The 1,109,035-nt window shown below is 40.2% G+C and overlaps 24 protein-coding genes and 3 long non-coding RNA genes across 42 annotated transcripts; 17 read left to right on the forward strand and 10 right to left on the reverse strand.

The window, feature by feature from the left end:
- The first annotated feature begins 22,553 nt into the window (after window positions 1–22,553).
- naaladl2 (N-acetylated alpha-linked acidic dipeptidase like 2) lies at window positions 22,554–562,264 on the forward strand. The gene is made up of 17 exons (XM_079350063.1): window positions 22,554–24,904; window positions 69,233–69,267; window positions 217,066–217,242; window positions 219,839–220,016; window positions 220,850–221,011; window positions 287,507–287,774; window positions 307,175–307,294; window positions 321,710–321,842; window positions 372,221–372,364; window positions 390,539–390,631; window positions 398,641–398,828; window positions 399,541–399,669; window positions 417,965–418,111; window positions 484,317–484,406; window positions 527,374–527,467; window positions 550,322–550,520; window positions 561,320–562,264. Exons 1-17 carry the CDS (start codon window positions 24,759–24,761, stop codon window positions 561,564–561,566), a joined length of 2,550 nt encoding a protein of 849 aa, XP_079206189.1. The 5' UTR covers window positions 22,554–24,758; the 3' UTR covers window positions 561,567–562,264.
- On the forward strand, window positions 135,378–138,171 carry LOC306828529 (trypsin-4-like; the record flags this gene model as incomplete). Its single annotated transcript, XM_079351046.1, has 6 exons — window positions 135,378–135,417; window positions 136,520–136,706; window positions 136,834–137,031; window positions 137,148–137,203; window positions 137,497–137,660; window positions 137,787–138,171. The coding sequence occupies 6 exons, from the start codon at window positions 135,378–135,380 to the stop codon at window positions 137,961–137,963; spliced, it is 822 nt and encodes a 273-aa protein (XP_079207172.1). The 3' UTR covers window positions 137,964–138,171.
- Window positions 456,482–459,832, reverse strand: LOC306828530 (trypsin-4-like; the record flags this gene model as incomplete). The annotated part of the gene is made up of 6 exons (XM_079351047.1): window positions 456,482–456,865; window positions 456,992–457,149; window positions 457,484–457,539; window positions 457,654–457,845; window positions 457,971–458,145; window positions 459,793–459,832. 6 exons carry the CDS (start codon window positions 459,830–459,832, stop codon window positions 456,689–456,691), a joined length of 798 nt encoding a protein of 265 aa, XP_079207173.1. The 3' UTR covers window positions 456,482–456,688.
- A 6,831-nt stretch (window positions 562,265–569,095) lies between the features above and the next one.
- Window positions 569,096–638,613, forward strand: LOC306827927 (uncharacterized protein). Its single transcript, XM_079350050.1, has 18 exons — window positions 569,096–569,323; window positions 573,269–573,310; window positions 575,429–575,502; window positions 576,702–576,770; window positions 577,495–577,594; window positions 587,150–587,288; window positions 595,894–595,959; window positions 601,946–602,069; window positions 611,195–611,294; window positions 611,858–611,916; window positions 613,580–613,644; window positions 623,380–623,529; window positions 631,535–631,577; window positions 633,325–633,439; window positions 635,067–635,169; window positions 636,069–636,138; window positions 636,252–636,355; window positions 637,694–638,613. The coding sequence occupies exons 1-18, from the start codon at window positions 569,179–569,181 to the stop codon at window positions 637,899–637,901; spliced, it is 1,776 nt and encodes a 591-aa protein (XP_079206176.1). The 5' UTR covers window positions 569,096–569,178; the 3' UTR covers window positions 637,902–638,613.
- On the forward strand, window positions 580,769–582,772 carry LOC306827931 (tripartite motif-containing protein 16-like). The gene has a single exon (XM_079350057.1). The coding sequence runs from the start codon at window positions 580,775–580,777 to the stop codon at window positions 582,443–582,445; it is 1,671 nt and encodes a 556-aa protein (XP_079206183.1). The 5' UTR covers window positions 580,769–580,774; the 3' UTR covers window positions 582,446–582,772.
- LOC306827935 lies at window positions 623,538–626,469 on the forward strand. The gene is made up of 2 exons (XR_013779688.1): window positions 623,538–624,485; window positions 625,335–626,469. It is a non-coding gene; the product is annotated as an uncharacterized lncRNA (long non-coding RNA).
- LOC306827932 (uncharacterized protein) lies at window positions 629,153–630,268 on the forward strand. Its single transcript, XM_079350058.1, has 2 exons — window positions 629,153–629,889; window positions 629,973–630,268. The coding sequence occupies exons 1-2, from the start codon at window positions 629,259–629,261 to the stop codon at window positions 630,215–630,217; spliced, it is 876 nt and encodes a 291-aa protein (XP_079206184.1). The 5' UTR covers window positions 629,153–629,258; the 3' UTR covers window positions 630,218–630,268.
- Window positions 638,614–638,642: 29 nt separating the features above from the next.
- Window positions 638,643–642,192, forward strand: LOC306827936. The gene is made up of 2 exons (XR_013779689.1): window positions 638,643–639,438; window positions 639,545–642,192. It is a non-coding gene; the product is annotated as an uncharacterized lncRNA (long non-coding RNA).
- On the reverse strand, window positions 640,480–674,707 carry tbl1xr1a (TBL1X/Y related 1a). The gene is made up of 16 exons (XM_079350051.1): window positions 674,358–674,707; window positions 659,441–659,506; window positions 648,624–648,725; window positions 647,804–647,949; window positions 647,496–647,721; window positions 647,236–647,368; window positions 646,818–646,959; window positions 646,186–646,249; window positions 645,690–645,787; window positions 645,526–645,586; window positions 645,283–645,404; window positions 644,490–644,564; window positions 643,960–644,087; window positions 643,508–643,673; window positions 643,043–643,144; window positions 640,480–642,940 (listed from the first exon to the last, which is right to left on the reverse strand). The coding sequence occupies exons 3-16, from the start codon at window positions 648,679–648,681 to the stop codon at window positions 642,914–642,916; spliced, it is 1,548 nt and encodes a 515-aa protein (XP_079206177.1). The 5' UTR covers window positions 648,682–648,725; window positions 659,441–659,506; window positions 674,358–674,707; the 3' UTR covers window positions 640,480–642,913.
- A 65,066-nt stretch (window positions 674,708–739,773) lies between these two features.
- s100p (S100 calcium binding protein P) lies at window positions 739,774–757,495 on the forward strand. Of its 4 annotated transcripts, none has more exons than XM_079350062.1 (5): window positions 739,774–739,841; window positions 753,599–753,704; window positions 754,912–755,082; window positions 755,964–756,159; window positions 756,625–757,495. In XM_079350062.1, exons 2-5 carry the CDS (start codon window positions 753,655–753,657, stop codon window positions 756,907–756,909), a joined length of 702 nt encoding a protein of 233 aa, XP_079206188.1. In that variant the 5' UTR covers window positions 739,774–739,841; window positions 753,599–753,654; the 3' UTR covers window positions 756,910–757,495. The 4 variants fall into 4 exon arrangements, with proteins under 4 accessions (XP_079206188.1, XP_079206185.1, XP_079206187.1 ...); XM_079350059.1 differs by lacking the exon at window positions 739,774–739,841 and adding an exon at window positions 747,327–747,428; XM_079350061.1 differs by lacking the exon at window positions 739,774–739,841 and adding an exon at window positions 747,335–747,364.
- A 2,276-nt stretch (window positions 757,496–759,771) lies between these two features.
- Window positions 759,772–770,698, forward strand: mep1ba (meprin A subunit beta a). 2 transcript variants are annotated; one of them, XM_079350049.1, is made up of 15 exons: window positions 759,772–759,885; window positions 760,010–760,037; window positions 760,198–760,248; window positions 760,346–760,389; window positions 761,182–761,260; window positions 761,359–761,461; window positions 762,915–763,093; window positions 763,219–763,437; window positions 764,606–764,755; window positions 766,576–766,791; window positions 767,430–767,686; window positions 769,228–769,438; window positions 769,836–770,012; window positions 770,096–770,352; window positions 770,553–770,698. In XM_079350049.1, the coding sequence occupies exons 1-15, from the start codon at window positions 759,844–759,846 to the stop codon at window positions 770,592–770,594; spliced, it is 2,055 nt and encodes a 684-aa protein (XP_079206175.1). In that variant the 5' UTR covers window positions 759,772–759,843; the 3' UTR covers window positions 770,595–770,698. The 2 variants fall into 2 exon arrangements, with proteins under 2 accessions (XP_079206175.1, XP_079206174.1); XM_079350048.1 differs by having other exon boundaries at window positions 759,774–759,885; window positions 761,359–761,476.
- A 7,521-nt stretch (window positions 770,699–778,219) lies between these two features.
- On the reverse strand, window positions 778,220–784,672 carry uhmk1 (U2AF homology motif (UHM) kinase 1). 4 transcript variants are annotated; one of them, XM_079350055.1, is made up of 10 exons: window positions 784,534–784,672; window positions 783,909–784,304; window positions 782,905–783,034; window positions 781,992–782,178; window positions 781,709–781,906; window positions 781,096–781,190; window positions 780,923–780,999; window positions 780,719–780,817; window positions 780,535–780,623; window positions 778,220–779,983 (listed from the first exon to the last, which is right to left on the reverse strand). In XM_079350055.1, the coding sequence occupies exons 2-10, from the start codon at window positions 784,192–784,194 to the stop codon at window positions 779,837–779,839; spliced, it is 1,308 nt and encodes a 435-aa protein (XP_079206181.1). In that variant the 5' UTR covers window positions 784,195–784,304; window positions 784,534–784,672; the 3' UTR covers window positions 778,220–779,836. The 4 variants fall into 4 exon arrangements, with proteins under 4 accessions (XP_079206181.1, XP_079206179.1, XP_079206180.1 ...); XM_079350053.1 differs by having other exon boundaries at window positions 783,909–784,328; XM_079350054.1 differs by having other exon boundaries at window positions 784,494–784,672.
- A 1,231-nt stretch (window positions 784,673–785,903) lies between these two features.
- On the forward strand, window positions 785,904–793,840 carry akr1a1b (aldo-keto reductase family 1, member A1b (aldehyde reductase)). Of its 3 annotated transcripts, none has more exons than XM_079350997.1 (9): window positions 785,904–786,066; window positions 788,753–788,848; window positions 789,314–789,433; window positions 790,230–790,381; window positions 790,520–790,715; window positions 790,820–791,019; window positions 792,659–792,731; window positions 792,921–793,007; window positions 793,562–793,840. In XM_079350997.1, exons 2-9 carry the CDS (start codon window positions 788,768–788,770, stop codon window positions 793,625–793,627), a joined length of 975 nt encoding a protein of 324 aa, XP_079207123.1. In that variant the 5' UTR covers window positions 785,904–786,066; window positions 788,753–788,767; the 3' UTR covers window positions 793,628–793,840. The 3 variants fall into 3 exon arrangements, with proteins under 3 accessions (XP_079207123.1, XP_079207122.1, XP_079207124.1); XM_079350996.1 differs by lacking the exon at window positions 785,904–786,066 and adding an exon at window positions 786,080–786,197; XM_079350998.1 differs by lacking the exon at window positions 785,904–786,066 and adding an exon at window positions 788,429–788,533.
- Window positions 793,841–795,436: 1,596 nt separating this feature from the next.
- Window positions 795,437–801,821, reverse strand: cUnh19orf44 (chromosome Un C19orf44 homolog). Of its 2 annotated transcripts, XM_079350244.1 has the most exons (11): window positions 801,424–801,821; window positions 801,141–801,302; window positions 800,928–801,050; window positions 800,726–800,817; window positions 800,090–800,591; window positions 799,302–799,632; window positions 798,784–798,863; window positions 797,441–797,858; window positions 796,924–797,013; window positions 795,828–795,994; window positions 795,437–795,720 (listed from the first exon to the last, which is right to left on the reverse strand). In XM_079350244.1, the coding sequence occupies exons 2-11, from the start codon at window positions 801,255–801,257 to the stop codon at window positions 795,619–795,621; spliced, it is 2,022 nt and encodes a 673-aa protein (XP_079206370.1). In that variant the 5' UTR covers window positions 801,258–801,302; window positions 801,424–801,821; the 3' UTR covers window positions 795,437–795,618. The 2 variants fall into 2 exon arrangements, with proteins under 2 accessions (XP_079206370.1, XP_079206369.1); XM_079350243.1 differs by having other exon boundaries at window positions 801,141–801,821.
- A 13,385-nt stretch (window positions 801,822–815,206) lies between these two features.
- On the reverse strand, window positions 815,207–829,808 carry LOC306828208 (protein shisa-like-2A). The gene is made up of 3 exons (XM_079350511.1): window positions 829,489–829,808; window positions 821,209–821,345; window positions 815,207–815,768 (listed from the first exon to the last, which is right to left on the reverse strand). Exons 1-3 carry the CDS (start codon window positions 829,668–829,670, stop codon window positions 815,581–815,583), a joined length of 507 nt encoding a protein of 168 aa, XP_079206637.1. The 5' UTR covers window positions 829,671–829,808; the 3' UTR covers window positions 815,207–815,580.
- A 31,416-nt stretch (window positions 829,809–861,224) lies between these two features.
- Window positions 861,225–905,111, forward strand: slc1a7b (solute carrier family 1 member 7b). The gene is made up of 11 exons (XM_079350990.1): window positions 861,225–861,515; window positions 882,446–882,525; window positions 887,882–888,097; window positions 893,806–893,848; window positions 893,954–894,185; window positions 894,303–894,402; window positions 895,375–895,608; window positions 896,429–896,623; window positions 903,008–903,142; window positions 903,225–903,324; window positions 903,754–905,111. The coding sequence occupies exons 1-11, from the start codon at window positions 861,375–861,377 to the stop codon at window positions 904,012–904,014; spliced, it is 1,737 nt and encodes a 578-aa protein (XP_079207116.1). The 5' UTR covers window positions 861,225–861,374; the 3' UTR covers window positions 904,015–905,111.
- A 28-nt stretch (window positions 905,112–905,139) lies between these two features.
- podn (podocan) lies at window positions 905,140–924,858 on the reverse strand. Its single transcript, XM_079350989.1, has 11 exons — window positions 924,285–924,858; window positions 919,018–919,296; window positions 918,792–918,885; window positions 916,600–916,664; window positions 914,587–914,696; window positions 914,344–914,500; window positions 914,131–914,246; window positions 913,691–913,904; window positions 913,099–913,542; window positions 910,323–910,471; window positions 905,140–908,124 (listed from the first exon to the last, which is right to left on the reverse strand). Exons 2-11 carry the CDS (start codon window positions 919,276–919,278, stop codon window positions 907,971–907,973), a joined length of 1,764 nt encoding a protein of 587 aa, XP_079207115.1. The 5' UTR covers window positions 919,279–919,296; window positions 924,285–924,858; the 3' UTR covers window positions 905,140–907,970.
- A 6,154-nt stretch (window positions 924,859–931,012) lies between these two features.
- Window positions 931,013–936,622, reverse strand: scp2b (sterol carrier protein 2b). Of its 3 annotated transcripts, none has more exons than XR_013779670.1 (6): window positions 936,451–936,622; window positions 935,692–935,782; window positions 934,515–934,644; window positions 934,187–934,266; window positions 931,521–931,678; window positions 931,013–931,171 (listed from the first exon to the last, which is right to left on the reverse strand). XR_013779670.1 is itself a non-coding variant. In XM_079349845.1 (5 exons), exons 1-5 carry the CDS (start codon window positions 936,471–936,473, stop codon window positions 931,583–931,585), a joined length of 420 nt encoding a protein of 139 aa, XP_079205971.1. In that variant the 5' UTR covers window positions 936,474–936,621; the 3' UTR covers window positions 931,013–931,582. The 3 variants fall into 3 exon arrangements, 1 of the variants encoding a protein (XP_079205971.1); XR_013779671.1 differs by having other exon boundaries at window positions 931,510–931,678; XM_079349845.1 differs by having other exon boundaries at window positions 931,013–931,678; window positions 936,451–936,621.
- A 5,836-nt stretch (window positions 936,623–942,458) lies between these two features.
- cpt2 (carnitine palmitoyltransferase 2) lies at window positions 942,459–947,638 on the forward strand. Its single transcript, XM_079350021.1, has 6 exons — window positions 942,459–942,665; window positions 942,774–943,028; window positions 943,676–943,756; window positions 943,871–943,977; window positions 944,344–945,648; window positions 946,417–947,638. Exons 2-6 carry the CDS (start codon window positions 942,856–942,858, stop codon window positions 946,743–946,745), a joined length of 1,995 nt encoding a protein of 664 aa, XP_079206147.1. The 5' UTR covers window positions 942,459–942,665; window positions 942,774–942,855; the 3' UTR covers window positions 946,746–947,638.
- A 91-nt stretch (window positions 947,639–947,729) lies between these two features.
- Window positions 947,730–950,380, reverse strand: magoh (mago homolog, exon junction complex subunit). Its single transcript, XM_079350022.1, has 5 exons — window positions 950,155–950,380; window positions 949,753–949,811; window positions 949,029–949,139; window positions 948,042–948,124; window positions 947,730–947,957 (listed from the first exon to the last, which is right to left on the reverse strand). The coding sequence occupies exons 1-5, from the start codon at window positions 950,243–950,245 to the stop codon at window positions 947,858–947,860; spliced, it is 444 nt and encodes a 147-aa protein (XP_079206148.1). The 5' UTR covers window positions 950,246–950,380; the 3' UTR covers window positions 947,730–947,857.
- A 1,125-nt stretch (window positions 950,381–951,505) lies between these two features.
- On the forward strand, window positions 951,506–953,887 carry aatf (apoptosis antagonizing transcription factor). The gene has a single exon (XM_079350702.1). The coding sequence runs from the start codon at window positions 951,593–951,595 to the stop codon at window positions 953,204–953,206; it is 1,614 nt and encodes a 537-aa protein (XP_079206828.1). The 5' UTR covers window positions 951,506–951,592; the 3' UTR covers window positions 953,207–953,887.
- A 1,026-nt stretch (window positions 953,888–954,913) lies between these two features.
- LOC306828421 lies at window positions 954,914–956,075 on the forward strand. Its single transcript, XR_013779741.1, has 2 exons — window positions 954,914–955,948; window positions 955,995–956,075. It is a non-coding gene; the product is annotated as an uncharacterized lncRNA (long non-coding RNA).
- On the reverse strand, window positions 956,000–961,259 carry uck2a (uridine-cytidine kinase 2a). Its single transcript, XM_079350894.1, has 7 exons — window positions 961,095–961,259; window positions 959,016–959,175; window positions 958,752–958,848; window positions 958,314–958,456; window positions 957,538–957,635; window positions 957,391–957,439; window positions 956,000–956,421 (listed from the first exon to the last, which is right to left on the reverse strand). Exons 1-7 carry the CDS (start codon window positions 961,197–961,199, stop codon window positions 956,285–956,287), a joined length of 789 nt encoding a protein of 262 aa, XP_079207020.1. The 5' UTR covers window positions 961,200–961,259; the 3' UTR covers window positions 956,000–956,284.
- Window positions 961,260–962,200: 941 nt separating this feature from the next.
- On the forward strand, window positions 962,201–965,795 carry tmco1 (transmembrane and coiled-coil domains 1). The gene is made up of 7 exons (XM_079350517.1): window positions 962,201–962,433; window positions 963,217–963,294; window positions 963,379–963,438; window positions 963,534–963,580; window positions 964,029–964,096; window positions 964,326–964,470; window positions 965,320–965,795. Exons 1-7 carry the CDS (start codon window positions 962,364–962,366, stop codon window positions 965,416–965,418), a joined length of 567 nt encoding a protein of 188 aa, XP_079206643.1. The 5' UTR covers window positions 962,201–962,363; the 3' UTR covers window positions 965,419–965,795.
- A 2,123-nt stretch (window positions 965,796–967,918) lies between these two features.
- On the forward strand, window positions 967,919–973,057 carry aldh9a1a.1 (aldehyde dehydrogenase 9 family, member A1a, tandem duplicate 1). Its single transcript, XM_079350364.1, has 12 exons — window positions 967,919–968,013; window positions 968,232–968,392; window positions 969,153–969,298; window positions 969,625–969,754; window positions 969,863–969,997; window positions 970,284–970,480; window positions 970,896–971,036; window positions 971,150–971,338; window positions 971,479–971,566; window positions 971,951–972,092; window positions 972,303–972,415; window positions 972,586–973,057. Exons 2-12 carry the CDS (start codon window positions 968,251–968,253, stop codon window positions 972,678–972,680), a joined length of 1,518 nt encoding a protein of 505 aa, XP_079206490.1. The 5' UTR covers window positions 967,919–968,013; window positions 968,232–968,250; the 3' UTR covers window positions 972,681–973,057.
- A 1,636-nt stretch (window positions 973,058–974,693) lies between these two features.
- On the forward strand, window positions 974,694–978,632 carry med8 (mediator complex subunit 8). 2 transcript variants are annotated; one of them, XM_079349862.1, is made up of 7 exons: window positions 974,694–974,803; window positions 975,066–975,187; window positions 976,173–976,317; window positions 976,407–976,547; window positions 976,689–976,776; window positions 976,858–977,118; window positions 978,194–978,632. In XM_079349862.1, the coding sequence occupies exons 1-7, from the start codon at window positions 974,798–974,800 to the stop codon at window positions 978,262–978,264; spliced, it is 834 nt and encodes a 277-aa protein (XP_079205988.1). In that variant the 5' UTR covers window positions 974,694–974,797; the 3' UTR covers window positions 978,265–978,632. The 2 variants fall into 2 exon arrangements, with proteins under 2 accessions (XP_079205988.1, XP_079205989.1); XM_079349863.1 differs by having other exon boundaries at window positions 976,858–977,097.
- A 9,360-nt stretch (window positions 978,633–987,992) lies between these two features.
- Window positions 987,993–1,044,212, reverse strand: LOC306827801 (pre-B-cell leukemia transcription factor 1-like). 3 transcript variants are annotated; one of them, XM_079349860.1, is made up of 9 exons: window positions 1,043,505–1,044,212; window positions 1,042,516–1,042,589; window positions 1,000,508–1,000,752; window positions 998,174–998,364; window positions 995,681–995,816; window positions 994,211–994,259; window positions 992,560–992,672; window positions 991,554–991,643; window positions 987,993–989,256 (listed from the first exon to the last, which is right to left on the reverse strand). In XM_079349860.1, the coding sequence occupies exons 1-9, from the start codon at window positions 1,043,690–1,043,692 to the stop codon at window positions 989,164–989,166; spliced, it is 1,179 nt and encodes a 392-aa protein (XP_079205986.1). In that variant the 5' UTR covers window positions 1,043,693–1,044,212; the 3' UTR covers window positions 987,993–989,163. The 3 variants fall into 3 exon arrangements, with proteins under 3 accessions (XP_079205986.1, XP_079205985.1, XP_079205987.1); XM_079349859.1 differs by having other exon boundaries at window positions 994,100–994,259; XM_079349861.1 differs by lacking the exon at window positions 992,560–992,672 and having other exon boundaries at window positions 994,100–994,259.
- Window positions 1,044,213–1,109,035: the final 64,823 nt, after the last annotated feature.

Here is a 1,109,035-nt window from a genome sequence, read left to right on the forward strand (position 1 = left end):
GTTTGATTTTCATAAACACAGGGCATTTTGTTTAAATGTGTGAAAGCATGCTGAAGGAGAAACAAGAGCTGGATTACTGACATGTTTTAAGGTAAGTCAACTTCTCATCACACTGTTGAGTTTGTCCAGGCGCAACATCTTTAATGGTTGTGTCACTCTCTCTCAAATTGCATCACATCTTAACTGCTTTTGACCCAAAACAAAGATCAATAGTTCACAGGGACATTTGGTGTTTCCCTGTGGATTTTCCCCTGTGTTGAGAGTGTGATTAACAAAATCAATATTTCTTTATGAGAGGTTCAAATGAAAACATTAATCCTGGGGAGGAAACCCTTATAATAAACTGTACACGGTGGTGCAGTGAAACACTTGATCAGAGAGGGTGCACTGCAGAGCGTCTGAACAATCAGCACGTCTCTCTGAAGACAGGGTAGATTCATTCACTTTACTTCACCTTTAACACCACTTCTTTATAAATATTTAGAGGGAGAATCCAAATCTATGAAAACCACTTGGATAAAGCATGGAGCAGACCATAAAAACCTTGTGAAATAACTTTTGTCTTATTAACTGGTGACAAAACAAACAGGAATTAGTATTGATGCCTCTTTATGAGTGTAGCAGGGTGATGTTCTCCCCCCTCCCCCTGCCCAGTAGATCATTTGTGGCTGTTGGCAATGATTCAAATGCCTCTTGATTGCGGGGCGGTGCTGCACGGCACTATATCTGGGTGGATGTGCCACCTCATGGCATGTGACTCTAAGCACTTCCTGGAGGCTGATTTCCACACCCTCAGCATGGTTTGGCGCAATCAGGCATTCTAATGAACAGCGTGGTTGTTGTCTGAGCTGTATCTGGCATTCTTTGTAACTCAGGTAAGTGTTCTGATGGGTTTTGTGCCGCATGGTTTCTGTGCGTATTTGTGGTTTAATCAGCCTTCACTTTCCTGCTCTGCAGCTAATGCCTGGCTGTCCGGCTTGAGATGCTGGGACTGTTTAACGTCATTTCGGGAGTTTGAAGTTGGCCTTAAAACATTATTTGTGATTTTGGTCTCTGATTGTTGCCAGTTATAAAGCTGTTGTATTGGGTGGCTCATCCTCTCCCATGACTGGGTCAGCTCAATTTTAAAACAACTTGTCATTTTGAAACCAATGTTGTTAAATAAAATGTTTGTACATGTTCAAACCACGTCTCTGTTCAAGTGATTTTGTTCTGGTTAAACGAGTTTGTTTTTGTTTTGTTTTTCTTTGTCCTTTTGTTAATTTCCTGGAGGTGAAATTCCTTCGGATGGCGTTGTTGGACCTAACCTAAATTGTTGCTCGTTACTGCCACATGAGCAATGTTGACTTGTCCTTGTTGATGCTGAAGATTCAGTACCTCCCAGAAAGTCATGCATTAAAGATGAAATACTAAGAGTTAACTTTAAATCTTCAAGAGAAATTCTCCTAGGGGTATTTTTCACCTTGTCCTTTTGTTTTGTCCAATGTTTGTATTGTGCTTTTGGTGAAAGGCAAATTCTCCTTGGGGCAATAGAGGTTTTATACAATCCTATTTTCTACCTTCTGAGGTTCAAAGTGCAAAATTATGCATCAAATATATCTGATAAGGGGGTGCCAGAAGCTTAATGTTTAGTGTGCATTCTCCAGCCGGAGTTTAAATCCGACCTGTGGCTTCGGTCCCTCGTTATTCCTCACTGTCACTCCCCAATCTCTGACATGATGCAATGTATCTCTATCTCTATATATAGGCATAAAAGCCCATTAATAAACTGAAAAATACACTTTTTTAAATGTTTTATTTGAGTGGTAGTTTCTAATTGTCAAGTTGGTGGTGGGTTTTGTGGATAGACCAGGTGGGAACCACTGCTTTAAACACAACATTAAAACAACAAAAGATGTTGAGGCTGGCAGGGAATCACGAGAGTGATGCTCTCTGCTAATTCACATATTTGAATGTAAACGTCATAAAATTCTACATATTATATATTTCAGTCATAAAACGTGTATGTACACTTTTCAATCTTACTAGGGGCCGAGCAACAAAGCTGTAGGACCCTGGTGTTCTTGCCAGTATTATTATTGTTGAGAAGAAATCCATGTTGCCATACACGAAAATTTGCCAAACTTTGCACTTAAGTCCAAACTTATGCTAGACTGCATCAATCTGCTTTGTATGCTAATAGTCCTGATGATGGTGCTTCAGGAACAATTTAAAATTCTAATTTTAAAAATTTCATGAATCAACCATACATGCAGTTTACATCAAACTGTAGCCCTAATAGAGCAGAAACTTTTCGATGCTCTGATTTGGCAGCAACTTTGAAGTCCTTAACTCTATTTTTTTTCCAAAACTGTTTACAGTCTTGCATTCTGTCCTGCCATTGTGTTTCTCTCCAGTGTGATTGCCCTCATTGTCTTCGCCTGTGTTATTAGTCTCACCTTTGTTTGAGTCTTTAGCCTTGTCTATTCAGTCTCAGTGTTCCTTCCCTCTTGTTGTCAGCTCATTGTTGTTAGAAGTTGTTACCTGTATCTCCTTGTGTTTAATTAAGTTTGGGTATTGGGGGATGAGCGAATTAAGAACGGAATCCGCCTTCCACCTATCCGAGCATACATGGATGACATGACCACTCTGACCACTACTGCAGCATGCACCAGGTGGCTACTTGGAAAACTGCAGGACAGCATCAAATGAGATATGTCTGAACTGTTTAGTGGGCTTTTCCAAGCCAGCAGTATAAGCCCCAAATAACAAATAAGTAACACGTCACCGAGTATCCACGAAAAGTCGCTGAAAGAGGGTGCCCACCTCTCATGCTCACTTCCTGGATCATGGATACTATCACTTAGATCCTGGATACTCTTCCTCCCCTCACCCAATTCCCAACCCTACAGGAGGAGGGTGAACAAGGTATGCGGTCAGCTCTAAGCTTGACACAGGGGAGAGGGCGTCCCTTGCTTTGCATAGTCCCATGAGCTGTACCAGTTAAACAACTGGGCAATTCTCATGATTGGGCATGGGCAAAAAAAAGCTTAGGTTTGATCACCCTAGTTGGCCACCTTTGATGAGGGTGTCTAGTATTAAAAGGCCGAAACACCCTGTGACTCAAAGGTACACTGCTGATGATGTGTCCTGTGGTTCTTGATTCTTCGGAGTCCCTGACCCTTTTCTATGGGTCCCTGACCCGTTCCTTATGAGTCTCTAATTCTTTCTTACTTTCCTTATGAGTCCCTGTCTCTTTCTTATTGGTCCAAGTACGTAACCTGCTCTATGTATAAGAATAGTTGTTTCTTATCCCTTTTAATGATTTGTATTTATTGGAATGATTGTTTCATATCCTTTTGATAATTTGAGTCCCTGACTATTTATAGTCCAGGTAAGTGGTTTGTGTGCATGTAAAGCACATTGGTCAGCTGAAGCTGTTGTAAATGTGCTATAAACTTGACTTGACTTGACTTTTGCTTGGATTCCTAATATTTACATCCGTCCCACTTCTGAGATACAGCTCTCACACCACTCTCAACATCAAGGCAAACCTCATGTGTATTACCACCAATTGGCACAATGGACAGTTTTCCATCATGTTTAGTGTTTCTTGATTCTGATTCTGGACTTTTTTTTTATATTAAGCCGTTTTTAGCCTTTTGCATTTTTGTTTTAAAATATATCGTCTATTTTGGCATCTGCACTTTGGTCCAGTCTCCCTGTTTCATGACAAAAGGAAGGTGGCCGGTGATTAAGAAGAGATCTAGCCTTTAGCAACAGTCAAATGAGAACGTGATATCAAAAGACAGCAACAGTTGGCTTATATCTTATTGAAAGAAGTTTAAGTGTGTGTGTGTGTGTGTGTGTGTGTGTGTGTGTGTGTGTGTGTGTGTGTGTGTGTGTGTGTGTGTGTGTGTGTGTGTGTGTGTGTGTGTGTGTGTGTGTGTGTGTGTGTGTGTGTGTGTGTGTGTGTGTGTGCGCTAAAGACATCATACTGTCTTCTTAGGACAGGACAGCTTCCTTACCTCCCCGGGTGTTGGATATCCTCACTCTACCATCCGTCAACCCGGGTCAACATCACGCAACAATTCTCCCACAGGACCCAATGGGACAGGTACAGAATATCTCTGTCAGCCCTGACACACGAGTCACCCAGGGGGGAAAGGCAGAGAAGACGAAGGGAGAAGATGGTAACAAAGGATAGGATGCAAACAGACAAGAGATGGGGGGGGAAATTCCCCAAGGAGGAAGGCTAAGAAAGTATGAGCGGTGTGCGAGGAGGTATGATAAGAGAAGCGAGAAGACGGGAGATCAGGAGAGTGGCAGAGAGAGAAGTATGATGTTGTCGAGTCTTAGGAGACAAGTATCATCACTTTGGCACTGAGGCTGAAATATGGGGGCAATTGCTGCGTTTTATTCCTTTAAAAAATAAATCTATAAGCTCAACTGCTGCAATTGAGTTGCAGTTTTACAGTTTTTGCATGTAGGGTGCAATTACTGTGCTTATCTATGGGCCAATATGTTGAAAATAAACAAACCTCTTTGACATTTTAACCACATTGTTCAGCTATTTTCATGATAAATTTTCGTTTAATTATAATGTCAGTTCAGTTTAAGAGTGTAAGACAGTTCAGAAAAGATGTTTGCGGAATAATACAAAAAAAGAAAAGAACGGAACGATTCAAGCTCAAGTCCATTTACCAACTTGTAACTGGAAGTCAACTCTGGTTTACTCGCAGTGAAGATCATTCCAAGCTCTGACACCCGACCTCATCAGACGAATTATGTGACTTAGCTCAGCAGCAGATGTATCCTTGCATAGATCAGAAGACAGAGTCACAGGAGACTAGTTTTTTATTTATTTATAAAAGTCAGTGAACTTCTCAAGGAAGTATTTTCACCATCACTTTATCAATCTGACCCCCAGTGACTATGAGCCATATTCTGACATTTGGTCTGTAAAGTAAAATGAGGACCATAGTCTCTCAAAACAAAGTTGTGCTCAGGTATAGAATTTGACAGGGTGTAAGTAGCCGAATACCACTGTAAGAATAGTGTGCACCCCATGGAGGCTGTGGTCCTTTAGGCAGGCGACCCAGGTTCTGGTTGTGTCTCTATTGTGATTTGTGACTCTATCCACAGTCCTACCTCTAAATAAAGGCATTAAAAACTGAAAAATAAAACGTGAACAAATTTATATTCATAAACCATCACAAACAGTACAAATAATGTGATCTAATAACAGGACAGGAGATTATCATTTTTTGACACAATTTAATTCAAAATAGAGAACAATGTTTGCGAGTTTTGTAAGGGTTATCAGAAAAAAACAGCCATACTTTCCACATCTCTAGCTGACAGATCAATACGCATTGACATAAACCTACTTTGCTGCTTCGTCATAAAGAACCTTAAAAAGATCATTTTTACTTACCAATAAAAACACATAACTTTGAAATATAAGATAAAGATTAGATTGGAAGGATCATCTACAAATCTGTCAATTATACCTTTAAGCTGTTCTTATCTTTATTTTTATCAGTATTTACTTTAGAAAGAGTCAAGCCTTAGAGGCCACTCCAAACATCCAGTGTTTCTGTAAAATGTGCACATCTGCTACTTCCAGTGCACAACTGTCTGAAGACGGCAGGCCACAAGATGTGATGGCTTCTGAAAAGTTGGAGCTGTCAGTCAGTGGTGGGGCTTCAGCAGTGTGTCTGATGCCTTTGCAGCAAACCTGAAGGAGCCTGTAGAAAAAAGAGAAAACAGACACATATATTTATTTTCTCATCTCGGTTTTTATTGCATACACCTTTCATTTTCCAAGGGCTAGGGGATAGAGAAGGTCCCCGGGGAGGTAAAGGAGAAGCATACATGTGTGCTAGAAAGACAAAGGGCATCAAATAGAAAAGGAGAGGAAACGGAGAAAGAGAGCGAACATGACAGAGGAGTCATGTGGATGTGTCTCAGAGCTGTCAATCTAATGCGAGCTTCTGAGTGATAAATGGAATCATAATAGGGATTGATTGTTTCCTGCGGGCAAACAAATGCCCGCTAAATCTTAAAACAAAGTTACAGGATTTAAACAGATTTGTGACAGATGGGAGGTTGGTGCCGGTCAGATATAACACAGGTAAATATGAGAATAATGTTCGCAGGGAGACAGAGAGAGGAGACACAAAGACAGTTCATCATGTGACACAATTAACAACATTTTGTAAATGAACTGATCATTTTTCATGCTGGGTAGCAAAGCCAGTAATTAGCTTCTGATTATAAAATCATAAGAAGGAGGGTGTTGTCCAGAGTCAGCAAAAGAAGTGGGGACCAACGAAGTGCTTAAAGTGTGTCTGAATATTTGGATATTAGGTTAATATTATGGCTAGGAGTTTGACTTGATTAAAAAAAACAAAAAACAAATTAACTCAGGTCTTTCTAATTAATTAAACAAAATTAATCGCATCCCTTTATCTAGTGAATTTGTGAGTTGGTAGAGTCATTTGGTCAGGTTTGGGCTGCAAACACCTCTTGTTTGTACTAGTAGCTGGTATGCTAGCTAGCTGCTAGCGCTAGCAGTGACTACCGTCAGGTCGTTTCTTGAAATAAAAAATGTCTTTGCATTGGATCTAACAGCATACTTTCAAGTGTGTATTGTGGTAGCCTTTAGCCAAACTCTGACGTCATGTGTGCATCAGTGTAATCGGCGTACCGGAAAAAATATGCAATTAATGTGCAAAAGTTCCGCACTGTTTAAGAAGCATACTGTGAAATGCATAAAAAACACATTAAAGTCCCATCACTAATTTATAGCAATTATTTAGGTCATAAAGGACCAATATGTAATATCTACTGATGAAGATGATGAAATTATCTTTCTATCTGATGAGACAAAAAGGAAGCGTGTTATGTTGAAGTGCTGGCTTCTCTAGGTAGGTAGGTAGGTAGGTAGGTAGGTAGGCTTTATTGTCAAATATGCTCCATGTTAAACATACAGCACAGATGAAATTGCAATCCCCTCAACCCGCTGTGCAAACATGCAATGTATTTAAAAAAGCACTAAAGAATAACAATAAACATGACAATAAAATAAAAAAAATAGCAATACTATAAAAAAACAAAAACAAATTCTGAGCAGCAAAACTTAGCTGAAGACATTTGAGACAAACAGAATAACAGACAATCAACAGACAAGGGCACTTGTGATTATTGCACCAGGGAAGCTGTATGTAGATAAATTAAAGATGAACAGTATCAAGAGAATACAGATTACGTTAAAGTGAGGTAGTGCATTGTAGCGCAAATAAGCAGAGACCGGCTGTGCAGTATCAGAGTTTTTTAGAGTGCGTGAATTAGTGGAGCACGCGGGGGGTGGGGGTGATGTCAGATGCTGTGGAGGCAGAGGGGGGAAGGAGGGCCGTGGGGGGGAGAGCAGGGAGGGAGTTGAGTCTCCTGACTGCCTGGTGGAAAAAACTATTCTTGAGCCTGCTGGTTCGAGCACGGAGACTCTGCAGTCTCCTCCCGGATGGCAGCAGGCTGAAGAGGCTGTGAGACAGGTGGGTGGGGTCACCTGCAATCCTGGTGGCTTTGCAGGTAAGACATGAGTTGTAAATGTCCAGAAGGGGGAGAAGAGAGACACCAATGATCTTCTCAGCTGCTCTCACGATGCGCTGCAGAGTCTTACGGCAGGACAACGGTGCAGGCGCAGTACCACACGGTGATGCAGCTGGACAGGATGCTCTCAATGGTGCCTCTGTAGAATGAGTGCATGATGGAGGGCGGGGCTCTTGCTCTCCTCAGTTTGTGGAGGAAGTAAAGGCGCTGATGAGCTTCTTTGGCCAGTGATGCAGAGTTGTGGCTCCAGGACAGGTCTTCAGAGATGTGCACGGCCAGGAACTTGGTGCTGCTCACCCTCTCCACTGCAGCACCGTCGATGGTCAGCGGAGCATGCTGGGTGTGCGTTCTCCTGAAGTCCACAACTATCTCTTTTGTCTCCTCCACATTCAGATGGAGATTATTGTCTTTGCACCACAAGGCCAGCCTGCTCACCTCACTGCTGTAGATTGTCTCGTCGTTGTTGTTGATGAGACGCACCACAGTCGTGTCGTCCGCAAACTTAATGAAGAAGTTGGAGCTGGAAGATGGGGTGGGTCAGCAGAGTGAAGAGGAGGGGGCTCAGCACACATCCTTGGGGGGCCCCCGTGTTCATCATGATGGTGCTGGAGGTGTTGCTGCCGAGCCAAACGGCCTGTGATCTCCATGTCAGAAAGTCCAGCAGCCAGTTGCACAGGGAGGTGTTTAGGCCCAGGTTGTAACTCTAACAACTCTAACTCTGTTCTCTAACAACAATGCAGCAGACAGTATGTCCTTTTAACTTTAGATTCTGGTTTGAAGCCACCCCAACACGACCATTTTGGATGCCCCTCGGTTTGCGGGGCAAACAGCAAACCAAAAGGTAATCAGCTCTCGCCAAGGTTTGATTTTGGACTGCAGTACCTGTTTTAAACTCAACATGTCATAGTTATTTTTACCTCAGTTGGGTATAAAACTTTATATTTACTTTTTGGACATGGATTTTCTCACAAGCTTATTTTTGTCTTTTGTGTTGTTGCATCCCCTCAGGTGATCAATAAAGGATTATCTTATCTTACTTGTTGTCCTTCCCAAATCCCCCTGATAGCCTAACTATTATATAAATAACATTCTGCCAAGACGATGGGATGATGTGGCCTCATCATTTAAATGTCTTCTAGTAACTGTGTTTCTTTGCAAACTGGAGAACATGCAGACCCCAATGCCAAAATATCTTTATACAATCACAAAATAATTCTCTTGTTTTTTGTTTGCAATCCTGACACCAAGTTATGTATCTTGAATGAATCATCTGCATATTCATGCTTTAAACTCTCATTAGATGCACAGCAGCAATCCATTGCCACAATGTTCCTAAATGACAACTTTTAAAGCAGCCATCACACCGCTGTGAGAACGTGTTCGGCCTTCTGAAGCCCGAATCATTAGATAAGCAAACAGCCGAAAGGAGAAGCTTAATGTCTTGTGTATTCTATGTCCGATAAGCCGATAATTACTGCCCACTGTTCACTTTGTCTTATTGATAAATCACAATTCCCAATTAATAGGATAAAGGTCAGAAATGTAACAACTGCCATTTATTTTCTTTTTACCCTAATGGACATCAATACGACTGTGTACTGTTTTAAATGGCACAACAGTTTAATGATCTGCAGTAAAAAAAAATAATGATCATAACTGAGGGAGAATCCACCTTAATGAGGGCAGACAGTGGAACTGTGTTATTGTGTTTCTATTAGAAGGGCACTGCGCAGTTATGCATCACTCTACAAAACATGGCGTTTTAATCAGTGCCAGAGTTCCCCACTAGGTGGCCCTTTGGCAAAACTTAAACGCAGAGCCCTTTTCCCCCATCCCTCCCATCTCTACCACTGTCCCTGCAGTGTCTGTCTGACTGCAGAGCATTGAAGTATACTGGATATAAGAAACTTTCATTGGACTTCTCCTTTAACCTCAGACATCCAACAAATACCCCTGCTCTGCAAGATATTCCAGCTTCACTGAATCACAGTGAGACTGCAGAGATTTGGTATGAACATGAACATATCCAGTGTAAGATGGACTGTAGTCATACTGTAAGTGATGGTGTTCCTGAAATATTGCCAAAGGTGTTCAGGTGTAAACATACATGGCCACACTTTTCACCCTGAATTTACGTGAACAGGTTCTTGGCAGCCAAAAAAATAAAAAATCCTGGGTGAAAGTGGGGCAAGCCTGTGAATGCAGCATGCAGTACTGACCGTGAGTGAGTGGGAAGTGGGTAATGATGTTTACGTCATTGAAGCGGTGTACTACTGGTGCAAACTTGGTGCATGTAATAAGGCTGATTCTAACTCTACATGCTTGGCAGTAAAGTCATATCTACTTTTCCGTATTTAATACTGTAAATACATGCAATTAAACAAAGCATTGATATGGGGCATTAAATACCTAACAGTTACAGTGTGCTCCATGTACACAGGCAATAGTCCTCATTGCATGCAACTGTCGGTTGAGATTCAAACTCAGCCCTTTGCTGCATGTTTTGTAAGGGTTAAAGTTATAGTATTAATGTGAAGATAAAATACTTTAATTGTAGCGTTGGACCATGGTTGACTATGTTGCGTCATGTCATGCCTCCTTGAGACCCCCCCCCCTCCTCCAGTCCAACAAAGGAATGTCACACTGTGAAGGACATGGGTTAATTTGGATTCCATGGCAGACTGTCCTGAATGTTTGAAACACTCAATGTGTGAAAATAGCAAAAGTTACATTTTTCAAAGAGGTTTCTCGACCACATAGAGCTTTTCCTCATTAAGGCCGTTGTTAACTCAGTGTTGATTAAGCTTTGATGGTGCACACACAGGCCTGATTGCATTTTTACTGTATGCCCAGATTGTGGATATTATGGTACATTTTCTATGACCAACCATTTTAATTGCAATTCTTTAAGTCCTACTTTCATGATACAAACCCATTACTTCTTCTTTAAAAGTCTCTCTGTAGTTCACAGCAAACTGTCATTTCTGTCGACTCTTTCTTAGTCCACCGACACAATCTGAACACCAACTGACAGTCGCTGCAGTCGTGCTCCAGAAGGGAACCCCTGAGGGCAGGGTGAAACTGAACACAGTGCATATATGGACTATGAAGACACATATGGAAAGAAGGCACTATTTAGCTTACAAGTTGATGATAACACTTTTCTGACCTTTTGCTAAACCTTTTCTCAGGTTTAGCAAATAGCTCACATGCTGAGACCCAGCAAAGAAAAGAGCTGAAGACTCAGGGTTATAAGAAGGGGAATAAAGAACATCCTAAAGTTGTAAAATAACACCCAGGTGCAGAGGTAAAGCCCTGGAGGACACTCGGTCTCTGGCTTTAAGTAAACACATTTATTGGGAGAGACTTACCTCGGAAAAGCATAGGTACAATTCGAGATCAGATTTGGGAGACATTTAAATGCAGATGACATCAGCTTTTAAGTAAAAAAGTCAAACTATTGAGTCGAGGTAATGGACCTTAAATCATTAGAAGAGCAGAGGCACAAGGAGGGTCATTTACCTTCAACAGCAAGGAAAGTCTTTTTTGAAAATAGAGATTGATTGGAGTTGTCTTTGAGAAAAAAAAAAGATCTTAAGTTGTTCTTTGGAGTTGAATTCAATGTGTAGGTGTCGTCTGTCTACTTTCCTGCTGTGGTCGTCATAGCAACGATACTGCACCCAACTTTCAGATTCAGATTAAATCACACGAGTGGATTGTTTAAAGGTAAAGTACACTCTATGTAAGACCTTGTCCTAACCTTAACCTCCAATCCCCACATACACGTGCAGGCTCAGGTTGCTCATCTGGACAGCGTACGCCCTGCCCAACTGGTTTTGTTTCTTCTCTTTGTTTTCAGAGAATCCAGCACTTCAACATAGCTTTTTTCCTAAATATGTGATGTTATAGTATGGTCACGTCATGATTTTATGCAGTAGCGATCTGACTGATTGCTCCTCGTAGGATGTAACAATTGCTGGAAAGGGTATAGAAGTTAAAATGTTTTATTTTTGAACAATGTCTGGTATCCTTCACTTTTACCTGCCTCCAGTAAGTAAACACTTTTTTTTTTTTCTGGGGCAAACTCAGAGGACGAGTGCTCAAGAGCAACTTTGTGACTTTCACAAAATCTCTGACAAAAGTGTGAAATTCCGATGTGTTTTAGGGTGTACCGTAACATTTGGGACAAAAGAGATTCTTGGCCATGAAATATTTGCGACACAATTTTCCATTTAGTACTGCCAGGCCTTTTCGAATAAATTTGGTGTCTGTGTCGAGACATTCACCGCCAACAGGAAGCTTGAAACACACACACACAAGGTTAACCCACAACAAGTAAGGTGTGTTAAAAAGGATTTAATGGAGCGCTTTATGACAGCTGGCAGACCTAAAAAGAGAAAGGTAACATGAAATTGAGCTACAGAAATCAATCTCTCTCGGGAGAAAACAACAGAGGACTTGTTTTTAAATCCAGTCTGCCCAGAATAAATTCAGAGCATCGCTGCTTGTCTCCAGAAATGTACTGTCCCACTTCTGCACTCTCCTGCTGAGATTTTAAAAGTCTTGCTTGCCCATTTTATTTCAACAAAATCTGAACAGTCTATCCCAAGAGAGAGGAAGACCGAGATCTTTACACATCAGGAAAATTGTGTCCTTACAGATTCAGCCTGTAGCAGTTTGAAGTTGAATTGCAAAAAAATATTTTCGCCTAATTTGACAGCTTGTTAAACCTCATACTTTCTTTATGTAGCTTGCAATTAGGGCTGGAAAATCAATCAAATTTCAGTCATTATTTTGGCTTCCCACATTCATGAAAGCATGCAAATTGGTATTTAACAATTACTGTGGCACATGATTGCATGGCATGCCTTGTTGGTTGTTATCGTAGACTGTAAGTAAAAAGGATCAAGCCTGAGTCTGTTCCTGCAGGGAGCTGCGGAGGCTCATTGATGGAAACGTGCAAACGTGCAAACTTTCGCAGTGAACATGCAATTTAGTACTCTTTAGTTGAGATTGTAGTAAGTCAGGCCCTTTGCCTGCCTGTTGATGACAATAACTTATCAGACCTATTTTGTTTTTCTTCTACCTGGCTGTAAACGTATTTATTTCTGCTGTAAAAACAAATTTTTTGCATGTGGTGTGTGTGAATTCCGGGGTTCCTGGAGCCAGCCTCTAGTGGACACTCGAGGAACAGCAGGACTTTTGCACATTTGCATTAGCATATTTTTTTTAAGACCGGGGGTTACTGCTTGGTTGTTATATTTTGGCCACAAGAGTACATCCCAGGGGTCAAAAAGATCCCGGCCCCAAGAGGTAAAACATGCTCTTTTTTTCAGGAACAGAAAAGTAATAATGGGCTGAACTTGCCTGAGGAGGCCAGTAAGAGCCAGGATTTTGTCAGTTGGAGAGACCCTCATCCAAAGAGACAAGGAGATGATTCAAACCCTCTGCTTCATTTAATGCAGGGGTGACCACCGACATGCTCCCTTAGTTTGACCCTGGTCTTTCTGTCTTCCAATAGGAGCAAGTCACTGTCACTAACATCCCCCATCTCCTGCAGTAAATTAAACTAATGTGAAAGCCCATTACTGATACACTGATTTTGCACTTTTAATTAAATCTCTGTTTCCTTATTGGCGGCAGTTTTGCATGCCAATATTCTGTTAACGCGGGCAAATCTAAAAGGCTCTTTGCACATGAACAATGCAGCATTATTGACAAAATGAGTGACCAAATTGACACTGACAGGGGAATTAGAAAATTAATGTTTCACCCAAGATTTCTAATCCAAGCTCTCCATGAGCCATTAGTCTAAAGGGCTTTCCATTGACATGTAGATTGACATTGACTCGAGGAAGTGCTCCTTCAGCGGCGGCAGCAATGAATGTGGGCTCACTGAGGCACAATGTTATTCGGCTCCAGTGCTCGGTTGTTTTATAAAAGGCATCTGTTTTTATTTATGCTCAGACATTATAGAGATTTAAAACCAGATGAAGTGGGTGCTTAAAAACCTAAACCGTCATCTCCATAATCTCCAGCTGAGTAGGCTCTGCTGGAGTGAGAGAATGAAAATTACAGCCTGTCAGGCATCAATGACATAGAGAAATGAGAAAACGGTGGACTTTTAACAGCCTTTCCTTTCAGATACCAAGCACCAAAAAAAGAAAAAAGTCTTGCTGGTCCATTTAACACCATGTCAGGCAAGGTCACTCCCCCTTAGTTTAGTATCCAGGGAAGTTGAACCTGCAGTTTCAGATGAAACAATGCATTTGGTGAGGTGAAAGCTTAATAAGGCTGAGATTCCATAATTTGAACATTGTACTGACAGGTCTGATTCAAACCACTTGAGGAGGTGGTTTCAAATCTGATTCCTACCGATCTGACTCAATCAGAACGTCTCGGTTAATTCAATGTGTCTTCTGTGTCACTCTCAACGCAACACTATCGACCATAAAAACAATGACGTAGATCCGGAATGGCCGGAAGTCAACTTTGGTCAGTGAATGAAAACAGCAAGAATCAAAACAAATGTAGTAAAACAAGCCCATGGACAGACTGCTCCGTAAAATTGTTTGCATCAGGAATGACTTCTCTGTCATCCATTTTGCTGTTGTTTTTGATGGGCACAACCTGTTTCCATAGAAATGAATGTGGATCAGACCACATCAATATGGACAGGCAGATCAGATCTGAAAAAAATCAGATTTGGGCGGCGTCTGAAAAAGGCCTACGTCACTGCATGCATGGAGCACCCGTAGTGTGAAGATCATCGATTTGCCTCATATTACTTTAGAAAAAAAAGCAGGCAGTAGCTGCCTCCCATTGGTCACTTAAAAGAGCTCTTCTTTTTACGAGTTCTTTGAACTGGCCCGTTAGCGACTGACATATCAGACTACTTGTTGTTTAACCCTTCTGTAATGTTCATATTGTTGTTACTCAGCCAGTGTTTGTGGGTCTGATGGACCCGTTGCATTTTGTGGCTTTTAATGCGAGGTAAAAAAATTGTCGCATGTCATGTTGTGTCCACTGAGTCCCTGAGACATGTCGAGGACAACTCTCATTCCTTGGTTTTTCTCGGGGGCTCCTCCATCAGGTTTCCCTGTGTAAACTTGTAAGTTCCAAGCATATGAGGACGTGGCATCACAGGCAGCCCAGATCTTTATACCACACTTTGTAGTTTTGCAGGTCTGCTTCTTTTGTGTTTCTGCACAGGCGGTTCCCACAAAAGATTGCAACATTGTTTCTCGCACATTTGACCCTCTGATGTTCTGTGTACCTACACTCTGTCCTCTTCTATTAGCCCTTTGGTCCAGTGGACCCGGACATCTTATATGTAATAGAAATGTGTAGGGCGGGGGGGTTAATAAATATGTATTCTGATATATGTTCTTCACAGAAAATGAGCCAAAGTCAGTGAGTCTCAGTTTGAAAAATTAATTAATTGTATCATTTTTCTTTTAATAAAAAATGAAAACGGGTCCCACAGACCCGAACACCACACAAGGGTGAATTGTCTGTTACAGCCTCCTTGCCCAGAACAGTTATATCAAGCCTAAAAAAACATTGGAGACCAGAACATATAGGACACCACACTGAGATATAAGGTCTTAACCCCGAGCTTGCCTGTAAATACCCCCACCCGAAAAAATCAAGACAAGACAGTAAAGAGCTCCTCACCTTACTGCCCGGAGAATGTGGGTGTGTTTGTGACAGAGTAGAGAAGTATCATTTCGGTTCCCGTATGTTGACTCAGAAATGAAAGCATGACATTCTGCATCTGAATTTGGTCAATCAAATTTGAACAAGTTGATACTGCATGAGCTTTTATACGTCGTATTTTGGCATCATATAAAGCATATCATATCCAACAAGTTATTCACACAGCAGTTTTTTTTATTCTGAATTTTATTCATTTTATTTTATTTATGAACACTGAAAACTAAAGGTGAAAATGAGATTTCAAAATTTGAAGAGCCAAAAAATGAGGATGCAGAATGTCAATGCACAATTACTCAGTGCCAGAAATTCAGTGGCTTTTAAGTATTAAAAATCAGATGACAGGTAAATTTCCATAACGCCGTCTCTTTCACCTGGCTCCTCTAAAACCTCCTGCTCCTATCTCAGCACAGATTAAGCTCACAGGTGTGCAGCACACAGAGGGAGGAGGATAGAGGAGCAGAGAGGGAGAGAAACAAGGAACAAACTTAATTGTTATTTCTTTCCTACAGTCTGAGCGTGCAGAGTCTACAGCTCTCATTACATCCTGCACAGCCCCCGATACAGCCATGGAATTACTTTACAAGGAAAGTATTATAATTAAGGGCTTTGACTTTATTCCCCCTCACTGAGGTTTACATCACAGCAGGAACAAAAAAAAGTAAAATATAAGAAAGACATCAATGTCTGGACGCCTGTTCACTAAATGCACAACTAAAAATAAAAGAAATTTAAAAAAGCACCATGAAGTTGTTTCAGTCACAAAGAAGCCAATAAAAATGTAAGGGCTCAAGGTTGGGCATTTCAAGTTGTTTTGCTGCAGTGCTACTCAGTGTTTGTTATTTCATTGTTTAATATTAACACAGCCTAAAGAAGTTAAACAACTATATCAGAATAGAATATATAATTATATATAATAGTTACTGAGGTTCATCTTTACCTGAACAAACGACCCACTGCTGTATGTGAACATTTGTTGTAATGTTCTGCTGAATATACAAATGCTGCCGTTATAGTGTATCGTACAATTTTTACAATTTATAAAAAAGTGAATAAGAGATGTTGTTGTTTTCGTACATTACATTATCTCAAATATTTCCAACAGTTATCAAAGTCGGATAAATTTGTAAGTGTACGTCGTCTTTTTGTATTTACTGTAAGTAATTCAGTCTCTTTTTGTTCATCCTCTCAGCGTTGAGGTCACTCGATAACCTCTCGCCAATTGCAGGGTCAAGTTGGGACAGGGACTTGTTTGGTTGATTTATGAAAGAAGTCCTTGAGAAATGAAGGGTCAGTGTATCTAAAGTGCAGGTCCTACGTAATGGCCACCATGACATCTCTAATAAAGCTGTCCCCACTTGTAGCCACAGATTTTAAAACTCGAGAGGTCCGATCAGAGATGCATAGGTGAAGCTTCAGTGTTGATAAGGTTGCTACCATTTTTAGTGATTTAGCTGAATCTGGATAACCTCCTCTGCTACTTTCACTTCATCATCAGACAATGTAACAATGTCTTAGATATTTTTCTTCAGCGTCTTGTCTTTCAGTGAAGAGAAAGTAGCTGCCAACTGCTCAAGAAAACACTACAACAAAAGTTGAGTCTGGTTTGCTGGGCTTGAAAAAGGAGACTTTTTTTTTTTTTTAACATGTATTTGTTTATTTTCACAGGGACAGTGTAGAGCCAAGAAGCTGTGCCAGAGTTAGCAAAAAGCTAATTTACATCTGTACTCTGAGACAATGCGTCAGCTAAGAAAAAAACATACACTAAAAAAACATCTACACAACAGTACACACCCACTGAACAATGACGTCAAATGTAAACACTGGGTTAAAACAGATTGGAGGAAATGCAAGTTTCATTCCTTTACTACTGTTTGAGAGAAATGTATTTCTACTTTAAAAAAACACTTTGTATACTCAAGCATCAGGAAAACCTACATCATTTTCAAAGGTTATACATTGTTGTGCATTGTTGCTAACGTGTTGGCTTTCTGTCCACTGCCTCGAGTTCTTTCTTGCACAGTGTTTGGAGAGGGGCGAGTGTTGCTGCTTGTGACCAGATTATGACAGACAGACAGACAGGCAGACAGTTTATTGAGGGTTGCTACTAATTAGCATGCTAATAAGCAACGAAGTAAAACAATCAGAATCCAAATCAGAAATGCTTTATTAATCCCAGGATGAAATTCAGTTGTTGCTGTTGCTGGTCTTTACGTGGCCGGGATGATCACATAAAGTGTTACCTAAATTATTTTCACAAGTAAGCAGAACTTTTGTGTGATTTTGGCTTGAACAAATAAAGGCAATTAAAGGGATAATTATCCATGAAAGTTAGCCGGACATCTTTCATTTTTAGATATATTTTGAAAATGAAGAAGAACTATCACAGATTTTAAAGTCAAAGTATATCTTTGCAGAAATTATTCAAAACAAACTAAACTATGTTGTTGAGAAAGTTACTTCATGTTTTTTTTTCTAGAAATGTACACTTTATAATCACACTTCTCTGATTGCTCGTACATGTGTTAAGTTGTAGTTAATTGGTGAAAAGTGCTGCTTCAGCTTGAGCAGTCAAAGGGCTGCTTTACGCTGAATTAACATGAAGTTGATTTGAAAAGTGTTTGTCTTTGCTAAATGATGAAGTCTTGTTGTAGCGATGTTGAATTTCAGTCGGACAATGAGCAGCCAAACACCAACAAGCAGCCAAACAACAGTTTGATCTAATCATATGTCAAATGAAGTAAGTCTATTGTATATTGTAAACTAGTTATAGGCACGGTACAATATCTAATAACCAAATGTGATTAGCCACCAATCTATCTCGCTTTATAATCTCATGAACATTCAGTGTTGTTTAACAGCTTTGAAGGAAAGATATGTGACTTTTTGATCCAGTAGATGTAGCCCTTGAGCACCAGCATGAAACACACAATAAATGTTATTTGGCTGCACTTCCGCCAAACTGAAGCCTCTCCGCTCTCCTGACATACACACCTCCAACTCCTCTTCCCTTACGTTTGCAGAGCAGAAAAAATGAATTCAACATAATAAAGCACAATTAAAGAGGAATGTGTGACTTTTTGATCCAATAGATGTCGCCCTTGAATAGCATTAAACCCCCCATACTGAAGCATCTCCGATCTCTGGGAGCAACACACCTCCAACCCCCCTCACCTCCCATTCGCACAAAGCAGTTTAGTGCAGGTGGCAGATGAAATCGTCCTCAGCTCAAGCTGCAACTGCCAGTCTGCTACATTGTTGTGTTAGCAGGCTAATATTAGCACTCTTTCGTTAGCTCGTAGCGCAACATTGCATGTAAATTCACACACAATGACCGTGATCTGAAAACGCTTCCGTAACATTTAAATAAGCTGTGAGTATGTTCACACAAGGGGAGGAGTCGGCCATCCCATTGATGTAAACCTATTGTAAACATGACTCCAACAACACAGCCGTCAGACTTGAAGTTCTCACTCATTTCAGACATTCATGCTTTTTGCTATATTTCTGTGTAAAATGCTGCACATTCCCCCTTCCTCAACAACAGCTTTGTTATTGTTATTATACCGGAATAAATCAAGGTAAAAACACCCAGATGAGTCAAACAATTAAGTTTGACGTTTAATAATTAATTCTAGATTCAATAATGCTGAGGTTGCAAATATGTATTGACAGTGTAAGAGAGGGACACTGTATGCATGTCCTCTGATTCCTCCTCTAACTTAAACTGTCAAAGCATTAAATTGAAAGTCCCAATGTCAAAAGACTCATAAACATAGCCCCCTTTGCATCACCCGCTGTGGGTCACTTAATGCATGGTTTACAGTCCTTTTCAAGACTATTTGTATTCAGTAGCTAAGGCTGACAGATCTGTGAGTGTCACATTTAAGCCCTACCGTTGCCGAGTTTTTTTTAAAGTATATCAACTGATGTTGACATAGGTGTAATTTGGGTGTCAGATAATATGTTAATGTCACAATTGGCATGTTGCCTGGAGGTGCTCAGAACCTGATGGACAGCCACTTAACAGAGGTGTAATGTACATTTTACAGTCATCTAGTGATTCTGACACTTTTACCATCCACACACCGAGGCCTGCTGTTCTAGTTACCTTAGAGGGGACTGAATAATTTATGCCTCTGAGTTGAGGAGTTCATATATCATCCCATTTACAACAAGTTATGAGTAGGACATATTGGAAGATTTATTGTTCCTACATGACACTGAGTGAAAGTTAATGTCAACTTTTAGATGAGTGAATGCTATGTTATTATCTGTTCTTTTTTAATTGGTGACTTTTATAGCTTTTCTAATATTGATTTTGTAATTACCTTCAGTCTGAACATAAGACGAGACCATTTTAAAGACTATAGTGAGGACAAACATCTGGAAACACACCTTAAACCTACTGTACATCTCATAATCAGGCTATGTTCACAAGCTGATGGACAAATTTCTTCATCAGCAGTTTTACTTTAGTAAAATACATCACTCATGATAATTATCCATACTCTGTGAGCATGCTTCTCTGGTATGTGAAGTGATAAGACATAACCAACACTTAAAGATTTCCTATTTAAAGACATTGTAAGTTGGATTGGGACATTTCTGACATTGTTAGGTCCAGTGGTAGCATCTTTAAAAGTAAGTGCTGCAGACAAAAGCTAATGCCACTAAGGATTTATGGGCTGAAAGTGCCTCATTACCTGCCCTAAATCCGACGGAGACTGTCTCATCTTTTTTTTTTTTTTTAACAAACAAAATTGTATGCCATAAGAATTAGGCGCGCTATTGGAAAAAATAAGGGACTTCTATTGAATTATGTTTGATAAAATCCCTAATTTCCTTTATTTACACAGATATTTACGCAGATATTTACATACAGGTGTTTTCAGCAATTCTTGGTTATTAACACTCCAGCACTGGTTGCAATTATGCAGAACAGTAAGGGGAATTATGCTGCAGAAGGTTTCTAAACTAAATGTACTAATGAAAAAAAACTAATGGAAAATGTCTCCATTGTCAGGTAAAACAGCAGATGTCTTATAACCCATGTTTTACGAGACATCCCTGAGGAGGTCTATTCAAGCAACAAGTGAAAACACCTGTTGGACCTACACTACAAAATCAAAGTTATAGTAGCAAACATGTAAGCATTACTACTCACAACAGCCAACGACAAACTCAAAGGATAAACTCCATCATCTATGAAGCGCTTTGCGTGTGGGCTCGTGCTTGCAGGGGCAAATAAGGGGCTGGGAAAAGTAGGAGAGATGATGACTTTTTAAAAAATTGGTTAACAAATTAAACATAGCCAGTAATCATTTTTTTGTAAATACCTACAGTTGAGAAATGTCATTGGAACATACTTAAATCAAATATTATGCATCCCTAAAATGTCTTCCATAGAAAAAATAATGAACATGAATTGTTTAGGGAGGGGTTTAATATCCAAAATTAATGAGGCCTAGTTGACGGAAGTACAGAAATGTCTGCAGGACGGCTGGAGGCATGGAGAGAGGACCTACAGGAGGTAATCCCAATAGAAAAGTGGGAGGAGGCATCCTCTAAATTGAGAACTACTAATACTTGCCTGAAATTACTACAATAGAACTGGTTGATGCAAATGTATATTGGAATCAGTTTTCATTGCCAAGTACATTTATATATACAAGGAACTTGTCTTAGTGTATTGGTGCAAAAAACAGTTAACATGGGAAATAAGGCTAAAATAACAAGTACTTTAAAATAATAATAAGAAGCAAATGTCTAATATGAAGAATAATAAAAAACACAAAATGTACAAAGGGTGCATGAAAGAGAATACATTTAAAGTCCAGTAACCGTTAAGGTCACGCATAAATAAACAGTTTCAGCACATAAAGGTTATGCGTTTAAGTAACGCATAAAGAAACAGCTTCAGCCTTCTCATACTGTGATGTGATCACTTCAGTAAAACTCAAAAGATAAAACGGTGCTACTGATGTTAAACTACTACTATTACATGTAAATTAAAGGGAAAAGGCAGTTTTTTTCAATTGTATTTGGCAATGTACAGAAATACAAAAGTTCTGGCAAGAAATTAAACAATGTTTTCAAATTGTTTTATTGTATCAAATTGTTTTCAAATTGCCCCACAGTTGTTTGTATTGGGTCTGTATCCAGATAATTTAAAGATAAAGAAACATCAACAAATTTGTAGTTAGTGTATTAGTGGCAAATAGAGTAGTAGCCCTCTCATGGAAAAAACACCAGAAGTCTAAGTCTAAGCAGGGGGTTGTCAGAGTCTAGAATAAAAACACTTAAACAATAAAACAGCATCAACATAATGTTCACCAGATCTGGGACCCCTTTACCTGCTATGTATTGAGGATACATTTGTCACATGTAATGGACGAACCTGGGGACATGTAAACAGTGACTTTCTGCACTATTAACGTTGCAGAAACATTTGTTTTACTTTTTTTTCCTCCACATAATGAACCACAATTCACTGACCTGATACCCAACCAAGATTTGGAATCACTTGAGAGGGTGGAGAGGGGGGTTGACATGTTTGTTTAATACATGTATTTATTGGTGTTCCTCTGGTATGTTGTGGAAACAATAAAAAGATTAAAATATATATAAAAAAGTGTATCTGGAGGAAATTAGCAACCTTGCTTTTAAGTTTCCAAAAACTAGATACTGTCTAGCTAGTGTATATGCTAACAGTTTGTTATTGGTGTATTGTTCAGGTATTTCATCAAAAACTCTTTTTTTTTTAAATTGCTGAAACCAGGAAAGTTCTGCGTCGAAGAATGTTCTCTGATTTAAAGTCAAACCAACAAAGTAAGTAACATGTAAAATGGCTCATTTGGTATGTGACATCAAAAACACTGAGGAGGTCTAATAGAGCAACGAGCGAAAACACCTGAACTTACACTATGTACACTTTAGGCTACACTTTGTCAAACACGTTGTGACAAATATGTTAGCTAACAGTTGTCCACTTACATGGTACATTTGGCACAAATTTTTAGGCAGAGTGCAGGAGTTTAACTTAACTGCCAAAGAATTAATACTTTGTTGATTTTGATATGAAAACAAAAAGTTATTGCACATTTTATGGAGATTAGTTGATATTACTATATGAGAACTAGAGCCATGCTTCACTGTTAAATTTTTGTGTACCATTGCATTCAATACAAAGAAGAAATTAATACATTTTCTGAATTTGAAGCATTACCTCAAAAAACATGAAGTGGAATAAACGGTTTATGTAAATTAGGTATTTGCTTTTTAATACAGAGTTAGATAGTTGATGATTCATTTAGATACAGCAGTAGAATTATGAAGCATAAGTTTAATCAGAAGGAACAATAGGTTGTAACTAAAACCCAATTACATCTATCCATTTAAGTGTTTAAATATGGGCCAGAATCTCTCGATGTAGCCGAATGAAATGACACCCTGTACTTCTTGGCTTCAGCTGAACACCTTTACCTACATTGTTATGATGAGCGGTGGCATAGTTCTCAGGACAGCTTAATATAGCTCAAGGCTGCAAGGATGGATTGAAGGCGACGTGATAAGAGGAAGGGAAATTACTTGAGCTTAATGAAGTACATTACTCATTGCTCATATACTGCCTACTATATAGCACACTCTCAATCTGCGAGGACAGTTTAGAGGGCACTACACACACTGGTGGTGGTGGAGAGAGAGCGAGGGGGTAATAGTTCATTTTTCGAGCATGCTCCTCTACTGAGACCTCTTTCCAGCTTGACCCAGTTTATGGGGTAAAATGATGACTCGATCATGACTTTAAATGGTTGTTCGATCATTTCAAATGATAATAGGTTTTGTATTTGGGGTAGGTCAGATGTTAAGGAGTACCTGGCAGGGCTAATGATGTGACTTCTGGTAGTAAAAACATTCATGTATGAGGTGTTAAACACGTTAGATGACTCCATGTACAGTATTATATGGCATTCACAAGTGGAGGAAGAATGACCCCAGTCTAAATCCCTGCATTTACTGTAAATGAACTCCTTGAAATTCAGCAGGACTCTACCCCCAAATGTTTTAGCATAAAATGATACAGATACATTAAACACTGCATGCCTGAACAGTGTTTGTTAATGATAGATAGAATCATACATACATTATTAATCCTGAGGGAAATTCAGGATATTTTTTTTAAATCAGTGTTAAATTTGTACTTTTGATCATATCGAGGGAGCTGCATTATCATGTCTGAATGTCATCATGGAAACAATCTGTGGGCACTCAGTTTAGTCTAATTGCCTTCAAAGTAAAATAGCGAGATGAAAATGTTTGAAGTGCCCAATGATCTTTCTTGATCCATGACGTGGATCTGCTCCATTAGTCCGATGTCTGATCGTATCCATACTCCCTTCTGTCACTTATTTATGATTGAACATGTTTTCCTTTATTTTTGGGCCAGTAGATTATCATATTGACATGTGATTGCATTATGAGATTCTTAATGCATTGGCATGTACAGTAAGCAACATTGTGCCATTCAATCTGGAGGTGGAGCTAATGTTAATCACCATTGCTCCACTTTTCACTTTAGCGTCAATGTAATATTAAAATAATGTATTCATTTATCAACATGCTTTTCGTTTTGGAGAGGGGGAGAGGGGGAATCAAGCATCTAAATGTCACACAGTAACTTAAATTACAGCTATGTAAGACGTTGAAAGGGACAACATCTTTAGAACTTCAAACAACTTCTGAAGGTTTTGAATCATGACAGGAAGGAAGAAGTTGCCAGCTGAAACAAATGTCAGGAGTTTAATGTCAACAACACATTTTACTTTGGCATATTTTTTAAAATAAAGTTTAGTAGCCTTAGAATAAAAAAGTACATTTCACTCTTCAAATGTAATCCATTAGAAAGCACACAGTAGCATAAAACCAAACTGCTCAAGCAAAGTTAAAGTACCTCAAAATTGTACTTGAGCATGCACTTATGGTTATGTCAATGGTTACATTCAATCACTGCAATTCCGCTTTACAGCTGCAGGCAATGCTCCAGTTCCTATTTTAGGGAAGGTATTGTGAGTCGTTTCCCAACCTTTCCAAGGATCCAAATACTCCCAAATCCTTCTGACAAAGGCATCAAAGGTACCTCAGACAAAATAAATCCAAAAAGAATGTTTTATCAGAGCACCAAAAAGGGTTAGTGTAGGTTTTTTTTGTTTTTTTTTTTCAATGGGTTAACGGTTTCCAAATGGTTGGGGTAGTAGATTGGAAGTGAAGGGCGTGCTCCTGGGCGAGAGAGGAGAGAGTGGATGAGAGAGCGGCCCTAATGCGGCATCTCATTACAACCTCTGTCAGGATCCCTCTATTCTACCATCAGCTCCCCTTAACTTGGTAAGAGCCCAACTGTCGTTTCGAGTGAGTGTGCCGCCAAGGAGGCATTTACAAATAAATGAAAAATGTCACATTTGATTTCACTCCTCTCGGAATGCGGCGCCTCAGCTTTGTCACAAACTGTCTTTGTTGTTCTGGTCTCTCGCAGGTCCCGCTCCCGGTCGCCGTGGATAGGTTCTGGCAGGTTCAGGCCCTCTGCGTCTCTCCCAGGGTAAGCCCGCAGACAATGACCTTAATGTATTTGAAACACTGATTCCTCGATTTTTTTCCCCTCCCCTGTTCTTCTTCTCTCATCCTTGTCCTTGAATGGCATGCGAGTGAGCAGGAAGTTGGAGCTGGTTTGCGATGAGTGGGAAATAAAGAGCTGTTAAAATGGCGTGGCGTGTCGTTCAGGGAGAGTCAGCTTGGTATCGTCTTTAACCCTTGGCTTTGTGGTTTGCCTGGGATGCCCCCGCCACTGCTGCCGCCACAAAGGCACGGAATTAAAGACACACTGCACCTTTTTGATCTCGTTTCTTTGCCGACATTATTCTATTCTGTGTTATTTGAAGGAATGTTGTTGCGCTTTTTAGTGTTTCGGGATGAATTCTTCGGATATGTTTACGTTTTTTTCGCGGTGCTGATTAATGGCTTTTTTAATATTTTTCGTAATTTCTTAACTACACAGGATCATAATTTTATAATGTCGGTTCTTATATGGCAAAAAATGTTGTACAATGTCGCAATCTATAACAGCACGGATGAAATCTACGTTTTAAGGCTTTATTTTGATTCATAATATGCGAAGCTGCTTCGCTAAATACTACGAAAAAAGGCAGAATTGTCCATTAAAGACACACCGTTCTCTTTTTAACCGATATATTTGTCGCACAAATGTTATAAGGTTCTGCATAATGCTCATTGTTAACAATCTATAGTCATTTTAAAGGCAGTAAAAATATGTACGTTCCGTTAATTAAGGTATTCATGATGATGTGCGATTCACTACAAATAATTTTGAAGCCATTTTAGATAAGAGTCTCAGTATTTTTCCGCTTAATTGTTTCATACCTACCAAACTGTTTTTTGTTTGTTTGTTTGTTTATTTTTATTTATTTTTTTTTTGGGGGGGGGGGGGGGGGTTCGGTTTAAAGCACCTTTAATCTCACAACTGAGGATTTCACTTCAGTACCATGACAGCAAAGCAATAGCATTAAAGAAACATACCACAGAGGTATGTGTGCTCAACTACACAGCCATATGTACCCTATAATACCTAATGCAGCTATCAGTCTTTACCACAACACATCCTGAGCTGCTGGTAAATACCCCATGCAGCATCCAATCCGCAGAGTCACAACTCTTTAAAGCCTTATTGTTGGACGTATAGCAGTCTGTATGATAGTATGTGAGGTGTGAATGAAGCGTCACAATGACGTATTAGCGTACAGTGTATCATCCATGCTGTAGCAGTTAAAGCCTTGTTTCGCTATTTAAAACTCACCACCAGAAACATCCTTTTTTCCCCATTAAGGATTACCATACATCAGCCTGCTATTGCAGTCACTTCAAAGAATGAACCTGCACACTCCAACCACATCAGATTCAAATCCTTATACCGTGTCTAAAAACTTCAAAGTGTATAAATGTGTATGCTTTCATAAGCTGAGACAAGCCCTGGTGCTTTTACCCACTTCGAACATTCTTCCACCGCTGTGAACAATTACTGGAAAACAAGTATGTTGAACAGGAAACGGTTTACTCACCTGCTGCTGCCTTCTACCATCTCAGCCCATCAACTGGTGTATTCTCCATAAGGGCACTCAGTGAGAAACCATTTGTAGCTTGTTGCTTTTTTTATAGACTACAAATGCCCCGTGCAGGCTTTTTGGAATGGGCTGTTAAGCCTCTTTAGTAACACTTTAAAGAGTGTGTGTAGTGGGTGGGACGTTGTAAAGGAGGGGAGAAGGACGGCCTGTTATGAGATCCTGGAGGCAGGACACCTCAGCAGTTTAAAAGGTGTTAATGATGCATGTCGCTCACAGAGGAATCAGTGGACCACAGCCAACAGGTTTCTTTGCCTAAGCATGTCTATAAGTGTGTGACTGAGTGGGACACCTGTTGTGACTCTGTAGCCAAACTCCCATTAAGCACTGAGGATAAATAACAAGAGCCAAAAGCCTTGTGTTGAATAGAAGTAGCACCGTTTGCTGACGCTTGAAAGAGAAAAGCTGACGGGTTGCTGATGAGAAAGAAAGAGAAAGGTCATTCAGACTTCTAAGTGATCTTAAGGAGGTTATCAACTCGCAGCAGCTGTGTGGAAGCTTTTGAGTTGATTTGATTTGCAATTCCTTACTTTGAATTCTTGTTTCATTTAAAATGGCAGTAAGACGTGCAAATGTGCTCAAAAACAGACTTCATTAGTGTATTTTTAGACGCACTGTATAGAAATGGTTCCCCAACTCATATATCCAGTCTGTTGCTGGCACTTGTTTGAATGGCTCTATCAGAGCGGTTACAGGGTCAGATAAGGGCATTAGATGAGGTCAGGGTCAAGTGGGTTTATGGTCTTTTTCAGGTTAAGGTGGCCTTGAAAATCTGCAGAGAGGAGACAACAAGATGTTACTGCAATCACAAATATTGCAAAAAATGTCTTTGTTTTCTTTTGTAGAAGAAATATTTTAAAACAGAAATGTGTTTTCCTAGCTATTGAAACAATATAATTTTTTTGTTTTCATTGTGACACTTTTTTAGAAGCCACATCATGGCTGAATCTTCTCAAAATGAGACTTGAAAAATGACATACCGTTCCTCCAACAACTAAGTTGAATGCTGAATTTAAAGCACAAAAAGAACCAGCTTCTTCAATGAAAGGTACAGTATGTAAAGTCCACCTCTAGCTCAAAACAATAGCGAAAGATGACTTTGAGGCTTGCAGGGACTCATGGGGTTTATCCACACTACCTGCCCCCATCCCGAAAAAAACAGAGTTGGCCATAGTTAAGGTGAATGGATAAAACCGACCACAAGAAGAGAATGTTTACCGACGATGTATCCAACTATAAGTAATAGTAGTTGAGAGAGAGATTGAAAGATCTGAAATTATGGATTTGGTGTCGATAGGGAGAACCTCGATGTTCGGCACAACTTCATCAAAAACCAAGTTGCACGAAGAGCGTGAGGCAAGAAGAGATCAAAAAGCTCTGGCAACTCTTGTAGTATGAGGATTGGCTTCCTGAAATTACGCGTTCATCAGAAGGCCATGAGCCAAAAAACGCTTTTTGGCTCGTGGCCTTCTGATGAACACTGACGAAGGCCACATGCCGAAATGTGTCCATATTATTTGGACATTGCAAAAGAACCCTGCATGATTTCCTGTAGACAAGCAGACAGGTGAGATTGCCCACAAGAGGTTTCAATGGCTTATGTGGCACCTTGAAGCAGTCTTGTAAATCTCTTGGTTTCTTATGGGGGAACAATCAAGTGATTTGCAGAACAAGCTGTTCAGCACCCTTTGCTGACTTTTACTAGGATTACTTCAAGATACGCTTACCTCATCTGAAACTTTGCCCCACATTGAGAATGGGCATTCAGCATTGTAGCACTATAGTGAGTTTGACATCATAGGTCTAGTTTAAGCTTAAACTAAATCATTCCTGAGTCTTAGAAAGGATGGGTGTAAGTATTTTTGTTTAAGGACACAAAAAACCCTTGATATATGTTTGCAGTATCTTTATTCATCTTTAGCTTTCTGTGTCAGGGTTCAAGTTGTTTGTTGTTTTTTTTGTATTTAACACATCTAACACGAGGGAAAATCCTTTCTCCTGTCAGAACATACTGCAAATGTGATTATCTCTAACAACAACCAGTTACACGACACTGAAACGGCAGTGCATGGATGTGGTCGAGGTACACCATACATCATTGTCAGTAGCTCCATCTTCAGCGATGATGGAGGCGGATTTGGTAAAAGACATGGCTGATGAATATCACAGTACAACATGCTCGATGTCCTTAATGTTGACAAAGACCTTGGTCAGTTGTTGGGACGCTGTGTGAGTGTGTGTGCCACATGAATGATGAGTTCAATTCACTCAAGGTGACTTTTGAGAAGTCATCCATTTCTCAAGTCATTGTCTCCCATTACTTGCTCCAGTGCACCACTTACGCTCCTCACACAAGCCATGATGGCCTCTTATCCCACTTTCAAGTATTCTCTCTATATATCGAGCTATATAAACAAGTAAAATGTAAGCTGTTTGGACTGAAAATAATTTCTGAATGCGTCTAAGAACTTTGCAATATCTCTTAGGAACTCATCTCTGACAGTGTTCTGGCAACTACAGATGAGCCATGAAAGTCAAATATCCACTTTTATCAGCATCTGGATTGATCTAATTATAGGCTTGTTTTACAAAGTGCTACATGATCTCCCAGAGTGGGTGTTACGTCTGACCTTACCCTGCACCCTGCTCTACTTTATGCTTCACATCACTTCTGCTGCCAGTTCGATTGCTGATGTGCTTCAAAGACATTCACTGTGTCTACATAACTGATTCCTTGTCAGACTGAGGGCGGTCTGTGCTAAAGAGTCAGGATTAAATACTTTTCTCTGTGATATCTGCTATGATATTAGCTTGTTTTATACTCTGAAGTGGCTCACAGCAGCTTGTTAAAGTATGGGTTCAGCACACCAGTTGTTAACTCTGTGAACAAAGTTAAAGTCCCAGTTGGAGCACCACAGATGGCGAATAAGCCCATGTGTGAGTGGTATAGGTGTAGCTGAAGTGAATATATGGGCTGGATGAATAGTTATTGTCAGAAAGTCAGGTAGGGTCGATTTAGATTGGACTCGTGTTACAGTGAACGGATAGGTTGAACCAGTTGGATAAGTGTAAAGAGTAGGGGTTAAGAATGCTGTGTCAACTCAGTGACTAGGGTCCCAGTCTCAGTGAGAGGACCTCGTCAGATGAATGAGGTTGCTCAGTGAACAAGAAAATGAAAAATGAGCCTACAGCCTTTACTGTCGGACTCCAAGAGTATATGTTGGTTCACAGGGAATGAATAGCAGTTGGTTCAAAAGGGATGGCTGGATTCTTCTCACATTGGTACAAATGCTTTTCAGTGATACGTCAAGCAGGTGCAAGTCATTAAAACCATTTCAAACCTAATGTCAACCATTAACAACCAATGCATTAACACAATGTATTCACTGCTAAAAGCAGGCACAAAAGGGGAAAGCACTAAAACGCTATTTTAGCTTCAGGAGCTGTGAGCTGACAATGACTATAATAAACCCTCAAATTAACCAAAAAGGATACTCAAAACGACTGAAAACAGGAGTGACTGTTTGCAATAACGTTATTCTAAATGTCACACAGTTCCATACCCTTTCAACCTGTTACAGAAACTGTAATTACTCAATGTGTGTACCTCCCAATTTAAGCCTAAGCGACTTTCTACGATCATCAAACTGCTTCATCAACAAAGTTGCTGAATGATATAACCCCCAAAATGTAGACAAGTAAAAAGCCTGGTTTTAGAAGCCGGAAGAGATACAATAAAATGTCTGTAGGGCTGGAAGTGAAGGACGTATAAACAAAATGATCTGAGAAAATAGAAGTCTTGGTAAAATTGGATGTTGGATGCAATATGCTATGACTGTTACCCTCTCCTCTAAAGCTATTCACACCTGAATTTCTGACACTAACGGCATTGATGCAGAGACAGACGCGACAGACTGGGATTGACTTAGTGGGAACTTTTAGAGGTGGATGAAATTTCTTAAACCATTCAAGAAAAACTGTTTTAGCTGTTTGTTTTGTTGATGTTGTCCAAATGTGTACTTGATGTGGACCTGCTGTGCTGCTTTCTTGGCCAGGACCCTCTTGCAAAAGACATTCTGAATCTCAATGGGATTACTCCTGGTTAAATAAAGGTTAATAGAAAATAAATGTAAAAAAAAAGTTTTTTTCCTTTTCAAAAAAGAGATACTTTGAATTCGGCAGCTTTAATTTCCTCTGTCAAATAAAAACCTGATTTCATAAACAATAGGGGTTTACTGCTCAATCGTGTGTGACGAGAAGTCTGGTTGCTTTTGTTGTGCTAAATGAATACTCATTATGTTCTAGAGAATGTGTTAAAAGGCATCTTATTATCTGATATTATACGTACAGGACCTTTAACACATTATGGATGCAGCCAAGCAAAAATGCCATCACTTGTCAGACTTAACACTCTAAAACCCCAAACAATGATTAATGGACCTGAAGGACCTCAGAGTCCAGCACAGAGAGAGATTTACCACAACTCCTGATAGTGTTTATTGAACCGGAATGTGAGATGATATTTTCTTGGCTTGAGGCAACAGTTTCAGTGTGTTGCAACACTACTATGACACAATGGGGAATATGGAACATTTCTTGTGTCACCATCCATTCAACATTTTGCAGACTAAAAAGAAAATCAGTCACCACAATGTTGTCTGTAACAACAGCTAAAACTTACCACACACTAGATCATAGAACTTAACCAATTAAAAAAATACAGAAGATGAAATTCATGAGGACAGTTTCAGCCTATCTTGGATACTCATTAGATGACGCAGCCAGAGAGACCACACACCAGCAGTTTGTAATACGTCTTCACAGACACATGATCTCACCGAAAGAGATCACGTTCTCAAACGTGATATTCGAAGAAAAAACAAATACAGTGGACACTTGAATATCTCAGCCAGCTTTCCTGCTGTATGTTTTGCTTTGCATGAAAAACTGAAAATGAGAATAACAATACAGATGAAATGCTATCTGAGACTCGATGGCTCGGAGCGCACAAAAAAAAAAGGCAGATGGTAGCTGCACCTTTTCTCCAGGTGGCTGTCCGTTGCTGCGAATTTTCTCTCCTCATTCAAAAAAAAAAAAAAAAAAAAAACAATTTAGAAAAAGACTATGGCCCTCAGAAAACAACACTTTGCAGACTTGCAACCGAGGATAGTATGCTTCCTGAACCCAACTCTCAATGGGTGCTGTGGGTTTTCTGTCGGAGGCAATCCGACTTGAAATCTTAATATCAAACATGTTTGATATTTATGATTTCCAGGTAGAGGAGGTTTCCACTCGATCAGGAGCTTTAAATTAATTGGCAAAAAATCGGATAGACAAGCCGCGAATCAGTCCATGCCCCAACACCCCCCAAACATTGGGGGCTAAACAGAGGTTGATTTGGTTTTATGTTGATGCTCAAGGGCGAAGAATCTCACATTCTTCCTTTTAATATACCAAGTGGATAGCATCAAAACTTATTACAGTATTTAAAGCTGCTGGTGATGTTGATCGTGTTTTATTTTTAACGAAGAATTGTATCTGTTTGCATTGAGTCAAAACATGGTGAAGGTTTGGTGCAGGTCAATATGTAGAAGTCATAAAATGAAGTCACCACAGTTTCTCCTCTTTGCTCTCTGTCCCCCTATCTTTTTCTATCAAATCCTCCCTCTACTACCCTGTCCCTCGTCGACCTTATCGCATCCTACAATGACACATAACTCAGCAGCACACCTGCGACCCGTGACAGCTGAGCCCCTGGCCTGGTGCAGTGCTGTCACTCAGCTAGCTAACGGCCATTAAACAGCATGACCCTGCCGCCCCATTAGGCTCGAGTCAGATGGGAGTGTCAAACCATTCGGTGCTGCTGTACAGTTGTATTCCTGATGGAAGCAAACCAACAGGTCCAAAAGGCTGTTAATTTTTCCTACAATATTGGTGAGGTTGAGAGACAGTCCAAACCAGCAGATGTAGCGATCAATTCCTAAATTGTCTCAGGTGGTTGAATATAAAAATTAACACATGATAAAATGTGTTGTTTTCATTTCAAGCAAAGTTTCGACTTCAGTTTGGAACATTCAATAAATAACCTCAACATAGTTCCTCAGATATGCACTCTTGCATTACCAAAAATATCCCAGCTTTAATAGTTGAGTATATTCGAAACCTTGTCAGTGAACTACCAAATAATTGTTCATTAATCATAATGGAGGTAAAGTGTTTAATTAATTGTGATGTTGATTAGAGGTCATATCACCCGGCCCTAATGCTCTGTGGTAAATTAAATTGAGCTTGTATAGCTTGTTCTTTTCTAGTCTTAGGCCCCGTTTACACGGAGACACTGTGACAGTAAGACGAAACAGTTGAGTATCGGATTGGCCTTTCGTTCACACAGCGTCGGTGTTTCACGGGGGTGAAAACGCAAGCTTTTGAATTTGACCTCCAGGGTGTAGTGAAACTGATACAGGGGGCGTATCGCAGCCATGTGAACAAAACGGAGCGAACTCTCTGGCTGCGATGACCTCACCACACCTCCCCCCACACATTTGGACATGCGCAGTAGTCCAGAAAAAACATAAACAACAATGGCGGCGGATTCGCTTGTGCTATGTGCTTCAGCAGCTATTCGCGTTGTATAAACAGAACCTTGATATGATACATTGTGTATGTCGCCGCCTAAAGAGCATCGAACACTTGCGGCAAATTGTTCAACCTTTACCCAAGCGCAGGGCGACCATACGCAGCATTTGGGTAAGACTTGGGAGAACTAGCCGCAAAAGAGGATGTTGTGGAGGAAGTGGTTGTACTGGTGAGTGTCGCATGCGTCACGTTGTAAAGTTCCACTGCCCACTACTGGCCGGGCATGAGAACTACATTGTTTTCACTCAGGCAAGACCTGCCGTGTAGACGGTCTGTACTTTGAATCCGGAGTGGGGTCGTTTCCGTGTAAACGGGCCTTAGGGCGGAAGCTCTTTCACAGCAGAGGTCACACCTACACATTCACACCATAATGGCAGAGGCTGCTATGTATGCATCTTAAACGCTATGTAACGTGACCATCGATGACCAGTGTCCCCTATAAATACATCAGTCTTCTTCCATTTGCCAGTAAAGACCAAATGAAAATGTTGTTTTTTTCTGCTCAGATTAACTCAAATGAGGCGATGCCTGGGAGCTAGTGCAGGCAGTCCACTCAAGCTGCACTGATTTCACACTTCAGATGTGTCATTATCAGCAATTACCTAACAGCACCCCCTTACTATTAGCGGTCATTTTAAGCCGCAAGATTTCTGCTCTCTGCCTCTGCTCTATCATTGTCAGCTCTGACCTGCACCCGTGCTGCACTCCCAATCAGCCCCACCACCACACCAGCATCCACCTGTAGACTCCAACTCAGGGTGTAAAATATCCTCCCATTACTCCTTAAATTTCTGCATGTAAAATAAAACTGCAACTGTAACCTCAACATCTGCTATAATATGACTGTCCTCAACACTTCCAATGAAACCTTGTTTAATCCTCTGATAATTCATGTCAGCTCATCAGCTCACCTTAGTTCATTCTTATTTGTTCACAGCTGTGTTTATGTAGCTTAGCATTTATTACAAATATGTAAATTAGCCTCTCCACATTCATTTCCACCAATTAGCTTCTTATTGGGTGGTAATTATTATTGATGATGAGCTATGAGCCTTAGCAGTCACCTTCTGCTTCCAGAGACAGAAAATTGAACAAGGTTGATGGAATTAGTTGAGGCAAGCTATGAGGCAAGATTGCCAAGTCAGTATACGTGCAATCTGCATTAGAACACGTTTTAGAATATAAGGAACCTTAAACATATGGTAGTTTTCCAAAGAGAAGTTTACCAAGTGCTTTACAGGGTAAAAAAAGACTCCTCAAAGTGCATCTTACGGGAGCACTGACTAATATTAAGTTTCACCTCCTCCTTCTCTCTGAACCACCACAATTTGCCGGATCATTGACTTTGTGAGGTGTCAGAAGTATTCCACACAGTAACTGGCCAACAGGTCAGATACTCCAAACAGTTGTCACATTGTTTGGCAGCAGAGGATCTCATCTCCCCCCCCCCCCCCCCCCCCCCCCCCCCCCAAAAAAAAAAACCTTTTTCCAATGTATTTCAAAAATTCTCTCTTGGACTGAGATTCGGATTCAGTGAGCCGTGATCACCTAATGTTTGCAGGACTTATCCCGGATTAACTCATCCTAACAATGTAAGCAGGAATGTGTTGGGGGGGGGGACATGGTGAATTGCTTTTAAAAATCACATTCATCAGAACTACCAACCACCGAAAAAATAAATAAAAATGAAAGAGTAAGTTTTTCCTCCCCCTACATGAAGTCTACACTCAAATGCAGAGTTTTACTCATTTGTAGGCCATATATGACCAATATGAGCATCAAGTGTACCCCCTGTACATCCCAACCTGTACTTGACTACATGAGAATCATCACATCTAAATAGTCCAACTTTTGGCCAGGTTTAAGTTAAATACAACTATTTATCACTAATTCTCGACTCTCTCTCTTTCTCTGTATAAAAAATAAGCTTAAAATATTCATGCAATATTGCTATATAACTACAATTACACATTTTCTTACAGAGTTAAGGCTGTTTACTGTCTGTATAGTTTACCTCACATCGCATCTGATTTTCCGCTCCACCTCTTTCTCTCCTCTCTACTTTTCATCTTCAGCATTTACGTCTGATGAGATCTCATAAAATAATGCTGTGAGATGATGACTCATTGATGAAACACTAGGACTTACAATAATGATCAAAAATCAAAGGATAAGGAGCTCATGAAAGCTGCTGCTGGATCATGGTGTCCTAGGAAACCCCTTGTATCACTTGTGCCTTGAGGCCCCTTTGCTGTAAGAGGCTCAACATAATGGCATCCCTTTAAAAACTTAGTATCCTCATGCCATGAAGCAATTAAGGGTTCATCTGTAGTTATAAAAATCCATGACTCCAACTAAAAAAAATCTTACATCACTGATAATTGTCGGATAATTTCTCCTGTCTTTATGTCTTACACTCGACTTGTGTTACAGTGTATGCACATACAACTGACTTATACATTATACATATTTGTTAATGTCTGAGTAAACAACTACCTGGAATAAAACTCTGGGAATAAATTCCTTACACTTGTGTAATGTGAACACATTTGTGAAGAAATCTATGGGTAAGGAATTTTTTCCCAGAATTGCCAAATATCTGATCAAATTCTCTCACATGAAATCAGTCTGTATTAAGCATTAAACAGACTTTGAGTCATTTCATGTTCCCATTTGATTTAAGGGCAGTCTTAAGTGATCATGGCCACTTGTGCTTGAGATTTCCTGAATTTACCTCACTTTGCATGACTAAATGTATTCCCTTTTAATATCTCTACTTTAAAGCCTTCTACCAAAGATGTTAGCATCTTGCAACTGCTTGCACTCGTATGCTTCATGCTCCCTGAGGGACAGAGGGAGAGTTCATATTCGGAAGGAGAGAAATAGGAGTAATTAGTGAGAGGATGTTGAGAAAAGAGAAGAGAGTGATGGGAGGGCAGACAGAACTGTGAAGGGAGAAAGGTGCACGATGAAGAGGATAGGTGAGAAATAGCATTAATCAGGTCTCTTGCTTAAGTAGCCTCGAAATGAGTGTGCTTTACCTTTTTCGGGGAAATCTGCAGGAAAGAGGCTTCACATTTACACCACAGGTCTCCTAGCAACCATAGCTTGGACCATCATGGAGTTGGACCCAAATGGCTCAGTTAATGGATTATTACTTAAATAGCATATATATATATACCAAAAATTGTGAAATCTGAGACATTTGGTGACTTTAGAAACATGTTGAAAAAAAACTGAATAGTGGCCTTAATACCCTATGATGTCATGGACAAACTAAAGGAAGAATGTGCAACGTTTTGATCCAGTAGATATAGCCCTTGTGCAACTTCATGAAACCAAAACAAACGTTTGCAGTCACCTCTACTGTTCTGAAGCCTCCGCTCTCCTCCAGGGACACACCTCCAACCCCTCGTTCACACGGAGGGGTAATCAACAAGAGCACACCATAATTAAACACCATTAATCTCAAGTGGCTGACAAAATTGCACTTTGCTTGGTTTGCAACTGCATATGTCTGCATTGTTTTGTTAGCAGCCCAATGCTAGCTCCTGGGTTAACTCATTCCTGTCCATGTAAACATGATGTAAACACAGCTCTCACAACGACACAGCAAACAGGACTCGAGCTTCTCACTCATTGGAGACAGTCATGACTCCGAGAGTCATTTACAGAGGATAGACTTGATTTTCTGAATTTATGTGTAATAAGTAGACACACTCTGCCTTTAATATATAACTAGCCTGTAACCTTTAACTAACCTGTTCACAACGTCCACCGCTTTATCATTTTTTTCCAAAAGAAACACAGGAATCTCTGTCTCTGAGTACAACACACCCAAGAGTCTCAACATCCAAAGCTAATGAAAAGTTCACTAAGGATGTAAATAGTCTTTGCAGAACTTCCTCATTGGAAGGTAAGTTCTGCTTATAAACTGCACTTATACCTTGCATTAGTATGCAACTTTCACTGTAGCTGCAATACTTAATCAAACACCAAATGCTACTTTTACCCAGTAAGACCCTTTGCGCCAAGTGGTATGCCTACCCCCGAACTATTAAATAAATGACCATGTGCAGTGTTTCCGATATACTCATGAACCCCAGGGGTTGAATCCAGAAGGTTTTTGTTGACTTCTTCATTTGACCGTCACCTTGATGTAGACATTTTGTTCTGTATGTCTTCAGAGCTGGTGGTTCATTGTTTTTTTGCGGGGCTAAGGCTACTTCAAGTCCTCAGTAAAGGGTGGACGTAGTCATTCTGTGATTGCCTTTTGTGAAGAGCAGTAAACGTTCTCCCTTTTTTTTCTCCAGTGATCAAAGAGACCCTATGAAACAAAAAAAAGTACATCCCATGGATTGAAAAGGGCCATATCTCTTCCAGGAGTGTGTCTGTGGTAATGATGCAAACTGTGGATACCTTTGTGGAATAAAGAAGATTATTAGGCACTAAGCGGATTGGCTGTTGAGAGGTATAATGTGGGACAAGCTTTTCTCTCCCACAGGACCATATAGCACACAGGGTGATGATCAATTCGAGAGGTAGAGATAAGAGTGTTGTTTAGAGTGAGATTAAAACAGATTAACACCAGTTTGGCATTTCCAAACCCCGAGCGCTTCTTCAATATCTCTCGGTTCAGCGAAGGGTTTTGTTTAAGACATGAGCTCCCAATTCTCTTAAGGCTTTCCAACCCTCTTTTTGTTTTTTTTTTCTCTCAGTCTAAAAATGTTCACCTGAGGCAGCTGTTCAGCTTTTTAGTTACCTGACCCTCTTTAAGCCCACATTTAGCCAAGCTTACCTTCCTCAGAGGAGCAACAAATCCTGTGGAGCATGCCTAAAGTGAGAGTGGGTGGTGGTAGGAGAGGGGTGGGGGCGACAAGATGGTACAAACACTGTCTAAAAATATGGTTTTCTGGATGGGACATCCCAATTATCACTTTTAAAAAGTCCTCCAGAGAAAATAGAAGTGGGAAGGGAGTGGCTATCGCCCCACAAAATGTTTGCAGTTATCAGTCGGGCTTTCTTTGATAGAAAAAAGGAGCGTGGATTATTATTGTAGAAGCATCAGGGCTGTTTTGTCCCTGTCTGAGCCGAGCGATAGCCATCAGATACCCTCACTAGCCTGTCAATGCTGTTACCTTGCCTTTGGCGTGCTATCAGATAGACACAGTCACACAAGCTAGAGTATACACACACACACACACACACACACACACACACGCAAGCTGAAGGCTGCGAAGACAAATAATGGTGTGATTGCGGACATACTAAACATTTAAGATTAATCCAAGACAGTTCTTTTGATGATGTGCTCGACACAGTAAAGGTAACATGCCTCACACAGTGTCATGTTTTACACAGTCTCTATTTCCTTTTCTGAGCTCAGGTATAATTATTTATCTATTCAATACCTGCTCCCTACACACTTGTCCCTTGTTTCTCATAAATCTTTTGAGAATATTTGAACGCCACTTTCTTGATTTTTTTTTTTTTTCCTCTGCCATTGTTGTCCTGTGAGGCCTGTTGTGCTTGTTCCCTCTCCGAGGCTGTGTCCCCGTTCTTGTTCAAGAACCTGCCGTCTGATCCCTAGACTGGCATACCAAAAAAATATAACCAACTAGAATCAAAGCCTGACATCTTAAATCAATACTGCAAAGCTTTTCTGGAATATTTTGACCATAGACTTGTGTAGACACAAAACCAGTTGTTGAACTGGGTTTCTCTGTGTGGTTTTGTCCTCCAATGGAGACATTTGTTGCTATTTTGCATCCTCCCAATGATTACATTTCAACGGGTAAGTTCAACTTGCTCTCGGCTGGTTTTAAAGATTGAACATTTCTCTGTGATGTAATGTCGTTACAAATATAGTCATTGTGCCTCTACTGAAGCAATGATATGTTGGATATGGACTGGTGCTCTCTGGTGCCCACCCAAGGTCACAGAGTGCAACAGCACTGTTGAGAGATACACACGCACTTTTACGCCTACCCCTCTTAGACAACGTGCATTTATTTGAAAGCCAACGGTGCAACCATGCTAAACACTCTTGTCGACTGACAAGGCTCAGTAAAACTACCAGATTTTGTGCAAATGACTCTGCTAGTGTCTTCAGCCTGGCAAACTGTTGCATGATTGGTTTGTGTATTCAGCTTTTGTCATGATGTCAATAGGCAGTAGTTTAAAGGCCATATTGGTAGAATAATTTATTATGCTAGTTGAGACAGGTTTGTAAGATTCCAAAAGCATAAAGCTAACTTGAAGATCAACTAGGAAAGAGACGAATTTTTGGCACAAGATGGATTTATGTATGTATTTGTATGCAAACCTGATACATAACTTGGGTTAGGGGACACTCTTCACATGGTTCACTCTTCACTCTTCACTTTGTTAACGTTCAAGCCAAACATTACATCACAATGTGTTCTGAATACAATCAGCAGGGATGTACACTTTGCTTCTTGCTCGGTCACTTTTCGGTCGCCTTCCTCTTCCTCTTAGTTTGTGTCAAACAGCACCGATACTTACTCAAGGCCGGTGTATGAACTACTGCTTTAAAACTGTACGCACTGCTGGATTTTGAAATATTAATTATTTTTTGCCCTGAGCTCTTACTATGAGGACTTAGAAATTACATACACGTTTTTTGTCTTGACTCTTTTATTTGTCAAATTTAATATTTACCTCTGGTATTTAAAGGAGCAATATTTAACTCTGACAACTAGCATTAAAATGATAGATAGATAGATAGATAGATAGATAGATAGATAGATAGATAGATAGATAGATAGATAGATAGATAGATAGATAGATAGATAGATAGATAGATAGATAGATAGATAGATAGATAGATAGATAGATAGATAGATACTTTATTGATCCCGAGGGAAATTCAAATGGGTACTGCTATCTAAATTGAAAACAGTGGAGAGAGCATTTCCAGACACTGAAGCTTCTTTCCTTTTTGCAAACATTTCTGGTCGGGGAGCCGACTTCAGGTCAGGTAGAATCAGTTACTGTATATCTGAACCATTTTGCTGGCCCTCATCCATCACTGCCACACCGGTTGGTTTTTAATTTGCGGTCCAAACTGAGGGGTGTCCAAAACAGCCGTGTGGGGGTGCATTAAATACTCCTACCTCCTCTGGTCCAAACAAATCCAGACCACACAGGACCAGAATCTAAAGTTAGAAGGAGAACATGCTGACTGCTGCATTGTTGAGAAGCCAGCACTTCGTCACAAGATGTTTCCTTGATGTCTGGTCATTATATTATTATTTCATTCAGTCGATATCTTACAGATTGGTTCTTTTATTGTGTAATGACAAAAATTGATGGGTTGATCTTTCCTTTTTTCTTTTTTTTTTTTACTGATTTTTACTCTTTTGTTTTGGTCTTGAGTTTGTGAAAGGGAAACATTGTGATTAGATTTTTTAGGTTCCACCTTAACAATGTTTTTATGTCACTAATGATATAGCAAGATAATACACTATATGCTGTCTGGAGAACTTTTTACCTTGCTTGAGATTTGTATGCAGAGGATTATATTAGTAATAGAAAACATTTTATGCCTGTACTTGCAAAGTTGAGATATTTTAATCGATTGATGCACGGTGTTATAACGATCATATGTATGTTCAGACCAAGACAGATTAGCCCACTTTGTAGCAGAACTATAAACCTACATGATGCAACATCATGCATTGCAGATGTAGCAGACTAATGAGGTATTAATCGTTGAATGTCAACAATTGATCACTCAAAAAGGAGATTGGGTACATGCACTGTCTCGACTGCAAACAATCTTGATCAAGACATCTTTCTTTACAGGAGATGAGATCAAATAATTCAGTTTTAGGGGACAGCACTTCAAAAGCCATTACCGAGGACTGGTTGTATTTATCCTGCTGGGAAATAGCAGCTACTCTATCAACTCGTACATTTTTACGACAAGTCTCCCTTTCATAATCTCAGCTCAGCTCTAATGTGTTGCCCTAATCAGCCTTAAATTGTCATCTCAGTTTGATTTAACTCGGCCATGATGAGAAATCTGCTTTTAGAATGACAGTAGCCATCCATTTATCCTTTTCACGTCTCTTTACACGGCTTCTTACTACCTCCCCGACACTGTCCAAATTGAAGTTGGAGGAGACAGCAGGGCTGGATTGTGTGATGACAAAATATATCTGTATTTTTTTTCTGGACAGAATATTGGGTTTTTCATCATTCATTTTGTTCGCTTATGCAGGAATGGGGGATTATTGGAAAAGTTTATTTCAATGGGTTCTTTCAGATAGATCACTGATGGGATTCAGAGAAATACAATGATGAGTTTTGTGAATGTGTTGACTTGATGGAAGCACAGAAGAAAGGGTAAAATCTTAATGGATCATTTGCACAAGGAAAGGGTTCACCAAGCATCACTCGAGCTTTCAAAAAAAAAAAAAAAAGTCTAAAATGAAAGTAGCCCTGTTTCCATTAAGGCTCAGTTTGCGTGGTCTTTGTTGTGTTTTAACAGATAAGAAAGCACAGAGCCTTGGCTTTAAATTACTCCTCTGATCTCTGTTGCTTCTCTTGTGTCTGTTTGCATTACTTTAACTTTACCTTTTCTGCATTTGGAGCACTTGTTTTGGCCAACTAAAGTGTCAGTAAGGGGATAGTGAAGTGATTCTTACTTACTGCTCTGCTGTTGGGTATGCATTTTGTTTTTCAGGGGCTCGATTTGTTTACAGAGTGTTTCACATCATTCCTTTCTTTATGTTTGCATGTTCAGACACGCCTGTGGCTCAGTTGAAGTCAACCAAGAGGGTCCAGGGTTCGATCCCCAGCTCCTGCAGCCACTTCTCCAGTATGTCCTTGAGCAAGACACTTTAACACAAGTAGCTCCCGCTGCTTAACCGGCGATTAAATGGATTAGTTTCTTCTCTACTTTCCAAAAGCTCAGCTTTACCTTTGCAACGTTTGGCACACAGGACCTCAAGCTTCTACTGAGAACCAAACTTTACCTGTTTACAAGTAGGAATTCATTTCACTTTTGTCTCTGTCTGTTTTTTATTCAATTAGTCAGTCTTGGTTTCCCCCAAAAGTATCTGTTTGCTCAGTACAAAAAGTGAATGTGTTTATATTTCTCACTCATCTTTTAAAATCTTTTAGAGTCAGCCCCTAATACAATACATGCAATGACCCTTTATTACATTTTTTTTTTTATTTTTTACAAATGTATTTATTGGGTAGCTGTGGCTCGGTCCTAACTGGAAGGTTGAGGGTTTCAGTCCCCTGCTCCTGCAGCCACATGTCCAATGTGTCCTTGGGCAAGACACTTAACCCCAAGTTTCTCCCGCTGCTTCGTCAGTATATGGTATATGAATGTGATTAGTTACTTCTGATGGACACTTTACATAGCGGCTTCTGCATTCAGTGTGAGTGTGTAGGTGTGACCTGCGGTGTGAAAGTGCTCAGAGCCAAACAAATGCAAAACAAAGGGAGACAAAATACTCTTAACTGAACCAACCAATTAAATTGATTAACAGCAATTTGGGATCAAGCCTTTGTGCTATGATTAAGCAATTATTATAGTCCATGTCTCGGAAGCACTGGGGTAACCTTAATGAAGAGATAGCCATTAATTGCAGGTTGTTAAAAGGACTAAAACTCTGGTTCCTTGCATTTAAAAAAAAAACATGCTCTGCCCACACCCTACCCATTGGCACAGCAGCTCTTACATTGAACCTAAATAGCTGTAAAATTGCCAGGTACAGCTTAATTCCTATACCTATAAGTCAGGTTTGATAGAAGCGATGGACTAGTGCTTTTGAATGCAGAATGTTCCTATGATGGATCACCTGCTTTAACACAAACACATGCATTGTACAGAGGGATTCACTGGTGCACAAACAGTGAATGCTGCTGATTTACCTTTGTATGCTGCAGCTGATAAATAATTGTTCTGTGCAAATCCTATATTGACACAGGTGTGAAATTATGCTTATGCACCCTGCAGCCATATTATATTGTGTGTATGGTAGATATCTGGCACGTGTGTTTGTGTGTAGGCAAGCAGGATTATTAAATTGTATTATATCTGTATAAGGGTGGGAATTACTCCAATATGTGGAAACCAATGAGCCTCCATGGTTAAAAGGTAGGGTAGGCAATTTTCTCCAGATTCACTTTTTAAATTTTTGGTTGAAATTGTCTTGAGCTCCTGACAATAATTAATAATTCATGAATGCTCTCTTCGTGCTCTGAAAAAGAAACGAAAAAAAAATCTGTAGCAGTTTTAAACGCGTAAAAACTTGAACTGAAATCTGCTTCTGGACCAATGGCATTAGTGCATGTAAATGATGGGCGGGACTTTTGGAGGAGCACAGAGGGGAGGGGTTGGATGAATACGTAGAATGGAGAGGATGCTACTTTAAAAATCATGCTAGTTTTCAAAAATTACCAACCCTGCGAACCTGTGGCTTCCCTCAGCATTAGGCCTGAACTTTAAACCTATCTGTAAACCTTTAACACAAAGTGCCCATCAGTTGTTCTATTAAAAGCCTCACTGTGTCTAATTCTATTTGATAGTCATATGTCTTGCCGGGCTTAATTTTCCCCAGCTGCTCCTCCTGCTGTCCAGAGAACTAGAATTGGTTTGGAAGTCACTTGCAAGCTAACATAGGGGAATATACTACAAATCGATGTGTTGTTTTGAAGGCATGATTACCAGGAGAGTTCATGCTCATCAACTAGTCTCTCATCCATGTTCCATTGAAGCAATTTAAGCAGCACAACCTCTGATTGATGCACTCTTCACCATCTCACAGAGTTGACACTCTGATTGATAATGTGCGTTTTCTTGATGCTTCTCACAGAAGTGGTGAGGGTACTTCAGTGATTCAGTGATAAGGTGCTGCGGGACGCTCGGATCTGACAGCTGTGCCTGCCGTGTCAGAGAGGGAAGATTAGCTTTAGGAAAATCCATGGGAGTTTTGCAGTTTTTTGGCACTTAGGCTGGCTCCCACTCTTGGACTGCACTTTTAATGATGATTGAAGTCAGGTTATGTCTTGAATTTTGATTCTAATATTGGATTTGCATATTCCTTGGTCATTCATCGACCTTCTAAAACAATATTTTACTGGATAACTACGGATACAATTCTTGTTCTTTGGAAGATGACCCTCCTTAAGAGAATGTTTAAACACCTCAGTGAGGTTGATGATCTGGGGATCTCAGTGAAAACAGACACCCTGAGTGGCCGTGAAATAAAACCTTCTGACTTTGATGATCTCCTTACGTTTCTTGGCTCTATCAGATGGAGGACAATTTTTGAGTTTGGAAAGAAATATCTCAGCCACTTCAACATTTAATTAAATTAACACACAATCTTGTTGAACTGCCATTGTAAGAGCTACATGTCTGCTTCTACATTAACCTGTTTTTTTTTTTAATTGAACAGCTATACAGGGAAACAAATACTTAGATAAAGGTCACTCACAACTCACATGGATATTAAGCCTTTATTCTTATTTCATATCTTGCTTTGAGGATTCAGATCTGATCTGTTACATTTGAAGGATGTGAAACAATGGAGGTGCCATGCAGTTTGTCCTTGTGCCACTTTTATTCTCCGTGGCTGTTATCTTTGTAGTCGTCTCTCTTGCTCTTTGTCTACTGCAGAACTTCATTTGCCTTCCTTTGAACTGAGGTAGCATAAACGGAGCTGTAACACAAAGCTGTTCCACTCACTCCCTTCATACAGGCAGCTGTGTCTCCATATGCTCACAGCCATTGCTTTGATGCCTTATTCCTGATTATTCTCCTTCTCCCTAAACACATTTTCCCTTTAATGCATTTTTCCTTACCTTAATACATTTATTTTCCCTCGGCAGGCTGAGGCATGGGCTGTTTGAGCTCCACGTATTGATTGTTGTGGGGAATTTGAAGCCTCGAGACTTGCTGTTCTCCTCTCTGCTTCTCTCCTCTCCTCCACCCCAGGGGAGTTTTAAATGGAAACACATTACTATGAATCACACAGCAGGGAGCTCCGTGATTGATAGCATTGCTTACCATTTACTAGTCACTGTCTGGAGATAAGCCCTGAATTTATGGAGTATTGGAAATCCTTGCCGCTGCTACATGCGGATTAGAGTGAGGAACGGCTCACCCCGTGATGCCACGGGAGTCACACGGTTAACAGCCTAAGTGGAAAGAAAGAAGCTTTTTTTTAAGTGTTTATTAAAATAATATTGAGTCTTTCTTTTCTTTTTTTTCTGTAGTGTTACTCTATAAGGAAAGGGGAAATGCCTGCAGGATTGTGTGTGCGTTAAAGAGTGTTTATGGTGTATGGTCATTTGCTTTTACTTCTCCCTCCAACTCATGTTTAGTGCATCTCAGTAAAGCATTCACTGACAAGCCACTGTGACTCCACTCACCTTAAAAAAATTGCTGTTGCAAATCAGTAAAGGCAAATGGACTGAGGCCACACAGTGATACTCTATGTGTGTGTGTGTGTGTGTGTGTGTGTGTGTGTGTGTGTGTGTGGGGGGGTTGAAAACATAGCTACATCATCAAAGAATGTGGAGAGTTGTCACATCTCAAAAGCTAAACGGAGACCTCAGGGAAACTTCAAAAATAAATATCTGACTTCCAGGTCCAGTTCATGGAGTTATGTATTGTAACTCACAGCTGCTCACACTAAAAGTTACTTTTATGATTATATGTTTTGGGCTCAGAACTAAATTTGTCTTTTTCCTTTCTCTTTTTCCAACAGCAGAGATTTGTCAAATCACATAATCATGAATGTAGAAAACGATTGTACTGGCCTATAAAGGTTGCTGAAATGATAGTGAACTACTATCAGCACAGAGTCTTCATTAGGCAATTTTCACACAGTCTGAGTGCTGTGTTCCGTCCTCGCCGCAGTGCTCTGTCCGACAACGGCGTCCTGTTCGTCCCGGGTCCATTACAGGAAAGTGAGCGCAGCCGTGAGCAGCTGTACGCACAGGATCACAAGATCACAGATCACATGGGAATAAAGAGAAAAGCGTGCGGACAACATGTTGCTTTGTCTTTCTGAGGATGATGCGTTCCTTCTGTTGTGGTTTTATGTAACGTTGACAAAGTGATGGAACGTACCATCGGGAGTCTGTATCTTTCGTATTTTATTTTGAAGTTGACCCGGTGCTCTGTATGTCTCCTTGCATGCCTTCTTGTGTAGGCTGATCTATTCTGTATAGCTTGATGTTTGCTTTGTGACGGGCTCTGGGAAAAAATGTAAAATGAACAGAAAACACTGATGAGATAAAGAAGAGTCTCTCAAATTCATTCACTCAGCATGGACCAACAGTAACATCCTCATAGCATCAGACAAGAATCACTTACATTCATTGAACAAATAACAGACACTTATTGGCCATCAGATTAAATGTGTGATTCCTTTGTGTAGTTTCTTCCCAACATTTCAACAAAATGCTCATCGAAAACAGAAAGCAGTGAACATGTTTTTTCTTCTTCTCACGGTCATCCTGGACACCTCAGTTTAGGGTGGGACTGATGACGAAGATGCAATATTAAGGATGGTTCTCAAGAGCAACTGTCAATGTGTTTGTCGACGATGACCTTTACTTGCTTTTTAAACTATGCACTTCCTGTCAGGACCTGTGTGTGCAATCGGACTTCAAGTTGTTTGTTTGTCACTTCCTGATGTTGTTTCCTCCTTTCTCGGCCCTTGCTTGTGTTGTTCATACTCTCGGATGTTTATCACTATAGTCTCAGCTTAATGCATTGTGGTTATTTTAACATCAGAAATGGCTCCCAGTCTTCAGTCTTTCACAGAGCAGGACTCACTGTGCCTCAGATTTGGTAAATATCTGGCAGATCAGTGCATCATTCTGGAGAGAGTCCTAACTCATTGCATATTACAGAACCATGTCTTACCAAGCGTGGTTCAATTATCTCCACTATAATTTATGTGGTAGCGTTTTCTTCTTCTTCATGACAGTCATGTTGGGCAGGTAGCCAGGAGTTTAAATGATCAAAGTCTGCAGCGGCCGTGAGCCATCAGCGCAGCTTCATCATATTAATGACGCCCTGCACTGTGACCGAACACTTGATTTTTACACGCTGATATTCAACAAGTCATTTTACATCTACATCGTGCTGGCGCATCACACGCACACACGGGCTATTTCTGTGGCACACACCCTATTATGTTACATGACTTAATTCTCCCTGACACAAAGCCAATTCAGGGAGTGATTGTTTCACAGGTTCATCCTCTCTTCGTACGCTGCACGAAGGCGACAGGCTGGCGAGGCGTTGGTGGTGGTGGTGGTGGAGGAGGAGAGGGGTGTTAGGAGTTGAAAGACCAGGGCTAATGGGGAAATAGCTGTCAGCCTGTGTGGAGGGAGGCAGACGACATGGTATAGCCCATCATTTTTGCTCCCTGAGAGACTTATTACAGAGGCAGGCCGGGACCACCGCTGGTCATTAATTTGGAAGGAGCTGATATTGGTTTTGATGCACCAGAGACTGACAACACTGTCTGGTGTATGTGCCTGTAGCATAAACTCCATGTGCGTGCTTGCACATAATGACACAAAACAGTTAAAGGGGAAGAGCAAGATGAGGAAGATGAACAGAGGATATGGAGGAAGAGAAGTGGCATGGGGGGCTTAGCATTAGCGTTAGAAGCTAAACCCCCTTTTTCTTAAAGAAATAAACAAAAAAACACGGTAATGAATATTCATGCTTGTTTACTTGTCATGCACATCTCTGCTGGTTTGCAACTTATAAACTGTAATACCTTACAGAGAAACCACTTGTCATATACAGTCAGTGTGCTGAACAATGGACCCTGGTGTTGTCCAAATCAGAGCTGGTTTGAAACAATCACCAGCTAATTACAAGCATTAGATCTTGTGTTCACCAACAATGCATAATGTTTTTTTTAATTTGCTATTCTAAAGATTATCTTGCCAGATTTTCCTGTAGTATGAACTCTGTAAATACTGCAGTAGGCCGGTCCCCGACTAAAGATTTACATAGTTCAACATTTTGTTGTGGTGATGTTTGCACTCATAGTTCCACACTCTCATTTGAGTTTCACTGCATCATCAACGTTTTTGTCTCCTCATCATGTCCTATCATTGTTTCTCTCATTAATTAAATGTTACACATGCTCAAAACACACTGACGCCTGTGTGTATGTTTGGGCCAAACCAGTGACAAACACACAACATCTTTTAACTTACTATTTGAAAATGTCCTGAACTTTCCTGATCGTAACTATATAGGTAGATAGGTAGGTAGGTAGGTAGGTTAACTTTATTTACCCCAAACTGGGACATTTTGGAAAACAGCCAATGAGAGATTTTCTTGAAAGGTGATGTGTCCCCCTATTCTGACATCTAACTGCAGGTGACTGTGCCGATGATGACTGACATGTCTTTTTATCAATACTTCAGGGTGATTATATCAACACATCGTCGAGTACTTGACTTTATAGGGTCACCCATGAATAATGATCTGATCTGAATGTTAAATTCCAATCGTGTTTAATCCTTACAATTTGTTTTCCTGGGACAGCAGGGCACGCCCTCTTTTGAATGTCACAGTAAAGAGATGATAACCGGAGTAGTTTGCACAAAAACTACATCAAATTAATCACTATTCATCCCCAACTCATGTTACATGGACTGCACATGTTCATGTTGACACAATGTTGTAATCCGTAGTTTCCATTTATGTTATTTTCTTGAATTTCAAATATTCCAATTATCACACATTTTCTCTAGAAACAATTTTGCAGATTTTGGTTGAAATTGTCTTTAGGTCCTGACAGTAATAAATGATTTATGTGCTCTGAAAAAGAAATGAGAAAAAAAAAATCTGTTTTCTGTAGCAGTTGTAAACACTTAAAAACTTCAATCAATGTCGGCACTCAGTTCACGTTATATAAACCAATCAAGCCTCTCTACTCCATGCATGGACGTGACCACACTCAAAGCATGAAGTGAAATCCGCTTCAGGACCAATGGCGCTTTAACCCTTTTATAGGGCACTCATTAAAATACTTTGCACTTCAAAAATTCAACCTCAGAGTGTTATTGGGGGACATAACAGAACTTTATTTCTGTTAAAAAAAAAATTCAAAAAAATTGTAATTTCACGTAGAAGAATAAACATTGACAAAGTTACCAAAAATGTGTTCAAATGCCACAATAGCAGGATCAGTGACGTAGGGTGATCTCTTCTGATTGGCTGAGTGAGGATCGCATGCTTCTTGACCTTACTGAGGTGCAGAAGGGTGACCATATGTAATGTGTAGGGAAATTACCAAAAATAGTCACTTGCCCGATAAAAGATTAATTGCTAATTCATTTATATTTGAATGTTTGACCGTTTACACAAATCTGTGTACAATTATATGAGTAATTGTGCCTTTCAACATATAACTTAGAGACACTAAAAAATCCAGCAAGAAGATTTGAAGATTTGTATGTTGCCAAATTGTTTTGCTGACGTATCATTAATGGGGATAGAAAGAATAAATAAATTCAATTAATTTGTGTGTTTGTGTCCATGAACATCAGGACACCCCTGCATATGTCAGTGCCCCAGGTGGGCCACCCCAGTTAAGAAAGCCTAGACACGGCCCTGACTGACAGGGTACTTTGATTCTCTTTAAAACATTTCTGCAACTGTTTCATAATTAAATCTTGGTGGCATAAGTCTGTCCACTGAAAACGTTTTCTGTTTAATTGAAGCATATTTAAGCAGTGTGTTGTTGTTCAGTAGTGTGATGGAGTCTTATTAAAATCTATATCTTGATTTTAAAATGAGGCTGAGTACTTATATGACCAGGTGTACTTATCAATCAAGACAGAGTTATAATGATGGCTTACTTTTATTACAAACCTTTTTCCATTTAAGACCGCTCACTTTGTGCAGTTGAGATAAATGAAGGACCTGGTTTCTATTTGAGGGAAAATGTGTCCTCATCCTTCATATGGCTCTCTTCTCTTCCTCTCTCATGCGCATCATCCCTGCAGCCAACGTCCACCCTCTCATCCTCCTACATTTTCACAAGTAAATGACATTCAAGCTTGTTCTTAAAAAAAAACAACAAAAAAAACATGACACTCTTCTGTGCGTGTCACATTTTTAATGTCACTGGATGGAAACCGGCTCATTCATTCAGAAAGCTCCTGGACTGCATCATAGTCACACAATCACAGTGCTGAGCAATCAAAGCGATTTAAGGGGGCACCGATTGTGTGCTCTTACTCGTGCAAACCCTCTTGTTAGGTCATGAATGGGGACTAATTCCAGACTACTTTGTGAAGGCTGAAGATGAATGAGAAAACATATTAAAAATGACAAGATGACAAATGGTTTTACAATATTAGCTGCTGTTTCTTATCGTTAGTTGTCTCAGCAGAGCTTTAATGATTTTCTGATTATGCTTGATCTTTTTTTGCAGTTTCGTTAACAGCATGGCCAAAGCTCATGATGATATCTCTGGATTGAAATCTCCACGTACCATATTTGCTATGAAGAGTTCAGATGAAACAAAGGATTTCAGTATTAGTTGCATTATTGGCCTGATAATCCTACGAATTAAAATGCCCGGGTCTCATCCATCTTCTGTCATTCCAAAATCATGCACTATTACAATACTATTTTGTAAGCAGCTCGCAAGAAGTAAAACTACCGATTTCTTAATTTAAAGTTTTCACATTAAACTTCAAAATATCCACAGTAACCAGTTAACTTGACACCAGTCTAGCCAGTGTCTAATGTCTACCAGGATCAATAAGAGTCTCAGCTCTGCCAACCAAAGGAGTAATGGTACCCGCCAAGTGATGCTTAAAGAACAGTACTAAACCAATACTGTTTTATTCAATGGTGATTTTATAATCATATTCAACACTGAGTCACTGTTTACTTTAATGTCTTTAATTTGCATGAACTTAATGGGATTATAACAATTCACTTTCCTATGCTTTCATTTTATATTATTGGAATTAATTTAACATGTAGCATTCATGTATCATGTATCATCCATTATCTATCCCACTTTTTCCATTTGGAGGGATGGAGCCGATCCCAGCTGTGATAGGGCGAGAGGAAAGGGTACACCCTGGACTGTTAACCAGTCGATCACAGAGCTGACACACAGTCACAGTTAACCTAACGAGCATGTCTTTGGACTGTGGGAGGAAGCTGGAGAGCCCAGAAAGAACCCACACATACACAGGGAGAACATGAAATGAATGGTCCTGTCCAGTGGGATATTCAAACCATTAACCTTCTAGGCAACAGCACTAACCACTGCACCAAATCATGTTACCTACATCAATATGGAGACGGATGTGCAGTCTCGTTGGTGTGAGATGGTCTGAACACAGATTCAAAGGCCATTTCACCAAAAGGTTTTTTTAAGTATTTGGTCCAATATGTGATAAATTCAGGATAGATCTCTCATGTTTTAATATTGAACAGTCAGGGTTGTCTTTTTAAGAAGGGGCTTATCCACTGAAGTTATCTTCAGTTTCCTGTCATTATTGTATTATTACAAGTCATTTCCATAGGATTTCAGCTTTGTTATTATTGTTTACAGGCAAGATGGGCCCTGGGGGAAACTCATGTACAGTTGAATTTGAGAGGTATAGGCATTACTTCAGAGTCATGTGAGAAAAGAAACAAATTCACCTTTGATTACTTCTGGCTTATCAAAATTTGTAGAATTAGTCTCTCTAAAATTCTTCTCGAGTGCATAGTCACCTTGCTTTTTCGAACTTTCGTTTTCCGATCCACCAAGACACAAAGTGACTCAGTGTGAATGGGTTCATTAATTCAACATGTGAATAGAGCCGATGCATGTACTCTAAAGGAACTGCAACTGAGGCACTGTCACGCAATGTAGCCGCATGTGGTGAATGTCTGGGGTAACAGAAAGGGCACAGCACACAGAATACTAAAGATACATGAGAATATCCCATGCACTTCTAGTGTCATCACCTCCATACACCTGAAAGACATGTGCAAAATTCTGTTTATTTGATGGATAGCCCCTTGAGATGATCCATCTCAATTCAAGGGGGTCCTGTACAAAAAAAAACAACAGTACAATACATACACAGTTACATACATATCTCACAGTAACATTTTATATCAACACAAAGAAGCTAAAATTGTTTACCTTGATGGGACGTCCTTGTATATAAAGCAGTTTTAGTAAAGAGACTAGAGAAAAGAAGAGTGACATATTCTGCTTATTTGGATGTCAGATAAGTTTCTTAAGATCACGTTCATTCAATCAATTTATGTGCAATATGAAGCTACAAGTTTACTAAAGTGTGCTAACATTAGCCTGCTAACACAACAATGTAGGACAGAGGCAATTGCAGCTCGTGCAAAGGACAATTTTGTCTGTTGCTTGGGCTTAATTGTGCTGAATCAACTGGCACAGGAATGAGCATTTAGCGCCATAGGGTTCTAAACTCTAAAAGTCAATGGGGATTTTGAATGGGTTTGTGGTTAGACACCTGAAATAAGGTCTGTGGTGAACACAAGCTTAAGAGATGTTAAGATAGATAAACTATGTTAGATAAGACCCCCACTTAAACGTTTTTACATGAACTTAACAGCAGTTGCTAACAAGTAGCTAACTGAGACTACAGTGGTTGTCGGGGACATTAAACGTCATCACGCCGGGAAGTCTGTCCTCCTTACTGCCTGTAGTCAGTGCTCTTGTAAATATTAGGTTAATAAACAACTTATTAAGCTACGGTTTCTCTATCTTGTCAAAACCACTGATCGATGAAGCATAACAGTCGTGACGTCAAAATAAACCGACCACGGTGTTGGTCGCTTGTAGCATAACGTTAGCTTTTTACTTCTCTTGGCTGCATTAACTCTTCAAACTTCATAAAGTGGTGTAAAGATTATCCAGCTGAACAAAACATCCATGCATCAGAAACTTATTTGACACAGAACTTATTTTCTGCAATGATCCAAAATTCAATTCAAAATCCCCATAGGCAAATTCTCACAGGAAACATGGGCGTAGTTACTTCTGGGTTGGCCTACAAAAATATGTCATCACTATTCCAGTCTATTATGGTGCGTTCTAACTGATAACTTCTATGTGCAAATGTGGATGGTCTATAACACAATAAAATGACCGTAATAATCTATAATTTAAGGGTCATTCATTCATACATCCTTTGATTCTCTCATTGCCTGTCAGGGTGACACAGGTCTAAAGTAGTGTCCCAGAATGCATTTGGAAAGAAGGCTTGCAGACACCTGAAACAGGTCAGCTACTCATCACTGCAGTCACCTCTGTTGCCTTCTATCTTTTAGTTGGCCTGATTTCAGGAAATTTGACGTGGAAAGTTCCAAGGAGACATTTCCCCAAACTGTACTCCCCACAATTTAAATTTGGTCTCCAAACTCCTCTTTATCTCTGTGTCATTCTCACACCATCTCATTCTCTTCTTTTATAAACTGCGCATCTGAGACAGGGCCCGTGGTGGCAGTGAAACTAGGTCCTCGGCTTCAAATAGCAGCCCATTGTATCCCAGGGGCCCGGAGCCGAGGAAAGGCCAGGAGAAACAGACGTGCACAGACTGGGAGAGAGTGAGCAATAGAGGGCGAACTGTGTGATGAAAATTAATATTTGTCATTTTGTCTGGCAGACAATACCCCTGTGGACACATACAGTACAACGGGCATTGTTTGAATCCATTTTCTTTTGAAAATATCACAGCGTACCTGTGTTTCCAGCGTAGTCTGAAGAATTCGGGCACTGAGGGATGTGTGTGCGGCACAGTACATTTTCTTTGATGTGCTCTGGGACTGCTGGCTATTTCCCTTTGTTTCAATCCTTCAACATGACTTTATTGTTCATTGTACAATGTCATGTGTCGTATAGGTTTTGTGGGTGTGCGAGTTATTCAATGACCTTCACCAATCAAAAAAAGGATGAGGACGCCATTGCCCCTCTCCCTGTCTCATTCTGTCACAAAAAAAAAAAAAAATACTTGAGTGTCTCTCTGACAGTAGTTTCCCAGACAACTTGAATGTATAGAGGGCAACCAGAATTAAACAAAGTAACATTGCCTTTTAAACATTTTCTCAAGATACAAAAATCTCAGGATGTGTGATACCTTGTTGAGAAGAACTAGGGCCAATCACGGCCCAATCAGCTGCGACCTTCCAGTCATTTCAATTCCTGGCGTGTTTGAAAATTTTGGTCGGTTGGCTGCACACGCCCTCATGAGTGATTGAGAGCCAAAAGTTGAACCCAAACTTGAGGGCTTTTTCCATCAACTGGAGTGTGCAAAATGACAAGCAGCATTTTGGGAGCGCCATGGCAACAGCACGCATCCCTCTTTAATCACAGCATCTTAATTTCCTCCTCAGATTAATACAGTTTTTTTTATTCACTTTTTTGTCCCTCTCTTATTCAAATACAAAACAAGTTTGTCAGTGGATCGCTGTTGACCTCCAGCTTCAAGAAAATAGTCTGTTGGGGTCTGGCTTGCTCGCTTGTATTTCTTGGTGATGCTAAAGAGTGAGGGTGTTTTTGAAGGTGTTGGCTTTTGAGCCGTACTTAAGCAGTATAAGACAACTGAAATACACCAACTGTAATTATGGCCTCAGCTTTCATCTATGGGACTTTTCAAAGAAAACTTTATTGAAAATTGTCAGTGCTCTGTCGCTACATGTACAGTGGGAGCTCGGACCTAGCTTGACAATGGGACTGAACGTCAGCACATATATTGTTGGCTTTAGTTTTTTTATCCTCTCAATTTCTTAGTGTTGACAGCACAATTTCCTAATTGCTTGTTTTTCTAAGCGATGATACGTCTGCTTTAACAACTTCACAGAATGACTCTATTGTTAAATGTAGTACAAACAAGTGTGAGCATTGATTTGTATTTGTGTGTTTCTGCAGGACCAAATACCACTAATGGCATTAGGTATCCATGAACAACAGAGAATTAAACAACATTGCCAGTATTTGTTCAACAGAAAAAAGAGACAGAGTAATGCAAAATCTGTGCACACTGTCTGGTGTAAAAGTTCTGGATGAACTTCTTCCCAAGTTGTGATTGATGTAGGGAATGTAAATGTACATGCTGGGAGCATTACTGGAATTGATCAGATGTAGCTTTGCTAAAACTCTGCATCCCATAATGCCAGGCTTCCTCAGCGCCTCCTTGGGGTACCTAGCAGCCATGAAACGGGTTACCGTGGAGACCACATTGGTGCCATAGGCAGCACTATTCCCTCGTTCCAGCTGACATACAGACAAGCCCCTTCTAGCACGAACACACACACATATATACACACACAGAACTCAGTGTGAGTACACAACACTGTTGCTCTACATGTTATAAATACACACTCTCTTGAATAAACACAGCCAGAAACACATGCACATTCAGCCAGATCAATGACTGTCTGTCCAGCCCTTACATTATTAAAGACGAGGCTGTAGCTTTCGAACACGGCACGCTCGCAGGAGGCGGACGTTGGTGCCAAACAGACAAATAACATCATTTTCATGCATTTTTCTCAGTTAGAGTACCAGATTCTACACAACAGAAATCTCAATTCCAGAGCAATATTCTTTGTGTCACATGTCATCTTGTTGTCACTTCGATGTACAATCCTTTTTGGCATTTAGAGAGACAAGTGTGGGCTGCTGTGTGAAGGAGGAAACGTGTGATAGCACTGTCAACAGCACCCTTCTGTCGACATATATCCAATTTGATGCAAATTAATTTTACATGGTGCTTGATGTCATTTTTAATGTGGCTTATTGTTGGTCGAGAAATTAGAACATGATACAATAATGATCTCTGCTGCAGCACTGAGGAAAAAAAAACAACAACAACAGCAGGCTTCACAAAAAGCCATGAATTGAAAAATGGAGAAGGAAAATAAGAAAAACAGATAAGCATTAGCTATGAGATGAAACCATGGGAAATCAAGGCAATAGTACTCTATCCTTCATTGACAAGATGATACAGCACCCGGGCAGTTATTACCCATCAAAGAATCATTGCATTTGTCCAGATTGTGCACCAAATATTCATTATTCTTTTCAATCCTATCTAAGCTTTAAAGCTTGAGGACAAGAACCAAACTGAAGTCTACCTTAATAGTTGAAAGAGGCCATTTAATCAAGTGTTTGGTCATAAATGATGAAACAAAATTTCAATTATTTTCATTTATTATTTAAGTGAATGGAAACATAATGGATTTGAGCTTTTCCAGTATTGTGACTACCCAAAATGCTTGTACACCACGTTACACAACACATTTACACAGATGGCAGAAATTGCTGTGTAAAATTACCATCAGAAGTAAATTATCCCATTCATACTGACGAAGCAGCGCGAGCAATTCGGGGTCAAGAGATGCTTCACTTGTTGAAACATGACTCTGTATTGACATTGGGTCATATATGTTATAGAAATGTGATATCATTTTTTAAGTTGCCTTCTTGATTGAGAAAAGGCAGAACGTGTCTTTTTTAGCTCCAATGGATGAAAAAAAAAAAAAACAATAATAATAATGCACAATGCTGAAGGCCGCACCTGCTGAAGTATAGGATTATATGGTTTATTTACGTGGTGTCTTGACGTCTTGCACTTCAAATATGACTTGTAACTGTAAATTTGGTGACTTGTAAGATTTCACTGATCTTCTTAGCATCTACTTTTTTGTGCTGTTATAACAACACTGAAGTTGGAAGAACGACTTCCGAATGCAGCATTATTTACAGACATTTACTACAACACATAAGGCCATTTCATCCACTGATTCCGACATTTCTTCCAGAAGTAATTGGCATTTTAGGAAATTCCTGGTAGAAAATGGACTCTATGTCTGTGTCCACAGGTAAACAGTGAGAGCGACTACACCACCAGTCTGACCCAGCTCAAGTCGGCCGGGCTCCTTGTTAACACAGCTGCTAATCTGCCTGTTGCCAGCAGCCAGCTATCCACTGTATTGCGGCTTGTGGAGCCACAAACATCCGATTCGAGCACAAGACCTTCAAAATCCCCTTCATTCTGGGAGTGAGGTCCCGAACACTGATCAGTAAAATAGGTCTGTCGCTTTAGTGGTTGAAAATATGAGGAACTAACAATGTAGTTTCACCCCTGCAAACCAAAACAGGTGATGCAAAATGATGATTAGCGCCATCGGAAGCTCCTTTTGAGAAAAGAAATATGGAGCTTTCCCATCTCTGGGGAAAATTAGTGTCTTGCGAGGACACATTGGACATGTTGCTGCAGCAGCTGGGGATAAAACCTGCCAGTTGAGAGACAACTGACAATACCAACTGAGCCACAGCCGCCCTTAATGGTGTCTTAGTGAGCAGTGACTAAGACCTCTGGTTTAAGAGGAAAGAAAGAGCTATGACACAATGACAAAACACATCTCTATCATATAGTCCAGCTCAGCAATATGGATACTTTTTTGATATATTGTCTTGTCCAGGACACTCTTGAAAAATAGATTTTTAATCTCAATGAGTTGTCTTTCCTGGTTAATTAAAGAAAAAAAAAATAACAATAACTATTTCCGTTCTGTTGAGGTTTCAATTCCAGGGAATATATGGACAACATGCAGTCTGGACGGTTGTGGACAGAGTCTATAGAATTGAGGTTATGGACACTTTAAAGGAGATTGTACTTTTTTTTAATCAAGGTTATCAGAGAATGCCTGAGGTTTAGACTAATACCTAAAAAAAGTAATTCCCATCCTTTGAGATTCTGTTATAATGGAAATGTTGTCCAATCAATGGTTTTGTAAAAAAGGAACAGATGTTAACCACCACTTTGCAATGGGAGAGGAACTGCACCAAAACTAACAATATGTTGGTCAATAAATATACCTTTGATAATAGCCAAAACATGAGTGCGATAACTGGCCGTTGCATGATAACAAATGATCGGTTATGTTAACTGTTGGCTGCAATCATGACTTGAGAGTTGACAAGGGAATGGAATGTAAAGCCTATTTCACACGGCAGGATAATTACGCCGATTTTGGCCCCGATTCTCCCCTTCCGATAATCTCAAGGATGCCCGGATCACCATAAAATAATCTTATAAAATCATCCTGTTGACTGTGACGCGTAGCCAATCAGAAAGCGAGGTGACGTAGTGGCGAAGAAACACCGGTAGCAAAACAACAACTACTCACCTCCATATCATCATGTAGCAAGTACAGCTCATGCTCCCGTAGTCCCCACTCCTTTGACCGACGCCTCTTTTTAAAACAAGTTTTTTCAGATAAAAACAGCACAAACGATCCCTATTACATCCTCTTCGTCCATTTGTTGACTCTGGAATCACATTTGATTTTGAGAGGTTTTGCAAGATTTCCCGTCTGATCGGGGAATTTTCGCGAGTGAAATCGGTTTGTGTGTGGTGTGTTGATGTTGCCGTGTGGCCACACACCACACACTGTACGACCAAAACTGTAAAACCTCCGATTATGTATCGCCATGTGTGTGGTCTCTAAAGTTTGGGAAATCGGCCATCAATTTTAAAATCCTGCCGCGTGAACCAGCCTTAAGAAGATCCAATGTTTGGCTGCATTCCTGTTGTTATGGTTACTCGTACCTTCAGTGGAAGCTTCTTTGTAGTGAGGGAATCAATTAGAAGCACTGATAGGATAATTATTTCAACAGCACCATCAGTTGTCCAGTGCTTAGGAATTCATTGAAAATCTTCAGCCATTTATAGTAAGTAAGTAAGTAAGTAAATGTTATTTATATAGCACTTTTCGCAGGCAGGGGCCACAAAGTGCTTCACAAACAGGGTTAAAACATCACAAGTAATATACAGACAGCACAAAGATCATAGCAGCCCTAAAAGCCTGGACAAATATATATATATATATATATATATATATATATATATATACACACACACACACACACACACACACCTGACTAAATGACTAAAAATGCACATTTGATCAATTAAAATAGGATGGAATTCACAACAAGATTTAGAAAATGGAAGTATGTGTGAAGTATACATCAAATCCATCTCACAATGGATAATTTAATGTTGAATACCAAGAAGGAGCTGGTATTTGTAACAAATACCAAACCACAGGCAGTTGGATTCACAAGCACGACTCCAAACACAGTCTTTGATGCAAACACAGGAAGTCTTTACTTTCCAGAGCAGAATATCCAAAACACAGAAACAAAAGGCTTGTACGCTTCACACGAGGGTAAAAGACGAACTGGCACTGAGGGAAGAAAAGCAACAGACTAAACACTCAGGTGAGGGGAAGACAAATGAGACGCAGCTGGGAACAATCAGGGCGGGGCAGACAATCAGACAAGCAGCAGACACATGAGGACAGGAAGTGAAGGATCTGAAATGAGAGGTTTAGTGACACAAAACAGGAAGTAACAAATGTGGAAAATAAAATATAAACTAGGGCACAGAGCTTGACATGACAGTATTGCTCAGTGCTGATGAAAGAATTTCCTTTCAGCTTGTTTGTCTAAGCAATGATACATTTGCTCGAACAACTTTGCTGACTGGAGCCATTGATAAATGTAGTTCAAACAAGGGAGAGAATTGATTTTTATTCATTTGTTACTGCAGGACCAAATACCACTAATAAGCCAATAGGTTTCCAAAAACTACATGACAGAGAACAAAACAACAAGGCAGTTGAAATAAACAACTCAACGAAAATAAAAGACATAGTGTTTTGCAATTCATTTAGCAGATGCTTTTATCCGAGGTAACGTAAGAGAGTTAGTACATCACCTTAGGTGAAAATCGACAGCTGTTCTTGACAATTATTATGTGAGCATATCAGCATCAAAATCATGTTCATCACCATCAAACAAGATCATAGTCATCATTACTATCCACATCTTTAATATCATTCAGTGCATACAGGTGTTCATGAAATAATTAAATTAAACGTGCTCGTGACAGTGTGTTTAAGATAAAGGTAGATTCTGGAAAGTATTTTGTAATAAGGTTTTTATAAATAACAGAGAGAGAGCCTTGATTGAATTCAGCTGCTGTATCCATAGTAAATACGTCTGAAATTGTTCGTAAAGGGATTTGGTGATTAAGTCGCTCACCAGTGCTATGATGAGATCGCAGGGCTGAGGAAAGTGAATGTGTTCATCAGCATGTGAGACAACTTGCTGTGTTTCCCCTGTTAGTTTTTAATTTTTTTAGACCCTGTCAGCCATGTGAAATCATTGTGTTAATTGGAAATGCAACAGCTCAGTAATATCCAGGCAGAGTGCTGAGAGGCTGCACACAGTGCCATGTTTCATAGCGCTGAGATCACCATGACAAGCCACTGACGCCTCCGACCAAGACCTGTCTGACAGCCAATGCAAATTACCATCATCATGATGCGCTGATTGTTAAGTGATTCCATGCATATTTGTGGGCATGTGTTTGTGTAACAGCATGATTAATGGAGCTGGGTGGGTGGCGAGGGACGCTGACAGGGTTCATCACTGTCAGTCAAGGCCGTGATTTGATGAAGGGAAGAGGTAATAAAAGTTGAAACAGGTGACTGACGAGGAAATGTTTGGCCTTGTTCACATTGCACCTCCAAATTAGCACATCTAGATTTTATGTAGTTTTTTTTTTTTTTTACCAGTCTGGACAAAAAAAAAGCCACATGAAATCTAGTTTGTCTAAATCTGATTCAAATCTGATTTGAACCATTTTTTGCTCTTATGGTTTGTGTGTGTCAGTGCAGCATGCCACAGATCTTACTGAGAGCGCAAACATTTAACAGAACGGAACCTGAACATGCATGTAATGACACTGACAAAACAAGCAGTTTGTGTGTGTGTGTGTGTGTGTGTGTGTGTGTGAGACACTTATCTAAAAGAACTGTAACCATGGTCACCTGTTCCACCTCTGCTCAGATAAACACAAATGTCTGTCTATCTTACTTACTTACGTACTCTGTGCAATCTGAGGGCTGGAAGTATGTCAGCATAGTGGTTATTGAGCAATTGGCCAAAGGGATACATTTTGAATGGATAACAACTTGAAATCTTTCTTATTGATGTTTTTTTTCGAGAACAAGTCAAACGAAAAACATCACGTTATATGAAAGTGGTCAATTACAGGGAAAATCATCACTCACAAGACCCTCGGATAAATCCAAGTACCCCGTTAAGATACAGAATGGGAGACAGTCGAAGTGGGAGGACATGGTGTCACCTACCATTTCAACATTTTAACCCCTAGAAGACATTTCAAAGCTCAGACATGAACCCACAGAGATGAATGGGTTGTCAGTTGTTGAGATGCACGTACAAATAACAGAGAGGAGAGGATACGTATCAGAGCTTCTGCATCTGATCACTGTCTTTGAAGAAACCCTTTTTTATCATGTGTATACATCAGTGTTGGTGAAATAATTCAGTCAGCACTATGTTGTACCTTTCATAAACTGAAGATGACAAAGACACTGCAGAGAGATTGATGAGCCCGTTTTTAATCATAACTACCAACGTTTCAGCATGGAGTCAGTGTGAGTCATTTAAGTACACACTGTAAAAACTGAGATTGGGGTTAATTAATATTTACCAGATAAATTCAAGTAAAATATACATAATAAAAAAATACTATGGACTGTTTTGACAAAATAGTTTGTTAAATTAAACAAATATCAAGACATTCTCAGTAAAATTTTACAGCGACTGAGTGTGTGTAAAAACAACTTTGAAAATGTATGTAAAATGTAGTTATTTTTGGATCGGAACATAACAAATGCAAAAAATTGATTAATTTTAATTAAGGTGAGGTGTTTGATTTTAGTCTCAATAGACTTCCGCCCACACATTTTCTCTTCATGGAGCAACGTTCATCATCAGCTGCCACACTTTGAGGACTCGACTTTTTCCAAAGGTAAGACCTGCTTTACTGATGTTAGTCAACCATTTGGTACCAAGTGCTTGTAGAAGTTGAACATTTTTAAATAGTAGCCTACAACTTTTAATTACCTGTTTAGTCACAATAAGACTATTTTTCTGAATTAGAGCGTGAGCAGCTCAACTTTCGGGAGCTATGGAGCTAGCAAACTAGCATCGTCTCTGCATATGTCTCCATAGGTTCATGCACTCCTACACAATAAAGACTGTGACAGTTATTTATTTAGAATTTAGTTAACATTAAAATGCGCACATATTACCATAGTCCTGAAAGGCTATTTTTAACTCTTTTTACAATACGTACTTTTTCCCTCCCCCCACCGTGCGTGTGCACACACACTCACACTTACCTGACAGACAAACCAGGGAACATGTTTTAAACCGCCTTCTTCAAAGCTCATAGCTGAAAAAGGACAGCAGTCTGTGGTGAGTTAGATACATTAAGCCAACGTTATGTTGTCTCAACTGACATTAAGGACATAAATAATTGTATATGTTTACACGCATTTAGTTTCATACTTTTCATACATTGAAGGCTTTATCTGGCCACAATGATAACATGAGCTGAGCTGTCTGTATCCTGGGAAAAAGTTAACTACTCATTGCTGGAGCTTGTACAAAGACAAAAAGGCTGATAATGCTTACCCACAGACTGTCTCCTGCCACTAAAACTGATGACAATTAATCTTCGAATACTGTTAATGACAAAGGGTAACAATATTTGATTTGACAAAACTTTAAATTCAAAGATTATAATTTGAAAAAACAAATTTGACTATAATTTGATATCAGTTATGAAAGTGTCTTGTCTTGTTATCCAGCTGAGTATGTGTCTGGTCTAAGTTGATGTTCTCCTTTTATCTTACAGAGACATATCTCCTTGATGAGGAACTCTGTCTATTAACAGGTATGTTTGGCAACAGATTATACAGTATTTTATGACACCAAATGTCACTTAGAGTATGTAATTCAGACCTATACAATATAAAAAAATATAGTAATTTTGGTCAACTGTGTGCAGTTTATCAGAGCAAAAAAGCTCTGTTGGAGCTTTATTTTAGTTACTACTACAAATACTTTTTTATGGTAACAGCAAAATAACCTCTTTACTGAAGGTTAACTATCAATTTAATATGTATATTCATATTTTATCTCCTCCGTCTGTGATGCGGTTGAACTTGTCTTTTCACATTCTTGTGAGGAACACAGATGGTGGCCAAACTCTGAATATTGATTGATGACCAAATTGAGAAGGTGATTCTTCGGCATCCCATCCACAGTGGAGGAGCTGCAAACTGTCGTGAAGGAGACTTTAAGTATATTTGACGAGTTCAGTCTTCAATATCTTGTCTCAGAATTCAAAGATTTCTTTACTCTCAAGAAACAGACCAAATCAAACACAATGACTCAATAAGGGGTTTAACCTTAATCCAGAGTTTATTAATTTATCTACCAGTTGTTTCATTAAAAAAAAAAATTGAGATGTGTCGTATAAAGACCTGCATTTCTGTCTCTACTTTTCTTCTTAACGCCTATGCATGTAGCCTGTAAAAAACATATATGATCTAATGTTGTCTCAAACAGGCTGTAGTCTAAAATTAAGATTGTCCAGTGAACATTAAAGGTGTGGATGTTACCAGAAGCAAATTCCAGCCTGACAAACAAAAAAATGTATTCCCAATTGTTCTGTAGAATTTGAACGAGGTTCGTCTCTCCTGTGCAAAGTCTACATTCTTGTGAAGCAGAAAAAAATGGTCTATCTAAATATTACGAGGTATTACGAGGTGGGCTGGCAGCTTTCAAACCCACATCTCTTTTGGTAATGCAAGGGACAAGTTTGTCAGTCAATGGAAAAAGCAACAGGTCAACAGGCTTCTTGGAGAGCTTGATATGACATAGCCATATGCATGGTTTTTATTTGTACGTCATCTCCAAAAAGCCACAACAACATGATCATGATGTTCCGTTATGTTTTATAGCTGAGGTGAAAGCAAAGAGATATTTAGCAGAATGAGTGATCATAATGTAACACTGTAAGCCTTATCATCATTTCAATATGTGCATGTACACACCACCAGTACAGTTGTCATGACTACAGAAAGAAAGCTAAGACAGAAATGTGGATTGTTCCCGATACCTTCAATGAGAATACTGTAGGACGGTAGTGGCTCAGTCGTAACTTGGGTTGTGAACCAAAGGATTGCAGCTTAGAGTCCTGGTGTGGACCAGGTCTGGAAATTGTTCTGGTAGCTGGAGAGGTGCCAGTTCACTTTCTGAGCACAGGTTATCCAAGTAATGCTTACTGTATGTTACTGTATTAAGGAAAATGAGATGTATTAGATGTAAACAACTTTGAGAATCTGTGGAAAAAGAAAAACCACTCAGTCTCTGTATTTATGCAGGTTTTACGTGCTGCAGGCTGTTGTATCTATATCCCATGTTAAATCAATTGCTAAAATGTTGTGTAATCTTATACATGCATTTTCTGTTTCATATTCCGGCAAGTCCATGTGCAATGAGGGGCAATGACTTGTGTGCTGCATTGAGAAAGATTGCCCACGTTAGAGAGAGCTGCTTGTAATATTTTGTCATTACAGATTAAATGCAGTGCGAGGGGATCATGGTGGCTGTCAGATCAAATTAATGGCAGGCAGCTCAAAGAGCAATGTGATCCGTCCACATCATACATATCATTTTTCCTGCTCAAATTAAACACAATAGCTGCTGTTATTCCAGGACAGCTTTTCTGCACGTTAAATATCAAAGCACAGCCGTCTCCCACTGAGGCTGAGCAGCTAGAATTACATCAACGCTGTTTTAGCGTTCCTCTCTGTGCTCTGATAACGCGATCATTAGTGACCGATCAAGCACTGTTCCATTTGAATACTCAGCTCCATTGTAACATCGTAAGATCTTTTGTCACCAAGGTGAACGTTGACATCGATGGATACATGAAAGGTAGAAAGAGATAGAGTGAGAGAGGAGGTACACAGAAAAGGAAGAGCGGGAAAAAATAACTTATGAGTGTTGAATACCTACCATCATCATCAAAAATAATCAACCGATAACTTGACGTACTGAGACATCGGAGGAGTGTTTCAGGGACCATCCTGGTGGAAACCAGCATATCCCACCAGCCCGGTCAGGTTTAGGTTTTGTGTAAATTGGGAAAGAGTTGACTTTCGTCAGTCGTGGCTCAAAACCTGCATGGCATCTACTTTGGTAATGCTGCTGGAGAATATGTTGAACTGTTTCTTATAAAATAGCATGCTAGGCTACACACCGTATGATATTACGGCGGTAATTAGCTGTCTTTAAATGATGCTGAATGTTTGTATTGTTTTCTGAGTGTTTCGTCACCAGTAGACAAGCAGACGAGTCTGAGTTTGAGGTTCAGAATGGAAAGAAAATGAGGTTGCTTGAAACATCACTTTGTGTAGAGAATAGAGATAGAGATTTCTTATATAACAAATTCTTTGGCCTTGTGCAAGATGTAATCAAATACGCACAACAGAAGATTGTGAGAGGAAAATTAGGCTGGCACAATTGTTTGCATGCACCAAAAAAAGGTTTTATTGATCACAATGTTTTGACCCCAATCGTCTTCAGGTGGACCGCCTGTCTGCTGATATAGTATTGCCCTGCACATGTGTGATATTCATGTGAGTAGCCCTTTTTCAAAGAGGATCGTTCCCATCTGTTACCACATTCAAGCTGTCGTTTTGTGCCCATGTTTTCTGTTCTGTTTACATCATAGACAAATGTACTGACCTTTAGGCTTTTTCATGTAAAAAAACAAACAAACGTGTTTTCATGCTCTCGTCTTATTGAGTGATGTTTGCTACTTTTTTTTACAAGGTAAAGTAAATCCAAACCAAGCTCCACTGTCAGACATGTCTCTGACTGCAGAAACTGCTTTATTCCAATAAGGAAAAGAAAATTAGACATGGAACATTCAAATCCCAGCTCAACAAAGACAGAGTAATGTGATTAATTGCCAGGAGGAGCTTAGTGCTAAACAACCCATTTGTATGGAGAGAGAGCTGCTTCTGCTGTGTAAATTAATTTGTCTTAATATATAATTATATTGATTTTGACCTTTGTGCAAGTTTAATTTATACGACAGCAGAATCACTTGCCTTTCTCTGAAAAAGGAGATGCACTTTCTGTTCAAATAAGTACGATTTAAATAGAGCCAGGTTCAAAGGAGCACTTGCCAGCATCCATTTTCAATAGTTTTCAAGAAGTAGAAAGCATTTGCAGCAGCATGCGGCTGCCTAACGGTCCGTTACAGCACCCTCGTCTGTCAACAGCCACAAGCCGCAATCTCAGCGGAGCATGCCGAGCTGGACAGCTGGAGTGCCAAGACAAAGGAATTTCCTCTGTAACTTTAGATTTACTTGTTATACAAGTTAACACCAACTTCACATTAATATGAAAAACAGCTAGTCCTCACCTTCCTTGCCATGAAAAGATAAGGACGATGTAGAAGACCCTTACTGTTCCCTAACACTTATGACAGCACGAGATAATATGATGTATGTGGCATAAAACTGAATAGAAACCTTGTAAACAGATGTGGGTAACACCTTTATTCTGAACCTTTAAAACTGAGTGTTTTATTCTGAAAATACACCAGATGTTTTAAGGTTGTTTTGGTGTCTGATTTCCTGTCCAGCTTAATATTTTCTGTGGTAAATTGATGTGTTATGCTCCAGCTCAAATAGAAGCCTTGCGTATTTGTCGCATATTTGTTTGGGCTGAGTCGCAACGCAGCGCAGTGAAGCAAAGCCAGTGGAAGCACACGCATTAACCCTTTGATGCACAAAATGGGTCAAAAATGACCCGGCTGTCTACTCCTTTTTTATCTCTGTCTTTACCAAACCATACATTTCATTATTCAGTATTCCAGATATTCCTAAATTAACTTTTTTTGATCACCACAAATTTTTATTTTTATTTTTCCAATCTTACTTTTTGAATAAAACATTTTGTATCACTACCCCTCTAATGGACAACATGGGACACATTCATTTCCTATGTAGTTTCATGTATCGCTGCATTTTTTGTCTTTGCTATACTTTTCATGAATGTATTTGATCATTTAATATATCAGTTAATCATTAAATATTTTGTTTTTTGATTAACAAAAAAGACTTTTTTTTACCTTTGTTTTCTTACTTCATGTAGAAATATAGGTTTTGTATTAAAACATTCAGTTTACATACATGGGTAAAAAAATTAACTATCCATTTCCTGTTATATCTTCGCTATTACTTGATCCTTTAATGTACTACATATTCTTTTAATATCTTGTATTTGATTATACCAAATCATTATTTTTACATTTACTATGAACACAAAAAGGTTTTGTATTATATCATTCAGCTTATATGCATGGGTAAAAAATTAGCCATGTAGGCAGATATGATTGAAAGAAATATTATATTAATAATATAATTACTAGATTTCTTAACCAACATGGCAAAACCTACAACGACTATTTGAAATTCGACCCAAACCAGAACACTTTCCAATGGAAGGACTTGAAGAAGTTCTTGAATGTGTCGGTAACACGTCAAAGGTCACATTTTCTACAAAATACACTTGACCATGTTTTTCTACCACTAATGTGTCCCTAGTCCATCGTCGCCCTCTTTTGTCGGCTCCACTTTTCAGAAAAGGTGTGATCAAACAGGTCGTTTGGAGAGTTTCCCTTCATGACATTACAAAAGAGTCTGCCTTCTCATCATGAGTAATAGGACATGGAGCGAAAAAGCCCGAGCCACCCAACCGCTTCCACAGAGGGGCGTGGTCAGACACAGCTCATTTACATTTAAAGCTACAGACAGAGAAACAGCCGGTTCTGAGCAGGGCTGAAATAGAGGGGCTTATTGACATGATCAAATACAGGATCAGAGTGATTATAGAACAAGACCTTTCACAGACATGTTTTTAGGAGCTCAGAGACTTATTAAGTTTTTGAAAAGGAGAGTAATATGTGACCTTCCCGCATGTGTTCCCCACCCCTCTCCCTGATTTCTGCTCCTGTCCACTGTCTTTCCTCTCTAATAAAGACAAAAAAGGCCAAAAATAAATATTAAAAAAAAAATGTAAAAGAACATTCACCAATAACTTGTGGCTTATTAGCATGCTAAAAGTAGCACACTATAGCGAATAGGTCATTAACAGTTTGTCCTCAATACCCTCCACTTTTACCTTCTGAGGTGGTTTGGTTTTGTTTATGTTGTATTTCAGTGTTTTGAGTTCTGTTTTTGTAATTCTCTTGTGTTGTCTCTTGTGCGTTACTTAGTTTAGTCTTTAGTGTTTTGTGTGTTTAAGTCTTAGTTCTGGTCTTCAGTGTTGTCTGGTTTCCTGCCTCATGTGCTTCCCTCCTGTCTTGATGACCCTGATTGTCCTCACCTGTCTGATTCGTTTCACCTGTGTCTGATTACCCCATGTCTTTTTAGTCTCAGTTTTCCTTCCCTCCTGTTGTCAGTTCATTGTTTGTAGTTGGTCGGTTTAGTATGTTGTTTGTAGTTTGTTGAGTGCCATGTGTAGTCAGTCTGTAGCTCGTTGTTTGTTTCCTCTGCTCCCTGGATTTGCTTTGGGGTTTTTTCTCCTTGTGGATTTTGGATATTTTGGATTATTGTTTGAGTGAGTTTGTTTTTAGCTTTTGTTTAAATAAATCAGCTCCTTTGTTTTACCTGCAATTGGGTCCTCCCTCCCTGTTTTTTTGCCCGTAACCCGTGGCAACACTAAGCAAAGCCAATAAAGATCATAATTTGTGTTCAACAACTTCCTCACCTAATCTCAATGAACCTTTATTAGGAGGACTCACTCATAGTTAATGACCTATTAGATATAGATGATGGTAATGTTGAATCAGGTCCTAATAAGGACTAAACAGCTGCGGGTGTTACTGTTTGGTCAAAAGACCCTATCAGAAAAAAATAGGTAGGTGTAGGTGACAGTAAAACAAAGTTAATGATGTCAGGAAAACAAAACTGGGTTAATGCAGTCCCTTTATTGCCTTTAAATAGTCACATACTCTGTCTATTCAATGTGTAGTTCTTGGTACAAGGATCAGTGGGACAACTAGACACCTTATTTTGGTGTTGTCTTTTCTTGCAGGAGGAGAATATTTGTCACCAGAAGCTCAACAGAAAGTAAGTCACTCTTTCATTTATTGCATCTTGCATGAAAGAAGAGGTTGATGTCACAGAAACCTCTTTTCTGTCTGCTGCTGTACGCTCGACTCTTTTCTGCCGTCCAACCCCGGAACAGATGCCCTTTTGTAACTTTCTCTCATTGTTGGCCTCTCTGGCCTTTTTCTTCTCCTGTCTTTTCTACCCTCCTTCTCCTTCTCCTCATCCTGCCTTCTCCACTTCTCTCTTGTAAGCCTTTAATGGTGATTAGCTGCAGTGCTGAATGTGTCCCTGTGTCCTCTCCCTGCTCTCCCCGGGAGTACAAGTGCTGTCACTGAACTCAGTCCTGCACTGTTAACTGTGCTATTGATTCACCTCAGATGAACGGTTGGGGTACATTATGGGAATGTGGTTCATGGATACAAGGTAGCTCTGTGCGTGTGTGTATGTGTGTGTAGAGATGCCTGAGTGGACTCCTGTTACCAGTGACAGAGCTGTATGTGACAGCACTCTGGCTTCAACACACTGGTTGTTTCTTAAGGCCAAGATGCACTTAATAATGCAGACATATACATGCACACTCGACATGAACACACACTCAAAGACCCACTGAACTCATCCTCTTAGATCCCCATCAAAGAGCCAGAACAAAGGTTTCCAGTACAATAGAGGCTGGAGCTGCTTTAGCCCGCTTTAAGACTCGGAAGCCCTGCTTCAGCACTCTCACTTCACTGTGTTGTCATGAGCAGCCGACCTATGAACACCTGTTTTTCGTATTTGACTCCTGGCTGTATTTTTCAGTCATTTTACAATGTTCAAAATGGTATAAAAATTGAATAGCTCAATTTAAAAAAAAAAAAAGAAAAAGAAATGCTCGTGGAGAGGACTGCTAATAACGTCCACCGCTTGGTGTTAAATTATTTCAAATGACGGTCAAATATTATTTCTACCTGTAAGACCTCACGGAAACAGAGGCTCGCACACTCATTTGATTACTTGTCCTCTGGATGGACGAGACAGAAAAGACGGCCTTGTCCACAATTGGCCCATTATGTAGTATTTTAATAGAAAATGATCATCTTCATGCCTGACGGCGTGTAAGGACAGACAGGCCTCCTCCACCGTTGGCGATCTGTGACTGACTTGGCAGCATGTCTGAAACTCATCCTCACTCCCTTTAGGCTTTGCTTTTCAGAGACTTTTTTTTTTCTTAATTTATGAGGATTTTTTTTATCACAGTACATTGACTTTTCATTTCATATGCTGATATTTTGAGACACTGATGGTTGAAGTTTAATTCAAAGTGTGGTGAGTATATCCCTGTGCTTCGTGCCTAGCGGTGTATGAGAAACCAGACTCCTCCAGTGTTGGCAGTCCACGGCCATCTTGGCAGCCTGACCGTCTCACATCATGCCTCCCTCAGCCTCTGCTCGGCACCCCTTCTCCAAGTTATGTCCTCCCTTTTTTAAGGTTTTTTACATCAGTGTCTATTCCTTACCCTGAGGGCTCCTTATTTCGTATGAGCTTCTTTTTCGTTCTGAAATCTTTAAATGTCGGCAATGTGTGTGTGAGCTTTATTAATTAATCTGTCGATTATGCAAGGAGGTGATGATCTCCATAGTTTCACCCTCTGGCTCATGTGTGTGCTCCTACTTTACATTCCAGACAGCAGGAAATTGCACTTTACCCATCAGCACCTTTTGCTTCTTAGGGCCAAAGACTTTGCAAGGTGAGTTATTTAAAAAATGCAGCCAGAGCACTGGTTCAAAAGATACACCGATATTCACACTTTTACGACATCTGTGATTCTCCATCGAAGGGAAAATGATTTCTGGCTTATGACAGTACAAAAAGTGTTAAATGGCATGTTTGCTCTTTGTCTTACAAGCTTTAAGCGCACATCAGCCAAAATGGAAAAAAAAAAAAAAAACTTTTGGGAAGTTTTTAAAATGGCGTCAAGGAAAAAAAAAAAAAAAAAAAAAAAGTATTTCGCAGAGGAAAATGACTTGCCAGAATTGAAAATGTCAACGCACACGCCATAATAACCAAGCTGGTGGATGACGGAAAAAAAAAACTTGAATTCAATCATGGTAGTCTGTCATAAAAGCTTCCACTCAGACTCTCATCTCTTTCCTTCAGCGGCTACTGCTGCACTTAAACTCCACACCAAGCTGAAGAGTATGCGACGTAACGTCCCTCTTCAACAAGATATCTCATTAATTTAGTTATCCAGCTACTTTGTTCTTGTCATCCAATTTGCTACATGTTTTGAATGCTTAACCATCAACTCTGCGACTCCTGAAACTTTTTTTTTTTTTTTTTTTTTGCCAAAACATTGTGGGAGTCGGGCATTGAGTGGCTGTCCTTTGCTGGGAGGTTATTGATGACTTGCTAATGAAAGGCCTATTAAAGGCGAGCATATTGATCCACTGAGAGCCTGATGACAGTATCATTGCAACAGGGACACAATTGAAAAAGACGTGCACTGCCAAGAGGCTGAAGGCGAGGCTGGAATAATCATCTTCCACTCAGCTCCTTTGGTCTCACTGTTTATTTTTGAAGTTCCTATCTGTGTAACATTTCTCTACGCTGCTCTAATTTAATCCCTAAAGTCTTTCACAGCAAGGATTAAGACAGAGTCATAATCCAACTGTAATATACTTTTCAAGTTTATGCTAACTTGATTCCTGTTGGTTCCTTGAAATGTCACTCACAGCCTTCAGCATTCAGCATCCTGTGATGGTCCTGCTGCCTCCAAATTGCACGCAGCAATTCCAATACGTAACTTTTTTTGAATGCAACAACGGAGTAGCAATGATAGACGTTTACATGGGAAGAAGTACAATGAGGAATCCAAACGTGAACATATCTGTTGTGTCTCAGAATAAGTTGAACCAAATGCACGAAACAGAGACAGAATGGAAAACAAAATAACAATTTATTTGAACGAGTGACAAAAACAGCAATGAAGAACTAGACTTTTCTCCTCTGTCACCCCCTGGTTGTGAAATGAACTGTTTGTACTCCGTTAGATCTGCAGGTTGTACCTTTTAAGAAAAAGCTAAAGACCCAGCTCTGTTATGAACACCTATACAGATAATGATATAATTTAGGTTTATAGTTTCTATGAAGAACAGATGTCGATGTTGTGCTCTGCCTCTGGTCACTTCCCGTCAGCACCTGTGTGCTCAATAAGACTTTGTGTTTGCACTTCCAGATGTTGTTTCCTCTCCTCTAAAACCTTGTTTGTGTTCTTCTTACTCTCTGATGTGCGTCTCTTTGGATAAAAGCATCTATTTTTGAATGGAGGAATTGTATGTGAATCAAAGCGTGGAGGTATTGTCTTAGATTTGGAATCAGTAAGCACTCTCTCAAATAGTCCAAACGTGCCATGTGATAGTTTCTCATATTGTGTAATATCCTATTCCTTTTCTTGCCACGACTTAGTTACAGGTAGAGTTAGTTCTGGGCTGGCTGCCACAAGAAGTGCACGCCAACTACAGGACTTTGCATTCATTCCCTGCTTGTGCCTACTCTGCAAGCCACCTGAGAATATAACATTTATTGTCAAGGAAAAGCAGATAGCTTAGCATAGGGTGACCAAACGTCCTCTTTTGCCCGGACATGTCCACTTTTTACGTCTTGTCCGGGGGGGGTTTATAAAATCATGAAAATGTCCGGGGTTCACCGTCTTTCATGGAACCATCAAGTTTGTACTTAAATTGACCGGCGCAAAATACTACGGTAATTACTTTGTTGCGTGACGTAATTCTCGAGATACTGCTTTGTGGGCGGCTCTGCGACGTGCACAGGGAACAGCAGACAGCGGCAACAGAGCTGACAGCGGAGCAGCATTGATCGCATACAAAATGCCGAAGCGTAAGTGCAGCTTCACAGATGAACTACAAAAACACTGTAAAACACTACAGCAGCTACACAGCATTTGTTGAGCAACTGGAAACTGCTGGGAAAGACCAGTTCTGCAGAAAATATGGATGGGCAGACAAGGAGGATGAAGAAGAAAAGCAGGATGAATAAGACAAAAAAAAAAGATTAAAAGTAGATCATTTTTGTTTAAGTTAGTATTTTTGTGAGCATTTTTTCTAATGTATTATTTATCTTGTTAACTTGAAAAGGGATATATTAAAAGCTGGATTTTCTAACACAAAGAGTTCATATTTTCACATTATTTATTTGAAAAGAGAACTATTTTGTTACAGGTAGTTACATATTTCATTTGATTTCATTACAGAAGTTACATTTGCACCATTGAGGCATAATAAATCATGATCATAGACCTCTGAGAAGCCTGTCTGAATTTGTGTCTCATGGCCGTCCCGAGTGTCCTCTTTTTTGGAAATCAAAATATGGTCACCCTAGCTTAGCAAGCTAGAACAAGCTAAGCGCATCGGTTTGGCAACGGCATGTTCAACAGAAAGCAGGCCAACTCCATGCCCACAGCTTAAAGCCCACTCAAGGTTCACCATCATTTGGCAACTAGCTTTATCTGCATGATTGAAAACATAGCATTATGCTAAGCTTCAACCTGTTTCATTTGGCCCTTTCTCATATCGGATGTCCAAACCCAAAGGAGAAGCTGTGAGGTTACTGTGTGACTCACTCTTCACGCCTCCACAAGGAATGCTATTTCAGAGCCAGATTGCTATAATGTTGCTATGTAGTCATCGCTGAGTCAAGTCTGATCATTTCCAAGTTGAAATGATGTGAGGCCATTTCGAGAGACGCATCTTCACGAGAAATGTAAAGAAGACAGTTCAAGCTCCAAATCGCTGACAAATATAAGAACCTACTTCCTAACCAACTTTCAACAGCCTAGAAAGAAATAATACACATGGTATTGCTAAAATTAGTATTGCTAATATTGTATTTATGACAGCATGCAGACCTTTTCAACCTTTTCAGAGTGACTGAAGGAGACTGGGTGAAACACTGAATGAGGTCACACTTAAATAAAACATACTGCATTCTTTATGTGCAGGAGTGAAGTCAGGACAGAGGCTGACAGATGAATACTCGATGTTCCAACTGTCCTCAGAGTTCAACCCAAGCCAAGGAGGAAGAAATCTCGGTGTTCTTTTATTTCAGATCTTAATTTGAAGCTCCATGTCCGCTCCATCACAAAAACAACATTTTTTATCCTTTTTAAAGAACATTTATAAAGTGAGGTTGTGTCTCTCTCTAAGCAGCAAGAAAGACTAAGGCTAGGCTTTTATGGTCGACTAAAGAATACAGTGAATCAGCTGCAATTAATTCAAAACGCTGCAGCAGGAGGCCAACAAAGACCAGAAGGAGAGCTCACAATACACTGATTTTATAATCTTTACCTGCCTGTTAGTTTTCATGTTGATTTTATATATGTATAAAAATGTTTGTAATGAACAGCAGTAACTTTATATATATATATATATATATATATATATATATATATAAAATTGAACAACAGTATATATATATATATATATATATATATATATATACTGTATATATATATATATATTGCCATTTATGAATCACTTCATGGCACCCATGGCTCTGTTCGTAGAGTCGATCGTCTCTCAACTGGAAGGCTGTAGGTTGGATCTCCATTTGCTGCAGCAACATGTCCAATGTGTCCTTTGGAAAGACAATTTACCCTTCGTCTGAAACATATGACTCGGTATGAATGGGATTAGTAATGACCGATTTCGAGTATGACAACATAAAGTAAACTAAGATCACAGTGGCATTTTATTTTTAGTCCACAGTGAATAAAAACATGTGCTGACAATACGACTGCAACCCACATTCTGTGTTTGCTATGTTTGTGAGGTTACAGCAAAACAAAAAAATCATTGTCAATTACAGCAAAGAAAAAAAGCACCGCCGATCGCACACTCACTCTCACACAGACACACACACACACACACACACCCACACCCAGGTAGCACAATGCCAAACAGGTCAGATGAGTGCAGGTAAGAGAGGAGGAAGGGCTATGCTAATGTCAGTACACACAGAACAGCAAGCCTTCATGCACTCGGTGAACTTAAACACAACAGGTTAGTCAAGCAGGTGGAAACGTGAGTGTGCAGGGCAGGGACTGTAGACCGGTAAACAGCCATATAGGTGCAGACAGACAGTTACATAAGTAACCAAGCAGTGTGTTTTGTAGGCAAGCAGGCTGAGTGTCAGGTAAATAAGCCGGCCACCTCTTCCTGTCTGCTCCTGTGCTGGAGAAACACGGCAGCTGCAGCAAATAAGAGAAGCGGATAGAGCGGCCTTTATCCTCTGCTGCAGCCTCTTCGAGACACACACACACACACACACTCACACACGCAGACTGAGGAAACAACGGGGGGCCGTTCAACCAGCTTCACAAGGTAAATGTAGATCTAATTTGTTCACAGCTAAAGTGCTTATTAAACTGGATGCATGAATGTGGATACATGATCTCCGTTCTCCCAAATGGAGATAATGAGTTGCTTTCTTTCTTCCATCCATCAGTGGCTGTGTTTTCTATGCAGCTGGCCATTCGCTCATGGCTAAAGAGTCACTCAGGTTAATCCCTCGACGTGCACCCTGGCTGCTTTAAGATTGAGTCCAACATACTATTTAGCAATAACGTTCCTTCGTCCTTCGTTTGTAATAAACAGCAGTAGTTTAATATAAATACACAGGAGGGAAATGAAGTGACGCATGCTGTCATGTTCAACTTTGAAACCTACCCATCATGCAGTGCAAGACTGATGATGGAAAGCAAAAGTGTTGGTTTTCTGTTCGTGTCTTCAGAGTGGTAGAGGACTGTTGTTCAATTTGATTTTCTTTCAGTATTCAAGAGATGTTAGCTGATAATGAATGTGTAGGTGTCTCCGTTACCATGTGACTGATTATACCGTCACTGCATTTTGTGTGTATTTGTCCACCGTCCTCTGGAGGAGCCTCCTCAGTAACATTCATTAACAAAGGGGCCAGAAGGGGAGTAAAAGGAGCTGCTGTACAACGTTGCCTACTTACAGTGGTTTTGTCTTACCTTGTTTTGTATGTGACAGGGGGTAGTATAAACACACACACACACACACACACACACACACACACACACACACACACACACACACACACACACACACACACACACACACACACACACACACACATACACACATATGGGCTTGGTATTTAACAGGCGTTGTGGCTTCAGGCATCTGATTGAACTATATGATAGATAGAAATAGTAAGAAGGGGCAGGGATTACTAATTCATATCAAGGAAATGTTGCAGATTTACAAGTCAATGAAAAAGCACAAATGGTTGATTACAATGCAAGGTGTGATTGAAGAACAAAACTTGGGTCAAGATCTAAGGAGTTTGTATTTCTAGACTCCATAAATACCCAGTCTCTTCGGAAAAAATGTTGAACTTCAAAGCACATCATTTCAGCTTTTCTCATCGCAGAAATGGGTAAGCAAGACGAAGATGATACTCCCTCAGACCCTCCACTCATGAGCAATACTTTGTTTTGAATCCAAACAAATTCAGCTTCTTTTACACTCTATATTCTGCCTTCATTTCTTTTCCAGCTTCGCTTTCTCAGTTTATTGTCTTGAGACTTTCTGAAAACGCGATCTGTTCCATTTCTCTGACTTGATCAAACTCCTCTCGATCCCTCAAAGACATACTGTAATTAAACGGGGAAACTAACTCCATGAATGGAAAACATAACTTTTTGTTTCAACATGAGTGAATATTCATCTTTGCGTTTCAGTTAAACAGCACTATTTGTACATGATGTTGTTTAACACCGTTTGGAAATCTATTTGTGGCTGATCTCTCTTTGCACAGAAACACTATGAATTATGTTGGGTCAAATATGTTTGACTCACCAGTTATACGATCACTGCGACCATGTGATATCATGAGCTCTCCCTCCTACAGTAGGTGTTTCAATCTCCAGCTTCTGCAGGCCACATTACCAGGTTGTTAATGTGCAGTATATGAAGAACGCTTGACATAGCATCCTCTAGTAGAGTACAAAGTGCTTTCAATGGTCTGAAGACTAGAACAGTCCATTGACCATTACTCTAACAAGTATGATGAATATGTGCAGGAAGAACTATGCTGCACAATAAAATCCCTTTAGTGTGGTGTCCTCAATCGAAATAGCTAAATGATGCATTGTGTTTTATGACATGTGACTTTAATTTCAACGCCATTCCAACTCTAGCATCGGGACTCTATGGCAAAGACAGAGGGATGAGTTTTTCAAGTGAAGTGGTCTCCAGTAGATGGATTGCTAAGAAACTGGATGCAACACTCCCTTGCGGTTTGCTGAGTGTGTTGATCCAAGACACCCGGAGAAACGCCAGTGCTGTCAGATGATGCTTACATATTGCCCGTTGAAGGCGGGATGTCAGGGCTGGCTCCCTGGCCAAAGTGGGGCCCTCAGCAGGCTTGTGTGGTCCTCCATGGTGAAGTAGAAGATGGGTCAATGATGGGAGATGGTGGCAAAGTCTGAGCTGGCAGGGCTGAGCAGTGCTGCATGTGTGTGGATGTGAAGTTCCTGCTGTGTGTTACTGTGCCTCTCCTGCTTCACTAACAGAGTTTTGCAACCCTCTCCTGTACTGTAGCCATCAATATTTGGTTGCTGTAGATACAGGACAAAGCAGCACCCTTTGATGTTCAAAAATCAAGCCAATGCAGAACTGAAAAATTCTGCAGTTTATCGAGTGTTTGCTTGAAGCTGTCGCCAAGAAGTCATAAACACACCACAGCCAAAATAACATAAATAAATGTCTTTACAGCCTGATAGAAAAGACTAAATAGGTCTGATTAGTTATTGTTGTCATGCACACACTGTACAGTGGGTGATTTTATTAATTAATTTATTTTTTTATAACAATGCATCCATTTTGATTTCATGAATGATACGTGTTATCCATTAGTAAGGCGCGCAGTGAGCTTGTTTGACATGTGTGATGTTTTTCAGGAGGCCTAGAAATCACTTAGCATGGCGGCTGCTGCCGATGAGCCTCCGGCGCCCCCTGCAGGACCAGATGGCTGATGTCACTCAGGCTTCGTCCGTTATTATTTTCAGTCTATGGAAAACACAAAGGCGTAATAAGGGAGCTTCCACTTGTCCTTGCTACAGAAACACAAAAAGGACAAAATACTTAATGTCATGGCTATTGACAGAAGTCTGTGCATACGAGTGAAATAATGTTTGCTAATCATTAGCAAATGTGCATGTCACTGTTAGAGTTTCAGCAATGCAATCTCCACCAGCAACTTTTTCTTTTTTTAAAATATTATCCCTTTTTAGGCTACAAAAAAACAACAACTTCTAAACTATTTTGTCCCATCCTACACATAGAGTTGTTGTGTGAAACAAGATGTTGAAGGATTTGCAGGTTTGCGCGAGGCTGAATTGAAAAAAAAAAATATATGTATTTATTTTATTTTTTTTTCCAAGTATGTGTTTGGCATCATGCAATATGTATTTAAATGAGTTTCTGTTTAGAGGTGAAATATGTGGGAGGGGGGAATGCAAACGGAAAGAGGCCACAGCTCAGCTTCTGATTTGTTTTGAGCAGCTGCACTCATTTACATCATTTACCCATTTGTGCCGCCACGAGGGTCAGCCAGGGTCCATGTGACGTAAATTTCACCATTTGCTCGTGTCCGCCAGGGTCCGCATGAATGTCTGGCGCCCAGAATTTAAGAGCCAGCTGCACATTTGTAGATCATGTTCACAGATGCTTTCCCAGTATAAACCAACACTACACTCACCCTGCGCAACTACAAAAATGCATCCACATGATTTGTCTGAGGTCAGAGCTATGTATGAGTCAGCAATGCCAGAGGAAGTCATATCACCGGGACACCTGCATAAAGTGACGACACACAATTTAAAAAGTAACTTCACTTTTTTATATTATTATTTTACTAATCTCTCAAATAACCACAGTGAAACATGAAAAACTTTTTTTTTATTGAGATTTCCAAAACTAAACGCATAGTTCCCCTACGGAACTGTGGTAATTGTGTGTGTGTGAGTGGGTTTATGTGTGTGTGTGTGTGTGTGTGTGTGTATATTTGTGGTAAGTGCTTGTTTGTGTGTGTGTGTGCTTGTGTGTGTATTTTTGTGGCTGTGTTTGTGTGTAGGTTATTGACAGTTTTAACTGAAGCCAAAAATCACCAGTCAATAAGGTTGCGTTCAGATCAATCCACCGATTTGAACATAAATGAAGATGTACGCATGCAATGATGCGTGCTATGGTTATTGATGGCCATTCAAAGAGTGCTTCTCCCTATAGAAAGTGCTAAGTACACCTAACCAGTGCATGGTGTCTCCTTGTGGTGTTAAGCAGAATTAACTTGCAGTCTCTTACAGCTTGTATGTATTTGAGGTGGTGTGTGTGTGTGTGTGTGTGTGTGTGTGTGTGTGTGTACTTGTGGCTGTGTGTGCACAGATGAGTGAGTGCATGGATAACATTTATTTTAAAGCTTGACCTTGCCGATCCCTTCTTCCATGATCTTGCGGTCATCTCTCTGAAGTATATTTTTCTTCGAGTCGCACATACTGCCAAGTTTGTAGTTTAGGATTAGAGCCTTAGTTTGTGGTGCAGATTTTGACAATTGTGCATCAATGGAGTGACAGAACATAATTGATAACTGTATACTGATGTTGCTTTTGGATTTGGATTATTCTAAAGCCACAGCTTTAAAATAAAGACCTTTATATTGAGATTGATTTGTAAAGCACTTTGTCATTAATACAATAAAAAAAGGTTCATATTAAAAATAGGAAAACGTTGCATTAATATAGAAAATTTAAGGATGCGACCCATCACGATCATAAACACAAGATTTCAACTTTTACAGACTTGATTGACTTCCATGATTTAAAGCTAATGTGTTAATGTTTAGTCAGGCTTCCTCTCAGCATTTCTTCATATACTTACAGAGGCTTCAGCAGAGCAGCTTTAAGTGGCGACATCTCAAACTGCTTTCACTTTGAAAGGAGAGAATCTCCTGGAACTTACGTCCTGATCATTTAAACTATTGGTTCAACTTCATGACTTGTTTAGTCCTTTTTGCCTTTATTGGGTAGGACAGCTGAAGAGAGAGACAGGAAATGTTGGGAGGAGAGAGAGCGTGGGATGGTGTGCAGCAAAGGGCTGAGGTCGGATTTGAACCCACGGTCGCTGGGACAAAGACAGGCTGTCAGGATCATTATCAAACTGCGTCCCCCTCCTCGGTCACACTAATCAGTGCCAGTGTGCTGCACTTTAGACACAAGTTGAATGACTGTGGTGCTAACTGTTTGCTGCCGTCTAATTTCTTGTCTTTAGTTTATTTCTACTTTATGTGATCTTCTATTTTTATTGTATTTGTTTTTTTTTACTTTGAGAACAGATTTTAATCCCCTGGTAGATTTTTAGGTATATTTATGTGTCTGTATGTTAAATGTGTTCCTTTCTGTCACACCGTCTAGGGGCTGGCAGAACAGCATATTTTCTTTTTTATAGATACAGATACGTGAGAAAAATGACTAATAAATGGAATCTTGAAGGACTTGAGCCTCGATACATGTGGTGCGCAACATAGCCGCTCGGCCCAACCTCACCAACAAGTCCTGGGTAGTTCAGCAACAGACTTGTACTCATGTTTAATTAGCTGTAGCTGCACCCAGTATACTATTTCATTTTCATCATTCACTGTTTGAATCTTTTTTCTACTTCAATGGACGAGTGTTGCAAGTTAGAATCTAGCTGCTTTCAATGGATGGCTGTTCAGAGTCTGTCTCTCTCTCTCTCTCTCTCTCTCTCTCTCTCTCTCTCTCTCTCTCTCTCTATATATATATATATATATATATATATATATATATATATATATATATATATATATATCCACAGCCCTAACATTCATCTTATATCATCAATATATCAGTGTTCTCAAACACTAAACATTTAAATTACTCATCCAAACATAATTACAGGATATCATGGTTTGTCTGTGTTCAAATCTTTTAAAATAATAACTTCTTCTTTAATATTTAATAGTTTTTTTTTACTTTTTGTAAAGCCCTTCGTTCAGGCTCATTCATCCTATCACTGCTTTATGAATATTCGCAGCTTCCAGATTTGCTATGCACCTGCTGCTCTTTGATTTTTCTTCCCCCCACAGCCCTCTTTTCTCTCTCTGCTTTTTCTCCTCTTAATACCGTCTGACATTCCTTCCGTGCTAGCAGACGCGGTATCACCTGTCTTCTATTCACTTTTTTCGTCTGCAACACGATCTGATGTGTCTCTCAAACAACAAAAGGGAAGAGAAGACGGGGAGGAAAAGCAAAGGGCAGCGGGGATGAATGAGGGAGGGGGGGAGGATGGAAAAGATGGGAGTCTAGTCTGCGCTGCGGTATCTCACACAGTCCAGCACTTTCTTTGTTATCGTCTTTCCATGTGGGAGAAAGGCATCCCGCCTTCTTTATTATCATCAGGCCATGATAAGGACAGCCTTGACTACTCATCTCTGCACAAAGGCAAGCTGATACCTCAAGGCTGTGTGTTCTGTGTGTATGTGTGTGTGCGCTGCACATGTCTGAGACCATGTCTAAAGGCCCAAATCACCAGGGTCTATCTTTCCCTTTATTCTCTGAGGAGTGTAAAGTGTTGGTGTGATTCCATTGTGGTTTGGAGACATGGGCTCAAGTTTGAATCAATACAATGGAGCTCATTGGCATTTGCATAGAGATAGATACTGTAGACAGACAGACAGACAGACAGACAGACAGACAGACAGACAGACAGACAGACAGACAGACAGACAGATACTTTATTGATCCCGAGGGAAATTCAAGTTGCAGATTTTAATGCAAAAAAACCCCAAAAAAATAACTGGCTAAATTCAACAGTTCAGAAACTGCTCTTTACACAGTTGCATGTATTTTCCAGGTTAAAGCAGATGCACTGTGTCGATCAGTTTCATTGTCCTGCGTGAGGAGAGCAATGAAGGAAAGAGAAGAGAAACAGTTTGCTTCGGCTAATTACTGCAATTTAGCTACACAGTCGCTCAACATATCATTTCTCTGGCTGATAGAAAGAGGTATAAGTAAGCTTTAATAATACAGTATATATGCAAAGAAAAACGACTATCATTCAGTTTAGTTTATTGTGATCAGCCTGAATTAAGGTTATATTTATGCTATTACAATTGTTGCTCATCTATGTTTGATTACATACTGAAGTTGTGCACTACATGTACATACCCTGTTTGTGATTAGTAAGTTCTATGTTCCACATTTTGATTTTAGTCTGCTCTTCTGGATGCAATTAAACTGCTCTCTCTCTCTCTCTCTCTCTCTCACACACACACACACACACACACACACACACACACACACATAAAACACCCACCCTGCACCTCTGTTCTTTGCTGCTTGCCTCGCCTCGCCTCTCTTTCTATTGTTCCTGCCTTCTCCATCACTGTCTGAGACCACACCTCTCACCTGAGGGAATAAGACTTTCTGTGTGGTAGCTCCTCCTGGTAAATATAAGGACTCTGACAATTTGATTGGAAAGATGACTCATGTTGTAATGGTAGATTTATGAACAAACACACATGCAAGGGGTCGACAAAGCTAAGACAAAGTAGGACTTAGGGGAGGATCCTTAGTTCATTCAGTTAAATGATGACAGCTGTGTGAATTTTAGACGAGGTTCATGAAGTCATGATGAATAATGTGGTGTTGCATGTTCTGAGTTGCAAAATTCATAAAACACACAAAAAGTATCTTTGTTAAATACATTCAAATTCCTAAGGACTTCCCAACACATATAATCAACAAACTTTTTGCCATAAAATAAAAGTGAAGGGACTGGAGGGACACATGAAAAGACCAGGTGAACCTGTTAACTTTTAATGTCAATCAATTAAAACCTGAAGAAAACCGGACAAAATCTTCCATGTGTCCGTGTATTTTAACCTCGGTTGCCAATAAGACACCTTGCACACAGAGCGGAATACTGAGATACAGTTCTCAAATGATAGCATGCTGAGTGTGTGCTCGCGCATGTGTTTCTCTTTGTAACTGCAGACAGGCTCAAGAGGGGAGAAGGGGGGCACGCTGTCTTGTTAAAAGAATAAAGTAGCATGAGTGTGTTTATGCCCGATACAGTGACTCTCTGGAGCGTCTGTAACTCAGCATGTTGGCATTTAGTTTAGTTTGTGTTGTTCAGATAGCTACTCTGCACAGTTCAGCACTAAAGACGGTTCAAAGTAAACAGGACATGACAACAGATGACATAACACTGATGTGATTACTCATACTGACTTCATTAAAAATCAACACTATTACATAACACATGGTTAGGGGCTGATGAATGAAGCCTTACACCATCAGCAGTGTAACATGAAAGCCTATCTTCACGAGCGGCACTGAACTAGTAAAGACGACATGTCAAAATCACGTTCCAAAAAACAAATACAAACAGCACCAGAGGTGATCTGACCCTCTCAGCACGACAGGCTTCAGGGCCTACTCACACTGGGCACAATTTCACTGTGTCGAAGTGAAGTACTATTGCCTCCCTTCCCCCATCCCTCCCCATTCCCCCGCTGGCCTGCCCTCACACTGCTCCAGGACTAACCGGGCCTGATCGTGGTTACCTAATGTTCATAATGTCACAGCACATGCTCCTGTATGTGATCGTGAAGTCTGCGCACGCATGCACATGTCGGAAAAACACAGAGAACATTCGAGCTACTTTCTGTCATTTTCGTCAGATACAGCCATAACACTCAAGGATTTCTTATTGATGGGAGGTGGGGAACGTTTATTATTCTTGTCCATGTTGTGTACCTGGGCTTGTGCTCAAGGCCAAAATGTATCGTTCATAAGCACACGTCTTCTAAACCTTTCATTTGAGTAAATTAATCACATAAAACATAATGTTGGAGCAAAACTGATAAGAAGCTTTGTAAACTTGAAAATGTCCTGAGCTCGGGGTGCTTAATGGTAATCTTGCACACCCACTGTACGGAAGCTATAGTCCTCGTTACAGTGACCATGGGTTTGACTGACCTGTCCAATAAAGGAAGACAAGCCCAAAAATATGAAAACAAATGAAATATCCATGTCCTTGGGGAGACAAGGGAGGAAATAATACAACTTTATAAATAATGAGATCTTATTATTTTGTATAAGCATTTGCATCAGAAGACCTTTATTACAATTCATGTTTTAATCATGTATAAATTGTATCTACATTTAGCTGTTGGTGTTTATAAGAATGCATGTCTGTGCGTTGTAAGACGTGTGAACATATTTAAAATAAAACATAATATAACATTAGACAGAAAGAAAACACACCTGACCTGACAAATTAACAATGTTTTTTTTTTTTTACAAACAAAGTTGCAGAAACTTTTATGAACGATTCATTTGTCATTCCAATAATAGTGTTTGAGATCAGTTGGGAGGTTTAATTCTCTAAGCGGTGTCAGTGGAGGACAGCTGATCCTTTGTTGTGCCCATCAAAGCTCCATAAAGCTCCATGTAAAGCTGCAGATTTAGAAAAAAAGATGAGAAAAAACACATCCAAGGCTTGAATCCACAGTGAGTAAATACATATTTTTATGTTTTGTACTATAATATTTGATGTGTTCAAACTGCTACATAGAACTACTGTGAGGATGATGAGGATGAGGATCGTGAGGATGATGGTTATGGTGAGGATAGGGATGATGATGGTGAGGATGATGATGATGGTGAGGATGATGATGATGGTGAGGATGATGATGATGGTGAGTATGATGAGGAGGATGGTGATGAAGGTGATGATGATGGTGAGGAGGATAAGGAGGATGGTGATGAAGGTGATGATGATGGTGCGGAGGATGAGGAGGATGGTGATGAAGGTGATGATGATGGTGCGGAGGATGACGAGGATGGTGATGATGATGGTGAGGAGGATGATGAGGATGGTGATGATGGTGATGATGAGGATAGTGACGATGGTGAGGATGATGATGATGATGATGATGATGGTTAGGCTGATGGTGATGATGGTGAGGGTGATGAGGATGATGTTTATTGTGAGGATGAAGATGGTATGTATGATGAGGAGGATGGTGATGATGAGGAGGATGGTGATAAAGGTGAGGATGATGATGGTGAGTATGATGAGGAGGATGGTGATAAAGGTGAGGATGATGATGGTGAGTATGAAGAGGAGGATAGTGATGAAGGTGAGGATGGTGATGCTCATGTTGAGGACGAGCAGATACAACTGCTGCACGTGATTCGTCCCATGTCTAAAGAATCGCTCTTTTATTATTTGTGTGGAGAAATAAAAGTGACCAATGACTGGCCTGGAGTCTGGGAACGATGCACACCGTTACAGGAAGCAGAGGACGTTCACACCGGACTTGTGAATGTATGATGAAATAAAGACTTTGAACTCATCTTCAACTTAGACTCTGTTGAGTTGCTGCAAATTAAAGCTGTGTATCTGCTGCTTTGACGGACTTTGGTATAGAGAAGTATTACAGAGGTCCATTTGGACTCTGACGTACCGGACCTTAGATTGAGATATACAGAATGTGGATTATGAAGGCAGTGTTGCTCAATTCATTTTCTTAGCTTAAATAAAATGACCATCTCTCAACATAAGACTTCCTGTTTGCCGGTGAAAAATAACGCTGCATGTGATAAGAAATAAGAACAACCTTCTGAGTGTCTTACCTTATTTCAACGCAGAGTCACTCAATGATAAATCCAGTTCTTTGCTCTTCCAGAGCTTCTTATGAAATTGCCTTGAGGGTCAGATGGAGACAGAAACTTATATCTTTCATTCCGGTTTTTCTCTGGCTGCTGTAAATTGCTGCATTCAACACTGTGAGCAGGGAAGAAGTGAAGGGGAGCAAATGAGCTCTGAAATACCGACTCCTCAGTAAAACACACTCGCCTTGACCTTTAGTTAACGGACAAATTGAGCTGCGGCCAGAGCACATTTCCTGTTGAGCGCTGTGTGTGTGTGTGTGTGTGTGTGTGTGTGTGTGTGTGTGTGTGTGTGTGTGTGTGTGTGTGTGTGTGTGTGTGTGTGTGTGTGTGTGTGTGTGTGTGTGTGTGTGTGTGTGTGTGTGTGTGTGTGTGTGTGTGTGTGTGTGTGTGTGTGTGTGTGTGTGTGTGTGTGTGTGTGTGTGTGTTGTTGATTTTGATTGATTTAATTTGATTTTTGATTTGTGATCATGAAAGGGTCTTATACATTTTTTTTTGAACCAACAGGAAAACAGATTAGAGTATTTTTTTTCTTTCATTATGATGAACGCTTTTGTCATGTTTGCAGTCAGTGACCTTTACTTGTGATTCACAATGTGTGTGTGTGTGTGTAAGTAGAGAGAGGTGGATAGAGAGAGATTACAAGATGAGCTCCCTCCCTACGTCGCGCTACGACTCTTGTGTGATCTCCACAGTTTTCATATTTTTCCCTTCATGACTGATAACAGATGAACTATTCCTGCAGATTAGTATGGTGACCATGAGTGTTGCACACTCAGTGATCAGACCAGCATCAGCAAATAGTAACTGTTGCAGTTATTGAGAAAATGTCGACTTCAGGATGCAATGATTCCTATAACAAGCATATAAACACAGTCGTTTCATTCGTAAAAAAAAAAAATCCCCTCACCATCCCTGGGATCTCCACCCCTTGATTCCACATCCAGCCTACAGCAAAACTTATGCGCAGGTCTTCCCATTTTTATTCCCGCTCGTGAAGGATTGATGTCTACTGACATAGGAGACACACACACCAAAACGGAGTATTCTGAGAGAGCTGGTTTCTACAGGGTCACAAACCTCCTCTGGTGCTTAAGCCATGTTATATTTGCAGCTAAGCCCAGCACAGTTAAAATACTGCGTTGAGACTGTTTGAAAAGGTGGAAAAGGGAGTTTAATATTTCTGTTCATACCTTTTTATTGATCTCTTTTTCAATTGTTTTCAGCTATGGTACCTGGTGGAAAAAAAGGGACAATATGTCCTCTTAAACCTAATTAGTCAGGACACTGTGTTGTTAAAAAAGCTTAAAACTCACACAAATGATCGACAGATCGATAAACAAACTTGTTTTATTCTCACGTTTACTGTATCCATGGTAATCAAAAAGTTCATGGTTCCCTGAACAACACATCTAAAACCTCAACTGAACCCTAACATTGTGTATGCAGCCACGGTGTTGCAGATAGTACAAACTGATGTCATCTTCAAAATCTAACAGGGAATAAAGAAGCTCATCCCTGTTTTAGAGCTTCTGCGAGGACTTCATGTGCTGACCAACATTAAGATTGATCTGATTTTATGACCTACAAAGATCATCATTAACAAGAATATTTTTCATATTTAGGCCTAACTACCGATTTCCACATAGTCCGTGTTGTGTCAATCTGCCTAAATTAATTGCCTTTTCCACCGGCTCCACGCCCTGTGACGAGTCCCTCTCTGGCCAATGCGCTCTATAAATTGACGCCACCCTGTTAAGAAAAGCAGTGACGAAAAAACAAGATGGCAGATGCCACAAATCCCATAAGCCGATATTCAGGACCGCGGCTGCCCCAGCCATTTCAAAAGTCGATGGTGATTAGTTCCCCGGAGCTTGTGTGTTGTCTTCCCTGTCGTGTGGTGCGCTTCCTTTCTCGCCTGACCTCGAGAGTGTAAAAACATAGGAACCGGGGAATCATGTATTTACAGTAGGCAACTGCGAGCAGTCAGAACATTTCCTTGTTGTTGTCTGTGGCCGTCGAGCCGAAGACTGACTGTTGCAAGGGAGGAGAATAAAAGCTCACTTGGGTTAATTTTGTGTTAACTGAGTAGTCAAAGGGTGACACCCTGACAAGAGGGCCCCCGAACTCAACTGAACCCGATGTGAAATTGATTTAGAGGGAATTTTTTTGTTACAACAATCGTTTGAACTGTGAAGAGACACTGGTTTTGTTCTGCTGGAAACAGACACCTTTTATTGCTTGATGTTGTGATATTGTTTTTCATACATTTTCCTTTATTTTGAACTGCCTTGCTTTGTGTTGAATTCTTTGTGTTTTGTGTTATGCTGATTTTTCCATTTATTGAGTTGCCTCGAGTTTAAAGAACTAGATGGTATCGTTGTTTTTGGTTTGAAAATACATAGAACAAACTTTTAAATAAGTTGTCGGTGGAGATACCGGCTGGCACCCCTAACACTCCTTTAAACCTCGACAGTAAGCACTGCGGTCCGTTTGCCACTCGAGTCTGGAGCATTGCCCTCACGCTCCCAAAACAGACCCATTGCGCTGTCGGACAAAGCAGAACTGGGGCACTGACAGAAGACAGCAAGCACAGTGCAGGTAGTACTGCTCCCTGTGAGTAGGTGTCAAATCAATAAATTGACCAAAGCTTTGTTTTTTCACTGGACTATGATACATTTAATGTGTAAAGAAAAGACAAGACATTATGTTAAAAACAGTATTTATGGGGTGCCGGTGGCCTAGTGGTTTGGCTGCCCATCTACAGTACAAAAGCTATAGTCCTTGACGCGGGTGGCCCGGGTTCAAATCCACCCATTGGCTTTTCCCTACTCTCTCTCTCTCTCTCTCTCTCTGATTTCCGCCTCTATCCACTGTCCTACACTATCTCTCCAATGAAGGCATAACAAGCCCAAAAATAAACCAGTATACACATAGATGAGAAAAATATATTAATTAATAAATAACGTTGTACTGTGTTGTCCTCAGGGGGTCCCAAAATTGACAAAAAGAAAAGGTTCCTCACAGTAGCATACATCTTAACCAATGTGTTTCGTTTCATATGAAAGAATGTTTTTTTCTAGTATAAAATTGTACCTTTTGCCATCAAGCTTTGTCGATGGCAGCATGTGTACATGGAAAAAAAAGAGAGCAGCACTTCAGACCAAAATAGGAATGAACCCTCCGCACATCAAACCATTTAAAAGAGGGCCTGTAACATTTTAAAATGTAGGCCTCATACAGAAATCAACAAACCTGAGTCGAGGGTTCAAGCAGGAAGCCAGATCTGTCACAACAGGTCTTTGAGCTGAGCTGACAGCGCTGTCAGGAATGTGTCATAAGGGGAAGGAGACGACAATAAAAGAAACATCATGCCTTTAAAAATTCATTTTGGTGTTCAGAAGAGCAGAAGGTCAGCCTTTTCATAGCTGCAGCAAAAATTAAGAGACTGTCATGCTTTCATTGTTGTCTCCTTTAAACTGGAGATGTCCTCGTATAAACCGTACCCACCGTGGAGCGAGGTGTAAAGGAGACCTGAAATTCATCATTGTTTCAGGCTACTCTTGGAAGGTTGTGTTTTAACATGACATCATAACATGATTCTGCTGGTGCCGGTGGTTGGTTGTTCACGCTACCCGCACTATGGCACCATTCACTTCCACTCTAGTTAGTGTCTAGTTGTTGCCATCTGTCTCCAGAGCAGGCCAATAGCGACCCTCCACTCTGCTCCATTTTAAATACACACAGAGTGTATGAACAGGAAGTCAGGAAACACAAAGAACATCTGGTCGATTTCAAGATGAAACTCAACATACACACTCTTGATTGTATGTTGTAGTTTTTTTTTTTTTTTTAAGATTTATTTTTGGCATTTTATCTTTATTGTAGAAGGAGGAAAGTGGAGAGAAGGAAAAATCAGGGAGACAGTGAGAGTGGGGAGAGACATGTGGGAAGGGAGCCACGGTCCGGACGTGAGCCTGGGCCACCCACGTGAGGACTATAGCCTCGATGCATGGGGACGCACACTGCCACTGTGCCACCAGCGCCCCTCTTGATTGTATGTCCTATCCATGTATCATTATTGCATTAAAACAGCCGCAGAATGAACAACAAAGCATCCTCTGCAAGACAAAGAAACATGGAGTTAATTCAGGCTAGAATGATATCATCAAGTAATTCTCAACAGAAATGCCTTTCAGGGGGAAATGTCACTCTAATGTGAGAGTACATTTGAACCTAGTAAGCAGCAGTTTGCACATGATGCTGGATGTTAGTTACTTAAAAGGAATTATAACTGAGCTCATAATACGGCAGCGGACACTGTCATGTGTCACCACATGTTGTGACACGAAGCAGGCTGTTAGGAATCATAAAGCAGAACGTAATTATTTTCATTCGAACATCAGGATTTACAGTAGGTACCACTAAGGAATATACTGAGTACCAGGTGAGAAATTGCGCCTGTTTTGGTTGTGCAGAAAACGTTGCACATGATGCCGGCTGTCAGCTAAAGACAGTAAATGGCTTAGCAGGCATGACATGAAGACTGAGCAAAATATACCAGTGTGTCAAGCACATACAGACGCACATTACACACACGTACTCTCACACTGATCAAAGAACACTTTTGGTCCTTTTCCCTCCCTCCCAGCAGCTCCTCTCCTCCAAAGTCAATTTGACAAATCCATTAGGGATCCATTAGAGACGTTATGAGAAACAGCGACATTATATTTTTCTCCCAGCTCTGAAAGGAGCATTATAAATAAACCCAGAGATGGTAACAGAGATAGTCCTGAAGGGGATTTAAGCAGTACTGTGTGTGTGTGTGTGTGTGTGTGTGTGTGTGTGTGTGTGTGTGTGTGTGTGTGTGTGTGTGTGTGTGTGTGTGTGTGTGTGTGTGTGTGTGTGTGTGTGTGTGTGTGTGTGTGTGTGTGTGTGTGTGTGTGTGTGTGTGTGTGTGTGTGTGTGTGTGTGTGTGTGTGTGTGTGTGTGTGTGTGTGTGTGTGTGTGTGTGTGTGTGTGTGTGTGTGTGTGTGTGTGTGTGTGTGTGTGTGTCATCACACTCGTGCCTGCATGTGTCCCATGTGTCTCTGTATGGACAGGTTGTGAGATTGTTATCTGGCACATTTGCATGTGCATATCAAAAGTTATTATGTAGTCAACATCTCCTTTCTGCAGAAAACAAGCGTGGAACCTGCTTCACGTGTGCCTTACATTGTCGTGCATCATTTCCTTCGATGTGTTTCTCGTTCGCCTCTGAATTGAAATTCTCTCTTCCGGCATTGTTCTGTATCTATGAGGTGATAGTCGTCTCAACAGGGCTTGTGTTGCTGTCAGATGGCATTAAAACTCTCAACAAACAAACCAAAGAGAAACTTTGGGCATCACATTGATCTGATCTTCCCCGTCTCCTGCTCTGCTTGTCATTACTGGGGTGGTGACCTTGGCCAACACAATGCTGGACTGGATTATATACTGTGCACCCACAGCAAATAACCTCTCTCTTCACTTCGGTTGGACACTAAAAGTTGACGTTTGTTCATCTCTTTTAGCCTCACTAAAAGCAATGTTCACAGAAGAGTGGGCGTGTGTAGTATCAGGTGAAGGTCCACATGTACGAGTGAATTACTTTGTGAAATATCATTATTGCTCCAATGATTTTGCTAAAAACAACAAGAAAAGCTCCCCTTGATCACCCTTGTCAGTGAGAATTTTAATACACGTTCATCAGCAATATTAATATCACATGGCATGTTTACAGCCTGGTTCATACATCAAAATACGTCTGATTAGCTCAGAGGTTCCCAAAGTGGACTGGGGGGCGCAAAAAGTTTTTTCGGCAAAAATCCAAACAGTGCACTCCTTGTGTATGTTGTATACCTGTGTAAAGCCCCGAGTCCACATGACATTTTCTTTCTGGGCAAAAAAATAGCCGTCTGCTACTTTAGAATTGGCTTGATATTTTTGTTTAAATGTAATCTTTACACATTGATGCCGCCATTATTTTTCTGTTTTAGCAAATTTCAGAAATATTTCAAAAATACAGATATTTGACTGTAAAAGGATGTTTTTGAGTATTTTTTATATACCTACATATACACACAAAATGTATTTGGTAATGTATGCCATTTTTAAGCTCAAGGGGAGCCTGGCAAAAAAAAGTTTGGGAACCACTGGATTATCTGATGCCTTGATAGGAACTCGCTGTAGAAAATAGGATTTCTTTTCACAACTCATCTGTTTTGCTTTGCTGCAGGATAAGAGTTATTCACAATAAGGCATGTAACTGAAATGATTGATGGGCCACCTCAGCTCTTGAGCTGTGGTTAGGTTGACTGAGTGTTAGGATGAGACAGCCAATTCAGCAAAGCGATCGATAAGCCCCCCACTTGTAAGCCCCCTACACGTGGGTGACACCACTCAGGCTTCGTCCATTCATTCACTCATTTTTTTACGCATGCAAACTGCATTTTAGGTCACTGAAAATGCTCCTTCATTCAAAACTCCTTCCAGGGTTTAGATTTTCAGGTGTTTATGAGCAGACAGGGTAAAAAAAAAAAAGACTTTGAAGCTTGTCATGTCAGACTGTGTGCCGGTTTCTCCTCCTTTTTTGTCCACAGTAGATCAGTGCGCTGGCAGGCGCAACCGAACTAGCTGCAGTGTTAACGTCGCAAACTCGACTTCTGACATGCTTACATGTACACACTTACTCTCCCACTATGTTGAAGGGCAGAGGCGCCTGAATGAACCACTTTGAAAATGAAGTGGTCATTGCAGAGGGATGGTGAGAAAGACATTTGAACATCTCAAGGACATCGTTCTTCCCTTGGCGTGCTCATGACAGCTGTGATAGTTTGTTTTTGCGTTTTCATGTGGACAGATGTGTTTTTGAGAACTGAGGGTGCGTGAAAGGGAATGATTTGTTTAACAGAGGAGGATTGCTTCTGTTGGAAAAAAAAGATACCCGCCTACATGTGGACGAGGCCTTAGTCATTAGTTGGGTTTCACACTTATTGATGTGTCACCAGGTCTCGTGCATGAGCAGTGAATGAGGTCATGAATGAAAACAGAACAGAATGTGCCCTGAAGAAGATTGAGAAAATGTGGCCGAAATAATCTATACAATAGATTAGTTATTAGAATACTGTCATTACGAGTGTGTAAAGTTACTGAAAAGCACGTTTGAAAGCGAGAGAAATCTAATTATCTTCATGAATATGTTTTTGTTTTTTCAATACAGCCAGACCTTTGCTGAGTGGCTCCACCATCACTCCTGTTCAGTGTTGTGTGAACTCATGCAGTTCATATCTCCATTCAGCATGATCGCTGGCAACGTGACAGGAAATCCTGTGACAAACTGGGAATTGACTCTCGTGGTTCACGCAGGGACTTGTCTCAATGATAGACTCTACACACACAAAAACACACAGATGGCTCCCGTCGGGCTCGGTGATGGGATAAAGAAACAAACAGGATCCTTGATGATAAGTGGCACTCTGCAGGATACTAGGACTGCACTTCCAAGTCAGCTGTCTCTGTCTAAACACAGACGTGAAAAAACCTCACAGTAGATACTGTAGACCCACATATGAACACTAAATACTTCTGCTTAAGAAAATAGGGATTGGGGGGAAATAAAGATTTTCTCTAAAACTGAGATAAAGCAGACAATCTCAAATTGCTGAATGGGAGGTGAGAATTTGGTAAGCTGACAAGCTGTCACCAAACTCAGGCCAGCTGCACTTAATGTACAGACAAAAAGCCTAGAGGTGCATCTTCTTCCTGCATTACTTAAAGATAACATAAAGGTTTTTTTTTTCTTTTTTTTTATCTTTCTGACTGAGGCTTCACACATCACAGTCAATCTGCCCAAGAAGGCCGGATGTTTTATCTTTTTTTTTTCTCTCCTGCCTGTCTTGCCCCTCAGCTCCTTCAAAGTCCCTGCCTCTGCTAATGTGCCACATACTATTACAGTTTCTCCCAAATAATGTCAAATGTACATCTCCCTGGGGACTGTGTTGCTGCTTTCACGCAACTTGACAAATAGCTTGAGTCAGATGTTGTGCTACAGTGGGTTTGCCTTGATAGAGTACCAATCAACTGTGTGCAAAGTTGAGGAGTAGAAAACTTAACTTCCATGCATAGTGCATAGATCTGTTCATACAGACCCAATTTGGGGTTGAACCTGAAATGTTTACTGTATATATATTGATTAAACAAATATAAATGTACATTCAAATGTATTAAACACTGACTACTGTGGGCCAAAACAAGAACCTTGCAGAGTCTCTGTCTGTCAGCCATTGTGGAGAAGTATCACTCCAGCCTCTTTTCTCCTCAGTCCATAAATAATGCACACCAGAAAGACTCAATCTGGTCTGTAATTAATGTTTACTTGCAGCACATTAGGAAAAGTGTGACATGATCGAAAAACAAATAATTTCGGCATCGAGCTGAATGTGTTTTGGATGTCTGGGGTAGAGTTTTGTGAAGTCAAAGGGGGCTCTGATTTAAGGTTAGGAACCATCATGTATATTCTTATAGGTTTGACTGTAATGACAAAGAAAGAAAAATGGGATGAAGCCAAATGTTTGATCTTGCAAATGTAAAATTGTACAGTATATATTGTATATAAGTCATTTAAAGAAGTGGGGGGAAAACATCAACTGGTAGTTTTCTTTTCTGGAATCTATAGTTTGCCTCAAGTCTGTTTAACATTTTAACCTCCTTCAACTTCTTTTCTTGATTTTACTCTCACTTTATTCAGAGCGCACAGTGGATCGAGTCCTTAAATGAGGAAGGGGAGTGGGGGATGACTTGCTGGAACTGTCAACATGAGGGAGGACACACTGGGATTAAACACACAGATAATCAGGAGATAATGAGACACAGGTGAGGGTAATCAGGGCAGCGCAAGATCTGAAAAGACAAGGACGAGTCAATACTACAAAATAAAACAGGAAATAATGAAATGCACACAAATTTCAGAAGAAGACCTATTTGACAGAGCGTCCACTCAGACATCAGCGCCCTGTCATGTACAATTTTAAGACAGTGGTTTACGGTGATTTTTGAATAGTTTATACCATCTCAATGAAGTATAGGAAAAAGCAATACAAATGTACATTAAGCCTTTTCATCAATTACAGAAATATCAGGAGGTGAGGGCCTTGACATTAACTCAGAGTCTAGTTCAGAAAGGAAGCAAGGATGGAATTTAACAGTCCAACCTTGAGAAAATGTTAGAGAAGAATGGCATTCAGTGTTTTTCGTAAAAAAGTGAAAAATAAAGTCACCTCAGTGACTCTCTGCAGAGAAGCTTCCGTGATTTTAATCTCATCATCACCATCCAAACATATGTGAAATATTCATTTGTTTATTTTTATTTCACCACACAGTGACAGGCCATTAGCATTTGGATTCAGTCTTTATCTTCGCAGATTATACTGCTAGTTTGCAGAGTGTCTCTCTTGATGCTACCAAACATTGCTGCTGAAGTGAACTGATTCATTCAAGTCATTAATGGCAGTCGGCGTATTGGAAATGCTGTCTCAAACTAACTTTGGATCAACTTAGCAAAATGCAAAGAGGTGGACTTGAGGCAGGTCTTGAACTGCTGTTAACAATTACAAAACACCCCATCTGTCAGTCAGATTAGCCACGCCCCTTTCTTATGAATAACTTTTATCCTTCATTAGATAAAAGAAAAGAAAACACATTTTTCACACCTGTTCACTGTGCGTCAATATATAAATGAGCCACTCTGACTAAATGTCTTCTTTGAACCAGGCTGAATATTTCTGCAGTGAAAACGGGCTTTTTAGAAAGAGTGTTTACTGTATGTGACTTCTGAGGCTTCTGCAGACAGCCTCAAGTGGACATTTAGGGAACTGCAGCAGGTCGTTGCAGCTCTGCATTGACTTAATCTTTTAACACCAGATGTTGTGGATTAATGCTACCACAAAAGGTCAACAAAGTAAAAAACAAAAAACAAAAAAAAACAGTAACAGGTAGTAAACATTGTTTCAGCTAATTTCGACTGTTTGGTAAAGAAATACACACTGAAGTTGGTAAGTATGTAATGCTAGATTATTTCCATTCACTACCATTTCTCTAGCATTATCAAGCAATGGGAAATCTTTGTTTTTTACAGTCCAGTGATCACAAACTGCAAAAAAAAGAGAGAGACTTGAAATGAAGTACCATGTTGCTAATTATACAGTTGTGTTCAACTTCCTGATCTTCGCTGTTTATCCCATCTTGCTGATTACGATGATTACCATACAATTACAACATTTGTGTGTAGCAGTCATGAGCACCACTTAAACTATATTGTAATGTGATTAGGGTTACATGCATTTGTGCTGTGTCATTATGATGCCTAGTTTAGAAAAGACAAGTCAAGAGTCAGTCTGTCTGCGAATTACAAAGAATGAATTTGCATGCTTAATGAGACATAAAACCAACATTATATCATAGTCAAAACATGCAGAATAGGAACATATATATGATGTTTTTTTATGCTTACAGGGTTCTCCTCGCCAAGGGCTTTAACAACTCCTGCTTGGTATTCTGCTTCCCTCTCTTTGTCCTGCTGCCAAGTTCAGGACCTCTGACATCAGATTTATTGGACTGTCAGTGGACTCAGCAGTACCTGCTTTGATACCTGCAGTGCGTGTGTGTGTGTGTGTGCGTGTGCGTGTGTGTGTGTGTGTGTGTGTGTGTGTGTGTGTGTGTGTGTGTGTGTGTGTGTGCGTGTGTGTGTCTCTGTGTTACAGTAACAGTATAATTGCATGTGTACTCCCATTGCTGGCCACATAGTGTGTAATCATCACCTATACCTCAGCGTGGAAGTCACAGGTCAGGAAAAGAAGCTTTAAGCTGCTCTGCACTTTCTCCAACACTACAAACACAACTGACACAACCGGTGGATTAAGCTGTAGGTCTCCCATTAAGACAAACTTACTTCTAAAATACATCACACTCCTCTTTCCTAATCAGTGCATCTGGGTACATTTGAGTTTTAGGGCAGCAATCATTGGAGGTTGAATTCGTTCAACCCTGAGAAATGTCACAGATGTGAAAAGAGTTCAAGTGCGAGACGATACAAAACATAATGTAAGAGGAAAGCAAAAAACTACTAAGACATCAACTAATACAGATTTGACAGGGAAAGACCTTAGTACACAAAAAAGGGGAAAAAGACAGAAACAGAGAGAACATGAGTTTTTTTGTGAGATGGGCATGAGAGGGAGAAGAGTTTGTGTGTTGAGGGGCTGCAGCACAGGTTTGGCGTCAAAGGTCTGTACTCCATACTGTACCGTGGCTATTTGGAAAGGTGCAAGTGGTCCTTTCTGAATAGCCACAATTCAGTTTCAGTTTCTGAATTAACTGAATGCTTGTGGTCATTCAGTGGCCTTTTTTGGGTCCACGACAGTAAACTGAACATTTCAGTATGACTGCTAACTTCCGGGTTTTGTGTAGTATGGATCGGAAGCATCCTTTCAGGAAATAAATTGTATTTTAACACCCACTGTGCTGCGAAAAATTTAACATAAACATGTCACTTCACCTGCACCTCCAAATCAAAACAAACAAGCATGGATTAGTTTAATCCATTTTTGATCGACAATTAAATCCCTATTAAAATCTCTCATTTTAATTATCAACAAAATGTAACAAAGGTCTGCATTATTATGATTAAAACCCATTTAAATATATTGATTTATTGGTTAATTTGACTTTGAATTAATATACTGTTTATAACTGTCCTTAATTTTTACATTCCTGTATATTATTTTGTTATTCACTAATTTTTAACTTTATTCAAATTATATTGTTTTTGTTTACTGAACTGTATATGTGTATTACCCTTCTAGAATAAAGCAAAAATATGGCCGGTTCTGGTAATGCAAAAGACGCTACTCTCATACTGAATACATCTGATCAAGTACGAACATATGTCAGCCTATATTGTGTGCACCAACTGCACAGTACACACTAACAGTATACAGCAGACACAGTAGGGACTGTCTACTTCCTTCTGACTACTGACAGTTTAAGTAGGCACTTTGCAATTCGGATGCACCCTGTCTTCCTTATCCAGATACATCTCAGGGGAAGGGCCCAAAGATCGAAAGCTCCACCTTGTATATCACTCTGGGATCACAAGCAAGCCTGTATTCTGATCACATTGAGCTCAAAACAGCAACAAATACAGTGGGTACGGAAAGTATTCAGACCCATTTAACATGTTCATTTTTGCTTCATTGCAGCCATTTGCTAAAATCAAAAAAGTTCATTTATTTTCTCATTAATGTACACTCAGCACCCCATTTGAAAGAAAAAAACAAATGCAGACATTTTTGCAAATTTATTAAAAAAGAAAAACTGAAATACCACATGTTCATACGTATTCAGACCCTTTGCTCAGTATTGACTAGAAGCACTGTTTTGAGCTAGTACAGCCATGAGTCTTCTTGGGAATGATGCAACAAGTTGTTCACACCTGGATTTGGGGATCCTCTGCCATTCTTCCTTGCAGGTCCTCTCCAGTTCTGTCAGGTTGGATGGTGAACGTTGGCGGACAGCCATTTTCAGGTCTCTAGATGCTCAATTGGGTTTAGGTCAGGGCTCTGGCTGGGCCATTCAAGAATGGTCACTGAGCTGTTCCTAAGCCACTCCTTTGTTATTTTAGCTGTGTTCTGAGGGTCCTGAGGTCCTGAGCACTCTGGAAGAGGTTTTCTTCCAGGATATCTCTGTGCTTGGCTGCATTCATCTTTCCTTCAATTGCAACCATGTCATTCTGTCCCTGCAGCTGAAAAAGACCCTCATAGCATTTCATTTATGTATTTGCACCAGGAAAAGACAATTACACAAAACAACATTAAACCAGAATAGTACATGTGGAAGAGGTTACAAAACCCTGGATGGGCTTAAAAAAGGACCTCCCTGAGAAATATGGAAAGTTTCAGAAAATAAATCAACAACAACCATAAGAGAAAGCAAACACAAAACAAAATAGAAAGCAACACAAGTGCCATTTTAATAGCAGACACTTAAGTCAGAAATAAAAACATGGGTGTGTAAAATAATTGTTTAAGTGAATGAGTGTATGACCATAAAAGGAGAGAATGATCCAAGGACAAATATACTGGAAAGAAACTATTAGGAGTCTTGATTTAGCAGGTAAGCTTTTAGTCTTAATTTAAAAGTATTGAGGAATGGCGATAACTTTACTACGTGAAGATGAGAATTCCAAAGTAATGAACCTTTGTAAACAAAAGAAAACTGAGTCTGTATAGTGCAGCAAAAAGGAGGGTGAAGTTTATCAGTGTGTCTTGTATTATGAGAATGGACCTGTAAAGAATCCATGAAAAGATTAAGGCAGCAAGTGAGAAAGATGAGTATTTTTATATATAAATATGCATGACTGAAATATATTAATATCACAGACTGACAGTATATGAAGATGCTTAAACAGAGGGGTGGATGAAGACAAATAGAGAAAGTGGCTAATCTTGCAAATTTGTTTTTGCAGATTTCTTTTGCGCGATTAATAATTTCTGTAAATTAGAAGGATAAGTGCTGGCCCAAACAATATTGCCATAACTCAGATGCGGATAAATTAAACTATAATAGTGTTTTTAAAGCTTTCTGATAAATGAAATCAAGACGTTTTCTGATGGATTTCATATTCTGAATATGAAACAAAGAGGAAAACATTTAAAGGGGTCTCAATACTTTCTGTACCCACTGTATGTGGACTTTCCACTGCTGGCTTTGGAAAAAGTGGGATATTGATATGAACAACTAACCAGACATATTCTAAAATGGTCCAATAAAATGTACTGTTAAATTTCATTAAGTCTGTCTTTGTGCATGAACCAAACATACTGATGCGCCTTAATGTGTGTATATACTGCATGCACTGTCTCTAATAACCATGTACTCCATCAACAACAGTGTCTGCTGTTTTGTTTTGTTTTTTTCCTGGCAACTTGCAGCATTTATACAGTTTATGCTGACAGCAGGCATAAATAAGTGATCAGAGAGGCCAGATGTGTCTTCTTTAACCATGCAGAATGTGCAGCCTTGCTTGTTTTTGAATGAGAACCCACTTAGAGTACTAGTACTGTTCAGCTGCCTTCCTAGCCTGCTACTCCCACTGGGGGTTAAACTCAACCAATCAGATTACTTTGGCGAGGAAAAAAAGAGCACTACCTCTGAAAGTGTTCACAGAAGTACAACTCAAAAGAATCTGCTGGTTCACAGCCTTTTGCCTTACATGCCTCCCCTGGAGCATTTAACAAATATCAAAAGGAAAGTAGATAATACAGCTCAAGCCATTGCTTTTACCCCTGTTGAGATTTCAGCTTAAAATGTGTTTGTTCAGCTCTTTTTTCTCTTACTATTTCAACAAGTTAATTCAGTTTGAGAGCTCTTACCTGAAGTGTCAAAAACCCTTTTCAGTTCTCCAGAGCCACAGCTGCTGGACAAACTATGCAGGGTAGAAGCACTGACTACAGCGGTGTAAGAGTGTTTGATTTTTTTTTTTTTTCCCGCATGCCAACTTTTATTGTGGACTGGCCCTCATTATCCAAAGAATATCTCAAGAAAACTTGCACTAAATGACATGAATAGTGAAGCTGCATATCCTTGAGTATCTCACCTGGTTCTAAGAGCCGATTGGCATTCACGGTTCTGCAAACAAATGTCAAGACGGCCATTTGCACCCTGACCTTACTTGTTCAGACATTGGTGACCATTCAGCATCACTTGATTCTTTCCCTCAATCACTCCTTGATGCTTTCTCTCACTGGCCTTTGACAGGTTCCTGAGATGTGGGTGCTTGATTGAAAAACAAGTAAGAAAAGAAAAAGATCTGCACTCTTTGGTGTGGGCTTTAAAAGTGACTTGTCAAGCCGTCATGAACCGCCTTCAGACTTTGTTCTTAGTATCCTAATTCAGAGGAAGTCACTTGTTAATAATTCCTTTAAACAGAGCTCCTTGGTGTTCAGATATTTATGAAAATAGAGATCGTTTCTTTCAGGTTGATGATAGCCATGTTATAAATCGAAAGACATTAGCTTTTCAGGGTAAAGAATAGTTAAACCTGACACAATGGATCAAGGGGTGAAAAAATGTAAATAGCCTGTGTGCAAAAACAGTGACAGCTGATGTTTCAGTTTATCCAAGCCTGCCAATGTACATATGTTCTTTGTTCCCAGATGAAGAATTTGAATATTAATGATCCCCTTATCTCTGTTTACAGAATCTGTATGTATACACACTCTTTAGGCAAGTGACTTAACTTGGGTGTTGGAAGTGTACTGGTGTCTATCAGAGTTTAATGTCCTCAGGTGTTTGAGCTGGCATTCAGTGAATGAGGGGGGACAATGCCCTTCCTGTAACGAATGGTCCAATGAGCTAACATCCAATTATTATAAAGGGATGATGACTCTCTATAAACTGACATCTGTGTGCCAGTGCAGCTAACAATCTACTGTTGCTTCTGAAGTTACTGGTTGGACTGTCATCCGCAGCAATTCATTGAAAATATATATATATTTTTTTGGTCAGAAATATTTGACAGTACCTCCAACAGTTGGTTACACCAGAGGCAGGTTAGGAGTTAAAGTTAGGCTACTTTTTGTGACACATTAGTCAATGGGTTCTAGATTGGTGATCTAGTTTTATGGCCTGCAAGATTTTAGAAAAAGTCAGAGACAGAGAAGGGACATGAAAACAACTGAAACTGTACAATACTGTACCATATATACTGTAGTTGTTAGCGTATTTACCGCTTTTCCTACTACTTCAATCGAGATGTTAAAAACCAGTCAGGTTCTGCAGACAGACCGAGCAAAGCATGGAGCAAAACAGAAAAGGCGGAGATCAACAGTTACAAAATACAATGGATAAAAAGTGAATGAATGAAGGTCGAGCAAAGTAATGAGTTTTCAACAGACAGATCAACTGACTACAACTAGCAATGACGATACGAAATATATAATAAAAAGGCTACAAGAAGTGAAAGGAGCGATAGAGTGAGAAGGGGAGAGAGAGATGGTACTTTATAAGGTGGGCTTGAGAGGGAGAAGGGGAGATTGATCAGTGTGTTATGTGCTGAATGTGTTGAAGTATGTATTCCAGTTGTGGTGTGAGAGTTTTTGTAGTAATTATTTTGTAGGGTTTATTGTCTGCAGCTGGGGGTTTGGGGCGCTTGAGACCACGGTTTGTTGTTATGAAGGTATAATGAAGGGAGAGGGAGAGGCTATTCACCAAGCCTCGGGAAGGGAGCCGAGGTGGGGGATCTTAAAGAGACAGCAGCTGAAATTAGGGATTTTAATGACACAGTAAAACAAATGAGTAAAGGGGGTTCTAGAGCTACACATCTCAAAACTCAATAGGTGTCCAACACTATCATTATTAATGGTGAAAATGATTATGATGAAGATAATAGATCTGGTGTGTTGACAGAAAGCGGGATGAGATTTTATGTTGAAAATACAAGTGTTTACAGTCGGCTCCAAAACTGACCAACTGAAAGTTCCTCACGGGATCTTCAATGGATCCCAATTCCTCTGGGGACCCCTCCCCCACATTCTCAAGAATAATAGGACTGTTGATTGCATTTCGAGTGGAGTATATTGAAGCGTTAATGTCTACCGTTTTGTAGGGACTTTTCAGGTCCTGAAAGAATGAAGAGCTCAAGATTTTGTAAGCAGCAGATGTGACCTCTTTCAACTACACAACCCAGCCCGCTCTCAGGGAATTAGCAAGGTGCTCTGCTGTCCATCATATCATTTCTAGCATCACTCCTGTTTCAACAACACATGTCCCCCCCTGTTTGATGCTGGCACTGTTGTCTTTTACTCTTCAGTCTCCCTGGTGAAAGATTGATTAATTTAAAATTAGCTCAAGTGTTGAAAGTCCTTCGTCATCCATCCACCTCTCCTCGTAGTAAGCAACATCTGTTTGACACACACACACACACACACACACACACACACACACACACACACACACACACACACACACACACACACACACACACACACACATCCTTATTACATAAACACACACTGCACACATATTCCCACAATCAAATCAAGGCTTAAAAGACGTGCACACACATAAACAGACCCTTTGTTAGCGGGTGAGACATCTGCTGTTTGTTGTTCACAAATTATTGATAGCAGTGAACAGAAAGTTGAGGGGAAAACAGGCATTTCTCATGCTGATGAAATTTTCACGACCTGTCAACCCATTCAAACCATCGCTTTGTTACTGAGCGGGACGGTACGACAACCAGAGACTCATCTCCAGCACTCATTTCCCACAGTGCAGAGAGACGCACAGAAAGGAGGGGAGTGACAGAGAGAGAGCAAATTTAAAGCGGAGTGGGGGAGACCAAGGACAGACGCTATGATGTCTTTTCTGTTATTTTCTTTTTCTTTGTCGCCGAAAAAAATCACCTTCACCCGTCGTGAAGCCTTTATGCTCAATATACAGAAAATGTGATTCATTGAAATGTGTATAAATAATGTACAAACATATTCATATAATGCTGATCACTGGCTGGTGAATCGTTCTGTTTGATGTTTTAACATAGGACATATAAAAACATGTCTGTAATTAAGTGTTCACTAGTACATTCATTGTGTCATGCTAAAATCATGATTTGATTTGATAGAGCACTTTCTAGGTCAGGCAGATCCAGAGGGGTGGCCAGGAGTGGCAAAGAGGCTGTAGTGCTTCAAGCTGGCGTCCTGGGTACAATCCGACATGTAACTTCTACACCACATCTCCTTCATCAATCTCTCTCTCTCCTCGATATGTGACAACGTAAGAGAATCCTCTGTCGTATGTTCAGAGGAAAGGCACACAAAATCTGGATTAAAAAACTAATCGTTTGACTGTCCTAGTAAATACCAATTATGGCCTTTAAACTTTGGGGGAAAAAAAGGTTTCTAATTGGTGCCAATTACAATGTAAAGCTTTTCAAAGCTGTATCTTATATAGTACTTATTAAGAATGTGAAATAACTGTTGGTAAATAGGGACAGCTCAGGAGGTTAAACACAACATGCAATCACAACGACAGTCTGCATCGTCAACCACACTGCCAAAGGGAAAGACACGAGTAATGCGCTGCAGGTTTGAGTGCTGTTTATTATGGTAATAAGCAGAAAACATTTCCCATCCATCATTAAAGCATGCTTGACATGTTGTGCTTAATCTAATTAAATGGATGGTTTAAGGATGTAAATGACAGTTTTCTCTGCATGTCTCTAAACCAGCTGTGTCCCTCACACTCCTCAACACGTGGCCAATCATGTAGCCAGATTTATGAACATGTAACTATGAAGCATCAGCTGAGGAGTCTGGGAATTGATTTGATTATTTGTATGATTCTGCAGCTCATGATTGATGTCCAACAACTACATTCATTCATATTTACACCACAGAGAGTAGTGTAAGAGGGATGGTAAGGGTGTGAAGGCTGGGTGATATATACAGTATAAGGCTTTGTGATTTAATGATCCAGACATACATTTGTAGCTAATCAGATCCTTAGAAATATATACAGTGTATAGACAGTATTTCTACCTTTAATCACAACTTTAAAATCATAGACTAGCAGTGCTGAACTGGTCTCTATAGGTTGTGGTTCAAAGCCTGATTCACCTCTGAAAACACAATGATGTTACAGCAGCAGGCCAAACCAAAAGCTGAACAGGAATAAACCATTATTAACAGTCAATCTACCAGTAGTTGTCATGGACGGGTAAAGTATTGTAGATTTAAATACTGAATAATATTATTTAAAACCTTGTTATTGTAGCTTATCTTACCTCATTTAGAAATTTGCTTGACTGCATGCATTTTCCGCAACAGCACAGTTTAATCGAAGTAAGTTACGAAAAAGTAAAGTGGGATTCCACGATGGCTCAATGCTCACCCCCAATAAAGCGAGTTAAAGTCGAGGTATAATAAAGTACAGAATTTCTGCCTGTGATTGAAAACGTACGTCTGATTCAGATTTCGATTATGAAAGTGGACCTGTAGAAGAAGACGCTACACTCACCACACTCACCCTCTCTGACAACAAACAGACTCCTGACTAACTGAAGACACACAACTGACCTATCTTATCTTCTTTTTCTACAGACATAGGTGTAGTTGGACGTTGTTAGACAGTCTTATGCCATCGCTGCTGCTCAGGGAAACTTGTTTTGCATTCATGACAAGGTCAATGTGTTTGCAGGACTTTGCTATTTTTTTTAATTTTTTTAATATTATTTGAAATACTATAAATTAGATTATTGGAAATGCTTAATCTTATTGTAACAGTGCAAGATTAAAAATGTTCTGGTTTGAAGTATTTAAAGATTAGCAATCAGGCATTGATATGCAAAAACTTTGAAAGCATCCAGATGAAACTTGTTGAGGAAATTTGCAAGACTTGACTTCACACAAGGATTCAGGAGAGTCAGATGACTTCAGTCGATGAAATCTATCAAAACACTGATGAGGAGAAAATACTTTCTGCCAGACGCTCTCGAAGATGAACCCTGACATGATTAGTGCCAGCGTCATATTGACCCACCTAAATTACGATGCTATGTCTTAAGGTAATTTGGAAGAGACACCATGAAGGACACTAAGCTGCTCTTGCTTTTTTAGTCACAGCTCTGACTGACATCAGTGAATAAACAAAATAATGTCCATGTATTTAAATCTAGAATAGGTTCAGAAATGACACAACAAGTGTCATAAAGACAAGTTCTAGTTAAAGCACACATACTAAATTAAATAAGTCTGACCATATCAATGGACTCCTGAAAGGCTCTGTGACCTTGTCACTGGAACTTTGGGCATTACAGGTCATGTATTCTCCTCCTTTTCAACCAGTTTAAATAAGTCTCAGAGCTCCACAAAATATGTGTGAAGTGTCTTGTTCTAAATCCACTCTGATCCTGTATTTGATCATGTCTATAAACCCCCTTTATTTCAGCCCTGCTCAGAACAGGCTGTTCCTGTGTCTGTAGCTTTAAATGTAAATGAGCTGTGTCTGATCACGCCCCCTCTCTGGAAGGTCTTGGGTTGCTCTGGCTTTCTCGCTCCATTTCCTTTTGTTTAAAGTGAGTAGGCAGACTTACAGGGCAGAATAAACACCTAGCTGTGGGAGTGTCACATACACAGTGTCCTTCAAAGTTTGTATTATCTGAGTGGCAGCAGCATGACGATCCATAACTGACACATTTTAGCACAGATCCTACAAAGCAACTCATTTTTGTATGGTAAAATTTCCTGTATCTTAGGGTCAATTCCACTCACTGTCTGCCACACTAATGAAGGCTTTGCGCTGAAACGTGAACGTTGTTGCTCCTCTAACCAGAGAATACAGTACAAACTTTACGGGACATCAAGCATGCAGATTTCTGTTTTCTTCAAGCTTTCTCAAAAAACATCTGGAGGTGGTGAGTCTAGCTAAGGTTATATAGTTGTATCTGTAAAGTATCAAGATTCTTTGTAAGGAATAATATATACAATTGGAAAAACAAGGGGAAAACAGATAAAGGTCACAAATGAAAGACGTTCTGTATCCAAAGGTGACTCTCAATCTGTGAAAAATAAAAGTCGGTCTCTTCTCTGCTTTCTCTTCATGTTTGCTTACCTCTCTCAGTGATATCCTCCTGCTATTCCAAGTCTCTTTATTGAGTCCTGCAGCTGCCTTTGTTATCTCCCCACTGTGCTGTCTGGAGAAGTGGCCACCTTAAGTGTTCTTTAGTGCCTCTAATGTTGTTGAGTGTATTTCTGTAGCAACATAGGATAGGCAGGCTCTTAATGGCACGAGGAGATACAGCAAGGAGCGCTTTACACAATAAATCATTTAGGTGCATGTGTGTGTTTTTGTCTTTGTTTACAACAAAACAAAAGCAGTCCATTTAAAACTTCAGGAACTGAAGGAGACGATTCTTTCCGGCTGACGGCTCATGTAACTTTTATTGCACCAATTGTTGCACATTTTAAACAGTATTTAAATAGAGAGAGAAAGGAATCATCCTTCTTTATTGTTATATCATTATTAATATCCATTATGGACAATTTGTTTATTTATGTAATTCAATTGTATTTTTCCTTTATTTAATTTATGGAAACATGCGTGAAGCAGTTTTTGCTTTTGAAGCTGTTTATATTCCTGTTTGTGAGCTGTTGTAACGACTAAATTTCCCCCATTGTGGATCAATAAAATGTATCTTTAATTTCCAAGAGGCACAGCCTCATCCTCTGATTGACTCTAAAGGAGGGGATTAAAGTAAACATGATGGCTGCCACATGACCCTCCTCAGGTGGTTTGTACTTATACCTTAACACAACCTGGTGTCCAGTATGCACACGATCAGTAGGGGCAGTGTAGAGGCAGAGAGGATGTGACAAAGTCAGCACAGCAGCAGGGGTAACAATGGCAGATAGTATTAAAGACATCTGTACCATGTGTTATTGTAACATCACAGCCACAAACATGCCCGTTAAAAGAGCAAAGACAGACATGGTCCTTTTAAGAAATTGGAGTCTGATCTCAGAATTCACACATTAGTAACCTGTTTGAGTGTCACCATGTCTGGTTTCCATGACTCACATTAGGTAGGCCCAGTTCTATTTGGCCTGCGCTCCCTGGTTTGACCTCCAGAGATCTACTCCAGTGACACACAGCGCATGGTCCAGTATATATAGAATAACATTCATGACACAGGTACAGCATGAAGATCTCCACTCTAAGACTTATGTGTGTTGAATCTAAATGGATTGTATCATATTGTTACTTCGCTGGATTTGACACATTTCCTCCAAAGGCGCTGACTCTTTCTTGTTTTTAGTAATTGTGGAATAATAATCATTGTCTGCAAAGTGACAAGAAGCAAATAGCAAACCAGGGTTAAAACCAGGGATACCAGTTGCCCATCGCTTTAGCCTTTTTTTCCTGTCTCTTGCAAACATCCTGCGGTTTTTAAATGCCTTTCAAGTTGGCAATACGGTATCTGACTTTGACTTGCTAATGCTAGCAGCTACTGCAGCTTTGTATCACTTTGAAACGTCTTTGTTGAGAAGACAACTCTTCAGGTGACTTTTAAGAATCAGCGTGTTAAAACCGTCCCCTCTAAATTCTTGAAGCACAAGTTTTGCTAATTGCAAGCGTGTCATTCTGCTTTGACACAGTGCCAAACATCCACACTGCTACGCACTCCTTGTCCTCATTTAGTTGATTATTAATCCTAAATTATGAATAAATATGCATTAAACCCAGTAGATGGAAATAAATTGTGAGTGGATCGTTTGAAATAAAAGAGCAAATAACTTTAAAATCTAAGAAAGAGTTAATTTGTTTTCCTCTGGGAAACATAAAGAGGACAATGGAGGATAAGCTCATGAGTTGCTTCACCTTTAAGGAGAACGAGGTCAGAGGGGTGCTCTTATGTGGTCAGCCCTTGGAGAACAGAATCCGCTTATCCTTATTGGCTGATGATTTATAGAATATATGCAAATTTCATAAAGCAGCTCTGCTGAACTGGAGGTCAAGCCTATAGAAGCCATATGAAGCTCCACAAATTACACAGAACAAAGGCTGTAATAATAGCCAATACAGTTTATAACTCAACCTGAATGACGAACACATGGTGAGCATTACAGCAGACAGAAAGGACTTGGCTGTAAATCCTTCCTTCACAAAGTGGATTAGCGTTATATTAGACACAAAACAAGATGGAATAAATTAACATTCATCCGTAGTACTTTGTTCAATAGGTTTATTTCAGCCTTTTATGATACTGCTGAATAGTTTGAAGGGATTTCACGTGGGCATTATCTCATGGCAACTTAGTGACTTTATAGAGACCTTGACACATTGAAGTTTAGAGTATTTGAAACTCTCGTTCTTTTGAGGAGGCGCAATGTCTTTTTTTTATTAGTATAGTATCTTATCTTGTATTTTGGGAGGTCTAATGTGTTGGGGTTTTTTTGCGACAGTATACCTCACAATATGTCTGTCTGTCTGTCTGTCTGTCTGTCTGTCTGTCTGTCTGATCTTTGCAGCACTGCACTCTCTGACAGCTGGTTTAGCAGAAGCAGGTTGTTGTTTAGCTAGCTGCTTCATGAGATAATAATTCTGCACATAGATAGATAGATAGATAGATAGATAGATAGATAGATAGATAGATAGATACTTTATTGATCCCGAGGGAAATTCAAAAATACAACTCACCGCTATTATAATAGCTTTGTCTTTTAACTCAAGCAGAGGAAAATAATGTCTGGATATCCAAGACAGAAAGCTCATGTTTAAATGATCAGTCTGTTTTCACTGCGTGTGACACGCACACTCTCCCAGGATGCAACTGTGTGTAAGGTGTGTGACTGTGCTGAAGTTAGCATGTTAGCTTAAATTGATTTTAATACAACGTAATATTGTGTTTCTGTCTGCTTTTTCACGCAAAGTAAAGCGCAATGAATGCTTTGCGTCGGTAATTGTAATGGCGATATTAAATCTGAGGAGTAACTCGATACAATACTGTGAATAATCGTTGTGCTTATTTTTCACTAACACAATAGTTCCAACACTGCTGACAAGAGAAGCCTTCTTTTGTTTTTATGTCATTTGACATTTAGACACGAGGACTTTCTCAGTTCTGCAGTTGCTGGTTGGACTCTGTGTAAGCGTGCTGAAATAGAATCTGGAGAAAAGAGCCACACATTCACACAGCCAACAGAATCTGATCCCTTTTTTACTCCTTTAACCTCCATTTCCTCAACTTCTCCTCTCCATCTCATCCTCTCTCCCGTGGACCCAGGGATTCTTACGCATGTGTGTTGTTAATAATTCACCCTGGAGGATGGATTTTGGTCTTCATTTGCAGCAGGAAAATGCTTTGCTTCACTGAACAATGCTCTCACGCCCCGGTCCCTGACGTGTCTTTGGAGGCAGAAATAGGAAATGCCTCCACCCCCCCCCCCCCCCCCCCCCCCCCCCCCACCCCCCACTCAGATGGCTGCCTTAAAATGCAGCTGAAAGAAAATGGACATGAAAAAGACAGAAGCAGTGATTTCATTTTTCTGTTCTTTTTCTTTCACTTAAAAAAAAAACAAAAAACTACTCCTCACAGTAAAGGATGTTTTATACTGCACAGGTACAAGGCAACAGAAGAACATGAGCATTTTTAGAAACGTCCCTTCTCTCTTACTCTAAAGCCTCTCTGATAGATTGGCGAGTCATTTTTGCTCCATTTCCTTCGTCCCCACTTTTCATATTTTCCGTTTTCTTCTTATTTCATGACACGTTTTCATGTGGTGACACATTAATATCCATCAGTTTTGAAGGGCAGGGCGATCAGGGAGGCCTGTCGACGGCTCGGTGTCATACATTATGGCACAGAACTCATTTCCTGCCTGAGTTTAACAATGTCTGTGTCCTCTGAGAGGTGAGACTATATGAGGGACACATCAGGAGGTTCTACGTGTCTTAGATATGGTGTGTGCACGTGTGAACGCTGAGGGGGAACCAAGACGGCCAGGAGCAGACAGAGACAGGGGCGAGAAACGTGACATTCAATGTCACTCTAAAATCACAGTGTTGTTCCAAGAACATTTGTAGAGCTGAAATTCTTGAGCTTGACTTTGATTATCAACAGCAGTGTGTTATGTGCTGAATGTGTTAAAGTGTGTATTCTCTTTGTGATGTGAGAGTTTCTGTAATAATTATATTATAGGGTTTGTTGTCTGCAGCTGGGGATTTGGGGTGCTTAGGTAGGCCCAGTTCTATTTGGCCTGCGCTCCCTGGTTTGACCTCCAGAGATCTACTCCAGTGACACACAGCACATGGTCCAGTATATATAGAATAACATTAATGACACAGATACAGCATGAAGATCTCCACTCTAAGAGTTTTGCGTGTTGAATCTAAGTGGATTGTATCATATTGTTACTTCACCTGTGACCTGTTTGTTGATTTGAGGGTATGATGGAGGGAAAGGGCGAGACTACTCTCTTTCTTTGGCTGGGTCCTGCAGCAGAAGTCCCCAGACCCTTGGGAGGGGGGTTTGTCACTTGCAGGACCCGGCCTGTTCAAGGAGTGCACATGTGAGAGGGGGGGGCCACCAGGGATAGTAATGCTTAAGCAGGGTACTGATCAACTTGGCCTTGTGTGAGTGCGCCCTCAGAGTGCCTGAGGGACTACACCTATGAGGACTCTTCTCATAATCAGGGAGCTTGTATAGAGAGACAGAAAACTATGGTTAAGGGACGCACAAGGGTCTGCACAATAGCTGACATTTAATCAATTTATCAACCTTATTTTTCCATTGACCTCCTATTGTTAAAGGATACATTTCAAGCACAGTTGCAATCCTTTAAAATGTGGAAACACTTTTTTGACTTGGGTGGTGAGAGACCAGTGGGGCCTTGCTTTTGCCTCGCTGGTTCCGATTATTCACTGTATCCGAGATAAAATATTTATTCTGTCATAAGCAGGATAAACAAGTGCAACATTTCCAGGCCGTTTGCCCCCTTTGGCTATTACAGACATCCTCGAACAAAGAGCAGATCCCTTTCATCAGATGAATCAACTCATCAAATATGAATGAGGTTCATTGTTGCATATTAGGATGCTTTGAGATTCATTCATACGATTCCTGAACAGCGAGTGATGCAACCCCCCCCCCCCCCCCCCCCCCCCCCCCCACACACACACACACACACACACACCCACCCACCCTCTCGGGAAGATGACAGTGATTTGTGAATATCAAATCTACATATTCACAGAATGATGACACAGTTTCATCAATAAACAGTCTTGTAGTAGTCCTGTTTACAGTACAATTGTGTTCTCGCCTCAGAGAGAGAAACAATGTTTTTTTTTTATTTTACAGTTTCCCTCCTATGTTAATAAAATGTTTACATTTGTTGTATTTCTACTTGTTTACACAGTATATTTAGAGGCGATGTATATAACTTTCAAAAATACAGCGTTCGTAGCGATACCGCATGTCATGCTCGTCCTACGTACTCGTACAGCATCAACATCAGCCCTGAAACTTTGGACCGGCATAATGTTTCCAGAGGAGGTAAGTGGTCATACACATATGAGAGTCTGTGAAGGAGTCTGTGTGTCTCAATCTCCATCCTACAGACAGTCTCGGCAGGAACTGCCTGAGAGCAGGAGTGTGTGATGAGTTTGTCCGCCTGTGAGAGCTCCAAGGACGGATAGAAGTGTGTGGAAGGCAGCCTCTGGATGGGCAGGTTAAGACCAGGAGTGTGTGACGAGTTTGTAGTTTGTACTGTTGATTTCTGTAAGCTGAGCAGGCTGAGGGCGAAGTTGAGAACGCACATAAATGACACAGGCTGAAACTTTAGCCGGAAAATCGGTCCTGGTTTATTTTTTATACAGACAACACAGATAGTGACCTCTACTTTTTCACATCACTTAAACATTTGCTTATTCGTGGGCGACAAAAAAAAAAAAAACTTTTATGTAAAACGTTACATTTTAACTTGGAGCTATCTATCAATCATTTGGCCGTTAGACTGTCTGATGGCCATTGTGGTATCACTATAAATGCAGTATTTTTGAAAGTTACTTAAAGCGCCTTTAAGCAACAATAAGTTTGGTCAGATAGTCAGCAATCAGAGAAAAAGAGAGGAATGACATGTTGCGAAGGAGCTATAGGTCGGATTCGAACCGGGACGGCAGGCTTAGATGACCACAGCTTCCACACATGGGACGTGCACACAAACCGCTACACTACCAGCACCCCAAGACTGTTTGTTCTCTCTTTTAAAAATAAAGCAAAACTAATTATTTCATGGCTATCATTTATTCTGGAGGTAATGTAATGTGTCCCAGGACCTGTCATAAGTGAGTAACTATAAAAAAAGATAAGTGCCTGACTCTTTAAGAAAGCGTTTTAAATGCCACTTTTAGAACATGTAAGACCGTCGGTATCCTTCTCTATTTTTGACTTATTAATTCTACCTCAAGCCTCTCAGTCTCTTTGTGTCATGTCCTCCGCTCTGAGATGACAAGCCCTCCCCTTCCTCCATCAGTCTCCTCTCAGACCAGCAGCCGTGTCTATATACGAGACTGAGGATGACTGACAGGCCAGCAACTGGAAATACCCATCACCTTTTCTTTCCCTCGCGGCTGAAGCCCTTTTAAAGTGTCAGAATGGGGGGTGTTGGGAGGCAGATGGGGGTCTTATCTCCCCCAAACACCTGTACATGCTCCAGTGTGCCATTTAAGGCTCCATCACTGCATAAATAGGCGACAATGCTGATGTTTTTTTTGGGTGTCCCTTTAAAAGATGCTGCAGGCTTACTGATTGGAGGACCCTGGGGAACGTGGACACCCTTTCTCTCCAGCCACATCTTTATTCCAGAGTCCGAGACACCTTTAGAAAAAATCTTGCCCCTCCTATGTCACCAAATCTTAATCTGCTGCTTATTAGCATGCTAATTAGTAGCACATTTGCTGCTTATGAGCCATGATTAAGAGCTCATTAGTAGCTTATTCTACAGGAACATAGCCTATAGCTAATAGATCATTCACTAAGGGTTTGCTCTTAGTAACCTTCTCATTACTGTTTATTGATAGTAAGTTAGGAAGTTGTTGCACATGAATTATGACATGTTATACATGTTTTTTGCTCACGCCTTATGGTGTGGCTGTGGCTCAGATGGTAGAGTCGTTTGTCTCTTAGAGGTTCAGAGGATTGACTTCCCGATCCTGCAGCAACATGTTTGATGTGTCCTTAGGCCAGACGGCCGCTTGGTCTGCCGTGTATGAATGTGTGTCAATGGGATTAGTTACCTTTGATGGTCACTTTGTATACCATCAGTGTCTGAATGTGTCGGTGTGACCTGCAGTGTAAAAGTGCTTTGAGAGGGCAGGACAAGAAAAGAACGATACAAGCTAGTCCATTCACAATTTACTTTATAAGGGCAAAACTAGTAGCTCTTACTGTATACAAAAAGCTTCCCAGAATACAATGGACTTTTGTTATTCACATCATTGATACATTTCCTGAGGAATTTGTTTTTAATATCTTACAGTTGAACAACTTTTTGTTATTTCCACTAGAATGTAATTTCTCTGCAGTAATATTAACAAACACTAGTGAGTGTAAGATAGGTTAAAACTTACACGGTGCAGACATGTCTAATGCTGTCAGACATCCCTTTATTTCTATGATATCAAATCTGTGAGATCCACTGAATGTAACATGAGGATTACCTTCAGCTTTAAAGTAGTTCTCTGTTGCAGCTTGACTGGGCAGACTCAAGCTGGGACACCCAGGGAGCCTGTTATATCTGCAACACTTAATTAATAGTTTGATTTTAATTAGTTGTCACTGGGCTGAGATGAAGGCAGTGGTAATAGGGGCTTGTTTGGCAATTAAGATACAGGCCTGGTAACTATTAACAACACTCTCAATTTCTTAAAGTTGGTGTCGCAATGTTTTTTTTTGTTTGTTTGTTTGTTTTTTTAACAGGGATCACGGAGGGCAGACTTCATTGAAAAAGAAACATATACACAACTATGAAGCGGAAAAAAGATATTGTGAGGTTGTGATGAAACTTCTGAAGCTTCATATTATTTTACCATGGAATAACAGATGTAAACACTCATGGATTGCTTCATCTTGTGTTTATTGAGCAGTGAAGCAGCAGTTAGGGCTGTTGCCTTACAGCCTGAATGTTTCTGGTTCAAATCCCCGTTCCGAGAGGATCTTTCTGTGTGGAGTTTGCACGTTCCTTTTTTTCTCCCACACTGAAAATACACGCTTGCTGGGTAACTTGGTGACTCTGTATTGCCAGTAGGTGGGTGTGTGTGTTTGTGACTGGCTGGCTGTCGGTCTTTGTACGTCTCTTTATGTCAACCCTGTGATTGGCTGGCAACCGGTCCAGGGTGTACCCTACCTCCGTTGCCCAATGACAGCTGGGATAGCCCCCCACGACCCCAATGGATGAGAAAAGCCATGTAAACAATGGATGGATGAATGAATAAATGTCCTCGTCACATGTAAGCAGCGTAATAGTAGAACCCTTGAGGATTTTACAGATTTTATTTGGCACAAGTATTAAGGATGAACTAATTTGGATTTGGTAATCAGATGGAAGTCTACAAAGGCCCTGATCTCCCACAAAGTTTTTTTCTTGTGTGCACAACATCAAAACTTGTTGTCACAGGATTCTAACATGGTACGATGGTTTAATAAATAAATAGAGTTTGAAAAGACCCCAGTACCCAGTAGTAATATTTATGTCCTACATCCTTGGAGCTTGAAACATCCAGTAAAACAGTCACTTACAGCCTAGTGTTGTTTTTGTTATTCTGTCATTTATTTGAAGTCAAATTAATGACATGCATCCATAAAGCGAGGAACCAAAAACAAAATAAAACTAGAAAGAGGTAATTTTCTCTCATATGCACCGGCCCTTCCAGACAGCGCTGATAACTTCTTTTAAAACAGCTGTCAAAGTCAGACACAAGCGAAGAGAATCTGATCAATTATTTACTTCCTCTTCAAAGTCAGGGAGGTGTAAGTTCCTTCTCAGAACACAATAATTTTATATTGGAAAGAGATGCCCGTGGAATCATTGAAGAGGGCTGAAATCTGTCTTTTAAAGTGACATATGTAAATGCCCATCACTACTTCTTCAGCGCTATTATTTCATTGAAGATTAAAGTGAAAGTGTAACTGCTTGGTCGCCTGCTTGGAGGGAGCTGATTTAGTGGACGGCACGGATGAGAGGCTCTTCATGGAGAGCTGTGCTTTCTGCTTTGTTAGATCCAGTTAGGTGCTGCAGACTGCTGAGTGACTGCTAATGTATGACCAGACAGGTCAGGCACACACACACACACACACACACACGGACACGGGTGCATGTCATCTGGAGTATTTGTTTGTCTGATTCTGTCGCCCCCGTGACTGTATATGAAGTTAACTGGGCCTAAACAAAGGTTAACCTACTGAATGAGACATGCTGCAAAGTGGTCTGAAACAAATACTGAACAACAAGCTAGGACACACAAATAAAGTATGCAGATACGCAGACATTCAATATTGTAGGCCCAATGAAAACAATTCTTTTAAAGTTGTCTTTTAAACTGTCTTCAGATTTAGACTTTGGATTGCAAGGCAACTAAGAACGATTGCCACACAATGAAAATGAAACTAAATCAAGAACTGTTCAGTCTCATTGGTTTCACCTCACTTCAGATTTCTACAGAATGTTAGTGAAGTCCACAATCCGACCAACACTGTGGTCAAAGTCAAACTCTGTAAAGTCTGCATGCAGCTCACAATCTGAAGTGTTAGTGTTTCAGTCTCATTGAACTTTACTCAAAACAAACATGTACGGAAGACACTTTTTAACAATCCAACTTGTAACATTTTCAATTGCCTATCATGTCCACCTGTTGTTTATTCCATTTGCACAACAGCATGTGAAATTCATTGTCAATCAGTGTTGCTTCCTAAGTGGACATTTTGATTTCACAGAAGTGTGATTGACTTGGAATTACATTGTGTTGTTTTAGTGTGCCCTTTATTTTTTTTGAGCATAATGTATAATCGCCTCATCCTCACTGCAGGTGGACAGATTAGATGGTATGTCTCCATGAAATGGACAGTTGCAGCAAGCATGGCCTCGTGCTGAGTCAGATGATTCAGTTTTGTTTTTTTTAGCTTTACTATTCAGATCTTTAAAAAAGTGACCATCTGTCAAGTCTTCAACATCAATTGCAGTAATGTAGCCCAAACTCACAAATCATTTATTTGCTTAAAAGGTTTTTTCACAAACATTGCAACACACACACACATAGGGTATCTGGGGTAAGTTAGGTCAGTTTGTGATCTCTTCAGTCATTCCTCCCTGCAGTTGTGACAGATGAGGAAACGGCAACATGGACATTTCTAGTTAGTGCTACGATCCTGAGGCAAGATTCACAAAAACTTCCTTAAGAATAAAAGCCTTATCAAGGCCCCGTGTCCACCTAGCATTTTTTTTAATTTTTTTTTTTACTGAGAGCCAGCATCTTTTTTTCAGTTGTTTTCAGTGAGGAGAGAGATTTCGCAGCAGCCTGGAGCAGTGTCCAGTGTCTTTCAGCTTTTCAGAAAGATGCTGACACAGGCACTGTTGTCCAAATGTATGATATTCCCAGGAGTTTTTTCCTCCTACGGATCGTGTCCTGACCCGTGTCCTCTTCGCTCCGTGTGTGATTAGGAAATAAATGATCTGGAGACAGCAAGGTCATGGACACAGGGTCTAAGAGCTGCTTTCTTTTTAACTTCAGTCTCAAAATGACAGTTAAGACGATTTGATATGAATGAATATTAATGACCTTAACTTTGTTCTTATCTTTGTTCCTCATATAAAAACACGTATAAACCAGATTCTTAAAAGGAAAGGTCTTAAAACAGTTTTTCACAATCTACAGAAATCTACAGAAAAAGAAAAAAAAAGGAAAGCAGAAGTTAAATGGAACGGTGATACTCGTCTGATCGCGGCTCGATTATAGTTGTCTTTGCAACTTGAAGATAACACTGCACATGTCCTGAAATTGTGAGAGACAAGGGAAGACTCTAAATACATTGAAGACAACCCGTTTGGGTTGCTAAATTTGAGCTTACCACGATTGCCCTATAGCATCTTAGAATTTCTAAGAAAGACAATAAAAAAGTTTGTAAGAAATAAGACCGATCTCAGGAAAACAACAGGTGGAGTCAACCTAACGTCACGTCAAGCTCATTTTGTAAAGTCTTAGTTTTCTGTTTATACAGAGGTTTAAACATATCATGGCAGTTTACTTTCCTTTCTGTGCTTCTCCGTTCTGATTTGAAGGATGTTATGACTCAACCAAGACTCAATCTGAGGCACAACATCACCACAACGCGAACAATCATCCCCTTCTGCTCTGTCTGTCGCACACTTCACATCATCAATTATAAAGCCCTTCCCTTGTGCGAATCAAGAGGAATTAAATCAGGTTTATCCTGCAATTTCCTGCTCCGTGCTCTTTCTTGATTCATCCTGCCTTCTCTCTCTCTCTCCCTCTCTCTCTCTCTGTGTGATGTGAGAGTGTTGGGCCCTTTGCCAACAGTGAGATCTCAGTGGAGCCCATCCATATGGCCAACATGTTCAGCAGTCATTACAGGGCCGTTTAACACGTCTAATTGTTCAACATTTGACACCTTGTCAAGACAATTAGTTGAGATTACTCCTGCGATGTGATGTTGATCATGTCACAAACTACTGTACACTTTCTTGTTGTCTATATTGGAGGCGCATCCCAGCAGACTGTGTCACCGAGCTGTTTATTTTATTTTTATTTCTTTAGAAGCTGTAAATCATAATGTTGGCATTTAAAGTTCATCTCTTACTCTACCTTTGAAGATAACAAACATACTGTACTTTTTTTATTTGAAGTTTTAAACTTGTTATTTTATTAGACATTATGATGGAGGCCTTGCTTTTTGACAGACCAGGTCTAAAGAGAGTGATGTCATCCTAAATCTCTGCATACTGTCACCACGATATGTCCGCGCCTCGGTTAAGTTGTTTTTGTTCTACTTACTTGAAAACTTCAATTTCACCACAATTAAAATGACCTTCTGTTGGAATCTCCGTAGTCTTCTCGATTAGCATCGTCAGCTAGCTTTGACAACTTAACTGTTGTAAACATCTTTCTTTTCCCATCTCAACCGTCCACATGGTCACTTTTGTCTCCCAAGAAAAAAACCCAAGATGGTTATGGCCATTATTATGAACTCGGGTCTTAAAAAGCCAATGAGTGACAAGAGCTCAGCCGTTGATTCATGCAGTTTAATTGGAAGGACATGGCAGGAGCAGCAATCGAATCAGGCCTAACTTTTACAAGCCTGACAGGGGGCGCTAGGTGTTCAGTTTACCGTGTTCATAGGATCGACAGTTCACACTTGTAAACCTGCTCGGGTGCTTTTTTACATTTTACATTTTAAATGAAACAGAAAAAAACATAATACTAAATAAAAAACATAGTATTAAATAAAATAATCAATATAGCCTATACAAACAACTATTTCTTGAAAATTGCAGAGACAAACACTGACACCTTTTGGTTTGTTCAGCCAACACTTGAATGCCCTTTGAGAACATAATGAACCTAAAAAAATCAATTTCACTGCAGAACTATTCATATTTCCCTCTGTCAATAGAGGAACTTGTAAAAACAATGACACTTCAGCATGTTATCTGCACCATTAGTTGCCAGCGTCTTTTTGTCCATTCTTGTGTTTACCTGGGAAACCAAATTGTTCCCACACAGGAGACCTCAACTCTGGCGGAGGAAATTCCTGCTCATTTGTTTTGGCTGCCATGATGCTGTACTGAAACGGCCCGAGTGCTTGCATCTCCACACCCCTACAAGCCTGACAGTCTGGTTTAGGGAAAGATTTCTGTGTGTAAAGTTAAAACAGCACACCTATTTTTAAGGGATAATGCCAAACGAGTTTGGAATTAATGAGCGCTCTGCCTCTGCAAAGTCCTTTAATTCCTGATAATGGAAATGTCACTCCTTATTGGACAGGCTGCTGCATGGGTCGGCTCCTTCTGTCTCTCCTCACTGCCTGGCGTTGCTGCAGCGCCTCATGCTCCTGTGCACGTCGTGATGCCTCTGCCCCGTGTTCTGGCTCATATAAACCAAGCCAATAGTTCTCTCAATGTCTGACTCCAACATTACAGTATTACAAATACAGACACATAAACACAGCTTTCTACTTGTGTTCCCACCTGCTGATTCAGGACATAGGGTATTGATTCTGGCATCGCCTCTCTCTACAGGTGAATCTCTGTGGGCTAAACACGTGAGAACATATTGCAGTGCAAAGGTATCTGAAAACTCGGCCTTGTAGAGTTTTGCTGCTATGAGCAGCCAGCTCACCCTGTACTTAACACTGAGAGGAGTCTAACAGTGTGAATTGAAAATCTATATTATAATTATATGCAGCTTAAAACTGTCATTTTCCTTCAACACGATCAAATAATGTGTCAGCCATGTTTGATGTTTCTGTTTATGAGACTCAGGGAAAGCACAGAGAAACATGACATGATGTGTGAGGAAGGGGAGGTTATCATTGACCTCCCTCTTTTTATGTCATCATCTCTGCTCTAATCTCTTCCCATTCCTGCTTATCCCTTTGTCACCATCAGTGTTTTTTTTTTTTTTTTCTTTATTATTCTACTTGCTCGTTCACCTACATCATTCATATTCCTTCTGTATCCTTCTCCCCCTCTCTCTCTCTCTGTCCTCCGCACCGCCCTCCCCTCCTGCAGCTACAATCTGTTTCCATGTCATTGGGAGTTAACAGGTCAAGCGTAAAAGGCTCATCTAAATTTCATTCACTCTGTCATCAGGGAGTTTACTATAAAGAGGGGAGGGAGGGCTTGCCTCGTTTCTTCCACAGTCTATTCTTGGTCTTCTTAGTCTATTTTATTTCACCCTTTCTCTCTGTTCAAGCTCTTGCTCCGTGCGTATGACGTTGCGGTTCTGGAGGACAGAGTAACAAAGGAAAGGTCAGCAGGCTGACTCTTGCTTTGGCTTTGTTCCTGTCGGGGACACGACTTTGCCCCATGAATGTGAAGAGGTGGCTGTTTTTTTTAAAAACTAGTGAGGTAATGAAAATCTCCTTCTAAATGGAAAAAAGGAAATGCCTAGTACTTTGTAATCAAGTGAGAATATTAAAGGCACTGTAATCTGATGTGGGGATACTGAATTCCCTGTCCAGAGCCTCACAATTACTGAAGCCTTCTTAAGCACCTGAGCAGGGAGCATTGTGTGGACACTGTTCAACTTTATATTTTATAATGTAAGTTCAAGCACTCAAGTAAAAAAAAAAAAAAAAGAGGTGCAGGTAGCCTCGTGGTTCGTGTTTGTGCCCGGGAGCTGAAGTCCTCGACTGTATGCGGCCCGGTTTTTCAAATCTGTCCTGTGGCTTGTTTGCGTGGCGCGTGTTGTTCCCCACTCTCTCTCTTTCTCCCCCGGTTTCTGACTCTATCCACTGTCCTATATTAAAAATAAAAAAAGCTTAAAAAGTCCCAAAATGCATCTGAAAAAATGTGAAAATAAAACAAGCAATGATTCAAAACACAATGACAAACTTTGCATTGACTTCCTTTAATAAGATAATTGGATGGAGTGTGATTATGTCTCCCTGAACGATACCAGATTATTCTTCTTATATTACAGTAAATATACTGTATGTGGCAGGGCTCATGATTTCATAAACAAGAACACAACAAATATAATTGACAATTGAGTGTGCGATATCTGTGACTCTGCTTTAACTTTCTTTGCAGTGTGTGTGTGTGTGTGTGTGTGTGTGTGTGTGTGTGTGTGTGTGTGTGTGTGTGTGTGTGTGTGTGTGTGTGTGTGTGTGTGTGTGTGTGTGTGTGTGTGTGTGTGTGTGTGTGTGTGTGTGTGTGTGTGTGTGTGTGTGTGTGTGTGTGTGTGTGTGTGTGTGTGTGTGTGTGTGTGTGTGTGTGTGTGTGTGTGTGTGTGTGTGTGTTTGAAGGCAGAATGTGTGAGAGCAGCTACTGACTCAAAGATGGGATGGAAGAAGATGGAGAGGCATGACAGGGGAAGGATAATGAAAAGGAAGTGAAGGGAACTCGGAGCTTCCTGTGAAGTCATTTGATGTGATGTGAGCTTGTTATCTAAAAATATATCTGATATCATCCTGCTGCACTGCCAATACCCCCCCCCCCCCCCCCCCCAAAAATAAAAAATAAAATAAAATAAAAATAAGAAGAAAATAACAAAATTTAAAAAATAATCAAAGTTGTATAACTGAGCCACAGCATTATGACATGCACTCTAAACACCTTTAATCAGCAGCCTTTGGAGTTAAAGCTCCCATGAGGAACTTTTGGGTCACACTGATTCTGGCGCCCCCCAGTGGACAGAAGTATTATATCTTTGCTGATTTAGCCTTTTGCATGTTTGAGAGGTGGAGGGTCCGACATATTAAGTCCATATTAAGTTTGTGGAATCAGTCAGAGATAGAGTCCGCTGTAACACTAAATGTACGGCCCTTTCTGCACGTGTCAGTGGACGGGATCAGACACCCAGATAAAGTTTCAAAAGTCCTCCAGTAAGAACACTGAATTGTACTGGGCTATTCTTTGCTTTTGATTTTCAGTTTGTTGAAGGCAGACTTGGTTTCTACAGATCATCTTATGTTTCTGGTTAAAATTGTCTTCAGGTCCTGACAGAAGTAAATAAAGTGTGTTTGTAAAAACAACGAACGATTATGTTTCAGACAGCTGAAACGTGTAACTCGCCTTGGGTGAGTCTCCCTCTGTGCGTGCACATACTGTATGTGTGTCTGCTTGTTTCGTGTTGCCTGTTGGTTTTGATTCCATCATTGTGCCACAGCAAAGCTATTTAAAAAATGTCTCAACAATATCGGTTTAAACTTACCATTCTGCTCTGCACTTCCTTGGGTCCGCAGCAATACACCCGCCAAGTCTGGTGGCCAGCGGAGTATTGAAACTTGACCAACAATCACACACACACACACACACACACACACAGATTCCTGGGTTTATAAATATGTGGTTTGGAACTCTTCAAAGTAGTTTGAATTAAGAGTTTTAATTCAGCACACACAACATGTCCTTATGTAGTACACTGGCTGTATCGACTCCATTAGCTTCCTCCCCTAGTCCCTGACCTGTGTGACCTTCTCAGTGATTATATGTCATGATGGATGTGGCCAGGTACCTCTATTTAATCATACTGATAGTCATGATGGAGAATTTACTACCGAGATCTGGTGGCATGACATTGACATATGTTCTCACACACACACACACACACAACCACACACATACACTCTGCCAATACACAAACCCCCGTGGAAACATGGCCAGCAGTGCGACAGAAAGCTAGCCCTGTCTGGCAGAGCAATGTGGTGTGGGGTCGGAACAAGTGTGCACTGAATTCACAGTCTTTACTTCCTGTTTGAATGAGGTGACTGTAGGAGGCCTGTGAGTTTTCAAGGTTCTTGACTGTCATCAAAGTTCTGTACAGGGACGTATGCACCTATAAACATCACTGGTTTTAAATGTAATAAAAGTTAAAACAGTATTTCAGCCCTCCATAGAGCAGAGAGTATGCAGAGAATGAACATGTGACCCACGACTTTTTATAGAACAGACACCCAGATTTACATCTCTGAAAGATTTATTATTATTCATTTAACCCACAGTATGTAAAGTCTGCTGTTAGGGGGGCTTTCAATCAAGACAATAACAGAAGCTGATGTGGAGGCTCGTGGAGAATTATGGGGGTGATTCTTTCTGCTACTCTTGTTTATGGATCGAGGTGCCGCAGTCGTTGTGCAAAAGTCAGTGAGGACAGTTGTGGAGTACAGGCTCGTCCGATTCTGCCCAGTTTGTTGTCGCGCCCCAGAGACGGAGCACTGTGCTTGCTGTGGAAACAGGAGCAATGAGTGGAGGCAAATGGCGCCGTAGTGCTGACAGACCACAGACTACTGATTATTCTTGAACTTGATAATTAAATATCAAACTTACTCATCTAGTATTGCAATGCAATACTTTAAGACCTCAGTGGATCAGTCATCCATGGGTTAAAAGTTAGGCAGGACCTACCGAACCAATACACACCTGCTGTATAGTATATAACTTAAAACCAGGTAGGGAAAATCAGTTTTTCTGATTCAGAAGTGAAGAATCAATCACCACTCACTTCAATGATCCAGGTATCAGTTCAGAAGAGAACAACAAGGGGTTAACCCTCAATAAGATAAATGAGCTTCAGGAACTAATTCATCCCAATCCAAGGCATGCATTTTTTTTATCATGGACTCATCAGCTCAGCCTCCTGTGGTAATGCATGATTGTGATGGTTGGCCAACCACAGTCTCCTGTGAGGTCATGTCGAAAATATTGTAGGAATGGCAAGATTTACTGAGCACAACAACAATCCCGTGAGCTAACTCATCAATGGTGGCTTGGTTAAAAGGTTGGTTGTGTGAGATCTCACATCTGTTACAGTTATCTTCAATAATAGAATTTGGCTTAATGTGAGGCATCCACGTTGTTTTTGGTTTGAAGGGGCAGGAAAGACTTCAAGTCAGGGACATGAGAGCTCTATGGGAACTTAAGAGTTATGGATAGGACTTTGATGTTGATTTTAAATTCTTTACTAGATACAGTGCTTCAGTGCTATGGATAACTCAGACATAATGTAGATACAGAATCAATGGTTGACACATTTGCTGTTTGTGGGAAAGAAACAGACAATTACTCCAACCATCCCTGTTTCAAGAACATTTTAGTAAAAGCAAATGATGGAAGTAGAACTCGAACGGGATGGGAGATTGAGGAAAGCAATGACGGCGAAGCTTAATTTAAAGGTGAAAAAATAAGAAAAAGGTAAGCAAGAAAAATTGTGTCGTGAGTAAAGCAGCACCCAGCAAATGGAAAGTTCAAAACATGTAGCTTTTGTTGAAATGTCACAACTGTAAAAAAAAAAAAAAAGACGTTGTATAAGGCATCAATCACTGTGGAGCTGCACCTCCAGGAATAGTCACGGGGCTTCGGAAATGAAACCTTTACATTGACCTGCTGAGGCAATCCATGCTGCGTGACTCAGGTCAACGCACCGCTCACAGTGCAGAGGAAATGGAGGGAAGTGGACCTGAGAGTGAAATGAGAGGGGAAGAGAATGAGAGTGAACAGATTAAGGTGAGAGAGATTCACGGGGACTTTCATGGCAGCTGGTAGCCCTTATTACATTCTGATATTTTTCAATCTGACTTCTACTCTAAAGGCTCACGATACGACTTGCGGAGCAGATTTTTCAGATCAAAACAAATGCTCTCTTTTGAGCTCCTTGTTTGATGAAGGGCGAGAGACCCAAATGTCATGGTGATAATTCCCATTATGTGTTAATTGGCGCAGCTTCTGGTCTGCAGACATTGTCTTCCCCTCCTGTCCCCTCCTGTCCTCACACTTCCCCCGTCCTGTTTCACTATTAAGGACAAAGCAGCAAGTACTGATAAACATCTGATAACAAAGGTTTAGAAAAGTCTGTTTTTTCTACTTCATTTGCAAAGTCACTCTGACACAGGGGATTTTAGACAGTGTTGGACATTTTATATGACATACCAAGTGCTTGAGGTCCCCAGGTGTTCACTGAAAACATATTTCAGTCTTACATTGGACAAGTGTGAGAAGCCAGTTATTTCATTGGAAATGAATATGTACATAACACATCACGTGTGTGTTGTCAGCTCAATTATAAAACATAGATGTAGTGCTAGTGAAAGATACCCAAGAGTGAATTATGTTGTGTATGTCAGGCAAACAGTTAGGGTTGCAGATTTGAACATTCTCTTGCAGAAGCGGCAATGATGATTTTCCAAATCCAAATCCAGAACCACTGACAAACGTTTCAAATTGGGCGATGTCTTCTTTAAGAGGAGGATTAGGGGTTTAAAGTTTGTTTAAAAAAAACCCCAATTCAAAATGAATTCCCTCCCTACAGATGGGTAGTTATGGGACTTGGAAACTCAACTCATCTGCAGTTAAAGAGAATTGGAGAATGTGGAATGAACTGACTTGACTGTACATTTCAGAACTCAACTGTGGATTCATTTTATCCTTTTTTTCTTTTCTTTTTTTTGTGTCTGTAATGGAGTTTTTGGTAACTAGACAAAGCAGTGAATTGTCTTTGTATTCAATATTTCATCCAGACTTCTCGTTTTCAAAGCACACGAGCTAGAATATTAAATTCACTCAGTGACAGGAGTTCTTATAGAGTCTGTCTGCAAGAGACAATATCTAATCTAAGTCATTAACTCATTGATTAAGTCATTGTCTCATTGACAGTATTGTTCAGATAGTCCACAGAAATAACCCTGAAGCGGGGGACGATGTTTAAAAACATCAGACATATTTTATAGTATCTCTGTGTCCGGGGTTAGGTGGTTAAGTCACTCTTTCATTTTCCGTGACATTTATTTAATGTTCTGACATTTCGGGTATATTATTTGATAAAGGTGACAGAATTTCTTCAGAGCAATACATATTCTTATCCAATGGTGCTGTGGCATTTTTAAATTAATCATAGTTACTCATGGACTGTATTTCTGGACTCGTGCCTCATTTTCATTTTTCAACATTAGGTCTTTTAACTCACTGTTGACATGTTCTGGACCCTCAAATAATACACTTTAGAAATTATTTAGGTCTTGATGTTGATGTTAATAATATCAATAATAATACTTTACATTTATATAGTGCTTTTAGAAGCTCTTAGCTTTTAGCTGAACAGAGAAACTAAAAGTAAGATGAAAACAAAATAATGATAATGTTAGGCGTGTACGTTCTTGCTTACCTTACTGAAAAGTAGTAATAGTTACAGTAATAGGTACTACTATCATAACGTCTCTGAGTTACTGCATTAAAAAAAAGTAAATAGTTACTTGGGAAAGCAAGTTGGGCTTCGTTTTTTTGCGTCAGTCCTCGTGAAAGTATTCATTATTTAGTGTTGCTGCAGCAGAATTGTGCTGTGGGTACTTTAACGATTAGATCTCTAAAGGCAATAAATATAACAGTTTATCTAAAGCTTGTCACTGGCAACATACCTGTTCATCAGTCTATAGGCTGGCTTACACATCGTGAAGCAGACTGTGTTTTAAATCAAGTCGACTGCTTGTAGTCAGTGTTTCCCCCCTTGGTCTGCTGAGCTAACATGAGAAGGACCTTGGTTAGGTCTTCAGCACCGGCCTCGCTGACAGCTAGTTTAGTACAAACTATTTCAGACCTCAGTTGTCTTATTCCTTAAGTGAACAAGTATACAGCTTTTGTCTGACTGAACATATAAAATCTAAAGAACAACATATGTAGATCATAGTCTGTTGTGAACAAGCTATAAATAAGATTACCACCTACCTTCTGGCTGGACCACTGGGGTGGCCAGTGTTGTTTTAGGGGGTCTTAATGGCGTCATTGACTCCAAAATAAAAGGATGAATGGATCCCCCTTGAAGCTTGTCTGAATAAGTCGTAAATACAATCTTTGTTCAAATATTAAAGAAAATTAATAATATCTAAGAGTACACACTTGACAATGATTAAAAAAAATCAAAAGGTGCATCTCACTTCCCTTATTTGCATCAAGTGTCCTCTAAGTTGTCTCCTCCACTTGAATCTTAGTCCTCAACAGAGTCACATGACACGACATCAGCTGATCACGTTTAGCTGTCAGTCAACTTTAACAGCTGTTTATATCCACACAAATACAAAACTGTATTATTTCTTATCAAACACAACACACTGTATTATTTCTAATCAAACACACACACACACACTGTTACAGTGTTTAGTATCTTGACCTGATAACAAACACCTGAAGAACAACCTGCTGTCTGCTTCAAACCAACATTGTTCTAATTCATTTTAAATTGATTTTATATTGAATTGTCTGTTTATTATTATTATTATTGTCATTATACAGATTTGACTTAGCCTAGCCTTTATTTAAGCAAAGAACTCTGTATTTTATAAACACAGATATTTATATCTGAGGATTACCGGTACTGAAAAGGATTGATTAGGATCTAAATGATGAAACTTTATGAAGATAAATAAATGTACATGTAAGATGTGTTTGTGACTGACAAACTCCCTCTTCATCAAACTGTCATCCTCATCATCATCAGACATTCAAACTGTCTGAGGGATCATGAACAGAAAATGACAGAAGGCCTTCACTGTATGTATTGATTTTATACAAGTTATAGAGCTTCATATTTGGTTGTTAATCTTCATGTCAGACACTTTTTAATCATCACAGACCGACTCTTTACAAACTCACTGATGTTCACAATCTGTTTAAATGTCTGACGCTCCGTTTAGCATATTTTTAATGTCCGTCTTTTCTCCGGTATTAAACTCCGCTCATGTTGAGAAGTTTCACTGAAGTCTGATCTGCTGCAGGGTCCAATCAATGAGTTAGAAGATATACGAGAAGGGGGCGTGTCTGTTGGTAAAAAGACTCCCGTGAAGTCAGCTCTCGTGTCTCCTCTCTCCTCCTTTCAGTATAAGAGCTTTGGGATGATCCTTCACGTGGCGGGTCTGGAACTACTTCCGGTTTGACAGAAGAGATTAAAAATAAGGGAAGTGAGACGTAGCTAAAGACTCAACTATTAGTCGAGGCCAATCCTGGGGCAAACAGGAGAGTGGTATCTATTAAAGATCGCTCTGTTTAAAGAGATCACAAGAAAAAGTTTTTATACTACTGATATATTTTTCACTGGCATATGTGGCTTGAACTGAAGTCTCTTACTGTCTCTTACTAGTGACTATAAAAGCGTATGCCATGCTGTATAAAATGTTTAATAATATCTCACAATGCTTTTCAGTGGTCTAAAATATTTACAACTTTGGCTGACTTGTTTTGGGGTTTTTTGGTTTCCTGTCATTTCTGTCAGTCATAAGTCTTCATTATATGCAGCATCTAATCATAAAGAGGAACATAAAACCACGTTTCCACCTTTTAAAACAGTCCCCTGTCGTTTAAATGAAACATCTGTTCTTTGCTTTAGTCCAAATGTAACACGATTCAAGCACCCTGCAGAAACCAGCCCTCTTAGAATGCTCTGTTTTTTGTCTCTTTAAATGCATTGAGCCCCTCCCCTGAGTTTTACCAGTGGACATCACTCCTCTGTAGCTAGGATAAAAATGGCAGACCTGTACAAACGCTTTGCTTCAGGTTGGAGGTGGAGTCCTTGGGTGACGAAAACAGAGGAAGGGAAGCGGATACTTTTTTTCATGGCAATCCAACTTGTGATTTCACAAGTTGAGAAAATTTGAAAAAGAGCAATTTTCTTTGTGTTGTAAGACTAATTCAGACTACAAACAAAGGACTGGATGGGTTTATTTAACTTTTCAACTTTTGTGAGTCAATAAACACTCAGGTAATAAATGTTCAAAAAAACCCTGTAAAACTGTGTTTTCATAATGTCTCGTTTAATATTATTGTTCCGAAGTAGCACTGACTTAAAGATTTTGAAAGAATAACCTTGTTGTTTTGAAGCAGCAACTGACTGTACCTGAAGAAATCTCCTATCTGACACTGCTTCACTTCCTCAGTTAATAGTTACTAAATGGAGCTGGCCAGAGTCAACAGATGAAGGTCACATGGACTGCAGTGTAAATAAGACAAGTTTTGTGGCATAGCAGTGTGACATTTCAGACATGGGAATAGTACAAAACACATTTCTTTGTTGAGTTAAGGAGTCCATGTCAGAACCGAAAGGTGTGTCTGAACTCATTTTTTAAAGAGCCCAATTATACCACCTAAAGTCTCCTAAAAAAGCAACGTGAGAATAGAAGTCACTGGAGTTGTTATTGTACAAACACTAAACTGAGTTTCTCCCACTTAATTCTATACAATCAATGAATCTTGTACTTTTTTGAAGGGCCGATCATTATTTCTGAGCCTGGTTGTCATGGTGATGTTTGACAACAGGTTCCAGCTTTTTGGGAAGTCTCTTTGGGTCGTATTCATAATAGCTTGGTTCCGCTGGTTTTATCCAGTTTTACCCAGTTTTTCTAGCCAAGTCACTCTTGTTCAACACTTCATTCTACTCCTTCATATACCTTAACTTCCCTGAGCTTTCTTTGCAGTGCCTGGAAGTTATCTGCATGTTCTCTTTATAGAATATCTTTAAGCCCAATGGAGGGTTTCAAGCACACCAGAGTACATTGCTCAAACACAGAATGTAGAAGTACACCATTCAACCTGTTTATTGCTGAAACACAGTCTATATGATGAATACTATTGTTTCCACACACGGGGCATTTCGTCCATTAAAAAAACAAAAAACAAAAAAACAGTACAGTATATAGTCTGCGTCCGACACCTATTGAGTAATGTTGTGAGGTGTGTAGTTCAGAAACCTCTTTATTTATCCAATACTTGCATCAGGAAAATCCCTTATTTCAGCCTCTACTTTAAACAGTTGTATCTTCAAGGCTCTCCTCATGTCCACTTTACTCTGAGCTCTGTTTGTAGCCACAGGTTTATTTGCCAGGTTTTGCCCAAGTGTTGCAGAGTTCTTGTTACATATTGTTCAGAACAGCAGGGAAACACTTCTGGAGATTACGCCAACAACTGTGTGTCTTGAACATCATGACAATATACTATTTGTTTGTACTTAAACATGGATGAGCTTTAGATAAAGACATACTTTAACTATCCCCCACAATGCAACAGTGAGACTCAGTAGAGCACTGTGAGCAGCAAGCATGAACTGTAGACAGTAAAATAAGCCAAGTCAAGCACAGTACAGGTTGCAGCAGAAGGGACTGATTTCAGCAAGAAGTGTATCAGATCATAAACAGCTCTGACAAGCCGGGGGGAGAATAAGTGTCAGCTTGTCAAAGTACGCTACACTCTGTCACAGACCTCGAGTATTTAAGGCTGTAATGAATCCATCTTGATCTCTGGAAGTTTGCTTGCAAACACAGATAAGGCAAGTGGGTGTGAAAGGATGTCTGCGGGTGCAAGGCTGTACGTCTTGGCAGCAGTTTATGTACCCATTTGTCACAACTTCCTCCCACTTATGTGATGCCAAAATATCTGGGATATGGGAGCTAAGAAATCTTGCTATGTGATACTTTTTTTGCAGCAGAGTCTGAGAAGTGGACTAAATTGAAAATAGCTGTATTATTGACAATTTCACGAAAATCCAGCATACATTCATAAAATGTGTGACGAAATCTGTTTTTTTTTTCTTTTTTAATAGAAGAGGAAAACCAGAATCATAATCCTTGCCTTTTACCAAAAACTCTAAAACAGGGGTGCCCGAAACGCCGATCGCAAGCGTGTGGGCAGATCGCACAGCATTATTAAACATAGACGTCAGCCTATCGTCCGTCCTCACTATAAAAAAGAAAAAAAAAACCTGCTGGGCGCTCCATGCTTCAGCATTTTTCCCATAAGTTTCATTTCATGAAAACCAAAAGTAAACGCAGTCGCAATGTCTATGTCGCAGGTCTATTTTTAGAATGGCAATTAAATGAATCGGAGCAAAGATGCAACGTAGTATTAAGAGGCTGCATCAACCCACGTTATCATTTGTTGCAGCAAGAAATTCAGAAGATGATTAGGCAAACAGGAGGAAAGGTAAAATTTGTAATAAGCTGAGAGAATGAGAAAAATAGTGAACGAGCCTACAGATGAAACAGATTGACAATAGATATGTCAATGTAGCCTTGGCTGAAAATTGAAAGGACATGCAATCAATCAGAATATTTCAAGGCCATGTTCATTCACAGTATGAATTATCCATCAATAATATTATTTGGATTGATAAGTAATAATGTGACTAAACGTGGCCTTAATTATTAGGTCAAATTATAGTAATCATGACCCAGAAGTATGCTGAGACTTTTAAACATTCAACAGAGGATGAGAGCCTATTATCAGCCCAGGACTCAGCTACATACAAAGACCAGAGTCTCTCTCTCTCTCTCTCGCTCTCTTTCACTCACCATAGCCTATACCAAACACTTAATATACAGTGACATAGCTAAAATGTAAATAAATATATATTTTGCATGTTTATGTTAGGTAGATCATTTCGACTTGGTCTTTTCATAAGTAGTATCATGCTGAAAAGGTGTGAGCACCCCTGCTCTAAGATATGGATTGAAGCAGTTTGGCCATCATGGGATGAACAGATAATACCAAATAAATGTCATGACAGGCCAAGACTCTCTAATAGGGATATGCTCATCTGTATTTATAGAACATATAATTGAATTGACATTATTCATTCTTTTCTAAAGCACTACTGGATGCGAGAAGAGGGCCCAGTTTGAATGTTGCTGCGAGAGTTACGCGTTTGGACTCAAACTAAACCTTCTCTTTTTAGTTTGATATTAAATGATGAAACTTTTTCGTCCTAAATGTTGACTGCCTTTTTTTTTCTTTTCACTAATATTACCTGAAAAGCATAGCTTATATTGTTTCTTTAACCTTATTGAGTGGTCTTGATTTTTTTTTTCAATGTGTTTTTCTATTTCATCAAAAAAAACCTGTCTGATCAGCCCACTCAGAGTCACGTGTTAATCACACATACAGACATACCGTAGTTCTCTGCCGAGGCTGTGATTAACTGCAGAGCCAAATATCAATTACAAACCTTTAGCATGCTGTCAGGCGCATTAAATGGTGAACAGTGGCAGCTTTGGAATAGGCAGACATTCAAGAGCTTAAAAGTAAAAAAAAAAAAAAAAGAATAGTTGAAGCCTGACGCTACAGGAATAGAAAAAAAAGCAAGAAAAGACAGGCAATAAAAATGAAAGAGCCAAAGGTGAGGCCAGGCTGGAGACCATTTCATTTGGTCCATTGTCTCATCTTCAACTTAAAAGCATGCCTCATCTGTTCTTTTTTTAATCTCCTCCCACTCTACCCACTTCTTTTTCATTCATGAACAAACCTTCATGATTAAATACAGTTAAGGTTGTTGCTTCAATTTACAAATGGCCTGCAGGTATACATGTATACACTGTATGCATATAGCTTGATCCTTGGTGGAAAAAGCCTGCTTTTGTTTTATTTTGTTTGATATTTATATAATAAATGTTGTTTCTAAGAAATTTCTATTTATATTCTCCTCATGTGCAAAGCAACTTCTAACTAAAGTTGTCACATCATTAATTTTTCCTTCTAAGTGTAAAGGAGTGGATTTTTAAAGTAACATCAAGCAGGAACTCAAACGTTTATTAAAGCATTGTACTTGAATGAACTTTCAGTTATGTAAAACTGTAACACGTGTATGTGGTTATATTGAGTAGAATATTCTACAGATACGAAGAGAGGATATACACTGTCTGTTACTCAGCGATAATAAACAAAAAGAACCCTGTGTATAATCACACTGACAGAGTGAGAGTTCAAACACTCATTTGGATACACTGAATGTTGAGACAAGGACAGCCATAGAGTGCTTCAGTTTGATGTATGAATAACTACTATCACTCCTATAGCATTTATCATCCAAAATGTAAATTCAACTGTAAGTCCAACTGGTAGAGGGCATGTTTGACTAAGTCAACAACAGAAACTTAAACCCTTGAGAGGAAAGTTGTCAGTGAAAACACTTTGCAGAAGAGAAAGATGACAGTCAGCGAATTCAAACAGATATTTCACTGACACTAAAATGAACATACAACTATGTTAATGAGCTATATTAATGTCATATCATCTTTGACGTCATCATTTCATTGTATGGGCATGTTTGACTATGTCAAACAGAGACATTTCACTGACACTAAAATAAACATAATATGAAATGATGTCAATTATGATATGACATTAATATACAATAATAAAATGTTTTCTAAGATTATAATTTTGAGTTAAAGTTAACCTTGTTTTTAACATTTTTATGATCCAACAATTGCGGTCATTTATTAAAGATCCATTTCATGTACACATGACCACCTCATTTTTGTAAATGTTCCAAAAAATAACCTGGTTAAATTGTGTTTTCTACCTAAATTAATGAATCAATAATCCTTTGGACCATCCTCCCCACAGACACCAGCAATGCCCACTCTTTGGACTTCTCTCACTCTGTCTCTCCATCGGTCTCTCATCCTTTGCTGCCTGTCTTTTGTTTGTGTGACAAGTTCTCTTTATTGTCTTTTTCAACACACACAAAGTAGACGCAAAGTAGACAATGTAACATAAGTCTTCGAGGACTAAGATGCTACTGAAGACGTTTCATTATAAAGAATTAAGAAATTGGAATCAATACAGAAACAACAATTTAAAGTGACAAGAACAGGTGAAGTGGAGAAACAGATAAAGTGCTGAAGTTTTCAGGGAGTGGTTGAATATGAATGAAAGTTTCTCACGTCGTTGGCCAAAGAGAGCACAAAACCCATATTTGTTTTAAACCTGCAATGATAATAAAGTAAGGCGAGATGATACATTGAGTTTTTAAGATGTATATGTATATGTCATAAAACCACTTAAGGAATAACTTAACACACAGTGGTGTTATATTTTTTTTTGATACACACGTATACGCAACTATCAGCATATAACTTAACCATATTGACATGTGAGTTTTGGTCCATATTTCCTCACCCTATTCTAAAGTATCTCACAAAAAACAATCATTACAAATACAAAATGAAATGCAATGATCAAAGAGTTCTCATATGACCTAGCGCTGGAGAAACAAATTGCATAGTATCACATAATATCTATTCATGGCTGGCAAGTTTCAATATTCGTATGATATTAAAAGCAAATATACTTTTTTTTAAATAGTTTTATCGCTGAAGGGTTTGCACAATTCATTTTGAATGAGTTGGATTGTTAAAAAGTGACGAACATGTTTGACTTGAGTTAAGTTTGATGAGACTGAAACAGGAACAGTTCAGATTGTGAGCTGCATGCAGACTTTACAGGGTTTGACTTTGATCACAGTGTTGCTCAGTCTGAGGACTGAAGTGAGATGAATAGACTGAGAATGTTTTCTTATTTGGTTTAATTTTGTTGACATCTCATGTACAGATCAAAAAGTTAAACAACATAATATATTACATCACATTCTCAGCAAATCTTAATAATATCATATCCTGACTAAAGTATCATGATATTGTTGCATCGTGTGGCCCCTGGTGATTCCCACCCCTAATTTAAGGCTCAGCAAACTTTGTGGAGCTCCATTTAAAGAGCCTTCATCGTAAGAAGTGTCAACATGTTTTTTTTAATCACAACACCTTTTATGATGAGCTCACTTTTCAACATGAATAGATTTATTTATGAGACTTTGGTGAGTTAAATACAAATATTTAGATAACAAAACTTAAAGCTTATACATCGGCTGTCATTATGTGTTCCTTCTTTAAAGGCCACAATACTGATTATGTTGCTCAGCGGTTACAAGTTATTTGGACTTAAAGTTTGAGAGATGTTGAATTTCAATCCAAAAGTCTCCAACAGCATGAACATTTTAACCTTTTTTGGCGACATGGCCCGACACACAGAACATGTAAAATGTTTCTGTTTATCAGATCGGTAAAGGGCAGGAAGAAGGGAGGAAGGCTTGAGGATCTGCACAGGTGCAGAGCTTCTAGCCAATGGGCTTGTTCTGATAAACCATTGAGGTGTTGATTGGTGGATAGAGGTCCAACAGGACAGTGTGAAAACATTTAAAATGCACCACTGTTGCACCAGGAGGGCATCACGCAGAGATGGGTGCTATGAAGTGTCTCCTCCTTTTGCTGTGCGCAGGTGAGTACTCAATTCTATCTTTACATGTCTGCTGCTTACTTTTAACTTTCATCCTTTGAGGTAGAATTTACTGAATCCTACAGAAACCCAGGAGGAGCACATTTAGAGGTAGCATGTTGTTAGATTAGATTTTTTATCAAAGGACAAAAAACTCAAACAAATCTATTCTTTAACATTGACATCATATTTGTGTGACCTTGTAGACTTTCCTGTTCTGTTCAACTTGCAGTAAAAACTTTAGTCTGTCGTCTCTCGTTTCATTTAGTTTAGCTCTGTAGCGCGTCCTTTTTCTGAAGTTAGGTTAACGCCATAAACTACAGGATGTTCCATATGTCATTTCATAATAAAAGCAGGTCTGTACAAAAACAGGAAGTAAAGTACCCTCGGCTTCAATTATAAAGTTTCAAAATAAAAGCCTGTTGTATACTGAATAATGACATTTTGCACATGCCTTAAAACATGTGTTTAAGTGATTAACTATTGAAATTCATTAATCAATGTAAAGTATACAATATGTATATATGTCAATATATGGCCCTATTATAAACCATTAATGTACATACAAGTGACCCCACAACCGGGGCAGCTAATTTGAACATATCATTAGACCAGGGGAACTACATGAGCAGAGATGGCTGCTGGGTAACTGAGTGAGAGAGAGCGAATAGGTTTAAAGGGTTAAATAAAAGATTCAGAGAAGGTTTTAGATATTACTGTGAATTATCTGTCAAACTAGAACGATCATAAAGCAGAAATAGCAGCTAGACTCATAAGACATTATTGATATTGGTGGACAGATCCATCCATCAGATATGACTTGTTAATGCTTGATGTCAGGAAATATCTGCAGGAGAGTTTGTAAGACGCAATGTTGAGAACCTGTGGTCAAATGTAGGACACAGAGATGATTAGCACTGTTGTATTTCAACACCTGTAGATCCTCTGTAGTTATTTACTCATGAAAAAGGTTGCATGTCACTGAAATAACAAAATAAATAAGCTGTCACTCCCGACTTTCACTGTGACAAATGTGAAAAATGTGTTCTGTCCAACAACTGTTGTTCACACTCCCAGTCACCTGGTGGAGGACTTTCTCTTTCAGGTGTCACAGTGAGCTCGTCTGTGGATCTGCACAAGAGAATTATAAATGGTAAACCATGTGACAAAGGAGAGCGTGGGTACCACGTCAAGTTAAAAGCAAAAAATCCAACCCATGAATCCTTGTGTGGGGGCTCTCTGATCAGCGACAGCTACATTCTGACTGCAGCTCACTGCTGGAAGGATGGGCGGTAAGAAAGTGATGGTTTGGTTTTAAAGTTTGCATACATTTGTCACAAAAACAAATTGAGCTGAAAGAACTCTGATATTACAATATAGCTACAGTAATACAGTCATGTTCCTTTAATCTGTTTATAGGGAGATGACTGCATATGTTGGAGTCCATCCAGGTCCAGCAGATCCACCAGAAGGAGTGAAAATACCAGAATCAAATCACCACATCTTCAAGGACAGTAATGGAGACCATGACCTCATGCTGCTGAAGTTACCAACCCCCACTAAGATTAAACCAATAGATCTTCCTACCGAAGAGGAATGTAAAAATCGTCAAAGTTTGTGAGTTGTGATCTTTCCTCTTCAGTTTAAATCTGGAGAAACTTGAAGCAACAATAACAAATCAAAACAATGTGAAATAAACTGTTTCTTGAAATTCTCTCTTTATTATGTTTCAGAACCGTTCAGGTTGCCGGTTATGCAGCCACAACTGTGTTACTCAATGGGAAACATGGTTAAAATGAATCTTTTTTTTAAATTTGATCAATTATTTATTCATTAATGACTGCACTGTTCATTTTAAAGACATCTGAATGTTGCCTCTCTTTGTAAAGCTAATTCATGCTCAGGTCAGTTTGGGATCATTTTTAGTAAAGAATAAAAAAACAAAGTCAAGTTCACAGAAAGTTTAATGATAAATGGAAATTAGACTGATGTTTGGGTTAATCACACGAGGGATGTAAAGGTTTAAAACAAGTTTGATGTGTTTGTCTCTGTAGTAAATACTTTCTTCCCATCCTCATCTAGGAAATGATAGACCAGCAGAACTCCAATGTGTTGAAATGAAAGTCATCAAGTGTCCAGACTTTGCAAACTGTCATAGTGTGAAGACGAGCACTGACCCCTTCATTCGGCAAATGGTCCATGAACACTATCTCTGTGAAAAAACTGATAAAGTGGATACTGCTCCAGTGAGTCTGAATGGTTTCTTATCACACACATTTCCAACAGTAAAAACAGGATTTACCAGTTAAATATGTTTGAGGTTTTTTAATATAAGATGTTAAATTGAGTTACTTCTTAAATGTGTTTCACAGGGTGACTCTGGTGGAGGAGTCGTGTACAACAACAAGATTTACGGGGTCCATAAAGCCGGTGGTGAATTTGCCTGCAAAGAATCAGCTATATTCATGGACATCTGTGACCCTCTGTACAAGACATGGTTCCTGCATATGAATTCACTGAAAGTACCAAAACAAAACAATTTTGGGTAAAAGTGAAATGCTGTTTTCTTTAACAGGGCATTCACATTTATTTCATAAAGTAGTGAGTCACTTCAAAAGTTTTTTATTTGTCAGTTTATGTGGAGAAACTGCAAACACATGTAACACACGATACATGATTAATGATGATGATGCATTAAGATAAAATAAGATTACTTAGACTTGTGAAAATAAACGTAAAAATATGACTCACAGTCACGATGTGTTTGTATTTTTTCTTTGGAGACTAAGATGCAGTTTAAACTTCAATATATCTGCTTTGTTATGATTACATCCAGCAGAAAAAAAGCAACACATTCCTTCATTTGTGTTTCTGACCACTGAAAATGATAAGAAGTCAAGTCTTCTCTTTCTACTAGCTCAGCCATCCTTTATTTTTTCCTCTTGTCCTTTCAAAATAAGAAATCCTGAATTTTATCTGAATCCTGCTAAAATGATGCAAGTCACATTTTCTGACTCCTCACAACCTCTCTGCAAAAGCCTGCTTGCCTTAATCCTCATTTAATTAGACTCTCTCCCTCTTCATCAACGTTAGAATACTGTAGTTTCTTAAGTGAATTGTTTTTATTTGATTTTTTTATTTTTTTTAAATAGCAGACAAAGGTTATCATATAATTTTAAACATATTGATATGGCATCATTTGTACCATGACAACACAAACGATCACACAGTAAAACAAAACAAAATAGAAAAAAGGAATGTGTTCACTGTTCTTTTAAAAAAGAAGTAGATACAATATAAAATATATGAGACGAGAAGGTTATGGCGTCTTACTAGGAGCTCAGGAGAAATAGCCTCCAGGGGAAATTCCAAAAGTACCAGTTAATGGGTCTGATGTAACATCGGTTCCACACGTGTAAAAATGTTCTGAAAATAGACGTCCAAAATGGCCTTAGTGCTGGACATGACATATTGGGTTGACCTCTGACCTCTGGACTTAGCAAGCCTACTTCTAAAATATTTTAGATTGAATGAGACCACAACGGATACCAAAAAAAGGGTGAATGTATTGATGCAATCGCAGAGCACCAAAAACCCTCAATCAAATGATTAAGTGAAGTCTTTCCTGTATCTTATATCATGTAGTATAGTCAAGAAAATGGGAAGGGTTAAGATGATTTCAAAGCATTTAAAATGTGGGAAGACCTGTTGAAATATTGAAAAGTACACCAGATGCTTTAACCTCACTGCATGTTGGACTCAGAAAAGCTACTCTAATCCCAATCCTGGACTTTGAAAGCCCACAATCCATTGTAATTACCTCTTCTCTCTGGGACAGGAATGTTCGCTCTTTACAAAGGTGTTTACCTTAGACCTTACCGTGAGCTTCAGGGAAATTCTCTTCCTTATTGAACACATCATCACACACATTCATCAATGGACCTCTTACTTTAACTTACAATAACCAAAGTCAAAGGACAAAGTCTGAAGTGCAATGAACAAATACATGAACATATTCCTGTACCGAGCAGGATATGCGTACATATTCCACTGTGTTTATAGCATTTCAGTACTTTGTGTTGTCAGGGGTCTTTAGTCATTGACTGTTGTGGAGTGGAGTCTTAAATTCTGTCTTGTGTTAGTGTCAGGTTGGACTCCAGATGGAAACTAGCTAATCACTAAATCTGGTGCATCCATATTTTCCTTTTTCTTTGTATAAATGATCAATCTCATTGCACACTGACCCCTGTTATGGCTTTGGTTTTATTTAGTTTTGTATTTCAGAGTTTAGGTTTCCATGTTATAATTTCTACCCTTTTTTCCCCTTCTGTCCTAGTGTTCATTGTTTACTTGTTTAGTCTTTTGTGTGTCCAGTTTTATTTTGAAATTTCTTCTCCTTGTGTCTCTGTGTTTTGTTACATTCTTAAGTTCTCTCTGTGTTTCTGGTCTTGTGTTCATTCCTGCCTCTCTGGGCCTTTTTCAAACCAACCCCTTCACCCTCCCCCTCCATATGAGTGCACTCCGTTGGAAGTCACACTCGCAGCTACCCTACACCCCTTCATTCGGGTGTAGGGTAGAAATACAATGGTAGGCTTTGGGAAAAACCTCACTCTCAGGCGGAAACAGGAACTGTGTTACCATGGTGTATATATATATATATATATATATATATATATATATATATATATATATATATATATATATAAACTTTTATTTTTTTAATAATGCAATGTTCAGTTAATTTATTGTCAGCCTTTATCTGATCCTCAATACAATATACAGTTGTACAAGCACTTGCATGGAAATTACATTTATATAGGTTGCTTCTTCCGTAACGACCGGACGCAATATAGGCGTTACGTGTGATCCAAAAGTCGGCATCGGTTCAGACTCGCTGGTGGAGGGTTTTTATAACCCACTACCACTCCATGCTAATTGGTTTGGGATGGACTTAATATGTCGGACCCTCCACCTCTCAAACATGCAAAAGGCTAAATCAGCAAAGATATAATACTTCTGTCCACTGGGGGGCGCCAGAATCAGTGTGACCCAAAAGTTCCTCATGGGAGCTTTAACTCCAAAGGCTGCTGATTAAAGGTGTTTAGAGTGCATGTCATAATGCTGTGGCTCAGTTATACAACTTTGATTATTTTTTAAATTTTGTTATTTTCTTCTTATTTTTATTTTATTTATTTTTTTTTTTTGGGGGGGGGGGGGTATTGGCAGTGCAGCAGGATGATATCAGATATATTTTTAGATAACAAGCTCACATCACATCAAATGACTTCACAGGAAGCTCCGAGTTCCCTTCACTTCCTTTTCATTATCCTTCCCCTGTCATGCCTCTCCATCTTCTTCCATCCCATCTTTGAGTCAGTAGCTGCTCTCACACATTCTGCCTTCAAACACACACACACACACACACACACACACTGGCAGAAAAGCACATCTACCCACTTTGTCCATCTGAAGGATGTTGAGGATTCTCTAGCACACTCTCAGCCTTTATCTGTGCTATTTCTAGAGGAAGAGCAGTAAGTGAAGTATTGTAAAAGATGATACAAAAGCTTCCTTCTCAAGGGATGAGAGGCAGAGTGAAGCTGAGGAGAGACTTTGTAAAATATGCCGCTGACTTTTCATCTCCCCCTCTTTCCAGCACTCTTCTCTCACTCTCACACTCCATCCAGGCTCCTTGAGATGTAGCTTCATGATGTTCTTGGACAAAAATAATTGTTACTGTATTTAATAATGCAGGTACTCTCCACCAATTCATCCATTCCTCTTGTCTTTATTTTTTTTTCAGGCCGTTTGAAACGCCAGATCCGCTCCAGCACATTAGCCGTGAGTAAACACCTGAAACATCATCATGAATGGATTTGTGTTTAGAACCTACTTTTCAAGTCTAAAATAACTCTGTAGTGATGCACAATGACGCACTCTGCTACTGTTTTTGTGTGCATTTCCGGCGCTTTTCATTTGACATGTCTCTGCAAGGAAAATGTTTGTGTGCACAAAAAGCGATGCAGTAGTACCAAGTGCAAGAACTGTGTAGAAAAAGACAAAAGAGGCTTATTTCCATGGAAGTGAGATCTACAGAGTCGAGATGAGCCTGAATCTGAATTTCGAAAGTCACTTCTTTTGAGATTGATAGGCTACATATAATTTTCATATCCCATAACTTATCCTTCACTGATACTGTGACTTCTTTTCAGTCACAACCTGATCAACATAAATAAAATTAAAGCTATAAGAACTGTAGTTTTAGCATGATGCGTTAATATCATCCATTTAAAAAGCCCCATTATTTCATTTAGTCCACATTTAGCAGAAGTTTTTTGAAAGCTCTTCTCTAACTTGCTCCAGTGTCTCTGAGGTTAATGCTGTTTGATACAACATAGAATTGTCGTCTCTACAATATCAGCTCTAATAAGTTAGGCTGGTAGCATAGTGTTATGTTGCACACCCCATATTTGTTGGTGTGCGGCTGTGGCTCAGTTGGTAGAGTCGCCTCTTAACTGGAAGGTTGAGGGTTCGATCCCTTCCCTTGGGCAAGACACTTAACCCTGAATTGCTCCCCTGCTGTGTCAGATGTGCATGAATGGGAATGGTTAATTCTGATGGTCAATATACAGCTATCAGTATGTCAATGTGTTACATGCGGAGTAAAAGATATTTGAGTAGTCAGAAGACTAGAGAAGCGTCATATGAGCTCAAGTCCTTTTACCATTTACTATATCTTGAGGCTAAACTCTTTATCGCAGCTTGGCATGTCAACCCCCATTTCTCCTCTAAACATGTCCTGTCTCTCTTCAGCTGTCCTTTCCAGTAAAGGCAAACGTGGCTAAAAAATAACAAAAATGCACACTCAAAAAATTACTTAGAGCTTAGTTTTCTTGCAATGTAAGATCTGTGTGTTTCTGCGACTTCCAAGGATTTTCCTTTTCCACAAAAAAAAGTCTTTAGCTCATCAGAGACTGTCCAGCTCCAACCCCCCCCCCCCCAAAAAAAAGCTCTTCCTTGATGATAAATGCAGAAATTGTAGTGAACTAGTGTTATTTCCATTAGCTTCCTCAGCTGAAGCATATGCTGTAACCTTGTTTTGGTCTGTCGACCAATCAGTGGCTGGATCTGCGATCAGCTGACATGTTAATGCCATTGAGAAACCAGGTCAGCCTGAGACAGACCTCACAGCCTGCTCTGAGCGTAGAAATACGAAAGATAGAACAGTTTGGAATGGATTCATCCCTTTCCGTTTATTCTGGTCTCAGTAGATCTCAGCCCTAGATAATGTGTAGCTTGTCCTTTGAATTGACAACATACTTTTACAAACTCCCCGACCTTCCCCAGGGACATATCCCTCTCTCTGGATGATAAGGGAAAAGAAATAATAGATGTTATTCTGTGACTATGACTGGTGCAATGGTTTTGTTTAATAAAAGGGACATTAGATTTATATGACTTATCTCATACTCTGTTTCAATGTCCAATCATTGTTTGAGACATGGTATAGTTTCCAGTTTAGAAGGTATTACAATGTTGTACTTTGTTTTGTATTGTAAACTTGAAATCATGATATTATCGTATTGTGAGATTTTAATATAGTTACATCCTTAATGGTTTATATGTTAGGTTGAGTAGCCTATTGGTACCATGAATCATGCTCGGATTTGCCAACCCACATCTTACATCGATGAAGGGAAAAAATAAACAGTTTTTAGAATTTTGCCCAGAGGAAAATGTGTCAGATACTACCAGGAAATACACACTGTCATTCTGAAGGGGAAAAAAATATAAAAACTCATAGCATAATGCTAGTTAAATATACCCTCCCTTTCCATTTATTGGCTGCTTTTCCTTTCAATGGGAATATCAGCCTTGAGGAAAATTGCTCTACTGCATATTAGTTGAAGTAATCTGGAGCACCAACTGTTCAACAACCTGCCCATGGGAAATGTAAGATAAATGTTAGTTGATGGCCATGTACAGACAATCCGAAAATATAGGGATGCTTCTGGTTCATAATCACTTTTTTTTTTTTTTTTATTAATCTGCTGTGTGCTGGTATCTAAACCAAAATGCTTTTTTTTGGCTATGTCTGTGTGGGAAGATATGAAGGTCAAAAAGTTTATAGACCCATTTAGGCCAAATGTCATAATCAGTACAGTATTAGCTGGATGCAAAACAAAGCTTAACTATACTATCTGCTGCCAGAATAAAAATAGTAATAACAGTTATCTCCTACAATATACAAGATGGATGGATGAATAGATACTTTATTGAGCCCAAGGAAAATTCAAGGCATTCAGTAGCAGTATACAAAACATACAGGCTGCAAGACATTAGTTACAATACACAGTAAACAATGAACACACTGCCCCCCCCCTCCCTTCCATATATAGTAACGCAAAACAAGATTTAGATGGCCCCCTACATGATATGAATATATATCATATTATATAAGAATAAACAAATTACAAATGAAACCTGTGCACTCAAAAATAGACTCATACTTATATATAGAAATGTACATGACCTGTGCAGGGAAGAAATATATACAGTACATGTGATTTTAAAAAAGAGAACTCTAAACAACTAAGGAACCTCAGATTAGTTGTGATCAATCCTGTGCATAACAATTGAAGAGTGCTGACCTCCTGAAAGTATGTTGTTTATGCACGCACAGTATTGTTTGAGGTGGGGGTTGTGAAAAAGAGGTGAAAATAAATGTGATGTTAACATCATAACATAGCTAACAATAAGTGTGGCTCGTTATTTAAGTTTACAAATGTCTTTCTGCTTCATTACATGTAAACCATCCCATTTACTGATGGAAATTAGCCAATAATGGCGTCCAGTTGTTTTTCTGAACTGATTGCACCCTGGTATTGTGTAACTGTGGAGGCAGATATACTGTATGTGTGGATCACTGGAACTCAAGACCAGTGAAACCCCAAAAGTGTCTCATGTTGTGTCGTATCATGTGCAACAGTTGCAGTGAGAACTACTACGGTTTTCTATTAGCCTTGACGTCAACATATTGTATCTTTAAAAAAAACGTGTAGCTCTGTTGGTAAGTCTGGGAAAAAAACAGCATGGATTCTGTTGCCAAGATTTTTGGTAAAGTTTCAAAACAGCTAGTCCAAAATGTTCAACAGAAAAGAAAAGATATTGTGGTCATTTCTGTTTTATACCATTTCGGTGTCCTTTGGACTGATATGGCCTTTTAACAGCGACATCTCTATAAACACAGTAATAGTAGATGATGATACAGCTGATTTCCAGATCTTTCTTCGCCCCCACATTGACAGTCAACAATTTGGGAGTCTGAAATGTCAACACTGTTGTTTCCCAGTAGTGCCATTGACAGCTGTGTCTGTGACTGTGTATGTGTGTCAGTATGTGTGCACATATGATGGCTGACCACAGTGAATCTGCTTGACTGCTCCATTTGATTGCGCACTCCAGTAGCAATCTGGGAAATGTTAATGGAGGGCAGTTAACGTCAGAAACATTCAACCACCATCTGCACTCGACCTATCATCACTCTGATGGAGAGGCTGACAAAAAAAATGGAGAGGTTTATCAAATAAGGTCACAGGAAGTCAGGAAGAGGGAAAAAAACACTGACTTCTATATGGACTTGGTCAATGTAATTGCATTTTTCTGTGCTTAAACTTATTTGTGTGTGCGTGTGCGCACAAACCTCCTGTCTTTGTGACTGAAGTGTCCACTGATGTGTAAAGCGTTTACGTCTCTGTACAAGGAGGGTGTGAAGCAGACAGACAGTCAGGTACATCTTGTCGAATGGCCCATCTAGCACTTTGGCTACCGTTGTTCTGTCACGGTTACGGTTATCTCCCGGGCTCTCTCTCTCTCACACACACACACACACACAAACGCACACACCAACACTATCCGCTCTGTCGCCTCCCTGACCAGAGATTGCTGTATGCTGCTGCGCACATCCAGTAAAGCACTGGGCCGTATACAAACACACACACAAACACCCCCCACACACACAGTGATTTATGGCCTCCAATACAGTCAATAAGAGCCATGGCCAAGATGAAGGACTTTCTAGCAGGACACACACACGCACACACACACGCGCGCGCACACACACACACACACACACTGCTGTCCATTAGTTAAGTATATCTGGAGTGAGCTACTTGGCTCTCTTTATTACTTTCCTGTTTGAAGCTACTGCTGCTTCATGTTTAAAATCAAAGGCGTATACTGCCTGTAATGAGTTCAGGGTTCAGGAGACCACATGTGGATGGGTTTGTGATTGCCAAGAACCCCCCAGTTTGACCACCAGTACCATTAAAGTGATGTATTCCAATGCATCAAAGTGCTTACACTATACTGTATATTGCGGCAGAAAATGTCATGCAAAGTATGCTCAAATTTCATGTGACTATGCATAGTCTCTACCCATTGCATGAGCTGTGCCTGTAGGTGCCCATCTATAAAGCTATAGTCTACTTTCAAATGTGGTTTCAAAAAGTAAGCATCCAGCCCCATTTTCTTTTTTTACCAATGCAACATCATTTATGTAAGAAATGAGAAGCATGAGATTAATCTTTGGCTTCAGTTTGTGTAAACTGCCCGTCAATAACTGAGTGTTACAGGAACCATAGTGCAAGTCAAAGTAATGAAACATATCTTTATTATTTTGTAAGCGCGAGATAATCGTTTGTCGAAAGACCTTAAACCCGCCTCAGCTCCAGCTCTCAGCCTGTCGTGAGGTCGACTGAAAGTTAGGTTGAGACAGCACTTCCGACATGGCAGCTGCTGACGACGAGCCAAACAAATGCAAACACCCGCAATGACCTCCCCTTTTTCAACGTGTACATAACTTCATAACTTTACCGGCGTCTTCTTCTTCTTCCCTCTTTGTTGATCTTTCTTATTCACGCATTCCTTCTTCTTTATCTGCATTTCTCCTCTCCCCTCCCTTCACTGACTTCTGTTTGCCTAATAAACACAGCAGTATCTCTTTGCTCGGAAATAAAATAGTCCCTATTTTAGAGCAACACAAGCTGTGCTTTCACATAAAACAACGGTCAATTAGAGTTAAGATGCTGAGCGTCGTCCTGGGCCATAAAACAGAGATAACAATGAGAAGACCGAAGAAAAGAAGAAGCCAAAGCACTTAAAGTCATCATCTGCCAACAGCAGTGCGGGAGATTATGGTTTTGTATCTCACTGTTAAGTTAAATGGAAGCAGGAAGGAGTTTTAGGTTAGCCTGTGAACCTGGATAGCTCTGGCTTCACCCACCTATCGTCTTTCCTTTTAACTTGATTTCCCTTTTGCTGTTGTTGTTGTTGCTTTGAAACACTTGAGGCCTGAACACATCCTCATCAGACAGAGAGAGGAGTGAATATAGCTTATATATATATATACATATATATGTATATATATATACACAGAGAGAGAGAGAGCGCATATAGTATAACTGCTTTCAGCACACAGGCATTAACTTTACACTAAGACTTACGTTGAAATATGAAGTGTCAGGGCTCATTGCATTTGATGCAAAAACCAAGTTGGCAGTGGATATTCTTTTCCAATAGATTCTTTTCCAATCGAAGTATTGATTGAGAGCCCCCTGGTGGCGGTGTCTACGTATTGTATCTTTAACCTTGTTGAGATAAGATGGATCTGGAATTTGCAAATGTTTTTCCTTGACTCGATTCGAGTTTGAAGGAGAACAAATGCTGAAACCAAAAGAAACCAAGACCCTAAAGTCGGGCTCAGTTGGTAGAGTCGTCGCCCCTCAATCGGAAGGTTGAGGGTTCGATCCCCAGCTCCTGCGAACAACATGTCCGATGTGTCCTTGGGCAAGACACTTAACCCCAAATTGCTCCCCCTGCTGCGTCTGGGGCGTATGAATGTGGCGTGAATGTATAGATACTGGATGGGCCACATATCCAGCCCATCAGTGTGAATGGGTGTGAATGGGTAGGTGTGATGGGTAGGTGTAAAAGCGCTTTGAGTAGTCGGAAGACTAGAAAAGCGCTATACAAGCTCAAGTCCATTTACCATTTACCATTTAAAGTCCTAAAGCTGAGTACAATAAGACGTTTCAGATCATAATGAACTGTATCAGCTGTAAGAACAATAACAGTCTTGTCTTGAAAATAAATAGTAGTGCAGATATCAGGACTTGTACTTGGAGTATGATTCAGCTTCACTTGTGACTGCTCTCCACTTCAGGTAACATTGTTAGTGTTGTATTGTAATTGGACTCGTGTTTGATTCTCATATGACACAGTCAGGGACACTTGGCAGAGACCTACTTGCCCTGGTGTGTGTGTGTGTGTGTGTGTGTGTGTTGGTTGAGGGTGCACAAGTGAATCTAAAGAGGGCTTTGTCGGAGTGTACTGCAGAGTGGATCGAGTACTTTTTCTCTTAAGTCGGATGATTATGAATTGTCCTGAGGAGTCTGACCTGCGGCTTATCCCCCTCATCAGCCTGGCCAGAGAGGATAACTGGAAAGAATGAAGCCTGCTAGTCGCTGGGGTAACAGAAGCAGACTCACAAATCAGCCTTCAGCAAGTCCACAGCTTCTCATTCTGCAGGTCAGCTCCGCCTATGGCTGCTTCTTTCACTCAACTCCACTTGTGACTGCATGTGTTAGTTATTTAGTTGCATCAGTCTGATGTCAGTTCTACGACACTGCTTGGGCACAGCGACAACTTTAATGAGGAGATGGAGGATTTAATGGCTCCAAGTGAAATGATTTAGATTAGTTGGGTTTTTTTTGGGGGGGGCAGTATTGCACCACAAGGAGCACACTCAAACATTCAAGAACATGTTTCATTCAATTCACCAGATTCAATAATGCTGTGACAATTACTGATATTCAAAAGCAGTTGTTACGTTATGTGAAACAGTCGACAACACACTTCTACTGAACTAGCTGTCAGACCTAAACAACAATGGTACAAATACTTGTATATAAAACTATGTAGCTGGTCTGTGCAAACCATGGAAATAAACAAAGAGTGCAGGGCAATGTTCGATTTGCTATAGGCAACAGGACAGTCTCAGGAAAAGGGAAAATATTTAACTCTGACACCTTGGAAGAGCGCTGTCTCCTGACGCCTCCTCTTACCTGGAGTCAGTCACACAGGTAGCCGTGCGGACATGGAAGTCTTCATCAGTTTCAATAAACAATCTAAAAAATTATATTTTGGTTAGATATGTTTCTCTAGTTGAGTTGTTATCACTGACCGAGGAATCTCCAGCAATACTTCACAAACTTGGCTTGATGTGGATTAAAGAGTTTAAGACAAGTGAATATGTATATTATTTGAAAATGTGGGGTTTAATGTATGGTGGCCCACTATATGGCACATTTCTCCATGGTGCGTTTAAGGAGAGCATAAACTGATCTGATGTGGATAATATAAAAATCATGCACCATGACCAAACCCAAATCATCTGTTGGAGGTGAAAACTGTGCACTAAAGTAGACCACCAAATTATTCTATTGTTTAAGAGAGAGGGACAGGGCGAGAGAGAGAGAGAGAGAGAGAGAGAGAGAAAAAGAGAGAGATAGAGAGAGACTGATTTGGTGCATCTCAGAAAGTGTCTGCAGCTGACTGTGCCTTTTCCCATTGCTGGGTTATCTGTGCGGGGTAATGAACGGAGTTAAGTTGAGATGAATGGATGTTCTGGATTCAGCACACAAGCCTTATCATCAGTACGAAGGCAGCTATTAAACAATGGCCACCACATACAGTGAACAGTGATGTACTTTTGGTGATTAAACTTTAAGATGTTCTGTCTTAAAGACAAGTTCACCAAAACCAATGTGTTTTCTGTTGTAGAACTCAACTAAGCATGCTGCCACAAAACAGTGGCTCAAACATGTTTCCTATACATGTTTTCATGTGAACCCAGTCTCTCCAAATGTATGAGGAGAAGAAGAGAAAGCCCCCCCCCCATCCACTCTAAGAAACAGTTTGTAGGGGCTTAATGGCTGATAATTCAGTTTCAGTCCGGGTTTAGGACTAAGCACAGCCCCCTTTCTCCCACTTCTGTCATAATAAATAATATTATCACATCGCTTGATAATGAAGAAAAAAATCACTGTGCAGCACATTTTATTGATGGGGTGGGGGGGGGGGGGGGGGGGGGGGGTGCAGTTTGTGAGAGATGCTTCTCTACTTGCAGATTCCTGCCGTTTCCAGCTGATGCAACAGGTGTGTTTTTGCATAAAAAAAATTTGCAGTATCTTGAACATCTTTTCAAAAAGGCCAGTCTTACATCAGATAAGAGCCACAGTGAGAGGCATCAATTAGCCGTCTGAAACAATCAGCCAAGTGTTCTCACAGCACACTGCTGGAACAGTAGTCTTTTATAATTGGTAAACTGTCCTCCCACTAATAGGATGAATAACCGCAGCGTTTCTGAAAAAAACCCAAAAAAACACAAGTAATATTTGCATAAAGTGGGCACCACTGGAAATGAAAGTACGCCTTTATGAGACCCAGAGAGTGAGAGAGAAGGATGAAGGGGAGATAGTGAGATATAGTGAGGGAGGGAGGATGTTCAGTGAGGGGCTCATTAACTCGGCAGATGTAATCAGTGGGAGGGAGTGAGACATTTTGCCATCGATTAATGACTCGGATAGTGTGGTAGAGAAGCCATACTGTACGTGAGCTGATTGAACTCTGCTGTCAGCTGTTATGCTCTGATGTAACAATCAATTATTGATTATGAATATATCTGTGGATATTTATGTCCAGGGAGTAAAATAAAAAAAGTGAGGTGGGAGTGCTTATGTTAAAAAGTAACATGCTTCTTTCATGGGTTACATTCATAGTGGTTTTATTGATCCCAATCTATGTGATGGAGGATTCTGTGTCCTGACACTATAACGCATAACCATCTGCATTTGTTGCAGGACCTGACTTGAACTCTAGATTTCAGTGCGTAGGATAAGAGTCAAGCACACTAAGCAGCATTGTTGATCTTACTGATGAGTGCACTGAGGCAGTTTGTCAGATGGGCCGTAAAAGTTGGCTTCAGAAACAAATGGGTGTTATCACTGACACTACATCCATGTTTTATATAGTCCATGGCCTACAGACAGAAAAATGATTAAGGACACAGCTATTACTGTGTATTTACTGTTGATAAATGCTTCCTCTTGATCAAACATATTCAGTTTTGTAAGTCAACTTTAATACCCAAACTTGAGCAAAGAGCTGTAAGCATTGAAGTATTTATGTTGTTGAATAGTATGACTTAGGCTTCCATCTCATTGGTGTAATATATAACAGGAGGCCATTGTTACCAACTGAGAATTTCCATGTTCGCTTGTAACAAATACAGTACATGTTTTTTTTTGTTTTTTGAATTGTCATTTATCGACTTGACACTGTAGAGCATGAGTAAGTGGAATCAGTTAAACATGAAACTGTCTGAAAGAAAAGCTTCATATAAACATTGAAGTGGAATAAAAACTGCAGCGTATCTCGAGTGTTATAGCATCCCAGCAGCAGCCAGAGAAAATGCTGTGAACTGAATTATACAATATTTACAGAATACATAAATAGAAGCATATGCAGCGTATAGATAATAAAAAAGTAAAGCTTGCAGTACATTTGTGTTAAGTACAACCCGCATCCCCATCACAAAGCAGCCATATGGGACACATTATGGGCCCACCATGTGGTGTCGTCAAACTGACAGGACACAGTGATTTAGCCCTGCTGGAAGTGGATGGATCCATGCTTACCTTCAAAGTCATCCGTCTCCTGGCACTGTGAGAGTCTAAAAGCCCCCGGGGACACGGTACAGCATGTTGGCCATTCAAGTACCTCTCAATTACTGCTTTTAATTTCCCTTCCTCTGCTGGTCCATCTCCATTAGCCCTGACATTTCTCTCAGATGTGAACTATTCAACAGCTTTTCTAGTCATTGCCACAGTCTTCTTCTGCTGCAGAGGTTTTGGTGAAACTGTGTATTTATGTATTGTAGTGGGGTAACACTGTCTCCTAGAAATACACGACTCACAATAAGTTAGGGACAGCGTTATTTACATGAGTGCTTTTTATTTTGGTCTTAATGTAATAGCTCCCTTTGATATTACTATTAATGAATGAGAAACAGCACCATTTTCATTTGTGCAACATTGATTACCCCAACAATTTAGACAATAACAAAGATAGCCCCAAATAACCAAAATTGACAAAGTCAGAAGCAGGTGTTTCCACCATTTGCCGCAATGACAGCTTGACAGCAACGTCACATGCTCCTAGCTAGCCTCATGATGTTTTTTTTCTGAGGCAATGCGTTCCACTCCCCCACAAGTGCCACACTCAGTTCTGCCAGGTCACGTGGGGGTGGGGTACGAGCATCCTGTCGCTGCTTCAACTGATGTCAGACGTGCTCTATGGGGTTCAAGTCAGGGGACATTGCTGGCCATACCATATGCGGCACTCCAACTTCCTGAAGTCAAGCTGTGACAAATCTGGCACAATGTGGTGGAGCATTATCATCCATGAACAGAAAGTTGGGGGTGTGATGGCAGAATTGGGGGATGATGCCGGTTGCTTTGATGTCTCTGAGGTAGGAACATGCAGTGACTGAGACTTCTACGATCAACAAATCTGTTGTGTGCTAACTGGTGATGCCTGCCCAGACTGTTGTACCTCCTCTACCAAAGCGAACCCTGGGGACCATGTTGACCTCGGCGTATCGATCGCCTTGCCTTCTCCAGCAATGCTGACGACCATCATTTCTATGCATTTCTGACACTCATCAGTGAACAGGATGGTAGATCCCTACTACATTGTCCGGTCACATAGTCTTGTGCCCACTGCAAACGGTCACAGCGGTGTCCTGGTGTCAGTGGAGTCACCTGCAATGGTCGTCTGGCATTCAAGCCAAAGTGGTGAAGTCGGTTGTGAATGGTTTGTCTGGAAACACTAGTACCCATCACTTCTCGTAAACAGGCCGCAAACAGGCTGCAGCTGTGTGGCAGTAGCATAACGGTGTCTTAATGGTGCATAGGTCCTGAGGTACTGATCATCATTGTGGTCCATCACTGGTCGGGCTCCTCTCCTGGGTCAGTCACGAACACTGCCAGTAGTTCTGTGTCTTGCTGCAAGTCTGCTAATGACACTTTGGCTTTGTTCAGACTGCCACCCAAATCTGATCCCCCCCCCCCCCCCCAGATCTGATCAGAATCTGATCAAAGACCTTGTTCACATTGCACCTCCAAATCTAATTTTAAGCTCATCCAGATTGTATGTGGGGTTTTTTTGCCAGTCTGAACACATTTTCTCAACCAGATTTGGAAAAAAGAAAAAAAGCCTTGTCTGAAAAAAGCTTAAGAGACACACCAAGTTCACAAGCAACTTCTACTACATCTGTACTTAATTTTTGCTGTAATTATGTGTCAAAAGTGTCATATTCTTCTTTTAATGCTTTGAAATCCTTGCAACAGTTTTTTTTGTTTTTTTGTGGGTTTTGAGTTGTTCCAGTCCTTTGGGAGCTTTGTTTAACTTCTAACAATGTATTCTCCCCATTATCTGCAATGACATTAAAAAATGTTTTTTTTCTCCTCAAACACACAACTCAGCAAAATATAAGACACAATAAAGTCAAAATGCAATGGAATTCTACCAGCCAGGTGGCATAGAGTTCGACTGATAAATCAGCCAGCCAATGATATCGGCCAATATAAGCATTTCCAGTGACTATCAGTATCAGCTCGATTTATTGCAGATATGCACCGATGTTACTTTCCAGTTGAGTGACCATCTTGTCTTACTGATATATCTTTTCCACAAGTGTTTGATCTGCATCTGAGGGATTAACACAATAAATGTGTATATCTTAATCTACCTGAACAGATCAGAAACAGGTCTGAGAAAGATGTTGGCCAATCTCTCTAATATTAATATTGGTATCCGACCCAAAAATTCAACAACTGTCAGGCTCCAGTATATAGAGAATTGAATTGATCTTTTATTGTTATCATTTATTAAGCATAATAACACCATAAGTTGCAATCAAATCATACAATTTATGAAATCAATTAAATCAAGAAAAATTAGAGAGTTACATTGTTTTACACACAAACACACACACACACAAACACACACACACACACACACACACACACACACACACACACATAGTGTATTAAACACTTTGAAATGTCTAAGCACATGCTTTTATACACACAAAACAATTATGAGAGGTTTAATGAGTTGAGTTAAAGCTGTGTGATGTTTTTGCTTCTCCTCGTTAGGGAGCATGCATTTTAAAAAAGGCCTGTTTCTCCCTCAGCTCCTGTTCACTCCGTCCTCATGATATGCCCTCAGGCTGATTTGGAAGCAAAGTGACCAAATCCGTTCTATTAGGAGTGATCCATAGCATGTTTGGCCCTCTTCTGACGATGCAATTTTCCACACAAACAGGGTAGCAGACGAATACAGGGAAGGATTAAGGTTGAAGCACACTTTCTTGGCCTGTCAACATGGAGTAGGCCTTATGCATATATTTGTGTGTACGTGTGTTAGTCTCTGAGTGCTTTGCTGCGTTGGTGGTTTGGTGGCAGTGGGCCACTCATTTTTAATCTCTGTCAGTTTTGCTCCGCAGGCACTGTGGTCATGCAAAATCTCTTCAGTTCTGCGCCATGTCACGCACATGTACGTAAATGCTCACACAAACCCACACACACACACACGCACCATATCTCTTCCTCTTAGCGACATGCCTTTTGGTGAGTGGTCACAGAGTGTAGATACAGAAGGAAGCCAACCGTGTCCCTCGTGTTTGGGTGTCACAGTTGCTGAGGTTTTGTAAAACTCCTGCTTACAAACTGCTGATAGGCACGAACACGACCCACAGGTGGTGGCACATGTACATGCAGCTGTCACCGTGCAGTGAAAAATTAAGTGAAAATCAATCACTGAAATAATAGCTGGAAGATTGTTTTTTCTTCCTTTGCATCATTTGGTATGAAAATAATCCACAATAACCTTTTGGCACTCTGTGGTTCAAGTGGTCTAGAAAAAAATATATATGACTATGAACCATGTATCATCACTGATGTCATACTAATAGAAACATACTTGACTGTGCAAGAGAATAACTGGCTATGCTAATGTGCATCAACATGCAACTCCAAGAATTAGAAACAACTGCCTGCACTGTAATGTAGGTTAGCTGCTCACATAATAAAAAAAGAAGTATGAGAAAGTGGGTAAGGACATGCTGACAAACCTAGATAATGGTGTTTTGTCTTTGCATTGTTTATAAGGGAGTTACATTGTTGGATTGGAAAGCTGAAGAGAGACAGGAATTGTTGGAAGGAAAAAGGGGGTGGGCAACATGCAGGGGTCGGATTCAAACCGACAGGCACTGCAGTGAGGACTACAGCCTCTTTACATATAGCCGGTGACATAACTTGGCTATCTGTCGCCTGAGGGAGCTACTTTGTTGACCTTTGCTTGATAATTACGATCCATATGCAAACAGGACCCGATGGAACTGTACTGATGGAGAGATGTCAGGGTGATGGCCCACTGCGAGTGCTGCTGAGCTGATGGGGGTGGGGTGGAGGGGGACACCTCAGAAAGTGCTCAGAAAGTGAAACGGCAGCTTGAGAACAATTTCCAGATTTGGTCCACACCAGGACATGAACCTTCAACACTACAGTTCCTACAGACTGAGATACTGCTGCAAGTGAATATTACAATTAATATTGACCCATAATAGTCTCTGTTGAGGATATTTCAGGTGGACATATGAAAAACAAACATCTGCATGGTCACATACAACAAAGGACTAAGCAGGGGAATATGCTGTATTTATTATTTGAACAGAGTGACCCTGATTGGACACTCCTCTCAATTGTGTCTCTTCATTGGAAATGTCCAGGAAGCATAACATTTTCTGTTTTGGGCGATCCAGCTACATTGTCTTGTTATGGGGCAGCTGTGGCTTAGTGGTAGGGAACATGAAAGTCGTGGGTTTGATCCCCAGGTCCTACAGCCACATGCCTGGTGTGTCTTTGGGCAAGACACTTAACCCCAAGGTGCTACCGCTGCTTTGACGGAGGTGTTTGAATGTGAATGTGAATATTTTGATGATTACTTCACACAGAGAGCGAATTGATTATTCAGAAGTCTGAAAAAAGTTTGTTATTCAGTGTTTTGATATTATGTTAATTTGTAGTAGTTATTGAATGAGTCCCGATACTATGAATAACCAAAGGACATTATTGAAAATAGATAAATATATAGCTGATTAAATAACAATCTGATATCTAATTCATTCCAATAAATGAAATGGCATACAGCCTATAGTGTGTGCACCTCCTCGATTTCAGGTGATTCTTCATTAATGATGTAATACCATGTAGATGGTGAAAAGATAAGCCGACACACCAATTTGCTCTTAATCGTTTGTGTTAAATGCTCTAAGGCTGCCAATTACAATGCAAACAATCCTAAGAAACGCAGGCCAAATGAAAAACTATTTGTTTGTATTTTCACCTTTAAAATGCTGATAATGACTCTGAAATGATTAATGCTTGCAATTTAGCTGTTGTGCCGATCGCTGCTCTACAGAGAACGAGAACCGAGGGAATGAAAAAAGAAAAAAAAATCACATAAAATCAAATAGTGCTATATTAGAAAGCTCCAGTAAGAGGGCAGAGTGAAAGCTTGGAGCAATTAATGAAATCAGAGGGATAGTCTCTGTGGCTTCTTGAACTCTGATTAAATGTTCTGATTGGAAAGCAAAGCAAGTCCCTTCGAGGGATCGTTAGCTGTCGGTTCTGTAAAGTGGCCTGTTTATAACTCCTTTAAACTCGGTGACAGATGCACGTTTTTTTTTTGTATTTTTTGTATGAATGTTCTTGAAGACACTTTTAAAGATCAAAGAGTCGAGTTTCAAAGAGCATTTCAGTAAAATCTATGTATCATGTGTTTCTCAGTGGATCCATGGCTGCTCCATGCTGATGGGTTCTTGGCTTTTCTTTTCTTTTTAGTTTGCCAGCAGTGATGCTGAAGTTACACATCCAGTCATGTATACATCAATCTGTTCAATTGTTTGTCCATCTGTGTTTCAAGCTTTTCCCACTTGCAGTAGCCGACATTCCCATGGGCCTTCAATCTGAGTGCATCCTTGAGCTAACAATGGATTCAGGCTGATGAAATTTTCATGGCCCAGCAAATGTGGAAAATGGACAATGCTTTGGTTTGAGTGACCAGGGATAGACCAGATAGAGGATGGGATAGGGGAAAATATAACAAGGAATACTTAAAGAAGACCAACAGCACAAAAGTCCAATTAGATTTTTTTTTTCCTTTTCTCTAAAAAGGAAAAACTGTCTGTAAAATCCCAATTGGTTTCACTGCATCAATCGTCTGCTTTAAAGTCTGGCATACCCAGCACAGGATGATGACGCAATGCTTGCTTTCATATCACTTGAAATTGAGGGAGCAACACAGGAAAGGCCCCCACCATACTTAAACCCACATCACGGATGGCCAGATATAGTAGGACATGTGTCATTTAAATTTAGGTGTACTGCGTTTCAAGAACTGGTCACTGTTAACTCAACTTCTCTCTCTAATTAATGTATTAATGGACCTACTGGATTTTAATACTTTTATAGTATCTGCATGTTGTTTAATTTAGAAATCATGCTATATTGTACTATGTGCTGTAGATCGTTCAAATGATTTATAAAGTTTGTGACTTTTGTAGTCAGAGTTCAATCTCCTTTTCTAATCTGTTTCCAAAAATACGTTTCATTTCATATCTAGCCAAACGAGAGTACAAAAAACCATGTTACCATAACATAGGAGGGGATGACTTTGCCCAAGACTACATACTTTGTTTGCGGAATCCAGAAAAAAAATTAAAAACTGCAATCATTTTAATAGAGTGACTTTACAACAGCGGTTTACTTCCGACGAACTTTGCATTTCCCTGTCAGAACTTGTAATTGAATGTGGTCACATCAGTAGGGAAATGCACATTTTTTCACAGTGAGACTTTTTTGCATTCGAGGGCATGAACCACTCGGACAACATACACCATTCCGACATGCCTTGGCTTTTTAATTCTTTCAGAGCCCATTTGAAAGCCTCTTGTGACATTTTTCCTGAATCCTGGAAACATCTTTGCAAGATGCACATTTTTATGGTTGTTCGCAAAACCCAGAAAATCCAATATTAAGGATTTACGTAAAATTCAGGCTTAAATCTTACTTCAGATACAGTAAATGCCAAGTTCAGACTTTCGAGGTGATGGCCCAAACTCACAGAGACGGTCCTCCCTTCTCAAAAGATGTAAGGCAAGAGGCAGAACAATATTTTTATCCTTTCTGGGTGATCAGTCCCCTTCCTGAGATTCCTCTTCTGACACCAAATTGTGCTGGAAATTATCACTGCAAAAGAAAGCATCTGGAGTCAATCAATGTCTTTGTTTGGTTTCATTCTTTCTTGCAAGTAGAAGAAACAAAGCTTTAGAGTGTCAAGACAGTCTGAAGTGAAACTCAATAATACTGTAATTACAGAATATGCTCAGGTTTTTATACGCATGCTTCACATAAAATCATTCTTGCCTAATAAGAAGTTAACCTGTGTGATAAAATGTCATAAATATCAATATCTATATCTATATCATAAGACATTTTCTCCTACATTTCAACACGTTGCACAATAGCAACAAACTTCAAGTCAGGGTATCTTTGATATTTTGCAATTTGTGGGAAACGTGATTAAGAAGAGTATTATTTGATAAGTTATTTTTGCATTTCCCTCACAAACTATGAGAAACGCGTATCCTCGATAGTGAGCTGATTTTTTCCATCACAGCTTCCCAAAGACAACAGAGGGGAAAAAAAGTCTTCTTGTGGATTGTGTTGCCTCCAGGGTGAACGCACTGCAAGTTGAGTGGCATTTCCATTCCAACTCCGGAAAGAAAAGGCCATGGCTTCTCCTTTGAGCCACTATGTGACCACCTTTGTTCATATATATGATTTTGAAAGCTATTATCACTCTAATAATTCAACTTTAACTCCGCACAGATATGAAATAAACATTCACCTCAGTACCAGCGAAAAAGGTCTTCCCTTCCCTTCCTCTCTCAAACAGTGACATTTCCATCTGGTTGGCCGTAAGGACTGGAAGGTGACCTTTTCGACAGACTACCACCGCTGATGAAATGGCTTGGCTGTCATGGCTCCCATTAACCTGTGGCTCCTGGCTTCACAGGGCCATGGCTGTGTTATGTCAAGATAGAGTTAAAGATCATTCGAAGCCTTGCACAGGCCCTGCTATACCTTTTAATCAAACAAGCATGCCTAGTTCAGACAAAGAGCGCTGACATGCATGCCACGGTTAGAGGTGAGAGAAATAAGAATGACGGTATAGTGCACAGAAAAGCATGAATGAAGGCAGGTGAGGGGACGACTGAAAGCGCTTCAGCCCCTATGTTAATTTGCTTGGCGGAGCATTCATGAAAGCAAGAAATGGAGCTCCAAGTCAGTGACATTTTCATTAATTTGTTGTCAGGTAGATCCTCTCCCCACCGCTGAACTTGACATATAAGGCTGCTTCTCTCACATTTCAGATGGATGGCTCGACATGCATGGAACAGCAGGGCTTGTCTGAATGAAGAAATAGGGTCGGTATAAGCACAGACCTGGCATGAAATAGATCTGGATTACTTGTAACACCTTACATGAGCATGTAATCTCATTATTGGAAAGAGATTGGTAAGACTGCTCACTTTGAGTGTCATTTTTATGCCAGCTAAAAAAAAAAGCATGGTCCGTGCCAAAAAATTGGAGTTAATACGATATTGAAAGCTACGCTGTGTTTTAATGTAATTCCCCCTCCATCTATTTCACATTGATTGACTTTGTAAGTGGCCTTGGATAAGTCGGCAAGGTATATCATGAGACATGATTATGAACTTTGAGGTAAATGTCAATGATTTTTGATGGGTTTTTTTGGGTTTTTTTCAAAACGCCGCGCTCATGCTGTCTTTTGTCCTCTGACTTTTGAGTGCATTAATAGTACTGAACACCTTTGGATCTCATAAGATTGTGTCTTTACATGCAGTGGTTTTGTTTTTAATTTCCAGTTTCATGGATTCATTTTGATGCATAAAGATGAAGATAAGACTTCATGCAAACGTGGTGAAAAGCTATAAAAAATATAGTAACAGAGGTCCTGGTGGAGCAGTGGCTAGTAAACACAGTCCATGAATGGAGGCAACCTCCAAGTGTGCGGCCCAAGTTTATATCTGACTATATATATATATATATATATTATATAGTCAGTTATAATGTAGTGTATTTTTTGATGTTTTAACTCAACAGCCTGACAAATACAGTGTTAAGTCTAGCTCCTAAATTAATGCATGTACACTTGTTGCCTGGGTAACATCTTCACACCCAGGCAATTTGGCAGAATCCTGAGGGTCTGTGGCCTGGTGGTGTCTTTGGCTCAATAGAGGAAGTGTCTTTAGTCACTATCCTGGAGTAGCTGTGGGCGAAAATGTAAAGCAAAGGAAACTAGATGGTGGAAGCACAGGTCGGAGAGCTGGCCATCAATGCTACCTATTCCTTTAAACCTGAGCTGCACACACATAGAAGTGACAGCTAGGGCAAAGTGAGGAGGCGTTCTATAAAGATGATGAGAGGTTTATACCATCAGAATTGCACATCCCACCTTTAATTTCACTAATCAACATTGTGTGTATGTTAATTTCAAAGGTTTTCTAACATAAATTAAAATCCTTTATGTCCCCTTTCTAACTCACCTCATCATTTCTACTTCAGCTACTAACATGCACGTGTCTGAAAGGTGGAATATTTTGGTGTATAGTGTAATCCCTTGATTGTTATTGGCCATTACAAAGTTTTACCACATACATATCTCCTGCTGTCACAAGTGGATCTGTAAAATTACTGCAGGAATTCCGTTGTTTCCACACTCCAGCAGGCTGTTCTCTCCGAGCTGCAGACTAAGAATGCAGCCGGTTGATGTTGAAGGGTGAGGGTGCACAGAGCTGTAACAGACCAGAGCAGTCACGCAATTCACACAAAATCTCTTTGGCCACCGGTAACTGGGAACGTAGGTAAGGTACATAGGTACCTTCTCGGCTCATCCTGATTGGTCAGCTATCAGAAAGGCGCTTGATATCCCACATCGATTTTCTGAAATGTTAAAACAATTCAACTCAAAAAGGCGTCTGCTTTTTAAAAAGACATTTGATTTTTCCTTTTTCCATAGGGTTCTATGTAAAAAACCATGAACAGTCAAGGAAAGTGTTCCAATCGTCTAATTACTGATTTGACAAACGATAAAAAAAAAAAAAAAAAAAAAAAAAATGATTTGTTCTCATCTAACTTCTATCTTGTTACACACATTTTGGCTGATTATTATTTTTTTAAGGCTTTTAAAAAAGCTTTCACATTTCTCCTCCTTACTCCTCTTCATTGTGAGTCCATCACTCTTTTATTGCTGCATTTCTTTCCACAACCACCCCGCACTCCCCATCCCCTGCACATCCACACACAACCATTAATCTTCATCATCATTCCCTAATTCATGCCTCTCTCAGTCCCCCGTCTCTGTCACTGCCATCTTTGCACCATTCTGTCTTCACCTCCAACATCTCATCCTGATTGAGGATGTACAGGAGGCAGTTTTCATATCGTCATATTCTCACCAAATGAACACTGAAGACACCTTTTAGAGTGTATCTTATCTCATCGTACTTCTCTTATAGTGTAAAAGCCACACCGCGCTGATGGTGCAAGAACCTTTTTCTTCAGGAGTCGATTGTCTTTCAACTGGAAGGTTGGTGGTTTGATCCCCAGCTTCTACACACATCCAATGTGTACTGGGCAAGACACCTAACCCCAAGCTACTTCCACTGCTTCGTTGGCTGTGTACGAATGAGGTTAGTTAAGTATAGATGGTCACTTTAAATTGCAACCACTACCTTCAATGTGTGAATGTGTAGGTGTGACCTGCAGTATAAAAGTGCTTTCAATAGTCATGACACTAGGAAGGCACTATCTTGCCCAAGGACACATCAGACATGTAGCAGCCAGAGCTGGGGATTGAACCCCCTACCTTCCGGTTGACACAAAATCATCTCTACCAACGGAATTACAGCCACCCAAGCTATAAAAAAACACATGTTTCTTTTCTTGATATCAAATAGGCTCAACCCATTTAAAGGACCATATTAAAAAACAGAGCAACCATGCAATGCATCCGGAATCTGGCTCAGTAGTTAAAAGGACGTGTGTGACCTTTTTCAATTAAAAACGTATCCTTTTCAGTTCTACATTTCATTTTATAATTTCCCTGGGGTTAAATCCCCCCCTGTCGAAAGCTTTGATCCGTTCAATACTGCCACATTAAGTAAGAGAGAAACTAAAGATAATGATATCAAAGTGAGCATATGGTTCCCTAACAGCTGTTCAGCGCTGAATTCTAAACATGTCTTTACAAAATGAAAACAGCTGTGGACCACGTACTTGAAACACCTCATTGGGTTTGTTTTTAACTAAGGACTTTTAACGACCAACAACAAACCACTTGTTTTCATGATCTCACAGCATTGTGTGTAGCTGTTGTTCTTTTCTTGCACCATCAACCGGACACAATGGAAGACATTTTGTTCTTCATTTTTGGGTCAATATCCATGAAAAAAGTCAGTCCAACAAAATACATAAGGCTTTGTTAACCTGACGTGATGGAGGTGTGCTTGGTAACATGAGCCAGTTGACCACAGCTCTGAACCCGACCAGAATATTCCCCCTCTCACATACAGTATAGGAATTCCTTCATCCACACATTTGTCTGATATCTATCATATTTTACTATCTCCCTCCCTCGGCATCCTTTCTGTCATCATTTCCCTGTCCCCCCTGTACATGTCATCCCTCTCCTGTCTTTCTCCATGTTGAATCTCTCCGATCTTCCTCTGTCAGCACAATGAAATCCCCCCCTTCCACTTCCTATCATGTTCTTCCTTCAGGTTTCCCTCCGATTCCCCCAGCCCCTCTTCCCATTTGTTCCCTGCGGGGGAGAGTAGCGATGTCCTGTGACAGAGAGGATGATTCATGATTGACTGGCAAGGGAGAAGGAGACATATTAATCAAGGGACAGCAGTAGAGCTCTGCCATAATGCAAATGGAGTGTTAATTGAGTGCTGGATGGCTTTGAATAATGGCTCTGACTTTTCACTTCAATCAATGCACGTCACAACAATGGGCTGACAGGGCGCTTTCACAAATGTAGAATGCGTCCCATCATGCATTCCCCTCCACTTCTTTGTTTTTCAATAACAGGGAAGGGGAGCTGTTTATGCTCGAGTATTATAGAGTAGCTGTTAATTGAGCGAAATCCCAGGTTATTGAATATATTTGTGGGTATTCACTGCATCCGTTTGAAAATGCATGTGTGAGATGAGATTCCAAGATGTAGGCAGTGAAATGAAATGGAAGGATGATATCATGTTTATTCAACACTGGGCTAAATCAAGAGAAATGAGCTGCCATGAGTTTGGCATTCCTTTGCAGAGAAAATACTGCCAGACTTCTGGATTTCATTGTTTTCTGTTCATCATGAAAGGGAGAATATTTATGTTGCAATGCCAATTGAAAGTACCTTTCATTATTTCTCAGAAGACGGAAGCTCAAGTGACAATGTGAAGCGTAACATTTGTCACTCGCAATGTTTAAATAAGCTACACGGCGGTGCAGTGATCTGTCACCTCACAGGAAGAAGATTCCTGGTTCAAATTCCTGGTTGGACGTAAGTGTCTCTGTATGGAGTTTGCATGTCCTCCCTGTGCATGTGTTGGTTCTCTCCGGGTACTCTAGTTTCCTCCCACAGTCCAACAACATTTCATTGGTCACAAAATATAAAAAGTTAATGACAAAATGTTTGATTGTGTTTCAATTTGAATCCAAATATTGTTTGTTTCTATACATTGACATTGGTATTGTTGCTTCCTCAGACTAACCAAAGCAATAAATTGATGAAAATAGAGTGTTTCACATTAGGCACAATTGTTTCCGATTGCTCCCCTCCTTTCCTTTCCTCCACTGGTCTGTGTTCGCATTAGTAACATCGTTCTGTGCCGAGTACACTTGTTTATGCGCAAAGTCCAATATAGGAGTTGGCAGTATGCATATACAGTTGGTTGACAAATCCGCCAAAAAGTAAGACAAGAAAACGCTACTTCCACATCTGCCAAGCAGCTCAGCAGAGGAAATAAGTCCGTGCTGCATGGATCTAACAGTTATTGAAGCGACAACCGTTTAGAATTATGTCATAGTGCACTCCACTTCCTTGTTGGAGCACAGCTGCATTCACATCTCCTGAGGAGTGTGCATGAGTACACATGAAACGTGGCCGAGTCTCAGGTCCGGTACTTGTTTTTATTTGTGTTCACACTGATCACATTAATTGGACTTTGGGGTCAGGTGTACTTGGATCAAGGTCCAGGTTCAGATTTTTCCCTTGATGTTGGCGAATCATATGGCCCATGTGAAAACCTCGTAGGCTTTGTCTCATTTTCCCTCACTGCCGCTGGAGAGCCATAGAGCGACCATAACATGGGGAATAAGCTGCAGGCTTTAAGTGTGACATTGTCTGCATATGCATCCGAACAGTCATACCAAGCCAACCCCCATCAACACTCACACCAGTATATGGATTCATACAAATACCCACTTCACTGCATGTCAACAAACATCTGGTGCATCCCTATCCCCCCACCCTGTCCCTCACAGGAGACTAATAGAGTCATTAGCAGTCTCTTCAATGGAAAACAGAATGCAGGAACTAACTGGGCTCTGGTAATGCTATCCAGCGCTACTCTTAATTACAAAGCACCAGGCTGGTAAATGAGCTCTGCTGAGGGACCCTGTGGGGAAAACAGATCGAAAAAAACACAGGACCTCACCAACAGTAGAGAGGTGATTTGTCACCATAACAAAAGAATCCGCAGGGTGAGGACAAGTTTGCTGGTGAGAAGACAGCGAGGATGTAAAAGATATGTAAACAACCTTTGGCAAAAAAAGAATAAAAAATAGTGTGGGAAAAGAAAGCCTGTGGCAGTGCTTACCACTAAGAGTGATTTCATAAACAATTCTATGTGTAGCAAAATCAACTGTATTAATTGTCTTTGTTAAACACCTTGGTGCGGTTGTTTTGATGGAAATTATTGAACCACAAACTCTGCTCCGTCCTCTCACATCTGTCAACACCCGCAGGCTTGCTTCTCAGTGGAGCTCGAAGCAGCATCACCTGACAGCTGGAGGCCCAAGTTCCCACATTAATTACAGATTCATGCACAACAGTGCAAGATAATATGATGTATGTGGTATAAAAAGTCAACACATCAACAAACAGACACAAGATGATTTTTGTAAGGTCAGTGTTTTATTTTGATAATAAATGGGATGTTTTAATGTTGTCGAAATCTGACTTCCTGTCCCTCTAAATCTCCTCTGTGAATTGATGTGTGTGGGTTGATGTGCTCCGGCATCCTGCAAAATAGAAGCCCTGCGTATCTGCTGAGCCAGTGAAAGCCCATACATTCAATGAAGTAAGCTGAATGGACCAAACAGGCATCATTAGACATTTCAGGTCAGCTATATAGGGTCAGTACACCACTCATGGTTCAGTACCATACCACAACAACTATACTCCAGTTTTAGTAATGCACTCTCTTTGATGAAGTTGTGTTTGTAAACACAAAACACAGTAAGACCCTGTTGCCTACAGCGGAAGAGGTCCTTTGCTCTGGCTACAATCACCTGTGTCCGGCATTGTTGTGTTAGCAAGCTAATGTTAGCACACTTTAGTTAGCTCGTAGCTTCATATTGACATCTGAGCTTCAATGCAGCAAAAGAGAAATGCAGTTCTACAAACTACTCTAATAGCATTGAATCCGCTTTTAAGAATTGTCCCCTTTAATTGCTTTTTCCCATGGCATGAAAACAACCTGTTCCAGGTGAACCTTTATAGTGCTTATGATAACCAAGCTTGGATGCTGTTATCTATGAGTTTTCATCGGCAACCTCACTGTTAGATCACATTCAATCCTACGCAATACTTAAAAAAACATACTGCTTAACAGGCTATCAGCAGTTTGACTGGAGTTTTTGTGCTTTCCTTTACTACTATTTGAATTAATGACATTTTAAATCTTTTTTCTTAGGACAAAGACGCTCAGGTCTATTTGCATGTGGAGAGACAGTGGATTGTCTCCCAGTAGAGACTGAAACAGGTGTCAAGCACACAGCAGTTGACACGTCTGACTGTATCATAATTAGTTTATTATCGAGCTATCTGTTCCAGAGACACGTCCTCAGATCCACTGATTGAAACACTGCTGAGCTGCCACTGCATTTTCCACTTCACTACCCCAATCTGCCTTGCCTCTCTCTCTCTCTCTCTCTCTCTCTCTCTCTCTCCTCTCTCTCTCTCTCCTCTCTCGCTGTCTTTGTCTGGCTTACTCTGAAACCCTTTAAATACAAAAGGCTGTATAATTGACAGGATTAAATTAGCACATTAATAAGCTGATGTTCCTCAAACCCTAATTCCATTAATTAACCCTAAATGAGATGTTTAATTTCCTTGTGCTTTAACAATCATAACACCTTATGCTGATGAGGAGAAGAGTGAGGTTGGAGGTTAGAGATGAACCAGCAGAGCAGAATATCCACTTTAATTAAGACAATGTCCCTTTTATACAAGAGGCTTGTTAAAGAAGTGACAATGCTTTGACAATTTGCTAGATTTTGAATTGAGTTTATATTTTCAGGTAATATTTCATGACCTTGATTGTCTTCTGTAAAGAGTAACTTTGAAAAACACTCACCTCGAGTGGTTCTACTTTAACCTGGCTGCATTAAAGTACATGAACTGTAGGACCCTGAGATATCACTGCAGCCAGAGATTACAGGTTCAACAGAGCTCACTCCTATAACCAAACCCAAACTACTTAACCAGAGAGGGCGCAAGAGAGAGGGTTTTGCATGGTGTCACGCTGACCCCCAATTTTCACATACTCTAGGTGTGCCGCAATCTGTCAGTGCCACCCACGACGCCGTACTTCCCTGCCACTCCAGTCAATCATTGTGTTTCCACAGCAAGCGCTGCAGTCCGTCTCCTGGGCACCAATAGACACTGCATGTCTATTTTCGAGTACTCTGCAGGCTTGCATCAAGCTGAAAGGAAGTCAGAAAAGGAAAGCGTCCGGTCAATTTGAAAATAAAGACGATATACCTACTTGTTGTTGTCACCTTCTCAACATAACAGCAAAACAGACACCAAAAGAACAAAACCTGTACGTCTCCTGTGATGTGTGTACAGCTGCTCATGGCTGCACTCATGTTCCTGAAACAGATCCAGTGGGGCAGGAAGAGCGCCATCAAACAGATGGTGATCCTTGTTCCCAACTGAAGGAGTTAAAGATGAATGGACCTGCCTGGATTGGTGTCTTTTTTTATTTAGATTTTTGTTCTTCTACCCTTAGTAAGAAAGTATAATGTTTTGCGATGCAGTACAATCTTCTGAAAATTAACCAGATTCAATGTTGTTTCAGTTTGTGACTTTCTGTCCGCTCACTCTGCTCTGAGGTAATTGATACCCATAGAGCCCATCCTCATTCATATGTTTAAAGATAATTGACATGTATCCTGACTCTCAGCTATAACGTGACGTTGAAGAACTCTGGCTGAGGCTGAGGTTCACAGCGACGATCACACTTACAATCAAACAAGACCAGGTTTTATTAGCAACAGCTTGGTGTTAATAATGACCCATATGTTGTGTGTGATCGTTGCCAAATTTTGTCTGTAGCCTGATGTTACCTGATTTAAAGATACAAGCGCATGTGTTCAGTTTGACTATATGTATGGGCTTTACACTCGAAAAGTTCAAAACAAAACAGAAGTCGAAATGTTTCCCCAAAGCATCAGTGACTTCATCTGCTGTTTGGTGATTTCCTCCTGATGTTAATAATGTAGGAAAACATTAACAGTAATTACACTGCCGCTCGGTAGCCAGAAAAAACAAACACAATATTAAAGCAAGGTTAGGTTTTTTTATCACAATCTTGAAACATTGAAACAACATATACAATAGTTATGGTTGTAATGGTAATGGTTTTCATTATAACAACTCCTATTGTGTTAAAAAAAAATAAGAAACACATTTAAAGAAATCAATCAAAACATCGATAAAAGGGGTATTTTTACATTTTATCTACATACCCACCCACACACAGAGGCATTGGTTGTCACCTTGGTGGCAATGTGTCACATCATCGCAGTGTATGTGCTTGTGGGTCCATGCGTCTGTGTGCCATGTCGAACTGAAGGTAAGGAGAATTGATTTCTGAGATGAGCCATAATTACATTCCTGGAGAACAAATGGATTTGAGGAAGGACAGGCATGGAGCGGTCAGTCAGACTGTGTAGAAAGTAACTGCAAACTCTTTTTAACAGCTGTGACTATCAGGGTCACATGTTCAGCAGCGTGAAACCAAGCAAAGGAGTAATCAAGATCCAGCCAGGGTTAAGATTTGCAACATTATTGCAGGAACATGGGAGGTTATTAAATAATTCCTTATCTAACCTCTATAGGGGACAGATGCATGATGGGACCTGAGCTCTCCAGGGTTCCAAGGGTTAGTCAACAACTTAAAGCAGTCATGAACTACATTTGTACAAGGGCGAGCTTTTTTTCTAGACAAACACTGTGGGGGCCGACTTTAAAATAGATTTGCACATAAGCCTGACAGCTGCCAAGCCTGATGGGAAGAAATCTGTTTCAGATTGGAAATGCAATTTCTCCCATGCAAGTATTTTAGCCTCAGGATTTATTTGTATGTTTATTGTATGGTTTAATCACCCAAGATGATGTATATTGTGGGGGCCGAATGGTAAGCTTGGGGCTGGCCTGCAGGCCAGTTGATGATCACTGATAAATAGTATCCCAAAGGACAACAATAGCTGTGCTGCAAATAAAGGAGCTCCAGGTTTGAACACATTCAGAAAACAAATGTCAGTACAGACTGTTGCTTTGCCTGAAAACAGATGAAGCAGAGAAAATCTTTCCCATGAGTCCCTTCGAGCCTTGACGTCATCTTATGTCGTTGTTTTTTGGATTGAGAACCCCCTAGCGGTGGATTTTACATACTGTGCATTTAACTTGCCAAACAGCTAGTATCTTCACGGAAACATTTTATTTCCATTACTGCTCATGCTTACCCACAGTCAGGCATATGTTAGAAGAAATGGAAGAACAAATAAAACATATTGAAATGGTGTGTTAGACAAAGTCAAAAAGACCAAAAAAAGCACTTAATTTTAAACTGATCTGTCAAGCTTCGAGATCTGTCTTTAATTCAATCAAATTTGTTTGAGGAGTAATGATTATCATTTTGGTTAATTAACTGACGAAATAATGTTTATCTATTGACTGTATAAACATGGAGCTGATGTCTTTCACTTTGAATAAAAGCATCTGCGAAGTGAAATTATAGAAAATATGACAATCAGCTTTGAGTTTCTGAAAATATGTTATGAGGACAAAGAATGGCATATTGGCTATGCTCAGTCAAGCAGCAGAAGTGGAGTGAAGATAGGACTGCTCCAAGTCCTGTCTCACTGGCATCAGTATAAACAATGAATGGAAGGCTGAGGTTTGGATGACCTAAAATGGGAGGAACAATCAGACGGGCTTTTAACTGTTCAAAAGCAGTTTGACACTCTTGATTCCAGTGGAATTTTGTTCCTTTCTTTTTGAGAGAATTTATTGGCTCGGCTATTTTGGAGAAGTCTGGTACAAATCTGTGATACCATCCGGTGAGCTCAAGAAATCACTGTACCTCCTTTAGATTTTTAGGTACTGGATAGGTCTGGACAGCTTTGATTTTGTCTGGGTCAGCAGAAATCCCTTGACCACTGACAATATGACCCAGGAATTTCAGTTCCTGTAAGCAGAATCTTGATTTCTTTAGGTTGATTGTCAGTCCAGCATCGTTAAGTTTCTCCAACACCTTCTGAAGATCATTCAAATGCTGAGACAAAGAAGAAGAATAGATAATGTCGTCTAAGTAGACCAGACAAATCATTCCTCTCAAATCTCCCAAGACGGTTTCCATCAACCTCTGAAAGGTAGCGGGTGCATTTTTGAGACCGAAAGGCATTACATTGAAGTGGTACTACCCAAAGTGGGTGATGAAAGCAGTTGTATTCTTGCTACCTGGATCCATAGGTACCTGCCAGTAACCACTATTCAGGTCTATTGTAGAAAAGATTGCAGCACCAGACAGTGATTCCAAGATTTCATTAATGTTTGGAAGAGGGTAAGCGTCAGTTTCTGTGACAGCATTGACTTTTCTAAAGTCAACACAAAATCTGTGTCCACCATCTTTCTTTGGTGGCAGAACAACTGGAGAAGCCCATCCTGAATGACAAGGCTTCTCCACTGCCAACATCTCTTGCAATTGTTCTTTTACAATTGCTTGTTTGACTGGAGACATACGGTAAGGCTTTTGCTTGACAGGTAGTTTACTGGTAGTATATATCTTGTGTTGCAGAACCTCCGTTCTTCCTGGTTGATGTGTACAAACTTCATGATTTGACTCCAGTAATTCTAGCAGTTGTTGTTTGTCAGGGTCTGTTATGTGGGCACTGGTTACAACAAGTTGGATATAATCTGCAACCTCCAGACGCACAGGTTCCCGATAGAGTTGTGGAAGAGGGACCGAGCTGATCACAAGTGACACTTTTCAAATTTGTCTTACTCCTCCCCTTTCTTTCTTGATTTTGTTTCTGTTTGATATGGATCATTTCTGGTAAGCGGACACCGCCAGGCTGAAAAGGGTAGACGACAAACCATATCGATGACATTTATTTGCATTCCTCTAAGAAATAAATAATCCAGTCCAAGAACAACACCATAAGCAAGGGCTTTAGGGGCCAGCACTGCAGCTGGTAAGGTGACCATTTTCCCATGAATATCAGTTACTACTTCATTCCATCCAAGTGGGGTTGCTTCCTCACCATTAGCTAAGTACAGGAGACCTAATAACCAGGGCTGAAGGTCACTCCTAGCTCCTCCAAGCTCCATCCAAAAGTATTCATGGATAAGAGTATAGCTCGCTCCTGTATCCACCATGTTCCTATTGTAAGGGGTACCACAAGTTGTTCAGGTTTAACAAAATGTCCCAGGGGATGGTTGTGGTTGTTAGGTTCAAGACCCTTGTTTTCTTGTTTGGGTTGTTTGGGTTCTCCAGATGTTACAGCTGACATAGAAATATTGCGAGAAAATCCAGGGTTAGGAGATGGTCGAGAGGCATGTTTGTTTTGGGCACCATTTGATACATTTTTGGAGGGGATAGGCATAGTTAATTTATTTATTTGGACATTGAACAGGTGGGTGTTGACCATTGCATCTCCAGCATAGCACTGGATTTTCGACTGGTTTATTGTAGACAGGTTTCAGATTTTTGTGAGACACACCTAGACTTTTGATGTGTGCTTTTTGATTGTATTCTTGTTGCTGTTCAAAGTCTTTTTCAAGTTGATGACCAAGCCGCACAAGACTGTCAACATCGTTTACTCTACCTCTGAGTTGGCTCTCAAGGTAGGGTCTGATACTTTTCAAAATCATCTTAACTATGGAAGACTCAGGGAGAGAGGAATTCCACCTTTTACACAGTGCTCTGTAAGAAAAAGCAAAGTCTCTTATGCTTTCTTCTTCTCCTTGTTTTCTATTTCTTACTCGTTCCGCCAACTCATTCTCATAATACTCAGCAAGAAAGGCCGACTGAAAAGCTGTTTCAAACTCCTCCCATGTGTTTACTCTGCACTTAGCTATTTCCCACCAGTCTCGGGCTGTACCATGAAGAACAGTTCTGAAAGTTGCTAAAAGATCGGCATCAGATAATGGTTGCAGAGCAAGAAAATCACGACATTTAGACAAATAATTTAAAGGATCTGGGTCATCATGAGGTTTCCCATAGGTTGGAAACTTTAATTTGATATGATCCCCTTTTATGATGGTGGAAGATCTTGATGTTGTTTTATCTAAGTGGGATTCATTTTTGGTTGAATCAATACTTACAGGGTACAGACAAAGTTCAGAATCAAGTTTTTGTTCAAGATCGGTCAATGTTTTTCTATATTCCCATTTCTGTTCCTTTAAACTGGTTTCCAACTGTTCCACCTTTGTGGAAAGCCTGTTTATCTGTGTTACACAGTAGTCGATCCCTTTATTTAAGTCACCATTATTGTCTTGCACATTTTTATGTAGTGTGCGCACATCTTGTTGCATTTCCACTTGAAGTTGTTCCATCATGAACCGGATCTCTGACAAAAGAGAGCTTTCAGAATTGTTCACTTCCTCCGTGATCACAGTTTTAAAACCGTTTATCATCTGATCCATTTGAGTTTCAATTCTTTCAGTGGTGGTGGTTATAGTGGAGTTAAGATGCGAGGAGTGATATTTGTTTTGGTCCACAAAGGTTTGGACTTGATCCTTAGTTTGAGTTTGGTGTTCATCAACACACTTTATCAATTCTTTCATCTCCTTGTCTTGGTCCTCCATTTTTTTCATAATTTTTTTCCAGGTATCCTGAGTTTTTGCAGCCATTTGATTTCATCCTTTTGCAGGTATTTCGAGCTCCCCAGGTAAGCCACAATGAGACATGGAACCAGAAGATGAAGATAGGAGGGTCTCTTTTCTACCCTCTGGTGGAGGTGGAGCAGTCCAGTATTGTGGATTTTGAGGAATCACTGTTTCATGCTTCCAAACCAAGGATTGAACTGAAGTATTGAGTTGCTCTGGTGGCGGAAAAGGAGAAAACTGTACCTTTGGTAATGCTTTGGGCATGAAAACTTGGGCAGGAGTTTGGAAATATGTTTGATTTGGTGCTTGTATGTTTAAGGGAGTGTGAATATTAGGTGCTTCAGGTGTCTCTATATCAAAAGAAACCGTACCATGAAGAAGTGCAGACTGATTAAGCTCAGCCATTATTTACCCCATAAAGCAGTACAGTACCTCAATGCATATCCCTGGAAAACACACCTTTCAAAGCTTGATTAAATTCCCCAAACCCCACATTATATGCAAAACCAGCAGTTAATCAGAGACATCATCATGATTGTATTTCAAAAGGGAAAGATGAACCAGGTCACACATACAAAAGGAAAAAATCATTCATCATCATTAATAGCAGTCGAGCCCCACATTGGGCGCCATTTCTGTAGCGTAACTTATGGGTATATTACATTGAGTGGGTGTGTGTGGGTGAGTGTGTGTATCTTATGTTGGGGAAAAAGGAAGGGGAGCCTGGTTTGGGAAAACAGGGGAAGTCTGGAGGTGAGGTAGGAGAGAGAGAGGGGGGGATATCACCTGTCCAGGGTTTTTTTTGGAGTAGAGAGGTTGGGTTGACAGGGTCGTCTTCTCCCAGTCATCCAAACATGAACTGATCCATGCAGACTGGATCATGCAGATCCCTGCCACCAACAATTCCAGTAGAACCCACAGTGGTTGAAAGATCCAGAGAACCAAGGCAAACAAACTCCAAAAGTTCAGCACCTCCACAACAACATTAAAGGGGGCTTTTCCTCCTTTCCACCTTTCTCCTCTCTTCTCCACTGTCTGTTTCTTTTTTTTCCTCTTTTCACTCTCACACCACCAGGTGCAATCACTCCTAATTTTCTTCCCTCCAAGACACACCCCTTTTTTTCTCTGCTGTGCAGCAGGTTGCCTCTGCACCCTGACTGCTACAGGCCTTAAGTCTTATTGAAAACAGCCACAACATGTCCATCAGTTAACTCAACCACACCCCCAACCATGCAAATGTAACGTGTAACACCTAAACTGTTTGGTTCGGTTTAAATAACTCCAGTTTAAATGCCAAGTAAGTGTGGTTTGTTTGAAACCTGGTGAGACCAAAACCATACCAAGAACACTTGAAAAGGTGGGTCTCAGTCCACTATTTTCAGACTGGAGTGCAATATGTTTGATGTAATCTGACTTCACTGAAAAAAACGTCAACCGAGCCCTGTCTTCAACATTTCTGAAGATGTGTTACAGACCACCAAAATGACCTGACAGATCTTCAGATACAATTTTGGTGGATGAGTAGGTCCTGGTTCAGGAGGATCAACATGTGCCTTCTCCTAAGCTGACTTCAGTGACTCCAGAACATCAACAGCTATTTTCAAGCAAAATGTGCACCTCATTCACATCAACTTGGTTTAAACATTACCAGTATGTCATCTCACAAAAATATATTGAGATGACTTATACATGACTTTCAACAGACTGGTTGGGGTAAAATAAAGTTCCTTACAAATTTAAAATCCACCGACATGTACAAAATATCAGGCTGAATGGATTTAGTAAATGTTCGTCTTATGTATATGTGATAGAGATGTACTCTCACCATAGAACCTCTTCATTGTGGAATACTAGCTTTTTTTTTTAACAAGTTATAGCCTCAAGGACTCAAACCCACTTAAAAAGAATGTGGAAGAAATATAGCAAGACATCCTTCAACCAAACTTCCCCATATCTAACTCTGGTGCTATTTCAATGTCAAACTGCTGCCTGTTGCTAGGCATGTCTCCTTGACATAATCCTTTCATGGTGGGAAATTGCAATTTCTCACTATTTGTGCATGAAGCACATATTAGAATTTTTAGAAACCATGCTCATGTCCTGAAATTTTGAGAGATCAGACTTGACAGAAAATAATCTAAGCCTGTTAAGTCCAAAGAGAGAGTAGCTTCAATCTTTTTTTTAAGGGGTTCTGCATCCCCAGACAGCCCCCTGCAGCTTTCCTGTGCCCATGGTAACCACAGTGAACCATTCGGGGGGCCTGTGGGTTGAATTAAATGGAAGGCGGAGGTGCTTGATGTTCTCAAGTTAGCTGGGGAGGGCAAATAGTGCAGGAAGGGGTAATTGAAGGCAGTTCATTAGATTTTGATCCAGAGCCCCCGAGGGCCAGGGAAAGGCTGAAGGGAATAGACTTCATGCTGGGCAGAGAATTAGATGGAGGATTTGCTGCCGGCTTTGGCTCCTCTGAATGAGCCCTTCCTCCTTATACACTTGAGACCAGCAGACTTACTTGCTAACACCACTGTAATACTCACATTATTAGTTTAGCAATAGTTCTGGGCTGGTGAACTTGAACTATATCTTGGTAAGCATTCTTTTTTCTTTGTTCAGACATATGATGTAAAAGCAGAAGTCACTCAGTTTCGGCGATGTCTCTCACAGATCTTGACAGCCGGGCAGTGTTGTGGCGGTCGGGTCTATTGGGCTCGCCATGACACTGCTGTTTTGGTGTGGGCGTGGTTGGACCGGTGGATCTGACAGCTGTGCTGGGCATGCTGCAAGGTGCCTGCTGTCAAGATCTACCGACTGACACATCACCCACTGTCAGTGAGACGCTTTTGAAGAAGGCGAGAGACTTCGCCGAAACTGTCAAGGTAAAAATCAACATGTACTCTTACATCACATGTCTGAACAAAGAACCAAAAAAATGCCTATTGTAGTTTTTAGCTATATCTTGGTAAAAAAAGAAGAAAAATTTCGAAATCTTTGTGATTATTAACCAAAAACAGCTACAGCTGAAAGGCTTTTAGTATGAATCTGTCCTTATTGTTGTATATTGAGGTTCTTATGAACAATCCCGAATTTTAGCAAAGCAAAGAAAGGTCGTTAAGCAGTCCTCTGGTGTCTGGTGAAATGTTGAGCGTGTCGAACACGATAGATCCCAAAGAGTGCTAAAGGTTACCTTAAATGTTTCCACTGATCCCTTGGGATACAAGTCTCTTGTATTGATATTCTATAGGACTTCTTTTATTCTTCAGTCTGTACAGGGGGAGAGGTGTGCTTCTATTTCAGTAATGTCAGTCAATTCAGACATAAATTCTCATCATATGCTTGACTTTTATACCCAATTTGTGTACCACAATAAAGAGAAGTGGAGAACTCTGAGATTAGATTAAAATGAGGGTTGGCAGGGATCATTTTGCACCAATTTGAAGAATCTTGGCCATTGGTTGGCCAGATTGGTATTATTTGTCAATTCTTTGCAAACTATGTATTCCATGGGCACATATTAAATAGCACTGAACCAGGTGTAGAATCTGGTTCAACTTTCCGTGCAACATTTCTTCTTCAAGATCTTGTTCTTTTTAAATCTTCCTCCCTATTTTGCATTTGTAAAAAGCAGGGGCGTGTCCAGAGGGGTGGCCAATTAGGGCATGGGAAATCTTATTGTTCACCCCTGGTGCTAACTAAAAATTGTTACCTATGAATGGCTATTTATTTTGCCAGAGGTGGAACTTAGGTTTTAGTTAACATGTTTTAACTTCGTTCTTTTTTCGTTTTGACTCCTTGAAGAATGAAGTTTAGAGGATTATGTTCCCATTATCTTGTGTTACTTAAAAATCTGATGCCATTTGTGCAGACTTAAGGGGTTGATAAATGCTTTTCATTTAGTTGGGTTCACACAAACTTCTTGCTTGCCTGCACCAGTGAGTGCCTCAAGTGGCCCATCCCTGTCCCAAAAGTCTGGACATGCCTCTGCCTATAAGTCCATCTACCACTGTAAAATGTTGAGGCTGGCAATATTGACTTATGGTTAGGTCATTACAACTCATCAGGGTCACAGTCTATGCTAAAAAAAATCCTAAATGTTCATCTGATGGATTGCTTGATGGTCGGTGAGGAAAAAAACAAATGACAATGTGTCTATTCAATTTATGTTGGGTTCTATTTACTTAGTCATGTGATACACTTCAATCTGCACCAAACGCCTATACAATGGAAGTAAGTATGAAAGTAAAATAAGATTTTTTTTTTTTTATAATCCAAACCCTATTATTTGTAAACATGTAGTGCACATAGAAAGCAAAAGCCCACCTATTCTTCCCATTTACAAAGAAGGTATAAAACATTATAATTATCACGAGAACACAATAGCAATAAAATATAAAGCTTAAGTTCTTGTACAAATGCAAAGTCATTTGTATCAGAAGTTCCTTGTAATAATGCTGACAAGCAGTCCCTTTCATTCCCTGAAGATGCAATGCATGGTAATGTTTCACTGCAATTCTGCATCAATTTCATCATATCAAGAAATACCATTGTATTTTTGACACGCCATCGGTATTTGAAATGATGGTAGATTCATGCTCTTTCTGTGAAGGGTCAGGCATCTTCGTAGGGTTAGAACAGGCTTAGATTTTTCTGTAATGGTGGTATCAATGAGCATAAAGCACTTGTTGTGATAAACAAACAGAAAATCAATGTGGTTAATTTATTGTTTTCCAGCCACATGTGCCTTTATTGGATTTTACCAGCTGCTGAGAAACTGCACTGATTTAAATAAAATAAAATAAAACTGAGAGGAATAATTTAAAGTTGTTTTGCTGTATACAGGGGCGATGTTGCCAAGACCTTCTATTTTCTGGAAATACAATGACTGATTTTGAGTCATTTGTTTTTAGGTTAACTTCATCTGTTGTTGTTCTAATCTTCTGATTTTAGATGGGTTTCAGTCTATCCTAATCTACAATTAGCTTGTTCTACAAACAACAAACAGAACCAAATCTGTCTCAGGCCACATTATTGTGCAACAATGTTTTCATAAAGCCTTTAAGTGGTTTAAGTGGAGCTGTGTTTTGCTTGTTGAAAGAAATAAATGCACCTGTTTGCTCATGCACCAAGCCAACTTCCATGTTCTTGTATCACCATGGAAACAGCCAATAGCAGGAAAGTTTAGGTGATGGTGAGTGTTCCTATCAAGTAATTGAGTTATAAGAGCAGACTGCTTCACCATCTGCAGCACCCACACATTATATAATCTTTACCACACCCACCAAACTGACTAAGCGTTGTTATCCAACCTGCCTGCGTAAGTAAACCAACAAACTCCTTCTAAGTATAGTGAAAGCCTATTTGTACTGACCACCTGTTGGTTAGTTTTAGTCTTAGATGGTTATGTGAAGTCATTGGATTCAATCAAAAAGATAGCTAGCTTCATGAAAGGAATGAAATTCTCTAATTTAGAACTGTACTTCGGGTTGTCAAAGTTGCCTTTTTAGTGTAGCACTTGGTAACTTTACAAAAGTGCTGCTATGCCGTCAATATAACCACATCATCTGTTGGTTCTGGCTAAATTGTATGACTAAATTACTAAATGTCAGACCATTTGATATATCATTTCCAAATACCCACAAAGCCTTCAACAGATTCATCTGATCTCATGTGACTCTAAAAGCTAAGACCCTTTCCAGTGTTTCACCCAAGCTTTCTTTTAAAATCAAAAAGCCTCTTCTGTTTTGCTTGGTACTTGCTTCTCGAACAATTTGTGACATAACATAAGATTTGCTTCAAAATAACTTTTTTTTTAAAAGTGAAACTATATAAAGTAAACGAATAATTTCGCACTGCAATTTGCTCACTCTTGTATTTTGGGTTGTGTTTAAATTAACTTATCATTTAATGATAATTTCTTCCAACAAATATCCCTCCATCCATTTTCTTTACCACTTAATTCCGTTGGGGAGTTGGAGCCAATCCCAGCTATCATTTGGCAAGTTTACCAGTTAATCACAAGGCTGACATACAGAGACGAACCCAGTCACACCCACATCAACCCCTACCTCATTTAGGCCCCGTTTACACGGAGACGCTGTGACAGTAAAACGAAACAGTTGAATATCGGATTGGCCTTTTGTTCATAAGGCGTCGGTGTTTCACGGGGGTGAAAACGCAATCTTTTGAATTCGACCTCCAGGGTGGAGCGAAACTGATACAGGGGGCGTATCGCAGCCATGTGAACGAAACGGAGCGAACTCTCTGGCTGCGAGAACTAGCCGCTAAAGAGGAAGTTTTGTAGGAAGTGGTTGTCCTGGTGAGTGTCGCGCGTGTCACGTTGTAAAGTTCCACTGCCCACTGCTGGCTGGGCGTGAGAACTACATCATTTTCACTCAGGCAAGACCTGCCGTGTAGACGGTCTGTACTTCGAATCGAGAGTGGAGTCGTTTCGATGCGTTTCTGTCACAGCGTCTCCGTGTAAACGGGGCCTTAGAGTGACCCATTACCAAAAAAGCATTTCTTTCTCGCTGTGAGGGGACAGCGCTAACCACTACAACATAGTCAAGCAATATATATTAAATGTGGCCCTCCTCAGTTTGACCCAATGCCTGTCCACCTGTGTGTAAACTTAAAGTAAAAATGTCAAATTCAGTTGATTGCTATCCTTCCAAATGCAATTCTAATGATATGTGGGCTTAATCCTTTAGTCCATGAAGGTGCAAAGATCTAACCTATCTTTATATTTTACCCTCAATACAACCAAAATCTTCTCCTATGCTGTAGAAGTTAGTACTGTATAGGGTTATAACAGAGATTAAAGATAAAAACACCTAGTTTTTCTAGATACATATCAATGTATCGAAGAAGTGATATTAATTACTCTGTCTGATTGGACCGCCCCTCGGAACTTTGTGTGTTCAAAATATGCTTGATTGATTAGTTGCACGACACTTCACTAAATACTTCACTTTCCTTATTTACAAGGGCTGGTCACCACAAGGAATGTCCAGCACAACTCTGTGTATTGGTTTGATCTATGTTTATGTTCATTTCCCTTCTTTTTGTTGCGAAAAACTTCAAAACTACGCCATAAACTTTATGCAAGAGAAGGGCCAGACAGAAAGAATTGACTTGCCATCAATGAGATGACATTAACAAGATATTTCTATACAACATACCTCATTCCTCATTGAAAGAAATAATTGTGACACATACTGGCCACAATTATTTGTCCCCCCCAGGGACAAATAACGTTTTTTGAATTGAATTAAAAGCCAGCATCACTTAGGAGAAAGCCAGGGTTCCTGGCTCCATATTCTGCAACAATCAATGCCTCTTATTTGTGTGGGAGATGTGACATTGTCAGCTTGAGGCGCTGAAACGCATGCCTGCGTCTGCTCTCCTGCAATGCTTCATGGTCTCATGCTGCGCTTTCTTCTCAGCGGGGCTTTTCACCATCAAAATCCCATCATTTCTACCCGTAATCCTCATTCAGTCAGAAACTGCAACGTCACAGCTGAAGCCATCTCTCCTTATGGCCTGGAACCACCCCCCTGTTGATTATGAATCTATTACAAAGAGTTCTACACTGAATGTATGTATGAGTCGAACTGAATTCAGTGTTTAAAATGCCAATGATTAATTCAAAATGATCCATATACATTAAAAAACATGAATGAAGGGCAATCTAATCAGAGCAAAATCTCTAAAAAGGCATACAAATGTAGCTTAAAAAGCATCCCTCCATTGTTTTTCTCTTCCTGGTTTTTAAAAAGAGTATTTCTCTATGCAGTTGAGTAACAGCAGCTGCAAGCATACAGGCGTGAAAACTCCACTTGCAAGCTATTTTTATCACACTTATCGCACCAGCTCTGATCAGAATCACTCTCTCGAATTTAGCATGCTTTTATGGTCCTGTTAGGCTTTATCCTCCCCTGTCCCTGACTCTGATCTTCTTTTTCTTTCATCTCCCCCCACTCCCCTCCTCGCCTTTCTTTCCTTTATTATAGCCTCTCCTCTACAGTTTTTCTCCTCTTCTCTCTCCTTTTTATTTTTCTCCCATCTTCTCTGCTTTCAACAGCCCTCTAAATCTCTCTCTCGCTCCATGTATGTGAAAAGGTATGCTCTCTATGACCTGGTTGAAACAAGGCAGAGTACACAGCCTAGCCTTAGCAAAGCAATTTATTTATCTCTCTGCCTTGTTTGACCCCTCTTTGAGGAAAGCAGATTGCCTCTAAAAGTGTATTTACAGGGCAAATCATAAGCCTTGTTTCTTTTGCAGGAAGATACGCCATTTCCTCCCCATCAGTACCATGTCAAGGTGTAAGGTTGAGAACCCCCACTGTTTTGCTTTTTGCTTTTTTTTTCGAGCAAATACAGAGGGCTTTGAGAAATATGTTTTGGCTGTGGGCTTAGTGCTAACAAGAATAGCAGCCAGTGTGTGATCCATATTGAACCCGTGCAAATCCAAAATGGGTGTTTTCTTTTCCTTGTGCAACCACAGGATTAGAAAATATCAAGTTTGAGTTGGTGATTCCCCCCAAATTCCTTTGAACAGAGCTACCAATTTAATACTTTTATTTAATATTTTGGGTTATGTTCTACTTACTTTAACTTTTATTTGTAAAGGAACCATGTACAATATTTAATATTAATGTTGCCATTTGATGTATTGCACCACAGTTAGCTTAGAGCTAGTTTACATCTGCAGTCCCTCAGTCACAATTAAAACATCACATAGTAATAAAAAAAATAAAGAATGTCTGTAACAAACATAGCAGATTATCTAAACACACATACGTACACACACTTAAATGTATGAATCAAGATCAGTGGTTACAGAATAGATCAGTGATTTCAGAATAGTAAACACTGATCTACAATTTATCATTTATTTCCATACATGGCAAAACCATTGACTGTATATGACATGGATATAGTCTTAGTGGCATCACCCACTGGTTTCCTCAATGGCAATACAAAGCCCAAAGACCGCATTAGCCATACTGGTAAAGTTATCTCCCCCACGTCTTTGATGGAGCTGGAAAAGCTCAGCATTAAGCCTGCTGAGGAAGAGCCACAACACATTGATGCATTACTCCTGAACTGCACAGTAAATAATGAGATAAGACTGAAACCGTTTTTTGACCAAGGCTGGAAACACATTATAGCACTGGAAGTTTTTCACAACAGACCCAATAGGAAATGTTTTGGCTTTTGCAGCCCGCCTCGAGTGGACTCTCAAAAGTGTTTTTGTTAAATTCTCATTGGCTTCATTTTTCACATTGCCAGTTGCCACTTGAGCACAATGAGTGTTTGTTTGGATTGCATGATGTGTATTCTAACTTATTTAATGAATTTGTTGTCATGGGCTCCAAGTAAGATATTATGTACAGTGCAGTCCCATTTTAACAATTTCTGTAATTATGCTTCAAAAAGTCAGATAAAGGTTTTTCCAACTGAAAATATCATATATTTGGAGGGCATATATATATATCTATATATGTATATGTATAGATATATATATGTGTGTATATATATATATATACATACATACACTCCCTTAAGGGTGGGAGTGAGTAACTGCCTCAAGCAAAGACCTCTTGTATCTTGGGGTCCGCTTCTCTAACCTCGCTTCGTATGAGGTTAGAATAAATCATCATCGATATTGACAGATGGATATGTGTGGGTTCAACACTAACGCAGGCATTGTAGCAAACCATTGGGAAACAGAAAAAGGATGGTGAGTTGGCAAAGCTCTCGATTTACAAATAAGTGAACAATTCAAACATTTTGCTTGGATCTGATTTCACTTTTGGGCTGTCTCATTTGCTCTTTGCATCAGACTCCTTGTGGGAGTCCACATACAAAAGCGGTTTGAATGTAATTTGAAAAGATCAATTAACTCTATTAATAAATATAATTTCTTATATAATTTTACATAAATTACAATGTTTTTATTATATCCTTTGAATTATAAGTCAAAAAATGACCTTGCTGTATGATCAGAAATTAAGGAATGATGAACTATGTTGAAGTGCTGGCTTCTCTGACAAGAATGGAGCAGCCAGTATGTCCTCCTTCTAACTTTAGATTCTGGTCCTGAATGGTCTGGATTTGTTTGGACCAGAGAAGGTCGGAAGTTTCAAGGTACATCCATATGGCGGTTTTGGACTCTCCTCAGTTTCCCAGGCAAACTACAAGCCAACAAGTGTTTCAGTGATGGAAGCGGGCAAGTGAACAGGTTTAGATAGAAGTGAAGTGAGTCTAATAAGCTCCACGTGGATCAATACTGGAGATGCTTTTGAAAAATGAATAGAGGTTAAAACGCCAATGCAGAGCTGGTTAAACACTGAAGCTTCAGTGATTGTGACACGGCAACCTGCATAAGTATCGATTTTAGGGAGGAGGGAGCGGGGTTGCGGTAAATGGGGGGTGGGAAGCTCTCTCTGATTTAAATGCTTTGAATTTGGAGAGCAGTACCCTCTTTGAATGCTAAGTGTCAGAGTTACATAAGCTTTTAAATTTTGTTTAAAAGCTGTTTGTTTTGAATGTTTTATACTGAACAGAGTTTTACCAAGCATCTTACTTGGGCCCACTTTAGTTTAAATCATTCTCCTGGTCGTTTGAAAACAACTACAAATTTGAATGTGAACGTGCCAATTCTTGCGAACAAGGCATTGTATAAACATACCCTTAAACGCAGTCTCGCGGTGGTGTTTCGCACCTCACTCAATTATTTAAAATGCTGGAATTAGATGAAAATGTGTCGAACAAGTTTCTTCATTCATCTTGTTTGCAGAATAAACAGTAGACAGTATAGTTCACATACCTTCACCATCTGATGGGAGCTGACAGTGAATTCTCCACCTGTGTTTTCTGTTCAGTATCTAGTACGGGACACCAGATGGCAAACCTGAAGGTTGTAGCCCTTCTGTTGTACCTGCATGCATTATTCAAAGCCCATTTATCACATGCAAAGTCCCAGTGTAGCCACATTAAACATCCGCTGGCTCGTTCGTTTATGCCTTATTTATGCCTTCAAAATACGGAGCGAGGTTCGATACTTGTACAATTAGTGACCTTTATTTAACCCTGTATGAATCTTCCTGCATTATTTAACAACCTTCATTTTATTATGTCACTTTATTATGCTATACTGTCTAAAAGGGGAAAACATGTATAAAAGCCTGCCATCAACATGTGCATAGTGTACACTGTGACGCACCGCACTTCTTGTTGCAGAGTTCTAATTTTGCAGGTAAAAATACACAGTTGACGGCTTTAAGATAAAACTGCAGTTGCATCGGGATTCCAAACGAACAAGGAGGATATCTTTAAAGGCCGACGAGCAGATGTAATTACTTTTGCATCATGTGGACTTTTTTCTCTCTTTTGTCAATCTCCCTGCTCTCTGCCCCACAATCTGTTTGGGCAATGTATCGTGGTTAAGCAAGGTCAAGACCTGCTTTGATTTGCTTACATACACACACACACCTACACACACACAGCTGCTTGAAGGCCTTTAGTGGTGAAGTCAGAGCCATGATCCGTGTGATCGATAGCTCAATAGCCAGCAGAATCTCTGGAGAGTCCAGATTTCACAACAGCTGAAAAGAAACAATAATGTAGTTGAAGAAGGTTTCAAACCTGCATCACAACGAGCTACTCCTGTCTTTTGTTAACGGTGACACTGAGAAGACAGTCTTCATGAAAGCATGGTCGCGTCTAGCTGTGTATCTTGTTTAACACAGTCGTAAGAGAATGTTGCACGAATCTGAGAAGAAATTATTGACCAAGAAATGTATTCACAAATGCTTTCATAAATTAAAGTGCCTTCTAACACATATCAAAAGATCCAACTCCTGTAGGAAAAACCTGCGAGAGCTGCTCAAATACGTGGTTCCTGGAACCTTATTGGTAAATAAAATTGAAAATATTGGAAGCTTGTGAGGGGTTTGACTAGGAGTTCTTAAGGATTTCAAATCCATTGCAAAAAATTGCTTGGCAAAAAATTCACTCCTTGTTGGGAAAACAGCCATAGCCACTTTTAAATATATATTTAAAAGTAGTTATTTTCAATTCAATTGCTCAAATCCTACTGTAGTTACCAGTGTTTCTCCTGCTATTAATTTAAAGTCGGAGTGAGCTGATGTGAGAATGCAGCAGGATATAGATAGACAAATTCACCCCGTACGAGTGTGAGTGCGGTGACCTTTATTCCCTGGAATCGTTGCACAACCATAAACTGAGAGCATGCAACATGATCTCTGTGTAAAGTAATTAAACAGCTACTTCATGTTTTCTGTTCACCAGTGTGTTCTTCTTTGCCCTTTTCCTGATATTGGTGTTCTGTCAACTGCACATCGATGTGATGGCAATAATTCTCATTATAGTTTGGCATAGCAGACTATGTTGCTACTGCAGCCAATTTCACATCATTTTGTTGACGTCTTGCCTGAGGAGACCCCTTCCCCATACTCCAGTCCGACAGAGATACTCTCCCACTGTTGGTGCATGCTAGAGCAACTTATCAAGATACAGGTGTTGGTTTTCCTGCTGGGCGTTGCTGCCTGACGCACCTCCTCCAGTGCCTTTTGAACAGGTGTGCCGTGACACCTCAATGAACAACTCTGTGGGCCTAAACGGGTCATCAGCTGGGGACCACCACTCATCAACGTTTCGCTCCTTTAACCCCAGTACGTCTCGTGGTGGCAGGGATCTCTCCCTGCCACCATGAGACACTGATGATGACCCCCTGCTGATGCCCTAGGTGTTTGCCCCCCAACCCTTCTGCTTCCTCCTTAGCCACAGCCAACAGCTGCCTTTCTCCGCCTCCTCTGCCAGCTCTTTCATGGCTTTCCGATGCCTCGCTCCTTTGCATCCCATGTCGCGGAGTAGGCAAGCAGTTGAGGAACCTACGAAGCCCCTACACCCCACAGGGCAGATAAAAGCTTTCCAGCCCGCCTCCCTGCACTCTGCCTCCAGATCAGAGTACTTGGCTCGATACTTGGCTAGATCAGGAGGACTCATGGGCAGGCTTGAAATGTAGAAATGTTAAGGAGTGCATGTGAATACGGCTGACAATACAACATATATTCCAAATCACAATTGTTTATTCCTTGAACAGCTGCTGCAGGGCGTGTTTGATGAAGTGAGTCACAGACCGCTGCTGAAACAGCCATGTTTTCTTGGAAAAGATTCACAGTGAATGAAGGTTTTGCTGTTAAAAGAAAACAGGATGAGATTTTTGCGAGCACATGATGTGAACGCTCCTCACTGGAACTTTAAAAGTGTTGTTTCTACCTGTCTAGTAATGTTGGAGAGCATTATCAGAGCATTTTGTCTTTTAGATTTGAAATCATGTCCACTTACAGTCAGTGGGTTGTATCACGCATCTGTGGATAGAATCACATTTCCATATATATCGTTATACATTTGCATACAGTATCAGTCCTGTACTTTAAAATGGCCTAGTCTGCATAGTAAAGACTAAACAGTGTTGTTGTATTAATACTGGATCAAAGGACAAAGCTTTGGCTTGTAGTGTCAAACTCACAGAGAACCATCACCTAACTCTGCAATGCTGCTCATCTCCGTGACACATCTGAGCATCTTTGATCTCATTGTGTTTACAGACCAGCTGTGCTTTGATTTTAGCCCCATTGTTCTAATCAACCTCATTTTCAGTCACAACGAGCAGTGATTAGAAAGCAGAGAAAAAAGTGACAAACTGACAAAGTGGTTGAGCACCAATCAGCAGGCAGACTTACAGGAGTGAGAGTCTATGAGCACAATGGAACATCTGTAGCAGCTAAAGAGGTCAATGAATGACTTTTGATGAAGTGGAGACAATTTGTTTGTTACTTTCCTGCGTAGGAAGGTTAGAAACACAAATATAAAGGTCACACAATTTGATCAATCAACATAACCATCTTGTTCGAGTAATCTGTCTACCTTTCTGCCTACTAACCCCCCAATTACGACTCCCCGTCTTTCGCCTCTTTTTGTGTTTTTTCACTTGTCAGAAAATTTGTTCTAAATTAGATTGTTTCCCTTTCCATGACATCACAAAGGGCAGTAGCCCCTCCCCCAGGTGGGTGACACTCCCACAGCAAGTTTGTTCTGCCCTCTAAGTCTGCCTTCTCATTGTAAAGTTACTCTTTGTGCACTTAATTTAAAATTAATTAATTAATCTATGGATGTAAATCCTTAATTTAGAATTGTTCTTCATGAATTCAATTCATTTGTCTTTTTTGGCAGTATCTTTATTTTTTTTTTTTTTAAAGCATGCTCTTTTTTCAGAGGCTGCTTTACAGGGAGTTGTATTTCACAAGGCCTGGAACATGTTTCCCCAGTAGACAGTATCAACGTGCTTTTTTCACAGATTAATTGTATGAATCATACCGTAACTCTGTGGTGTTCTGGAGAGAGAAACATTGCTCTGCCAACTATCAGGCCTCACTGGCTTCAAACCATGTTTGTTCCAATTACCACCAAGATGAAATGTGGACTATGCAATCAATGGCTCTCAGAGGACTTCTGCTGCTATGTTAAAAAGGCAGACATTATGAGCTCAAGGTATTTCTTGGACGCATCCGTCATACAGAAAAACCTGTGGGATGATGGGAGATGAGTAAACAGGAAGTGATATTTGTGTCACAGTGGTCTTAATTATTCCACAAAGGGAAGATTAAGGGCTGCATGGAGAATCAAAGATGGAACGATCTGACTTTCTGAATTGATCATTTGGCAAACACACGTGTCTTCGTGGACATCAACGGAACATTAGCACAAGATGATATCCGCATTATCACCATGTGTAAAATGGATGATACTGATTATTACTGACATGTGTGTGCTTTCATTAATCGGAGTGGCATTTCTTTTGACCGGATTTTAAATAGCCCGTTAATTGAATATAAGGATAATGTTCAAGGATTACTGTTGATCATTTCCAAGTTAATTACAGTGGAACAGCTAATTAACTAAACAACCGTGTTGCTACATGAAGCAAAGTACCAACACCCACTTCCCTCTAACAATTATTAATTTGTTCATCAATTTAAATGGATTTTCCATGTGGCATCATTTTTTGCTTCCTTGTTAGGGTTTAATGGTTTATTATGGCCGACCAATAAAGCATGGAGGAGAGGAAGTGAACTTCTCTGCACTATAATTTAATTTACTGTATTTGGTTTTCTAAGGCCGGTGATTAATCACAAGAGTCCTGGGCAAATTTATCATACTCCAAATGAGTTTGATTATTTCATTATGAAATTTCCTAATGAAAGTCCTTGGTCACATAGATGCATGCTATGTTGCTTACAAATGACACCCCCCCCCCCCACACACACACACACACACATACCTAACTGATACTGCACCCCTGACATGTTTCTGTCGCCTTTAATTACTTCTCTCCACAATCACTCTACTCACCCTGCACCCCCAGGATACAGCTCTACTGTATGTACATTACAGTTTTGTTACAGTAAATTAAAGCCATGGACAATTAATGACACAAATCTTCCATGAGAGATCTATTTTTCTTTTTTTATGATGGTTTTATTCTTGGCCTTTTCTATCCCAGCGCAAACCCCTATGTTGTTAAAAGAAACAGTTGTGGTCACAGAATTTAGAACCACGGTCCAATATGTTATATCTAGATTTTCATCATAAAATGATTACCGTACTATGTAATTAGACATCAAGGAAACATGTTTAAATGCACACCTACATGGCTGTATTGGATGCCCCTTAACGTAGTAAAAACTGGGATTATATTGGAGAAGCTTTTTAAAATTGAGAGAGGTTAGGACGCAGAGTTAGCGAAACACTGAAGCTATAATGTCCTTGATGTGGCAACCTGTGGGCACATTGCCTCTAAAGAGAAAGGAGGATGGGAATGGGAGGCATCTCTCTCAAATGTTTTGAATCTGGACTCCAGTTTTAAACACACGGTGTCAAAGTTCCATATTGCTCGTTTGAGAACCTAAGACACAAACGAAAAAACAAGAATACGATTTCCAAGTAGAGACATGCCTTGACAAAAAGCCAAACATACATAACTACAATGTACGCAGCTTACACAGAGACTTATTCATGACCAGTTCTAATGCCCGGTCCTCCAACTGAGAAGTACTGTTGCATAAATTTACCCTCAAAGTAGATTCATTAGTCGTCATCATAGCAGAATGTTTTTTTCTAAGACAAATCATAAACTTGACATGTTTATGATGAAAACCAAATGGTCTGATATTTTACCATGCTCATTTAACATGCTGCTCTCTGCTGTAGAAATAATTATTTCCTGTCATTTGCAAGTGCTTTATGTCTTTGTCGAAACGACCAAATCATAAAATGGTGATAACAACATGTTACCCTGTTTAAAATTTTTGCAGCTCAGTGCCATTTGTATTTTTTCCACGCTTTTGATTGCAGAAAAAATCAGCCATTATTATGACTGCTCTCGGCTCTCATCCTGACTGAGTTCACCAGCAGACAGATGATGAGCTGAGTAGAGAGGGGGCATCTTTTTTCTCTTTCATTTTATTCGGAACTCCAGACTCAACAGATGTGATGCCGTCTGTAATGCAGCGTCGTCCCCGGAGCAAGTCAGCAAGCGAAGCTCATCGTCCTAAATTTTGCATAAGGGCCCTGCACAACCAGAACAAATGCGCTTATTTATTCCAGGGTGGTGCTTTTGATAGCCCTAAACTGATCTAATCATATAATGATAATATTAAATGAAATCTCAATGGGATTGTTTCAGTATTGTTGAAGCAGACTTTTATAAGGTTCTTGTCCATATTAGCCACAGGTGAGCTCTGCCCCTTTAGGGAGACACTGGCTGGAGTACCGACACCAGTTCTATTTTGTTTAAGACAGGCACTGGACCCACTACTTCATCAGCAGCATGTGAATGTTTATGATTGCAAGTTAATGCTGATGGTTACTTCACATCGCAACCTCTGTCATCAGTGTGTGAATGTGTAGATGTGACCTGCAGCTTCACTCAGAAGATCAGACAAGCACGATACAAGTTCAAGTCCATTTCCTATTTAAAAGGGGCCAAGCTGATCTCAGCATCTCATGTGGCCAACATAGTGGTTTACTGACAAAAACCTCTTAAAACCCCACCTGTCCTTTTCAGAGTGGGTTAACAGACAAATACATTTTTTGGCTATACTCTGTTTTTCACACCCCTTTATGAATACTGCACTGCAAAATCCTATCAGCCGTGGTGTTTGATATGGGATATACTTTGAAATTATGCTCATTTGCATAGGAAGGAGCTCATTTGAGCCTAATGAATGCTTTCATCTGATTTCCAAATACCTATACCAATATCAACTTGGTGCTTCGGTTAGATATGCATTACATCGCTTTGTAGGTCTCTGTGGAGAAATTAGGCAGTCTCTTTTTGTCTCGCTTGTGAGGGTTTGGCAGCCACAGAAGCACGACAATTGTTGTTTTGTGAAGTCATTTCTACGTATGAGTAATTTGATATTCTAGTCTAACAGACATATAACCTCTGATTGATGGGGAGGTGGGGAAGCGACTGAGTGTTTCATGCGGCTATTGCCACGTTTAGCCGTACGTCAAATTTTTGCACAAAGATGTGCCTGAACATGCACAAGACACCTGGAAAACATACTGAAGAGCATATAAAACCAGAAAAAGCAGAATATCGGACCTTTGAATTCAGTCAGAATCCAAGTCAGTCAGTCGGAGAGATCTATGGTTAGTCAGACGGATGCACACAAAGTCAGTCAATGGGTCAAGTCAGAGAGACAGATGGAGATGAAGAGATCAAAGTGGGAGAACTAGATGTAGCAGCAGTCCAGATGGTGGTGGAGACACATCGGTGCCCAAGTTAACAGTGGCCCAGCCAACACATTATCAGACAGAGCCATCTCACCAGCAGCCAACTGCCCCGGAGCTCAGCAGGCGAGCTGTGGGTGCCAGCTCTCTTCAGTCTGGGAAATGGGTCAGAACAACACAATCATGGTCATGAGTTTGATGCTGTTTGGTTCCCACGTACATTTTGTTTCTTTGTGGTAGGCTGATGAGTTATAACTGAAGACGTGTGTGTGATATGGTTAGTAAGGCTGTCAATGACTAGTTATATGTGATTAATTCAGGTCTGAAATGAATACATTCATTTTATTTAATCATGATTAATGGCATGCTATTTTGTCCCTTTAGGGGCACCATATATAAGCCTCTGCAATGTATCCCATGAGTCCCAGTGACATAAAGAACAAGGCTGCTTCTTAATCTGTAACCAGTTCCTTTGTTCTGTGGATAAATTTAAGTCCTATCCTTCGATTATCCTTACAGTATTTCAAAATAAAAGCAGGATTCTAAATGGGTTTTTTTGTTGTTGTTTTTTTTTTTTTTTTTACTTTTTATGCCTTTACTTTAGAGATAGTACAGTGGATAGAGTCAGAAATCGGGGGGCGGGAGAGAGTGGGGAATAACAAGTGAGAAAGAATCCTCGGGTCGGACCCAAATCCAGACCACCAGCCTGGAGTCCTTTGGTTCCAGCATGGAGTGTTCACTCTTAGAACCAGGCTACCAGCACCAGAAATAAAAGCTAGGCATATGCTAAATAGTGGAATAATAAACATGGAAACCAAAATGTGAATTTTAACATTTAATTACAATTTTATAATGTCCAATCGTTTGAAGGTAATTATGCATCGTGTTTTGGTGTCTTGTTGAAGGTTCACATATTATTTATGGATGTTATGCAGGTATACAGCCTCAGGCAGCACTGCTTCGAGTATTATCATCATCTTTAAAGGTGTAAACAGAAAGCTTTAAGTGTTGATGAAATGTATGATCCCTCACATATTTACTAAACATTTCAAGAAGTCTGTGAAGCCTTGAACAAAAAAGGCTATGTGCCCCACAAAGACTGATTACTCAAATAAACAACATGTTTAATCAGTTTCTTTTGAGGAAGACAACTGTTGCACTTAGTGCTTAGCCTTTACTTTATTCTACACAATGAACACAAGAAGCTATTACATAAAAATTCTCAAGGTTATTTTCATAATGTAGCAGTTTAAGTCATTTCGACTTCGACTCAACACAAAACGCTTCTATTGAGCTCAAAAGTGCGACCACCTTATTTGACATGCCAGTTTTGTTGTTGTTGTTGTTTTTTATTTTATATTATTTTTTAACTTGAGATAGCTGCTGTAAGGTTATCAGCATTACCAAGTACAGTCTGTTCTTTAATACTTTTTTTTTTCTCATAGATAAACTTTAAAAGCAGATCAGAACTTTCCGGCACAACTTCACCAACTACCAAGGTGCATGCAAGTGAAAAGCTTGAAAAAGTCAAGAAGCTGCATCAACACTTTAAGTATGAATATCAACTTTATGAACAAACTAGAACATACGTTTCAGCGTGTTGACTTCATCAGGGTCATGATGATACACATCGCCACAAGTCTATAAATAGACTGCAAGTGGTGCTGCAACTTCTTGTCCTCTGCAGACATATCCAGTCCTTATCTTGATGTACAGCTGACAGCTTCTCTCTTAGCTGTGTCCAGATTCAAGCATCCTTCAAAGGACCAAAATCTATGCAAATTACGACGGTCTTCATAGACTGCGTAGACTGCTCAGACCAAACTGAAATGGGACTGTCTAATCCAAGGTTTCCTGTTTGCAGGAACCTGCATTAATCCTTTTATTATGCACACTGTGTGTAGTGATATGAGTAATTACTGTTAAGCCACTAGGTGGTGTCAGGATTATGTTTAGACCTGTGAGCAACGTGTGTAGAAGAAGATTACGGTGATGGCTGTACGCGTTGTCTACCTGTTTCACAGAAACATTAAAAGTTGGTGTTCAACATACCCAAGTATATTTTTTATATTTTAAACAAAACATAACACTGTGCATTGCAAGGTATTTTGCCAAGCAACTTTGAAAAGACAAAGGACTTAAAATAACTATCAAGAAGACATTTAAATTTAAAGGCCCTGTTCTTTTAACATTACTAACATTTAAAGCCACGCCCCCCACTTACATGCACTAGCGCCATTGGTCCAGAAGCGGATTTCAGTTCATGTTTCGAGTGTGGCCTCATGCATGCATGGGGTAGAGAGACTTGATTTTTTTATAAAATGTGGTTGAGTGTAAAAAATCTCTCCATTATCTATACCGCTTATTCTTTTTTTCCCCACATATTTTTATTGTTGTAAATTTGTGTCACACAGATAACAATGTCTTACAATGCTTACATTTCATAATAAACAAGATGTGCATACTGTACATGAAATTAGGATAGTTAGTTTCTATGGTGATGTAAGTAGTTGTGTTCTACATTTCTGCTTTCCTTATTACTGCGGGGGGAGAATCGCAAGTCTGTCAAAATAAGCCAACAGAGGTCCCCAAACTTTATAAAAATGTTTAGTTGTTCCTTTTAGAAAGTATTTAATTATTAGAACTTGAAAAAACGTCATCATATCACCAAGCCAAACTGATTCCCTTGGTGCTATTACAGATTTCCACTCCATAAGTAATCTCTTTGGGCTATCAAGGATGCAAAAGCAATTATGTTTTGCTTGTTGCTGGGTATCTTAATGCCGCTATGACATGATACTCGGATGCAGCCACTCGGTTGTCAAAGAACACCTAGAGCATCTTCAGGCGAGTGGAAGACAATTGTCCCGTTATCAAACTGGACCCGGAGACGTGCAGGAGGTTGAATCTGATCTTCTTCTCATGGAGAAGTTGCTTGATATTTATGCTGCACGTTTCTTGGCCAGTCCCACTGACATGTCCGGGTAGATCCTCAGTTTAGAACACTCAACCCTTGTGTGTCCGGGCCCACCGCAGTGCCTTCTCCTTCTCCTTGAAGCGATTAAAAACACAGCACAAAGGGATGTGGCGGCTGCCCTGCTCGAGAAGTGAAGTCCTGTTGTGCTCTTCCAGGTGTTTAATTTTCCTCTCAGCCATGTTTAGCGCGCTGAAGTTATCTGCAGCCAAAATTTCAGTTGCACTTAGCCGCGCTTGAAAGCTAGTAACAGTTCCCGTCAAAATATCCCCAGAGGACTGGAGCGAGGCGGTCGACTCCTTAATTAGAGCAGAAATGTCATCTTTAAGCAAAGCCCGTTGTTTAGTCAGCTCAGACGCAAGTTGGCTCATAGAGACCCCGCCGTCAGCGCTTGAAGTCGTTCCAAGTCGTTCCATCATTTTTAGCCGCGTCAGCCATGTTAGCAACCTTGCTAGCCAAAGTAGCTCGGGCAGATTCTGGTTTGTTCTTGCTCATTTTATAGATCAAACTTCTCTGCGTATTCCTTGTATATCCTTCTTCTAATTTTTCTGTTCAGTTTGTCTGCATTCCGGACAAGATAATCCTTTCTACTTGAACACTACTGAAAAGGTCGCCGTAAAGCTTTATTTTTTGAACCGTTTTGTTTAGAAAAGCACAAAAAACTTCGACCATGTCCTTATTTTCAAAGTTAAGAGCCCTAATCTGCGTTGTCAAAGGTTAGAACTGATAAGTCAAGCCAGGAGCACTGCTTTTATGTCTCCTACCCTCGCATGGCCAAACCGGAAGTGGGAAGGATTTCACTCTCTCCTGGAGAACTGATGTCTCTCAAACAATCTTCAGTGAGCAGCACTACTGTCATACGCTGTAAATGTAGATTTATTGAATTTCATTTGTACTGGGTTCAGTGGACAGTTTAGAGTTATGTGGTACAGATATAGTCTAAGGGAATTACATTAGTATCGGTTTCAGTGGAGAGTTTTGTCTGCCATGTTCTCAAATGCAGCTTCAGAAATCGCTCCATCCGGCCAGAAAACAAATCTGGAAGAAATGCTGATCCAAAGTTTGCATTCAAAGACAGGTTATGAAAGTATTCATGAGTTTGGCCGTTTAGAAACTGAAACGACTGACTGTGGCTGCAAAGCCCTTGATCCTCAAAACATCGTAAGCATCCTAGCATCCCAAATCTGTCAAAACCTTTGCGCTGGAATCCTTCTGTCTCTCACTACTCTTCAACTTGCAGTGCTCACCTAAACCATGGCACACACACTTATCTTTGAAAAAAGATCACTTTATCAGTGGAAACGAAACAACTTTTATGAAACATGAATGAAAGAGGACAGTATGTCATCCAATGTATGGAATTGTAGGTTACCACTTCTCAAACATTGTGACCAAACAAGGATTGTAGGCATATGGGAACAAAGTGCATCATTGCACTATTTACAATGGCTGGTGCAGACTACAAAAATAATGACATCATTTTGCAAATGTGTGCAAAGTTTGAAAGCTGACTTGAAAAAATCCTGTCACAACTAGTATGTATAATTATGGTTCACCATGTTTTACCTCATGGCTGTTGTGGCCTGATAAACGACCCCCTCATTAACTGGTAGCATCTTGCCTTTAATGCCTGACATTATCCCGTTAATGCCTGAGTACTCATCTGCTTTTAAATTAATGCAAATCTAAACACTTATTTTATATTAAACAAATCAACATACCCTTGATTCAGATGCAGTCAAATTATTATTTAAAGGGGAAATTCTGCAAACCAAAGGTATATAGGTTAGTGTAGACTAGATCAAAACATCTTTGGGGAACTTCATTGTCTACCTGGTTCATTCACAATTCATACACAAAATTTTTTTAACTTTAATCAATTTGATTATTAACTTGATGACATTTGCGTGATCCCGCGACAACAATGTTTTTTTTTGCATTTGGTGTGTACACAGCTTAAATCTGAGTTTGAGGCATCACTAGTTGCTCACTAAAGAGGCTCCTGAGTCCAATAAAAACATTGAGCAAAGGATTGTTCGTTTATTCCCTGAAAACAATGAGAGCTGATAGGGTTAGCTGTGATTAATCCTATCAAGGACCCTTTGCCTCCCCTCATATCTGCAGTTTGGTAGACTTTGTGTCTACATTCAAGTTGTAGGTACAGTCGGTAGGGTAACATGCCCCTGACTTTAGCATCAGCTTTAGGATAAATATGAAGCCTATGGGATGGTCTCTGTGCTGTTAATACTTTTTTTCCAACTGTATTCATCCCCATGGGGCAAATTTTTAATGTGACAGGCAACTTTTCTTTTCAGCCCTACTTCAAGTTTTTATAGTCATATATGATCAAACTTGAGCTCCTGTTTATTTTACTGTTATTTATAAATCACAAAGTTAAAGTGAGACTCCAGGCTGTGACCGACTGTTTTCTGTGATTTAACGTCCTTAAGCTATGAGCATCATGGCTCTGGTCATATCAACATCTCTCCCTTTCTTTCTGTAACTCTTTTTGAGACATACTCACATAAACTTTTATAAATAAATACACACGTGAACACTTGATTGTTGTACAGTCCTTGTGTGTCCTACTGAAAGGTGTTTATGTATTACAGTATATTATAAACACACACACCTTCCTTCACTGCCACTCTCTTTCACATATGCAAACTTTCATATTGTCATGTTGCTGGCTCTGATGTTATGGATAACAAATAAGAATGTATGTTCAAATGAACAATCATACTTGTTTCTTCAGTAAAATAAATTCAAATTAATTCATTTATACATTTATCAAAAAGAAAAAGCCATAGCCTACCATATGTCTTTGTTAGAGCAGAATACAAAGTCTTCTGGCATGAAAACACATATTTTTTAATGTGTCACGCGTCCTGTATCATAACTACATTTCCGTTGTTTGTAACAAACCAAACCGTGTGAAAATCCGTTAGAAATTTGGGGAGTTATGATGATTATTGTAATTGAGGATAGACCTTTGTCAATAGAAATGAATGCAGAGCGGGCAGACCAGAGACCCATCCAAGATGGCGGCCGCGCTGCACGTCAGCTCCAATAGACAGCGTCAGTCAATGAGTCATCTACATTTATGTCTATGGTTATAAACATACCCAGTGGTGGATAAAAGTTGGCTATTTAATCCTTTTCCTAAATGTTGTAAATATAAATTTGACTCCTTTAAATAATTACCTTGAATCTCTCTGCACATTCTTTTGATGGGATGAGAGGAATGACTGGAGACGTATCTTTCAGGTTAACAGAGTTTATTAACCCGATGAATCAAGAATACAAGTTACAGAGTCTCTGGGTTCAACACTACGTGTCCCTGACGACAGACAGATGCTGGATCAGTTCGTGAAGTCTGAGCCCCGACTATCTTTCCCTGAACCCTTTTATTTACTAGACAGAGAATATCTAACCAAATAATGCATTCAAGAATGTGCGGTTTCCTTCCTCCAATTGGGGCAGCTATACGTTTCCTGATGTTTGGTTCCGCTTCTCTCCTCGATGCATCAGACTCCCGAATCCGTTCTCCAATCTGTAGGGGAAGACACTTCCTACCTGTTTCTTATCATAACCTGACATCTCGTTTCGTAACTAATTCCTTTTAAGCAGAAAACCATTTAAGTGACTAACTATCAAGGCTCATTGAACCTATAAAAGTAGGTGAGTGATTAACTGTTCAGGGCTTTAAACTAAACAGGCAGTGAAGGGCCACATCAAACACATGTTGGAATGTGCACTCCCTTCTGCATGCCCTCTTCTCACAAACACCTTTATATACTGAAAAGTCAGACAATTAGATTAAAACACACAAACCTGGAATAAAACATGATAAAATAACTGGTATGATAATAACGTAAGCAAAAATCATTCATACTGTGGATATAAAACCTTTCCTTTGGACCGGGTGATGAAACCTTATCTGCTTTATTCAACAACACTTTATTGCAGTAAACACATTGAGTATAAGCAGAAAGAGGCCTAATATTCTATCACCAGATATCCAGGGCCTGGTTCTTCAAAAGTAATCCAACAGGATTGGAGATGTAGGATAGGATTCAATCTTTAAATCAAGTAGTTCAAAAGAAAAAAAAAACATACAATGTCATTGGATAGCATCAGGTAATTAGATCCTAGTTTAGTTCAGTTTGTGTTCAACACTTTTGAATAGGACTAGGATTATTTTGATCCAAAAGATCAGGATCATCCTGATCCCAGCAGAGAGCTGGATTCATGCTGGATTACAAGGAAATAAATCAAGAAAAATAAGAAACTGCTAAGACAAAACAACATTTTTTAATAGAGAGTTTACATGTTTAGACATCTTTCTGGAGGGACATGGGTTGGGAACTGGATGTTTGCTGGTTCAAGTTTGTAAAGGAAAATTGATCTGGTAGGTAGAGAGGTGTCAGTTGCTAGAGCCCACTATTCTTTTGGATTTACATTTTAATGGGTGATCAATTGAAGTCTCTGTTTAATATCTATCCACGTCTGTGTGCAAAGTTTCAAGTCTCTCCACCTCTTTGTGTAATGGTACATTCACTTATTTTCTTAGTTTACATAATAGAATTTTGTAAAAAAAAAAAAAAATGATAAGGGTTTCTTTACTGTGTAAAGGCAGCACTGCATTAGAGGCACAATTTACATTTTATTTTATGTCCTTTTTCCTGTCATTACATTTCCCTGGAACCGGGAATACAGATAACACAGATTACAACATGCACTATCAGAATGCTAGCATGCAGATGTGTAGCAGGTATGGTTTAACCATGACCCTGCATAAAAAATGGCATATGTTCTTGGTGACATCAGCTGTCGGAGACATAAAGAAGTCTAACAATGGCAGTCCCAATACTGGAAATGTTGTCTCTGCCTAACTTTCAATTTGATACATCCCAATAGGTGGAGCTAAGATGGCCTTACGCCTCCTGGAACACAACTACAAATTACCAACATGTTCGTCAACTCAGCTGCACCCTAATTATGTGAACACATGAAAAACGTGTGAAAAAACTACCCCAGAAATCCAAGATTGCAGACCAGCAATGTAGTCCACCACATTCTAACATCCTAACCCCACCCACAGGGCTGCAGCAAGTTTTCCATAATTTTAGATGGTTTTGGGAAGAACTTTGGCCATTCAGGTTTGGACATGCAGCCTCAAATGTTTTGGAGTTGTTTGTCTATTGTTATGAAAATACCTGTAGAATAGTATTATGTCATAAGATGATAACCTCTTGGTTCTGACATTGATAACTTTATATCTTAGAATTTCCTTTGGAGTCATGCTGTCGGATCAGTGGATCAATGTATTGTGTTTTTTCTCCCTGAAGGTCTGTTTTTGTCATCTTCCAAAGAGAGCTGAGGGACATACTTTTAGCTACTTAATGGTCCACTAGGTTCATCGTCTTAGAGGCCATCAGCTTAAGCGTAATACCAACATTTAAAGGCACATTGGTAAAAAGAAAAATCCAAGCCTGATCTGCTGCTGCTTTAGCGTGATCCCGCTTAAAGCTTTCAAAGCCTTCACCAGAACTTTGATCTCCTTCATCTAAAACATCACCGGCTTTGGTTCTTAGAGTTCAGTGTTTGATTGAACATGCACTAGACACAGTGCTGGCAATAGTTACTGTTTATTCAGTGACGACAATTAGTATATCTTACATTTGTATTCAATTCCATTTAGTTAAATGTACATTTTTCATACAAATGTAAATTCAATGTGCTTTACTGAAGACAAAGATAAACAAACACAATATAACTCGTTTAAAATAATAAACCAAACATAACAACAAAATAATAAAGTGCTCACTTTGAACCAAATCATCTTTGTTAAAGGGAGCATGCACTATCCCATTGCAAACACTGGGTTAACACTTAGGGATAATCCTAACACTCCACACACACACACACACACCTACACACACACAAACACACACAAACACACACACACACACACACACACACACACACACACACACACAGATAAACTACTAGCCAAAGGCACGACAGAAAAGCAATGTTTTAAGACCGCTTTTAAATAAACGTGAAGTTTCGAGAGACCTCAGATCAGCTGGTAGTTTATTCTTGAAAAACTGCACCATGGTGAGTAAATGCACCTTCACCAGATTTTGTTTTGACTGAGGGTAAATTCAGCAGTCAAAAGATGACGATATGGGCTTTTTCTTTGTCTTTTGGGGAAAGTGAAACATAAAGTTGTATGTCATCGGAATAGGAGTCACAGAAGATATTTTGTTTCTGTGTGATGTAAGCAAAATGGAGCATGTAAAGACTAATTGTTATGTCTGTATTTAGGCGACAACAGATATCCTCACTTTGACTCACTAAACGCTAATTTACCATTTGTTTTTGTCATTAAGCATTATTGTAGCCTCTTCATTTAGTCATTGGCCATGACCACTCGGCTCTGGGCGGATAATAGGCCCTGCAGGAAGGGCACTCTGCCTTCTGTGTGCTAGGCCTCAATTTGCTCTGAATCCTTGAGGGGAAGTGTTCATATTTAAATGACTAGTTGCCTCAGGGTTTGACTGAGGTTTTGATGTTCAGTAATCTCTCTTTTTCCATATCTATGTCTTCAAATACCTTATTTCGCTTCCTTCCATCAGTCCTTTCTTTTGTTCCCCTGAGCCCAGAGCAAAGTTTCCCACCTAGCTGTCAAGAAAAATCAGCAAAAATGTTTCACTTGTCACTAACATCTCCATTTCTAATGACTGGGCTCAAAAAAGCTCTAACCCTAACCCTAAAAAAAGAAAAAAAGGGTCTACCAATAATAATTCTTTAATACTTGGTGGAACTATATTTGTATACTCAATAATCTTTTTTTTTTTTTAAATGACTACTTTTTTTATTTATTTATTTTATTTTACTGGACCTTGGTCACTTTACACACCGACACCTTTACCTTTGAATAATTCTCTTTTATTTTTACATGAAATTCTATTTTACTGTATATATGTTTATTACTAAATTGAGTGTTTATTATTCCATCTATTATAATTATATTAATATGTATATATATATATATTAATATTATGCATGGCCTTGCAGAACATTCTTTACATTTCACCGCATCAAGGAAGTTAAATTTCCTTGAAATCCATTAAAATCCTTCTTTTCCTTCATATTTCATAAGGAGAGAGAGTAAAAAAAGACCCAGGCGATTATGACGTCCAACCAGTCAAGCTGAACATACCGCACCAAATCTGCCGATTGAATAATTTCTATGAGCTTAAAGGTGTTGCATTCTTTCGGAAATGTTCTTGTCTTGAGGTTATTTCCCATTTTCCTTCTGCTTGTCTGAATTATTTCATCAGATACTTGGATTGAGGCTCGACTTTCAGACTCGCTGTCGCTCGCTCTTTGTGTCGCTCTCCCAGTGGCAGTGATACTTTGTAACTCTGCCCTCACAAAGGCATAATCAATTTAGGAGTTTGTCTTGGGTCATTATTACCTGCTGGAGGACCATCTGTTCACCGTGGCTGGCCGAGTACTCTGCCAGGTTGACACACACATAAACACACACACACACACACACATTCGCCTGAAGGGTTGCCAGGTAGATTTGGACGGCAGTAAGATGTGAGATGTCGAATAATTATAGCTCAGGAAGAGCTGAAGTTAAAAAAAAAAGTTGGCTGCGTGAGTGTGCATTCACATCTGTTAATCTGTGTGTATGCATATACTTAGGGTTATTAGGATACATATTAATTTATGTAAGGTTTTCCGAATGCGACAAGTGTGGAACAGTTTGATAATGTGGCTATGTGAGCATCTTTGTATGTGTCTGTGTGTGTGTGTGTGTGTGTAGGTGTGTGTGTGTGTGTTTGTGTGTGTGTAGGTGTGTGTGTGTGTCTATCAGATACCGATGGTGAAGGCCATCAGGCAGGGTGGTTACCTTACTGGTTAAGAGGAGCATGGCTGACTGTCTATACACAACCTTAACATCAGTCTGACTGTCTCCCTGCTGTGCTGCTGTAAAGTTAAACAAGCACCGGCATGAGCCGACCATGTAAAGGTAACAAATGCTAGACAACATATAAGAGAGCAATAGTCAGAAATGACATCATTTATTGTGTTCACATAAAACATTTACAAGTTAGTGATGTGCATGTTTAGATGTAGGATTAAATACTCCTCTGAGAACATTATGCACGAGACAAGATCAACAAAGAGGTTTTTTTTTAAAAAGCCCTTTGTCCAGAGGCGTTGTTTGAATGGACACAAATGGAAGTTTTTTGTGATAGCTTTCAGTTGTCCATAAAAGAGTATTTTTGACTGGTTTACTTTATTTGATTGTGCTTTTGTTGCAGCTGTTGATCTGGAAAACCTGTCTGAATATGGTCAAAGAAAAAGAGAAAAAATGTTGGTCATATGTCTGTAAGCTTACAGACAGAAAGACACACTCTCACACACACACACACACACACACACACACACACACATACACACACACACACACACACACACACACACACACTTCAGAGAAACACTCACAAGGCTGTCTGGCTCTGTCTCCTAACAAAAAAAAAAAAGTTTACCTTATTTTTACACGTGTCTAATGGTTACCATTGCTCGCTCCATACAAAGATTTTCAAGTCCTTGTGTACTGTGGGTTCAAATCCGACCTCGGCCCTTTGCTAATTGTCGTCCTCCTCTTTCTTTCTACTCCCAACATTTCCTCTCTCTTTAGCTCTCCTGTCCAAAAAATATAAAATGACCCACAAATAACTTTAAAACAAAAAAACAGCTCCCTACGCCAGTCTAGATGAGTTTGATCTTGCATTTATGCTCCACTACATCCAAATAATTAAAATCAGAAAACATCATCAGCAATGTAACTCTCAAAAGAAATCCCTTTATATGTGGCTCCTTTGTGGATGTCCCATTTCTGCAGACAGATAGCCTTTATTGGGCAGCCTGGAACAAGCAATCATTCACTTGCAGAGAAGAATGACAGTTACACAAGTGTACATCCCTAATTTGGGAAAATCAGTTTTTGTTCCTCAGAAGTCTGTATGCCAAGGAGGTGGATTTTTTTACACGATCACAGTTAAACTATGTTGCTCCGCTTGCTAATGGTTCAACATCCTGCTTAGTCCCCCTCAATACTCCTTGTCCGCCTTCCTCCATTCGTTGCCCCTCTAATCAATCATTGTGTTTCCATAGCGACCGCCGCAGTCCATCTCAGGACGCCAGCGCCACAACGCTATGCGTATAACAAATAAGTTGCAAGTCTATTTACAACCCTGTATTTTTGCAAACTGGACAGAATATAACAACATGCGCAGGAAGTCATACAAGGAAACGCACAGAGCGCCTGGTCAGTTTCAAAATAAAACACAATATACAAACTCAAGATCATATTTTCAATCACTTTATCAGCATTACGTCAAAACAGACCTAAGATGAACAACAAATCATTCTCGGAAGAAAAAAAAAATAGTATGTTTTCATGTTTTTCTCTTTATTACCTCGTGATGTTGTAGTTCTCCAGTGACCCACAGCTGCTCATGGCTTTTCACTGCACTCAGTCAAGAAAAAGGACCAGTGGGTCAGAGCAGAATCATGTGGGGACTGGGGGTTGGCCATGCTGTGGCAAATATCAGACACGGGTTTGACTTAACATCACAGGGCCAAATAAATATAACAATATATAATAATATTTGTGCTTCATTTAATAAATTGTGTCCACAGGGTGAGCATTATGATCTTTGTATGACACATAAACCTGTTAGCAACATATCAGACAGTCATCTTATCTAATTCCATGAACATGTTCTAACATCTGTTCTCAGTTTGGTATTTCTTTATGACTTCACTGTGTATACCGACACACCCTTGTCAACCAATTAGCTGTGCCAATGTTATTTATCAGAGAGGGAAGGTGACACTTTATGTGTGTGGGTGTGTGAGTGTACGTGAGCTCTATGTGATGGCTTAGCTGCAGGCGATAATGAGTGATGTGCATTAGTCATTCATCAGCATGAAATGGGCTATGTTTAGAGCCAATTGTGTTTTAGTGTACAAAGAACATACAGGTGTGACTTTCAACAAGATGGAAGTTCACCATATGTGAGTCACAGGGTGAGAGAGAGACAAATAATCTCTTCTGTGGCTTTTAGTTCCTCATCACACTTTTTTTTTTTTAAAGATAAAGGTGTAAATTATGTTTAAACTAACATGGGGGAGTGATCTGATAAATACATACATGCAGACAAAGAAAAACCCACGCAGAAGTAACAGCCTAATTATCATAGCAGGTCCACTTTACAATGCAATAATGAAAATATTTGACGATCGATATTGATGCTACAATGTAGCATTACCGACCGTAAGTTACGTTAACAACAGGGATTTTTGTGCAGCTGTGAGGCACTGGTCATGTTGCCAAAAGAGGTCAGGAGGCAGAAATTGAGCAAAAAAAAGAAAGTTAATTTATTTAACAAAAATATAACCAAAACAGCAAAAAAAAAAAAAAAGGTAACTAAATACTAAATAAACTGAAAGAAAAACAGCCTTTCTTCCAGCTGTTGCTCACTACCGTCTTTGTTTTCTCTACACTGGTCTTCACTCCCCCTTTGTACCCAGGCCCCACTCCCCAATCAAGCCCAGGTGGACTCACTCAGCCTAATTAGTCCACAGGCTGCAGCATTTTAGGGAAGGTGGGGGCAGGTGAAAAGGCATGGGAGAGCCTTTTCACAGCTACCTTTAGTTTGGCGGAATCACAGCATCAACAAAGGTGCGACGAAAAAACATACTGGAGAACAGATTCATTACATGCACGGAGAACATTGCAGCCGTGGGCAGACACTCCATGCACTGTGCAGCTGTCACAGTATCGAAGGGTCACTCCCCCCTCCTGTTGGCTTAGGAGGATTTTCCCTGATAATATTCTGGAAAAAATACAAGGGGTCTGGCAGGAGAAAACTCTGGGTAAAGTCTGAGTGAAAAAATGTGGCTCTTTGCGTTTACACAGCTCCTTTTGGAAGTGTGAAAGCTCTAATAATGTATCTTTACATGTGACTTAAGAACAATTGTCCCCTGTTTTTAACTTGTACAGCTGGCTTCACATATTCAACTTCCCATTATTTAAAGCATGAATGTTTTTTTTCACAGCCAAATGCCTCTCACAACTCTGCCTCTTTATGTAAATTGTCATTGGGTCCCTTGAAAGGTCCCTATATTAGTGTATTCTGTTATTATAATAATTATAATGGCTATGGACTTTTTACTCATGACTTTAAACTGACACTTGTGATCGAACAGTGTTGCCCATCACTTACAGTTGTCAAGTACTAAGTGACACTATTAGGCTGATGATAACAGTCTCCTTATCCAGCTCCCCTTGCAGAGTTTTTAGTAACAGAATGGGAAAGTGTTGCAGGTCATCATTTGATTACTTATTCTTTGTAATACCACAAGCTACCTCTCTTGCGTTCAAGTTTTGGCTCCCACAGCTACATGTCCTGCCAGCCAACGAGTCAAAACGCTGCCAGCAAGTCAATATGTCAGCCTGCGAGTCCTGCAAGTAGGCTTTTTTTTGCCCCGAAGAGACCTGTATTACTTCCTGTAAGACTGTATGTCCTTTGCTTAACATTCCTGTAATAAAATCAACATAGAGTAACAAGTGTATGAACATCTCTCGTTGTTAGTGTTTTGGCTTTAAAGAAGGAAAACGCTTTTGGCATTCCCTGAAATCTCTTGTGAAACTACCTTTAAAATGCAACCCCAAGTTGATAATATATAATACATATACTGAAGTGTGAACAACAGAGTCAATAATGTGTTTGACATTTTGGAAATTTATCTATCTATATATATATATATACTTAATTTCAGTTACTCACGTTCTCTCTTTTCCTGCTTCCTATATTTTAATTTGAAGCCGTTTTTGATGTGATGTTGATATTGTGATGGAAAATATGACCATATTGTGTTTTACTTTGAAATAGACTGGACGCTCTGTGCGTTTTATTGTCTGACATTTGTCTGACTAACAATTCTGTCCAACTTGTTGTGGAAAGTGCCAGACATCAGTGTATGTTGAGGAAATGGGAATACTGAGTGGTAGCGAGCTCAGGTTGTTTATTATATAACACCAGTGTTGTTTTCTTTACTTATATCTTCTTCCAGCTGGAAACAGATGCACGGTCAGTATCCTTACAAATATAACAGGTTGATCTTCTTACCTGTAGAGGCCAAGAGTTGGTTTTAAAATGGCTCTTACTTAGCCTCATAATTGACTCCTTTACAGCTCTTTGTCACATTTAAGTCTTATTAAATTGTGATGCCCATCATTTTTAGTGAATTAAACTTTGGAGAATGGAAGGAAGAAAGGAGTTTCAGCCCACTTCTCATTGATAACAGTTATTCTCTCCAGATTGCTCCCACATTAGAAAATATGCTGAGAAACAGCATTTTTCCAGCACTCCTGCTGATAAAAGCCTGGCTTCCTTTCTTCCCTGCCCACTGAAGTCCAGAGTGTATGGGAACCCTGAGCCCCAGCTAACTGATGGGCTTGATGTGTAATTAATGGTCTGACATGGGCTAATGAAGCTAATCACGCTAACTGCACTAGCATATGGGCGCCCCATGGGGATCCACACTCTGCACTCTAATTTAGATAAATGACGCCCCAGGTTATGCCGAGCTATTTGCATTTCATTTTGTGGAGGCCAGGGGAGAAGAAGGGATTAAACAGAGGGATGGATGGGAGAGATCAAACGGAGGAGGTGTTTGGGGTTGGAGGGATTGGGAGATTGAGGTGTTTACTCCTTTGGATGTGTATGCGTGTGTGCGTGTGGGGGTGTAGATCTCCCTTTGGCCATGCATGATGCTATTGTCAGATAAAAGGATTGGTAGCAGAGGGGGCTGATGGCAGCTGTCAGGAAAAATGACAGGACTTGTGTGTGTGTGTGTGTGTGTGGGTGTGTGTGTGTGTGCGTGCATTTTCTGAAATCACACAGGTTTGTAATTACTGTATATTGGCCCCTGGGAGACATGTCATTGTCAACTAAAATCTCAAGGGGAAGCAGAATAGCAGTGCCATTTGAGTTGCATCATCGTAATACATAAGAGGCTCTACCTGTCGAAACAGCCAGCAATGAATGTGTTGTAACCCATAAAATATTTAAAGTAACCCTACACAGAGTCAGAGATGGAGAAATCTTTAGAGAATATATTGTAAATAGTTCATCATCCTTTTCAGGAGTCTTATTCGTCAACTCTCTTGCTGTCTCCGATCAAGATAGAACTCATACTAAGGGTTCATTCACAATAAAGCCATTTTGGTTCGTTTGAAACCAACTCTGGTGTGCTTTGTCGGATAGTGCTTTTGGTTAGGGGGTGGAGCTCAAACCCACTCTGGTGTGGAGCGCGGTCGAGTCCGCACATCGGAGAACAACACGTAGATAGCTACTTTGTGCTACCTATTTTGAGTCATGTCAGTCAGCCATCAAACTCTGGATTTCTTCATAATACAGGCTGTCAGCGTTGTGTACCCGCGTGCTTGTGCTCGTACATGAAGTGTACCATGTCCAAGCAAACAGCTCCAAAGTGTGCCAAAGCCAAGGAGCGAGCCTGAGCACGGAATGGAGCGGTCACATTGGCCAAGCAAACTGGACTTGAGGGGTGAAGCGTGCTTGGGCATGGCACGGATGGCCAGTGTGACTGCACTCTTAGTTTAATTAACTTTTGTTAAGAGGACATAACATTGACACAAAAGAGTGGTGTGGGAGTAGAAGAAGCCAGAGCGTTTGAAACCAATGACTGTCATTGTAACACTGCTTTGCATGTGAGTAATGAAACCTATGTGGTGGCTGACATTGAACAAACAGGGTAAATATCCTTAAGTATCCATAGTCAGTTCGGGTAAATGCTCTTTTTTTACCTGACATAATATTTATACAACCGCTTGTTCCAATCAAGGCTGTATGCAAAGTAGCTCAACTGCAACGACATGTAGACATGCAGACTGTAGGAAATGTGAAGACAAATGTGTCTGTTGCTTGGCAACGAGCACTTCCAGTAAAGTAGCTGAACTGCTTGTGTTGGTAAAGCAAAAAGAGTCTTAATTCAAACAATAATGCTGTTGCTGTTAGGTGGTTTGACTACTCAGCAACTTTGTTCACACTCAGTATAACTTATATATTTCTATTATTAAACATTTACACCTGGCCAATAAAACTAGGTTGAGATATACAAACTGAAACCAACACTGGGCAAATGTATATAATTTGGTTCTTTTACTCACTCAAATAAAACAACATCCTGACTGTTCGTGCTTCAAAAACAGAGTTGTAAAGGATGTTGTTTGGATTGTGAACCTAAAATGAGTGTTGATGCTTCCTGAAGTACAACTTCTCCATTATGCTCCCCACATCTGCCTTCTCCACTTTCCAAGATCCACCCACCTTAGATCTAGAAAAACCTGACCTTTAGCTGTAATGGACTATCTAACCTGTTGACTTGTGGGTAATGCAGTTTTTAATGGACTTGCCTCGAACTTTCAGAGCCGGGGAAGAAAGCGCGGACGACAGCAAGGGCAGGCGACGCTGTAGAAAACAAGAAAGAAAATCAGGATTTGAGAGGGAGAAATACAAACAAACAGCGAGATAAGAATGTTTGGCTGTTATTGTTTTCCGTGTCTAACATCCTGAGACATGGCCTGTGGTATTCAGGAGATTTAATGTGGAGCAAGGAGAGAGATCCATAAAGCGTCTACTCTCCTTCAACAACCCCAGGGAAAGCCATCTTTAATTCATAAACACTATAAAAATAAAGGTTTTTCTCTAATGGCCCTGCAGCCTAAAACAAACTCTGAAGCTCCATGGCACTGGACAGATGTTGATTCGTCAGTTATGGATGGATATTGGCTTACCAGACCAAGCTTATATATTATACGGAAATGAAGAGAGTCTACCTTTGGCTGTGCTATTAAGTGGATTCCAATAAAAGCTGTGTTGATTCTGTCTCCCTGCAGACACCAGACGGACACATGACAGCCTGGTTTTTAAATGAACAGAGTGCCAGCTCGATACCACAGCTGAATGAACAAAGAGCAGGGCATTAATGCACTCTGTTTGACCTCCTGCAGAAGAGGAGCATGTCTGGTTACGTGCAATGTTGGCTTTATTTAGACAGATTGGAGTCTCAACCTGGTGTCCCATCCGCAACAATCTGCCCTCTCCTCTTTTAAAAGCGGGCAATTTCGAAAGCAAACACAATCACTTTTTTTCTGATTCTGGATGAACTGTGTCAAGATGATGTCATTACTGTTGAAAAGAATGTCTGCACTTTGTTTTCAATGCACTTTGCATTTTTACAAATAGTGAGAGATATTTACTGAAGTCCAGGTATCGTATGTTTTTCATCAAATAAAAACATTCAGCAAATATTCATACTTACTATATCTGAAAAAACATTTATTTATACATAGATATATATTTAGATACAGTCAGTATAAAGTGGCCTTGAACAGTGGTTAGCGCTGTTGCCTCACAGCGAGGAGGTTCCTGGTTCCAATCCCTGTGGGACAGGAGCCTCTGTGTTTGTGCATGTTTTCCCCGTGTATGTGTGGGTTCTCTCCCTCTTCCTCCAACAGTCCAAAGACATGCTCCTTAGATTCACTGGTGACTGTACATTGCCCGTAGGGTTTGAATGTGGGTGTGGCTGGTTGTCTGTCTCTGTATGTCAGCTCTGTGATTGACAAGGGAACAGTCCAGGGTGTAGCTCCACCTCTCGCCCAATGACAGCTGGGATCGACTCCAGCCCCAAGCAACCCTGAAAAGCAGGATGTATAGATAATGGAAAGATGGATGTATATCATGTATCTGTGTGTATGTCTGTACAAATGTATTTTGTTCTTTCATAATATTTTATTTACATCGTGCTTTTTAAAAAACACTTAACGAAACACCATACAGAGTTACACTTACACACAACTAGTTTAAGGAAACACCTCAAAAAATTTTTACAATATGCAAAAAAAAAAGTATTTGAAAGCAGGTCTAAAGAGGAAGGTTTAGATCAGAGATATGCATCGTGGCAGGTCAGTATGGATGTATTCAGGAGAGGGAGGGGGCAGCTATGGCAAAAGCTCTTCTCTCTTGTTTTCTCTCTTGCTTGCTCTGTGCTTTTCAACTATATGTTCCCAGTAAGCATCGTAGATATAGTTACATTATTATGTATATTGTTCTATTTCCACATAATGAAAAACCCAAAAAATAAGCAATTGGACAAACATTACAAATAAAGCCGTCTTCCTGATGTTTTCCCCTCCAACGCCTGGCTCTTATTTAAGGATGGGCACTTTTGATTTAATATGTGGAAAGGAAGTCAGTCGGACAAATTAAAAACTGAAATACACATGGTACATGTATTCCATATTTTTCAACACTTGCCTTGCCTTAAAGTACAAATATATTTATTATAATGGAGCGTTGATGTTGCACACACAGGAACTATTTTTCAATTTGCAGATTTTGCACTTTCATACTCCCACACATGGAAACAAGCTATAATTTCACCTGACTGACCACCATAATGCTAGGTCCCCATGGTAACTGGTTTTTACCATTTTCCTCCCCATTATCGTAGAATACCACCAGGGGAGCCTGTTGGGTTGTTGGGTCATTGCATAATATACATATTTTATTCATGGCTCTGAAAATGTACAATGAATGAAAACTTTGAAGTTACGATAATGTATAATTTATGTCCCATAATAAATTATTTCTGGTCTTTGCAAGTGTTTCCCTTCACCCTCTTGATACGCTCTGCGTCACAGAGAGAGGAAAGAAAAGCCATGATTGACAGCTCGCTTCATGATGTGTAACTACGGAAACTGACAAGGTCATGTCAGATGAAATGTTTGGCGATGTGGAGTGTTTGGGGAAATTTTCTCCCTTTCTCACTCTTTGTCTCTCTGCCCTGATCACACTAAATGTGTTCGACAGCCTCACCAGCACACCGGTGTTGCGGTAATTTATGAATGAAAGGTGAATCTACGGTATATAGTAGTGGAAGCTAGCAGATACAAAAAAAAAGCCTGTCAATCCTTTTGAGGCTGAAAAATACAAGATGAAAGACAACTTTGTTCCTCAGGCTGGCTTGTCTCGTTCTAGAGGTAGTGGGCTTACGAACGTGTGTGTGTGTGTGTGTGTGTGTGTGTGTGTGTGTGTGTGTGTGTGTGTGTGTGTGTGTGTGTGTGTGTGTGTGTGTGTGTGTGTGTGTGTGTGTGTGTGTGTGTGTGTGTGTGTGTGTGTGTGTGTGTGTGTGTGTGTGTGTGTGTGTGTGTGTGTGTGTGTGTGTGTGTGTGTGTGTTCATGCATGAGTTTAAGATATCAGAGAAATGATTTGAAGGGCGACTTAGTCCTGGCATACCAATGCTGTTGTTCCTCACCTGTTCAAAGCCTTGGAGCTGTTTATGATTATGGAGAGCTGTGAAGGTCAAACAGAGCAGCTGTTGCATCACACTTTGTATTTGTTATGCTGAATTTGTTCTCAGACATGGCTCTGTCAACCCATCGCTGTGAAAAAAAGACTTCTTTGATGTGCAATGGGATCTAATGGAGGCAGTTATTACTCATTGAATGAACTACATAATTAATAAGTGGCAGCATGTGAGCTCTCTCTTTATTATTACACAGCTTTGGTACTCGATTCGGCTTGGCCAATCACGCATCACAGTGTCTGCTATATGTTCATGGACCACAGTTATAAAGAAGGACAAACTGTTCAGACGGTTTTCAGGAATGTGGCTCTATTCACGGCTTCTGGAGGACAAACTGTAATCACATCAGTCTCTTTGTCTGATTTGACGTCCGTTTCCTGTAGAACAAGTAAAGATAACGGGGGTGTTAAGAGGACAAAAGATGTTCAAAGTGGACACTATTTAAGACAAGCCGTACATGCATAATTAACTAAATTGAACTATTTAAGCCATGTAAGAGTCGCCGAAGCCTTGCTGCTTTACTCCGACCCTGAGAGATCATTGGTCGGTCTTTGTAGTAAAAATCAAAAAGGAAAGGGGGAAGACAGCACGACATTAGCCAAGCCAAATGTTCAAATCTCCAAAAGCAACATTTTTGTTTTCATCCAGAAACCATCCAGCCGAGATGACAAGCACAAGTCGCCCCCACTCCACATGATTTATTAAAAAATAGCTTTAAGTATGGTGATGCCCCGGTCACAGGCATCAACCATCAACAGCCTTCTAACGAGAAATGACAGGAAGGCAGTGGAGCAGCAGTTAGAATAGGACTAATACATTCCTTGGTTCAGAGCTAGCCCAGGGACTCAAAGTCTGGTGGTATTTGTGATGTTCCAGTTTTGGATTGCTGCATTGATGTAAGAGTGTGGTTTGAACAGCTACTTCTAATTGTGACCCTGTACACTTGGCTGGCTTCTTAGCTAATCAGAACAGAAATACTGCCCGAAAAAAATGTATGTACAATTCCAATTTTTATATTTACATGTACTACAAATTATTTCAACAACCTTTGATTTTGACTCTAACAACATTGATTGATAACAACTGATTTTTCTCCAGATTGGTGTACACAAGCTCAAGTCCCTCCTCCATTTATCATACATAACTCTGTGAAAAATTGTTTGCTAATGATTCAGTGTAAACAATCTATACTTTATGCAAATATGGTGATATCAACTTGATTGATTAGCAGCTTTTAAAAATTCAGTCAGTAATCTTTTGATTTGTGACTGCACATTATTTTTTTTTTCCCTGACACTTGTTGCATTATATCAAAAGCAAGATAATAAGGGGGAAGTAAAAGGCTGTAGACTGTGAGTATAGTATGTTTCTAGTAGTGTTGGCGGGCCCGACATCCGTCTTGGTCTCAAGACAGCGGCTTTCATCGAAATATGTGTTAAGTCTATTTTCTTCTTTTTCCTAAGGTTTCTTTTGTAGGCTGTTTATGCTTTTGTTTTCGAGATTGGACAGTGGATAAGTTGGAAATCAGGAAGAGAGATTGGGAAATCACATGCGGGAAAGCAGCCACAAGTTGGATTCAAACCCGGGCCTCTGTACAAAGGGCACATACACTAAACACTAGGATACCAGCGGTTATTTATATATGCAGATTGAACACAACACATTGTCGCCTTAAAGATTAGTTGCTAAATGAAAAAAAAGTGTCCCATACCACCTTCCAGTTCACAAGGATTTTCAGTCACCTGTGACCACTTTAACCAATTGATGAATTACCCTACTTAATAAAGTGTAAAGTAATGGAAGGCAGCTCAATATTCTGCATTTTCTTCCACAAATGCTTGTGTAACCAAAGGGCTGTGGGCAGCTGTGGTTCAGTGGTAGAGTCAGTCTTCTCACCTGGAAGGTCGGGGTTGGATCACTAGCTCCTGCAGCAACATGTCCAATGTGTCCTTTACCCCAAGTAGCTCCCGCTGTCTTGTCTGCAAGGTGTAAAATGTGTACGAACGGTATTAGTTAGTTATGATGGTCACTTGACACAGCAGCCTCTACCACCAGTGTGTGAATGTGTAGGAGTAACATGCAGTGGTTAAAGCGTGTAGGAAGACAAAAAAAAGCTCAATCCATTTAGCATTCTGGGGACGATGCAAAAGTAAGTAAACTCACAGTATAAACTCTGTAATCAGTTACGCACTTTGAGTGTGGGCTAGTGCATGCATGTGTTCGAGAACAAACAGAGAGGCCTGATTGGTTCATCAGATTAGTACCTAATGGCAGACATTAGTCAAAGTTTTTACAGGTTTACAACTGCAGATGATGGATATTCTTTGATCCTTTTTTTAGAGCACATGAGTTTTTAATATCCGTCATGACCTAAATACAATTTCAACCAAAATCTTCATGAACACGTTTGTCTGGAGAAAATGGGTTGGGATCTGGGTTGCGAACCGGAGGGTCGCCAGTCCAATGGAGACCAAAATATGAAAGTTGGTCTGGTGGTCGGTCTCCTCCTGCAGGCACCAAACCCCCACCAGCTCAGGGGGTGCTTCCAGTGGTGGCTGCTGCCGCACTCTAACATTTCTCCATTAATGCATGTCCTCAGGTCCTGTTTGTGCAAGTGTGTGATTCAGGCATGAGGTGTGAGAAGCACGTCTCTAAAATAACAGAGTGTGACAATCACAATTTCCCCCTTGGGGATTAATAAAGTATTTGAAATTAGAACAAAAAAACATTTAAGTATGAAATGAATATCTTTCATTGAACTGCATGTTGTCCTTTCAAAATGAAGAATGTGTACGTATTGCAATAAAACAGGAAAGAAACCTTATCTAGTTTCAAGCCTTTCACGCTTCAGCAGTGATCGGCATCCAGTGAAAGGCCCACTGCAGAGAGTGCAGCTCTAACAGCAGGTCAGCAGTTAAATGAACTTTTGTTCTCGGGTGCTGAGAAGATCCTTCATCTGCATTGAGCTAGAAATAATGAAAGTGTGTTGGAGCATTGAAGATTGATGCCACAGAACTCTCAGACCTCTTCCCTCGTCTCTTCACCCTCTCCCCTTCAACTATAAACACTCTGCCTCTACTCTCCTGCCTTCCTCTTTTTAGCAGTTATGCTTTGTGTTTCTCCCTCTGACTGTGTCTCCCCCCCACACTGTGTCTGTGTTCCCTCCTTTTTAGAAGTCTTCCTGTAATTGTCCTGAATTGTGTTTCTCGGTTTCCACCCTTCTTGATTCGGCTTTTAAAAACAAAACAAAAAAAGAGCAGCAACTCCTTGTAAACAGACATTTCAGCTTGGCTGCACCTTCTCACCCCCGTATTATTCTTGGATTTAAAAAAAAACAATCTTCAGTATCTTAAGTAATGGTTGTTTTATTGTGTGTTTTTCGAGCTGTCGATTCATTTGGGTTAGTTGCAATCATAATTTTAAAGATTTTGTTTAATTTATTAAAAAAAAATCAACACTGTTTGGGTCAACTTAGAGCATCCTCAGTGGAGTTACAGACCAATTTTGCAACAGAAATAATCACACTTCTCTGTAATCCATTTTGCTGTTTTATTTTCTGGGCGTTACCTGTTACCATAGAAACCAATGTGGATCAGACCACGTCAAGATGGACAGGCAGATCAGATCTAGTCACTTGCAATTTCTAATGTGGACACTTAGTCAGTTAGATCGGATTCTGATCAGATTTGGGGGAAAAATCTGATTTGGGCAGCAGTCTGAACAAAGCCTTCAGTGTTTCATGAATTACTTTGTAGTTGTCCTCAGTGTTTCTGGTCTTGTGTTCATTCCTGCCTCTCTGTGTTTCTCTCAGTCCTCCAGTCACCTGTGTCTGATTACCCCGTGTCTATTTAGTCTCTGTGTTTCTTCCCCTGTGTGTCAGCTTATGGTCGTTGTTAGCATAGACATAGTATACCTAGACGCTTCATGACGTGCTGGAACGCATGAAACATAGCTGCCATATTAGATGGGTCTCCTCACTCTACGCTAGCACCAGAGTCAATAGGAATCAATGAAGAGCAAGTCACTATGCTAGTATTTTTTGCAGTTTACAATTTCAATAACCAGAGCAGTATTGATAACAGATTGTATGGGATTACGTTTCACGTAGAACATTTATTTTGGTTATTTTACCAATTATAATATTATGTCATAGCTAAATTTCTGCCATTTGTAACAAGCCAAACCGTGTGAAAATCTGTTTGAAATTCGGGGAGTAATGATGATTACTGTAAATGGTGATAGACCTTCCTCAATAGAAATGAATGCAGAGCGGGCGGAGATCCATCCAACATGGCGGCCGCGCTGATACGTCAGCTCCAATAGTCTATGAGGCGTCTAGGTATATTATGTCTATGGTTGTTCGTATGTTGGGGTTGTTTGTTCGTGGCTATGCCTTGTGGCTCGCTGTTTTTTTACCCTTGGTGGATTTTTGCAGTTGAACATTTTTGGATATCATTTTAGTGAGTTTTATTTTGCCTTTTTGTTTAAATCAATCCTTAGTTAGTTATCCTTTAGTTTGTTCTGTACTTGGGAGTAATTAAGTCAATTACAAAAAAGTAAAAAAAAAAACCCAATGTTAAAAGATTTAAAATAGATGCATACCTTTTGTTTATGTATTACATAACTGTATTTGACATGTGAATGATGATAATCATATCATTAAAGGTGCACTTTGTAGATTTGATAGTCACATTCTATGTTTGTGTTTCTAGCTCTATATGTTGCAGTAAACAACTAAATCAAACTCTGAAAACAATCTTGAACTTTACCCCCTTTTTTTCATATATCTAGAATTACTTTGGTAGGAAATGAACGGTGTCATTTTCTGCACAGGCTTTCTTTGGCTTACTCTTGTTGTTCCAGCTGTTCAAACCCTTAAAAAATGAATTAATCATCTAGTACCTTTACAATTTGACTCCATAATGGTCCTAAAGTTCTACTGTTGTCTCTAGGCATTTCTTTAACGGTGTTTTTCTTCTTTTTATTTTTACTTCAAGGGCTTATTGATTGGGCGGTTCATTTGCCCATTCATCCAGGATTTTGATGATGGAGCGTGTAAAAGGGACAGTTAAACTTGATGACATACCAAGATATGAGCTGGGAGGTTTTATATAGCTGATCTTGAGTCAGATGTCTCTTCCCCAGTCATACACACACACACGCGTACACACACACACACACACACACACACAGACGCACACACACACACGGTCTGCATGCATGTTATTCCAGCCCTGGCAAGGTTTAATGATGCTGTATAAGGGCTGTATTGATTCCAGAGCTGGTTTAACAGGCCAAAATACTATACCCCCCCCCCCCCCCCCCCTACACACACACACATACACACACACACATACAAACACACAATTTCTGTTAAGCACATGCACACGACACCCTCCGTGCCAACACTTTACTCCTTACTGTCTTGGCCTAACTAACTTGCACTCTCTTCGTCACATTACCGTGCATTAATGCATTGCTGCACCCTGTGGTGCTTTTAGCCCTCAAAACTGTGTGCTGAGAGGCTCCGGTCAGTCCCATAGCCTGAGTAGCTTTTAACCACATCCAACACATTTTCTTTTATATCTAGCACTAATGTACCATCCATTACCTTGAGTAAGATAAGCAGTGTTAATTTGACCCATGTGGCTTACTGCTGGCATTCTACACACATTGCCTGGGTTAGCTACAGGGAGCTCTATGCATAGATTGGAAATGCCAACATGCATTATTCTTATTAAATTAGTCACTTAGAAGTGTATGAGAATGGATGTCCAAGTAGGATCAGTTTCATTTGAATACACTATGCACACAATACCTTTTAAAGAGTTTACTGTTGGACCATTATTTTTATCGTCCTCATCCTCAAAACTTACAAACCCAAAGTCATTACCGACATGTTCAATATCAGGATATCTGGCTAATTTTTAGTAAGGGCCCATGTACACATATTGAGGGGTTGACATAGAATTGGGAATTTACTGCTAATTGCTTTTCCTTGTTTTATGTTTACAGAGTTGTAAACATCTTTCTCATAGAGTCATAAGCCTCTCTACAGGGTTATAATGTCAAGTTTCAAACTTATGGATATAATACTAAGTGGAATTCCTGTTTTCCATGTCAGCGTCTTACTGATACCAGATAGATCATTTTATTTTAAGTCGTTTTTAAAAACATAGATCTCTGATTGTTTGGTTTTCAGCTATCGACTGTATAGATATTGGATGTGTTCTTTGGTTCCAGAAGAGGTCTTTTGAAGGTGGTTGCCGTGTTGAAAATGCTGTCTTAACCTTATTTTCGGTCAAACTAGAAGCATGCAAAGCGGTGGCCTTAAGTTTGATCTTATAATTGCTGACAAACAGCTGCAACAAACGTGCTTGACATGACATCTAACATGTTACTTTAAACCTTCAAGAAATCAAAACTAATACGTTATAGAGCCCCTCCCAGAGTGTGTGCTGTAAAAGTCATGAACATTTTGAACCAAACCTTTTTTTTTTTTCTGTTCAAGGTTGTAATCATGTTTATTTCTGATCTCTGGGAGATCTTTCAGCCAGCCTAAGGTGGACAATCAATGTTTTTATACCAACTAGACATTGCTGCTTGGGTTTAGCTGAAAAGGGTTTATAGCTAATCAAAGAAATGTGAAAAGTGGAATAAATTAATGCATTTATCCTGTTTTAAAATCCAGGTAACGACATGGCATATAGAAAGGTGTGTGACGCTCAAGGTGGCCCGTTGGTTGGTGAAGTCCTGCACTGCTCTGGAGCTCTCGATCTTGACTGGGACCTGGACAAGGAGGAGCTACAAGAACCAGGACCCAGCATGGAACGCATGCAGATGCAACATGTCGACTGCCAGAGATCAGGTAGGGTTCACTCAAATTACTAATGCCCCTCAATATACAGTACTTCATACATTTCTGCGAAACTTGGAAGAATGGAAATTCCCAAGCAACATAGTAGCCAGACACAGTCAATATATGAGTGATTTCAAAAATTGTCAGCAAAAAAAATCTGAATCTTTGTGATTTGTAAATTAATAGGAATTTGAATAACAGTTGGGTTTGTTGTCCAGAAGGATTGCAGTTGAAGGAATGTAATGAATTAAGATAAAATAAATGAAAATCAGATGATGACAAAATGAATTCACTCAGATTGATTCCACAATGAGTTTGTGAATTATTTATTGAAGAAAATCTCAGATTAATGAAATCCCATAGCTCATAACCCTCAAAAAATACAGTTTTGGGAATGAAAATATTCCTCAAATTATCTAATTAACAGTGTTGAATCTCAATAATATTGTGTACTTCCCCATTATGACATTTCCTGTGGTAATGTACTCTCATGATACATGTTCGATCCTTTGCAATCATTGCTTACACGGTAATAAACACAGCTCTCTGTAATAGATCTCGGAGTTGGAAGGTTTTTTACAGCATGCCCAAAACAAGTTTCTATCTCGTGCTTTTGATTATCTTGAAATGTGTTTTGGACAGCAAATGTTCACAAACTCTTTCACATAATTTGAAACCTGTCGCTGTGAAAATAGGGGGAAAAAATGAATTATGTGAGAAGTTTGCCATTGCCAGCCGCTGAAAAATAAAGAGAAACTTCATAAGTACCCCTGAAGCTAGATTTGAGTTCTTTGGCTTTGAAGGACTGTGTTTTGAAACATGCTGTGAGTTCTGCTACGGTGGCAGCTTTCTATCCTCGCAACAAGCCTGCTCCAGCATATCGGATGCACTTTTGAAAACTCAAAACGAAGCATGACATTTTGATTCTGTTTCTCTGCACAGATTGTGTTTACCATCACAGATGGAGGCTACTGTTATGTTTCAGCCAGCTTCAATTACCAAACTGTTAAAACTAAATTAAGGCTAAATGTTTGTTTGTTTTTCTGTCACATATGATGACTATAATATAGATATTTTGTTTGTCTTTGTAACATTTATAAATGTCATAATTGTTTTAACATAACCATCAAGTTGGATTATAAAGAGTGTGGGCTTTTCCAGCTAAGGGTTTGGTGGCTAAATGAGCACTAAAACAAATTGGTGTATTTAACTTCATGTTTACCAACACGTTCTCTTTGACAGTACAAATTAAGCCTTTCCCCGACTCAGTGGAACCTGATTCGTCAGATTTATTCTATAGTCGATTTATTTCGGCGAAATTTGTCTTGTTGCTTTTTTGCACTCATTGATCCTCATTGTCTTTTAAGTTGTTTTTTTATTTGTCTCCTAATCATGGAAGAACAAATGATTCTATGACAGAACATTGTTTTTCTAACTGATTAAGTCTGCATTAAAGTGACCACATAACGATGTTACATATGTCCATTAAAGCAGGCACACACTGACAGCCCAGTGTGTGCGGCTCAGACCATCGGCAAACAAGCAGCATCTACTCATTTACCATTTTTTGAGTGATTGAACTCTCCTCATAATAATAATAATCCACCAAAAATGAGTCCAACATTTATTTCCAGGAAAAGATGTGATCAAAACAGATTACATTCATTACAATCCAAGGAAATGTTAAAAAAAACCCTCACCTTATCTGCTGACCTTTTTCACACTTTGTTTAAAGCGGGTGCCTCCCCGTTTAATGGCGACTGACTTCAATTGACTGTGCAGACTGACATACCTTGTAGCCAATTAAATGCTCTAAACATGAATGTGCTGCTTCTATTAACACTTCAGGGGAATGCCTTCCTGCACACCCTAAAGAGAGTGATTTAAAGTACAAGTGGTTTTCAAGAATTATAATAATACATTATAGGCGCCTTACAGAAGAATACAAACAACACAGTAAAACAAGACCACATTCAACTACATAAAAACAAAGCAACAACAGTAAGGAACGTGGGGTCATACAGAATAGGTTCATCTAAAAAGGTGTGTTTTGAGCTGAGATTTTATGGTGGGGACAGAGTTGATGTCACAGATGGATTGTGGGAGAGAGTTCCAGAATTGGGGGGCTGTATGGCTGAATACGACTGTATTAAAAGTCTTACTAAAGGGAAATTTGTTCCAACATAGGCTATATGAGCCATGAAAACAGACATCTACAGTATGTCAAATAAGACATTAAACACCCCCAAATGACTTGGAATGGAATAATCCTCGACTACGATAGTTGGGCTGACATTTGATTTGTCTGGTATTTGACTATATGGTGTCACCCCTAATATGATTTTATTTTTATTTTTTGTAAGTTTTTACCATGTCCAACATCAAGACAATTTCATGTTACTACAAACGATGGTGTCATGAACTACGGTTTTTAAACCTTATTCAAGGTACTTCCAACCAACAGCTTTTGAGACATTTAAATCTCTTTGAGTGTACCTCTGCATGCATCACATCTTTAAACAGTGCAGTCAAATATGGCCCATAACATCATTAATATAATATAATGGTGTAAGGAGTTTAATTTTCTTATTATTGTCAATTCCAGGCTGTTCAGACCCCGGCCCTGATCCAGACCCAGAACTGATGGACTCCATGCAGCAATCTGTGTCTGTTTCACCCCATGGACGATTTGAACGCCTCCAGGAAGATCCCAACTACATCTCCCACTTCACCAGGGCCTCAGGGCATAAGGGACAACGCAGACTCCATTGCTTCCTGCTCAGGTAATCCAAGACCTGTTGAGTAGCTGGCTGTAACAAGCTTTCAACAAGCAGTTGAGGTCATATTTACACCACTATAGAAAATGAATGTTCATGATACACTGATACACACAAAGTCCCCCAAATAATCTTCAAAATAACAGTAAATTGTGAAAGTTTAATATGAATTGGTGTTGAATCAATTTATCTGCCTCCCCACTGCTGCAACCACACATCATCTTCCATAACATGTCTTAAGTGTACCTGACCTTATTTCATCTAGCCAGTATATTATCCTTCTCATTGCCATTAAAAGGACTCAATCATACTAGTTAACATTGACGCCAGAGTACCTGAGTTAACGTTCCCAGACACTCATTCCAATTGACACAGCACCTGTCATGGCGTAAAAGGTTACATGTTATGTAGATAAGCACCACTGCAAGGTGCTTGAAGTCAAGGACTGAACGGTGGCCCTTACGCATTGAGCCACAAGCACGATTATTGACTCTGCTGCCATTTAATGGTAATAGTAGCTTATCAAAAGGTCTAACTGTAAATCACGTACCATTGAGGTGTTGGAGGTCTCTGAAGGACTCTCCTTCCCGGTGTTTCTCCATTTCAACAACTATTTAAAAGCTATCATATACATGGAGGCAGTTTTATTCTTGTCCTTGGTATCAGTTGTTTGATTAAAAGAGAATATTGATAGTTTTTAGGTCCAATTTCAGGCATTTCATAAAGATAGATAGTGAAAATCAGGATTCTGATAAAATATAACTAAAAGTTTAACTATAAGCTAATTGGCACAGCCTTATTTCCTGATTTATTTCTGACCCATAGTTCTTCATTCATAGGTATTTCCTGGCAGGGGTGGGCCTTTTTGTCCTTGGACTCCTAATTGGCTGGTTTGCTCACACACCTACTGTTAAACCACCTGTCCCCCAATCAGACAGCACAGACCTGCTCGAGGACTTGTTGAAAGGAATCACTGCGGACAAGATAAATGCTCTCCAGAGGTAAGTTCCCAATTGCTCTCCTAAAACAATATCACATCTGAAGCAAGAATACCACTTTTGTTGTGGCCAAAACAAATAGAAACAAAGGCGGTAATTGCTGACATTGTGCAGATGCTTTCACTCACTCACTCAACAGCCCTTTCAAACTCACGCTGGCTGAGAGAGAGGGGCTGAGTGGTTTCAAAATAATGTGGAAAAGTGTACACGACTACAAAAGTAGGTGTAAATGTTTAGATTATAATGACTGTATCAACTTGGATGGATTTTGCAGAGCAATTCATCTGTTCATTGTATTGTTCCTGAGTCAGTATTTCTGGTGGGAGAGAGCAATGAACATCCAGGCAGCCCACTGTTAGGCACACAAAGGCATATATTAGCTATGAATGACAACACCAGATCACATTTAATGATTGTTTTTTCTTGGCTGTAGTGGTTGCTTTGCTTTGCAGTGCTTTTTTTTCTTTTTGTAATTCAAAGATATTTTTGTGAATTTATTCCACTCGATCTATAATTGGTGTTCAGTAGATACCTTGCTTGACTGAAGAGGGTACTTCCAGGGAGTAACTTAAAAACCTGGAAGTACCCTTGTGTGTTGGTAGGTTAAATACAGAGCAGCCATGCTATGGGTGGGCCTGATGAGTCTTGGCCACTTGTGCAACTGACCCTCCGTATATGACTGGGAGACAAAAGACTTTCCTTTGATATACTTGAACTTGTTCATATGTGACCTGCTCCATCATTTTGAGTCCCATTGACCCCAAAACACATTTTGAGTTTTCATCATGGCTGTAAAGAGGAAAGTCTCAGCTTTACGACGATACCAAAATTATTTGTGTACTCCAAATATTGTATGAGACACGCTCTTCCAAAGATCGGCTGTCACCAAACCTTGTTTTTGAGAAAAAGGGCTCTAAAGATAGAATCAACATTCCACCACATTCCAAATGAATTAAAAACATTTATAAACAAGTCAAGTCAGTTCAAAGTGCTTTACATGAAACATTACAAGTATTATCACAAAGTGCACAGAAATACATTGTAAAAGGACTTAAATACAATAAAAATAAAAATAAATCATAAGGGCCCAGATGATAAACTGTTAAAAAGCTGAAATAGAACAGGACAGGTAATAACAGTTACAGTGCAAGAAAACAATAAATCATTTGATAACTCATCCAATAGTTAAAATCAATTATGTAAAATATAATATAATCTTGTGTTATTTACTGTAATACAAGGTTCCCACGGGTCCTTGAAATCCTTAATCTGAAGGCCTGGAAAGTTTTTGAAAATAGACATGGGTCAGTGAAAGTGCTTGAATTTGTATAGTTTGTGCAATAATAGAAATTGAAGTTCTTTTGATAATTTTTGTTCCTTAAAGTTAGTTAATTGACCACATATCCATCGTCATAACACAGCTAAAAGAGATAAAAAGAGAGTGTTCACACGTTCACACTCTCTTTTTGATAGTTGTCTGTGAGCTTCAGTAAAGCCTGTTAGTTGTCACTTTAAACATTCTCAGTGTTGTATCAGTAATTAACCTTGATCTGTGCCTCAAACTATACTGTGTTGGGTCCTTGCATTAGAGGGAACTGGGCCTGGAAAGTCCTTGAAAGGGCTATTTAGTAGAAAGTGTATTTAATATGACTATTTTAAAAACTAATATACAATGTAATCAATCTAGTGTTCTTTAATTAATTATAAGATTATTTAATGACATAACAATTACGTACAATATAATGTAATTTAGTGTTAGATGTAATAGTAGCGTGCATATTTACGGACGAGCCACAGCTGGTTTTGGACAAACCAGATCTTTTGTGTCCTCAGTGCAGAAGTCCCTAAAGGTGATGTATAGATACCCCTGACGCGTAGCACTAAGGCCAGGTAAATCACCTGTGCAGTGGGCAAGGCTTCAGGATCAAGAATCCCTTCATGGTGAAGAAGCGAAAAACACTCTTCCTCACTGTTGGTGGACTCCTTGGCAAAGACCACTCCTGGGGCTGTACTGGTGAAGCTGAGAGTGGTGGTACTTCTTTACCTGGCAGAAGCTTCAAGGGGGTCATATGGGTGCTTATCTTTCCCAGGAGAACCAGATTTTTTTCATCGACAAAAGACATAGCATTAGGATATGCCCCACGTTCAGAACATAACATTTACCATGTGATTTTAGATACTTTTACAACCCATACTTTTATTATAGCCTATTTGTTGCTATAATTATTAATTAATATTATTTCCTCACATTTTCGTCTGTCACATACACTGCACATACACATGGGACGTTTGCTGGCCTACACACACTTACTCACTCACTTACTTACAAGACAGACTCACACAGACACTCGCTTTCACACACAACCACACAGACAACGATACACAAACACACACAAAGACTCACTCACACAGACATAGACTTACTCACGCACAAACACACTCACTCACTAGACGAACAGACAGACAACCACACAGACAACGATACACAAACACACAAATAGACACACAACCTCACACAGACTCACTCAAACACACACTGACCCCACACAGACCCATAACAAACACACACACAAACTAGGCTATACTACTAGGCTACACACCCATAGCAAGTTATTTTCTTATGAGGTCTCCTCGCCTTTACAAACGGAAAACAAGCATCATGTAGCCAAGAAAGCTGCGTCCTTACCATTGGTCCTTTCTCTCATTTGAGTCGAGCAATGTCATCGTTGCGAAAATTCATGTCGTCTGAGCTGTCAATATGTTTCCGTGTCCGTGTATGTAAACAGATGACGCGACAAGCTAGCCGGTGTTGTGAAATCTGACACCGTTTTGTTTCATTAAGATCAGCGATATTTAGCCTTTGTATTTTACTTTAATTTGACATTGTATTAAAGCTGAGACTTTATTTAATTAGAAATGTGTAAAAACTGAAAATATCCCAAAATTGTATTTTCTTCTAAAAACATGTTTCTACACAAATGGGCCGTTGTGACATCCGACTCATTTTGATGGAACGCTTCACATATGTGCTATTTGAATGCATCTTTATCTTAAAATACTGTTTCCCTGCTTAAAAATGTGAATTCACTATAATTATGCTGTCATCCCGAGAGGACCTGACCAGACAAATTAGGCCTTTTAAGCAACCCGGGGTTGGCAACAGGAGGGCAACAAGTGAAGAACAGGGACTCAACTTTCATCTCGGTAAAACTCAGTCAATCTCTTAAGAATGTTTGAGCACCTTCCCTTATCAAACTACTCATCAGTGACTGCCTTGTTTCATAGCTGAAAATAAATACTTCAAAACTATGTATGAACGATGGGGGAGTGCTGAATTTTCCTGTCTGGTTTGACCTTGAGACAGGCACTGGAACAACTTCAGTTTTGGTTTAGGTTTTATCCCTTTTTTGACGATCTTGATGGCTTATCTTTGACTCCCTAATACTGATAGAAGAACGTGTAATGTCTCGATAGATGGTTGGGCATACAAAGGTGAGAAACCCTCCATGACACCTTGAAATTGATGTTGCATTCTCTGTCGAACCAATCGTCCTCCTTGAAGGCAATGACAAACAATGCAATTTGAGGTTTAAGTATTGTTTTGTGACTTTGTTGATACAGTTAGAGGAAGGTGAGCAAGTGAATCTCAGGGGGTAAGAGATCTAACAGAGGGACAACATGTGAAACAAAAGAGGATGTTGGGAAGGGGTTGCTGGAAAAGCATATGAATGCTGCTCAGCTTGCACATAGTTGTCTGCTTCCATTGGATCTGCTGCACTTCATCTCAGCTCCGGTAGTCCGGGGCCCTCCGGAGCAGATATGCAAGACTTTTTGCATCTATTTTCAGAATAAAACACTCCATTATGACGGATCAGAACAATAACCGTATGGCTGTTTGTGCATGTATTAATAAGAATTACATATATAGTTTATATAGTTTTAATATATTATTATATTTATATAGGTTTAATTACCTCAGGAATTCCTTTGTCTCTGCACTTCAGCTGACTGGCTGTGCTCTCCAAAACTGACAAGCAATGCACACGGATGTGGTGGAACTGAGGGGTAAGACCACCATAAAACACAGACTGACTTGTTACCTTCTATCCAGGCCCTGATCTGTTTAATCCAAAGAGAAAAGGAAGTAAAAAAAAGTCTAGACAAAGTAAAAATTAGCGTTATTTTCCCTGTCAAGTGATCATATATTTTTTGTTTATCTGTCAACCTGAACACTACCTCCTCCAAGCCAAAGGATCATGGGATTGCCGGGGTGTTTGTGTCTCTCTGAGATAACTGGCTTCGCCGCTGAACTGAGACAATCATGTCACCATGGTTTGCCTCTTATAGTTTTCCAATATTTTCATGATTATTTCTTAGATTTATATTGCAGGGTGTCAAAAACACTCCTACCTATTCATGAACTCTGGCGACCCATATGACACATTATGCGTCTTAATTGCTTATAATTCATAGCAGTACTTAGCGTAGGTTGTTGTGGTTTGTTTTGAGTTTTATGTCATTTAAAAGTCACATATCATGCCATATACACTATATTTTTTTCTCACACTAATGTAAGTTATGTCCCAACAAAACTCCCAATTATAAGAAAAGTCCATCTGCTCCACTTTCTGAACGCTTCTCAGAAAATGTGTGCTCGAACAGGCAACTTAGGGATTTTCCCTTCATGACACCTTATACGTTTGAATTGTTTAATCTGGTATGTGACGACCCTGCTGCTGGTAGTTTGGCTGTGTATGCTTTTATGTTGCAGCGATTGAGAACACCTGGGCCCGGTGTTCTCAATCTATTTAAGATGGCCTCACGTCCTCGTTCTGATTTTGTTGTTGCTGGTTTAATAAACTGGGGATTTGTACACAGTTAACTCTGTCTCCTCCAGTACTTTGTTGTGGCTCTGAGCTGGCCGTGACAGGTGTTAAAAATTTACTATACAACTCCTGTGTGGCTTCAATAAGGTTGTGGATTTTTCTGTTAGCTGAATGAAGATCTCAAGTCAAAGTCTTTTTTCTTTGGGTATTTCATTGAATAAAATAAAAGTCCTTTTTGCAATAAGGGGCAACCAGCTACAGAAGTGACGCCAGTCACAAACACATCAAAGACTCCCGGGGCAGTCCCGGTTGCAGAGCATATCTATACTTTCACAGGGTGTAGGTATATTACATAATACATGAGTAACACTTTGTCATTAGTTTCGGCTCGCCCTTGTGGCTATGCCTTCTGCATAGATGAATCTCTTTTGGGGCATAACAGACAACAGTAGGCAATCTGCAATAGTATCAGTTTGTTAAACTGGAAAAGTGGAATAACAGTGACTCTTCTACTCTTCTATGATCAGATGACAAGAAAGAGCCGGATTTTCTGAGATCCCAATTAAAGAGTAGCCTACTAAATTGCATGTGCACTTCAAAAGATTGCCCGTTTGGCTGGTGGGTGTTTTCCAGGTGATCTACCAAGAACATTTGCATGAATGATGATGAGCTGTGTCCTCTGTGGCACGGACGCTTGGGCACACACTCGGGCCAGGGCTGCGTGAGACCGAACACGTAAGCATTTGAAAGAGGTATCGAATAAGGTGTCACAAGCAGTGGTGAGGTCCCCCAAAACCCCAAGGAGGAGACGAGTGCAAATAGGGAGAGAAGCGCAAAAAATGTAATGTTGGTGAGAAGAGGGAAATAGGAAGACATAGCAGGCAATGTTAAAATGATTTAGAATGCAGAGGCTGTGAATGTTCAGTAATATTAGTTTATTCATGGTGTTTTTTCTTAGTTCACTATTATTGGAATAGAAATAAAAAAAATAAATGCATTTATGTCTCCTCCTCCTAACTGCAGCCTGTTGTGTGTAACACTGGGGCTCCTGGATTAGCATGTTCCTTTCAAATGTGTTAAATTCAGACATCGTCACAATTACCACCGTTTTTGTCTGTCTTTTCTCCACCCAGTATTTTCCACGCAGGGGCAGAAATGCCCAATATTACATCTTGATTAAGGCAAACTAAATGGACAATACATTTAGTTTTTCTCATATGAAAGACAAAAATCCTCACTGCACGATGTTAGTAGATCAGATAGCACACATAAGACACGCACACCTTTAATAAATCAGGAAAAAATGGAAATTACATTTCATTTTAGTAGTTTTGTTGTCGCTTTGAATGAAAAGGACATTTTGTTTTGAATATTATAGTATTATTGCATGTGGCCTGACCGACCTCAATAAATGGCCCTTTGAGTCATCAAAAAAAAATCTTTGTAGCCCTTTAAGATTTGTATTTGAGGACCCCTGATGTAGGCGATACAAGCACGGCTATACAGAAGAACTGATGCCAAATGACGCACAAACGTCTGAGTTGTCTAAGTTCAAATAAGAATAATACAATAGTATTTTTCCACCACATTCCTCCATATTTTTTTGGGGATCCTACTTTTGTAGGTGTCTGAAGCGTGTTGTTTTAAATGTAACTATTACCAAAATAGTAAAGCACTTATTACTTGAAGTACTGTAAGTCAGTTTTCAATGGGTGAGAGGTGGGGTGCACCCTGGACTGTTTGCCAGTCAATCACAGGGCTGAGAAAAAGAGAAAGACAACCAGCCACTCTTCACATTAACCCGATGGACAATTTCAAGTCACCAAATAATCCAACAAGCATATCTAACTGTCCCTAACACTGACTCTATAAAACAGACTGGATGATAGAAGACGGCATAACCCATTAGGGATCTGACATACACACTGAGACTTAATGCAGGTCATAAGACAGACAAGTTTACTGATCTCTGTGCATCCGTTAAATACCGTTCACAGCATTTCTTCAAATATGGTCATAGCTACTCAGAATAGATTGTAGTCTGCTGACATCAAGATCACTTCTTCAGAGTGTACCCATACTGAACGAATACAGGAAGATTCGTACTATCAGGGAGGAATAGAGAGAGTGTGGGACAGAACCCATGCATGCAAACTCCTCATAAAGAGGCTCCTGTCCCACAGGGATTCGAACCAGGAACCCTCTTGCTGTCAGGCAACTGCGCTGACCAATGAAGCTTTTAGAAGAAAGCTTTTGATTTTAATGGATTCCCTAAGTTGGAGGTATCAATTATACATTTCATGATGTTTTTTTAGTCACTAGTAAATATAATGTCCATTCATAAGATAGAATGTTTTCTTATATCGCAAGACTTCTGCCATATCTCCAGGGTTTAGTGTGGACACATTCTGCCAGAAACTCGTTATGCTGGTTTGGCTCCTTCTCTCAGCCCCCCATAAAACATACTCCTCTGGATTAAAAGCTGTAAGTTTTCCTTTGGTTGGTAGTCCTTTATCTGTAAAGAAAACTGAAAAGTAAAGCTGCCTGAGTTCCTTTGTACTGAGTGTGAGAGAAGAGAAGGACGACAGACAGTGGCAGACGAATTGAAAGAGACACATTAAAAAAACTAAGAAGACAGCAGAAAAGAAAAAGCTCAGAAACACAAAGAGATAGATGCAGAAAGGGAAGGAATTGGGAACATATTTCAACAGCTTAGAATGACTATTTGAGGGAAGATCTAGAGTGAATACATTTTATGATTCTGACTTATTAAAGGATTATTCTCTGCCCTTGGAGCTTCACACTTAAGGGAAAACAATCATCAAGTGAAGTGTTTTGAAATGAGCACAGAGAGAGGACTTTTACTTGGCTTCATTGTTACCTCTCGTCCTTATGTTCCAGCCAAAGTGTCACCAATGTTTGTCTTCAACTAAAAAGGGGTGTCATGGCAAAACGCCGCAGACTTGTACCAGCGTGTCACCGTAGAAACGTTATTCTTTCAATTTACACTTCAAAGAGGTGTGAAAGCACTCAGAGCTCCTGAGAGAAACTCGATTAAAGTTCAAATCCCTAAAAGATTGTTTCCTACTATAAGGCTCTTGGCCTATTCAAAACTTATCTCTCCAGCTAATTATCCAACTGTGATACATTAACTCTTTGAGTACAGTGGTTTGCATTAAGCCTGAACATGTCTTCAATGCACACAAATGCATTCATTTTGTCAGTGATTTGTTGGTGGGAATTCTTGTCTTATTAACTCAATGTTTGATTGAGAAATGTTTAACTGGCATGTGTGGCTTTTTTTCTGGACAGTGTACACATTATCTTGGTGTATTGGAAAAGGAACATCATGTTGATGATATGTTTGGGTAACATTTCTGTGCATTCTTGGTTGTTCCTTAGTTTTCTATTTTGAGTTAATAAAGAAGCACAACATGGACCTTAACCAATGAAATATGTAACATCTTCAGAAAACATAAACATATAAACATTTGTTGGAGTTAGGTCCAGTAGTATCATATTTTGTGTTTGGTTTAGAGTGAGGTTTGTTCCCCTTAGTATGACATTTAAGTTTATTCGGGGACTAGCTGACATGATTGACAGGCGTGTGCGATGTAGCCATTTGTCTAGAGTCTTCAAACCCGCCTGAGCTCCAGCTCTCAGCCTGTCGTTTGACTGAATGTTAAACTGAGACAGGATTTCCAGCACAGAGGGCTGACATCACTCAGGGTTCCTCCACGAATTTCAGATCAAGCTTTGGGGATGGTGGAACTCATTTCTTTTTTTCTTCTTTTGTTTAGATTTTTCTTTTTGGCCTTTTTATGCCTTTATTATAGATAGGAAAGTGGATAGAGGCGGAAATCAGGGAGAGAGAGTGGGGAGAGACATGCGGGAAATGAGCCACAGGCTGGACGCGAACCCGGGCCACCCGCGCGGGGACTGAGCCTCAATACATGGGCAGTGCGCACTGCCGCTGTGCCACCAGCGCGCCCCGTGGAACTCATTTCTTGAGCTATCGTATATGATATCAGTATATAGGGTGAGAGAATATGTTTGAAATAATGATTCATTAGTAGACTTATTAAACAAATGATAGTTTTTAAATAATATTATAATTTGATAAAAATCCTGTCAGATTTTAAAATATCTGAGGGGCTCCATCCCGCCATTTTGAATGTTCATGATGCTTCTGTCCAGAACAAATGAAACTTCAACTACACTGTCCCACATAGTGCCCCTACAGGCCTGGAGTATGTACTCCTTTTGAAAGGGCTGAAAACATTTGTTTTTTTGTTTTTTAAGGTTACATTTTTGGGCGTTTTATGCCTTTATAAGAAAGATAAGAAAGTGGAAAGAGGCAGAAATTGGGGTGAGAGATAATGACATGCAGGAAAAGAGACAGAGGTTGAATTTGAACCCTGGTTGCCACTGGTTGGCACTGATGACTATTGGCCTACGTACATGAGGTGCATGTACAAATCACCAAGCATTGGTACCCCCGTTTTGTTTTTGTTTTTGTTTGGGGTTTTTTTTGTTTGTTTTTCTCACTGAAATCATAAGCAATAATGTGTTGGCTTCAACTTGACACACTAACACATTGATATGAAAATGTCTCTGAATATAGCACTTTGTCTGAGGAGCTCTCAGGGGATTTGAAGAGTAAAACAAGACCAGAGAATATAGGGGGAAAAAAACACGAAACAAAAACTGATAACAGCCCAGCCAGGGGCCGAAAAGTGGAAAACGGTTTATTCCACTTCACACCTGTCCTCTCCAGCTGATTACACCTCCGATTGACTTTGTTCATTGTGTAAAACTGTCATTCACTGACATTTCAAAGACTTTCAGATGAGCTAAACTTTTTTACAGAGCTCATTCAAAAGGAACAACTTCAGGAGCTACAGTGAAACAGAAATACCTGAAAAACACAGTGTGGAGAGCAATCAAGTGAGAAAATGAGTTGACTGTAATGTTCTTCACGAGAGTCAAGTCATCGGAAGGTTTTATGGAGCTTGAGCTGCAGCAGTGACTAATCGCTGAGGTGGAGCTGTATGGATAATTCTCCACTCTCCTTATGACCTCATTTCTCACATAGATGCTTCAAAAGTAAGTTTCTTCAGAGGGTTGAGTATTACTTCTGAGGATACCGTCAAAAATGACCTTGAAGGAATTCCATTTGGTATTTAAAAGAAGGTCATAGTGACCCCCTATAGGAGGTTAGGGCTTAGACAATTTATGTCCGTTTTGTGACCACAATCCACAAATGTGTGAGTGTATCTGAAAGATGTCAGAAAAGGCGGCTGTGGCTCAGTTGCTACTGGCAGTCACGTTACTCAGTCGGGACATCAGGAGTTCAATCCCCAGCTCCTGCAGCCACATTTCTGATGTGTCCTTGGGCAAGTAACATAACCCCAAGTTGCTCCGATTACTTTGTCGGCGGCATATCAATGTGCATGAATGTATTAGCTACTTCTGATGGTCACTCTTCATCGCCGTCTCTACCATCAGTGTGTGAATGTGTAGGTGTGACCTGAGGTGTGTAAGAGCTTTGAGTAGTCATAAGACTAGAAGTCCATTTACCCAAATTATATGTGATGACTTAACAAAAAAGAAACCACACTTGGATTGCAACCAGACTGAAGAGTTTCACAAATCCAGATGGTGTGTGTTGTAAGAGTGAGAGAAAACCTTGTGAACAGCAAAGTGATTGCAGTTATGCGTCCAAATGTTTTGGGTTGAACCTGTATGCATCCGTCGTGGCTTTGCTGAATGTTTGAATTAGGAGTTGGTCAGAAGAGTTTAATAAAATCTTTTGAGTGTGACATTATTAGGAGGAGCAATTGAAATAAACCAACTACGCAGTTTTTTGTAATTGTACTGTACCCCGAACTGTTTCCTTAAATATGGCTTTAGCTAAAACAAAATATAATTATTCATTAAAAAGATAATTTATTCAATAGTAATAATCTAATTGTATTCTTGGGGGGTTAATAGAGTGGTTCTGCAGATTTAATTATGCTGGCCGGCGGTCATCCAGCCTGTAATTATAGAAAATAAATGACGGAAGACGTTGCTTAGTGTGGGTTCAAAAGGTTTCCGTTTTTGCCTCTTTTGCCTTTTTTTTTTTTTTTTTTTTTACAAAAAATAAAGACTATTACTGTCAGACAATTATTGGTTGATGTCTGTACCTGAAGCCCAACATAAACCTCCACCATAGATATTTAGATAGATAGATAGATAGATAGATAGATAGATAGATAGATAGATAGATAGATAGATAGATAGATAGATAGATAGATAGATAGATAGATAGATAGATAGATAGATAGATAGATAGATAGATAGATAGATAGATAGATAGATAGAATTACACATACACTCAATGTTAGTAACAAAACATAATCTAGAATACAAATTGGAAAAGCACAAAAAATGGACACAATATCAAAACACAATGGGCTTGAGGGAGAGGACACTTACAAAAAGAGAAAACATCACATTCAATAAAAGTCGTCGTCATAGAGGACAATTCTTGAGTAACATCACCTCCTGTGGATGTTTGTGTTTCTCCTTCAGAGCTGCCTCTGACACTGTCCTAATATGACCCTCCAGTCGACAAGTTTTTATTTATCTCCACATCACTGCTCCTCATTTCACTGATTGCTTCCTCTTCTTATTAAAGAAGTGTTAATCAGAGGCTTTAAAGTCACTGATTGGAATGACTCTCTGGCCATGATGACACGTACTTTTCCAAATCAGCAGTTTGGTGGAGGAATAAACATAAGCACCTTGTTTTGTAAGACCTTTATTTTTTACCCACTCTTTGCTGTTTATGTCTGTGTGTGCACTGAAAGCTGTATGAAGTCATATATATTTTGGACCTCTAATACATGTAGGCTGGCTTATATGTATAGGTGTATCTGTGTGGCTGTTGTTGGTATAGATGTGGTATGAGGCCCAAATCCCAATAATAATAAGCCGGATAGCAGCAACAAACTTGAGACATTATACAATTTGCAATAGTGATAGTAGAATTACTGTAATGCTCTGTGTTCCATTGTGTGGTGTTGAAATACAAAGGAGGATTATTTTATACTTAAGAAGATCATTTTTTGCTGATTCAAAGCGACCAGGGGAGAGCAAAAAGGAGTCAGATACACAGAGATGGGAATTAGAGAAACAAATGAAGATAGAATGGATGTGTCAGGGAGTGAATACAAATATATATAGAGAGAGAGAGCATTTCAGGCCAGGATTCACAAGCGCTGTGTTGATGCAGTGTACACTGGCAATGTTTGCTGCAAGTTGGAGAGGAGCTGGTGAAGAACATTTAAAATGATGTGGTGGCTAAAAACCTTTCACTAAAAACCTACCAAAGGTTAAATAAAAGTAACCTTTTTACTTTACTTTACTTCTATTTATAGTTTTTCAGATGGCTTGTTCAATGTATGGACTGGAATTTGAAAACCAGTTTCAAACAGGCTTGTACAAAAAATGTATACATGATACCAAGGTAGATGAAATGGATATACTGTATGTATCCTCGGAACCAAAATCCAAAAGCAAGACAACTAGCGGAAAGGAGAGATGTTTCATGGCGTGTTTGTATAAATCCAAAAGGATACTCTTTGTAGGAGCTATTTTAATCTGTCTCCACCTCCAAGGTTTAAGGCTTTGTGTGACATCAAGCATACATTGTGATATATCTGCCCAGGAAGCTATCGAGCTAGTCAGCTTAATTTCTGTTCCCCTCTTCCTCTGGACTGAAGTATCCGTTCTTGCTAATGAAGCAAAGATTGGTGAAACATGCTCACTGATCTGAAAATCAAGCAAGCTGATTTGTTCATCAAACTGAGAATATGAAAAAGCCAGGTTAGAAACGGAGCAAGCATGTAACAACACCCTATGTACATTTCACAGTCTACTTTTTTGACACATAACTTTGACAACGAATACCAGCTACAACTGGATTTCATCCAAGTTAGAGACACTAAAGTTAGAAATCTAAATGGAGGCATGGTGAAGCAGGTCATGAGTTAAATGACTTTTCTGTTAAACAATGTCTACTATTCATGATCTCTACATACTGCAGGGCTATGCCATTAGAAAAACCCAATGAAACTCTGTGTAGTTGGAGTCAAAAAAAATCCTGTTCTATTTCAGAGAAATGCATATGAACTGGAGTGGACTATGAGGAATAAATCATCTGAGCGCAACACGTCTTGGTCAAAATTCACGGAAGTCCTGGCCATCTGCATAGTGTGAAATATTGCTTGTGTGTCTCAGCATGAAAAGAGAAGAAAGAGCAAGCAACAGCAGGAATAAATAAGTGACTCAGGGGGATGTTGATGTGGTTTCTGCTGAGCGTGCATGTCATGGCTGAGTATTCACACTCTTACAGCACTGTAGCTACAAGTCATATGCTCTGTAGGAATGTGGATGGTTGTTTCTTAGCTCTATGGATTTGGTCATGTCCTGTGTCCTTGTTTTTAATTCCCTTTTTCTTTGCCTCCTGCTTACAGAATGTCCACATCTGACTATTAAAAGTTCCCACCAGGGGAATTGGGGTAGAGGCCAAATTAGCTTTTATCCAGATTCTTCAATATATATTCATCAAATACAATATCAAAGTTGCTCTGGACAGATGAAAAACCTCTGACCTATAGATCCCCTTGGTATGAAAGTCATTTCAAAAGTGTTGCTTTACACAGCATGCATGTTAATGGCAATGTGAGAGAAGCATCGTCATCTCGGTCAGACACCTCATTGGTATGCTTTCAAACATCATTGCCAGTAATGGAAACTTCCTGCTGCAAGTTGTCATCACTGCTTACTCCTGAAAATATAATTATAGCTCACTCCTTGAGCTGATCGTCGTTGAAAATGTAGTCAGTGAGGCAGCTTTTCATATGCTTGCAATTCCTAATGATGTGTTCTTTCCCCCTTACTGAATCGACTTGAAGCTTTTTTTTTTTTTTTTTTTAAGCCTGTAACTCAGAGAGAAGAAATCCTTTTCTCAAGACATACATATTTGTTCACATGTTTTTTATGATTTCAAAACAGGAAGGAGGTAGGTGTTGTGGCACCTATTGCTGAAACAAGTTGGTCATTCAAAAAAATCTGGATTATTTGTGAATTGATTCCATTATCTGTTCAATCCATAGACTTTAAAAAATTAATAGAAGAAGCCTGAGTGACATCACCCATCTGTTACAGCAGGGGGCTTTAGAGTCCCATTGATGGCCGTTCACCATCAATGGAAGTCTTGTCCCACTCTAATTTTCAGTCAACCTAAGGACAGAGTGCGCTAGGACAATATTTAGGGCCCGAAGCACTGACCAGTGCGAAGGGCCCTATTGTATCCTTATGATTATTTTTTATAATTGCACAATTTGTTTTATGCACATTAAGCATGTCAGGACCTACATAAAATCCTCTTACACCATATTCAAAACCAAACAGGAAGACTGCCATATTTTTCTTGAATGGCTCAGATTCGCGTTTCACAGGTTAGCTATTTGAACGAACTCCGACCAAAGCGTTTATCCGACTGACACAAAGTCAGTGTCTGTGTGCTCTTGACATGGTGAACATCTCCCGTTGTGCTACATAAAAGGGCGTGGCCACGGCATAACATCGAACTTTGACTTTTACAGAAATAAAAATGTAAGGCCTGCTGCTTGGCCATGTGTCGCGGTTGCACTCCTGAGGTCGCACTCTCGCGGTTATGCACGAGAGGACTGAAGCACGGGGTGCTTCAGGCCCTTAATCACCGCTTGCGATTTTAATTTAGGGTTGTGTTTTTTTGGCAACAAATCTCCTCAATAAAATTGAATTAGACATGCTTAAAAAAAAACCAAACAAAAAAAAAAAACACTTGCCTCATTTTTCTAAGTATCAGTTTTATACTGTAATCCTCATTGTATATTTTCTTATTATTTTTTCTTGAAGTGGTCTTATTTTTTTCGTTAATATTATGTTTTATCCTTCCTTTGGCTCTAAATGTATTGTGATTAGATTGTTAAGTGGCGAAGAGATGTGACATGTGAGCAGGCCAGACACACACTGTCATTCCCACTTCAAGACACGGACTCTTCTCACATTTCTTCCAATTAGTCTATCCTGAATGAACATCACATCACAGCATGTGTTAATTAATGACATAACTTCCCCTCATTAGTGCCCAAAGCTAGAATGATCACCTTATACAAGTAGAATGATCATTATCATCATCATCATCATCACCATCGTCATCATCATCATCACTATCACTCATTAGGAAATGTCATATCCACAGGCAGTGCAGCCCAATGACATGAGACCAGAGTAGGTGGAGGTGTCATTAGTGTGAGAATTGAAGGGATTTTGGCAGGTAAACATTAGGTTTCAGTATCACATGACACTGCAAACACACTTCTGGTCGAAAGAGAAAGAGAGAGTGGAAAACATCATTATCAGGAGTTAGAAGATCCTCACATGCATCACTGTGCTAGAGCGCCTTCACAAACTTGGATGAAGAGTAATCAATCAAGGGGAATGAAAACTTTACTGGCACATCTTTAAACAAGTTATAAAGCGCATGGCAAAGTAGAATAAATAATGCTTAAGAACAAAAGTCATGAAAGATTGGTAAAGAAGTAAACCCTTCAAAACACCATAAACCTGTTAAAGTGAGATGAAACCGCATGTTGAAATGGATCCAACACCAGAGGATTCTGCAGACAGAAGATTTTATGCTGGTGCTTGTGCAACATCAGATCAGGACCACTGACGGCTGAGCTTCAGCATTGCAAATAAAGCAGTCTGAAACGGGCAAAATTGATTTTAGATCATAGTATCATGACTACATAAACATTTTTGTTACACCCTTAACAACTCACTGCATTGTAGAATAAACAAAAAACAATGATTGATGATTGATATTTATATTTTTGGCTTTGAATCATTTTCAGCTAGTCTTAAAGATTTTTTTTGAGTAGGTTGATGTAGGGTTGAACATGTTTATTTCCCTGAAAAGAGAGAACTCCAAACAAACATATTAACAATATGTCATGCTCAATACAAGCCCCTTCCCCCATTGGGGACCTGGGTAGTTACAGCCATGGGTTGAGACCATTCAGCCTCATATTGATAAGGATCATTATCTCTAAAAGGTACTTTTCACTTCCTAGTCGTGTTATTTATCCTGAAACTCTGCTAGACACATTTGTTTTAACTCTCCAGTATGAAAGGGTAAATTTTTTACTTTCATTTTGCAATCATTTTGACTGTTTGTGCCGAACGGTATGATTGTGTGTAGACATTCTTTTTCTTGATACATTTTTTAATCCCAATTTAGGTTTTTCTCATCGATCTATAATACACTGTGTAACACCCTCTTGAGCCACTCATGGACATTAATGTCCAATTCCCAGACTTGCAAATGTTATTTTCCACTTAACCAGGGACTTTCCAGCAACTGTTTATGTTACAGCTTACTGTAATAGACCCATGTTGTTCTTCTTCTGTTATTCCTTTGTTAACCCAGCTCAAGTCATGCTTTCAACATGTTCATCCCCATGCTGGCATACCAATAGTCTTTGTTTAGCAGCTCTACACAATCACATTAAAGAATGCCTCAGAGCTCATGGACATTATTGCATTCAATCCCAAGGGGGAAAAGAATAACTGTATTGTATCCTTTAATTGTCAAGATATTCCATCCAGACTGCAGCGGACATCCCCAGAGCCAGGCTGAAAAAGATCATTAAAAGAATATCACTTTTGCTGCTTCTGTATTAGCCTCATTTTTGATCAACAATGGCAGTCAACCATAACCTCCATCACAAATATAATCAATTCCCTGTTTCCAGATTGACTTTGTGGTTTGACTTTGACTTTTATTACTTGCTGTGGCATTGCACACAGTTTTTTTTCTTTTCTTTTTTTTAATGAGGAATAAACAGGGATGTTCATCAGTGCATCAGTGTACATGTCAGAAAGGTACAACAGAGTATGAGGGCCAGGAATAAATAAATAATGTCTAGATTAAAGAATAAATGTCTGTGTGAAAATGATGAACAGGGAACTATCAGCCACAAAAGAAACAATTTACCCCAAGTCAGGATGATTCTTTTTTTTTTTGTTTTGATAAGCTCCAGTTTCTTTGAGTGTCTTTTCAGGATCCTGAATGTCATGCTGTCGTTTCATATATGCACATATCACGTTCAATCACAACTAATATGATATTTATAGCCCTTAAAGCAAAGAGTTCATACTCAGTCTGTGTTACTGAATACACACGAGGAAAAATGTCCTTATTTATTTCATCTTATTGTATGACTGCTGCTGCTCATCTTATTGTATGACTATGACTTTATTCTCATACATTTCTGAGTTAATTCTTGTAAATGTACCGTATGTCTTTAAATAACCACATTTCTAATTTTGTCTCATTAATCTACATTTACCTATTCCCTTTGTAGAGAAGAGCTAAAGGCAAGTAAAGCTTATTTATTATTGAGAGTTCATGCAGCAAAAGACATTTGTAGATGTAAATGTGTCTTTTGATACTGTGTATAAGAAACAGAAACATATTTACTGGGACAATGTTTTCTCTGTATTTGTCTTCACACTCCTATGTGTGTTTTGGTATTTCTTTGTGTGCTCACTTACACAGTAGACTTGAGTTCGGCTGGGGAGAAAGGCTGCTCTCGATGCAGGTGGCAAGCCAAATCCTATTTTGAAGAATGCAGGAGTCAGAATATAACATCAAGTCTCCTGGTGCTTCAAACAAAACTGTGAATAATAGGGGAATAAGATAGGAGGAACAAAAGACCTCTAAAAATGTCGTGAAATGCATATTGTAATTGAGTTCTGCAATGTAGACTCCCCGTGTGCGTTTACATTGTGTCGATGTCTTTGGAGGTATACGGAATGACTTGTGGAGGGATGACGCACGCAGTGGGGAAGTACAGAGCTCATGCACACATCCTCAAAGATAGCTTCTCTGCATTCAGGCCTTGACGAGCATGTGGTGCTGAAAACAGTCATATAATTATAATTTTTGGAGCCTGAGAAAGGCAGGAAACAGCCGCTGGCTCCGAGAAGAGGGATCAGGAATGTCATTTTAATGTGACATTACAAGGTTAGTATAAAATTAGAAACACATTTATTCAAAGATGTCTTCAATTTGCTTTTCTCCGACAAACCTGTCTCCAAGCACCTTTCTTTTACATTCTGTGTTTTCAGACCCTGTGTCGCACCAATGTACACTTGCTCTACGCGAGCCGCAGTCGTGAAGACGAACGGGTAAAACCGACCTTAGGAAGAGAATCTTTTTGCCGACGAGCTAATGTATCCGAGTATAATTCACAGGACGCTGTTTTCACAGCAGCACATACAGCAACAGTATGGCAGCTTTCAGGAGCAGCTCACGCTTCCACATGTCGGTGTATTTGACGTAACATTTGTTGTTTCCATGGTAACGATAAGCATGACGTTTCCTGTTCCAACTACAAAATGATAGACTCCTCTGACTTTAAAAACTGGTGGAAATATTTAAGGTAGCATCCAACAAAACATATATGCCATATAAATTGTAACTACGGTTTAGTCCATTTTTAATTGTTTTTTGGATATTTAAGTGTAAAGTTTGACATACTACAACTCTACTGATCCAATGGCGTTTTGTGAGGGGTCACTGTATGTCAAGTGTCATCCCTATATTTCTACAATGAACAGAATCAAACAGACCCTCTAAATCTGTCCCTGCTCTTAATCCAACACTTTCCACCTGCACTCTGATTTGATGAATAGCTGAAAGACTCTTTGACAGTCAGGATTTACTTCCTGCTCTCATTTGCTACTTTCCTTTTCACTGTCATTAGTTCACAAACTGAGACACACATAAACATGAACAGACAAAGCACATACTCTGCTTGTTGAGGTTTAATTGCTTTTTTGAAAAGCAGCACCTGGAGATTCACACTCCACCAGGTCGGAGTGTAGTTAATTGTGATTCTTTGTCTCTGAATGTGTTTACATTAGTTTGTGTGTGTGTCTGTGTGTGTGTGTGTGTGTGTGTTTGTGAGAGTGGCGGATAAAGACAGAGCTTTAACGTTCCCTTGTGAGAGTAAGATACCTACCTTATTTACATGACTCCGTCTTTGCTCGAATTCTCACCTTGTGTGTTAATTAGAAGAAGGGAGGAGAGAGCAGCCAACAGCCAGCTTGTAGCTCTGCTCTGGAGATATCCTCACTAACATTTGACTCTTTAAGTAGGTGCAACTTCACTTCAACATAGTTGTGACTTGTTGAAGAAAAAGCATTTGCCAAACAAACGAAAACCAATAAGTCCATGCAAACTCACAGTTTCAAATCTGCATTTAAGATACCCCAACATGAGTTTATACTGTTTTATTGATTATGATTGAGAAACCTTTGCTCCATTCTATGTTAATATTTCTACATCTGAAAGATACTTATTTGCATGTTACAGTACAGCCAGTGTGGAAGGAAAAGGAAGGATGCGAAAAAGGTTTTTGATTTTTAAAGTATATCATTAAAAGACACTAAACTCAAATATTTAAATGCCGCATGATTGAACATAACATAACATGTTACACTATAGTCTGAAAATATGTTTTGAAGGAGAGACCTTCACCTTTTATAATGTAACTCTCTGTACCCCATAGATTGGCTTTGCATGATTTGTGACTCCTTTATCTTAAACTGGCGTTGGTGAAAACCCTTTATTGTGGCAGCTTGAGAGTGTTAAATGCCGCAGAGGTTAAGTAAATTGGTATCCGTGACTTGTTCCTATAGCAATTCCAAAAGTCCAGATTGTATATTGTTCGTAGATTTATTTTTCAAAAAAAGGTCAAAAAAGGTATTCCTCAATAAAAGGATGACGATGAAAACGTTCAACAGAAAATATTTCCAAAACACACTCACCCTCTTTGTCTCGCCTCCCGCTACCCCAAATGCACAGGTAAAAATAAAGTAAACAACGCCTCTGCTAATTACCAGAAACAATATCAATCCCATATAAGAAGCAACAAATAACAACAAAAGTAAAAACACACATTATGGTGCACCCTTATTTCAGCGCTACTCTGAAATTATTCACTACAGCAGTTGTCTTAAATGGCTACTTTCTTCTGATTAGCCAGTTTTCTCGAAGCCTTCTGGGTCGAATCTGTGTCCTTGAACATTTCCAGGGTCAGGGCTGTTCACCTGCACTGGACGTGGAGTAACTAGTGTCAGGTGAAGGCAGAGCCTGATGGGAGGTTCTGACCAGTATAGATTGACTCTCTGGAAAATGTTTTAGTTTAGACTTCAGATGGTTCGACACATGACAAAAAAATTAAGTGGACCAAATTGAACAGGTTTAAAAAGTGCTTTAAAGGCTTTTTGACTGTTTCTAATTTTACAGGCACAGGTACAGGTTCTGCAACCCGCTTTTGGGTCCTGACCGACTAGTTTAGAATCAGCATAGACTACTATCTGTGCATTCATTGATATAAAATAATTAGTATCCCCAGAAGGTTGTAAAGTATATCTTGGCCAGCAGAACATTTACAGCTCTGTATTAAGAGGAGAAGAAAATTATGTTAAAAGTGAACACACATAAAGGTACACACACACACACACACACACACACACCTCCGCTCCACACATAAGTGGCTGATTAGCCTGTATGACCTCCTAATTAGAGCTGGGTCAGTACTGATTGTCAAGCCTCGGTCCTTGTTGTTATTACTGTAATGTTTTTTTTTTATTGTCATACTATATTAACGTGATGGTGGTGCACTGGGCTTCATAGATGATTCAGGTTGTTTGGGGACCATCCAGAGCTCTGATGGCTTTGATAAGTTATTGAAACTCTTTTTCTCTCTTTGTTCCCTTCAGATGATGTAAAGAAGGAGCTACCGTTTCAGCCTTTGCAAGAACAAAGAAAGTGACAAAGACGAGTTCAGACTTGGTATGTCTCTATGAAGAGACTTTGACGACATGTTCAAAAATACATACTCAAACATTCCCCAATACCTCTGGTGACATCTAGCCCTGCACAGAGATTAAGTTTGATCTCTGAGCTTTGAAATATTTCTCAGAAATATATGCCTCCAGCTGAATACAAAGAATATAGATGAACTTGGATTCATGCTGTTTTGCATTGAATCCAAGCATTGAAAATATGATGTAGAGATTTCCAATACTCACTCTCTTGATACGTGATTGATAAAGAGGACACCATATAGACAGAGTCAAAAGTCAAAAGGGAGAACTCAAAAATATGAAGCTGTCTCCAAGAGATGTTTTTTCTTCTATGTTCTGATGACAGTTTAAGAGGAAGAGGATGAATGATGGGTTTTTTAAACAAGGTGCAGTAATACACATGGTTGCACCCAGTGTGTCGTTAGGTTCAGGCATTAACAGCTCGTTTGTTGAACGTATTAAGAATTCAAAAGCAGATTTTTTTCTGCTCATGTGTCTTTGGCACTTATCATCCCATCAAAGCCAAAGGGTGGATACTATCAGAAAATATTGCCTTTTAAAGGTACAACAGCTTTTTTCTGGTTCATTTTCTGTATTTTCTTTGTTGCGTCCTGGGATATAAAAATATCCTGATTTCACCTGTGAAAAGTGTAAACTAACTTACATGTTATATTATTGTTTTTGATTGGTAAATACTTGTAAGTAACACCATGTGAAGGAAAGCAAGAAATTAATAACATAATAAAAAATATATATAATAATTTAGACTTGACAGTTGAATTGTTGTAAAGAGCCCACATTTTTAACCATTTTCAAGATTCAAGATTCAAGATTACTTTATTTAGTCCCGAAGGAAATTTGCCTTGGATGTATAGGCTGCTGCATAACACATAGCACATTTTGTTCGTTACACTTTTTTGCAGATATTAGGTTGAAAAAGGATTGTCATTGTATACAACAATATCAAACGAGGGGATGATTGGATTCATAAATAGCCTAATCCATCAGAAGGGGACGTAGCTCAGGGATGGTGTTGGTTGTCTTTCAACCATAAGGTCGGGAATTAAATCCCCAGCTCCTGCACCCACACACGTCCTTGTGTCCTTAGGGAAGGCACTGAAGCCAAAATACTTCTGCCTCACCTGCTGCCTCATCAGAAGAGTACAAATGGATTAGTTAATACTGATGGACACTTCATGTTGCAGCTGCTACCATCAATGTGTGAACATGATGTGACCTGCGGTGTGAAAGTGCTTTTTGGGTATAGTCAAAAGACGAGAAAAGAACGAAAAAAGCTTGCACCATCTGTTACTTTCCCTCTTGGTCAGGAGAGTGAACCTTCATATAAGCCTCCAGAAATGTGTGGTAATTGTTGCTTAACCAACTCACTTAAACCTACTCAATCAAAACAATAACAAAAGATGAAATTAAGTCTGGAGGGAATCATGGGAGTTCTCTCCACAACTTCATCCCTGATGAAAAGTGTTTCCACCGCAACAATGACCATGATGTGTTTGTCATGGTGGCTCTGTCATGGCAGCCTTAATGACATCCTGTAATCAATATAAAATTATGGATTCCTACAAGTTGTATGTTTAAGGTAAAAGAAATACACGAAGATAAGAAAATTGGACACTGAAAATCAAAATACCATTTTCATATATATTGTATTTTAATTGTGTTTTTTCCAACCATAATATTTAGCTGCAATACAATTCTAAGATGACTTGAGTTGGGGTTAAAGATATCCAAAAGGTTTAAAGGTTTAAAGTTGAATAATAAGCACAGTGTTACCACGTCCTGAAACCAGAAGTCAGTTTCTCCCATTAGTCTCAGTGTCACAGCTCAATAGATGCCACACTAGCATTAACTGGAACATGTCTGTCACATTTCTCAAAGCTCTGAAGGATCTGCACCCAGCCAAGACCATGGCCCAGAAAAAGCTGTTTAATGTATGTTTTCATGTCCTTGACTTTGACATCTTCTTTCCACATGATGTAAGGAAGTGCTCATCATATTACAGCGGGTATCTCATACATCGCTCATGGGACATATTTGTCACTCGCCAACATGGTCTGCTTTTACACAGGGTTTACTTTTATGTAACATACATCTTTGCACATACATACATACTTCTAATAGTGACTGAAAGTACAGTCTGCTTTGCATGTCAAGCTCCTGTGGTAGAAAGTAATGCATTGCCTGCAAACTGTGCAGTCTGGTAATCATCTTGAGTCATGCAAATGTCGGCACTGCCAAATACTTTCTACTCTCATTCCACCTACGCCAAAACACTTCAATGAGCGGAGCTTTGCAGTTTTTAAGTTTTCACAATTGTAGCAGCAGCAGGACACTTATGTTTTGACAGATCCCATTGATTCCCATATGAAATCAGCTGTCATAATCATTGCCCTCTAATGAGCTCCGAGTGCAGGGCCGGCTAACGTAATATAAATACAAGCTTGACAAGTAGTTACTTGCAGCCAAGCTGTTTCCAAGGTTATGTAGTGCAAGAAGAAAAATCACAGGAGGAATATTGTGAAGAGTGTGGTTTTATTTACATCATTAGCAGATTACTGGCATTGTTAGCACAGTATTTGACCTGATTAATGTTGTCGAAAAGAAAGACTATGCCTAAGTGAGCAGCTGGGATTTCAGGGTAAAAGTGTTTTTAACTTGACGAAATTCTAACAAGGTCACAACAGGCCCAAACCTTGTTTCTTAGCAACAGAAGACAGGAGATGTGCTGACAAGGAAAACATCACACAGACATGAGCAATCATATACTCAACAAAAATATAAACGCAACACTTTTGTTTTTGCTCCCATTTGTCATGAGATGGACTCAAAGATCTAAAATTCATTCCAGATACACAATATTACCATTTCTCTCAAACATTGTTCATAAATCTGTCTAAATGTGTGATAGTGAGCACTTTTGCTTTGCTGAGACAATCCATCCCACCTCACAGGTGTGCCACATCAAGATGCTCATCAGACACCATGATTAGTGCACAGGTGTACCTTATACTGCCCACAATAAAAGGCCACTCTGAAATGTGCAGTTTTGTCTCACAGCAAAATGCCACAGATGGCGCAAGCATTGAGGGAGCGTGCAATTGGCATGCTGACAGCAGGAATGTCAACCAGATCTGTTGCTCGGGCATTGAATGTTCATTTCTCCACCATAAGCCGTCTCCAAAGGCGTTTCAGAGAATATGGCAGTACATCCAACCGGCCTCACAACCGCAGACCACGTGTAACCACACCAGCCCAGGACCTCCACATCCAGCAGGTTCACCTCCAAGATCGTCTGAGACCAGCTACTCAGACAGCTGCTGAAACAATTGGTTTGCATAACCAAAGAATTTCTGCACAAACTGTCAGAAACCGTCTCAGGGAAGCTCAACTGCATGCTCGTCGTCCTCATCGGGGTCTTAACCTGACTCCAGATCGTCGCCGTAACAGACTTGAGTGGGCAAATGCTCACATTCGATGGCGTCTGGCACGTTGGAGAGGTGTTCTCTTCACGGATGAATCTCGGTTTACATTGTTCAGGGCAGATGGCAGACAGCGTGTGTGGCGTCGTGTGGGTGAGCGCTTTGCTGATGTCAATGTTGTGGATCGAGTGGCCCATGGTGGTGGTGGGGTTATGGTATGGGCAGGCATCTGTTATGGACGAAGAACACAGGTGCATTTTATTGATGGCATTTTGAATGCACAGAGATACCGTGATGAGATCCTGAGGCCCATTGTTGTGCCATACATCCATGAACATCACCTCATGTTTCAGCAAGATAATGCACGGCCCCATGTTGCAAGGATCTGTACACAATTCTTGGAAGCTGAAAATGTCCCAGTTCTTGCATGGCCAGCATACTCACCGGACATGTCACCCATTGAGCATGTTTGGGATGTGCTTGACCGGCGTATACGACAGCGCGTACCAGTTCCCACTAATATCTAGCAACTTCGCACAGCCATTGAAGAGGAGTGGACCAACATTCCACAGGCCACAATTGACAATCTGATAAACTCTATGCGAAGAAGATGTGTTGCACTGCATGAGGCAAATGGTGGTCACACCAGATACTGACTGGTTCTGAGTCCCCAGACCCTCAATAAAGCAAAAACTGCACATTTCAGGGTGGCCTTTTATTGTGGACAGTCTAAGGTACACCTATGCACTAATCATGGTGTCTGATGAGCATCTTGATGTGGCACACCTGTGAGGTGGGATGGATTGTCTCAGCAAAGCAAAAGTGCTCACTATCACACATTTAGACAGATTTATGAACAATGTTTGAGAGAAATGGTAATATTGTGTATCTGGAATGAATTTTAGATCTTTGAGTCCATCTCATGACAAATGGGAGCAAAAACAAAAGTGTTGCGTTTATATTTTTGTTGAGTGTATGAAAGCAGTCAAAAGTAAATTGATCTTGCAATCAATATGTCTTCAAGTGAAGTTAAGATTTTCCCGATGACGATTTTGCTCTTGATAAGTGGATGCTGACCTTGGAGTGTTACAAAATGAACTGATAATCTGTCTTCTTGGCTAAAAGGGGTCTTTAGCGCTTGTAAAGTGGTCCTACTTTGCTATTTTCTGGTTGTGTGTGGAGCTCAAATTACTTATTTTACTCTGGTCTCTTTACACATACACCAATATCTATCCAAACGTTTTTATTTTACATACGTTACTTATCCCTGAGTTAAATTCTGGTTTTAGTCTCTGTTATTGAGAGACATGCTTCTGACACACGCAGGACTGAAATACACACAAGTCGAGGATAAAAACATGGCAACTAAATGTTTGTTTGCAAGTTCGACAATGTGCAGGAGTTTACGTCGTAGCTATAGAATCCAGCCTTGTATGGTCTAAATATATGACATAAAAAGATGTACATAACTTCCTTCATTCTTTTAAATCTATTTTTTAAAATTTATTATGCAATATTTGAATATACAATACTGTTAGTCTTCTACTACTATAGTCGTTTTTTGTTTCTTTGTTCAGACATATGATGTAAGAGTACATGTTGCTCTTTACCTTGAAAGTTTCGGCGAACTCTCTCGCATTCTACAAAGGCGTCTCACTGACAGCGAGAGACGAGTCAGCCCACAGATCTTGACAGCCGGCACCTACAGCACGTGGTTGGACCGGTGGATCTCACAACTCTGCTGGGCGTGCTGCAGGTGCCGACTGTCAAGATCTGCTGTCTTTGCTCCTTTGGTTTGTTGATGCGTGTTTTTCGGTATCATGATGAAATGCCACTGCCGCTGTAAACAAAGGACTTTAGGGCTCTAGCTGCAAATCTATGGATTTGGTCCCGGGCCGTGAAGGATACTCTTCAAATCCATGTTTTTGATTGTAAGTTCAAAGCACCTTTTTTTCAAAGGACATTTAAAAGCTTGTTGTTGTACAAGGTTTTCATGTCTTAAGGTTTTACAATGGCCATGGATATGTAGATGAAATTATATCACATCCCGATGAATGGCCACCTTCAAAAGACATTGAAAAATAATTTTGCATGTTAAAATGAGTTGATACCATGCCAATTTTGTAAGACACCGTCAGCCGACTGCACACATATATATGTGAGTTTGTGTGTGTGTGTGTGTGTGTGTGTGTGTGTGTGTGTGTGTGTGTGTGTGTGTGTGTGTGTGTGTGTGTGTGTGTGTGTGTGTGTGTGTGTGTGTGTGTGTGTGTGTGTGTGTGTGTGTGTGTGTGTGTGTGTGATTGACCGACAGAGAAGGGTTTTGTTTAAGGTCAAATGTAGCGGCTCATCCGAGCTGTCTGCAGCAGGGCTGTGGTACATCTGTGACATATGTCGCATCCTATTTATTGTCATAATGTCAGGTTCAAGGAGCATCACTCCTGTCAAACAGGTCAAAGGTTCAGAATACATTTTCAATTTAAAGTGACGATTGGCAACTCTCTGTAAAGAAAAACAAGCTGACCTGATCAGAGAAAGAGCAAACATCTGCACCTGTCCCTTGTGCATTACATCAAACCTCCGCCATTACAGCAGATATGTAATGTCATGTAGTTATAATAATGTCTGTTTTTGCAATCTGGCCAAGAAGAGGGGGAGTTCCTGTCAAAGCTGCTTAACTGACATTGCTCTTCAACTAAATCTATGAATCTCTACATACAGAAAAGGTAATCTAAAGTGATTTAAAAGACTGTAAAGTATATGGATTGCTCTTAAATTATGTGAGGGGAAACAAGTTATGGATATTTGAGAAACCAGCTCAAATAACTGTATTTAAAATCCAGGATTAAACCAAATGGCAACCTCCAGTTTTGAACTATTTAGCCAAACATATTGGCTTCACGGTTTCAAGGCTTCAAAAACTTCACTTGCTCCTTTTAAGGCCAGCTAAGAGCCCCAGAAGTCTCATTAACACTCACATTATAATGGGGTTTTTAAAAAAAAAACATGGTCCAAAAACAAATTATCAATGCCCTGATGTTTATTGGTTAAAACTGTACAGAAGATAAGATATCCGTTCTGCACACAATTGCATAAATCTGTATGCAACCAAATGAATGACAAAATTGTTGAAGCTTTGGGCCATGTCCACATGTATAGGGATATTTCTAAAAGCCCATTTTTTACCCCCTCCGTTTGCAAAAAAATCCTGTGCACGCCGACTGTTTTTAAAAAATCTCTCAGTCCAAATCGCAACGCATAAACAAGGGAAAACACTTACATAAGCATCCCATAAGCATGCCAGGCCAGTTGGTGGCGATGATAGCTGTGTCTCATTCACATCAAACATTGTAAAAGCGAGCATGTGCATTAAGCGCCCAAGTGAATGGGGCCTTGGCCCAATGGTGTATCCAGTCCTGGTTCCCAGGGTGGCCCCCTTAAAATATAACTTTTGACATGATTTTCCTTTTTGAGTACCACCAGAATGAAAAAAAAAAAAAAAAAAAAAAAGAGCTACACTTTTTAAAGAGAGGTAATTAAACATGTTCTTTGCAATCTGGTACAAACACTGTAAAATGTGGAGAATTCCAGGGATGTAAATATTTAAGACAGGGACAAGGTTAACATAACATTCTTAACAGGAAAAACATGTCACAGTGTTCAAAATATGTTGTTCAGTTTAGGAATACAAAGTTAGGGAAAGTATTTGTGGTAAAAAAGATAAGGCTGGCAATAATACATATTGGCAAGACAATGAAACAGAGAGACAGCAAAATAAAGATTCATTCCAAATAAATGTTGCTTATGGATTCAAAGCTTGATTCAATATTTTTTTCAGTGTTAAAAAAACAACTTATAGACACATTGGGACACAATTGTATTGGATGACATGTTCTTTCTTGTACACAAACTCTGTTTTGATTCAGTCCGACTGCTGACAAAAAGGCTAAATAGTAAATGGACTTGAGCTCTTCTAGTCTTCTGACTATTTAATGAGCTTTTACACCACAGGTCACACCTATACACCCACACACTGATTGTAGAGGCTGCTATGTAGAAGTAACTAATCCCATTCATACACACCCAGCCGACCAAGCACCTGGAGCAATTCAGGTTAAGTGTTGTGCCCAAGCACTCATGGGACATGTTGGGATCAAACCCAATCTTCCAGCTGAGAGACAACGATTCTACTAACTGAGCCAGAGCCCCCCAAGACTGCATGAATCCAATTAAAATAGTCCCGAACAAATATTCTATGTCCTCATGTTTAAGTCACTTTTTCTTTTAAAGATGGTGTCTGGCTGTTGCAAAAAAAAATCGCAGATCCGGTAGAAGGCTTTTTTTTTTTTTTTATAAGTCTTTTGTAAGGTTTATGTCCTCACAATGAATTCATAGGCCTGAGGCTGTCAGCCACAACAGTGTGCTGTATTTCTACATCTGCTGCCTCCCAGACATTTCCTATGCTAAGTAAAACATTTATGAAATAAGAATGTATCAGGCATGCCCTGTTGGAGGAAAATGGAAAAAGTCCTGAAAAGGATTTGAATTCCATTTTGACAGAGTTCTGTGAACAAGTGTCAGTCAGATATTGTGTGTGCTTTCAGAGTTTATAATTAAATCAACTTTTAATTATTAATAAGATGCATTTGAATGATAATAACATACAAGCTATGGTACTCTGGTCTGTCCCTGTGAACAATGTAATTTTGAAAAAAGCGCCTCATGGCTATTTTAAAAAATTTAAATGAAGACATGGACAGGTTTCTGTGGCTTTAAGTAGATTAAGTAATTTAAACACAATTTAAGCAGAAAACAGTATTTAAAAAGAAAATACAAACCTCAAGAAAACAGTCTAATTCAGAGAAAAATGTACATTCATTCCTGAATGGCAATCCAGTTAAAGGAGCAATTATGTAACTTTGACACTAGTGTTTAAAATGGGTACTGCAGTCGAAATCCAAAACATTGGAGAGAGCTGTCTCCCCCTGCCCCCTCCTCCCAAAAGTCAATGTGTGCATGGTTTTCTATCTCATGGACACTGAAGCTTCAGTGTTTAGCCAGCTCTGCATCCTGTCTGTAAACCTTTCTGCGTTTTAACCTCTCTCCATTTTCTAAAAGCATCTCCAATATTGATCCTGGTTTTGAGCACGTTTCTGCTCGTGGAGCTTGTTAGAAACATGCAGAGGCTTTTTAGGTCGAGTAGATTTACTTGTATCTTCACTCTCGCTGCAACACCTGTTAGTTTGCAGTTTGCCTGGTAAAAGAGGGGCGACCAAAACAGCCGTGCCTTAAAACTGCCTACCTTCTCTGGTCTGAACAATTCGAGACCATTTAGGAGCAGAATCCAAAGTTAGAAGGAGGACATAAGGGCTGCTGCATTGTTGTCAGAGAAGCCAGCACTTCCTTAATGTGTAATCATATAGTAACTCTTTTTGTGTTTTCATTCAGTAGATATCTTACAGATTGCTCCTTTAATTTGACACTATAGCTTCACCATAGTAATCCATTGTGTGTTTGAAAGAGGAAGAAAATAAAATTTTTTTGACAGAAAACCGTTGCATTGTTACGTTCAATAGTTTATGTTGATGATAAAGCTGTTGCTCTAACAATGCGCTGACATGCACTGAATATCCTCCATAGTCTCTGACATGCTTTGTGTGTGCATCAGAGGATATGAGGAGTTTGGAGAGAGCGTCTGGTCTGTGTTCCACTCTATTCCCCCTTCCCTGAATGTGAAAAGTTTCATTTTACGAGTGTCAAAAGTCTCTCTCTTTCTTTCGATTCTCACCGCTTTACTCACAATATCCCAGCCCACTTTTCCACTTATGTAACGCCGAACATCCATCATTTCTTAAGCTGCTGCGCTAAGACACGACAAGACAGACAAATGTCAATGTTGTGAGAGTTGATGGGAGGGGGTTGTGTTTGTAGCTGCGATGTGACAAGACAGTCAGACATCAACTAAAAGGTTACATGGCCAATCAGCCCCCGAACATGGCTGAGAGCTGCCATGACAACAAATCAGCTGTGTTGATGAGGGCTGGTGCTTGGGGCTCTCAATGCAGTGTGTGTGTGTGTGTGTGTGTGTGTGTGTCATTTGCACTCCGAACACATGCCTCTGCTGCCTGTCATTTTGATGTAGACCTACATCAAACAGTTTTCCTTGATGGCTGGTGACGATAGTTTTGACACGTTCTGACTAAATGTTTCGCTGTTGGTGGGCCGACACACGCTCTGCTGCCTCCTGCGGCTGTGAGCCTGTTTTTTTTTTCTTCTTCTTCTCAAAAAAGAAAGTAGGTTCCAAAGTTTCACAGTCATTAGTCTTCCCCCCCCCCCCCTTTTAGAAAGCATTTGTAATTTCCCTGGCGTAATTTCTGCCCTCACACGCGCAGAGAGCATAAATAAACAAAAAGTCGGTACAGTCGTTTTGCACAGCTCAGTGCAAATTACAGTGGAAAGTCATTTATCTCGAGCCAGTGGGAATAGAGGCTGTTAGGATGGCTGAGACTCATTCACTCGTTCGAACGCTCACACATGAGGCTCGAGAAGATTGTACACAAATTGGTGAACACTTGTGTTTCCACGGTTCCGAGCATTCAAATCAGCCTATAAGTGTATGACCTTATTACCTTCATGTTATCTTATTGTATTTTATTTCCATTTGATATAATACACAGCTGATGATTCTTGAACAATGTAATTTACATCTCCCAAAGGCATTGTGCTTTACATACATGATGTGTAAGATGTTTGCATCTATCCATAAATGTCATGTTTACATTAAGTCATTGGAGCATATTTGCATAACACAATGTTTGTTTTTTAATAGGTTGGCCTCGTGACATTTAGATAAATGAGTTTTCGCTGTTTCTCCTTATTCATTATTAGGATTATACCTATAAGGCATTAATCTTGGATTCCCTTAGCCAGTATACATTCACTTACAGCTCCATGCTTTTGTTCCCCCCTGTGAGTTCCTCATGTCCTCAGACTCCCCAGCTGGATAATTACCAGAGCTTGTAATAAGCTGGGGACTGAGACGTTAATGTAGTTCTCTATGCCAGCACGTGCAGAGGTGAGGCCAGCTACGTTCATTTACAATCACACGCACGCTTCTTCTGATAGGCTTTACAGTCCATGCAGCCGCATACGCATAAACGTATTACTTTGGAGTGTGAGGCCTGCTGGTAATTACTTTTCCTTGGTGATGTCTCTCACAGCAGTGTCCCTCTGATCAATACCAGAGTTGGCAGCCCACTTCAGCAGCCCTTTGCAGAGGAGCTAACTTTCCCAAGGGATTGGTTTTAAGCTATAGATCAGGCTTTTCAGGTTTACAGAACTGAGTTCGTTGTTACACAATATTCTTAATCTTAATCTGTTATTGACTTGTCTTTTTTCGGAGGAGGACAGATCATTTTGAAATAAAGGGCGCACTCACACTAGGCCATCTGTGGCGTGCCTAAGCACACCTCACCCTCAAAGTTCAGTTTTTTTGACTCTTGGAAGAAGTGTGCTTCAGCTCGGTACAGTTCATGCACAAACACAAGCACAGGTACACGGTGTCCTCATTGAAACTTTGATTGTATGTTATATTTTCCCGCATGGAGTCTGTATTTATGGTCAGAGACTATAGTGTAAGGCATGTAATCTGTTATAGTTTTAGCTGTCGAACAAGATGGCAAACTAATAAAACTCTGCAAATAGGCCATGTGGCAGCTGATTGTTGAAATACAAACCTAACTTCCATGTAATCCTTTCAATTCTGAGGAGGCACACTGAGAGACAGCAGGTCATCATTATCTCTTACACCAACCTTCTTTCAAATGAAAGGCTCTAAAATGTGCTTTAAAGGGTTTATGAAGCTCTTCGCTCTTTACTGGCTAACATTTCACAATGGTGAGTTGTAAATGGTACTAACCCTGATGACCTCAGCCAAGTTCTTTTGGACTGCAGCCCTGATCTGGACTTTTGGCTGAAACAAGTACACTAAAGAGGGGTGGTGTGACTTTAAAAACTTGATGCACTGTGTGGTGATTGTTTGATTTAAATAGAATAGAATGCCTTTATTGTCATTATACAAATTGTACAATGAGATTACTTGGCTTCACCTTAAAGTGCACACAGCAAAAAAAACAAAAAAAACAACAAACAACAAGAAGAGTATGGGTCAAAAAAAGAAAAAAGAGTGACCCTAGTTAAGGTGGGATATGTGTGGTCGGACTCATTTACAGTTTGCAGCATACTGAAATTAAATGGATAAACAGACATCAGATTTCTTATTGCACAGTACGAGATAGCAGGTCTATAGCAGGATGCAAAATATAAATAGTGCATTGTATGAGACGTGAACCATAGCAGGGTATAAACAAAAATATAATTATTTTCATGTAATGTAAATCTAGCAGTTTATAAAATATAGAAATATAAATATCACAGTGTGAAATGTCATTTTGCAGTATATAAAATATAGAACTATAAATGTTGACACAGTATAAAATGTAATTTAGCAGTATATAGAATATAAAAATAAACGTTTACACAGTATGAAAGTGATTTAAGCAGGATATAAAATATAAAAAATATAGATATTGCACAGTATGAATGTGATTTTAGCAGTATATGAGATATAAAAATTAATAAATATTGCACTGTATGGAATGGAATTTTAGCAGGATATAAAAAAATATTTTCACAGTATGAAAAATGTAGAACTATAACAGGATATATGATATAAATGTAAATATTGCACCGAAAGTCCTTCACGGACATAGAGGCCTTTTTTAAATGTTTTGCTAATGTTCATTTGTTCAAGCCGGTTTGGTTGGGTTACACTTTAAACAATGTGGCATTAATAAAGAGTGCGAGCTAGTAAGGGAACCAACTGAAAAAGTCTGTACCTCAAAAGACTTTGTTTCAACATTAAACAACCTATGTGATATGAATACAACATATGATGTTATTTCAGAAAAGAGACAGACAGATGATCTCTGGAGATAACGATGACAAGGTGTGTGGGATATTTGAGCCTTTTCAGGAACTCTAAAGCACAGAGGGAGGTCTGGGTGTGGAGGGAGACAAACAGCAGAGCAGGATCTGACTCTTTCTCTCTCTTGCCGTCTGTTCTTAAAACTTAAAAGTGCGGCGAAAAAAAAGGAAGAAGAGAGCAAAACTCTGTGGGATGAATAAGCAAGAAAAAAATAAGTGTCAGAGTGGAGAGGGAGGGAGGAGAGGCAGACTTTAAGCAGGAGAGACACAGACATGAATGGGCCTCAGGAGGGGCTCTGAGAGTGACAGGCTGCTGCCACAACCGTACTGCGCTGTGGGTAGACTGTCAAAACATCGACTGGTCCACCTGGCAGCCCTCCCCTTCCGCTTATTCTTTTCCAACTTCAAGTCTTGCTCGTTCACTCCCAGAAATAAGAAACTTACTGGCTGCCAGACAGAGACAAAGAATTTAAAAAAAAGCAGGAGTAAAAACTGAGTTTTATTTCTTCATGTATAACAGTTAAATGACATCTTCCTATGTGTTATGTGCAGATTGAAGTTACTTTATTTGTACGTGTAGGTAAGTCTGGTTGCAGGAAGTGTAACATAAACTCAAAAGATAAGTACATAAATAAAGCTTTAGTCAAGGATTAAAAAAAAGAAGAACATATGCTACCGACTGCTTATCTAAATGTCACGTAAGCGTTTTTAGATCACGGTCAGTCGATGTCAATTTACATGCAATGTGAAGCGAAGAGCTAGCTAAAGTGTGCTAATATTAGCCTGCTAACACAACAATGCAGGCCACAGGTGATTGCAGCTCAAGCAAGGAAAATATTGTCCGCCGCTTGCACTTATTGGTGCTTCATTATGGAGCATTCTCCTATGTGCAAATGTGAGTGGAGAGGGGTTGGAGATGTGTCGCCAGAGGAGAGCGGCGGTTTCAGGATAACGGAGATGTCACCAAACAGTAGTTTGTTTTGGTTTCATGCTGGTGCTCAAGGGCGACATCTACTGGATTAGAAAGTTGCACATTCTTTTCATAAAACACAAACAATACGTAAAACATACAGAAGTGCATGCCTTGAATTGTCCCACGGGGACAAAATAATGTTTTTGAATTGAATTGAATGCGCATGCATGGCACATGGGTTGTGTTCTGCCTGTTGTTGCTTCACTACAGAGTGACACCTGTCATGTTTGGTGAATCAATCAACACACTACACAGATGCCATGTTGACAAGTTTGGAAAAAAAAACAACAACAACAACAACAACAGACTGACTAAAATTTGTTTAGGGCACACACCAGGAAGAAAGCTTCATTGCCCTCCGAACAGTCAGGTGTTCTTATACTGTATGTCACGTGCTTACCTGGCTTTGTTTGTGTACAGGTGAATAATGAGAAATATCTGTCTAAGTGTGACTTTCTGCTTATTCGCAGGGTGTGTACGTGTGTGGGTGTGTATATGTTGTGGGTTTGTAAGTTTGCGTGTCATACTGACTGATAGCCATGCCCCTCCAGCCCAGTGTGTGATGCCTTAGGAGACCCAGCAATAAACACACAGTCATCTTCCTGCAATGAATCTCTGCCAGCCAGCTCATCTGCAGCTCTGCACCCACAACGGCACAAACTGTGAGGACACTCTGCAGTTGCTAAAAGCAGCCTGGTAGTATAAAGCAACAATATTTATGAATTTTGTTTGGTGAGCTTTGGTGCCTATGGAACGTTTCCAAGTGCAACTGCACTGTCATGAAAACACATCGCTGTTTCTCCTTCCATTTACTGACAATGTCCGATTGTGGACAAAATGAGAATGTGAAGATTGTGTGAGAGGGGGCATTGGGTCAGTGGTCCTCAGTCGTCTCTCATTTAGAATATTGTGCGATTACAGTTGTGTGTGTCCTTGGGCAAGACATTGAACACTGAGTTGCTCCTGCTACACCAGCAGCATGTGAATGTGAATGTTTGGAGTCAGTTAAAACTCGTAAAAAAATGCGGTGTGTGGAATGACCTTCCTGTAAAAAGCTATTTGAGTAGTCAGAAGACTATAAAGGGGCTTTACAGGCTCAAGCCAAAGTTCATTTTTATGTTCCTGAAACGAACAGCCAAGACTGCTTCATGTTTGAGTGTAAAGTAGTCAAAGAAATGACATGTTTCTCCTGCTACATCTTGTTTGCATGTTTTTGGCAGTTTGTCATTTACCTTTAGGAAGACTTTTTTTTTCAATTGGGATTTCTATGTGCGCACAGCACCAGCCTACAGAAGCTTGTTGAGCCATACAGCCATGGTAACTGTAACTGGTTACAGCACTGTGGTCAACAACACAGATACTTATATTCCATTTCCAAACTTCCAGCCCTCAGTCTTGTGATATTTAGCAGGTTAATAGAAGCTTATAGGAGGGATTAAGAGCTGGTGTTTGTGCACTAAGCTATAAAGAAACAGCACAACATCTTGGGTTTTAAAATTTAAAGAGCTCTCAGTCTCTCTCTCTCTCTCTCCCTCTCTCTGCAGTGCCCTGAGCGACAATGACTTCAAAAGCATTTGCATATTATGCATGCATGCACGTGTGTGCAGGTTTTTATCAGAACACCTAATGTTTTTGTGACCCTAAGGGTGATGCTTTGACTTCAAACAGATCCAGGTAAGAAGTGACTTCATTACATCAGTGGGAGTCACAAGTGAGGGGTTAAGTACTACATTGGATGTGAGTGCATGCGCTGCAGCAAAAAACACATGCTCCTCTGGGCTAAAATCATTCAGCACATCCATATCATACAAACAACATCCTGCCCACACACACTGACTCACAGCAACTTTTTAAATGAAGCACTTTCTATTTCATCATGTGTGTCTGTCAGCTTCGCCTGCCTGTCAGAGTCAATGAATCTGTTAATGAACAGGTTTAGAGAGACGAGAGCACTCGACAGGCTGGAGAGTGATTTTATCAAAGTGGAAGTAAAAATGCAGGTTTTTTCCCCCCATATTCGTTTAGATGGAGTCAGGAAATTGCATGAGTGATAGGCTCTCTGAGGATTATTTTTGTTCACAGGAGCTGCCCATCAACTTGTGAGATAGGGTTCATAAAGAATCTGGTTGGAAGTCATCTGTGGGTGAGAATTGCGTTATTGAAAGGATAAGGGGTACATTTTATGGTAGGGTAGCTCTGCAAGATCGACTTTAAATATCAGCACTGTTTGTATTAAACCAGCATCATTTCTCGTCTAACTTCACAAACCTTGAAAATGGTTTAAAAAAATGACAACTCATTTATATATACCAAATATCATTTTTTTGTCATTGCACCACCTGGGAGTTTGCCCAACCAGTCCACATGTGCTTTGTGGACCTGGAGAAGGCATTCGACCGTGTCCCTTGCGGCGCCCTGTGGGGGGTGCTCCGGGAGTATGGGGTTCGGGGCCCTTTGCTAAGGGCGGTCCGGTCCTTGTACGACCGGAGCAGGAGTATGGTTCGCATTGCCGGCAGTAAGTCGGACCTGTTCCCGGTGCGCGTTGGCCTCCGGCAGGGCTGCCCTTTGTCACCGGTTCTGTTCATTATTTTTATGGACAGAATTTCTAGGCGCAGCCAGGGGCCGGAGGGGGTCCGGTTCGGGGACCACAGGATGTTGTCTCTGCTTTTTGCAGATGATGTGGTCTTGTTGGCTCCATCGAACCCGGACCTCCAGCGCGCACTGGGGCGGTTCGCTACCGAGTGTGAGGCAGCTGGGATGAGGATCAGCACCTCTAAATCTGAGGCCATGGTTCTCGACCGGAAAAAGGTGGTTTGCCCTCTTCAGGTCGGTGGGGAGTCCTTGCCCCAGGTGGAGGAGTTTAAGTATCTCGGGGTCTTGTTCACGAGTGGGGGGAAGATGGAGCGTGAGATCGACAGACTGATCGGTGCGGCGTCTGCAGTCATGCGGTCGCTGTATCGGTCCGTCGTGGTGAAGAAGGAGCTAAGCCGAAAGGCGAAGCTCTCGATTTACCGGTCGATCTTCGTTCCTACCCTCACCTATGGTCATGAGCTCTGGATCATGACCGAAAGAACGAGATCTCGGATACAAGCGGCCGAAATGGGCTTCCTCCGTAGGGTGGCTGGGCGCACCCTTAGGGATAGGGTGAGGAGCTCGGTCACCAGGGAGGAGCTCGGAGTAGAGCCGTTACTCCTTCACATCGAGAGGAGTCAGTTGAGGTGGTTCGGGCATCTGGTCTGGATGCCCCCTGGACGCCTCCCTAGGGAGGTGTTCCGGGCATGTCCCTCCGGGAGGAGGCCTCGGGTTAGACCCAGGACACGCTGGAGAGACTATGTCTCTCGGCTGGCTTGGGAACGCTTCGGGGTCCCACCGGAAGAGCTGGAGGAGGTGTCTGGGGTGAGGGAAGTCTGGGTGTCTCTGCTTAGACTGCTGCCCCCGCGACCCGGCCCCGGATAAGCGGCAGAAAATGGATGGATGGATGGATGGATGGATGCACCACCTGCTGGCAGAAAGCAGTAAGCCTTGTGTAAAATGCACCGTTGATTAACGTCAATCACAGTGTGTTGTCTACACTTGGTGTTTTCATTTTTGTTATTCTTATTATTATTATTATTGTTATCCAAAAGAATTTCAGGAGCTTGAGTTGCTCAACAAGTTATTAAACTTCATGGACACATTTGAACTGGTGAAACTTGGAGGTTTTAGGTTCGTAGACCTGGGCATGGAAAAGTGACCCGGTAACACCCTTGAATTACAACTCAAATGCGGGGATAGATATGTTGTTGGAAAGTTGAGTTGAGTGTTCACTTTGCACCCTAACTTATGACAGGACTTACACAAAGTGGTATGAGAGGATGCGTGTGATGGCCCTGTGACCTGTCAGGTTGAACCTTCTCTTCTCTTATGTTGCAGTCACATGTAATAGACTAGCACAGTAATGCGTCCTAAAACCCGGAAGTGAGTTAGCATTTTAGCGTCATGGGTTCCTAACTCTAAAAGTCAATGGGGATTTTGAATGGCTTTGTGGTTAGACACCTGAAATAATGTCTGTGGTAACACAAGCTTAAGAAATGTTGACGTTTTGTTGAATTAGATAAATTATGTTAGCTAAGACAACCACTTGTGAATTTTAAAGTTTTTAAGCGTACTAAAAACAACGGTTGCTAACAAGAAGCTAACTGAGACTACAGTGGTTGTTGGAGACATTAAACGTCATCATGCCAGGAACTCTCTCACTAATCCTCTTTTGAGCCTCTTGTCATTTTTTACAGTTCTCTTTTAAATTATAGGTTAATAAACAACTTATTAAGCTACGGTTTCTCTAGCTTATCAAAACTGCTGATTAAATCGATGAAACATAACGGTCGTGACGTCAAAATAAACCGACTGCGGTGTAGTTCACGATAGAATAACATTAGCTTTTTACTTTTCTCGGCTGCATTAATGCATCATATAAATGGTGTTCATCTGTAAAGGTTATCCACCTAAACAAAAAGTCTAAGCATCAGAAACGTGCCACAGAGTTTATTTTCTGCAATGATCCAAAATCCAATGCAAAAATCCCATAGGCGAATTCTCGGAGGAACCACCGGCGCAGTTTTTTCGGCGGGCCTACAAAAATTCATCATTACTATTCCAGTCTATAAGTAGGCGTGGCTGTTGAATCCGCTTGAGTGACAGCACCTGTGCCTACTGCTTATAGTCACTATAAAAGCTGCCACCTTAGTCTGCTCAGAGCAACTTGGTGCATGCGCCCCGTTTGGTTACTATATCTTACTTTTCCATTCAGCACATGCACAATACGCATCACACATCCACTCACATACATTACTTTCTGTTGTCAATAAATCAGAATAATTATTTAATTAGTATTTCAGTGTATCTCCTTTTATTTGCTACTACCCTTGAGTGGGTCAAAATCTTTTTTTTCTCGAGTACTCATCTCTGTGAGATAAGAAACAAGTGTCTTTAGGTAAAAGAGTAAAGGCTGTATTACTTTATGATAGAGAGATCTTAATAAACGTTTGATGAGGATCCGTGCTGGTGCAGAGAGAGGATTACAATTTTCATGAAGCTATTTAAGCCTTTGATACTGAGCCATGGTGGCTAACCAGAAGATGGGGAGCTATGACGATGGAGAGAGTGCGAGACGGGGATAAGGCGCCTGAAGGATTAAGACAGAATGGCATACACTGAGGTGGAAGTCTTTTCTGCTTATTAGAGGCTAACACCCTTTTTGTCCAGGGTATGTTCGCAGTCAAGAAAGAGGTTTGTCACACAGTGAAATGAACAAGCATTAAAGGACCAATCTGTAAGATACACTGTATACTGAATTAAATCATAAAATCAACTCACTATATCATTACTGGTCCTGCTGCAGCGGAGTCATTGACAGGTATACTACTGTCAAACAGTCAATTATCCTCCATTGCTAGTACCAGACCAGCAACAAACAAGCAATGTCTTTGAACTTGCCAATGGAAAATTTATTGAACTCTCCAGATTTTCATGACCATGGCCCAAAGAAAAAAAACAAAAAACAAAGCCCTTTACTCTTCCACTGACCTTTTGTAGTCGCCTCTTAACAGCCTAAAACAGCCAATGAGAGCCTTTGCTGAAATGTGGGACCTCTCCCTGTTCTGACAGCCAACTGTGCGTGAATGTGCTAATGACTGTGTTTCTTGTAGCCACTAAATTTTCAAAACATGGATTTGCTGCTTCTATCAATACTTCATGGGGATTTCTTTATGGACACACTAAGGACACATATAGGACTGGATTTAGAGTATTGATAAGGTATTGATAAGCTAGGGATGTAATGATTCATTCAACTCATGATACGAAACGATTCACTATATTGGGTTCATAATACAATTCTTACACAGTGTATTTTACAAAATTAGACTGAAGATAAATTATATGAGGATGAAAAAATTTAATTTAAAGGGATACTTCACCCATTTGCATGATGCTTTGTATCATTAGAAACATGGTAGTAGTGTTGAATTCTAATGATACACGGCTTCATGTAAATGGGTGAAGTATCCCTTTAAGGAAATGACTGAATGGACAGAGCTATCATGTCATGTGTTTGGGGTATGGGCTGTTTCCCTGCCTGCAAGTATTTTCAGACACTCACCCCTTTATCTTTGAAGACTCAAACACATGTTGGTTTAGCTGCAATTGTAGATCATTTTTAGACAAGGTGGGATCAGTTGAAATGTCACTGGTCTTCACAACAGCTTCCTGTGACCTGCAGTTGCATGTCGGTTGAATGGCATTGTGTCAACTTTTTTTTTTTCATTGAGGACCGTTGACCGGCAAATGTAGTAAAAATCTGTGATATTGGCTTTTTGAAAGTAAAACTTTGTTTTGGTGATTTTTTTTTGTTCCACATATTTGAATTAAACAGGTTTGCGTTTAGAGCAAACTTCACATGACTTGACTTATATGCTAATGTTCCCTGGACAGAGGGTTGCGCTCAATAGGCAAGCTACCGAAGTCCAAGTTGTGGCTTAAATTAATGCTTGATTTAACTGAAGCCTCCTCACAGAAAACAACAAAGGAGTGAAAAAGAAAATACTGGCAACAGACAAGATTAGAAAGCTGCTTCAATATGTGCACAAATATCTCACTGGTCCCTCATTAGCAGTACACCATAGCTAGCTAGTCGTTCATTGGTCGGTCACTGCTTGTTCACTTACACAGACATTTTACATTCAGGAAAAGACTGGGTTAAGGCTGGCGGCTTGTTTACATGTACATATGTAGCTCACCCCCCAAAAAAGGTGCAAGAAGTGTGCAAACACCTGTCATAATGAGGGTTTAATTTACATTATATACATTTTAATTTGTAATATAATAAGAAAAGGTGGAATATTAATTCACTATTGAAAATTCTAAAACATGAAAGCACAGACGTATCTTCCATTTACTGACACTCTAAATGTGAATGAAAGCACCTGATTTAGTGAGGTAACAGGTAATTATGTGTTCAGCTCAGATGAGGAAGCTCATAAAAGACATCAAATGTTCCTCGATGTGCTATCAGAAATACTAATTAATGTATTAAAAAAAAAAAACATCCTGGAATCTTTGCACAACCATTTAACTCCTCAGTGTTATTGGTTGAGTAATGATGACATGTCTGCATCAATAAACCATGAGATGATAATGGCAGCTTTAGTTTGTTAAATGAATGTAGTAAAAGGTAGTAATCATATTTCTAATGTGAGGATGTCTTACAGAAACTTGAGCAAATATTTGACGTAAATTATTAAACATGCACAAAAAAAGAGATAAATCACAGCTGTTGAAGTGAGAACTTCGTGAGACGGAGGTGAATGTACTCAGGTCTGCATGGACTACTAAAGCAATTTTACATTAATTATATCAACAAAAACTACCATCGTAGTTTTTAACAGCACACCATTAAGCTCCTGTTCAGTTTTACGAGTGATGACCTTATTCTTTGATACTCTTTGTTATGTGTGATTTTACATTATTCATTGACTTAATAAACCCAACAGTTTAAGGAAAAAACACAAATTACAAATCCACATATAAGCCAATAAAACACAACCCTTTGCATCGCTGAGTAGAATGTAGCCACTTGGTAATTGGTAAATATTTAATCACACAAAAAAGGACACAACAATATGTGTGTGTATATATATACACACACTGTATGTATGTGTGTGTAAAAGGAAGTCAGAAATATAATGGACAAACAAAGTTGTCTTTTTTGTGTCCTACATTTTAGAGAGATAGCAGTTGAGGGTTTTACTCTCTTTGTTTTCCTGAGGTTATTCGCTGATCTGATAGGACACAAGTAACTAATCACAGTCAGATATCAGTCTTCTTTTTGATCCAAACTTGAAACAACGCTTGGACCCAACCATGTCATTAACACACACCAAAATAAAAATAAAGCTCATCAGTGTTTTTTAGATTGTAAGAAAAGCTTATTTTCCCTGCAGTCTGCACTTCGGCTCTTGCATAGGTTAATTAAGAGTGGCATGGGGGTAAAATCTGCTTTAATTAAAAACACACATTTGAATAACAGATGTGCTGTCCTCCACACAGAACCTGGAGGTAAAACTAGACTGCAACATGGGCCAAAGACCCTCTTCAACCTTCTGTATATATAAGTAGATTTAGTGAAAACTGCATAAATAAATAGCCCCTGGTGTGACTCTGGAGATGCAGAGGTCAGATGTCTGATGTTGGCTGATGAACTGGTTCTCGTTATATATTTTTTATTTATTTTTTTATTTTTTTACTTCAGAGAGGGCTTACAGCAGAGCCTGGACTTCCTCCACAAGTTCAGTCAATTATTGACATGAGCTGTAATTATGGAGAAGACCTCAACATTGATCTTTGAAAGAGCATGCACATTTCTTTGAATGCAGTGTATTCACATTTAACAAGTACAGAAATAACAGAAATCAGCTTTGCACAACGGTGGCTGCAACTCAGTTGGTGGTCATCTCTAACCTGGCAGGTTGTTTGATCTTCAGCTCCTGTAGCCACGTGTCTCTTGTCTCCGTAGGCAAGACATTTAACCCCAAATTGCCTCTGTGCCAGTTGGACTGAAGCCCCGCCCACAAACAGCAAGAAGTCAGGACACACATCCAACAATCTGACCATCCAAGTCCTCTGCAAAAAGAAAAAAGAAAGAGACAAGTTAATTGAATATTGAAATAAACAAAACATCAAAGGGGCGCCAGATAGCCTCGTGATTATGTTGCCCTCACAGCAGCCGTTCTTTTTTTTGGTGTTGGAAAAGAGACTTTGCAATAGCATGCTAATTAGTAGCATACTGGCACCAGCATGAAACCGAACCAAACTGCTCCTTGGCGTCGCTCTCCTCTAGCCACACATCTCCAACCCCTCTCTATTCCCTTTCACAAGACAGAGCTAACAATTAGAATACACCATAACAGCACAAGCTGAAGCTGCAGATATAATTGTCCTTCACTTGAGCTGCAATTGCCTGTGGCCTTCATTTTTTTGTTAGCCCACTTTGGCTAAGTCATAAAGACAGTTACTTGGCATACAATTTAGCATTAACCATTTACAGTAAACAACCTGACAAATATACAGCTGGCGGGACTCTTCATTCATTGCTAAGTATGGCCCATATCAGGACATCTTGTGCATATCTTATAGACTCTACAGACGACTGGTCAATTACGATGTTCCTTCCATGTCATTGGCATGAAGACGCTGATCTGTCATGCCAATAAAGCATGTTTCAATTTGAAAACGCAGGCTTGAAGGAAAATGTGTATAGAAAAAATAAAATGAGCCAAACTAAAGGAAAAGGATGAGTAATGATGCAAGCAGGAAGACGATGAGATGGGATCAGTGAAGGAGAAGCACATGAGCGATCTGCACATGGTAGAGTGAGCAAGTTATTAGAGGTGTGATCGTATTCAACATTCAAAGCCATGCCGCTGGGATTTTGTGAAGGGTTAATAACCAATGGCAACACATCAGGCTGGGCCAATTAACACACAGCTAGAGATCCACCATGACCTGCTAAATGGAGCGAGAGAGGGGGCGAGATTGATTTTGTTTATGCCGAACTGACTGCAACACTACCTGACTGAAGTGGAAGAGGCCTATTTTGAATTGCTGATGTGAGTCTTAAATAGTCTTCTTTAAATTGGCCAATCAGACGATGCAGGTAGAGGGAATAAGTGCGTCATTTAAAGGAGGGATTTCAGCCATTACAGAGACTCTGTGACCTTTCTCTGCTTCACAGCTGAATGAAGTACAGATGTGTCTGTACTCCCTTTTAAGTTACAGAAGGAGGAGCACTCAGGAGGTATTATATAGAGATTACCACACTAATTAAAGGACAAAGTACACTATTTCTTGCAATTTTTAAGCGTTAACTACATTAAATGCAGTTGTCTGTCTCTACATGTCAGCCCTGTGATTGACTGATGAACAGTCCAGGATGTGCCCCAGTTCTAATAATAGGTAAATATATTTTGTTTCAACAGCAACAAATGCTGTTCACAGATACCAAATTAGTCATTCAAACTTATAAAAAATAAATAAATAATAATAATAATAATAATAATAATGATGGATTTAATGTCTAAAATCCCCGTCCCTTATGAACACAGAACAACAAACCCAGAAGAAGTCTGACTTCACACTTTCTTTAGAGAGGCATTACTAACAGCTGGACTAAGTACATTTTTAATATCTGCTATAATAACATTTAATATGTTGCATATTATCCCTTCAATGCTGGGAAAACACTTTCCCGTTGAGCTGCTTAGAGAAGACAAAGATAATTAGGGATCAAGACTGTGTCAAGATCAAGACTGAGGCATGGGGAGACAAAGACTTATTGTGTTTAGCAGACATGTTACTGACTTCGATCGTAACGATGTGAAGGTTGCAGCTGTAACCGGGGATAAAAATTAAATTATGAATGAATCAAAGTTATTCATTCTTTTAGGCAGGGGCATCTTCCTTCCAATCATTGTGTTGACATTGAAAAGTAGCCTGTAGTGACTGATGGGAGTTCGTTTGTGAAGCAGAAATTATACATTAGAGTCTCAAGTCTGATGAGGCCCGAGGCAGAAATCCTTTGTGGGGCCCTCCAACCAGCATTCATCGCCAGTGTTCCAACACTTGCTCGTCTTCCCTTTTTTATTTTTATTTTATCTCGTATAGACATAAAAATCCCCTTCATCTTTCTTTGTTGACTTTTATTGACAAACTTTGGTTTTCACTATGACTTTCAATGAGTGCGACGCTAAGCATGGCAACAAGAGTGAGTGCTGTCAGATGGGGCCCCTTAGGGAGGTTTCCTACTGTCCTTGCAAAATTTGTAGTTTTTAGGCCACAGCTGTGGTTTAAGTTTGTCAACCCTCAGAGGCCCCTTGCTGGTCTGGGGCTCCAATGTGTCATACCTGTTAATAAGCAGTGCCTCTCACTGCTGGGTCTCAAGGCAACTCAAACCAAAAGTACATATTGAAATAATTATAAATGCACTTTCATAACTTTCCTTTTAACAGCCTTATGATAATCTTTTTATTTTAAGACTTTAAGTCTTCCTTTCAGCACATTTAACTTCCTCACCCTCTTTTTCTAAAGCACAGACACTGCTGCACAAATTACATACCCAACACATGTTTTGATGTCAAAATATCACACAGGTGTAACCCAGAATTACAACCTTTTCTTTTCCCTCAGTTATCTCTTCCTTCAGATGTTGTTGTGTGTGCGTGCATCAAAGAGACTAGAAATCTGCAAATGTCACTTGTCGGCATTTCGCTGCACGATCTGTTAAGTGTCACTCATTATTAGAAAATCCGAGGCTTAAAGGATCTCAAGTCAAACAACAAACACAATCTCAGAATATCTTCAGTGACTCTTTAACTTTTTATTTTTGGCTGTAAATATTCTCTGTATAAAAAAAGCAGCGATTGCTCTGACAACAGTGGTTTCCTTTTTTTTCTTAAAAAATATCCCACAAAAAAAGAGCAGAGCCACGTTTATACAATACATCATTTATATGCTTTATGCTTTTCAAAACCAAAGAGAAGCAGTGGAAATCTCCAAAAGCTATATCAAATCAACACTTGCTTTAATTTAAACAGGACTTCTTTTTTTTGCATGGGCCATGTTTTCTGAGATACATATATGTGTTGATAATAATAATAATAATAATAATAATAATAATAATAATAATAATGATAATACCTGTAAGATCAAACTTTACTTAATTCAATTTCTAAAATTGTGACAATGTGCCCTGTCCACTTTGTTTGCTGTTTGGACAGTCACAAGAAATAGGATAGGATAGGATAGCATAGGATATAACTTTATTGATCCCCAATGGGGAAATTCGGGCGTTACAGCAGCAGCAGCAGTGCAGAATCAAAAACAAAAAGTCAAAAAATCGAATAAAATAATAACATAAACATAAATACAATCCAGGTAGTAAGGGGGGATATATACAGAGGACTATAGTGTATAGACTCAGCAGGACAATGAAAAGATAGTAATAATACTGTGCAGTAAATGGCATGTTAAAGTGACCAGTGAAGAATGTAAAGTGACATTTGTAATCAGAAGGTTATGTAAACAGTATTGACAGTTATAAGTAATAAGTTATCAGTATAAGTATAATAAATACAGTGCAGTTTTGACTAGAGTATAGATATATAGTTATAAGAATATAAGAGTATCATGTAATAATGTAATATATAATATAGATAGTATAGATATAATATAATAAAGGTAACATAATAACATTGTAATAATATTGTATACTATATATAAAGAGAATATATATATAAATACAGACTAGCTCCTGCTGTTGTACAGCCTGATGACTGTGGGGACAAATGAGCGTCTGAAGCGTTCTGTTTTGCTCCTGGGGGGGGGGAGGCGTTGGCTGAAGGAGCTGCTCATCTGCCACAGCTTGTCGTGAAGAGGGTGAGAGGAGTTATCCAGGATGGATATGATTTTGTCCTTCATATCCTCCTCTCAGCCACTGTCTCCAGAGTCTCCAGTTCAAGGCCAACAACAGAGCGGGCATTCTTAACCAGTTTGTTGATCCTGTTTCCCTCACCAGTCTTAATGCCACCCCACCAGCACCCCACAGCCAAGAAGAGTGTGCTGGCCACCACAGACTGGTAGAAGGTCTTGAGGAGTCTGTTGCAGACACTGAAAGATCGGAGTCTCCTCAGGAAGAACAGCCTGCGCTGTCCTTTCCTGAAGATGGCGTCAGTGTTATGGGACCAGTCTAGCTTATTGTTAATGTGAACCCCAAGGTACTTGTAGGAGTCCACCCTCTCCACTTCCTCCCCCTGAATGATGACTGGGACAGGGGGGCACCTCTTCCTCCTGAAGTCCATGTGAGATAATTTAAAGATAATCAACTGTTGCAAAAACAATACAGACAAAGACACTCCGACTTTTAGCAACCGAGTGGATAGTGACAATATATATATATATATATATATATATATATATATATATATAGCGTCAATTCATAACAGGCGTTATCTCAAGACACTTTACAAAAGCAGGTAAAGGACCTTACTGTTTGTCTGTTAACATTAACAAAAGAGCAGGTAACAAGACCATGCTCATTGTTACAAAAAGCAGGTAAAGGACCTTACTTATGGCTATATTACAAGAGCCCAGCTTAATCCGTCATAGCGTGGCAAGAAAAAACTTCCTTTTAACAGGCAGAAATCTGGGCTTGAAAATGGGATGGGGGAGATGGGACAAGATGCAGAAAGAAGAATAGGATAGGATAGCGGGGGGAGGGGGGGGGGGTCTGGGCAGGCCATCCTCGTACATAAATACAGGCCATCCTCACCAACAGTCCCAAGGAACCTAAGAGAGCTCAGGAGCTCCCAGAAAAAGGAGAGGTTAGAATATAAAGATGACAAGCAGTAATAAGATATGAAAGCTGGGAGAGAGAGAGGGAGAGAGAGACAAGAGATCCTGGTGCCAGTTCCCCCGGAAGTCTAGGCCTATAGCAGCATAACTATGAGCTGGTCCTAAGCCAGCCCTAACTATAAGATTTATCAAAAAGAAAAGTTTTAAGTCTATTCTTAAAAGTACCTAGTGTGTCTGCCTCCCGGACCCTGACTGGTAGACGATTCCAAAGGAGCGGTGCTTGGAGACTATAGGCACCACAAGCAGGCCTGCATTCTGGGAACGTAATGTTCTTGTCGGATAGTACGGTACAATTAACTCTTTAAGATAGGATGGTGCCTGTCCGTTTAGAGCTTTGTCGGTGAGCAGAAGGATTTTAAATTCTATTCTATATTTTATAGGGAGCCAATGGAGAGAAGCCAATACAGGAGTGATGTGGTCCCTTTTCCTAGTTCTAGTCAGAACACGAGCTGCAGCGTTTTGGACGAGTTGGAGGGTCTTTAGAGATATACCATAGCACCCTGCTAAAATAGAATTACAGTAATCCAACCTGGAGGTATAAAATGCATGAACTAATTTTTCAGCATCATTTTGTGACAGGATCTGTCTGATCTTAGAGATATTACGAAGGTGAAAATAAGCTGTCCTTGAAATTTGTTTAATGTGGGAATCAAAAGACATATCCTGATTAAACAGAACTCCTAGGTTCCTAACAGTTGTACTAGAGGCTACGCTAATACTACTAAGGGCCGTCATATCGGCAGAGAAAGTCTCTCTAAGGTTCTTAGGTCCAATCACTATAACTTCAGTGTTGTCTGAGTTGAGCAGTAAGAAGTTTCTGGTCATCCAGGTCCTGATGTCCTTGAGGCAGGCTTCTAGTTTACGAAGCTGGTTGGTGTCTTCTGGCTTCATTGCTATGTAGAGCTGAGTATCGTCTGCATAGCAATGACAGTTCATGGAGTGTTTTCTCATAATACTACCTAGAGCAGTGGTCACCAAACTACGGCCCGCGGGCCGGATACGGCCCGTCAGCACATTTGGCCCGGCCCTCTGAACAATACCAGAGACGCTATCGGATTTTTTTCCTATTTGGCCTCCAGAAAAAAAATCCTAGGCCCGGCCCTGTCAAAGAGAGAACGGAATAATGGCGAAAAGGTTAGGTAAGAGAAAAATTGATTCAGAATGAAAATTGGAACAAGTGAAAAAGCGCAACTTCGTCCATCTTCCTGCTACCCAAAACCTGTCGACAGAGAACCCAGCGGTTCCGTTCCCAGCTGAAAAGTGCGTGGAAGCACTGGAAATGCTGAAGGCGGAGTTCGGTGTGCGATTCAGTGAACTACATGTTCATGCAAAAGAAATCCGTCTTTTTCAGAACCCCTTTGTTGCCGACATTGATGAAGCCCAGCCTTCATATCAGTTTGAGTTGGCTGAGTTACAGAACTGTGATGTTCTGAAAGACGCATTCAAGCCCAACAGTCTCATTGACTTCTATGCCGCCCTCCCAAACGACACATATCCAAACATCAAAAAACACGCAATGAAAATGTCCACAGTTTTTGGCAGCACGTATATCTGCGAGAAAACCTTTTCTCGCATGAAACTGCTGAAAACTCCGATGAGATCAAGATTGACAGATGAACATTTGCATCAGTGCTTGAGACTGGCTGTAACTAGAATGGAACCTGATATTCAACTTCTCACCAGCCAGATGCAGGCCCACAGTTCACACTGATGAACATACATAGGTAAGCTCACTTTTCTGACTTGAATGAGTCATTCTGAGCATAAACAAATATAATCATAATAAAATCTACTGGGATAAAATCCATCTTTACAACCATACTGGTAGTGAAATGTATTGTGCTGTGTAGGTGCTGTATCACTTAGTTCAGTTTCTCAACCTGCTTCCTTTGTGGTTTTCACAGGGAAGTTGATGAGAGAGAGCTGCAAACAGCGGTGTCTACAAGCCTACTGGAACCTACAAAAGGATTATAACGAAGGAACACAAGAACTTTAAGAGACTGCTATTAACTGTTATTATTTATTTCATAAATAGTGTTATTTATTTCCTGTTTTTTCTGTGAAGAACTCAGAGAGGGTTATTTAGTTATTATTTATTTCATTAGTAGTGTTATTATTTGTTTCCTGACTTTTTTTCTGTAAAGAACCTGGAAAGGGTTATTTGGTTATGTGTGGCTTTCTGGAAAACAATAAATTTGTTAAGCTCCCCTACGATCGTCACACTTTTTCTGTTACAAACTGACACCGGCCCCCCATCAGAGAAGGGAAAAGTTATGTAGCCCTCACAGGAAAAAGTTTGGGGACCCCTGACCTAGAGGAAGCATATATAATGTAAATAGAATCGGCCCAAGCACTGATCCTTGAGGCACTCCATGGCTAACTTTGGTGTACATAGAGGACTCATCATGAACATGCACAAACTGAGATCTGTCTGATAAATAGGATCTAAACCAACTTAAAGCAGTCCCTGTAACTCCAAGCAATTGCTCTAGTCTCTGTAACAGAATCGGATGGTCAATTGTGTCAAAAGCAGCACTAAGATCTAACAGGACAAGCACAGATAGAAGTCCCCTGTCTGAGGCTAACAGAAGATCATTTGTTACTCTAACAAGTGCAGTCTCAGTGCTATGGTAAGCTCTAAATATATATATATATATATATATATATAAAGAATAAATGTAAAAGTTGCACTGCTGAGTTGTTAACTGTATTAAACATGTTCAATGCAAAAAGCTGTAAACCGGTGAGTCCTCAGTCTGGATTTAAGAGAACTGAGAGTTTCAGCAGCTTTACAGTCTAACTGTTTTTGGCTGACCCCCAGACCTGAGGGTTCTGGGGGGTCACTACCAAATGGAATGATTTTTTTTTTTTTTTCTGCAATATTTCTAAGTCATTTTTAAATAACATTTTGGACAAAGCATGTATCATATCAACATATTATTCAACTACATTGTGTAATGAGGGTTGTTTTTCCTCTGGGTTGTAACTTTTATAGTTATATACCATATGAGTGCCTCACAGTGATGTTCTCCCAACCACTGATACAGTATATTCTGTATATTCCAAATTATATGATGGTCCTCTTCAAATTTGACTTTCAGTCCACACAAAGTTATACTTTATAACAACAAACAGATGCTTGATCCAAAATAATTACTAAATAAATAATACTCTACTCTTCAAATCTGAGGACTCTTTGAGTCAGTCCAGCATCAGAAGTTTACATTTTTTTTTTAAATCATTGAAGTCAGAGAAAAAGCTGAACAGGAAATGTGCTGAAAGTATTTCAAACACCCATTCTACATATTTTCATGTCCCAGTTATTTGAATCCTCATTTCCTACCATCACTGAAAAGCGTTAAGGCTTTTTCAACTGTAGATGCTTTTCTTTCTTTAAGCCAGCCAATAATACCTGAAGGAATAACTTTATTCAAATCATGCCAAGCTCTGAAAAATCCTTTGAATACTCTTTTTTGTAATTTTTAATTTACAGCTTTAGTAAGAATCACGTCTCTTATTCTAAATCACATTGTGCCACCGGACTGCACAGTGGTGAGTTGGTTTGATGAGGCCAGAGGGAGATGAATGCTTTTGGCCTTGTGAAAATACAATGCATTTAAAAAAAACCTTTATCTCTGAGACTCCTGATATATCCACCTACATTCCCTTCACAGTAGTTTGTGTAATACAGACATGGTACAGAGACTCTCCATTCTTGTGGCGATGTACAGAATGTTTTCTCCAGACAACAGGGATGAGTCAGTCGAGGACTTTTTGTATAATCCATCTCAGCAGTAACACAGTCTGTAGGGCCTTGAGTTGGGAACTGGAGGGTTGCATGTAGCACTCGGTCTCTAGCCCCCCTCCTTGAAAATGTGTGGTGTGACATCTCAAACCCATGATTTCACTGATCCAAGCCCATTGGCTCGTTGTAGCAAGCTTCAGTTCCCCTCAGACTGACTATTGCATTCCCTATAGGTTAAAAGGGGCTGGACATATCCGAGTACAAAACAAAATGACTGACAAGTTACGAGAGAACAGATCGGCCGACTAATCAGATCGGACTTGACACACGTGGGGACCCCTTTTTTTTTTGTTTTCTTTGTGGTGGATTCTGAGCCAAACACAGGCAAATGAGAGAGGCTGCATAGAGTGGCAGTACATGAAAACAGACTTACTTAAATTTGCAATTGTGAACATACTTTAATAGACACATAAAATAATGAAATAATATGGGACCTTTAAGTATTTTCATTGATTCTTATTTTCAAGTTGTCCCTCAACTGTACTCCTGTGATGCCACTGTGATTGCCAACAGGGTTCCTGAGTTTCAGCAGCTATGGGGCTCATGTAAAAAAAACAAAAAAAAACAAACATTTTTGAGCCTCTGAGTGACACATAAACAAGCCAAAGGAAACACTGTCAGTTCCTCTCAGTGTGAACAAGGAGACAAACCCAGAGGGAGTTTGTCTTAGAATGTCATTACTCAAATATATATCTATATCAGGATGTTGTCTGTTTTTTTTTTCTTTCAGTTTTAAATAATTTTACAAAATTATAAAATGTGGCACATTTTAAACCTTTTCTGGCTTTTGATCAAAATACTTGCTTTTTCCCCATGACAGGAACTGCCCTCTTGCATTTTTTTTTACCAAAATTTAAGATCCGCTTATCACAGATTTTGACACAGCTTTAGCTCCTTCTCTTCAATTAAACTGGGCCTTCTCAGTTGTCATAGGGATGAGTCTGTTTATGTGATGCCATCCAAAACATACGGTTTAATGAGCCATAAATGACAAAGGGAAGAAAGAATAACGGTTTTCTTGGGTGTAGATCTCCATGAAATAAGCACATAGGAACCCTCAGTAGGCCTTCAAAGACAGTCAGGATTTTATTTGGTTTGGTTGTCAGGCCATTATTTGATTCCCTCTAAGAGCTTTCTGCAGAACATGATCACTAGTTTTCTCTCTGCATGATTACAGTTAGTCTGGATGTACCTAAAATCTACATCCTTAAGTCTGTCTTTCACTTCTCACCTCTTAAAGAACCGCATGTACAGTGTGTCAACTTATTACTTGCTACTGCAAATTGACTACAATGTGGTTTTCTGTGTGGGAGTGTTATTATTTTTTTATTGCAAACAATCATACATCCCCCTCATTTTCTATTCTACTTGTGGACCTGCTTGTGACCTTATTTTCCTCGTATAAGTTGCAATGATTTGATTTGTGATTCCAATGTGTAAGCCAAATTCAGACCTCCAAGCAGTTATCAAGCCTGATGAACAGTATTTAACTTAATGAATATGAGGAGTGTGCAAGGGTGACAGATTCTTTGTGCAAGTAGTGTTGTACTTGGTCGTACCCTGAATGTGTTCACACAAAGATGCTTCAACTGAATAATGCAGTCATGAACCAATGTTCAGGTATGCGTCTTAGTATTCTGCTGACACATAACATACTGCTCTTTATTCCGTACACTTTGAGTTACATTAGCCTAATGAAAGAGAGATACATTAACCTGACATCCATATGATCCATATGTTCATTGCCAGTGGCGATTCTCTGTTTGAACCCAATAGGCAAAAATTCATCTGGGGCTCTTCTATTATCATAATATAATGCCTGCCAGTTTACCAACTCTTACTTGTCTTCCTCTTTCTCTCTTTTATTTTTCACTTACAGACGGATAATTCCTCTACATTTTCCTTTAGTGACTTTCATTGACAAGTGTTAGTTTAATAATAAAACTAAAAAAAACAATCATTGCCACATTTAGCAGGGCAAGGAGAGGGAGTGCTGTCAGATGGGGCCTCCTTAGGGAGGTATCCTACTGCCATTACATAATTTGTAAATGTTGAACCACTGCTGTGTTTTACAGTTCGTCAGCCCTTGAGGGGCCCCTACTGGCCTGAGGCCCCAAGCAGTTGCCTTTTAACAATACACGTATGTCTATGGTGCACTAATGATTTGTCACTTTTCATCTTAATCAGACACACATGCTCTTTTTGAATCAGTTATTTTGTTGTTCTTCTGTTCAATGCCTTTCTTACATAAATACTTTCATACATGGTAGTTAGTTTGTATTACTCACACAATGTACTTGGCACGGTTATGCTAGGAGATCATTGTTCGTGCTGGACCATGATCGTATATTGATATTTGGTTAGACACAGGACACATATTCAGGTCTCCTGTGTAAAGCAATTCGACTGTAAATATTAATGGACAAATCCTGAGTGAATCTGTTATGGCAGGGGGCTCCGGAAGATCCTGTCTCAGCCTTACCTTTAGTTAACTGAAGGACAGGCTGAGAGCTGGAGTTTATATATATATATATTCTAAGTTCAATATAAAGAAAGAACAGAGTAGAAAGTTGGTATGGAGACGTCTAAAAGTCTAAAAGTTCTGTTTTCACCGGTCACTATTGTTGCCGTCAACATGTTCATTCATCATGTGACTACACTATACAAAGATCAATGTATTTGAATACATATATCAGTACAAGCCAAGTTAAATATAATGTGTACCAAAACTTTTTTTATTATTTTAATATCAACATACTTTTTTAACATATTTTGTCTGAGCTTTGATGCAGCCATTGTTCTCTGAAGTTGCAACGAGAACGTAAACAGCTCTTGTCATGTGAAAATTCACACTAAATATGTTACACTGCTCATATGTCATTAAAAGGTTTGGTGTTTTTTTAGACCAGAGGTTGCTGCTTGGAGATTTTACATTTCTCCTCTGACACCAACCTCTTCACATCAGACTTGACAGCTTCTATGTGCGTATTTTAAAATCCGGCACCCACCGTGTCTGTCAAGAAAAATGTTGTCTCTTGTACAAATGTAGTTGATGATGAATGGTCACAACGAGTAAACATAAAAAAATAAAGCAAAGTTTGACTCAAAAAGGACTTTTACAGGTTCTTTTTCGACAACCTTTAAAAAAGCCCTAAAAGTCCTGTCCCTAGAAAGGCTTTTTTATTAAAAGATCATATTACATACATAGCCATGAAAAAACAAACAGTTTGAGTCAAGAAGTATCGATTGAGACTGTATCTCACTGCTGAAAGTAAAGTTTAGTTTGTGCACTTTGTCTTGTTCACAGAAATCCATATCCTAAATGTTATCATCAATATCTTCCTAATAGAGAAGCTGAGGTAATTTGTAAATGCTGAAATGTCAAACTGTCACTGTCAAACTGTCACTGGAGAACAAAGCACTCTGATTAAGTCCTAAGGTCAAATGGAAGTTGTCAGAGCAGCTTCGGAATATAGAACAGCTCGCTGTATCAACACCACAGTCAGAGAGGGTCTTTTCACTGTCTAATAACAAATCAACTCTTTATGTTTTCACATTAGATCATCTCACTTGTGAGCGGACTAATATGCCAAGTCCCTTCCCTTATCAGCGATGTCAAATAAACAAAGACATTTTGTATTTGATCTTCTTTCGAGATGCATTCTTGCTCGACAGAGATATTAGTTTTATTGTTATCAGGTAATTGTTTGCTCTTATCCTTTAATCAGATCATGATTCCACTAGATACACAGCACCTCACCTTAAAGGGACAGGCCCTTCATTTCAGTTTAATATGTAATTGTAGATTTTCTTTTAATACACTTTTTTGGTCTGTGCCTGCGTCCACGAATCTGACATTCAATTTATTTTATGGGCTTTTTGTGCCTTTATTGGAGAGATAGAAGAGCAGCTAGAGGTGGAAATCAAGGAGAGAGAGAAAGTTAGGAATAACTTAAGGGCAGGAAGCTACAGATTGGATTGCCCATGTTGAGGACTATTAGCCTACCTATATGGGACTCAAGCCCTAACCACTGTGCCACCAGCACCCCTGACTGCTATACACAGTGCTATCAAATATCTGTATACTTCAACTCTCAAAGACTCATCCACTGATCCACAGCAGCTCCAATACTTTGAGCTGTCCTTGTTTTAATTATCTTAGACTGTGTGAATTAATCAATAATAAAAAAATAATACAAAATAAAATAAAATCAATAGAAGTCTTACTCAATTGCTTTAAGTGCACAACATAGATTGCGAGCATTGATCAGAATGGGTAGGTTTTTTTTTCTTTTTTTTTGGTTCTGGTTTGTAAACCAAAACCAATTCTGAAAATGGAAAGGTGAACCGTTTGCATTGCAGGTAAGATAATGAGACCAATGTATTGGGGATATCACTAATCTCTATAGCTGGCCACACACTAAACTAGACAACTTCCTTAACAGATGTTATAAATGTTGGAGATCACAGATCAGGGTGCCAAATGTGGGGGGTCTGGGACCCTCTGGTTGACACCTGAGCCCCTCTGAAAACCTCAGAAGCAACATGCTGGGGGTCTCATGGAAAATAAATCACCTGCAATTGACTTTAAACTCTGCAGTGGACCAGAGAGAGAGAAAGAAAAAGACAGCGTTTGATCTTTGAATACAAAGCACACAACTACAAACAATGTATTTTACTGTTTTGTGCAGCTGTTTGCTGTATCGTGATAAGAATCGTGATAAGAAATCTCCCCACACGCAATCAGAACATTTTAAAACAGGAGTTCTGAACATGTTCACATGAACATGTACGCATGTTCAGTGCGGTCGTCCAAACCATTGACAATTAATTCCTTACAGCATTTAAGTGCGAGTGTGAAATGATCCTGACCCGAACATTACAGCTCTCCAGTCCACATGATTAGTTAGTGAATAGGAAGTATTCAAATGAATGCATTGTTGAACAAACACTTGGAACATTAATAAAAGGTTGGATCATAATTTTTTTTTTTGAAATTTTAGTGAATGCCACCGGGTATTTTGCACCCTGTCACAGATGTAAAATTCAGTCTTAATCGGGAGCAGTAAAATAATCGTCATGACGCCACACATTTCAAGATTCAAATCGGATATGAGAACCCTTGTAATTGTAATGGGCCACGCCCCCTCAGTCTATGTGAAGCATATGGCCAGCTCTAATATTGTATGGCTCGATGTAGACTGCCACTGAGTAGGTTAACATTGGGAAAAAAACGAGTCAGTGATTTAGCTTTAATGTATGCTTATGTATTCCTCTCATGTCTCTCAATTCCAGTCTTTTCATGTCTTTTTGCTAGATGGACTGTGATAAATTTGCATGGGGAAAAAAAAGTGTTGTCCAGATCGCACAGCAACAAGTGACACTCTGAAAGGTCTGCCATCACTCCCAGAGGCTGTTTTGTTGTCAGACAAGAGGCAATGGGTTCCACGGTTGTGGGTTTGCAAACCTTTTCTTTGTTTCAATATAAACAGAGACTAATTAGAGGCTGAGGTACAACTGACGAGGCAGGCAGACGCTCAGAGGGCTAATTAGGGAATGAGCAACAGGTGTGCAGAGCTGCAGACTGTAACGAGGAAGAAGCAGGAGAATCTACAGGTGAGGATCGCAACACTGATGAATGCAAACACGACAATATTCCAGGGGTTTCTTCGTGCAGGGACTGAAACGTTGTAGCCATACGTTTTTGATACTTCAGTCCTCCAAGCGTTCTCCTTCAAGTACTTCTTCAAACCTTGGACAAAATGAAGCTATCAATGTCTGATAGTTTAAACTGAACGGATGTAGCTCATAATCCTCAACCTTTGATCCATTGTGTGATGGTGAGATTTCAGTGCTCTCCACTTAGTCTCTTCAGCGAAGAAACTTCAGCTTGCTCTTATCTTTTTTTTAATCTCTGTTATTGGCATACCTGTGTGACAAATTTGTTTGACTGGTAATGGTTTAGTTTTCATTGATTTCAGTGTATAGATAACTACCTCACAGTTTGAATAACAAGCTCAGTAAGATTTATTCTCTCATCCCAAACTCCATCCCTGTGTCTCCAGCTTTTGGAAAGGGAAGACGTTCTTAGCCTGAATATCCCTTAAATGTCTTCCAAATTGCCACGTGCTTCACTGGATGTCCTGGAAAGCTGTTTCCCCAAGAGGCTTAATTATTTTCAGACAAAAACCAATTGGGCTCTTTTTGAAGACAAAAAGAAGTAATAAAGTTGTTCTAAACCCAGATTTACTGTATGTTGACAAATCACCTTTTATGGGCTTTGGTTGTATCCAGTAAAACAACCATGTGTGGTTCACGAGCCATGATGTCATCCCTACAATTATCTATAAATGAGAGGTCATGGGTCATGTATGTACCTTTGGCAATACCAAATAATAAAGGCCTTGGGTGTTGTATCACTCCACTTTGTTGGAAATGTTTAAGCTGTTAATGAAGACTAAATCAGTAAGTATGTTGTTCTCTGTAGTGCCTGCTGCGCCACAAGGATTCATTCTATGAGTTTTAAAGTTTAGTTTTGACAAGTCCTATGAAACGAACGAAACGAAAAAAGAATGCTTAATCCTGATCAATCACTAAATTCCAAAAGTTAATTGAAATTCCATTATTTCGCATTTATAAATGAACATGTTTTGAACCATATTACGATAAGGGGGATTTACTTGATGTTTGAATTCAAACCTGCTTTTATTATGGAATAAAATAAGGACCTTCTGATCGATCAAATGTTAAGACATTCATTTTACCACAGAAAAAGGAACGGTTACGAAATGAAAACCCGCTGAAAAATAAAACAGCTCAAAGGAACGGTAACAATCATTTGTCTCATTTGTCACATTTATAGACATATATTATTAAATTAGTAATGTTAGCAGTGATTTGGACCATAAAATAACACATATATTATGTAAAATGTGTTTATTTGTCACTTTGTCACTCATAACATAAACCCGCCCTCATGTGTGATGTGGATACATCACACATGTATCCTGTGGATACGTTCAGTTGTTTTAGCCCACACCTTCCCATTGCCCTCTGGAATATGCTTTTAGAGATGATGTCTGCCCTCCATGGGTCTCTTAATATTTTCATGACAAGCTTTGCCCAGCCCCTTTATGAATAGCAAATAGCAAATAAACACACAGGAAATGAATGTGGGTCATTTTTGACCCATGCTGTGTATTGTAGCCCAGGCTGCAAACACTTGTCACCTTTCGTGAACAGTTAAAGAAACATTAATATTAAACCACAACCCAGCAATGGCCATCAGACTAGAATTACTGCATTTATTTATGAAAGAATGGCAATGATGGGGGTGCTTGTGGCCTTGCTGTTAGGTTGCGCCCCATAGAGGCCTGTAAGGGAGCAGCCTGGGTTCAAATCCAACCTGTGGCTACTTTCCCTCATGTCATCCCCCTCTCTCTCTTAACTATCTACCTTTTGACAAACTGGTTAGGGGTTATGGGGTTACAGGCGTTAAAAATAACCACGCAGAAATAATCAATCTCAACAATGGTCTTGTTTGCTTTTTTAGCTCATCATGACACCTAAGTCTGTTTGGTTAGCACCTAAAACTCCTCAAATGAGCCTTAGAAATACCCTTCTAAATAAAGAAATGTAAAATATGAATGTTTCAAAACTGAAATGATGTTCTCAGAAGTGCACACTCCATGACAGTATTTGTTTAGAATACGACACCTGAAATTGCAATCCACAGACTAAAAATCACTCCACAGAATCTAGCTTTTATGATAAGCAAAAAGCGTTTCCCATATACAGTACATGTTTTTCTTTCCTTTTTTAGTGTGGAAGTTTTGTATTCATCTCAGGGACTAGTGCATCAATCGATTACAATTGTGAAATCAGCCATTGGACTTCTGGATGATGTTCCTTCTTGAATTAATCCTCTCTGAATAACACTACACTGCACTGCACAGAAAAACCATTGACGTGCAGGAGCTTCTTTATTGGCAGCCTTCATCATCACTTAGATTCCAACCTCACACCAGCTCTGGCACCTGAATAAAGATTTCCTATCATTGAAGCTCGAACACTAGCCGCCATGCTCTTAAAATGTGACAAATGCAAATGGGATGAGAGAAATCAAATGTGACTAACGTGAATGGAAACAGAGAAAATCAATTGTCTCCTGAACAAATGGATGAGCTATTAAAATGATTGTGTGCTACAGGAATATATTATCCTCCGCAGCTGCCAGCAGAGGCAACAGCAGCGTATATTCCAAGTCTGCTTGGCCCGAGAAAGCACAGAGAGCTCCCACTAAGGCAATTATACCCACACTCTGCATGAGCAGAACATGTGATTTATCTGCCTACTCTGATACTAATAGCGCTTTCACATTATCATTGTAACAAGCATAAAGCACTGGTTTATACAAAAAAGAGACAAAAGTATTTTCTTTTAAGTGGATTTGTAGACCATAAATGCACACTTTGCCAGAGTTTATTTGTTTGTTTGTCATTCAAAGTCGATGTTGCCAACGTCTAGCTTTGAAGCAGCAATCTTTCTTTCTTTTTTTTTTTTTTCAACAAAACAAAAACATTTGACTTTTGTGGAAATGTAAGCTTTGGAAGTAATGCGCCAAACTTTGAAATGCTGTTTCAACTATGGATGTTATCAGCTGCTTGTTTGTGATATTGAGAGTAAAGAATCAATTAAAGCTGAGATGCTAAAGAGGCAAGATTTGAAACATTTACACAAATCTTTCATGATGAAATTGCAGCTGCGGCTGAAGTGTGGATAAACAGTTCTTCATCCTTCTCTGTGGGGTATAGAGACTTCTGAGTAGAGGATTCAATCGATTCGTCAGATAAAAAAAGACAGTCGCAGGACATCAAAGGCTAACACGCTAACACTTCAAAACAATCGCAGCATATGTGCAGGCATCAGAAAGGGTGCACAGCATGAGGAAACTACGACTTTACCTCTTTTTGTTTCTCTACCTGCCACCAAAAACGATGACGATTTTCATGTTAAATCATATTAGCAAGAAGGAAATGTCACAGGAGAGATCCATGCCCTCATGATATTGATGGGCCCGTAACCTTCTGAAATGACAGCTTTAGTGGAGTCTAAAACATGGATCCATTAAAGTTTTAACAAACCGCATCACAAAATGCCACTGTGTCGCTGTGACCAGTGACCAGTGTCCTTCAGAAGATTTGAGACATTAAACATTCTCCCTATTTGCCCTGTTTATTTCAGGTCACGTTTTCAGCACCGGACAATTAGTCACCCACTCCTTGTTGTTTGGGATTTAACACATTGTTGTCATGAACTAAAAATTGATATAAAACATAATGTTGCAATAATTACAATCTCGACACACTGATTTGGGAACAGTCAATCATGTCTAATTTTGGTTTAGCAACACTAACTAGACACATCAGGTCTTGAGTTCATACTGTAGAGACAGACAGACAGTGTATATTTCTGTATTATTCTCCAATTTGACAAACAGCAGCAGTTACTCTCCAATGGAAGAAAAACTCCTCTCTTTTTAAGTGTTCTTTATGGGTCTGTTTGCCTAAATTAGCATCAAAACATGGTGTTCCAATATGCCAATACTGCTTGTGGAGATTTATACAGATGGTGATTAAGGCTCAAGACGGACCCTTAAATGTATTATCCTATTTAAAGCAAACACATTGAATTACAAGCTTTTTGTAGTCAAGCACATCCTTCTGTTGTTTAAAAAAGTGAAGCCAAACAATTCCTGAGACAAGTGCAGACATAAGCACTGGTAATGCCATTTGCAAACAAGACATGCAAAAGGAGCTAGCTAATGGAGGCAGCACACATTTAACCTAGCGATAAGACATCAAAGATCCCTCAGGTCGTTAGAGGTCCACAGGGGTACGGATATTTGTTTCAGTTTGGAGCAGACAGTTTTTTAATTCAAATGTTTTCATTTCATATACTTTATTAACCCCTGATGGGAATTCTGCTCAACACTTTGTTAATGATGGACGTGCTTCTCACACACACAGGCCAGAATCACACATGTCCTGTACCCTCACCATCTACCAGACCAACTTCAATATTGTGGTCCGTGCTGGGTCTTGTCTTCTCTGCAGCTGCATTTTTATTTTTCATCGGAGCTGTCGATCTTGAGATTACATCTAATTTTATTTATTAAGTAGAATCAGAAATTTACAAAGAAAAAATGGGCATAATTATTTCTATGAGACAGAATCTATGTTTGTATGGTCTGCACTGAACCCTATCATTTTTTATCATTTTCTTTTTAAATCTAAAAAGCGCTACAGAGGCAGTCATCTGCAGGGAAGAGTTATAAAGTGTTCCCATAGTCTACAATTGCATGGCATAACAGTAACATTGAAACTTAAATAGAGGCACAATGACATGCACATGCTGTACTGTAAACACACAGCTGTGAAGATTGACACTCTGAAAAGTCACTTAAGACAAGAAGAGTACCCAGCATGTTGCATATCTCCCAAACCACAGGAAGTCCGAGATGAAGGTTTCTCTGAACAAACACATTATGCAAAAGCTCACATTCTAAGAGCATAGGAACACTAAAGCACGCACAGACAAGCAGGGACACACACACACACAGCCTCCTGCTGCTGCCCCTGGCGGGCCATGAGACTTGGCCTTCTGACAGGAGAATTGCAGAATTGTGTGTTTGGGCCATCTGCTGCAGAGACTGAGACTGATATAGATATCATACACACACAAACACACAAAAAAATTCAAGAAGCCTAAAAATAAATATTTTGCCAACATAATTGAAAAAAAAACAAAAAAACAGATGTTTGTAAAGATGGAGGTAATAATAACCAAGGTGTGCCTTATTTTTAGGCCTTTGTTAATGTTAAAACTGAAAAGGTATCATTGTGGGGTTTTTTTGGTTAACATGCACCATGCCCACTTGCTTTTTTGTTTTTAAGTGGGTGCGGATAAACTCGCAAACCAGCAAGAGGTAGACTTAGCATTGCTCTGCTGACTCTGCTGTGTGGGGTTCCTCAGGGTTCGATCTTCGGGCCAATCCTGTTCTGTATATACAGGCTTCCTTTGCGTAATTTGTTTATTCATTTTCATGATCCATCATATTACTGTACTACTAAAATGCTATTAACCTGAACCACTGCCCCCAACGCCTGATTGCTTAGCACCCAAGACTGGATCTATCTCAATTTGTCTGAATCTAGACAAAACTGTGTTATTTTAATTTGACAAGATAATTTCACTATAACAGTCTATCATTTTCTTCCATTTCAAGACAATCTCAAATCTAATCCTTAATCATGGTATGTTTATAGACCAGTATAACTTTGGAGGATCATGTCACACAAGTTGTCCATTCATGTTTGCCTTGGCTAAGAATTACTACATTCACTTTATTGCACCCATCTTTGTTTTTAATTAAAACTTTGGTTCTTGCTTTCCAAACAGCAATTAAAAATGGCTGCTCTTTATCTACACTCCCTCCAGTCCACAAAACTCTTCTGATGTAGACATCTGATCCAACCTTCACAAAAGGGCCCAAGTCTCTGACGGGACTCTACTCCTTTGTCATCTGCCAGTGGTGGAACTTGGTCCCTTTGCACCCTTTGAAAAAAGCTAAAGACTCAGCTCTCTCGTGGACACCCACAAACTGATATTGATGATGACTATATTTAGAAGTTGGTTTTTTTGTTTGTTTTTTTAACATTTTGATAAACTCTCAAGACCAGCTGGCAAGGTTGTTTTTGCTGATGTTTCATTAACTTAAACTTTTTTTGGAAGATCCTTGCTTTTGTTCCACTTACTGTCTAATGTCCGTCACTTTAGATAAAAGAATGTGCGCAATATATCTTCAAATTTATTACATTCGTAGCATTGCATGTCTTCTTCTCCAGGCACATTTTTGATCTCCATGAAACATATTCACTAAGTGTGTTTTTTTCAATGTTGTTATTAATTACATTTATTTTGAAATATCTACATGTTTTTATCCATTTGTTTGTGATGCACTTGCAACCAAGTACATCAGATGGCTATAAGGCACATTTGGCACAAATGTATCAGAATGTCTTTATCAATCTGTTCTTTAAAAGGTGTTGCCAAAAAGTATTCTCGACAAAGTGAAGGCAAAATTATTGCGTGACTCTCTCCATCATTTTTGTGGAGAACAACTCATATCTATGAAGTTAAAAAAACTGTGTCTGCTGTTTGCTGCTTTTTGTCGTTAATAATGACATTTTGAAAGTGGATTTATGATTTTATTTTATTTTCACAAAGAAAACGACTTCATTCATTGTGGACTTCATAGTTGAGAGCATATCTTTTATTGAGCTGTCTTATCTTCCCAGGACCAGATATTATTCAGTGCTGGATGGTGTATTTGTTCTTTAACAAAAAGCTCAAAAATCAGCCAGTTCATCCTGGAAACGTCTATAAGGCTGAAGGTTTAAACTCAGACTGGTCAGAGTCGGAACAATAAAAAGAGTAAACACCAGGAACCAAACAAACCAACAGAGGAGACTCAAATAAGGCCTGGATCACATTTTATTGACATGTATTTCATGCAATTATGGCCAGGAGGATGATGGAGAGTGACAGCTCCTGTGGGGACTGTTTTAGCCAGAGGTTTGTGTTTATGAACCTCCAGATGTAACGGGGGAGAAAAGACATGGAGAAGATGGAAGACCAATTAGCGAGACATGACTGTAATCACTGTGAATTGTTTAAATTGCCAAATGGATTTCTCCGTATTCATTCATTCAAGCAATGTTTTATTAACAGTTTCCATTTTAATGACTTTAATTTTTCTGGAAGGTCATGATGTTGTTGTTAATTAAAAGCCTTGTGATGTGAATTAATGTGACATGATTGTCATGATAGAATAGTATAAGGGCGTACTCACATTAGACAATCTGTACCATGCCAAAGCCCCTACAGTCCAGTTTGTTTGACTAGTGTGAGTGATCCGATTTGTGCTCAAGCACAGTACACTGTCCGTGGCCCTGGCAGGCTTGGAAGAGGCGTCATCCGATATGGTTACAGTTCATGCATAAGCACAAGCACGGGAACACAACGTACAGTCTAGTAGCTGTCATGCCCTCTGTGTTCTCTGAAGGACACAGACTCTTGTTTCGAGTCTGTCTGTTCTGTAAACTTGATGTGCTTCATTATTACTTCAATCCACTCGTGTTGTATTACAATATTATTTACAAGAGGTACCTCAGAGGTAAGCTCTGAGCTTTTCTGTTTAATCTAAAGTTTAAACTTGTATTTTGTGTATTTTTTCCATTGTCTCTTTTCTCTCGCTCAGCAAACAGTGAGGTTCAAATTTAAAGCAACTTTGTACCCAATCATATCACGCCTTCTAATTTCACTTTGAGAAATATGATTTTCATAAAGCATCAGTGTAAAAAGTGTTCGATATTTTTATGAGACCACAGATATTTGAATGATGACATAATGTTTGGTTGTCTTGATTCAATAGGTGAAAGTATTTTGTTATTTTTTAGATGTACTTATTTTTCCACACGATGTCATGGCTTGGTTCTGTGTTTCGTCTTGTTTTAGTTTTCATTCTTTCCTTAGCGTTCTGTGTTCATGTTTCCTAGTGTTGATTGTTTCCCTTGTTTTTCTTAATGTTTCTTAATCTTGTGTTTACTTTAGTCTTCAATGTGTTTCCCTGTGTCCTCCTATATTGCCTGTCCTGTGTTGTGTTTTAAGGTTCCTAGTTTAGTGTTTTAAGTTTAGTCTTTAGTGTTTCACGTTTTATTTTGAAATATCTTGTTTAGGTTGTGTTTTCAGTGTCTGGTTTCACTTTGTACTTGTCCTCAGTGTTATGGTATTGTGTTTCCCGCCTTGTTGATTACACTGATTAGTCTCACCTGTGTCATTAGTCTCAGCTGTGTCTGATTACCCCATGTCTATTTAGTTGCTGTCTTTGTTACCCTCTATGTCAGTTCATTGTTTGTTGCTTGTAGTCAGCCTGTGAGTTCCTTTTCTAGTTTGAGCCTGTCGTTTGCTTCCCTTTGATCCCTGGATTTACTTTGTTTTTCTCCTCATGGTTTTTGGACATTCTGGATTATTATTTGAGTGAGTTTGTTTTTGCCTTTTGTGTTAATAAATCAGCTCCTTTTGTTTTTACCTGCAATTGGGTCCTCCCTCCCCTGTTTTTCCACCCAAGTCTTGACACATGAGGCCTGCAGCTGAGCTGTCAGCAACCACCAGAGTTGCAATTGGGTTTATATTGAGCAACTGAATAACCTCCCATTTGTTAAAAGCCAGTTTGCCCCAAAAACCGCAACGCTGCTACTTAGTAATTTGAACAAGGGGATGATTACAATAAAGGGACCTAACCAGACATCTGCACCTCAACAACATTATTCACCATGCAGTAAATAGGAACACTTAAAGGCTTGTCAATAAATTTCCTTGCCCTGCTTGACTTTTGATTGGATTTGTTGATGTTGGATTTTTGTGGATTTGCCATTGTTGGATTTTTCTGCCCTCGCTGACTGCCTCTTGTGCATGACCTACGAACATTTAAGTCACAAACTTATAACCTGCTTTTTGTGTCCTGGTCTGTCCTCTGCAATTGAGTCTGGTTTGGAAGTGTTACACTCAAGTGTTGTTGACACAAGTCAAAGCTGATCATTTTAATCACAGATGTGCTTATTATATATCTCCGCCTTGCACCACGATGCATCGCTCGCTGGCAGTTAGAACTCTCCAACAGGACCTCGCTGTTAGGCCAGGCTGTAAGAATATGTGCAAAGAAAACGAGAGTAATGCTGATTGTGTTACATCAATTTTAATGTTATTTCAAGGGACATAAAAGGAGCACAATGATAAAAATGGTGGAATGCTATTTTTGCTGTTGCTCTGACATCTTTAGAAGGCTTTCAATTGCCTCCGTTTTGTTCCATCAGTCGTTGGTCGGCTGTACAAAGTGACATAGCTAGAGTCTTCATGTGACAATGTCTTCAAGTGATCTATTATGAGACCAAATTTGATTTTTTTTTTTTCCTTTGTTTCTTGTTACAGGTCTTTCTCCAGCCAATCAGATGACAGTGAGGAAGCCAGAGCTAGGTACCTTTACAGGCAGTGGGTGGGACTTGGTTTGACTGATGTCCATCTAACCAATCACACAGTGCTGCTCAGTCTGCCTGGCTCCACACCCAACACCATCACTGACAGGTCCAGTCACCAGTGTTTCCTGCCAAACGGCATCCCATGTGACCAGCGTGGACCCAATGACCTGCCCAAGCAGCAGTTCTCCTACGCCGCCTACTCTGCTGTGGGGAGTGTGCAGGTACTCTACTGTCACACTGTTTTGACATTGCTTCAACCAAAGGTCGCTTCATCCTCCTGGCCTTTGCACCTTTCCAACCATCACATGTACTCTCAGATTTTCCAGGTCCCCAGTCACAACAGGGTCATCAGTAAAGGTCAGAGCCAGAGGTTGTGGCTTTCAATGTTCTTGGCCAACTGCAGTTCAAGGTCCAAAAATGTTGTGGTGCCGCTATTTTTAGCAAGGGTAAAGTTGATTTAGATAAATGAAGAGAAACACAGATGGGGCGTTGTTGTGATCACATATAGGAGCTCTTTGGATTTACAAGGTTAACCTGCCACCCCTTTGTCATAGAGGGAGGTGTGTAACACAACAGATATTTGTGATGCAATGGAATAATGCAATGCAATTTTTTTTTTTTTTAGCCCTTGACTGAAACAGCTCTGTACTCAAGTACATCAATGTAAACATGGCTCAGACAACAACACAGCCAAGCGTCTCACTCATGGTAGACAGTCATGACTACATGTGATGCAATATGACACTTTTTGCATCACATGAAGAAAACTTTCAAGCAAAGAAAAACATATTTTTCTTGTCTCAGGGCAACATGAGGGCTGGACTCACAACCATTCAACACTGCTACCATGTTTCTAATGATACACAGTTTCATGTAAATGGGTGAAGTATCCCTTTAAATCAAAAACAAATGTTAATTTCTTTCATACTTTTACAGATCTGCAGAAATTGAATCAGCTTCAAACAATGTACTCCTGTGTTTACAACTCATGGTTGTTAAAATCATTAAATTTGCATAAAGGATAGCAAGCTTTTAAAATCGGTAATATTAGCTAAATAGTAATATCAGCTAAGTTGTAGGCTTAATGTTAAATAGATGTGAGCTTATATGCTGTAGCGCTTCTTTAGTCTTCTGACTACTCAAAGCCCTTTTACACCGCAGGTCACACCTACACAGTCACACTGATGGTAGACGCTGCTGTGTAGTGAGTCCATCAGAAGTAACGTATTCCATTCATACACATTCATACGCCGCTGATGAAGCAGCAGGAGCAATTTGTGTCTTGCCCAAGGACACATCGAACATGTGGCTGCAGGAGCTAGAGATTGAACCCCCAACCTTCCACTTATCCACAGCCGCCCCTACTTATATTACTAAACTTAATTCTAAAACAAGCTTTCTGACTTAGCCACGTTAAGTGTGGACTTTAAATTGTTGATTGTTGAACTCCAAAGATAAAATAATCCATCAACGCACAAAACATAAACCATGTACCATGGAAACGCTTAGGTTTGTGGGAATAGAAATCCATTATTAACAGTTTGCCTGATAAATTTCGGCTTAATATTGCATAGAAACAACAAATAATTGGGGGTTAGATTAATCATAACGAGCATGTTGTCAACGTCCAGTTAGCTTGGACTCTGCTTTGATGACAATGAAGGATACCTTAATGTGTTCCCTTTTAAAAGATGAAAATAAAAAAAATCTTTGTCTACTTTTCTCCCGTATTCAGTTGCAAAAAAATTCAAAATGCTTGAGGGAAAATTAGACTGCATTGGTTCCCAAAGATTGGCTGAAGGCCTGAGGACTAGAAATGCACCCATCCAATTGGTTTCAGTTCCGATCCAACCAACATTTTTCTATCATAACTAGTAGTGTTACAGTTGTTGCTGACACCAAACTGTAGTAAACCCAGCTCTGCATTGTACTGGCTTCACATATAAACAGGAAGCAGCAACAGCTGTCAGGTTTCTCAAATTAAATCTTTTCAACTGAAGTGTAAGAATTGTATTTTTAACATATAAAAGAAGCTGTTCCATCTCATCTGAACGTTGTCATATAGACAATTTGTGGGCAGTTCTTACAGGTCAGTCTGATTGTGTTGTGTGTCGTGTGGCTGGCGTATTGAGAATATTAAAATATCAGTGATGTGGATTGGTGCCACCAGTCCAATACATAATCGAATACATATCCAATACATATCCAATCCAATACATAAATAAATCACTTTAAATATCAGATACCAAATTAAGATCAGCTCTGTCCCATCTCTGCTGAGGACCTCTTTCTTTGGACACTTACTTAGAATAGTTTTCTCAACCTCTAGAAAAAAAGGCCTTTTGAAAGTGACGGCAAGAGGCTTGTTGATAAAGACAAACCCTTTTCTAATACAGAGTAAAAACATAAAAGATTGATTTATTGAACTATTTTTCTGTCCTTATCTGAAATAAAGATTTCCCTGATGACATAAAGGAGTCACCAAACGTGTTCACCAAACTTTTGTTTCCAGGGAGGCAAAGAGGAGGCTTTGCATCATGCATTTCTCTGAAAGAACACAGTGGATAGCTGTCTCTAGGTGGGGAGTGAGTCTTTCCCTCAAATGATGGCGTTACTCTCGGGCTCTTGTTCAGCAGTGAGGCTAAGATGGATCTGTGAGATTGACAGTTGGATTGGCTCAGCGTCTGCAGTAATGTAGGCATTGTACTAAACTGTTGTGGTTAAGAGGGAGCTGAGCCTGAAGGCAAAGCTCTCGATTTACCATCTGTGCTCCAACCCTCACCTATGGTCATGAGCTATGGGTAGCGAGTGAAAGAATAAAAGCCGATATGAGTTTGCTGGAGGGTGTTTGCCTTTGAGATAGGATGAGGAGCTCAAACATTCTGGAGGAGCTGGAAGGGAGTCATTACAAGAGGTTCTGGCGTGTGATTAGGATGGATCCCGATTGCTTCCATTTGGAGGGCTTCTGGTCATACCTATTGGGAGAGGACCCCAGGGAAGACCAGAATTCACTGGATGGACTATATATCTGGCCTGGGAACGCCTCAAAATCCCCCAGGAGGAGCTGAAAAATGTTGATGGAGGTTGGGAAATATTATTTGACTTACTGTGCCTTCTACCACCTGACCTCAGATAAGCAGAAGAAAATGGATGGATGGAGTAAAGGCCAACGAGTAGCATTGTCATCTTGCCACAGTGTCGGGATCTTTTAATTTGATAAGAGAAGCTGACGGATGGATTGATCAACTAGATTATTGAACATTGTATTGTAAAATACTGGTCTTGGATTTTCTTTTAGTCAGGAAACTTAAACAGCTCAGCAGTGTTTATCAGGCGGTAATGCTTGGAGAAAAAAGTCACAGCACAAAAAACAGCAAAAAGAGACGTAATGTCTGTCCACCCTGTGACGTTCTATTGTGAGTGTGTTTTTGTGTCTTTCCAAAAGTTGGATCACCATTTACTTAATGTATTTTTAAACTGAGAAAAAGAAGTTCCATTTAAGTAACCCTCTCTAACCCACTGTTGTAACTTAAAGGCCTTTTTTAACTTTAGGTATGTTTTTATTCTCAGGGGAAACGGCCTGCATGACAAGTCATCAAGTTGTGGCAAAAAGGTGATATTTGTTGTTATGGATTGTTTATATGAATTTATTGAACATCCAGGTGATTGCAATATCTCAGGAAGGACTACATTAAATCTTTAAATATACACATGGTCCGCTGTGGCTTAGTGATTGAGGTAGGGGGTTCCGATCCCAGTTCCCTCGGCCACGTCTTGTGTCTTCTTTGGCAAGACACTTAACCTCAAGTTGCTCCCACTGCTTCGTCTGTGCAGCTGAACGTGTTTGAATGGGATTTGTTACTTCTGTTGCATTTTGGGCCAAAAGCTACTACGCTTTGGGCTCAGTATTTTGTTACATTATCTTACAACCATCAGAGTGTGAATGTGTAGCTGTGACCTGCACTGTAAAAGGGCTTTGAGTAGTCGGATACTAAAAAAGCGTTATACAAGCTTAAGTCTTGTTCCCATTTATACAAAGATGGACTTGGATTTGGGAATTAATTGTTTTTTGGGTTTTTTTGCTCAAAGGTCAGAATAAACGTATGCTTTTTAGTCATCGGAAGGTTTATTCATATATCATTAATGCCTCTTAAGGAATACAATGCCTCTCTTGAAAGATTGTCTCTTGCGATGTTTTTTTTTTAAACAAGAGGTAGTTCACACAGAAAAGAAACTTAAGATTAGAGTCTTCTCAGCCTCGAAAGAAACACGATGAGAAAACCGTACTGTAAAAATATTCAACATAGTATTTTTGTCATGCTTCATGCACTGTAAATCTTTGTCTGCCATCCTCAGTAGTTTGAAGGTTAATGTAAGTCATTATGCATGAAGTCTGCTCATGCTAGCCAACACACACACACACACACACACACACACACACACACACACACACACACACACACACACACACAAACACACAAAGAAATACACTATTTTGAGAAGGTTTTACTTCTCTGTATCCCGGGAACAAAAAAAGGGGGGGTTGAAGGAGACGCTTGTTATTCCCTTGAGCCCCTGCTGGCCTGAGGGCAGATGAAAAGTTGGAGTGATTCTCTGAATACCAAGTTTTCTCTCCCATTTTCTCTCCCGCCCTCTCTCCTTGCTCTGCTTTCTCTGCTCTGCTCGATCTATCCAGCTGTCCGCTAGTCGGGCTCTACCCAAAGGAGGGTCACAGTCATCCATCACCAGATTATTTCCTTGCTCGGTTCCTGCACGCTGCCTTGAATTAAGCGGCAGTTTGCCGAATCTAAACATGGCATTCAGACAATTAAATATGGCGTTTGTGATGGATGGATTACAACCCAGAGCAAGTTTACTGGACTAATAAGTCCTGCTTTTAGAGTCGCTAGTTGTTTCCGGTCCTGTGGGTACTTTGTTGACACAGACATAGAAATGACCATGGAAAATGAGATTAAGAAGAAGTGAAAAGTAGGGTGTCAAATAATTACAATTTTTCATCCCTATTAATCACCAAATTTTATTGTTAATCCTGATTTATTGCATGTTTGAAATTGCATTATTTGGCATTTTAAAAATACAAACTGTTACCCCCAATTTCCACATACTCCGTGTACACTGTTGTCCATCAGTTTCACTTGTTGTTCATCAACATTACGTCAAAACAGGTACTAAATGAACAACACACTTTATTCTTGTGATCTTGTAGTTCTCCTGTGACGTGTGGACAGCTGCTTATGGCTGCGCTCACGTTCTAGAAACGGACCCGGTGTGGCAGGGTTTGAGACGTCTGGCGAAGCCAAACCATGGCGCTGACGGATCGCAGAATGCAAGGAGTATGTGGATATGTAAAATCTGTCCTAATTTGTCCTCATGTGTGGGCTCACTCACTCTTCAAAATCGTGAAAGATTAAACTTTCAGTGAGTGCCAGGCTTAAGTAGCTCATGCTTATTCTGCTACAGCACACTGTAATGTAGTGGCTTTCAAACTTTCATTTTTCATTCAATTCCAGTGGGAAAGGCTTGAAATTAGGCCCTTAATCTTTTTTAGTTTGCTCTAATTTTCAGTCTTCCTTTTCGTCTTAATTTTGTCACTCAGGATACACAGAAAACATGATGTGAGCCATGCTTAATAGTTCATTTGATGATGCAAGAGGAGAAATAAGCTGAAATGAAGAACAGGGACAGATGTTTTATTGTTGATTTGTTTTATTAGGATCCCCATTACTGCCCATTTCATGGCAACTAGTCTTCCTGGGGTCCACTTTAAAATATTTACAACATAAAATTACACAATGAAATAACAACACAAATAACAATCAAGACAATTCAAACATTACAATTACATTCAAAATATTGCAAAGTGAAAGAACATGACAATTTTCAGCTTTCACAAGGTCATTTGCAGCAGCTCTTGGGTTACTGTCCTCTTAAATTTGTATTTGTTCTGAACTTTACATAATGAGACAGAGAGTCGATTCCAGGTAGATATTGCTCTGCAAAGTGTTGTGCGTTTCAGAGAATTTGTGGGAATGGACACAACAAATAGACACAGCAGTCGCTAGAGATCTAGGTCTCATAAAGAAATTGAGAAAATATACAGGCAACAGAGGAATAAGCATCCATGAAGTTAACAACATCCTCCTGGAAACACGTGCATTAACCAAGCACTGTTATCCATCAAGTGAAGAGAGGGACCAACGTCCCTTTAGATCTCAAAGAATGTGCTTCCAGTAATTGTAAAAGTGATTGTAATAGTTTGTAAATTAAATGATTCAGTCCATTTGTATGTCAGTTCTCCTTAAAGTTCTGTTTCAATATTCTTAAAAAAACAACTGATGTGTAGGAACTGAGTTTGGTGTGGTTTGGCACCCACCGTTGGTCGCTAAGTGCAACTGCACTGTCGTGAAACAGTACAGAGGATGCAACGTCAACAAAGACGTGAGAAGCAAAAGAACCAAATCAACAGACAAGGTTCAGTAATATGGCTGTGTTCCACACGGATATGACTACTAGTACCTTCAGCCAGTTCTTTGGCTATAACTGTTTGCATGTGGAAACATTATTGCTGTATAGCCCCTTCAGATGAACAATTTTGTTTTCAAGGGGGTCAGGGGGTCCATTCTCTGTTAAAAGTTATTGTTCCTGTAAGGTCCACTTTGAGACTTGTTTTTTTTTTTTCAATGGTAGAAAAGTGACATTCAAAGCGTTCAAAGTTACCTTAGTTCATAAGATCGTAAGGTTAACGCATCACAAAGGCTCATAATGATGTAAATCAATAGTAAGTAAAAGCAGCCAATTTTGACTATCCTCAGACAGGAAACTGGCTGAACACGCTTACAAACTGTTGTTGGGTTCATTTCAGTTCAAAACACGCTTTATGCAGCTTATTATTTTCATCAGAGCTCGGCTTGTGGTCCCCCTTAAATGTTAATAATGAGATGTAAATGTGCATCACTGATCTGACAATATACTGCGCTCAGGCACAAATGAGGGCACTTCTAAAAGCCTTTAATTCACTAAACACTTTAGTGGTGATTCAGTGTGTCTGTTAACTTAGAAAAATATATGTATATACAGTATTTGGGCCATTTGTCCCTTTCTTGAACTGGACAGCTCAGGAGAGACATGTTGGGAGGAGAGAGCAGGGGATGACAGGATGTCCAACATAACCACGAGACTACCGGCCTTTTAAAACCAGATAGTAGAGTAAAGAAATGTTGCATTGACCAACCCTATTGAAATGCATTTTTGCAACATGAATCTCTCTAATACGTTGAATATTTCCTTACTGTTTTTTTTTCTGGTATATCTCTATAGGAATATCTCCAGCCAAAAGTTCTGGTACTGTTGTGTTCTTAGTCACGTACAAGATAAATATGATGAATCATTCCAAGAGAATAAAAATGTAAACTACGAGTATATCCAGGCAGTTCTTCTGTAGAAACACAAATAACCTTTCTGGTTACATTAATACAGATGTATAAACGTGTTTTTGTTCTTCCTTTAACGACCAATATGAAAACCTTTGCTTTCAGGTATCTTGCATTCATTCTCTGCAGAGTAAAACTTCTGCTGGAGCTACGCGTCATACTGATGTAGATTCATAACGGCCGAACACACTGATCTCATGTGCCCTGTTTTACTTTAAATAAAGATATGGTGATACATAGAGAGACAAGGTTTATCCTTCTGCATTAGTTGTATTATCATTACTAAATAATATTATTAGCTCTTGATAACCTTTATAACAAGCCTCCACATTTTTCTGTGTAGGATTGCACTTCTATTTTTTAGAAACTCACTAATGACTCCATCATTATAAATCGTCAAATAACGGACTCCGTTCTGGATTTGTTTATACCACCACCACAAAAAAGAGAAGATGTTAAACACTCTTATGAATGTGAATTTTTTTTTCTTGTGCAATTTTTTTTTTTACATCAATGATTTTTGGTTGTTCTATGAGTCAAAGCTGTTCATCCTGAGGCTGTAAATAATTCCTGCAAATAGCTTTTTTTTTTAAACATGAAAAAAAATCACTTTAAATCCAGCTGGAGGAAATAAAAAAGGCAAGGGTTAAGGCACAGCTAGGATCGTAATGTGACTAAACATCCCTGTGCAAAAAAAACTCAACTCACTAATACTTCATAAATGCTCACTTTAAAGCCTTCCAAGTCTGGGCTGAGTGGAAAATCCTCTGACTAAAGCAAGCAAGCTCTATAGAAAAGTACTGTCCTCATCTTTTGTTCACCTTTCATCACTCCACTTTTCCCGTCTATCTGGAATACCATCTTTGTCGTGTTCGCTACAAGGCTGTTTTAAAGATTTAGCTTTTACCTGTGATGAAGTGAATTTTCTTTAAATAGATGTGACCCTAGTATGCTTTGGAACAGGTTAACCTGCGGTTCTCCATCAGATAAGAACACACTCTGGCAAAATGAGTACACATTATTTCTGAAGAGGTGAGGCAAGCCACAAAGCTGTTTTGTGGGCCATTCACATATATAGTATAGCCATATTAGCAACTTGACTTCCTCCATAAAAGTGGCTGTTAGAGGCAACATAAACCCCCAGTATGGTTGCCAATATCCCAACGTGGTCTCATTTACAGTGAAATACAGATTGTCGTTCTTCTTGGCGGTAAAGGGTACATTTTGACATATATTTGACACATCCCAGTGAGACAGCAATGTCCAGTGAATATTAATTACTTAATATAATAATTACTTTATATTTTTAGCCGATTGCTATTTAATGTTTACATTGTACAGAGAGTTAAAGTTAAATTCCTTGTTAAACATACCTGGCCAATAAAGCAGTTGCCTGCCTCACCTGTTGACAAGCAGCGCCACTGACTGAGCAGAGACAGTATATATAATGGATATGGTCTCAGTGACGTCTCCCATCAATTACTGAGGGGCACTTCTGAACCCTAATGCTTGAGGAACTTTATAGTACATCGTGTGTTTCAACCTCTGTTTATTAAATAAAGCCAAAGTGCTCAAATTTGCTGCCAGCCTCAAGTGTCCATTTGAGGCCACTGAATCAGTATTCACATCCATTATAAAAAAATATTTCTACGTTTTACAGGCTAGTTCAAACAACAAATTTGGGCTGAATACCTCATGTGTCAAACGGGCCAAATTATACAGGTGTATTTTTTTTGTCATCAAGAGGCAGGTGGCTGACCTGACTGCTAAGTAGAACCAGTCAGTAGGCTTCAGACCTGCCTCAGCTTCAGACATTTGCCTTGTAATTGGTTGACTGAAAGTTAGTTTGAGAGTTCCCATATGGTGACCTCCATTGACAGGTTTCAAAACCCCCCTTCATGAACAAACAAACTTGCATTAGAATAACTAGCATGAACTGAGGAGTGCTCCACCTCTCCAAAAAGACATTGAAACCCCTAATCAAAGAAGGAATTGAGTAAAGAAGACATTCTGACATTTGATTTCACTTCTTCCTATTTACCTGACCACAGGTAGAAGAATGATAGACCTGACCCCAGGTGAGGAGCCGCCGGCATGAGCTGACATCTTCCACTGAGACAGTCTAAGATTTAGAATGTATTTAGAGGTTAGAAACTTCACTGTTTGAGGGAAGACGTTATGTATCAAGTGCTGCCCTTTATCAGAAGCTCTTTTTGGCCTTTTGCTGTCAGAGGCAAGGGAAGAAATGGGGTCGCCCACTCTGCTTCTTCCAGACTCACGAGGAATGACAGGGAATGGGGAGGACCTGGAATGTGCATCTGTTTCTTGATTTTAAACGAAGGTTGTTTGTGACCTCAAGTAGGCACCTCGTTTTCTGGATTGATCATGGGATTGTAATAATTGACAGTTATGAATTAAGCACAAATGTTCAGAATTAGAATCTTTTTTTTTTGCCAAGTACATTGCATAATGATGAATTTGTCTTAGTGTATTGGTGTGAAAGGAAAAAAAAACAAGGCTAAAATAAGTAGCATGTACTTCAATAAAATAAAATGTGAGAAGCAATACTGAAATGTCAAATTTAGAGAATTAAAAAAAAAAAAAAAAAATATGTACAAAGGGTGCCTGAAAGAAAATACATTTAATGTCCAGTGAGCCTTAATGTAACGCATAAAGAAACAGTTTCAGCATCCATCCTCTGCTGTCCTTTCCTGATGAGGGAGGGGATGTTCAGCTCCCACTTGAAGTCATGGGCAATGGCGGTCCCCAGGTTGTGAAAAGACCCCACAGTCAACACTGTGGCGTCACCGATGTTGATGGGGCTGGGAAGGCTGCGTTTTTTCCTGAAGTCCACAACCATCTCCACTGTCTTTAGAGCTTTTAGCTCCTGGTTGTTTTCACTGCACCAGGTCACCAGATGGTCAGCCTCCCACCTGTAGGCAAACTCATCCCCACCAGAGGTGAGTCCAATGAGGGTGGTGTCGCCTGTAAACATGAGGAGCTTGACAGACTGGTGACTAGAGCTACAGCTGTTAGTGTAAAGGGAGAAAGAACACAGCCTTGAGGACTTTGTGTATCTTGATAAAAACTACACAGCGTGGTGCCATCTCGGTAGATTTTCTCGTTAATCTTCCAAAAATCTTGCAAATTATCACTCACTCGTTGTAAAAGAGCAACATCTGGTAAATGAAGCCAATGTGGAAGTGCAGAATAAATTGATCTTGGTCTTTTGGGTTCGGTTAGTGATTAAACTACGTTTCGTTGACTCTGATCACATCAAAAACGCTTCACCATGTGGATTCAATTATGTCTTATTTTCTTTCACATTGGACACAAACCTAGGCTTTCTGATTGAGCATCCTTTTTGTTCATCTTTTTATCACCCCTACCATTCACCCTAAGCTGTCTGTCTTACCATACACGTCTACAAAGAGCCTCTGCTCTCTGATAGTGATGCACAAAGTTTTGAATTTGCTCACTTTCTGCATGGGTTATAGGCTATTATAGTGTTTTTTGATGCATAGGTATGAATAGTTAAAAAGACCAGCTAGCTTCATAGTTTTATATGGCACATATCAAATGCATTCTCATATGTATACGAGAAACCTATCAGATCTGATCCCCTCCCTTAGTGGCTACACATTTGCCCCCTCCATATACATCAAGCCATACCTCCTTAATTACCCATACCTGCACTTCCCGCATTTTCCTCATATACCACCCACCTACATTATGCATTAAAAAACATTGCATTCAACCTCTAATGCACAAACAGCCCACATCACCAATTATAAATAAGCCATGGCGTGTTCATGTATTTCTGTAGTTCAACTGTACATGCACTCTTTACTCCAGAAAGCTGACTTAATAAATTGCCCAAACGTACAATATGTGTGCAAGTGTCTGAAAGCAAAGAGAGGCATTTATATGCATAATGTATTCTTGTGCATCTGTATTATCAGACTAAACATTTGCAGAATGTTTTCTCCTCTGTGTAAACTACAACTGGCTTGTTGGAACAGTCAGCACTCAAAAAATGACATGTTGATGACTAGCTAACAATATCCCTGCAAACTAAATAATCTCAAAGCCCGAATATGCTGTTGAGGCGTTTTCTCATTTAAGATCTTTTAATATTATACAATGAAATGTAAACATAAACCTCAGTAAATGATTTGGGATCGACGTTGGAGCTCATTCACAGATATCTTCAGAATTTTCATAAAATTTTTCTCAAGTTGTTCAGAAGATTTCTAAGAAGACCCTGTTCAATTCACAAACATGTTCTCAAATGCCTAAATGACAGAAGAAACGTGATCCGTTGTAAAGAGGTACTGCTGCAGCAGCAAACTTTTTTCTTAAGCAGTGTGAGTAATGGTTACACAGAAACATAAAAAAACACCGAGCTGTGGAAGTGTCGCCCACTTAGGGGAGGGGTTTCTGCCCTTTGTGATGTCATGTAGGGAAAATCTCAGCCTATTTGAGCAATTTACTGCAACTTGGAGCAGGCAGAAAACAGACAGGATGGACTTTTCTCATGAAGTCTGTAGACCGACCAGAGACACATTAAGTTAGAAAAACATGGTAAAGCAATTTTGCATAATATGTGACCTTTAAAAACACACTGATTTGTATGAACATAGACCTTTTTAGAAAGAATGTATTTAAGAAACTACCAAATGTAATGTAAATCCATGTAACATTTTCCACAAGCCAGTCAACACTTAAATGTGCGTAAAAGTACTCTTGAGTGTTCGTAAATTCTTCTCTTACCTAAAAACAAATCCTGCTGAAGAAAACATTGGTGAATCTCCTTGAAAACACATTTCTTTTAATGAACGGTTGGTTAATGAGTCCCATCTGGTAGAGCCACTGTAAATATATTTAATTAAAACACAGAGTTGTAGTCATACGGACAGATTTATGTGATGTTTCTACAGCCTCAGTGGAGATCCTATTGCATTTACTTATTACTTAAGTGTGTATGATGCCAATATTAACAGATAAATTTAAATTAACAAGACACATAAACTGCCTAATCCCTCATCAACCACAATCATTTATTATAACAAGCTATACTAATAAGATATGCAATTAAGGTAATTGGTGTTATTTAGAAGCCAGCACTATGTCACCACACTTATCTTTACATAAATCATAGCTGCTGTTAATACGAACCCTTCCTCTCAGAGGATAATGGTGTTCTCTGGAGTTTCAAGAAAAATTGTTTTGCCTCATTAATATGCAAATGTGAGCACATGTGCTGGAGAATCTAATGAAATCATCTCCTCGTATACAGCCAGCCAGCCTGCACACTGATTATGAATATTCTGCAGTTAACTGCTCACACAAAAATGAATTCACAGGATTGTGGCTTCACTGTGTAAAAGCAGATATGATTTTTTTTTAAGTTATTTATTTTCTTTACAGACTGTCTTTCTTTACTTTTTTCTTCCAAGTATCGTGATGAGTGTGAGGTTCGCTATTACTGCCCATGTACGGTACACATATGCCAGTATTTCACTATTTTCCATGGCAAGCACTGGGATAGTTATTTAATAAACACCTACCAAAAATCCGTCCTCAATGGAATATGATAATTGTGGCATCTTGGTGAAAATGTCTGGATTATTATGTTTTTTTGTTAACTAGTTTTGATTTGAAGTTTTCAAAATTCATCATTATACATGGAATTTCTCTTCCTTTAACAATGGCGTAAGGTACATGTCTACAGCATATACATGTTTTGTTTCAGTTTCAACATACAATACAATCTTCACAGTGAGTGCAGCCAAGCCCAAATGAATCCACTAAGCAACAATAACCAGTTTCCTTGCAACAAATTTTGAAATGATTCTTTGATGTGTTTAAGGAGCAATATGTATATACATATATGTATGGTACATATTGGAAACATGCAGAAGCTTTTAAGGTTTTTCTTTTAATGAGTCATACCTGAAAGGGTCTGCTCGTCTTCTTCTGTTGCTGCGACACCAACTTGTTTGACATTTGCCTGGCAAACTGAGGGTGTCCAAAACAGCTGTTTGTGGGCACTTTAAAACCACCTACATTCTCTGGTCCAAACAAATCCAGACCCTTTAAGACCAGACTCTAAACTTAGAAGGAGGACATACTGGCTGCTGTATTGTTGTCAGAGAAGCCAGCACTTCCTCTTTGAAACCCTACTGTTATTGTAAGTCTGAGTTGCTGCAAAATATGTTTTAAAGTCTGTCAGTTCTCGGTTGGGCCCTCTACTAGTAGTTGAAGTCCTTGTAGTCATGGTCCTTGCATTTGTAGTTTTAGTGGTTGTAGTTGTGGCAGTCCTAGTCCTTGTAGTAGTTGTTCTAGTAATAGTTATAGTAGTTGTAGTCCTTCTAGTCGTAGTAGTAATAGCAGGGTTTCTTTAAGCCAAGACCAGCAGCTGACTCTGTGTCAGTCGGGAAGATAAGACTCTTCTTGATTGTTCATGGTTTAAGATGTGTGTGTGTAGGTGTGCGGGGCTTCCTGGTTTGGGACAGTAGGTGGAGTCAGGAAGGCCATTAACACTACTCGGTACACCTGAGTCTATCAGGCCTTTGCGACTATTTAAGTGGCTTCCACTCTAACTTGTGTCTTACCTCTCTTCCTCCCAGGTCTCCATCAGCTGTTTTGCTTTATTTTGTGCATTACAACACTACACTCGTCCACACACTGCATTCATGACTGATTTACATGACTATGATTGTTTATACCTTAGTTTAACAATAAATAATTTGCCTTTAAACCTTGTTTTACGTGTGATACCCTTCTTTGGTTACCCACTTTCAGCCAGTTTGTGACAAAAACCTTGTTGAAATGTGTTGCATAAATATACTTGACTTCTGTCTCAACATGAGGCAGTGGCTCTCACTGGACATGGTGGGCATCTAATGCTGTAATTCTCATATTCTGGTTAATTTTTGTTCACACCAAATTGTTTATTTATACACTGCTCAAAAAAATAAAGGGAACAGTTAAACAACACAATGTCATTCCAAGTCAATCAGACTTGTGAAATCAAACTGTCCACTTAAGAAACAACACTGATTGACAATGAATTTCACATGCTGTTGTGCAAATGGAATAGACGATAGGTGGAAATTATAGGCAATTAGCAAGACACCCCCCAATAAAGTAGTGGTTCTGCAGGTGGTGACCCCAGACCACTTCTCAGTTCTGATGCTTTCTGGCTGATGTTTTGGTCACTTTTGAATGCTAGCGGTGCTTTCACTCTCGTGGTGGCATGAGACGGAGTTTACAACCCACACAAGTGGGTCAGGAAGTGCAGCTCATCCAGGATGGCACATCAATGCGAGCTGTGGCAGGAAGGTTTGCTGTGTCTGTCAGCATTGTGTCCAGACCATGGAGGCATCAGGAGACAGGCCAGTACATCAGGAGACGTGGAAGAGGCCGTAGGAGGGCAACAACCCAGCAGCAGGACCGCTACCGCCGCCTTTGTGCAAGGAGGGACAGGAGCACTGCCAGAGCCCTGCAAAATGATTACACAATTTACATATTAAGCAATACTACAGTTCTGTTGGGCAATGGGCCCATCAGAGAATAAACCTTCATAGAGGGAAATAAGGTGGACTCAATGAGGGTGGTATGAAGGCCCGACATCCACAGGTGGGGGTTGTGCCCAACACCGTGTGTTCCAGCCAATGTAAGCCTTTATAGTTTGTTTTGATATTAAGAGAGATGTTTGTTTGTTTGGTGAGTTATGTTGATTGTTTATTGAGTTTGTTATTATTATTACTTGGTGTATTGATGACATTTATAGGGCTAATTATTATTGTTTTATTTTATGTGCTATAATGACGTGGGGTATGACATAAACAGGGCGGCATATACCGACGTACCGACTTTTTGGTTTGGGGGATGGCCGGTGTGGGGTGGTGTATGGTTGTCACATTGTTTTTTGACCAGACGGTTTGAACCCTGAACTTTTTCATTCAGAGAAAATACAAGGATTATTCTAAAACCACTTTCTGCAACATTCTTTCAAATAAAACTGCAGATTTAAAAGGACTCAAAACTGTGGTGCGTCAACTTCTTCCATACTCCCATTGCGCTGGGCCTCCAAAGAACAAAATGGTCGTGACACCGTGCAAGACGTTTGGCATTTGCCAGAGAACACCAAGATTGGCAAATTCGCCACTGGCGTCCTGTGCTCTTCACAGATGAAAGCAGGTTCACACTGAGCACATGTGACAGATGTGACAGTCTGGCGACGCCATGGAGAAGGTTCTGCTGCCTGCAACATCCTCCAGAATGACCGGTTTGGCGGTGGGTCAGTAATGGTGTGGGGTGGCATTTCTTTGAGGGGCTGCACAGTCCTCCATGTGCAGGTAGCCTGACTGCCATTAGATACTGAGATTAGATTGTTAGACCCCCTGTGAGACCATATGCTGGTACGGTTGGCCTTGGGTTCCTCCTAATGCAAGACAATGCTGTGGCTGGAGTGTGTCAGCAGTCCCCCCCCCCCCCCCCCCTCCCCCCAGCCCTATCTCTATCAAAAAGGCATAATTTATGATTCAGATGGACGACCAATATGACAGACATATATTATCACACATATATCATCATCTTTGAAAAAACACATCTTAAATCTTTGGTGTAAGCCTGTCTTTGTAAAGAGCCACAATTCATTGTCTCAACAGGAGAGTGATGCTCAGAGCGTCAAGCAGTCAGAGGCCACTTTGTCGTTAATTTCATTACCTTGCTGGAAGAAATGGGAAAAAAAGTGAAAGAGGATAGAGAGAGAGGTGGATGTAGTTCAAGCATCTGAGTGCGCACAGAGATTCTTCTGTATTTCAATTTACTGCGTCTTGTACTGTTCCATGGTCTGCAGTTTAAATGGAGGGCTTTTATGATGCAAATGCAGGCAGGAGTGATAAATCTCTCTCCCTCTCTTATGCCTCTCCTGGGCACCCCTGATGCAAAAAGATGCTCTCTCTCTCTCTCTGTCTCTCTCTATCGCTCGCTTGCTTTGCTCTGCTCTCACTCGCACTCGCTTGAACTCTTCCTCACTTTCTCTCCGCTGCAGCATCGTGTTACACTCGCCCCCAGGCCAAATGAAAAATGAATCAGGCCCAGGTGATGCAGTTGAGTAGTGTATGGGAGGGGCAGATGGAGTGAGAGAGAGTTTTAGGGAGAGAGAGGGAACATGCAGAGCAAGAGACCCCAAAAAAGCAATGCTTTGACTTTCCTCAACTACTTCTGGGTCACCTTAATTTGGTAGAGGATCACACTCAGTCACTGACACGTGCATGTGTATTTACAAAAACTCTCACATACAGCCCGAAACAGAGAGACACACACAGGCAAATAGGAAAGCAAACACACACACACACACTCACGTACAATAACACACACATACAGGACACACCCACACACAAAGGAAAACAAACACATTAAAACAGCTTAAGTAGTTAAGATTTTTTGTAGTGTGATTATATTGATAATCCATCCATCCATTTTCTGCCGCTTATCCGGGGCCGGGTCGCGGGGGCAGCAGTCTAAGCAGAGACACCCAGACTTCCCTCACCCCAGACACCTCCTCCAGCTCTTCCGGTGGGACCCCGAGGCGTTCCCAAGCCAGACGAGAGACATAGTCTCTCCAGCGTGTCCCGGGTCTACCCCGAGGCCTCCTCCCGGAGGGACATGCCCGGAACACCTCCCTAGGGAGGCGTCCAGGGGGCATCCAGACCAGATGCCCGAACCACCTCAACTGACTCCTCTCGATGTGAAGGAGTAACGGCTCTACTCCGAGCTCCTCCCTGGTGACCGAGCTCCTCACCCTATCTCTAAGGGTGCGCCCAGCCACCCTACGGAGGAAGCCCATTTCGGCCGCTTGTATCCGAGATCCCGTTCTTTCAGTCATGACCCAAAGCTCATGACCATAGGTGAGGGTAGGAACGAAGATCGACCGGTAAATCGAGAGCTTCGCCTTTCGGCTTAGCTCCTTCTTCACCACGACGGCCAGTCCAGAGGCACTGTCCCCGACCTCCACGTGATGTTACAGAGACGTGTCAACCATGACAGCCCCTGCACATCCAGAGACTTAAGATACTCAGGGCGAATCTCATCCACCCCTGGAGCCTTGCCACCAAGGAGCTTGCCATCTACCTCGGTGACTTCGGCTTGGGTGATGGACGAGTCTACCTCTGAGAACTCAGCCTCTGCTTCCTCGGCGTGACGGTGGGATTGAGGAGATCCTCGAAGTATTCCTTCTACCGTCCGACTACATCCCCAGTTGAGGTCAGCAGCTCCCCACCTCCACTGTAAACAGTGTTGGTGAAGCACTGCTTCCCCCTCCTGAGGCGACGGACGGTTTGCCAGAATTTCCTTGAGGTCGACCGAAAGTCCTCCTCCATGGCCTCCCCGAACTCCTCCCAGGCCAGAGTTTTTGCCTCCACGACTGCCCGGGCTGCGGAACGCCTGGCCTGCCGGTACCCGTCAGCTGCCTCAGGAGTCCTATGCGCTAGCAACGCCCGATAGGACTCCTTCTTCAGCTTGACGGCCTCCCTTACCGGGTTCGGGGATTGCCACCACGACGTCAGAGCAGCGGCTTTGACAATGGAGGTGGAGAACATGGTCCACTCGGACTCAATGTCCCCAGCCTCCCCCGGGATCTGTGAAAAGCTCGTCCGGAGGTGGGAGTTGAAGACCTCGCTAACAGAGGGTTCAGCCAGATGTTCCCAGCAGACCCTCACTACACATTTGGGCCTGCCGAGTCTGACCGGCTTCCTCCCCTGCCAGCGCATCCAACTCACTACCAGGTGGTGATCAGTTGACAGCTCAGCCCCTCTCTTCACCCGAGTGTCCGAGACACACGGCCGAAGGTCAGATGACACGACCACAAAGTCTATCATCGACCTCCGGCCTATGGAGTCCTGGTGCCACGTGCACTTATGGACATCCCTGTGGTCGAACATGGTGTTTATTATGGACAAACTGTGACTAGCACAGAAGTCCAATAACAGAACACCACTCTGGTTCAGATCAGGGAGGCCGTTCATCCCAATCACCCCACTCCAGATCTCACTGTCGTTGCCCACGTGAGCATTGAAGTCCCCCAGTAGAACAATGGAGTCCCCAGTCGGAGCACTGTCCAGCACCCCTCCCAGGGACTCCAAGAATGCCGGGTACTCCACACTGCCGTTCGGGCCGTAGGCTGAGACGACAGTGAGAGACCTGTCCCCTACCCGAAGGCGCAGGAACACCTGGCGGCTGAGCTGTGGGGCGATGAGCAAGCCCACACCAGCCCGCCGCCTCTCACCGCGGGCAACTCCAGAGAAGTAGAGAGTCCAGCCCCTCTCGAGGAGCTGGGTTCCAGAGCCCAAGCAGTGCGTGGAGGTGAGCCCGACTATATCTAGCCAGTACCTCTCAACCTCCTGCACAAGCTCAGGCTCCTTCTCCTCCAGTGAGGTGACGTTCCACGTCCCAAACGCCAGAAGCTGCGTCCGGGGATCGGGTCGCCGAGGCCCCCGCCATATATTGATAATAATAATTGTAAATTTCCAGGTGTGATCAGGGTCTGTTTTAAAATCTGTCTATTCTCTGGAAATAAAATATTGTGATTTGAAGTTTGATCAGCTGTGGTGTCTAATCAGAGTGTTATCAATAATGGAACGTGTCTGTCAACAAACAGGCTTGCACTCATGTGTATCCTCTCGCATCAATTTCCCCGTTAAAATTTCCTTATACTATACTATAGATATACTAATAAAAAAGGTGCATTACATCTTTTCGTATAAAAAGGCAAAAAGTGCCACGAAGCCCCCCCGCCTCTATCCAGCAAACGATCCACAGTTCAGACCCTACCTTCCTTTAAAAAACATCAGTCACTGAAATTATCATATTTAAATTTGTTTATGTACAGGTTTGATCTCACGGTGAGAGGGGAGAAATAGAAATTAAAGTATCGATAAAAAGAGATCAAGAGACAAAACATTTAGCTAAATCCAAATACAATAATCATGCTTTACATATACATACACATAAACACACAATTTTGCACATTTATTATGTTATTAAATGTATTTTTTGTATTACTTGCATATTACTGGAGACAACTTGGATATTTAAAACGTGATATTTAACAGTGCTTCAATGAAAATCTGCTGACCCCCTCTGCTGTTTCTCCTCAGGGGGAGGTGGTGGATGTCCAATATGGGAGTGTGGATGACCTGCGGAGAGCCAAAGACAGCCTGAACCTCACCAACCAGATCGCTGCAGTCAAGCTTGGCCAAGCACCTCTGCTGTACAAGGTAAAATCAAATCAGCGCTGCCCTGCTCTCTGCCCTGCACTCACAGGACTCACACCTGGGATTGAATGTTGAACTTGTGATCCACAAGGACTAAAACCAGGAGTATAATTCTGCAACAGGAAGATAATTCACCCTGGAAGGAGATGTTTCTCATCCGAATGTGTGAAAGGCTTTTTCATGACAGGCTAACTGAGATTCAAAAATGTTGTCAGGTTTCTGTCTAAAAAAACCAAAAACAAATATTGGATAAAGACAGGTGCAGAATACTTTTTACTTGAGTTGATGTGTGCGCTTATGCAGGCTCCGTTGTGCTGCATCTGTAGTTTGGTAGCTAAAGAGGTGCCAGTCTGCTTCCTGAGCACTGCTGAGGTGCCCTTCAGCAAGGCACCAAACCCCAAAACTACTCAGGCGCACTTGCTGTGGGCAGTTCCCTCACTCTGAGCCCTCTCCATTATTGCATGTCCACAGGTCCTGTTCTTGTGTGAGAAGCATATCTCTCAATAACAGAGTGTGAACTGAATTTCCCCAGATGCCTCTAGAACAGGACTACAAGTCACCGAAACAAGATCGAAACGTTCAGTTTATTTTCAGAATCAAACATTCCGTTTTGACAGTTTAGAACAATGATGTTCTTTGTGTTTGTTGTTGTGTTTATAAGGTTTTTATACGGTCTAACACCACAAACATCCTATTAGCTGTACAGAGTGTAATCTATAATTACTACAGGAACTCCTTTGTCTCGACACTCCAGCTGTCCGGCTGTGCTGCTCTGGTCTGCACACTGACAACCGAGCCTGTTGGTGTTGATGGACGAGGGAGCACGGGGATATGCAATGCACACACATCTGGTGGAAGTACATTTATTTTAGCTGGCCTCCCTGGGTGCAGTGAGAGAAATGTACACGAGGGCCAACATTGCAAAAAAAGGAACAATTCCAAGTACAATATTTGCAACACAAAGTAAGCACTCCACATGGACAAAAAAACTAGAGCATTTAAAAATGAACCTGCAGCTGTTAACTTCTCTGTAACCAAAACTAAGATCTTTGTCTTTTCTGACAGCCGAGACACACTATATGGATTGCAGCCACCCACCAGTGTGAAGATAATAAACAATTATCAGGCCTACAGTATACCCTGGGATAAAGACCTGTGATTTTAAGGAAGCATATCACTGCCTTGGTTCTCTCTTTTGTAAATCGTCAATTTGTGATATTTTTCTGAGAGAGAAGGTATTAGCACCAAGTTTTTTTTGTCCACTAAATAACTCCCTCCTCAGAACCAGACAACCCTTCAAGTAACATGTTTTAAATCAGAAGCCCCCCCAAGGGGTGTTATATATTACATTTTTAACAAAAACAAAGGATTTGAGCCCTTTAAGCTCATATGTTTTAACAACAATTAACAATTAAGATCAACAATTTCAATATTTTAATGAACATGTTATTGAACAACCCAGCAATGTTTTTGTGAAAATATTGTGAAAACAAACATTCATCAAGCTATTCAAATCATATGACCCTGACTGAGGGCCAGAATCACCTCTTTACTACACCTCTGTTTGGCACCTTTGACTATGAAACATAAGTTAAGGAGGACAATGTCATGAATTACTGAGAGATTAAAAAACACTGGCAGAGAGGGACAAGTTATACGTATGTGTCGGTATCTTTGTCAGCATGTGTGTTGGTGTGTGCGCTGCTTGCTCCGTCACTGGTTTATCTTCATAAACTTGCATTTATATACACTGTATAGCTTACGGCCCTTTAAAGAAACCAAAATACATTGTGGAGGGATTTTTCAACTGAATAAATAAATATTGTATAAGGTCGCTTATGCATTACACCTTCTTTATATTAGTTCTCATTTGCATAATTGTGTAATAGTTGTCTCTTAAGTTCCACTTCTTCACTGAAAGCATTGTCAGCATTAAAAAAATAAAAAGAATTAACAATTTGATTATGCATAATCAGCATTTAGGAAACAAGTTGGAAATAAAGATACATTCTGCAAAGTCAGAAGACACAACCACACCCCAAGAAAACAGAAAGAAATGGAGAAATACATGTTTAACTCACATGACACAAAGCATACAGAAAGATAAGAAAACAAAACAGTGGAAACTTGTCCAGATGACTCTATAGAATATGCCATATTACAATGTTGGTAGTGGGAAAATGTCAACACATCCAAAAACAGACTCCAAGCCTATCACCCCCCAAAAACATATTCCCCCTTAAAGAAAATAAAACTGGTGCTGGACTGGGTATATTTTTAAACTGAATGACACCTTATATTACAAGGTCACTCATGCGTTGAACCGACAACCTCTGGTTCCCAACCTAAGTCCCTTCAGACCGAGGTGCTGCTGCCAAGCACATGAAAACAACACATTGGAAATGCAGACAGTTTCTACAAATTCAGAAAACACAACCAAACCCCCAGCAAACAAAGGCGACGGGAAGAAAAAAAATGGAGAAACACACTTCCAATTCAGATGACACAAAAAAATAAATACAGAATGATAAGCAGATTCAGCAGCAGAAAACCTCACAGTGGAGGAGTATTCAGACCATGCTGGGATTGAATTACTCATGCACACGTTATAATCCACTCAGCAGTGGTAAATGTAAAGACAACCAAACAGTTAAAAAAAATGTACCGTACTTAAAACCTCTTGTCCTAAAAAATAAAATTTAGTGCACCTCCATTCAGGAAAAAAAAATATCAATGATTAGTTTGATATTAACCTATTACCATTAAATTTAGGTGAAGGAGTCATGAAATGCTTCATTGTTATCAGGCCCTGTGTAGAATAAGAAATGTATGATTACAGAGTTTACAAACAAAGAGTGAGTTTGAAATATTTCACAGAAATGATGTTGCTGCTGACAGTTCAGAACAGTTCATGGACAGAGCCCAGCAGTGTCTGAACTAGCAATGCACTGAGATTGTTTTCTCTGTGCAGCAATGCTTTTTTTCCCCCCCATTCATTTATTTTTTAGACAATTAGGCTTTGGTAGTGATCAAAGCAACCCATACTCAACATCCACCTGGCGGCTTTCTCAGGATTGTCTTACACAACCTCCATCTGCATGTGTTTTGCTCTTTAAAGTTGAAAGCTCTGGTAAGAGCTGCTAAAATGACCCTTCCCTTGATTGTGATTCAACAGAAGTTCAACATTTCCGTGTTTCAAAAAATCATTGCTGTGAATGAAGAACGCAAATTACATAACTGGATTATTCTGCTGTTTCCTTTGCCTTCTACTTTGAACATTGCTCTACCTCTGAATGCCAGCTTAGTGAGAAACGACAGGCTAACGAGGTTGCCCAAAAAAATGAGATGGGATGTTAAAAGAGGGGTCAACATACTGCATATTGATGCAGTTAGACTTTTTAAAATCCATTAAATCACGCTGCACCTCCTGCCACATGGGACCCTTCCAGCAACAGTCTGCTGACCCATTTTTCCTCCTCGCCCACAGTTTGTGACAAATTTGATCAGGTGTGCTTCATAATGTCTCTGTGTGTCAGCAGCTGAAAGAAATGGTCGTCCTTTACAGAGAAATGGGAAAGAATGATTGATGAGCCTTGTACTCGCACTAATGAGTGTGTGACGGTGACTGCAGGCCCAATGTTACACATACAGCTGGATTGAAGTACACACAAGGAGCACATGTTTGGAGCATATTAGTGTAATTCGATTGGTTATAGTGCTGCAGTCTTCCATCTTCCAGTGACCACAAGGTCACGATTGCATTTGTTAGCGTAAGACAACTTTTTAAAGTTCTCAGTCTCGTTTTGGAATTGGAAGCATTTTTATTTTGCCTTGTCTCAGTCTGAGAATGGGCGGACTCAAAACCAGGCTATTTTTCCACATTTATTAAGGGGATTAGAAGTATAATGCCAATTTATAAAACAAAACATAACTTGAATATATTAATAATTTTACGCCCCAACTGTCCCGGTAATACGGTCTAATGAAGTGACATGCCTGCTGCACACAAGATGAGGATTTCTTTGTGATATTTATGGTCTTGTTTTCAATGTTGCCCTGCCTTGGTTACGGTCTTGATCTTGACTCAGTCTCGACCCCTAAATGTCTTGGCCTTGCCTTGGACTCGGAGCACTCTGGTCTTAGTCTGGGTTAGCTTGGACTTGACTAAAACACTATAAAGTGGGTTCAGTACTTCAGTCATTTGTATGACCATGTAACGTTCTGGATGACTGTATTATGCCGAGGTTAGGCATGTTTTGACATGTTTTAAGCAGGATTTTATCCAGGTTCAGCAAAGGGAAAGATTTGAAAACAGGAACTTTCGCACTCTCTGAGGCCACACCGTGCAGCCCCCTCTAGCTTCTTTTACACTTTTACAACAACTTCATTAGAAGCAGCATGGTCAAATTATAGCCTGATAAATGTGATCATTAACGAGTACATAAAAATGCTTTTTTTTCACCATATTTCCCAGGCATTCCCCAAAATAAGACCATATGTATACAAGAGGGGAGGTTCATGAAAATAGAAACACCCAACTGCCCTCTTGGGAAAAAAAAAATCTGATGAAAGTGTAACCCACATGAATATGGAGTTACTAAATGGACATATCTCAGATAGAGGTGTAATCTCACACCAGAACAGTGGGTGGCGCAACCACTCTCTAACTCTCTGTTAGCGCGCACTCTCAAGGTCTCTTCCTTTTTGGCTGAGACGTCGTCCTGAAAGGTCGTTCCGAACAAGGTTAAGACTTCCCGGACGTGATTTGTGTGTGTGAGAGAGTGAAGCTGAGGAGCCGCATCTTTCTTGTTGGTCCCCTCGTGAGCTCCGATTGGTTTTTTATTTGATCATAGATCTGGACTGGATCGTTCAGAATCTGAACCTTTGTGGGTTCAGTGGCGAGCTAACCCAAGAGACATCGACTGTGGACGGACCAGAACCCCGGTGTGGCCAGCCGTGGGTCCGCCCTCAGAGGACATCAGGACCATCCATTCATTTCATTCATTCAGGAACCAGATAAGAACTAACACATTCAAACTACCCGGGTAGTGTTAGGGACATTTACATAGTGTGCACACAACAAGTCGAGGAAAATCTCCTTTCTCTTAAAGGAGAACTGCAGCAAAAGGAAACCAAACTTGGACCGTCTGTTTTTCTTTGTTTTATTTATTTTAGTGAAGATTCTTTTGATACTTTGGAAGAGTGTATTTTGTATGGTGATATCTTTTGTTCATCCACTTGCATTGCCATATGTTTGTTGCTGAGGCAATAAAGGTGGTCACTGTTCACTTCCACGTTTACTCTCTCCTAGTGAGTCAATTAAGTAATTCCAGGTATCTTTTCCCGAACCTAGATGAATGTTAGCGCTCTTAAGTTTAGTTATCAGTGTGGTAAGGCTAGAGGGCGCTACATAAAACTTGGCGAGCCAGCCAGGAGAAGTCTAAATCCTTGGTAGCGTGAAGGTTGAACAGTCTGACATTTTTATTGCACTCCATCTGTGAACACTGGTATCATCCAAATATGGATACAGTTACATCTGAAAATGTTAAGGTGCCAAATTCTCTTCTAGTAAGTGGCATGGGTAATAGTAAAGCAGATGCTGAAGTTCTTGAGCATTTGGGACAGTATGGTAAAATTGGAAGAGTAATTGAGATTACTAGCACTGAAGCTAAGTTCGAAGATGCAGCCATAGTGGAATATGAATCCGGTGGAGCTGTTGAGTTTATTCAGGATAGCTTACCTTGCGACAGACCTACCAGCATTCCAAATGTTATCCACCACATTCAGCTTCTGTCTGAACTATACACTGCTGACAGAGGTTCTACCTTAACTCAGACTTACTTAAATGAACTGAAGGATGTTGCTAAATTAAGTGGGGCAGATTTCGAGAAAGTTTTGATAGACGAGTTAGCTAGAATTCAAGCGTCTACCCAACCTAAGACGACTGAACCAGACACATCAAAGAATCCGGTATCTCAGCATACCAGTTCCCCACCCGCAACTGATCCAGCAGTTAATGGAAGTCCCCTGAGGATAGCTACAGACTTGATCCACTCCCATGAACGTGACTCACTTCTACTCGATGCAGGTGCAGAGGCATCATCCCTTCAAAGGAAACAGCCCCTGTACTTACCTTCTGAGCACCTAACCACTCCAGAGGTGCAAAAAGTAGTAGTCGAGCATGTGATTAAGAATAGTGACTTGCCTTCTCATTTTCATGGCAATACCAGACTCAGACCCTTCTCAGGGAAAATCCCCTGTCCACCTTCAGAGTCTGATTATGACACATGGCGCAGCAATGTTGAGTTCTACCTCGCAGACCCTGCCATGTCTGACAAACATACAACCAGGAAAATGGTTGATGGCCTTCTTCCACCTGCTGCCACTATAGTCAAGCATCTTGGGCCCAACTCTTCTCCTCATGAATATCTTGTTCTTCTTGACTCTGCTTATGGTATTATTGAAGATGGAGATGAACTTTTTGCAAAGTTTCTAAACATGAACCAAGACTCTGGTGAAAAGCCCTCTGGATATCTGCAACGCTTGCAGACGATCCTGAGTAAAGTCGTCAAACGAGGCGGCCTGGCTGCTCATGATTCAGATCGCCAACTGCTTAAGCAATTCTGCAGAGGCTGCTGGAACAATGGTTTAATTACCAGTCTCCAGCTTGAGCAAAAGAAAAACGATCCATCCTCCTTTGCTGAATTACTGCTCTCGATACGTTCTGAAGAGGACAGGCAAGCTGCTAAGTCCAGTCGAATGAAACAGCACTTTGGGATTACCAAAACAAAAGCCCAGTCAAATTCCCTCTCAGTGGAAGAATGTGTCCCCAAAATTGATGCAGCAACGCCTGCTTCCCATAACACACAAAAACTAGAAAAGCAAATGGCTCAATTACAAGCCCAAATAGCTTCTCTTAAGGCCTCCTTAAGTTCAAGCCAGGTGTCTGCTAAACCAAGTAAGAAAGCAAAGGCTAAACTCAAAACTCCTCCTGTAGAAGAAACGTTGTCCCCTACAGAGCTGAAACTCACAAAGAAACCCCGCCCATGGTATTGTTTCAAGTGTGGAGAGGATGGCCACATTGTGCCTTCCTGCAGCAATGAGGCAAACCCTGAGCTAGTTGAAAGGAAGCGCAAAGAGTTTAAACAAAGACAAGCAACATGGGAGGAAAGTTTAAACTGAATGCAGTTCCTGACGAGGGACTACCAGGAACTGGAACTGAAACTAAATGTCCCAAATCAAAAACTAAGACAAAAGTAAAGGCAAATCCTAAGACTAGAGCATTAATTCAATCCAACAATGTAGAACACCAAATTCAACTACCTAAAAAACTTGTAGGACAGAAATGTACAGCTAATGTTGGTGTGTCAGGAGTCAACACAGCATGTCTCCTTGACTCTGGGTCCCAAGTGACCACAGTAACTCACTCTTTCTATAACAGCCATCTGTCAGAGCACCCCATACAACCGCTTGATACCCTCGAGGTTGAAGGTGCTAATGGGCAGAATGTCCCATATTTAGGCTATGTCCCCATCAATCTCAAGTTTCCAAAAGAATTTGTCAAGACTGAGCCCGAAGTTTCTGCTTTAGCCTTAGTAGTCCCAGACCGGCGCAGTACCTGTAACTTACCTGTACTAATTGGGACAAACGCACTCGATCTCTTGTATGAAGAGTACTGTAGTGACAAAAACCCAAACGAGCTGTCCTCTGCTTATGGCTACAGGCAGATCATCCGTGTACTCAAGCTCAGGAACACATTGAATTCTATAGGAAAAGTAGGTTTAGCAACTCTCAAAGGCAAAGTGCAGCAAGTAATACCTGCGCAAGAGAGAGTCTGCCTTGAAAGCTACGTCAGAGCTGACACCACCAGCGAGTGTGCAATCGTTGAACAGCCTGAATCCTCTACCTTGCCTGGTGGAGTGTTTGTGGAGTGCTGCCTCGTCACCTTGCCCAAGCAGCGGCCTCACAAATTATCTGTGTGGGTGAGAAATGAAAATGACCATGATGTTACACTTCCGTCAAACTGTGTCATTGCTGAGCTCCATACTCCTGACGAGATCTATGACCACTCACCAGATCCAAACAAAAACACTGACACAGTGAAGTGTTGTTCTGCCACTCCTCAACCAGTCAATGAACCTGCCACGTCCAATCTCAAATTTGACTTTAGCGATTCCCCCCTCTCTAACGAGTGGAAGGACAGAATAACACAAAGTCTAACTGAGTATGGCGACGTGTTCGCACAAAGTGACTTAGATTTTGGACATGCAACTAAAGTAAAGCATCACATCAAGCTAAAAGACGAAACACCATTCAAGCAAAGGTCCCGACCGATCCACCCAAACGACTATGAAGCAGTGAGAAAACACCTACAAACGCTCCTTGATGCAGGAGTGATTCGGGAATCAGAATCCCCTTACGCTTCACCAATTGTAGTGGTTCGCAAAAAGAATGGAGAAGTCCGTCTTTGCATTGATTATCGCAAATTGAACGCACTAACAATCCGTTGACGTACATCCTGAAGTCAGCAAAACTCGACGCCGCCAGTTATCGGTGGCTGGCTGCTCTCTCCACCTTTGACTTTCACATCAAGTATCGTGCTGGAAAGAGCAACCAAGATGCAGATGGTCTCTCCCGACGGCCTCAAGATACTCTGGCCGACAACCAAGCTTCTCTCGAGGAAAGGGAGCGAATTAAACAATTCACCTCGCACCATCTCTCTTCCTTCCCTGACCAGCAGGACCTACCAGCTGACACAATTACTGCCTTGTGTCAACGCCATCTCTTAGGTAAGGGTGACAACCACATACCTTCCATCACCATTGTGGAATCACTTGCTATTCACTCTGATGCAGTGCCAGACACCTATGTAGATGAGGGAGTCCTAGGTTTTTCCACCATACCAACCTGCAGCCCAGCAGAACTCCAACAACATCAAAGGTCTGACCCCGTCATTGGACAGGTTCTCAAGGTCTTGGAAGCTGGAGGTGAAGTCAAACCCAACCTCACGTCTGACTCCGATGAGCTCAAGCTGATGTTCAAAGAGTGGAAAAAGTTGGAGGTGAAGGATGGCCTCCTGTACAGAACTCGTTGGTCAGGAGAGGATGTGACGTACCAGTTTGTTGCCCCCAAGTCCCTTAGACCCACCATTCTCACGTGCCTGCATGAAGATATGGGGCATATGGGTTTGGAAAGAACCCTGGACTTGGTGAGAGCAAGGTTTTACTGGCCAAAAATGGCTGGAGACGTGGAGAAAAAGATCAAGTCATGCGGACGTTGTGTTAGGAGAAAAACGCAGCCGGAGAAATCAGCACCCCTTGTGAACATCCAGACAACTCGACCCATGGAACTGGTTTGCATAGACTACTTATCCCTAGAGCCTGACAGTCACAACACCAAAGACATCTTGGTAATAACCGATCATTTTACCAAGTACGCTGTTGCCATACCAACAAAAGATCAGAAAGCCACAACAGTTGCAAAGACTCTGTGGGAACAGTTCTTAGTGCACTACGGGTTTCCAGAACGGTTGCTAAGTGATCAGGGCAGGGATTTTGAATCTCAACTCATCAAAGAACTCTGCGCCCTTGCAGGTATCACTAAGGTGCGCACAAGTCCCTATCACCCAAGAGGAAACCCTGTAGAGCGGTTTAACCGCACACTTTTAGGCATGTTGGGAACCTTAAAAGACAAAGAGAAAGGCCACTGGCGAGACTATGTAAAACCTCTAACCCATGCCTATAATTGCACCAAGAACGACGTCACTGGGTTTAGCCCATACGAATTGATGTTTGGTCGCCAACCTAGGTTGCCAGTGGACATCGCGTTCCGTCTACCTGTAAAAGATGGCTCTCCTAAATCTCACTCCCAGTACGTCAAAAATCTGAAAGCACGCCTCGAGGAGAGTTATCAGATTGCCACCGGAAATTCACAAAAGGTTGCTGATCGGAACAAACGCCGTTTTGACAAAAAAGTGAGAGAGTCAACACTAGAACCAGGTGATCAAGTTCTAGTGCGGAACCTGCGGCTGCGGAGCAAACACAAGCTTGCGGATAAGTGGGAGTCAACTGTGTACAAAGTTCTGGAAAGGATGGGAGACCTACCTGTGTATAAAGTACAGCCTACCAACGGAGATGGACCCATCCGAACTCTACATAGGGATCTCCTACTCCCTTGCGGTGACCTGTCAGAAGTGGAGGAAACTGAACCAGCCAGACCCAAGGTCCGCAGGCCGAGAACCAGACAGAGTCACCCTCAACTCTTAGAGGAACACTCAGAGTCTGAGGACGATTCACCTTTCTATCCCTCTGTTATTCCTGAGGAAAGGTTCATCCAAGTTTGTGAAATTCCAAGGAGACACCGAACAACTGTAACTCGAGCAGTAGAGGATAGACACTTACCATCCATACCAGCAAACCCTGCTGTATCCCATCCCCAGGATGAGCCCAATGACAGCAGCCTTCCTGCTGAACCTGTTGGAACACTTCCTGAGGTGGTTGAAAGTGAGGAGCTGGGGGTCATGGGTGAGCAAACCCCTACTGGAAAAGACATCACGCAACCGGATATGACAAATGAGAATGAAATTGAGACAAATGAGAATGAAATGGATAAGTCAGATGAAAACCAACCGGACATGACAAATGAAACTCCAGCTCTTGCTGATGAAGGAAAGGATGAGTCTTCTGGTGATATGGAGGATCCTGCAGATGGAGAAACAAATGACTCCACGCGGAGGTCAGAAAGATCACGACAACCCCCTGACCGCTTTCACTACGTTCAGTTGGGAAAACCCTTAATCTCTTTTGCACAGAGTCTCTTACAAAGCTTTAACCAAGCTCTTGACACAATAGGTAGCTATGATAGTTCACCTATGAACCACATAACAGCATGAAGAGACTCATGCACATTCAGGAGGGGAGGGTGTAACCCACATGAATATGGAGTTACTAAATGGACATATCTCAGATAGAGGTGTAATCTCACACCAGAACAGTGGGTGGCGCAACCACTCTCTAACTCTCTGTTAGCGCGCACTCTCAAGGTCTCTTCCTTTTTGGCTGAGACGTCGTCCTGAAAGGTCGTTCCGAACAAGGTTAAGACTTCCCGGACGTGATTTGTGTGTGTGAGAGAGTGAAGCTGAGGAGCCGCATCTTTCTTGTTGGTCCCCTCGTGAGCTCCGATTGGTTTTTTATTTGATCATAGATCTGGACTGGATCGTTCAGAATCTGAACCTTTGTGGGTTCAGTGGCGAGCTAACCCAAGAGACATCGACTGTGGACGGACCAGAACCCCGGTGTGGCCAGCCGTGGGTCCGCCCTCAGAGGACATCAGGACCATCCATTCATTTCATTCATTCAGGAACCAGATAAGAACTAACACATTCAAACTACCCGGGTAGTGTTAGGGACATTTACATAGTGTGCACACAACAAGTCGAGGAAAATCTCCTTTCTCTTAAAGGAGAACTGCAGCAAAAGGAAACCAAACTTGGACCGTCTGTTTTTCTTTGTTTTATTTATTTTAGTGAAGATTCTTTTGATACTTTGGAAGAGTGTATTTTGTATGGTGATATCTTTTGTTCATCCACTTGCATTGCCATATGTTTGTTGCTGAGGCAATAAAGGTGGTCACTGTTCACTTCCACGTTTACTCTCTCCTAGTGAGTCAATTAAGTAATTCCAGGTATCTTTTCCCGAACCTAGATGAATGTTAGCGCTCTTAAGTTTAGTTATCAGTGTGGTAAGGCTAGAGGGCGCTACAAAAGGTCTTCTTATACTTCAAGAAATGGAGTCAGACATGTTTTATCCTTGCCATATGAATGTAAGCCATGTTTGTTTGTATGCAATCCTTTTTTTTTTTTAAGTTAAACTATATGCTGATGTATTCCATACTTTAGTTTGTGTAGACTACTCTGCACACTTTACATTACAGTGTGTTGTATGCGTGCATGCAAGTGTTGCATAGAAACCTTTGCATCAAGGTGTTTCTTTAATGTGTGGTGGTTGGGATTTTGTGTGCTTTTGGTTTGCCTTCATAAGGAAGTACTTGAGTGTGGTTCTGTGTATGCTTGCGAGCACTGTCCCTGTTTTTCCAGTGAAGGACAGAGTTGTGATGAGAAGAGAATGACCGTGGCTCGTGTCACATATTCAATAAAATAGTCATCTACACTCATAAAAGACAAGGACGCTACATCTCCCATGGACAACAATGAAATACCGCACTGCACAATGCAGCTGCAGCAGCAGCACAATTCCCCCTAGCCAGCAACTGATTGTGATTATACCAGTGATGCTGAATACATGCAGTAACACAGAGTTTGTATTTGTATATCCAGTCACATGGAGAACTATGTCAGAAAGATAATACAAAAGACGTCATGTTCAGAAAAAAAAAATTAAAGCTGAAAAAAATTCATAGCACATCTTTTGGTCATCACAGTTCTTAATGATGTCTTGTGCTATGTCCAAGACATGCACTCACATCAAGCAGTATATAACACTTCAAAGTTTCTCCAAAGCCGAGCCTCGACTATACATTTGTTGATATGTTGTCTGTCTTTTACGTTAGCTTACACTCTACCCACTGAATGATCAACCAACCAAAGCGGTTTTGGACAGAGGTTGAAGCCAGATCTGTTTGGTTTAGTTGTTTCACATGTGCGGCTCAAATACAAAAGGAGCTAACTTAATCATAACAAATACTCCCTGGCAACCTTTCCTGCAAACATTTCATCTCTTTGGTGAGGTGGGGGAAGACCTGTTAGAGACCTGTTGGCTTGCTTGATGGTACCACGGTCCTTTCAGACGCAAACAGTTTGTGCAGAGGCTACCATAAGAAAAGCCCTGAAGTTAGGTCATCAGCTTGTAGCGATGCTCTCAATCTTATATGCAGCCATACAACCAGCGTTTTAAACATGCCAGAAATTAATCCGACCAGTCTGATGCAGCTCATTGGGCCTTTATTGGCCATTTTGTACATCGCACGACAAACGGGTTGATATTAGGCTAAAATTTGGCCCATCTTCAGAATCAGTCATGTGACTAAAAAAAAAAGAAAGATTTTTTTTAATCACTCATCCATTTTAATTTGATTTGATGGCGTGTAGCTGACCTATGCAGGTGGGTGTAATGTAACGGTTTGTCAAGAGGCTTAAAACCCGCCTCAACTCCAGCTCTCAGCCTGTCGTTAGGTTAAAGTTACAGTGAGGCAGCATTTGAAGCATTGATGGGACTCCAAAACCTCCTACAGGAACAGATGAGTGACGTCACTAAGCTTCATCCATTAATATTTACAGTCAATGAAACTAACACAATACTGCTGCTCCCTTACCAGAATATTTCTTGCGATGGACAATGTTTTTTGATAACACCCTCATACTGTCAAAGTGTTTTCCTATTTAGTCATGTTTATCTGTAGTGATTTAAAATGTTTGTACCAAAAACCATAACAAAATCAATGAACATTATCAAATGTATACCAACTAAATTACAGTGACATCCAATAGCAGCACAATTAATTCCTGCTTTGTTTAGTTAAAAACTGTTGGTATAACTTTTGGACCCAGCTGCATGAAACTTCCTTTGGCTTAATTTATGCACCAAATCCCCTCATTTAAAACAAAACAAATTCCAGTTCATATTTGACCACATTTCTCAAAGCTTTAATACTTTTTTTTTTTTTTTTTAACTAAACGTATTTATTTATTTCATTTTATATGTATTTTTTATTTTTCTTGGGGGGAAGGGGTTAATTCTTCTTGCAGCTGCACTCGTCCTTTTAGTTTGATGTTTATTTCATGCCTAATGTGAACAGGCCCAGTATTCTTCTGCCTTGTTGTTTTCATTAACTTTATTTTCCTGCAGCTAAAGGGATCTGCTCAAATGACTCCTATCAGCAACAAAGGAGAAACAAATTTAGTATAGAGTGAAAAGTCTATCCGGAGACAGATATTTCCCCTCAGGATTTGTTGCAGCTATTGGCCTTTTTGTTTTTCCATCAAGAATTATTTCTAAGACGCCTTAACAACGTTATTTGTGGTCATCAGCCAGTGTTGTTCCCTCTTGTTCCAAAACAACCAACATGTCTCTTTTTGAAAATGTGTTTCCATTACTGTGATGTGTCTGTGGAGGTGTGAAGTAAACAGAACAAACATAACGATGAGCATGGTCCTGTTACCTGCTCTTTTGTTAATGTTAACAGACAAACAGTAAGGTCCTTTACCTGCTTTTTGTAAAGTGTCTCGAGATAACATACGTTATGAATTGACACTATACAAATAAAGATTGATTGATTGATTGATTGAGGTGTGAGTGGTTGTCCCAACTCACATTAAAGCAGTGTGTTAGTCAGTACAGATGTGCCTCTTGCCTATCTGTCTGTCTTGTATCTGGCTCTCACTGTGTCTTTGTGTGTGTCCAGCTCTCACTGTTGTCTCAGCTGGGGTTTGGAGGTGTTCTGCTGTATATTGATCCATGTGATGCTCCCCCCGGACGCCACACCTGGCACCAAGCCTTCAGAGTCACTCTCAACTCCGGAGGGAACCCGACCATTGGTGAGTGTACACAGCTTAATGAGCAGATTGCACTTTTACTGTATTTCGATCTCGAAAAATCAGGAATCACAAAGTGGTGATGATTGTATTTAATAGTTTTTATCTTTTATCCACGAATTTTAAAGATCATATTCCCAAACTTGGCATGGCAGTATATATTATTAGCCTCTTGCTCTGACCCCATGCATGCAAAATTCTCATACTGACATTGTGACCGTAACGTATGCACTGACAGGATATAAACGTCACCACCCTCGCCCATGGGTTTGAAGATAATTCTCCTGATTTGTTCTCACATTAGCTCACTCGGACTTGCTGTGGAAAAAAAAAAAAAATTCTGGCTGGCACGGGAATGAAAGATATATGGCAGTCTACGTTCACATATAAAGCTCCTCCTGGAAAGATCAAACGTTTTTTCCAGGAGTTTTCTGCATGTGTGGAAGCACTAATAATGAATTGATCTGGACCACATGATCTATAGTAGCCCTCAATAGGGAAACTGTTGAAGGAAATGTTTTTACAATATTGAAAGAAACACAAGAGGATAGATGATCCGGAAAAAACCTCCCAAAAAAACGTGATGACCCTGCTAGTATCTGTTAATACATCTTCAAAATGTTTATACGGTAAATCTCGGTTGTTGTTTTCATTAAAACTGGGTTTGATACTATTGCACATCTAACAGCATCAAACTGTTGAAAACTGTCTACTGCACAGGAAATAATGGACAATTATGAAGAGCACTTTGTATTTGCAGTTCATCTATGAAACATTGCCTCTAGTCTCTGCACACTGAGCCCTGACTTTTCTTGAACAAAGAAAAAGGATGTGTACTCAGTTGTAAAACAGTGTTTTCCACGACAATGGAATAATAACAGATACAGAAAAAGGAAATGAAGAGTACAACTTCATTAACACTTGAACCACCAGGGTTCACTGTATACCTAAATTAACCAATGGTTAACTAAGGTAAGTTGAGTTGAGAATGAATGAGGGACTTGGCAAAGGTTTGGAGGTTGTTAGAGCTGACACTGACAATGTTGTTTACATGCGGCTAATTTACACATGTGGCAGTCTGTGGTAGTAATGTGGACACACTCACAAATTTGGCTGTCATTAAATGAATTTGTCTTTATCATCATATTAAGAAGACAAAGGAAATGTGGCATTCTTACAGAGGAACAAATAAGAACTAATCAGGAATTATGGTTAACTCACCATTGGTTTACCATCAGTTTAACTTGTGGTGAACTAGAAATAAGTTCCTCATTTGTTTCACAATTGGTCCTGAATAACGCTATCTCTAGTTTACCACTGGTCTCCATATTAAAGGTTTGTCTATGGCTTACGATGAGGCAGAGCAGTGGTGAATAGAAGGTTTTGCTGTAGCAACAAATTATGTACTTATGGAGCAGGAAATAGTAGTAGGAATAGTAGGAAGGATAGTACTTTTGACGTCTTTGGTGGTTTTGAATGGCCCATTTGAAAATGTGACTGTATATGAACACTTTAAAATCAGGTGTTTCATAACAAACTTTAAGGAAAGACAAAAACTGTCACACTAACACCTAATACTGGTATACTTTAGAATTTAAGTTAAACAAAGTCATACAGTTGAAACGCACAATTTGCCTACTGGCAGTTCAAGTGTTAAAGCTCAAATAGTATTCACCTTTTTGTACAATTTATATCCCAATCATGATTAAATGTGATTTTCACTTATTTTTATTCATTAATCATCATTCTTAGATCAGTTATGTTCTTATTTAATCTGGTTTCTGCCTGAAACATGATCACAGTCCTGAACTTGGCCTCATACAGAGGACGTTATCTCTCTGTATCTCTGTGACTCTTTCCTACTGTATTTAAATCACTCTCCCAAGATGAATGACCTCTCTGACACGCAGTCTTGTCCCCACTTCCTGTTTTTCTGCCCGGGCTGGCCAATAGGGACGTGTCATTACCGCTGAAGTATCTTTAGTCCTTGTAAGAGTCCCCTGCACCAAAGTGGCAAGACCCAGCAGAGCCCCACCAGATGTCTGGACTCCTGCAAGAGCATGTGTTAGAGCATGTGTGTGAATGTTGAGCTTGAAGGTGTATTTAAGTGGAGAGAGCGAGGGAGAGAGAGAGAGAGAGAGAGAGAGAGACAGACATAGAGAGAGAGAGAGAGAGAGAGAGAGAGAGAGAGACAGATGTTGGCTGTCTAGTCTCTTGCCATTTGCGATGCATTCAGGTCCCTGGTGCTAATTCAGCTCACAAGAACAGAATATGTGAAAGGACAGCTCATTACTCATATCAACCATCCTTAATTTATCTACCAGAGACGGCCTTAGTTAAATCTCTATATTTGTAATGCTTAAAATATTATCTGAAATGACTGCTTAGAGGTGATGTCCTACCAGCTTCTTTTCTACTAATAATCCTTTAAACACGTGTCAATCTGCAATTTCCTTGAAGTTGTAATTAACAATTAAAGTGTCATATTGGAACCTCACATTTTTTTAATCAAATGCTTCCCATTAAGTCTTTACGTTGTAATCTTTTTTTATCATCTGAACACCTAAGAATATCTCTAATAAGACAATTCCTTATGATCCCTTTAGGGGAATTAACACGCTACATCTGCAGAAGATGCAAAAGAACTGCATGCCATGAAATGTCATGAATATTACTTACATTAAATAAATTAGATAATATGATTATTTCGGTCAGGAGAGACTAAACTGTTAATGTGAAAAATATTTAATTTACAAGTTGATGAAAGACAGAAATCTGCAGTAAAAAAGATGAAAACAGATTTTTAAAAATGACAGCCACAGGCTGATAGAGGTAGTGAGCAGGACAAATGAGGGAGAGTGTCATGGATGAATGATGACTGAATGAATGTATGAAAGAGTATGAAGCCGTCTTGCGGTTTAAACTTTTGAATTTCATTTATTTGAAATCAATCCCAAATTTTCAGATTTCTGGATAAGATTTCATCCATTTCCGGTTCATATGCAGTTGAAAAAAGCCTCACAGCTCCCCAAAACGTGTGTGAGCAGTACGGTAAATGTCTTGTTGTAAATCCACTGTGACCATGTCTATAAACCCCTGCTCAGAACAGGCCGTTTCTGTGTCTGTAGCTTTAAATGTAAATGAGCTGTGTCTGACCACGCCCCTCTCTGGAAGGGCTTTGGGGGTTTTAGCTTTCTCGCTTCATGCACCATTGTTTACGGTGAGAAGGCAGACTCAAAAGGCAGAACAAACACTTAGCTGTGGGAGTTTCACCCACCGAGGGGAGGTGTTACTGCCCTTTGTGATGTCAAGAAGGGAAAATCTCTAAACGGCCTATTTAAGTTGATTATTTTCAGAGAGAACTTTTCTTATCATTGGGTTTTTTAGAACAGAATAGGGACACGTTAGTGTTAGAGAAATATATATGTAGATCAAACCATATCTACTGCCATCAGCTTTTTGCTGCAAGCTTCAACATAACAGATGGTATGTTGAATGTTAAATCTACAGTGTGCTGTCACATGGTATCACTGCTTTATATTTGTGTCAAAATGCAGTTTTTAAATCTGTTGCCATCATAGCAAATTATGTTATCCAGCACTTCAGACATATGCTTTAATATGGAGCCATTAAAATGAGTTTTTTCATTCAAGATCATTCATTTTAATTCTCATCACTCATTCAACTGACAAAAAGCCTATTTCGTCTGGATATCTACGTGATCACACATTTCTCTGCTCAAGAGAAATATCAAACACGCATGTTGCATTTATCTTGTGAACGCTCCAACTTCATTTGGCATAAAAATGCTGAAAACTTCTGTATCTTTGAGTCATCATGTACTTGTCCAAAGAAAAACACAACACAATATGATAGTTGTGGTTGATGTAAGAAACTTATCAATCCAAAAATTAATGCTCTAAGACACAATTTAATTCCAACTAAAATAGCTTTATTATAGATTTGCACTTTTATAACAATTTGGTTTGTGTTGCTTTCACACAGATACACAATTAAGCGATATATTGAACAACAATGCGTTAGATTGCAACAAAATGGACTTGTCTTGTCATGTATGTCTAGCTTAATGTTATGATTATTTAGGGATAAAGTTACAGCTTCTTTCCTTTTAACGTTACCTGCTGCTCGGCTGTTGAAGCACAGAATAAACTGCTGCGTTGCTGCAGGAAAGGGCAGGGGGCCACCTGTGGGCTGGTGGCTGTTTGTTAACCCAAAAGAGTCTAATGTAGGGAGCTTTGCTACCCTCCCCTTCTGTTCTCTTCTCTCCCATTGTTATTATTGACTTCCACTTCTATGTTTAAAAGGCATTTTGAATTGCTCGCTCGGCTGGAAAAGTGCACTGTGCTCGCCTCGGATTTTGGCCTAAACCCGTTACATCAGGGGTGGGCAATTATTTTTTACAAGTCGCCACATGAGAAACCTACATTTTGTCAGAGGGCCGCAACAACGATAACCTGAACTCTGCTAAATGTTTTCTCACTGTGAAAATATAAAATCATATATTTTGAATAGCTGGTACTGGCAATCGGAAGAAGAAAAATAGTCTGTGAATATTTGTAGAAATAGGCTTTGTTAAATTGGGGTGTACAGGTCAAATAAGAAAATACTACTATAGATGTAATAAACAAAAAGAGTGCAATTTATTTTGATTTAACTTTTTTTTATCTTTACAAGCAAAGAAAAACCATATAACAAGTCCAAACAGTAACTTTGAATGTTTTTCATCTCATTCATTCACTTCAGTGAGAATAATCCAGTGTATGTCTATCTTCATCCAGTCTCCTATCTTTAGTCTTGTCCATATTAGTCTTTAATTACCTGTTTATATTTTTAGCTAATTGTAGCTTGTACACATGAGCACAGTCTACCAAAAATAAATTCCCTTTTTGTTAAACATACCTGGCCAATAAAACTGATTCTGATTCTATCTTCCGGGCATTAACAGGAGCATTTACATGTAAATCTGGCTGAATGTCTAAGGTGGCTGTGAATGACAGCTGAGAGGTGCTCATCACTGATAGAGGATCTGTTTGGATTTGTTTAAGTTCGTCACTGAGAATGTCTATTCACATATGTAATTAGATCCAAAGAAGACAAGAATCATCGAAAAATGATCATAGTTATAGTCGGTCGCTGTGTCCTTCAGCTGAAGCTCCAATTTGTCCTCAGGAGAGTGGCACGTTGTCAAGTGCTCCTCTTCAGTGCAACAGGGTGCAATAAGTGGCAGAGCAGGCATCACCAGGCTACAGTCCTCATGCGTGCGGCCTGGGTTTCATTCCAGCCCATGGCCTCTTTCTCGCATGTCATCCCCTCTCTCTCTCCTCAATTACGACCCTATCCACTTTCTCTCCAATAAAGGCAAAAGCCCAAAAATAAATCTTAAAGAAAAGAAAATAGTGACTGACTGCAATACAGACATAAGAAAACCATGATAGAGATGAGTGTGGCTCTACAAGGCAATATATAACCGAAGGCACAAAGCTGTAGTTTTTTTCTGGAAACAAATGTCACTTTGAAAAATAATTACTTTGATATTCACATCAGAGAGTGAAATAATCATATACAATTATGACATATGTATTATTTCAAATGAAGTAAATTATTCTGATCTCTTTTTGTTCAAAAGAATGAGTACCATTACAGCACTCAATATCGTGGGAGGTCTAAAGTCTTCATAACATGCTGGCTGATTTGCCCTTACAGGGAGCTCTGTGAAGTGGACTCTTCTTTTCGGCACGGCAGACATTTGATCCATTAGTGTAAGAAAGTAACCAGCACCATGATGCTATTATAAATGGGTCGATTTCAGAAGTTTTCTTTTTGAAGTGTTTTATAAGAAATTATTAAAAGTTTTTTCAGTGTGCCTGAGCTGCTGTTATTTGAAGCTTTCAGAGATGAACGTCCTTCTATAGGCCAAACTCAACTTAAGTACATCACATGGTGAAAGAACAGGGAAGCTGTAATATGAGATGAGAGAGAAATTCACCATAGGACTGCTGTGTTGCTAAACCTGCAACATTTAGCAACAAGGAAATGTGTTTTTAGCGCTATTAATGCTTTATGAATATGCCCCTGAGTTAATTCACATAAACCCTGTGCACAAAATCTGATTTAAAAGGGCGCTTGCAATTTAGTGAAATGTAGGCCACTTTGCCACACTGAGTGTGAGCGTGCGCTTCGAGAAATGAAGCATTTCATTTCTGCTCTGTTTGACTATTGAAAAGCTTGCTGAGTTGCACCTGTTTTGCTTAAGTCAAAATGCTTCTGCATACTGTGTCTGGGTCTCTGTGTTTTACAAGTATTAAAACACATTGTGTTCTGAGCGGTGTCAAAAGCAGCCTCCTTTTTAAATGGGAAAAAATAAGACACAAGAAGCTGTCAGGAGTTCTCCCTGGTGGAAATGCTGCCAGTGGAAGAGCTGTTTGGAGAAAATGTAATTCCACTGTTTGCTAGAGCTCTGTATATTATGTTCCCTAGACTTTTCCCCACCTCTTGGTTTATTGTTTGGACTTTGTTGTCTTCCTCTCTCCACCCTCTCCTCCTCCTTCCTCGGCTTGTTAATTTGACTGTTCCGTTGTTTCACCGCTGTGCTGTCATACACTGCCTGCTGAGACAGCCACAGCAAATCAAAGCCTCTGCTATCTCATGCATACATCCTTCCCTTTATCTGTTATGTAGTATGTTATGCATGTGCGTATACGTCAGTGTGAAGGTGTGGGTTGTCTGTGTGTAGGCGCTCAATAGGAACCGAATTTGTTTAGCATGCATTAAAAAAACAGAAGCTATAGGTTGTGCGTGTTTGAAGGCCTGCAGGCTTTCTCTGAATGCGTATATGTAAATATACATGTATATAAGCATGTGTTTTTACATGCTTGTCAATGTCGCATGCATGAATGAAAGGAGGAAAAAACATGAAGTTGTCTTCAGAATCCTGCAGAGCCCACAGTGTTCGGTAAGATATCATCGGCAGGTGTTCGCTGTCAGGTTTACTCTGTGTTGCTGCAGAACTCATCTAGTTTGATATGCACCATGCTGCTGCAACATTTATTTCTGCTTGGAAGAGATGCCACATCTCCGATATTTTCCAACCTGCCGTCTAACTCTCTGAACACTTAGTAATGGCTGAAAGAGTGCAAACAAAAAATCTCTTAGAAATGACTGAAAACACTTCTGAATATTTTCACCTCCGTAGATAAAACCTGAGATGAAAACATGACGTCAAAGTCTGCAGTAATTTTAAGCATCAACAGAAATCCAAATCCAGCCTATTTTGCTGTCTTCATTACTTCTGAACACCGTAGAGACATGATTGATCGTTTTTTATTGACATGTGCTCGGCTCGTCTGCCAGACACAGAATAATCAGGAAAAAATGACCGAATAAACATCAGGGCATCAGTTCTACTTGTACTGGATCTCACTCCAAAGACAACATTTTGTTCAGACAGGTTCCCGATATAGTAAAACCAGAGATTGTCACGTTGCTGCCATGCACTGTCCACTATGTAGACATGTTAACACAGTGGAGCAGAGATCATCTTTCACTCGTATTAGCAGGAAGCAACTGCTTCTTCCTCTGATATTTGCAGCAGATTAAACCAGTAGAACAATTCTGGATATACTTGTTTGCATCACACTTTAAGATCACTTTAAATGAGCTATACGTAATCTGACACCTAACAATTCAAACAGGTACTGCCTCAAACTTCAAAACATTGGAGAGAGGTCGGGAAGAACCGGCTGCCACATTATCTTCAGAGAAACCAGCACTTCAGCATAGTGTGGTAGACTGCAAACATGCAGCCCTTGAAAGCAGCCGCTCACCTGTCCCCTCCCCCCCTGCTCACTTCTTCTTCTTCTTAACTATTCTTCTTCGTTTTTTTGAGTGTTTTTTTTATGGCGGTTGGCGACCAGACATTAGCGCATTACCGCCACCTTCTGTTCCATAGGATGGGTCAGTAGGCTCACACTCTATAGTTAGAAGGGGAAGGAAAACTGGTCAAACTACCGAACCCAAATACTAATAAAAGGGGATTAAAAATACATGTCCATTTTTAATACAGAATCTAAAATGGTCTAAAAAGATAAAAATGTAGAGTTGAGACTTTAAAATACTAGCCAAACCAAAACTGAGCTTTAACCACTTTGTGAAGAGCAAACCAAAACGTTCGTACCATCTCTTACTGACCCAGTACTCTAAACTCGCATGCAAAGTGGAGGGACCTCACACTGGGCACCTGGCCTCTAAATGTAGTGGCTGAAAGAAAAAGCACAACTAATTAAAACAAAGTTATCACAGGCCAATTCCAGTTGGTGGCAACAACTAAGCGAATATACAAAGCTAACCAAGGCTATAAAAGAAACCAGTACAAAGTAGAGCAAAACAACTATGGCAAAACAATAGCAGTTAAAGCCACCAAAAATGGAAACAAGCCATTCATAAAAAAACAATGTTTCAACCTACAAGGTACGACTGAGCCACCCTAATCACCACGACAAGGAATTAGTAGGAAGATCTGGGGAACAGGGAACCATCAGCCAACTACTGCCCACTGTAGCACAAATAATAATAATTTATTGATTCTTAAAACAAGCAGGGTCAACCTCAGATGAAAGCTGTACTCACCAGGAACCACACCAAACAAATGCCAGAGCCATGTGTCAGGCACCCAGGTGCTTTAAATAAGCTGGTCTGACAAGGGGTAAGAGGAGTCATTTATCTTATTATAAATATTTTATTTTAAATATATTTTTTAATTATTTTTTTTTCTTTCCCTTTCCCAAATTCAGTTAATCTTACTTTAGTTCATCAAATGTTTTTATAAAAAGTCTCTGCCTCTTGAGTTTTCGAACCTATTTCTTTTTAAAAAAATAGGTTGTGTATTTCCTGGGTTGCCCACCCCCAGGTTGTTGTTGTTAAACATGGTTAGTTTTCCACCGAAACTTCAATCTCCTCTCCCGCTTTTCCACAATAGCATGTTTCCGTATGTGCTATGCATCAAATGGTTAGATTTAAATTGCACACAGTCCCTTACATATAAAGTTGAAATTCACCATTTTTTAATAGTAAAGTCACTTTATTATTTAATTCAGAAGATATCTTACAGATTGATCCTTTATTAATGTCTGTGTTATCAGGGAAGTTGGCTGTCCGAGGTGTTAGTCATAATAAGTTGTGCAGATCCTTTTGGACATGTTTCTGTCCATTACAACAATGTAGAAAGATGTGTGATTACCCAGACTCGGGACAGAGCGAGTGGAGTGGAAGAGGCAAACAAACACTGTGTGGAAAGTGAAGAAAAAAATAATTGTTTCTGGCACGATTTTCTCATCCAACACCTTTTTTTCTGCCAATTCGTTACCCCTGGTAGTGCGGCAATTTCCTCTACTCTTTGAATGCTGCTGTCATGTGGTGGCTTATTTTTTTCACTGATTTCTTTCCTCATCCCCTCGCTGTTTAACAAATGAGAACTGCCGGTCATGGCCTTGTGATTGCTCTCTGTATTTGATGTCTTTGATTACATTCACAACTGGTTGTGTGTATCACTGCGATCATTTTTAACCTTTAACATGAAGCCTTTGTTTTCCTATCTGTGCTGCTTTGACGTAGCCAAACAGATATTGTTGATCCAGCTCCCTGCAATGTTCATTTTCTGAACTGTTTGGCAGGTGGATATATTCTCCAGGTCCCCCTGGGTTATTGAGAAACCTCTGCTGGATTCAAATGAAGCCGCTTAATGGAACATGTAGTCATTAGCATATTGATTTAAACACAAGACCAACCAAAACACAACATCTTATTTTCCCTTTTATACAGACAATCATTTCCTTGGTAATTTAAATAGAGGCATGGAGCTACGGTTGGTCCTGTGTCTGATATCAGAATGTTTTTTTGCTATTTGTTTCTGATGAAGAAAGAACAACATTGGCTTTGCTTTAAAAACCTTGTCTACTTGATATGCCTAAAGTATTTGGGTTCTGTAGTTTAACCAGTGTTCCTTTCCCACATTCAGTTCATCTTACTTTAGTTCATCAAATATTTTTATAGAACGTCTCTGCCTCTTCAGTTTTCGAACCTATTTCTTTTTTTAGAATAATAGGTTGTGTATTTCCTGGGGTGCAAAGGCCGACAGGTGGCCTTGCCTGTCGCAGTTAAACATTGTTCAATTTCATAAATCTTTACCTTAAAATGCACTCTATCTATCCATCCATCCATCCATCCATCCATCCTAAAGATTTTTGTTTGTAAAGTATTAGTATCGTGTAGAGTTTTTTCCCAGGCATTGCATTTTAGGCATAGACTGTTAGTTTGTGCTCATTGTTGAGCATCTCGGTCAACGACTTTGTTGTCTCCACCACTCCTGTAGCATCACTTTCAGCCCCGGCAGACAGCTTTTGTCTGTGGAAAAACTCTAAAAAAAAAAAAAAGTAAGATTCTCTGAAACTAATAGTACAGTTGCAGTAGCCAGTGAATCGGAAGAAAAATAGTGAAACAAAAGTTAAACGGAACTTCTTCAAGATTTTTTTTTGATTTGACTGATGACGATGATTGACCTTGAAGGATGGAAATGCATTAGAAGCTGTTTGAAACAAAACCTCTCCACATGAGTCTAAAAGGCAATGTCAGGGTCTGATTTTTATGCAGAGATTCCCAAGACACGAGGTCACAGGTTTCCTTGCTTATCAGGTGCTATCGACTGCATGTGATGTTTTCCCTCAGCTGATGACAATCAGCTGGGCTGTGTGGCTTTAAAGGAACAGGTTTTCCTCTCTGACATGTGGACTTCAATTTATGTTCATCTGTCACCTCAATAAAATCAATGGGTGGTTTTGGAGGACTGTGCTCTTCTGTCTTTTTATGATATATAAAATAAGCGTCTATAAGATATTAGGTACAGCTAAACGCAATATGTGCCATTGCTTGTTGCTCTTGTGCAACCCCTTTCTCCTCCGCTTCCTACTTCGCAGCAAGTGCAGAGCCTTACCATGTCCTATCTGAAAGGCCCTTAACAAGACAAGTATGATAATAATGCATTGAGAACTCATTTATGGTGAAAATGCTTTAGTACGGGGTGCGTGAAAAAAGACATTTCTTAATATATATTTTTAGCATTGTGGTAATACTTTTACTGAACCATTTGATGGGGGTGCAGTGAGCATCACATTACTTGAAACAGTTTCACCATGCAGACACCTTCATCAGGATGTATCTTATAGAGTCCAACCTCACAGTCCTCTGCTTGCTGAGAACTCAATCTATTCAGTATAAAGTGAAACTATCGCACTGCGCCTGACCTTTCATCTTGTTGTAAGGTGGGAAGAAAAAAAAAACTTTCAGAGAGTTCTCATCAGGACTTAACTGGCAGAGTTTTCAGGAGAAAAGTACTTTCTCTGTTCCATCTGCTATATATGGACTTTGTTGGATTCATTAGAGTTAATTGGCTGTTTAGTGGGACGCTACAGAAAAGTTGAGTGTGGGAGCTGCAGCTGTAGCATTAGCATCAGCACAGGCTGAATTATGCATGGGGGTTAAAGCCTCTAAAAGCTTCTCCGTGTGATTTATTAATGTCTGCTCGCAGATAGGAATGGATTAGGTCTGCGGCAACGATACCAAACGATGACACTCTCACAATGGTCACCGCAGAGTTATGTTACAAAACCGGACGCAAATCAAATCCGAAATGATGATATTATTCCATCGACATCCAACATTTGTGAAACAGAGTGTGCTCACTGAATTTACAGTTTCATACATTTTTCATGAGGAAAACTCCCAATATTTTGGGAAGAAAAATGTCTGGCAGCGAAAAGCTCTGTTGAGCCCAGAAGAATGCTCCGGCTTTACTGTCGTCATAGCTTGATCTACAGCTTCATGGATTGGCTCTTCAGAAGAGATGCACTGCTTATGTGCAGGATTAAAGTTTGTGAATGAATGGCTTAATAGGATTTCTTTTTTATATTGACGTATATTTTTGTTATTATTAAATCTTTACACTCACAGTGCTGTCCCCAATCAAAACATACTGAGTTGACTGAAGTCAAGAAAAAAATGCAAAACAGAGATTCACACACACACACACACACACACACACACACACACACAGATAATCTATTAATCTATTTACCGACGATGTACCTGAGTATTATTTTCTTTATTTATATTACAGCGGCACAAATATGGCATCTTTCAGAAACAGCTCCCGCTTCCTTATGCAGCGGTCTGTGAGGTCACATCCATTGTTTCCATGGCAACGATAAACGTTTCGTGTTCTTCATTGTGGCTATGTCAAAGAGTTAAAATATTATCTAGTTTATTGTATTGTGCATTCTGGTTGTGAAGCATTATGATAGTGAAAGCAAGTGCTGTTTTTTTAGTCTCAAAATATTTATCATGGGCCTTTGTTTAATCCAGCTGGTTGAACAGGTGTCGGAGACGTGAGTCCCCCACTCTCTCTCCCAACATTTCCTGTCTCTCTATATCTCTCCTAATGATTCTCTTATTTCTCATTTTATAAGATTTTCTGTTTTTGTTTATTTCATAGCACCAAACAGATGTTTTCTTTTTACATTCACTAAGGGGCTTCAAGATCTCCTCTGAATCCAGACAGGATCCATATTTTCTTTCGGATAAAATGCTAACGCACAGACTTTAAAGGTATGAACGGTAGCCTAATGGAAAAGCAGAATGTGTGTTTTCTGATCCATGCTGCTGTGTGACAGTTCATCCTCAGATCACACCTGGGGGGTATTCCATCAACGTAGCTAAAAAAGCCAGGCTCACCTGTGAAAAAGTAAGACTGAAAGAAACACCAACTTCTAATTGAAGCCTCAAGTCGTTTCATGAACTCAATCCAAAAATAACCAAAATAATCACATATGACGGAGGATTAGGGCCAGTTTAAAGAAAACAACATTTAAAAATCTGTATGACTGACTGACTCTCTCACTTACTCACTCTCTCACTTACTTAATTCATCTGAAAGGGGAATTGAGGCATCCAGTAGCAGCTTTTAAGACGTAACACCTGCTGCCCCCACCCCGTCCTGTATGTTTAGAGCCCATTTACCTGCAGAAAAATGAAAAAGAAAACCCTACAGAGATGAAAATCTAAGTATTTCCTGCAATAAAAAACAGACGTGCACCATTGAAAAGCAAATGAAAGGTGGTGCACATTTACATTAAATCTGTGCTTACTTTAATGTATAAGTGTGGTAATATATATTATTCAACAAGAAGTGCCCAACAAGAGGCTGTCTTTTTTTCAAACTGACAAGTTGAAAGACTGTAGATCCCTCCGCTCACTCTGCAGAGTGCTGTGTGACTGTATGATGTGTCTATAATGCTAGAAGTATGTTTAAAATGGTGTTGCAGGCCAACAGGAAACTGACAACAAATGAAAAATTATTTAAGTTGTGAAGAAGCTCAACTAGTGTTTTTTTTTTTCTTTTTTGTGAAATTAAATGTTAAACTCCATAGTGGTCAGTAACTACGATGAAATGTCAATTTTGCTGTCATAATATTTCTCAGAACACATAAAAGGAGAGAAATAGTTTTCTTTCTTTCAATTTAATTATCTTATTTAATTTCCATTTCAGTAGGCTTCTGAAGGCCTATGTCATATTTTATTGGAATCTCTCTCTCTCTCTCTCTCTCTCTCTCTCTCTCTCTCTCTCTCTCTCTCTCTCTCTCTCTCTCTCTCTCACTGTCTCTCTCTCTCTCTCTCTCTCTCTCTCTCTCTCTCTCTCTCTCTCTCTCTCTCTCTCTCTCTCTCTCTCTCTCTCTCTCTCTCTCTCTCTCTCTCTCTCTCTCTCTCTCTCTCTCTCTCTCTCTCTCTCTGTTGGTCTGTCTACCTGTCTCTCTTGTTTTACCAACTAATCAGAGACAGAGAAAGGCGGGTCCTTGTGGCAGTTGTTTTACCTTGACATGAGACTTTGACACACAACTAAACTGAGTTCGACAGTCAGCCTCGTCCGAGCGGACTTGTTCACCAGCATAAGTTACCATGGTAACTCAACGAGGACTCACGTTGATGGAATACAACTCCCACTTAAATGAGCCAGACTTATTGAAAAAAGCGAGGATTCAGCTTAATCCTGTTTCATAGAAGGCCCCCCTGGAACTTTAGTAGAGTTGTTGTTGTTTTTCTTTTTTGTCCATCTGATCTTTGAGGGGTTTTGCCTCCAGAGTTTTTTTCTGGATAGAAAATAACCCCAATGACACCATCTTAAGGTGTTGGCAAATTAAAAAAAGTTTGAACTTCATTAACTAAAGTTGTAAAAACTGTGCAAATATAGCCAGCAAAGTAAGATAGGTGTTTTTAAGGTAGTTGTGTTGCTTGTTTTTTTTTTGTTTTTTTTTTAATAAGGCTCCTGAGCTATAAATGAACTCTTTAATCTGTGTTTTTAATCACACGGCAAGTACACATCATGTTCAAACCCTCAGCTCACTGAGCCACCAAGATCCCGCTCACATCCTCCGACTTTGTGGCGTAATCCCCCCTCGTACTGTCAGAACAGCTAAACCTGCCACCTGTGTCATACAGGATCCTATTATCTTCTTTTTACAATCTAAACACCACTGAAGCTGCCTGACATCATGTTCGGGAGATAGACAGGTACATCCTGTTTGAAATTCCTGTCACACTGACTTTTCTCAACTCTGCCTTCCAGCCTATTTCACGGCCTATCCATCATGCATGTCAAGTGTGTCTGTTTAACCCACTAAAGGACGTAGTTGGCCTCCATTATGCCACTTCCTGCCTCCCAAAATGCATTGCTCTGTTCTGCGCCAGCTGGTGTGTTTGGGTGTATGTGTGTAGGTGTGGTTGGTCGGGGGGTCTGGGATGTTGGATGTGCAGCCGAGCTTCAAATTGGCTCTCCTTGCCTCGTGTCAAGAGTTACGGTTTTTCTGAGGTAATAGACATGCAAATAACATGCGAGTGTGTGCGCCGTATTTCCAGACGGAGTGGCGGCTCAGCACTCGGTCAACAACATTATGGAAATGTGCTGCTGATTCTTTGGGTCTCACTGTTTGAGTTGGATAACAAGGCAGTCCAAGGAGCCTGTTAGCAGGCGACAATGACAGAATGAGGTGTTTGTATTGTCACACACTGTATCACAGTGTACTGCAGGAGGGAGAGGACGACGTGCACTAAAGACAGGGAGAGAAAGAGAAAGCCCAAGTGATCAAAGTGCTACTCTCTTTTCCCTTGTTTACTCCATTTACCAAAGGAAACGTGTGCCAACACATTTTCCTTTTCATTTGCTGTCCTCACTGCTTTTGTTCTGTTAGCTGTCAAAGTTTCATTTGTCGAGTTTAATTGCTCATCAAAGCCAACATCACACTGCTCTGTAAAGACACGGTGCGCTCGCATTATTGAGTTCTCTAAACAACAGTTTGCCTCTCGCTCAGACATGTGTTCTTACTTCCATGCAGAAGCGCCGCCTCACTTAAAGACAGCGTGTGTATGGTATTCAAGTGGAGTCCAGCCTTGGTCCTGTTGGTTCTTTTTATGATTTTTTTTTTTTTTTTTTTACAGCCTGACAAATTGAGATGTGGCTCATGTGGAGCGTGTTTGCTTAATTGTGCTGGCATAATTATTGCCATTCTCAAGACAATTTCTTCCCCAGAAGGTTTCTGTGTGCCATTTCGATGTGCATGTGTGAAAGAATAGAGTCCAGAGGGAAATTTGAACATCTGTGTCTCACTGCCTCACTAAGCCCAGGAGAGAGATGAAAATAGATAGTTTGCCTACAAGAAAATCTGCTTCATCTGAGAAAATATCAAAAGGGAGAAATTAGTCTTTTATGTTCTTATAATATGGTTAACCTGGCAATAACTTATTCTTATGTATGATGAAGCCTGTGCTCTTTGCATTAAAATAAAACTATTCTTCTAAATCATCTATATCCTTCATTGGTTTAAAAAAAAGGAAAAACTAAGAAAAAGCTTTTTGGACGTTGTTGGCTGCTTTCAGATCAAACCCAACCAGCTGCAGTTTGTTGATGTCTTTTCAGTAACTTTTTTGAGCTGTATTCCCAAAAGGACATGTAGAGCTCGAGCACGAAGTTTGAGGATTAATGCAGGCTGTTGCAAAATAAAAATAAAAGTTATGTCTCTGTGGTTTTAAAAAGCAAAAGTGTCATCCAATGAAAACGATCAGAGTGTCTTAAAAAGAAAGATTAAATGCCTCTCGAGACTAAGGACCACATAAATAGAAAACAGATCATTCACAACACTGTCACTGCTTAGTTATTTATGTGATAAACACCAAAAGACCAAAGAGCGTTTTGGCATTTTTGTTAACTTTTAAAGACAAAAGATGTATTTATGACATTTGTGTCTGTAAATTCTGCAAAAGGCCACAGCACGGCCATGTTTTTGATTATCTTGCTCAGAGATTTCTAACTTCAACGTTCAAACTTATTTTCAAACTCAGCCAACTTGCTGTGAACTTATTCTCAACTAGTAAGAATTAATGAGCCATAAAATGCATGTCATTTTCTTACTTTAAGTTTTATTGAACCCATCAAAAAAGCACAGTACTTACTGGGAACATTAATTCCTTAAAAGTTTAAACTACATACTAAACGTATAAACGTAATGTAAATGTAGGACTGTCCCCACGCATTGTACTTTAAAAAGGGAACACCACAGTAATTTGTCCTAGAAATCTACTGCAACTTTATTTTTGTCATCAAAAGTGTCAAGGCTCTCGATCATACATGCGTATGATCGAGAGTGTATAACACTCTGTGTTGACAAAAAAAAAAACTTTTTTTCTGTGTTGTTGAATATACATATCTACATACATATTCATTTTTTTATTTCTATTTTAGATTAGAGAAAAATGTGTAGGTTTACGTGTATGTGTATAGATATATGTATGTGTGTATGAGTATGTGGATATGTACATACTAAAATAATAATAAGGTTTTAAAGGTAAGAAAATAAATAGCAAAATTAGAACATGAAAACAGACTCAAATAGATCTAAAATGGCTCACATGAAAAATGCCACACGACTGGAAACCATGTATGATTTTGTCCACCTGTGGATATCCAAAAGAGGGTGGTTGTTGTGGGGTGGGGGTGTCACCATCAGCTGGGGTTTAATTAATTTTATTTATTTACTTACATTTATTATATATCTATTTTTTTTCCTTGTATGTAAAGTAGAAAATAAATAATTGATCACCAAAAAACAAAAAAACAATGTCAATCGGGCGCTTCTGATGTTTCTAGACTCACAAGACTGACCGAATGAAACTCAACTAAAGTCAACATGAAGTTCTGTATAAAAGGGAAATAAAACCACTTGAGCCTCTTCAAACTACGCTGAATCGTTCTGCTTTGAAGGCAAATAAACAACACCTTCAGAGGTGAGTTGTATGGTATAAATATGTTAGAGCTAGTAGTTTCTATCGAGAAAGATGATCATATCTATGTGATCAGGGCTGAGTCGTGTGCTCAGGCTATTCTATTAAATCCAGCAGCAGAAAACACTCTCTCCGCTGACATGTTTTAGGGAGCTCAGAGACTTGTTTAAACTGGTTGAAAAGGAGGAGAATGTGACCTGTACTCTAACAGCCAAGGTCACATCCATACTCGTATGATAAAAAACCTATCTTCGATTTAAGTGTTTGGTTGGTAGACTGAGTTGACATTGATCAATCACATCTGAGAAAAAGGTTCCTGTGTCCCATCAGTGAATAGAGAATGGGACAGAACAAGGCAAGCTGGAGATGGCATGAATACATGTACGATGGATGGGATTTTGTACTTGACATTCTCTGGATTTTCCTTCCCGGCCATTGTTCAGCCTTTTTTTTTCTGTTCAGCAGCCTATAACCAGTCTGTTTTTCCTTCATGGGGTTTAGTCTGCTCTCCCTACAAAGTAAGCTAGACTGAATGGCAATAAGCATTGAGGCAGAATTAGTAACAAAACCCTCTATCTTCGCTGCGGTTGCCTCTTCTGGCCAATTAAGCCGTTCCCATTCTGGCTTCTCACTCTGCCTCGATCCTCTCTGAACCCTATGCTCCCTGCAGCTCATTTGGGATGACATAGACACTTAAGTCTGGCCAAATGCAAAAGTGGTTACCCAACGAAGATTTGTTGTGACCATGACCGTGCTGCCTTGCACCCCAACAAACAAATTAGCTCTTATTTGAATGTGCAATAGAGGAAGGGAAAGGATTACAAACAGAGGTGTCAGAGGGACGTTATTTTCTCCTCTCTTCTCCTCCCATGTGTTCATGTTGGTCATTTTCCAGTGAGGTCATTATGAATCCTGGCTCCAAATCCTCTGGCCTGACTTGGACTGTAGTACAACCCCATGTAACATCTGAGGGTAGACTATGTTAGGAAAAACAGAGGAGAAAAATCTAAACTCTACTGTGACTTGAAATTTTAAAATGGTAGTTTCCACTTCTGTCAGTTTGCAAGCTTGTCACTGACCTAAACAGAAAATAGGTTCACATTCAATTCCATAACAAAAAACAGAGCTTGACCCTTGCACAAGCTCCTTTTGTGCACTACTTTGTGTGCACATGGCAAATAGCATGAAAGGAACGACAGGGCAGGTCACGGCAATTTAATCATTTCAGAAAAAGACTTTTGTTTTCATGGTGTTGACTTGTCTGGTGTTACAATATCAAGGGTTTTTCATGGTGAGAAACATCTCTGAGTAAGGTACAGCATGACGTAATCACACCAAGAATGAAAAGTCAATTCCCCAAACAGTGGACTCACCCCTTTTAAGGAGATCATTCTTGAGGATTTGTAGCACTGTTGTATGCCGTACCCTGCATTAGCTTACCGAGCAGTAACTCATGAACTGGTAAATAAGTATACAAAAGACAAAAAATGTGTTTATGCAAGCTCACTTTTTACTGCATGTCATTTGAGGTCGCTTTTGAACCCAGCAGACACGGAGCAAAGACGATCTGGGTACAAGATACGATCTGAAGAAAGATATAAGACACAGAGAATATCAGACATTTTGAAAAGAGCACCCGTGAAGTCAACAAGCCTTTTGCTTCGGTAGATGTGGAACAAGGGAGAGGGTCATTGTTGGTGTCTGAGAAATGAAAGAGTAAGCAGGATGGAATCATCTGTGAGTGAGTGTTTCTTCTTCTTGCTGTTTTTTGGTGAATTTGCAAACCAACTATGTGCACACTGCCCCCTGCTGTATCAGACTGTGTAAATATGCATGTGGACCCATGTAGGGAAGGATGTTACTAATGTGAACGCAGATCACCATTGGAGGGAGAAATCATGTTCAGTCATGATTCACTAATGTGAAAATGCCCTAAATCTAAATGCTAGTGTTCTGCGAGTGTAGCATGCTTTTTCGCCAATAGTATTTCTTTCTTTATTTTGGCTCTAGTAAAGCTCCAGTGGAAGATTTTCATGAATATCACTTAATTAAAAAAAAAAATGACATTGAAAGAAGAAAAGTGTATGATTGACTCTCCATAATTAAATTGGTCTTAAATGGTAGCTGTAGACCAGGAAACGTATGCCTGCACACAATGAAAAACACAGATTCAGCCCACAGATGTAACCCAGAGATATGCAGCCAACACTCTACTCTGAACCCAATCCTTTTTGTTTACACTTTATTCATGTTCATTTACATTTATTACCAAGATTACATTTTAAACGGCTCCCTATAAAAACAAGTGAAAAGGGTTACAAATCACCCCACTTTGTTCGTGTTCTTCTTCTCCTTTCTTAAATAGAAGTGTACAGGCGTGTACCTTTTTAAACAGAGGGATCATCCCATTAAGTCGCTGGTGATGTGCTTCAGGGTTTACAATACTGTTGATAATGATAACTCAGCCTGGCGTTAACCTAACGCCAGGCTGTAATATTATTCCACAAACCAAGTTTTCTCTTTATTTATCGTTGACAACATTGGACTCTTCAATAAATCAGTCTCCTAATTATTAGACGTGTGTATTAGCTGACTGCTCCTGCTGCGTGTGCATTTAGCATACACTATATCTGCATTGTTTATTGCAGCGCTGTTTCATCACTGTTAGCTCCAGACAAGGTGAGAGTGAATGGAGAAATGTCAAACCGGCCGTTGGACAGGATCACCTGCTTCTGCCTCGGTCGGTACGGATCACGGAGCAACTGTGTGCTGATGGACTGAAAGTTGAAAGGGGCGCTCCAGTACGTGTGTGTGTGTGTGTGTGTGCGCCAATGTGTTTGCTTGGACATGTATGTTGGTGTCTCAGCATGCTCTGTGATGAGCCATGACAGCGAAGAGAGGAGCAGAAAAAGGGGATGCGGGCAGCGACATGAAACGCACTGAATAATAATAACATAGTTTTGATGACTTATTGGTAAAACATTTACCCACCTTGTGGTGGATAGCCCTCTGAAATGTACTCGCCAAATTGGAAAATCTACCCGCACTTGGCACTTGGCTGGCGTTAATTTCGGACCCTGCTCCGAAATAACCAACCTGTCAATCGTGTTAGCTACAAGTCTATGGACAAACTATGAACATGTATCATTTTAAAAATCAAAACAGATCCATTTTAAATAAAAAAAATCACCCCCGTACAGGGTGTTCTAGTGAAGACAATAACTAATCAGATTTATTTGTTTTGTTGTACCTACTGTAAAAATGGCTTTTTTGCCAGTCAAGTGTAAGTGACTTCCAGTGCACTGCAGGATTTTGCACTTTCGCATTGGCTTCATTTTTTAAGACCAAAGTTCTTGCCGCTTGGTGATGTTGGGGTTTACAGGAGCGAATACCTGATCAACAATTAGGTTGGGTTTTATAAAGTAAAATTTGGTTATCGAATTAATATTAATAATTAACTTTATTTAATTATTAATATAAATCAATAACTTGTTATTAAACTGAGTTTAATAAACCTTGGGCACCACTCTGATATCAGAGAACAACCAAATATTACAAATTCAGAAAATCAGATCACCCAGCTTATGTCACAATGTAAATACACAGTATTTGCAGCGTCTGAACGACTACAGATCTTTGTGTGTGCGTCTGCCAGAAGGTGTGTGTGCATGAGCGCATAAAGGGAGAGAAAGAAAAGAAACAGCACGTCTAAAAGGCTGGATCAAAGTCTGAAACTCGCACACAACTCGAGCATAGTTTGTTTCACTATACCAGAAGTCAGTGGCCGAACTTATGTTAGACAGTGTTTACTCTGGTCTTTCTGATCACAAGTTCTATTACTCAGTTATGACGCTAGAGTTCACAGAGAAACACACACGGGACACAGCGGCCCAAATAAAAAAAACAAGAGGTTTACCTCTCCTGAAAACCAAGACACAGTGGTCAAATACCAAGCAAATATGATCACAGTTTCACAATAATAACTCAGTTATTAAACATACTCTCTAAAGCTAACTGCCCAGACCTTTTAACTCAGCTGCACTTGTAACCGTTTGTTTGTGGTTGATAAGAGGAAGAAGGTCTTCAGCCGTCTCCGTGCAGTTGAATAGTGATGGTGGCGGGTCTCAGAAGGCGACACAAGGTTCTTTGTCGAGAGAGGCGTCCTGTCTTTGCAGGACGGAACAATATATAATCTTTACAGTCTCTAAATACCGTTTTAATTTGGCAAATGAATAAGACGCTCGTCGGGGAGATGCGTTTAAGTGGATAATCTGAGCTCAGAATTCAGAACGCTGGTCTGTTGCGCGCCCTACGGTTATCTGTGCGCCAAAACTTTTAAACATAGGACTGGCTGTGAAGCAGGACGCAGAGGAGTATCTCCTGACGCCTGAGGTCGACGTGTGGAAAGAGAGAGAACGATGGGGGACAACTGCTTTTATTCACCCCAAACTTCACCCACCCATGTGTTAGATGTGGCAAAGTATTCTTGGAGTACCTGCAAGCTGCATGCTGGGATTCAGAGTCCTTTGTTATGGTTCTCCAAAGGGATACAGTCTGAACTTTGTCTGGCGTTCTGGCTGGACCTCAACAGTGACCACACAGAACATTAAAGATCCCATATTATGCCCTTTTTGGGGGTTCATTTGTCGAATTTGTGTCTCCTAAAGTATGCTCACAATTGCATGTTTAAAAAAAGTGTCTGTTTTTATTGCCGCTCCATGCAGGCTCTCTCGTCTGAAAACTAAGAAATAAAAAATAAACGAGCAGGGTCCCCATGTGGGCCAAGTCTGATCTCATTGGTCATCTGATCTGCTCTCTCGTAATTGGTCAGTTGTTCGGTTTGTTCTTCGATATGTCCCACCCCTTTTATTGGGAAAGCTCCAGTCGGTCTGAGTGGAGCTTGTGCTTGCTGCGACGAGCCAATGGGCTTGAATCAGTGGCATCTTTGTCTTGTGATGTCACATCACACATTTTCAACAAGGGGGGGGGGGCTAGGGAGAGTGTTTCATGCAGCTATTGTTACTGCTAACAGGAAGTGGTAGGAGAAGGTGTGTTTCTGCAAACCTTGATTTTTTGCACATAGATGTGCCTAAACATGCACAACTGGAAAACACACTAAAGAGCATATATAAAACCAGAAAAGGATGAATATGGGACCGATGGGAGTTGTTCATTTAAGCAGCATAAGTGCTGACTTGCTATTTGAGGCTTCAACAAAGCAATCCCACTCGCTTTCAGAGGTCTTACTCCCAATTTGCACATACTCCGTGCACACTGTGGTCTGTCAGCACCACGGTATTGCTCAGCCAGACTTTCCACACCGTTCCCCACTGGTCGTTTCTGCAGTGTGAATGCAGCGGAGCACAGCCATGAGCAGTTTTGACCTCCTGAGGTTGATGGCTTATTCATTCGGGGCCTGTTGTGACCTTATGTTTACAAAAAAAATATGATCATGAGTCTATATATTGTTTTATTTTTAAGTTTATCGATTGTTTTGTGCATATCCTTTTTTGACTTCCATGTCATTCTATTTTGTTTAGTTTGACGCAAGCTCTGTCGAAAAAAACACTCGATTGGTATTTGAAACGGAGCAAAGCGTAGTGGCGCTGGTGGGACGCTCTTAAGACGGAATGAGGCGTATCAGTCTGTAGGAAGCAGTTTTTGAGACTAATGGTACCACACAGAAATCAAACCCTGATGATCTGACTGAAAGACCAATATTTTATTGTCCCAGTCAGTGACCGAGAGAATCATCCAAAGTGACTTCCAAACTTGCTTCTAGAAATGAGGCTAAAAAGGCAATGGACCTTTTATTAAGCTGTCAAATTTGATTTGATTTGAGATCAAGAATGACCATCAGAATTTTTTTTTTATTGGCAAAGGAACTGATGTTATGCATCCACAGTTACTCCTTATTTAATCTTTTTTACCTCAGGTTCTAACTCGCTGATAAAACGCTTGTCCCCTGGGGTAAGAGCTACATTTAACAAGATGCATTTTCCTGAAGCATCGTTTAAGAGGTGAAGGGAAGGACTCCTCAAATCTCATATTAGTGCAGCTTTTCATAGCCCTTTAAAAAAGGAATTCAAAGAGATAAACAAGTGACTCCTACATGTGCCCTAGTGGTCATTGGGCAGGAGAACCTCTACAGGGTGGCAGCTTTGCTCCGTACTTAAGCTAAGCTGGTTAAATGTGGTCTCAAAGGGCACAGGTTGGATCTTTTGCAGCCTACTTACACAAACAGACACATACTGAAGTATCCTTGGACAGGGCACTTGACCTCACACCTCAACCCCAAGAGGGAAAAGCCTTTCCCTCTTGGGGTTCATCAAAGTCTATCAAATCAAACAGTGCTTATCCCTCTTTGACTCTTTCCCCATCTTTCCGTATCATTATCGCTCTCTCTCTCTCTCTCTCTCTCTCTCTCTCTCTCTCTCTCTCTCTCTCTCTCTCTCTCTCTCTCTCTCTCTCTCCCCACCTATAAGCAGCTTTAGAAGCACCACTCTGAGTTGAAGCCACTAACCGAGCATGTCTTCCCTCTGGCTTACACACCAACTGCAGAGGGTCATGCTCTGTCACTGGGAGCCTGTCTGTACGGAGAGGTGGTCCATACAGAAGCCACTTGTCTTTACTGCAGGGAGTAAAGCTCCACTCCATGAAGGTGAAGCAGCAGTGGTGCCCTCTTGTGAAACAGTATTATTCAGGTGCTTGTTTTGATTGAACACAGTGTCGTAGACATCTATTATTCAATGGAACAACATACACAAGAATTTTCTGCTGCATTGGTTACATGTTGTTTTATTTGGATGAGACATTGCTTTTTAAAATGTAGTATTTATGATTTTCAGGTTTGTATTTTAGAAGTTCTACTGGTTGCAGACTAAACTCGATAGTCACATCTTTTACTGTTGTTTTGTCTGTTTGTTTTTAAACATGTTAATGTTTTGCAGCACACACAAAGGATAATGCACTTTAAAGAAAAAATTAGTTACTTTTTGATCCAGTAGATGACGCCCTTGACCTTCAGCGTAAAAGAAAAAAATAAAACAACTATCTGAAAAGCCTCAGCTCTCCCATCGCAAGCTGCAGACAAAATGGTCCTTGTCTTAAGCTTCATTGTTGTCTGACCTCAACACCTCAAAACTGACCTCAAGCTAATATCGCGAGATGTCTAAAGCGTTAAGTGTTTAGAGAATTTGACACTGGCTTTTAAGTTGCTGTAATATTTATTATAGTTTGCTCAGAGCTTCACATTACATGTAAATTAATACACAATGACCATGATTTAAAGACACGTTCATGATGTTCGAAGAAGCAGTCAGTATTTTATTCTTTGTTTCTCTAGTTTTTTACTTAAACATCTTTTAAAGACAAGGGGAGGAGCCGGCCCACCCATCAATGTACCGGGGGTTCTCAAACTTTTTTAAAGGACCCCCTCATTATTGTATCGTTGATAAGCATGTATTAATACAATGTATTCATGCACAATGGAATACTTTGCCACGATAGAATTAGGCTACATGTATACTATAAATAATTTATTTTATTAACTTTGAGGAAAATATGGCCTCCGAGGGATTTTTTATTTTGACTTTCTTTCTTTCTTTTTTTTTTTTAATCATTGTGACATGTTGAGATCATATCAGGGTTGATATTTTGGCACAAAACTATAGTGGGTGGGAGTATTGGACAAAATAGCTGATTTATTGGTTTGTGTTTCCGGTCACAATTTTTTGTAAATTATTCCACGGACCCCCAAGCTACGGTCACGGACTCCTGCGGGTCCTTGGACCCCACTTTGAGAACAACTGGATTAGACAACTTAACAGACAGCGCTACTCACTCATTGTGGACAGACTCACAGAGATACAACATTTACAGAGGATATACTGGATTTCTGCTATATTTATGTGTAAAATGTTATTTAAGTCACTCACAAATCAGCAACGCCCTAACAATGCAATGGATACTCTTATCTTTATTAGAATAAAAGCAGACAGAAGTTCTTCAGAAACAAATAGTGAATTTGAGTTTTGATCCTTGACACCTTCGATCTCTGCCCGTCATGCTGTTTCTGGAATATTTTAAATGAGTATATACATCATTTTTCACAAAGTGCCCAATATCATTTCATTAATCCGTGGGAGCAGGAAGGAATGGAATAAGATGAATGCTGTCTTGTTTAGGAACTGTCGAACATGTTCATAATGTATGGCGCTCTAACAGATGCTTTTACACTCTGCTGGATATTACATTTGAGCAGAGGCAACACAGACGCACTGCACAAACAGGTCATACATACATGTACGTTTACTGAGGAAAGTGTTCCACATCACAAAAAATCTAAGTCAACAGATGCAGCACATATAACACTTCTTATCTAAATCACATTCATATTGCAAGGGCAAGGTTCTTTTTGGCATTTTTAATGAATACTCCCTTATGTTCCTCCATATTAGCATGAAAATTGTGTCAGGCTAATTCTGCTTTAACCTGGCTTGTCTCTCGAGGTTGCACACTGTACAGCACGCTGCCAAGGCTTGCCGTCTTCACACACTGTCAAGTGGAAGTAATTACGAGTGGCACGACCTGTGTATTCCCATGTATGCGGATACACACTGTGTGCCTATCTGTCAGCTGTGCGTAACTGTGTTGTGTTAGCGCTTTCTCTTCATTTCCTGTTGAGAGGAAGTAATTCTGGGCCATAACCTCTTTATTACCATCTCTGTAGTCTGAATAATGCACACGGTTGGCATCTGATGACTTCTGACTGACTTCATATCTCGTTATCTTCCTCATGGAAATGGAGGGAGACCCCTGACACGTTGCTTTTATTTCACTTTCTGCAAATATGTGCATGCAGAGATGTTCTCGTATAGCGGAGCCACATTGTGTGTTTGCTCACTACCTTATTTGCCTCTATGAAGGTTTATTCTCTGATGGGCCCTTTGCCCAACATGGATTGCTTAATATGTAAATTATGTAATCTGAAACTAACACACAAACTATTTGAAAATGGGTTTTTTTGACACTCGATTGGCCAGTTCGGAATTAATCTTTCCAAGTGCACAATGACTTTTTTTTTTTTTTTTTTTTTTTTAATTTCTAAGGCCTAGTCCACTGGAATGGGACCTTTGGGAGGAGCTCTTCTCCTCCTCTTCCTCCTCCTCCTCCTTTTAACAAAATAATCAGGTCCACACACTTATTTCGCTAAAGCAGCTTTATTCAAATGAATTCATTCACAGAAACGCACTGTTACATCTGTCATAAGCATGCCAATCAATGACGATGTCTTTGACTTGCAAATCTTTTCTCACTAGGGATAATAACACTTCATCAGTGTAAATTGGCTGTTAAGAATTTGCTTGAGTTACACGACTTGACTTGATTTACTGATTTGAAAGATCAAGCCTGTGTCTCCTTTTATCAGTGCTGTGGTGTATTTACAAAGTATGTTGCAACGATGATGGACCCTTGACACAAACATCCGACTTTTTTATCAAATGCACAAAGACTGGATGCAAAATCTGAGCCGGTTGAGTTGGGCGAAGCAATAGCTGGCCTTCCTTAACCCACAGGCGAGCGGTGCTGGGCACGACAGCGATGCACAGTTACTCGCACCAGGAGCTGCAGCCCTGTATCAGCCCTCGGCAATGGTTTTTCTTATGTAGGGGGCATATTCCGACAGTTCCTGCCACTGCAGCATGGATACGGAGATTCTTAAAGGTCCCATATTCTCCTTTTGGTTTTATATGCTCTTTAGTGTGTATTCTGGGTGTCTTGTGCATGTTTAGGCACCTCTATGTGCAAAAATTCAAAGTCCTCGAAAACGTGGCTTCTCCTATGTCCTCCTATTAGTAGTAGCAATACCCGCATAAAACGCTCGGTCCTTAGCCCCTGTTAGAATAATAGGCCTTTTTTTTTTTTTTACTTATATACTCAAGTGTTGTTGGATAAATCAGATAAGGTTTGATCAACCAGTAAAAAAGGGATGGTTTGAATGATTTTTGCTTACGTTAAAATATCAGTTTTTTTTTTTTATTAGTGTTTTAATCTAATCAGCTGACCTATCAGTATACAAAGATCTTTGTCTGAAGAGGGCTTGCAGAAGTGATTCCACATTCCAACATGTTTGATGTGGCCCTTCACAGTTAATCACTCACCAATTCTAACATAGGTTTAGTGTGGAGCCTTGACAGTTAATCATCTAAATGGTCTTCTCCCAAGGAATTGGTTACTAGTCTAGATTTCAGTTACTCAAATAAGAAACAGGCCAGGTAGAAAGTGTCTTCCCCTACAGATTGGAGAAAGGATGCGGGAGTATGATGCACCAATGAGAGAAGGGGAACCACACATCAGGAGACTCATAATTTGGAAAGCTGTGCCAATCGGAGGAAACCACACATCCTCAAATACATTATTTGGTTAGATATTCTCTGTATAAGAGTATAAAACGGTTCAGGGGAAAATAGCTGGGGTTCAGATTTCGTGAACTGACCCAGTATCTGTCTGTCATCAGGGACATGTAGTGTTGAACCCAGAGACTCTGTAACTTGTATTCTTGATTCATCGGGTTAATAAACTCTTTTAACCTGAAAGAGACGCCTCCAGTCATTCCTCTCATCCCATCAAAAGAATGTGCGGAGATATCCCAGGTAATTATTAAAAGGAGTCAGATTTCTATTCACATAAAATAGAGAGTTTGATCTAACACCCCCCTCATTTAAAATGGGTTTGTGACATCATAAACCCCTGATGTCACTGATCCAAGCCCATTGTTAGTCAACACATAAATTAGAGATATGAACCCCAAAAGGGCATCATATGGGACCTTTAACTTTTAGCGTGACATTCCCCCACCTTTGGATACCTGAAAAAAGACAGCTATAATTATAACGTGCATAGCAGAGATTATTTTTTAGCGTGTGCACTATTCAATTAACATTATTTAATGGGCCTTAATAACATTAAAAATGTAGAGTGCAATGTTTCATATGCACGTCTGTCAGAAAATATGTTGCTGAGCAAATAAAGCATTGATTGAGGAAGAAAAAAGGAGCATTTGGTATGTTCATTTTGTCCTCTATTTTCTAACACTTATTAAATCTGTCTTACATGGGTAATTTAAGGGATTTAGTTGGAAGATATAGCAAAATACTATGCATCAAAAAGAATCACCCATCAGTTAAATATTGGTTGAAAACATAACAGATTAATGCAGTAAAAGCAATGATTGAACATATGAAATCTATTAAACACTATAAATAAAGCAGACAGGGATTTCTTGCACATGAAAAGGAAGCTGCAGGGCAGTTTTTGGAGCGTAAAGGAACTTTATAACACACTCTAAACAGGAAGGTTTAAAACTTTTGCACAGGGCTCAGGGGAGTCTTTCCCTCAGCTGTAAACAAACCACCTAAAAATTTATTCAAGAGAAGCTAGATATGAGTGGGAATTATGTTTGCACCAATCCCTTAAATTGAGTTCATCTCTGGTGAACTTCACAACATGGATTTGTGCTGCTGACTAATAACAAAACGTATTGAGATAGCTAACCTGCTCTCAGCCTTATCTGCTTTCTTTAAGACAAATATGACTTAATTTGGATAAACCTTTATCCCGAAAGGTTGGCCACTTATCCTGACTGGCAGAGAAGGGTAAAATGTGTGCAGCGTGTTTTAATGAATGTATCTTCCAGACATACAGTAAGGTAAATCCTGCATTATGTGACCAAATGCTGGAGTTTGTTGACACACAGAGAACTTTGTTGGCTATTTGTACAGAAATAAGGTGGAGGTGGAAAAACAGCTCTGATTCCGTTGGAAAAAAGTTTATGCATTTTAGGTTTTTCATAAAAATATTACATACACCAACAATTCTACAGTATGTTGGGGCCTATAGGCAAAAAACTAATTGGGTTAGGGTTTGGTCCTCCAACCAGAGTTCATCGCCATTAAGTCTGCCAGCTAGCCAATGCTTACTCCTCTTCCTCCTGTCACTTTTTTCTCTCCTCAAGACAGATAACTCTTTTTCATTTTTTTTGTTGACTTTCATTGACAAACTTTGGCTTTTACAGCAGAAATGCAAGCAACACTTAGCAGGGCAAGTAGAGTGAGTGCCGTCAGATGGGTCCTGCCATATGGAAGTTTTCTTTTATTTCATTACTAAATTAGCATATTTCTGTCCACTGCTTTTGTTGAGGTCTGTCAACCCTACTAATCTGGGGCCTCAAGCAGTTGCCAGCTTTGTCTGTTGATAGTGCCTCTGCACACCAAGGAAAGAAGTAGGTAATGGATCATTGGTACATTGGTTATAGTCGTGTTCCTCCTTAAGCTGCAACCATTATGTGGAAATTGTGTATTTTACTTTTTGTTTCCGTTATGGTGGTGCTGTTGTTGTTCTAACCTTGACTGATTATGACGGTATGTAAAATGTTTTCGATAAAAGATATACCAATGAATGTATTCCTCTGCTTTATCATCTTCCTTACTTCTGTTTGTCCAAAGCCAATCAGTAGTGCCTTCATAGTAGGTTTAAAGTTTTATCTAGACAGGAAACGAAGACCTATAGTTCCACATGCTTCAGTTCTTATTTCCATTAGCAATAAATGCATATTAAATCATTAAACCATTTCTAGTGTCCTTGAAATTGTTGAGTTTTAAAAAAAAACATATTAAAAAAAAACATGTTTTTGTTCTTGTAAATTTAATACAAACATAATTTCAAATTTGGCAGTTGAGCAGTTTTACTTTGTACATATTGATTGATGTCAATTATGTCATGATTGGTAAAGCTCCAATTTATGAAATAGACTACAACTACAAAAGAGCAGATGGGATAATATGCCAACAAGATTTCACTGTTATATTCCTTGAGTTCCCGTTGTCCACACTTCCTTGCCCCTGAGGTTGAGGTCTGAGCAGTCATGCTCAGACCTCAGAGCAGTGCATGAATGAGGAAGGCGGTTATTGTGGTGATGACTCAGTCAGATGGTGGAGTCTGGACGTAGGTGAAAGTTGAGGGATGATGCAGTCAGATAACGGTGGCTGAGTATGAGGGACGTCGGGAGGTGGTAGTGCCAAATCTGGGATACCCGTTCCATGTCCTATGCATTCGAATTAACTCAAACTTGAACCCAAACACCGATTCCTCTCCTCTTCTTTCTCTCATTTTCTTTCTGGGTTTTTTTTTGGCAGATTCTGGCTTTTATGTACACCAGGGTTTTAAGAGTGTCATTAAGCTTTCATTAAAACGTCATCATCATTAGAGAAGGATTAGTAATTCCCTGGATTCACCACTTCAGTGGCTCAAGGAATATCAAAACACTATCAAAGTCTATTAAAACAATGATGTCGCCAGCACGCTGAGATGGCTTTGACCAACTGCTGTTTTTTGTTTCATTTTTTCTGGAGTAAAAGTAAGTTTATTGTGGTGTTATTATATATCTATGGTTAGGGTTGGAGTAACATTGGGGTTGTTGACTATTTGACATTCAAGAGATGTTTTGACGCCATCAATGGTGGTTGCTTATTTGAAATTCTATCTGAACCTTTCTTCTCATCACCTTATCGCAACTGGCAAAAGCGTGTATTTCTATTTTTTTTGTTTCACCCTTAGTAAACCAGACAGGTTATAAAGAACAAATTAATACTTAAAAAGATGGTCTGCAGCTGGGGTGGGTCTTATTCCGCTTGGCAAAAAGCTTCAATACACCCACCTGTCAGTCAATTCAGCCCACCTATATCTTTTTGCAAATTGACTCACCTGTTGGCTAAATCCTAATTTAAACAGACTGGTCATAAAATTATCACCTCTCATACCATTTTACTTTCAAAGAAATGATATTTCCAGACTAAAATCATTGTTTGCAGTTCATGTGTTTATTTCTGCTGTGAAAGTAGCATTGTTTTCTAATTAAAAGATTTTTTTTTATTTTTTTATTTTTTATTAACAAAAAACTTACTCCAGCTCCTCGATGGGACCCCGAGGCATTCCCAGGACAGCCTAGAGACATAGGGTATGTTCCAGTTCTCTTATTTGCAATCTCCTTGGTCCTCAGCCGAACTGGAAGTAATTCCAGAGCCGTGGATCATTCCAAAGCTCTTATAGCGAACGGAGGAGAGAGGATCGAGGAGAGAGGAGGCAGATCCGAGGAGCAATGACCGAGGAGACACAAGAGCTGACTTCATGGAAGTCTTTCACTGACAGACACGCCCCCTTCTCATATATCTTGTAACTCATTGATTGGACACTGCAGCAGATCAGACTTCAGTGAAACTTCTCAACATGAGCAGAGTTTAATACCGGAGACAAGACAGACACTAAAAAGACGCTAAACAGAGCGTCAGACATTTAAACAGATGATGAACATCAGTGAGTTTGTAAAGAGTCGGTCTGTGATGAGCTAAAAAGTGTCGGCCATGAAGATTAACAACCAAATATGAAGCTCTATAACTTCTATAAAATCAATACATCCTTGATGTTCTGTTCATCATCCCTCAGACAGTTTGAATGTCTGATGATGACAGTTTGATGAAGAGGGAGTCCATTTTACATTCACACTTAATTACTGTATCTTCAGAAGGTTTCATCATTTAGATTTTAATCAATCATTTTCAGTATTCCTGACAAAATGATTTTTTTTGTCAGTAGAAATTGTCCTTGTGGTTTGAAGCAGACAACAGGTTGTTCTTCAGGTGTTTGTCAGGTAAAGAGACTAAACATTGTAACTGTGTGTATTTGATTAGAAATAATACAGTGTGTTTTTGTGTGAACATAAGCTGTTCGGCGGATTGACAACTGAACGTGATCAGCTGATGTTGCCACATGTGATGCTGTCAAGGAAAGGACATTTCATGTCTCTTAAAACTGATTTCCTTGGTCCTCTCTCCTCGGCTTGGTTTCCTCCGTGCATGGGTGGGACTAAGACGCAAGTGGAGGAGACAACTTGGAGGACACTCGATGCAAATAATAATAATATGCCCGGAACGCTTCCCTAGGGAGATGTCCAGGGCGCATCCGGAACAGATTCCTGAGCCACCACAGCAGACTCCTCTCGATGTGGAGGATTAGTGGCTCTACTCCGAGCGCCTCCCTGGTGGCCGAGCTCCTCACCCTACCTCCTAAGGTTGCGCCCGGCCACCCTATGGAGGAAGCCGCTGAAATCCGGGATCACGTTCTTTAGGTCATGACCTAAAGCTCATTGATCATAGGTGAGGGACGGCACGAACATCGACCGGTAAATCAAGAGCTTCGCCTTTTGGCTGAGCACCTTCTTCTCCACGACGGATGACTGCGGATGCTGCACCGATCCATCTGTTGATCTCAAGCTCCATCCTCCACCCACTCGTGAACAAGACCTTGAGATACTTAAACTCCTCCACATGGGGCAAGGACTCCCCACTGACCCAGAGAGGGCAAGCCACCTTTTTCCAGTCGAGGACCATGGCCTCAGATTTAGAGGTGCTGATTCTCATCCCAGCTTCCTCACACTCTACAGCGAACAAACCCAGTGCGTGTTGGAGGTCCAGGTTCGATGGAGCCAACAGGACCACATCATCCACAAAAAGCAGAGACGAGATCCTGTGGTCCCCGAACCGGACACCCTCTAACCCCTGGCTGCACCTAGAAATTCAGTCCATAAAAGTTATGAAGAGAACCAGTGACAAAATTCAGCCCTGCCGGAATCCAATGCGCACCGGGAACAGTCCCGACTTACTGCCGGCAATGCGAACCAGGCTCCTGCTCCGGAGCGTTTAACATGAGACCTACGGGAAGTTCTTGGTTTTTGGGGCCAGGCTTAAGTAGATGCTCGAGGAACTGCAGGTTTTTGCACATGTTTTTTTACACCAGTGGTTGCTGCTTTGATCAAACACAGATTGAGAACAAAGGTTGGTGACAAAACTATAGGTAATTGTCAATATGTGATTCTGACCACCAGTTCATATTTAATTACTTGCTTTGCCAAAATCAATCTTATTGCAATTTCAAATTAGATTATTATTAGTATTTTCTTAATCATGGCACAGTCCAACCTGCAGACTCAGCTTCCTTCTTTTCCATGTGGTTCATTCGCATTCCTCTGGTGGATGAGATAGTCGTATTGTTGAAAATTAAGATATAGAGGTGTTTAAAGTTGTGTAGGAGATGAAACTTCATTTTGAACACGAGAGTTTGGAAATTGATTTGCTGAATGAATGATTTCAAATATTAAATTTGCAAGACTCAGTCAGACGTAGAATGTCTTGAAATCAGATAGTTTGTATTGAGTTTAACTTTCAACTAAAATTCAGTTTTCTTATCCCTGCCTGTCCAGATGTATACCTGTATATCTGCTGCAGCCAACCTTAGCATTTTTCCCAACCTATCAATGACAATATCGTTGATGGACTTTTTCACTTTCACCTCATGTTTGCTTGTGGACTATTGATCTCAATAATTAACACTGCCCCACACATGCAGAAGATGCAAACACTCTTGGTGCCACTGTGTAAACACCAAACCGCACTACTACCTTGACTTGGAACTTACGACCAAAGACCTGAGACTTACTTACTTAGTTACTAACTCTGTCCTGCCTCTGCATATTACACAAAGAAAGCAGAAAGGTGGCATTTGTACGACCCAGAGTACCAAAGTGAATGTTTGTTTTGAAGATATTCTGTCTGTTTGCTTTTCACAATAGAAATTTCCTTTTAGGAATTCATCTGACAGTGGAACAACAGGTCAGAAACAATAGCATCTAGATTCCCCTTTAAGCCAGCACTGACATAATAAAGAACCTGCCGTGTATGACAGGATTAAGAAAAAAATACCTTCAACAGCATTTTACATTTACAAGTCAGAGCTGCCAACGGCAAAGCAGAAAAGCAATAAATTACTACAGACGAGTAGGAACAAAAAATATGAATAATTCTGTCCGAATCATTTAATTCTGGGATTGTGTTATAGAGAAAAGGAATTACTTCCTCTCTCTCCTCTTAAGTCTCCATCCCTCTCTCCTTCTTCTTCTTCATCCCTGTCTGTTGGTGTTAGCTTAGCAAAATGTATAATAGTAAGTGTCATATTCACAGGGATAAGAAGGAAGGACCCTCCTGTAGTGATTATTAGCTGAAATGCATTCCTCTCCCTCTGCTTTGATCACGGTGGGAGACCATGTAAAGCTTCCTGCCATCTCATTTGTTTCATGTCTTCCATTTTCTATCATCTGCCTTCGTATTGATTATCTCTCATTCATCCCAGAAATTAAGCAGAAGCACAATTATACTGACACATGACTGGCCTGAATGAGCCAAGTCTTGGGGCTACATGTTGTGTACTGTGACAGTCTGACACGGGAAAATGTGTTTTGTTACGCTTTTATTTTGTATAGAGTTTCGGTCTACAGGCTTGTTTTTTTACGAGTGGCATGGCTGTAGTGCAGGTACTGTGGGTGGATGGCCTGTTTGTCTGCCAGTTAGTTTGGTGCTGGAGTGTGAAATTACAGTGAGTTATATTTGACTGTGTTCTTTACACACTAAGAGAAATTTGCACATTAAATATGTAGTCTTTTTGAGACTTAGAGAGAGCAGGTTAACAGCTCTGTGAGAGAAAGTCTAAAAGAACATGTTAGATTGAGGTACATGTGGAATTACATTGTCATCTCAGGGGACCTGTGCTGTCTCATGGTGCAGAAACCTCTGGAGGAAACCTCTTTGTCCCAGTCGTTTATCTCTTAAAACAGATACATTAAATGTGGCACAGCACTCTCTGACTCACTGAGATCTTATAACTCTGTGTCATGGTTTAACTTGGAGGATTTTTTTAAATAGATTATTCTCCTAAACAATGACTTCAAATTCAAAATAAAACTCCTCCTGACAGGACTGACACAAAGATCAGCACGCAATCCTTGCACATTAAATGACCTAAATTTGCGTCTTAAATAAATGTACAGCTGCACATTGAAAACTCTGATCGCTGTTTTGCACATTTACACCCTGCCCCAGTGAAGTGTTTACATTTGTTTACATTCCGTTATACACTCATAATTATGTTATATATACACAATTACATGTTTTCTTTATTTGAGACCTAGACTTAATATTTATCTAAATTCTGGAAGTATATTTCTTTCAGATTTTTTTTTTTGTGCTATTTTAGAGCCTTTTTTTCAATTTATATATTCCTCTGTTTTATTTGCTTTAACAACCTGCTGCTGAAAACTATTTTTCTAGTTTGAGATCAATAAAGTACATATATCTATCTGTCAAAAATGTATAGATGTGTAAGGTATGTTATTATGTTATTATGTTATGCGAGTTACCTGGTTAAACAGTGTATAGCCTGTAGCGGCAGCTTTTATTTTGAAGAGGTTCAAGGAAGGGAAGTGTGTGGTTAAGCGTGTGTGCTGTGTGTTCGGCTGTGTGCAGCAGTAAAGGAGGAGACGTGTGTTCACTTCATGCCCGATTCCGTATTTCTTTATTTTATAGTTTAATAAGTATAGGCGTCATAAAAACCGCTCGGTTACATTGGTGGCAGCGGTGAAATCATGTGGAAGTGCGACGAGGACCCACTGAGCTACAGGATGCACCGCGGTGAAAAATCTTCTGGCAGCAGCATCAGAATTGAACTCCCGTCGCCATTCGCTGGAGATGAAAAGCAAAGTTTCCCGTGCTGGGCCCGACAGTACGAAGTGGCAGTGAGAGCACTAGTAGGAGGTAATGGAGCTGACTATGATTACGAGCTGATCAGGATTTTACCAACACGACTCTCCAAGGCTGCGTTCCTCCTGTGGGATAGCCTCCCAGCAGCTGTTCAGGCCGATTATTCTGTAGTGAAGGAGAAGTTACAGGAAGCTTTTGGACAAAGGCAGTTTATGGACCGTTTCAGAGCAAACCTTGCTGCCCGACTCCGTGCTCCAGGTGAGAGTTTGGAAGTGTACGCAGCAGAAATAAGCAAGCTAGTTCAGGAAGCCTTCCCAAACTACGGTGACATAGCTCAGAAAGAGGAGAAGTTTCGCAGATTTTTGGCTGGACTTGACCCGGCTCTGAGAGCTAAATGTCACGAGCAAGGCGCGACGGATTTGGAAGAGGCTCTGATTATTGCTGGTCGTTGTGAGATGGCCAGAGAGACTCTAAGAATTGACTATGTAAGCCCCCATGTACGCCAGCCTCCTACTGCAGCAGCCATATCTGATGGAGGTGAGTTGTACAGGGCTATGGACAGAATTACAGAGGACATGAGAGAAATGAGGATGGAAATGAGACGAATGGCAGAGGAAAATAATCGACTGAAGTCCAGTAGCTGGAGAGAAGAACGGAGAACACCTCCCCGTGGAGGTCAGTGTACATGGGGGGAACAAGGCAGCCGTGCACGCCGACCAAGTGGTGAGCAGAGAGGGCGTTCCCCTGACCGTGGCTGGCGTGACCGCAGAGCAGAGGTAGGACCCGGGGAAAGACAGGATTACTGGGTACCTGAGTATGGCCGTAATGGGTCTCCAAATTGGCGGAGCCCCAGACCTGCCAGGGAGTCCTTTAATGACGAAACCCCAAGGCGTCGAGGAGTGCGGTTTCTCTCCCCCAGGAGGGAGGACCTAGCCAGCCAGTCGGGAAAAGAGATGTAGCTGATGTTAAGGCCCAAACACCAGCTACAGACCCCATGGGCCCATTGGGGGGAGTAATCCTTACTCCCTCTACAAGTAACGCATTGATACCAGACAGGGCTGAGCAGCAGCAAACCTCATATGTGAGGGGAAGCATCGAAGGAACAGAAATCAACATACTGGTGGATTCAGGATCAACAGAGTCCTTCATCAGTGCTGAGTTTCGCATGGCTGTTCCAGCACTGCGCAAGCGACCCCTAAATGCTGACATCATTGCTGCCCGAACTGTGAATGGCCAGATGCTCGATACATTGGGCTCTATAACAGCAACTCTCCATCTGGGTAAGGAGACCTGGCAGCATGTGTTCTATGTACTTCGAGGCTCTACACAAGCAGCACTGCTGGGCTTGGACTTTCTTGTTGCTAACCATGCCCTCCTGGATTACGTCTGTGGCCGACTGCAGTTATGGGACACCGTTATTCCCCTTTTGAGTGGCAAGGATTTGATACCTGAGTGCTGTAATGTTTCGATCGCAACTCCGGTGACACTGCCCCCCCTCAGCGAGAGGCTGGTGCCTGTAAAGGTGTCCCCGGCCAGACTCGTTGACCAGCTCCCCGAGTTTGTGGGCTACTTGGCACCTAACCTCCAGGGTAAAAGTGAGTGTGTAGTAGCTCACACAGTGACATTAGTGAAAAATGGGGTTACAACAGCCCGTGTTTTGAACCCGACAGAGCAAGACATTGTGCTAAGAGAGGGCATTCACTTGGGGGAGTTTTTCTCTGTGGATGAGTCTGAGCTTGTGCCCCTCCCACAGTTCCCTGTTGAGACTGTGTCTGCCATATCGGCCACTGATGTGCCTGTTGTATCGCTGGAGGAGTCCTCGGCTAATCGGCAGCAGAAAGCACAGTTAGCTGCATTACTAGCTGAACACAGGGAGATATTCAGCACATCGAAAAGGGTGACTGGCAAATGCACACTCATCAAACATCACATCAAAACTGCTGGTCACCCCCCCCTACGACAGCGTGCCTACAGAACCTCACCAGAAAAGAGAGAGGAAATAGACAAGCAAGTGGCGGCCCTGTTAGCTGATGGGGTCATTGAGGAGAGCTGCAGCCCATGGGCGTCACCTGTCGTCCTGGTCAAGAAGAAGAATGGTGAGTGGAGGTTCTGTATTGACTATCGTCGCTTAAACAGTGTAACTGTGAAAGACTGTCATCCCCTTCCCAGGGTGGATGATACTTTGGATGCCTTAGCAGGGTCCCGGTGGTTTAGCACGTTGGATTTCTCTAACGGCTACTGGCAGGTTGAGGTCGCGGAGGAAGACCGAGAGAAAACGGCCTTCACAACAGGCAGGGGCCTGTACCAGTGGCGGTCAATGCCCATGGGACTCACCAACTCACCTGCTACATTTCAGCGCATGATGGAACTCGTACTTAGAGGGCTTCCGTGGCAGGTGTGTATGGTGTACCTGGATGATATACTGATATACAGTCCCACCTTTGAGGATCATCTCGTCAGTCTGCAGGAGGTCTTCACCAGGATTCAGGCCGCAGGCCTAAGACTGAACCCTACAAAGTGCCATCTGGCCCGGGGTCATGTGGTGTTCCTGGGGCATGTAGTTTCACGCCACGGCCTACAGCCTGACCCTCGGAACACGGACAAGGTCAAGAACTGGCCCACACCACAGAACCCAACCGAAGTGAGAGCTTTTGTGGGCCTTTGCTCTTATTATAGACGTTTTGTTAGGGACTTTGCCCAGCGTGCAGCTCCTCTGCACCGCCTAACATGTAAAGACACAGCTTTCCTCTGGACAACTGAATGTGATGCAGCCTTTGAGTACCTTAAAGGGGTGCTTTCCTCTGCCCCGGTTGTCACATTGCCCAACTTCAGTTCCCCCTTTAAAGTGTACACGGATGCCTCCATGGAAGCTGTGGGGGCTGTGTTGGCTCAGGACAAGGATGGACTAGAGAGAGTAGTAGTGTATGCCAGTCAAGCGCTCACTCCCACAGAGAGGCGCTGGTCCACGTTTGATCGGGAACTGTGGGCTGTGGTGTGGGCTGTGCGTCAATTCAGACACTACATTGGATCAGCTGCATTCACCGTAATAACGGATCATAAGCCGTTGTTAGGCCTCCGCAGCATGTCTGTTGACAAGGATCCAACAGGCAAAAGAGCTAGATGGATTTTGGAACTGGACCCTTTCAACTGGGTCATGCAGCACAAGGATGGACGGAAGCATACTAATGCTGATGCTCTCTCACGGAGACCTCCGGAATCAGAGTCTGCTATAGTGAATCCCGCCTCAGAGGAAGCAGTCATCCAGGTGAATGCTATAGGGGAGGACGGGAAATCAAGTGTTCCCCAATCTGGCACTTCGTTGACTCAGCAACCTGCTGTGAACAATCAGGCTACAGAGCAGCAAATGGTCATGGACAGTGAACTGACTGACTTGTTTGATTTGCTGACTGCACTTTCACATGAGGGGGCTGGAGTTACGGAACTGCAACAGTCGGACCCGGATATTGCTAAAGTGTTGGAATGGATTGAAAGTAACGGGTCCCGACCTCCTCGGAAGCAGATGCAAGGTAGCTCTCGGAGGCTTAGGAAATTATGGACGGAGTATTCTCGCCTCTCTGTTGTGAATGGGCTACTCTGTCGGTCAGTGAAGTCCTCCCTCACAGGGGATGCCCACTGTCAAGTGGTTGTGCCCTCCTCACTTGTCCCTGATGTGCTGCAGCAACTTCATGGAGGGCCCGCGTCAGCTCATTTCTCAGCAGAACGGGTGTTTGAACGGGCACGACAAACATGTTACTGGCCCTCTATGTTCAAGGACATTCAGCGATGGTGTGAGCAGTGTGTGCCCTGTCAAACTCGCCGAGCTCCTGTACCTAAACGTCGAGCACCGATGGGTGGGTCCCAAGCGACTCGTCCCTTTCAGAGAGTGGCTACTGACATTCTTGAACTTCCAATGACTTCAAAGGGTAACAGATATGTGTTAGTTGTGGAAGACTATTTTACTAAGTTTGTGAATCTGTATGCTCTTCCTAACCAAACAGCCCAATCGGTAGCACGGTGTCTGTTTGAGGATTATGTCCTGGTTCATGGCGTTCCAGAAAGGGTTCATAGTGATCAGGGCCGGCAGTTTGAGGCTGAAATTGTTCAGAGATTGTGTCAGCTTTTGGGTATCAAGAAAACACGCACCACGCCATACAATCCCAAGTCAGATGGGATGGTTGAACGCTTTAATCGGACTCTCATCGACCAGCTGGCCAAATCGTTGTTGGACTGTGGGGGTGAATGGGACGATTATCTGAAACATGTGGCGTTTGCATATAACACGTCTGTGCACTCCTCCACCAACTACACGCCTTACCTTTTGTGCCATGGACGAGAGGCGCGTGTTCCGGTAGATGTTTTGGTGCCATCTCAAATGGTGCACCGGGACATGCCTTTTTCTCATGCCGACTTTGTATCTTCTCTGGCTGACAGGCTGGAGACGGCTTTCAGTAATGCCAGGCAACATGGTGCCACTGCGCATGAGGACCAAAAACTGTACTATGATGGAGCAGTCCGTCACCGGCCGTTTTCTGTAGGTGATCGGGTGTGGCTGCATAATCCTACTGAGGACCGAATGAAGCTGGCCCCTCACTGGAGAGGGCCCTTCAGGGTCCTGGCTGTGTTGGACTCGCAGGGGGAACCTGGACTTACGTATCGCATTGACAATCCTTTGAACTCTGACGGATTGGGGCAGGTTGTCCATTATGACAGACTGAGACCCTACACGCTGCCATTGCCTGCTGTTTCTCCGGATAGCGTCTCGGCTTCTCCCATTCATGCTCCCTCACTGCTGGAGGAGGGGTCGACACATGGGGACTGGGGGGCTGAGGAGCAAATGGCTGATGGTGGCCCTGGGGCTGCACTGGATACGGCCGCCAGCAGGCCGAAACTGACTGTGTCTCGTTTTGGCAGGACTGTGAATCAGCCAGTTCGTTTCAGTGACTTTGTCAGTTATAAGTGATTTGCTTGGTTCATGCTGTGTGAAAAAAAAAAAAAAAAAAAAAGGGTGAAGGGATCTGAGTGTTCATGTTCATGTGTCTTCCTGTTATGGCAGGCTGTCAATGCTAATGGTATGTTCGAACACGATTCTCTGTGTATCAGTTGTGTCTGGTGTACGTTTGAGATTGTGGGGGGTATATGGTGTTGAGGCTGTGAAGTGGGTGATGCAATTATTTGCTCTGACAATTGTGTTCTGGTGGCAGGTTCCTGTTTTTGTACATTTCTTGCATTTATGCTTGTTAATTTTGTGAAACGAGGACGTTTCTTTTCGGAGGAGGGGAGGTATGTAAGGTATGTTATTATGTTATTATGTTATGCGAGTTACCTGGTTAAACAGTGTATAGCCTGTAGCGGCAGCTTTTATTTTGAAGAGGTTCAAGGAAGGGAAGTGTGTGGTTAAGCGTGTGTGCTGTGTGTTCGGCTGTGTGCAGCAGTAAAGGAGGAGACGTGTGTTCACTTCATGCCCGATTCCGTATTTCTTTATTTTATAGTTTAATAAGTATAGGAGTCATAAAAACCGCTCGGTTACAGATGTATAGAATATATAGACTATCTCTCCACCCTGTTACATTCTATGTACGGGATATGAACCCTTTGCTCGTCAGAGTCTGTGGATATTAATTTAAGACACAGCGGCCTATCGGGCACGCCCGACAGCTCATCTTTAGAGCACCTGTGCAATCATTGATGGTTTGATCGTAACGTGTCTCCAAGCGGCCGAGAGGCTGGAGAGATAGTCTCTTCACTCAGAGAACCAAGGTTACAAAGCAACCCTACGTTCTCTTTGGTCTCGACTATTGATTCTCCCCGTTACATTCTATGTACGGGGTAGCTCTTTAAGACACCCCGAGACAGCAACCCAATCCCATACGTGTGCAACAAATTAACGTAACGGGGTGGAGAGATAGTCTTGAAACGAAAGAGAACTGTCTTTATCGAGACCAATATTTCTGCTCCTACGAGATGCCATCAACCCTCTGTGATGGCTTACATCTGGGTAGTTAAGCATTAAGTCAGAATGGTAATCACCATTTACCCAAATTAGGGCCCAACTAGTGGTGGACAGCTGTGTTACAGCTTACACACAACAATTGACCTGAAATGCTGGAAATGATTAGTTTAATAGACAGGATAACTAAGTTTAGTTTAGTTGACTTATCTCATGAAATACATCTCAAGTTTAACTAACACAAATTTAACTAACCCTATCCCAATAAGAGCTGTTGTGAGTGGGCTGACCTGAATCATCCACCATGAATGAGAAATGTTAAAGTTTCCTCAGCAAAAGGCATTGGAAACCCCAATTAACATTTCACTACCACATATCTAACTTTTACAGAACATGTAAACTTTCAATTTACCTTTAATTCTAAACCATTTCAATCAAGGACATCAACATAGTACAGCAAAGCTAATTAGCAGTGAAGACGGTTTAAAATGCAAATATTTTTCTGATCATTTTTGGTAGCCACTTGCAATTTGAGCATGTTTTTTCCTTATATTTTTTGTCAGACTTTAAAAAAACGTCCATAATGTCAGCCTGACATCTTAGGGAAATATATTGCAGAAACTGTCCTCCGTCTTTATGATTTTTCTTTTTCTAAAAACACAAATGATACAGCTTTGTTATACCTTCAAGGCCAGAATCACAGATTACCCTTAAAAAAATGGATAGAAACTGAAGTTACAACAAAACATGTTGAGATTATTTTTACACTTTGTCTTTATTAGACAGACGAAGCGTAATTACAAAGGACATGAAGGTTGAAACGTACTTCTCCATTTTTGACACAAATGATCAGACATTGCTGAGGAAACCAATAAGTATTTTGTCGGTATCTCAATTTTATTTGTGTCAGTTTTCATCGCTCACCTTCTTCCCTCAATATCATGAAGTGAGCAGCTGGTCTTTTACTTTTTATTGAATATGTCAAAATGTCAGAGGCCTTGGTGGGTTGACACACAAACCACACAAAAGGAAACCCTAAGCTGCACATATCCAGTGTGTCAGTCCAGACATCAGTTAATATCAGTGTCCAGTTCTGGATAGGCTTTAAAGATGAAGTTCAATACTTCTGAGATTTCAACAAAACAGCCTTCAAAGGTGTTTCATTGGATTGTTCGGTATTATGAATATTATGAACCGTGGAGTTATGTTGGAGTTGGAGTTGAAACATTTACTCATAAAAACCTTCTCTTTTTAAAACCTAAAACAATGAAATTCTTTAGCTGAAAAATAATTTGTTGTATTCACAAATGTGTTTTATATGAAATGATGTTAACTTCGTCTTTGATCTGATGTACTTTATGGACAAATGACAATGCTTCTACAATGCCTTCACATATACGACAATGTGGCACCGTTCCTTTAACTGTACAGGACTGAACAGTTTCTTATGACTTTAAGATTCCTCGGCTACTAAAAAAAAAGTGTGGATCACAATGTTGTTTCTTCTTGCAACAAAAGATTTGTATGGATGTAAAAGGTTCTTTCTTCGATACAAACCTATCAATGAAAACAATAACAAAAGATGACATTGAGGCTAGCGGGGAATCATGGGAGTTCTCTCTGTTTTTGCAAATTCCCCAACTAACCAAACTGTAATAATAAAGATAGAAAACCAGGAAGAGTTCATGTTGTCCTCAGATTTGACCATTTTCCATTTTCTATTGTTCTGGAAGTCCCATACTTAGTCTAAAAAATTAACACTAACAATTAAATCAACATTTTCTCACCTATTTGGAAATAAAAACACAAATATAAGAGTGAAGGCTAACCGTTAAGAAACTGGCCTTCAACAGGGAGCTGTTAAACAGTTAAAGGTTTTGATTCAGGTTCATGTACTATGCTGTTTTTTGGAGGTGACCTTGTGAACAACATGCTCCCCTTATTAAAGTGACATCAAACAATTTTAGTGTGGCATGTCCCTTTGTATAACTATCAAGGGCCTTAAGCCTGGTTCACACGGCAGGATAATTACGCCGATTTTGGCCCCGATTCTCCCCTTCCGATAATCTTAAGGACGCCCCGATCATCATAAGATAATCTTATAAGATCATCCTGCCGTGTGTGGTGTGTTCAGACCGTTCTCGTCTGGTCGGAAGAATGTCGGGACCGCTCCGATCTCAAATCGGGGATATTCAACAAGTTGGATTGTTTTGGCCCGATCTCTCATCATGTGTGGTGTCCCCCGAGGAGAAAACGAGCACGAGCCTGTTGCATGTGACGCATAGCCAATCAGAAAGCGAGGTGACGTAGTAGAACAGCTCATGCTCCCGTTGTCTCCGCTCCTTTGACCGACGGCTCTTTTTAAAACGTATTTTTCAGATAAAAACAGCACAAACGATCCCTATTACGTCCTCTTCGTCCGTTTGTTGACTCTGGAATCACGTTTGATCTCGAGAGGTTTTGCTAGATTTCCTGTCTGATCGGGGGACATTCGCGAGTCAAATCAGTTCGTGTGTGGTGTGTTGATGTTGCCGTGTGTTACCTCAGATTATATATCTCCATGTGTGTGGTCTCTAAAGTTTTGGAAATCGGCCGACAATTTTAAAATCCTGCCGTGTGAACCAGCCTTTAGGGTTTAGGCAGGTGACAGGTGAACATGTTGTAGACCTACAGACCTTGAACTCTTTGCCAGAAAACTTAAGGCCTGCCTCATCTCCACCTCTTTACCTGTTTTCTTTTTCTTTTTTAATTGATCAAAAGTAATTTTGAGACATCCAATCTGCCAACTGCAATCATTAGGCCTCAAACACTCCCCTTCAGAAACATATTGGTAAACTCTGCAGCAGAAAATCCACCATTCAAGATGAAGTAATAGTACTGCTATTAGGAAGTGTTTACCAATAAATATAGCTCAGTTTCCTGACACCACTTTAAATAATCACTTCAAGCTGTAATTAAATGTAAGATGCCTGTCAAGACAGGATTGTGGAGTGGGAGAAGATGAGGGTGAAAAACAAAAGTCTGACACCAAAGAAGATGGTTCTCAAGCATCTTTTAATGAAGGGTTTGGAAAAAAGTCTTGAGTGTGTGGTAATAAAGGACTCTGCATCTCAATGTTGAGTGATACCATGATCAAAAAACGTTTTATTTCTATTCCCACAAGGCTGTGTAAAATGATGAGTTCTTATGAGCCAGACCAAACCCCCATGTATTTTGAAACAAAACAGTTCTTATCTTATCATCACTTTGAAACATGAGTCAGTCAGTTTGTCATTAACTGAACGGTGCCACATGTTTGAGACTGAGCTGGCCTTGATTTGTCTTTTATCACATAGTGTGTGTTTTAAGTTCACATGGCCAAGTGAAATTGGTCTTGAGACCACTTTTAGATGGTCTCGCAATTGAGAGCATGCCTTTGTCTTGTCTCAGTCACAGACAGGGTCTCTGGATTTTAAACCTAGACTTGTTAAGACCACCACTGAGAGGTAAATTCAACATGCTCATTTCTAAAATAACGATTAACTTCAGTTAAATTATAATTTTATTATAATCCTCCGTTTACGGATCACCTCTGCTCCGCCTTGACAACTCAGCTGATAGTTTTTTTGTTTTCTTTTAGGGGTGGAAGTTGAGCGTTAAACTGTCAACACACTCTTACTTCTGGACTTGCAAGCGTTTACGTCCTTGCAGATCTGCTGTGTCAAATTAATGTTGTTGGTTCCACGAAAAACATAGGTATTCACAATCAGGGCTTTAAATTAACACTTGCCAACCCACCAAATGCAGGTTGAAATCTAATTTGGCCGGTAACATTGGAGAGCTACTACACATTTTGGCTAGCGTTGAATGAAATTAACAAGTATAAATCCCATTTTGTTTCACAGACACAGTTCTGGGCATGTCATTCAGCATACTGCCACACAGATGCGTATCCCCTTCCCACAGTTTGTTAGATCATTTCAAACTGATAGGACTTGAGAAACAGGTATTTGTTAATACCTGTTTGACAACACAACAAACTCTTTGAACAAGAGACGTTACCATCAGAGAGTCAGACAGACTCTCCAACCTGAGCTCACCTGTTGTGATAACTGAAACAAGAATTCAACTAGGCCGAGGCAACATTATGAGACAGAGGGAGGCGAAGAGATCCTCGAGGTTCAGACCGCAACTTTTTATATATATATATATTTATTTTTTTTCACAGACAGCAGCCTACGTTAATTTATTTCTCTCAGCTACATTGCTTTCTTTGCAAGCCACTAGAGGTGTTTTCAGTCAGCTGCTCTCCTCTCGTTCAGTGTGCAGCAGGCAGGTGTGAGTCAGCAACCATGGTGACTGTGTCTGTCAATCAACAATGTCCCGCCCCTCTATGCATAAGACTATTTCAGTAAAACTTGCTTTGACCATGTGTCTGTGACATAATCACAGTCATTCTGGGTTGATTATATAAAACAACTCAAGAACAGAAGTCTACATGTTTTCAATTGAATGCATCACTTTATAAAAATGTACATGATGAACACTAAATTAGATGTGGATTTTAAAGGCAAAAAGTGTGTGTGTGTGTGTGTGTGTGGGTGGGGGGGGGGGGGGGGTCACTTAAAATTGTCCATGAATTAATCAGAATGTAGAAAAGACATTTCTGGTTTTAAAAATGTTCTGGAAGGAGACCTCCAGAGATGAAAGAGATGGGGGGAAAGAAAATGACTGACTTTTGATTCTATATAGCTGTGAGTGGCTCGTATTCGACAAAGAAACAAATACCTTGTTCTGTAAGGATTGCCAGGTCGACACAATAGACAATTTTAAAACAAACTTTTGGCTGGTGGAGAATTTGGTTGGCTGATAACTTGTAAAATCTACTAGTCATGTTGGCTGATCATTTCAAAAAAAAAAAAAAAAAAAAAAAAAAAGTTAATTTAAAGCCCTGTTCACAATAGTTGAAGCCAAGAGAGGCGTGGAAGCAATTGGCAAAATGTCATGCAAGGCTAAGAGAAATTGATTTTACTGCAAGGTTTACCCATGTTATATTCTGCTGGAGCTGAGCATTTATGGATTCTCTGGGTTGTCATGACGGCACTATTTTCAGACTGTTAGAATCACTTACTTTAGTAAATTTTAAATAGCCTTAAGCTTGTGAAGATCATTTCTCATCTAGCAAGAACTCTAAGCACTTTACACAACACTTCACACCTACACATTCACACACTAATGGCAGAGTATGCTATTTTAGGTGACCATTAAATTCACTATTTGCATTCACACATATTTACACACCGCCAATGAAGTAGCAGGAGCAACTTGGTGTTTAGTGTCATCATGTGGCATCAGAAAAGCGTCTCTTCCAACTGAACCACAACTGACCAACTTTCTAAGTTGGTTGAATAATTTCTTGTAGGACTGAATACAAAGCAAGTCCTTTTCCAGTAGTCGCAGGTAAAGAAGAATCGTATTAACCAATACAAATGATGAACGCCTCACTTTCTCTTGTCCCCTTGTTAACCTTTTTCTTGCCCTAGCCTTGCATCTTTCCTCCTCTCATACCTTTTCATGGATTGTCAGTTCTTCGTGTTCTCTCAACCTATTCCTCGCTTGTCACTTCATTTGCCCTTCACTTCTCCACTCATTCCCTCTCCTTTAAGTTTTCACGTTTTTTCTTTGAATCTGTCCTGCAGTCTCTTAATTTGCATTTCCCTATTTATCTTTTCCCTTATTTATTTACAAATTATATCAGCCCCCGTCTCCCTAACCCCCCAGCTCTCCGTCCTGTCTCCTGTGTTGTTCATGGATTATTAATCATTTGGTGGAGCTGGAATGCCTCCATGACACTCTCTAGACCCAAAAGAGAAACCTATTGACTACACGTTCGGTAAGCACAAGGGATTTTTTTCAAGGGTTGCTGAGCTTGTCCTTACAGCTAAGTCTAGAATAACGATTATTCAGAGTTGAAAAAAGTGTGGTTCAACTGCAAGAAAAGTAGAGAAGTAACAATATGCTTGAGTTAATGAGGTATACAAGATGCAAATGGAAAAGATGTTACAGGCAAAGCATGCATACCTCTGTAAAGAGTCGTAACTTTGTTGGTTAAGATAAATAGAATGTAGCTAGGTGTTGAATCAAATAATAAAATACCCTCCACACTTATTAAACCATGTTTGCCCCTTGCATTCAGTACCTCTCCAACCTCCTCCTCCTCCCACACACAACGTACAAAAACCTCCAGTCCTTTGACACTTGCCTGCTGTCCATACCACACATTAGACTCGGCACCTATGGAGACAGGGCCTTTAGTGTCACAGTGCCCACCCTTTGGAACACATTCCCCTTTCCAAATCTGCAATGCCCCATCTTTGTACTCATTCCAAAAACTTCCCTTGCATACAACCTCTCTGAACTCTGCCTCTCCACCTCCCTCCCATCGTTTTGCTACCTGTCCCACCCATTTTCTTTTTCTTTGTCTGGTCCCTCCACCATGTCAAGCACCCTTGGGTGCTATATGTTAATTATAATCATTTATTTCTTAGTTAAAGTGATTGATTTTCTTTTCTTTTTTAAGATTTCCTGAGGCATATAAAATATTGGAATGAAGTAGTCTTGTGAAGTCGGACACTATGTTGTTATGGGCCAAGGCAGCTTTCTCCACCCACTTAAATCATGCACAGACACAACTATCAGCTTCTAAAAACAATTTAACTGAAGTTTACCCCTTTTGAGTTATTGGATATGATGTAGTATAGCAAATGTGTGTGATAGCATTGAGACACATCCACTAACATTTCTTCCTGTAAGGGGTCTTCAGCTGTAGTTTATGATCAGTAAAGGTCTTTTCCACTGTCCAGATGCCTGGAGGTTATCAGAGTGACACTGCTTGATCCTGCTTTATGAGCCTCCATGTGTCTTTTTGTTTCTTTGTGTGCTGAGCCAGCGGAGACCAAAAGCATCTAATTCCCAAGTCAGTCTGAAAACCTGAACGTAATCTCTCATTATTCTCACATTGATGTTATGAGTTAACAGGGGAAACAGCTAATGAGGCTTTAAATCACCCATCGGTTCCATTTACAGACAAAGCCAAAAACCTGTGAACCGTTTTCAGGTTTAGTTTTCCTCCTCTCTACCTTTGCTTTGCTCTCAGCTCCATGTGAAATGTTTTCTGTTGTTCCGGCTCTTGAGGCCTGATACAAAAAGTACAGTTTAACTAAAGTCTAATAACAAGTACCAGAAATAAAATTCATTTTCAAACAGGGTTAGGTGTGTTTGTTCGTTAATCAGTGTGTCGCCTGTTGTGTGAGTGTGCATTGGGTGGTATAATGGTCCCTAGTTTCCTTCATCTCCAGTGTTCTGACTTTACTGCCACCACAAAGGTTGTTGAGATCTTCTTGTTGAAGATTTTTTTTTTTTTAACAGCACTTTTAGTAATGAATAACATATACTTTTAGTTTCAGCAAACCTGAAGTTTGTCAGGTTTAATTTAAAAAGTCAGCATGAAATATAATCCCTGCCTCTCACCATGTCCTGACAGCATGCCAGTGTTAGATCGTTGCATCACACAATCTCATGCTCTCTGTCCTCACTGCATGCGATCAATACATCATTCTTTGCTCTGTGAATTTTATTTTGCAAACAGTTTGACATCTGGTGCTTTTTTTATTGAAGGTGGAAAATGGATCTGTGGTGCTTTTTATTGACAAGCTGTTGACTCAAATCGCACCACTCAAAGGCTTGTCAATAAAACCCAAGACACAAGTCAAAGCTCAACATTTCAATCACAGATAAGGAAATTATTAATGCTCCATTATCTTCACTTTGTAAAACAAACTTAGAGCATTGTTGAATGAGATAAAAAAAAATTGTTTGTGGACTTGTGTTTGAGTTAAAAAAAACAAAAAACAAACAAAAAAACAGGTGGCACCTCGTGGGCAGTCAGGACACTTGCATTAGGAAACAATATGTTGCTTTACATGCAGTGGAACAGCACATGTTTTTTTTTTTTAAACAGATCACATCAACTCCAGTCTTTCATCATGTTTACAGTGAGGTTATTGGAGTAAAATCAGTAATATTGGAGAAGTCTGCTAAGGATTTGAAAGAATACATCTGCTCTTATTTTTGAATAGCTTTCCAACAAGTCATTTTAAGTTTTCAAGCCGTTTTCAAAGACGGACAAAATGTTACCTCAAGGGCACATACACCTGTGTTAACAATTGTGCAACGTTCCATTCACAGGAGAGAGCAAGAATGACCCAAAACACCCTAAGGGAAATCCTTCTTATCAGCCATGGCATCAGAACAGTTTCAGAAACACTTTCTGCATCACAGATTTTTCTTCTCTGAGGCTTCTTGTTTCAATATGATTTCCACTGATTCATTTTCTAATCTGCATTTCTTCCCAGCTGACGTGTCAAGAGAGGCTGGAGGAAGATTAACTTCTCTTTTGGTTCAGCCCATCTCTGCCTTTCTCGCAAAGACGTTACTGTCGTCTCCCTCAACAGGACAGGGGGATTCCTGTGTTCCTCTGGCCATGCCTCCCAACACAGGTAAATTCAAATCATAATATACACAACAGTTGTTTTCTCTCCTGTCCATGACTATGTAGAAGCATAAGACTGACGTGAAGGAATAATGCCAAAAAGAAAAAAAGAGGGGCTTAAGGCAATGCTCTTGACTTGCAGTAATTTTAAGGGTGCAGTTTCTTCGCTTGCTACATACATTATCACCATAGACTATGTGTTGTATTCAAAAACCATGCTCTGGTACTTTTTCCTCCAAGTCAGGAAATACAATATTTGCAGTTTGCATAATCGGATTGACGTTTATGTACACTTTTTTTAAGGCTTCAATATCCGATTATCACTAACATGTAATGCAAGAGACATGCAGAGTGTAAAAATCGTCAGTAATCATTTTGATTTTTACTGTAACGTGGTTTGATTAACCTGACAGAAAGGACTCTACCCTAAACATTGCACAGCACACAGTCGAGCCACACTTTCTCATTTTTAACAATGGACAGCACATCTGTAACTCTCCTGACTTTGTGGCTTATTTTGAGTCGCTTCAGTCAGATGGGGCACGCTAACAATCCTGGATTTCTTGATTATACAACCGTTCCATGAGTACACCATGAAGTGTACCGGGCTTGAGGGGAATGACAACCAACTCTTCCAACTGAACCACAGCTGCACACATCAGGGTCACTTAAGTAGAGCTCGGCACATGAGAAAACAATGGGGTAGTTGCTTTAAAAACACTCAAACACAAAATTTCTGAAAATGTCCTGATTTTTTCTGGTTGTGCTGTTTCTCATCTTTTTCACCTTTTACATAGACTTTCCCCCTCCCTTAAGTCTTGTGTTGTTGTGAGGGACAATTGTTAACAAGCATCTCAGGAAAACGTTGGAGTGTGTGTGTAAAAACGGATTGTGTCTAGCTTTGTCTGCTGTCACCAAAGTCTTAGTAGAAGTTTGTAAAAAGGTTGTTTGTTTCAGGATGTTGAGTTCATTCTGAGGGGAAAAAACAAATTCTATTAAACAAGCGTTTGGAGAGATAAGAGTCGAGATTATACTATCATCTGTCCTACAGATGTCCTGCTGCATCTAATTACAAGCTTTGCAGGGAACCCTCACAATCAGATGGAGTTCAGTGTCGGGGCGGGTTGCTGTTATGTATATTAAAATGCCTCCCTTGTCTTTAACTAGGATAACAAGTAAAGTGATAAGACATTTAAAGAATTTTCAGAAAAATGTAAGCAAGAAAAATAACCTTTTTTAGAATCAAACAGTAATTTTTCACGTACAAATACCGGCCATTCTCTTGAATTGTATTCTATGTGAATATTTGCTGCTTTTTCCGTGCTTTTTCAGCCTTTTCTTGTGAATTGTTAAACAAAGAAATCATGCAATCATTAGACAGAGTCATCAATAATGAAATTAGACCTTAAAGAAGACATATTATGGAAAAATCCACTTCTACAAGGTGTTGTGAACATTTATTTGGGTAACCTGAATGTGTTCTGACCAACACAATTTGAAATAAATCCATCCAGTCCTTTGTTTGTGGTCTGCATAAGTCTTACCACACAGAGAAAAATGCTCCATTTCAAATTGTCTCTTGACATCACAAGTTGGATTCTGTTAAAAAAAATGTCCCCGTCCTCCCCTTTTTTCTCAACCCATGGACTCCACCTTTAGCCTAGAGCTAAACTTTTCTACAGGGTTACAAACCTTGTGCTTCATGTTGTATTTTATGTAGTTACCACTTTGACATACATCACGGTAGGCTGCTACGTGTTGTGTTGTTGGACTACACCGGGGTGCATAATCATGTGAAATTCATTCACTGCTCTCAGCACTTCAAGATCAAATCATCACAGTTGTCATTCAAGAGAGTGTAATAACAAATGGTCCGTAATCAATTTGACATTTATGGTGGCATGAGTCATCGTGGGGTCACGAGCCACAAAGGTTGGGAACCACTGATCTAGCAAGAGAGTTGTTGTCAAGGTTTAGTCAAATGACTTTCATTAGCAGAGCGTAGTAAAGTAGTAGACCTTATCAGTGGAACAACTTGGAATGTAACTAATATAGTAACTATGTAATTAGATGATGACTTTAATTGATCCATTCATTGATATGCTTCTTAAAGCATTGTACATTGTTTAAGATATGTTTCCATTAAAGAAATGGATATAGAGATGAGAGCCTGGGACCCCAGTCACCCCCTAAACCCATACTTCGTCCATCTGGCCACCGGTACAGGTCCCTGACCTGGAAGAGGGTCAAGTTCAATAGGAGCTTCGTCCCCTCTGCCATAACAGAACTGAATAGACTGCGTCGTTACATGTGTGTTTCTGTTTTCTGTCTTAAATGTGTATGGTGGAGGATGTACTGTATGTCTTTATGTATCTTGAGGTATGTGTCTCTCGTACGAGGATGAAAGCAAATTTCCTACAAAGGACAAAATAAATCTGAATCTGAATCTGAGCCCTGGAGACTCAGGAAGTCCAACGGCTGACAAAACACTCAAAGTTGTACTGCAAAGAAAGTTTGAAGTGTGGGTTTCTGGGGTTTCTGGTTTCACTGCATCTGTGCTGTTCTTGTTCAACTCGGCTCCATCTGAAAGCATCACCCTCACCACCGCCTACCTCTGCGAGTGTATCAGTCCCACTCTGTGATGACTAATTCAGTTCACAACCCGAAGTCTCCAGAAAATATGTCTTGGTTGAGTCACAGATGTGACCTGACCACCTCAACTCCACTGTGGTTCCAGTATCAACAGAAATGTTTCACAAACTGCATGTTTTCTTGAAACTTAACTTTATACTTCTTTTTTTGGTTTTCACAACTCTTTAACTGACTTTTCATCCAGAAATGTCTTCTGATGTGAAATCATTACTTTGGTAGTTTTGCAGTTTCCAGTCAATTTGTTTGCACCAGAGAAGGTAGGCGGTTTTAAGACACCCCTACGCTGTAGTTTTCACCTGTCTCCATAGGTGCTGAGTCAAATGTGTGGACGCCTCTCAGCTTTCCAGGGAAACATCTACCAACTGGTGTTGCAGTGATGGAAGCAGACAAGAAAACTGGTTCAGATAGAAATGATTGTACCTTACCTAAAAAGCTTCTGTGTTCTAATAAGCAGAAACGTGCTCAAACTAATATCAATATTGGGAGATGCTTTTGAAAAATTGAGAGAACGGTTAGAACACAGAAAGGTTTACAGACAGATGCAGAGCTGGCTAAACACTGAAGCTTCAGAGCCCACCACATGGCAACCTGCGTGAACATGGGCCTTAGAGCGGCGGGGGGAGGGGAGACAGCGTTCTCGATTGTTTTGAATTTGGACTACAGTATCCATTTTAAACACTAGGTGTTAGAGTTATATATTGAAAAAAAGAAAAAACAGGCTTTCTTGAAAACATCTGTAATGTAAGTGAGCGCATAACAGAAAAAAAGATTTACATGACTGAAACATTTAAGGTGTTACTTAGATAACTACAGTAGATCAGGGTTTCTGCAATAGAGTCTGCTGAAGAGTTGAAAACTACAATATCTGGTGATATACTGTAAATGGCTTTTAGACATTTGTTTGTAGATTTCTGTCGGTCCTTAAGCTCTTATGGTATTTGGTACCTTATCATGAGTGGCATACCTGGGGGTATCGTATCATATCATGACAAATCGCATCGTAACGTTAGATTTCGCTCTCAGTTAAATGCAAGCAGTGTTTGGGGAGATGGCATCTTAAATAACGCATTGTCCTCACTGAAGCCCTGCACAACTGGGGTCCCACAAGGATCAATCCTGGGACCCTTGTTGTTCAGCATTTACATCAACGATCTTCCGGCTGTGTGCAAAGACATAGACATCATTATGTATGCAGATGATGCTGTCATCTTTGTACATGGGAAGGACATGGAGCAAGTAGCCACTAAATTGTCCTCAGCCATGGACAAAATAAGTAACTGGCTTAAATCTTCTTGCTTGACCTTAAATATTAAAAAAACAGTTGGAATGTATTTCACTAAGTCCAATAAAGCCAAAGATATGCCTAACATCTATATTAATGGACAAAAAATTAACATTGTGACAGAGATAAAATATCTAGGTGTCCATTTGGACCAAACTCTGAGCTTTAAAAAACACATTAAAAGAATGTGCAACTCCATTAAATATAATATCTCCACCTTTAGACACATTAGGAATAGCTTGACTACTGAAGCATCTTTCATGTATCTCAATGCCATGATCTCTTCACACATCACCTACTGTTTGTCCTGTTGGTCTCAGGCCAATGAGACCACAATCAAACAACTCAGATCTGTCTACAATCAGGCATTAAAGGTGCTTGATAGAAAAGCCCTTCGCCATCATCACTGCAATATTCTCAATAAATATAACGTATTAAGTTTTGACAATGTAATTCAATATACAAATCTAAGAACCGTTTTCAAAATTGTTAACAATACTGCTCCACCCTCAATGAAAGAATTCATAAAACTTTATTCTGAACAAACGACCCGAACATCCCGCTCCACCACTCGCAGAAACTGTGCCGTCCCAAAGAGGTCCTCTGTATTTGCACAGACAGCCTTTTCATTTAAATCTATTCAACAATGGAATCAACTTCCTGATAGTCTGAAGCTGTCTGTGGATCTTAATAACTTCTCTAGAAATCTAAAGAAACACCTTCTCAATAATCAGCTGTGTCAGCATCAGCGCACTTAAATTTTACGCATGTAATTTTGTTGCTAAAGTTTTTTACTGTGATAATATTAATTAACATAGTAAAAAACGTAAAACTTAAAATATTAATTAATTAACAGTTTTTAGGCTGTGATGGTTTTCTGGAAAAGAAACCATCTGATTAGTTTTAAATGACTACTGCTTTTAAATGACTACTGCATGTATTTGTTTTGTGCTACTGACAGTTATTTGTAATGTCATGTTTTAATCCTGTGTGCACCTGCCCGGGGACAGCAGATGGAAACTAGCATTCGCTAAATCTGGTACAAAGCATATTTTCGAAAGATTAATGTATTTTGTACATTGTCCCTGACAAATAAACTAATAAACTAAACTAAACTAATACATCAGAATTACTTTATTAATGCCCTGGGGGAAATTAAATTTTAGACGTTTCTCGTGTTGAATATGACTTTGATTTGAATATAATGAACATGACTTCATGTTTATATTTTTGTTTCCTTACAGCTCTACTTGTTTTTTCATTTTTTTAAATCTTTTTTTTTACGTGTTTACTTGTAATTTTTCTGTTACATTTAGCTTTCACGTTAAGACCACTTTTTTGTCGTTATTTCAATCCATTATTCTTTTATCTGCATCAGGGTGATGTATCTTTACTGAAGCAATTTGTGACACCTTGTGGAGACAGTTTTCACTGTAGATGTGTGGTAAGTGTTGCGTGGTAAAGACAATGGCAGTGTTTTTGAAATCGTTTGCTACATAGTGCTTACGTTCTCCTATGTTCTATGACCTGACACTTTGCATTGTGGGAAACAGTAGGTGAGGGAGACTGGTCTGATACATACTGATCATTCCTGAATCAGTACGACATCCAGGTTATTTGACATACTGCAGATCTCACAGGAGACTCTGAGGCAAAGCTTATAGATGGGTTAGTTTTTTTTGTTAAAAAAAAAAAAAAAAGGCAGCCACAACCTACTACATGCAATCCCATTTCCCTTTATCCGGAAGTCATGATGGCATTTTTAGACATTCAATAAAGAAAAAAATCCCAAACCTTTTGCGCAGGAGAAAAACTAACGAAACATAAAGCTGCACAACAAAGCACTGTTTGGGTTCCTGACACAAATAAAGTATGTCCAACATACTATAAAACATTACAATGAATAAAACCACAGCTCAGCCAGAATGGGATTTAGCCATATTGAAGTGCTCATCATTGCAACCTATTTGTGATAGGGGTCACTTGTTCCCTTAAAGAGAGAGAGAGAGAGGGGGAAAGGTAAACACTACTGATTGACTGTTGACTTTAATGTGATACCTTTTTAGGCCTTTATGAAATCTTTGTGTCGACCTCTAGGCAGGCCAACTCTGACTTCTGTGTGACGAGGCCAGACTTAAGCACAGCAGGCTTAAGCTTTAACGCCAGTTACTTGAGGCCCCCCTATGGCTTCAATATTCAAGGTTTACAGTTCCCTCTGCTTCGTTCTCACTGAAAGGCTTTTACCTCATTTGGTGGCTTTGTGGTTGTACTGCATGCTCTTTAATTTGCACAGCCAGACTATTTATATGGCAGTGGGAAAGATTTTTGAGACATAGACAATATAATGTTTGAGTATAATCACCTATTGTTTGCTGAATTTACAATCATAAATCAATACATGTAACTATTGCAGGGTTTAGTAGAGAGCATGCAAACTATGGTTACAGCCTTTTCAGAAAATGTCCCAATATAATCATGTTTAAGATGAGTGAACAAACCCTCACTCAGTTCCCATGGGAGCAAAGATGGACTAAAGGCCATTGTGTTAGAAGCCTTTGTGTTCTATGCTGCTTGCAAGGCTTTTCCCCATTGCCAGAGAAAATCCCTCAGCAACTTCAATCCAATGTGTTTTGGAATTAAGTGTCAAAAGCCCATGTTGAGGCCATATCTCTTGAGCCTAAGTGCTAATGGCAAAGAAAACGAGGTATAAAGCTGAAGAGGCATGCAGAGATAACATTTGGTCACAGTTTTATGGGCACTTGTACCTACAGGCTGGTCAGTGACTCATATAGACTCACGCCATTATTTCAAGGATCTCACAGTACAATTTGGTTACACGCTTTAACACATCAGAAACAAGGCCAGGCCTTGATTGTTTTGCCCTTAACAGTTTCCTCTGCTTATCTCTCACTGATTTTGGGGTATGTTGCAGACTCTTTCATTTGCCCTGCGTGACTTTTTATGTCGGTAGCTGGCGAGCTTCTTTCATGGGTGATATCGACTGCTAGTGAAGGGTGGATAAAGCCTCATACGATTCAGTGAGGCCTGAAAAAGATCCAAACTTTGAATCTTCAAACACAGCAAACACAATGACAGGTTGTGAAATTATAACTTATAACAGCTCCCTTATGGTGGTCTGAGGCCCCATGACACTGCTGTCATGTCTCATATGTAATAAATAAATAAAAGTGCAAGGCTGGCTTCCTCGTTTACAATCTATTAGGTGCCACACACAAAACAAATGTATGAATGTGGCTTTGACCAAAATCTATTACTTTCTCTGCTTTCTTACCAAGAACCCTCTGACATGGTGCGAGAAAGCACGAGCCACCCAAACCCTTCCAGACAGGGGCGTAGTCAGACACAGCTCATTTACATTTAAAGGTAGACAGAAACGGCCTGTTCTGAGCATGGTTGAAATAGAGATGTTTATAGGCATGATCACATACAGGATGACTTCAGAGACTAGTTTTGGGGACCTCTGGGACTCATTGAATCTTGATGAAAAGAATTACAATATGTGACCTCAGAATGGTTTTTAAGGTTGAGAAAATGAAGGTTGTTTTGACTGTCTGAACACCTGTTTTAATTTGAAAGACTTCTCTGTTTTTCCCCCCAGAAATAAGTATTATTAAATCTAACTTCTTTTTTAAAATCTCTGTGTTTCTATATGCTATTTGAAATGATTTTCCACGTCCTCACTAAGATACAGCAACTTCCATTAAATGTGTTTGGCGCTCCGCTTCAAGAGTCCATATCGGGGACCATATCTTTTGACCCTATGTGCACATAACGCAAAAAAAACCAAAAAAAAACAGAGGCAGCTAAAGAGGTATGCAGAGATAACATTCAGTCTTTGCATTATGGATAGTTGTCCCTGTCGCCCTGCAGGCTGGTCAGTGACTCATGCAGAATATTGCTCTCACTCCATCACTCCTGGATCTCTTTGCACAAAATATTGTGAAAAAATCTCCCCCCCCCACCCAAAAAAAAAAAAAAAAAAAAAAAAAAAGAATTTATAGGAGTTTATATATATATAGACTTGCTCTCCCACCCTTGTTTTATTACATTCCCCTTTTTTTTAATGTGGATGCATGTCATCCCTGCTCTTGTTATTCTGTGCTGTTTAATTACCGAAACTATTTTTATTGCTGTACAATTTTGATTGCCTTGTAATTTGACTTGCTGCTCGCCTGTGCCTTGTGGTCAGGTCATCATAAATGAGATGCATTTGTTAATTAACCTGCAGTGAATGAGGTTAGAGGAGAGATGCTCTAACTGTATGAGATGTTCCTTCACATAAAAGAAGAAGGAACACAAAGATGGAGGGATTGGGTTTTCAACAATCCTCCTTGAAGGAAAAGAAGGACACTAGACTTGTTGAATTGGAGCAGGACATTAAGGACCCTAAGAGCAAAAATAACAATTGTGAAAAAAATAACACTTTGTAAAAACACAGCGACAAAAGAGGACGAGAATAATTACTTATAGCAAAGTCATTTCACTTATAGTGAAGGGAAAGCATAGCAGTTTGAGCAATCAAAAGAACATTCAAAAAATATATACGTTCAATTCCCTTTAAAGTTCCTCAACCATACATAATCAGTTGTATTGTCCAGGTATGTTTAATGCACAAGGAATTTAACTTTGATGGACTGTGCTCTCAAATGTAGACATTAAATATTAACAATTAGCTAAAACAAGTAATTAAAGACTAATATGTACAAGAATAAGACAATTGTGGTGAGCAGTGCAAAAGGATGATGAAGGAAACAAAGTAGTTATATTTTACAGGATTACGTCATAGTGTGCTTACAAGATCATTTGAATTAAATAGTATATGTAGATTCACAGTGACAGTTTAGTTCCAGGGTTAGTTCACAGCAGCAGGTCTCACACTCTTTGACTGTTTAGCGTTCATCAGATTGACAGCCCGGGGAAAGAAACTGTTCTTATGATGGGTTGTTTTGGCGTACAGTGATCTGTAATGCCTGCTGTAGGGGAGTTGTTTGAACAGTTTGTGTCTGGGGTGTGAGGGGTCTGCAGTGATGCTACCTGCCTGTTTCCTGACCCTGGACCAGTACAAGTCCTGGATGGGAGGAAGGTCAACACCGATGATCTTTTCTGCAGTTCTGATTGTCCGTTGATTGTCTGTGTCAGGCCAGTTTGGTTGCCGATCTAAACCAGACAGTGATAGAGGTGCACAGAACAGACTGAATGATAGAGGTGTAAACCATGATCAGCAGATCCTGGGGCCGGTGGAACTTCCTGAGCTTGCGCAGGAAGTACATCCTCTGCTATGCCTTCTTTCTGATTGTGTCTATGTGGGAGGTCCACTTCAGGTTCTGTGAGATTGTGGATCCCAGGAACTTGATTGAGTCCACAGTCGACACTGTGCTGTTCAGAATGGTGAGAAGGGGCTTTTCCTGAAGTCCACTGTCATCTCCACAGTCTTGAGTGGGTTCAGCTCCAGATGCACCAGAGAGCCAGCTGTTCCACCTCCCGTCTGTAGGCAGACTCGTCACCATCCTGGATAAGACCAATGATGGTGATTTCATCTGTGAACTTCAAGAGTTTCACAGAAGGGTCCCCTGAGGTGCAGTCATTCGTGTAGAGGGAGAAGAGCAGTCAGGAGAGAACACACCCCTGGGGGGCGGCAATGTTGATTGTTTAGTGAATAACGTTGAGTATCCCTTTACAATGGCACCTGACGGTGTTCAGGCAGCAAGTGAACATTTTATCTTTGGGATTAACATGTTGGATGCAGGAAAATGTGAGTATGTTAGTGACTCTGACAAAGGTTCACTTGCTCAATAAACCATCTGTTGGCAGTAAAGAGAAAGGACTTTCTTTAAAGTACAAAAAGTGGTTCTCAACTGGTGGGTTGGGAGCAAAAAGTGGGTCAGAGAGCTTCAGTGGGTTGTGAAAGTTTGTGTGGAAAATCATAGTATGGGTAAAAATGTTCTAGAAGTAATTTGTGTTTTGTTCCGTATCTTTGTCCTATCACATGTAGTACCATGAGGTCCAAAATTGAGAGAAAAAAATCAAATATGTGTGTCTTATTTGTCTTCAAGGGGTTGGTTTTGGGACCTGAGACTAGACCAGTTCAAAACCACTGTTACAAAGTATCACAGTACTTCCACTTTGAAACCGAGAGACAACTACAATAACTGTACATACATAAAAAGGCTGCTTGCCATAAACTTAAATGACATTGTTACGACCAGCCATAGCACAAAAGTGACCCTCTTCTTCCTCACTCCAAAAGATTAACCACAAAAACAACACATTTGCAGTCCACAATGCAATTCATTTTACAATAAACGGAAAACTAAACTTCAGGGAGAGAGCTGGCAAAATAACAAACCATATAACATACCTTATTTGGACCCAAACTACCTTCCATCTAATAAAGAAAATACAGGCATCTTGCCTAACTACCTTCAGGAGAAAATGTTAATCAAAGCAAAAGGGCTGACTCTTCCTTACAGAATTTGGACTGTACAACATAAACAATAATCCCCATTTGCAAACAATCAAGCTCTCTATTTCACAAAACGTCCCTAGTTGGAGGTGAGAAAAAAGCAGGAGATCTTTTTTTTTTAAAATCAGGCCTCCTCAGGTGTCCTCCAATCAGGACCAGCTTCCTTCCCCTCACAAGCCGGCGTGAACCATCTGCATTTCTCCAAAACACAACACCAAGACAGAAGCACAAACGAAACAAAGAACACAAGGTATACACAAAAAAAATACCTGAATGACTCCCAGTCATAACAAATTGTCTGTTTAGTATGTAAAACCAATCATTTTACTGGGGATGGGCTTCCAATCTCTATTGTTGCCATCATGTCATAGCTTTGATGACGTCATAAGTTTTGGTCTTCTTCCACAAAGAGGTGTTTGATCAGAAGTAACGGGGAGAGCAGTCTTGTCATATTGAGGTGTGAGGTGTAAAACTGTGTGTATAAGGGTGTTCTTATAGACATGCATAGTTAGCACATGTGAGTAAGAGAGAGATGAGATTAATATAATATTACAGGGTAATTCCTGCTTTCCAGAGCCCGATTCTCATATCTTAGCATCATCACTGCCATCATCTGATCCATCATTTTCTCATCTTATATTTAATTCACTCAAAGCTTCCTCTTACTCACCCCCTTCCCTTCTTCCTATCTCAGCAGTTTTTTGTTTTGTTTTTGAGAGGGGGCATGCAAGGTAGTCATCATTTCTTGCCAGCATGTTTCCTCATTGTGCATGTGTACGCTCTGTCCATTTCCATTTATCCGCCAATAAATCCAAGCAGCTGCTGGTTACTGACTGGAACACTGGTTTCTGCCGTTTCCCATGTTGCACAGATAACAGTCACACACACACACCTACACACACACACACACACACACACACACACATGCCCGTCACTGTCATGCACTCATGCTTCCTGTGTCAGTCACACTGGCAATCAATTTTGCACCTCAAAAAAGCAGTGGCCGAAGACACAAGTACAATTGATCCTTAAGTGCAGGGGGGCAAGACTGTGCCGGTGTGTTCATTGCTTGCCCTATTGTTTATAACTGCGGGTTTTAAGTACCTGGCTTCTCAGTTGTAGTTGAGAAGATTTCACTCGTTTTTGACTTTAAGGTTTTTCTTAGCCATTTGTGATGCTTTTTGCGACTTTGATGTGTGTACGATCACTTGAAAGCGGTCTCTGTTTGTCAGTAGATACCTTTCATCTGTCACAGGATCTGGATTGTCAGACAGAAGTCATTCCAGCTTTGGCAGATGTACTGTTTGCTTTTGATCTACACATTTTGAGTGTGCGTGTGCCCAGTCGTGTTCATCCCCATTCTCTGAAGACAGGCATCTGTGTAGAGCCAGCTTAATGTACACCACAAGGCTCTGCAAGGGAGGCCCCTTTTTGAAGTGTTTCAATTACATCAAATGTGCTCAAAAGAGGTAGAGAATGGGCTCGAGAAAGGGAGAGAGACTAAAGGGAAGTTAAAGAGGGAGCGAGCGAGAGAGTTGTAATCTGTCTCCAATCGATTGGCTGCCCCTCTGACCACTCTTGGGATCCTGCTATCATTTGTTTCCATCTGTCTGCCCCCTTTCATTTCGTTTCTCTCTTTGTAATACCTTCTCTCCTTATTTTTTCCCCTTTAATCCACATTCAATTAAGTCTGGCTGTATTGGCTGGCCATTGGTTAATTGCTTAGGGGCCCTCCATGGAAATCTTCAGACCTAAACGATCCTGCAAAATACCGTCTACCAACTGAGCCACAGCCGCCCGTGCCACACCGTATCCATATCCGCAGCAGGTCTCCGAGGTGAACAGTCTCAGCCATGTTAGATCAAGGGGGAAGGGACTCTACGCTGAGGAGCGGCAAAGGTTGAAACCTCACCAGCCCTTCTGTCTTTCCGTCTCTCTCTGACTCCTGTCACTCTCTTGCACAAACCAACACACAAATCCATTTTATAACAATCATTTTATAATCACTCTACTGTGAGAATATGATAGTCAACTGTGCCTAAATTCCTTCTTTGTCTTTTTTCTCATTTCGTTTTTCCAACACTTGCAATTCTGTCTCTCTCAGTCCCCCACTCAAAAGTGTACCATATTTCCCTAGCAATTACATTGCAAGGCCACAGAGGCGAGTGAAGCAGAACACTTTGAAATGGCTTTATAGAAAGGACTCCTAGGCATTTAATCACACTCCTATTGATCATTCACTTACTGCCTTTTCTTCTCAATTCTGCATTTAATTCCCTGCAGACGACGGGGCACAAAAGCTTCAGAATATGGACACAAGGTTATATATATATTATAGTTATGCTCTTTTCATTATGTGCCACTTATGGTTTCAATGTGCGGGGCCTGGGTGATTCATTTGGCTTGCTTTATTGCATGATGTGATTTAATTATGTGTGACTACATGTGGTGTTTCAAATTGACTGACACCCTCATCACTGACGTATGAGCCATACTCAGTAGATTGTAACGCTTTAAATGTAGAAATATTTAATAAGTCCACTATATCACAAGTTCACAACAATGCATGAAAGCAAAATACAATGTTCTCATCGTTGGATCTTTTTGAAGGGCCCTTGGGAATTGTATCATTTCGAACCTGAAATAAATACTCATCTCTGAGATGATGGCAAATTATGTTGTGCTGTTTCTACTATGTCATAATTACTTAATGATCATGCTACTGTTATATGACACCGACTGTATGTACACATCCTTATTCTCTGTATCTTTCTGCATTCAAGTTTCTTAACCAACAGGAGATTGTGGCTGGCTTCCAAAGAAACTCTACATGTGAAGTAAACTACAAGTTTCAGGGTTATGTGTTTCAGTGCTTGGGGTTAACAGCCTGATATTCTACAACAGGTTCTTCAATGGAGCACCATTAGCCTAATGGTTAGTGCAAGGCTCCCATGTAAAGAGACTTAAAGCTATACTTCACCCATTGAAATATGAATATGTAGTGAAATTGGGTCATATATGTTGTAGAAATGTGAAATATATATATACAGTATATATATTTTATTTGGTGCCTTCTTGACGGACAAAAAGCAGAAAATCTATTTTAAACTGATTTGAATAAAATACTGCAACGCCCAGAATGCACAGCGCCGCAGGCCACTCTCAGTGATCCCACTGAACACCAGAGCAAGCCTTCAGGCTACAAGCTATAAGCTAACTTGTTTACAGATCCAGTAAGATTTCTGAACGTACTTTGTTTATTTTTCTTTCGAAATGGTGAATTATTATTTTGTACCAGGTTGTTTAATCCGAACAAGAAAATTCTTTATGTGACACAATATGACGATTTTTGCATTGTATAAAGAAAACCTTCAGGCAAAGAAAAACATATTTTTCTTGTCTCAGGGCAAAATGAGGGCTGGATTCATTCAACACTACTACCATGTTTCAAATGATACAAAGCTTCATGCAAATGGTTGAAGTATCCCTTTAAGTCTTGGACGGCCCAGGTTTGAATTCCACCCTCTCTCTCTCTCTCTCTCTCTCTCTCTCTCTCTCTCTCTCTCTCTCTCTCTCCCTCTCTCCCTCTCTCCCTCTCTCTCTCTCTTTCTAAAAAAAACCAGAAAGGTTTCAACACTGATACAGAGCTGGCTAAACACTGAAGCTTCAGTCTCCAGGACGTGGCAACCTTTGCAAGCATCAACTCAAGGGAGAAGGACAGCTCTCTCCAGTGTTTTGAATTTTGCTGACACTACCCAATTCAAACACAACAAGTCAGAGTTGCATATCGCTCCTTTATTTATCTTTGTTGTCTTTGCAGACACAGATTGGCTCTTAAAGGAGAGGACATGTTTCTGAAAAGATTATGTCTAACCAGCATGCTGCTTCCAGAAAAAAAGGTCTCTTCTAAGGGAAATTGCTTAAACTCATGTGAGGATAAAGGCATAATGGTTACATGACAATTCCTTATAATCATGTGTTGAAGCTGCTTTGTAGCATTTCAATTCACTGCCTCACTTTTCTGATCTGAAGAGCATGAGGTAGAAAACTGTGATCACTTGGGAAATACTTTTTATGGTAAAATTGAAATATCTGCTTTCACATTTCATTTACAGGGTGAAAATCGGACACATGCTATAGCCCCTTTGAATATTTTCATAAGCTATACAAACGTAACGCAGTCACCTCTTACCTGTAGCAGCAGCCCTATCTATAAAACCCATTCATCATGATGGAGAATTACTCTGTGACAAATCTCTTGCTGCCCTCCGTGCGTGCGTCTGCAGATTGAATACACAAACGGGGCCACATGTTCCATCCCTGCTCTTTAGCCAAAGTCATTTGTGCCAGTGTCAAAAGTGATAAATGGGTTATGTGGCGCCTGTGAGAGAAAGCAGTGAATTTTTATAATGTATTAAAAAGGTGGCGAGGGGGCGAGAAGACAGGCGGGGAGGGAGGACAGGAGCGAGGCTGGAAAAGTGGGCTGTCATGCTGTAGTGCTGTGCTGTAGGCAGGGGACCTCTGTCACACACAGTTTGAGCTTGCTGCTTCACATCTTTACTGGCAACTCGGCTGCATTTCCCTCAGATATCCAGCCATCGTCCTCCCCAGAGCTCAAAGCCGTCCAGCAAGGCAGCAGAGCAGGCAGAAGCAATATCAAGTGACTGCTCTGTCAAGTACATATGGCAATGTACTGTGTGTTTGTGTGTGTGTCTGTGTGTGTGTCTGTGTGTCGGGTCTTGTTTCGCCATCATAGGGCTTCATTCACCAACTGTTCTTCAGACGAAATGTACACATTTGAGTGCCAATATGTCAGCTAAAAATATGTAACTGTACTTTTGTATTATTGTATTAATACAACCTAAATATGGTGAACCCTTATTTTAATGTTCGATCTTAGCAAACTTATTCACAACAATATAGTTTTGTATTTTTATTTTATTTTTCAGGGTCAATGCATATTGTAAAACATTTATGTAAATATGCCAGAGTTAGCCAAAAGGCAAATTTTCATCTGCTGTCCCTGGCCAGATCTTACAAAGGGCTCCCTGTCCTGCCTGCCCCGGCCATCTTGAGTGCGATCCTACCTTAACACAGATATTTACCTTAAAAATCTGTCACGTGTTCCATCATTGACAGCATCAGCTTTCAGGACAAATGTAAGTTTCCATCAAATAACATTAATTTAAGTGAGGAGGTTCCTGGTTCAAATCCCTGATGGACAGGAGCCTTTTTATGTGGAGTGTGCATGTTCTTGCATTGCATTGTGGGTTTTCTTCCTGCCAGAGACATGCTCTTTAGGTTAACTGACTCTGAAATTGTAGATGTGAATTCTGAGTGTGTCTGGTTGTCTGTCTCTTCATGTCAGCTCTGGGATTGACAGCCAAACGGTCCAAGGTGTACCCCCACCTCTTGCCCACTGACAGCTGGGATCTGTTCCAGTCCCCCTCCTGCAACCCCCATTAGGAAAAGCAGTATAGATAATGGAAGGATGGATATGGCCAGATAACAACTCCCAGAATGCACAGCACCACAGGCCACTCCCACTGAAGTAAAGTATTTAATGGTGCATTCACGTGGTGTCGGACACATCGGGAAAAAAAGAGTTTCGAAGTTGTAAAATGAACCACCTGCTCAAGTTGGCTGTTATTGTTAACACTCATCCATGTATTGCACATTAACTTTTTACTCACGTAACTTTTGTCAATTTGACAAAAAAATGTTGCTTACTTGGACCACCCAAGCAGCACATTGGGTGCAGACATTTTTTTACAACACATACGGACGTTTCCTCAATTTATACCGAGATTTCTTCTAGAAGGAACTGGCATCTTGGAAATTCCTGGCAGAAAATGGACTCTGTCTGTGTCCATAGGCAAACTGATTCGAGCAGGCCTTCAAAATCCTCTTCATCTATACCAGTTTGAAGATGAAAAGTATAAGTTTCGCCTTCCTCAGTTCTTATCAGCTAAGTTTTGATTCTGGCAGTGAGGTCCCGCCCACTGATCTGTAATAGGGCTGTAGCTTCAGTTGTCAAAATATGAGGAAACAGCAATGTAGTTTTACCCCTGCATACCTAAAGGATAGCCTTTTAATGATCCTTATCAGAAAACTAATAAAGACTTTTTCTCATGATTTGGTCTGTTTTAGTTTAGTATTTCAATTTTGATTTCTTATCTTATTTTATGAGACAAGAAATCATGACCATTCAAAAATATTACCAGGTTTTTAATGATACAAAACATACTGAAAATAGTTAAGTATCCCTTTAAGAACACATCATGAATCCCACATGTCTTTTTGGGAACTTGTCTTGAGAAGATGTGTGAATAAGGCCTATTGTTAGTGCCACATTGTACATTTAGTTTTAGTTTCACACTAAGTAATTTTATTAAACTTGTGGCATTATCTTTCAATTAAAAGGCTCCTGTATGAAAGTTAAAGGCAGGATTGGTAATTTTCGAAAACTAGCATGATTTTGAAAGTAGCATCCTCACCGTTCTCTGTATTCACCCGTCCCTTCCCCTCTGTGCGCTATCAAAAGCCGCGCCCCTCACTTACATGCACTAGCTCCATTGGTCCAGAAGCAGATTTCAGCTCTTGCTTTGAGTACGGGCTCATGCATGCATGGGGTAGAGTGGCTTGATTGGTTTATAACATGTGTACCGAGTTCCAACATTGGTCATAGTTTTTCAAAGTTTACATCTGTAGATAACAGATTTTTTTTGTTTCTTCTTCAGAGCACCTGAGTTACCATTTACTGTCAGGACCTAATGACAATTCAACCAAAATCATAGAAAGTCTATCTGGAGAAAATTATCTACCCTGCATTTAACGAGTGACCAGTGGAGTCGTGCAACGTTGGCACAGCTTGGGCTGTTGCAATGCCTTTCCCCGCAGGATGAGAGCTCAACTAGCGTGTTGTGGCTAGTGGGAGTGCAAACTCCACAAAGAGAAAACAGATGGTTCTAAACGTGCGACACAGTTGTACAGAAACTGCACATTGTAGACATGAACACAGGAAAAAAAAAAAAAAAAAATCACAAAGACAGACAACTGTTTTGTTTTGGGGGTTTTTTGGGGAAACCTTTCCAAAATAGACGTCTTTTATACTGGTGCAACTAACAGTATATTCAATATTTTACTGCTATCAACACTTGAGTCCTTTTATTTTTTCAGGCTAGTGAAAGAAGCAGGGCCTTAAATTGTGATGGGGTTTTACTTAAAATTTGCAGTATTTAAATATTTAGAGGATACCATGATAATGTTTTAAGTAGATAATCATACAAAATGTTTTGTTCTTCTTTTATCCCGATGATTTCAGGTTTTCTGTGTCTCTTGTCTTTAAAGGAAACTCAGACTCAGACTCAGAGTCAGACCATCAATCAGTCAGGGAACACGATAATTTAGATCTGTAACAGCCGACTGGCCACAAACATTTTGAATACCTTCTAAATGAGCATGCATAATCACCTGCTTAATCTAACGCATTTATCTTCTTTTTTTCCAAATTTATCTTCATTATTGTTTTAGGTTAAGGAGTTTGTAAACTGTTCTGAAGTTTGGCTTTAACATATAAGATGTTGCACATTTGACAAGAGACTGTGAGCCCTGCTGTTTCGCCTCTCGCTCTGGGCTCTCACTAACAAAACAAGAATTCAATCTTCGATCTTCCAACATAATGAGGAGGAACTTTGGCAAGAAATTTCCAAAATGTTCTTTGACTGCCCTTGACCTTAAACTGTATTTTCTCTTCTCCCCAGAACGAAAGAAGATTACCCTGACTGTCGGAAACCAGTTGTCCTACAAGAAAATCTACAATGTTGTGGGATACCTGAAAGGAAAGAAGAACCCAGGTTTGTAAACTGTTCTGAAGTTTGGATTCAAAGCAACATCGCATGTCACACCATCCAGAAGCTAATAATGGCTGACAGACATACACAGATCTTATAGGTTTAAAGACCAGTGCAGAGCTGGCTAAACACTGAAGCTTCATTACTTGTCAACCTGCGTGAGCATTGACTCGAGAGGAGGTTGCGGGGTAGACAGCTCTCTACAATGTTTTTAATGTAGACTGCAATACCCATTTTAAACACAAGGTGTCAGAGTTACATATTGCCCCTTTAATGTAAGAGTAGCTACAAGGGCTGGTGAAACTTATGTACTAAAGGGTTTCATTTAAAGTGTCATTCTGTAGATGATGCATTGAAATGATTCAGGTTTTCTTGGGATTTTTTCTCTTATCATTACCTTATATTTAGTCCTTTTCATTTTTTTGCATTGTTATCAATGACATGAAGAACATAGGTTGAAGTTAGTTAACACCTCAAAATGTGACACTGTTGGGGCGTCAGTATCCTAGTGGTTTGGTTCTCTGTTGGTGGCCAGGGTTTGAATCCGACCGGTGTCACCTCTCTACTCCCCCCACTCTCTCTCTCTCCCCGATTCAGTCAAAGGCACGTGCCAAAGGAATTGTTCTCAACCTGAAATTTCTTGCTCAAATTATTGCCTTCTGAATAGTATACAGATCATCATGGCAAACACCCTCTGTCTCAGCTGCCAGGTTGGATCAGTTTGTAGTGAATCATGTTGCTTGCCCACATCTTTGTCATTCACATGCAATTATTTTTCAAGGCTATTTGCCTTTGCCATTTAGTCTTCATTTGCACCGAATGGTGAAAGAAAAAGAGGCAGTATGGTAGACAGTGGGGGATTGTGTAAGGGCAGAGGCCTGAGTGGTCTAAACTGGCATACAGGCAGCAATCATGTAAATTTGTACACAACAATTTCTCCAGAAAAAAACAAACAAACTGAAACTTGATGAATATATCTCTCATAGACTCATCTTGTATTTAAATCTGATATTTTTCTGTATTCCATGGCACAGACATCTTTTACACTATGGCCCACATGTCTCACCCTCACTGGTTGCTCAGAATCAGCTCCATTACTCATTTTGTCCACAGCTTAGTCCAGTGTTTTTCAACCAGTGTGCCGCGCCACACTGACATTGTCAGGTGTGCCGTGGGAAATGGTCAAATTTCACCTAATTGGTCTAAAAAAGAAGTCGAGTGTCTGTGCTGTCAAGTGCCTGGCAGTTATCATGTAATACTCTTCCATATCAGTAGGTGGCAGCAGGTAGATAATTGCATTGTACTCCGAGACAAGAGAATTAGTGACGCATTGACGCGACAGGTGGCGGTGACGGTGACGTTATGGCTAGCGAGAATATACGGTAACAGTGATGGAGAAGTTTTTGGAAAAGAAAAAAGCTCACTCCGAACTGGACCCTGGACAAAATTCGGACCCAGATGAAGGCCCTAGTATAAGTGGAGGTCAAAAGAAAGCAAAGTCTGTGAGCTCGAGCAAAGTTTGGAGGCAATACAGCGAAAGCTATCTTTCATTTGGATTTACTTACACCGGGGATGCAACGGCACAAACTCTGCTGTGCTTGGTGTGTGGTGAAAAGCTATCCAACAGTGCTATGGTCCCAAGTAAGCTTAAACGCCATCTCCAAACGAAACACCCTTCACTTCAAAACAAGAATGTGGACTATTTTGTTCGCCTGCGTGAACACACGGAGAAACAGGCAACTTTCATGAGAAAAACCACAAAGGTAAATGAGAGAGCCCTTAAAGCGAGCTACCACGTTGCAGAACTTGTAGCTAAATCAAAAAAGTCCCACACTGTGGCAGAGACATTAATACTTCCAGCCTGCAAAGCCATTGTAAATGAGATGCTCGGACCTGAAAAGAAATAGCCAAAGTTCCTCTCTCAGATAACACAATATCCAGACGTATTGATGACATGTCTGCAGACATCGAAAGTGTGGTTTTGGAAAAGATCCGTATCAGTAAGAAATTTGCTTTGCAACTTGATGAGTCTACTGATATTAGTGGACATGCTCAACTCTTGGCCAATGTGCGTTTTGTGGATGGAGACGCAATCAGAGAAAACTTCTTCTTTTGCAAGGCATTGCCAGAAAGAACAACAGGAGAGGAACATTTTCGGGTCACATCAGAATATCTTGAAAAAGGAGGACTTAAGTGGGAAAACTGCACGAGTGTCTGCACTGATGGAGCGGCAGCTATGGTTGGGCGCACCAAGATGTTAACACTGCTGCATTGTGTGAGATAATAGTTAAACATTTGAAAACTTTTGAGGGGAAGATGTCATTTTATTTCTCTTCAGCCTTCACTGAATGCCTTGACTGGGTTAGGGACCCTTATAGCTCAGCATCAGTTGTTGGAAAGGACATGACTTTACAGGAGCAGGAGGACCTAAGTGAACTGAGACAAAATCGTGGTTTAAAGCTAAGCTTTGCAGATCTACCTTTGGACAGTTTTTGGTTGGCTACTGCCAAGGAGTTCCCTATTCTGGCAAACAACAAAAACTAAAAGCAGAGAGAGACTGAGAGCTGTTGAGGAAGAGCTTCGTGTGTGTCTTTCTTCAATTCCTGCCAGGATATCAACTTTGTGTTCATCCAAACAAGCCCAGGTTTCACACTGAGTGAGTAGAAATATTTTTATTTGTGTTTATTTGATACCAAATATACACAAGAATTACTTTATATTGTTAAAATGGGCTACATAGTTTCATTTTTTAAAAATTATCGACTGGTGGTGTGCCGCGAGATTTTTTCAATGAAAAAAGTGTTCCGTGGCTCAGAAAAGGTTGAAAAACACTGGCTTAGTCGGACAAGTAGATAGATGAGTGGCTAGCAAAACGAATATTAACAGCTCTACTGCTGTAGATACCTGTCATCATCAAGCTGATTCAAAGGTCTGAGTGAATTTTTTTAAAAAAAGCACCACTGATTACAATACATTTGCTTGTATTTGCTGTATATTGTGTGGACAAAAAAAAAAAGACTGAAGGCAAAACCTTTAATGACAAGAGATTTCGGGGGGTTTGACTCAGACCTTTAAACCCTTTTCTAGCCAATCCCCTCTTCCCATTTCCTCCTGTTTGAGAAAAAGGACAAAAAATGTTTTTGTTTGATGCATATAGTGAAGAAAATATCAAAAATGTTTCGCAATGCAAACAACTGGACAACAACTTCAACAACAATCTGTTGTTGCTACTTGTTCTACTGAATCCAACAACTTGTGACTTTTTTCGTGGGCCATTTAGTTAGTGTACAGCAGATTTATCTGAACATGTTTTTTATCCCCTCTATTGTTCAAACAAAGTCGCAAAACTGATAGAATGGATCCTTTTGTGAGTGGAATATACAGTAAGAGGCTGCCTAACGATTACAGTATGTTGCATGACACATTTACAGAAGCTTCACTCCTCATCAGAGCTGATGTGGGTTTATCTCCCACCTGAGAGAACTATTTAAGTCAGGTAACCTCAGATAAATTACACTTACCACACATTTTGGATGGTCTTTTATCATAGTTGGGGGGGGTTGCAGACAGAAATGTTAATGTTAGAAAAATATATGACCTTTAATACATTAAAATATATTGTTATATATCTTTATTGTAGCTTTCATATTTTTGTGCAGTGCACTCTTCTGTCGGGGGTTCTTTGTGTTTTGCTTTGTTTATTTTAAAGCAGAGCTTCTTTCATATTTCCTTTTCAGGACATGTATAAGGTGACAAGTCTCTGCAACATGAAGAGATTTTAATTATCAGTCAAAATGTAAACGATTTGGACAGTGATTTGCTGGTTCATATTTTAAACAGCACTTCTTTTTCTCTCGGCCTTCCCTGGTGTCCTCTGCAGTCCTAGTCATGTGTCAGCTCAGGTCATTTCCAAACACATTATGTCCCTTTAAAGTTTAAATAGCAACCCAGCCCCTTCTGCTGGGTTGTTTTTGCCCTTATCTCATTTTTTAATTGTTATTCAGCAGAGAGGAAAGCCTTTATCTTGTCCTTGGCTCACCTCCACATTTGTCCTCCTGCTCCAGCCTCCTCTCTCACCCTCTCCTCTACTCGTAGCAGTACATTGGTACTGTACCTGTCCTGCCCAGTCACTGGTGGAAAATTACCTCTCTGATTTACAATGTGATATTAGGCAGCCATAATGGGTCACTAAAGCGAATAATGTGGGCCACAAATCTTCAAAAGCAGTGACACTTTAACTGGTTGTTGGCGTTTGATCATATGTCTGTTCCGTGCTCATCCCTATACCTCAAGAGGATTCATACTCATGAACACTGTGGTGGTTTTAACTCTTACATGCCTCAAGAATCATCAGGATCATTGTCTGAAAATAATTAATTTACTGTATACATTTGAATATCAACATAATTAAACTTGGGACATTGTACGTTTTCATCATGTCATGATCTGTAAGTTTCACTTTAAGTAGCTTTCCTTACTTTTTTATAGATATTTTATATTTATTATGTTTGTGTTCCATTAAAGGGATCTTTCACCCGTTGAAACATGACTCTGTATTAATATTGGGTCTTATATATGTAATAGAAATGAAAAATAAGTTTTGGAAGTTGGTGTCTTCTTGAACGAGAAAAGGCAGAAAGTGTTGTTTTTTGTTGCTCATGTGGATGAAAGACGACAACTCCCAGAATTCACAGCAAGTATATATTATATTAAAATAAGTATTTATGGTGCATTTAGGTTGGATTTGAAAATTCACATGAAACACTTAATCAAGTCAAAACAACAACTCGAAAGAAAAAAATAATAAAAGAACTACTGTAGGTGCCCTTCTAAGGCCCCGTGTCCACCTGGCATTTTTTTCCTGGGCAGAAAAGCGCTGGCAGTGTGCTCGGGAGCGCTCGCATGAGCATGTGTGCAGAGAGAAAAGGCGCTAAACGTCAGCCCCGTCTCCATGACAACAGTTTGTTGACAACGGCCGCTGTATGAACGACACAGCACTCTTACTTTTTACTGCATGTTTTATTATATTTGAGATTGTTTTTTTCCCCTTTACTCTGAGCATTAATAAGAATATTCTTGCACTCTTACTTTGTCTGGATGAGAGGCTTCATAATGATGGCCCCGCTATCACAGCTCCGATCAGACACGGGGCGAGGAGGATGTGGGTATAATAAAACTGAAGTTGGAAGAACGACTTCCCAACTGGGAAACTTTGCACCTGAATGCCGCATTAATTACAGACATTTACTACAACACATACGGACGTTTCATCAACTGATTAAGAGATTTCTTCCAGAAGAAATTGGCATTTTGGGAAATTCCTGGCAGAAAAAAGGACTCTATATGTCTCTGTCTGTAGGTAAACAGTGAGAATACCGACGACACAAGTCAGCCCCAGCTTCTTCTTCGAGTCTTCGCCTGTCGGCAGAAGCCAGCTCGCCACTGTATTGCGGCTCGTAGAAATAGCCACAAACATCCAATTGGAGCACAAGACCTTTAAAATCCTCTTCATCCATTTCAGTTTGAATTGGAAAAATACTTTTTTTCACCATTCTCTGTCATGTTTGTGGTTTTGTTTCTGTATTTCATCTTGTTTTAGTTTTCATTCTTTCCTTAGTGTTTCTCTGTATGAATGATTCCTAATGTGGCTTACTTTATTCTTTAGTGTGTTTCCATGTATCCTCCTATGTTGCCTGTAAGTTTATGTTTATGTGTTACTTGTGTTTTAGGGTCCTAGTTTCGTGTTTCCTGTTTTATTTTGTAATATCTTGTTTAGGTTGTGTTTTACTTTGTAGTTGTCCTCAGTTTTCTGGTCTTGTGTTCTTTGCTCTCTGTGGTTCCCTTCTGTCTTGATGACCCTGATTGTCCTCACCTGTCTGATTCGTCTCACCTGTGTCTGATCACCCCATGTCTATTTAGTCTCTGTGTTCCTTCCCTCCTGTTGTCAGTTCATTTTTTGTTGTTTGTTGAGTGCCATGTGTAGTCAGTCTGTAGCCCATCGTTTGTTTCCTCTGCTTCCTGGATTTACTTTGGTTTTTTTCTCCGTGTGGATTTTGGATTATTGTTTGAGTGAGTTTGTTTTAAGCTTCTGTTTAAATAAATCAGCTCCTTTGTTTTACCTGAAATTGGGTCCTCCCCCCTGTTTTCTGCCCGTAACCCGTGGCATTCTCAGTTCTTATCAGCTTTCTCCACAGTCTGTTGGCATATCATCCAAGCAATATGGTGGATGTTAAGTTTCGATTCTGGAAGTGATCTTCCGCCTACTGATCTGTGATAGGTCTGTAGCTTTAATGGTTGTAAATAACGTTTCCCTCTAAGTTTGTGGATTTAGGCAGAAAATAAAACCATCATATCATAAAGCAGTCATTGAAACTGTAATTTTCAAACTGAGTTACAATATTTCAAACAAAAACCAACAATCTGTAAACCCAGTGACCAAAACTTACTACATTAAAAAAAACACAATTTAAAAAAGAACTTCTCCATCACTTATTGCACTGAACCTTTGTTGGACCGTTCATGATTTTGTCAGAGCTGAAGGGCAGCAATAACACCAGTAGCCTACATGTATATGTTTCTTATGAACTCTTCATTTAACTAAGTGTGTTAATCCCTTCTGAGTAGTAAAAAATACCCACCAACTGCGAACACAATTCTTTGTGAAGAAACAGCAAGTCTCACGTGACTGATTTCAAGCGCTTTACAGTAATAACAGCATATTATTGTACTGAGAGCAGCTCCTGGGCTAACTCGAACCCTGGAAGCCGCTCTCAGTGCAATAACACATTGTCAGATTCTTGGGCTAAGCTAGCAGGCTTCTCTAAGCACCTCTTTCCTCAAACAAAGTCATCAGCGCTCTGTGTTGGAGTGATGAGCTTTCCTCTGTTCTCCCCTTCGCCTGCAGGAAGCTGCTTTGTGCATCTGTACTTAACACTCTGTCTTTGTAGCAAATGTAAGGCGTACAAAGAAGCCTTGAGCAGCCTTGTGTGTGTGTGTGTGTGCGCTTTGTTGGAAATCCACACTTGAGTTTAATGTGTCAGTCCCACTGGGTTATTGCATCATGTACTTTCATTTAATAAATCTGTATTCAGTAATTTCTTTTGTAAATGAGTATTTGCAATTCATGGATGACCTGATTTAGTAAACATTTGACCTGCTTTTTAGTGTCTAGAGAAAAATATATAATTCCAACCATTTAACACTGAAGGAAAATAACGTGTAATTATAATTAGAAATACTTACACCTATAGAACTGGATAATTGTAGCCCTTGTGGATAGATTTGAGGTAATCAGGTCTGGGTTCAACATTGTCATTTTAGATATATTGTAAGTTCATTGTGTACTATAGCAGTATCATGATGTATCACATCCATCAATACAGTAGATGGAATTAATAGCATGAATTTAAGTTGTTTTCCTTGAAAAAACACAGCAAATGAATCAAATTATTCCACCGCAGTAGAAGAAACGATCCTTCAATTCTGCTTTAGTGATCTAGTCGCACGCACGCACACACGCACTACCCTAATCCTAGGCACCAAAATTTAAATTAGTATCTGTTGAGACTCTAGACAGCTTTATTGTATTTATTGTAAGGGAAGAAGACTTGGCCTGAAAGAAGAATATTAATATTACAATGAGGCCTACAGAGAAATGTTGCTCATCAAAAATGATGTTTTTCCCACCTTTTCACAAAACTAACGGTTATTTTAGGTTGGTGCAGTTTAAAGTTTTTGTCTTGTGATTGCTTTGTTGCTTTATTGTTATTAATATGTACAATTCCACTTGTTTAACATCTGGTCTGATGTTTTCAAGTGTCTCACAATATCAAATACCTTTAACTGCTTTAACAACAATGACAAACAACCTTCTGTCATGTTGGGCTGACCAGGACAACACATTTTGTTTTGTTGGTATCACTTCATTAAAGAAATGTTCGAAGTGTTTCGAACTAAAACATAGTTGCCATATTCCCCAGCATCAGAACTCATATATGTTCATTCATTTTCAGATCGCTATGTGCTGGTTGGCAGTCGTCATGACAGCGACCAGGGAGGTGGGCCTTCTGCTATCATGAATCAACTCATTGCTGCGCTGACAGATCAGACCAAACGAGGCTGGGTGCCAGACCGGACAACCGTGTTCTGCTCTTGGGGAGGCTCCGCCCTGGGGAACATCGGGTCCTTTGAGTGGGGAAAGGTCAGTAAGCACAAGAGCATCAGCTTTATCAAATGTCAGCTAAGGATGAAAAAGGTTGTGGATACTTGACCGATTCAACTAAGGCAAAACACATTTCTATAAAACCATAATTCAGTGCTGGCTATCATACAGGTAAAACACTTGTTTTTCTCTCTTCAGAAAATGTTCCCTCTTTCTGTAACATGTCACATGCCACTTCAAAAGCATGTTAGCATTTTGTCTGCTAAATGTCAAAAGATAAACGAGACTGACAGCCAGCATTTCTACAACACCTTGATTTAAAACATGGTGCACAAGGATGAAAAATATATCAAATAAATATTTACATCTTTTCAGAAAAAGAAAACGTAAACATTCTCATTTCACTTCTTACACCAGCTTAAACCCATTACAGTAAACTTGCCTGGACCCGAGTTTAAAGAAATCTGTAGTTCGTCTATATTTTTGTAAAAGGCAAGTGTCCATGAGTAAGTATTAATGAAAGAAAGAAGCCATCCATTGAAATCATCTGGTGTTCACTCTGTATTCTCCAAAGATAGGCCAATTCAGATGAGCAACCTGCCATAGCTTTGTTTTGGTTGAAAGGTCTCTTGGATCAAACATTTGTCTAGGGACTTGGGAGATTGATAATAGATATGGGAAGAGTTTGACAACAAAGATATGAATTGTTGTCAACAGAGTAATAAATGAGTAACAAGTCATTTCATTTCAGGATAACAGCGTTGTCCTGCAAAGCAGTGCTGTGGCCTACATCAGTCTGAATTCTCCTGTTAGAGGAACTGAAACTCTCAGAGCGACAGCTTCACCAACACTGCTGCAGCTCACTTCAGATATACAGAGGGTAAGTACCGCTGCGGCTACAAGCACTCCGATGTCAACATGCATTATGGCACAGGTTCAGAGGCAAGAATGCAACAGTATTTAGAGCAACCCACATGTAGAACAGATATCAAATGTTTGAGGAGTAAATACCTTGGATTAGTTGTAATTGGTTATTACATAAGAATACATGTTGACATGGTTACAAATGGGAATGTAGGGTGTTCAGAGCAGATTTTTAGATCATAACAATGCTCTGGCCAGACACCCATCCACTATCCCTCACCCAACCCCCAACTCTCCGCCTCCCCTCCTGTTCCACCAGCAGAGATCTGTAAGGCAGAGACAGCAAACAAACAAAACTCTGTTATGACATGCATGTCAGAGTTAAGTGATTTTGTAGTGAATAAATGAACGAGTGAATCTTATTTCGTGTCAGGTCATTTACATGAACCCTTCAAAATGGAACTGAAAATCAATCAAATGTTTCGAGATGTAATTTAGCCAACATTAGAACAGCAGCAATACCATAAAACAACTACAAATAACAACACTCCAAGAGGTTAGATTCAACCATTACCAACTCAAGGGACGACACACCAATACAAACAAAACAAAAAAAATCGACTTCATTTTAGTTCCCTGCTTTCAAACAGTTTACATAAGATCCAGTTCAAAACCAATACATCCCATCATGGAGTCTGAGATATTTCTCTGTTGATTCTTCTCGCCTCTGCTTTGAAGAAATATTTCATCCGGCATCTTTGCTGCCATGCAACACTGATGTGTTTTTGTTGCCTTGTACTCTTCGACTACGGAAGTTACAGGTCGCTGCAGCTTGCTGCCTGAACTGTACAGGTCAATAGAGAAGAAGCTTCTGAGGAGGCCTCGTCACCTCCTCAGGTCGGTGTTCACCTGCTTCTCCAGCCCCACAGCAAATGAGGATTGTACTTGTAGTCGCCAGAGCAATCTGGGAAGCACCCCATTGTTGTTATCCTCAGGCTTTATACTTGCCGGATAGCCCACTCTTCTTCAGAGATATCATCACTGTCTCAGCTTGAATGAGCATCTATTTCCCCACTCTGCTCACCGTTAAAGGTTCACCCTATTCCACTTGCCAAAGCTCACTGGCTGTCAGAATGATGTCCCCTCCGATCTGCAACGCATTTATTCTCAAACATCTTGTTATTCATTGGACTCGAAAACTTAATGTTTACTGAATTGTTGACATCAATCAAATCATGTCACCAGATAAAGTGAATCCCTCCCAAAGATAACGTATGTATGTATGTATGACTCCTTATTGGAACATGTTGTGCACCACCTTTTCACCAGGTTTTTTTTTTTTTTTTTTTTACAGCTATGGGGAATCAATCCTTTGACTTCTTCACCCTCTCCATGTTTCTAGTTTTGCTTCGCGTTCATGTTCTACTTCAGCTCCATGTTCTGTTCAGGCTCTTTACTTAGTTTCATTTATTTTTCTTCTCACTAGGATAGAGAGACATGATGGTTAATTTGATAACAAGAGAAACACGATCACAGAAGAAGAGGGGAGATACTGACTATTATGTAAGAGTGTCACCTAGTCTCTGAGAGGGGGAGGATAACTTTCTCTGTTTTCTAAAATATAACTTACTTCACTTTCACCCCAGCCCACTCTTCATATTCACACACAATCCTCATTGGCCATTTTACTGATTAACTAAAGCAGCTCTATGATTCAGTTCACAGACTCTCTTTATTCCAACCTGGGGGTGTTTTGCAGACATGTTCAACCCTCGCAGACATCTTCCTCCTGACTCCCACCATCTTTTGAAACTTTGAAAACTTCTGCCTTTAAAAAAAACACACCTCGTCGTCACTTTCTGTGATTTCCTTCCTCCACCTCCTCCTCCAACTCCTATTTTGTTCTTCCCCTTCTCCCTTAAGCACTACATCCTTCTCTCTCTCTCTCTCTCTCTGTCTCTCGCTATCTCCCCGCCTCTCACTATCACTTCTTAATCTCCTCTTTCATCAGCAACAAGCGCCGCGTCTCCCCACCCGCTCATTTTCCTCATTAAAATCTCCCTCTCACTCCTGCCTTCTCTATCTCCTCGGGGTATGTTACATAGCTTCTTTTTTTATTTTATTTGTGTCTTTAGGTTAGTCATCCATCCTGAGGGAAGATTCATGTTCCTGCCACTCATCCAGGCAGGTACAAGAGGTCATGAGCAGACAGAAAGTACAGTCCAGTGTCCCCTTATTCCCCCTGCTCTGTCATAAACTAATTAGCAGGAATGGTCCAGAATACCTGTGACATTCAACTGTAATGAATCTACAGACAGCCTCTGCCGAAGCCGCGTTAAAGAAGGAAGAAAAATGAGACAGAGCGAAGGTAACTTTTGAAGTTCTTTAATAAAATATCTTTCTCCGAAAAAAGGAAGACTCAGACAATGTGAGCTCATATCCGATCCTCTGCATCTGCTGCTTCTTTTTCCAGCTCCTCCATTCATTCTGTCAGCCTTCATGTTCGGCTTTTCTTGCCTGTGGCAGCAGCTCAAATCCTGTCTCCTTGAAGGAATATGGTTTACATAAACCTTCTGCTCAGACGTCATTCTTCTGGTCATGAATACCCAGGAGACACCAGCGCTGCTGTAAATAATGCTGTAGGAAAAGAGGACGTTAAGAGGAGCCTGTGTTCACAGTGCTCCCGTCTGATTGGCTTTCTCTTCGTTATAGGAGGACAGTTTCTCACTCCGCTTGACACTTTTTCAATTCAAATCTTGCTACCTAGAGCCTAATTGCCTATATATTACTTCATGTGCCAACTTCAATTGATGGTGCATGAATCCTGCCTGTAAATTTGAGTCTTCCGTTTAAATGCTGGTTCTTCCTCTGTGAAAGCAGATGCAGCAATTTGGTCCAAAGAAGATTGCTTTATTATCAAGTCCACATTGGCTTTGTTTAGGTTAAACAAGTCAAGTTATGCGATAGCAGAATGGAGTTATTGATGCAGTACAGCACTGATTATATTCTGCCTACGCCATCCATGTTTAACTCCAGCAAGACCTCCAGAAGCACAAATTGTCAGGACAGACAATGACCAGCCGATGTCCAAAGAGTCTCTGAATCTGTGCAGAGATGTACAGTGATATTCTGTAAAGATGTTTGATTTGGGGTTTGTCATAGTTGATAAATGTTTTGTTTTTGCTGTCAGAATTTACAAACCATTCACTTGCCTTAACTTGCAGAATGTGGGAGAATGTGGGCGGCAGAAGCTCAGTCTGTGAGAACTTCGGTTGGGAAACTGAGGGTTGCTCAGTTTCAAGTCGAGATGCGGACCATAATATGGAAGTTGGTCTGGTAGCTGGAGAGAAGCCTGAAACTCTAACTGCAAGAGGAAAATGTCAACCAATGAGCAGATCTGTAAAACTTTTCACAGAATAAATGATGGCCTATGGAATTGATTCTTTCAATTTGAAGTACAAATTGCTCAGAAAAACACACATGATATGTTTAAATAACTTCATACACAAAAAAATATCTAATTTCAATGGCTAGTTTAAACAGGTTAATTGCCTGCCATGGCTCAGTTTTTCTCCACCCCCACACACATAACACCATAGTAACTCCATCCATTTGTCTACATTATTTAACTTTCATTTATTTGTTATTGTAATTATTTACATTTTAGGATCATGTAGCCTATTAATCATTTTGGAATCACACAAAACATAGAACAATAGTTGCCAAATCTTCAGTTATGTACACATTCCCACTGATGTATTTTTAAACCTTGTCAAATCAACCACTTCTTGTACTCAGTAAACAGTTGATTATGAACATATTCATCAACTTGATCATGTAGTCAGATGTTTTTTGTACTAAAAGGAAACATTCGTATTCTTGTCTTGCATAATCTCCAAGTTTGACACTAACATTTCTTCTTTTAGTTCTGTGGCACTTTCTCTAAGGAGACTCACGCTGAAATGTATTCAAGTAGCTATCCTATGGTCCCTGGACTGTTGTCATACACTCACACACAAAAAGGACCAAATGCATCACTTTAACTTTGCAATTATACTGTATGAACCAAAGAATATTCCAGCCCCCTTTTTTTTTTTTTACTCCTGTTCTGGTTTATATCTAATTGTCCATTCTGTGGCAGCTGTATCTCTGAGACACTATATCGCCCTATTTATCATCTTAAAAGTCTCCGAGCTGCCCCAGGTATGCTCCCAACCTCCCAATATTTAGAAAGAGTTCTAAGCATATCGTTAATCATGTTTGCGCATCGGCCATTATACTTCCTACTTATCTTGCTTTGTTGGGACCTGTCTTCAAAATCGTGACGCTGCTGCACTGATAGTTTTGGAATGGGTGCTTGGGAACCAATTATACCACGACTAGATGTCTCTTTTGTACGGGATTTACTCAGTAAGAGGAGACAACAGGGGGGTAGGTAGGCAAAAAAAATAGGAAGGCAAGTAGATGAGAAACGAGGGCGGAAAGCAAGAGGCAAGGGAAGCTTAGTTGGCCAAAAGATCACAAAACAAATGGAGAGGAGCCTGTGCCTTAATTGGGTATTGTTCCAGAGATGTACGTGTGTCTGGTCCCCAGTCTGAGCGTGGGTGTTTTGCAGCAGGTACCTCCATTCGACAACAAATGGTCATCAGTGGACAGTGCATTGTTAGACTGAAAAAAGATCAGAGTGGCAAATTCGTCATCCGCCCTCTCCTCCAAGAAATTGTCATTGACCTGCGCAGCTGTGTCGACAAGCATACATAGACTTAATGTAATGGTGTTCTTAAAGTTTTGCCCGTTGCTGAGGAGGGATTTAATCCCCATGAGCTCTGTGTGGGGACTTTAGTTGTTTATAGTACATGCTACCATGTGTCCTGCGCTCCTCATTAGGCCTTAAATCATAGTGACGTGTTCCATACTGCCTCCATATGTTGTTGACATCATGCTCCAAGGATTAATTGTAACACTATTTCTCCAGTTATTTTCTCATTTGTGGAGATATAAGGATTAAACGGCACATAACTTGCTCACTGTTTGGTTATTTAACTCGTATAACCTTCAGAACAAGCACTGGTTTTCCACCTTGCATCTTTTTTTCAAATATAATATCTAGAGAATGCTGCAAAGACTGTATGGACTAGAAATGTGGGTGTTTAAAGTCTTTAATATTCAAAAGTCAGATATGGTCGTCAGCGTTTATCATTTATCAAGACAAACAGTACATATTGTTGACATGTGGGCTGTATGGTTTTGACAATTAGGAGTGCATGTCCATTAGAGAATGGTCTTGACAGTTACTGACTCGCGTACTATGAACGAGTGCTAGATACTGTTTTTTTTTTTTTTTGCAAAAAATAAACGTCAGACATGGACCTCTCAGCTGTCAGCTTGTCATCTGCTTTCATCACACTGCACGGCTGTAGGACAGCGGTCTTAAAGTCCCAGTTCTGCATAAAATGACAAGGGATGGTAAACAGGACTCCGTGGAGAGAGCATGTCAATGAGTCAGTAGTAAGAGCCACTTTGCCGTTTGTCACTATTTTGCTGGACTTTCCTCACACAACTTTTTTCTCTCCTTGTATGTGTTGTTCTGTGGGATGGTGGCTCGTATTTCGGCTCAACAAAAAATCCATCAGCTCGCAGAAGCCTTCTCCTTCCAGTAAAACATGACTTGAGCAAATCTCCAGTCACCATTTTTCTCATTTCCTCATTAATTCATCCGAACATGAGGCTAATCTGTTGGGGTGTTTATCTTTTGATATGTTACGCTTAGATTCTTTGGTAGCGTTTTCATTTTAAATAACTTTTCGGTTCACACTGGTCCTCGATTGCAGATCCATTTGTTACAAAGGTCCTTATTTCAGGATTCCCTTCAGTCAGCTGTGCACTTTATTATTTGAAAATGTCAAATTAGTTAACATTAAAAGGTTAACCAACATGTCTATAATGCAGCTTTGAAATGTTTTTATCAGCTGATTGCAAGAATTTAAATGCAAAGTGATCCTGAAACAATGATACCATTCATTTATGTTTCACCTGCTAAATGCAACAAAATGGATAGAGCTTTCTTTCTTAAGCCAGCTAATCATTGTAAACTTGCCAGTGAAAAAAATGATAAAATTATGAATATAATTTGCCTTTGACAGCGCTGGTCGGAAAGTATGTCTTTTGAAATGCACAAGATGATTGTTTTTATTGCCTGCTCAGGTTTGGTTGGCATTGATCTATAAAGTGAGGCCGTGTCAGTCAGTCAGCAGTGGTTGGCTGTTCCATTTATTTCAACTCCAAGTGGTGGCAAATGATATAAGCACAGAGTAATTCCTGACATACTTCACTTACATTTTTGCAAGAATAAAAATATTGAATACATCCACAGTGTACTGCTCCACAGAGAGTACAGGCAGAATGTTAGTGTGTCTGACACGGCCAAACATTACTGACGATAAGAGCTGGCTAATACTCGTTCACCAACTCAGCCCTCGCTTGACAAACCCCCTACTGCTGCAGTGTAACCAGGAAGGTGGAGAGGAGACCAGTGGTGGGTTTGCTGTGCTCAAACTGGCTGTGCTTTCATTGGATGTTTTAAACTGATTCCAAACCTTTTAAATTGATCACTGTGATTCGTATATGAATCGATTTTGCTTCCTACACCTCTAATGATCTCCCTCACTCTAGAATCACCACAGCAATGTGTGCCAACAAGGCCAGCGAGTGATGTTAAGTTAGGCTGTCTGCTATTTGTCTCTGCAGCTTTGTCCCTGTGCGTTCATAAAGCTCATGTGGTTAAACATAGAAAGCAGTATTTCTATAATATGAAAATAACAACACATATCCTGCACTGCACATTACTGTTGTCTTGTTGTGTTTCTGTAATGTGCTTGTACCATTTGGAGTAATGTGTCCCTTCAGAGTTTCCTTCGCTGCTGTAAAGCAGTAGTAGTTGCTGTAATCAGGTTTGCTGTGCATGTGTGTCTAAAGCTAAAGCAGTAGGTTTCACTCTGATACATAAGACTAACAAAGTTGAAATTTAGCCGAGTGTTTTTGTCATGCACCCCGTGTACAGAGAGTATGTCTTTGTTGTTGTGGGTTTGAATCCGACATTGACCCTTTACTGCATGTCACGCCCCATTCTCTCCCCCCAACGCTTCCTGTCTTTCTCGTAACATCTGCTGGATCAAAAAGTTGGACATTCTTCACTTTAATGTATATGAGGTTCATTATAAAGAAACAATATTTTCTTTTTTCTTTCACAAACTCTCTATCGTCTGCTTCATTGTTTTCATGAAAAGAAAATTCATTACAGCATACTGTAAAGGTTGAAGCCATCACACAGAGGAAGAGGCCTTTTTTTAATGTTTGGTCAAGCTGGTCTTAGTTATTCGTTGATTTGATGAGTCATGCCAACGAACCAGATGTCACTGACAGTCTTCCAGTATATTTTTGTCCCTGCTGCTGTTTTCTCACACGGTTCATTAGGTCAGTATAAATGCAGTTGTTAAAACCCTCTCCCTGTATACCAAGCTCATCAGTCAAGATGATTGATTTGATGAGAGATTTTCCAGCAGCCAGTCGAAAAACAAACACTAGTGATGGAATAAATATTGGTTTGACTCATTCCCACTGGCCATACTGGTATCCTAATTACTTCAGCATGATTCAGAAGATGAATTTGTTGCCCATTAAACACAAGTGTCTCACAATCAGATACACCACAGTGGACAAATTGAGCCCACTGCTATAGGAACATCTTCAACTTCATATTATTTTCAGAAACAAAAAGACTGATCCTTTGTTTTTTGTCTTGTCTCTCTCTCTCTCTCTCTCTCTCTCTCTCTCTCTCTCTCTCTCTCTCTCTCTCTCTCCCTCCCTCTCTCTCTCCCTCTCCCTCTCTTTCACACCCTGTTATTTCTACGTTAATGAACCTTATACACCTGAATAATTTAGTAATGTGATATGGACATGAATGAAGTCTGACAGGCTGATAGTATTTTGATTAAATCCTTTCAGGAATAAAGAGGCAAATGTTTTATTCTTTCAAATGAGTCATGGCTGATTAGAGTCGGAGTATATGTTTTGTTTGCCAATGCCTGCATCTGACTGAAACCTCCCTTGGCAACTTTAGAGAAACTCTGAGTATAGTTCTTTGAGAAGTGTAATAACACTTTTTGCTGAATTAAAAAACGGTAACTCTAAATAGTCACGCGCACAAACACCTGGAGTACGCCTGTGTTTTGAAAAGTTCCACACGATATTCCATTGTTTGTCAGAGTTCAGCATCAGTAGCAAGCAGCATTAGATTACACGGTTAAAACAAAGACGTGAAGAGCTTTAGCTTCGATAGAGTCAAGGCACCTCAATCGGTAAATTTAGATGAGAGATGTATGGATAGTGAACTTCTCTCTCTCTCTCTCTCTCTCTCCGCTGATGTGATTCTGAGCTCTTGGTTTTGTTGTTTCTCATCTCTACAGGACACAGGTGGCCAGCATTGTTCCAGTTTTTGCTGCACTCACTGTGACAAACCTTCCTCCCGCCACATGCTCTCAGACTATGCACTGAATGGACAAAATTACGGCTCGTACTTTAATTGAATTATCACACCATGACAGGTCTTCAAACATGAAGAAGGGATGACAATGAGCCGGCTCCAGAATCCCACTGTTAAATGGTAAATATGAACATCATCCACATTAGGGAAGAGGCGAGGAAGTTTAATTTATGTGTCTAATTTATATGTTTTCCCACATAAAAAACCAGTAGGGAAAGAAGCTCACAATAAATCAGCACAATGAGTCCTTGACTTTATGGCTGTGCAGCAATCTGAGCTGGTTTCAACAGCACACTTGGCATAATGTTTGAAATACTATGCCGCCTGCAATATGTTTGAATTACCACAGTTCTTGTGTTGTCTGAGAATGCATTGTGTGACTGCGGCGGGCGCCATTGAATATGCATCATCACGACGCGGAGCTGCTCGGCCTCAGAAGGTATTTATGTGACTGTCAACGCGGCTCCTCTATCACAGTTTCATATCACAGCGACAGAACATAAGTAGAGGAACGCATATGAAAATGTGTGTTATGTGAAGAATGAGCAGTGCCATTACTTGCGGCGTTGGCATTCATCAGGTGCGCTGGTGTGATGCATTTATCCAACAGCAGTGTGGAGCTCGCCTGGTCTGCAGAGGCCTTGTAAAGACTTGCTGTTTGCAGATGTAGTCATGTAGCCAGAGCTTTCATGAGATTTATTGCTCACTAATAGATGGCCCCTAAATGGATTAAAGACAGATTACTGTCTAATTTGTATATAACCTATGGAACCTGGTATATACTTAATTGCTTGGATTAATCAATGCCTATTCCCTAAATGCACTGTCTTTCTCTCCGTGGGCAATCTTCTGCAAGGTTGACTTTTAACTCACTCAGCAATCATTTGATCAATTGCTAGAAAGAAAAGTTCAGCTGGTTTCTTTACTGTGAGTGGAAACAGACTTGCGACATTAGCGTACAAGTTTAGTGTATAGCTTTTGATACTGGGGCTGGTCATCTTTGGGTGTCTCACGATTTGAATCAATTTCAATTCTTGGATATATTTTCTGGATGATTTAAATTCTATTTTTTAATTAGTCCCTACTTAAGGATCTACTCCAGTCCTCTGTGAGACTGACTTGATTTCTTGCAGCTCCATTCGGCATTCTACTGATTTAAAGAGCTAGCTTTAGCACTAAGCAGGGAGTGAATGACCAGCCGCCCCCAAAAAATGTATTTTTGAAAGTTGTAAATCTATTCAAAATCTCGATTGAAGTGTGTCTTGAACCCGAACAAAGCAACTCAGAGAAGCTAGACTCTTCGCATATTCGCTTACTGAAAGGCATACTTTATGTTTCCAAAATGTATTGTGGAATTTGGAAAAGAGGGTTTCAGGTTCAGTGCTCCTGCTGATTTAAATCTTCTGCAGGAGGATATGAGTCAGAAAGCCCTGATCTCCTTAAATCCTTTGAAACGTAGATGGAAGGCCTTTGAGAAAAGATGCATGATTTTGAAAAGGTTGCTTTGACCAATGACTTTCTGCCAAGTGAACCTATATTTGTAAATGTTATGCAGGCCCTTATAAATATACAGACACAGGGGCTCCAGCATCTGCCCTGTAGCCATTAACAGATAAAGTGAATGAATTGCCCCCCGGAGACAAATAAAGACAAATAAAGTTGTTTGAGTTGAATTGAAGAGCCCGCTGCTGCGTGCAAAGTCATGCACACTTACACACATGCATAGGCACTGTGTTAGTGCTACAGCAGGAACATGATGATGTGGGAGGGTTCATGTCCACGCAGAAAAAAACAACAACTCAGTTTCCTCAGATTTTCCCAAATCATGACAAACTTAAACCCAGAAGTAACTTCTTCACAACCCTTCTCTTTGTAGTCAGTGAGATAAAAGATCAGATCAATAAACTACATGATGAAGACACCGTGACCGATGAGAAGAGGTCAACACTTCACAACTACATCGCATGAGCTGTCACTTAAGGTTGTCAGGAATTACAAATTCAAACAAATAATGATGAATAATACATAAAGTTCATTTGCGGTACATATTTGAATTAATTATTATTTTAATTGTAAAAAGAAAATGTGTCCAGAGTGCATAAAACATCATCAAAATAGAGCGTGATAGTAGACATTCAGGGCATTAATTCATTTAAAAAGTTGTTTTGCAAATCGAAGCCACTGCCCCTCGTAACTCCTCTGCGTGTCCCTGTTGTTATGTTTTAATCTGAATAAGACTTTTTAATTAATTTTTAAAGATAATGAGAAAATCTCACACACACTGTCTCACTTTATCCCAATATATTTATTGACTCACTCAATGTTTCGGTCTAACCAGCCTTCATTTAGGGATGATGTGAATGACTTTTTCAATAATAAATCAAAGTTGCATCATGTCATTAATAAGAGATATAGCTTTTATACTGTTGCATGTTTAGGTTGGATACATGATTTAAAAATTATTTACCCGTATTTATTGCCAGAAACAAGTTTTATTGCCAAGTACACTTACACATACAAGGAATTTGTCTCGGTGTATTGGTGCTAAACAATTACCAAAGGAAAATAAGGGCTGTCTGTTGTGTATTTGTATTATCTGCTGAATACTTACACCGGTGTGAAGGTTGGGTGTTGCAGTCAGTTTTTCAGAGAGCAGATGGATTGTTGAATGTCTCCATTCGCATCATCTCTTATATTTATTTATTTTTTTACAAACATGTATTTGTCTCAATTTGATAATGAATTCCTTCACTTTTAAGTCGATCTTTAGAAAGATACAGCGACACAACACGATGCGGACAGGGGGATCATAATCAGTGATTACATTAGATTGATTTCTAAAGCACCTTCTGAATAAAAATGTTCACCTTTTAAAGAAGACTGAGGATGCATCGTGATATCGAATGAAATTGAATCGCTGACAGGATTACCATACTGTAAGTCAGGGGTGTCCAAAGTGCGGCCCGGGGGCCATTTGTGGCCCTTGAGTGGATTTTTTGTGGCCCTTGACTTCAAATCGAAGAATCAGAAGATTTTGGCCTCAGGCCTCATCAGATGGCATATTTCATTCTTTTTTTCTTTTTCATGTTAGCGAGGGAGACCTATAAAAGCCTGACTATTCTTTCCAAAAAATGAGAACACAACAGTTTCCCACTGCAATTAGTTATTGTGTATTTACATTATTTTTTGAAGAGGTCAAAATACAAAAAGTTCCTTCCAATATTTAAAAAACAAAAACAAAAAAACCCTGTGGCCCGTGAGCGATTCTAACGCGACAATTTTGGCCCGCAAGAAAAAAAGTTTGGACACCACTGCTGTAAGTGAACCAAAAGATACAGAGGAACATTTGTCAAGATTGCATGGCTCTCTTCTGGCGAGAGGACAGTGGATAGAAATCAAGGAGAGAGTGAGGGATGACATGAGGTTGTATTTAAATCCGGTCGACTAGCCCACCGGCGCCCCGCCTTTGATTTTCTTTTTAACATCTGCATTTGCTTAGTTGGTACATGAAAGAATGACTAATGCATGATGAATTAGTTCACCTGTCTTTTTATTTTGCCCACCTAGATTTCATTTTTTTACCCATGTTTGGCACTTTATTTAAAAACTGTTTGATCTCACTCGACTCAGATCAAGAAAAAGGGGACTGGAGAAGTTAAAGGCCCAAAACAATATTTATGTTTTACTCTTTATGTGTCTGCCTCTGTGCCATCCTCCCATGCTCGTTTCCTCCGTGCCTTTCTAGTTTCCTCCCTACCTTTGTCTTTTTGTCTATTTAATATCCCAGTCATTCGTTTCTGGATGACTAGGAAATGCTTTTCAATTCAACAGCTGCAAATGGCTTTTTCAAAGACCACAGTGTGGAACGGAATTATTATTATCATCACACACATAATGCAAAGTTGTTTGTGTCGTTCTCCATTTTATTGTTGCTGTGAGTTGCATTTTGATGATGCTTCACAGCCACTCTCTGCATCCCTGCTCTTATTTGACGTGTCATAATGCTGAGGTATACACAAAGAATCCAACATATTAGAGCCTTGTATTTCAGTTGGAAATGAGAGAAATGTTGTTTTTTTCTCCCCCACATTAGTTGTAAAAAGAAGGAGGATGTGCACAACGGTGAGCAAAGATTGTTTAATGACCTTGTTGATCTGTGTGCTGCTGTCTTGGCCTTAGGTGGTATCTGACTGTTTTTCTATATTGTTGTTTTCATAGACGAAAAACAAAGGGTTACCTAGGCCTGGGCGATATGACTAGGGGCAATTTCCCAGTGTTTGAATGGTGTAATTACAGGTTTAATTTATCAAACTTTCATTGAACATTTGTCTTTTTTATATTTAGTCAAAATATATATGTATTTACGTTATCATTCTATCGTCTATGCATTGGCTTACCATAACTGCTGGATTTCTATTTACAAGTAAGAGTAGACTCGATATACTGATTTAGAAGGATTACCAAAGGTAAAGCGATTATGCAAGTTTAAATCCACTGAGCTATTCTGTGTATCAGACATGATATTCAAGACTTAGTGATATTGAGTGGTAAGCTGAGACTTCAAAATGATTCCACTCTTTTCTTATCATAGCAGACAAAGAAATTAAATATTGATTCCTAGTGTGGCACTACAGGCTGAAATTACCCATTCTCTCTGCTCTCTCCTTCACTCCTTCTTTCTCGACTCACTTGTTTATTCTCTGTGTCCTCCCACTGCATCCCTTTTTCTTTTTTACACCTCTCTCTTTTTTTTATTATTACTGCTCTAAATGACTCTACTTTCATTCTGTCTCTATCCTTTCTCTTTTCCCCTTACACTCTCCTTAATGCACTGTGTCTGTTTGTAAGAGGAGGGAGAGGCACATAGTCTGACTTTAAATCTTCTCTCTAGCAGATGGAATGACAGTCTCTCGCTATATATAATCCTGCTTTGTGACCTCAGTTAAGATATTTCTCTTTTCCCCCATTTTCTCTGTTGCTGGATTTCAGAGACTGCACGGGCCTTTAAAGAGCTGAGTGAACGCCATAACCTCAGGTCACTGAAACTCTTTCAAAACCAGCTGTATATATTTTTTAAAGCTTAGCACAATAAAAACAAAGGTGGAGGTTAAGATAGATATTTATCCAACATGGCAATCCTGAATAGTTCCTCCTCTGGCAGAGAGAATTTAAGATAGCTGTTAATGAGTGAAGAAATCTTTTATATTGGTTGGATCCTTTTAGGATGGGTTTAACCCTTTAATGGTTTATGTATCTGTGAGATACATAAACGTGACAGGCTGTGGGCTGGATGGGAAAAATTGGGTGCACTTCATTTCATGAGAAGGGCACGAGGGATGTTTTGGTCAAGTACTCAGGTCATGTGACTTCATGCCACATGACCTGAGATTGGGGGTGTTTTGGAACATTTTTCAAGTTCAAGTGATGAATTGGATTTAACAATCTTAAAAATATGCTGTTGAATGTTTGTATCCTGGAGGATACATAGGCCAGAACAGGGTATAAAACAGGCGCAGTCACTAACATATATAGATTTGTTGTTTTTAATTGGCAAAGAGGATATAAGATACTAGCCAAGGTGAAAAGAAACCTTTGTATTGGTTGAATCCCTTTAAGATGGGTTTACAATCATACCCTACATGACCATGTAGACTATCTTCAATGTTATTCATTGACTGACTTTAGATATAAATACATAGATCTCTTTTTTTCTCTATCTGAATCTGAGTTGCATTTGGTTGCAGACATTTAACATACCTTTGAAGGTTGATGAATATGACAGGGGTTCAGGAAACATTCACACAAAATTGTATGACAACAACATATCAAAAATGTTTATTTTAATCTGAACATTTCCTACCAGTCTCAAAAGTCTACCCACCAAATGCCATTTTATGACATTTGTTGGCTTAAGTAGCTAAGCACACGTATGTCCAGGTAGAAATGGCAGGCAGCAGCAATAACACGGATGTTCTGTACAACCCTTGCTGTGTGGGAAAGGAACGTGTATGTCATGCTCATTCAATCTGGTGGGACTGGTTATTGAAAATAGGCAGGTTAGTTTTAGCCAGACAATTATGATAAAATCGAATTAAATCATGATTTAAAATGTTGTTTACCAGAGAAGTAACCCGTCACAACTGTTTTGTCCCTCAGTTTGCCTGGCAAACGACAAACCAACAGGTGATTAAAGCGAGTCAGGGTCAGAAAGAAGAGATTGTACCTGACCAAAAAAGCCTCTGCACGTTTCTGATAAAGTCCATGAGCATAAACGTGTTCAAACTAGGATCAATATTGGAGATGCTTTTGAAAAATGGAGAGAGGTTTGAATAAAGAAAGGTTTACAGACCAATGCGGAGCTGGCTAAACACTGAAGCTTCAGTGTCAGCAACATGGCAACCTGCGTGCACATTGACTCTACGAAGGAGGGGGCGGGGGAGACGGCTCTCTTTAAAGCATTGACTTTTGACCGCAGTACACATTTTAAACCCTAGGTGTCAGAGTTACATGTTGCTCCTTTGAGGAAAATGTCCCGTTGTGCAAAATTGCTCATCAGAAAAATAATGTTCTTTATTAAGTTGGCTTTAAAACAATTGGTACATAATATAGTTGGCTAGTATAGTCAGAGCTAGCTTAATTTATTATAAACAGCTGGATAGCAGATAGCACTACATAGACAAACATAAACAAACTTTTGAGATGCATAGAGTTCGTGGACCAAATAAAACTCCATAAGTTCACCACGCTGGAAGTTGTTTATTATTTATGTATGTTATTTATCTCCTGGAAAAGCATTTTATCTTAATTGAACACTCAGAAAAACCCAATGTGAAATGCAATGTGGTTGCCATAACCCAGGTTTTCTACATAATCCACATTTATGCTGCGATCTATAAAGCGACTGTTCTTTATATTGATTCTAGTCAGGTCTTTGGAAGTTATTTTCTATAGTGACTTGCACCATTGTGTATGTCCTAGGCACTGACCCTTACAGATAGAGCTGTAAATTGTTTTAACTTGTTCACTCATGGGTACAAGGTGGTAGACAGTCTGAGCTCGTTCAATGGCTTATTTGCTCACAATTGCATTGCTCAGTAGGGGTAGAGCCTTTTCTAATCACCAGCATTCATGCAAATGAAGTTCAAATGAAGTTCATCCAATATCGTGGTTGAGCAGCATCGTTCCAGTAGAGTGCACAGCCGGTGAGTACAGAGGTGAGGACATGCAGTTGTAGCCTGTTGTCGGGCGGATGACAGAGAGTGACTGAGCTGGTACAAAGGGAGGCCACTGGATATAACAAAAGCTGCCTCTGGACACTGCAATACAATGTATTTACAGCTAGTGAAAACTCCAAAGCACGACAAAGGTGTAATATGAACCGCTCAGTGTTGAGTTAAAGCCCTTTTCATAAATCTCATGTTAGCGTTGTACATTGGATGTTTCAATAATGGTATTTTCTGCAAAACAAATGAGCTGCATGACATCAAGCTGCATGGTTTTTGATGCTGAGTAGCACAAGTGTGAACAAGATTCGTTCTGACTCAAACTTGAGTTTGTTTTGACTATCTGGTGACTTGTTTCATAGGGTTAGGATTTGTTATTTATACATTGCATGACACCCTTAAAAAGCACTTGGGAGTATGAGTGAAAATTAGAGAAGAGGTTGATTTGAAAATGTTAGATTTCATGTTTTATTGCTCATTTTAGTCTGCATGGTTTCACCCCTTCAGTCAAAGTGTGCTGAGCTATAATGATAATGGTGTTTTTCTCAGTATGCTGGTATAGTTTAGAGTCATTTAGAGGAAATCGTCCCACAGCAGATTGAGTCCTGGCTGCAGGAAATGGAGCTCACTCACCCAGACTCTTGAGTTTTAACATCTGTGCAGTCACAGGTGTTTGCTGTGGGAAATAGGAAGCCAGGAGTGATACCATTCTAAATAAAGTGAGGGGAACATATCGCCAGATCTCTACCTGAATCAGATTAAGTTGTAGTCAGTCGTACTTGTCAAGATGGTAAATGTTTAGATCAGTGTTTTACAAAGTCGTGGTCCTGACTCCATGTAGGGTCCCCAGGGGTTTTCTGGGGTCCACAGAAACATCCAAAATCAACATATACTTAAATTAGAGTTTTAACATGTTGGTAATTTTCTACAACATTCTTCAGATACTATAAATTATCAGACAACCAAGCAGAGACAACTGACATGATAGTATTTACATTGTCTTTTGTTGATTATATCAATATGCATTTTTTCAATTTTGTATAATGTATGTATGTTTCCCAGCTGAACATATACTACATATACATTTACTGTATATGTACACACAGATTTTGGGAGTTGAAGGATAAAAGTTGCTATTTAATCCTTTTCCTAAATGTTAGTAGAAATCTGACCCCTTTAAATAATTACCTCAAATCTCTGCGTATTATTTTGATGGGATGAGAGGAATGACTGAAGACGTCTCTTTCAGGTTAACAAAGTTTATTAACCCGATGAATCAAGAATACAAGTTTCAGAGTCTCTGGGTTCAACACTACGTGTCCCTGACAACAGACAGATACCTGGTCAGTTTGCGAAGTCTGAGCCCCGACTATCTTTCCCTGAACCCTTTTATACATTAGACAGAGATTATCTAACCAAATAATGCATTCGAGAATGGCGGTTTCCTTCCTCCAATTGGGACATCTTTCCAAATGCGTCTCTTGATGTTTGGTTCCGCTTCTCTCATTAGTGCATCATACTCCCGAATCCTTTGTCCAATCTGTAGGGGAAGACACTTCCTACCTGGCCTGTTTCTTATCACAACCTGACATCTTGTCTAGTGACTAATTATTTTTAAGGAGAAGACAATTTAGGTGATTAAGAATCAAGGCTCACTAAACCTTTATAAAAGTGGGTGAGTAATTAACTGTTCAGGGCTTTAAACTAAACCTATGTTTGAGTTGGTGAGTGATTCACTTTGAAAGGCCACACTAAACACATGTTGGAATGTGCACTCACTCTTGCAAGCCCTCTTCACACAAAACACCTTTATATGCTGAAAAGTCAGACAATTGTATTAACACTCACAAACCTGGAATAAAACATGATAAAATAACTGGTATGATATAAACGTAAGCAAAATCATTCATACTGTAAATATCAAACCTTTCCTTTGGACTGGGTGATGAAACCTTATCAGATTTATTCAATTGCAGTGAACACATTGAATACAAGCAGAAAGAGGCCTAATATTCTATCAGAGTTTTTCCCTTGAAAAGTTGGACTGCAGAAGCTACAAGCTATAAGTTAATATCTGATTTGAAAAAAGAAAAAAAAAAACTACACATTTTTTTCTCTTAGGCACCTGACCAATCAGTGTCCAGTGTAGCTTCACATACAGTACATGCTGGCCCCCTTGGTAGTACAACCTCAAAGAAATGGAGGAAATTGGAAGATATCTTAGATAAAGTTCTTCTCTGACACCCATCAGTGGGCAAGTTTAATTATTATCCAGCTCTAAGTTCAATTACTATCAAATTTGGGTTTCATTGATAAACGAGTTACATACAGTATATCTCAGACACCTAAAATGGGTATTGTGGTCCAAATTCAAAGCATTGGAGATATTAGAGTGGGCTGTCTCCTCCAGCCTCCTCCTCACTATAGTCGTTGCTTACGCAGGTTGCCATGTCGCAGACACTGAAGCTTCAATGTTTAGCCAGCACTGCAACTTTATTTTTTTTTACTCATGTATTACACTGTCTTGCTTTTCTTCTGTCTTTCAGAGACAGTTGCTGAGTTGCATTCGTGGTGGAAACTGCCCTGGACCCAATGTAAGCTCGCTGCAGTTGCCTGGAGATGTGAACTTCTTTGCCAACCAACTCGCTGTGCCCACGATGGAGTTCGCCTTCGAGCAGACTAAAGCAGACGAGGTACAGCCAAGCAGAAAACACCACATAATCAAATTCATCTACTGCAATTTCTCTTTAAAAACACTATCCGTTTCCAAACCACTGTCTCATTAACTTGTTTGATTGAGCTGTATTTTAAGCAGTAACATATCTGTGCAGCAGCTGAGCTTCACATTTTGACTTTCTTGTTTCTGACCGCAATGTGATCAGATTCAAATGGATACGGCTGAATCTGCCAATGGTCAACACGTGTTTCTCCTCCTCTGTAGATTACAAAAGCGCTTTCTGTTAAGATACACACTCACCTGTCAGTAGTCTTTAGTCATATCATACTTTGAACTTCATCTTTGGGAACTGGGATTTGATTTAAACCATTGTGAGCCAAAAACTTTAAAGATTGAATAAGATGTAACTCCTTACAAACTAATCTTAACACACTGAATTGAATATGTCTCTTTGAATGCAACAAACACACATCAATGAGCTCCCAAATTATGCATACCCCCATTTAAAAGTGCAGTATTGACATTTGTTGTACTGCCTTGGGTTGAAAACCCAGAGATTTGGCCCCAGCAACGTCAGCCCATTCAAATTTGGAAGTTCTGACTAGGATGGAAACTTTTAGCTTAATTAGTGCTTCATAATGTTTATGTGTCCTCCAGGCATCTTCTCAAACTGAAAATAATAGTTAGTGGAGGACAAAATCCACACATGTGGCTGAAGGAGGAGAACTAAAGCCCAACATGATTTGCAGACAGCCTGATATAGCACACGTGCTTGACTCTGCAAGGTTAAAACCATTCTCTGTATTGGTTAAATCCTTAAATGAGACAATGCTGAGGTTGGACATAAATTCAGGATATCTGAAAAAGTTGTTTGGGATGTAACAAATGCAATGAAGACTGATATAGTGTGAACAAAGTTGTTGATTGCAAACATTTCCATCGTTGACATGATGCTGTTAAGCCCTTGTTTCAGGGTTCTTCTTATTCCACTCCAATTGTGCCAAAAATTACATTATTTAAAAACCTCAGTGCCTGAGATAGCAACCATTTTATTAGTATAGCTCCAGGCCTAAATATAGGAACAAACATCACTCTGAGAGTTTCTAGCCAGTCTGGACTGATTTTCTTCCCCCGAAGATGCTTGTTGAATCCAGGCCTGGGTAGTTAAATATCAGATGATGGACTCAGCCGTGAGGAGAAAGGTCAAACATCCTGTTGGCAAAGCAGTCATGAAGAGCAGAAGTAATATGTTGGATCTGTGAACTGCATGCATTATAACATTAAGAGAACTTCTGCTCCCAACCGAGTCCTCTCCTTTTAGCTACAGGCACCTCTTGTTGACATGAAGTTCATGAAAAAATATCAGTATTGCAGCACTGTGATATTTAACTTGCATTATAGGGGATTTTTTTTTATTGCCACAAAGGTTGCGAGTTTATAGCAAATAGTCTCCCAACACTTATTATTCTGACAAATCAAGTTTAACCCCTGATCCAATAGGTACAGTTTGGTTAAAACTACTTTAAGTTTTTTTTTTTTTTTTTATTCTGTTTGCTAAAATGAAAACAGCTGGAGCTAAAAATGCTAAAATCACTGTTGGTTAATAAAATATTTTATTATTTTTCTAAACATTTTTTTCAACACAAAGACATGCTGTAGTATTGTTTTTTGTCTTTCCACAATGCCACACTACCTGTGTTGTCATGATGAATATACCTCTACAAGGAAGTACTGGAGTTCTTGTGCGGCTTGTGCTGATATTTAGAGCGCACAACAATTGAATTGTTGGAAAGTGACAAACTGTTCGATTTTATCTGGTCCAATCACAATGTCACTCAATGTCCAAAATCAGTTTTGTGCCTCTTTCTGAAACACTGACAAAAATTTAAGTTTTGCTTCTGGTTGCCACACAATTTTGACCAACTTGTGTACTTATGCAGAGAAAATTGTGCAAAGCACAAGCACTTGCAGACATTTAGGGCGTTTTTTCTCAGATGTCTCTTGTTTGGGGGGATAAATTGCACATTTTTATTGTTTCCTGTCCACGTTGGATTCTCTTTGTGAAAGAACTCCTTTGTTATCATCACCAACATGGGAACTTATATAAGTGGTATTATTTTTTTTATTACAACAAGCATTGATTGAAAAGCTGATTTTTATGTCAAACACTATCCTTGATGAAACTGGTACATCTCCCAGCTTGGCTGGACCCTTCCTCCTCGACTTTGCCTGTTATTTTCTGCCCTGTATGGTTTATGTAGTTTCCCTCCACAGTCCATAGACATGCCTCTGAGGTTATTTGGTGACCTTGAATAGCCCTTGTCTGACCATTATTGACTGCTCTCCTGTTCTGGGTGTACCTCACATCTTGTGTAGTGTAAACTGAGATTGGCTCCAGCCCCTCTTATCTGTGTGAGGATAAGTTCACAAGTATGACTCAGTGTTAGAGATAACAAATCAGTTAATCTGAACCAGTTTTGCTTCCATGACTCCAACACCTGTTTGCCACGGAGTGTCCAACATGGCCCTGTGGGGGTGCCTTACTGAGAAGGAGGACATACTGACTGATGCATTGTTGTCACTGAAGCCAGCACATCAACATAGCATATGTCCTTAATGTATGTTATATTAAAGTTTTTTTTTAAATTTCTTTCAGTAGATATCTTAAAAAATTGCTCCTTTAGCTCTTCAGATGGTTTCATTAATTCGCTGATCTGTTGAGCAGGCCAAAAGGTAGAAAATGAAAAAATATTTGGAGAAAATGGAAATTTTGCTGTCCATGCTCTCCATAGGGAATCCATAGCAGACAATTTCTACCAGAAAGATTTTAACCTTTGATGCTTGTAAAATACAGTGGTCTCTTTTTGGTTTATCAAAACAGAGATAGGTAGAGACGCCAGAAGACACAGGAGAGTCTTTGGAACTCTTTAAGGTAATTTATCGCAGCAGATACATATGGCCTCAGCCACCGCAAGCACCTTTTTGAGCAACTTCTGCCTCTGTGATCCAGCCTTGTTCAGCTGTTGTTCCGAACCACTTTGTGTGTGATTTTATTCATTCACCCTCATATGCCCAATAAACACAGTTGTGTTGTTGGTAAAGCACCAGATGTTGTGTAGCGGTGCTGTAGTGTTCATGACAGGAGTGTGGTTCGTCGAACATTTGTTTCCTCATTTAGCATCTGTTTTTCTTTCACTCCATGAAAGTTGTCTCCGCTTTAGAGTTACTCTCTCCCACACCATCCTGTGATTATCAACTCCCTGCAATCATTTGACAAAGTTTGTTGTAGAAAGTTTTTACAGTTCTTTAAAGATCAAGATGATGATTTGTACCGAGAATGGAGAACAGTGTGCTTGTGAGAAAAAGTGCTAAATTGAACCTGTTGTGTGCACAAATAATGACATTATCTATCATTTTTTAGCATGTGAGCAATCTAACAGTTATATTATTAGAATTTTCTGTGATGTATCACGATAATATCCAAGACAACTGCTTCAGTGAAACTTTCTTTACCACTGTGCGAAGAATCTGGAAGAGAAACTTTTCCAGGTTGGTTCCTTGCGTGGGAGTTGTCTCTGACATGTGTCATCAAGCAGTTGCATTGGCTTTGGGGACATGGGAAAGAAAAAAAACCAAAAAAAAAACAGACGGGTCGGTGAGGTGTGAGAAGAATATTTGACATTCCATCATCTTTGCTGCTCCGTGGTTCAGGGCTACATTTAGGTTCAGGCGAGAAAAGCCAAAGATTAATAGACCAAGAGGGATCTTCATCTTGACTTGTACTCTTTGGACTGTAAGCCATTACTGCTGCTCCCTCCAGACAATTATAGTCTTCCAAAAATGTCCAGGGCTGTGATACCTTCTGCCCTCGAGCCTTGTGTCACATCCTAAGACTTCTCTGTGACAGCATTACTGTCTGAAACACAAATTGATATAAGAGGCTGGTTGGAAAATGACTGTATTTCTATCCAACCAAACAACAACAGAGATTCTTTTCCCTCGACATCAGCAGCAGCCACCAATGTGTTTATAGAGATTTTAACCCATGTGATATATCATTTGACTGTCTTGATATAAGCTCTGTTGCATTCAGACAGAAAGAAAACATGAAGCTCAAAAGGATTGCCTGAGTCATTTGACTTACCTCATAATGACTCCTGAAATGTATTTTCAGCAGTGTGTGTGGGTTTTTTAACTGCAGGGAAGCAAGGTTAGAGAATTAACGTTTCTTTGTGAGCAAAATCCTGCAGTTTGTGGAGAGAGCCCTTGATGCTGGCTCACTGAAGTCACATACACACCACACCCAAAAAAAGCCTGTATGTACAGAAATGGACATATTCACAGCCTGGTTCAAAAAACCAAGTTGGTCTGATTAGCCCATGTCTCCACCAGTACACATTGTACAGGTGGTAGATTTTTCTTCTCGAGTCTTTCACAATGAGGTGCGTTGCTGATCTGATTGACAGGTTGGCGAGATGTAGCAGTTTTTCAAGAGGCTTAAAAGCCGCCTCAGCTCCAGCTCTCAGCCTGTCATTAGATTTGCTGAAAGTTACAGAGATAGCATTTCCAGCATGCCGAGCATGATTGATGGAACACAGAGGCAAGGGGTTATGTAACTCAAGCTTTGTCCAATAATTTTTACATTCTATGTGTAAATATTGTCACCTTTAGACTCAAATGTTCAGCCATCCTCACAAGCTACTGCCTGACAGAATGACCTATCTGTAGGCTGACATTTTAAACTTTCTCAAAAACGTTATTCTTCAATCAGTATGTGTTTGTGCGCCAGCGGTTTTCCGTTTTGGAACTCGATCCTAGCTATAAGAGGGTTTGATCCCAAACTATCTGTGGTGGAAAGAAAAAGAAAAGGCAAAGCACAAGGCACACATCAGAAAACACAACAGCAAATGAGGAAACACAAGAAATAATTGGTTTGTCTTTGTGCGTTGCACTTCAGGACTGTAACTATCCCAACATGCATTGTTTTAAAATGCAAACAAAGAACAGTGTTAACCGACAGTCACTTCACGTGTCCCACAGTTATTCCATGTTGAGCACTGAATTCAGAGAGCTTTCGAGCCGACTGTGTGACCAAGCACTTGTCAGCTGATTGAGTGGCAGTGGAGTGGAAGTATGATGCATCACATATACAGTTGTAAACATGTCATTTAACTCAAAATTGACAAGCTGCTTTGAATTTGGCAGCAATTCCATCACGCCAGTTTTCCAGGAGTACATCACGTCTTTATATATTATTGCCTCTTCCGGTGGAAATACTAGTTTATGACACCAATTTACAGTGTCGTTTATTCATTTCAAATGTTGTTCCTCAGCCTCCATGTTGAGTAAATCAGAGTCCTTGGTAAGTGGCAGTAGATACCTGATGTAACTGTTTCGGAATTCTGATGAGAATCGATATTACTTCTGCATCCAGCTCTCCCCAACACAGCTGTCAGGCCAAACCCCCCAGTGCTTCAAATGATCACACAGGCTAGGGTACACACTCTCACTAGCCACATATGCATATCTCCATCTGACACATCTTACTTCAGGGAAATTCCAACTCCAACTTTGAAGATGGGGATAAGTGAGGTTGAGGGGGCATGAGAATGAAGTCTGGAGGAAGGAAGAGGAAACGGGGCGAGAGAGTGGAGAAGGGAGAAGGTGATGAAGTGAAAGTAAGATGATAGCTCCTTAACATCAATAAATGATTACCATATTAAATTTGAGACATTAGCCTAATGAGGACTCAAGAGACATCCCGGTCTCTGGAGTCCTCTTCTCTTTCCTTTTAGTGCGGTTTACATGTAAATGAGCGAGGTGATTGTAAAGTTTCATAAAGAAGAGCTCTACCTATGATCTTGGGGGTTCTTTCAGACTTGTCGTAAGGTCTTAAAGTGCCACAGAAAAATACTATAGGCGTCACTGTGTGAATGTAACAATACAATATACAGATGTAAAGTTCTGTGCATGTTGAAGGACTACTTAACATGCAGAAAATCCCAACTCCAAAAACAGGAGCATGGTCCTCAGAGACTCTCCTCTCCAGCGAGGTTTATGGTTATTCACTTTCTGCTCTCCCTCACTCTCTCTCTTAAAAAAACTCTTCCACTAAGGCAGTCCTTCAGAGCTTAGAGCACTTCCACTGAAGACTGGATTTGAAGCATTTTGTTTTTGCAGTTGACTCGTTTGGATGGTATGTATGGTGGTGTTTATGTATTCACAGTGCTGTTGATGCAGGCTTGGAGCACTTTTGGTTTTCTTTTAATAGAGTCACATGAGACAGTCATTTCAGACATATCAGACATAATATTGCAGACACACACTTTCAGATGTTCATTATGAGGGGGAGTTAAGGAAGTCCAGCTGAAGATCTCAAAGGCCTGCATTTGTTACATGGTTGAATAACACCCAATACTGTCATCATGTCACTTTACAGTCCTTATATATTCAGATACATAGAAGGCTTCTATGGTAGGACTGACCACTCGTCACTGGATTTGCATTAAATGGTAAATGGACTCAAGCTTGTCTCGTCTTCTGACTACTCAACACACTTTTACATTGCATGTCACACCTACACACTCACACAATGATGGTAGAGACTGATGTTTGAAGTGACCACTAATGTGATGCTGCTGCAGGAGCCAGGGATTGAACCCTCAACCTTTTGCATGGCCAACTACCAACTAAGCCACAGCCGCCTCATAAAGAGCGGCTGTACTCCCATAACCAAATGGTGAAACCGGGTTGAATGTCACCTGGAGATATGCAAGTCCCTATAGGAGGCCTTCTTAATGTTTATAATAGAGTGACTCTGTTTCCTTGTGGGTCGGTCTATGGAGAAAAAACAGCAGAGGTCAGTGTGCAAAGTATGAAAGCTAACTGACATTATATGACTAGAAGAAAGGACGGTAGCAGACAGTCAGCACTCAACAGATATAGACGTATATATAGATGTTGTCTGGTGCTGCTGCAATACTTACAGTTTTATCCCTCCTGTGTAAACATAGAATCAGAAGCTTTTACTCCTAAATCCAAGTAAGGTTTTCTATCTTTTTATGGATGTTGCTTCTTTTGCAACTTCAGTCAATGTCAGCGTTATTTTTTTGAAGTTGTCCAGATTAAAAGAAATCAAATAATATTCAAATAATTCACGTTATGCATTACAAGCATCACATGAATTTTGCTTTCAATTTAATCTTTTACAGACGCTGAAACAGCAAACTTCTCTTTTCATCCATCAATTCCATATATACAGTAAATATAACCTAATTACTATTGTGCAAATACTGCAAACATTGGCCGGTGTCTCTTCATCTTGAGTCCAACCACGTTAGTGAAGGGGAGTAAAGGGTCCCTTCTTTGTTTTGTTTCTATCAAGCTCCAAACATCGATTAAGATTGTACAAATGAGGCTGCCTATGTGTCAAAAGGCTTCGGAATACTGCAAGTCATCAATCCTGAAAGTAATCAACCAAAACTGATGTACTCTTAAAGAGAGACACGTTTTTGTTAAAACATGTTAAAGCCTCGTCTATGCATTAAAAAAATAAATGAATAAAAAAAGTTACAAAATCCCTCGTCCCTGGGGGAAGTCCCTGCTGTGGAATCTCAGCTATAGCTTTGACTGGATGAATTGCTTGACTTGTCTTTTTTTTTTTTTTTCTCTAACATTTATTGTGGGGCTTTTTGCCTTTATTTGATAGGACAGTGGTTGGAGTAGGAAACAGGGGATAATAGGGCATGACCTAACCGCCTGTTCTCCAACATTATCTTTGTTTTGGAGTAAAGGAAGAACATCTAAACACAATATTTTTGTTATAGCTCTGCAGTGGTGTTGACCATCTGAGTGACTTCACCCACTATAACATGATGACTGGACATACTCCCACAGGAATATTTATGTTTTAAGTATCTTTTTAATCCTCCTATCAGTTTATTGGGCGGTCAACTTATTTCCATGTAAACAGATGATAAAGCACAGTGTTGAAGTAGCTGACTCGGCAGAAGTGATTTTTTTTGTTGGACGGGCTGTTTGGTCCATTAGTTGAGGAAAGTTTATCAGCACTTTTGCGTGCCCTGCATGCATTTAGCTCTTCATACAGTGAAATTATTGTCCAGAAATCTGCTGCCATATTTTCACAACACAGCAAATCATTTCTTTGAAATATTATTCATGGTCATGTCCCTTAAATGGCCTTTGAGTGACTGTTTATACCGGAGATTAGAGAACGAAATGCATTTTTTGTTGTTGCTGTTCTTTGAGTCAGCCAGGGGTTATTTAAAGTTGAAGAGATGACTGAAGCTTCACAAAGCATGACATTTTGATCAACGATTTATTTTGTCAGCATGCATTTTTAGCCTTTGATATAAAAGGTAAGGATAAAAAAAGCTGTTCTCCTATGATACCATTTGCCTCACGTCGACACCTCGTCCTGAATTTTACTGCAAATGTAAAAACCTGTCTTAAATGAAAATCTCTTGTCTGAAGTCTTAACTGATTTATATCAGTTCATGTCATGTTACATTGAATGTCCTTGCCACAGCAAAATTTTAATGAACTAACCCGTTTTCATTTAAAGTGCAAAACCACCACAGCAATTGTCTTGAGAAACTTTTCAAGTACAGAGAATAGATAGGACAAACAAAGCAAGTACAAGCATGTAGGTAAAAGCAAATAAAAGAAAATGGATTGCACTCATATCACCCTTTTTAGAGTCCTTAATCCCTTTAAAACATGTTCGTTTTATACACTGTTCACAAGGGCTGCAATTAAGAAAACAAAACAAGGTGCACATTAGGATCCAACTTGTCTGTCACACATGCACAAACTGATGGCTTCGCCTTTGTAATTTTGGACTTCAGTGCCTTGCACAGGGTCGCAACATCTGCTGGATATGAGAGAGAGAGAGAGAGAGAGAGGGAGAGAGGGAGAGAGGCCACCATTCTTCACATATGTAAGGGGCTGAATAGAAAAAAAAAAAAAGAAGATAATTCAATCTGTTAACACACTTGTGTTAACAGCATAACAATGACAAAGTTAAGAAGTGATATAATGCACAATGGATTGTGGAATAGGTACTTCCTTGACCCTACACAAAAAGTATGTTCACACTCTTGAACCTTTGCCTTTTTTCCATTTTTCAATGCTGTTTTGGAGGCAAATTTAATGTACTACAGTCACACGTATTGGGGTAGCTGTTTGTCTTGCTTACAGGCGCCAAAGATTTTTTGATAAATCAAAGGAGGACTTTTTGTCTGTATACTCTTTATTGAAAATTTCAATATAACACCCAATACCCCAAACCCCATCAATGGATGATATGAAATGGGAAATGTACTCCCAGAACCAAAACCATCAAAAAATTGGCTTCAATTGGCTTTATTTTCAACACTAGAGGAGGCTTTTTGTTAGCGTCATTATCTTGGCCCAAGAAAATGCAAGAGAAAAAAGGAAAAACTGCAGCCAATAACATTGGCATGGTAAGATCCCCATTGTATGTTTGAGTTGAAACTCCTGGCTGCACATTCGTAGCATGACAATAAGTGTTGCACTGTATTCTGTTATTAGAAAAGTACGGCAGCACCCAGCTGTTCAACAGCATCTTTTAATAATACAGATTATTTATGGATGACATCGTTTGAATCAGAGCTCTGTGCCTCCACATGTGACAGCGAGGTAGTGTGTGTCTTTGTGCGCAGGTTTAAGTGCTCGGCTCTGACTCCCTGCACTCCTGGCATGAGTGCAGTTTTGAGGCATTGTGAGCGTGCTAAATATTTGATTTCTTTTATTCTGAGAAGCAGAATGAAAGCTATGGCTGCTAACATTTCAGATTGTTGCATTATTTTGCTTGCAGCGCTGACAGACATGGTAACCCCACGGACATCGCAAAGCCCATGTGTAAACAATGTTTTAAACTGACACAGACCAGGGGAGCCAACAAGACCAATTTAGTAAAGTTCGCAGACATGACGAATACCTTGTTTAAAGTATTCTAAAAGTAACAAGTCCATTAGGAAAGGTGATAACTATTAAATATAAGTCCATACAGAGTGCTGTTGATTGTTAATAAGGAGTTGTTTTTAGTGGTCTACAGACTACTTTAGTGCACTGCTGTTGTGTACAGACTAAAAAGTCTGGGTTTGAGTTTTTATAATCACAAATTCACAGACTTAAATTTACTGTGTTCTGTTTGAATAAATTATCAGACTAAAATATTAAACAATTTAAACTAACAATAGCATGATTGATAACTTTTCAACCCACTAGGCACTCGAACAGATGCCAGCAAAATCTGCAGCCACCCGGTTGAGGCAGCCTTCCCTACCAGCTAATCCTGACAGAGACTCAAAGGATGCAAACAGAGCAGTACAAGTTCAGTTAAGAGTAAACTTTGCCTTAAATTAAGACTGAACTTTGGTTCAGAACCTGGACGAGCCCCCATTTCATTACAACCCGGCTCAGAGTCGATTCTTAGCAAAGACGATGAATAATTCATGTAATAAAAAAAAAATGCTAACCAAAGTTTGGAGTGTGGGGGTGTGAAAGCATTATTTGGTGGGAGATGTTGAAGTGTACTAACAAAAAGAACTAAATAATCACGAGCAAGCATTGGTCCAGCTGAGAGATCAGAGAGAGTCTGAATGAGGGCAGTCGTAGCTCTTTAGGCCTGAGTGCACCAGACCCAGGTGCCTCTGATCCTGCTGATGAGCACAGCCAGGACACACCTCCTGAAACAAACGCTGTGGAAACTCAATAACTAGATTTGCAGCGACCTACGGCGTTGTGTGAAGAATATGGTGCACACAGAGTATAAGGATATTAGGCGTTAGCGATGTCTGTTGCTTATGGTTTGTATCATTAATGAACAACACATTTCCTGTTGCATATTTTCCTAAAAATAGAACAAACACTGCATCATAAAATGCAATAAATATTCGACTTAAACTCATAGCACTGATAACTACACACCAACCCTCTTTAAACCTCTATGACTGTTGGTGTGAGGTGGGGTGACTTGTTTGAAGGTTTGACATTCATCGCACACTTCAAATTATTCCTCCCTGGAACATCTCTGTTGGAGACGTAGCAATCACTTCTCCCTCCTGCCAGCCTGACACATGTCAAAGCTTTGCTGAAGAAAGTTTTACCCTGAATCAATCTCATCTGTGAGCGTGTGTGACTGACTGGTTTTGAAAGGAAAAAAAAAAAAAAAACGTTGCCAGATGTTTCATCATTTCTACTTTACTCTGTTTTAGGCTTAAACTCAGATTGTACAGTTACATATCAGCTCAGCTGACCGCTGGATTTACCTGATCTGAGATCAAATAAAGCTTCGATTCACAAAATGCTCATTTTAAAATGTGATCAGTTGTAAGCACTGAAAGGTTGAGGACAAGGAAAGTCTTCTCTCCCCCTTAATTTTCTCTGACTACCAACAATACAGTTCATGGAAGGATCTTCATTATCATTTCCTTCGATGAGCTTAGCTTATGAAAAGATGGATCTTATTGTTATACCTGCACCAACTGATGGTTTAAACAAAGTTCTATACACCAATTTTATTGTTGGAATCTGAGAAGATGACAGCATCACCACAAACGTTCTTTGAATAATTTCACAGTTTACATCAATGGAGAAATGTGCAACATCTTACACATGAATATAGCAGAAATGAGTGAGAAGTGTGATTCCAGTGAGCTGTGTTGTAAGAGATGCATGCTGACGGGACGGCTGGCTCCTCGCCTTTTGTGTAAAAGCAGTTTGAGTCAAGGACTAAAGAAAAGACAAATAACATACTGACTTCTTATATTGATGTAACGTAAGTGTCTTTACATCACAGCCATTCTGTGTCAATTTGTGTGCAATGTGAAGCTACTAGCTAACTAATTTCTGCTAACATTAGCTTGCTAACACAACAATTTAGGATACAGGAAACTAGATAGATAGATAGATAGATAGATAGATAGATACTTTATTGATCCCGAGGGAAATTCAAGAAGACCTACAGCTTGAGCAAAGGATTGCAAACATATTTGTCCGCTGATTGTGCTTAATGTTGTGTAATAATGGTGTGTTCCTCAAAACTACTTCTTATGTACACCAGGGTAGAGGGGTTGGAGATGTGTCACTGAGGAGAGCAGACCTTGAGTCTATAAACGATTGGTTTGGTGATTGAAAGATACACTGCCAGTTCCTGTTGCATTAACACATTAACTCTACCAATAAGGCGTCCATTGATAAATCTTGTTTTAAACTAGTGGCCACAGAACTCTGAGAGTTTTCAGTGACCACCAGATGAAGGTAAACTGCCTGCCCGGCAGTGATTACAACCCAGTACTGATACACTTTTAGCATTCAATACTCAAATATCTTCTTTTAGTTGGCAATATCTTGCCTTTTTAATTTGGTCTTCATTTTAAGTCCTCTGGCATCTAGTCTTCCTCAGTGTCCTTTTCTTTCTCCTCATCTCTCTTCATAAGCACAATTTATTATTTTTCCACCCAAGACTAACCATGTTGGTATTTTTTGATCTTAAGCTGACAGAGCCACACTTTTAAACAAAAGTCTAGTAGATTTTCTAAAGTGCCATCCATTTATTATCCCCCCTTAAAATATGATGTCATCTTATAATGTGCAATGCTACGGTATATCCTACAAATTTGATATAATAGAGATTAATGTTGGCCCAGTAAGGCAAGTAAATCCTATTCAGCAAATAAAAAAGTAGGTAAACTGATTTAGAGGTTTACCCTCCACTGGATCCCTTAGTTATAAATCTTCATCACTCCTGTCTTCCTCTCATGTCCTTATCTGTATCTTCCCCTCTTTGTGCCTTATCCACACCAATCTAATAGTGAATATATGCTTCTCTACATATCTCCCTCACTACTTCTGCGTGAGAAGTACCAACTTGTCTCACATGTTCTCATTCACACACACCCTCAGCAGATGTTCAGTCCAATCAACTGGATTAGGGGGTTTAGGATGGGTATCAATTACCTCCTTAGGAACAGACGGTGCCAAAATCCTTCCCCAACCAAACTTCCAGACCCTCTGGAGTCTGTCGAAGAGAGGGAGGGAACTAAAGAGGGCAATTTTTAGGTCCTCTTAAGGGGCATGTTTCATGTTGTTGAAAAACAATTTCTATGCAGGAAAAATGCAGATTGTTTTCACACTCAAATCCATGGATCCTGAATATGTTTGCACTGTACTTGTCTTCTCTCAGATAGAACCATGATCCGTAAAATCCGACCAATTATTCAGCCAGCCAATAATAATGGCTGATATTATCATATCGAGTGATCTGCTATTTTGATCCCAGATGCTATATGAATTACAACAAGCATTATCATTCTCCAGTGTCAAGTGATGACGCACGTAAATGAGCAGTTACTTTCCAGTTCAGTGACCGTATTGTCTTTACATATCTCACAGTAGGTATCACAGTAGGTAGTGTTTAATAGCTGCACTTAAGGGTTTAGTACAAAAACTGTCTATATGTATGTCTCAGACTCAAACACGCAGTAGATCAAAGCAAGAGATTGACCGACTTCTCTGTATCAGATTTTTTTCTCTTACTATTGTCAATATTGGTATCGGCCCCAAAAATCACATATCAGTCGAGCTCGACTGTTTTTGCAGAACCTGCCATAGCTTATAGACATGTGTTGCATCCTCTATGTTGATGAACTACAGAATTCAGAATCACTTTTTAAAAAGAAACAAATCTGTGATTTAGGTTTGGTATTCATATTCTTAGTTTGCTTGTCAGGGTGAAAAATCCTCTGCATAAATGTTTAGACGCTCTGATATCCATTTCACCTAACTTTGTAACTCCCCTCCGAAATAAGCCGAATGGAAATCTTTTCACTGGTTGACAGTTTGTTTAATCGAGATGCGAGGAAAACTCTGAGATACATGAGGCCATTAAATGAAGAATCGAATTAACAGTTAAATGAATAAATATGCATGGACATAACATTTTATTACAGGATTTTAATTATGTTTTTATGTAGCTGTGGTCAGAGATATAGCTGTGGGTAGAAGGTAAACTCCGTCTTGTTTAGGGTGTGCTCAGCCTGTTAAGTTGAAGTACATGCTTTACAAAAAAGCCCCTCAAAATCAGCCCTTCTGCAAAAAAAAAATCACAAACTGTCTCTTTTCTCCGAGTCAGCTCCTTAGATGTAGCTCTATTTACCACTTGTGTTTATTTTCTCGTATTCTGTTTGAAATTATGTAACCATATTCCCACGTCAAATGTCTGCAAATGGGAGAGACGGAGGGTGTGAGGCCGTTTAAAGTTCAAACTCATGACTCTGTGGCTAATTTATGACTTAGAGGCAGGCTGGTAGATCCTTGTCCCTGTGCAGCCTCTCGCTCATGGGTCAGCTGGCTTTATATATCTGATGTGTGTGCTTGTTCATCTCCAGATATAGCCTCATGCATGTCTTGATATACATATTTTATGGGTCAGCAATATATGTGTGTCTTCTGTGTTAAATCCAAAGCTGTCTTTCGCATATGTTTGCATTCTTGATTTGCTTTGTTTACTTGCTCGACATCTGTGTGTCCATGTGTGCTTCTTAATTCCCTTCAGGTACAGGACGCAGGAACATGTTTTACTGTGTCCTTCAACCTGCTGTGTTCCCCTATCATAGCTGACACAGTGAGTTTAATAAGATCATACGTGACTGAGTGCATGCAAAAATGTATTACCACTGTCTGTGTGCTGTCTCGTCACGCTGCCTCAATGTAGACTGACAGGCAAACATGCATCTAATTTGGTGTGCTGCAGGATGCTGTCATTTAATGCGCACAGACACATGTACACTCACTCTGCCAGTCATACAAATCCAGTACAGATGCAGTTCTAGGAAATCAGTGTAGGAAACAGATATGAGAAAACATACGCTCAACCCACACAATCACTATTGCAGTATAAAGATCATAGCTAAAGCCCTTTAAGGTTGACTAATTTTACACTTAATACGTATCTATAGTATGTGTATTCAACATTATCATAATCATTTCAAAAATATTACTGTAGATGGAAATAAGCAAACTGCTCTAATCTGGTACAAAGTGTCTTTTCTCATGGAGATGGATGTTATTTTTTTACACGGTCCCTGACAACTAAATTAATAAACTAAACTAAAACAACAGAAATGAAATATATCCTGTGTAAATGTCTCTCTGAGTCATGACTTGTCTACAGCGAGTGAGAAGTTGTGTTAGCTGTGTTGTTGTCAGAACCACGTAACTTGCATCATGTTTACATGGACAGGTTATCTTGCGTGTAAAGCTGTTTTAGTCAAGGACCAGAGAAGAAAAATAACATACCGGTAGTTTACTCACTGCTAACTTGGATGTCAAGTGTGTTTAGATCACGGTCATTCCGTGTCAATTTGTGCAATTTCAAGCCATGGGTTCTGCTAACACAGTGCTCAAGGGCGACATCTACACATGGGCAATCAGTTTACCCTGAAATGAGGTCACTCAAAAACGAAAAAGGGGTAAGGCCCCGTGTCCACCTAGCGTTTTTTCTGAGCAGAAAAGTGCTGGCTGTGTGTCAGGAGTTTGTGCATGACGCATTTGTGTGCTGAGAAGAAAAGCGCTACACGTCCGCCCTGTCACCATGACAACAGTTTGTTGACAGCCGCTGTATGAACGACACGGCTCTGTTACTTTATGCTGCATGTTTAATTTGAAAATGTTTTTTGAGCATCAATCAGAATATTCTCGACCTCCTACTTTGTCTGGATGATGAGCTTCATCGTGACGGCTCTGAACAGACACAGAGTGGGTACAACACAATCCGCAGAAGACAAAAATACGGGGAATATCACAGCCTTATCCAGGAGCCTGGTTCCAGTCATATTTCAGGATTACTAAAATTGAATAAATGTAAAACTGAAACGGCCAAAACCAACTTCTCCTCCATTGTTTTTTGGTTGGCAAGGTGACGAGTACCGGCTTTTCAACCTCATGATTAATTTGTTGAAAAAAACTGCTGGTGACGTCTGCAGCGCCTTTTTGAAAAGTTGACATATTTTTAACTTGAGCGGCCGCACAAAAGCGACAGAGCACTTGTTGAAAAGAAGCTGGGCGCTGCACTTTTCAACCAGGTGGCCACTTTCTGTTGAAAATGCTCTCTCCCCATTAAAAACAACTGGAAAAAGACGCAGGTGCTGAGGAAAAACGCTAGGTGGACACAAGGGTCTTACAAAGTCCTGTTCCAGAGGGAGAGGTTACTTTAGAGAACCTAACCTAGTTGCGAACAGGTTTTGTATGCTTAATTTGCGCATGCACAATTTTTCATAATGCTTTTCCTTAGCAAACAAAATAGGCAATTTTTGAACATTTAAATAACTTCCTGATTGCTGTGCTGCTTATCCTGAGACATCTGAAGAACCATTCAAGTTATTTTAGAGGAAAATGAATACACGTGAGACAAGTGAGTGGCTTTCTTCGTTCATTTATCTTGTACAATATTTCAGTGCTATAAACGGTGACTCTACATGTATTGTTCATGTCTTGTCTGTACTTAACTTTTTACTTTCACTCTGCTCTTGCCTTTCTTCATTCCCTGTTGCTATCTGACTATGTTTTCCTCCTTTATTTGGGCCTTTGTTCTTTGAGCATGAGTGAAACAAGAATCCCTTCTATTGCCATTACCTTTTTGTCTGCCAACCACCTATGGAGCAAAAAATAATGAAAACCTTCTTAGTGACATTTTGTTGTTGTTGCAGGTCCTAGGGGTTTGTGACTCTACAGCAGATAACGTTACAATTCTCAATCAGGGGCAGAAGCTGGATGTTCTCTCTGTCAAGAAGATGAAACAACATACAGTATATACACATATAGCTGTGTAAACTGAGTGACAAATTGTTACTCAGTTTAGACAGCTGAAGACAGTATTAATGGCTGACCAGCAGTTTGCATTGTTTTATCTGACAGAATCGTACCAGTAGGCTAACAGTGCATAAAGGCTGCATGTTCTCGGATGTGTAAACTCATATCAGATAACATGTCCATAACTAATGGTTTAACAGTTGAAGCAACTAAAACATTGTTTCACAGTTAAACAGTTGGTGTTCTTTGTCATTCAGGCTCCTTATTTTCTTCTGTCTTTTTTCAGAAGTCTCTGAAATTATTAACAGTCTTACAAAACTAAACTTTTAATAAACCATGTTATTCAGGTATACATTGAAGAAATCAGTTTTGCTCAACAATGGGCCTTAGGAAAAATGGGCAACATTTCACAGCCTGCATTTACCAATTTAATATTCTAGGATAAAACACCACCCATAGATGCCTTGGAAATCAATTGTTGTTGTTTTTTTTATTTTATTTTTTTAATGAAATGTAGACTTTTGACTAGTGTAGTTGTTATATATCTGTAGCCTAATTACTGCAGTTAATGAATAAATTAAGGGAGTCAAACAGAAAGATTTTGCATTCCTGAAGGACAAAGATACAACACTATAGTCCATCCTGGGTCCCTCTCAATCTAGTTCCACTGAATGTAACAATCTGACAAAATTTGTACCATGTGTACCAATTGTTAATGTGTAATATAACAGCACCAAGGACATAATGCACATGTTCTTGTTATCAATTGGCTCTTTTCCATTGGCTTTAATCCGCTCTGATGGCACATCAGCCTCTGAGTTTAATGACAATTTGGTTTGGCATCATGTAGCACTAATAAAGCCTGTTAACACAGGTTTTGATTGGCAGTCTGCAACACCAACATGTCCTTTCATTTGTCAGACACAAATCCATCCATCCTATTAAACAAGACATATTTACACAACACTTTACAGTTTCAGTCTTCCATTGCTTGTTGGCGCTTAATATACTTTTGCATGTTCCTGAATTAAATGTTTATTTTAATACCCAAGTGGTGATGATGTTTTGTTGGTTTGGATGCTGTAGACACTATTTTATGACAATCCTGATGTTCAAGTGTTCTGCAACACCTCAGCCTTCTATGAATCATCCTCTGCAATAAATTCAACATTTTCAGGCGTTCGAGATGGCAAGCACTATATCTCCTGAAAAGTAATTGAAAGAAAGTGTTTACGGTCAGACACACTTTTTTTTTTTTTTATCAGTGGCCAGCCTACATGGAATTTGTCTGAGACTTTTATTGAATTGGGAAGGCTTTTTATGAGTTTGTGTAGTCTGATGTTTCTTAGCCAGGGACCTTTGTTGAACTTCTGTAACCCTTAAAAGCTGCTTTCTGGTGATTGTGTATCACCAGAGAACTTTCATTTCAACTTCAAGTGATGTATTTCATAGTTTTGGACCTTGATCCCACTGGTCTGCTAGTGAAGGTTTGCCTTTGCAGAGCATTTCATCTCTAAAGACACGTGCCAGTTAAATAACAGTGAAAAAAGTCATCTTCTTTTCACATCTTGGTACTTCCCACAGACAACACTAGACAGAGAAAGATGTTTAAGGTTTAACCAATGCTATATGCTGTGGATAATGTTTACATTAAAATATACACTCATCAGCCACGTTATTACGTACACATTGCTAGTACGGGGTCAGGGGTCAGACCCACAACATTTCAGACAAGATTTCAGAGCTGCCCTTAACACAAATTAACTAAAATTCACCGCAAGGGGGCTCTCAGTCAAAACAATAAGATGACATAAATGCTAGCAGGGAAATATTGGAGTTCTCTCCACTACTGTCTCCCTCCACCTTGGTGAAAATGTTCTACGTGTGGAACAAAGTCGATACTAAATCAGCAAAACCGACCTGAGAAAAAGAATGTTTACTGACTGTGTCTCTGAGTATAATTTGCACACGTTTTTATCACAGCAGCACATGTAGCTTTCAGTAGCTCCCGCTTTCTTATGCAGCGGTCTTTGAGGTAACATCCGGTGTTTCCCTGGCCACGATTAATATTGCGTGTCTGTCATGGCAGCTGCCACCAAGACACAGACCATTAGAACTTTAAAGTTACTTTCCTCTGGCTTTAATAACTGCTGGAAACATTTGAAAAAATGCAAGAACTCAATATGTATCATTTAGTAAATGTTGAATTAATCTAAATGTTTTAACGTAAACATTAACAACCACATTCTGCATACTACATCTTTAATTTTTAGTGGCACAAGGTGCTTGAAATATTTCTTTTGAGATGTCGGTCCCTACATTAACATTGTATCACATGGTTGCTGCAGATTTGTCGGTTGAACATCCATTAGACTAATCATCATAAAGGTGCACTGTAGATTTGTGATCTGGTGACTGTGGAGGCCATTTGAGTACAGTAAACTCAGTTCAAGAAACCAGTTTGAGATGATCTGAGCTTTGTGACATGGCATGTTATCCTGCTGGAAGTCGCCATCAGAAGATGGGTAGACTGTGATCGTAGGGATGGATATGGTCAGTTACAATATTCAGGTGTGCTGTGGTGTTTAAATGATTATTAGCACACGGGGACCTCAGTTGTAATGCGGGGTTATTTGAGTTACTGTTGCCTTTTTATCAGCTTGAACCAGTCTGACCATTATCCTCTGACCTCCGACCTCTGCGTCGCTCACTGGATATTTTTTCTTTTCCGAAACCATCTGTCAACTCTCGTTCCTAGTAGGTTAGCAGTTGCTGAAATATTTTATATTTGATATGTATATGATATTTGCATTAACGAGCATTAAAGTGTTTATTTTTGTGTGTTTATATACCACCTGAAATTCTTTATAAGTTCTTTCAAAGATTGCATTGATTGTTTAATATGGCTTTAGTTGTTTTTTTCCAGATACCTAGACAAAGAGTGTTTTGAACTTTCTTTGAACCATTAGTTCTAGCTTTTTATATTTTCAAGTGTATGATCTGCAGAAAAGAGTCCAATGTAAGCTTGGCTTCACTGAGCTAAATAAAATCTGAGTTTAAAATTGGTCATTTGATAATTGTAATTCTGGGATGAGAGAGACACACTTTTTCAAACTCCTTTCCAATTAATTGGCCGCTGTCCTGAGTGAACCACTTTTAAGAGGGCGAAGCAGAGAGAGAGAGAGACAGATTTGGATTTTTATGAATTAATTTATCCAGATAACATTATTTACATTAACAAATAGGAATGCTAATGCAATATTATGTCACATAGAAAATACATTTATTTTAAATAATTTGCAAATGTGATTGACGAAAAAAGTATGCCATCAAAACCATCCAACTCTTCCATTTTATAATAATAATTTGAGAGAGAGAAAGAGAGATCCAAGAGAATCTTTACACACAGTGTTCTGCAGATTTTACACAAACACAGAAACACACCAGAAAATACATGCAGAGCAGAATTAGGCAGATACCCACTAATTCACAAGAGAACACTCAACTTTTATAACCACCCGACATCCAGCCCCACAGAAACCCTCCAATCCAAAGCCTTCAAGACTCAAAGAGCTGAGCCCAGAAACGAGTCTCCTAAGTCCCTATATCTTGAATGTTAGAACGAAGAAAACTAAAAGCTGATTACAAAAAAGTAGATTACAATCTGGCCCTAAAAAGAAATTAATTAACAGAATATTTCTCTGCTGTCAGAGATAAGAAGCAGAGAAAGAGCCCTGACTGGACCTAGAGATTCTGTCCATAAAAGTAATAAACAGGAGCTGTAGCAGGAGCAGGAACTGTTTCCCCCTCCTGAGGCGATGGATGGTTTGCCAGAATTTCCTCAAGGCTGTCCGAAAGTCCTCCTCCATGGCCTCCCTGATCTCCTCCCAGGTCAGAGTTTTTGCCTCCACAACAACACAGGTACAAAGACCTGCTGAGGCACATTTGCATTTTTATTGAATATCTAACTACCTTATTAACTAAATCTACCTTCCTGCTGTTTCAAAGGCAAAATAGAGGTGATGAGGAGTTCAAAAATGATGTGGCTTGTATCATTTAAGCAGGATTAAAATAAGATTCATTGGTAAGATTAATTGATAGAATTCAGGATATTTTCATTTTATTTTGAAAGGACAGGAGGAAGAGGGAAAGGATGGCTGAGCTGAGAAAGTGAAGACTTGACTTCTTATGATTTTCAGGGGCCACAAACACAAGTAAAAGATAATGTTGCTCTTTTCTGCTGGATGTAATCATAACAAAGCAGATATATTGAAGTTTAAACTGCACCTTAGTCTCCAAAGAAAAAAGACAAACGCGGCATGATTGTGAGTCATATTTGTATTTGTTTATTTTCACAAGTCTGAGTAGTCTTATTTTATCGTAATGCATCATCATCATTAATCATGTATCCTGTGTGACATGAGTTTGTAGTTTCTCCACATAAACTGACAATTAAAGACAAAATATTTATTCCAAATTAATTATATATTAATTTTATAATTAATTTGAAATGTACAATTTTAGGTGGTTTTATTTTTTAAAAAACATTACAACATGACAATACCTCGAGGTGTCTAAGGTAAGAAGTATCAGTTTTTTTCAAATGGGCCCTAAAAATAAATAAATCATAGATGTACATTTAACTTTTGAACATTTTAAGTGACTCACTACTTTTTAAAATGATTGTGAATACCTTTTCAAGAAAATGACATGTCACTTTTAACCAGAAATGTTTTTTTTTTGTTTTTTTTTTCAAAAACCAATACCCGCAATCTGTTTGATCAATTTTTTGTATTCACAGACATCCATGAATACAAGTGGTGCAGTGCAGGGACTTGGATTACCGTTAGAAATGACCCCGTAAATCTTGTTATTGTACACAGCTCCTCCACCAGAGTCACCCTGTGAAACACATTTAAGTAGTTACTGGATTTAACATCTCATATTGAAAAACCTCATTTTTACTTAAATAGTAAATCCTGTTTTAACTGTTGGAAATGTGTGTGATAAGAAGCCATTCAGACTCACATGAGCAGCATCCTCTTTATTAGTTTGTCCACAGAGCAAGTGAGAATAGATCATGGCCCGGATGAAGGTTTCAGTGCTCGTCTGCAGACAGTTTTTATTCAACTTACAGTCAATGACTTTCATCTCACCACAGTGGAGTTTTGATGGTTTGTCATTTCCTAGATGAGGAAGGGAAGAAAGTATTTTTAAAAAATCCGTAAAAGGTCCTATATATATATATATATATATATATATATATGCATGGAACGGCCGTACATGAAAACAGACACATTTTTCGAACATTAGCGATTGTGAATGTACTTTAGTAGACACATAAAATAGATATATGAACCCCAAAAAGGGCATAATATGGGACTTTCAATGTTTACATTGTTAAGAAAATGAAACGTCACACCACCACATCAAATTTCTTTTGAACCTCTAAATCCCTCGTGTGACATCAGTCTAATTTCTATTTATTTCAGACTTTCTCTTAACTTGACTTTGTTTTTTTCTTCTTTACTAAAAATGATCCCAAACTGACCTGAGCATGAATTATCTTTACAAAGAGAGGCAACATTTAGTTTCACATAGTGATATCATCTTCTTTATGTTAAAATACAATATTCAGATGTCTTTAAAGTAGTGGTGTGACTTTAATGCATTAATTACGATAAATTAATTACAAGAAAATAACACATTTAATCACAGTTTGCTTAATAAAGCGCACAGAACTGTTTGTTATTTCACATATTTTCCGGTACACCAATTACACTGATGCACACGTGACGTCAAAGTTTGACCACAAATTCAATTGCTAAATGGATGTAATTAATTTTGTTTAATTTATTAGAAAGCCTTAAGTTAAATAGATAAATGTAATCAGGTCCCACCTTTACTTTAAATAAAATAGTGCAGCCATTAATGAATACATTATTTATTGTAAGATTTAATAAAGATTTACTTTAACCTTTTGTCCCCCCAGGTAGCACAGTTGTGGCTCCATAACCAGCAACCTGAACGGTTCTGAAACATAATGAAAGGGAAAAATTAGAGACAGTTTATTTTACATTTGTTATTGATGCTTCAAGTTTCTCCAGATTTAAACTGAAGAGGAAAGATCACAACTCACAAACTTTTACGATTTTTACATTCCTCTTCAGTAGGAAGATCTGCATGTTTAATCTTAGTGGGGGTTGGTAACTTCAGCAGCATGAGGTCATGGTCTCCATTACTGTCCTTGAAGATGTGGTGATTTGATTCTGGTATTTTCACTCCTTCTGGCGGATCTGCTGGACCTGGATGGACTCCAACATATGCAGTCATCTCCCTAAAAACAGATTAAAGGAACATGACTGTATTACTGTAGCTATATTGTAACAGAGTTCTTTCAGCTCAACTTGTTTTTGTGACAAATGTATGCAAACTTTAAAACCAAACCATCACTTTCTTACCACCCATCCTTCCAGCAGTGAGCTGCAGTCAGAATGTAGCTGTCGCTGATCAGAGAGCCCCCACACAAGGAGTCATGAGTTTCATTTTCTGCTATTAACTTGACATGGTACCCGCACTCTCCATTTCCACAAGGTTTACCATGAATAATTCTCTTGTGCAGATCCAAAGACGAGCTCACTGTGACACCTGAAAGAGAAAGTCCTCCTGTGTGAGTGTCAACAACTGTTGTTGGACAGAACACATTTTTCACAATATCTAAAATCTCTTTTTTAATTTTATTTTTACTTAACCCTTTGAACATCTTCTCTCTCTGTCTCTCTACCCCCCTCTCACTCAGTTACCCAACAGTCATCTCTGCTCATCTAGTTAAAGTAGAAGCCCCTGTTGTGGGGTCATTTTTATGGACATTATTGTGTATATACACTCCTGGTCAAGAGTTTTGAAACACCTGATTAAAATAGTATTTTCTTAAAGACATTTATATTTGATATAAATATTATTTATGTGTTTCTTTGATGAATATAAATAGTGAAGTTGATGTAGTGTTTTATTTTTATAGTTTAAATACTTACTCTTATTTTAAAATGTGGAAAACAGTTAAAACAAAGAAAACCCCTTATATTAGTCGGTGTGCCCTATAGAGCAAACAGTTTCTATGTTCAATAGCTAATGGCATTTAAACACGTTTTTTAAGGCATGTGCGAAATGCCATTATTCAGTATACAAAACACTTTTTGATAGGCTTATATTTGAAAGTGTATAATTTCTTAAGCTGAGGCTACTTTACTTCCTGTTTGTTTATAAAAGTGTTCTTATATTGAAATTACATAAGCATCCTCCTGTAGATAATGACATTAACTGAACTTCAGAAAAAAAGAACTCGTTATGGATCTAAACTGAATAAAAAAGAGGGGACAGTCACAAAGTCAAATGTTTGAAGTTATAACGTTATTACTTTGGACTCGTCAGCTGAGCCGTCTGCATGTGATCAATATTATAATCAACACATAATGCATTCCTGTCAGACCTTATTTGATGGTGATTAACGTGTGAATGCTGATTTGTTTAAGTACCATCATCTAACTATATTTGACTAACAACATGCTACCTTTCTGTAGGATTCAGTAAATTCTACCTCAAAGGATGAAAGTTAAAAGTAAGCAGCAGACATGTAAAGATAGAATTGAGTACTCACCTGCGCACAGCAAAAGGAGGAGACACTTCATAGCACCCATCTCTGCGTGATGCCCTCCTGGTGCAACAGTGGTGCATTTTAAATGTTTTCACACTGTCCTGTTGGACCTCTATCCACCAATCAACACCTCAATGGTTTATCAGAACAAGCCCATTGGCTAGAAGCTCTGTACCTGTGCAGATCCTCAAGCCTTCCTCCCTTCTTCCTGCCCTTTACCGATCTGATAAACAGAAACATTTTACATGTTCTGTGTGTCGGGCCATGTCACCAAAAAAGGTAAAAATGTTCATGCTGTTGGAGACTTTTGGATTGAAAGTCAACATCTCCAATACTTTACGTCAAAATCTTTTTAATAACTGAAGAACATCCTCAGTAGTGTGGCCTTTAAGAGAGGAATACATATTCTTTATCCACTGCAAACGTATAAGCGTTAAGTTTACGGATCCAAATCGTTGTATTAAACTACTAAAAGTCTCATGAATAAATGTATTCATATCACAAAGTGATCACATTATGGAGGCGTTGTGATTAGAAAACATATTGAAACTATGTTTTCACTTCTCATGATGAAGGTTCTTCAAATGAAACTTCACAAAGTTTGCTGAGTCTTAAATTAGGGTGGGAATCAACAGGGGCCACACGATGCAACAATATCACGGTGCTTCAGTCAGGTTATGATTTTCTGGAAATTGCAAAGTAATTTATTATGAAATATATTGTGATGTAACTTTTTGATCTGCACATTATGTCCACAAAAGTAAACTAAAGGAAAAACTATTTTGCCAAATAAGAAAATAATCCCAGTCTATTCATCTCACTTCAGTCCACAGACTGACCAACACTGTGATCAAAGTCAAACCCTGTAAAGTCTGCATGCAGCTCACAATCTGAACTGTTCCTGTTTCAGTCTCATCAAACTTTATTCAAGTCAAACATGTCCGGACGACTGAACAGCAGCAGACACTTTTTAACAATCCAACTCATTCAAAATGAATTATGCAAACCCTTTGGCAATTAAACATTAAAAACAATTACATTTGCTTTTAACATCATACAAATATTGATACTTGGCAGCCATGAATCGATATATCGCCACACAAAATAATGCAATACTATCTTCTCCAGCTTTACTTCATATCATAACTCTTTGTTACATTTCATTTTGTATTTGTAATGATTTAAGATGGAAGATATTTTAATATAGGATAGGATATCATAGGACTAGGAAATATAGACCAAAACTCAGTATGGTTTAGTTAAATGTTGATACACAATGTATTTATCTATATGTCTTTTATTAACAGTCAGTTGTAAAAGGTCAACATGAATTCCTTTTCTGTGTAACTAAATAAACACTGCTGTGTGTTTTGTTATTCCATCAGTGTTTTGAGTTTGGCTCAGAGAGGGAGAGAGAAGGTGCATGGTGAAGAGTGACTCACCCTGAGATGGGAAAAAAGTGAACTGCTGCAGAAGACACATTTAGCATTATTTTACTATCTATATATTTGAATATAGATGATAACAATAATCTCTTTGCCTATTTTTTGTTTGGAAGTATACAGTTATATATCTTAGACTTAATGTATCACCCTGCACTACTTTATTATCATTGCAGGTTAATGATAAATATGTGTTTGGTGGCCAATGATGCAAAAGACTGAGAAAACATGAAGTAAACAGTTAATTAAAAAAAAAAAAGCATGTTACTGCATTAATCATACTACTAATAATATATTGAATTCATAAAGCACCTTACAACACCTTACACGAACGCTTTACATAGTAGAGTGAAAAAGTGTAAAAAAGGTAATGAAGCATCTGCACCCTCACTACCAGTCTGTGTAACAGCTTCTTCCCCCAAGTCATCAAACTCCTCAACACACAGTGACGGACTGAACTGAGACCTCCACTCTCTCCCTCTCTTTCAACACTCACAACACACCTCTCAAACGCTCATCCATTCAGTATCAAACTCCCCAATAACTTGCATATGTTCTACAAAGCCCTTCACACACACTCTCTTTTTAACCCTTACCCTATCTCTTACACACACACACACACACACACACACACACACACACACACACACACACACACACACCCTCTCAAACGCTCACACATTCAGTATCAAACACTCACCAGCAACTTGAATTTTGCATACAACTTCACACACTCTCTCTGTATACACTTCTGTATACATTGGATACAATATATCTATTTTTGCACTTTTTACAATAAACGTTTACTGTGTATGCTAGCTGAACTTCATAAGTACATGTAGATCAGTCGATGCTGGTCAGTGTTTAAGAACTTCCACTCTAAGGGTGTATTCACACTTACCTTGAAACTAACTAAAACCCTGATGCAGACCTTTTGGGCAGATGGGAATAAAAAACCATGGAACTCGGGTACGCACCAAACGGCTGAACCAAGACCCAGCCGAAGAGGTTGTATCGGTTAGCGTTCGTTTGAGATGGAAAAATGACAAGATCCCAGTCTGACCCAGTTCTAAAAATCATTCGCCTTTTTGCACATAACAGTCTCACGTTACCATGTGCATTAAGGGAAATCATCATTTGGTTTGCAGCACAGTGTTGTTGTTTGCTTCAATCGCCTGCTTCTGTGATAGTAACCAAAAATCACAGATTGCCCATTTAAATCTCTTGTAATCCTTGGCTATATTCTCAAAGTTATTTATGCCACAACACGGTGCACATAACAAATTATTGGTCACCAATGTATCCCTTTAATTTACCCCTTTATCAATTTAAAATAAACTAAAAGTCCCAAAGAAACACAATAGGCAATAATATGATCTAACGAAAGTTTAGTTTAAATTATCTTTTTTGAAAAAGAAAAAGAAGGAAGCCATTGATCACTGCTATACCAGAATAAAAAAATGAGTGTTCAGACCAGGATAGTAGGATGAATTAGTTGGACCGTTTTTGGCTCAGCCCTGAAATGTGTCTCAGTCCTGGGTGAGTAGACGTAAAGGGAGTCTTCGGTCTATCGTTCATATACTTTCACAGGCGTTTCAGCGCTCTTTTCTTTTATTATCAAAACTTTTAAACCGAACAGACTGAACGCAACAGCAGCGGTCTCGTTATTTTCCCCCGCGGTTCTCTGATTCTCCACATGCTGCATTCATAGCCTCGGCCATATTATGACACCGGTTGATTGGCCACACATAGGCCTACATTTTCTACACAACAGAATATTTTGAAACCTATACTAAACGGATGTCATTGTTTCAATAACAATAGACCAACTTTTATCCTTTAACATTCCAGACATTATTAATCATTTTTACAGCCAGTCAAACATTATGTGGCACTGTCACAGTATCAAACGCTCTTGCTGCTCAAAATGTTTTAGACCAGAACGAGTGCAGCACGCACGATCTCTATGATTGTTTACATTCATTTTGTGATTACCGCTTTCCCCGCTCCAGACCTTTTTGTCCAATGATTGAACGATCTTTGCACATGTGGTTTTGTTGATAAAATTCTGGTTCTCTAATGAAAAGCACAATGTGAAAACAAATTGCACCAAACCAGAAAAGAAGCATTGTATTGAATACACCCTAAAGTTTACTATAAAGGTGGACTACATAGTTTTGGTAGAGAAATTTGAAATTTGAATTTGAATTACGAGAATGAGGTGATGTGTACATGAAATGAACCTTTAATAAATGACAGCAAGTCTTTAGAGAATAAATGTTAAACACACATTTTAATTGAACTGAAAAGTACAATACTGGAAACAATTTTATTATATGAAGGTAATATCAACGTTAACGTCATCATTTCATATTTTGTTTATTTTAGTGTCAGTGAAATGTCTCTGTTTGAATTCACTAGCTGTCATCTCTTTTCTTTCTCTTCTTCAAAGTGTTTTTACTGAAAACTTTCCCCTGAAGGTGAAACTCAAGAGTTTGAGTTTCTGTTGTTGACTTAGTCAAACATGCCATGACAGTTGGACTTACAGTTGAATTTACATTTGGATGATAAAAGCTTGGTGTTATAGTACATCACATGTTCCTACATCAAACTGAAGCACACTATGGCTGTCCTTGTCTCAGCATCCAGTGTATCCAAATGAGTGTTTGAGTTCTTACTCTGTCAGTGTGATTATACACAGGGTTCTTTTTGTTCACTGACCTTTTATTATCGCTAAAAGAAACGTGATTATCGTAAAGAAAAGTGTATGTCCTCTCTATGCATCTGTAGAATATTCTACTCACTAATATAACCAAATACACATGTTGTTACAAATTTGCACAACTTTAAATTTATGTGAGTTGACTCTCTGAAGAAGTGTAAGGCTTTGTCTTGGAGACGCCACGTCCAGTAGAATTCCATGTGTTCATCCCCCACAAGCTTAAAAAAAGTATTATAACACAAAATCAAAGTTTGCATTTTATTCAGGATATATTTAATGATTTTCTAGTCTTAAAAATGGCAAATGTTTATTTGATGATGGTGTTTTTAAGGGACTTGAAAAATCCTTATCATTTCATAAACATCAGATTAAAGTTCATAAAAAAAATGTCACCAAAAATATTGGACATTTTTTTTCATGTTTATTCATTCTTTCTAATGAGTGACATGTAACCATGGTTACGTTAAGTTTTTGCTTCAGCGTCAAAACTTCTTGCTGCTGTATTTGTAACCTCCACCTTTAGAAAGGAGAGGCTGTGTTAGTGTGTGGAGAAAACCAGTTCCCTACATCTCCTGTGGATTCATCGTTGATATTAAAGACGTCCTTCGACATTGCGTCCTCAGACTGATTTTGGGGTCAGAGCAGGAGGAATGAGGGGAATGGAAATCAGGCAGCAAAGACAATATGGAAGTCCTTTGTTCCATATATCAAGTGTTGGTGCTCTTTTTGAGTGTTAATTCCACATAGTAGTGGTGGTGTTATCCTTGTTCTAGAGACTGACTGATTTATTGGCCAGTCGATAATATTTGCCGATATTACAGCATCGTCTAACTTTATCTCAGATATAGCAGCGATCATTTGATTGCATTTAGTTTGAGTTTCATTTTGATATACTAGCTGTTCTCTTTCACCAGCAGAGGGCGCTATATGTATTACAACAAGCATAATCACTCTCCAGAGTGTCAAGTGATGATGCACATACCGGAGCAGTCACTTTCCAGTTGAGCGGCCATCTTGTCTTTGTTATCTTTTCCACTAGTGTTTGATAACTGATGGATCAACACAATGCATGTATAAGTACATGTATTTATTTTCTGTGGTTTTCTTTTGTGTCTTGATTGAATACTTGTTCAAATCGTTGCTATAGCTGCCAGGACTTAATCAAAATCAATTTTCAGGAAAAGTTACCCATCACAGACAACTTTTAACACACTCATATGCCTGACTATACTTCGCGAGACAATTAGGCTCCTTATAGGTTGGTTTTGGTCTCAGCAGGTGGAGGAGACGGTGCAGGAAGAGAACGCAGTAGCTAGGATGCTGATCAGGCCTCGTGGTGAAACAAAGGAAACAATTAAAAAGAATTATACAGGGAAGTAAGTTTGTTTGAACTGGACAATAAAACAAGTGTTTCAGATCAGTATGAAAAAAACATAATTTTACCATAAAAAAATTATGACATTTTTTCCATATCCACCACCACTAGAGTGAAGATGTTTGTTTTTTAGAACACAGTGGCACTTTTCCTTTTAATAAGAAATCCAGCCATATTCCTGTTCTTTTAAATGCTGAACTTAATTTTGTTTTCTATTAAGAACCTCACAGCACTCCTGCCTACGTCGTGGCTCTCTTGTACCATCAGCAGTGCAGCGCTTGCGTTCACGGTTGAAACGCCAAAGTCGTTCAGTTCATTAACGAGTGTCATACAGTTTTTTTGTTTTGTTTTTTTTACTTCTGTAAGGGGTTATCTCTGCGTAGCTCAAACCTTTAACACATTCACCCTCCTTCTCCACGACACAAAATATAAAATAAATTAAGTAAGTAAAATAATAAGACACTTTAGCATAGTCGCTGTTACGACAAGAAATCCATCATTCACGCAGATTATTAAGATTTGTATTGGTTTTAATGGTAAATTACACACTGACATTATTTTAAATACTGGCCTCACAAAATGAAAATGCAAATATGATTACAACTAATAATATTTATTATGATTGAATTTGATAATATTTCTATATTTAAATATTGTATATGCTTATTTTTACATGGTGTACTTTGGTTTTATATTTCTACACCGCTGTTTACTGCTACAACACATTAAAATTCTAAATCGTGGGGATTATATTATTTTGTCTAATTTTTTTATGACTGTTCAACAAAAGATGGCAAAGTTTTACCGCCATAGAAATAGCTGTATACTTTAAGTAGTAACATAGATTGATAGGCAATAAACCTGATCCAACATATGACCACCAACTGGTCAATTAACAACTCCTTTTTTCAACAGAGCCGAATATATGCAGTCAACAAGACATTTAATAAATGATCATCAGGACCGCTTGAAAATTTAATCTCCAGTCCACATCTAAACACAATTATCATCTCTTCTTTCTCATGATTAGCACTAACACACATGCTAGCAGCTGGGGTCTACTGGCTTTATGCCACAGAGTTTTTTCTTTTTTTTTTCAACAACATACTCACCTTCAAGTGAAGCACGAGCCTCTTCTTGTTTGGACTTTTTCTTTCTTTTGCTAGGTCCCGAATCGTATTGACGTTTGGAAGCCATCTCTCTCTCTACTCTCTACTTGCAAGCAACTGCCTGCCGGTGCATCTGACCGCTGATTGGTCAGATGCTGATGCTTCGTGCTCTCAATCATTGCGTCTCTTTTTTTTTTCTCTCCTGCCTCGGGCTGACTTGGTGGCAGTGCTCTACGCGTGCCTCTCGGCACAATGCACGCACATCCTTTGCGCATTTGCAGAGAATGATGATGCTTTCTGATCCCGAGGGAAATTCAATTCACTTTCACAAAATGGGGACCCCCATGGATCGCGGGGCCCTACGCACAGCGCGTGTTCTGCGTGTAGGGAGGGCCGGGCCTGTGTATTGGTTTCAGTTTGAATGTGAAGTTGAATTAGAAATTTTGTACTGACATTCAGAAACTTTTTTTTGTTTTGCCTTTTGAAAATTGTTTTCAAAAGAGAAAAAGAAGCCTAGAACCAAATACAACATCACAGGGATCAAATCAGGTGATTAAAACAGTCTTTTTGGCTGTCATACACTTTTATTGCATTACACAAACATTCACACCACACTTCATTCATTTTTGGAACGTTTGCATCTGCAGGAACATCCACCACAAAGATTCTTTGGATATTCTGTCAGCCTTAAATAATGTTTACTGCATACTATGACGAGTGTGCATATCAGAAAATATAGAAAAGTGCTATTTTATCATAAACATGGCAAATAGTCTGCAAAACTAAATTGAAAAACATAATCAAGGCGCTCTTCCTGCTTTTGTTTTTTGTAACATGTACTGTATATGTTCTTAAATAAATATTACTTACAACAGTTTAAAAAGTCTACTCAAAGATATACTGATAAAAAAGCTAAACTTTCAAACACATTGGATGGCAATTGCCCATCATATAAGAAAAGTACATCCTGCTAATGATGTGATTCCTTCAGCTGTGCAAAAGGACTATGTAGATCAAATGGAGTATGCTAAATTAATCCACCACCGGGGCCGACAGAAAAGAAGAGTCTGGTTAGAGACTTACGATCCTGTTGTGAAGGTTGTTTCAGACGCCTTTCATTTGTAGAGCATAGTGGATGGGAGGGAGTGTAAATGGTAAATAGACTTCAGCTTATACATCACTTTTCTAGTCTTCTGAGTACTCAAAGTATATTTTACACCTCAGGTCACACTTAAGCAGTGGGAGCAATTCAGGGTTCAGTGTCTTGCCCATGGACACATCGGACATGTTTAGTGTAGACCAGAGTTTTGGTGTAAGAGAAGTATATGTTGCTGTTTTCAAAGCAATCAGGAGAGTTTAAAATTTGATCGAAGCAGGAAATGAAGCATGCTAAGTGACGTGCTGTTTTGGGGAGGTTGAAGACCAGACGTGTGTTGCTGACTTTGTAGTGGTTTGATATGCGCATTTAGGAAGACCTGTAACGGGGGAGTTGACATAGCCAATGGATGATATCACAAGAGCGTGTGCCAGGAGCTATGACAAGTGAGGTCAGATCTTCCTGATGTTGTACAGGGCAAATCGACATGACAGGGCAATCGAGGCCACTTGAACCTCAAATGTTAGCTGGTCATCAACAATGTCACCCAGGTTCTTGGCAGCCTTTGTGTGTATTTGGTTGTACCAAGCTGGATATTGATCTGTTGTTGCGGAGAAAGAATGGGTGGGAAGACAAGATGCTCAGTTTTTAAAAGCTTGAGTTGAAGGAGGCGTTTATTCATCTATTTAGAGATATCAGCAAAGGCATGACTAAATTCTTGTTGAGACTGTAACTGGCAGGAATGACAGGAAGGGCTGCGCATCGTCACCAAGTTCAGAGATCATGGATAGAAGGATTTTATGGTTAACTGTGTCAAAGTCAGCAGTTTGTTCTAGCAGCAATAAAACTGAGCACTGATCCGCAGCTTGAGTTAAACACATGGATTCTGTTACTGACCGTAGTGAAGTCTCAGAAGAGTGGTCCCGCTTAAAGCCTGATTTGGATAATACAGATCATTTCTGTTTGTCCTCCATCTTTCATCTTGTGCATGTCTGCCTCTCCTGAGAAACACACACACACACACACACACACACACACACACACACACACACACACACACTAAGGACACACACACACACACACACACACACACACACACACACTAAGGACACACACACACACACACACACACACACACACACACACACAAACGTGTACAAGGGCCTTCTGAGGTCCAATCAAACTTTGATTAATCAATTGATGTGCGATCTTTTGCATTTCATATAAATCTATCTTCATGCTGTTTCAAAAGCTTGTAAAATGTTCCGTTGTCCGTCAAACCCATTTTCTTTTTTGATCTTTTAGTTAAATCATGAACTAGAAGCTTCTTGTTGCTTCTTGTGCTGTGAAAACGATAAGAAAATAGAAACAAACAAGTGAAAGAGAATGCAATCATAACAAAGCCGATATATTGAAGTTTAAACTGCATCTTAGTCTCCAAAGAAAAAACACAAACTCATCGTGACTGTGAGTCATATTTTGTTTATTTTCACGTCTTTTATCTTAATGCATCATCATCATGAATCGTCTATCATGTTTTACATGAGTTTGTAGAGTTTCTCCAAATAAAAAAGCAAATATCAATGTTATTATTCATTTTGAAATGTACAATTTTAGACATGTTTTAATTTCTTCTGACAATAATACAACAAGACTTCAACTCAAGACCTCTGAATTAATGCTTTATTATTATTAGTAATGTTTTCACATGGGCTCTACATGAATCAAACCAGGATCAAAAATGAAAAAAACTCTCGTCTTTTGAACATTTGAAGTGACTCATTACTTTATGAAATGATTGAGACTGCCTTTTCAAGAAAAGGACATTTCACTTTTAACTGACACCAGAACGATTCTGAGGTTTTTCTATATTAATCATGGATTCAAAAACGTTTCGATCCATGTCTTGTACAGAGGGTCACAGACGTCCATGAACACAGCTGGTACTTTGCAGGCAAATTTACCACTCTTTAAAATGACCCCGTAAATCATCTTATTGTACACGACTCCTCCACCAGAGTCACCCTGTGAAACAGATATAAGTAGTTACTGAATTGAAAAACCTCAACCATATTTAAATAGTAAATCCTGTTTTGACTGTTGGAAGATGTGTGTGACAAGACACTATTCAGACTCACTGGAGCAGTATCCACTTTATCAGTTTGTCCACAGAGATAGTGTTCATAGACCATTCTCCGAATGGAGGGGTCAGTGCTCGTCTTCACACTATCACAGTTTGCAAAGTCTGGACACTTGATGACTTTCATCTCACCACAGTGGAGTTTTGATGGTTTGTCATTTCCTAGATGAGGATAGGAAGAAAGTATTTACTACAGAGACAAAAAAAATCCATTAATGTTTAAATTGTTGAGAAAATGAATCGTCACACAAACACATCAAACTTGTTTTGAGCCTTTACATCCCTCGTGTGATCAACTCAAACATCAGTCTAATTCCTATGTATCGTCAAACTTTCTCTTAACGTGAGTTAGTTTTTTTTTCTTTACTAAAAATGATCCCAAACTGACCTGAGCATGAATTCGCTTTACAAAGAGAGGCAACATTTAGTTTCAAATAGTGATATCATCTTCTTCATGTTAAAATACAACATTCAGATGTCTTTAAACTAAACAGTGCAGTCATTAATGAATAAATAATTCATAAAATTTAAACAAGATTTATTTTATGTGTCCCATTGGTTAATGCAGTTGTGGCTCCATAACCGGCAACCTGAACGGTTCTGAAACATAATAAAGAGAGAATTTCAAGAGACAGTTTATTTCACATTGTTTTGATTTGTTATTGTTGCTTCAAGTTTCTCCAGATTTAAACTGAAGAGGAAAGATCACAACTTACAAACTTTTACCATTTTTACATTCCTCTTCGGTAGGAAGATCTATTGGTTTAATCTTAGTGGGGGTTGGTAACTTCAGCAGCATGAGGTCATGGTCTCCATTACTGTCCTTGAAGATGTGGTGATTTGATTCTGGTATTTTCACTCCTTCTGGCGGATCTGCTGGACCTGGATGGACTCCAACATATGCAGTCATCTCCCTATAAACAGATTAAAGGAACATGACTGTATTACTGTAGCTATATTGTAATATCAGAGTTCTTTCAGCTCAACTTGTTTTTGTGACAAATGTATGCAAACTTTAAAACCAAACCATCACTTTCTTACCACCCATCCTTCCAGCAGTGAGCTGCAGTCAGAATGTAGCTGTCACTGATCAGAGAGCCCCCACACAAGGATTCATGAGTTTCATTTTCTGCTATTAACTTGACATGGTACCCGCACTCTCCATTTCCACATGGTTTACCATGAATAATTCTCTTGTGCAGATCCAAAGACAAGCTCACTGTGACACCTGAAAGAGAAAGTCCTCCACCAGGTGACTGGGAGTGTGAACAAAAGTTGTTGGACAGAACACATTTTTCACATTTGTCACAGTGAAAGTCCAGAGTGACAGCTTATTTATTTTTTTATTTTGTTATTTCAGTGACATGCAACCTTTTTCATGAGTAAATAACTACACAGGAGCTACAGGTGTTGAAATACAACAGTGCTAATCATCTCTGTGTCCTACATTTGACCACAGGTTCTCAACATTACGTCTTACTTTAGGTCCTGCTTTACATCTGGAAATTGGAAACAATTATATTTGCTTTTAACATCACACACATATTGATACTTGGCAGCCATGAATCGATATATCGCCACACAAAATAATGCAATACTATTTAATTTTCTTCTCCAGCTTTACTTCATATCACAACTCTTTGTTACATTTCATTTTGTATTTGTAATGATTGTGTTTTTTAAGATGTAAGATATTTTAATATAGGATAGGATATCATAGGACTAGGAAATATAGACCAAAAGTCAATATGGTTTAGTTAAATGTTGATACACAATATATTTATCTATATGTCTTTTATTAACAGTCAGTTGTAAAAGGTCAACATGAATTCCTTTTCTGTGTAACTAAATAAACACTGCTGTGTGTTTTGTTATTCCATCAGTGTTTTGAGTTTGGCTCAGAGAGGGAGAGAGAAGGTGCATGGTGAAGAGTGACTCACCCTGAGATGGGAAAAAAGTGAACTGGTGCAGAAGACACATTTAGCATTATTTTAATATCTATATATTTGAATATAGATGATAACAATAATCTCTTTGCCTATTTTTTGTTTGGAAGTATACAGTTATATATCTTAGACTTAATGTATCACCCTGCACTACTTTATTATCATTGCAGGTTAATGATGAATATGTGTTTGGTGGCCAATGATGCAAAAGACTGAGAAAACATGAAGTAAACAGTTAATTTTAAAACTGCATTAATCATACTAATAATAATATATTGAATTCATAAAGCACCTTGCAACACCTTACACGAACGCTTTACATAGTAGAGTGAAAAAGTGTAAAAAAGGTAACGAAGCATCTGCACCCTCACTACCAGTCTGTGTAACAGCTTCTTCCCCCAAGTCATCAAACTCCTCAACACACAGTGACGGACTGAACTGAGACCTCCACTCTCTCCCTCTCTTTCAACACTCACTCTATCTCTTACAAACACACACACTCCTCTCAAACGCTCATCCATTCAGTATCAAACTCCCCAATAACTTGCATATGTTCTACAAAGCCCTTCACACACACTCTCTTTTTAACCCTTACCCTATCTCTTACACACACACACACACACACACACACACACACACACACACACACACACACACACACACACACACACACACACACACACACACACACACACACACACACACACACACACACACAAACGTGTACAAGGACCTGCTGAGGTCCTGTCTAAGTCTGATTAATCAATTGATGTGCAATCTTTTGTATTTAATATAAATCTATTTTCATGCTGTTTCAAAAGCTTGTAAAATGTTCCGTTGTCCGTCAAACCCATTTTCTTTTTTGATCTTTTAGTTAAATCATGAATTAGAAGCTTCTTGCTGCAGCTGCTGTGCTGTGAAAACAGATTAAAAAAAATGTTAACGAACAAAACCTTGATAAACAGAGAGAATGCGAGTGTAACTAAAAGATGGTCAAGACAAGCAGTCTTTTGCAGAGAGGTTATCAGGACTCTGAAAATGAAGTGACTTGCTTCATTTTAGCAGGATTCAGATAAAATTCATGATATTTTTATTTTATTTTGAAAGGACAGGAGAAAGAGGGAAAGGATGGCTGAGCTGACAGAAAGTAAAGACTTGACTTCTTGTCATTTTCAGTTGTCAGATATACAAGTAAAGGATAATGTTGCTCTTTTCTGTTGGAGTTAATCATAACAAAGCAGATATATTGAAGTTTGAACTGCACCTTAGTCTCCAAAGAAAAAACACAAACACATCGTGACTGTGAGTGATATTTCTGTTTATTTTCACAAGTCTGAGTAGTGTTATTTTATCTTAATGCATCATCATCATTAGTCATGTATCATCTTTTACATGCGTTTGTAGAGTTTCTCCAAATAAAAAAGCAAATATCAATGTTGTGGTTAATTTTTAAAGGTACAATTTTAAACCATGTTTTAATTTCTTCTGACAACAATACAACAAGACTTTAATTCAAGACCTCTGAAGTAATGCTTTATTATTATTAGTAATGTTTTCACATGGGCTCTACATGAATCAAACCAGGATCAATCATAAACAAAACAGTCGTCTTTTGAACATTTGAAGTGACTCACTACTTTATGAAATTATTGAGACTGCCTTTTCAAGGAAAGGACATTTCACTTTTATCTGAAACCAGAACGATTCTAAAGTTTTTCTATAACCATGACTTCAAAATCCCTTCAATCCATTTCTTGTACAGGCAAGTTTATGGACTCCGTAATTCTTGTTATTGGACACCACTCCTCCACCAGAGTCATTCAAAATTCTGGATATTTTCATTTTATTTTGAAAGGACAGGAGGAAAAAGGAAAGGACGGCTGAGCTGGTAGAAAGTGAAGACTTGACTTCTTATCATTTTCAGTAGCCAGAAACACAAATGAAGGATAATGTTGCTCTGTTCTGCTGGATGCAATCGTAACAAAGCAGATATATTGAAGTTTAAACTGCATCTTAGTCTCCAAAGAAAAAACACAAACACATCGTGACTGTGAGTCATATTTTTACATTTATTTTCACAAGTCTAAGTAATCTTATTTTATCTTAATGCATCATCATCATTAATCATGTATCGTGTGTTACATGTGTTTGCAGTTTCTCCACATAAACTGACAAATAAAAAACTTTTGAAGTGACTCACTACTTTATGAAATAAATGTGAATGCCCTGTTAAAGAAAACAGCATTTCACTTTTACCCAAAATTGTTTTGTTTTAATACTTCCTCTAAATCCATCTTCAGGATCCATGTCTTGTACAGAGGGTCACAGATGTCCATGAATATAGCTGGTCCTTTGCAGGCAAATTCACCACCGGCTTTATGGACCCCGTAAATCTTGTTATTGTACACGACTCCTCCACCAGAGTCACCCTGTGAAACACATTTAAGAAGTAACTCAATTTAACATCTTATATTAAAAAACCTCAAACATATTTAACTGGTAAATCCTGTTTTAACTGTTGGAAATGTGTGTGATAAGAAACCATTCAGACTCACTGGAGCAGTATCCACTTTATCAGTTTTTTCACAGAGATAGTGTTCATGGACCATTTGCCGAATGAAGGGGTCCTTGTTCTTCTGCAGACATGTTTTATCAAATGTACAGGCGAAGACTTTCATTTCAACACATTGGAGTTCTGCTGGTCTATCATTTCCTAGATGAGGATGGGAAGAAAGTATTTACTACAGAGACAAACACATCAAACTTGTTTTAAACCTTTACATCCCTCGTGTGATTAACCCAAACATCAGTCTAATTTCCATTTATCATTAAACTTTCTGTTAACTTGAGTTTGTTTTTTCTTCTTTACTAAAAATGATCCCAAACTGACCTGAGCATGAATTAGCTTTACAAAGAGAGGCAACATTTAGTTTCAAATAGTGATATCATCTTCTTTATGTTAAAATACAACATTCAGATGTCTTTAAAATGAACAGTGCAGTCATTGAATAAATAATTGATAAGATTTAAACAAGATTCATTTTAACCATGTTTCCCATTGCGTAACACAGTTGTGGCTGCATAACCGGCAACCTGAACGGTTCTGAAACATAATAGAGAGAATTTCAAGAGACAGTTTATTTCACATTGTTTTGATTTGTTATTGTTGCTTCAAGTTTCTCCAGATTTAAACTGAAGAAGAAAGATCACAACTTACAAACTTTTACGATTTTTACATTCCTCTTTGGTAGGAAGATCTATTGGTTTAATCTTAGTGGGGGTTGGTAACTTCAGCAGCATGAGGTCATGGTCTCCATTAGTGTCCTTGAAGATGTGGTGATTTGATTCTGGTATTTCCACTGGTGGATCTGCTGTGCCTGAATGCACTCCTACTAATGCAATCATCCCCCTAAAAAGACAAAAGGAACATGACTGTATTACTGTTGATATATTGTAATAACTGAGGTCGTTCAGCTCATTTTGTTTTTATGTCAAATGTATGCAAACTTTAAAACCAAACCATCACTTTCTTACTTTTCCCAGCAGTGAGCTGCAGTCAGAATGTAGCTGTTGCTGATCAGAGAGCCACCACAGATGAGTTCCCTTTTTGAGTTGATTAACTTGACGTGGTACCCGCGCTCTCCTTGGTCACATTGTGTACCATTTATAATTCTCTTGTGCAGATCCACAGACGAGCTCACTGTGACACCTGAAAGAGAAAGTCCTCCACCAGTTGACTGGGAGTGTGAACAACAGTTGTTGGACAGAACACATTTTTCACATTTGTCACAGTGAAAGTCCAGAGTGACAGCTTATTTATTTATTTATTAGGGTGGTTGCATCGAAACGTGCACCTATTTGTGCTGTCGCTCACAGTCCAAACGGATTGGTGATACCATGTTTAGTTTTTAAGATATTTGAGGTTTTGCGAGCAGTGGTAAACCCATTCAAATACATTGATGGAATGTTCTAGCAGGTCAAAGCTGAACGTCAACCAGTCAGTGAGCAGCAGGTGTTCAGAGTTAAGAGTGATGACATCATTGTTTCAGTGTGACAAAGTTCTGTCTTAGCTGTTAGATGGCACCATTCTTACTGCTGTCCCACACATGCACGCACACACAGACACTCACACACACACGGCAACCACCCTCACAATTTCTGCAGGAATTGTCCAGTTTATTTTGTTATTTCAGTGACATGCAACCTTTTTCATGAGTAAATAACTACAGAGGAGCTACAGGTGTTGAAATACAACAGTGCTAATCATCTCTGTGTCCTACATTTGACCACAGGTTCTCAACATTACGTCTTACTTTAGGTCCTCCATCTGGAAATAAATGTTGGACATGTTAAACTCTCCTGCAGATATTTCCTGACATCAAGCATTAACAGGTCATATCTGATGGATGGATCTGTCCACCAATATCAATAATGTCTTATGAGTCTAGCTGCTATTTCTGCTTTATGATCGTTCTAGTTTAACAGATAATTCACAGTAATATCTAAAACCTTCTCTGAATCTTTGATTTAACCCTTTAAACCTCTTCTCTCTCTCTCACCCAGTTACCCATCAGCCATCTCTGCTCATCTAGTTCCCCTGGTCTAATGATATGTTCAAATGTGCAGCCCCTGTGGTGCTTTTACTATTATGGATATTAATGGTTCATTATAGGGCTGTAAAATGATTCATATATATTTTTTTCATTATTTTGCAAATATGAAAACATTTTTGTTAGGTTTTCCTTTTGAATGGTTGCATGTCTTAAATGAAGGGTACTTTATTTCCTGTTTGTATACAAACATGCTCTTATTTAGAAATAAAATAAGAAACAATAACTTAACTTCAGAAAAAGGAACTCATTACAGATCTAAACTAAATGAAAAGAGCTGAAGGGACGGTAAGAGAGTCAAATGTTTGAAGTTATAACGTTGGTATTACTTTGGACTCGTCAGCTGAGCCGTCTGTATGTGATCAATATTATAATCAACACATAATGCATTCCTGTCAGACCTTATTTGATGGTGACTAACGTGTGAATGTTGACAGCTCTCGTTGATAATGAAAAGATTCTCTATGCATACATCATGAAGCTGAACCTGTTTCTACCATGACAGTCTAAAGTTTTTGCGGCAAGTTGAACAAAACAGGAAAGTCTACAAGGTCACACAAATATGATGTCAATGTTAAAGAATAGATTTGTTTGAGTTTTTTGTCTTTGATAAAAACCCTAATCTAACAACATGCTACCTCTAAATGTGCTCCTCCTGGGTTTCTGTAGGATTCAGTAAATTCTACCTCAAAGGATGAAAGTTAAAAGTAAGCAGCAGACATGTAAAGATAGAATTGAGTACTCACCTGCGCACAGCAAAAGGAGGAGACACTTCATAGCACCCATCTCTGCGTGATGCCCTCCTGGTGCAACAGTGGTGCATTTTAAATGTTTTCACACTGTCCTGTTGGACCTCTATCCACCAATCAACACCTCAATGGTTTATCAGAACAAGCCCATTGGCTAGAAGCTCTGTACCTGTGCAGATCCTCAAGCCTTCCTCTTGTTATCTTACCTTTTACCAATCTGATAAACAGAAACATGAACATGTACTGTTGTCGTGTGTGTTTCAGAAGGGCCATAACACCATACAAGGTCCAAATGTTCATGCTGTTGAAGACTTTTGGATTTAAAGTCAACATCTCTAATCTTTATCAAGTCAATATATACTGTACATATTATTATGACAAAAGGGTTACTGTCTTCCATCTCCATTTCTTTCTTTGCTTTGTTGCTTAGTGTTTTCACTGTCAATGGTCTTAAATGTGGTTTACTATTGGCTTATGGCTGTCTTGATGCAACATACAGCGACAGACCACAAGAAGCCTGAAGATGTGTGCCATTGATAAATATAATGAATATCAGCAGGGTTATCCTCTCATTGACCTACTGTGGAGCAGATTATCGTGCGATGTGAAGTGCAAATATAATATACACTTTGTACTATGTACTGCACTTTTCAGCATTCGTTTTGAGTTGTAGAAACACAAACTAAACTGTGAAGATCTTTGGTTACGTCTTTAATTTGCGGAGAAAGCACAATTCTATAAATGATTGAAGCATTTACAAAACAATGTGACAATTGGTGAATGAAATATACCTTCAACAGTGAGGTGTTGGAGTTTATTGCAACAATGAGCAGTATTAATAGAGCATGATAAATGTCTTATACTTAAAAATGATCATTGACATCCTGATTTGACATGTTTGTCTCAGTAAAATGTTACTGTTTGAAATTAAAGATTGTTGTGTGTGTATATATATATATATATATATATATATATATATATGTGTGTGTGTATGATTAGAAATAGTTTGCTTGCTGCCACCTTGTCTCTTCTTTTCTTAAATTCTCACTGCAGTTTCTGGTGTTCATCTAGTCAAATATGCCTTCTAACAGTTGGACTTATCAAGACAGATAAGCTCGGGTGATGCCGTTACGTTTGTAGATTCACACAGCCTGAGCTTTTATTAGTCCGTCATATATATATTTACATAAAACTCTCCACTTTTCTTCTCTCTGTTTTCAATGTGTCCAAATTAGTCCACACACTGATCTTTTTGTTCGCTGACCTTATATGATAGGTAAGTCACGGAATTAATCAACTCAACCTCATTAGATGTATTTTCTTACATATTTGGATAACTTAGTTTATTCAGGTACAATGCTTAAACACAAATGTAACATAATAACAGTGACGGCTCTTTTAAGATGCCAGTTGTTTCCATGTTTTCAAACCAAATGACACCTTTGGGTGGACAATCAAGACTTTGTAGTCCAGTTTATTCCTGCATTAATCATGCATTAGTGGAGATCTCTCCACTAATGCATGTCCACTCTTCTCTGAAGAGTAACAAATGGAGCCAGGGCTGTTGGGGAATTAGTGCCTTGATCAGGAGTAGCCCAGCAGTAGTCAAGAAGGGACCTGGCACTTCTCCAGCCACCAGATCAACCTTACACATCTGGTATTGAACTGGCGACCAACCGTTTGCTTTCCTAACACAAGGGCCCTTTCCAAAAAGCAGTTCAGTACGGGGTTTCAGTAGACTGAACCCTTGTGGTCAGTCAGAGGGCATTTTGTGGGTCCACCTCCGAAGACTGAAAGTTTCAGCATGGATGCATTGCTAACTTCTGGGTTTTGTGCAGTATGGTTTGGATACATGCTGTTAGTAAACAATGAGCTATAACTGTAAAATGTTCCTTTACATGCAACTCCAAATCAAAACAAACAAAGATGGACAAAAAACATTTAAAAAAAAAAACAAGGATGCATGCGGCGGGTTTGGTTAATGCACCTTTCACATGTTAACTTGTTTATATTCAATGTAAAGTTTGTAATATTTACTGAGCCATCGTGCATATCACACAAGTCTGTAACCATGTTTTGGAAAATAGTGATGTCCAGACCTCAGTGTCCTCATAGCTGGTTATGGCTATGACATCACATCTGAGTTGGTGTGTCAGTAACATGAGGAGGGCTAATAATGTCACTCCCACACTAAATGAATCAGACTATGTAGGAACTAATATCAGCCTACTGTGCGTTCCTACTGAACAGTAGGTCCAAAATGTATGCGGTACAAATAGAAGGGAGAGTCGACTAAGTATTTTAAAGGCACTTTGCAATTCAGAAGCACCCAAGCCCCTACAGACTGAGCTACTGCCGACATCATACTTAAAATTAGATTTTTGTTTCCTGGTTCTCCATTTCTGTGGCATGGTCCCTCAAACAGGCATTTATTTTGAAATCGATCAAAGGTTACAATGTAAATTTAAATTCAGAATAAGTAACTCATTACGGATCAGGAACTAAAGTCATGTTTGACTTTGGCACAAAGTAACTGTAGTGAAAGAAGACTTTGAAAGTTGCAGCAGTGTTGTTCTTTTCCATCACTATGACTCGGGGGAGACGAGACATATCCACAGTTCACCTCAAGGGACTATAAGCATGTGATAGCAAAAAATAAATAAAAAAGCATCATTTCAGAACTTTTTTTTTTTGCGATAAACTACTTATTGCTGACAGCCCGAGTATAGAAATAAGTCCTATGTGTGTCATTATGATAGACATGGAAAGTCTCACAAAAAAAAGCTGACCCCCTCCACAGGACTCGCATGCAAACAAGGTGATTACTATCTGTTAAAAATTACCATATACTTTTATCATTTTCATAAGAACTGGAACTTGTCAGGCCTGGACAGAAATGAGGACTCAGATGCAGAGAAGATTTTGCAAAACAAAAGTCTTTATTTTTCTGGCTCACCAAAAGACCGAGTGATAAAAATAATAGGCTACAAAAACCTGAATCCGAAGCTAAACAAAATCACTGCAAAAGGCAGGAGACTATGAGGGAAACAAAATTTTAACTCTATCACTATATACAATACAAAAAGAAAATCACTGCATACGGCAGGAAACTAAGTCTGTGCAAAAGTTAACTTTATCTATAAACAAACAAAAATCACTGCATATGGCAGGAGACAAAGGCTATGAAACATTAACAAAATTTACAACCAAAAATCAAATAAATAATCACTCTCCTTGAGAGGTCAAAAAGCAAAAACTAGAAAGAAAAAAAACAAAGACTGGACGTGACGAGGACTGTGACAAGAAACGCTGACTGTACATGAACAAACAAGACACTGGCAGGGAACAAAGGGAGACGCCGACTATAAGAAACATGAGGGTAACGAGCAACAGGTGGAAATAATCAGGGATCAGGAGATACATCAGACCAGTGACACAAGAGGAAGGGCAAGTGACCTGAAACGAGAGGAGTATTACTTTTCAAAATAAAACATGAAATTCACAAGCCAGACAAAACATGACAAGACACCCCTCACCGCTGTGTGACAAAATTACACGTTTGGTTGACTATGAGGCAGATATTGTGGAGTGAGAATTTTTTTTTTTTAACAGCCTTCCCTAATACTACTTTTTATGTTGGGCTCTGCAGATGATACAGCAGAGTTTTGGACCAGGTGAAGTCTGTGAAGGGACTTGAGAGAAAAACCAAAGAGGATTAAGATGCAGTAGTCAATGGAAGATGTAACTGGGGTGTGAACAAGAGCAGCAGCACTGTTGGGTGTGACGGATGAATGGTGGTGATTAAAGTTACATAGATGGAAATAAGCAGACCAGGTGACATTATTGGAGAGAGCTTGGAATGATAGTGTGCTGTCGAGGGAGAAGCAGAGAAGTGATCAACAGTGACAGAAAAACTGTCCAGTTGTAAGTTTGTGGATTTGGTACTGTTTTAGGAGCACCTTAGTTTTGTCACTGTTAAATTTGTGCTGGAAAGCTGCAGGAAAACCAGGAGTGGATTTCTTGTAGAGCTCAGACAGGGAAGTAGGCAGAGGGGAGAAGGTGGGTCTGGATGAAAGGTAGAGGTGGATGTCGTGCGCGTAGCAATAGCTCTGGATGTTAAACATAAGGAAGATATGGCCAAGAGTTAGGACGTAGATGATGAACAGAAGGGGGCAGAACCCTGAGAAACACCAGTAGTGACCAGAAAAGGCTGGGAATTGAAGGTTTTGAGCCCATAAGAGGCCTGGGTGTAAAAAAGTCATCCGACTTAGATATTAACGACTTCATGATTTCAATTTACACAGAGGGCATCAAGTCTAACTTGAGAATGGTCGGAGCCGCTTCCATGCTGTCTAAAATCTCCTGTCCAACAGCCGTCATTGGACATCTCTGCTGTCTGCTTATGTGTTTTAAGGTGGATGAGGTTCTAGGAGACTGTGTATAGCTAAAGAAACGTTTCTCATGACCTTACATGGTTTTGTCAGATGAACGTAACATGTCTGTTCTGCTCAGCTGCCTTGGATTTCAGAGGATTTTCAATCACACAGTCTTCACCTGAAACATTTTTTTTTTAGTTCTTACAGGATGGCCTGTCTTCTTACTTAAGATCTTTAGTCACCATGTTAATGCCAAAAAACCCTTTGGCAAAGTGTAACTAAACGCTGAACCCCAAGTTGCTCCATCTTCTTTGGTGGGGGTGTAAGATTGCATAAGAATGGTATTAGCTTATACAGATTACATTACATTACATGCAATCATACAATACAACGAGCCAATTTCATCAGTCTGCGAATGGCTAGTGACTAGAAAAGTTCAATTCCATTTACCATGTAGCCTACGTGTGTGCATGTCTGTAATCTGCCATCTGAATCTCAAGACCTGAAATAAAACTGTTCTTTAGCGTATTACTGCTAAAGTGTCTGAATAACAATAATAATAAAACTGCCCTTCAACAAAACACACAAACCTCCAATCAACTCGCCATGCCATTGAGGACTATTTGTTAAGGACAATCACTTGTAAAAAGAACCAAAAAAAGTGTATTGTGTAGTTCTACATGTTGAAAAATAAAGCAGGGTTTAAGGTTTTTTACGGGTCTTTTGTGATGATTGTTTACAAACAGGCTGAAATGTTGCTTCTTCTTCATACGTTTCCAGCAGATATGTAAGGTGGGACATTAAAATGTGTCCAGATCTTGCTGCGTTTCCTCTTGTCACTCATTTTGTCAACTTTTTTGTATCCCTTTTCCAGTCCGTTTGCATTGAGGTGTGTGTGTTTATAGGTGTGTGTGTGTAGGTGTGTGTGTGTGTGTGACTCCTGTCCGTCCCCCCTCTGCTCAGCGCAGACACAGACAACCCTGCCACACATTGACCAATCAAGAGACAGAGGTTGCAACCTCTGACGTGTGTCTCTCTCTCTCCTGTTCGTTTGCTGTGTATACATCCCCTCCCCTCCACCTGCTCAGTGTGGACACAGATGCCAATGATTAACCAATGATATTCGGCTTTAACAGAAAAAAGGACGAGAAAATAACTTATTGGCTCTCATTTGGCTCCCAACGAGGGAACCGGTTCCTGTAGTTCACTTCAAAGAGCCGACTCTTAGAGCTGATTCATTTGCGACCGACACATCACTACTAAAGAAGCGCTTAATGCCACAATAGTGAAACCCATTCATTGTTTATAGGAGCAATATGTAACTCTGAGACCTAGAGTTTAAAATTGGCACTGCAGACTACTTTTAAAACATTGAAAGGGAATCTCCTTGGAACAATTCCTCTCTATTTTTTCAAAAGCATCACCAATATTGATCCTAGTTTGACCTGCTCGTAGTGCTGATTAGAAACATGCTGATACTTGTTGGGTTGGGTACAATCTTTTTTTTTTCTTTTCTTTTTTTTTTACTAGCCTGCTTGCCTGCTTCCATTGCTGCAACAATTGTTCTCTTGCTGTGATAACTTGTCTCAAGTCTCTTAACTCTAAGCTTAAACTGTTCAGGTTTTAAACCTTCAAAAGAACAACAACATTTTTCCTTCTCGTCCATTAAGGTAGCCTACTTTAAATATTGAAACATTTTAAGGAGAACTGAAGCCAAGGAGAGTTTGTGTGAGGCGATGAAGGTTGTGGTAGTAGAATGTTAAACTACTTTCACCCGGCTTAAAAGCGCCTATCTTCTCTGGCTCAAATAAAACCAGACCATTCAGGACCAGAATCTGAAGTTAGAAGGAGGACATGCACATTGGTTGCTACATTGTTGTCAGAGAAGCTAGCACGTCAACATAGCATGTTTCCTTAATGTCTGATCATAGGTACCACAGTACTGTAGAAGCAATGGTACAGCATGTACTGCAATGCTTTTCTCCTGAATTAAAGCAGCATGGTTTTGCAATATGATATATTGCATCGTTAAATTCTACAAGAACCTGCATTGTTATCTCTGATGGGGTCAAGTTGTTTCCCACCCACTCAACAACTTGAACCCAATTAATGCAGATTGAACCAAACACTGGCCTCCTATGATTGGCCTTCATTAATTACTGTCTTAAGTCAAAAAAAAAAGAATGGCCATAGCTTTCCTGTGCTACTCGTTGGGCATTCAGGACACTCTTGATAATAGAACCAGGTTGGAGTGGCCTCTTTTGTCGTCTCAGTGACACCTAGGGGTGAACTATCAGGACAGGCAGGGGACATCATGGGAGAGTATAACAAGTGGATATATAAAGAGAAAGATAGAGAGACAGGAGACAAACAGACAGTATATGGTTTCTTTAGGAACCCCAGCAGAGTCTAAATGAATATCTCAACACACTATTGATCCACTCTCTCTTTTACCGCCAGCTCCCAGTCTCTCCATCTTTTGCTCACTTGCTGTCCAAAGTCAAATTCATCAGGTGTTTTTTTCTCTCCTATTCCCCCCCCCCCCCCCCCCCCCCCCCTCTCTCTTTATGTGTTTCACATAATCTATCTCACTACTATGGGGCCCTCAGGTATAATCACATAAATGCCACAGCGATGGAGTGTATCAGGAACTGGCATTTAGTTCAGTGCATGTGGGCATGCTCTTTTAAATAATGTCCTCACAAAACAGAAAGACTTGAGCTTGTATAGCACTTTTAGTTGCAGTGTAAAGTGACCATCAGAAGAAACTAATCACATCCATACGCTGCCGCTGAAGCAGCAGGATGCTGGAGGTCCACAACATTTCTCTGATAGATAGATAGATAGATAGATAGATAGATAGATAGATAGATAGATAGATAGATAGTTGAAGTAATCCTGTTTGCAGCATATAAAAAAACATGCCTATAAAATATAGAATATGTTTCCATACACCAGCACACATTCACAAACACAAGCCAAGCATATCTCACCCATACACAACAGTTATTTGACAGAATCCATTTGATTGCAGAGAGTCTTGGGGTGAGAGTTCTATCTGTCTTTGTGTGTTTGTAGCACGTCCTTTGCTCTGGTGTTCTGAAGCCTGGGGGTTACCGGGGTGTGAGGGCTCCTGCAGGATGTTTGTGGCCTGTGTGAGGAGACAGCTTGAGTGGATGTCGTTCAGGTTTGGGAGAGGGGAGCCGACATTTCTCTCAGCCGTCTTGACAACCTGCTGCAGATCTTTTTTGTCAGCAGCAGTGCAGCTTGAGTACCACACAGTACAGCCATAAGTCAAAATACTCTCAGTGCATTGGTAGAGAGTCACCGTGAATAGGGAAGCCTGCTGCATCTCACACCCAGATGTGACTCATCTCCTGATTGCCTGCTCAGAAAAGAAACAGAAAGAATGCACCAATAATCAATCACTGCAGAGGGGCCATCGCATCATTCATGCTGGTGATGGTTGAGGTTTTGGGTACAGGGATTATGGTGGCGGTTTTCAGACAGATGGGGACAGTTGCGTGTTGTAGTGACAGGTTGAAGATGTGTGTGAATACTGTTATGAGCCGGTCTGCACACGCCTTCAGCGCTCATCCTAAAACGCCATCAGGCCCAGTTGAATCATTGCAGTTGATGTAGTGCTCTCTCTACCTGGTATGTTTGGAGAACAAGTGGCTGGTCGCTCTCAGGAAAGCTGGTTTCAGCGTCTGGATCTGGTCCTCTGCTGGAGCTGTTCTCGAAGCGAGCAAAGAACATCTCTGCCCTCCTTAGTTCGGATCTGCACTGTGCGGTTTTGTTCTGGTGATGAGTGGATCGCAGGCTGGGTCAGGAACAGGGGCAGATTGTCCGACTGTCCAAGGTGAGGTGAGGTGATGCGTGGGTTTTATAAGCTCTGGAAACATTTGACTTGTCCTTGTATTATGGTGCACATTCTTGTAAAATTTGAGCAAAACTGTCTTTAGGTTGGAGTGAATGAAATCTTCTGCCACACAAAAAACTCTCTGTGTGTTTGTTTTGTTGCTTGCATATAGCATGATGTAGTTTCCCCATAGCTAGCTTAGCATTGGCTTGGGGATGGACATTAATCGCAGTGATAAAAAACAGTTTGTGAGTGAATTTTCTGGGCAGTCAATAACAGTGTCCGTGCGCTAATTATTGGGAATGTAAAACAAAAGCAAAAGCAGGTAGACCCCTGGGTCGCTGCATCTGTGCACGCCACCATTTTGTGATTACTGTCACTAAGCTTAGACCTTTTCTCCCGCTACAGTATATACGGTATATCTCTTGGGATAGAAGGGGGAAGACACATTAAACAGACGTGTGCTGTTGCCATAGACGTTTAAGATGCAGTGTGATCGTTTGTGCAGCTGCAATTATGAAAAATAAGCCCTGAAGCTGAGAAATCAGTTGTTTGCCCAGCTTTCATCATGTGAGAGTGTGCAGATGGCTGACAATAATTTCAAACTTGGAAGTGATTTCAATCCAAATAAATCCACCTCATAGACTGAATCCAATCAATTTAGCGTGGTTGACAACCACGCTAAATCAACTACAGTGCAATAGATTGGGTTGAATTTCTACATTTAATTCAAAACACTCAAATACATAGCAATAGAATCAGGCTGATTTTGAAGCTGACGCACGCTTGTGTTGCGCTTTAGGACAGGCTGTCAGAGGTAAAAATATATACGTTCTCCTAAGATCACCGCCAAAAGAAAATCACATTTTATTGGATGGATGAAGATGAAGTTTTCACCTACCCACTTCATCGGAAGATTAAAACATTTCCAGCTTTCCACTTTTGCTCTGTGATTGCATAACCCCCACTGCAGTCGCCTACTCTTTCTATACACTCATCCATAAATCTTCATCTAGTGTTTGGCAATCTTCCCCGGCAATCTGCCCTTCTCTTTTGTTCATCCCATTGAGCGGGAGTCCTTGAATACTGATGACAGAATTTGATGAAATCTACCAGTTGTTTTTGTTGTACTTTGCCTAAGGGCACATGTCTAATTAATCACTAGCACCTAGGGTTACTCTGCTGAATATGAAGTCTTTTTTTCGCTTCACACACTGGTGGAGAGTATTCTGTTAGAGGGTACCTTTACATTTTGAATGTCAAGCCTGTTTGTTTGCCAAGGGATTTTCTTCTAATTCCATCTTCTTGTTAAGATACCATGATAAAAAAAAATGGGAAGTGGGCTTGAACTCTAGCTGATCATAAAATGTGTTGTTTATAATGCACATTGAAAGCAACATAATCTAACAGCTGAAGGATCAGTACTCCGGGTTATATCGCTCCCTCTGTGCCAAAGGTTTGTTTTCAAGGGGCAAACTTATTTTCATCCAAATCCAAATACTAAGACTCTTTTAGCTTCTTTTGTGCCGTTGTTCAATTTGTAACACAACTGTCTGTAAACTGTCCGGCTTGAATCATTGTCATAGGCAATATGCAATAGGCCGTTGTCCGATTTAAACACTGCATCAGGGTGGCGATCGGGTAAAACAGCACACTGAAATAGTCTGCATCTAACAGGTGAACGGGGTTGAGCATTTCCCAAGCAGAGTCAGATTTCCTCCTCTCCCAGAATAAAAGCTGTGAGTGAACTGTACTGATTAACTAATAGCTGATACATGGCATACAGTACACTGCACAGCAGACAAAGGAATACTTAAAAGCTTCAGTTTTCATAATGTATGGCCAAAATGAGGGGCAGGGAAAGAAAACTATGCAAAATATTCACATTAAAGGCGCACTATGTAGTTTTGGTCAAGAAATGTGAAAGTTATATGTTCATAACTCTATATTCAAACTGTCCTCAGAGGAAAATGTGGTCTCTGTAACACTGTCTGAAGATAAAATGGTACGGGTGAAGTTATGGTGGGGGCCGCAACAGAGAAACCGTTACTCTCCTGATAGCTTTTTAGCTCCAGGCGGTGTTCAGAGATCATACAGTATGTGTTATTTAGTTCATAAAATATAGAGTAGAATTGTTTCACTTCTCCAACTTGTAACTTGCAAATGTCACTACCAAATCTCCATAGTGCACCTTTAAATGATAAAGATCTTTTTCTTTACTTTGCAGCAGTACAAGTAACTGTCGTACACATCGGTCAGGCTCTCAAAGTATTGGCATACAGAATGCTGTATGTTGTTTACATGGCTATATATTAGAAGGTCATTCAAAGTCACACAGAAAAAAAAACCAATCCAAAATACCTCAAGCAGACACAAAAGAGCCGAACCTCTGAAACATTTGTGAGGATAGAATCTCTCCTTTATTTTAAACTTTTGAAGGGGCAGGCGGTCTACTCCTGTCTTGTTTTTTGAGGTGAAAGCTCCTGTGACAAACTGCTTTGTGTCAATGTTAGCACCCCTTGTGGATAAAGTTGTTTATTGCTGATCTCGGAAGCTAAGCAGGGTCTGGCATGGTTAGAACTTGGATGGGAGACCACCTGGGAATACCAGGTGCTATAAGCTTTGATCAATAGCCACTGTAAAAATTTCAATGTATCTAAGAGCCATTTGTTTTTGCAGTGTTAAACTCACAGTCTGTGGTTAACAAATCCTTTATTCTTAATGATCTGATTACTACTTACAACCTTCATTTCCTTTTCTTAACTTGACCTGGCTTACACTAGGGGTGTGCTGCCCTCTGGTGGAACTCTGCCCATCTGGCTTCACTTATCTTAATGAGCCGAGGTCCACTTGCCGTGGTGGTGGTGGCGGCGGCGGCGGCATTGCAGCTGTTTGTTTTTTTTTTGTTTTTTTTTTAATAGTTCTCGGATGATGTTATCTAACTCACTTTTTTTTTTTCTTTTTTTTTTTGCAGCTGTTTTTGAGGATAGCTTCTCCTGTGCTCCGCTCAGTTTGGCTCCTTTAAGAGTTTTGAATTACTCCTGTTTAAAATTGTGTGTGACAACCCCATTTGCTCTGCAATTCTTTATCGACTTCCCAATGCAAATATGGGCTTTATCAGTGAATTCTCAGAGCTTATGACGTCTATTGTGCTCAAATTTGACAGAGCTATTATCGATGGAGATTTTAACATTTATATTGACAACCCCTCCAACTCATTTGCTTCAAAATTCTTACATATTTCAAACTCCTTCAATCTTGTACAGCATTTATCTGGTCCAACACACAATCGTGGACTCTTGACCGTGTTTTTACTCTTGGTGTGACCCTCAACTCGTTGAACAAGTTTGATTTTTGATCATAAGGGCATTATCTTTGATGTTTCTTCATTCATTACTACAAAAACCCAGAAATGTATATTTACTTTTTTCTTTTTCTTTTCTCATCAATTTGTCCAAACTCTCTACCTATTTCTCCAGTATGACCATTAAAACTCCTGTCTTCCAAAATATTGATGACCAAATTAAGTGGTTTAACAATTTGTGTGCATCTTTCCTTGATCACTCAGCTCTGTTAACTTCAAGAATTTTCTTACCTGTAAACACTACTGCATGGTTGAATGAGAGTATCAGAAAACACAGAAGGAAACTTAGAATGGCTGAATGCTATACCATCTAAACTCAAAGTACACCACCTCCACATGAAACAGTTATTACTAAATCAAAACAAAATGATAAAAGCAAGAGCTGCCTACATATCTGGGTTGATCAGTAGCAATAAACACAATCCTAGGTTCCTTTTTAAAACTATAAACCAGCGGACAAATCCCAGTTCTGTTACTGTCTGAGATTTACCCCGACCGTCTTTCCCTCTACCCCATTTTGCTCCTCTGCTCAACTGTCTGAATTTGACCCAATATCTCCAGCACCGTAGCACATATGCGCCCGTCCTCCAGTCTTTGTGACGGAATCACTTCAAAATTCCTAAAATCTGTCCTTCCTGTGGTAGGCCCCACTCTGTTATCCATCATAAATCACTTACTTATATCTGGCTCTCTACCTGACTACTTTAAAATAGCTTGCATTCACCCACTTCTAAAAGGAACCTTCTCTCGACCCTGCACTTGCTGAAAACTACAGACCAAACTAGTCTCTGTCCAACTTCTAAATCACGTTGAAGCCCATTGCATCTCGGACAAATTCCAATCCAGTTTTCGAAATACACACAGCAATGAGTCAGCATTACTAAAGGTCACCAATGGCCCCCTTATGCATGCAGTCACAAGTGAACACTCCTGGTCCTTCTAGATCTAACCGCAGCTTTTTATTTTATTTATCTATTATGCCGTCCTACTTCACAGACTGCATAAGTGGGTTGGCTTTTCTGTCCAAAACTGATTTCGATCATATTTGAGCAACAGGTCCTTTACAGTGTGCATTAATAACAATAACAAGGTGTCCTCCTCAGCTCTGTGAGAAATTACATAGACTTCCTGGAGCCACTAAATCGTCTGAAAGCACAGAAGGTGCCAACGAGCCACAGGAGGGCATCCTCCTTCTCAGACAGTACCATACAAATGTAAATACAGATGTCATTTCAGTATCATCACAGAGTCACTGTCTCCAGACGGACAGGATACAGTAAACTTCAAACAACCATTGTAATGTAAAGAACACCATTTGTTAACTGTAAGGTAACCTCCCCTCTGGCTTGCATAAAAGGATTTGTAATGTGAAGGTTCGGGAGAGAATGCTCTGCCTCCTCTCCGTGTTGCACGTTTATTAAAGAGATCTGATTCAAGCGTCGAAGTGAAGTTCTTCTGAGAATTAGCAACTCTCCACCTCGCAAAGGAGAATTTCCACGACAGCTCCTCTGCTTGGCGGAGTCCCCCCAGGGGTCAGTCCTTGTGCCAATCCTTTTCCCTTTATATACTGTATGCCACCCTGGGAAATATTTTCAACTACCCTGATGTATCCTATAATTGCTATGCTGATAACACACAGATTTACTTTTCTGCCAAACCTAATAACAACTATTAACCAACCTAGTAACCAACTATTTCCTCTTCAAAACTGTTTAATTGCCATCGATGAATGGAATTTTGTCAGTGGGAGTGGCTCTTAATATTTAAGAGGCTTTGTGAATACAGCTCCAGGAGCTTTAAGGCACTACTTGTTGAACACAGTGTTGTATCACTTTCCGTTTCAACTGCTCATCCAGCATTTCAAAATTAGTTTGAATTATTACCAAAATGAGGAAAATGTTTAGGAAAATAAATAAACAATGGCTACTATTATGTTTCACAGTAGCAACATCCAAATCCAGAGGGGAAAAAAAGAAAGCCATCTCCTGTGGACTGAAGTTGATCAGTGCAATCACCTAAACCATGCAACCATGAATATGTAATCCTTATCTCATCTCTTCTACCAGCTAGACATAGTTAGTGATAGCTGCTTGAAAAAGTCTTCACTGACAGGTTAAGTGGACTTTTCAACTGTGTTTCTCATTTTGTTTTACAAGCATGACTAGCTGTCAAACCTCACACTACAGCCCTCTCCCTTTTAAACTCAAGTTTTACAGCGAGGGAATCCAATTACATCGAGCACCTGGAAAGACAGGGAGGAAGAGAAAAAGATAGGCGGAGGGCAGAAAAAAAAATCAATGACAATCCAACTGAGGTGGAACTAAGCTTGACAGTGCAGCTCCTTTCTCTGCTTCACACTCGTTTTGTTCTTTCCTGCAGCGATTAAAGTGTTTGACTGTCTGGGTGTTTATTTCACATGAAGTCACTTAACCACAAACTCCGTCAAGGATTTTAACTTTCCTAATTCATTCTCTTTGTTTTATTCGTTGTTTTTCTCGGTCCTCTGTCCTTTGCACTGTTTTTTTTCTTAATTCATTCGTCTCTCGCAGCTCTTTCATCTCTGTCATGTGATTGAGTTGGTGGCTGGCTCCCTGAACAGCATGTGTCTGTGATATCTAACACTAATACAACAAATGTGATTTACATATGGGCATCAAGTTCAAGTTTATTATTAGCCATTTTAGCAATTCAGTTGTTGTGCTGACATATACATATATAAATATACCACACAAGGACATCAATGCACAAACATAGACAACACACAATGCACAGTAAATAAAGATGTGTGTAAACAGGTTGTACAATCAGACATGAAGTGCTTGGTGCAGGAGGAGAAAGTCCATCATATCCCTGTAGAATGTTTTGTCCTTGTTACTTCCCTTTCTCATACTTGTCTTACAAAAGTTGTTGTTATATGTTTTGCATATAAAGAATAAACTTAAATTGCACCAAGTTTTAAACCACATATCAGAGATAAAATTAGCCTATACTGATATGCTAATATCGTCCAGCATTATCGAGTGGCCAATCAATCGCGCTCTAGTAATATGAAGATATCGATGTGTAAGACGATAACTTTCTTTGATCTACAATCTTTATGGATGGCTAGATAAAGGAACTCCGACATATGTATTGTGTTGATCCTTCAAGTGTTGTTGTTAGACAGCATTTGAGACTTGAAGATTTATAATGAAGACAATACTTTTTTTACAGTCGACAAAAGCCTTTTTCCTGTTTCTCTTCGGCTGTACTGAGCAGTAAAGTAAAAATCAATCAATCAATCAATCTTTATTTATATAGCGTCAATTCATAACAGGCGTTATCTCAAGACACTTTAGTCTGTTAACATTAACAAAAGGGCAGGTAACAAGACCATGCTCATTGTTATGTTTACAAAAAGCAGGTAAAGGACCTTACTTATGGCTATGTTACAAGAGCCCAGCTTAATCCGTCATGGCGTGGCAAGAAAAAACTTCCTTTTAACAGGCAGAAATCTTCAGCAGACCCGGGCCCATGACGGAACAGCCATCTGCTAAACTGTGCTGGGCTTGAAAATGGGATGGGGGAGATGGGACAAGATGCAGAAAGAAGAATAGGATGGGATAGGTTGGGGGGGGGGGGGGGGGGGGGGTCTGGGCAGGCCATCCTCGGGGGGGGGGGGGGGGGGTTGTTTGGGCAGGCCATCCTCACCAACAGTCCCAAGGAACCTAAGAGAGCTCAAGGAACCTAAGAGAGCTCAAAAGGAGAGGTTAGAATACAAAGATAGTGACAAGCTACTGCTTGTCACTATAGACATATCTTATTACTATAAGGTGAGAAAGCTGGGAGAGAAAGAGGGAGAGAGAGATAAGAGATCCTGGTGCCAGTTCCCCCGGTAGTCTAAGCCTATAGCAGCATAACTATGAGCTGGTCCTAAGCCAGCCCTAACTATAAGATTTATCAAAAAGAAAAGTTTTAAAGAGCATATTGCAGGTTAAAGACAAAACTTAACTAATCATAGGAAAATACGTTAACAATACTGTTTTTAAAGAAATTCTGAAATTAATAACCCACAGGGTCTCCTAGAGACGTTTTAGTACGTTTTCGCACGTCTTTGCTCTTTACTTCCGTATTCGGCTGTGACGTAACATAAGGGAGTCCCGCTGAATCCCCGTCTGTTTAACATAGAAAAGCATTGATCCGAGTGTCACTCCCGTCAATAAAGAGGAAGAAAATATGTATTCCTTTACATATAATGGTCCACTGGCTTATTATTCTGAACCTATTAGATGTGATAGAGAGCAGAAACAGGCAGGATTAGAGGAATAACGGCCTCAGGAGAGAAGTGAAGTTGTGGTGTGAGTAGAGACCCTGAGCAGGCGTCCTGCTGAGTGACAGGTGTCAGCTCGCCATATATGGGCTCGTGCAGTGTTCACATCAGCATATGTAAAGTTTGTAATCACATTCAATCCATTAAAAAACAATTTGTAGAAGGTGCAAGTGCCGATCATTCACCTTTACATTGTATGGGAGTTGCTCGTAAAAACGGCAAATCTGTACAACGTATTACGGTGCCGCGCGCGAGAGAGAGAGAGACAGACAGACAGACATAGAACCCGATTTCACGGCCTGTGCTAATGCAGCACTTTGTCTTTATTGTTTATTCCTCATGCAGCCCAGTGCTCACGTTGTTATAGAAAATACAGTGTATGGTGTATGACGTGAGTTCACAGCGCACGTAATCCACACAAACATGCACAACAGCGCACACACTCCACAGTTTAATGCGTGCACATATATTAGGCTACTACAAAAAGTTTAAAGTTTTAATGGGATAGAGGACCGACAGAGCTTGTGTTTCTGTTTGTTTCCAAACCGCGCGTTCCGTCTTTCCCCACTGCGCGCACACACGCTCTGTTGCAACAGAGTTGGATTTATAATAAATCGTATGACTACATATATTAATACAGACTGTCCGGTGTCTATTACGCGCAAACTAGAGAATATAACAGAGGATTCCAGCAGATCAAATCATTAAACGCTTGTCTGCGTATATAATATTTTATGTTAAACAGCCAGAGATTTAAATCATTAATAAGGAAACGCTTTTGTGTCTGATGCTGAAATATTCAACGTGTCTGTTCGATCGTTTTCTGAGGTTGTGGGAATAATTCACCAAAACACACTATGAATAATCAAGCCACTTACACTATGCACCCGAATGTGCGCCGCGCAAATTACAAACTATTGCAGGGAGGCATCCTGTCTGTTCTCACTCACTACCACGTATCATTACACCTCTTTAATCATGTTTTAGCCTGTTTTTTGTGCTTTAATTCTTTTGTGCTGCCTTCTAAATGTTTGTTTGTAAAGTGTTTCATGCTCTCAGTATAAGACAAGTTCCCCCAGGGGCAATAAAGGCTTCATTCATTCATTCATACACGCATGAATAAAGCCGATCAAAGCAGAGTGACAGACGCGTTGTTGGAAAAAAAAGCGAGTTCTAAACAGCTACACTAAAAACAGCCACTTTCTCCTTTAAATTAGAGCACTTATGTTTTGAAGAGCATACAGAAAATTGATGTACTTATTCTCCAGCCCTTATCTGACAACATGAAGTGTTAATCTCAACTTTTTTTTAACCTGCAATATGCTCTTTAAGTCTATTCTTAAAAGTACCTAGTGTGTCTGCCTCCCGGACCCCGACTGGTAGACGATTCCAAAGGAGCGGTGCCTGATAACTAAAGGCTCTACCTCCCATAGTACTTTTAGAGACTATAGGCACCACGAGCAGGCCTGCATTCTGGGAACGTAATGTTCTTGATGGATAGTACGGTACAATTAACTCTTTAAGATACGATGGTGCCTGACCGTTTAGAGCTTTGTAGGTGAGCAGAAGGATTTTAAATTCTATTCTAAATTTTATAGGGAGCCAATGGAGAGAAGCCAATACAGGAGTAATGTGGTCCCTTTTCCTCGTTCTAGTAAGAACACGAGCTGCAGCGTTTTGGACGAGTTGGAGGGTCTTTAGAGATTTACCATAGCACCCTGCTAAAATAGAATTACAGTAATCCAACCTGGAGGTAACAAATGCATGAACTAATTTTTCAGCATCATTTTGTGACAGGATCTGTCTGATCTTAGAGATATTACGAAGGTGAAAATAAGCTGTCCTTGAAATTTGTTTAATGTAGGAATCAAAGGACATATCCTGATCAAACAGAACTCCTAGGTTCCTAACAGTGGTACTAGAGGCTACACTAATACTACTAAGGGCCGTCATATCGGCAGAGAAAGTCTCTCTAAGGTTCTTAGGACCAATCACTATAACTTCAGTCTTGTCTGAGTTGAGCAGTAAGAAGTTTCTGGTCATCCAGGTCCTGATGTCCTTGACGCAGGCTTCTAGTTTACGAAGCTGGTTGGCGTCTTCTGGCTTCATTGCTATGTAGAGCTGAGTATCGTCTGCATAGCAATGAAAGTTCATGGAGTGTTTTCTCATAATACTACCTAGAGGAAGCATATATAATGTAAATAAAATCGGACCAAGCACTGATCCTTGAGGCACTCCATGGCTAACTTTGGTGTACAAAGAGGACTCATCATGAACATGCACAAACTGAGATCTATCTGACAAATAGGATCTAAACCAACTTAGAGCAGTCCCTGTAACTCCAAGCAATTGTTCTAGTCTCTGTAACAGAATCTGATGGTCAATTGTATCAAAAGCAGCACTAAGATCTAACAGGACAAGCACAGATAGAAGTCCCCTGTCTGAGGCTAACAGAAGATCATTTGTTACTCTAACAAGTGCAGTCTCAGTGCTATGGTAAGCTCTAAATCCCGACTGGAACTCCTCAAACAAGCTGTTGTTGTGGAGAAAATCACACAACTGATTAGCTACCACTTTCTCTAAGATGTATGAAAAATGTTTCATAAAGACAGTGAAAATACACACTTAACACTATAAAGTGTGTTCTTTGTAGCACAAGTCTTTTTTTATTGTTACTGTCTGTACTGTGAACAAATTAGCTGTGGATGTGTTTCACGCTGAGTTCTCTGTGTCTTCACCTCCCTGTTCTCTCAGCTTTACTTTCATCTGTTGTCAGGAGGGCTCTTGAGAGGTTCAAAACAATTCCATACAAATCCATTTCCAGTCTTTTAGGTTATAGTTAATGATGTAATTTACTGAGTGGGTAAATTAAACACACCTTTGAAGGTGTACTCACTACACTTAAAGAATAAGGTCTGGGTTATAGATCATCATATGATGAAAAACAAGATTTTTATTCTGTATAAATTAGCATCAGTGTTTCAACTGATGTTTCACAGTATCAGTCAAAGTATCATACCCAGCACTTGTAGTAATTTGTCTTTTCCAAAGGTTTCAATTCAATTTAAATTTATTTGTAGGGACCACGCAATTAAAACGTCAATGTAACAATTTGAATTAAAATGCACATCATAGTCCCTGCATGAACAATAACGTGTGTTGTCTTAATCTTCTCCAATATTAAAAAAAAAATCCTGAACAAAAATCACTGAACATTCTGAAGTCAAATGTTTCTGCTGGAGCACTGATTGCCTCGCGGTTAAGATGCACTATAGAAACTAGACAAGAGGCTGAGGATGTTTTCATGTACAGGGAGGCTGAGGTGCAAGGAGGCAGGACACGTAGTTGATATTTACATCAGATTATAAATATCAGAGAAGCTTATTGTGGATTTGGGTTCCCAGAGAATTTAAAATTTACAGTATTCAACCTTTAGCATTGTATCCACAAATCTCAAACATAAATGCTAATTTAGCTGTGGTCTGAAGGTAGTTTATGGGTTATTAAATACGTTTTTAAGTCAAAACATAATCCTATGTTTCCCCAGATTAACCATTGTCTGTGTTGTTCCTGGCAAATGGGAAGCTTTGAAATGCAAATACAATATTTGCATTTCAAAGCTTTGTTTTTTTTTGTTTGTTTTTTTAAACTCTAGGGTTATGGCAATCACATCATACTATTGAATAGTCACCAACAGAGCAAATTATATAGATATATAGAGCAGATTTATGTTCTGATTATGTGTTGATAGATAGACTAATGAGTATGACTAAATTAGAGTATGTGGATATGTGTAGTGATATCGTGTTAAAAACACTTGCTGAAACCTTGGCTATTGGACCAGTCTAAGAACAAGACCAGCGTTAATAGTATCCATTCTTGGTTAAACTTAAAGCTATTCCAGTCAAGAACTTGGTAAGACCCTATATATGTCTTTAACTTAAAGAATAGTGTGCAAAGAAGCAGCGTTCAAAGTAAAGTGGCATCAAGCAGGGAGGTAACGCTGCCTGATGATTTCCACTAACCACCTTCCAAGCAGGTAATAAAAGCACTTACTGTCCTCTGAAGTCCACTTTTGTTCAATAGAAGCAGAAAAATACTTTAGATCAATCGATCTATTAAGTCTAGTGGTTAGGAAAATAGACAGTTTGCTATGTTTATAAGGACTTAAAGCAATCTTTCATATTTGTAGCCAATATTTTCATTTTCAATTGACACATTTCATTACACAATCGATGACTTTGTAATGTGTAATGTGTAATGACTTTCCAAACGACGTTGCCTGCTCATTTGGTGGCACACACATTTTATTTCCTGTATGTCAGGCTTAAATATTAGTAGTATGGAACTATAACTCAAGGAAGAATAATATCTTCCTAACGGTATGATGTACTGTCAAATGAATCTTACAGTACTCTTTTAAATAAATCAATACAGCTGAATGGTTAGTTTGACCAAAGGGTTCATGGTCATGTAGTGATACTGTAAGGTTGCAAGGTTAGAATCAAACATGGTAAGGGCTTGCATTTCTTTGAATCTCTTTATGCCCATAGCCCCTCAAGATACAAAGTGCTCTATGTGAAAGAAAATATTCCTTAACAAATAGATCTCCATGTTATTATTTTTCAAGGGCATCACATTCCTTTGAGATGACTAAAGTACCAAAGCTGTCCTTCATGCTCAGGAGGTTAGAAAGGTTCTTGCAGCATTTGTTGTGCCATCTTTTGTTAGCTGATTAGTTGGTGTTTAAAATGTTTTTTTTTTACCTCAAACTAAATCAGCATGTTAAAACCTTTGCACTATAAAGTAAATGTTTAAAATAAATCTGTAAGTGTTTTTAACTGAATGAACTGGGTGGCCTGAGAGATACAAAGAAAACCAGTCCAGGGGTGTACATGATAAGCCGATGGATGCTAGTCTATGGAGGAGGATGGAATGGGAGATGGTGTCAAAAGCTGTACTCAGGTCAGATGACAGTAAGAACACATGACTGAAAAAGAAGCCATGCCAGTACAGGAGGAACATGCATACATGTTGTTTTCTTGCACGCAACTTTATACCTTTAACCACTGAGCCACTTATTGTGCAAATTATGATCATATTATCCCATAAACATTATTCTACTGGTTTGATCTGATGAAAATTCAGATATCATTCTTCTTAAACACTCAATATGTTTAGTGGAGCAGTCCTCAGACTTTAACAGGTGCAGCATCCTTACTAATTAAATTTGTTTTTGTCATTTGGTTATACTATTAGTGCAAAAGCCTTGAAGCTATTACAGCTAGTGGTTAATATGTTTTATTGTATGTTTCAGAGTTTTTAAAAATGTAAATGTACATCAATTCAGTGTTTCAATTAAAAAAAAAAAACTATTGCAGTGTTTTTGGAACCAAAGATAAAACAAAATACCCAACAAGAGCACAGAGCGAAAAGATGAAGGTGCAGACAGCTTCAGTACAGTAAAAGACTAAATGAGGGGTAGATAAGCACTACAAAGGCTCCTAAATATAAAAGTGAATGGACGTCTGTAATCTTTGATCTGGACTATCTGTGTCTTTGTTTCAAAGCTTTAGCTCTCCAACACCTTTCATCCTACTCCTGTGAAGTCTACTGCTTGGCACCAAATATCTACGGCAAAAAGAGCTGTCCTGTTCTGATGAAGCACAATGAGCAAATCCATGTAACAGAGTGAGCCACGTGTATCGGCATGTATCAGTATTCTTGTCACTAGCTTTATTTAAGTCCTTTGACAGCCAGATAATAATTAATACAAAATACTTCAAGAAGAGATAATGTGACAAGATGCCTCTTGACAGGGCTTCCAAATGGAAAAACATGATAACAAACCAGAGCAGAGAGGGAACCCCCTCCACTGCCAAGGGGTTTTCAACATAGGCAACCAGCACCGGTGCAGCACCAGTACTGTGGCCTGTTTGCAAGGTCATTGATTCCACTCTTAAGCACCCCCTTTGCTGGGCCTTTGCTGCTATCTGGAGTTTTAAAAACCTGTCTTTATTTATTGTTCCCTCCCTGTTTTTCATAACATTAAAAGTGTAACAAACACATTTTTATAGAAGTCCATATGAGAGCATTTTTCAAATGAAATGAAATGCCACCCACACCCTTGCTTCTATTAGAAACAAAATGTGATGAAGGCACCTTTAATGTGCCATAGATAGAAAATGTGCATAGGGTCCATACTGTAAAGTATCCCAACCCATTTTTATTTCTCTTTTATTTTTGTGCACGTCAGAAAGCCTTTGAAAATGTATCCAGAAATCATTTAAATCCGAAACAGCTGATTTTTATTGACTACTTTTGGCCAACTCAAACAAGCTGTAAACATATATTATCTGTTCAACATTAGTGTTTTCATAAATCCAGCAGCAATAAAAACATCATAATCACTCTGGAGTCATGTTAATTTCAATCCCATGAATGCAAATCCAATATTCACTTTCTTAACCATTTTACAATCTCCCCAAATATCTGATTTAAAGCCAGTCAAAATCAATTGTTAAAGTTAGTACACCTTCTTGGCTGTTTACTGTTCTTTCAGTGCTTTTAAGTGTCCCGAAATCAGTACCATATTGAGAAGTGCCTATTGAGTTTTGATGGTTAGAAAGAAGCAAAACATCCTCTTGATATGTTGACAATCAGTGAAAAATAATCCTTTCACTGACACTTTCTACATTCTGCTCATAGCCAGAATACTCAGTCATGACATATCTGCTCCTACTCTGTGAAACATGCTCCTGTAGGTTTCACTTCACTTGTTGACGTTCAGATAAGTCAAGTTTCACTGGAACTTTTTAAAGTTATTATAACATGGTAAATGTCATACTTTTCAAAAGGCTGATTGGACATTAACGTCCTTCATAATAATTGTTCGATGTGAAAAGAATAATCTTTTTTTAAGAGCAGAGTAACTCTCCAATCAGCAAGTCATCACAGCGCTGATTTCACAAATCACTGCAAGTAATTGCAGAAAGAAAGCTTGAACGCAGAGATTGATTGGCGATATCTCCAGAGTTCTGATAGCTCTTGGCTTTTTAACAGAGCACCACAGATGTAACCGTTATTTGATTTGGTCTCTCTTGAATGTAATCAGTGAGGCTTCCTTTTTGGAGCTGCTGAAGATACTCCGCTTGACATCGAAAACATAGAGCATATTTTGGAGCAGATGTCGTGCTCAATAATTCACACGTTTATTCACAGGCAGCACTCAAAAAGACTCCATGAAACTTTCTGCTTGTTCATTCTTGGAATGCGTAAATATGCAAATTATTAAGTAAAAACCTTGATTCCCCATGTGGGCTCACAATGAGTTTGCCATGTTGACACGTTGAGATTGTTGTTCGGGGGAGTTTATTTTTTTCCTTTCAATATGATAAACCTTTGTGCCTTAGTCAAACCTATTTGGGCACCACCGTCTGTGGCAAGACATCTTGAATTGCCAACAGTGTGTTGACAAAGGCCAATGTATGCCCTACAATGCTCGGCAGTCACTTTTTACTGCATGTACAATAGTGAGTACAAGAAACGATAAGAGGCTAAAATACAAAAAAAACCTTGTTTTTTTAAAAGAGCGGTGGTGACATCAACATCGCCTGGCAGAGCGCTTGTTGAAAAGACACTGGGCTTTTCATTCAGACCGCCACTTTCTGCTGCAAACGCTCTTTACCCATTTAAAAAAAACAACTGAATAAAGATACTGACGTTAAGATACTACGTTACTATAAGTCACCATCATCTAAAAGTCTTGTGGTCTTTGACCTGACTGATTTCTTCTTATTTTCCATTGTTTAAGGCAACTTGCAATGAATTTGCATTCTCTTGTAATATTGATATTAAAGATAAAAATTAATCTCATAAAGATGCAGCTTTGTCAGAAGCTGTTTTACTCTAGCTGCTCATCAAAGTTCGTAAAATGTAATATATGATGAGCAATTTATCAGTGGAAACCTAAGTTAACCTGTAAGTGTGTGCTGCTTGACTATTGCAAGAAATCAACACAGCACTTAAGCACAAAAAAATCAACAAATTCATCGAAACGACACAGAATGTTGAAACGAGTGTGTCTGACACTTACGGGGCAAACAGGAGTTGTCATATATTTCTAGATTTGCAGAGTACACTGGCTTGAAATTGAAAGTTTAAACCTTTGATATTTCTTTTTGTCTGCTTTTTAAATTGACTTAAAGCAACAACAAAACAAATCCTCTACAAAGGAAGCAACTGAACTTTGAAGTCAAAAATGTTCCATGTTTTGGGACATTACAAAGACAGCTAAGGTGACAATGAGTCAGTATCTGAGTGTGTTGACAGCATAACAAAATGTCCTGGTAGTTAGCTAGCATTGACATCATTTTTCTTTCTTCCTGTCTGACACTAAAAATGTAATTCCCCTTTTTTCCACATTAAGAATAGAATAAACTGAAATAGAAATAATGTTCAAAATGCGGACAAAAAAGTGCTTTTGTTCAATGTTGTCCTGAAACACTGAAAGCTGTCCGAATTAGATCACAAGCAGAGCTGACAAGAAAGGATGCAGAGATTTGTACTGTGATACAACTTACTGACTTATTTTTCTCCTTTCCACCTCAGGCCACCAGTATCCTGTCAGAAGCCCAGTTTTCTGCTGAGTCACCAGAGACTCTGGACCCACTTTTCAAGTTCCATGAGACCATAGCCAAGGTAGGGCCGTCCTCATTATCTCAATGCTGCACAGATAAAATCACTTCTTCGCTGTGGCTGTCAGTTCTCCAGGTTAGATAACACTGTGACAATATTAACAATCTCATGCAGGGAAAAAAAGGGATTCAATTGTTTTTTTCTCTGTATTGAGCATAAAGCAAGAAAAGAAGTAAAGGAAGCAAAGGAGGCCAAATGTGTCTTTGAACAAAATATTCATTCAGTGGTTCTTCAGCCACTTTTCTCCATCTTGTAGTTAGAAGTCTGTAAGTCCACATTCTCCATGTGCACAGCAGTCGGTCAGCACCGTGCTCTCCACCGCTGTTCGCTGCTACTTTAGTCAATGATAGTGTGTCTACAGCGAGCGCCGTGGTCTATCTCCAGAGAATGGTGGCGGCGCCACTACGCTCATATACACTGAGAGTCTATTTTCAATGAAGGACGTTGCAGGGACTCGTCAAGCTGGACAGAATAGAACGACCCGGACAGGAAGTCAAACAAGGAAAAGCACAGAGTGTCCTGTTATTTTCAAATTACATCACACTATACGGATTCACGGTTATATTTTCTCTCACTTTATCAACATGACGTCAAAATCAGGAACCAAATGAACAACAAAGCTTCACAAGCCACATGATGTTTGCACATGTTCCTCTTTGTTCCTGCGTGATCTTGTAGTTCTCCTGTGATGTGTGGACACGCTCCACAGTGCTCACAGTCCAGAGGGGCAGGTCGCCCTTTCAGAAAGACCGTAACCACACAAAGTTTGTGGAAATGAGGTGTACGAAGTAAGAAGGTGAAAAACTCAAGATGAGTGAACTGTTTTTGTCTCAAGATAATCTCTTTTTCGTCACAAACAGCGATCCTAAGTAGAGTAACTGCTCTTGGTCTTTATAAATTTACACCTTGTTTCAGTTGATTAGGAGGTCATATAGCAGACAAAAGAAATATTTAAACCCCCTTCAGCCTGGCTCACACGATGAGAGTTAAAAATCCTACCCAATTTTCAATCAGGGTATCGTCACACACAAAAGAAGAATCTGAACAGATATTTTTCTCTGTTAGTGCAACATGTAGCCTACACAGTACAAGACACGAAAATCATGGCACATCACAAACTGCAAGATTTTACTGAGTATCATGCCCGACGGAGAAACTAGTATTTTCTTAGAGTAAAATAACATAAAAATGTGTTCAACTGAGTGACTGTTTGTGGAGGTGTATGGATTGTTGCTGAGTGAATATGTCACTTATTGGTGTGTTGATATTGGACTGTAAATTGTCTTTGATTTGAGGACCTTTGTATGGCCCTACTGGCTCCCTGGCAGTCAAACTGTTACATAGTTACAACAGTGAAGTCCCTGGAAGCTGTCTTCATTGCATTGTCCGCTGGAGGATCCACCTGGAGATGTAATGTGTAGCTTTTCTTTTTTTTTTTTAAATGATGAACAGGCAACAAAACTGGTTGAATCCTTTTGCTGATGGTAGCAAACAGCAACTTACTTATACAACTTATACAACTTACTGAGTTGCTGTAGAAATTTAAAAATGTCAGGGTCATTAGCTAAGTAAAGCAGAAAAATATGATTATCCATTGTAGCTTTGCCAGTCGAAGCCTCAAAGTATTTGATAACACTTACCGGAGATCAAGAAGGCTGTGCAGGAACAATCACTGCTGTCTTCCAACTCTGGCAGATCTACAAAATAAAAGGCACGAGTCGAGAAAAAGCCTCAGAGACGTTGAGCTATTTGTCAGCTTTACACATTCAGGGCAACTCCAAAAAAAAAAAAAAAAAAGTTGCACTTTGGAAAAATGAAAGAGGTCAAAATCAGCAACAAAAAAACCCACACCCACTTCTAAATCTTGTTATCAAAGTCTCTCAATGACTGTCTGTTGAAGTCAGATTAAACACACAATGTTTACACAAGCCGGTGCCGAATTGAATTGCTCTCAGATAACCTCTCAGGTAATGTCACTGTCGAGTTTAACTTAAGACACAGTGGACACCTTCATACGTATTCTGGCAGACGTGAGGCTCTCAATAAATAGTCTTTGTTCTTGTATATCCTTACGGCTGCTCATGCTATGCAGTATGTGAGAAATTACACTTCCTTTTCAAGTATCAGCCTGCCAGTAGAAGTGCACTGCTCACACTGCCGCTGTGTATTTTCCTCTCCTCTGCGCCCTCTGCAAACATAAGAAACTTTGTTCCAAGCTGTAGAGAGTGGAGGAGAAGGAAGCACGAGTTTAATTTGGGGGAGCAGGATGTATGGGAGAGAAGACAACATGTTTGTACATAACAAGCTTTTTCTTCCAATGAACAGGGAACCATCTGGGCCTTTATATTCCTGTAGCATGCTGTCTTTGGTGTATGCCTGTTTGATGTATGCACGATCCACCGTGTGACTTAAAATGGATATAAGTGTATTCCATTGGGGTTGTGAAAGTAGTGAAGCACCTGTTTTGTCTTGGTGTAAGCTGGAGCTGCGTTTTCAGTGCAAAGCTGAGCTGTTTAAACATCTTTGGAGTAACTTATTATCCTGCGCCTTAGCTTTTGATCGAGTCTCAGGAGAGTTCTTCAAAATGTAATTAATCTGTAAAATATCCAAAATATTTAACCATGTGTTTAATTGCAGAATCATTAATAAATGGCACAAAGTGTGTCATTGAAAGACATCAAGGATAATTATTTAAAGGGATTTTGCCATGGTTATGGCGTCAATAAGTTGACACATTATTCTCATTACTCACCACCCAACCCACAAGAGGAAACAAGAAACAAACGTGTTGTAATTCAAAGGAATATTAGTTTTTTGGGGGTTTTTTTTAAATATTTAATAGTTGCAATAAATGCCCTGGCCTCTGATCGCTGCTCATGCTGATATTTTGACTCCATAAAACGTTTAAAAAATGTCTAATTTTATTTTGTTCCTATCAAATCCTATCATATCAATAGACTCCTAAAAGGCTTTTTGACCTTGTCATTGGAATTTTGGGCCTTAAAGGTCATATTCTCCTCCTTTACAAACAGTTCAAATAAGTTTCAGAGCTCCTTAAAACATGTCTGTTAAGTGTCTTATTCTAAATTCACTCTGATCCTGTTTTTGATCCAGTCTCAAACCCCTCTATTTCAGCCCTGCACAGAACAGGCTGTTTCTGTAACTAGGGACCATGTAATAAAACCATGGTGAAGTGTACCTGGGAGGGGTGAAAGGATCCTGGATTTAAGTGGGGAGAGGGGTAATAACATCATCAGGGTTATCAGGTGGGCTCCCTCCTTCACCGGTGTTTTATTGATAGGCCCACTACACCTCCAGAGGGCTCAACAGCAACACCTGGTGTCCCAGGTGAGCCCCCTTTTGCTTTTACCCCCCTTTACTTTTCTTTGTATCCCAGTTGGTGTCCTGTTCTTTTTATCCAAATCCATCCACTTATTCATTCTGCTGACTCTCACAATAATCTGATGGATTTCCCGAGGGCCTGTCCCCAAACTCCCATCCCCTTCAGGAGCTTGGTTGGGGATGTGGCCACAAATCCTTTACACTAAACCTCTACCAGGAGCACCTATGTATGCCAATCTTGTTGTTGTGCCTTAAAAGCTAAATTAGTGTGCTCTTTTTGTTCATACGCTTCACTCACTGCAGCCTCCCACGGTACAGTTAGCTTTACGATGAACAGGGATTCCTGTGAGATCGACAACAAAATAAGATCTGAAATCATATGAGCCTTTTTTCTGTTTGTTACTGGCGTAAGTGAGTGGGCCCAGAGGGAGCTTATGTTCGCCTGGAGGCTAACAATAAAACTAATGATCAAATGTGCATACCTCATGAATCAAACCTGGGAGGAGCCATGTAGGCCTTTTCGGGGCCCAGCCAGATCTGTGGCGGGCCTGTCAGTCTTTGCTGTTTTAAGGGGAGGTAAACAAAAATAAAACGTTCAAATAGACAGCGTGAAGCTTGTCTAAACTAAAAACTATCCATAGTAACCTAGTAATTGTGTCAATAACTTACGTGTTTCTTTTGTCAATATCTCCTTTACCAAGCATCGTCAAAAACACACTTCTGTTTCTGTTCCTACTAACACAGACATCTGTACGGACCCCAATGATGAAATGCCAAGACATATCTTTTGACAAATGTTTCTGTCAGTACCCGTAGAAGGTGCTGTTTTAGAAATGAGTCCCATCGATCAGCTCAAGGAGCCGTGGAATAAAATGGATAGAAAGTATAAAAAGGTCTATTTTACATCTCCTTCGTGCTTGTTTGCCCTTCTCAAACGGGAGCTATAAAGACATGGGTCATATCTGCTGCATGTTCAGAGTTGATTTCTTTGATGATGCAAACGTTTTACGTGGTGGAAGATTAATGTTGACACAAGCCTGTATCAGTATAGCTCGTTGTGAGTAGGCCAGAACAGATTGGCTTTAGTTTTGATTTGTTTTATTTTACATTTATTTATCCTAAAGATCGTTCATGGTAAGCCCACATTTACAATGATGTCAATAGTACAATTTAAACAGATATATGACAAAAAAACACAATTCATAGAATATAGGACCAGAGGAAAAAGCCAACAGAGCAGGCAACTACAATTAGAAACATTTCAGCTCATGAGTGATTTGTAGTAAGCTTTTTAAATTGACTCATGGTAACCATTGCATTGAGTTCTGATGTGTTTTGTAGTGTGTTTCAGGTTTGTGCAGTACAAAAAGTAAAGAATGTTTTTCCAACATTTTCACCTGTCACTTGTTCCGGTCTGATACAAAGCATAAGCCCAGATTGATAGAGAATAGTGGCTTACAGGAACACACACACAATTGGCATTGTTTCTGATAAATTCAAAGTACATGCCATGCATACAGGTTTGTAGCCGTGGCTTATTTAAAACCGCTTTTCCCTGGCTGGGCCTTCATGATGTTATATCGTCATGATCTGAAAAAATGTCATTTTTGTTTTAAGTTTACAACGTTTCATTCCATATCCCCCCCCCTAAAAAAATGTCATATTAAGATGTCAATTGAGTTTTGTTTTTCCTTTTGTTACAGACTTTCTACTTCCCCAAATAAATCTTAGATTTAGTTATTTTCGGGTTTTTTTTTGTTTTTTTACGTAACCTTTATTTATCCAAATTAGCTGTATAGTGTGATTTTTTTCCCCACATTTGTTTATTAAGTTCCCTGTACCACCAGAGCACATCTCTACAAAGATACAACAGCTGTTGTTTTTCCAAAAACAAGCACCATGATTAGTTAAAAGCTCTGAAGATCTACAGGATTATTCTGCTGCAGTTTGAGACTCTGTCTTTGCATATGCAAACTAACTATGAAACTACAGTTTGTTACAAACAGGTAAATAGCACATCAACATGTTTGTGTAGAGGTCAGTAGGGGGAGAAGATGAACTTTATGGTGGGAATGCTTATGAGGATTGTTTTAATTGAGCTGTGGGAGAGTTTCAGGCCCTGGCAGTTTGTGTGCAGTGCTTCCTGGTACATTTTTTGGCTGACTGCATGGCTTTGCAGGATAATTAAGCTTTCTCTTACTCTTTGCATGAGGAATTGAATGCAAAATTGACTGCATTTACCATCAACATTGATTAAACATTTAAAAAAAATAATAATATAATAACTAAACTTCTAATATTCCTTTCAATTGCAACAAGATAAAGCAGAATACATTTTTGTTGCCATTAATGGAGAGTGACTGTGAGCTTTCATTGCCGTTTAGTACCAGTGCTGGCCTCATACTATGATGCAGCAACCTCTGATGTTGGAAAATGATGTCTTTGTGGAAGTGTAAAATCTTGCAGTTCATCGACTGTCCACTTGAGGCTGGGTGAAAAAGCACCAGAAGTCACATACACACCCTATTCAACTAACATGTTAAGAGCAGGTTCGAAAATAAAAAGATACGTGTTTGATATGATTGACAGGTTGTAGTGGATGTAATGGTTTGTCAAGATTCATAAAACCCGCCTCAGCTCCAGCTTTCAGCCATCGTTAGTTTGACTGATAGTTAGGTTGAGACAGCAGCATTTGCAGCATGGCAACCATAGCAATCATTGATGGGACTCCAGAGCCCCCTGCAATAACAGATGGGTGAAGTCACTCAGGCTTTGTCCATGAATTCCTTGACGCCTATTGTCGCGAATTTGCATCAAACCACTAATGCTCCAAATGGGCCCAAAATAGCGTCCGTAATCCTCCACTGCCGGTTGATGCACTTTAAATACATACCTCGGAAACTTTTGCAAGCATTAGATTGTCATAGGACCAGTCGGAGACAGAACAACATCCGTTTGATGTGCTTTGTATGTGCTAATTTTTATGTAATATCTATTTATGTGCTATATTCAAATAAACGTTCCCAACTTAATTTAGCATCTACTTGAAAGCAGAAACACATGTAAAAAAAAATTGTTTTTAATACTTGGAAAGTAATTCAGGTTTCAAGGGGTTAATATTTACAGTCTATTACACCAGGATCAAGCAAGGTTTGATTGTGGTGTTATTTCTCTCTTAATGTGGATTGATACATCCCAACTTCTATGCTGCCACTTTGTGACGAGATTGGTGTTTGTTGCCCTTTGGTTTGCCAACATTTATTTCTCAACTTTTTCAGCACCGTGGACAGCAGCATTGACTTTCTGTCAGTGTACTCGGTCAAAAGACTCTGCACAGGTGTTTGTGTTGTTCTGATTGATCAGATCTCGACTCAGGCTGAAATTGGGTGGAGCTATGCTGAGAACGACATTAGGTTAACAAGCATAGTATGGTCGTGAGCATGAAAAACAAGTAGGATGTCAGTAGTCATCTCAGCAGACAAAAGGGGGCTGAAGGGGGGGAAACTAGTCAGGCCAAGTAAGTGAGAGACACTTAAAGATTTAGTGACTTTGTGTTGAGGGCTGCATGGTGGTCCAGTGGTTAGGAGGGCCCCTGGTTCTGTGTGGAGTTTGTATGTTCTCCCCTTAAATGTGTGGGTTCTCTCCGGGTACTCCAGTTTCCTCCCACAGTCCAAAGACATGCTTGTTAGGTTAAAATGGGTGTGTGTGTGTGTGTGTGTGTGTGTGTGTGTGTGTGTGTGTGTGTGTGTGTGTGTGTGTGTGTGTGTGTGTGTGTGTGTGTGTGTGTGTGTGTGTGTGTGTGTGTGTGTGTGTGTGTGTGTGTGTGTGTGTGTGTGTGTGTGTGTGTGTGTGTGTGTGTGTGTGTGTGTGTGTGTGTGTGTGTGTGTGTGTGTGTGTTTTCGTTCCAAAACCACTCCTTTGTTATTTTAGCTGTAACAACAAGAAGTTCAATGTTGGTCTCATCAGACCAGAGAATCTTCTTTGTTAGTCTGGGAGTCCTTCATGTGTTTTTTTTGGCAAATTCTGTGCAGTCTTTTGTATGTCTTGCACTGTGGAGAGGCTTCCGTCGGGCCACTCTGCCATAAAGCCCCGACTGGTGGAGGCCTGCAGCGATAGTTGACTTTGTGGAACTTTCTCACATCTCTGGAGCTCAGCCACAGTGACCTTTGGGTTCTTCTTCACCTCTCTCACCAAGGCTCTTCTCCCACGATGGCTCAGTTTGGCTGGACGGCCAGGTCTAGGAAGAGTTCTGGTCGTCCCACACTTCTTCCATTTATGGATTATGGAGGCCAGTGTGCTCTTAGAAACATTGAATGCTGCAGAAATTTTTTTGTAACCTTGGCCAGATCTGTGCCTTGCCACAATTCTGTCTCTGAGCTCCTTGGGCAGTTCCTTCGACCTGATTCTCATTTGCTCTGACATGCACTGTGAGCTGTAAAGTCTTATATAGACAGGTGTGTACCTTTCCTAATCAAGTCCAATCAGTTTAATTAAACACAGCTGGACTCCAATGAAGGAGCACAACCATCTCAAGGAGGATCAGAAGAAATGGACAGCATGTGAGTTAAATATGAGCGTAACAGCAAAGGGTCTGAATACTTATGAACATGTGATATTTCAGTTTTTCTTTTTCAATAAATTTGCAAAAAATTTACTTTTTTGATTTTTGCAAATGGCTGCAATGAAGCAAAGAGTGAAAAATGTAAAGGGGTCTGAATACTTTCCGTACACTGTATTTATTGTGAATCGTTTCCTTATCTTAGATTTTCTTTTTCTACCTGCTGTTAAGTTCAGCCTTTGCCAATTTTTTCAAGTATTGTCCCACTGTGCATATCTCTCTCGCTCTCTCTCTCTCTCTCTCTCTCACACACACACACACACATACACACACACACACACACACACACACACACACACACACCCTTGCTCCTCATGGAATAGTGTATGTGTATTGTTAGGGTTGTAGCTCAGGGACTTTGCCTATGCTCTGGATCCCTGTACTCATTTGTCAAGTGTGGTTTTGGACGCAGCTTGGTTGGGAGAGTTCAGTGTGGCAGGTGGAAACAGCAGGCATCTCTCTTCCGCTTTTTCTCGCTCTCCTCTTGTCTCCCCAGCTCCCTTGGCCTCTCTAACTGACTCTCAGTGGGCAGTGTTCCCTGTGTAACTAATTTTTTATGCATGACGTGTGAGAGTTGGCTTCCCGGACTTGGCAAAGCGAGGCTGGCATCGATCAAGCCAATGAACGACTGATAGCGCTGGCTTTCTACTTTACGGTTCCCCGCTGCACACTGCTGGGCATACACAATAGACTAAAGGGAGGGAGTGTATTCAAGTGGAGAACATAGGGATTATATGTGGGAGTTAAATTCCTCACAAGGTAACAAAGACTTTGCAGGAGTATCGAATATCGAATCTAAATTAACCACATATATTATCATTACTGCATTAATGAATTGTTTACTTTCTGTTCCCATGAAATCATCGGCAGAGTGCCATTTAAATCTGTATTCATATATCCTTTAAAAAACAAAGCTAGGAATGGACCTTTTATGGATAAAGAATAATGTTTACAGCCTTTTTTTTACTCAGAAGCAAACATCTGACTTTCAGTTTGAAATTTTTAGATACAGAAGGGAGTACACTTTAAAGAGGTCGCAGTATAACCCTTTTCCACCTTTTCAGACAGTCAGTGGTTTAAAATTTGGATTTTGGACCAACCATAACATGAACCCAGCACCAGAGGAGGTTTGTGACCCGGTAGAAACCAGCTCTCTCAGAACACTGTTTTGGTGTGTGTGTCTCTTTAAATGCAATGAGCCCCCCCAAATGTTTTGCTCGAGGCTGGGGATGGAGTACATGTCTGGAGATACCAGGGCAGGGGAGGCCTTTTTTTTGCCACAATCCCACAGTGACATCACAAGGAGAGCACATTTGAAATAAAACATTTTTCTCTGTATTGTAAGACTTCTGCAGACCACAAACAAAGGACTGGATGGGTTTATTTCACATTGTTTGGGTCTGTAAACACTTTGTTACCAAATATATGTTCAGAAACACTGTTTAAGTAGATTTTTCACAATATGTCCACTTAAAACCATTTTTAATGAATCCAGTGTTTGTCCCAGTTATCAAATAAACTTAAACTGTTTTATTGTCTTTGTTTGCTTTTAGGCAGGCAATAAATTGACAGAATAACTTTGTATTATTAGTTTCAGACATTGTTATGTTGTTGTTTCTCGAATGGAGTGCATTAGCCCAAATGTGGTCGTTCATGGACAAAACCTTGCAAGGTGCAGACATATAGCAGAGGGGGTACTTTCAGGTGTCCTCAAACTGCCAAGATCATATCCTTGCTTCAGGGGCACAAACTTTTGTTAAAAAAAAAAGAAAAAAAGAAAAAACAGCCCAGAGTGTCCTCGAAAAGACGAAAGTGTTCCAAATAGCCAAACAGCCTGATGTTATTGAGAGGCCAGAATAATTGTATGTTATTTCAGACAGGCTTCCTCAGAGTCTTTTAGGATGTTGCTTAATGGAAATAATCAGAAAATAAAATAGTTTTGTCAAGAATGGGAAAAAAAGCTGGAAAGGGACATACTGTTTTTCCATTTTGGAGAATTACAAAATTATTCAGCCCTGATATGAGAAGAGAGGCTCATAGCTCATTTAGGAAGAGCCAAGAAACCATTTCATCAGAAGAAAACGTATACCTGCATCTTTTTCCAATTTAGACATGCACTGCTTTATGTGCACCATGGTCATTTAAACTGTCTAATCTAAAGTTTTTTTTTGGGGGGGGGGTTTCAATCCACCCGAGCACTCCATCAATGCTGAAGAAAACCTGAGGACAAAATACTTGAAGATAAAGGACTAATCCTGCCTCAGCATATTCATTTTCACAAGCTTCTTTTGAAGAAGTTCAGATATTTACAATCAGTATAGACGCCATTGATTTGCACAAAGTGTCCTTGTCTTTGAGGTAAACACAAAGGGCATCTCTAGAGGGATACAGATGTGAAGAAAGAAGAGAGAGAAAGTAGACAGGGATAAAGGACAGATACGTGGAAACAGAGTAAACAGACTCAGAAACGGACAGTGCGACAGGAGGAGAATAACAATGTAGCTTATACGTCTCCAAATATAGTTGAAGGTGATGGCGATGAAGTCTAAACAACCGAGATCCCAACCAGAGAGAAAGTGATTTCTGTAAACAGGAGAGATTTAGAGGAGCGAAAACGAGGGAAGGAGAATCTCACTGAATTAGAGAGACTAGCCGGCCCTGGTTCTGAACTGCTTTGAATGGGAGTGGGGGCATAAATAAATGCCCCACTTCCAGACTTCAAGACTCACACTGGGGTAATCTCTGGAACTGTGGCTCAACTGCGAGGACAGGCCATCTTTCAATTGGAAATTCACAGGTTTGATCCCCATCTCCTGCAGCTACATGGCTGATGTGTCCTTGGGCAAGACACTGAATCCCAAGTTGTTCCCCTGCTTCATTGGAAGCCTATCGAAATTAATGTGTGGATGTGCTACTTCTGATGACCACTTTACATAACAACCTTGACCATCAGTGTGTGAATGTGTTGGGCCCGGAAACAAGGAAAGGTGGGAGAAGGAATAAGAAGTAAAGGATGGACAGATAAAAAAGGAAAGAGAATGAAATGACAGAAAAAAGTGAGGTGGAAGAACGAACAGAGAAAAGATGAATGAAAAATGAAAATAAGTACCTTCATTTGTTTTTTATGATTCCTTTAATTAGCCTTAATGTCTTCTCACTCAAACAGATGAATAGGAGTGATAGGTAAAGGCAGTGTGGAGCAACATCCTCAATACTGTGCAGTAATTTAAGGTTGTTGCTTTTAATTCATCCTAAAAATCATGAGATGAAGTTAAGACCTAAATCTGCCGATTGGATTCTGACATTTCTTGATGGATTTATGTGCCATCTTTCCAGTTTCATCCTATGTTGTTTTAGCAGATTGTAAAAATTCCCAGTGCCTTTAAGAGCAGCTTGTTCAGATTGAAGCACTTTGTGTATGATCTCTTAAAAGATGCGAAAAATGCCAACAAATAAAAAATGTCAATGTGACAGTCAGACAGACAAAAAAAAACCCAGATTACAAACAGCAGCATACTGAAAAACATGTTTAATTAAGTTAGACCCAGCTCAGTAGATCAGGCTGGACAGGGTCAACATTATAATGAGACAAGTCAAGTCAGATACGATATCATTGTGTTTCTACTGATCTTGCTCTGTGTTTCAGTGTGTCGAATGCAGATTAGAGCTGACTCGTTATCAGCTGCTTGTTCATCAGTACTGCATCACACTGCTGCCAGATTTGGGTTTCTCTCTGGCCTTTTGAGTAAGGGTCTTATTATCCCTGTGTTCATTCAAATCAGGAATTAATGGCCTGGGAACTTCTGCTTGTTTTGATTATTACGTAATGTTAAGGTTATCTATAGATGGGATGAATTTCATATCTATACTACCAAAACTTTATTAAACATAAAAAATGCTGTATTTTTGTGAAGAACTCCAATTAAAATAATAAAAGACCTCAAATACCCCTGCACAAAGACCATTTTTTAAATGCACAGTATTTACATTCCGCCACTAGGGGGCTCTCAATCACAACAATCAAAAAAGAAGGAAGTGTGGGCTGGCAGAGAATCATGGGAGTGATTTTCTCACAGCAGTCCGAGTTGAGTCAAGACGAACGGCCGAAACCGACCTGAAGAAGTGAATCTGTTTACACGACGAGCTAATTTATCTGAGTATAATTATAATACATGACACAGCAGCACATACAGCAACAGCACAGCAGCTTTCGTAGCAGTTTTCTTTGTGTAACAATCTGTGACGTAACAGCACCACGACAACAGTGAAATGTTATCTGTCATGGCAGCTGCCATCTATAAAATGATGTATTTCTCTGGCTTTGATCACTAAATATATCGGTAAATATAATTTTTGAGAACATTTAAGTACTAAACAAATGTAACAGGTTTAGTTTATTTCTCATTCGTTTAGATATTTTAGAGTAAACAGTCACATTAGCACATTTTCTCTGATATGATGACTCTTGTCCCCAAAGAAACGTGTATTTTGTATTTGTTATGATGACTTGTAATTGGCCTATTACTTCTCCTCCTTGCTAAAGAAGAGGTCATGATTAAAGCTGCCATAAAGTAGAGCTTACAGGAGAGCAAGAAGGAGGAGGGAACACAGAGGCTTTTCCATCCACTAAGATCAAAGCCTTGGCTTGTGTTTGATAGATTGGGCTTATCTTTGTGCTGGTGCTTGTAAAGCCTAAGGCGCTTTTTGGAGATAAGACCTGCCCTTCTTAGACACTGTGCCCCCTCACTCCCGTCCCAGGGGTTAGCTGAGAACAAACAATTTAGAGTGTCAACATCTCAAAATGGGTTTCAAGCAGAAAAGCTTGGGCTACACTCTACACAGGCTTCATGATTCAAAGTTCATTCTCTGTTTACCATTTGACCATCTTTTACCATGATTTTAAATGACTGTCCAGTATCAAGGGGATGTAAAGTTAAAGGTAACAAAAAGTCAAACAAATTTCATTCGCAGCACTTTTCTTCCGAAGATGCATCACAAAGTGCTTCAGAGCCAAGACTAAAAACAGAACAGATACAAATGGAGGCAAAACTATGTAATTTTCCACATTAATTCAGAGTGCCTTGATCTTTCCAAGGGAAAGCTGTCAACTGTGATCAACCCTGTTATCAATACGTTCACTCAGATGGGTTTTAATATGCTGTCTAGAGAACAAAACACTCAGGGCCTGATTCACTAAGAATGGATTGAGGCCGCTAATAGCTCCCTAAATGGCACATTATTTGCTCTTCCTATCTGCTCCATCTGAAGGTCTAACCATAGACTGTAAATATTAATGGGTGAAGCCTGAGTGAGGTCACCCATCTGTTACGGCAGGGGGCTTCGGAGGCTCATCAGCAGTGGCTAGTACGTTGAAAATCCTATCTCACCCAAATCTCGAGTCAACCAAAGAGAGCTGGAGCTGAGGTGGGTTTTAAGCCTTTCGATGAACTGTTACATTGTTCCCACCTGTCAAACGTGTCGTTTCAAATTCAAAACCGAGCTATTGAAAAAACATATCCCCCCCAAATGACTGCATAATGACAGCACAGGCCTACAGACACTGTTCGCTCTGCAGCGCAGTGAAGGGTGTGTTAAAGCCATGATGTGTGATATGTGAAATAGGCAGAGTCTCTTTACTCACTTGCATTTTTGTGATCCTGTACCCCGTTATATATATTTTTTAACTTCATTTTGGGCTGCTTATGCGTCCTTTTAGAGACAGAATAGTGGACAGAGGAAGAAAATAAGAAGAGAGAGCACGGGGAGCAACATGCGGGAAATTAGCCACAGGTTGGTTCCTGCCCAACCTGGAGGACGACAGCCTCCGCACGAGGTCTGCACATCAACCACCAGGCCACATGCGCATCCCTGCCTTTTACACTTTTAGAATGCAATTCATTCAAGAGCCAACAACTTTATTGACAGTGAGATTGAGATTGACAGTGAGAAACTTTGTAAACTAACATCCTTCTGTCTTTAAAAAGTCAAATCTATGACTCATCATGAATCATAGACCTGAACATTGTAAACAAAAGCTGTTTTGTGATTCGACAATAAATCATCTCATCTGACACTGACCAATCAGGTTCATTACACCAAGGCTTTCTCTGAGTAAGCTGGCTGGACAAAGCTTAAATCTCCCTAGAACTCCCATGATTCCCACCATCCTTGACAACATCTTTTGTTATTGGAGTGTTGATTGAGAGCCCCCTGGTGGCGGAATACTCAGGCTTTCTGCTCCAAGCTGTGAGCGCACTCACTTTAAAGGGGGCTTTTCATCATTGTCGTTTATTTATTTAAATCCTTGAAAAACACATACAGGGAGAACCCTCATGTGCAAGTGTGCCGAGGAAAAAAAAAGAGAACAGCAAGAAATAAAAAAAACTGGGAAGTGTAGCCAGTTAAAAAAGGAAAGAAAATGCAATAACATAATTTACTAATTAACTATTTTGAATGTTAAAAGCAAAAACAGCTAAAATTCATTAAATCAAAAATAAAAATTTGGACTTGTCCCAGTGATATTAATGTCTCTGACCTTCAGCAGACGGTCCTAACTCAGAGTGGATTCTGTGAACCTGCAGGGTGAGTAAGCACAGTTGAAAGATTTGCAGGAAGCTTATTTAAAAGAGCGTTATAAGTAAATAAATACATGTGCTGGTCTCTTCTTACTTCAGGTGCAGGCAGGCCAGGTTTTTCATATAAAAAACAATGTGTCTCTTATCTTTCGCCATAAACGAATCTGAGTGCAGAGTGATACACTGCTTACAGTGGTGCTGGCTGTGCGACCATAAATAACATCACCATAATCAAGAACAGAAAATAAAAACTGCCTCAATAATTATTTTATTTTTAAATGAAGGGAAGCTAGATCAAATATCTAGAGCTAGATATTTGTAAAAACAAAGCACAGTTTCTGTCTTAGTTTAGGTGAAATATTTTCAATGTGCATTTTTTAGCACATCATTTGTCGCTTCTTCTTCTTCAGACTAAGATAACGAGAAGTGATAATAAATGCACGACATCAATTCCAGAAAACACAATACATATCTGTGGATATTTATGCACAATGTGAAATACTGCTGCGTCTCCATTATTATGCACTCTGTCAGATATACTCTATTAAACTTAGCACACATGCATTTGTAAACATGCATATTTATGCAGTAGATTACACAACCGGAAGAAAATATTCTTCCAGATTCATGCTCACACACACCGCGCGCACTTGCAAATGTGAGCACTAATTACAGTCATACTGTGGGACTTCCACTTCAATCTCAAAGTACTTGAACTAAAAGTGTGGAGAATGAGAAAGTACAAGGCATGTAATTAAACTTGCCCTCTCCACTGAGGCAAGTTATTGTGTGGCCTGGTTTGTGAATGGTTTGGTTAAGATGTTCTCAAAAAATGCACGGCTTCAGAATCATTTATGTTCATTTTCCATTTCTACCTTGAAATCCAAAGAAATGTTTCCTTGTTATTCTTTGCTGTAACACTCAGACACACACATGATCTTGTGGGACATTGCTTATATAGCTTTGTGAACGTGATGGGATCGAGTTAGAATATAGATTTAATGATACTGCTTTTTTTTATGTACACCCCTTGAAAAATGAGTACAGTGGCAAGACGGACTGGTGAAAAAAAGATAACATCTCTGACAGTCAGTCAGCCAATCAGCCAGTGAGACAGCTGGTGAAGAAGTGCCTGAGTCAGTCAGTCAGTCAACCAACAAGCCACACGTTGAGTCTTAACGGCCCAGTTAACAACAGGCCACTATAAAACATGAGCGGCTGACAGCTGCAGTCACTTCTATCTGTGCAGTTGCTATGGCGTTACTACATCAGAGGTCTGCATCGCCGAATGACAAGCTCCTTTATCACCTGTTAACAGGAAGTTGACTTTCTGTGGGAGCAGGGGCGCACACTTGCAAGAACGTTGTGAAGCAAGTAGAAGCTGGATGTACACATTGGTTACAACGAGTGTGAGTGAGGTTGTGTCTACTGCAGGTGAGTGTGTGTATTTGGGACTGTGTGCAACAGAGACCAGTCTTGAGTGTGTATGGGAGCTGACAGAAGCGTCCAGGTTGACAGCCTTTGTAATGGAGGAGAAGGTAATTTGTTAGACGGATCCTCCTCAGCGGCTGCCTGCATGTCTCCGTCTGTTCATCCTTTTTTTTTTTTCCATTGCTCTCCCACCATCGCTTCTCCTGTAAATCTCTCTCAACCACTCTTTCTTTCCCACTTACCCTCCGTCTCTCAACATCCTTCTTGTCTAACGCGCAACCCTCCATCCCTCTCTCTCGCTTCCTCCTCCCCTGCCCTGCTTGGGCCCTCATCCATCAGGGCTAATGATTAAGCTGTTGCCCTGCTCATCGGAGGCTTCATATTTCCCGCAGCTGAAAACTGGCTTTTGTGGAGTAGACTTCAGCAGCTCCAGAAACAAAGCAATAACCCTCGTATAAGGATAAAAGAACAATGATCTAAATTAACCTAAATATTTCTAAAAATATATATTTATTATAAATAAATAAAAATCACTGAATTGATTGTTTATTTTAACCTACAGAACTTCATCATCAGATACAAGGTCAATACAGAAGTGTTGCTCAAGGAGAGGCTGCAACAGTTCGCCTTCTGCATGCTCTCTCTTTTGACTGTCAGTTTGTAGTTCTGAAGTTGTAGTACTCGGTCTTGGTCTCAAGTTTGCTCTCGAGAACGCTTTTTGAAGGTCTTGGTCTCGTCTCAGGCTGGATGGACTCAGGATTTGAAATCAAGACTGGTCAATAGAAATGATTGTTTAACTAATTGCCACCAATTCATCTGAGGACAGTGAATAGCTAGCTTAAGCTTCATCTGACCATCAAAATGATGTGAAAGCACGGCCAACAAACCCAGAGCTCCAGCCAAGATTTCGAGAAAACAGAAGACTCAGCAGATTAAGTCCTTTTAAAGTATGTACTGTATTCTCTTGGTAGAGCAGGTGCTGTGTACAGAATGTAGAAACACGTCTATGCATGCAAGGTGAGAAAGCAGGGCTTGTTTAACAAGAAAAAAAGTATCTGTATAAATTCAAGCTTTTGTGATGTGGTTATTGGGAATACTATTTCTATACTATATTGTTTTTTGTTGTTTTTTATTTGCAGAGCTCCACACAAAATGTAATTTTTTTCATCTCAATATTCACATCAATTACCAATCCAGACCAAAAAATGATGAACGACAAAAAGCAAACATGACAGGTTTGTGAATCTGTATATGTATTGGTTTTACTAGACCTTAGCAACCACGTATAGAAACAGAAAATGTGTCCAGGCTAAAATTACTAGCCTCAGTGGCATGGTGTCCTAGTGGTTGGTTTCGCTTGTCCCATGTACGGCTGTTTGGCCGTTGGGGACCGACCTTTGGCACTCGTCCCACAGCTTGTTCCCCACTCTCTCTCTCTCTCCCCAATTTCTGACTCTGTTCGCCACCCAACTCTACAGTGGGTACATAGTTGTGCCAGTGGAGGAGTTCAGAAAGGTAGGGGGAAGCCAGTGATGGAATACTTTGTAAGTGAGCATGAGCAGTTTGAAGTGGATAAGCTGGGGGATGAAGAGCCAGTGAAGGTTGTGAAGGGGCGGGGCTGATGTGGTCACTGGTGCAGGAGCGTGTAAGGAGATAGGCAGCAGAGTTTTTTGGCCTTTATAAATATGTAATCACACTTTAAGGAACGTTAAAAGGGACTCTTTTAGTTCCAAGTTGACAAAAATTTTTTGGAAAAGTTAGTAATGGAGTGTCCGACCTGTCCAAAATGCAGTGCAGTTTTCACCCCAATGCCCCGTTGGTATTTGTGTACACTGTCGCTCACCTATGCAGACATACCAAGACTGCACGGCTCTGCCACTCGATTTTCCATCTACAGGGCTTGTTAGCTTGTTTTTCAAAGTGGAGATAGTGGTGCATTAATATTATCCACATTTATGATTGAAACTTGAGTCAACACCAGAGAAAAGTTTGTTCAGTTGATTGCAAGCCGTCAACAGCTCTTCCGTACAAAGTACCACTCCTCTGTTTGTCCACCTTCAGTACAAGAAGCACTACATGTCAAAGTGTTTGCAAGTGGAAACTAAAATCCACAGAGCAAATAATTAAACATTTAATGGATGTAGTGTGGAGCAAGTGTGTGATGCTAAGCAGATTTTTTTCTTTTTGAAATGTAGAAACCTTCATGGAAGCACTTATCAATGCTTTGGGGACAGCCATTGTTTCCAACATATCAGGGAAGAAGCACCACGCTGGTCTCCCTCCATTTATGAGGAACTTGTTCTTCTCAGTCCATAAACAAAGTTGTTGAGTAAAAAGTGTGTTTTGTGTTCTAAAGTTTGGAGAAGGAAATAGTGTAGTTCTTATTTTTTTCACGTCTACTGAAGCACTGAAGGTTTTTCAGCAAACACGTTCAAGTCAAGTTGACACAAATGAATCTGTCCTTGAACACAATCAACCTTTCAATCAAGGTTTTAGAATGAACTGCTGTCAGTTTGTTTTTCTCTCTCATTACTTTTGTAGCCTGCAGTGAAAAAAAGTAGGAAGTGTAGTGAAGTGTCATGTAAGTATTCAAACCAAGTGAACTGTCAAATCAAGTAAAAGTGCCGAGGTGTTGGCCGATGGTTTTGCGGTTATGTCGTGCGCCATGTACAGAGGCTGTAGTCCTTGTCGCAGCAGCTGTGGGTTCGAAGCCAACCTCGGCTCTTTACTGCACGTCATCCCTCTCTTTCCCCTCCAAACATTTCCTGTCTCTCATCAGCTGTGCCGTCAATTAAAGACAAAATGGCCCCAAAATAACATGACAAGAAAGCCATTAAGCAATTGCCTTCTGACTTGGTTATCCATGCCTCAAATTCTTTGAGTCAGTCACCCATAAGCCGGCGTAAACTATACCAATCTAGAAAAGTTGTGGTGGGTCAGTGTAAGACTGAATCATTTACAACACACGACAACAGCTAACGATTTATGTGTGAGCTCACACAGGAGTTTTAACTGGATGTAAGTTTACAACAGAGAAAATTTACAGACGGATGTTGATTTAAATTGTCTCCTAAACGCTTCAACTGGATAAGCAAAAACATGCTCTCTCTCTCTTTCTCTCTCTCTTTCCCTCAAACACACATACAATAATAACTTTATTTAGAAAGCATTTTCAAACCAAGTGCTGTACAGTTAGTAAAATCAGCTAAAAAATTAACACCATAAAAAAATAAATCAGGACATATAACAGAGTGTAAACAAGTGGGTCTTGAGCTTGGCTTTAAAAACATCCGTAGAGCATGCCTGCCTTATGTCCATAGGTAGACTGTTCACGAGTGCTGATGCATGAAAGGAGAAGGCTCGCTCACCAACAGTCTTTTTCCTGACTTTTGGTCAGCAGGCCAGATCCTTGAGAGCGAAGAGCCCGAGAAGGTTCATACAGTTCAATAAGATCTGTTAAGTAGGAAGGTGCTGCTCTGTTTAAAATTGTATAGGCCAATAGAAGCACCTTAAAATCGGCACAGATCTGACATGGAAGCCAGTGAAGAGAGGCCAACAGCGGGGTCATATGTTCACATTTGTTTATTATTTAATATGTTCAACTCCACATTGAATGTGATTGCACACACAATGCATCACCAACAAACACAATCCAACGAGCAGCTAAATCATATATTCCTTTTCAACTAGAGGTCTGCAGATATTCCTGCCATAGTTTATTTTTGCATGGTGGGACGAGACAGATGCAAAGACCTTGCCTGTTGTTGCCACTCTGATTTCAGGTTTTGTGCAGGTAAAATAAAAGGGGGAAAGTCCTGGAGTCTGGGAATCACAATCTCTTCGATTGTGTGCAGTCATACAACTTATACTGTATATATATTTGTCATACAACCTGTATGACTGAAGTCAGGTGATCGGGCTGAAATTCAGCACAACTTCAAAAATGGGTTTCTCACTCACCCTGAAATCGTACGTCAGTAGTTCTTAGAATTTGTTAGGGTAAGGATAAAAGGTGTACTTCTCAAATAGTGCCTACCAGATATATCTCTTTTTTTTTCTTTAACGTGTTATCTAAAGACTCCAAATCCAAACACCTTCACAACACCCAAGGCTGTGAAAAACTGACATTCATTCTAACTGTCTTTTTTTTTTTAATCTAAAGCAGCTGTATCCCACCTCTGCAAAGCTTCTACTTCAGACACTTCAGTATGCTACTTTGCATGAGCCTTACAGTGCAAGGTGGCTCAAACATTTATTTCATTAAAAAACAACAAGAAAGCTGTTTGACATCATATATAAAGCTATAAAGCCTTGTTCAATATTTTCAGTGAAATAAGAAATACACACTTAACACAGAAGTATGACTTTAGCTTGTAGCCATGACACATAATATTTACCATGCATAGTGTGTATGTAGGTGGAAGAGGCCATGGTGGTAAAAGTGGATATTGGTTTCCTGACTACAGTATGGTAAACAAAGATCTAGTGCTGCAGGGATGGCTATTAAATGATATATTACAGTATTGACAAAACAATTCCTATCTATCTATATGAAAAATAAAGCTGTGTTTTACCGCTCAAATACACATTTTCAAGTATTGCAAGGTGTTGATAAATAGTTTCTTATCCATGGTTAAGGCATATTTTTTGTAAAAAAAAACCGATTAATATCATTCAAAATTAAATATTCTGCTGAATAAAATTACTCACAGACTTTAGAAGCTGACAGCTGTTGCCAAAGAAGCAATGCCACAAAGTTTTTTTTTTTTTTTTTGATGAGATAATGATTTTCCATGAATTCTGACAGCGTTCATGTTGGACTTGTAGCGCTGTCACTTTTCATTTACACCATCCACATTATGGTTGCATGCTCAAAAGCTTGCACTTGTATTTTTAGAAGAGACAATGGCTCTACTAACAGCCTTACCGCTTCACATGCAGACAGTTGTACTGATGCTCATCACTAATTAATGTGACAATTTTACCTTTTCTATGAAACCAACACGAGCCGTCACTCAGACAGGCTCTGCTCGAGGACATCAAACCTATGAGTCCCTCTGAAACTTGGTGTGATCTATAGTTAGAACAGAAATGTCTCAACATTGTCATCCATTGGTTTCTACAGAGGTGTCACAAAGACCCAAAATGGTAGTCACCTTTTTAAAAATGCTGTCTCATCCCTATATTTTGCCAACATAGAAACGAGCAGACAGAGTGGACATGAGTCAAGACTGTCCTGACAAACAGCTACAAGGTGTCCACCTGTCAGTCTACTCAGTCATACCACTAATTATAAAAGTGTGTGAGTTAAAATAATGACAATGATAATGGATGATGTACAAATTGGCATCTTGAGATTGGAACTAATGGGGATTTCTTTATTTCTGTATGAAGCCTCAAGTGGACAATTAAGGAACTGTAGTTTTTACCCTTGCTACATTATACACTAGCTACATTTTGCTAGCCATGCAGCGCAAAATCTTAGGAGTGCTGCTCATTGAGGTTGAATGTAGTTGCTTGATTATACAAGTGTTTCAAGTGTCAGCTCTTATTCCCTGAAGGGCGAGGTGCTCATGTAGGCAGGTGTGTTTGTACTCACCAGCAGAGTTTAGTCTTTAGTCTTAAATAGACAAAACTCATTTCACTCTTTCTATCTTCCCCTGAGCACACCAAACAGGACACTGTATGAAATATGTTAATAGTTCAGTGAAGTTATATTTCACTGAATTATTCCCACAAGACACGTTCAAACAGAAGCTGGGATCAGTTCCTCATAACAATGTGTAATGTTGTGTGTGCTTCAGATAAAGGTCGACTGATAACATTTGTGTACCTACCTGTCGCTGCATGAATCCATGGCTGTACTCTCGAATGTGTCTTGAATGGACACCGAAGAATCTATATCATTATCTGTGGTCGATGTTGTCTGTGTCCCCTCTATAAATCTATGTTTAAGAATTATTATAAATTCACCTTTGATTCATGACAGCGTGCGTGTGTTTATGTATGTGTTTCTGTGAGACAGAACGGGCATTTGACAGAACATGTGTGCGTGGAAACTAAAAGAAACAAAGAAAATATTTGTCTCTCAGCCCTCATCCCACTAGAAACTCAATCTAAATATATCATAAAGGAGTTGTTGTGCATCCTGTGAGTGTGGATTAAGCTCTGAGCAGAAATGTGTTGTGAATTTACCGTTGTCTGCCCATGCACTAACTAATGCACCCACTAAATAGCAGGCATCCAGTGTGCCATGTATACCTTAAATTGATACCAGGTTTTAGGTGTTCTAAGGTGCAGTCATTTTCTGCATGCAATAAAGGAATGCACCAGCATTGCGCCTGACCACGCCAAGTTTTTAAACAAACACAACCCTTGGCGCAAAAATGTTAACTGTGTCAAGGGGAAAACAGGAACGTCACCCTGCTCTGGGGGACACAATATGCTGCTTTATGCTTTTCATTATTGCTGCCCGTGTTGGTGCAGTGATTACAGTACTGTTATTAACAGAGCCTTGTGGTTTGTTTTTGCATATTAAAAACAAAAAAAATTCAAACCACATACTGGTTGCTGAACAAAAAACATCCAAAGGAATAGAACAAATAGTCTGCACACCAGCTGCTGCAATTAAATTGCATTTCATGGGAATATTACCACATATAACGTTTCGGGCCTCTACCCTTCATCGCACATGAACAGTTTATTAATTTGAGCAGCTTCTGGTGTTTGGACTATTTTTTTCTATACCTTTGTTTGGGTTTTTTTTTTCAATCGAGTGTATTTGTATATATTCATTGATAAATCTGTCATTGCTGAAAAACGGTTTAAACTGGTGATGGGTCTTTTGATGGGGTTTGCAAAATAAAAAACGTAGTAGTATAGTACATTGTGAGGAATTTCATATCACAGACTATGGTTAGAGCATAGAGCAGACTGCAGGAGAGCACAGTGATAGTCTTATTGTAGCCTTTAGGATTTACTGCTGATCCAATCTACAGACTGTGCCTTTCTGCACTGCTGCACTTTGTTGCATTTTAAGCTCTAGAAACTCTCGTACCTAACCTGACCCCCCCCCCCCCCCCCCCCCCCCCCCCACACACACACACACACACACACACACACACATACACTCGTCTGCAGTTCCCTTGGATTCTTTTCACAGCTCCAAAGATCCACTCAGTCTTCTCTCCATTTTGCTCCTGTTAATTATTTTACGGAGTGAAGAGCCGAGCTGCTTTGATGCCAGAAGATGCCTTTCTTTCGCTCCCTTTGCATGAATGCTCAAGTGAGCCCCTTCTCCTCGCACTCCCACTCCGTCTCTCTATTAGTCACTCTCTCCATCTGCCCTGCAGTTGTGTTATAAGTCCCACTAAAGCCAATTAAAGGCACCACAAACAAATTCATAATTTGGCAAAATGGCACTTAAATTGAAATTGTTAAAAGATGTATGCGGATCTTAAAACCCCACTGATGAGTTCATGCTCTCTTCCCTTCGTCCTCAGGGAGATGGGAACGCGCCCACTCACACCAGAATGGATGCACACTCATAACGAAAATGAACGAAAAACCTTGATGAACTTCGGCTGCATTAAAAAAAAGAAACAAATCAAAGAGTTAACATACTTAGTAAGACAGTGGTACATGATAGATGTGTGCCTGTGTGCACCACACACCAACACACATACAATCACGTGCTGTAGGCTGAGCTGGCAGATAATACAGGGCTCGAACTTAACCCCCCCTTCCCTCGTCTGATGAATTATTAAAGCAAAACATAATGCAGCTCTACCCCAATGATGTAGAGAGAACACTAAGGATGAACACACAGCACAATAGCCCACAGCGTCTTTGCTGCCATAACACAAGTGTGAAACTTCTCTCTCTCTCTCTCTCTCTCTCTCTCTCTGTTGTTTTTACCTTCTCGGTTTCTTTGTTTCTTGATGTTTTATTTCTTCTTCTTCTTCTTCTTTCAGAGCCTACTGTACCCCTGTCTTCTCTCAAACACACTTTCACAACAGTGCTGAAGATGCAGAGGATGAAAAATTGATTGGCATTATGATTTAATCAATAGACGGACATGAAAATGTGATGCAGCTGCTCCCGCGGTGCTGTTGATGGAAGCAGTTACATGTTTCAGCAAGAAGGGAAAACGCCTCCAAGACCCAAAGATATGAGAAAACACACACACACTCACAGAGGCCCTATTATAAGCTGTATAGGTAGAGTGAGTGTGTGGGCTGACTTTTAAAATAAAGGGAATCTACTGGGAGTCAAAAAGAAGAGTTATCAGACCACTGTGATTGACAGGCAAGGGAGAGGTGAGGTTTTTATTGTGTTTGCTTTGGATTAAAGATGAATGCGGGAGAGACTTTCCTCCCCAAAGACCAGATCCATGTGCATGGATTATGTGGGTGTGTTTATGTGTGTGCGTGGGTGGGTGGATGAAGGTGTCTGTCCTCTTTCTTCCTATATTGCTGTCACATTTGATCACAGCCCATCACACCTTCTCAAAGCTGAGCTGACAGAACTGTTTAATAGACACAAACATACCCAACACACACACAAACACACACACACACACACACACACACACACGTGAAAACTTTAATAGACAAATAAGAACCCCCTTCACCGTCACACATTTCCATCAGTCTGCCTTATTCAATGCTGATCATTGGAGACACCTTCTATCAGCCCTGAGAGGGTAAGGTGGAGTGATCGATGACAAGATGCCTTGAAAGACTTACAACCTTTAAGGATTACTTTCCATTTTTGGATATTTTTTGTACCATTTGCCCCCTTTTCAGGAGCTAAGATACAAACTGACTGAAGTCAGGCACACAGAAGCTGGTAATTGTTCCTTTTTTAAGCGTTATTGTTTTAAGCTTTTTGGAGCCTTGATTAAAGAAGAAGAACAGTCGATAGAGTTAGAAATTAGGCACGGAGAGAATGAGGAATGACATGCGGGAAAGCAGCCACAGGTAGGACTTAAACCCAGGTGAACTCTGATTTTTTCTCTTTAGGATACAGTACTTTCTTCACTTAAACTGAAGTAAAAATCAAACAGCCATGTCATGGGCATGAATCATTCACACATTCGCCCACACTTGTACTCATTTATTCTCCACTCAGTTTCCTCCAAAGTTTTACTGAGAGTGCTGCCCTTGGTGAGTACTGATAGTTTTTTGTTGAGACACATTATATTTTAGTAGTGCATAAGTTGCTAGTTTGTCACAACTTACGGTACAATAGGTTGGTGGCACAAGCAGTTAGTACATGTGTTAGCATTGACAAGTGTTAATGCCAAACATTATGTAGAGCAAATGATCCACCAGGGACATCGGGATGATTGTGTTGTCTGTGTTCTCATCACTGCAAATCTGGGACAATCTCCCAAAACCTGCTGTATTCTCCACTTCTTTTTCTGCCATGCAAACTTCAATCGACTCCACAGCGCTCTTTGAGTTAGTAGGAGCACCATATGTTTCCTGGGAGCACAAAGAATATTTGATTCTTTTTACTGGCACTCTCCTCTCCTTCCACTCTCTGATGGTTATCCCTCCTTTGTCACTTCTTCTCTTTCCAACTTTTCTACTGCCTCCTTTTTTTTATGACCTAACACTTCTCCTATACCCTAGCTCATTTCATTTTCTTATTTTCCACTATTTCTTCCTTTACGTTTCCCCTTCATGCGCTCTCCTGTTATTCATACAACTTGTTCTCTTCTTTCAGATCTTCTTGTGTCTCCTCTTTACCTTTCTCTCAGACATTTCCCATGCCTTTTCCTACTGCCGTCCCCCTACTTACCATCATTACCACCGTCATGTTCCTGGGAGAGTCACCAGCCAAATGTGATTCTCTCGAACAATGAGAAGACCTTCTTATTTATACAGTATTGGTCAACAACATCAAGACATTTACGACTTCATTTAAGCTTTGATCATTCAGGCTCCTACAGTCCTGCACCCCCTGTGGTTCCTCAGGACATATGGCTTCAAAGGTTACCATAGGTCACCATAAGGTGACTTCTTATCTCCCCCAATGTAGCCTAAATGTCTGTTCTCACTTCAATACTAAATTGTTTATCTTTCTCAGTCTTAAGAAATACCCTCATAAATAAACCCCTACATTGTCTTTGATGTTAACCCAACCTCTAACTTTAAGAACACCATTTGTCCCACAAAAGGCTCACATGTTCCAGCAGCACATTAACACTTCAAATACTTATTTATATTACATTGTCGCATGTAAAATACACTTCATGAGTTCTGCCATCTGTGTATTACACACATGTCCAGTCCCATACTTTAGGACTTTAACATGTATTGTGTCTCACAGGTAGTCAGGCCACAGGTAGTTTAAGGCCATTGACCTAGCTGCTGTATCTAATGAGTGGGATTGAATGTGTAGACAATACTTTTTACTTTGTCCACTTTACTGTGTATCTGTCAATTTTTCTGTACCAGGCGTATTTATTCTCGGGCTGTGTTTAATTTAAATTACCTGCTTTTGTTTTTGCTGTCACACGTCCAATGCCAGCGAGTCAAGTTGTAAGAAAATCATGTCGATATGCAACCAATCGACCTGGAAGGGGTGTAGTGAGAATCAAGGTTGACTGGCTCACTGAAGGGCACAGCAGCAATCCAACACCTGTTGGAAAACTTTGAACGTCCAGTTTCCACAAATGGAGAAACACAACACACGGGAGAAATGTTATCTTCTCAAATGTCCACCTGTGTGTGTACCGATGTCTTTTCTTGACACTTTAAGGTTAATAAAAGGTCGAATTTTAAGTTTTACAAGGGGAACATCCAAACTAAATCCCCATCAATAAATGTTTTCATTGTTGAAATTCAGTTACACAGAGCATAAAAAAGATGGACAATGAGTGGGGAACGAGGGAATAAAAGTGTTGGAATAATTGCCATGAATCTCTGTCAAACTTTTCTTTTATTCCGATGATTAAAAAAAATGCAAGTGCAAAAGTAACAACTTGACCTCTTTTTCTGCATAACCTTTGTACAACTGGCTGCACTGCCTGTGTCATCAGTTGGGCTTGAAATTGACTTCTTGTAGTCGAATCAGAATCCCTCTACCACTAAAAGCAATTTTCTTAAAATTACTGATGAGATAATTTATTCCATCTATTTCTGCCCATGTAATAATAGTGCAAGATTGTATGGCAAGTCATTTTATGCCATGTATGTTTCTTGGCTATAACCACACCTTTAACTGACTAATGTGGTTTGGACATAAGATAATGGAAATTCTACAAACTACAATCAAAAAACACATGAACTATTTTTTGTTTTGTTTTGCATACAACTCAACATTTCAGAAAATGTGTGCTCAAACAGACCGTTTTGAAATGTTCCCTTCGTGGCATCACAAAGGGCAGTAGCCCCTCCCTAGTGAGGGACACTCCCAGAACTAGTATTTGAAACTGTTGAAAAGGAATGTCTCACCTTTAAGTAACCTAAAAGCTTAAGTCAATTGTATTTTAGGTACAACCTGCCTTTATAACTATGGAGACAATAGTCAATTTACCAATCATCATTCAAATGACATGACAAGAGACGCTGTCTCAACCTGTTGACTCAACTTGTTGACAAATATGTTGGGTTCCTTTACAAACCATGTATTTTTTTAAGGATAACTTAAAAAAGCAGTTTTGTGTATGGTCTTGTTAAGCATTATAAAAACTCCTCTTTCAATTCCTTATTGTGAGTTCTTTATTACTATATTCATTCATCATCTGCAAACTAATTCAGATCTCACATCTATTCTGCAGCATCCTCTCTCTCTCTCTCTCTCCTCTTCCACTGCCGTTAGAGGAAGTCAGGGGTTCATTGGGTAGTTTGTCTTCTTTATCAACCTTTCTGTTTTTAATGCACTTTTCTGTTTGGCTCTTTCTGCTCAGACAAAGAAAGAACTTCAGAAGCAATGCTGACCCTGTAAAGAGCTCCAGGCTGTGTTGAATTTGGTGAAATAAGCCCCTCAACAACATGTCTCGTCAGCTTCTGTTTTTTTTATTGCAGACAGTCTGTAAATGCGTGCAAACCAAAGTGCTTTTTACTGCAGACATGAAGGGTGTGCTTTAGATGAGTACCTTCTCTGTTTTAGTATAAATAGGTCCTCTTAGCATGTTCCTTTTATCTGTGATCTTACAGGCTATACTTTCATTGTTTGTCTGTATTTCTATCTTTGTATATTTTGGTTTTTGATCCCTACATGCTGAAACAAACACACACACACACACACACACACACACACACACACACCTGCAGCCATCTGCTTCAGTAACGAGCATGGCTGAACGCGACCGTTTGTCGTATCAATCTTCCAGGCTACATGTGCCATCAGCGCCATGCAAGGAAGAGGAGGGGGCAGGGGGCGTCTTTATGGTCTCCAAAGTGTGAATTAATTAGCACCATGTCTGAGGGTTCTCGTTCACTTCTCCCCAATATGTCACACTCTATGAGCTAACAAGGCCTCGGGCAGATAAAATGCACTAGCTGAAGCAAAGTCATTCTCCGGCACATCCTTTACTTGTCCTCCAGCACATGAGCTGAGTCTGAACGGGAGGAAATGAGTTTCTTCACTGGGAGGTTTTGATATATTTTTTTTTTTTGTCTCCCGGGACTTTATTCAATGACAAAAAGATAAAAGCAAAGCGTAGATACTGTCCTCAATATTTTGTAATTTCGGGCACTAATTATGATTATCTAAAGTTGATTACGCTCACACAAACAAACGGCTGTTTGGAAGGTGAAATGTTTTCAGATCTATCAGAATTACTCCTTCACTGTTGTCAGACTCAGTGGTGGGCAATGGACGTCTGACTCTGTGTTTATCCAATTAAAGCGTTACCTATTATGTATGTTCATAGTTGCTTGTCTCCAGGAGATTTTTCATTGATTTTCTCCCCATGTCAGTAAAATCAGGAAACACACACATTTGCGTTTCGGAGAGGAGAGCTGCCGATGGGACCATCTGTTATTTAAGCAGAGGCCCGTTGAAGCAGGGAAAGGATCTCATCCAGAAACCAGCTCCGTGCATGGCTTTTGTCTGTAAATATTAGTTCTGGCTGCGGCCATGCGGGCTGGCCTTGCATGAGTTCTTGCATGAATATAAGAGAGTGTGCGGTTGTGTTTTTTAATGAGTATTGAGGCTTTTTTCGGTTGTGTCAGAAATCCGCTTAATCACAGCGAATGTACCCTGGAACATCATGAATTACAAAACTCATTAGCTTGTAAACTACTAACATCATTAAGGCTCTCAATGGAAGTTTCACTAAAGTGGTCTTATTTAAATAGAAATCCATTTCCACAAGGTAAGTGAACAAGTTAGAGAAACTGAAGGGTTGTCTTTTGGTTGCGGTTTGTATGATTTAAACTGTTCATTGATGTCTAATGCATGAAGAGGACTGCTTCAGTTAAGTGGAACAAAAGGGTTATTGGAGCTCTTAAAGGAGCAATAACTTAATAAAAAAACCTCAGAAACCTAGTATTTAAAATGGGTCTTGCTGTCCAAGTTCAAAACATAAAATGCTGTCTCCCCCACACCCTCTTCTCCCTAGTCCAGGCGCAAGCAGGTCGCCATGTCACTGAAGCTTCAGTGTTTAGACAGTTCTGGTCTGCATCAGCTTCTGTGTTCTAACCTCTCCATTTTTTAAAAGTGTCTCCAATATTGATCCTAGTTTGAGCACGTTTCAGCTCATGAAGCTCATCAGAAACATGAAAAGGCAGGTTTTTGTCCTGAAAATGTGTAAGTAGTGTTTTCTGACAACAAAAGTCTCATGTCCTCCTTGTAATTGTCAAACTTCAGATCATCGTGTCAGAGCTCGTTTTGTCTGACAAAGACATGCATCGGCAGTGTCAGACAACGTTATAGCTGGAAAGAAATATTTAACCATACTCCTGATGGTTTAGTTTGACTTTGGTACTTTTAAAAAGGCAGCAGTATTACTCTGTTCTTGAACTAAATTTAAGTATAAACTGAAGCAACATACAAGTGTCTTAACATAAAAGATTTTATGCCAACTAAACATCTGAATGAAGTTGATGAGGGTTAACTCATTTAATCCCCAGGTTACAAAGGAAACTCATGACAACTTTACACATACACAGCTGTAGCAACCAGTCTTTTTTTTTTTTTGTATAGCGCCACTACAAAAGGGGTGTTGGTGCCCTGCTCAGGGGCACCTCAGCAGCGCTCAGGAAGTGACCTGACATCTCAACTTCCTGCTTTGTTCCGTACTGGAACTGGCTCCCAACCCAAATCCCTTTTTGAGCTACAGCCACCCTAAACAAAGATCTTCCACTGCTGATTACAGGTGTAAGGAAAAAGTTCCTTTATGAGGCAGAAGTTTTTGGCAAAACCAGAGTCATGATGAACAGCCATTGGGAAAGAGGGAGATGCAGGAGAATAAGAGGGAAAGCCGGGAGCTAGTAGTTTATGAGTATGGTGGTCTTCATCTGAAGAGAAGAGTTTCTATCTTGACTTGAAATCTTAAGGAAAACTTTATTATCACCAATACAAAAGGGGATAACTTAAAAGATACCTTCACCTTGAGCGTTAACTGGTCATGAAGGAGAAGTTTCAGCAGTGAGGTCAGGCACAGGTCAGAAATCTTCTTCTCAGACAGGACAGTTCCTGTCTGGCTCTTGGTGGCTCTCTTACTCTCTCTCCTTCTCTCTCCTGTCCCTCAGATGACATGAGGATGTTCCTGAACACACCCGGTGTGCATGAGTTTCAGTAGCAGCATTGTCCAGAGATCACTGAAGTTCTTACTGTTGTCATATCAGAATGCAGGCATGAGAGCCCTCAGGCTGCGGCCCGGTTGAAAAAGATCCTTTGTGCCAACTTTGTTGTGTCAGCACACAAGTTGGAGGAGGTTTCTCTGAGAAACTTCTTCTTCAGTCTGAAGTCACCTGGATGTCACCTTTAGAGGTATGTTACTTTTTGCATACAGCTGAGTTCACTGCAGCAGAATGACTGCTTCACACCACACATGCAAATGCTGTCCCACAATTTTCTCTTCTGCCTTTTCTAATATGAGTGTTCTAATGTTGTTGTTGTTGTTATTGTGTGTGTGTGTGTGTCTGTGTGTGTGTGTGTGTGTGTGTGTGTGTGTGTGTATATATATATATATATATATATATAGAAGTGTGTCACCTTATGCATTTTTAGATCAAGGTCATTCCATGTATATTTTAATGCAATGTGGAGCTAAGAGCAAAAAAAGGAGCGCTACTATTCGCCTGCTAACACAACAATGCACAAGGATAATTTAGTCTGCAACTTGCACTTTAATGGTGTTTTATTATGATGAGTTCTAATTGATAACTCCTTAGTGAAGACGCGAGGGGAAGAGGGGTTGGAGAAGAGCGGAGGCTTCTGTGTGACGGAGGTGTCGCCAAACAGCAGTTTGTTTTGGTTTCATGCAGGTCTCAAGGGCGACATCTACTGGACCGGAAAGTTGCACATTCTTCCTATTTCTCTACTTAATCCCAGAGTCCATTCTTTTTTTCTTTTTTTTTGTACAAAGTAAAACACCCTCCGAGACTTCCCTTTAAAGAGGACATCTTTCTTAGCAACGATTTATCTGTTCCCTGCTCGAATTTTTAAAATCCCCTTATCAGTCCCTTATCGCACAACAAGGAGCTGTGAAGAAATATTCAAAGTGGCTTTTATTCATATATCGTTGTTGAAAGGGTGCACTTATTGAATCTCCTACAGAATCAAAACTACAACAATAAAGTGCTTGATCTTCTTCAAATTGAATTTTAATGTTTTAAAATGTAACTCAGTTCAAAGCAAAGACTAACGCTAGAATGTTTTCCTCCTCATCTTTACCTTCCTTTAGATTCCAGATCCATTTTAAAAAAGAGAGAGTGACTCTGTGCCCTGTTTACTTTAAATCTGGTCAATCAAATCGTCCATGAGGCTGTTGTGGTACAAACAGCTTGAACCTTGAACTGTGCGTGTGGAGGAAAGCTCTCCCTGGAACAGGAGTGTGGTTTGTTCTTCGTCTTAATGCAGAACTGTTCATTGTCACAGCAACAGCAGCATCCAGCTGAACCCCGGTTCAACTCCATCCAGCAGCTTTTATTTATTCCCTCTGTGCCGAGGCCCTGAGCTGACTTCATCCCTGCTGCGATCACTATCACCCAATCATGTTTTTGAGAGGGAGAGAAGCAGAGATGTCTCTGTCCCCTCTGCTGTGGATCCAAACAGAGGACTGAGGGTCTCTGTGACCAAAGCATTATAGAATCAGACGCTGTAAATAGAGAATCACTTAAGTCCAATGGCTGCTTTGGCCTGTCAGTCTGATGTATTTGATCTACTGACTTAACACGTCAGTTCACTTTAATGCTGACTAAGGACACTTCAGAGGTTCTTAACATGAGCTCAACTGTTTGGATAAACAATCAGCAAATTAAACTGATATTTTTAACCAGTCCTACTGGACATTTTTGTTACTTTAGGGCCAACTAGTTCTTATCTTTAACAATAAAAAAGTTGTGGACTACAACCTAAAGAAGGCGCAAGCAGGATATGCCTTGGTGAATGCGAAAAATTTTCCGATAGTAAAAATGAAAGGCAAACAGCATTGTGGTCATAACGGATACCGAGACATGCTAGAGACCAGAGTGCACCGATTATGAGAAAAGGCCATAAATATTTTAGAAAAACCATCTTCTTGCATGGGGGCGTGTCACTCACTGAGACGGTAAGACCAGGAAGGTTGCGGCCATAATCAGGAGATAAAAAACAAAATGAATTGAAGTTATTTCTTCTTTTTGAAAGGGCCGTTTGCCTTATAATCACAGTACTGACATGGAAAAATAGCCAATAAGTGGTGCTCCTGACCGGTCTGCACAGTCCGAGATTGAGACAAGACCGAGTATAAATGCTCCAATTCCAAGACGAAACTAAGGAGACCAGTCCTGCAATCCTACTTTTCACACCATGCTGAAGGCCTGGACCTGGAACATGTATGCCCACGTGTTTTGTTTCTTTTTTCTAATTACCACCACTAATTTAAACAAAATCAGGCATTTTCCTTTTACTTGTCTAGTTTGTATCTGTGTTTATCCGTCTGACAAAAACTTCCAACAGGTCAAGACAGCTGCTCCCATTATTGGCTATGCAAACCTCAGAACAGCAACCGATAGGCTCCTTGAAACAACATACTGGACGTATCACATTATAATTATTATCATTAACTATTAAAAACTTTAGCCTCCCCACATAGGGTGCCCAACCTAAACGCAAGGCCTTGACCCCCCTTTACACCCATAATAGGTCAAATGAGGTTCCAAATTATGCCCTTTTTGGGATTCATATATCTAATATATGTCTAATAATGTGCGTTCAGAGGTTCCCATTTAGCTTTAACATACTGTACACAGTAGAGTGGTTTTTGGACAATTGTAGACATAAGTATGTTCTTGATAGCTTTACGCTTTCTTTTTGGAGACAAACCCTTCCAGCTGCTTTCAAATTCTGAAGCAGACTGTTCCAGCGGCTCGGGTCATAAAAGCTTAAGCTGCCTTAAAGAAGATTTTCTTCATGTGTGCCTGAGGACCAGAGGAGCTGTACTGGTTTATACACTATAAGCTCCCTGGTGATGAAGTCCACTTTGAAAGGTTCATCAATGTTTTCTTTGTCGGAAACAAAAAGGCATAAGCACAGGGAGAAAAAGTGTTCTTTCAGTTGTCCATCTGAGGATATGTGTAGATGTACTATTGCAGACACATATCCATATAATCTGTCTGATGAAAATCCATTTTTTACACAAAGAGTGTAACTAGGTAAAGATTGGATAATTCCAAGAACTTTTCATCAATGCAATCAGCAGGTTCAAGCAATGATTATTTTTTTTAGGGCTACCTGAAATAACTGTCTGAACTTAATGTTTCTGTTTTTCTAATCTTTTATCGTGAAGCACTTAGTGATGTCTGCTCTTTATATGAGTGCAATAAATAAAACTGCCTTACTAACTTAGCACTTATCTGCATGGTGCTACCTTGAGGCGTTTTTCTAAAGAGCAGGTAAAAGAGCTTTCTCATTTGTTGAGAAAAATGGTATGGGGCAGATGGGATCAGATGCAGGACAGATGTATCCTCTGTTTTCCTTGCATTTCTTTTGTCCACACTTCTTAGCCGCTGAGCTGGAGGTCTGACTTTCAATCAATGTTTAGAACAACTCTCGGTGTGTGGTCATTTTAGTGTCTGGCTTAGAGTTGAACATTCACTAGCCCATTTTCAGACTGCTGTTTTTTTGCAAAAGTGCAGTAACGAAACTCAGCCATAATCACAACTTTGTATTCATATTCACAGCAGCGTAATGTTGCGTCATTAGTTGGCATTGCAGAAGCATGGCACAGCAGGAGCTCCACGTACACACACAGCACTGCGTTCCTACACTGACACAATCTCGCCTCATTAACAGCTTTGTTACTACCTCTGAAGAAGGCATAGAGGTGGGTTGACTTTGTCCCCCGATCACACTTTGACTACATTCAGATTGTAGACGTAAAAATCACAGGGGGGTCTGAATAGAACAACTGATGCAATGGTTTAATTTAAAATTGACAATAATTCTTCTGTGGTAGTTGCAAAATGCACCCCAACTTTACTGACCCACTGTTTCAAACACATTTGCATCACTTGTACCTATGCCATAGAAGAAAAAAAAAAGAAAACTATGTAGTAATAAATGTGGAGGGTCACTTTATTGCTATGCATCTGTACTGCAATGTGTCTTTGTGCTCTCAAGCTAAACTTAAAAAGACAAACTGAACGCCACCCGTCCTGCTCATACTGTACTTTAGCATGCTGCATCTATTCATGTGCTGTTGTTACATAACTTAACTACACAGCCTATGGTTTATTCATGAGGCCTATTTTGGCCCAGAGAACTGGGCGTCCTGAATCAGAGGAGAATCTCTCCACGGGCCTCGAGGGGAAAACAGGCAGGCGGGCGAATGCGATCGCAGACTCGGACAGAATTACCACTTCACTGAGAGCGAAGGAGCAAATGATCTCCTTCACCTGCTCTGCCTCCACCCTTCTGACCATCATCGTTTCATTTTCCTTGTCTGCTTCATCGGTGTATGCGCCTTCAGGGGTTGCAAGGTGATGTCTGTGTTTCGAGTGGCGCACTGCTCCGAATGCATGGCTGCCACTCAAGATGTATACATGCTTTTAGTTATGTAGGTGTTGCAAATGATGCTCCATATCTGAATAGGGTAGGAGTAAGCTGAGAGGCTGTCAGTTGTACATCAGAGAAAATACTCTGTAGCTTCAATGTGTGAATGAGGGAGAGAGAGGAAAGCTTGGGTAGATATGTCACAGGAGAGCCCTCTGCTGGTTGACGGAGCCAGCACTCTGCATTTCCAGAGTGCTTCTAAGCATTACAGTAGCTCTGTCAGGCAGTCAATACTCCAGCCATTGTAGACAACAGAAAGGATTCATTGTTTTATTACTCCTATTATGTGTATTAGTGGTCATTTTTATCCATCTTTTTTTCAGCCATTAAAACCTTATCCCCTTCCAGATGCACTGGTTCCCCTTGTCTTGTCAGTTGTTAAAAATAGAATATTACTGGCTGCAAATCTTTCTGACTGACGAAGAAATGTAATGTGTGTGAACAGAAAGCCCATTCTACCACTGCGGGAACCTTCAGGTAAATGTGAATCTTCCCTGTGTGCCTGGTGTAATTCAGTCTGCTTTACAACCTTAATTCAGAATTACATTTTTGTAGAAGAAACACTACAAATATGACTAACTACTTAGGGGCATGTCCAGGGTGGTTGCAATTAATCCATAAACCAATGCAGTACAAACAAGATTTGATAAATGTTATGCTTTAACTAGCAGCCTTATATGGTAAAAAAGTACAAAAACGGACTTCTAAAACTGCATCCGTAAAGGAGAATGGTTTCAGCATAGATGCATTGTTTAAAGCATGGCATGTATGTTTGGGTGCAGATGAATTTGCAGCGGCACCACAAGAGGTGCACAAACATCATTTGGACAAAGGTCAGGAGAGTGGGACATTTTTTTTTAAATGTCAACATATTAAAAATGTATGCACCAACATGTTCTTGTCCAACAACTGTTGATGTGACATTTCGAATGTACAGATATTTCCTGTGGATATATCTGAGGGTATTTTACAGTTTTGTAATGAGCCTTTGGTCTTCAGTGGATTTGTGTTTTTGTGTTTAATGAAAAGTGTTGTAGAGTTTGAATGAATAGTTACTTTTCATTGTTGGAAAGATTGTGCTATCATGAAAGGAACACAAAATAAAAGTAGTAAATGTTTTGATAGGTGGTGGGAGGTTTGTGATTGAACCCAACAGGCAAAGATATTAGCCTGTTCTTATTAGCCTGCCCAAAGAAGTTACAATTAACAAGCAAATCAACTTTTATGAAAACAAGAGATTACCTAGCTCTAACTCAGCAGAGAGAGGGAATTGACCAACAACGTCAGATATGTGACAGTTCCCCAGTGACTTAAAAAGGCTGTTAATGTTGTGCTGCGTTATGCAATGTCACTGATGCTGACATGGACACAAGTGTTGATTGGAGGAAGTTTACTCGAAAGAATACCATACTTCCGTCGTTCTTTCTTTTGTGATCTTGACAAGAGGACGGGGCTTGGAGTGATGAAACTGACAGGCTACATTAGTACTATCACTGTGTTGTTTTTTTTACATCAGTTGAAAGATTGCTAAAGACAGTGACTTTTGTGCCTTCATTGTGGAGACAGGACAGTCTATAGGGTCGGAGATCAGAGAGAGAGAGAGAAAGACAGTGGGAGATTTCATGTAGTCATGTAATTTCATGTAATCACAGGTGGGATTTGAACCTGAGCCGTCCACTTTACCCTATACATGGAATCCTGGAAGACTGCTACTTTTGACTCTTGATCATGTGGTCTGGCTTTCATGTTTCAAGGAGAGACAAACAATGCAGCCATATGAAGCTTCCCTTTGGAGGAGAAAGCAGCTCCTGGTGGAGGTTGTGTAAACAAGTCCATAATTAGAATTAAAGGAAGATTGACTGATCAGTGTCTATTACAGGTACATTACTCAGTGAATCTATGACATCACTGATTTCATCTGCTCTGACATGCTTGCAAAAAACAAACCCCTAGTAGCATGTGTAGCTGCTAAAAGAAAATGGTCCATGTATGTGGCCACAACTTTATCCCTCAATCCCCATATACCATGCATACCAGGGTCCGTCAGCCCTGCCCCACTGAACCTGTTTCTGGAACATTAACGCAATGGAGCGCAGCAATCGCCTGTCTGACTTCCTGTCTGGGTTGTTATATACTGTTTCCAGCTTGACGCATGCCTACGGCGTACTCCGTTGAAAAAAGACTTGCAGCATATGTGAAACAAAGCAGATTGTAGTGACGCTGGTTGATCGCTCTGGACATGGGCTACATTGCTCACTGTGGAAAAAAAAAAACATTGACTAGAGTGGTAGCAAACTACAACGTAGTGCATGGCACTGACGGACTGTGGCGTGCACGCAATATGTTAAAATTGGGGGGTTAATGAACAAGCTAATGGCACTGATAGCGGAATATATGAACAATTCTGCCCAATGGACTGTGCAGGCACAAGGGTCAGGTCTTTGACCACTGAAGTTGATTTCAGAGAGACTTTTCTCTTAAGTTGTGAGTCCTGGTAAACGAGAAAACTTTTGTCTGCTTTAAACAATAGAATAGTTGTAGCATGGTGTGCGTCGGGTCACATCATTGGCTTTGCACGTAAAGTACTATGATATGACTATGCTTGAGTACATCCCATTTGTGACTTTAAACTGATAAATCCTTCAGCCCTAGGTTTTGTCACGACGTGACATTTAAAACCCTGATGGAGGTATGATGTGTCATTGTTTTCTTTAGTCATTTCTTAAGGCTAGAGCTTCACGTTAACTTTTTGTTGCTCATAGCGCTGGTGAACTCATCAAAATCTGTTACTTTCCACCTCTGCTGGTTAGTGACAGATTTGACTGTCAGTCTGAAAGTGTTTGTTTTTCATTTCACCATTGCGTTTGTCGTAAAAGCTGGTGAAATTTCCCTGACCTAAAAGAAAGAGGGGTGGTCCTGATTTAATTACAATCAAAAATGTCAGGTGAAAAGCGGGCAGTGAGAGGAGGAGAGGTCATGACAGGAAAAGAGAAGACGAAAAGAGGAGTCATGAGAACAGCTGCCCCTGAAGGTTTGTTTTACCTTCCACTCCATTCCAACCGTCATATTTCCTTAGTTCGGATTATCTTTTTCTTTCTGTGATGTCACGGCCTCTTTTCCACCCGTCTTCCTCCATCATTATCTCTCGCCCTCCCTCTCCTCCCTCTCTCTCTCCTCTGCCTTGGAAAGAGACTATCCAGAAATAAGGCCATAAATAAGAAATCATCAGCCTTTTCTGTCCCACCACATTACAGGCTTTTGATGTATGCTTTCTGCAGAAGTATTACTCACCAGCCCCAAATCAATGCTCTAATCTTTCCTCCTGCCAGATTGATTCCAGCGGCAGTGACAACAGCGCAGAGAGGCGCTGAACACATCTCTTCACTGTAGGCCTCTTCACACATAGTGGCAAAGTCGTGTTATATAGGGACAGCTGCTTAGGGAGATTCAGTGTGATGTCATGTATTACACAGAGACAATGGTGTGAACGCAAAGTAAAGCTTATTTCCTTATTTGGTGCTTCATTAAAGCTCTCAAATCGCACTGCAAAGAAATTAAAAACATCTAAATTCACAGAACTGTAGCTTCTTAAAAATCCCAAACATTGCATTTTGTTCATTCACGTTAATGACAACAAGTGAATGAACAAAAGACTTTGTTTCGAACCAAAAGTGTAAATAAGACAATAAAAAACAAATACAACAAAAGTAACAGTGTGCAGAAAGGAGTAGAAAGACGTAAAACGTATATCCCCACCCCTTACTCACTTTTCTTTTGTTAGTCTATATCTATTATCTGATCCCAGCTGTCACCCTGGATTTTTCACCAGTCAATCACAGGGCTGACATAAAGAGACAGACAACCACATTCACACCTACGACAATGTAGTGTCAACCTCAGGAGCATGTCTTTGGATGCGCGGGGAGAACATGCAAACTCCACACAGTGCACCACCGAGCAGCCCTATTGGTTTATATGTTGCTCACCATTATTATTAGTTTGTTTGCTGCCTAAAGTGAATAAATAACAATTCCAGTGTTTTTACAATCCTGATATCCATCCTGTGTAACATTCATAGGACTGCTTCTAAAGTGGCTTAAACTCTTCCATATAGCTCCCTGACATCCACGGATAGACTTTATTTCTCTCCACGTTGTAATCTACTCTTCTCGGGCTTCATTTATTTAAATTCATTACATTCATTCTGCAGGCTGCAAACAATACAAAGACAAATGAAATTGTTAAAGTGTTTACAAACTTAAGTTTTCACAGGTTCAATATCATGTTTTGTTTCTGTCTTTACCTTTTCACCTCTGCTTTTTGTGTTCGTACAAGCAGGCTATTTTCAATATTTAGGAAATACCAGTGCAGATTTCAACTTTGGAATAAATCTGTCAAATCATCTGACTCTAAAGGCCCTGGGATAGTATCATGTTAGTGTCAGGGTTTAGCAGCTTTTATGAGATCTAGCTACACATAGTCCCTGCTGGGTTCTGATAAAGAACCAACATTAAATAAATAGTTTCCAATTCAGTGACTTAACTATCCACTTCACGTTGTTTTGATCTCTTCAGCCTGACTTTTACTTTCAGGTTAACTATGTTTACGCTTGTTCAGCCACTGCAAGAGCTGGACGAGGAAATGTTCTTACAATATTTTCAAATACAGCCAGTCTGCAGGAAACACAAAGCCAATCACTGGGCTTGCACACTGTTTCATTACCTAGTAACATTTTTGAGAAGGTGCCCATCAGGCTAAGTGCGTATGCTTCTTGTTAGGTACAAGGCAACGAGAATATGGCTGATATGCTGCAGATTCAATGCAGTAATTAGGCTTTCAACAGCCCATCAGGAGAAAGCGAAAAGTTTCCGCTTCATACTTTGTTCCTTGTTTGTGGTTTTGGGGACACATACTTCTGTAGCTTTTTACTGTGAAAAGGAATAAAGATGACATTTGTTTTCCACAGGAGAGTTAAAGTTGCATTTGTCATGAGGAATCTCGAGCAGTTAAAAAACCTCGTCCAAAATCAAATTTTTTCTGTGAGGGAAAACAAATGAATCTTAACTAAATCACATAATAACTAATGAGGTGTGCTGCATTCAGGTAGAGGTATGCCATCTCAGCCATGGCTTCAATTTCTCACAGTAATTAAAAAGATTGAACTACAAATTCATGAGAAGAGAATTTATTGATGTTTACGAGCTCCATGTATCGTCAGTGAGTGAGAGAGAGAGAGAGAGAGAGAGAGGTTCGAGTGAGAGCTGTTTCCTCACCTGACCCTGTACTCCTGTTTCTGGCACTCTGCCTGGTACTCCGTTTCCAATCCTGGCCGGGCCGAACTCCAACATATATAACGCTTGGAGTGTGTGTGTGCGTGTGTGTGTGTGTGTGTGTGTGTGTGTGTGTGTGTGTGTCACTGAGTGGATGAACTGGGTATTAAAGTTATCAAATGAGGGTCTGTTTGATTGGATGCAGACTTGAGGCTCACTGGCCAACGATGAAGAAGGTCAGCTCAAACACCAGCACGCACACACACCTACACACACGCACACACACACACACACACATTGCATGTGCACTTTGCTTTTTCCAACAATTTCATGGTCCTGTTCCAGCATACATAAACCCTATCTAAAGTAGCTAACATGAGAACTACTTCTGACCAAAAGGAACATGTTTGTCCGGCATTGCAGGAGTGGCTCTAGATATTTTTTTAAAGTTGTGATTGAAGCAATAGACCCAACACACAGCAAGAATTCTTCCAAAATGTTCAGTGGTATATTATGTCAAAAATGTTACTTGGACAAAACGCCACGTTTGGGTCCCTGTATTTGAAAACTAGCCAACTGCCCAGAGAGTTACTTCATGTTAGAAAGAAGAAGCCTCACAGGGGCCGTAGTCATCACTATAGCTCATAAAGAAAGCTTTTAGAAAACATCTTTGTCAAAAAAACAATCTGTGGTCACAGAGCAGAATGTCATTATTAAAATCAACTCCAACCTGAAACGTCATCCTCTCACACCTTCAATCTACCTTAAAATCATTTAAAGACAATAGCTTCCTAAGACACAAATTGTCCTGCTGCAAATGCCAAAAGCAACATATCAAACAGGTACTGTGCTCAGACACAGTGTGAAAAAAATCAAGCCTTTATGCGATAACGCCCATAGTTATAAATGTCATGTCCTTGATGAAGGTGATTCCAATTATCGGGAAGTGAATGGCAAATAGGATTTTCTTGGTCTGTATTTCCTTTGAGAATGATAGACTCTGGTTGTGGAAGAAGAGGATCGATACGTCAATGATCCCAGCTGTGATTTCATACCGAGTATCTGCTCCAAACATTGAGCTGCAGTGAAGTTACACTCCTATAAAAATCCAAGTTGAAGCCTCGCCAAATGCTTCACCTGCTGAGAGTGGCCGAATCTGTGACACTGTTTGCAATAAGATGACAGACACTTCACTGTGAGAGCAGAGCCAGACACACACTCTGGGATTTGGACAATGCTGCTCAGTATGTGGTGCCAACAAGCAGGGCTCTCCATAAATGTTTGCTCTCACTGCAGCCAAAGGTGTTTGAGTTTTTTTTCCCCCTCCCATCTCTCATTACAGCTGTTGTCTAATCAGCATGTAAAGCACAATGTCCCACGGAGTCTTAGATTTTCAATTTACAAACTGGAACCAAAGATGTGCGCTGCATAATCAGATCCGAGGGCCTGCATCGGGGTGAGGGAAGAATACACAGCATGGATTTGAGTGTTTGAAATGCAGCGTCTTCCTAAGTACCAATCAAACTCCAGAGGAACATAAATGAAAGATGCTCCAAACAAGCTCGAGCATATAGGTGTTGTATATTTTGTTATTGTTACTCCCGTACACATGTTCACATTTGTTTTGATAAATTGCTGTCGTTTGCATTATACGGGACACGTCCTTGAAGGAGAAACCGCGACTGAAGAGGGATAAAGAACTGAGTCACATTACAGTTGTTTCTGAACGCACATCTTTAGATCCACTCAACACAATGCACCAGATCCAAGACACTTGAAGTACTTAATGTGTTGACAAAAATAGTACCGGTAAATAGAATTATATACAATATTTTTAAAAAAACACTGTTTTTTTTCTCCAAAATGACAAGAAGATTTAAAAAGTGAGGAGACGTTTGGAAGAGTCAAAGTTGGACAGAAAATAATGGTTGAATGATTTATGCAAAAATCTATACATTCAAGACTTTCAAAATAAAAGCGCAGTCCAGCAGCATTAACAACAATAATCCAAAGACACATAAAAACAGATAAATCTGCATATAATTATTATCCATCTGTTTTCTTTTGTTTGTGTGTGTGTGTGTGAGATGGTGTTTGGGCTATTGTGTGGTGTTCTAATGCCAGTGTTTGGAGACGCCCAATAATGCGCTTGGCTGTCCGCAATGACAAATGTTTGAACTAGTTCCAGGGTCAATGGGGGTCCCCAGTCTCTAACACCTAGGGGTCACAGGCTGAAAAGTTTGGGAAACCCTGACCTAAGTGTCTTCAGATCAAGTTCATTCGTTGTCAACTGTGAAGCTGTGAGTTCAACAAAGTAACTAGCTTCAGATCTAAGTTTAACATTCGAAGGAATAATTCTCTGAAACTTCTGAAGGACTGAACACTGTAACTGTTTCATTCACTTTATCACAAACAGTGAGATTGTTGGTCTGTGCTTACATCTGCATGATCTGGTTCATCACTGCAGTAGAATATATCTAACTTGTTTTTTTTGTATGTTTGTCGTGTCTTTGCAGATGACCGCAGAAGCCATTCTCCGTCTGGTTGGTGATCCTGTGCTGCCGTTCTACCCTCTGGACATTGCCCTGGATGTTCAAAACAAACTCAAAGGTAATTATCATATCTTATAATTAGGCTGTCTCATTGTTTTCAGGATCCTTAATTCAAGAGACCAATTACAACAACCACTATTTGTAAGGTTCTAGTAGTCATTGGGCCTTATTCCTTATCGTTTATTTATCTGTTTGTAAATCCTACTTACGATTTTTTAAAGAAGATTCTGGAATTCACTGATGTTTTTTTTTTTTGTTGTTCGGTAAGAATTTAAAACACGCTGACCGCCTCAGGCCGGTCATTGCATTTAATTAAAATCTGCAGTTGTGTAATATTTTAAGAATTTACATCACAGTATTTTGTTTCATAATCAATAAAATATTAAGTACATTTTTAATAAGAAAACAAATCAGAATGGTCTGTTAAAAGAAAGAAAACATGACTCTTCAGTTCACACAGTGCATCCCATGCGTGTTTTTGTGTGTTCCTTGTGTATCCACTCACATTGCTTAAGGAACAGCTTGTTTGCTGCTGACCTGCTGCAGGAGTACCTTCACTAAACCCCTTCTAATGTTTCTTCTCTGTGAGGAGTCCTGTGCTCCACCGGCGCCATTACTTTATTTCTAGCTTTTTATACAATACACACACACACACACACACACACACCTACACACACAAACACACACACACACACACACACACACACACACACACACACACACACACACACACAGGATAGACAAGCTCACCAAGCAGTAATACACTAGTTGTAGCACCCAACTAGATGTCCAAAGCTGCCAGTAGCCAGCAAAGAGAATGTTAAAGAAGAATAGTCCTGGGTAGAAAACAAACAACAAAACAAAAAACACATATATGGGTGGGAGTCCATCAAAACAAAATATAAACATAACATAGCAGAACATACCATCAATGCATACAGTTAACTCTTATCTTGCATAGTCAGTAAAGGTTTCCACAACTTAATGATAACCATGAGAGTTCTTTTTGCTAAAACAAATCTGCTCCACCTGAGCAACGAGAAGCATTTCATGAAGCCATCTTTTGAAACATGAAGGGGGTTGTAGACAGTTAAGCAATACCAATTTCTTAGCTGCTCTTAATGCATGCCTGCATTAAGAGCCTGCTGTTGATGGGAGGGAAAGGTCCTCGTCAAGTTGGAGTTGCCAAATATTGCTGATGTTGAAGTCTGGCTGGTTTGTTTGGAAAACCAATTAAATATGTCACTCCAAAAATGTAAGACGTTATGTTTAAGATATTGGTGAATGACACCCAAATAATATTAGTCATGAACTGCAGCAGATAAAAAAAATAAGATTTCAAATTGCAAAGTGAAATGTCCATCACTGTTTAGTTGATCTGATTGATCGTAGTATCCTAAGTCATTTTGGTCTGCACCAATTGATAAAGAAATTATATAATGGAAATAAAACTGAAAAGTTCACTCCAGAGTTCCAGGATAATTTTATTTACGAATGTGCCTCGACATGCTAGGATAGATCAAATTGGCTTAACACTGCAAATATGTGTCTGTACTAGCTTTGTGTTTAGCTGCTGAGCCCCCCAAACCCACATATTGCAAGGACAAAGACTGATTTCAAACACATTTAAATCTGAAAGAATACATTTGAAAATAAAGTAAATATGTATTTTAATTAAGAGATTTGAACAATTCCCTGCAGGATTATTCAGGTTTTTGACATTTGGGATATTACATTCAACAAGTTTCAAACTCATGGTTTCTGGATGGAGCAATCCAATGTGCCTTTATAGCTTGTGTGTGTGTGTGTGTGTGTGTGTGTGTGTGTGTGTGTGTGTGTGTGTGTGTGTGTGTGTGTGTGTGTGTGTGTGTGTGTGTGTGTGTGTGTGTGTGTGTGTGTGTGTGTGTGTGTGTGTGTGTGTGTGTGTGTGTGTGTGTGTGTGTGTGTGTGTGTGTGTGTGTGTGTGTGGTCTGTGGCGGCTATTTTGGACATTTATGGAGAGGCATAACTCATCTGTGCCATCTAGCCAATCACCTTGAGCATAAATACCTAATGCACACAAATTGAAATGACATGCTGTGCACACATTCACAGGTATTCACACACACACACACACATGCAGAGTTTGCACTTAGCCCTTCAGCATACAAAAACACTTATGCAGGATTTTTCTTGACATGTTCACATACAAACCACATACATGATTAAACTGTAAGAGCGCTATAGTGTTGGTCCATGTGTTACACTGAACATATTAATCTTCCTCATAAATTTAGCACACAGTCACCCTGAGTCCTATGTTCAACGGCATCCCTTTATCTTACATAACCTCCACTGTCACTGCTTCGAGACTTTCTTCTTCTTTTTCTTCTTTCCTTTTAAACCTTTTTTCTTTTCATGTTTGTCCTGGGGTCTCGCTCAGAACTGTTGTCTGGTCTGTTTAAGAACTAATTTTATAGAAGTTAAAATTCATTACATTAGGTAGCCGGCCTTTTTTTATGTTGCTGACTCATGTTTAAAAACACCTACAGGCTATTTAGCATCACGAGTCAGCTCGCCCCACACAACAGATAGGGAGCCAACACACAAACATGAGAACTCAGCACCGGTGTGTAGAGGCTGCTGACCGCTGCTGGTTAAAGTACAACACAGAATGAACTTTTTATTTTCAGTTCTATCTGAAAAAAAAAAGAGAAAAAAAAGTATCAACCTCTAAACCACTGAGGTTGAGTCCATCCCAAACATTTGGAAACAGCATTACATCTGAACACGTCATCGTCTTTATAATGTTTGAGTTTGTCAGGCAGCATTCGTTTATTTAGTGCAAAGCTCTTATTTGCAGAGAAACTTCTTCGTCCTCCCCAAGCCAGCATTTCTTTCAAACAGAAAAAAAAACATATCAGAAACATTTTAAGGGTAATCAATTATTCACATGCGGTTCTGTGAACTACGCTTATATTTCGGGTTCTGTAAAAAAGGAACATTTGGTGTGCTTTCTGTTTGTATGGTCAGAACCTCGACTAGGGAAAGCTGGTTGTGATCCACTGTAGGTTTGCGGATCGAGATATCAAATAACTCTCAGGCTAAATGTGTTAGGTTTTGTTTTTAGGCGGACCCCAAAATGCAGAGACAGAGACGAACACAAGTGGTTTAACCAAAAGATATTTAATGTTCCAAACAAAAGAGCAGGCAGTGAAGGCCGGAGGCTGGCTGGCTCAACGATCCAGGAGGCACACCAAAAACTAGAAAAAAGGAAAAACATACGATCAGTCCAACTGTTCCAAAAAACGAGAGCACAAAAACCACAAGAGGTTATCAAACAATATGCTGGAAGGCAATACGTGACCACTACCGAGTAATACGGAATTATCTGGCACAGGAGTAGGGTGACAGCCAGGTTTATATGGAGGGGTTGATTAGATGGGAGACAGGTGTGCCTCGTCTGCTGCCTGGAGGAGCCAGCCACACCCCCTGCCACTCACATACCTGCAGAGGGAAAAAAGGACCAGAGAAGGGAGGGGGAGAAAAGACAACTCACACAGAACAAACAAAACAGAACTGAAACCTCACAGTACCCCCCCCTCAAGGGACGCCACCTGGCGGCCTACCAGGCTTGTCTGGAAACCGGCTGTAAAAATCAGTAATCAAAGACTGGTCCAATATCAGGGCGCGAGAAATCCATGAGCGCTCCTCTGGCCCATAACCCTCCCAGTCAACTAAAAACTGGAAGCCTCGGCCTCGCCTACGCACATCCAACAGTTGCCGGACTGAAAAAGCCGGGTGATCGTCAATAATCCGGGGGGGAGGAGGGGGTTCGGCCGGAGGACAGAGAGTGCTGGAGTTGACAGGCTTCAGGAGTGACACGTGAAATGAAGGATGAACCTTCAACGAGGGGGGAAGTCTTAAACGAACCACACAGGGATTAAGAACCCGCTCGATCTCATAAGGGCCAATGTATCTGGGTGCCAATTTCCGGGACTCCACCTGGAGTGGAAGGTCCCGAGCGGATAGCCATACCTTTTGGCCGGGTTGGTAATCCGGGGCCGGAGTGCGGTGACGATCCGCAAACCTCTGGTTCTGCAACGCAGTCCGGGTGAGTGCAGCTCTGGCTGCGCGCCAGATCCGTCGTGCCCGTTGTAGATGCCCCTGAACCGACGGAACAGCTACTTCTGCCTCCTGTGCTGGAAAGAGGGGAGGCTGAAATCCATTAGCTGCCATGAAGGGGGACATACCTGTGGCAGATGACACCAGGGAGTTGTGGGCGTATTCGATCCAGGAGAGATGGGTGGACCAGGAAGCAGGAAACTGGCCAGTGACGCAACGAAGTGCCGATTCCAAGTCCTGGTTAGTCCGCTCCGTCTGGCCGTTGGTCTGAGGGTGGTACCCGGAGGACAGGCTGACCGACGCCCCCAACGCCTGGCAAAAAGCCTTCCACACCTGCGCGGAGAACTGTGGACCCCTGTCCGAAACAATGTCCTGCGGTATGCCATGAAGTCTAAAAACATGCAGGGTGAGCAGAGAGGCTGTCTCCAGGGCAGAAGGCAGCTTGGTCAGAGGAACAAAATGCGACATCTTCGAGAATCTATCAACAATTGTCAGAATGGTTGTGTTACCTTCCGACGGAGGCAGACCTGTGACAAAGTCCAAGGCAATGTGGGACCATGGCCTGTGAGGTGTAGGGAGAGGACGAAGCAGGCCAGCTGGAGCACGGTGTGACGCCTTACTGCGGGCGCAAACTGAACAGGCTGACACGTACTCCTTAGTGTCTGCTGACATGGACGGCCACCAGAAGCGTTGTCGTAGGAGGCTCAGGGTCCGATGAAAACCTGGATGGCAGGCGATCTTCGATGCATGTCCCCACTGAAGAACCTCTGACCTAGCAGCCGGAGGTACGAACAGCTGACCAGGCGGACAATCCACAGGGGGCTGGTGATGTTCTTGGGCCTCCTGGACCAACCTCTCAACGTCCCAACGGGCAGCCCCAACCACACAAGAGGACTGCAGGATGGTTTCCTCCGCGACCTCCTCAACCGGTGGTGAAAACTGCCGAGACAGTGCGTCAGGCTTCACGTTCCTAGAACCTGGGCGGTAGGTGAGTGTGAAGTTGAAGCGTCCCAGGAACAGAGCCCAGCGGGCCTGGCGTGAATTAAGCCTGCGGGCAGAACGAAGGTAAGACAGGTTCTTGTGGTCTGTCCATACCACAAAGGGATGATTTGAACCCTCCAGCCAGTGCCGCCACTCCTGCAGAGCCAACACGACTGCCAGGAGCTCCCGGTTCCCCACATCGTAATTCTTCTCAGCTGGGGTGAGACGTCGGGAGAAGAATGCGCAGGGATGCAACTTCTGATCCGCGGCAGAGCGTTGGGAGAGAACAGCCCCCACTCCAGAGTCCGAGGCATCAACCTCCACAACAAACTGACCAGAGGGGTCAGGGTGAGATAAAACGGGGGCTGACGAAAACAAACTCTTTAACTTAACAAAAGCCCCTTCTGCTGCAGAAGACCAAACGAAAGGAACCTTCACCGAGGTTAGTTTGGTCAGTGGTGTAGCAACTCTACTATAATCGCGGATAAACCTACGATAGAAATTGGCAAACCCTAGGAATCTTTGAAGTTGCTTTCTTGTTGTAGGAGTGGGCCATTCGGCCACTGCCTGGACCTTGGCAGGGTCGGTCTTGATTTGCCCCTTCTCCACAATAAAACCAAGAAAACTAACTGAGGACACATGAAACTCACACTTCTCAGCCTTTACATAGAGTCTGTTCTCTAATAGTCTCTGCAGCACAAGATTTACATGCTGGACATGCTCCTGAAGCGACTGGGAAAAAATCAAAATGTCATCCAGGTAAACGAACACAAATCTGTTGAGCATGTCGCGGAGAACGTCATTAATGAGTGCCTGGAAGACGGCAGGGGCATTAGTTAACCCAAAAGGCATCACAAGATACTCAAAATGCCCCAGTGGTGTATTAAAAGCAGTCTTCCACTCATCGCCCTCCTTGATTCTCACCAAGTGGTAGGCGTTTCGGAGGTCCAACTTAGAGAACACGGTGGCCTGGTGGAGGGGGCCGAAAGCAGAGTCCATGAGGGGAAGAGGGTACTTATTCTTAACGGTGACGTCGTTAAGTCCCCTATAGTCTATACAGGGCCGCAAAGTCTTGTCCTTCTTTTCAACAAAGAAAAATCCTGCCCCTACAGGAGAGGATGAAGGGCGGATTAGTCCGGTCGCTAACGAGTCTGTAATATACCTCTCCATGGCCTCCCTCTCAGGTCTGGAGAGGTTGTACAGCCTGCTGGATGGTAGAGGCGCGCCGGGTAGAAGGTCAATACAACAGTCATAAGGTCTGTGTGGCGGCAGTGATAATGCGCGATCCTTACTGAAAACCTCCTGGAGGTTGTGATATTCAGAGGGAATGGACGAGAGATCAACTGGTTTAGGAGGACTAGGTGTGGTAGTGGTTGTGGTAGGTATCGCAGAGTGTAGGCAATGAGAATGGCAGAAAAGGCTCCAATTAGTGATAGTAAGTGTAGCCCAGTCTATGTGTGGGCAGTGGAGCTGCAGCCAAGGGAGACCTAACACAAGTGGTGAAGTGGGTGATGAAATAATATACAAAGAAATGGTCTCATGATGATTACCAGACGTAACCAAGGTAATCGGACCCGTGTGGTGAGTAATGCGAGCGAGGAGTCTACCGTCGAGAGCGAACACGTTCTTAGGTCTGGGAAGGGGCTCAGAAGGTAAGCGGTGCTGGGAAATAAAACGAGAGTCAATAAAATTGTCATCTGCTCCAGAATCCACCAGAATCTTGAGAGAAACTGAGGTCTGACCCCAGGAGACAGTACCTCTGAGCTGCAGTCGTTTTGAGGGGGACGAAAAGTCTGCCGTGTGGCTCACCAGCGCCCCCTCTGAGACTGATGAGCCTGCTCTTTTGGCACCGCTGGACAGAGGCGTACCTGGTGGCCATGTTGACCGCAGTAGATGCACAGACCCTGTTGAAGGCGACGTTGTCTCTCAACACGGGAGAGTCTCATCCTCCCCAGCTGCATGGGTTCTTCAGAGCTGAGAAGAGTCGAGTCTGCAGGCGGAGAGGTCTCGGAGGATGACGGCTCCGATGAGAAGGAGTGATGTGAAGGTCTCCATTGTCGATCAGAAGGCGGGGTTCTTGAGAAGGGTGAGGAGACTCTACGCCTAGCCTCTCTCTCCCTACGTCTCTCACTGAGGCGATTATCTAAACGAATAGCTAGCGAAATTAAATCTTCTAATGAAGTGGTTTCGTCACGGGCTGCCAACTCATCTTTAAGAACTTCATTTAAACCCCTAAAGAAAACGCCTTGTAAGGCTTTCTCGTTCCAGCCGCTCTCTGCTGCGAGAATGCGGAAATCAATGGAGTACGAAGACACCGTCCCTGAACCCTGACGTAGGGCAAGAAGTCGATTACTGACCTCTTTCCCCTGTAGTGGATGGTCGAACACCTTACGCATCTCCGCGGAAAATAACTGAAAAGACAAACAGACCGGTGACTTACTGTTGTCTAGTGCTACCGCCCAGGCGGAAGCCTTCTCAGACAACAAACTCATCACAAAAGCTACTTTAGCTCTATCAGAGGAGTAAGTCAGTGGCTGCTGATCAAACACAAGCGAGCACTGGTGGAGAAACTGACCACATGACCCTAACACTCCTGAATACCTGACTGGCGTTGGAATGAAAGGTTCACGGGGGTATCCGGATTGGATACTAGGAGACGCTGACGCAGGTGCTGGAGGTGGTGTAGGAGCAGGAGTTGATGCAGGTGCTGGGTGCGTGGCAAGGTGAGTAGAAACCTGGTCAAGATGGCTGCCGAGCTGTGCCACATTTGTGGAAAGGGTTTGGAGTGTAGCCATAATCTCTCCCAGAGCAGTCTCATGCCGCCCCACTAAAACTCCTTGGGAGGATAAAGCCTGCTTAAGTCCTTCAGTCTCTGCGGGGTCCATTTTGGCCAGATAATTCTGTTAGGTTTTGTTTTTAGGCGGACCCCAAAATGCAGAGACAGAGACGAACACAAGTGGTTTAACCAAAAGATATTTAATGTTCCAAACAAAAGAGCAGGCAGTGAAGGCCGGAGGCTGGCTGGCTCAACGATCCAGGAGGCACACCAAAAACTAGAAAAAAGGAAAAACATACGATCAGTCCAACTGTTCCAAAAAACGAGAGCACAAAAACCACAAGAGGTTATCAAACAATATGCTGGAAGGCAATACGTGACCACTACCGAGTAATACGGAATTATCTGGCACAGGAGTAGGGTGACAGCCAGGTTTATATGGAGGGGTTGATTAGATGGGAGACAGGTGTGCCTCGTCTGCTGCCTGGAGGAGCCAGCCACACCCCCTGCCACTCACATACCTGCAGAGGGAAAAAAGGACCAGAGAAGGGAGGGGGAGAAAAGACAACTCACACAGAACAAACAAAACAGAACTGAAACCTCACAAAATGGACGTTGTCGATACAAGAACATGTTAAAATTTAGGGACGTAGCCCGGGTAACAAAAAGTGATTTACATTTTTATCGCCCCAAAGTGTTCATCTTGCATCGTTAATAAAGAGCGCATCACTTTAGTCAAGGTCTGAATTGAACTCTGTATAAATTTACATCACCAAATATTTTGCGTTTTAGCATTCTGCACCACCTCTTGGGCCTTGTGGACCAAAATAAGCTTATTCAGTCACAGTCTCAGAGCGTGCTAAGGCTCCTGTCCTTGAATATTAAGATGACCTTTGAAAGAGGATGCACAACAGAGGCTTTGACACATTTAGCTTGCATGGGGGGTTTTTGTTTTCAAAAACTTACTTTGGTTTTGCATCCACCAAGGACAGGAGTCTCTTTAGAAAGTGTGGTTTATGAAAAGAGTCAAAGGAAACACGAATTTTGCTGAAGTTTAGGATTTTTAACAAAGAAATCCCGAGTGTACAAAATTGAATTTTCAAGCTTGAGCTCAAAATAAATCTATTTACCATGTTCTATCACCCTTCACACACTAAGTTCTCAGAGTGAAAAAGATTAAACCAGAGAGACACTCTCCATCACATGTGTTCACGATCACCTACAACGCCAACTTAAAGTCTCATTCATTGCACCACTAAGGCAATAACTCAGTGGCTCTGGGTTCACTGGCTCTTTCTAAGCATGTACGCACTGTCCCATTATGGTTTAGATTGAGTGGTTATGCTTCCCTGTCTGAGACTAATGGATAGATTATGACCTGAGAAGGAGAGCTGACTGATTATTATACCTGCCTGTAGCCTCTATCTGTTTCTTCATCACCGTGTCCCTCATTGTACCCCTATGTCTTCCCCCCACTCTCTCCCCTCTATCAATTCAATTCAAAGACACTTTATTGGCATGAAAGATGCACCTACTTAGCAACTTTGCACATCAGTGATGAGATGACGAAAGGCGCTGCATGTGAGGTTCATTACATCAGAGCTAAAAAATCCTCCTAATCCAGCCAAAACACAAATGGAAAAGTAGAATTACCTTTTTAATTGGTAATAATGATTTACTAGTCTTAAGATATAGAACATTAAATACTGTTGGACATTGCTTCACATCAATTCCTTACCCTAATAGTTTTTTTGAATTCCTACAAAATGAATTGGAAACTTTTGGTAAAGGAGATGGCAAATTCTTGAAGCACAGGTATCCTAGAAGTTTTGCCATATCAAAATGAGGAAAACATCATATAAGAGACACTTCTAATAAAAAGTGTTCATCCAAAAAGTAGGCGACCAGACAACCTGAATTTGTAATAAATGGTTGATAATGTAACAATACTAAACCCAAAACATAACAAGCAGTTACATTTTGGGCAAAAAGTTACTACGTTTTGGGTTCAGTATTTTGTTACATCATCGACCAGTTATTACATTTTGGGTTTTGTTACTTTTTTTTTTTTATTATATTTCGCTAATTGTTACATTTCAGACTTTTACAAGGCTATATCCAATTTACTGTAGGTGATAACAGTATATGATGCAGGGACATGCACCATGTATCTAACTTTGTCATTTTGTATTTTAACTTTGCACTAACATCTTGACACTTTATTCTTTTGTTGTTTATTCTTTGATGACACTTTAACTTTTAGAATAGCTGCACTGCCGTTCAGTGGCTATAGTCCTTTAAACCTACTCAACTGCCGTGCCAGTAGCACGAAGGATGACGAACTAGACATGGAAAAGGTGGATGCTGCCAAAAAGAGCTCCATGTCTAAACACAAACTGCGTTTTGTGCTATTTGCTGAACACAATTGAATTCATCATGTTGGAAAACAGTTGAATCATTTTATTCTACTTTAATTTAGCATCATAATCTCCGATTTCTCTCTTTGGCTTCAGGTTATGGCAATATATCACAATAAATCACAATTGTTTTAATAACAGCTGCTTTATAATAAAGGATTGGACATCATCTTCCTACAACTCATCTCCAAGTGTCCTTTCCTTCTGCTTTAGTGTTAATACTCCCATGAGCTGTGTGTCATCAGAAAAAGGCTGCTTGTGACATATTTTGGGGTTCTTTATTGTAGTTATTAAATATGTATTAAATTTAATTCCAGGTGGCATTATAAACGTCTTGAAGTTATAAATCTGACTTAGTGAAACGTGAAGACACTCCTCAATGCTTTGTTTGGAGCGGCTCCTGTGCGGCCAGAAAACAGGTGGGGGAGAGCTTTTATCTCTGCTGGTTAAAAATACAGAGAGGCGGCAGATGGAGGGAAAGAAGAGGAGGAGGAATAGAACAGTGAAATAAATAGTTTTTGAAGTGTGTATGTGTGTGATAGTGAGACATGATAAATAATTCTTGGTGTGTGTTAGGATTGTGGGTGGGTTAATGGCAGTGGTTGCAGGCGCAAGGCTGGCATGTACACAATAAAATATGAACACCTTACAATTTTAAACAAGACAAAGGACAAAAGAGTTTGAGAAAAAGTAAGGTGACAAACTCATCTTGTATTTTTCAGCACTTGAGGCTATCATTCACAAGCACAATCCTTACAAAACTGAAACACAATAGTATAGGATGGATAATCTTAATATCACGGGGTGATGTCAATTTAACCTAACTTCTAATCTTGGTCTTGGAGGTCGTCGAGGGTCCAGGAACACCAGAAGTCACGTTTACAGCCTGGTACAAAAAAACAAAACAGATCTGATTAGTCATTGTCTTCACTGGCACACCGTGTATGTTGGATTTTCATTTCATTTCATTTTCTCTGTTTTGATTTTGAAAAAAATACCTAATATGGGTAGTCTGGCGTGTAGCTGACATGATTGACAGTTGGGTTTGGTGTAGCGTTTCAGGCTTGAAACCTGCTTTAGCATGTTAGATTGACTGAAAGTTAGGATGAGACAGGATTTCCAGCATGGCGGCTGCTGCCGATGAGCCTCCAAAGGAGTAATGTTTACCGTCTATGGTAAATGGACTAAAAGCTAAATGGACTTGAGAATTTATAGCACCTTTTCTCGTCTTACACTTCTTTCACAACGTGTGTCACACCTACACATTCACACACAGGTGACAGAGGCTGCAATGTATGGAGAACATCAGAAGTAACTCCGACTGCGGTTGTTTTGTCATCACGCCTCAAATTTCTGCATTGAAAACAAATCTAACCAACTAAGTTATCTGACTGTAATATTTTAACCATGGTATAAAAACAAGCTATGTACATTTGACACAAGATAAGCATTTATCCGAGAAGACTGAGAATCCACCAACAATGTCTGAATGCCTGTTTAAACAACCCCGAAATTACATTAAGGAAGAAAGGCAGAGCTAGTCGGACTTTGACCCCTGACCAGGTGTGTTCCAACAAAATTCATCTTGTGTTTCATTAGTCAGTGTTTAACAAGTCAGAGGCTCCCATTTCAGAGCTTTCATGAAGAACTTAATTTCCTTAAAATGTTGCTTTCTCTCTCACATATTTGTGAAGTGTTTGAGTGGGCAGATTTTTTGTGGATGTGATCATGCCTGAAAGTACAAGTGTAGACAAGGGCACAGGATGTGTGTGTGCGTCTGTGGTTGTATGTTGTATGCTTGTGTATGTATCCTCACGAGTAGTCCACACATACAGTAAGTGGGTGGTGATGGAAGTGTTTTTCGGGGATCTATTTAAGGACGAGCATGTATTTTTTGGGATGTGAAAAAGCCGTGTGTGGGTGTATGAGTAGAAATGCTTGTAATAGTGTGTGTGGGATGTGTGTGAGTGGGAATGTGTGTGAGTGTTATAGTCTCTGGGTGTTTTAGCAGCCCCCTGCGGCAGAGGACCAGTGATATTTAATGGATTCTCCACAGCCGGTGTGGAGCTCTGCTCTATTCATGACTGGCAGTCTTGGAGGGGACTCAGATCAAACAAGCAGAGCCAATTGAAACCCCCCCCCCAAAAAACCTTTTGTTCAACTTTTTTAATCACTGTTCTCCTTTCTTTTCTGTTTTTCATATAAAACTGCCTTTGGTCTAGTCTGATCTGACATAAATCTCCATTCATTTACCGCACTCGTAGTGCTCAGCAGCCAGCCTAACTGGATCCGCCTCTGCTGCACCAAAGAAAGGGAGAGCTGTCTGTTGTCAATGGTGGGTATTACTTTAAAAGGAAATGTGTGTGAATAAATGGATAATTATTTTCTACATTTGTGTGTCCCTAATTGGATGTGGATTTTGAGTTTTAATTGGGTATATCTCGCTAGCAAGTCATAAGAATTCCAGTTTTTTCTTCAATTAGAAGTCCAGAGTGAAGGTGTCCACTTTTATGAACCCTGCACTGTGACTTCAAAATGTGAGAACTACAGAGAGCGACACATGAAAAGAGGATAAAAGTGTCTTCGCGAGTTGGTGGACCACCAAGAATAGTCACTACAGCTTAAAGATGTCTTGAAATCAATCAGGGTTTCTGAACGCTGCTATAGGAATGACAATCTTTCTTCCAAAATATCCTCCCTCAAACTGCAGTTCCCTGGTTGTCCACTTGAGGTTTGCTGCAAAAGCCAAGGGATGGCCATTAGGTCCAATTAAAAAAAAATATTGGCATGTATTGTTTATTAGCACACACATAATGGAGGAGGATTTTTTTCATAACTCATCCTTCAGAAGCAGTCAGGGACGTGGTTGATTTGTCATTTGACAGGTGAACGCATTATACAGTAGGTGTTTATCAAGATGCTTCAGCCTTGCCTCTGTTCAGCCCCTTTGCCTGTTTCTAGATTGAGTGTAGGTTAAAGTTAGTATTTTCAATATACTGTAGTACCGTCACAATTGGGCTTCAAAATGCTTCTTCAGAAACAAATAGTTGATGTAAATGAGACTTAAGGTCCATGTTCTATATACAGTCTTTGGTAAGTCACATCAGAGATAATGATGAAACTCATTTCTGCATCATGGTTATTTTGGATATTGAGGGCTTTTAACACTATTGGCGGAGCTAGCTGGCAAGCTTAACTGCTGAAACACCAGCAGGCCTGAAATATGCCCATCACATTTGGGTCTATGCTTTTCAAAATGCCAGCTGCTTTCCAAGAAAGAATAAGTACTCAACATTTACTTATTAACCAACTATTTATTTTTAGCATTTATTTTTTACTATATGCGTCTCAGTGACCCATGTTCCTGGCTACTTTGAGCTACAAGAGATAATAACTGCTTTAGTTTGAATTTATGTTTCTGCTCCATACACCAGTTTGAGGTCATGCCAGTGAAGACAAACACATGTTTGTAATTTACCCAGTTTAAAGGCACTGATACACCAAGGAGATTGTCGGCCGTCGGTCCTCATTGGACCGTTAGTAAGTGATCTTTGCCATATAGTTTTTGTAGTGTGTAGAGCTCCGTTGCTTACAATCCACCAAGATACTTCGCTTGAATCCTGAAACCCCTCCAGTGAGCTATGTCGGCAATTTAGAAATCCGCCTAGCATGCAAAAAGGACTGTACATGTTTTCCTTCCTCAACAGTGTACTGCACACAATGCTTCATGACAGGAGTTGGAATAGTAACTGTGTTTTTAATGTACCAACATGTGTTTGCATAATTCAAAGTAAGGCTTAAAGCAAAAGCTGCCCCAAATAATTTTGTTAAATTTCAACCTAGTTGACCTTTATTTAAAAGCTGGGAGCTATAAGACATGCGTTAACATGGTTGCTTTGATAAGGAGGCATGTAGAACATGCATTGATGCACATAGCATGTACAGTGTATGCATTATGCATATTATTTGCATTTCATAATGCATTGACTTCGTTAAATTTAGAACGAGTACGTATGACCCCAATGCATGTGGAAGAGGATAAGTTAGGAAGTTGTTCCTTGTTTGTGCACAGTAGGGTGTTTTGTTTACATGAATATGGTCTATAAGTTATTAATATGATTACATGTGTAGAACATTTGAGGATGATAAGTGGATAAGTATGTTTTAATGCACTGCAACAGAATGAATACGAGACATTGACTTCTTTTCTTGACGTTTATGAAAACATAAAGGAGCGAGAGTTGTAGCGTTGACACTTTTCTGACGCATCTAAGTTCTTACATGATTTAATTTGTTCTTCTTTCTGTATGCTTTGGCCTCAGCCATTGATCCTTACTTAGGTTTATTTCTGCCTCCAGAGATGTCTGTCTCTTAATGGGATGTTTGTTATGGTTAAAATTTGCATTTGTATGTGCATGCGCAGACGGTTTGTTGTTCCATGACACAGTTTCGTGCTTTCCTACCATTTGTCATGACCGACTCAAAGGTATTGGTAAAAACTGGAGAGACACCAAAATAACACGGAATCATGCTCATTTATTGAAAAATGTTTCATTCAATTGCAAAAGGGATAATGTTTGGATGTCAGTATTGTAAATGAGTGGTTGTGTGGCGAGTGCATTGTGGACGTGTTGAATGGAAAAGAAATCAACCAAACAAGGCGCACGCAAAGAAATACTCTGAGAAGACAACAGACGTTTTCACAGCACGATTGCTCCCCCCTCCCCCACTGGTCTGTGTCCACATTAGTAACATCGTTTTGTTTACGTACACATTCCGATACAACAGGTGGAAGTATAGACATGTCTGGTTATTATATTCGCCAAACAACAGAAAGGAGAGTAAGCAACCATGGAAACCATTAACAGACTGTATGCATCGTGCTCACTGGTGATGTTTTTTGTTATTTTTGGGACGCCATTAACGATGGTCTTCCTACTGCCACACTTACAGTACCATGCAGCTCAGTGGACATAATTGGCCTGTGCTGCGCGGCGGTTTTTAAAGTGACAGGAGTGGATCAGAATGATGTCATACAGTGGTCAACTTCCTTACTTGAGCACCGTTGAATTTACATCTTCTGGAAACCGGACTCAAGTACACATGAATCGTGGCCAAGACGACCTCTTCAAGCGGACTTGGGCACGGGACACAAGTACGCTACGGTTTTACTATGTTTGTGTTCACACTGATCAAATGAACTAAACTTTGAAATCAAGCATACTCGGATCCGGCCCTGGTCCCTAATTTGGTAGCGTTTACAGTGACTGTGAGCTTTGGGCAAAGATGCTCTCAGTAATACTGATTAGACAGTCACACCTACTAATTACATGTTCCTGCAACACGAGCGAAGAGAAGGCACAACTTTACATGCCAGAGGGCCGTCACACAGTTCTCAGTGACACATCTGCCTGGCATCCACACATACCTCATAAGCTTCTCCTGTTCACTCACTCTTTACTAGATTGTTCTTTTTTCATTCCTCACAAGACTTTCCAGCACTCTATTTGCCAGATTTCACTTTGTGTGGTAATCTCAGAGTTTCTGTCCTTGACCATAGGTTCTAACTCTTAGAGTGCGGTCACATCGGCAATCTGTACCGTGCCGAACTCAAACACGATTAGCCCTCCACTGCGCCATTCTTGGCTGGCCTAACCGTGCCTGAGCGTTATAACCTCTTGTACATAATGTTGTAATACAGCACATGCATGCTTTATGTGATAATGAAGCGTGGTCCATTTACAAAATGGTAGACTGAAGGAAGAAAAACAAAAGGGACGTACAGTTGAGTCCATGGCTGCACATCGGAGAACTACCCGGAGAACATGAAAGCTACTTTACTGACTTTGTTACTTACTTTGAGTCACTTTAATCAGATACAGCCTTAAATTAGGTTTTTTTTTGGGTTTTTTTTCTTTCAAAAGAGAGAAGCGCAATCAAGTGCGCGTCCTTACATCCGAGAACAACACAGAGAACATGACAGCTGTTTTGTGACTTATTTTGAGTCATTTTAGTCAGGTACAGCCATAAAACGCCATATGGCTTTCTCCATAACGAAGGCTGTCAGCGTTGTGTACCCGCGTGCTTGCGCTCGTGCATGAAGTGTGCCGTGCCCAAGCCCACCTCTCCAAAGTGTTCTAAAGCCATGTGTACCGTACCTGAGCACAGTACGAAGCAGTGACACTGGCCAAACAAACTGGACCTTAGGGTTGAAGTGTGTTTGGGCATGGTAAAGATGGCCAATGTGACCGCGCCCTTAGTCCTTGGTTTCTGCCTCACCCCTTGACTGCTTGGGGTTTTCTTTAAGACAGTGTTACAGAGAGGATTTGAAACTTACCTGCTGGATCCCTGACCCTTCCCCTGGTCCTGTCTTGCTTTCTGCCTTCCCCTCTTGAACCCTGTTTGCTCAGGACCCACCTGCTCACTGGACCACATTGCCTTCTTGTCCCATGACAGAAGTGTTTCAAGAGACGATCAGGGTTTAAAGCTCAAACACTGGAAAACATTTATGGGCTGTTCTGGCTGAAGCTAAGATTTAAAGTTATTTATGTGCTGCACTTGTTTCTATAAATTTGCTGTCACATTATATAATTTTGGTAGAAGAGGCATCTTTCATGTGTAAAAAAAACAACTGGTCCAACCTTGCAGTTCTTTTGAACACACACTGTTCAGTATTTGAAAATAAACAAAACAAGCCTTTCCTTGTGCAATCAGGAAAGGCGTGTTTGATATAAAGAGTTTTATTTGTCCAATAATTGATAATCAAGGACAAAGAAGCTTTTTCTATAAGCAAAAGCAGAAGTATTAACCTTTGTCTTTTATGAAAAGAGTTTTTTAAAAGCTTTAAATGTTGTGACTACTCTGTGTGCTGTAATGTTCATAACAGCTGAAAAGCTACAAAGCGTGATAAAGGCAAGCGTCCACTCGGGCCTCATGGAGTAAGTGTCTTGAGAAGGAGATTCTCTGACCTGGTTCCTCATGTGTCACTTGATAAAGTTCCTATTTTCTTACATTCTCCCTCACCTCCAACCTCAAACAAGCATACAAATAGATATGTTGACTGGTTATTTTCGGAAAACTGTTAAACGGTTAAAATAAGGTGTCAATAGTTGTACTACTTCTGACAAGTTCCTAATTTTAGAGTCGAGCCTTTGCCGACATCGAAGCTTGGACAAGGAGCAGTTATGTCGAAATAGCGAGTAATGCAGGTTGGAACTAGCTTACGTTTGCACCCTGTAACACATTATCATAAAATAAGGGTAACATTCAGTTTGTCAATCATCTCCCACGTGATAATAAAAAGGGAATGCACAAAAATAAGCCACTTGGAGAAAAAAATATATATATATATGATGAGATCCAGAACAGTTTGAACAGAAACCACATGTATACTTTAATTGAGTACAAATGCAAACGAATGGAAGAACATGCAGTTCCATCACACATCATTCAGAACAGGCAAACAATGATTTCCTACAGCTTCAGAGTAAGTGTTGTTATTGCTATTGGAATTGTGAGGTGGGACGAGTTAAGTTTGTGGTTTATTCTTTTAAGGCTGTTAGTCAATTGAACTTTGGATAAAAGCCTAATGTATGAATATAGTTCTTTATTCAGCCTTGTACATTTTCTCTTTTCACCTATTCTCTTTGTACATGTGATCATCATGAGATTACCAATCTTACAAAACCACCCTCGTATTAATGAGTTATTTATTCCACACTTTCTAAAAGTAGCACAAACACCATTGGTCAAAAAGCGAACCTCAGCTCATCGCTTGCATTGTGTCACACGTTTCATTCAGCTGTGAGTTTGGGCTCATGCATGCATGGGGTAGAGATCAAGCAGGAAGAGAAGAAGGCCTGATTGGTTGATTCAATTGATACTTCGTCGGTCGAAGAATTTAAGACAGATTTTCTTTGTTCCTTTTTAGAGCACATAAACAATGCATTTCTCTCAGCACTTAAAGACAATTTCAACCAAAATCTTAAAAAAAGTGTAACTGAGGAAAACTACCAACCCTGCCTTTACATGGAAGAATGTGCTGCACTTTACACCTAAACACACCAGAAATTGAGTAGCTCCAGTGTTTCAAAGGGAATTCCTACAGATTGACACATAAAGACATGATTTCAAAACTGAGTACAGACAAATAAAAATGTAATTTCCATTTGTTTGCTTTCTATGTCAAAGATTCACATAATTCTAACTCATTTAGGACTGCAGTCTAAGCCTACAGAAGTTAGTTTGCATCATGTTATTTTACTTCAAAAGTTTTTGACGTACTAGTACTATGGAGTGTAAATATAACAGAATGCAAATAAATTCTATGACCCCAAGCACAAACATTCATAAACTTGTAACCTGAAAAGTAAAAATATAAAGCATCACCCTGAAGCTCTTTTGTTACTCCTTCTCGGCTCTCCGCCACTTTTATCACCGGAGGCCAACTCCCCACTGTATACCCAAATACAAATACACTCACACGAATCCCAGTGTGTCAAAAGATGTGATGGATTACAACAGTCAAACAATATTTCATGAGTCCCAGCTGGCTGCGAGGAGCCACAGCCATTTAAATTTGTAGGAGAGAACAGTTCTCTTTGCTATTTTTGTCCCCACTGTCACCCCCTTGCTCTGCTGTGAGTCACGCTCCGTTCCAGACCCAAAGTTACACTCGAAGCAGAGTCTGGCCTGTTGATAAAGAGTCGTAAATTATATGCTATAAGGTTATTAACTCTTTTTTAATGGAATTTAAACCTTGCTGTATCTTTGATTCTGCACTTTTGAATGTGCAAACATATTTCAGATTCAAATCCAAATTTGAATCAATTTTTTTTCAGCACTAATGCCTTCGGCATCACGTCTTTCTTGTCGCTGTGCTCCCAGCGCTCTCAGTTGAAAATACTTCAACCTTTGGAACAGTGCTGTGCTTGTCAAGTTCTCTATCAACGATCAACCAAAATCTCGACATGGCGGGACCTACCGTACACCATCAGGTTTAGTCAACAACAGTCTGACGCTGACTCGTCTTTTCAAGTCAGCACAACAATCATCCTTTTAAGAATGATAGACAATATGTTGTAAATCTCGGCATTTGTGGCAAACACAGAATGGCGTCCTTTAAAGTTACTGCATAATTTATATCATGTTATACTTAGCATACATATTATGAAGTTGCGCCGTTTCCAACGTAGCCCACATTTCATCACTTTAGCTTCAAACTTGTCTGATTCAGGCTTTTTGAAGCCTGAATGCATATTTCAGGCTAAAAGAAGCATATTTCCTCTCATTTCAGTGTTATAATGAATTGATAATGATATTCTATCTATATTCTAAATATGTAACGCTGACACCTAGTGTTTAAAATTCGTACTGTGTCATTGTGTTAAAAAAACAAAAAAAAAACGGTGTGTATACTTTCTTGTGTTGTACAACTGAAATATCCTGTTATTTGCACATCAATACAAACACATTAAACAGAAAAGGGTTTATTTGTCAAATGGACAGTTGCTTCAAGGTTAGAAGAGAAAATGATTTTCTTATTTTGTGTGTTTATGTTACATGCATACGTTACATCAAATGGGATGTCCTTCATGTGTTCCTCTGAGATGTAGGTTGAGAATGGAGGAAGGCCAGCAACTTCCCATTAAAATAAAATAAGTAATAAAATTACAATCCTATTTATAGCAACAGAGCAATACATACACACAATCAGTGTTTTATAGACCAACAGCTGGTAACATGATGCTCGTGTGTGTTTGGGATCTGGAGACTGGAGCATGTTGAGGCTGGTTAAAAATATATGGCACAATAGTAGATTCAAAGATGTCATGAGGAATTTCATGATACTTCCCATTTCCATTGCATGTTCATAATCCATGCCAGCTTTTTTTCCAGCATAGTTGCCGTGAGATTTTATATTTTGTAAAGAAGGATCATACCATAAACAGGGCAGTCAATCAAAGAGCTACACTATCTTCCATGTGTTCATCTATTCCCATTCACAATATAACAGCTAACAGCAGTAGGATACTTTCAGGTGATTCTGCTTTTGTTCAACTTTACATGTTAAAAAAAAAAACATGGGTGGCGCCGAAAGCGCAGCGGCAGCGCGCGCACCATGTTGCGAGGCTTTGCTCCTCGCGCGGGCGGCCCGGGTTCGCATCCGGCCTGTGGCCTCTTTCCCCCATGTCTCTCCCCACTCTCTCCCTGTTTCCGACTCTATCCACTGTCCTATCAATAAAGGCAAAAAGGCCAAAAATAAAACTTTAAAAAAAAAAAAACATGGTTTGGTTTGGCTAGTCCTGACGCATATTTCACAGTGATTCCGCTGAATATGATGTCTGTACATTTGTCATTTTCCTGGCCGAGAATAAGCTTCTTTGCGGTGCTGATGGGTTAGATCATACCTCATGTGTGGAAGCTATAATCTTCCAAGTCGACGGCCAGCTTTCAGGTCCGACCTGCAGGTCATTTCCCGCATGTCATTCCCCTCTCGCTCTCTCTTCTGGTATCGTACTTCTCTGTTTAAAATAAAAGCAAAAGCCCCAAAATAATTTGAATCATCTTTGACTCGCATGAAGAGGTGTAATAAAGTGACCTTTCACTTTTGGAAAGGCTGCTGACTGTGTTTCTGTGTATAGAGATGGGAACAGAAACTAAATTATGATGCAGTAACCCACACTGCCTTGTTGATTTATTTTTGTCTCAGAAAACAAAAAGAACAGCATTGACTCGCAGCAGTTCTTAAACATGAATAAAGTACCACAGGGACCACAGACCTTTTTGTGTGTGCTAGATGTTGTTGTGCTCTTAAATACTGGATCTTTTTAATGCTGACGCTGGCTGCAAGAGGAAGGAAGGATATTATTCAAAGATGTTGGGTTACTGATCTACAAGGATTGAGCTGTTTCAAGTGTGATAGCTTTAACGCTTTTTCATTGTTTATTTGTCCCTCCATACACATACACCTGACTGGTCATGATATGCTTTCTATTCATGCAAGCTCCTCTCAGTAGGAATATTTGTTTTTGTTTCAAAGTGCAGTTTTTAAATGAAAAGGAGTAGGGTGAATGTGTCCAATGGCCCTGTATCCACCTAGTAGTTTTGTCTGAGTGCCATTGTCTTTTTCAATTGTTTTCAATAAGTAGAGAGCAATCGCAGCTGAAAGTGGTCACCCAGAGAATAAGAGCAGTGCCCAGCATCTTTTTTTTCCCAAACACTCCACCTTTTTATGCAGCTGCTCAGGTGCTTCAGTTGAAAATCGTTCCACTTTTCAGAAATGCGCTGTGGAAATCACCGGCGCTCTTTTTTTTGGTATGATATTCCCCGCAGTTTTGCAGCCTACAGATCATGTCTTTAACAAAGAAACTACCTTAAATATAAAAGATGCAGTTAAAGCAACAGAGCAGCGTCTGTCATACCGTGTCTGTTGTTAACAGACTGTTGTCATAGAGACAGGATGGACGTGTGCACAAACACTTCATGTTAGTGCTATATCGAGCGCGCAGCCAATGCGTTTCTGCCTGGAAAAAACACTGGGTGGACATGAGGCCTATGGGTAACTTTGCTCCTGGTTTCAGAAATGAAATGATGTAGCTCTTTGTTTGTTAGCTCGTGAGCTTAAACCGAGTGAGCCCTGTTTGTTTATGTTGTGTTTTGTTTTGTTAGTCCTAATTAATTTTGTTTAGGTTATTAGATGGTGTGCATTTATATTTTATCTTGCTTCAATAATAGTTGAAAAGAAACACGATGATTAAACTAATAGTACTGAACACTCACAGCCTCTGTATTCTAAAGAATTTCAACATTGACACGTCTTGTGTCTTCCTATTTCCCTCTTCTCGCCAACAATACATTTTAAATAGGGCATTTCCTTTTTTTCGGGTTTTCTCCGGTGCGCTTTTCCCGAGTGCGCTCTTCTCTTCACTCTACAGCCCTCTCCCCTGCTGCTGCACTGTGGGGGACGCTTGGATTGGGGTACCTCACTACTGCTTGTACCCCCAACTTCAATACCTGTTGCCATGGCATTTATGTCCGATCAGACACAGCTCTGGCCAGCTTCTGGTGCGCAACGATGGCACGAGTGGCACACACACTGAGCACCAGTGCCACAGAGAACTCGCACCTCCTGCACAATGTATTGCAATTCATTCAAAAGAGGGAGGGAAGAAAAGAGAGGCCCTGTATAACACCGAGGTTTTTGTTTTATAAGCCACGTTTTTCTTTTGTTGTATTCAGATTTATCTGCTATTACTTGAAAATACTGGACGTTCATTTGCCTCTCACTAATACCTATTTTGCGCTTGCAGTCGACCTGCTTTCCGTTCAACTCTCCGTCCAAACTATCTGTGATCTTAACCAGTAGAACACACAAAAGCCTGAATAAAACACCACCGCCTCCAAAAGGTTTGCACCTGATATTCTTAGTGAATCACCAGCAAAGCGCCCGCAAACCAAACGTGGTGCCCCGCCTCTTGCGTCTTTCTTAAAGTTTTAAGAAAGTGCTTTCTTTTCTTTACATTGTTCTTTAACTTAAATGTCCATATATTTACATACCTTTATGGTTAGATCTATTTTTGTTTCTATGTGATGTTCCTTACATTCCTTGTCTTCTCCTTTTGTATGTGTCTAGACAAGAGCGTGGTATCTCAGCCTCTGCTGTCATCCGCCTCCTCCCTGAGAGACCACGCCGCTTTCTTTCAGTCTGAAACTATGCGACCTGCAAACGACCCCAAAGAACGCGACCCCTCCCACGTGCGGATGCTGAATGATGTTCTCCGTGACCTGGAGAAGAGCTTCATCATCCCACAGACGCCGCCTGGAGTATACAGGTAGGAGACAAGTTCCTGGCTCAGAGATGCAACAGCGATGTTGTTCTTTAAATGTGTAAATATGTTTCGTAAAGTCAAGACCTTAAACATTTTCTGTAGAGTTTGAATCAGTGCTCGGCATCAAAAAACCTCCTCCGGCTATGTGTTTGTGTCATCTGTGTTTTGTTAGGTCAGCAGTTCTTTTTCCGTTTACTTTCTAGTTATAAAAAAAATGGTACAACTTTGCATGAAGATCTTTGCAAAAGGGCTTTAGTCTGATCCTACTGTACAGGCAGTCGAAAAAAGTATTCACCTACCAAATACCTTTAGAGCACTTATAATTTGGGATCCCCTCTTCAATGTTCGCTCAATATTTCCTCCAAACCTTCTGATAACTCACATCTATTATTTGTTGGCAGACAAATTCCAGCATTTAAGGAGGTTTAGAAGGAGGGGGGGATCGGATCACAACAAACATTGCTTGCTGTTTGTCTGCTTGTGGCGAAGGGAATACTTCTCAAATGTTTGCAATAAATTGCTTAAAGTGCTGCCATTACCAAGAGTATCTATAGGATCTGTCCTGCCACTCCCCGCACTTTATGTAGTTCATGAACAAAAAAAAAACATGTTATATTCAATGCTATAACATTATACAAAACATTGTATAATCTTTTGTTTGTACAAAGTCACCCAGGACGGCAAAAATGAGCACCTTGAAGATTAATGTATATTTATGCTTTTTTTTTTTTTTTTATGTTTTTATTCATTTATTTATTTATGTATTTTAGGGGGGATGCTCAGAGAATAGTGTATTTCTTCTACATTGTATTTTAAGTTCAGCAGAAGCACACCAAGTATTGTCAGCTGATTAATAACATAGCTTAACTTGCCTGCAATTGTTGTGTTTCTGCTTTTAAGTAGATGCTAAATTAAGTTGAGAACGTTTATTTGACCAGAGCACATAAAATAGATATCACATAAAAATGCCACATAAATAGCACATAAAACAGATGTTGTTCTGTCTCTGACTGGTCCTATGAGAGACTATTGCTTGCAAAAGGTTCCTAGGTATGTAATGAAAGTGCATCGACCAACAGTGGAGGAATACGAACGCTATTTTGGTTGCATTTGAAGCGGAAGCGGTTTGATGCAAATTCGCAACAATGGGCGTCAAGGGGTTAAAAAAATTTTTTTTTTGTATATTCTCATTCTTTTAAATGTTTGTACTTGGACAAAATACATGGGAAATACAGGTACTACCTGCTCTTTCCAATATTGTGAATTTGGATTGCAGTACCCATTATATACACTCGGTGTCAGAGTTACATATTGCTCCCTTAATGTTAAGAATTGCCAATTTGTGGACTCATGGTTGTTTTGACTCTCTTATTTGTCAGTCATTGAATGTTTTTCGATAAGACATCAAAGAACTCCTTACAGATTAATTTATTAAATGTTGCTGAGGTTGCACAAAACCTCTTTTTTTTTTAGATGTAAAATAGGCAACATTTAATGCAGCTCTAGTTGTGACTCAAGGCTGCTGCTAAAGGATGTAAGTTGAGGACTGGCTGGTTACACCTGTTTGAACACAATAGAAATATGTGGTCTGCTTCATAAGAACAACAAGGACCGGTTCTGTCAGTTGCTCTGGAGACCCAGACCTCCCACCCTGCTCAGCTCAGACCAAATCAAGCTGATCAACAAGGATCTGAAGAAGTACTCAAAGATCTTTGAGCAGAAGGATCGTCTAAGCTGGTCCAAGGATTCCAAGGAGCTGGTGGATAAGTGCAGATCCATGATGGAAGACCAGAATATTTCATTTATTGCATGATAGTAAAAGACAAAACAACACCCTGACTCTTTATCACAACAGATTCAACGCACAGTATTTTAAGAGAGTTTGAGGTAGATATACTGTAGAAGTTTTTTTTAAATAAAACAGTTAAGTTTGCTGTGAGCAGACAAAATAACTCGCCAGCCTCAACGCCATCTTCTGTGGTTGTTTTGATTGAGAGCCCCCTGGCAGCTGATTTTACATTCTCTGTTTAACTTGAATTTAATATAAATGCACTATTTATAGACGTCACTTAAGAGTGGAAAGGCCTTCACTGCCCAAGTTCCTACTGTCTGACTTGGGAAGAAGAGGGAAGACAAAAAACAACAGTTGTGATGTTATGACAATGATAATCTCTCAGATGATAGACACCTTTTGTCATCGAAAAAGAAATACTGTTCCCCCATCCCAACCCCTCTCCATGCCCTTATGCATTGCAGTAATTCTCCTACAGTCCCTAAATCACATAAAGTCCTATATTGTGCCAGCCATGATTTAAACCCAGTAAGGCTTCCATCTTGCATGGATGCTTCCAGTATTTCATCTAATACTATGTAGGGAGCAGAACAGCCATAATGTAACATAAAACTTAGAGCTTCACAGTGAACACATATTTATTCACGGACAAAAAGAGAGAGAGATGAGGGGAATAATTTACACACAACAGTGTTTGATATTTTCTGGGCAGCAGCTTTTCAGGGCAGAGCCGCAGTAATTCATTGGCTCTGCACAGTGCATGTACAAGAAAGTGAGAGCCACACATTAGCCGGGGAAGTTATTTTAGTGAAAGAGTCCAGCTACAGAATAAACACAATAAATCACTTGAAATCACATTTAGTTGGAGAACAGCTGACCTTGAGTGATAGCGGAGATGTTTCTTCTTCTCATGGACTTTATATCTTTTCCATAATAACCCGTCCGTTGGGTTCAGTGTCTGCCTCCTCCTCCTACAGTGTCTGCTATACATCCTATATTTCCCAGCAGCCCTTTAGCTGTCTACTCTTCAACTCCATTCTCACAGGATAAATGGCCTCAGCGTTATTCACAGTTTATGGCAGTTATAGACATGTTAATTGTCCTAGACTGCCATTAGCATCCAAGCTAAAATTAGCTGCTCCATCATGCTTGGAAAGCATTAGGACTTAATAGCAGCAATTTATAAAGGAAGTTAGCATTCCCTCACAAGACTAAGACAATTAGAGGGAGAGCACTGAAGAGGCTTTTAAATGTTTACCTTGATGGTTTTTTAGGCTAAGAAAAAAAGACTGAGAGCATTTGTGAGCGTGAAACACAATGCAATTATATTTATAACGATGCCTTATAATGATTTGTAGTTTTCTAATCTTGTCTACTTTTCTAATGACACTTACATTCTGACGTTACCTCTCACTAAATTGCAGACAAACCACTTTCTAAATGATCCCTAACATTGCAAACATCACTCCTGTAACATATTACGTGTTCAGTTTATTGGTCAGTCTGTTTTTGTTCTAGCTGTTAATATTTCAATCCAGTGATGCCGTTGCTGCTGCCACTGAAATGAGATTTGTGATAATAAGTAGATCTGGTCACAAACATGGTCAGTTGATGGTCCTGCTGTGTCTCAAAGGATTTGAACCGTGCTTCAGTTTTAACTGCCACGGTTATAAAGCTGAACTACAGCTCCCTTGCAATCAATATTCTGTGCACAGTACTACAGCCTGCATTGCACTCTTTATTATTTGATCAATGGTTTATTCTACTGGTGAGATAATTCAGAGGATGTATTACAATTTAAACAGGTCATTTTATCACTGTAAGACAATAGTTAAAATTTAGTATCCTATACTTAACAATCTCTTCCTGTGTTGAATAAGGACACGTGGAGCTGAGCCATAAGCACACACACAGTGCTGTACAGTGTATTGCACGTGTGGTTCGAATGAGAGAGACAGACAGAGTTTAAAACAGAGTTTTTTAAAAATTCATTTATTTAGATAAAATGTATTTACTGTGGTCACGAAAATGGAGCAGGTCCACCAGAACCATGAACACTGGCTGAATAACTAAGATATGAACACCACACAAGGGTTAATATTTCTAGAAATGGGTTAAAATTCTCTCTGAATCACCGTATAGGGAGATACAACCTTTGGCAATATTAAAACATAATGTCCTAAGTTGTATTGCACTTTTTGTCAAGAATATGCTGGAAGTGATATGTCCAAAAATGGACAAAACTACTGAACTCCAGTTTTGACGTGAACTAGGCCTATGATCAAGTTTGGTAAGCTAATTGTTCATGCCAAAATTACACCAATTTTACTAAGTCCTCCACAGACAACACACATGTCATCACTTTGCACTACTGGTCAACAATACAATGTGTAAGTTTCATCAACTTACCATGGTTAGTTTTTTTTGTTTTGTACTGAAATGTACGGTGAGCCAAGCCTCAGTTTCGTTTTTCGGACTTCAGAGAAAACAGAAAGTTTGATTCACGCCAGGTCTCTGCTGATTGGTCAAATGCGACATTAGCTGGAACTGTGACATAGGGTGATCTTTTCTGATTGCCTGAGTTAGAATGCTTCTTTACCTCACCGAGGTACAGCAGGGTGGCCATATATAATTTGTGCGGAAATTAGCAAACACAGTCACTTGGCCGATAAAGGGTGAAACACAATATAACAAAGAAACAGGCAGATTAGATCTAAGTAGGCAAAAGTGTCCAGTGAAGCCCTGTACACATTTTCTAAAATGATCCTCTGCGCAGGTTCAACCAAGAAGGTGTCTGTGAGAAAAATGGAGTTCACCCAAGCTGACACAGCAACAAGGGTCACTGACCCTGACCTTGATACAGTGTTTTCTCACATTGTTAAGCAGTGGGCCTCTGTGATGCCCTGAAGACTGCTGTCTGGAAATCCATACAGAAGCCTTCAGTAATACTGATTCCCACCTATATCTGTTTCACCAGGGGCCTGGCGTTAGTAACTTACTCCTCCTGACGAAACTCAGTCAACACTCACACTGTCATCTGGTAATCAATCACCTCACGTTGGTTCACTTGGCTCAGGCTGACATTTTCTATTTCAATTAACAAGAGGAGCCTCCCTCATTTCCTTGTGTACATGACTGTATGATTTACTAGCTGAACTTGAACCGACTGATAATTGCTTTTACATTTATTTTAAGTTAATAAAACAACAGGATGTGATTATATGAATCATTTAATTCTCAAATGTTGTTCTACTCTTTTCCTTGAAATAGTAGATCAGCCTTTAAAACCTATGCCATGGATGTTTTTTTTTTTTTTTTTTATGGGGCCAAGATGGCTGCCACCACTCATTACAGTGGATTTTACGATCAGACAGTTCTAGTTCAAAGAGCAGACAAATGTCTTCACCTCAAGTTGCTGAATTTTTAAGCAGCCTATAAAGGCTTCCTTCTTAATTCATAGGAATGTTTTCCATTATTCATCACTTAGGGAAGAAGCTGGCATGGTAGTATTTGGATGCAGCGGACGGCTGTATGCTCTGTCTGGCAGTAATTTTCCTGTATTCTGATCAGATTTAAATGCACCAATGTGTGCCGTTTCAGAAAAACAATTATGATTATAATTATGATGAATTATTAAAATGATTTTTATAAACGTTTCAAGTGTTCATCAGACACATCTTCACACAAGAATGCATTTATTTAAATATTCTAATCATGTGGACTGGAGAGTTGTATTGTTTCGGGTCAGGATCAAATTACAAACACAACCACACTTCCCTGCGCGTGCAATGAGCGCTGATACAGTACGCTGCGTGGAAATAATTGCTAACAGTTGCTTCGTGAATGCAAGACAACAGAACTCTCCTTTTAAAAACATTTCCGATCCCGGACCCGCGTGTAGGGAGATTTGTTAGCCGCGGATGCTGCAGCTGGGGGGATCCACGAGAAGGGCTCAGCGTGTGTCCAGAGTCGCTGCCACACCCACCATAGAAGCAGAAAACCCAAGTGAGCGCTAAAATCACATCTGCAACAAGTAGCTGCACAAAACGGGAAAATGTTTGTAGTTGATAATAATAGTAATGCATTTTACTTGAATAGCACTTTATGTTCAGAAACCTCAAAGTGCTTACAGGGTCCAAAACAACAAAGGAATTGTTTAGTTCTTCGCTTTGTATTCAAAGACCAGCAGTCATCTCTCTCGCTCTTCTTTTTGCAAAAACCGTCTTCGAGCAGAACTGTTATCAAAGATGTAAGGACATTCAGAAATACATTCTTTGTTTGTTTTAGTTTTTTGAAGATAAAATGATTGTAGCCTTTCCGTATCTTTCTTTACAGTTTGTTGTCTCTCCACTTAGCCTCTTTGTTCTTTACATTTTGGGGCAGCCAAGGATTGTTTCTTATCTGTAAGCTGTGTTGAGAGAACACTATCAAATAAAGTTCTGAGTTTAGATGGCACAATTAATTATTTTAATTCATTTATACATAGACATACATACATACATTACCTATACAGCTTTTCCTGTTTGGAGTCGCAGAGGGCTGTAGGCGATCCCAGCTGTCTTTGGGTGAAAGGCGGGGTACTATAGGCATAGATTTGCGTATGGACATGTCCATACCAATCTCTCACTAACCACTGAAAGGTATCCCATTCCATAATAAACACATTCTATGTCCGGCAAGGTCTTTACAGTAAAAGTTCCAGGTTTAAATGTCGATGACAGACTTTTATTGTGAAACAGTGACATCAGGAAATGGAGTCTTTTCAACGCTAGTTAGAAGCTAAAACGTCCTGAGAAGTGAACCCAGTGACTAAACGACTTTCTTTCCAGTAGAAACCTATATGATTGTGAGAACTCTAAATTAAAATAAGTAAACCTTTTTTTGTTTACAAGTGCGATGAAGAGACTGCCAATTTTTTCTTTAATAGTTTAAGGAAATTCCCAGTACAAAATAATACATTATTTAAATACTTCAAATACTGTAAGCCTTCATTGTGTCTGCACGACATGTCTCCACCAAAGTCAAATTCCAACCTCCACCCTGGACTGGGTGACATACAGGCAACCAGCCACACTCACATTCACACCAACAGGCAATTTGAGAGTCCCCAATAAAGTCAACGAGCATGTCTTTGGACTCTGAGAAGAAGCCACGCATGCACAGGGAGAACATACAAAGAGGCTCCTGTTCAATGGGTATTCGAACCTGGAACCTCCTTGTTTTGACAAAATTGCACTAACCACTGCACCGCCAGGCAACCATTGACTCTTTTCAATAAACGGATTCTGATTCTTATCTTGAAAGGGGCTACAGTAGCTAATTCTGAAGGGACTTCAGTTGGGAACAGGAGGGTAAACGGTTCAAGTCCTTGAGTCAAACTCTGTACATTTTTCTGGTAGCTGGACAGGTGCCAGTTCATATCCTATGTTCTGCCAATGTGCCCTAAAGCTTGACCGAATCCCTCCCCCAACAGCTCAGGAGGGTCGCTCTTCATCACTCTGATGTCTCTCCATTAGTTCAACAGGATTCTATTTATGTATTTCAGCTTATGTGTGTGTTTAACAACAAACAACAGAGTGTCAAATTGTATGTCGATTAATAAAGTATATCTTGTTCATCTTACAGCTCTCACTTTAAAGGAATGCACAAGCCCCAGTGTTGCCTCTTCGAAACTCAACCCTCGCTTTTCTCCGACAGGCAGCCAAACACACAAACACAGCATGCAGCTGTCAGTGTTGAATAAATGCTGCTGCCTCTGTGTGAATAACACCTGGGACCAACACACACAGTTTAAACCCAATTTGTTGTGTTGCAGAGCAGGAGACGGCCTCCATTAAGAGTGGATGTCAGGCTTCCCATGGGCCACACCAATCGATAGCAGATGTCTTTATTAACACAGAGGTGCTTCAAAAAGACCTCTTTCATAACTGGATTTTCACAGCCAGATGGTGGATGAAAGCCTGTTGGTTATGGAACATGAACAGACACGACAACATTGGTGCTGAAACAAATTTTTCCTCATCACACTGCTCCCTGTTTTTCTTTACTTTTTTGAATCACACTGAATGCCATTGCAAATATTTTTTACAAAGTTAGTTTTAGTTTGTTATGAAATTAAAATTAAAGACATGAATGATTTTGCACATAAACCACCATCAAGTCCATATCCAGCTGTTCATGGCTTAAGCCTCCTCCAGTACACCCATGGAGCAACCTGCTTTAAGGATATTATCCAATTCTTGCAAAAACTATTTACCAGCAAGTTTCAGGAAATAATAAAGATCAAACAAACCAACACAACGTTTAATGCTGAAGAAGCCTTTCGGAGGAGGAGAAGTAAAAGCAGAAGGGAAATGTTTTTAAGATCTTTAACCAGTCCAGTTGGTTTTAGATCAAAGTTCAAAGCTTGGAACTAAACTCTCAAACAAACGTGAACAAATGGAACGCTAAATAGACTTTCTAGTCTTCTGGCTACTCAAAAACGCTTTTACACCACAGGTCACATCTTCCCATTCAGGAAGTGATGGCAGAGGTTGCTATGTAAAGTCGGTTACCTGTAACATCTCCACAACTCTTTATCATGCCGATTTAGCTTCATTGTTTAACATTGCTAAGTTTAAGATCATTTTGTTCCCCCCTCTTCTCAAATGTTCTTCTCACTAAAACTAGTTCAACAAAACGCAAATATAGGACTTGATAAGATAAGAAATCTTCTATTTTACATCATAAATACTATTAACAAATACAATATCTTTAACACCCTCTCAAAGACTTACGGCAGAGTCGACTCTTCACAGTACTCTGACCTTGAGTCTATTGTATGCTCAAGGTCAGTGTTCTTTTACACCCTACAGCGGCCGAACCTGTGTCTGAGCAGATGAAGAATCACTCCATTTACTCTCTAAGACTGTCTGTTCAGCCACTTTGAGAAAAATCAATGTCCTCCAGCCCAGAGGAGAGCCGCACTCCGAAGTTGCTGCTATTCTGATCTACAAATGACCACTATACCGCTATACCCCCAAAGGCTTCTCTGTGTTTTGAAATGTGATTTTCTTTAATGTGTGCCTGTATGTGTGACAGGAAGACAAAGAGACATAGATCCAGGGGACTTTACAGGACAGTAATTCATAGTATACAGCTTGTGTGTGACATGTCTGTGATAGGAAAATAACTGGAAGGTGTTCTTGTGTCCCTGTTTGGGTTTTGGATCTTCGTCTGTGAAGTCTATAATTGAAAATGAAATGTAACTGCTAAGAGTTAGTTGGGTTCCAGATCATCCGTCAAAAAAACGTAAATGTTTGTGATTAAGATCTAAAAGCCCGAAACACAGTCTTGATTAGTGATCAAACCTTTATTTATTCTCAAAAGAACATTGAGGTCTCACTCAATTCCAATGCTCTCAAAATTACGAGAATTGCAAGCGTTTAAACAATACAACAAATATAATCATTTAAGACAACCACAGAAACCAATTTAAACACGAGAGAGGTGTGAAGAACATGATGTCCATTGTTGTGTGGGTCATTCCAGATGTGTTTGTTCAACACCTTATTTGCTTCTATGAAGGTTTCTTCTCTGATGGGCCCACTGCCCAACAGAACTGTAGTATTGCTTAATATGTAAATTATGTAATCTGAAACTTGTTTCATGGACATTAAGTGGATAGAATTGAAAACCCTAAAATCTGCAATAACTTCAACTGTAGATTTACTTACTCACTGGTGTTATCGAGGCTCTGTTATCTCAAATCAGTGCCTGATTACAGAATTATTAGTTGATTCGGAATTTTCACCCTAACTAGCATTGTTTCCTCCTCTCGAGATGCTTGTTTGTGTTATTTTACTCTCAGATGAATGAAGCTTTGGACAAAAGCGTCTGCCAAATGAATAAAAGAACTGATACATTTCAGAATATGTTATGAATAGTAGCGATAAACAGGATATAGGCTTAGACAGTCTAAGAGATCACCCTTTGTTTGTGTTTTCTACAATCAAACCAGCTGGTAGCAACCTGGTTGGGACCTGGCGGCTTGAAATAATCTCTTAGGGGAAAAGCCAACAACTATTCTGATCCCTTTGCACTGGCAGATGTCTAAATAATGTTATTAAAGTCACTGGTCAAGCTTACAAAAAGGTGAAAAAACACATATCAAGCAATACGACTAGAATTTTATTCACAGAAATTAATTGTTCCTCAACAGTACAGCTGAGCTGTTAAGTTCTGAGACGTAACAGGCTGAGTGGTTGTCTCAGCATCCACGTTACTAAAGAAGAACAGGCCCTCAAATAGACCTGATGCTTAATATGATTGAAATGGCAAGTTATCTAAAATGTACCCTCTGTACAGTTATTATGTAAAGAGAATTGAGCAATAGTTTAAATTGCATGTTTGAAACCAATATTTTGCATCTAAAAATAAGAATAGTTTTATTTTGAATTATATTACAGCCATAAGCTGAAAGTATACTTGCTGAACCGGGCTGGATCGAAGGTTACAACATCAATTTAACCACAGAAAAAGAACTGGTTACAGATCAAAAACGATATAAACAGCTCAAAGGAATGAAAACAAAGGTAAACGTCTTGAGTCTTGAGCTGAATGTTACTTTGGACTCTTCAACTGAGCCGTCTGAGAGTTTTGTTAAAAGTGAAACGAGACGTTCAAAGATGCAGCAGTGTCCTTTTTTTGCATCACTGTTACTTCAAGGAGACACTGAGGAGAACTATCTACGGTACACCTAAAGGGACAAAACAGCATGTGATTAATCATGGTGAAAAGAAATAAAAGGGTTGATGTGTCTGTTGTTTGTTAAAACTCAAACTGTCCCTTAAATGCATTTGATTTACACAAACGAGATTTGGCAGGAACATTTGTATTCTGCAGATATAACACAGCTGTGTTGTATGTATGAACATTAAACGAGAGACTACTGTCACTATATTCTTTAGCTCATATTCTGCATGTATTCAGTTATACATTGACACTCTCCTCTTATTGTCTTTCTCCACAGGAACCTCTTATACAGCCTACCAGGGAAGTCTCCTCAGTTTTCCATCCTTAGGTTCACACAGGAAGCCGTCCTGCATTGCAATGTCAGCAGCAAAGCAGCCAAACACAACTCTGCAGACAAGGAAGTCTTCTGCCACAGCACCATGAACCAGTCTCTGTCTCTCATTCTGAGGGCCATCCGTTCAGCTGAGAGGCTGGTGAGCTTTGGCTTGGACTTGTTTGAAAATTACCCAAGTGATGCAAAATGATCCTGACTGACAGAGGTGAGCTCGGATGCATTCGAGGGCATAAAATAAAAATTTGCCTGCTAATTAAACTCCAAAATCTCAATTTACCCTTAGTTCTGAGAATCAGTCCAGAATAAAAAGACACATTTTAAACATTTTATTTAAATTGTCTTCACATGAATCGTGGGGGAATTTTTTATTTTTTTTGTAATTGATGAATGTATTGAAACAAACTTGTTGCACAAAAGCCTTAAAATATGCAAACAATGTGAAACAATGAGGCAAATCTAATCATGCTAAACGTCCTTTCTGTTAAAGAAGACATGCTGATCTTTTACTATCTCTTTTATTTGATAAGCTGATTGCTCTGATTTATCTTTTATTCCTTTGGAAAAATGGCACAGGTGTTTTTTTTTTTTTAAAAAGAACACTAAAGCACCTTTTCAAAAATGAGAGTAAAGAAAATGGACAAATATTTGCACTCTGCATCTCAAAAAGTGTAATAGCCTTTAAACTCAATTTTTTATACATGTTCACACTTAAGTTGCATGATATTGGGGTTAAGAAGAAAAAGTGAACCTGGATCATGTTCAAGCCTGAGTGTCTGCTTTTCAAAGGCTCGATTCATCAATTCATAACCCAGGTCTTCGTCTTCTAAACATTGGTTGTGCTAAATTTACACCAAAAACATTGAAGAGAGTAGGAACTTGTACAAGTAGCATAAGCTAGCTCCACCCAGACCCCTACCAGTTTCTGACCCTTGATAGACTTTTTTCGGTCCGAGGCAGATTCAGTAAAGTAAATAATTATAAACGGTTTTCTGCCGAGATGAAGGTGTGATTGTTCTAGTGGGAAACCATCTGAAGGTTGTCTATTAACAAAGTATAGAAACTTTTTGTTTTTTTCTTATAACCTACTTTACCCCCAGGATGCTTTGAGTTCACTACACTGCATGAAGAAAAATCACATCATTTACATCTATTTTTTGTTTTTAATTATCCAAATGGATAAGTGAAAGAATTGTTTGTAGAATTTAATTTAAGGAACAAGCCATGCATTGCCATGGTAACAGTATTACTGCAGCTAAAGGGTGTATCTGAATAGTAAGAGAATGGCTTAATACATGAATAACTGGTATAAGAATGTGATGTAATTGTTACAGTCCTCAAGTGAAACAAACTCATGCAAAAGGGATTCAGAACATATTTACTATGCTTCTACCTTTCCTAATTTTAGCCATTTGGATGCAAACTTTTCAATCTCAACAGTTAAGGAGACAACAGAGACAATTCGAGTGGACCGAGGCAAGATTAATTTGTGGCCCCTAAAGCCACCTTTATGTTGTCCTCTGTCCCATCGCTTGTCCTCATCCTTTTATGACTCTTTTCCTTCAGTGACTTTTATTGACCAACTTTCGAATAATGTATATGTTGCTAAGCGAGGCAATGACAGTGAATGCTGTCAGATGGGGCCCCATTAGGGAGGTTTCCTACTGTCATTGCAAAATTTGCACATTTTGAGCTACTGCTGCTTTTTTTAAATTTTCAGCTCAAAGCAGCTCCTATTGGCCTGGGGGCCCATGCATTTGCATGTCTTGCTTGTTGACAAGCATCGTCTCTGGGAAACAATGTCAACAGGGTGCAAATGTCTCCACAAGATATAGATAGTTTAAAAAACAGTTCTCTCTGAGTCACGTTGATTTGCTTTTGTAGCTTTCTGCAGAGGAATCTACTTCCAGAATGAGCTATGCAGGTTAGCTTTTTTTTGTTGTTAGCCAGCTAGCCCTTAGCTCGGCTGGGTGTGGAAAGTAGTATGAACATCGTCTTTCCCTAATCTCTTTAAGGTCAAGGTGTCTCCTTGTGTTTTGTTGTAAGACATATTGTAGGTAGTGGATCTGCAAAGGATGTTGCAAAAAAAAAAAAAGATATCCACATCTACATAAACAAGAGCTAATGCCAGAGAATTGTAATGTATTGACACAAGGGCGTTGTACCCATCTGTAATATCAGCAGAACTTGACAAACAAACTTTTTAAATCAGAATCAACCATTGCATGGAAACAGCCAATTGCTACTTGGAAATCCAGTTGTGTTTGGCATTCATAACAATGTCACGTAATAGATAAGATAATACATTTTTCAAAATGCTTTAGCACAAGCAAGTGAAATTAAACTGCAGATTGGCATCACAACACAGTCATTCCAGAGGGATACATTTAAAACCATTATTCAGTGTTTGACAATTGGACCTAATCTCCACTCACCGCACTCCTCTGTTTTCTAAATGACTCTGCAGACACTCTGCAAATTCTTAATATTTTAAGTGGTAACAGTCAGTGTCATCTCTTAGCCTCCTCTTTCTTCTTTGTATTCTCCTCACATTCTCTCCCTTATGAATGCCACCATGCAGTGATCTCTCTCATTGTGCAGCCAATCAGGACAAGACACTATGGAGTCCATGGCTGACTCTCTGGCTCTAAAAGCTTGCACAAGCCTGCAGAGAGAAATTAGCAATAAGTATCTGTCCCTTTACTGTTTAAAAAACTAATTAACAATATAAAATGGTATTGAAATAACATGGTTAATGTGAGAAAAATTAAAGGAAGAATGTGCAACATTTGACACATAAAGCAGAAATTAAGTGTATTCTCTGTAAATGTCTCCCTGAGTCATGACTCAGCCCGAATCCCACTGGCTGTGTTGTTGTCGGAGCCGTGTTTATGGCTGGGTTCTTATTTTGTGTATATAAGCTGTTTTAGTCAAAGACTAGAGAAAAAAAGAATAACATACACACTGCTTATTTCAATTCCAAGTAAGCATATCCCTGCTTTATGTGTACATTTAAATGAAATTGGAAGCTACAAGCTAACCGCATTAGCCTGCTAGCACAACAACACAGGCCACAGTTGACGCAGATCGAGCCAAGTACAATTTTGTCTGCCACTTGCGCTAAACTCAATCGTGCAAAGTCGAGTGGGGGGTTTTGTTTGTTTTGGTTTTATGCTGAGCGAACTCTACTGCATCAGAAAATTGCACATTCTTCCTCTAAGTTAAAACCAAATTGTTCAATACAACCAAGCAAGGCGGCGAACCACAAGCAGCTTGAATTATCCTTTCAAAGGAAGTCATGTAATTCAACATTTATGTAAACGGCTGGTGAGTGGAGCTTCAGGGTGTTTTTTTGTAGCTAGGCATGATGTGTCATAGAATAGGGTTTGTGTGGAATAAAGTAGTGCTGTGTTTTTTATACTACAAAGAGAATTGTTTCATACCTTAAATTATTTGTAAAACTTTGAATGTGATTTTTTAAGCATGAAGGAAAGGTGAGATTTCACAGCTTTTTGAATATCTTAATGGGTTTGACTTTTGTACAGTTAATTTAAAATGTTCTTTGAAATGAATCACAATCTGAAAAGAAACCAACAGCAGTCTGCACCTTAACCTGCCCAGTTAACCAGTTTATTCTCCTGTTCTGTCACAATGATGCATTCAAATCAGCCTAAAATGATAGTTTTTTTAAACTACATTTAAATTCACAGCAAAGATTTGATAAACAATATTTTATAAAGTAAAATTGTTGATGTGTTTAATTGTCCAGTTTGCGATACCAAATTATTATTATTTTTTTTAAAACAAACTTGTCAGGGATGAAAATGATAAATGTCCGTGCTTGATATCATGTGCCTTCGTGAGAATGAAATGCTTTAAACTAAAGACAAATTGTAAAGCAAACAACGATTAAGCTCCAAATGTTTGCATTTATTACAGGAAATCACCAATTTACCCATCACCCTTTCCTAAACTAATCCACGTGTTTGTTTGCGTAACACTACTTGATGCAGGCATTTATGTGTGTTTACACTGCACATAACGGCAGTGACGAGTGCATATTACTGCTATAAATTAATTTGAATTTTTTTCTGATGGCTAACGGTTTGCATTTAACAGCTTGTAGTTATTCAGGGCACAAAAATGAACCTCAAACGTCAACATTTACATTAATAAACTAAAATTAGCCTAATGTCAATTGGGAATGTACCTCCACTAAAGCTTATGTAAACAGGAACAAGCAATATTCTTCCTAGTTCGCTGTTTCAAATTGATTAAAGAAATGTGAGTTAGTGGAGCAATGGTAGTCCAGTGGTTAGTTTTACACGCCTGGGTTCGAGTCTGAACCGCTGCTCCTGTCCTGCATGTCATTCCCCTTCTCTCTTTCTCTCTCTGATACCTGACTCTGTCTATTTACACCATCTAAAATGCAAAAAAAGCCCCCAGATATACTTTTGAAAATAAAAAGAAACAGGTGTTTTAAAATGTTGTGAATATTTTGAAAAAATGGCTGAAGTACAAAGCAAGCAGCGGACAATAGATTCAATAAGCCATGCAGCATAATAAGCTAGTATGATGCCTGATCGCCACCTTTAATGGAAAATCTGCATTTGACTAAAAAACATCAGTCGTTATTCAACAATCTGAGAATTAACTGCACACTAATACAGATAGAAAACAATTGCATTACAACCATCACAACATGTAGAATATAAAGTCAGTCTAACAGCATGTATCGTTTGCATCTGTTCAGCTGTTTGCATGATACTACATCTGCGCAGAAATACTGTGCTATCACTTCATGTTCGTATGCAATAATAATGTCCATAAAGGTGTTACAGTAAGTGGTTCCCAGCAGGTTTTTATGTTTATTTTTTTCTCTAAATTCACTAATTTAATGTTAGTTAAACATTGCATTACATAAATGTGATTTGCAGTAAAAAAAAAAAAAAAAAAAATGCATTCTTGCACAAGTAGGGCCTAACCCCTACCTCTGAAGAGCTCACATGTTGAAAACTACCAGAAGTGGTTGAACCGTGTGCTGTTTACTGTGTACAGTATTTATTTGATTATTTGGAAAGATTAGTTGGATTGGAAGTTGTCCATTGTTCTCACAGACCCCTTTTTCTAAGACCCTAAACTTTTGTTACATTTACAAGTCTGTTAAATTGCCCATTACCTTAAAGTTCTTTAAAATATTTATGTGAATCAGTGGTAGAGGTGGTCATCTCTCAACCAGAAGATTAAGGGTTCGATCCCCAGCTCCTGCAACCTGATGTCTGATGTGTTCCCAGGCAAGACACTTGACCCCAAGTTGCTCCCACAGCTTCATTGGCGTTGGTTGAATGTGTGTTAATGTGATTAGTAACTTCTGATTGCCACTTTACATGCACCTCTGTCCTCGGTGTGTGAATGTGTTGGTGCGACCTGCAGGGTAAAAAGCGCTTTGAGTGGTCATAAGACTAGAAAAGCTCTATACAAGCTCAAGTCCATTTACCATTGGACCAGTGCTTTTGAAAGGGGAGGAAGCCCCTGCTGATTCAGCACCATGGACAGCGTCAGCAGTCACTGAATAACATGGTGAGTCTGTTTTCACAGCTTCACTTTATTTAGTTTTAGACAGTTGGGGTTCCTGGATCAGGGGCTGTCAGAGGAATATGCCTTTTCACCAATTGGGGAATAGTAGGTCTAATGGGATCTTGAAATAATGGCCTTTCAGAACAATGGCTTGGCACAGTTAGGTTGACCTAATATGCAATGCTCGATCTTTCTTTTGTTCTGTTTTTAATGCTGAAAACACTGATGTTTTGTGAAACTTGCACAAATTTTGTGAAATTGTGAATGTTGTGTATTTTGTTATTCTGTCCTAGTTGCACATAAACAAATCAGAAATTGCAAGGTTTTAATTTTGAAAGAAACTGACTCTTCCTCTCACTTTAATAATGTTATTGTAACTTGATCTTATGTTCCTTATGGCCTGGTTTCTATATGCATGACCCTTTCAACTTATGTAGCTCTTACCAGACTTTGTTGGCATGTTTTTATTCTCTGAGCTGTTCAAGTCTTGTTGACTTTTTTTTTTTAAAACAATAAAGAACATTTTAAGCCTCTGTCCTTGTTTTATGGTAACTTTTATTGTTTTATGGTTAACTGGTAACACCCAGGAAATACAACTGCAAAATGGATGGCAGAGAAGTGAGTCTATTTCTCATGCAAATAATCTTGTGGAGCAGTCCGCAAGTGCAAGTAAATAAAGAATAATTAAGAACAAGGAAAGAAGGGAACATAGGGAACCTGAAAGAAATTGTCTTTTCAGGACTAGATGCTAACATGTAAAAACACATATTGAGAAGGTACTTAAAAGAGTCAACAGAAGATACAGACTTGATAGCAGGAGGGAGGCTGTTCCACAGTTTAGAGGTTTTAACTGAAAAAAGCAAAATCCCCTTTGAGCTTTAGCTGTGAATGAGGGACAGCCAGGTGGCCCAAGTCTGATGATCTAAGGGGCCTATATAAGGTGTATGGCCCGAGGTCGGCAATATGGGGGGGGGGGGGGGGGGGGGGGGTCTATAGACATTGAATAATAATGGAGGAAACCTGAGTGATGTCACCCATCTGTTACTGCAGGGGGCTTTGGAGTCTCATCCATGGCGGTCCCACCCTGACCCTTACAGCAGACTGACAGCTGGAGCTGAGGCGGGATTAAGCCTCTTGATAAAACAGTTACATCACGCCTGCTTGTCAGTCAGGTCAGCTACACCCCTATTGTGAATAACGCTTATTCTTCATGAAATCAACACACCCTCGTACGTGGTGTGCTGATCGATGGTGTGCTTTTTTTAAAAATACGTGTCACTTAAAAAACTTCAGGATTTAACCCTTCCGCATGGGCTTCATTTTTCAATAATGGGCTGACAGTGTGAACACAGCCTGAGTCTGTGGTGCTAAATGGTTGTGTTCTAAACAGAGAGTTGGATAATAAGAAGAGGGGCACTAATGATATTTACTGATAGGGAAGACACATGGTTTTACAATTAATCGTCATGCATCCTAAATGTCAATCCATATCCTATTTCATTCTTCATTTATACTGGATATTGCACAAATCACTATGCTCTATTTTAATCACTTTATGATCTATAGCCTTGAATATAACTGAGTTTAGGACAGTTTCGTCTTATATTCACTATAATAAACCATACTTTAGTTTATTTGTTGACTGGTCTGTTATTTTTTTTCCAATTAACTGTTAAATAAATGTTACATTTATTGAATAAATGCATTAGTAGCCTGTTAAGTTACTTAAAGTATAAACATGTATGACATATAGAGACGCATAAATGTAAAATATAGTTTTTGTCAAAAAATAAATTTGACTTACTTTGTCATCCATGACCTGTGGTTAATCTTTTTTAAAGAGTATTGTGGAGCACACTAATGTCCTTTAAACATTTTACACATAAACGTATATAAAGACTGAATTTGTGCCCTGGTTTTTGAAGCTTTATGTTAACTTCTGGTGTAGTGACTCTAAGCTTATGTAGATTTAACTTAAAAATAGTTAGCTGTGGAGTAGCTGGGTCTTGTATGAGATCCAGGAAGCTACCTTCTGTTAATTTGATTTTCCCATGAGCTATTTTGAGCTACTTTTCATTAATCAAGCTGAAGCCGAAGCCCGTCATCATCCATGCACAGAAAATCATCGGGCGCGTGCAGCATCCGGAGGACCGTGCGCGTTCCCGCGTCGCCAGAAAGAGGGGCGGGCATGAGATGGAAGCTGTGAAGGAGAATATAGGGTAGTGAAAATGATGGCGACCGATGCAGAGGAGATCAGAAACCAAACAAGCCCCTGTCCCATCCCCGACAACAGTCTCAGCACTCTGTCTATCAAAATTACGCGGAAAAACCAGGACAGACACTGGAAGTTGCGGTTTATATACCTGCAGTGCTGTGAGTACCGACACACAACGCAACGTTTACAGTCAAACACCGGTACAGGCCACACAGACCCGCTCAGGATGTATTTATGAATGTGACAGAAATGTTTTCCGCACACGATAGCAGGCTATAAGAAGCGGAGCTCATATTCAAAGTGTTATTGAGGGATGGGACTGCTGGCAGATGACGTTTTAACGCTCGCGAGGGTTAACACGAATAAACCTAATGTACATTAATAAATAAATCCTGCTTAAACACTAAAATTACCATACTTAGCAAATTGTGCGCTTCGTTGAATAAAGAGGATCAACAGTGTAGTTGGTCTTGCATTTAGCTCGCCATTTCCAAGTGGACTTAGGCTACTTTCTTTACATGTAACTTTTTTTTCTTGCCTGGCTGCCATGACAACAAAATGTATCACAGGAACAATTTAATAAAATTTAATCTAATCCTGCCGATTAAATTCTGTTTTGGGAACAATAGGCATATTTGCTGTTTGCCGAAAGTTCTAAAACCCTACTTTATGAAAGCCAACCCCTCACTTTGATTACTGTAATACAATTAGCGGATTTACCCAGCCATGAATGTAACCTACCTATCTCAAATGAAAACAAGTTTATGTCACATACATGTTTTGTTTACCAACATAATCTTCTGAAATGAACACAGCTATCATAATATTTGAACACAAAAAACTAATATATGTAGCTACTTTATTGTTTTTAAAGCAGCTGAATGCTCGGCAGCACTTCAAGTGAAGTCAAAGACAATTTCCCAGGGGACAATAAAGTGTATCATATCGTAAATTAGGCTATTAAGGATCTAAATGACGGCTGACCGAGTTCAACGTCACCACCACTGTGTTTACATATAGATGAATGTCCACATTTGGCGTTTAATGACGTTTAATGTTACAGACAAACTATTTAGTCCCAGTTAGCTTGTTAGCAACTGGGACAAAACATGCTTAATCAGTTACTTTGATGATAAGAACCCTTGTCACTCAACACTTTTGGACATGAATGTAGGGATTTGTAAAGCCTTTTCACACTCAACTTTTTTCTTGTTAGCTACTACCTCTTTCACATTGATATTTCAGCTTAAGGACAAAATGTCTGAGCCACCAAAATCAAAAGCCATTAATGTTTATTGGCGTCATTTCGTGTAACGTTCCAGTCGGAGTCCTCTCCGTCTGAAACACAACATATTGAGTCATTAAAATATGTGACTGTGCAGCTATAAGAACATGGACAGTATTAAAAAAGATAATGATGACGTGTCTAATGTGAGACATGGTGGAAGAGCCCAAAGCAAATAGAGGATTGATAAGAGAAACCTGAAATATGACCTGGCTGATTTAAAACGGCAGCTTATTTCTAGTGATGATTGGAGGTCTGTGGAGTGCAAGTGATGGATTTGAATGCGACAGAAAAGTGACCGGCGTCGTCAACCATCGATATGGTGACAGAGAGGCTGCTTGATGGTGTTTATAGTCATTCCATTGAATGGTTTTACAGCTGCCTCACTGACTGTATAAATGGACTTTCTGGAAATATGAGGTGTAAACAACAGAGCTTTTGGATCAAAGTGAAACTTGATGTTATTTTCTTTAAAGGATCTAATATAAATCATTTATGGTATAAAGTATTTTAAAGTTTCTTGTAGTTAAAGCAAGAACACTTGACACGCAAATACAGCAGAAATCAAGTCTATCCTGTGAAAGTGTCTCTTCGAGTCCTGACTGTCATCAGTGAGAAGCTCGAGTCCCGCTGGCTGTGTTGTTATTGGGCCGTGTTTGCATCACGTTTACATAGACGGGACGGCCTACTCCTTCTTGTTCATAAAAGCTGTTTTAGTCAAGGACTAGAGATAATATAAGTCCTAACTAAAGAGCGCTAACATTAGCCTGCTCACACAACAATGCAGGCCATAGGCAATTCTCTCAAGCTGCTATTATGTGCAGCTGCAGCCTTGTTAATAACACCTGTGCAGTGATTTGTAAAGCAGACCCGATGAAGCCACGGGCGAAACCCGAGTTTGTTTGAAAATGAAAACTAAATAAACAGAAGAAGCAATTCAGCCTTCTTGTGTGCAGTGAATCCACTTATTTGCTGCTAAGCTATTCTCTGAATCCTCCAATAATACCAGGGTCTTATTTGCTAACCTGCAGAAAGTACCTTTATATGAAAGAGGCATTTGATAAGAGGCAGACGTTTACATCAAATGGTCTCTCTTTAAAAAGTTTCATTGCGCATACAAAGTGAGTATTTTGGACTTTTCTGTCTGTCTGTCTGTCTGTCTGTCTGTCTGTCTGTCTGTCTGTCTGTCTGTCTGTCTGTCTGTCTGTCTGTCTGTCTGTCTGTCTGTCTAGACGTGAGACTGTAGGAAAGGAAGGTTGAGTGGTTGGAGTCTTTTGCCTTTGCGCCTCAGAGTGATAAGAGTGAGGTTGGACAGGTTGCAGTGAAAGCTCAACAGAGATATCACGGCTGGTGTGAAAGTTAAGCTTGTGCTGCCTGTTGGGAACTTGGGCTCTCTTCTTAATGTTTTCTCGTAAATTGAAATTGCCAACCAGTCCTTTTTGGAGTCTCGTCACTTTGTGGCTTAAAAATTACTAGAGCATTGACTCGACACCTCTTTGACGTCATCTCAACAAAAAAGTGAGTTTTACACGGTTGTATGTGACGGTTGACTCCATATTATATTGACTGGAGATGCACCCATCCACTTATTTCAGTTCAGTTCAGTTTATTGCCATTTGTAGTATAAAACCACATTGGAAAGCATGTACAAGAGTTACAACAGTCCAACTACACAATGACACAGGACAGAAAGTTTAAAAAACAGAGAATAAAAATAAGGAAAAGTACGGAGACAGTAGAGCCACATGAAAAACATACCCGTAGTTTGCTTCGGCTGCGTACAGCGCATGGAAAAAAAAACTATTTGCATGACAGGATTAATTGATTCAGGTATTGATTCCTATATATTTCAACAACAGTTAATAATGTTTTTGTTGGTTTGATGTGTGAGGGTACACAAAGCTGTAGTAAATATTTCTTGTTCAAAGAGCAACAACCTAAATACAAAGTTCAACTATTGCAAAGAAATGTATTTGAATTTGTTTATGCTTGCTTCATATACAAACAGGAAGCAGCAACAACCATGATGTTTTCAGATTAACTCTTTTAAACTGAAGTACTTTTGATCGTCTCGAAGGAGCTGTTCGAACTCCTCTGATTGTTGTCATGGAGACGGTTTGGGGGCATGTCCTCCAGTTCAGTCTGAACGTCAAGACTGTACGAGCTTTGCCCAATCAGCTTTCTTAATTGGTGATGTGATTTGTCATTGTGAGTCCAATACAGTATCTCATCCATATATTATGTGAATATTGGACATGATACCATTACTAGATCAGATCTGTTCCATCTCCAATATTGACCAGAAGAAAAAACAATGTACTACAAAAAACATAATGTCCTACTGATACAAAAATATATGGAAAAACAAACTTGATTACCAGTTACTAAAATAGACAGTTGAAGAATTAGGCCATGGATATTTACTAAGAGTTTAATACCCGTTTTATTTAAATGATGTACTCGGTATTGAAGCATAATGGTTGGAGTCAAACCAGAGGACAATTTTGAGATTTGGCCTAAAACTGTAAAAAATGTAAAAACACAGGAGCTTTAATGACAGCAGTTTTTTGTAAAACAAGGTCATGTTTAACCATTTAATGCATTTTAAATTATAGAAACACTTATTTTCGATTCCCAAATATATAGGAAGAAAAGCTCGATAAGATGAAGCTTTGGACACTGACATTGTTCACTTTGAAAAACCGTACTCAGACTTGAGTAGAAACATCAGATAGATTTTCTCTTTTACGGTTTGTTCACGTCAGTTTGTTCTAAATACTTCCATTGATCTGACAGAGCTCTGTGTTTTCTCCTCTAGATTTCTTGACCATCGCAACAATACTTGGAACTGGAATCCTGGGTGAGTAATTCTGTTATTACATGAGACTAAGTAGATTCCTTTGCTCACCTCCACTGGTCACTTGTTGTCTTAAATCAAGGACAAGGCCTCTTCTCAATCAGACCATCACCCCTCAAGGTTTATTTATTTCATAGTGCATCAGTGTTTTCTTGAAATGCAGGAGTATGACGTCATGAGGAAGAACAGCTGCCTGGTTTGCGTCACTATGTACCTCAGCACCTGGGCGCTTGAAAGACACAATGAATGGGAGAAGCGTTTTTCAAATGATGTTGGCATTAGACTCAACGACTACCAACACTTTTCAAGTGATTCCAAAGTCACAGACAAATTTCTAAAGTCGTAATAAAACATCAGAGTTCTTCGTGAGTTAGGTCTCTGAAATTTTAATTATAACTCAAGGTTGGCCTCGTCATTATACTACCATCCCCATATATACGTAAGTAGACTAGATATATTTCTGCTCAAAAGGTGTTGTTTCTTCTGAGCACATGATGGCAAATCTCAAAATAAATCTCATCGTAGTCTTGCAGTTCGTGACCCTGTAAGATTTCCAGTCTTTGTCAAATCTGAGAGAGTAAAAACTCTGAGTTGATGACACTTTGTCTTTAGATGTGAGAGGGTGTCTTATGTTAGTCTTTTTGTGTAAAGTAGGCAGGAGGTGATGGTGGCTGCTGAACCTTTGGTCATGATGCTGCATGTCTCAGCATTTGATACTGAAATACAGGACGCAGCCCACTTGTTTAAATACTCTTCTTCTACACTGTTTAACAGTTAGCATAATATCAGCAAAATCCCCACATTGACTCTATTTATCATGTGCTTAACAATTACAAACTCAGTCCTGGAATAAAACATGTTACTGTCAGGCTCATGTTTTATAAAGAACATGAGACGTACATTATAAAACAGTTAACAATAGAGAGTAGGTAAAGATATACATCTGATGTAAGTTGTTTGGAATCAAAGTGGCTGCTAAATGAATTGTAGTATGGAACAAAATCAATGAAATATTGACTTAGAATAAATGTACAATATGAATAGTGTTCATGTACAGTAAGAGGCAGGTGTGTAACCATAGAGATGTATAAAAGTGAATGTACTAAAAATTGTAAAATTCTTTAGGATTGGGCGGCAGGAGCTCAGTCTATAGGGACTTGGGTAAGGAACAGGAGGGTTGCAAGTTCAAGTCCTTGTGCGGACCAAAGTATGGAAGGTAGTTAGGTTGCAGGAGAGGTGCCAGGTCCCTTCTGGGTTATTGCCCAGTTGCCCTTGAGCAAGGCATCAAACCTCCAAAAAGCCCTGGCATGTTCCCTGTGTAGCAGTGTTGAGCAGCCCCACTCTGACATCTAATGCATGCCCACAGGTCGTGTTTGTGCGTGTGTATAATACGGTCTCTCAATAACAGAGTGAATCCAGAACTTTCCACAGGGACTAATAATGTATGTACACAAAGTTATGCAGTTGCCTATAGTCTGTATTAAACCTGTGCACCCTCCAACATCCTGACAAATGATTGGTTCCCATCTTTTTTTACACTGTCTCTTCAGTGTGTCACTATTATGTTTTGAAACCTGATTGTACTGACTTTAGCTTCTCTGGGTGTGAATGGACATTTTTCTCTGACCTGATATAAGGTACCTAAAAGTTTGCTGAGCTATATTTCTATCTCTTGTGGACTTCCTTTTATTAGATCAGTTAGTATTGGAACATAATCAAGCCGCTGTCCATCTTTTGGCTTTCATTGGCAGAGCAAATTTCCCTGTGGTTTATGAAGTGTAGTTAACACAAGAGAGATTTTTGTAGAGGTGGAAATTACATGGGACATTACATTTAAGTGCTTTGTTTTCAGCAGGGTCTTCATGTAGTTCCATAAAGGTGGAGCCCTTCCAAGTTAAGACTTGTTCAATCATTTAAATCTCATATTGAAATCAGCACCATCCATTAAGTTTTATGGTGAGTTGAGGCCCGAAGAGGAAAGGAGTGTCTGAGAGAGAATTACAGGCTGAGACAGTGATAGACAGGAGGGGCATATGTGCATATGAAATGTAAGACATTGTCTCGTACACGTCTTTGTTGGAAATCAAAGTCTAAAAGCCATTCTGTCATTTCCATCTGTAGGTCTTCCAGTGACGATAGCCCATGCTGGACTGGTGCCTTTTCTTGTCTCCTTTCTTGTTGGCTTCTTTGTGCAGGTAGGTAACATGTGACCTCAGTCCACTCATATTATCAGTGAACCTGAGGATGGTTGGCTGAAATTCAAGATTTTGTCAAGAAATTGGAACCTAATGTAAAGTAGTCTGACGAAAGTGTCAAGGAAGGTTATGGGAGGTCAAACCCAACAGACGAGGTGAGCATTTATTTATAGTGATAATTTCCACAACACATGTTAACCTAATAAAACAACAAAAGTTCAAAGACAAATAAGATAAATGAACACATACCTAAATCATATTAAGTACTGTGTTCATAGCAGCACGTCCTCACCCCTTTGCGGCAGGTTTTCTCCAAAATGCTCAACGTGTGGTTTTTAAAAAGCTACAGTCAAAAACTACAGTGCAATCTCAAAACAGTATTTCAAACACCAGGGCCAAAGAGAAGGTCTTCAAATTCAATTAATCTTTATATGTATCAGGCTTATTCAGAGCAAATTCTGTCAAGACACTTTACAAAGAGCAGGTCAAAGACCTTACTTTTGGTTTTATTATAAGACCCGACATTCATCCATCATGAGCACAAAGCAACATTTAGCAAAATTAAAATAGAAAAATAGTCTTTTAAGAGTCAGAAAAATGTCAGTAATGTCAGAGCAAACCGTTCATAAATCTTTGCATAAAAAAGTCATCTCAAGATCTACTATGGCCTCATTTTCAAGCACCATCTGCTTTATGTTTATAAAAGTATCATGAGCTGCATGATACTTTTGTTGGTATTATCATTTTGTTTCTGAAAACGAAACAACTTCTCCAAGACACACTTCAATTTTAGTATAAATACTTTCTATGATGGGAGCAGGTGCGGTCAGGAAATGTCAACATTCTTGTGTAATGTCAGAGTGATAAAGAACCAGAACACACTCTCAAACGGCATATCTGAACATTCAAAATCTTGATTAAACTAAAACATGGAAGCCTTTTGCTGCTCATCAGAGTTGAGTATATTTACATCCAGTTTGTTCCCTGTAGTAGAAAAACACACAGCAGATATGGTCACTTCTAAAATATGAAGTTTCTTAAAGTTACGTCTGCAGTTTATCTTGAATAAGCTTAAATCTGATGTTTTTTCCAGACTTCAAGCTGGGCTACATTAATGATTCTGCTCATATCTAAAAGACTCAGACTAAACTGAGCACTCCCATTTTATATATTGTGTTTTTCCATCCTCTTTTTTGCAGGCCTTACTCATCTACCTGTTTGTGGAACTTCTTCAGAAATGCCAGGTGGTACAGATAGAATCTTTGAAGGTATGCAGCCACTCACAAACCCTTTTTTTTTTTTTTTTTTTTTTGAAATTTTACTTTGTAGACTTCACTGGTTACTTTGAGAAAAGCTTTAACACAACTCCACTGGCAAAAATAGAAACTATTAGAATGCAATACAGAGAAAAATCAATGAAGGACACAGCTGGCGCTCAAGCTCATGAATGGAAGGTGAATGCATATTTGGGAAGTGACACAGAGAACTGAGACTGGACAATAAAATACCACTCCTTGGTTTGTCAGTCGAGTTTCTTTAGATGGAACCAAATGGCAGCCTGTAAAGGACAAAAAGTGTGCTACACTATGGTGTTTTGAGTAGGGATGTGCATTTTTAGTAGAGCAAAGGATACCTAATTAAAAGGTTAAAGGTTGTGTTAATGTTATCCTGCGAGGGCAACCAAAGGCTGGAGGTGCTAGCTCTTGTAACTTTAGCTACAATAAGCAAGCTAGTTTAGCGTTGTTTACCTACAGACGCTGTGATATATAATAACTGTACAGGATATTTATCCCTTTAGTATTTTTCCTGCAAAATGTGTGCCATAAAAAGAGCCTTTTCAGTAACTTATTATTTACCATAAATTTCACTTCTAGTTGACTCTGTGAATCTGTTTTATTCAGGGTATCATTGTTTCTTCTTACTGTGAAATTCATGGAAGTCAGCCACTCCCTTTTGATTTCAACCTGAACTGTCTGTTGATGTTGATTTCAGACAGGTGTGGCGGAGTGTATTGTGATGGATCAGGTGGGTGTGGAGGATCCAACCCATACAGAGGAAGAGGACGATGATGAGAGTGAAAGTGCTGAAGCTGGTAAGGAGCCTTTATGCTCAGCATTTTGTGACAACTTTATTTGTACATAACGCAGATAACTCGGTCAGTAAAGTGGTCTAATATAAGAAGACGAGTGTGAACAAGATATGTTCGTCTTTCTTCTGCCTTCATGATTGTTACAATGGGACTGAATCGACTTGCTGTTGCCTCACAGCTAGAGGATTCCTGGTTGGAGGGAGCCTCTCTGTGTGGTGTTCGCCTGTTCTCCCAAGGCATGCATGGGTTCTCGCCGTCTAGGGTGTACCTCGCCTGTCGCCCGATGACAGCTGGGATTGAATAGACAAAACTTCACAGTCCAACTTGTCTATAAAAGCTTTAAGCTGTGCCAGCTGTGGAAAGTCACACACCTACACTCAAAAGGAAAATACATGAATTTGCAAACATTATATGCCCTTATTATGTTTTTTTTATTAATATGAGAACATCTGCTGAATGGAAATTACCACTTATGTTGATATTCAATTGTCAGGGTTGAATCTCCCTGCACACTGTCTTTTTTCTTCATTTCCAATACCCACTTCATGTGGCCAAATGACTATTCATCACATGTATTTTCACTGGGACCCTCAGGGATATCAGTCATTATGTAGAAACCCCTCAGCCGTGATTTTTGCTGGATTAGTGATGAGGCGAATTGAGGGCTTATCCTGGTATTTCTTAATAAAGTGTCAAGTTCTCTCATTACATTTTCGGACGCCTGCATACCTGCCTTTTCTTTTCTTTTTTTGCTTCTGCCAAGGTTCAAATGTTGAAAGAAACTCACATTGCACATCCTGACTGCCAGAGACATTCATATAGCGTCACCTCAGTTATTAAAAGAAGAATGTTTGACTTCTTCATCTTCAGGAGATGTCGACCTTGAGCTCCAGCATGAAACCAAAACAAACTACTGTCAGTGCCTCTGCTAATTCTGAAACCTCTGTGCTCCTCCAGTGACACACCTCCAACCCCTCTCCACTTACATTTTCATTTCATTTAGAATGTAAGATAATTAAGCACAAACGGCGGACAAAATTGTCCTTTGCTCGAGCTGCCGCCCATGTCCTGCATTGTTGTTTTAGACGGGCTCTACATGACAACGATCTGAACACAAACGGCAAAAGTGGCGTTGCTTGCCCACTTTTTATTCCGCGTTTAGACAAGCGTCTTGGGGTGGAAATCTGTGCAACCGGTGACATTTACACAGGATATACTTGATTTCCACTGTACAAATGTGTCACACATTCTCCCCTTTAAGGGAGGCTCTCAGTTTAACGCAAACCTCTTCTATATGTCATGTAATAAAAGGACTTTAGATATGTTCACCAAGATCAATGGCAATCACATAATAATGCAGAAGTCCAATAAATATGATTGATGGTTAATATTACTAGTTTGTTTTTATGGAACCGGGAAAAGGAAAGGCAAATGCACGATAGAAGCCTGCACAAACACTCATTCAGGATGTCATAGTTATCTACTGCACCTTTTATAGCAGATTATGTCATTAACGTGAAAAAAGTGGACTTTCACACACATTCCCCGAACACAACTTACGTCATTAGGGTAAATTTAGGGAAAAGCTGCTTTTCTAACTCTTCTTTGATCTTTTTCAGACAGGATAAGTGGTGAGTGCTTGACATATTTAAAAAAAAAATTCTTGTCCAGTCTTCAAGGAACTGAAGCACTTTATGCTTCAAGCTTTACGAAAGACTTTACCATGATTTTACCACTGAAATATGATTATGTACTCATTATGATGGTTGAGTAATCTTGTACTCTGCTACATTTCATTTCAAAGAAAAGAGAGTGGCTGATTCTTGTCATTGTGCTGAGTTCCGTAGAAAGATTCTTAGTTAACATGAAGTTCAACTTTTAAAGGTTTGTGATTTTCTTTTGTTTTGTTTGTCGGTCATTAACCTACAAAAGGTACCTTTTCAGTGAACTTTGAGCTTCTGTTGCAGCGACTCTCACTGGTGTCAGGGAACAGTGAGGTTCTGTTCTCCTTCTTTGTCCTAAGCTTTCTGTTTTTTCAAATTACTGTGGTCTGGTTTTCATGGGGATAAAAGAGAATAGGTTTGAGCTGTGTTTATACTGGGTTGTCTTAAATGCACCATTCCTGAGGCGCGCAGAGAGTGGTGCTGTTTTGCCATAAAAGACACAATGAGATTCAAGTGAAGGGGCATCTAATGTAATCAAACTACAACTAACAAACCTGAACTCATCGTGACTTATCACGAAACCGTCGGGTGCGATCAAACCGCCAGTGGCCCGATAGACCAGCGTGGAGGTGAGCTGACCGACTTTAATGTTGTCCATGTCGTGAAAAAACATCTTTTCTGTCCCTGTCATCTCTTAACACTTTGTCACACTTTAGACTAGAGCTAGCTTTTTGTTGCATTCATAGCCTGTGATCTGGTAACACGAGTTACAGATTAAAAATTTAGCTGAACCTTCAGCATCAACAATCTTCTCAACAAATATTTTCATGGCTTGATGAAAATATCGAGTAATTATTTTGATTTTTTTGATCACCTGCGTGAAAAATCTTAAAAGCAAAAATATAATTAAATGCAGTATTTTCTTTTTAGACTTTACTTTAACTTTATTCAGTCAACTGTTTTAAAGTATTAAAATAAATTTGATCCAAATGCTGCCTTTAATAAAGTTGCTCATTAGAAGCTGAATAGTGTGCAGATCTCTCTCTTTTTTTTTTCTTTTTTTTTCTGCTGTTCATAAATGTTTTCATCCTGCACCTGTACAAATTTTGCTTGGATGTGTACACACTACTTTTTTTTTCTTTTTTTCTATGAAGTCATCACCAACTGACCTGAAGAGTCACAAAGTATTGAACGTTTTAAAGCTTCAAATCTTTTCGATGCGGAGCAGGATTTAACCGAGGCTTCATTGGAATGAGGAAACAAAGTTAAACATGTACAGAGCTGCTCCTCTTCCTGGAATAAACCACAGCTTGACCCCTCCCTCTCCTGCTCTTAAACGCAGCCAGCTCCACTCTGACTATTTCCTGGCTCCCTCCCCTTCAGATGTACAGTTTGCAGATGGGTGTAACCAGTACAAGCTGACATTCACAGCACAGACACATGATTTGTACATCAGAGGTGAATGTAGTTCAGTTCTCAGGAAGTGAAACTCCAACAGTTGTTGTCACTTAGAGGAGAGATGGCGCAGAAAGGAGTTCAGCTGGACCGGGAAACCTTCTCTTGTTCGATTTGTCTGGATCTACTGAAGGATCCTGTGACTGTTCCCTGTGGACACAGCTACTGCATGAACTGTATTAAAAGCCAATGGGATAAAGAGGAGGAGAAGAAAACCTACAGCTGCCCTCAGTGCAGGCAGACCTTCCCAGCGAGGCCTGGCCTTATGAAAAGCACCATGTTAGCAGTTTTAGTGGAGGAGCTGAAGAAGACGGCACTCAAAGCTGCGCCTGGCAATCACTGCTGTGCTGGACCTGAAGATGTGGCCTGTGATTTCTGCACCGAGAGAAAACTGAAAGCGCAAAAGTCTTGTCTACAATGTCTGGCTTCTTACTGTGAGAAACACCTGCAGCCGCATTTTGAAGTGGCTTCATGGAAGAAACACAAGCTGGTGGAGCCCTCCAAGAAGCTCCAGGAGAACGTCTGTTCTCGCCATGATGAGGTGATGAAGATGTTCTGTCGTACTGATCAACAGTCTATCTGTTACCTCTGCTCAGTGGATGAACATAAAGGCCACGACACAGTCTCAACTGCGGCAGAGAGGACCGAGAAGCAAAGAGAGCTGGAGGTGAGTCGACAAAACATCCAGCAAAGGATCCAGGACATGGAGAAAGACGTGAAGCTGCTTCAACAAGAGGTAGCAGCTATTAATGTCTCCGCTGATAAAGCAGTGGCGGGCAGTGAGAAGATCTTCACTGAGATGATCCGTATCATGGGGAAAAGACGCTCTGATGTGAAGCAGCAGGTCAGATCCCAGCAGCAAACTGAAGTAAGTCGAGTCAAAGAGCTTCAGGAGAAGCTGGAGCAGGAGATCTCTGAGCTGAAGAGGAAAGACGCTGAACTGGAGGAGCTCTCACACACACAGGACCTCAACCAGTTTCTACACGGCTACAACTCACTGTCACCACTCTGTGAATCGACTCACTCACCCAGCATCAACATCCGTCCTCTGAGGTACTTTGAGGATGTGACAGCAGCTGTGTCAGAAGTCAGAGATAATCTAGAGGACGACCTGACAAAGAACTGGACAAACATCTCACAGAGAGTGACTGAAGTGGATGTTTTACTGTCACAACCAGAGCCCAAGACCAGAGCGGACTTCTTACAATATTCATGTGACATCACACTGGATCCAAACACAGCTAACACATGGCTGTTATTATCTGATGGGAACAGAAAAGTAACACGCACGGGTCAACAACAGTCTTATTCTAGTCACCCGGACAGATTCACTGATCAGTGTCAGGTCCTGAGTCCAGAGAGTCTGACTGGCTGTTGTTACTGGGAGGTGGAGTGGGGAGGAAGAGGAGTTTATATAGCAGTCGCATACAAGAGTATCAGCAGAACAGGAAGCGGGATTGAAAGTGTGTTTGGGCGTAATGATAAATCATGGACGTTAGATTGTTACAACAACAGTTATGACTTTTGGTACAATGGTGTTGACACCCGTGTCTCAGGTCCTCAGTCCTCAAGAGTAGGAGTGTACCTGGATCATAGAGCAGGTATTCTGACCTTCTACAGCATCTCTGAAACCATGACTATCCTCCACAGAGTCCAGACCACATTCACTCAGCCTCTACATGCTGGACTTTGTATTTATCCTGGATCTAGTGCTGAGTTGTGTAAACTGAAATAGAGAGAAGTCATTTAAAGAAACAGCGGGTTAAACTTTAATTTTTCAACTTGATCATTGCTCACGTTTGTCGCTGAGGGCTGAGGTGTGGTTACATTGTTCACCTGTCAATCAAACTTTATGGGCGGTACTTTGAAATCTTCTCACTTGTTCTGTAAATGTTTGTCTCTTTAAATAACTCTCCTGTTTAGTCCCAGAGGCTTTACTGCTCATAAAGGTTCTTGTTCAGTTGGACTGACGTTTTCTCTGCATGAACATTTCAACTTTTCTTCACTTTGAGTGTGTTCACAATGAGTACTGATTTGTTTTTGTTCTAATTAAAGGGTATTAAAAGAACGCAACAGGCCCTTTTCATGTAGATATTGTTATCGACACAGATTTCTTTTGTGTTCATTACCTGGATTCAACAAAAACAGTGTTTAACTGTAGGGCCACCTGACCTGTGTCAATGAGGGGGTTCATTTAAAAATAGGTGAAATCCAGTATGTGTTCATACTTATCTGTGTGTGCTCTCATAGTAAATTATTAAAAGTTGAAAAAGAGGAAAAACACACAAACTAAAGGATGATACAAAGTTCTGTTCAACTTTATTTTCACCCTGCTGAGCTCCCGACATCATAAAGGATGTGTCACATCCTGGACACTCTGTTCACCACCCTCTCATCAGGCTCTGGACTTTAGAAAAAAGAGAGTAAAGGGTTGTATTGAATTTACCAAAATGACACATTGCCTGTTTGCATACTCCACAGAAAGAACATCCCTCTTGGGTAAGAATCATATAAGCACCAAATCCTACCACTTCCTGTCTCCACTTCTTTTTCAAGCCAGCTGTCACCCTACAGATGCTTGAGTTACTCCTCTGCTTTAAAAAGGAAATGCATTTTATTAGCTTATATATTAGCTTTATCTATTATCATTTATGTTATTATAGCATCATCTAGTTTATTGAACTTCAAACATCAGTAGGTGAGGCTTTAAATCAAAAAGGATGATTAAATCTCAAGGAATGACAGTCTTATCCGCACATTAGGGATTAACATGGAAATAATGAGCTCCCCTAACTTTAATGAACTCCCATAGTTTCATTTAAAGATCCAAAGGTGCAACAGAAAGAGATGGAGGGTGTATTGACACTTACCTTGTTCAGTTCTCTTTAAACAAACTAAAACCCTGGTGTGGACCAAACAGCCGAATCGAGACCTAGCCAAAGAAGTGGTCTCAGTTCGCTTCTATGCAAACCCTGGTACAGTTCATTAGAGTGTGAAAGCGGCCTCAGTCAGACCCAGTTCTAAAAATTTGCCTTTTTGGACATAACAGTCTCCTGTTGCCTCGCGCATTAAGGGAAATAATTGATTGATTAGCAGCACAGTTCATGTTTTCTTCTATCGCCAACTTCTTTGATATAAGACGCAGAGGTAATCTTTGGCCTATCTGTCAGACACTTTCACTGGTGTTTCATCGCTCTGTTCTTTTATTATCCAACTGTCCAATTATCCAACGATTAAATGACAGAATACAAACATAACAGCAGCAGCATATTCCCTGCGCTTCACTTCTTATTCTTCCCCCTGCACCACACACTGCATTCATAACCTTGCCCATATTTATCATAACACCGGTTGATAGAAAACAAAGAGACACTGTATTTGGTCCGGACCAAAGAAGGCAAGCTAAAGGACTTTACTTTGAGTGTGCTGTTTGTTTGATTTACTTTTCTTACTGTTCAAATTACTTTAACTCTCTTTTGATTTTAAATGTGCTTTATAAGTAGGATTATTATTATGATGATTATTGGCATCTAGGTAAAAAAATCAAGCAAAACAATGGCAATGACTAACAATGAATAATAAACACAAATATATTGTAGGTAGACACACATGCATTATACTTTTTACATACTTACGTCTTACAAGTCAATTTTCAAATGGTAGATGAAGTTCAGGTTAAACCAGACTCAATCAGTTTGATAAAGCCCATAATACACAGTATGCTCACAGGAGTGAAGTTCATCCTCCATGAAAACATACGCAGCTAACTCTAGCTCTCATTTGCTGAAATAGTTTTCTAAACCCTAAATACGTTGTGCATGTCACATTTGTTTGATAGAAGTCTAAAGTTATTAAAACTATTAAGAGGTGACCAAACGTAAGTTGTGGTGTATACAGACTATTAACGCTGTTTTGGATGATAAATAGTCACCTCTCATTATCTCCCAGCGTAACTGCTAAAAAACAAACTACGTCACAACTGGTCCTGACGCGAGATAGTACTCTCTCCAGTGGCTCCAGTAGGTTTGTTGACGTAGGCATGTTCTGCCGTTAAAACCTGTCATCTGGGAGAGGGCAGTCACGAGGCACATTTATAACACAATATTTCGAATTTGAAATGTGGAGATTTGGACCTGAATTGATCAACAGCACTACCTAATACTCAAAGGTTTATAGCTGAAAAAAGTGGTTTTGGGTTTCGTTCCCCTTTAAACTCTGGCACAGATGGTGACTGTGGCGTGTTTGTGAATGCTCTCGTTTTATATGACAGACTTCTGCATCGCCATTAATTTCACATGCTTGTTGGCCATTAATTTAATATGCCTGTTTTGTCTATGATATTTAATAATGTACTCTCTGCCAGGACCACTTACATCAAAGTTATCACAGCATAAACATGCAGAACAATTAGGATTGGCTGAGTGCTTCTGCCCTGAAGCTTCCCACCTGTCAGTGCAGCATGCATGGCAGCTCAAACCAAGAAGAGCGTAAACAGACCTGGGGTAACTTGAAGAAAAAAACCTGCTGCATAAGGTTAATTAGGCTATTGTTCAGAAAAGTCAGCAGTTTCAAGAATATTAAAGAGGACTTAATATGCTCATTTTAGGCTCAATGTTTTTGCATTGGGTTTAGCTAGTGTGGTCTTTATGTTTCAGCTGGAGTGGAGCAGAGCAGAGTTCATCAAAAAATGCAAATACGGCATCAGCCTGGAGGGAGAATGGAAACATTTTTTTTAAAATTGTCAATGTTGCCAAAATTGTCGTCTTTACAATATCAACTCTAAAAAAAGAAGTACGACGTAGGGACTTACAATCCACTGGCTCTGTGAGATGCTGTTTCTTTAACATCCAGGGGCTTTTCTGTCTCGAACCCTTTTCACTCATACAGAAATTCTCCTGAAAAACTGCAGAGATTATTTGGAGAAGCGGTATTGCTGCGTTTAAGTTTAACTGGGAAGTGGGAAATTCCGAGTTCCCAGTTGGAAGTGTCAACTGGAACTGCATCAATCAATCTATCTATCCATCCATCCATCCATCCATCCATCATCATCATCAATCTATCATCTATCTATCATCTATCTAGCTATCATGTTTATTAGCCGCTTGCTCCTCTTTTTGTGTAATAACATCAATCACTCTGATAGTATTGTGACAGTTCTCTCTGTGAACATGTTGTCATGTTATTATTGTGCACAAACTATCACAGAGTGTGTATCGTCTGGCATTAGCTAACAAAACAAAGGTACTCCTTGAGGTGTTGATGTTGCATTTCCGACATGCAACTGGAACACACTCAACCCGGGTGCGATGTCATTCCCAGCCCCGAGTTCCCAGTTCTGAAGTCAATGGAATGCAGCATATACATGTATGTAAACACAACAGCCACATTTTTCACTCTGATTTTACCCAGTTTCTCCTGCCAGAGCCCGAGTATTTTTCCCAGCAGGAAGTCTGGAAGGGCTGATGTGAGAATGCAGCAGCAGTATGTTCCCCTAAATAACCCTGAATGATAGATTGTCCATTGAAATGAATTAATACTTTCATACACTTCCTGGCCTTCCAGTTTACTTGTTTAGTTTACAAGGCCCAGCTGGTACATTGTTTTGTTTTATGAACTTTTAGGTCATTTCACCATTACCCTATTTCACTCTAATCATTGTTAGATAAATGGCTTTTTTTTCTCCAAATCTTCAATTTTCTTTTTCATTTTATATCCCAATGAATATTGTACCTTGGACTTGTTGTCGTGATATTATTGTATTGTGAGGTTTTGGTTTTGTTATGTCCGTAGAGAAAACTGTTTTGTCCTTTTGTGGCCCTTCTTGTCACCCCTTCAGTCTCAGCCTTTGCTGAAACAATCTGTTTGAGTTGTTGCTTTAACCTGACCTCCTCCTTTAAGGACCACTTTGACCAGCTTTTCCTCATCCTGCCAATGGCGAACAATCGCTGTACCATCCAATTGCCACTAGCCTGAACATCACTTACAACTTGAGATGTAAAGAGTAGACCTCAGCACAGAGTTTGAAAACTTTGAAAACCCAGAATATAGAGCAGTCTAAATTCTGAGCTTTTGAAGGCTGTGGGATTACTTTGACCTGTCTTTACCTTCGTAATTTAAACTTAAGACACATTTTTTTTTGCATCAAGTCATATATGTATGAGTTTAAAATATTTAGTAGCATCACAGCTATTTGTAACTCCTCTTTAAAAGAAGAGGGAGTAAAGAAATGAAGAGTTGGTTCTCGTTAACCTTACGAGCTGAGGTTGGCTCCGTGGACCATTTCAACAGACCTTAAGTTATTCTTAAAAAGTTGGGATCACAACATGTCAACATTGTTGTGTATATATACAGTCTTTTTCTTCATATGTTGCTGTAGTTTGCAGTGTCTTGGTTTCAGGGATACAACAGCCTTGTTCCTCTGCATGTCTGTGTCTTTCAGATACAGGTTTACTACATCCAGATACCGTATCCTTGCACAACCAAGAAGAAAGCCTGCAGCCCAACCTTCATCTGCTGGGTCACCTCTTCCTCTCCCGGCCCATGAGCCACGCCTTCAACTGCATCCTTCTCTTCCAGTTGTAAGTAACCATGGTGACGAGCACATTGTCTGTAGGATCTTTAGAAAATGTACCAAACGTACACTACACAACACCAGACGTCTCTGGATGGAAGTGTTTTTCTCATCACTTGAGCCCAATTGTGCTGCATGCTCAGTTCAATCTGTCATTATACTATTTTCTCTCAAAAACAAACTAGAGTTATTCCAGTAATATGGCTGAACATCTTCACACATCGTTATTAGCTGTTTTTTTTCTACCTTCTTTTCAACTTTTTGAAAAGATGACCCGACCCCTTTTTCAGTTGAATTCTTTACATTTTTCAGAAAAGCGCTGTGTGACCTAAAGAGCCTTTTTGGCAGCTGCCGAATCAGGATGAGTCGAGTAGGTGTGTGTGTACCTTCCCTAGTAACCTACGTCACAAATTACTGGTGGCCGAAAAGATGTGTGAAATGCGTGTCTGCTCCAGTCCGTTACGGCTCCGTGCACCCTCTCTGAGTCTGCAGCCCAGAGAGAGCAGCTGGTCAGCTGAAGTGTGGAGACAGGAATTCCTGTGGTAATTTTACAGATTCACTCAAGACAGTGGGAGATAATACGATGTACGTGATATAAAACTCTTTATCAACACATAAACAAACATGGACTGTTGTTTTTTCTGAACTGTCAAGTTCAGAACCCCCCCTCCAAATAATACAAATAATAATAATAATAAAGTTGAACCCAAAAGTTTTAATGTCAGTGTCTGACTTCCTGTCCCGCTTGTTCTTTTCTGTGCTAAATTGCTCCGGCCATGCGCTCCGGCACGGTGGCGCCGAAGGTTGATCCCGTTCACCACTTTAATAAGACAAGTTGGCGCTTGACCCCAAAGTCCAGTTCTTTCTCGAATACCGTGCCCGAAACTGCTTGTTCTTGGTGGTCTCAGACACGATTCATGTGAACTGGAGTAAGGTGTGAAAGCAACTTGAGTACTATCCACACAGCACGGGCCCGTTTCATCCTCTCAGCTGCACGGTAGGTGTTGAAGTAGGAAGAGGGTCGTTGTTCGTCTCTCAGAAATAACAAAGACGTCAACACATTTAGCAGTAGGGTGGACTCAGTGCAGGAATGGTTGCCATGGTTGCTTCTTCTTTCTGCTTTTTGGCCAAATTGCAAACCAACTATATGCATACTGCCCCCTGCTGGATCAGACTATGTACATGCATAAGTGTACTTAGGTACAGTCAAATGCGTTCTATCACTACCATGTCATTTGTTTAATGTTTTTTTTCTTTTTTCTTACAGAAACATTTGTTTGGTATCAGTAAGTCACTGTTGCATAAAAGGACAACATGGTTAGTTAAAAGCCAAAAGACCACTGATTACAGTCTCTTTTATGTTATAATAATCCAAACCAAATGTCCTCTTTTTTAAGATGGCACAGTGCTCTGAGATGTTTACATTTTGATCTACTCATGATGTGAAGGAAATTGAGTGTGACGTCAAACTTGTTTCGAGGTGAGGTAATGAGGATCCACTGTGTACTGCCTCCCTAAAATCAAAAAGGAACAGACAGACAGTAATGGACTAGCTAGTGAATTGCAGCATTTAGCAGCTGAAGGGCCAGATATTTCCCTGGGGAGTTGAAGGACTGGCCATAAAGATTGTGAGCATCGGACGTAAACGCATGGAGTGCAATGGGATAAATGTTAAGCGTTGCTTCGTGTCTGCTCAATGTAAAAACAAACAACTGTCCCTTTTCTACATTTGCAGCTTTATAGATAATAAAGTTGTTACATTTACAGCTTCCTGTGCTGCTCCCAAGTGGCAATGAAATCAATGAATGCAGCTTCTCTTTTTTTAATATTACATGTGGTTGTTTGATGAACTTAATTATCCCCGAGGGAAATTGGTTTGCAGTGTGAGCATAACATTTACTCCCACAGTGAAAAGTACATCCTTACTAAGCTTATAAAGTTTTCCATTTAATGTAAATAAACTCCTACAGTCATGAACACACCTGGCCTTTTGCCTGCTTTAAAAGAACTCTCCTTAAATTTAAAGTTATGTTAAGACGTAATTTAAAATACAACTATGTAGAAGATTATTTATCTTTTAAAAGGCTCGACTGATATGGGATGCTTTGGGTCCAGTGTCGAAATTTTCATGGTTTAGTTTTGTATTTTGGAGTTTAGATTTCTGATATTGTTTTCGTTCTCTTCTTCACTAGTGTTGCTTGTTTCCCTGTGTGTTAATGTTTCTAACTTCAGTTCTTCGTGTTTTACTCTGGGATTACTCTGATTGTCTGCACCTGTGTAACTAGTCTCACCTGTGTTTGATTACCTCTGTGACTATAGTGGGTGTGTTTGGATTGTCCCTCCTATCTACTCTCACTATTCACTTTACCTTTACACCATGGAAGACATCATGGGTTCAAGGAAAGGCATTCGAAGAATCCACAAAGGACTCAGGATTTAGCGTTGCTTTGACAACCGACTGCATTTCCACTAGGTGGTGTAATAATAAAAAAAAATGACGGTGAAATAATCCTAATAAACATGAGGTGTGAATGAAAATATAATGTAGGCTATATGAGATAGCAGGATCCTTCACTTTGGTCGTTTTACAACAGCCTCAAGTGTATAGTTCACCTCTAGGTTTGTTTTTTAAGGTTAATCATTGCAGCGCTAACTTCCATGGTCTGCGTCCCTTTTCTTTTTTCTTTTTTTATAAACACAGTTTTATATACCTATTACAATTTCTCATACTAAATCAACATCAAAAAACAGCAAATAATCTCTCTAAACATGATATAAGAATGTAGGACAAGCAATGTTCAGCGTCTTCACACACTAAATCAAAATTTTAAAAAACAAATACAAAGACAGACAATTATAAGTCAAATCAGTATAGAAAGTAAATGCAGATTGTCTCCACATTTCTCCTCCAACAGATTGTTAGTTTTTGTGAACGCTCGGATGCGCTAGTTGCTTTAAAAGTTACGCCACAATGAATTGTGGGGCGACGCTTTCCCATCTCCTTTGGAAAGGGATGGCCCAGTGTTTCCTGAAATGCTTCCAGGGTTAAGGAAAACAGGAAAGTGAAAGGAGATAGGAGGGATAATCCGAGCACACCCTCAGTCTCTGTTTCTTCCCCTCTGTGTCACTTCATTGTCTTGTGTTGAATGTCAATTCATGTTTTCTGTTTGCTCGTGGCTCCCAGGTCTTCCTTATGGACTTTGTTTTTGGTAGTCAGTTTGTTTTGCCTTCAGTTTAAATAAATCCTTTTTTTTAGATATCTGAACTTGGGTCCAGTTATCGACTCTTTTTCAATTCCTGACAGATATTAGGGAGAGAACGAATCCAATATATTGGCCAATTTCCTCTTTCAATCAGTAGAGATAAACATTGATATAAATATCTACAGACAGGATGTATTTTATTAATCCATCACATACAGTTATCAAAGATGTAATAAAGAACAGATGGTCACCCAAGTGCAATAAACTACTCAACTCTCTGGAGAGTGATGGTGCTTAAGATCCATGTAGAGCGACTCAAATGAAATGGTGAATAAATCCAGAAATATTGGTTCATATCTGTGATTAAACAGATTGTCAGTGGATATGCTGATATCAGCCGATATTATCCGCTGGCTGATTAATCAGTCGAGCTCTAATCTAAAGCATCTTACCTATTATTCAACACAAACTTTGTTTTGTGTGGTTGTAAAAACACAACAGGTACCACATTCTTTTTCTAAGATGAATTCAGGCAGATTGCCTCCCTAAGCTATCTTGAAGCATCATGAAGAAGATATCTCCTATCCTTCTGGCTTTCCTGTGTGGTCCTTGTTAAGGGAATACACTGCCATATCCTAGCATCTTTAATAAAACAATGTGGAGAGAAAACCTGTCAAGTCATATCAGTTACATCACTTTGCACCAGCACAGCTATTCTCCACCGAGCCAAGGCATCAGACTGGTGTTAAAGCTGTCCTTGAGGTTCAGACTTTATATCACTGCCGCTGCTACAAAGTCTGGAGATGTAAAGAGTTTCCTGGCAGAGCAGAATCCTCATCGCATCTGAGCACTGAAGCAGGATCTGGAGCTAAGGGACTTTTTTAGGGGTGACCACCATGTTTTCTATCAAGTTAACAGTTTGAAAACTGAAACTATTTATTTACTTACTTAATACTTAATATTAAAAATGATATTTAAAACACAAAACACATTATGTCTGTCATAAGGATGACATGCAGAAAGGTTCTCTCTATTCCTAGTTGTTCATGGGTGTCAAAATATCTGAATACAATGTGCAATGTCCTGTCAACGTAGTGGGAGAGTAAGTGTGTGTGTGTGTGTGTGTGTGTGTGTGTGTGTGTGTGTGTGTGTGTGTGTGTGTGTGTGTGTGTGTGTGTGTGTGTGTGTGTGTGAGCATGTAAAGAAATCCAGTTAGCAACATGAACACCAGGTGCCTGGACTACGAAGTGAGCTTTCAACATATCCAGGGTCTCTTTGGGTGATTTGGCTTCACTAACCCTGACATAAGAGATGGTGCTTAATAGTCCTACAAAGCTGATTACCAACCTGATAGGTCAACCCAGGGTTGCCAAGAGCACGTTCACATCCAAGGGCGGAGTTCGGTTCATTTTACCTATCACAGTCATCACTGTGTCTTCTGTCAGCAGATCGTCATATCTACAAACTCTATATTCACAAAAACTACAAACTATATTAACAATATATATATATACTTTTAGGACAAACAGGCTCCCAAAGACTAAAGTTACACAGCTGCAGCAACAAATGCAGGAAATAAAAAAGGAAATTAAGCGAGTTATTATATTTGTTCCATCGTTCGTTCACCTTCGAACTGACTCCTGTTTCTTCGCTGAACTGAATGTGTTGCTCTGACTCTTTAAAGTGGCGAGTAGGCCTATAACACTCTTAAAGGTTTTATTTCAGTGGAACGGCATGGAGACATTAAACATTCATATGAAAATACAATTCAAAGCCCAAAGTAGATATTGTACATCTTCAACTAAAATGCTCCGGTGCTTTTTTCAGTCTCTGTTGAAGGATATCAGTGAAAAATAATCATTTAGTTAACAGACTATAGTCTAATGTAAAATCATGAGGGACACATGTAGTGTCCTCACCCTCTAGATCAGCTCTGGGAGCTCCACGATCAAAGGATTTGATTGGTCAGTGGGCGGAGATTTTCACAGTTTGATGTCTTATCTCTAACATAACCTGCTCCGGAACATGTTAGGTGCAGCATAAGTTACCGTGGTGATATACCCAGGTAAAAAGTAATCGACCCTCGTAGGACTGAAAACCTGACCTGGCTAACCTCAAATCCTGCTTCGTCGTACAGGCCCCAGCAGTAGTTTGGTTACATCTGCCATCGCACTGATCACATGAAACAATAGTGACAACGTCGCACCAAACAGAGGAGAAACCTGAACACACTGTTAAAAGGTGCGTTTCAGGTTTGTATGAAAGGTTAAAACACACAGAAACACCTGTCTTCAAAAATACCTGCCTATGTGTGGACTAGGCCGAAGAAGACGTAACAAAATCCCATTTTCACATGTGCTCTCCTTGATGCTGCAGGACCCGGCCAAAGAAAAAGATTGGCCTCGCCCTCTCCCTCCATACAACGAATATCCTCAAGAAAAAAAAAAAAAAAGGATCCCAAGTGCCACAAATTCCCGCAGACAAACCGTGTAACATAATCCATACACAAACTCTCACAACACAGTTGGAATACACACCCCAACACGTTCAACACACACTGACTACTCTCCCATTCTCCCTCTCAATGACACCTCATAAAACACCCTCTATCCCTCCCCTTCTCTTTCTCTCTAGCCCTATCGCTCTTTTGACTTGTTTTTCTTATTTTATCTCTTTTTTTTCTTTTTTCTTTTAAGTTATTATTATATCTCGTGTAGTTCGTACTATCTGTGCTAGTTGTTGTCAGCCGATGTGTGTCGATTGAAATCTTAATATTTTGCATTACCTCATTTACTTATTTTCTATTGTATCTTATAACTGTTGTCCTATGTCTCTTCTGTTTTGTATTTTTTAAATCCCCTCTCCTTGTTTTTGTACTTTATTTGTCATGTCTCACCAGTTTGTCACCTTATTGCACCAATAAAAAATAATAGTAATAAAAAAACATTACATTATTAAGGACAGACATGTCCTGCAGAGATTATTCATGTTGCTCCTCCTTGATTTCCCTGAGCTCAAGGACGAGCAACATGCACACCTGTGCTGACTGCAGCAATCAGTCACAGGTGAATCCACTCACCCTAATTTAACCTCTCATAAAGAGGATGCGAGCCCATTGTTCAGTTTGCTCCTCTACTGACGAGACCGGTGTCTACCTTTCTTTAAATGCACCCTGAAGAAAGTTTTCAGTTAATGAGTTTCGTGTTCAATCTGTGATGTTAATACTTTATTTGGCGTTTAATGACTCCATTGTCCTTTGTTTAAAGATAACTGTGTGCTTGTTATAAATAGTTGCAATGAAAATCTAAAAAGACGCGCACATCCCTAAGGAGGCTCTGAATATACAAACAAATCATTACAGAAACACCTCGACAATGTTAAAGCTGTCATAAAAGTGCTTCATGTCAACTTTTGGTATTAGTATAGTATCAGTGAGATCAAGCCCTCATCACTTGGGTTACACCTAAAGTATTTCAATTTTACGAAAGGTTTGTTTTTTTAGAATATTCTAGCTCATGGTCTGGTTTTGCCACTCTGTAAACCTGATGGTGTGGATAGTTGTTTTTTTAGGTCAGTTATTTATGTTGGCATAGGAGGAACACAGAAATGTCCCCTTCAAACATTATGTCTAAGATAAAAATTGGTGGCTGAGAAATCTGTGGGAGTAATTAACTTGTCCACTAAATGACATGCACCAGAGTCAGTTGTTTTTTATACATGTAACGTTTCCATGTTCAGCTCGCCCCATGGAAGCAAACTGTGGTTGTTGATGTGTGTCCTCGTAGGCACAGAGGAGAGGGACGTGCCTTTCCCATCGCCGGTGGAAGGTCTTGTTATCAGTGTGCGAGCAGCTCTGTAACACCTGGCCAATCGATACTTCCCTCATTGTGTTCAAGGAGGCTTAGTGGTCGATCAATGCCGAGGCTAAACCGCACACACTGAAATACTACACAGAACCTGACCTGCATCTTTTACCCTTGGCAACCCTTGGTCTTTATGTACTGCCCTACAAGGTGGAGCAGTTGTACAACACACATAATGACACACTAATACCGTATGCAGCACGCATAGAAGTGCAACATACTGAGTAGGTAGGTTAGAAAAAAACAAATAGATGCCGTTTGCTGATAAGAAGAATCAGTTATTGGACACAAATTACTAAAGCCTGTCACAGCTCCACTGATGGGTAATGTCAGGGAGAATGGCTTTTTTTGGCTGTGGTGTTTATTTGACCTCTGGGGCTTCTTGAGCCAGCATCAAGCGGACACTGAACAAATGCAGTTTTTTTTACACTTTGGCATTGGCTTCATTTTTAAATAACCGAGGTAGCCGTTTGGTCTGCACATGCTTTAAACTCGCCCTCTGCCCGTGATTCCGTAGAGATCTGTATGGGAACGGTTATACACCATTTACTGAACTGAAATGTCACACAGCTGTTGTTCTTCCAATTATTTTACAGTTACTTATCCTCTTTAGTGTATCCAAAAGATTAAAAGCATACCTGTTTTAAAAAAAGGTGTTTTAAACCTTTGGGTCAAAGTTTAAATTGTCCCATTTTTATCAAACACTCCAAGCAGATGAGGAAAGAGCAAGTTATGTAACTTTTTCTTAACTAAAGGTCTTCTAAAATGTAACTTTAAAAGTATAAAGGTCTGAGAGGTTATGGGTCAATTAAGATAACCATCCTTTATCTTTTTCCACATCAGGTGCTGTCTGTTCTTTGCAGCTTTTCAAGGAGTCCTAGAACATGCGTTTGACTGATGGAGATGAGTCCTTCAAAGTTTTCTGTATTTGCTTTTAAGATCTAAAAGAGAGGAATTCAGAGAGTCGGTTCAGAACAACACTTAGCTGTCCGGAAGGGGAAAAAAATAGCTGTTAATGGATTTGCACTCAACAATCAGCAGTGGAGAGATTACGGAGGCTTAAAGTTAGAAGGAACAGAAAAGACTTTGAGCAACAAAAAGCTGTCATTCACTTTGGATCGAAGCCTACAGTTAGGGGGGGAAAAAAACAACTCATTTCTAATGTTCAAAGACATCGCACTCCTTTTGTGAAGGTACAAAATTTTGGAAAACGGATTTCTGGCCCGAGTTAGTCAGACAGAAAAAGGCTCAGAGTAGGTTTGAAAAACAAAGGCAAAACATTTGCTTTAAGTATCCCCCAAAGGCAACTTTTGTTATGAGCACATGTAAAATAGAGAAGTTGTGAAGGATCAAGGCACTGTGCTTTAAACAAGACAGGATTTTAAATTTTAATCTCTGAGCTGCTCATATCCTCCGGCACGATGACGAGGCAACGTCCTAATGTTTAACGCGGTGAGGGAGTGCTAATCGTGATAGTGGATGATGGCCAATCATGACCTAACAGATTTCTCGTTTTTCTCTTTCTCCTCCTCTTTCTTTCCTCTAGTATTACTATTGGGATAAGTTACGTGTTAGCAGGCAGTGAGGCGTATGCTGCTCTTCTTAACATCAGGTAAGTCTTTCAAGCACACACCTGGAACTTCTTCTCACTCTCAGTGAACGAACGAATGAATGAATGAAACCTCTATAGTCTCGAGGGGAATTTACTCTGTACCGAGAGCATAAAAACATCATATAGGTGATAAAAGACAAAGAAACCAAACTCAGTACAGCACATCAAAACCATACAACAACAAATTAAAATGCACCATTCAAGCATAACATGATTACATAAGGGATTTGAATTAGGGCCCAACCGATGCAGGATTTTAGGGAGCGATTCGGATATCGATAATAGAGAGAGAGAGAGAGAGAGAGAAAAATCCAATACATATGAGTCAAGTCAAGTTAAACTGTATTTGTTTAGCATATTTAAAAATAGCTTCAGCTGACCAAAGTGCTTTACAAGCAGTGCGTAAAAACAGAATCAAAGAATAAAAATATCAGGCGATATATTTCTTAAATTTATGAAATCTCTAGAACTACACAGATATAATATCAATATAGTAATGTACACCTATTACGTTGAACTCTAAAATTCAGTTATCAAACATTTTTGTATAGGATATATAATGAAGATAAGATTGTCACTCAACAGGAAAGTAACTGCTCATGTACGTGCATCACTGCTTGACACTCTGGAGGGTGATGGTGCTTGTTAATCCATATAGCGCCCTCAGCTGGTAAAGGAGAACTGCAAGTGAAATACAATGGAACTCAAATGAAATTGCATTTGACTGGTAAATAAATCTGGTGAGATCGATGCATTTATCTGTGATAAATTAGCTGATACCTATACTAACTTCATACATTAATATCGGCCGATTAATTGTTCTTGTCATGGTTTGGTTCTGTGTTTCATCTTGTTTTAGTTTCCATTCTTTCCTTTGTGTTCTGTTTGTTTCCTAGAGTTGATTGTTGACAGGTCTGGCTTTAATTTAAGTGGCACATTTAACAAAGTGAAAAGTGACGAGTCTGATTTGTAACAGAGAAAAAGATATGCATGTTCAGGTGGAAGTGTGCAAGTTGTACAGGTACACAGAAAAAGGAACAAATATCTTATACATATTGCACAGTGGGGAATGATATTGCACTATTGATTATTGCTCAAGGACATGAGGGGAGGGTCAGTGGTATTCATTGTGGTTATGGCTTCAGGGAGGAAACTGTCCTTTAGTGTGTTTGTCCGTGTTCTGATGGAAGCAAACGGGTTGAACAGATGAAAGCCAGGTGTGAGCTGTCCTTCACAAAGTTTAAAGTCAATGAGTTATCACTAACAATAGAACAAATAGGAAGCTGCAGCACTGAGACGCAGCCAAGGTGCATGGAAGGTAAATTACAGCAATATGGCAGACAAGTTTATTTATATAGCACATTTCAACAACGAGGCAATTCAAAGGCTTTACACAGGGCATCAGAAGCATCATCACAGAGGAGAGAAGAGAAACATTAAAATTAAAAAAAATAAAATCATTGAAATGATCAAAACATGTTCAAACAAAATTAATTTAAGGAAAAATTTAAAAAGATTTAAGTTAGTTATGGTGCTGAGTGAAAGATTAACCTCTTTATTAAAATAGGTTAACGGCAGCTATAAACAAGTGTTTTTAAATTGGATTTAAAAGAGCTGAGAGTTTCAGCGGACATTTAGTTTTCTGGGAGACTAGTCTGGGAGTTTGTTCCAGATATCCTGAGCATAGAAACTGAATGCTGCCTCACCATGTTTGGTTCTGACTCTGGGGACAGACAGCAGATCTGTACCAGACGATCAGGAGGTCACACATGTATTTTGGCCCTAAACCGTTAATTGCTTCATGAACCGGCAGCAAGATTTTAAATTCTATTAATAATATAATATCTATTCTCTGAGAGACTGACAGACAGTGTAAAGACCTCAGAACTGGACTGATGTGATCCATTTTCTTGGTTTTGGTGAGGACTCTAGCAGCAGTGTTCTGGATCAGCTGCAGTTGTCTGACTGATGTTTCAGGCAGACCTGTAAAGACACTGTTACAGTAATCAAGAAGACTGAAGATAAAAGCATGGACAAGTTTTCCCAGGCCAGGTGCTGGGACATAAGTCCTCTAATTCTTGATATGTTCTTCAGGTGATAGTAGGCTGATTTTGTAATTTTCTTGATGTGGCTTTTAAAATGAGAATAAAATACAAAAGATTCTGTGGTTTTGAGTTTTACTGATTCAAGCTGCGTGCTGACTTAGTCGCTCCTCCTTTGGCTCCAAAAACAACATCAGTTTGGTCTTTGTTCAGCAGTCATTGCTGCACAAACAAAAAGAAACACATGTTTTAAGGTGTTTTCACTTTTTGTTAGTCAAACACTTGAATGTGAATTGTTTGTGTTGTGGCCTACATGAACTCACTATCAAGTAGTTTTTTTTTTTTGTTGTTGTTGTTGTTGTTGTATAAAGTTATACAATCTTCAGAGATGATAGCTGTCCACTTCTCTGTGAGGCTCTCAAAGAACTACGTGAACTTGCTGCAATTCTTTTTAAGTGAAACAGTCATGACCACACACAGCAGAGATATTTCCTCAGGTACATATATTCACTTAATATGTTGAGGCCTTATTTTATCATTTTTGTTTTCTGTCTTATAATAAAGTGTTGTATGGTATGGTTTGACTATGCTAATGAATACTAAATCAATAATTAGCTTCTCATCAGTCTCTTACATTGTGGTTGCTACCCTCTAAATGGTAAACTGGCCTAATTGGCTGAAACGAGTTAGTGTTTAAATGCATTATCAAATGTTTGGTTTTTGGTTAAGCCTCAGCTGTTTTGTCCTCGTGACTTTCAGGGAACAACAAAGCTTTAAAGCTGCTAATTTGAATTTCTGACAAAAAATACTCATAATGAACTTCATCACAATGTTGTCCATTAAAAGCCGTTTAAGCTTTCAGCCGTCTCATAAGACTTCTTTGTAAAATGAACTTGACAACTTATGCTCATTTTTTTGTGTAGTTATAAGGGAACAAACAAACTTTTCGTGAACATTAGTATATGAATAACCCTTTGACTGTTAATCATTAACTAATCACTATTAAGCATTCCAATGCAGTCACCCACCACTGACGAAGCAGTGGGAGCCACTCAGAGTTAAATGTCTGACATAAGGACACATTGATGTGTACATGCAGTGACCATGGTTACCATGGAAATGTTTCCTGCCTCCAGCCCCCTATGTGCAAGTATAGTTTGCTAGCAAGCTAGCCAGATAACTAGTTAGCTAACAAGAATGGTTATCATCTTCATCTCTGATGCCTGCTGTAAATGTTATTAAAATATTCACACAACACGAACTACAATATGTGACGAGAAGAACACAAGATATGTAAAAATTCAGGTTAATCCGATTTTACGCTGTGAGGGGCGTGGCCTTTGGAAAAATTAAGTATATTTTCCTTGATTATAGCGCTACCATCTGGTCAATTGTATTCATAAATTATTTATAATCGCATAGCAGCATTAGCGGGAAGCTACTGCACATTATATATTCAAAGGAATTTCTGCAGGACTTTACCCCAAATTAAGGGAAGATACAATCAATGACATAATTTCAACATCAATGGAAATATTATTCAGTAAGGAATACAATCCACAGCTCACAAATATCCAAGATCCTTCATTTTCACTTAAAGAACTTTGTTGTCCTGCCTGTTTTTAGCAGCTTGCTCCCACAGTTCTTGCTGAGCCAACAGGAGCTGCTGATACTTCTCTGCACCCTCCTAAGTCTGACTCTTGTTCATTCACCTATTTCTGGGTATGTTGTTTACATGATGTTTCCATCGCATGTCTGAGAAGCCTTTGTGATCTCGGTCGAGCCTTCTCACCATGCTGTGCTGTTGGGTCAGTGTTTGGCTGTTACATCTTTTCTGTTCCCGTCATCCACTCTGAGACCCAGGGTGCTATGATCGGCTGGAATCAGCCTGTTAACAGCGCTCATCTAGTCGGTGCAAGTCTCGTTGAGCCGAGCTTGTGAAACTTATTCGAAAGAGCTGTTGTCATTGCTGCCAGCCCCTTTCAACATTCATTTTAATGTCTGCAGTAATAAAGGTGTAGTCACTGTGAAGTGCTCCCTGCTGGGTCTGGAAATACTGCACTGTTCGACCTGCAGCTGCTATCAAAATAGACACTTTGACATTCTGGCTTTAGGAGTAATACTTGACATCTGACTTTAATCTACCCAAGTTTGAAAACCATACATGATCCAAGTTAGACATCCACTCATCTAGCATGCTGCACAATGGGGGAATATGCAAGTCCAAGGTTGTCTTATTCACACCCTCACTGTCTTGTTAATATTAGCCTTCTGACAGCCTGGATTTTGTTTGCTTCACTGAACTCAAGTGGAAGTCATCAAAGCCCTTGTGACAAACTAAAGGAATGGAGACCGGAAAGTATTCCCACCTCTTGGCACTCTTCTTTTATCTGCAAATGATTAATATTAGTGCGTTAGAATTATTGTGTGGCACACAGTAGCCATTATCATTAAACTTGCAGGCGAGATTGTCTGCTAATAAAACAATTACATGGTACACATCTTCCAATGCCACGAATTATGCATGATCAGATTTTTCTATGACAAGACACTTGCCTTTGTGATGGGCTTTTATGAGTCATCTTCTCCAGACGTGCTTTTATCCTGAAGATGATCCCCTTGTAGGACATTTTATTTAGCTTATACCGTATGTCTATGGGACAGTGCGGGTGTGTCTGAGCCACACAATATTGAAACTGGAATTTGCAGTATTAGCATGCTGCTCCTGCAGCACTCTGAAGTAACTGAAGCAAGAATCGATGCAACCCTGTTAGTCTTCTCTTCTTGTTTTCTCCCCCCACCCCCATCACAGACCTCCTTTTCACTCCCCCAAGCCCATAATTACCTTTATCAGTTTAGGGGCCTAATTTATTTTGTCATGCCTCAGTAAATACTTAACCCAAATTATATAATTCAAACTCTGCAGGTTTGTTGAACCGCTTCATTGGCACGCCTGGGTGCTTCATTATCGGCCTTTTCAGGGCCAGGGGAGATGCTACGATGCCCTTTGGGAGTTGGAAGACAGGGTTACTGGAGTGAAAAAAAACCTTGGTCAGCCTCCTTTGGATAACCTCCTCTGGGGAGGTAATCGATAGGTTACTGCAGGTCTCTGCACAAAAACTCTGCTCTCAGTCCGGATGCTGTCAAATAGTGTGTGTAGGTAAGACCCCCCCACAAAGCTCCTCCAGATTAGAGGTATTAAAAACACAATTCTGTCACAATGACCAGATTATTGACAATTAATAATCATTCTCTTCGCGTTTGACAGTCTTTGCTGTCTGTCTGTCCGTCCTCTGTGTTTCATGTGTTTTCAAGCCTCTGAGCACCAGATGTTGCTTAAGTAAGTGAAAGCACTATACAGGCGTTTTGTTTGGGGGGGCTGTGGCTCAGTTGGAAGAGTCACTCGACTCTCAACGGGAACGTCAACGTTTGATCCCCAGACCCTGCAGTAACATGTCCGATGTTCTTGGGCAAGACGCTCAGCATGAATTGCTCCTTCCTGTGAACCGCAGAGTAAAAGTGTTTTGAGTAATCAGAAGACTAGAAGAGCAATATTCAGGCTCAAGTCCATTTTTGTTTGGAGATGGTATTCCGAATCAAATTGAAAAGTGTGCAAGTCTTTAGTTTTTCTTACATTTTGGATATGAAGGCTTACTGCTTGTTTATTTTCACATACTGAAGAATTGTTTGTAGTGTGTATCAGCTGTGCCCTGCACACAATTCAGTATAGTGTATACAAATTAATATAAAGAGAGAGAAATAAAAGAAACATCAACAGCTGATAATTCTAACATACAGGAATACCATCAATACACTCAATTCATTCCTGTGATCGATATTTCTCAGAAATTATACATTTTACATTTTGTCACTCACTTGTGTGGTAATTATCTGCTTAAACTATGCCTTCTAACTGTGGGACTAATGGTGTGCTTTCTCCACAGCCACATCTATGTGATCCCAGTCTTCACCTGGATTCTCACCCTTGCCATATTACTAGCTCACACAATCATCCAGCCAATCACGTCAGTGCTTACCCTGCTGAAAGGAATCCTGCTCATTGTCACAGTAAGCATTTTTCAATTTCCCTCCTTGTTTTTAATAATTAATGATAACAAGATTATAGAGCTTGTCAGCTTGGTGTGATGAGGACTCGAGTACAAAACAGATTTCAAAACTTGTTTGATGAATAATTCCTATATATATAGGCCTGGCCGATATAACTAAAAATGCTATTACCATATTTTCCGCACTATAGGGCGCACTGGATTATAAGGCGCACTGTAAATGGTCTATTTTCTAACTTTTTTCATATATAAATCACACCAGACTATAAGGCGCATTAAGCAAAACAAAACAGCCAGATAAATCAGTCAGTCAAACTTTATTAAACGCATTCACAATAAACAGTGTTCAAATGTTAATGAGCGTACCGCATTCACATTAACTCCCAGTCTTGTTCTATTGTAACACGTAAAAAACAGTCTGATGTCGTGACTGATAGCTTTGAGTTTGAAGTCCGCGTCGTAAGCGTGTCTCTTGAAAGGTGCCATTGTAGGGTCTTTATCCACACAAACTGTAACGTTATGGGGAAGCACGCGTGTATTACTCCGCGACGTAGCCATAACAACCAGAATTACCGTCATCCATATAAAAGGCGCTCCGGATTATAAGGCGCACTGTTGTTTTTTGAGAAAATTAAAGGCTTTTAAGTGCGCCCTATAGTGCTGAAAATACGGTACGATTCAAAATGTTTATCAATAATTATCAAGATAATTGTCAAATCATTATTTCTTTTAAATGTCAGTTTAAGAAACCAGATGGTTTATTTTGGTTTAATTGTTCATTATTATAAGAATATGGCAAACTATAATTGAACAGGAGCACGTCACCATAAGCTCAGTGCGCGCTGCTGGAAAGCCTGATATGACAAATCTAAACTTTTCATGCCTTGGATCCTGGTTATTTTAGTTCTTCATGTTAAGAACTATTATTATAATTATTTAGTTCAATAACCACTTATCAACCATCATAAAAAATTTGAAAATTGAGCTGTCTGTCGGCAAACTGTCAGTGCTACTTGTTCTTAAGGTGAGACACTTAGCTTAGTTTCTCTAGCTGGTTCCTTAGTTACTGATGGACACTTAACACAGCAGCCTCTACTGTCAGTGTTTGAATGGTGTCAAAGCGCTTCGAGTGTGACTCAAGTTCAAGTTCATTAACTTTATAATGGGCTGTAATTGCTGTGCTTCAGAAGTGGATCAGTTTGTATGAATACTGACAAAGCTTTTCCACTTCAATATATCTTAATCTTAAATGTAAAAAAACACTTTCTAAAATGTAATCATACAGAAAAAAGAGGAGTTTTTTCTTTATAGGGACTTGTTTCACTCAGTCTCATACAATAATATATTTACAGAGTCTTCTCTCACCTTCACGCTTCACACTGTAAACTTTCAGCTTTGTCTTCATTCACTCCTGAAAACTGTATGTCCTTTGGCCATTTTTGATGGATGTCATGTCGCCTTAACCGCTGTGTTTGCATGAGAAGTCATGCTGGCAAAATGGATGGAAGTGGGGTCGTACTTTGGTCACCTCTTGCAGAAGCTGTAGTACTTATGGAGCTCCCACTGTGTGCATGGCGGTTTTGGGCTTTTCCATGTCAGTGCTTGCCAACATCAGGGAGTGTCGGCCGCTCAGCAGGAGCGCTGAAAGGGAGTCTTTAAGTTTGGGCCAGAATACATTTAACACCATCTCTTCTTACAAGGTGACACAGCCTTTAAGGAGAGAACAGCTAGCTACAGCATTTGCTTTTTAGAGGTTGGCCAAAACTCTGTTACAGAGACTCCCTACAATACATCACTGCACAATGAAATGATTAACTGATGCGCGTTACTACATTTAATTTTCAATTAATTCAGACTAGGGTTGGGTATTGTTTTTTTTTTCCAATACCAGTGCTTAATTGATTCTATTAAAACAAACTAACAGAAACTAAACTAAAAGGAACCTAAATGTGTCAGGTCCCCTATGCCATTGTTATGCCATTCCACCTTTCAGAAGGGATGTCGCAGTAACTCGAGTAAATGCTAACACAGATCTCCACACTTATTACTATTCCCCTCTCTTTCGCTCTGCCACTGTTTGTTGCTGAACATGTCTTCATTACAATGACCCAAGGACAGAGGTTAAATATTTCTTCTAAGTCCTTTAACAATTTTCCTTCACACTCAATGTACACTTATTCAGTAATGTAGAAGTTGATGAGCTGATGTTTTATTTATATAACAAGAGACTGTAATCCTTGTTAATTATAGTCTCATGCTACTGAAAGAAAGGTTATACATTTGAACAGTACTTAGTCAGAAACCATCAAACGATTTATAACCGTTCTGTTGGAAACCCTGTGGTGAACATTGGGCATTGATTGTATAGAATTTAAAAAATTTACAATTTATCAGTTCTGTTTAGCCCTCTTATCTGAATATGGTCATTTTTTGCTCTAAATAACCAACATGGTGACTTTAAAAATGCAACACAACGGGTACTGCAATCCAAATTTCAAAACACTGAAGAGGGCTCTCTTGCCCCCTCGAGCTGACGTGCACGCAGGTTGGGATGTTGGGATGGGCATGGGGTTTTCTCAATAACTGAAGGCTGTAAACGAATACTTTTGCATGAGAAATGTACCATGTTGACGCACTCCTCTTCCAACGGTGCCAGGGCCAAGGAAGTGTCAGGTCATGTTTACCTACCAGAGTTAACAGGAATTTTTGTAGTGGTTGCTCCTTGTATTTTTTCTCTTACCTTTGGATTTATTCAGTTGAAACTTATTTTGGACTGTTCATTGTTGAGGATGTTCAAAGGCATAAACTTCAGTTTCTGACTTTTTTTTTTTTGTTTTTTTTTGTTTTAATAAATAAATCACTTAGACTATTTGTGCCTGCTACCTTTTTTTTTTTTTTTTTCTTTCTTTCTTTTGCGACTGTGACAGAGTGCCTGCCTGTTCGGCTGTCCCGAGGAGGGTCTGATGGTAATCACGCTTTAGAGAAGAGTGGAACAACCTCCCTCACAGAAAAAAAACAAAAAAAAAGAGTTGGCTTATTATCAAAATGAAACCTCCCTCCCCAAAGCCACGGTTTGGTTGAGGCTGTACAAAAAATGCTGTCGATACACCAACATCAGATCAGTGACTTTGTCACTCCAGCTCAGCAGGCAGCCAGTAGACCATGCATGACTCATTGGAGGATCTTCTGTCCTTGAAAAACAAGAGAGCAAGGAAGGATTGATATTCAGTTGATTGAACAAAAAACACTACAATAGTCTCATGAACAAACACAAGCACACACTCCATAACCACACAATGGTGTTGGTTGAATTTTGGAGTTTAGAGATATAATGTTATCTTCAAATAGAACCTTTGAATCTGTTTTTTTTATGTTGGGACATTGTTTCATCTCTGCCCTATAGGTGGAGACATTAACACAGAAACTCACTCACAGATATCCACCTGAACACACGATATGAAAGAAATGTGTCCTCAAGCTAAGACCCAAAGGCGTTAAGATTTAGAGGTTCACTTGTGGAGCAGGGCTCTGAGAGCCATTCCCTGTACTCTGCATCAATAAGAGAGAGAGAGTGGGGCGGGCAAGGCTGACTGCACCAGAATAAAACACTATCGTCGAGCTACAGCCATTTATGGCCCAGCAAATGTGATTTTTCTCTTTATGGCTGAAATATTAATGTTTCTATTTTGGTATACTTAGAAAGAAAACAGCAATTTCTAGGTTCTGAGCTGCCAAGATAGAAGGGGCGAAGAGAGAGAAAGAGACCAGGGGATTTAATAAGTGATGTCATGGCAAATAAAAGGGGGAGAAGTATGACCTTCTCTCTGTGACTGCTCCCAAGTATCAAAGCCAATGTCGCTGACAAAAATTTCTGATGGATTTTCCCCCTCATCTTTTAATATACAACTCTTACTGAGAAGGCATCCCTTGATGTATTTGATAATACAGTCTTACATCATTCTTTAAGAGGTATCAAACAGTCCAGGGTGTATCCCGCCTCTTGCCCAATGACAGCTGGGAGTGGCTCCAGCCCGATGGATATCATGTATGGCCAAACTGGAAGCCTTTCAGTATTATCCTTTGCACCCGACCAGGGATTGGATGAAGTAAAAAGTTGACCCTAAAAAACTTTTTCTTTTTTTTTTTTTTACATTAAAATGTGAAAATGGCTTTTAAGGTGTTAACTAGCATTTCCGAACATTCACCAAACAAAATCAATGCTGGCGTCTCTTTGATTGCCTTCACTTCACAGGAGTATAATCCTAAATAAAGCAGTCAATGATTTATTCCAAACTGCAAAACACTGGCCTCAGGGAGATGTTTCTCCTCTGCAGAAAAAAAAGAAAACACACTTTAAGAAAGCCAAAGTTGGATTGGTACACGCAGCTCCTTTTTAAGTCAACTTTATGAAAAGTAAATGAGAAACCTTGGCAGTAAACAACTTATGAAGTTGACTGATGTTTTGAGTAGGATTTAAATCAGAGTTTGTCGGAGGCAGGGTGTAGGACGCGTAAGCAGCCCCCAGGGCAGCTTTGTTGATTGGGATTGATTCTAGTGAGACGAAGGCCAATGTAAGCAGCGTGATGGGTTTCAGACTGGCACATCAGCAGCTTGTTGTTTTTTGGACCTTAATAATAGAACTCCTTCACGTCACTGCATCCTTTACATATTCGATACGGTGTTAGTATCATGGAAACTTCTGCACAGTCTGGGTCCATCAGCAAATATTTAATGATCAGACGAGGTGTGTGGTTTAAACAGCACCTGTCACACTTCCTGTTAGTGAGTGTGCAGTGTCTGTTGGACCCATTAGTTCTTCATGACAATATTGTTAATACTGTTGTAACTTGTTTAATGTAAGTGATGAACAAATCTTGGGAGCGCCGATAGCCTAGCGGTTAGGTCGTGTGCCCCATATACAGAGGCTGTCGTCCTTGTTGCAGTAGCTGTGGGTTCGAATCTAACCTAGGCCCTTTGCTTCCTGTCGTGCCCCAATCTCCCCTTCCAACATTTCCTGTCTCTCATCATGGCTGAAAAATAAACCCCCTGGAAACTTTAGAGCGTGCATGAGTTTTTCTTTTTTTTTTTTTTTTTTTTTTTAATAATAATAAACTTTATTTTCCAACAAGTCCTCCAACCTATACGACCGTAGAGGTCGTCTGTCACGTAATACGACCCATAGGTGCGTTTCCTAAATTAGCGCACCTCCCGGTGAACGGAGAAATGCCAGTAAATCGTCACCCTGCACCGTCACACTGCTTGATGCGCTTACCAAGGTAAGTGGTAATTAAGTAGTCTTTTGGGAAAATAGTTAGCGAGCTGTGTTAGGGTTAGGGGTCAAACGTCATTCGATGACGAACACACATTCACCAGATCAAAGATCATTTATACGTCCGCTCGAGGTTGCTTGACTCTAAAACGTAAATATGAGTCGTTTGTTGGTGGAGCACACACTGTTATTTTCATAGAATAGGGCAGGAATTAGACCACTCAGGTGTCAGACACTTTGGCCTTATACGGCACGTTTTATGAAAGCTTAACTTGCCTTGATAAATACATAGCTTGTTAAGAGGACACAAAGCTCCACATATCTGACATCTCCGCCCTGCTACTGGAAACTGCAACAACTACATTCTTATAAAGAAAGTATCACCTGCATTCACCCTCCACCTCTTGAAATAAGTGTTCTTTTCTTCTTTTGTCCCTTTTTCTCTTTTTCATTTTATCCAATCAATGCGCTTCTCCACAGATTCTTTTCACCTGACATCTGAGCTGAATAAAATAATAGCAGAGCCTATAATGAAGTTGAAACACCTTGATAAGAGCCCTATTCAACTATCATGAAATAGTGAAGCTTTTGCATCAACCACACAGCGATGTGGATGAACACACCCGCATACACCCACTTTTAAATGAATCTCAAGCACTGAGCTGTGGAATTGTGTTTGAAGGTAGATTATTCACGGAGAATCGACTACAATTTCACGGCTTTCTGGAAATAATTAGCGTGACATTTATTCAGGCTTTATAATTGGTTAAGACTCCAGACCCTCACCTCTAATAAAGTTGTCATTGAACCTTTAATGCCGCTGGCTCCCGTGACAGCAGGGGGTTTATTGCAGGTTGCTACTCAAATCATTTGGAAGGGGATAATGCAGTTAGGGCGATGGTGTGTGCGTGTGTGGCGAGTAGGTAAGTAAAACGTTGTCAGGTTGCGCTGGCTCAAGACCTAATGAAACCGCCTGAAAGCGAATTGGCCAATTAATCAGTGATTTCTAAAAAGCCCCCCCTGATAAAGTCCATCTTAAAAGCATTTGCAAGAAAATGGGTCTCTTACTTAAGTCATTAGAGCCAATCATCTTGTCCTCCTCATCAAGACATATTTCTTTTTTTAATTTTTTTTAATTTTGACCAATTATGTCTTATGGGGGGGGGGGGGGATTTTATTCAGCCGATGCCAGACAAAAGAAGACCAATGGCTGACAAACTTATTGTTAACAGTCACGTTTATATTCTAAGAGCAGATTCAGCCTACAGTTTGTACTTGTTAAGGTTCGTCACAGATAAAACCTGCTCCCATGTTGTCACAGTGTCTCTGATGCAAACTGTTCTCTTTGGGTATTTTAGTGACGATCAAATGTTTCCAAATCAACAGACGTGAACTGTTTTCCTTCAGCATTGTTCACTGTGGTCTGATCAGCTCTGATCTGATATGATCATGGAGAGATGTCAGAGTGCGGTGGCTGCCACTGGCAGCGCCCCCTGAGCTAGTGGGGGGCTTGCTCAAGGGCACCTCAGCAGTGCTCGAGAAGTAGTCTAGCACCTCTCCAGCTATCAGATCAACTTCCATATGTGTGGTCCGCATCAGGACTTTAACCGGCGACCCTTTGGTTTCCAACCCAAGTGATCTACTGCCAAACATTGAAGTTAAGACGGGAGAAACGAGTAACAAGTGTGCAGCGATGTGCTTGTGTTTAAGTTGGGAACTTGTGAACAATCAAAAGTAAAGAAATATCGCTCATTCAATCTCTCTCTAAAACCGGCATTGTTTCTCAGGTTACAGATGTTTAGCCTGTTTCCTGATGCAGAGTAATGCCGGAGCAGCCCGGCCATAGTCTTTTTTGGTGTTTATATTACCCTTTACTTTTGGTCATTCTTCAAAGATTTTAACACAATTAAGGTAAAAATACGTATTACAAATATTTAAATTATGAACAATTTCAAGATATTTCTTCCTAAAACATCTTGAGTGCTGCATGTTTGACAGTCCTGGTTTATACCCAAATGAATGAAAGTAATTGTTTCAAAAAAAAAAGTGAGAAAGTTGTAACATTTTAATAAAATGTCAAGAAGTTGTTTAATAGGTAATAAGAAAATTAGGGATCACATTTAAGAGGGAATAAATTGGAGGTTTTGAGAATTAAGTTGTGTGATGTCATTTTAATCTGTAGTAGCATCAGAAGAGCAGCAGCTGCTTGTCTGAAAAAGAGAAGCGTGGCTCATCTCATGAGGTTATACTTTCGAAAAGGTTTCACAAATAAGGAAATACTTCCTCGTGTGTATTTAGTAACACATGACTGAGAATGAACTTTCTGATTTAAGGGCTCTAAATATCACATTGTGTGTTGGGACAGATATGAAACTACAAATTCTTTTAGCACAACAATGTCTCATTGTCATAAAATATCAGGAGCCTGAAAAGATGCTGAGGCTTTTCTGGAGAAAGATGCCCACTGACTTGGAGGAAATTGTCTTTTTGAGGGTTCCCCTTCATCAGTTTTATGCTGGCAGATCACTGCTCGTATGATACTACCTTTCAGAATAATAATTTTAACCAAAGCCTCATTTAACTTGAATTACAAATTTAATATTGTAATTTCACAACTTCATTCTCATAAACCTGCAACTTAAATTTGGAAAATTTACAATTTAATCTTGAAAGGTTTTTTTATGTGGCCTTAATACTATGTTGTAAAAGAGATACTTGCTACAGAAAAAGTTAGTATGAAATATCTATCTGGGTTTAAATGTTTCAGTCAGTCCTTTACTTTGTGTCCAGCTTTGGACGAGCAGCTGAGGACTCGGTTATTGACTGAGGTCGTCATTCTTCAGCCAGTACATCATGACTATTCAAGCATACGTGCCAAAGTAAAGAACAATGAATACATGTATTGATTAAATACTTTCAGTCCATTTGCTGTATGTGAGAAGGAACAACATGTGATCAATGTGAATACTTTGAAAGATTATTGAACCATCTTTTCCATCTTTGTCCTTGAGTGTCCTATAATTTATTATTTAGTATGGAGCCACTATTCCTCTGGCTGGTTTGTGCATTTAAAGGAAGAATATTTGAACATAAACACAACAGAAATCCAGTATATCATCTGTAAATGTCTCTCTGAGTCCTGGCGGTCTACAAAGAGTAAGACGCTCAAGTTCCACTGGCTGTGTTGTTGTCCGAGCTGTGTTTAAAAGATGTTTACATGGAAAGGACGGCCTTGAACATAAAGCTGTTCTAGTCAAGGACTAGAGAAAAGAAGTGTCTTTAGATCCCGGCCATTCTGTGTCACTTTATGTGCAATATGAAGCTACGAGTTAACCAAAGTGTGCTAACATTAGCCTGCTAACGAATTAATGCAGGACACAGGCAGCATGAGCAAAAGACAGTTTTGTCCGCTGCTTGAGCTTAATTCTGCTGTGTTCTACTTGAGAACTCATTTGTGCAAGCTCGAGTGGAGAGGGGTTGGAGGCGTGCCGCTGGAGGACAGCAGACGCTTCAGAATAGAGGTGTCGACAATCAGCAGTTTGTTGTGGTTTAATGCTGGAGCTCAAGGGCGCCACCTACTGGATCAAAGTGTTGCACATTCTTCCTAACTTTTTTTTTTTATTCTTCCTGACACCTTTATGCTGAAATGTTAGTGTTAATAAGATCCAAAGATTCAGTCCCCATGTTTAACAACGCTGACATTCATTTGTTTTTGTATTACTGCCACTGTTTTGTTTGTTCTGTTGAAGAGGGATTTATTTAGCCGTCTGCTTGAGGAACACTTTGAGTTTCATCTCCTGCCATCCTGTTGATACAGAACACTTGTGTGTTTGTGTGTGTGTGTGTGTGTGTCCCAGGTGGCTGTGACATTTGCAGTGGGGTCAGAAGTTGGCCTTCAGAGCAGCAGTGACTTCAGTCAGATGGGGAAACCTTTCCTAATGGGCACGGTGGCTCTGGGTGAGTATCGGCTTTGTACTGTCTTTCTTTGTGTCTTCATCTTTTACCCTTTATCCCCACTCGATTCTTTTTTTCAATATAAGCTCCCTCTTTTTCCTTTTTTCCCCATCAAAAAATACTGAAAGTGATATAAGAGTTACTCCCTGCCAACATTTGGAAAACTCACCATAACATTTGATGTAGAAAGGCTGCTATCACACCAGGCGTTAGACTCCTGCAGCCGAACGATTGAGGGGGTTTCTAAATCTTTCAATTTGTCTTCTTTTCTTGTCATGATACAGGGGATCTTTTACCATGAAGGTTTGCTGAGAGGTTTTGCTAGTTAGCCATCTGGTCCACATGTCAGCTATATGTTGAAGATGAATAATACCACTTCAAAAACATTCTCTTACCGTTTTCCAGATAAAATCTAAATGTTTTTCTTGTGTCAGTTCTCTCTGATATGAGAGTCTGGGTTGAGCATTAGTTAGTTGAAACTGTTGAGTAATTTAAGGATCCATTAAAGAGGAATCGAATGGCAGACTTCTCCCAGTATGTGTCACTGACCTTCTTTGTATCAACAGGAGGGATTATCAATGTGATGCCTCTACTCTTCTCGCAGATCTCACACAACAAAACCCAGGTAAATATTGCTCTTATCTTTATTTGGCATTTTCTGAGGATTTGTAGAGCTTGCAGATAAATTCAGAGACGAGTGAAGATGCACTGTGTCGAGCAGTGAAATGCTGAGATGCTGCGGTGACCTCATGGCCGACCGTGTCTCACTGCGAGCGAATGACTGGCTGCACTGAGCTAATAAAGAACGACCCTGCCTGCTGTCTGGGTCGTTCTTTATTGGACAATTCAGGTTACTTTGAGCCAACAGCTCCTTCCTGGTGTTATTTTTTAAATGGGCTGCATCTTAAAATGTAACCGAACAAGTCAGGTACATCAAAATACTAGAAGGAGCTGGGTGTTACCAGTTAAAAAGGTGCTAATAGACGAGAGCATAACTAAAAAAATCAATCAAACGTCAGTGATGAAAGTCCTTGAGGTAATAATGACATATGTACGTTTTATCATGTAGTCATTTCACAAAAGGTCACAGGCTCCTTGTCCGATGACTTGTTCACATAAACCTGACGTGCTGGTCTGTTTAATGAGGCTTCTCCAGTAACATTTAACTCTTGCACGTCATATTTTCACTTTCCTTGCGCTGTTTTCTGGAGCTCGACCGATTTAATCGATCAGCTGATATTATCTCATCTTGTGACTATTGGTGTCTGTTAAGTTTAATGCAGGTATGCACCAATATTACTTGATTCATCCACCTGTCAAATGGCATTTAATGAGACTTTAATTACACGAGCAGTTCACGCAGGAATTCATGTACATAAGCAGATACTTTCCAGTTGAGTGGCCGTCGGGTCTTCATGATAAATCTTTTCCACAAGTGTTTGATAACTGTCACTGTGACTGTTATCCTTTTGCACTACTCACCACTGCACTATTATCTTATTTAGTCTTATACTCATTAGTCTTTAATTGTTTATGTTTAGCTAATTGTTAATATTTCATGTTTACGTTGCACAGAGGGTTAAAGTTAAAATTCCTTTTGTGTAAAACATACCTGGCCGATGAAGCTGATTCTGATAACTGCATCTAAGGGATCAGTACAGTAAATGTGGACATTTATATCTATCTCTACAGACTTCATAGATCTCAGAAAGATATCGACTAATATACTGGCAGCAGATTTTTTTTTCCTATTATCGTTATCAGACCCAAAAGTCTCATAACAATAATTTTTAGTTGAAATCACTTTGACAGTAATGAAACTTTTCTGCCTGTGCCAAGCTCATTTTACCATTTTTAAATACCTAATATTCAAACAGTTAAAATGTGCACGAAAGCATGAAGATTAAAATGCTATACTTAGTAAACCAGTACAGTATAGATCCTCAGATCACTGACTGCAAACCAGCCACTCTGCTGCTCCAGTTTCACAAGTTGTTTGTCAGAAGAACCACCTCTGCAACATCTACATTACTACCCCCATGTGCCTCCGCTACAACACAACAAAATGTTTTATTACCCCTGACATGAGTAGTGTCTTTGGAGATGGATTGGTACAAATATTTAGAATAAATAAATCAAGTTTCTCATCTCTCAACAAGCATTGGTTCGGTGCTTCCATGACCACATGTAGCGTGATGACACATACTGTGTAATGTTTTCATGAAAGTCAGCTTTAACTCTGCCACAGTAGGACGTTGATCACCTTGTTGTGTTTTCTTTTTGTCCAGATTCTGTGGTTCAGAAGAGCAGTGCTGGCAGGTCTGACAACCTGCACGGTGCTCAACATCCTCTGGTAAGAACTTTACCCTCTTCATATTCTGCTCTTCACCTCCTTTATTTGTCAGACAAATTATTCATAGAGCCCGACATCGTGTATCACACGTGTTTCTAAATGGGATCCACATAATGTACAAACACTGGCCTGCCACGAACATGTGCCTAGCGTTAATATCAAGAGTCGGGGCAAACATAATGAAAGTCACACAGTAAGTCCGACTGCAATCATAAGAAGTCTGGGTGTAGAGCAATGACAAGTTACCAAAGCCATCATTGACATAACGAAAGCTAAAAACTCAGGATGCTTTGAACATGCAGAGGAGCTTAGATCAGTCCAGAAAATAAGAAGTCGTCAGTTGTATCCATCTTTTCAGGATGAACTGATTTAATATTGTGGTTAGCTTCAACATTAAATCCTCATATCCTGATTTCTGTCTCTTGCAAGTCAGATATTTTCATCCTTACATTACAATAAAGTCACTTTTCTAGAAGTGTCTTGCATCTCATTGTCGTAAACTAGATATCTCTTTAATACCTGTCAGGAGTATTTTTAAATTGAACACAAATGTCTCCTCAGGCTGCATGGTGGTGCTCTGGTTAGTTTCCTGGTTTGAATCACCGTTGGTCATGGCTAATTAATTGTGCTCGTGTTTGATTGTGTTATTTTTGAGTCCTCTGTTAGGTGACCTCGAGTGTCATGAAAGGCGTCCTTGAAATAAAATGTCATATTATTATGTCCTTTCTGTGTGGAGTTGTTCTCTCCCTGCATGCGTTGTTTTTTTTGGCTCCCTCCGGGTCTAAAGACATGTTTCATTTCAAAATGTGGATGGATGGATGCACAGATGTCTTGCCTGGAATCCAGAGTGAACTTATCGTTTTCCAGAGGTTAGGGTCACTGTAAAGTCGTGTGTTTCAGTCCTGTGAACATCAATAATCAGCCCTTTGGGGGGAAATCTCTTCTATTCATTTTTACTACATCTTATCCCATTTTGTTGATGCTGTCCGTGGTCATGAGAGGACTCTTTCTACTCGCTCTTCCCTTGGCATCAGTGTGTCTTCTGCTGAAAGGTCCACTGATGACCACTGTCTCTGTTTATCCATCACCATGTCCTCAGTCACTAACAGAGCTTCATTGTCACCCTGTCGGAAGCACACGTGGATGTTAAGCACAACTTGACCATTTTTGATTTTTGATGGTAGTAGTTTTGAAAAGGCCAATATCACTGTGGGCTCGATTTATTTATTTATATTTGGGGGGGGGGGGGAATCATGTTATAGAATATCTAAGCAAAGAAAACAAAATACACTTTGGCAGTTTGTCTAAATCTGCAATGGCAGTGTTTGTCCCGCAGGAGTGCATCTGATGCATCGCCTCCCAGGGGAGTGAACACAGGACACTGGGTTATTTTTGTGAACACATTTCACAACCTCTCCACAGGCAGAGGATGGAGCCTCGAGACAGGACATTTAAGGACGGTCGGCTTTGTTTCAGGCACAGTTATCATTCTGTTTACGATACTGTGGTGTTGAGGCCACAATAAGCAGGTCTGGATTGATCAATATTTATAATCCTACCATTAAATAGTTTCACTTTACATCTTTGTGGTTGTTTATGGAATTGTTTGCATCTTTCTGAGTCTTTAGTGCTTTTATTTGCATCATGGGTTTAGTGTTAATCTATAGAACATGTTCTTTAGAAATTTGATTCACAACTTTTGAATCAAGGTTTGGACATTCAGTTAATGAAGCTCCTATAAATCGATAGTTTACAGACCAGCAATGTAGTTGGACGATAACATTAGTAAGTAACGTTTATTTATCGAGCACCTTTCACAGACAAAGATCACAAAGTTTACTTTACAACAATAAAAGGTGAGTAACAGTTAAGTACAGAAACAGCATAAACAAACATACAATCAGTAAAATAGATAAAAAGTAGAATGAAACAGCTACTGGTCAACCAAAAGCCTGTATGAATTAAAGTGTTTTTAACTGCCTCATAAACATTTCACAGGAGTCAACCGATCTAAAATTTAGAGGAAACACATTCCACAGCTTCGGTGTGAGAACTTGAAAAGCGTGGTCACCACGGGTTTTGTAGTTTGACTGTGATTCGGCAAGGAGTTGAATTCGGCCGGACCTAAGAGCTCTACTGGGGGCATACGGGTGGATAAGATCGGCAATGTACCCAGGAGTTTGACCACACAAAGCTTTAAAAGTGAGCACCAGTATTTTAAAATGAATCCGATAAGAGATAGGGAGCCAGTGAAGGGAGGGTAGGACAGGGGTGATGTGGGATCTACGGTTTGTTCCTGTTATAAGGCAAGCAGCTGCATTTTGAATATTCTGAAGGCGGTTTAAAGAAGACTGACTAAGACATTAAAAAGACTGTTACAATAATCTAAATGAGATGAGATAAAAGCATGTATCTAGTCATATCTAGTTCCACCTTTGATACCATACATTTAAGTTTAGCATGAGACCGCCCTGCTGGACAGTCTGGGAGCAGGTCACCACTTAGCGCAGAAGCAGGACCCTCTGAGAGCTTCTGCAGATGTTTGAGGGGAGTGGACACTTACAGCAGCAGCAGCCACTGCTGTAAAGGAAATCTGTTCCAGACAGAAAGGAAGCCGTCTGGCATGAAAGCCGATGACAGAGGAGGCTCGATGCGCCAGAGAGCATGGAGCATCCACAAGCTCTCAAAACTTATTCAGCAGCTGAAAAGCTTGTAGAAAGTTGCACATTTGAACCAACCTCAACATAAAAACAAGCCTGAGTGCACTGCAGACGGTCATCAGACTGCACAGCAGTCCTTTAAGCTCATCCTCTTCAGTAAGATATCACTTCTTCAATGTTGATTGATTCAATCATGTAGATATCTACGCGTGCACATATGGACTGAAGGATATGGGCAAAACTGGCATTGTGATATTGTCCGTCTGCGATATGTTGCAGAATGAAAAACTGTGCGATAATATTCAATCCTGTCAACTGATATGAAGTGCGATAAAGAAGCTAGAATTGAAGACAAAGTATCAACATTTATTTTGAGCTATTTGCAAAAGGTTTCTCCATCAAATCCAAATTTAAAGATGACTTAAACAACAATAACCAATCTGAGCGTAGCTGACAGTCTGTGCTGACTGTATTAGAGCATGGCTGTAATGAACAGGCGTCCGTTCAGCAGGGGAAGTGTTAACACGTCGTGCGCAGACAGCACGTGTGATGTATTGGGATGAATTCAAACATTTGCGATGTGTTTTGCAAATACTCATGTTGCGACCAAATTGTCATATTGTGCAGCCGTGTTTGCGCCTTTAAAAGCCTTTTAGTGACAAATAGCTTTGTTCTCTTAAGTTATCCTTGGCAAATGAATGGTCCTCATCGTGGTTGGTGGTATATTTTCTACATCACTAAATCTTGAAATTGGTGGTTTCCCGAGCACTGCTGAGGTTAGCCCAAGGCTGCAATCTCAGTTCAGATGCCACAGCCCATTTAAATTCCTGCTGTGCAACTTATTTCGATCGTATTGTTAAAACAAAAGGAGACTTTTGGACGTTGCTGGAGTGTTAAAATAATAAACGAAATGGCAGGCACATTTTGAACCACAGTCTGCTGCAGTGCAACATGAGATAAGTCTTTGCACACCCGTGACAAATTTCACTGAGCTATACCCAACAATTGGCTTTCTCTGACCTTTGGTGTACTTTACTGATCAGCTTCTGGCAAAACAACTTACAGCGGCTCCACACAATAAGTCTCCCTCCTCTGGGATACTTCTCTGAGATTTATGAGCTTCAGGCTGCATTTTTTTTCCTTTTGTGTCCAACCTACACACCGCATTGTGAGAGCAGCGCTCCGTGGAAAAGCAATGCTCTATTATGGCTGGGGTTTTTTTTCACAGGGGAGCTGCATTTATCGATTCATGATAACATTTCAGAACGATTTCAATTCTTCGTAAACAGGCTTCACTTTCTCTTGGCCCTTTGGCCAAAACATGCACTGCAAAAAAAAAAAACCCTTTCCCTTTTAGTTCAGTCAATACAGCGCTAGATAAGCCTACAACGAAGTGTTCTGCTCCCCTTGAATTCACCCTCTGACTGCTTTTTGGATACAAACACACCGTAGATGGACGATGGTGTACTTTAACTACTGCATCCACTTTTATTTAGTCACTCTAAAGAGACTCTTTTCAATGCAAGAGGAACTATCAATGCTATTTAAGTTCCCAACAGCAGAGGATCTGATTTTTATTCACAGCTGAGCTGCATCATGGCCCGGCCCTTTTTCATTTAACGAGAGCGATGATCGGCCCCAAAAAACCAGCCCAAACCCCCCCCTCCTCCTCCTCCCCCTCCTCCTCCTCGGCCCGTCTCATCTACTGTATTTATGGACCGGAGCCCAGTAAAACCTGACTTTTGTTTTAATAGTTTACATGTGTTAATGAAGTGATGAGATTTTAAAGAGCTCAACACAGAAGCATGTATTGTGTGAACTGCATAATTATTAGGATTAAAACACTTGTCACAGCGTCGGCTCATCTCCTGGGTGGTTTGTTGTTTCCAAGCGGTGATCAGTGGGTGAGAGTGCTCCCTAAACTTCGGATCTCTGTGGTTCTGTCTTTGTCGGGTCGATCGTGTCTGCCCAACATCTCGCTGTCAGACCTTCTGCCTGGTTCCATCCTTTCAGATACTCTGCTAATACTTCCCTGTTTCCAAACCTGCTGCTTCATGGACCACGTTACCTGCTACACTTTCACAGTTTAGTTTATTTTCTTTTTTTCCCATATCTTTTTATGAGATCTCTTTTTAAGAAGATTTTCTTCTTCGTTTTCAAGTTTCGTCAGTCTTAAGATCCCCAGGATTATTTTGCTCCTGGCTTGTCTGAGCGTCCTGATACTTCAGTTATTATCACTGGCACTTCATTTAAAGATTCGTACATGGGTTTGGAAGTGTATATTAAATACTGTATGTTTTTCTCAGCCTTCCTTCCTCCCAGTTTGGACTTTATTCTCTTTTCTTTCACATTTAAAAAGTAAGTTATTTAACATTTTCTTTTCTGTTACAGAAGTCTAGTGTAAGCAGGTGGTGATTACATATTAAAAAAAAAACAGTGTACTTTATACAACGTGGGGACATAAAATAAAATTTCATAAAATTCATTTCACATCAATTTCTTCTCATCTGCCTTCTGTCGTTTTAGATATTTTTTATTGTACAATTGCAAAAAACAGTACCGATTTTTGACGATACAAATGGAACAATAAAAACAAAACATGAAGTAGATGGACAGCATAGACTTGAAACTCTTTAAAAAAAAAAAATACAGATGTCAACGGACAGACGTCAAGCAGCGAAGACACTACAAAAGCGGGGAGGTGGACTGAAGAGGGAGGAGACAGTAAGACTTCATTTATAAAACACAGAAACAAAGCGCTTCACAGTTTAACAAAAAAACAAGTGTGTATTCATGTTGTGGTGTAAAATGTCAGAATGTGAGTAGTGTATATGTTGAGGCCTAATGGACAGTAGCTGGGGTTGGTCAAAGAGCCACTGCTGTTGATGAGGATAGGATGGTGTGATAGTGTAACGAGCTCTGAGCGTTGACCTTCACATTACACCGTCTCTGGACTCTTAGAGACAGATGACAGAAGAATGTAAGGACACAAACTAAGTATGCTCTTCAAGGAGGCTTTTTAAAATATCATTCCACTGTAGACTTCACGGAGATGTGAGTCATTTCAACAAACTTTACATGGTATTCTTTATGTTTAAACACAGAGACTTTCAGTGGTATATATGGAAAGTCTCACGGCTGTTTTTTCTCCTCCATCCGTCTCCTCGGAACATTTCACGTTGCCTAACCGTTAAAAACTAAACTTTCATAACAACTGAAAAGTTGATGTGATGCATTTAAATTGGCATTATTTGTTCTTCAGAAGGCTTAAAGTCTGGCACAGTTTGTCTCTGTAAGTTGGCTGAAATCATCACAGCATACACCGCACAGATGCAAATCCTCCCTCCACGCCTTGCTTGCCCTCCGTACACGCTCTCTCTCTTATCACACTTTTTCTTTTCGTCCTGTTCCTTCTTGACGCCCTGGTAAGCAATTTCCTCTGCCTCAAATTTTTCAACCATAATTTTGATTGATAATTATCGTCAGGGACATAATTCTGTTGAGCCACACAGCAGAGTGAAAGACTAGTAGAATAAAATAGAAATGGTGTGTTGTTGGGTGCATCCGAGCGTAGCCACAACAAATGAATGGATAAATCTCTCTGAGCTGCACTCTGCACTGCCCATTCAGGGAGCAGTGCCGCAGAGAGAGGAGAAAACCTGCTTCCCTCTCCCTGCAGTCTAACTTCATGGCCTTTGGTTTCAAACACAGAACTTATGATTCATCCTCCGATGCCTCGTCTCCTGCTTCTTCTTTTTTTTTTTTTTTTTTTTTTCCCCAAAAAGGCTTCAAAGACTGGCTGTTCCCTGAAGGATTATCAGGCCAACTTCTCCAGATTTCAACATAATCCAAGGGGAAATCCCTGCTGGAGGCCTGGCTGGCACTGCTGGTCAAGCACGATAGTCTCCCCTGATAAACATATCTGAGTTGTTAACAATTCTCCTTTTCACATAGCTATGATGTCGCGGCGTGCGAAACTCCATCCTTTGAGAAATCAAATGTGAACCTCTTGGAACGAGATAAAAAGAACAAGTGAAATATATCTCTGAAGCCATTACAATCAAACATACTTCTGCTTCAGAACAGCAGCTCAACATTTTTTGTTTAAATTGAACTTCCTGTTAGTGTCCAATCTGCCCATAAGCAAGAAAAAAAAAATTGAGATCAACGGTACTTTGACGTCCACATCTGTGATTGAATGAATGTTAAGTATTGACTTGACTTAAAACTGGAGAAAAACAATGAAAAATTCATTTTAGGCTACGAAATAATATTTTTTTTACCCACAAATTATTTTGTGGCCACAAATGATAACACTTTCACTAATGTCCCCAGAGGGGCTCCGTAGTTTATCAAGCCTCTGCGTGTTGTGATTTTAATCAACAGCTCGTCTATACATAGCGCCACACTTTAGTTTTCTACCTTCAATGCAAAAACACGAGATGTCAAACTGATTGGAAGAGGAAACTGAAAGTCAGAGCAAACACTGACGTTTTTAACGGATGCAGTGTGGACAGTGTGCGTGTAATCGTGTAACACACACGTGATGGTTTCCTTCCATATGCAGGACAGACTTCAGAACCTTTGACTGAAACAGAATGGATGCAAAGCTTCAGTAGAAATGTCTTCTTGTAGAGAACAACTGTTTCATGAGGGCTTGAGCTGCTAGATCTATTCTTCTTGCTTACAAGAATCTATATGTACATTTTACTGGTTCCTGATTGGTCTTTTGGATCGCTCACCTGCTCTTAAGAATTTTCAATTTTTCATCACAGTCGACGATCATTTACGAGGTTTTTTTTGCACATTTGGCACAATTTGAAATTTACTGCCTCCAATCTGAAAAAAAGTACCTTTGTCAACCTCAGTCTAATCTGTGCACTTTTTCTTGCTCACCATTCGAGAGATCCAAACTAACTCACACATGCACACACACACAAACAAACAAACAAACTTGGCTACTGTCTCTTCTCTATCTCCGTTAAGAATTAAAAGCAGTTGTAGATGGAAAGTGAAGTCTGAGTCATAAGCAGGACTGGCGTGAACTGTGGAAAATGTTGAAGACTCCGTCAGCAAACGCACTTAAAATCAAATGTCATATTTCTCATCACAGTTCCATTTGGAATTCAAAGCCATATATCGTCCAAACTCGCTCAAATGCCAAAAAGTTTCATTTCATCACAACTTTTTGACTAGAGGTCGTCTCCAGGGGATTTTTTTTTTTCTTATTATTTTGATTATCACCTTAAGAAGACCTCTGGTCAAAACACTGTGCTGAAATAAAAAATGTTGTGGCATTCGAGCAGGCCGCTCTTCTTCCTCTGGCTGCTGATTTTGCACTGCCCTGCACCGCGTGTGCGTACAGCTACCTCCTTGCTCTTGGGTTGAATATGCAACACACTACAAACGGGTGCAAACAGCATGTTGCTTAAAATATCTCCAACATGATGTGATAGGTTGTCAGATTCTGGGCTTCATTCAGTCGAAGCATGGCTCATGAAAGTGTTGATAATTGATGACGGCGTTCACATGGGACATGTAAAGCTGTAAGTCTCTTTTTCCTTGTCAGGCTGGGGGGCACTGTCATTCTCAAAGGGGAAACAAGTGAAACCTGACTTGGTATAAGACTTAGTTTCATGCCTCCAACATTGTGTATTATCTTGTAGTCTCAGAATTATTCAAAACACTCTGCGTGGTGAGACAGAAATTGCCGTAGGATGTCCTGCTTTCAAGCAGAGAAAACCCCCTTCCCCCAGTTTTCCCCTCGATTGGAAAATTCCACCTGGCACACCTCCTGAGTGTGATAATTTGGTTTGAACATGTGGTTGCTCATATGAAGCACAAAAGGGAAAAATTCACCTTAATAACCCTCGACCAGTGTAAGATTAGAACATTTTTAATGCCACAAGAACCTTTTCTTACAACTAGCGTCTCCAAACTGTCTTATTCTATGTACTGGCTTTATGTTGAAGCTGCTTTTTCATGTGGCTAATCTGCTTTCCCTACCTTGGGGTCGCAGCCCAAATTGGGGTTAGATGGGATTTAAATAAGTCACTATAGCCTATGCCTAAACTAGAAAGTTACATCGTCTGTCTTTGTCATCCATTGTGCAAAAATGTCATCCCAGCCTTACTTCCTCTGAACACATGTGGTCGAAAATGAATATGTACACAGTAGTAAAATTATCACATGATTGAAAGCAGATTTAGTAAAAAAGCTGTTTGTGTTTTGGATGACTCGGGTCGCCAGAGCCAAAAAAGATCAGAAACCACTGGACTAACATAACATCCACAAACACAGAGCAGCTTCTCCTCTCGTTTGTTTGGAGGCCTTTTTCTGGCCAACTCGTGAAAACAAGTCTAAATTTTATCTTATATTTCTCTCCTTTTTGTTGTCGTTTCCTCTCCTCAAATCTCTGAATGAACTGTCTTAGTCTTCAGCTGCTCCAGCTGGTTGTGAACTGTCTGTCTGCACATAGTGGATCTAGTGAAGCTTTGACCTGGAGGATTACAAGGTTTAGACGGGATAGACTTTCAGAGTTGTCCACCATAAAACCAAAAACACTGAGCTGAAAAAGTTCTTTAACGCTCAGAAGAGCAGCTCTGGGTCGTCTCTGCAGGTGAACCTCTCTACATTACATTGGTGTTTCTTTTACAGGTCAACTTCCTAATGAGAGAAAGTAAACCTTTTCTTATAACAGCTCATCTCAAAACGTACCTCTTTTTTACCTGTGGTTTGAAATGTTATGCAACTGTGTTGCTCTTTTAAGCCGACTTATGAGAATCCACATTTAAATAGAAGAAAAGTGGGTCATATTTGTAGGTAAACAGAAACATTTCCAAGATAATACAAAAGTCGATAATCCTGGGAGTGTGAGAGGTGGTAAAAAGCTTTTCTCCACTTGTGTCTTACTTGAGTAAATGGTGCTCTTCTGAATGTGAGAAGAGTGGAGCAACCATCCTCAAAGTGACTTCTTCTAAAAAAATATGAAAAGGAGATATGTTTGCTCCTAGTTTGTTTCTTTATGATAGTATTCACATGTGCCTTCAGTAACTTGTTGGGTTATGTGTTTCAGGTGCTGGGCAGTGCTGGAAATCGTCCCCCAGACATCGTTACCCGAGAGGCAGATCGCGACTGAGACGACCACGCGGCCTGCCTCCAGCGGCCTCCCCGCTTCTCAGTCCTCCGTCTCCCCTCTGATCTACTCCAACATCTCTCTAGAAGAGTGAGTCTCCACCTGCATGTCTTCTCATATTTCTGCATTAACATGTCATATTGTTGTTTCCGTTGACGAGGCTTTGTCTGCATATGTTGGTTACGTTGCCATGGTGATAAGTTCAGACTGAAGCTATAAACTATGTTGGAGGTGTGAGTAAGGGAAAACAATTCTAGTTGGTTGATTTTTAGCTAAGAATTGTTGACCGGTGTTAGATCTTTACTTTAACACAGGCAAGGATTGAAAAATCAAATGAACAAATCCCAATAGGAAATAATAGACGTTAAATAATGACCCTAAGTGAAATGAGGTAAATAAGCTTATATTCATCTCCTAGTGATCATAATAGATTGGTGGGTCCCTGCTCTCAGTTTGAATGAAATAATGACTTACTTTAAAATGTTGTTTGAAAGCCAAGGTCACATCATGAGTGTCTCTTTGGAGTTTAGTGCAGATGAGAGGATGGCACTGTTTTTAGGGACATGAATATAAAAAATAGTAAACAGGAGCAGATCAGAGTGCGAATGATGAAAACAATAGAGCAGTTTGAAATGCACACACAGAAAGAAAAGTCTTAAATCATTCATCTATCAGCTTTGGTGTCTGTTTGCTGGTTAAACCTGCATGACGTACGTCTTGATCTATGTCACATGGTCAGCCATCGCATAAATCAATCAACGGATTCAGAGAAAGCCGGAGAATTATTGATTGTCTTTTGTATTTCTACGTTGTGTTTTTGTGCCGTTCAGTGAAGGCATTGTTGGATTAAGGCAGTACGTCCTTGTAGCACGTTGCTGCAGAGTGTTCATAGGGAAGTGATAAAACAGAAACTCAGTGGGAGCAGGACGGGACGCAGTCACCTGGATTAGTATGGGATTATTTTTGTGTGAGGGGAGTAAAAAACATCGTCTACTGCAGCTGTTTGAAAAGCATTTTCTCTAACGTGATCAAATGGAATAAATACCGTAAATTCTGTACTATTGAGCGCACCTGGATATAAGCCGCACCGGCTAAAAATAAGTAAATAAATGTATTTGTACATATATAAGCCGCACTTGATTATAAACCGCAGGTGTCCACGCTATAACAAGAGCTATTTACACAGACGTAGGCTACCGGTAACATCCGCAAATACTGTAGCGTCCGTACGGACGTTAAAGGACGACGAGAGCGTTCAAATAATAACTTAATAACCCGATCACTGTCGGCCGTGACCACGCCGTTTACAGCAGAGAGCAACACATAACTTGCCGTAACAATCCAACTCTCTCCCCCAGCGTTCTCTCATACAGCCACTCAACACGTTCTCGCTGGTGCATTCACTGACTCTCCACATAATCGGAATTATGAACACATTTTCAACTACTGACTTTACAACATGAACCGTTACAATACGAAGCCTAGCCGACGGTGTCTGTAACACGGCTGATGAAAAAGATGACCGTAATATATTTCACAAGAAAAAGTCCATCCATTCACTGCCTCAGAATGACTTCATTACTCACTTCCTCAGTCTCTGTTGTCGCTGTCAGTGTCATCTTAACGTGCAGCAGCTCTGTTAGCTTCTTTAACAGCCAGGTCGATCGCCTTTAACTTGAAAGCTACATCATATGCATTTCTCCGTGTGTTTTCCATGATGAGGGTGCGTGCATGAAGCGCAAAATGACTGATATTAAGATCCGACGTGACGAAGTCAAATGTTTTTGCGGCAGAAGCTCATTATCCCCCATAAAAAATCCATGCATTAGCCGCAAGCTGCAGTGCTCGAAGTGTGAGAAAAAAGTAGCGGCTTATAGTCCGGAATTTACGGTAAGTTGTTTCTCCAAAGGTTACTCTCTACCCATATGATCATATGAGGACATGGCCAAACCATTGTTACCGAGTTGTTGCAGAAGACAGCTGTTAAAGACCATTTTTGTTTCGAGAAATCTAAATTAAAAAGAAGTATAAGAACTTTATTCATCGTCTTTCATCATTAGCATTTTCTGTCTCACATGAGTGGGCTGAAGTACACAAAAACCAACCTCATCTCAAATCTATGAAAGTACTCGTTATGAATCGCAGTTGAAAGTTTGTTTTTGACCTTGTAAAAGCCGTTTGAACCGCCTCCTCCTGCCCCCTGAGGTTCTCGTTGGTAGATGTAGTTTGCACAGCTGTCATAGATCATAAACATTTCCTAAACCTTCTGGTCTAAAATGCTTAACAGCTCAATCTTGACCTCGTAAACCACAGTCCACAAGCTGTCAACTACCCACTCACTTGTTGAGTTTCAGACTGTTGTAAAGGATCAGGAGGATGACTCAGTCGGTATACTCCTCAAGGTAGACGGACAAAAGACCTAAAACCACCCAACGAAGCATCTAATCTAAACCATTATCTTAAAGAGAATGACATTTTATCAAATAACAGCCTTTTATATCAGGTCTGGGTCCTTTTTTCTGCCATTACTGTGTCCATTTATATTCTGAGACTGTAAAACAGCCCTGGGTTCTCACTCCTGCCATCAATCTATTTTTTTTTTTTTTTTTTTTTTGTCATATGCTATTTCATTGATGCCCAAAAAGGTGACTTTGATGATACATCAGCAGAGAAGAGTGTGGATGTGCACAATTGAACGCTCTTGTACTGAATCTGTAATTATTTCATCGCATCTTCGAATCTAATGGCTCCCTGGCTCCGGCCTTCCCTTTCCATTAAATTCTCCTTCATTTCGCTGATTTGCAGAACAACCATTTCTCATTTTGATTGCTTGGCATGAATTTTTATTTCTGTGTTATTCCCTCTCCCCTACCGATCACTGCTCATTGTTCCCCTCTTTAAAAAAAAAAAAAAAGAAAAAAGCACAGCTCCTGTGACCCACATGGCTCAGACAAACTTCGAGACAGGTACTCCCCGCTCTGTGTGCAGATCTCATAGACCAACAGTGCCCCCTTGTGGAGTTTTGAAAAATAGTTACAAAAAATCCCCACAAAAAAACCCGTTTGTTTGAGTACATTGTTTTTTCACCACTCCAAATCCCAGTGCTCTGACCTTGTTCTCTTCATCTGTTCAGTCTTTTAGAGCAGCTGTCCTGTGTGTGCAGTTAAAGTCATGGCAGCATGAAGAGGGTAATCATAGTTAAAGTGCCCATGTGTTCTGACACCGGTCAGAAACAAGGGTTTGCTTTTAGACACTTTGCACTTTTCCATCCACTTGGGATTTCTGTTGAGTGTTACTCCTCAGATACAGTAAAAGTGTTAGGGGAGTATTCTTACACACTCAGAGCAGCCGGATCAAAAAATACATGGAGGATTTTGTCCACACGTTACTGAATCTTGGCATGTGTGCAGTTTTATTGGGTTGTTTGGGTAGAAACTGTCCATATCACCCAAGAAAGATGGTAAGGATTTATGTATGCACCTTCATGTGACGGCCACTGATTGTACATCAAGATGAAAGAAACACCCCAGCTTCTCCAAATGTCTAAAAAGAGAATCCAAAATGTTCCTGCCGCAGCTTGCACTGGTGATGTCATATAAAAGCCTTTTTAATGGCATCTCATCATCTTCCGCTACCCAGTACACTCAGCCAGCAGAGATCCGACAAGTCGACTCTGCCTTCAGTAACACAGCAGATTGTGTCAGTTTCAACTCACATTCACAGTTATGAATGTTTAAATGCCTGTCCTGTTAGTGTTTCCTCCTCTCTTCTCCTACACCCACTCTTCATAGCATCTATTTAGTAATTAGAAAAAAAATCTTTAATAATAATATTTGGATTTAATCAGCATAAATACGTCGCAAAGGTTGAGCACTTTGGGAGAATAAACACCATATGTCCAAAGGCCGCAGACCTCAGTGCACTGATCATTTTAATTACTGGTCGCAGGCTTTTATAGTGCATGTCCTACTTTTCTCTCTCCTCATGTTTCTCGTCAACTTTCACTCGTGAAGAAAAGCAAAAATAGCCCTAAAAAAGCAAGTAATGCTAACCACCTGTGTTTTGGTTTTACAGTTGGCACATGTCCCATCTGTCAACATAGAGCAGGCTTTATGAACTATCTTTCAGTCATCACCAGGGGCGACAGAGGCATTCTGGATTAATATAAGCGGGGGGGATGAAATGCATTAGTCGCGTGGAATCTGATCTTTTTCAAACCAGGTTATAGTCATTTCAACTCTGGTGCTAGAAAACAAAGCTGAGGTGGAAGAGCAAAATCACACAAAAAAAAACAAAACAAAAAAAAAACTGTTTTTACAGAAGACATTAGCATATACAGTCTGGTTAAAAAAATAAAAAAGCTTGTAGTTAAGTTGACTGGGGTGAGGCAATATCTCCATCATTGTTCCTGATGGGACTCCAAAGCCCCTGCAGTATTTATAGTCTGTGGTGGATTCTTACAGACTTACAGACTCCTGCATGTCATTCTCCACTTTCTTGCCCAGTTTCAACTCTGTCCACTTTTCTGTCTTTGCAATAAAGGTTCAAAAAGCCCTCAAACAAATCATAGCAATTAAACATCCAAACCCAAAGAATCCATTCCGGACATTAAGAATGAATACGACTGCACCATCACCAGTCTGCATCAGTGGGACTGAGGCGGCATCGTCAAAGTCCTACAAATACCTGAGTGTAAAACTTGATGACAGACGAAAACAGCCTCAGGCGTTGCGTCTTGAGGAAGCTCAATCTGTTTCATCTACTTGTAATTAGAGATATCAACCACAGTCTGATAGAGAGGGCTGAGTGTGTTGAAGGTCCGCAGCTCGTCAGCCTGAAAGAGGTCGAGGACAGAATCCTGTCTAAACTGTTGACAGTAATGGACACCTTCTCCCACCCTCTCCACAACGTGCTCGACAAACTGAGAAGCAACTCCAGCAAAAGACTGATCCATCCCAGCTGCTCCAAAGAACGTTACAAGAAGTCTTTCTTACCAACCTATCCGTCTGTATGATGTGTCCATCTATGTCAAACCCACAGACACTAAACAATTTTTGTTCCAACAGCTCAATATCTTGGACATGAATGGCTCTTCACTTTCCACATGAATGTAGACTGTTTTTGAGAGCGCAGTACTTCAGTCTGTGGGATCTCGGGTTAGCTCAGCGGTTCAAGTCCTGGTGTGGACAAAAACATAGAAGTTTGGCTGGTTGCTCAAGAGGTCTATCTATTTCTCAAATACTGCCTAGGAACTCTCGAGCAAGGTAAAAACACGCTGCTGCGTATTTGAACATGTGTATGTCAGACTCGTGCGTGAGAAGCATGTCTCTTAATAACGGTGTAAAAACAGAATCTTCCTCAGGGATTAATAAAGTAAAATACTGAGGGAAAAAACAGCAGTTGTCCAGAAAATGCTGGTTTAAAACCTGACTGTTGCCAAGCAACCCAAACATTCTTCTCATAGTCACTGATTGGCTAGTTTGATGCAAGCTCACCCTGATTGGTTGTTTGATTTAAGCCTGAGAAGCTTAAAAAAAATACATAGATACTGTTTTAAACAGATCTGACAAATCTTTTTTAGGATCAATTCAATTTCTTATATGTAATAAAATAAAATGTACTGTTCAGAATTTAATTGTACATCAAAATGTAATAACAAAAAAGTCTACTTAAAATTCCTTTGAAGTGTATACACGCTGCATTTCTATTTGAAATTCTGTGTTGCCATAGTGATCATTCTGTGCATTTCTCATTTACTCACACTTTACCAAGAATCTTCACATCAGACGCACAAATCTGAAACACAAAGGTAAGGACACATGACTTCCCAACCGCTGACTCAGCTCCACACCGAAATGGAGAAAGTTAGAAATCTCTGGAAACTGAACGCAGATGAGAGAAGAAAAGAGCTCCAGAAAGAGACGCTTAAAGAGCTGAGAGAGATGGAAAAAAAGCGTCAGGCAAGAGTTGATGAGGAAGCACTGGAGAAGAGAAGGAGGGAACAAGAAGAAAGGGACAAAGCAGCTGAAAGATTACAAAGAGCGAAAGAGAGACTTCAGGAGGAGTGGAGGATGCAGGAGGCCGAACGGAGAGAGGAGGAGGAGAAGGCCTTACAGAAACGGAGAACGCACCAACTGGAGCAGGAGAGGTGCCATTGGCTGACAGTGGTGACAGAGGAGGAGAAGCCAATCAGCGGGTCCAGATTCCTGGAGCGTGACCTGAAACTGGAGCAGCAGAGCGGGGACAGGGAGGCTGAGCTTTGCCACCTGAGAGAAGAGGAGGACAGAGCCAGGTCTAAGTGCCTGCTGAAGGCTCAGCAGAGAAGATGTGTCCTGTTAAACAACTGGGCTGGAAAGCAGAGAGAAGACGGTGAGCCTGATGTAACAGACCTCCACCCAAGCGGCCGCACAAACACCCCACCATCAGAGAAAGTCAGCCTCGAGTGTGAAAGTATGCGTCTTATTTTTTGTTCTAAATATCACATTGCTTTTATTTCAATAACTCATCGTGTTGCTCATCTTTTGAAACATCAGAAACACAGAGAAGCTTGGAGTCCCCGCTGTTGCAGAAGGTGAAATTTGGACTGAGACCCTTGTTGGAGAAGTACAGAGATCAACTGGAGAAGAAGCGGGAGGCTCGCAGGCTTAAAGCCGAGGAGCATTACTCGAAGTGGACCGCCTCAAAAGACTCTCAGCACTTCCTGTCCGAGCAGATTGACTCCTACACTGAAGGCCTCAACATGTCCAGAAACAGCATCCTGAAGAGAGCCTTCCGCTAAACCGACACTTTGTTTCTCAGTTTTATTAGAATAAAAGTTGAAAAACATTGACACCAAAGTTCAGCTTGACTTGATTTGACTCCAAATAAAGGCATGTTGTGGAGTTTTCCTCTCCTGTATCTGGCCTGCAAAGGAAAGCAGCAACAAACACAGTAAGGGAGCCTAGAGCACTTTGTAACAGCAGCGAACAAATGACCAAAATTAGAGTTTAAAATGGAAACACTGATTCATAGGTATTAGCCCTGACCTGGCATATGTTTTACTAGCGTTTGTGGCTCATTTAATATTTTAGACAATATTTCCTCTGCTGTAGTGTTCTTGTATCTCCCCAGGAGATCCTGAGCAGGCGGGGAGCCGGCCAGCTAGCAGAGAGAGAGAGCCATGCTTTATTATTTCAGAGGCGCTTAATGAAGATTAATTCCTATAGACTGCAACCTTTTTCACAAATTATTGATATTTATGATTTTTACAGCATGTTATCAAAGGCAGTCAATGTTTTATAGTTTGAAGACCTCACAGCAGACGGGAAGACTTGACTGTGTTGTGAGGCTGGTGCAGCTGAGGGATATTACAGCTGTTCAACATAAGGTTGATGTATTTTAAACGATGTGAAAATATACGTTGATAAAAGTTTCATTTCAAATGCATCTGTTTCAGTCACAACTCATGTTTGTAATGGTTAAAAACGATTTAGTTGTAGCAGCAGAACATTTGTTTTTCATCACTCATCAGTTTTATCGAACAAATCTGAGGAGTGATGGAATGATATCTTAAAGCCTCCCGGTCAGAGCCTGCAGGTGGATGCTTTAGTGGTTAAAGCTGAAAGAGGCAGCTAATTGGAAGGTGTGGTCGTCATCAGGAGATTATGTATAATGAAGTTGAATGTTCTGTGTGAAATCAGAGCAGCTCAAGTTGATTGCATGAACTAGCTCACAGGTGTCTCTTTATATGAAGTGAAATGAAAGTAATCAATGTGTAAAAACACATTTAGATGAACTCATCTGGGTCTGTCCTGTTATACCTCACTCAGTGCTGAAGTCCATATACGGGAATGACTTGTCTGCTTCTTGCCTTTCTTACAACAGATGAGCTCATACATACAATCAGTGTTTTTTAGGCTGTTGTATTTGTTTGTTCTGTTGTGTTGACTGTTTGGACAGGTATATTAGTACATGTGTGCGCCTAACACCTAAACCACCTCCAGCGACCGTGGTGGTCCCCAGTCTCTGAGGTGGCAAACTGAAAAGTTAGGGAACCCTTGATCTTACTTTAGACGTGATCCAAACAACCTTTCTTTTGTGTTTCTTTTCTGTGCAGGTCTGAGAAAGCAGGAGAGATTGCTACCATCCCCCTGACCAGGGTAAGACCCCACTCTCCTCTGTGTCTTAATTTAAAACAAGTGGACATGGTTTTCCTACCAGTAAGCATTTAAAGCATTCATGTGTGATGTACAGGACATTGACCTGAGCTGCTTGAATGAATAGAAAAACAAAACAAAAGCTTTGACATTGATAAATAGGCCTGAAATTTAAACGCGTTTCATATCACAGTGTCCCCAAAAATGTCAGCAAGGAGCGTCATACGCTTCACAACTACGTCAATATTTTGACTTACATTTTATTTCACACACATCTGGCCCTCTTTCACAACAGGACATAAATGAACTAAGCACATTAAAATATCTGCCGGAATTCCTCAGTAACAATTCAAGATGCACATCTCATAAAAGATCAAATAAGTTGTACTTGTTTCATCAAAACACAAAAAATGTATTTAACACAATATTGCCTCAACATACTTTTCACGCTTTAATATTTGTTTTAAATATCATGTTTGATTTAGATTCTTTGGTTTCTCTGTCGAGGTCTTTCCTTTCAACTGTTTCCTGATGAAAGCCACGAGCCGAAACTCATTGGCTTAAATAAAGTTGATAAAGTTGATCTTTATACTACAGGTGGTGTGAGAGCACAAAATTATAACACTTAAAGACACTTAAAAAAGAGCAGGTAAAGTCCTCCCTCATTGCTGTCTGGGACCATCGAGAGCTGTTGAGTTGGTTTGGATAATATTTGAGTCCATCCTCTGTTGTCTCAGTGTTCCGTGTGTCACTGCTCAGTTTAGTCACCTGCTGTGACAAATAATCGTTTGTGCTTAAAGTCAGTAAAGCTTCTACTCAGCTTCTAACTTTTGGGTTGCCAAAAGAAATTTACAACAGGCTGCCTGAGCTCATGAGTCAGAGATTTCAGCATTTTTCTGCTTGTTTTATTGTTTATCAGGAACATATTTTGGGATGGCGAATCTGGACGATGGAGCTTTTTTAAACTTGTGCTGTAGTAACTTTCTCTGGAGCTTCTGTGATACAGTTGGAGAGGGAAGTTTAATGTGTTGATAATGTTCAACTAAAGCAGTGATCTCACTGATGAGCGAAACCTCAAAGAAAGAAGGAATCAGCCAAACAAACGCACGGCCACAGTCTCTCAGTCTGTAGGGAGGAGTGTTGGGAACAGCAAGGTCGCCAGTTCAAGTCCTAATACAGATCAAAGTCTTGTATCTAAACAGAGCCAGCTCACTTTCTGGGTACTGCCAAGCTGCCGTTGAGCAAGGCACATAAGCTCCAGCCACTCTGGTGGTCTCTGTGTAGCAGCCCCTCTCTGACACTGATGCATGTCTACAGGTCGTGTTTGAGTGTGTGTGTGTGTGTGTGTGTGTGTGTGTGTGTGTGTGTGTGTGTGTGTGTGTGTGTGTGTGTGTGTGTGTGTGTGTGTGTGTGTGTGTGTGTGTGTGTGTCATGTCCCTCAATAACAGTGTAAAACCAGAACTTCCCCTTCAGATGAAGGGAGTAGATCAGAGAGTGACAAAAGCAGCTCTCCCTGATATGACTTCTATAGTTATTTTGGCACATCTGTATTTTAAAAGCATTTTATGACCTGGTTCATTACAATCACAGAAACACAATCTATGCAGTACTCAATGTTAAAAGAGACGTCCGCTCTGAAACGACCGATGAAGATGTTTAAAAGCAGAATATTGTGCCTCCCTTTCACCCTGTGCTGTCCTCATTTTCAACATCCACCGACATCCATCGTCCTCCCCACCAACCCATGTAGATTATTAATGAACGTTACAGGGCGTACTCCTGGGTGGCCGAGCTGATCCAGGTGTTTATAGCCATCAGCGTCACTGTGTCCTTCCTGGTGATGGGATCTGCCATGAAACACACGGGTGAGTGTACTCCTGCTTCAGTGTCATTCTCTTCGTCTTGTATTATTAGGTACAGTCTGAATGAGGAGATAGTGTTATAATGTTGCTTCTATAAAACACATTGAGTGGTATAAAGCAGCAGTACAAACATTCACGTACTGAAATGGAATACAAAAAGGAAAGATTTAAAATATAAATCTACTTACTAAAAACCGTTGTTTTAGAGAAATGTTTAAGAATAGATCGCTCCTCAATCCTCAATCCTGAGTTTTACTGCGAGTGTGAAAACGGTGTTACGTAGCATAACAATTGTTAGCAGAGGGAACTGGCTAGCTCTTCTATTTCAAATGCTAGCCACCTTGACTTCCTAGAGTTTTCTTTGCGTGTCTGGCAAATCAAAGCCTTTTTCCCCATCCGACCTCGAACATTTCCGGAAAAGGCGAAAATGGCTCGGAAATCCTCCTGGGTTAATTAACGTTCACACAGGGAAACGTTCCAGCTAAGAGCAATGCACCAAGTCTGATGCTATGATGAACATTGTTGTCCAGTGCTGCTTCTTAACACGTTACCAGAATAAACAATAGGGCAGAGAAGAGCATACTGGAACAAACACTCTCCCGGTCCTGGAATTATTCATCAGCAGTCTGGCAGGAAAAATAACGGGTAAAGGAGGGATGAAAAATGTGTCCATGGAGTTTTTTGTAAGTGTGAAAGCAAAACTTCAGCTCGTAACTGTGTCCCAAACTAAACACACCCATTCCTTTCCCCCCTACTCACTATAAAGGTAGTCTAGATAATTATGATTATTTTAGCATAACCAAAACCTTTTGTACACTACTTGACTCACTACCCACCTGTAGACAGTGACGTCATGACTTATAAACGTGTCGCTTAACGCCAGCCGAGGATCAATAATAACTGTAAATAACGCCATCAGTTTTAGTGATAACTTTTGTTATGCTGGTGACAGTAAACAAAATGTTCTCACCCACACTCGTTTCTATTGATTTTGTGCTCACAGCCTCCGGTCTTGTGCTTGTGATCATCATTCAGACAAAGATCATTGATTACAATAAAAGTGCTCCAAATATGAACTTTAGTGTTCACAGTCACTTCTCGTCATCTTGTCTTTCTCTTTCTGCTCGCTAAAATCTTTGAACCACAATGCATGATGGTATATTTTGCTTGGATAGTGACCATCTACTGTAGACTACTTTTCACAATGTATTTTGGGATAAGATGAGTGGACTATGTCGTGTAGGTTATTGTCACTCAAAATCTGGACACCTCTACAGGACGACATATTCTCTATGTAGTGAATCGTGAGCGATTTGGACACAGCCCAAGACAGGCCTCAAGTTTTCTGTTAAAACACATTTTTATCTGACGTGACCATGACCAGGAAATGGCTAACTGTGGACCCCTGTCTCTGGTCTCTCTTTCAAAGACGAGTGTCTGAGTTAAACAATCTATGCAACACTGAGAGAGACAGGGAAGAAGCAAAAGACTGCACGCTTGTAAACCTGTTGATAATACAGGATTTATAATGAGAGTTAGACTTGTTAGAGTGGAATTAATCTTTGAACATATAACATCAGTAATTCTTGTGTGAGTTTGGTGTTGACTTGAGGTGTTGTGTGTCTTTCAGTTGATGGTCTGGTTAGCTCGATGTGGAGCAGCAGACTGGAGTGGCTGTCTAAAGCCTGGGAACGAAACCTGCCCAACAAACATCACGTGTGCTCAGCCAGAAGGTGAGAGCTCAGAGCGTAGAAGAGGCTCCACACTCGTCCAAGTCCAACATGTGGCTTCTTTCCTGCCTGTCATTACACCCCCCACCCCCTCTCTCTCTCCCTTAAAATTCTTAAAAATGCAGATATCTGATATTTGACAAGAGCAAATGCAGCCTTTGTCTTTCTGGGATAAATGCTTAATTAATGATTAATGATTGATTAATGATTAAATCTGCAACCATCTGCTACTGGAGACAAATCTGTATACTTCACTTACAATGTGATAAAACTGTAAAATAATCAAAAACCAGTGATCCTGCTATTTTCCCAAGTTAAAAACCTTGAATTGAGGTTAAATTTGAAAAAGTGCTCCACCAACACCTGCAAAGCCACTTTGGAAACTTCCAAACATTGTTAAACAAACTGTAAAATTGCTGCAGCCTCATGACCTTTTTTAAAAAACATCAACTTTAAAGCTTTTCTAAAAACTGTCTTAAAGCTGGTGCTAATGGCTCTTAAAGGGGCAGTACACCTCAATGTTGTCCTTCTTCCAAGCTGCGATATTTTACACCCCTGTGCTGTTTGGCCTTCAGTCTGAATGATGCAGAGATGTAATGAGTGATAAGAAGTGAAAAGTCAAATATAGTCAGCTGTTAGACTGAGCCGGTCAGTCGATTTCAAAGTTTCACTTTTCTGATATTTAAAAAAAAAAAAAAAAAAAAGAAAGTGGCTGAATGAACCGATCAGTGTGTGCTGTTCAGTCCTTTAGTTTTTCTCTGCTTTCAACAGGTCTTCTGGTGTTCTCGGTTTCTTTCTGCACTTGCAAATTATTTTCGTGCTCCGTGTTGTCTAGATTCACTTTTTATATTTTTTAGGCGTATTGGGTTGTTTCTAATGCTTTTTATTTCTGTCTTTGGCAGCATGGCTAAAGGATTGGTGTCACTGCTCGTGTTTATGATCATTTTCATCGTGTCAGTGTGCGACCCCAGGGTAAATACACACTCACACTCACTCGTCACTCGCACACAGTAACATAAAGGACTCCGAAAAAGGATTCATGATGATAAATACCTCTACTTCTGTTTCCTCTCTTTCTTCTTCAGGGTTTTGTTGTCATGTTGGACAAAGTTGTGTCATTCTCCCTCAACACTGAAGTTGGACTGTTTGTCTTCATCATGTTGAGAGAATCCAGAGAAGACAGATTCCAGTGAGTACCTCTGTTTTAAAAACAGCTGAAGAGTCCAAAGTAATGTCCACCTCAAGCTGTTTGACGATGTTTTTGATCCATAACGAGTTCCTTTTTCGGTGGGGAAGTTTATGTCCTGATCTTGGATCTTTTATAAGGTTCTTACTTTTTTTTCAAAATAAAAGCATGGTTAAATTCATAAGGTAAGTAAATTGCTCTCAGTTTTAGACGGTACAAATACTCCTAAAGCCTGAGCATTTTTATTCTACAAATTTGAAATTTCAAACATGAGATTATAAGTGAGACTTTGAATTGTTCGACAGCCCTGCTTTTTATTTTTCCAAAAGGTAACCTAAATTTTAGACGTATCAGATTATTTTTATTTTTCCATGCCGCATAGGTTAACACGCGCAGCAGTTTTTGATTCTAGGTGCCCATGATTTGTGGGTGTGGTATTCCTAACAGAAGGCTGCTCAGTCCATCCTCAGATTTTGTTGAAGGTCCCATATTCTGCTTTTCTGGTTTTAGATGCTCTGTAGTGTGTTTTCCAGGTTTCTTGTGCATGTTTTTTTCTTTCTATTATTTAAAGTTCTCGGAAACGTGGCTTCTCCTACCTCCTCCTGTTAGCAGAAGCAATAGCCGTACGAAACACTCGGTCCCTGGCCCCCCTCATAGAAAACATGTTGTGACATCACAAACGCATGATGTCACTGATCCAAGCTCATTGGCTCGTTGTAGTAAGCACAAGCTCCCCTCGGACTGACTGTAGCATTGTTCCTAATATGGTAAAGGGGAGGGACATATCCGAGAACACAGCCAAACGAATAACCAATTACGAGAGAGAAGATCGACCGACCAATAAGATCAGACTTGGCACACGTGGGAACCCTGCTCATTTGTGTTATTTTTCCCTCTTCGTTGGGGATTCTGAGCGTTAGAAAAACAAGCAGATGAGAGAGCCTGCATGGAGCAACAGTACATGAAAGCAGACACTTTTTCCAAACATTAGAGATTTTGAACGTACTTTCGTCGGCACATAGAATAGAAATATGATAAGAAAAGGGCAGAATATGAGACCTTTAAAAACAACATTCAAATTTGAAAACTTAAACAACCCTGAAAATGTACACCAGTCCAGTCCCCACACTGTTTGTATCAAGATACTGATCTCCTTCCTACATTTGGTGCACAGAGGGTGGTTTGCTCTCAGAGTCGTACTGTTCCTAAGTTGAGGTGATATCTGAAGGCGATGTCGCAGCCTGACATTTGCTCAGTTTGATGTTACAGTAAAGATTTGTAGAGTTTAGTGAGGAGCTCGATCACACACTGATGTACGATCATCATCTCTTGTTCTTTCAGGCACATTGCCGTCCCCCTGCCTGTGGGCGACTGCATCTTCAGTCTCAGTTGGCTGCTCCCCACCTACTTCCTCTTTGCGGTCACCTACGACGTGCTGCAGACTCTGGCCGAGGTGGCTCATTACCTGCACTTCAGCCACAGTCAGGAAGCACACTACCACAATCTGACGGAGAGTTTCACGGCAGCCAACGTCTCCGTCCTGCTCTGATTCACTCGCAGGAAGATAAGACATACCATGAGGAATTCAATTTGCCAATAATCTGAAAGTTTGAAAGTGCTTTTATATTACTCACATTTATCCAGCTCTTGGTACAACATGAACATTTTAAAGATGTTTTTTTTTTTTTTTCATTGAGTCTATCTTTGATGGATATTTTAGTTGTTTCTGCTCTCCGCTTAACCTTTAATAGGCTTTTATGATGCTCTATTTAACAACAGTGGCCTGCCTGCTCATGCAAACTCCACTGACATTTTGTTTTGGGCTTTTGTTCAGTTGAAATGGAACTGTCAACATTCATGAGAGAGAGAGGATGTTAAACCATGCAAAGCAAACGCACAAAGGCTAACCATGGTTTTCCAGAATAATCCATTTTAACTGAAGTTAGAGATTAAAAATAAGGTTGGCCTCAAGGTGTATCAAACATTTAGGTCATTTTAAGGTCATAAAAGATCCTGGAACACACAAAGGAGATAATGTCTTGCTCTCATGAGAAGCAGGTCACAGGCGTCGTTGAGGTTGTGTTTCTGTCTGTTCTTGTATTGACTGATCCAGACGGCTAGTTTGAGAAGAGAACTAGTATTCCCATACGCAGCCCATAGTGGATTCAGTTCTTATTTCTTTTTAGTATTTTTTAACCAGGAGTCTTATCGTTGGAGAGTCTGTCAGTGCTCTTTAACGTACTGCGCCATTACTCCCTCTTGATCAGCTTCACTTCATGGGCGGAGTCTCTTCCTCCCATGGGGGCAGGACTAACGGGTGAACAGGGAGGGCTCCATGTGAGTGAAAACATGTTTGAGCCTCTGAGCAGATCCTAAACAAGAGTTGTCCAATTCTGTATGAACACTGAGCAGAAGTGACCAAACCCAGAGGGAGTTAGACTTCACTCTTCTTTTAGAAAGGCATTACTCAGCGATGTCTAGTTAGGTAGAATATATTTAATATATAATGTTTGAAAAGTCTCTTACCTCGGAATGAAATACTACGAAACAGACTGTATGCTGGTTTACTTGAAATGCCCTATGTAGAGCATAAACTTTGTTTAAATGAAAACGCTTATTAGTGGGTTCACTTAAGCTCCCACCCTGCTGCCAATGCTGCCAGTGTGGGGGGGGGGGGGGGTGCATGTTCAGAGAAAGGCATTTATAGAAATATAGAGAATATGTATTAATAGTTATTTGTTGCTTATTCATGTATTTAACCTGAGCCTGTTGCCAAATGTTCAGTGGACTAGACCACACACAAGTTAGACATCGATTCTCTTTTGAGTGACCTGCAGTCACCACTAGAGGCTGCTGTGGTGCTTCTTTTGAAGGAAGGCCAAGTGGCTGCAACTCCCCAGAAGGGGCAAAGTCGAGTACCAGAACGACGCTCTCCTTCCACTTACTCAAAGCATGCCTCTTTAGTTTCATTGCACCTGCTGTGAATAATCGAAAGCACAAACACGAGCCCACAAAGCAAAGACTGGGGTTCACATTATTTCCAGCTGGATTTCTGATTGTCTACAGATGAACTGTTACTCCACAGTGTAAGCTACAAACACACATTCACACAAATAAAAACTCCAAACTCTTATCAAAATAGATTTTATTCTGGACTTTTTGTTTCACTGATCGGACTTTCAATGTTAACAGATTGATGTGATGCGAGTTGCAGAGATTAAACCAAAAAGACCTTGAGACCCAGTGGGAGAGAAGCTGCAGGGCTGACGTGATCTAAGTCCAGCTGCACAGTCGATGTGGCACACATGGCATGGATTTATCAGTTTGACTGATGGCTCCATGAATCAGTGAACAAACATGTGACCACTTTAAATCCAGAAGCGGGAATGCCTCTGTACTTACAGGGGAGATGGAGTTAAACCAACAGTGCTCGCTAGCAGAAGGGCTCTGCAGGCCGATGGGATGTTTTTGGTTTCATTTCATCTTTGAAGAAAATCCAATTTAAAAAAAAAAAAGACGCTCGTAACTTTGGCTAATACAATGCAAACCTTTTTCACTCCTTTTTTTTAATTTGGTATTTTAACCTTATCTGAGCAGAAAAAGATCGTCCCTCAAGCCTCTGACTGTGATTTCACCCAAATATGTAATGTTATCTATACTGTGGGTTCATAGCATGGAGGTTTGAGCAAAGAGGAGGACACACTGTAAAGACACTTTCTAGCTTCCTGAGTCCTCCTGATTGGATTGTAAACCCAACAGAAGGCCGGGTGCATCATTAAACCCGGTGAATAGACTGTGGAGGTTGAACCCTCGTACGCGGGTTGAACAAGCTTGTGGCGATGCAGTGAGCAGATGTGCGAGTCAAAGAGCAAGAAATCAGAGAGAGGACAAAGGAAAGGAAGCTGCAAAGAGCTGACCACTGGGAATATCAGGCCTGCAGAGCTCCTGCACAATGCAACAGAAAGACTCCCAATCGAGGCAAAGACAAAAAGGGGAAGTAGAAAAATGGCCTCCAGTCGTGGCTTGTTTGAAAAAAGACATTTTTTAATTCACTTTAAAGACTTTCTGAATTGTCTTTTCAAGGGGAAACCAATTCTCTGGGACAAAACTTCCCGAAAGAGGAAAGAAAAAGTCAAACATTTCTTTATTGAAACAAACAGTGGTGATTTAATCCTGGAGGGGGGAGAGGGGGGCCGTTCCCAGCCAAGGTGCCTTCAGAATGACAGCTCAGCGAGCCGGAACATTCCAGGCTCAACCTTGAACTGTTTTCATCACAGTAACAAAAAAAAGAAACTCCTTGAAAATATATCCAACATGTCAATTAACACTGCTGATAAATCACCAGTTCACATTTGTTTTTTGTTTTTTTCAAATCTACAAAGAAATTACAAAAATGTAACTTTAAATGTCTTGAAAAGAGTATAAAATGTCTCATCATAGAGGGACCTCAGAGTCGAATGTGAGCTTCAGTGACGGAGGGCGGATGGATTGATGAACACTGTGTGGGGTCTTTCTGTTTGACTGGTTGCATTCTCAGGACTTTGACGTTGTGTGTGAAACACTCGACCTGAGGAGACTCTGGGTGTTTGGGTCCGCTCTCCTGGGTTACTTTGGATCAGCCAGTAGGATTCACCTTTTAGTCAAATATTTTACATGAGCAGCTGCAGGTAAGAACACGAGACCGTCGTTTGTGAGGCAATCTCTCGTTCTCGCTGTGCGTGCGATCCAACACAATCCCTCCTCTCAGTGCTGGAGAAATGTTGGTATCATGAAACAATTAAACTTGTATCAGCTGGTTAAAATGTCACTAAAACATTCCCATCGTAGAAACAAATCAGTGTAACAACAGAAATATTTCCCCTCTTCATTCACCACAAACTGCAATTTTGAAGTCAGAGGTAAAGCCAGCACGTTCACAATGACAACTAAAGAGACTGGATGACCTTTGACTTATCGAGTAGTTCTTTGTTTTAAGAGCCACCTGTCTTCATCCCTCAATAAGCACACATAAGTCTACCAGGGCAGGAACAGGAAGAGCCCTCGACTTTAACTGGACCCACAGGTGGTTCAGACTTACAGGGCGCCCAAACACTGTGGGCTCCTCTCTGCTAACAAACACACTCACAGGCACGTGTAGTTCAGATTTGACACAGGTCATCAACATCCAAAGACCTGATAGTGATTCTTTTTCAGATGAGGGAGAGTTTCACTGAACTGAAGTGTGTCACACTAACATAGTTATCTCACTCACAGCTTCAACTCTGACTGAAAACATGTCGTCGACCTGGAAGAAGAATCAAGTCACCATCAAAACCATTCGGTTCAGTTCAGAACGGTTTACAACAGGAACTTCAAAGTGGTGTTTTGAGTTAATTACTAGTGAAACCAAAATGTCCTGGATACACAATAAGAAAGTGGATATAGCCAACTGCTTTAACACTGACTGTGCATCGTCTGTCTTTAGTCTGCAGAGCGTCCAACAAGAGGATCATTTGAAATAGAGGGATTTGCTTACTTGAGGCCTGAGCCCTGTGATGGTGAGTCTGTTAGAGAGGAGGAGGAAACTCTTTAAAGCAGCGATGTGAAGGAGGAGTTTTTGTGTTGTGTTGAACCCTACTGGCTGAGAACAGTTTGTAATCAGACATCTGAGACCTGAATTACTGATTTACTTCAAACAAGAACTTCACAGTTCTGACAAAGTGAAGTCGTCTTTCTGTCAAGTAGCCGGTTTCACTTCCGACTGGTAACTGCATGTCCACTGAACTGTGGATTAAAGCATCTAGATCTGTTTCATGGGGCCCAAAAATACATCCAGAATTCCCCAGAGCAAAAAAAAATAATGAATTACTGCATTCTGAAGTCAGCTTCTAGCTACTGCAATACCACGAGACGATGAACCTTCAGGAAGCCACGCTGGTTTGAAATCATGAAGAGGACACGGCTTGGGTTGCATGTCTGAGCGTGTTTCTTTGTATTTTCTTCTCCAATGGATGAAACTCTGACCTGGCCAGCCCCCGCCCCTCCCCCAAAGATAAAAAATATAAAAACATTGAAACCAGAGATCTGAAATTTAAAAAAACTAAGTGCCATCCTATATTATGGTGGAGAAGTTGATATGTCTGCACAATGAGATCCGACTAGTAACAAAGATCAACACGTTTTTCATTTCGATGAAGATGAGCATTGTTTAAAGATCAAAAAAGAAAATTAGCTTCCAAATTTTGGTACATATACGGATCTGTAACTTTTTTTTTTTTTTTAATCTGAGTTTTTTTTTTGTCTTTTTTTGCGTCCCTTCTGCTTCTCTGTAAGAGTCTGCACAGATCGAGAGGGGCGCCTCCATCCGCCCGTTTATCAGTCCGTCTGTCCGTCCTTCTGTTCCTCCCTGTGTCTGGACCTGCTGTGTCGGGTGCTTGCTTCCTGTTCCTGTTTCCTGCTTCCTGTCTGTCGGTGGGCGGGGCCATAGTCGTAAGCGTGAGCAGTACGCAGGGCAGGCAGGGACAGTCATTTGGCTATGTACACATTCATGGTCGGTCCATGGCTTCCAAACAAACAGCAGCACTATTTCCGAAGGTCTAGCACACACACCTGGGACAGAGAGAGAGAGAGAGAGAGAGAGAGAGATCAACCTGCAGCATTGACACGGATTGATCAACAGAAACGCATCCAATCAGAGTGGAGTAGACTTACAGATCCGTCCGATGCGCTGGCTCCCACTTTGTCCCCCGCTGCATTCCAGCAAACCTCAAAGATTCCCCCCGTCCCTCTGTAACTGTGGACTAAAGCGCCCGTCTGCAGCACAGGAGACAGAAGAAGAGAGTGAGAGGGGGAGATAAATAATAATAATAAATAAAAACACTAAACTGCAGTTTAATTGTTTGGCCACTTGAGGGCAGCAGTCGAGCATGTTCACCTCCACTAAGATTGGTTTAATTTATCACAGTAGAATAAACACCTTTAAGGTGTATCATGACTTGCAGGTGTACGTTTGTGTCTGTGACGATTGCCTCAAGTAGAGTTACATTAAAAAGTTTTATAAGACAGTCGAAGCTTCACAAACGTTCACGTACAGATCAAAGGCGTTGACATGCAGTTTAATCCACACTCGTCCCTTCCCGTCAAAGAAACCCGAGGTATTGCAGACCCCCATCCTACCTGTGTGTTCCAGATGTGCACACATTTGTCAAAGGAGCCACTGGCCAGATGGCGACCATCGGGGCTGAACGCCACGCTGTAGACCGGCTCCTGGTGTTTAGTCAACGTGTGGATACAGATGCCTCGCTCCACGTCCCAAAGACGCACGGTGGAGTCGAACGATGCACTGTGGGAGGCAGAGCGATTAAAAGATGTGGAGGGCTTCAACCCTTTTGCTTGTTTCAAAGGTTAAAGGTAGATGGCGTCAGTTTGTATGTATGAAAGGAGGCCAGCTCAATGAGAACTAGGGTATGATAACAGGTTAAGTATGGATGATTAAGATGTATATGTTAAGTGATTGATTTTGGAGGTGTTAAGTGTTTTTCTCTACACGTGTAGGTGTGTAGTGCTATCTTAGATGTCACTTATTCCTTTGGACACCTAGCTAGTGCTGCTAACACAGAGCCACTCACCTAGCTAACATGAGATTAGCGCTGGGATTGTTGGTTCCAGGGCCGGTTGGACTCCATTTAATGGTGTAGATTTCTTTACTGTGGGCTTGAAGGTCGTGGACACACGAATCCTGTTTCATACTCCAAATCTGAAAAGAAGACGAGCCAAAGTCAACAACTTTGACTGAGGACTGGTGGAAGTTAGAGCAGCTCTATCTTCATGTGATCACTTTGTCACTTATTTCCTACTCGTGTGAAGTTTTTGAACAGCAGAAGATCGAGGACTGATATTTTATTAAAGCAAAGAAGAAATAAGGTGGGTGGAGATGAAGTCAGCCTTCCAGCTCATCGAGGCATAATGAACTTCCTGTTTGAAATCTCACAACGTCATCAAAGAAAAACCAGATATCAAAAGTTTCGAGGCCAGTGAGAAGGACTTTCAGTCTCCATTCCTGAACACAGCCGTACGTGGCTGTAGACTGGGCACGTCTCAGTCACAGGTATCAGTGACAGTGGTGTTGATGACACAGCATGTCTCGCTCACTGCTCACCTTCAGCGTCATGTCGTCAGAGCAGGAGGCGAGGAGGTTCCCTGTGGGATCCCACTTGATTGCATTTACTTCATTCTGCAGAGAGAGAGAGAGACAGACGAGATGAAGAGAGTAGGTGACCTTCTAAAGAACGCGTGTACACTTTGTTTACACATTGTTCATCTCCTTTTGGGTTTATTGGCGCTTTGGAAGATATGCTAATTTAATTTTACACTCACTATGTCTGCAGGTTATGTGGAACAAACAGACATTGGGACTCCTTGTTTTCTGATATATTCTATTATAGTTAAATCTCCGATGTTTGAAGGGCTGAACAAAAAGATATCAGACTCTTCTTTTAAAATAATCAAGATCAATTTTTTGACGTCCAACCCAATATCAAACCAACAACAAAGCAGAGCGGCTTTATTTCTGAATGACAGGAGAGATTAAAGGTGTAATATTTCATGATTACACAAAAATATGGGACTGAGTACACGATGCAAATATTTCCTACAATTAGATTAGCAAGAGAAATCCTTAGGATGTCTTTAATGGGGGCCACCATGACAGTTTATTGTTACATAAGGTAGAGAGCTGCTGTGATAAAAACGTCAATCATACTCGTATGCATCGTCTCTAACATATACTCTTCCTCGTTTGCCTTGACTAAGGTCAACGCAGAGTTTTTCATCTGGGGTTGGAGTAGAAGAGAGAGAATCACTTCCATGATTCCCCTTAAAGCCTCTACTTTAGAGCCCCCTGGTGGTGGAGTGTAAACACAGCACTCACACTCAGTTCAAACGTCACTTACTGTGTGTCCCTGGAATGTTTTAATGGGTCTGTCCTGTCCCAGTTTACAGACGTGGATGCACATGTCCGTACTACAGGAGGCAAATGTGTTGTTGCTCTGCCAATCGACGTCTAGTGCTGGAGCTGTTGGAGACAGACGGACGGACATTAGATGGATCCAAAATAATCAAGACAGGCATTATATCAAGGTTAGAAGTCGTTAAAAAAGTGAGGATGTTAGTCATAAGAAGAGATGCTATTGTACCTGAATGGAAGGGAAACTGTTGTTTGGCTTCTCCTGTATGGGCATCCCAAATGATTGTAGTCTGGCAGGGAACATATTCATGCACAGTTAGAGCTAACACAATCTACACAGTACATTCATTGGCTTGTTCAATCTATTCAGCAGAACAAAGATCTCCTGTTTACCTTGTCTACTCCTGCACTGAGGATAAAATTGCCTTTTTTATTCCACTTAAGGGCAAAGATGGGACCTTTGTGTTGGCCCAGTGTACTGGCCAGGTTTCCTGTGAAGCAAAACAAACAAATGGAACATGTGGTTTAGTATCCAATCTGGAACAACAACAACAACACCACCACCGAGCCTTTAGGGTTCTAATTAAGAAAGCACCGAAAAAAAATACAAGCATGGCAAAGTGACTTGACTGCAGTATGCACATGTGCCTCTAGGTGGCAGTGTTGTTCCAGCATATACTTAATGCCATGTGGCATTTAATCTGTAGTACTGATGATGCACCAACATAACATGAGAAATAAACAAACCAGAGGAAGAATTTTCAAAGAGAAAAAAACCCTTTGGTTATCAAGAACTCCAAATTGGAGTTGTATCGCCTCGATCTTGAATTTAGCTTCCTACAGGGTAAATAATACAACGCTTATGTTTAATAAATCAAAGCCATCTCACCATCCTTCGTCCATATTCTGGCAAAGCCGTCATAGGAGCCTGTTGCTAACAGCGTGCCCTCGCTCTGTCAAAGGAGAAGCACAGAACAGTGTGAGGGGGTTTGATTGGATTCATTTCTTGCAGTTGCAGTATTTGCATTTCACAGTCGCGGCTCACTGAGCATTAGCTGTGATTCAGCTGCTATCATGAGAGCCGTTCTGTGTTTTCCATCAGCGTGGATTCTTTCCAGGAAATGTTGGCCTCTGCCCCTGGCTCAGGTTTACAATCCACTGGTTTGACTGCAGGAAAATTCCCCTCTCAGACCCACTTCTAACCACAGAACTGTGCAGAGCGCTCGTGTTGACTGAAAGGAGCCTTTCTGTGGCGTACAGGAGCTGTGTGGTTTGTTATTAAGGTTGTGTGTGCACGTCCGTTCAGTGCTCACTGCAATGATAAGCACAACAATCCTAAATGTGTTGTGACGCATTGTTATAAAACAGCACTTTGAAGAGAACCGCCACAGCTCTGACCTAGTTCTATATTTTCATATAAAGCACCCATGGAGGGTGACTCACATGTTACATCGCGTGTGTGTGTGCGTGTGTGTGTGTGTGTGTGTGTGTGTGAGCGTGTGTGTGTGTGAGCGCTCTTACATTCCAGTCTAGCGAGGTGACGTCTTTGTTGCTGGGGACATCCTGTCCTCCCTCTCGTATGCAGTGTCTCAGCACCAACTGTGTGGAGCTGCTTGTGCTGTTCTCACTCAGGTTCCAGATACGAGCTGTCGAATCCCCAGACCTGAGAGACACACACACACACATTTGTTTTAATGGTCGTACGAAGCCTTCTGTATGATTGATTGATCTCTAATGTGAGCGATGATCGTCAGGCTGCAGTTAGGACTCAGGGGCATCCCCGTGGCTGGGGGATTAAGACGCCCACTTTAGAAGGCTTGTTTAGAGTCCAGCTTTGGATCATCTCTGTCTACCTTGTGAGCTCCGGTCTCTCCAGTGATGCTGCCTTGTGTGCAGAACGTGCAACGTGAGTACTGTGTGTTTGTTTAGAGGGACTCACCCCGATGCCAGCAGATCACTGACAGGGTTCCAGGCACAGATGAAGACTTCTGATTCGTGGCCCCTTAGCACCATGGCTTTGTTCTGAGGGATCTCCACGTCTCCATCCACCTCCATCAGGTCTGCATGGTTGTCTGAGCAAAGAGTGGAATGGGGATTCAAGTTAACGAAGATCTACGAATGACCTTCAGATGTTGTCATGACCTCGGTCTTTGCCGGAAGCTAAGATGCTTCACGCTTTTCTTTACACGTATAACTCACTAGCTAAGGTATGGGCTCCGTTCTCCTCCCCGTTGGCAGTGTTCTCTCCGTTCTTGGTGTTGCCAGCTATGCTGCCTCCGGTGGCCGATGCCGGTGCTGATGCTGCGGCCTGCTGCTGGGCCATTTTGTCCCGGTACGCCTGCTGCCTGGTCTGAACGACGTCAGGCATCACAGCGTCGATCAGGGACAGAGACTCGATGGGCCGCCCGTCAAATAACGTGCCGTCCTGAGGATGAAAGGACCACGAGGTCAGAACGGAGGAGAGGAGCATGGGGGAGATTCTTTTAAATGTTTGATTGGCATCGTACCTCATTGATGCTGACTTCGGCCTCGACGTACTGCAGGCCCTTCTGGATGATGCTGATGAGGGCGGCAGGGGGAACCAGAGCACCATTGATGTTTGACTGGCTTATGTGACTTTCTATACCGAACGTAAACGCTGAGTGGGAGAACCCTGAGAGGAGGGAGAACAAAATTAGCCTCCAATAATTTCATCAAACACTTACTGACAGGCTCGAGGGATTTCCCTATAATACCTATTATTCATGAAGTCTTTATGATGTGACCACGAAAATGTCCTTCAACAAATGGACGTTAATAATGAGTTCCATTTACAACAGTTTGTTTTCCACTATGTTGTCCAACCTTCAATGAGCGAGTGGACAAAGATAGTTACGAAGATGACTGGTGTTAATATCAGATATGACAACAAGACATTATCTCCCTACTCAATGTGCCAAGGAGCAAAATACTGTCTGCATGTTTTCTCTCCTGTCATGGATGAGCTTTGATTTAATGCCAACATCTACTGTGGATTTAAACACCGACTAGTATTAAGATGTTTGTTGAAAAGAAACATAGGTAAGATATACACGCAACACGAACAAAATCAGCAGCCTGAGGAACACTAACTCTAATCAAAACGTAGTGATCAATTCTACTTTGTGCAGGCGGTGGACCCATCTTCTTCATAGGTACAAAATGTAAAAACTGACTTTTACCGGTTCATCAGCTTTACTGCAGTAGATTCAGATTTAAAACATAAAAAATATTTCAGAAAGCAAAACCATAAAAACAAGATATCACTCAAACATGAAGCAAGTAGAAGTTAGTGGTTGACAGACTGACCTGACTCCTGTAGGTATCTGTAGACCAGGAAGTTGACCTCATCACTGCTAATGCTCATCTTTACTCCAGTTACACCATGAGGTCAGCACGCACACAGCTAGCCTGGAACAGACAGAGCGAGAGATTCATCAGACAAGTCAACACACACACACACAGAGATACACACACAGAGACACACACACACACACACACACACACACACACACACACACACACACAGATAAAGAGAAGGCGAAGTATGTGAAGAGGTCTAGACCTCCTTTTTGTAAAGGATCCCCAGATAATATTTGTTATGAAGTGTCTGTACACACACAGTTTGTTTTGTTGCAGTTTGATGAAGACTGGTCAAATATTGCTCTGAAAGTTTTCTTCATGTGATGCAATATGACGCTTTTTGCATCACATGAAGAAAACCTTCAGGCAAAGAAAAACATATTTTTCTCGTCTCAGGGCAAAATGAGGGTTGGATTCACGACCATTCAACACTACTACCATGTTTCTAATGATACACAGCTTCATGTAAATGGCTGAAGTATCCCTTTAATCATGTCTTTGTTTAAAAGGGACTTTAGCCTCTTTCAGTTTAAGGTTTCGTTCACAGGAGGATTTCCTACAAAAAAGTGGCTGTGTGTCTAATGAGAGCCCATTGTCTTACACCTGGTGCTCTTTGTTTCTGTGACATAACCATTCATTATGATGAGGAACCTAAGAGACGACCGACACACCCAATCGTGACCTGATTCTGATATTTCTTGCTCCTTCGTGCCTCTGATCTCTAAATGCAATCTCATGAAAACATCTATCCGACTGTAAACTGCTCAAACAAGAAGTACGGGGTGAGAACGAGCCATCAGGACCAATCCCCTCCAGCAGTATGACTCCTTCTGTTGTGTGTCCAAGCACATTTCAGGGGAATGATGATTGTAAAATAGCTTGTGTCTGTGGTTTCATGAACTAAAAATAGTTGGGAATCTACAACTGTAGAATCTCACACAGTGAGAGAGAGAGCTCATTCCAAATAAGGACCAAAGGCTCACAGCTCTTCTCCCCTGAGAATAATCAGCCGTGTAAATGCCTGGAGCTGGGGTTTTTCTGCAGCCCCCTCTCCGAGGAAGAAGCAGGCTTTCTGTGCATTTAATGGCATTGAGGGGATGAAACGGTCTCCTGGGTACTGTGGCCACTGGCTCGCATTTCATTTCCCAGAATGTAAAGATGTGTGTCGTCCGGAAAGAGCAAAAACATTTAGCACGACCTGTGACCTTACCGCTGCAGAGAGACCAACCCAGCGGAGGAAATGTCAAACGTGTTCCACAGTGATGCTGCGTTTGTGTTTGTGAAGTCGATGAAGCTCATAAACTAGATGAGACAGAGACTGTCCCTGCAGCAGGATACGGTGACACAATCCAAAGGGCTTGTGTGAAGTAAAAAGAGCCAAGGTGCGTCTACCCACTTTCACTTTTTCACTGATCTTGCCGTGCAGTCAGTGCAACAATAACATGAAACATCACCTGCACGTGAGATAAGGCAGAGCTGTTTATGGAACGTGACCATGCCCGAAAGGCAGGAGTCAAACTTGTGCCAAAACAGAAGAAGAGGAGGTGATGGCATTGGCTGCGACGTTGCCTTGGCGACAGTTACCTGTTCAGTGTCTCTAATGAGACAGGAAGTAGTTTTCCCACGGACTGAGCGTCAGCAGGGAGCGAACAAAATCTAACACACAACCTCAGATGAAGACTGGAGGGGGGGACTTCATGACGTCTAAAAGAGTAACACGCTGACATGTGGTTTGTGACCGTTGACCTGTGGTTACCTCAGGAACAGCTGGAGGGAAACGTTCACTTCCAGTTTCGCAGACTGCAAACAGGTCAGCATCTCCTAGCTTCCTAGCGTGCCACGCCCTGAACGCTGTGGCAAATATGAGCTTGACCAGCGGCCGCTGTTTATCTAAAGTCATGGTCGACATGATGATCCTTAAGATGCAGAAGTCTTTTAGAGACTGGTCATTGTTCCTAGCTCTGTTCATTTTCAAGGCCGTGGTTTGTGATCCTAGCGAATCGGCGTCGGTCTATGCCGTCGGTGGGAGGAACCACTCTGATTGGCTGTTAGGAGGTTTCAGTTCTTGACAAGGGTTCGGGAAACTTTTTCTCGGACGTTATTCTCGATTAGTACCTGTATGAGGAGTGGTGCGTGACTGTGGTCTTCTCGTATCAGAGCAGCGGACTACCTCCGCCTGCTGCCATGGAGAGTGATTTCCTCTCTGCAGTCTTTGTGGTGTGTTCAAGTGCAACTTTTTTGGCCAAAGCATCATGAGGCGTCTGTCTGGTGTGTCAGGGTCTTTATAGCCATGAGTTTGTCATTGTTCTTCACACATGTCACATCACATGTGCAGACTGACCCATAATGAAATTGAAGTCATTTAACCAGATAAAATGTTTGGATGTACAACATTTAGAACTCTGTTCTTGCTGGGAAGAAGAGTTTATTTCTTCCTTTGCTGCAGTAATGTAAGAGTACATATAAGCATGAACGCTATAGCTGAGTTATAATGAATCCAGCACACAAAAGCAGCTGATATGATCAGCAGTCTAGATAAAAAAAAGGAGGTGGAGTAAAAATAAAAGGACCTGCTGTTGTGTTGGGTTGAAATAAAAAACCTGCAGACTGTTGAGTCAAAAATCAGCCGACCCCTCAGCTCAAATCCCACCTGACAGCTGCAGCGCCAGGGGACAGGACAGCCTGGGTTTGTAAACACCAAGCTGCAGTTCCCCTCCACCACCATCCCACTGCAGTGGCGCTGTTGAGCCACCATCTGCAGGCAGGATCCTCTGTGGTGACAGTGTGGGAGAAAAAAAAGGGGGGGGGGGGGCGCAGAGAAGGGAATCTCTGTCTCTGCATTTCTTCCCCTCCCCCCCACATTGTGACTGCTGCCAGTCGCAAACTGGCCTTTACAGTAACTCTTACCTCAGGTCCCAGCACAATGAGAGAGAGAGAGAGAGAGAGAGAGAGAGAGAGAGAGAGAGAGAGAGAGAGAGAGAGAGAGAGAGAGAGAGAGAGAGACATTCAATCAACAGCAAAAAAAAAATCAGGACATGGCAATTGAATCCACACAGATAACCTGTTTGCTAACCATGACATGAATTTGTATTGATGAGAGCGAGGAAGGTTCTGTCCGTCACAATATCAAATCAATACGGCTAAGTAAATCATATTTGCCCCGGGTTAGCGGCCGCCATACATGATTTATGAAGTCAAACACGGGCTAATGAAACAGCAATCAAAGGCTTGAGCTCACTCAAAGAAGTGTGATAAAAATAACCTGCACCTGTTCAATATGCTGCAACGTTCCACTTCCTGTCACAACACGTTGTACTGCACATCAGTCAAGCCTTCTCTCCGCTGCTCTGATGACACATTAGTTTGTGTTTCAAGGCGATGATGAGTCTGTTTGCACCGGCTGACCATGCACTGACTTGTAGTGAAACGAAAAGCAACACAGAGCTGTCACTCACGGATCCATGTGATCCGTGTGATCCTCGTGCCCTCGGCTCAAACTGATTCATGAAGCGTTTTCACCTCAGTTTATAGGGCCGTCCCGAACCCATATCAGCCAGAAAAAAATATAGACTGCATCTAAAATCTCTGATATAAGCGCTCCGATAAGGAGAGACCATTTAACAGACTAGTATCATTTGTTTTTATTGGATTTATTTAGGTTATTTAGGTTATCCAGGGTCTTTTAATTTATTGTTTATATTTATTCAATTGTAGAATACTGTGGATAGAAGGTTAAAATGTATGTGACCAAAAGGGTCACTTTTTCCTCATACTGCTGTTGCTGCTCTCTGTTTGAGTAACATCACTTGATCAGCCTTTTCTAACACTCCACACTACAAAGTGTGGAGTGTGGTCCCCCGCGAGTGGGATGAGCGTGGTGAAGCTAGAGTCCAGTGCGTTCTTTGTGCATGTATTGAAACCTCTTCATAATGTGTTGATGCTCAAATACGTACAACTACACACGCACTGACATAAAGGAAGAATCAGTCATCAAAGCACAGGATTCCATCTTGGCGAGCCCTTTGTATTCGATGGCTGGCCTCCTGATCCTGTGGGAGACGTGAGTGAACAAGTTACTCCTGAAAATGTCAGGGTCAGGCTGTCGGACGTGTTCTAGAAAGATCTCTTACTGCATGTCCGTGCAAAGTGAATTCTGCAAAGCATTCTCTGCAGTGTCACTGTAACACACACTCTTCTAATTAATCTAAATAAACATGGACGACAGTCTGGGATTGACGGAAGCAGAGTCGGGGGGGGGGGGCTTCAAACCCCCGCTCGTGCAGCCACATGAGCATGTGTCCTTGGGAAAGACTGTGAACCCTGAGCTGCTCCCACTGCTGCATCAGCGGTGTGTGAATGTGTATGAATGGAGTAGTTCAAACTGAAGGGCGCTTTACATAGCAGCCTGTGCTATTTGTGTATGAATGATTTAGTGTGACCTGTGGTAGAAGAAGTGATGTGAGTTGTCAGAAGGCTACACAAACACAGCAATACACCCGGGGCTAGGGGGCGCTACAGCCCCATCACAAATGTGTATGGCCCCCTCACGTATTGTAGTCTGCTTTTATTTTGAAAAATAAAAGTAACTATGAATTCATGAAAATCGACTATTTCCCCCAATATATTAGTCAAGATCCTCCAGGAGAAAAACAACCTGAGCGCTGTCCCCGGATAAACAAGCATGAGTCTATTTAGCACTCCATCCATGAATCCATCACGGACCCTTAGTGAGCGACGGCTTCGTAACTTGACGTTACTCCAGGCCGCCACGGACTGATGAGTGACTCCTCTTGTGTTTCATGTATGGGACAAAGAGTCACTCAGAAGAGAACGTGTTTGTGTGTTTCTTTCAAAGAGGAGAATCATCAGTGCTGATCTGATGATTGATTTTATTACTAATTCAACACACAACCCAGAAAAGCTCTGGCAGGGGCGGGACTATACTGACATATCATGTTAGGAACATTATGGACTGACAGGTTCAGCATGACTGCTGTCCTACATTTACACTCAAAACATAACGACAGCGACGCTGACTTCTTCAGCCTCGTGTAAACACTGATAAAAACAGTCCTGAAGCCGTCGTCATACATCAGCCGAGATACGAACCTGACCCTATGCCTCTAAGAGCGTTTCCAACAGGGTCACTTCAATCTTCAGTCTTAGTTTTGTTCATATCCACAGTGAATTATTTCTGTATTTGTGGCTTTTAGGTGAACGAGGTAAGCTGTTATCTTCTCTGTATCAGTCTGAACACATCATGTTGGTGGCACAGGCTGCATGTGTGGAAAGTCTTTTCTTTTTTTTTCCATGGCAGGTGCATCCCCTGAAACTAAAGCAGGAGGAAACCGACAAACTGTCACACCACACCGATGTGTGCTGTGTTTTCTTTAGTCCCTTCCCTGTCTGAGACAATAACGCACCGCGTGTCTGTTTCATGTTCTGTGAAGACGTTTTCAGCGTCAGTGAACTAAAGCAGACCCGAGCTGTGATGGCTGCAGTCGACTCTGCAGGTGGAGAGGGGGCTTCGTTCCTATTTAAAGGCTCCGTCACTGAGAGCTGACAGTTTGGCTCTATTCTCAGAGAGCAGCAGCTGTATATATTCAGTCAGAGGACAGAGCTCATGGTTTTTACAGTCTCTCACCCCAAAATGCATGAAGTCGTTGTGTGCCCAGTCAGAGTCACATATGAGAATCAGATTCTTTCTTAGTCTTCAGCCACCACCCGGCACAGTTTACTGTACGCCATCTTCAAACCAAGCTTCAGCTTTAGTCTACCAGAGCAAACCCGCTCAGAATGTGCTTGCTGTGTTATGTGTTTGGTCTGAACGTGGCTGGTCAAGCAGAGCTAGGTGCAATGTGTAGTGTTGTGCTCAGCAAAACAACTTCCCATGCGATACAGCGCATCTTCAGGCATTGGAAAATACACCTGCCTTGACGTAGGCACCTGTTCTATCAACACTAGAGGCTATGTGTCATGACAGCAGAGATGATCACGGTTGCTCAGATTTAGCTGCAGTGATTGAACATCAGTCATGGACTGCATTCCAGATCAGAGCGTATGGACGGGCATCTTGTTGATTAACATTTAAGGTCACTGCGTACGGCCATTGACACGCTGCAGGCTTTCATAAGGCTTCACCTTATTGGTCAAATGTTTGCGTGCTGAGTGTAAAGACACATGTTCAGTGGGAGTTGGCCTTTTTGTGTTTGTGTTCTGTTTTTATCAAATGTTGATATCCCCTGATAATGAGCGGAGCCACCTTGTATTGACTTATTCTAGAGTCAACCTGGGAAACTCACAGACACTAGAATTAACAGCTACTTAAAAACAACGGCCTGCTTCATTGACTAATTGGAATTGAAAGACCCTGAAAAAAAACCACTGTGTGTGTATGTTTAAATCCTCAATCTAAACTGACAGATAGAGGGATATGATATATCATAGACTATAAGAGCTAAGCTTTAGCATTAGATAACTGTAGCATAAACTAAAGTTCATGTTTTGATTTTCCCCTCAGTGCAGTTGTGAAGGTGCACAGACTTAAGAAATGCTTGACGCTCTCCTTTCTCCCTCTCCCGAGTTCCTGGGCTCTCAAAGTGACAGATTGCATCGGCAAGCCTGGCTCTGCCTCAAATGGCCTATGTGAGGTCAGGAAGGCTAGCTGTCTGTCGCTGACAGATGGTAGCACGTGGGCCTTGCCAGCTAGCCTCGCTTGACGGGCGGTTAAACCTGCTCTGGGCAGCTCGCGTCCGTCTGAATGCAGCAGGTCAGTGAGGTCCACTGAATCAGAGGTGGTTATCTCACTGAGAGCTGGGATTAGAAGAACACGCCAAAGTCACGAGTCCAATGACTTCAAGAAATCTCTTTAGAAGGTCCAGTGTCTTTGCATCAGGAATCAGTCGTAGTACGCCTTGTTTTCCAGTTCTTGTAATGGGACCTGATGTTACATTGACAACGTGTACTACAAAGATAAAATGTGGTAAATCTGCAGAGCAGTCAGGGTGCGGAGTATCAGTGGAGATGATGTAACGTCTTCTTGACGTTGTAAGGCCTTGTTGTTGTCATTTAGCTGTTTTCACGCTTAGAATAAAAAAAACAGAAACATATATTTGAATTTGTTGTCACGTTTTACATTTTTGCCTCATAAAGCTTGTGTTGAATAAAGAGAGATGCACAGATGTGAAAATCACAGCTAATACTGACACCAACATAGTTTTTTTTCCAATAACTTCTTATTTCTTCATGTCTGTTTTAAGATATGCTCCAGTAGTTTGGTGTATATAAATTCACTTCTTAAATTGTCCCTGGAACATGTTTCCCACAGACAGAGGTAACAGACCCATTACACACGGGTTAAAGGTATAGTGAGTGACTTTCAGAGTGCATGTTGAACTTTAGCAGCAGCAGCCTCTCAAACCAAAAACAAAGCTGTTCCTTCAGCGCGCTGTCTAAGTCTTTATCATCTTATATCTTCACTGTTTTTATTCTTTCACATCCTGCTGCAGTCGATAGACGAGTTTCTACTCGGCTGACATTTTGAAAAGGAGACTTAAAGCCCTTCTACCAGCAGTTGTTTGGTGGGGTTTTATCGTAGTGAGCTGTTAATCCACAGACTCTGACATAACAAGCAGGCTTGCATGTATTTCCAGGAACACACTGAGGTTTGGTGGTTTTGCCACAGACGAACAGTGTGAGCCAGTTTATCGACAGCTCGGGGTATTGGCCCACTGTGGGTGGGAGCGAGGTGTGGAGTTCAGTTTGGTGTTACAATAAAAATGGGATGAAGTCTGTTACCTGTGGAAGCCCCCTGAGACCTGGCAGCACCACACTTTATTTACAAAGAAGAAAACAAATGCAGGTTAATTGAAGCGCCTTCATAAGGTTACCCTCTGTGCAGCTCCTGTATGAGTCATCAGCAAGCTCTGTAAACCGGGTAGTTGGTTGTAATTCTTTGAGGTGGCTGTAAGTAATTCAATGTGTGTGCAGAGGTTGAAGTACAGAGGTTGGGCAGGAGGTTTGCACAAATAGAGAAATGTAGACTTCATTACATTTCCTTCACTCTGTCATTATTACGAGGTCAATGCAAAGCTAATAAAAGACAGTTACACAAAAGCTTTACATTTTGTAAAATGATCTATATTTTAATATTGTTGTCTTCGACAGCATTGAATCGTCCAGCTGTCTTAAATAAAAACAGATCTCTGTAACAACATGTCGATGCAGAACCAAACTCACATAAATGTCTAGTGTGTGTCTAGCCCAACTATGGCACTGACTTGTGCAGGGGTGGCTCTAAGTTTGTGTGCTCACAGCTACATGAAGAGCATTTAATTTCCTCTTCCGTCTGCACGAACACGTCGACTTGTAGTTATCATAAACATCTTCATTCTTTAAGGACTTACAACAATAAGTCTAAAGTCACAATTTAACGTAAACAAACTATGAGCTGCCTGTCACAACACTTCTTGAATGGTGGATTTTAACCAAAGTGCCACCTCTGGCAAGGCTAATAGCCAATAATAGTTCTAGATTTTGTGGTGGCCAATAAGATTTCAGGAGGGGCCCCTGGTCTCCCCTCTGGACACGGCCCTGTCCTGTATTTCATAAAGAGCAACAACACAAACGTCTTTGTTCGATGTGTTCCCACACTGACATGATATTCGGCGGTGCTTGGGGGGGTGGGGGGGGGCTGCAGGGATGGTTGGTAAGCTTCTGTGGCTAGTGAGATAATACCTTTGAGTATGCCTTCAATACTGTGTGTAAACCACGCTTCTTTGTGGAGTGATTCTGCTCACACAATGCAAAAGCTTCCTCTTTATAGACTCTTCGGCTCTCCTTTCCCAGAGAGGTCAACGCTGTCGAGTTTGTCCGCTTCAGGCAACAACGCAAAACGGCAACAACAAAGTTGTAACTTAAAGCAAGATGTTTGCACAAAAGAACTCAATCCCCATGAGGCAATTTACTGCAAACAATCCATTTAAATAAATCCCTATTTTCCCACAAAGTGTCACAGGTTACTGACTTTGCACACAAGTAACTCAAAATGGAAGCACAATGCCAAAGACATAGTGTGGTGTAGTTAGAAACAAATCAAATATTTCAAATTCAACTTAACTTCCTGTTCAAAAAGTCAAATTCACCGGACCATCAGTGTCGGTTATTTCTCATTAACAAAGACACCAGGTGGGAGACTTGTGCCTGTCAGCCCGCGCTGTAGACAAATGAAAACAGGTCAGTAGCAGGCCTAATCTCACGCTTCATCAGCCATGCTGCATCTCTATTTACATCTCACTTGTCTGCCTCTACATACTTCTATGATCCTCTCCTTGCCTCACACTAAAAAGGTTTTTTGAGCATCAAGTTGAACCAAGGACAAGCCCTCAGCAAGAGGTGTGGAATTTCTGGCTCGGAGTAAGGAGCCACTAGGGGAGAAGTGTCTCACATATTTGTGGTGTATTTTGAGAACGGGGGCATAGAATGGAGGCCACATAGCATACAAGCTAACAGCTAGGCGAACTGCTGGGATGAATCAATACTGTGGGCTGATTCGGTTGAAACAAAGACTTCTTTCTTCTCTTGCTGTCGTATTGTGTTGTGAGAGCAACCCGGAATCCCACCCAACTGCACCAATAACCAGAAAACCTTCAATCTGAGGCCATGTTGCAGAAAAATGTCGGGTAACTCCGGAGAGATTTGGCGACACTCCAAAATCTCCACCGTGTTCGTGAATTGTAGCCATTTTTGACTTAGTCCTGGGGTTATGAAAGACGTTTTACATTGTGGAAACGACACAAAGAGGCTGTGTGAAATTAAACACCGAGTTAGGGCTGAAATGTCTCTGCAGGGAACAAACAAATTGGGCGTCTTGTTTGTCTGAAGAGCGCCGACTCAAAGTCAGCAAACTCTCCGTGCAGAGCAACTCCAGAACTCGGAGCTGCATGCCGTCCTCCGCACGACGACACAGAGAGCAATCTGTTTCTGTGACATTAGTGTTCTTTTCCCCATCCATAAAGTTTACCCATCTGTTACACATTAAAATGGCAATAGAATATTGTTTCCAGGAATCCCTGCACAATGACTTGATGTTTGGTTTCTGCCTGGTTTGAGAATGAGGAACATGTAGGAGTGTTTGAAGCCTACTCACACTATTAACACAATGGATGACATAACAGTCATAGTATTGAGTGATGGCGTAAAGAGTGAAATAAACGACGAACACAAAGCGCCCCCCCAATAAAACAGGACGAGGCTGTCAGCACAGAAGCTTGGTTGGACAGAACAACATGAACGCTATGTCGAACAGAAGGAAAGTCCCAGGGCATCCGAGCGTAACAAACACCGCCGTCACCACTGGAGACGGAGGGCGTGTCAGGCTCCAGTCTTGAACCGTGCACTGCTGGTTAGAGTTCACAGGAAATGTTCTGGACCGTAGAAAAGTTCAAAACAGGAAGAGTGTACAGTTTCTTCTGGAACTGTGTGTGGTTCAGAGCTAAAGCCTCCTCCTTCAGTAAAATAAGACAGGAGGGAGGGGAAGGGATACAGGAAGCAATACGGTTGGTGGGGAATGTGGGGAAGCAGCAACAACGACGATCAAGTGAGGGAGTTGTGATAGATATCACTGCCTCGGTGTAACCTTTGAAAGGTTTGCACACACTGACTTTTTCATGACTTGACTCCTGAAACATTTTGCATGAGTCCTATTGTTGACAGTGGAGGAGAAACATTTTAACGGTCATATCCGGCTGGAGGTTGACACTTACCACAGCAGTATGTCTGTATGCACCACCACAATGTTCAGTCAGGGCCTTGTACCATCAGCTCAGAAGCTGCAACAAAGAAGAGGAAGGAAACTCAGTCAGAGGTTTTAGAAATAGATCAATGGAAAGACGACTAAAGTATTTGTGTGAGCGCTCTCTGACAGCACAGTCTGCTGGAGGCAATATTATCAACATTATCAGCAGATGTTCCCAGGCGACTTATTTCACAGAACAAAACTGTAAAGTCAGACTGACGGGTCTAAACCTTTTGAAAACATGAAATAAAATGTATTTTTATTGTCTTTGTTTTGCTGAGTGTGACGTGAACATTGCCTTCAGTCCTTCCTGCAGATTTAACGTCCGAATGCCAGCGAGAGCGCCAATATTTTTTTCGGTTACAGCCCCGACTAGTGGTGGGAGGCTGGGTTGCAATTTGAGTAAAACATTTGATGGCAGGTAGATGAAAAGTATTTGTTTAAACTGAAGAGTCATTCTGAAGCCGACTAGTAAGGCTTGATGTGTTTCACCATTTATTGGACTAAATGAGCACATACCTATGAGCAATAGTAACCAACCCTTGATAAATATCACATTTGTGTTGTCTCCCAGGGCTTCACAGCCGACAAGATGGAGGTCAGAATGTCTCATATTGTAAATAGAGCCAGCTGATAATATCACTCACTCACACACACACACACACACACACACACACACACACTAACCCGAGCTAATCTAATCAATGTTCAGATCTAGTCCAGTGTGTGTACAGACTCTGCTGTGCACATTTCTAGCAGATGTTAAATACACTTCTCATGGCAGGAAGCACCAACACGCTGCTTTCTGTACCTATACAGATAAAACCATCAAAGTCTAAAGCTGACTAATGATGTGAACTCTGTGTTGTTTTGACGATGCATTCCTGAGTTAGTATGAAGACAAGTTTCCCATCACAGCCCTACTGAAGCTAAAACAAAGCAGTGTGAGAAACGCTGCAATCAGCACTGCCTTCATGAAGCCACAAAGTTCAGCTTAACTGCAGCTCAGTGCTGTGGTAATTATTGAGACTGCAGATTGAGGTTGCGTCAGAGTGTTGCCAGATTGCATAATACTGTGGAGTGGCCTTGAAATCACTGAACATTAAGATTCTTTTGCCAGACTCCATCTACCCGCTCACTGCTTCCCTCCCTATTTTCTCTGACCTTGATTTTTTTTTTTTTCCTTTTAGTCGTTCTTTTCCTTGGTTCCTCTGTTTCCCTTCCTCCCTGGCTCTGCTGTCTCTCCCTCCACAGAGGCTACAGAGGGAGCGATGTTACCACAAAGAAAGCAGGAGTTGTTGGGTGTGGCCAGAAAAAAAACACTAAAGTGTTGAAGGTTGCAGAGCTGGAGAACACAGCTCTGCTGTGGTAGAAGCAGCACAAGATTTATGTCTTTGAAGAAAATTGAAATATGAACAGCTCTCCTTTAATCAGTTACCATGCCAACAGGCAAAGATGTACACAAACACCAGGGTGTATGAAGCACAAAGGGAAACCGGGATGCTCTGCAGTTTAAGAATGGACCAGGTAGATTAAAAGGGAAAACTGTAGAAAGGTAAAAGGCTCATTTAGAAAATAACTTTAAAATATTCAGACGAAACAAGCGGAACATCTGCCATCTGCATTTATTCAGAGGTAATGGGAGAGCTTTATGTTTAGTAAGAATCCGTTTTGACATAGTTCATCATCAGGATTGAATTCTTTAGACACCCAGAAGAACGCAGAAGTTTTCTGGAGCTCTACTACCTGGATGTAAAGCAGCAGTAGACCCATAGCATCTGGTAGTGTGGAGGATTTGAAAGGAGAAAAAAGTTGTATGCATGCTGTGTCATGTTAAACTGCCACATAAGTATCTCATAAGATTATAAGATCATATCATAAGAGAAGTTTATAGGAAGATTCTCAGGCTCACGACTCGATTCACAATCTATTTTCACTTCAAAACGATTCAAAGTCTGTTGTTGAGTGATTACATTACATCGACGGGAGCAAAGCATGCTCAGTACATGTGGACGTTCACCTGGAGGAAGGCTGGCGATGCTAGCAAGCGTTAGCCACGCTCAGCAACTCGTTTGACATTGTTTACAAACCCGATGCTGGTTCAGCCTGCTTCTAATTCCGTTTGCTCAATTTTTCAAGTTTCCCCTACTTTAGGGTAGATAAGTAGTTTAATCAAGAGTCAAATAAGTTGCTATCAACCTCAAAACTATATATATATTTGTTTTGATAATCCCTGATACTGGCCCTTTATACACAACACACTATCTTTATGCTGCAACACTTTTAAAGCTTTAAATGTGTATTGATTTTTAACTGTGTCACGCTGTATGAAACACCTCCTCGCCTCTTTCTATGGTTGGGTAATGCCAACTAAATTCTTCTAACAATGTCCAGAGTGAATGAAAAGGCACACATACAAACATGACAAACAGAGTCGCTTTGTGTTGATGCTGTCTTTGGATTGCCCTACACTCACATGATGTGCGTGTAAGCGTCCTCCTTCACATCAAGGTTGACCAAGTCGTGGGCTGTTGTGCAAGGTAAACATCACGACCGCGTCTCAAAGCCAATAGCAGTGGTGAGAGAAAAAAAAAGAGGGTGACAGAAAAGGGAGGTGAGACAGTGCTGTTGAAAGCTGATGGTATGGTAGGAGAGGCTTTCTCACAGTCCCGTCTACGGAAAAGGATTTGGTCAAACCTTGATATTATTGCTCTATCTCATTTTAAAAATGCACACCATGTCGTCTTAGGCCGAACATAATAAAGGTGCATACTCCTTTAGGGCCAGAAATATTGAGTATTTACTCAAAAAGATTTAGCCAGCCAGCTTTACTCTGTGACATTGATTTCATCACATGATGTGAAAATCCATCTTTGACAAAATCATCTTTTTTTTAATAGAGAATCACACATTAAACATCCCATCTTCTAAAGTATGAAAACGCTTGTAGTAGTCGTGGTTCATATCACTATGGTAACGCCCCCCTATGACAACAGCCTGCCTTTCATACTGACTCTTACAAAGCCATAACACACGAGCTAAAGCCAATCCAATATGTTCCATAATCACCTCATTTTCTGAGCAGCACTGAGCCTCAGCTCTAACTGATAATAACACAATCAATAGACCAGAGCTCTGCTAACAGCACTCAGCAGTAAGCAGCCGGGCTTTTTTCCTCTCTCGTATAGAACACAAAAGCAGAGTGAAGGAGAGCTGGTTTGGGGTCAGCGTCTGGCAAGTACCAAATGATAGACGCTGCTTTGCAGTGCTCTGCATAATGTGAAGTCAATGCAACGTGCTTTAAGTGTGTTATAACATGTGGTTTCACTACACCAGATGTTACACTTCAATATAAACAATTAAAAATATCAATACCTGGGCAACTAAACTCACTCGCCATGAGGACTTGAATGGATTTCTGGATTTTAATTACCAACCTGCTTACAATTCTGGTGCTGCAGAAGTCACCACACCAAGTCGCTGTAAATACTGTAAACAGTAACACATGTAGTAATACACTCATGATCCATTTCAATAACATTTGTCGATGTTTGAATATTGTTGCTGTGTGCGGGACACTTCTGAGCGTCAGTCACTGTGCAGTACTGTAGAGCTCCCGTCCCACAGGTACCAAATGAAAACATAGTGATGGGGTGACATCGCTGCCTCCCTCCTGTGTCAGTCTGCAGCAGACACCATACCTCGTGCATACTAATAAGACGCCCGGAGGAGTAAGTAGATGGCGATCGATGAATTGTGACGGTTAGTGTGTCGCGGTTGAAGGTCTGAGAGAGACACGGGAGCGGTCAGCCAGCGTTAATCAAAAGCCTCCTTCTCTGAGTGGAGCTGTGGGCGCATTTACAATATGATGTCTTCTTCTACGCTTACACCTGTAGGCCCCCGGGCCACCAGCTCCCACTCAGCTTTAGTGTCGAGGAGGTCACTGTGACCAAAGGAATCTTAAATCATTGGTACGTCAAATGTAGTTCTTTCTGCTACACAAGGACTACAAAACATGACACAGACCAAATCATAAACTTTTGTGTGGTTTGCTTTTCCACAACTAAAAACACATGAGCAAAAAAACCAAAGTCTACACTGTGTGCTTCTCGGATGTAGGCGGCAACAGTGAGAATTCAAATCTAATGAGCAACAGTGACAGTTGGCTCGACTTTTGCTCATCCTCACATTCTGACTGGCTGCCAGTGGCACATTGTTTTCAAAGCTTTGAGCACAGGACTAGTTTTGCAAATCCCCTCGCCCCCTCTCCACTCTGACAGGCAGGATATGGGTCTGAATAAACCAGCAAACCCATCTCGCTGTGGACTGGCCCACGCTCTGCTCTGACCAGCAGGACAGAGATCCCTGGCTGTGTCGAACAATCCCCGCTGAGAACTTGGTCTCAGTGTAGCGCTTGTTTTACAACCACACTGAAGATTACAATCTGACTGTGCACAGTTGACTTTGTGGCCTCTGAAGGACGACCTGGACTCACTGCACGCTAGAGACGCCATTAACCAAGTGTGTAAATGTGGCCGAACCTATCAACTTGACCAAAACGTTCTCGACAGCCATCCAACTACCAGTTAACCTTTGCCACCCTCCGATAGGAAGACACTCATTAAAGCAGAAAAGCAGCAGATAAGGAAGAGGAAACACATCACACAGGAACAGAGGAGTGGGCGTGCAAAGATTCCGGCAGGTCAGCTGACAGATCTTCAGCTATCAGTGAGCACAGACAGGATCATTACCATGAACACAGGATCCCGTTCAGAGGCACAGACCACCCGAAGCAACACCTTGACCTCGTGCCGGCCGACATATAATGAAGTTTGATTCGATCAATGTTTAATTAATGCTTGATATGGAAGGGGAAAATCGATTTTTCTCTTCTAAGGCGGCTTCAGCAGACGGCGGCTGTGAGACAGTGAAACCCAAGCCGACTCGCCGGTGCCGTCTCCGTAGAGAAAGCTGATAAGAAACGAGAATGTTTCAACTTCTAACTGATATGACTGAAGGGGATTTTGAAGGTCTTGTGTTTGAATCAGATGTTTGTAGCTCCTTTGTACAAGCCGCAGTATAGCGGTGAGCTGGCTGCTAGCACCAGCTAGCTGGCTTGGTCCGTGGCTGTGAGAAGGAAGATGAAGCCGGGGTAGACTGTTTGTCTATGGACACAGACGTAGAGTCTGTTCTCTGCCAGGAATTTCCAACACGCCAATTCCTTCTGAGAGAAATCTCAGAATCAGTTGACCAAACGACCGTATGTTGTTGTAAATAATGCTGCATTCAAGTGCTGCTCGGGTGGTCCAAGTTTCTGGAGAAACTTCCCAACTTGGAGAAATTCTTGTCAAAATAATATTTGAGTAAAAGTTGATGTGCAATACGTGTGGATAAAAAGTATGTTAACATGAACAAAGCCGACTTGAGCAGCTGTTTCATGTGCAGTTTACAACACGGAAACTCCTTTTTCCAATACGACTTGAATGCACCAAAACTCCTCTCCTTGTTAAGTGTTATGTGACGCTGTGCATTCTGGGAGTTGTTGTCTTACATCCACATAAGACAAAAATAAGATTTCTGGCTTTTCTCTATCAAGAAAGTACCAACTTCAAAAAGTATGTCACATTTCTACAACACATGACCCAATGTCAATACAAAGTCATCGAATGTCAAAATCATGACATCAAATTTAGGCCATATCATCGCCCAGCACTACCTTGGACCAACTAGTGCCTCTGACATCAGCCTGTCTGACATACAAGTTCCACTGGTCCATGTCAGACCACTCACCATGAACACGACTCTGCACAGGCTGAAATCTGCTTCACAACATGTCCGCTGTCTGCAACTAAAGAAACAGTCATCATTTTACCAAGCACATGTCCAATATTATCTGAGAACAGTCGATCGTCTCTGCACTGTGCATCATCAAAGAACAGCCTCCTTCTCACATTTCCATCCACAACTAATTCTTCATGGTGGCAAAACCAAACATGTTTGATGAAAACAATCCCGCACGGGGCCACACCGCCAGGTCAGCTGTTCACACAACACAATCCTCTCCACGGGTCCGTGGAGCTCATGGCGTTCGTGTGTTGGCAGGTCATCAGGCAGAACGCCCACTGTACCGCGGAGGTTTCTTTGAAGCAACAGAGGGACAGACACCAGCATGACTCGGGAGTTTCCATTGGATGGAAAGCAAAAGTAACCTTCCCTTTTCCCTTTCCTGACAGACTTTTGATCTGTGATTTAATCAGAGACACCAGCAAGCATTTGTAGAAAATGATTTCACGTAGATGTTTTCAGAAAAGGCGAATACTGGTTGAATGAAGGCATCTCAAAAAAAGAGCTAAGAAGAAACAGTGAGACGTCTCAGGTTCTAAAAGTAAGAAATGTGTATTTGTGATAATGCTGATAATCTAACGTGCTCAGAAGATTTAGATAACGATGATGTGATGTGTATCAAGGTGAGAGCAGCCAGAGGTGTGACAGGTCGTCATGGTGAGGATGTGACGATGTGACTGGTCGTCATGGTATGGATGTGACTGGTCGTCATGGTGTGGATGTGACTGGTCGTCATGGTTTTGTGACTGGTCGTCATGGTGTGGATGTGACTGATCGTCATGGTGAGGATGTGACTGGTCGTCATGGTGAGGATGTGACTGGTCGTCATGGTGTGGATGTGACTGGTCTTCATGGTGTGGATGTGACTGATCGTCATGGTGTGGATGTGACTGGTCGTCATGGTGTGGATGTGACTGATCGTCATGGTGTGGATGTGACTGGTCTTCATGGTGTGGATGTGACTGATCGTCATGGTGTGGATGTGACTGGTCGTCATGGTGTGGATGTGACTGATCGTCATGGTGTGGATGTAACTGGTCGTCATGGTGAGGATGTGACTGGTCGTCATGGTGAGGATGTGACTGGCTTATGGCAGGAGTCAGGTTCATCTTTATGAGAACCAATGAGGACACACTGTGTTACTTTAAACCATCACTAATTGATGGTTATGTTGGTAACCATTTGATGACTTCTGGGCCACGCAACAAAAATGAAAGCAACTCAATGAAACTTGAAGGGACCCCGACGTCCGGCCTGCATTCACCTATTCACACTCACTAAACTGTGTCATGCTTCCAAAATCTTAAAGACAGACTCAAACACTGGATTGATGTTTGTGTCAACTGCATTGACAAGAACAACTCTCTTTACTGGACTGTCCTGATCTCGAACCGTGGCTGTGCGGACGTGGTCCAGTGGCTCAGTGGTGAACACTGCAGAATGTGCGTTGCAGGTTTCACTCGTAAACATTCACGCATACATGCGTCATGGAGCCAATTCAATCCAAATGTAGTAAATGTTGGCTGTGAAGCTGCTGGTGAGCCGACTTGGCTCCAGCTGAGGATAACGTCTCTACGCTGAGGGGGGGGGCAATGCCATATAATCTAAACAAGACTCCTGCAGTCGAACGGTTTCCACTTTATTTTGAAACGACAGCGGAGACTTCCCAACTGTGGAGTGTTAAAGTCAGCCCTTCAATAAACAGAGACATGAATTAGTTACCGAGCGAGCACAAAGCAACACCAGCACGTATCAAACCTTGATGTTGACAGGAAGGAGAACAAATCTGCCTGGGCATCGCAGAGACGAAAGAAGAAGAGCACGAGGTCATGGAGTCCTCTGTCTCTCTCTCTAGCGTGAAGACTGGAACACACTCGACCTCACTAAGCTTCAAACTCAGAAACTCTCATGGCTCAAAGGTCCAAGGAGTTCATCCCCTCTCCCCAATAAAAAAAAAAGAAGCTACGCAGTCATCTGGAAGTGGTGCAGTGGTCAACCACACTGAGTGAAGCCACACTGAGCTTTATCTCAAGTGTGCTGTAAATAAAAGAGAAAAACACAGCTGCTGAAACATCATCTCAATCAGAGGTCTGAAGTCGAGCACCGAGTCGGACAAGGGAGCGCTGCTGTGAGGCCACCACAAGATGAAAAGAAGCATCAACATTAAATCATTAGACGAAGATCATCTGAAGTGATCCTCTCGTACCTTCTTGTTATTTTAAGGATCCACTGAGGAACTCATGAACTGCCAAAACTGCACAAATACCTTGCTTAGAAATTTGTACAGTTTCGACACTGCTCTTCAACTCGTGGCAGATTATGGAGAGAAAAGTTCAACATATTCTTGTTGAAGTTTAGACAGTGAACAATAGTTTCCCCAGAAACAGGAAACTACTCAATATTTGGCCCCAGGGATTGTAGAGGCTCATTCTTGGAAAACAATATTTGATTTTTTTGTATTGTACGAATGTTATTGTGAAAGAAAGAAAAACTCATAAAGAAGAAAAATGAGAAAATATCGGAGCTGTTGCATCTTTAGAATAAAGATGTGCCTCTCATTTATTCGCTTATGTGCTAAAACGCCGGCCAACAGGAGCTGCAGGACTTAGATAATAACCCTCAGTCTCTGAGAAGGAGAGCGGCTGCAGGCCCGTAAACTACAAAGCCTTGTGGGTAAAGAGGGGGAGGGGCCACCCGGCACAGACACATTCTTCACAATGTTGAACTTGACCCCTGAGGTTACCACACACACACACACCATGTGACTGCTGTCAAGTCGTGTGTGTGTGTGTGTGTGTGTGTGTGTGTGTGTGTGTGTTGAAAGATGAGCCACCCATCTGCCTGACACGGCACCGTTTAGCGTTTAGATTCCACCTGACAAAGATCGGCGTTATTCCATTCACAAATCGGCCTCAGGATGTTGGTATCCTGACTGATTAAAGTCCCGTTATTTCTGAATCTCTGAGCCAGCGTGAAGCGGTTCGGTTCGGTACATTTAGTGGCGTTTCCACTGTCAGGAGTTGGGAATGGTACCAAAATAACTGATCTGTATCATCTAACTTTTTTGGCACCCTTCTGCTGGGGAAAGCGTACCGATCCGACCCTCAAGGTTGGACACGCGGCAGTCTGTTGATTGGTCGAAAGAATCTTCACTAACCATGTGACAGTGATAATAAAGGACAAAAAAAACACAAAACGCATAATGTTCAAATATCCTGTGGCTTTTTAAAGAGTAATTTCAAGGCTGTTTTTGTTTTTTGCAACTGTTGTCAGCGTGTAGCTCCGCCCCATGGACGACCTCGGATAGACAGATGTTCCTAGGATCCTTTGTTTCTTCTTTTGTGTTGAACTTATTGGCTGCAGTGTGAACCTAGAAATGTATTTAAAATGTGAAAGTGGTTTTCATCACAACTTTACATCTGCTCCCAGCGTCATTAGTGGTCTATCACACCATGATGGACCATTAACGCCTCTGGGCTCTCAGAGATTCACAGCAACCAATAAGCTTTCAGATAAAAGGAGTTTTAACACATTTCCACCGAATCTTCTTGCAGAACAAAGCAGCTTGTTGAAAAGCGACAACAGAAATGCAGAAATAGTCTCGAAATAACCTCGTGCTTTATAGTTTACAAATCAGGAAAACACTTGTTTGTATTGGTAGGACCAGGGTCACAAAAGTATACGAAATATCAAGCTCATAAATCAGTCTTCTTGTTATTATTGAACACTGGGGAAGGATCGACAGACATCAGTGCATCTGTAAATATTGTTGCATGTTTTTTTGGTAGTACCAAATCTATTTCATGCTGACGTCCAGTACTCCTAACCACTGATTCAGAGGAGGTTTGATTTTGTTGAGATGAAGTCACCTGTTGAACAAACTCTATTTTCATTGTCAAACATGAGAGAAGATGCCGGCATGGTGGGAATCTGACACCAAACAAACAATCATCGGTATCAACCCTGATTTGACCAATGTGTGCAGCGCTATGACACTCGTCCAATGTTCAATAAAGGTTAAGCTAACAAATCTAACAAATTCAAAGCTATGTAGTTAGCCTATCGTCACACTTCTCCCCGTACAGCATCATCACTCTGTATTTTTTTTTTTTTTTTTTTTATATACTTTATTAATCCCGCGAGGGGAAATTCGGTTTTCACTCTGCATTAATGGAGAGGTCTCAGAGTGAGGGGGCTGCCCACGGAGGGCGCCCCAGAGCAGTTGTTGGGGTTCGGTGCCTTGCTCAGGGGCACCTCGGCAGTGCTCAGGAAGTGGACTGGCACCTCTCCAGCTACCAGACCAATTTCCGGACTTGGTCCGTGCCGGGACTTGAACCGGCGACCCTCCGGTTCCCAACCCAAGTCCCTACAGACTGAGCTACTGCCGACTGAGCTACTGCCGTATGTTCAGTTCTGTGCTTCAAGTGTACATCTGGACACGCAGGGCTCTGCCTGGCTTGTTTACTGTGTCGTGTTTTTCTTTCTTGTTGAATTTATTAGCGTTGTCGGCTACACTGTGTCGCCCTGTTCTTACGTCACGCTATTACGTAGCTAACGCGGCTATCGGCATCCGGCTTAGACGCCGCCGACTACCACATAAAGCACGGTTGGCTGTGGAAATGCAAACAGGATTCGTCTTTACTGAACCAAACCGTACTGATCCACACCAGACCGCTGTTTGGAACGGGGCTTTAGAGACTGAAATCTTTAGCATTACTGGTATTTTAAACCATTTCTTTTCCTCCACGATGAAATGTCCAACCAAGTGTTACGTAACCTCCCTTACACAAAGACAAAAGAACAGGCCAGGTTTGAACCATTCTGTCTGACTCTTAAGTTTTTGTCGGCCATCCAAGAGTTGTCCGTCTGCTTCCCTAAACTGATGTGATATCAGTCTTTATTCCAGATGCCTTGTCATTGTTGGTCATCTGCCTTCCTGTAAAGCCTTTGCTCCGCTCCTCCTCCTCTCTGCTGGCGGAGCTTTGAGGAGCAGACATTCTTTTTTTCGCCAGCGTATCTGTACATCCATTTGTGTAGGGCGAGTGATGTTATGTCTATAGGCTTGTATTAGGGTACCAAATGAGGTTATTCGGTTTGGTGAGTAAATGTGACAGGCCTGTCTGCAGCATCACAGCTGAATGTTTGTACCAGTCATTTAAAAGCTGTGCAGAGTTTTGACTGTAGAGTAGCTGCAGCTTTTCTCTCCTGCCTCTGTGCTGTGCCCATGTCGGAGCGACGCGGGGACAGGTTAAAACACAGACACTGATACACACATACACACACACACACACACACACACACACACACCCTGCTGCAGCTGGCCCGCTGCCTGCTAGCGTTACTGGTTACCTAAATAGCTAGTGTGTGGCAGTATAAGTGTCAGCCAACAATCCAAACTGAAATACACCGCCACCGAAAAAAAGGAGAACCAACCAGCAGGAGGACAAGGCAAACAGAAAGGTTTGTGAGAAATGGCGGTCAAAAAAACCTTCAAATTTGATCTGAAGGTACATTCAACAGTCACTTTTTGGAAATCAAGACTTTAAAATCTAATGTAGTGCACTGAAATGATTGTTAACATTTTGAAAGGTGAAAAAAACCCATGTTTGGCCCGTGGTTTGTTTTTGTCAACCTTGACCATCGAGACAAAAGTTTAATTTGGACCGTGCTGTTGCAACAGCAACCAGTGACGAGTAACGAGTCGTGACCTCTTTCCAGCAGACGATTTTGTTCAAAAACGAAATGTCGGTTCTCAAAGCGACATTTAAGTCCTGTTTAAACCGGCTGCCTCGAACCACTTGACGTCTGCATGGTGTAAAAATGGTTTTAAAAGCAGACGCTTGACTCTGATCTGTTGTATAACCCATCAGGAAGCCGTCACACCATCAGCTCACTGACTGATCTGTATCCACACTGTTTGTGTGACTTTCACTCCACATGTTGTACTTTGTTTATGTTCTGCATTGGATTCCACCATTTCTGGTTTCGTTTATAGTATTTCTGCCACCCTGCAAAAAAAAACCCACCCAGTGATGTATTTCATCTCCCAGTCTGTTTAATTCACTCGAGCATTCAAACCACTGCTCCATATTTGTGCGTCTCTCGTCAGGCCATTACCTAACTGAGGAAGACATTTTCACTCACTGCTCTTCTTTGTCCATTTTGTCTTTTCCCTTTTCGATTCACAACACTGACGAGCACCGCTTACATAACTGTACTACTCCAGCACTCTTCCTCTGTGATTTAATAAGGCCAACTAATCAATGTGTCCTGTGTACGTAACATGACTCAGCTGCCTGCTCTGAAAATAACCAGATTTTTTTGTGTCCTGTTCTCTCAGCAATGGCTCTGTGAAAGCAAGGACTAATACACTAATTCAGTGTGTATTGTGAGCCTTCGCATTGTATTTCAAGGTCTCAGCCTAGTTATGCTACATGTAAGTGCTTTCTTTTCATTCGACATTACTGAGTAAACTCAAACTCAGCAAAAGAAGTCTTTATATAGTAGCAGGGAGGTACTTTCACTCCACACAGAGAAAATGGGTCAACGTAAATATGGTCAACAAGCTTGTTCGCTGACAAAGAGCTGCTAATACCAATCAAGCTTATCAGCTACGGAGGTTGTAAAATGTACACGAAGTTAATTACAGCCATTCAGAGCTTATCTTGAAGGGACTGAAGAGCACAGCTCAAAAACATCAACCCGACCTGAGCTCAAACTCGAGACTTGACTGATGCTACGAAGCTCTCTCTACACCCCACAGTGCCTTTCTTTCATTCACTTCTTGCAGTAACTTATCACTACACAGTGGTATTATGGAAGGAAGAGAAAAAAAAAAATTAAAAAACCATAGACGCAGTGTTGTCCGCATAAATCTTCTGCTTTTTCTCAGTCTTTCCCCCCTGTTACCACTAGAGCAAACCAATATCCAACGTTGGGATGATCCTAGTCTGTGAAAACACACTTTTACATTCACACCCACAGACTAGTCCAAAGATCAGAAAACACTATATCTTGTATCTTTATTTTAACTTGTCTGCAGTTTAACAATGTTATTTAATTTGTCCAGTGTGGCTAACGCCAGCAGTGATGGGGGCCCTGGTGATACATCGCTCCGCTTGATACGCCAGTTTAACCTGACACAACAAGTTTTTGTTTTTTTTCTCTATGGTTTAGCATCTACTATGAGCATAACCATTGAAAAATGGAGAAAATGTTTGGAACATGTTTTAGAATACGAAAGTCAAGTGAAGATTTGTAATTTTCGTCAAACACTCCAAACAAAACAGAAAAACAAAAAGGCTTCACAAAATGCAGGAATTTATCCAAGATGGGGAAAGGAAACCGGGCCAGGCCAGAAGTTGGTGGTGTGAGTTTCTAATGAAAGAACAGCTGCACGCACACATCCCCGTTTTTCAACAATACATAAACGTTTGTGTGGATGGAGGACGAGGTGGGGAGATTACTCTAAGTGACGATACTTAAAGAAAATATCTACAGGAGGTCTGCCAGTCGCAAATATTCACATAGAGAACTCAGAACTCCACCATTGTTATTGTAGTCCACCTACAAGCATGGCTATTGATTAGAACCTTACTGCACATGTGCCAAGAGCCAACATGTGAATGGCCCAACATGTGCACATGCATGAGGGCTTCGTTTTCAGTAAGAACATTGTTATACCCGTTTACATACTTATGGGACCGGTTTTTTATGAGCTTCTGTTTTCAGGCATCCAAATGATGACCAAATCATCACAAAGACAAACAGCCAAAATGCTAAAGTGGCATTTTTTGGAGGAAACTGCTGCCAATGCACAATCAAAAACAAAGAGCATTGTATAGGTTGTAAAAACATGTACAGCTGACCAATATATTATATAATGGATCCAGCACATCCACCTCACTTAGACACCTTCTGATACATTATTATAAACATAACCTACTTTCAACATGAGTGCTAATATATCAACAACAACAGGTGGGCAGCTGTGTGGGTAAAGACTGGTAGAAGATTGTGAGTGTGATTTAAAAATAATAATAATAATCTTAATCAGACATAATAATACTGTAACCTAATTTGCCGGTGAACCCTGATTTTGGCCAACCAGATTCAGAGTATTTCCCTTATCTGGGACTGGTACATTGTGTCATTGAGCTGAGCGCCACAAGGTTGGCAAGTGGCCCTCTCGGGTGTGTGTGTGTGTGTGTGTGCCCCCCCCCCCCACACACACACACACATGGCCTATGGCTTTAGAGTAACCAGCTGCAGAGCACTCTAGTAAGCTTTGAATAAGATTGACACAGAGGTATTACAATATTATATAATATTGGACTATACACTTGGGAATAAAAAAAAGAATCTGCTCTTTACACAAACACCAGCTGTGAGAATATAACTTTGTGCCATTAAGACACATGAACTCAACCAGGTTCATAAAGTATGTAAGTGCTTTAATTGTCCCAAAAAAATGTTTTTTTTGTTTGTTAGGGTTTTTTTTGCTGGGGTTTCTTTTTCAGCAAAACTATATCATTCTAACTGTTATGTATCAAACTGTTTGAAAGTCTACCAAAGCGAGAAATAAGTAAGATGTGAAAGATTTATCCTAATATTTAAATTAAAAAGAAGCTTGTAGAACAACTTAAATAAAGTAAAAGTAAGGTAAAGTTAAATAAAACCAATGTATTGTTCAGTCTACACAGGAAAAACCTGAAATAAATGTAATGTATGATTGTTGCACGGTTCAGATTTAAAACTACAAAAGTGTTGTAATTCAAAAGCTAGCAGGAAGGAAGGGCGCGCGCGCTCACAAACACAAACCAACCACGAGAGCTGCCCTACCGACACACGCACGGTGTGCGCGCGCCTACTCACGCGCTGACGCTGCCCATCCCCCACACAAGACAGAAAATACACAAATAAACGGACATAACAGCGTAATAACCCCTCCAGACCAAGTACACACCAGCACGTGTGGTCACTCTACCCGCGGGAATAATCTATAACGGCGATAATGGCGTAAAAAGAGGAAAAACACTCACCGAAAGCTCCAAATCACACAAGGGGGGTGCCTTCTCCTCTGTGCTCCTAATATGGAATCTCCTCCTCCTCCACCACCGTTGTTTTCTATCTCTAATTAAACCTCGAAAAAAGCGTTATAACGGCCCTCAGACCCGGCCATCCGGTGCTTGGGATCCCCAATGACGATGTGTTGTGGATACACGGGCACATATGATGATAAATCCCCTTTAAAAATGAGCTGGATGGACAGTTGGGTCTAGGATTGTAGGCTTGCTCGCTAGTAGAGAAAAGAGCCAAACGGTTCAGTAGCAGCCAGCGGCTTCAGACTGAAACACAGAGCAGCTGACCCGCCAGGCGAAAATGAGGTAGGCCTGAGCTGCTCGCTGCAGGAAGCACACTCCAGTCACATAAACATCAAAATCGGTGTCGCAGTGTAGAAAAGGATGTTGTTGTCGGGCTGGGGTTATTGTACACATATCAAGTTAAAGAAATTGTGTACTTTTTTATGTATATATTAAAGCATTATTTATTTGTACCGTGGGTGTTGTCATGCTAATTTTTTTTAATTTGAAAGGAGAGTGAGTATTTGTCTTTTTTGTTATATATTTTATTTTCAATGTTACTAACAAAATCATGCAATGTTGTTTATTTTTTGTGTTTTTGACCTATTATTTTTTTTGTACATTAAAATGGCTAGTAGGCGACTGAACAATAACAATGAAATGCTTCACCCCTCCCCCACCAAAATCTGGAAATGTTTCACAGCCATTTTACAGAAGTGAAACTGCTTATTAGGCGAAATCCAGTAAGAATTGAAGCAATGTTGCCTCTACCCAGGCGGTAATGCCTATGCTTGATTATTAGGTTTTTGTATTTATCACATTTCATCTTCCTAGTACGTTAAAATGACTTTGCCAAACATTTTTCTTAGACAATAAGTGAGGAAGATTTATATTTTTTCACATTACTGTGTTACATTTTAAAAAGAAAAAATACACAAAAATAACATGTTTTCAGATCAGTTACTAATCAATAAATAATGAGGATCAGAATCTGATTTGTGGATCTTAAAATAAAATAAAATGTATGTATTCATGCGTGTGCACAATTTACACTGCCCCCCTCCCCCCACAATATGTGTGGCTCTGCCACCGCCCTGGGCTACACTGTAGTTGCCTATTGTACCGCTCAGAAATGTTTTTTATGAGGAAACTTGCTACAAAAGACATCAAGCTAGATTACAATCAGTTTTATAATAGCGTCTTTCAGATTGAGTTTCAGCAGCAGCACCACTCAGCTGTCTTTATATCTCTGTACATTGAAATCGATTCCACAACGTTTTATTAGTGTCAGACAGTACAGTGGGACAATCACTTTGTCTCCCATTATGCCTCATATTCATATTGAAGGCAAGACTTCACATCACAGCTTGAAACAGCAATCTGAAAAGGATTCATAAGTAGGCTTGGATTGTTGATCTGTTCTCTATTCCACTCAGATAGAGATGGTTCACCGTGAAGTTATTTTTAAAGGCTTGATTGTCTTTATTTTCTCGATTTACAAAAAGGAAACTGTAGCAAAGCAAGTTTGACTTTCTTCCTCTGAACCTCAATGAACTAAACATGATGTATCAATAAAGCAAATGCACACAGTCTCATGCACAACACTGTAACAAAGACATTCCCACTGTTGCTCAGAGAATAATTTTCTCAACAGATTAAAGCATACACATTCATACACTGATGGCAGAGATGTATAAAATATCCATCAGTAAAAACTATTCCATTCATACACCTCCAATATGGGGTAAAGCGTCTTGCACAAGGACATTGGACATTTGGCTGCAGGAGCTAGGGATCGAACCCCCAACCCTCCTGTTGAGAAACGATCGAGCCACAGACGTCCATGTGTAGGTTTGATTGCCTCCCAATTGGGACAAAAAGCTTCTCACATCAATACAAGCTGCCAACAACCACTGTCCTCCACCCAGCCAGATGAAAAGTGCACCAATCAGGCAGAACATTGAACAGTTTTCAGCAGAATACCATTGTTGTTCAGTTCATTCAATCCAGTGCAGTTACATTGCAATTGCAGTGCAATATTTGACCTTTTTAACTATGTTTTTTTAAAGTGACATTTTCAAACTATACTTATCAAAGTATTGCATGGAAAGCCGTACGCTTGATGGGGATGCCTTTCATTGCATTAAAAGATGTGTACAGGAAGCATTACTAGTGCGAATCAACCAAATGCATGTTTATTGTGCAGACATAAACAATGAAAAATAAATGAGTACCCTATTCATGCAGGTTGGCAGAAACTGCAAGCTGCACTCATCACACACACAACAAAGATGGGCTCCAGCAGAGACCTGCAGAAACACGTGGACAGAGAGCCTTGGGGTAGAGTTTAGAGCTTTAGCGTGGCTGTAATAGGAGAGTGGAGGATGGGTAATGACTTTTATACAGGGGCAGTCTGTGCATTTCCTCCGCCTGTATTTTCACATGCCTGGGGAGGTTTGTGGTGCATGAGGGTTCCCTCTGTTTTGAGTGTGGCAATCGTTTAACTTAGTGTTTTGTTTTGTTTTGTTTTTATTGAAACGTCTTTCGGACTGCTTTCGTCTTGTTTTGTTTAGGGAGGGTATGCTGCTATCCAAGCAGTGGTAAGTGACTGTGATGTGTTTGTGAATAAGTGAAAAGAGAAGAGAGTGATGTAGACTCAATTCCAGTGAGGCAAATTGTCAAGTGAACCACCTCAGGGGGAAGCAAGACCACTGTCGGGGAAATCTCAATGCAGCGTTCGAATTTTTTTTTCTCTGCTCACTCTAAAAATCAATCAAAAAAACCTCTGCACCACTAATCCATAGTTTACTTTTTGTAAAGCATATAAGTAAGGGTTTTAATTAATACAATGTATCCCATGATAAAAAAAGTCTAATTCCATGATTTATTGCTTCTTAAAGATTTCTGACAACAGGGGGTCATCCCTGTGTCCCTCCCCCCATCAGAATTAGGCCCTAACTTCCCTCAGGCCTACATTCCCCCTACACGCATCAGGGCTGGCTGTTCTGTAATCCACATAACATGTTGTTACTTAGGGGACATAGACACACTCTTGACAACAGCGTCAGACATTAGTTACAGGAAGTTTTTTTCTTTTTTTTTTTCAAAAATGTGTTTTAAGATTGTACAACTCTTGTCAATGTCAATGCAGGTGTCTGTTTACTCTTCTATAACCTGTTCTTTTCCTGTTTCCTCTTAACTCGTCGTGTATGGATGGCAATGAGCGTGAAGCTTTTGGTATAGTGGGTTTGTTGTACACACATTGTGCAGGGTGTGAGAGCAGTTTATAAGAAATGTGTGGAAAAAGAAGCATGGTTGATGAGGAGTTTGAATGGTGTGGTTACAGCGACACTAATCCTAATCATTTTGCCTCTAAAGCTTAGTCAATGGTAAGTAATGGTCCATTAAACCATTTACATTCACCACATAGGAAAGTTTCAGTTACAGAATATATTATGGTCACATATTATTCTCCTTTTCAACCAGTTTAAATAAGTGTCTCATTCTATATCCACATTGATCCTGTATTTGATCATGCCTATAAACCACTCTATTCCAGCCCTGCTCAGAACAGGCTGTTTCTGTGTCTGTAGCTTTAAATGTAAATAAGCTGTGTCTGACCACGCCCCTCTCTGGAAGGGCTTGGGTGGCACAAGCTTTCTAGCTCTATGCTCTGTTCCTAACGATGGAAGGCAGAACAAACACCTAGCTGTGGTAGTGCCACCCAGCTGGGGGAGTGTCACTGCCCTTTGTGATGTCATGTAGGGAACATTTCCAAACGGCCTGTTTGAGCACACATTTTCTGAAAAGTGGATAGGACAAAGAAACAGAGAGGATGGACTTTTCTCTTAATTGGAGGGTTTTCCGACTAGAAATATTAGTGTCAGAAAAACATGGTGTATTTTGCATAATATAACTTTTAGGTTAAAGATAATACAGAGGCCTTGAATACACTTATACCTCTAATGATCCGTACCGTTTACCTCATTATGAAGATATGTAGCACCACTTGTACTGACGGTTTTTTGATCTAAAATGATAGTAAAGCCTTTGAAAAAAAAACCATACATTTTTTAAAAACATCATGGATGAAACTTTGTAAAACTTGATTATATGAAATAACAAGAGATAAAACCACAAACCATACCAGCGTCAAGGTAAATGTATTCATTTTGTACTGCTCTCAGCTTTTCTGTTTTGTTTGCACATTGATGCATCTGCGTCTGGAAGTGATGAGTGAAAGATATACAGCACAACCATTTACAAAGGCATGCCACTGTGGCCTTTAATCTTTAAGTCGTTCGTTCCAAAGAACACGCAACACAGGACTTGTGACATCTGATTTAGCCAGGAGGTATTAAGATGACAGCTACAGTAAGTGAAGACATGCAGCAGTAAGACAGTCTGTTCCTTTCACACGTTTACCTGGAGTGGAACAGGAGGGGTCTGAAGATTTTCTTTTTTGCTGTGTAAATCTGTATCATTTTTGCGTTTACATGACGAAGAGAAGTAAAATGGCTCGAAGAAAAAAAGGACAGTACTCTTTACATTATAGTCTAGATAGATAGATAGATAGATAGATACTTTATTGATCCCGAGGGAAATTCAAGTACTCTTTACATTATAGTCTACTGCCTTTGTATACAACAGGAGAGAATATTTTTTTATATTGATGAAAAGTGTTATTATATTATATATATATTATATTCAGATAGTAAAGCCTTCATCCAAAAACTGAGAATTACTCAAATGCATTTATGTAATTGTTCATATAACAGACATGAAAAATCTTCTGATATAATATTTTCTTTTTTTGTGAATAATTAAACATTAATAACATATGTAGACTCATTGTATTACAGGATTTACCTAATAAGATAAACTGACAATATGACATGTGTGAGGCCTTCTAAAAAAGAGCAGAAGATTGTGTGTCTGCAGCTCGCCTCAGGTTAGAGGTCAAATGTTACAAAATACACTATACCATGTTTCTCAAATATTCATAAGTGTTCCTAGTCTGTCTGCAAACCCTCCAATGAGGAGAAAATCCATCCTCTCTGTCTTTAGCCTGCTCCACTTTTCAGAAAATGTTTGCTCAATGAGACCGTTTGGAGATTTTACCTTTATGACATCACAAAGCGAAGTAAACCCTCCCCCAGGTATGTGCCACTCCCACAGCTAGGTGTTTGTTCTGCCTTCTCACTGTAAACCATAGGACATGGAGCTAGAAGAACAATGCCACCCAAGCCCTTCCAGAGAGGGGCGTCGACAGACACAGCTCATTAACATTTAAAGCTACAGACACAGAAACAGCCTGTTCTGAGCAGGGCTGAAATAGAGGGGTTTACAGGCAGAATTGAATACAGCATCAGAATTTAGAAAAAGACACTTTACAGACATGTTTAGGGGAGCTCTGAGAAAGAAGTTTAATATGTTACCTTTAACAAATTGTCATGATGATTTTCAACTGCCAGGCCTACAACTTTTTCGCTTGGACCGTACCCAGACTTTTTCCTTCTTGCCCCCCAGTTTAATTTCTGCATGAAGTCAGGGTGAGCCAATGTGTGAATGCAACAGGTTAAAATGTGGGTGATAACATTTGTATCAAAGAGCTGGTGAGCGGGGCGCTGGTGGCAGCGCGCGCGTCCCATGTCGCGAGGAAGTGGTCCTCGCGCTGGCGGCCTGGGTTCGCGTCCGACCTGTGGCTCCCCTCCCACATGTCTCTCCCTGCTCCCTCCCTGATTTCCACCTCTATCCACCTTCCTATCTCTATAATAAAGGCCAAAAGGCCAAAAGTAAAATCTTTAAAAAAAATTAAAAAAGAGCTGGTGAGCAAAGGGTGCAATTATCATGCATGCAATGTCGCTGCTATGTAGCCTGAGCATGTTTCTTACCACTCTGTTGCTGATACCATGAATGCTGTATGCAAGCAACTGGTGAAAATCTCTAAGTTTTGCATCAGTAATGAAACTGCTTCATGTTCTTTGGTTCTTCTCAGCTCATTTGTTGATACTGTGAAAGTGTCAAACAACAGCAATAGCATTTATACAAAGGCAAACCTTCTCTTTGCACATTCGTAGAGCGGAGTCTGTTGCTTTGTTTGCCACTTCTGATTTGTTCTTAATGAGTCACATCTTTCCTCCAGAGACTTCCTCGTGTTAGGACAACCAACTCAGAAAGACCTGATGTTTGCATGAAATTGTAAGGAGTGCATATGTGAAAACGGCTTATGAGAGATTCAGTGTAATTTGCTCCTGTTGGAAAGAAAACACAGATTAGTGTATTTGTAAGCTTAGGTGATACACTTTCACATTTGCATAGCTGCTAGAGTTGACATTTTTCCATGTCATACAAGGGTTTGTGCAGATGTTTGCCTGTAACCCACTCTTTGGATACAACGGCTCGTGAAGAAGGCAAATCTGCAGTCCATTTCTTCCTATGAACCCCTACACTACATACACACCCGAACACACGCACACGTTTTCTCTGCCACTTTTCTCAGTCATTGCACATCTAACAATAATAGCCTCGACCTAAATCCAAGCCAGTGTTGTACTATATCAACTTCAAAGGGCGTGTAATCCTTCACTTCACCTCTGGCATATTTAGTGCTCTGACAATGACAAGGTCTCAACAAAGCACGACTCTATAATATGTCTTCATAAGACCTTACAGGAAGGCTGTTCTCTACCAACAGAGCTATAATTTTCTTTCTATGGTGGAGACTGAAGCCTGGATGTTTCTTTTAGGAGATTAAATTATTTAGCAAGGTGGAGTAGAAAAAGAGTAAAAAATATTGTTTGTGTGTATGTGGAAGAAGCAAGGAAGAGAAAAAGCTCTGAAAGAAATTACATTTGTCTTGTGTGTGTATGTCTGTGGGGGTGTGTGAGCATAGGAAGTGTCATGGCGTGCTTAGCCTCATCAGACTGATAAGACAAAGAGAAGCTAGTCGGTTTAATATCCTTATCGATCTCTGCTCACCTTGGTACACATTAACATTTACAACTTGGAAATCCATCGCAGACTGTTAAGGACTCTCCTGAGTGAAATGGAGATGAAGAGACGGAGGAGTGAGCTAAGAGGGAGGAAGAGGTAAACACCAATAACAATCCCAGAGCAAATCCCACAGCGGGCAAACAAAACCTAGTTATAAAACCAACTCAGTGTCAGGTCTGCTGATTTAGCTGCGAGAAATGAGAAGTTGTTTTTTACTGCAACTCAAACATCAATAACTCCACATAGTTGGGATGGAGGTAGTGAAAGCCTGGAGATGTGTTGAAAATAGTTGTGAATGAATGTATAAACCAATGTTCTGTGATAATTGGTAAGTTATGCTAACACAAACGCTAAGGGATGCTAGTGTACATCTGTTTGTCCACAGCTCAAGATGTAGAGTTCATGTTGTGATAGCTTTATTTAAGGCTCCCCATAAGCTTCAACATAGCGAAAAGCTCTTCCTCCTATAGGGTCCGCATTTTACAATGTGGCAATACAATTTAAACATTCACGTTTTAATCACAACACTAAGACTACATGACATTGCAAATATACAATAAAACAAACTATTTTTAAAAAAAAACTTTGGTTTCCACCAGAAGCAAAACCAACACAATTCGATACATTCATCACTTTTGAGACCACTAAACAGCATTTTTGTCTCAGCTGTTCTATGTTAGTGCTGATGAGTGAGTTTATCATGCTAACTGGCTAAATTGAGATGCTTCACCCAGTCATTTTAAGTTCGTACAAACCTAAACACCTCCTTGTTAAGTTTATTTTTGTTTGCATTCGGGATGTTTGTGGCAACTTATTTACCTTTCCATTAAATGGAAACTTAATTTCAGACATGTCAATAGGCTAAAGATAAAAAAAAAAACCTGTCTAAATTGGGCAGACTTTATTAAACATGGGTTACCATTCTCTTAAAACATATTGCATGTCTATTTCATAGCTTTTTGTAAACAGTTAATGAAGTTATTCAGTAAAAAAAACTGAGCCTGCTGAAATCATTGGCACTGCACAATGTTTATTACTTTCCAGGTAAACAATGATAGATTGGTTTGCAGAGTGTGGCTAATGTTAGCAGCACCTAGCTCCACCTGACTCTGGCTATCTTTGCAGGTGATTGTCCACACGCCTGTACTGAGTGTGATTATGAAATAGTGCTTGTGTTGAGAGGTCATATGCGAGTTTATCAGCCCTGCTCCTTGTAAACGTGATGTGACATCAGAGTTTTTGAACCAATCAAAAATGACACAGAATGCAAAGGCTGCAAATTTAAAATGTATTATATGCCATATCAATACAAACTTGATTTTTTTGTTTTACAAATCTATAAAATATATATAGTCATTTTGAGCATAAAACAAAGCTTACACTACGTCTTATTCCTGAGTAAATAATGTAGACAGGTTTTTAATTCAGGCAGCATACAGTGCAAAAAAACTGAATCAATATGGCAGGAACAATAACCCACATATGTCACCTAAAGGGCAACACTCTGGGCTGAAAAATGACGACAACTCTCTGCTACTTGTCATTATCTTTTTATGGCATGATATCAGCGGAATTAAACAACATCTCTCCATCATCTGGACTGTACAATTAGACTTTTTGGGAGGTTTAACAATCATTAGCTTTTTCTTTTGGATTCCTTGTGTGGTGTCAGGAATTTTTCACAGACTCATATTTGTTTCTATTTTGGAAACAGGATCATGACGATGGCGACAGCCTGCTGTAAAGCCTCAGGCTGAGTAAGAAAGGTCAGTTTCTCTGGGACTCAGAGTTCAGTGTATTTTAACTCTTTCTCACAAAATCTTGCACAGACTGCGATGAAAATCATTCCTGTTAAAAAACAAACAACCATCTCTCCAAACACTCTATGAACAGTGTGTTGTTAAATAGGCACAGAAAAGAGAGCCTGACCCGACCCACATTCTTCACTCTGAGTTTCAGCTTTTGACCTCTGGGAGAAGATTCACTCCAGGCTGCACCTCGATTCATTTGTTGATGATGTAAAAATTCATAGTAAGAGGTGATGAACTCCTATGTTTTGATTTGATAAAGTTTAAGCATTAGCCTGTTCATTTAAAAAGGGCGCGCCTGATCTGACTGACGGGTGGGCATGTTGTAGCTGTTTGTCAGGAGGCTCAAGGCCCTCCTCAGCTCAAACTCTTTGCCTCTTGTTACGCTAACCAAAAGTTCAGTTAAGATAACCTTTCCAATATCGCGACATGCCATTTAGGATTCAAAAGCCTCTGTCAGTACCTTGTTGACATCACTGAGTCTACATCCATGTTTTATTAAATCTATAAATAACAGGATGACTGGTTCTTTCGGTAATTAAGAATTAAATGTACACAAGAGCTTTTGTATTACTGAGAGAAAGTCTGGAAAAGAATACAAAAGGGTCTTTTGAGTCGGAGAGTGTTGTAAAAACACCACACAAACGGACTGATCATTTGTGACTGTTTAGAATCTCTTGGCCAATTTCACCTCCCAGAGACTCATCTTTCTTTGGAGAAAATGTTTTCAATATGCAGTCTTTTATTGATTCCAGACTATGTAGAAATCTGCACTCTATAAAATGATTCATGCTTTCACATCACAAGGGCAGTGTTTGTCCAGGGATGACGTAAACTACACAGAGCTGAAGGTGCTCTTTGTAATGCCTCAGCTTAAACTCATAATAAGTGAAATGCGAGCACAGAAAGTTTGTGGAGGCAGTAAAGACGACCAAAGAACCTCAGGGTGAATATCAAATAGTGTGTGGGAGCAGTTCAGATGTGTGAATCTCACTCTCTCAAAGAAAACAATGCTGATGGCTTTATCTGCCTGCAGAGGAAATTGCTTCTGGGGTCTCATTACGCACATTTTTGATGCTCAAACTTTCTGTTATGTATCTCAGAACGAAACAAGTATACATGTGTGTTTTAATAAAGCTCTCGTAAGACAGGCTTTTAAAGGAGATATATTAAACTCACTTTCCCCATAAATGACGTCAGTCTGGGACACATTGAGTAGCGTTAGGAGATGGGTAGTTGAAAAGCCTCCTATTTATCTGTAACTGGCGCCGGTAAAATCACTCATTTCAGTCTCTGCCTGAAACGGATCATTTCAGCTGCTGTCTCTTTAAGGCCCACCTCCTACATGCCCACTTTACTCTGATTGGCCAGCTTTGTTGCAGTGGAGGGAAATTTCATATGGATATGTCCAGTTACATAGCATTAATATAAAGACACTAAATGTCATCATGGCACCAGGCGTTGGCTTTTGCTGGACAGCTTTTTTTGTCAGAAAGGCAGCAATGTGCCAATGTTGTTTGGTCCATTGACCAACATGTAGCTCTGTACCTAAGCAGCGTTGATACAAGATTAAAATATGAGCTATCTGTCACTTTTCGAGCACATTATAGTTTGTAAAAAGCCCAAGCATAATAAATGCTTTGTTGTATTAAAACTAGTAGAGATTAAAAAAAAAATAGGTCCCTGAGAATATTTAACAAATGTAAAGTAGTTTCTCTTATATGGGCATGGTTGGTTTGTACAGAAGGCACATGCCTCCTTTATTATTGTCATGCCCTCTGTTTTTCTCCTCTTGTCTTATTGCCCATTATGTTCGTCTCTCTGCCTCACTACTCAGATGGAATCATCCATCTCTACACAAGAGGGGAGAGAGAGACAGAAAGAAAAGAAGAGAGGGAGAAAGATGTGGGGGAGGGGAAGAGAGAGAGAGAGAGAGAGAGAGAGAGAGAGAGAGAGCTTATTGTAAACTGTAAGAGGTGTGCAGCAACTGGGACAGATTATGTCTGCGGAAACGAGGACTGCAGGATCCCACCCTTCCCCCACACCACACACATACACATACACTTACACATACACAACAGAGCTCATTTGCGCCTGGCTGGTCACCTCGCTGCAATAGATAGATTCCACCCCACCCCCTATCCTCTGCTCAGTCATTCAGACTTGGGAGAGTCAATAACAAGCTGACATCATCATTGGTTTTGTAGGATACAGTGCTGCCTTTATTCTAGCAGCCATATGAGAGAGAGAGAGAGAGAGAGAGAGAGAGAGAGAGAGAGAGAGAGCTGCGTCTTCTGGGAGGGGGCAGAGTGACCGAAAGGAGGTCAAAGGGCAGAGGTAGTGATACAAAGACAAAAGCATAAAGAGAGAGATGGCGGGATGGGGGAGGGGAAGAGGAAGAGCAGTGTGGCGGGCCTTTCCAGTCTGGCTGTATCAGTGACACTGACCAAGATGTATATCATGCACTCATACATATACAGAGGGAGATCCTGGTTTACATAATCACATTTACAATATGCCACTAGCATACAATGGTTGCTGTTACAACTGTTATCATATACCCTATAAAGCAAATCCAAAGCAGACAAATATACACAGTATATATTACCAATATTTTAAGGAAAAGCATAGTTGCTAAGATGAGAAGGTTTTGCCAATCTACAGTAATCCTTAGTGCTGGAATCAGGACATGACTGATTTATGCTGTTCGACTTTCTGGTTGAACACTGCAGTGAATTATGCCCACAAAATCTCGGCCAGTTTGGGGCTGGATGAAGGGACTTTAAGTTTTCCGTTTTCGCCAGTATGTTGTCAACAATAGTAAAGTGATTTAGTAAAAACGTTTAAACTAGCAGATCAGTACTTAATTTTTCCATGATGCACAGATATGAGAACAAGCATAGGTAAACAAGAATGTAAAAACATATGTGAGTTAAAGTGTTGTAAACTGAGAAAAGCGTTTAGGGGCGCTTCATTTGTGTCTAATACCACTGCTCTGCTCTGATTGGCTCGTACTCTACAGGGCCTTTGTACTGTTCCCAGGCAACTAATATCGTAGTTGATTTAAACAGAAATATACAGCCTAACCAACTCAGAAAACAATCAAGACTGAATGTAGGTAAACAACAAATGCTAACGGTGATAGCACCGCCGTCTCAGGTCTTCTGCGCATGTTTACACCCACATCTTAAATGTGGTTCAAACTGCTCCGTTCATTGTGTAACTTGAAAGTGACGTAGCCTGAATACATCTTTATCTAAATGTACTATTTTAAAATACTGCCAAATGCGTTGCTTCCCAGAGATGCTTTCCTTTCATTGTGCTTGTTTACATCTAAGTAGGAGAGCGAGGATTGCAGGCCCATTAACCGGAGCACTGGGTGCAAATGAAGAAGGAAATGCATGTACCGGTAGTATGTTTTTGAACTGCCTTCAGAGCACTAGTTAACTATTTCCTCTTGCTTCCTGTATTTATACTTAACTACCCTAACCACATCCCCCCCCCCCGTGCAGACTTGATATTAATAAGTGTTCTTATCACACTCGTAAAAGAAGCAAATAAACCTGCTTCCCAATGTGCTACACTATTTATTACTTTAAAGTCAGACTTACAGATGCCTGCACACCAGCACTGTCTGAGCTATTATAACTCCTTCGCCCTTCCCCCGTTACACAAGATGTAGGCTACACACACAAACACACACCCACACTCACACACACACACACGAACACATTCCAATCAATTCTCCACACTTGGGTTCAGCATTCCAGCCTGGTGTTGCTTTCTTTGGTATGTGTGTGTGTGTGTGTGTGTGTGTGTGTGTGTGTGTGTGTGTGTGTGTGTGTGTGTGTGTGTGTGTGTGTGTGTGTGTGTGTGTGTGTGTGTGTGTGTGTGTGTGTGTGTGTGTGTGTGTGTGTGTGTGTGTGTGTGTGTAAGAAGCTTTCAATGTTACTATAGCAGGAGGCCCTGCTGAGAGGCTTTCTCTGTCAGATCAGCTGCCCTGAGTTTATAGCTGCTAATCCTTGACTGAAACACTTTCCTCTACCTTCACAAACTGCACTCTTAAGTCTGTATGTTAAAATATGACCAACAGGGGGCAGTAGCCATTACGCTTTAGCAGGCTGTCACAAAAAGGGAACGTATTAACTTTCTGATGTACGCCACTTTGGATACAAGTGTTTTGCTAAGTGAATTGTAGAACGGTATGAAGTATGAATAAAAGGAGTTAAAAAATGGGTCAAGGATTTGAATTTTTAGTCTATAAAGAAAAGTTGTTTTCACACATGCACTTGGCCAGAAGCATCACACCCGTAGGTGTTGCAACACATATTTTCACTGAAGCGTGAATTCATGCTCCACACTTTTTACTTAGGGAGTCAGTGATGACAACGTATTGGAAATGCATTGCAATGCATGTCTTCTTAATGGATAACAAAACTATTTTACCAGAGGTGGCCAGCATCATAAGTAGTTGATTTAGGCCAAAAAAAACAACTCAAAAAATGACATAGGCAATTATTTTAACAAGGTGACGATATCATAGATTGACAATGAAAGCTATGGGTTAGATGTGAATAATATAAAAACTCACCCTTCGTCTTTGTATCGGAAGAAAAGGAACAAAAACAGTACATACACGACAAAACGAGCTGCAGGTTGACTTTGGCCATTGCAGTTACTGACTGACTAGTTGAGGAAAAATGCTGTAAATGTAAAATAAAATGACATGAGGGGATTACAAGAACTAACAAACCCCCTCCTTTGCACAATTCTCTTAGCTTGACACACACATACCACTATGATATGAAAAGACTAAAAAGCAACAGAATCCGTTTCGCGACTTCTCAGACACAGAATCACACTTTAATGGAAACAACAAAAATGTGCATCTGGTGTGTTTGCTCAGCCATATTAGAGTGTTTATACGAACCGTCGCTGCATGAAGGAAGAAATTACGGTAATTTCACGGCCTAGTGAGGCTCACTTGTAGCTTTTGCAGTATGGCAGGTGAAATATAAGTCAGAAAAGAAGCATACAACATGAGGACTAGACAGTGGCAGATACAGCTTCTGTATCTTTCAGTTTTTGAAGACTGTTTTATATTATTTCCAAACTTGGGTACTTTCACATCATTCAGCTTCGAAGTGAATAAAAGGATTTAAGTATTCATTGTCACTGGTTCCTGTCAAACATATTAAATCCATTATTGTAATTAGTGACATTACTACAACGAACGGTAATGGAAACTTTCATATAATTAGATTTGAAAACACTTGATTTATTTACAGAAAGCCCTTTTTTTAACCGTGACATGTGGAGCTGATCTGTTATGCAATACAATAATGACCAATGCAATCAAAGCAATTGCACAATATCCTTTCTTCAAAGGAGGAGTGGACAGAGGGGACTTAATCTTCGAAAGGAGACCTCTATCAGTCTCTGTAATCAGTCTGACACTGACTGTTGACTGCAGTGATATTCCCCTCTTCTTTAACCTGTGAGCTGTCATGTTTTGCACAAGACGTTATCCGTCTTTGTTGTTATGTCACTGGCTTAAATAACAAGATCTTCAGGGGCCACAGTATTACAAAACATAATATCAAATGGGCTCTTCTTATGTCACCTTTTATCAACGCTCAAAAACACTAGAGATTGTACACTGTATTGTTCACGTCTTTAATGTTGTGCGTTTAAAGCATTGTGCTGAAAAGCGAAGTGTGTGCGAGAGTGCAAAAAGGTGCAGTTACTCGAAGCGTGGAAGGCCAGCTGCAAAAACCAAGGAATCACCATAGAAGACTCATTGACCACAATAAAAACTACAAAGTGCTCTGTGGATGGAAAATGTAGCAGCAACTTGAGTTACGAGAACATCAAATTGACCGAAGAGGCAGCACACGAGTCTTTAGATCTACCATTTACTGTTTTGTTAAAATTCATCAGTTTTAAAATATCAAGTCTAAGCATGGTTCATAAATTTGCATCATTAGGGGCTTGGTTGAGTAGATTGCCAGTTGGAAATAATTGTAGCTGTTTGCCATAAGGTCCATGAGCTCTACCTTGTTACCTGAGTCTAGGTTGATTTAAATTTACGGCAAGACCCCACAGCTTCCATCTGTGCCGCGTTTCGTCTACGCAGTGGTTTCCCTCCACTCAACAACTCGCACCGTACCCTGCTGCAAAGATTTCTGATGTTCAGTACAGCCAAGAGCAGCTGGATAGACATGTTTGCAAGATCACAGAATAACGACAAGATCATAATGAATAGACAACCACTGATTTGCTGTTTATTCATCTCTTCCTTTTTTATGTATTGTAGTGATCGTGGATGCAGTATGAGGTTCTTCTCCAAGATTCTGTCCAAGGTGTTCATCTGAAAGTTACACTATGCTCTATTCTGTTTAGTGTCTGACTTACTGTCCTGTTCACACCCGTAGAGCTAAACTTATCCGTCAAAAATAGACTGTCTGTCTTTAAAGCAGAGCACCATGTTGCTTCTGGGATGCGCCTGAGAGGATTTTCATGGAACCTGTGGAAACAAAAGGATCGACGAGAGGGGCCACAATCCCGCAAAATACAATGCAGCAAACACGGTCGTTTTGCTGTCTCAGCCTTAGGATTAGAACGCTTGACATCTTTTTTGGGTTTCAGCCTTTGAATCTTTCACACCAACACAATTATGTTAACAGATTAAAGGAAAAAGAAGGTTAAAAGGGCTGATATGGAGGAAACAAGTCGAGTCAAAAAGTACGAACACATACCCAGATTATAAAACAATACGCTGGCCTTGTTATAGCCAAGACTGCCTGTTTAAAGCAGTGACCTACATAGACCCAGATACCAGCTGGAAGAACTGAGCTGCACACCGTTTGTGTGAGAGAGTGAGCTCATTTCTCCTGGAGGACAAGGGAAAGGGTAAAATGACACATTTATGAGTTAATTCAAACTGAGATTTTCCAGAGTACTTTATTTTCCTCGGTCAGGTTTTGTTTCATTTAGCCATTAAGCATAAATTCACAAGTTACAGTCGTAAGGGTTATACAGTACATGACAAACTTCAACACATCACTGTCTACACTGAGTGCTTACTGAAGAAAGAAGAATTTATTGTTTTAAATTTGAGTCATGATAGTGAATTAGTGTGTTGCTGTGTGACAGTCAAATATCAACCCTCATCCCTTGTGATCTAGCTCCCCTTGGCTTGACAAACTCCACTTCGGCAATCACTGTCTACCCTTTAGCTTCTAGGTTATGTGATCAGCCCCTCTCTATAAAAACCTACCTTCAGGTCTCTACTCCACGATGGGCTGGTTATCTACCCATTTCATTTTCACACTAAGTCATTCCTGTGATAGCATCTGACTCCAGTACACGTACTCAGTATTGTCATCGCTCAAACATGATAGGGAGAAGCATGCATCTGAATTTAAAGGACTAGTTGTTAACCTTCTTTACATTATCAGAAGTACTACAGGACTCAGCGTCTTTCCAGTGAACAAAAGTTGTTTTAGCTAGAAACATATTCTTCTCACAAGTTCTACATAGTCATCTGAACCTGTTTTTAATTTCCACCTCTTTAACTGTGTTCTAGTGAAGTCATTGTGTATCTGCTTCAGAGATGTACGGGAAAAATATGTAGAATAAATGACTCATTGGATTAACAAAAAACACCCTGTGCTGCAACTGGTTTAACTTTGTGATTGTGGAAAAAAAACAACTATGACTCATGTCACTTAATCGATGCACAAAACTCAGTTTCAGAATACAATGGAATATGCAATAGAATGGAGCATTTAAAAAGGCAATGGTTTGACGCACACTCTGACAAAATGATTACAGTGGGCTTTTCCTTACTTATCTTCAAGTGTTTTCGATCATACACGATTCTCCTCGAAATGTCCCGTTGTTATCAGGGTGAGCTGTGAATACATGCTGACATTTTTCACCCTAATTTTGTCTGGAAATAATTCCTGCCAACCTCCTCCTATTATTTCTGTGTAAAGTAAGCCTGGGCTAATGTGATAGCACAGCCGTGAATAGGTTCCATGCAATCTTTGGGGACAGTGGAGCATGTGCTGAATACTTTCGCCAGTTTAGACCAGGTGAATACATGCAAGGGTCAATCGACCCCGACTGCATTATCTTGGTGTAGTAGTCCGACTCTGAGAAATGTAACTTTATATAAATTTTATCAGACTGCAATGTAATTTTTAGGGCCCAGATCTAGTCATACTAACACATTCAGTCAACTTTTTTTAACATCCTTTAGAAGTTCTGAATGACGTAGCAGATCCCCTTAAAAATGAACTGTTACTGTCTGTGTCGTCTGGCTAAATTAGCTGGTTTATCCAAATGAAACACATTGTCCACCTTACACACTCACAGTTTCACAGGCTATCGTGACTTTTCCTGTGGCACGTAGAAGCTATATTTCATTTTCCATGGAGCTCCAGTAATGTTTGGCCTCCTGTGGGTTTAGATTTAATTAAGGAGGAAAGGGAGGGCGTGATGGGTATGTCCTACCTTTGATTTGATTTACTAGTTTGTTATATAATATGTGTCAGAAAGATATTGGAGGTATTCAAAAATTCTTGTGATGCAAAAAGCCAAAACCAGTTGGAAACATGTAGAGACAGATGTGTCGTTAAATGTACACAGGCCAGGAAAATGCTTTTGCTGGAAATCATGCAGGCAGGAATGTCTGGCAGAACATGAGCCGCCATAAAACCCTTTCAAGGAAATAGGAAAAAACTCCCCCTGTTATCCAAGCCTCACATTCTTTTGACACAGATGGTTTTGCTTAGTGAGCACCTCGTACTGAATCAGGATTGGATGGAATTTCAAGAGAGCCCACACTCAGAAAAGAAGTGGCTCATTTGGGGGAAACAAACGTCAGCTGCTTCTTTTCAGGCATTATGATTTGTGGTTTCTGTGGGCCGCTGCTCATGGAAATATTTCTTTTCAACTTGCCTGCCTACTTCCAGACAACGTGAGTGCTGTTCTTATTGGTTTTGAAGAGGTAGAGAGTAGTGGCTGATTTCTACAGTACACAGAGTGGCTCTTTCAAAATCATAGCCGCCATCAGACCTCAACAAGTCCACGTCCCAGTTCTTGCAAACACGGACAAAATGAAAGTACAACAAGCCGAGCACACTGTTTGTTTTCTTTGCTCAGGTGGAAAATTTGAATTAAATCTGCTCGCCTTAGAGTTTCCAATAAACCAAACTCCTGTGTGCTGAGAAATTTCAGACTCCAAGAAATGGGCTCTTACTTGAGAGAGCTTTGTAATACTGCAAGGACGTTTATGTCCAAATATATTGGACTCTATATATTCTGACTTGTATTACAGTTCTGCCTGCAGTCTTTCTCTGACCCCACCCCCTCCCCTGTATACTTAAAGTGTAAAGTGATATCAAGAAAATACAGATAACTATTATCTCTCCAGAATGTTGTCTGCCCTTACTTCACAAACTCCTGACTACCACTGGTCAACAAATATCTCCTTTTACTCCTAATCCTATGTATGTTTGTTCTGCTCATACTGCCCTTAAATTTTCAGAAAACCAAAGTGCTGTTTTCTGGGACGGGAACAGGCACAATCGAGCTCAGTGTTACAGTTCTGGAAACCACCCAGGTTCAACTGGCATTGTTCCTGCTTGGCCAAGCAAACAAAACTTATGAAACACAGTCAGCAGAGGTCGAATAATCTGCTCGAACATGCTTTATGTGGACACACCCTCAGTCCTGGAGAAGAATGTGAGATTCAGAGAGACTCCAGTCCAGTCTCCATGAGTCTCTTTTTGTTTCCTCATGTAGGTTGTCTGACTGAATATAGTTGTGAATAACGCAGAGCTCCTCCCTATGAAAGCCTGTTTTTCTGCATTGCTCACTCTACAACTGATCATGTGAGTCACTATAGATCAAGGTTAGAGTTCTATCCAAACATTTACTTTGCTCAAACTTTTGCTGTCTTATCTCTATTAACCTAGATTCATAGAACTCTGAGTACTTACCGTTTCAATTCCTAGCACTTAAAATCCCCTGAAACATTATGTCACTTGGTGTTGGCCTTCTTTCCACTGGTGAGTTATGTGTTTGCACATGAAGTTTGGAACCATTCCCACCAACAAAAGGCATTTGAGGTGGCAGTATCTCAGTCTTTATGGACCTGGATTGGGAATGGGAGATAGCCAGATCAAGTTCTGGAGTGGACCCAAGTATGGAAGTTGTTCTACAGAGGTCCCCTTCTGTTGTACTGCAGAGGTACCCTTTAGTTAGACATCGCAACCCTAAATGTGCATGCATGCTCCCCGTGTAGCAGCCCCACTCTTACATCTCTCAATCAGGGGTCGGTACATTTCAAAAACTAGCATGATTTTGAAAGTATCTTTCTCTCTGTGCGCCGTCTGCATCCACCCACTCCCCTCTGTGCTCCCTAAAAAGCCCAGCTCCTCACTTGCATGCACAAGCGCCATTGGTCCAGAAGCGGATTTCCGCTAATGTTTTGAGTGTGCATTGGGCTTGTGCATGCATGGGGTAGAGAACGAGGAGGGAGACATGGGGTACACCCACCACTACACCACAAGCGCCCCCCTCTTGTGCCTGAATTTAGTGGGTGCTAAAGCCCTCAGCAAAAATGTCAAACTTACCACTCCTCTTCGAACACTGCTGCTTAAGTGTGAGCCAAAAAACCTCTTTCTTATCCAGCGTTTCTACATTCCAGAAGTGAAAAGCTAGTGTCAGATAACTGATAGTGGAAATCCAGGCTTAGACCCCCCCCCCCCCCCCCCCCCCCCCCATCTTTGTAGAGTAAAGATTGAAGTTGAGTGACGATGTACATAATGAGATTTTGTTTTGTGTATAAAGCTTTTTATAGAGATGACATAAGCATCTTCCAGTAATGGCTGATGAGTTTGGAAATGTATTTTTTCCCCAGGGAAATCCATGTCTTTACCTCTCTGCATGGACATTTGTTCTGTATACAGCACAAGCCCATTCATGTCTTTGTTAAATAATACTTCAACTTCCGAAGGAAAATTATTCCTTTAACCAAAATCTTCTCCCATAACTGCAGACGTCTGCATTTTCAGTCTATATAGATTGGGTTCACCCTGATCACCTGCAGCCTCCCGAGAGATCAAGCTGACCTCATTTGGAAATGATGCTCTTAAGTTACCTGCCATATACTTCATTTTCTCTCTTCTATTTTTACCATCAGGCTGTTGTAATAAATGTCACAAATTATTGGCAGTACACCCTGAAATCTTATCTCAGCCATCCTCCTCTCTTTGTACTGTATCTCTATTGCACCGCCCGATTCTCTCTCTCTCTCTCTCTCTCTCTCTCTGGCAGCTCTAAAAGAGGCCTGCCATGACAGGCTGCTTGTTCTCTGAAGTCTGGCAGAGAAGAGCTTAACTCTAGGGAGCTGTGGAGATCAAAGTATTTACACACACACACACACACACACACACACACACACACACACACGCACACATTTTTGCACTCAGTTGCCACAAATAAATCCAAACACATTCTCACATACACACAGATGGAGGGATGTGAAGTATCAGCATCAAACTGAAGGCGAAAAGGTCTTTTCTATGACACTTTGTACTCCCATTTCATGGACACAAACGCACACACACACACACATACACACACACACACACACACACACACACACACACACACACACACACACACACACACACACACACACACACACACACACACACACACACACACATTAACACATACAAACACACACAGAACATTGGAAATCTGTAAGGGCAGATTACAAGAGCCCTCTATGGATGTTTTTACAACTCCTTCTCTTTGACATCTGACTGAGTAGAATTGACAGCTTTGTAATACTGTGTGTGTGTGTGTGTGGGGGGGTACAATTGCACGCATGCTTAACATAGGTGTGCCTAAAAGATGCCCCATATTGGTTTGAGCTTGTTTTTTTTTTCTTTATTCCCCCCCTTATATCTCATTAATATAACCCCCCCACCCCCATATCCCTGAAACTATATTGCTACATCCTAACATTTATATTATAGTGCAAGACTGTCCCCTAAACAACAGGATCCCTGGAGAACTACAGATTATGTTATGTAACAGCTAATCATTAACCAAAGCTCAGGGGGGATCAGGATGTAATTTGAGATCTGTCTCTGACGGGGAAAAATAAAGAGAGCCTGGGGTTTTCATTTGGCACTTTAATAGGATCGTCTGGGAGGCTTCAACCAAAGGACAGGCCAGTGAAGGAGTTCCTCTTGATGCGATGTCCCTTTTTCTCCTTAATCATCACAGACAGACAGATGGACCACAGCACAGTGTTCTTGGATGTAATGGCTTTGCATTTAATGATGTCTCCTGTTATAACCAATTAAACGTAGGACTGCAAAAAACACAAGGTCTACATCTCCCAACTGAATTAAAAAAATATATTAAAGGTTTGTTTGTATCCAGACTGTGTTATTATTTCAAACTAAAGCCGCTTTTGCCAATAAGACAATCAAACCCATTTATTATCAGTGGATCTGACAGAGCGTGGAGGCTGACATTGGACTTTAACTCTTCTGTCTTTTCTCGACACCTGCTCCACATGTTCCCACCATCGTTATGGAATCAATGGTCATCTCCAATTTACCATCCCCCACTGTTTGAAACTCAGAAGATATCTGTAGCACCACATCTTTTAGCAACAAACATTTCCATCAATGATCATATTTGCTTGGTGGGAATAAATCATGTCAGAAAAATCCACTTGCAGCCACACTTGAAAGACAATGCAGACCAACCTAAACAATACAATAAGTATTTTTGTTTAACGTGTATATTTCATGACCTTACTATATGATCAGACATTAAGGAAACATTTTATGTTGAAGTGCTGGCTTCTCTGAAAACAATGCAGCAGCCAGTATGTCCTCCTCCTAACTTTAGATCCTGGTCCTAAATGGTCTGGTTTGGTTTTGACCAGAGAAGGTAGACGGTTTAAAGGCACCCCACATGGCTGTTTTGTCACTCACCCCTCAGTTTGGCAGGCAAACAGCAGACCAACAGGTGTCGCAGCGATTGAAGCGAGCAAGAGAACTGGTTCAGATAGAAATGATTGTAACCAACCTAAAAATCCTTTGCATGTTTCTAATGAGCTCCACGAGCAGAAACATGCTCAATCTAGGATTAGTATTGGAGATGCTTTTGAGAAATGAATAGAGGTTAGAATGTAGAAAGATTTACAGACCGATGCAGAGCTGGCTAAACACTGAAGCTTCAGTGTCCAGGACATGGCAACCTGCGTGACTGTAGGGGGCGGAGAGAGACAACTCTCTCCAACAGGCTCACTTAAAATGAGATGATCTCTTTCGTGCCTTTCACAGTACAACGAAAAGAAAGTTTAGTTGTCTAAGTCATTTCTTTACTCTTTCAGCGCTTAATAATAAAAATGCACCAATGTTGTGGGAAGAAATAAGTTGAACATAGTCTCAATGCAATTTTCAAAGCTTTCCGATATGCTCTCAGGGGCCTTGTATACATTCATCTCTAGAGACTTGCAGTGACCTGATTGAATTGTGGATTCGGTTCCTCAATAAACAATACCGGTAATTAGAAATTCAAGAATTCATGACGCAAACTCATCAGATGGTTTTTCAACAAGTAGTTGTGACTGATGATGGTTAAAAGAAATGTGTGCCCTGTGAGAGAAAACACTTCAGATAATTACATTCATTAGCCATAATAGATTCAGGTGGGCCACTTAGCAGCAGAATACACTTGTTCTTTTTTAATGAATTAGTCTGTATGGTATATTCATGCACAAGTCCAACTAGTGCATGGTCAAATAATACTACAGTTATTATAAAGACTGACGTACTCTGAGAAAAGGAAGCAACAATCAAAAGGGTAATCATCGTTTAAAAATGTTGTGTTTTCCATTAGAGACACAAAATGGAGGGTAGAAAAGAAGCAGGCGGCCTGAGGACATGAAGAAATGTCTTTCATCTCTGTTTGTTTGGCCTTTGCTCCAGACGGAAAGACAAATATCACATCATCCCTCCGAGGATCGCGAGGAGATTCTTTTTAATATTCCACCTCTGCCTTTCCTCTAAAAGTAAAAGCAGACTCTCTTTTTAAAGTGTTCTGCTTTTGTCCGACTACTGTTCTGAGTCATAGGCTAGTTCATGTTTTCATCCAAAGCAGCAAAAAGGTAAAAAACAAACAAGCACAGAAACAATACCACAGGATCCTCAAGGGATACAAAACGCAGTCCCTTGGGCTAAAATAACAAAATGCAGATTTAATGAGCTCACTTTTGGATTTATTAATGGGCACATTGGAAATTAATATTCACAGTTTTGTCTCGTAAGCCACTTTGGCAACAAGACTTTGGGGACTGCTCAGTCTGACCATTTATTCCCCATCCAGGAGTGATTACTTTTAGCTCAGCAGTGACATTCTTCATAATAATCTTGAAAAACACAAATATGACTTTTTAGTATATGTGTGTGTCCTGGAACAGGTCCACAGTCAAATGAAACCTGCTAATGAATTCAACCTTTGATTTATGTATCCATCCAGCAGGATCCTCCCTGCTCCATATCTATTCTTCTTTAGAGTTGGCAGCAGTAGAATACCAGAATCCACAACCAGCACAAAGTTCAACCAACTGGGCATCTTGACAAACACTCTTCATGCAGTGCAAAATCCAGTTGTGTTCTAAATATTTGGTATGGACAACACTACCCTTCCAATCCTTTGGGGCAGCCGTGGCTCAGTGGTAGAAGTGCATTGGAAGGTTGGGGGTTCGATCCCCGGCTCCTTCAGCCACATGTCAGATGTGTCCTTTGGCAAGACACTTAACCCCAAGATGCTCCTGCTGCTTCGTTAGTGGCGTATGAATGTGCATGAATGGATTAGACAATACTAATGGTCATTTTAAACAGCAGACGAGAAAAGAAGATGGTCACGGTCAATTTGATTTTGAAAAAATAAATTGAATGTATTGGACAAAAGAACTACTCATCAAATGCATTATGTTAAAACCAGGCCATATTTAATAATGGAGCAACACAGTGTGTGCCTTAAATCGAACTTTAATGGTCGTGATGTGATACGATAAATTATGAAACACACTGTGGTATTGATGATTAAAAACATGATTGTACAAACCTATTATCCATCAATAATGAAAAAAGTCATTAAATGTATTGAAATAGTTTACGAACCAACAGTGTCTTCATAATGTTAATAAACAGACTTGACTGTGGTGGTCATGATACATCTGGGACAGGTCAGGACAGGCCAGGTTAGATTCATAAGGCTTTCACGAAGGGATAATATGGAAGAATAAAAAAGAAGAATCGGTCAAATATTTCTTTTTTTAATGTATTACACATTAAATTTCATTTTACTCAATTTTTTGTGTCTTTTCCTGCTCTTAGCTTTTTATCCTGCCTTGAGTCGGAATCTCTGTAACCCTCTACTGACATGATCCCAACATCATGGTAAACAAAATGAAGGGAATCATCGGTTCAACAGAATTGTCAAATGAGTCACATGTCGAAGATCTGTCGACTAAAGTGTGAAGATATTGACTAATTTCCATTTTGTTTTTGTGCATTATAACACATGTCTCACTTTGATAAATGCTTATTACATTTGGTTATATTCCTGCTGTAAATCACTGCTTTTGCTCTGCTCCTGAATATTGCTTTGGTTTCAGTATTGCTTTGGTTTCATATGCAGTGAAAAGAAACAGGAACAACTAGCTGTGTTCATAGTTGCTTCTTCTTGTGTCTAAACTGTGTAGAATGTGTGATACCACCAGAACAAATTGAGTTGACCTATGAATTAAGTCGATTTGCAACACCCCCAGAGCATATGCACAGTGTTTGTGAAAGAGAGAGGGAGAAAGCATTATTATGTTTCTCTTTGTGTGTGTGTCTGCTGTAATATAGGCTGCCTGGATACAGCTGAGCCAATAACAGACATATCACGAGTTTCCTTGGCAACACTACAGCAACCTTTGCTGTGAATGGGGATGCTATTTCAGAAGAATGCAAAAACATGAACTGCAAGTACATTTCAGGTTGTATTTGTTTTTACCAGATGTGCCTCAGCAGAGTTGTTTTTAAAGTAGTTTCAAGAGCAGCACAGACACATCCATCCAGTTTGATATAAAAGCCTTTTAACTCAGTTCTTTTTAAAAAATGAAATAAGTTGTTGGGCGTTTTTGCAAGTATTGATAGGACAGCTGAAGACAGAGAACATGAGACTCGGGAGGGGGAAAACATTCAGCAAAAAGTCACAGACCTGGAATCCAACCTGCCACCAGTGCATCGAGGGCTGCGTGCTCTGTATTTGATCATAATCAGAGACTGTTGAATATAGAATCATTACATCCTGCTATAATGACCAGGTATTGACATTAATGTTTTCAGCTTAGACAAAATGAAAAACGGAATTCTGAAAGTATTGATGGTGAATTCATTGAATTGATTGAAATAGCTTCTGATCTGGAAATGTTCCACTTTTTGAATATCTCAATCTGGCCAGAATATATAATAAAGAACATATATCAGAGGTATAAAGGTATATATACGCTTTTAGTGTGTATCAAAGCCTTCCATTGTGTTGTTGTTGGTCTTAAGTGTTGTGTCTTTTTGCTTTTCATGATGAAGCAGGAAGGAAACTGTGGCTCAGTGAGTCATCGCCTCACAAACTGGAAGGTCGAGGGTTCGATCTCCAGCTCCTGCGAGCAACATGTCGATGTAACCCCGAATTGCTCCCTCTGCTCCGTCAGGGTGTATGGGATTTGCTGCTCCTGTCGTCAACCGCTTGGTGCACTAATTGCCCCACGGGGATTAAGGAAGCACAGTGCAACTGTTTAGCAATGAAAGGCTTATAAGAGCACTCCATATGTGTTGAGTCATATATTTTGGTAAAAGTGCAATAACATTGACAAAGTCAAGAGCTTGGGATTTAGCAGCAAAGTAGTTGTTAAGTTTGCTCCGAACATTTAGTTGCAATTTAAATTCAAATTTCAAAGTTTTGTAGCACTTGAGTCAAGTGTTCAGACTCGAGTGCTTATTGAACCCTGATGTTTTAAGACGTGTGTCTCGACTTAGGCTTGTTCTCGATCACTGACTGCACTCCATTTAATGATAAAGACTATTTATTGTATATGGCCTCATTATCATTTATTCTGTCCAGATTAATTAACCCATCACTGTAAAATCTCCCAACGTCTAGAAAAATATCTTACTCTGTTTGATGTATTAACACCAAATATAAAAAAGTTCAGTGGACATATTGGCTTTCAAAGCTAATCAGAGCACAGAAGTACTATTCAATTAAAACATTGGACACATTAAATCTGTTATTAATTAAAAAAAGGCATGCAGCACTTTGCTTTAGCTAACTGACATAGATACAATGGACTAAAATGGAAATAAAGCCAGATAATACTACTTGAAGCTGGTTGCAAAATATCAGTAGCTCATGAGTTTTATTCAAACACACTAAAGATTTTTTTATTTTACATGCTGTGCTGTAAAGAAGAATTCATGGGGACAATAAAGTCTAAAGTCATCTGTTTTGAAAGTATCAAGCTTAGGAGTAGTTTATCAATTAGCAGTTTTAGGGGCTGACTAATTTTCCTGACAGGTGGGTGCCTAGAATGTTTTCCATGAGGCTAAAGGCCCGCCTTCGTTTAACCTCTTCGTCTGTTACTAGCAGGATCAAAAGTTATAAATCAGCGTTGCAATATGGCGACCGCGGATGTTTCACTTCAAAACTGATCCAATCAGTGATGCCATACTAAGACTGCATTCATATGTTGATACACACACACACACACACTTTGATACAGTATGAAACAAATACATTAAATCAAAATGTTAAGGTTTATGTTTTGTCTTTTAAAGCCTTTAATTAGAGACAGAACAGTGGGTAGAGTCAGATATCAGGAAGAGAGAGAGTGGGCAATGATATGGGGGAAAGAAGTCAGAGGTCAGATTCGAACTTGGACATTGCTTGGAGGACTAAAGCCTTATCAGTCATCTGTTCAAACATTACCTACAGTCAGACATCGACCTTACCTCAAGGTATTACAAGACTTCCTTTTAACGGAAGTTGGATGAGTAATAATAAATTGTAGTTTCCCTTTGCTTCCTCAATAAACCAATCGAATGAATTAAGATTTGCATTTGAATAGAGGATACTTAAAATGTCCGACACCTTGGCGAGCATAGTGGTTTGTATTCTTGATTATAAAACCCAAACAATACCAGCACTGTTCATGGTTCACAACACTGGGGATGATATCCACTTTCAAATATAATGACCCAGTGTTTCAGCACTTCTTCATCAAGGCCCCTGGGGGGAAAAGCAGTTGAAGTGAGGTTTTGGCTTGATTTGTTGAATCTGATCTGAAGCCAACCTGCTGCAGGCTTCACCAGCAATAAATACACTGATCACTGTCTGTTACTGATGCACTCTGTTGCTTTACTTTACCTTTCAGCTATATTTAAGACATTGGCTTTACCAAGTTAATGATTATATTTTTGACTTCAGCTATTCCTGCTACTGCAGTGGTAGTATTGCTGTTAAAGCTACAACTAAAATGGATTTGCATGAAGGATTGAGCCTTGTACGGTAACGTGATCTTTCCATTTATAGACTTTGATTTCTGCAGTGTGCTCTCATTAGTTCATTGATAAGACGCCAATTTGCATCCCAACGTGGAAGGCTTGAGAGTAAATCAGGGTGATAATAGATATGAGCTGGGAGCAGTCACAATCTGTTTTAAGTTGCTGAGAGGAAGCTTTAGCAGGATAAAATAATTGTGTGTGTGTGTGTGTGTGTCTGTGAAAGACTAAGAGAGAAACAGAGACTGAGGGAGGAGGAGAAATATGAAAAAATGGCCAAATGGTTTGTTAGCCTTGTAAATATAAATTATGTGTCATTATTGAAAGGCTTGGAACTCTTGAACAAGCCCATCAGGCTTCATTCCCTCCATGCACCATTTTTTGTAATGTGTGCTCAATAAGTCAGCTAAACTAAACTATCTCCAATGTTCCCCAATGAAGGCAGGTAAAACTCAGATCCACTGCTAGAAGACAGAAGGAGGGGAAAGACAAGATGTAGGAAAACATTGCTCCATCCTACTAGGATATGTGCAGCAGCTGGATGGAAGGAAAACACAGAATGGCGGTGGTCGATGGTTTGGTATGTTATGTAATAGGTCAACAGGAAGGAGGTCTTATAGTTACTAGCTGAGAGGCAGCATATCGCCACCTACTGTAGACGAGTCGACATACTTGGGTTAATAAATCGATTCCCCACCAGTGCTTGTCTGTTCCTGGAACAAGGACAGTCTACCAATTGAATGGCCTCCCTCAAGCTATAGCCCTCTCTCAACTAAACTGTGCATGTAAACATATAGAATGATGTTAAAAATTGGATACAAAACAAATTTGCCAGAGGATGAAGCATAACTGTTTTGAGCCATTATGTCTTTCCTTAAAAAGCTTTGTCAAATAAAAATGTTCTTTTATCATCAAAGTCAATAAGAGGGGAAACTGCACTTCATTCATGATCTATTCCACTTTTCCCATTCAGGGTCAGGGGGGCGAGCAGGGTACACCCTGGGAACAATCAATCACAGTGCTGACGTATAGAGGCAGACAACCAGCCACACTCACATCCACACTTGCAGGCAATTTAAGGGTCACCAATTGACCCAAACGGCATGTCTTTTGACTGACCTTTAGACGATGAGTGGAAGCTGGAGGAAACCCATACATGCATGGGGAGAACATCCAAACTCCACACACAAAGTCCTTGTCCTGCGGGAGTCAAACCAGGAACCTTCTAGCTGTGAGGCAACAGCGCTAACGACTGCTCCACCATGCAGCAAGTGCCTGATACAGTTACACTTAGGTTACAGAAAACACATTTTTCTTTGCAGAATAAAGCTAAATTCACTTCACTTCATGTTATGTTTGATTTTTTTCTTTCCCTTAGGTTGTCTTTGTCGTTTTCTGCTGCTTGGTTGCTAAATTATTTCAAGTTTTATCTCTTTTTTTTAAAAAATTGACTGAAATGGATTGATGTTGGTTTTGTGGCAAAAATAAGGTTTTAGCCTATGTGTATGAGCCAGCACTATAGAGTTGTACATAGCTACAGCACTACATCCAATTTAATGTTTGTGTGTGTGCTCCAAACATCAAGAGGCACACTTGTAATCTTCACAGGCTTGTGTAGTCTCTGATCTACACAACACCACACCACAGAAAAAGTCTCTCTGTGGTTCAAATTACACGCTGACTTTCATCATTCCAACCAAAAAAAAGAAGAGCACAAAGACACTGCACAGAATCCAATTAGCAAAACCAAAAGGCACTGCAGTGAAACCATCATATCTTTGCAAGATGTCACATGCATGTCCAAGGACATGTTTCTTTTATTATTAAATAAGGCTTATTTTGATTTTATTCTGATTTTTCGATCTTAAAATGGATATGGCTGCAGGGTTTTAGAAGTTCACAAAGTCTTACATGCACAATGCCAATTCACTGACACAATAACTGAGTGCAAGTTTGTAACGCACTCAAAAACTATTTATAAGCGCTGTCAAGTGCGAAGGATCCCATTGTACCCATGAAGATTGTATCCCTTAGGAGTGTTTTTTTTGTTCAGCCACTTTGCAGGCATTTTTGAGGGCCTGAATATGAAAGGAAATTCAACACAATGTTCAAGGTCATTGGGTCTGAGGAAAAATGTGTTATTTTCGTATTTAAAAAAACAAAACAAAAAAAGTTCGCAAAATGGCTCATGAGCGACCCCTTTTGACTGCACGCAATTGTTTTTTTTCTTTACTTGTTACTTTAATCATGCCAATCATTCAGTGAGCACTTGGCTGGAATGTCAACAGGAAGTCTACTGTGATTTTTCTTTTTAAATAATTTTAAAAAAACCTCAATTTTTGACCGTTTACAGCAGTGTTTCCCAAACTTTTTTTCAGGGGACCCAATTTTTTAAAATGACCAACCAATTCACAATAGGTGGATGATTTATCTCGAATAGATTAACCAGTCATTTTGTTTCATTGATGTTGTTGAAAACATATACACATATTACATATGTTATAAATAACAGTAAATAAAAGCTTTTAGGCAGAGTTACCAGGCTATGTCATTGTTTTTGTTTTCTCACATCAGTAAAACATAGCCTACATTTCAATTACTATCAGGCAAAATAAACATGCATTTTAGGAAGTTAACAGAAGTTTTCCTCATCAGCAAAAACAAACAGTTTTCAGAACAATATGAACACTTAGCCATACTGTCAAAAACACATTTCAGTAAAGTTTTTTTAAATGCTCATGCCTGTTATCAGAACAAACAGGCTTGTGTTTAAGTGCAGCTGTTATCAAACAATCAATTGAACAGTCAAAACCCCAAATGTGTTAATCACACCAGATATATTCCATGTCAGATCTCCTGAGGAACATTGCCATTTACTTATCATGAATTATTTGTGTGTGGATAGTTGTTTTACTTAGACCTTGCTCTAATGATACATGAGCTTGCTTGTTACACCCAATGTCAAAACATGAGAGAAAGTCTGCCATATTTTTTTTCACAGGTTACCGTGTGAAATGCACACAGTAACATTTCACACCTTGTACCGTGGTGTGTTCTTAAACTTTGATGTCTCAATGCACCACTTTTAACCTTTTCAAAAGGGCTGCCCCGTAGAGATTTTATAACCATGTCAGGACCTATGTAAAATCCTCTTACACCCATCGTCAATTTGACAAACTCAAAACATCTGTGAAAAAAAAGTCCTAATTTTTAAGTTAAATTTGTTAATTTAAAGGTCACATATTATCTTCCTTTTCAACAAGTTGAAATCCAGTCTGATCCTGTATTTGATCATGACTATGAACCTTTCTATTTCAGCCCTGCTTAGAACAGGCTGTTTCTGTGTCTGTAGCTTTAAATGTAAATGACCTGTGTCTGACCACACCCCTCTCTGGAAGGGCTTGGGTGGCTTGGGTTTGCTTGCACACCTTGCTGTGGGAGTGTCACCCACTTGGGGGAGGGGTTACTGGCCTTTGTGATGTCATAAAAGGAAAACTTAAAAAAGACCTGTTTAAGCACACATCTTAAAAGTGGAGCAAAAAACAAAAAAGGACAGATTTTTCTCATATTTGGGGGTTTGCAGACATAGGGATACATATTATTGTATTGCAAAAAATGTGTGTAACAACTGCATTTGCATAATAACTCACAGTAAAACGTAGTTGTGAAAAGTGTTAAATTGAGGAAAATTGTAATCTTCATTCAATGTGCGGTAAGAGTTTGGTTATTACTAAGCCTTACATGCATTTTAACAGATTTCTTAATGCATATTTACAAAGGGAAGCCTCATCCTCCGAAGCTTATTGATTTTATGACACCAAACAGACCTGAGTCATTAGCTGCTTGACCAATCTCGTTAGCTCCATTGTTTATTGTATGTACACTATAGATGACTTGGTTTAGATATTAAGGCTTCTTACCATATTTTTACCACTTTAATTGGTTTAAATGTTTTTTTTTACAATGATTCAATTTTAGATTTCAGTGTTCCCTTGAAGTCATTTCTGGTATAGATCACATTTCTGTGTTCGTAGAGAGTGCCTCAGTTATGTTTTAAACTGATGTTGAGTCAGTAAAAACATTTTGCTTATGCAACATCCAATTTACCTCTTCATTTTCTCTGTCTCTACTTTTCTTTCTTGCTTTCTTTGGCTCTTCATGTAACTGTTCTTGATGGAGTTAGAGCTGAAGTAGAGGTGGGAAGACCGTAGTGAAGGAGTGAATGTTAATGTAGACAGATGGTAAATACTTCCCTCCTGTAGGGATCCATGTCAGACTGCAGAGCACTGCTGCACCCTGCATGACAAGAACAGGCAGGCAGACTCTCTCCCTCTCTCTGTGTGTGTGTGTGTGTGTGTGTGTGTGTAACTAGGCAGGCAGGCAGGCAGACTCTGTGAATGTAGGTGAAAGGGCTTTGCTGTCAGAGCGAGGCATTGCAGAGTGAGCAGAGTAGGGATAAGCTATAATCTACACTCCCCCGCCATCTTTCCCGAGGGGGAGGGGTGAAGAGGTGGATCGATGTAAGAGGAGGAGGGGGAGGCAGTAAGAGAGGAAGATACTGAAGTTATTTGATTAACTTTTGGAGTAAAGACAAACAGTCCCTGCTCTTCTCTTAGCCAGTGATTTTTCCAGAACTGATCAGTAGTCTTGAGTTTGCTCAGAAGGACAGCCGCAGCTGCACAAAACCTGGATTCAAATACTTATAAATATATTATTGTGCTCATATGTAAACCCATGCCTTTACTATGAACTATGGAAGTTGTGTATTTAGCCAATTTTTGTTGCTATAATTATCACTACATTTACTGTGCATGTGCTCATCCTGTTCCAATCATACCATGTCAGGTTAAAAACACAAAAATAATCATGTTGTTGAAACATATCACCATTCTGTGAACCCAACTCCTTCATGTTCGTTGTGTGTTTTAATAATAATCAGAACGGTCTAAATGAATTAGCTCCTTGCAAGTAATCGGGAAAGAAAGAAAAATAGAAGTGTTTGCAATAGCTTCTTAACAATTTTTTCTTCAGTTCTTCGTAAGAAGATTAATTAACGTGTTCAAGAATGACTGAGTTGTTGGCATGCTGTGTTCTTATCTCCTTGTGTTCGTACACAACATTGAAAGCGTGTGCATGTTGTTCCCAATTAGCATAGGTATCCGCCCACTCATGCCCATGAAAGGGCATCTGTGCAGGGCCCTGTAGAACAAAAAACACATGTTGGAAGTAAAAAATAAAGTGGTGGAGATGCCTATCAAGTGCTGAAGAAAGAAGAAACTTTACCAGTTGTGAAGTGGCGATACTACTGCAGTCAGTAGTGCCTTCAGTTCGTAAGGTCGGTGAATAAAACAAGCCATCTCGTTTAGACTGTATTTGATTATATCTAATTATGCAGGATATACTCAGTCACATGCCGTTATCTAACTTAAACATAAACTGGACGTTTACACTGTGTGTAAGCACGTTATTACAGTCGACAAGTTTAATTTCTCAAACACAGATAATGTGCCGATGACTCAAAGTGGCCTAAAGGTGTTCTGAACATGCTCCACAGTTCCCCAGCCCAAGTCTTTACAAACATCTTAACAACAGACACATGCTTTCTGGGTTTGGTTTGCTGCTATTGGTGGTATCAAAGAAAAGAAAGTGGAGATCTTGAAGCTTTTAACTGTAAAACCACAGGTGAATTTTTTTGTCTTTCTGTTCTCACTGGTTCAAAGTTTTGAGTGTAACCTGACTTTTGGCCTGACGTGGTGAGAACTGCGCCTGTAAGCACAGAATAACCTCAGCCCTTGGACACATCTACACATCACTACAGCAAGGAGGGATGTTGGACCAGTGGATGGCAACAACAAAAAAAACATGTTCCATTCTGGATTTACATGTTTTACAAGTGTTTACAACCAGTCTGCGTGATGTGATAGAAAGAGACACTGTTCAGTATGCGTGCACTTGTTTTTTTAGAAACACCAGAGAAAAAAAGATTATTTAAGTACCCACATTGCGTGTGCTGCCTCGTCTCGTTTCACTTGATGTTGGGTTTTTACACATGCAGGACTTTGGACTTACTCCGCTGCTGCAGATAAGAATTCACATCTTACTTCTGGTGCTTTTGATGATGTGAACAGAAAGCGTCAGACCCAAACCACAGCTTCCTCTTAGTGGTTTCATAACTGACCTGCTGAGAAATGTAGAGCTAAGAAAACACGACATTAACATTCATATATCCAATCTCTGGAGAATGCTCAATAAGACAAGTTGGAATGAACTGTTGGTACTTCAGTGGCATACTTTAAGTTGGTCGTTATATAATACGGAACAGTTTTTGGCTGCAGGAGATGCTTACTGTTCTTTGGGGAGGAATCCGCTTCCACTGCCTAACAAGACAGAGCTATAAAAAGATAAAGATTTAGTGTGTCTGTGTGTGCGAGTATGTGTGTGTGAACGCCTACGTGAGCTCCCTGCAGGCATAAACTGGAAAGGACAATCAACAATTACAGGCGGGCGGGTGGGCAGGCAGGCGTGGGTATAAAGAAGGTGTTGGGGGAGGTTCTGCACAGAGAGGAGAGAGAGACAGAATGTGAAAAATGAATCAGGGTTTGTGTGCTTGGTTAGGTCAGATAATGAATTGCTGACTAAAGAGAGAGAGAGAGAGGCGGAGGTAGGAGAAGGAAGGCGGAGGTCACTTTAGGCCAGCTTGTCTCACAGGAATAGGCAGAAGAACACATATTTGTTTTCGGTTTTTTTTCTTGTTTTTTTTTTTTACAAGCAGCTGCACTCCAGTTTTTAAGAGCGGGCCCCTGTTTGTTGTAACATCTATGACCAATGTTGATGCAGCTGACTCATATATTAGCATTCTCAGTCAATCGTATTGGACAATCAGTAATAACATATTGAGCTTAAAGAATCTTTGTTCATGTTTCAAACCCTTAAAGCTGAGGAATGACATCACATGCATTGTAGTCATCATAATCTGTCATACAAATATTCAGGTCAAAAACAAAAATGTGTTATACCCACATTAATTTTTTAGCAACACTTTAAATTTAGGTCACACTATTAACCATTAAGTCATTGTGTATTAGAATTAACATTAGCTAATAAGTGTACTGGCTGCTTATTACTAATAATTAAGTGCTAATCCTTGTAATAAAACACATGCACGCTTATGTAAATATGGAGCATGCTCAGTTTACAAACAGGCAGACAGAGAACAGAGAGACTCTGCTCTTCAGAGAGCATCAGGGAGAACATGACAGCTACTTTGTGGCTTATTTTGACTCATGTTAGTCAGGTACTGCCATAAAACTCTGAATTTCTCCATTATGAAGGCTGTCAGCGTTGTGTACCCACGTGCTTGTGCCTGTGCATGAAGCGTACGGTGACCCAGCACACCTCTACAAAGTGTGCCAAAGCCAAGAAAGTGTACCTGAGTATGGTACTGAGCGGTCACACTGGCTAAAGGAATTGAACTTTTGGGTTGAAGTGTTCTTGGGAACGGTAGGATTACCAGTGTAACCTCACTCATAAAGCTTTTGTGGCTGCATTCGGCCAGAATTTAATACACACCAATTGTTGTTTTATTCCTAAATTCTTTATCTTCTAATTAAGTTTTGTTTTCTCAATGCAGAACAAGATCACTAAAGTGTTCTATGGCATTTAGTCTATCTATTTAATTTCATACCACATAGAATATAATAATATAGAAGTGATTATATTCAGATAATCAGAATAGAACAGTAGTGAAAGAAACGTTTTATTTTTAAATTGCACAACAAATGTCAGATTTGCCGTTTCCAGTTTGCGAACCTTTATCAGGGATAAAATAAAGCATTTAAGTTATTTCTACACCAGGGGCGAGAAGATTGGGCAGACTGAAATATGCATGTAAAAAATATTGAAGCTTCAATTTAGACTGCAGGAAGTTGATAAAAAGTCCGCACCTAACCCTGTCGCCTGCTGCTGGACCTCAGCTAAGAATTACTCATAATCTGTGATGAGGTGAGCCCTATTCAACATAAATGTCAGTCAATTTACACTCATCCAGTTAACATTTCACAGGCTTCAATCCCATAAAATTCTAAAGTATCTGTCGTAATTTAGGATATTTGTCCCAAGCTCACAGCTGTGCCTCATTCCGAACCGTTTTCAATTAATTTTTTTAAGCCTGGCTGCCACCTTTAAATCTTCCTAAGCACTCAGTGTTACACCTACAGGTAATAAGCTATAAAAATGACATCGCTGCACATAACACTTAATGTAATTTTATAATGTTTAACCTGTAACTGCAATGTTTCATCAGTCTAATTACAGACTGCTCAGCTGCCAGTTCTTTGAAGCTTCATTATAAACAGTAAATGACTGTTCCATTCATTCACATCCACGTGCACATGGCTTGGTGAAAGGTGCACTGCAAACTGCGAGTACATTGACCATATCACAAACTCATGTCTTCATTGTCAGCTGTCCTTTCGGGCTTCTCTTTTTTGTGTGTCAAATTTTTATTTTTATGTCTTCCATGTAATCAAATCATGTAAAATAAAAATCAGTGCAATTATCTGTTCAATAACCATGTTTTTTTTTTTTTTTTTATCACTAATGTGTCCGTAGAGTCTGTCTACAAACCCCCCAATGATGAGAAAAGTCCATCCACTCTTTCTTTTGCCTGCTCCACTTTTCAGAAAATGTGTGCTCAAACAGCCCCTTTGGAGAATTTCCCTTCATGACGTCACAAAGAGCAACTGTGTTTGGTTTATTTTTTGTTGCTTTTGGCACCAGTCTCAAGTGGAACTAATTTTTGCACATCCACATTGGCTTAATACTATTTTAACGTCCCAAAATGACTACTTGATTTGTACAATACAGAAAAAAATGGCAAAAAGTGCAAAAATAAGGGGGTTGTCGTAACATGAAAATAAATGAAAACATTGAAGATGATTACAAACATGCTTGTAGATATTACGATCTGCTCTGCCAATAGATCCCCTTGGTATCCTCAATGGTTGGTCAAGCATTTGTACGTGTGTGTTGGTGGTGTTCAAGGAGTTTAGAGGACGATACAAATGGTTTGAAAAAGTGATTTCTTAAGTGCATGTCCCTGTGAAAGAGGTGTGTGTGTGTGTGTGTGTGTGTGTGTGTGTGTGTGTGTGTGTGTGTGTGTGTGTGTGTGTGTGTGTGTGTGTGTGTGTGTGTGTGTGTGTGTGAGAGAGAGAGAGAGAGGAGAGAGAGAGAGAGAGAGTGTGTGTGTGTGTGTGTGTGTAAGAGGGAGGGAGCAAGTACAGGATAAATACAGAAGGAGAAGTGTAGCAGTTGGATGGGGAGGGGAAGGAGAAAAACAAGTTTGATCGAAGGAAGAGGGGGATGGATGGAGATGAGAGAAAAGGGGTGAAAGACAGCAGCATAAGGGGAGGGGTCACATTGAATGCAGTAAGCACAGAGAGAGATGGATTGGATGAATATTTCATGATTCTTTTTTGGAGAGCTGGATGATGCAGAAACAAGAATGAGAGAGAAAAAATACAAGTACAAACACATAAGGATCATAGGAACATGTAATGCAACTGATATAAACATGCAGAAACACTATTACAATGCTGCTCATAAATAAATCACATTAAATGTCATTTTTCCGAACAGAATGAACAAGTCAGATATGTAAACATTACCAGTATATAGATCAGTGTAAGAAAACAAGAAAAGGGAATAACAATGATTGCTATGATACATGGCTGTTTGGAGAAAAGTAGAGAAAGACGTCAGATTACAGGAAACAAACCGGTTTGTAGGATTAGATTTTCTAACAGGGTCAAAACGGTCTCCACACGTGTGGTGGTGACTGTCTGAGACTCTGTCCTCTGCCTGCATTTTCAGGTTTTGGTTGACACGTTTCTGGTCAAGCTGATGTGATGTGTTGTTGTGCTGGTGAGTTTAGGAGTCGATGCAAGTCAGCGATTGGGCACAATCGAAATGGGCAAAAATTGTGTCAAGGAATTATTTCTCCCATCTCCCTAACCAGCAGTTTGTACATGGGAGAAGGTGAGAGAACATGTCAACCCAGGAATCCTAGAACAAGCTATTGCTGTTTCCTAGAAGCAATAGACCTGTGCAAGCCTGGTACATATGGAACACGATAAAAGCATCCCTAAAGATTTGTTGTTGTGTTTTTTTTTTCTTCTTCTTTTTTTTTTTTTTTTTTTTACCCGTGGCACTAATGGATGTATGGGGGGGAGTAGACTGCCAGACAGTGAGCACTAGGACAGGGTTAATGGATGACATCCCCATGGACCACAGACTACTTCCATCTAGACATTACTGGTATCAGTCTGGAGGGCTCTTATCATTCAGCACGTGAGCTCAATAATGCAACATACAGAAGGCAAGGTAGGGAACACAAGTGACTGTGATTAAGATTATTTTACAGCCAAAGAAAACTAGACTCTAATTTTACAAGCAAAACAGTTAAAAGAAACAAATCAATATTTATGGAGTGGTTGACAATAAATGAAACGCCACTGTGCTTCAGAGGTTGTGTCAGTCTCTCAACTGGATGATCAGACGCTCGATCCCCAGCTTCTGCAGCCACATGCCTGATGTGTCCTTGGGCAACAAGACACCATATCTCAAGTTGTTCCTGCTGCTTTGTCTGCAGTGTACAATGTGTATGAATAGATTTGGCGATACTGATGGACTCTACATAGCAGCCTCTACCATCATTGTGTAAATGGGTGTGAGTGCTATATATCAATATATTTACTTTTTATATATTTAAATGTTATATTTAAGTGTTATGGTCAATGTTGGAAAGCTCCAGCAGGTAATGGACTGCAGCTGTAATTTAGTGTTTTAGTGGTTGAGGTCAATTGACAAACAGGTTTGTTTTAGGTGTGACCTCTATACAAGCTAAAGGTCTTTTATCACAGAAAGCTGACATGTTTTACATGAACAAAAGCAGATTGATTATAACGCTTCTTTCCGGCTGTCGGGAGCAGTAGGAAAGCTGTAAAAACAGGAAGAAATGTTTCAAAGCCAAAGGCATCCTCCTGCACGAAAACGCTGCACTGGAGAACTTTTAAATGTCATGACTGAAGGACAAGTGCTTTACAAAAGAACCGCAAACCTATTACACCCATTCAGTGCAGAATCCATTATGAAGCAGAAAGGAAGTTATTCTAGCACTCGAGGACAAGATGTCAAATGATCTACATGTTTAGTCCAACTTCTCGTATGAAACGGAAATATTTCTTTAAGTTGTTGAATTTACATCCCACTATTATGTGCAGAAGATTTTAAAGACATTAATCAAACCCTTCATTTTCAACAGTGAGGTTGACATCAAAGGAAGACAAAATACTTTTTATTTTTTTAACCTGGTTTAAGTCATCATGGCTAAAAGTCAAGGGTGGAATACTTTTTACAACGCTGACCCGCAGATTCCTCAGCAAACACTGTGCGCGGCGTCCTGTCTTCACTGTGGTTTTGATTCGTCCAACAGTACTGCCCTGAGCCCACAGGTTCATTCATATAATATTTCATTTAATAATGATATAATGTAATAATAATTTCTGTAAAACTGAGTTAGATTTGCACGCAAGAGAACAGATATATTAGCGAGTGACAGTCACAGTCAAATGTATGCTCCTTGTCATTTTGTTGCCTTAAGAAAGTCTATAAATACATGATGTACACAAGTAGACTATTCCAGTGAACTAATATCCCAATTAAGACACAGCACTAGTCTTGTTTCCCAGGGGTTACATGAAACATGAATTTGTCCAGTAGATCTACAAATAGCCAACATTTTTCGACTTGTATTTATTTTGTTAATAGGCTAATCAAACTCAAACAAAAACTAACATGCATTGCAATTATTTTTTGAGTTGGCTTAAACCAAAACAATAATCTATTTGTTTTGTGTTTTGAGTAAAACAAACCACTTTAAACATTACTATTTCTATATTTTTTTTAAATTTTTTTTGTATTGCTTATTTAACCCTAAAAGCCCAGTCAGGGACAGGGGTTGAAAATTAGCCACGGCTAGAAATGTGTACATGTTCACTGCATGTGTCCCTGTTAAATAAAAGAATCATAAAAAACAAAAGAAACAGGGCATTTCGTCTCATCAAGTGAAATCGAAATTTGAAATAGTGTTTCCCCCTTTGAATCTGCAACTGCAGCATAGTCACATTATCTGTCATTAAAACAGTCATTACTCTCCTCCTCCTCCTCTCTCCATCCGTCCATCTCTGTGAGGGAGGATGAAAGAAGAGACTGGCTGGGTTAATGAGGAAGAGAGAGGAACATGAGGAAGGGTACAGGACGAATCAAATGATTGAAGGAGGTAGATAAGAAGTATCACACGAAAGCAAGTGTCTGCTTGTGTGTGTGTGTGTGTGTGTGTGTGTGTGTGTGTGTGTGTGTGTGTGTGTGTGTGTGTGTGTGTGCGTGTGTTTGAACAGAACCTTGTGTGTGTGTGTGCGTGCTAAGGGGCTAAGAGAGAATAATTAGAGAGTACGAGAGAATGAGGGGAGGCATAACGAGGGAAAAGAGATAAAATGAAAGAGGGAGGAGGGGTGAGGAGGCAGAGAAATGAGAGAACCAGAAAGAATAGGGAGGAAATGTGAGTGTGTGTGTGTGTGTGTGCGTGCATGTGTGCGTGCGTGCGTGCGTGAGTTCAAGCTGCAGAGAACAGGCAGGGTGATGGCAGGCTGTGCTGCATGATCAGCACTGCTATTTATAGATCTGTGGAAACAGGCAAATGAAGACAGGACCAGCAGCACTGCAGACCTGTGCTATTACCAGCCTTAATATAGTCTCTTGTTACACCCAGACATATAAAGAGGAGGTGTCTTGTGATTGTGTCTTTATGAGAACCAAACATAAACTCAAAGATTTGATATGAGGATTAGTCAAGTCTGTTCTCCTGTTTAAGAGTTGCCTATAGACTGCAAGCTAGTTCCTTTATCTATCTGTACTGTCACCTGCATTTAAAGAATAAAACTAAAGGCCTGAAACACAAGGACCGTGGATTATGTTTCCAACACTATTTAAATTGCAGTTCTGAAACTGCATCACATGAAAGCTCTGTCATCATGTCTTTGTGCATTGATAATGATTCTGTGTCCTGGTCTGTGAGTTCACGTCAGGTTACAGAGATGGGGAGGCACGATGTGTAGTGAAACAGCGGGGGTTCCACACACACTGCACTGTTCTTCAATGCTGCCTCCGCAGATCCCGTCTCACCCCTGTAATGCCCCTGTTACTAGAGGTGGGATCGTTTAAGGCCCCGTTTACACATAGACGCTGTGACAGTAAGACGAAACAGTTGAGTATCGGATTGGTCTTTCGTTCACACGGCGTCAGTGTTTCACGGGGGTGAAAACGCAAGCTTTTGAATTCGACCTCCAGGGTGTAGCGAAACTGATACGGGGTAGTATCGCAGCCATGTGAACGAAACAGAGCGGACTCTCTGGCTGCGATGACCTCACCACACCTCCCCCCACACATTTGGACATGCACAGTAGTCGAGAACAAACATGAACAACAATGGCGGCGTATTCGCTTGTGCTATGTGCTTCAGCAGCTATTCGCGTTGTATAAACAGAACCTTGATATGATACATTGTGTATGTCGCCGCCGAAAGAGCATCGAACACTTGCGGCAAATTGTTCAACCTTTACCCAAGCGCAGGGCGACCATACGCAGCATTTGGGTAAGACTTGGGAGAACTAGCCGCTAAAGAGGATGTTGTGGAGGAAGTGGTTGTACTGGTGAGTGTCGAGCGTGTCGCGTTGTAAAGTTCCACTGCCCACTACTGGCCGGGCGTGAGAACTACATCGTTTTCACTCAGGCAAGACCTGCCGTGTAGACGGTCTGTACTTCGAATCCGGAGTGGGGTCGTTTCGATGCGTTTCTGACATAGCGTCTCCGTGTAAACGGGGCCTCAGACATTTGCAGACTACTCCTCCACAACAGCACTGTAACAAAGTTCTATCAATTCAGATACACACTCACACATAAACACAGCACTGTTCCCCCCTTATGCCTCTGTCAATATACAATGGTGGATCAAGGCTAGAATGACTTTGACTCCCTATAACAGGGACAAGTAATAACAAATATTGTGCCTTGAAACGTCAGTGTGTAAGCGCTGTTAGTCCCCAGTTACACCTCCTTGACATTTTAATGAAGTCGAGATGTGTAAATATCGTGCATAATTGGAGAGTATTAATAGAGCTCATGTTTCAAATGCTTTTCAAATAAAGAGAAAAAAAATTAAATAATCTAATCTAAAAATGGAGGCACTATTTTTGAACCGGTTCAAGGTGCTTCATTTATTTGAACAGAATTCAGTGCAGATCAAAGTTGCAGTGACTCGTTTTAAAACTGCAAAACAAAATACTCAAATCTGGTTTCTCTAAACAAACCTAATCATTTCCTTTCCTTTCTTCTATCTTACAGTTCTTCCTCTACATTAGTGCAGTAAAAAAACATTAAGTTTGATGTCATGGGTAGGCGTTTACACATGTACTCTGATCCCAGTTTCCATAATGTGGTTGCTGGCAAGAAGGCCGGTTGCCAAATATATCATGCTGTAAGGCTGGGCCGCCCACTGAGGTATAAGTAGTGGTTAGAGCTTGAAGAGAACGAGTACAAGGCAACATACCAAAAAAAAACAACTTTCACACAAAAAAGGGACAAACTATTTAAAGGTTTAAATCATGCCCCTTGTGGTGTAATCAGGATTGAAAAACCAGAGCCGCTTCCAAAACTGAGTCATTTTTCAAATTCTACAATTTATTTAGCAGACACTTTTGTCTAAAGCAAAGTACATTTGAGAATAAGTATGACACAAGCAAGGATCTAGGAAAGGACGAAACCGGCAGCGCACAGAGGCAATTCACAGTGTGTAAAATATACACCGTCTTATTATGCTGTATAAATCATCATCACCATCAACTAGTGTTTCTCATAAATAGTCTCCAGTAATCAACATCAACACTATCCTCAATGCCGTCATCATCAGTAGTATTAAGTTTGTCTGTTTTTGAAACCGTTGGGTCTTTAGCTTTTTCTTAAAGGTGCAAAAGGACTCTAAAGATCGAAGGCTGTTTGTTAATCATTCCACCATCGGGGACTTCAGAGGACAACGGTATAGCTTGAGGGGCGGTGATGTTGAAAGTGAAACCAAGTGGCAAGCGGAGCCGATGCAGAAGTACAAAACCTACACTTCCTTGAGTGTCGACTTGCTGGCTGTTGACAGGCGGCTTAAGGTATACCTCAGCTCCCCCTCTGTTGCCTGTTTCTAGGTTGACCTAAATTAGTCTGAGAAAGCCTTTACAATATGACATCATCATGTAATTTAAAAGTCCTCTTCAGATATAATAGTAGAGTTTAAGGGAGGCCAATTTGTTTTGAATTTGTTGCGTTTCGGGTCATCAGCAGAGGTTTGATGTAGGGTGCTGAATTAATAAAAAAAAACAAACACTGACATTTTTCAATTATTTAATATGCATAACACATGCATGACAATGTCATGTCATGGATAAATCCAAAAGGTTCCCCATTTTCTGGTTAAAAAATATATTGCATGTTTGAATTCAGTGTTGCAGTCGTTCAGTCAAACAAGAGAGTTGAATATGATGGTACACAGATGTTTATGGTCAGTGTTTTTACCCCTTATTGAGATGAGTAGAGATCGCACTCTGTATCAAATGTTTGATTCTGAAGAATACTAGGCTTGGGCAGTAGATGTAATAGATGTACAATGCATCAAAGTTGTGAAATATTCACATTTGTTTTACCTACTAATCCAGTCTACCTCAACCAGACAGAGATGAACGCTAGATGGGTATATTAAGAGAGAGACTTTGGAAATCTCTCTTCTTGCACTTACTGCAAATAAAAACCATCTCATGGACACTTAAGTCTCTCACTTCCCTCTCAGCAGATCCTCAAGGGAAAAGCAGCAGGAAGGAATTGAAGGAAATTGAAAAGAACATATCTGCTTTTAGAGTGAATAGTGAGGAGATTTCTCTCGTACTTTGACTTTATTATTCTGTTTGTTATTTTGGCACAGAGAAGTGTCTCAGCCCTTCTTTTAACTTTGATGCAGTAGCTCCTATCTGTCCTTCATGCCCTCTAACATTTCTGTTAATCTCTTTGTGTGTCATACTTTGTTTTACTTTTTATTCTTCGTAATAACTACCCTATACGGACAACATCTGCTGTCCAGTGTCCCACATTTGTACTGAGAACATTACTGAAAATGCAGACGAAGCTTAAACCATGCAGACTTTTCTGTCGACCAACCAATGTGGGTCGGAGAAGCAGATTTTGTTCAGATCTATAAATAGCAGCATTTAATCCTTTAAAACATTCTTAAAGCAGTCCTCATTTAAACACTGTTGTGATCGTATAATTGTTGCTTATGCATTTTGAAATGTTCAAAATGTAGTCTGCATTTGTAGTCTATTGTCTTTTTAAATACAATTGTCTTTTTCATAGATTGTCTTGAAACACGTGTAGTTGTTGTATGGTTTAGTGATTGGTTGGTTATGTCACATACACTCAAAAAACAAAGAGCGAGACCCACGTGCAGAAACCAAAAGAAATGATTTACACTTCAACAAAAGGCAAAAAAAAACCATACTTAATAAAGTTTCCTAAAAGTCGAACAAAATCCAAAAGGTGGAAACTAAGGAGCAACAAGGCTTGGTGATGCATCGTGGTTATTAGTTGGTTGGTCAGTCGGTTGGTTGGTTATTTGGCTAGTTAGGTAGTTATTTTGTTGTTTGGCTAGTTTGGACAGTTACTTTGTTTGTTATTTAATATATTGATTATTTGGTGCTCGGTTGCACTTCATTTGATCCCAAACTGGAACATAGTTGTTCAAATTATCCAACCGAAATTTATAGCAATAGAAAATACTTGGTTAACATATTATGACAAAAGATTATAGAAACAGTTACAACAAAGGCAAAAACAATATCCTTATGTATCAAATATATCAGTGCAAATCTTAAAGGGATACTTCACCCATTTACATGAAGCTGTATATCATTAGAAACATGGTAGCAGTGTTGAATGGTCGTGAATCCAGCCCTCATTTTGCCCTGAGACGAGAAAAATGTTTTTCTTTGCTTGAAAGTTTTCTTCATGTGATGCAAAAAGCGTCATATTGCATCACATGAAGAAAACTTCCAGGCAAAGCAAAACATATTCAACACTACTACCATGTTTCTAAATATACAGAGCTTCATGCAAATGGGTATCCCTTTAAGGCACCCAGCGGATGGTTCTCAATTGAACCAGCTTTGATCCTATGTTCGGACAGAAAGTGATCCAACCCTTCCCTCCTCCGTTCATCCTTCTGTTAATTCTCTTGTCCTTGTGTCCGAGCTGATCCTCAGTGCCAGGGTCATCTCAACAGTGTGAAAACAGAGTCTCATGTTACATTTTCACCTCACATCCCATCTCAACAACTCACACTCCAACACTAAAGAATACTTCAGGGCTTAAAGCTGGGTGCTTATTCGTTTGTTGACCCTGATTATTCTTTGCAAGGAAATGTACAGATACAGCTCAGCTTACCGAACCTTAAACACAGATCATCTTCACAAAGAAATTCATTAAGTGACATCGTTCAAGGGCTGTTTCTTACAAAACAGTTCCTTAGATCTGTAAACAGAAAAAGCTATTAACCTAACTGAACCCATGGTTGAGTTGTGAAAAGAGTGCAACTGCAAATTTTGTTTTGCACCTTTGTCTCATAAGAAGACTATGTGCAGATAACAAATAAAATAAAGCAAAAAATGTTAATATTTTGTTTAAATTCCTCCGCCAAGGGGCTCTTCATCGAAACAATATCAAAAGATGATGTTCAGGCTGGTCGGGAATCATGGGAGTGATTGTCTCTGCTCAACCCCAACCCTGATGAAAACAAACTCTCAGTTGCTCAAAAGGAAATGTGTTACACATGAGCTCATGCAAGTATAATGTAAGTGATGTTTCTATCAGTACAGCCCACATAGCAACAGTACGGTAACTTTCAGTAGCTGCTCCTGTTTCCTAACGCAGCAGTCCTTGATGTAGCGTCCAGTGTTTGCACGGCAACGATAAACATGTTTTGTCTGTCAAGGCAGCTCTGTCATGCAGCGGCCATGATAAAACATGTCCCCCTAAAACTGTAAAATTACTGAATCAATTGATTCTGAACCAAAAATAAGATTTGTGTATTGTGTAGAATGCATAATAACCCATCCCTTCTGGGTTATGCTTGTTGTATTGTACGGTGGAAATATGAGGTAATGAGGCTTTAAAACAGTGGCGATGTCACTGGTTAACCCCCATCTCAGCTAATCAGTTAACACTGAGGTGTGACGAGCATGTGTACAAACGGTTTGGATACGTATTAATTCTTCTTTTATGTAATTTTGAAAATTGAGATGATAATATTATAACTGAATATACTCACCTTCATTTGGTAAAGGTGACAAAAGAACCACCAATGTGTTCGTCAATGAGGAATTTAATATCATAATAAAACAGGACAATGTACACTTAGAATATACATCTACAGAATATACATCAAAGCATCTCTTTAAAATATAACACATACAATATATATATATATATATTACACACACGCACACACACACACACACACACACATATATATATATATACACACATGTATACACATACTGTATATACATGCATACTTTTCCTGTGATACCATTTTAGAACAACATGAAAAACCATCAGAGAAACTGATTGGTGCAGAAAGAGTAATATTCAAACATCTTTACCCCTATATCTCATAAGAGTTCTGGGCATCTGTTTTTATGGAGGGACTCTTTCATCCAGAAGGCAATAAAGCAGAGAGAAGCTCTTCAATCTCAAAGTGGAGATGAGCCAGTGGGTGGTGGGAGAGGTGGGGACAGTGAGGCCACGTGAGGAAGAGGAGGAACATTAGGAAATTGGATGAATTAATGATGAATCTTCAGGAAGGCAGCCAAGTGCGAAGAGGGAGTGTGTACTCTCTCACACAGGCTCACACACACACACACACACACACACACACACACACACACACACACACACAGCGATAAGCACAGTGGAAGAGGGGGAGAAGCATAGAGAATGAGAGAACCCGAAATAGCTGGTGTGAAGTGGCGTGTACATGTGAAAGAGGTTGAGATGGGCTCAGTGCCAGCAGCCTCAGAGCAGCAGAGGAAAGTCTGCATCAAAACCAGGATGGGTTGGATGACAGAGACTAGAAGGCTTGATAGATATTCATCACAGTAAAATCATTTTTCTATGGGGCTGAATATATCGCAACACAAAAGCATGCTACCAAATTTCATATTTAGAACATGTGCTCTGGCAGTATCCTTGTATTACATCGGGGAATCCAAAAACGCCCAAGGCTTTTCAGGCTGTGGATTTTGGTTAACCACAGTGCCACTTATAGTTTAGGACTAGAGCTCCTTTTTTTTGTTCCCCTTAGATATTTTGTGTATGCATAATCTGCCACTGAGAGAGGAAGCAGAGGGAAATGAAAAGAGAAGTGCTGGTGCAGCAGTTTGGATGTTTTTCAGCTTGGATGAATGCAGAAACCCATCTGATTTTGACTAAGTCGTGTTTGGCTTTGTGTGGGAAACCTTTAGCAAATGATGCTCTCGCTCTACTCATCAGTTTCCTCATTATGCAAAATGATACGGAGCTACAGTCAAACAAATTCAGAAAGCACAACTTGACAAAAGCCAGATTTATCCTTTTGCACTGAAGCCGTGCAGTGACTAAGCTGTAGCCTTCACAGCCCACGCCATCGTGAGACTCTGTGTTCAATATACCCAAAACATTAAGGCAGACTGCTCTCTGTGCCACTTTACTCACCTTCTTCTGACAGATCATGGTGGCATGAGTGCTAAGTACATGCTGAACAGTACATTTTACTTAAAGCACTGCTATTTACAAAAAAATAGTACATATTTTTATTTTACCTTTATTTGAGCAAGAAAGAAAATAAATCAATTCTAAATCTCTTTTTCAAAAGCGTCCCAGCAGCACACATACAAATACAAAAAACAGAACATTATTAGACAATAAAAGACACAGGCTAAGCTCAGCCGACCACACTTCACTTGACATTTATTGATCCTTTGGAGGATGTGAAGCTTATGAGAAACTTTTGCCCTGTGTCAAAGGGGTACCGTTCATCTCCTTGTTGAGCCCCACCGGGAAGAATGTTTTTTTTAATGGAAATTGTCATCGTGCTTCCTTTTGATTGTCAAACATGTCACTCACCATGAACTTTTGTTATACTCTAAAAACAACATGACTGTTTTGTCTGACACCTGAGCAGAGTTTAAAGACATAGATAGAAATAAAGAAATGATCTATCATGTTGTGCTTCTGTGGCTCATAAAGAGGCTTCAGTCTTTTTATAACTTGATTAAAAACTCCTCACAGGAGCGTTGACGACTTACAATAATATTTTATTATATTTCACAATTCACCTGGCAGACGCTTTTTTCCAAAGCGGTGAACTGTAGTGAGTAAGTACAACACAAGCAAGGATCTAGAGAGGAAGAAACAACGTCAGTAAGTGTAAACAAACAGCTTGATGTTCAAATGAACACAGATGCTGACAGGAAGCAGCACACTTGTTATTTTAAGTAATGAATATGACAAATCATGCCAATAGGGGGGATACACCAATATGAGGGGTTTAATTACAGACTTCAAATGGCATCACGTCGCGTTGAACTTGTCCTGGATGAAGATATTAATAATTAAAAGCAAAACCAACAGTCTGTGCCATGTAAGATGAAGGACTTATTTCCAGCATGCTTTTGATTTGGTTGATATTCAAGGCAGGGCTGGTCATTTTCAAAAATGTTTTTGAAATTAGCCTTCACTCAGTGCTCCCTCTAAAACCACACTTCTCACTTAATGTACACGCACGAGCGTTGCCCCAGAAGTGGACCTCAGCTCATCGCTTGCATTGTGTTGTCTCATGTCTCATACAGCGGAACTTCCTCATAAAAATCCCACCAATCTCATGTGATTGGTTCATCCGATTGGTACCTTGTGGCAGACAGAACCTAGAGACAATTTCAACCGAAATCTTAAAAAAGTGAATCTGGAGAAAATGACCAATCCTGCCTTGAAAACTTTTATAGGAAGAAGAAAGATGAATTCAAAATGCATTATTCTGTTTTGTCCCTATATGCCAAGAGATAACTTGACTCTTAGATTAAGAGTCTTTGAAATTGACTTTATTTACTTTGGTCTTAAACAGACATGTTTGTAGTACTGATCTTTGCTGACTCTTCTAAATTACACTAATGAGCATTATATGCCTCACATGTTTAACGTTCCCTTTTCTTGACAAATGAATTGATGGTTTGTTTAGAGTCTGAATGAAGCATTTTCTAATGTGCCCTAAATCCTCATCCATTTAGTTTTCTGTACTCGTCAGCTAAAGCTTGAAAGCGCAGAGCCTGCCAGGTGGCTTTTCTCCTCCAACTCTGTCTAAGTGACTACAGAGTAAAGAGGCTTTTTATGTAAGTGTTCAAGAACTTGAAAGTTGCGCCCAAGCCAGCACAGATTTCCGGCCTTGCCAGAGAAAAGTGTGTGCTTGGAAAGTGAATGAGCAACCCTCTCTCTCTCCAATAGTACTGTCAAGGTGCCTTTAAAGATGCTGCAGCACAGAAATAGATGAAGGAGGGGATGTAGTAAAATCAGCAGGATAGTTAAGGTCAGTGTGAGGTTGACAAAGATCGCAGTCCATCTGTAGATAAGAAGTTTATGAAAATGCAAAAAAATGACTTGAATCTCGTTCCTATTTATACCTTACTATATCATAAGCTGTAAAATCAATGTACATTTTGCAGATTCTTGTGCATGACTCACATTTGCTTTCATACAAACCTTATACAGAAACATGTGATATGTTTGGATTGTGTGTGGGTGTAGAAGCTGACATGATGCTGTGAGACAGATCGAGGCCACTGTGAAGCAATCATGAAATAGTGGCTATTATTGATCCTGGGATTAACGTTAGAGCTGCACAGATAGCACAATCACAAGAGCACAGCAGTGTGTGTACATGCACTCACACTGAAAACTAAACAACAGACACACATGCACACTCTCCTACGTTCACACGTCCATTTGTATGATACGCTTCGACCACACTTTTCTTTTCTCTGGGATGTCTTTTAAATGGGAAGGTGTACCTGTTAAGGTTGTGCTGCTGCAGTCTCTTTTCCAACAAACTGTGCTGCAGTCTGCACACTGAGCGCGTGCAGAGTTACACAAGGCACAGAAACAACCTCAGGCAAGATCACTGCACTATTGATGTCCTAAGAGAGGTGAAAGACTTCATTCAGCACCTCCAACCTGCTCAGTGTGCCAAACACAAGGAGACACAGGCAGCCCAAAATGAACTTGATATAAGGTTTAACATTTCATATATACAGTAAGCACAGGATAAATTACAGGACCGCATGTAAATTTTTTTTTACGAGATTTAAATCATAAAATGACCTTACTTCTGTATCTCACTAGACATTAAGGAAACATACATACAGCTGTCAACTATGCAACATCCAGCATGTCCTCTAAGTTTGGATTAAATTCATAGGTAAGCTGTTTGAAGGCACAAGATTCCTGGAAACCTTCTCTCTCATCACAGTACGGCACTTTCTTGCCACGACTTGTCAGAATTATACAAACATTTCAAGCCATGCAGTTCCCAATATGAGTCATGGACGCATCACGAGATCACTCTCGCAAGCATCTGTCCTAGTAGCAGCTTACAAAAACAGCAAAGGTCAACATGGATAAATATTAAGGAGCCTTTTAGAAATTAAGAAAGGTGAGAAAAGTTTTCAGACCGATGAAGCTTCAGTGCTGGCTAAACACTGGAGCTTCAATGTCTGCGACATGTCAACCTGCATGCACATTGACTCTGAGGAGGGGGCGGGGGAAGACGGCTCTCTTTTGTATTTGGACTAGAGTACCTATTTTTAAAGCTACGTGTCAGAGTTGCATATTGCTCCTTTAATATTTACACTGTATGGTTGTTGTTAAGCTCTGGCCGCCATGTGGTGGGCGTAAAAGTGTTTAACATGATCTCATTTATTTGGCTAAGTGAAGCTACTGTAACCAAAAGATATAACCTGGAATGCTGAACTCCCCTCAAAGTACAGGCCTCTGGTGTGTTAACATTACATGCACAAACACAACTCAATTGTTATAACTCCTAAATTGGATCAAACTTAGGTTGTTTAGAAAAATAAATCTTGTGTTATTTACAACTACAAAGCTCTAGTCTGTGTTTAATGTCACTATTTAAAGAGTTATACAAGAGATAGATGGGCATTATCCTTTATTTTTTTATCACTTTTATCACATGCAAAAATGACACTAGACCCCTCCTCCGACCACTGTTGTACAGGTGGAATAGTTGACAAACCAGGTATGAGAACATTTGAAGCACCAAATATTTGCTGTTTTCATTTTCCTTTTAAAAAATATTTGCTGAAATTAAACTCAGGATTAAATCATGATGGATTTAATCCTTCCAAGATGGCAGCTGACAACAATTTGTTTTCTTTGCATCTCTCTCACTATCTCTCTCTGTCTTTCTCTCTCTCTTTAACAGTCTGACGTGCTTCTGTGTCCTTATGCAACTCTGCCAATGTCAGTTATAAATAGGAGTGTAGCCCAGAGTGGTCACAGCTCACACCATGAGCAACACCCTCATAAACACACACACACACACACACACACACATGCACACACACACATGCACACAAAAGAAATCACTGCTTGCGAATGCTTTTTGCATCATGTCAGGGTCTTCATGTTCAGCTTTAATGGTTGTTGACTGAAGAATTCTAAGTATTTAATACATTTAAAACAGGATATAAATAATAAAAAGCTAGCTTAGCTAATGTATGAAGACAAAATACAGATCAATATGGAATGAGAAGCTGTAATATGTCGCAGTCTGAAATAGAAATAGAGGGACATGTCAGTTTACTGAGCAGCACTGAACTTTGTTTGGTCATTTTAACTTAGCATGAACTTTATTGTAGCCCGGCTCCTCTTTTAATCATCTCTTGTTTTTTTTTTCTTTTTCTGTTGCAGCCTCGCAATCTTGTCTTCTCTGCCCGCCTTCATCTCTGCCGGCTTGCAATCCTCTATGTGTCTGACTGTCTCTTCAACTTGTGTCTCTGTTGGATACTGAGCACTTCTGAAGACTCTTATAACCTCTCCCTTGAGGGAGGGAGTAACAGAGTGAAACTAAGGGCTCGGAGGAGGGAGGGGAGCTGAGACGAGGAAAGAAAGAATCTTACAGATACTGTAAGGAGTTAAAATGAAGGGTTCAGGGTTTTACTGATTCATTATTATTTGAGGGGAATTTGAACCTCTCCTTGCTGCCTCAGAGTGTGTATTTACAAAGCAGGCTCCTTTGCTACAAAGCAGGCTCCTTTGCCTGTTCTAATGGGAGGCAAAGAAGATGACTTTTAAAAATACATCTTTAACAGTGTGACTACTTGCAAAGAAAAAGAGTGTCAAGACATTGGTGTTTTCTGGACATTTCCAGTTGCCGTAGTAGCTGCCTCCAAGCCTTCTCATTGACAAAGACATGGACTCAGCTGTGTTAAAACTGCTTGCCTTTGGGTGAAACGACTTATTAAAACAACTTCCTATCCATGGACCTTCCTGTTCATAATCCAAATGTAATCCATCTAACTGGTTGGGTTGAGAACAGACTCACATTGCTGCAGGTCTCTGTATTGTAAATGATCTTGTGGTGAATCTTTATCATCTTAAAGGCAAATTCCTTAAAACTTTTTTTATAAATAACTATTTCTGTTCTTTTTGATATTTTCTGTAATGCTGATTCATATCTAAGTATTCACTTTCTCCAAAAGTGTAGTTCTTGGTTTTTTTTTAAGCAATCAAAAGGGGTATGAGGCCATAATTCACAGTTCTGTTGACAGTGTGTGTGTCCACTGGATTACCAGAGTGGAGGAGGAACAGAGAAATTGTAAACAACACTACATCATATGCAAACATCTTCATTTTCCCTACTATGCCGATGACATTGAGATCTATCTCGTGTAGCTCTCATGTCTCATAGGTCTCTTGGGATTATCAGTGGGGATGGCCTGCTGCTATAGACCCCCCTCCCATCCTTCTTCATGCATCTCCCTCTATCTAATTTTCTGACGGCTGCAAGTGGCCGTTCATCAGGAGTCGATAGTTTTGCCTATAGATCTATAGTCTATAGATGTCTACCTCTGTTCTTGTCACTGTAACATTAATAATGTGGTTTGTGCTCATGATGGAATAATGTTGGGTCTTGGTAATTTAGCAATTTCACCTGCTTTTTGTAAAGGTTCTCGAAATGAAATTTGTTATGAGTCAGCGCTATACAAAAAAAAGATGGATTAATTGATCTCCACCAACTCCATCACCATAGCAACCTGCTCCAGACTGTCTCATAAATGCAAGCCGACTTCCTCTAACTCTACTGTGAAAAATTCAGATGTGGTAATCATTGTTCGCAAATCCTTCATCAAAACACCCTCAAACTTTGTCCCACCATCGATACCTCCACCCTGTTTTTGTCACCACCTTGGAGTCATTTTCAAAAGCAACCTTTCATTCAAACATGTCAATAATAGTTCTAGAATTCTTCTATCTCAAACACTTCGCCAGTCTCTGCCTATTGTTTTCCTTCTCTGCTGCTGATCAATACATTAATCTCATCCAGAATTCATACTGCATTAGCATTCTATATGGTTCTTGTGATTTTTAACAAGTACATCCAATACTCTACTGCTCGTTTGCTCACACTCTCCCGCTCCCTTCACCACATCAACCCTGTCCTCTAAAACCTCCACTGGCTCCCAGTTCCCCAATGAATCCAGTTCAAAGTTCTTCTCTTTACCTTCAAAGCCCTCAACAACCAGGCCGCCTCCTGCCTCACTGATGTGCTCCACCCCCACAAAACCTTCCCACTGTCTGCTCTCCTCTGAAGCCAACCTCTCTCCATCACTAAGGACCAAGCACTAAATATGGGGAGACAGAGCGGTTTCTATTTCTACCCCTCCTTCTGGAAATCAAACACATCAGAGACTGTTCCTACCTGTCAGATTATGAATCACTGATCAATACCAATCTATTCAGAACTGATTTAAATGTCCATTTCTTTTTACCGTTGGCATTTCATTGTAAATGTGTGATAGCAGAAGAGGCGGGATGTCAATATGGGTGTACTGTATATGCGACTACCAGTCAGCCTCAAGTGGACCCATGACAAACTGCAGGATTTAGTCATTTAACTTCTGCTTAATTTTTAAGGCTATACTTAACCTACTTTCCTCTTCTGTGGTTGTGTTCATGTGAAAAGTGATGGAAGCCGCAGTCTTGGCCCACAGTGTGTCTTGAAACAAGGAGGAGGAGTTTCAGGTATATGCTGCTCCAAGCGGTCTGAAATCTCCTGCTGCGTCTGGGGGAGCTGGTCTCGTGAAATATGTGAAAATGAAATGAAAGATGTGTCAGGTTGTAGATGCTTTGAATAATTACTTTTCTGCTCTGTGACCCAAGATTGATTGATCTGTCTGTAATTTCTCTGCTTCATTTCAGTGAGATTTACTGGTTCAAAACATTTTTAAAAACTATGCAAAATTGACATTAAAGGTGCCATATGATGCCCTTTTTGGGGTTCATATTTATATTTTATGTATACAAAACAACAGAAAAACCCCATGTGTGCCAAGTCGGATCTGATTGGTTGGCTGATCTGCTCTCTCGTAATTGGTCAGTCGTTCGACTTTGTTCTCAGATATGTCCCGCCCCTTTTACCATATTGAGAATGCTACAGTCCGAGGGCAACTTGGGTTTGGATCAGTGGGCTTGGATCAGTGACATCATGGTTTTGTGATGTCACAAACCCATTTTCAATGAGGAAGGCTAGGGGCCGAGCGTTTCATGCAGCTATTGCTACTGCTAACAGGAGAAGGTAGGAGAAGCCGTGTTTCCGCAGACTTTGAATCTTTGCAAATACAGTAGATGTACCTAAACATGCAGAAGATACCTGGAAAACACACTAAAGAGCATCTAAAACCAGAAAAAAGCTGAAAAGGGGACCTTTAAATGAAATTAATCAATCTATATGGGGATTTGATGTCAGCCCTGCTGATCTGAATATGCGTGTGATTTATCAAGTTGGACGGATTCTTTCCTTTAGCAGAGGTTCAGAGTCTTTCAACTTTCGTTATGATCTTTCTTATTATCATAGTGCTCTGCATTTTCACCCAATTACGAAATCCCATGCTCAGTGATTCCAGTCATTTATCCATGTGTTTTATAATGGCCTGTTGGAGAGGCTTTATTACAAACACAAAAAGTAGCGCAGCTTCACAAAGAGCCCCGGGAGCGTGAGCAGTGAATTGATGTCCTTGTTCTATTTAAAGCTGGTGCTGCAGTGAGAGACTGATAACTTCCCTCATTAGTGATCACCTGAAATATTCAACAGGAGGCGGGCACAGAGCCAGAAGGAGGCTGATGGAGAGTGAAGAGGTGCTGAGAGCTAGAAAGCTTTCCTGAAACATCTCTGGTTAAACTGTTACAGCATCATTAGCTGTTTCCATCCAGATGTCATGTCCTGTTGTAAAGCCCCCAATCACCGCTACAGTCCCACAGGGTCAAGTGATGTCTGAAAGACTTTAAGTAATTTACGACCCTAATCGACCTCTAGCGGTAGGAGAGGTAGCCCAGTGAGAGTTTATCTCCTCACACACAGATCTGAAGTGATTAGAGCCTCCCTGCTGTCACCCAGTTATATCAAGGTAACCTTGAACTGTTTCATTCATAAATATGCAGCTCTTTAGATAAGAGCCTGTCTGTGGAGCTCAATGAACTGAGATGACCAATTAAGACATTAGAGCTTGTTAATTACTGCAGTATGTAAGGGACAATTTTATATACTTTGGTGTATTTTATTAAGAAACTTTATTAAGCCCTGATGGGAAATTCTGGTATTACACTCTGTTATTGAGAGGCATGATTCTCATTCACATAGGCCCTGAAATGCACTCATGCCCAAACAGGGCCTGCACACATGCACTAGTGGAGAGATGCTGCTACACACTGCTATGCAGGGAGTGTTTGAGGTTGGTGCTTTGCTCAAAGGCTTCCTCAACAGTTCTCGGGAAGTGCTCTGGCACCTCTCCAGCAACCAGAACAAACTCCACCCAGTTCCCAACCTAAGTCCGAACAGACTGAGCGCTAATGTAAAGTAAGTGAGATGCTACAGCTGAATTGAATCCTTACACGCTAAGCAGGACCCGATTCGGAGATCGCTTTTAATTATACTGCTCATTACACAGCTAGCTTTGAAATGCCTGAGTTTTCACGGTCATTTTATTTCGCTTATGATCTGTTAGATTCTACAATTATATCTACATCATTGGTTGACTTTGTATCATTCTTAGAATGTGTCCTGGACACCGCTTCTGGAGGTCGTCCGATTCAGAAAGTGCCTTCAGCCACAAAAAGGTTGTTGTTCCCTCCTAAGCTTAAAGAAGACGCCCAGCAGCCCGTCAAAGCAGATGGTTGGATTCTGTTCTGAGAGGAAACTAAAAAAGGAAGATTTAATTTTGATTCACAAAATGTCATCAGAAATATGAATATATAAAATGTGCGTTGTGAAAAATGAAGTTAAAAATAATAAGTTAAAAATAGGGTTATATAATCTCAATTTTTGTTTCAGTACTGGTATTGGTATCAGAATACATTTTGGTTTTCTCTGTGAGAAATGTCATTGAAAGTTGTTCCTGAGTGAGTGAAAAACGTTTTTGTGCAAAGATTTGAAAGTCAGCCATACAAAAGTAAACATCATCGTCTGTCCTTGAGCAGACAAAGAAACACATCCATCACTCTGCGTCTCTATCTCATCACAGACCCTCTGGAATTGATGGATCAAGCCTAACCAGGGCCCTTCCTTTCTTGTCCTCTTTTCCTGTCTGTGCAGAGAAAATACTCAGGGGAGCAGAATGACCTCTTTCTTTTGTAAAGAGAGCGCTGCACACCAAAATGTGTCTTGTTATATGACTTCATGCCATAGAGGGGCTTTTGAAGGCCACTACCAATTCTGTTTCCATGTTACAGCTCACAATGGAGTCACATTAAAGATGAAGTCTTTTTTGTTTTGTATGGATATCTGAGATAACAATCCATTATCAAAGATTATTTAGGTTCAAGGAACTCAAACACATTTTACAAGGATAATTGTTTGTCATGCTTGAACTGGAGTAAATAAAATAAAATACCTAAGAGGAAAACCACTTCTCTTATTAACCTTATAAAACGAAAAGAGCTTGAACCTCATACACAAAACACTGAGCTTGTTTGTATATTTAATTCATACTCAGATGCACTCTGAGTATACATAGAAGGCTCAAAGCAACAATTTGTAGGATTTGGTTTGGTGAGCTTTGGCGCCCAACAAAGGTTTCTGTATGCAACTGTTAATTCAACATAATAAAATTATCTGAACAAATGAATGTAGTGAGGCTAAATTGCTAGAGACTCATTTAATGCCAATTAATGCCTGCTGTGTTCATGGCCTTTACGAGAGGTTGCAGTGTGTGCTGGGCTTTCCATGGGGTCGGGCGCAGAGCAAGGGGGGAGCGCACAAATCCGCTAAACATCGGCTTGCTAAGTTGCTAGGTGAAACAATGGTGTTACAGAGCTCAGGAAAGTGGGACAACGTTTGTGTTCTAATATTCCCTCCTATTGGATGTGCCGAGGTGTCGTCATGGAGCACTGAACCCAAGTTGAGAATGTTTTTAACTTCATAGCTGCACACAAGCAGGAAGTATGACCTTGCACTCAGCAGGAAGTGGCACAGAGATGCTCTGCTCCGCACAACACATAGACAATGAATGGGTTTGAGAGCGGCGTTCAGTGTCCTATCTGCAAGGCTCTCTAAGCAGTGTCAGTGACAATGGAAGCACTGGGTTGTATTTCATGTCTTGATTAAATAAAATTATTTCAGGTTTTTAAACAAGAGATATATAGTATGTCTCTATATCCTTCTGTTGTCTTCACTTTGTTTCTTTCTCAAGCCTTTTGGTTGGTATGCGTATACTGCTGATCTCTTCAGATAAACACCAAACCTCCTTCAGCAGCAGTCGGTACTGTAAAAACTCTTTGTGATGACTCTTCCCTGCATTGCAGTGCTGTCGTGTTCTCAGGTGATGTCCTTGGTGAATTAAAAGGAGGGTATTTGCATCTCCAGATGGCACACAATCAATAATTCATCATGTTTGGAATACTTTCTCTTGCTCTTCATGCTTTGCACTGAAACATCGAAATGAGAAACTTCACAAACAATGCTCCTTCATGATATTTCATTACCCCGTTCTTTGAAACACAAAGTTGCTTTGACATTGTATTTTCAAACTTGTTTGTCCTTTGAATGAATTCATACATGTTTGTGTAATGTTACTGTGAATAAATGAATTACTGTGGTTTGTCCATGAAGACTGATTGGACCAAGCTCGACCTGGTTTGTTGTGGGGGTCTGCCTCAGTTAGTTTTGATGGTATGAGGATGATCTCATAAAGTGTGTCATGTTATGTTGTTGTACGTCTTTGACAAAAAACTACTTCTGTTAATTCTCATTGGAAGTATCCTGATATCCACTTTTCCTTCAACAGATTTTTGTTTTTTTCTTTTTCTTCATCATCATTGAAAATAATGACAAGAAAAAGAAAACTAGACAGGAGCACACACACAGACAGAAGACAGTAACACACAGACACACATGCACACACAGGTTCATACATATTAGTGGAGGGATGTCAGGCTGAGCGGATTGCACACAAAAGAGCACCCGGGCCCTGTTCCTTGATCAAGGGCACCTCTGCAATATTGGTAGGTGAACTGGCAGCACTCCAGCAACCAGTCCCAATTTGCATACTGCCAGAACTGAGATCTGTCTTGTATACAGAAAAAGTACGATACGATGTGATAGTGCTGGTCAATTACTCATATTTAAATTTCCATTGTAAATGTGGCTTCTAATGATCATGTACTGTATAAAAGATAACCAGTAATCAAGATTAAACTATGGCTGTGCCACATGTCATAATGTTTGAGTTCTGCAAATGCATCTAATCCAGTTGTTGTCGAATGAATTAGTGACGTGTTTAATAATCGGGATCTCAACATCATTCCAAATATTTATTATTATTTTTGCCGTAATCAAGCAGTCCTATATGATATACGCAATGTGAATAAATGACATCTTAGTTACCTCATCTGCTCCAAAATAAAATAATTCTCTGGACCTGCAGAATCTCAAAGCCTCTTTTAGTGAAAGGCTGGATTTTTAATTTTTAATTTAAACTTAATGCTATTGAGTAAATTGCACATTTATAGCAATATTTTGGTGATTCAGATTGACTTGTTCTCCTTATATCTATATTTTAATTCCCTTTAAAGCCTGGCTGTGACTACATGATGTCGGAGGCATTTTTTGACTCACGGCAGCTCAGAACCGATTATCTGCCCAGATTATTTTGTAGCGTGAGAAGTATGAAGATCCAATCTAAACCTCCTCGATCAGCTCACAGCGCATCGAAAGAGATTCATATCAAACATGTTTGATATGATTACATTTTAAAAAGGGTCTGATGGAAGTAGTGCGTGACTACAACAACCGCAAGCGACAAGGAGCGAGAGAAGTACAATCTGTGGCAAGACAACCCTTACAAAAAGACAGATGAAATTAATCTGGTTAAAATCTTACCTACAGCTCTCACTGAAGAACTCTTTTCTTAACCTTATACATGAGGTCTTCCTTTTTCTGGCGTAACAATCCTAATAAAATCCTATCATATTTAATCCTGTAATTTATTTAGTGCAAATTTAGGATTATCGAAGAGAGTATCTGTTAAGATTCTCCTGATGCGCAGATTTTATGTAGGATTTTATAACTCCTGTAGTGTGAGCCGTGATTAAGAAAAATCAATAAAAAAGGACTGCTTAAAGGGATTCTGACAGATTGTTCAATAAAACAGAAATGTAAAAAAGCTGCAATATGTTATTTAAACAGACCACACTTGTGATTACATCCAATTTTCAGATCAATGTCGCCCCCATTCACCAGGACAGTCACAAATGTGTGTAAACCTGCTGTATGTGTTTCATCTTTCGTACCAGCAGAGCAGAAACAAGTCTCCATTTCAACTAGAGCACACAGCCTCTGGTCTCCTAGGCAACAAGCCAGGTTTCCCGCGGTAACAAATCGCTAAAGCCCATTGGTGGGAGGATGAGGAGCTCCCTGCAGCATTCCCATGGCAACCAGCTCTGTGGTTTCTGAGAGATGATGGCAGGTCTATTATTTTTTTTAACACTGTAACACCAGTCTCACCCACACACTGACTCACACACACATTTTTTTGTCACATGAACACATAACCAGCTCAGCTCTCCCACTGACAATGAATCAAACATACACTGACTTTCAATGATGAATTCATGCCAAATGATTAACCGAGGAACACATTCTTTATCAAAGACAGGTGCTCTTTGGATACAAATAATCCTTAATGTGGAGTCAATATGTTTCTTTTTTTCCCTCTCCATCTCAAAACATGTTTGCAATAGCTAATGAAAGTGACAAGACTGTGAAGCTTCTTCACCAACAGGATGTTCTTTTACAGCTATCAAACATGGCAGTGACCATGAATGCCTTCTCCTGCCAGGATTTCACGCTTATTCTTTTTGTAGCATTTTGCTTTTTACTGAAACTGGAATACATGCTAGACAGCTCATGAAGTCGATTGTCCTACATATTTGTCTTTTCTTCTGAAGTCACGTATTATCACTTGAGTTCTCGTGAGATCTGTTGAGTCTCTATGATGAACTTGGATTATGGCAGGTGTGTGATGGTCTCGTGGTCTGACCGAGTCCTCGACTGTGTGTGTTCTAAAGATAATAATGTTAAAATCTGTTGAAACTATCCTCATGTCTGTGGTCTCCCATATTTTTTAAATCAAATGAGATCTGAATAGCGTCCGGTGTATAGATGAGAAAGCCGCAACAGAATGTTTTGAGAAAAAATGATAGAGAGAGAGAGAGAGAGAGAGAGAGAGAGAGAGAGAGAGAGAGAGAGGGAGAGAAAGAGAGAAAGAGATGGACAGAGACAATTTTACAGATGAATAGCTCCAAAGGCAATAAAGGTAAAATGTAATGTGAGCAAAAAGAAATAGTAACTTATAAACAGATTCACTTGACTGGTGAATGATGAACATAAACCATTTTTTAAAAATAAAAGATAATATTAGGAATATTGTCAAATCAGACAATCAGGCAAGTCCATGGCAGCAGGCCATCCTCAGCAACAAACCACCTTAAGATACAGGAGCTCAGAAACTCCTTGGAAGATATCTTACAGTGAGTATAAATCTTAGCTGGGAATGAGCTCAATTCACAGTGGCAGTGTTTATACGATGCTGTGAATTCCTTGATAAAACTACGATTCTCATAAAATATAATACAAACATACAAAGGGATGGAGACAAGCTAAATATGTCACACAAATCATCTACAAAATGTGTCAGTAATAGCAAAAACATTTTCAAAAGTGTGCCACAAAAGTTATTTTAAACCTGAATGAGGTTCTGTAAGTCCACATGTAGAGGGGTTTTTGTGTTGGTAAACATGTCTGCCATTTTTTTTTTTTCACATAAATGATTTATATATGAGTTGTTGAGTGTTGGATTAGCAAATTAGCACAGGAAGCATGGGTTTGTTTGTTATGTAGGCTATGTTTGTAAGTGTATATTGACAAGCTACCACCTTCAAGTTACATCTTAGGCTGCAGTGGGTTTCATCTTGGCACAAGAATGCTACCATATGTTGTTCCCCACCCACCTGAAAGGCGGCACATAAATATTACGTGCAGAATGTAAATGCATGATCTTGTACACAAGCTGAAGATACACTGTTCTTTGCATCCCAACAGCAACACAAGAAGTTGAAGGACACTAATATTAGCAGAGTGTGTGGGAGTCTTTTTCATACTTAAAACTAAAACTAAAACTCTGTACATCAGAAAATATTGTATAAGATAGAATGTAGTTCATATTATTACATTCAAGGGATTGTCATGTTTTAATTTCTGCAATGGCGGACTTTGATCACATCTTTGGCTTTGGCTGTTTAAAGAAGTTATCTTCACTCGCTGATTGCTCTTGGAGAAATCTTTGTCACATCTAAGTGGGAACGTCCTGTGTTAAAGCCCAAATACCTGCAGTTCCTCAAGTGTTAGCTGCAGAAACCACCTGAATACACACCCACTCAGAAGTGCCAGTGTTTGTGAGGAGGCCTAAAACCCGCCTCAGAGCCAACTCTGTGCCTGGTGTTAGGTTGACTGAAGGTTAGGTTGAGTCCTTGCTAGAAATGACATCACACAGACTTGGTGGTCTCCGGTCAGGATCCAACCCAGTCTTTAGTATAACAGAACCATACTGTACAGTATAGCTCCTAATCAGTAAACACTTAGTTTTATTTGATTTCTGAATCCTTTAAGCAGACCTGCATTTTTTGTCCCCTTGTTGTGAAAATCATAATTAAGTTTAGTTTTTCTGTCTTACAAGCAAAATCACATTTTGAGTGCAGCATTCATACCAAAGTAAACATGTTCTTTCGAAATAATGCTCTGAGGTATTCAAAATATGAACACATTAAATGCACAGTATGTAAATTCAGCTGGCTACGAAGGTCACGTGGAGGCTGGTGGGGAATCATGGGAGTGATTATATAACCACTGCTCTGTCCAGCCGATGAGGTTATTTTCTATATCACTGAGCATATTCTCAACAAAGTTTCATAGGAAGTTTTAATGTTGAAAAGAACATAACTGTATGTTTCTATTGACACAAGGTTGTACATTAAAGCTTTATGCTCACAGGATACACCGAAGTACTCGCAGTGCCCTTTTTTCTGTCTGTGCAGATAGTATACATGGGTGTAGAATATATACTATACAATTATATACTTTCTACAATGTGTTGATACTCACTCACACACTCATTCACTCACACAAACACACACACACACACACACACACACACACACACACAAACACACACACACATACACACACACAGTGAGTGATTGTCACCCTCTTTGATCATCCTGGTTTGACTTGGTGGTTGCTATGACAACAGAGAAGAAACAGGTTTTGAGCTGCAGTAGCCTACTATAGGTTTCATCACTGATGCAACATTTATATCCCTACCATACTCACCTATTTACACATCCACACCAAGCAGCAACCTACGGTGTTAAAAAAACAAAAACAAAAAAAAGCCAAAGTGGATGCGCAAAGTCTTTGCAGAGTGTCGCCTTGTCTGCAGAAGTGCCAGAAGTGACTCAAACACTCATTAAAAAAGCCTGTTTTTACAGCAGAAATGAACACGTTAACGCCTGGTTCAAAAACGAAAGACATTCTCTTAAGATTATGGCTCGATCTGCACACTATAGGGGAAGTAAATGTTTGGATAATTTATCCGTTTTGATTTGATGAAGCGTAGTTAACTGAATTGCCAGACAGATGCGATGTAGCTCATAGCCTGTCATTAGTTGACTAAAAGTTAACTGGTATTTCCAGCATGGCGACCACCAACAATGGGACGCCAAAACCTCCCGCATGAAAAGGTGGTGGTGTCACTCAGGCTTTGTCCATATTTACAGACTATAATCCCCACCCACTCGGTGCAGTTTTTTTTCTTTTCCTCCAATACTTTGGCAGCCTTAGTATTTAGGTCACCTCTTTGTGGAAAGAGAGAGAGAGAGGAGGGAAGGAGCATCCTGATCTGATGGTGGATTTTTATTGGTCAGATCACTTACACACACACACACACACACACACACACACACACACACACACACACACACACACACACGAGCACTTGTAATCGATTCAGTGTTGATCTGCGTACTCCATCCTTTTATCTCTGCTGTTCATTCGCCACATGAGGGATTTTTGGAGGCAGTGTCTTGTCCTGTTCAGTTTTCCTCCTCCATCTTGTCTCCCTCTATCTGTATTCTTCTTCTTCCTCCCTCCTCGCTGTCATGACCTACATTTCCTTCCCAGGCCTCAGCCCTTTGATTTCTCCCTGTCTTTTTTTCGGTCCCACCTCTGAACACATTAAAAGAAACACTCAAATAAACAAACACACGCAAGCAGTCCTGCAGCAGGATGGGGGGCGGGGTGGATTTGCTAAGTCCATTTAGAGCTGTTAAGGGTGGAGTTCTAAAATAGTGCGCCAAGATAAGCCCTGAGTGAACCCAGCTTCAAAACACTGCTGGTGTGAGAGCGTGTTTGAGTTTGTTTGAATGTGTTTCTCTGTGTGTAAGTGAGTGCAAAAAAAGAGAGAGAGAGAGAAATCCAGGGAACGTTAAGGTTGGAGTGCCTCCTCTGGACATTCAGCATTCCCTCTGTGTGTGTACATGTTTAACTCCACACTGCCATCTGATGATTTTTTTGGAGAATACAACCCCCTTTCATTGTGTACGCCACAATCACATTCATTCTCTGCCTCCACCTAGTGCTGCATCCTTTGAACTGCAATCCTAATAGATCCTTATTTTTAATGGTGACACTGTTGATTAAATTCAATTGAAATTAAACCATTTTTACTGTAAAGATTCTGCACTAAGAAAAGCAGTTCCTAACTGCTTCGAAATAGTGACATTATAATTTTTAAATGTAACATATAACTAATCCACTTTGTGTGCTATAAGCCCTATTGATACATAGCAACACATTCCTGTAAATCAGGCTGTCATTTTCAAAAACTTTCTGACTTTCTTTGAATACAATTATACAATCATGGTTTGCGTTGTTCGTTTGTCTTCTCACCATACGAGCAGAAACACGCCCTCGAGGTTTTAACACTTTTAAATTTGGCTTTTTGTCATAATCAGGTCCAAAATTACCCAAGAAAGAAATTTAAAGGAGCAATATTTAAGAAATCTAGTGAGTGAAATGATAAAGTGAGTTTCCTCCAAGTTTCAAATTACATCATTTACGTATTAAACAATACTACAGGTGTGTCGGCCAGTGGGCCCATCAGAGAATCAACCTTCATAGAGGCAAACACAGAACATTTAGGAAATTTAGAGCACAAAAATAAACATGACATTTATATTATAATATTTTTAAAACAGAGTGGGGAAAAAAAGAACATTCAAGAAGCAATATGTAACTCTGGCACTTTAGTGTTTAAAATGGGTACTGCAAATCAAATTCAACACATTGAAGAAAGCTGTCTCCCTCCGCCTCTTCCTGTCTAGAGTAGATGCTCAGATAAGTTTTCATCCTGTGGACACTGAAGCTTCAGTGTTTAGTTGTCTAACCTCTCTCCATTTTTCAAAAGCATCCCCAGCGTTTATTCTAGTTTGAGGACATTTCTGCTTGTGGTTCTTATTAGAAAAATGTGGAGGCTCTTTAGTTCGGGTAGAGGGTCCCAGTAGAGAGTTACCCTTTTTTATCTTCAAATTTTTTTGGCATCTCTGAACGTAATGTCCCACAGAACAAAAAGAAAATGATTTAGAAAAAACACCTTCACTGTGTGGAATTTGTATTTTGCTGGTTGGAAAGTCCTCTCAGCCTCTCCCACCATCAAGGGAGTATGCCGTCCCTGCACTTCCTCCAATTCTCTCAATGTTTGCTTTTTGAACTTTATGCCTTGCTCCTTTTGTGTGTGCGTACTTTGTGTTCGGTTTGAGTGTGTGTGTGTGTGTGTGTGTGTGTGTGTGTGTGTGTTTCTGTTCAATCCCCCCTTCAGTTTCATACAAATAGTTCGACACTGAAACATCAACGGCATGCTTCAGCAGAGGAGGTTCAAGAAGGCCAGCACTCACTGCACTCAGGGGTGAGCTCATTGATCTTTTTTTTTGTCTTCCTTTAGTCAAATCAACACTAAAACCTGCGTTACTGTGTCTTTCATGTATTTGTCTATTACAAATAGTGGCTTGTATAAATGACACAGTTATCACCTGGTCTCTGTCATGACATTTAGGAGCTCTCAGAGACAGAGATCTCTTCAATGACTAGATGTCTTTACTTGAAAGACAGGACAGTGGATGGAGTCAGAGATTGGGGGGAGGAGTTGATATGACATTCTGGAATATATCCATTGATCAAAATAAACCTGGGCTACCACCTTTGAGGACTACAGCCTTTGTACATGTGGTGCGCAATGCCTCTCTCTAGATGTCTTTTGTCTGAAATAGATGGCGTTGCTTGTAATTTTTCTTTTTTGATAATTTAATCCAAAACAACGTACTCAGGTCGAAGACCAGTGTTTCCTCAGCTCTGCATTTCTCTTCTATTGGGGCCAGCTGGGGGCCACTAGAGGTCTCTGTGTCCAAAGACTTCTTTCTCATATCCTAAAAAGGGAAGTGATATGTAAACAATAAATGTGCTTCAAATCAATAAAATCAACGGCACTCTCAAATGTCATTCAAAAAGCACATTTTGTAATGACACTTTTAGAATGTGTCTGATACCTGTGTCCCTGTTCTCTCTCTCTCTCTCTCTCTCTCTCTCTCTCTCTCTCTCTCTCTCTCTCTCCTCTCTCTCAGTTATTCTCCCTCCTCCTTCACCTGTTGCACACCTGGCCAGGCAGGAGAGACTGGGACACACTCCCAGTTTTAGGTTTCCATTTGTCCCCACCCTCTCTAAGATTGCTGGGTTTTTTTTCTAGTTTGGTTGGAGATAACTTGTAGTCCTATTTTCAGTCTTTTGGTTTCTTCGGGTTTATCTTTTCTTCTTAGGTAGTTTTTGGGGGAGGTGCTGAGAGCAACAGTCCATTATGTGGTTGGGCTTAGCACCTTCACATCTTTTGTTCTTTTTGCCCGGTCTCTGGCATCTTTGTGTTTCTTGTTGATCCAAACATAATACAGGTGCTTTACCACAGTGTATTCATAGTTAATGGTACTTCCATAGAACACTGGCAAAACCTGTAGTAGACAATAATTTCAATTTCTTCATAACCAAAACTACCATCCAGGTAATATTGTGGTGATAACAGATCACTGTTTTTCTTTGTTTTTTTTTTACATTTGACAGTCATGACCACACTAACCGAGACCAAAACATTCGCAACACCAGAGTGCTCCAAGACTGAGACAAGATCGAGACATTTAGGGATCAAGACAGAGTCAAGACCAAGGCCAAGGCAGGACGAGAGGACGAGACTGAGACAAGACGAAGACCATAAATATCGCTGAAAAACCTTCACCTTGACTGCATTAGGCACGTCACTCACTTACACCGTAACATCGAGACGATTGCAGCAGTGACACAGGGGAACCAGAATGTATTTGTTCTTTTCGAAACATGCATTTTCCTTTTAATAGTAACAGCGTGGACCGGTCTTGATTTGAAATCTGGAGTCCGCCCAGTGTGAGACCGAGACAAGACTGAGTGAAAGTGCTTTTGATTCAGAGACGAGTTTCCAGCAACAGGCAGTAAATGTAAGACTTGATACAAGGTTTGTGGCTGTGGCTCAGTTGATAGAAGTGTTGTCTCTCAACTGGAAGGTTGAGGGTTTAATCCCCAGGAAGACACTTAACCCCTGCACTGCTCTATGAATGGATTAGTTAATTTTGATGGTAAGGGTCTTACTACAGAGTAACCACTGCCATCTGTGTTTTAAGGGTATGAATGTGTAGGTGTGACATTCAATGTAGAAGCGCTTTAAGTCATCAGAAGGCGTATTAATGGTTAGCCCTTCGAACACCAGTCACACCAGAATAAATAATTGGTTGTCTTATGAAGACAAGGTGTGGATTTTAACACTGACGAGGTTCACCATCCAATTTTATTAGAAAAGTAGTCTATACAAATCTTTAATAGTCTATACAAATGGCTCTTTTCCTTCCTCAGTCCCTCATTTACGCCGCTCCCCCCACCCTCCCCAAACCCTGTCTCTGCCCCAAATCACACAGACTTTAATCATCATCACAGACTGTTTATTAGTGTGAGCAGTTAGGGGCATTGTGGTTATTATGGTTGTTCCTCAGTGTTTACAGAATGGGAGGAGTGATGAGGGTTAGTCCGTCCCCAGAAAACACATGTTGGTTAAGCCGAGAGGACACTTTTTTACATGCCATGGAATTACAATACAGAATGGCAGCCTGCAAGGTTTTTTGGACTCCAGCAACCTTTGAAGGTGAGTGTATTAGAGCAGAGTCCTTGAGTGGCGTTGTGGTGGTGAGAGGGTTTGATTAATTGCATAACTTTAGGTCTTGTAAATAAAACAGAGCTGTAACCTTGGTATGATCATAGATCCAACATGTGAATGCTTTATGCTTTTTTCTGTATGTGTCACTTTCGCATTTATGGAAATGCAGTTTAAATCACACAGGAAGCATGGGTTTGTTTGTTATGTATCAGATTACATAATTTACATATTAAGTTCTCAAGTTCTGTTGGGCAGTGGGCCCATCAGAGAATAAACCTTCATAGAGGCAAATAAGGTGGAGAACACATATGTTGGAATTTTTGCACATTTGTCGTCCATTGAGTGGTGTTCATGGTGTTTATTTCGTGTTGTTCAAACCTAACTCTCACTTCTCTGGAGGATTTCTGATGTTTGAGTGATTTATAGAGGCCAAATTAAAACATTTTCACTAGACCATGGCTAAACAATGAGTTATAATAATAATAACGTATTAATCAGTGTGACTAACATGCAGACCAATCTTTGGGTTAGGATGATAGCTGGCTCTACCTGTCCACCAAATCCACCTCTTCCATCCCACCTACTTCTCTGACTGATGGCCTACAAGAAATAAAATCCCGGTTCTCCTGCAACTTCCTCAAATTAAACAGTGACAAAACCGAGCATCTCCTCATCGGCACCAAGTCCACAATTGCAATTACAATGACAGCTTTTCACTTACCATTGAGCAATCCAGAGTCTCTCCCTCCCCTAAGGTTAAGAGTCTGGGTGTCATCCTTGACAACACACTATCATTCCAAGCTCACATCAATAATGTCCCCCGGTCTTCATACTCTTCAACTCCCTTCTCTTTGGTCTCCCTCTCAAGTCCATCCATGAACTTCAGCTGGTCCAGAACTCTGCAGCTCGCATCATCCCCAGAACCCCCTCTGTTAATCACATCACTCCTGTCCTTCAGCCGCTTCATTGACTCCTGGATAAATTTCGCATCAACTATACAAAATTATGCTCCTCACCTGTAAAGCCATCTATTACCGCGCCCCGCTGTACCTCTCTGAACTCCTGCACATCAACACACCCACCTGCACTCTCAGGTCTTCTTCTTCCCTGCAATTCCCTGTACCACCATCACGCATGTCCACCAAGGGGCCCAGAGCTTTTAGTCAATCTGTCCCCCATTTCTGGAACTCCCTCCCACCACACATGCCCAGACCCTGACAACTCATCAGAGTTCAGACCAGGAGGCAGAGCTCCAGTCTTACACACTTCTCTGCTCTTCCTTTAGATCTGTTTACCTGCCACTTGCTGTTCTTATAACTGTAAATCTAACTGTAACTCTACTTATAACTGTAACTCTGTTCAGATTGAATTACAGATATCTGTAATTCAATCTGAATAGAAGTCAATAGCACAATCCTTTAATTATTAAAAATAAAAAATATTTAATTAAGGGTCAGGTACTGTATCTACAATGAACATTTCCACTGTAATGAAGCACTTATTTTAGATATCTTTATTAGAATTGTTAACAGTGAAAAATATGTTGTGGATATATCAGTTTGTAATTCAACATGCCAAAAAGCAATTATTTGTATCGACAGTTGCTATTCCCGCTTATACTTTCAAAAAGGCTTGCCACACACGGTACTGGACCAATTTAAATGTTAGGCGGAACATTAAATCAGGCCCATCCGGTTAGTTTTACTCCATGTCTATCCCCATTTTGAGTTTGCAGAAATTTACTGCAGTATTAAATTGCAAGCTTGACTGGAACTCTTTGATTCTAAACAAGGCTGAACAGCTGTGTCAGACTCTCTCTGCTGCTCTGTCGACAGTCAGGTGGCAAAAGACAACTGCTGACAACACAGTGCAACACATGCCATCCAAATAACCTTTCAGAAACTGCACCATGACATCATAGCCCAGATACACTGTGTGTGTGTGTGTGTGTGTGTGTGTGTGTGTGTGTGTGTGTGTGTGTGTGTGTGTGTGTGTGTGTGTGTGTGTGTGTGTGTGTGTGTGTGTGTGTGTGTGTGTGTGTGTGTGTGTGTGTGTGTGTGTGTGTGTGTGTGTGTGTGGCAGGCATGCCTGTGCGTCTATGAGCTACAGAGAGTGGCTGCACCTGTGCCGTCACCATGCCTGACCGCCCCACCTTCCAAGAAAGCTGTTAGATTTATGTTTTCAAAGGGAGACAAGTGGATTAGCCCATGAACTGCTTAAAATGAATCCTGCAAGTGTGTGTGTATTTGGAAAGTTGGTATGTGGCTATTGATATCTAAAGATGCATTATGGGACAGGAAGGGGAATAGGATGTCGACCACAACAGAGAACATTCCTTCTGTGGTTTTTAAGAACATAAAACATGCCGCCCATGACCTTTATGACATTATTTAAAAAGGTGAATAAATAGCTTTTTAATAGAGCTCACAGTACATAACAAGACAAGTATAACGCTAAGTGCCCTTGCCACCTAATGAAACATGCATGGACTTTAATATAGGGATGTACCATTACATTGTTTGAATATTGGTATGGACCATAATACCTTACAGCTTATTCAAATACTTTTTTTTTACTTAAGAAGTTCCCTGTTGTTCAAACTCTGACTGATTTTGGTTGATTTGGGTTTCATCCCCAACTACTGCGGCCACATATTGATGTAACCTTTGGCAAGACACTTCAGGCACAGACAGGCAGACAAAAAAAATAAAATGGGAGAACACATAGACACAAGACTGCAACTTTTTCTGATTTTGTTGCTTATTTTGAATCATTGAAGGTAGTTACATACAGCCATAACAAGCTAGGATTTCTTAATGATGGAGACTGGCCATGTTTCGTGCCCGTGCTCTACCTCTTCCAACTGTGCCAGGGCCAAGGAGGTGTACCTTGCTTGAGCACGGTCGAGACACTCACACAAGTCAAATGAACTGGGCACGGTATGGATTGCCTCGTGTGCGTGCATCCTTAACCCCCGCTCTATCGCTCCTTTCTCTTCGGTGTGTCGGTGTGTATTAATAAATTAGTAACTACAGATGGACAGTTCACTTTGCATCTCAGTACGTGTGTTATTGGGTAAATGTGAGTTATGGTCAGAAAATTAGAAAAGCGCTGTACAAGCTCTCGCCAATTTACCTGTTCGACTGACAATTCAAGAGGAGGGACTGCTAGCATTACGTTAAATATGTACAATCTTGTAGTTCATTTTAAAAAGAGATGCAATATACAAAGATACAAAGAAGTGAAAAAGCACCTTTGGTCTCAATTTGCCCTATTTTTTTTACAATCGATGTTTCTCTACTTATTATACATAAAACTACAGATAGCTCTCCTCAAGTTCAAGTTACAGCTAAAGTTCATACTTCTCTACACCATAAACCCACTCGCACCACACTATTTATTTCCCCTCCTATTTATATCCATTTATATCTTAAATCAAACATTGTGCTTGTATCATTTCGTGACCTAACCATTGGTAAATATATAGTGAAAACATCAGACTCACATACACACACGTAGCTGAAGCTTTACTTTCAGTTCTCTGTCATCCTTTTAAAGGTCAAAGGCAATGTGTCTCTGACTGCTGCGACCACTAGAGTGTGGTGCCAGACATTAGATAACTGCTGGCAATGCACACGGGATTCTGGCACACCCATTTAAAAAAAAGGTAGACTGTGACGGTATTCCCAGTAACTCCTCTTCTCCTGGTCCAGCTTATGCACATGAAATACAAGTCTGTCTGTCTGTCTGTCTGTCTGTCTGTCTGTCTGTCTGTCTGTCTGTCTGTCTGTCTGTCTGTCTGTCTGTCTGTCTGTCTGTCTGTCTGTCTGTCTGTCTGTCTGTCTGTCTGTCTGTCTGTCTGTCTGTCTGTCTGTCTGTCTGTCTATCTATCTATCTATCTATCTATCTATCTATCTATCTATCTATCTATCTATCTATCTATCTATCTATCTATCTATCTATCTATCTATCTATCTATCTATCTATCTATCTATCTATCTTCTTAAATCTTTGAAAGGATAGCAACATTTCACAATAACTATTCATTGTTAGCTTGATTTTCATCAAAACATGACATTGTAGAGGTTTTTTTTTTTTCAATTAAAGGTCACATGTTATTCTCAGAGCAAGTCTCAGAGCTCCCAAAATCATGTTTGTGAAATGTCTTGTTCTAAATCCACTCTGATCCTGTATTTGATCATGCCTATAAACCCCTCTATTTCAGCCCTGCTCGGAACAGGCTGTTGTCTGACCACACCTATCTGGTTCATTCATGTGGTGTCGGACACATTGGAATTTCAGTTTCCGAGTTGTAAAATGCACAGGAACCCCCGCTCAAGTCAAAACAGAAACTCAGAATCTCAGAAAAGAAATAGGTGCCCAACTTCCCGACTTGATGTTAGAATCTCTAACGTCAAGTCAGGTTTTTAGAATGAGAAAAATATTTTTTGTTGATTTTAAAGTACTTTTTATTAATTCATGTTTTTGCTCAAACAAAACTTTTAATATTTCACTGATCTTCCTTGTACCATCAGTGTTTTTTTGTGCTGTTGTAACAACATTAAGACTTTCTGAACTGATATTACGTGAACGCACTGTGAACGATTTCTCAACTGGTAAACTTGGACCACCCAAACAGCACATGAATGCAGCATTGCTCTGGTTTTCTCGCACCATACCCTATTGTTTACCTGTTGAAGGCAGACTCAGAGGGCAGAACCCCACCCCAGGTACGTGACACTTCCACTTTGGGTGGGGTCACTGCCCTTTGTGATGTCATAAGAGGAACATTTCCAAACGGCCTGTTTTAACACATTTTGTGTGTTATGTAATGTTTCTTTCTTGTTTAGTTGTATTTTAAAGATTACATTTCTTTATATTGTTTTAGTTCTCATTTTAGCTGCTTGTTTTACTTATGTGTTAATGTTTCCTAGTTTGGTGTTCAGTGTAACTTGTATTATTTGGTTATTTCTGATCATTGTGTTTCCCTTGTGTGTTTCTTAGTTCAGTCTTTATGTTTGAGTTCTGCGTCCTCAGTGTTTCTGGTCTCGTGTTCATTGTTTCCTCTGTCTGTTTCTTTCCTATCTGATTGCCGTGATTGCCTGCACCTGTGTATGATTACCCCTGTGTCCATTTAATCTCTGTGTTTCTTCCCCTCTGTGTCAGTTTATTGTCGTGTTGGATGTGGTGTTCATCAGTCTCCTAGTGTCAGTTGTCGTCGTGATTCCTCGTGCTTCCTGTTTTTCTTTATGGACATTGGATTATTATTGAGTAAGATTGTTTTCTGTCTTTGCCTCTTTGTTTTAAAATGAATAGTTTTTTTATGTTCTGCAATTGGGTCCAGTTCCTTGTTTTTCCACCTGTAATACTAAAAAGACGAGCGTGTAAGGTTCAACAACAATCCATCATTTGTTGGACGATCAAGCTTTGGAAAACCAGAAACTGACTACATTAGACGGAGAGAATGGACCTCTCATTATTGGGAGAGTTTGTAGACAGACAGGGAAACATATTAGTGACCTCAGTGCTTACGTCCTTCTCCTCCCTCTTAACTTCAACCCACATCCACAGAGCCCAGCCTCCTCCCACATCCACTCAAACAGACGCTGACCTAAGTTACACTTCTGTTACAGAGACCCGACACCTCAGAAAGGATAGCAGTGAAACACAAAGCTACAGAGCTTCAGTCACCTGTGTAGCCTGAAAGAACTTCTCCAGACAATGGACAATTATTAGCTTTTTCTGTATTTCTGTATTTCTCTCTCTCTGTATTTTTCAAGTACATAGACTCTCCTGGTAATGTTGGCTGTTGGCTAGAGGTACATAGCCTGAGAGTTTTTTTTTTTTTTTAAGTCAACAGGTTTCCTTTTTTAAGTTTATGTTGTGTTTTATATGTTTCTCAAGTAATGTAATGGAAGAAAAACAACTTTGGAAATTAGTTTAGTTTGGCAGTTTAAAGTGCAAAGTTATCAGCTCTTAGGTAGCCGTAAGAACTATTTTGTGCTTGAAGACAAAGGAATAGTTTGGACAGAGCCAAACATGGATTTATGGGTGGTGGTGAGGAAAGTGTAAGGGGTCATGTTTGGAGAAAACTGTTCTTACAGTCTGAGCACTGACTCAACACCATCATCGGAAATTAGGTGAGTTCCATTTCATCATAGGAATTATAAAATAACATAAAGTATGTTTATTTGGTACTTTTGAACAATAGCTTTGGTTTTGTATCATTTGTACTCATCTTTTCATAGGGATGAGCCAAGCTGGATGAATGTACTTGCTCTCTTTCTTTACTGCATAAATTCTGCATTATTTTATAATCTTCCTTAAAATTGACCCGCTCTAAATAACATGGATGCATGTTTGTTACTGTTCAATATGATCTGTATCATTACTCATTAGTCAAGATAGCTATGGATGGCTGGATATATGGATGTATAATAACTAAAATTACAATAAGCGCTCCACAGACGGACAAGAAGATCTGGTTTCCCATTGTAAACAACAGGTGTGAACAGGATGTGAACTTGCCCATATAAATGCACAAGAGTTTCTTTTGTGGCTATGATTATAATACTTTAGGTTTCTCATTTTACAAACTGTCTTTAAAAGCATTGAATAGGAGCCTTGATATCGTCTTGATAAACAGTCCCCTGTTCTCTAAATGAAATAATTGTGCTGTACTTTGGTCAAAATATAACATGAATCAAGCACCAGAGGAGGTTTGTGACCCTGTAGAAACCAGCAATCTCAGAACGCTCTGTTTTGGTGTGTGTCTATTTAAATATAATGAGCCCTTCCTGAGTTTTCCCTGTCGACGTCACTCCTTTGCTATAGGGAGAATGAAAATGGCGGTCCAGTGCAAAAGTTTTGCTCTCGGCTGTGGGTGGAGATACCATGGGAAGGGAGGGGATTTTGTTTTACCACAATCCAACTTGTGATGTCACAAGTGTAGAAAATTTGAAACTGAGCATGTTCTCTGTGTAAGACTTATGCAGACTACAAACAAAGGACTGGATGGATTTCTTTCAAACTTTGTGGGTTGAGTTACCCAGATAAGTATTCAAAAACACTGTAAAAGAAGATTTTTCATAATGTGTCCCCTTTAAAGTTCTTTTTGTCATATTAATAGGAAAAATAAATAAACGTTAAAAATGATCAAATAAATAACATACACATTTTCCCAGAACTTGACCAATTAACTTTAAAGGTTACATATTTTCCACAACCTTAAATAAGTCTCAACTTTCACAGATACTTCCTTTAAGTTTAAACCTTAAAATAGTTCAAAGTTGGTCTCATGCTCAATAACTTTCAACATCGAGAATGCATGCACCGCTGACTGCACGTTTACTTCTTTTTTTCTGCTTGTTTAATCTCTTGTGCGGTTACTGCAATGGACAACACATTTGCATTTGAGACTTTTGAAAAACTGAATGTCAACCGTAATTTATCATTTTACCTTTGTATACCTTTGTCTTCTTTTGACTCAGAAGTTTCTTATGTTACCATGGCCTATTAGCCTACCAACCACATGTTAGAAAAGAAGGTCAAGTTTTAGCAACCATGTACTGTGCCCATTACTCAATCCTTTGTAAAAATTCGCAGTTTTTTTATTTTAATTTTTTTGTTCATAATTTAGCCGGAATTCATCTTTGGGCCCCTGAACCGTAGGTGTGTAATAACTGGTCTTTAAATTTGATCCATCATTCATTGTGTTGACATTTCGCACCACTAACCGTCTTATCACCAGCGTGACGTTCAGTGCAGTTGAGCTGCGACTAAAGTGCAGCTAAGAAGTGCTCAGTACTTAAAGGCTCAAAGTGAGAAACTGTGCTCACAATAGCCATCACACAGCTTACATCAGCTCATACAGGAAAAGTCAATATTGACTTTGGCATGGGTCAGGTGCTCCATCAATCATGGCTCCTTTACTTATACAAACCAAGCATGGCTAGGTGTGTAGTGAAGCATACTTTTGTCAATATTTAGTCCTGTCATGTTGACGTCTCCTTCTTCAGTCACCTGGTGTTACTGGAACACCTTGCTGTTTTGGTCTTCAGTTCATGTTTTACTCAGTTATTTTAACTTCTTTACTCAACATAAGTTGAGATAAGTTCAAGATAAAACATCTGATTATAGATGTGTGTCATCTAATTATAGATCTGATCATGAGATCCACTGTGTCAGTGGACCTCAAGGCTCTATAGCTTTTCAGAGGAGAAATAAACAAGCATGTGAAGGTTTAATTGTGGCCTTTTTAGGGATTAAAAGAAGGATCTAAAGAAGGCATGCATGAGTTTGTTATTTTTCTTATCTGTGTTAATTTTGTTAGGCCTAACTCCTAATTTCCATACTCAGTGGGCCATAGTCTCAGCGCCACAGTTTTAGTCCGTCGAAAGGTGTTCACCCTGTCCCACTGGATCATTTTCTATAACATGGGTGTAGCCATAAGCAGCTTTAAACATATGACAGGAGACCAACAAGGTGACACAGAAATAAAGAGAAAAAAAGAACATGTTCCTTTGTCCCTTTTCTTCCTGTGGTTGCTTTGTTGTACATTTGGCACCTGTTTTGATATAATGATGATAAAATGATGAAATATATGATCATGAGTCTGTATGTTGTTTTTGTATTTTGATGCTCTGTGTGTTTTCTTGTTTGACTTTCTGTTTGGGTCGTTTCATTCTGTCCAGCTTGACACGTGCCAGCCAGGTACACCGTCGAAAATAGACTAGCTGGGTGTTTGAAACAGTGCAGAGCGTAGTGACGTTGCTGGCAAGGCTCAGAATATGGAAACACTCGCTGTGGAAACACAATTATTGACTAGAGTGGCAACGAATAGCGGCATAGTGTGTGGTCCTAAAGGCCCTGACACACTAAGGAGACCACTGCCATTTTCAACTTTTCATCTGACCTTTTAGATTAGAAGTAGGCTACCTATGAGTGGTGATAAAATGGTATTCTCGCATCATAACAACGGTTTATTTATCTGCATTCTTCTTTGCCCTCTTCCGATTTCACCTTTTTGGAATGACGATTACAGACGATTACACCTGCTGACATGGAGAGTTATTACCTCCCAAGCATGCGCAGAATGTACGTGGTGGTTGGCTGTTGGCTGTAGTCTTTGTGATGTGTTCTAGTGCAACTTTTTTGTCAAGACAAAAGCTGTTTTGTGCCAACTCCACAGCCGGCCTTCGTCACAACTAGTTCTTTGCCATCTACTTGGTGTGTCAGGGCTTTCACAATCCAAGGCATGCACAGAGGATGTGGAAGGAGAGAGAATTCTTAAATCTGCATAGTTAAGGGCTGAGTGGAGTTCAACGACACATGGATTTAGCTGTTTGCCAGGAGAATAACTGTAAGGCCGTCTTTAATCAAGCTTTGACCTGTTTCTAAATTGATCAAATGTCATGTGGAAACAGCATTTCCAATATGAAGACCACCATCGTTTGGCTTTTATAGGGTTCCTCAGAAACCAACAAGTGACATCACTGAGACCACAGCCACATCCTGTAGTCAATGGGCAAAACCATGAGCAGAAAGTATTTGAAAAAACATGCATCAACATCTACTGTATGTCCAAATCACCAGACCAAAACATAGGCCTATTATCAAGCCCTCTGGTACAATTGAAGGACAAATACAACTTTAATCCCAATGCTTTCATCACCTTATTCTTGGGGTCTCTGAAAATGTCAACCTTCACAATGTAACCTTCTGTAAGAGGGTATGTTTTGTGGAGGGTCTTGCACTGTAAAGGAATGGCATTCATGTGTGTAAGATGGACTGTCCACATACCATTTCACATCTGCCACTTAAGTTCTTTCATGAGTTCACAAAGATAACTCCCTTTGGACAAATATAACAGTCAGAGACACACGCTGCTTCAGGCATGTAGTCAGTCAACACAGTCTTCACTCATAAATCAAACTGACACTTTCTCAAGTATGACTTCTGCACACACAATGACAGGCCTACTCTTATTTTAGGCTGCATGTTTTTCACACTAACGGGAAGCTATGTGGGCATGCTATTATGATGTCACACTACATTTGATTTGCAGAAGACATATTGAGATGCTATTATGTCGTAAAAATAAGTGGATAAAACCAATTCAGTTCAATAGGGTTTAAAAAGTGGGGATGAGAGTCACACAAACAACGCAGAGAACCTTAAACAGTCTGATAGACTGCTGATGAATTTACACACTATGAAAGGGACATCAAATGAACATGCCTGAAAAGACACAAAACAGGTTTCATGATAAGTTAAATAAAATGTGTTTTTTTTTGCTTGAAAGTTTTCTTCAGGTGATGCAAAAAGCGTCATATTGCATCACATGAAGAAAACTTCCAGGCAAAGAAAAACATATTTTTCTTGTCTCAGGGCAAAATGAGGGTTGGACTCATGACCATTCAACACAACTACCATGTTTCTAATGATACACAGCTTCATGAAAATGGGTGACGTATCCCTTTAAACCAAATAAAGCACTTGCATGAATTGGTGTGATTTCTGAAGGGAAGCTTACAAAGTGAAAGTGTACATTTACAACGGGTGACCGATCTGACCCCAACACTGTAACCTCTGTTAGTGAGTTAGTGATGACTGATGACAGAGAGCTGTGCAGCCTGCCTTGTAAATACATGTAAGGGATGCAGGACCAGTTCATTGACGATGACATGTGAACATTCATCATACTGAATAAGAACATAACAACCAGCCTGACTCTTTGATGTTCTTAACTGTGCATACACTTAAGTGCAGGTGTTTTTTTTAGTTGTTTTAGGACCAAAGTCTGTAGATACAGGAGATACAGCCAGTTGATTAAAAGTTTGCCAAACACACGTTTCTTTAAAGTGATGTTGTTGTAAATGATCATGTTGAAACCTAATTATTCTGTTTTTTTTAAGTTTCAATGTAGCATGTTTTGTTTTCTTCATACTTTATACTGCACTTGCACATGCAGTATATTCATATGACAGGTGCATAGGAAATTAATACACATTACATGACCTATATGACCAAAGTATGGGAGACATTATTTGAGATACATATATTTTGTGTTTGTGTGCACATTACACTTCAGGCCACAACTACATAATAACCCAGTTAAATTAGACTGGACACGCCCCCTGACTACAAGGCCACTTTTTTTTTTTAACTTTCATCATACCTCTTATCTTTTTCTCAATTTGTGTGACTGCTCTCATACTTTTAACTAGAATATACATCATTTTATAAATAATCCAACAAACTTCAAATAATAGTAGCTTTGTAGTCTCTTTCTATTGACCTGATCCTTTGCAAAATATCCGCATTAATAATCTTTTCTGGGCTGCTTCCCCTGGCCTGTCAAGGATATCAGACTCTGTTATTGTGTAAAAGTATTTTAATAACAATTTAATATTCACATAATGTATATTTTTGTTTTTCAGTTGAGTCATCCCCTCCTGCTAGTAGTGGACTACAGGTCCCTCATTCCTCAACGAAGATGTTTCTGTGGGCAGGAAGTAAAGCAACGGACGGAAAAAGTGAAAGCAGGTCTGAATACAGCCTCGCCTTGTTGTACTTTACTTTAGTCAGCTGTTGTGTTGATTGAAATCAAGCACTAAACCTTTTGAAAGAGTTGTACTTCCAGTTGATGTGAGATGAAAATAGCTGAACTGTCATTTAAAATCTTAAATTATATTATATATTATATGCTATATATCTGTTGAAATATGAGCACAAGAAATGGATGTGTTTGCCCCGTACATAATAGTATGTAAAGAACAGTTAAGTTTGAGTATGTAATGTCATGCTTAACAATATATTAGAGACATGAGTCATAATGAAACATTATACAATGAAACTAAAGAAAATTAAATGTAATCGATTACACGTTTCACATTAAAGATGATTGTGACTCTTGGTGACAGGCAATTTGAACTGATATTATCTAAGTATACAGAAATGGGGATTTCAAAGGGATTTAAAAGAAGTTAAATGGTTTCACAGCGGTTTCCCTGTTGTTCCTAAAAGCAGCCTTCAGTGTCAATGCAAATACACCTACAGCTCTATCTGAGCGGTTCACAAAGCTTGACCTTCATGAGGGGTTAAACCTTCTGGAAAGAAAAAAAATCAAGACAAATATCTGACAAACAGACGATGAAGTGATGAAGTGACATTTTAGAACAAGCGTACTTCAAGGATCAAGTGTGTATAGAATTTAGTGACATCTAATGGTGAGTTTGCAGACTGCAGCCAACTGTTAACTGCCGTTTCGAGTAGTGAGGAGGACTTCTCAGAGGATGAAGAGTTTTGTAAAGGTTTAAGGTCACGGATACAAAACAATTCTTTTTCAGTCGATTATTCCAAAGATATACCTTTTGAAATAAACATTGAGCCAAAAGATCCAAACATCACTTCAACTAGTCCAGCTAACTCCTTCATAAAATAATTTAGCTATCACAAAGGATTAAAACAAGACATGTCCAGTGTCTGGAAAACAAAGTGTTGCAAGGCCTCAAGACAGATGTTATATCTGTACATATAGTGAAAAGATCCCACAATGTGTTTGGAATACGTAAGTGTCTCTGTAAGTGTCTTCTGTTAAATAAATGAATTAATTATTTTAAAAAAAAAATGCTTTTAAAAGAAGGGTTACAGAAGGTACGGGTTATGTTCAAAGATTTTAAAAGATGGAAATAAATTCACAAGACATGAAGCAGCTTTGATGTTGACCCCTGTTGGGCTTCTTCTTTTTCAGATCAATCTACCAGAAAATCCGAGTCTATGAGGCGCTGGATAAGAGGAAGACAGTGACAGCTCTGAGGGCCGGAGAGGACCGAGCCATCCTGCTGGGCCTCGGCATGGTCCTGCTGTCGGTCATGATGTACTTCGTGGTGGGAATCACCATCCTGCGCTCTTACTCTGACAGGTAAAAAGAGCTCACATCGCCACTTATAGACTTTTTAAGTCAAGATAGACATTTTCTTTTTCTTATTATTGATTACAAATGTGTATTCATCTGCATATCCACATAAAATGACTAACTACTTTTAAAACAATTGAAAGTGTGTGAGAGTATGCATTACAAGGAGGGCTGTAAGAAATTAATGTATAACTTTTTTTTGGATCACAGGCTATTTTGTACCATAAGATGCACCGTGAGCCATCGCCTTCTAAGTGATGGAAAAGAACACCCACTGTGCCTTTGAATGGCTAATTTGATAGAAAATACTCTTGATAAAAGGGCTCAGCAGAAAAGTCAAAAGTAATAGTGCAAAAGTGGATATTTCAAAATAAAAGCAGTCAAAACAGGAAGTACCCTTAGCTTAAGGGTACTGTATAAAATACATAAAAGCATAGCAATTGCTATGCTAAGCAACTGCTTTTTTAAATGCAAATAATGGGGTTTAAACATATGATAAACATGCAATTAATTGTTTTCAGAAGCTATGACTGGTTGATCCTTAAAATGAATTTAAAAAAGTGCTTTCTGATACATAGACAGTGAAGTCCATAAGGCCCAATCATAGAAGCAAGCCATGCATGAACATATCTGTTAATTAATTGTATTCAAGTTTAGCAATTAATTAAGATTCAAAAATGTTTATCTTAGGACAGTCCTATTTACAAGTATTCTCTCTCTCTCTCTCTCTCTCTCTCTCTCTCTCTCTCTCTCTCTCTCTCTCTCTCTCTCTCTCTCTCTCTCTCTCTCTCTCTCTCTCTCTCTCTCTCTCTCTCTCTCTCTCTCTCTCTCTCTCTCTCTCTCTCTCTCTCTCTCTCTCTCTCTCTCTCTCTCTGTAAACTCTCCAGTTTATGGACAGGTGAGGCCAGCTGCACCATTGTAAACTCCACCATCGTGTGGGATGTGAACTGCTCATACAGCTGTGGAGCAGAGTGCTGGAAGAGCTCCCGATACCCGTGTCTGCAGGTCTACGTCAGCCTCAACTCCTCAGGGAAGGTGGTGCGACTGTTTCACAACGAGGAGACGCAGGACAGCAATCCAGAGGTACACCACATTGTTTAATTGGTCATTAGATTCAGTTAAGTCATTTCAAACATGAGGAAGGACTTTTTAAAAGATCCAAAATTGTTCATGATACTATAAAAGCTCTCAATCAACAGCTGCATAGTTGAGCAAAGCTTATGCAGCTTCAGAAGGGATGTCTGGAATAATATGTATTTGTTTATATTGCATTTTCACAGTATATGGTGGGAATAAGTCAGTCTGTGAGGTTGATTTTATTTCTTGGTAACAATGATTACCAACAGTATACGCTGTTTTTTTTATGCAGCCAATTTCCTACAATGGAAATACATTTAATAATGATAATAAAAAGAGCAAAGAATACAAAGGAATGAGTTCAGAATTGTAATATCAAGTTTGTAGCATCTGACGTATAGATAAGTGTATCTGTGTACCTATACAGAAGACAAAACCTTTTGTCCTCTTTTCTCCTCTTCACTTATTCAGTGTTTTTACATCCCAAAGTGCCGTAAGGACTATTCTGCCACACATGCAGCCGTTCATAACATTTCTGAGCGTCTCAGGTCTCAGCACACTGTCCAGTGTTTTGTCGACCCAACAGACAGAATGGACAGCGCCATCCTGACTCAGATCTACGGCCGAGTCGCCGTCTTCCACTCGTTATTCTGGCCAACCTGCACCCTGATTGGAGGAACGGTAATCATTGCCATGGTGAAGCTTACACAGTCCCTGTCCATCATGTGCGAAAGAATTGGCCGTATTCGGAGGTGAAGGCAGTCCCTGTTATATGGACACAGCATGGACAAGTACGACTGCCTCTTGGCCTCCAGTCCTGAAAGACAAAGAGGAAGGACAGCTTTAATGCTTGATTCAAAAACAATCTACTGGCACTTTCAAGAGACTTGTGCACTTTTAGGGTTGAACTCTGTATTTTCAGATGATGGACCCACTGGTTTGATGCGTGATTCAAGTTAGGTATGTTGGTGGTGGAAGCTGTGAAATGATAATTTCCATTCTTGTTGTTGTGCTTTTACCAATTCTGGAAGAGTTTCTACAAATATGAGATTTTTTAAAGTGTCTTTTCTCTGATCTACGGTGATCCACTGTCTTAATGTTAAAGGCCAATGTTATCTTTGTGTAAACGTGCTTATCCCCTTTTCTTTGAGAGTGTGAGATGAGACCACTTTCATATATCTTTTAAAGGCTTTCTTTGCAACTTTCAGAGCAGATTTTCAGACCCGAACAAGTTGTTTCTTCGGACACACCTCCTTCATCCCTCAGCTCCCCCTGCCTCTCCCTGTTTCCCTGTTCGTTGTCTGTCAGACAGAGAGTGGCAGACACAGGCTAATAAACATCAATCGATCATTCAAATCAAGATTTGAATTCATAACAAATTAAGAAACATCCAAGAAAAACATCTGAAAAAAAGATTCTGCAACCAATTTTAAGAGCCAAATGCAAAGTTTGTCTTTTTAGGCCATATAAAAATGTTTCTGTTTAGAAAGTCTGTTGTTTCTTGTTCAATTGTACTGAAGAAGGAACAATAATAAAAGAGTGACACATAAACAAACCAGAGCCTGAAATGCAACGAAATCTAAAATGTAATAACTGGACAATAATTTTGCAAAATGCTGAGCCCAAAGCATATTAACTTTTGGCCTAAACATTGTTGATTAGGGGAAAAATATGTTGTCTGCCCCATTATGTAATAAAAGTTACTACGTTTTGGGCTTAGCATTTTGTTACATTACCTAACAGTTATTACATTTTGGGTTTTATTAAACAAAAATTGTTACATTTCGGGCTCTAACACGCCCTCTCCATGTGAAGACAGAAATGAAAACAACAAACCCAAAGGAAGTTTGACTTCACTCTCTTTTTAGGAAATCACTCCTTAACAATATTTTTTAAATCAGGGAAATTTGATTTTGATTTAGAAAGTCGCCTATTCAGAGTTTAAATATAAAGTCACTACTAACAGATAGCTAGCTTAGCTTAGTGAAGCACATTACACATTACATCTCACATGTTGAATACATGCTAGCTGTCACAAATTATTTTGCTTATTCTCACTTACAGGCCACTGGCTGTAACTTTATATTTAGCAAAAAGACAAGAGAGCTGTACATGTCATTTAATTTTTCCTAAGAAATTCATCTTTTAAATTATTTAAATCCTTTTTTTTTTTGCAACTATGGACTCAATCACACATTTTAGACTATGAGTCTCCATATAACACAGACTTCTAGCCTGAGGATGAGAGATTTGCTTTTGTCCTCTGTGGAACTTGTCTTTTGTTAGACTGACCTACTACATGAGGTTGAACTTTCAAGAATGTCCAGCTTTGTCTGATAATGTCTGTAATAATGTCAAAAAACCTCTAGCTCACTAACCACATTTTGGTTTCTTTTATTTACTTCTTGTCATGCTAATGCTTAACTGTTAACTGTGTGTAACTCTTCAGTTACAGTGTGCAGATGGTGTGTCATACAGAGCAGTGTAAGAAAAGGGCCTCCACAAGAGAAAAACAATAAAGCCCAATATGCTTCATCAGTCTGATGTGCAGTAATGCAGTCTGTGATGGATTTTAGATGTCCTTATTAAACCTGTTGGGTAACTGATTGTATTATGAAATAAACAATTTGCATGTTAGACCCTTGAAAATGTCATGCCTTTCTGCAGTAATAATTATTATTTTATTGGTTTGATTTAATGTCAGATGGATTATAGGAACTGTCTCATGATTAATTCTTTTACAAGCTTTGTGATTGGCCATAAAGTCACATCCATCACAGATTCTTTGAGGCGTTCACTGAATGTCAAAAAGACTAATTATTGAGTTCATTGTTTCACTCAGTGGCCGCTTTAAATCCACAAAAGGGGTCATATTTTTTAATAAAAGACATGAATATCTTCAGGAGAGAGAACACAGGTTTTAAACTTAAAGCAGGATGATTGGTGGAGAGAGGTAGCACGAGAGTCTGGTTGGATCATTACTTAAATAGTAAACGCCCCAAATCAGCTGATCACCAGAGCAGGGAGATCTTGAAGTGGTAGAGAGGGGGCTGAATGAAGCATATTGAAGGAATGTGTGGGAGAATATAATCAGTCTTCCTGCTTGAGCTTATGCTGAACGCCAATCTGGTAGGGATAATTAAAATAGGTTAAAGAGAGAAAATGCTTTGGTTACAAGATAAACACCCGTTATTGAATAAAAGTTGAGATGTAAAAATATTTTAGAATTAGACTAAAATAAAGGGCAAAAGTGACTGAAATGTGATGAAAAACAGTTGTTAAAATAAAAAGTGACTACTTATTGATTCTAAATCAGCTGCCAAAATGAATGTTGGCCAGCAAGAACTATAGTGAAAACAAACCACAATTTTCTTTCTCCTCAGTTTGAACATGATGCTTTGTAAAATAAGTGTTGAATACATCAGGCTGTTGTTATTACCTAGATAATGTCAATTATCTGAACTTATCTGAAGCACTCTCTTCTTGCTCACACATTTTTATTGGTGCAGTTACAACAAACAGATAAGCTAATCGTGGATATGAACTAATAATTAATTAGAAAAGCATTTAATCTCTGTCCACCTGAGTCATAAGGAAGGTCAAATCATGTGAATGTTTGTCCTGTACAAAAAGTCATGAGCAGCTCTGTTTAGTCACAGCTAGACTGCTTGTGTTACTGCAGCTGGAGTCATGGCGATCAGGTGGATCGTTCTGCTATTTGGTCTGGGTCTGGTACGTACAAGCCTTTACATTTGTGTTCAACAGAAAATCTGTATCTTTCTATGAGAGTCACACATGAGAGTTTCGTGATTCATGAATTTCTCTGTCAATGGACTGAGATTCTTTTTTTCTTTAGGTGACAGCTAAACTATCAGGAGACACAGGTGAGTCACTTTTAAGAAAGCATTTAGTGGTAACTGTCAACAGGGGGACAAAATATAAATGTTTTACAAAGGTAGAATTGAAGTGACACTTCAATCCCTGCAACACAATATGTTGGAAATATCATGGAATCCAATTTTATTATTGATTCCTAATCTGCAGAAACTGATGCTGACGAAGGCTCTGAATGGGACATCTTTAACGTCAATGAAGGTTCGTCGCCTTGTTTTTCATTTTACTCGGTTGTAGAATTGTCCTTCAATTACTCTTTGAGGATTTACATCAACCAAACCAATTTTGACCTTTGCAGCTGCCGGGCTGGACTTGCTGGAGGGAGACATCGAACAGGATGAGGTAAGCTACAGATCCAGAAATCTGCATATCCCATGCTGCTGAAACAAAACTTATAACATGACTGGGTTTGTTATAAATATAATTAATTAATAATTTGGTTCATAGTTTCCTGAAAATATATTCATGATAATAAACACGATCTTTGATGCATCTATATACAGTAATATCTGCTCATTTCTGACAAAACCGGACCATAATTCAGCTCTGAGAACTGATACAACTTAGTCATCATCAGATAACATTTTATAACAAACAGTAGTAATGTTTGTAATTTTAAAGGAGCTTCATCAATAGAGTCATTCCACTGCATGTATAAGAACTGTTTTTTTTTTTAAACTATACACAGTTTTTGTAATTTAACCCTTGAGGTGTCTTTAAATTACTTACACTTAAATTCCTAAGGCCCAAAACAGGTCCTGCTCATTAAATGTAATCTATAAATATCACAACTTAAACATATAGGTGAAGTTTTATGTATACATTTTAAAATGTTTTTATGCCCCTTTTATCTTAAGAAACCCTGATTTTGGCTGCTAAGCCTGGCAAGTGTGAAGTAATTTAAATTAAGTGCAGACTCCCATTATACCCTCAACATGAATTTTGACAATGAACATGAATATTTTAACCACATTCACACTAAAGGTAAAGGCTGAGAGTTTATCATGGGAAAAGCATAATAATAAGTCAGGATTACAGCCATCAAGGAAAGCTCTGTGTGAAAAAAAAGCGTAGTCCCAATTATATATGTTTTTGTGGCCTATGGATGTGTTTATTTTCCTTTATTCCGATCAGACATTTAGCAGAAACTCCATCCTGGGTGATAGGTATCGCTGGCCAACAACAATTCCTTACTACCTGGAGGATAACCTGGGTAAGAAACTCTTCACAGTACTTGTCATAATGTTTTTTTTTGTTTGTCACCAGGTTAGAATGCATGTTTCCATTGTGTTTTTGTCTTACACTTTGTAGAAATGAATGCAAAGGGAGTGATCCTGAAGGCTTTTGAACAGTACAGACTGAAGACCTGCATCGACTTCACACCGTGGAGAGGAGAGAAAAACTACATCTCTGTGTACAAAGGGAGCGGGTGAGCTAAATGCGCAGTACACTTCAACATTGCACAAATTTTCCATATCTTTCTGCTCATTGTTGTGTCCTTTGGCAACCACAAAATAATAACTTTGATTCACATTGAGAGATTCCAGCTAATGAAGGAGCCATTTAAAATCAAATACATGCTACCTCTTCAGCACCACATGAAATTGTCAGTTAGCCGATGAAAACAGCAGAGCATTGAGCATTCAGATAGTATTACCGGAGTTAATGAAAACAAATAAAACACAAAAGAGGAATAAATTAGTCAAAAACTAAAATCTAAGCAAGATGATCAATCACACTTTCTTTCAGGCCACACTTACCCGACACACCCTTGTGTTAAGATATTAAAAAAACATAAAATGAAGCCTTTATTGCTTGTAATAAGAAGACAACTCTTCCAATGTGGCAAGAAAATGTACTTGTTGAGTGTCTTGAAATGAGGGATTTTACATTTGTTTAATTAGTTTTTTTGGCAATTCAATGTTCTATATACCTTGAAGAAGAAGAATAGAATTCTCTGGCACACACAAATACTTAAAGGTTGAAAGAGGACAAAAACACTTGACGCACTTGGGGTAAGGGAGCCGAAATGCATCCAGATCACTGATGACCCTAATGAAGGCCACAAGCTGAAACGTGTTGGGGTCACTGATGACCCGGATGGGGTCGGGTGCCGAAATTCGTCTAGATCCTGGATTACCCTGATAAAGATCAAAAGCCAAAATGCATTGGTCTAATATAGGTAATAAAGATCATATGTCATACTACAAGCTTTTCGACCTTTTTGTTTATGTCTTGAAATACGTTGTTTATCTTGACTTATCAGGAGAAATATCTTTTGACAAGAAAGTAGACCAATCAACTGGCTTGGATTTGAATTTTTCAGGTGTAACCAGAATGTGGTCTCAACTGGATACTTCATGTGTCGTGCTGTGTCTTCTAAATTTACAAAAGCACTACTTGCTCTCAGCAGCTCAATAAAAGTAAAGGCTCACCCCTGCCCATCATGTTTTTGCAATTTTATCTGTTGCCTCACAGTGACCAAACTGCCATAAGACACAATACTAGCTTGACAGGATCAGTCTGAAGGGACTAGGGTTGGGAACCGGAGGGTCACTGAGGGACCAAATTTTCAGGAGCACTCGCTGTTGGCCCCCTCACTGTATGTCCATAGGATCCTGTTTATGCATGTGTGTGTATTTCAGCCTCCATGTGCATTTCCCCTCACAGGATCAATATTCATAACAGCTTGCAAGACTAAAGAGACAGAGTAATTTAAAGTCGAGTATTTATAGCACAATCATATGCGAGTTTAAAAAAGTCAGTCTTTTCAGATGAGATGTATTTTTTATTATCTAAATATAGTCTCCAGGGATTTACAGACCACCTGGTCAAACATGTAGCTTACCTTTTCCCTTCCTCTGTAGATGCTCGTCCTCTGTAGGAAACCAGCACATGGGGAAGCAGCGACTATCCATTGGTAACAACTGTGATCGCCTTGGAACTGTTGAACACGAGTTCCTGCATGCGTTGGGCTTCTGGCACGAGCAGTCCAGAGCTGACCGCGATGATTACGTCAACATTATATGGGACGAAATTACACCTGGTAACATTAACCTGTCACAACTTGAATTACAGCTCTGCACTTACATTTTAAATGTCTGCGACAAATACCACATAACAACAATCATGAAGGTCATGTGTCTCATTGAATGTGTGTATTCTTCTTAGGAAAAGAGCACAACTTTAAAACACGGGATGACACAATGTCCAGCGCTCTTGGCGTTCCCTATGACTACGGCTCTGTGATGCACTACAGCAAGACGTCCTTCAACGCCGGCTCTGAGCCAACCATCGTCACCAAGATCCCCAAGTTCATGGATGTGATTGGTCAGAGGATGGGCTTCAGTGCTAGTGACCTAACAAAGCTCAACCGCCTCTACAACTGCAGTAAGTTATTTCAACCTTTCATTCTGTATTAAACCAAAGGGTTACCCGGCTGCACAAAGCCATACATAAAAATGTAACATGATTACACAGAGGAGTAACACATCTAGCACCTGTTATGCTGTATAAAAGAACTGTAAACACAACTTACAGTCAGACATCTCAGACAAAAAAAAAGACAGCAGACATGTTTTTCATGGTTAGCTCTGTCGCATGTTGATGCAAAAATATCTATGTGGTTGCACTTTTGTTTTTCACATGGTATTATCAGGCAAGGTTGGTGTGTCCCATCAGAAACTTGTACTTTGCTGAGACTTTAAATGCAGGGCAAATAAAAGCCAATAAAATAAAAGCATGAGGGTTTGATAACAGGTTGATCAAAGGTTTACTTATTCAAAGTCTTACATAAACATTAAATAATAAACATTTTATTGAACCTTTTCTTCTCAGCAGGAATATGCTGCAACTGCAAGCAACTTTCATTGTCCAGTTCTGCTTCCTAATTGTATATTAATGATAATTGCTCCGATGTCATTACGCCTTTAGACTTTCATATTGATTCTGCAGAAGTGCAGAGTTGGTTCCCCAGTCTACACACACACACACACACACACACACACACACACACAGACAGACATGCACACATGGACACTACTGAGCTCCTTAGCTGGCTCCGGTGATCCCGTCTCACCTTTGTAATGGCTTCTTAAATACCTCCAACCAAGACAGCAGCAGAGTCTGTAACGTGCAGGCAGACCACCAAACCATAAATGAGCAGTGTTACGCAGAAAGACATGCATACACGGATCAAGTGATCCTTAATCCTGGTTTCAGATTTTTTCTGGCTGATAACATATGCTACTTTAAGGTGACCTTAAAGAACCAACTCTCATGATTAAAATGGTCTAATTAAATATCCTATAAGTACATTGGTTAAATTGTAATAATTCTATAGAGATAAATACATCTGATGGCCATTTGCCAAAAAAAAGTTTTTTTCAAGGACCTTATTGCAGGAGGCAGGAGCAGACTTAAATCAGATAATTATCCACCATCAATTATAATGTGATATATATATATATTTATATAGCATAGCATTCCTGATAATGAGAAAAGTGTAAACAAAGGAAACAAGTCTCGCAGTGACGCTGCATATGTTTTCTATTCACAGCCAAGTCTTCTACGTTTGTGGACAGCTGTGACTTCGAGGAGGACAACATCTGTGGCATGATTCAGAGTCCTGGACACAGACAGTGGACACAAAGTAGTTCTGTGAGCGGAGGGCCACAGACCGACTTCTCTAACATGGGCCAGTGCAAAGGTAGTCTGTGTCGTCATGGTTATGGCAAATCCTGGTTATTTACCTCAAAATTAGACACAAGTGTCAAGATGTGTGCAAGTTGTGCTTATTAGAAGAAATCAAGGGTCAGTAATTCATTGAGTCTTACTTAGATTCAATCTCAGATTAAAGTAGATCTATTCTGCTGATCCACACTTACATACATAGAGTATACAAGTTTTTTTAAAGCACGATATAGATACACTGTTTTTAGTGTAATCCTCGATGTTGTTTCCTGCTTCTCTGAACGAAACGTAACAAGAACTTTGTGAGATTTTGCGAGAACCTGATGTCAGAAAGATGTTTTTGAGCTGCACATCTCAAAAGTCTACTCAACAGGTGTCCCTGGGTGACATGATTAATGATGAATGTGAGTTTAATAGAGATCTATAAAGACATCTTTTTAGGGACTGAGGAATGACAAACATTGAAACGTTCTCTCAGTGTTTAGAAGTGTGTGACTCACACCACTTGACTTGTTTACTTTTTCATGCAGCTCTGAACGGGTAGTTTGTTGGGGTTGTGATTTGTTTTCACCCAGCCCTCCTGGGCTCTTTAGAAACACTGTGGCCTTTGTCTAGTAGGCCTTGTTCAAATTGCACCTCCTGTTTGTGGTTTCATTTTTGCCAGTCTGAACACAAAAAGCTACATGAGATGTGATTTTATTTAAATCTGACCACTTTACGAACTTTACGATACCCAGCTTCAGCCCACCTCCGAATCACTACAAAAAATATAGAAAACGTTTAATTTTACACCAAAAAAGGTTTCTTATGTTAGAGTAAGGGTTAGGGATATTTAAATGAACTGAAGATAGAGACCCAACAGTGCACACAAAATTAAATATGTCTGATAAGAAAAAAACAGTAAATCCCCCCAATTAGAGTGACTGAATGACTTGTGAGTTGAATAATTGATTGATGACGATTCTGCAAAGACGGGCGGGGATGGGGAGGTGCAGGGGCAAAGACAAAGAGTTTACATATTTTGTATTTATTTGTGTAGAATAAGCCCCTTGAGATGTACCATCTCGTTTTCAAGGGGGTCCTAACATAATACAATTTACAAAATGATAAAAAAAATTATGAAAAATTGACAGTTAACAGTTGAAAAGAAAAAAAGAACAGAAGAAATTAATAAAAATAAATCTAAAAGACAAGACAACAAGCCAAAACCAAACAAAATAAATGAACAAATACACAAACATACAACAAACTGCAACTCACTAAAAATAAAACAGAGTAGCAAATGAAAAACATTAAAACCAAGTGGTGACCAAAATGGCCTAGAGTAACAGAGGACAAAATATTTGAGGATCCAAAATAAACAAATGACGATGAAAAGGGGGAGCAGAGTGAGGATAGGCTGACATTGAGGTAGGAATCATGCTGTTGGTTGGTCAATAGGCCCAAGGAAATGACAGCAGAAATATGAGTGCACTTTAAACACATTTTTGGTTTATTGTCCGATTAGCAGTTATATAAAATAAAAGCTCATGTTCTTCTTATCTTATCTGTTTGCTATCTGAAGATATTTTCAAAATAAAGGTTCCTGATGTGATATGACATAACTTGTACTCTGAGCCTCGTTTGAAGTTTCACGATAAGTCCTGATTTACTAAGAATTTATTAGACACAATTTATGTCGGTTGATTCCTTTGGTTGTTAATCAAGTAGAGACAGAACTTTATGATTTACTTAACTGGCAGGATATCAGCGCTTCAATCATACAACTCTATCTCCAGTAATATGAGTAAACCCTGCAGCCAAACATGAACCCATGTTGTCCCTCCCCATCTTCAGGGAAAGGCTACTTCATGCACTTCAGCTCGGCCTCTGCTGAGCCCGGGGAGCGAGCATTTCTGGAGAGTCGCTGGCTTTACCCCAAACCTGGAGCACAGTGTCTGCAGTTCTTCCTTTACAACAGCGGGGCAGCTGACGATGTTCTCAATATCTGGGTGAGAGAATACAATGAGGCCAACCCCAGCGGCAAAATGAAGCTCTTCAAGAGTATTTCAGGTAATAAATGAAACAACATGTCACTCACAAGAAAGACAATCAATAACAGGACCTAAAGGATAGAAACACGTTTCATCACAGGGCGTGTTTGCTTTTCACGGACAAATGTGGGTGTGACAACTTTTAAAACACTCAAGCAGGTTAGACAACATTTGCAAAACAATGCAACTGAAATAAGTCTCCCGAGTATAAATAAAGGTTGAGTGAATACATTTTAAAGAAATAAAAAAATATGAATTGCATGCACCTGCAAAATAAATGCGTCATTTAAGCAGTCCCTTTCATGATACAGCTGATAAGCACAAAATGAAAATACAGGAAGACAAATATGTATGATAATTAATAATGATAATATATATATATATATATATATATATATATATATATATATATATATATATATGGTATTTAGTTGCAAAAGCACACTTTCTCAAAAAACTTAAAGAAATCCATCGCATAACATATTTAATTTAGAAAAATCATTTAATTATAAAATCTCATTCAAGGGCAGAGGAAAGTCTCTCTGGAGGATTTTAATGTCATATTTAAGCATGCCAGCTTTTTGTCCAATACATGTGACGCTACAGTGGTATGATTACGAATAGTTTCAGACTTGTTACATACTGTTCTCTTTACAGGGGGTGTCATGGGCTCCTGGGAGCTGCAGAACATCAATCTGAATATATCACAGAAGTCACGTGTTGTGTTTGAGGGTGTGCGGGGAAACGGTGCATCAAAAGGGGGTTTCTCTCTGGATGACATCAACCTATCATCCACCAAGTGCCCTCAGCACATCTGGCACATCCGCAACATCACCCGCCTGATGGCCACCACATCGGTGGGAAGTAAACTGTACAGCCCTCGCTTCCTGTCTCCAGCAGGTTACTCCTACCAGGTAAACGCCCTTCATATCCGATTTTCTGATTTTACTCTACAATTACAGCATTCACTCAGATGACAGATGAGTGGATGATAGCAATTGATAAGAAAACATTAACTGGTACTGCATTGGATCATGAATTATTATTAAAGAAATTGAGTTGTTATGGGTTTGAAACATCTGCTGTTGCATTTATTAAAAGTTATCTCACCAACAGGGAATACACTATACATTTTCATTTTCTGTTTTCTGTAAATCTTTCTAAAGTAAGAGCTATCAGTTATGGAGTGCCTCAGGGAAGTTGTTAAGGACCACTTTTATTTTCAATTTTCACAAATTCTTTACATTTAATTTTAGAGCATGCCACTGTGGCGAGATATGAAGATGTATATACAGTATATATGGTACAAACACGTAGAAGTTAGTACAATCTTAAACAAGTGATTGAAGTTAATTTAAGAATGGGTTGTGATCAAAAAACTAGCTATCAATACAGAAAAAAAAAAGTATGGTACGAGGCTCAAAATATGTATTAAAAGCAGCTCCCAGCTGTGTAAACTGGTACAGTTATTGAACAGGTAACAGAAGCAAAGTCATTGGGGATTATTGTTGATTGTAAAATGTCCAGGAACAGCCAAATTAAGCAAATGGTATTAAAAAATGGGCAGGAGCATCGCTGATGTAAGGCACTTAAGTTAAGTTCATACAACTATTGACATGGAGAATATGCAAATATTGAGCAGCTGTATGTATAAGACAATTTTTGAGTTTGAGCTGTTTGTGTTACATTGGTTATGTCATTGTTGTCATTAGTATAGTCAGTTGTTGTGTTGTACTTTTATGTCATTGAATGAAATATTGTCAATGAAGAAAAGGAGAAGCTAATGGGGATGTTAACAAATAAACAATAAAACATTATTTGTTGTATGTTTGGCAATTAGGCGTGGTCAGTAACGAGGGCTTACTTAGGTTAATTTTAATCTGCAACGCCACCTAGGGGAATTTTTTTAATAGGAAATGACCCCCAGAAAAGAGCACTCTTAACATGAAACAGAAAAAGTCACACAAGTTCAAAAACACTCGAACAGAGACAATTGCACCTTTGGTTATTGCAAGGTCTCTAGGGGAAGGATCCTATAGTTACACGTGAAAAACCACGCACCATCTGCATTGACAATGAAGTGCACTACTGTACAGGGAAGTGAAGGGACCGCTACCAGAGACTCAGTCAGCAGGAGCTCAGCAGTACACAACAAAAGTAAAGTAGACAGAAGACTAATTTGATAAATCTACTTTGTGTCTCTAATTACTGCTCATACACACAGACGCCTTTACGCACATTATTACTTAAATTAAAGAAAGGGAGCTAGTCGTCAAAAAATCGCAGAGAAAGGACGTTCCAACCTGTTTAAGATAACAAAAATACTTTCACATTGAGCCATCAATGAGCCAGTGCACATGTATTTCAAGGTAGTGGTTCATACATTTCTTTGATGAAGTACTCTGACTGGTTCCTCCAAAGTACCCAGCCTTAACTTTGACTCTTTGTTCTGTAGGTAGGTGTGTACCTTAATGGAAGAAGCAACCGTCCAGGCTACATGGGCGCCTACTTCCACCTGACCTCAGGCCCCAATGACCATAAACTCAAGTGGCCGTGTCCATGGCAAATGGCAACTATGGCCCTGATGGATCAGCAGTCTGATGTCAGACAGCATATGAACATGCACAGGATGGTCTCCACTGATCCTGACAAAATGTCTTCTGATGGTAAGAGAATCGGTATTCTTTTCCCAAAATAGTATTGCCTACTCTGTCCTTCGATACACCCTTAAAAAAAAGGACTTTAACCCAGGAGACTGCAGTTGTTGTTCTCTTTAGTTAATCAGCTGTTAATGTTTACTCAATATTTTAACACAAACCACGATCATTTCCTGAACCTCGCTTAATAGTTTCTGTGCCTAAACTAAAATAAGTAAGGGGCTGAAATGAGATGAGATTAGCTGGGAAAGGAACCAACCTCTTTTTTAAAAAAATGTCCTTGTAAGAAGCAAAATTCAAGGAAATGAGTATCAGTCAATCATACCACAGTAACTTCACAGATTAGTAAAGTAGGATTGACTGCAGTTTTTCCTGTTAGTGAAACACAGAATTACACCTCTTCCAGGCTCTGAGTACTACTGGGATGATCCAAGGAAGGTGGGCTCAAAGGTCACTGCTTCAGATGGCAGCTCTTACTATCGAGGCCCGGGCTACGGAACAAGTACCTACATCACCCACAGCAGGCTGAAGAGCAGAAGCTACATCAAAGGAGACGATGCCTACTTCCTCTTCAGTCTAGAAGGTGTGTAGAGTCATCCCAACATCAGACGTGACCGCAATTCAAGAACAACTCTTCAGTATAATCTTATCTCTGTTTGTCCTCAGACATTTCCGATCTGCTGGAGACTCAGCAGCTTCCTGATACAAAACAGATGAAGGCTGCAGACCATGGTGCACCTCAGGGAGCAGCGAATGGCTCCACGATGGTCACAGCTATAGCAGGTACAGTGGGGGCAGCCATGTTGGTTCTTACCGTGCTGATTGTAGCAAATGCCAGGAGGATGAGAAGAGAGGGAGGAGGACAGAGACAACGGGAGAGTGACCTGGCTGTGATCATAGAGGACATTCCAGGATTCATGAGCGTAAGTGTAAATTCACTATTAAAGACCATAGAAATCCAGACATACATTATTACAGAAAAACATTTGAAAAAAAAAAAAAAACTATTTCAAAGTGCTGCTCTAGGCATGAAGAGGGGAAAATGAAAGAAGGGAGCCTGAAGAAGAGGGGGATCACAAAGGATGATGTCATGTTTGTAACGTTAATTTCTATTTCATTACAGGAGCAGACAACAAAAGGTTTACCATCCTCGTTCACTGCTTGAAGTCTGACCTAGAAAAAAAGTCAAGAGAGTTCGTTGAACTCTACAACTGTTCATTCAGATTCTCACCTGAACGTGTGAAAGAAATAAAAAATCTTTTAATGCAAGTGTATATACATTATTTACAGCTTTACAGAGAAACATGTCTGGCAAAAAATCCAAAGTAAAGGTGTTTCTGGCATCATTATGACATAAGATCTTAGAATGAGTTGTAACTATTAGAAACTAACACTAAGAGGTATTGTAAAATGATCAATGCTGAGTGACAAATTATCTTGAATTCCTTAAGGGCAGGGTAGGTAATTTTCGAAAAACTAGCATGATTTTGAAAGTAGCATTCCCTCCGTGCTCCATTTTCACCTTTCTCTGTACTCCCTCAAAAGCCCCGCCCCCACTTACTGTACATGCACTATTATCAAACTGTATCATATCCATGCATAAATATAAACATTTTATTTTGTCCTAAGCAGACATTCATGCAAAATAATACAATTGAAAAAAAACATTTAAACGATTTTACGGCACATTTCTAAAATGTATTTCCCCATAATATCATCAAACTTTACTTCCCTTTATGCAGTCTACGGGCTAAAATGCGTAGATTCAATAGTCTTATCTCTGGGCTCAAAGTGTGGTCCAGAGCAGGGTTTCTTAACCATGGGGCCCTTCGAGCGCCACCTGCAGGGCTGCGAGGGGATAATATGTTTGCATCTGTGGGCCGTAAGGGCCGTGATCCTTGGCCTGCAATATACTCTCCGACCACCAGAGGCAGTAACACGCCAGTTAGAAGTAGGCCTACATCACGAGAAGGAGAAGAATATTTAGCTTAACGTCTATGGAGAAGTCTCAACTCTGCCAGGTGACTACCCTGAGGCCCCGTTTACACGGAGACGCTATAGACTGGTGTAGTTTTGAGTCCTAAAACCAGGAAGTGAGTTAGCGTTTTAGCGCCATGGGTTCCTAACTCTAAAAGTCAATGGGGATTTTGAATGGGTTTGTGTTTAGACGCCTGAAATAAGGTCTGTGGTTAACACAAGCTGAAGAGATGTTGACATTTTGTTAGACGAGAAAAACTACGTTACCTAAGACCCCACTTGTGACTTTTAAAGTTTTAACGCAAACTTTAAACGGCGGTTGCTAACGAGTAGCTAACTGAAACTACAGTGGTTGTCACAGACATTAAACGTCATCACGCCGGGAACTCTCTCCCTAATCCTCCTTACAGTCTCTAGTCATGTTTTTCAGTGCTCTTGCAAATATTAGGTTAATAAACAACTTATTAAGCTAACGTTTAGCTATCTTGTCAAATCCACTGATTAGATCGATGAAGCATAATGGTCGTGACGTCATTATAAATCGACCGCGGTGTAGTTCGCTAGCGCATAACGTTAGCTTTTTACTTCTCTCGGCTGCATTAACTCTTCAAACTTCATATAAATGATGTTCATCTGTAAAGATTATCCCGCTGAACAAAACAGCTACGCGTCAGAAACGTGTTTGACACAGAGCTTATTTTCTGCAATGAAGCAAAATCCAATTCAAAAATCCCATAGGCGAATTTCCGAAGGAACCGCCGGCGCCATTTTTTCGGATTGGCCTACAAAAATACGTCATTATTACACCAGTCTATGACAGAAACGCATCGAAACAACCCCACTCCGGATTCGAAGTACAGACCGTCTACACGGCAGGTCTTGCCTGAGTGAAAACGATTAGTGGGCAGTGGACTTTACAACGCGACAAGTGCAACACTCAGCAGTATAACCACTTCCTCCACAACATCCTTCTCAGCGGCTAGTTCTCCCAAGTCTTACTTACATGCTGCGTATGGTCGCCCTGTGCTTGGGTAAAGGTTGAACTATTTGTCGCAAGTATTCGATGCTCTTTCGGCGGCGACATACACGATGTATCATATCAAGGTTCTGTTTTAAAAGACGATACAACGCGAATAGCTGCTGAAGCACATAGCCGCCACCATTGTTGTTTGTTTGTTCTCGACTACTGCACATGTCCAAATGTTTCGTCTTACTGTCACAGCGTCTCCGTGTAAACGGGGCCTGAATCTGAATGGAAACGGAGAGGTCCTTAAAACGAAAAAATGACTGCAACAGGGGCAGCGCTACACAAAACAGAATGCTCTTTTTAATTTAAACAAATCTACCTAACTTCATTGAGCACCTATTTTTTATTGCTTTTGTTGCTAAGTTTATATTGTGTTACTTATTTGACAAACATGAGCAAAATTAATTAAATGATCTCAACTTGTGCAAGGTTTTATGCATAATTAGCCTATGTATAGGTTCATATATTGATTAAAAAACATACAAATGAAGAACAGTATTCATTATTACAACATAGACACAAATAGCTATTAAATAAAAATGACCGCAAAAGTTAAATCAGAACCATTCACTCGATTGGGCCCCAGACTACCTTGCCCTGAAAATGTTGGGCCCCAAGGTCAAAAAGGTTAAGAAACCCTGCTCTAAACCAAATAATTGTATAGTAGCAATATCTAACACTTAGTATACACCTCGACATGAACTGGTGGAGAGCTGATGGGTTTAGTATAAAATGATTTCAGACCTATTTTTCTAATGTTCAAGATAAGTGACAGGTCTTCCTTTAAACTACTTTTCTGTGACAAGAATATTCTGTATTTGAGTCCAACGATGGTGCTACGTTTACATTATGTCCACCATTACAGCTTCTATTCATTCACTCACTTAACACAAACGCATCACACAAACATCAGACCCAGTCAAGCATCTTTTTTTATTAGGAGATACTCGGACACAACAAAAGAGTGCCATGACTCCCTCTCAACAGAGAAGGCTGGAGCATGGAAAAAAAACAAAAAACTCACGTAGATGGGAACATATAGTCACATCTTCCTTTCAGCAGATTGTGACACAAACATTTTTTTCATTCAGTTCAGTGGGACATTACAAATAAAGGACTTGTTACAGGGGTTGGATTAACACAAAGACAACAAAAATTAAAAAGAACATTTCAATCCTAATGTTTTATATTGAAACAAAAAACATTTATTTTGCTAATTAGAGTTTGCCACTTTTTAAAAACGTTTTAAAATCAATCTTTTGCACGACACTCAACAAACTGGTCACCAATGAAACAGTGGTTATGATTGTCTTTGATGATGATTAAAGAAAGACTGTGCAACGTTTGACATAATACAGCAGGCTGTGTTGTTGTCAGACTCGGGTTTACACCCTGGACAGGAAGGCTGACTCCTCCTTCTGTATGAAGCTGTTTTTGTCAAAGACTTGAGAAAAGAAGAACGTACTCACTGCTTATTTAAATATAATGTAAGCAGTTTAGATCAAGCTCATCCTGTGCCACTTTACATGCAATGTGCAGCAACAAGCTCAAAACTACAGTGTACTAACATTAGCCTGCTAACACAACAACAGAAGCTACAGGCTACAGCAGCTCGAGCCAAGGACAATTGTGTCCGCTCTAAACTCCTTGGTGCAAACACTAGTGGAGGGGGGCTGGAGGTGTGTTGCAGGAGGAGAGCGGAGGAGTTTGTTTTGGTATCTGATGGCCCAAAGAACAGACGTCACGGGTCCCTCTGTCTCAGCTGTCGGAGGCACTTGCAGGCATAGCTCATTTTAGATCAGAAAGTCACAAATTCTTCTGCAGACTTGTCATTTCAGATAATCAGACTGTGAATGTTTATACATGTGCAAGTGCTCCTGCTGATTGATTTATTTTATTTCCGTTGTTTGATTGTTCCATAAAAATGTTGCACATTTTTGTGCAGCTCAATATTTACTGGTTATAAAATGGTGGTGATCCATATTTAGGTTGAAATCACTGATTTAGTTCCCCAGGTGGAGCAGAGGGTCTTAGATTTAATATAAATGTGATATTTAAAGCCGCATTAAAACAGCTTTCAAATGAGCAATGAATCAAAGGGCTAAGTGTGATGTAGTTGAGTTTTCTTCTAACTTGGTGTTGTTTGGCTTTCGGCCACAGATCGGTCAATTATGACACAATTGCCAAGAAAAACGGAAAGTGTGTCGAGCATGTGGAATCACCGCTCTGATGGTTTAACTTTCAGTACTTGGCTGATATGTTTCACATTCACTGCTGGAACAACTCGAAAATTGACGATACTTCACTTTTTCTCATCTGTCGTGTTCAGAGTTTCAGCTTCGACTCTCGTGTGCTTTGTTATCAAGAATGGACCGTACAGACTGCGACCTGCTGGCTGCTCTTTTGCATATTGACTCTTCAGTTCATCACTGACTGATTATAGATGAACAGAGATTGCCTGGAAAGCTAACACACACACACACACACACACACACACACACACACACACACACACACACACACACACACACACACACACACACACACACACACACACACACACACACACACACACACACACACACACACACACACACACACACACACTGTGTTGGAGGAAAATAGTCTGACACATTTCATGTACTCAGGAAGACAGCTTGAAAAAAACAAACAATTATAAACGCTGCCTCCAACATTTTTAACAGCTTGTTACTGCTACATTAACCTTTACATAAGCGCACACACACCTGGTCAAAAGAATCTCTAATTCACAATGTGCTGAAACTTGCAGGCCTTGATCTGTCGGTGAACAAAGTACAACTACAACTGTGAGTGAGCGAACCACAGAAAGGACAAAGAAATGTCACTTTGGAGAACAAAGTGACTTAAAGCTTCACTTTGACTTCACATTGTCAGACACAGGTCGCAGTGAGGAGTCATTGTTTCAAGAAAAGGAAGACCTTCAACCAAAAGCATTTACAGAGTCCTCTTTATAACACCGCCTTTCAGAAAAGTTGAAGGATTTTCAACTTGAGCGCTCGGAAGTTGCCGCACGAAAAAGGCAGACAACGAGGAAAAAAAGACGCTGGGCGCTATACTTTCTGTCCTCAATGAAGGATACGATTGAAAAAAAAAAAAAAAGATTCTTCAGCTCAGAAACATGCGAGGTGAAAACGGGTCATCAGCATCTCGGGAATAAAGCCGAGCAGACCAAGTCTGAGCGGCGCTTCGCTCAGACCAGCAGGGAAGAAGTGATAAACACTCATTCAGCCACTAAGGCAGGGCGGTCACATTATACATATTCTAAAGTGCAGCCGTCACAACAGAAAACCTGCTTTTCCCTTCTCTATGTAAACTACAAAACTCCATACACGACCAAAAACATCTTTTCAATATGAACACACACCAAATGCGTGTGCTGCTCGGATTAAGACGCAATACCATCCTCCATCATCGAGCCAATCAATAAAGCTGTTACAGACTGATCACGTAGCAGAACATCCATCTGTAGTGTAACGTGCATAAGACCTGTGCTGTGATCAAAGAGTCTTCAGTCATCACTTAATGTCCGCCTCTTATCTCTTGTCCACTACTAACAAACATGGAGTCTGCACCTGCAACCTCTCCAGTCCACAGACGAGACAGGACTGAGCTCTGAAAGTGTCAGGTGTGGACGACCACATCATGTGTGAAGATTAAATCTTCCACAATTGACGATGTAAAGAAAGACGAGAAACGTCAGCTTTTATCACTTTAACATGAACTCAAAGGGGCCAAGTGATTAGGATTAAGACACGCACCAGATTCAAATGTTTTTCATGGTTGAATACCGGCAGCGGACCACGATTGCATGTAACCCCGACCTGATGTCTCCAGTCAGGATCTTCACTGTAAACTCTTCAACAATAAAGGCAGAATGGACGTTTCACAACACAGCACAGATCCTACACACACTCACACGTTGGTCGTCACGCGTCATCTCTCTTCACAATCTAAACCTGTGAGCTACAGAATGTAACACTCTTATTGAATATATCCTACAAAAAAAAATCATTTTAAAACACTAAAACACAGCTGGACATTTTCCAAGACCAACTTTCTGTACCACTGTTAACAAACTAACTGCACTAATGTGGAAGAAAATGTGCTTCTTTACATTGAAGCATGGGATTTGTTGTCGAAGGATCATTGGTTACAAACAGACACATATCTCGCTGAGCGCTGATTTCAAAGTCCCGTACAGACTTTTAGGACAGCTACTATCTCGAGTGGAAACTTTGGAATTCACATTTTAGGCACATTCAAATAAAGCTCGTAGAAAAATATTTTTATTCCGTGGAACGTTTTATCGTTTCAGCTTTTAATCTCGTAGAAATGGAGAAAGCAGCCGCACATTATTTGATATAAATTGGTCTCAGGTGACAATCGATTCAAACTCCAGAGTCTACCAGAATTAATAATTATCTTATTTTATATGAACTTCTCCGTTTCACTCAAATCCCAATAACCCTGTAGACAGAGCTGTGTGCTTTACAACACGAGTGAACCAGCTTGAAGTCCTCACACAGCAGAGAGCAGGACTCTGGGCCATGTAGTTCTGATGTCTCATGGTTGCTAATGTTGGCTAATAAATCGTAAACTGAAGTAACTACAACTCAAGTGTAGGCTAGGTACACATTGTGCTGACTCTCTCTTCAGTCCCATTTCTAATCTTCACCCCCCCTCATTTTTAAGAGCCTGTTTGACCCTCAGAACAGAGTTACAAGGGGTACTGTAGTGTGGAAATCTCACCTTAGGAAACGAGACAACCTTTCAAGAGCCTTGAAGCATCATCAGTAGTCGCCTATGGCATTATGTAAACAGACCACTGGAAAGGCATTCTGGGAGATTTCACAATAACGTTTGGTTTGGAGTGTGTCTATGAAGTGTCTCAGCTTGAAGGTCTATGTAGCACATCACCTATTTCACCCTCACAACGATTACTGGGACATCCTACCCTGTGATGTGAATGTAGGGCTAAACGGTAGGGGCATGATTTGTATTGTGACCGAGCATTACTCAGCATCAGCACTGATAAATGCTAAGAAGCAGTTCAAGAGACTGCCATTCATTTAATCTATTAAACACTTATGATGTTCTGCGGTGAGAACTGAAGCAGCATTACCATAATGCTGTTGATGCCAAGTGTCTTTGTGGAGACACTCTAACATATGAGTGCTCCGTGCTCTCGACTCTCACAGTCCACAGGTTTTGTAAAACACATCTGCTGGGAGGGAAACTTTTCTCAAAGGCAAATCAAGCGGTCTGGGCTACATAAGGAAGCACCACTGGTAATTATAGCAGCATGTTGGTTGGTTATCTTTGCCTTTAATTCCCCGTGACAGGGTGCTGGGTCATCTTTAATACATATTATTTTGAGGAATCAAAAGGAAATAAAAAAACAAAACAAACAAAAAACAAAAAAAAAACAGAAATTTAAAAGTGTCTGCTTCTCCAACAAAAAATCACCTAGAAGTACAAAGTAGGCTGACCCTGAATCATGCAGCTTCTTTCTGGACAGTAAACCTGCCTCCAAAGACGCAAAACTAGACCATTTTTATTTTCTCAAGACTGCACAATTTATAACATTCCTGTTGAATTAGCGTTTCATTAGACTCAATACGAGTTCATGCTATTAGCATAGTTTCTGGAACAATCTAGAAGCACTCAAGGATCATATAAGTTGTCCCTGTAAGTTGTCCCTACTATAAACAACTGCTGCAGTCGACCTTCAGCTCACGTCTGTGTAGGTTCTCAGACATCCAGGTCAAGGTCAATTTGAGGCCCGATCCAAAGGCAACTGGACTGATTGAACGCCTTGAAGACGTTTCACCCCTCGTCCTCTGAAAGGCTTCTTCAGCTCTAAACGGTCTGGTGGACGGAGCCAGAAATGTAAGACTCTGTGGATCATTGGCATCGATCAAGGATGACCCACATCAGTCTGGATTGCTTGCCTTTGGATCAAGATCTGAATTTAGCTCATGTGGGTACTACAGTGTGAAAGTGTCCAGCTCTGGAGAAAGTAACAATTACTAAAACAGCAACAGCAGGACTGTCTGATTGCTTATCGACCAACACCAACCTGAGCTGTTTTTGAATAACTTATTACACGACGGAGAAACAGCAGAGCGTGTACTGCAAAGGAACAACACACCAGCTCTATAGACCCTTGTTTATATTCCACCAAGTCATGTAAAAGTGGACTTGGCTAGAAGACATGTTATACTGTCGAAAGCTACTTTTTTTTCATTTGGAAAATGCAGTTTAAATTTGTACTCAAGCATCACTTTTTTTCCTGACTTCACATCTACAGTACAGTCTGACCATTTTCAACATGCATATAGAAGTTCTAACTTCTTGGGCGCTGGAAGCATAGTGGTTATTGTGCACGCCCCCCATGTTTGGAGGCTCTAGTCCTCTGAGCGGGAGGCCCAGGTTTAAATCCATCCTGCTCTATCCACCGTCCTATCTCAACAAAGTCCCAAAATATATCTTAGATTATCATTGTAACCTCTTTATGTTCCCGTTCAGTGCTAAAGTCAAAACGCCACACAGGGCACTTAGCCACAGAGCCAGTGAGTAAACATTGTTTTTACCACCTGACATGAGTCACCACACCAAAACCATTTCTCCCTGAAACCAGCCTGAGGAGCCACCAGAGGATTTAATCCTGCTGTACCATAGTGACATTCTCATTAACACGTACATAACTCAAATATTTCAACAAACTGTCAAGCACATCTCTGTGTTCTTAACACTAGATATTCAATAAGACTTTTTCTCTGCAACTCTTATGAGGGAAGATTTGTATGTCCTTATAACACAACCTGAATATATGATATATACTGACATATACACACATACTTTGTGTTTGTTCTGCGCTCGGAGTCCGTCTACTCATCGAAAACAATCGGACATGGTGCAATAAATCACCACCTACAATAAGCCCTTCCAGAGAGGGGCGTGGTCAGACACAGCTCATTTACATTTAAAGCTACAGAAACAGCCTGTTCTGAGCAGGGCTGAAATAGAGTGGTTTATAGACACAATCAAATACAGGCCCATTGGGGAGTTCTGAGACTTATTTGATCTGGTTTAAAAGGAAGATAATGTGTGACCTTAAAAGCACTAGAAGGTTGTGCAATGATAAGAGTAATGCACAGACTGGAAGCAGCAGAAATTAAGTCTTCAGTTCAAACTCTGCATGATGAACTGCATGTACTGCAGGAAACCAGAGATAACATGCAGAACTTTAAACTACACACATTATTCATTGAAAATGATCAGCATGTTTATGGGGAGATAAATGTCGTTGTATTTTCATAATGAAAACGGTGCCGAGGTTTAAACCCAGCTTTAGGACTTTACTGCACTGTTTGGTACAAGTAACCTCTTTTATAGGCGCTTAGAGGATAGAAGGTGGCAACGACAAACTTTCCATCAAAGGTGCGGCCTGTCAGCAGCCTCTGAGCCTCTTTGGAGTCACTGGAGTTGGCGTACTCGACAAAGACCTGGTGGACACAAAAGGACATGCAGGTGAGCGAGTGGGTAAATGACTCCATGTGGGCATAAAAGGCTTGGGCAATTTTCCAACAGTGTTTTAATACAACATGACTTTAAATGAGAAGTGACTGGTCTATAAGACTCAGTCGGATTTTTTGAGGTCACCCACAGAGAAAATAGGTATAATGTGATGATTTCTATTCTGTTCAGCAAAGTCTGCCCAGTGCAGTTTCTGTTCAGTCTGTTTTCACTTGATGGAGTTTGCACTCCTACTTTCTACAATACTGTAGTGGATCTCTCAGCCTATGATGAGACATGTGATGTACAGACCCCCCCCCCCCCCCCCCCAAAAAAAAAATGTTTTATTGCACATAATACTATAATACTATATACACATATCTCATCATAATATGATGAGACATGTGATGTCACGTCTCATCCCTCCCCCCACAAAATGTTTTATTGCACATAATACACAACTCTAGCAGTGTGTAAAAAAGAGGTGATGTCTTCAGCGTAAAGGAAGTGTTTACAATGAGTTCTGGGCACACAGTCTAACCTGTCCTTTTCCTGGGTTCTCTTTGGGAATGAGCAGAGAAACCACAGAGCCGTACTTCTGACACTCCTCCTTCATGTCCTCTAGGATGTCTGCACAAAAATAACGACACAAGAAAATGTACTCACAGTACTTAAAACCTTGTGAACTTTAATGATATGAAAAAAAAAACAATCTGAAGAGGTACCCTCATACTCCTCATCGTTGTGCAGATGGCTGTCCTCGATCAGGTTTAGCAGACGCAGAACAGGAGAGGGCAGCAGGACCATGTCCTCAATGTGAGGAGCTGACACACACACACACACACACACACACACACACACACAGATACATTTTGTAATCACTGAGAAGGGCAATCATCTCGGTGGAGGTTGCAAATATTGACACATACCAAAAGGGATACTGAAGAATGGGCTCAGCAGGGCAGTTTCAGCCGTGCATCTTTGCTTTGGGTTGTTGAGGAGCATGCTGAAGACGCAGAGTAAAAAAAGGTCAGAACATGAAATAAAACAATGTAGTCATATTATAACAATGTGGATTGCATTGGTTTGTGAACCATTGTACCTTTTGATAAGGTCTCTGAGGTGATAGACGGGGATGGCCGGACACACCACACTGTTGCTGGCAAAAAAATGGTCAACAATGGCCGCATAGTTATCCTAAAGGAGAAGAGAGTAGATTTAACATTTGATAATATGTCTTGTTTATTTACAGTTTCTTTTTTTCCTCACCGATAACAGTTCATTCAAAACTTGTGAAACTACTTTGAACTTCTTGAAATTAAGTCCTTCAGTTTTTTTCTTTTACTTTCTCTTGAGGTCTGTTTCAAATAAATACATCTTCTTCTTTAGACGCACTCTAAGTTGTTCTACTCTTGATCCAGTAGATGTCACCCTTGAGCACCAGCATTAAACAAAAATAAACTGCTGTTTAGCGACACCTCAGCCATACTGAAACCTCCAAACAAAATTGTTCTTGGCAATTGACAAGGAATGACCGTGATCTAAAAACGCTAACGTAACATCCAAAAAAGCAGAGAGCATCATCTTTTTCTTTTCTCGAGTAATTGGCTAAAACAGCTTGATATCGAGATGTAAACATGATGTAATCAATCATGACTCAAAGAGATGATTACACTGTATTTATGTGTCTATGCCGAGAACAGCTGTGGTCACACCTTCCACTCCTTGGAGCGGACGGTGTCTTTGAGTTTGATTCCTGAGAACATCTCCAACAGGATGATACCGAGGCTCCACATGTCGACGGCGGACGAGCAGCCTGAGTCCCCCTCCATCTCCACCCCAGCCTGAGCGAGGTTGTTCTGAAGCTCCGCCTCTGGAGCGCGATACCCGTCTGTTTGAATGTACTTGACATCCTGGAGGAGGCGAGGTGGACGGAGAGTTAGAAACACAACAGTTCGATAAGCTTTCACTGCCTTCCAAACCCTCAGACACACCCACCTGGTTCCCCTCTTTGAAGCTGAGGCCGAAGTCGATGAGCTTGAAGCACTCATCGTCAGCGCTCCAGAGGATGTTGCGGGGCTTGAGGTCAGCATGGACGTAGCCTTCCCTGTGAAGGAAGGCAAGGGCCTCGAGGATGTCTCTGGCGCAGTGCTGGACGAGCCACATGGAGTGGCCCTGCTGGGACCTGTATAAAAAAAAAAAAAAAAAAAAACATCACACTGATTTTAACTGAAGCTCAAGCTACCCTGTGTTTTGTTGCAGGGGTCAGTCTGCTTCTCTTCTCAGCTCCACCTCTTTTCCTGGGTGTTTCCCATTTCTCCTCTCCTCATCCACGATCACAGAGACCTTTACTGATTTCTGTTAAAAGGACGGCTAAATAAACGTGTACAGTACTACACAATGGTCTGTCTGTGTGCTGACAGGGTTACATTCTGGTGCGCAGAATTAAAGGGTAGATGTCTTGATTAAGAGGGTTACATCGAAGCTGTGGATCAAACCCCTGACTTTAGAGATGACCGACTCTACCACCTGAGCCACAGCCGCTCCTGTTAGCAGGGGAAAAGGATACAGCTATATTTGTTGTTGGGACTCCTGTGATAGAATTACCTCACAAATTACCAGAAAATAACATTTTCATAAAATAAAATATAGCTATCTATCCAAATGGCTCCAATGTGTTCATCTGTCTGCACGTCACCCTCACTACTCTGTTTGTTTCAAACTGTCAACAAAAACTGACCTCCAGCGTCCCGGGGACACAAAGTGAATTTGGTGGTTTACATTATTAGGGTCGTTCACGACTCTTCAGTTAATCAGCTATTGTGAAGTATCATTGAATGAATGTCACTATATCAGTTACCCTGTGATTCCCTCGTCAGTCATACTACATGTGAAGTATGAAGTCTCTGACCTCCCATCCTGAGTGCCACTGTTGCCTCTGACCAGCAGCTCGGACACGCTGACATCCAGGAGCTCCAGAAGAAGACAGCGGGTCGCGACACCCGTACAGCTGTGGTTGGTGAACACGCCGTACAGCGTCACTACACAGGGAGAACACATCAGTCAGAAGACATGTTATACTCTGAACTGTCTCTGAACACATTTAGAAACCTGCTGTAACCAACACTTGGCCGCAGCCTTTGTCAAGCCAGAGTGTTTAAGAAAGTTATTTATAAGAAGGCTCGACAGAAAAGTCTCCCGTGTGTTTGCCACCGAAGAGCAAGTTTTGTTTAATGTGATCGATTATCAAGACACCCGAACAAACAGGGTGAGTAGGTGTTGGTATGAATTTCTATGAATTCGTTTAGTTTGGTTTGGTTTGAACTTAATTGTAGGAAACCTGTGGACCCCCCTTGGTCCCTTTAACCTATTCTTTAAATCTGTATACCATCTAAAAGCAACTGATTCTAGGTTTGAGTAACTGTAATCAACATCTCACAGAAACAGAGTAAGGCTACAACAGCTGTCTGTAGTAAAAGAAGATTTGCTCAGAATGTATGTTTGACATTTACGAGTCAAAGGGATGTCTTCTTCAAGCCTGATAAAGATGTACTCAGTATAAGATGTACCTTTTAACAGCATATAAACAAGTGTATTCACAGAACAAATGTCAATGTATGACTGTCTTGACCTCAGCCGAAATAAGCCGTAAAGTAATCCACAGTCTGTTCTGCGATTTCTTCATTGAATTTATACATTAGATACAGCTAGAAACCTAACAGGAGGTTTGGTCTTATTCTGGCCCAAAAGATTACATCACCACCCCCTCACACATATAGTTCATTTCTTTGTGTTCATTTGTTATGATTTAGATTGTTTCACTTGTTTTTAAAAGAGGGTTTAAGTTTAAATAAGCTTTGGGGTTCACAGGAAACAACAACACAGTTTAAAGGCTGGGAGATATCATGTATGTACCGATGTTTTTATGGCCCTGGATGTCTTCCAGCACGGACCTCTCCTTGTGATACCCGTAGTCTCCTCCCTGAGTGTCGGCCTGAAACTCCTTGACAGCGGCTGTGGAGGCTGAGCCCGAGCTGACCCTGTACACAGAGGCCGAGACTCCCTGGCCGAGCCGGGACTGGACGCTCCACATCTCACCGAAGATCTCGAACAACACGGGCTTCATGTTCTGGTCCACGCTGCCGGGACGCGGAGCCTGGACCTTGTTAGCGCTCGGCTCGGAGGTTCCGCAGTGAGCCATTGGAGGAGCGGAGAGGAGAGGAAGAGGAGGAGGAGGAGGAGGAGGAGGAGGAGGAGGAGGAGAGGAGGCAGCTAGTTGACAGGTGGGAGCAGCTGCAGCACCATGCTGATCTGTCAGCGCCACATAAACACTACCTGGACGAGTCAACAACAGCGAGCAGACGACCCAGCCGCGTTAGATATACACACAGAGCTATACCTTTGCATATTAGACCCACGTTTATACACTTAAATGAATTCACAGGGATCACCAGAGAGGAAACAATAGCTAATTTAACGGGTTTAAAAGACTAAACTAACCAGTCTGCGCAGAAAAGCATTCAACTTCCGTCACACGCACCAGTTCCTATCACGGCATTTTGTGTCGCATGTTACACTGAGAAGGTATACAGCTTTCTGGTGAAGTAAAGTTTCTCCTAACTTGTCACCTAGGTTGTTGATATAATCTCACTTCCGTTTCTGCGCTCCTCCCCGTACGAATACAATGTACTGTGTCCTGTTGACTGCCCCCTGCTGGTCAGGAGTGTCCACACATATGATTGCGCATATCTACAGTATATAGGTATACAGTATGTTATAGAGGTGGCCCCTACAAACAGCGTTCATCCCCATCATGTAGTAAATAGTCTGACACCAAAACGTTTTTTTTTAACGCAAGTTACATTATAAAAGTGTCTCTCCCCCATATTTAGGGCTAGACAAGTATCATTCAGAGAGTGCGGTCAGATACAGTACGTCACTTAGGGGGGTTTCCTTCTGTCATTGCACATTTTAAGCCATTGATGTGGTATGAAGTTGATCTGCTCTTGGGGGGACCCTACCAGCCTGGGGCCCCAAGCAGACATGTAGACTGGCAACAATGCTGCTTATTTAGAAACTCCGCTGCTGAAAGGACAAAGGACCTCGGATATCTGTTTGATTTGGCCCTCCTAACATAATTGAACCTCCTCTCGGAGGGCAGAAGTCTAAACTCTGCATTCTGAGGGTTCTGAGGGTAAATGTGACCTTTTTATTATATTTTCCTGTCTGTTTTTGTTAACAGTGCTGAGGTTAACAAACAGATCATTGCAACAGTTCACATGGAGTCAATAAAACATTTTAAAAGATTTGTCGACATTACAATTCCTCAGGTTTCTTGAGAAGAATCAGAATAAGAATTGTTTTTTCTTTATTTTCCAAGTACACTTACATATACAGTACAAAGAATACTTCTTGGCGTATTGGTGCAAAAACCAGTTAATATGGGAAATAAGGCTAACAGTCTCTGATTGACAATATTGCAGATGGTGATTGCATCAAAGGTATTTTTTTTTACATGTGTTTTATCAAGGATGGTACCTAAGTAGAAACTATGCATACAGACTGATAATTAATAAGGAGTTGTATTGGATTTGTGGCAATTTAAATCAAAATTCACAGGGATATATTTCTTTTTTTCCTACATTGTATATTTTCTCCTTTTGCTCCAGAAAAGAGGTTCCTCTTTTCAGGATTTGAACTTTAGATGAGTTAACATTAAGAGTCATGACTCGCCTGATGTGAAGTGCTCTGTCATGCATTTTACTCTGCTATACAAAATAAAATAAAAAAACGCTGTATCAACAATAAACACAAAATAAGCAAAGATTAACATGTAGAAGGTTAAAAAATGAAAGTAGTGAAGTGGTGAGTAGTGCAAAAGATGCTGAAGTAAGGGAGGGCTGAAATGGTCAACCGGAAATGGAGGCATAACCATCCCGGAAAGGGAAACGTCACCGACGTGAGGTGGTGTTTTTGAACACTGTGCAGAAAACAGCAGCCTTTCACATTTGCATATTCGTGCTGCTCAGCTGAAGAGAAGAAAGACGCAGGTTTTCAAACTTCTTGGATAACAGTAAGTGTTTGAGGGGCTGACATCGTAAATTTTTTAGTTAATTATCCAAACACTGAGCGGAACCGAGCATGCAGCCATTCAGGGTCCAGATTCTCCTCCGTCGTTTGTGTTTCGACACCGGCAGGAGGAGGGTGAGTGTCCCGGGACTATAAATGGCTTTTCTTCAGTCAGTTTGTCATTTCCAGGTGAAGCTAAAGCTAGCTAGCTGTTATGAATTGGTGTTTTTATTTTAACCAAACCGGCTGTCACCGTAGACATGTAAACAAGTCTGTATAACAACAGGAGCCTGTCTAATGATACATGGTAGATATTAATGCTGGTGTTATACCGTGGACAGGATTTATTTTGATTTGGGTTGTCTAAGTGGATCACTCTCAGTTGACTCCACAGAGTCTTCAGACATGTCAGGAAAAAGCTTATGAATGTTTTATATTCTCAGTGGTGTCAGGAACCATGAGTGCTGAACATGGCTTCACAATGTCTCTTCAGATTTAGTGCTGTGATGAAGTGCAGCAGAGATGTGACAGAACCAAAGGAGAGAAGCTTTTTACGGAGATTTAATGGGGATCAGAAGCCGAAAATAAAGCTGTATATCACATCTCTGCCACCATACTCTGCTTATTCATTTGCACATAAAATCTTTATTATTTATAGTTATAATACATTACACTTCTAAAGCGCTTTCCGAGTACTCATGCTAGACAACAAAGAAGAAATAGTCTAAAAGAAGAAGGAGGATGATGATGAAGTTTGTTGGAGGTTCTAGGTGATATTGGAGAGGAGAGTTTTTAAGGATTTCTTGCAGGTGAGGGGAAGTCAAATCAAAAGGTTGCAGCAGTCGTTTTATGTCATGATCGAGCTGTCCAACACCTCAGATATGCGTCTTGGTGGTAAAACTACGTTTCAAATATTGCATCAGTATAAGATTTAAGTGTGAAGATTTAACAAAGGAAGTGAGTTGCCCTGGCTTTTCTTCTCATCATTGTCAATTTGACAGTGTTGTCGTGTAGCTGCTTTAAGTGCAAGAAACTAGCACTCACGGCTGAAGATGAAGGCGTGAAGGATTTTCTCTATCACGACAAGGACAAGAACCCTGAAAGTCGTGCTTTTGTTTCCAGTGGCTGATGATTGATTTGACTGTTTGAACTCAGATCTGTGAACACCAAAAACAAAGACTTTTCTAACTTAGCTTTTAGTCGTCTCTACTTTTTTGAAAGACAAACATTACATTTTTAGTATTTGTTGCCACATGCAGAGATTCCTCTCATATATATATACATCAATATTTTTACAACTGAAAGAAATCCTTCCATCTCCCTTTAGATGATAGATAGATAGATAGATACTTTATTGATCCCGAGGGAAATTCAAGGCAAATTAAGGCAAATTAAGAACATGTGGTAAAGTTACAGCGTTTTACTCTTCTTATAAAAAGATCAGCCTCCTGACTTTGAGGGAAATGCAAGTCAGCACTTCCTTCTTCCTTTGTCGGTCAGGCCTGGCTCACTGGATGGTGCTCAAAGAGAAATCCTTATTCAAACAACTTTAAACCAGGATAAGAAGGACTGGTGTCACTGTGAGTGAACCTTTGTAACTACAGAAACATATTTTACAAACTTACTGGTTATTTAAATAGTGTATTTAACTGTTACGTCTGATGTCTCCTGAACTCTTTAGCTGCAGCTATAAAGTTTAAACATTGACTCTTCAATGAAGTGAACGCGTCCTCAGTATGTCTAAGACGTGCCGCTTTAGGATTTGACAGTGTTCATGTTAAAGCTCTTTATATTGGTTGTTTGCACATTTTCTGCTCATCGTATTGTTTCTAAGTAAGTTGGCTACACCGGCCTTCAGGTGTTCTCTGGTCTCCTAAAGTCTGCCTGGTTTGATAAAACTAGAGAGGAGAAGATCTCCATGAGAACAATCTGTTGAACTGCAGCTTAAAATCTAATGCTGTTTATGGATACACAAGTGGTTGTAAACGTGTGTCTTCATGTATCTAGATAAAATGCATTCAGGATATGAATCATCACACTTCTGTGCCTCTTCCAGATCCTGCTGATGTGTTCACTTTACAGTCGGTGACTTTAGAGATGATTTCTTCTGTTACTCTACACAGGACAGCTTCTGTGGCTTCTCGTCACTCTTCATAGTTTATTAAAAGCCACATGTTCTCCTGTATCCTTGATCCTGTATTTGATCATATCTATAATATAGCGTGATTTTAAAAGTAGCATTCTCTCTGGGCTTTGTCTGCACCCAGCCCCTCCCCTCTGTGATTCCTTCAAGCCACGCCCCTCGCATTACATGCACTAGCACCATTGGTCCAGAAGCTGATTACAGTTCATGCTTTGAGTGTGGGCTCATGCATGCGTGGAGTAGAGAACGAGCAGGGAGACAGGAAGGCGTGATTGGTTCATAAAGTGTGTACCGAGGGCAGACATTGGTTGAAGTTGAACTGCTTCAGGTAAAGGATTTTCACGTGAATTATTAATTACTTTCAGGACTTAAAGACAATTTCAAGCAAAATCTTGAAAAGTGTATCTGGAGGAAATGACTAACCCTGCCTTTAAGTCTAATAACAGTATTTTTCTCTTATTCACAACTTTTTTTGGCACTGCAGCTTTAAACACCAGAGGGTAGTTCCCCTCACTGACTGAATCCGACTCTCCTTTCTCCTTTTCAGGTTTTCCTGAGAGGCATGAATGACTTTGCAGTTCTCAACACGGGGCGAAAGATGCCCCTCCTTGGACTGGGGACATGGAAGAGTGAACCAGGAAAGGTAATTATGCAATGAAAGCCTTTTGAACGAAATAAATCCTGAATAAAAACAGCGCATCTCTAAAGGATTTTTGTCCTCTACATGAATGTCATCGTAAGAAAAGCAATCATGCCTTCTGCTGTCTGGTTCTTTATTCCTTCATGTTTAGTATGAATGTTGAAATGTCTACTCAAATGAAAGCTGCACTGATTATTTTTCTTACATTCTCCCTGTCGAGTGTGTGATCATGTAAACAGGTTAGTGGTTTGGAGTTCATTCGATAAACTTCCAGCGATGATATTTAGCAACCAAATGAGTGTTTTCTCTTGTTTTCAGGACAAATAATCAATAATAATATTCGTAGAAGGTTGAATGTGAATTCGCTGGTCTGTAAATAAATGGTCAAGTCTTTAAGTTTGCAACCTTTTGAGTCGTTGTTACATTTTAAAGATTGTCCTTTTCGCCTCTTTTTACCCCCTCTCTTAGGTCAAACAGGCAGTTATCTGGGCCTTGGATTCTGGTTATCGCCACATTGACTGTGCATCCATTTATGGAAATGAGGTTGAGATAGGAGAAGCTCTACAGGAGACACTCGGCCCCAGCAAGGTAAAACTGCTTCTTTTATTTTTTCTTTTGGGGCGGCAGTAGCTCAGTCTGCAGGGAGACAGAGGGTCACCTGTTCAATTCGGGAAATTGGCCTGGTGGTTGGAGAGGGGCCAGTCCACTTCCTGAGCACTGCCGCGGTGCCCTTGAGCAAGGCACCGAACCCCAAAAAAACCTCTCCATTAGTTTGTGTGTATTTCAGCCTGTGTGTGTGTTAATGTGCATTAAAGATTGAATTTCCCCTTGCGGTATTTATAAAGTATGTATACGTTTTTATTATACAGTGCCTTTATTGTAGAGAAAGGAGCACAGACTGGATTGGAACCCGGGTTGTCCACCTGGATGTCAGTGACCTCCATGAGGTGCATGCACCACAACTGTGAATCCCTGCCCCTGCTTCATCACATATATATATATATATATATATATATATATATATATTTTATCCAAACTTAAACTGTCTGGTCCTTAATGCAAAATGACAGAAGACATTTAGGAAGTTGGTAGATTTCTGTCTGTCAGGTTTCTTTCCAGTCTAAACTTTATTGTTCTAGGGGGGCTGTATAGCCTAATTAGTTATGTTGCACACTCCATGTACAGAGGCAGGAGTCCAGTGGCCATGGGTTTGTATGGTGGGCTCTTTGCTGCATGTCACCCTCCCCCCTCCTCTCACAGGGTCTCTCATCAGCTGTCCTTTCCAACAAAGGCAACCAAGCCCCAAAACAGGCCTAAAAAACCCCCAGCTTAATTGCTCAATGAAATGTAACCCACTACATCCAACATGTTGTCTTTTCTCTAGGCCCTGAGGCGAGAAGACGTGTTCATTACATCCAAAGTGTGGAACACCCAACATCACCCTGAAGATGTGGAGCCGGCCCTCCTGAAGACTCTGAAGGACCTGAAGCTGGAGTACCTGGACCTCTACCTCATCCACTGGCCCTACGCCTTCCAGTGAGCGACACCTCCATCGATGTCTAACATTCCACAACAACCAACATACTGTTCATGGATGTAATGCTGTTGTTTACTTCCGCCCATCTTTTGTTACCTCTAAACTTTTCTATGTGGCTTCCGCTCCCTTTTTCCTAGACGAGGAGACGTCGCTTTCCCCAAGAATGAGGATGGCACCTTGCTGTATGACAACATAGACTACAAGCAGACCTGGGCTGCCATGGAGAAGCTGGTTGAGAAGGGTCTTGTCCGATCCATTGGCCTGTCTAACTTTAACCGTTGTCAGATTGATGATGTCCTGTCCGTGGCCAGCATCAAACCCACTGTCTTACAGGTACACGCCGTTTTTATTCAGCAGCGATCCAAACAGGTGAGCTGTGAGAAGTTGTTTCGGAGTACTTTGGTTGATGCTGGCGTCTGTGTGTTTCGGTCTGGCAGGTAGAGGGCCACCCTTACCTGGCGCAGGTCGAGCTGCTGGCTCACTGCCGGGACCAGGGCCTGGTGATGACGGCCTACAGCCCTCTGGGTTCTCCTGACCGGGCCTGGAAACATCCTGATGAACCTGTTCTGCTTCAGGAGCCTGTGCTAGCCTCACTAGCAGAGAAATATAAAAAATCCCCAGCCCAGATAATCCTGAGGTGATTTTACTCTTCAGATGACTCATCAGATTGTATCTTAGTGTCTAAATAGGGATGCTTTTAGGATCTTAGGGTGCACTCGTTCTAAGCTCTATTGCCACATACCTTACTAAAGCTCCAGGACGAGTGGGGTCCTCTGAGCACGGGGCACGCGTAACAACACAGAGAACATGTGATCTACTTTACTGAATTAGTGGCTTATTATGAGTCATTCCAGTCACAGTAAGCTTTTAGTCTTTTAAAGTTTTATTGAAGACAGACAGTCAATGTTCCAAGTGCCTCTGTCTCCCTTTACAAACATGCTGAAAAGTTAGTTTTTTTCACTTTTTATAAAAAAGTCCAGCCTCCTGACTTTGGGACTTCGAGCGCGGTCACACTGGTCCTCCGTACCGTGCTGTACTCAAGCACGTTTCCCCCCCCCATGCTGTGCCATTCGCCCACTGGTTAGCATCGTCCGCAGTCACACTGCATCAGGACTAACCTTTACCTCTACCTACCAAGATTACCTCTTGCACAGGTATGCTTTATGTTATCATGAAGCGTCCTTAGTTTACAAATAGATGGACTCTCTGGAGAGAGACAGAGAGAGAGAGAGAGAGAGAGAGAGAGAGAGGCACAGTTGAGTCTGCGTACACACATCAGAGAACAACAGAGAAAAGTGCAATTTTGTGACTTTTTTTGAGTCATGTCAGTCAGGTACAGCCCTAAAATTTTGGATTTCTCCATATTGAAGGCCTGCATGCTTGTGCTCATGCATCAAGTGTACCGTGACCAAGCACACCTCTCCGAAGTGTGCTAAAGACAAGGAAGTGTACCGTACATGAGCACTGTACAGAGTGGTCACACTGTCCAAACAAAGTGGACTTTAGGGTTGACGTGCTTGGGCACGTTATGGATTGCCAGTGTGACCGTAGCCTTAAAGGTGAGTCTTAAACATTATGTTTAGAAAAGTTTTCAATATGATATCCTAAAGAATGCAAGCCTTTTGGCTTGTTGTAGTAAGCAGATAGATAGATAGATACTTTATTGATCCTGAGGGAAATCAATAAAGTAGCGATCTATCTAACAAACTCCCCTCTGACTGATTGTAGCATTCCAAAAATGATAAAAGGGGTGGGACATATCTGAGAACAAAGTCGAATGAAGAAGAAATTACGAGAGAGCAAATCACCCGACCAATCAGACTTCCAGACTGGCTTAATCTGACAGACAGGGAACCCTGCTGTTTTTTGTTTTGTTTTTCTCTTGTGGGGGATTCTGAGCATTAGAAGTACAAGCAGATGAGAGAGGCTGCATGGAGCAGCAGTACATGAGAACAGACTGTAAAGTTTTGAGATTTCTTCATTAGGTTTGATTAACATGTTGTTTCAGATGATAGATGTATTAATACTTTAAAATTAAATGAATTATTAAAATAAAGACAGGATAAAGGATCTTTAACAGTCATTCCCACAGAGAGCAGAGCCCTGATATGTTTTCAATTCAAGTACAAAATGTCGTACCTGCACATGCTGAGCTCAGTCACATTTCTCTAAATGAAGGTGGTCCTCTTGAAGATCTTTGTTGGTGTCAGTCCCTAAAAAGCCAGCGTCAGTCTAACCAGTAACAACAGTGATCTTATAGTTTGTCGTATTTGCAGGTGGCAGACACAAAGAGGAGTGGTAACCATCCCTAAGAGCGTTACGGAGTCCCGCATCAAAGAGAATCTGCAGGTAGAGTAAACTTGACGTCATCGCAGATCATTTCTAAACCATGAGGATTTTTCTTGTCTGTTTTTACGGGGTCTTGAAATTATGGAAATCAAATCAAGTTCATGCATGTTTTGCATTTTGTGGTACGACTTGATGGACTGTAGCAAGTTACTTTGCCAGGTGTTGACATGATGTTATTTTTTTTTTCAGGTGTTTGACTTCACCCTTGAAGCAGAGGAAATGAAAAGTGTAACGGCACTGAACAAAGGGTGGCGCTACATCGTGCCAATGATTGAAGTGAGTAGGCTTTATGCTGGAAACATCATTACCTGTTTAGCTCAATTAATAAAACTTGAAGGTGGAGTCAGTAGCGTTGTTTGTTGCTTGTAAGCAAAATTCAAACTGGGCCCTTCCTTCTGGGCTCATCGCTCCCAGAAGTGCTTACTCTTAACGCACACTCGCCAGCACAAACTAACCACCAGTCTTCTGCACCTGCCAGTCCAACAGAAAGCCAACTCTGTCTCTTCCTTGCTGCTGCATCACCGTCCGCTATATTCGGCGTGAATTGCGTCCAAGTGCTGAATTGCATCTACTCTTAAATTCTGAGTCTCTGCAGAGACTCGGAGCCATTGGCTCTGACACTGAGCATTACATCTATATTTTATTATTTTAGGTAAAAGTTACTGACTCTACCTTTAATAACCATGATCCTCTCATTGTAAAAGAGTAATAAATGGTTCTAATGTTCAGATTGATCAAAGTGTGATTCTTAGAGATGAAAAGTTTCTCAGTGATTACTCTCATAAAGTCATCCCTGAGAAATGTACTAACTTGCTGATTGTTAACTGCAGGTTGAAGGAAAACGTGTTCCCAGGGATGCAGGACATCCTCACTATCCTTTCAACGACCCTTACTGATCACCCGCTCTACAGCCTGAATCTGTGCCTTCAACAACTCTACCCACATCATATATACATGTTCGGATCCCTGCATCACAGTTTGTCCTTAGATCACGTCAAATCAAGCGCTTATCATTAGAATATTTCAAGTTCATGTTGGTGATGGGAATCTGGTATGACTGTATACTCACTTTACGTGTTGATTTTTTTAATAAACATTTTATTACCTCACTGTCTGTTTAGGAAATTGATTGTTACAAACTCAAATTAAATAGTTCTCTGTTTGGCGCACTTACTGTCAAAAATAATAGGGCAACTACTTTACATCAATACGGAGTTTAGGAGCAGTTTGTAAACGTGACATCTAGTGTTTAAAATGAGTACTGCAGTCCAAATTCAAAACATTGGAGAGAGCCGTCTCCTCCCTCAAGTGGATTTATATGCAGGTTGTTGTGTCCTGGACTCTGAAGCTTCAGTGTTCAGCCAGCTTTGCATCGGCCTGTAAACCTTTCTGTGCTCGCTTCATTTTTTGGAAGCATCTCCAATACTAATGGGCGTCCAAAACGGGTTGCCTTAAAACCGCCTCCGTTCTCTGGTCCAAACAATTTCAGACCATTCAGGACCAGAACCTAAAGTTTGGCTGTTGCATTTCATTCCCTAATGTCTGATCAGAGAGTAAGGTCACTTAAGGATGGTTCACACGGCAGGATAATTAGGCTGATTTTGGCCACGATTCTCCCCTTCCCATAATCTTAAGGACGCCCCGATCATCTTAATTATTTTATAACATAATCCTGCCGTGTGTGGTGTGTTCTGCTCTCGTCTGATCCGAAGTACATCGGGACCGCTCAGATCTCAAATCGGGGTTATTCAGCATGTTGGATTGTTTTGGCCTGATTTCTCATCGTGTGTGGTTTCCTTCTAAGGGGAAAACGAGCACTAGCCTGTTGACTGTGACACATAGCCAATCAGAAAGCGAGGTGACCTAGTGGCGAGGAAACGCCGGGAGCACGCGGGGAATCCAAAAATCAAAACGAGTTTGGTTTCGCAATGTTCCCCGTCTGATCGGGGAATGTTCTGGTTTGTGTTGATGTTGGCGCGTGGCTGCACACCACACACTGTACAACCAAAACTGTGAAACCTCCGATTTGTTTTATCGCCGTGTGTGGTCTCTAAGGTTTGGGAAATAGGCCGACAATTTTAAAATCCTGCCGTGTGAACCAGGCTTTAGTGTAACGTGCTCAAGCACGGTGTCGTGCTTGTATCCTTCTTTTCTAGTGTTCTGACTACTCAAAGCACTTTTACACCTCAGGTCACACCTACACATTCACACACTGATGACAGAGGCTACTGTGTAAAGCTTCATCAGAACTTCACATTCATACAACTTAAATGAAGCAAAGGGGTGCAGTTCAGGGTTAAGCATCTTCTTCAAGGACACAGTGGACGTGGCTGCAGGAGCTGGGGATCGAACCCTAGACCTTCCTGATGAGACAAGGCTGAATGTTGGACCTTTAAATGTTTCAGACACACCCTTAGTTCCAGGATCATGACTGAATGTTGTCATCAAACACAAACATTTGAATTTGTCTGTTTTATTGTGCCACAGTAGCAGATGGTGACGTGTGTCCTGAGTCATAGTAACATTTAAAGATACTGAAATGTTCCAGAGTTGAATAACAGTTTATCCAAGTGTTTTGTATAGAAAGCATTGACGATGCTTTGATGTGTTTCAGCAGCAGAATGAGTTCATCTCCGTCACGTCACAAACAATGCAATTCAAACAGGAAGGCTTCACACAGCTTTAGTTAAACTTTGACACAGAAATGAACACCTGAATGTTTAATGTCCTTCAGAAGTGTAAGTCATATGGCAAGTGTTAATGCTTGAATTTCCCTCGGGATCAATAAACTATCTATCTAATACTGATGTAGAAAAGTAGTATAAGACTCCTCTTGATAAAAAAAGTTTCACACATGGGGGTGAAATCTTCCAGGACATAATCTCTGTCAGTGTTCAGCTGTGATGATGGTCATCGTCTTCATCTCCTGCATCACCTCTTCTAAGGCTTCCTCCACTGTCAGCCTGGGAGCTCTGTGTTTGCGAATATACTGTGGAAACAAGGGAGAACACTCTTTTTCTTTTGATAGGTCAATGTCTGTGATCAAAGTTTCCAACTATCCCCTAACTTGTGGCTGTGTGTGCAGGCATGTGTTACCTCCGTGGTGTCCTCCAGGGTGGTGTACTTGTAGTTTGGCGGTTCCAGGCTTTGCAAAAGGCTGGAGTGAAGTTTTTTGTTGCTTTCGATGATTCGCCTCGTCATGGCAAGTTGCTGTTTCAGGATTTTATTGAGTGCAAACGCGGCTGGATTGAAGGTGCTGAGCGCTAAAGGGGGGAAATAAACGCACAACATAACATCAAGCACACTTATCATTAACTGGTGTTTCTGTCAAGGATGGAAAATATTCACTTCCTATTTTTCATGCTGACAGTATTAGTGGACTTAGTCTAGACTGCTAGCTGTGAAGCTAAAGCCAAGGGATGGTTAATTTATCTTAGCATAAGCTAATCAGCTAGCCTCACTGTGTCCATCGCTAAGAGAAAATACCTCTATGCTAAACTTGGCTAATCATCTAATCTCTTGACTGAAGTGGTTACGTTTGGTATCAAGAACAGATGTTTGTAACAATGCCATCACAAAACTATTGGTCTGAAAAAGGCTTTACTATTTTTTTCATCAAAAAAAAAAGTCAAGTTTATTTTGGAAACATTTTGGAAGTTTGTTTTGTGTTCAGGTTTAGGATACACGTCTCAAATTATTTCCAGCAGTATCAGGTCTGATATTGATGTCGTTTACATATCACTGATCGTGAAAGGTGGTTGGACACTTTCAACATTCTCCGCTCGCACAGTCTCACTTTGTGGCCACAACCATCTCCATGAAAACGCTCAGACGATCGATATGATCAAAAGAACATTTCTTCATCTTGAGAAATATGGAATTTGAAAACCTTGTTTTTGTTGCTGCTTCCTGTTTGTATGTGAAGACAGCACAACATAAAGCAAAGCTGGGTATACTGCAGCGCTGTGCAGCCTTAGACAACAACATTAATAACACTGTTGAACATGAGGAAAGAATCTCTTTTGCTATCCGTACACACGAATACCAAATATTCAAATACAGGAAGCTTTTAGGATCTAGATGCAGGTTCCAACTTTTCATCCTTTAGTATTTATGTTGGTACAAATGAAAAAGTTTTGAGCCAGGAAAACGAGTGTGAACTGGTTTGATTTGTCTTTAACACACGTCTTACCTTCCACCATTTCTGCACCGACAGTATGAGCGACCACTGGGCTGGGATACATGTAAGCCATGTCTACTGCAGGACCCAACCTCGGCATACCTGCAAAGACAAAGAAGAGCAATACTCAGCACTCTGATGATGACGCATCTCGCCTTTCCTCACGTCCAGATAAATCCTGAGACATCATCCCTGTTCAGACTGCTGTTTTAAGCCGTATTTACCTCTGTGACGTTTTGCCTATAAACTTAGTGTCTCGGAGGAAGAATGTGATCCCACCTTCCTCAGAGGGAGTAACAGAGGAGTTACAGAGGTGAGACGGCTTCAGCTGAACCAGCGGGTGTGTGTCCCCGCTGTGCTGGACTCTCCCAACACAGACGTGGACACCAATAGTACATTCATTGAATGTACACTGAATGAATGGACAAAGACGTGATGATGGCTGAGCTTCGTTATGACAGTTAAAGCAGTCTGAAAAGAGCTACTAATGACTACTAAAGAGTGGCAGTGATAGTTGTGGTATACTAACCAGCTGGCAATGTGTGAGCCAGTGGATCAGGCTGAGTCTGTACCGCTTCATCCTTTAAAACCGTTCTAGTTGAAGCCCGCTTCCCCGATGTCCTGCTCCTGCTGGCTGAGTGTCTGGGATCTGCAGCTCTTGGCGTGTCGGAGCGACTTGTGTCTGAGAAGGTGCTTGAGTAATCATATTCTGTCCTCCTGAGGGAAACGTCTGAATCTGAACTCCTCTCACAGACCTCTGATACTTCGTCTTTGTCTCCTTGCAAGTCTTCTGAGACCTGGCTGGTACTGTCATCTGGATCTGTCATACTCGCGCTCTCAAAGTCACTTTGGTAGTCCAGCATGTCCTCCTCCGTCTGCTGCTGCTCTTCTCTTCCTGTCTCTTCCACTCTTTGCAGCTGTTGACGGTCGCTGTGTGTGTCTTCTCTCTGTCCGAGGCAGCAGGAATAAAGTAAACGCATCAGTCTAAAAGTCCTTCGGATGATTCAACCAGACATCCAAATAGAAAAAGGAATGATTGCCTTAACTTTTATAATTACACATTCCCTGAAAATGTGCGAGAATAACTCTGAAGGTTTGTGACAACAATCGGCACAAAGTGATAAAAATTTGAGGATATTATCTAAATATATTTAAGTTCAATGTCTAATTCTGGTGTAAGAGATAATCTTAAAAGCGATTGACTAACTGCATTGTAATGAAATAATTCAGCACCTCGACTTCTTCAGATGAAAACATGTCTTTGAGTTTTAGACCCAGACGATTGTCACGCTGTGGGAAAGACACTTCAGCTTAGACTGCTCCTGCTGCTTCGTCGGTGGTGTATGAATGTGTATAAATGGATTAGTTACTTCTGATGGTCTCACGACAGAGAAGCCTCTACCATCAGTGTGTGAATGTGTAGGAGTGAGCTGTGGTGTGAAAGGGCTTTGAGCAGTCAGAAGAAGAGAAAATAACTATACAAGCGTGTTTACGTCGTCTCAGTGACGTCACCCGTAGGTTCCTGAAGAGGCCTTATGGTCACGATATAGAAAATGCTTTCTCCACCTAACATCAGATCAAACTTGTAAAGGGAAGAGAGGCGGATCTTTAGCCTCACTTAACTTCTGCTTTCAAAGTGTACTTCCTTAATTTGAGACTTCATGGTTTTTGCAGCAGCCTCAGTGGACACTTTTGGAACTGCAATATTGTATACTTCTGAAGTGGCTTACTTTTTTTTTGGAGGGGGGGCGTTTTGGTGTATCATGTCAAACTTGTGATTATTGTAATATAGTAAACAGCCACATAGACTTACTTTTAACACAAATTTGCATGATTCCACATTTTGTTTCATCAACTCCTGACGTTACCAACCTCTTCTCCGGGTTCTTCTTCAGGACCTCCAAGGTAAGCAGGAAGTAGATCATCTAATGTCATCACATTTATCTTAAAGTCTGTGAAAAGCACACAAGATCACAAGAGAATTTTATGAACAACAACGTGCATCCAAAGAACCGCCATTGTTTGTTTTTACTTTATAATGTATTAGAGAAAAAACACTTTTAAAGCAAAGCTAGAAATCTGAGGTATTCTTTATTGCTGGTACTGAGTGAGTCAAATCAAAGAACATCAAACATGTTTAAAGTGGTCTCAGTGAACAACAACAACACCCTATTAGACAGCAGGACAACAGTTATACATGGGGGAAATGATACAGAGGGGTGGCTTAAGTACCTTGTTGTCCTTCTTGGATGCATGAGGTGAGGAGTGAATAAAAAACCATGTTAATGAATCAAATCTCCAGGTTGCTTCTCTTTTATGTGTACATATAGGCAGAACATTTGAAGACGTTGACATGATATACACAATGACAACTAACAAACTTCTCTCACCTTCAGAGGAAACCGAACTCATCTCACTTTGGGGATCTTCAGCACGAGACCGAACGGGGCAGAGCTCGTCCAGAGACATCACTTCGCTGCGGCCCGACAACGAGGAGACGGATCGCACCGGACTTGACCTCCTGCGGGAGGAATTCAGTCTCCTTGAAGAAGAAGGTGAGACACGTGGAGGAGAGGGTGACGGGGAGAGTGCAGAGGGGCTGAAGTGGGCCTGAGGCTGGCCGGTGAAACGAAATGGGGAACTGCGGTGAGGAGGAGAGGCAGCACGGGAGAGCGATGCAGCAGGAGTGGAGTCAAGCTTTGGACTGCTTTTGCTGAACATCTGTCAGGGAGGAAAGGGTTAATAACAGTGTGTCGGCTTCTGCAGGGATCACAAAGTAGAGTCTTATTTTCAAATACAGACTGAAATGCTAGTTCTGCTGTGGCCGAAGTTGATGTTCTTGTACACAGGCCAGACGTGGCCATCGAACAAAGGAGGGGGGGGGGTCCGGCACTGTGTAGTTCCTCGAGCACCTCCTCTTTAGCTAAAATACTATTTTAGCTGTGGCTAAAAGTTTAAATGTATGAAGAAAAGATAACTGGACTGTAACCTAGACTTGGTTTTTATGATATCAGTTTCTACATTTAAGTGACACAGGCTGGATGTAACCCAAACTGACCAACTTACACTTTCCCTAATTCAAAAGACATCTTTGAAAATAGTGTTCATACAATTAGAATTTATAGAATTAAGTAAGCCCCAAGAGTCACTAAGCATACTATAATAAGCGAACAGGTACCTTGTCTGCTGTCCTTTTTGAAGAAGGTCTCTGTGGTACTAAGAAGCTGTTTTCCATTGAATCCAGCGAGTCTCCGAGCAGTTTCTTCATGTCCTCTTCATCACTTTCCAGGCTCACACCACTCACTACTCCGAATGACTTTGCTTTCAAACTGGATGAAGGGTAAACAACATCAGCAGCTCTGAACTTGACACCAAGATCTGGGCTGTTTCGAGACCTAACGTCACGACTGTTACCAGCAGCTGCTGTGCTGTTCTTGAGGAAACGTTTCCCACCAAGGCTCTGATCACTGCTGGACCGTGCTGAGATATGCTCAGGAGTCTCCAAGGATGGGGCTGCTGGTGGTGAGATTTCCAGGTTTGAGGTTAGTTGCTCTGCAGATTTCTTTGTCCCCTGTCCGGCCTGCTCTTGTGCCGGCTTACGGCTGCGGATGCGACTCTCAATTTGAGCCAGCCTACTCAAAGCAGCATTCTGGGAGCCTCGCTGTGAAGATGACACATATCTGACCAGAGGGACAGAAGAGAATTTAAGCAGCAGAGGTGAGTTTTAGAAGATGGAAATATTTAGTAGATGCAAATATCGGCAGAAAACATGTGTTCAATTTCCAATTGTCTCCCTCACATTAGAGAGGATTACCTGGGATCAGGATCATAGTGGCTGTTTGTTGCAGGAGCCTTCTTCAAGAACCTGCTCCCTCCTCCACCCGGAGAGCTCGGAGGTCGGAGACTCTGTCAGAAGAAAAAGAAGAGCATCTCAGAAAACGCTCTCGAAGTGTTCCCGGCTCTATTTCCTTTATCTCCTACTGTCATATACTGCATTATAATCTCAAGTTGTTTACCCTGTCTCTTCCCTGGGTCCCTGCAGCAGCTGCAGAGTCCACAGTGGCAGCTTCATCCTCAGGATCTCCGCTGACCGAAGACAGGTCACTCAGATCTAAGAGCACAGTCTCACCCATATAATCCTTTAGAGCAGATAGACATACTGATGTTAATACATCTCCAAAAATGAACAGTACAAATGTACCAAGACATTTACAGGGTTTCAAACTGACCGTGTGTGCCCGTGTTTTAGCAGCAGGCTCCTGCACAGACTCGGCGCCTCCTCTCCTGGCGGACAGCAGAGCCTGAGCTCGGTCCAGAGCAGAGCTTCGGCCGCCTCGTTTCCACATCTTTACCCTGACACCGTTCCCGCTATACACTTGCACTATTAAACACTTATTTTACAAGTACAGACAGACCAGTTTAAAGCTGTTTTATCATGCGTCGAGGACAACATTGTTAGCTAGCGAGAGGCTAAAACCAACATCAAGTATGTAGGCTGAAAAAAAAACACACCTCATAGGTCCACTTTTAGGCTGCTCACAAAGCTCTTCAGTTTCACATCAGTTTAGAAAATTTAAAACCCGCTTATAATGTTGAATACTTTCTCGTAGCGACCATTCGGGCGTCTCTCGTCGCCATGGAAGCGTTTCCCTCCACTTCTTCCTCGTCGCTGGGTTTAATGGTCGGTATCCATTTGGTTGAATTACTGCCACCTCGCGGTCTCAATTCGCCCTCATTTCTTACATTATAGTAGAAGCCTAATATCCATCCAGTCACAAAGTGCTTTACAAAAGTAGGAGAACAAACAGAAAAGGCAATCATAAAAAAAAAACACACACACAAAACCGATGAATTAAAAGCAAGTCTAAACAAATCTGTCTTAAAGAGGACATATAATCATTCTCCATTTTTTAAACAGTCCCTGTGATCTAAATTAAACATCTCTACTGTGCATTGGTCAAAATCCATCCATCCATCCTTCTTTCTTTCTTTCTTTCTTTCTTTCTTTCTTTCTTTCTTTCTTTCTTTCTTTCTTTCACCTTCAAGACAGAGATAATCCACTTTGGCCCCTCAGCACTATTTCCCTTTTCTAAAATATATGTGTTGTTCCAGTGTTTCTTTATTTCCCTTCAGTCCTTCTGTTTAACGGCGATTAGCCTCCTGCAGGATAAACCTAATAAAACCATACTGTAAATATTAAATCTTGTCTTTTTTGCTTTTTATTTAATGGTGGGTGGAAACATTTAGGAAGCATTACTTCCACTTACTATATGCTGTGGAGTGTGGGCCAGAATTCAGACCCTAATAGTAATACAATTAAGAAAGTTATCAACTTATCCATCTTCTTTCAGAAATATAAACAGGGCTTTATATTTCTCTTCTACCTAATGCAAACTGAAGACCTATAAAATCTAATTTTCTTTTTTCCTTTATCATTGTTTTTATTTTTTTTTCATCTCTTGTTTTTATTTCATTCTATTGGACTTCATAGCATGTGTTATATAATGTACATACATTTTGTTCCCTGTTCTATCAAATAATACTTTTATGGATTTTAAATTCCTTTTACTTATCTATTCCTTAATCAATTTGATCATTTTTAATGTTTTATATGGCTCATGTGAAGCCCGGCATGTATGAAAGATGCTATAGAAACAAATCTGTTTCGACTAAAAAGTGAATCTGAGGAGATTTTTTGTTTGCATTTGGACTCAAAAAGTATAAAATGTCTTCTCTCGTTATCGAGCCTTTTACTTTTATCTGGATTCTACTCCTTAAAGCCTGAGTTTAAAAACCCTCTTTCTCAACATAGATTATTTGTTGCTGTAACCAATGAATCACCAACATATCTGAGTTTTTGAATGTTATTTCCTTTAGTGGTGTTCAATATGTTTGCAATGTTTGTTTGTTTGTTTGTTTTTTTAATACGTAAGGGTTGAACAGATTGAAGCATTAAAACATATCCAACATAGACCAACTAGAAAACACTTGAAGATCAGCAAAGAGACCAAGATTGCTGAGTTTACGCAAGGAATAAACAGACTAAAGTGTAACATAAAATATAGGTGATATAAATCACATTTTGATCTTCGCCTTGAACCTCCCTCTCAGATTCCTCCCCTGCAAGCTGTGCTGCAGATCAGCTGCGTGTTCTCTTTTTTTGTCACCTCTCTAATAGCCTGGCACCTTCACTTATCATTTCGGAAGAATCATATTCTTTATTCAACATTTATTTAACCAGGAAATTAATCCACTGAGATCAGGCTCTCTTTTACAAGAGTTTGTACCCTGCAGCATCCAGCTGCAGTAAACTCTGATTATACAGGATGTACTTGGCACTCTGCACACTTGCTTCTGAAATCCCTCTTTCAATCATGTGATGCTTTAGCATGTTTTGTGTTTTTCTGTGCTGTCTTGAAAATGTTTGTTTGTATAGTGTTTTATGCTCTCAGTGTTAGACAAATTCTCGGAGGGGCAAAAAAGGTTTCATTCATTTTTCATTCATTCAAGAGTCACCTGTCCAGGAGGGCAGAAGCACACCTCATAATAGATATTACTTGGTGCTCATTGTTGCAGCCTGTAATATTGTGTTATTATTACCATCATTAAACCATGACTATATAATTACTATAATACATTATTATTCATTTTTGTTCTCTTAACACAGTATGCCATCATTTACTTATAACTTTTGTAACATAAATATTTACAAACATTATCATAATATATTGAATCTTGGCTTAAAACGTTTCTATTGCATCATGATGTGTGTGTCTGAATGGACAATATGGATGATTGTGCTGATTTGTTTTGGGCCCTCCCCCCTTTTTTTCTCCTATGCATCTCTTTTAAAAATAAGTCATGTTTTGGTGTTATTATTAGCTTATTTAATAACTCACTTATTTACCTGCTCTACCTCTCTCTGACACATGGGGCACTATTCAAAACACACAGTCCAGGACGGCCTTTTCGGAGTCAGGTTGTTTGGGAATGCAGCCCGAAGCGGGTGGTAAACTGAATCTAAGGCTAAATATCAAAGTTACGTGTTCACAATACACAATCTCCTTTCACACAGTTGTTATTGAGTGTGAACCGTATTGCTTGAACTCCATGAAGTGCAACTGTTTAGCCTTCAATGTTGTTGTTTCTGTCTTCACATTCTTACTTAATGTTGTTGTTTCTGTCTTCACATTCTTACTTAATGTTGTTGTTTCTGTCTTCACATTCTTACTCCTGTTTTGTCTTTATATAACTCATTGTCATGTTATTGCATTGCCTGATAGAAAAAGAAACAAGAACATACATTTTGAAGTCTTATGCTGATAGCATATTTATTTTACAGGTTTATTTTACACTCACAGTTTTGTATTTAAAAATCGAAAAGCATTTTTTATTCAGACAAAAATGATGCTTATAACATGAAAATATTGGATGGATAAAAAGTGATCAAACATAGAGTGAACTTGTTCCTGAAGGTGGCACCAGAGGAATGTCAGGCTGAGGTTTTCAAAACAAGGTCAAATATTTACAATATAAAGTGCACTTTATTGATGTGAAAAAAAAGTTTTAGTGGAGCAAACTGGGGGCTTAGTACTCAAAAGAGCAGTCACTCGTCATCAGTGTATTGTCTGCGTCACAGCTTCAGGGGAACATAAGGATTTCATTGGCTCCTGATCACAGACAATAACAAGACCCTACAGTCCTCCCTCATTGTAGAAAGCAAACAATCTGTGTAACTTTAAAGTCACATTGTCTGTCATTCTAGTTTCTTTTCTGTCTCTTATTCTGTGTAAGTGAGGGCTGATTATTTTTTATTGTTGATCTAGTACGCATCATTTGTCATGGCCAACAGGCTTCACTCACTCAGTGAACAGGGTGTTAATATGTTTGTGTTTTTGTTTGTTTTTTGTGCTGAGCTCTTTTACACAACTGAAGTTCTTAATGGATAAATGAAGTAGTTTGAAGTTGAAGACAATACCATCTCTGCAGCAGTGGTTAGGCTCACCTGAGGCGGCTGTGACTTATGGTGGCCCATAGAGTCAGTTATCTCTCAGTTTGATCCCCAGCTCCTGCAGCCATATGACCGATGTGTCGTTGGGAAAAACACCAAGTTGCTCCCGCTACTTTGTTGGCCCGAATGAATGTGTAATGGATTAGTTAATAGTCATAGTCTCTTTACACAGTAGTCTCCATCATCTGTGTGAATGTGGAGATTTGTGTGACCTGAGGTGTTAAACATATAGTATGTAAAATCCACCGCTGGGACTGTCAATCAAAAAAATTGATGTCTAGGCTTGCGGTGTATTATGGGAGTAGAAAAGAACTCAGTGTTAAATCAATACGGACGGGCGAAACTGACCTTGACAATATGGCCTTGTTCACGTTGCACCTCTAAATCTCATTTTTAGCACGTCCAAATTGTATGTAGTTTACGTTCTACGTATACGTAGTTTTTTTTGCCAGTCTGGACACAAAAAGATTTTTCCAAATCTGATTCAAACCACATTCACAAGTGGTTTCTAATGTCATTCAAATCTGATTCTTACGGATCCGACTCAATGTCTCGGTCACTTCAATGTGTTTTCTGCTTCACTCGAAACGCGACACCGTCAACAATAACTACGGTGTAGATCTGGCAAGCTGAAAGTTAACTTTGGTCAGTGGAAGAAAACAGGAAGATTGGTTGCATTGGGAATAAACACAATTCTCTGTCATCCCTTTTGCTGTTATATTTCGTGGGCTTAACCTGTTGCCATAGAAATCAATGTGTTGGATTTTAGTTTTTAGTCTTAAATATTCTAATGCAGGGGGGCTCAGAGGGGAGCAGGGGGTTCCGAAACCACAATTAATACATCAATGCTCGTTTGAGAGGAAGTTAGTATTGCTTTTAACAGGAAGTTATGTGATAAACCAGTTTCATGAATTCATAGCAGTCCTGCAATTAACTTAACATTGAGCGACTGTTTCGATGTATTCCAGTCAGGTCTTAGACAAAATCACAGCACTGAGGCAGCTCTGGTCAGGGTGTTTAATGACATCCATTTAAACACAGATTGTGGCAGTGCCTCAGTCTTAGTTTTACTTAATCTCAGCGCTGCTTGGACACAATATATTACTCGACTGACTGGAAAACTTGGTTGGAGTTTCTGGCACAGCACTAAAGTGGTTTACGTCCTACCTCAAGAACAGTGAGTTCTTCGTGTCAACAGGTAACTTCAAATCTGAGCAAACAAAATTTATTTGTGGAGTTCCCCAGGGTTCCATCCCGGGACCTCTTCTGTTTAACGTCTACATGCTCCCACTAGCTTAGATTATTAAAAAAAACCAATAAAATAAGTCATCATAACTACGCAGACGATACACAAATATATATTACAATGTCGCCAGGAAATTCTATTAAGGAACTGGGTACATGCATAGAGCAAATAAATGAGTGGCTGTGCAAAAATGTTCACCAGCTAAACAAAGACAAAAGCGAGGTTGTTGTTTTTGGAGCAAAGGAAGAGCGACGAAGAGTCAGCGCAGAGCCTGATTCAGTAAAACTCAAAACCACAGACAAAGCTAGAAATCTAGGTGTAGTGATGGACTCAAACCTACATTTTTAAAGCCACATCAAGACAATTACAAAATCAGCCTACTATTACCTGAAGAACATATCAAGAATTAGAGGACTTATGTCCCAGCACCTGGCCTGGGAAAACTTGTCCATGCTTTTATCTTCAGTCTTCTTGATTACTGTAACAGTGTCTTTACAGGTCTGCCTGAAACATCAGTCAGACAACTGCAGCTGATCCAGAACACTGCTGCTAGAGTCCTCACCAAAACCAAGAAAATGGATCACATCAGTCCATTTCTGAGGTCTTTACACTGTCTGTCAGTCTCTCAGAGAATAGATTTTAAAATCTTGTTGCTGGTTTATAAAGCAATTAATGGTTTAGGGCCAAAATACATGTGTGACCTCCTGATTAACTACGAACTGTCAAGACCACTCAGGTCGTCTGGTACAGGTCTGCTGTCTGTCCCCAGAGTCAGAACCAAACATGGAGAAGCAGCATTCAGTTTCTATGCTCCTTATATCTGAAAAAAACTAAAAGTCCGCTGAAATTCTCAGCTCTTTTAAATCCAGGTTAAAAACCCACCTGTTTACAGCTGCCTTTAACTGAACTATTTTAATAAAGATTTTAATCCTTCACTCTGCACTGTAACTTTAAACTCTTTTGATATTCTTACTTCAATTAATTTTAGTTGAATTAATTTTACTTGAAGAATTTATCAAGTGACATTTCCAGCCAACATGCTATTCCTTAGACTTGAAGGTGTATTGTGTGATCCGCATCTTAAACACCTGCTGATTGCAGGTCTGAGTGCTTAAAGTACCTTGCCTTACCTTTCTTTACCTTCTATTATTGTCTTGTGTCACTTGTGCCTTTGTTTATTTGTAATGTGGCTTTCTCTGTTCGCTGCCGAGGGACAACAGATGAAAACTAGCACTTCTGCTATAATCGGGCACCTTACAGCTGTAATTGTTACAGCTGTTCAGTAATATACACTGTCCCTAATAAACAGCCTGCTCCTCTGTGTAAAATCAATGACCTTGTTTTGGCTCTACTTTGCTATCAACAATCATGTCAATGCCATCAATGTCCCTGCTGTTTGCGTTCTCGCTCAGAGCTTAGGGCATCAGGCAATTCCCTAAACAGGGTTTAATCATCCGGCTTGATTTTCTAAATTATTCAATTTATGTTGTTGTTGCCTGTGCCTATCCAGAAACACCACGTCCATAGTACTCAGTAACAGCCTATTAAAACGTCTTCTCCCAACAGAACAACACAATGTGATAAAGAAAATATACTCTGTTTTCAGCAAGGTCACAAGTTTAATAAGCACTTTTATGGTGCTGTGTTAGATTGTGTTCAGGCAGAGCTGTGCATCAAGGTTGCAAACATGCTCTCCATCCCTAACATGCTGTACTCACAATGAAAATGTTTGTTTACAAGTACTGTACTATTGTCGATTTATCGTTCTGACCTGGTGAAAGGACTGCAGGAAAACAGAATACTGCAAAATCCGGCTATACATTCACACCCAGACATATGGGGACAAAGGTTCATGCTGTTCTTGAACCTCAAGGACAACAAAAACAAATAAAGCAAATAATCTGTAGTTTCAGAGTGTGTTGAAATTCATTAAAAAATATTCAAATGTGTGAACAGTATGTTGATGCAGTTAATATAATGTTGTTGCAGTTGATATAATGCAGTCCCTTTTCACAGGCTGTCGTCCATGCTATCAGAATGTGAGGTACTGATTAAAGCTGCATACACACGTGTCCAGAATCTCATTCGAGACTTCGAGAAACATCTGTCATCAGCATGATTGTGTGCAATTTTCTAGGTGTAGAGACGTCAAAATACAGGCAGACACCTCCTTATAATTCAGCCTCTTATTGGCTATTATAAGCTGGGAACAAGAAGCAGCAAAATATGACTTATTTGATGAAAATTACCAAGTACAGTGAAATGCCAGGATAGAGGCATTTGAACAATCAGAGGACCAATATTGATATAATGTGGTTTGGATTAAATCTTTCAACGAATTTGAATTTTGGAGACTCTGGCTATTGCAGCCTATACTGTTTGTGTTGGAATATTAAAGGGAAACTTCAGTCAACACAAAACACCCTGAGGTAAAGTCAGGGATTCCTTAAAGGATCAGTTAAAATCACAATGGAATCAGTACATATCTCAACAACATGCCAAGTAATTTATTGAGTAATTGTTGTGAGAGGCTTTTACACTTGCAGATAACTCAAAATAACACCTGGTATTTGCAGGAGGAGCTGTATATGAACACCAACAGACACATCATTCACTTGGACTAAGAAGCAGAGCTACAGAAATGATATCTTTTTTAGCAGTGCATATGCGAAAACAGCTTTAGAGAGGCAGGACAGTGGAGAGAGTCATAAATCAGGCTGAGGGAGCGCGGGAGAAGACATGCGAAGGAAAGATGCATTCAGAGTCGGATTCAAACAAAGGCAACAGTCCCTGTACAGCGAGCTGAGCACTAGGACTGGAGCACATCATCAGTTTTACTCAAGAATGATTTAAAAAGATGTAAAGGCCTAACCAAAGAGGAAGTATCTTTATCTGGCATTCTTAAATGATCAACACACAGTGAGTCTACTGGTGCCAAACATCTGGTGATGAAATTGAGAAAGTGATTAATTCTGCAGAAAATTCAATGACTGCCTCATTTAACACGTCTTCTTCAGTACAGTTTGATGATAATGGTTCAGTTTGGAGAAAAACACAATTAATTGAAATGCTGTTTAGACCTAAATCATTCACAGTAAAGTAATTTATTAAATCAACCATTTCGAATTATTAAAGCCACATAAGGCACTAATTTCTCAGTCTACAACTACATGTGGCCAATATGGAGCTATTATTGTGGCAAATTTGAAAAAACAAACACAGCTCCACATGTGTGTAAAGATCACACATGCAGATCTTTCGTTTCTTGATTTCTAACAGTAGTCTCTGCCACATTCATGTCTATGAAGTCACTTAAATCAAAGCATCATCATGATCTTTTCCAGTAGAATCTCTCCAGAAGACTCAGTAATTAGCCCTCTTCGCACCTTCACCTTGAAGCATCCATGAATAATAAATTCACGTTACATTCTGCTGCCTCAAACACACGGACACCTTTTTTTGTACCTTATTAGCTGGAATTTAATTCCAAGCATCTTGGCAGCTAGTTGTTTCTCTCCTCACTGAGATCTGAGAAAAGTGAGCTCAAAGAGTTCAAAATCAATGCCATACATAGGTTGTCTTTATTTCACCTCAAGATTTTCTTATCTAGTGGCTGCAATTTTAAAATCAAAACCAGACTCTCTCCTACTTTCAGACTAATTGGCCTTACAAGTTACAGCATCTTAAAAACAAGGTTATTTGGTTTATCATAAATAAGACATGGGAAGTCATTGTCTTGTCAAGCCATTGACATGATTTTTCAGGTTAAAATTGTTGTTTTGAATGCTTCTTCTTTTCTAGCTGGCTTGACTGAAATTCCTAACTTAAAGGGCACATATTGTTATCCTTTTCAGCAAATTTAAATGAGCCTCAAAGCTCCCCAACATATATCTTTGAAGTGTCTTGTTCTAAATTCTGATCCTGTATTTGATCAGATGATGTCTACAAACCCCTCTATTTCAGCTCTGCTCAGAACAGGATGTTTCTGTGTCCGTAGCTTTAAATGTAAATGACCTGTGTCTGACCAGGCCCCTCTCTAGAGAGGCTTTTGTGGCTCGAGCTTTCTCACTCCATGTCTTATTGTTTATGGTGAGAAGGCAAACTCAAAGGGCAAAACACACCTAGGTGTGGTAGTGTCACCCACCTGGGCGAGGGGTTACTGCTCTTTGTGATGTCATAATGGGAAAATCTCCAAACCACCTATTTACCAACCTCCAGTCTTGAAAAATGAAGCCAAGATGGTTGAGCATGTGTGGAGGAGTGATGTGACATAGTATGAGAATAAATAATAACACCAGCATGCAAAATTTAGTCTTCCTGACTGAACTACATTTAAAATAAAATAATATACCAGTGCCCAACCAGTCACAAGCGCCCTGAAAAGAAATCCCCCCAGCCCCCACAATAAAAAGAGAAAAGGGAAAACAGTTGGGAGAGGGAGAGTCTGCAGAGAGAATGCTAGAAAGCGAGCAGGGAAGGCAGAGCCAGAATAAGAAGTCAGTCTATGCTCAAGCTCACCACCTCTGCCCCCTTCCTGCTTGACATATGCATGCAGGAATACCTGGGGGCCTGAACCACAAAGACATGGTCACAATAAGAGTCGTAGGAAATGCTAATAGGGCCATGCAGGAGGATCTCAGGCAGAGTTAGAGATCAGAGATATAAAGTGGGGGCTGGCCATGCGGTCATGTCTCTTGGTAAAGGTTCACAGCCTGGCAGCAGCATTTTTAGACATTACGCTTGCTAGTCAAGGTCATTGGAAGAGTTCAGAGTGGTAGAGAAAGAGAATGACATAGCTAGTTGGTTTTGTTAAGCAAAGCAGGACTACATGTGATATTACATTCAGCTTGATATTATCCATACGTTTGCTCATGAAACCCCTGAAGTATTGAACCATTTTCTATACTACATGGTACATTTATTCTACAGATATGGTCATAAGTTGCACACATAGAATCGTTCATGATCAAACTTACCATCAGCTTAACCTTACCAGATACCTTATAGTGAAGCCTACACAGTTTGATTAAGGGGTGGCTGTGGCTCAGTGGTAGAGTTGTTCGTCCCTCATTCTGCAGCTCCTGCAGCCATATGTGAAAGTGTCCTCTGAAGACTCTGAAGCATTTGAGTTGTCAGAAGACCATTTACCATCCTTAAGCCCTCTGAGAGTTCTTGGAGCCCTTCTGAATTCTTTTGTTGGATTGATTTCAGGCCTCCATCTCATTTTCTTTGTTTACTTCAGAAAATTGATTTAACTTTGAATTTAACTTTTTACTAAAATTGATTCAAGTAAAATATGTCTAAAACAAAAGACTGCATGCAAGCAAGTGAAGATCATAACTTTAATAACTTGGAAAATACACTCATCAGTAAGAGGCACTTGATCTGCAAAATGTTTTTTTTTTTTAAAGTACAATGACATAACTAGCTGTGATAAATCCGGTCCATCATTATCATGTGAGTTCTGTCGAATGAAGACATCCTGGATGATATATTGTCTTCAAATGAACTGAGCAGTGATCGACAGCATGAGAATTTAAAGCTACAACACAAGTTACATTATGGTGTCACCTTTAATATCATGAAAAGAAAACAATGAATCTGAACAGATCTTCTTCTTTATAATCTCAAGCATGTACACACTACTGTAGTGTATTTTACATGCAACACAATGTTATATGAACAGTTATGTGACTTGTAAGTGTGCTGTTAAAATGTGAACTTATGTTAAAGCAATTAGTGGTCTCAAGAAGAGTTTGGTTTAACACCAAAGAGAATGAAGTGATTTATTAGGGGTTGTTTCCTTAAGACTGAGTAGGATAACATCTGGGTCTAAACAGGAGTAAACAGGTGTTGATCCAGAGGAAGAGATAATAAAAGTCAACCCTGCATGGAATTGTAAATCTTAAGGCCATAAGTTCAGAGTAAGCCTAATGAGGGTAACAGTTGTTGTCTTGAGTCCAAATAAGGACATGGATGGTTTTCTGTTTTCTTTGACCAATGCTGTATAAATACTAGTGTCTTTCTTTGTTCATGAGGGTTCACATTTGGCTGGTGACTCTCCCAGGTATCATGGCTAACCTGGACTGATGCCGTTTCTTGTCTTTGTAAATAAATTTCTTACATTACAAGCAAGTCAGTGTCAGCGGATATTTCTTCATCATCTACATATCATCGTCAAGGACTTGAGAAACTACACTACAAAAAACATGAAAATCATGGCACATCTCAGCCTACAGGATTTTATTGAGATTATCATTTGTGCGGGTTGCATCCTGCCGCCAGTTGCCACGAATGTCCATTTACTACTGGCATCCCTTGTCTCTTTGGTGACAGTCTGACACAACATCTGCTTTCATGACATAATCGTCAGGCTTAAGATGCTTTTTAGATGTATTTAGTTTACTTGTTTATTTTGACATTAGACATGCACAACACAAATGTTTGGCCAGAGTAAACGATAAAGCTATTTTACATTTGTTGGTCCCTTGGCTGGAAGATCTAAAAGAAAAGAAAAAAACTGAAAATCCATAAACAAGTAAGAAGAATTCTGTCGAAATGGGTACTTTGACGCAATTATTTTTGTTTGGCAGTTTGGCTCCCCCTGCCCTTCCACAAGCTTACGTGGAAAGCATTAGGCAGGAACAGCACACATCCCTGCTCTTCCCAATCATTTTGCCTGAAGATAATCTCAACAGTCAATGGTTATACGTACAAGAAGAAAATACAACAACAGATGATTATAACTCCACCAACTCAACTAGCTTCACAATTTAACTGACTTGATTTAACTGACTTCAACTGTTATTGAAAAGATAAACACGTGATCACATGACAAGAACAATAATTTAAGTTTAGTTTTAAAAACACAAAAGATTTTCTAGTCTCTGACATGAGTCCCATTTTTCTGTGGCCCCCGCTAAAAACCTTCCTATTTAATAATCATCAGTCATTAAAGCATCCACTACGTCTACATTGTTAAACATGTGCTACTGTAAGTGCCAGCATTTCATTTGTGTCCAAAATCCCCATATCCAGGAGGTTTTATATAGATGACTGTAAGGTGAAAGGTAAATGGACTTGAGCTTGTATAGCACTGTTCCATTCGTCTGACTACTCAAAGCATTGTCACACTGCAGGTCACACACAGAGAGTGTTCACATGGACTAGATTATTCTGGTTATGATCAAATTCAGGATTTAGATAGTGACATGCACATAGAGAAACCCTGTATTTCACATCCCTGAATACTTGATAAAAACTATTATCCTGTATTATTGGGCCATATTTATGCAGGATCTTATGTTGGGGTTTTCCCCCCCACAAAAACAGTGGCAATTAAAATCTGAATTTAAAACCACTGGCTTATTGCGTTATTAAATACCAACATCCTGTTGGACCTATGGCGTCTCCACCCCATTTCCAGCAATGGGAAAGATTCAGTTTCTTTGCTACTCCAAAAGTAAGACGCTCTTCTTGAAACCACCGTGCTTGTTCTGTTGAAACGTCATTTGGCAGAGGCCGCAGTTATAAAGCAGCCGCCAAAAACCGGGGTACCGTGTTGCATAAATAACTCTGTATTCTTTTTTTTTTTTGGGAGTTCTCCAGGAAACAAAATCAGGTTTTTCAAAATTGAGATGAGAAATTCTCTTAGTTTCTGATATGGGGATAAAAATTAAGATACTCAAGTCCATGTCAACTCCCTGATGGCAGTCTGCTTTAGAAATTGTCCATCTGCAGGTGTTGATGAGTGATATTATGAAATCAGTGCCGCTTGAGATATCTGCATGAACCATATTTTATATTGTGCAACTATCTAATCATATTTTAGCTTTGACTGTAGCTGTTTTTGTTTCACTGGGCTTATTAACGGCTTGATTTAATGCAGCCCTTACTGGAATGTACTTAATAAATAAACATTAGTCTTTGTTGCTCTTGTTATCTGTTATGAATGAACAAACTTTTTTCTTCCCGCTTATCATCTCTTATTTCATTCTGATCACAAATTCAGTTTTTGTTAACCTCTGTCATTACCATCTGCTTCCAATAAGAGCAGTGGGTATGAAATGACGAGCAGAGTTTGGAGTTAGGGGTTTTTCAGGCGAAACAAGGAACAGGAACAAATGGATCAAATAGTAAACAGCACATGAGTGAACTCGTCCCCCCGAGATTTAGGCACAGCCAGACGTTGACTCGTCACAGCTCTGCCTCTCAGGTTCGACAAACACATTTTAGAGTCTGTGACGTCAACGTGTAATCATGATTCAGAGAAGGCTTTGAGTTTTTTTCTCAGCGGGTCTCATGTTGGAAAAATCTTCAATATCAAAGTCACATTACACGCATGAGCGCCAGGTGCTAACAGACAAATGATCTGTATTCAGTACTTGGGATTTCACAGTTAGAAAACATTATGTAAAAACGTTCTGCTTTTTTTTTTACCACTATAATAATAATATGGAGAAATACAGCAAAAAGCGGGGTGCTTCTCTGAGCTAGGTGTCCCTCAAGCTGCTTGAATTCTGTTCTTTTTCACCAAGAAACAGTGAACACATTTTCATTCCTTATTCACTTTTTGTTTGGGTGTGTGCATGCTCGAGAGCAAAAGCCTCTCTGTGCAGTGGGCTATTGAAGTGTGCAGGACACACGTAATCTAACTCATAGGCGTAGATTTTGGGAGACGTCGAAAAAATATGTACTAAAAAACATTTTGGGGGGCTCAAAACATTTACATATCCTTCTGACCTGTAAATAAGTTCCCCCAATATTTAAGACACCCCTATAATGGACCATACTATCTTAACCTTGCCTCACTGTCACATGCACGTGCGCAGGTACGTTACTCTCACTCATTATTGGTCAATGGATCACGTCCAGAGTTGTACTTTTATATAGTCAATGGTCACGGCCCAGACAGTGACAACAAGACAAATCAAGACAGGTTGGTGTTTGCATTAGTGCTACATTAAATATATAGAGGTCAATTGAAGTGCAACAAACAGATAATATCCAACCGCATTTTTTCAAACAAAAAAAAAGCACAGATTGTTGCATAAAAATTCACTACAATGCAGGAAATAGTGTTTGACACTCAAAATTCTGTGGGGGGAACACCCAGACCCACACTGAAAATGTGTGTCCCCCCAATGTTGAATACAAACCTACTCCCTTGATCTAACTCACTTTTATATTAAAGAATTAAAGCACTGTGGTCAAATTTGCATCTTGTTATTCTTCAGCAACAGTCTTCAATTAACTAATGAAATAGTTTTTTAAATTCTACGCAAAAACCAAAAATGTGTTATTGTTGAAAGTATTAACCAATATAATATAAAGAAAATAATCTCTACATGCACACCAAATACTTTATAAATGTTCAATTAGCTGCTCAAAAAGGCTGATATATTTCACCAGCCTATGCAGGACCCTCAACTTTGATAGATGTCACAGTAGCCATGAAACAGCGCTGGAAAAGGCGGTCAGGGTCCGGGGGCTGGTTGTCACAGTCCAGCTTTGTCCTGAAAAAGTGTTTCCTGGGACGTTGAGGTTCAGCAGGAGCGCTGATGTGACTCGGCCCCGGTGAATGTTGACTCAGAGTCGAGCCTGGAAAAGAGGAACATTCACTTAAGTAACTGGTAGGTAGAGAGTCTGACAGCCGGTCCTAAAAGCATGCTATGCAAAGCCTGCTGTAGTCTGGAAACTTCTGCACACAGAAAAAAAAGTGGGAGCTAGGGTGGCATGGGCACTACTACCGTTAGAAAAATATAAAGGCGAGCAAATGTACACTTAATTTAAATTTCATAATTTTCTGACCTGATATACTAAAATTATCCAAATCATCAAACCACACATTATTAAACATACAATTTAGGAAAAATGTAGTCACACTGGTACTTTTATTTTAAGGAGTACATATTATCCCCCTTTTCCATCTTTTCTGTGGTATAATGAAACATTTGTGCTGCGCTTTGGTTAAAATATAACATGAATGAAGCACCAGGTTTGTGACCCTGGAGAAATCAGCTCTCTCAGGATGCTCTGTGTTGGTGTGTGTCTCTTTAAATGAAATGAGGCCTTGTGTTTTCCCTTTAGACATCCCTATCTATAAACGGCAAAGGTAGACTCACCCTCGAGCTTTGACGATGTTAAATACATGGGAATATATATATGTTATATATATATATATATATATAAATGTTTGTTTGCAGAACCTGGAACATTTGCAAATCGCCTTCTGTTTGTTCTGTAGAGGGAGGAGATGGGACGAGGGGAGGGTTAGACGCAAAACATGAGTAAAATCCCCAGTTTAAGACGTAATGTTGGTGAAAAGAGGGAAATAGGACGACATAAATGTCAATGTTGAAATTCTTTAAAATGCAGAGGCTGTGAATGTTCAGATCTTTATACCTTCTTTTACGGAGCCTATGTCTCCTCCTAACTCCGATAACTGCAGCCTGTAGTGCATAACAGTGAGATCCTGGATTAGCACATTCCTTTCAAAGGAGTTCAACTACACAATCACCACAATTTTTGCCTGGCTTGGTAAATCACAATGCATGTGCGAACTTCTCTTCTTTGTATTTCCTCCTCCCAGTATTTTGCATGCTAGGACAGAATATACAGTATACAGTATGTTGGAGCCAAACTATGTGTTGCATATTTTCTTTGTTTATATATGCAGTCCCTTTACTGGGCACTATGGGGAGCCTGGGGAAGTGTTTTTTAATGAGGGCTCCAGGTGAGGTGGACAGGTGTGTGAATGAGAGCAAGAAGTTTTTCCACCGTGTCAGCCTGTGAAGAGAAGGAGAAAGTGGGTTTATTTAATTCCAATGGACGTAGTGGTTCGTCTTATTTGTTTTGTTTGTTTTGATAATTTTTTCAAGTTGAACAATAAATGGATGAATATATCCAAAAGTACATCAACAGCCTTTTTATGTTTTTTTTTAAGAGCTGAGCACGCGTTTGAAAACAGCGTCCACATTCAACACCAAAGTGGCCTTTCTAAACATAATAAGATTTGTTAAAATTGGTCACTACACAGTATATTGCATATTCATTTAGACACGCATACTAAATGGACAATACGTGTTGTTTTTCTGATATAAAAATCCCAATCCTCACTGCACGATCAGTAGATCAGATGGCACATTTTTTGCTGGTGGTATTAAGTTTGCCCACATTTAAAGACATGCAAACCTTTAGTAAATCAGGCCCTTAGATTCATATTTCAGGAAAAAAAATTTTTTTTACGCTGAATTGCTATTATCTTTGCGATGGCAAAGATAATAAAAGACAACATATTTCACTCTAGAAACAAATATCAAACATGAAATAACTATTTTGAAGCAGCAATGTGAAACTTTCTTTGATCTTGATTCTGGCGGCCCCAGTGTTCTAAAGATGATTACTCAGCTGTGTGCAGAGTGAATGAGGCCTGATGGTTGTCCTACATCAAAGGATCGAACAGGATTATTCAGACACAGTTAAAGAAAACATTTCCTAAAGCCGTCAATTGGACACAAAATGTAATGATATAAGCAATTCAAAAACAGTGGTGCAACAATAAATGCACAGAGAGAGAGAAAGAGGGCGAGAGACGGGCGGAGAGAAAAACCGTATGCTTTCACCTATGTACTTCAGGGGCCCGTTTGAACAAACTCTTCATCTAACCCTAAGCTCTGCTCTGAGTTTATTTTTCCTCAAGATCAGCTGATTTGAGTTTGTTAAATAAACACTAATGGAGCCCCGATATTACGATTCACCATGGCAACAGGTGACAAAAAGAGATCCTCATAACCTACTGTAACCATCTCGAAATATAGCCTACGTCTTCATGCAGACAAATGGAGAATATGAACAGGTTCTAATAAGGAAGAAAGTAACACTGCTGCAGCACAAAGGAGAGAGAGAAGTGGTGTAACAGCTGCTCGTGTCAGCGTGTAATGAACTCTATTAATTTCATATTTAATCAGAGTTATAATACCACAAGTCCAAACAGATGGTATTAAATCTAAAAATGTGTTTTTTCATGAAGATGGAATCCAGCAGAAGAAAAGTGACTCGAAAACAGCTCAAAATGAAACATAGGATCAAACTCATGGTGGTATTTGAATCATCGTGGAAGTATTAAACAAAGTGAGCTTCATTCAGTGTCTAATTGAATCTGCATTATCCTTATCATCATCATAAATCTGGCGTCACACAGGATAAATGTCCTCTCACCTTTATCCTAATTAAATGAACATTTCTTGACGTAAATGTCGGCTCTTATTCCTTGCGGAGTAATACAGCCCCTTCATCTGGAGATGTAATGAAAAGTCCTTTGAAGTCACCACACCACCTGACTCTAAAGAGTGCTTTTATAGTATAGCCCGGTAATGAACCTCCATGGTCAAAAAACTTTAATAACATAGCATTAGCAAACACCTTGATCGTCTCCAGCTTCAACCTCTCTCCAAATATGCTCACTGTTGGCTCCAAAACGAAAAAGGCCACAATTCCTAAATTGATGCTTAATGGTAGTTACCAAACGTGTTAGGGTGGTTTTTCAGTAGATTGTTCAGGATTCAGCCCGCTTGTGTGTGTGTGTGCAGTGTTTCTGAAGTGTGGGAGTTGAATACCATCCACACTCCTCCCCGCTCCTCTGTCCCTGCTGATTATGCACACCTGCCAACCATGTCTTCCTGTGGTCCATCTACTCATCAACCCTGTGGCAGTTATGTTTACCCACTGGGTGCTCTTGTGTCCTCTCAGTCACAGACATGGAGGCATGTTTGTAAAGTGATCGATTCATTGGGTTTGATTATTCCTAGATTGTGCTCAGGATCACGGTTCTTCTGCCCACCTGCTTATGCGTGCGTTTGCACACAGCATGCAGTTTCCACATGCCATGCAATTCAAAGACAGTTCCAATTCACCCTACCTTACTGTCTCGTGTCTGCGCCTCCTGCATTTTGGCTAACCTTGAAATATTGCGACAGTCAGTACATATTACGTGACATTAAAAAAAAGTTGATTTATGGGGTCGCCGGTGGCGCAGCGGCAGTGCGCGCGATCCCACGTATTGAGGCGCAGTCCTCGCGCGCGGGCGGCCCGGGTTCGTGTCCGGCCTGTGGCCCATTTCCCGCATGTCTCTCCCCACTCTCTCTCCCCCTTTCCGACTCTATCCACTGTCCTCCCTCTACAATAAAGGCATAAAAACGCCAAAAATAAATCTTAAAAAAAAAAATAAAAAAAAAAGTTGATTTATTTCATGAGTCAGGCTAAATCTGGACTTTTAAGATCCATGTCCACATAAATTCAGCTATGCTGATGAGAAGAATCACTGCACACATTCAAGCTGGATTACTTCTTCTTTTCACTTTATAGCATACTCGAACAAACCTATATAAACCTTCATCAGATGTGATCAGGTTGCATGTTTGTTCGTGTATGTATTTAAATCAAAAGAAGAAATTCAGTCCACTTGAGTGCGGTGAATCTTCTCATTTGCTGTCCACATGATGTTTCCTGCCATCACCTGCACCAAAATACAAGGACTGACGTGCACAGGCTGTATAATGATTGTTTGTATATCATTGTACTAAATTGAATATGATGTAGTTAGACTAATGCACCTAAAAAACGGGGTTCGGGGTTGATGTGTGTACAGCCCTAATCTGGATTAGGTGTTTTCTGCATGGTCCACAGCTTCTGCACCGGGATTTGACCCTGAGATCCAAAAGCATAAATATGTGGGAGCATACAGTGATATAAAAGATGAACAGAGCTGTAAAGTTCTCAATAATTATGTTTTACTATATAACCAGCTGACAGAACAGATATATTTCTGTTATAAACATGGAAAGTAATTCAGTTCATGGCCTAACTTGACTGTCAAATAAAATAGAGATTTTCTGTGATCGAATAAGAATAATATAAGAAAATATGAAAACAAGAAAGCGGTGTATAAGTATAAACAATTATGTTATGTGTCGTCAGTTATGCAGCTTTTGGTCAAATTTGACCTGTGATGACCCTGGCAGGTTTGAATGGACAGCTTGATAAATTATTTTACCACTGTTCCTCTACCATGGTGTCAAGATAAACAAGACAGTAAGGTCTCAGCATCTATCTATATATCTGTTTCTGTCTTCAGGCAGGTGTTTAGGTTTTTTAAATTGTAGAGGCAGAAATGTTTTATTTTGCTGACCAAAAGCCCAAATATATTGTGATGTTCTTCAGAAAAATATTTTTTTCTGCACATAGTAATTCAAAGTAAAACAGCGCATGTTGCAATGATTTATTGTGGGGCTTGAAGGGCAAGTCAAAGATCAAGAGAGAGAAAATAAAAACCTTTAAAAAAATAAATGAATGAAAGTTTTTTGGTTAAACAGGCCCTAATTTTGGGAGTTGGAGAATAAATATGAAAATAGATGTACAAAGCTAAATATTTATTGATTGATTGCACTAAACAGCATTAAATGCATTAGCACTCGGCCTGATTTGTTTAAGGTTTGCGTGCCTTAAAACGTCTGATAAGTCGGATTTCATCTTTCATATGAGCAAAACAACACATATTGTCCATTTAGTACGTTAGCCTTAATGAATTTACATATTAAGCAATACTACAGTTCTGTTGGGCAGTGGGCCCATCAGAGAATAAACCTTCATAGAGGCAAATAAGGTGGTGAACAAACACATCTGGAATGACCGACACAAACACAACAATGGACATCATGTTCCTCACACCTACTGTATATATTCTGTCCTAGCATGCAAAATATTGGGAGGCGAAAATACAAAGGCGTTAAGTTAGGACTGTACACACATTATGATTTACCAAGCCTGGCATAAATTACGGTGATTGTGACGGTGTCTGAAGTTAACACCTTTGAAAGGAACGTGCTAATCCAGGAGCCCAGTGTTACACACAACAGGCTGTAGTTATGGTAGTGAGAGGAGACATAGGTTTAATAACAGACTATGTAAAGATCACGTTTCCCGTAACATGTTAACATGTTTGGAATGACAGAAAAATAAATGGCATGCATTTTACCATTACCTGGTGCTCGCAGCGGTAGTCCGTTGTCCAGGCCTCTGGGTTTAGTGGTGATGAACAGATAGCAGAGGACGCAGAGAGTGATGATGAAGGCCAGAAGAACCAAAGCTGCTACAGAGAGACCCACAAGAGCTCCAAGACTACAAAAAAAACAGACAAAGATACAGCAGAAGCATCACTGACTCGCCACAGCATTAGAGAGTTATAAAGTAATAGCATACAAAGTCTGTGGCAAGGTGCAGAACTAAACAGGGCGACATGAATTAACCCCCATACACAATTTCGAGTTATTTGCAATTTCTATGAGAATTAGCTATTATAAAAGGGGCAGAAAAGTTAATAGAAACACAGATCCTGCAAAAGGCACAGAATATAGTTGAGCTGTGTGCACCTCCTGGAGGGTATGAAACCAATACGGAAGAACACAAACAATCAAAATATGTTGCACTGCATCAGTCTACTAAAAAAGGCAATACATGTCCTTTAAAGTAATCATTTGTCTTTTGACCACTGATGAAACCAAATGTTGAAAAAAACTAAGATTTAAAATATTTCCAAGTTAAGAAGTGTGGCGGTGTGGCAGTGTATGTGTACATTGTGTACGATAAGCTATGTAACAAGGACAAGAAAGTGTACAAGCGTGCATGTACGTGCAGCACTGCTTGATGCGCTGGAGTGAGATGATGCTTGTTGTAATCCATACAGCTCCCTCTGCTGGTGAAAGAGAACAACTACTATAATGCAATAAAACTCTCAAACCAAACGCATTTTGACTGTTGAGTAAATCGAGTAATATCTGTGATAAATATGCCGATATTATCAGCTGGCTGATTAATCGGTCGGGCTCTAGTAAATATAAAGTTATCACATTGTGTAGCATAACTTATTGATTACGATATTATTCCTCGGGGCGCCAACTTCAGGTTTAATGGAAGAAAAAGGGTTAATTGATCAGTTTCATCATCAAAGGGCTGAACGGGCTTTAATCGGTAAACAACACAAACAAGGTTCTAAACGATTAAGTGTAAATTTATTACAGGAATGGTGAACAATAATGTAGACTAATATAAAAGATTATACTGATTATGATCTTAATAACTGTATGGTTTCGATTCTAATTTTATGGAGGCATTATAAAAGGTACAAAGCATCAAATGAAACGATGCTTTGTAGAAAATGATTTAAAGAAAAATGTGATCAGAAAAATTATGTGATTAGAGGATTTTGTATAGTATCTACTTGGAGTGACTGTGTTGACAAGAACCCTTCCTCGAGTTTTTTTGTTTATAAAAAACAAACAGGCTTTTTGCTTTCATTTACAAGACTCTTTATTTTGTCATCATCTTTTGTTTTCACGTTCCTGCAGAAAAAGAAAAAGAGCATTTTTAGTTTAATTACATAACCATGCCTGTTAATAAATTAAGTAGCAGACTTACCTCATTTTCGTACTCTAACTTCTCCACTTCTAATTTCTCTGTTTTTTGTAAGTATTTCTTTGAGTTCGATGTCCAAAAGTTTGGCTTGAATATCCAGCTCCAAGGTCCTCTAACATCTCGCTTCGTAGTACAGGCCCCGTGTCCCGGTCAGCTAATCCGTTCATCTAAAACGGTCTTTCACAAATAACTAAAAGGTCTGTTGGTTGTGTATTTGGAGGCGAAGTGTCAAAGACCTCAATTGTAACTCTCTGTTTAATGGAAACACGAGAGTCACTGGAGCTGTCCGTGCCTCCCCACAGGACGTCGTAAAACTCTCAGCTGTAATCAATCTGAAGTTATTGATCAGTGGATAACTGAGAGGGGGTTTTGAGCCAGGTAACAAATGTCTACGTTACACATTGACATTGCATTGATTCCAATTGTCATGTCATTCTATTGGTAAAAATAAGACCTAGTTCAGGTTAGTTTTGCAGAGTTTAATTTGTGATGCAGGCATCATCTGCTTGTCCACTTTCTGCTGCAGTGGAAAATAATGATATTCTCCCTAATATCCATGGTAAGGTGCACTTCACAAATTTCAGAATGTAGCTCTCTTTTACAGGAGCATGTCATCGTGACTCTGAATGAACTGCACAAACAGAGAAATTAATGTGTTCTCTTCCTGCTGTGTACGAAAGACTAAAACTACTCACACTGAAGGAAAGAAAAACAACATCCTGCTGAATAAAATCTGTGCATGTTTATTCTTCCATGCATAAAAGAAAGCCTGATTGTTTTGTTTCTCATCAGCCGGAAAACAAAGTAGAAAATTGGAGTGCAATTTAAGTAAAACCACAACATGGAAGGACCGATGCTTTCCACCAGCGAAAACAAAAACAAAAATGATGCCGGAAGAAATTCAAAATGTTTCAAACATGTACTGTTGTTACTACCATTTTCAAGTGAGCTTCAAATCAAGGCAGAATTGTGGGTGAAGTGTTCCGTGTTCATGCTTTATGTGCATTATGATGCGTCCACTCACTCTGTACCTGGAGAGAAGTGAAGCCCTGCAGTGAAAGCACAGTGTTGATTCAGGGATTCTAATTCTTATACTGTAGATGATGACATTGAATGGTTCACAATGGTCGGAGCAAATTATACTGGGGCTGAGATTGCCCCAGTGGTAGTGGTAGTCTTTGGCCCTGTTTACACGGAGACGTTGTGACAGTAAAACGAAACAGTTGAGTATCGGATTGGTCTTTCGTTCACACGGCGTCTGTGTTTCACGGGGGTGAAAACGCAAGCTTTTGAATTCGACCTCCAGAGTGGAGCGAAACGAATACGGGGGGGGGGGGGGGGGGGCGTATCGCAGCCATGTGGACGAAATGGAGCAAACTCTCTGGCTGCGATGACCTCACCACACCTCCCCCCACACATTTGGACATGTGCAGTAGTCGAGAACAAACAAACAACAATGGCGGCGGATTTGCTTGTGCTATGTGCTTCAGCAGCTATTCGCGTTGTTTAAACAGAACCTTGATATAATACATTGTGTATGTCGCCGCCGAAAGAGCATCGAACACTTGCGGCAAATTGTTCAACCTTTACCCAAGCGCAGGGCGACCATACGCAGCATTTGGGTAAGACTTGGGAGAACTAGCCGCAAAAGAGGATGTTGTGGAGGAAGTGGTTGTACTGGTGAGTGTCGCGTGCGTCGTGTTGTAAAGTTCCACTGCCCACTACTGGCCGGGCGTGAGAACTACATCGTTTTCACTCAGGCAAGACCTGCCGTGTAGACGGTCTGTACTTCGAATCCGGAGTGGAGTCGTTTCGATGCGTTTCTGTCACAGCATCTCCGTGTAAACGGGGCCTTTGTCTTTGACACTTAATGCTAATCTGCTCCTTAATAGTTGGGTACTTCAATGACAATCACCCTAATCACTCCTGGTTTCACCTTATTGCTTTGGACACATGTCATCTATCTATCTATCTATCTATCTATCTATCTATCTATCTATCTAGTCACATGCTAACAGACGGCAATAAATTTACTACTCTGCAATTTGGACTACAAATGATTATTAGCATAAACATATAGGCTAGCCTCTCTGACTGTCTCCAGTCATTTTCATGAGCAGAGGAGCTTGTGCTATGTGTTGCAACAACACAAACATCTGGTGTAGTTCTAAGGATTTTGAACCAGGGGAATTTGTCCTTCTCATAACTCAACACCTAAACTTGTGCCAAACTGGCCTTGTCGTACTTTAGGTGTCGGCACAACGCTGCTGAATTTCACAAGTGGTATCCAACATTTGGCAAACATGCCCAGCTCTCCAAATGTAAAGGAGACATTTGATGCTTCAAGTCAACCCAAAACTCAGTTTGAACGTATAGGCAAGCTAGCTAACTTTGGTTTTCATCTAAAGGCCTTTGCACAACAGTCGCTCTGTTATTATTTATTTTTGAACCCATCGATTCTCAATGCAAGCTTTCACACCAGCAATGTGAAACAAGATTGTGGCTTTAATTTTTCTGGACCGAGTTCAATTTTTCCCCAAACTTCCCTGGCGACGAGCACACATCTGACCAATACAAAAACATTCAACATGACAGACTGCTTGATCGTCTTTGTATCCGTTACGTTCTAGGTAATTTTGCCTCCCTCTGCTGGCAATCATGTGTAATAGTTAACCTGTCCACTAATTGTTTTTTTTGTGTCTCCCCAGGGTGTGTGTAGTTGGGGGAATGATTGGAGAGGGTTTATAAGGAGGCAGAAACTCGCCTGCGACCTCTCTCTCTCTTCTGTTTCGGCTCCTGAGAGCAACAAACCTATGTTAATTTGCTGCCCATGCTGATGGAGAACCCTGTTTTTCAGTTTACCTTTTTTCGCGGCTTTTGTTCTGATTTAAGAGATTAGGTAATGTATTGTTCATGTAATTGAAGGGTAGAGGGTAAGTGCTTAGTCCGACGCTCCTTTGTGGGCTCGTCTAGGTGACTTACTCTTCCATTTTGGTTTTTGTTTGTGAATCCATTTTGATGTTTGGTATCCCAGCTTTTGTGTGAATAAAATAAAGTTTTTTTTATTGAAGTCTACTGAACTAGTGGTTTTTATGTTCGATTCCATGTTAAAACGGGTCTTAGTTAGTGGGTCGTAACAGTATCCCACCACCTGGTTCTTTTAAAAAAAAAAAGAGACAAAAATGACATTGAAAGGAAAATGCCCTAAAACACAATGTAGTAAGGGTGTGGCAAAGTTGTTCGGCCATCACACAATAACGGATTCGGTGTAAGAGTCCAGATGTGTAATAATGGCAGAACTTGTTGCAGACTTGCGATGTAAAAAGAGCTAACATGAGGAGGTTAAAGGCTCCCTTTTACCTCCCTCACACCTTTAGTATCTAATAAGGCTGTCATGGAGAGGTAACGGGTTAGCTGCAATGTGACAGGCCAGAAATTGTTTTCATCTCATCATTAGTGCCTCTGTAGGTATGCCAGGACAGCATTTCCACAGTGACTGAAAAGAAGTCTTCGTTGTACTCGTCTCATTTCACTTTAAAAAAAAACAAAAAAACAACAAAAAAAACTTATAATGTAGTTCATGAGTCAAAAGTGTTATCCACTTGCATGTAGCCTGGTCCAGTTTAAAAGAAGCTCTAGAAAACCTGCTTACTTAGCTTACATACAGTTGAATAAACTGCCACTACATTTAACCCAACTCCCTAATAAAATTAGTTTTTAAAAAGACATTAAGGAGTGCAGTTATTAAAGAGTTTTTCTTCATGTGACATCTTGTTTATGAATGTGAATGATTAAGCCTAAAGCTGAAAACACTGAGGCCAGATTTTGGGCCCAATTTGCCCCATACTACGATCGGGGTGGCGTAGCCTGATTCAAGACAATATTTTGTCTAAAGAGTCCTACTGTGTGGTATTACTACAGGTTTTTTTTACTGCTCCAAAAAGAATTGGAGTCTCCCAGATCTTGAATCATAAATTTCAGTATAATATTTCCTGGTCTGACTGCCTTCAACAGAATACCTGAAGCAGCCACTGAGAGAAAGCAGACTTCACCAAATGGATTTCATGTATTCTAAAAACTCACTTGTGCTTTAAATTGTATAAAGCTGAACATCATCCATCATCTCAGCCAGGATTTCATCCGTATTGTTTTTCTGAATTTTCTGTTTTTTACAGAAAAACAAAACGCACACCGCAGGAAAGCCAGCTGATGATATCAATCATCCAGCTGACGATGTCATGCATCCTTATTGGAGTCAAATTTGATCGCGCAAGTTTCTATGAGAGCTAATGTCTGTGAATTCTTACAACTGTTTGGCCCCGTTTTCTAGTGTGTGCAATTGGAGGATTATAATATTTAAAATTGTGTTAAAAACTGTCTTTCTATATGTGGTCTCCCACTAAGGGCAGGGTTGGAAATTTTCTCCAGATACACTTTTTAAGATTTTAGTTGAAATTGTCTTTAGGTCTTGACAGACATTAATAACTCTGAGAGAAAAAAATTGCTGCTTTGAAAAATAACCTTTTGAGGGAGCACAGATTACGGTTGCGGACTGAGCACTTAAGAGAATGCTACTTTCAAAATCATGCTAGTTTTAGGAAAATACAAACCTTGCCTTTAAGATTTGAAAATCGTCTTGTGTGGCTTTCCTGCAGTATAAAAAAGGCACAGTCACACCTTATCAGGTAAACTGCTGTTGTAACCATCTGCTGTATGAGAGCTCAGGATGCTACACAGTTTCAGTCCCTTCATTCGTCTGTATTTTTATTTGGGTTTTTTTTTTTCTTTAGTGAAGTTTTGAATTCTATTCATCTTGCTTTTTTGCTCGGTATGGTCCGCAGAAAGTGGTGTAAATAACTAAAATTATAATTACTGTTCGTATCAATTTAGCAGAACTGGATTTCTGAGAAGAGTTTGAGACTGCATACAATTTAATTACACTTTGCAATTTTGTGAACACCTCTAATTATTATCCCCTCTCCTCCGTTGAATGAAAAATTGCAGCAGGAGCCTTGGAGACACAGATTTCATAACACCATTTGCCCGAGAGAGATTATTAACTGTGAACTGCATTTTCTTTTTCAATTTTCTGCAACATCTACCAGTACATGATGAAAAAATAGATGAAATTTTCGATATATTGTTTTGAACTTTAAACTTATCAAGTCAAAGATCTTCTACAAACTGATATTTTTCACAATCTTGTGTCATAAAACTGACTTTACACACGCAGAATAGCAGAAAAAGTTCTCACATTGAAACACTGATTTGAAACACTTCAGTGAAGAGACTTGAATTCATGGAATGTTTGACAAGCGTGATTAATTATCTCTTCTTAAAGTGACATGTATTCAAACAGCTCTTCAAGTCATTGTTTAAAGGATTCCACAATTTGATTGACAACAAGCATCACTTGCAGAGTTTCTGGTAATGCTCTGCTTTTCACTTTGAACTATTATAGTGTCTGTTAATCAACTCAATCTTTCTGTATAAATAATCCAGACCTTAAAAACTGCCAGTCAGTGTGCTCTCTGTTGTCCACTTCATTAATGATTCTTTCTGCTCTTGTCACCAAACCAAGTCCAGCAAAAACAAAGAACATCCAAAAAAAAACACAAGGAAACTCCAGGGAGACAGGGAGAAGAAAACGACAGGCCACGACGACATACAAAAGACAATGAACCAACAAGAAACTGAGGAAAACACAGAGACTAAATAGACAAGGGGTAATCAGACGCAGGTGAGACTAACGAGACAGGTGAGGACAATCAGGGTAATCACAAAGGCGGGAAACACAAGGAACAAAGAACACAAGACCAGAACAACTGAGGACAAGTACAAAGTAAAACCCAACACTGACACCACCTAAAACCAGATATACAAAATAAAACGGGAAACACTAAAGACTGGACTTAAAACACAAAACAGGAATTAAACAGGCAACATAGGAGGACACAGGGAAACACACTCAAGACTAAAGTAAGCACGAGACTATGAAACATTAAAACATACAAGGGAAACAATCAACACTAGGAAACAAACAAAACACTAAGGACAGAATGAAAACTAAAACCAGATGAAACAGAACCAAACCATGACAGCTCTTTTGTGAAGATAAATAATGGTTTCATGTTTGACATAGGTGTTACTTCACACTTCAACACAACAACTCCAATACAAATAGACTTCACTTTGGTTTAAAGAAATATATTCTTGGATACCTTTGTTTTAACATGAGCTATAATGAGTCCTGCGTAGCAGTCATCTGAGAGTCACAGGAAATGTAATTATGAAAAGAGCCTCTTTTTTTGTTTACATGGCACTTAAGTTTTTTAGTAACTCCAACATAACTAAATGGCGCATTAATTAATTACTTACATGAATTATTATTTGATAGGAAATTGGAGAATCTTTATAATTGCCAAATTATGCTGATTTGTCACAATTGACTTTTTTTTTAACCTTTCAAATCGTGGCTTAGTCTACTTGAAAAATCCCTAGTAGTCTAGGAGTAGTCAGGATGTGTATCAAATGTGTTTTCTTAATCAAAGGCTCTCCTAATTAGTCTTTAGCTTATCACTTCTGGAAGCCAATAGCCTGATAAGAGCTTAAAGACATCTAGATGGTTTCTGATGAGACAATGATTAAAATGTCTTGAATATTATCCATGTGCAGTTTGAGCACAATGACTGATGATGTAGAAGAAGGCATGAAGAGAAGAGATGCATTACAATCGTGCTGCATATTAACACTAAACAGGTGCTTCTATATCCACACCATGTATATTCATATCCATATGTCCCGCTGTAAAATGCAACAGATGTATTTGTCCGCGGTTTTCTTATCTTACCTTAACCACCACATGTATCCATATTCGTAGGGAAAAAAGCTGTTGGGGTCATCACAACAGTACTTCAAGTCACTGAACCCGCAGCAGAAAAGTGCCGTGCTGTCACTGTCCGCTTTCGGACACGCGAACCCCTCCACGAGCACGTTTTCTTTGCTGTAGTAACTTTCGCAGGCCGAGCTCATATCAAACACGGAGCAGGCACTCTCAGGTGCGGTGTGGCGCGCAGTAAATCCTTGGCACTGCTGCTTCTTCTCATGTCCGTCAGTGTGTGCGACTCTGCAGGACTCACAGGCTCACTTCAATCCCACTGAATCATCCTTATTCTCTCTCACCTACTCACTCACTCACTCACTCACTCACTCAGTCAGTCAGGAGCAATGTATCAAAGGGTGTAATCACACCTAACTTGTTTGGTTCGCCTGAAACGAACTCAAACCCTGGTGCGGACCTTTTGAGTAGGTGTGAATACAAACCACCGAACTCAGGTGCGCACCAAACAGCCAGACCGAGACCCAGCCGAAGAGGTGGTCTCGGTTCGCTTCCAAACCAACCCTGGTACGGTTCGTTTGAGGTGTGAAAGCAAGCAGACCTCAGTCCGGCCCAGCTCTAAAAATCGTACAGGTATTTGGACATAACAGGCTCCCGTTGCCTCGCGCATTAAGGGAGATAATTGTTTGCTTAGCAGCACAGTGTTCTTGTTTGTTTGCCTACTTCTTTGATATAAGACGCGGAGGTAATCTTTAGTCTATCTTTCAGACACTTTCACTAGTGTTTCATCGCTCTGTTCTTTTATTATCCAATACTTTTAAATCACACAGACTATGAACAGAACAGCAGCAGTCTGATCCTCCTCCTTTCCCCTGCGCCACATACGTCATTTATAACCTCGGGCCACATTCATCATTAACACCGGTTGATTGCCCACACATAGATCTACATTTTTTACACAATTACATATTTTCGTACTTGTACTAAATGGATGAAATTGTTGTTAAAATGTTTAATACCAGGACAGCGAGTGCAGCATGCAAGTTCTCCATGATTGTTTACTTTCATCTTGCGATTACCGCTTTACCCCGCCCTAAACCTTTTTATCCAATGATTGAACGATCTTCGCACACACGTGGTTTTGTTTATGAATTCTGGTCCTCTTGCGAAAAGTGCAATGTGAAAACATTGCACCAAAACAAAAAAGAAACATTGTATTTGGTCCGAACCAAAGAAAGCGGACTAAAGGACTTTTCTGGTGTGAATACACCCAAAGTAAAGAACATACATTTTTACCGAAGCCCTGAAAGGACCTGCATTATGACAGCTTTTCCTTAATAATGCTTAAAATATATTTTTGTTCTTGTTTTCTCAACTTTTGTTTTTACCTTGATAACAGGAATAACAACGCTGTTTTGTATGTGATAACAATAAATACAAGTTGTTTTTGTTATCTCAAGAAATAACCAGGTTATAATGAAACTGTCTGTAAATACAGTATAAAATAAAATATATAAAAACAATATGTAACTCTGCTTTAGAAATAAATCAATCTTGAAACCTTTCTGCGCTCGAACCTCTTACCATTTTTTTTAAAAGAATTGCCAATATTCATCCTATTTTTTACCACGTCTCTGCCCATGGAGCTTATTATGAAGATAAACAGGTTGGGTAGAATCAATTTTGTCGGAGCCACTCGCTTGTCATAACCAAGTGGCGCAGAAACAGCCTGTTCTCAACCGGACTAAAATATAGAGCGGTTAAAAGTCATTAAGGTCTTCGACTGTTAAAAGACAATTGTACTTGTCACTGTGGCCAAGTGCTTGTTCATGATAATTTTATGTTGTGATTCAATTTATATTTTTTGTTTACTCCCTCGCCACCCGCTTGCTTTAGCCAATGCTGAATCAATCTTAAAACCTTTCTGCGCTCTAACCTCTGGCCATTTTTCAAAAGCATCGACAATATTCATCCTATTTTTTACCACGTTTCTGCCCGTGGAGCTTAAAGATGAAGAGGTTGGGTAGAATCAATTTTGTCTGAGCCACCCGCTTGCCAAAACCAAGTGGCACAGAAACGGCCTGTTCTGAGCCGGGCTGAAATAGAGTGGTTAAAAGTAATTAAGGTTTCCGAAAATAAAATCTGAAATAACATTTTACTTGTCACTGTGACCAAGTGCTTGTTCATGATAATTGTATGTTTTGATTCAATTTATATTACAACACAGAATCTATACCTGCTTTTCATGTCAAATGTCATGATATAACTTTTGTGATTTATTGATGAAATTATCATCAGAGTCAGAATGTGTTTAATGGCATGTAAACTCAGTGTATAATGATATTAAGAGTGCAACTCTTTGGAGTAAACAAACAAAACGGAATGAGAGACAATGTGTTTTTTTTTAAAAAGCAGAGTCCTGTGACTATGTTTCATAACCCATACTATTCAATAAGCCAGAGTGGTGTGTATTTGAATACATTTATGCCAATTCAATTTGAAAAACAAACAAACTGAATGTCCCACAATATCCAATCTCATTCATGCAGGTACAATCATGGCAAAGAAGGAAGGACTGATTGTAGTTTGTGATGTAGGGTTGCTGTAGTTAGAGGATAGATAAGATAATTTATCTAATAGCCTACACATGGATATGTCACAGGACTTTATAAACTATTTCTCCCAGCAGTTTTTTTCTGGTAATAATGGATCAAGGATATGTAATGGTCCTCATGAGTAGGATTTTCTCTGGTAATAGGGGCCACTTAGCTTGATACAATCTGCATTTGGGAGGACAATGTGCTCGAAGCTGCCTGCTGTGGAAGAAAAGAAGAAAATATAAAGACAGTGAGAAAGAATGGATCCTGCAGTCCATATAGAGACAGCTGGCTCCCTCTCAGAGGCAAATCACAAAGAAAACACTCTTTCTTCCTTTGCCATTTTTTCCATCTATGTACGAAAATTACTAACAGCAACTTGCAAGGACAACGTAGAGACTAGATGGAGATGATATGTAGCTATATGTTAATCTAGTATCTCTGTTCTTGAAAGACATCCAAGAGATGGGACCATGTGTATGCATGTTCAAAGTCTGAAATTTGCCTTAAATTATGGCAGTTTCTTTAAGAACATACCAATTAAAGACCAGATACATGGATACATTTATCTGACATCAAACAAACATACAGAGACCTTCAATGTACTTTTGATCTCGGATTCAGCTCCATATTAAATTTCGAGATTCACTTTAAGAAGGCGGCTCTGGCTCCGTTGGTAGAGTTGATTGTCTCTCAACTGGAAGGTTGAGGGTTTGATGCCCAGCTCCTGCAGCAACATGTCCAATGTGACCTTTGGCAGGACTCTTACCGCCAAGTTTCTCCTTCTGCTTTGTCGGCAGTGTATGAGAGTGTTTGAATGGGCTTGCGGTTTGAGTAGTCAGAAGACCAACAAAGAACTATACAAGCTGGAGTCCATTTACAATAATGAAGAGTGTTTCGGTCTGATGTTATTAAAAGGTGGGACCCAGTATGTCAGGTTTAATGGTAATTATTCAGTTTCCCTGTTCAATACTCTGATATGTTGCTTTAATTAAGTTAATATTTGACAGGTTTAATTATTATGCACTGCACAGCTCCCTTCAGGCAAAACATGTTCATATTTCATTCAGTGAAGAAGGCACATGAGACGTTGAAGCTACAGAACTGCACATATGGAACCGAATCCGTGAACAATAATTTAAGGATGCATTCAAAATAAATCATTTGGTAAACAAACCACACATGGTTTCATAACAGTATGATACGGTGAATATTTATCTTGACGAACGGAATAAGAAGGGATGGTTTCATAATTGATCCATTAGAGGCTGTAGATTGCAGTGAGTTGGAATATATATGAGTAATATGGTCGAAATTCCCTATGGTTTATTAAACCCTGCTTCATTACCTGAGCTATTAAGTCCAGTCAATGCGTGATGGGAATAGGGAGCTTCATTACAGAGTCTTAAAACAGGCATAGCTTTGGTGACAGAGCCTTCAGTGCCTCAGACCCCACCTCGAACGCTCTTCCTGCTTCATTCCTGGACATTTGCAAAAAAAAATAAAAAATCTAGCACGACCTGTTCTCCAAGGCCTTCTGTCTTCTCTTTGTTCTGTCAAGCTGCAACGGGGTCTCAGGTATCTGCAGCACTGGTCCCTCTGAAAATTTCAAGTGGGTTTTTGTTTTACGTCTTGTGATAGGAGTCTTTCCTTCCTGCACACTCAATGCCATATTTCTGTTGTTTAACTTGAGCAGGGGAAAATTATGTCCATATTTCCAAGACAAAAAGAATGAATGCTGTGTTTAAAGGATGCTACTGTGCTGATGTTACTATAACCTCATTGCAGAATTGATGTCCTTAAACCTCAATCTTGTTTTGTGGTCGTTTCACATGTAATAACGTGCCTTTAAAAGTCAGCATTTGTAACAAAGTAATTGATTCTGTAAGTAACTAAGTACACTAGTTACCACAAATAGTATTGGCCTTCCAGTAATAGGTTAGTCCCTTCACTACTGCAAACAGTACAGAAAAAAAAAAAAGATAGACTGCAAGTTTTGGTTACTTGCAACCCTTTATACAGCATATAAGACTCAATTTTAATCTGTTAAAACAGCCAAGTCCTCACCAGAAATGTAGTGATGTTTACTGTACATATTTCTAGTGGAGTATCCACACTGCAGCAGGATGAAAGCGGTGTCACACAGCGGTGAGGGGTGTCTTGTCATGATTTGTCTGTCTTGTGAATTTCATGTTTTATTTTGAAAAGTAATACTCCTCTCGTTTCAGGTCACTTGCCCTTCCTCTTGTATCACCGGTCTGACGTCTCCCCTGATTCTTGATTGTTTCTACCTGTTGCTCATTACCCTCATGTTTCTTATAGTCTGCGTCTCCCTTTGCTCTTTGCCAGAGATGGAGGAGTTTTGGAGAGCTTGAGGAACTGTTGTGTTGAGAGCGAATTAGAAACGGAGAGTAAATTGGTGTATGAATTTCTGACTGACTAAAATGACTTTGAGACTTGGATTTGCGGACATTTGGACTTATTGACGAGAGTTTGTGTGATTAGATGCCGACCGACGGCCTGTATAGGTCCGGAACGGTGTAGATGATCAGTTCCCAGCAATCTCTGTTCAATATGTCGGAAGAGGAGATTGGAGGTAGTAGTATGGAGGGGAGTGACGGGGAGATGGCGTTTGAGTGGGAAGAGGTTGGAAAGAAGAAAAATAATCGGAAAAGAACTCTTAAGGAGGCGAGGAATAGTTCTGGAGAAACAGATTGTGAAGGAGGAGAGGGGGAGAGACAGTTGAGAGCGGAAAAGATGAGTGTGGTGGTGGGATCTGAAAGAGAGGGGGGTGTGAAGAAGATTAATCCACCCTCCATTACCAAAATCATCCGGGCAAAAATAGGAGAGGTAAAATACGCTCGAGTACTGGGAGATGGAAATCTGTTGATAGGATGTTATTCAGAAGATGAGGTGGAGAAAGCTCAGAAAGTGGAAGAAATTGGAATGGTGAAAGTTGCCAAGGTGGTGAAAGTTGGGGAACAGAGGAATAGAGGATATGAGGGGGTGATATCTGGTATCCCTCAGAGTATTGAGATGTCTGAGCTCCTGGAGAGCCTTAAAATAAGGAACAAACAAGTGAAGAACGTGAAAAGGATGACAAAGGGAGTGGAGAAGAAAGAATCAGAAACCATCTTGGTTGAGTTTGAAGGAAATGAGCTACCTAATGTACTATATTTTGGTTTTGTGAGATATAGAGTGAGAGAATTTGCAACAATGCCTAGAAGATGTTTTAATTGCCAGGAGTTTGGACATATAGCCAAGATGTGCAAAGGAAAGAGAAGGTGTGCTCGATGTGGAGGGGAGCATGAGTATGGAAAGTGTGAAAAGGGGACAAAGCCTAAGTGTTGTAACTGTGGAGGAGATCACAACGCAGCCATGTCTGTCATGACTTTAAATCGTTCTCATTAAAATGTAAAAACAACATAGTGTGAGGTGATGAAAAGAAAGGTGGAAGTTCAGCAGGTTAAAACAAGGGATAAAGTATCTTATGCTGAAGCAGTTCAGAAGATATCAAGGGTAACACCCAGCAGAAATGAAGGGAAGTTCAAAAAGCAGGTAGCAGAAAAAGAGGAGGTGAGTAAGAAAGAAACATGGGAAGACAAAAAGAAAATGGTCACCTTCATTGCAGGTGTAATAAATGCTACTGTTGAGATCAAATCAAAAACGGAAAGGATTCAGATTATCGCTAAAGCTGCAGAACATCACCTAGGCATGAAAGGGTTAAAGTGGGAAGAAATAAATGAAGAACTCCGGGTACAGTCGAGCCAAGAATCAACATGTATGGATTAATAATAAAAGCAATGCTAATCCTCCAATGGAATGCTAGGAGCCTGTTAGCTAATGGTCAGGATTTCAAAAAGTTTGCATTAAATAGCAAAGAGAAGCCAGATGTAGTTTGTGTTCAAGAAACCTGGTTGAAGTCCCATTTGATTTTGTTTTGTATGGGTTTGTAGCAGTGAGGAGAGACAGGGGAGATCGGGAACGAGGAGGATGTGTTACATTTGTAAAACAAGGTTTAACATACACTATACTTGGACTGGGACAAGAACAGGAGTATGTGGTGGTGAAAGTGTGGACTGATAAGGAAGTAACAATAGTAAACTATTATAACCCATGTGACAAGCTAAAACTAAACAAGCTTGAGGAGATTGAAGGGATGAATGGGGATAACATAATATGGTGTGGAGATTTTAATGCACATAACACCTTGTGGGGTAGTGAAAGAACGGACATTAACGGTCAGACAATAGAGGAGTTACTTGATGAAAAGAGTTTGGTGTGTTTGAATGATGGAAGTAGCACGCGAATTGACATAAAAACAGGGAAGGAGTCGGTTCTTGATTTAACCCTGGTATCAAATTCCTTATGTGTGACTGGAAAGTACATTATGAAGGCACAATAGCGAGTGACCATTATCCCATTTGGATAAAGTTGAACATATCAATGTTAATGTCTTCAGAGAGTACAGGTGGCAAATGGATTTTCCATAAAGCTAGTTGGGGGGAATTTGGGAAAGAAGATGGTAGATATCTTAGGGAGATTAATGAGGAAATGGATGCCGACAATTTTGACAGCAAAATAAAGCAAGGTATAATGTCAGCATCATTAAAGTTTATCCCAAAAAGCCAAGGTAATAAAAAGAGGAAAGTAATGCCATGGTGGAATGTTAAATGTAGAGAGGCAGTGAAAAACAGAAATAAAGCCTTTAAACTTGTCAACCGTTCCCGTAATTTTCACAATCTGATTCAATATAAACAGGCACAGTCAGTAGTAAGATGGACAATAAGACATGCAAAGAGAAATTACCGGAGGAACTTTTATGAATCAATTGTTGACACCACATAGGTAGGAGAAGTCTGGGGAATGATAAAAAGAATGGGAGGAGACAGAAAAGAGTGGAGCTATCCTGTGTTAAATAATGATAATGAAGTTGCAGTAACTAATAAAGAAAATGCTGTGATGATGGTTAAGGCATTTTTCAATGTACACAGCTCAAATAATCTAAAGGAGGAAGAGAGGCGGGGAAGGGAAGTAACTAAAGCTGCAAATATAGAAGCATTGAGGAAAGAAAATAGTGGAGCCAGTGAGTTAGATATTCCTTTTACTATTGGAGAGCTAAAAAGGGCATTAGACAAAACTCGACAAAGTGCTCCAGGAAAAGATTAAATAAGTTATACAATGATTAAGCATTTGAGTGAAGAAAGTTTAAAGAAGCTACTTTGTTCGTTCAATAAATTCTGGAAGGAAGGGTGGATCCCTGCAAGCTGGAAGGAGGCAATAGTAATCCCAATCAGGAAACCTGGAAAAGGTCCCAGCAAGCCGTCAAGCTACAGCCCCATTGCTCTCACATCTCATGTGTATAAGTTAATGGAAAGATTAATGAGAGGCTGTTGTATTATTTAGAAAGAAGAGGGATGTTGGCTAGTTATCAAAGTGGCTTTAGAAGAGGGAGGAACACTATGGATTCAGTTCTTTGCTTAGAAGACGACGTTAGGAAAGCACAGGTAAATAAAGAAATTGTGGCGGCTGTGTTTTTCAAAAGGCCTATGATATGATGTGGAGAGAAGGATTGTTGATCAAGCTGCATCATTTAGGAATTAAAGGAAACATGTTTAATGTTATTTAATGGGATTAAGGATTTCTTAAGTGAACTATACAGGTCAAAATAGGAACAGAGTTATCAGAGAGTTGTGTGGTTGAAAACAGAACCCCCCAAGGGAGTGTTATAAGTCCGACGCTATTTTTAATCATGATCAATGACATTTTTGAGAACACCCCAGCAGGTATCAGGGCCAATCGCTTTTTGTGGATGATGGAGCGCTGTGGTAGAGGGGAGGAAATGTGGAACATACAGTGAAGAAGCTCCAAGAACAGATAAGTAGAGTGGAAAGGTGGGGCTTTGAATGGGGTTTTAAGTTCTCGGAGGAAAAAACAAAAGTAATGTTCTTTTCAAATAGGAAACTCAAAGGAGGTGTAACATTGAAATTGTATGGGAAAGATCTTGAGAAAGTAGTTGTGTCCACTTCTTGGGAGTAAAATTTGACACTAGGTTAACTTGGAGAGAGCAGGTGAAAAGTATTGCAGAAAAATCAAAGAAGGTCATTAATATGGTGAGATGTCTGACAGGGTTAAAATGGGGGGCAGATATTGTGTCTTTGAGGTACATATACTGTATGTTGCGTTAATTAGATCAAGAATAGATTATGGATGCACAGCATATGGATCGGCAGCAAAGTCAGTGTTGGTGAATCTGGAGGTGATTCAGGCGAGGGCCCTGAGAATCTGTTTGGGGGCAATGAAAACAGCCCCAGTGTGTGCCATGCAAGTTGAATTAGGAGAAATGCCACTGTGGCTCAGAAGGAAACATCTCATAGCAAACTATTGGGTAAATTTAAGGGGACATGAGGATAATCACCCAACAAAGAAGGTTTTACAGGTTTGCTGGGAGAGGGGGAAAAGCAGAAATCAGGCTTTGGGTAGATAGGAAACGATGTCACTAAAGAAATGAAAGTGCATGAAATTAAGTCCAAATGTGCCATGGCCTGCAAGACCGGAGTGGAGAATGAAAAGTGCGGTTGTAGATATGGCGCTATTACAGCTTAAAGGGATACTTCACCCATTTGCATAAAGCTTTGTATCGTTTGAAACATGGTAGTAGGACACGACCATTCAACACTACTACCATGGTTCTAATGATACACAGCTTCATGTAAATGGGTGAAGTATCCATTTAAGCACACAAGCAGAACAGTGGATCTTGTAAATGAATTCTATTATCATAGAGAAAGATATTACAGTGAATACTTACAGATATGTCAATGGATGCTATGACAAGAAAAACGGGGGCAGCAGTAATTGTTTCCAGCCTTCAGTACGAAGTGAGTAAGAGAACCTTGGATGATTTGAGCGTGTATGCTGTAGAGTTAGGTGTCACGGTGAAGCAGGCAGGAAACAGGGAGGAGGACCCAAGTGCAGAATACATTAATTTATTTTAACAAAAAAGGCAAAAACAAAAACTTACTTAGAAAAACCAAAAATCACGACGAGGAGAAACACATGGAGCAGGGAGAGGAAACAACAGGCCACGACAACTGACATCCGACAAGACAATACAATGAACCAACAAGAAACTCAGGCAAACACAGAGACTAAATAGACAAGGGGTAATCAGACACAGGTGATACTAACGAGACAGGTGAGGAACATCAGGGTAATCAGGAAGGCGGGAAACACAAGGAACAAAGAACACAAGACCAGAACACTGAAGACAAGTACAAAGTACAACTTGACACCGACACCACCAAAACCAGATATACAAAATAAAACAGGAAACACTAAAGACTAGACTTAAAACACAAGACAGGCAATAAACTAACAGGCAACATAGAAGAACACAAGAATTCAGGAAAACACACTAGGAACATAGATACACAGAACACAAGGGAAATAATGAACTAAAACAGGATTAAATACCGAACAAAACTAAACCATGACATTAGGTGCACTTCTATTAGCAGTACAATGGGTGGAAAACAGTAGAGCAGAAAAAAATTATCATATGCAGTGATTCAGTTTCAGCAATATCAATTGTCAAGACCGGAGCAGCCAAAACACATAGGGATTTGGTGTATGAGATATTATATATGCAAAATGGAGTAACAGAACAAGGAAAATATATTGTATTTATGTGGGTTCCAGCTCACATTGGAATTTTTGGAAATGAAAAAGCAGACAAGCTAGCAAAGGAAGCAGTAAAGAGGGAGTACATAGAGTTTGAGATAAAACTTTCAAAATCTGAGGGAAAAAGCAAAATCAGAAAGGAGATGGAGAAAAAATGGCAACAGTACTGGGATGGTGAAACAATTTTTCTAAAGTTCAGAAATCCATAGGAAAAGGTATAAGTAAAGGAAGGAACAGGAAAGAGGAGGTTATGATGAGTAGAATGAGGATTGGGCACAGTATGCTTAACAGCACTCTTTACATAATGGAAATACATCCTACAGGAGAGTGTCAGTGGGAGAAGAAGGAGACTGTGAATCATGTGTTAACGGAATACGGGAAATATGAAGGAGAAAGAAGAGATATGATAAATGCACTTAAAAGGAGATGGCCAATAGAAATCAACATTGAAGATATTTTACGGTGTGGAAGTGAGGATGAAGGGAGGAAAGTGATCGTCAGATTTTTGTTAAAGACTGGATTTATCAAGAGACTGTAACTCCAATAATTCAAGGGGAGGAGGAGACATGACCGTTTAAATTCAGCCGAGGGAAGTAATGCAACATAAGGATGCCAACTGCCGTAAAACTCCAGAAGAAGAAGAAGTTCTTTGCCAGAGTGTCTTGTGTGATCCATGTACTTCCAGCATCTCGTCCATAGCCCTCGTCACGTTCCTGTCTTGTCTTTGTTAAGTATCTCTTGTGTTTGCATTTTGCCTCTCAATGAGAGTGATGTTTTGTTGTAAGTTTTGTTAATGTTTTCTTAGCTTTAGTCTCCTGCCGTGTGCAGCGATTTTGTTTTTTGATAGTTTAGTGATGGTGTTTATTTCTCTTAGCCTTCTCATCCTGCCTTACGCAGTGACTAGAGATTCGTTTTTTCATAGCCTTTTTCCTTCCTGCCTCGTGCAGTGATTTTGTGTGTGAATTATTTTTTTATTAGGATAAATTTTCATGGCCTTGTTAGCCTGCCTTTTGCATTGATTTTGTTTTCTCCAGTTTCAGGTTTTCATAGCTTTTTTATTTATCTCTCTGCCTTGTGGTCATATGCGTGCAAGAAAAATAAAGACTTTTTGTTTTTGAAAACATCCTCTGCATTTGAGTCCTCACCTTTGTTCAGGGTTTTAAGCCTCTTGACCAACCATTACAACGTACCCACCTGTCAGTCATGTCAGCTTCACGCCTCACTGTGGAAAGTTGTGGATAATAATATGGTTTTTCAAAATGGAAGGGTTTTTTTTAAAGCACCCCCTGTACTATCTGCCAGTGATGACAATAATTATTTAGACTTATAATGACACATTCAGGTTATGTGCATTTCTTTATATAAGTATAAGTCTATTTTTAATTGCACAGGTTCGTTTACTCTTAGTCATATAAGGGGGCCTCCTCAATCTTGTTTTGGGTTATTATATACTGAAGGGAGGGGGGACAGCGTTGTTTAATGCTCACTGTTTATTGTAACTAATGTCTTGTATACTGCTACTGGATGCCTTGAATTTCCCTCCGGATCAATAAAGTGCCTACCTACCTGCCTGCCTGGCAATAATAACAAAATAAAAATAAAATAAGAATAAATCACTAAAAACAAAATAAACAGATAATTAAATCAGGGGAAGGAAAAAAAGAGGGGGAGGAAATTTAAGGGGAAGTCATGTCAAAGGGTCTAACTATGCATTCAGGTGTTAGATCAAGGCCATCTGTATATCTTAGAAAAGGACTCCAAGTTTTGTAGAAAGTTAAAAGGGAACCCTTTAATGAGAAATGTATCTTTTCAAGTGTTCACCTAGAATTCCTTATATCGACTTGTGTTGGAGAGGCATGGTTCCACTTCAGGAGCGTTCGTCTTACCTGGAGTGTTGTAAAGGCAACGGCATGTCTTATTGATGAGGGATTGCTGGGATCTCGGGTTAGGCCGAAAAGCGTGGTCAGTGGTCAGGGATGATAGGGGTTTTAAAGGCCTTGGTGAGAGTGTCAAAATTACTCAACCAGAAACCATTAAGCATGGGGACAAGTCCAGAACATAATGGTTAGCTGAAGCTTGATGACATCAGGTGCTATTTCTGTCAAGAAACATTTTGGCCATTCAACTCTCTGAAAAGAGTGAAACTCAATAATTTCATTTATATAAGTTGGAACAATGATTTAAGTGTGCAACTTTGAGTTAAACCAAGTTTGTAGCAGGATCTCTTGACATGGGGACCTCTAGTGGTATAAAGTTCTGTCTGCAGGAGACAGTAACAAAGACTTACTCACTAGAGTCTGTCTGTCTGTCTGTCTGTCTGTCTGTCTGTCTGTCTGTCTGTCTGTCTGTCTGTCTGTCTGTCTGTCTGTCTGTCTGTCTGTCTGTCTGTCTGTCTGTCTGTCTGTCTGTCTGTCTGTCTGTCTGTCACTGGCCAAAACATGTATAGATGGAGACTAAGACTGATATGTTCTGGGTAACGTACACACCTGGCCATCATTCAGTGTTGTGCACAGAACCTTTCCATAAAAAGACAACCTGCCCACTCTTTGCATCTCCATCCCTCTGTGTTCTGGTATATTTTGAAGGGAAACGGACTCTGTGGCCACATAGGATCATCAAAAACAACATTATAGCCTGCCACAGTGAGAAGCCATCAAATATTCTTCAGTGAATGCAGAAGTCACCTTTTTTTTTTAACCAAATTTACATATAGCAAGAGAGCAGCATGCTAAAGATAGACATTTCTGTGATCATGCTCCACCTTATCACGGTTTGCTGAAAACTCCCAAAAAAGTACCGGTTGTGATCCATGTCAAATTATCAGCTGTTTGCTTCCTCAGAGGGGGTGTGTTGGCTCTGAGAAAGGTCATGCTATGCAAACAGCAAAGGGGGAAAGCTTTACATACTTATTACTGTGAGTGTGTCTTCGGAATGAGACAAGCTCCCCTGGTGAAGAGCGAGGATCATTAAAAAACTGTGATAAAAAACCTTAATTAACTTGGTAGAAAGATACCAGCATATACTGTACCACCAATGTTGCTGCTCTGACTGGCCTTAGGGCTACAAGTCAGGAAAAGTTTGTCAGACATGCCTGACACACACTACTTAAGATTTGATCATCTACCTGCTTGCTGAAGATGTCTATATTTATGGGGCATTCAATTTGATTTCGGAAGTACGAAATACTGAGTTTCTGGTCTGATCCATCATGAGAATGCTCCCTTATAACCCCTCGACGCCTGAATTTGTTTTCCAAGTATTAAAACATTTTTTTTCCCATGTGTTTCTGCCTTCAAGTATAGATGCTAAATTAAGTTGAGAACGTTTATTTGAAAATAGCAGAAAAATAGATATTACATAAAAAGTATGTTACTGGTTACATACTTACTGGTTACTGGTTACCGACTGGTCCTATGAAAAACTAATTCTTGCAAAAGGTTCCTAGGTATGTATTGAAAGTGCATCAACCAGCAGTGAAGGAATACGGACGCTATTTTGGCTGCATTTGGAGGGAAGCGGCGTCAACGGGTTAAAAACTTGGAGATCCTTCAGTAGCCTGAGATACAATCCAACATGTTAAACCTGTTAAACCTGCATCAGTTTAAGCTGAAACTATTGTGTTTATTAGAAACTTAGTCCTCATTTTGTAAAATTAAATCACATCGTTAGTATCTTGCAATTTCTATCTGTGGACATGTTGCCATATTATTTTTATTCACAAAGTACTTGTTATCCCCTCCTAGAAGTGAACTAAACAAAGGTGCTGGTGAATAGAACGCATCTTTAACATCTGGAAAACTGAGATCTTCCTCGAAGCACTAATATAATCAAAGGCTCTGCAACAAAAATGAAAGGAAAACATTTCTGCGCCACTTTCACAACATTATGAAGGATTGAGAAATGATGGTGTTTGATGTTGTGTTTTGGTGTTTAAAAAAATAATATATATAGAAGAGATGCTTAAGGCATAACTTGATCACCTGACATGAAACCTCTGAGAACATGTCGGCTCAGAGGCAGCATCATTATTTCTTCTTCATCATTCACAGAAGAAGACTGTTTTTTGTTGTTGTTTTTTTTTACTTCACCTGCCTACCAAATTCCACTGGGATCATTAGCTGGCTCTGACATTGGAAACGTCCTTCCTTTTTTTGTCACTGTATACAGTATCATATAATACACTGAATTCAACACAAATGGTTTGTGGAGCTCAGTGTTGATTTCTTGCAGTGGGGTGGTTCAAAAGGGAAAAAAACCTTTCTTAATTTTTACCTGCAAAAATGTACCATGCTGCTTTTTTCATACAGCATATATGAAGGTTTATTCTCTGATGGGCCCACTGCCAAACAGAACTGTAGTATTGCTTAATATGTAAATTATGTAATCTGAAACCACCAATGTTGCTGGAGTTTTGACCTGCATTGAAAGGTAATCAGGTGAGTTTTTAAGCATCTGTTGTTGCAATAGAACATTTGTGAAAGTCTTATAATCATTTTTATAACATTTGTTCAAAACATGAAAGCAGCTCACTGAAGTTAATGAATGCTCATATAGCTCCATGCGTGAATGAATCAGGAAGGCAGCAATTCAAGACTCATATTTGCATGCAGAATACATAACATTAACCTCAAGAGGGGGTCTTTGCTATTTAATAGAGCATAATTATTGCAATACTTAGAAAGAGATTTCTTTTTATTGAAGAGCGGCATAAAGGATGAGCATGATGACCAAAAAATGTTTAATTAAGGTACAAGGATACATCTTAGGGTTTGTAGCAAAGATCACTAGTTCCCCACAGGTTTCCTCCTTTTTATTTACTGCACCTCACTTCAGAACACTTCCTGGTGTCTCCCTCCTCCCTGATTGCATGTGGTTGCACTCTGTCACTGATTAGTTCAATTGCATTCACCTGTTCACGGCTTATTTAAGATGGCACTCCCCATCACTCACGTTTGGATCTTCACATGGGGTGGCAGTTCAGAGCTGGTAAGGTGTTCTTTTTCCTCATTACTGTTTTTAGTTATTTAGTCTACTTTAATTTTGCTTAAGTACTTTATTTCCTTTTAAAAGAAATTCTAAGTTGAACAGTCGTGTTTTAATTATTCTAATATTGTTTTATTTTGTCTTTCAGCACCAACATTTCATGTGTTTTCTTCTGTGGTCATTATTATTCAAACCAAATAAACCCTTTTGAACTGCTACAATCTCCAAGTCGTGCATTCTAACCGATGCCCATGGTGACAGCCCTCTCCCCTGAACCCCTTCATGACAGTGTTATTGACCTTTGTCATTTCGGCTGTAGGCCATTGTCTCTTTGTCCATTTAATTTATTGGACATTTAAAATTGCTTCATAACTAGCATGTTATCTCTGGACTTACAGCCACATTTTCTTGTCATCAGCTGAATGCAAGCCTTGAACTTTCACCAGAAAAATCTACTGAGTTCATCCTTTAACCCAAGAGACCAAATTAAAGGTAACGTACCTCTAGGCTTTTATGAGGTCTCATAATCCAAGAATTGTATTAAATGAGGTACGTCCATTCATACTGAGGCCTGAAGACACAAAAAAAATGCATCTTTTTATCATATCTTTATCCAGCATGGGGGAATTTAATCACAAGATACTTGAACGATTTCAAGTCCAATCCTTTTCCTCACTCTGCATCTTTTCTTCACTGAGATAAAAAGTTTGACTGAAAGCATTCTCAAAACATGTTCTCTTATCCTCTTCCTGCTGTCAAAAACAAGTGTTGTTATAGATCAGAAAGGTAAACTGAGACATGGAAAGGATTAATCTACAGCTCATCTGAAAAAGAAGGTAAATGGTAAATAGACTTGAGCTTCTAGCGCTTTTCTAATCTTTTGAATACTCAAAGGGCCTGATTTACTAAACTTACGTGAGATGAAAAATGAATGTTATGCAATTGTAAAAAAGAGAGCGATAGCCGCTGTTTGGTCTTTCAATACAGAGCACACAACGACAATGTATTTTCCCGTTTTGTGCAGTGGCTTGGTGCAGATGTGATTCCACGCTCTCTTGGGTTTGCTGCATCTTGACAAATGTCCCCACACACCCTAACCCTAACATTTAAAACCGGAGTTCTATTGTCTTTCACGAAGCCATAAGAGACACTTGGTATGTTTAGTGCAGTCGTCCAAACTATTGCCAATTAATTCTTTACAGGGTACTATCAGCGCTCAATGTGCATGACGGCAAGTGCGAGTGTGTCTGTCATTGAAATGATCAGCATTGAAATGGATCACAATTGTTTTTCAGAAAAGGCACAAGTTGGTGCATAAAAACTGATCAGGATGCAGGAAAATGAATGTTATGTCCAAAATCTTCTGGGGGAAATCCCCAGATCCTCCATAACCCATTTGTGGGGAAAAAAAAAATTAAGCTGCTGCCGCCGCCCTTCATGATATTGATGGTTTTGTTAGTGACAATGATTTTTAAGATAGATTAGAGCTCTCAAGAACAGCTGTCAATCCTGTGCCTTGCCTCTGTGCACTTCCTTTTAGCACCTGTGTCAGATGAGACTGAAAGACGTTAATTTGCACTTACTGACGTTTTTCTCATCTTTAGATCCTTTGACGTTCATTGCATTCAATGAAAGTGTGTATATGTCTGTGTGCGTGTATATGTGCATATATATGTATATGTGTAAAATTGTATGGTTAAAAACTTTGACATTACCGCTATTTATATATATTATAAATAATTATAATATAATTTATAAAATAATATATAATAATTATTATAATTATATATATACACGCACACACGCACGTGTGTGTTGAGAAAGCTGCTTAATCATGTTGTGAATCAGACCCACAAGGTTTAGTTTGGGCTGTGAGTTTTAGCATGAGCCAGTGACTGAGAAAAAGTTGCATTGCCATTTGTCAATGCATATAAAATGGAATCAATAGGTATAAAATGAATATTGTATTTGTCTTTTTTTTATATAAATTTGATGGACAGGTCATCACTTGATCTTGATCTATTCATCACTGTAGTCTCGGCTGAAATATATTATTACAAAAATACTATGAAATTGAATGCAGGCAGCCATGTTCCTTGGAGAATAAAAACAGGATTATGCTCGTCAACATCAAAAACTCAGGCAGCGTGAAAAAATGGCCTCCATATATATTTACTACAGGGATCAGAGTCTTCTTTCTCTCATGAAGAGCATACACCATACCATATCTCACACCAGGCTTGTCGACATGTCCCGTACAGCTCTGATGGAGTTAACATGCTGTGTGCCTAAATTTGGTCTCCAGCTGTATTTTCATTTTGCAGGAAACCCTTAACAGCAATAACATGCAATACCATGAACTTTGAGACAAGCATTCACGTCGTCTTCAGGGAGGACACACAGCATCCTCTTCTCATGTTGTGCCAAATCTTTGTTTGAACACCTATTTTTTTATTATTTAAGCGCTTGCTAGTTCTGTTTTATTTCCTTTGTTAATTGTTTTGCACCAATACATAAAGCCAAGCCTTGTATTTGTAAAAGTACTTGGCAATAAAACCTGATTCTGATTCTCGAGAGTTCTGTGTATTTGGATTTTAGCGTAAGGACAGAGGCAGAGAGCTACTGGAAGAATGCAAACTCTTAATCTTGTTTCACTAAAACAGTATATGGCAAATGGCAGAGCTGGAGCAGGACATGGAATTTATTTTCAATTGGATTTAAGATTGAAGATTAAGAAATATATGTATTGTATACAGTATTAAATAAAATAGCTTTCTGCAGCTGCGTGGTCTCTTTCACTACTTTGAATGTTACATAAGACTAAACTTGTAAACACCACAGACCTTAATTAATTCTTAAAATCTTGAAGTATACTGGGACCCTAACTTTTAATCACAATTTCCTACTCTATACACAGTTTAGACGTTCCATGTGAAAAAAAGAAAAAATAACACACACATCACAATCTGTTAAGAAAGAAAACATCAGCATATTTTCAAAATTAACCTTTTAATTTAGCAAACTCTCTCATTTGGCCCCACCTGCAATACCTCCAAGAGCCAATAGGGGGCCAAACTTTTGTAAGCTGCCAAAAAAATATTTAATGACAAATTTGTCCACTTCAATGTTTATTGCAGTCTCAAAATCCTGAAAGCAAAGGTCAGTGTCAGCATGTAGTGGTGTCTTTATCCCATAAGCTGTCAGTAGTTCTGTTCTGTTGCCTGATTGAAGGAGAGGCGTGTCAATCATCTGGTGTGCAGTTTACTTGAAATGACATCTGTCCACAACAGATGTTTAATGAGCATTAGCAGAGCACAATGGGAGTGTGGCTTGTAAAGAAAAAAAATACAGAAAACAGCCTTGTTGAGTCTTGTTTGCACCCAAACTAGTTCATCCTAAAAGCCATATGTTTCACGAAGGTCATTAAACTATTTATTGTTATTATTTGTAAGAATGTTCATCGACATCAAGATGCAACTTCCACTGTAACGTGTTTCTATGATTTAATTTAGTAATCAGTATGGTGTCGTGGAAATTCTCCTTTGTGAGGAAGAGAGTTGCTAAGTCTCAGAAGAACTTCATACTTCAGCGTTTGAATCATATCGCTTTAATAACACGCAGCGTGGAGAGGAGGCCGCAGTCTGCAGCGTTCTCTCTTGAGCCTTCACATTCAATTCCTTATATGCAATACAGAGAGGAGGTTACCTTACAATGGTGGTAAAACATTATCTTTACATTACAATGAGTCTTTGATGTTGGTGTATCCTGTCCTTCTGGAGACAGTGGCTCTTTGCTGATAACGAAATGACATCTGTATTTACATTTGTATGGTACTGTCTGAGAAAAAGGATGCTCTCCTGTGGCTCTCTGGCACCTCTGTTCTTACAGACCATTTGGTGGCTCCAGGAAGTCTATGTAATTTCTCACAATGGTTAATGAAAACATTAATTACAGAGTTTATTTAATACAACCACATTGTTGAGTATGCATCTGAAAGTGCTCGAGAGCACTTCAGTATTTAAAAGCTTTGCAGCTTAATCATTATCTGCAGACTGATTGTCTGCATGCTGCTCTGAGGTAAAGGGCAGAATAAGGTTGCTAAACTACAACCTCAATACCACTCCCACCCTGATGACATCCGGGCTCCATATGAACACTGTCTTATGTAATCACAGAGCACACGGGACAACAATCTAGACTGAACATGTACGTCTCACTGTAATACCTGTACATACATCTATCAAAGGCATTTTAACATGTAAACCCACGTTTTTGCTTCAGAGATAATAAGTGCAATTTGTCTGAATCGAGGGCATGTGAGCAACTCCATTTGGGTTTTTTTTAATGAATGAATGAATGCATGTCAGTTTCTGGGAGGTTGTCTAATCCTGTGTAATCCCTGCCTGATGAAACCAGATAGAGTGGGAATATTGGCAAAAGAGAGAGATTAGTGACCATGGAGTCTGGCAAAACATGTGAACGCAGCACGAGCACACACTTTACTCACACATATGCAGCTCTCGGCTGGCACACACAGAGAACACGGCAACGCACAGGCTTCCATTCATGGTTCTTACATACTGTTTGTTATGTGAGCAAATGCAAACAGGGTGTGTGTAAATGTATGTAAGAGTGACCTGTTTGCTGCGATAGAATATCCATGATTTTCAACTACAACCCAAGCTTTGTTGAAGAAATGCCCAGCTGAAAAAAGAAGGACAGGTGAATCATGTTGACAAACTGAATCTGTTGTTAAACACGTTCTCACCCTGAGGACATACTGTGAAGGACGAAGTGACCTCAATCACTGGAGCTTTGGCCAAACGGAAGATTAAATTTCCTCTCTGGCTGGAAAATGTAAACTAAATAATCTGTGTGTCAGACGTCACTGTTCATTGCTGCACTTTTGCAAATATACATGAATGTGTCTTACTGAACTTACTAGTTCATACCTAAGATGCCTTTGCACAAAAAAGACACCTCATACATTGTTTATCAATAAGTCTTTGGTTTAGCAGATGGCAATTGAAAAGAATAAGTAAGATTAAAAAATACTTCCAAGACCCAGGATGATCAAATCGCTGAAGCCATTTGTCAAATCAACTTTTTTTTTCATTTGGTCATCCTCAGATAAGCCTTCCAGTTACGTTTTCAGTCATCTATACCCTCTATGCTCCTGGCTAGCTCACTTCTGCTCTAAATTCCACTTATGTTGAGTTTCTGAAGCCTTTGATGTTTATTTTTCTTATGTATTATTTTATATACTTTATTAATCTTCTAGGGGGAAATTGTGGTTCGTTATTTTAGAGACCTGCTTCTCACACACAGGCGTGAGTAACACACATGTACAAGCAGGACCTGGGGACCGGCATTAATGGAGAGATGTCAGAGTGCAGCTGCAGCCCCCATTGGAAGCGCCCCCTGAGCTGGTGGGGGTTCGGTGCCTTGCTCAAGCGCACCTCGGTAGTACTGGAGAGGTAGTCTGGCACCTCTCCAGCTACCAGACCAATGTCCATATTTTGGTCCGTATCGGCCCGCCGGTTCCCAAACCAAGTCCCTACGGCAGAGCTAATGCCACTCCCCTTTTCACCAATCTCTGTTAGCGTTTTATTCTAATAACTGAACTCAAGCTGGCATTGTCATATATATAATCAGACATTTGTGAAAACCAAGGTCTTATGAAAACTAATGGAGCAGCTGAATTAAACATTTTTCTCCAAGTTTTACATTTGGATGTGTCATCAATACAGGAAGTGGTATGCAATCCTGGCATCCTTTGCTAAATGGAAACTAGTTTATCTTATCTGTCTCAACAGAAGACTGTTAAAAAATGGACAGCCTATCACTTTGCCTCTATTTAGGCCAAAAGATCTAGGGCTTCACCTTTTGACCGTCAATGTATACTCCATATTAAGGGTTGAACAATAATCAAAATACACATCAAACATATTTCCCTCAAACTTGGTTTTGTCATTATAAGTATTAAAAGGGCTTTGAAAATATGATATTTGTTTTCAACATCTTTAATTTCATGTCATTTTGCATTCAAATATTATATATTATAATATATATAGTTTATGTTATGCTGTTATTTTGTATTTTATACGGTCTTGAAATAAATTGTTGTACTTGCTGTTTTGATTTCTTACTAAACTGCTATATTTTGAAATAAAATCAGAAACTTCTAGTAGAAAGTTAGGTAAATCTTGACTGTAAAAGGAAGGGTTACTGAAAGGTAAGACATTAATCTAACCACAGAAAAAGGAAGTTGCTGTCAATCAAAAGTAAATAAATACATCTTAAGGGGGACTGTATAAAAAAGAAAGGTTTGATGTCCTAAGGAGGATACTACTTTATTTAATTTGATTTGTCAACTGAGCTGTCTGAGTTCTTTAAAGGGAAATGAGCCATTCAAAAGTGCAGTGGTGTGGCTTTATTTCCATCCATCACATCTTGAGCTCGGAGGACCCTACAGTTGAGTCATTATGTTGCCCTAAAAGAAAAAAAAATGCATATGATTTATGCAATTAAAAAGTGTTGGTGCATTGATTTTGAGCCTTTCTGTCATTGATTTCCCACCAGTTCTGTTTAAATCATCTATTCCTGAGAGGTTTCTTTGTAAGTCATTTGATACATATTCCTGAATTTTTGTTTTAAAACGACAAGGGAATCTTTTTTGCTATGAACTGTACTGAGTTGAGGGATCTTAGCCATTTCATCATGAAGTTCAATTTCTTTTTTACATCAATACAGCAGTTCTTCCAGTTCAGACAGACTGTACCGCGAAGACTCAAATAAGCAATATGTCGGCGTCCTTTTCTGGTATTTTGGCTTCATCTTTGTTTAAAAGCAGCAGGTCTGGGTCCATTGTCCATCTGGGGCGGCTTTGGCTCAGTTGGTAGAGTCAATGGTCCAGAAGGTCAGGGGTTCAAACCCGAGCTCCTGCAGCCACTTTGCTAGTGTGTCCTTGGGCAAGTCACTTTACCCCAAGATGCTCCTGCAGCTTTGTCAGTGGTGTATAAATGGGATTAGTTACCTCTGATGGTCACTTTACAGAGAAACCTCTTTTATCAGTGTGTGAATGGGTGTGAGTTTAGCTTGTAGGAGTTTAGTATCTAGGAAGGAGGTAGGAAGACAACACAATAGATGACAATTTACCTACAGGTGAGTATTTTCAGTGATTAAGCCACATATGTTAACTTTACAAAAAAGATAACTCATAATCAAATCAAGCTAAGGCACAATTTAAAGGGTGCATTCGGATTGTCCCTCCTATCTACTTTTACTATCCACTTTGCCTTAACCCCGTGAAAAAGTCACTGGGTTAAGGAAAGGTGTGAGGAGAATTCATAAAGGACTTAGGAAAAGGCAATCGCGATGTTTTGACAATCCAACCGCATTTTCACTAGGTGACGTCATAATAATGTGATAGGCCTGTTACAATTTCATGTATTAAATCATCATCAAATAACAGCAAATAGTCTCCACAAACATGACACAAGAACGTATAAAAGTAATGTTCACCTTCTTCACACACACACACACACACACACAAAAAGAGATTAAATAAATACAAAGGCTGTAAATAATTTTAAGTCAAATCAATATGCAGATTGTCTCCACATTTCTCCTCTAACAGATCGTTAGTTTTCATGAACGCTCAGATATGGGTCGGATGCGCAAGTCGCTTTAAAAGTTGCGGCCGCAATGAATTGTGGGGCAGCACTTTCTTATCTCCTTTCGTAAAGGATGGTCCAGTGTTTTTTATGCTAAAGTAGGTTATAATGGAAGCACCTTTCCTTAACTTTTAGAGAATTCGAATTCGCTCTTATCATGGCCGCCACTAAACTGCTTCTGGGGTTAAGGAAAAAAATGCTAGTGAAAATGGATAGGAGGGACAATCCGAACGCGCCCAAAGGCTGCAAGTCCTCACCTCTCCTCCCGCAAGACTGCCCAACAAAATGGCCACAGCTGGGTGCAACACAGTGGGTATACACTTTTCTCTAGGGCAAAGCAATCAAAATAAACCATTAAATTAACCTCAGATCATTTAGTCATCATAATGAAGTTTTATAGTTAGATGATATTCTACCAGTAACTTCAATATAAAAGAAATGATTAGAAACATTTCTCAGAAATAAAACCCCTTCAGTCGGTCTGCCCCAATAACATCAGTGATGACATCAATCAGATAAATGTCCAGGAAGTGCATGGCCAGCTGCATGGGACCACATGGGAACAAACAGAGGTAAGTATGGATACGAGACAATCAGTCATATTTTGCAAATCCAGAAGCTCAATAAAAATAGCAATAGTGGTAAGTAAAATGGTATTAATTGTATATACTAACACAAGTAAGTGCTGCAAAAATAAATAAATCACAGCAAAATACACAACTGTAGAGAATAATGTGATTTGATATTTAATGAAGATTAAAGCGACAAAGTGTGAATAATTGAAAAGCGTCTCACCTACTTTGACACATGTGAATGCGTAGGTGTGACCTGCACTGTAAAAGTGCTTTAAATAGTCCAAAGGCTAGAAAGTACTCTACAAGCTCCAGTCTGTAAAACATTTACTTTGTATCCAGTCTTTGGAGTCAGCTGGCTTTACTCTGACATGTATATTCATTATGAAAACGTTTCTGTTTTTAAGCTAGCATTTGCTTAATAAATCTGGCTCTTGTCTGGCTGCAGATTAACCCAATCACTCTTTGTGGGGCCCTCTGACCTTCCAGAGGACTTAATGCAGCCAGTTATCAATGCTGCAGCTGTTCACACTAAAACCTGCTTGAAAAGTTGTTAAACGTGTTATGTTATTTATATTTTAATTAAAATATTCACGAAAGGCTGTCTCTGAAACAACTCAAGTAGCATCACAAAGGTATGCTATTTAAAGAAGCTGCTAGCATAGCATCTATGCTAAACCTCCTCCTTTCCCCAGTTCACTGAAATAAACGATAATCTAATCTAACATGAACAACCCTAGATCCTGCCACAGTTACCAAAAGTGGATAACAGCTGTGTCAACAAACGAGAGAACTGGTCATAGATCTCATGTGACATGTCAGATCTGATCGTTACTGCACATCTACATGAAGGGCAAGTCAAATGCATTTGTGCTAATCCCCCTGGCTATTTGAAATGCATTTATGCATACATTACTGAATGAAATCCATTTGAACTGTAAAGCCTTCATGCACGCTGTTCCCTACCACGCAGCAAAGGGATGTTATCCTTTATATACTGATTGTCATTGGATTCAGCAGTCTTCCTCTCTGTGTACTGCTGCAGTCCCTTTCAGATAAACAGTCACTCAGTTTTTATTGCGGGCGCCCTGTTCTCTCTGAGATAAAGCTTTTCTTAGAAGAACATGATCGACTGAATTAATTGCATTCACTTCAGGACAATAGAAAACAACACAGATTAGCTGTTGCCAATTTCCCTCCATGTAGGACAATAACATACCCAATCTATAGCTCAACACTTCCTCCCTTCACATTGTGAAAGAAGTGGATGGACATAAATTATGTTTTGAACTGAATTATGTCTTGAATTCTGTTCAATTGAAACGGTAGTCTACCTTTCTTTTTTTATGAATTGAACATTTCTATCATGTTTTTCTCATGTCAGGGTCAAATATGTTTCCAAGGTAAACAGCTAGCTAAGGACCCTCATACTGTATAATACAGTAAGGACTTTTACCTGCTCTTATGTGAAGTGTCTTGAGATAACGTTTGTTGTGAGTTGGCTCTATACTAACAAAGATGTATTGATTGATATGCCCTGAAGGAAAAATGGATTCACAATGTGTATTTCAATCAGGAGAGACAAGTGATATTAACAATGAATATATTACAGTGAAAGAGTGATTAACAGAATGAGATTTGACAGAACGTTTTGGCGCTTGGACTCTATGGGGTGGAAGATGCAATTTAGTGATGAAGTTCTGCTCGTCATTAGGATAGATCCCCCCATGGAGTCCGGACCCTGGTGGTGGAGGACTGATGATTTGATGAGACCGAGTTGGAGAAGAATTGATGGGAGTCACCAAAAAAGTAATCACAAAGACGTATTATTCTATTAAGAGACATTGTGAGAAATTCCGAAGAGCTAGCAAGACTGAAAAAGTAGCATCCTCAAATACACTGCTTCAGCTTGTTATGTATGTATATTTAAATAAGAAAGCAGTCAAATATTACAAAATGAATGTTGGTCTAAAGAGCAAACCTTTCAATGAAACTGAGTGAAAGCTTTTGATTTGGTACGCCTCTCTTATATATATTAGTAATATTTTATAAAAACACAGGAACAAAACGTTGCGTTTGTAAAAGTCACTTCTGTTTGTGTGACTACACTATAAAATATAATATTCTAGATTTAACAAATAAAGAGTTCATTTGACGTAAAACACCAACTGCAAGTGCTCAGTGAAGAAACTCCACTTCCACATGATGCCCTGCACATGGCCTTTAGTGGCCACTCAATCCCGAACAGAGAGACAGAGAGAGAGAGAGAGAGAGAGAGAGAGAGAGAGAGAGAAGGAATTAGATAGGTATACAGTAACAACTTTGTTGTTGCGGGCCTCAATCTGAGAGTTACAGTTTAAGAAACGGTCTTGGTTCATCACATAAATTGGGAGACCACTGCAATCTACTTGAGGCAATTAACTCAAGCTGCCCTAATTTCACAATTGACATGTCTCATTTCCAACAAACACCTGGCAACACCCTCCTCTTCCTGCTCTTTAATTTTCCAGCTCTGACCTGCACAAGTACAGCCCGACCACCGCCCAAACATCCACCTTTAGGCTCCGACTGGGTGGAGTTAAGATATTGTTACATCACTTACAAATTTCTGCATGTAAATTAAAACAGAAGTGATTAGGTCAGGACTAGACGCCATACACAAACTATGTTCTGCTGTAAAATATTTTAACGATACAAACGTGAGTTGTCTGAAAGAAATGAAAAAACAACCTCTGAGTCAATCAAAGTTTATAGGACAAGCATTAATTAATAGTGTAGGGAAACTTTTTAAGTCAAACAAGCAGCAGTAGAAGAAGACGACGAGCTTACTGAAAGTCGGGTTAAACACATCAGACATTTTCAGACACAACGAAGAAATCTGCATCAGATATAAGTTGGTATGATTTGTCCTTCCTCCCTGTCTTGACAGACATCTCCTCCACTTTCATATTCATCATGGTCCCTGATTTTGACGTGCTGTTTGGAATTTAAATGATGAGAAAGCAGTGTTTCGTTCATTATTCATTTTTCTCCATTGAGTTTTATCCCCCTCCAATGAAAGCAGATGAGGCCAATGCAAGGTCAGTGCATTTAGGTTGACTACAAACATTTACATTTTGTGAAAGTGACCTTGGAGGTTACACATCCAGGTAGTGGTGTATTTTCTAGACCTTTCTAACCGTACAGATGAAAATGGATTGAATGTTGAGTCAAAATGAAGAGAGAAATATTCATCTCCATAAGCCCCGTTTCCATCAAGCGGTCCGGTATGGATCAGTACAGTCTGGTATGGTTTGGTTTGGTAAAGCTGCGTTTCCAAAGCCAAACATGACCTATTTGGTTTGCGGCGTTTAAGTCAGATACAGATACGTAATAGCATCACATGATAGCAGCTAATCGTTAACAGCTTACCCGCTAATAAATTTAACAAAGGAGGAAAACGCGACACAGTAAACAAAAACAATGCTGGAAGACATCCAGCCGTTCATCTACTCTGTCACTGGCATGTGGCTCTTTGTTACAAAACGCAATTGAGCTTTGTTTCAGAGAAGGCTGTGTGCCATGAGGAGAAATACAGACGAATAAACAATCGACTGGGTGTTCAAACACAGCAGGGTTTTGTTTGCAGCTATCACACGGGAAATTATGATTCTTTCGACCAATCAACGGACTGCTGTGTTTAGCTCCACCTTTTAGGGTCACATTGATGGTCTTGGCACCCCAACAGAAGGGTACCAAAAACAGTACAGGTCGGTAATTTGGGAACCTTTTATCTATGGAAATGCCACAAAATGTGCGCCGTACTGAGATGAACTGAACTGAACCACTGGGAGGAAACTGTGCTTTTGTGCGTCACTGCGTCACAACAGTTTCTGTCTCAGTGTTTGGCTAGAATTTGCTCAGCACATTTTGTGAGACAGGAACTCGGTTGGTAATACTGATACAACAATAGGGCTCAGCAGTGTGTTTTCAGAAGTCTAAGTCGCAGCGACATTGCTGGTTGGTGGAGGCCACAGTAACTATGATGACTGCCACCCTGCAAACTTAAGCTGTCAGCTGCTCCTCACTAAACATATGGGACCACTGTTGAAAAGCTTTATAAACAAGTACCGTAAATTCCGTACTATTGAGCGCACCTGGATATAAGCCGCACCGGCTAAAAATAAGTAAATAAATGTATTTGTACATACACTCAACAAAAATATAAACGCAACACTTTTGTTTTTGCTCCCATTTGTCATGAGATGGACTCAAAGATCTAAAATTCATTCCAGATACACAATATTACCATTTCTCTCAAACATTGTTCACAAATCTGTCTAAATGTGTGATAGTGAGCACTTTTGCTTTGCTGAGATAATCCATCCCACCTCACAGGTGTGCCACATCAAGATGCTCATCAGACACCATGATTAGTGCACAGGTGTACCTTATACTGCCCACAATAAAAGGCCACTCTGAAATGTGCAGTTTTGTCTCACAGCAAAATGCCACAGATGGCGCAAGCATTGAGGGAGCGTGCAATTGGCATGCTGACAGCAGGAATGTCAACCAGATCTGTTGCTCGGGCATTGAATGTTCATTTCTCCACCATAAGCCGTCTCCAAAGGCGTTTCAGAGAATATGGCAGTACATCCAACCGGCCTCACAACCGCAGACCACGTGTAACCACACCAGCCCAGGACCTCCACATCCAGCAGGTTCACCTCCAAGATCGTCTGAGACCAGCTACTCAGACAGCTGCTGAAACAATTGGTTTGCATAACCAAAGAATTTCTGCACAAACTGTCAGAAACCGTCTCAGGGAAGCTCAACTGCATGCTCGTCGTCCTCATCGGGGTCTTAACCTGACTCCAGATCGTCGCCGTAACAGACTTGAGTGGGCAAATGCTCACATTCGATGGCGTCTGGCACGTTGGAGAGGTGTTCTCTTCACGGATGAATCTCGGTTTACATTGTTCAGGGCAGATGGCAGACAGCGTGTGTGGCGTCGTGTGGGTGAGCGCTTTGCTGATGTCAATGTTGTGGATCGAGTGGCCCATGGTGGTGGTGGGGTTATGGTATGGGCAGGCATCTGTTATGGACGAAGAACACAGGTGCATTTTATTGATGGCATTTTGAATGCACAGAGATACCGTGATGAGATCCTGAGGCCCATTGTTGTGCCATACATCCATGAACATCACCTCATGTTTCAGCAAGATAATGCACGGCCCCATGTTGCAAGGATCTGTACACAATTCTTGGAAGCTGAAAATGTCCCAGTTCTTGCATGGCCAGCATACTCACCGGACATGTCACCCATTGAGCATGTTTGGGATGTGCTTGACCGGCGTATACGACAGCGCGTACCAGTTCCCACTAATATCCAGCAACTTCGCACAGCCATTGAAGAGGAGTGGACCAACATTCCACAGGCCACAATTGACAATCTGATAAACTCTATGCGAAGAAGATGTGTTGCACTGCATGAGGCAAATGGTGGTCACACCAGATACTGACTGGTTCTGAGTCCCCAGACCCTCAATAAAGCAAAAACTGCACATTTCAGGGTGGCCTTTTATTGTGGACAGTCTAAGGTACACCTATGCACTAATCATGGTGTCTGATGAGCATCTTGATGTGGCACACCTGTGAGGTGGGATGGATTGTCTCAGCAAAGCAAAAGTGCTCACTATCACACATTTAGACAGATTTATGAACAATGTTTGAGAGAAATGGTAATATTGTGTATCTGGAATGAATTTTAGATCTTTGAGTCCATCTCATGACAAATGGGAGCAAAAACAAAAGTGTTGCGTTTATATTTTTGTTGAGTATATATAAGCCGCACTTGATTATAAGCCGCAGGTGTCCACGCTATAACAAGAGCTATTTACACAGACGTAGGCTACCGGTAACATCCGCAAATACTGTAGCGTCCGTACGGACGTTAAAGGACAACGAGAGCGTTCAAATAATAACTTAATAACCCGATCACTGTCGGCCGTGACCACGCCGTTTACAGCAGAGAGCAACACATAACTTGCCGTAACAATCCAACTCTCTCCCCCAGCGTTCTCTCATACAGCCACTCAACACGTTCTCGCTGGTGCATTCACTGACTCTCCACATAATCGGAATTATGAACACATTATCAACTACTGACTTTACAACATGAACCGTTACAATACGAAGCCTAGCCGACGGTGTCTGTAACACGGCTGATGAAAAAGATGACCGTAATATATTTCACAAGAAAAAGTCCATCCATTCACTGCCTCAGAATGACTTCATTACTCACTTCCTCAGTCTCTGTTGTCGCTGTCAGTGTCATCTTAACGTGCAGCAGCTCTGTTAGCTTCTTTGACAGCCAGGTCGATCGCCTTTAACTTGAAAGCTGCATCATATGCATTTCTCTGTGTGTTTTTCATCATGAGGGTGCGTGCATGAAGCGCAAAATGACTGATATTAAGATCCGACGTGACGAAGTCAAATGTTTTTGCGGCAGAAGCTCATTGTCCCCCATAAAAAATCCATGCATTAGCCGCACCGGAGTAGAAGCCGCAGTGCTCGAAGTGTGAGAAAAAAGTAGCGGCTTATAGTCCGGAATTTACGGTACTCTGGTTTGTTCTGATGGTTTATTCAAACTCAAACTGTTTCTCAGCACATCCCTCTCTGTTTGTCTTTTTTTGCTGACCTGTTACATAGGGCTTACATTTGAGCTGTGCCTTTCCTGCTTTCATTAGGTAAACTGGGAATGTCTCTGGGGCAGAAAATAAGTTGGATGCTGTGGCAAAGCAATGGTAAAGTATGCCCAGGTAGCCATGGAGGCCTTTGGTATTTTCCTCAGGACCTTGTGGCAGCAATATAGGTTGGAGTTTTTTGACAGGAGTAGCTTGAGTGGATGCCTCTTGTTCTGTCATTTTTCAGAGCACAATATCAGTTGCCATCAGGTTATAAAGTTTTTTGTTATGTTTAGAATAATGCGGAACCAAAAGCACGAGACAGAAACAGAAAAATGAAACGAAATAACAATTTATTAGAACACGGGTGACACGGTGATAATGAATACAATAATATAAGTGACTCTAAGGTGTAACATGAAATCTAAGTGACTCGAAGATGTGTACAGGAATTAAATGTGACACTCAACTACGTGTACATGAAAATCTAAGTGACTCTAAATGTGCAACAACAAACTATGTGACACGAGGTGTACAAAGGCACGCGTGAAGAAGCCAGATGGGACGAACAAGACGACGAAGGACACGGGGGCAGGAACGCAGGACTGGGAACACTAAGAGGAAAGAGAACACGAAGGTTAATAAACACGGCAGGGAATCACACAAGAAATATCACGGGAGCACTGAAAACACGAGAGAACACTGAGAGCTACTGACCACTATGGAACAACAATAATCTGGCGCTGGCCTCCTGGCAGGAGCCAGCTTAAGTAACCCGGTGATTGTGATGGGACACACCTGTGGACACTGATTGAACAATTAGGGAAACACAGAGGGAGTGACAGACAGGGAAACAAAACACACACACGTGGGGAAGAGACACAAATAAACCAAAACATGACATTTAAAAAAAATATAATAAACATTATATGCTGGACAAATGAATGACACTACCTATAAGTAACAAGAAATTTAAGGGCTACAGAAAATAACAACTGTAAGCCTGTCCAAAATCTAATGTGTCAATTTCTGCTACATTTACTACAGGTTGTTACAGTCATATTATTATTTGCACACCAAAAAAATCACACACAGACACACTGACAAACACAAAATTGTGTCCCATGTTGGATTACAATTGGTTGGTGTCCACTGATCTAATACAGCCTTTCTGCACTGACAACCCAGATTAAAGTTTGTGATGAATGACGGATTGTTTCTTCCTGCAAAAAAGATTTGGGTTTTAAAAATTAAAATAAGCTGCTTTATTTTAGGGGGTGAGTGAAGGCCATTTGTGATCTGTAGGACAAGGGGGGTATGCAAAAATACAAAGACAACATACGGGTTAATACTGTCATGTACTAACAGGATTGAGAAAGTTTAACCCCCGGGCAAGCGGCTGCCAGCTGTTCTACCCCTCTGGCGGTGGGTCAGCACACACCCTGATGGGTGGAGCAGGATGGGAGGGGATGCCTGGAAAGTGAGCGGATCTTCTTAGCTTAGTGCACATTGCCGCAGCGAGAGGACTAGGGGGATGCTGAGCTTGAGGGAGCTTTAAAACATTGCTGTGGATCTGATATTTTATACAGCATCCCATCCAGCCCTGGATTTTTCCTTTAACCAATGTTTTTGGCTTTTGTTTTCATCCTCTCACCTGGATTTTAGGCTTACGGTCGGGTTCATTTATGGGTTGCTGGTAGGGCCAAGGACAGGTGACTCAAGATGGCCGTGGCTTTGGACGCAGTGTGGGTGAGGGTGAAGAACGTCTGCAAACAGAATGGGCTCCTCATCATGTCGGTACTGGCTGTGATCATTGGCTGTCTTTTGGGATTCTTCCTGAGGACACGACGTCTCTCAGAGCAGGTCAGTCTGTCTCCTCCCTGCAACGTCACGCAGCCACAAGATGGAGATTATCAAAACAGTCATGGAGCATCACTCGAAGTGAATCATCTTATTTAATAAGAGTTTAATGCATCCAGACTACAATTTCTTACTAAACTACATATCGATGCCTCCCTATGTCTCTTTCTTTCTTGCATTTTAAGTAGTCAAGGCTACTTTCAATTTGACTGTTTGATAATCCAGTAAATACTGTATGTAAGTGCGCTTTCGAGTTTGAATTATTTTTCTTTACTTTTTCCATTAATATCTATTCTACCATGTTTACAGTCTTGTGAAATATGTTAAATTACAACTTCTCAACCCTCTACTGACTGAGGCATGCTGTTATGACCCCAAGATAAAAATTAATTCAGAGAAACAGGTTTCAAATTTAGAAACAAAATCAAGTCCAAAATACAAACAAAGACCTGAATAATACAACAACAAAGAAACCCTTTCGCTAAAAACAACAACCACTAAACCAACTATAATTTAAAACTCATTAAAAAAGCTGATAACACAAAGAGTATAAAAAACACACAAACCCCGAAGTCAAAAATAACTGAAAAATGCAGGATATGCTAATAATTTGTGGCCTGTTTAAAGCAGGTACAGCTTCTATCACCTAAAAAAATACATTCTCCAATATTTTAAATTGTACTACTGTCAGACAGTGGACATAGTGCATCTTAGAGGTTTTTGCTTAGCACCATTAAATAACCAATGATATAAAGGTAAGGTTGAACAAACACAGCTTTTCAGACTGTAAAGATGCTAAATAACATAGAATGTTAAGGAACAATGTTTTTTACTCAACATTGTCAAAAAAAATAGACAAAGCTTTATCTTTAAAAACATTAATGTTGATATCATAGACTGTAAATATTCATGGACAATGCCTGAGTGACGTCAGCCTTCTGCTACTGCAGGGAACTCAGCAGCCACCATGCTGGAAATCCTGCCTCAGCCCCAACTTTCAGACAACCTAATGACAGGCTGAGAGCTGGAGCTGAGGCGGTTTCTAAGCCCCCTGACAAACTGTGACACCACAACCACCTGTCAGTCAGGTCATGTCTTATTGTAACTAACTCTTATTGTTCTTAAAATCAAATTGATGCAGTACTTAAAAAAACTCTCCCAGTAGTGTGTGCCTATGACAACAATAACATATCAGATCAATATTGTTTTTTTTACAGTAAACAAATGTTTTATTTGTTTGGCTGTGGTGTGCATGTGACTAGCAATGTTCCTGAAGCCAGGCTCAAGCAGAACCTCAAGGAAATGAACGTTTTGGCACTTCCTCAATGGCTTAAATTTTGAAGGGACTTTTACATAGCAATTATCCCAAGAAACAGTTCTTCCAATACCTTGATATCAAGGGACATTGGCAGAGAAGCAGAGAGAACTCCCATGATTTCCCGCCAGCCTAAACATCATCTTTTGTTATTGTATTGATTGAAAATCTACACACTGTGCCTTTAAAAGCAGTTAATTGAACTTTGAAAAGAACATAAATGGAGGTTTAAATTAATTGGTATGTGGAGGAAATGACATTGGCATTTTCTAAATTCCTAACCTGAAGAAAAAACTAAAAGGACTATATGTGAAGGACATCTATCTGACACACTAAAGAGCATAGAAAACCAGAGGAAGGTGAATAGGGGACATTTAACTTGTGTCCCGCCTCAGAAAAGGTAAAAAGACAATCATAGTTCAGGATTTTTGGGTGGTACTTGGGGTGACCAATGAGATATTAAGGGGGGGGGCACCTCTCAATACACTTTCTGGTTCTGCTTAAAAGCCTGACCGCTGAGATCTGGACCATAAGTCAACATATGACTTACCTGTCCAGGATTAAGAGGGCCATTCATGTTCAATATCTGACCAAGGCAGACTCAGGAGTGAAATCTTGCCACTGTCCAAGTCTCCAGCTTATTCTCTTCTCTACATCAGCTTAATTTCTTTCCTTTGTGTGTCTCCGACTAGGCAGTATATAACTCCCTGTGAAACTTCATCTAAAAATAAAAAAATCTAAGGCTCTTGTGGCACAGCTGGCATAAATTCCTTCATGTGGAATAGACCCGGTGAAAACTGTTACAGGCATAAAAAATATCCATATAGAAATGGTCAGTGTTCATAGTGGTGTTGTGGTTTGCTTTAGTAGGTCATAAAGAGGCATCAACATTAAAGTGAGTCTGTTTCATATCAAGTTAAAAAGTCCTTATGAAGGATGTAAAGGTCTTTACCATACAAAAACAAAAATGCCTTGGAGTCTAAGAATTTTAAATAAACAGTGTTTATGCAAATTTAATTTTTCAAACAGTCAGTCCTCTGTTTATGAAAATAGTCTGACATTTTTGGAAAGTTATTGGTTTAAAACTGCAAGAGGTAAACTGTCTGCTCCTATTGTCTGACATACAAATTAAAAAAAACTGTTTCAGGTTGTTACGATCGCTGAACTGTCTAACTTTGACCTTTGAATTAGCCAGACAGAAGCTGAAAGGGATGCTAATTGGAGTTTCATGCCATGAATATGTGTGTAAGTGTCAGTGTGTGTGTGTGAGTGTCAGTGTGCATAGGTCTATGCGTGAGTCAGTGTGTCAATCTCAACCTTCAGTATTTTGCGAGACTGAAGGTTAAAGGATGCATCGTTATAATCCAGTGTCTTTACAGTCAAGCTAAAACAAACCCACAAGCTTAAAGTAAATTAAAGTTATAGCTTCAGGAAATTGCTCCATAAGCATCTCCATAAACAAAATGCATCCTTTTCTTTCCCATCAGCCACCTGTCTAAAGCTCTGTCCCACTCTCAAATAAGCCTAAATATAGCCGTGGCGCCTCTACTCTCGCAATAGGGGATTACAATCCAATCAAACAAAATGCTTTTCCTCATTGTGCATCAAATGAGAGTGCATGTCAGCGTGCTGCCTAAAGAGGGGCACAAGAGGTACGGACCTTCATGTTTTTACATGACTTATATTAGCACACATGCCTCTGAGATTGGGGGTCAAGAGATGACAGAGCTCATATGAGAAGATAAAGGCAGAGAGCAACGTGTCATACTCCATAAAACCACGTTCTCTAGAGGGGTGGAAGTGTGGACCACAACATGAACCAAACACTTACACTTGAATTAATTCACCACCACAACCATCTGCGTTTTGGATATTGAATGATAGATCATACGAATGATGAGACAGGTGAAGGTATGTTAAGACAATGAATATGACTGAAGAGGATGTTTCAATTGGCTGGTCTGAGTGTATAGACTGATTTAGGATGGGAAAGTTAAGTCTCAAGCATAATTCTGCTCGAGCTGACCACGGCCCACACTATGTCTAGAATTAGACAGGGTGAAGAGATGAGGAAGGAATTTGAATGGATGAGAGGAAAGGAAGGGAGGGCTGATCGAATAACTGAGACAAACGAGTGGGATGGCTCAGCATAAGAGGGCTTGTCAGGTAATTGAAGCTGCAGTTTAGGCGCCTCCAGAACCTGAGCCAATACATTAACTTCATGACTTTTTAAATAGCTAAAAACATTCAATTTCAGTTATCAAAGTGTAATAGGCACCAATGATCTACCAGAAAGATAAAGATAAGATATATTTGAAGTGGATTGGTTTGATGTGATCATCAATAGTAAACATACTATCATTGTACCTTTTTGTCCCAGCTTTAAACAGTCATGAAATTTTCTTTGCAACCATATCAGTATGTAAATGTAAGAATATACTTTTCTGTGCAGTGACAAACACAATATGCTTTTTAAGGGAAGAAATGTAACAAACAAAGTTCAGTGTATTTATAGAAGCTTTTTGATTAGGCAAAGCTTTGTATTTGATGACACTGTAAAAGAAGGCTGACTGAGTTATCCTGGAAAAGCATTGTTAAGGTGAGGAAATTTAACTTGCTTCCCTCCTGATGTCAAAGTTCAGATATCACACACAAGTGTTTACAATATTGGCGTCCCCATAGCTGAGCTTTATTCACCCACCAATCATCCTGTATTGACCTGTCGAGTAATGACTTGGGTAATCATAACAAAGTTTTAGGTTTAAGACTAGAGAGTAATGTTCTCAACACAACTGTGGGATTATGACTGCTCTAGAACATCCAGGCATCTGCTGCCCGTGGCATACTTGCTTGTGCCTAAGCTATAGGTAAGGAGACTGGACCAGGATCCTACTTGTTATAGCCTTGTTTGGCACAGCGATACGTTGCTACTGGCAATTCTAGAGTCTGTTGGGGCCTGAACTCACAGGGGGCCCCTCTAACCCGCGTTCATCGCTATTATATTATAAATAAACTGACAACAATGGTAACACTAATTTACAGATTCACGTTTCTACATTAACATTGAATATATTACACTTAGCAGCACAATGACATGAGCACTTAGATTGGGCCATCTGGAAGGTTTCCCACTGTCATTGCAAAATTTGAACATTCTGAATCTGAACCATTGCAATCCAGTTTTAAGTTTGTATGTCTTCGGGGGCCCCTACAGGCCAGGGGCCCCAAGCAATTGCCTGCGATGCCTGTTGACAAGCAGCACCTCTGTGTGTTGCTCTCTGGACCAGCTCAGTCTGCTATGGTTCCAGATAACAGTTCATTATTATGACATAAAACATGCAACAATAACTCAACAGAAACTATGATGAAAGAAAAACAGGGAAGCAATAAACAGTCTCTCGTCAAAACTCGCCTGAAATGTAGCTCAAACATTGTTTCTCCTTGCACACCTTCCTGCCTCAGCTAATTAAGAAGGTGGCTCCCTAGCCATCGATCCGTATGACCTGGAAGGAAGACTGTCTCTAGCTTGACAATCATGCAATACAACCTATCAGGGACAGGTAGGGAAGGTTTCAGTATTTTACTCTTGTACATGTTCCCCTCAGACTTCTCTCTGCATGTCGTTAAAGTTTCAGCAGTATTAGCATGCTTGATGCACAAGTCATTATAATCCTTGTTGCCTTAGAAATGTTTGAAAATATTGTTCAAAAAAAGGATAGTGACTCAAAAGCTGGCAAGCCCTTTCTTTCTAAGCTTGCATCCACATCTCATGGGTTTCATCAGTGGAAGCAGTGAGGCAGAAATAAAGCAGAGCTAAACGCAATATCCCCACTCCACTCAGAAATAACAATGTGTTTAGCATTCATTATACAGTCCAATCTCCAATCCTCGCTGCTGTATCTGTCTTTATCAGTAGCACCAGTAACTGCAGATCCTTCCATGCTAGAATGACCTTGATGGTTCGATCTGTTTACTCAAAGTGAGATACATTTGAACTCTCCTGCTCTCCGCTGCATGGTGTGCAAGCGGCATGATAAACATTGTATATTATCTTAATTGATCAACCTCAAAAAAAAAAAAAACTTCTAAAACCAAGAGACTAGAAGCAGGTATCTGGAGACCATCACTGAGCTGTTAGAGACACAGACTACAGCTGCAGCGTCGACTATAAGGAGTGAACACAGCTACATACTGTGACGTCAACAACTGGTGCATAAGAGGACATTTGTTTGGATACATCAATTTAGCTTTTTTTTTTTTTTTTTGCAGCCACAAATACGATTGGTTGGATTGCAGAGGTAATTTAAGAGGTTGAGTTTATAATAAATGCTATTCACTCACAGCCATTCACAAGAGAAAAAATGGCTATATAGTATAAAGTATCTATCTATCTATCTATCTAGATAGCTTCTTGTAGACAAAAAGCTTTCAAACGCATAAGAAATGCTTGTACGTATTTTGTGTGTTTGCTCTATGAGTGCAGCATCAAGCCGAAACACAATGCTGCAATCATTGTGCTTTTTCACGGGAAGAACGGCGTCTGTCAGAGATTTAAAGCACGGATTATGCAGCAGCAGCATCACTGTTAGTATTCTGGCCTGAGCTAGTAAAGCTTTTTCATAGCAAACAACCTAGAGGTTTTAAAGGTAGACCCTTCTTTTAAAGATTTATTTTTGGGCATTTTTGCGTCTCTATTCCAGAAGGAAGGACAGTGGATAGAGACAGAAACCAGGGAGAGAGCGGGGCTTGACAGGCGACAGGCTGGACGTGAACCCAGGCTGCCCATGTGACAACTATAGCCTCGACACATGGGGACGCGTGTACCAACCACTGCACCACCAGCGCCCAGTAGACCCTGTTTTTAAAGGAGAAACAAGAAGCTCCTCTTCTCACGATTTAAATTAATGTGTGCATTAAAATACATCAATATTTAATTAAATGTACTCTTCAGTTTTACTGCTACATGCCCACTTAGTCTGGAATGAGCAGTAATACATAATGGATGAAATGAGTAAACCCTAGAAAGTGATAGTTAAAGTCTGGCCAGAGGCGTTGCTTATCAACAAGAATGGCAGGCCACTGCTGAGGGCTCACAAACCTAAACCGAAGCAGTGGCCCAAAATGTGCCCATTTTGTAATGACAGTAGAAAAATCTCCCTTGTGCATTATTGCAGTAAAGTTTGTCAATAAACAAAGAAAATGAAGAGGAACTATTCATCAAAAGAAGAGAACAAACAAACAGGAAAAAATAGGAAGAGAAGTAAGCATTGGGACATTGGCAGACATAATGGTGATGAAAGCTGCTTGAAGGGCCCCCAAATTTTATTTGCCCTGGACCCCACCAAACTCTAGAATCGCCCCAGGGCCCAGCGTACACTGTAGGATTGTGTAAAGTCATGGTAGAATGTCAGTTCATGCTGAACAACGGAAATGTTTGAGATGCACAACCTCAGCTCAGGATTTATGTGCTCCCACCATATAAACTTGATTTTTTTGACACCCGACCTGAGAGCTCTCACCGTTCAAGTTAAATCTGGACGAGCATTCACAAATGTTGATAGAAAACTCCCAAAGAAGGAGGTTGGTGTCACATATATTTGTATTTCAGTTGTGTTAGAAGCACACCTTAAATACACATCAGAAAACCTTCCCTCTCTCATACACATACTCAGTATCAAATATAAACGCAAGTTTCAAAGACATTTCCTGCAACTTGTTTCTTTCATGGTAGAAGGAAAACTAAACAGGCATCCATGCTGCTGTCATGATCATTTTGGATACCGTCCATCACTTTTTTAGCTCATGGCTCTGCTCTCACTGTGTGAGTGTGTGCAATTGTCATGTCAGAAAATCAACTGACCGGTCAGGAGTGACTGATCGGGGCTATGAACAGCTGTTGTGCCACAGTGCTCACTGCACCACAAGCGATGGGAAAACGGCTAAATTTGGCTTGACCTCGAAATAAGTTGTCGGATCCAAAAATGGGGTCTGAATCAGCCAGAAATCATACAGTGTGAGGTCGGCTTAAGACAATTAAACTGTTTATGTCTTTCTTTCTTGATTCTGTGTAAAAATTCAGCAGTATCTTACCACTAATGTTAAGAGTAGAAGACCAATTGTGTCAGTGTCAGGTTTTCACACTTATATTCCAGGTGTTTGTTACAGCAGGGTACACATACAGTAGCGAGCTTTGAAATGAACTGCTGTCACTCCAGAGGAAACAGAAAGCGACACAGATCACTGTGGTTTCAGATTAAGTAGGAGCCACGGCAGTTGCTGTGCTGTCCCTGCATTCACCATTGTGAAGTGTGTCATTCTGTGGGTTGGCCCTCTGTATATTTACTGGTCTCTCATTGTTAATATTACCCTTTACCTGACTTCTCTTCTAAATAAACAAATATCTTTATCCATACAACCAGATCTCATAACTGGGTCACTTTAAAAATATCAAGTATTAGGGCTTAATGGTAAAGAGACTGCTTTTAGTATTGTTTCATACATTTTGTGAAACAATTTTCAAATGACAGCTGCCTTCTCTATCATATAGCACCTTCTCTATCATATAGCATTTTTAAGGCGCTGTTTTCATACAAAAAAAAGCATTTGCAGTGGTTTTAAAATGTCACTTTTAAAAAGAGCATGGGTTAGCAAAGAATGTGTTTATGTAAATGTACTTGAGCTTGTATAGCGCTTTTCTAGTCTTCCGACTATTCAAAGCGCTTTTACACCACAGAGCACACCTACCCATTCGCACCCATTCACACTGATGGGCTGGATATGTGGCCCATCCAGTATCTAACCATTCACGCCACATTCATACGCCCCAGACGCAGCAGGGGGAGCAATTTGGGGTTAAGTGTCTTGCCCAAGGACACATCAGACATGTTGCTCGCAGGAGCTGGGGATCGAACCCTCAACCTTCCGATTGAGGGGCGACGACTCTACCAACTGAGCCACAGCCGCCCACAATTTATATTTATAAATATAATTAAGTAACACACCCACGATGCAGGGTTGTCCTCACCAAGGTCAGTCCCAGACCTTGTGGGGTTCTTTCTCAGTTCCTATAACAACAGTTGCATGTACTTTTCAGCTCTTTCATCATGTGCATTCAGTCTTTAGGTTCTCCCATTTCCTGTCAATCTGCTTACAATGCTCTCAAGTTTCAGTTCTTTGATGATGAAGCTGTAACTCATGTAGAGAGAGGATAATTATTAATCTGATACAAATCTTACGCACAGCAGAAATGAAGGCCCACAACAGTTAGAGTGGGTGCAAGCCTCTTCAGTTATGTCAAAGTAAGCCTGAGGCTAAGTGGTTAAATACCGCAAAGCTTCTTTAATGGCATTTTGTTTTTTTGTGAACATCTTCTTGTTTAAAACTCGTACAGTTATAAAGGCCTTTGTTTTTCAGCACTCCCTGTAAATAAATAAAACAGTATTATCACATTAACTGGTTTTACTGTTTCATACACTCGGCCAGGAAATGTCAGCATCATTTCAATGTGACCATTCAAACATGAAATGTTTTTTTTAATGTATTTGGTAGGTAAAGCAGTTTGTGCGAGTAATTAAGAGAAACTCACATTTGTAGTTGCCGTCTCCCATGTCGAGTGTTTCGCGTTCAGAATGAGCCAGCACAGGTACAGAATCGCTGTTAGAGTGTTTTATTACCCAGGATGTTTCCTACTGCAGACGACAGTTGAGTGGAAATGCGAAGGGGGAAGGTCAAGGGAGTGGTTTGCGACATGGAGAGAGACAAAGGCAGATAACGAGCCATGTGTGATCGATTAACCAGCTGGTGCTATCAAATAGTTGATGAGACCAAAGCCCCATTTCCACCAGGTGGTTCAGTTCAGTTTGTCTCGGTTTGGCATGCATTTGGCGAATGCGGCGTTACCATAGACTAAAGCCGAGAAAGATCCCCAAATAACCAATCTGTACCGTCTTACTTTTTGGGACCCTTTGGTGCAAAAAATATTGATCCTACCCTAAAAGGGGGCACTAAACACTGCAGTCCGTTGATTGATTAAAAGAATTGTCACTTCCCGTGTGACAGCAGCAAACAACCCTGCCGTGTTTAAATACACAGCATGTTGTTAGCTCGTCTGTATTTCTCCTCGGGGCACAAAGCCTTCTCTGAAACAAAGCTGGATTGAGTTCTATAACAAAGAGCCACATGCCAGTGACAAAGTAGATGAATTGCTGGATGTCTTCCATCCTTTGTTGGCCTCGTTTTTCCCCTTTGTTGAATTTATTAGCGGGTTAGTGATTAGCTGCTATGATGTGACGCTATTACATAGCTGATGGCTATTGGCATCCGACTTACATGCCGCCTACCAAATATGGCATGGGTGGCTGTGGAAACGCAAACAGGATCAGGCTTTACCGAACCATCCGTACCAAACTGTACTGCACTGTACTACGGACCACTGTGTGGAAATGGGGCTCAAGTCCCTCAAGTCCTTCAAGTGAACCAACAACAAATCTCAGTTGTCTTAACTTACAAATACTGCTGAACAAAATTGAAGTGAACAAGTAAGCATGAAAAATACACTGAACCATATTCATGGGTGCAAGATGAGCCACGCAGAGACACACCTCCTCTGGTGGCTGTATGAGTGCTCATCCTGCTCTTATACAGCAAACTAAGCTCTCTCTGCTTAATGCCAGGCAGAAAAGCTCTTTAGCTGTCATTACGCACCCGCCTCAATCCACCGTCCTCCCATCTCTGTTGATCTCCACAACCTCTCACTCACTGCCATCAATACAATACATGACTTGTTTATGTTTGTTCATCAGCAGATAGACGCTGCACTAGTGTCCCAGACTGACAGCCATAGTAGCGGTCTTACACCTCATTCACACATACTCTTACACTAGCACATTTGCGGACTGCAGCACCCGCTCTATGAACAGAATGATTGACTAGAGTGGCAACTAACTACAACAAAACTTGTTGGAACCATTCTCATTTTTCTCGTCCCACAAAGCATTTTGGTCTCAATCATTTCCTAATGAAAATTGTAATGCTTTACTGAAAGGTTGACTGATATGAAGTGTGAGTCTCTTGCATGAGAGACAATTAGAGTGAATATAAAGTAAAGTCACAGGATGTAAAACCAAAATAAGCTACTCACAGTCATGTGAAATTATTGATCACAAACACTTTAAAAACAGCTATGACTAAATGTATTTTGTTGTTGATGATGATGAAAGCAGTAGGCCTGTTACGTTAACAGCATGATTTAAAAAATGAGTTTGGTCTGAATAACTAATGTCTTTAACACAACACATGATGGTCTCTGTTACATAACAATGAGGTCTTTTTGTTGTGATTTCTTTTGATTTCCTTTGATCGTGGAGCTCCCAAAACTGATCGAAAGAGGGGAGGACACTACATGTGTCCCGCATGATTTTACATTAGGCTATAGTCTGTTAACTTCATGATTAGTTTTCACTGATAGCCTTCATCCTTCAACAGAGACTTAATGCTGGAGCATTTTAGTTGACGATATACAATTACGAATATTTCATTATGGCTTTGAATTGTATTTTCATATAAATGTTTAATGTCTCCATGCCGCTCTGCATACCTTCTCAAGCTCGCTGATTTTCCTTTTTTTCCCTTTTGTCCTTCCTGCATTTGTTCTTGCAGCATTAATACTTTAGTCTTTGGGAGCCTGTTTGTCTTAAACATATTTACATTGTTAATATAGTTTGTAGTCTTTTGTGAATAAAGAGTTTGTAGATATGACGATCTGCTGACGGAAGACACAGTGATGATTGTGATAGATAATATGAACCGAACTCCGCCCTTGGATGTGAACGTGCTCTTGGCAACCCTGGGTTGACCTATCAGTTTGGTAATCAGCTTTGTAGGACTATTAAGCACCATCTCTTATGTCAGGGTTAGTGAAGCCAAATCACCCAAAGAGACCCTGGATAGGTGGAACTCGCTTCGTAGTACAGCCCCCAGGTAACAAGGGGACAGACACAAAAAGGGGGACAGGGAAAAACAGTGAAGGCTGAGGTTGCAGCCAAGTCTGTCAAATTTTTACCTGTCTCGAGATAACACACTGTTAATTAATTAATTATTATACATTTAATGTAAGCCTTTACATCAGCATCCATAGTGGGCCACTAAAATTGTCCCTTGAGGAAGGTGAATATAAATAATAAAACGTGAAGCAAGTCCTCACTGGATCACTGGTAGTGTACAGAGGTCCAGTTTCTGGTCCAGTGCCTGGGTTAGGTTGTGTACGTTTCACCTCTCTGATCTTGGCCTCAATTTCTCAGGTAACAACGGCCAAGATACAGGATGGAGGTAGGATGGTTTTAGGCCTCAAGGCACTGTCTTCCATGAGAAACTGTCAAGAGAAAGCAACAGGTTCAATATGGACCCTGGATCATAGGTGATGGTAAATCTGAACTGCCCTAATAACAGGGGCCAGCAAGCCTGATGAGAGTTAAGGTGTTGATAGTACGTATTTTCATGGATTCATTCATCTTGATAAAATTGTGGATATATCTTTTAATTGTGTCAACCATGTGAGAGTAATTCTTTTAGGTTTTTGAAGATGTACTACATACATGTGTACGAGATCTTATTACAGTAGCAGCAGAGTTATATTTCATTCAGCGCCAAGTGTCTGTTGTTGTCTGAGAGATTTAGCTTAACATAGATGTTTGACATTTGAGTCCAAGAGATGAGTTCTTCATGCCTTATACAGAGTGAAGTATGGTCCAGGTCCAGCATGTAAACTATTGTGAGATCCACTGGTGGCCAGTGACTGCGGAGTCCTGGTTCACTAGCATGTGAGATTCTGAGCACCAGTAACTGCAAGGTTCTGGTCATTAAGCATGTCTGAGCTATTGTCTGTTATGTTATTATGTTTTTTGACCATGGATAAATAAATCTAAGATGATCCACAGGTCTATTTGATAATTTCCTCCTCATTCATTCAACACAGATATAGAAACACCCACCTTACAGGTGTTTAGCCATTTGAATGTATGACAGATTTTTTTGATCGGTCTATACAATGAAGGGGTGCTCCCTTACTGAAGGCTGCATTTAAATCATGATATTCTGGGGGAACATTGTAAAGGTCTGGAGGTTTATGCACAGATGGTGCAAGGGCTCCCTCTGAGGGTGGAATAGCTGTTTGCAAACAGGAGGAATGGCAAAAAGTGTCCCGACGTACGACCCCTCCAGCGTTCCAGTCAATGTGAGGGTTGTGCAGTCTGAACTAGGGCTGTCCAAGTATGACTGGTACACTCTGAGAGATGATTAGATGGATTCCGATGTTGTAACGTTAGTTTCCACTGATGATAAGCTGAACCGGGACAGCCTGATGGGTAACTCAAGCTAACAGCATTTACAGGGGAATCCAACAGAATCAACAAGGGCAACCAGAGAAAATGTTTCCTGATTCCAACAAACCATGGCTTGAAACGTACATGGGAAAGGAGATGAAGTGGTTTGACTCACCAGTATCCCTACCTCTACTGGTGAGCCCCCCCCTTTTGGCAAAACACCGCAGGTGGCGAGAAAATGGCTGCTCTGGCCACAGTTAAGGTACTCACCCTCATGTGCCAGAGATGCTCAGTGGGGGTCGGAGGAGGCCTGCCCAGTGGTCTTGTCTCTTGGTGGTCCTTCAGCTGAGACAGAAGCGGGATGAGCGAGTACAAAAGGAAGTCTTGGATGGGCATTCTGGGGGGAAGTTATGACTGATGGGAGGACAGGGGACGGCTGGCTCTCTCCCTATGCCTTTCCTTGAGACAATCATCAATCTTTATAGCTAGTAGATGAGGGAGTCTAGAGTGTCTCTAACACCTAGCTAATCCTTGATGTCTCTCTAAGCAACCCCAGTATGTAACTTATTTTAGCTCGGTCAGTGGAATAAACAGAGGCCCGCTGTGTCAACACTAAATTACATTCCATCAAAAAAGCCTAGCATATAGATCACCTGAAAAGCATTCTAGCTCTGGGACACACGACTCATGGGATGAAGAGACTGAGATGGCTGCTGAATGGCTAGCTAAGCTGGGGTTGAGGCGAAGGACCTGCAAGCTGGCTGAAAACCTTGTCCACTTGATTACCAATCCAAACAACATGAGAGGACAGGGCTTTAAGATTTTCCATTACTTTACTTGTTTTCCATTACGCCACATGACTCTGATGTATGATAATCATAAATATCATTAATGCTCCACACTGTGTTTTTAATGTGATCTGATCTGTCTTACTACTAAGTGTGCATAGTTTTTATGGCTAGTAGTGTCCCCACAGTGTCATGCAAGGGGTGAGAGGAGTTGTCCATGATCATCCCAGTCACTTCCTCTACAGGGAACAGTCCATGACACAGCTGCCCTCCTGACCAGTCTGTTCAGCCTCTTCCTGTCTCTCTCTGTGCTCCCTCCTCCCAAGCAGACCACTGCATAGAAAAGTGCAGACACCACCACAGAGTCATAAAATGTCTGTAACAGAGTCCTGCACACTCCAGACTTCAGTCTCCTCAGCAGGTTGCATCGTTTTTGACCCTCTTGTACAGGGCTGTATTGTGTGACCAGTCCAGTTTATTGTTGAGGTGAAAACAAAGGTATTTGTATGTCTTTACCATCTAAATGTCTCTTTTGTCTTGCTGGCATTGAGCTGAAGGTAGTAGAGCTCGCTCCAGTCAACAAAGTCCATGATGACCTGTCTGTAATCCTGGTCGCTCCCCTTAGACAGACACCAAACAATGGCTGTGTCATCTGAGAACTTCTGCAGGTGGCAGCTCCCAGAGTTGTAACAGAAGTCCAAGGTGTACAGGGTGAAGAGAAAGGGGGAGAGCACGCTCCCCTATGGGGCACCTGTGCTGCAGACTACCATGTCATACTCACAGTCTTGAAGCCTCACATAATGTGGTCTGTTGGACAGATAGTCTGTTGTCCATGCAGCCAGGTGGCAGTCTACACCCGCTCTTTCAAGCTTCCCCCGAGCAATGCGAGCTGGATGGTGTTTAAGGCACTGGAGAAGTCAAAGAACATGACCCTCACAGTGCTGCCGGTGTTCTCCTGGTGAGTCCAGGATCTGTGCAGTCGGTAGACGGCATTATCCACCCTGATGTCCGGTTGATATGCGAACTGCAGGGGATCCAGGTTTGAAGTCACCAGGAGGCGGAGATTGTTGAGGATGATCCTCTCCATGGTCTTCATCAGGTGAGGACCATGGGTCTGAAGTGGTTAGGCTCCCTGGGGTGCATTGTCTTTGGGACTGGCACCATGCAGGATGTCTTCCACAGAGTAGGGACCCTCTCCAGACTCAGGCTCAGGTTTAAGAGCTGGTCTGCACAGTCCTTCAGGAGTCTGGAGCTGATGCCATCAGGACCTGTGGTTTTCCTTGCCTTGATCTAAATTTGGTTGAGGAGTTGGAGGCAGATGTTCTGGGGTAACAATGAGTGGTGCTCGCTGGTCGTTTAGTTGAGGTCATTTAATTCCTGCATGGCGTTGTTGTATTCAGATGTAATAGGTGTAGACATGGTCCACAATGCTTGCATTCTTCAGTCATTCCACTTCCATTGGTCAAGCCTCCACTGCTTTTAAAGGATTGCGTCAATTTCTGTTTGATGACAAGGTCAGAGCTAAGGCCTGCCCGGTACTGGTTGTTGCAGTGCATCACATGGAATCCCCTGGAAAACTTGTCATGTACATCAGGGTGTCTGGTTTTGAGTTGCCACATTTCTTGGAAGTAGAAGTATATTTATCTCAGTTAGTTGTAGTGCACAGCAGCGGCAAATATTTGCAGACAGTCAAACATTGTGCCCAAGTGCATCTTTCACCATCCTGTATGATCTGCTTTGATCAGAGTTTCGGCTGTCAGCAGCATCTTTTGAAAGTTTACCCACAGCTGGCTGGTTTTTGACCTTGTGCTAAGGTCTGCCCTCTTCGTGTCCACCTTTTCCTTGATTTGGTTCAACATTGTAAAGGACTTTGGAGAGTGCTGCAGCATCAGATATTCGGATTCTTCTGTCTGATGCCGCAGTACTCGCCAATATTGTTTCTTTCGTTGCCATGGATGAGTATATCTCTCCAGCTTGGTTCACCAATGACTCAAACTATGAGTTATCCTCTTGCAGCTCTGAAACAACCAGGAGATTGGTCGATCACTTTGGGTGATCACTTTTATACTCAGTAACATCTATAGAGGATGCAAAACATATGTATAACCTTATTCTAATGGAAATTACTATTTTAGAGAGTTCACACGTAGGCCTCTGTTCGGGCTATTTCAGGGTTGTTTATGAACAGTTATACAAGTCCAATTTAGGTTACTTTTGAGTGCAATAACTTTTAGATATAATGTTAAGTCTGTGTTTCAGCAAAAAAGGGGTATATGTCCAAAAACACATACTGAGTAGAATTTACATGAAATCGCTAAATTGTATGAATCTCCTTACAGTAATCTCAAAAAAATCCTGTATTCCATACTTTTATTATCATGTCATTTCAATTTAGATAAGTCTAATGGATTCATAGACCCAGGATACATGGGCTTAGACATTAAGATTACTTGGCTTGGTCAAATACTGAAGTGGTTAAGGGTTTCCTGCCCATCTTGGACGCCATGTTGAAAATTACACCTTTCTCGTGGTCAGATTTTGGTAAACTTTTAGTATGTTTTCAAGGACACCTAATACTACAAAAAAACAGCTGAGAAAGCTTTTGTTAGAATTTTTTTAGGGTTAGGTGGGTTTTTTTTTCATATATGGGGGTTTTCAAAAAGTGAGGTTGAGGCAGACGGGCAGGCAGGCCGGAACACTAGGGCAAAAAGAAGAAAAGTATTAAAGAGTGCATGAGAGAGCGAGTGGATAGAAAACCGGGTTTATGAACACTGCCGGCTTGATTGTAAAATTGGAAACAGGAAAGCAGAAGGAGGAGGGTTAGAGTCTTGACCGGTAACAAAGAGGCAGAACCGAAGGGGGATAAGCCACACCTGCTACACAGAAAAACACCGACATGAAAAGACAGACACAACAGGGTGTGGGGAAACAGGAAAGAACACTGGGAAGGCTGAGGCTGCAGCCAAGTCTGTTTGTAGTATCACGAGATAACATGCTCCATGCTATGTAGCTATAAGCCTCCTGAGTTTTAACCCGAAAAGCTGTCAACACTGTCATTTATAATTACCAATGTAGTCTCCATTGTTCTCGACCAGGAAAAAGGCAGAAAAAAAGTGCAGAGAAAAAGAAAAACTATAAACACGAATCAAAGCGATGCCGATTTGCACAGGACTAATATTATCACATAACCTCTTTGTTTGGCAAAATATGTCTGTAGACATGTATGTTATTGCAGGTATTTGCAATTAAATATTAGATGTATATAAAGGTAAAAGCTGCTAAGCATATTTCCCTGACCACATAAAAAAGTTCTGTCTGCAACACTCAAACAGTAAAACTGCATACTAGCCCTGTTGTTATGCTGTTCGCAATGTACTAAACTACTGGTCATGACATACTTCCAGATCGAGCTACGTTGGATAGGCTAGCACCAAACTAGCGCAATTGTTGGTCCATAAATAGAATTTGAAAAAACTATACTGTACATCTGTTCAATCTTCAATCAATCATGGATGGCTAACGCCGCTACTTGAACTAAGATGCATTTTGGGGTGGTTTAGCATGACCAGCGGGCCCCGGTATTTTCTTAAACATTCTGGTGGATTTTGAATTTAGAACCCAGATGCAGGACACTGAAACAGGGGGATTGATTGGTAATGAGGGTTATTGCAGTGAATGGAGATGAAGATGGATTGAAGACTCCAGAGATTGGCAGAGTGATGGCTGAGGAGGGGTTTGAGCGTGGCTGATGAGTGGCTTGGAATCCAGAGAGCAGGTTGAGGGAGTTGGGTGAGCAGGAAGGTGAGTCTTGATCCTGAAGCAAAGGAAAAACAAGATGAATAGCAAGACAAAAAGCTATTCTTAAAATCTATCAACAATCTTTGAAATAAGCATGAGACGTAGTCAATTGCAGTAGCTGAAATCACAATCTGGCAATGAGTGGATGGAGAGCTGGGGAATATACAGTATAATGCCGACTTGATGAGCTGATGAAGCAGGTCTGAGCAGGTGAATGGCATGAGCAGCAATCAGGAGGGAGACATGACAGGATCTAGTATACATCCTGGTATTTTTCTTATTCACATAATTTCAAACGAGTTGTCATATTTAGTATAAATAGAATAAAGGTATGCAGCTTCAGACTTTATCAGCCCTTATCTTGAAACTGACCAGTGCTGTTGGGATTATTCCATTTTGCAACATGGATTATTTGACAGAATGTATTTAGTATTTGAGTGGAGACAGAAATAATTAAGACCTGTTTTACCAAGAGGGGTGTGTCAAGAGGAATGACTGGGGGGGGGGGGGGGGGGGGGGGGCACTGTCCCCCACACAACCCACAGCCAGCACTGATACATGATTGGCGATAGAAATATAGTATTTTGTATTTTAGCACACTTTATGCCTCCTTCTTAAGCCAGTGACCCAGTTGGAAAAAAAATGGTTATTTTAATTACTAGTTATAAAATATATGAAAAACATGTTTTGTATAAGTTAATTCAAACTGGAAAAGAAAAGACTTGAACCTCTCATATTTATTATTTCTTCAACAATCCAATCTTTATCACTATAAATAAGGTCAAGAAACAAATATAAACAAACAACAAGCCAGCCATATTTCTAATCTCTTTATGGCATGGCAGAACAAGTAAACAGAAACAAGCTTTAATGTGGAACATTTATTCACTGAATATGTCAACAGTTCTTCCACTTCAGGGTGTGGGATTTTTCAAGGCAGGGACTCTCGGGCAGATGTCCTGTACCACAATGTGACCCCTGAGATGACTTGAGAGAAAAGAAGCTTTTTTAAACTCTTGATACACTGCCAGGTTCATTTTGACAGAGCTGGGATATGAGGCCAGGCTGGATAAAACAGAACAGCCGATAGAGAACAGCTGTCCGCTGTTGCTTTGGATGGATTCCAGCGTTAAACCCAGTGAACACTGAAACAAACATACAGAAAGCCTGTGAGATCTGTGGTCTTCTGCCAAACTGTCATCCAAAACTCCCTGGCCTTTGAAACACGTCACTAGAGTTTTATCTGTGACATCTTTTAGCTTCTCTCATGTCTTTTTTTCAAGTTGGATTAACCTCTGTGTTCTGTGACCCTCCCCTACTTTATCTAAGCCTGTACTATCTTCATAGTGAAATTATACAAATAATTGCTTGCTAAAAAATCTATTCCCCCAACACAAGATGCAAAGCACGCAGACTAATGAGTTATAGTTGCCTGTGGCTGGGACATCCTGTCTTGTGTTCACAAAAGAGACAAGCTTTCTTTCTCAAAATCTATGGTAATGGATTTCTTGTCTTATGGTTAAATGGTCCATTAGTCACACTGGGACTAATATCAGGGGATTGTGTTTTTCATTCATGAAAGTGCACTTTGATGCAGGGTTTGATATGCTGTTGAGATGTTGCTTTTGGAGCAGCACAGGGTCTGTGTTTGATTCTGTAGTTTAAAGCTTGCAGACATACTTAGCATATTGTATGAAATGCAGATGTTTGAGTGAACAATTCTAAAGGGCATTAAGTGCATTAGAGCAGCATCTGATTATTGTGTGCTTAAAATGTATTTCCACAAACTAGGGATGAATACAAATAATACGACGATCGTTTATTTGGTCTTTAAGAATTAGCTCGACTGAGAAAAATGTACTCGATTTACTGATGAATATCAAGAAAGTGTCTCGTTTCAACATCATTTTATCAGTGCAATGTGTTGCAACGATCCTGGATTCTCTCCACAAACATCTCAGTTTTTCGACAAATGTACAAAGCTGGTTGAGTTTGGAGAAGGGGGCCATACCAAACCGACGGGCTAACGGTGCTGGGCATGACAGAGGCACACCGCTACTCACGCCAGGACCTGCCACCGTGTTATAGCAGCAAGAGGGATTTTTAAAAAATGTAATTCATGCTTCTTGCGGTGGGCATGCTGCAGACAGCACACACTGTCAGCGACTGTCAAGTCGTTTCATACTGATTGCGGTCAGAACAGCCTGAAGAACAGAACTCGGAGCTGTGGAACCTGCTGTGAGGTCTTTGCGTGCATCTGGACTCTCTCCCCCCTCTCTCACACTCGCTTGTGCAGGCAGGAATATTATTAATAAATCTGAGCGATGAATGAAGCATGGTTAGATAGCCAGAAGATATGAGAAAAAGAAGAACTGAGTGACTTTACTATAAACTTTGACTAAGACTTTTCAAGTGATGAGTCAAACATTGTCACCATTTGGTAAGACATGGGACATTTTTAATCATTTAATCAGGGACTAATGGAGAAGTAGCAAAAGCGTTGGTCTTTTTTCCTCTTTGTGAAAATGCAGTGATTTCGCTTATTTGATGCTTTTGCAGCATGTCAGAAAGCCTTTACAAAGCCTCGTTCCTGCTCGTCACATTTTAAATCATGACCTGTTCCTTTCTTAATTCTCGTCTTTTCTCATCTTTTGGGAGGTTGGTGAAAAAGAACAACCTTTCTACAATCTATTCGATTTCTTACTGATGTCCTACAATTGGAAGTAATCTCTGCAATGTGTTTCTGTAGTACCCAGGAAGTCTATAGAAATTCAGATTATTATGTTGAAAAAGAATAAAGTCTTTCTGCCAGAATGGGAACACTTCTCCAGTAACTGCCAGTCTGTAAAATCATTATCATGCAGTGTAGTGTTAAAAGTTATTTTACAGGGTGGTGGTAGCCATGGATAGTTCACATGACAAGGCTGTAATCCTCCGAGCAGGCGGCCCATGTTTGAATCAAACCCAATGTAACATGTAACATGTTGTTACATTTGGGTCAGTTATTACATTATAAGGCAGGCAAAATATTCTTACATTTTGGGCAAAACATTACTATGTTTTGGGCTCAGCATTTTGTTAAATTATTGTCTCGTTATTACATTTTGGGTTTTGTTACATTTTTTTCAATACATTTTGGGTAGTTGTTACATTTAGGGCCAATACCAATGTTAACATTGGGGGGGAAAAATCTGATACCGATGTAATGGCCAATATATAGGTCAATAATGAGGACGACATTGTCACTCAACGGGAAAGTAACTGCACATACATGCATCACAGCTTGACACCCTGGAAGATGATTGTTGTAATCCATGTAGCACACTGTGTTGGTGAAAGAGAACTGCTAGTGTAATACAATCCAACTCAAATTAAATGCTATTTTTGAAAGAGATATGAAGCTCAATTGACCATTATATGAGCTATTGAGGAGGATAAACATGTTGGATTATTTTTTACGAGTGCTGTGGTAAATTAAAGAATCAAAGATTAGGGACAACAAATGGAAAATAGCACTTCTGCTATAATCTGGCATATTTTACAGCTACAGCTGTTCATTAATATGCACTGTCGCTAGCAAATAAATAAATAAAGGCTTTTATTAACTACCCCTCTGAGTGCCTCAAACCTCTTCAAAAGCTTCTAAGGTGGATCTCCAAATACTCATTTTTCAACAACCCTTACGTGACCATCTGTGTTTTTTTTTCCCAACAGGAGGTCAAGTACTTTCAGTTTCCCGGAGAGCTGCTGATGAGGATGCTGAAGATGCTGATTCTCCCGCTCGTCGTGTCCAGGTACTCTTACACTTCATTGCAAAGGACATTAAGAACATTTCCCCTGCTGTGTGTGAGTGCATTTTCGTACAGGCCTCCTGTAGGTTCACAAAAGAGAAGATTACATGTAATTATATGCTACAAGCAAAAAGATGGTAGGTGAGATAAACCTTTATAATAAGCCTTTAAAATGTGGAGTTCCACACATGTCTACTACAAATTTAAGGATACCATTTCTCAGATACATTTTTGATTATTTTAATCAACTTAAAAAAAACCATTTTGGTTGTTTAAAATTAAAACAAAATAGTATTGATTAGAGTACACGGCTTATACCCGACAGTGTCGGAATACTAACAGGCTATGTGTAGCTTTGTCCTCAAATATGAATCAATTACTTGCTAAGAAACTACCTGCACTTGCTTGCAGGGAGAGTGACATAATACAACAATACATAAAACCTATAAAGGGTGGCTGTGGCTCCGTTGGTGGATTCGTCGTCTCTCAAACAAAGGTCGATCCCCAGCTGCGAGCAACAAGTCCAATGTGTCCTTGGGCAAGACACTTAACCCTGAATTTCTCCCTCTGCTGCATCAGTTGTGTATCAGGGTGCTGCTCTACAAGTGTGGAGGTTCCAATCATGTATATAAATGCTAGCTGAAGATGCTTCACTTGTCCTTTACTGACCAATCTCTTTGATCACTCGTTGTCTAGTTGAGAAAAACACTGAACCCCAAGTTCTCTTCAAGGCAGCTCTGCCTGAGTTTAGAGGTCTGGATGATTGAAAGCACAAGCGAGCGCAACATTTCCCTTGTTACAGCACAAGGATGTACAGCACAAAGAGCACTTTAGAGTGACATTAAATGTAAACAGAAAATGTGCTTGTTACAAGAAAACACCAAAATGTGCTAATACACTTTGGCCTTGAGCACTGCAGAGAAAGCACATGTTTACACGTCTCAAACTAAGATAAAGTAGTTTGGAGTCTCTTTCTGATACACCTCATTGATTTTGCACTCATCAGCAATTATATCGTTTCTTAAATTTCTTGGATAAATGATCGTCTCAAAATGGAGCTAGAGGTACAGTAATAAACCATGTTGGTGCTCTGGTGTCAGAAAGTTATTAAGCTGTAGCAATTCACATCAAACGTTATGGAACATTATTATGGACGCCCTCTCCAAATATTTTATTGTGTAGCAGCAGAAGAAGAGTTGTCTTACAGCGACAAGCTCACCACTAGCAACTGGGTGATGTTGTTTCTTGAGTTGTAGTCGCTGTCGAGTCAGTGGGTGTAGGATTCGACTAAGTGTATGGTTGCAGCCTGGAGCCTCTCACCTCATACTCTCTCACATGAGAGGGCCCGGGGCTACACAAGATTGTAGTTATACATAAAATGCAGATATAAGTGTTGGCCGTCATTAACAAGTCAAAGAGCTACATACTGATGGCGAAAATGCACTTGTATGGCCAGGTTAGTATTTAGTCTTTGATTGAATCAATTGTTTAATTTGTGTGAGGGCAATGTACAGATGAAGCCACCAAAAACTACCCTTTCAAGCCAGAAGCAGGCGGCCAGTTCCCAAGCAAAAAGAGAGAGCCCCCCTCTTTCCTCGGGGCGAGCCTGGGTTCCACTGTAAACACGCCCATGTATTCAGCTGCAGGGTGTCACCACCCTCACAAGAACCTTAATTACTTCTGTAAACCTCTATTAGAGCAGCTGCAATGTTTTGTGACTGAACTATGTTGTCAACTCGAAATTGGTTTGTAGTATAATTATGAAACATCATCATTGTTTCCTACAAATTAAAAGATTTAATTATGGTCAAACCCGGCTCCGTCAGACCCTGGTACATAACAAATGAACTGCTGACTCTCTATGTATGAAAGCCTTCGTGATCTCAATGAATAGACGATAAGTTATCCTCTGACTATGAAACAGTCGAGCCTTCTCATCTAAGCTGAAGCGCAGTGCTTTGATTATTGGATGGTGCTGATAATGTAGGAGGGAACATGTTATCTCTTTATATCTATATAAGTGCAAATGAACACAGTTTGATGATGACATTTGTTTTGCACATTTATTTCTGAAGACGTATTTTAAAACAAGATGGAACCAATCACAAGATAGAAGGCGTTGGGATGGATTTCATTGCATCTGTGGCTTCGACAAAACTTTATAACTGGCTCAAAAACAATGAGTATATGCAACTGAGTAGCCTACAGGATGAGCCATCAGACATTTTAAACATTTTGCAGAAAGAGAAAATTATTTTTTTGTGTCAAATTAATGGCAAAGTATTAAGATCCAGCAGCCAGAGGGCCAAGACGAGCGGGCATATCAGACCTGAGGAAGACAATATGTCGACAGTGTATCCAAGTATAATTTACATGACATTTCACTGCAGCACGCAGCAACAGTACACTGTAACAGTTCCCCCTTCCTCGTATAGCGGTCTTTGACATAACAGCCAGGCTTTCCGTGGCAACTATAAACATGCCATGCCAGGAAATGTCCAGTTACAACAATAAAATCTTGTAAATATTACAGTATTAAAAATCTACATTTTGTAATTGGAAATGTATTTTTCAATGGCTTAAAATTAACATGTCACACAGAAAAGCGGAACTAAAATGTTTAAAATTAACTGGAACTTTAAAAAATGTTTGCCTTGTGTAGTCGTGATGACATACGTGCTCTGTTTTGTTTTTCCAGTCAGGCGTTGTTGACTTTGTTTTGTTCTGTTTAAACTCATAGTTTTGCAAAGACAGACAGTTTTTTGTTGATAAAGCTGCACCAAAAAGTTTTGTGTTGGTTATAAAACAATCTCGGTTTGGTACTTGTGCGAAAAACCCCTTACTGCATAAGAGATGGACAATTTTCGTTGTTTCCTATTCCTCTCACTGTCACTGCATGTGACTTGGATAACAACAAAGCAGGCAGCCTGAAGGATGTGGACAGAAGGAAGTTTGAAGTGTGCATTAGTTAGTGAAAAGATGCTTGGGGGATTTTATCCTTAAGAAATCTACAGAGCAGCATGAGCATTAAGACGATTGGGTGGAAGCAGCTAAATGTTTGCAGCACTTTGAATCCACCTTTACAGTCTCATTGAGACTTATTAAACATGCTGTGTGTAAATTCGACTCATAATATGCTACGTCTTATACCTTTAACTTGAGACAGACCTTACACAGAGCTGGTGCCAAGCACCAAGTCAAACACAGAAGGTTTAACTATCCTAAGGGTGTCCTCATTCATTAAGCACTGTTGCAGAGAGAGAGAGAGAGAGAGAGAGAGACCTGAATGAGAGCCATGGAAGATTAAGCATTGATCCGTACATTCACAAGACAAAGCTAACACTGCTACACGACTGTGCCAGCTTGACTGTGATTAAAAGGCTGTGTGAGTGGTGACTGGTTAATCTTCTGCTGGTGACTGGAGATTGAAGTATGAATTAAAACATATCTGTGACATCTTGAGCAGCCCTCCACTGGTCCCATGGAGCAGGTTCATTGTCAGCCTGTGTTTTAGTGCTTCAACAGGAAACCTCTGAGGCAGGCTACTATCTTACATTTGATACCAGCAAACCAACATGGGTTCATATAACAATGTCACTGTTTCGTCTTTGATGCTGAAAAGTTCATCCATGCTCCATTTTTTAGTTAAATTACATTTGGTCGTTGGCTTTAAGCTGATGAATTCATAGGCTATTAAACTTGTGTCTCGTAGGGCCCGATCACATGGAAACGCATCGCCCCAGATGCAGCAGCTCCAAAAAAATGCCTGAGCTCATCTGGGCTCAATGGATTCTAGCCAATGTAGCGCTCCGATGGATGCTGGGCTCCTAAACAAAGAGTCAAAGAAATACCATTAAAAGCGGAAGTAAAGCCTCATGTCTGTTTTGCTTGGCTGCTTCGGCCCTGAGTGCTGCGACTCTGTCTTGAGCTTAAAGGTAACAGTTTTTTCAACTGTTATGCAGGCCCAAAAAACGCAGGAAACATGTTGGCTGTACCAGAGGAAAACAAGAGTTTAGTCCGAAAACCTATGTGAGGTCCAGTTGGTAGATGTGATGCAAGAAAAATATTACAGATCGTTCCTCGGCTTGACTCAAACCCTACCACGCTACTCAACATGTCAGTCATTTCACCTGCCAATTTCCCCGGGGTATTTTACGAGATATTCAGATAACAAAGCAATCTTTTTTCTATCAGGGATCAATACAGTCCAACCTTAAAACAATCCCCTAATCCCATAAAATAAAAAGTAATCATGGAAGTAGAGGGTGCCTTAGCTCTCTTACTTCAGGGGGATAGTTGCAGATCTGAGGAGTCAGGTCTGTTTCCGCTGCTGCTTTTATTTAGCTCTGTGCTGATCTTTAATCAACGTGTATTTTTTGTGAGTGAGTTAAAACCCTGAGGTGCTTTGGGACCGTGCTCTCGAGATGAACAATAGCCTGAGTAATATCTGCTTGTGCCCCAAACTGACATGTTGTCTGACTCGTCTCATAGCCTCCATTAAAAGCCCGAGCTCTCGACCATCTACAGAGTCCCTCATTTCAAACTGAACTGTGAAAAAAAAAACTAATTTCAAATTTCCAATAATGTTTTGGAATTTATACTACCGTACTTAGTTCGACACCCAAATGATTCAGCACTTTGGGTCCAATACAAATTCAATACAAATCCTTTAAGGGCCTTTGAAGTGTATTGTCATATTGTATTGTAGCGTATTGAATCATGGTATATCCTACTGTATCTTACTGTATTGTATTGTATTACATTGTATGAACAATGTTATTACTGTTATTGTAATGATGGGAACAAAGGTCAAAAGAAATTAACACAATTCATTATCCGATCAATACTCATATTTTGAACACACTATACATTTGTGTCATCCAACCAAATGGGTCATCAAATAAGAAAATGACTGTACATGACGTCTACAGGGTGAAACAGTGTGTTTTGTTTTAAGTCTACCCTTCACAAACAGCTCTATACACAAGTTTTCTCTGGAGTGTTCAGTAATGGTAGTCCTGCGTAGACAAAGTTTTATCAGTTAAATTGTCAATGAAGATGACGTTCATATCTGTAAGATTCTGGAATAAAAGTTCTTCTCCTGTACCGTGTTAGTAACGAACAATGTTGAACACCCACACTCTCAAAAATTGCTGCTCCACCCCTGCTCCTGTGTAAGTAAAGAATCAGGTTGAACTTCCTCAAACCATTTCCAAATGTATTGGCTTCACCAAGCTGCTTAAAAGTTGACGGATCAATGCTATTTCATGATTCAATTTGTATTAAAAAAAAAAAACATTTTACCTTCCCTAATGATTGGACACCAGTTTGGGTCTAACTTGATTGTTTCGTCCTCCAGTTTGATGTCAGGACTGGCTGCCCTCGATGCCAAGTGTTCCAGTCGGCTGGGTCTGATCACGGTGTCATATTACCTGTGGACCACCTTTGTGGCCGTGGTAGTGGGAATCATCATGGTCTCCATCATCCATCCCGGAGGTGCAGCTCAGAAAGAGGACTCCGAGGACAGCGGCAAAACTGTCATGAGTTCTGCCGATGCTCTGCTTGACCTGATCCGGTAAGACCACATAAACACCCAGTTGTCTTCACATGTGCACAACAGAGGGAGCTGGTTGTTTGTCATGACTCTGACATGAGCAGGACTCGATAGATGGAAGGTCTCAACCATTCAGCAGACAGGTTGAGCATGTGCTGTCCAATTCTTTGGCTTTAAGGACATTTTCTCAGATTCTTTATTATGTATACGTTTATGTTTCGACTGTGCCACTTGTTTTTGTTAAATAGACATCAGGAATGAAATTTTTATTGTTTCAAAAAATTCCATTCCTTTTATTGTTTATAACCTGTTCAGGCTGAGGAGAGGGTGATTAGTAGAGAACAAACAAAACCTGAGCCATATTTGCAGAAATTACAGGCACTGAAAGCTGCATACAGATTATTTTTTTGTAAAGGAGATTTGTGTTGACAGGGTTTAAAGGTGAAGTTTGGAGCTAAACTCCAAAGAGGAGGAGCAAAAAAGGGGTGACATATTAAAAGATTGACCTCCTAAGAATGGTGAAAGTATGAAAGTCAGCATCAGTGCTTTTATTATGAGAGCAGTTTTCAGAACAAAGAAATTCAACCTTCAGGATAAAGCTGCAATGAAATGCTTTATAAGGGAAATATGAGAGATACAGTATATATAAGTGGACATACAGTTTAGAAATTCAGTTTTGTTTTTTACAGAAAGGCCTTTTTCCCCGCAAGACTTAATATTTTACAAAACCTTTTTAAAATAGTTCCAGGATGAGGGAACTAAATGTGCAGCCCTGGGCCTTTTCTCTTAACAGCGGAGCCAAGCATTTTTCTTCTTTTGTTTCCCAGAATAATCAATATATTTTAATTTGAAAGCCTAACTAATAATGCCACTGAGATGAACTTTGCTTTAAAACCCTGCTGTTCACAAAGCGACAAAACGGTCCAACAAAAGCCTCCCCACCCAAACGCTCTCATCCAGGTTCTGCACTCCCTCACGCCCACTTCGCTCTACCAATGTAAGGCGTCTGATACAACCTTCACAACTAGGCCCCTCTGTAAGATAACTAGTCTCTTCTCCTCCTCGAAATACTAAATTCCATTCATCAGTCTCTTTGCATCTTTAGGAAAAGACCCAGCTCTTTTATGAATACCTATGAACTTAATGATATACATGATGATGACGATGGTTTTGATTGACAATGACAATACTTTTCGATACCGACTAGAACTCCGAAGAACAGAGCTGTCGATGTTGTGCTCTTCCTGTCAGCACATGTGTGTCAGATCAGAGCGCTGTTGCTTTACACTTACTGTTGTTGTTTCCTTCTCTCTAGAGCTTCGCTTGTGTTGCTCTTATACTCTCTAATATTTGTCGCTTCGGATAAAAGCATCTGCTAAAAGAATTGTAAAACTGTAGAATTTCTTGCAATCAGTTATGATGGTGTTCACAGCATCTAAACTCCAGATTCATTTACTTGCTGACAGACTGCTTCTGTGCTCTCTAGAAACTAGGAATAAGCATTTACAGTAATCTTAATACTTGTGTACTCACTAATTTCACGTTTTTTCCCATAAAACAAAATGGCAGACAGATTTCCAGTGGTCTGCTACAGTATGTGTTTGGCAGTGTGCTAAATCCCAGTCCTGATTGAAATGGCAAGTGATGGTAATGCATGACTCTTTTCTGTAATAACAACCACTTTGCTGCTTTGTCCAATTATGCTGCACATTACTTATACATCTTTTACACTCTTGTAGCTGTTGGTAACTGTGATGACAGCTTGTTTTCCAACTCGACAAATGTCATCCGCTCGCAAAAACCTTCTCCTTCCACAAAACTGGAAACAAGGCTAATTTTATTTCAATCTTGATTTCCACAACAACTAAGTTAGCAAATGATGTGAGTTGACCAATTGAGACTGCCTGTTGTTTGTCACCACTGGTTAATCTCTGTGCTCTGAGCTCATGAGGTTAATGTGATTAAAGATTGAAATAGTATTTCTATGAAACAACTTTATAGTTGTTATGGACGTCTTTTGTAACCTCCAAGCATCTCCAATATTTATCCAATTTTTACTACGTTTCTGCTTATTTTGAAATGAAGAGGCTTTTTTGGTCAGGTACAATCATACGTCTAACTGAACCAGTTCTCTTGCCCCCTTCAATCGTCGCAACACCTGTTGGTTTGCCGTTTGACTGGCAAACTGAGGGGTTGTGTGCATTAAAATTGCCTATCTTCTCTTCTCTGAATCCGAATCATTTATGACCAGAATCTAAAGTTAGACATACTGGCTGCTGCTTTGTTAGAGACATAGACAACAGCACTTCAACATAGCATGTTTTCTTAATGTCTGATCAAAGAGTAAGGTCAGTTTATCATTAAATTCACTACATATCTTACATATTGATCTATAGATCCTTTAAAATTACAGAGGCACTTATCTTGAGCTATGTTTTTTAAGTGTAAACACATATCCTTTTAAAGATGGCAATCATTTCTGTTTTCTATATGATGCAACTAGAATAACATAAACCAAAGTGGCAAGAAGTGATTAGTTAATAGTTTATATTGCGGACAAAGGCGATCACATTGATGCCAAACTTTTTCCATTTTCCAATACACAATCGAATCTTTATAAATGATAACGTATTTCTAACACAGACATTAGAGTTGTATTTTTTCACAGACTTCCTTCCTAAGATTTCCTACAAATCCTGAGAGACGATTAAAAATGTTGTGTTGGTCGTTAGAAGCTTTTCAGTTCCTGCTCTTTGGAATTATGCCACTGTAGAAAAATTATTTAATCTTCTTCCATGAATGTAACTTCTTATTCCCAGTACCAGGGCTAGGACTGCCAAACATTGTGTCTTCGTCCAAGCAAATTTTTTTTGCTGTCAGTGAACCAGTGGTGTCCACTAACGTTGCACCAGCTATATTGTAACATTGCCTTGTTTTGACGTAACCTGCTGAAAAAAGTTCTATTATAGACTTATGTTATAACTTAAATATTTCACCTAACTCCTAGTAGGTGCAGAGTCCTCCGAGTTGGGATAATGTGGAGGATGAGGAGGAGCGGAGAGTTTTACCAGCTGTTTGTTGTCAGAAATGGGATCTGCATCACAGATTACATCCCAGTGGACCATTGAATCACCTAATGTAGAGCGCTGGTGGTCAAGGTTTTTTTTTTGTGCCCCCCATGTATAAAGAGGTTGAAGTCCATTAAGCAGGTGACTTTCTCTCCAATTCCTGAATCTGTCCACTGCCTTTTCTCTCCAGTGAAGGCACAAAAAACACAAAAAAACCCTTGAGTTTAATGATCTGATGATTGGTGATTTCACCACTCGATATCACCCTTTGTTATTTTTCAGTGGCTGTGTGGTTGTAGCTGTTCTTTTCACTCAATCATGATACTTTGTCAGATTTTACACACATTTTTGTCGCTATTAGTTGTTTAGCAGATGGTCACATGGATTATTTTCAGCTCTTAGTTTGTTCAAAGAGACAATCAGACATGAGAGAGCTATATGTTTATATGCTAGCAAAGCAGGTTAAGTGTCTCACCCAAAGACACATTGACACGTGGCTGCTGGAGCTGGGTATCAAACCCCCAAACTTCTGATTGAGAGGCGACTACTGGATGATAGTAGTCGTCAAAGAAAACAATCTTTGTTCTGAGATTAATTATGAAACTTAATCAGTTGCTCTTGATATTTTCTTTTCCAGAAGAAGCTTGCAGCACGAAGCAACAACAAGACAACATTTTTGATACTTTAACAAAAAATGTTGAAAAAATGTTAGTTCTTCATTTGACCAGCTCTCAGTGAAAATGTGAGCAGGTGTAGGATCTCTCTGACTCTCTGATAGCAGAACACAGTGAGATGAGGTGTGGTTTTGAGCTTCTGGATAAATGCATATCTGTTGGATGGCAGTTTCCCTTTAAGAACACCTGGCCCAGCCATGACAACAACAATGGACATTTTCAAGATTAACTTCAAACTTTCAGCCTATCATTGTTCAATGAATAATATTTGATGCCATTTGAGGATAAGTTGGATCATTAAAAGGAAGAAAAAGGAAAACAACTCTGCTTTTGCTGTATAGAAATTCAATCTTGAGTCTTAATAAGGTGTGCGAGTCCATACAATAATACTGTGTTTGCTTCAAGGATATGAAAGATGATTACGTGACAGCAAAAATAAAGTTTTTTTGTTATGAATCGTTTTCAGTCTTCTTTTATCCAGATTTCTCAATTGATAGAGACTAAACAAAAAGTCTCTTTGTGTAATTATTGATTAAAAAAGAGTTTGTGAAAGAAATGTTTATGCCAGAGTTATAATTAAAAGTTTATATGTTTTGATTTCACTCTGCCTTTTATCTTCACTAAACTTACAGCGCGCTTTATCCTTGATGTCATAAATTGTGGAATAACTTTCGAAGTTTAAAAAATAAATCGACAACAGTAAGGGACCCAAACCAGCCATGTCAATCTCATAAAGTTACTTTACATGCTGGTCATACAAAACGAGGTAAGGAAAACTGTTTAGAATATCAAAGCGTGCTTAGTTGGATTTAAAGCCACAGGGTAAGAATACAATATTTCTTACTTTCATTTTTTGGTAAAATATCCAAATGTGAGCGGTTTAGTCTCATAATATATTATTAGGTCTATTGTACTGCAAGTGATCCATGTTTCTGTTTTCGAAATCTGACACTTTGGCTCTAACTGTTTCTTTCTAAGGTTGCTCATTTTTATTTAAACAGAGACAACACTGTCTGTTCAGACTGACCTGATGACAATGAAATAACCCTTTTTAACTGAGCTCAATGCTTTTGACAGAGTGCATGGAAAGAGTCAGTTTCATGGTTTGTTGATTGACAGTAAAAGTTTAGTACCATGTACCATGTTTGAAGGTTAAAGATGCAATACCCTTTGACCTTTGTTTCAGTCAAATAAACCAGGACATTGTTTGTTTGTTACACAGTTCTACAACATTATAATATATTGTATATTGTTTAAAGGTCTGTAAACATGTAGAACTGTGGTGTGAAGTCCAGCCTGCTATTCAAACCCTAACCCAAACCCTAACCCTACCCTATTCAAGTATTCAGAGTTTCTGTTTTGCCTAACTTCAGCACTCAGACCATAAAGCTTAACGTTTGTTTCAGCAATATGTGATTTGTTTTGACTGGAGGGGAAGTTTATACCTTTAAACTACTACAGTATAAAGTAAAGCTTTTGATTTTTCAGTATACAAGCTAACCCTAACCCTAACCCAAAACCATATGGATGTGACATTTTTGTTTAGCTGCTGAATGAAAAATGCAGAACCCTCTAAAACATCTTAACTTTATGCTTTGTCTATGGAAACCCTACTTTGCGGGGTCCCCCAAGGATGTGTTTTGGGCCCTCTGTTGTGGACATTTTTAAAAAGCAGCTGAAGACCCATCTGTTCAAACGTGCCTTTGTCTAATCTGTCTCTGTATTGTATTTTATTGTAATTGTGTTTTTACTTTATTCTGATTTTTCTGATTGTGAAGCACTTTGTGACGTTTTTATGCTCTTGAAATGTGCTATATAAATAAACTTTAACTTACTTTACTTACTTACTTATGCAGCTTTTTGTTGAGAAATGATCCAAATACATTAACAGAAGATAGTGAAATGTAATGTACTGTTAAAGAAACAAAGTGCCACAGTCAAATGAAGACCAGCTAACCCCCCATCTAATTGTTTCTTTCCCTTACAGCAACATGTTCCCTGCAAATCTGGTCCAGGCCACGTTTCAGCAGGTAAGACCTGTTATATCATACAGCACTTTAAAAAACAAAGGATTAGTGTTTTAGGACATCAGTGCAGCTCTTTTTTCTGATTCTCTTCTAACTCCCTGACAACAGTATCGAACAAGCAGCGAGTACATTGTGAAAGCCAAGCCCACGGTGAGTCAGGCCCAATCAGAGTCCAGTACGCGGCGAGCACTCATTTACGGTATCCAGGATGATAATGGGACTGACATCCAGAACTTCGCCCTTGACCTGACCCCTCCTCCGGATGTGCTCATACGCACTCGCGAAGGAACGAGTGATGGGATGAATGTTCTTGGAATTGTTATCTTTTCTGCCACCATGGGTAAAAAACATGTATAATTCTTCTCAGAAATTTCCTGTGAACCTTTCTATCCACCTTTCATGGGAATTAAAATGCATTCATGTATGACTTTAAAGATTGTGCTGCGTGTTTTGACAGGTATTATGTTGGGGAGGATGGGGCCAAATGGCAGCGCCTTGGTGAACTTCTGCCAGAGCCTTAATGAAGCCGTCCTCAGGATTGTTGCTATTGTTATATGGTAAAGATATCCACACACTATTACACTCTTATATATATATATATATATATATTTTTTTTTTTTTTTTCTCTCAGTATTTAGGACATCAGGGTGACAATTATCAAATATCTGCTTTGTTTTGTATCAGTAGCACAAAGTTTTACAGTTTCCCAGCATAATGGGAAACTGTAAAATGTACAGAGATCAATGTATAATCAATAAATAGAACTACATCTGTGACATTGTTCAATGTTATCATTGAAGGAAAATGTGAAAAAAAGGTTGACCTTTCACCTTTCAGAACTCATATCAAATTAGGACTTGTTTATACCAAAAAGGAAACTTTAGAGACTACTTGTTTTTTTCTGTAAGCATAATCAAGTATTACATTTACATCCACAGCCATTGCTTATATATTGTTATTACAAGCAGAGTTAAGATATAGTAATTGCAAGTCACAAGTCAGTCTCAAGTCTTTGGTCTTATGTCTTGAGTCAAGTCCCAAAGGAATGACAGGCAAGTCCTGAGTCAAGTCCCATGGGATGACAGTCAAGTCCATAGTTATAAACTTTGAATTTTGAGACGTCCAATGAGTCAGAAGCCCTCTTCACCAAATAAAATGCCATTTTTACAGTTTCCTTTTTTGTTTTTGCTAATTCCTGTTTTCTCAATGATAAATTATGTGATTCTGTCAATGTTCTTTGCATATTGGAAATCATAGAGCTCTAAAATAAAATGTCAGTGATGTTAAAGTCCAAATAGAGTGGGAAGTCCTTTATGTTACAGTTAAGTCAAGTCCAAAGTCCTCAAATCCGTGATCCATACTTTCCATGATGTGATTTGAATCCACACATCTGATTACTACCAGAACTACTACTATTGTATTTCTCTAAGTTAATGGATGGTTATATGCAACTCTGCATTACTTATAAATCTTCCAATTGGACAAGACTAACCTACCTAAGATCTCACAGCCATTTCTCACCCTGCCAGGTACTTTCCTTTTGGCATTGTGTTCCTGGTGGCCGGTAAGATCCTGGAGATGAGCGATCCTTCAGCCATGGGGAAAAAGCTGGGATTTTATGCTGTCACTGTGGTGTTTGGACTGGTTTTGCATGGTTTGTTCATCCTGCCTGCCATGTACTTCTTCATCACCAAAAAGAGTCCCATCGTTTATATACGAGGAATCCTGCAAGCCCTGCTTATCGCCCTGGCAACCTCCTCAAGGTAAAGAGAATGACTGTGAAGAAGACAAATAACAGATCTGTCTCGTCCTTCCACTGATGGTTTGTGAAAATACATGAATATTTAAAAATGTTTAATGTAAATTTGATTAATCTGAATGCAACATATTGTTTTTTTCCAATCTGCTATTACCAAGAAAAGCCTCCAACGGACGTTAGAAGATAAGAAAATGTCCGGTGTGTGTTGGAAGATATTGGAGCGTCTTGGGCATTTCATTAACGACCTTTGATTGGGGCCCTCTGTTTGTCTGAGTGTTTTGGATGGTTCGGGATGAATTAATTTAAATGACAATGTGAGAGTATTTTGTATGTCATTCCTTGCTCATATAAGCAGAAAGAATCCCTTTATCTTGAATTTGAACCCATACAGAAATAAATGAAAACCAGTGCCAGCCTGAAGGTTGAAAGTCAATAAATTGAAAATCGAAAACGCAACAATGTTCTTTGGAAAAATGATCCTAAGCATTTTCAAAAAGTGTTTCAGATAAACCTCAGAAAAAAAATTATCTTAAAGAGTGTCTTAAGATAACGTTTCTTTGGATGTGGTGCTTTACAATAAAAATGTGTTGATTGATTGATTTATACTGTTTTCTGTGAATTTTCCACCTTTAAACTCTTCATAATGATATTTCATAATTACTTTTTGCATCTCATGAAAGTTTCCTCTGTTTCTTTTAATATAAACCTATATTTAACAGCTTTTGCAAACACACATGGCCTGGAGAAATTAAAAGACAAGTATCTTACTCGTTGGCCTGACCCACAAATCCTCTAAACTGTGTGTCTGATTCTGTCGTCCTCAGCTCCGCCACGTTGCCTATAACCTTCAAGTGCCTCCTTGAGAACAACCACATTGACCGCCGCATCATCCGTTTTGTGCTTCCTGTGGGCGCTACCATCAACATGGACGGCACCGCTCTCTATGAGGCCGTGGCAGCGATATTCATCGCCCAAGTCAATAATTATGAGCTGGACTTTGGCCAGATCATCACCATCAGGTCAGTGGACTGTGCTATATGCCATCTGTGCTTTTAAGCTCATTATGGTGGTAAAGATATCATCAGGGGTTTAGAGCAGTGATATCAACGGGAATAAATCCATATAAATGAGAACAGGCATATGTGCCATCATGACAAAAGGAAATGAATATTTTAATTTGCAGCGTTTTCAAATATTCACTACATTTTGTATGTATATACAGTACTGTGAATTACTCAGCTAAGAGCAGTCTGAAAAATATACAGAAACAAAATCCCTATGAGAAAGACTGGTGATGAATCTGTTATATGTGAGTCACTGCTTACATTTCTGAGTGTAAGAGTACCAAATCAAGGTTGAGCTTGTTCAGCCTTCAATCAAGTGCAGAGGATGGCTCTCTATTCATCAAGCACTTCAAGAAATCCCAGGAAACACATCAAAGGTTGTTGATGAGATGCCAAGCACATCACTAAAATAATTCAGAGTAGTTGATTATTGGGGAAAGACTTTGGAAGGAGTAAGCAAACTTGTTGAATGTTGTTGTGAAGAAAGCATCTACCCAAGTTTCAGCAGAAGGAAATGTTAAATGACAGGCAGCTACAGGAGCCAGCTGACTGTGAGGATCATCTTAAAAGCAAATACAACACAAGTTACTGATTATATCTTGGCAGCCAGACTGTTTCAGATGGAAATAATTGCTAGGGATGCTAAATATATACGTATGGGGCCTGATAAAAGGTCCACATAAACACCACAAGTGCACTCACATGAGGCAGTCTGTACGGTGCCTAAGCACACTTCACCCTGAAAGTCCAGTTCGTTGGATGAGAGTGCTCCGATCTATTAAGCACAGCACACTTCCTTGGCCCTGGCAAGCTTGGGAGAAGTGTCCTTAGGCAGGGTACTTTACTATCATCAGGGTTTATGTGTTTTCATTTCAAATCCACCTGTCATGTAAACTAAGCACACTTCATAACCACTTAAAGCCATGCATGTGTTGTATTACGACAAAACACATAATAGTGTAAGTGGGGGAGGGGACACTTTCATGCTTGAGCTTGGAACAGCTTTGCCTCATGCGAGTGTGACCTAGTGTGTTTGCATAGTAGAACTTTAAGATTAGATTAAGTTTGTTGTCTGTCCCAACAATAATAGAAATTGTCCTTTGACAAGTCTCAAACAATGAACACAACATTAAATGATAACAAATAATAATAATAATAATAATGATAATTAACTTTATTTATATAGCACCTTTCCAAAACAGGATTTATAAAATACTTTACAAGATAAAACAACAGAGACAATATGAGTAAAATCAAGACTAAGCATAAAACAGTAATAAAACAAAATAATAAAACAATAAAAACAGGTGGAGTGGGAGAATAAAACAAAACAAAATAATACAAATAGATGAAGTGGGTGAATAAAACAGAGGATCATTGGAAGGCTAGCCTATAAAAGTGTCTTAAGAAGTGACGTCTTTCCATTATAATCTCCTCTGGAAGGTTGTTCCAGAGTCTCGGGGCCCTCGTGGCAAACGCTCTGTCACCCTGGTTTTTTAACTTGAATTTTGGAACTTTTAAGAGAGCAACATTAGCGGACCTCAAAGTCTGTGATTGGAACATGAGGACTTAAAAGATCAGAAATATAACTGGGGGCCAAACTGTTCTGAGCTTTAAAAGTATGAAGTCAAATTTTAAAATCAACTCTAAAACTAACTGCCAGCCATGTGTCTCTTGGTGCCTGTTAAAATCCTGGTTGCAGCATTGTGTACTAGCTGTAAGGAGCAGAGAAATGTTTGGATGACTGTTTCCAGATTTTTGGTTGACAGGAATGGGTTAATTTTGGAAATTTTCGAAGTTGGAAAAAGCATGACTGTATGACTGACTAGAGCTCAGTATTAGTGGAGTCTGTACCTAAAAGTAATATCTGTCTTTTTTTATTTCAATCTAGTACATCTATTTATGAACGTCCTCAAGACACTTCATTGAGGTTATTGGGGTCACAGCTGAGATAGATCTGGGTGCCGTCTGCAAAAAAATAAAAACTAAGGTTGTGTGCTTGCATGAGATTTCCTAGTGGCAGCATGTAAATAGTAAAAAGAATTGGGCCAAGGACTGAACCCTGAGGAACCCCACAATACAGCCTCGAGGTAAAAGACCTCGACTGAGCTATCCCAACAGAGAACGTCCTGTCCATCAGGTACGATTTAAACCATTTAAGGGCAGTGCCACTGATGCACACCCATTGCTCAAAACGAGACAAGAGGATGGTGCTATCAACTGTATCAAACGCTGCACTAAGATCTAGGAGAACCAAAATGGAGGGACAATGAGTGTTCTTTCATAAAGGCTAGTAATTGATTTGCAGCAATTTTGTCTAGGACTTTGACTATATGATAAGATAAGAGAACAGGCAGATGAGAGTGGCAGTACATGAAAACAGACACTTTTTTTTTCAAACATAGTTTAATGGACAAATAAAATAGATATATGAACACCAAAAAGGGCATAATATGGGACCTTTAATGAAAAGACATTTGTGTTACATCATCCTTAAAAAACACATAGTTCAGACATTAAAATGGACTGTCACAAACAACAACTGATGAAAAAAGGGTCTATTTGATTTTGTTCAGGGTGGCTACTGCAGAGGGAATGGAGGGTTCTTTGTAGATGTTTTTCTGGGCCAGACGGACTTTGTGGTGTCTGTGTGATAGCAGTTACTGGAAGGAGGGTGGGGGTGAGAGGGGTCCTGATCACTGATGTGGTTTTACAGTTCAGAGAGGCTATGTTGGGATGAACTGATTTTTTTTACTGGCCTGATTTACAGTGCGGGAGAGTTTTGTTTTTGGTGGTGATGGAGTTATACAAGAATAAAATGTGAAAGATGAGAATGGATGAGAATGGATTCAGTAATTGTTAAAAGTTAAAATTTGTTTGCTGACATAAAAGTCTTTAGTTTAAGTATTTGAACCCTACTTCATGGTGTACAGTGCTTCAAGAAAACTAGGTTAAGGTCTGCATGAAGGGAGAAATGGTTTTCATTTTAAAAAACACGTCACGGTAATATGCACATATATGGTAAATGGGAATGGGAGGATATTTCTATTGATCAAGGAGGTATATTAAATATTTGGAGGAAGCATGAATATAAACAGTTGGTGGTGTAACAATTCTTGCTAAATCAGTGCATAAAAAGACTATACTAATAACTATAATTTGTCATCTTAATGGAAGCTTGGGTAAAGGATAGCAGATGAGTCAGTGTCATGTATGTCAAAATCCATCCATAAAATCTCTGTTTTCGTTTACCTTTGTTACCATACATCAACTATTACTGACACGTTGTTGTTGTTTCGATGTTTCCGATATTTTAGCTTTTTTTCCTTTGTGTATATTTCCAAAGTTTTCATCAAACATATCAAACTTGCAGGCTGTTGCATGAAAGGGGAAGTAATAGTGCTAGAGAGATAAGTGTATCTTTCCTCCTGCAGAAAATTGAGCCACTTTGTGAAATAGGAATGATTGCTCGGTTGACATTTTCAAAATGTATAGAAGCCGGTAAAGCACTATTGGAAAGGTCCTGATTATCAGACACTGTTGACCATCCTGTGCAATGACATCATCCTGATTTATCTACATGTCTCCGATCAAAGATAATAGGCTAATTGTATCCTACAGATAGTACAGCAGTTGACGACCATTCCCATTTTTACAACTTATGTGTCTCTGTATACAAATTCAAACATCCACTGAAGATGGAATATATCCGCTCACCTTTGTGAAATGCACCATGTGACCTCGATAAACCGTCACGTCTTGCCAAACCCCCACCTTAACACCACATTAAGATGTGTGTTGAGAGGTAGGGTCAACCAGTTCTCCAACTCTGGGTCTGCATAAGACATCAGGTGTACACAAACTTGCCGAACACAGTCTGCTGTTATATGCACTCATCTCATAACATCACTTTCAAATTGGTATCTAATCAGAGGGTCTCTATATACACCGTCCCACTGTAGTCTGACTCATTAGGCCAGACCTATGTTTTCAATAAAAAAGATACTTTGTCAATTAAATCTGCTCAACAACCTTCCTTTTTTTCTGCTGCTGCCCCCTCCAAGATAAGGACAGCACAAAAAATGAATTTTTGAGTCTGTAAGATAACAATATTTCAATCAGGAGAGACAAGTAAATAAAGAAAGGAAAATGTATTATAATAGATGCCATGCCTTTCTTGTAAGAAAGTATATGGGGCTTGGACTTTATGAGGTGACTTTTGTGATTGGAGAAGATCTGTCACATTATTGGTTGTGGTGGTGGTGAAGCTGATGACTTACTGAGACCAAATAGCTGAGGATTCTCCAAAGACGGGCAGTGATGAAGAGGTGGAGAGCTGAACAAGAGGTCCACTTCAGAGAACCAAAGGCAGGAAGAGAATCACATTTACAGAGGGAACAGAAAGATAAGAAGCTATCAGTGAGTGGGAGATGGCATGCTGTGAATTGGATGAGGTGAAAGCTGATTACAACCGCAGACAACAAAATCTAATTGAGCATTTAAGAGAGCAATGAATGAAAAAAGACAATGCGACTGTGAGGCACCTTCTTCCTGACCATATTTGTGTTTGAGACCAATTAAAAATCTCTACAAAAGTCTAAGAATATTTAAGGCATACTGTGAGAAATCCTTAAACCTCTGTATATTCATACACAAATAACAACGCTTGAATTAAAACATGTAGAAAAAATAGAGTAATACAACTGAGCTTTGGTCTTTTTTGCCATGCATTCAGTCTGGTCCATTTAGTTTTGGTTGAAGTCCCATACTCTTGGACTGGAGTGGACTCGGGTGGCCTGGAGCGGACCGTCATACTGTCCGCTCCAGTTCACTGTTTACAGTCTGAAATAAACACAAGAGACTTGTGTCCTAATGAAAAAAATCAGCGCTCAGTAAAGACACCCCTTGCTCCAGTCTGGCCCCTATACTGATACATAAAATAACCTTTTATATGGCCATTTGTTGCCACCACAACCAAAACAGCATTGCATCTTCCACAGACCAGGCTCCTTAAACGTAAGCTCCAGGTAGGGACAATGCTGATACTACTAATCATTCTACATGGCGCCACAATTCAACCACGTAGACCAATGAGCAGCAAGAGCCACAACATCACCCAAATCGTCAACTGGGGAAAGTCTGTTCGCCGGTGTTTTGCCCAATTTCTGTTTAGACAAATCGAGAAGGCTGGACAGTGAACTGTTGCGTCCCAAAGCCACTATCACCGCCTACCATGCCCACAAACAGAGCCAAAACAATTACATAACAATATTTTACTCTGACCGGTCTAGATATATCATTACAGAAAAATGTGCATCTTATTTCCCTGCACACCAATTTTATTCTAAATTTATCTGACTATATTTCATTTTATGGGTTTCATTTGAAAGGTGGTGAGTAGTAACTAAATAAATACTTTGTGACTAGGTCATAGTTTTGATTTTAAAATTGTAAATCTGGGCGCTGTGTGTGTGAGAGAGAGAATGTATGAGAGAAGACCATTGTCTTCAGGAGTTTACAACTGACAGTTGTAAATGCTTGGGCCTAATATAACTGGTACAGCATGAGCTGTTGAGTCATGCCAGACAATACAGTACAGCGTGAGCACATAAACACTGTTTTAAGACAAAATGCCATGCAAGGTTTGTTATGGTGGTGGGCCGCAACAGTTAAACCGTTACTCTCTTGGTAGCTTTTTAGCTCCAAACAGTGTTCAAGGGACCCATTTTTGTCTTGGGGTAAAGTTTGTGTTCATTTTAGCTTTCAAATTCTACTACCAAAACTCCATAGTGCACCTTTTAGTTCATGAAAATAGTTCAAAAGAATGATAAACATTTGAAAGGTGGATTTGACTTTTAATTCATCAGCTGAGCTGTTGTTGTTCTTTTACATTATTGTGATCGCAGGGAGACAATGTGGATGCTGATCAATGCTGCACTCTGCATCAGCAGGTTAAGGCTGTGATTAGATTTTCTCTTCTTTGCCATTATGTCCACGTCTATCATGTTTGCCTATTTGAATCGTGTCTAATCGCTGAATCGTACTTACTCCCAAACTCACCTGCGCCATTTGTTGGGGGAAATACACTCCCAGCTCCACTGCCAGAAACATCCAGAATAAACCAAAACCAATCCAAACATTAAATCAAATTACAGATCAAGTACCCACACACGCATATGGAGGCCCATAAGTGATGATTGAGTGGTGTACTTGTGTATAAGTCTTTTTTTTTTTTTTTCTTCGGAAAAAGCTACTGAATCTCTCTTCAAAGTGGTAATGTTTACTTTTATAAACTGACTTTTGGGGTTTTATTTGTAACCATTGTTTTTTATCTCACAGTATCACAGCAACTGCAGCCAGTATCGGTGCAGCAGGCATCCCACAGGCTGGACTGGTCACCATGGTGATCGTGCTAACGTCTGTCGGGTTGCCAACCGATGACATCACTCTCATCATTGCTGTAGACTGGGCATTGTAAGTAGCATTTCTGTTAATTCCCATGTTTTTTTCACCTGAAATATGAGCATCACTTGTCGCATGTCTTTCTTTTCCACAGAGACAGGTTCCGCACCATGGTGAACGTGATGGGTGATGCTTTGGCAACAGGTATCATGGCTCACATCTGCAGGAAAGACTTCATGAAGGAGGGAGATGGGGTGAGTTACTGGCTCAAGAAAGACTTCCAATCGCTGCAGAAGAAAACTAAACTCACTATGAGACTTGCACACAAACATTATTGAAAGGGCATTTCAACAGGAAGAAGTCGATTTCATTCAGCGCTCACTATCAAAGGTCAATTTCCCATAGCATTGTCAATACTCCTTTCAAAAACTAAAAATGTTTTTTCACGTCATGTTCCTTTTAACATCCAAGCTTTGCTAAAAGCTCCACATTAGCAGACATTTAAGGAGGAAATTATACATCTCCACTCAGAAAGTGAATTGTATTTAATAACAGGGGAAAGGATGTTAAATTCTAACTATCAGTGAGTCTTGCCTCAGCTCCTTTCAAAGCATTTTGTTGTTAAAAACTTTAAAAACTAATTTTTCTTCTACCTTCTTTTCTGTGTTCCTTTTTGCACCCAGGTGCCTCTGATCTGTGAGCCAAAACCCGTCATTAACAGCCCACCTCTGATGAACTGTCACAACAACAATGGTAACTACCGGCCCCCATCTTCAGGGGTCACACACAACCTTATCCCCTCGGATGTGGCACGGCTCATGCAGCTTGAGGAAGGTGTGCGGCCGCAGACTGAGAGGAGGAAGCCTCCAATTCCCCCGCGGCACCTTAAGAAGAGCAAAGAACAATGCACCATTGACATGAATGGCCTTGAGACCAACGTATAGCCCTCGTCGAGAATTTAAAGGATCCTGGAAAGCTGGCAGGACAGCATGGTCATCTTTGTTTGTCAGCTTATTACAGTATGAAAAGTCGAAGATGAGCCCTCAAATCTGACTGGAATGCCTCCTAGTGGGAAGATGTTTGGTTTTTGGTCTCTACTCAAAGACTTGAAAAGTGACAGGTTGATAATGGAATGACTCTTAAAGGACAAAAGATGATTTATTTTCCATCTAAGTGGTCATTGGTTTGGATCTGCAGCATGAGCTCCCACCTCGACTCAGACTCTGAATACGGGTGTTGGTTCTTGCATTATTAAATTGGTTTCTATTTGATATCAACATTTTCTATGATTTATTATTACGTTTTTTCTCTTTGTGCAACATGTTAAATGATACAAGTGTTTATTATGTTTTATACTACTACAAGTAACCAGTTGCTTGTATCATATACAAGACAGGACAGGTCTGGTTGGAGCTCAATTATCAGGAGGCAGAGAGATGCGCTCATGTTTGATTTTGCCTTAACAAAGCTGCTGGTGCTAGGCTGATGTTGACAACAGGGACAAATGAAGAAGCAGACACCTGAAAATAATAGGGATTGTTTGTGTAATTGCAAGTGTTGAAATAGAAGTAGGATCACTTGATTTCATTCAACATACAGTAGGTTCCAATGAATTTTCTTGCAAGAACAGTATTTGCAATTTTTCACACAAATCTGAACATGGTCCGGGAGTTACTTGAACCCCAGTGAGGAAAATGCTTCCACTACCACTAAAAGGCAGGGTCAGTATCATTGCATACAAGACATTCACTTTATTTATATCAATATTAAGTAACCTTTAAAAAACAACCACGTTTTTAAACTAGAAATCAATTCTCCAGTTTATCATTGTTGCCCCCGGAAGCTTCTGCTTTAGGGTGGTTTCACATTAGGGACCCCGACCTGGATCTGAATGCACCCAAAGTCCAGTTCATTTGATCAGTGTGAACACAAATGTATCATATTCGTATGCCGATCCCAAGTCCATGAAGATGTGGTTTCAGGCACAATCCACGTGTGCTTGGGAAAAGAACCGCTTAAAGACAGTATTCTAAACAGCTCCAAAAAATTCTGTTCCCACACAACTCTAAACTTCATGGAAGATGTGGAAGTAGGAAAAGTGTTGATATTGGCGTCTCAGAAATAATGAAAACACCCTCAGTTAGCTGAATGGAGTCATGTGGCGAGCGGTTGCCATAGTTGCGATTGATAGATTGCTGAGTGTCAGCGGGTAGAAGCGCAGTATCAGAATGAGCTGCACTGAGGAAGAATTGGTATCAGAACAGTGTCTCTTCTAATTGTTGAGCTTTTACTGCAGCTCTTGATTTAAAAAAAAAAAAAACACCATTATATGCCAAAGGCATTGTATTCAAGGTTAGAGGTCAAGTATATGTGTATGTATGTGGACCAAAACATGATTAATCAACTTTATGACATCCAGGACAACATCTGCTTTTGTGTTCCTTCATTCAAGTTAAGAGATTCACAAATTATAGAACCACAATGATTTAAGAATTCACAAATACTGAAAATGAAACCAGCTGGTCCACCCCTTCAACAGATTCAACTTGTCTCTTTGACATTTCAAAAAAGATGTAGCTGTAGGGGGGATGAGCCTTTTCAGCTGGTGCTGAAGGGTGACTTCTACTGTATACTACATTATTCCTTTTAAATGCAGAGCACAAAAAATTGAATCTAAGTAGATTCCTCAATGGTCAGTCTGAACACTGTTTAATAGGTTTGGTGACGGTGGTGGGAAAACTGTTTAGTTTAATATGAGCATGGCAACTGTATCCAGGTGCGTGAGAAAGTATCTATACAATCAATTAATGCAATATATTTTGTGATTCTGTATCCAGTTTTCAATGAATAGTTGACGTGGAGTTATTTGAGGAAAACGTTTTTTAATCGAAAGTTTTAAACTGGAGAAAGAATCCCACAAATTCACGACACATCACATGTATATTTAGTCAGCCATGTGGCATGATATTTACTGAATTTTCTAATTATTTCCCAGGCAGAGTCCAAAGAGTCACAATCGGAACATCTCTGTTATACTCAGCCTTTTGATGGACATTTTAAACATGGTGTCACATACTGTAAAGGCTCCAGTCCATCCTAGTCAAACACAAAGTTACATGATTATAGGGCAGTATGTTAAGAGCAGTTTGTGGTCTGTTAAAAAGGATGTAAACCCTTTTCTCTTGGGAGTGATTGGTTTTGAATAGCCATTTGAAGTATCTGGCCAATAGTTATTGAACATTCTTAGCACTTTGTCTAGATGTTTCAGACAAAGAAGAAATAAACAGACGGCGCCCTAGCAGACAGTGATCAGATCATGTGTTGGTGAATGAGAGAAAACGCACATCTTTAGCCTTTTTAAATAATAATTTATTGCTGTGTTCAATGATTCTGTATGTGATCATAATATACTGCTGTATGTGACACTGTATTAACAACATTACTGTGACTGTAACAGGATGATTAATTAAATGTCATATAAAAAATATTTTCTATCTTTAAAAAAAACATCAAGAAAAAAAACAAGAGTTGACTGAAGTAGCAGCAGATTGAAGCCTCAGAAAAGTTGGTATTCGTTGAAGGTTTGAAATATTATATTAGAAAGCAAAAATTAGAAAAAAATTTTTAGATGGATATAATATTAATATATACACATTATTGGTATTTCTACTGCATCCTAAAATCAGAATTGGGGTATTCCAATACTGCATTGATTATGTATCTGTACCACCTTAAAAGACACATAACTAGCAAAATATACATAGTTTTATAACTATGACTTTTAAGAAAACGCGTGATCAAACTGGTCTATATGGAGATTGTCCCTTCATGACAAACAAAGGTCAGTAACCCCTCCCCCAGGTGGGTGACCCTCCCACAGCTAGGTGTTTGTTCAGATTTAAAGCTACAGACACAGAAACAGCCTCTTTTGAGCAGGGCTGAAATAGAGGGTTTTTAGGCATGATCAAATACAGGATCAGAGTGGATTTAGAACAGGAAACTTCACACACATGTCTAGTGTGTCAGTGTAGATGTATTTACACTGGTTAAAAAGGAAAGTAATATTTGAGCTTTAACAATTTTGAGAAAATAACTTATCACATGAAAACCTGTGTTTTCCTGTATGATCACTCAAATAAGCGGAAATCTTGAGGAAAAAACTAGAAATTATTTCTTATCACGAGAAAATATGAATTTAAGGGTTAACTTCAGGGCTTCTCACATGAGGCTTTACTCCTTGAATGTCGCTTTGACAAAATGAGCAATTTGAAACGTCCCTGGGGTTTGTGATCTTAATGGATAAAATGATCGACGCAAATCAAGCAGTGGATAAATGGAGATGAATCTGAAACACTGCCCTATTTGAGAGTTTTTGATGTAACTTTGTTGGTGTCAGTGGGAATGTTTCCAAAGTTTCAACCCCTCACTGGGGTTGAAAAATCAGAGATCAATGTTCAACATTTTTGTGAAATCTCGTTTTTTTCAATGCAGGGAGATGAAGCAGCAATTAAAAAAAAGAAGAAAAATCACGAGACAGTGAAAGAGGCACGCAGTATGGATAACAATCCTTTTTGACTCTGCATACATTTGTCGGTTTTGCTTCTAAAACATTTACTTAGAAATGTTCATTTGCAACTGTATTAATGAATGACAATGCAGTGCAAAAAAACAAAACATACACAACAAAAAATACTTTCTAGCACAGATATAAAGATTATGTAACATAAACCAGCCCAAATAATGGAAAATACTCCTCCGGTATCCTGCACCAGAAATATGTAACTCTTAGCATAATACATTCATATACCTGGCAAGTGACAATCACAGGTGCCCTCCAAGTTTTAAAATCTTCTCTGTCCACGGTACAATGCAGTCCAATGTCGGTTTAATTGAGAGGGACTTATGTTTCATCCTTCTCCTCAATTATCTCATCCTCTAACTCATCTTTTTTAAAGGGAAGGTCGCTGTTTCCTGTGCCAATGTCTAGAACTTGTAAACTTGGCAGGTGTGCGAATGAGCTCTCGTCCACAGCGTTCACAGACAGTCGGTTAAATCTTAAAAGGAGAGAACAGAATAAAACGTGTGAGCTTTTTTCTGGCCTGACAGCTGATCAAAATGACTGGGCTTTCAAAGCAGAAATTCAAACATATAGAGGAAGTGGTTAATGGACAGCAGGTGACGTTTACAAATTGCATCTGTCAAGTGGAACAGACGTCAGACATGATAACTTCTCTCCGCACACAGATCCTGATTCTCACCCCCCTCTAATGTTTCAAATCAATTAAACATATTCACAGATGTTTAACTTTTACATCGAAGCACTTCTGAAACACCTAGAATCCACTCTAATCACTCTAAGTGCTTGCATATTACCAATACATTTTAAAAACGACCCAACATGCCATACAGATGCAATTACTCTAAAAGACTTCAACTGCTCTGCTATTATGTGAGCAGTTCTAAATTGGCTCAAGCCACCTATAGAGGGAACAAATGTCGCAGCAGCTTATGAACAATAAGGCATGTACAACGGCATGGAAAGGGTCAAAGCTGACATAAAGAAACTAGATTGATGTCAGACTAGAAAGAACGAACAAAAAAAGATACCGAATAAAAGCACTGAAAATGCTGTTGTCTGACACCTCTTTACTCTGCTGTCTGACAGCTGGTTTCAGCTGCTCTGTTTTTTAGTATAAGCCTGCACTATCTGGGAAAATTCTCAGCTGGAAATGTCCAGGATGCACACAAGAAAGAGAAGAAGATTTGATAAAACACAATGTAATATTTGATTAAAGCAGCCCATAATTTTTTCACACGAGCCACAAAACTCCTAAAAAAAAAAACCTTAACCCCTGGTAAAATATCCTGATGACATCAGGGAGAGTTGATGTGAGAACCCTGCAGCAGGTTAAGTCAGGAAAGTCAGAGCGAGTAATCACATTTTCATGTGTGTATAGTAATTATTAAGACATTACCATCAAAAGCAGTGGGGGACAGGTTCTGGAAGTGTCTGGCAAACAGGTAGTATGACACTTAAAACCATTTTTTTTTTTTTTTGTCAATTCACATTTTTCAGGTGGAGTTAGTACCTGAACCTAACCAAATGTGGCACAAAAACAAAGATTGGCCATGCAGGAGGAATCCTAATTCTGATTAACTGGCAATACCTTACATTCCCTATTGATACAATTAGCCAGGTCAATGTTTGTTGATTGGCATATAAACAGAAAAAAATAGTTACCTTAGCCTAAAAGATATTATTAAAGGCAGTGTGGGTAATTTCGTCCAGATACACTTTTTAAGATTTTAGTTGAAATTTTTTATAGGTCCTGACAGTAATTAATAATTAGTGCTCTAAAAAAGAAACAAAAAAAATTGTTCATCTGTTGCAGTTGTAAACTCGAAAAAACATCGACCTATGTCTGCACTCGTTAAGCGTTTTATGAACCAACCATGCCTCCTGTTGCAATGCGGGGAGCACAGAGGGGAAGGGTGGGTACAGACAGAGCACAGAGGGAATGGTACTTTCAAAATCATATTATCCCCATATGGAGCAAGGCTAACATTTTACCCGTTTCCATTATTTGTGCTAAGCTATAGGCTAATGGTCTGTTGACACTATCCCCACTCAGGATAAAAAAAAAAAGATTAGCATATCAGGATGCCTATATAAGAGTTACTATTCCTTTAAAGGTTGAGTTTCTAAATGTCAGAATCCAATATTTCTCCCATGTATTCAACACACAATTTTCAAAACTTTTCCTTTAAGATTAATAAAGTTGTCTAAGTCTGACAGACAAGCTTTATGGTCACGGTGAAGCCTTCTCAAATACCTTTTCAAAAAATCCGAAAGCACAAGAGACACAAACTTGTCTTCAGACTCACTGTGAGCTGGTTGTAAAAATATGTTCCAGCTTTCGTTTGAAGAGTCTCAGAGCAGAATAAACTAAAGTAATAACTTCTTCACTGCCATTCCTCACTCAAAGCTACTTTATCATTTCCTGCATGGAGATCAACCCAAATGTTGAGAAAAGTTATGTAAGGGGTCACTCACCAGATTTTAATCAATCCCTGCGGGGGTTAAAATGGACTCCTTTTCCCTGAATTTGTTATCCTTATTTTGTGGTGAAAGAGCTCATTGAGAAGCTCATTAAGGATGACAGGTGTGTTTATAAAGAAAACTCAAGGGATGACAATAATCATGAATGAGTTGCATTACTTCGATCATGGGAAGGGTTAGTGTGTCCCTTACCGAAGGAAGATGCCTTTAATGTTAGGAGTGCCTTCGAATGCTGACTCTGGAACAGTGGAGATGCGGTTCCTCTGCAGGTACAGGTACTCAAGAGACTCTGGCAGGTCAGAGGGGATGTGTGTCAGCTGGTTTCCAGACAGATCCAGTGTCTGCATTAGAAGATATAATGAACAATGAATATTCTCTCTAGTACGTGATGTATTACTGAGAAATGGGTTTTTAATATTGTTTCTCCACAAAAGAAACCTCACGAGTAAAACCTAGGAGTTGACCTATTGTTACAGGCTCATATTTTTTTTAAGTGTTCTCTTTTGTTTTTGCCAAAAGTTCTTGGGTCTTCATTGGCAAAAACAAACAAAGCAATGTTTTCCTCTGAGGCTGAAGATGGTCAGTAATGGTGCATACTGTTACGAGAAAAAAAGCCACAGCCTTGTATTCAGAGTCAAAGCTTGTTCTTCTTCAATTACAGTTTTTGAAGCAGAGGCATACAACCAAAAGCTATATTACAAACTAAACTGACTTGTCTGAAACAACACACTGATGTTATTACAGCTAGACAGTATGTTGCTTCCCCCCAACAGAGCTATTAATGTGCTTTAACACTCATTAGTGATATTTTTTAGCACTGGAGACCCCCATACTCGTACTTTTTAACTCAAGATCTTTTGCAGCATCAAAAACATTGTTGTAAATTAATTTTCTTAAGTTAAACATCAATTAAACTGTGTTTATGGTTGTCACACCACTGCAGAGAAACGTTGGAGATTTCATACTGGATGTATACCGGTGCTCTATACATCCTCTAAGGTCACCAAATCTGTCTTCTTTCATTTAACAAAACATGTCCCAACCCTAATCATCACTCTGACTCAGTGGCAGAAGCCTTGACTCAAGCCTTTATTTGCTCTGGTCTTGACTTTTACAATGGAGTCCTGTCTGGGGTAACCAGCAAAACCCTAGAGGAGCTCTATGTACAAAACACTGCTACATAGGTGATTACCAGCACCAGGCCCTGGCAGCCCATCACCCCAACCCTCATCCATCTAATAATAATAATAGTTTTTATTTATAGAGCGCTTTTTGTCAAAGTGCTATACACAGTTTAAAAACACAACAAACAGACACAACACATCATTAAAAATATCAGCCATAAACAACTATAAAATACTCCTTCTCATTAATAATTCCTCCCTTCACCCATACATCACTTCTTGAAACCTCTGTTACACTGGCTTATACTTTCCATCCTCCACACCTGACTCCCTACCTTTGGAGATTGTGGCCTTCAGCATCACAGCCCCCACCCTCTAGGCCACACTCCCTTCTGACATGCACAAGGCCCTATCTTTGGACACATTTTCAAAAAACAACTAAAAAAATACCTTTCGTTCACAACAGCCTTCAACCTCTCCATCTGACTCCCATTCCTTGTTATGTATCTTTGTCCTGTTTTTGTCTAGTATTCTCATGGCTACTGCACAATGTGAAGCGTCCTTGGGTTGCTAAGATGCTATAAACTGTAAATGAAATCCATTAGTATAGGCCCTTTCTACTAATCACATACACATATACTTTAGACCTATGGGAACAATGATTATTAAAAAGACACTGTATTTTTTTAACACCATTTAATACCACTATACCATTCTCATGTTCTTTGTCCGTACTTATATTCACATACACGATGAACTTTAAACCATGTTCTAAAAAATCACCTATGAAGGATCTTGAAAAACAAATTCGGTTTTTAACCAATCTAACACCCCTACCCTTTCCAAGTTCCTTGTTTTCTTAAGTGAACATTTTTCGAGTAAGTGCCTTAAATAAAGCAGCAAAAAAATCACTAGCTGTCACTAAAATAGGCTGTCCAGGTTTCAAGGGGTTGCTGACAGTTCTTTCAATCATAATTGGTCTAGCTAGCAGGTGTGACATGACATCACAACAAGGATGTCTGACAGAAATGGATACGCACATACAACCAAAGAGTGCAGGGAAAATGAGAGCAAACACACAGGGTTACACAGAAAAAAACAGATTCCAGTGCAAGGGATATAATACACTCAGTTGTTTCAGGACATCTGACAGCTATTGAAGTTTTCTGTATTATAGTGTTTTGTTGTATTGTTTGTTGATGTAGACGAAGAAAATGTAACACCTACTTAACAGTAACAACTCTAATACGTTTTCTGTTTAATTAAAGTCTCTTGGAATATGGATTGAAATAAAAACAAATAAAAATTCCAGAGAAACTTTCATAACTATCACAAAAACTAGATGAGAAAACAGCTCATTATGCTTCTCAACATAAGCTAACCACAATAATTTGAGTCATGTGAGTCAGAGAAGGATGCTTTGCTATCTATATCAGGGTTAGCAGTTACAAAGGAGCCAGCCTTTGTTGTTTTCAAAGCAAGAATGAAATGACAAATGGTCGATGCAAAGCTGGAGTGAGTGCTTTACTGTTAAAGAATTAAAATTATTGTTAACAGCTTCAAATGGAGCACCATGACCAATCTAAACCTCTGTATACATTTTCCCAGATGGCCCTCAGTGGGTGCAGTTATCAATTATCAGCCAAGGCAAATTCTAGTTACCTGCAGGTAATGCTAATGCCATATTTAAGCAGCCAAAAAGCTGTATCTGACTGTTCTCTCGACTACTTCCTTGAACTAAATGCATCACTATCTGAACATGCCCAATTCAAATATGAGCTAAGCTTACAGAAACTACAATTTAAATATTATACTTATTTTTCTCCCCAAACCAGCCAACTCACTTTGAGCGCACTGAGCTCCATCCAGGCTCCCTGGTACACTGAATTCAGTTTCAACAGGTTGTCACTCAGGATGAGCTTTCTTAGTTTCTCCATGCCGGTCAGTGCACCGTCTGGAATGGAGTTCAGCTGGTTGTTCTTGATTTCGAGCACCTGCAGGCTGCGCGGGAGACCCATAGGCAGCGAGTACAGGCTGTTTCCTGACAGATCCAGGGTTTCCAGGAGGCGCAGCTTCCTGAATGCTTCCCGGTGCAGCCTGGGGCTGGTCAGCTTGTTGTAGCTAAGGTTTAGCTCGGTCAAGGTGTACAGCAAGGTAAGGTCATTGCGGCCAATTTCAGCAATGAAGTTGTGGAGTATCATTAGGGTTTTGGCCCTCCGAGGCAGGCCCCTGGGAACCCGCTCCAGCAAGTTGTTGTACATGTGGAGAGTGTGCAGCTTCTTTAAGCCCTAATAAAAATGCATGTGGAAGGGTCAAAAGGTTATCTATCTTTATTTGTTATAAGTTCAAATGTCCGACTCAAAGCAGAGTAATTGTACATATTTTCACCTCCAGTCTTTTATTAAACATGGAATATGAAATTTTAAAAAAATGCACCTGGAATGCAGTGGGGTGGATCGAACGTGAGCGGAGTTTGTTATTGTGGAGAAGCAGGTACTCAAGGTTTCGAACAGAAGTGAGAGCATCTCCAGGGATGCTGCGAATGGAGTTCTTCTCCAGGTGTAGCAGTACCAGATTACGAGGCAGACCCTTGGGGACGACACTCAGGTTGTTATTTGACAAGTCCAGACACTCCAGACTGCTCAATTGGCTGCCAGGAGAGAGGGAGAGGAACTCATTAAATCAATTCTTTTATTCTATACTGTCTGATTCTCTGTAATGCCGCAACATGAGAATTCACAGTCACAGTATTTGCAGTGGAGTGGGTGCCCTTGTTGAGACACACTTGAGAACAGCTTTCCCTTTATTACACTTGGTATTGGCATCAAGATGCATGTAAACTAATTGATTACTGATTACTAAGGATGTTTGTCCACCTGAAAGTCTCGTTGTCCATGCCCTCGTTGCTGAGTAGGTTGTTCTGTAGATACAGCTCTCTGAGGTTTGACAAGTTGTCAAAGGCTCCTGCTGGGATTTTCTCCAGCTTGTTGCTCTGCAAGAGAAGGAATAAATTACCTCATTAAATTACTCATGAGGAAGAAGAGACAGTATGTAAAATCATCAAACCAACATGCAAACAACATCCAGACCTTGAGATGAAGACGGTATAGAGAGGACGGCAGATTCCTTGGGACGACCCGCAGGAAGTTGCTTGACAAGGTGAGGATCTCCAGATTGTCAGAAGTATTGAACATGTGTTCTGGTAGCCCTGCGTCACTCAGCTTGTTGTTATGGAGATACACTGACCTGGGACATGATGGAGGAACATTAATATGTGTAAAAAGACAACTCCATAAACAACATGTAGACTTACATAAACACACACATAGTACCTTAGTTTGGGTTTATGACCAAATGTATACGGGTAGATCGTTGTTAGCTGGTTCGCAGCAAAATCCGCGCTGACCAAAGAGGGTGGTAAGACTATGGGTGCTGATGTGAGCTGCAGAAACAGGTAAAGAAGAACAACTGGGTGCTGTTACTGAAATGTTGCTGTACAGATGATGTAAGGAGGACTAGAATATGTTCAATTTGCGTTATCACACTATTCCCTTTTCGTTTGTTAAAATTCAACTTAAAAAATGCACCTTGGTCTTCTTCTTTTTGAGCTTTCACGAATCTTAAAACTTTTAACGTGTCGGTGACTTTGACAATGGAGTCCTGAGGGAATTTTCTCTAGAACTAAGTTTATTTAAGTTTGGCACTAAAATAAAGGGTCACCTTACAGTTTCCCCCTTACAATCCAATACCATAAAACTTTTATTTACAACAGCCTATGAAATTACCCTGCCTTTATTGGGGAAAGGCATCAATACCAGATGGGCTATCAATTATCACATACAAGCAGTATTTGTTCTTTCTTGGACAGATTCTTTCTAAAGACTTCACTAAAGATCAGTAAAGATTACTCTGTGCCACCAGCACTGCTTATGGATGCTTAATGGTGAAATGTGTAACAGTTGAAATTCTCATGTTACTTTGCACAGGTAGTAATTTTCTCCCAAAGAAAACGTGATAACTCTGGTGCTACTCTGACTTTTTTTATTATACCATCAGATCTTGCTGAAGACGAGAGCCAATACTATTGGGTATTGGACATGCAGGTAACTCTCATTACATGGATGACACATATAGACAAACAACCAATCAAACTCACTTTCACAGCAACAGACAGTTTAGGGTTTGCATTTAAAGTAACCTGCATTACTGGGGGAGAAATCTTGGATAATTAGGGAAATCCCAAGAAATTGCTTAACCCACACAGAATGCTGAAGCCAACTTCCCAACTGTGGCCCACATGACTGACCATTACTCTAAAGTGCTGCCCATTTATAATACTTTTACTAATTCCTGCAAAAGTAATGGTAATCCCACCAACAGCTGTTTTTGTTTGGAAACATGTTTTTTTCTTTTAATAACAAGAAAGTAAAATGGTGAATAGCTACAGGAAAAATATAACTGATAAAAGTGGCACGTGATTATTGGTACAATTATCATGGTAGGATGCTAATATCATTAGCATTAGCCTCTCAAAGCAACATTGTACCTAATTTTAGCCTGTAACAGCTGGCAGGGAGGTTGTAGTGTGGTTGTTTTAATGCTTGATCACAAACTTTAAAGTCTTCTTAAATTAAGCATAATTGATTTACGTTTTCACAACCATCTGGGTTATTTTGAAAACAACAGTTGTTGGGTTATTTCCCCCATACCATTCCCCCTCAAATATTTGCTTTTACTCAACCAGTCTGTCTTCACCAAAGCAGCAGGCACTATTCGGTTTGGCAAAAAGCAGAAATAGCTAGCTGTGTACCTCTTTATAAGAGCAAGGTCGCCTTCACTTTTGTCACTACCACTACAAGTGCTGCATTGTGCAGAGAATATAGCAATCTGGGAAGCACTGTTGAGATTAGATGTTCATTTAGAGCTCTCTTCTTTATAACATGGGACAAGGATTAAAGCAGCATGGGTGTCTTTGAGGCTTAGTGAGCACTTAAAAATCCCCTATTCTTCCTGTTTGCCTATTCATCTCTGTGAAGGCACAAACAAATCTGTCCATCTTTTCTCTCTCCCGCTCTCTGTCCAAAAGGGTCAGTAACATTTTAGCTCAGACCAGCTGGCACAGCCATACTGGAAGTGATTACCAGCATAAGCTCACACAGAGTGTATGAGAGAGGCTGCCACCCATCTCTGCCAGCTGGCACTGTGTCAGTGCATCACAATACAATGGAATAGAGAAAAATAAATGTGAGACGGACACAAAGGAGATAATCATCCCATTGCACCATGTGAGTGGATTTTGGAGTCAACATTGAGAACAAACATTTAAAAGTATGATCATGACTCACCTGGTTGTTTGCCAAGTATAAATAAGCCAGCTGTTCCAGCATCTCGAAACCTTCATCTTCAATGCCTGTAAAAGTAAAACATGCATAAATAAATCAACAAGAATATCAACCTGAGCTTTTAAGATTTAAATAAAAGTAATACAGTTTTACAACACTCAAGGCTATGTGTTCATAGGACTGCTTACCAGAAAGTAAAAGTTGTTTTAATTCACTAAATTCCATCATTGTCATAGAGGATCTGTTTCACTTGGTATAGACTAATACAACTCAAAACTGCCTCATACCTCGTTTAAAAACGTAGTGCTCTTCACCATTACTTGAATATTTATGATCAGCAGCTTTTAAGCTTGTAATACAAATTTATCAGTGGTTTGACAATCCATATGCACATCTGTAGGATGTAACAATAACAACAGAGTCACATGAATTCACTGCTTCTGAATGTTTTCAATTCAGTGTGAGGTGGGGAAGTTGCTGGTTGTGATTTGTTTCTATGAAACACTAAAAAGCTAATATCACAGCAACCACTAAGGTCCATCTTTGTTGTAACGTTTGCAGACATTAATGTACGAAATATCACAGCTTTGTCGAGTGGATTCTATAAATAAATCAATTTTTATCTGCGTAGCGTCAATTTTTAACAAACGTTATCTCACTTTACAAACACAGCAGGTTTACATACATGAATGCTCTACATTTTTTAACACCATTTACATAGACTCAACAAAAATCAACCAAGATAAGGAACTACCACATTTAGCAAAAGTGGCATTAAACTTCTTTTGAACAGGCAGAAACCTAAACCTGAACCTAACTCATATATACCAGCAACCTGCTTGGGCTTTGGAAACGGGATAGAGGAAGAGGCAGAATAAGTTCAGTTTAAAAATTTGACTGGTACATGCTCAACTATTCCAATGGAGTGGGTGAGCTAGTGGTGAGGACACGCCCCTCCTACGAGCTGGCAGCTCGGGTTCAAGTGCGACTTGTGGCTCCTTTCCCACATAGTATAAAAGCAACTTCATTTATATAGCACTTTTTAAAATAGAAAGGTCATTCCTAACACTCTTTCCTGATAGCCTCAGTCCTATCAAAATAATTCCAAAAGACAAAATAAATAAAACTCAGAAAAACGTTGCAGTGGTTAAAATAAGGTGACCTCTTCTGGTGACCATGACAGGTGCAAAAGCGGACCCACATAATGTGTGTAAACCAGACCACAGCAGAAAATGAAGACACGGTTTTGTTTGTTTGGCAGGGCATGTGTTGCTAAATTTACTCCACCAAACTTTGAGTAGACATTTAGATAAAGTCATCTTGAAGATTTGCTTTCTTACACTCAAGTAAACAAACAAACAACGTGGAGTTCTCTCTCTCTCTAAATCCCTTCCCTTGAGGCATTGTTGCTTTTAATTCTTCTATTAGCTAAACTATTACAACTCTGTGCCTGTAATCCCAAAATATTTGGGAAGCTGCATTTAGAGAGTTTGCGTCAAAACAAAAGCCAGTGGTGGACACAGCTGGTCAGGAAAGCAAACAATCCCCAAAGCAATCTGTTCGTCATAAAAGCATTATTAAACAGATGAAAATGAAAATGACCAGGAGGCATTCAGCCAGACAGACAGACAGACAGATAGTGGAAACAACAAAGGCTTAGGCCTCAGCAACAAACAGCTGTTAGCAAGAGTTCGAACATCTCTTTTGCCATTTATTGTTTTTTGGAAGATGTTTTGATTGGCAGATCCCAAACAATGGAGAAAACCTTTACAGAGATTGATCTCGAGCAGCAGAGCACTTTCAAAATGTTCCCTTCCTCAGAAATTGATTCTGAATCCCTCATCAGTTTGCCTCCATTTCCTGCATGTGAGAATCGGCTTAGAGCAGAGTCCGGTGAAATAGCAGCTGCCGAATTGGGCAATGGTTAAAAGTAGGCTCAGCAAACCGCATTTGCTCTGCCATTGGGTGGATGTATTTGGAAAGATTTTGCTGACATAAAAATGAAGAAAAATCAATATTGATTTAGACCAAACAAAAGCTCCACTTACAAAACAACTACTGGCAAAAAAACCCATCTTATCCCAACAAAAAATGCTGCAAATTCACCCGACATTTAAAGGCTTTGACATGCTGCAGGGCAACTAAACACAACCACTTGTTCCTGCTTCATGTTTCGATAGTTTTACTGTGTTTACCGTCTGTGGTTAGCCAGTTGTTTTGAAGGTTGAGCGTCTCCAGCTGATGCAGATGGGAAATGTGCTCCACTGTTATCTCCTCGATTTTGTTGTTCTGAGTTTAGGGACCAAACACAGAGTTAAACTAATTCAATAACCTGTGTTGTTGTAACTTTTTTTCATTCCAAAGCAGGATTACAAAGAAAAATCACAACAGTTAAGAACAATGTGCGATATGTAAAGAGACCTGCAGAGACAGCTGGCGGGTTTTCTCAGGCAGCTCTGGGGGAAACTCTGTGAGGTCGACTCCAGCGCAGTCCACTGCCCCCTCTGCCGTGCAGCTGCACGCCACCGGACATTCGAACGGCTCAGCTTTCATCACCACCGGTGTGATGTTGGTGTCCTCCTCCTCTTCCTCTGGATCGAAAGGGGCCTGGCAATGTACCAACTGCCCAGCCAAGAGCAGCACAGTCAGGGCCTGCAGGATGGAATGCTTGAGGAAGGCCATGTCTACTGCTGAACTCTTCTGTTGCATTTAGAGAGAAATGTTTAACATATCAGGTCATGGAATATTTTGTTCCTAGATAGAAGATATTTATGCCGCGGAAAGAGGCTAAAACTCTCCCAAAAAAAGAAGACAACTTTTTTTTTTAGCAGGTTATGAAATAAACTGAAATTAAAATTGACGCTTAGATGCAAAAACAGAAGAGACCATCAACATAATGATGGATTTTTCTCATATCGTAACTTGTGATCATAGTCACCTTTGCCTTGAGGTACAAAAGTGAGTTAAGACACACTGCTGAGCAGCTGTTGTTGGTTTAGATTATTTTCAGAAATGATTCACAATGAGACAACTTTAATAAGAAAAACAGAATGTGATTTTGTATTTGACAGAACTAAAGAAGTGGTCACAATCGAAGGTTAATAGCAGCTTGAATGAGCGCCTGCTGGGAAGAGAGTCTCTCATGTATTTTCAGTCATCTGAGGCCATCAGTCCCTAATACTTCATACAGTTATTCTATCAGCTCTTCGAAGCTCTGACATCTAGCAGGTACAAAGCTTACCATGTTGATGCTGATTAGTATGTTGGTATGCTTGCAGTTCTCTGAGAACTTGATGTAGTTTTGAATTTCAATAATTGTAAAGGAGTAAAGCAGAAGGATAGGTAGAGGTTAGTGCTCATTCGTCATAATGACTTCATGATCATGAGCGTCAAAGCATCAGCTTCTCTGCAGTCTAACTAACAGTTGTTTAGGTATTAAAGGCCAACCCTCTGAAGTGATTGACATTGAAATGAAACTAATTAAAAACAACTGTGATAATCAAAAGTGTAGCAATTGTATTTCTGACTTCTTTTAACTTTTAGCGATAAAGCCAAATAAAATGGAAAACATTACATTTAATATCAAGACTGGTACCATTACTGTTTTAAGATGCAAGTTGTATCTGCTCAGGCTGAAGTCATTCAGCAAGAGTCAAATTAGGTCATAGATGATGGCGCAGCTAATGGTTTACAACAAACACAGCTGAATAACACCCTTCGATTTTGTCATTGATACAACAAATCATTTGTTTCCCTTCACCTCTCTGCTGACTCATCAAAAGTCTATTCAGATCAGGGCTGAAGATTTAAAACACAAGCTGGAGGACAAGTATTTACCAAAACAGAGCAGAAGTATTCTGAAGACAATGACTAGTAGTAACACTGTGGTGGTTTTAAGAACATTAGTAACCTTATAGCCTTTAATTTGAAAGCTGCCTTTGAGAAGTGACAGCTCTCCAGCAGCAGACTGGCCTAACTCGGCAGCCTGGAGGGAGAGAAAACCCATCCTGCGGCAGCTTCAGGGCAAAAAGCAGTATATAGTTACTTTAAAGTGATATTGCACGAATTCAACATGTCAAAATCAATTTTGGGTGCCACAGGGCGGCAAACTTTTCGTTTGCTGCGGGGGAAACTGAGCCAACCAAAAAGGAATTGGGAGAAAAATATTGGCAAATGGAAATGTCTTTACATGGTTTAGAGTGCAGGGAACATTTTAAGTGAAGTGTAATACTTTGAAACTTTCTAATGTCAATGTTTAAAGATTATTTGCCTGGCTTTCGGAATAAAAGGTGGAGATTATGAAGAATACCTAAAGTACTGCAATTTAAAATGTAATAATCATGTTAGCAAAATAAGACTGGAAAAACAGAAAATATTATATCTTAACTTTCAAGTATCACAGTGTTTGTTGACACACAGCCCTAACTGGCTGATTTTAAGAGAGCAATCTGTAACGTACCGACTAAATAAAATAATAAAATGAACTTAAATTTTTATCGGACATTACTGTAATAAAAACCCTATGTGAAGTGTTGGCTTCTCTGACAATGTAGCAGCCAGTATGTCCTCCTTCTAAGTTTGAATTCTGGTCCTGAATTGTTTGAGCTTGTTTGGACCCGAGAAGGTAGAGACCGCAAACCAATACCTGTTGCAGCAATGGAATTGGGCAACAAACTGGTTAAAATATAAGTGTAAACCTGACCAAAAAAGCCTCTGCATGTTTCTTCTGAGCTCTAACAGAAAAAAGTGGTCAAACTGCATGCACATCGTCTCTTGAGAGGAGGGGAGACAGCTCTGTCCAGTGTTTTGAATTTGGACTGCAGTGTAAATTTTAAACACGAGGTGTCAGAGATGCATATTGCTCCTTTAATATTAATGAAGCTGAGTGATTTAAAAGAGGGGTTTTTTTGGCTTACTGTCTCATTGTTTCGGCATATGAGTAAAGACTTTAGTCATGGAGTCAGTCATCCCGCAATTGGTAGGTCAACACTTAGATCTCCAGCCATATGTCAATGTTTCTTTTGCCGAGCCACTTAACCTGAAGTTGCAACCGCTGCTTCATCACCAGGTATGTGCATGTGTATGAATGGGAGTAGTTCATACTGATGGACATTTTACATAGCAGCATCTACCATCAGTGTGTGAATGTCTCAGTGTGACCTGAGGTGTAAAAGTGCTTTGAGAGGTCCTAGAGAAGAACTGTACAAGTCCATTTATCATTCCCTTCCATGCAGGATGTATTTAATGTTTATAATTGTAAAATGTTATGCACTGTCATTTCAATACAACCCCTCTATTAGAGATCCATTTAGGAGAATGCACAAAGCTACTCCTCCCACAGTGCCGAATGTGTAAACTGATAGACTGATACACACATACTGATGGGCCAGTTAAAGAGGGACTGTTGAGAAGTTGACCAGAACTTCCCAGTGGAGGCAATAGTAATTTTTGGATAATCATTTTAACCAAACGCACAATAATTACTTAAAGCAAGTTTACATCTGTAAAGGCATGACACAAATAATATTTCAAGCTAAAAAGAAAAAAGAAGAGCTTTGAGACAATGCTAAAGTCCATGACTTTGAGAAAGACAATTAACAGGCTTTGTGAGTGTGTAGAAGTCACCAGGATGTAAGAAAGTGTCTCAATTTGGCATCCAAAGACAAGATCACACTGAATTTTAAGCATTAATACAACGCATTACCAAACAACTTTGGTAATGTGATGATTCTGGTCTTCACGTCATTGTCCTGTTAATATTTCCAAATATTTCACTGAAGATATTTGCTTCAGCTGTACTGTTTGTGTAATGCTTTAAAATTACCAACTGTAAGATTTGTATTTGTATAGAACTGTTGAATTAATGTTTCTTTTGTCTGCTATACTTCAGCAGAATTTGACCCAAAGCATGTCGATTAAGGAGGTCGTGAACAACGAATCCCTGACGTACTGAATTTTTGTTGTTTGAAAAATAGGACACATTGACACGGATTTTCCCATTCAGGGACTCATTTTCCAATCAGTGACATTACATACAGTAACTGCAGGGTAGTTACAAAAGAGACACCAGAGTAGCTCTTGTTATTCAGAAATAGGTCAGAGATCCATGTGAGAGTTTTTATCTTCCCTTTGAATGAGTCCTTAATGAGTGCTGTTAATCATTAAAAGAAACCTTGGTTCATCAAATGTTAAGCAGACGGGAAGCTGGGTGGAATCTCCAAGATGAAATCAATCAGTTGTGCTCAGCTAAATGTGAGGACGAATTAAAAGTTACAGAAAGTCTAAGCAGCAAATTATATATTTTGATACTAAATTGTTTTATATATAGAAATGCCTATTCAACACTGCTCTATTTAAAAATTGGATGAACTAGTGGAGAATTAAATTGTTGTTTTTTTTATTACCCCTATGCACAAACAGGACCGATGGACAATGCATTAATGGAGAGATGTCAGAGTGAGGCTGCTATACAGGGACAGTGCCAGAGCTGTTGGTGGTTTGGTGCCTTGCTCAAGGGCACCGGAACAGTACTCAGGAACCTCAACAGCAACCAGACACCAGGATTTGGGACCCTCTGGTTCTCAACCCAAGTCCCTACAGACTGAGCTACTGCTGCCCTAAAATACCCCCAACAAACAACCAATAATCAGGATTACACCAAATAGCTCTCTGTGTCCTCTCTCTGCTGCATGTGAAGCTTAAGATTTCCCTAACTGCAATGACTGATATTAAAAGACGAACATAACCATCACCTTTGACAAACTGGTGTCTTTTAAGTCATTTTACAATAAAGTGGCTGAGAAAAGAAAAACATATTCCAAGAGAGGCAAAACTTTAGTTATAAGGTGGACTTTAAAGTAAAGCACTTTGAATTGCCTTATTGTTGAAATATGCTATATAAATAAATAAATAAAACTTGCCTTGCCTTACTTTACACAGGCTCAAAGCAGCCAGATTTTTTGTCAGCTAATGTGTTAATGAAGCCTCAATGACATTCTAGAAATGCCAGATAAAGGAAGTGATTAAAAGGAGAACTCAAAGCAATGAACTGAATGCTATCTATTCAAAGAACCTTTTCCTGATAGTCAAATTACACACTATTAGTACACCCACACACACACACCTACACACACCTACACACACACACACACACACACACAGACACACACACACACACACACACACACACACACACACACACACACACACACACACACACACACACACACACACACACACACTCAAGCAGCATGCACACCCACAAAACAAGAAATAGAAGTTTGTGTGAATGTACAGTATCGACCCTGGCAACAGCATGAACATACCAGACAATCCCAGGGTCACATACGACTTTTAAGCCTCTATAGTCAACAGCACTATCATGTTATGCTACCATTTAAATGTTTGGAAATTAAAGTGGAAATTGTGTGTATTATCAGAGATGTTGATCCCTTTAAGAGTTACCATCATGTATTCACGCTCCCTCTCTGCTGAGCAGAGGTCGTGAAGCGGCTTTACTGCTCTGTAAAGTGGTCTGGATTGTCTGAAACGCACATGCCAGAGTTTTCATGCATGGATGAATATGCTGACATTTAAAACTCACTCAGATATCCCTGCAACATTACAGCCACTCATAAAACAAGCAGCAGTAAAGTCTGCTAAAACAACAGTCTGGATTGCTACTTTACCTCTTGTGACCGACGTTCGCTGAAAGGCGCTGAAGTCTTACGTCCAGTCCAAACACACACTGTCCCATAGCATTTGAGGAGTCACACAGCCACTCCAGCTACCCTCCAGATGTGAGAGATAGTGGGAGTGGGAAAGGAAAAAGTTAAGAAAGAAAGGGGAACAGGCGAGAGTGAAGAGGAAGGGAGGCGAGTAAGGGAAACAGCTTTGACCTGAACAGGAGCCAAAAACACAAATTCTTTCCTTTTTTTTTTAATTCCAAGAATGTATTTTCTTTCCTTCAACATAGCAGGTCTGTTTAGCCTTAAATCAAACCATCAGTTTGTGTTGTTATTGCTCAATCTGGTAAAGTTTGGTAAAGTCTGGATTGAACAAAAAAATCCCTATCCCCCTTGATTTGAGTAAGAAAATAATCAGAGATAAAAAAAAAAAAATAAGAATCCTGATGACTACAAACAGATAGGGCGGGTAAATCTTGAACAGCTTTAACAGTGCTCTGCAATGTAAATTGGATCTTAAAACCGTAAAGGGCAGAAGTTCATTGATATAAGATGTTATCAAGCTGAGAGAAAAACCTGCCCTGATTTGTTAACAGCGTCAACATGTTATCATAAATTCCATTTGGGAACAAGAGAGAGATGAGCTGTCCAAAAATATCTCAGTGATAAATACAAATGTGGAAGAGTAGCCTGCCAAAAAAAGGGGGAGACAGGATGTGATCTAATGTCCCATGTGTTTATGGACCAGGCCTCCTTTTCAACAAGCCCATCTCCTGACATTGTGCGTGGACATCTGCAGCCCTTTGGATGCATTAGCACAGCACACCGAACTTCAGTTTTGAATGCTGCAGAGTTATGGGAGGATTCATTCATGAGGAAGGAAAAATGTTGCTCAACATTTTGTTGTGCAGAGGGCATCACAATATTGCTGTGGCTTTAAAAAAAAAAAATCCAAAGAAAAACACGCTTTTCTACAAAGCTTTTGATGTAGCCTTAGAACAATTCATAAAAAAATATAACTTTAATGGTGAAGGTTTGACATCCTACTGTAGCTGGATAATTTAGGTATGTAAGTCTAATGGTTTTCTTTGATGTTCTTACATTGTAATTTAATCAACTTAGACAACAGTTAGCTGAGTCTAACATTAGGAGATGAAACTGTCAGTAAAGTTTGACCTATACTATCTCTTAAGCTTTTTGGTTTATTGCTCATTTGTTTATTGTGGGTTTGGTTATCACTTACCTTAAGGCCAACGACAGGCTAGCCATTTAAGCCTGTCCGTCCTGTAGTGTTTTCAAGTTCCATGACCTGTTCTAACAAAAACACTATAATATCCTGGTTTTGAAAAGTCCCAGTTTCAACGCAATAAATTACTATTACAATACACCATGCTTGCAACACTAAAGTGTCTATATGCCACTAAACATTGTTGCAAGGCTGTTTTCACCAAAAGTCACAAATGCACCAGTCAAAGTACAACATCTGTCTGTACATGTGGTTGTGACTGTTGCTAAGCTAGCTTAGCTTACAGTATTAAACTAACAGGATCCACTGCGTAATGACAAATAGCTAGCTGTTATGTCAAAAAGGTAGTCAGCGATTCTGAAAGAGCTCCAGGAATGCTTCAGCTTACTTAGAAAAGTATCTGATAACAAATATGCGGTGCCCAAATTCAGTGGGAGTGGCACATGGTTGACTTTTGAAGACATTATTTGTATGCACTTTTCCATGGTTGAACGGGGCCCTAACTTAACTCTCCAATTCTTCAAGACTTATTTTTACTTTGGTAAAACATCAAGGAAAAACATCATCATCAGGAAACACATTCTCATGCACATAACATTCAATTCTGCTGCTATCAAAGACAAAGGTAATTGGTGAGCAACCATGGCTGACCTTACCTGGGGATAAACACTGTTTACTAATACTTAAACGTCAATAACTCAAAGATACACATTTCAATGAATCAGAAAATTAGACCCAAACAGGAGATCTATCTTAAATGTTCAAGCCGAACTACACAAATATATCTCCCCCTATAGGCTACTCTGTGGCATCATCTGATATCATGAGCAAATGAGCATACATTTTCTTACCTATTGTATTAAGTCAATTCTATTGGCCAAAACTCTGCAGAATGGTATAAGAATAATGAAATTAAGAAATAATAATCTAACAATGTCAATACAGCCTTTGAAGGTCTTCGGATTCGGATTAGACCAAACAAACCCTGAATTTTACAACAGTGAAGGTATTCTTGTTAAATTCATTTTTAAAAAGTGAAAGGAAAGTCTCACTTTGGCTCCAAACTATTTTTATTAGACTGTCTCCTTCCCATAATTCTGTCTTTAAAACTTCCTGAAAACCAACCGGTATGCATTTATTGATCTGAATGTTTCCAACCAGACTTCATTGTTTGAATATCAACAGCATTACTCAAGGGTTCCTTTGCTTTACTTCTAAAACATAAAATAAAAAGAAACCAAATTTAAAATGCACCCCTTAAGGAGATTTGAAACTCGCCTTTTATCATTCAACATAAAAAGTTCATTCAAAGGGCAGCTACACAGTCCACACCTTTATGGGTGAGTCCTGCAGTTATTGTAACATTTTTAGGTTGAATCTGCATAAATATTTTTTTATCAAGTGCAGTAGGACTCACTCAATACTGGGCCATCACACTGAATCTTCTAAAAAAATGGCTTTAAGACATTATTTGTGCTGGAACAGAAGCCACCGACTGCAGACGAGAGCGATGATGTTGATGGATGTTTGGACTCAAGCTGAGGATTCTGGGTCACTTGCGGTTCGGAGTCTGTTGGGGTTTTAGGAGTCTCGCTTACTAATCACATGCCTGCTGAGCTGCTGTTTTCAGGCTAAAAGAGAGAGACAGACCTCCTTGAAATGGGAGCAAACACGCTGATCCATGCTCTCATCATAATTTTGGCAAGCTGTTTTCCCCTTAGATGAGCTCTGGACACTGCTGCATGTTTTTAATAAGTTTCCACTGATTCAGTGGAACATGTTCAGACAGCTATCTCGAAGCAAAGAGTGTTCCCAGCAAACCCATTTTTACAACAGATTTAAACAGGTTGTAGCTCCTCATGTTTTCATTATTATCCAGGAAACTGCACGAAACAAGTAGCATGTTTGAAGTCAAGAAGAAGTAAAGGGCATCTTGTGACATCTGATCTAAATTTGAAGGAGAAAATTGGGTCCGCTTCCTGTGCTGTTTATAAATGTGGATACACAGTTGAACTGCCCCAGCATGGAAATGTTTACTATACACATCTATCTATAAAACCAGGAATATCTCTCTCTCTCTCTGTGTGTGTGTGTGTGTGTGTGTGTGTGTGTGTGTGTGTGTGCGTGTGTGTGTGTGCGTGTGTGTGTGTGTGTGTGTGTGTGTGTGTGTGTGTGTGTGTGTGTGTGTGTGTGCGTGCGTGCGTGCGTGCGTGCGTGCGTGTTGGTTGAGTTTCTCAACAACCATTCATAAGTCACAGTTGGCTGGTGTGTTGCTGATGACCCAAAGAAGTGCAGGGCTGATTTTGAAGTTAATTGAAGCATACTCTACCGGAACCAAGCACGCCGTTATACCTCCTCTCCACTGTCATGTCACTGTGACGGGAGCGTACCTATGTTTTCTTTTTCATAAATTTGCAACATATTAGTCAAGCTCCCCCTCAGCACATGGAGAAAAATTATCCTGGTGCCTTCCCGAACACCAGACGAGCAGAAACATGCACAACACACGCAGAGCAGAGAATAGTAGAAGTACTGAGTCATAGTCAGTAAAAAGATTTCTATGAAAGATTTGTTCATCGAGACATTCGGCCAGTGTTCTTTGCATCTTGGTTGACTGGACAGGGGAAAAAACAGCACCTCAACTTGTAATGTACGTTTAATTTTACCGTTTCGTTTTGCTAAATGGACGCTATCTTTAATAAATACTCTCGACTTTCTGTTTGACTGTAAAAACTCATACCCATTTTCCCTTCGAATACCAAGCCAACCGTTGTTAACAAAAGCCGGATGAAATCCTTTGGCCTGGAGGAAATGACTCGGCCCATGTTGTGTAACTTTGTTTGCTAACTTACCAATGTTCCCACATGGCATTTTGTGTGATTCCCCTCTGCTTGGCTATTATTTAACATTAAATGTTAGTCTATGTATACAAGATGACCGTCCATAATGTCTGATCTGGAATGCAGTCCATGACTGATGTTCAATCACTGCACCTAAATCTGAGCAACCGTGATCATCTCTGCTGTCATGACACATAGCCTCTAGTGTTGATAGAACAGGTGCCTACGTCAAGGCAGGTGTATTTTCCAATGCCTGAAGATGTGCTGTATCGCATGGGAAGTTGTTTTGCTGAACACAACACTACACATTGCACCTAGCTCTGCTTGACCAGCCACGTTCAGACCAAACACACAACACAGCAAGCACATTCTGAGCGGGCACTGCACTAGTTGTCAATTAAAGCTAGGATATTCCCTCCTGTCTGTGTACACAGCTGTCCGCATTTTATAAACTTATGCTTTTTATAGTAACTCTTCAGCAACATTTTATTATATTATTTATTTCCACTGAGCAGCAGTAAATGTGTTCTACTGCTCTCAAAGGCAGCATGCAGTCTGGTTTTGTTTCAATCACAGAGAACGTAATGATACATTTTCTTTTCCCTGCTTTGTCGTATCAGTAGAGGGATTTTTTTGTTTGTTTTGAAGGGTATGATGGTGGCACGCTACCCAAGCTCATCCTCCCAAATAAACCTCTGGGTTTTTGGATGTGGACATAAAAGTACATCCTGTATGAGATAATTACTTCTGCAGGAAAGTGATGACCTACAAGCTGAATCACGGCTGTGTTACATAACGCAGAGAAGCGGCACATGTTCTGTTCAGGTCAGAGTGACAACAGAACAAACAGAGATGGTGTGAAGACAGACAATTCAGTAAAGGGGCATGAGAGGCTGATTTGTTCTATCCGTTTTACAATGCCTTTTAAATTGTTTCCTTAAAAAGATGGTCAAAGCTGTTGCTGCCGTGTTACTGACAATCTGATCTTAAATCCACTGTACACCATATTAAATCTAATAGCACCTTTTGTTAGAGCTGCTCTTATAGTCAAGACCTTCATCTTTCAAACTCTTAGCATGCAGGACGCCAGAGGCCTCGCGTTTGGTAAGCAGGTTTATCTTCAGAGGCTGTAGTCCTAAAATTGGGCAGCCTAGTTGAAATTTGACCCCTAGCTCCTTTCGTTTTTCCTCACTTCTCAACATTTTCCTGTCTCTCAACTAAAGGCATAAAAAAGTCCAAAAAGCTCCACAGGTTCTGTTCCAACCCCAACCGTCATTAGCGAGGTATTCTCTGAGACTTGTCAAAGCTCCACCAAAAAAAACCATCGCAATTATAAAATGTTAGAATGATCAGAGAAATGAGTTTGTCCTATCAAGTGTGCAAACAAGAAATAAATTAACATTGTTCAAAACTTGCACTCGTTGAACCTGTATGAAGGGAAGATACAATTGATTACAGTTGAAATACAATATGAGATACTGTCAACTTAGTGACCTTCATCTGTGCAACAACAGATGTTCTTTTAGGTACTGATGTTGCTCCTACATTACAGAACTGAGAGAGATCAGAAAAGCACAGGAACATTTTCCCTTTTTACAGATTTATTTAAACCGTGCTGTTATCCTGGTGGTGTGTGCATGCGCCCCATGTACGAAGGCTGTCGTTCTCCAGGTGGGCGGTCCGGGTTTGAATCAGACATGTGGCCCTATCTCCCTGATTTCTGACTCTTTCCACTATCTCCGTCTCTCTTATAATCGAACAAAAAAATGCAAAAAACTTAAACCTTCAGGACAACTTGGATGTTCTTTTTGTTGGTGGAGGACTCCTAAAAGTGCGACTTCAAAGGGAGGATCTTTGAGAAGATAAATCTGTCATCAATCTTGTATCCATTGCGCCTTATGATTATAGCATTTATTCTACACTATGTTAGGGGTTTAAATGTCCAGCATCTCTGTCCAAAATCAGAAGTAAAAAAATAATAAAATAATAAGTTACTAATTCAGGACCAATAACCCCACTGTGCCTGCAGACTCAGAGAACTACAAGAGCCAAAGCTGCAGTGGAATCTGGGTCAGAGCTAGTTAACAGATTTGTCTGTCAGCCATGCTCCTCCGTTTACAAAGGAAAAACTACAGCGTGGCAGTCTGGAAACAGGTCGCTGCAGATTTGTTAAAGTGCAAGGTCCTCCAAAAGTGGGAACATACGCAGACGCAGCCAGCTCTGACAGGGACATCCAAGTCGTGTCACGTCTGAGCACAGAGGCGTTATTGTGGAAGGTCACGGTAAAAGAAACCACTCACAGGACCCCTAAATTGTGCAAGAAAACTCATTTGTGTCTTTTAATTTCCTGTGCAGGCAGCAGGAGTGTGATCCCGCGAGTTTAACGTCTACCCTTTCACACTGCATAAACACTGACTCTTATGTTGGGACACCTGGCTGACATTTTCATTATTAACATCCATAAACTAACCGTTCTTAAAGCAGTGAGGCGCCATCCTAAATGAAACACAACTGCCGTGTTTCAACATCTGGACTGTCCTGCTTTTTTATTTATGTCTTCAAAATGATTTGAAACACAGATAGCCAAGGCTGTGCTTGTTACAATTACTTCTAAAGAGAAACAGACTCATGTCATGACCACCCAATGAACATTGCAAGGACATTTATTTAGTAGAAACATTTCAGGAGATACACCCATTACAGCACAGCAGTGAAGCTACCCCCCCCCCCCCTCTCCTGTTAAAATGCTGGGCAGGAACAGTGAAAAACTATTCTCCGGTGTTGGCTGTTAACCTTTCAGCAACCTGTGAGTCAGACACAAGGAGGCACTTAGACCGTTGAGTTCATGATTGTGGAAAATTACATCCATCAACTAATCTGCTCTAAAGGAAAAAAAAAAGAAAAATTACACTCAACAAAAGATTTCATTAGCAACAGGAAGTTATTGAAAAGTTGATGTTAAACGGATTAGTAGGGCGCTCTCGATGTCCTCAGTGCACGGCTGGACTGAGGGGGACTTGATTAAAGAATTCATTTTCAATTTATCTTGTTCTGCAGTTAAAGCAGCAGAGCTGCTCTGACTAATCCCCTGGTCAGCCAGTAGAGAAAGGTGGTCAGTCAGGTGTCACGAATGTTTACAGACCTTTAACATACTTTGTGTTAATATCTCTGGGGTTAGCTCTTTTTCAGTGTCACAGCTGGCTCCGCTGTCTCATCTACAGCTTGGCTTTTCCCGGCTGCAGCTGCAGGTTTTGGAGCTTCATGGCCAATCCCATGTTCCCTGTGATCTTCAGCTTGCCCTGGAAAAATGCCTGTGAATCAGAGAGGGTGGAAAAAAAAAAACACACACACACACAGCATCATCCAAACAGTTGTGACTGGGAAGTACGGTGCGGCCGTGTTGCAGAGAGAAGTACATGCTGCTGGTTAAAGGAGTTAACGTGAGAGATTAACTCAACCCGGGGGAAAGTGGGGCAACATCAACAACAGCTTATGAAATGTCAGGAAACTGCATGACACACAGAGTGGGGAGGGTCAGAGGAATGAATGCTTGTTGACTGGAGTGAAAAAAAGAGAGATGAAAGGGTAAATCATATCAGGAGGTTATTATTTGACCACTGTGAGCGAGCAGGATTCTTTCATTATTGCCGCAGTGTTGGGAGGAAAACAAATAATTAGGCCTTCTTAATGGACTCAATGTGAATTCATCACGAGACGAAGGAGACGAAATATTTTAAGACACAAGTTCACTTGACTGCATCTGTGGAGGTCTGTGAATAAAACGGTCTTTCTTCAGCCTATCGTATTTCTTTTGATGCTCATGATTACTTTATTCCCCTTGCATTTCTTTCACCGCTCTTTGGGCTTTTTATAAAAAAAACACACCGGGTGAACACGGGGCCTTACTGTGTGAAAGACGGAGAACAGCAGCAGAGAGAAAGAAAAGGAGTTATACCAAGACTTATCACGCTTCATATGGTATATATCAGAATATTAAACTACGTAACTGCCCATCAAACACTTTCCCCGACGTCCAGCAGGTCTAGACACAAAAGGGATCAATGCATTGATGGTTTGGGGTTCTTCTTTGAGTTTGAGGATGAGAGAAAGATCCAAAAGAGACTGAAACAGACTTCAATGTCTGTGTCCTAAATGTCACGTCTCTGCCCTGCAGGCTACTTCCTGGATATCTGTATTGTGTTTTTTACCCTGCACAGCAATGCAGGGTGACCTCTTGGCTGAAGTTTGTAAATTAGCACTACCTCAGTGCAGTATTTTCTCTTGATTCACCGAGGCGCTGACAAATCATCGTTTAGATACCGTATCCAAGTGGCATATTACTCTGTTCCACTTTTAGGAAAACTTTGGCTGCGACACAAAGACTAAAACAGGATGACATAAATGACAGGTGGCCACGACGCTGTTCAATCAGTCTGAACTTAGACTGAGGCCAGGCAGTGTAAAAACATCGCAGTGAAGAACTGCAGGCCAGTAATGTGATTCAACTCCCTACATGAACTTCCACATGTCTTAGGAGTGCACCATTCAGAGTATCTCACCTGTGCGCCGACGCGGGTGGCCACACATTCATTAGCTCCGTCCCTGAGGGGCCAGAGACTAATGTCTTGTATACTGCTACTGGATACCTTGAATTTCCCTCGGGATCAATAAAGTATCTATCTATCTATCATTCTTCATAACCAAACGTTAGCGTCAGTGGTGCGAGGATTCTTCATCAACAAAACATGAGTGAGTACATAATGGTGCTTTCACACGTGCACGAAACAGCTGAAGTTTTTGGGGTGAGCTGCAAGGTGTGAACACAAGCGGCTGACGCGTTCTCCTGCCAGCCGTCTTTTGATTGTTCCACATAAAGTCAGAGCGAGCTGATGTGAGAATGCTGAGGAACATCATGAATTCATCTGGAGCGAATGAGAGGCATTGGTGAGTTTTTTTTTTGTTTTTTTCCCCTCCTGCTACCAGCACACACGACTTCAGACTGTCTGCATGTGAGGAAACGGCTGCATTCGTTTTCTGTTCTCCAGAACGGTTTCCTTCCATCATTGCTTGATTGTGTGATTCCATCAAACTGCACAAACATAAAATGTCAAATGCTCTGAGTGTTATATAGCGGATTCTGTTGCCGCTTCTGTCCAATCAGAAGCCTGGAGTTCAGAGGGTTGTGCACAGGGGGGGACGTCGGCACTGTTGCCACATTGACAGTAAATGACGAGGAAAAGATAAGAGTAACACACATACGTCTGAGTTAAAGGGATACTTCACCCGTTTGCATTAAGCTTTGTATCATGAGAAACGTGGAAAAAATCGTCATATTGCGTCACGTAAAAAAAACTTCCAGGCATAGAAAAACATATTTTTCTCGTCTCAGGGAAAAATGAGGGCTGGATTCACGACCATTCAACACTACCATGTTTCTAATGATACAAAGCTTCATGCAAATGGGTGAAGTATCCCTTTAACTCAGTATATGATCGATTTTAGTTCTTCTTGCTCACCTGAGATCCTTCACTGCTGCCTCTACTTTAAAAGCAAAAATCTATTCTGTGAAGCGTCCCAAGAGTGTCTTTTAGAGTCAGTGTGTTTGTGTGTGATTAGATGTCTGAATATAATTCATGACTGTGGAAACATTTGTGGTTGTATGCTTTGTTTTTAACGTCATTGTAAAGCACGTTGAGCTTATCTCTAATATAATGTGCTTCATAAATCAAATGGCTTATTGCCATTATCTGAATCAGAATCTTTTTTCATGCTGCAAGCAATCAGGAGCTCTCAAAAGCCCGACCAGACGAGACACTCACAGTCTGTGGGTTCATCTTCCCGGTCATCAAGGCCAACAGGTCTGTGTCTGACATGGCGATGGTGCAGTCTGCTTTCTTAGCTGCAGAGAAACAGGAGCAGAGATTGATGCAGGGAGAGGAACATCTCAGCTGCACATGCTTCGAGATGAGCCTTTAATTAATATTTAAAGGTAATGACGGTGACAAGAAGTGAACGAGTCACGTAAAGATAAAGTATAGGAACAGTCGTACCAGCCTTGAACTTTACACTCATCCACAGTTGAACATTAACAAGAAAACAAGTCTTTGGAGGTTCACACCGCCATCTGAGTGAACGGAGTGTTCTTACCCGTGTCATTGTGAACACAGCCGTTCCCGTTCTTCACATCCACAAACCAAATCGCTTCCTGTCCATTGGGTCCGTCTTTTACTTTGAAGGCGAACACTCCCCCGATCTTCTTCACAAACTGCTCCCCTTCCTGTTCCAAAGCACACACAGAGATGTAACGTTCATCAACACAGCAGCATACTCTGTGACGAGTCACTTCAGATTTGTCTACAAAGCTCATTAACATAACATGACATGTTATAGTTAGGCATGTGGTATTATATCGTGTCCACATGCACCTTTTTTTTTAGGGCAGAAAAGCGCTGACGAAAGAGTTTGTGCACTGAAAATAGAAGCGCTGCTGCATGACCGACACTGCTCTGTCACTTCTTACTGCATGTTTTATATTCCAGATCGTTCATTTCCCGATGAGAAACGGAGCAAAGAAGACGTGAGTATAAAACACGATCAGCCTGTGGCGTCAACAGCGCCTTTCGGAAAAGTTGACCGATTTTCAGCGGGGCAAAAAAGGCGAAGCGCTTGGAAGAAAAGATGCGAGGCGCTGCCTTTTTTTTTTTTAGGTCGACGCTTTCTGCTGCGAGCATTCTCTACCCATTGAAAAAAAAAAAAGACCTCCTCTTGATTCCAAAATCTCTCTTTATAGCCCAACAACTACGTTCTACGTTATGTTAACTCAATCACACAAATGGTTTCTTTAAAAGTGCGATATCAGAACCATCTGACTGGGCGGTCTATGTCATGAAAAGGACTGTCAAGTCTGAAATAGGGCAACACAAAAGCAGCGAGGATACATAAGCCCTGTTTAAACCTAAAGGTTCAATCCGGTTCGTCTCGGTATGGCACGCATTTTGTGGCGTTTCCATAAAGCCGGGAAAGATTGCCAAATAACCAATATCCGAATCGTCCTACTTTTTGGTACCCTTCTGTTGGGGTGCCAAGAATATCGATCCGACCCTAAAAGATGGAGAGAGTGGTTTAAGTAATACGTCATGCAACTTTCGAGACCGGTTTAAAATATTCACTTCAGGGCTTATCTTCAGGTGTCTGTTGTCCCACTTCAGTATTTCTACATTCATGTAGACAGAAGTTGATCTTTTGCTTCTATTGAGTTTGTCAGGATGTAAGTAATAGCTCCTCATGTCACAGGACAAACTCTTATTGTAAGATATATAATCACCTCTTGGAGCTTCTTGTTGATTTCCTGAAACACTGCATGGGCCTTGAACCCCTCCAGTCCGTCACTGGCACTGGAGTCAACAGCTTGAATCCTTGACATGAGGACAGCATGACAATGAGAAAGACAAAACAAACACAGGTCATTCAGTAAAACTTGTTCTGTTTGTCTGGTGTATTCACATTTAGTAGTGGGAACACAGAGACCTCACAGCTGGAGCCCTGTGTGTTGTTTACCCCTGACATGATCCAATTTAAAAACAGGTCCATCATTTAAAAACTCAAAGTGAGAATAGATCTATCATTTAAGAACTGAAAATGAGAATAGATCCATTAATTAAAGACTCTGGGCTCCACATTTGAAGTCTTCATTAGCTCATTTGTTTCCAGTCAGTGAAAATAAACATCTAAACATTTACTCTCACACTTTAAGCTCCTCAGATACCTGAAGGATCTGAGTGTCGGACTTCAGAGTCGTATCTGAGTTTACATAGTTCACCTGTTCAGTCAGGATAGCTTCTTAAAGAGGTACTATCACGTCTTTATGGATATTATTAATCATATAACTACGAGATAATACCGCTGTCATTAGCCGGGTTGGCACGCTAGCTTCAGCCTCAGAGAGTATAAAAGATGTTCAGGTGCGTTAACAGAAACGTAAACTATCCATCTTCATGAGTGTGTGTGACCTCGATGAATTACTCAACTCAAAGCGTCACTGTTATTATTCACAATCAGCACAATGCTTAGCTCGTGTCCTTACCTTCGTGTCTGTACTTCAGGCATGTTGCTGTAAAAACAAACAGTGTCTCAGGTTGATCAGAAACACTTGTGTAAGCTAGCCTGCCTGTGCCTGTCCTGCTGGGTTAACGGCACTTCCTGCTTTCTGTCAGCTTTTCCTGGATCTTCAGACTCGATGTGTCGATGGCAGATAAGTCATCCTGACCACTGTGAAGGTGCTCGGAGTGCAATATGACATAATGTAGCTTTACTTTACAGATGTGGTGTGCCACTCACCAGCAGGTGGAGAGACTCTGTGAAAATGGGTGAAAAAGGGTATTAGAAGTGGTGTTAGCAGGGGATAATCTGCCTCAGTTATAAACAGTGACATGTGAGGCTCATTTTGAATATTCAGTTAGGAGGACAGAGTTGGCAGAGTCGTCCCTTCACCATCCTAGGAGAAAACTTGCAGCACACCACAGATATTGTCATTCAATCATTGGTGTGAATCAGAGGAGATTTAGAAGTGGGTAGCCTGTACCCTATGGAGACTGAAAATAAGTGGGTACTGTATAGGCCCACTCCCTATACTCTGCACTTCTACACCACTGTAGGACTATAATGCTGGTGTGCCATTTGTTTTATTGCCATCTTAGGCTTATGTGAGCGCTCTGCCTTACTTAGATCATGGTTACTTCGGTCTAATGATGGGGAAAAAGGTGTCAAGTTGAGCATACTGAGAATTGTTGTACACTACATACTGAGAACATTTATTTGGATACTGTTGTTTAGTTGAAAAATGTGAAGCATATATTTATTCTTTTTTTCTGTTTATGCAAAGCATTCTGGCCTTATGAGAAGTTCAAATTTAAACTCCCTGCCTGATCACATGGAACTTACTGCAAACTTCACTACTTTTAATCAAGCAACTAAATCCTGGTAAGCTCAGCATCAGACTTGTCGTCATGTTCAATTGTTTGCAGGTTCATCACAGCTAATTGTGTGGCTAACTGTATCTGGCTGTGCCCAGTTTACTCTTTCTTTTCCCTCTTTTAAATGATTGTAGTTTTCATGGATAAAATCCTGTCAGAATATGCAGACACTTATTCTTACCAAAAGACTTTTGCAAACATTTCCGAGTTTTAACACTATTTTATTTAGTAACTCATTTTGACAACCTTAGAGCAGACCGACTCTTCTGCCTCCCCTGAGATCTTAGGGGTCCCCCCTAGGGTAGCACGGACCCCATGTTGGAAACAAATGCGATAGAATATAAACATTTAAAAGGTCATATTTAACCATGGCGGTGGAGGAAAACTTCTGTAAGTAACTGAAGTCTTTGTCAGACACCAAGGAAAATGTTGCTCATTCCCAGCTGGGCAAATTTGTGTTTGACAGACACATACCGAGACTCACACATACACACACTAAAAATAATTTCCAAAGATAAAAAGCTGTCTGCATGCTTCTTGTTAAAGTCTGGATTTGTAAGCCTTAGGATTTAAGTAAACATGATGAGTTCTGAGTGAGCTGATGATAATTATGACTAATGGAGTTAGAGAAACGGATTAGTGTAAATGTCAACAGCCAGTCTATATGATTTTAATGGCAGTACACTTGTTGAAGATACAGTGATGAGTGAATCTTTGCGACAAAACAGCAGGATGTGATTTTATCAGACAGCCAGATAAGAGACAATTTCAGGGTTTAGAGTGCTGTTACCAGCGTGCTGCAGGCTATGCAAAGAGGGCAGGTCAGGAAAATGACACTGCATCTCATGTACACAGCATGAGCTGTGGCAAACATCAGAGCATCTCATCAGTCTAATGGAAGCAGTGAACTATCACCCTGGATGCGAGGCGGGGTGGGGGGTGTGTGTGTGTGGGGGGGAGGGCTCAGGCCGAGCACCCAACTCACGCTCACAAATGATAGGCTAAACGCTTGCCAGGCGATGCTGTAGTGTTAGAGGATTCTCTCTGGGTTTTTTTTTCCTTCTATATTTGCTGTGTGGGTTTTTAGCTCCCTCAGACCACACAGCCTGCTGAGCTGAAGGCCAGAACAGCCACTAGCCAGACACTGCACTCTGCTGGTCAAAATACTACACAGCATGTTGGAAAGAGATGATTTGACGGAGAGTGGGAAATCAATTCATACCATTTTCTTGGCAAAGCAATAACTAAAAAAGAAAGTTGCATAATACAAAATACATTTAAGGATTAAGGCACTCACATTTGCAACTTCAAGGTTTTACATCGTATTTATGTAATCACTACTTAATTGTTACTTGAATTTCACTGTTTAGATTTCCTTTAATATAATGGCATGTTTACTACAGTTCTTTTAAATTGATTTTATATTTTACAGTGGCTGTTTATTTTCAATCTAAACTTGTTTATTATCTTATGACATGTCTGTTTTGTTCTGCTGTCCTTGTAAAGCAATTTGTAACTTGTTTTTCTGCTCTATATATAAAGATTATTTCTTTTTTTGAAATTCACCTTTTCAAAATCAGGTCACAAATTACTTGAAAGTAAAAGAGCCTTTGAGGAAAACACTTAAAATAACATCCAGCAAGAACCATCCATCCCAGTTGACATCAGAAAAAGAAGTTATTTTTACTCAGTGGTTCATGTTAATCCAAAATTGAGGTGTACGGGTAATTTGAAATGCAGTTGAGCTTGTATTGAGCTTGACTACTTAAAGTGCTTTTTACACGGCAAGTCACACATTTACACACACTGATGGTAGAGGCTGCTATTTAAAGACTCCATCAGTAGGAAAGATAGTCCCAGCAAGAGGCTGAACTTTTTGCCAATCAATCACAGGACTGAAATGTAGAGACAGACAACCACCCACACTCATTCACATCAACGGACAATCAGTTAACCTAACAAGCATGTCTTGGGACTGTAGGAAGAAGCTGGAGTACCCGGAGAGAACCCACACATGCACGGTGAGATATAATACATTAACATAATACCGTTGTAGTAAAGTATTAGATATCTGCAAGAGCAATATAATCCAAAATAAAATATAAGTCTAGAAGATAAAAAAGGAACTACTAAGTATCAGTTAAGACATTTCAGTCGGGGTGAGGCATCTGAACATTATGGGTCTTTTCCTTACAGTCGGCTGCATTTTTATACATTTTATTATATGCTGCATATCCTCAATGATCAATTTTAATATTGGCATTACAGAGCCAGGCATTGTGTAGGGCTTGGGTAGCCTTGTTTTTATCTGGTGTTTTCAGTGTATGTTTTCTTGGTTTGATTAAAGTTACTTTACAAAGTAGGCTTCATGTTTGACCTGCTAAGTCATGACTTCCAACTTTGAGGTCCCTGGGAATTCAAATGGGGTCGGCTGAAATGTTTATTTATTGATCAGTAAAACATTTAATGTATATTTCAATATATTGAACACATTCTACTGTGGCCCACAGTCAATGCCAAATCAAGAAACTTGCAGTGTGTCTGTCTCCAATGGACAGTGTTGCGAGAGCGCGGGGATCTCGGCTAAGCAGTTGGCGTTTTTAGGAATTATTTTAATATCCTAGTTTGTTGCTCTTATGTACTACTTGACCTTGAAACCTCTACTCTGCCTCACTTTGATTGCTTGGTCTGGGACGAGTGTGAATCTCGTCAGGAGGACCAATAACTGCCTTTCACACCTCTAATAACACACCTCTGGCATAAGCTCAAACACCTCTGTACATGCACATGTAACTAGTTTCTAGAAGGCCAGCACTTTGTTTCTAAGGCTCTTTAACTGTTTACAGGTCTCTCTTAACCAACACATGTCTTTCTCTCCTCACAGGTTATGTACATTATGCTATATAAGTTTTAAGTCTAATTGCTAATGCTAACTGCACAGGTTTAACATATAATTATGTTTACTCTTCGTCACATAGGGGCTGCTAAATCTTGTTTGGGGGATTATTGTATACAGAGGGGAGGGGGGACAGCGGGTGTGTATTGTAACTAATGTCTTGTGTCCTGCCTGTCTGTATACTGCTACTGGATGCCTTGAATTTCCCTCGGGATCAATAAAGTATCTATCTATCTTTCATAAAGATATCGCTGCTGCCTTGAACTAGAACATCACTATTGGTTATTAGGAGCGGTTAAAGAAATACACCGTTTATTCAGCTTTTATACCTTTAAAGTTATTGAGTTATTACAGTTTTGAAGTCATTCTCCTCTATGGTCAGATCATAGGCTGTTAATACTGGAAAGGCCTCCTTTCCAGTTTTTGTTGGAAAGTCCTTACAATGGAAGGTTTCCTTTTATTTTATAATAACACAATTGATGAAAAACAGAGCTTACAAAATAATACAAATCCTACAAAAGAGTGCTATTCTCACAGTGAGTGACTAGAGCTAAATAAAAGAGAATATAAGTCAATTGATCACAGGTGCAGAACAAGTGTAGAGCAAAAGTCAAGTCCCAAAAAGGAAGACCGAACCAGAGAGAAGCTTGTGCTTCCCTCCTATATACTGTGGTTGACTCTCATCTCTCATCTACGTCATGACAGTTTCAATTTACATTTTGGATTACGTCAAAAAGAATGTAGCAAAAACAAGACATATATGGTTATATGTGTATTTCTCATGCAGCTGCAGGACACTCCCTTATCTCTAACAGGGCACTTCTACGCACCCCACTATGTGAGCAGTCCATTACCCCCAATAAGATTTACAACCTGCACTTCCACAAGCGGTTTTATGACTGCCAACTATTCTAACACATAATAATATGACACTCCTTACAATGTTATAAGTACACATTATGCATGTAATACATATCAACTTTTTATGATAAGGTTTACGAAAGTTAAAATAAGACTTTTGTGATTAGCTAAATTCAGCCTGAACGCAGCTTGAGTGGAAATTCTCCTGTGAGGGGGTAAAAGTGTCAGCCGAGCTTTCAGCTGTTGACGATGAGCAGTCTCCCTTGCTTCAGACCGGCGTGGTGAGGTGAATCGTCTGGGATCTTTCAACAACAGAAATTTCACCCCAGCCTTTCCTCCTTTGTCCACATAGTAGAAAAACAATTAGCCTACATGGTGAATGAAAACTAATTAATGTCACCAAAAAACTGCGTGTGTTTTCTGCATGGGGTCGCCAGAGTTTTGTGAAGTTAAAGTGGGGTCACGGGCCTAAAACGTTTGGAACCATTGGATTACGTTATGTCAACGTTTTCAGTTCAAAATGAAGACACTGCAATGAAAAAGTGTGGAAAAAGCATTTTCCATGCACTTCTGAGATAACTTTCATGTAAAACCTGCATTTCAGCGTCTCCTTGAATAAACAGGTACGTACAGCAAAGAAGCAAAGTAAACCAGGTTTTACCTTAGAGTCTTTGGTTCTACCCTAAAATTTACAGTTTATGGTTATACCCTGATATTTACAGTCTTTAGTTATACCCTGATACAGTCTATAGTTATACTCTCATTTTTGCAGTCTATGGTTCTACCCTAATATTTACAGTCGATGGTTATACCCTGATCTTTATAGTCTTTGGTTCTACCCTAATATTTACATTCTATGGTTATACCCGGACATGTACAGTCTTTGGTTATACCCTAATATTTACAGTCTATGGTCATACCCTAATATTTACAGTCTTTGGTTATGCCCTAATATTTACAGTCTATGGTCATACCCTAATATTTACAGTGTATGCTTATACCCTGACATTTACAGTCTATGGTCATACCCTAATATTTACAGTCTTTGGTTATACCCTAATATTTACAGTGTATGCTTATACCCTGACATTTACAGTCTATGGTCATACCCTAATATTTACAGTGTATGCTTATACCCTGACATTTACAGTCTATGGTCATACCCTAATATTTACAGTCTATGGTCATACCCTAATATTTACAGTGTATGCTTATACCCTGACATTTACAGTCTATGGTCATACCCTAATATTTACAGTGTATGCTTATACCCTGACATTTACAGTCTATGGTCATACCCTAATATTTACAGTCTTTGGTTATACCTTAGGCTATTTGTGTTGACAAAAGTCAAGTGTCCTACACTCTATAAGCCGAAGAAGAAGTCGTGTATGTCACGTGACACGTCCTGCCGGTTAAACTTCCTGTATTTAATTCAGCTTCTACTTTCTCTAACGTAACATTAAAACAAACGTGAAAACAAAAGGTCGAGGGTTGATATTTTTTTACACATGTGAGGCACGTTGTTACGTTGGCTTAACGCTGCACCAGTAATAAGGAAACAAACAGGTGAGCTGATGCTACTTGCTCATGCTAGCTTGCTCTCATATTTACTCAGTGACAGCTGTGACACGGACGACTCTGTTTCTAACCATTTTAATTTGTTTTGTTTTTCAGCGTGTGCTGGCTGAGTTTTCACATAAGGTGGTGAAGAAACATCCTTCAGACAGGTCGTCCGTTACCAAAACACCTGATCGCCATGGCTAACCTGCTGTCTATGCACTGCCTCTCCTCTGTGAAGAAACCTGGACTCATAATAAGTTTAAGAGCTGCAGCTCTGAGCATCGAGACAAGAAACTACAGCAGCAGCCATGGAGAGTATCTGCACCACAGTGTTGTCCCCTCGATGCATTACCAGAAGAGTTTACCAAGGTAAGGGACGACACATGAACATTTGTTTTAATTAATGTAACCCCTGACATTTAGTCTTATTCTACGTAGCTTCGAGTTTGATTACATACATGTTCACCGCATTAGAGAGATTAAATTAAATGGCTGCAGAAAGGTGTTGTAAAAATAAAGGTGACCCATCAAGCTCTTAAATGAATGTAGGTGAAAGTGCACACTTGACTTTTAATCAATGGCCACTAGGGGGCGCAACAGCCCCGTGCATATCTACCTCATAGACTGTATACACATATTTACAGTCTATGATCTCTACCTGCAACTCAATGTAAGAGGGCTTTATTAGCAGTGGATACAAACGTTTACATTGCCAAAGCTAATAAACAAAAATGAGTATAATTAAAGGATAACAAAAATGGAATATTAAAGGAACAGCTGTGCAAGTTTACAGTTATACAGCGAGTACAAAAATAAAAAGCGTTTAATTATATACACAGATAATTAGTGTGTGCTTTATCAACAGAGATATTTAGTAGAGATGATGTTGCAGTGATACACCAAGCCTTAGACTCTCTGGTTCATGGTGGTTTGGAGCTGTTAGACACTCTTTTGCAGTCACAGCACCTGCAATCCTTTTTACCAGACTGAAGACTCAAATTGTATTTCATTATTAGGCTTCCCATTCCCAAACTGGAGGATACTATCAAGAGATATTTAGCTGCCCAGAGGCCTCTGTTGGACGATGAGCAGTTCAAGTAAGTTTTCTGAAGTTTGGCAACATTTTAATTGTATTGTTTATATGTAGAATAATTATTTCTATCATTTCAAAGCTTATCAGCAACATGTTGTTGTTTATCGTGTCCCCTCAGAACAACAGAGAAACTGGCACAGGACTTCCAGCATGGTGTGGGGAAACAGCTGCATGAAGAACTGGTTGCTCAGGACAAAAACAATAAGCACACAAGCTACATCTCAGGTAGAGCTGGAGAGGGGTTTGAAGTTCAATCACGCTGGCTTCCCACAATCATTAAATCCAGACGATTGAGGTGGAATGCTTACTGTGCTACATACTTACTTATGTAAACGTTTCAAAGTTGATAGAATCTGGCCTCCAGAGTTCATCACCGCTACCTCAGAATAATGTTTTGTTTTTATGTGATCCAGATGTTGTAAAATCAAAGATGTAATCAGATTCAATATTCATGATCTCAATATCAATCCAAATGGTTGGAATTTAGATTTTTGCCATAATCAAGCAGCACTCATGTCAGGTATATTTACCTGGAAATGATGATCAACAAAGTAGAATCTAGCTTCATATTTCTCTGCATTTCTTTTTCAGGGCCTTGGTTCGACATGTATCTGTCTGCACGCGACTCTGTGGTGCTGAACTTCAACCCCTTCATGTCCTTCAATCCCGACCCCAAGACAGAGTACAACGAGCAGCTGGTGCGAGCCACCAACATGGTGTGTTCGGCAGTGCGCTTCATGAAGACACTGCGAGCTGGAATACTGGAGCCAGAGGTTTTCCATCTCAATCCAGCAAAGAGCGACACGGACGGCTTTAAGAAGTTAATCCGCTGGGTCCCGTCGTCACTGTCGTGGTACGGAGCGTACATGGTCAACGCGTACCCTCTGGACATGTCTCAGTACTTTCGCCTCTTCAACTCCTCACGGATTCCCAAGAAGGGCCGAGACGAGCTCTTTACTGACGACAAAGGGCGTCATCTCCTCGTTATGAGGAATGGCAACATGTATGTGTTCGACGTCGTAAACCGGGATGGGAATTTGGTGAGTCCTGCAGAGATCCAGTCCCATTTGAAGTACATTTTGTCTGACCCGACACCGGCAGCTGCTTTTCCTCTCGGGGTCCTGACAAGTGAGAACAGAGACGTGTGGGCGGGGCTCCGGGACAAGCTTTTAGCTGCTGGGAACGCAGAGGACCTACGGGTCGTCGACAGTGCCCTTTTCTGTCTCTCTCTGGACGACGAAAGCATGAAGGACCACATTCACATCTCCCACAACATGCTGCACGGTGACGGCTGCAACCGCTGGTACGACAAGTCCTTCAGCATCATCATGACCAAGGATGGACAGGCAGCCATAAACTTCGAGCACTCCTGGGGCGATGGCGTAGCTGTGCTTCGCTTCCAGAACGAGGTCTTCAAAGACACGACAGAGAAGCCCCTGGTTCACCCGGGCTCCGCTCCCGCTGCAGTGGATTCAGCCTCAGCTGTGCGCAGATTGCAGTTCAAGCTGGACAGCGAGCTGAAGGATGGCATCCAGAAGGCCAAGCAGAGTTTCGATTCAGCAGTGTCCAAACTCACCATCGATGCCATGGAGTTCAAGAAAGGTGGGAAGGAACAGTTAAAGAAGAGCAAGTTGAGTCCGGATGCGATAGCCCAGCTGGCTTTTCAGATGGGCTTCCTGAGGCAGTACGGACAGACGACGGCCACGTACGAGTCGTGCAGCACTGCAGCGTTCAAGCATGGCCGCACAGAAACCATCCGGCCCGCCACCGTTCACACAAAACGCTGTGCGCATGCCTTCGTCTGTGAGCCTGGACAGCACAGTGTGGAGCAACTGCGGGGCATGCTCAGCGAGTGCTCGAAATATCACGGGCAGCTCACCAAGGAAGCAGCCATGGGTGAGTAAAACTCACGTTAATACATTCGTCTAAACAGGAGAAAGTTTAGAGGACGAGTTCGGGTTCTGTCTGGAAAAACATGCTAAAAATGTTTCAAGTGACTCATCTCTAATGTTCACTCCTGGTTGTCTATTTTTATGAAGTGGCGAGGTTAGTTATAAACAGCAGTGAGTTCTCTTGATTCGTGGTTGTGCACTGCGTCCCTCCTCTGATCCGATGGCTCAGCCTGAATCACCTCACGATCCAATCAGAACGCCCATCATTATTTTTCTATCTTACTACTAAAACCTGGCGCTTCTCTTTTTGATGCGTCGCATATTTAACAAACATTTAAAAGAAATGTTTCACCATCAGTCGGAGACCTGGTAACAGTTCAAACAGCTGGAACTGGGGAGTGAACTTTTTGCTTGTTAGTTAAATGCTGTACTGACTCCATTCAAACCTTTCAGTGTCTTCATTGCATGCAGCATGTCTCATTATGTTGTTATCTCAGTGTGTTGCTCCTTACCATACAAAGCTTTTACTACATGGTGATTAAGAAGCCCATAAAGTCGTGAAAGATTACAGCAGTCTGTGTTTAAGGTACAAAATGTTGACCATGTTTGTGCACGTTGTTTAATGAAGATCAGAGTTTGTGAATGCGTCTCTGCACAATGTTTAAAGAACGTCAGGGCTCAAAAAGAGGAAGTCACCTTAAACAAACTGCTCTAAAAACAAACAAACATGCACTGTTGTCTTTTGTACTGACCGCTTCTCTTCTGTAACCAGGACAAGGATTTGACCGCCACTTGTTTGCCATGCGATACCTGGCCAACTCAAAGGGCCAGGCTCTGCACAGTCTGTATGCAGACCCAGCTTACGCCGCCATCAACCACAACATCCTCTCCACCAGCACCCTCACCAGTCCCGCCGTGAACCTCGGCGGCTTCGCCCCGGTGGTGCCTGACGGCTTTGGCGTCGGCTACGGTGTCCATGACGACTGGATCGGCTGCAACGTGTCCAGCTACCCAGCTCGCAACGTGCATGAGTTCCTGCAGTGTGTCCACAAGTCTCTGGAGGACATTTTCACTGTGGTGGAAGGAAAAGATCTCAGCTAAAAAAAAAAACAAAGTGTTTGATATCACCAAAGAGGGAAAATAATTTATAATTTAGTTTTACACAAGAGTGAAGGAGAGCGTCGCTATCCTTCTTCTTTAACTTATCTGAGGAAGCATACAGGAAGGAAGAAGGTTCAATATGTTTTTACACCAAAATCAAACAAGTAGACAAGTACATCAGAGTAGAATTAAGGTGCTTGAAAAGTCTTCATTAAGAGCATGTGATATAGGCTGGGATTTACAAACTAACTGTTGGCAGCACTTTAGATTTTAATGTAACTGTAGAAAAAAAAATACTGTTTTGCATCACACAGACAAACGTCTGTGTGACTCACGGTGTTTCATTTCATCCCGGAAGTTGAGAAACTTCTGCAGCCTGAGAAAATCCAACATGGCTGCCACATACAGTACATCAGCAGTAGTTAAATATGGCAGCTTAGTTTCGAGGTAAAGTATCGTGCAAGTTCTGTGAACATGTAGTCTGGTATTAGAAACAAAGGTACTCCTGGAGGCGTCCATGTTGCTCGTCAAGACTTTTTGCCAACATGTAACTGGAACGTGCGCTTCACTTGGTCCTTCCCAGCCCAGAGATAAACAGAACGCACCATCAGTGGAACAACCACAGCCTGACCGAAGGAAAGGCTGTGGTTGTCTTGTCTTGTCCAATGGTTTAAATGGTATCCTGAGTGCTGTAAATATTCTTGATGCAGTAAAGCTTCGTGAGATTTAAAGTAGGAATCATCGCAGTACATCCGAGGCTCCGCAGCTGTGCCTTATCGAAATGTGAATTTGAACTGAGCGTTCGCTGATTGTCACTGTAATAACTTCTAATAATTGTCCTTTACAGCCTCTTTGATGTGAATGTCTTTTGAAATAAAACTTAATTTAAAATGTCTTTGTTCATTATATCATTAATAATCAGATAGGTATTTAATAAACTATTTTGGCAGTAGTTTGTAAACTCTGGGTCTCAATACCAGCAGAAAACGGACTTTGAGACTGTTTTTTTTCACTCTTTATTTAAAATAAAAAAAATCAACCAAAAGCAAATGTACAAATGCGGTAGTCAACAACAGAAACATGAGCTAAAGCAATTAAAACAGAATCTCCATTTAGATGGGCTTGATCTTGAAGTGAAGGCCGATGAGACTGAAGACAAGACATTTCAGATCTTGCACCAGGTAGTAGAACACACGAAGACCTTCGGGGTCCCTGAAACGACGTTTCAAAACAAGTTAGTCCACCATCAACCACATCCGTGTACTTTAGTGCAGCTTCAACACAAACATCACTCACTTTGACTGGTTGACGTCAATCAAGGAGCCAATTTTGGAAGTTGTGAATGAAATGTGCTCATCTCCAATGACGATCTCCAGTTCCTGTAATCAAGTACATTCACTGAAGTTCAGGTGTTCACATTCAAAATTCATAAAGAGTGTACAAATATTTAAGTGCGCCAAACAGTGCTTTATCAGCATCTGCTTTTCAGTAGACATACGTCGTAGTGTGGGGCGACTATTATTAAATATTTGGATTATAACGCCTCGAGCCTGACCCTGAACTTTAACCAGTGTACAGCACAGCTGGAGTGCCGAGACAAAGGACTTCTGGCAGTAATTACTGATGACACTCGCGACATTCACTACTTCTGTTTACATCTGTAGTCTGATCACGGTTCACCTTCTTCTTTGTATTTAACTTTATAATTTCAAACTTTAACTTTTGTACTTCCATTTTGACAGTTAATTCTTTTATTGACACTTTATCTTTTGTTACATTTTAGTACACCTTTACTGCTCTTTGTGCCTTTGAACTGCCCCCCGGGGACAAATAAAGTTTTTTGAATTTGAATAATAAATAAGATGTATGTGGTATACAATCGTATAAAACCCTCAAAAACTCATCAACAAACACGCGAGGTCACTGATCTGGGCCGGTAGAACTGTTTTTTAATGTTTGAGTGTGTGACTTCCTGTCCTGCTGGATCTGCTCTGTGTTAAAGTGATGCGCTATGCTCCGACAAATAAGAAGCCGTGTGCATCTGCAGCAGAGCCAATGAACGAACACACACTGAATAAATAAAAACCTATAAGCTCTGCTCTCGGAGTGGAGTAAATTCACAAAACTTAATATGATCACAGTAAAAATCTTTTCTGAAGCTTTCACTGAGCTGAAGGGAACGCTCCAAATACGGTAATAAATACTATTTAAATTAAACAAGAGAAACTCTGGATTAAAAACTGCAGCACATTCTTCTCAGTGTTGATAAACGGGCTCACTAACCTGTCTGCCAACTCGGTCCGGAGGCGGCCACAGAGCGTCGTCTTCCTTTGTGATCTCGCTGTCGTCAATGATCCTCTTCAGCTCCTCCATCACGCTCTTATGTACGTAAGCCTACGAGCGCACGGACGACAGAGATGACAGCTGGTTACACTTTGTGAACGTGAGCAGAAGTAGCACAATCTTACTGCACGGACACGGCCTGAAAACATACCTACTGATTTAAAAACATGAACTCAAAGATCACTAGAGTACTCTCCAATCCGATTAACAATCTTACATTTTCAGAAATCCTGCAGACCCACAAGTGCACGTTCAGTCTCAGGCGTATCACCCTGAGGTGCAGGACTGAACGTGACAGGAAGTCAGGAAGCTTCCATCAGATCGTTTTAAAGAGGAATTCAATACAATGATAGAGCAGATTGCAGGACGGGTGAATGAGCTCATGTGTTCAAACATGTGAATGTAGTGTTTGCGTTATCTTTACATTCACATTTAACAACAGTTTGCACACTGGGGAGAATCTTAATCACATTTCTAAGATATCTTTTCATCATAATTAGTACATTTTAGTATCTTGAAGTTCTGTTTAGACTATAATTGCAGCAGCTTTCTCAGTTTGATTCCTTCTGGGGAATGCAACAAGTCTCACCCTCAATCACTAACCTACACAGTGCAGCTTTGAGCTTTTCGAGGAAACAAACATGAAACAAATGTAACTTCTTACCTCTTTCCTGATCATGACGTCATTCTTGTAGTTGCTGTTGTTGGCGTACCTGAGTTTACCTGAAAGAAATCATCCAATCTGTATGAGAAAAGTGAAACAATGCTCGAGCCAAACGCACGAGCTCATTATTGGTATCAGGGATTTCCACACATGGTTCAGTCCGGCTAACACGGTGAAATACGGTACATCAGTACACTTTAACTGGGTATGTGTAAAGTACCATTAACTGTGCCAGAGTAACATTTATTAATAATAATACAATAAACTGTAAATCAGAGGTTTTGTATTTGCCGCTCGTGACTCTTTTTGCGGCCTAGCCTCTGCCGGTGGCTAATCTTAGCATATTTAGCTCAAACGCACGAAACAACCTACACGTCCGTATTAGCGCCAAACTACACTCACCATCAGGTCTGAATTCAAACTCCAGGAACTCGTGTCCAAACTTCCCCTTGTGTCCAACATAATATCTCAAATAAAAGTCACTTGTGGACATATTTACTTCCCAGAAAATACCTCTTTCTGCTCAAGTTTTTTTTTGGGGAACAAAACTGAGCTAACAAGAGCAGCTAAGATCCTCGCTGACCCTGTACGCATGCGTAGAAAGAACCGCGACTCTGAGACGTTGGTGCCCTGAGGTTTGTCTTTCAGGAAGAACTGTACGAATGAGTATTAGGGCCATATGCCGAATTTTTCTGCAAGTGTAATTTTTTTAAGTGGCCCATCCAGCACTGTTACATACATTGACATGTAGGACCCCTTTTGCATATTTGGTTTCCCTAAAAATGGTCTATTGCATTTCCAAATGTCCCCTGCTTGCCTTAAAAAAGTAGGGGTTGTTTTAAACTTAACATTAGCCACAGAAGAACAAATTTGATCATTTTAACCGGCCAACAGACTAAAGGCTGAGGCATCTACATAGGGATTCATTTTGAATGAGCTATTCCTTACTAAGCAGTTTTGGGAAATGGGTTATAAAGCAATGCACTTATTATGTAGTATGTTATTATTTAGAAATGGGTATACCCTATGGAAACTGAAAAATAATAACCGGTATACACTGTATGCATGTGTATACCCTGCACTTCACAACTGAGTGTACTATTCCTGGGTACTATTCATAATCAAGTTTATTTCCCCTTTCTGTTGCTTCTTGTAAGGGATAATCGGTCAATATGAAACATGAAACATTTCATTAATTTAGTCTGCCAATTTTTTTTTGATCTAGTACTACAAAAACAGTGTTGTAATGTAAAGATGGAGTCCTACCACTTGTACACCTTGTATTTGCACCTTAGTATTTACAGTCTTTACAGTCATTAGCACACATCCGAGGCTGGTAAAGCTGGTGTCCAGACTTGAATTTCGTTGTTGTTGTTTTTAACACAATAAGAGGTATCTGTTTAAAATGTTGAGTCTGACTCCAACAACATGCAGATGATTCATATTATCTAAAACATACTATTGTTTCTCGTGGATAAACATCACTACCACAAAGTAATATTGCCCTCTAAAATAAATATTTACAGAAAATATGTTTGCATTCAAGTGAATGCTTTTTTTAAAGTTATCTGTGTATCTGGTCTTATTTTTTAAAACCTTCTATTTAATATTTATAGTTTCTTAAATGATGTGTTCATGTCGGGTTATAAAGCTGCCCACGTCTGTATATCACAAAAATAAAACGCAATCCGTGAAAAGGTTGTGCCTGAATATCTCTACCCAGGGAATTATTAACAGAACTTTAAGAAACGTCGCGTTTTATTGACGTCATCCTTGCCCGCAGCAAGCACTAGTAGTTCTGACTTTTCTGCACACGTGTGGTTGTTATAAAGTGTGAGCCATGGCGGGGTCATTTTCTCAGGAGCTCGAGGATTTGTTGAATCCTTTACCCAAATTTGCCGACCCCGAGGATGACCAGGACGAAGCCACTAAAGCCAAAGTGGTGGAAAAATTCAACGAGGACGAAGATGAAGAGAATGATGATGGTGTCGGCCACAGCGCTCTGCGGAAGCATAACACATCCCTGCTCTCAGAAACAGACCGCCGGTACGTGGGGAAGAAAGTCTCTCGTAAACAGCTGCTGATGGATATTGATGGACCTGGTGAGGAGGAGGAAGAAGAAAATGAATCTATGGGTGATGATGATGCAGAGGAAGAAGATGACTTGGGAGAAGATGATGAGGAAGGCTTGGTGGACAGTGATGCACAGCAAGATGTAGAACTAGAAGGCGCAGACATGACCTTTCCGCAGGGAGTGGACTTCCACAAACTGACGGAGGGGATGGATGACCTTGGGGTAAGCGAGGAAGACGATGAGAGTGGAGATGAAACACAAGGCAGTGATGAAGACGAAGGCTCAGACGACGATGAGATGGATGACGATGAGGACGGCGAGGGAGTCGTCCGCACCTTTTCTCAGGACAAAGTCGACGAGGAGGTCGAGAAAGGGAAGGCTGTGAAGAACCAGCTGGCCCTGTGGGACCATCTTCTCGAAGGCCGGATTAAAATCCAGAAAGCTCTAGTGACCGCCAACCAGCTTCCCCAGCCGGAGACTCTCCCAGAATTCAAGAGGAGGGGTGGCCCTGAGCTCGCCGGGGAGCTGAAGAATGCCCACAAAGCTCTGAAGGCTCTTCAGAGATCCCTGCTCGAGCTGCATGACGGTCTGCTATTCCAGAACACAGACACACGGAGCATCGCTGTGGGGAAGACAGGAGCTGAAGGTGACGACGAGGAGATAAACAGTGAAGAAGATGAGGAGGAGGAAGAGGGGCCAGCTCAGGACAGGGCAGCACCTAAACGTAAACTTGAGATGGCAGAGTATCCAGACTTTATGGCCAAGCGTTTCGCTGCTTTCCAGCCTTACCGTGACGCTACGTTGCAGAAGTGGCACGACAAAACCAGATTAACGATGGGCAAAACCAGCAAGGGGTTTGGGGCGTTTGACAGAAACATCCTGACACAGGTGGAGCAGGTGCTGATGGACAAGGAGAGGCTGGTGAGGCGAACTCAGACCCGCCGCTCTGAATACAGAGTCCTGGGGAAAAAAGAGGCCTCTGCTCTGACGACTGAGACGGCCTTTACAGAAGAAGGAGAAGAAGAGGCAGGACTGCAGCTGAAAGCAAACACACATCTTAAAGATCTGGATGAAGATATATTTGATGATGACGATTTCTACCACCAGCTACTAAGAGATCTGATTGAGCGCAGGACCAGTGCTGCGGACCCCAATGACCAAGTGGCCATGGGCAGACAGTGGCTGGCCATCCAGAAACTACGCAGCAAGATAAAGAAGAAAGTGGACACTAAAGCCAGCAAGGGGCGTAAAGTCAGGTTCCACATCCACAGTAAACTGATCAATTTCATGGCTCCCATGGATCACAGCTCGATGAGTGACGAGGCACGCAGCGAACTGTATCGGGGTCTCTTTGGTCAGAACTCCGCAGTCAGGGAGTGAAGTGCGTCTCTGGAGTAGGTGACAGGACAACTATAAATCAGTGCCTTTTTTTTTTTTGTTGTTGTTGCTGACCCAGGGATAATGCAGAGCAGCATCACAGGTTAGGACTGTCAGTTAGGAGTGAGCTGACAGATGTGGTGCTGTGACATGGCAGAATATAAAGTCAGAGGGCACACACTGTTGCATATTAACAGTTTAAAAAACACCTCTGTACTGACATGCATTTTTGTGTGTTGTGTGTTCATGAGTTGTGCCAGGTGACCAGTTTGTACAGAAATATTCAATATGAGCATTTACACCAAAACCAAACTGAGTGTACAGTACGGTAAATGTAAATGTTGGGTCTTGTCACAAAAACTTGTGAATCAAGTACATTTTTTACACCAAAGTGTGTAAGTGTTTTTGATATTTAAATCACATTTTAAAAACATGCTGTGTTCTAATTCAATACAACATAATGTAGTAATTTTTATTGCGATGGTTATTCTTTCCTTGTTTTGTGCTAAGAAAAAAGTCAATACTGGAAAATACTGCAACCTCTGACATTAAATTAACAAACCAGTGACTTTGTTCTACGTTTTTTTTGTATAATCTACTGTTGGCCTATTCAGACGATTTCCTGTGTGCATTGTGATTAAATAGCTTCCACCAGGAGCAAATTAAAAAGCAAAGATTTCATCTGTCTGCACACTTACTGAGGTGATTTTGTTGTCTCTTGAAACTTCTTCCAGGTTAAAAACCAAAAGCTAGTATGGGATCAGGACACTGCTTAAGATCACATGCATGGCAGGTGTGACCAAGGTCATGAACTCCAGTCCCCCAAACAGTTGTGTTAACTCCTTCAAAATAAACTAAAAAGGAGCGCTCTTCATTTTTCTTCAGAGCTAATTTACAAATGTAATTTTTGACCGAATACATATCAGTTTCCTGTGTCAGTAAACGTATACAAGATGAGCTACAACTATGAAAGTGACATTGATAACATTTAAACATAACAGGCTCATTTAAAGGAACTGTACACCAAACAAAGGCTTTTTAAATGTTGATGCGTGGTTCGCAGGTGGTCTAACCACTTTGGAGTTACTGTACATGTGAACACTTATTTGTGAGATCTTTCAGCTGTGTTTCGATGTGCATGCAGCAGCCGTAGAAATAGCTCAGGTGTCAAATCACATTAACAATTCTGTGCTCCAATCAAGATGTCCAGTAAGACAGCACACAATGTTGCATTACAATTCATTGTTTTCTTGTAACTTTGGTAATGAAACACTTTCATGTGATTTCTACACATCATTTAGGAGACTCCACATAAGAGAGTAAGTACAATACAAGCAAGGATCCAGAGGAGGAAACATCCTCAGTAAGTACTTAAAGGAAGAATGTGTGACTTCTTGATCCAATTGTGCTCAACCTTGAGTACCAGAATTAAATAAAAAAAGACATTGCCATGCATTGTGTGCAAGCATTGGACAAAGTTGTCCTTGGCTTGAGCTCCAGTTGCCTGTGTCCTGCATTATTGTGTTAGCAGGCTAGTGTTAGCACACTTATTAGCTCATAGCTTCACATTGAATGTAAATTAACAGAATGACTGTGACCTGAAATTGCTTACATGACATTCAAATAAGTAGTTCTTTTCTCTAGTTCTTGACTAAAAGAGATTTCACATGTAAGGAGAGGAGACGGCCGTCCCATCCATGTAAACACGGCTCTAACAACAAAGCCAGCTGGACTCGGGCTTCTGACACACTGAAGACGGTCATGACTCATAGAGTCACAGAGGATATACTTGAGTTCTACAGTGTGCATGTGTAAAACGTTGCACTTTTTTCCCCTTTAAGAGCAGCTTTAAGTCTGATCAGACACAGAGGTACTGACAGGTAGTGTACATGGGTAGAGCACTATTTTTTAACAAGTGATCAAAAGCCTTTCAGCATCTTTCCCCATCCAATTGCTTGAGATTAAGGTCAAAGTGAACATTGTGTTTTAAATGAGAAGATCTAATCTAAACTTAACTGGAGACACATTTGGTTTGAGGTTAATAGATAAAGTTATGACAGAAATGTAAACCCAAGAATTCAAACCGTACCTGAGAAATTTTATCATAAGAAAACGGCATACAGGAAGAAAAGTCCAACATTTAAAGAATGCATCGACATGGTGCATCTCGACATTATGACATGTTACAGCTCAATACAATTACCAACACCATTGTCAGTGTTAAGTTTTACTTTGAAATGAAACTTGCATACGTTTGTGAATATGAAGATTCAAGTCTGTGGGATTTTAAAGAAAAACAAAACTCTTTGCGGTAAATTCATAACAGAAATGATTGTTCTTTATGCTACCAACATTGTACAGTAACATCTGATTCATAAGAAGGAAAAAAAGAGCATCTAACTTTAAAGACATTTTGTCCACATACTCATAACTCTCTGGTGATGTCATACATAACATGAGGTTGGAATCGGTTGTTCAATTTGACTCGTTCGTTTTTTATTGAGACGTGACAAAGAGAGAGCAGCTTGAGGCAGCGTGACATAAATAAATGTATCTCAATCCATTAAACCTTACTTTAAAGTCTACATCAATACATCCCAACAGGATTTTAATAGGGCTTGAAATAAAATGTTGCATTGTTGAAGGAAATCAGTCATGTGGTTGCACAGTGCGCGTTTAACAGTAGTGAGGTAGGCCAATGCCCTGTCATCAGACAGCACGGTGCTTCCAAGCTTTTATTGTACTGTTAAAGGTTGTCAAGTGAGCGGATGTCTTCCAAACTACTTTACAGTACAGTTGTAGAGCTGTGGTAAAGGCAAGCAGTAGTTTAAATCAAATAACATGTTAGCCCCTTAGTTATTCTCTCCATTCAATCTCATTCACAATATAGAGAAAAAAATATCATCGAACACGCTCAGCAGACAAACAGATTCCCTTCATGTTCATTACCTCCGTCCAAACACAACCATATCAAAAAATGGTCTTTTCATTTCCCAACAAGAAACTCCGCCTCAGTGAACAACTTTCCACACGTTCAGATCCTTTATATGCTCGGGGTGGGGGGGTGGGGCGGACCTGAGCTCAGTGGGGCCGGCTGATGGACTCCATGTTTTGCGGCTTTTTTGTTTTTCCGTAACTGTTGAACAACCCATTCAGCCGTTTGGTCAGACCTCCGTTTAGAATATCCTGGATGTGTTGGACGATGAGATTTATGGCAACTGTAATGAGAAACAAAGAGGTTGTGTTGTCAGCGTGTGCCACAGTTTAAAGTTATTTACATGGTGGTTCAGGGATTGACCGGCTTTTGAAGACAGGCTCTGATGGACATATGAGGAACTGCAGTTTTTTGCAGGAATTTCTACATTTGGCCTAGTTAAAACACTGTTTTGTTTTTTTTCCTGTGTACAGCACTAGCAACATCATTGTAGGTAAATCACTCTACCAATTTGTTCCAGACTGAAATATCTCAACAGAGACTACATGGATTGCTGTGGAAGTCTGTTGTTACATTTATGACAGAGCTGTACTTTTGTTTTTAGGTTAGTAAGCAAATGTGAGCATCCTGACATGATCACCTATCACGAGGACTGTGGTCCACATGGTTTGTGAGCATTATAACGTTTGTATTTACCTCAAAGATACAGTCTTTATTCACTGCCTATCAGCTAAAAGGGCAGTAACCTGCTTGACGATAGTTAGAGTAGTTTCTCTGCAGTGTTTGACCTTCATCTTTATACAAAGCAGTCTCTCAGGGTCTACACACACACACACACACACACACACACACACACACACACACACACACACACACACACACACACACACACACACACACACACACACACACACACACACACACACACACACACACACACACACACACACACACACACACACACACACACACACACACACACACACACACACACACACACACACACACACACACACACACACACACACACACACACACACACACACACACACACACACACACACACACACACACACACACACACACACACACACACACACACACACACACACACACACACACACACACACACACACACACACACACACACGTCCTTTGGGATATCTGTGTCTCCAAAAGTCTTCATTTCTTTCATATCAAGTCCAGTGTTGTCAGGTACGAGAGCTACTAAAGTAAAAAAAAAAATACTCACCAAGGTTGTCTACTCCTCTTGGTATGATAACATCAGCATATTTCTTTGTCTTTAGAGATTTGATAAAAAGTTGGACTGTAAGTCAACACTCAAAAACAGAAAAATGCACTGATAAGATATGTTACAATCAAGAAGAGCAGCACTTACAGGCAGACAGAACTCCTCAAATGCAGGCTTGACAAAAGTTATGTACTGTGCAAGAACACTTTCCAGGTCCCGTCCACGTTCACTTATATCACGCAGCACTGTGGGGACAACGGGACCAGGACAGACGTAAGCCCAAAACAAACATTTTCTGACACTGTCACGCTGAAAAGATTGATACCAGCTTCATGTCTTAACAGAAGCTAAATAAAGTTGGTTTAAAGGTCATACATTATGTAAAATACACTTCATGTTTTTCTAGCTCTAATGTGTCCCTCACCCCCTCACCCCCCCACCCCCCCCCCGAATGATGAGAACAGTCCAACCTCTCCATTTTCACTGCTCATAAAATGTTTGCTCAGACTGGCTGTTTGGAGATTTTCCCTTCATGACATCACAAAGGGCAGTAACCCCTCCCCCAGGTAGGTGACATTTCTACCTCTGCGTTTCCACCACAATAAGGTGTGTTGTGAGAAAGCCCAAGCCACAATCCCTTCCTACCTTTTCAATAAATAATGTTATATGATGACTTTTTATTGTATTGTGGCAAAGCCAGCTGGGAGTTTCCCCACAGCTTCTGGCAGTAGCATATTTACTTAACATAAAATAGTTTCAATTTCCCTTGGGATCAATAAAGTGTATATCTATCTATCTCTATCTAGTATTTATTTTCTTATCAACATGCTGTTAATGACAGAATTTGGACTCTTTTGTGTTGTGCGTCCTGTGTTTAAAAAACAAAATCATTGTCTTCGACGAGTCAAGCTTGGACATTTTACCTCTTCTTGATAGACGTGTATCTGCATCTGTGTCCACAAAGAGCTTCATTTGGAAAAGGTCTCGGATCTCCTGAGAATAAAACATCAGGATGCCCTCGAACAGCACCACGTCAGCCGGGTACACAGTCACTACCTCCTCCTTTCTGCCAATACGAAATATTTAAAAACAGTCAACACATGGAATTTGTAACATTTTTTTGGAAAAGCAGCGGCAGCAGTGAAAGTTGATGTAACAGCAACCTAAATAATGATAAACTAGAGTCAGACCCTTCACAGATATGTTTTGGGGAGCTCTGAGACTTCTTTAAACTCTCTAAAAGTAGTAAAATATGTGACCCTTGAAAACATTATTTACTTTGAATGTTATCGCTGTGTTGAGATGCATGAGAGACATCTGTTTATTGGTCGTGCTTAAAAGACTTGATAGGACACACTCACCTGGAGTGGGACACAAAGTCATAAACAGGGATGTGCACCGTTTTCCCCTCCTTGATGTGCCACAAAGTTGTGATTATGAGGTCATTGTCAAATGCATCTGTATCGGCAGAAAAGAGTACAAATCAGCAAAAGACATTTCTTTAGCAGGATGAAACATCTGGAAGCAAACTCGCTGCACTCGCATCTGAATAAACAAGGCAAGAGTTTCCCAGAGAGACACGCGTTTTAGAACTGTAGACTTTTATCTTTCGATTACACACATACCTGGGTGGTCGAAGTTGAACTGGCCCTTGAGGGCCTTGGCCTTCTGCTCGGGGGTGAGGACCCTGTAGAAGCTGTCCTGGCTGAGGATGGCCACTTGCCGCTGGTGGTGGTCGATCTCGTTCTGCCCCAGCAGCTCCATGATCTTACTGCACACAGAGGACTAGAAGAACAAAACAAAAGGTGTGATACAAACACTGGGACTTTAACGTTTGTTTGGAATTAGAAGTATTTACTTTAAAAGGAGCACACAATCACTCTTCATTTCACTCATGCACCTGGCAGATAGATTACAGATAGGCAGGCCAGCACACACACAAGTTTACTCCTCGTTCAGATACTTTGTGGGCGGAGGATGACAGGTGTTGAAAGCAGTTACTCCTACAAGAAACATGGGCCATAACAGCAGGAAGTCAAACCCACAAACAACTTTCTGCTGAACCACCACCCCGAGCTGTGTTGAGAGAAGCTCCTTTAAAACCGACCTACTGTCACTTATACATAAACTGACATCATAATAAATACATGGAAACACTTTTAACTACTTTTCAGGTTAACACTATTACAGTGTTCGAAGTGTCCCACACTGAAGCCTAAAGAAAAGTGTACAACACTCACTAATGTCCAAATAACCTTTAAATAAGTTATATTATATGTACATATTTAAATAAGCACATGTTAAAAGGAATGCAAGCTTTTCATTTTCCTTGATTTGTATTCATCTGTGCAACAAAACCTGAATGACTATTAAGAGTTAGACTGAGGTACACAAGCAGTCGTCCAGCAGTGTCACAAAGAAGAAGAATCGAGGATGGTATCAGCTGATCCACTACAAACAACATGTTGAGAAGCTGAGCTGGGCTCTTGTAATATAGCCATAAGTAAGGTCCTTTACCTGCTTTTTGTAAACATAATGATGAGCATGGTCTTGTTCCCTGCTCTTTTGTTAATGTTAACAGACAAACAGTAAGGTCCTTTACCTGCTTTTGTAAAGTGTCTCGAGATAATGCCTGTTATGAATTGACGCTATACAAATAAAGATTGATTGATTGATTGATTGATTGATAATGAAAGTCTTCCTGAGGGACATGTATGGGGCACTGATGCGGTGGTTGTGAGGATGACACAGTCCAATGGTGGTGGCTGTGTCAGTGACGTTGGGTGGTAGTCATCTAATTCTATTATCTATTGTCCAAGAAGTGCTTTATAAACCTGTTTGTTTTGATGCATCTCTTTGTTCCGTCACATGTTGTGTATCACTTAAGGTCCAAACTGTGCAATTGTGTCCTGTCTTTACTGAAGTGTACATTTTGTTTAATGCCTGGTATTATTTAATTCTATTGTATGTTTTTCTTCCTTTAATTAATGTAAACATGCTTGTGACTTTTTTTTTACTTTTTGATATTGATGCTGTTTATATTCCTGTTTTGAGCTGTTGTATTGACTAAAGTTCCCTCATTGGCGGATCAATATACATTATCCTTAGCAAATAAAAATGTGGGTTTCATTGTAAGGAGCTGTGGTGGGTCCTGAGGAGAAAGTATTTAGTCTACAGACAGCATTGTTGCCGTACATAATGTTTATCAAACAGTGTTCGTTTATCTTCAAACTCTCTGACTATTCACCTGCTCATCACTTCTCCCTCCTCGTGAGCTGTGTCAGGCTGATGTTGCGCAGCTGGTGGTAATTATCTGAAAGCTCACCTGTCTTCTTCCCCTGATTTGAGACAGGAAAGCGTCCCGGATGACTGAAGTCTGATTTCCGTTGTGTGCGTAACACTAACCTACATGAACAAGCATCTGAGAAAAGGCAAATTTAACTGATGCTCATAAAATCCTATGGTGACAAGCAGAGGGACGAAACAATGGAAACAAACCAATGAAACTGATCGACCAGATAGAAATATAATGATAAAAAAGTTGCGGCTATACCAGAAGAAGAAAAAAGGACCAGTCATCACTGAATGACCTAAGAATAAATTCAGCTCCCGGTATCGGTTTACACATAGCACAATCTAATGCAACAAAAACACAAAACAAGCAAACGAGAAAGATGTTTAGCCTACATATAATCAACACCAACCTTGCCGCTTGCTGTCCCCCCAGCCACGCCAATAAGAAAGGGCTGCCGTACATAGCTCTCATCTCTGGCTTGGTCACCTGCCTTTGTCTCGCTGTCTCCGGTCATACTTCATCTGCAGCGAGATGCGGCCCTGAGGTGTTTGAGCTCCGCGTGCGCTCCTCCCATTTGACGATGATGATGACGACGATGATGAGGATGGGGCTAACACAGGCGTGATGGCGTTGTTGTGGAGATAGTGTAATCAAAATCGGATGCAGTGATCTATTGTGGGTTGTGGATAGGCTATCAGTTTAGACCAAGTCATTACATCAGCTCAGCTTCCTTATTGTCTTCTTCCAGTTATTCTCATGACCACAGGAAAATATACAAAGGAAAACTTAAAATAGGCTATCCGGATTTTTAATTAATTCTATTGTTTTGGCTGCAATTTGAAAGCGGTGATCTTTATGAGATAGAGAAGTTGTAGTCATACAGTAGACCTTTGATGGCCATCTCAGTGTATGAATTCTAAGATCTAAAGCCTTGTAGGCCTATGAGTGGTAGTCGGTGTTTTGTTTTTTTAAATGTATCCCCATGTTATAATGGACCAGCACTGTCTTAATAGTTTATATTTTTCAATAGTCTGCTCAAAAGATTTTTGGTTCTTAACAGGTCTGTTTTTAACCATAGTATCCTGTCTCTGTCATGCACCTTGTTCTTCTCATGTGACTCTTTTTGAAGTGTGTCTGGTTTGAGAACAAGGCCATGTCACTCCCATGTATGCTGAGAATCGATATCATGAGAGTGATCATAAATGTAATATTGAATGCCTTTACAAGTCAAAGTGCATGGTCTGTGATTTATACACGTAAAAGTGTAGCCTATTTTATGAGTATACATTCACACAAAAAATGTTAAAACTTTTGTAGTCAAATGGAAACAGCTAAGCATGTCATCTTTATCTGCTCCAAATATAAAATGGAAACAACACAGTAAAAACATACCAATAGTTCTGTGAAATGAGCTTTATACTACATGTTTACTTTTCTTCACAAGCTGGACCGATAACAAGGACTGATGGGACAGTAGGGGGCGATGATACTCCGCCTGGTAGCAGTCGCCACTGAACGAAGAAGAAGAAAAGAACCGGAAGTACTTTTTCCACTTGACCCTCTCTAATGCTGACATGTCTCTATGAGGGTTTGAGCTGTGTTCTGTGGATAGGGTAGTCTTACCTCTATCAATAAATACAAACTTTGTTTCATAGTTCAGAGGAAGCAGAGCGTCGACATGAGCACAATGTTTGCTGACACCATTCTGATCGTGTTCATCTCGGTGTGCACGGCGCTGCTGGCCGAAGGTGAGTGAGGCTCACCTGTCAGCGCGAGACAGGAGCACGTTAGAAGAGCTGTTCAACATATACTCAGACAAGGGAGCGACCAACACTTACACAAGAACACTGACAAACAAAACAACACGGTTTGAAATAAATGTACCGGCGAAATAAGCCTACAAAGCCAATCTGTGCCTTATTTTCAACGATTTATTTTTCTTTTTACTTCATTGAGCAGCATTAAGTTTATCACGTCGACGGAGGATTACTGCTTCCTCCGTTTTTGCATTTCTCTGTCTTCTCTGTTTGGATGTGTATTCTGTTATTGCCCGGAGTTTATGTCTTTGCTTTGTCTTTCAAAGCACTTTGTGAACATCTGTTTTTATATCACTAAACGTAACTATTGCTAATAATCATTATATAAAAGTATGTTGCAGTTGTAGCTTGATAACAGCTAAAGGTTCAGTGTAAATGATAAGAACTCATTTAATGTCCATGTCCTATTTGTCTTTATTTTATTATATTTTATTGTAATATATAAATATTGAGAAATGATGCATTGAACACAGCTAAGCTTCAACACAGAATATGAGGAAAACATCCTGAATGTTCTTTACCATTTAAAGATTATCTTTGGCATTACTGCAACCAAAAAGAGAGATATCAAACCACGCCTCGTTTAGCAGACATCCCCCCATGTCCCCCCATTGTGCTTTGTCATATCAAAATATCCTTTGAGTTAGTCACGGCACATTGAATGTGTTGGACCAAAGTGGTAGACTGCATCGATTGTTTTTGTTTTCTGTGCAGGGATTACCTGGGTGTTAGTGTATCGTACTGAAAAATACAAGAGGCTGAAGGCTGAAGTGGAAAAACAAAGTAAAAAACGTAAGTGAGTCTCACATCAACCTCATGTTAGCTTCTGTCGTGTTTCTTCTAACTGGTTAATGTGTTGTGGTGCTCGTTCATTAGTGGAGAAGAAAAAGGAAACCATCACAGAGTCTGCAGGGCGTCAACAAAAGAAGAAAATTGGTAAGAAGAACCCTGTAAATTAATTTGACGGGTTTGTTAGAACATAATCTTGTCAGTGTCTCACTGAGTGTCTCAACCTTTTACATCTTTTACAGAAAGACAAGAAGAGAAACTGAAGAACAACAACCGAGACTTGTCCATGGTACGACCCCGTCTGTTAACAGTCAATATGTCACTATATTAGAGTTAAATTTGTTGACTCAAGCGTTTCATCCCCAGCTGCTGTCCAATGTGTCCTTGAGCAAGACACTTAACTCAGAATCTGATCTGACTCCAGGATACTGATTCAGATACTTTTCTCCTCACCCCCTTTAAAAATGTTGTTGTTGTTGGTTTTATGTGTGATGATGCACAACGCTGTTTTAATCCCAGCATTGCAATGCTCAAGCTTCAAACAGGAAGCAGCTCTCGGGTTTTTCAAATTAAATGTTTTAAGCCGCTATCCGATACACGAATGACGTTAATATCTGACCCGATACAGAAATAACATCAGATCGGTCCCATCTCTAATATTTAAAGAAATAATTCCAGGGATTTTTTTCCCAGTTTGTGTCAGAGAAAATGTTTTCTAAGTTTGTGTTTGTGTGTAGGTGCGCATGAAGTCCATGTTTGCCATCGGCTTCTGCTTCACTGCTTTGATGGGCATGTTCAACTCCATGTAAGTACCACATGTTTGTATTGACAGCTGATTTTCATGTTTTCATCATTTCAAACAAGGGAAACATTGTTACTGTGGTGACTTTGTAGTCTGATGTGATGCTGAGTGATCAAGGAGTTGAGTGTTTTGATGACATGTTTGTGTGATATGTGTCCGTGACTTCTCCTCCTCCGTTGCTTTGAACACGCTCGGGAGCTCACGCCACTCTCTGATCTTTCTCTCCGTTCAGCTTCGATGGACGAGTCGTGGCCAAATTGCCTTTTGTGCCGCTCTCCTACATCCAGGGACTGTCACATCGCAACCTGCTGGGCGAGGATTTCACCGACTGCTCCTTCATCTTCCTCTACATCCTCTGTACCATGTCCATCAGACAGGTGACTATATGCACCTTTTGTAGCTTTAGACCCAGGCAGGGATTCTGCTTTGTTACCTGTTTTGTTTCTGTTGAAGGGGGCGCAACATTTTATTCTCTCTGCAGGAATCAATGGACCAACATACAAAGATAGTTAGCATGCATCCTTAACAAACCGACATGTCAGCATTTTAATGTGTTTGATCAACACTCTTTTGGGTCGGAGCCTGATTTTTTCTCTGGCACACAAGCCAAACCTTTTATTCATTTATTTTTGCCCAACAAAGAAATCACTAAAAGAGAAGTTGGCTTTTTAGTTTCCTCATCAGCAATGTTTTCTGATGTGTCAGCAGTTTTTTAAGCCTCAAGGCCTTTGCACACTGAGTTAGTTTTTTCTGATGTGTTTTTTGGATCAGTAATCTGAAATTAAAAAAAAAAAAATACAGTTGGTACAGACACCTTGCAGACTGAGTCTGCTTCGTTTATTTTACTATTAATTAAGGAAACTCACACAGAGCGATCAAGCAGATTAGATGATTTAGTGGTTCTTTAACTAAATAAAAGAAACCGTGTCTGTCCTCTGCAGCCTTAAATGTAACAGCAGCAATAACAACATTCATCATGATGAGGAAATGGTCCGTATCTCTACACATGTATGAGAGTCAAATCGGAGTGGATCAACGTTAACAGGCTTTTTGTCATCACTTGTTCTATGGTCAGATATATTTTAGGCTTTTATACACAGACGACACTTGATCGTAATCAGCTTGGTTGATTGATTTGATTTTCTTTCCCGTGCTGTTTCTGAAACCCTCGTCACATGACCCCTCTGACCTCGGAGTGTTTGTTTGGTGCTGTGTCTCTCCTCCAGAACATTCAGAAGATGCTCGGTCTCGCTCCCTCCAGAGCTGCAACCAAACAGGCCGGAGGCTTCCTGGGACCTCCTCCTCAGGCAGCCAAGTTCTCCTAATCATCCGAGAGATGTTGCTGCGCTCTGCCTGTGAGTCGTCACAGCTCCTGTCATCACAGCAGGGACAGACTGACTGACCTGCCTCTGCAGTGCTGGAGCAAAACGTGTTCTCTGTTGCAGCTAACCTATCCCAGCCCTCTGGATAATTATTCATATTCTGTTTATTTAACTTTATAAAAATGTGTGTCGTTTAGAAATTAGATGAAAAGTAGTTCTTAGTTTTGTTGATTACCAAAGGGTACAAACCTCGATCCAGTTTTAGGTATTTTAACTGTCAATTGGCGCTGTAAGATCTGATCTGTTCATCAGTATTATTGTACCTCATCGTCTGTATCCTTCTTTCTAACAGACTAATAAAGTTTTATGATTACACTCCAGTTTTTGAGTCTACTAAACATAAATGTCTCTTACTTTCTCTTAATAATTCTTGTACCATCTTCTTTATTTATTAATAAATAGAGCGTTTTCCTGCTCTGAGTCTTGTGCTGCATTCAGGTGCTCCTTGGACAGTGCAGCGCCGATGAAGGCCCAGGGCTGAAACACGTTTGTTGTTTTGCTATTCTTACCCCTGATAAAGGAAACATAAAGGATGTTTGTGTGTTTGTCAGTTTACGAGTTGGGTACGTACATTTCAGTTAGGGAAGTCTGAATGTTGTTACAACTAAAACAGTGTGGATGCCACGAAGAAGATGCAGAATTTCTGTTGCAGGTTTTGTTTGAGCAAAAATGTATGTACATTGCGTGGACTAATAAGTATCCTAACATATTTTGCACCCCTTATGAAGACGATTATGAGTTAAGTCAGGCACCTCATTCATTCAGGTCTCATGGTCGATGCTCCAACTTGAGCAGGTTTACCATTTTGTATCATAATACGACTGCTCCTTTCTACATGTGCGCACAAGCAACTACAAATATATAAAATAGAATTTAAAAATGTAAAAAACTCAAAATGTACAAAAGGTGCAACTGAGGAGCTGTGCAGTTGATGACGAAAAATAATCTCTGTGTTTATAAATATAAAAAAAGGAATGGGACTGATGATTTCAGAACAGTGAGGCAAAGAGCAGCTGTAGCACTAGAATCAGAATAGTGGTCAGCTCTCACACATGAGGAATTTGACCTCGGTGAACTCAGCTCTCTATCTCTCGACTGAATGCATTTGGTCCTGTCATGCAAATAGTTTTCTCCCCATGCGCTGTGTGCAGCCTGAACAAGCTTGTATAATGTACAGGTATGTTTCTCATGTGGCCCTAGTGTCTCTGTTCTTTTTTTATTGTTCTCTTAATTATATTGTCAGCTATTTAAAATTTGAAGAGACGGTGAGGAGGCACGGCCACAAAATTGCTGGTGAGCCTGTTCTTTCCAGTGAATATGAGTTGTTGCCTTCAGGAAAAAAGGTATAAGGTACCAAACTGCAAGTTAAATATAAACTGTCTTTCATTCCTACCTCCATTAAATTATTACATAGTGCAAGATAGAGTGTGTGTGTGTGTGTGTGTGAGAGAGAGTGAGAGAGAGAGAGAGAGAGAGAGAGAGAGAGAGAGAGAGATTCATAAAGGGACTGTGCAATAAACTCTATGTATAGGGAAGTCCAATAAAATAACAGGAGTGCAATAAAAAATCAGTGCAATAGAATTAATGATGTATGGATACATGTGCAATAAAAAGAGTGTGTGCAAAAAAAATGCAAATGAAGTGATGTGTGTGTTCTGTGCTGTTGGAAGTGTATGTTGCATGTATACAGACATTGTGTTGTGCTGGGTTCTTTGTGATGTGCTATATGTGGTGTTCTCTTGTGTCCAAGGTGAATTTCTCCTGAGGGAGACAATAAAAGCAACTAACTGAAGTTCCTGTCCTTCCTGCAACGAAATTTCATTCTCATCTGCACTGTAAAGTTCAACTTGTCTTTGTCCAGTTGCACTGTTGTACTGTTTAGCTCTTGCACATGCTTTCTAATGTGGTTTTATACTGCAAATAACAATAAACTGAACTGGTGTACAAAAAGTGAAATATTGAACAATCAACCAAACACGTAAAGGCCTAATGTAAAAGCCTAAATAAGACCATATTGCAAACATGCTAAAATAACATGATAATGAACTATGTAATTATGTTACAGATGGGTTAATTGACATTGAAAATTATAGTATTTACATTAAAAGTGTGACTAGAAGATCATGAGAAGATCTTTTACCGAAAGCAACATTTAGGCACGCGACTATTTCTTTGAGTTTGACGGCCCCTCGGTAAAAAGCAAGTCTTCATATCCTCTGTTGGTCCCTTATAGATTATCTCATTGGAAAAGTAATCTTGATTACAGAACATATTTTATTTTGTATGCACAACATAAATGGGTGCAGAACAATTATTATTATTTTTTTTTTTTTTTGTGGGACTCCAGGGGCTCTCTATAAACCTATAAATCTACTCTGGTTTAGTGTAAAAGAAATAAAAAAACAAACGCTTTTCTAGTTAAAGGGGCGTGTCCTGTCTGGTTAAAGGGGCGTGTCCTGTCTGCCTTTAGGGGCGTGAATTACTCTTCATAAAACCAGCGTCGGCTGTGCTCGTAGTCTGTCTGCAAAAGCAATAACGGTAAGGGTTTATCATGTCCCTCTATTGTGCGACGGTTTAAAGCTAACTTGCTCATATTATTTTCGACTTCTCTTTGTGCTATTGTAGCTAAGTGCTTTACGCTAGCTCACTTTAGCATTACGAACGGTTAATTCATGAGGCGTTACTTCTCCTATATTCTCCTCATAGTTGAAGTTGGCACAGGCTGCAGCTGTCATATGTTCCTTGTGTGTTTGCAGGTCCTCTGTCCTTGTGAACATGTCCCAGTCAATCCTCGACACCATGCCTGGAGCCGCCACAGGGACCGTGGTGGTCACAGACCCCCTGAATTTCTGGGGTGGGAAGAGAGTGAAACCCCGGGAGGAGAAAAACGCAGAGCCCGTGTTTGAACCTTCGACTGGTAAATACACAGCACAATAAAGCGTGGCTCCTTTTTTATTCAAGACAAGGCGTCTTAATGACTTTAGAGTTAAAGCTGAGAGCAGAAGGGTTGAGACACATTGTGCAGGGTCAGTTTGAGGACAAGATGTTATGTAACCCAGACTAAGGGGTGGAGTATCTGACTTTATGCCATTTCATGGAACACACACACACACACACACACACACACACACACACACACACACACACACACACACACACACAGGCTGATATACAGTACACATGCACAAACAGGATCCCATGGACATGCACTAATGGAGAGATGTCAGAGTGACCCACCGGCAGGCCTGTGGATTTTAAAAGATATGAAATCTTACCAAATCTTAAAAGTATAAAATCGTCATCATTCAGAAAATATACAGGTACGTACGTCAGCTTTAAACACAGCAAAATGTAAAAATCTAAATACTCTACTTAGTAGATGTGACACAGGTCCTGTGTACGCTGGCTGAAGTCCAGTCACAGCAGCTGTGGGTTTGTGTCGCACCTCGACCCTCTGCTGCACCTCAGGCCCTTCTCTCTCTTTGGATTATTTCCTGTCTCACCTCAGCTGTCCTATCCCAAATCGCTCCACAAATAAATCTGTCTTTCTTGTTCTTTTGTTATTGTGTGTGTGTGTGTGTGTGTGTGTGTGTCATTGGTCATTTAGTGCCCTTACAAAGTACAATTCTTATTCCGGTGATTTGTCCTTGTGTAACCTGTCGATCATGTTTCTGCAGGCCGTGTCCTGTGTCAGATGGTCCCCTGTGGGTCTGAGGAGGTGGATGAGGCTATAAAGAGTGCCCATGCTGCCTACCTGACGTGGAGCAAGATGGCAGGCATGGAGAGGGCTCGGGTGATGCTCGAGGCCGCCCGCATTATCAGGGTGAGACGGTCAAGCTGTTGTGTCATCACCGTCTGCATAACTGAAAACTAATCAGTGAGTTGTCAGTGTTGTGCAACACAAATTGAGGCTGACTGTTGCAAGCCTGCAGACACTGGTTGCTTATTAACAGCACAAACTTGCCCGCACCCTGAACTGCTGGCCTACATTTGTACAAGATCAATCTTTGTTGCCTCGTTAAAGGAACAGAGCCTCATTTTGTAGCTGGATTTGCATAATATTCCAGTTAATTTATTTACATAAAGTTACTGATTCAATCCAAGTTGCACATTCATAAACTTTATTCCTGTTTTTCCACAACAAAATAGGAAAGAAGGGAGAAAATTGCAAAGCTGGAAGTGATCAATAATGGCAAGTCCATCACTGAGGCTCTGGTGGATGTTGACATCGCCTGGCAGTGTATCGAGTACTACGCTGGTCTGGCTGGTACACTCGCAGGTGTGCTCAAAACGTTCCTTCTTGTAAATAAAAAGAAGTGATTTCTCAGCCTCAGACACTCTGTATGGTGATGTTTTAAACCCGTTCATAATGTTTCCCTCCATGAAGGCCAGCACATCCAGCTCCCTGGGGGAGCATTCGCCTACACACGGAGGGAGGCCCTGGGTGTGTGCGCTGGAATCGGTGCGTGGAACTACCCTTTCCAGATCGCTGCATGGAAGTCCGCTCCTGCTCTGGCCTGTGGTGAGTTTTTCAGTGTATATCACTAGTCCTTGGAGCATGTTGTGCAGCAGTTGCGTGTCTTCTTCTGTGCCCTTTTTATAATAAACAGTGATGTAAACCAGAGTCCTGCATGGCTGTAGCTTTGCAAACATCTTGACCTCTCCTGACACACCTTTTAATATTTTTGTAATTCTACGTGATGTATTCTTATGTGTGCTCAATAAACACAAAAATATTTTCTCTCCTTTACGCCAACCTGATCCAAGGTCCTGGTCTTCTTCCAGCAGTAACATCTTGTTGTGTTTAGGTAATGCCATGGTGTTTAAGCCGTCTCCAATGACTCCTGTGACTGCCGTCATCCTGGCTGAGATCTACAAAGAGGCGGGGGTTCCAGACGGACTTTTCTGTGTGGTACAAGGTGGAGCAGAGACGGGCAGCTTGCTGTGCCATCACCCAATGGTGGCCAAAGTCTCCTTCACCGGCAGTGTGCCCACAGGCAAAAAGGTACCGACACCAGCAATGAATACAACACTAAACCAAAGGAAACCTGATTCTTCTTTTTAAATGACAGTGGCGGTGTTCTTTCATGTTTTGATACAATTTGAAGAGGCTTTAAACATGTTTACAGTCTGGTTAAAAATACAATCAGGTCTGATTAGCTTGTGTATGTACATGCACTGTAAGGGTGGGTTGTTTTTTTAAGAACTCATCTTTTTAATTTGTTGAAGGTTAAGAGTAATTAACAATGAGGCATGTAGCTGACCTGACCTAGGTTGTCTGAAAGTTAGGTGCTGACATCATTTCCCGCATGGTGACCACCAACAATGGGACTCTAAAGCTCCCCCGCAGTAACAGATGGGTGACGTCGCTGAGACTTCGCCCATCAACATTTACAGTCTCTGGTTCTTCTTGATCTCAGGTCATGGAAATGTCTGCAAAGGGGGTGAAGCAGGTGACTCTGGAGCTCGGGGGGAAGTCGCCCCTCCTCATCTTCAAGGACTGCGAGCTGGAGAACGCAGTGAAAGGAGCTCTCATGGCAAACTTCCTGACACAGGGACAGGTGAGACGGTTGTGTCTATCAAACACTTTACTGTACGACGTCAAACTCAACTCCCGGCCTCACACGTTCTGTCTCAGCTTTGACTGATCTACATTTATTCCTGTGTCATAAAGGTTTGCTGCAATGGAACCAGAGTTTATGTCCAAAAAGAGATCATGCCCCAGTTCCTGGAGGAAGTAGTGAAGAGGACCAAGGCCATCCCTTTGGGTGACCCACTGCTGGAAGACACCAGAATGGGAGCACTGATCAGCAAACCACAGCTGGAGAAAGTGCTGGGATACGTCAGTCAGGCCAAGAAAGAGGTACGTGATTAATCATTGTATTATTAGATTAAAGGAAACTACAATGTGACACCCTGTGATGATACTTACAGTACCTTTTAGCAGTTCTGAATCTGGTTATTTCAAGTGTGATCAAAGATTTGATACATCTGTGTTTTCAGGGAGCTCGAGTGCTTTGTGGAGGAGAGCCTTATGTTCCCAGTGACCCCAAACTGAAAGGGGGTTACTTCATGTCACCCTGTGTACTTGGTATGTATCTTTATATAGCCTTTAACGTGTCATTTTTTTAAGGTTCAAGATTTACTTTATTGTCAATTCCAAAATATGTCAGACATCCAGTGAAATCGAAATTATGTTTCCCCCCTCCCCAAGGTGCAATGGAGATAAAATAAGATGATAAATAATAATGACACTAATAAAATCTAAATGTGCAATAAGTACAAAGTTAAATAAAATGTAATCTAAAACAAGATTGGAGAAAAAGGGAAACTTGTGCATGCGTGCAATAAATATCCAGAGTTTAACTTCCCCCAACACTTATTCCTCCTGATGCTATACCATGAAATCCCCGGAGAGTACCGTACTGTATCCATGTACGCAGTGTATAAACATCCAGTGCTTTTCCCTGCACAGATAACTGCAGAGATGACATGACCTGTGTGAAGGAGGAGATCTTTGGCCCGGTCATGTCCGTGCTCCCGTTCGACACGGAGGAAGAAGCAATCAAGAGGGCCAACAACACCACCTTTGGCTTGGCCTCTGGCGTCTTCACCAGGTCAGAACAGGACTCAGGAGCACACTTGAGTTTGTCACAGCTCGGCCGTATGTCGCAAATGCAAATTCACAACGCTGCAGCGGGTTCGACTAAGTAGACAGTGATAGTTTTTGCATTTAAAAATTCTGCGGTTCAGAGTTTCCACAAAGCAAAATAGTCAGACTACTTGGTGCTTAAAATCTGAAATCTTTTCCTTTCCTCTGTCCGTAGGGACATTTCTCGAGCCCATCGTGTGGCTGAAAATCTGGAGGCAGGAACGTGCTTCATTAACAACTACAACATCAGCCCTGTAGAAGTGCCCTTCGGAGGATACAAGAACTCAGGTAGGATATTTTTAAATGAAATGAGTAATGTTCGTAATTTTAAAGGAATTATTTAGGTATTAATTAATGTTCCTGCTGTGAGTGACCACGATGATCAGAATCATAGAACTCAGGTTGATTGAGTGAAATCAGATGTGTTTTATTGAATCTCCTTCATGCTTTTTTTTCAGGCTTCGGTAGAGAGAACGGTCAGGTTACCATCGAGTACTACTCCCAGCTGAAGACTGTGGTGGTGGAGATGGGCGACGTCGACAGCCTTTTCTAAAAGCCGCTCGCCAAGACTACTGCTGTGTGTCAAACTGTGAAAAGAAAGTTTCAGCATTGAGTCTTGTGCTCCACAGACATGAGTACACCCAGCACTCTCTTGTTCCCAACACATCTGTGAAGATAGACTTGCATCTCTGCTTCTTACTCGTTTACAGTTCTCTACTTTATCTGCTCCTCACTGGACCAACTTTTGTACTATTGAGCAGTTAAATCAGCACAACTGCCTATCAGAAAACAAGCTTGTACATTAACCAAGAGCCTTAATTAGAAATGCTGTTGAAGCACTTGAACAGAAACACTTCCTAACACTTTAGTGTCACTTTTTTATACCCTATGCACACTTTTGATCAATAAATGCCTTTTAACAAAATGAAATGTTTCAGATGCAACGTTTCTGTTTGTGGCTTCTTCTCACTTATTAAAAAACCAACTGATTGAAAGGGCCATTTTTATAAGTGACAACTACTTCATATGTCTATATCCGTCAAATAACAGGCTGAAACATCACATATTAGTACATTAACACATCATGTCTTTCCTGCAATAGTGACACTCAACTTATTTGTTCAAATGAGGCCTCGACTGTTAACTGTTAGTGTCAGGATATGAGTATTTCCAATAAGCACATGTCCAATAAGAATGTCTGAATCTAATGCATTAAAATGATGCTATCTCACTCAGCAGCTGTACATTTTACCTGCTGGATGGAGGCCTGAATGTAAAGGCCATGCTTTCACACCTTTATGATACAGTAAGATGATGCTCCCTCAGGTAAACTTGCGTCAATTTAGTGGCTAAAAAATGCTTTCTTAAAAATGTTTTATACTGTTAAAAACATGTTAATTAAGATGAACAACAGATAAAGCTTGTGTAACTATTTTAATCACACCTTGTCCTGTTAACTCAATAGTGAACATGTTTTAATGTTAAGGCTTAGTTAAAATGCCCCTTTGTGAATTCTTATAGCTTTAGCTTTCTATAAGCCAAAATACTTCTCTAAAATGTCCAGTGTACAACATTTAGTATGGTGTATCATTGTCAAAGATATTTGTTCTTGTCATGAAAATACGCTCCCGTATTGGTCTAAAAATCAATGTTGTAGGACATGATCAGAAGCGCTGCTTGTCAACAGGCAAGGCAGGCAACTGCTTGGGGCCCCAGGCCAGTAGGGCCCCCCCCAACAGATAAACCTTAACCACAGCATTGCCTCAACATGAGCAAATTTTGCAGTGACAGTATAGGAGACCTCCCTAATGGGGCCTGAATCTGACAGCACTTACTTTCAATACCCTGCTAAGTATCGAATGCATTATCGCTGTGAAATAATGGACGCTGGTTGGAGGGGCCCCCGAATGAACGTTTGCCTAGGGCCCCAACAGACCCTAGAACCGCCCCTGGGCATAATTATGGGTCTAGTTCTACATTATCAAACAGTCACTGTGCATTATAAGCCTGCAAAGTTTGAAAAAAGAAACGCTATGTTTCACAGTATTATATATTTTAATGTGTGATACTGTTAAATTTAATCTTTGCACATGCAGCCAGAAAGTTGTATTTCGTAATGCTATTCCATTTCTACTAAACTGCCAGAGCCGTAAGATAAATATAAAGACAAATACCATAAAACTTCAAGCAACATTTTTATATCAATCCATTAAGAGACCCTGCCTGCATTTAAGACAGGCTTTTATTTATTTTCAAATCAAATTAATGTACAACAAAAATAGGAAAGACTTCGCAATTGTAAATGTACACCTGGAAGAATATTTGACTTTGATTTGCACTTCTTCTCTCTCGTTTTTGATCTTTAACTAACTTATTTGCACTGCGGACTCTTATAGAAATCTGCTTTTATTGGTCCACATTATCAGCTTCACCAGACCAGTAAAAAAAATAAAACTTAAACCGCGAGGGGCTTTTATTTGAAGTTTTGCAGTGTGTAATTTCGTGAAATTATTATAAAGCATTTATTTTTGGAAACGTGGTTTTTAATAGCATTTTGACCGGATGAAGAAAAAAGTGCAAGAAATGCTTTTATTTTGAAAACCTGAACCGGTAGTGTTTCCATCGCCCGACTGAGAGGAGTTCATCGTTAGCTTTAGCTTGTAGTAAACAATGCAGGTAATTGTTATCTTTTTATGAACCGCGAATTGAACTAAGCTGCTCATAGTTTTTTATTTTAGTTGTCATTATTGTCTTTTATTCACTTAAATAACTTCTGGTGTATTTATTTGAAGGGCTAGCTGGAGCTAAGTTAGCCGGTTAAATAAAGGTTGTGTTAGTTCTCCTTACACTAAACAAAGAAGTCAAACCTTTTGTAAAGTTTACCTGGTGTGAATTTAGACGAGCCCGTGTTGTTATTTGTTTTTTTCCGTCTCCACAGCAACGAGAGGAGAAGCAGCTCGAGGCGTCAGTGGAGTCTCTCATCTCTCGGGTCGCTCACGTCAAAAACGCTCTCCACAGTTTCATTTACAAACTGGAGAATGAATACGAGCGTTTAACGTGGTGGGTGAACCTTTTTCACTGACTGTTGCCTTTGAGGATAAATTATAATGTTTGTTTTTCTCCTCAGTAGTGGCTCAGTGTCTGTAGGGAGTTGTGTTTGGAACAGGAGGGTCGCCGGTTCAAGTACCGGTGTTATGCCGAGAAATGTATCCCTGCTGAGAAATGCATGCACCTCAAGGACAATGCCAACTATGACCGATACACTTTCTACACTGCAGTATATTCTGCATCTCTCCCTAAATATGCTCTACAGACACTTCTGAGTCAAACAGTCTGCAGGTCGTATTTACGCAGGCTAATGAAATGCGTCTTTTTACCGATTCTACAGAACAATAAGGACACTTAACTTTTATTAAGTATAAACTTAACATACTTTTTCAACAAAGATCTGCCACCAGAAATAAGATTTACACCATTTTCTCTCACTTAAGTGAGGGGCAAGCACTTCTTAGCAGGGATGCATTTCTTGTCGTAACACCAGTGCAGTCAAAGTTTGGACATTGGGCTGGTATCTAGTATATAGCTGGAGAGGTGCTAAGTCACATCCTGGGTTGATGTGGCCTTGAGCAAGGCACTGAACCCCTAACTAATCGTGTTGCCCGCTGCCCCTGACATCTCTACATTAGTGCATATCCATCAGATCCTGTTTGTGCGTGTGTGTATTTCTGCATATGTTTGTGTAGCATCATTATTTTCACTAGTAAGGTCTTGAACTTTAGATGGCACAATGACTGAGACACGTCTGGTTAAAGTTTGTCTTAGTTTGGGTTTTAAAAAGTATTAAAAAACTCATGTAGAAAGTATGCAGAAACCCTGAACACTAGACTCAAGTGAACTCTAACAGCCTTAAACACTTTGTAAAGGAGGATATTAAAACATTATCTGACAGAATTTGTTTATAAAGAGTCAGAGCAGTATAAAATCAACGTTTTTACAAAGGAGTGTGTTTTCCTCACATGCTGTGATGTGTTTCTGCGTCATTCAGGCCCTCTGTTTTGGACAACTTTGCTCTTCTGTCTGGTCAGCTGAACACCATCAATAAACTGCTCAAGAATGAGAAGACGCCATCTTTTCGTAACCAGGTCATAATACCTCTGCTGCTGTCTCCAGACCGAGACGAGGATTTAGCAGTGAGTGTCAAAGTTACCGTCTGCTTCTTCGAGAGTTTTCCTTAAAAACGGTCTCGGTGTGTTCACCTGCTGTCGTCTTCCCTTCACAGAAACTCACAGAGCTGCGTGTCCCCGTGTTTAGTCACGAGATCGTACCGGACTACTTGAGGACCAAACCTGATCCAGAGGTGGAGGAGCAGGAGAAGCAGCTGAGTGCAGAGGCAGCACGGATTGGCCCAGACGCCGCACAGGTCAGTTGCTTGTATGTGAACGGAGTAAACAATGATTCGCTGTGCACAGTGATCAAATGACCGGCCTCACGTTGCTTTTAGTCGTTGAGTATCTTGTGAGCATCGTTTAACCACCAGTTGTGTTTTTGTTTTTTTTAACAGAAACAGATCCAGACGTTGAATAAACTGTGTTCCAATGTGCTCGAGAAGCTCAACAATCCTCGTGATGACAGAGATGCAGAAAGTTCTGGTACGTGTTACTGTGCAGGTAACCTTTCACAAAGAGCGGGTGGCACATTTACTCACGTTGATTTCTACTCCCTTCTTTTAGCGATACGACAGAACAAACCGTCTTTCAACCCCGCTGACACTAACGCCTTGGTTGGAGCTGTCGCATTTGGAAAGGGACTCTCCAAGTGCCGGCCCCCTGGTCAAGTGGCCCCTGGACATCCAGGGCAGGGGCCCATGATGAGCGGGGGTCCGACCTTACAGCAGGTCACTATAGGTGGCGGTTCAGGCCAGCAGGCAGGTATGGGAGGTCCAGTGGCGCCACAGCAGCAAGGGCAGCCAGGTAGGAGACCTGGAGAGCTGGGTTAGTATTTCACACACACACACTGTCAGTGTTTGTTTAAACATGAACACACTGTTAACAATGGGAGGATTGTAAAAAGTAGATCTCTGTTGGCAGCCTGTCCTAACAGCACACGACGCGACCGCAGTTTAACTCCGATGTTTCTTATTGGAGCGTCTTAACCGCTCGCAACTAACATTATGAGTCATTTGTTACCCCGACGCCCTGTTTCTATGTTCCTGTCTGTCGTTTACATGGACTGACGAGGAATGAGAGCGCTTGTTAGCTTGTTTTACAAAGCGCAGATAACAGTGCATTTATAGCATCCTCTTCAGTGATGGAAATGTTGAGCTTTAGCTTGCGTCAACATCGGCTCACTTCGAGACGTTTATTGACGAGCCTCTGAGTGTTGGGATTTAAGTCAGCAGCTCATCAACACAAAAGCACCACACTTCACTTTGCCCTCCTTCAATACAAAAGAGCTAGATGTCAAAGTAAGAGCAAGAGGAAGCTAAAATTCACAGAGCAGAGAATGAAGTGCGTCTGTTTCTGCGCGGTGTGACGTGATATCTGGCGCTTGTGTGCTGTTAGGACATGTCTTTTGTCTGGACGTCCTTTTCTCTCTCACTTTTTCAAGCGCATGAGTTTTATTATGAAGTCATATTTGTAAAATCCTATCAAACAACGGGATGGAGAAACAGTGAACTGTTTGACCCGTTATCTGGGGAAAACGTTGTCTGACTGTAATATTAACTCCCCATGCTGGAAACTTCAGAGTATTTCAAGAGAACGTTGAACTCATATGTTCTCAAATTATATGACACAAAAAAGTTGATGTGCCACACTAAGGAGTTAAGCAGGTAACCTTTGAACCAAGCACTGAACGGCTCTCAGCTGAAGAGTGTTGTGTTGTAGGTTTTGCAGGAACCAAGTAACTAACACCTGAACCTCACCTGGACTTTGACATCCTTGTTTCCTGTTTTATCTGTTCCTCTTTGAACCATACAAACCTTTGTTAATCCTGTCAGATGATTTGTGTTTACCTGTGGTCATATGTTGTTTGAGTTTTCATTAGACCTCTTTCTTTCTTTTTCAGGAAAAATGCCAAGCAGCATCAAGACGAACATCAAATCTGCGTCTGGTTCTATGCACCCTTACAACCGATGAGCTTCTTTTGTTATTTATTCAGCCAACGTGTGTTAGAATGAAGACGTTCATTGACTGCATGTCCAGTCCATCTGTGTGACCTCTATAAAAAACTTATGAATGTCTTTAAATGGACCAGATTCTGTGCAGTTATTCCTCATTTTCGACTAAGGATGAATATGATGAAATATCAAATGTTGCAACCATCTGAAGAGCTTTGTTATTTTCATACAAACCCTGCGCTGCTCACTGTAAATAAACAGTGACTGTTTTATACTGTCTATGGTCTGAACAGCTTGTTTGAGCCACCAGGTGGCAGTATGTCACCATCTATCCTCTGTGTCAAGACATGTTATTGACTCCTTTTCAATAAAAGATGTTTAAATGACTACCTTGTGAATAATTATTTTCCTTTAAATAGGTTGTTGTATAAAGTAAAAAAACAAAAACAAATGGAGGATTTTGTTTGTCTTTGCATTTGAGAAACAATAATCCTGCACATTTTTAAACCCGTTGTTTAATCCTTAACATCAAACTGTTGTAAATGGACTGTGAGGATTGCTTATCAGTTGGTGAATCAATGATCTGAACGGTCTTCTTGTTGCAGTGTTTGTCTCCTAACAGGTCACTCATCAAATGACCATCCCAACACGTCAGGCATGCTGGATGATCAGATGTTTGGTTTCGTCTTTCGCCGGTTTCTCCGTCGTCTCCTGCCTCTCTTTGCCCATTTTGCTGCAGTATCAAAGGTGAGAATAATGAGGGTGGACGTCGCTCTGTGTGGCCTGATAATGTCAAAGTGTTTAAGGGGCCAAATGAGGAAGTATCGGTGCTGACGTGTGAGGGGGGCCTCTCTCCACGCTGGCTCTCTCTGTCCACTCCAATCCCTGTCCCGCTGCATAGCACAGTGACCGTGCTGCTGTCACAGCGTGCAGGCCCATGGCTGACCTACATACACCCTCTGTCCCCAAACAGGCAGACGTCTCGCTGTGTCAGCCACCATGGTCAGACGCTCTGCTGAGACAGCTCAAAGCTGCACAAGGTCACACTTGCGTCCACAGATGAGGTCTAAATTATAAACAAAGACATAGCAGTCAACATCCTGCAAACCTCAGGAAACAAAAAGCCTGAAGTCAGTTTTCTAAACTATTACCCAAAGTTATAAGGATAATGAAGTGTTTGCATCTTTTACTTTCTATTTAAAGTAAGCTAGGGTTACATTCATGTGTTTTCTTCTTTTCTGCTCATTTAAATACAACAATAATACATTTACAGACATTAAAAACAGGACTGAGCAGTAACGGTTCCTGTGCTTAAAATTTTCCGTCAATTTACTTTGCTTTGGAAATGCAATGATACAATCAAGCTTAAACTACTAAAATGTACGCTGTTGAGTTTTAAACGGCACAAAAGTGTAAAACACGAAATAATCTACATTCGGAAAACACCTGAAAATCCTGAAGGGTGGTGAGGGGGAACACATTATACTCTCCACTGTTTATAATTATTATTTAATTTCACTTTTGCCTTGTGTTGCATGTTCAGAATAAAATAATTCAAATCGGGAAAGTCAATATGATCCTCACTTTGCACCACTGCAATCTTCAGCCAGTTTCAAGTCTGTGCAAGTTGTTTTTCTTGATGTAGCCTATCATGATAAATAAAAACTAAAACTATGAAAATTTCAAATCAATGTATCGTACGGTATGCAAGGTTTGTAAGCAGGAAAGTGAAACATAGATTAATCAGACAGCCATACTATTTTGCTGATTATCCCACTGCAGTGAATTTTGAATTGATTTGTTTAATAGTGACAATTTAATTTAACAGTTTCAAAACAGAGCCTGAAACTGAGGTGCTGCACTCACAGTTTATAGCTAAAACTCGTATTCCTAGTTGGGCCTCGGGCTAAAACAAAGAGTAGAGTAAAAATGTTCAACATTCAATCCCATAAAACCTCATGACACTGTATGAGGACACAATACACATACAACAATACCAAATTCTATAAACAAACAGATGACAGATTGAAGGTACAATACAAAAGAGGGAACAGCTCTGGTTTGCTTTCAGCGTTTCTCCTTTTTTATGTTAAAGCTTTTAAATCTGAGATTAATTTGAGTTTATGTGGTAACGTGTTGACAGCCTTTGACAAAGAAATCTTAGTGACCCTCTGAGGATGATACCTCTTATTAATTTCATTCCACCTGTTTTATCAAATGAGTCCCCTGACATTTATTTAATCTGTGTTTCAGATTACACTGATCTGTAAGGTATTAATGATATTTAATAATACTGATGACACAGTATTTCTGTGAAATGGATTATTGAATTTGATTGAGGCTGTGAATTTTCAAGGTTAATTGTTCAGACACTTGGTATTTGTTAATGAATCATCTGGAAGCTACTACTATACATTTTATCCAACAAGACCCAAAAACCCCACAGAAAAAGTTTGTATCAAACAATACTTTTCAAGAGTAGAAGACACACAAAATAATGTGTTTTCACTGACCTGACAGTAATGTTCTATGAATTTTCTACTGGTTTTGTTTCACCCAAATAACAAAAGACGTGTTTTAATAAAAAGTTAAGAGTGGCTTTTTTATTGACTGTCGGACAGACTGTTAAGGAAGGGGAAAGGTCGTGGAACATGCTGTGACATCTCTCGTGTCGTCATACGTATAAGCCTACTCATGTGCACTAAAGGAAACTACTGATGACCTGATCATCCAGTCCTGAAAAGCTGTAGCAGTGATTTAAATTGTTCTCCCAGGAGAGGCATATATAGAGCAATATGTCAAACTGTCACTGCTGTCAGAGACATATTCAAGCATCCTGACAGTTATGTGTCGTCTACATTGTTATTCAATTAGAATATTCATTTTCTCTCTTTTCTTTGGACTTTCAGCATCTTAGTCAAACTAGCATGACGCATCTGCTGGATACAACCGGGCCCGTTTGTAGAACAAAATGTCTTGGGGTGCAGCTACAGTAACTGGCGGCATCAGTAATGAAAAATAGCCTAGGTGTTATGGGTTGTGCATGTGGCCCCTGATGAACAGACAGGTCATGTGCACATGTCAGGACCATCAGGTCATGGCATAACGTGAGTCACTGTTGTCATTTGAAAGCCTGGATTACTTATTCTAACAAATGAAGCCATTGCTGTTTTTCGTTTTGTTTTGTTTTTTAACATCCATTCAACTGAGGACACGGAAATTTTAAATGAGGGCTCAATTCATGCCTTTGAAACCTCATAGAATGAATACAAGCCAATCACACTGCCCCACTGAAGCTAGACGTGATGTTTGTGTTTTCACATATATTGCTATATTGTGACATCGTTGGGAATAATAGAAGCCATGATTGTTATGATACTGTGTTCACAAAGTAGAGACATTCACATAATTCATTCACATACTATTTTATTGGTTAAGAGGTCATAAGGCTACATTTCATACCACAACAATGACATGGATAACAGCACAGATAAAAAAGCTGTCTATCTTAATGCTAACAAATTTAGTAGAAGTGGGATTGGGATTGAACTCCCTACCTTCCAGCCACAGCCGTCCGTATGGCCATTTCCCTGGAGAGATGATCATATGTACTAAGAGGTACTCTTGAGGTTTATGTTTGAAAATGTTCCCCCACAGCAGTATTACTGAAAGAAGAATGGTGAATTGTAATGTGTTTTGTGGATATCTAATGTAACTGAATAATTACAGATCTCTGTTGGTTGTGATTACAGCTTCTGTTTGTGTTATAGTTCAAATACTTTGTGCACTCCGCCTTAAAAAGACATCTCAAGTCCCAGCGACCATAAGGGGTCAGCAGTGATTCACAGTTTGGAGCCAGAATCACTTCAACCAAAACATGTGTTTTTTTTTTAAAACACCCTGTTTTCTAATTGGAATATGAATTTAAACTTTTCAATCAAGGTTGTGTACCCCAGTGAGAAATAGAGGAAGCAGTTTGGTCACACCGATGTATTCAGTCGGACTCTCAGCCACGCTACACATGCCGGATAATAGGAAAACTCAATATGACAGCTGCCTCCTAAATTACAATATCCGCTGTATACCAGGGAACACAGAGCAGGGGGAACTGGGCAGTCTTTTGCTACCTGACACAAATCCATGTTGACAACATAATCAGCATTGCTATCTTATGAAAAGACAGGATTTCCCTCTAAAGCGACACACTGAAGTGACCAAATATGTCAACTGACTTCATGTCCAGATACGCAGGGAAAACATTTAAGAGGATGAAAACACGGACACAAACTCAAAACAAATTAGCTCACAGCTGCATGAGAATTGACAGTTGTTGTTGTTGGATGTGAGTGAGATAATTATTGCAACAGCAGTGTAGCTAAATGTCCTTGATCATCAGCGCAGAAATATTGCTTTGTCTCATTTTTCATTCGTGTTTTGGAGAGATAACTTTCCCGTTTGTTTAATAACAGCATTTCCTGGCACTGTTTTAAAGGATGTTTTTCCCCCTATAATTGAAGAACATGATAAGGTCCATATCTTTGCTCATTATGGAAGCTTTAGGCAAATATAAAGAAACAGTTTGCAGCCTTAAAACTCCCACACCCCGAGAAAAGCTCAAATACTCTGCAGATTCTAATTCAAATGTACCACGGTTGAAATAACTTGAAAGGCTATGATGACGCACGCCGATCTGTGAAATCTTTTCCAAATGTCTTCTTTATGAAAGTTGGGATCAGAGGAATTCATTAGAGATCTGTGGGTGGCATAGGCAATACGAAACTGAGGCTTTCCAGCGGCAACTCAATGCCAAACTGAACCGTTTCCAAATCTGAAATCTTCAACACTGACTGGAACACACCCACAGCTGCTAATTACTTGACCCTATTCCTGCAGAACAGTTTTCTTTGGAGTCACTTTGTGATTCTTATAAGAACGAGACTTGTTTCTTCTTATTAATGCAGAAAGGCTTTTCCTTGAGACAAAAGCCCTCAGTCCTCCTCAGACAGAGCATCGTCTGCTTCAGTAGCCCTTCCCTCAGGCACATGTGTGTAACCTTGGTGTGTGTGTGTGTGTGTGTGTGTGTGTGTACCATGCTGCCAGTTCATTGACATAACTGATGCACATTATATGTTGTGTTTGAGGCTGGCCTTTTTATGAGCCTTGTTATTGTCATTGATATAATGTGAGCCCTGAGCCTCGATGTAGGTCCCAGTATGCCACATGTGATGCATACATGGTCGAGGATGATTGATTGGAAACACAAATGGTCGGAGAGCTCAAATGTACAAACCACTTTTCAGTGTTTCTCTCTTCAAAGTGAAGAAGAAGAGAGGCGTGCAAATCTAAAGTATAGACCGAACTCTGAATTTTCTGTGCCAGTATGTAACCCAACCCTAACCCGGGGATTTTTTTTTTTTTTTAAATCTTTAAAGTCAGGTGGCAGCATCTTTCAGCAAACTAGGTTCCCTAAATAAAACCATTTACTGCCATTCTTTTGTTTCTTAAAACATCTGGATGTTCATTTATCTTCATGTTTCATCTTAACAGAATCCTGAAGGAAAGACAGAACAGTCCAGGACAAACTTACTGCGAGCGCTGTGGCTCCTACATTAGGGACGCACACTTCACAATCTGAGCCGAACCATTTAGTAATATACCTACGATATTCTGTAGTTGTGATCACACTGAGCGACCCATCAGGCTATATGAACCCACCAGTGGCCCAGAGGAAACAAAAAGTAACCGCTCATTACATAATAATTTGTGAAAAACATTTCAATCATTGATTTTTCGAACAATTACTGAGAGCAGCTGAGCTACATAACTGTTGTCTTATTAGCGATAAAATGTGTGAGTGAACACATGCAGGAATAGCCTTGAATCAACATGATAATCCCCTCAGAGTCATGATTTTTTAACTTCACTTTGAATAGGCAAATATTCACTATCCATTTAGCTGTTTTTTGTTTTTTCTCTAACTCCTCCGGAAAAATCTGCCTCGCTCATAAATGCTTTACTAGCTCTTCTACCTGTGTTTTTCTGCTGTTTAAAAACTGGTAGAGTGAGTCGGTCGTCAGGTCAGGGGTTTGACGCCCAGCTCCTGCAGCAACATTTCCGATGTGTCCTTGGGCAAGACCCTTAACCTCAGGTTGCTCCATGCTCCATGGGATTTCTTAGTCTGATAGTCACTTAGCACAGCAGCTTCTACCATCAGAGTGTGTGTGTGTGTGTGTGTGTGTGTGTGTGTGTGTGTGTGTGTGTGTGTGTGTGTGTGTGTGTGTGTGTGTGTGTGTGTGTGTGTGTGTGTGTGTGTGTGTGTGTGTGTGCCTGAGTGTGCCTGAGTGTGCCGGAGTGTGACCTGAGTGTGACCTGAGTGATCGCTTTGAGTGGTCAGAAGACAAGAAAAGAACTACAATAGCTCAAGTCCATGTCCCATTATAAAATATCATCACTCCCATCACTAATACAATCACCATTCTCATTCTGATTGTCTTGACTGGTTCAGTACTTAAAATGATCATAAGTAAGCACAACACATTGAGACAGCTATCCTGGTGGTTGCTATACTCATCAACTGAAGGTTCACGTAACCTATTTTTTAAAATGCACAAAACATACTGATTACATTCAACCACCGCCGCCCTCATTCATGCACGGCCTGCTCCGACCTCCACCTCAACAGCAAGCAAGTGTGGACAAAAGGAACACGAGGAATACAAAACAGAAATCCTTCCTGCATATTATACCATCCCATTCTGCTTAACAATGAATATGGTTTTTTACCGTCTCGAGGTAACTTTTGTTATGAATTGGTGCTTAACCAACAATGATTGATTGATTGAAGAATATATGTCCCTATACTGTATGTACATACAGATACATATACACAAATACACACAAATCATGGATTTTTGGAATGGCTTGTGTTTATGACATTAGATCAAATTATGTGCCAAATGTTTCCTGGACATTTTTTAAACTGCATTAAAACCTTAATGTGAAGAAACTGTCAGGACGAGGCTCATTCTGTAGATCATGATCAGTGTATTCTTCTTAAAAACCTACATAGCATTCATCATGGCGCTGCATGTGATCCAGCCTATTTGTGAGAGGGAATCTGAAATTCAAAAGCACGCTCTCTGATTTGACTCAGAATGGGATTTACACCTTTTCACCATGTAATGACTGAATCAGCCTCACAATGCCTTTTGGTTTGCAGGAGCGCATGAATAAATTACACACGTCCAGCACTTCTTGCCTTTCATTCCTCACACAGTGGCTAAAAGAAGCCCCTTTGATAGAAACAAGGAGGCTTCTCCATGTAATTACACTTGATCATGTTTGCGTATGTCACTCCCACAGTCTCTGTCACGCTCAGTGATTTTGGATGCTCCTGGGAACCTTTTTTTTTTTTCTTCTTCTAATCCACAAGTTAATGTTTCAACCATTTTTTCTCCTGTTTTTTTCTTTTTTTCTCCCAGGAACGGATGAATCGGAGGAGCAGAATCAGACATCCTGTCTGGTTTATCTGGTAAAGAGAGATAAGTGTGGATTCCGCCTCTTTCAGGGAACGCACATTAACCATGCCTCGGAGGGAGCACTGGGTGTTTGTGAAGGGGGTGGGGGGTGTCTGTCTGCTGGGAGCGCACAGCTTTCACTCACTTCAAAAACTGTGAAAATGTCCCCTTCACACCCTCGTCAGCTCGGCCGAGCTCCGGCGCTGTGTTAGTGTTGATAAAATGCCTGCGTGCAGTAGCATAGTTGGAAGTGAGATGTGCAATGTTATTCAGAGGTGTTGGACTGACAAGTCAACAATGTGTAAACTCGTGTCCTACAGTGACTCCTGACCCTGACCCTGTTACAAAAGTCTGGAGGAGAAACCACACACAAGTTTGAGATGAAACTCAGCCAAGAAACACACAAAACTTCGCATGAAAAACGACAATACTGCAATTTATGCAACAAAAGAAACTATTTATTTGGGATACGCATTGCCAGTACAAATTAAGAGACCATAAAACCTACACCTTTCAGCTATTTTTTTCTTCACAGAAAACAGGTTTTGAATTGTAATGAAAAAGACAAGTTTTCCATTTGATACCTTTTTACATACGCAGAGATCTTAAAAGTTCAAACCTGTCAAGAAAAAGGCTCCACGATTTCAATCCTTATAAAAAAGAAGTTAACATTCAAAACACTGCAGCACATTTTTTTTTATTGAAGAACAAAAAGGACATGCAACAAATAAAACATTTCATGTTTTACAAATTGTTCATTTTTCTTTTCATGTCTCTTTTCCTTTTATATTCAAAAACTAAAAAGCGTCATTACATGAAGCTTCGGTAATATTTGACAGGCAATGTGAAAAGTAGAGTTAAGCCTTTTTTTTTTTGAAGGGGTGCAAAAACAATCCGTGTGTTTGCCTTGCATGGCCGGTGCTGTCAGTTCACTCCAATGACTTCAGAAGACACGACTGAGGCAGGTTCTGTGTATCACTTCAATGACGCTCGGCCCCTCGACTGTAATACTGAGCAGGGGGGGCGGGGGGAGGTTGAGCAGGAGCTGCTCTGAATGATCTGAAGGGGTTTGTCTGGTGTAATTATGCCGGTGTCCTCCAGAACAAAGCTCTGAAACATCCATGATCTCACATGTGTAATAAATACAAACACACTTACAACTGTTCAAAAATACCTCTGGTTTTCAGGCTGTATTGGGACACGTTTGGATCATGGGATTGCATTTCGACTCTCTCTCAGTGACCGTTAGATAAAAAACAAAACCAAAGATCAACATTAATACTGACTTTTCATGTCACCGTGATTCAGACAGCAGCCATCCCAGATGCAGACTAGTTTAGGCGGTCTGAGTACAAGAGAAATGTCCCAGATTTCCCCATCGATCTGACAGGAACTCCATTATGCTGTGCTAAAATGTGTACTGTTCAAATGAAATTAAAAAAAGAGTAAAGGTGCATATCTACATATTGTATATAGAGCATTCTTGGGCTAATTCACATATAATGGTAGCATCAAATAAGAAACATATCCAAAGTAGCAAAGCAACTTAATATCAAATAAAAAAAAGAAGAAGCACGAGTTATTCACAAAATTGAGACGTAAAAATCTATCCAAACAGTATTTGGATTTGTGTGCCATCAGAGTTTTTGTTTCTATAAACGCCTCTGTTTTCAAACAGCATAGTTGGGCGTTGAATACAGAGCACCAGAGCATGGAGAGATGCTAAGAAAAGAGGGGAAAGAAAATATGTCCGTAAAGCTGCTCTCAATGTAGAGGATATAAACTCTGCCTTTTTTTCTTTTTTGGTATCAAAGAATGTAACTGCTGATATCTAATGAGGACTAATCATGTCTAAGTGTCAGACCACGAACTAGACTGTACACACAACTAATTCAATTTCACATTTTGGATTGCTTTGTGTTGATGGACGTGTCGTTTTGAGTCACACTCAAGTATTGAATCGCTCCGACTGATGTTATCAGATGAACAGGGTGACGTAACCTTTAATTCTTATTTTTGGCTGAATATGTAAGGAGTCATATTTGTGCCAAAATCCACAAGTGTGCAGGACGATATTTTGAACACACACACACAAAAAAAGGTCTGCTTGCGTACAAAGTTAAATTCTCAAAGTAATTCTTCTCACGTGTAGAATTATTAAATATTATCATTGTGTTCTCAGGATTATGACCCAAATATAACTCCATAAAAGCAAAGTGAGATGAGAAACGAAATGTGAGTGTTTAATCCCAACAACATAACAATGAACTTTACAATTACAGTTGTTGTATTGGATTTGGTTACCAGCAGTATTTGGCTATGATGACCTCACTGACACACACTGTTGATGTCCGACACATGTACTCTATGTACACTCTTTCTTCCATGTAAGACGACCACAGGAGAATCTTAAAATGTCCTCTGTATTGTTTGTCTCTTTGACATTTACAAAACCAACCCTCGATGGAGGTGTTATTGTGCTTTAATACTCACCGACGTGCTGTGATTCCTGCTTCAGTTTTCAGTGATTTCATGTTATGAGTGGATTTGTCTTTGAATAAATTGAATGCAGCCAACATGCACGACACAACTCCACTCTCTCTGCGCTCGTTTCTGTTCGGTGCTTGTGTGAAAATGGTGAATTGTTTGCATTATTGTACTGCATATGAGCAGCAAACCCACTCCTCTGGAGAACAAATGTCACTGTTTCTTACAGAGGTTCTGAATACAAAGAATATAAATCAAGGTTGAACATTTGGATATTACTGGACTAACATAATTAGACTTCACAAAATTATTGCATGAAAGATGTAAGGAGCTGACATTACAACATGTAATGTAATATATTATCGAAATTCACCTCCAGGGTTGAACTTTGGCACGATAGATCAACAGAATGTAAACACAGAAAATAAAGGGCATAGTGTTGTGTACAGAAGAATCCCAATTATTATAAAACTTTTTAAATCCAAAGCATTCAAAATGTTTTTTTTTCTGTTGTTATTTCCAATAGAGGTAGTGTGAAAGCATCTCAATTTACAAGACGTGGGGTATTATGCTGCTAGCTGTGTGCCTACTGTGTGAATATATCATGTTAAAGAAAATACAAAGAGGCAACATGGACATCAAGTGGAAACTGTACAAACTGTAAAGTGTGGATATGAGTCCCCTACGCAGGCTGCTAACGGTGCTGCCATGGTCCAGATAGGAAAAGTGAAATATTCGTCCGTTAGGGGAAAAACGTCATCCCAGACCCCAACTGAGTCCCGCCGTGTGACTACAAACAGTACGTCATATCCAGTCCCATTGGGGTTTAAGTTTTTGAAGATGTGGCTGGGGGTGCAGTGGTGGAGGGAGTCAGGGAAGCAGAGAACAGGGTAAAGTCAAAGGGGGGTGGGGGATCAGTTGGAGGTGTCAGAGTGAACGCTTCCGGGTCCTTCTGTGGGTGAAGTCACTGATGAGGGGGTCGGAGCATCCTGCCAGCCACCGTTTGCCTGAGAGAAAGAAAGAGAGAAGCAGAGAGGAGGGGGGTGACTCTATTACGTTCATATTCATTATTCACTACAGCTGGGTCAAACACAAAGAGGTACAACGAATGGAAGTCCTGAGGGCAAGGTAGTCTATGAGCACTGTGTGGTACGCTGGGATACTTTCCCAACACAGCCTTAAGCTAAATTGCCTCCTGGATTGCAGAAAAAGCTAACCACGCTCAAATTACAGCTAATATCTCAGGATAAGACTGACATGAAAAAGTAAAAATTTCAACCAAGCAGAAATGGAGTGAATTACAGTCTCTACCCATCATACATTGCCCCCTGAAATTCAAATAATGAAGAAAATCTGGAGAGGAAAAGTCAAACTGAACAAGATGTTTTTTACTGTTGAAATAAATGCCTGTCACAGCCTTTACAAAAACATGCAGAATATATGTAAATGGTATGAAAAGACCTCACACACAAAACAAGTGCAATCAATGTCATGTGCACTAATTATGCAGCTGACAGCCAGAATTAACATACAATAAGAGCTGCACACGGCCTCTCCACTACCAAATAAAGAGCTGTTACTGAGCATTTAGGATATTAATAGTAATTTTAAAGCCATCAGGAAAACTGGATATGGCCCTCGACAGCCTTTCATTTCAAAGCCTGTTATTTAAAGCACAAGCGTGTAATCAAAAATGGAGGGGTCGGGCCGGGGAAAGTCTGACTTTAGTGCCGATCTGCCTCTTTCAACATTGTAATTGCAACTGTAATCAGCTACAGCATGCATTATGTATCCACTCAGTCATTATAAAGACCAGGTAGCTCACAAAATATGTCTCCTACAACTCTCTTATCATGTTTTCTGTCCTTCTATTTTAGAAACTGCTTTTTTGTCTTTTTTTTTTTTTTTTAAATGTGAAGCGAGCACCCGACACAGACTTTCTATCGAGAATCCACATGAAGTTTAAAGAAGACTTTGAGGCTTATATGCCCTTTTAAGTCTAATTTAGTAAAAAAAAAGTAAAGTGACTGTTGTTGAACTGGCTCAGTGCCTCTATGTGACCTTGAACTGGCCAAAATAATGATAAACGTGTGTACATCATTTTAGATTACACATTTTGACAAAAAAATCATAATTTAAAAAACTAAAGCAAACAACTCTGAGGAACACACATTGTAGTAAAAAACGAGTGAAAGAGCCAAATTCTAAACTCACTTTCCCGAGATACATAAATCACAGGCAAACAGCCTGCCAGGCAGATATCCCGCTCTTACATTATGCATTGCGGGGCTTCTTTACAGGGTAGAAAAGTGAATAACACAGCATATTGTGGCAGTGTAAGATGTGGTAGAGCAAGCAGGCGTCCAAGGAGAACCGTATCTGCGAGGTCAAAGGACTGAGAAAGAACAGGGCCTGAATACGTTAGCGGCCTCTCAGGGTTAGCACAGCTGGCTGTGGGATGCGCTCGGAACAGCCAGGAAGCCTATTTGAATACACATACATGTTTTTTTACGGGAGACATTTCATCTGATTATCATATGGCCACTGAGGCACGACGACGACAGCGGAGGAACCCAGCCGCGGCTGTGACCGTCCTCGTCCTCTCAGCGCGGCTCGCTGTCAGGGCCATTAGTGTGGCAGGAACATGATCTGAGCAATGCGCTTGGATTGCTGTCCCAAGTCCACACTCTGCTCTCCTTGTGTCTGTCTTATCGATTTTCCCCTTTGCGACACGGCTTGTCGCTGTGAATTTCCCTACTGTTTGCAGCCGCCAGCGAGCAAAACCCCCAGCCCCCCCCCCCTTTACAACCCCCACTTCTTTACCCGAACTCTGCTTCAAAATAAGACAAACATGAGGGGAACACTCCCCTACGGCACATAAGGACTTGTTTCCAGCGGCGTAAGGTTTTATTTTTAGCGGGACAACAGTGTTGTCTCCTTGGAGGCTTTAATGGGAGCTTCTGGCCTCTGGGCTGCTAATCATGGGTCAGGTGGTCAGAGGGATTTGAAGTCCAGAGCAAGAGGTGTCACCTGTTTGTGCAGTTCGCTCACGGCAGATTTTACGTGGCTGCAGGTGCTACACCAGACTTGATCCAACGTGACAAGCTCAGACGGAGGCTCTGCATGTGTGCAGCCGGCCCCATGCCTGCGTAAGACGGGCAGTGTGCTGCCCATGGCACGAGCGATACAGAAGGAATCAACTAGGTGACCATAGAGCAGAGACAAGTCCTACTAAGTGGCATTCAGAGCCCTATGGCTTCAAAATAATTGGTAGGGAGAGGAAGACCAAAAAAAGAATCCTTACATTGATGCCCTGCGGACTGTACATCTGGTTGGCTGTGAGTCCTTCACTGTATCCGCCTGTCTGACTGATAACATGGCGAAGGGTATCCACCTGAAACATTCAGAAACAACAAACAAAGCAAGGTCAGAGTCAACACAAAAGAAAAGAGGGAGGGATGACAAGACAACAAGAGTACACTGCTGCGAGTATATCCTTAGAGAAAACAAGGTCCAACAAACAAAAGGGTGATTCAGGATGAAAATGTTTGGTTTTCACTCGCTGAAATAAAAACTACTGTATTCACACATTCTGTCCTTGAGACTCTGAAAGTGCTATAGCTGTGCCTGTAGAAGCTGGTCTGGTCCTGTTTTGCGACAGACATTTTGATTTGTCATAGTTGGGAAAGCAGAGATATATACTCTATTCTAACGGTTCTCTAAATGTTTGTTGCCCCTTTTTTTAGGGATGACACAAGGTTCAATGAGGTCAGAATAAAAGGTTTTAAAAATAAAAGGTAGAAATGAAGTGGCACCTTTGGTTACATTAGACAAACCAAGCCTGTTCATGCTAGGAAGGCCTGTTAAATTTAGATTACATTAATTCATTAAAAGTGAAAGCCACCAGAAGAAAAATATATTGGAACAATGCTGGCAGATAACCACAAACAGGAAATGGTTCCTGCACCCTTGTCCGAGATGGCTTTCACTACTGCTAACTTGGTATTACTTATTTGACAAAAAGCCTTAATTTGAATATTTTGTAGAAGAGGTTTATAGAAAAGAATAATGCACTATATGCACAATAATGCGGGCTACTAACAAATTGTTATATATATAACAATTTGTTATATAATAACTGATTACCTCAATAAAAATGTTATTTCTAGAATAAAACACTGATAAATCAATTCTAGTTTATCTTTTTATCTACACCTTCATATGACAAGTCAAAATGTCTGCGATAAGAAACACAATGAACTTAAGTTAGTCTGTCCCTGTATTATCTGCTGCGCTGCTAGCCACCCTACCTGTGACTGCACGTTGGCTCCCACCTGAGCCCCCTGGTATGAGTCCCCATTGAGAGACTGCACGCTCATGAACAAGTCCCCGGAGTTTGACATGTTAAAAGAGCCAGCAGAACCTAAAAGGAGAGAGGGAGCAGTCGAATCACAGAGAGACAGGGAGCAAGCAGGCTAAAGCAAGTCAGAGCAACATGCAGAAGTTAGCTAGCAGCCATACAGGCTCTGTTAGCTGAGAGAAATGGAGCCAAGAGGAAACAAATGAAGGACATAGGAGATATAAGCCTGAAGTCTGAGTCAAGAGGGGCTTTTTCAAGTAGTTTCCCCGCAAGATGTAGTTATATAAGAATCATTTGTAAAATTGTGCTTTTTTAAGGTTATTCAAGGCTAAGCTAAAACCAAGATGAAGGAGGAAATTGGAAAAAGAAAAAACAAACAAGTACAAATGCTATATGTTGCTGTCTCACCGAAGGTAAAACTGTCATATAATTATATGAATTATAATCATAGAATACAATTTTTAAATGAAGCACCAGAATAGGCTCAGGGTGTTAAGCCTAACTTAGGACAAGCGCTGGATGCAGGGAAAACCACTAGCTTAGCTTACTTAAATGTGTCAAATGCATTTTCCAATATTTAACCTTTTCCAACATGAAGGAGTTATGAATCTTTTTGGTGACTAAAAGAGAATACAATGTGTCATTAAATTATTAAAATTATACAAGTATAATTATATTATCACATTTTATTGATGCTTTGTTTTTTTCTGCTTCAGCTGCTTGTTCGGTGCTAGGCTAACCATACCCCTGTTCTGACTCCTGGCAAGACAGCAAATACTTAAAATGAAGGGCTGATTGAGAGACAAGGTAAACATTTTGTCAGTGTTTGTCTTGTTTTATTGCCAACAAGTCTCATAAAAAGTAAACATGATCAATTTGTTGTTCTATTGTTCACAGCTTTCCAATATATATTAACATATAAGACGGACTAAATATAAAAAAATGTTCATGTTGAAAACCATGTCACCCAGTTAAACTCATAATTTTAATATAATTTTGGCTCTATCACAAATGAATAGGGATGTATATCTGATGGTACTTAAAGTCATTTAACTGTTGTGCTTATGTTTTATGTAGCCTGTTGACAATAAGAGAAGAGTAAAGAATATCATTAAAATGCCAGAAGTGCAAGATGAAGACAGAATTGAAATAGCCATACAATGAGGAATATGGTTAATTGACATGAAGAGGAAAGGAGACTTGGCTTGGGGCTCAGGTTGGCTAATCTCTGACACAGCTTTTTTCAAATCTCGTAGTTGTTAAATGGACCTGTTTAATATAATAATGGTGGATTCCCAGGTGATAGGTATGTTTCTTGCACACGAACTGCCTTTGTGTTAGTCTTAACACTTTCATTCCTTACAAATCACCTGCATCAGCACTGAAATGGCCTCAAACTGATGTACTGCAAAAGTCGCTTAGTTGGAGTAATGCAAAGAGAGGAGGTACATGGCTAAAAGCTGAGCAGAGCCAGGGACTTCCTGTCTCACCTGCAGAGTTTGGAGTTGAGGGTGAATTTGCTTGGCTCCCATGTGAGGATGCATTAGCCGCATTCACGGCAGTTCTCGCAGCGTACATGTTGGCTTCTTCCTGGAACTTACCAATGTTTTTCTTGTATCTGATTCTTTTATTCCCAAACCAGTTGGAAACCTGAGCAGACAAACAAGAGAATGTAGTTTAGTCATCATGAAATTCTAACACACAGAGCCTCTCCACATATGAGGGCACGCATTCAGAGAAATCAGGCCGATGTTTAGCTTGCATGGCCTTAATGGCATGTGTTACACTGCAGAGAGCCTCTGTAAGAGGAAGGGGCTACATAGACTGGTGCTGTGAATCTGCATTAGTGCCAGAATGGAATGATTGCCAATAACAGTCTCATTATGTCACCATGACTGCAGCTATCATCAGAACTCACGCAAGCACCAATCAGTCAACATCCGCTAACACCCATTACTGCTAATGGACTCCCAGATGAAGCCAGGGGGGTAATCCCAGCACTAATGATAAACAACATTAAAATGAAAACCAAATCAATCCTGCAAACTTTCCAACACACAGACTAGGTAAACATTCTCCTTTATTATGGCCAAGAAAGAGAAACTCTACAAATCATTCAGTCGCTGAGCAGCTCAAACAATCAGACCCAGATGCATCCTCAAATCACTTGGTATAAATTAATGAAACCAATTGAGAAAACAATCCATTCCCAAATGATGGATCCCAAACACAAACCGCTGTTTACCTTGGTGTTGTCATTGCTTTCCTTATTATCAATTTTCAGAGGATTGAAACAACTTGAACGCTAGAATGCAAAGATGGAAAAAAACAGGTCGCCTAAATATTTGACTATTTATGTTTGTCAGCATTATAGGCACAAACATGTAAAATGTCTAGATGTTTGGTAAGTTACGTTTTATATCACATGAGAGAACTGCTGTGCTAATTTACAGAGGCTAATGGTCCTTCTAATTACTTCCAAACACTGTAGGGCTGAAAATTTTATTTTTACAATAAATGATCCTGTGGATCTTTCTTATGAAACAGTTTGCAGTTGTACCATTTTTAAGATGGTTTATAGCCAAGAAATATGAATTTATAGTGACATAAAAGTATTATAAAGTTGTGCAACACAAGTGATGTTCATCCAATGTGACAGTTCTTCGTTCACAGAAGAACTGAATCATCTCTGAGTTTTACGAGACGATTTGTTCCACCATACGATGAGTGAGGAACTATGACAACAGCGTGTTGTCTTTAGCTTGTATCACTTCAATAGAGACAAAGAGTCATTGGTCCAAAATAGTTTTGTCTGGTTTGAATTACAAGATGACAAACTTATGACATGGCATATTTATACTTTGAGTACCTTTGTTGTCTCACTGAAAGGTACTTCTGAAAGATCACAGGAGCTGTCTGTACTTATGACAGTCAGGAAACTTATTATTAGGTTACTTGCCAAGACACTCGCAGCTTCTTCAGAAAAGAAAAACCGTGTTTCTGTCACTGTTCTATGCAGAGCTGTTTTCCTGCAGATGGTGTGGTGTGGGTGGCAATGATCTGTGGTGTACCTGGGCAACTGTGATTGCACACTTTTTAGCCAGCTCTTCTTTAGCCTCCTCGCTGGGGTACGGATTACTGAGGTGCGAGTAGAAATACTCGTTCAGGATCTCTGTTGCCTGCTTGTTGAAGTTTCGTCTTTTCCGCCTGCAGAGAGAGCATAGCAACAATATATTAAACTTAGCAAGGAAAACCCTAACTCTAACCCAGGGACTACAGATGGAAACTAGCCTTTTAGATAACTCTGGCAGATGTACAGGAACGTTGATTAATTTGCACTGTCCCTGTAAAATCAAAATATAAAAATAACAAATTGAAGTGTGGATTTCAGTCCGACACAATGTCTTTTTAGGTACTATCTATCAATAAGGAGTAGAGCCTGATAGATATAGGATTTCATAACCAAGACTTACACGGCAGCTGATGGAGAGATTTTTATACGCTGGATTAAAAATTACATTTTTCAACAAGTGGTCTGCACAAATTTTGCACCAATACAGATATGCAGTGATACTCAAATCCTGTATTTAAGAAAAGAAAAGTTTATTTAAGAATGTTAAACAGTACTGTGCATCCCTAGAAGATCAACTGTGATGTTTTCTATATGTTATGCAAACAGTGATGAGAGTATAAATCTGTGTTAAGCCCATTTCAGCTGATAATATTCTCCATACTAAACATCAGGAGGGCTCAGAAAACCTCACACTGACTCTAATCCATCGGATTCTAATCAAAACTGAAAAACTTAGAAGAACTTTAATCATTTCTGGAAAAGGTTTCACATTTCATGTGTACACTTCATAGTAGACTGGTCTTTCTAAGCTTTCCTGAGTCAACCTGATTCCTGATCACTGGCTTTAAGAAAAACCTCTGGCGCATAAGAAACTTTAAATTCAGCTGTAATTTTCGCATTGAGACACTTTGTCAGCACTCAGGGGAAACATTTGGCTCAGAACTGCTCACTACAGCTCTGTTTATGAGCAACTGAAAATAGAATTAGCAGGAGCAATAATAGCACATAGAGAGCCATTAAAATCTACTCAAAATACACTAAAACAAAACACAGTTTTGTGTGAGTGAAAAAAACAGAACAGGCACATAGAAGTCTGTGCCAATCAGGAAATTAAATATAATGGGAAAAAACTGATTATTTTTATTGTGAAAACAATTAAAACAGCTTGTGCTGCTTCTTGGTAAGGCACAATAGTTATTTATTTTAAATATTTGCATTCATCTATTTTTTTTTAACATGGTGAAAGTACAACATTCATTGGAAACACTATAAATGATCATTTTATGTGATAGTAACTTGTTAGCTGTGTTGTGCGGTCATATTATCTTATCGGTATTGTCAGTCAAAAATGTGCAATAAACACATTGCAAATGATTACCTGGAAATAAATAAGACACATGTAAGCACGCCATGCATTCAAACTCAGTTTACGTAAACATTTTTTAAGCTAGGTTAAACATTTAATATTTCTTTTTTTTTATTCAAACGTTTGAACCAATCATCCTTCCAATTTCACTTCCGATTTCACTTCCAACACAGAGTTCCTGAGTGTAAAAGTTAGCAGTGTATTTATCAAGCATGAAACACCAACATACATTTTTCCATTTACTACTGTCAATATGGAAATATACTCTGAGGCCCCGCCCCCCTCCCTCAACACAACACATGAACACACAGACAGATGTCATATGCTGATGCCCACGAGTCGCCTGACCCTTTATCTCCTGCACCTATCAGGTCATGTCTGCATGTGCCACATCTAAAGAGGGCTTTACATAAGCTGGAGGGGAACCCTGTAAAATCTCCACGCATGCATCCACCGGTGAGGAGATTTGTGCTAAAATCTCTGTCCCGCACTCCAAAAGCCTGCTTGAGAATATGTAAATGTGCACAGCATGGGCGTCAGCAGCCAGTAGATTAATCAGCCGAGCCGAACATGGCAGTGCCTCTCAACCAGTGAAAGCTTTCCTCTTCCTCTCCCTTCCCCTTCCCCTCCATGCTGCTGCTGCTCCACCACAATCATTTGCAAGAGAATAGATAGGGAGCTTTGTAAGGGAGCGCATGCCTCATTTAAATGTTTTGCCTCCAACTCTGACTTTGAGCGACATTTATCCTTGGAGAAATGTATGCAAATCCTGAGCGTGCATCAAAAGGTACAAGCGATTACATTAAAAAAGGGAAATAGTTAGTGTTATGGAGCAGGCAGGGAACTCTTATTGGCCGGTGTTGCCGGTTATTCTGGTCCAAATGGCATCCAGAGATGCAAACCAGCCTAGTGTGTGTGTGTTTGGTAAGTAGCAAATCAGCATGTGTTACAGCATGTTTATAGCATGATAGGCCTCCTACATCCGCCATTCATATGGATATCAGGCTGCGAGGGAAGAGCTCGATGATTTGCAGTGTTGTTTAATTGGGAGGTTATTTGCAGCACTGAGCGTGGTGGGTGTGTGTGATTTGCAGAATGGTTACGCGTCTATACAAGGACACACACCTGGCATCGAGGAAACGGGAGCGCAGGATCATGACAGCCTCGCAGGTGCTCTGTTTGAGCTGCATCTGGATGGAGCTGAACTTGCGGTGGATGATGTTCACCATGCGCTCGATCTCTTTGGGCGAAATTGGCCGTGTGCGTGACTGCTCTCGCAGGAGGTTCATCACGTGGGTGGTAAACTCATTACATGCCTGTAAGGAGGAAACAAACACAGGAGTACATGAAGAAAACCCACAAAAACACCTTGCTTAAGGTCATAAAAAAAAGTGTGATTATGAGTTTAATTCGTCAATGTGGCTACAGGAAATGCAGCATTGCAGAAATACACATCCAAACACACACGACGTACAGTGTTTAAAATTCACAGACGACAGAAATCTAAAAAACAAAAACACACCAAAAACTGCTCTTTGCTTAATGTAGTTCTGGGCCAAGCATTCTCACAGAGCCAAGGGGGAATATAAGCGCTGATATATTTCATATTTAACACAAGTGGCGATGGCAGCGTGTTGAGAGGAACCAATGACAGCTGTTCCACTCGCAGACACACACTTTTTACAACATAGCCACCCTGAGAGACGAACACGCCACAACGTTTCATTCATCCCCCCGTGTGACACCAGGCGTGAATCTGCCACGATATTACACTCCGACACTGTGTCTCTTACTGTCTCCTCTTCTTTATTTTCTCTCCTCCTGTCGATCTCTCTCTGGATTTAGCCGTGTCAGGCTTTGTCTGTGTCTGTCTATCTGCGTGTTCATCTGTCTCACTCACATTCATCTGAGCGAGATGCTATTGTCGGCAATACATCGGTTATCAAGGCAATGAGAGGAAATCATCCCCCCCCCCCCGACAGACTTTCAAGACTATACTTGGAATACACAGGGAGGCACACAACACATTGCATATGCTGGACTATTCTGGGGTACAAACACAATCTAAAGCGAATGCTTACTGACAGTGATGTACATTGAGGAAATATTTGAGTGTACCAGGAGCGCCACCTGATCTCTTGTGGTACGATTGTGTCTTTTGGATGTGTACTAGCAGGTGAATATAGAGCAGACAAATCCCGATACTTTGGTTTTAACAATAAAAGAGCCACATAGTCAGTAAAAGAGAGGAAATGACATCACAAAAGGATAAAGTGACATCATTGATTGTCTTGTTCTGTGCTTACAGAAAGTAAAAAAATACTTTTCAATCAAAGTCCAAAAAAAAGAAGAAAAAAAAAGAAGAAGAAGAAGACAACAAATCCTCAGAAGGGAACATTTAATATACTGTAGGTCTATTAGTTTTCCTTCTTGCTTTTAGATCAGCTAAAAGGTGACTGGTCTTAAGGATTATTTAAATTGTTTTTAGGGTTTGTAACGCTCTTTGTCTTCCTGTTGTGTAAGTTCTACTGTTTGTATTGTTACCTCATCCTGCAGTAATGTTGTTTATTTATCGTAGAAAAAAGTTAGCTAGACAGTAACCCTGGAAGTGCTGAAACAATTACTTGAATGAATGAATGATGAATTAATTAGCTCTGTGATTTCAGAATGCATATCAATTAGACAAGAAGCCCTCATTATAAACATTTTGCCCCAGGCTCCTCCTTCTTTTATCATTTTTTTTTTGCCTTTTTACAACTTCATATTTGCTACTCTGTTTTATTTATTTCTAATTTAAGATCTAAACTCTAGTGCTGACACAATGTTGGTGTGGGGGCTTCAATGTGGACACTCAATGGAAATTCAACGTCTAACAAGAAGTTGCTTTATGGAAATGTTGGCTGCAGCATTGTTGGATGATAATCCATGGACAGGATTAAATGTCAAATTGTTTCAGCGTCTGCTGCATGATCATTTTTACATGAAGTCTGCAGACTTGTATTTTGTAAATATTGTTGTTGTGTTATGTGTAGTGCTTTAATAGAATAAAACGTCTCAAAATGAGAGAAAACATCTGTTGGGACAACATCTGTAATCATTGTTACAGCTTTCACTTCCACTAAAGACAGAGTCAGCAGCTTTTTCCAAAATCATAAATTATAGACTTATATTAAAGTAATGTGGCTCAATCATCACCCTGCCATCAGACTGGATTTGTTTTTCATTGTTTAATTTGACAGTAGATGTTTTGGAGCGGGGAACTGGTGTTTCACTCAGCCAATGACAGCGCTGGCTACATTTGGAAATGTGGACACAATTCAGTGGCTGAATGCGATTGAAACTAGTGAATATGACATATTTAATATTTGTTAAAATAACTAATATTACTTATGTAATGTATCATAACCTCATCCTCTGGACCAATCAGTGCTTCATATAAGTCAGTTCAGCTGTTCTCACCTGTTCGTACTTCTCCAGCTCTGTGTGGTAGATCTGTCTGATCTGGGTCAGTTTGGCTCTGTAGTCAGAGTGCTCTGCAGAGTTGTCTGGCCCTGCGCCTCCCGAGGCCGCCGCTGCAGCCGCCGCAGCCGCAGAGCCTCCACCTTTCTCCGGGCCGGATACTCCCTCCGCCAGCAGCATGTTGTCCAGGCGCATGAGCTGTGGATCTGGGGGCTCCTCCTCCTGGGCGCCACGGATACTCAGCACTGCAATGACAGGAGGAGGTCAGAGGTCAGTCATAAAGGTCACACCTACAGCGGCATGATGCTCCGTAACAAGCTGTCAGCTGTGGAGGAGCCTGACTGCACGGCTGACACTGCTGAGCTGCACCCACTTATCCACCAGCTTGCTGCGACTTATGCAGCATGCTAGAATAAAGATGTGTGTGTGTGTGTATTTGTAAAGAGTGGGGCGAGTCTTCTGCCTAAATAAAGGAGATATCTGAATACTCAAAGTTCAAAACAGGAACTAAGAGTGACGTGTTTATCCTTTTTGAAATAGCACCGTACTCCGATAGTTTAACTGGACTACTTACAAAGACTTAAGGCAGATTTAAACCAGAGGTTTGTTTACAAGGGTAAAAGGAAGTTAAAGTCAATGAATTCAAACCCAGGTTGGTTTTGTTTCGGGGAATCCTTCACTTACTCTCTATCCACATCTTTCCGGAATTTATTGATCAGACTGATAAAAAAAAGAAAACAATCACAAATTAGCGCCTCAGATTGAATGTGTTACTTTCAAATAGAAGTCTGGCTTTTATTGAAAAGTAGCATTTTTATTTATTTGGGAAATGTTATTTTCCACCGCCTGTAAGTGTGAGAGTAACACTACTTTACTGCATTTGTCTTTTTCTTTACCCATCGCTTACAGTGATTTTCAAATCTGTTCTCAATGGAGACATTTTAGAAAAAATGACGAGTACACGACTAAATAGTGAACTAAAAGGAAATTCTTTATCAACAAAAAAGACATCTATAAAGATAGCTCTGCTCTCCACTAGAGGTCTCCCTTGCCATTCTTAAATTAATCCGAGTCCAGCCTTCCATTTTCTGAGGTGCGAACACTCCTCGGCTCAGACTCTTCCTCCTCCATCTGAGAAAACATCCATTTCAATATAAAACACCTTCTCCTGTGTGGAGGAGTGAGCTGCTGCCAGGGTTTTAAATTGATCCCAGTGTGGACATCGAAAGTGAATCGACAGCATCCGGTGTTTTCCTTACAGGGGGGGCCACAGTGCTAACAGGAGCAGTGACTCTGTGACATTAAGACCCCTCCACCATGTGTCGATAGCCATTTAAAATGTTACCATTCGTTATTTGTCTCGTTGTCACTGAATGAGAAGGGACAGGCGGGGAGCACTTCATTAATTCAGAGACAATAGGAGTGCTTGGTGCATTAACCCCAGACTGCTGTCCGGGTTGGTAGGCCTGGGCAGGGGGTCACTGGGATGAGAATGAGGCCTGCTGTATTAGCAGAAGAAGCGGTGGGGGCTCCCCAAGTAACCCCCTCCTTGCCCTTAAGTGGACTGGAAATGCAAATATGGCAACTGTTGGCGAGCGGAAGAGGTCAGGGGTTCAGGCCACAGACTCAGCGGGAGGTAGATTGAGTGTGGGCGGAGTATTGGTGGGGGGCTGGGGGGTCTCTTGGGGTGGCAGGACTGTACAAACATCCTGTCTCATTATCCAGACTCCTTCATCACTCCTGTAATGTATGGACGGGTTTAGAGAACAAAAGCACGGATGGCTTTACGCTTGCCTTACCTACACAGCCGAGTTATGACCCGATCAAACCTGCTACATCAGAAACTCGAGACCCGCCTGTCCACTTTAGTTAATGTACATCAACAGAGACCCCCGTCGCTTCGAGCCCCTGAACGCTCACCAGTATGGAGGGGCCGTTTTTCTCTATAGTTACCACCTCATAAACAGCTATGTTAAGTGGGTGTTAAAGAGAGCGCGCACCACAATATCCCAAAGAAGAAAAAGAGCTGAACTTTCTGGTCGTAATTCAAAGAAGGAAAACAAGACAAAGCAGCAGATACCCAAGACCGAAAAATGTAAAAAACCTAAAATACAGACATAAAGGCACTATAAAACGTTACATTGAGTATTCCAAGGTGGGTAAAATGAGGTCGGAACTTTACAAGCCTCACTAATTGTCTTCCGTAAGAGTTATATTTCTACATTTGGCTTTAAAAAAAGGGAAGGGAAAAATGTCTTAAAATTTGAAGTAAAAGAGCACCAGCACACATTTGTGTGGGGCGTATCACTGACATGATTCTCCTGTTAAAAAAAAATGACACAAAAAAGGCAAAATTCATCCAGAACTCATAAAACGTCTAGACTCTCAACTGCGAAGTGGAACATAAAAATTCCCTGCGTCCACAGAAACGATTGGATTCAGCCAAGTTCCAGCTTAAACTTTCGCCGAGTGTTTATTTTACTTGGCTGGAAGCACCTTCAGCATCAGTCTTGTAAGAGCGGCTCGCAGCAGTGAAGGTCATTTATAGGAGATCTCTTGGAAGGAAAAGGAAAAAGAAAACAGGAGTCTGACTTTTTTTTAACACAAAGGCGGAATAAGAAAAGGTCACGGGCAAACTGAAAGCAAATAGCTCCACTCAGCAGTCGTATAGGTTTCCAAAATAAACAGGTAAATGTGCCTTAAAGTGACAATTAACAGGAACTGCGGCATGATCCCGGCGCCACGCTCGTTGACACATGTATTCCCCTCGCTAATCAGCTGCGTATCACATCCTCAGCTCAGCCTGGATCCCGACGCCATTCTTGCTGCTGATCCAGCTGTCTTGGAGAGCATCTGTCAGGAGGGACCCGGGAAGGAACAATGCATTACGCCATGTTGGCTGTGTACTGTCATCCCTCATTGACAGCACATTGTCACACTTACACTGTGTCCTCTGAGCTGGGAACAAGCTAAGTAGCTGCTCCCTATAATATCAGCACTTCCTGCCATCTCTTATCATACAATCTAATCGGGAACCTGCTCCGTGCATGGTTCACGTGGATCTGGCAGAAAAGGATGTGACTGTATTCATTTTTAATTCACTGGAATAATCAGTGTGATCCCTTCAGACATGACAGGAATAACGGAGACGGTGTTTCGATGGGGAGAAAACAGCAGTGTTCAAAAAACGATGGAAGCAAATGATGATTTATTTATTCCAGCATGAATCTAAAGCACATAATTAAAACCATGGAGGGGATTATCTCAAACAAATAAAATTAATAAAGAAAAGAAAGGGATAATGTGACTCCATAAAATCGGCTTTGCTGTGGGTCATAATTACACGACTCAGTGAGGGCCACTTTATTGGCTAATGGCGGACTAATTGATTCATCCTAATGTTTGTCGAGCCTTGGGTCTGCCGGGCGCTCCCTGTCCAATAGTGCTGCTGAACTTACTTAGCCACCCGCAGACAAACACTGAAGGTTCTCCCAGGGATAAACAATTATCTGTGTGTCTGCGTGATTCGGACCCCCCTCCCTCCCTCGGTGAACACACATTTTCTGTATGTCTCTAATGGATGCCATTTCCCTCTTGGAGGCGTTTCAAAGATGGCTTGTTGTCAGACGATGCCTTATTCCTTTCTGCCGTTGTTGACAAGCAATTCTCTCAAGGAGGCATGCACCAGGCTTTTATTGCTTTGCTTTATTTCACCAGTTATTTCGAATAGAAACACTCTTGAACTGGCTGGGGTTGCTGATGAATGTACTGATAAGGTAAGGCATGCAGGATTAAAAGTATGCATTCGTGTCTTCCTGTAAATGCATCTCTTGATGGATGGACATTTTGGGTCAAGATGGTCTTTGTTTTTGTACACACAGCGAGACAAAATGTCTACGACTGAGCAGACAACAAAAGTAAACTGGACCGGGAGAACATGACATTTATTTAACCTCGCAGCATCTGGCCTTTTACAAATCAAATCGATATTTAATAAAAGCACAGGGCAATTGGCTTTTGGAAAGGTGGATGTTTAACTGTCTGGTTGTTTATCTGGAAATATTCATTTCATTTGTACGCGGCTGAGAGGGAAAAAAAGCTTTTGCTCTGTTAGGATAAGCTCCGGATATGACGCTCAGAGATGATTTACGTCCCTATTTGGGGGAGAGCAGCTTGTCTAAACCCCCTTCTTCTCCCCCCTTGATGCTTGTTTTCAGCATGTGTAACATTTTCTGTTGCCCATATATTAGTCATTCGAGAAGATTGGCTCACAGCCGCATCTGAAGATAGTTGTTGGTATTAAATTATTAACTGAACCAGCACCAGAGATGTAGCGTTTGAGAGCAGCTCTGAATTTAGGGTGAGTCTTAATTGAACAAAGACCTGAGAATAAACTCAGTCTTCTCTCTGAAGGGGAATGTGAAAACAAAAGTGGGTTGGCAGCCTGGGGCGAGCATCGTAACCAGCTTCTTTGGAGGAATGTTATCACCAGGGTCTGTTATAGATGTCACATCATCACGCTATACATGACAGGAGATCAAAAATGTGAGAAATATTGAAATTGACAGCAAATACAAGCAGGATCCAGGTCTAAAAATACACGTTTGAGTCAGTTACAATATTTGGGATCCCATCAAAAGCTTGTCAGGGGATTAAGATTTCTTCCAGGACACTGCTTGCATCTTCAAAATGATTTCGTTTTTTCATGGCATAACAATATCAAACTCAAAGAGTTACAACACACCATGCTCTGCAGTCCAGATATCTACTCCTATCAGATTAACAGAGGCAAATGGCAGCCTGTCAGAAACCATTACCATATGTAATCCCCTTCTAGATTTCCAAGGCATGTCGACGGGGACTGTTGGCATGGCAGCCTGTCATGGCGATCCGGTGATTGTGGAAAAGGCTGATGTTTAATTAATGATGTTGGGCTGTTCTGTCACAGTAAGCAAGATGGACGGTCAAACATAAAGGCCTCTGACAGAGACTGGATGCCTCGGTTGGAACGAGCGGACACCTTTGGAGGCCCCTGCGCTCTGCACCCAGATGCTGAAATGTGATCCTCAGTGTTACATCACAGGGAGACGCACAGGGAGAGGCATCCAAAAGTGACACTCGATGCTGGTCAGGTGTAAACGTGTCCAGGCAGATCAACAAGCGCGTGGCCTGACATTTCAGAGAGCAATATTGAACGGTGAAGGGCATGAGCCTTTAAAGTCAAAGAACAATCTGCGATATTTCATATTAGTTTTGAAATTCCTTTGCAATGTCATACAACTTAACTCAGGTTGTGAAGTTATTCAAACTTTATTCAAACATGTTTGTCTTTCATGAGACAACCTCTTTTGGCAAACAGGAAGTAGTCCACTTTGCATTTGCAACAGCCGCAAAAGTATTTATTTGGGTGTACAAAAATAAAGATGTATTTCTTTAACATATACAGCGACCACCATCCAGAATTAAAACAAATAAATAACTCTTATTCATAAAGGGTTTGTCTATCATTTGAAATATGAAGCGTTCAAACACGGGGCACAGGGGTGGGCTGGTTAAAGGGTTAACCTATGTTAGACTTCATAATTTACACTGCAGCAAAGCAAAGCTATCACTCTCTCTTTGCTAATACTCAATGCTGAAAAACTGGCATGCCAAGCTGAACAGATGATCATACCACCAAAATATCTGACAAGTGCTTGTGAAGTGAGGAACCACTATGGATTGGTTTGCAAGTGTGTGCAGAAGCTGCCTAACAGTATGGCTCTCCGCTAACTTTGTGAAGGGCAAATGCTAAGTGAAATGTCAGCGGTTCCTTCAGTGTAAGAAACTGAAGCATGTGAACACGTATACAACCAAATATTACATTAATATGGCACACGCATTTATTAGTCATTAGCCATGTTCAGTAAAATTAACAAAAATCACAGTATTTGGCATGTAGTAATCCTTAAGGCACAGTCAAAGAGGATCTAATAATATCACCACTTTTGAGTCTATTCTGGTCACATTTGGCGTTCCCTGCACTGAGGCTCATAATAACTGCACATATATGTACAGAAACATTTCACCTGTAGATATTGTATAACGTTTGTTTGTGATGCAAAGTAGAAAGAAAATTATACTTCAAAGTTAAAAGCATTAGCTGTGATATAAGCTTATTAGCGTTCAAACATATAAACATTGCTGTTACGTCATCCTGCATTTAAAAAAAAAACCCAAAAAAAAAACCAATCAGTCAGTGAAAAATATTCATTTAAAGCTGTCAAACAAAATAAAAAGAAACATGTCTTCTGTCAAAATGGACCATGCTGATATTCAGCATGTCGTACTAAATGCAGCCGTGATGTAATCTTGCCTAATACAATCAGTCCACGCTCAGAAACTTGCCTTGAAAGCCAAAATGCTTTTGCATAATTAACCCTTTCTGGTCAGGCTGCGGTTGGCCTGTCTGCATGAATTTACATTGACAGCTCTGGCCCTATTTGTTTGCATTGGTGCTTCAGTGGGCACACTTCATTGTGGCTTTAGCAGTTAATAAATCACAGTGGAAGCCCCCTCTCTCCACGCAGGACTGTGCTACGGTGGTCCTGTCACGAGGCGAGCACCAGCACCGAAGCGACAGCTACATGCTAATTCAACATCGGCATAATTCATTATACAGTCGCAAGTGTACTGGAATGGAAAGAGAACCAACATAGACCAGGAGGAAGACGACAGGCATCAAACTGTTAAATCCTGCCTCCCTTAAGTCCCCTCTGTTTGCCTTTGTAAAGTCGCCAGTCTTGAAACTCCTGCCAGTAACATTACATTTTACCACACTTATTAAATATGCACAAAAAGAGCTTCGGGATGTGTTGAGAGTGTGTTGAGAGTAATCATTTCACTGCATCTACTCAAGTTGTGGACTCAAAGTTATGCATTTCATTATAAGGGAATAAGGTTAACAGACAATATCACAGAGGTTAATGGACAATTAAGAAGCAACTACACTCTATAACTGTGTTGTTTAAAAAGAGAAATCTGCCTTTTTATGAAATATGGTAATCTCTAAAGCCACCTCCTGTAAGTCATACAAGAGCCAATGTGAAATGACATATCAAAAGGTAGAATGGGAGCTAATGCACTAAAGAGGAAATTAACAAAGAGATAAAGAGTCAATTAAAGCGATAAGGCCCTGTGCTCTTCACAGGGTGAGAACTGAGGCGAGTAGAGCTGACAGCCTTCACATTAAAAGCGCTTTGCTGCCTTCTCATCCTTTATGTGGTCCTTCCACTTTGTGACCACCAGTTCAGATGATAAAGAAGCAGCTTGGGCTTTGTTATAAATACTGATCACACACACGCCTGTCATCTTCAGGTACCACTGAAGAAGGTAATTACAATAAGGTCCACCAAGGCCAAAGGGCCAGCAGATAAGACATTGGCTTTGTCTGAAACCACATTTTAATCTACTCCCTATTACATGATTACTTACTGAGTATATACGCTGTGTACTGTGAGTGTCTGCTAACCCAACAGTGAGTAGCAGTTAGTAATTTACTTGTGCACGGCCTCTCTGCATCACTTGACTTCATCAATCGTGTTTTTAACAGTCTGAGCTGTGTTGAATGAGTTAGCACAAGGCTAGAGTCACCACTTGTTCGCTGGCTGGCCACCCCCACCAGTGGATAGTGTGCAGAGATGCAACGCATCATGGTTTAAAATGAGTATGATGAGTGAGCTCTCGTATCACATTTTTAAAATGAGTATTTGGTTGCACTTGACAAAATCAACAGTTTAGGAAAGTGTGTAGCTGGAGCTGTGAGAAGTTTAACCAAATTATGATTATTAAAAAAATCATGTTTTTGTTGTACTGTATGATAAATGCTCCTGGCTACTGGATGATAAATACAAAATAATGCGGAGCAAGTTAACCAGCTCCGTGAAAATGGGGGTGGGTTCATCCCACTGTGTAGCTCCTCAGCTCACACAGAGGATGGGTAGCAGTTAAAGAGCATCCAGACAAGTGGCCTGAGTGTCCCACATGAGATAGCGAGCGTCCAGCAGCATGCAGCAGAGTGGGGCCATCCATGGCCTCGGGCACTGTGTTGACTGGGCCTGCCATGTCATTAACAGTCGCCTTGATCCGCTCTACCTTATTAAAGCCATTCCTTCAGGAGAGCAGACGAGCATGTCAGTGTGAAACCAGGCCAAGGAGGGAAGGTGACCACACTGCCACCCTCAGATCGCGCAGGGGGCGGGAGGAGGGGGAGGAAGGGGGGGGGGGGGGTCGAGCACAGAGCCGCTCGGCTTTGTTGTCAGCCTCATCCCAGACCCCCTGATGTCCCTGTGATTCCCTTGTCAGTCTGTGTTAATGGAAGTCACAGTGGTTATGCTCCTTCACATTCTTATCTCCTGTAGCAGGACATTTGCACAGCCCAGCAGCGTGTGTTCAGTCCCGGCTGACCAGGAGACAACTGCTGGGCTGAATATTGACGATGTCCCTCCTGCCAGCGACGACTATGTTGTTTTTTACGAATGTAAAAACTTCACAAATCTAAATCTAACTTCATGAAAAATCTGCATTTAATAATTCAACTCCAGAAAATTCATGGAGTTTAACTTCATTTCAATAGGTGGCCAAGGAATATAAACACTGCAATAATAAAACCACAGAACTAAGGCTCATAACAGCCTGCAGCGCCGTCCGATTCCATCTCACTAACTGCACACACTTCACTGGCATTTTTCACCGAGCACAGCTCTCCCACTGCCAACCAGTTTATGTAAAAGTGATTAACAGTAATTAATCCTTAATCACTGTGATTAGCCAAGTCGCAGTAAATTAAGCCACATCTGGAGCAGCTGAGGGCTGGTGAGTGGCAGCAGGCATGCTGAGTGAGAACGCCACTGTTTACTGAGGTCTACCTGAAGCATCTAAAACAAACACCAGGCTCAGGTCCAACGCTTTGTTTGAGCTCTGCGCAGGAAAGTGGAAATCAAATTCAGATAGTGTCCATGATGTCAAAATCAAGTAATACTTTTATTGTGTTTTAGAAAATAATAATAAAGTTTTATATACACGTGCTGTTTGTTAATCTGATGAGATGAGAGGCACATGTTTATACTACTCAGAACAGAAACGCTAGGTCTTCTGGACAATACAGTGAGTCCCGGTTAACAAACACAGTTTAACGAGGTCTGTCGCAGACAAAGTACAAACAGCCTCTTAAAAGTTATCTGTGTGTATCATCAATACTTACACAACATCACACTCACAGTGAGCTCAAAGATGTTATCAGTGTAATTTATTAGTTCACATCTTCTTTTCAAATCTAGGCTAATAATAATAACGCAACAGTTTAGCTAGCGGTTGATTGCTGATGCTAGCTGTGGTCTAAACTAATCTCAAATATTCTATTTTAACATAAAGCCTCAATCACATCTTCATATTTATGTTAATCATGTTAAGGAAGACTGTATTTTCAAGGTGTGTTGATTATATGAGGATAAGGATGATGATACAGATTAGAGCTTTTCTTCCTGCAGTCAATCCATTGAACTCTATTTTACTGAAGTGTTTACATGTTGTGTCCTTAAACAGGGTGTGTGGTTCATTAAATCCCTTTAAATTAAGGTCACAATATTCACCATGAAATGGTGGCTTATTAGCTTGATAATTAGTAGCTTACCGGCTGCTTTTTAGTACCTTATCTGTTTGCACTCAATACCCTCCTAATTCCTGCTTATTGACAGTAAGTTAGAAGTTGTTTACATGGATTATGAAGACATTACTACGTGCATTACATACGCTGTATTAACTTGTCTTGTAAACATGGTCACTGTGAATTAGGCTTGAAGTCGGGACGGGACAATATGTCGTTGTCTTGAAGCTCTTTCGATGAAACTTGATAAGAGATGAAACTGACATTAAATTGCAATAAACAAGTGCATTGATTCTGTATTTCCTTTAAGGGGCATGTTGTAGTCTTCACTTCATCAGATGTTTGTATCATTAGATGATTTTCTTGATATCAATTAACCCCGAATCACTGCAGTGGGCCTGTATCGTGCTGATCAAGTCATATCGTATTTTATCATATCCTTTCAAAACATATCACACAACAAAGTACAACAAAATAAAAATAGTTTTGTGTTGTACCATAAAACAAAGTATTGTTTAGTGTCGTATTGTAGTGTGAGTTCCTCTGTGAGTCCTGTCTCTACTCAGTAATGATTTATTGATAAAGTTGGCCATAACATTAACATAATAGGTAAGTAACAAAAGTATCGTGACAAATAAAACCACTATCGTAAAACAAGATCTATGAGACGATTTCTGTGCACTTACATTTTCATGTTTACATTCTGAAGAAATCTGTGCTGACCAAAAGAGTCTTCCAAGAAACCCAGAAACTGACCTTCAACATCTTCAGTAAACAGACACCCGAGCAGATTCCCCAGATGTACAAGGACACACACACACACACATACACACACAACCCTGTGTGCACCCGCGCTGCATTGTTGATTGGCTGAGCTGCCTGAAGATGTCTGGTGTGTAGCAGCAGCAGAGGCGGCATTGTCTCTCTGTAGCTTTTTTTCCTGCCAGATAAATGATGCAGGAGAACTGGTTGTGTGCCGGGGAACTGGTTCCATCACAGCGGGTGTGCTGCTTCTCTTAGCCCAATGTTTCTCTTGTGCCCCCCTGGAGAGTTTTCTCCCTGCGTCCCAGTCTCTCCCTGTTACACAGCTCCAGATTAATTACACACTTTAATGAGCTGAATTATTAATGGAGCTCTTACTTGGCAGTTTAAGGAAACGCAGCGATGACAGCGTCGAGCATCGGGAATCGGAGGCTCTCATTAAAACATCACACAACGCCTTGGAGAGCGGTGTTATTTAGCCGGAGAAATAATAGGATTTGGTATTCTACATATCAGGAAGAGAAGCTACTTGAGTATCCACAGTGAGCGATAGAGAGAAGAGCTCTGCAGAGGCTCATGCACTACATTATGTCATTATGATTGCAGGCCCAAGGAAAATGAAAGGCCATCTAATGCAGCCGCTGGAAAAGGTTTCCTTTCTGATTGTTCAGCACAGATGGGAGCAATATAATCTGAAATGAGGTGGACTAAAGCCGGAGTGAAATGAATGAAAAGAAAAGGCAATTTCTAGAAGAATATGTCTCATTCCCCTCTCACTCAAAAGGGACGGGTTTTTATCTTGCACAAATGTAACACTTACGGCAGCGAGGATGTTCATCTGAATCAGAAATATGCGAGGTTGTCATTATGAAAGCTGCAGGAAAATGAGATTATTCACATAATATCACACTTGCTGATAAGAGAAAATCCCACTGTGAAGAGACAGGAAATGAAACCAGGAAACAAGTTCCACAGTTGTTCCTGTGAGTCTAAATTTATACTTCTACTGAAGTGAAATTCAATCGACTCACAATGTCTCTGCAAGTACATGCCTGTGCGTCATGTGTTTAATAAGTGGGAACATGTCCGACACTGTGAGGCATTGTTAAAGCTTATATATAAGATCTGAGAGTGTTCTAAAAAAACACACAAAAGGTGATTTGTTCTCTAAATGCACTTTAATGTGTCGGTGAAAAGAACTATCTCCGCTTTCTGTTTTTGACAAAGCGTCTTTATCAAGAGGCTGCTCAAATTTTCGGTGTGATGGCTGTGTTTATCAGACTGGTTTTGGCTGTGACGGCTGCTGCACTAACACACACAGCTTCATGTCTTGAGAGCACCAAGCGGCTTTCACGCTCGCTCGTGGAATCCACAGTGGGATCCCAGGGGATCTCTCGCTCTCTATTTGTGTACAAGCTGCTGCCAGCGCCGACTCTTCCTGGTGTTTTGGGAGAGAAACAATAACGGGCTCATTGCACAGTCAGATGATATTACAGCCCGACGCTCTGCACGGCTTCCACTCTGAATGAATTCTGGTTTTTATTGCCGTATTTGGGAAGGCACTTCAGGAGAACTGATGACCCGACAAACAAGATTGAAATCTGTCTGATGATTTTGCCTCTGTGCCTCGGTGATACAGCACATTAGCACAAGCCGCCGATTAGTAATCACCGTGAAGATTAATCAGATGACCTAGAATGGCCTGGGTGGCCGTGCAGGCAGGCGTCTGGATGGGACGGTGTCTTTGTGCGGCCCCTGCAGCTTCAGACATAAAGCCCCGGGGACACTGCTACCACCGCGAAGCTAAACTCCCCCCTGCAGGACGAACACAACACAAGTTCCAACTCAGGATATTAAAAAAAAAATGGCCGAGCGGCTCATTACATGGTTTCTATTTGGGTCAGGGAGCAGATGCAAATGTAGGTCAGAAGGAACCCCTGTTGTCAATCAAGAAAGACAAGAGAAAAGGGTGGCGAGCAAGGAGAGTGAAGAGAGAGAGAGAGAGAGAGAGAGAGAGAGAGAGAGAGAGAGAGAGAGAGAGAGAGAGAGAGAGAGAGAGAGAGAGAGAGAGAGAGAGAGAGTGAGTCTCCCCCGGTGAAAGATCACGCCTGCTGCTCTCCACAGCCCCTCCCCGAGGACACAGGGTATCAAATCATACGCAGAGGAGGGGAGCGGGTGCCAAGCTTCAATGAGGAAACTTAATTAGACTCATGCTTGTGAGGTTAATTTGTGCTAACTGACTCGAGAGAAAAAGCATTACGAATTTTCTGTAGCAGATCCAACATCCAGCTCTGTTTTCAGTGTCGTGTCACTGGACCATATATCAACAGCGCACCAATAAAGCTGCTTCCCATCTTCTCCATCCTGCAAGTCTTGCAGTTGTACGAAGAGGCCAGTCTGACCTACATGCCGCAGACCTCCAGAGACTCCTGCATCTACCTCCGCCACCGAAATAACAGGGAGTAAACTGTGCATGTGAAGTCACCTTGAAGCAAGATGTCACATTTTCATGCTTTTTTTTTTTGTTGCAGAAATGTTGAAGTGCATCATCCTTTCCTGCACTTTTAGCCAATTTCATCTCCTCTCAGCAACAGCCGCAGCAGCAGTGGCTTCTCCAACTCTATAGCACTTCATTTCACCTCACACCGAGCTTAGATGCAGCACTAACTGCCTAGAGGTTGACACTTGTCTGAATAATGTTATGCTAATGCTCTAGTCTACCTGTATTTACCCCTAAGTGCAGCAAGCAATCTATTGATTGCGAGAAAGCAATTTTCCTGAAAGAGGAGGAGAGCGGGAGGCAAAAAAAAAAAAGACTGAATGAGAGGGTAACAAGAGATCTTCTTTAAGCTGCGGCAAAAGCAATTTACAGAGGACGACAATTTTCTCCGGCTGTGAAAGGAGCGCTCTCTCTAATTGTGCCTACGCAGAGCCATCAAGATGAGGATACAGAAAATAGCAGAGCAGGCTGGCACGTATTTTCAGAGCAACTTAGAGGTGTAAGCAGGAAAACAGCCATAAAACCATCCTCTTATTCAGCCAGGGATAAGAATAATTGAGATGCCCATTCATAGTGCACTGAATAACCCACACAAACACAATAACAACTCGGGTACATTGTGTTTTTTTCTGCCCAGCTAATTAGCTTTAGCTTCTACATAGAACAAACTACATGAAAACATAAGAGAGAAAGGCCTTCATCTCTCTGTTCCTCTGAATGCTGAGGCAACTCTGAAAGTTCAAATGATGAATGAAGACATTGTTCTTTTAATTTGTTAGTTGGTCCTTGTGTTGCCCAAGAAGGCAGATGTAGAAATTAATTGCTCTTTCTGACAAGGAGCAAGGCTTGTGTCTGTGTTAATATGTGTGTGTGTGTGTGTGTGTGTGTGTGAGTGTGTGTTTGGTGGTGTGACAAGGCTTCTAAAAATAAAGCAGCAGAACCGTGTGCGGTGCCAGATTGGGCTCAGTGCTGTGCTCGTCTCGCTCTGGCTCGACTTCTATCTGCCCGTGTGATAAAGCTGCTAACAGGCCTTTATCGGGGAGCAAGGGGAAATATGCTCCTGCCAGATTAGGCCCCAGACTCTGCCAAGGTTATAAACAGCCTGTTATCTGTGTCCCAAACAGAGTAATCCACGCTCTATCAGCACCCAAACATATGGGCCACACAGAGCAGAGATAGCCTCTGATGGACACTTGGTTTTAATTGCAATGAGAGCCAGCGGAGCATCGCTAGGGGAGAAAAAGGACATAAAAAAGGTCTGTTATTGTGGACATGTCCCGGCCCTCGGTGTAGCCGGCCAATGTTCACAAAAGAGGAGCCTCGACCTTTCTGCAATGCTGCACCTGCTTCTTGCAGCACGCTCAGGCGATATAGCATGAATGAGCAGGGCAGCGTCAGTGTTACATTTTCGGGAATCTATTAAAGCCCTGCTGGATATTTGTTTCCCACTCAAATTAATATTTTCCCTTTTCATCCCATGTCATTTGGTGTCTTTGTGCGTTTTTCGCCAGCATGCTTAATTAGATCTTGGCAGCAGTAAGCGTGCATTAATTTGATTAGCTGCTGATGGGCTATTTTCAGTTCTCATCACAACACGAGTTATTCTTCAGCTGATGCTTCACAAAACATCGTGCCCTTCATGCACTCCGTCGCCATAATCAATAGCAAACTTCCCTCAATAAACAAAAGCCACTCAGACGCTCTGTCTGTCTATGCACAACATACACACACACACACACACACACACACACACACACTCAAGCAAAGTTTAAGTGAAGTGTGGACAGCAGACGGAGATGACTCAGGGTCAACTGAGGCTTCAGCTCTGCATGGACTGTGAAGCGCCTTTGTTCAAGAGACTGACATAAATATCAACCTAATATTTATTCTGCAGAGTTGCAGCTTCCAGCAGTGGAACAAGTTGTTTTGATTTCCACATGTATCAGACAGAGAGCAGCACTCGGAGTCCCATTAGAATCAACCTGATTCTACGAGCTCTAGTTTTGGTCTCAACCAACTCTTTAGAAAAATCATCTGACTCGTGACATGTGGTTTAACGTGATTAAAATGAAACCATCTGACTCTGCCGTTGTTTGACCACTTATTCGAAGCTGTTTGAGCAGCACTTTGTAACTTTCATAAAACTGCTAAATTAAACAATGATCTTTATCCATCGCCTCTGCCTCCCTTCACAAATCAACTCCTGACAATTTTGAGATAATTCAAGGACATACAGGTCCTGATATTTTCCAGGACCTTTAACCAAAATCCCTCACAACCGGAGATTTTCACTGTTATGCTCTAGCAACTTAAAACAAAGTTTTGGAGTAGGTGAGTGGACAAAGTGGGCCTTAACGGTGGCTGTTTCTGCATTAGTGTCATCACAACATGTGCGTCACATCATGAAATGCTGAATAGAAGAAAACATAATGAGGCGAGCTGTGAAGAATATAAAGCAACATAACTCTGCTCTACCAAATACCACTTTTATATCCACACTTTAACCACTGCATTCTCACATGGCTCACACTAAATTTGTTCAGACTTTTTTTAAAAAAGGGCTCTTACAGAAACAGTCAGACTAAAGACAGTATGAACAGATTCAGGCTTTCACATTCACATTCTGTACATTCCACCTGGGCGAAGTTGGGACCCTTTCAGGACAGAAGTTCATGTGTAAAATGGACTTCTGTCCTCTCCTAAGTCACCTCAACTTGAGGGCTCGAGAACAAACTGTGAGCGCCTGACACTATCTGGGAAGGGTCCATGTTGTCTATCTGTGATGTGGGTATGTTAGAAGTAAGGTATAGAATAGACAGTGACAGAGAACAGTCTGCCTGTGTTATCTATCGGCTGGACTATGTCTGATTATCTGGTCGCTCAGGATTTGATCAGACTTGATTTCATTGTTATTTCACTTTGATCCAAGATCTTAATTCTTACTCTGTGAAAACAGTGTTGTCAGGAGCTCCAGGGGTTATTGTGAAATCTGTTAGCTGATCATCATTAGCTACATAACGAATGAAGTCTTAAACGACATTTCAAAGAAAACATGCTCAATAAAATCTCGTTCAAGCCTCTTGGTTACAAAGATTTACTGCTTTTCTTTTGCTGCATATCTTTCGTGGTTTTTGGGGAGGAGCTATATGGAGATGATGTTCTGGGCTTTGTGACACTGTTTAGTGGGTATTTTTCCACATACACATTTCAATGTAATAACCCACTACATCTTTTGACTCCTTCAGAAAATAGACTGTAATTAATTGAGCTACAAGGTTAAGAAAAAAAAAGGTGATAAAACAAGGATCAGCAAGGTTTTATTAAAACAGAATTATCACTTAAAAAAAGACGGTTCATGACTTCAATCTTAACAATGGTTATTTTTACGACACTATTTCCTGGACATAATTTCAGTGTGAAAACTCCACAGTACATTCACAACATTCCTCGGAAGTTGGAGCCGTGAAGAGAAGCCTCTCTGGTGTTAATGAGGATTGAGGTAAATCAGGGAGAGATTTAGACCCTCTACTGCTCTCTGTCTCCTCGTATGAGCAGCAGGCTGCTCTTTCTGTCGGTGGAGCTGTGATCTGAATACCTCTGCCTTCATAAAACATTCAGACCTTATTGACTTCCTACTTTGGTTCCCCCGCAGAGCCTACCTCTCCGGCTCCTTTTAAATTCTGCTCTCGTGGCTGAGGATGCGCACCTGCCTCAGGAAAGAGAGGCTGAACACGAGGGTGGGGGGGGGTGGGGGGGGGGTGGGGGGGGGGGGGGGGGGTTTATAGCCTTCCCTGAACCCTGTCTATAACATATCACTCTTTGTGCTGAAAATGTACACCTCAAGTCAGTGCATTATACGAAGATGACCCTGAAAATGAAAAATCCACCTTCTACCAGCTGAAGTGAAAGAGTACAGATAAAAGCACCAGTTTGGTACCATTGTGTAGTTAAATGTACAAATCACTGCTCTGTTAGTGTCTTCCAGGGTCAGCCGGGGATTATTGGCATTATAAAATGTCACATCACATCTGTTATGCTAAATATTGATATATCATGCTCCTTTTATTTCAGCATCTGTTACCTGCTCTTTATGGCACATCATTACCAACTGACTGCAGCATTAAAACCACACAGGCTGAGCTCATCTGTCTCTCTGTACCATATTTCACACACACACACACACACACACACACACACACACACACACACACACACACACACAAAAAAAGGCCACAAAGTCTAATAAATTCCTCGTTTTATCTACTGCCCCCAGATTTCTAAGTCCTGTTCAATCAAGTTTTAAATGTCATGAAGGGCCTATAATACAGACAGCCAAGAAAACCATACAGGGCTCTGTCGCTGATATTTTTATCCAATAAAGTTTTATATCTTTGAATCAACTATGAAATGCTTAGGAAACCGTCAACAAGGGGATAATTGGCTGGCTTTATTGTTATGGTGATACATCCCGGCAGGCTCATTTGTCTTTACAGACGGTGAATGAGAAAGCGGTACACTAGTCTTTCAGTTAAGCTGTGCAGTCTAATTAATCAAATTAATCAAATTAATACATATTTAGCATCCAGAAAGAAAACTTAAAGCTTCTCTAAGGGCACTTTTTCAGTCTTGGCAGTGAGTCTCTTCTCTCTTAACTGATCTAATCTTGGTGTAAGTAGTCGCTTTCCTTAAACTGTCCAACATATCAATCACTTTAAATCTTTCCAATGGAAAATGAAAGCCTGTTAAGGCAATGTGCTGTTGGTCAAGTTAACCAAAACTGACCTTCAGGTAAATAACTAAATAAATACATTAGGTATATTTTCTCCCTGGTCTTGTTTGCTTTTGTAGCTCACTAATTATTCAAAGCTCTTGTGAGGAAATTTTAGTTAGTGTTTTAGGCGCCCCTTGTAGACAAAAGTGTACTTCTTACTTCTTTGCAGGTGTTGTGTTGGTATTTATTTTACTTTGTTTTAACAGCTCATCCAGAGTCTACCACAGAGAATGTAAATAAAGGCTAATTCAGCAGTGTGGACCCTGTGCTGGTGGTTACACACATTAGATATTACTGAAGAGGAACAAACAGCCTTGTTGCTGATGATTCAGTTTCAGAGCCTGCTAATAACACCACACACAAGCAAATAATCACAAATCTGAGATATGTAGATAATACAATTGCTTTGGGTTAAAAATAAGAAAAGGAAAAAATGGATTTAAACAGCACAGGGTTCGTTGACCTCTTAACGCTGCTCTAACCTTCTGCCCATGGCTTTACTGAGTGGCGCCAAACTGGTCGAACAAACAATAGCAGACCAGCATCTCCAAGGCGCAGCATTTCACACTTGGATAGAGGCAGAGGACGGGCCTTTAATGACACACAGTCCCCCCAGTCACCTAGAATGAACACGCAGCGCTGGAAATAGACCGGAAACTCAGCCTCCACGCGTGCCAGAAACCTGGTGATGCCTGCCCGCCTGCCTGCCAAACAAAATCCTGCCACCACAGAGAGAGATGAACCCCCGACTACGTCTCAATCATACAAAGCAAACATGATCGAAGCATGTTATCCGCTGAGTTATACTGCTGACACCATCACTGGAGTGTGCACACACTGCAGCACACTCCAGTCAGCTGATGTGCTGTCCACTCATGTGTGATAACACTGGAGATGGCACGAAGCCCATCCTTGGGTTTTCTGCCCATGATGTGAGTGCAGCTACAAACAGAACACTATACTCGCTGTACAACAACATCCCCATCAAATCCAGGAGAAGATTTCTGTTGCGGGGGGATTTGCTCCCTGAACAGGATGTGAAGTTTACAGTTACAGCAAATAAAGAAGCCAGCTAAAAAAAGGACTTAGTAGCTCAAATACTAAAAGCTATACCTTTGTTAATATCTTGTTTATTAGAATCATTTCATTTTAATTGTTAATTGTATATACTTTATTAATCCCTGAAGGGGAAATTCTGGTTTGTTATTTTTGAGACCTGCTTCTCACATACAGTCCTGAATCACACATGTGCACGAGCAGGACCTATAGATATGCATTCATGGAGAGATGTCAGAGTGCAGCAGCAACCCCCACTGGAAGCGCCCCCTGAGCTGGTGGGGTGCCTTGCTCAAGGGCAACTCGGCAGTGCTCAAGAGGTGGTCTGGCACCTCTCCAGCTACCAGACCAACTTAAACCCAAAGATTATGGATTGATTCATAGATTGATTGACTGACTTTTTAATTTAATTTAAAAACTGTACATACCATAAGGCCCAAATGATGTGAGATTTTCAGGGCAGATAACGATCGATATTGGGAACAGGGGAAAAAATGTGATACCACTATATCAGCCAATATCTTTTTTTGATATTTTTATAGATAGATAAAGATAGACGCATGTATTGTATCACATATAACGTATGTAATCACATATTAAACACTGGTGGAAAAGACATAAAGTACAGTATACAGAAGACATGATGGAAAGTCAGTGTGCATGTGTATCACAGCGTCAGGGACAGAGGATGCATGGCCAAAGAAAAGTTTGACTGAAATCTAGACTGAATGTCGAAAATTCGGAGGAAATTTGAGAGCAGCTGTCTGCACTCTTTGGTCATAGTTGGGTTGGTACAAATATATTATGAAGTTTTTAACAAACCAATAACCACTTGTTATGAGGATTGAGATTTGAATACCTACTATTATTGACTTTTCCACACATTTAACATGAAATATAGGTCACTTATATCATATTAAAAGTGAGTGCTTTCCTATTGATTGGGCCTTGATGCCGGAGGAGGCGACATGGCTGGTTTGCTGCCTGGAGACAGGCCATTTCATACATAAAATAACTCACCTGTGCCTCTGTGCAAAGACTCCAAGTATTGAATTCACCCCTCCAAAATGGATTCCCCCCCTCCAGCACTAAATTCCCTGGCTTCCACCAGTCTGCTATGACAAAGGGAGTAAAGGCAAGCAGCTCTGGGGTTAAGGCTCCAGTCTCCTAATGAGCTTTCTCTGTTCCAGTATGTTGCATAAAGCCATTACCTCCCAGCACATTACCTCATTCATTTCGTATATGTGGATCGCTTCCTCCTCCCAGGAGCATGGCATTTCAGACACGGCTCACTGTATACTGTATGCACATACGCACTTGTAAAGCCTCACAGTAAGGGTCTATAATGCTCCTGTTTCTCATAGATGCTGAGCTGACCCTGAGATACATTATCAGGCAAACAGTGAGGGGAAAAAGAAGTTCTTCTGGCGGGAGATCTATTATTCAGAGAAAAGACAAAGAGAGAAAAACAGAGAGAGAAGGGAAGAAAATGTCTCCCTTGCAGTGGTATTATCTCAGTATGTGGCAACTATTGCAGTGCAGGATGAAAGACGCAGGTGGCAGAGAGCTCCATCGTGCCTCAAGCTAATCTGCAGATGCAAGGATGATGGTGTCACCAGATTGTCTCGCAGATTGACTGATGGTTGGGTACAGCAAAAATCTCAAGTAAAAGCAAGGACTAAAATAATGATGTTGGCTAGTTTAAAATAAAGGCCAGGTGAAAAAAAAACCCATTACAGTATGGGAGGTTTTCGCCCCCTGTGAGGGCTCACACTTTGTTTTTCAATCACTTTTATACTAATTCAGAGGAGCTCAACATTTCCTGCACATAGTTTAACATTAATACTACCAGTAATCGGAGGAATTGTGCTGAATATGTTGCTGAAAGGCCTTTATTGTAAAGTGCTGAGTTTCACTGACATTTCATCCAAAAATAGCCACAGGAAGTGACTTGAATTTCACTTCTCAGCGTCTTTTCATTCAACCATTCTCCCCCCTGTTTTATTCTTGACCTGGTGAAATAGCGATTGGAAACATCCGCAACAAGCTTAACACTTTCTCCAGTGTCCTTGAAGTTTCGAGCAGAGCTGGAATTACTGGGACTATGCCTTGTTGGGCGCCAATTGGCTTTCGATTTGGAACATTTGTCCAGTGTTTTATTGACCACAATAACAAAAACCTCATGAAAGTATTGGGGACTGGCATTTTTTTTCTCCAACAAAAATACTGTTTTCGTCTACACATCCATCCACCATCTATTATATATACCGCCTTTTTTCCCATTCTGGTTTGTGGGGGCTGAAGCCGTGCCCAGTTGCTGTTAAGCGAGAGGCGGGGCACACCCTGGACTATTTGCCAGTACATCACAGGGCTACTGTTTTCATTTAGTTATTAGTTCCAGGTGCTTCCAGTTCTGCTGCTAATTTTGAATACTAATAGCCATCAATGAAACATGCCATGCATCTATTTTAAAAGCATATTAGTGAAAAAGTAAGCTTCTGCTCTCCATACAAGTGAAAGACTTTTAAAGTTAAACATCTGAGGAGGACATGCTGAGTTGAAATTAGGAATATCGATGTATAGATGGAACATCAGTTCTGACAGATGTCTACCCTGTTTGCAAACATGGCAGGCACCGGTTTCAGTATTCAGTGAGTATCTGCTGTCGCATCAATTTCATGCTGGCAAGCTTGAATACATGATTCACGAGATTCAAAGAAGAGGTTTTTATAAAGATCAGAAGCATGCTGTTTAAAGAGTAAGACATGTCCAAACCACATTTTAAGAGGAGGGAAGACTTACAGCCTTACAGCTAATTTGAATTAAAAAAACCCCCAAACAAATACAAAGAAGTAATGAAAAAACACATAAGAAAAGGCAAAGTGTTATTCTTAGCATCTGAATAAGCCCTGTTTTTCAATCGGTGCATCAAACATGTAAGTTATTCACTATCTAAGAATGAATTGTGTTTGTATTGCATCAGTGCATAACCAACACATCATATAATGACCTTTGACCTGCACGAGAGGAATGTAAGTAACACACATTTCCTCAAATCTCTATTTACATGCACGTGGAGCAAACTTTGGCCCACACTTGTGCAAATCAAATACTCCAAGACACGACGAGCTTTCATGTACCAGACCACTTTAAAGAACGTTGGGTTGATTGATTGTGGATGCTGAATAAATCTTGTCAATTATCAATTAGCGAACTAATCCTCTGCCTTTTTTTCAACCAGAGAATATTTATGTGAGGAACACAACATTGAATTACTGCGAACGCCGCACGGCTTCATGTGTGTCGCTAACCCAGCACGTGTGCGTTAGCTTGCGCTGGCAAGAAGGATTTATTCAAATTCACCGACACCTTCGTTGAGCTTTAATTTGAGCTCGGTGTCAGAACACTTTATTTTGTCACCATAAATCAACAGAGAGCCCTGAAACAATGGACCTATTTCTCATCGCGCAGCAGCTCGCTCCACACTGCAGAGGGAGACTGTGGCTCTGAATAAAGGACTCAATATGGCACCAGTGTTTACATCCATATCAATATTTAATCAGAGTTAAGGGCAGCTACAATTCACACAGACAACGGATGGAGTTCATATGAAGCGCCGACGCCATCAGGAAAACAATTTAAGTAGTTTGCACGAGTTCTTTGGCTCTTAAATGAGAAAATAAACAATGACATCAAATCAAGGCCACGTGGGATTGTGCGCTCAATAACTTCATCGCACATTACAAGTGCTGATGAGAAAAACGTGAGATCCTGTCTCGTGTTTGCTTGATTTATCGCTCATTTCTCCCACTTCTATGGCAACCGGCGGCGAGGACACTGATGTCTGCTCTTCATGTTATTGTTTGTCAGGCTGAGTCAATAAGTAATGTTTCAATCCAGGCCATTTGGACTTGGTTAGAGCTCCGACCGCAGCCTTCACACATCAATCAAAGGAAACATTGTGAGCAAATGTGTCCCCTGTTATAATTGGAAGCAGCCCCCTTTTTTTCATATCACACAGTGACATCTTATGCAGGCCTGGTAAAGCTGTAATGCAGGCCGCAGTGAATCATTCTGTTTGAAGAGGGAAGATCTGCAATATGAAATCCATATGAATGTTTCAAAAACCTCCTCAGAGTTTCCATTAAAAACAAGATTCTTCTAATAAATTGCTGTAGAAAATCGTCACCATCTCTCTCTTCCTGCAGGGCAGGCATGTAAGCCCTGGCTCAGGCTACTGTCCTTTGCATGTGGCTGCTTCTCCTCCTCCAAGGCTAACTTAAAACAGAGCATCAAAATCCCAGCTTTAATAATTGAGGGAGAGACTGCAGGGTACTCTGCTCAGGCCTGCTTGATGTGAAGACTCCTTAAAAGATGCATGGATGCCTCCCCAGAGGGAAATGGAAGGGCTTCATGGAGCCGAGGCTCTGTACACTTAAAGATTATGTGTGCATCCACTAAAGCAAGATGACCAGAAAAATGCTCAGAGGACCATTATTCTCCACAGAGAGGTTTGAGGGATGGGCACCGAGCTGATAAGATACTATCAATATTCATGCCTCTAAATCAATTATATCCCCATATACTTCAAATGCAAATCATTTGGCAAGCGAAACCTTTTCAGAGTGACTCTGCAGACGATAATAATTGAATGTGGGATGTATAAAGCTAGGTAAACAAGCACTTAGATGCAGACTTAGCTTTAGAAGAAGAGCTATAAGAATTCCAGTAAACATAAATGTGTCAGCGGTTTACAGCAAACACATTCAGGAGCTTCTAGTTAAGTCCGCCAGCCAGACTGGAGCTCGCTCTGCGCCTTTAAAATGCAATCTCTGACTCAGATGTATCGCTTTCTCCTCACTCCGCCATTAAGGCTAGAGCCTAAATTATTGATCCCCCGCCTTCATCAGCATAGCAGTCACGTCCGAGCGCAGGGGATCTAACTCCGGCTGTGTCCCCACGCTCCAGCCACTGAAATAATTAGGAGGAGTTCTCATTAAGGGAGAATGAAAGGTTGAGGAAAGAGAGGAGGGGAGAGCAGCCTGAGGGGCATTCTGGGTGTTTAATGTCTTCCCCTGGGCCTCCAGATCATTCTGATCAAATCCGGAGGCTGTGTCTAAAGACGACAGGCCGGGCTGCAGGAAAATACACACACGCCGCGTGGACACACAAATAATACATCAAGACATCAAGAGAGAGGAGCGGTGCATAAATAAAGATGCAGCACTGTGCAGACAAATTAAGAATAAAATGTTTGAATTTGGATCAATATCTTCAACACATAGCCTCAGATGTAGAAAAAGGTCTGCCATTGAAGCAGTGTATGTTAAGTAGATGCAGAAGAGTGAATGAAATAGAGCGATCCCTGCTCAGCTTGTTTTATTTTAGCTGCTGAGGGACTCCACAGGGCTTTGGTGCCCCAAGGTAGTTTCCCTCCTAATGCTTCGTGAATCATGCAGCCAAAAACTCCTCGCCGTGTCAGTTTGTGCGTGTGCACGTGTGTTTGCGTGTGCGGCGATCATAGAATGCAAAATTTGAACAGAAAGGTTGAAAGTTAAAAATGAATAAATGGGAAATGGCAGCATAATGAATATTTGATTTGTAGCTATTTATGGAAGCCAACGATGAAAAACGATATGCTATATGCACCAACACTACAGAGGGAACAAAACACTTTTGATTTTTGTGAGTCCAAGATGCAAAATTAGACCGAAGACCCTGTAATATGGAGACTTTCTCATTCATTTTTCAGGATCAGAGTGCGCTGCAGAGAAACTGCGTTGTCATGTCTCTGTGTTGAAGGAAACACTGAGCAGAGCTTGTAAACTCTGTTTGCTGAGGAACCAGCACAGGAATTTGCATGCTACACTTACACTCGTGCCAAAATGGCTTTCGCAACGACTAGTGAAGTCCATGAATCTTTTTGTCACATTGTGCTTTCAGTGTCGGCTCGCCTCACGCTGCGACTCCTGAGCCTTCTAAGTAGCTCAGTGTCGAGGCCACACCCCTCGTTAGTGGGGAGGGTTCATTATGCAAATGATCCTGCTGGAGCGGTATCAACGAGGCGCACGCTCCGTTATCATTTTCTGCCGCCGGGGCTCTTCTTCTCCCCGATCGCTCATACGGAATCATGGCCTAATAGCATCCCATTAACATAATTGCCAGCACAACTAGTGTTCCGTGTCTCAGAGCCACTCTGCTGCTCTGCCAGCCGAAAAAGAGAGAAGAGGGTGGGTGAGGGTGAAGATGAGAAGGGGGGGGTTGGAAAAAAATTTAATTAAGCCAATGCATTGGCCACTCCCTCGCACAGTCAATGTGGGTTTTTTTTTTTTCCAAGCGGAAAGGGTAGAGCTTTGTTGTCATGAGACCTTGAGAATCTCCCTGCACTCCTGAGAAGCAGGCAAGGTGCTCAATATTCCACTGATGAGCTCGCAACAGACGCCAGAATCATGTCCAAACCCAGTCTGCCAGGCAAAATAAAATCCCCATTATTTTTTAATTAATCCTTAATTAAAATGTATCACAGCCCTGATTCCGCAAATCTCTCGTAATGCGAAGATGCGGCCCGTTTGAGCGTATTTACACATCTTTAATTAACGCGGCGCATTCTTTAAAGGCTAACAAGCTGATGTTTTAAAGTGCCAAGGTGGTCCAAAGCACAGAAGAGACTGTAGAGAGCACGGGGATGTTTGAAAGGAGGCCCTTCAGAGACCACCACAGATTGCCATTGTGTCCACTAAAGACGCTCTGCAGGTACCTTTTGTTGCCGTGGAGCGACGGCTGTACACTCAGTCAGTCCATTAAGGCGCTGCAGCATCAGCGGCAGCGGCGAGGAGAAATAGTTGCAGCAGGAAGCCATAATCATGTGCTGCGCTCCTCCTGCACGCTGCCATTACCACGCCCCCAGCTCTCCTCTCTGCACAGCCACCCGTGTCGCTCTGATGAATTGATTGACACCATTTTCCATCTTCCGGTGCTGTCAGAGAAAGAGAGAGAGAGAGAGCCACACAGGGAGGCCTGCTGCTCCTCTGACACTCCGGCAGCAGCACTGTGGTCACTTCTGAAGGATCTCTACTGAGAAATGGACATATAGTAAATAACACAGGAATGACTTCACTTAACCTCAATATGCACGGCCTACAACCAAAGAAGAGGACACAAATGTTATTGCAAATGCAGGCTGGATACACACGTTTTAATGTAAATAAATGGGATCAATAATAACACAATTGACAGCGTCACATCCAAGAAACATGAAAGACTTCATTACTGTGAGCCAAAAGTAAGAAAGCTGCTTTCCCACTGCAGCCTCACAGCTCAATAACACGTCTGGCCTCGTTACGCTTATCACAATGACAACTAAATAAGCACAATTAGCAGCCACCCAGGCATCCTCGCTGCTGTTAATTTCATTCCCCAATTTATCCTGGAGATCCCGAATGTTAAACGCATTCTTCTTCATCAAATAACGCAGGATGATCACGCCGATCGCAGACGAAAAGGAAGGTGAAAGCGGCAGAGCGACTTCACACACGCGCTTGTGTTTCACAGGATCAAACTCATTTCTGCAGCACTGAGGTGTTTTAGTCAACTGCTGTTGAATCATTTTCTAATGGAGGTCAAGGAGTTGATATCGCTGCTTTGGTTTTGAGGTGGTCAGAGGTAAAAGCAACACTTTCTCAATCCTGACAACTACAAACAAATGTAACCATGCAACAAGGAGACTTATGAGGCAATGAAGCAAATGTACACACATACACATGTGAGTGGTTTTCTTCACTCTTTTCCCTGGCTGTTTTAATTTGACACCTTGAGCTGGGGTAACTAGGTGGGGAGAGAGGAGCCGCAGAGGAATTCATTAGGCGCGCCACTGCAGGGTCCTGGCTCGGAGCGTTAATGACATTGGAGGATAGGGAAACGGCCCAGACGCAAAATGAAATAAACATGAGGACTGTCAGTTCTGACAGCAGCAGCAAAGGGGACAGAGTCATCCAGGCCGGAGACCTCCAGCCCAGAAGATCAGACCAGACGGGTTATGGACCAAAACAATATTAGTGAGGGGGCACAATCATCCTCACTCGGCCCTTAGATTCATGCTGACAGACAGTGTGTGTGTCTGTGTGTGTGTGTTTGTGGCTTTATTAATGCGTGTGTGGCTGTGCGGCGGCATTGATCTTTCAGAGCTTCACTCTTCATATCATTAAAATTACCCTCCACTTGGCGCTCCTGCAGCATTCAGATACACGGCTGCAATTAAATTATTAATGTCACAGCCCCCCCTCTCACCGTCTCCACCCCACCACACAAACACCCACACGCACACACTTAAGACTGACACACGCAACCTCCCCATATAAGCTGTGCTCTTAATGTGGCTGCTGAAAGACATGAAATATACAACAATCTCTGTCTGGCTTGGGCGCGGATCAATTGAGATGACTACAAAAATATCACATTGAGAGAAGAGAGGGATGCTAGCCACAGAGTCTGAAGAGGCAAAAGAACGAGAGAAAGAAGAGGGTGCATTAGTCATTTGGCTTTCACTACTTGATATCATTTCTTTGAATGAAAATGTCATGTACTGACAGGTAGAACAGCAGCAAAATACATGCAAATTTGCTTCCATGATGAGGGAAGTTAAGCATCTGTCTCTGCATCATTTTTTAACTGTCGCTTCATATTTATACGTGCTGTAAAAAAATCTCATTTTTGGATTTTCCACCAAAATGTTCTTTCTTCCATTTTTATTCAACTTTAATTTCCAAGGGACTTGCTTAAAATCCCAGCAGCTTTTTTAAACCTCCACTGTCCCACTAGGGGTGGTGTGCACGTTTATATGGCAGTATAATGTTGTGTTACAGTTTAGGAGTTTGGCGAGCTTTTGAGAGCTTCATCACACAAAGCATCATTGTTAGCCTTTAGGTTTTCACACTTAGCATGACGCAGCTTTTTACTCAGACGTCTCTCTGGGTTGAAGTTAATTCTACTCCATGTATTTTTCTGATGATCTTCAAAGTAAGTGCCCTGCTGATGCCTTCCAGCCTCGCTGCCACTCAGCAGCACTTCTGCTGTCGATACAACCTGAAGATGTTTTGCTTCTGTGTTAGCTTATAACGACCAAAGACCAAATAATCAAAAAAAGGAAAAGAAAAAGAAAGGCCATATCACCTTTTTCACCATTGTACATTGAACATTGAATCATTGACTCCTAATTGGTCTTCTATGACCATTTTGGCTCATGTTAGCAAACGTGCGCTAGATGTTACTTTGAAACCAACATTAATGTATCAGGTGCCTGACTTTAAGAATCTTCTATTCTTGCGGTGATCTTCCAGTTTTTGTTAACAGCAGGAGACTTAGTGATGCCAGTGGCCTAGTGGTCAGTTTGTGCATCCCATGTACAGAGGAGCTGCAGTCCTCAGAGCAGGCAGCCCAGGTTCAAATCCAACCTGTGGCTCCTTATCCTCATGTCATTTCCCTCCCTCCCTCTCTCTCTCTCTCTCTCTCTCTCTCCATTTTCCAACTATATCCACTGCCCTGACTGTCAAATAAATGCATAAATAGCTCCCAAAAATGCATAAATAGCCTCCAACACAAAAGAAATTTCAGGTGCAGATTGCTCAGCGGTAAGGTCACACCCCATGTACGGAGACTATTTAGACTTCATAGCAGGAAGTCTGGGTTCGAGTCCTCTCCTCCTGCACCTGCCTCCTGCAATTCTGTAAAGCAGCAGTGGGTTACTTATTGTATTTACAATTCAGATTAGCATGTGTTGATCTATAGAACCATATCAGATGTTTTTTCAACATGGATCTGTTTCATGGTTTCTGAAATGTTCCCATCCATATAAACATGCAACGGTTGTATCAGTAAAAAGCCTTTTTTATGATCCTAACAACAGTCAGAGGTAACAAATAGCCTAAACGAATTCCTCATGAAATTCTAGATTTGTGCGTCCTTGGAGCTGAAGCTTTGTAGTCAGAAAATAACGTGTCAGATTGCTCCATGTCTGCTTTTGTACAATTAGAGAAAGAGTGTTGTCAGCTAAAAGACGTGGACTCTATACAAAGAAACAACAATGCAAACAAAGGAACAAGCAATTCTTCCCAAGCACGACCGAGCTGGGTCTGTGTTTGTACGGCCTCTTCTTGAGAGCCTTTCATCCCAGTTCCTCAAAGGACACAATAAAGCTGTCAGTCAGTGTGTCAGTCAGTCAGGATGCAGCCCCCCAGTATGTGATGCTCTTGGACTGGGACAGTCTCCTCTGGTGGATGCTACATATCTGACATGAGGGCTCTCACACGCCGATGGAGCTCAGGTCTCCTGCGATATGGCGGCTGTGAATGGGTGGCAGAGATGACCCTTCTTTCCGAGTTGCTCAGCTTCAACTCTGTGGCTCGGTCACAGCCGGCATCTGCCTGGACGAAGCACGAGGAGGAGGAGGGGTGGCTCGTATTCTGACACCTGTCTCTCCCAGGACGAGCCCGCCTTTGTGACGCGGGAGTCCGGGTTGGCTGTCGGGACAGGCCCGAGACAGAAATGACAGGGCTGCTGACAAGGGCCAGGCTGCACGCTGGGAGCAACACTGCAGTCCAACACAAACACGACTTCTGCTCCGTTCACTGGGCCGCCAGTGAGACCCACAGCTGGCAGCTGAGAAGCCTCAGTCAGCGTGCACCAAGAGCAACGCTGAGAGCCAATGGCTTTTCAACAATGCTAATCACTGTTGCATGGATGGAACTCCAAAACACGCCAAATCCACAGTAGAATTCCCTGTGTAAGAAGAGAACGGCTCCATGCTTCTCAGACTTGAAACTCAGCTCTCTCCCCTGAGCTTGCTCTGTTCATTATGTCAACCTCGCTCAGCTAGCTCATATTTCTGAACCCCACTCCAAAGCAGACGACTCTAATTGTTATCAGGTCTGTGTAGAGACAGCGTCTGATAAAAACTCCTTCGAGATGATGAGACTCTCTCACAAATAGCATCAGAACCCAACACATTATGGATATGGAGCTTACACAGAGGGAGAGGAGGCATCATCAGTGCAACTCTCCTCGCTCTATGACCACAGTTAAAACAATATGACAAATTGGCCCAGTTTCCCTTTTAATTAATCATACCACGGTGACAGCTACCTGTGCCACACATCATCATTAGTCAAGAGGAGAGCAAGCACAAGCTACATGTGATAAGAGAGGAGGATACACCTCATCAACTCATTATCCTCCATTTCTTTTTACAGCAACTAAACAATCGCAGAAGGAATCATTCTCAGCTTCATCAGAAGTGCACGTTTAAGTGAAGTCTCAATATAGGGCTGGACGATACTAACATAATAACTGTTTTACCTAGTGTTGGACTTACAGGAGGGAGGTTGGAGATGAGAGCCAGCTGTGAACTTTTACTGAGCATAGTCAACTTGTAACAAAAAAAGTGCAAGAAAAGTAGTTTATAGCTACAAAGGATTATAAGTGTTCTATAGGGATGTTGGTAGGTGGTTCAATTCAAGTAATGGACCAAGTATAAATCATTCAGGTTACTGCTGAGGTTACAGTACACTGAGTGAATGCTGCGGAAGTGCCTCTGAGCCAGGCATTGAAACACCAAACTCTAAAGAGAACAATTAAAGTTCACACTTTTAACGCTACTTAAAGTTAACTTTTCTATTCATACATCACTTTGTCAGCTAATCTGCCTGCTAACTAACAAAGATTATCTTAGATTTGGTATTTATTTTGTAGAAACACTTGCTTTATTTCTATAAGATATATAAAGTATTTATTTATTTTTTTTTCAAATGATCTGCTCCTACCTGATTCAGTAAAACCCTTTTTTCTGATATACTGATGCACAGCTTGTTTTCCTGAACAGCCCAGATTTTTATAGACATTCAGGTGTTTTACCCATTTGACCTCTTTTAAAGTAGCTTACATGGTCAAGCTTTACTCTCGATTTTTCTTACGTTTTTCATTGTCTCTGTAGTCGTCGGACTTTAAGCGATGCATGTTTTCAGCTTGCAGAAGTGACTTCAGTGAGGAACAATATTACCATAACAGAGAAAAAAGAAGCACCAAACCGTTAGAGTTTGGTTTTAATAACTGAAGATGCCCCTATGAATAAAGGCATTGAAGCCAAATCACATGATCGAAACGACCTTTTCTTCTAATCACTGTATTGAATCAGTTCAATTATGTGAACAACCATCTGTGTGGCTCCCTTTAGCTCCTTTCACAACAAAAGCCTGAATTTAATTAAAGGCCAACACACTGTCCACACAATTCTCAATCGAAATGCACATGTGTGACAACAAAAGTCATTGTTCCCTTCCCTCGCTGAGAGCTGATGCTGCCTCTCAGGAGTCAGGACGCCTGCAGATGATTGACAGCTCCATCTTTATAGGGGCCATCCAACAAAAAGGCAATGAGAGAGGGAGGCCATCCCCGCCCACTGAGCTGAATGCATTTCAAAACCAGCAATGAATCGATGAGATAAAAAAAACCCCAGCTGAATATGAACCATCTTAGAGAGGAATGATCGAGAAATAATGCCTCTCCGACATACAGATTCTAATTACATTCCTGCTTTATCACTGTCAGCTCAGATTTTACCTTCCATGCAGGCATGTGAACAACGATCCATATGTTGTTTTAATGCAAACTAGTTGGTCCTACCTTACTCATACAGGGACAATTAGCAGCTTCGTAAGGCTATAAACACCTCGTTACAAAGCTAAATGTTTTATCCAGCATCAACCACTAGAACATTTTTGTCTTCTATTTGCAAAGGAAGGGTATTTAAGGCGAGATAGACGATGTGCAAGTGTAAAGAGGGTTGATGGATATCATCTTTAACATGGAAAAAAAGCAGGTAGGGTAATAGCCTTCCTGAACTCACACCAATAAATGTCCCAGTGCCTGTGCTGACATAGTTAAAAATGAAGAGAAATGTAGCGATGTAAAATTCTCTACAAGCTGTTAATATTTCATGAGGAGCCGTTCTGACACTGTCAGTGTATACCTAATTTGTATGGCATGCAAGGAGAGAGGAAGAGAGGAGAAAAGGGGAGCAGAGAGGGTGGTTAGAGGTGGCAGAAATAGAAGAAGATAGGGAATAAAAGTGGAAAAGTGTCTCTAAAAAGGCTCTAGCATGTGCCGAGCTGGCAGACAGGGAATTTTTTGGAAGTCAGCATAGTACAAAGAACATTTGAAATGGCCCATTTAACAGCACTGTACTCCACTCCCAGCCGATGCCACCATTTGCATACTTCATATGAGATGAAGATGGATGGTGAAAATCAATGTCACTGAGACGAGCGTTTTATCAAGGTTACGCTATCCTCCAAACTCCTAAAACCTCTTTATCTCATCCCTGTTGTCGGAATATTAACTTATCAACACAATCTCTTTACAGCAGATGCAGGAACGTTGAGCATTTATCAGCAAGGAAAAAAATGACAGGAGGGCCAGCTGGATTATAGAGCTGCAGCTGATGAATATTCTGATTATCAATTACCAAGTGTATCAGTGTTAAAAAAAAGTGATCATTTTTTTAAATAGCTAGTGTACTTTTATCTGCTGATCTTGAGTTGGCTTTTCAACTGTTATAGCTATCTAAGCTAACAGAGCTAACACTTGTAGCCACTAAAGGATTATAATCCCTAATTTGAAAAAAGTCACCTGCAACAGTCAGGCTAAACAAAAGCTTTCTCAATGCTAACGTATGCTAGCATTAGCTAAAAGGGAAGAGAATAGTGTTAGTTTAAACGACACCTGCTAAAGCTCCTGTGAGTAACTCTAGGTTTTATAACAAATAAAGTCTCGTCCTGCTTTCTTCAAACAATCAATGTATCACAAAATCTGAATATTGACTTGAGAAGTCGAATCAAAAGGCTGTTTCTGCACTTCGCTGAAATCTATCGTGTATCGAGTTATATGCATTAATATTAAAAAAAATCATTCTTTCCCCCGATGGTCTCCTTTGCTTTTGTGGGCCATAGAGAGGAATCAGTATTGATTTCAGTTAATGCTATATTTTATATTAATATAATCTTGTGATTTCTTTGTGATTTATTTCAACATGTCTAATATTAGTTCTTATTTCATTTGAGCAATAAATAATTATACAAACTTTGACACAGATTTAATTACTGTTTTTTTTTTTCCTGCTTGGATGAAGCATCAGCCTGAAGATAAGTTTTAACTGGTCCAATCTTGACTAAATCGTCCATTCTTTGTGAAACATCATTTTGACCTCTCTCAGAATCTGTCTCATTGTCTGCATGATGAGCTTCTGGTTCCTCATTAACTTCAGGAGGTGAGGACTGAACTTCCATTTCAAGCCTTTGTGCCTCCCACCTTTACCTCAGTCCACTAGTCATAAAAATGTCATGGCAGCTACAGAGCACACAGGCCACGCTGAGCTCTAACAGGAATCACACGCTACGAGCCAAACCCAGCAGGGCAGATATACACAGCCAGTGGTTACAGCTTGGAGGTCGGTGAGGAGTCTCTGCGTGTGACTTTCTGCATGTTCACCCTTCCTAACTTCCTGACATCAGCCTGAAAGTGACTTCAACCAAGAGTGCATCCTCAGTTGACTCTGCTGGTGTAATGTTGCACCGTGGAGAGAAAATGACAGACCATTTATAAAACAGGAAGAGGAGCTAACTACAGTAAGCATAAGCTATTTCTGGAGGAGGATGTCTGCGAATAACAAAGAGCTGTCAAACTCTTACAGGTCCAGAATGAATAAAAATCACTTTAAAAAATGAATAAAAGGCAACGTCGATGCAGAAGAAGCTCTAAGTTTTGTGATCCCACCTGCTGTGGCCCCTGCTGCTCCTGCAGGCGATCAAACTGCACGCTTTAAGTTCCCCGCCATGTCGCCAGTGCCGGAGCTGGGAAGGCATCCAAAACCACAATGCATTTCTGCTATGGAACATTTGTTTCCTTTCAGAGGGGGGGCGCAGGGCCCCACAACATGCTTCTACATTTTTCTGTACTGCCACATTGCATGACAGTTTATTTTGGGACGCGCAGGTTGGCACCTGAGACACAAAGCTGACAAAGCACCGGGTGTCACTTCAATGAGGCCAGTTGGTGCCGTGACAATGCCTCTGGCCATGCAAAGCTACGAGATGGACAACACAGCCCTGAATATTTTGGCAAAGTGGGAAAAGAGGCATCAGCTGTTTGCACATTTTCATCTTCAGAGGGAACAAAGCAAACATGCAAAATCTGATTCTGAGACTGGTGCAGGAGGGATCACACCTCAGACTACAGGACAGAAATAAAATCTGATCTGCTGTGATGGACTGCTTACCAGTTCAGGGTGTTTCCTTGGCTCACACCCAGTGCATGCTGGGAATTGATCCAGCAAATCCAGCTCCCTAAATAGTAACAACTTGGCAAGACAATAGCTGGATGACTGAAAATCTGAAAGTATGCAAAGCTCAATTTTAGAATTCATGATGCATCCCTCAATATCAAACAGGAACTATGAATTTCACTAAAAAAGGGTTTAATATGTTTTATTTTATTTTGATTGACACATTATTTATCCAAATTTATATTCATGTAGAATGGAAATAGTTGTGTTCATTCTTGGTGCTTCAGTTGCATCATGTCACTGAGCTGATATGACTTTAGGCCGGTGCATTTTGCAGTCAGCAGGCGCTGAGCTGTATCTTCTTCATTGGTTCAGCCCGGCTCCTTACTTTTTGATTTGTGTGTTAGCAAAACTATAACAGACTACATAAGCATAAGCGTACTACACACGGTGCCCCAGTGACAGCCTTGTTCAATCAATATCACATCACATGACTTCAGAGTTCCTGATATGAAGGAAAAAGACAGAATGACAACTTCTAAACACAGACGGATATTTCTGATGGACATAATCAAGTATTTATCCATTAAGTTTTAATATAATATGCCACTGCTACACTGCTTTCTATGTATTTTAGAAGAAAACAGCAGCATGTTGCAAAAACTACATGACAAATCTGTGCGTCTGCTGTGAAAAAACAAGCAAGTGTGAATGGCACTTTGAAAAAACACATCAAAGTGATACTACAAATTAGAGCTGTGATGCAGAACTGTAAGCAATGCAAAACTATTTTTTTATGTAACTTCTGAAAACTGTCACAAAAAGCTGAGAAGAAATTTAACTTTTTCTTGCAACCACAGCACTCAGATCTGCATTTGTTGCTATCATGGGCTCAGGAACATGTTGGTATCAGTTTAATTTATTTGCTCTTCATGCAGGTAATGACACATCACTGAAAAAACCTCTAATGTACTTCACAATAGTATCAATATGTTCTTATACCTTTCATTATAATAAGACTCAAAACAATGATAATTTGCATTATGAACTACATTTACTGTTCATATACTTTTAGATTTGACACTTTGCATAATTTAAGGCATGCCTTTCTTTTTAATGATGTTTCCTCCTAGCGTGTTTTTATTGAGCCAGAGGAACGACAAAGATGAGCAGCAGCAGTGGAATTACAGCCTGCATTAACTCAGTCAATTATGAGCCTGTGCACGATGCTTATTGTCTTCTGTGAGGCAGAAGAGTCAGCAGATCTACAGACGTCAACGCAGTCACAGAAGTACGAAGGAAATTCAAATTGTTCAAAATATTGCTCTGAAAAAAAAGCCCAATCAATACAGTCAATTATCTTGTAGCAGGATGTTGGAGTTCAGTTTCTAAGTAGAACTTATTTTAAAATTCTAGTATTCTAAATTCTTGTATAAATACTCTGCATGTATATCCTGTTTCTGATAATGCAGCTGTGACTGAGTGGAGATAAGATTACAGAGTAAAAAGACTCCTCTGGAAACACACAAACAAAAGCCTGAATACATACACATGCCCCCCCCCCCCCCCACACACACACACACACACACACACACACACTTGTACTGTAAAGTGACAGAGCAACTGCTTTGCTGTGTTAAATATCAGATGCAAATGAAAAGAGAAAATCTATCATGACTCTAATGTGGCCTGATAGGAGGGGGCGCACTCTCCTCTGAGGAGCTGTGCGGTGTGAGGAGGGTGATGTATGGAGGAGCTGGATGAGAGGTGAAAAGCGTAGCGAGACGGACGAAGGGAGGGGTGGATTGCTGGGAGGGAAGGGAGAGGAGGGGGCACGCAGTCCTGCCAGACTCCTGAGAGCCCAGGGCAAAAGTGGAATAAATGTTGATTAGTGTTGATTTTGTCCAACGAGCACCCGGCAACTGACAGTGGGACTAAGCTGCAGCGAAAGGGAACCATTAATCTTGGTCTGGTTTAAGTAGTGTATATTAATTTGTGTCATTTCCACTACGTGGAGAGAGGCCTCTCTCTCTCTCTCTCGCTCGCTCCTTTCTTTCTCCCTCCCTCCAGTGTTTGAAAGCTGTGGCAGCCAAGCTCCTTTCATAGTGAACATACAGTCGGAGCCTGGAGGTGGCGTCTGCAAGAAGCGGCGGGGGAAAGTGGAGGAAATGAGATTCCAAACACTACATTATGGAAAATGAACTCCTGGGGGGGTTGGTATGGCAACCACATTCAAATGTCCCATTGCATGTTCAATTTAACGTGCATAACAAATTTGCAGACTTGATTAAATTCGTAACATATTAAGGAAGCCGGTGTTAAGAAAAGGCAGACCAAACCTGCAGGGATTGAGATTGCAAAGAGAGCTGTGAACGAGCTAAATGGCAGAACAGTGATATTTAGGCAGAGCGAAGGGCGCAGGAGGCGACATTCAGGTAAAAGATGGAGCCTCACGCTCTTTCACAAGTCGACTTGGATCTCGCCTTCAGTCTGTAATCTCCACACTAGCAGGGCTGCTCGGAGCTTAATGTAATTTCTCTACAAAATGCATCCAGTGGGCTACAGAGAGGAGGGAAGAAAAAAGAAAATATGTCCGTGTAAAACAACAAAAACAGCCTAATCCTTCCTTGTGGTGAGGATGAGACTTCATCATGGTAGAGAAACTTCTCGATAAAAATAGATCACTTCCTCATGCCTGTGATGTCAGTGTTAATTAACAAATGACAGCACAGTAAGATTCTTATAATTAAGCTCCTTAATATGATTAACATGTATCAATTAGGCGTCTGACAATTAGCATAATGTATAATGTAAGCACATTGTTCTATACTGTAATGGTATTAACACACCATTTACAATGGCGTCACTCACAGATGAATCTGTGATTATGTTTCTGCATCAAACAGTCAAAAGTCAACTCAAGCCTGATGCTGCTTAATCAAAACACTTTTTTTCCTCTCCCCGGTTGTTTTCATTCTCGGAGCAGAATTGAGCTCTTCCTCTCTCGCTCGCTCTCTCTCTCTCTTTCAGTGGATGATTAAGCAGAGAGATTGGGGAAACAGCTGTGGTGGCGAGCTTGGCATTTCTCTCCCCTGACTGCTGCTGTATCAGCATCGACCAGGAAGGAGGATAAGAGGGAGACAAAAAGCTGCTCCGTGTATCCGAGTCTCCTCTTTCGTCCGCTGAAGAGACAGCGGGAGAGGAACGGCCCTGTGACGCCACGTCCACTGTCAGACGTCGACACGACTCCACATACAGAGAATGTAAAACACATTTTTAAAACCTACTGATCTTTTCTACGATCAGGATTTGAGTAGTTACAACTCATTTGGTAAATTAGATCTGCACTATTCGGGTTCATTTAAAAACAACACCTTTGACTTTTAAAATGTGATTTTTAATTTGAACACTTCTACAAAGACAAACATGTTAAGAAGTGAAAAAGAATGATGCACAAGGTAAAAACTATTTTTTGATTGGGAGAAGTTCGTTTAAATTTGACTGATGTCTAATCAATGACTATATTAGACATTGTCTGCAGACAAGAAATGCAATGATTAGTGTCATTGTCACTTTTGTTAATTTCACTTTTTTTGTTGCGGTTGTTTGTTGTTGTCTCTATACCTGCTGGGGTGAGGGATGAACATTAGCTGCTAGCCAACTCTGTTTAAAATTATTTTACACATTACCTGCCAAAACAAAAAAAATAATACAATTCATTTATTCATAAATTAATTTTTTTTTTTTTGGTCAGTAATCACTATGTCAATAAATTTCACTGTGAGGGTATTTCATGGGTCATTTGTCAAATTAAAATTAAATGTTGAGGTTGTTGTTAAAGAAAAATAATAATGGTTCATGAACAGAAGCATTGGCTGCTGCTCTTCCTTTGACATGACAGTAAAGTGTATATTAACATAATTTCACGAATTTACACAGGGCTCTACGACTTTTGTCTTGAAAGTTATACAGACTAGTAATTATGAGAAAGGAGGATAAAATACAAGTTTAAATAATTTTAAGTTGTGGCCCTCGTCCTAAAGAAGTCCAAACACCATATATTTGACCCTTTATAATCACTTTAAAAATATTGGCAAATTTCTTTCTGTAAAATCCATTAAGATTGAATTTGTTCTACAGAGTGTGTTATATATGAAATGGGACCTGATCAGCGTGCAGAATGCTATAAAGTGTTTGGACGGTGACATGAAGGCTGATCTGAGTTCAGCCTCTGTAATACAAATAGGCAGACGCCAAGAAGGTGAATAGGCTGACAACTCAATGTAGTGTAGGCTTCCATGCACCTTCCATAATCAGACCTCTGGCTCATTTCATCCTGTCAAACACTCCTCGACTGCCCTCTGTAAAACACCCTATTTTCACCCTTCAAAAAATAACATTACATCATTCGCCCAGTCATTTTTTATAAATGGAGGATCCCCAAGGCTTGAAACCCAACACTACACAAACACGGGCCACAAGAAAGCTGGCCTTTTGTTGAGGTTGAGAGGAGAAAAATTAAACAGCGAGTCAGAGCAGCACATTTAGTGAGCGGCTCAGTCGAGGAGTGGTTTTGTTTGACACTGCTGGAGATTTATGATGTTGGTGAAGTGTTTACAGAGGTCAAGGCGGCTCATTTTCCAAATCAGTTTGTCAAGCATTTGCTTATCTAAAGAAGCTTTTTCATCAATCATAAAATAAATCTGTGGCTGAAGAGCAAAAGAAAACAGTCCACCTCAAAAATATCTGACTTTTCATACAGATGACATGCAGAAAGAGGAAAAAACCTGGATGGAGTTCTTTCATATTCATATCATCCCTATCTTTACACACCTTAAACTCAGTTAGTGCAAGGATAAGATTTCACGGGCCAATAGCAGAGGAGTCAAATTGTTTGTGTGTATTTTTGGAAAGTCTCTGTGAGAAACTCGGAGCACCCTGCTGTTGCTACGACGAACCTTAACACAGAAAAATAACTGCTGTTTCTGGCTTTGTTCCACGTTTTCGGACACATTAAATAATATAATTAATACGCTTTGTTAATTTTCTGCTTCGCCTCCTCTCAGGAATGTGCCACACACACACACACACACACACACACACACACACGTACAAAATTGTGCACAGCGTCTAAAAACTGCATTCCTTCCTTTGAAGTAAAAGAGACAAACCTGAGTATGCCTGGAATGAAACGGGGTGAAGATGAAGTTTAAATCAAGTGTTCCTTCCTCATCCTCTCCTCCCGTGTGTTGCTGCACCGTTGCGATTGTTTATACTGCACATTATTTCTGTTGGCCATCCCTCACTTCATCCCAGTAAAAATACACACAGTGGGTCACAAGTTCAGGCCCTAGATCAACACTGGCATTGTGTCCTGCAGGTGCTGTCAGCCGCTCCGGGGATGGAAAAAATACACACAAGCAAACAGCAGCTCAGTGGATACACACACACACACACACACACACACACACACTGTCTCTGCACTCAGAGGGGACTGCAGCTTTCAAAGATGCTACAGCTGTACAAGTGGAACACTAGTCTACATACACTCAGTGTGAAATATTTAAAGGTGGAAATGGAACGGTCGGGTCTGGTCTGGTACAAAATGAGGAAAGAGGAAACAGAAACATCGGTGCCGTTGTTGTAAAATGAAATACTCAAATAAGGACGAAAAAGGCCAAACCGAGCATATCATACAACTCCAACTTATAACATTAACTATTTTAAACCATTCACAGAAAGTTGGACAAGTCATTCATCCATGTTCAACCGACAGTCAAAGACTTTTTGTGTTGTGAGTGTAGAATATAAACCTAAACACGCCAGAGCTCTGACACAAGCCAACATTAGAGAACCACAACCATCCTCCTTAGACTACATTCAGAAGTTGAAAAATAGAATAAAAAGTCATCAACTTTTCTTTGCACTGACCAGCACAATCATTATTCAACTGTAAATTTCATAGAATTACATTTTTTAATAAAGCAAAATTAAGAAGTGTAAAAATCTGAACTGCTTCTTTGTCTACATTTTAAACAGATGTGTTTTTTTTAAATGTATTTTACAAACCACTAGAGGGAGCAACAAGCGGCGTCTTTTACTCAACGTTTGAAATAGATCGTTTCTTTTTATTCAAAAAATTCTGTAAATTAAATTCAGTCCAATCAGCATGTTGAAACGAACCACACGCAAAAAATCAACTGTTTAACTATCTATCTAAATATCTGAGCAACAGAGTAATGATGTTATTCAAAATATGAATCATTGATAAACGAGCCAGTGTTTGATATGTGATAGAATGAAGAGTAAACACAACATTTGAATGTGATTTTGGACGTGATAAGGGATCCCTGTAACACTCCATGTTTCGTGACACTGCGGTGGTGTTTAGATGAAGGTTTGCAGTGTTAGAGAAACAATTATCCTGAACTATGACACTATTGATTTTATATCAACATGGAGACAAGCAGACAAACCTAAGTGAAGTCAATGTTTAAAATGTGTGATATAAAAATGAGCTATCCAGATAAAAGCAAAATAAAAAGTAAAGCTAGCGCTTTCCAGCTCTCCTGAAAGTTTCCGAGACAACACGAGCAGCAGATCTTCAGTGAGCTGCACCTCGTATTTATAGGTTGCCGGCTGAAACAGAGAGAAGAATGGGTGTGCAGACAGGAAGAGGTCCAAGTTACTTTGTACTCTCTGCAGAGCCGAACTTTGGATGAACTCCGAGAAGCGCCAGGGAGTAAAACACTATGCATAACTGTGTCATTCCCCCCTCCAAGAAACCTAGCAAGACAACAACAAAAAAAAAGAAGAGGGAGCCAGCGGGCTTCAAAAGGCCCCCTACTTCCTCCTAAGGCTGTGGCCGATTCATGATAAACTGCCGGGGCTGCTGGGTAGGCAGCGAGGTGAACTTCAATGAAAACATCCATGAAAGCAGCGGGCGAGGGTGGGATCACACACGAGAAACAACATAAACACACACCAGACAACGCCGCCTCAAAAGTCAAGTATGAGCAAGTGCAACTTTGGGGACAATGAAAACTCAATCTTCTCCATCCTCCATCCTTCTATTTGATTTCATGCACTAATGAGTGTGAAAGCACTGCCTCTCTCTCTCTCTCTCTCTCTCCCTCTCTCTGCTTTGGCGACTCAATATCTCAACAGGGTACGTTTTAAGAGGCCTGGAGAAGCACATCAGTCTAAAGACAGGGAAATAAAAAAAGATGAGATGCATGCTATCAGTCTGAAGTGCACTGAATTCTATCTGTGCCAATTTCAGAAATGTCACAGGGAAAATGATTTGGAAACATGACTTACGCCTCCTGTGTTACGTTATTTTCTTTCCTAGCAATTATTCTGCTGACATGCTTTCTCACAACCGCTTTAATAGAGAGACACAATACAGGATAGAAGGAGACGTGTTCACCACGCTTTGACAGTTAACTCACGAGGGGAGACGTCAACGTGCTTGTGACAATTTTAGCTCCAAACTCCCCATTATTCCACAATAGCATCAGAAAAAAAGCTCATTCATATTTTGACACGATAATTGATAAGGAGTGCTCAAGGTAATTGTCCACAGTTCCTATTGTGAAAGAGTTAAAATGCTACAGGAGGAAACACATGTCTTACATGTCAGTGAAATTTATATGCTGGATTGTGTTGTGACTGAATATCCAACATCAGGTGACTTTAGCGTGTGAATAGCAAATTAGCCTTTGATGATAAAATAGTCCACACAATGCCTCTTTGTGTGTGTGTGTGTGTGTGTGTGTGTGTGTGTGTGTGTTTTTTTTTAGCTGCATGCTCTTCTAATGGATCATACTGTGTGCAGTGTTGTGTTTATTGAACCTGCTTGAGGAGTGTTTCTTACAGACGATGTGCACAGAGCAGACTAGTTTTGGCTATCTACTGTAAATTGAGTGCAATATCAAAACAGACGTACCTGTTTTTTCTTTGATTTCACACAAGACATTGAACAGAGCCGGCTTCATTCTGTGACAGTTCAGAGCGTGTTTCCTGCAACAGAAAAGTGGCTTAATAAGGAAACCACAGACACATGAATACTATTCAAAACTAACTCACACGAAAGCTTACTTTATGGCCAACCTTTTATCCTTTTTTTCTTTAGGGCCAAATTCTTGAATAAATTACAGGTGCTGACTATTTTCAAATGCAGAATAACATCTGGGCTGTGCAGATGTGAAACATATTTTTGTTAAGACAAACAGAAAGTTTAACCTGTGTCAATTTGATTATATTTAAATATCATATTTATATTTTTGAAAAAATATCAGTTGAGGATAAGAAAAATCAAATGTGCATCTTTTGACGTTCATCTGCAGCTTCAGTGAATTTAAAGTGGATTCAAGATGGAAGAAGTCTTGAATTATGTATCAGGAGTAAAAATAGAAAAGGAAAAAGTTGTGTTGCGCTCACCACGCTGAAAACAAACTGGAAGACACTTAAATGACAGCTTGAAGTGTTACCCAGTAATTTTGTTTATATGTATATATGTGTGTGTGTGTGTATATATATATATATATATATAAATTATTTTTTTTTTTTTAATCCCACTTCAGCTGTATTTGTTTGAGTCTAGTGATTTAAGGTGTCAAGTGTTTTTTAAGGCTGAAAGTGGGCGACATGTTGGCATGTGACAAAAATAACCAGCACATTCACACACTTATTTTCTGTCCAAGGAGCGCGGTTATTTATGTGAAGAAAACTAGTGATCTGAAGGCATGCCATCGATGTTTCACACTGTTTGATCGGCTTTTGCACGAGGCTGTGTTGCACCTTTACATTTAAAACTTCCATAACGCGCCTAATTTTAATTTGAGAAATTTCCAGATTTGTATTTTTCTTTCTGTTTCTTTTATCTCCTCCACTTTGCCGCCGCCTCCCTCCTTGACAAGAACAGCACATTTTTACCTGGCTTGAGCTTCGTCCAGACTTTGATCCGTGATGGTCATAATTTGCTGTAAAATGTCTCCAATGTCCTGTTTTCTGCCGTCGCCGTCCGTTCCTCCGTTGCCTTCCTGCATGTGCTGCGGCAGGCCGGGGTGCCCTGCCATGCCTACCCCCGTGTGAGAGTGCATCAACCTCGGCTGCTCGTCCATCTCTGCTGCTCTCTGCCTCTTTCTCTGTGGCGCGCTCGCTGCTTAAATCCTGCAAAAATACATAAAAAGAAAAAAAAAAGGAAGGGAAAAATCCCAGTGGCGCTTAAATGTTTGCGCCGCGCACCCGTGTTTTTTTTTTCCTCGCAGGGGCTTTTTCAGGCGAACTGAAGAGGGGGATCGCTGGTGGAAAGCGGAGATAGGAGCCCTCCTGCTCTCTCTGGCTGTCTCTCGCTCTCAGCTGGTCGGAGCTGAATGTGAAATCTGATCTGAACTGCTGCTGCTGCCTTCACAGGAGTAGGCTGTGCGTAAAAAGAGATAGGTTGCTGGTTCCTTCTATTACTAACATGAACTAGGAGCCGATTTCTTCTAATGTGACGCAGTGATCCAAAACCCCCTCTTCCTACAAAAAAAAGTGAGTGTGAGAAATAAGAAGTGTGGATTTATCTCTCTCACTCCATCCTCTTGCTTTTGTCATGTACAGTACAGGTTGGGCAAGCAGTCAGGCAGCGGCAACATAGCAAAGAGCACGAGAGTCAGACTCCGCCTACGCGACATGATTGGGAATATAAGACCATTTAGCCCCACCTTGAGGTGCCTCTCATGAAACGTCGATCATTGGGCTGTAAAGGTGGGATGCAGAGGAGAAGCTGCTGCTGGTACAGAGTGGCAACACGGTGATGAATAAAGCCTGAACTCCATTATAAATAACAGCAGCTGACACAAGAGGTCTGCTTAAGTCTCCCCCACTGACCTCAGCACGAGCACCCACTGCATCCACAGGAGGGCATTTTATTCCCACTCTGTGCCAAGAAATAAAGGGGCACTAATCAAAACTATTGGCTGGCCCTTTCATTGGTTAGACAGATAATGTGAGTGAAGATTTATGGGTGGAAAAATCCATCCGCTGATGTGTCTTATGGAAAGCCCCTTTTAGATATGAATCTATTATATTGGTATGAATCAAACAGTCAGACATGCTTTTTTGTGTTGCAGTAGGCAGTGGAACATCGACTTTGTTCATTCATTTTCAGGTATGTTGCAGGGCTCCGCTTGGCTGACTTTGGCAGGGTCCTCCTAATGTAAGGCGGTGACCCATGTTGCGCAGCCAAGCAGCAAGGCCCGAGTGTGTCTGGCCAGGCTGAAAAGTGCCCTTCAGGCCCAGTGCTGCTGCCTCACTGCCGCCGCTGCTCTCCTCCACCACTGAGAGCCATTCAGAGGGAAGAGAGGAGGTGGAGGAGGAGGAGGGGTAGAGGAAAAAAATAACGCTTGTGTGGAACTAAAGCACAGTGTTGTGCAAATCATCAGCCTGGTTGTATGTACAGTATGTGACACATATAATAATGAATGTGTTGTATGTAAATGATGAAGAGTGCCTAAATTATGTTGTATAGTGAGCAGCTTCAAATGAAAACAAGAAGATGAGAACTGTTCATGTGACCTTTTCCCTGATGTGAATTAGTTTTGACATTAAAATGTGTAAACAATGCCCATCGGAGAAACCACCAAACCTGGTTGTAAACCTGGTTTTAAGGTTGTTTTTTACAGTAGAACCAAGAAGCCTTTCTAAGTTTTCTTGTTAATGAATTTGGTTTCTGTTTAAGATCATTGTCGTAAGCAGAAGGTTCACCCAGCCTTGTCCCGATGGAGAAGCCAAAGAATTTAACTATGGTCCAAACAACAGACCACAAGCCGTGTGATTGGAACGTTGGGTGGCGTTTTATTTACTGCAACAAATCGTTTCGTATTCTCAGTTCTGTTGCGGTTCTAGAAATTCTACAGAAGGAAGAATGTGGCATGCCGGTATAATCAACTGCTGCTCAATATTTATACTACACACTGAGTGTTTTTAATCTGATCTGATCTGTCTTTCTGCAAGTAAAAGTTTATTTCGTGTTTCTGCCTGGTATTATTTAAGTCTATGGCTTTTTTTCTTCCTTCATTTAATAAATATAAACATGCTCACAGCTATGTTTTTTTACTCTTTGCTATTGATGCTATATTCCTGTTTTTGAGCTGTTGTAATGACTAAATTTACCCTAAGGGGGAATTAATAAAGTTTATCTATATCCTTTATCAGCTCCAAATCCAACATAATAATATGCTTGGTGTCACTTGCCCTGGCTTCCTGTTCACAAACAAGCAGAGAATGTGCCGGAATTTAAAAACTGGCGCGATAACAAGCATAAAAATCTGACTGCCAACTAGTGTTTGTACAGTAGGCAGAGTGTTCTGGGGCTATGCAGACACACCAAGTATGAAGTATAAATCAGACTTAACCGATGTGATATAACCACCTTGTTACTGAGCAAAACTAAAAACATTGTTGAAAAGGACATTGTTGACATCAATGTTTAATCTAAAGACTTTATGAAAGACATTTTGAAGCAAAACCACGAAGGTAGCCATATTGAAAATGATATCTCCACAGATAAGACAGACAGCCTCCGAGCAAAAAGCCAGTGACGCCCCTCATTATGTAAAAGTATGCAGAACACTTTGGCATAAAATAACCTAAAAAATTGTGTTATTAAAAAAATAATCACCAAACATTTTCTTTAAATAAAGAAAGAAGTTATTCAGACAAAAAAAAAATTGACCCAGACAGTTAACATGTGTATTTCTGCTGTTTGGTGTTAATGGGATTTTCTTTCAACACCGCAGGTTCCCACTTGGTCTAAAATGTTCAAAGTTTGAATTCTTAGACTATAGCTTCGATGAAAGAAGGAAGCTGTCCATCAAAAGGCCATCAAATAAAATAATTCTGTTCAAATGACTAATTTATCAATTATCAAACACTGATACTGGTTACATATCAAAGAGTTTCATTCAGATGTTACTGAATTCTGACAGGTGCACTAAATTTCATGACATCGTTTTCCCTCTGAGTATGAGTGCAGCTAAAGAGCATGGCAAAACTCACTCCTGTGAATTGGTCCAGCGAGTCTCATCAATATTTTGTTTCTTCACTATAGGAACACTGAGCATAAGCCAGGCAGTAAAGACACTGACTCATTAACATAATAAAAAAAACAGCGATGTCATGTATAAAAAGTATGTTCAAGGAGACAGAGTTGCATCAGAAAATAACTTTAAATCCTGAAATAAGATTCTACTTTAAGGTTAAAATACATCTGTTAAGAAACATGAGGTCCTCACATGTGACGCGTTCGGTATATGAACCCTCTCCAGAATACAACAAAAGGTCCTATTTTATCATCTCATCAAAGTAGTCTAATTATAAAACCCTACCTGTTTGATATTCTACTATTTAAAAATCATCAAGCTGCAGATTATTCTTCTTCACATGAGAACATTTTCAACCGTGCTTCACCCTTTGGAATTCCTCTGAACAACTATTAGCATATTTGAGTTTGAGGTGCAGTGGCACTGACATCTCAGACTGTCTTCCTAAGCCTCAGGTGGAGCTGCAGAGCGAACCTGGAGCTGGGTACTCTCCCTGTAGGAGCTCCCATGAAGCACTGGCTATGTAAATTGGGAGCAGAATATGTATGATGGATAATGGTAAGTGTGGTAAGTTTCTCTGCCATCTGCTCCGTAGTAGAATAATGAGAATACCTGAGGGGGTCTCTGTTACACCAACATCCATATGATTCCCCAACATCTGCTAAGTTATGTTAGCAGGGCATTTAGGAATCTATAAATATATGCTGATACTTTGAGGCTACATGGAACGGCGTGCGGCAACTGCACAGACTTCGGTAAAGGCTTCAGTGGCAGCACAGACCTAAGCGATCTGTTACAGAGCGCAGTACTGGATGCATACATTTCCAGAGTGCCATGTTCTCTAGTGGGCTTCTGTGATACTGTCACAGTTATTAAAAGTAACAAAGGCTGACTCTAAGAGCAGTGGCAAATGTAACACCCAGGTGTGGGACAAAGCAGCAGCAGATACACTGCAAATCCTTCAGGGGATGTTCAGGGGACAAAACTTTTATGGAAAGATAAGATGATTAATGACATTGACTCAAGAGTTTGGATGTAAAGATTAATTGTGATGAATCGATTCAAAGTGTCAAAGTTTACATCGGTACTCTGCAAAATAAATCGCAGTAATATGTAAGTAAAGCTTATTTATTTAGCACCTTTCAAGAGCAGACGTCACAATGTGCTTCACAATCAAACAAAAACAGGGATATTACAAACAGTCACAAATACAGACAGATCAAACAAAGGCACTTCTGAACAGATGAGTCTTCAGCTGCTTTTTACAAGTGTCCACACGTGTCAAGGCTCTCAGTTCTGGGGGGGAAGACAGTTCCAAAATTTAGAAGCCACAACCTCAAAGACAAAGTCTCCATTGGAGAGTGTCAGCAGCTGTAGAGCATGATTTAGTAATTGAGGACCTACCACTGACTTTTAAATCCGAGGTGTGGAAGCATTTTGGCTTTCCCAAGACTGAAAATGAAAGAGGTGAGAAGACAGAAAACTGTACTAGGTGCATCTTTTTTTTTTTTTTTTTTTTACAACTCACCCGTTTGGATTTCATGGAGGATACAAGTCGTACATTACAGGGGTGTGACCAATCTGCCTGCACGCCATCAGGACGCTTAAGGTCAGACTTAGCACCAGCTCTTTGCCTGCAGTCGGGTCGATCGAAGGTTTGATAGAGTCCGCATTTCCAATATGGCAGTCACCATGGATGGGCTTCCAAAAACCAATAACGTCACTTTTTTTTTACTTCTGAACAAGGGATTCTTTAATTTATAGATGTATTTATATTTACAGAAGTTTTGTGTGCAAGGTCAGATACACAGTGACAGGTTTGAAATCTATCACCAGGCTGTTAGGCTCCATTTACTGTCGTTTTGAGTTTTTAATCTCTTGTGATGAAAGGCTTTTGTCTAAACTCAGCCTCATAAATAAGTCTCTGCTGGCCACATCATAAATCTGATCAAATCTGTGTTGGGTTTTTTTGTACCATAAACAAATCAGATTCAGCTGCCCATCAGAAGGGGGAAGCCTGATAACCAAAAACACCAGAAGAAGAATACCTAAAACCTGAAACAGTTATCTAGATAGCTAACAACTTTTTGTTGGACCCAGTTTCTGGAGAACCCAAAGCAAAGATTCGCTCACCTTAATGGTCCATGCTGTCATGTTGCTCTCTTACGCACATTATTCAACTGTTGCACTGATTAGAAATCAGAAAGATGTCACGTCACCGTGTTCTGACTTCTGTGTGATTGATTGGCTTTAATTGCTGGAGCTGCTTTCATCCTGTCACTTTACATGTGACAGAAAGAACGATGGCCAGTTTCAATGTCACTTCAGCTGCCATCATTACAAAAGGGCGGACCCTGTGAGCGTGGCTGTCTCTGCAGATAGCTTACTGATGTAATCACACTTGTGGGAGGAGTAAAAAAAATACAAATGCATTATGGCCAGATGCATCATATAACAGTCTTTTGAACATCTGGATTGAATGGATCACAATAGCAGAGTATAAATAAGAGTGTGTGGGCTCCAAAAGTGAAACCAAGTGCATTAAACCTGCATTAATCAGTGGACAACATCTTACACTGACATGAGTACACTGCACAAAAATGTCAGATTGTGTAAAAGCCTCTGACAAAATAACTTTATCCATTTTTTTTCTAATGAGTTTATGGTCTCATGTTTTTCAGGGCCTGGCTTCCTTGATATTGAAAGTTCAAGTGTAGAGTCATAGCCATGTCACCATAGATGCCAATGACCTAAATGCTTTAAAATGCAAGGCTTCAAAATGGATATCGGCAAATAAGTTGTTTCATTGATACAAAGTCATCGTCTTTTTAACCATTCAGGATCACTACCTCTGTGTGTTCTCTTCATTTTGCAGGAGTGATATCAGATAGTGTCCTACTTGTGTCCTATTTGCTGTTTGAAGTTCTTGTGTGCAAGTGGGTCAATACACAACTTTCGTGCCCATACATAAAAAACCGTTACAAATGAATCTCCCCTGCCCATCTTGCTTGATAGCACTACATTCAGCTAAGCTTATTTATATACTAATACATCACGTTTGGTCCTCTATGCTCTATGGGCTGGGATTTTACCCTTCTTGATTGAGAAACAGAGGGTATTTGTTTTGACAAACAGAAGAAGAAACATTGCATTGATTCCATATTTGAATGAGAGTCATCACATGGTGTGGAAATGTGTCGGTCATGCTACTTCTGTAGCGGCAGAGTGCAAAGGTAGTTTCTTTAGACTCAGTATACTTGAGATTTCAGCTCTGAAGTGCATCGATTAAGATCTTTCTATGTGTTACCACAGCTCCAGAATTACATGTCTGAAAACGCAGGACTGATATCTTCTCAGAGGAATCACAGAGGGCGACTGGAGGACGACAGGACAAGCAGCCAGGTGGGCTGGTTTCCATGGCACCTGAGAGAAAGACCTCTCTGCTCCAGGCCCCGGGTCACACCATGTGATGAGGTTGTGCAAATAAATCCTCCCTTTCATGCAGCACAGCTTTTGGCCTGTGTGGAGGCGGCACCTATTGAAACACATTTACACACATATAACCCTCTCTTTGATTCTGATATGTTTAGACTGCAGAAATTAATGTGTGGGAGCTCCATGTGCACTTCACTGCGTTTTCAAACATGTAACATACAGTACAACCATTTTTTTAAACTTAGATTTAACTCCTTAAGTAGCAAAAATGAGTCCTAAAAAAACTAGCCTTTAAGATTTTCTTTACTAGACTGATACATTCCTTTGTGGACGTAGAATAGACAGTAAAGTCATTGATATGAAGCATGATTTCTTCTAAATATGCAGGTTTTATGAAAAGGCTAAAACTTTGAATCTCTTTCATATTTTAATAAATTAATTTCTATCAAACAGAGTACATAAGGAGAATCTTTGTTTTTTGTGAGACTGTTTGTAGCGGCCGTGTGTGAGCGAGCATTACATGGAAGTTGACGGCAGAGTCTGGTTTAAGCAGCGTGAACACCAGTCTGGAGGAGGTCTGAATGGATCAATACATCACAGAACAAAGGGGAACTGTGCTCCACCAGGGGCCCCAGAACAAGACAGGCCCATTGCTCAACCACTGTCACAGCAGTGTATCACAGGCATCTCACATGCATCTCACAGAACAAGGATGAAGACAGATATGAGGGGGGCGGCTGGATAAACTGAGGAAACTTGGGACAAAAGCAACAGATAGACAGATAATCTGTTGCTTTGACAAACTGAGCTAATGTGGATGGCACAGTGACGTTGTTTTTTTAACCCTTTAAAGAGACTGTTGCTTATGTTACATTAAAGGTGCACTATGTCGATTTGGTAGTAAAATGGTTTGGGGAAGGGAAACAACGCTGTGCTACATTTTCTGAATTGAAATATTCATATTATATTCTTTATTCAAAGGTAAAAAAGGGTCCCTGAAACACTGTCTGGAGTTAAAAAGCTAACAGGAGAGTTCACTGATGCAGACTCTCCACCATAACTTCTCGCGTAACATTTATCTTCCTCTGAGGACAGTTTGTGTGAAGAGTTGTGAACATATACCGCAGAATGTGTACACTTCTCTTACTTTCATTTTTTTTTTAAATCAAAAACCACACAGTGCACATAGTTTTGCAGTAACATATAGGTGACAAGAAGTTTAATTTAACACTATAATTTAACATAGTGAATACGATCTGAGATTTACATAAATGTAATGAGAGGACAGGAATAGAGTCACAAACAGGTTTGATACAGTAAGAGAAGACATGCAACATGAGCCGAGGTTGGGAGTTGAACTATGGGCTGCCACTTCCATAGCTACAGTATTCTGTATTGTTTTTACTTATTAGAAATGAGCTAAGCTAACTGTTGTTGGAAAGAAAATGCCTTTAGAGCTCTAGGTTTGTTCAAGGAATTTCAAAAATGTGGATAAATATGCCTGTAGACGCTGTGCCAGGCAAACTATGGAGATCATTTCACCTCACCTATGAACAAATAGAATTCACCTGGCACATAAACGTGAGGATTTATTAAAGGCCAGGTTGCTCATTTTCTCCAGATACACTTTTTAAGATTTGGATTTAAATTGTCTTTTGGTCCTGACAGAGATTAAAAACTCATGTGCTCTGAAAAAGGAACAAAGAAATGTCATCTGTATCAGCTTTGACCAATGTCTGCCCCGAGGTACCAATAACATCCTCCCTGTCTCGATGCTCGTTAGTGCATCACCGATTACAAACTTTATACAGGGAGTTCATTGTTCATCTCCTTGATTTCTTGAAAGCATTTTTTTTGTGAATTTTCCAAGAAGTTGTGTTGGATTGATTGGATCCAGTGCAAGAAAGCAAATGATGTAATCAACAAGTCCCTACAGGTTTCTTAAGTGTTTCCATAGACTAATCCCGGGAAAGATTCCCAAATAACCAACCCGTACCGTCCTACTTTTTGGGACCCTTCCGTTGGGGTGCTGACCCAAAAAGGTGGAGCTAAACACTGCAGTCCGCTGATTGGTTGAAAGAATCATCACTTCCCGTGTGACATGAGCAGATCAAACTGCGCCGTGTTTAAACCATTGACTCTTATACACAGGCAATTGTTTACGTCTGTATTTCTTCTCGTGGCACACAGTCTTCTCTGAAACAAAGCTTGATTGAGTTTTTGTAATAAAGAGTCACATGCCAGTGACAGAGTGGATGAACTGCTGGATGTCTTTCATTGTTGGTTTTGTTTTTGTCACGTTTTTTTCCTTTATGAAATTTATTAATTAGCGGTTAGCGGTCGGCTGCTATCATGTGATGCTATTACGTAGCGGTTTTCGTCATCTGGCTTACACGCCGCCTACCAAATAGGGCACAGCTGGCTGTGGAAACACCAATAGGATCAGGCTTAATCGAACCAAACTGTACCGATCCGTACCGGACTACTGTGTGGAAACGGGGCTTTAGGCGTCTTCTGCACATTTTGTTTTTTTAACTTCCTAATCCTTATGCAGTGCTTGAATTATTCTCTTGTTATTGATCTTTTATGTTTTTTTGAGCAATATATATATATTTTTCCTTAAATATACATTATATTTCTGAATAGTTGAGTTGACACTCACAGGCCTTAAACTGTCTCCTAATGTGTCATTAGAAGTTCAGTGACTTGGATTTAAAATGACCTACAGTATGCCCAGTCATTTTGAAAACCTGATTGAGAATTTCTCTTGTTTAAGTAAGACATTAAGCTTTCTGATCATTGCTTTTCCACCTGACTAATCCTTAATGTGACAGATATCAACCCACCCCACAAAGGTTACTGACAGTCTAGTTATCCTTCACACTATACGCATGCTTGCCCTTTCACTCACTAATTTCAGGACTTTTATTTAGCCGTCACATTTCCGACAACATTGTCTACCTCTCATGTCTTTACATTTCTGCCTTTTATTCAGACAGATATTCTAAAAGGTAAAAGACTTCAACATGAAACTTCGAAGAAACCTTTCCGCTCGTTTAAATCCAACCTGTTTAATGTTTGTGCCGGTGGGCTGCTGGGGACTTAAATGAAGCTATAATCAAACCCCAAGATAAATTAACAGGCAAGCGTTGACTCAGCGTTTTGTTGCCCTAGCGATCCATTGACCCTGAGGGCCGGCAGCGAGAAAATTGAGAAATGCTCGTTTTAATGCCTATCCAATATATACGGCATCTACCTCGAGATGGGGCTGTGCAATCAACCACTAATCCATTAGACAGAGATGTTTTTCAAAGATTGACGCGTTATTGTGCTGCTGTCTGCACTGGCTCACGTTCAAGGTTAACCTTTTAGAGACGCCTGATTGTTGCTAGAAGGTTAAACAACACATTAACATGCATTAAAATATTAAATTATGGCTCCATTTACTGTATGAGAGAAAAACAACAACATAAAAAAGGCTTTTAAAATTATGAAGGCAATTGATGAAGTGGGTGGCGAGAGCAGGCGTTGACTCTGAGGGGGAAACAGGGTTGTGGAAGTGAGGTGGTTCTTAAAATGGGCAGCGCGGGTGCAGATCTGGCAGAATGAGGGCTTCTTTTATTGCAGGGTTAATGAACTGATGGTGGGGTCAAGTATTGGAGCCTTCGCAATCAGGAGCTGGCCACTGCACAGGATAAAAACTAACTGAAAGAGCCACCTCTCTGTGACATTTTATCCCATTTTTTGTTTTAGCAGCAGCAGCAGCGTAAACTGAAATGGAGCTTCTCAGAAACAGCTCCAGTCTGTGGTGGTTACATGTGGGCTACATCCATCTTCCAGGAAGAGTAAACCCACACAGCAGGAGGCCGCAGAGAAGCCCCTCTCTGTTACAGTATATTGACAGTGGGAGGACTCGGAGTAAGTGATGCCTCCTGTCTGCTTGAGTGAAATACAACCTCTACCTTGTTCCAGAGGATAAGCAATTAACTAATCTGAGAGCTACAGTGGAGCTCCAGCGGCAGCACACGCTCCTTCCCTATCTCGTCCATTTAAGTAATTTAAGTAAAGGAGAGGCCGTCCAATTTTAAGCATTATAATGGAGCAATCTCATCACGCACGTCTTCACTCTCGTCCCACCGAATGTCCCTGACTGACAGTGCTTCCTTTCTTCAGGGTCCCACAGTTCAATTTGTTCGATGCCAGTGGTAGCCAGCCAGGGTTAGGACACGCATATCCGAAGATGCAGTGATGTTTGGAGGAGAAAGAAAGACGAGCTAAGAGGGGGTGGGGTGGTGGAACAAGTTGGAAGGAGCAGGGGGAGCAAAGGACAGAAAGACAGAGGAGGAAGAGGGAGAGAGAGTAAGAGAGGGAGAGAGCGAGCCTGTCGCTTGGAATCAGCATCACAGAGCAGGTGAAGAGAGATAAATGTCAAAGGACTCTCGGCGAAATAAAACAACAACTCGCCTGCACTCATCCAGGCGAGCACAAGTCAGACACAGTTCGTGAGTCTCGTGGCCTTTTGGTCTAAAAAGACACACGGAGATGCAGCAGGGGGGAAAAAATCCATGCATCTCGACACAAAAAGGAACGCAAAGAGAGGGCACAGCGTTTGTCTTGTATGAATTTATTTAATGCGCCAATGATGAGTTTTCATTTGGTTCTGAGACAGATTTGAATGAATCTGGATTTGTAATGTCCCAGTTGAATTATTGTCAGGGTGGCAGTTTCTAGTATAGTGACAACAATTTTTTGAATGTATTTCAAACAATTCAGACCTTATTTTTGTCTTTTTAAATCTTTAAATTAAATAATTATCTGTAATAGTCAGTTGTTTGTAGCTTGTATTGAGTGGAATGAGATATTTAAGACAAGAAATATGACATTTTATATTTGAGTACTGCCGATGTAAAAAAAAATAAAAACTAGACCATCAGGAAGAAGAATGACTAATATCTAGTAATTTATACTGACTGTTCGTGGGTGTGTGTTTGCCGAGGTGATACAAAGCCTTACACCTAAACAGCCTTTGTTTACATTTTTCACAGCAAGGTGAGAGACAGATTTGACTGGAAAGAGACATTTTTTTGTCAGAGGATGCCACTCATACGATATGCTGCTTTGTCCACCGGGGGCGCCAACATCATAAAAGGCATCAAGAGCTCTAATGTAAGCAAGTCATTAGCATGACCCCAATTATTTCTTGAGTGCTCAATGTCAGCAGACATGTAAACCAGATCTTATTAAGGTCTTGTTGGGTTTTAAAAGGTAGAGTTTGAATGTAAGAAATAGTCATTGCATTATACCTGGAGACACCTTCAAGTGCAGGAATGGCTCCAAAATGTGGTCTAGGTCCCATGTGTGTGTGGAGTGTCACAGCTGCAGTGTGACAGGTCCTCCTGCAGGCCCTATTCTCACAAACACTCTGAGGCTGCTTTTATTAACAACTCCCCCCCACCCCCCACCCCCACCCCCACCTCCCCAAAATAACAGAGAATGGAGCCAGGGCTCTGGAGCCAAGTAGCTGTTGCTGGAATTTTTCTGGCCTAATTTGCATTAATAAAGAGGCTGTTCCTTGTCGGAATGTGTTTTATCCAGCTCAAAAAATCCCTGGGCGATCCCTCTCCGTAGAGCACTGGGAGAATCCGACTGTCAGAGCCGACAAGACAAATGAATCCTGGTGTCAGCGCCGAGTGGCTCCGCGCTGACAGATTGAGAAGAACTGTCCCTCTGTCGACAGGCATGCTTCATTTTCAAATTAATAAATCTGAATAAAATATTTTACCCTTCATTATGAGTGCTGCTGCTGTGACAGCTTTGCTGAACAGGGCTGGGACAGGGATGTGGAGAGGGGGGGGGGTGTGGGGGGGGTTGCTGCCAGTGAAAACAGCTTGCACCAAATCCACCTGGGCTTACGCTGTGTATTTATAATGTTTGCATGTGTGGGTGTGTGTTTAGGGTGTGTGGGTGTGTGTGTTTCTGTTAGCTGTTTGTCTTCTTTTATGCACATGCACATTTTATGCGTTTTTTCCCATTGATCCTCCTCTCGCACATTTTCTGCTCAGCGCGCTCCCTGAGCCCCCCGTGTTCTACCAAAGAAGATGGGACAAACAAAAATAACTAGCGACGCTGCGGTACAGTGCTGATAGATTCCTCACATAGAATCCCCTCACACCTGTACAGCCATATGGAGACATGTCAACATGGCAAAAAATAACTTTTCAATGAGACCGTCGAGCATCGTGTAAACGCTGAATGTAGCTTTTTTAAGCTAACAGCAAAAGAAAAAGAGATGTATATTTTTTAATAGCTCTGTCAGTTCAAATGATTCCTATGTGATGTGATTTTAACGACTTTACGGACAAATGCTTTCCTCACGCTAAACCACAGCTGATCATGTGTGCCGTACAGGCAGTAAAGTCAATGAGGTTTGATCAGGAGGTCGAGTGCTTGACGCCGAGTGATCAGACGCGTCTCCTGGCTAAACAGTGTGGTAGGTATAAGTAGATGCTGAGTGACAGATTGATGGGCTGAAAGACATAATTGCTTGAGATAAAAAGCAGAAGAAAGAGGGGGATGTATAAATATAACACACAGGACTCATAATCCTGCAATATTACCCCTCCAGGGCGAGAGAAGAAGGCATAAAGGAGCATGGTGGGTTGCATCCAGTCAGTCACTCTGGATGCTAAATTAATATGCAACAGCAAACACTAATATGCCCTTTGAGGAGGCCCGGCATATTGTGAGCGACTTTAAGCTCAGGAAGATGCCTGAAGGCAAATTCCTATGAATAACATAAAAAAAACAATATCACGCTCTGTAAATTGTAGATTTTTTATGGTGCTGTATATCTCGTCAGTTGTCTTTTGCATTATTCTTCTGCTGAATATTTCTGTAGCATTTCTCCTCAAATGATGTAATTACAGTGAAATGAAATAACAGAAATCAATGTTTGCTTGTATCAAGTGTTCACGACTTAGCCCGAAACCCCAGAGGAAAAATAAGCTGTCTGTTTTCAAACAGACATGAGTTTTGAATAAATAAAACTCACTCCGTATTTCAATGGTTCACTTTTTTATCATTTGTAATGTGTAATGTGTGTTGGACATTTAAACTACGTTTTACACCTAAGTATCATAAACTGAATCCAAAATTTTGACCTGTAAATGTTTTACTTTGACACAATTATTTTCCAACATTCACCTTTCATTTTAATCTAAGTCTATTCCATTGTTTTCACAATGACATTTTCAATATTCCTTTAACTGTAAATACATAACTTTAAGCAAACTTTGTTTTACAAACAACTGGCCATCTGTTCTTCCTCTCCCGACTCAACTGCTAACTAGTTATCATGCAAACCAACCTGCAATATTTTAAAGTTATATATTCATTTATTCATTAATTCATACTTTGTATTTTCTAAAAACAATTTCTTTTTTTTCTTACAATTTCATCTTTTGTCTTGCAACATTTAGATGGCTGACCAGCATGCTAACAGGTCGTCAGGCTTAAAACATCGCACAACAGGTAGGTAAGTAAATGCAGGTTATTTGTTGCAGCACCTTCCACAGACCGAGGTGACAAAGTGCTTCGCTAATAATTACAAATAGATATAGTGATAACAACAAATAATCTGATTGTGTATCACTTGGCATCTCTAAAACAGATAAAGAACACATGGAGAGTGATTTGTGAACATTTAAGAGGACTTTAAAAAGCAAAAAGTGTGCACTATTCTCCCACCTGATATCTTTACCTGTTTCAATCGCAACATAAACACAAGTCCTTGACACCAAACATTGTGTAATTTCATGACCCAAGTATTCACAGAAATGAAAGGAAAACTCCATCACATCTTTACACTGCACAAATACATGGGCAAAGTCTCGGCACCGAAAGTGTTCAATTACATGAATGTCTGAAGACTTTTTTTTTAAAGCCACTATCGATCATTAGAACAATATAAATTTAAAAAATGTTAAATCTTAACATGGTTAAAGAAACTGTGTAAAAGTGTGCTTTAAGAATGTCAGAAAAACGGACATAATAATACTTAATTAAATATACTACTATAAAATGCAACCTATTTCAATAGTACTGAAACAAAAGCAGAAGTCCTTATCGCCTTTTTTTTTTTTTTTCTTGTTTTGAATGAAAGAAATTGAAGGTCAACTCCGTCAAGCTGTCGACATGCTGCACAAATGCGTTGGCAGAATGTCTGTAAAAAAGCCTTGCTTATATATTTGTGCAGTCTTTTTCACTTGTGGCAGCCTTGGGTTAAAAATATGTCTGACAATTGGATATTTTTTTCAAGGCTCCTGTACATTTCTAGACAATCAATCATTAAAACGAGCCAGTAACTTTAAAACTGGTGTTATCACAAAGTATCAGAAACTACGACATGCTCAGTGTGCACGTGATTGGAAAAACACAGATCTTCTGGTGTGTCTTTTTCTGGACTTAACACTTGTGATTTCTGGGCTAACACACAACTACACAGGAGCCATGCTGGAAGGTATCCCCTTCCCTCTAATCAGCATACCAAAATAAAATGTGATCCAGCCAATTAATTTACACACCAGCCGTCTAGTGTAAAATAATGACAGGCAGCACAAAGGGCTGCATGTTCTTCCTTATGTAAGCCTTCAATATTTAAAGGAGAGTACATGTTTCTGGTGAGGCTACGGCGACGGGTGTCAGTTAAACTTCTTAGACATCAGCCTTCCCTGTGAACATCACATCATCAAAGATGACATTTCATCAACTAACCCAATAAATAATAGAACACTGTGCCTGCCATTTGAACCTTGGGTGTCAGCCTCTGAGGAAGACTGTCACTGTCTAATTTGTTTTCTTCTGTCTTCTGTCGTCGTTAATTAGTTTTCACCTGGATTTGTAATGTCCCAAGTACAATTAGTCTGAAAACTCTGTATTTACATTTATTTCTTACTTTGACACTTAAATGAATGCAGATTCAATGAAGCCTTTAAAAATATATTCTAATATGTAAAAGACATCCACAGATCATGACATGATTTGATGTCCTTGTTTTGACCACGGATGGATAGAAATCAAGTAAACAGAGCGGACAGGGAGTGACAGCACTGTATTTGTGATCTCCTTCCAGTCGATGGAGGGGCGGGGGAGAAATGTGCTCGCCCTAATGCCTTATGGCAACTCATGCTCAGCTGATAAGACAATATTTCGTGTAGGGTCAGCGCCAATAAGGAGCCTTTTCAACACCACAGAGATAAATAGGGCCTGACTGCTATGATCAAAACGCCGACTTCATACACACACACTCCCGAAGAATGTAAAACGTGCAAGGGATAAAGAAGCACACTTACTGATGATAATACACGATATCACTGACTGCCTGAGAGGGTGTTGTCAGGTCGATGTGTGTGTAGTGAGGCTGAAAGTTGACTGACAAGAGAAGCTGACATAACAGCTGCTTGCTTTGTTAGCGTTAAAGGTGGAAGAAGGTGCTTCCCTCAAAGCAGCCAAGCTCCAGTAAAAAGAAGACAGAAATGTTACAGTACAGACCATGACCATCCTGGTCTACCTCTGTATTCATTGTGAGGCTTAATTTGTTTTTTAATTTTAAGCACAAATCCAACACAAGTCGAGGGTAAAAAACAGTGTACACTGATGCAAAATTATTGTTTTCGTCAGTGGATTCTGGTGGCTTTAATGAAATAATGGGGAGTTAGATCTGATGGCCTTTGGCTGAAGGTCTCAACTGCACTGTCATTAAACACACACAGGTCTGTTATGCCTACACCTCTTTGACAATGTGCATCTTTTGAAAAACAGAAGGTGCGGAGACGTTGCAAGAAACTCAACATAGATGTCAACTTAGAAGGTTCAGTAATATAATCAGACTCTGCAAGCGTCTACAGCCAGTTGTTCACATACTGTTTGCATGTGGAGCATGTGTTTGTGTATTTAACTGTTTCCATGTCTACAGTCTGTCTAAATGGTTACAATGAAGACATATTAGGAAATGTATTATGACTGTTTAAGAGTGGTTTGCCCGCAGAGAGCGACTGATGTGACAAGTTGACATTGGGAATGAAGATTTTTAAATGTATTTGACAAATGCTCTGATCTGGACTTTTTTATTTTATTTTTATCTTTTTTCACTTGTATTGTTGTGAAAAACAGCAAAGGAAACAGAAATAAAACAGAGAGACAATTATAAAACTGCAAACTGAAGCAGAGGTCCAACAAAGGGAGTGCTAAGAGCTGGAATCAGTGACATTACAAAGAGGCCACAGAACCCAGCTGGTCCTGTTTTCTACCGAGGATAAGAACCCCATTGGGGTGTGGGGGGGCCCTTCTCTGCTCTGCAGAAGAACTTGTGTCTTTATTGAGGCAAAATAAAAGGGAGACTCAGGCTACGTTAAACTAATTTTATTCGAAATATTCAACTAAAAAACAAAAATGCTTGTTCAAGTGGGAGCAGCCCCACACTCGTTCCACTACAGTTTGTAGGGTTCCAACTTATCGTTTAGTTTGTCAACTTAAAGGTCGACAAAAAAAGAGAAGACTTTGTGGCATGAGAAGGTTTTATCAACATGCTCTTCCTCTTAGCCATTGTATAGAACTTTATAGAGAGAAGCTATCTGGATCACTTTTTAAAATGAGGGCTTGAGCGTGAATTCTTGCCATAAATCGTACTCGCTTCTCATGCGATGACTTCAAACTGCTGCAAAAGTTACATGCTGCAGTAAATGGGTAATGAGGCCGCACTGGACAAGGGATAGACGCCATTCTCCTTGAGCAAAGTTATTTTACTTTTAAATTGAACTTCATCATACTTTAAATTGTATGCCTTGTTTGCTTTTGGAACTCTTGTAATCAATATATATTGAATCACAGAAAAGGATTTTGCAGGTACGTAGCTGCAGTCTATTACTGCTTAGACACTTACCTGGCAGGGGAGATACCACGATCAAGAAGGTTGTTGACCCATGGCGTAGCCCGCCATTGCAATGCGGCAGGGCTGATCGATCTATCTATCTATCATGAGTTTCTAAACACTTCAGATAATTAGTATGCTGACGATAATATTCTTCTTTCAACATGAAACACTTTTGCACTAAATTCATCCAAAATTCCCGACTGTCATCAGATGATACAAAATCCAATTCACTGGTGTGATGAAAAACTTAAACAATGCATCACAAAAAAAAAATATTAAGAGGCCTTCTTTAAGTATTAGATTACTATAAGAATAGATTTGCAAAGTGACCCAGAGTGTGAGTGAAAATAGACAACATAAGCAGCTATAGTCGAGATAAAATACAGATAACAAGATCACGTTGAACATTCATGCTCCTTTGCTGTTTCTTTGTACTGATAATTGGATCTCAGGCCAGAAAGGGTTAAACCTATAAAGAGATATACGTACCTTAGCTGTGACCTCTTGCTCTCTGAGGTATCTCCCCTGTGCAGGATTCTTATTCAACTTCAAACTGACAGTGTTTTTAATCTTTTCTTTGCTTCTCTCCTGGAGATTGGGGAAACAAAAATCAATACACTGTGGCAGGCGATCTAGAAGCCTGTGAATTACAAGGCCTGGATCCGCCTGTACCGCCTGCTCGGCAGCCTTGAGCAGGGGACCATGGGACTATCATCAGAGACCAAGGGCAGGTCACAGGTTCAGGTCAGGAGCACGGCAGAAAAGCAAGGTATTTACTGTCTGTGCACGAAAATGAGAAATAACTTCCATGCTGCATCAGGGGAGCCTCGCATCTTCCCTCGTCATTTTTTCCCCTCCCTGAGAATAGTTGTGGCCTCTGCGCTGCTCCCTCCTCACTCCTCTCCTGACTCCCTTTGGATGATATAGTGGGCCTGAGCCTGTGATAATGCCCACACTACAAATCTGAGCGCAGAACATATCGACACCCGAGTCTGTCATTATCCGTTAATCACGCAGCTGACGTGCGTTTCAATCCAGGCTTCTTGGCAGATGACCAAGCTACATAAATGACCTTAGATAAATCTAGAGGGTTACAGGGCACGTACTTCCATCCTAAAACCAGACACTCACCGAACTTACACTCTAAAACTCAGGTTATCAGAACACGGGCACAGTATAAAAATGATCATACTGCATCAATGTTATCCAAACATTTGCGTAAAGGTTAAGTTTGAACCAGAGAGAGTCTCACTATACAGACTCGAATATCAGGAAAGTTCATTTAAAAGGCAGTCCGTAACCTCACTAATCTGTAGACTCTTTAATCAAAATGTATTGTACACTGGCGTATCTGCAAAAGATAAATAACAGATTTACTGAATAACAAAAGAGCAAGTAAATGATTGTTAATCACCTTCTTCTTTTCACCTTCAACGGAAAGTTACATTTTGAAATAAACTTAACTGGCCTCAGGATCCGTGTGCGTCACACACTGCCAGCGATTTTCAAACGCGCCTGCTGGAAGTATTCCTCGAGCTGAACAGATCACATGGACTGGGGCAGGAAGTCAGACAAGGGAATGCAATGAGCTTTGGGTGTCTTTCAAACTCAATACTACAGATTAAATTCAATCACTTTATCAACATAAGCTCAAAATAGGCATCAAATAAACCAAAGTTGTAAAAACATTTGTGTTGTTCTCCTTATTCCATGTGATCTTAGTTGTGCTGTGAACTTCTGATCCTGCGAGTACAGCTCATGCCTCTGTCATGCTTCATTTACTCTTTGCTAACACACCCAGTGGAAAACCTCCATGATGTATTGAATATTAAACCAAATCTGTATTTCTGTGGACCTAACCAAGTTGTTCTGGTGTCTAAACTTAACAAAACGTGATTCTTTTCTTGTTTTGAGGCAGAAAAACTAAGATTATGGCAATAACATGTAATGCTGTCAGTAAACAAACAAAAAAAATTGTGTTTTCAGCGTCAATATTTTTTTCCCCACGATCAATCTGAAAATCAATCATGTTTGAAGTATTGTGACAAGTTTTAGCCAATGCATTGACACCCTATTTCAAAATGTTTATATTTAAGCAAAAAAAAAATACTCCTTCATGAGAAAATAGTGATTTTATCTCAGTTCCAGACATGCTTTTAAATCTTGAGATAGGATTTTAATCCGGACTTCACATAAGTTTACCCTTATTACTGATATTGAAGCCATAAATTCATTTGATTTAGTTGGTCACTATCCTTCTTCCTGCATCTCCCTCTGTCCCACTTTCCATGCCCAGCACAGTCTCAGCAGATGGCTCTTCATAAATAGTCTGGTTCTGCTCGAGGTTTCTGCCTTTTAAAGAACGTTTTTAGCTGCCACTGTAACTTCACTAAATGTAGTTTAGTGCTCGAAATAGATTAATGTTGTGTATTTGTAGAATACATTACACTGAATAAGGTCTTTAACCTGTCTTGAGATAGCTCATGTTATGAATTGGAGCTACAAATAAAGATTAATTGATTGGTCCATTGATTAATTTGTTGGATGAATCTGGCTATCAATAATTGTCAGAACATATTTTTGACTAGAATTCAGCCAGTTCCCCTTGCTATGACTTGAGTTACGTTGTCAGTCATACTCATATGTGAGCTATAATAGCCATGGTTGCAGCTAAAATATGCACAGGATGCATGGAGGAGTTATTTTCTCGAGACCCCGTTATAACAATTTCAGAAATCCATGACTTCCTGACCAAACTGTGATTAGAGCGACTCCTTTTCCCTGCATGTCTCCACATGGTTGCACAGTGATTCATTTTCCCTGATGTCATCTTATGTTCGGGCATGAATCCAGTAAATAAAAATATTGCTTTGGAAACACCACATCTTTCACATCACATCAAGCATGGAAGAGTTTGAGATTTAATATTTTCCCTCAGCAAAAATAATGCCTGATTAATTTCTGCTTGAGTGTCCAGCCTTAAGCACTTTGATCAATATGTATGCAACTACCTGCCAATGCTGGACTGACTGAGTAATTAGCCAATACGCTTGGCGGGCCTGACGGGGGTAATGAAGTCACACAGGCTGAGAGCTGCCAAGAAGAAAATCAGCCCCTTATTCCAATCCAAATAAAGACGATTTCCCTTCAAAGCTTTGAATGTATAGATTGGAAGATTGAGAGAACGCAATAAGATGCTCAGCTTTAACATCACAACAACACAAATCATCTCCATCCCTGCATACACTGACAGAAGTAGAGAGCCAATTCATTCGTACGCATATTAATTCCATCCAAGATCGAGGAAGAATGCTATAAATATCCGTGACCGCCTGATTGCTCTGCGGAGATCAAACAGAGACAAACAATGTACTTTCTAAACAGTTTGTTCTGAGAGAATTATGACAGAAATAACTGACAGCTCTTGATGAACAGGAACATCCAAAGATCAGACAAGTTTTTATTGCATCAGAAATTAATTCTAAAAATGATACATCACTCAATAGCATATTAAAAGCGTTCAGCTCCCGCTTGAAGAATTTTTGATTTCCCTGACAACGGAGTCTAATTAGACCAAACACGTCTCTGTTTGTCTGACTGAAATAACTCAATTATAGAAACTCCAAACATCTGGCTGCACACTCACAGACTTGATTAGAACAAATTTTTCCTGAAATGATTAAATAAGACAGTAATCACTTTAGACCCAGTTCCATCTCCATTAGAAGTGTGTAGAAGTCAAAAGACGTGGAACCTCAACTAATCCAATCACTGCTGAACCCACACTCCTCATTATGGGCCAGTACATGAAAGGATGACAAATAATCAAACACAACTGTGTGCACAAACAGGTCTAGAACCGCAGCCGCATCATATCATAACTGGTTGTTTTTTTGTTCATGGATTGTTTGTGCCAAAGTAATGCCATGAATTCCTCATGTTTTTTTTAGGTTGTTTCTTGTGTGACAGATTAGACTGAACTTATTTGTAATTATCTGTACATCACTGTTGGTTACATGTGTACGTCTTCTGTATTTTAGATTCAACTTTATTTAACTCGGGAAGAAAGTTGTTGAGATTAAGATTCTCTGCCCTTATCAAAACAGGCAGCAGCATAATTTACTTACAAATACCAACAAAAAATAAATAAATTATTAAACATTAAAAGACACAAAAATACATTTAAACTACAAATATTTTTCAAGATTGTCTTTACACACATCAGGGCAAACATCTACATCCAGATTTGTCAGCCTCCAAGTCATTCAACAGCCTCTTAAAAAAGCAGCCAATGATAGCCACTGGTTAAGTCTGAGCTCTTTTTATAACTCATTAGAAGCAAAGGAAGCAGCCAACTTAAAAACCTCATCTCAGTTGAGTTCTGACTTTTTGGAACAGACAGCAAGAAAATGTCCAGGAATTGAAGATGAACAGTCCTTGTATTCTTCTAGCTGATCAAAAAATATGAAGGTCAAATAAACTTGTAGATAAGATTATGGCAGTGTTAAAGCCTGCGTAGGTGATGAGGTATTTTAATATGATGAACCTGAGAGCTCCATGATGCACAGAGTCCAGAGCATACCATGCAAGCTTTGCCACGAGGCGTGTATAAAACATCCCAGTAGTCCAACACAGACATAAAAGAGCCTCTTCTTAGATTCAAAAGAAAGGCAGGATTTGATTCTAAAATAAAAACCCAGATTCAGCTTTAACCTGCATATAAGCTGCTGAATGTGAGGCAGGTTAGAGGGTTTAGATGCACTACAAAAGTATCATGTTTTATATCATAAAAATGTTATTGTTAAAAAGTTAAAAAAATTAAAAATTAAAAAACATTTTGATCAATGTTATATAAAAAAAGAATAAGAGTGGCCTCAGGATGGATCCCTGAGGCACACCCTTGGTTACTGTGGTTGAGCTAGTAGTGCAGCCGTCTGTTCAGTTTGTAAGGTAGATGTAAACTGTCAACTGTTTGATCGGACAGTCATGCTGGAGTACTGTTTGGTCAACAGTATCACATGCCTTGCTTAGACATGCTCGCTAATGAATTGTGGTTATTGATGTAAACACCTTCCAAATACCAAAGCTGTTCAGGCATGCTTTTTTGAAAAGCCTGAGCCGTGGGCTTGTTACCTCTTCTTCTTCCAGTGTAGCCTTTGCCATCAACCCATTACCCATGACAGGATGGAGCAGAGGACGAAAGAGCAAAATCCGCTGCAGCCTTTAATTTTAGCAGAAGAGAGAGAAAAAAAACCTAATTGAAACTTTCTCACAATGATTTGCTCCTTGATTTGATGCTAGACTTTCCCATTGTCACAAAATCGATGGAGGAAAGACAGGCAGGGCCTAACTGGAAAAGGCTTTTGGCTTTCGTGCCGACCAAAGGCGAGTGAGAGCGTTGGGGTTAAGTGATGTGTTTCTGACGCTGAGTGGGTCTGGGACACCCCATCCACTCAGCAGACCTTTGGAACTCACAGCCTAATAGCAGGGCAAATCGCTGGGGGGAAGGGGACTTACTGTGATGTGTGTGTAAGTACGGACAAAACGTGTATGTGCTTATCTATTGTCCATGTGTGGTTGATTGTGTGTGTGTAGAGGAGAAAGTCTCTAGGGCGCTGGATTGTTCATAAAGCAAAGCGCGAGCTGCAGCATAATGACTTCACTCACCTCCCAAAATCAAAATTAAAAAGTAGGACATCACAATGGACACAGCCATTATCATTGTAATGGGATAGCCACAATCTGCCAGCTGCTGAGTGTGTGTGTGTGATGCTTGATGTGTGTGCATGTGTGTGTGCAATGCTTGATGTGTGTGTTTTTGTGAGGGCAATCATTGTCTCTTACTGCATGCCACCTTCTATCTAATGAATAAATACCAAATATCACAGCTGTCACTGAGAAAATCTCCAAAATGTCAACTTGACACAAAGTGTCAGTTAACTAAAAGTTATAATCCTTAAGACTTACATCAAATCCAATTTCAGATACTATTTATAGATTCATTTTTTCCCCACCCAGAAACAGCCATTGATTTTTTTTTTTTGCAAACTGCAATTGCTTCTGCTTCTTCCTTCTTTTGAAAAACATTATCAGGAATACAGGATTACATCTATTGTTTGTCATAAGACATGACATTATTGAGCCTAAAGTTGTCAGGATGCTCAAATGTTTCTTGCAGTTTCAAATGGTTTAAATCAAGGGATAAAAATCCAATAGCCTCGAGACTTATTTTACAAGGTCTTCACAACAACAGCATAATAAAGGCCTGTGAGAATGCTCCCTGGCTTGAGGTACCATTTCAGCTCAGTTTCAACAAATTTAAAAACTGTATGTGTGTGTAAGTCAGGTTTTTTAATGGTAGCAACATCAAAATCATCACACAGCGGTGTTGTTCGCTTGTAGCATAACGTTAGTTTTTTACTTCTGCATTAAACTTCATTTAAATGGTAAGTAATTCTTTATTTATAGCACTTTTAAAACTATTTGTTACAAGATGCTTCACAAATGCAAAACAAATAAAAATAGGAAAATGTACACAAAGCAAAAAAAAACAAAAAAACGTGCAAAAAAGGTGTCCAGGTGAGTTTTATCTGTAAAAATGATCCTGCTAAACAAAATGCCTACGCATCAGATACGTGTGTTTGCCACAGAGTTTATTTTCTGCAATGATCCAAAATCCAATGCAAAATTCCCATTCTCAATTGAGCCCATGGCCATGTTACTTCTGGGTTGGCCTACAAAGGTATGTCCTTTGGTTTGTTCTCTATACTAGGTCAAATTTTCATTTACTTATTTATTTTGGGGATGGTGTGGGAGGGGGTTTAAGCTGTTAGTAGTTAGCCAAATAGATAAAACTAATGGCTTTGTAATCTTGTCTTCATGTAGCTTATTAGAGACTAAGTTGTCAAATATTATCTGATTTAAAAAGAGAAAGTTGAGATCTTGATGTTCCATCTGACACTTTCTGCCCATGCGTAGGCTGTAACTCTGTTTATGCAAGACAACAATTGAAGGCAATGCTAGCCACTTGCTTAAACGAGCAAAGACAAAAGTTATGCAAATTCTGTCTTTGCAAGCTGAACAGTTTACGAATCATTTGTTTCGCTAATGCATTGTCCTACATGCCTTGAAGTTGTCAGGGTTACTCCATAGAGGCTTGTAGCTTAGATCTAATGCACATTTGGTTGTTTCGTACATTTAAAACATATCGTACTAGGCTTATATTTTACAAGACAATACAAGATTTTTAAAATATCTTAAACTTCTATTATAATCCTGAAGGGAAAAGGTGACATGTGGAAGAAACCCAAACAATTGCAGAGTTATATACCTACAAAACAAAGACCTGGACGGATTAGTGCTGCTATTTTGATTCATGCTGCACTCAATATTTAAATGCTCCCAATTCCTAATATCTGTGCTTTGAGGTTATTTCCTTATAGTTTCATGAATTTCAAGATTGTCCCTCAACAGTCACAATTTGCAAAACATCACATGTTGGTGTACATTACAATGAATGATAGTAATAAAGCTGCAGACACAGAGTTTGGTGTTAAAGACTAGTCAAAGAGCTGTGAACCAGGAGCATGAATTTCTGAGAAGCCTGAGTAAATGCTCTTAGGCAAATAGAAAAGGCCATAGCCATTTGGGTAAGTAGGGAGCAATTACACGTGAGGATGATTTAGGGGGATGCTGTCGCTGTGGTGAGGAGCCAGGACCTCTACAGATGAAATGAAAATGGCCCGTATAATGGCAGAGGCGACAACGCAACCACTTTGGATGGACTGACTATTACGGCACGTCAACACGGGCAAGAAAAAGAGTAAAACTATGAGGGCAGCAATTAGAGAACATGAAAGAAAATGGATCGCCGTGGCATCACAGTCGAGGAGAGCGTTGCAGCGAAGGACTTCTGAGCAGGAGTTAATGCAGTGATTTATAGAATTTGTCATCACAGACATGTATGTTATAAATTTCTGGACTGCAGTAATAGCCATAATGAGGTCACCAACTGTACAGTGTCATCTCAGCACTTTGGGGTTCAGACACAATGTTGAGAGAGGTTACCCGCCCCTGCATTCTGAATCATTAGACGACAGCATCAGTCACCAAACATTACCTTAATGCAAATGTCAGTCTGACTTTGGGCATGTCTCTGTCTCGCGATAGCTCATCGCTCTGAGGCGCTGAGATTAGAGAAAGAACTGCTTGTGATCAGTTAGCGGAGGTCATCACTCAAAATCTACTACAAATATAGCCCAGATATGAATGCTCATCTGCATCATCATCATCATCATTACCCACACGACCATCATCATCATAATCATTATGTAAATATGCTCTAAACATTTTGAAATTTGGATCCTGGACGGCACAGAAGGCTCAGTCTTGCATTTTCATGTGCATATTTCAGTGTTTTCTGAGAACGTGCCGCAGCAATTAACACAGGATTAATTGGCATCTTTATCTCATTAGGGCCAATCTGATCAGAGTATGATGAGGTTTCGGCGTGCTCCCATTTGTTTAAGCCGATTGTGGTAATTGCTGTCATTATTATGGGCTCTTTAGCGTCATCCGTGGGCCTCCTCTCCCTTGCCTGGACCCCATAAAGCCCAGCCATGTGTCACGGCTCAGTTTAGTTAACCCCTGGAACGAGCCCGGTGGTGCCGGCGTGTGGTTAACGGCCGAGTGGTGATTAGCTCCTCACACATCATCCCATTAACACGTCGCCCCCTGTTCAAACTGCCTTTGTGTTCCCCACTAATTACAGCCCTATCCTTCCCAAATAAAAACTTTACAAGCCCCTCACAGGGGAAAGGGGGCACGCAAACGCAGTGTGGAATTGGTCAGGATGAGTGTGTGTTGGTGTGTTTTTTACAAAACCCCAGGGCCTCATTTGTCAAACCTGCAATGATGTACTTCACGCATGTGGCACGTACATGCCATAAAATACGACAGATATCACTGTAGAGACAATGAGAGGGAATTATGGTTATTTCACACACTGATATCAAGGTTTTGAGTATATTAGAAACACAGATGAGGTCTTCCTTTCTCCCAGAATATGTCTCACATGGTCCTCACTATTATAAATATACTGTGGATCTAAAGCATGCTGCATCAAAAGGCAGTATTTCTAAAGGAGGGAGCTATTACTTGAACATGAACTCAGATCTACAACCCACCAGAGAGAGGTAACAGACAGATATTGAGATATAGTGTACAATAGAAAAAGGGAGCCATTGATCCCGCAGAGTGCAAACTTTACACTTGCTGCTAAGTTCTCTGAAGGGGGCAATCAAATTTTATACGCTCGTAACTATTTCACCCCCCCTCTAAATGTTAACAACTGTGCACTCATGCTATATAGCCCGTCCCCTTTGTTGATCCACCAAAGTGATGAGCCCCATCTTCATGGGTTTGCAATATAATAACAATCTGAGTCTGTACGACGTAATGAGGTGTGAGTGTTTCACCTTGACAACCAGTGTCTTAAAGTGGATTCATAGGGCCAATATTCTTCACCCACAAGTCAATCAAGTCCTCTGGGTGCTTTAAAAACATATGGGTGAAGCTCTATCTGTCAAACACATTGGACAAGGGCCAAACTGAGACCCCCAAGAGATGCTCTGATGTGTTGTTTATGTTCTCTCTTACAGCAACTTTGCATCTTAGAAAAGCTGACAATTTGTTGACAGAAGCAGTAGGAAGCGTAACTATTGGTGTGCAATTGGACTTTGGATTTAACCGTAAAATATCCCAAACAATATTGTTCATGCCAAAGCCATGAAATTCTTTTAAAATAGCGATAATTCCATAAAATCAAACTAAGTCGTTCTTTAGAATTATCCTCCAAAAACACCACATGTGTCAGATAAAGATACTTGACACGCCCACACGTATAACCTCAACATTTTGGATATTTAATTGGTTGCGACACCTTTTCAAGTCCCACTTACATTGTGACTTTTCTGGTTAACGGACTCTTTTGACTTTAAAATAAGGCGACAAAAAAAATTACATCAAGCTTTAAGACAAGGCGACACAAATACTTCCTGAGTGTGTCGTGAAGGAGAAGCAGTCAAAATTAGACAACCATGAGCTCCATCACACTTCTGACAGCCCTCAGTTATATGACAGCAGAAAGCACCGGGTTTACCCACTCACCTCTGCCTCTAAGCACAAACAAAGCTTTGATTTCTACATATTCCCTAAACATTAACCCCCCCTTCATACAATGACAAACCCACTCCACCCTGCCGCCCCTCGTCTCCCTAAACACAATCTGAGAAGGCGCGTAGCCATCTGTACCTCCAGGGAAGCTGCAGCTTCTTCAAAGAGCAACATGATCAGCATTATGGCATCTGAAAGACTCGCTCTATGGCTGGGGAGAGTAAATCAGTCACATAGTTGGAGACTGACACACTTGGTTAAAGAAACATCAACAACCACAGCAAGACTGTAACACATGAAAAACTTAAGTACATTCTGTCCTGTAATTCAGGCTGTTATGTTACAGATGCTAGCCTTTTCTGAATAGAATATTTACACTAAAATATGTAAATTAACAAAGTGTGTTTGTTTTTTTAATGTGTACTAACACTACTTTAAATATTTACTACAGTTTCAACAGTTCTCAAAGCCAGAGGAATCCTTGATTTTATCGGTGAAGTCGCCATGACAGACACGTTCATCATTGCCAAACACTGGATGTTACGTCAAAGACCACTGCTTAAGGAAGCTGCTTCTGAAAGCTGCCGTACTGTTGCTGTATGTGCTGCTGTAATAAAACTGATGTCAACTCAGAGTTTGTGTCGATCGAAGTAAGGTTGGAGTAGCAAAGAGAATCACTCCCATGATTCCCTGCCATCCACAAAGTTATTTTCTGTGTTTGTTTTTTTGGTACGTTTAAATTGAACTCTAGCCTCTCCAGCCACCAAGCCTCTTCATTTGGTTCCCTACGTAGAGAATTCTATATGCTATATTAATCTGGAGGGGATTAAACATTTCACACACTCATTCGTCGGTAAAGTACAAACAGGACCTAGAGACATGCATATAGGAAGAAATGTCAGAGTGAGGGGGCTGCACAAGGACTGACGCCCCGAGCAGTGATTTACTCAAGGGCATCTCAGCAGTACTCAGGAAGTCAACTGGCACCTCCCCACCTCTACACTTGAACTGTAACATGACTTGAATCAGAGACCCTCTGGCCACCCAAGTGCAAACAAACAGTGGCAAATTTAAAATGTATTTTTTAATCCTTATATTTAAACTTAAAATAATTGGAATAATATACTTCATTCCTTCAAGTCTGACTCAGTCAAGTTCTCTAACAGGACACACAAAACGTGCCACAATATGCCCCTCAGAAACATTTGGAAAAATACATTTTAAATTTAAACTGATAATCAAGTAGGGTAAAGACATCAGAGTTGTGGTCCACGTCAGCTGTAACCCCAATGGGAGATAATCAATGTTGAAAAGGAACCTGAGGATGTATGTTTTTTAGTGCTGTAAAAGTCTGAATGCTGTCTGCTCAGGATCTTTGCCTGTTGAAGTATTCAAGGAGCCCCCACATTGACATGATCTTCGTTTTAACTGATGGCTCATTTCTACTTTGCTTTTACTCATGTTTATCTTGTGTTTATTGATCTATGGTACATTTTTATTTCTATCTGGCTTTTACTTTACTTCATTGAAGGTATAGTCTCATTTTATGCTGTTTTTCATTTGTCTTATTCCTACTGATGGGTTACTTTATCTTTGTCTTTTACTAAAGGCCTTTCCCTTTAGTAATGAGCACTGTTGTCACTTTATCAAATAAACAAATACAAATTAAGTTACCTGACTTTGCATCTTCATTCAGATAGTCAGCCCAAAGTTGATTCGATCTTGTTTGAAGTATACGATCTTCGATTTGGAGAGAGTTCTCCTTGAATTGTACTCTTGACTAACATTTCACGTGATGGATACATCGCTGAGCCTCTGAGCAAAACATAAACAAGCTAAAGGAAGCTCTGCACTGTCCTGTGTGATTACCAATATAATTAGTAAGGATATATTTGCTTTCTGCTGATATTTAACATATTGCATATTGTACCTCAAACTGCATTGGCAAAGACTTGCACCATGCAAAAAAGAACTTGATAGCCAAATGTTAATAATAAATTGTTGTTGCCCTTCGCCAAAGTCTTAAAATTCACGCCAAACCCTTAATGCAACAACGTAGGCATGAATATCAAGATGACTTAGTCAAACAGGCATCATGGGTCAATACAAAATACAAAAACTGTAAACATTCGACTTTTCATCTTAGGTTAACTAATGGGGGCTCTGACTCAAAGATTATGTTTACTAACATCACCCATGCACATTATTGGATATCCTTGGTACTTTTCATTGTGATATAATAAATCTGTGCAATAACCAAAATACAACTTTAAAAAAAAATCTAATTCAGAGGCTCAGTTTTTTACAACTAAGAGCAGACAGTAGCATTGCAGTGCATAATGCAGCCAATGCAGTCAATAAACTCTGCGGGAAGCTCTGCGGACCATGCGCTCAATTACTGTTGAAGCCTTGTGAGGCAACGACAGCAAATGTCTCTGATGCAGCAGAAATATTCATGTCAGTAGTGCCCTACAGAATCCAATAGGCCTGACTGCCTTTGAGGAGAGACAGATGAATAATCAGAAAGGAGAGGAGGGGGGATCCAAGGCAAGAGGAGCTTTGGTGGAGAAAAAAAAAAGTGAAAAAGCAAGCAGCCTTTGCTCTGCCGGGTCTTTGAAGTCCTTCCTCCAGCAGACACTGGTATACAGACACACACAAAGGCACACGGGCTCCCTCTCCTCTTCAGTTTCTTGCTGCCTCCCTCTCTCTTCTCCCCCTTTCATCTCCTCCACATTCCTTCATCTTTACCCTCAGTTTGCTCCAGGGATCCCCCCTGTCCCTCAGTACTTACCACTCGTTTGCTGTCCAGGCTTTGATATCTGTGCGCAGAAAGATCAACAGCATACTTTGGATCCATTTCTCCAGCTACCACAGCTTTAATAACAGCAACAAAGCAGAGGCTTTTCAACTGCACTGACTTACATCTATTTGTTATTCATAGCCACTATCATTTCCCCAAAGCACTGAAACATATGCATGTGGAGCTGACTTCATGATTCCTCTAAAACATGAAACGAAAGCATCACTGTGTGGGTTTCTCAAAGTACTGAGCAGCACTCTGAACACAAGTTCTGCAAAGAAAAAGTTTACCATGAAGTGTGCCTGCTGAACTCCAGCTACAACAGTGCTCCATGCCAGAATAAAGCAATACATTCATGTAAAAAAAAACATGGTTAATACAATGCATCAAAACAGATCCTACAAAATTGTATTTTTAAACATCTATAAACATCAAAAAGCAGAATTTGAACCCCAGATGCAGTAGTATGTGTGTGCATACTGTACGCTGTGCTTTAATGATGCTCTGTGCAGACGAATGCAGCATGGTTCAGCCTCTGTAAAGGTTCTGCAAGCCTCCAGGCCAGCCATCACACCAGGCATGAATCATGGAAATGTCAAGTACAAAGTCTGCCACAGAACACAGTGAAGAGCCTCAGTACCAGGAGGAACACACTGAAACACAATGCCGTAACACCACCAGCATCTGTAGATCTGTAAAAGCAGCTATCTCAGTTTCTTTTTCTGGTAAACACAAAGCTGTTAATTAAAAAGCAGAAAGTCCAGCTCCCTCCAGTTTATAGAAACACACAACAAGGAGAGGACTGCAGGACAACTGAAGAAGAAAAATGTGTGAGAATAGCTCAATGTTTAGAGCAACAATGGAAGCTGGATGGAACCCACTGTCATGTTGGATATATGGTGCTAACCTTATTCAACTTTACCAGCTGATTAACATCACATCCTGTACACAGTAATTATCAACTCGATTGTGTTTACAAAGACTGATACTGATTAATCAGAACAAGGTACAGTACAGATAAGTGATTTGTATGCCTGTGTGTGTTATATTGTATGTTTCTGATTTAGTATGGCTACACCAAACAAGGTGCTCGAAAGAACAGATACTGTGATATTTGGAATATCACAAAAATATTTAGATTGTCAAAAAAACATTTTGACCACAAACTTTCTGTTCTTTAACCTTTACACATACTGGGAAAAACATACGACTGAACAGTCAATTTTCACTCTAAATGTTGATGTGCGTGTGTGTAATAGTCATATGGGGCATGTGATGCCAATCATGTGACCTGATCACTGTGACCATCAGTGTATGGTCACAGAATTGACCATTGTGAATGCAGTCTGATTCCTCTGCATGTATATTGAGACATACAGGACACATTACATTTAATGTCAGAAAATGTCTTAAACCCAAATAATGCAAAGTAGTCTGCTGCTGTTCTTTTGGAGGACCCTCAGTCTTTACATGTCAAACACAGAAAACTGGATATTTTTCTAATAACATCGTAGAAGAAACTTTTTTCTCTTGACGTAGGGGCATCATTTTAAAGCATATTGTTTTACAAAAGTTGTGTCCCTTTTTTTTGTTGACTAATGTTTTTCATTTCTGTATTTCTAAGTTTCAAGAGAAATGAAAAAACATACAGAAAGATATGAAACGTGTTTACAACATTCAGCTAACACTTACAGACAGACAGGCAAATCACTGTGTACTTTAATACTGCATACTAACGTTTGTATCTGAAAGGGCAAGAACAATGTGTAAAACTATATAGAAACAGGTCACAGCTGACTGTACGATAACTGAGATATGTAAAAGCTGATCACTTGTTAAAATCTGTTGATTGGACCTGTACAGATTTAACCAGAGGGGATACAAAGATGACTCACAGCACGTAACTTTAAATCGTTTCACCTTGAGCAAATGGGCCAAATGATTAGGAAGGTGTAAGTGAGCTGCTATTTTTAATCTTCCATCTTTTTTCTCGGTCTTATCACTCTCCTTGTTTCAGGAGTGTGTTGACCAAGGTGGTAGAAATTAAGTTCAGTTCACTAGGTTTTCAAATACTCAGTGTTAAAGCGGATTTTATACACTATGGCATCTTGAAACACTAAACATGGAAGCAGAACTAGCTGGGAAACATGGCGCTGTAACTTTTTCGTGGTGACAACAAATGTATGAACCATCAAATTTTGATCGGCGACAGATTGCCAACAACTGCAGCAGGTACACTTTGCCATATATGAATGCTCCTCCAACAGATGGATCAAAGATGTGCAGTGCACAGCAAATCTGGAACTCTTAATAATTCAGCAACTTCTTGTGTGACATTGACTGCAGTTTAGCTCGCTCTCAAACTGGGCACAGATGGAAAGGCAGACGCGTCTCTTACAGCAAACACTACACTAACAGGAGAAGTCCCCAAAGAGAGCAGAGAAGAAGTGAAATAGGTAAGGACAGACAGACTGCTGTGGGAGCCCCCAGAGACCCCCGGAGACTGCTCCTCAGCTGCGCCTGTTCAGCTGCTAACAGCTTGAGCTGCTGTGCCACATGCTGCTGAGACACTTCCTCCTGTTCACCAGTTTAATTTGTGCTGAAATTACAGTACAGACAAAATGTACCTGTTTCAAAATGAGTGAGCAGACCCAAACACACACGTTTTAGCATTTGCCATTGTTAGTTTGTTACTTACTAATACATACCTTAATATGAATGCAGAATCTGTTGGTGGAGGATATAAAGCTCTCCTCTTCTTGTTTGTATTCCTGTTATACTGGTCAAAGATGTTTGTGTGATTGTAATCAGAAAAAAAGGCATCTGCTGTGTGGATGGATTTAACCTTGTACAGCACTGTTCTAATCTTCTGACAACTCAAAGCGCTAAACAACGCAGGTCACAGGTCACAACTACCCATTCTCACACTGCTGACAAAGCATAGAAGAAACTTGGGGTTAGTGTCTTGCCCAAGGACACATGATCGGACATTTGGCTGCAGGAATTGGGGGTTCAAACCCCTTACCGACTGACTCTACCACTGAGTTACAGCTGCCAAAATGCAATCCCTGAACCAAAAGGCTAAAGTGTTGTGACCAGTAAACATCTTATTCTCTCTGTGACATCTGCCTTTGAAAGTCAATAAAAAACCTGGTTCAAGAGATGATCTCTCGACGTTAACTCCATCCTAGTGTCTCACCTTACAGTCAAACTGTAAATAATAAACAACAAGGAAGTTTTGGCCCAGATATCATTTAGTTATTCAGCTCGGCTTTTTCCTATTTAAGCCTTGAGATATTCGTGTCAGCCCAGGAGCAAATATTCATAGCATCCCAACAATTAGTCAACTTCCCCCTCAGCACTGGGAGAAAAAAAATCCCTGATTCAGAGCAAAGTGTAAATACAGTTTAATAAAATACCTACGAGAAGTAAATACACAGGATTAAAAAAACAACAAACAGAATTTTTGAATTCGCTGCACAGAGGCAAATATTAAGTCAAAGTTTGATTGAATTTTGAAATGATCTTTGAACAGACATATGGTACATTTGGAAAGTATTGCTGCAGTATAAGTATGCAAGCGTTACAGCATTGATCTTCTGATCAGACCAGATCTCACCACTGTGTCTGTATACTTTCTACAGTCAATTCACATCTGATCATGATTAATGGCAGAGTGTAATTATCGAAGCATAAGCTGTCAGTTTCTGGTTCAAATTTTAAATAAATATTGTTATAAAGTTGAACCGTATCTCCAGTTTCCTTATTTCATTGTTTTTCTCCCTGTTAGCTTTGAATGCATCCCCGTTTATTTAAATAATGTTCATCGATGACATTTGCTTACAACCAGTAAAGAACCATCACTGTAAACTTCAGACAAAAAAATATGTCCAGAGTAAAATTATCAAATTGAGCTATTTAAGAATCTGGTTTAAGATTTATGACTAATGTTTTGGCCAAATCTGGCGAGCACTTCACTTAACTAGCTGGATCATCAGGTTTTCAGATTATATAATAGCGGTGGGACTCATCAATCTGTCTATGCTAAAAAGATAAAAGATAATTGTGGATTTCAGATCTGACCATCAGGTGAGAGTCCGCAGCAGCAAATAGCACAACAGAGGGTGCTCTTCCTTCAGAGGTTGCAGAGAGTAAGGGTCCCCTGCACCACCTTCTGTCAGGGGCACAGTTAAGAGTGTCCTGACTCGCTGCATCATGGCAGCTGGAGTGCCTCTGACAAGAAGACTCGAGTGGCAGCGAGTGGTAAGGACAGCTGAGAGCATCACCAGGGGCCTCTCTCCCGTCCATTCAGGAACTATACAGGGACAGATGCAGAAAGAGAGCCCTCTGCATTGAGAGTGACTCTTTCCTCCCTGGCCCATAGACTGTTTGATCTCTTGTCGTCATGGAGATATCGCTCCATCACAGCAGGGACCAGAATGTGTACAAGCTTCTTTCCACAGGCCATAAGACTGTTAAACAGCTGACATCCTGTTCCCAAAATCACAAACATGCTACCTTTTAAATTATTTTTATACAATATTTCAAATGTTTTTATGCCTCAGATTAATTCTTGCAGTGATTGCACTTTCCTTAACATAGCACAGGTCTGTTTTAGCACTGCTTTTATTGTCTAATATTGATTTTTAAATGACGCATTATTAGACATGTTTTATTTATCTGTTCTTTTCTTAGCACAATGCTCCTCAGAAACTCAATTTAGTTCCACTTATGTTTCACAGCTGTGGACAGAATGACTATCAAATAAAGTTAAAAACTTTGAAGTTTATTACAGATGTGTACACTCGACAGATGACCTACCCCATAGTGACTGCAGGACATGGCTTGAAAGCTTGTAGTTATTGTTATTATTTTAAAAAATGGTTCAGTTTGAAGTTGGACCACTTGTCTCTAACACTATAGTTAAAACACAGGTGATGAGCTGGTTGCATTGTAATGTTATCTCATGTTAATTATATCATTATATTTTGTCTGACTCATCCTGCTGCATGGGCAGAGAATCGCTCAACTGTAAAGAATAACCTAAAATGCTACAGCATGAATTGTGCTGTATAAATGCAATTGCATTAGACTGTTTGTATTGTCTAATGACTCGTCAGATGAGCAGAGGCAGAGCCTTGGAAAACACATGACACACCATGTGTGGACAGACTTTACAAAAGATGGCTTTCATCTCTGCCTTTCTAACCCTAACCCATTAATTATGACATCAACAAAAGTTCTGTTTGTAGTATGCCAAGACTCACTGGCCACGGGCGAGTCTGGCGACTGCTCTCTACATACAGCTACAATGAGAGCGATAGAGAAACAAAATCCCACAGACCCTCAAAGATAGACATTAACATAAGTAATGGTATTAAAGCCACATTTGTTGAAACAGTTTAAATTAGAACAAATAAATTCATAAAGAAGAAGAAGAACTACGAAGCCCAAGAAGAACTGGGACACAGTTTCTGGAAATAGACACATTGCAATTTAATGTTTAAGCTTCGAGCACAAACAACTAATTCACTTTTCCTCACAGATGCCGGAGCTCAGACAGGATCATTCAGTGTGAGAACATGTTGCAGTGAAGTAGTTTTGTACTATTTGAAGTACGTCCTGGTCTCAACACACTTTCTGAAGGTCTCTGTCTTGTACCGGATTTTAAATCAAGATTGGTCAAGGCCAGCATTGAAAGCCTGTTTGTCCACATCATTACTGTGATTAGAAGGAAAACATCTGTTTATAATACAACAACATTTTTTTTGTCATTTTAGTTACATTTTTATCCCACAGTTACGACAACAACCAGGAAGTACATCAGTCAAGCAGCACTTTATGATAAAGGCGCTGGGGCAAAGACAGCCCTTTTTGCACGTTATTCCTTAAACTCTCTAATTCAGTGATTCTCCCAGGGGTCCGCGAAACATAGCTTGGGGGTCCGCAGAATAATTTGAAAAAAATTGTAAAGTGTGCTGTATCTTTGAAAAAGCATATCGACAAACCGTGACCTGTTGCACCAATAAAATCTGCTTTATTGTCCTATAATCCCGCCCACTTCAGTTTTGTGCCAGTAGATTAACTCTGATTTGTCTGTCACTTCCTAGTGTACAACAATAATGTCAATGTCCCGCCTCGTCATGATACACAGTAGATTTGAGGGAACATTATTGATTTCCAAAGCTCTGATTTCTACTGAACTATAAGGAGGAATCGTACTAACATCCATATAAACAGACAGTTTGTGATCTGCTCAGGTGTTCTGGCTTGTTCCTTCAAAAACATTAACGTGTCTCTCTAAAGAATTTCACCCAGCGGTAAAACAACAAAAGGCCAACTGTCTTAAAACCATGTATTGGACTTTATTCAGCAATGACCTAACATACTTTGTAACATAATAATGCAGTGTGTGTTTACTTTCTGATTTTCTTTGGCCAACAAGTTGCTGCTATTTGGCCGGTAGAACCAAGAAGTGATCAAGCCTTTTCCTGGCACATACAAAGTATTATCTGTAGGCCTATGTGAGGCTTGGGGCTTAATGTTTAGACGTGTATGCTGATTTGGTTTTTTGACAGAAGTGAGCTGGGACCATCAGTGGTCCTAAACAGTTCAATAAATGAGACTACACTGAAGGAGATGTTTGTAATTGTGTGCAATCTTAACCACATTTTACAACAAACACAAAGCGAAAGCACATGAATAAGTAATTACACATATTCATAAATGCTTTCTGTGTGACTGCAGGGAGGAGGCTTGACTGCTCAGCGCCTGTTGGCAACAAGAGAAACTTCCACACAACTTGGCACAGCTCCTTCAAGACCTCTGAAAACCCCTGGCAGTGCATGACTCACACACTCATACAAACTCACACACACACACACACACACACACACACACACACATACACTTCATAAGGATAACTTCCACTTCAGCTGGTTAGGTGGACTGCCTGGTCTCTCTCTTTCTCTCTCACACTCCTATTTTCCCCCCATTTCACTCTTTCTTTTTCTCACTGCTTATCTCACGGACATCCCCGGGGCACCAGCAGTTGTTAGTGTCTCGTAGTGGAGGTGGCGGTGGGGGCCGAGGAGCAACACGGTCTCATTACCTCCACACACTCACCCCGCAGCCCGCAGTGGGGGCCTGAGATGAGGGGTGGCGGACGGAGCCTGATTCGTTTTGATGTTGCGCACATAACGAGGCTCCCTAGTGTTACTCCGCGTCCCCGAGCTGAGCCTCGAGCAGCCTGACACGCGTACGACGGCGTGGCAGCATGAACGCCTTGCTGCCGCGGCGTCCCCAGCAAACCTCACGCAAAAGGTCAGGGAGTAATGTCTGCTGAATTTCTGTGTCCTCCGGGCTTTTCTCATTAGCAACCCAGAGTGGGTGGATCTCCAGCATCAATCAAGAAACACTCTCAGAATCTCCCAGTGGGATAGAGAGAACAAAATCATGCTGTAGTCTCTCCGTAACAAAGCAGACATAATACAGTTGGGACTCTTCTGCAACCAAACCTTAGGAAGTTACAGCTAACCCCTCTATCCCCTCACCCACATTCACAAACATGTCTCCCAAGCACATGCATCGCACCGTCACACATATCCCACACTTAATCTCTCCGGCTCGGCCTCCAGTCTGACAGTTTGAGCTTGATAAGGTATCTGGTTTTCCATGATTGTGTCTGGGATGATGACTGGGAGTGTACACATGCACAGCTAACACCGAACCGTGTCTTCTGCACTGAAGCTTTCTAACTCGTAGAGCCTAATAGCACCTGATTGCTAGCGCTCAGAGAGGCTTTGCTCCCAGTCTGCCACCCTCTCCGCTGCCTCCTCGTCTCCTAGTTCTGTTGTTTGGTCTCAGGGAAAGATCTAATAGGCTCATCACGCCTGAGATGTTTCGGCCTAGTATTTCCTCTTAGAGGCAGCACGAAGGAAGCTGAGGGTGAAGGATTCAGTCATGACACTGTGCTGGAAATTCAGATTCACAATTTGATGTGTTGATATAAATCTGAACATTTTACAGCAGCAAACAATTTCATATAAAATGACAACAACACTGTTCTAACTCTGCATTCATTATATAGAATTTGATTTTTTAAAGTGGAATTCCACCAAATGAAAATCTCAACATAAAGCTCCTGTGAAGAACTATTCACAGGAGCATTAGGATGCCACTGAGGGCTGACAAACTTCAACCAAAATGTTCACATTTTGCAATGACAGTAAGAAACCCCTGTAAGGGGGCCCCCATCTGTCAGACCTACTCTTGTTGCCCTGTTAAGCGTCACATGCATTATTTCTGTGAAAACCAGAGTTTGTCATTGAAAGTCATCAGAGAAAAATGAAGAGGAATGATCCAGGAGAGAAAATAGACATGCAGGTTGGAGGGCCCCTCAATTCAGTCTTACCCAGGGCCCCAAGGGACTCTAGAATCACAACTGGTTGTGAACACAAAATTACCAGATGAAGGTACAAAATGATCTGTCTCATTCCTTTGTTTCTCACCTTTACCCTCTAACCCTGTAATGTATGTGTCCAATATACCGACTTCAGCAGAACTGTGATTGGCTCCTTTGTGCCTGTCCTATCAGATGGGAATTTTAAGAGAAAGATCTCCCTCAGCCTTTTAGACATCCATTCAGTCCTCTTTCTCTCCTCTGTGCTCTGCACGGCTGACAGAATGAGAATCTGCAGACAGACAGACGGACAGCGATGGGCAGGTGGAGCCGGGATGAAGCACTCTGAAGAGTTTCTTGCTGACCACTATCTGACACACAGGCCGGGCAAAGCAATCAGCACAGCAACCAATTCTTACTTTTCTCCTGCAGCAGCGTTTTATCTCAGTGAATTGTATCTACGACTGATACAGAGATATCTAAGGAGCTGAGGACATGAAGCGATTTCCACGAATATACAACACAGATCAAATCAGATTCTCCCTGCACATTATGCACCAGATGAAAACCAACTGTATACTACAAACTGTTGGTGGTTTATTCCTCAGAGTCCAATTTTAACACTACAGCTCATTTAAAGTCAGACTGAAATTATTTTGATTTAGTTTCAGCTGAGCTGCACTACCTTCAATAGTGTTCTGAGGTGTGATTTCTCAGCTCCAACTCTCTGTAACCAAGTTTTCATTCAAATGAAGAGAAATATTCTGGGTAATTTCCAGACTGGCTGATTCTAGCTTTGTCCAGTGACAAAAGGACTTGTGTGAAGCTGTTACGATGATATCTTGACCTGCTTTTTCATTCTTAATCTTTTATCCATTGAGATTTCATGATTTTAAAATTTTATTAGGAAAACACACATTTTTGCTCTCTCGTTAAGATCGTTGCAATATCGATTTCCACTTTTATTCAATTTCTTTTGTTTGTTTTCAGACATTTTAAATACAATTTGAAACACAGGTGGGTTGAAATCCCTGAGTACTGATGTATTAGCTCCACATTATCTGTGACATATAACCCCACCAGAATCAAATGCTTCCTAAAATTGAACAAACCAACAGTGTAAGTTAACCCTTGGTTAGCCACACCTCCTCGATTGCTGATCTGTATGTATCATGTATCTGTATCTTAAATAACACAATTCAGATTTTTTGCTGTTCACTTTACTTTTTCAGCTTGGCCTGTGTCAAACTCCTGTAGAATCTACAAATAAAAAAGACAGAACAATGACAGTCGCCATTATACTGATTGCTGACTTTTTCTAAACCGAGAAACAGACAAAGAGGTGGACCAGGTCGATCTTAAGCCTCAAGCAGCTCCAACCATCTGTCTACCTGCCAGCCTAATAAGCCACACTGTACAGTAGTTATTCCTAATCCTCTTACAATAACATATCTCTGTGCTTTCATTAAAATATGAAAACTTAGAAGTTATTGAAAAACCCCATCCTGTGCTGTGTGTGCCGATAAAGACATGAGCAACTCAGACAAAACATTTTAATGTACCAGGCTGTAAGTGTGTTTCTTTCTGCTTGTTTTTGTTTTTGGGTGTCCCCCTCCATGAGTCCACCCTCAAGTGGGAACTCAATGAATTGCCGCTTTTTGCTCACAATATTGGCCTAATTTTTCATCACCATAGGTCGGCGCTTGAACTGTTTATAGAATTACTGAAAATGATCTATTAGCACATGTTAGCATCCTGGTAAACTGACTCCCACTTTCTGAATGTAAACTGGGGAGCCAATAGCTTGTCTTTTCTAATTTCAATTATTTCATTTTGTGGCACACCGCCATTGCCAACAGCATGTCTTCAGGTTTTACCAGCTCTTAAATTTACACCCACAAACTTAAATTGAAGATGTGAATATCTTGAAATATACAAATTTAAAATGTAGTATAAGTAAACTGTATTGTACGATTCTATATCTTTAAAAACCCTTTAATCCCCCTGTTAAGAATAAAACAGCATAACCCATGTGTGTTCATTAATGTGTTCTTGCATTTCAGGGCTTTTCTGCTGCATTCTTAAACTCTCTGCAACATGCTCGGGGAGTGCCGGTCTGTTTTCTCTTACTCCAAAGCAGGAGATGGGGATCAGAGGGTGAAAAGTCAGAGGGAGGACAGCTTGACAGATAGAGCCGGGGTTGTGGAAGGGTCAGCGCTGGGAGGGCCATTTCCTCACTGATTTTTATCCGTCTATTAACACAATACACCACCTGGCAGCCATAAACACGTGAACAGGAATGTAGCACACGCATGCATGCATGACGTGCAGCATAGACTTTAGGAAATAGCTCGCAACTTTCAACTAGTTTAATTTCGAAAGAGTCTCCAACAGCTTTGCCAGCAAAATAACAGTTTCAGTATGTTTCTCTCAAAGCTCCAGTGGAGCAAGAGAATCCCACATTAATCAAAATAACTTTGATGACAAACTTTGAAGGTAACTCTTTGTCCCAAGTAAGCGTCTCTTTGATTGCATTTTCCTTTTATTCTTCAGTTTAATCAGAGGAGCCTTTTCAAACAAGAATTCAATTACTTTCCGCACCTGAACACACAATGCTTTGGACTGCATTCAGCTCGGGTCATTGTTGGTTTAAGCATCAGCGTCTTTAATAAGAAATATTGATTCAAACTTCCTCGCTGTCTCTCTGTCCAGGATCCAGCATGAAGGCTGAGGCCGAACAGATTTGATTCAAATGTGAACGGGTGTTTATTTCATTTGGGCGTATTTCCCAGTGGACAAGAGCCTCTTTGTAGGTTATTGCCTGGATTATCATCCTGAAAAAGCAATTAGCATGAAATCATCCCTTCAATTCATTACTTTTGGGAGATAGATGAGGAATAAGAGCCTAACACACTACCGTTTCTATGTGGTTTCAACACAATTTGTTATAAGACCTTATGCACAGAGAGCTGCTTAATTTTACACACTTATTGTCCGAACAAAAGACACCATGTTGTAGCAGCAGAGACCCTAAAAGAATCATAATGGACCAAAGAATACTTAAAGGGAATGAATGCCCTTTGGAAGAGTGCTGGTGTATTTTGTAAAAGGTCAACACGGTAGAATAAGGGCGGAGAATAAACAGGAGTGCTCCATCCTGCTCTGGAAACAAGCAGTGTTCTCAGGACAGCACCAATTTCAGATTCAGCAGTCCAGCCAGAGCCAAGTGGAGTATATTCATCATGTCCAGGTCTAAAGCGAACAGCGTCTACAAACGACTCCTGCACAGATCACTTCATAAATCTACTAAAGCGCACTTAATGAAGGTCTGCGATCCCGGCCACGGAGATTTACATACAAGTTATGACACTGCAGGAGGCTCCGAGTCGATGCTGTTATCTACTTTCATTTGGTTTTAGCAGCTGCAGAGGCCACTTTTTATCCAAGTCTACATGCCAAGTCTATCAATTTCATATTACAGGCAGGAGACACTCGCTGCAGCGCCACACCATAAAAACACTTCAATAGGCACTTAGTGTAGGTGGGATGTACTTCTTTTTTACTACTTCTTTAACATTATGACCTACTTTTTATTAACATAGTAACACAGCACACTGCATCGTGTGCTTATATTTTCTTGTATTTTATATTTAAAATGTATTCTTGGTTAGTATCATGGTGAGTTTCTTTTTTTTTTTTAATCTGACATACAGAACGCATTTTCCTCCTTACATTCTTTGTTGTAGTTTTAAATACTTTATCTATTCTATCTACCCATCCAGGAAATGAGGCTCTTGATTAAGACATACCAACAAGCAAAGTGTTTTATTTCTACACTTTTTTATGCACTTTAAAAAAAAAAAAAAACAGCTTGACATTTAATTATTTTCTGTTTGTTTTTGGCTTAGTGATGATCTTTTAAGTTGACCACTCTTGTTAGAGCAAGGACAATATTGTGTTTTTTAAATGCTTCGGTTTTGCAGGTATTTAGTGATACAGTAAATGTGGTGGATCTGGTGTAGGAGGATATAATATTAATGTGTTTTACTCATTAGGACACAATATCTATCAACCACATCATGACAATACCTATATACAGTTTAACCCACTGAAATTTACCCAAATGTTTCCAATGCTACACAGTTTCATAATAATTATTAAGGACACTTTAAGAAGCTTTCTTGAGGATGCTATTTCTGAAGCCTTCAGTGTAGCAGTCAAACTGTCCTATCTGTATTCAATGGCAGTCACTTTACATACTGCTCCTCTCTTTGAAGTCTACCTTACAAGCCTCCTTCTTCCTCCCCATCTGAGCTATATACTTTAGCAACCAGAATCCTAGTCCGAGTAAACATATATCCTGTTATTTTGGTATCTTTTCATTAAGTTTTTGTCTTTTTTCAATGGTATAGATGTCTACTTTACTATTTCTGCTTGTAAATGTGACCCTCATTTGTCTGATACATATGTTTCATCTGAATGGTTATTCTCTTCCTCTGAGGTACCACAAGGATCCATACTTGGTCCCCTGCACTCCTCATCATCCCTTCCTCAATTTTATTTGTATTAAAAGTGATACTGATAATACCCATCCCAAGAAATGAAGTTGAATATCTAGTTTAAGTATAGGCCACAACACTGAAAAAAAAATACTTTAATTTATTTTAAATACGTACATGCAGATATTAAGCCCTGTTTCCACCTAGTGGTTCAGTTTGGGTCGTCTCAGTACGGCACGCTTTTTGCGACGTTATCATAGACTAAAGCCGGGAAAGATCGCTTTCTTTTTTTTGTAAATGTGACCCTCATTTGTTTGTTCTTTTTGGGACCCTTTCGTTTGGGTGCCAAGAATATCGATCCGACCCTAAAAGGGGGCGCTAAACACTGCAGTCTATTGATTGGTCGAAAGAATCTTCCCGGCACAAATGACTGTGGAAACGCAAACAGGATCAGGCTTTACCGAACCAAACCGTACCAAACTGTACTGATCCATACCGGACTGCTGCCTGGAAACTGTCCAATAGAGCCTCATGTTGTGTCAAAACCATGACAAAAATGGGAAAAAACAATAGTATATTCTGTTTGTTGTCTTCATGTTATCCTTCTTAGAAGCACACAGATAATCAGAGTGTCAAGTCTACAATGGAGGCTCTCTCAGTGTTTTCCATCCAAGAATGGAGTTGCTCTACAGAGCATGTAGGCTTCACCGTGTGTGTGTGTGTGTGTGTGTGTGTGTGTGTGTGTGTGTGTGCATGTGTGTGCTCTCTACCTGCCTCCACCACTGAACCCATTGCAATGGGAGGGAGGAATCCGTGATCTCCCATCAAGCGCTCAGGAGAGCGCAGCCACGCAAGATTGATGACACCCTCCGGAAGAAACAAAAGATCTGCCGCCTGCGAGAGCTGGCTTATGAGACCTGATAGACTCGTCTCTTAATAAACATCACTGATATGTCAGCCACGGCATGTTTCACCCACAGCTGCGCCGAGGAGGGTGCAGTGAACAACTACACCCCTACTGTCACTGCACTCTCACTGTAAAACGCCATAGTGGGAACAGAACAGCGAGGGAAATGGTAAGATCAGGGTGAAGCTCTTTCTTGGGAATTTCAAGGGAAATCTGTCATGATCCTCAAAATTATTGGCAAAATAAATGTGTTTTTTGGCCTCTGTGACGTAGCAGGTTCGACCGTTCAATTGCAAATACATTGTAAGATACAATGAATGTGTATGGTAATGCTCACAGGATTTATGAGCAGCATTTTAGCTGGAGAAAGATACTGCATGTCATAAAATATTTGATGCCGAAATTGCCTATTTGCATATATTTGCCTTTGTGACATAGTTTATGTTTTTTCAATAACACCTTGTAACTAAATGGCACATAATCAATACACAGAAGTCAGTAATTTCTGAATTATAACGTTTGCATTCTCATAAATGAAACCTGGACAATCGCTGCAGCCTTTGCCTCAACCCTTAATGAAGGGAGTCTGGATAGTGCAGACTGAATGACATCTATACATCCATGAGCAGCTCTCCTCCCTGAGCTCTGCCACATTTATACACTCTACTGTTTACAATATTCTGTCTTTTCACCATAAAAAATGTTGTATCTGTCACAATTCTATCTCCCGGACCTTCCCTCAGTGCTGTATAATGCCTTGTTAAAGTCAGCCGTGTGTGAAATGGCGTTTTAAAATAAATGAAACCGAGCAGGAAAGTGAGGAGAAGGGGAATATTGCGATGTCAAGCTGACAGACAGGCAGTGAAAATGTAACAAGAGCTATCATCTTAAAGAAAACCGGATTAAATAAGAACCCAGGACCGTCGGTGCATCCCCGGCCCCTGATATTGACATGTTGCCGGCTCGGGCCATTTTTCATTGTCTCATCAAGACAAAGCATTATGGGAGATCAATCTCACCCCCCTTGCATCAGATAGGCGCATCCAGTTTAAAGTGTGGTGGCTGGTTTTATTATTCCTGGTAATCCACTGAATGTTTTAGACAGTGTAGACAGAGCATCACTGTCACACTCCTGCATGCCAAGTGGAGGAAGCTTAATTTGAACCTGGAAGGATGTGTAGCATCTGTTGTCACTGTGTAGCACCCAGGCTCAGTGTGATCTTAATCAATAAAACAGGCCTGAAATCACTTTGCATTTATTTCAGACATCGTAATGCTCACTTAGTCCGGAGGCATTGACTCGATTTGGATAACAATCATAGGAATCAAAGAAAAAAAAAAAAACAACTTAATGCATATTTGTCTTCACCTATAGGCCGATCCTACTCAGAATTAGCACAACAAGAATCTCTTTGGCTCCAGGCTTCAGTTTGAAACTGCAGCTGATGGTAATGATGATGTCAAATTGCACATCACACATTAAACCTCGGGAGCTTGTAGATCTTCAGGGGTCGTTAATTTTAAAAGTCAACCGTAAACCTGCCGCGTAATGTGTGATGATAAAGGTAAAACAGGTCTCTATAAAAATAAACAGCCATGCAGATACTTTATTCTACACATAAATGGAGGAGGAAGTCAGATCTTTACACAACAATAGGCACCTTTTAAAAATGTTTATACTTATTAAGGGAGATAAATGACTTCTAATTCTGAATGACCCATTTAAAATGATGTGCACACATTATTTACTCTTTATTCGTGCATCAAGGTAAAAACGACTTCTGAATGTAGAGATGCAGCAGAATTAAATATTCAACTGCTCAGGGTTTTTATTTCTAACAAAGCATCTATTGTTTTAATGTTGTACACAACATATTGATTGGTTAAAATTTAAAATAGATCATGCTAAACAATGTTAAAAATTTAATTTACTAGCACAATGGTTTTCAACACGTGACTCAGGACCCAAAAGGGGGTCGCAGAGCAATTTTGAGTTGATAATAAATGTGTGCCTGGAAAAATAAATGGTGTTATAAATGTCTTTAAGCTGCTTTATAAACATGATGCTCTTTGTTCTGTCACATGTTTTAAACAGTCTGGGGTCCAAATTGCACAATATTCAAACGAATTAATCTGATTGGTTGAAAAATATAAGAGATACAGGTTCTGGCAATTATTTATGAAGAGGTTTGTGGTGAGCGAATCGCTGCTCTAGTACTTAACCAAAATACTGTAATTGTTTTTTTTATTCGTTGTTCTTCAGCTTTAATGATTCCTAGAGAAATACTTTACATCCATCATGACACCAGCATATAAGCTGGTTTGTTTTGTAGTTCATGTTCAGAGCATAAAATGTATTTTGTTATGTCATTACTTTTCATTACATTTATACAGAAAACAAGAAAGATGTGAAGCTGACCTGACTCCGCCTCCTTACTCTTTAAAGAATCACCTTCTCAAAGGAACTCAAACTTTTTAACTTTTTTCTCTTTTTTCTCTTTCTTTGTTGTGTTTATTTCCTCCAAGGACTGTCTTCATGATTTTTTGTTACAGCTGTCTAAATTGTCCTCCAATACTATTTTTCATAGACTTCATATTGTCTTGCACTTGTATTGTTTGTTTTTATTTCTCCACCTTTAAACAATAATTTAGAAAAGTTGAAATCCCCAGAACAAGAGCCACATTTTTACATTTCAGACTCAGAGCATGTTTTCTGTGTATTCAGATGAGAAGAGGAACAAAGAAAATATTCCTTAGAAGCCCAAATTCCACTAAAACTTTATACCTATGTTATTTATGATCTAATGTACTCAATTTAATCCTCTATAACACAATGGTCTGACTCAGGTTCTTGATCTGCAGTCGCTACTGCAAGATAATGAAAAACAGAAGTATCAACAGAAAACACCAAATAAACCTTTATGGAAACACAAAACAGCAGAAGAAAGGACCTCAGCACACTTATGAAAAACTATAGCAAAATGAAATGTTTCAAATAAGCTTCACCTCAGCCAACCACAAGAAGCCATGTTTATCATGGTCTGCTTCTTTTAAGGATTCTGGGTAAGTGTGAGTTAAACCTTCAATTCAGATGATTAAGTAAAAAATATAATCAATGTTAAAAGTAACGGGAAAAAAGATTTCAGCACTTATTATGTGAATTTATTGATTGATTTCTGTTTTGGTTTTGGGTGGAGTTCAGTGAAGCGGGCTGGATGCTCAAGTGGTGACAATGAGATCGTAGTGTAAGTACTTGAGATCAGTCTTGGTCTCAAGACCGGTCACATTTCATATCAAACATAAATTAAAAAACAGAAGTCTTTCATTTTGTTTAATCTTGTGATGATTTTTTTCATGGATATTTTTATGGTCTTGTTCTTGGAACACTCTGGTCTTAGACATGTCTTGGTCTCGGCGATTGTGGTCTTGACTACAGAACGTCCTTATCTGTAATGGAGTTACACTCCCACTCTGAGTGTTTTTTGTGCTTTAAGGAACTTTAAAGGAGATAATGAGTTTGGATGTTGTTACCCAAGCTGTTGAATCTCTGGAGAGAAATAAACCATGAATTAAGTCAACAGAAATAATCAGCGGATTAGCTCCAGCTTTAAGTGACATTCAAACACCTTTTGGTTCATTTCATGTTGTTTTACATTTGATACTTGAGAACATTTTATAAGCACATTCTATTCAAACAGGTTTCAACAGCTATATAACAATCATCAGCATAGTGTTTGTGTGTTAGTGTGTAGAGACACTGATTCTCTGTCAGTAAGTAGAAGTGAATTAGCCATTACTTATTCGAACACAGCCACATAAGAAATAGTCCCTGGTACACTGACCCGGGTGTGAGGGGTGGATGCCTTTTGGAAATGTGCGATTGTTTTCTGTGTGAGATTCATAAATGTTGTTTTATTATAATTACTGCCATAAAAACCAACAAGCTGTGCAGTGAGTGTCCCTGACTACAAAGTCTGTCTGCTCATTATCTGCGATAACGTCTAAACATTTTTTGCATTATGGTTCTCGTGCAACCAACTGAATAATAACAATTATGAAGCAGCAGCTCTCTGCAAACACAGTAAGAGTTATAACGGCTCTACTCTCAGTGTGAACACAACTCGACTAAAACAAAAACACGGGCTGAGCTTGTCTGCCCTCAGTGAGTTCAGACCTGCTGCTTTTCACCTCGATAGCCCCTCGGGGAGTTCAGTATGAAGCTCGGCCTGCGCCTGTTGATTGCACTTTGACCGATCATTTCCTTTAAGTGCTCCAGAATGTCACATACTAAAAACATTCTTCATTCAGAGCCTGAGAAGCCCAACGTCCGCCCTGATCAAAGAGACATGAGAGTGTTTGGCACTCTCTCACAGAAACATAAGTCCTGAGTGTTTACACTCCAGTGTCTACTACTATATTAGGCTGTGTCACAGAAAGCACAAGAGCTTTCTCAAAACATACTTTTTTCTTGTGTAGGGGAAATTAGATACAGACATTTCCCCCATCTACAATGTAAAAACCAGGAATAAAGAGCAGACATTTCTTATTGATATTTCACATAATGAGGGTAAATCATCAATCATCACAGATTAAACTCAGTGTGCTACAGTGAAAAGTAAAAAGAGAACTTGATGTGTCCTTTCTGAGGAGAAAATCCGACCCAGAGCAGCGTTTGTGAGGATTAAGATGTTTGACGACCAGGGCCCCCTGACCGAGGCGGTTTCTGACCACAAATAAACATCAGCCTCAGCCGGTCCCTGCGCTCCGGCCTCTGCACGGTCAGCAACAGGAGCGCATCAATCACAGCTGGAGTGGGGGCTCCCCAAGGCGGCTGCAGTGAAAAAAATCCTCGGCCAGCTGCCGCCCCAACCCTTCACTCACATACAAACACACACACACACACACACACATACATGCAGAGGGTACATAAACACAAAGTGCACACACACACACACACACACACACACATACATGCAGAGGGTACATAAACACAAAGTGCACACACACACACACACACACACACACATACACACATACATGCAGAGGGTTCATAAACACAAAGTGCACACACACACACACACACACACACATACATTGAGGCTTAATCTCCCTCCACAACTTAACTCTGACAGACACCCTGTGGCCTGAGACAGAGCTGCTTCAGAGGCAGAACAAAGAAGAAGAAGAAACAACTAAACATCAAATGCACACCAGATAAGCAGATTGACTAAAGTTCTCTTATTTCATTTATCCTCCAAATATGTCGACCATGCATTAATGTACTTTGTACTGAAGAGAGCAATATGATTCTAATTTTGTTCGAGTCAGAATAAAAAAAAGAAAAAAAAAATCGGTTGGGATGTAACATGAATGGTTTTTCAATTGACATGTCTCTTGTTTTTTATGAAAGTATTAATTCATTTTGTTTTTGTGTGTTATGAGTTGGGGTACGAATGTAAGAATGTCTCATGTTATTCCGGTATAGCACTCTTCAGCAGTGTTAACTAAGTTATGAGAGATGTTCTAATAACGGTCAGTGAAAGATTGTAGGTAAGACCCTGTGGTGCACGAAAAGGAATAAAGATAATTCAAAGAAGCGCACAGATCAGTGAAATGAACACAGTACAGAGAAACACATTTACTTGTTCAAGACCTCCTTACCTTTGTGTTTGTAATTATGTGTCATTTCATTCATAAGTAAAAGTAAATTATTGTGTTTTGAAGGATGCACAATTTGAGTTTGTAGCTTTTTAAAGCTAAGCTATTACAGCACACTCAGTTCATCTCTACTACATGTAACATGTAGATGTGTTAAACTTGAAACCGTAAGCATGTCCCTCTCAATTATTGTTCCTGTTCTATACGATTTCTGTGCTTCTATTAAAAGAATTCTATCACTGCCTAAATTTTAGAAATGAAAACAAAGTGACTGATAAATACAGAACTCGAGGTAACTCAGTCAAATAGTCCAGAGGTGTGTGCAGTACGTCCAAATTAAAAGTAGAGACAAGAACACTGATATGTACTGATATGGTCATAGCATATTAAGATACCAGCATGCATCACCCCCTTCGCAGGTAATATCTTGGATACCTGCTCGTTTTTTTTTGTTAACACTCGTGAATAATTGTGTGACACGTCTGCTTCAGCTATGAAGGTGAAAATACATTATGCAGTGATAACAATCCACTGCTCATGTGGAAGTCTCACTCCTCTCCGCTGTAGGAAGCCCGGGAAATTATGCAGCAAGCAGTGTTACAATGTGTGTGTGGTGGTGTGTGTGTGTGTGTGTGTGTGTGTGTGTGTGTGTCTGTATGAGGTAGAGAGAATGTAGAGCATGCCTTTCAAACAGCTCAAACTTTCACTTTGGGGATTTGGGACTAAATGTGTAATAACGTTGATTTGTTTGCAGCATCAGTCAGTTTATCAGGTATCAAAGCGCCTCTCTCCTGTGAAGCAGGTGTTTGTTTACTTTGAGCACTTCACAAAGCAGAAGTGATCATTTTAAGCACATTTCACTCTGCAGCATGTTGTTCGTCTGCGGTGGATCTAGATTTGATTACAGTCTGCACAACATTTAACAAGTTTTAAAGCTATAGCGCATTTGATCATATATCTTTTTCTTTCACAAGAATAGACTTTAATGATATCATGCAACATGTAATTTAATGCCATGCACTGTTTCTGTCTGGAACAACAACAACAAAAATCTCTGTTTATCTCCTTTTCTCTGCTCCCTCCCTGGTTAATACTGCCCCCTGCTGGTTAAACAACCAATATTGCTATCCTTTCGCTCTTTAACAATCGTTTCATGTCCAGAGTGAAAGTGAAGCAGCAGATTATTTTAAGGATAAATTAATCCACATCGATTCTCTCTGCCAATACAAGAAATGTGATGTTTGTTAAAATACCAGAAATTGTTTATTTTCTTCAGTCTCGTTGACTTTTTGGGTTTTTTAACGGCCTTGTTTGTTAAATTTGACTTCAGTTTGACATTGCTCTCACACACAAATAAAAACTAAAATGCAGCTTAAAACCAGGAAGAAGCTCAACAAGTCACCTTTATTTTAGTTTATTCTCTTTCACTACATTCATAAGACACATGACAACAGTGAAGAATGCAAAGGATGATGAGTAAAGATAATTGTTCTGTCGGGATAATGACTATGTGTCGGATAAACAGAGGACAGTTTTTTCATTAATTTTAACTGCAAGTGAACTACAGGACACTTTCTAAATCGCAAAAATACATTTACTGACTGAAGGTTTCACATGTTGAAAGTCTATGCTGCAGTAAATGTACTTCTGTGAGTTAAAACATTGTGCCGCAGTTTGTTTGCAGTTTTCAATGCACACATCTCCCACACATCTGTCATATGAACTAGTTGTGTGTATACTTTGCTTGCCACAAAAAGACCTGGTTGTACAAATGCATTTATGTTATTCATATTGATTAATCCTTAATAATAGCTCTGCTGTATGTGAAAGCTTGGATCACAGATATCTGCAGATAATTGTCAAATAGACTTCACTGCACCCTTTTCAACTCTAAAACAGTAAATTCCCAAAGTCAATTCTTCTTCTTCTTTTTTTGCTTTAAGAATCACACTACATAACACACTTGCATACATCAACCACATTTCCAACATCAGCTTCTGACTTCACCATTTAGTCACACTTGATATTGATTCTGTTTGGAAGACAAGGACCAGAGATTGTGTATATGTGTGTCAATAACAGGTCAGGAGCAGAGAGCTCAGTTTGGCTAACAGATCTTGTGCTAACCGCAGCAGCCAACAGCAGCAGCAGCCGCTTTATTTACACACAGGCACAACACTAGCCAAACGTCTATAACCGAAACAGCTCCAACTCTCATGGTGTAATAATCGTTTACTGAATTCAAGGTGGAATTGGCATTAGGGATGTCCAGTTATCAGTTATTAACAACCACATGACTGAACAGTGACTTTAATGTTAATAACACACCAGGCTATATCAGTCCCATGAGCCTTTGCAAAGTGTCCACAATCAGAGCCATGCAGGTTGTCCAGATTGCAAATAGTATAACTGAAGTTTATTTTGTGTTTTCTTGCTTCTCTTTTAAAATGACCACAGTGAGCTCAATAACCTGGATCCTAAAAAGGATCCAAAAACCTTCTATGTCTTATGGCAGGAGGCCTTTTCATCCTGAAAAAAACAACAAACCATCACATTGTCCAATAACAAACATCCTACATCCCATAGCAGACAGTACACTTCAAAGTTTGTTTAGCAGGGGCTTTACTTCTCCTCACATGGTATAGATATCTTGTAGCAACAGTCCAGAAAAATACAACCTGTCTTGCAGGTCAAAGTAAACTAGCCTGAGAGGTTACCTGGCACGCTGGAGGAGATTCCTCTGAGGAAACAATCACTCAACACCTCTGCAAATTCAACGCTACAGATAAAAATACATATTTGTGTGTGTGTGTGTGTATGTGTGTGTGTGTGTGTGTGTGTGTGTGTGTGTGTGTGTATGTGTGTTTGTGTGTGTGTGTGTGTGTGTGTGTGTGTGTGTGTGTTTGTGTGTGTGTGTGTGTGTGTGTGTGTGTGTGTGTGTGTGTGTGTGTGTGTGTGTGTGTGTGTGTGCGCGCACAGCCCCACACAAGTGTGTGTGTTGGGCTGTGCATTACAATGTATATCTAAACCACCTTTTTAGTGATCCCTTTGGTTAAATTGTCTTTCCAAAAGACAAGGGCTGTTTCTGAAATCACTCTCTTTATCCCTACTCCCCATATAGTGAGTTATATAGTGGACTGTAGTGCACTCACTCAACAATCACCAGCCCTTAAAACTAAAATGTGCTGCTAAATCTTGATGGAGGCTTAATAATAACAGAAAATAAGAAAATAAGACTTTTAGTAATAACTTCACAAATCAGATACACCACTTTTCACAATGCATTGTGGGATATATTGTATGGATTATAAAATGAAAGCTCCTTACAAGACAACTTGAAAAATATGTTTTCTGCTTTAAAAAAGGCACGCCTGTATCTTTATTTTGTGGTACATGTGCTGAGGACAACAAAAAATGATGGTGCCAGCAAATGAATTTCTTCCATGTGCATAAACAGCAAAGCTTTATCACCAAAGTGCTGAATATTCATTTCCTCCGGACGCAGCGTGAGCAATTAAAACAGCTGACCTCGTCTCTTAGATTGATTGATGTCTGTCAAAAGTGTAAAAGCAGCCAGACGGAGCCAAGATTCACAAACCTCCACTAAACCTTTGAAATCCCCACAACACAAGTAAACATACAGAAACATTTGATTATATGTTCTGTAATAATCACTTTGAAAAAGACAAATTCTCCTTCACAAAACTGCACTTCGAACAAAGGCTGAGAATCCTGACCTAGATGTGTGTTAGTGCATGATTTGTGTTATAATTGAAAGCTGGTTAGGGATGCATTAATTAGTCAAGGCTTCTTTCCTCCTCTGCCATTTGCTGCCATTACGAACACTGACTACACAAAGCTCTCCGTGTAATTGATATTGTGAACAAAGATCATAAAATCTACCTAAATCAAATAAAAAATAGTTAATTGGTCGACTTATTACATCCCAGAGTCCATTATGAAGAATTACATTACATTCCTTTTCTGTGGGAGGTAATTGAATTTCTAATGGAACATTTGGTTTTTGAAATGACCTTTTTCAATTAAAGCTCTTTAATTGAAACTATATCTTTTTCAATCTCTGGATGTCATTTAATCAAACTATATGAGGAATAATATAGGACACTCTGCTTCTCAGATTGTACTCAGTGTTTGACACTTTTGGAATGTTCTGTGCCTTTGGAAGACTGACATCTGACAAAATAATATTCACATCAAACTCATCATTCTGTATCGTAGTAAAATAATACGGATGTTACAAGAACATGATAATATATAAATAGTGAACAATGAATTTAGACTCTTGTGTCTGTGTGTGTGGTGGGGGGGGTTGAAGTGAAGGGGCTCTTTATGGTAAAAAAGCAAACATAGTTTTTTTGTTTGCATTTGTACTCTCTAACTTTAGTAACACTTTTAATACATTGCTAGTTACAATTAAATGATGTACTGTATGTCAAAGGCCATTTTTGATAGGATCTGGTTGCTGCGCTGCATGTCATTCTGACACTCATTATTTGTCTGTGTTGCCCAATGTTGGTGTGAATCTGCATCCAAGCTTGCTGTTTTTCCACAAAAGTTTTAAATATTCAACTTTCATTATTCACAACAAAGATTGTCCCACTTTCCTAAACTCTGTCATGCCAGTTTAAAGACCAACTGGGACATCAGAGAAAAATCTCTTGTAGTTTTAGATGTAGCAAGGAGCGCCATTGCTTTTTTGCTTGAGTGCGCTCCCTTCAACTCTACACCCTACCCCGAGCACACCGCATCCTATCTGAAAGGACTTTAAATGGATCCTACACACCTTATTAAAAATATCTCCTCTCCGTCGATCTATGAAATAGATGTTACTTTTTAAAGCTTTGGTTCTTTCTATCATTACAATAACAGAGATAATTAGCTCAATAAGGCCCAGAAATCCCTGTTATGCCTCTGCCCAACACTGAGAGATGTATCATCTATAAATGACATGACGGGAGCCACTATTCCACATAACTCAGAAGCACACAGAGAGAAAATAGCTGAATAAGAAGAATGATAATCTTTTTTTTTTTCATTTAAATTCATTTCATTCCATTTAATCTTTAACTACAACAACAGAATTAACAACCAGAAAATGTTTCAATTATCTGACAGAAATGTTCTATAGATTAAAATGTTTCAGTAAAACATACATGACATTACAAATGAGAAAAACCTTCTTATGAATAAAAAAATATAGAGGGTGTTTTTTTTTCAGTGGCTCATTGTGAGGAAATCAACAGTCTAATTATTATTAGATGACTGAACTGTGTTTTGAAATATCAGCAACTTAGACCAGTATAAAGACAATGTAAAGAAGGCATGTGTCCTGATTTCCAGGAAATCATTGAAATCTTCATAAAAACATTTACTGTGGCCTGAGAAAAAACACATAATGGCAAAGAGTACTTCTTAAGGTTACTTGTTAAATTAAATGAAGTTTTTGTCATTGTCTTCAGCTAATGATTAAAGTTGAGTCGTGGGTACTTTTATTAAAATAATAGTTACCAGTAAAAAAAAAAAACCTGCCAGATTTTAAGTAAACTCACAATAAATTAGATGATCAGCTACCAAGGTTTTAACTTGGTGAATGGTTTGTAAAATGTTTTCCCTAGTGGCAGCATGTCATTGATATAAAGAGAACTTAAAGTTGATCCCTGAGGGACGCCACAGGCTAACAGTCTCAAAAGAATAAAATGAAATGAACAAAAGCTAATATACGTTGTTTTTTTGTATCTAACTCGATATCACATCTGTTGTCTTAGTTTTGCTTCATTAACAATCTACTGTTGAATGTTTTTTTATATACAAAACAACAAGTAGCAGTCTATTCAGAACATCACATTTATTTAGTCAGCCCTTTTCATTAAGAGGAATGTAATGTTTGGGAGAGAAAAACAACAAGAAATCCATCAACCACAACAACATCTGACAGACAAAGCGCACACTTTGCCCAATAAGTCTGTTGCCCTGATATGTTTTTGTGTTTCTGTCTCACCTTTCGGCATCACTCTGTACTGCTCCATCGCTGTCTGCTCTTTCTCACAGCAGCTGCAGCTGCCGTCGTCTCCCCCCCTCCCCCCTTCCCCCCTCCCCCCCTTTTTTTCCCAACCCCCTCAAAATCACCTTTTCTTTTCAAATCAAGTTCAACATCTGGAGGAGAAGGAAGTCCCTGAAACTGCTTTTGTTCTTCGCGTCAGAACAGATTTTATACAGAGTGAGGCACGACTTGGGGCAGCTGCGATGATTCGTCCTAAATAGGGGGCATTTTGTCAGGAGCAGTCTACTAAGGAATAGTTTTGAAGCTTTTGTGTGCATTAACAGAATTAGGATTTGTGCATCTGTTTTCTCTTCACTGCACATCCAAATCCAGTTTTAGAATAAGTCACACAAAGCATATTTGTCTTCTTATTAAAGTAATATTGTCTACGAAAAATCTAAAGTTATAAGAAAAAAATGACAAGCGAAAAATTGTCAGGAATTCTTTTTATGGTATCAGCAAATGTACTGTAATCCAATGGCATATTCACAATAAATTCAAATGTGGAAAAAACAACAAGGCCCACATTGGATTATGTCAACTTGAGGCCTAAACTCTTCCTTAAACTCCACAGATCTGTGACAGAGTCTGACCAAAAGCAACTAATAACTCGGGGAAAAACACAAACATCAGGGTTGCAGAGCTGTGCACCGAGTGTTTGTTTCCAGTGTGTATCACCCCTCAGAACACAGGATGCCTTTACATGCAATGTGACAAGACTTCCTCTAGTCTTAACTTCGGAGGAGAGCAGGGTTGGGGGCATGGAGGTTGGGTGTGTGTGTGGGGGGGGGGGGGGTCGCCGGGCTCCTGGCAGTGGCTTGACAGAGAAACGTCTAACACAGCCTCAGCCTCTCCGCTTCCACGCCTGTTTGCCTGCAAGACAGCATGAAGCCATCTGCTGGATCCCCCACCACCACCATCAGCAGCAGCCCCCCCACCCGCCGCCCCATCCGGATGCTTCTATAACTAGTGACAACGCAACAAGCTAATTAGGAGATTTACTGTCCTAATTACACATGCACAGAAGTGTTGCTGGAGATTTCTATTTGGGGCTCGGCTCTGCACACGATTTCCCCTCGATTAAAGGCAAATGTAGCATGTAAAACTCTATGATTGTCTTTTACACCCCTGCCTGACGCTGATTCACAATGACACCCGACAGACAGCTGGAATAGCTGACGGCCACCTGACTTCTGAGGGCTGTAAGAAAGCGACACGCTCCAAGCCCCTGCAACCAAAGTGAGAAATGAGTTGTGCAGTGCACTGAGGGGATGCTAGACTGGAGATAACACCCACAATCCATAACGTCCTGGTCTACTTTCTCTGTCAATTAAGAGACAAGCAACAACATGACTACAAAAGCCTACAGTATGGAACGTCCGCCCCCTACAAACAGCAGTTTTCTTTGATATCAAAGTCAGGTTTATTGCAAAAGCTTTTCAGAAGTTGCACTGAGCCCCAGAGGAGAAACAAAACGGGTATCAAATGTGTTCTCAAAAAGCAGAAATGACAGTGTTATTTTGAGAAACCTTCCCCTGAACGCTGCACTTATACACTCTTGAAATACCTAATGTGAACGATACAAAAATGTATTGTATATTTCTAAACACCATGAACGCATAAAACTAAACTTCCAACAACACCTTTCAAATGATCTGAATGCAACGTACCTGAAAACCCACCTCAAACGAGAATATTTTGAGCCCTAAATTGCACATGCTGTAAAAACCAAACTAACACGTTATAATCTGACAAATAATTACATTCATGCTCTTCCAGTTCCAGCACACACTGACAAAGAAAATTGTGCATTTATTGAGAGTTTTTCTATCTTTTACGTAGAATATTCATCTTTCAGGTCAATTACTTTTCACAGTCTATCGAAGCTTTCAGCTGAGAAAACAAAGTAGACAGTCAAACAAAGGTCATTTAAATCATTTAAAAATCGTAATAACCTTTGTTTTAGAAGGTTTTAGCTGCTAGACTTTCACTGAAATTGTTCTGTCAACTCCTTGGTAAAATGTCCACATGAAGTACAGTAAATGCTCTGGGTAGCACATGTGAGAAGTTGTGGGTGATGACGTTTATACACCTGCAACGGGTGAGCAGCCAGTGTAAGCGTTGTGCATGTGGTGAAACTGCTGCATAATCTTTTCATCTCACAAATGTACAGTTGCGAAAAGGCTCTTGAGTAAAAACGTTAAATTAAACTTTTTCCAACTTGAAAATGAGTGAAATACTACCATTGCCATTTTAATATGCAATAATTAATAATGCATTAGCAGGTCGTTTTTAAAAAGAAAAGAAAAAGAAAAATAGTTGGAGGCAAAAAAAAAAAACTGCTGGACTGGGCTCTAAAGATTTGGGGGGCAATTAAAGAAAGTCAAATTACCCTCAAGTAAACTCTGGAAGTCAAATAAAATGTGGTCAGGCACTGCTAACACAAACAAAACCATGACAGTCCCAAAAAAAGCCAGGGGGATAACAACTGATGTGGCAATATGAGTAATGGTGTTTTTTTCCTAATGCCATGGAAACACTTTATATATTAGCATGTCTTTCATTTAAATACAACAACATTAAAAACATATAACTTGCAAAGTTTAAGTTAAATGCTAAACTGTCATTTGTAGCATCCAGCAGTGGACACAAGACTGCACTCGCTAAAGTTTAACTGCTGAATAGAAACTAACTGTGCAAATCTGTATTTTCTCAGAAATGTGCAGAGAAATTAAGTTCTTCTGTCTGCTAAAGTCAGGCTTTATTGACTGTAAAAACATGGACGTGATCTCACTGATTTCACTCACTGATTTCTGAAGAGAAAATGTGAAGCCTGACAATGACTATTGCTATATCGGTAATGCTGTCTGAATTTTACTTCAGAAAAAGGCAAATATGTGGAGATGAGATGAGCCTCTCAAGCCTCCTGGCAAACAACTAAACAGCTAACAAACCCACCTGTCAGTCAAATCCACTACAACCCTAATTATGCAAATGTAGAATCACTGGCTTAATAAAATTGACACGGCTGAGTTATAAAATAATTTCACCCAGTATGGCTTGTACCAAAAAAGAAATAAGATTTTCAGACCAAAATTCTGTGAGAGAGTTAACATATTCATTTCACATTAAAAGTTGGGCAGTTTATATGGAACCTATTGAGGGATTCACATGGCTTTTGGAGCCAGCTTCAAGTGGACACTTCAAGAACTGCAGTTTTTTTGTACTTCTGTACCGACTTCATTTTTCACTGGCAGTCTCTGCTTGTTTTACTGTAAACATATGAAGTGTTTATTTTGCACTGAAAGGGCAACGCAGTAACTTTATAGGTCAAATAGGGCCGCATCAAAATAACACTTTGAATGAAATGATGACAATTGATACACATCAGACATACTTGGTACTCTCTGTAGTTAAGCATAAGCTTCCTGTGAAAGAGTTACTTTTACTGAAAATAATAAAGCACGGAAACGAGTGAAGTCGAGATAAACCGGAATATGTGGACAGTGTTTCTTTGCTTACTTTTCTGCCTCATTTCTTTCGTAGGCCAAGCAGAGTGGCAGAAAATGTCTGGAAGCCCACAGGGTTCCTAAATATTAATGAACTTTTCCTCACACGGGAATTGTGGGAGCCTCTGCTTCTTCTTCTCTCTTTTATGATCCTCGTTTGTTTAATTAAACAAGTATGTTTTAGGGAAATGAGCCGCTGTGGAGGAACGCCCTTTGGGGTGTTTCTGAGCAGGAGGAGGGTTCGGCTGGCATTCAGAAGCTGGGTGACATTGATCAGACCTTAGAGCTGGTACAAACTGTATCTCAATAGTTGGCTTAAAATTGTTTAATCTGCCCATTTAGATTCAAGATTTTTAAGATTCAAGATATGCAGGCTTTTAACATTTAGATATCAGGAGGCTGTAAAACCTAACTAATAATATATGCAACAAAAAAACAGCTAATTTTTAATCTTCCACTCTAAAAGTCTTTACATGATGCTGTAAAACAGTCACGCAGCTACTGGAGGATGAGTGGAGGAGAATTATAGTCCAGCTGCATAAAAACATGGCCTCAGGCAGCTTTTAAATTCAAGACACACAGTCTCTCATCATTAATAAGAGCGAGGTATCACAAAAGCTCATCTCGGCCGTAACAATAACACGAGTAAACAGGACTTCCTTTGGCAAGAATCATCCCGACTCAACAATTCCTCCGTACTTTATACTTTCAGAGTCCAATTCAGTTCAAGACTGGACATGAATGAGCTCCAGCTTCACTTTGAGCTGAGAGAAGATACAGAGCCTTTTATTTTTCTTATTTCCAGCATGTAAGGCTGACAGGTTTGTGGAGAATACGACCACACTCGAATCCCTGTTTTAATTGCTTTTCAACAGCACTAACAAAGGAGTAATTTAGACCACATACAATGGCATTCTCAGCTGGCCTGGCCTAGTTATTCCAGAAAGAAACTTTTAATTCAAAGTGCTATGTAGATTAATTTTCTGATATGTTAAACATTGTTCTGCATACTAATTGACACAATTTTTTATTGTGCAAAGCAAGTCTTTTCATGGAGGCATAATTAAAAGGGCTGGCGAGGCTTTTATGGCACACGTTAGAGCAGAAATTAGCCAATTACCATTTCTGTTAGAGGGGAGGAATGACCATCACTGTGTCTCGCTCTCTTTTATGTGGCCCACTTAATGGTTTTTTAAATCCTCCCCCAAATATTTAGTATTCCAAGGCTGAAGAGAGAGACCGAGAGCAAATTAGTGGGAAAATATATATCTGTCCTCGAACAGGCACGACGGTTTAACACCAGCAATAGACAGAAGTTGTCTCTTGATGTGCTAAATATTTGTTTGTTTTGATTGGTTGACTTGTAAAGGAAATAAAAATGTTAAAATAGTCTATAATGGACACATGTATTCATCACATTTAAAGAAAGAATAAAAATCCTGAATTAGAACACACTTCCAGATGAAAATATTTATTATCTTTTGATGAAAGATTTTTCATTCTAAATTAAACAGGATTCAGGATCAGGATTCTGGTGTATCTGACACTGTCCCTCATATGTATCAGGAGAAGACTGTACATGTTGTAGGTAGAGTGATGGTGCCCCCTAGTGGTTTAAGTGAATTTTATTTCATTTTCGTTGGCCACCATATGTTCAGCTACCGGTGAGCAAATTCGTTTTAAACAGGGCATCATTTTGATTAAAGAAATCTTCCTCAGGCCTTATGTTGCCCTGACAAAGCTGCATGGACGCTGGTGGAAGAGGGGTTAGTGTGCATGCCCTATGTACGTAGGTTCATAGGGTGCTCTCTGTTTTCATAATCTGCATTTCACTTAATGTTGCTTATCCAATTTTTTTAAAGAATTCTTTTTGGGCCTTTATTGGTGAGATGCATTAAGAGGGTGGAAAGAGTCCAAAATCAAGAAGAGAGAGAAAGAGAGAGGGAGAGACATGGCAAAAGAGCCACTGGTCTGATTTGAACCTGGACTGGCTGCCTGAGCTTTGTATTTGAACTGAACATGAGGAACACAAACTAAACACTAGGTCAGCGGCACCCCAGAAGGATTTTTGTTGTTGTTTCAGAGTTTGATTCATGAAGGCTGCTTTAATTTATCTATAAAACATTGTCTAAATAATCCTTGGTTTCACACTCACACAAGCAATTTTTATTGTGTGACATCAATGTTTAAGAGTCAATCAAGGTGTATAAGGTCTGTTTGTTATAACATTATTTCAGCCAGCCATTTAGTTATTTCATCCGTCACTTCTAAAATCTAATAGTCCTTTAGTGCTCTGTGTCTGTAGAGCCACCCCCTCCCCTCTGTGTATCCTCCAAAGCCATGCCACTCACTTACTTAATTACTCATTGAGACAGCTAGTGCACATCATGGTTCAAGGACCAACAGGGACCCAGGGAGGCGTGATTGAGTCATCAGATTGGTAACTTGTTCCAGACATTGGTCGAAGTTTTTACAGGCTAACAACTGCTACTCCTTTTTAAGAGGACATGAATTATTAATTTCACATAAAAACAATTTCAACCAACATCTTAAAAAGTGCATCTAGAGGAAATTACCAACCTTGCCTTTAACGACATTAAAATCCCAATACAATATTGACATCATCCCAGGCACACTTTGGGACACTATGACAAGGACAATAAGTTAGTCTTGGTACTTTTTTTTTTTTTAAGAGACCAACGCCTTCCTTTCACACTGTTTTTTTCTGATATCCAAGGCTGTTCAAAATAAATAGTCCAATCCTGTCCAATCCTTGCATAAACATGCTTAATAATGTAAGTTTGGCTCTATCTCTCCTTTAGTAATAGTTTCTAGCAGAAGTTCCATAGCAGAAGTTGTATTCTTCTTTCTGGGAGTGTTTTGAACACTGAGATGTGTTTGGTTTGGAGTCCTTGTGTTGTTGTTTTTTCGTGAAGCTCCAACAACAGGTCACAACACAGATGGATTAATCTTGGATTAGATTCATTTATTACTATGAAGTTAGAAAATGACTTTACAAGAAAGTTTACAGTGCAAATGATTTTGGTTCTGCTGTAATACTGCAGACTGGCCACAAAGTGTCACTGTGAGATCAATGATATTTTTTTGCTCATGTTAAAATGAAGTGTTTCTTGTTCGGATTAAACATTTTGTGAACAGCACGTAATTAAATCCTTGTTGTGAAATAAGCAGAGTTCAGTGATGGTCTTTGCCTGTGAGAAGTTTTGACTTTGACTTAATAAGATCACTGTTGGTCTGCTTGACCCCACAGCCTGTGTCAGATGAGCTGTACAGATGTGCTCCCCATGGGATCATATATGTATGTTTCTCCACCACATATCTGCATGACATGATAGGTGCTCTGAAACTATGTGAAGGGACAAAACAGGACGGGGTTAGAGGTGTGTGGTCGCTCAGTCTTAATACTTAAAAATAAGCTTGTTAACTTGCGAGCCTTTTTCATAAAGCAAGTTGAAGTTCATTTAGGGTCTGTCTCGTGGTTTTAGCTGGGGAAAAAAAGTCTAGCTGCTCCACAGTCTTTGTGCATCTGGGCTGAATTATACATAATGGAAGTGTCATGGTCGACTCTGAGGTCCATGGCACTATGAGGGGACTTACTGTACTCCTCCTCCTCCAGCCATAACCTGTTTGTAAGCAACCATTTAGGATGTGTTTACACAGCTTTGGCGCATGTGTTTTTTTGCTGCTTGAACATGCACACACATTACAACTCTCCTCAGTATGAAACAAAGCTCAGACATTATTTGTTTCTGATTGTGAATATATCCCCTTACCTTATCAGAATCAGCTTTATTGGAGAGGTATCGATACACATGCTTTACCACACTATTATGCAACTGGCAAGAACTTTTGGGAAATCTCTACTTTTAATTTGAGCTTTTCGCAAACGCTGACGTTGCCATATTCCTGAAAAGCAGAGTAGGATGTCCTGGTACAACTTCACCAACTACCAAGAGTGCAAAAACAAACTAGCCTTAAACTCGGCATGAAGAATCAGATGAAAGCGCTAAAAGCTCTCGCGACACCTCGTCTCATCTTCGAGAAAACACAGACGACCTACGAGCCCAAACGTTCTTATCTGAGGAACAGCCATCTTATACTGACAATACTAGTGCGGGTGCAGAGGATTATAAGAGTGAAAGGCTTAAAGAGGTTACAAAGCTGCAGCAACACTTATATGGTATAATATCAACTTTATTACCGATGACCCTGATGAAGGCCACGAGCCGAAACAAGTCTAAATTTGTGAATAATAAACGATCTTCACACTACAAGTGTTGCAGGAGCTTTTTGACCATTGCTACTGTATATTCTGAGGCAGAGGCGATGCTTAGTTTGGTGCCCCAGACCAGAAGGAGACCCCCAACGGGTGATAAACTTCAAACCACAGCAGTGGCTCAAAATGTTGGTATGGGATCTCCCTACAGGGCCCCCTCTGACTCACTCACTCCCTCTTAGTAACTGAACAACGCTTGTCTAGCCCTAAATATGGGGGAGACATACTTTAATAAAATAACTTCTGCTGAAAACAATTGTTAGTGTCAGATTATTTAAATCATGATGGAGATACATTGCTTGCCAGGGCCCCCTGGCTTTGAATACAACTTCATCAATAAAGATCACTCTACATTTGGGGTAGCTCAGTCTCTAGGGACTTGGGTTGGGAATTGGAGGGTTGCCGGCTTAATTCCCCATGCAGACAATAACATGCAATTTGCGCCCTTGAGCAAGGCACTGAACTCCCAACCGCCCTGTGCGCTCTCTTCATAGCAGTGGGTTAACTGCCCCAGTTTGACATCTCTCCATTAATACTGTACATGTCCACAGGTCAAATGTGATTCAGGTCTGTGTGTTGAGAAGCCTGTCTCTAAAATAACAGAGTGTAAACCAGAGGTTACCTCAGAGAACAATATGTACAATAAGTATGTACTATTAAATTATACTGTATATATATATATATACAAATATATATATCAAATCTTTTGAAGCAAGTGTGTGTTTTGCTTTAAGATGATTTCCTTTTCGTTTCCTGAAACACATTCATGATCCAGTATGGAGGCTCTTTCATCATCCCTATGATTGATTCATCTTTATGTTGTTGTGCAGGTAGCTAAGTGAAAACACGTCTGAAATGTCCTGGGTGCTCTTTCAATCTCTTACTGATGTATGCATGACTTATGTAGGCTATCTTGTTTTCACTGACAACAAATATTCCAGACAGATAAAACAGAGGAGGCAAAAGTGCACCCATTGTTCCCTTGTGAGGGCCTACAAGCACCTTTAAAAGGACAGTATTGTTCGACTTCTTAATTATAATAACAAGAAAATGAGAGACTCATAAATGTTCCTAAAGCATGAACGTGAAAAATACAATCTGGAGAATATTTGTTTTTGTTGTTTCTGTACCAAACTGAACCTCACACTTTATTTTGGTTACTGCTTAAGTTCAATCATTTAATAAAAGAAAAGAACAAAGTGCTGAAAAGATGTAAGGTCTGTGTCAATATACAGTGACGCACATATTTATACTCCTCCTTTCTGTGTGAAATGATCTGAAATCAGCCTTTACCACTTTACTACTAACAGTTAACAACAGCACCAGTAACAACCCATACTTTAGTTTCTTTAGCTAAACATGCAGGGACGTTTTCTCAACACAGAACCAATCCGTGCCTTGATTTATCCTTCAAATTAAAAGAAACATTATCTGAAATTTGCTGTCATAGTTTACTAAAGCTGGGAAAGTAAAGAAATTAAAGTCCCTCTGTATTTACATTCGGAACTTCAAAAAACTTTTCTGAATGTATACTGGGAGGCACCATTGTAAAGTATGGCCTGGTTTGTAGAGAGGTTTAGCTTTCATTCCCTGCAATACCGTTGTGATCAAGAAGTGTGTTACATGTTTTCTTTCACTGTGCTTTCACTTGCTTCTCTGTTTATGTACTTTTTAATTCTCCTGTCACATGCAGGACAGAATCCATCTCT

The sequence above is a fragment of the Symphodus melops genome (assembly GCF_947650265.1).
Source record: "Symphodus melops genome assembly, chromosome: 8".
NCBI classification, from domain to species: domain Eukaryota; kingdom Metazoa; phylum Chordata; class Actinopteri; order Labriformes; family Labridae; genus Symphodus; species Symphodus melops.

Excerpts from the sequence above, each read along its gene's own strand:
- naaladl2 (XM_079350063.1), top strand. The coding sequence starts at position 24,759 with ATGTCACATTTGATTTCACTCCTCTCGGAATGCGGCGCCTCAGCTTTG. Across the intron at positions 307,295-321,709 it reads AAGCACCTCTGCTGTACAAG|CTCTCACTGTTGTCTCAGCT; the intron begins GTAAAATCAAAT and ends GTGTGTGTCCAG. Across the intron at positions 484,407-527,373 it reads TCCATGAGACCATAGCCAAG|ATGACCGCAGAAGCCATTCT; the intron begins GTAGGGCCGTCC and ends GTGTCTTTGCAG.
- LOC306827927 (XM_079350050.1), top strand. The coding sequence starts at position 569,179 with ATGATGGCGACCGATGCAGAGGAGATCAGAAACCAAACAAGCCCCTGT. Across the intron at positions 575,503-576,701 it reads TTGTTGGCTTCTTTGTGCAG|GCCTTACTCATCTACCTGTT; the intron begins GTAGGTAACATG and ends TCTTTTTTGCAG. Across the intron at positions 595,960-601,945 it reads GCTGCTCTTCTTAACATCAG|CCACATCTATGTGATCCCAG; the intron begins GTAAGTCTTTCA and ends CTTTCTCCACAG.
- LOC306827931 (XM_079350057.1), top strand. The coding sequence starts at position 580,775 with ATGGCGCAGAAAGGAGTTCAGCTGGACCGGGAAACCTTCTCTTGTTCG.
- LOC306827932 (XM_079350058.1), top strand. The coding sequence starts at position 629,259 with ATGACTTCCCAACCGCTGACTCAGCTCCACACCGAAATGGAGAAAGTT. Across the intron at positions 629,890-629,972 it reads AGTCAGCCTCGAGTGTGAAA|AAACACAGAGAAGCTTGGAG; the intron begins GTATGCGTCTTA and ends TTGAAACATCAG.
- tbl1xr1a (XM_079350051.1), bottom strand. The coding sequence starts at position 648,681 with ATGAGCATTAGCAGTGATGAGGTCAACTTCCTGGTCTACAGATACCTA. Across the intron at positions 646,250-646,817 it reads TCACCTCGCTAGACTGGAAT|AGCGAGGGCACGCTGTTAGC; the intron begins GTAAGAGCGCTC and ends CTCCTTTGACAG. Across the intron at positions 644,565-645,282 it reads AAACATTCCAGGGACACACA|AATGAAGTAAATGCAATCAA; the intron begins GTAAGTGACGTT and ends CTCTCTCTGCAG.
- s100p (XM_079350059.1), top strand. The coding sequence starts at position 747,407 with ATGGACATTGGATTATTATTGA. Across the intron at positions 753,705-754,911 it reads GACGGAAAAAGTGAAAGCAG|ATCAATCTACCAGAAAATCC; the intron begins GTCTGAATACAG and ends CTTCTTTTTCAG. Across the intron at positions 756,160-756,624 it reads CGCAGGACAGCAATCCAGAG|TGTTTTTACATCCCAAAGTG; the intron begins GTACACCACATT and ends TCACTTATTCAG.
- mep1ba (XM_079350048.1), top strand. The coding sequence starts at position 759,844 with ATGGCGATCAGGTGGATCGTTCTGCTATTTGGTCTGGGTCTG. Across the intron at positions 766,792-767,429 it reads GCTCTTCAAGAGTATTTCAG|GGGGTGTCATGGGCTCCTGG; the intron begins GTAATAAATGAA and ends TTCTCTTTACAG. Across the intron at positions 770,353-770,552 it reads ACATTCCAGGATTCATGAGC|GAGCAGACAACAAAAGGTTT; the intron begins GTAAGTGTAAAT and ends ATTTCATTACAG.
- uhmk1 (XM_079350055.1), bottom strand. The coding sequence starts at position 784,194 with ATGGCTCACTGCGGAACCTCCGAGCCGAGCGCTAACAAGGTCCAGGCT. Across the intron at positions 780,818-780,922 it reads ATTCTTCAGTATCCCTTTTG|CTCCTCACATTGAGGACATG; the intron begins GTATGTGTCAAT and ends TGTGTGTGTCAG. Across the intron at positions 780,624-780,718 it reads CAACGATGAGGAGTATGAGG|ACATCCTAGAGGACATGAAG; the intron begins GTACCTCTTCAG and ends ATTTTTGTGCAG.
- akr1a1b (XM_079350996.1), top strand. The coding sequence starts at position 786,135 with ATGCAGCCATTCAGGGTCCAGATTCTCCTCCGTCGTTTGTGTTTCGAC. Across the intron at positions 790,382-790,519 it reads CACTGGCCCTACGCCTTCCA|ACGAGGAGACGTCGCTTTCC; the intron begins GTGAGCGACACC and ends CCTTTTTCCTAG. Across the intron at positions 792,732-792,920 it reads GCATCAAAGAGAATCTGCAG|GTGTTTGACTTCACCCTTGA; the intron begins GTAGAGTAAACT and ends TTTTTTTTTCAG.
- cUnh19orf44 (XM_079350244.1), bottom strand. The coding sequence starts at position 801,257 with ATGTGGAAACGAGGCGGCCGAAGCTCTGCTCTGGACCGAGCTCAGGCT. Across the intron at positions 795,995-796,923 it reads CGGTGCAGAAATGGTGGAAG|CGCTCAGCACCTTCAATCCA; the intron begins GTAAGACGTGTG and ends TCCCCCCTTTAG. Across the intron at positions 795,721-795,827 it reads CCCTGGAGGACACCACGGAG|TATATTCGCAAACACAGAGC; the intron begins GTAACACATGCC and ends TTGTTTCCACAG.
- LOC306828208 (XM_079350511.1), bottom strand. The coding sequence starts at position 829,670 with ATGAGCTCGGCCTGCGAAAGTTACTACAGCAAAGAAAACGTGCTCGTG. Across the intron at positions 821,346-829,488 it reads GGATACATGTGGTGGTTAAG|TCTTGGAGCTCTTGTGGGTC; the intron begins GTAAGATAAGAA and ends TTTTTTTTGTAG. Across the intron at positions 815,769-821,208 it reads ACTACCGCTGCGAGCACCAG|GCTCGACTCTGAGTCAACAT; the intron begins GTAATGGTAAAA and ends CCTCTTTTCCAG.
- slc1a7b (XM_079350990.1), top strand. The coding sequence starts at position 861,375 with ATGGCCGTGGCTTTGGACGCAGTGTGGGTGAGGGTGAAGAACGTCTGC. Across the intron at positions 895,609-896,428 it reads GCCCTGGCAACCTCCTCAAG|CTCCGCCACGTTGCCTATAA; the intron begins GTAAAGAGAATG and ends TGTCGTCCTCAG. Across the intron at positions 903,143-903,224 it reads ATTGCTGTAGACTGGGCATT|AGACAGGTTCCGCACCATGG; the intron begins GTAAGTAGCATT and ends TCTTTTCCACAG.
- podn (XM_079350989.1), bottom strand. The coding sequence starts at position 919,278 with ATGGCCTTCCTCAAGCATTCCATCCTGCAGGCCCTGACTGTGCTGCTC. Across the intron at positions 913,543-913,690 it reads TCCACCCCACTGCATTCCAG|GGCTTAAAGAAGCTGCACAC; the intron begins GTGCATTTTTTT and ends CATTTTTATTAG. Across the intron at positions 910,472-913,098 it reads TGGAGCTCAGTGCGCTCAAA|ACACTGGATCTGTCTGGAAA; the intron begins GTGAGTTGGCTG and ends CTTCTAATGCAG.
- scp2b (XM_079349845.1), bottom strand. The coding sequence starts at position 936,473 with ATGCCTGAAGTACAGACACGAAG. Across the intron at positions 935,783-936,450 it reads CCTGAAGTACAGACACGAAG|GATTCAAGCTGTTGACTCCA; the intron begins GTAAGGACACGA and ends CCTCATGTCAAG. Across the intron at positions 934,267-934,514 it reads CTGTGTTCACAATGACACGG|CTAAGAAAGCAGACTGCACC; the intron begins GTAAGAACACTC and ends GTTTCTCTGCAG.
- cpt2 (XM_079350021.1), top strand. The coding sequence starts at position 942,856 with ATGGCTAACCTGCTGTCTATGCACTGCCTCTCCTCTGTGAAGAAACCT. Across the intron at positions 943,029-943,675 it reads TACCAGAAGAGTTTACCAAG|GCTTCCCATTCCCAAACTGG; the intron begins GTAAGGGACGAC and ends TTTCATTATTAG. Across the intron at positions 943,978-944,343 it reads GCACACAAGCTACATCTCAG|GGCCTTGGTTCGACATGTAT; the intron begins GTAGAGCTGGAG and ends TTTCTTTTTCAG.
- magoh (XM_079350022.1), bottom strand. The coding sequence starts at position 950,245 with ATGTCCACAAGTGACTTTTATTTGAGATATTATGTTGGACACAAGGGG. Across the intron at positions 949,140-949,752 it reads ACGTCATGATCAGGAAAGAG|GCTTACGTACATAAGAGCGT; the intron begins GTAAGAAGTTAC and ends GTGCGCTCGTAG. Across the intron at positions 948,125-949,028 it reads CGGACCGAGTTGGCAGACAG|GAACTGGAGATCGTCATTGG; the intron begins GTTAGTGAGCCC and ends ACTTGATTACAG.
- aatf (XM_079350702.1), top strand. The coding sequence starts at position 951,593 with ATGGCGGGGTCATTTTCTCAGGAGCTCGAGGATTTGTTGAATCCTTTA.
- uck2a (XM_079350894.1), bottom strand. The coding sequence starts at position 961,199 with ATGACCGGAGACAGCGAGACAAAGGCAGGTGACCAAGCCAGAGATGAG. Across the intron at positions 957,636-958,313 it reads TACACGTCTATCAAGAAGAG|TGCTGCGTGATATAAGTGAA; the intron begins GTAAAATGTCCA and ends TTGTCCCCACAG. Across the intron at positions 956,422-957,390 it reads AAGAGGAGTAGACAACCTTG|TTGCCATAAATCTCATCGTC; the intron begins GTGAGTATTTTT and ends TTCTCATTACAG.
- tmco1 (XM_079350517.1), top strand. The coding sequence starts at position 962,364 with ATGAGCACAATGTTTGCTGACACCATTCTGATCGTGTTCATCTCGGTG. Across the intron at positions 964,097-964,325 it reads ATGGGCATGTTCAACTCCAT|CTTCGATGGACGAGTCGTGG; the intron begins GTAAGTACCACA and ends CTCTCCGTTCAG. Across the intron at positions 964,471-965,319 it reads GTACCATGTCCATCAGACAG|AACATTCAGAAGATGCTCGG; the intron begins GTGACTATATGC and ends TCTCTCCTCCAG.
- aldh9a1a.1 (XM_079350364.1), top strand. The coding sequence starts at position 968,251 with ATGTCCCAGTCAATCCTCGACACCATGCCTGGAGCCGCCACAGGGACC. Across the intron at positions 969,998-970,283 it reads CGCTCCTGCTCTGGCCTGTG|GTAATGCCATGGTGTTTAAG; the intron begins GTGAGTTTTTCA and ends TGTTGTGTTTAG. Across the intron at positions 971,037-971,149 it reads ACTTCCTGACACAGGGACAG|GTTTGCTGCAATGGAACCAG; the intron begins GTGAGACGGTTG and ends TGTGTCATAAAG.
- med8 (XM_079349862.1), top strand. Across the intron at positions 975,188-976,172 it reads GAATACGAGCGTTTAACGTG|GCCCTCTGTTTTGGACAACT; the intron begins GTGGGTGAACCT and ends TGCGTCATTCAG. Across the intron at positions 977,119-978,193 it reads TAGGAGACCTGGAGAGCTGG|GAAAAATGCCAAGCAGCATC; the intron begins GTTAGTATTTCA and ends TTTCTTTTTCAG.
- LOC306827801 (XM_079349859.1), bottom strand. The coding sequence starts at position 1,043,692 with ATGGACGAGCAGCCGAGGTTGATGCACTCTCACACGGGGGTAGGCATG. Across the intron at positions 1,000,753-1,042,515 it reads TGAAATCAAAGAAAAAACAG|TGCTGAGTATCCGTGGCGCC; the intron begins GTACGTCTGTTT and ends CTGTCATTGCAG. Across the intron at positions 995,817-998,173 it reads TCCCGTTTCCTCGATGCCAG|GCGGAAAAGACGAAACTTCA; the intron begins GTGTGTGTCCTT and ends CTCTCTCTGCAG.